Raw genomic sequence first — 1,153,433 nt, 5'->3', positions numbered from 1 at the left:
CCCAGCGGAGCGGTGCTTGAGATGAAGGGCCCAGCGGAGCGGTGCTTGAGACGGCGGGGCCCAGCGGAGCGGTGCTTGACAGGAAGGCCCCAGCGGAGCGGTGCTTGAGAGGAAGGCCCAGCGGAGCGGTGCTTGAGACGGCGGTGCCCAGCGGAGCGGTGCTTGAGATGAAGGGCCCAGCGGAGCGGTGCTTGAGATGAAGGGCCCAGCGGGGCGGTGCTTGAGACGGCGGGGCCCAGCGGAGCGGTGCTTGAGACGGCGGGGCCCAGCGGAGCGGTTCTTGACAGGAAGGCCCCAGCGGAGCGGGGCTTGAGATGAAGGGCCCAGTGGAGCGGTGCTTGAGATGAAGGGCCCAGCGGAGCGGTGCTTGACAGGAAGGCCCCAGCAGAGCGGTGCTTGAGATGAAGGGCCCAGCGGAGCGGTGCTTGAGATGAAGGGCCCAGCGGAGCGGTGCTTGAGACGGCGGGGCCCAGCGGAGCGTTGCTTGACAGGAAGGCCTCAGCGGAGCGGGGCTTGAGATGAAGGGCCCAGCGGAGCGGTGCTTGAGATGAAGGGCCCAGCGGAGCGGTGCTTGAGAGGAAGGCCCCAGCGGAGCGGTGCTTGAGACGGCGGTGCCCAGCGGAGCGGTGCTTGAGATGTAGGGCCCAGCGGAGCGGTGCTTGAGATAAAGGGCCCAGCGGAGCGGTGCTTGAGACGGCGGTGCCCAGCGGAGCGGTGCTTGAGATGAAGGGCCCAGCGGAGCGGTGCTTGAGATGAAGGGCCCAGCGGAGCGGTGCTTGAGACGGCGGGCCCTCTTCAGCGGTGCTCTTCACGGCGGGGCCCTGTTCAGCGGTGCCTGTCTTGGCGGGGCCCTCTTCAGCGGTGCTCCTCACGGCGGGGCCCTGTTCAGCGGTGCATGTCTTGGCGGGGCCCTCTTCAGCGGTGCTCCTCACGGCGGGGCCCTGTTCAGCGGTGCCTGTCTTGGCGGGGCCCTCTTCAGCGGTGCTCCTCAAGGCGGGGCCCTGTTCAGCCGTGCCTGTCTTGGCGGGGCCCTCTTCAGCGGTGCTCCTCACGGCGGGGCCCTGTTCAGCAGTGCCTGTCTTGGCGGGGCCCTCTTCAGCGGTGCTTGTCCTGTCTTTCAAGGGAGCCAGACCTGGCCAAGACTCCCCGCTTAGTCGCCCTCCGACCTTGCGGTAGCGGGGCCCTCCTGTGATGGAGTCTTGTGCCCGTGGGTGTCGTCCGTCACACCCGGTATGGGGCTGGTGGGGCCCTCCTGGTGCGCTCGGCTGCTGCATGTCTTCTCCGCCCTGCTGCCCTTGCCCTCCTTCGCTGCAGCTCTCTGGCCCTTGCCTCCCTTAGATGATGTGGCAGGTGACGTGGCAAGGCCACTCTCCTTGGTGGCAGCCGTCTCAGGCTTTTCGCGCCGGCCCTTAAGTTTTCTTGTCCTCTTCCCAGGGGATGGGCTGGCTGTCCCCTTGCTGCTGGCCGATGTTCCTTCCCTAGGAGCTGGTGGACTCCAATAGCCCTGCACTATGGTGATACTAGATGCAGGGCTGGTGGTGGCTGAGGTGCTCTTTGGACTCTTACCAGATGGAGGGGGTGGGTCAGGTGATGCAAAGAGGTTAATTTTGGAGAGGAAACGTTTTTTAGGAGCAATGGGAAGGGTAGGTGCAGTGGGTATGGGAGTGGAGGAAGAGGATGTGGTTGTAGGAGAGTCAAGTGTGCTGTCTTTGGGTGCAGGTGCTTGGGCTGGAGGCTGTCGTGAGGTGGATGGCTGTTGGGTGGGTGGCTGCCTGCGTTTGTGTGGTTTGGAAGAGGGGGTGACAGACACAGTGGGAGAGGACACAGGGGACGTGTAAATGGCAGTGGGGGTGGTGTCTGCACGTGTGCTGACTGTAATGGAGGGTGTGCTGGTGCTGGAAGTACTGGCTGATGGTGGTGTGCATGCAGGTGTGAGTGGAGACGTCACAGGGAGGGAGGAGGGAGACGAGGAGGAGGGGGACACAGAGGTGGTAGTGACTGTTGGCATGTCTGCATCTGGATGTTGTTTGTGTGAATGCTTGTGGGATCTGTGGTGCTTATGTCTGGATGAGCTGCCCTTGGGTGTTGAGGTGTGTGCAGGCTGGTCTGATGGTGTGGATGGGATAGGCTGAGGAACAGGAGACTGGGACTGGGTGGAGGGAGTTAGAAGAGGGAGGCTGGAGACAGGGACAATGGCTGCCGTCAATGCTGAGGCCAGAGCGTTGAACGATCGCTGATGGGCAGCCTGACCCGAATGAATGCCCTCCAGGTATGCATTTCTCCGATGCACCTCCCTTTCCACCCCCTGGATGGCATTCAAAAGGGTAGACTGCCCAACAATGAGCGTCCGGAGGAGGTCAATGACCTCCTCACTGAGGGCAGCAGGGGTGACTGGGGCAGGGCCTGAGGTGCCTGGGGCGAAGGAGATGCCCGCCTTGGTGTGCGAGCGGGCACGGGGCGAACGCTGAGGGGCTGCTTGGAGGGCGGAGCTGGTGCGCTAGGTGGCGGCTGTACCTGTAGTTGCGGTGGGCACGGATGTTGCCGCCACCGCAAGGGAGCTCCCTTCCGAGGACGTGTCGGTGTCGCTGACGTCTCCACGGGTCCCCGTTGTAGAGCTCCCCTCGCCCTCCGTCTCACTGCTGAACTCGGAGTCGGTTGCATGGCCCTCCGGGGCCATGTGAGATGCAGCTCCCTCGTGCGCCGATGCCACTTCTCCTCCGCCTGATGATGCTAATGCACACATGCACAGGAAGAAAAAGAAAATGGGTGGGGGGGAGAAATGAAGACAGGTTGAGTGCATGCATTGGCAACACCGTTGGCGGAGAGGACAGACACAGAAGCCCCCTGCACTACGCTGCGCAATCGGGGTACACTACTCAGTTCTTGTGACTAGGCCTACAGGTCTATGGACGACAAATGCACACATGGGTGATGCAGGACCATGGATAGCTGTACTTGGCACCCTACAGAGGTGGGGGGCGGGGGCACAGGGCCATGGCTAACGGAGGGGACTAGCCTACAGAAAGCGCCCTGGCCTTGAGTTACCCACAGCCCTCCTCCCCAACCCAGACACCTCCACTGCGCGCAAAGATAGCAGAATGTGCTGATACTCACCCCCTTGTGTCTGCTGTGATGTCCTCACGCGCCCATCCAAATTGGGGTAGGCCACCGCCAGGATCCGGGACATCAGGGGGGTCAATTGGTGGCTGGCACCCCTCCTACGTTGGGAGGCCATCCCCAGCAGAGACTCGGCGGTCTTTCTGGTCCCGCGGCGGATGTCCTCCCACCTCTTTCGGCAGTGGGTGCCCCGTCTGTTGTGGACCCCCAGGGCCCGGACGTCCTTGGCGATGGCACGCCAAATGTCGATCTTCTGATGGGCGCTGACCTATTTGACATGTACAGGGTGGGAAAGGAAATATCATCACTTTTCTGCATGATAGATGTGAGTGGCCCCCCCTCCCCAACCTTGCCAGGTGGCACATGTTCCCATCTGTCGTGCGTTGCACTCCTCATTCGCTCCCCTCCCCACCATCTTACATTCACCCCACTCAACACAGGCATAGCCCATTCAGCATGCACCCTGTGTACTAACCTGTTGGTCTGGAGGACCGTAGAGTAGCGCATACTGGGGGAGGACCCCATCAACAAGTTTCTCCAATTCTTCGGAAGTGAAGGCAGGGGCCCTTTCCCCAGTCGCAGCAGCCATTGTATCTCCCAGACCGAGGTCACAGCAGCACTTGCAGTATAGGTCCTTTCCTGTGGATGATCAGGTCTCGAGTGATTAATCAGATAGAAAATGGCGGTCACGCCCGCGGCGGTGCGTATCGCGGCGGTGCGTACCGCGACCGCCGGCGCACATCGTCATTGGCTCCTGAGACCCATAGGGTTCAATGTTAACCAATGCTGCTTTGCGCCGCGGTCTTTGACTGCCTACAGCCACGGTGTGCCACGCCAGCGCAGTGACCTCACATCCCACTGTCACACTTCACAGGTCAGGCAGCCGCCATTTCAAGGGCCCACATGGCATGATTTCTACTGCGTCACACAGGCCTTGCATTGCCACTCATACAAGCCGTTCCATGCATAGCGATTCGTGTACTGTGCAAGCTGTGTGAACGAACCTGTGGGTTGCTTGACTCTGTGCTCCATGTTGTCCTTCCTAGGCACCGTCCGCTGGGACTTGCGAGGAGAAGGATGAATCCTCGCGTGTACCGACCGCTGGTGGACCTGTTGACAATGGAAGAACGTCATATCATAATTACATACCGGCTTGACAGAGCAACTATACATGAACTATGTGCCCAGCTGGAGCCAGACCTGATGTCCCCCATTCGCCAACCCACAGGGATTCCCCCTCTGGTGCAGGTTCTGTCAGTACTCCATTTTTTGGCAAGTGGGTCGTTTCAGACAACAGTGGCCATATCATCTGGGATGTCTCAGCCTATGTTTTCTAAGGTTTTGTCCAGAGTGTTGTCTGCCCTGATGAAATACATGCGGAGCTACATTATTTTCCCTGAGGTGGGCGAATTGGCTACAGTGAAGGGTGATTTCTATGCCCTTGGACATATCCCCAACATCATTGGGGCCATTGATGGGACCCATGTGGCTTTGGTTCCCCCCAAAGACAGTGAGCAGGTGTACCGAAACAGAAAAAGTTATCATTCGATGAATGTCCAGGTGGTCTGTTTGGCTGACCAGTACATCTCCCATGTAAATGCCAAGTTCCCTGGGTCAGTGCATGACGCGTATGTCATGCGAAATAGCAGCATCCCTTATGTGATGGAACAGCTACAGAGACACCGTGTGTGGCTAATTGGTGACTCTGGTTACCCCAACCTGTCGTGGCTACTGACCCCAGTGAGGAATCCCAGGACAAGGGCAGAGGAACGCTACAATGAGGCCCATGGGCGAACTAGGAGGATCATAGAAAGGACCTTCGGGGTCCTGAAGGCCAGGTTTAGGTGCCTGCATATGACAGGGGGATCCCTCATGTACTCACCAAAGAAGGTGTGCCAGATCATGGTGGCCTGCTGTATGCTTCACAATCTTGCATTGCGACGCCAGGTGCCTTTTCTGCAGGAGGATGGTCCAGATGGTGGTGTTGTTGCAGCTGTGGAGCCTGTGGAGAGTGAAGAGGAGGAAGACGACGGGGACGACACGGACAACAGGGATACAGTCATACAACAATACTTTCAGTAGCACACAGGTAAGAAACAGCCACCCCAATTTACATTTACTTAAGGCCTCATGCGTCTCCACTGTCTGTGTTTCCCCCCAGCTCCTGTTAACTGATTTGTGACTTTTCCTTCCCTTTTCAGAGCTGTATGACCCACTGCCTAACTTCAGCTTTGTTTGCCCATGGACTAAAGCTTATTGAAATTGGTATGTTGTCATCACAAAGTAACTGGACATTATTGAACCGTTATGTGTAATACATTTGTTAAGAATACAAGCAGACTCCTGTTTATTTAAGTGGAATAAGTGATTTATTTAAAGTGCTAGATATAGGTAAATGATTGGGAAGCGGGGATGGGTGGGGGTGGAGTAATGTCCATGGCAGAGTCCAGTTCTCAGTCGCACAGGTGCATTGTCCATATGCCTGTGGAAGGATGGAGCAGGGGCAGTTCAAGGTTGGACAGGGTGACAATGTGGGACAGTGGGATGACATCAGGGGGTATCTTAGGCTGGCGGGGGTCTTGCAATCCTACTCTGTCTTCTTGTGAGATCTCAGGTTCCGCTTGCAGGGAGGTTCTTCTTCTGCAGGAGGTGGGGTTCTGGTGGCCTGTCGTTGTGTGGGGGCCTCCTGTCCACTAGCGCCGGCGGAGGTGGTAGGCTGTTCCTGGCCTGGGCTAGTGACAGGGGCCCTTTGGGGTGCCACATGGTCCCGCAATGTGGTGACGATCTGGGTAAGGGCCACGACGATGGTCCCCATTGCGGAACCGATGTTCCTCAGTTCCTCCCTGAACCCCATGTACCGTTCCTCCTGCAGTTCCTGGATCTCCTGGAACCGGGCCAGTACCGTCGCCATCGTCTCCTGGGAGCGGTGGTATGCTCCCATGATGGAGGAGAGGGCCTCTTGGAGAGTCGGTTCCCCGGGCCTGTCCCCCCCCTGTCGCACAGCAGCCCTCCCAGTTCCCCTGTGTTCCTGGGCCTCTGTCCCCTGGACGGTGTGCCCACTACCACTGCCCCCAAGTCCCTGTTGTTGTTGGGGTGGTGGGTCAACCTGGGTGCCCTGTAGTGGTGGACACACCGCTGATTTACGTGCCCTGGAGACAGAGGCATGGGCCCGCTGGGTGGGAGCTGTGCTGGTGTTCCCAGAGGGGGTTGGGTCTGGTGTAGCCTGTGGCTGTCTGTGCGGAACCGACTGTCCAGAGGTCCCCGATGGGCCGGGCTGGTCATCAGGGTCCAGGGAGACAGAGCTGCTGTCATCGCTGGGGGCCTCTTCTGGGGGTGGGATGGACATCTCTGGACCCTCCGTGGCGGTGTGGTGGCGTTCGGGTCCTGCAGGGGTATAAAGGTATGGTTATTGCTTCTGTGTGTGGGATTTCGTGTGATGGGTGGGTGTCCGTGTACCCATGTGCAGGCATTACCTTGTGGGGGTTTTGTGAGGGTGGCTTGTGGGGGTGATGTGTGTGTGCAGTGGGCATGCTTTGGTGATGGGTGTCCATGCTTTGGGGTCGCATGCAGGGCTTGGTGTTGGGATGGGTGGGTTGTGATGGTGAGGCTTTTGCTAGGGGTTGGTGTGATGGGGGAGGGGGTGAGGGTGGGGGTATGATTTGGCATTCAGGTGGGGTGGGGGTGGGAAGCAGTAGTGAAGATTTGCCTTACCAGAGTCCATTCCTCCGCCTACTCCAGCGAGGCCCTCAGGATGCAGGATGTGCAAGACTTCCTCCTCCCACGCGGTAAATTCTGGGGGAGTAGGTGGGGGTCCTCCGCCAGTCTTCTGCACCGCTATGTTGTGCCTTGATACCATGGAGCGCACCTTCCCCCGTAGGTCGTTCCATCTCTTCCTGATGTCCTCCCGATTGCGTGGATGCTGTCCCACCGCGTTGACCCTGTCCACTATCCTTTGCTATAGCTCCATCTTCCTGGCAATTGTGGTGTGCTGCACCTGTGCCCCGAAGAGCTGGGGTTCTACACGGACTATTTCCTCCACCATGACCCTGAGTTCGGCGTCACTGAACCTGGGGTGTCTTTGGGGTGCTATGGGGTGGTGTGGTTGAAGTGTGGGGTGGCGTTTGTGTTGATGAGTGTGGTGCGTGTGGTGGTGTGTGGTGTTTGGTGCGTGGATTCTGTGTGGGTGATGGTGTTGTGTGCCTCTGTGTTGTGGGATTCTCTATTCTGTGCTCTGTCTCTAGCCTTCGTCAATGATTTCGGGTCGTAGGGGCTTGTGGGTGATGTGGGTGTGTGTTTTATATTGTGTTGGGTGTGTGGGAGTGGTGTTAGTGTGTGTATCAGGTGTGTGTATTTCGAACTGACCAATGTGGCTGAGTTTTCTATGGGTGTGTGTATTTTAACCGCGGCGGTGTGTACCGCCAATGGAATACCGCGTTTGAAAGACCGCCGCGTGGATTTGTGGGTCGGAATGGTATGGGCGTATTTCTGTTGGCGTGACGGTGGAGGTTTGGTCATCGCCATTTTTTCGCTGACCTTTGGTGTGGCGGATTAATGAGGCTGTCGGGTTTTCGGCGGTTTGGCAGTTGCGGGTCAGAATGACCGTGGCGGTTTACCGCGGCCGCGGCGGTGTTATGGCGGTCTTCTGACCGGCGGTAAGCGCCTTTTACCGCCGAGGTCAGAATGACCCCCATAATCATTAAAAATATTTATCAACATAGGCATATGCAGTCCATAGTTGTTTAAATATGGTGGTTATGAAGGAAAGAGCCAACTCTTGAGTAGTTTTCTGAAGACACGAAAGTTATCTGTGGCTCTTATAGTTGGGGGTAATGAATTCCATAGTTTGGCTGCTTGAACGGAGACAAATGTACCACCTATAGTCTTTTTCTTGTATGGTGGTGTTCAAAGGCGGGGTGCCTTGGAACACAATTACAGTACGTCTCTAAAAGAAAATATCTTTGCATCAGAAAGATTCCAGTGACTCCTTTGGTGAAGGTCAATGCAGGTTTTCAAGCCTCTTTGCATTTGCAGATTGCCCACATTTGCATTTCTTTATGGAAGGAGACACCCTGGCAAGAAGATCTGTTTCTTATCTGTCTGCCCCTCCCTCAGGGTGCAGGAGACTCCCTGCCTTTCAATCCATCTGGGGAAACTAATCTGCCTGTAATTTCGCCCTGCCGTTCGTTGTTCTTTTGGTGAAAGGCTAAAATAACGGACAAATGCCGTTCGTTAAGCCTTTCATCACGGACAATGGATGGCAGGGGGAAATTACGGGCAGTCCGTGAAATGTACGGACCGAAGCCTGTGGACGCTGCTTGCTGCTTTACCTTGGAAGAGAATAAAATACTTACCTGGTTGCACAAGGAGGGGGGCTGTGCTTATATGGAGTGTTCACTTGATTTTCTTAAGACAGCAGAAGGACCAGTTGACTAAAAGAACCATTGTAAAGGCATCTTGTGGAGCCATGCGTTCACCCCAGACCAGCTTGCTAAAAGAAGTAAGATCAACTGGTTTGAGCAGAAAACCACTGCCTTCCTGAGTTATGTAAGGCAAGCCTGCTGCATTCCACCCCACTCTGTGCAGTCATTAGCATAGGGTACCTGAACCTACATCGTTTGAAGGTGTAGAGGAACCAACTGACAGGTAGTTTTCATTCCTTGGTGTGGGGTCCTGTTCCAGCGACTACAGTAAGTTCCTATGATTCCAGAAATATTTGCACCATGGCTCTAGCCTTTACGGTTCCAGACACATCAGTGGCTAAAGCCAAGGCCACCACTTAACCTAAAGAAAGGAGTTCCCAGCTGTTACTCTTGCCTTTGGTAGCTGCTATGGGTGCCCCCGCCCGTGCAGTGGCTGCACTGCCAACACAAAAGTTTACCTTAAAGAGTAGTTACTGAAATACAGATCCTGTACTTCTAAAGTTAAGTGAGAAACATTCATTAGGAACTGGCCAACTATTCTACCACTCTCCCCATCACAAAGATAAAGCCCAGGTAGACTTCACTAAAATCTAGCTTCCAATTAACTGGACTCTCCATGACAGAAAAACAAATCAGCAATAACAATACCAAGGGCAATTACTAATTTTTCTGTGAGTAGCCATCTTGTTGTTTGGCAAGTAACCTTTTGGAATTGGGCAGTTCTTATTTTTAGACACCATCCTTTCAACTCATTGGCTTGGCATTGTTGTATGGGAGATACTTGATACTAAGATTATTCTTGAGTACTATAGGTGGCCACATCAATGTAGTACTTCATTTCCCAAATGCCTGTGTCAGCGTACTTCACCAAACCTTAATTTACTCTACTCAGTGTGCTGGCACCGGATCAGGAGTGGTGTAGTCCCAACTGGACTTTGGTGCATACCACTAGACCTTCCCTCAGTATTTAAAGCGTGGAGTGGCAGGAGACTAAAGCTTTTCTGTTTAAGAACAACAGACGAGAATCTCTCAAGGGATTAAAGTACAGAAATACTTATGCAGTGCCAACAAACCATATATGTATCTAAGCATACAAATAAAGAACACAGACAAGAACTTAATAAAGTTCCAGTGAAATCCAGCATAGATTTGCATTCTACAAATGGGGAAAAGGGTATCCTCCTAGCATGAAGACACCACACTCTTTTATGGTGCTTTAGGCAAAAGCTTCATACATTTACTACATCAGTGCATGCTTCACATGGTCTGAGCAAAGAGAAATCAGGCAAAGGAACAACAATTACAATGGGATACTATCGAAGATTTTCTCATTATTCTACTACATGGAATTATTCTGCACACTATATCTATTCTCAGTACATGAAATGTTACATAATATGTTATTCTTTCTAGGACAGTAGCTCTTTCCTTGGGAAAATACACTCTGTTTACTTGGCTATGGAAAATCACTCTCCCCATAATGCAATCTACAAATTCTTTATTATGGTAAAGAATGATTCAGCAGCTTGAGTCACATATTGAAATGCAATATCACAGTGAAAATGGACGACAGTACTAAGTTGTCCTTAGTTTAGTTAACCCATGAATTTTACACACTAAGCATTAGACTTTCAAACAATCCACATTCTCATCTGTCTGCATCTGACAACCTACTTATGTTTACTAAAGGCCTCAAATGTTTCCTATGAAACCTAAGGTAACCCGAAAAGATCCCCCATAAGATAACCTGAGTCATAGAGCTCAGCGTAAGCCGAAATTCTAACACCTAGTGCAAAAAAGCTCTAAAGGCATTTTCCGACGTAATATGGGTTCAGAACACAAAGGTTTAGTTTGTAACGTCTTATATCTACTGATTAATATTTCTTTGGTGTATTGCTTAAACCTGTAAATTATGTATTACCTTAGGAATAGCTCTCCTGCATAAACTAGGTATTGTTGTCTGATCTGATCAACTGAGGTATAGTTCTGATGTCTGAACCTGTGAGAGAGCACAGCCGAGCTGGTGAAGTTGTGATTGTGCAGTCCTTTTACAAACGCCTGGCTCTAATTTCCTTATTACAGGTGACTTGTGATATCTGTAGTTGTCTGTTATAAAGACATTACATACCTGGTCAACTGTAATAAATTATTAAAGTTCAGTTCTGATGTCAAAATGCCTACTGCCAGAACCAGCAGCCATGGTGAAAGGCAGGCCACGGAGCATCATTTACAGCTGCAGTATAAACAATAAAAAGAAAACCTGGCTTTTTCGAATTCTGATATGTTTTTCTAACAAGTATTGGTAAAGTCAGTGGGTCTCGCCTTTTTATTGCAAGTGCCAACCTGTTGCTTTTGACAATGGTTGTCTGTAAAGTATTTCTTAAAAAAGTAAAAGAACAAACCATTTCAAAATACTGGAGGAAAAGCAATCATATTCCTCATGGTATATCAAAACTGTACATTACACTCAATATTTTCAATCTTTACAAATGTGGTAGTTTATTTTTTAAATACTTTTCATACAGTAAACGCCAAACAGAAATAAAAAAGAATCAGGAGCTATCAGAACGTAAAGAGAGCCGCTTGCTAGCCAGTTGGATCCATGGACTAGCCCAGGGGAAGTGGCGTAACAAAACTTGAGGCCCCCCCCTGCAAAATACATGAAGGGGGCATGAAGGGCCCCCCCATGCAGGACCGTCTGGTGTGACCCTATGTTCCCCTCATTACCTCCTTTTCCAAAAATTCTCACTCTACCACTCTCCGACAGTGCCCTTCTCCACTCCATAGCACCTCTCTGACACACATCTCTTTTTTTTAAGCGCTACTCATAGTTCACTCAGTTTTGTGATCTGCATGGTTCACATTCTTTGCAGTAGGCACAATATCCCTCTGTGCTACTTTATGATGAGTAAAAACTGCCACTAGACAAAACTTGGATCTCTCACTAGCCGCTCTGAGCAGCATCAGGATTGCCCGCAGGACAGGCTGAGAGCCTGTGCTGGAGTGAGACGGAACGGAAAAGTAGAGGATCGGCGCGGGAGCGCAGGTGTTTTTTATACATATGTTTTTTAATGTTATGTGCCCCTCCGCACGCCGCACGCCCCCTCTGCAACCCACGAGCCGCAACTGGTACATGCAAATATTTTTCTAATGCCCGCAATGTTTGGTTATGATGTGACTGAGTGCTGCATTGACACCAGCAGGGTGGTGGTGCAAGGCGATAAGCTGGGTATAGGGGAAGCAAGGCATATACTGTACATCTAGTGGCTGAAATGCACAATGTGAAATCAGAAAACATGGGATTAATCCCAGCTTTCCCACTTAACCAAATTGTGTGATCCTAGGCAATTGATTTATTTCACTTTCCCTCCTCTTTCTTCATTATCACATTTGAGGACCTCGAAATACATGACTTAAGAATGTGTGCTTTACAATATCTTCTCCTGAGCTTGATTGAATAAACTATAATTTTGTTCATGCAGGGGCATAGCTTTGTCTGTAAGACTGGGGTGGGGGGGGAGGTGTTAGCCTCAGATTTTCCATCAATCATGCTGGCATATAATGTAATAATACAATATACGGGGTCAGGGTGCATGAAAGGGGCTTAAGGGCAGAGTGGGAAAAAATGATGCCTCTTTGGCAAAAGTTGCGCAGAGTCTGAATAGCTTTAAAAAATGAATGCACCAATATACCAGGCTTAAAAAAGAAGAATTTGCACTAGTACATAAGGAAAACATATACAAATCAGTCTGGTAAGTTCTATGACACCATGGACCTACACATACTGCAGATTGGAGGCCCATAAAGACCATCCCCCCACCATCATCACGACCACCACCTCCAACATCACCTCCTCTATCACCACCACCTGCACCACGGAGGTAGAGCAGACGGGAGCGATCATACCAGCAGAGGATTACCCTCATTGGCCACAGGGAGAAGAAAATTGCCCATTACAGGCTCAGAAGGGAGTCCATTGTCCAGCTCTTGCATCAGATTGCACCACAGCTGCAGACAACATCGCAGTGGTGCACCAACATCCCTCTGCAGACCAAGCTACTGTCTTTACTGCACGTGTTTGGTACTTTCCAACCCAACACATCCATAGTGGTAGGAGTACCCCAGCCATCCTTCTCAGCATTCCTCCCCTCTGCCCTGGATGCCATCATAAGCCTCAAACACAAGAGTACCTCATGTTCCCCAACACACTGCAAAAACAACAGAAAAAACAGCAAGGCTATCATGCCATTGCAGGATTTCCACATGTTTTGGGGGCAAGGTCTACACCCATGTGCAACTGGTGCCTCCTGCAGCTACAACCCACCTGTACTGCAATAGAAACCACAAGCATTCCATGAATGTGCAATCAATTGTGGACCATCAGGGCCTCTTTATCTATGTCTTTGCAAAGGACCCGGTGAGTGCTCATGATTCCTTCATTCTCCAGAATTCCATCATCAATAAGGAGATATGGGAATGGCCTACTGGTTGGTAAGTACATCTGAAGTACATGACTGACTTAATAATAGTAACAAATATATAACAAAATAGCCATCTCTGTGTTTGTCACATCTGAAGTACATGACTGACTTAATAATAGTCATGAACTTTTAACAATTATATTACAAAATAGCCATCTAAGTGTTTGATGAGTGAGACAGTGCTTACGTAGCAGGTATGGGCCCACATACTTGCATCATACTATATGGCATATGTGCAACACAACCTAATAAGTAATACATGTTGAGACCACCTATGCCACTGTGGGCCACATGTACAAGTGGACGGTGCTGCTGGAGCATCAATGTCCATTACGTTCTGGTGGAGCAGGTCCCCAGTTCATATCTATGAGCCAATGCAAAGTCAGCCTGCGTCCCTTTGCTTGGCCTCATAGATATGGAGTAGGCAAGTCAGACCCAAGTGCAGCGTTGCCTCACCCTACTTCAAGGATGTGTTGCATGGGCCTTGCAGTGGGTTTTCCCATGCAACACCAATGATGATTTTATACATTTTCACAAATCCAAGGATCTGTGCCCCTGGGGCTGTTTGCAATTTGTGTGCCTCCCAAGGGGGGGTGTAATGAGGAGAAATAATGACGTCTTATTGTCATGACCAATTTATATGTGTGCTGCATTCCGCAGGACACATAGAACAAAAAAATTGCATAGCTTGTTAGTTTTTGGTGCAGGAATCTGTCACTTAAAGCAAAAATAATTTGAGGGTACAGTGCTGACACATGCGCACAATGGTGCAAGGGTTTGTGTGTTGGCGATTGTCACCAATATGTGATGGTGTGTATGCGGACGGACCATGGATGTGCTGTATGTCAGTAATAGGGCACATTCCAGCCCTTTCCTTTGCATGCAGGGTAGCACAGGCAAATGAAATCCTGTGCTGCCCTAAGGTAACAACTGGTAAATGAGGCCCGTGTGTGCATCCAAATGTTTGAAAGATCCTCACTCATGCTGCACTTTATGAAAAGGTGTGTCCAAGCATCCTGTTGAAGGATGAGGCTCCTTTTCTGTTGTCTGTGTCTACAGGTAACTCGCATGGTCATGGGACATGTGATGTATCCTCGACCTGTGAAACTGAGAAATATAGTCCAATTGTTACCTATCAAGGCCATGTGTATCATGCAAAATTACATTTGTCAACATATACCCACATCCCATCCAGTGTGGCCACCATTTTGGGGCACAAAAAACACTCTACCAGTCCTCCAAGGCTTCAGACTGTGCAGTAAGGTACAGCCTTATGCACTAAATACATCTCACTGGACAGGCAGCCACACAGCCACCTTGGCAATAATGTGCATGTCTTGGAGCAATGCTGCACATTGTCTGATAGTGCAAGCAGCAAACCCGGGACATGGAATTATGTGGAAAATATGCCCTATACTCTCCCCAAGCAGTGAGGCAGTGAAGTGTGGTTAGTGTACCAGTTACACTGTACAACGCAAGACTCCCATATATCTGAAACCCCTTGTGTACTGTCAACATATTGGACATAGTGCACTGCCATGTGCACACTATTATGCCCCAGATTGAAATCCACTCACTACCCTCCCCATGGCAGCATCTGTTGAACAAAAGTGACTCCAACTCTCACTGCCAAATATGTGTGAATGAATTATGCATCACCACCAACCCCAGCTACAGGTAGACAATTCAATCATGTATCAGTCCAGAAATGTCAATAATAGTCAGAAACAGAGACAATAGATGAGTGTGAGAGATTTGTCTCCTCAATGGCTAATTGACTGTCCTCGCTGGTGACGAATCACCACCTTCATGGCATTGGCACTCACAAGTATGACAAATAGTAAGGTAATCACAGAGAATAATACACTTGTATGTGTAGTACACTGTCAGTCAAGTCTAAATGTAATTTGCGTGTATGTCAAACAATGGCATAGCATGTCTCATACTGTTGGCAAAGTGTATGAGTCAATCAGGACACATAATAGAATGTATATGAATGTGCGGCCATCACCTGTCATGACTATTCACTAATTTTACCCCTTCTTCCTTTGCAGCTGACCAAGGATATTGCCTGCAGCCGTAGGTGATGACTCAGTATAAACAACCCCAAACGGAAGCCCAGCTGACTTTTAATTATGCCCTAAGCAGGACCGGGTCCATAGCAGAATGGACTTCTGGAGTCCTCAAGTCACTCTTCAGGACTCTGAATATGTCTGGAGCCGATTGCTCAACTCACCACCAACAGAATGCAAAATAATACTAGTCTGCAGCATATTGCACAATATTTGGGTGCAGACAAAAGTACTGTGGCCCAATGCTAATGAGATGCAGGAAGTGCCAGACGATGAGGACGAGGAAGATGAGGAGCAACAACAAAATGTCCCATCAGTAGCAGCAACACAGTGGAGGGACCATATAGTGCAAACATTTTTTACAAATGCATTAATGACTTTCATAATGTCACAAACTTATGACCAAATGAATTGGAGTACCTGTATGAAAATAAATATATGAGCACTTCCAATGTATAAGCAAGTTTACTTCATAGTCACAGTAAACATCTGAATACTCACATCACATCTGCTAGTAATTGTGAAAACAGTGCCGAAACATCTGGTACATCCAAAATAGTGTGCATGGCAACAACCTGTACCAAACAGTTCACTGTCAATCACAATGAACATGAAGTGTTAATGTATATGGGGCCACATTTACGAGGCTGTAGTGGCACACTGCACACCGGAGCATCATTTTTTTTAACGCTCCAGTGGTACAGGTGCCATCCCATATTTACAAGGCCACACAAAGCCATATTGCATGACTTTTCATTGCCTTGTAAATATGGACCCCTTTCATGCATGACACTGCGTGAAAGGGGCATTCCATGGATGTTGCTTGGAGTGTTCCCATGCAACACCCATGGAACAAAAAGGAATCTGATGCAGATTTACTAGTCTGGGAATGCGTCATATTCCTATGCCACTTCAGGGGTGGCATAGGAGTGACGCAACAGGGAGAAATTTCTTTATTTCTCCCTGTTTTTCCTTTTTTCTACACCTCCTGTGACTGTGTTTGTGCAGGAAGGTGTCCCTTCGTGCACAAAAACAATCATCCCCACAATATATCCGTGGTGCAAGAGTGCCTACGTTGGTGCATGGTAGCAATTTGGGTGCCAGTGCAGGGGAGAAGACAGAAATGCACCATAACTTGAAGATATGGTGCATTTCTGCCCTTTCCCAGTGGCACAGGGTGGCGCAGCAAGGTACTTGCTGCACTGTCCTGCGCCATGGGTGTTGTAAATGAGGCCCATAGTATGCATTACTTTGTATGCCTCTTGTACAGCTAAACATTTCTTTGGCCTCATACATGTGGAGGACAGTAGAGTTTACTCATAGTATGATGACTGTGAAGTGATCCACATGGTATGTGCATGGGAATACGGTCCAATCTCAACAGCCTACCTATGCAACATACAAATCTGCAACCACATATCATATCCATTAGGAGATCTCATATTACACATACAAATGTTAAATACTGTACTTTGCCAGTGCAAGAGTGTCTACCTAGTAGCAATGCACCCACATTTGCCCCAGTAGGACAAGTTGCCAATGAAAAACCTGTGATGTAGCCTACCACGTTCAGGTTTTTCACTCAGACACAAACAATGGCTTCACTCCCATGAGTACATTCTTACTGCGAATGTGAAATCACAACACCAAGGCTCAAATTTAAGAAGGGCCTAGCACCACCTAGCGCCACATTAGCATCATTTTTTTCACTAATTGGCAAAAACGCCACAGCAAATTTACAAAGTGGTGCAATGCAAGTATTGCACCACTTTGTAAACCCTTGCGCCATGTAATGAAGTGCCACTTTTCTGAAATCTGGGCCCAAGTTTCTGAATATGAAACAATTGTCCATCAGAAATCCCCAAAACCAAGGTTCATTCACCCAACTGATGCATCCTAAGACATAATGGTTGAACATGGCTTGAAATGCGCAGGTAAACATCGTGTCTGAATGCATATCTATCACCCAACTTCAAGTAAATCCACATTATAGACACATATGGTATGGGTGTCCATGGAAAATATATACTTATGATTGCACTACCCCTGAGTGGTTGTGACTAGACAAGTTTGTCTTGTGATCCACATATTTTAGAGTAAATCTGTGGGTAAAGACAAGGAGCTATTGTAATATGAATGTGCAACATATATCCTCCAAAACACAAGACCATACAGTCGATCTTTGTGTAGTACATCATGTTACTGTGTGTGTATTTGAAGGCTCTCTGATAACTGTTGGTATGCACATATCAACATGGGACATTAATGCCATCACATAAACATAGCAAATATAGAATGCAGTTTGTCCCCTGCATGCCACTTACTCTGTGGAGTGGCTGAAACACACAATGTCAGTCATTCCCTGAGTGGACATACAGCAATCACAAGGCATCCTATGTTAGCAAGCTATACAGATATGGGCCTAGGTACCACAGGCTGGTGATGCTGGTGTCACACCACTCTTGGTCCATCTGGTGGCACAAGTCTCTCAACAATATCTATGAGGCCATGCACCGTCTAGCCGTGTGGATCGTCCTGGACTCATAGCTATGGAGTAAATGAAGGCAACACAAGAGTCTCCCCAGTGTTATTCTGTGTGATGGGTGAATTGCAGGGGCCCTGTGTGCATTATTGCTGGGAAAAACCCTATGGATAATCAGGATGATTCATGTAAACTTATGGATGCCAACATGGGACTGTAGAAAAGGTCCATACCTCCATCCAATCTGCTGCTGTCAACTTGTGTTATAGTTCTCTCAACACTTTCCTGCACATAGAACATTCATGGAATAGTCCTACAAGGCCAATGTAAGTAACTGAATGCAGGACACATGGAAACAGATCAGCCAAGGTCATATCAATGTATTCATCTTTGTTCAGGCTCTACTGGGGATGTCTGACAAGTTTGGGACTGTGTCAGGTCCATGTGAGTCTCTACCTGTCACAGTGTCAAACTACATGGTTGTTACATGTAAACACCCACTGCTTCGCACAAGCAACACCACCTTGATGTAGGGTGTAGTAATGGTGTGATGTCCGCTGCCTTGCTGTCCTCAATATCTCTAAGGTCATCCCAAGGCATGCATGGTGGTCTGGCATTGCACCATCTGCATGAGTGAGAATCATGTGCCCCCCAAATTATGAATATTTGACTATCGTGGCCACCTTCACAATCTAGCCAAATTGAAACTGGCACTTTAAGTGCCACAGTAGTCACACCAGGTGCTGTTTGTTAGAAGTGCTGCCAGTGCACAATGGGCTTTGCACACGCTTTGTGGTCCCCTAGGGTACCTGGGAATGCCTGAAGGTGCTGCACATGTTTGTGCTGACATTCATGACAAAGCTGTGGCGTAGGGACACTTATAGTGGCTATGGCATCAACAGAGGTTGCACCCACATGTGCAGGGGTAGGTGGGCCCATGCTAATGTGAGACTCACTCTGATTTGGACCATACACCATATGTAAGATTTGGGGCTAGAGGCAAAGTCAATCTCCAGAGTGCACTGGCAGTGTGTCCCTTGATGGGAGATCCCTTGAGCGGAGAATGGAGGCATATGGTCCCATACATACATCCGATTCCAGGTGGGTCTAGTCAATCACAGCACTTACCTGCGAGGGAAACAGTAACCCTCCCAAGTTGTGCAACAGCCTGCTCCTGCTCTGTGGTACACTGTACAGATTGGCAGAAGGCTGCATTGTCTTAGATGTAGGTGTGCTGACCCCATGCCAACACAAGTTTCCTGCATCCCTGGGGTATCTCAAGCAATATAAACGGGTACCAATACTTATTTGGCACATGGGGCACCTCTTTAAGTGTGCCATTGTGCTAACAGAGGGATTGGGCCCTAGGCGTAGTATGATCCCAGCAATGCATGCACTCACACATATGTACACTGTCAACACACACATTACAGACATGCAAAGACAGTAAGCACGTCACCTCAACTATTCACAGCCAACAAAGCAATCCTTGCAGATGTTTACATGCATAGCACATCACATTACACAGAAAAACACACATTTGCTTGATTGTATCAAATGCGTGTTGTTTACAGCCATCATGTCAGCTGAAAATGACCCTTCCGACCGATGAGTCTGAATTACCGCATGGTGCTTTGTCAGGCCTTTTGTGAAATCCACGCATTCGCTGGAAGCATCAAAAAAATTAACGCATCAGCTGAAAACGTGACACAGCTGAACTGGAAGTGATGCAATGGATCAGCCATGCTGCAAACGAGGAACTGTTAAGTTACTTTCATTTTCTCTTTAAATCACAGTCCATTTGTCTGTGCTTGTGATAGGGTGTGTTTTGGCTGTGCTGGATAGAGAAGTGGTGTTTCGGACATTGTTGTACTGTCTGCTGTCCCTGTAGTGTCCCTAAGGTGTATATTGTATTCTGTAATTGTCTATTGTATTGGTTTGTGCTGTGTTTTGTCGAGTGTACGTCTTTAGGGGTATTATTGTTGTTAGGGGTAGTTGTGGGTAGTTTTGGGGTTTGTTTTGCTTCTGATTGTGTCTGGGAGGGACATGTCGGGGAAGGGAAAGGCATGTACCATGAATGCCCAGGAGTTCGGTGGGTTCCTGTGGCTAATGCCTGCCCATCATGGTAGCCAGAGGTGGAAGGGTCATCCAGGGCTACAAAACGGAGGTGCAGAAGCTAAGGTGGTAGAAGGTCCATTACCACATGCAAAGGCTGTTTGACGTAGACCAGACAATTCATCAACTTAAACATGGGTGGGCGGATGTCATCAGACGAGAGTGTGACCTCCTGGATTACTTGGGAATCGAAGTTGGTGAAGCTGTTGGTAAGTATACATAGCTTGTGAATTCTTCCTTGGGTCTTGTTTGCCTATAGATGGTTTGTGCTCATAGTGTCTGTAGCTCACATATGTTTTAGTGCAAAAGTGCCATACCCCCACAAAACATTTTTTAAAAGATGAAGCATGCCACAAAAGCTTTCAAACACTGGGCTGTCATGCGCCCACACTGAACAGTGGCTGTATCACACCTGGGGAACACTTTCTCTATTGCACCACAGTGCACATGTAAACAGATGTGCTGTGTGCAAACTGAGAAAGTGTTCACCTTTTCTTTTTATGGCCTGCCCCCAGGACATCTGATAACTTGCGCTGCCTTGGCGTACATGCTCCTTCTCGAGCTGTTCTTATTCATAACACTCCAGTTGTTCATGTCTCATTTAAATAAGACCTGGTGTATGTTACTTTATCCAAAGGTCTGACAGGTGTAATTTTGCACTGCACATATCTCATAGGTTGGTGTCCAATTTACAAAAATTAACCTTTGAGCATGCACAGGGCATGTATGGTCTACGTCTAGAACTATGCAGCACTAACAGATACTGATGTCCGTTAAATGAGGGGACATGGATGGCTAATTTGTGATACATATAGCATAGTCATGTACATGTAAAGAAAAGAGTAAGGCATGGGTATTGTTATATCTTGCTAAGTGTGGCCTATGAGTTATTTAGGTGCAGAGAGCCATAAAAGTCTGCTACCCTTGTGCAATTTTGGCTTACTGGAACCTTGGCTAAAAGTTGTCCACCTTTACTGCACTGTTTTCTTTTTTTTCTCTTCTGGGGCCTACTTTTAGACACTGCAGGGACAGTACATCCAGAGTCCTTGGGAGAGGGCTGGTACTGGACCATCTCCTCTTTTGGGCTCTGACTAACCTCTGGGTAGTCATTTCCAAGGAGACAATCAAGCGGGAAGTCTGCACTGACTACCAACCTTTTCCAGCTAAAAGTCCCACCCACTTCTAAGGGCACTAAAGCCACAGGCCTATTAGGGACCTTCTCTGGGCTGACCCTTACTCTGGCAGTCTCACCTGGGATGAACTGGTTTGAGAACATCAGCCTGTCATGCACAATAGTGTGACTGGCACAAGTGTCTCTCAGGGCAGTGGCTGGGATTCCAGTCATCAGTAGGTGGTGGAAGTGTCTACTCCCCTCTGGAATCTCCAACTTACCTGTTGAGCCATTTTCCAGTTGAAGTCTGGGAGGTCCTCCTCATCTAAGGAGTCATCTCCAGTGTCTACACTGGTCACCCCTGTGGTTTGCTAGGGGGTTTGTTTTTAGGACAAGCAGTGTCCTTGGTGCGGTGCCCTGTCTGTCTACAGTTGTGGCACCATGCCTTAGTGGCACCCCAGTTCTTACCCTGGTTCCCTCTTTTGTTTTGGGATGTGTTTTGGGGCCCACCCACCTGGATACATTTTGGAGGGCCTACTGAGGAATTGTTTTCTTTATTTCTAAGAGTGTCACCCACCTTCTCCTGGAGAGGCTTTTTAACCCCTTTATTTTGGTCACCCCCAGTGGAAGTCTTGGTCACCCTAGTCTTGACCCAGTGGTCTGCCTTCTTTCCCAATTCTTGGGGAGAAATTGGACCTAGGTCTACCAGATTTTGATGCAACTTTTCATTGAAGTCCTTAATTAAAATGTGTTCTTTCATAAACAAGTTATAAAGCCCATCATAGTCATGCACTTCATTTCCAGTTACCCAACCATCCAGTGTTTTCACTGAATAGTCTATAAAATCAATCCAGGACTGGCTCAAGGTTTTGTGAGCCACACTGAACCTAATTCTACACTCTTCAGTGGTGAATCCAAAGCCCTCAATCAGGGTAGCCTTCATGTGGTCATAGGCTTCAGCATCTGCACTAGTGATTGTGAGGAGCCTATCCCTACACTTACCAGTAAACAGTTCCCAAAGGAGAGCTCCCCAATAGACTTTTTTAATCTTCTGGTTACACAGGCCCTCTCAAAGGCTGTGAACCACTTAGTAATGTCATCACCATCCTCATATTTGTGGACAATCCCTTTGGGGATTTTAGGGGTGTCAGAATACTCTCTGTCCCTAGTTCTTATGTTGCTGCCACCTTTAATGGGTGCTAAACCAATTTCTGCTCTGTCCCTTCCTATAGCCAGGAGCTGTTTCTCCAAAGCTAATCTTTTGGCCATCCTTGCTAAAAGGAGGTCCTCTTCATTGAGGCTGCCCTTAACGTTCCCAGAGGAACTGGACTCCCCCGTGAGAGACCCAGATCCTATGAATACTATCCTTGGGGACAGGGACCTTGGGACCCTGTCCTCCCGAGTTAGGTTAGGAAGGGGGAGTTCATCCTCCTGATCCCTAACTTCTTCCCCATCTGAGGGGAGGTTTTCCTCCTCAGCAGGGTGGTCCCTTGTATGCTCTTCCAAGAGCTCCTGGAGCTTGACCTTGGTCGGTGGGAACCTGTTTTGATTTTCATGAGACTACAGAGATTCCTAAACTCTCTCATCCCAAGATGGAGGTAAGGGGTGAGGTTGAGTTCCTCCACTAAGTTTTGGGATTACTTTTAGGAACTAAAAACTACTTCTAGTAACTAACCCCTAACTTAGAATAACTTTTAAATCTAAAAGGAAATGCTAAGGGGACTTAACCAGGCCCTAGCAGAACTTTTTAAAGGTTTGGAAAAATATGCCAAATTCAAAAATCAGTTTTCTAAAGGCAATTTTGGAATTTAGTCATGTGATCAGGTATTGGCTGAGTAGATCCCACCGCTGATCCACCGATGTAGGAAGTTGGCTCTGTATATACTATATCAAAATGAGATACAATGTGCACAGAGTCCAGGGGTTCCCCAGAGGTTTAATAGAGGCTAAAGTAGATAATACTAATGCTCTCTTTTGTGGTAGTATGGGCAAGCAGTTAGGTTTATCAGAGGGTAGTGCAAAGTTGTACACACACAGACAATAAAAGAATTTAAAAAATATTTTTAGAACCACAAGATTCAAGTTGCAGGTAAGTACTTCAATAGATTTGTATTTCACACAGGTGTCAACAGAATTCTGTTTGAAATCGATAAATCATAAAGTTTTTGAAATATTGGCAATAATCTGTTTTAAAAGTGAACACTGCAATTTACAGAAACAGTTCCTGGGGGAAGAAAAGTTAGTTTGTTTTACAGTTAAGTACAACTCTTACAGTTCCAGTCTCTGAGGGTTAGAAAGTCCACAGCTTGGGTTTGGAGTTAACCCCAAACACCCACCATCAGCAACACAGGGCCGGCTGGGTGCAGAGGTCAAAATGTAGGCAAAATTAACATGGGCTCCCATGGAGACAGGGGGCACTCGGCTTTAGATCTGCAGGCAGGTATGTGCCCGTGACTTCAAAGGGCAGACCGGGGGGGATTTAGAGGAGAACTGGGGGGCCCACAAGTAGGCACTAAACATACACCCTCAGCGGCACTGGGGTGGCCAGGTGCAGGGTGCAAACACAATGTCGGGTCTCCAATGATTCTCCATTAGGAGATCCTGGGGGTCACCTAGATGCCGCAGGTGAGGTCCAGGAGGTCATCTCGGGCAAACCATAGGCTGGACAGGGAGGAGGGCTGCCTGCTGAACATTGCTGTACTGGAGGTTGGGTTCTCCAAGGCCTGGGGGCTGTGGGTGCAGTGTGTCTTTAGGCGTCGGATATCTTCATCCGAAGCTTTCGCGGTCGGGGGGTCCTCAGGATTCCCTCTGCAGGCGTCGTCGTGGAGGGGTGGAGAGGTCAACCTGGGGTGGGCACTTGCTCGGAATCGCCTGGGGATCTTCTCTAGCTGGTTGGGCCACCTGGACATGGGCAGTGGACGTTGGGTGCAGAGTGGTTAGGACTCACACATTCGGAGTGAGGTCGGAGTCCTTAGTTGTTGTTTTCTTCTTGGCCAGAGCCACTGTCCACTGGAGTTCTTGGTCCTTTTGAGTGCAGGTCAGTCCTCTGGAGCTTGGCAGAGGTTGCTGCTCCCACTGGGTGCGTCACTGTTCTTTTGCAAGTTCTTTGAAGCAGGAGACAGGCTGGTAGGGCTGGGGCCAAAGCAGTTGCTGTCTTCCTTCTCTGATGGAGGTTTCGGCTAAGCAGCGCTTCTTCTTGTCAGGTTGCCACGAATCTGGTGAGCTGGGTTCAGGGAAGCTCTTAAATATAAGATTTAGGGGCATTACAGGGGTCAGAGGGCAGTAGCCAATAGCTACTGTCCCTGAGGGTGGCTACACCCTACTTGTGTCCACTCCCTTCGGGGAGGGGGCACATTCCTAACCCTATTGGTCTTTGTCCCACAAACTAAGATGGAGGATTCTGCAGGGAGGAGGTCACTTCAGCTCTGGACACCTTCGGTTCAGTCCCAGCTCAAGTGGCCACTCCTCCTTGTTTTGCCTACATTTCCTGCCGAAGTTGTTGCCAAAGGTGGGGCTTTGTCTGGGGGCAGGCATCTCTACTAGCTGGAGTGCCCTGGGGCACTGCAACATGAGACCTGAGCCTTTGAGGCTTGCCGCCAGGTGTTACAGTTCCTGCAGGGGGGAGGTGTGAAGCACCTCCACCCAGAGCAGGCTTTGCTTCTGGCCTCAGAGAGCACAAAGGCCCTCACCCCATGGGGTCAGAAACATGTCTGCTAGTGGCAGGCTGGCACAAACCAGTCAGTCCTACACCAGAGGATTGGGTAAAATACAGGGGGTATCTCTGAGATGCCCTCTGTGTGCTTTTTAGCACAAATCCAACACTGGCATCAGTGTGGGTTTATTGTGCTGAGAGGTTTGATACCAAGCTTCCCAGTATTCAGTGAAGCCATTATGCAACTGTGGAGTTTAAAATGTCAAAGTCCCAGACCATATACTTAATATGGCCACACTGCACTTACAATGTCTAAGAATAGACTTAGACACTGTAGGGCATATTGCTCATGCAGCTATGCCCTCACCTGTGGTATAGTGCACCCTGCCTTATGGCTGTAAGGCCTGCTAGAGGGGTAACTTACTTATGCCACAGGCAGTGTTTTAGGGGCATGGCGCCCCGAGTGGGATGCCATGTCGACTTTGCCTTTTTCTCTCCAGCAACACACACAATCTGCTATGGCAGTGTGCATGTGTTTGGTGAGGGGTCCCTTATAGTGACACAACACATCTGCAGCCCTTAGGGACCCTCCCTGGCCACAGGGCCCTTGGTACCACTGGTGCCTTTTACAAGGGACTCACCTGCGTGCCAGAGGTGTACCAATTGTGGAAACAATGGTACTTTTTTTGTTAGAAAGAACACTGGTGCTGGGGCCTGGTTAGCAGGATCCCAGCACACTCTCAGTCAAGTCAGCATCAATATCAGGCAAAAGTGTGGAGGGGGTGTTAACTGCAACAAGGGCCACTTTCCCACACTATTGATCTACTGCTCTGACCAGATGTTAGAAATGCCGAAAAATCTTTTAGATTTCCTTGCTCCATTTCTTCTGCCCCTTTAACGAGAGAAGGCCTCCCTTACATACATTATGGCTGGTGCAGGCATAATGTTACACAAGGAGTTACAAAGTGGCGCAATGCATGCATTGAGCTACTTTGTAAATATGGCCTGGCATTTTTGCCATAATATCGGCATGCTAGCGTTAAGAAAAATTATGCTAATGTGGCGATATATGGTGCAAGGCGCTCCTAAATCTGCCTCTATGTGCCATATTTACAGTGTCACGACAAGCCATGCATGGTGGCTTTATGTAGTCTTTGATTTATGGCCCTGCTGTGAGTGCCACATCACCCTCACAAAAAGTGAAGTTCTTTCAGGACTGAGGGACTTGTGAATAAGCCCCTTAGTGTAGCAAGGACACATTTAAATATTCTGCACATGGTAATGCATTTGAAGGGCTCACCCATGTTGTATAATGCCCCATACTCTATGGTGGATACATCAACATTCCTTTCCTCTGTCATCTTCACAGATATGGCAAGGTATGTTAGGCTGAAGGAACGTCTGCAACATATAGTCATCCAACTTGCAAATACCCAATCCATCTTCAGATTGTGCTGGCCATGATACTCTCCAAAATTTATCACAAACAGGATCACACTTTGGACAGCAATATTTATTAACATCACAAGATACCTGTGTAGATGAGATGTAGGGCATGCATGCACACACGCATCAAATGGATGTGCTGAGTGCTGGTGTGCAGCCTTATGACATTAATAACTGACACGTAGGGGACAGACACTCGGATGTGTAGTGGGACACATACATTTACATTGGGAATATGTAAAGAGTTGTGCAATTGTCCACCATGGACTTACAGGAGTTCATATAGGAGATGTTTCATACAGCTCTGTGTGATGTGAGTGATCTATCCACCTTCCATTCTTACATCTAATACCTGGCACATGTTAAGTCTAGGTAGCAATGTGTCCAGATATCTGTCCTTGCCATATCAGGCACCCAATGTTGTGACACAATATATGTACTTTGCAGACATTGCTTTTCTTACTTTGGCTAATGACAATGGAATCAAGGCCATTGCAGGATGCAGAAAGGACACTAATGATCAGTAATACATAAATGTGTCCCATACCATGGTTACAAAACAACATTGTTCCTAAGCACACTCAATACTGACAAGGTCAAACCTAGATGTGCAAAGATGGTACATTTGCATTAAGCAACATTTGTTTAGCTTTAATACTTTGGCTGTAGTAAATTAGGAGATGATACATATTAGGCAGATGTATGCTCACTTTGACCTTTGAGATAATTTTGGGGTATAGGAAGTGCAGCATGGCACGTTGAAGCTAAGGAGATTGTTATTCTGTTTGTTCGTTTAATGGTTGTGGAGGGTTAGCAGCCACAATTGTTTCCTCTGACCAGCGCTGCTGGACGTGCGGTTGCTTGTTTTTATCCATTAATGCGGGCGACTTTAATCAAACACTGGATTTCGCAGACACTGGAAGAAGAAAAGCTCTAAAATAATGCAAGGCTGTATCCATTTCTTTTGCCTGTGGATGTAAATTCATGCTCTTCTGCAAAGTTGCATTTGAAAGAATCAGACGCAAGGGGTGGGAGCACAAGACCCAGGTAACTTGCGGCAGGAGCTGGCGTTACTTTCTTTGCACCACTAGGCGCTTAAAGCTGACTACATCCTGTGCGGGACGTGCCCAGGCAAAGCCCGGGCCAAGGGTGGGCCCATCCCGTGCCTGTCCATGCCAGGAAGAGGCAGGGCAGGACCACCCTCCTTGGCTTCTTTTTCCACCATCATTGATTCTTGATTAGCTATCCATAAGAGTTAGACACAGTTGCTACTTTGGGCCAATAAGTAATTGATTATTGACTCTTGCAGGGTAGCACAACGTAAGTTACCCAATATCTTATGATTTTTATAACCTTGCCTTTGCAAATCACCAGGAGCACTGGAACCGTAAAACATTACTTATGTTGCTGTAGTCCTGGATTGTCACAATCTAGTCGGCTTTTCCTGATTGGTCGATTTTATAAAGGACTTACAAGGGTTTTAGCAATTAGCTGACGGCCCCTGATCTGAATGAGGGCTGGTACCATGGTGAAACAGAAGACGATAGATGGCCATCTGGGGACAGGGGGTGCTAAGAAGATCTTGAGCTATTCAGCAGAGAACTGCATACTAGCAGAAACTGATGAGCTAATTGAAAAAGTTGAAGGGTTGCTTGTTCTTAAAGATAACGATTCACATATGACGAATGAACACACTCATAAGAGTATTAGACCGTTCCTTAAACAATACAATAGAGAAAACCATCATCCCCTATGAACAAATGTGGTGTAATTAGCAAAATAGCACTCAGCCTTCCTACATACCCAAGATAACACCTATTGAACGATCTGAACTACTCCAAAACAACCCCACTGATGACCAAGAAATAGCTATAATTCCATCTATACCCAATATAGATTGCTCAAATATATATACTATATTGGGTATCCCAGTGATAGAAGCCATTGGTTCAAGTATTCCAGATATAACAAAAGACCCAACTAGTGAAGGTAGCAATACCTTGGGTGAACAACTACATTCTCTTAAGAGTGAAGTAGCAAGCCTCCAAGAGTGTATGGGGTGACTGGCAAAAGACTTACACATCAAATTGTATAAGCTAAACGTATTGGTAGGGGAAATAAACAATACCTTAGAAGAACTACAAAAAAGATCTGGCCCAGGAGGCGTGCAACAGCCTGTCGCCCCAAGACAGTCCTCCATGTGATTGTAACCAATGGTATAAATGAAGCTAGTCAGGCAAGAGTAGAAATGCCCTCTCTTTTTTCTATGAACCATAAGGATAGATGACATCAAGACCAGCGTACAACTCCAGAGCCACATCTAGATACCTTGAAGTCCCAGAGAGCAGGATCTGTAATTAGTCAGGTCGCTACAAATGGAGGAAGATGTCTGAATGTTATGTATGGGAAGACATATGATATCCTTATGGTTCACATGCCCAAATGGATAAGTGGTAGAGGGAAATGTAAGACATGCTTATCAACAAAGCAATACAGTGGATAAGGCATACGAAAGGATTGTTAGTTGGTTATTGTAGGAGGCTGGCTTGGTTTGCAGTGGGTACCCTAGGTACTTAAACCTTATAACAGGTCCAGTTATCCCTTATTAGTGAAATGTAGGCAGTGTTCTAGCAGCTTAGGCTGTCTAGAGGTAGCTGTAGCAGAGCAGCTTAAGTTGAACTAGGAGACATGCAAAGCTCCTGCAATACCACTATAGTTACACAGTACTTATACACAATAAAAGACAATACTCAGTGTTACCAAAAATAAAGGTACTTTATTTTAGTGACACAAGGCCAAAAATATCTTAGAGGCAATACTCCTTCTGGAGGTAAGTATTATACACAATATATACACTAGAGACCAAAAGCAGGTAAGTAAATAATCATAGAATAGTGCAAACAGTAGAAAATACAATAGAATGCAATAGACCTAGAGGTAACACAAACCATATAGTAAGAAAGAGGAATGCGAATCACAAATTCCCCCTATGCAAGTGTAGTGTGTAGAGGGGCACTGGGAGTGAAAGAAAACACCAAAGGTAAGTAAAATACCCCACCCTAGAGCCCAGGAAAGTAGGAGTAAAGTACTGTAAGTTTCCTCAGAACACACTACAAGTCGTGATAAGAGTTATTGCAAGAACCAAGCCAGACTGCAAGCAACAAATGGTGGATTCCTGGACCTGAAGACCTGTGAAGAGAGGCACAAAGTCCAGAAGTCACAGAAGATTCCAGGAAGGACAGGAGCCCCCGCCAAACTAGAAGATAGTGCAAAAGAAGATTCTCCTGTTAGAAGAAGTCTGCAGAAGAGCACCAAAGAAGATGGCTGCAGGTTCCTGCATGGTGCAGGAGATGTCCCACGTCGAGATATTGGATGTAGGCAGTTTGCGTCGCTGGATTTGTCCAACAAGCCTTGGTTCAAGCAAGGTCGGGTTTTGCATCAAAATGACGCTGCCTGGACCCAAGAGGGAAATGGGGGGCTCAACTCAGACTGAGGAGGCGGAGGGGCTTCCAACACTGTAGAGAGCCCACAGATGACCAGGCAGCACCCAGAGGAGTCCCAGGACATGGTGACAAAGAAGGTGCAAATTGTGGTTGGTGCAGCACAACAGAAGAAGGTCCCACACCGCGGGATAACAACTCAGCGAGTTGTGTGTCACAGGATGGAGTGCTGGGGACCTCGGCTACACTGTGCACAAAGGATTCTTGGAAGAAGTGCACAGAAGCCAAAGGAGCTGGAGATGATGCGGTGCACAGGAGTACTGTCGCAAACCGGGAAGGCAAGCTTGGACAGCTGAACCTTAGGACAGTCTGGGTCGGATGGGTCCACCACCTGTGTTCCAGGGAGCACGCTCGTCATCAGGAAAGAAGTCCCAGAGAACCAGTCGTCGTCTTGGAAGGTGCCTGCAGGAGCATGGAAGTGACTCCGTCACTCCACAGACGATTCCTTTGGTTCTTCTGGTGCAGGGTGAAGACAGGGAGTCCTCAGAGCTTGCACACCTTGGTAACTGTTGCAAATGCTGACTGGAGCTGAAGTTGTTGGGCCACAGTAGCCTTTCTGGATACTTTGTTGCAGTTACAGGGGTTCCTGGAGCAGTCTGTGGTTGATCCGACAGTCAGAAGCTGAAGCAGAGGATGCAGAGGATTCCTGGAGGAAACCTGCAAGCTGAATCTGAAGAGGAACCCACAGGAGAGACTCTAAATATCCATGAGAAGGGGATTGGCTACTTACCCAGGTATGCACCTATCAGGAGGGGTCTCTGACGTCACCTGCTAGCACTGGCCAGTCAGAGGTCTCCAGAGTGTCCCCACACCTTGGAAAACAAGATGGCTAACGTCAGGGACACACTAGAGGAGCTCTGGGCACCACCTCTTGGGTGGTGATGAGTGGTCACTCCCCTTTCCTTTGTCCAGTTTCATGCCAGAGCAGGGTCTGGGGGTCCCTGAACCAGTGTAGACTGGCTTATGCAAGGACAGCACCATCTGTGCCCTTCAAAGCATTTCCAGAGGCCCTGGGAGGCTACCCCTCCTAAGCCTGTAACATCTATTTCCAAAGGGAGAGGTTGTAACACCCTCCTCCCAAAGGAAATGCTTTGTTCTGCCTTCCTGGGACTGAGCTGCTCAGACCCCAGGAGGGCAGAACCCTGTCTGTGAGATGGCAGCACCTGTAGCTACAGTGCAATCCTCAAAGAGCTGGTTTGGCAGTACTAGGGGCCCATGGTGGAGCCCCCAGGATGCATTGGATATGCCCCCCAATACCAGATTTGGAATGGGGGGCAATTCCATTATCTTAGACACCTTAAATGGCCATATTCAGAGTTACCATTGTGAAGCTACATATAGGTTGACCTATATGTAGTGCACGCGTGTAATTGTATCCCCGCACTTACAAAGTCTGCAGAATTGGTCCTAGACAGCGTGCGGGCCTCTTTGCTAGTGCAAGGGTGCCCTCACACTTAGTAACTTTGCACCTGGCCTTCAGTAAATGAAGGTTAGACAAATAGGTGACTTATAAGTTACTTAAGTGCAGTGAAAATGGGTGTGAAATAGTATGTGCACTATTTCATGCAGGCTGCAGTGGCAGTCCTGAAGAAGGGTTTGTCTGAGCTCCTTATGGGTGGCAAAAGAAATGCTGCAGCCCATAAGGATCCCCTGGAACCCCAATGCCCTGGGTTCCTAGGTACCATATACTAGGGACTTATAAAGGGAGGACCAGGGTGCCAATTGGACTTGGAATATGAAGTCACTAATCTATAGTGACTAATTTGGAATTGGAGAGAGCATACGCACTGGAGTTCTGGTTAGCAAAACTCCAGTGACACAGTTAAGAACTACTGACAACACACACATAGGCCAGAAACTATGAGCACTGGGGCCTTGGCTAGCAGTATCCCAGTGAGACAGGCAAAACACACTGAAAAATAGAGTTTTAACTATGAGCACTGGTGCCCTGGCTAGCAGGATCCCAATGAGACAGTAAAAACACACTGAGACACACTCACAAGCAGGCCAAAGGTGGGGGTAACCATGCTAGAAAGAGGCTACTTTCTCAGAGTTATTGGAAAAGATATTGTTTTTACTAATTGCCTCAGTAGTAACAAGAATTGTGACGCAAAAAGATTGGGGTTATGGTCAAAACATTTAGTGGAAAGCTTATCATTCCTTGATCAAAGATCTCGACCTGCTACACCCTCCCAAATAACCCTTTAACTACACGACCCAATTGAGAATGGACCACCATTTAATGTTGTAAACTGTGTGCTCTCACCTTCGCATGGGACAAATTTCCCCCGGACAGGTCAGGAAGCTGACCTGAAGAAGATTGATTGACTTAGGGGAAGTTGGAGGGAAATAGTGTCCCACAATGCGAGTACAGATGATCATTGAGAATATAGAGAAGGGTTACCCCGGACAAGGTCAGCCATTACTCTTGAGAGCAACATCTGAAATCTCAAAGGGGTGGGGGAGGAGGTTATAATTATGAAAAAGCAGGCTATAAATGATTTAGTGCACAAACCAGAGCGAGACATGTCATGTGGGGACCATATAATACTACTGTCTTGGAATATAGCTGAACTAAGAGGTAAGCTCTCAGATCCAGAATGGGGATGCTTCATAGATCAGCATCACATAGTACTCTTGCAGGAGACTTAGGCAACTAAAGTAGTGCACAGATGTGGGTTTATAACATATAGGCCCTTATTACAACCCTGGCGGTCAGTGATATTGTGGCGGTAATACTGCCAAAAGGCCGGCGGTAATAAATATGAAATTATGACCCTGGCGGAAACCGCTCAGACAGACAGCCACTTTAACACACCGACCTCCAGGGCGAAATCAACACGCACCACGGCGGTAACCGTCTACAGCCATGCGGAAGACAATGTTCCGCCCACTGTATTATGACACACCAATCCGCCACCTTTTCCAGGGCGGTACCAATGACATCAAAAGCCTGGCGGAAACACTGCACAGAAGGGAAACGACTCACCTCTGGAGACTCAAGGGAGAACCACACCGCCATGGAGCCCGAGTTGCATTTTTTCCCCATGCTCTTCTATGTCCTGCTGCACTACGAACACCAACGCCGGCGCAGACGACCACAGTGAGTACTGCCGCCTAGCACACAGGGGAGGGGGGGAGGAAAAAGAGAGTGACGCACACATGCAACACGCAACACTCCCACCACCAACACCATACACATAACTGGATGCAGTAACATTACATATTCACCCCGTACCTTTCAGGAATAATGCAAGGACTAAATGAATTGATTAAAGTGAGTGCAATAAGATAAAATAGTATACATATGTGCATCCAAATGAACAAGTATATACATATTTACAAATGTGGGGACACTGCCCAGTCCTCAATGTCCGTGGGCCACAGGGCCACATCACATAGTCCAAGGCCCCAACTCACTCCTGCAACAACACAAAGAGAACACTGCAGGGGCATCAGGTCAAAAATAGCCAGGCAACTCAGGGGGACGGGGAACAGTGGGGCACCTCAGCCGGAAGATGGTACAACGCCACTGGTCCTGGAGGGGGCAACATGCCGATCACTCTATCCTGGGGAGAGCAAGGCCACAGTCTCTCAAGTGGGTGACTTGCCCACATGCTCTTGAGGGGGCAACATGCCCTGTGCTTGGTCCTGGGGAGTGCAAGGCCACAGTCTCTGAAGTGGGTGACTTGCCCACATGCTCTGGAGGGGGGCAACATGCCCTATGCTTGGTCCTGGGGAGTGCAAGGCCACAGTCTCTCAAGTGTGTGACTTCCCGCTGGCTCTGGAGGGGGCAACATGCCCTGTGCTTTGTCCTGGGGAGGGCAAGGCCACAGTCTCTCAAGTGGGTGACTTGCCCACATGCTCTGGAGGGGGCAACATGCCCTGTGCTTGGTCCTGGGGAGTGCAAGGCCACAGTCTCTCAAGTGGGTGACTTGACCACTGCTTTGTCCTGGGGAGTGCAAGGCCACAGTCTCTCAAGTGGATGGCTTCTCCACTGGTTCTGGAGGGGGCTTTGTGCCCAGTGATCTTCATCCTGTGGAGGATGGGATGAGTGGATGGCTACTCCACTGGTTCTGGAGGAGACATTGTGCCCAGTGATCTTCATCCTGTGGAGGATGGGGTGAGTGGATGGCTACTCCACTGGTTCTGGAGGGGGCATAGTGCCCAGTGATGTAGATCTTGGGGAGTGCAAGGTCACAGTCTCTCACCTGGGTGTCAGACACACAGGATCTGCAGGGGCCAGGCCGCACAACAGCCCATAGACACAGGACTACACACTGCCCACCGGCGGTGACTGTTGCTCAGTGGTGGCAGTGGTGCTGCTAATGGTGGAGTTGGCAGTGGTGGGGGAGGCTCCAGCCCATCCCCTGCATCCTTGGATGACTGCCCACTGGGGCTGCTGCTACTGGTGGTGGTCCAGGCAGTGGTGTGGGGATGCTCAAGCCCACCCCTTGCAGCCTCGGATGGCTCCCCCTGGGGCTGCTGCTGCTGGTGGCAGTGCTGGTGGCGGTTCTGGCAGTGGTCGGGGGAAGCTCCAGCCCAACCCCTGCAGCCTTGGACGGCTGCACCACCATGGTTGGGGGCTCCGACTGAGGCCCTGCACCAGGCCCCGTGTCTCTACTGTCTGCTGTTGTAGGCCCCTTGCTTCTCCTTCCCGCAGCTGGCAGGTGGGGCTGCCTCCTTGCCCTTCCGTTCTGCAGTTGGCGCTGCCTCCTTGCCATTCCATCCTGCAGCTGGGGCTGCCTCCTTGCCCTTCCGTCCTGCAGCTGGGGCTGCCTCCTTGCCCATCTTTCCTGCAGCTGGGGCTGCCTCCTTGCCCTTCCTTGACGCACTTGGGGCTGACTCCTTGCCCTTCCTTGATGCACATAGGGCTGGCACTCTGTACATCTGGCTAGCTGGTGGCTGGGATCCTTTCCCACCTGCAGTAGTTGGGGACACTACTTTGCCCGTGGACAAGGTGGCTGGGGTGCTTGCCTGGGTTTTGACCACCCTGGCCTGACGTGGGGGACGGTGGGGAGGGCTAGGGAAGAGGGCAGGACCTGAGTTGCCTGGGGCGAAGAAGATGCCTACCCTCCTGGGTGAGCGGGCACAGGAAACTCGATGAGGGGCTGCTGGGAGGGCGGTGCTGGTACGGGATGGTGGCTGTACCTGTAGCTGGGGTGGTCAAAGAGGTGTCTGCCACCACCAGGGAGCTCCTATCAGATGATGTATCTGTGTCCGAACTGCCCCCTCCAGTCTCCCCCATGGTGCTCCCCTCGCCCTACGTCAGATTGGTGCCCTCACCGTCAGTGGATTTGGCCTCCTGGCTCCTGTGGGATGCAGCTCCCTCCGTCGCCAGTGCCTCTGCTCCTCTGCCAGATTATGCTAATGCACATAAGGGCAGGGTGACAAAACAAAAAGGGTGGGGCAAGAGACAAAGGATACACTTGGGCAATGGCGCCAACAACATCACCGTTGGCGTACACAACACACTCACACACAGGGAACAGCCCTACGCACTAGGCAATGCACTACCAGTTACAATCCTAGTCACCAGGCCATGGATAGGGACACCTAACACCAATTGCAGCATACCTGAGACCCACAGACCCCTGCCCAGTAGTGGATGCCTACTTGCTTGGTTGGAGTACTTTCACATCAGAACCCTACCCAACTGGGCTAGGGGCACCCACAGGGCCCACACCCCCCACACGGATGCCACCCCACCAGGTATTAGTCCGACCGTCCTGCCTGTTTCACTCATGGCCCACCATGCCCCGTCCCATCCCCATTAGCACAGACATGGCCCACCATACACGCTGCCCAGGGCCCATCCACCACCACCCCCCTACATGAGGTCTTTACACACAGCACTCCATGCTTTCACACCCACCCCATGCATCGTACTCACGGTGTACTCACCTGTTGGTCTGGAGTCCCATACAGCAGTTAGTACTGGGGTAGGACCCCATCCACCAGTGGCTCCAACTCCACCGAGGTGAAGACAAGGGCCCTTTCCCCAGTAACACGAGCCATGGTCAGTTCCAGACACAGGTCACAGCAGCACATGCAGTGTAGGTCCTTTCCTGTTGAAGGTCAGCTAGCAAGTGAATGCACAGATATAAAATATCGGTCATGTCCGCGGAGGTGCGTACACTCATCGCCGGCGTACATCACCATTGGCCACTGTACCCCCTAGTGCCCAATGTTAACCAATGAGGAGTTTCCCGGTGGTTCTCAACTGCCTCCACAATGGCGCACAACATCAGCGGAATTACCTCATTTCCACCTGTCCCTATATACAGGACAGGCGGACGCCATTTCAGGGGCAGTGCAGGCCATGGCTCCTAACTGCGTCACAGTACACAAATGCACCATTTGGACATCTCCAACAAAATACTGTTACAATCACAACATGCATTGAACTGTAGTGGTTGGAATGTAGAGATAATGACCAGCTGCTTACTCTTTTGGCCCATAGATTGCAACCACTGCATATGAATAGGAGATGAAGACATCCCCCTGTGTACAGACCCCTGGTGGACTTGGCAGCAATGGAGGACAGGCACATTATCCTCACCTATAGACTTGACAAGGCCACAATCACTGAGCGGTGTGCCCAATTGGAGCCTGACCTAATCTCTGCTATCCATCATCCCACCAGGATCCCCCCTCTTGTGCAAGTGCTATCAGTGCTCCATTTCCTGGCAACTGGCTCCTTCCAAGTGACAGTGGGCTTGGCAGCAGGAATGTCACAGCCAATGTTCTCAATAGTGCCGACCAGAGTGTTGCCTGCCCTGATTTAGCACATGTGCAGCTACATCGTTTTCCCCCAGGTGGAGGATTTGGCCACAGTGAAAGCTGATTTCTATACAATGGGACATATCCCCAACATTATTGGGGCTATTGATGGAACACATATTGTATATGCCCCCCCCGGTGAAATGTACAGGTGTTCAGAAATCAAAAGAGCTTTCACTCCCTGAATGTGCAGATGTTGTGCCTGGTGGACCAGTACATCTCCCACGTCAGTGCTAACTATCCTTGGTCTGTGCATGATGCCTTTATCCTGAGGAATAGCAGCATCCCAAATGTGATTGCTCAATTACAGAGGCACAGGGTGTGGCTAATAGGTGAGCTCTGGTTCCCACCCAGTATATGTTAGTGTATGTGTATGGTGTGGGTCCTAAGGGTTAGTGTGTGGCTAACAGTTGTCCCTCGATAATTACAGGGGACTCTGGTTACCCCAACCTCTCATGGCTACTGACCCCCTGTGAGGAATGCCAGGACAAGGGCAGAGGAACGTTACAATGAGGCACATGGGCGAACAAGAAGGATTATAGCGAGGACCTGTGGCCTCCTGAAGGCCAGGTTTCGTTGCCTCCTTCAAACAGGTGGATCCCTGTGCTACACACCCAAAAAGGTCTACCAGGTCATTGTGGCATGCTGTATGTTGCACAACCTTGCCTTGCATCGCCAGGTACCTTTTCTGCAGGAGGAGGAGGCTGGAGATAGCCATGTGGCAGCAGTGGACCTTGTGGACAGTGAAGATGAGGAGTCAGAGGATGAGGATGAGGACAACAGAAGTGCAATTATTTGTTAATACTTCCAATAAGACAAAGGTAAGACAGTGTTAATACATATATAATTGTAAGTTTGATGTGTGACATTGTCACTGGCAGGCTGTGTATTCCTACTTCTATGCCCACTCACTGTACCCTTTGGCATCTCTTTTTGCAGATGTTGGTGCCCCACTATTGCTCCTGGTGTGTTCAGTGCAGCCAACTACAGGTCTTTCCAATGTAAACATAACTGTACAGTTGAATTGCAATGTTTGAACCTTTGTTAAACGAATACCTTTTGAAAACATCTGACATACGCCAGACTTGTATTTTATCAAAGTGTGTTTATTGCAGTGCTCTGAAGAAGAGGGGGTAGTGCAATGGCCTGGGTGATGTTGGAGGAAAGTCCAGGATAGGGCCCAGTCTATTTGTATCACAGGTGCATTGTCCAAGGGGGCATAGGAAGTGGAGCAATGGCAGTTCAAGGTAGACAGGGTGACAGAGTGGGACACAGGGGTGACAATCAGGAGAGTCTTGGCAATAGTCTCTGGCTTCTGCCTGGATCACAGGGAATGTTTGCGGGGTGGTGTCATTCTGTAAGGGGAGGGGTGCTGGTGGCCTGTTGTTCCTGTGGTGGGACCTCTTATCCACTAGCAGCAGCAGAGGTGGAGGGCTGTTCGGTGGTTTGGCTAGTGTCAGGGGCCCGGTGGTGTGCCACTGGCTCAGTCATACTGTTGGCCATGTCTGCCAGCACCCCTGCAATGGAGACCAGGGTGGTGTTGATATCCTTCAAGGCCTCTCTGATCCCCAGGTACTGTCCCTCCTTCAGCCGCATGTTCTCCTGAAACTTGTCCAGTGTCTGGCCCAGTGTATCCTGGGAATGTTGGTATGCTCCCAGGATCGTGGTGAGTGCCTCTTGGAGAGTCAGTTCCCTGGGCCTGTGTTCCCCTGTCGCACAGCAGTCCTCCCAGCTTCCCTGTTGTCCTGTGCCTCTGTCCCCTGAACCGTGTGCCCACTGCCACTGACCCCCAGGTCCCTGATCGTCCTGTGTTTGTGGGGTTCCCTGGGGTCCCTGTAGTGGTGGACACACTGCTGATTGACGTGTCCTGGGGAAAGAGGTATGGGCCCGCTGGGTGAGCGATGTGGTGGTGTTTCCTGATGGGGAAAGCTCTGCGGTGGAGTGAGACTGTGCCTGGGTATCCGACTGTCCGGAGATCCCTGATGGGCCAGGTTGTTCATCCAGATCCAGGCGAGAAGAGCTGCTGTCATCACAGTGGGCCTCTTCTGTGGGGGGACTGGATGTTTCTGGCACCTCTTCGCCAGTAACATTGGGTGGGTTACCTGTGGGGATGTAAATGCAGTGTTATTGTTTCTGCATGTGACATATTGTGCATGGGTGTGTTGCCCTCTATGGTTGTTATTGCCCTGACAGCTTTGCCTTGTGTGAATTGTTATTTGGTGGGCTAACTGAGGACCGAGTGGACTCAGGGTGCAGGAGAAGCCTGAGATTGGGCAGGACACCAGAGCTACCAGGAGCCCAGCCGTAAGAGGCCTGTGGCCACCCTGGCCGACATGGATTGACCTTGCGACTGGAGGACTCCAGCCCAGAATGGAGGTGAGAAGGGGGCACGGAGCGAGCCTTGGATGAGAGCCCTCTTGGGGCTGGGGATGTGTTTCTGTCACGGGATCCATTTCTCTGGTGGCGCTCAGCAAGATGCTCTGCCCCTCCCCTTCCTACAGGGGTGTGCATGGACCGCAGAGGGGCAGTGGAGGTGAAAAGCTCCGTGTCTTGGGCTCTAACCACAACAGCAGCAGCAAGTGGTGTGAAGCATAGGCCAAAAATGGACAAAGTTGGGTGCCAAGTAACTACATCATCTCTGTGAACAGCTTACAGAGGCACTCTTGGTACCATGAGCCAGTGTTTCGCAATGCGGCAGAGTACCTGTTGAGCAGCTGTATCAATGGCAGCTTCTTGAGGCGGGAGAGTGAAAACTGCCCCGGACAGCAGTCCATATTGCTGCAATACGAAAGGCGGATTTACCACTACAAGATTAACACTGCCTCCAATGGAAAGAAGCCCTGCAGAGATCAATCGGGTCAGATTTTGAGCCTCAGGGTCTGAGCAAGGCCGCACGTTGGAACTCCAAGTATTGCCCACTCTCTGGCCCCAACGAGAATGACCCCAACCTCACAGCCCACCTATGCCCAAATAAATAAAGTCACAGTCTAAATCTGAGCTATAAAACTCAAATCCTTCTTCCTGCTGTCGCAGACCGCTGAACACAGTGTCACAATGGGCAAGGATAAACTGACCCTGTCTACCTCAGCGCAAACATGCATGGAACAGTTCACCACAGGCCTGGGTTTGACTTCTACGGGGACTTGGGGGCAGGTGGGAAACCCCTACCCGCAGGAGACTTGGCTACCATTCTCCAGGCTATTCATGCCTCCCAAACAGCGGTAGAGACAAAAATTGGGTAGGTTCGAGTGGCACTGGTACGACAAGACCTCTGCAATGCAATGGCAGAGATCATGGAGACTGAATCCAGAATATCCAACATGGAAGATGAAGTGAGTGCTCTTAAATCTCAAGTATCAATGCCTCTAGTTCGGACATCTGAGTTGCATCGCAGAGCTGAGGATGCAGAAAATCGCTCGAGACGCAATAACATCAAATAATGGGCTTTCCCGAAAATACAGCAGCCTCCTTCATGGCATCCTTTTTTGGAAGACTTGGTTAATTCCTGGGTACAGCTAAACCGCCTCACACTTTGGTTTGCAATAGAGTGAGGTCATAGGGCTCTGCCGGCTAGGCCTTTCCCTGGATCACCGCCAAGACCAGTGATACTCCGGTTCTTCAATTACAATGATAGGGATGCAGTGCTGCAGGAGACTCGTTCTAAGGGCGAGCTGAGCTGTAATGGAGCAAAAGTCCTTGTGTTCCTGGATTACACAAGAGAAGTCCTGCAACAACGCATATCCTACAAAGAGGTTAAGCAGAAGTTGAGGGCAATGGAGGTACCTTACCATCTTCTTTTTCCGGCTAGACTTAGAGTGGTTCACAACAATAAAAGTCATTTATTTTAGACTCCCATGGCGGCCTGGACATGGATCACTGAGGAGATCCCACTGGTCTCCTCTGGCCACGGCTCCCACTGGGCATCACAGCTGGACAACCAGTGAACATGGTCCAAAAAGTAGCATCAGCGCACATGTTTTGGGAGGCGCAGAGGGCGGCATAGGTCTGTATCCAGCTCTCCCGCTGCCCACCCGCGGGGGACACAAACTCTACATCACTTGAGCAACCAGCAATGGACAACAGCTCCGGTGCTGTGGTGGAGCCGCCGGCAGGGAGATCGACACTGGATCAAATGGGTGCCCCCACCGATTCTGACCTGTCCTGAAGTCTGTCAATGTGACATTTCCTTTACGAGAAAGTTGGGGAAAGGGCGAATATAATTTAATATTTGTTCATCTGTTGTCATGTAACTGCCTATTGAAATACAGATTTCTAATCCTGTTCTATGGAGTGGTCTGCCACTGCCGATTGGATTGGGTTTAAGAGTTTAAAGACTCAAAGATTTAAATGATTTATAAGGGCGACAGATGCTTCTGGGGGGAAGTATGGGGTGGGGCAGAAGTTGGGGGTATGGGGATACACGCCATGTTGCGCGGAGCCTGTTGTTGTCGCCGAGAATCAATGTTTGTTTATTTTCTCAAATGCACAGGGACTTAGGCACACCACTATTGATTAGGCACTATGCTGAATACCAGGGCAATAATCCCATTCATCTGATCCAAGAAGGGGGTGCTGAGAGAGACCCTCATCGGGGTGTTAAGCTGATTGGCACGCAGAAACATGATGGGTCCGCTACAAGTTATTTCATGGACTGTTAATAGTCTCCTAGATAAGATCAAGCGTATAGCTGTATTTACATACACAGCTGTACGTGCATACATCCACCACCACCGTCCTGATATGCTCCTGCTACAGGAGACCCACCATCTTGGGGGCCATTGTCCCTTGATGGCTCGTAGGAGATTTGACATGGTTTATCATGCTGGGTTTGTTCGTGGGTGGACGGGGGTCGCTATAATGCTTCATTGCTCCTTCCCTATGGTAGTTACTCAGGAACAGCGAGACCAACAAGGGTGATACCTCATCCTGACGGGGAGAGTTGAAGGACTCACCATTAACGTAGTAAGGGTATATGCCCCTCCAGCGGCCCTGAGCACAGTTCTCCACGACCTCACCAAATTGCTCCTAGATTTGCCCCAAGGGATCACTATTCTGGGTGGAGAATTTAGTGCAGTTCTTAACCCTTTGTGGGACACGTCGGGACCCCCTTCAAGTCGTAGGCAGACTGCAGCCTCGGGCCTGTCAAATTGGCTGGCGTCACTGGGGCTATGTGATGCATGGAGAATTTGGCCCCCACGGTGCCGTCAGTTTACTCATCCATCAGCAGCACACCGTACGCAGTCCAGAATAGACTTCGTTTTAGTACCAGGCACTGACTGCCGCCCCCTCACTCACATTTTTTATTCTTCCTAGGGGCATTTCAGACCATATGCCAATCCGGTTTGTATAGGATCCGCTCAAGCGGTGGTCCGCCCGATGTGGAGGATAAATGCGTAGTGCCTAGGCACAAACCTTATACTCAACATTTGCAAAAACTTATTCAGGAATACTTTGCTCTTAACAATGTCTCAGTTTCATCGATGGGTACCCTCTAAGAGGTGAGGAAGGCGGTGGTGCGGGTATGGCTAAGGGACTCATCCTATCTCAAGAAAAAGCCCAGGCACTACACATTCCCAGTTAGAAGCCTGTGTCATCCAGCTGAACAAATCTACACAGCCAAGTGATGAGGTAACCTGGCAGCTTTTGCTTATACGGGAAGAAATTCATGATCATTCATTGGAAGCTGCTAAACACCCTTGGCGTGCTTTTAAAGCCTGGGTATACGGGTGGGGGGGACAAAAATGGGAAACTACTTTACTGGTTGGTTTCGCCCCACCAATCATCTAGAATCATCCCTGAAATCATTAATATACACGGGGGAATGGTTACCAAGCTGCAAGATGTGGCAGATACATTTGCTTCCTATTACAAGTTATTAGACAGGGCCTCCCTGACGAATAACCCAGATCATGGTCATCAATTTTAACAGACGTTCCCCTCCTTGAACTGCCCCCTGCAGAAACAGACATCCTAGATGAACCCATAACAAACGAGGCAATTATTTCACTGGGAACCGGAAAGACTCTCGGACCCATCAGAGTACTACAAAGTATTCCGTGACAACCTGATTCCTCACCTTAAGGCCATATGTGATAAGGTTGACCAATTAGGCTCCTTTTCAGAGGGACTGGACATCGCCACTATTGTGGTGCTCCCCAAAACTCATCCACTGTCGCAATCATGTGCTGATTACAGGCCAATCTCCCTTATAAATAGTGAAGTAAAAATCTATGCCACGATTCTTGCTTCCCACCTCCAGGGGGTCCTGCCACTGTTGATCCACATGATCAATGTGGATTTATGACTAACCAAAACACATGGCACTGTGTGCATTGTCTTCATGTTGCCCTGGCACAGCGTCACCAATTGCCCCCTGTAGGAAGTTGGCTCTGTATATACTATGTCAAAATGAGATATAGTGTGCACAGAGTCCAGGGGTTCCCCACAGGCTTAACAGAGGCTAAAGTAGATAATACTAATGCTCTCTTTTATGGTAGTGTGGTCGAGCAGTTAGGCTAATCAGAGGGTAGTGCAAAGCATTTGTTGTACACAGACAATAGTAGAAGCACACACTCAATTACTTATCTCCGGACCAATGGTTTTTATATAGAAAACAATTATTTTCTTAATTTATTTTTAGAACCACAAGATTCAAGTTGCAGGTAAGTACTTTAATAGATTTGTATTTCACACATGTATCAACAGTACTTTGTTTGAAATCGATAAGTTATACAGTTTTTGAAATATTGGCAACAATCTGTTTTGAAATTTGACAGTGCAATTTTCAGAAACAGTTCCTGAGGGGAAGAAAAGTTAGATTGATTTGCAGGTAAGAACAACATTTACAGGTCCAGTCTCTGGGGGTTAGGAAGTCCACAGGTTGGGGTTCAAGTTAACCCCAAACACCCACCACCAGCAACACAGGCCAGCCGGGTGCAGAGGTTGAAGAGTAGGCAAAATTAACATGGGCTCCTAAGGAGACTGGAAGCACTCAGTTTCAGATCTGCAGGCAGGTAAGTACCTGCATCTTCAGAAGGCATACCTGGGGGGTTTAGAGGAGTACTGGGGGGACACAAGTAGGCACCAAACACACACCCTCAGCGGCGCTGGGGCGGCGCTGGGGCGGCGCTGGGGCGGCTGGGTGCAGAGTGCAAATAAGGTGTCAGGTCTCCAATGATTCTCCATGAGGGGACCCCGTGGGTCACTGAGAGGCTGCAAGCAAGGTCCAGGATGTCAACTCAGGCAAACCGCAGCCTGAACAGGAAGGGTGGCCATCTGCTGAATGTTGCTGCACCGGAGGTCGGGTTCTCCAAGGCCTGGGGGCTGCGGGTGCAGTGTGCCTTTAGGTGTTGGATATTTTCGTCCAGAGCTTTCGCAGTCAGGGCGGTCCTCGAGATTCCCTCTGCAGGCGTCGTCGTGGAGGGGTGGAAAGGCCAACCCAGTGTGGGCACTTGCTCAGAACCACCAGGGGATCCTCTCTAGCTGGTTTGGCCACCTGGACACGGGCCGTGGGTGTGAGGTCCAGAGTGGTCAGGACTCACGCTTTCGGAGTGGGGTTGGAGTCCTTAGTTGTTGCTTCTTCCTTGGACACGGTCGCTGTCCACTGTAGTTCTTGGTCCTTGGAGACAGGCCGGTAGGGCTGGGGCCAAATCAGTTGTTGTCTTCTTTCTTCTCTGCTGGGGGTTTCAGCTATGCAGTCCTTCTTCTTGTCAGGTCACCAGGAATCTGGTAAGCTGGGTTCAGGGAAGCCCTTAAATACAAGATTTAGGAGCATTACAGAAGTCAGAGGGCATTCAAGTCAGGAAAGATTTGTTTATGAGGTGAGGGGACGCCCCCACAAACATACAAAGGTGTGGGGGAAATGGTTGGGTCTCCTCCCATGAACAATCAAGGATGTTAAATATGTGTTGTAGAACAATAGCAGGTCATAAGTGTGTTTGGGTGTTGTACTGAGAATTTCCCTGCTGCCTGTCTGTTGTTAATCTTATGCTGATGGAAGGTGTGTCTTCGCTGTGTTTTCTTTCTCTTACAAAACCAATAAAAATTGTTTTAGAAAAAATGGATATCTCAATGGCTCCTTATACAAGTGAACCTCGAAGGGCTTAAGAGTATAGTCATTTAGATTATTGTTTCAAACTGTGAAATTTACTGATGTATTTTAAAATGCATGGAATTATATGAATTTTAATATATTACAGTGTTTCAAGATCTATTGTTTTTGGGCTTGAGAGTATAGTAGAGAGAGAAATCTTATCCTTGCAATGTTTAGAGGGCCCTTGGAATTAGAAGGTATTATGAGCTATGAGTTATATAGATAATTGTTTTAAATTGTGAATATATTGATGTATTTTAAAATGTAAGAAATTGTATGAATCCATCCATTTTATAGTTTTCTGATCTACTGCTTTTAGGGCTTTTAGCCAAAATACAGTATTTACTACTACAAGTGCAACACGTGATGTTTGAAGATATAATTAATGTATCATGATTATTGTATCAGTTCCTAGTTACCCTTTGTATGACAGTTTTAATTTCTGATTAAACAGACAACATGACCCTAATGCAGAAGATGCAGCACTTGATCTGGGAAGAAAGGTTCTGCCACATTCGACTTGTCAATAGACGCTATCAGGCTATGGCAAAGAGATCTGAGGTGGAGAAGGCATCCAGGAAAAGGGGGGTCTACCCATGGGGACCACCAACAGTGGAGAGGCCTACCAAAGGTAAGGCAGTAGTGGCAGACCAGGGTGGGTCTGCAGGACCGGTTCCAAGCACCTCCACTGGAAAGCAGACAGGATAACATGTACACCATGCTTCACAAACAGGACCCAGTGGCACCTTTGCGCAGGCTATACAAAAACAAATTGGCAGGGCTAGAGCATAAAATGGACAATGTTATCCTGCTACTCACAGAAATCAAGCAGGCTGTGGAGACACAATCACTCCACAAATGAGCCAAAGAAACCCTTTCTTCCCTTCCCCTTCCATACAATTGTTTGTAGTATAGGATGTTTTTATAGCTCAGTTCAGGTTAGTTGTTGCAGAATAGGGTAGATATATTAGTTTATAGGTTTTAGTAGGGGTGGGTGTAATTTTAGGGGTTTGGGTATTTAGGCTTTTTTATGGGTGGGGGTTGATGTTTAGTATATGTGTTTATAAACAAATATAAAAAATATACCAGTTTTAAAAAAAATCATAAAAAATATGTATTTGTCTTGATTAGTACTAAATGAGTAGATAGTTGATGTATAGATGTAGTTTCTGTTGTCTTTGTCTGAAGATGTGTTTTGAGGGAGGCAGGAGGATGATGTTTATCATATGGTGTTAAATGTACAGAGTAAGGTAGGCTAAGTTAATGTAGTTGTAGTTAATATTTAGGATACGCTAGTGTAGGTTAGGTTGGAATAGTTAGGTTTTGTAGGTCAGGTACTTTTAGTCATATAAAATGTTAAGGTTTCATTAAATATCATTGTTTGCTACATACAAGTCTACATCATGATTTACTGTGTAGGAGCTATCATGTCTGCTCAGGTGATGTTAAGTACATACCTTTGGATTTGCTTGCAGTGTTTGGCAACAGGTGTGACTAGGTGATTTACCTATGGATAGGTACCTGTCAGGCTGGCCATTGAATCACATGAACTATCTACAAACATCAATGAGTGATGTACGTAGCAATCTTGATGTGAATCGAAACACACCCCAACACAGGTATTTCCATACAGGTGCTTTGTGTGGGTAAGTCATGTGACATGCATTGGAAGTATGTTGTTTTTAAAGCGTTCTCCCTACTCCAAGGATTTTTAGCTCACACACTGATGCCTGCTCCTTACACACTCACACTTGCATCATCTGCTTGTCACAGCAATGTGGTTTGGTTGCTAATATCCATGGGTAGACCATCCACCTAGGGTGTGACTTGAATCACCTTTAACACTGACTGCATGATGCTTGTTGCCTTTCATGCTTGCAAGCTTGCGTAACTAGTCAATATGCACATCATGTCAACCAAATATGTTTCACTCTGTCTGTGTAGTTTTGTCCCTGGCTCCATTCCACACATCCCTTTGGCAAGTAGTTGGTGTGTTTGCCTCACACAAAGCACGATGTCCAACTTTGTCCTGACTCAAACACACACACAACACACAGGTTGTACCAAGTGCTTTTATTTACATGTGGAAATAATTAGCAGGTTCACAGTAACAGTTCATAGGACAAGCCCAAAAGATGTACAGAACCAGTGGATGTCCAGACAGAGTCCATGGGGGAAACGTCATAGGACATGTGGAGGAGAAAGTGCTCCAGTGAGGAAGAGGACCATATTGTCATTAGGGTAGATTGGCCACAATGACAGCCCACAAATGTGTGAGGTCAACAGGGGGGAAATGAAATTGAGGACAGTGTCAGTTGATTTTACACTGGCATGTTCATAAGCACAGGGCAAAGGAGAAGCTGGGTATGTGGCACAGGGAAATGCTACTGGGAACTTTTGCAGGTGAAAGGGGTGCAGTCCACATCTTCCTCCTCTAATGTGTGCGGTGTCTCCCATAAGAGGGGGGGTGGTAGGTGCCGGAGCAGAGGGAAGCACACACACATCAGGGACTGAAGGTGTGGATCCCCTGTTCACATCATCATTCTCTGTAGCAACATTAATTAAAATACATTTATTAGGGGGGTGTAACACCTCAAACACCTCCACCTGAAGCCCGGCCCATGTATCATAGGAACCTGGACCACCCAAAGAGTGCACATAAGAACTGACTTGCCTCTTAGTTCACTATTGGCAGTGTTGTCAGTGTTGAAGGGAAGAATGAATGTTTCTCAATTAATATTTAAAAAACTACTAAAAAAAATACTTCTCAATGGAGTGATATAATCTGATATACTAAGGTTAAATGGTTCTGCATGTTAATAAAATACACTTTTTGAATTTGAAGAGACCTGTCTTATTTGTACACTTTTATTGCAATATGGCTTTGAAAATGAAAGTGTTCCTAAAGTTAAGTGGCGCAGGAAAGCCTAGTTACTTTCTTTCCTTATCTTCAATTAACCTTTAAATAAATGCTTGTTGGTTTATTTCTCATCTTTTAAATGTTTAACCTGAGTTGAGTGAACAGCAGCCGGGTGCCGCTGTTGATCACACGGCTGCATGTAAAGGTCCAGAGGGCTGCAAGCAGCCGCTGGGCTGTACTTTGGGTATTCCTGTTTTAAGGCATGGGCAAAGTGGGACGTCGCACATGACCCCCAAACTTTTAGGGGGGGCCCTGATAGAGCCAACTCTGTTCTGCAGAGAGGCTTGCCCTGATGAACTTGAATAAAGTTTCTTTTAGTTCAAATAAGGGGATCTCACATATGAGGAATTGGAGGGTATCACAGAGATTATTTGCAGTAATATTGGTTAGCTGCTGCTGTGTTGCAAAATTAAAAGAACAAGTCACTATCCCTGAATATTTGATGTAAACACATTTAGAATTTGCACATGCCTGTGCGCTGTCAGTAACCCGGCCAAAGAGGGCATGAAAGAATTGAAACTGGATCATAAATTCAAAGCTGTTCTAAACAAGGGTCCCTAATATACGTTTGACCCAGGGCACCCAAATCCTTAAAGTGTCCCTGAGTGGAGGTCCAATGGGCACTGAAAGAAGGCAGTACATGGCCATGTTCCACGGATCATACAAACACAAGAAGACAAAGGGAAACCAGCAGCCACTGATAAATGAGAAGCAGGGAAATGAGAGTTACTATGAAAACATCCAATGCTAAGTTATGGGCGAGGCTAAAAAGACATTTATGGCAACACTTGTTTTACACTAGAGGTCACTGCAGGAAAGATAGAATCTCTGCATGTTTCTAGACAATCAGAGCCACAACATTTTTGCTTTAATATTCTAATATCTTTTTTTGCGAAAATCACTAACTGCTTTTTGGTGTGTTTGCTTTCACAGTACATGTTCTGGTTTTATTCTTCTTATCTGCAATGAACATGACAACAAATAATTTAAATGGTTTGTGTTAACTCTATGTATTATTATATGATACAGGTACCCCCTGCTGTACATTATAGGAATATTGCAAGTCACTTTGGAGTTCCATAACCTTTTGAAGGAATTCGGGCTTTGGCCTTGTTTCTCTTTGTGGTCGTGGAACTCCACGGTGACTTGCAGTAGACTTATAATACACATCATGGACTTGACTACTTTATGCCATATGTAATCTGAGATGTTGCCTGGGAAATAGTTCTGCTCTTTAATACCAAAGCCATTAGTTTCTGAGTCATTTGACAGTTCACTCTACCTTGTGAAGCTTGAGACCTCTCCTGTGGTATGGCTGCTGGAGCTGTGTAATCTCTGTGTAACCTTTGTGATAGTTATTCTGCATGAGGCCTGTGAGTTATGTATCACCACATCTCATCAGTCTTTTTTGTGGTGGTGGAGGATAGTAAGACTCCCGTCCCCCTATGAAAATTTGCCACTCAACAACCCCATTCCTTTAATATCTAAACTACCAATTAAAACTTTTAGGTTTGTCACTAGGACTGTGTCTGCTGCGCATACAGGGAACCCTCTTTTAACCAGGGTACAGTAGTGGATGCCCTACCAGTAGTCGGGAGGGTGATACAGGCATCTTATTTAGTCAGAGCTATGGGTTCCCTGCACAGAGAGACAAAGGACTCATGTTTTATGGAAGAAGATTGAATGCCTTCAGACAACTTAGAAGTGGGCCGGAGGGGGAGTGTTAGAAAGGACGGGATACTCAACAGAGACAAAGCGACCATTTATTATCTAGGAATATGTGTTATATTCCTCATGGGGCCATGGGTTGTGCAGAGAGAGAGTGAGGGATAGGTGATACCCTGTGAAAAGTATTATTTTGATTACTGTTGCAAAACGCTATAACCTCAATTATATCTAGGGATGAGAAAACCTTTGAAAATAGAGTCGGCATATTTGCTCAAGGAAGAAGGACAAACGTCCTATCGCTGTAAAGGCCTGAACTGTTCTGAGATCTCTGAATATCTCTCTATGTCTCAAAATAACACATTTGAGCGAGGCAGTAAGAGAGAAAGAATTAGGAAGAGAAACCTTGGTAAACACTTAAAAGGGAGAAAGCAGGGTTTAAAAAGAACCTGAAAGGGTTGCATAAAAGGGACAGGGGCCACACTTACTGAGGTTTTGAGGCATGTTTGCATTACCTTTTTTAACGCAGACCTGACACCAATTTTGTTTTGGTATTTACAAATATATGTAATGGCTAAGGAGGGAGGCATTCCATGGGTGATGCATGGGTTCCCATGTATTAACCAATGGATTTTGATGCAAACCCATAGCTACAAAGACTTGTAGAAATGGATTTGCATCAAAGTACTGCACCTCCATGAGGCTGGCATAATGAGGAGAAATATGAAACCAGTTACCTTTAGTTATGGTTTTGCAGCTTGAAACTATCCTAGATTCACATTCCAGTCACCTAGTGGTTCATGGACATCATTTAGGCTTGGCAGTGGTCGCAGCTGTGGCCCCTGGTTTGCCCTTTGTGGTCTCTGCACTGCTTTGCGACCCCTGGCCTCAGGGATCGAACAATTAGAAAACACAGCTGTGGCTCGCATTACCAGCGTCAGGTTCCAGCCTCCTTTTCTGCTCTCTTTTTATTGCAATACTAGTGGTTAACAATCTATCATTCACTACTAATGTAATAAAAAAGTGGAGCAGCAGGATCTCGAACGGAACCATTACTGGCATGTTAGGTAAGTAAATTAAAATATTTTTAGTATATGTTATGTGAGTGCATTTGCGTGAAAGACACTGAATGCTAGAGAGTAAGTATGTGTGGGCTTGTATGTTAGTATATGGGATAGTGTGTATGTGTGAAGGTGAATGTGTGAGAAAGTATAGGTGAGTAAGAGTAAGAGTGAGCAAGAGAGAGCAAATGGGTGAGTCAGGGTAATAATGATTGCATGCTTTGTGATGTCATGAGGGTTATGGTCATGTGACATCACTTCCTTTGACATCATTAAGATCAAAGGATGTTGTAGTGGATCCTATTCAGTTTTAATGGGAATCAGGAGTTTAGCTTAGCCTTTGGCTTGCAGGCCTGTGCCCCCGTCATCCAGTGACTGTAACCTACTTAGCTTGCTCTGTTTTAGCACATTTATTTAATTATTTCTCCCAAGATGGCAGCCATGTTTAAAGTTAGGAAAATGTTTTAGTTTCACGTTATCAGTGCTACTCTGTAAATGCGCTACTATCAGTGTAAAAAATGAATGAGATACGTAGGTATTCACATTATGTACTTTCCCACTTTCTTGTGACAATAACATAATGTACCTTTTCCGGGAATTGTTTATATAAGTGCCGCCCCAAGCATGCCTTCTTATCTATTGTTTGGGGACATACCTGCGTCAGGGGTCCTACCAGATCTGTATAAATACATCTCACACAAACAAGATAATCAGAGGGTTTCCTACAAGATGCCATCAACACTATCTATGCTACACGTCACCTTGATGCTGACCCAGTCTTCATGTCCCCACGGAGTCTGATCTAGAGACCTCATTCCAAGATAATGAGGTTTGGGGGGGTTCTTCTCAAGGACATGGTACTGGCAGATTAGATTTAACACTTAGCTCTCTTTAGGTTAGAGATTAGCTTCATCATGCTAGAGTAGGAGGACCTATTTCACATCTATTTCATATTTCATGATATTGGAAGATGGTGGGGGTCTTTGTATTCATGACTCTCATTTTTAGCATTCTATCTTGCATTGTTCATTATCCTAATCATTGCAACCCATGCATTTTAAAGTAGATTGCAGTCTTGTTAATAAAGCCTACTGAAAACTTTACTGCTTTTCCTTCATTGCCTGTGTGTGACTGAGACACGTTGTTCATGTGAGAAAAGGGTAATCTCTTTTGAACCACGACCTCCCAGAGATGTCGCACTCTTGAGTCCATGCATAAAGGCTGCCACAAATCACCTTTTACTGTTTGGGTTTTTGGTGAGGTACTGCTTGTGAGCCGGAACTGTTGGGCCAACAGTTGTGACTTGTTGTCAGATTGATCTAGTCACTTACAAACAAAAGTGCTGCCATCCCTAAACCAGCAGTCTTGCCTAGAGCAAGAGTCCAACTACGATATGGCACCACCAACTATGGTGTTTTTGGCACTAATTTATTGATACCCTGTCTATCACTGTCTCACACACAACAGGTACCGTAAGTACCATTATACGGTGGACGTGGTCTTGGGGAAGATCCTCCTTACCTGAACAGGGAGCACCTAATTAGGCTGTAGTTTGTTTAAGCTCAAACTATTCAAAGGACTTTGGGCCAGATGTACGAAGCTTTTTGCATGGTGCAAATAGCGAAATTCGCTGTTTGCACCATGCAAAAAGCACATTGCGATGCTCATTCCCATTTTGCGAGTCGGTAACCTGGTTACCGACTCGCAAAATGGGAGTGCGACTCGCAAATTGGAAGGGGTTTTCCCCTTCCTATTTGCGATTCGCATCGCGATGTAGAATTGCTTTGTGACCGCGAACGCGGTCGCAAAGCAATTCGCAGTTAGCACCCATTTCAAATGGGTGCTAACCCATTGGCAAAAGGGAAGGGGTCCCATGGTACCACTGCCTGCTCTGAAAAAATGAAACACAAACGTTTAATTTTTTCGTTTGTGTTGCAACTCGTTTTCCTTTAAGGAAAACAGGCTGCAATACAAAAAAAAAAAAACAGCTTTATTGCAAAGCAGTTCCAGACATGGTGGTCTGCTGTCTCCAGCAGGCCACCATCCCTGTGAGTGCTGCGAATCGGAAGGGGGTCGCAAATTGCAACCCACCTCATTAATATTAATGAGGTGGGTCTTTGCGACCCCCTTGCGATTCGCAGATGGTGTGAGGGACACCATCCTGCATCCGGGTTTGCGAATTGCAAATTGCGAGTCGCTCAGACTCGCAATTTGCAAGTTGCAAATTCGGGATTTCCTACATCTAGTCCTTTCTCCTCACTTGGTGTTCCATCTCTTTACCCATGACACAATATGGCTAACGCCATAGACATTCCTGAGAATGCCAGACAAGTATTAACACTACACCTAGTATCGCCTGGCTTAACAGACAAGGGCGGGGGTGTCACATTCATCATTGAAGCTAGTGAAGCTTACCAAACAGAAATATTCTACTCCTGGGTCACCCTGCCACAGGAACACCAGAGATTATACACGTTCCACACATACAGAATGTCAAACATACCTTAACGGTAGCAGGCATACCAGTATCTTGAAATTCTAATTACTTATCAAGAACATCAGAACTGGTTTAAGGGCTCCTTACCGCATGTAATGCAACCAGTGAGATTAGGTCCCTTAGGTAACGAAGGACCAACATGGCATATGTTTGCCACATATACACCTATCCGGTGTATAAAACATGCAGGCAGCTGATCTGCACAATCTATACCTTGAGCTAGTAATACTATATAGGCGACTTGTTCAGTTCGTAATGTGAACTTTGAACACAACACCAGCGTGTCCAATACCACCAGCACCCGCTGGATACCAATGGCTATTACTGGGATTAATCCACAAACAGTAGATTCTATCATGGGTAAATTACCCATGAAACAAGAGAAAATCACGTTCTGGATAGCCCAGAAAATGAATCAGTTGGAAGCTGTGTTTTCCCATATGGGACAACAGGAAAAACATAGAATTCTCACCATATGCTTGCCCTTTGGGATGGTTCCCTCAGTGATTGACTGCACCACATGGGTACAACATTCGCTGCGATTTATACTACCACACATGGTACCCCGACACTTGCCAATTTACCCGAAGTGTAAAACAAATTCAGAACGAACATTGGGCTGCACTAGCCGTAGACTTGGGGATGAACCTAATGCGTAACTTTGACGCAGTCTCCTCAATAATACTCAGTAACTTTAAGGGGGAAGTGGTAGCGTTGGCTATACACCAGTGGCTCAGTGAGATTCCACACTTGGAACAGGAGAAACAGCTACTGAAAATTATTTCCCACACCTATACCAGTATAGGACGGGACAGTTTAGGAGCCAAGCCGAAACAGCCTGAAATACAGAGTACCACCCCTAATGAAGGTACTAAACAAGCACCTGAGGGTTCTGAAAAGCACTGGGACAAACAAAAGCAAATTAAAGACAGACAAAGTCAGAGAGAAGATTCTCCACACCCGGAGAACCCCGAAAGGAGGAATAATCTCAGAAATATACATAAAAGCTCCTGACAGATATACTGATTCACGTCCCTCTCGTTCCTTTCAGGATGCACCGGATAGATGTAGCGAGAGAGCGGGCCGGTGTAGGAAGCAGGCTCTGTATATACTATATCAAAATGAGATATAGTGTGCACAGAGTCCAGGGGTTCCCCAAGAGGCTTGACAGAGGCAATAATAGATAATACTAATGCTCTATTTGTGGTAGCGTGGTCAAGCAGTTAGGCTTATCAGAGGGTAGTGTTAAGCATTTATTGTACACACACAAGCAATAAGTGAAAACACACACTCAATGACTTAACTCCAGGCCAATAGGTTTTTATATAGAAAAATATTATTTTGTTAATTTATTTTTAGAAGCACAAGATTCAGATTGCAGGTAAGTACATTAAATGTAAGGTACTTGGCATAGTAATACTTAGAACTTTGAACCAAAACAGTAATGTACACAGTGTTTCATAAAATGGCAATAAGCTATTTAAAAAGTTGACACTGCAATTTTCAATAGTTACTAGGGGAAGTAAGTACAGTTTAGTTATTATGGTAAGTAAAGCACTTATAAGTTCAATGTCCTGGGCATAGGTAGCCCACCGTTGGGGTTCAAGCCAACCCCACACACCCAGCACCAGCAACACAGGGCCAGTCAGGTGCAGAGGTCAAACAGGAGCTAAAATACCATGGGTGCCTATGGAGACATGAAGTGCTCCGGTTCCGGTCCGCTGGCAGGTAAGGGCCCGAGTCCTCGGAGGGCAGACCAGGGGTGTTTAGTAGAGCACCGGGGGGCCCAAATAGGCACACAACACACACCCTCACGCGGCACAGGGGCGGCTGGGTGCAGTGGGCAAACAGTACGTCAGGCTTTCAATAGGATTCAATGGAGGGACCCGGGGGTCACTCAGATGCTGCAGGCAGGGCACAGGACCAACTGGGCACTGATGAGGCCCGCCTGCTGGTCACTGCTGCACCGGTGGCCGGTTTCTCATGGGCCTGGGGGCTGCGGGTGCAATGCTTCTCCAGGCGTCGGATATCTGCGTCCCGGGCAGTCGCGGTCAGGGGTGTCCTCGGGATTCCCTCTGCAGGGGTCATCACGGGGGTGCAGGGAGGTCATCCCAGGGTGGGCATGCCATCGGAGTCACCTGGGGATCCCCTCTGGGTCATTGGTTCATCTGTACACGGGCCATAAGTGTCGGGTGCAGAGTGGTGGGGACTCACGCTTCTGGAGTGAGGTGGGAGTCACTTTCAAGATGGTTTCTTCTTTCTTGGTTGGACAGGTCCGCTGTCCACGGGAGTTCTTGATCCTTCTTAGGCGCAGGGCAGTTCTCTGAGTCAGCAGAGGTCGCTGGGTCTGCAGGATGCGTCGCTGGTACAGGTTCTGTGAAGTAGGAGACAGGCCGGTAGGGCTGGGGCCAAAGCAGTTGTCATCTTCCTTCTTCTCTGCGGGGGTTTTCAGCTAAGCAGTTCTTTTTCTTTGTAGGTCATCAGGAATCTAAAGTCCTGGGTTCAGGATCGCCCCTAAATACTAAATTTAGGGGTGTGTTAGGGTCACAGGGCAGTAGCCAATGGCTACTGTCCTTGAGGGTGGCTACACCCTCCTTGTGCTCCCTCCCTTTGGGAAGGGGAGCACACCCCTATCCCTATTGGGCTAAACCCTCCAAAGCAAAATGGAGGATTTTCCAAGGAGGGGGTCACTTCAACTTAGGGGTGGACATGGTTGAGCGGGTGACTCCTCCTTGTTTTTCTCTTTATCTCCATGGACTTGCCACCAAAAGTAGAGGCTGTGTCCGGTGGGGGCGGGCATCTCCACTAGCTGGAGTGCCCTGGGGCATTGTAACACCAGGCTTGAGCCTTTGAGGTTCACCGCCAGGTGTTACAGTTCCTGCAGGGGGAGGTGTGAAACACCTCCACCCAGGACAAGCTTTGTTTCTGACCACAGAGTGCACAAAGGCATTCACCCCATGCGGTCAGAAACTCATCTGGAAGTGGCAGGCTGGCACAAACCGGTCAGTCACACACTAACAGTAAAGCTGGCATACAGGGGGCATCTCTAAGATGCCCTCTGTGTGCCTTTGCAATAAATCCCACACTGGCATCAGTGTGGGTTTATTGTGTTGAGAAGTTTGATACCAAACTTCTCAGTATTTAGTGTAGCCATTATGGAACTGTGGAGTTCGTTTTTGACAAACTCCCAGACCATATACTCAGTATGGCTACCCTGCACCTACAATGTCTAAGAATTGACTTAGACACTGTAGGGGCATAGTGCTCATGCAGCTGTACCCCCACCTGTGGTATAGTAAACCCTGCCTTAGGGCTGTAAGGCCTGCTAGAGGGGTGACTTACCTATGCCAAAGGCAGTGGGATGTGGGCATGGCACTCTGAGGGGAGTGCCATGTCAACTTAGTCTTTTTCTCCCCACCAGCACACACAAGCCGTGCGGCAGTGTGCATGTGCTGAGTGAGGAGTCCCCAGGGTGACATAATACATGCTACAGCCCTTAGAGACCTTCCTTGGCCACAGGGCCCTTGGTAGCAGGGGTACCTTTTACAAGGATCTTAACTGTGTGCCAGGGCTGTGCCAATTGTGGAGACAAAGGTACACTTTTAGGGAAAGAACACTGGTGCTGGGACCTGGCTGGCAGGGTCCCAGCACACTTCCAATCAAAGCTGTCATCAAAAAAAGGCAAAAGGTTAGGGGGTAACAGTGGCATTTTCCTACACAACCCGCCCCCAACTGAAAGAGGATGAGACTAACCTTTCCCAAGGCAGTCTTCATTGTCTAAGTGGAAGAACCTGGAAAGGCCACCTGCATTGGCCTGCGCAGTCCCAGGTCTGTGTTCCACTACAAAGTCCATTCCCTGTAGGGATATGGACCACCTCAAAAGTTTAGGGTTCTCTCCTTTCATTTGCATGAGCCATCTGAGAGGTCTGTGATCAGTTTGAACTATAAAGTGAGTACCAAACAAGTATGGTCTCAACTTTTTCAGGGACCAAACCATAGCAAAGGCCTCCCTCTCAATGGCACTCCAATGCTGCTCACTGAGGAGTAACCTCCTGCTAATGAAAGCAAAAGGCTGGTCAAGGCCATCATCATTGGTTTGGGACAGGACTGCTCCTATTGCATGTTCAGAGGCATCTGTCTGCACAATTAATTGCTTAGAATAATCTGGAGCTTTTCGAACTGGTGCTGAGCACATAGCTTATGTGAGGTGTTCAAATGCCTTGTGACAGTCTATGGCCAGTTAACTGTCTTGGGCATTTTCTTGGAGGTAAGTTCTGTGAGGGGAGTCACTATGGACCCATATCACTTCACAAACCTCCTGTAGTATCCAGTCAAGCCAAGGAATGCCCTGACATGAGTCTGGGTTTTTGGAGCTTTCCAGTCCAGAATTGTCTGGATCTTGGGTTGTAAGGGTTGCACTTGGCCTCCACCAACAAGGTGGCCCAAGTATACAACTGTTCCCTGTCCTATCTGGCATTTGGATGCCTTGATAGAGAGGCCTGCTGCTTGCAGGTCCTGCAAAACCTTCTTCAGTTGGACCAGGTGATCCTGCCAGTTGAGCTAAAGACAGCAATATCATCTAGATATGCTGCACTAAAGGACTCCAAGCCAGCAAGGGCTTGATTCACCAACCTTTGGAAGGTGGCAGAGGCATTCTTTAAGCCAAAGGGCATAACTGTAAACTGATAATGCCCATCGGGTGTTGAGAATGCTGTTTTCTCTTTTGCTCCAGTTGCCATCCTAATTTGCCAGTACCCTGCAGTTAAGTCAAAGGTACTCAGAAATGTGTCTGCACCTAACTTGTCAATCAGCACATCTGCTCTGGGTATTGGGTGAGCATCAGTCTTAGTGACAGAATTGAGCCATCTGTAGTCCACACAAAACCTCATCTCTCTCTTTCCATCTTTGGTATGAGGTTTGGGGATCAAGACCACTGGGCTAGCCCAGGGACTTTCGGAGTGCTCTATTACCCCTAACTCCAGCATCTTCTGGACTTCCACTTTGATGCTTTCTTTGACTTGGTCAGGCTGTCTAATATTTTGTTTTTGGCAGGTAAACTGTCTCCTGTGTACACATTATGGGTACACAGATGTGTCTGACCAGGATTCAAAGAAAAGAGCTCAGAATACTGTTGTAGGACTTGCCTACATTCAGCTTGCTGTTGGGCAGAGAGGGTGTCTGAATAGACAACTCTATCTACTGATCAAGCCTTAGGGTCAGTTGAGAGGAGGTCAGGGAGAGGTTCACTCTCTGCTTCCTGATCCTCATCAGTAACTATCAACATGGTTATATCTGTCCTGTCATTATAGAGCTTAAGACGGTTAACATGGATCACCCTCTTTGGTGTCCTGCTCGTGCCCAGGTCCACCAGGTAGGTGACCTGACTCTTTTTCTCAAGCACTGGGTAAGGGCAACTCCATCTGTCCTGGAGTGTCTTGGGAGCCACAGGTTCCAGAACCCAGTCTTTCTGCCCTGGTTGGAATTCAACCATTGCAGCCTTTTGGTCATACCACAACTTCTGGAGTTGTTGGGTGGCCTCAAGGTTTTTGGATGCCTTTTCCATGTACTCAGCCATCCTTGAGCGAAGGCCAAGCACATAGTCCACCACATCTTGTTTAGGCTCATGGAGAGGTCTCTCCCAGCCTTCTTTTACAAGTGCTAGTGCCCTCCCTACAGGATGGCCAAACAGAACCTCAAAGGGGGAAAACCCTACTCCCTTCTGTGGCACCTCTCTGTAGGAGAAAAGCAGGCATGGCAGGAGGACATCCCATCTCCTTTTGAGTTTTTCAGGGAGCCCCATGAACATGCCCTTCAATGCCTTGTTAAATCTTTCCACAAGACCATTGGTTTGTGGATGCTAAGGTGTAGTGAACTTATGAGTCACCTCACACTCATTCCACATGTGTTTGAGGTAAGCTGACATGAAGTTGATACCTCTGTCAGAAACCACCTCCCTAGGGAAACCCACTCTGATAAAGATACCAATGAGGGCCTTGGCTACTGCAGGGGCAGTAGTTGACCTAAGGGGAAATGCTTCAGGGTACCTGGTAGCATGATCCACTACTACCAGTATGTACTGGTTCCCTGAGGCTGTGGGAGGTTCAAGTGGACCCACAATGTCCACACCAACCCTCTCAAAGGGTACCCCCACCACTGGAAGTGGAATGAGGGGGGCCTTTTTATGGCCACCTGTCTTGCCACTTGCTTGACAGGTGACACGTGAGCTGCAAAACTCACTTACCTTCTGGGACATGTTGGGCCAATAGAAATGGTTCACTAATCTGTCCCATGTCTTGGTTTGACCCAAATGCCCAGCTAGGGAATGTCATGGGCCAAAGTGAGGATAAACTCTCTAAACTCCTGAGGCACTACAACTCTCCTAGTGGCACCAGGTTTGGGATCTCTTGCCTCAGTGTAAGGGAGTTCCTCCTCCCGACAGACCCTGTGGGATTCACTGACATTTCCTTTTTCCTGCTCAGCAGCTTGCTGTCTCAGGCCTTCAAGAGTGGGACAAGTCCTTTGTCCCTGGCACAGCTGTTCCCTTGAGGGCCCTCCTGGGCCCAAGAGCTCTACCTGGTAAGGCTCCAGCTCCATGGACTCAGTTCCCTCAGGGGATAGGACATTTTCCTGGGAAGAGAGGTCCTGTTTCTTTTGCTGTACAGAGGCTGGTCCCCCAGTCCTCTTACCTTTTCTCTTGGAAGGTTGGGCCATTATTCCAGGCTCCAACACCTATTTTTCACCCTGTGCTCTGCGCTTTTGTCTTTACACACACCAGTTCGGGGATACCCAGCATGGCTGCATGGGTCTTGAGCTCTACCTCATCCCACGCTGAGGACTCCAGATAATTCCTTAGCAAACACTCTACTGGAATTGCAGAAGAGACCACTACCTGTTTCAGGCCAGTAACCCCTCCCCATTCTAAAGTCACCATTGCCATGAAATGGACTTTAGTTTCATTATCAGCATTGGTGATTGGATATGTCTGTCCAGCCAGATACTGTCCTGGGGTAACCAGTTTGTCTGTCACCATTGTGACATTGGCACCTACATCCCTCAGGGCTTTTACCTTTGTCCCATTCATCAAGAGCTGCTGCCTGTATTTTTGCACTTTATGCGGCCAGGCAGCTAGTGTGGCTACATCCACCCCACCCTCAGAGACTAAAGTAGCTTCAGTGTGAACCCTGATTTGACCTGGAGACTGGTTATTCCAGTGCTAACTGGAGTAGAAGTTGTGGGACTTTTCTTGGGACAGGCCTTGTCTCCAGTTTGGTGTCCATACTGTCTACAAGTGTGACACCAGGCCTTCTTGGGATCAACGTTTTTACCCTTCTACCCACTTGTGGACTGTGAAGAGGCTTAGGCCCACCCTCCTGAGGAGGTGTTTGGGGCCCTTGAGAAGACTCTTTAGTTTTGTCCTTGGATGTCTCACCATCCTTCCCCTGGGGAGGCTCTGAGACCCCTTCCCTTTGGTCACTCCCTGTGGAAGTCTTGATCACCCTTGTCTTGACCCAGTGGTCTGCCTTCTTTCTTGGGGAGAAATTGCACCTAGGTCTACCAGATGTTGATGCAACTTGTAATTGAACCAGTTACTTAACAGATGTTCTTTCATAAATAAATTATACAGCCCATCACAGTCATGCACTCCACTGCTGGTATATCCAACCATCTAGTGTTTTGACTGAGAAGCCAACAAAATCAACCCAGGACTGGCTCAAGGTTTTGTGAGCCCCCCTGAATCTAATTCTATACTCCTCAGTTGAGAATCCAAAGCCCTCAATCAGGGTAGCCTTCATGAGGTCATAGGATTCTGCATCCTTACCAGAGAGTGTGAGGAGTCTATCCCTACACTTACTAGTGAACATTTCCCACAGGCGAGCTCCCCAGTGAGATCTGCTTACTTTTCAGGTTGCACAAGCTCTCTCAAAAGCTGTGAACCATTTGGTGATATCATCACCTTCTTCATATTTTGAAATTACCCCTTTGGGGATTTATAGGATGTCAGTATTTTCTCTGACCCTATTTATATTGCTGCCACCATGTACAGGTGCTAAGCCCATTTCTTGTCTCTCCCTTTCTACAGCTAAGAGCTGTTTCTCCAAAGCTAATCTTTTGGCCATCTTTGCTAAAAGGATGTCCTCCTCATTGAGGCTGCCCTCAATGTTCACAGAGGAACTGGACTCCCCTGTGGAAGAACCAGAACCTCTAAGTCTGATTTGTGGACACAGGGGTCTTGGAACCCTAGTCTCCATAGTTAGGAGAGGAGGCGGGAGTTCTACCTCCAGATCCAAAACTTCCTCCCCATCTGAGGGGAAGTCTTCCCCTTCAGTAGGGTGGTCCCTAATGTACTCTGCCAAGAGCTCCTGGAGCTTGACCTTGGTAGGGTTGGACCCAGTTTTAATTTGTCTTAACTTACAGAGGGACCTTAGCTCTGACATCCCTAGATGCAGGTGAGGGGTGAGGTTGAGTTCCATCACCATATCCTCTGAGTTACTCATTATGGCCCTCATTGCAACCCTGGCAGTCGGTGATAAATCGGCGGTGATACCACTACCAGGCCGGCGGTCAAAAAAATGGAATTGCAACCATGGCGGAAACCGCCAACACAGACAGCCACTTTAACACAGCAACCACCACGGCGGGTGAAACAAACACCGTGGCGGTAACCACCAACAAACAGGCGGAACACAAAGTACCACCCACACAATTACAAGGCACCAATCTGCCAGCTTTTCCGGGGTGGTACCAATGCCATCACAAGCACGGCGGAAACAGTCTTTGGAAGGGAAACCACTCACCTCTCGACACCCACAGAGGAACCAGGATGCCATGGAGCCCAGCTACAGGTGTTACCAATGTTGGTGTATCTTCTCGTCTACCAGGAGTACGAACGGTGGCGGCGACACAGGGGATGTGTGCATGGATGTTGTGGAGGTGTCTGCCAGTGAGGTGTGTGTTCTGCTTGGTGTGGTGATGCTGGTAGTGGATGATGATGTAGTGCATGCAGGTGTGAGTGTGGACGTAACTGGGTGGGAGGTGGAGGAGGAGGAGGAGGAGGGGGAGACAGTGGAAAGAGTGGATGTTATGTGTGTGAAACTAGATGGTGTTTGTGTGAGTGCCTGTGGGAAGAAGTGTACTGCTTGTGTTTGCCTGTGACACTCTTGGGTGTTGTCTTGTGTGTATGCTCGTCTGCCTGTTTGCTTGGGATGGGTTGGGGTTGAGGAGAATGGGACTGGGAAGTGGTAGTTGGAGGGGGGACTGTAGAAAGACGGACAATGGCTGCCATCAGAGAGGAGGCCAGAGCCTGAATCAATCTCTGTTGGGCCACCAATGCACTGTGAATGCCCTCCAGGCATTAGATTGCTGCATCTGGGCTGCCAGCCCCTGGATGGCATTCACAATTGTTGACTGCCCTACTGAGATGGATCTCAGGAGGTCAATAGCCTCCTCACTCAGGGCAGCAGTGCTCACTGGGGCAGGGCCTGAGGTGCCTGGGGCGAAGGGGATGCCCACCCTCCTGGGTGGGCTGGCACGGGCAACTCATTGAGTGGCTGCTGGGAGGGCAGTCCTGGTACGGGGGCGGCGGCTGTACCTGTAGCTGGGATTGTCACAGAAGTGTCCGCCACCACCAGGGAGCATCCATCGGAGGAGGTATCTGTGTCTAAACTGTCCCCTCCATTCTCCGCCGTGGTGCTCCCCTCACCCTCCGTCCCACTGGTGCCCTCACCGTCAGTGGACTCCACCTCCTGGGTCCTGTGGGATGCAGCTCCCTCGGTCACCAGTGCCTCTGCTCTTCCGCCAGATGATGCTAATGCACATAAGGACAGGATGACAAAACAAGAAGGGGGGGAAGAAAGACAAATTATACACTGGGTCAATGACCAACACCGCAGTTGGGCCTGCGTGGTCTTCCGTGCCCAGCGTCCCAGGTCCTCCCACGGTTTGCAACAGTGGGTGCTTTAAAAAGTGGACACTGTGCAATTTCAACGGTTCCTGGGGGAGGTGAATACAGTTCAGTTATTACGGTAAGTAAAACACTTACAATTTCAGTCTCCGGGGCATAGGTAGCCCACCGTTGGGGGTTCAAGTCAACCCCAAACACCAAGCACCAGCAACACAGGGCCGGTCAGGTGCAGAGGTCAAACAGGAGCCAAAATAAAATGGGTTCCTAAGGGGACAGGGGGTGCTCCAGTTCCAGCCTGCTGGCAGGTAAGTACCTGCATCCTCAGCAGACAGACCAGGGGTGTTTAGTAAGACACCGGGGGGCCAAGTAGGCACACAATACATACCCTCAGCGGCACAGGGGCGGCCGGGTGCAGTGGGCAAGCAGGGTGTCAGGTTTTCCTTGGGATTCAAGGGAGGGACCTGGGGGTCACTCAGATGCTGCAGGCAGGGCACAGGAGGGCTTCTCAGGCCAGCCACCGACTGGGCACTGATGAGGGCCACCTGCTGGTCACTGCTGCACTGGTGGTCGGTTTCCCACGGGCCTGGGGGCTGCGGGTGCAGTGCTTCTCCAGGCATCGGATATCTTCGTCCAGGGCAGTCGCAGTCAGGGGTGTCCTCAGGATTCCCTCTGCAGGCATCATCGTGGGGGTGCAGGGAGGTCAGCCAAGGATGGACACATCATCGGAGTCGCCTGGGGATCCCCTCTGGGTCATTGGTTCCTCTGGACACGGGCCAGAGGCATCGGGTGCAGAGTGGTGGGGACTCATGCTTCTGGAGTGAGGTGGGAGTCCCTTTAAAGATGGTTTCTTCTTTCTTGGTTGGACAGGTCCACTGTCCACGGGAGTTCTTGATCCTTCTTAGGTGCAGGGCAGTCCTCTGAGTCGGCAGAGGTCGCTGGGCCTGCAGGATGCATTGCTGGTACAGGTTCTCTGAAGCAGGAGACAGGCCGGTAGGGCTGGGGTCAAAGCAGTTGTCATCTTCTTTGTTCTCTGCTGGGTTTTTCAGCTAAGCAGTCCTTTTTCTTTGTAGATCATCAGGAATCTAAAATCCTTGGTTCAGGATTGCCCCTAAATACTAAATTTAGGGGTGTGTTAGGGTCACAGGGCAGTAGCCAAAGGCTATTGTCCTTGAGGGTGGCTACACCCTCCTTATGCTCCCTCCCTTTGGGGAGGGAAGCACACCCCTATCCCAATTAGGTTCAATACTCCAAAGCAAGATGGAGGATTTACCATGGAGGGGGTCACTTCAACTCTGGTCAACTTAGGGGTGGACCTGGCTGAGGGAGTGACTCCTCCTTGTTTTCCTCATTATCTCCATGGACTTGCCACCAAAAGTAGGGGCTGTGTCTGGGGGGGCAGGCATTTCGACTAGCTGGAGTGCCCTGGGCATTGTAACACCAGGCTTGAGCCTTTGAGGTTCACCACCAGGTGTTACAGTTCCTGCAGGGGGAGGTGTGAAACACTTCCACCCAGGACAAGCTTTGTTTCTGACCACAGAGTGCACAAAGGCACTCACCCCATGTGGTCAGAAACTCGTCTGGAAGTGGCAGGCTGGCACAAACTGGTCAGTCACACACTAACAGTAAAGCTGGCTTACAGGGGGCATCTCTAAGATGCCCTCTGTGTACATTTTTCAATAAATCCCACACTGGCATCAGTGGGGGTTTGTTGTGCTGAGAAGTTTGATACCAAATTCTCAGTATTCAGTGTAGCCATTATGGAACTGTGGAGTTTGTTTTTGACAAACTCCCAGACCATATACTCAGTATGGCTACCCCGCACTTACAATATCTAAGAATTGACTTAGACACTGTAGGGGCATAGTGCTCATGCAGCTATGCCCTCCCCCGTGGTACAGTGAACCCTGCCTTAGGTCACAGGCAGTGTGTTGTGGGCATGACACTCTGAGGGGAGTGCCATGTCGACGTAGTCTTTTTCTCCCCCACCAGCACACACAAGCTGTGAGGCAGTGTGCATGTGTTGAGTGAGGGGTCCCCAGGGTGACATAATACATGCTACAGCCCTTAGAGACCTTCCATGGCCACCGGGCTCTTGGTAGCAGGGGTACCTTTTACAAGGATCTGAACTGTGTGCTAGGGCTGTGCCAATTGTGGAGACAAAGGTACCGTTTTAAGGACTGAACACTGGTGCTGGGGCCTGGTTAGCAGGGTCCCAGCACACTTCCAATCAAAGCTGGCATCAACAAAAGGCAAAAAGTTAGGGGTAACAATGCCAACAGTGGCATTTTCCTACAGCCAGTCAGAGCGATGTTGTGACTATGTGAAACAGAAGAAAAACTTACCACAGTCTTCAGACAAAAAAGAAGATAAGTCCCCACAGCAAAAGCCACAGTTTAAAAAGAAAAAGGTGGCAGCACTGTCATATAAAAAATGCCAGTACACTTGAGAACATTGCTGAAGAACAAGATGTGGGCAGTGACACTGCTAGACAGCGGGCAGAGATTACAATATGTCACCAGAGTCTGAAAGATCATCTGGATGCGACGGCAACTAGTGACTTTATTGCAGTCGAGACTGCGGACAGGTGCATTCTCCCACCCAACAGGGTTTATGATCTGAATATCCAAATTGAGGGAGGCATAGAGCACACCATTAGTGTGAAATTCTGGGATGAACTTAATTGTGACATCCTGCTGGCCGAGAGGGACTAGCCACCGAGCACATCTGGTAGCTCCCACATAGGGAAGATGTCATTTTGTCTTCTTTCTCTGATCTTATTCCAGAGGCCATAAAGCAAGCTTACGCTGTGTTAGCGCGTCTGACCTTATTTGACTTCTCTTCATTCATTTATAAAGGGACACGTTATGGGTTTGATGGACCTTTTGACTGCACTTAGAGTAATTCCCACAACAAGACTCAAATTTTAATAACAATCAATAACCGTAACAGTCAATAAAATCAACAATCTTTGGAGTCAATAATTTCCATGACCCCTTTGGCCATGAATAACCACACTTTTGTGTAAAAGTTAGAATGTTTTTTTCCTTATATTAACAATGCTAATATCCAGTAACTTAGTGTCAAAATCAAATGATACACATACAATAACAATACCGGTTGACAAAACCTTCTAAAGAATCTCAATTTGACTAATGCATGTATCACTACACATTCCAGAGTTACAGTACAAATCGATAGTAAGAACAACTGCACAATAGAAATAGCATACATTTAGATTCAGCAAAGATATGACATCAACTGTTGTTAATAATTAGCAACAAACATTGTCTGTGAGTCTCCTAGCTAACCTTCTGATTAGAATAGCATGTTTGGGCTTCAAGCAAAACAATTTAGTCAGCACAAATTTGTAAAACATCTAGCTATGGATCTATCAAAGTTAGCGGTTGGTACATAAAACAAAAGCAAATTATAGTGGGAACAATAACATTTAATTATACCTTGCTTCAGTATGGATCAGCAAGCTGTAAAAGTCTTCATCAATTGGACTTCTGTGTGGTCAGCACCAGAATTGGGACTTAGCAATAAAATTCAAGATAGAAATGTCTCTGGAACGGGAATATTCGGAAAGGCACTTCTCAGTAAAAGATTTAGGAAAAAGTGAGCCCTCCCCCTCGGTACAGTCTGGCTACGTTAAAATTCCCTAGGACTTCTTCCCACATTGCTATTGGTCAGAGAATCGTACGTTTATATTCAGTCCCATAAAAGTATAACCTAAAATCTAAGATATAACTAAACTGTCTTTCACATGTCGATGATTGGTTCCTCTTGTCCTGTTCCCGTCGTTGGGCTCGTTAGGTAACAATTTTGCATCGCCTTGTGCTCCAGTCAGTGCATCCATTGTTAGCTCCTGGGAACATCGCTTTCACACACGCTAAATTCTACTTTGTAACAATAGCTAATACAGCGTATTCTACAAAGCAGTTCTCATCGGAAAGAGAATCAGTTACTAGCATTTGATCAACACAGTGGAAAACTACAAGTCTATTTCTCTACGCAACCATTTTGTGTGACTCAGTTAAGCAATTCAACTTAACATGAGGCTATGCAACTAGGCCAAAGACCTCGCTAATTTAAGGCCTACAATTATTAAAGCAAAGACATAGGCCCTCATTATGACATAGGCAGTAAATGCCGCCTACTGCCGTGGTGACGGCTGCCACCAGACCGTCACCGTGGCTACCTACCGTCAGCCATATTATGACCATAGCTGGAATTCTACCATAAGGATAGCAGAATTCCGGCCAAGGTCACGGCGGCGGACGGCGGTAAGGTGGCGCTGCTGCCAGCAGCAGCACCACGCCAGTACACTGCCGCTGACCGTATCATGATCCATGATATGGCCTAGCGGTGTTCTGCTGGTGGACGCTGTTGATGGCAGCAGCGCTGCCTCCTGTCTCCTGCAGGAGGACCCCCTGGAAGCATGTAAGTCGGGTGCTCCAACAGGGGAGTGGGGTGGGGGGTGTTGTGTGTGTGTGTGGGGTGGTGTGTGTATGTTTCTGTGTGCGTGCATGCCGGTGTGGGTTGTTTGGAATGCGTGTGTGCATGAATGGATGTTAGTGTGCGTGTATGTTGTGATGTGTGAATACATGAGTGCCTGTATGTATGTCATTGTATGTGGATGTGTGTGTGCATCGATGTACGCATGCGTGGGTGAATGTAGGTATGCATGTGTGTTTGCATGTGTATGTCTGTGCATGTAGGTATGTGTATGTTGGGGGGAGGTTGGAAGGGAGAGAGTGGGGGAGGACTCTGGAGGGGGAGGGGGGCGGGGAGACCCCTATCAGTGCCAGGGAAAGAATTCCCTTGCACTGATAGTGCCTACTGCCATGGTTTTCGTGGCAGTAAAAAAGCCACGGAAATCATGGCGGTGGGTAGGGTCATATTACCGTGGGTGGCCTAGTGACAGCTGCTGGTCTGGAGACTGTAGTCTCCAGCTCAACGATCGTTACCGCCGTGGTGGTCGGTGTGGTACATTGGCGGTTTGGCTTTTGCCAAACCGCCAATGTCACAATATGGCGGAATGTATCACCAGCCTGTTGGTGGTACTACCGTCACTATAACACCAAGCACTGGGGTCATAATGACCCCCATAATGTTTAGTCATTAATATAACATATTACTACATTAATTTAGACACAAGCACAACAATTCATATTAGCACGCAATTGATAAGGACACTTTGTGATTACCGTTGCCCACTCAAGAAGCCACATTTTCAAAGTTGTGTATTATTTTTCTATATTAATTCATTTTCTATGCAGATTCAGGATTCAGAATACATTTATATTTTATTATTAAAATTCAGCATTAACAATCCCTCCTCTGATGACCAAATATGTCATGACACTCATATCTTCCCACACAAAGTTTTGCTCAGCTAAAATTTGTCAACAATATCTTTTAAAAAATTTCTTTCCCTTTTCAAATTCTCCCTAGACAACTTTTCCATTTTAATTTCTTACCTCATCTGATCATTCTTTATTCTCTTTACCTTGATCACATAATACAATTCACATATTCCACATGCTCCAATTATTCAAAACACAATAATCAATATCCCTTGTATTATTTTTAATAATATCCCCTTTCCTAGGTTGCCAAGCCAATTTCCCACAGAAGCAAATCCTTTGCCAACCTTTTCCCAAATACCTGGTTCTCTCAGCTCTTTCAAATCAGCACTATCGTTAGTCAGATTACTAAGTAAGCTTCTAATTTCTTTGCTATTATCAGGAATATATGAACAACATTGCTTCAAATTCAACATTTTACAAACTCTGCCATCCTTTGCTAAAAGAATGTCTAATGAAAGGCGGTTATGAAGAGTCATAGATCTTACTGCAGCCATTTCTGTATCCATTAGGATCATGGCCCGTGAAAAAGTTGTCAGCAGGTTATCCACAATAGTAGACAACTTTCAAATTTTCAATGAATTCAAAGCAACTCCTACTGAAGGAATTATTGCTCCAAATATGTCTTCAACTAAGCCAGCATGTGATTCTCGCTTTTGTCTAGTATGATGTAATTCAGTTATTTTAGGTAATTTACTCAAGTTCTCTATCTGAAACATCTTTAGGAAAACTATCCCCAAGTAACATGTTCCATGCCATCCTTTTGGAAGATGGTAATAGGCATTCAACTCAGAGATATAATAAACTCCAGGAATTGACGGATCCTGTCCATTCAACATGAATGTCCATTTACTCTGAAACAAAAACACATGTCTGCATTCACTCGTTCCCACAAACAATGTATCAGTTCTAGATGTCGGCCTACATACACAAAGCTTTCCTACATGTTGTGCATCTTAAGCTAGCCTTCCTTGTGTTTTTATTTCACTAAATGCATAATCATTTCTAAATGTCCTTTTCTCTCAGCCCTTTTCTAATTTTTCCTTTAATGCCTTTCTCCTTTCGTCTGTCTGATCTAAGAAGCTCTTTTCTATGGGTGTAAGCAAGCATGTCAAATTGTTTCTATGCGCATATGTGGTGCCAAAGGTCAACGTAGGCTCAAAGAATCCTCTCACAAATTCTATAATGTTCTCCTTAGCTACTGTACTCAGGTATTTAATTATAGGGACAAACAAAAACAAAACATCATAATTGGAATAGAAATACTGAATGTACTCCTGGTCATAGAATCTTGTTAGTAACAGACTACAACTTATCCCATAGGTGAGGGGCAAACTATGATAAGAAACTCCTTCCTCAACTGATGAAGGAATCTGTGTGCAAACATAACAATTTCTCGCATTCATCGTCTCAACATACTCACTCAATAAGCGATAGAAAACGTTAGAAGAAAGTTCTCCTTGGGCATATCCACGTGTAGATATTTCTCATCTAACCTAAATTTCTCTACTTCTGTGAGCGCAGTAGATGTTTCAAAAGCTAAGGTATGGTTGGCTTTACTATTTTCAAGAACAGTAATTCCCACAATCAATACCAGGCACAATATCATGCATACAATTGCCAAACCAATACTCATGTATTTACAGCACCTACTCTTCCTATCCTGCTGGCTAAGGTTTATCATGATCTGTAAAGAATCATCATCATCATTTAACTTTATTTCGGTAAGTAAAAACATACCATAAAAGTACAATACACATAAAAAAAAAAAAAAAAGATTTTTAACAACGAGAGGACACTAAAGATAAAAGCACAGTAAAGAAATTAAGAAAGAATAAAAAAGTTTAAAAGTCAAGCAAAATGAGCAACAGGATGAACACCTCTTAATATAAAAAAGACCACTCAACAAAAAACCAATTCCATAGATCAAAAATAGTTAATAATATAGTGAACCAGTATCTATATCCTACGAGATAGAGGCTAAAATCGTGCATCCAATTCATTAAATATACATAAATAAATCTAAGAATTGGCTCCCCAGTCTTATTCCTTAAAATTGCTAATCTCAACCGCCAGATTCATTCGAGAAATTTTGCCACTGATAAAACTATCTGGACGGATGAATCACATTTTAAAATTCTCTCAGCATGAAAACAAGATCTGACCCCTATTTGTTTGCAAAGCGGGATGAGCCAAAGAGCTCTTTGTTTGTGATATGCATGACAATGGAAAAAAACATGTGAAACAGACTCTTCACTTTTACAACCCATCGGGCAGAATTTAGATCTATTGATGGAACTGGACCATTTATACGTTAAGGAGCACAAAGGGAGAGACCCAATTCTGAACCTAATAAAAAGGGCACGAGCAAATGGAGATAACGCTGCGTTCATGAAAGGCTCAAATTCATAATGGCATTTAACAGATAAAAAATTGTCAGACATAGACAGCGGGACAGAACTGGCAAATTGGCCAGTCTGGACATTATGCCAAAAAGCATCCTTTAGCAGCTGTGCAGCATTTTTAGGAATAGAAATAGGATCCTGCCAATAGGACCCTAAGCCGAGCTGAGTGAAAGATCGTTCAACAAAAACACACCATTTAATTTTGATAGAAGAATCACAGCCCACCAAATTAAGAAGCCCACAACGAAAGTGAGTTAGGGCATCTACTGTCCATAGCCAAATCCAAAACAGCAGAGGCCTTAGAGCAGCAATCTGCGAAATTGAGAAAAGGTTTAGGTCCATTCGGATGGGCAGAGATGGAGTGCTAGAGGGGACCTTTAGCAGCATTTTTAGAAACTGATTTTCTGCCCTTGCCAAATTCACTAAATTGCAGTGGCCCCAAAGTTCGGCGCCATATAGGGCGCCCCCCCCTAGCTTGAGATTTGTATATTTCGAGGGCAGGGGACATTGCAAAATTGGGGGATCTAGAGGCAAATCTAGCAATGCCGCCCGCCCTTTGCTTCAGGCACAATAAAGATTTTTGGTGATGAGCATGCCAGAGATGTGAATCTTCCACTTTCATGCCTAAATAATCAAAGGTGCCCAATCTTTCCAAGGGAACACCTTCTAAATATACAGGCCTTTTCATTTTGTGCCTGATGTCCCCAAAGGCCATGTATTTTGTTTTTGCTGAATTGATTGACAACCCATGGTCGATACAGAACTCCGTGAATCTGGAGAGCAGTCTAGAAAGGCCCATAGCAGTACGCAAAAGTAGCAGAGTATCGTCCGCAAACAGAAGACAAGGGAGCTTCTGCCCGCCCAGGCTAGGGGCATCACTTTGGCAATCTGAAAGGTATGGCAAACAAGCATTAATAAACAAAAGGAACAGGGTGGGTGCCAGAACGCACCCCTGTCTCACACCACGTGCTGTTGGAAAAGCTGGAGTCAGATCGCCAGTCACACCCCAGCGAACTTTGGCACGGTTGTCAGAATAAAGATCCTTGATAATATTAATCATAGAACCCGGAACACCAGTGGTACTGAGGACCTCCCAGAGCTTGGCGCGCGGGACAAGGTCATACACCGATTTCAGATCAACAAAGGCCACAAATAAGTGGCCTTTGTCTGCGTCTACGATCTTCCACTTAATGGTGGTGAATCGGAAGATCTGATCGATGGTACTGACCTTGTCCCTAAATCCCGCCTGCAGATGACTTAAGACCTGTTTTTTCATTATCCAGTGTTTTCATCTAGATAACAACTGGAACGAGAATATTTTCTGCAAGTTATCTAATAGGCTAATAGGTCTATAGTTCCCTGGGAAGCTCTTGTCTCCTTTTTTATGAACGGGGACAATAATTGCCATCTTCCACGAGACCGGATAGGATCGAGTAGCCATGGCAGTATTTGATACCCTATTAATGTACCGGGTCCATACAGATAGATCTGATTTGTACAGATCCGAAGGAATACCATCTGGGCCAGAGGCCCTACCAGATCTTTGAGCGCAAATTGCCATCTCTGTTTCTTTTAAAGTGAAGGGCGGCGCTTCAGGCTGGCACAGTGCAAAATCTGTGAAAGTATCATCAGAATCCGACTGAGAGCCATACAATTCCCCAAAATAGGAGAAGCAAGTTTCTAAATCGATATGACATTCAGGAGTAGATGACAGGGCAGGATCACTACGCGAGACCAAAGTCCAAAAGAGTTTGGCATCGCAAGCACTAGCTGCCTCAGCCAGACACTCCCATAAATGTTCCTCGTATGTGAGTTCCGATAACTTGCGAGTATACACATAGGGCCTGATTTTAACCTTGGCGGACGGCGGAGGCCGTCCGCCAAGGTTCCGCCGCCAAATGACCGCACCGCGGTCACAAGACCGCGGCGGCCATTCTAACATTTCCTCTGGGCCGGCGGGCGCTCTCCAAAAGAGCGCCCGCCGGCCCAGAGGAAATGCCCCTGCAACGAGGACGCCGGCTCAGAATTGAGCCGGCGTAGTTGCAGGGGTGCGACGGGTGCAGTTGCACCCGTCGCGTATTTCAGTGTCTGCATGGCAGACACTGAAATACTTTGCGGGGCCCTCTTACAGGGGCCCCTGCAGTGCCCATGCCATGGGCACTGCAGGGGCCCCCAGGGGCCCCGTGGCACCCCCTACCGCCATCCTGTTCCTGGCGGGAAACCCGCCAGGAACAGGATGGCGGTAGGGGGTGTCAGAATCCCCATGGCTGCGGAGCGTGCTCCGCAGCCATGGAGGATTCCCCCGAGCAGCGGAAAGTCGGCGGGAGACCGCCAACTTTCCGCTTCTGACCGCGGCTGAACCGCCGCGGTCAGAATGCTCGTGGGAGCACAGCCAGCCTGTTGGCGGTGCTCCCGTGGTCGGTGGTGGCCGCCAGGGTCAGAATGACCCCCATAGTTTCTTCTCGCATGTATAATGGCATCCCGGTTCTTTGACTTTAAGGCTTTAGATAGTAGAAACTTGGCCACCCGGCACTTTTTGTCAAACCATTTCCACTTAGGTGCAGAGGATCTCAATTGGGTTTTAGAAGATTTAGTGAAGAGCCCCTTGAGTTCCGCAAAAACGCTGCATGGGAAGACATAATTTCTGAGGAAGATAACACAATGGAGTCCTCAAAAAGCTGATGACAAGACACCATAGCACAAAGCTTATTGTTAATCAGATTAGATTTCAAAAGAATCAGAAAGTAGAACAGAAAATTTATAGCTATGCAACAAAAATCAAAAACAAAATCTTCAATCTTCTTCAGCAAGTATTTACAGCTTTCAGTCTTATTTCCAGGATCCTTTTGCCAAAAATCGGTTTAGCAGCTTGTCAAAACAGGTAATCAAAAAGTCTTTTCTGGTTAATTTCAATGGCCTCTTTCTTGCACTTTTCTCAGCTTTACAGTTTCAACAGTTCAGTTTATTGATTTCCTTCAAGTGACAAAATTTTGACCTGGAATGTCTCGAACAAAACAAAAAGACATACATTTTCTTTGCCATTCACTTGTTGCATACGCCTATTCAGGAGCCGCATGCCTTCAACTTGCAATTCTCTTTCTTTTCAGCCTTCGATCCCCATTTAATTCTCCATCACTCAATCTTCTCTCCTTGTTGTGTCTACTTCCTCTTCAATTGTTGTCACTGTAATTGCTTCTTTTCTTTTGGCTTGTGCCTGCAGCCACTTATCTCTTTTCGGCAGACCTTTCGTCAATGCTCTTTTCAGTGTCAGACTTGTAACTTCTCCTTGTTCTGCAGTATTTTCTCTTGAGGGGCCTGCAACTGGTTCAGGAGGAGTCAGACCACATTGACTTTGATCCACCTCAACTCCTTCTCCCTCAGGGTCTGTTGTTTGCTGTTTGTCTCTCAAGATCGTCTGCTTCTGGGAGAGCCCTCCTCTGACTAGACTCTCCTGCTGCCTCAGTTGAGATTGGTTCACTTCCACTTTCCTGTAGGTCTTCACCTTTGCCCCTCTCACAGGAGTGGCTGAACTGATTCAGTCTCAGTTTCTCCTTCTCCTGTCTCCAGTTCTGGAGTTTGTCTGGATGTTGTTGGTACTCTCAACAACTCCTCTTCATTGTCCAAAGACTTGCCACTTTTCTCGTATGGCTTGCGTGGATCCAGTTCGGAACTCCAGCGCACTTCACAGCTGTGGTAGTGATCAGCACCTGATGGAAAGGGCCTTTCCACCGAGGCATCAAACACGTCTTTCGGAGAGAAAGAACAAACCACATCAGCAAGACCTTTGCAGTAGTCCAACACCATATCATCTGTTATGTTCACAAGAGCATTTGCAGGAACCGCTGGCAACATCATTGATCTGCCCATGAGGATCTCATGCAGTGACAGTCCTGTCTTCCTGTCGGGTGTGTTTCTCATTGTCATCAGAACTAACAGTAGTGCGTCAGACCATTTCAGATTCTTGGATGCACACATTTTTGCCATTCTTGATTTAAAGTACCATTCATCTGTTCCACAAGTCCTGATGCTTCAGGGAGGTAGCTACAATGCAACTTCTGTTCAATGTTTAAAGCTGAGCATAGTTATTTAATTACTTCATTGTTGAAGAGACTTCCTCTACCTGATTCTAAAGAGATCAGAAACCCAAAACGTGGTATCAGTTCCCTAAGCAGTAATATTCCTACTGTGAGGCTGTCATTTCTTTGTGTAGGGTAAGCTTAATCCAGTGATTAAAGATTCAGACAATCACCAACACATATCTCAATCCTCTACACACAGGCATCTCAATAAAATCCATCTGCATTCTGCTGAAGGGACCTCCTGCTTTTCCAATGTGGCTCAAATTGACCACTGTCCCTTTACCCGCGTTTATTTGTTGACAAATGATGCAACAATGGCAAACTGCTTCGGGAAACCTAAACTTTGGATTGAACCAATTCTGTTTGAACACTCAAATCATTGCATCCCTCCCAACATGTGCTTGTCCATGATAATATCTAGCCATCTGTGTCAACAAGCTGTTTAACAATACCAATTGACCCTCTTCTAAAACCCAAATTTCATCCTCACTCTGTATACATTTCATTTTGACCAATGACCTTTTCACCTCCCTTTCAATGTTATCCTGCAACGTTTTCAGTTCTTCTAATCTTTCTATAACATGTAATGCATAACTTGGGCAAATCTCATTTCCCCCAGGGATCCTCCCTCAGCCCCACCCTCTTCAACATCTACATGACCCCCCTGGAGAACATCGCACGTAAACACGGACTCGACCTCATATCCTACGCAGACGACACCCAGCTCATCCTATCCCTCACCAACAACCACACCTCAGCAAGAACCAGACTACACGAAGGCATGAAGGAAGTAGCGAACTGGATGACAGACAGCCGGCTTAAACTGAACACAGAGAAGACGGAGGTCCTCATCCTCGGCCCTACACCCACCGCCTGGGACGACTCCTGGTGGCCCCCCGCCCTAGGCAGCACTCCCCAACCCACCGACCACGCACGCAACCTCGGCTTCATCCTGGACTCATCCCTCTCCATGACCAGACAGGTCAACGCGGTGACCTCGGCATGTTTCAACACTCTACGCATGCTCCGCAAGGTCTTCCGCTGGATCCCCCCCGATACCAGGAAGACCGTCACCCACGCCCTCGTCACCAGTCGCTTGGACTATGGGAACACTCTGTACGCCGGCATCACCACCAAGCTGCAGAGGAAACTTCAACGAATCCAGAACGCGGCTGCACGACTCATCCTGAACATACCCCGCCACCACCACATCTCCGGACACCTGAAGAAACTTCACTGGCTCCCAGTCAACAAGAGGATCACCTTCAGACTCCTCAACCACGCACACAAAGCCCTGCACAACCTCGGACCAAAACTCATCAACCACCGCGTCTCCTTCTACACTCCTCCTCGCACCCTACGCTCGACCGGACAAGCCCTGGCAGCCGTACCTCGCATTCGCAAAGCCACCGCCGGAGGCAGGTCTTTCTCTTACCTAGCAGCGAAGACCTGGAACTCTCTTCCCAGCTACCTTCGCGCCATACAAGACCACCTCCCCTTCAGAAGGCAGCTCAAGACCTGGCTCTGACCCCCCCCCCCAGCGCCTTGAGACCCTTACGGGTGAGTAGCGCGCTTTATAAATGCAATTGATTGATTTGAATGATATACAGTTCAATGTGCAAAACCTTGTGACTTGATCCGCATATCCATTTCCCATTGACACAAAATATTGTGATTTCAGGTGTGCACTGCATTTCACCTTGGCAATCTTCTCAGGCATTTGAATAGCTTGCAACAATTCATGAATTCTCTCACCATTTCTGACTGGTGAACCAAAAGAGGTAATGAAACCTCTCTATGACCACAACTGGCCAGAATCATGCACCATTCCAAATCCATACTAACTGTCCATATAGATGTTAACTTTAAGGAGTGCAGACACATGGCATGCTCTAGTAAGGGCTACCAGTTCCGCCACTTGTGCAGAATATACTCTTTGAAGCCAGGACGCTTCAAGTATACCAGAAATTGTGCATACGGCATATCTAGCTCTCAGTGTTCCTGTGCTGTCTCTTAAACAGGAACAAAAATAATTTGGTCATTATCTTCCAATCGGGTATCTCTAATGTCAGGTTTCGGTTTTGTGCATAGATCAGTTACTTCGAGACAATCATGTTCAACATCTTCCAATCTGTCAGCTTCAACATTTTAATTCGGGAGTTAGGTTGCTGGGTTAAGCACTGTACACCTTTTCAATGACACATTTGGGTACCCCAGGATGCTTGTTTCATAGCGATACAGCCTGGCACCTGTGAGGTACTGCATTTTGGCTTGTGTAAGCAAAACTTCAATGGAGTGAGAGACCATACTGTCCCATCACAATGCTCTCACTCCGAGTGAGGCTCAGTCCAGCAGCAGCGGCTGAACGCACACAGCCTGGTAAAGCTGCTCCAACTGGGTCCAAAGTAGCTGATAAATATGCTACTGGGCAGTTTACACCACCATGGACTTGAGTCAAGACAGACAAAAAACATGCATCACTCTCATGACAGAGCAACTTGAAGGTTTTGTGTAGTGAGGCATTCCCAAAGCCGGGGCTTTGCACAAACTTTCTCTCAACTCAGAAAATGTTTTCATACAGGCCTGATCTGACACTAGAGGATCAGTAACTTATTTTTGTGTCAGCTTCGATATGACTGAAAAGTTGTGAATCCACTGGCGACAATAGCTTGCCATTCCCCAAAACATCCTGACATCACTCTGTGATGCTGGGGGATTCATTGTGTAATATGGTTATAACCGTTTCTCTGGATATTTTTCTAATTCCTTTCTTAATGAGATGACCCAAATATTTCACTTCTTTCTGAAATTATTGTAAGTTGGCTGAGGACACTTTATGACCATGCTTCCCTAAATGGTTCAGTAAGGCAATCGTATCATATTTGCTCTCTTCCTTTGTTTTGGACGCAATCAACAAATCATCAACGTACTCTATCAATGCCGATTGGAAAGGCATTTTCAATTACTCCTGGGTCTTTTTCAAGCGCTGATTGAAATGGAAGGTGATTGTGAAAACCCTTGAGGAATTTTACACCAACAGTAGACTTGATCTAAAAAATTTAAACAGAAGAGAAATTGACTATCCTCATGAAGAGGTACAGAAAAGAATGCTTGTGACAGGTCTATTACGGTGAACCATTCAGCATCGCATGGGATCTGAAACAAAATCACTGCTCGATTTGGTACTACAGAGCAACATTTAACCACAATGTCATTTATTTTTCTCAAATCTTGAACAATTCAAAATTTCCCACAGGGCTTTTGCAATCCCATTATCGGTGAATTACATGGACTGCTCAATACTTCTTTCAAAACTCCTTGATTTACAAATTCTGCAATTATGGGTGCAATTCTTTCGATGACATCCTGTGTCATGTGATACTGAGGAATCTGTGGGAAGATCGCATTTGGCTTGACTGGAACCTTAACTGGTTCAACTCCTTTTATTAGACCAATCTATTTTCCTGTAAAATCCCACACTTTCATTTTAACTGTTCCCTGTAAGTCAGAAGGGAGATCTCTCACTGAGAAAACAGGAAAAAAACTAATCAAAGGGTATTCCTCATTTATTGTCTTACAATCTGTCTCTGGAGCTGGGTCATCTTCATCATCACTATTTGTCTGAATTTCGATCCCATCATTTGAACAAGTAATCGAGCATCTCGTGTTGTACAACAAGACCCTTCCCAGTAATCATAATGGTCTCGAGTCACAAACTACGAATTTGTGCAATCCTTTAAAATTGCCAATTTTAACCTGAACTGGTTCTGTAATTGGGTTTGTCAAATACTGATTCACTACTCCTACAATCTGGACTGTCTTTCCTGAAAGGGGAAGGTTTGGAACTTCTACATTTCTTACTGTAGAGCGTGTAGCTCCTGGGTCAACCAAGAATGAAACTTGGTGACCCATTACTTTTCCCTCAACACAAGGACCTTTCTGGTCTACTTCTAGGGAAGCGGCAAGCATACATTCTGCTTTGTCCGAACTCTTGCTCACCCAATCATCATTTATTCCATTCTCCCTGTATAACAGGAATTGGTGCACTGTGTTATTACTCTGGTTAAACCTTTGACCTGTGACCTGCTGAGGAAGCATCACATGCTGCTGCTGCAATTGGGCCGGAGGTATTTGAATTTGCTGTCTAGGTAGTATTTGAACCTGCTGTTGCATTGGCTGTGACTGTGCCATCTGCAAACGTGGCATTTGCACCTGTTGCATGGGTTGAAAACCTTGCATCTGGTTCATGTTACTTTGGAAATTTGGATTATGACCTCTCATTCTCGGTCCTGTCATGTTTTGAAAAGAATTTATGTAATTTTTTTGCTAAACAACACCTTCCTGTACTACCATTGGACACTCTTGCTTCCAATGTCTGAGCCCTCCGGAAACGTGATATGGCAACAATCTCTTCATTCCCTGCACATCATTCTGAACCACTACAGTATTCAAATCGGGACTACGATTTCCATTTCCAATTACTCCACCGCCTCTACCTCTCACCTGATTCTGAAATACCACATTCCCTGCTGCTGCGGAAACTTTCCCTGTATTCCAGTTTGTGCCGCTTTAATCTGCATCTCCATTGCCTTCTCTTTCAATTTTCTCTGTTTCAACTCAATCTCGTCACTACAGTACTTTGCATACTGCAATACCTCATCAATCGGTTTTGCTTGCCGGCAAATCAAATGGCTCTTAATCATCTGGCTAACTTCATGTCTCAGTCCTTCAACAAATCTGAACCCAAAATGAATCATGTCTTTCAGCTCAATTTGTTTCTGTACCACTGTAATGCTTGAAAGCCTTCAACAATCTCTCATAATATGCATGCACAGACACTTTCACTGCCTGGGCTGTCTTGTCTATTCTCTGCCAGTCAATTTTCTTGGACGAAATTCTCGTCTTCAAAAATTCAGTCATCATCATCATCATCACTTTACTTTATTTCGGTAAAAACATACCGTAATAGTACAGTACATACAATCCAGGAAAGAAATTGTAAAAAAAAGTGTGAATAGAATAAATTACAAACTCTAAGAAGTGAGATATTAAAACAGAATAAAAGAATAACATAAAAAAATTATTTTTCCATAAATATAATGCTTAAAAAACATCCAGTCCCTACTAAAACATCGAACTAATGAATTTACACTTAAGTACAACGGGAGTGCAATATATGCCTGCTTCTAAAATCTGCTACCAAATCTTATTCTTTAAAATTGCTAATCTAAAACGCCCAATTGATTCAAAGAATTTTGCAACCGAACAAACTATCTGTACACATGGATCTGATTTAAATACTCTCTCAGCAGATTAACAATTCCTAAAACCCATTTGTTTACATAAGGGAATAATCCAAAGGGCCCTCTGTTTACCATATGCACAACATTGAAAAAGAACACAAAGATCAGTCTCTTCATGCTTGCAGTCCATCGGACATAACTTGGGCTTGTTAATAGAATTGGGCCATTTGTAAGTTAAACAACACAAAGGCAGACCCTATTCTAAATCTGATGAAGAGAGCACGCGTAAATGGAGAGAGTACTGCATCCATAAAGGGCTCAAACGCATAGTGACATTTAAATTGCAAAAACCTATCAGTCATGGAAGAGGGCACAACTTCAGTCAATTGTGCTGTTTGAACATTAAGCCAGAAAGCGTCCTTCAAGGTCTGAATAGCATTTTTAGGAATAGAAGAGGGATCCTTTCAATAGGACCCCAGGCCAAGATGAAATAAGGACCGTTCAACATAAGCACACCACTTGATTTTGGCTTTGAAATTAATGCCCATCAGTTTGGGCAGCCCACATCTAAATGGAATAAGAGCATTAGATGACCATAACCGGATCCAAAACAGTAGTGGCCTTAATGCGGCGATCTGATTAATTGGAAAAAGATTGAAATCCATTCGGATAGGCAAAGAGGGAGTACTTGAAGGAACTCTTAACAGCGTCTTTAAAAACTGGTTTTCTGCCCTAACCAGATCCTCCAAATTGCAGTGGCCCCATAACTCAGCTCCATACAAAGCCCCGGCTTGTGATTTGTACATTTCGAGAGCAGGTGTCAAGGCAAAACTAGGGGATCGGGTTGCAAATCTCGCAATACCGCCCTCCCTTTGCTTCAGGCATATTAATGATTTCTGGAGGTGGGCGTGCCAGTAGTGAGAATCTTCTAGTTTTACACTTAAATAGTCAAAAGTGCCCACTCTTTCCAGTAAGGCGCCTTCTAGATAAACAGGTCTTTTTATTTTGTGCTTTTTATCTCCAAACACCATATATTTAGTTTTTAGTGAATTGATTTCCAGACCATGATTTTTACAAAACTCCACAAATCTTGCAGGCAAACTTGAAAGGCCCATGGCTGTTCGAGAAAGTAGCAAAGTATCATCAGCGAATAAAAGACATGGAAACTTCTGCCCTCCCAAGATAGGGGCATCACTAGAACAATCCAAGAGGTAGGGAATACATGCGTTGATGAATAAAAGAAACAGGGTTGGCGCAAGTACACAACCCTGTCTCACACCACGGACTGTGGGAAATGCTGAGGTCAGTTTGCCTGCCAAACCCCATCGTACTCTGGCACAATTGCCTGAATAAAGATCTTTAATTATATTAAGCATGGAGCCAGGGACTCCAGCTTTGCTCATAACTTCCCACAGTTTAGGACGCGGAACAAGGTCAAAAGCGGATTTCAGGTCAACAAATGCCACAAAAAGGTGGCCGGAGTCCACGTCTACGGTCTTCCACTTTATAGTAATAAAGCGGAAAACCTGGTCGATAGTACTGACCTTATCTCTGAACCCTGCCTGAAGATGACTTAATGCCTGGTTTTTCACTATCCAATGCTTTAGTCTACTTAACAGCTGGTAGCAAAATATTTTTTGCAAATTATCTAGTAGGCTGATAGGTCCATAATTCCCTGGAAGTGTTTCGTGCCTTTATTGAGTATAGGCACGATTATAGCCTCCTTCCAGGAGTCCGGGTAAGACCTATTGGACAGGGCAATATTCGAAATCCTATTTATGTACCCAGTCTATTTAAGCAAATCTGACTTATATAAATCTGAGGGAATTCCATCCGGGCCAGAAGCTCTCCCTGATTTTTGAGCCAGAATTGCCAACTCGGTTTCTTTTAGAGTAAAAGGAGGCAGAGGGGTCGCCGATGGATAGAGTGACAATATCTCTCCAGAGCTGGTGGTAGCGGAATCGGGTGTGGAGCCATACAGCTCCCTAAAGTGAGTTAGCCAGATGTCAGCGGCAATATGGCATTCTGGGATGGATGAAAAGTTTGAATCTCTACGTGTAACCAAAAGCCAGAAAAGTTTGGCATTGTGGGCCCTAGAAGCCTCAGCCAATTCACCCCATAATCTCTCCTCATGCTCGAGTTTACACATCTTGCATGTGGAGACATAAATTCTTCTTGCCCTCGCTATAGCTTCCCGATCCTTGGATCTTAACGCTTTAGTCAAGAAACTCTTAGCCTCTCAGCACCTCTTGTCAAACCACCTGCTACTAGATGGAAGGGAGGGGTTACTTCGATTCATAACAGTTTTAGTAAACAGCTCCTTAAGGGCCACAAAAAGGTCCACATGAGAGGACATGACTTCCAGTGGAGTTAATAAAAGATGATCGTCAAAGAGCTGGTGTCTGGAGACTAAGGCACACAGTTTGTCCCATAGCTTATTAGATTTCTGGAACGAATCCCATCTCACAACACGCCTGTTGCTAGATAGCTTCAGGGTTCCATGAGCTTTAGAAACAGGAAAAGACACAGCTCCTGATAAAAGAGATCTGTCATATACAATTTGAAGAGGCGCGTGATCACTGGTGCGCCGTGGACCCACCTCCACATCTATTATGGAGTGCCAAACCCTTAAATCAAAAATGACATAATCCAGGATACTACTATATGATCCCCTAAAAAAAGTTGGTCTAGTGGGAATATAAACTGAAAAGCGACCATTGCCAAGACGAAGACCATGAGTTATGATAAGATCTATTATCTGCAGTACTCTGCTACAAACAGTAGATAACACTGGCTGAATTAAAAGAGGGGGGATATTCCACACTTTGGGGGTCATTCTGACCCCCGCGCCGCCTGGAGGGAACCGCCAGAATACCGCTGCGCGGTCAAAAGACCGCCGCGGTTATTCTGGGTTTCCCACTGGGCTGGCGGGCGACCGCCAAAAGGCCGCCCGCCAGCCCAGTGGGAAACAGCCCTCCATGAGGATGCCGGCTCCGAATGGAGCCGGCGGAGTGGAGGATGTGCGACGGGTGCAGTAGCACCCGTCGCGAATTTCAGTGTCTGCTGAGCAGACACTGAAATTCAAAGTGGGGCCCTCTTATGGGGGCCCCTGCAGTGCCCATGCCATTGGCATGGGCACTGCAGGGGCCCCCAGGGCCCCCACAACACCCCTCACCGCCATCCTGTTCCTGGCGGGCGGAACCGCCAGGAACAGGATGGCGGTGAAGGGGTCGGAATCCCCATGGCGGCGCAGCAAGCTGCGCCGCCATGGCGGATTCCCATGGGCAGCGGAAAGTCGGCGGTACACCGCCGACTTTCCGTTTCTGGCCGCGGCTGTACCGCCGCAGTCAGAATGCCCGGCGGAGCACCGCCAGCCTGTTGGCGGTGCTACCGCCGGCCCCGGCGGTCAAGAATGACCCCCTTTGTCTTCAATCTGCGTGGCCTCAATAAAAGCAGAGTTGAATTCAATTGGCGCATTAAAATCGCCCACAATAATAATACGATATTTAGGGCGAAGGTCTAAAATTAGATTATGCAGGAGATCAATGGTAGCAGACCGATAGTTGAAAGGACCTGGTCTGTTATAGATATTAATACATAAGACTGGGTTACCTGAGTTAGGCAATATTACTATTGGCAAAATGTCAGGGGAATCTACAAAGATCTCCTTTACTTCTCCCACCTCAGTCGTCTTAACCCAGGTACACAATCCCCCTATTGCCCTACATATAGGAGACTGCGTAGCATTTTTAATATAAGAACAAAACCCTTGCCTATACACACTTTCCGTCGCCCACGTTTCCTGGAACATGCAATACAAAGGTTTCAACATAAGCCCCCCAATCAGAGTCGACTAATTTCCTTTTAATGCCAGCCACAATCCAAGACAAGAACTTCCCTGTTAAGTGTGCAGTGCGGCAAGTAGGTTCACTAGTTGGAACAACAGGGAAATAGGTGTTGATGTGCTCAGTATGCAATGCAGAATTGGAATTCCCAGGAGAGGCAGCTTGAGGATCCCGTTGAGTATGAACTCCTAAACTTGACAAGATTCTTGAATATGGTGGAGTCTGTGAAACAGACTTAATACTAGAATTACAAGAGCTAAAAGAACAAAGTCAATCAACATCTAAGGTAACCCCCAGAGGCTCAGGATCACATACAGTAGTATGTTTGGAGGCGGGACCCGTATCAGTCTCACATACAATAATACGTTTGGAAACGGGACCCATATCAGTCACAACAACTGGGCTGAATGTCGTACCAATAAGAGTATGATGGCCTGTGGCGTTATTTAATGCCGACGTAATCATGTTTGAAGGAGAAGGCAACCTCATGCTTCCCAATGTAGAGCAGCTGGCACTGAAGAATATGTCAGATTCCTTCCTCGTGTGATTGCGTGCTTCCATCTGCAATAGGCCCGTGACCAAATGAGGAATTAAAAGATTAAGGGGGTAATTCTGACCCTGGCGGTCATAGACCGCCAGGGCCAACGATCGCGGGAGCACCGCCAGCCTGTGGCGGTGCTCCCATGGGCATTCTGACCGCGGCGGTACAGCCGCGGTCAGAAACGGAAAACCGGCGGTGTCCCGCCGGTTTCCCGCTGCCCTGGGGAATCCTCCATGACGGCGCTGCAGGCAGCGCCGCCATGGGGATTCCGACCCCCTTACCGCCAGCCTGGCTCTGGCGGTTTTGACCGCCAGAACCTGGCTGGCGGTAACGGGTGTTGCGGGGCCCCTGGCATGGGCACTGCAGGGGCCCCCTAACAGGGCCCCACCAAGATTTTCAGTGTCTGCCAAGCAGACACTGAAAATCGCGACGGGTGCAACTGCACCCGTCGCACCCCTTCCACTCCGCCGGCTCCATTCGGAGCCGGCATCCTCATGGAAGGGGGTTTCCCGCTGGGCTGGCGGACGGCCTTCTGGCGGTCGCCCGCGAGCCCAGCGGGAAACTCAGAATAACCGCGGCGGTCTTTTGACCGCGCAGCGGTATTCTGGCGGTTCCCGCTTGGCGGGCGGCTCCCGCCGCCCGTCAAACTCAGAATGACCCCCTAAGTTTTTATGATATCCCACCTGCCAGATCGGCCACTTAACCGTTTGGCCGATACAATGTCGGGATGGATGATTGAGCCACAACCTCTGACATGACGGATCCAGTGTAAAACCTTGTTAGTTAAGGAAAATGTATCTACCCACGAATGTGCTGAAAGCGAAGGGACGTTGCACATATAAATGCAGTTTTCATTGAGCATATATGCGGACTGACCAGATACTAATATAGTGTCCCGGTTCCAATCAGAATTGGAAAGAGAAGGTATGGATTTTGCCAGAGGTGGCACAGCAGCTTTACTATAGCTAAACCTTTGTTTGGGACCTTGGGCAGCCTTGAGATTCAACGGCAAATCTGCTGACAAGGACACAGGGGCCGAGGAGTGGTTACTTGGCAAAGGAAGGTACACTAGGAAGGGGTAAACCAGGCTTCTTAAGAAGCTTGAGAACTTCAAGCAGTAAATGCTTCAACTCTCCTACCTCACTCTTTAAGCTAAGAACCAATGCTAAAAGTTCTTCTCTAGAAGAATCGCAATTGGAGAGCAAGGGAACCCGTGGAATCTGTTGAGCACTATCCAAGTCTTGTTGTTCCAGTATGGAAAAACGGTTCGAACAGGAGATCCCATGAATAATTGTATCAGTGTCTGAGGCTTCCAAGTTGGAATTAGGTTCATGATATAAAGCAAAATTGTAATTTCGAGGGGGGGCTTTTAGAAGCAGGTACTTGGGGCGGGACACTCAGGGGCTGGGCGTCAGTAGAAGAGTGGATTCCAGTTGTTAAAAACAGTATTAGAGTGCCCGATTTCAGCGTCTTCCGAACATTCCTCTCTTTTTTATTAAGAATCAACTCCACTTCTTCTATTAGATTGTCAATCTCTCTAGACACGCAATTGGTGTGGGGTTGCGTGACTCTATTAGGTTTTGAAATTTTAGATTTAGCAGGGCCCAATTCGGGACTAGTTCTCGCTTTGCGGTTTCCCATTCTGTACAAGGATCTCTGCGCCGATGTAAAGGTGATTTGAAAAGGAAAAAGTTAGCACAACTATGTCAAAGAACCCCAAACCGTACCTTGGGGCCCAGAGGGGGTGCCCAGCCGGGCCTCAGATGGTCTCAGTCAGGTACGGACGGGCCTGCTCTTGGCCCAGGCTTTGTAGCATGCTTGATAGCGTCTGCTTCCTGAAAAGTGCAGCAGGGATCCTGGTAGATGAAATTAACTTAAACTCCACAGGCCTCGCAATTATAAATTCAAGATTTAGGCGGTCATTCTGACCGCGGCGGTCGGCGGTCGCCGCCCGCCAAGCGGTTCCCGCCGAAAGACCGCGGCGGCCATTCCGGCTTTCCCGCTGGGCCGGTGGGCGACCGCCAGAAGACCGCCGGCCAGCCCAGCGGGACAGCCCCTTCAACAATGAAGCCGGCTCGGAATGGAGCCGGCGGAGTTGAAGGGGTGCGACGGGTGCAGTGGCACCCGTCGCAATTTTCACTGTCTGCACAGCAGACAGTGAAAATCTTTGTGGGGCCCTGTTAGGGGGCCCCTGCACTGCCCATGCCAGTGGCATGGGCAGTGCAGGGGCCCCCAGGGGCCCCACGGCACCCGTTCCCGCCATCCTGGTTCTGGCGGTGGACACCGCCAGAAACAGGCTGGCGGAAAGGGGGTCGGAATCCCCATGGCGGTGCTGCAAGCAGCGCCGCCATGGCGGGTTCCCTGGGCCAGCGGGAAACCGGCGGGAAACCGGCGGGAAACCGCCGGCTCCCCTTTTCCGACCGCGGCTTTACCGCCGTGGTCAGAATCGCCCAGGAAGCACCGCCAGCCTGTTGGCGGTGCTTCCGCCGCACTCCGCCATGGCGGTCATGGACCGCCAAGGTCAGGATGACCCCCTTAGTCTCTGGTCCCCAGTACAAAAAATAAAAAGAAGTGGCCCAGCCCAGCCTCTTCCAGGCGCTGACGGGCGCCGGACGGGCCCGCCCTCGGCCTGGGCTTTGCCCGGGCACGTCCCGTGCACATCCCACGAAGCAGGCGCGGAATTAAATTTAAAGGGGTCTGGCGTCCGGCCCCCACGGCAGCTCACAGTCCAGCGCGTCCCGTGAAGCGGCCACGCGATGAAATTTAAAGGGTGCCTGGCGTCCCGCCCCACAGCAGCTCACAGTTCAGCGTGTCCCGCGAAGCGGGCACGAGATTAAATTTAAAGGGGCCTGGCGCCCCGCCGACCCACAGCAGCTCACAGTTCAGCGTCAATCACTTCATAATAATATTTCATTACATCAGGGGATGGTGCACCTGTTGCTGGATCTCTCTGAGGTTCTCTCATCAGCCAATCTACGCTACTCTTGCATTCAATCCATAAATCTGCTGGAACTACTATCTCTAACAGGGTGTTCAAATCCTCCCACAGGCATTTTGTGAGTTTCAAAAACCTGTCTGCCTGTTGGTACCATTCTACTGGCTTCTCTCTCAACCTGGAATAATCATTTGTGAACAGAATGTCACTTCTGCTCCGAAGGACATGGACAAAATTCCCTCCTAGAATCTTTCTCATTGGTAGAATTTTCACTGGGTCTTCAATCTGCTGCACCTTTGCAGTAAGATTTGCAGAGTCCCTTTTCTTCTTGTCTCTTTTCTTCACCCATCTGCCTTCCCACTTGTCTAATGCTCCCCATGTTTGAATTTTCTGTATTAATTCTCTAAGGAGAATTTTCATTCCTGGTAGTCTCATGTTCTCAAAATCTTTTGAAATCAAAATCTAATCTGTAACTCTTCTTCAGGTGTTTTGTTTTCGCAACCTCTATGTCATTTTTTCCTGCTAGGTCTGCTAATTTCTGATGCACTATTTCTGCTTTGTTAGTAATCAGTTTGCATAGGTATTGCAACTAATTTTTCTTGAATGTGTCAATCTTGTCTAAACCCATGGTTTCCTCAATTAGGTCTTCTGCCTCTAGTCTAAGCCTGGTCAATTTCAGAGAACTTTCTCCACTACAATCTTCTTGCGTGCTACTCAATCTCTCTAACCACTTGGCTAACTGCTGAGCTGTCAAACCCTGTAACGTAACCTTGTTGCGACTCACATCTGGCATTTGCAGTACCGTCAGATTCGGGGTCTCTGGTGTCACCATGCTTGGATTTGGACCTATGTATGATCTCACCTCATTATTTGGAGGAGTCCTGAAAGGACTTAAGTCATTTAACGGACCTGTTCCATCAAATCTTGTTCTCATGGAGGTTGTCATTCTTGCATTCATGTCCCTTTCTATGCTCGGGCTCAGAGATTTCTGCTCACTGTTCTCAATATTTCCCTGGGAATACAATGGTATGACCGGGCCTATGGTAAATGGTACTGACAGCTAGGCTTAGTCTAACATTTGACTCTCGTGGGTGCACTATTCCTGTATTTTGATTTGTCAAGGTGAACATATCTGTCTGCGATCCTGTTATGGGGGTGTATCGTGGAACTGTCTGTGACTGTATTGGGGACATTAGGTTTGGGGTAGACTCTATCTGGACTAATGTTGGCTTCTGGTGAACTTGTCCTGTCGGCAACATCAAGTTTGTTACATCAGGGTAAATTCTTGGAAAATCCATCTGTGGCATGGGCCTCTTAACTGCTGAAGTAGTTGGAGGACTATATCTATCTTGTATCTGGCCCTGAGGTGATCCAACTGCTATCGGGGCTGTAGGACCTGCACTAGTTTTTGAACTCCTCTCATTTGCTGCATATTGTGGGGGACGAGTTCTCAGTAACTGTAAAATGAATTCATCATCATCTGAGTCTTCATCATATGTCAAAGACTTCCTAGATCTGGTGGATTTCTGTTCTCTGTCATCGGAAGGATACGATTCTCTCTTTCCAGTACTATTTCTAGCTTCGTTCTCACTCTCCTGTTTAATCGCAAGAAACAACTTAATTCCCTGTAAAGTCTTGGTCTCCAAAACTTTTGATCGCTGTCCCATCTAGCCTCCGTTAGTGTATTTTCTGCCTTTCTCATTCTTCTCTCAAATTTCTGTTTCTGTTGCTGTCTGGCCACTAATTCCCAGATTGCTAATGTCACTAACTATGCTAGTCTCAGAGTTTTTTTTAAAATCATACAGTACCCTCCTCAAATTCTCCAGACTCCTCAAATTAAACGTCCCGTTGGCCGGAAATGCTAAACTCCCATCTTTCTCTGTCACTTTGCACCATTGTTTCAGTCAAAGACATGGCGCAGAACACTTCTCTTCAAATACAATGTAAGCAGGTGTACCTTCTAGTGGAGCAATGTCTTCTATACTCGTTGTAATATATATAGCTTCCCTTAGGGCCCTCTTTAAAGCTTTGAAAAATGACATTCCTGCGACCTTTATGTTATTCTCAATCAAATCAGGAAGTGACTTTCAATCCCAAAATCCTTTTTGCCAAAATTCTCAACCAATTGCGCCTCACGGTTGTGAACAAATCTGTGTGCGACCTTTCTCACTAACCGACTTATCCCAGGACTGCTCCAATGACATCACACTCACACATACAGCGGCTGATAAAGTCTTTCAGCTTGTCCTCCCACTCTTGGATTCACACTGAACTAAAACCCAATTTGTCCATTTACTACAGGTAAGATAACACAATTGCTTCAGAAACTTACAAATTTTTCATTGAAGGCCTTTTGCTCTAGCAGCTACTCTTTCTTTCTCAGTTTCCCTGATTTGCAAGCAAAATTTGACTCGCAACTTTTACTCTCAACTGTTCAGTGGGTCTGTCCTGGTGCACATAGGACTCGCCAGATCTCAGTTGAAAAATTCTTTCACTTCCTTTGACTCATGCTCCGACTTGTCGACCACGCCGGATCGACCTACTAAACAGACAAATTACAACAAAATCGAGTGTCTCATACACTTTTCAATATACCCTGGAGTCTTAGACCTGGCAGGGCCCATATACCAACAATCACGTGGAAAATCTTTGATCTCAAAGCACCACCACATACATGTGAAGTGCGATGACTTCCTTACTCTCACACTTTGGAGTATGCAAACTCCTTCAACCACTTCATTTGGAGAACACAGACTCCCTAAACCCTTACAAACATCACAATTCACCTGCAATTTGCAAAAGCTGTGCAAGCGCAAAATCTATTCCATTCACACTATCACTAGAACACAAGAACATCCTCAAATAATCATTGGCAAGCTCCAAGGTTCAGGGAAATTCAATCTAAGTTCTTGAGGACACATTTCCTCTCCACTTTGTATCATCAAATCTGAAAATCCAAGCTTTCAAATCTGTCTATTTAGGGGACTAACCATTACCCTTCTACCGTCTCTAGGGACCTGCTATTTTCCACTTTCTCTAGGGGGCAAAAATGCTTTTTGATAGGCTCTTAAGGAGACTAAATATCCTCTGCTACCATCTCTGTTAGCACGTCTGACCTTATTTGACTTCTCTTCATTAATTTATAAAGGGAGCGTGTTGGAGGTTCGATGGACCTTTTGACTGTGCTTAGAGTAATTCCTATCATAAGACTCAAATTTCAATACCAATCAATAACCATAACAGACAAAAGAATGAACAATCTTTGGAGTCAGTAATTTCCACCCACCATGACCCCTTTGGCCATGAACACCGACACCTTTGGGTAAAAGTTAGAATGTTTATTTCCCTATATTAACAATGCTATTATCACGTAACTTAGTATCAAAATCAAATTATACACACACAGAAAAAATACTGGTTGACCAAATCTTCTAAAGAATCTCACTTTGACTAATGCATGTATCACTACACATTCCAGAGTTACAGAACAAATCTATAGTAAGAACAACTGTGCAACAGAAATAGCAAATATTTAGATTCAGCAAAGATATGACATTAACTGTTGTTAACATTTAACAAACATATTCTGTGAGTCTCCTAGCTAACCTCCTGTTTAGAATAGCATGTTTGGTCTTCATGCAAAACAATTTAGTCAACAGAACTTTGGAAAACATCTAGCTATTGCTCTATCAAAGTTAGCGGTTGGTACGTAAAACAAAAGCAAATTACATTGGGAACAATAACATTTAATTATAACTTGCCTCAGTATGGATGAGCAAGCTGCGATAGTCTTCGTCAACCAAACATCTGTTCGGTCAGCACCAGTATCGGGATGTAGCTCAAGATAGAAATGTCTCAGGAACAGGAATAATCTGAAAGGCACTTCTCAGTAAACGATTTAGGAAAAAGTGAGCCCTCCTCCTCGGTTCAGTCTGGCTATGTTAAAATTCCCTGGGACTTTTTCCCATGTTGCTATTGGTCAGAGAATCATATGCTTACATTCAGTCCAATGAAAGTATAACCTCAAATCTAAGCTAGAACAAAACTGTCTTTCACAAGTCGTCAGGCTCGTCAGGTAACAATTTTGTTTAACAATTTTGTATCGCCTTGTGCTCCAGTCAGTGCATCCATTGTTAGCTCCTGGGAACATCGCTTTCACACACGCTAAATTCTACATTGTAAGAATAGCTACTACAGCGTATTCTAGCAAGCAGTTCTCATGGGAAAGAAAATCAGTTATTAGCATTTGGTCAACACAGTGGAAAGATAAAAATCTATTTCTCTATGCAACCATTTTGTGTGACTCAATTAAGCACTGCAACTTAACATGAGGCTTTGCCACTAGGCCCAAGACCTCACTAATGTAAGGCCTACATTAATAAAGAAATACAAAATGTTTAGTCATTAATATAACATATTACTACATTAATTTAAACACAAACTCAACATTTCATATTAACAAGCAATTAGTAAGGACACTTCGTGATAACTGGCGGCACTCAAGTGGGCACATTTGCAAAGTTGTATATTATTTTTTATATTAATTCATTTTCTATGCAGATTCAACATTTAGAATACATTAATATTTTATTAGTAAAATTCAGCGTTAACAACTGTCAATTGGGATTTAGCGCATGCACCTGCACTATACCGCAAACATGTAGGATGGGACAAGAATTCTCCTTGCCATGTAATACCTACTAGGTCTACACCCTAGCCTCAGCCACAATATCCTGTTAAACACAAAGCTAAAGCTCCAGGGAGGGAGATTCTCACTCAGCTTGAGTGCCAGGGAGTTTTTGAGCACTGTGTCTCTGCAATAAATAACCCGTTATTCCCAGTTCCAAACCCGACCATTCATATAGAATAGTCTTAGATTACAGACACTTAAACAGTCATACATGCAAATACGCAATACAAGATTCACACAGCTCAATACTAATTAACAACATAGTGCATAAAAAATACAAAACAACCTTGGATAGCTCCAATATTTTTTTCTGGCAAAGCTTAGCTCATGAAATTCGAGACCTAAGGGCATTCTTCTTTGGCTCACAAAAACGCTTCTGCCATTTGCCCTAAGCCTACAGAACAGTCCAGGGCTGTTCTCAGCCCATGTAAAATAAATATTGCATGATATTGATCCTGAGGTCTTGTCCTATGTGGATGACATCTATCTCACAGATGACGACTTCAACATTCATCTTGTCAGGGTCGATCGGATCGTCCTAGGATTCACAGCCCTTGATTACAAATTTATTATTAGGAAAACTAAAATAGCTTTTCTCATAGTATTGTTCCTGGGATACAAGCTATCAAACAGGGGCAAGAGCCTGGCCCGCACTTTTTAGAGAAGTGTGCTCAACTTCAGACACCAAGTACAATCAAGAAACTACAGTCTTTACTTGGTTTCTTTAACTTTGGCAGAACTTACATTCCTGACTACGCACAACGTATCAAGCCACTCTATGATTTATTATGTCCTGATTTTTCTAGCAGACACTGGGCAGTAGTACACACACGCATCCTTAGAGGACTACAACAGGACATACTAGAAGCAAAACACTTACACAATTGTGATAACCAGACAAATTTGGTCATCTGAATAATTGCTGCTGTCATTGGGTTTACTTATGTCACCTTTAACAAAGGTGACACAGTACCCATAGCAGATAAATCATATTTATAGTCCAATGCAGAACGCTTTGCACCTACCGAAAAAATTCTGACTGCAGTTCAGATGGCTGTCATTAAGGAGAGACCACTTGCCCAAGGGAAACACATCATTGTCATTACCCTGGTGCCGGCCTTAGAGGCCGTCAATAAAGCAAAGGTTCTCAACTCAAAAGCATTACATCCATGCTGGATTCAGTGTGCAACCTACCTGACAGCCACCCATGTTGATTACATCTTTGATCCAAAACTTCAGACACAAAAATTCCTCCAATACAAACAGGAGTACCCCACACCTCTAGACATCCTGCTACTTGACTGATATCACACTGTCATTCACACAGATGGTTAAGCACAACCAGCTGTAGGTACTAAACATCAGTACTCAGCCACTTGCGCAGCCGTGAGCTGAGTGATAAAGGATGGTGTATTCCACCCTCACAATACCTACAGACAGACCCTAGTTGACTGCACATCTCAGCTGGTGTAACTAAACACCCTTATCTTAGCACTAGAACATACAGACCCAGGACAACTCACTTTGATTGTCTGTGACTCATACTTCTGGGTCCAGTCCTACAATGATTATCTTAATCAGTGGCGACTGAACAGGTTAAGAGATTCAAAAGGGAACACCATAAAACACAGAACTCTGTAGCGAAGGGTGGCTGGTTTGAAGGATAAACTACTGAGTGCTCATGTAGTCCATACATTGAGCCACCAACGTTTAGGAGTACACGTTATTGGCAAAACCTTGGCTGATGAAGCGGCCAAGTCAGCTGTAGCTACAACTTCTGTGGCTGCAGTGACTCGTTCTCAGACAAGATTGGATAGTTAAATTTTGGCTGCTGTGAAAGCTTCGGCTGAAGGCAAGCCTCTCCCAAAAGCATACCATACAAAATACTCTTATCACATCGGTGCACAGAATGTTGCTTATGCAACACTTCCTAGGGTTGGAGATCGAGCGATCCCCAACCAAGACCAGAGATTAGGTCAAATAAAAGCAGCGCATGAGGGTGTCACCTCTGCACATACTGGTGTAGCGGCCACAAGAGCACTCTTACAGAAATGCTTCTGGTGGCCAGGTCTATACAAACAGACCAAGCAGTTTGGCCTTTGCTGTGACATTTACCAGCAGATAAAGGCCTCAAACATCAAACGCCTTCTGCAAACATTCCTCTAGTATCCAACAGACCACTACAATGTGTGTACCTGGACCATTGTGGTTCCCTCCAACCTGATGGTGAAATACATCTTAGTCGCTGTAGATTCTTGTTCTAGATTCCTGTGGGTTTGGCCTCAGCAGTCGGCTGACGTTTGAACTGTTATTAAAGACTTGATGATCTTTATTGGTACATATGCAGTTGCACCATTCCACTCGGACCAGAGCCTAGTTTTTGCCTCTAAGGAATTCAGGGACACCATGGGTATAAAGGGTGTTGAACTCCATTACTCCTCACCCTACCATCCTGAGAGAAATTTGGTTGTGGAGAGGAGGAATCGAGATCTAAAGCAGTCCTTAACAGCTAGATATTAGGTTCTGGCTGCAGCTGGCTTCATCACCTATATGGGGTCCAGAGAGCACTGAATAATCTGCAAAGAAGGTCCTTGAGAGGACACACTCCCTTTGAAAAACCTATGTATGTCCCAGATCTAGATGGCCCTGGTTTGGTGGCAGCAGATACACCTGTTGACATAAAGGAATGTCTCACTGTCTTACAGGAGCTTCAGCGAATATGTGATAATAACTCATCTGCCAGTGCTGCAACCTTAGGAATAAAGAATTTGCCAACAACTTCTATTGGCTGGATTCCTAAAGTCGAGATATGAGAAGATTGCTGTGAAGAAGAAATTTGGCCCATCCTACAGAACACCGGCCCAAGTCCTGGAAATACAAGGTAAGAACAGTCATCCTACCACTGTGGTGTGGTTCCAAATCAAACAGATCAGTCTCCATTGAAAACATCACACTCCATAATGTGGTTGATCCTGCACAGTAGACCAGGAGGTCCCTTGGGTAGTTCCCGGTCCCCTCTCACTTCCCAATAGGACATACCTCTTCAAAGAAGAATCAATGACACTTCTGACTAAACAAGCATGTTCAATGATGCTACCATTGCCTCCTCGAGCATGGGGAGGGTGGAAAATGAGCTTTTGGTGAAACTGTCACCACTTCAAAAACAACACCTGTCCAAGATATGGCTGTCTTCTACTCCAACACAACACAAACTGACAACATCATCTACTTTGAGCCTCCACGCAAAGTGGATCCTTTCACCAGTAATGCACCGGCTCCTGTGTTTGCAGAAACTGCTTCTGGTTATTTCATTGACATTGATGACTTTTTCTCAACTTCATCTGCAACTGCTATTGAATCTGTTTCAAAGACATGTAAGCTGTACCCATGGCTTAAAAATAACTATTTAATTTATCCATGGAACTGTCTGTGGTTATTTCTGGCATTACTCAAATTTTTTCAATGGATTGGTTTTGTGGCTGTTTTCTTCCTGCCTATAAATGGTCATTACCTTCCTGAATGCTCTTCTGTTGAGCCTGTGGATGAAGTTCTAACTCCATATCTTTCCTCGAATAAGGTCTGACAAGACTTGTCACTTGTGAACATTTCAGCAGTACCGATTCCTGATGGGATTGCATGGGATAAAGTTCCATTTAATATACACAGGCCTACTGAGGTCGTTCAAATTCCATATGTCTTTAAGATTTCAATGACTGATGTAATTACACCTGGTAATGTTTCCGATGACTGGTAAGTTGAAACAGCTGATTTCATGTTAGATGAAATGAAGGATTATACTGTTTGTGAGAGTGATGATGTGTACACTAACACAAAGAATTATGGGGACATTTGCTGCTATAACAACTGGGGACATTAGTACCTGCACCGTGCAACTAGACATAGATCAGTATTCAATTACACACAGTGGAAACACTGTTCAACTCTCTTGGAGGCTGGCCTGGTTTGTAGTGGGTACCTAAGGTACTTACACCTTATACAAGGTTCAGTTATCCCTCATTAGTGAAATGTAGTCAGTGTTCTAGCAGCTTATGCTGTCTAGAGGTAGCTGAAGCTGAGCAGCTTATGCTGAACTAGGAGACATCTAAAGCTCCTGCAATACCACTATAGTTACACAATACTTATACACAATAAAAGACAATACTCAGTGTTACCAAAAATAAAGGTACTTTATTTTAGTGACACAAGGCCAAAAATATATTAGAGGCAATACTCCTACTGGAGGTAAGTATTATACACAATATATACACGAGAGACCAAAATCAGTTAAGTAAATAGTCATAAAATAGTGCAAACAGTAAAAAATAAGATAGAATGCAATAGGCCTAGGGGCAACACATACTATATACTAAGAATGTGGAGTGCAAATCACAAATTCTCCCCTAGGCAAGTGTAGTGTGTAGAGGGGCACCAGAAGTGTAAGAAAACACCAAAGGTAAGTAAAATACCCCACCCCAGACCCAAGGAAAGTAGGAGTAAAGTACTGCAAGTTTCCTCAGGACACATTAAAGTCATGAGAAGAGTTATAGCAAGAACCAAGCAAGACTGCAAGCAACAAATGGTGGATTCCTGGACCTGAAGACCTGTGAAGAGAGGAAACTAAGTCCAGAAGTCACAGAAGATTCCAGGAAGGACAGGAGCCCCTGTCAACCTAGAAGATGGTGCAAAAGAAGATTCTCCTGTTAGAAGAAGTCTGCAAAAGAGCACCAAAGAAGATGGCAGTGGGTTCCTGCAGGGTGCAGGAGATGTCCCACGTCGAGATGTTGGACGCAGACAGTCAGCATCACTGGATTCATCAAACAAGCCTTAGTTCAAACAAGGTCGCAGTTTGCGTCAAAATGGTGCAGTCTGGACCCAGAAGGGACCTGGGGGCCTCAACTCGGACTAAGAAGGCAGAGGTGGCTCCCAACACTGGAGAGAGCTCACAGATGACCAGGCAGCACCCACGGGAGTCCCAGGACACGAGGACAAAGAAGGTGCAAATTGTGGTTGGTGCAGCACAACAAAAGAAGGTCCCACGCCGCCAGAGAACAATTCAGCAAGTTCTGCGTCGCAGGGTGGAGTGCTGGGATCTGGGCTACACTGTGCACAAAGGATTCTTGGAAGAGGTACACAGAAGCCCAAGGAGCTGGAGATGACACAGTGCACAGAACCAAAGATATGGGCATGGTACATTAACTTATTGTCTAATGCCATAGCAGCTGGTAGCCCTATTCCAGATTCTTGACGTTGTGCAGAAACAATTCCGATTCACAAAAAGGGTGATGTAGGTTCACCTACAAATTATCGACCAATCAGCCTTATCGATATCCTTCAGAAGACGTTTGCTAAGCAAGTCTTAGATAGGCTTACTGATTGGATTCAGGATAATCAAATTTTATCCCCCTTACAGGCCGGCTTTCGGCCTAAAACTAACACCATGAACCAAGTCCTGAGGCTGTCATTACTATTTTGGAAGTATGTCACCCTATCTAAGCAAAAACTCTATGCTGCTTTTGTAGATCTAAGATCTGTGTTCGACTTTGTCCCAAGAGAGAAACTATGGGGAGTATTAAACAAAATCGGTATCCCAGGAAACTTAGTGCATTTAATTCAAAGGTTACATGAAAAAACATTTGCACAAGTTAGATGGGGCAATCGGGGGGAACTCACCAACAAAATAGATATTAGGAGAGCAGTGCGCCAGGGTTGTGTTCTTGCCCCAACTCTTTTCACATTGTTTATTAACGAGGTGGTGCAAGTCGTTACCAACTGCCAAAATGATGCTCCATCCCTGAATAACCACAAAATTCCAATTTTGCTATTTGCTGACGATTCCCTCCTGATCTCCAGAACTCCTATGGTTCTGCAGGTACTTGTGGATAAGTTTAGTTCGTTTTGTGGTGACTATGGACTTGAACTTAATCACAGCAAAACTAAACTTATGACCCTGGGTTGTGGTCCCACTAAGAGATATTCAATTTTCTATAATGGAACCCCCCTAGGCATGGTAAGCTCCATAGATTATTTGGGGGTGAGAATTAGCAACAATCTGCATTGGGGGGCCAAAATTGATAAAAGTTTAGCTCTTTTGGCCCAGAGATCTGGGGCTATTCTACGCTTCCACAAGTCTACCTCTGAGAGAGTGATTACTCCAACCATTAAAATTTATCAAGCTAAGGCACAGAGTGCTGCGGTCTATGGGGCAGAAATCTGGGGGTCCTCGAACACTGGCAAGTTGGCAGTAGGGGAAAACAACTTTGTAAGGTCAACTTTGGCTTGTCCTCGTAATACCCCACTGCTGCCAATGTTCTGGGACCTTGGCCTTTCATGCATCTCAGATGTAATTGCCCTACGACCATTGCTTTTCTGGGTCCGTGTATGGACTACCCCTGAGCTATCCACATATAAGGAGTCTATTCAAGACATTTTAGATAGACCAAATGTTCTTACCATTCCTTGGTTTAATCACATCTCAAAATGGTTTTATAGATTGGGTCTTAGCGAGTTTTGGAGCCATCCAGAAAGTATAAGGAAGGATCAGAAGAACCATTTGAAAACTGTTTACTGGATATATGTCAGGGAAAACTACCTGCTGTGCTCAACACACGGCAGATTGACCTCACAATTTTTTGATTTCAAATGGTATCCGCATCTGGAACCATTTATGGATACAATTCTTGACCCACTAAGTAAGAGTTTATACATTCAGTTTAGATATGGTTGTCTGCCTCTTAAATCTTATGGTAGTACACGGAGTTTGATTACAAGATCTGATCCTTGTCCTAGTTGTAATCACTCTTCAGAATTCATTGTACATTTTATGTTTATATGCCCTGCATATATGATTGCGCGACGGAAGTGGTTACGACCTGTGTGTAGAAATATGGGGATAAGACACTGTATGGCTGCCTTACGGTCATGATGAGGGATACTTCCCTCTTTCTATCTTGTGCGGTTAGCAAGTATATTGTAGCTGCTTGGCATATACGTATTAGTTCCCTGGGGAAAAAATGACGATGAGGTACAAATTTTAAAAGAAAAAAAAATAAGGAAAAGTGTTTTAGTTGCTAATTTTAACTATGCACCTAAGACTGAAATAAAACCCCATGTTTAATTTAAATGATAGATACCAGGGGGTTAGGTGCATTTTGGAAAGTAATTTTATGTGTTTTAAGGCTGAACATATGTTATTCTATTTTATTCTCATCTCTCTTTTTTAACTTTTTATTTTTATTTAATTGTTAGTTGTTTGCTTTTATGGTTGAAAGAAACCGAATAAAGCTATGTGTGAACTGACACAGTGCACAGGGGTACTGTCGAAAACCGGTAAGGCAAGCTCTTACCTCCACCAAACTTGGACAGCTGGACCATACAATAGTCTGGGTCATGTTGGTCCACCACTTGTGTTCTAGGGAACACGCTCGTCATCAGGAGAGGAGTCCCAGAAAACCGGTTGTCGCCTTGGAAGGTGCCTGCAGGAGCAGGGAAGTGACTCCGTCACGCCACAGGAGATTCCTTAGGTTCTTCTGGTGCAGGACGAAGACTGGGAGTCCTCAGAGCGTGCACACCATGGGAACTGTTGCAAATGCTGGCTGGAGCTGAATTTGCAGGTCACAGAAGTCGTCCTGGATACTTTGTGCAGTTACAGAGGTTCCTGGACCAGACTGAGGTTGATCTGACGGTCAGGAGCTGAAGCAGAGGATGCAGAGGATTCCTGGAGGAGTCTTGCTTGCTGAATCTGAAGAAGAACCCACAGGAGAGACCCTAAATAGCACTGAGAGGTGCTTGGCTGCCTACACAGGTGTGCACCTATCAGGAGGGATGTCTGACGTCACCTGCTGGCACTTGCCAATCAGAGATCTCCAGAGTGTCCCCACACCTTGGAAAACAAGATGGCTAATGCCAGGGACATACTGAAGGAGCTCTGAGCTCTGAGCACCACCCCTAGGGTGGTGATGAACAGGGGAGTGCTCACTTCCCTTTCCTTTGTCCAGTTTCACACCAGAGCAGGGACTGGGGGTCCTTGAACCGGTGTAGACTGGCTTATGCAAGTAGGGCACCATCTGTGCCCTTCTAAGCATTTCCAGAGGCTCTGGAAGGCTACCCCTCCCAAGCCTGTAACACCTATTTCCAAAGGGAGAGGGTGTAACACTCTCCTCCCAAAGGAAATGCATCGTTCTGCCTTCCTGGGACTGAGCTGCTCAGACCCCAAGAGGGCAGAACCCTGTCTGCTAGGTGGCAGCAGCTGTAGCTGCAGTGCATGCCTCAGAGAGCTGTTTTTGCAGTTCTGGGGGTCCATGGTGGACCCCCCAGGATGCATGGGATTGGCCTCCCAATACCAGATTTGGAACGGGGGGACAATTCCATGATCTTAGACACCTCACATAGCCATATTCTGAGTTACCATTGTGAAGCTACATATCGGTATTGACCTATATGTAGTGCACACGTGTAATGGTATCCCCACGCTCACGAAGTCTGGGGAATTGGTCCTGGACAGCATGGGGGAACCTTTGCTACTGCAAGAGTGCCCTCACACTTAGTAGCTTTTCACCTAGCCTTCAGTAAATGAAGGTTAGACATATAGGTGACTTATAAGTTACTTAAGTGCAGTGAAAATGCTGTGAAATAGTGTGTGCACTATTTCACTCAGGCTGCAGTGGCAGTCCTGCAGAAAGGTTTGTCTGAGCTTCTTATGGGTGGCAAAAGAAATTCTGCAGCCCACAAGGATCGCCTGGAACCCCAATGCCCTGGGTACCTAGGTACCATATACTAGGGACTTATAAGGGGGGGTCTAGTGTGCCAATTGGCATTGGAATAAGAAGTCACTAAACTATAGTGACTAATTTGGAAGCAGAGAGAGCATAAGCACTGGAGTTCTGGTTAGCAGAACTTCAGTGACACAGTTAAGCACTACTGACAACACACACATTAGTCCACAAACTATGAGCAGTGGGGTCCTGGCCAGCAGGATCCCAGTGAGACAGACAAAACATACTGACAAACAGGCAGACATTTGGAGTAACATTTCAAGAAAGATGGTACTTTCCTGCAAACTCCAGCTGTAGGGAGCCCAAAACATTATTCAGATAAATTCACATACTTTTCTGGGCATGACACTAAAAATGCATACTATTTCAAGTTACCACTTTCTAAAATTAGGAAAAATGTTGCTAACAAACACACAATTGATTTATTCAGATTCCTTTGTTTTCCAACTTGCAGTTGAAGGCTATGAATAATGGAAGAACACTATTGATGTTAAGAGTGTATGGGGAACACAAGATTGGCAAATTCAGGGTAGGGAGACTTTATTTAGAGCATGCCTCATTCCTGTGTAATTGATCTTTTTAAATGATACAATTCAACAGAGATCCTGTCTAGGGTTAGCAAAAATGAAAGGAATGAATGCGGCCAGTATCCCCAGAGTGGCAAAATGTGTTATTTGAGAGTCTTTTCTCAACATTTCAGAGGAAGAATTAGATGCAAAGGTTCAGGCTGGTACCTATAATTCTTTACTTTCCAGTCCTGTGGGTGGGTATTGTGGGCAGTGGACACAAATGGGTGTCAGGCGTGTTTTGTGAATTCCTCAGGTGGTTTAAAGATTAGCCGTCTAGACCCTCGCTTTGTCTAGTGTCATATCTTGGTATACTTACTACATACAGTGTGGGTAAACTGTGCCAACAATGGTTACGGACTAACACCTTAGCAGCAGTTAAGGAACATCTTAATACTCTTTATGAAGATTTAGACTTGCAGGACTTCGTGTTAGGTCCAAGGAAGCCACTCTTTAAAAGCTTCTTCTATGCCATATACAATGAGATCTGGAAGCTTTCTCAAATGGAAGCTGCTGCACGTTTAAGGAAGCTAGACAAAGAGAATTTAGAAAAAGCTTTAGCTGATTTCAATAATGGCATGACCACTCTGTCCAACAGCATTTACTCCCTTAATAACATAGGCCCTCATTGCAACCTTGGCAGTAAATGCCGCCTACCGCCGTGCTGACGGCTGCCAACATACCATGACCGAGGCGGTATACCGCTACGGGTATTATGGCTCACAGAGAGAAATCCGCCACTATACAGACACCAACACAAGTCCGCCAGAGCAAAGGTCAAGGATAAACTGGCAGTACCAAAATCCACACTGTTACACCAACAGGAATACGTCCACAGTATCAGGACCCACGAATCACCGTGGTGGTCTTTCAACCGCAGTAAACCACTGGCGGTACACACCGCCGCTCTCATAATACATACACACTAACAAAACTCCACCACATTGGACAATTCAAACCACACACACCTGACACACATACACACACCACACCCACACACCCAATCCAATATAGAACACACAGCCACATTACCTACAACCCTTTCTACGGAAAAAACCATAGCAAACAGAGAGAGACAAGCCATGAGCACCCACTCAATCAGAGCCACAAAACCCCATCACCCATACACCATCCACGCACCTCACAGCACACACCCCAACACATCACCCCACACATCCTCACACATACCACTCAAACCACATCCATGGCACCCCAAAGAGGAGGAGCTAAGGGTCATGGTGGAGGGAATCATCTGGGTAGAGCCACAGCAGACGTCCATTGCAAGGAAGATGGAGCTATGGCGGAGAGTCGTCGACAGGGTCAACGCAGTGGGACAGCACCCCAGAACAAGGGATGACATCAGGAAGAGGTGGAACGATCTACGGGGGAAAGGTGCGTTCTGTGGTTGCAAGACACCAGGTAGCAGTAGAGAGGACTGGCGGTGGACCCCCACCTCCTCCCCCACAACTAACAACATGGGAGGAGCAGGTCTTGGCAATAATGCATCCTGAGGGCCTTGCAGGAGTAGCAGGAGGACTGGACTCTGGTAAGTCAAATCTTTACTACTGTATCCCCCCCACCCCACCTGCATGCCATCACAAACTCCTATCCTTACCCTCACCCCATCACTCCACCAACTCACAAATACCCCAATATCACAACCCACCCACCCCAATACCAAGCCCTGCATGCAACACCCATGCATGGACACCCATCACAGACCTGCATTAACACCCACCACCAAAGCATGCCCATTAGAGAGAATCACCACGCACACAAGGCAAAGCTGACAGGGCTATCACAACCCTACAGGAAAACATACCCATGCATAAGATGGCACACGCAGATACAATAACACTGCATTTACATCCCCACAGAACCCCCACTCAAGTCACTGGAGAGGAGGTGCCACCAACATCCAGTCCCCCCACAGAAGAGGATCACAGTGATGACAGCAGCTCTGCACACCTGGATCGTGATGACCAACCTGGCCCATCAGGGACCTCTGGACAGTCGGGGACCCAGGCACAGTCCCAACCCACCACAGAGCCTCCCCCTCAGGAAACACCAGCACAACACCCACCCAGCGGGCCCATCCCTCTGTCCCCAGGACATGTCAATCAGCAGTGTGTCCACCACTACTAGGACCCCAGGCAACCCCCCAAACTTAAGACAATCCGGGACCTGGGGTCAGTGGCAGTGGGCACACAGTTCAGGGGACAGAGGAACAGGACAACAGGGAAGCTGGAAGGACTGCTGTGTGACAGGGGAAGGACAGGCCCAGAGAACCCACTCTCCACAAGGCACTTGCAGGGATCCTGGGAGCATACCAACATTCCCACGTGACCTTGGGCCAGATACTGGCCAAGTTGCAGGAGACCCAGTGGCTGCAGGAGGAACAGTACCTGGGGATCAGGGAGGACCTTAAACACTTCCACACCATCGTGGTCACCATTGCAGGGGTGCTGGCAGACATGGCCAACACCATGACGGAGGCAGTGGCACAACAACGGGCCCCTCACCCTATCCACAGCGATGAACAGCCCTCCACTTCCACCGGCGCTAGTGGGCAGGAGGCCCTACAACTGGAACAACAGGCCACCAGCACCCCACCCCCTGCCGAAGGAGAACCACCCCGCAAACAGTCCCTGGGATCCAGGCAGAAGCAAGAGAACATTGCCAAGACCCCCGCCAGGAAATAAGACTCTCCTGATTGTCACCCTTCTGTCCCACTCTGTCAACCTGTCCACCTTGAACTGCCATTGCTCACCTTCCTATGCCCCATTGGACAATGCACCTGTGATACAAATAGACTGAACTCTATCCTGGACTTTCCTCCACCATCACCCCAGCCCATTGCACATTCCCCTCTACTTATTAGCACTCAAATAAACACCCTTGGAACAAATACAAAGGTGGAGTCTGTCAATTGATTGGAATATGTATTAATACAACAATCTGAAAACATTTCAATTCATATGTACAGTTGTATACACATCGGTATGACCTGTAGTGGGCAGCAGTAAACACAACAGTACCCTGAGTGGGGCACAGAGATCTGAAAATAGAGATGCCAAAGGGTACAGTAAGTGGCCATAAACATAGGGAAATCATGCTGCCATATCCAATGTCCAACAGAAAACTGAAATGATAAGTGAAGTTACAGTGTCTTACCTGTGAGTCACTGGAAGTACTGCTGATAGTACTTCTGTTGACAACATCTTCATCCTCTGCATCCTCTTTCTCAATGTCCACAGGCTCCACCACTGCCACAAGACCATCTCCAGGCTCATCCTTCTGCAGAAAAGGCACCTGGCGTCTCAAGGCAGGTTATGCAACATACAGCATGCAATAAAGATCTGGCACACTTTCTTGGGTGAGTAGTACAGGGATCCACCAGTCAGATGGAGGCACCGGAACCTGGCCTTCAGGAGGCCGAAGGCTCTCTCAATTATCCTCCTCGTGCGTCCATGTGCCTCATTGTAACGTTCCTATGCCCTTGTCCTGGCATTCCTCACTGGGGTCAGTAGCCATGAGAAGTTGGGGTAACCAAAGTCACCTGCAAATATTGAGGGACACCTGTTAGACACACACCAACCCTTAGGGACAACCCCATACCCAGACACCAACATATACTGGGTGGGGACCTTGGGCTCACCTATTAGCCACACCTTGTGCCTCTGGAGTTGGCCCATCACATATGGGATGCTGCTATTCCTCAAGATAAAGGCATCATGCACAGAGCCAGGGTACTTGGCATTCACATGGGAGATGTACTGGTCCGCCAAACATACCATCTGCACATTCAAAGAGTGATAGCTTTTTCTATTCCCGAACACTTGTTCATTTCTCCAGGAGGGGAGGTGGGGGGGGGGACAAATGCTACATGTGTGCCATCAATGGCACCAATGATGTTGGGGATATATCCCAGGGCATAAAAGTCAGCTTTCACTGTGGCCAAATCCTCCACCTGTGGGAATACAATGTAGCTGTGCATGTGTTTCAGCAGGGCTGACAACACTCTGGTCAACACGTTGGAGAACATTGGCTGAGACATCCCTGATGCCATGGTCACTGTTGTTTGGAAGGAACCACTTGCCAGGAAATGGAGCACTGACAGGACCTGCAACGGAGGGGGGATATCTGTGGGCTGGCGGATAGCTGACATCAGGTCTGGCTCCAATTGGGCACATAGTTCTTGGATTGTGCCCGATCAAGTCTTTATGTTAGTATAATGTGTCTGTCCTCCATTGTCGCAAGGTCCACCAAGTGTCTGTACACTGGACGATGACTCCATCTCATATTCATCATCAGCGGTTGAAGCCTATCGATGAAAACGGTGAGCAGAGGCTCATAATCACACATCTATTGCAATAATGATGCATTTCTTCATTTACAGAACCAGTATGTGAATACGAGAGTCAGTTGCTGTGCCAATGTCTGCTGTGACGCAGTTAGGTGCCATGGCCTTTGCCCCCCTGAAATGGCGGCTGCCTGACCTGTGAGGAGGGACAAGTGGAAATGAGGTAATTCCACTGACGGTGTGCGCTGTTGCGGTAGGCTGTCGACGACCACCGCGCAACTTCGCATTGGTTATCATTGGGCCCTATAGGTTCCAGGAGCCAAAGGCAATGTACACCGGCAGTGACGGTACGCACCGCCACGGACGTGACCGCCATTTTCTATCTATTCACTCATTTGCTACCTGACCTTTAACAGGAGAGGACCTACACTGCAAGTGCTGCTGTGACCCGTGTCTGGAAGCGACAATGGCTCTTGTGTCTGGGGAAAGGGCCCCTGCCTTCACTGCGGAGGAGTTGGAGAGACTGGTGGAAGGGGTCCTACCCCAGTACACTTTACTCTACGGTCCTCCAGACAAACAGGTGAGTACACTGTGAGCATCATGCGTGGGCCATGAATGTATGGAGTGCTGTGTGTGTAAGCCACATGTAAGAGGGGGCTGAGGTGTCCTGGCGAGGATGCTGTATGTATGGTGGTCAATGTATGTGCGTCAGGGGATGGGAGGGATATGGTAGGCCAAGAGTGTGACGGTCCGGACGGTTAACTAATTCCCTTTTCTGCTGTCTTTTTCCTGCAGGTCAGCACCCATCAGAAAAAGGGTATTTGGCGTGCCATCGCCAAGGAGGTGGGGATCCTGGGGGTCTTTGACAGGCAGAGCACCCACTGCCGCAAATGGTGGGAGGACCTGCGCCACTGGGCAAGGAAGACGGCGGAGACCCAGCTGGGGAAGGGGTGTCCATCGTACCCTGACCCCCCAATGTTCCGCATCCTGGCGGAGGCCTATCCGGAGTTGGATCACAGCAGCCACAAGGGGCTGAGTATAAATTCTGATTCATTACTTTGCGCTCGTTAAGGTTTTACCTGGGTGGGGATGTGGACTGTGGGTGCCCCTAGGCAAGGGTGAACATGCCAGAGTAGGTCCCTTGTTGAGCAGGCTCTTAAGCACTCCAACCCCAATAGTGTTAGCGGGCATCTACTACTGGTCAGGGCCCTGTTTGTTTCAGGTGTGCAGCTGATGGCATTAGGCATTGTACGCCATGGGCTGGTGGCTAGCATTGTAACTGGTAGTGCATGGAATAGTGCATATGGCTGTTCCCTGTGAGTTGTGTACGCCAACGGTAGTGTTGTTGCTGGCATTGACCAAGTTTATCCTCTGTCTCTCCCCCCTTTTTTGTTTTGTCACCCTGTCCTTGTGTGCATTAGCATCATCTGGCGGAGGAGCAGAAGCACCGGTGACGGAGGGAGCTACATCCCACATGGGCCTGGAGGCCGAATCCACTGATGGTGAGGGCACCAGTGGGACAGAGGGTGAGGGGAGCACCACAAAGGGGACAGGAGGGGACACGACAGACAGCCACTCCTCCTCCAATGGAAGCTCCCTGGCGGTGGTGGACACCTCTGTGCCCACCCCAACAACAGGTACAGCTGCCACCCCCCCTACCAGTACCACCCTCCCAGCAGCCCCTCAGTGTGTTTCCCGTGCCCACTCACCCAGGAGGGTGGACATCTCCTTCGCCCCAGGCACCTCAGGCCCTGCCCCAGTCAGCCCTGCTGCCCTCAGTGAGGATGCTTTTGACCTCCTGAAATCCCTCACTGTTGGGCAGTCAACCATTCTGAATGCCATCCAGGGTGTTGAGAGGCATTTGCAACAAACAAATGCATGCCTGGCGGGAATTCATTCTGGTGTGGCGGCAAAACAGAGAGCATTTCAGGCTCTGGCCTCCGCACTGAAGGCAGCCCTTGTCCCTGTCTCTAGCCTCCCACCTCAAACATCATCTACCCAGTCCCAATCCCCTCAACCCCAGCCTATCCCAAGCACACCTTCAGACCAGCATTCACCCAAATCAACACGCATAAGTGGCTCAGGCAAACACAAGCACCACGCTTCATCTCACAGGCACTCACACAAGCACCATCCCCATGCAGACACACCAATATCCACTGCCTCCACTGTGTCCCCCTCCTCCTCTTCGTCCTCCTCCCTCCCAGTATCATCTCCACTCACACATGCATGCACTACATCCTCATCCACTACCTCCATCACCAGCACGCCTATCACCACAAGCCCCTCACTGGCAGTCACCACCCCCACATCCATGCACACGTCCCCTGTGTCCTCTCTCACTGTGTCTGTGACCCCTCCTCCCAAAGTACACAAACGCAAGCACTCACCCACTCAACAGCCATCCACCTCACAACAGCCTCCAGCCCATGCACCTGCACCCAAACTCAGCAGACAGACACCACCTACAACCACTCCCTTTTCCTCCACTCCCAAACCTTCTCCCTCTCCCCACCCCAGTGCCCCTAAGAAGCTCTTCCTGGCAAACCTTGACCTCTTCCCTACCCCTCCCCCGTTCTTCCCCTCAGGCCAGGGTGACCAAAACCCACCTCAGCCAACAAGTCCATGTCTGCTGTGGTTCCTGTAGCTGTCAGAGGCTCAAAGGGGGCACCCGTCAGCCCAGCCAGTGTGCCACCAACCCCTGCCAAGGCAAAAACCATTCCACCACCTGGCAAGGTGAAAAAGGGGACAGCATCCACCAAGGGGAAGGAGCCACAACCAAACAGCAAGGCCACCTCAAAGACTCCAGCTGCCAGGCCCAAGGTTACACCACCATCTGCCAAGGTCAGGAAGGGGCACAAAATACCAGCCAAGGCACTTCAGCCGTCCAAGCCTGCAGGTGAAGGCCTGGTGGTTACCAGCACAACTGCCAGCACCGCCACCTGCACCATGGCCAGCACCGCCAGCAGCCCCGCCGCTAGCACCGCCGTAATCACTGCCACCTGCACCACCGTAAGCACCACTACTGTCAGCAGCACCAGCCCCAGTGGGCAGCCGTCCGAGGCGGCAGGAGAAGGGCTGGAGCCTCCCTCCATCACTGGCAGCTGTGGCACCTGCACCGCGGCCAGCACTGCCAGCTGCACCGCAGCAAGCACTGCCACAAGCCCCGCTGCAAGCACCACCACCTGCACCGCTGACAGTAGCACAACTGCCAGCAGGAGCTGCCACAGTGGGCAGCGTCCGAGGCTACAGGAGAGGGGCTGGAGCCTCCCTCCACCACTGGCAGCACCGGCACTACCACCACTGTGCAGCCGTAGCCGCCACCGGATGGACCCTAGCCCTGCCTCCATGGACTATCATGCCTCCTGGTCACTGCAAATCTCGTGGCTTAGACGCCCAGGTGAGGGACTGTGAACTGCCACCGCCCAAGTGTTGCATCACTGGGTAAAGAGTCCCCTCCAGAACCAGTGGAAGAAGGCATCCACTCACCCTATCCTTGGCAGGATGAAGCACACTAGGCAAAAAAAAAAACTCCAGAACCAGTGGAGAAATGCTTCCACTCACCTTATCCTTGGCAGGAGGAAGCACACTGGGCACAAAGCCCCCTCCAGAACCAGTGGAGAAATGCATCCACTCACCCTATCCTTGGCAGGATGAAGCACACTGGGCACAAAGCCCCCTCCAGAACCAGTGGAGAAATGCATCCTCTCACGCTATCCTTGGGCAGGATGAAGCAAACTGGGCACAAAGCCCCCTCCAGAACCAGTGGAGAAAGGCATCCACTTGAGAGACTGTGGGGCATATTTATACTCCGTCTGCGCCGAATGTGCGTCAAAAATTTTGCCGCACATTCAGTGCAAACGTTGCCCCATATTTAAACTTTGACGCCCGAGCCCACGGATGACAAAAGTCAGCCGCGTGCATCATTTTATGGATGCAGCAACCCGCCTTGCGTTAATGATATGCAAGGTAGTCGTTCCTGTCCTAAAAATGGCTTAAACAGCCGTGCGTCGTATTTATGCTTTCAGGCAAAAATGACGCACGGCCGGGAGATGGAGCCGGAAAATGACGCCCGATTTGCGTCAAAATTTAACACCTGGGTCAGGGCAGGCGTTAAAATGGGGCAAACACACCTGTATTTAATCAGAACACACAGAAGCAACAGCAGAGCAGCAGAGCAGCAAAAGGGAGACATGGAGGTGATTCTTATCCAGCGTGCAAGCAGACGCAGAGCCCAGCAGCTACAACAGCAGCTACCACAACACCAGCAGGGACCCCAAAGGCAGTGCAGAAGGCAGGAGAGGAGATTCTGCCCCAGAACAACCCTTCATGGCCTCAGGGAACACAACATCATCCAGAGGTACAGGTTGAACTGGCAGGCCATTCAGCAGCTGCTACGAAACATTAAGCTGCAGTTGGCACCCACTTTGCTGACACCCCGCACCATCCCAACAGAACCCAAGCTGCTTGCCGTACTTCACATGCTGGCAAGTGGCTCTTTTCAAACAACTGGTGCCCTGGTTTCCGGAATATCACAACCATCATTCTCTGCCTTTTTTCCCAAAGTACTGGATGCCATCATTGGACTTACACATCGCCACATCTGCTTCCCTAACACACTGCAGAAGCAGCAGGAAACAAAACAGGGGTTCTACCTCATTAGTGGCCTCCCACACGTCCTTGGTGCAATCGACTGCACACATGTATGCCTTGTGCCACCTGCTGCAACTGAACACCTCTACCGCAACAGGAAGCACACACACTATCAATGTGCAGGCCATTGTCGATCACAAAGGATTGATCACCAACATCGTGGCTAAATATCCTGGGAGTGTCCATGATCTTCCGTTACTGCACCATCAATGAACACTTCCAGGATGGACGGTATGGCAATGGACTACTTGTTGGTAAGTACAAAAACCTACTTATATACACATTGCACAGCAACCCTCTAGGACACACAACACATTCTCCACAACAGCAACATGTGAACAGGAACACACTGAGGTCGTGACATCGCTAGCCATGTTTCTTAGGTCACCATTAAACCTGTCACACATCGGAAATTAGTGTACAGTCTAATGTTAAGACGTCAAAGATCACAACGTGTGGAGTGGGTTGCCTAAATGTCACCTTGCAAATTGTAAGTGTCCCAATGACGTTTACATTAATCGATTGCATAAGTCTAAAGGTATGGGATGTCCAGGGTACATTGATATGAATGTGTTAATAACACTGTCAAAATGAATCTGTGTATGGAACTATCATCTCAACTCCAGTGAAGACACACGGACACCTGTATCACAAGTCACAATGCTAGGGAGGGCACACTGTACTGCAAATCCCAAAACATACTGCTGACAAACGGTCAGCAGCCAAACACTCGTTCAGCCAAGGAAACAACACTATGCAGATGGTACATCCTACAAGCCTAGGATGCGACATAATAACACAAGAGAGTCACAGACAACACAAGATAACTACTGCCATGAAAGGTGATTTCAATGGGGCTAGTTACATCAACATGATCCCCTTCATTTTATTTTGCAGCTGATTAGGGGTAAGGCATCCAGCCATGGATAATGACACCTATTGGCAACCCGAGTACTGCAGCAGAGCGTGCCTACAATGACGCACATAAGAGGACACGCACCCTAGTCGAGAGGACCTTCGGCATCCTCAAGTCAAGGTTCCGGTGCCTCGACATCACTTGTGGTAGCCTCCTATATTCCCCGTAGATGGTCTGTAAGATCATCCTAACATGTGCTATTCTGCACAACATTTGGATCAAAAGGAACATTCCCCTCCTGGAACCCAAGCCACACATGCCTGAAGAGGAGGAAGAGGAGGATGCTGGCCTGCAACATGAGGGGGAACTACAGAACACGGCTGCTGATATACGCAGGCGGCAACATATTGTGAACAATTTTTTTTAAATATAATCACCATCACCACTTTATGAACTAATTTAAATAAACACCTATAATAATCACCATATCACCATATCATCGTTTGGCTATTCATTTTTGCACACCTTCATCTCTAACTATCAGAATAAGAGTGTTGCCTCATGGAGCATTGCTGATATACCGATTAGGACACTGAAAATCCCAGAGCTAATGTGATGCGTAACATACAATGGTCACATACGATTGTACGACGAAACAACGACTTCAAAAACAACTACTGCCTTAACAACGAGGTCGGAACACCGACCTCGTTGCTACTACTAATGATTTTACCACGAATGCCTTAACAACGATATTTCGTTGTAAAGGCATTCCTGATAAAATCATTAGCAATAGGCACCATTCACCCTACATCCCTCACCCCACCCCCCCAACCCCACCCCAAAACCTAAAACCCCCTGATCCCCCAACCACTCCCCACAACCAAAAACGCCCCACCCCCCAACCCCACCCCAAAACCTAAAACCCCCTGACCCCCCACCCACTCCCCAAAACCAAAAACGCCCCACCCCCCAACCCCACCCTAAAACCTAAAACCCCTTGACCCCCCACCCACTCCCCAAAACCAAAAACGCCCCACCCCCCCAACCCCACCCTAAAACCTAAAACCCCCTGACCCCCCACCCACTCCCCAAAACCAAAAACGCCCCACCCCCCAACCCCACCGTAAAACCTAAAACCCCCTGACCCCCCACCCGCTCCCCAAAACCAAAAACGCCCCACCACCCAACCCCACCCTAAAACCTAAAACCCCCTGACCCCCCACCCACTCCCCAAAACCAAAAACGCCCCACCCCCCCAACCCCACCCCAAAACCTAAAACCCCCTGACCCCCCACCCCCTCCCCAAAACCTAAACCCACCACTTACCTTCGCCACCTCCCTTCTTTGTACCTTAACCACGCATGTTCGTTGTTCAGAACATACGTAGTTAAGGGAACCGGAGTCGTGGTTAAAAAAAGCGTTGTTGCGCTTTCGTTAACCACGACTTTCGGGAAAAAAAAGTCGTAAAAAAGGATGTTTCCCGTCACATACACACACACTGTAAATGGCATATATCATGTACATTTCTACTTTGAAGGCCAATAGCAGAGGGCCACACCTATTTCACACATGCATGTTGAAATCAAGGTCCAACACAGCATGATGGTTTATAGTTTCTCACTTCATCAGATATGTCCCTCAGGATAGGCAGAGTATGATGCAATCATGGGCATTGTGCAGATTTATCTGACTACATAGTATCAGGAAAGTTGTATTGACAAGCTATGTAATTTGACAGTAGGCACATTTCAGTTATCTACTGCACAGTTGATATGTCACATTACTCAGAGACAGATTTGTTGTGTAAGTGCTATTTATTGAAAAGTGCTGTAGTGCTATCTGTACATTGTCCATGATTGTGAGTCCATTAGAGTGACATCTTACATTGTGATCCTACACAAGGGGTTACGGAAATGCTTTTGACATGCTGGGGTGATGTTTCGGACAGTGCAGAGGGACAGGATTTGCCAGTGAGTAAGAGAGAGACAATCACTGGGCAGGCTGACAAGATATACAGTGGAAAGCAGAACAGTCATTAAGTAGAGGTGTTGCAAGACTGGCATGTTACAAAGCGCAGGACCTTGCTAATTGTTGGCCATGTGGCAGGGACTAGTGCTTCCGGGTACTTTTCCGTGTGAAGGTCATCTGTTCCATGTCTTCTTCTTCTGATGTGTGTGTTGCCTCCTCTGTTCTTGGTGGTGGTGGTTGTGAAGGGGCGACACACACCTCAGTGTTAGAAGACGTGGAGTCAGACATCCCGGTCGCTGCTACCTGTGAAGGTCTTAAGGACAGTACTGCAGCAAGGAGGATCTGCTGATTCTTAAGAAGAGCAGCCACATCACGATGGTAGGCAGCCAGGTCGGCCCTGAGGGGTTCAATGTTGCATTTGTGCACGCGTTGACAGGATTGCTGTTGTAGGTGTTGGGTCAACTGTATGACAGCTGTGCTGATTTCCTTCTGGGTTTTTTGCTGTTCCTGCAAGATAGATGTTAGGGCTTGCATAGCTGCTGCCTGATCTGCAGATGAAATCATGCACGAACGCATCCCCTCTATGCTGGCTGCCATAGTTTGCATCCCCACCCGCACCTCCTTGGCCAGCTCCCGCTGTACCCCAACTACAGTTCTCTCAAAGCTGGTGCCAGTGTCGTCTGAGTCCTCAGCTGTATTGGAGCTGCCAGGTCTTACAATTGGGGTGGTGGGTGGATCCTCTGCGATGGCTGCTTGTTCTGTGCTCCTCCTTGTGACTGAAGGTGGGGTCTGGAGGGTTTCAAGGACCTTTTGGATAGTCTCCTGGGGAATGTTTATCAGCTCGTCATCCATGTCATCAGGGTAATCTGGGACAGGCATATCCACAGGACATCCATCTTCCTCTGCAATGAAACAGGGTACAATTAATGTGTCTGTGTTGTGGCATGAGTGATGTGACATGCCTGCCTTGTGATGAATTCACATTGTGATCTTGTTTCGTGTTTATTGCTCCAGTCTTTCAGATGGGCATTCTCCCAGGCCTTTGGCCCACCTGCATGTCACATGTATGTTACTAAGTTATTAGAATGGTCGGCATCATCTCTTCTAGGTGTTGGTTTTGGCCAAATAGTGAATTGCCACCTTCTTGTCCTACTCAACCCTCCGTCTATATCCATTCTCATGGTGAGACCTTTCACTGGCACACTTAACAATCTGGACCTGCCCCAGTCTCTGATCTTTCACATCCACTTAAATGTAGTTCACATGTAGCACATCCTATGCATAGCAATGTTATGGCACGATATGGATGTTGGCATTGGTAATTTGTACAGCTGATGTTGGGGATGTGTGGTACATTGAATTGCCCTGATAATCGTATCAGTGTCCTATTTACTCCTCTGACTGTGCAGGTGTATGTCAGTGACCAGTTACATGTGTGTCCCCCTCAATGCTGTTGTCTGAGCAGTATGACATTTGGGATGTTACATTGTGACCCAGGCATAGGATGGACCCTGACATATGCAGCATGGGTATGTCCTTAGTGCTGTGTAGCTCCTATTTTTGTTGAGATTGGCTGATGTTTGCAACAACTATGGGCATTGACATTTGACAGTACTGGGGCCTTTGTCTTTTTTTCAGGGGATTGTTGAAGTTGTCATCCTCAACACTCTAATTTAGGTGTGTATGATCCATGGGGAGGTTACTGCCATTGGCTACTTGAGCTGCACACAGAGCGGGGGTGGTAGTGGCAACTGTTGTCACAGTTACATTCCAGTTGTCGGTATGGCTAGAGGTTGTTAAGAGGGCCCTAGTTAATGTGGGTGGTATGGTGGCTGACGTGTGCCGGGATGTCAGTTTGATGTTGTGTACTTCCCCCCTGCCGTGGCTTTCCCTTTGCTCCATCGTTGGCATGGGAGCATGCCCCCATGGGACTGTTGTTGGTGTAGTGTAATGGTGTGCCACAGCATCTGTCTGTGCAGGCCATGCCCCCATGCTGTGCTCTTTTACCCATGCCACTCCATGTATATGATGACTTACATGCAATGTGTAGTAGGTATTCCCCCCGGTTGGAGTTGACATTAGTGAATTTCAATTCCCCATGCGACCTACCCTGCATGTGCGTTGTCTCCTGGTAGTCTGCGCTGTCCTGTCCGTGAATCCTTGTGACGATCTCCTCAGGGATGACGGCTGCGACCATCTCCTCCATGTGGTCCAGGGCCTCCTGGTGTGCTGGACTCCCACCTCCAGTCTGCAGTGCTGCCTTCCTGTTCCTGGCCATCTTTTCCTTGGTCCTGCGCTTGCAGTCATGCCAGCGTTTCTTGCACTCGATGACAGTTCTGCGTACTTCTGCCACACTGTTGATCTTGTCAACAATTTGTTGCCATATTGCCTCTCTCCTACTGATTGGCAATTTTCAGGTGACAAACAGTTGGTGCTGGTGTTCCGTCACCTTTTTAACCAGAATTTCCTGCTCCTCTGCACTGAAGCGACACTTTCTTTTCTTCTTATAAGTGTCCTGGTTCTTGTGTGGGTCCTCCTGGCTGGTTCCTGGTCTGTTGTCATCTTCCTGGGGTCTGTAGTGGCATCTGGGATCCATTTTGGCTCTCCTCTGGTGAAATGGCAGTGTTCGTTGGGTTTTTTGACACTATTGCGTCAATAAACAGCTCATATCTGGTTTGCGGGGTCGTAAATCGACCCACAGTCATTTCCGCCACGTTAACGTCATTTTGCTTTCCGACTTGATGCTGCGGTGTGCGTCAAAATAAATGACTCCCACCTGTGGTTTGCGCCGCCGTGCGTCAAAGTATAAATTTGACACCCGCACGGCGCACCAAAATGGTGCTAGCCGGCGGTAATATTTTTGACGCAAAACTGCACCGGTGCAGTTTTTCGTCAAAAAGTATAAATATGGCCCTGTATCTTTGCACTCCCCAGGACCAAGCAGTGGGCAAACCACCCACTTGAGAGACTTGTGAGACTGTGGCTTTGCACTCCCCAGGACCAAGCAGTGGGCAAACCACCCACCTAAGAGACTTGAGAGACTGTGGTTTTGCACTCCCCAGGACATCGCTGTGGGCATGGAGCCCCCTCCAGGAGCAGTGGCGTTGTTCCATCTTCCTGCTGAGACCCCCCCTTCCCCGTCCCCCTGAGGAACCTGTGTGCTTTCGACCTGATGCCCCTGCAGTGTTCTCCGTATTGAGGCAGGAGTCAAGTGTGGGCTTGGCCTATGAGTTTTGGCGCAGTGGCCCACGGACATTTTGAGTGGACAATGTTGTATATTTTGTACATACTGTTTTTTGAATTTATAACGTATATCTGACTATTTCTAATATAACACTCATTTTACTCCATTCCTTTTGTCCTTGCGTTCTTCCAGAGGGTTACGGGGTGTATATGTAATGTTGATGCATGTGTTTGTGTGTATGGTGTTGGGGGTGAAGGTGGGGGTGCTGCGTGTTGCGTGTGTGTGTCGCTGTCTTTTTCCTTCCCCCTTCCCTTGTGTGCTAGGTGCAGTACTCACCGTGGTCGTCACCACCGCCGTTCGTACTCCTGGTAGATGAGAAGATACACCAGCATGGGTAACACCTGTAGTTCGGGCTCCATGGCGTCCTGGTTCTTCCTTGCGTGTTGAGAGGTGAGTGGTTTCCCTTCTGTGTACTGTTTCCGCCGTGCTTTTGATGGCGTTGGTACCGCCCCTGAAAAGCTGGCGTGTGGGCCGGTTGTAATGGGGTTGGCGGTACATTGTATTCCGGCTGGCTGTTGGTAGTTACCGCAGCGGTGTTTGTTGCCACCGCTGTGGCGGTCGGAGTGTTAAAGTGGCTGTCTGTGTTGGCAGTTTCCACGGTGGTATTGATTCCATTTTTGTTACCGCCAGCCTTTTGGCGGTATTACCGCTGCTTTAACACTGACCGCCAGGGTTGTAGTGAGGGCCATAGTGTCATCAGCAATAGACATCATTCAGAATGACATATCCCTTTTACACCATGGACAAAGTCAGCTGCGTTCTATCATGCATTTAGGTTGGACATTACAGAATCTGAAAAATGGCCGCGTTCCTTGGAAGTACATTAACAGTAGTGACTTGTTTGCTGCTTTTTATTTATCCAGGGAACAAAAGACAATATCTAATAGGGAAACAAGTTTCACTATGCTTCACATAGAAAAGCTAGAAAAGTTGCCTTTCAAAGTTTCAGAGAGTCCATCGACAGTTTGGCTCGTCCATGGCATTATAAATCTGCCCATTTCCACTTTTTTCTAAAAACATCTTGCCATGGGCAGATACGAGCGGATAGAAGATAGCTGTAATAAAGAAGAGTGGGAGTTGTCTTTTGAAATTAAGGGCCAGATGTACCAAAGGATTTTACCCATTCTGTGTCTATGGGAAAAAGCTTTCGTACATATGGACCTAAATGTCTGAACGGCGAAACAGAGGTCTTTCTTAGTGGAAGTGAATATGACACTATGGCGGTCATTCTGACCGCGTCGGTCACCGCCAAATGGCCGCTCCGCGGTCAGGAGACCGCGGATGCCATTCTGGCTTTCCCGCTGGGCCGGCGGGCAACCGCCAAAAGGCCGCCCGCCGGCCCAGCGGGAAAGCCCCTGCAACATAGAAGCCGGCTCCGAGTGGAGCCGGCGGTGTTGCAGGGGTGCGACGGGTGCAGTAGCACCCGTCGCGATTTTCACTGTCTACAAAGCAGACAGTGAAAATCTTCATGGGGCCCTGTTAGGGGGCCCCTGCACTACCCATGCCAGTGGCATGGGCAGTGCAGGGGCTCCCAGGGGCCCCACGACACCTGTTCCCGCCATCCTGGTTCTGGCGGTGTAAACCGCCAGAAACAGGCTGGCGGGAAGGGGGTCGGAATCCCCATGGCGGCGCTGCAAGCAGCGCCGCCATGGAGGATTCCCTGGGCCAGGGGAAAACCGGCGGGAAACCGCTGGTTCCCCTTTTCTGACCGCGGCTTTACCGCCGCGGTCAGAATGGCCCTGGAAGCACCGCCAGCCTGTTGGCGGTGCTTCCGTTGCCCTCCACCAGACCGCCAGGGTTGGAATGAGGGCCTATGTCATTCATTCAATGGTTTGCAAACAGGTGTCCTTTCATGGCCTTTGCAATGCAGGGGTCGCGAACTTGGCTTGTTTTCTGAAGGGTACTCCTGTCCCTTTGATTCGTCCAGCATTTTATGTACTTTTGAATGGAAGTTATATGGTGCTAAACGACCAAAGCTGTTGCGGTATGCAACAAGGAATTGCCTACTCAATTTCAGTCTCAAAGATCGTAACGTGTTGGGGATATGTTTTATTCCCCCCCATCACAAGAGATAAGAGTAGCAGAAATGTGGCCTCACGTTGATACTACTAATGTAAATTAGGACAAGCTTATCAGACTAAAGGCGCTACTGTTCCAGAAACAAATTTTGTTGACATCGGCTAGAGAGATGTATGCTCTCGAGATAGCGAGATCATCAGCTGAGATACAATCCCTATTAAATACCAACTTCCCCAAGCACTTTGGAGAGCTGGTATCCAGAATATTTAACGCTTCAAGTACCACAGGGATTGTCCATTTCTTTAAGGCTGTCGGGTCTGGATTTGTGTCCATCTTCCAGACTGTCTTTGGAGTCATTCCTTCAACCATCCATTCACTCTTTTCCAGTGTATTTGGCAGCTTCCCTATGACTTTGGCATTGATCGGCGGGATACTACTGGTGTTGTTCCTGATTCGCAGTAGTTGTGCCTTTCCAGCTAAGCTGAGTGATGGAGATACTATCACCAGCCCAACTGTGTTGTGATTGCATGGTACAGTTCTTTGATGCTCTGTTGCTGGAAAAATTGAAGCATGACTGGTCATTGTCATTCCAGCCAGTCCTATGGTTTGTGCAACCAGTCTTTTACTGCACCTGGTGCCTCTTTCAACATCTACCATCGGTGTGCCTTGCTGCTCTGCCAGTACCTCCTGTGGACAAGGAATGGCTGATGTTCCCGATGAGGGTTCATTCACAGTCGTGCCCCATGAGACTGAGGTTGATTCGTGAGGCCACTTTTGAGCCGCCCTTTGTGGACTGTCAGAAACTAACAATATAAAGGGGAACACCCACCTTCAGGAACACAGGCACGTCCGTAGGTGCCATGGCACGCAAATTGCAACTCCTCCAAATGCTCTACCTGGCCATGCAATTCCAGACCATTGACAGAGATCAAGATACCAACTGTAAGTACACCAGCCTAACACACACATAAACAACTCCCGTACCAACACACACACACACACACACACATACACACACGCATACACGCTAATATCCACAACTACTACACATACATGTGGAAGGAAAGCCAGGACTAGGTAGGTACCATCAACACTAACGGCGTTGTGCCACTTATATATAATAAAAGTAAGTTAAAATTCGGTATAAAACAATGAACACAGCCCAGTGGCCAGTCCAAAAATCCTACAGTGCCCGAGTACACTGGGCACAAGGTGAGGTACTACCTTGACTCCTGACTGGAAAGTGCAGGCCTCCACAGGGCAGGGGCATCAATGGGGTATGCAGACACCTCAGGGGTGGGGCAGGGGGCCTTGGGCTTGGAGAGGGGGTAATTTGGTCTAGGCTTGGAGCGGTGTCCTTGGGCTTGCCCTTGGGTGGGGGGTTTAGCCGTGGGGTGGGACTTGAGCTTGGCCTTGGAACTGGAGGGAGTGGGCTTGGCCTTGGAACTGGAGGGAGTGGGCTTGGCCTTGAAAGTGGAGGGAGAGGGCATGGGCTTGGGTTTGGTGGGAGAAGCAGTGGGCGTGACAGGGGCAGAAGTTACAGGTGGTGGAGGAGCATGTCAAGGGGCAGTGCTGGACTGAGAGGTGGAAGGCAGGGGCCTCGGAAGGGTAGCAGAGCTCTGGGGAGAACAGGGACTGGGGCAGTGGTGGGGAACAGGGAAAACTCTCTGAGGAAACTTTTTTGGGTACACAAGGGAGGTCAGGGTAGGAATGTTTGGGAGTCGAGGGAGTAGGTATGGTTGTGAGGTGTGTACGTGAGGTGCCTTGGGTGCAGGTGCGTGGGTAGATGAAATGTGTGTGCTGAGGGACTGTTGGGTGGGTGAGTGTGGGTGTTTAGATGTACTGGGAGGAGGTGGGGAGGAGATGCAGGGAGATGCCAGTTGGGACGTGTGAGAGTATGTTGGGGTGGTGTCTGCAGGTAGGGTAGATGTGCTGCATGTGGGTGTGTTGACAGTCATGGTATGTGCACCAGTGGTGTATGGGGTGAATGAATGGGGGTTAGATAATGTGGTGACTGTGGCAGTGAGGGCACATGTGGCAGGAACAGTGACTGATGTGGTGCTGACTATAGGTGTGAGTGATGTACTGACTGTGAGGGAGGAGGTGGTGGGGAGTCAGTGCAGGGTATGTCTGCATGTATCTGTCGTGTGTGTATGGCAGTGGTGGCGTTTGTGGTGCTGATGTCTGTCCTTGTGTACTGTGTCTGTTGATCTGGATGCATGTGGGTCAGTAGGCGTGCCTTGGATGGGTGAGGGCAAAGGGATGTGGGTAATGGGAACATGTCACTGGGGAGGGGCAGAAGAAGAAGGGACACACTGGGGAGGGGCAGAAGAAGAAGGGACACTGGCTGCCGTTAAGGAGGCCAGAGCTTGAAACGATCTCTGTAGGCCAGACAAGGCACTGTGAAGGCCTTCCAGGAACACATTGCTCTGTTGCATCTGGGATTCCAGTCCCTGGATGGCATTCACGATAGTTGTCTGCCCCACAGAGATGGCCCTCAGGAGGTCAATAGCTTCCTCATTCAGGGCAGCAGGGCCGACTGGGGAATGGGCAGGGTGCCTGCGGCAAAGGAGATGCCCACCATCTTGGGTGAGTGGGCATGGGCAAGTGGGTGGGGCACTACAGGGAGGGCAGTGCTGGTAAGGGGGGTGGCGGACAAGGATGGTGCTGGGGTGGTCCCAGATGGGTCCGCCACCGCCAGGGAGCCACCGTCCGAGAAGGAGTCAGAAGATGGTTTGGTCGATCCTGTCTCCCCTGTGGCATTCCCCTCGCCTTCCGTTCCCCTGGTCCCCTCGGATCCACTGGTGTCAGCCTCCTGGGTCCTGTCGGCTGCAGCTTCTCCTCTTGCCAGTGCCCCTTCTCCTTCGCCAGCTGATGCTGATGCATACAAAGACAGGAGGACACAGAGGGAGGGAGAGAGAGAGACAGGGTGCAATTGGTCAATCCCAGCACAACAGTAATACAGGGTAGAACATCAGCACTTGATGCCATGCCATGATACACTATGCCCCCCCTGCACATCCCACAACTAGGGAACACCATGGGGAAACCACAACAATGCACGTCAATCACTGATGGTCTGACTGATATAAATATCTACATGAGAAGTGGCATACCTGCCACACCTGTCCAGTACCTGCCTACTACCCATGGCAATTGAGCCAGGCATGTGATGGACTGCACACCCAACAGAAACCTGCATGGCTAGTTGGCAGTTCTACTTGGCTATTGTCAATTAGTACTCTGACCACTTGGCACACACTACCCTGATACACATGCAATGTTTGGCAAGGACTAATCACAATGGAATGACACCCCAGGTCCAATCATCCTGTTGCCATGAGCTGGCAAGCACATCTATCTAGTAGGTGGCCACACTGTTTCAACATTGGAGGTAGCTGCCCCGCTACCACTGACTGCATGGCATTACTCACACCTGTGATGCCAATCCTGCCCAGATGGACACTACCCATAGTGGACATAATTGTACCAAGCGCCCACGCCACAGCTACCAAATGGTGCCCACCCAGAGCCACTATGGCAACACATGTAGCAAATGATAGTGGGTACTTACCCCCATGTGGCTGCGGTGCTGCCCTCAAGCACTCATCCACCTTATGGTAGGCCACGCCAATATGTGGGCCATTAGGGGGGTCAGGGTCCGACGGGCACCCCTCCCTCATTGGGAGGACGTCCCCAGCTGGGCCTCGGCAGCCTTCCGGGCTCAGTGTCTCAGGTCCTCCCACCGATTTCTGCAGTGGGTGCTCCACCGGGCATAGACCCCGAGGGTCCGTACTTGCTTGCCGATGGCATGCCAAATCCCCTTGCATGGGAGACACAGACAGAAGGACACAGTCATGTAGAGTTGCATCCCTGGGATAGCAGAAAAGAGCACACATCACACTTCCAACCCACACGTCGTCACCCAACATAGCCTTAGGCCCCTCAATCATGTCCATGCTCCAGACACACTGCCATCCACCAAGGCCCCCATCCCCGTGCGCACAACTCACATACAGGACAATGGCATTGGGCTCACCTGCTGCTCTGGTGCCCATACAACTGTCCATACAAGGGCAGGACCCCGTCCACGAGCTGCTGCAACTCTTCCTGGATAAAGGCTGGGGCCCTGTCTCCTGCAGGACGTGGCATCTTGGCTACCAGAGTCAGAACACAGCAACACACGCAGTGGAGGTCTTCAGTGCATGAGGTTCAGGAGTCAAGTGAGCATGAACACATGAAATGGTGGTCACGGGCGCCACAGACATCACTGTCACCGCCAGCGGTGATTACCATTGGCTTCTGCGTCCCATAGGCAACAGTGTTAACCAATGGTGAGTTGCACTGCAGTCATGACCGCCTCCCACCATGATGTGTTACGCTGGTGGGATGAGCTCACTTCCACCTGTCCCATGCATGCAGGACAGGCGGCTGCCATTTTACATGTCCAATGTGTGTTGTGGATGAAATGTTAGTGTGTCATGGGTGACATTTGGTGACCTGTGGCCACATCAACACAGTCTATCGTGCATGACATAATACCCATTCTCTCCTGTTCCCAGGTACAATGTAAGGTTGAGGATGAGGCCCCTAGTCGACCTTGCCACCCTGGAGGAGCGTCACATCATCCAGACCTATCTCCTGAACCGTGAGACCATCATGGAACTGGTGGCCCAGTTGTAGCCGGATCTGTTACCTGCCATTCGCCATCCCAATGCAATCCCTCCCACAGGGCAGGTGTTGTCAGTCCTCCTCTACCTTGCCTCAGGCTCCTTCCAGATCACAGTGGGCCTGGCAGCAGGGATGTCACAGCCAATGTTTAGCAACGTCCTGAGTAATGTACTTTGTGCCCTGCTCAAACATATGGGCAGCAACAACCGGTTCCCCAAACGTGGAGAATTGACCACTATCAAGGCTGCGTTCTACGGAGTGGCACACGTCCCCTCATGTCATTGGGGCCATTGATGGCACCCACATTGGCCTGGTGCCACCCAGGAGGAGTGAAAAGGTCTATAGGAACCACAAAAACTTTAATTCAGTTAACATGCAGGTGGTGTGTCTCGCGGACCAATACGTCTCACAGGTGACGGCCAGGTTCCCAGGCTCTGAGCATGATTCCTTCATCCTGTGGAACAGCAGCGTCCTACACATGGACGTACCATGTACGAGGGACCAGGCCTGGCTCATCGGTATGTACCCCTGCATATGTGTGCCCCTCAGCTCTCTGCACTCTTGTGTCCCTGCCCTATTACCCTCCTGGTCTTGACATGCCTCTTACCTCTGTGCACAGAGGTGACTCAGGCTATCCCAACCTGCCCTGGCTCCTGACACCCTTGAGGTATCCAACTACAGACGCAGCAGACCATTACAATGAGGCCACGGTCGTACCAGACTGGTCATTGAGAGGTGCTTCGGCCTGCTGAAGGCCAGATTCAGGTGTCTGCTTTTCTCCGGGGATGCCCTGCTCTACAACCCACAGAAGGTGTGCCAGATCACTCTGGCCTGCTGCATGCTGCACAATCTGGCCCTGAGGCGTCACATCCCATTGCTGGATACCGAGGAGGGGTAGCTGTACCAGTGGCTGATGAAGGGGACATGGAGTGTGATGAAGAGGAGGATGATAAGGATGCAGCTGACTCCAGAGCAGAGCTGATTCGACAGTATTTTGACTGAGATGCAGGTATGTGTCAACTGTCTGGAATGTGTCCTCTACGACTGTCTGCTTTGTCCCTGCTACCACCTGTTGTCTGTGACCACTGACGGTATTGGTTTCAGCTCTGCCTCTGGCTTGGTTGGGGGGGTGTCACATGTGCCCATGACTTTGGTAGTCACAGTGTAAAGGTCAGGCCTGTAGTCAGGCTGCTGTTGTGCTGGTGCACTAGTGCCATCAATGTGTTCCCTGAGCTGCCAGTTCAAGAGCTATGTGTGTGCCACAAAGGGTTGTTGCATCTGTGCAGCAGCTATCCTAGAAGTCGACATTGGGTGGCAGTGCAACATTGTTGTTGGTGGTCGTGGGTATAGAGTCAGGCCTGGTGCTGGGTGCTGTAAGGGTGGTACCATTGGGTTGGTATGTGTTGTTTTTGTATGTTGGTACTGGCCACATGGTTGTGGATTTGACTGCTATATCTTCCTTGGATACCGTTCCTACAGTGCATTTGTGTTGACTTGGCATCTGTGACTCCTACAGTGATTATTGTCCCTGTCTAGCTCTACTCTCAGGACATTGTAGAGGTGTACTCTGGTTCCTGCCTGACCTGTTGCCTCCCTTGACACATTTCTTCAGCCACTAACTGCTTCACGATTGACCTCCCTGCCTCTTTCTCCCCCCTATAACCCTCCTATGCATGTGCTGGGCGATGGGTTGCCAGTTGCACATGTATTGGCAGTTCCATTCATACTCATGACAAATAAAGACGTGGGCAGTAACTGTGCTCAATTGCGTTTATTTGGGAGGGACAAGTGCAAGGGGTGATGAGTGGGGTCAATGGCGGCTGAGATCGTCAGAGTGATGAGGCCAGCTGTGGGTAGTCCAGGTCCAGTATACTGGCAATGGGAAAACGGAGATATGAGAGTGGACAGTGGACAAGGTGTCTCAGTTACACACAGGAGAATGTTCAGGAGAGGGTCACTTCCTGGTGGTGGTCATGGTCTTGGCATCATGTCCATCTGGATGTCTAGTTGGACATTCCTGAGCTACAGGGGCAGTGGTGCTTGAGTCCTGCGGGTCCTGTGGCGGGGCCTCCATACCACTGGCTACTGCTGAAGTGGAGGGCTCTGATGGGATTCGGCCAGTGGAATGGGCCTGCTGGTGGGTAGTGGACTCACGCATGACGGTGTCAGGTCCTTGAGCACCCTTGCTATGGAGCCCATGGTGGCATTGTGGGCCTGCCTCTGTTTCATGGCCTTCTGATGGTATCTCCACTATAGCCTCTGGGTCTCCTGCACGGTAGCGAGGATCTGAGCCACTGAGTCCTGGGCCTGCTGGTATACACCAAGAAATTTGGTAGAGGGACTCCTGGGCAGTCAGTTGGTGTGGCCGCCCCGAGCCTAGGACCACGGTTCCCCTTCCACTATTCCTGGCCCCCTGTGCCTGTACCCCTGGCACAGTGTGGCCACTCCTATTAGCAGCCGGACCTTCATTGTCTGGAGTGTGTGCCCTTGACTCTGGCCCCTGTACATTGGGGCACACCTCTGATTGTGAGGTCCCTGGGGCACAGGTTTGGGGTTCAGGGGCTGGGTGTGTTTTTTTGCCACATGGGTGGGAGCGTCCGGTGTGTCCAGGGTGGGTCTGCTGTTGGTGGACTGTCCAGTGGCCCCAGATTGCCCAGCATGTCGTCCCCATCCAGACATCCAGTGGAGCCTTCATCCTGGGGAGTGCTGTCTGAGGGTGGCAGTGGCAGGGGTACCTGTGGATGGAAACGGTAGAGATTAGTTGTGTAACTGTACTTGTTGTGTCCATGTTGTGATGCATAAAATGGCTTGACTTGCTTCCCAGTAATGGCATTAACAGCTGCTGCTCTGCAAACTTTGATTTGGTGTAGGGGTTTGTGGCATGGTTTCCATGTGGCCTGGGGGGTTGTGGATGGTGGTTGGCATTGCTGTCATTGCCATATGTAGGGACGAGGTTGTGGCAGCCAGTGGGTGTGGGTTGTGGTATGGTTGTCCATGCAGATGTTCCACTGTGCAGTGGGTCTGTGGTGTGTTGATGTTTGGAATGTGCTGGATTGTGGGAGCTGTGGTTCTCCACACTGTGGTTGTCATCCATGCATTAGGAATGAGTGAGTGGGGATGGTGGGGGTGGTGTGGTGTGGCATGCAGAGGAGGGGTGTGGGGTGTTTGGGACGGGTGCAGTGAGTTGGGTTGTAGTAAGTTGAAGGGTGGGTGGTGGGGAGGCATGCAGCGCAGGGTTTCTTGGTGCTTGGGGGGTATTGTTGACTTACCAGAGTGGAGCCCTCCGCTGATGCCAGTCAGACCCTCGAGTTGCATGATGTCCAGGACCTTTTCCTCCCAGGATGTCAAGTCAAAGGGAGGAGGTGGGGGCCCACCGCCAGTCTTGTTAATGGCTATCTGATGCGTGGGCGTCATGGCATGATCTTACCCCTGAGGTCATTCTACCTCTTCCTGATGTCCTCCCTTGTCCGTGGGTAGGTGCCGACTGCATTGACCCTATCAACAATCCTCTGCCATAACTCGGTTTTTCTGTATATTGATGTTTGCTGTACCTGGACTCCCATGAGCTGTAGCACTACTCTGATGATCTCGTCCACCATGATCCGCAACTCATTGTCGGAGAACCGTGGGTGCTTCTGGCGTGACATGTTGTAGGGTGGGTATGTGGTGTGCGTGTCAGGTGCAGCGCGGGGTGTGTGGTGATGTGAGGGTATTTGGCTGTGGGTGCTGGTGGGCAGTGGTGGAAATTTGTAAAATGTGTGCAGTGTGATTGTCTTTGTTGTGTTTGGAGTGTGCTTTGTGGCAAGTGTGTCTGCTCGTATTTGTCATAGGGGATTGTGGGTGTGTGTGTGGGGGTGTTATATGGTAGTGTGTGCAGGTGTGCCCTGTTCTCTGTATGAGTTTCAGGTGTGGGATATTCAAACTGGCCAATGTGGTGTTGGCTACTTTCGGCGGTGCCTTTTCGTACCGCCGTGGTGCGGACCACCAAGGGTTTACTGCAGTGCATACATCACTGTGCTGGAGTTTGCCTCTAAATATGACAGTCGGAATGGTGACGGCATGGCAGAGCCGGCGGTTGATCAGTCACTCTTTCGCCGTGGGTTGGCCTGGCGATGTTGGTTTTGTATCTGTTTTTGGGGGGGTTTATGTATTGTGACTTGTGATCTGGCGGTCACTATACCGCCACCACTGGCGATATGGTGGCGTCATTTCACATGGCGGTCTTGCTCGGAAACCGTCAAAATCCTAATGAGGGCCTATGTCTCTTTGTATGTTTTAGCTGTTTTTAACAAGTTCTTAATTAGGTTTTAGTTATATTTTAATATGCTTTTAGCTTGTTTTAGTCCAGAGCTTTTTAGCTTGGGTTCATTCACTTTCTCTGGCGTCATTAGTGTGGCGTCATACTTGTTCCAGCAATGGGGAAGGTGTAGTGGATCCTATTTAGTTTTAGTGAGAATCAGGAGTTTAGCTTAGCCTTTGGCTTGCAGGCCTGTGCCCCCGTCGCCCAGTGAGGCTTAATCTACTTAGCTTGCTCTGTTTTAGCACATTTATTTAATTATTTCTTCCAAGATGGCAGCAATGCTTACAGTTAGGAAGATGTTTTAGATCACGTTATCAGTGCCACTCTGTAAAGGCGTCACTATCAGCGTCAAAGATAAATGAGATATGTAGGTATTTACATTATGCACTTTCCCACTTTCTTGTGACAGTAACATAATGTACCTTTTCCGGGAATTGGTTATATAATAGCTGCCCCAAGCATGCCTTCTTATCTATTGTTTGGGAATGTACCTGCATCAGGGGTCCTACCAGATCTGTATAAATGCATTTCACACAGAAAAGATAATCCAAATGTCATCAAAACTATCTATGCTACACGTCGCCTTGATGCTGACCCAGTCTTCGTGTCCCCACGGAGTCTGATTTAGAGAACTCATTCCAAGGTAACCAGGGTTGGGGGGCTCTTCTCAAGGACATGGTACTGGCAGATTAGGTTTAACAACCTTAGCTCTCTTTAGGTTAGAGATTAGCTTCATCATGCTAGGGTATTAGGACCTATTTCACGTCTATTTCATATTTCATGATATTGCAAGATGGTGAGGGTCTTTGTATTCATGACTCTCATTTTTACCATTCTGTTTCTTGCATTGTTCATTATCCTAATCATTGCAGCCCATGCATTTTATAGTAAATTGCAGTCTTGTTAATAAAACCTATTGAAAACTTGACTGCATCTCCTTCATTGCGTGTGTGACTAAGACATTTTGTTCATGTGAGAAAAGGGTAATCTCTGTTTAACCTCGACCTCCCTGAGATGTCGCACTCTTGAGTCCATGCATAAAGGCTGCCACAAATCACCTTTTACTGTTTGGGTTTTTGGTGAGGTATTGCTTGTGAGTCGGAAGGATTGGGCCGACAGTTGCGACTAGTAGAATTGGCCTAGTCGGCTACTGTAGGAAGGTAGCCTTTTTCTAGCCTTGTTACCCCCACATTTGGCCTGTTTGTGAGTATATGTCAGGGTGTTTTTACTGTCTCACTGGGATCCTGCTAGCCAGGGCCCAGTGCTCATAGTGAAAACCCTATGTTGTCAGTGTGTCTGATATGTGTCACTGGGATCCTTCTAGCCAGGACCCCAGTGCTCATAAGTTTGTGGGCTATATGTGTTCCCTGTATGGTGCCTACCTGTATCACTGAGGCTCTGCTAACCAGAACCTCAGTGTTTATGCTCTCTCTGCTTTTAAAATTGTAACTGCAGGCTAGTGACTAATTTTACCAATTCTCATTGGCACACTGGAACACCGTTATAATTCCCTTGTATATGGTACCGTGGTACCCAGGGAATTGGGGTTCCAGGAGATCCCTATGGGCTGCAGCATTTCTTTTGCCACCCATAGGGAGCCCAGAGAATTCTTACACAGGACTGCCACTGCAGCCTGAGTGAAATAACGTCCACGTTATTTCACAGACATTTTACACTGCACTTAAGTAACTTATAAGTCACCTATATATCTAACCCTCACTTGGTGAAGGTTAGGTGCAAAGTTACTTAGTGTGTGGGCACCCTGGCACTAGCCAAGGTGCCCCCACATTGTTCAGGGCCGTTCACACCATTACACGCGTGCACTACATATAGATCAATACCTATATGTAGCGTCACCATGGTAACTCCGAACATGGCCAAGTAACATGTCTAGGATCATGGAATTGTCACCCCAATATCGTTCTGGTATTGGGGGGACAATTCCATGCATCCCCGGGTCTCCAGCACAGAGCCCGGGTACTGCAAAACTAACTTTCCGGGGTCTTCACTGCAGCTACTGCTGCTGTCAAGCCCTCCAACAGGTTTCTGCCCCCCTGGGGCCTGGGCAGCCTGGTCCCAGGAAGGCAGAACAAAGGTTTTCCTCTGAGAGAGGGTGTTACACCCTCTCCCTTTGGAAATAGGTGAGAAGGGCTGGGGAGGAGTAGCCTCCCCTAGCCTCTGGAAATGCTTTGATGGGCACAGATGGTGCCCTCTCTGCACAAGCCAGTCTACACCAGTTCAGGGATCCCCAGCCCTGCTCTGGCGCAAAACTGGACAAAGGAAAGGGGAGTGACCACTCCCCTGACCAGCACCTCCCAGGGGGGGTGCCCAGAGCTCCTCCAGTGTGTCCCAGACCTCTGCCGTCTTGGATGCAGAGGTGTGAAGGCACAATGGACAGCTCTGAGTGGCCAGTGCCAGCAGGTGATGTCTGAGACCCCTCCTGATAGGTAATTACCTTTCTCAGTAGCCAATCCTCCTCTGTGGGCTATTTAGGGTCTCTCCCGTGGGCTATTCCTCAGATAACAAATGCAAGAGCTCACCAGAGCTCCTCTGCACTTCCCTCCTCGACTTCTGCCAAGGATCGACCACTGACTGCTCCAGGACGCCTGCATAACCGCAACAAAGTAGCAAGAAGACTACCAGCAACATTGTAGTGCCTCATCCTGCAGGCTTTCTCGATGGTTTCCTGGTGGTGCATGCTCTGAGGGCTGTCTGCCTTCACCCTGCACTGGAAGCCAAGAAGAAATCTCCTGTGGGTCGACTGAATCTTCCCCTTGCTAATGCAGGCACCAAACTTCTGCATCACCGGTCCTCTGGGTCCCCTCTCATCCTGACGAGCGTGGTCCCTGGAACACAGGAGCTGGGTCCAAGTGTTTCCCACAGTCCAGTGGCCCTTCTGTCCAAATTTGGAGGAGGTAAGTCCTTGCCTCCCCACGCCAGACAGTAATCTTGTGTACTGCATGAACTGCAGCTGCTCGGGCTTCTGTGCACTTTTGCAAGACTTTCTTTGTGCACAGCCTAGCCCAGGTCCCCAGCACTCCGTCCTGCATTGCCCAACTTGCTGAGTTGGACTCAGACGTCGTGGTACCCTCCTTTGTGACTCTGAGTTGACTGCTGTCCTCAGATCTTCTAAGTGCCTGTTCAGGTACTTCTGCAGGTGCTGCCTGCTTCTGCATGGGCTCTCTGAGTTGCTGAGCGCCCCCTCTGTCTCCTCCTCCAAGGGGCAACCTCCTGGTCCTTCCTGGGCCTTAGCAGCACCCAAAATCCTTAATCTCAACTCTTGCAGCTAGCAAGGCTTGTTTGCAGTCTTTCTGCGTGCAAACAACTCTGCATCCTCAAGCACGCCGTGTGACACCTTCTGACTAAAGGAGAAGTTCCTGGCACCTTCCGTTGTTGCAGAATCTTTGGCTTCTTCCATCCAGAGGCAGTCCTTTTGCACCTTCATCTGGGGTTTAGTGGGCTCCTGTCCCCCCTGGACACTTGCGTGACTCTTGGACTTAGTCCACTTCCTTTACAGGTCCTCAGGTCCAGGAGTCCGTCTTCAGTGTTTTGCAGTCAGTTGTTGTCCTTGCAGAATCCCCTATCTCGACTTTACTGTCTTTTTGGGGTAGTCGGGTAACTTTACTCCTACTTTTCAGGGTCTTGGGGTGGGGTATCTTGGACACCCTAAGTGTTTCTTACACTCCCAGCGACCCTCTACACACTACACTAGGCCTGAAGTCCATGCGTGGTTCGCATTCCACTTTTGGAGTATATGGTTTGTGTTGCCCCTAGGCCTACTTCTCCCTATTGCATTCTAGTGTGATTCTACATTGTTTGCACTACTTTTCTAACTGTTACTTACCTGACTTTGGTTTGTGTGCATATAATTTGTGTATATTACTTACCTCCTAAGGGAGTATATCCTCTGAGATACTTTTGGCATATTGTCACTAAAATAAAGTACCTTTATTTTTAGTAACTCTGAGTATTATGATTTCTTATGATATAGTGCTATATGATATAAGTGGTATAGTAGGAGCTTTGCATGTCTCCTAGTTCAGCCTAAGCTGCTCTGCTATAGCTACCTCTATCAGCCTAAGCTGCTAGAACACCTCCATTCTACTAATAATGGATAACTGGACCTGGCACAAGGTGTAAGTACCACAAGGTACCCACTATAAGCCAGGCCAGCCTCCTACAGCTATAAAAAAAAAAGAGAGCTGTCATCCCTAAACCCACAGTCTTACCTAGAGCAAGAGTCCAACTCTGACAATGTATGATGCCACATCTGCTACATCTGGCATTTTGATGAATTGACACCTATGCAGTGGTTGGGCCTGAAAGTGTCCTTATTGCTTTCAAACATTTGTCATCCTTGCCAAAAAACTATCCTGAATACAAAGCAAATACCCCTGCACTGTGGTACAAGGGTGTTTGCGGTGGCACTATGCAGCACGAAGTTCGTCATCTCATGGAAGGAGCAGAGCTGCAGCATTTATTTGAAGATATGATTGAGTTATTCTCTCCCCAAGTGACACAACGCAGCAGAGTAACTTTGCTTACCACAATGCAGTGCACCACTTGTTAGTAAATCTGGCCCACGAAGAATAGGTGAGGTTCAATTAGGACTAGGGAGCTTTGAAATGAGGTAACCCCGGTATTCAGTAGTGGGCTCCCCAAAAAAATGTTTTAATTTTTTAACAAATTGACTACATAGTTCCAGACAATATGGCAGAGGAGGACCCTCGTCGCAAGATCCAGATACCAGTAGGGAATTGTTGGACCTGGCCTTGCCTCCTTCCTCCTAAGTTTTTCTGACCTGTTTTGTTGGCTTTAGGACTCTGGGCACTTTACCACTGCTAACCAGTGCTAAAGTACATATGCACTCTGTCTAAATTGTATTGGTGATTGGCATTTTTGATTTACTGGTAAGTCCCTAGTAAAGTGCACTATGTGTGCCTAGACCTGTAAATCAAATGCTACTAGTGGACTTGCAGCACTGATTGTGCCACCCATATGAGTAGCCCTGTAAACATGTCTCAGACCTGCCACTGCAGTGTCTGTGTGTGCAGTTTCAAACTGCCAGTTCAACCTAACCTTCCCTTTATGTACAGGTAAGGCACCCCTAAGGTAGGCCCTTGGTAGCCTCATGGGCAGAGCACATTGTATGTTAAAGGCAGGACATGTACTGATGTGTTTTACATGTCCTGACAGTGAAATACTGCAAAATCCGGTTTTCACTGTTCCAAGGCCTATCTCTCTCATAGCTTAACATGGGGACTGCCTTTTAAAAAAAATGTATTTGTCATTTTCAGTCATAACATATAACAAAAGCATTGCAGTTCAGTACCATCCTCTAGACAACATCACATATGATCAACAGTCCATCATTGCAAGACCTATACAGTGATAGTTCTATCTATAAGCATTTGGTTGGGCAGTGGGCCATAAAACACCCAAAAGAAACAAACCGTAGACAATAACATGGATAAAGTAGGTATCAGCATGAACTGGCATCAGTCGAAGTCTGTGAGGCTAGCGGAGAAGCAGCAATTGTAGTTAAATAGTCCCTCAGTGGTTGCCAGTTATCTCTAGGTCGAAACTGGCTGGAGCGAGGCGTACAGGTCACTATTGGTATCACACTACGTGAGAATGGCCAACCAAGAGGCAACGCTAGGCACATTCTTAGAGCCCCAGCGAAGAGCTATTTCCTGCCTTGCCAACAGGAGCGATATCGCAGTAAGGCGCTTAACGGACTTTGCCAAATCTCCAGTATATCTGAGCAGGGTTGCAAGTGGGTCAGGACTGAGAGGCCACCCTACAATAACCGATAATCGATCATGCACCTCGCAACAAAATTGACTAATATTGGGGCAGGTCCATGACATGTGTAGAAAGTCTGCAGTCGGTGCTTGGCATTTGGGGCAGGCCAATGAGCGAGCTGGGTCGATTCGGGCCTTAGCACTGGGGGTAATGTAGGCTCTTCTAAGGAATTTAAAGTGGATAAGCTTGTGACGCTGATTGGGCGAAACAAATGAACTTTGCGCACAGCATGCCTCTCAGACTTTTGGGGCAGGGGTCGTCCTAGATCCCTCTCCCAGGATTCCCTGATCACTGCATCTGGAACTGAAAGGGCCTTAATACACATTAAATATAGCTTCGAAACCAATCTAGCCCCAGAGTCTGCAGAAGCCACCAAGGAGAGTGGAGGAAACTCAGCCGGCACTAGTGCGTGCAGAGCAGTCTAGTCAGCATAGTATGAAATGTTGCAATTGTGTGGCATCAGTGAAACGGGAATCTGTAGTGCAGTAAAATATGTGGTTGTCCTGGAAGACGTCTCCGAAGGTATGAAGTTGAAAGGTCTGCAGCGTGCGCGGAACCAATGCCTCCTGTGTGATGGGTATGAAAGGGTTACTGATTAGTTTCAAGGCAGGGGAATACAGTGTGTCTTGCGCCAAGCCCAGCTGGTTGTGGCAAGGGTATTGATATCTCTACAATGCATTGGAACACCATTGGGCAGCAGGGCACTCAGTGGGTACAGGGGCCGCCAGATCACGCTCTGCGATGGAGTATGAAAGGCAGGCATCAGGGTGTAACCAGTGATATTTGTACTGATATTGCGCCACCAAAAAATAAAGTTGGAAGTGGGGAACCCCGAGGCCTCCGCCCTCATAAGGAAGAGTGAGGACTTCCGAACGATTGCGTGGGAGTCTATTCGCCCACACCAACCGAGTAACCAGGCCTCGGTGTATCCCAAAGAACAAATTATTAAGCGGAACCTGGATGTTCATGAAAAGGTACAAGAATTGCGAAAGAACCACCATGGAGAGCAGCAGCTTCACACACCTGTCCACCGGGGCAGTAAATCTCTCAATTGCAGGCCCATAGTTTAACCCTATGAGCTGCTCCTTGTCTCTCTGGATGTGGATGCCTAAGTACTTCACAGATGCAGAACACCAGTGCAGGGGGAACTCCACCACAGGTGGGTGAGTGATGTCAGTGAATGGGAAAAGCTCTGACTGGTTCCAATTTATGTTAGCTGGAAAATTCACCAAAATGATTACCTCATCCAGTATTGGAGTGAGATTAATGTCTGGCTGTCGAATGAAGAGGAATATATAATTGACATATAGCGACACCAGGAGACGCCCGCTAGTAAATTGCAGCCCCCTGTGCATGTGTCCCTGCCTCAAATGTCATACCAGGGGATCCATCGCCAGGATGAAAAGCAGTGGGGACAGTGGGCACCCCTGCCGTGTACCACGCGTGATAGGAAAAAAGGGGGATAGGACACCATTGAGCCATATACCCACAGTGGGCTGTGAATATAGCAAGGATATCTACTTGGTATAACCACAAGAGAACCAAAGCTTGCTGAGCACAGCATATAAGAAGGGGTACTCAAGGGAGTCAAAAGCCTTTTTGGCATCTAACAGAGCAATCGCCGCTGGTACCTCTGTAGATATTCTATTTAGCACTGAGAAAACAGTGCGAAACTTGATGCTGGTGGAGCGGTGTGGCACAAATTCAGACTGAGTGGGGGAGATGATCTCATTCAGTAAGAAGGAGAGGTGGGTGGCGATTATCTTGGCCAGAATTTTATTGTCAAGGTTTAATAGAGAAAGAGGTCGGTATGACCGGCAATGTAAGGGGTCTTTACCAGGCTGGGTAAATGTGTAATTACTGCCTCTCGGATGGTTTCAGGGAGAACCCCAGAATCCATTGCCTCAGCAGAGACTGAAATGAAACGCAGACTAAGGGGGTCATTCCGACCCCGGCGGTCAAGGACCGCCGGGGATGCGGGAGCACTGCCAACAGGCTGGTGGTGCCCCGCAGGGCATTCTGACCGCGGCGCTTTGGCCGTGGTCAGACCAGGAAAACCGGCGGTCTCCCGCCGGTTTTCCGCTGCCCTGGGAATCCCCCATGGCGGCGCAGCTTGCTGCGCCGCCATGGGGGATTCCGACCCCCTCACCGCCATCCTGTTCCTGGCAGCTCCGACCGCCAGGAACAGGATGGCGGTGAGGGGTGTCGTGGGGCCCCTGGGGGCCCCTGCAGTGCCCATGCCAATGGCATGGGCACTGCAGGGGCCCCCGTAAGAGGGCCCCACTTTGTATTTCAGTGTCTGCCTTGCAGACACTGAAATACGCGACGGGTGCCACTGCACCCGTCGCACCTACCCACTCCGCCGGCTCCATTCGGAGCCGGCTTCCTCGTGGGGAGGGGTTTCCCGCTGGGCTGGCGGGCGGCCTTCTGGCGGTCGCCCGCCAGCCCAGCGGGAAAGCCAGAATGGCCTCTGCGGTCTTTCGACCGCGGAGCGGCCATATGGCGGCTCCCGCCGCCCGCGGGGGTCAGAATGACCCCCTAAGTATATCTTTGTACTTCTTGTAAAATGTCCCAGTAAACACATCTAGCCCCAGAGCGTGCATCCCCGCAAGCGAGTCAATAGCCTATACCACCTCCTCGACAGAAAAAGGCTCACTGAGAAATTGTTGCTGAGCAGTAGTCAGCCAGACCATAGTGATTTCATTGAGATACTCCTGCAATATCCAACCTGGTGGTGTAGGCTGTGCTGTATAGAGCTCAGAATAGTATGTGCAGAGCTCAACCTGAGCCTCAGCGGTACCGACTGCTATGCTGCCATCTGTTTTTTTTTTTTTTCTAAAATATGGGACGCCGGGTAGGACGCCTGACCAGCCTCGCCAGCAACCTCTCGGTCTGTCTCCTTCACCATATATACGGGCTTTAGTGTTCCTGCCCAAGTATTTCATCTCCCTGTTCGCCAGAGTATCAAACTCATCAAGCAAAAGCTCACGACGGTGCAGTAGAGAAGTTATCTCAGTGGGCTCCATCTCACAGTCAATATCAGAGAGCTGCGCCTCTACCCCTGCCAGCTTTCGCCGTATTTCTCTTAGGATACCGGTGTGTGTGGATATGCAAACACCTCTGGCATATGCCTTAAAGGCATCCCACAGCACCGCCCAAGTGCCCACAGAGCCCTCATTCAACTTGAAAAAGTCAACAATTGCCTTCCTCAAAGCTGCACAAAAAGGATTGTTCAGTAGTGCCATATCCGGAAACCTCAAGAAATTCCTAGCACTGCTGGCTTCGGGGCTAGCGACTCTAATAAGTACTGATGAGTGATCGGACAGCGTACGGGGCAAGTGATTAACAGCTATGACCCAGTGTGCAATAGATTGAGTGTTCAACCGATAGTAAATACGAGACTAGGTGACATGAGGTGCTGAATGGAAGGTATAAGCCAGGCCACCTCTGCCAAGCAATCGCCATGGATTGTGAAGTGCCAGAGTGCTGCAAAGGTCTCCAAGCACCCGAAGTGAGCGAGGTTTATATGTCGGGCTTAGGAAGTGGTGTCAAGTGTGGGGTCCCTTGCTACGTTAAAATCCCCACCCATCAAGACATGCTCTACGTCAAAACGATCTATGCGTTTGTGGAGATTTTGAAAGAATTCTGGAGCATCTGTGTTGGGTGCGTAGACATTTACAAGCAACATTTTATGATTATCTAATAGCCCCATTACCATCACATATCTACCATCACTATCCGACCATGTCGACAATGGCTTAAACGGTACAGTTTTATGCATCAAGATACACAACCCCAGGGAGTAAGTGCTGTAGTGAACAAAATACCGATGTGGGCCCCATTTGGACGCAAATGAGGGCACAGCACCATTGAGGAGATGAGTCTGCTGTAAAAAAGCAATCTGCACTGCATGTCTGCAAAGGTATTGCAGCACCAATTTGCCCTTGTGGGGGTTATTGAGGCCACTGATGTTCCAGGACATGAGTCACAGGTCTAATGAGTTTCTCGCCACTGAGGCATCAGCCCTCACGTGTTGGATATGAGTGACCATGTACCATGCAGTTAAGAGTACAATTACATTGCACTGCAAAACAAAACAACATATCTACACCCATCCCATAGAGAAGGAATGCCCACACCCGGCCTAAACATTCCAAGTGAAACCCACATAGCCCCAACCAAAAACAATTACAACACAGAACAGATATTGTGGTATAAAACCATGGGAGCATGACAACGCAGCCACGTAGAACTCCCAGTTCAGTACCAGGAATGTCAAAGTAGAATAGTAGTAGGCGGTCTATTTATGAAATCTGTGGAGAAGTTACAGAGCGGAAACGTGGCATTGTTCAGAAGTAACCTCGGGGATTTAGTGTTAAGGCAACAAGATAGGGACCCTGGATCAACCAGCACATTCTAGTGAGGGGGAATAGTTCCATGCTTGAGGCAGGCCCGGTGTCCAGGTTGTCACGGTCTCGGGGAGACCCACGGGCCGGTCCATCGAGCTTAGGGACTTACTTGCTTGCAGAAAGCCATGGCATCCTTAGTGTTATTGAAATAGCGCTGCTTGCCATTCACTTCAACTCTCAGCCTAGCTGGTTTTAGAATGCCATATTGTACACCCATAGAGTAGAGCACAGCCGTTACCTCAGAAAATTTCTGCCTGGCGTCCTGCACTGTGGGCGTGAAGTCAGGAAAGAGGGAGACCACCGCACCCTGGTACTGCAAAGGTCCCTTCTCTCTGGCCAATGGGAGGGCAGTGTTGTGATCCCTATAATTCAGGAGACGAGCGATAATCAGGCGGGCCGGCACCCCAGGATGGGGCAGATGGCCTAAGGTGCAGTGTGCCCGTTCCAACATGAAGGTGGATGCGAAACTTTGTCGTCCCAGCATCTCTGTTAATAGGTTCTCAACAAACAAGTCCAGCCGGCCAGTGTTGGTGGATTCCACGATACCAGATATGCACAAGTTATTATGGTGCTCCCATGCCTCCAAGTCCTCATTTTTAATAGCCACAGTTTTCAACCTCCCCTCCAGTTTCTCGATGCACTTTATCAAGGCTGCTGTGTCGTACTCAATAGCAGAGATGAGACCCCCCAGCACATCCTCCAGGTGTGATTGCTGTTTGTCCAACCTGTTTCCCATGTTATTAAATCTGGAGGTGAGTAAATCAAACCTGTTGTCAACAGCGCAGAACCCAGCCCACATCTCCAGCAGAATATCCTCTGGGCTAATCGCACGGTCTTGCACCAAATCATCTCGGGCTCCGCCATCATCCCTGGCCGGGGCGGATGCCATGTCCACTTGCCCTCTCTTTTCGAAGGGGAGCTGTCGCTATTTAGGGTCACCACGGCCCATGGCCTCATGGGGACTCACCACAGCCGCTCAGGACAGCCCACAGTGGCCCCGAGCAAAAGAAGATCACTCATTCTAAAACCCAAGGGCCACGGAAGCCGAGTAGAGAACTATCCCTCAGGCTGTCTGAGCCGCTCAATCAGGGTCCATCTCAAAAGCCAGATGTAACTGGTGCACGTAGGGGATGTCCAAATGGGAATTGCAGCATCAGAAATGATCTTTGGGCTAATTTCCCCACTGGTTACATTCTGGTCCTGTGGGGGGGATGGGAGATCAGCCAGCGACGACTGTTTCAGATGGCAAGGGCAGACTGTAGGCCCCCCGCCTCAGGCTCACCCGAGGCCCCTGTCTCTGAGGCACGTAGGCTGACAGGTGCAGGCGGAAGCGTTAGCAGCATCTGCACCGAGTAATGCGGCCGCCGTGGCCCTTCCCCCGCACCTCCAACCCCTTCTCCTCACAGCTCTGTTATTGCTGCAGACTTCGGTACACGGTGACCACCAATCTCCGTGATTTGTTCCGAGACGGCATAAGAGCTTCACCACTGCGCGGCCATCTTGGTCGGCGGTGTGGTCACACCCCCAAGGACTGCCTTTAAATATCTTTTAAGTGCAGTTTCCCATTAGGAGCTGATGGAGATCTGGAGATTGGGGTCTCTGAATACACAATTTAAAAATACATCTTCTGATAAAGTTTTACAACTAAATCAAATGTGCCAATCATAGATAAACCAATCACCAATACAATTTATAAGGAGAACATATGCACTTTACAACTGGTTAGCAGTGGTAAGGTGCCCAGAATTCTAAAGCCATCAAAAAATGGTCAGAAAAAATAGGAGGAAGGAGGCAAAGCGTTTGGGATGACCCTGCAAAAAGGGCCAGGTCCAACAGTTGTGTGCACTATAAAGACTTTCCTTTGAAGTTTGCCTACTTCAAAGGCATAAAGGAGTATAAGTATTGGACTGCTGACCCCACAATTTCAGATTACTCCTGGATAAAGAGGAACCTCTACCAAGGAGAAGAGCTTGATGCTTGAGGAGGACCTGCCACTCTGCCTGTTATTTTGCTATGCTGGCCTGCTGCTGCTGCTTCTACCTTAAGAGGGAAAGGAGTGGACTTTGCTATCTGAAAACCTGCTTGTGAAGTCAGTCCAAGGGCTTGGACTGAGGTTGCCTGCTGTTCTGAAGTCTCAGGAACATCAAAGAAAGAGAAAAAGCTTTTGATAGAAGGAGACTGGCCCTGGAGGAGGAGAAAGCTCTTTTAGCTCAGGAGTGCAGTCTGAAGGAGCTGGACCTGAGAGCCAGGAGCACTGGTTCCAGCAGAGATGGTGGCAGCAAAAGTGTTACATCCAGTACTGCAGGAGAAGTGCACATCCCCAGAAATGTGGTGCCCAACTTGAAGGAGTGGGATGACATACACCAGGGGGTTCAGCTTTATGAGGTAGCTCCAGTGGTGCGCAATGTCCCTGAGATGGATTGGGGAACTGGCATGGGGAATCATGCTCCTAATGGTGGGAGGGACGCTGTACTGGCTCTAGGTGAGAGTGACAGAGAAAGGGGTTCCCCAGTAGTAGAAGTCCTGGTCGTGAAGTATGGTGTCACCCAAGAAGAATGTGGTTTGAGTGTTAGGGACAGTCAGATACTGTCTCACCAGTCTCACGAGGGTGATGTGGGGAACTTTTTCAAGGCACTGGATGGTGAGGTAGAGGGTAGTTTTGTTAACACATGTGAGGGGCTGTGTGATGTGATTGCTGGACAGCATATGTCCAGTCCTTGGTTTTCAGAGCTATGCCAACACCAGGAGTTCTCTGAATCCAGGGAACTTTCACTGAGGGTAGACCTCTGGGTGAGTACCAAAACATCTTAAAAGTCCTTTGGAGGTGCTCCTGAAGAGGGTGGCTCAGGTTTTCCTCAACCAAGGGCCCCAGGGAGAGGTTTGCAGTGACCCAGGTAGGTCCCAGTGTAGTGGGATGGGTGAGGGGTCCCAGATTCAGCCTCAGAGGAGAAGGAATGGGGGTGAGACGAGGCCCAGGATGCCTGAGTACCAGTCCCAGAGCCTGGAGGGTTCCATAAGAGAACACTGGGGGGGGGGGAGCCATGCCTGTACTGTACATCTGCTGAGGTGGGACCCCATGATGTCAGGAGGACTTGGGAGGGAAGCTGTCACCAGCATCCCGCCAGTCCTGGTGTATGGCAATACCACTCCAAAGTGGAGGGTGCTGGAGACCAGACAGCGGGATGAGAGGGGGAGGCAGTCCCCAGTGGAGAACCTGGAGGGTCAGGGGTCAGCTCTGAGGTCACAGATCCCCAGGAATTACCCTGGTGCTACCACTTCTGGTCTTATGGGGCTCCATGCCCTGCCAGGTGGACGGGGTAGAGAGACCAGCACCAGACAGATTTGTTTTCACAATACCTGCAGAGGGTGTTTACCTGGGAGTGGGGGGAGGAATACTCCCCGGGAAGTCCTGGCTTGCCAGGCACAGGTCCAGCCTCAGGGTACAGACCCTAGATTGGAGGGCCAGGTTCAAGGTGTCCACCCTGTCCTGGACGGAGGGGCAACTGATAATAGTGTCCCTACTGTGTTGTCTTCTGGGGGTACCACTCCAGGTGGGAGGGTGCAGAGCCCCAGAGGGAGGGGCAGGAGAAGAGAAGCCTCACCCCTGACTCCTGTCAAGACTAAGGGTACAGACCCTTACCTCAGGGACCATCGTCAGGGTGACATCCCTGCACTGGTGGAAGAATTGCAGAGTGCTGCTTCCTCAAGCACCCTGACAATTCTTGACTTTGGAGGTGCCGCTCCTGGGGGGATAGTACAGAGCCCCAGAGGTTAGAACCAGTGTCAGCCTGCCATCCCTGACCTGGTGGAAGGGAGTGGACAAAGAGTGCCAGGCACCCGGGGCTACCATCCCCCACTCTCCAAAGTCACAGTGGTTAGAGAACCCTGAAAGGCCCAGGGCCTGGCTCCCATCCCTGACAGCTGTCTGGTGCCACTGTGGTGTGCTGTCCTTGTGGACAGAGTTTCCCTTAGGTTGGGGACAGGAGTCACAGCCCTAAGGGGTAGAGTGGGCCACATCACTGTGTTGGCCATGGTGGTACTGTCTGCCCACTAAGATACTGCTGTGAGCAACTTAAAGTTAGGTGCTGCACAGATGGTATCCGCAGATGAGGAAAGGGGTCCCCCATCGGTTAGCTCAGTGGGCCCTGAGATTATGAACAGGGGATTCCAACTGGGTTCAGGAAGGCATAGAACTGGAACGCGCCCCTGCTGTTGCAGGCCAGGGTCCATGTTCTATTGCCCCAATCAGGGAAGTCCATCAAGGTATTGATTGGTCTCCCCTGGCTTTATGCTGGTGGGGGGTTGTGTTGGACATGGCACTTTTTGCAGGTCCATACCCAAACTTTTTGCCTTCTTCCTCCTATTTTTTTCTGACCTGTTCTTGCTGGCGTTATGAGTCTGGGCACCTTTCCACTGCTAACCAGTGCTAAAGCGCATATGCTCTATGTCTAAATTGTTTGGTGTTTGGAATATTTGAATTACTGGCTATTCCCTAGTAAAGTGCACTATTTGTGCCCAGGCCTGTAAATCAAATGTTACTAGTGGACTTGTAGCACTGATTGTGCCACCCAAAGGAGTGGCCCTGTAAACATGTCTCAGACCTGCCACTGCAGTGTCTGTGTGTGCAGTTTTAAACTGCCAGTTTGACCTGGTAATGGTACTCATTTGCCAGGCCCAAACCTTCCCTTTTACTGCATGTAAGTCACCCCTACGTTAGGCCCTAGGTAGCCCCATTGGCAGGGTGCAGTGTATTTAAAAGGTAGGACATGTACTGTTGTGTTTTACATATCCTGATAGTGAAAAACTGCCAAATTTCATTCTCACTATTGCAATAGGTTAACATGGGGATTGCCTTTAAATATCTCTTAAGTGCAGTTTACCATTAGGAACAGATAGAGATGTGGAGTTTGGGATCTCTGAACTCACAATTTAAAAATACATCTCATGGTACGGTTGGTTTTTAGATGGACTGTTTGAAAATGCCACTTTTAGAAAGTGGCTATTTTCTTGCTTAACCATTTTGTGCTTCTGCTGGGCTGCAGACAACACGTCTGGGTCAGGCTGACAGTCAGGCTGTTTGTGAATTCACTCTAGACAGTGACACAAAGGGAGCTGAGGTGTGTCCTGCATATCCTGATGAATCTTACAGGGCTAGAGTGGGAGGGAGGAGCTGACATCTGCACTTGAAAGGGCTGTGCCTGCCCTCACACAATACAGACTCTGAACCCGGGTCTGTGTCTGGGGAAGGGCAAGGAAGAGGCAGGGTCTTGTGCACTACAAATACTTTCCTTTGAAGTGTGCCTACTTCAAAGGCAGAAAGGAGTATAAGTATTGAACTGCTGACCCCTCAATTTCAGATTACTTCATGATCAAGAAAAAAACCCTGCCAAGGAGAAGAGCTTGATACTTGAGGAGGTCATGCCACTTTGCCTGATGCTTTGCTGTGCTGGCCTGCTGCTTCTGCTTTAAGAGGGAAAGGACTGGACTTTGCTTTCTGAAAACCTGCTTGTGAAGTTCCTACAATGGCTTGGACTGAGCTTGCCCCCTGTTCTGAAGACTTGGGGACATCAAATACGTCATCTACCAGTATCTGGGCTCTTCTGCTAAGAATCCTGACTTGATAAGTGGTGTCAAATCCAGTGCCTAGGCCCATAGAAGTGGAAGCTGGTAATCTGTGGGGGGTAATCCATGTACCGCTTTGTGCGCATCAGAAAAATCAACACAGTGTCTGTCCGCTGCTGAAAATTTGACGCAGTGCCTGCCTTGCGGCTGGAGAATCGGCCCAGCACCTGTTCTCAACACGGATCCTTTGCACAGCGCGTCGGAATTTTCCACGCATCGACCCTGGGCATCAAAATCTTCAACATCGCAAAGAGCTGAGGCTGCTCGTCCAGAAATCAACGCATCCCTTCCCTGCATGGAAAGAATCGTCGCATCGCTTACCCGGCAGAGAAAGATTCGACGCATGGCTTTACTTGCAAGTAAGGAATAGACATATTGCTTGCTTTTCCGAGGCACGCTTACCTGTGTGGCTTTATTTTTGATGCATGCCAGGTACTTTGTGCTAAAACAACGCATCCATTGATTTCTATGGATTAAGACTCTTCTTATTTTAAAAATTCACATCTTTGCTTGTGTATGTTGGATTTTTTCGTTTTGGTCTTGTTTGATTTAGATAACTATTACCTATTTTTCTAAACTGGGGTTGAGTCCTTTTGTGGTGTTTTCACTGCCTTACTGTGTGTAGTGTACAAATACTTTACACATTGCCCGTGAGATAAGCCTGACTGTTTGTGACAAGCTACCAAGGGGGTGAGCAGGGCTTATCTGAGCTGTGTATCTCCCTTACCATGACTAGAGTGAGGACCCCTACTTGGACAGGGTGTAAACTGACTGCCAACTAGAGACCCCATTTCTAACAGGCATTCTCATTGATGTTCTTGTTGACACATACCTGAAGCAATCAAACATCACCTAAAAATACATAACAGGTTAAGAGGACCAGCCCTAATGTGCCCATGGTCTGTAGAATGCACATAGACACAGAACAAACTTAATTTTTTTTTAACTCAAAACATTTCATGCCGATGATCAAGATTCTGGGGCCATAACTTTTTTCTTAATTTTAGAAAGATTTAGATTTTGTAAAATACTGTAAAACAAAAAAAATCATAATTGCAAAATAAGCCATTATACAGTGGCAGATTTACAAAGGGTAATGAACAATAAGGTGAATGGAATGCCTGCATTAATTTCAGCCACTAGTGAGCCCTTGGACTGCATCTCAGTCCATTGCTTATTTGCTCACCATGCCACCTAAGATTAGACCCAGCTATATGCAAATTGGGCTTGGTCCTGCTTCAACGGAAAGAGTCCAAGCCAAGTCCTCTCTGAACCAGAAAACAAGCAACCCAAGAATGGTTTTGGCCTACCTGGCCCTCTTTAGTCTTTTGCAACTTAATTCCAGTGACACAGTGAGCATGGGACCCAATCTTGTCATACCTATCTACTTTGAGCTTTAACTGCAATGAACATGGTGATGTGTAGATTTCTTGAATTAATCTCAGCCACTTTCAATTGCCTGGGCTGCATTCCAGTCTCTCATATTTTGCCCACAGTCCCACCTTAGATTAGACTCAGTCATATGCAAATCAGCCTTGTTCCTGCCTCAATAGGAAGAGTCAATGTGAAGAGACTGGTTTGTTTCTCCATGGTCTGCACAATGTCTTTTAGGGCCCACCTCTTGGTAGCGCCAATTCAGAATACCTTAATGGTATTGAATATTAGAGTGACCAAGTGAGGAGGAAAGGTGAGGGTAAGGGAACTGCTGGGTGAAAGAGCTGAAAAAGAATACGATTAATGCACAACCACAACTTCTGTCATTAGCGAATCCATATCCTTAGCCATCAGGATATACCTCACTATGGCCCTCATTATGATCCTGGCGGTGAGTGATAAAGTGGTGGAAATACCGCTAACAGGCTGGCGGTAAGGATCGCCAAATTATGACCATGGCGGTGAGGACTCCCATAGACAGCCAATGTCCCACACCACCCGCCAGGGTGGAAACAACACCCACCACGGCGCTAGCCGCCAACAGCCAGGCGGAAGACAAAGTACCACCCAGCATATTTTGACCCTGCAATCCACCACCTTTTCCGGGGTGGTACCGACGCCATCTAAAGCTTGACGGAAACGCGTCACAGAAGAGAAAGGACTCACCATCGGAGACACAGGGAAGAAGAAGACCGCCATTGAACCCGAACTGCTAACGCCGACGAAGATGATGACGGTGAGTACAGCCGCCTGGCACACAAGGGAGGGAGGGAGAAAAACGACAGTGACACACACACACGCACAACACACACCTGACACATACACACCATACACACATCCAGCTACACATGAAAAACAATTTGCCCCCGAAACTCAGCAGAATATAGCAAGGACAACAGGAATGGATGAAAGTGATTGTAATCAAATCAACATCTAAAATACTTCATTGATTTGTCAGTGAAACAGATATGTACACGTTCACAAAGGGACACTGGCTAGTCCGATGTTAAAAGGACCCACATGGCCACAGGGCACAGTCTAAGGCCAAGTCGAATCCTGGCTTCATCGGGATAGAACACTGCAGGGGCATCATTTTGCAAATGGGCAGGCATCTCGTGGGGGGGAGGGACACCTCAGCCGGATGCGTGCACAAGCCCACTGGCTCTGGATGGGGCTCCATGCCCACTGCTCTTTACAGGAGAGTGCAAGGCCACAGTCTCTCAGGTGGGTGACTTTCCCACTGGTTTTGAGTGGGCCCCTCGTACAGCAGCCCCTGGAGGGTGGCTTACATGGCCGCTAGTGGTAAATGCTGCAGTGCGTTGGCGGATGGAGGTGCCTCCTGGACCGCCTCTACAGTTGCTGATGGCTGCAGTGTTGTGGTGGATGGAGGTGCCTCCTGGGCAGCTCTGCGCTTGCTGGTGGATGCAGTGTCATGGTGGATGGAGGTGCCTCCTGGGCAGCCTCTGCACTTGCTGTTGGCTGCAGTGTTGTGGTGGATGGAGGTGCCTCCTGGGCAGCCTCTGCACTTCCTGATGGCTGCACTTCATCAGCTGGTGGTAGGGGCCCCGTGACAGCTGGTGGTGGTGGAGGTGTCACCCTGACAGCTTCCGCAGGAGTAGAGGGCTTTGTCTCCTCCATTACATGGGGCGTGGATTCATTACTCTTCCTGGCAGGGGTAGATGGCCTCTTCCCCTTTTTGGATGGAGGTGTAGGGTCCTTCCTCTTCTTGCCTGGAGGTGCAGGTTCCTACCTATTCTTGCATGGAGGTGCAGGCTCCTTCCCCTTCTTGCATGGAGGTGCAGGCTCCTTCCCCTTCTTGCCTGAAGGTGAGGGCTCCTTCCCCTTCTTGTCTGGAGGTACAGGCTCCTTCCCCTTCTTGCATGGAGGTGCAGGTGTGGTAACCTTACCACCTCAAGTATGTGGTGCTACCACTGTCCCCTAGGACTGTTTGGCTAAGGTGCTGGGCAGGGTCTTTGGTACCCTGCTCATACAGGCAGGACGAGCGGGAGGGGGAGGGAAGAGGTCAAGTTGGGCAAGGAAAAGCTTTTTAGGGACGGTGGGGCAGGAGGAGGGAGGAGTGATGTGAGTGGATGTTGAGGGAGTGGTTGTAGAAGGTGTATGTCTGCTGGATGTGGGTTCAGGTGCATGGGCAGTGCGCTGATGTGAGGTGGATAGCTGTTGGGTGTGTGAGTGCTTGCGTTTGTGTCCTTTGGGGGGGGACAGACAGGGTGGGTGAGGACGGACGGGACGCGTACATGGCTGCTGTGGGAGTGCCTGCTAGTGATGTGTGTGCTGCTTGGTGTGTTGATGCTGGTGGTGGATGTTGATGTAATGCATGTAGGTGTGAATGTGGACATGACTGGGAGGGAGGTGAAGGAGGAGGAGGGGGAGACATTGGAGGCAGTGGATGTTGTTGTGTCTACAACTGTATGGTGTTTGTATGAGTGCTTGTGGGATGATGTGTGGTGCTTGTGTTTGCCTGTGCCACTCTTGGGTGTTGTCCTGTGTGCATGCTCGTCTGTATGTGTGCCTGGGATGGGTTGGGGTTGAGGAGAATGGGACTGGGAAGTGCTAGCTGGAGGGAGGACGGTAGAAACAGGGACAATGCCTGTCATCAGAGAGGAGGCCAGAGCCTGAATCGATCTCTGTTGGGCCGCAAATCCACTGTAAATGCCCTCCAGGAATGCATTGCATTGCTGCATCTGGGATGCCAGCCCCTGGATGGCAATACCAATGGTTGATTGCCCTGCAGAGGTGGATCTCAGGAGGTCAATAGCCTCCTCACTCAGGGCAGCAGGGCTCACAGGAGCAGGGCCTGAGGTGCCTGGGGCGAAGGAGATGTCCACCCTCCTGGGTGAGCGGGCATAGACAACTCACTGAGGGGCTGCTGAGAGGGCGGTGCTGGTACAGGGTGACAGCTGTACCTGCGGCTGGGGTGGTCACAGAGGTATCTGCCACCACCAGGGAGCTTCCATCGGAGGAGGTATATGAGTCTGTGCTGTCTCCTCCAGTCTCCGCCGTGGTGCTCCCCTTGCCCTCCGTCCCACAGGTTTCCTCAGCGTTGGTAGACTCCGCCTCCTGGGTCCTGTGGGATGCAGCTCCCTCTGTCGCTGGTGCCCCAGCTCCTCTGCCAGATGATGCTAATGCACACAAGGGCAGGATGACAAAACAAAAAGGGGGGGAGAGAGACAAAGGGTCAATGACTGCACCAACACCACTATTGGCATACACATCACCGTCACACACAGGGAACAGGCTTAAGCACTATGCATTGCACTACCAGTGATATGGCTACTCACTAAGGCAAGATGAGGACCACACACCGCCAACTGCAGCACTCCTGGGACCCACGATACCCTACCTGAAATGCACTGCTGAAAAGCGAGGTTACCTGTATGTGCCATACACCCATTACCCTTCATATGACCCACGCTGCAATGTCTGGCCTGGTCTTAGGGGCACCGACTAGCACACATCCACCAGCCAGATACCATACCTCGTACTGCTGCAGATGAATAGGAGTTGGAGACATACCCCCATGTACAGACCCCTGGTGGACTTGGATACACTGGAGGATAGGCACCTTATCCTCAACTATAGACTTGACAGGGCCACAATCACAGGGCTGTGTGCCCAGTTGGAGGCTGACCTGATCTCATCTATCCATCATCCTACTGGGATCCCCCTCTGGTGCAAGTGCTATCAGTGCTCCATTTCCTGGCAACTGGTTCTTTCTAAGTGACAATGGGTTTGGCAGGAGGAATGTCACAGCCAATGTTCTCAATCCTGCTGGCAAGAGTCTTGTCTGCCCTGGTAAAACACATGTGCAGCTACATTGCTTTCCCCCAGGTGGAAGATTTGGTCACTGTGAAGGCCGGATTCTATGCAATGGGACATATCCCCAATATTATTGGGGGCAATTGATGGTACACATATTGCGTTTGTCCCGCTGCCAGAATGACCAGGTGTACAGGAATCGTAAGAGTTTCCACTCACTGAATGTGCATATGGTGTGCCCATGTCAATGCTATGTATCCTGGATTGGTGCATGATGCCTTTGTTCTGAGGAATAGCAGCATCCCACATGTGATGGCCCAAATACAGAGTCATAGAATGTGGCTAATAGGTGAGCCTTGGTCCCCACCTACTGTATGTTAGTGTATGCCTCTGGTGTTAACCCCAAAGGATTGTGTGTCGCTAAATGTTGTCCCTCAGTACTTGCAGGTGACTCTGGCTACCCAAACCTATGGTAGCAGCTGCTAACCCCTGTGAGGAATGCCAGGACAGGGGCAGTGGAACGTTATAATGAGGCACATGGGAGAACCAGATGGATCATCAAAAGGACCTTCGGCCTCCTGAAGGCCAGTTTCAGGTGCCTCCATCTGACAGGTGGATCCTTGTGCTACTCACACGAAAAGGTCTGCCAGATAGTAGTGGCATGCAGCATGTTGCACAACCTGGCTCTCAGACGCCATGTACCCTTTCTGCAGGGGAGGAGACTGGAGATGCCCCTGTGGCAGCAGTAGACCCTGATGACAGTGAGGATGAAGAGGCTGAGGATGAGGACAACAGAACATCAGTTATCCGTCAGTACATCCAATGACACACAGGTGACACAGTGCAACATCACATTTCTATGACTATTGGTGTATTCTGTGTGGCTGTGGCATGATGGCGTTTTACTTCCGTTTACCTCTACTTACTGTTACCTATGGTTTGACATTTTACAGATGTTGGTGATATAACAACTGTGTACTGATGTGCTGACTACAGCCAGCTGCAGGTCATTATTTCTATGCTCTCACAATGTGCAGTTCATTTGCAATGGATGTAACTGTTTCCATAAATACACATTTTCTAAACATAAAATACTAGAAGTCGAATTTTGTTCACAGGTGTTTATTGTAGTGCTAAGAAATTGAGGGGAAAGTGCAATAGAATGAGGTGATGAAGGAGGAAAGTCCTTGGTATTGTTTTAGTCTGTTTGTAGCACAGGTGCAGTGTCCAAGGAGCCATAGGAAGGTGAGCAAAGGCAATTCAAAGTGGACAAGGTGATTGAGTGGGACACAAGGGGAACAATCAGGAGAGTCTCATTTACTGGCAGAGGTCTTGGCAAGTGTCTCTGGCTTCTGCCTGGGTCGCAGGGAATGTTTGCGGGGTGGTTTACCTTCTGCAGGGGGAGGGGTGCTGGTGGCCTGTTGGTCCTATGGCAGGGCCTCCTGCCCACTAGTGGCAGCAGAAGTGGAGGGCAGGTCAGTGGACTGGCTAGTGGTAGGGGCCCGCTGGTGTCCTGTTGCCACCCTCATGATGTTGGCCATGTCTGCCAGCACCCCTGCTATTGATATCAGGGTAGTGGTAATGGCCTGCAAGTCCTCCCTGATCCCCTGATACTGTCCCTCCTGCAACCGCCTGTTCTCCTGCATGTTGTCAAGGAGCTTGCCCATCGTGTCCTGGGAATTTTGGTAGGCTCCCAGGATGTCGGAGTGTGCCTCCTGGAGAGTCGGTTCGCTGGTCCTGTCCTCCCTCTGGCACACAGCAGTCCTCCCAGTGTCCCTGTTGGCCTGTGCCTCTGTCCCCTGAACGGTATGCCCACTGACCCCAGGTCCCTGATTGTCTTGGGGGCGAGGTGTGGACTGGGGTCCCTGGACAGGTGGGCACACTGCTGATTGACGTGTCCTGGGGACAGAGTTGTGGGTACGCTGGGTGGGTGCTGTGGTGTTGGGTCCTGATGGGGGAGGCTCTGTGGTGGTCTGTGTGTGGGCTTGGGTGACCGGCTGTCCAGTGGTCCCTGATGGGCCAGGTAGGGCATCCAGATCCAGATCCAGAAGTCCAGAGTTACTGTTATCACTGGGGGCATCTTCTGTTTGGTGACTGGATAGTTGTGGCACCTCCTCTCCACTGATATTGGCTGGGGTACCTGTGGGGATGTAAGTGATGTATTATGCTTGATGTGTGTGACATATTGTACATCCCTGGCTTCCCCTGTATCGTTGGTGTTGCCCTGCCACATTTTGCTTGTGTATGGTGATGTATTATGGGATTGTTAGTTTCCCCTATGCTGCGCATGCTTTTCTGATGGGTGTCCATGCAGGGCTGGGAGGGCTGTCCATGCATTGGTATCGCATACAGGGTCTGGCATTGGTGTTAGTCATATGTGTAGGTGCAGTGTGTGGGATGGAGTGGATTGATGGGAGTGAGGCTGAGGGATGTGATGGCATGCAGGTATGGGGGGTGATAAGTGATAAATGTTGACTTACCAGTGTCCAGTCCTCCGGCTACTCTAGTGAGTCCCTCAGGATGCAGGATTGCCAAGACTTGCTCCTCCCGTGCTGTGAGCTGTGGGGGAGGAGGTGAGAGTCCACCGCCAGTCCTTTGTATGGTGAGCTGGTGTCTTGCTGCTATGGAACATACCTTCCCCCGTAGGTCGTTCCACCTCTTCCTGATGTCATCCCTTGTTCTTGAATGCTGTCCCACGGCGTTCACATTGTCCATGATTCTCCACCATAGCTCCATCTTCCTTGCAATGGAAATTTGCTGTACCTGTACTCCAAACAGCTGTGGCTCTACCCTGACAATTTCCTCTACCATGACCCTTAACTCCTCATCAGTGAAACGAGGGTGCCTTTGTGGGGACAAGGGTGTTGTGTGATGTGTGTGGTGAGAGAGTGTTGAGTAATGTTGTGGGGTGTGTAATGTGGGGTGCGTGAGGGATGTGTGGGTGTAAGTGGTGTGTGTGTATTTGTCACAGTGGTCTTGATGTCTGTCTGGTGGCAATGATGTGTATTCGTTAAGGGTTGTGGGCAATGTGGGTGTGTGTTTTGTAGTGCTGTGGGTGAGTGGGTGTGGTGTGTGTATGTGTGTCAGGTGTGTGTTTTTCGTATTGGCCAATGTAGTGTTGTTTTGTATGTGGGTGTCCATTCTGAGTGCGGCAATATGTACCGCCAATGGTTTACCACCGTTGAATGGCCGCCGTGGTGATTCGTGGGTCATAATGTGGTGGGCGTTGTTCTGTTGGCGTCATGGTATGGGTGTTGGTACTGCCACTTTATCACTGACCTTTGGGCTGGCGGATTTGTGTATGTGCCAGTATTCTGTCGGATTGGTGTGTGTGTGTCATAAAATGGCGAGCTGATATTCGCCACTGCGGTGGTATTTTGGTGGCCGCCAGTGTGGTGTCAAGTGGCATTTACCACCAATGTCATGATGAGGGCCTATATGTATTAAACTCTTAGCATGACGAAACTCCAACTTTGTAATAATCAGTTGAACAGAAGGAAGTGAAGCCTTATCTGATAAATTCTCAGACAAAAATCTCAGAAGTACTCAAGAGTACTGGAAAGGTATTTAAGTTGTATTTGTCCAATGGGTTATATTTTTCCCTTAACACAGAGAACTCCCACACATACAAAAACGCTAAACTCGCACTCAAACAAAGAAATTAATTCTACAGCAGGGTAGATGGAAAGTTGCCAAAAAATAACATGAGGGTTTCTTTGCTCACACTGAATGCACACTGAAGAGCACCTCCGGAATTTAGGGCCAGATGTAGTAAGATATGATTTTGCGACTCAGAAATTGCGAGTCGGTGGGACTCGCAATTTCCGAGTCACAAAATCATATGCAGAATGGTGCCCCAGACACCTTCTGCGATTCGCAAGGGGGTTGCAAAGACCCAACTCATTAATATTAATGAGGTGGGTCGCAATTTGCGACCCCCTTGCGATTCCCTGCACTCACAGGGATGGTGGGCTGCTGGAGACAGCAGACCTCCATGTCTGTGACTGCTTTTTTAATAAAGCTTTTTTTTTTTTGTATGGCAGCCCGTTTTCCTTAAAGGAAAACGAGTTGCAATACAAAAGAAAAAATGAAACCATTTGGTTTCGTTTTTTCAGAGTAGGCAGTGGTCCATTGGACCACTGCCTGCTCTGAAAAAATATTTATGGCGACATTCACAAAGGGGAGGCGGGCCCATTGGGATCCCTTCCCATTTGCGAATGTGTTAGCACCCACTTGACATGGGTGCTAACTGCGAATTGCTTTGCGACCGTGTTCGCGGTCACAAAGCAATTCTGCATTGCGGTGCGAATCGTAAATAGGAAGGGAACACCCCTTCCTATTTGCGAGTCGCATTCCTATTTTGCAAGTCGGAACCGACTCGCAAAATGGGATTGGGCATCGCGATGCGCATTTTGCATGGCGCAAACTGCGAATTTCGCAGTTTGCACCATGCAAAACGCTTCGTACATCTGGCCCGAAAAATCTTACCGCACGGAGCGTGGCCAGCTCTGAATCTGAAGTACGCAATTTCTCCTCTGGAATTCGGAAGAGTGACAGGAGCTGCAAACAGGCTGCCGCCAATACCTGAAGTCTAGCACCAAACCCCGACTCCAAAAGCCAATGGTGAAATGTTGCAGGTGCTGAAAAGAGCCAGAGAAACAATGTTGTGGAGCAGAGTCGTTGCTGTAGATGCAGATTGTCATTTCCTAGAGGGTCCAGTTGCAGTTCCAGTGGCCAGAAGATGACGTAAACATTAAAGAGGAATCCTGAAGAAATCTTGCATGTCAAATCTGAGGACCCACCCAAGAGGGAGACCCTAAGTAGCCCAGAAAGGGGGATTGGTCACCTAGCTGGTTGACCACCTATCAGGACGGGGCTGTGACTTCACCCGCCTGACCTGGCCACTCAGATGCTCCTGGGGGCCTCTGCCCACCTTGGATTCAAGATGATAGAATCAAAAGGCCACCTGTTGGAGCTCTGGGCACCACCCCTGGGGTGGTGATGGACAGGGGAGTGGTTACTTCCCTTTCCATTGTCCAGTTTCACATCAGAGCAGGGACTGGGGGTTCCTGGGCTGGTGCAAACCGGTTTGTGCCAGATGGGCATCAAATGAGCCCTTCAAAGCATACCAGTGGCTTGGGGAGGCTACCCCCACGAAACCATGTAACAACTATTCCCAAAGGAGAGGGTGTTACCTTCTTCTCCTAAAGGAAATCATTTGTTCTGCCTTCCTGAGCTTGAGCTCGTCAAGCATCAGGAGGGCAGAAAGCTATCTGTAGGATGTCAACAGCGCTGGCTGCCTGGGAAAACCCAGCAAACTGGTAGGAGCAAAGCTGGGCATCCTCTAAGGAGCCCCCAGAGTGCATGGCATCATATAACCAATACTGGCAACAGTATTAGCGACTGATTCCAACATGTTTGATACCAAACATGCCCAGGTTTGGAGTACCATTGTGTAGCTGAGCATAGGTAGTGACCTATATTCAGTACAAGGGTAAAATGGCTTCCCGCACTTATGAAGTTATGGAAATGGAACTGGAGTTCGTAGGGGCACCTCTGCTCATGCAGGAGTGCCCTCACACACAGGTACGTGCACCCTGCCCTCTGAGGTAGGAGAGCCTGCCATGGGGTAACTTACAGTGACCTGGTGTACTGACCTGTAGTGAAAGGATGCATGTACCTTTTCACACAGGATGCAATGGCAGGCCTTCAGACACATTTAGCATGGGCTCCCATGGGTGGCATAATACACGCTGCAGCCCAAGGCGAACCCCTCGTACCTCAATGCCCTGGGTACCTGGGGACCATATACTAGGTACTTGCACGGGGGCACCAGTATGCTAATTGTGGGGTGTACCAAATCAGGAACAACCAAATTTAGAGGGAGGGAGCGCAGTCACTGAGGTCCTGGTTAGCATAATACCAGTGAACACAGTCAAAACACACTGACAGCAGGCAAAAACTGTGGGTAACCATGCCCAACAGAGGGTACTTTCCTACATAACCCCCCCAAATGAAGGACAATAAGGCTAACCTTGCATAGATTGTCTTCATTGTCTAAGTGGAAATATCTGGAGAGTCCATCTGCATTGGGGTGGTTACTCCCAGGTCTATGTTTCACTGTATAGTCCATTCCCTGTAGGGATATGGACCATCCAAACTTTTGGGATTTTCACCTTTCATTAGTTTTAACCATAGAAGGGGATTGTGGTCTGTTTGAACAAGGAAGTGACTGACAAACAAGTATGGCCTCAGCATCTTCAAAGCCCAAACCACAGCAAAGGCCTCCCTTTCTATGGCTGACCAACACTTTTCCCTGGGGGTGAACCTTCTGCTTATAAAAACTACAGGTTGATCCTGGCCCTCTGTATTCAGTTGTGACAGTACTGCCCCAACCCCTTCCTCAGAAGCATCTGTCTGTACTATGAACTGCTTGGAGTAGTCAGTACTTCTTAAAATAGGAGTAGAGCACATGGCTTGTTTGAAGTCCTCAAAATCTGTTTTGGCAGCTAGCTGTCCACAAAACCTTCTTGGGCATTATTTTGGAAGTGATGTCATTAAGAGGGGCTACAATGGAACCATAGTTCTTGATGAATCTCCTGTAGTATCCAGTGAGGCACAAACAGGCTCTAACCTGGGTCTGGGCAGTAGGGGCAGTCCAATCCAAAACAGTTTGGATTTTCCCTTGTAGTGGCTGAATCTAGCTTCCACCTACCAGGTAACCCAGATATGCCCCTTTCCCCTGCTCTATCTGGCACTTAGAGGCCTTGATAGTGAGGCCTGATTCTTCCAGAGCCTACAAAACATTCCATAGGTGGACCAGATGATTCTCCCAGGTGGAGTTAAAGACAGCTATATCATCAAGATAAACTGATAAGCTGAACTGTAGTCTTCCAATCCTTGGAGAACCGCATTCACCAGCCTTTGGAATGTGACAGGTGCATTTTTCAAACCAAGGAGCATCACAGCGAAGTGATAGTGCCCACCAATGGTTGTAAATGCTGCTTTAGGTTTAGCATCCTCTGATAACTTGATCCGCCAGTAGCCAGCAGTCAGATTAAAGGTGCTTAGATACTTGGCAGATGCCAGTGTATCTATAAGCTGCTCTGCCCTAGGGATAGGATGAACATCTGTTTTAGTAACAATGTTGAGACCTCTGTAGTCTACACAAAACTGCATGTCCCTTTTGCCATTCTGGGAATTTGGGGGAGTGAGGTTTTGGGACCAGCACTACAGGGCTAAACCAAGGGCTATCTGAGGGCTCGATGACCCCTAGGTCTAGCATCTTCTGAACTTCAGATTTAATGCACTCCCTTACATGATCACGTTGCCTGTAAATTTTGCTCTTACTATGCAAGCTGTTGCCTGTGTCAATTGTTTGTTCACACCATGTATTTTGACCAGGTGTTAGTTCTTAGAACTGTCCTAAGAGATTTCTGCAGTCCTCTTTTTGTGACTCATAGAGGCAGTCAGCAAGCCATCAACTGAGCCATCAGCTGCATTGTAGGAGAAGGGGTCAGGGAGAGGTTCACTCTCTTCTTCCTGTACCCCATCAGTTGCCATGAGCAGAGTCATATCAGACCTGTCATAGTAGGGATTAAGGCGATTCACATGAAGCACCCTGAGGGGGCTTCTGGGAGTGCCAAGGTCTATCAAGTAGATAACCTCACTCTTCTCACCCAAAATGGTGTGGGGTCCACACCACTTGTCCTGGAGTGCCCTGGGAGCCACAGGCTCCAGGACCCACACTTCTGTCCTGGTTGGTACACAGTCAGTACAGCCTTCTGGTCATGCCACTGTTTCTGTAACTTCTAGCTGGCCTGAAGGTTTTAATGTACTCAACCATCCTTGATCTGAGGCCAAGCACATAGTCCACAATGTCTTGCTAGGGAGGCTTGAGAACTTGCTCCTAGCATTCCCTGCCAAGAGCAAGGGGACCCCTAAGAGGGTGCCCAAACAGATGTTCAAATGGACTGTAGCCCACACTCTTCTGAGGGACCTCTCTAAAGACGAAGCAGAGACATAGTAATAGGACATCCAACCTCCATCTGAGTTTTTCAGAGTGCCATTATCACACCCTTGAGAGTTTTGTTAAACCTCTCAACTAAGCCATTTGTGAGGGGGTGGTTAGGAGTGGTCAACTTGCAAGTAACACCACATTCTTTCCACATGGCTTTCAGGTAAGCAGACATGAAGTTGCACCCCTGACAGGTGACACAGGAGTGACAAATCTCCTTTGTATCTTCAGACATATGGGGCCAGTGAAAGTGTGGGACAAGTATGTCCCAAGTTTTGCTTTGCCGCAGGTGACCTGCCAGAGTTATGTCATGTGCCAGGGTCAACATAAATTCTCTATACTGCAGAGATACTACCAACCTCCTGGTGGCACCAGGTTTGGGTTCCCTTGCTTCTCAGTATTCTGTTTTCAGTGCTGTTTTCCCAGTACACCTTGTGGGTGCCACTGACATCACCTGTGTCCTGAAGGACAGCTTGCTGTCTTACCCAGTCCAGTGTGGGACAGGTTTGCTGTGCCCTACTGAACACCTCCCTGCCAGCAACCCCGCACCTTCAAGTTCAGCTGTGTCAGCTTTCAACTCTTCAGGTGTAGGTTCTACCAAGGGAGTGGATTCTTCCTCCTCAAAGTGGGAATCCTCACTGGAGGGTGGGGTAGTGGCAACTTTTTGCCCTTTCTACCCTTGGCTTTGAGAGCCTCTTGGGCCATTACTCCAGGCTCCAAGATTCCTTTTGCTTTTTGCTTTTTGGCCTGAGCCCTGGTCAAAGCAAAAATATGCCCTGAGATGTCCATCATTGCTGCATGGGCCTCCAAATCCACTTCAGCCCAAGCTGAAGTCTCCATTCCAACCAGGAGACACTCTACATGTAGATCTGTGGACACAACAACATTCTTTGGGCCAGTAAAGCCTCCCCAGCTGAAATCAACAACTGCCATGGGGTAGCATACAGCGTTGTGGGCCTCAATCAGTTGGTACTGATGACCAAGTAGGAGTAGTTCAGGAAACATCGGTTTTTCAGTCAGCATAGTGACACTGGAACCTGTGTCCCTGTAGTCCTCTGCCTGAACACTATTTATCAATGGCATCTGTCTGTACTTACCCATGTTAAGAGGACAGGCAGCAAGAGTGGAAAAATCAGTGCCCCCATCTGAGACTAAAACAGCCTCAGTAGTTTCCCTAACTAAGCCAGCCCCCACCACACTTCCTAAAGTGAGCCCAGCTATGCCATTCGAATGGCTATTGCTGCCTGACCCACCACTACTGTTGTAACTAGGGGCACTGGTAGTAGAGGTGGAGGTTGTAGTGGTGGGTGGTTTGGTGCTTTTCTTAGGGCAGGAGCTGTCTTCCGGCCTATGGCCCTTGTTCCTACAGACATAGCACCAAGGCTTTTTGTTATGGGAAGAGGAAGAGGATTTGGACCCACCCCCAGAGAAATTGTGTGGGCCTGATGAAGACTCGTTTGGCTTGTTTTGGTCCCCACACTGGTCCTGAGACTTACCTGCTTCACTTTCTTGTCTTTGTCACCTCCTGTGTGAGCTTTTCTGTTCACCCTTGTTCTGACCCATTTGTCTGTCTTCTTTCCCAATTTTTGGGGTGAGGACAGATTTGAGTCTACCAAGTACTGGTGCAACAAATCAGACACACAATTATTGAGAATATGCTCTCTCAGAATTAGATTATACAAGCCCTCAAAGCCACTTACTTTGCTACCATGTAACCAGCCCTCCAATGCTTTTACAGAGCAGTCCACATAATCAATCCAATCTTGAGAAGACTCTTTCTTGGTCTCTCTGAACTTGATTCTATACTGTTCAGTAGTAAGACCAAAGCCTTCTAGCAGAGCAGACTTCAAAACTGTGTAGTTATCAGCATCCCCTCTCTGACAGTAAGGAGTCTATCGCTTCCCTTATCAGAGAAGGAGATCCAAAGAATAGCGGCCCACTGTCTCTGGGGGACCTTCTGAACTTTACAGGCCCTCTCAAGAGCAGCAGACCACTTCTGGATGTCATCCCCAACCTTGTAGGGGAGAACAACTTTGCTAAGGTTTCTGGAATCAAAAGAGTCCTCCCTGACCCTAGGTTCCCTGACACCAAAGCTGCTGCCATCGTGGGGTGCTAACCCCAATCCCTGCCTCTCTCTACTGCCAAGGCCTCCCTATCTATGGCTAGCAGTAGCTGTTGCAGCCTCAGCTTGGCCTCCTCCAGCCTCAGTTTCCTGAGCTCCCTGTCTAGAGAATCTTCTGCTAGAGTTGAACAGTTTGTCCCCTCAGATACTGAGGTGACATGAGACTGGTAGGATGAGGATCTGTCCCTTGGCTTACTAATCCTCTGAACTAGTCCCTGGGTACAAAGGGGGTCTACTAACATGGCCACCCTTGGCACTACCTGTGGGGCTCCCAACTACACTAGGGGGTTTACATGAGACCCTGTGATCCTCTGAGGGACCCTCCTGACCCTCCTCAGCATCCATATCCTCTCTTTCTAGCACTGGGGGGCTAGAGTCTACATCCTCCTCCCTCTCTTCCTGGCTAACAGCTTGATATTGGTCATCCTGGAGGAGACGTCCTAGGAGCAGACTCTTATTAGGGTTCCTAACTGTCTTCAGTTTTCTACTCTTACACACTTCCCTCAGTTCCTTAAAGGTGAGGTCCTCATAGTGAGAACCCATGGGCTGAGATGTGCTCGGTACTGAAGCCATGTTAGAGTGGTGTGGGTGTACCTAACCTCCCTAACTTCTAGTCTCTCTTAGAGACGTTTGGAGCAAGAGCTATGCCTAGACCCCTCTCTTACCCAAACCCTAGGGATTATGGGAGACATTACGACCCCGGCGCTCGGCGGTAATATGGAGGAAAGTACTGCCAACAGCCTGGCGGTACTATCCTCCATATTATAACATTGGTGGTTTGGCCACAGCCAAATTGACAATGTACCACACCGACCGCCACGGCTGTAATGGCCGCCGGGCTGGAGACATCAATCTCCAGCCTGGCGGCCGTTACTTCCCCACCTGTGGGATTATGACCCCGCCTTCCGCCATGGTTTTCGTGGCTTCCTTACCACCACGAAAACCATGGCGGTAGGCACTAACAGTGACAGGGAATCCCTTCCCTGTCACTGATAGGGGACTTTCCCACCCCCTCCCCCTCTACAGGTTACCCCCAATCCTCTCCAGAACCCCCTTCATACACTCCCCTCCCTTCACACACACACCCCTTCCAACATTCATCCACACATGCATACATCGATTCACACACACTTACATACATACACGTGCACACGCATTCACACAACTCAACATACATGCACTCACACCCCCAAACATGCACAGACATACAACACGCAACACACACCTGCATACACGCACGCACGCACAGACATACATACACACCCCCCTTTACACACACAACACCCCCCACCCCCTCCCCTGTCAGAGCACCCACTTACCTGTGTCCAGTGGGTCCTCCGGCAGGAGACGGGACAGCTGGCAGCAGCACCACCTTACCACCATCCGTCAGCATGGCCACAGCCGGATTTCCGCCATACTTCTGGTGGAAATCCATCTGTGGTCATAATATGGCAGGTGGCTGGTAACCGCGGCGATGGTCTTTTGGCAGCCGTTGCCACGACGGGAGGTGTGTTTTACCGCCAATGTTATAATGAGGGCCTATGTCCTGAAACTAGGTGTGTGTGTGTATTCTTAGTTAGTAAGTGGTCTTTCCTGTGGAAAGTACCAAGTGACAGAGAGGTAAGGCAATTGCAAGTGCTTATCTCACCGCTGCACAACCAATGTTGGAAGCTGAACATATACCAGGTCCAGGTATCTCCTCTTAGTGAAGTGTAGGCAGTGTCTGGAAGCCAGGCTCTCTAGAGGAAGCTGTGGATGAGAAGCCAAGGCTCATCTAGGAGACATGCAAAGCTAATACAATACCACTGTAGTCACACAGCACTTACATACTTGAAAGAAAACACTCAGTTGTACAAACATAAAGGTACTTTATTTTTGGGACTAGTCAACACAAAATACTAGAAGGGTAACCCACCATTAGGAGGTAAGCAATACACTAAATATATACAATAGCAATCAGAAATAGGCAGAGAAAATTTTAGAAAAGAATGTAAATAGCAATACCCAATAGTGAACCTAGAGTGAGCACAAACCATATACTAAAAAAATGGAATGCAAATAAGGTATCCCCACCTAGGTAAATAGAATGTGTAGAGGGGAGCTGGGAGTACTAGAAAACCACAAAGGTAAGTAACACAGTACCCCCCCAGCGACCAGGAATGCAGAAGCGAATCTCTGGATTTTTCACCAAACCACCCAAAAGGAAAAAAAGAAAAGACACCCAGAAAAAACTGCAAGAAAAACAGTAATGGATCCCTGAAGAAAGAAGATTTGTGGAGAAAGTGGAACAAGTCCAAGAGTCTCTGTGGAGTCCAGGGGGAGTAGGAGCGACTACCCACCCAGCTGCAGTTGCAGGAGTTGATCAAAGGTGATGAAGAACAGGTCAGCACTGCAGCCCTGGAGCTGGAGAAGAGTTCCTGATGGATGCAGATGATGTCCCACGCTGGAAAGAAGATTGTAGATGGGTGTTGGTGCAGGATTCCACTAACTAGCCTTGGCAAAGGCAAACTCGTGATTAGTGGAAAAGTGGTGCTGCCTAGGACCAGCAAGGCCCAGGAGGACTCAGCCCAGGAAGGGAGTTGCAGGGGACCTTCAGCATTGCAGAGAGTTCACAGGACCAGAGGCAGCACCCACAGAAGTCCCACAGGATGAGGTCACAGGAGTCGCAGAAGAAGCCCACACAGCACTGCAAAAGAGGATCCCACGCTGCAGGAGAACCACGCGGGGGTGCTTTGCAGGATGGAGTGCTGGGGGCTGGAGCTACAAATTGCCTGAAGATCTCTTTTAGAAGATGCAAACAATCCTTGGCATCTGCAAGAGACACAGTGCAGGGAGGTACTGTCCTGCATGAGAAGGCAAAGGCTTACCTCCACCAAAGCGGGACAGTTAGCAGAGAGTACCAAGAGGACTACTCCGGGCCACCACCTGTGATGCAGGATCCACGCAGCTCAAAATGAGGGGAGATCCACGCAGCTCAAGATGAGGGGAGATCCACGCAGCTGGTCGTCGCTTGTTGTAGGTGCCTGCGGTTGCAGGGGAGTGGCTCCTTCACTCCAAGGGAGATTCCTTCTTCTTCTTGTACAGGCTGAAGAATTGCAGTCTTCTGAGGATGCACAGCTGAGGAAATGTTGCAAAGCTGGAAGGAGATGTGGAAACAAAGTTGCAGAAGAGTCTTCTTTGTTGTAGCAGCGTTTGTCGGTTCCTGGAGGGTCCAGTTGCGGTTCCAGTGGCCAGAAGTCGAAGAGGAGGTTGCAGAGGAGTCCTGCTGGAATCTTGCAAACCAAATCTGGGACCCACCCAAGAGAAAGACCCTAAATAGCCCTGAAAGGGGGATTGGTAACCTAACCAGGTAAGCACCTATCAGGAGGGGGCTCTGACGTCACCTGGCTGGCCTGGCCACTCAGATGCTCCCAGAGTTCCCTGCCGACCTTTGTTAACAAGATGGCAGAACCGAGAGACCCTCTGGGCACCACCGCTGGGGTGGTGATGGACAGGGGAATGAACACTCCTTTTTCCATTTTCCAGTTTCATGCCAGAGGCAGGACTGGGGGTCCCTGAACAGGTGTGGACTGGTTTATGCATAGAGGGCACGAAATGTGCCGTTCAAAGCAAACCAGTGGATTTGGGAGGCTACCCCTCCCAAGACAGTCACACCTATTTCCAAAGAGAGAGGGTGTACCTCCCTCTCCCAAAGGAAATCCGTGGTTCTGCCTTCTTGGACTTGATCAGATCAAGCAGCAAGAGGGCATAAACCTGTCTGAAGGGTGGCAGCAGCTGGGCTGCCTGGAAAACCCTGTAAGACTGGTGGTAGCAATGCTGGGGGTCCGCTAAGGAGCCCACAGAGTGCATGGAATCATATTTCCAATACTTGCAACAGAATTGGGTTATGATTCCAACATGTTTGATACCAAACATGCCCAGGTTCGGAGTTACCATTATGTGGCTGGACATAGGTAGTGCATAGCTATGTCTAGCACACGCGTAAAATGGCATCCCCGCACTCACAAAGTCCAGGAACATGGATCTGGAGTTTGTGGGGGCACTCTTCACACACAGGTACTTGCACCCTGGCCTCTGGGCTGAGAGGGCCTACCGTAGGGGTGACTTATAGTGACCTGGTGTAGTGGCCTGCAGTGAAAACGGGTGCATGCACCTGTTTCATGCAGGCTGTAATGGAAGTTCTGCAGAACCCTTTGCATGGGTTCCCTATGGGTGGCAGAATAATTGCTGCAGCCCATAAAGATCCCTTGGAACCCCAATGCCCTGGCTACCTATGTACCATATACTAAGGTCTTACATGGGGGGTGGAGTATGCCAGCTATGGGAAGAAAAAGGTGCAATTTAGAGGAGAGAGCAAAACTACTGGGGTCCTGGTTAGCAGAATCCCAGTAGACACAGTCAACCATACTGACAACAGGCAGAAAATGGGGGTAACCATGCCAAGAAAGAGGTACTTTCCTACACCACAGACCTACTTGTAGAGTATGTACTAGGGAACGACTTGGAGACTTCAGCTTGGGCTGAAGTAGAGTTGGAGGCCCATGCAGCCATGCAGGGGCATCCCAATGCATATTTTTGCTTTAGCTAGGGCTCAGGCTAAAAAGCAAAAGGAAAACTGAAACCTGGAGCTTGAAATAATGGCCCAAGAGGCTCCTAAAATCAAGGGTAGAAAGGGCAAAAAGTTCCCCCTACCCCACCCTCCAGTGAGGATTCCCCCTTTGAGGAGGAGGAATCCACTCCCTTGGCAGAACCAATACCTGAAGAGTTGAAACCTGACACAGCTGAACTCTTAGGTGCAGGGGGCCTGCCAGGGAGGAGTTCAGTATGGCCCAGAAAACCTGTCCCACCCAGGAAGGGTTAAGAAAACAAGCTGTGGGAGGGGGCGTGGCCACGGGCGTCAAGATGGCGGTCGCACTCTAAGAGTGCTCCGGACCCCTCCGTCATCCGCCCAAATCCACTGCCATAACCGATCCTGTTTGTACCAATCGGGAACCGAAGGGTGTCTTGGTGGCCCCCAGACTCCGGGACCTCAAAAATCCGGAGCGCAGGAGTGCCTACCGCCGTTGGGAGGTGGCGCCGACCGGAGGCCCAGGCTGCGCCGAAGCAGGAATCGCCCCCCGACCTAGGCAGCCGGGCGGGCGGCGTACTGGCCCCGACCGGCGGGGACCGACCGGGGATGCCGGAGCAGCTCCCGGGGACGCCACACCATCCAACACGCCCGATGAGGGGCCAAGCGGGAGACCGCATGCGCGGTTGGCGGCGCTGAGGACGGGTGACTCCGGGGCGGGCCGGCCCCGTGGATCAGCGGGCTGGTTGCTGGGAACCCGAGCCCTGATGCACTGACGTGGCAGCGCGACCTCAGGTAGGAAGCATAGAGGGGCGCAAGCAGGAAATCCGCACCCTCTGGGCCCCAAGAGACATTATCGCGCTCCATTAAGAGGGGGTTGACTGGGCCTGCAGCCCGGAACCTGGGGCCTACTGGACCTTGATAGCGAACTGAGGGGGTGTCCCCTCCCCCCCCCCGAAGATCATCTGCCACCTCCCCCCCTGAAATGTGAAGCGCCGAAAACGCACCTGCTCTGGCACGGGAGCGAGAGCGGAGGAGCGATTGGAGGTAGGGGCCCTGACTCGGGTGGATCCACATACCGGAGTCCTGGAGCCTGCACCCCGGGGGGATACCGAGCTGGTAGAATAACAACTTCGTGGGCTCCCCCCCCGCCCTGGGTCCGCGGAGTCTTGGGCCCCGGAGGATGCTGGCCCAGGAGTGGCCTTGAATCGACGCTGTCCCGCGCCTGCGGGGGCACCAAGCACCATGGACTCACCATGAGTGCGCCACGATAACAATTGGGCTCTCCTGATGGGGGACTCCTGCCCCGGAAGAATCCGGCAAGCTTCAAATCCTGAGGCATACCGCATGGGGGACAGGTGATCCCACCCCCGCCTGCAGATCCAGTGAAAAGCCTGTGACCATCCTCTGCTCGGCGACTGGCTGGAACCCCCTCCCCGGGGTGGCCGCCCCGAGTCGGATCCACCCGGACAAGAGACACACGTCCCATATTGTGGATACGCAACGCTCCCACCAATTCACACCTGCACTTCCTTGGCCCCTCGGACAACATGGGTAAAGATAGAGCCGCCAAGCAGGCACAGCCATCCCAGCAGAGGATCGACCAATTTACCACGCCAACGGTCCCCAGAACCGGAGGTGACGCTGCACTTAATGAACAGACTGCAGACGGGGTCAGTGCTATCCTTCTCGCAATTCAAACATCGCAGCGGGCACTTGAAACCAAGATTGGTGAGGTGAGGGAGGACTTGGGCCTCGTAAGACAAGATCTTAGAAATGCGGTGGGCCGTATTACAGAGGTGGAGAACCGTGTCTCACAGACAGAGGATGACCTGGCCGACCTTAGAACCAAAGTGGCTCAGCTGCAGACTAGGACCGGCGAACTCCACCGCAGGGCGGAAGACGCAGAGAACCGCTCCAGACGCAACAACCTACGCTTCGTGGGCGTCCCGGAGGGGGCGGAAGATGGCAAAGCTACAGAGTTTCTAAAAAATTGGATTAAATCCTGGATGCCGGAGAACAATCTTTCACCTTGGTTCGCAATTGAAAGAGCGCATAGAGCCCTGGCCCCGCGGCCCCCCCGAAGGCCCCCGAAGGCCCCCGAAGGCCCATGATAGCGTGCTTTCTTAATTTTAAAGACCGTGATGCGATCCTCAGAGAAGCCAGGTCCTCCCCTGACCTCCTCTGGGACAACCAGAAAATCTTGGTCTTCCCGGACTACACTCGAGAAGTCCAAACCAAACGCCGATCGTATGAACAGGTGAAACAAAAACTGAGAGCGATGCAGCTCTCCTACATGCTCCTCTTCCCAGCTCGCCTGAAAGTAATCCTTGCCGGCAAAACACACTTCTTCGAGTCGCCTGAGGAGGCATGGGACTGGCTGACGGAAGAAGGCATCGGAAACTGAAGGGGTCCAATTGACTCATCTGGAAGCCTCCGGATGACATGCCCGAGCACGCACACGATCGGGCGAAGAGGTCGGAGGCGCACTAGATCCAGAAGAGGGAGGCTGAAGAACTCCAATGCCCGAACAGTCGAGGATACTGATCCGATCCTGGCCCCCACACCGGGGAAGGGACCAACGGTTCAACCTGGAGACCAGACCTCGAGGGAAGAGCAACGAGTGGACCGATTGAGCCAGTCTCCCGAACTTGGTTGACTCTAATATTCGTGTGCTGAGCTCCTTCTGCAATGGGCCGCACTAACAGAACTAGATGGCGTCCACGGGATTGGTGCGCTGCACACCCACGACGGCACTATACCAAGCACCCTAACAACTTTATTACGGACAGGGGGCTTTGCATTAATCAACTGCAATTGATCCGACACACAGGAGGGGTCCACCACTCCACTCGATGGCAGTCTGCAAGACTGTGTTGGCCCCGTTGGGCATTAGGGCGACAGATGCTTCAAAGGTAGAAGTATGGGGTGGGGGGGAGTTGGGGAGTTTAAAGCTCATGTTAGGGCTTAGTGAAATGGTTGTGATGAGTTATTATAGCAATACATACACCCGCCGTATAGATCCCTTCCACTCAAGGTGCCTATCTCCGGCCCCCTGGTTAGGTCCCCGAATTCCTGTAACGCAATTATGGCACACACGGTCCCCGCACTGACACAGATTCTCTCATGGAATATTAATGGCCTCCTGGATAAAATCAAAAGATCTGCAGTGTTCAACACCCTGCGCAGGTATGCCCCTTCAGTGGTCCTCTTGCAGGAAACCCACCTATTGGGAACCAAATGCCCTATCCTAGCACGGGGAGGGTTTGACAAAGCTTTCCACGCACGTTTCTCAAGAGGTTCCAGGGGGATGGCCATCTTGTTCCATCGCTCACTGCCCATAGTGATTACAGCCACACAGTCAGACCCACAGGGTAGATTTGTAACAGTGACCGGTATACTACACGGGTCACCGATAAATTTCGTATGTGCGTACGCTCCCCCAGCTGGCTTTGATACCTTCTTATCAACTCTCCGCCGGACGATTATAGGCCTCCCACAGGGGCCCATATTTATTGGAGGGGACTTTAATTCGGTCCTGGATCCTAAGATAGACGTAGCTGGACCTATTTCATCCACCCGAGTAGGGAGAGCAGCCAAATTAAATGGCTGGGCAACAAGTCTTGCCCTGTGTGACGTATGGAGGACATGGCACCCCAAAACACGACAGTACACACACACTTCAGCGGCTCACCATTCTCAAGCAAGAATTGATCTTATGCTCATGCCCGCCCTGGACGTCCCTAGAGTCACTGGCGCTGAGATATTATCTCGGGGAGTCTCGGATCACTCTCCAGTCCGAATCCGAATAGGAGACATAGCCCCAAATCAGCGTCCCATGTGGCGCATGAATGCATGGTACCTACAGAATAACGAATTCACTCTTGAAATAAGAGACCTCCTCACCCAGTACTTTGCGCAAAATCTGGGATCCGTACAATCCCCGGGCATAGTTTGGGCGGCTTGTAAAGCCACACTCAGAGGCTATGCCAAGTACCGTGTGCGCACTCGCGAACGGGCACGAGACCTACAAGTGACAACCTTAGAAGCCAAAGCCCTAGCCCTGGAGCAGTCAGAGACTACCGTGGCATCAGCATCTGCCTTGAGGCGTTTCACAGTGGTTAGAGAAGAAATAAGACAACTGGTGTTTGAGGCCGCGAAACACACATGGAGGGCATCGGCGGCTCGCGTGTATGGATGGGGCGATAAAAATGGCAAACTCCTGCATTGGCTGGCCTCACGGCCGCTAGGCAACAGAGTTATACCAGAGGTCGCGGACGAGGCAGGCTCAATCGCGAAGACCCCTCGAGAAATTGCTATGAGCTTTGCCTCATACTATACCCAACTATACGCTGAGCGCCCCGCCCGCAAATTGAGAGGGATTCTCCCCTACTAAATGACATAACCCTGCCTAAAATCCCGCAGGCAATCAAGGAGATCCTGGATGAACCCATAACCCTGGCCGAAATAACAACAGCCATGTCCGGGCTAGCATCGGGCAAAACTCCTGGGCCAGATGGCTTTCCAGCCGAGCTCTACAACAAGTGCGGGGACATATTAGGTCCCCATCTACTTAACATGTTTAACGAAGCAACAGAAAAAGGACGCTTCCCCGCAGAAATAGACCAAGCCACAATAGTGGTGATTCCGAAGACCAACCCACCAGCGCCCGACCGCTCAGCCTACAGACCCATCTCCCTGCTAAACGCGGAGATTAAAGTGCTATCAACATTACTGGCCACTAGGCTAAGGGAAGTGCTCCCCTCGCTGATACATCCAGACCAGTGCGGCTTCATGCCCTCACGCAGCATCAGACATTGCATTAGAATGCTGCACAATGCCCTAGCTCGACGTGACACCTTGTCCAGGTCCCCCCTTGTTCTCCTATTAATAGATTTTGAAAAAGCCTTTGACACTGTGGACTGGACGTACTTAGAACACGTTTTAAAGAAAAACGGTTTTGGACCTAAATTCCGAAACCTAGTAAAACTACTTTACTCTGACCCGACAGGTCGTATTCAGGTGAACGGGGTGACATCCGATCCATTCCCCATCCGTCGCGGGACCCGCCAGGGTTGCCCCCTATCACCGTTACTCTTCGCCCTGGCAGTTGAGCCCCTGGCAAAATTACTGAGAGAAGACCCACTGATATCAGGCTGGGGATGGCCTGCGGGAACAGAGGACAGAGTGGCATTATATGCTGACGACCTCCTCCTTTACCTCTCCAACCCGGCAATGAGTGGCCCGCGGGTCCTAGAACTCCTAGAGCTCTTCTCACAAGCCTCGGGGCTTACCCTGAACGCTAACAAATCCCTACTGATCCCACTACACCCCTCGAGAGACTGTGTTGACTGGCAGGAAAACATCCCAATCCGCTGCAATAGTTTTAAATACCTGGGCGTCCACATAGCTCTGCTCCCAGAACTAGCATGGGAACTGAATATCACACCGCTCCTTAAAAACTCCAGGAAAGACCTTCAACGCTGGCGGAATCTACCACTCAACACGCTGGGGAGAATAGCTCTATACAAAATGATGGTACTCCTCAGATTCCTCTACCAGCTACAAAACTTCCTGCACCTAATCCCTCGGAAATGGTTCAACGAGGTCGAGACTACGGCACGCCAATTTCTGTGGCATGGCTCGCGCCCCAAACTGGCTCTAGCCACGTGTCAAAGAAACGTCTAAGAAGGGGGAATGGGGATGTCCAACATTTATTTTTACTACCTGGCTATGTGCCTACTGGTGATTAACGACTGGCTAGCGGGGGGTTGGACCGATCCCGCGTACAGACTGGAACTTCATGAGATGGGTTACAACGGGGTTTTCAACGCCCTGTATGGAAGCGTGATTCCAAAATCCACCCCAGAGGTGACCAAGCTGATCTTCACGGGATGGCGCGCTGCACAAAGAGCCACGGGGTGGTGGGCTCGCCTAACTCTCCAGAGACCTCTTTGGCAGGGGAAATGGCTAAGGGAAGTCTCCACCCTGGAGGGCTTTTGGAATTGGGACAATATTGGGATAACTACGCTCGGCGACATCTGGGGCAATTCGCACATTCGATCATACGAGGAACTTCAGAAAACATACTCTCTACACAACTCCCAGTTTCACAAATATCTACAGCTCAGACACGCTCTAAGGGTACACGTACGACCAGGAGACAGCATCCCAGAGCATAGCCCGCTTGAGGCTATGATTATGATGGGGCACCTAAATAAAGGGGGAACCTCCCAAATATACCGCTCCATCCTCACTAACACATCCCCTCCCCTCGAGGAACTTCGCCGGAAATGGGAGGAATGGGTGGGTCCCATCGAGGATTTAGACTGGAGAGAGGCACTAATGGCTCCCCGAACACTGGCCATATCCACACAGTTTCAGTTGCTACAGTCCCTTTACCTACACGCAGCTTAACTTACCCCTAAGAGGCTCCACCGGGCGAATCTTCGGCCCACAGACGAGTGCCCCCGGTGCTCTCAGCCAGGAGCTGATTTCTTCCACATGGTCTGGGCCTGCCCAGTTATAGAGTCATATTAGAAGGCGGTCATAAAGGAAGTGTCCGGGGTACTGCAGTTTACGGTGGAGGTATCTCCAACGCCACTGTTACTGGGGGCGCTGGGCGAGACAGGGCTGAATAGATCGAGTCGCACGTTCCTGGGAGTGGCCTGCTTGGTGGCAAAAAGGGACATTATGACAGAATGGAAGGCCGTAAAAGCGCCGACCCTTAACAAGTGGAGACGAGGAGTGGATTGGTGCGCAGGATGCGAAAGACTGGTGTATGAAGCGAGAGGGTGTCCTGAAAAATACAATAGAATATGGGGGAGATGGGTGGGCCTGTTGGCTGTTTGAGTAAACTAAGACGGCAGGAAGCTCTATACACCCCCGAACAAAAGTCACCCAAGGTTTATGGGGTAGCATTAGCTGAAGTCCTTGTTCTGTGTGTGGGGAGACCGAACATTGGCCACAAAAGGGGAAAACGCACTGATCTCCCTTGGAAATGGTATCAGGGGGGGTCGGTCAATTACTCTAATGACATAAAGACGGAACCACAATTTCCGGAATCCTTCAAACCTTAAAAACCTCAAACTTAACTCAGACCGCAGAGAGGCCGTAGGCCTTCCAGGTCCTCGGGTTCCACAGGACGAAAGAGACAAAGGGGGCAGATGTTAAATCGTGACGAGAGCGCTATGGTATTGAAATCGGTGTTCTCAGGTATTGCTGTAATGTATGTTTGTTGTGTATTTCCTTTTTGTTCTTGTTCTTCAAAATAAAATAAAAATCTTTATAAAAAAAAAAAGAAAACAAGCTGTCCTTCAGGAAGCAGGGGGTGTCAGTGGCACCCACAAGGTGTATTGGGAACACACCTCTAATACTCAGAGGCAAGGGAACCCAAACCTGGTGCCACCAGTAGGTTGGTAGTACCTCTGCAGTATACAGAATTTTTGTTGACCCTTGCCCATGACATACCCCTGGTAGGTCACCTGGGGCTAAGCAAGACTTGGGACAGACTTGCACAACACTTTCACTGGCACCATATGTCTGAAGATACAACAGAGTTTTGTCGCTCCTGTGTCACCTGTCAAGCCAGTGGTAAGATAGGTGGCACCCCAAAGGCCGCCTTAACTTCACTGCCAGTGGTTGAGGTTCCCATTGAGAAGGTTGGGGTAGATATAGTTGGCCCCCTAGACCCGCCCACTACCTCTGGAAACAGATTTATACTGGTGGTGGTGGACCGTGCCACCAGGTATTCAGAGGCTATACCACTAAGGACCACTGCAGCTCCTACAGTGGCAAAAGCCCTCCTGGGACTCTTCTCCAGAGTGGGCTTCCCAAAAGAGGTGGTATCAGACAGAGGTACAAACTTTATGTCTGCATACCTTCAGGTCATGTGCAAGGAATGCGGTGTAACTTATAAGTTCACCACCCCCAAACTAATGGTTTGGTAGAGAGGTTTAATAAAGCTCTCAAGGACATGATCATGGGACTCTCTGAAAAACTCAAAAGGAGATGGGATGTCCTACTGCCATGCTTCCTTTTTGGCTACATGGATTATCCCCAGAAGGGAGTGGGCTACAGCCCCTTTGAACTTACTTCTGTTTGGACACCCTGTTAGGGGTCCACCTTTTCCTGTAAGAGAGCGCTGGGAGCAACCTCTCAAGCCCCCTAAACAAGACATTGTGGATTATGTACTTGGCGTCAGATCCAGGATGGCTGAGTATATGAATAAGGCCACTAAAAACCTTCAGGCCAGCCAGGAACTGCAGAAGCAGTGGCATGACCAGAAGGCTGTCCTAACTGTTAACCAGCCAGGGCAGAAAGTGTGGGTCCTGGAGCCTGTGGTTCCCAGGGCACTCCAAGACAAGTGGAGTGGTCCCCATACTCTAGTGGAGAAAAAGGGAGAGGTCACCTATATGGTTGACCTAGGTTCTCACATACGTCCCATCAGGGTGCTTCATGCGAACCACCTTAAGCCCTACTATGACAGAGCTGACATGACCCTGCTCATGGCCGCTGATGAGGAACAGGAAGAAGAGAGTGGCGCTCACCCTGACCTCTTCTCCACCACTGCAGCTGATGGCTCAGTGGATGGGGTTATCCTGGCAGACTGTCTTTCTGAGTCTTAGAAAGAGGAGTGCTGGGACTGCCTGGGGCAGTTCTCAGAATTGTTTTATCTGATACCTGGTCAGACAACATGGTGTGAACATACCATTGACATGGGGGACAGTTTGCCTATCAAAAATAAAATTTACAGGCAACCTGCCCATGTTAGAGACTGCATCAACACAGAGGTGCAAGAGATGCTAGACCTAGGAGTCATTGAGCATTCTGGAAGCCCCTGGGCTGGCCCACTGGTGCTAGTTCCAAAACCTCATCCTCAAAATGAAAAAGAGAGATGCGGTTCTGTGTTGATTACAGAGGGTTCAACACTGTCACAAAAACTGATGCTCATTCTATCCCTATGGCAGATGAGCTCGTAGATATAATGGCATTTGCCAAGTATCTTAGCACATTTGTTCTGACTGCAGGCTATTGGCAGATCAAGTTATCAGACGATGCTAAAGCAAAAACTGCATTTTCAACCATTGAAAGGCATTATCACTTCACAGTGATGAACTTTGGTTTGAAAACTGCACCTGCCACTTTTCAGAGGCTGGTGAATACAGTCCTCTGAGGTGTGAAAGCCTATAGTGAAGTTTATCTAGATGATATAGCTGTCTTTAGCTCCACCTGGGATGATCACCTGGTCCATCTCTGGAACGTTTTGGAGGCTCAGCAAAATGCAGGCTTCACTATCAAGGCCTCTAAGTGTAGGGCAGGGGAGGTTTGTGTATCTGGGCCACATGGTAGGTGCAGGCAAGATTCAACCACTAAGGGGGAAAATCCAAACTATTTGAGATTGGGTTCCCTCTACTACACAGACCCAGGTGAGAGCCTTCTTAGGCCTCACTGGGTACTACAGAAGGTTCATTAAGAGCTATGGCTCCATTTTAGCCCCTCTCAATGACCTCACCTCTAAAAGAATGCCAAAGAAAATGTTGTGGACAGCAAGCTGTCAAAAAACTTTTGAGGACCTCAAACAGGCCATGTGCTCTGCACCTGTGTTAAAAAAAGCCCTGACTTTTCTAAGATGTTCATAGTTCAGACTGATGCTTCAGAAGTGGGGAGGTGGGGGAGGTTCTTTCTCAACTTAACACTGAGGACCAGGAACAACCAGTTGCTTTCATAAGCAGAAGGTTGACCCCCAGAGAGAGGAGTTGGTCAGCTATAGAAAGGGAGGCCTTTGCTGTTGTCTGGCCCTTGAAAAAGCTAATGCCATACCTGTTTGGCACTCAGTTCATTGTTTAGACAAACCACAAGCCCCTTCTATGTCTCAAACAGATAAAAGTACAAACTCCAAATTGATAACGTGGTCCATATCCCTTCAGGGAATGGCCCATGCAACGGAACCTAGACCTGGGAGTAACCACTCCAATGCAAATGGACTCTCCAGATATTTCCACTTAGACAATGAAGACTCATCTGGGCAAGGTTAGCCTTCTTGTCCTTCGTTTGAAGGGGGTTGTGTAGGAAAGTGCCCTCTTTCTTGGCATGACTATCCCCATTTTATGCCTGGTGTCAGTGTGCTTAACTGTGTCCTCTGGCATCCTGCTAACCAGGACCCCAGTGGTTATGCTCTCTCCTGTAAATCTTGGTAATTACCTTTTTCTTCCCACATTTGGAATACTGGTACCCCCATGTAAGTCCCTGGTATATGGTACAAGGGTAATCAGGGCATTGGTGAACCAGGGGATCCCTATGGGCTGCAGCATGTATTATGCTACCCTTAGGGAGCCCATGCAACGTGTCCGGCAGGCCTGCCATTGCAGTCTGTGTGAAAAGGTGCATGCACCTTTTCACTACCAGGTCACTGCACCAGGTCACTGTGAGTCACCACTATGGCAGGCCCTCGTAGCACAGAGGGCAGGGTGCAAGTACTCGTATGTGAGGACACCCCTGCACTAGCACCACCAGTCTTACAGGGTTTTCCGGGCAGCCCCAGCTGCTGTTACCCCTCAGACAGGTTTCTGCCCTCCTGCTGCTTAATCTGATTAAGCCCAGAAAGGCAGAACAAAGGATTTACTTTGGGAGAGAGAGGTAACACCCTCTCCCTTTGGAATGATGGGGCTTTGTTGGCGTGGCGCATATCAATGCAAATGCACACCGCTCTGCTACAGTCCTTTCTGAGTACTACTACTGAGGGCAAAACCCATGGGGCCTGTGGAGCGTTCGATGATGTCATGTTTTAAGAGGGCTTCCTACTCTTTCTGTACAACTTCCTGAAGCAACTCTGAGCTGTTCCTAGGCAAAAGTGTGAATGTCTTTCTTGATATAAGGCTTCACTTTTATGGAACATGAATGATGCATTTTTATGTTGCATTGTCACTAGGAACGACCCTTGCCTTTGCGATGGCTCAGAAGCAGACCCGACCAGGTACACACCTTTGTGCCTGATGGAGTGAGGTGAGGCATAGGGGGGAGGGTGTTCAACTTTTCTACTGGCATGATGGTAAACGACACACCAAGTTATTTGACAATCGTTCACTTGATTTTGGGACAGTGTCCTAATGATATTTGTCGCTCTGGATGGAGAGCTTTCACAACTGTGAGCTTGTTTACAGGTAAGACAATCCCCCATGCACGTAATTTTTTTGGTAGATATCATCACTCCACATCCATCTTCTTCACTGGTATTCAATAGTGATGTTTATGAACCTTTGTTCGATGTGCTTGACAATGATTGATTTTGCCTGATTTCTTCTTGTTGCTATGTTCCTTTTTGGGTTTAGGGGCATGGCTTGAATGCTTTGCGAATTTTCTTGTGGCCATTTTGTCTTGCCATTGGGATGCATGAGAATTTTTATGGGTTTGGCACACAGTTGTAAAATGGATCTTTTTCCCATAACCTTGGAAAACTTGTCCTACAGCTGAATACTTACTTTCATGGGGAAACGAAAATCTACATCTGAAGCATAGCTTTGTTTTCTTTGAAGACATTGACCTACATGTATCTTGTTTGGTTTGGTTTTTCACAGTCAATGTCGATTCATGGTTCCAGTTCCTGCTTCCATGTCAGCAGCTTGTGGATCTGCTCTTTCTTCTGCTCTTGCAACTATCAGTATTATGTCTAGACTGTGTGTTTCTCATAGCCTGCACCTTCTAAAAGATTTTAACAGACAGCCATCAATAATTGTAAGGCATGGCTTCTTCCAGAAAAGTTGCAGAACTTGCAATGTTTAATTAGTGCATCAAGCCTCTCAACAAACTCACCCATTGTTTTACCAACCTGCTATCATGCTTGGTTGAAGCTATGCCTTCATAGCCGACATTCGGCATTGGATTGAACTTGGCCTTTAATGGTTCTTTTACCTTTTGGTACTATTTTACATCAGTCTGTTAGACGTTCTTTAGCACTTCTTTCACTCCATCACCTGCAAGTTTTTTTAAAATAAATATTTGATGCTCTTCTTCTCATCTCCCTCTAGTGAATCTATGAAGTCATTGAAAGTTTTGATCCACGCAGCCTACCTGGCACCAATGTTTTGCTTCTTAGAAGTGTCAAAAGGCGGTGGTGGTTTTAGGAACTCAACTGTATTGTATTTTGCGCTCCCTTCTGCTGCTATTGACAGCATGTGCTGTTCAGACAGCTTTAGTTGCACAGGGTGGGAATGACCACACCTGCAAACAGAGGTCACTGCCATAGTATACACAGCTGTATACTTCAATCACCATGGTCAGTGAGTAAGTTCTCAATTTTTCATACCTTGCTCACGTGATCGTTATTTCTTGCTTTGTCTGAATAATCATTCTGAATTTGAGGCACAGTGGTTTTGGCAGGCATTTTGAATGTGTTCCTCTGCTGAGCCTTTGATTTCTTCTGTGGCTGTGTATGGGCTGGAGCAGGGCTTTGACTCCAAATGTGCCAGTCACATACTGCTCGCTTGTACCGATTCTGGGCACACTTGGCACACACAAGCAGTTTGCTGTACTGTTGAAGACTCTCAGGGAGAGCTGTCTAGTCTTCTCGGGCATGTATTCCCCACTCATTGCATGTTGTAGCATCTTCCCTAGTCCAGGATCATGCAGATAAATTACTTTATTCTTCAGCAAGCACTCACACACAGTGCATTACATCATACTTTCCGTTAACAACACCCTAAAACTTCCCCAAACATTATGTACTTTCTGTTCAGTGTCTGCTTACAACCACAAGGATTCTAGTGAGCATAACATCAAACTGCTACACCATCCATCACTCTTTAGGTTTTGCCTACACAGAGCTTGCACTGTGCTTGCAAAATCTCTTGCAATGGAAAGAAAATAAATCTTTAGAAGGGGCTTAAAGCACACATATTACTTATCTTTACTCACAATTAGTTGACAACCGCATTGCTTCAGTTTCCTTGCTTCTTATCGGATAGCACCTCCTCCACACCTCTGTAGTCCTCCAAGGACTTTGTGTGTCCCCATGATGTGGAGCAAGGACCAAGTACTGCTTCCTGTCTGTGCCAGCAAGCCTGCAGTTACTTTTTTCAGTTTGTAGTGTTGCACTCCATCAGAGTGCATCATTTTAAAGGCTGTCTCTACCCACCCCTTCCACCTGACCTATTTGTTGCCACTTGCCTGTTCCCACCACCTCCCCCTCATTGCTGCTCACCTCCTCTCTCCTACCATTACTTACCCCATCAACATATTCTCTCCTCCCTGATACCGTCACTGCTTTTTCCTTTGCTGCTTGCCTCCCCTGTAGCTGTATTGAACTGTCCTTTCCCCACACATGTTTGTTGCTGCTTGCCCTGTTCCTTCCATCAGCTCTCTTCAGTCACTGCTTGCCCCATTCACAGATCCTCCTCCCCAAATTCTGTCACTGTTTTTCCCTTCAGTTGGAGTAGCTACCAAGTGTCTTTTGCTGCCAGTTTTGCTTTCAAAAGTCTGCTTTTCCCCCATAACCTACCGTCCATCTGTTTCTTGCCCATCCCTCCACCTGCCCCAATCCATTTCTTCCCACCATGTGCCCCCACCACCCCTCTTACTCGCTATCCCAGTTATGCAATTGTGTAAGGGACAGGAATACTGTGTGCTCTTGCTTAATTAGGCATCCAACACTGGTCACGTCATAGCTCTTTTTAAAAATTAGTTTAAGCCATGTTGCACAGCAGTGACACCAGAGGGAAAGCCCAACTCCCAGCAGGGAAATTGTAAGGCAATTATTTAATGGGCAAATCTAAAAAAAACATGAATTTCCACCTTCTTATTTTCCATCCCTCTTCTAACCCTTTCTAATCTCTTCATCCATTACTGAGCTTTGTTCTTCACCCTTTTCTTTCTCATATTCACCAATTGGTACTCATTCTTCCATACTGCATTTGTCTCACACCGCCTTCTTACTGACCTCTTGTTTCACCGTAATCTTCCTTTTGACAGTCTTTCTTATTCTTCCTTCCCTCACATTCTTCTCTATCAGTCTCTCGCTCTCCACTGGCCAATCCTGCACTTTCACTCTCCTCTCATTTTATCTCTTCATTGCCCACCTATATCTGTTTTACACACATCAGTCAAGAGTTAAAAGGAGAGAAGCGCTTCCAATGAATTTAATACTAAGTGACCATAGCTATCACTATTTGACACTCCAAACATTTAATACGTTTTGTGTGTTTAATACTGATTTGAGATGTGATCTCTCGCCCTCTATTTATATTCAATCGACCACTTTTGGGTAAAATAAATTCACAATTCGTGACCAGAAACGTCTACGCTGAAATTAGGTGTTCAGTGCTGCATCAGCAATACGAATGTGTTTATTAGCCTAAACTGAGCATGTATATTGTACAACTGGGTTACTCTTACAAGGAGAAGAGGACCTAGCAATCTCTATGCTGATGGATGATTAAAAATCTTTTGAATGGTCACCCTGCCCAAAACCTATGATCCCAAATTGTGGCTCACTGCTACAATGTCACGCTGAGCTATAACAAACATGCACATGAACACTCATGCCACACAGAGAAAAAGAGAGGGAATATTGCTTATATTCTTCTACTCCTCACTCTGAGGCAACTACTGTTTCACTTTTCACTCACAAGAGTGCATGTATTTACTAGCCCTCCATCGCGTTCTTCTTCCCCTACCAAGTACCTGCTCTCCATGGTGCTCTCTCTCCCTCGTGTGCTGCTGTCATTTCTCTTGTGCTTGTCCTTCTAAGTTCCCCCAACACCATGCTAAGTTTTGCTCTTACCCAGGTGTGCTTCTCCCCCCACTGTGTGTTGCCCTTTTCCTTGTGTGCTGCTTGCACGCTTTCTTATGTTTTCCTGCCCCGCCCGTGTTCTCACAATAATTTTTTTTCTAGCTATCACGTCTAGAATTTTTCAATCCTATTAAGGACACGGAGGCGAGGATTATGCTTCTCTTTCCATGCTTTTAATTTTCAGCAGCCAATAAGAGAAAAAAACAAAACGTCACATCCTGTGACACCATACCACATGACAACCATAAAGCCAAGCCCTATAAAAGCTCCTAACAAACGGAACTCCCCCTCTTTCTTTGCAAGAGTTCAAACAGTAAAAGTCTCAAAAACAGTCCTCAACAGGAGAAAAAGAAACTGCAAACCACACAGGCGAACGCTCAAACGAAGAATGGACCGGTGAACAGCTCCAACGCGGAGAACTCCGATGACAAGGAAACACCAACGTCCAAGGAATCAGGAATCACTTGTCTTTATTGCCTAAAAGCAAACAAATAAATCAAGCCATAAACACTGGACTATAGCCGATGATATTATATTTTATAAGAAAGGGATGGGTAAGAAAAAGGAAATACATCATGAAAATAAGACATTTCAATTACATGTCTAATAACCATATAAACCATTTTTACCAGGGAGGGATAATCCTCGCTTCCGTGTCCTTAATAGAATTGAAAAATTCTTGACGCCATAGCTAGAAATTTTGTATTCTATGTCAGGACCAGAGGCTCTGATTATGCTAGTTCAAAGCTGGTCTAGAACAACAGTTGCAATATCTAGAATAGGCTTGTGATAAAAAGCTTTAAAGGTAGACTCAGAAGACCAGTCAGCCACCTTTAAAATGTCCTCAAGGCGAGTGCCCAAAGAGAACGCTTTAGAGGCCATGGCACTCTAGCCGAGTGGGGACCAAACTGAGCACTATCAATGCCCGCCTCACTCATAAGCCATCGCATCCATCTAGTCAAAGTGGCTGAAGGTACTGGACGAAATGGCTTTAGTAAAGAAATTAATAATTGGCCACCCACATCTAAGTGAACCTCAGCAGTACGTACCTCATAAGCCTTCAGACGTTGCACAACACATAATTTAGGATTACCAAGAAAACTAGGATAAAAAAACAGACCTAGTATCACATTTTGTACGACAAGATATATTAAAGGAAACTCCCTCAGGAGAAAAAACTCTGCCTGACAGGTCCAAAGCCGTAACATCAGAAACACGTTTGCAGGACACTAAACACAACAACATAATAAGTTTTGCAGACAACTGCTTCTTTGACAGGTACTTGTTGGCAGGCCAAGATTTAAAAAAACGCAATACAATGTTAACATCCCAAGGGGAAGAATAACGAGATTGAGGGGGATTAGAAAAACGAATCCCTCGAAAAAGCTTACACACAATCGGCAGCTCGCCAATAGGCTTCCCCTCTATACGAAAATGGCCTGCGGAAATGGCTGATCTATAATTGTTAACTGATCTATAAGCCATACCTGAAGCAGCCAACTGAGATAGAAAATTGAGTATCAGAGAACAATGGGCTGAGAATGTATCAACACTCCGTTCACAGCACCAAGCACGCCAGCGTTTCAAAGTGGCAGAGTAACGCTTGTGTGTGCTAGGAGCCCAGGACTTTGTGATGAAATTCTGAGATTTGCGTGAAAGGCCTGGGGGAGACCAGAGGTTACTGAAATTCTCCATGCCACCAGCTCAGGGAGTGCAATTGCACCAGAGGATGAGGGAGACCCAACGGGTCCAATAACAGGTTCCAACGATGTGGAAGAATAACTGGTAAGGCACATGTTATATCCAGAACCACAGGGAAACACGTTTGAGCCCTCCAAAGGGGAGTCACAAGCACCAATTCTGCTCTCTCACAACGAACTTGAGTCAGAACTCTGGGTATGATCATGAATGGAGGAAACGCATTTCCCAGAAATTAGGACCAGGTCTGCAGAAATGCATCTGTTGCTAGAGCCTCAGGAACCAGACGCCAACTGAAAAACCGATCCAATTGTCGGTTGAGGCGAGACGCAAAAAGATCTATTGCAAACGGGCCCTAGAGACGTTGGAGAGAATGAAATATTCTCGGGTAAAGTCTCCAATCGTTGAAGTCCCGAAGGTAACAAGACTGCCAATCGGCCACAGTATTGCTCTGACTCGGCAGGTACTCCGCAATTACTGAAATCCGATACTGACAGCAGAAGTGCCAAAAATCCTTGGCAATCTCCGCCAGAAGGCGAGAGCTGGTCCCTTCCAGCATGTTGACATATCGGACCGCCGAAATGTTGTCCATCTGGACAAGAATGCAACAGTTCGAAGTTTCTGGAGACAGACTGAGAATCGCTAAAGAACCCACCAAGAGCTCCAAGCAATTGATATGAAGGTCCAACGCCTCCTTTGACCAGCGACCCCCAGTGACTACCGAGCCGCAGCGAGCTCCCTAGCCCCAGCGGTTGGCATCGAATTCGATTACGATCTCCGGAGACAAGCCAAAGATCGCTCTGCCATTCCCGGCCTCCAGGTGATTGAGCCACCAACGGATCTTGGTCCTGGCTTTCAGGGAGAGGGGAACTAGGGTCGCATAGCTGAGGCCTTTCTGAAGATGAGAGATCTTCAGATGCTGGAGGGGTTGATAATGAAGAGGACCCGGAAAAATAGCCTGTATGGATAAGGAAAGGAGGCCCACCATCGGTGCAAGGACCTCAAAGATACCATCTGTTTCGACAATAATGTCCTTAATTCTTTCTTTATGTTCCGGACCTTGGAAGGAGGAAGGATCAACTGAGCTAGAACAGAGTCTACCTGAAAACTCAGAAACTCTATCCTCTGAGAGGGAACCAGGATGGACTTCTGACTGTTGAGGATGAAGCCCATATCCTGAAGGAGGGAGATCGCCCACTCTAAATGGGTCGTCAGAAGGAGAGGCACTGAGCCATGTGGATAATGTCGTTGAGATAAATGATCAGACGAACCCCTTTGGCCTGAAGAAATTCCACCATCTAGCGCATCACTTTCGTGAAGGCCCAAGGGGCTGACGACAGACCGAAAGGAAGAACGTTGTATTCGTAACAACGACCCTGCCAAAGGAACTGCAGGAATCTTCGATGAGGAGAAAAAATAGGAATGGTCAAATAAGCATCCTTTAAATCTATGCGGACCATCCAATCTTTTTCTCTTAGGATGTCTCTTATCAAATGAATGCCCTCCATCTTGAAGTGGCAATAAACTATCCAGCCATTGAAATCTTTTAGATTTAAGACCAGACGAAAACCGCCGCCTTTCTTTTCTACCAGGAAAATCAGACTGAGAAAACTGGAAGGATGTGGAGATTAGGCCACTATAGCCCCTTTGGTTAGAAGCGGCGAGACTTCCAGAGAGGTGAACTCACGATCTTATAGGGAAAAAAACATTCTGGGGAAGGGGCCCATTGAACAGGCGAGCTGTAAAATTCCAGCTTGAAATCCTGAACTGTCTCCAGGACCCAGGTGTCCTGCGTGATCTTGTGCCAGTTTGTGAACAAACAAAGCTGTCCTGCCTCCCAGAATTACCTCTGGACATGAAATAATTCTCACCTGTAGTACTGGGCTCCTGATAGGTGGAGTAGGATCCTTTAGATCTGCCTTTTCGTAAATGATTTCGACCCCCCCACGTGACCTGGTGGGGTAGAAGGTGGAGGTGGAATCCTGATAACCTCCCCAGGGCTGTTGGAAGGAACCTCGCTGGAGGCCTTGATAATAGTTAGGGGTGAAGGCTCACCCTCTGTAATGTCCGGCCCTGGAAAAAAGGGGCCGTAGAACCTTCCTTATAGATCCTTGGGCCTTGTCAAGATAAGCAAAAGTGGACGCAAACTTTGAAAGTTCCTTGAGGAAGGGAGATCCAAAAACGCAGACCCTGCGCTAAGGGTCCTGATTCAGACGATGCTATCAGACAGTTTGGGATCCATTTTAAGTAAAATGGAGCGACGCCGCTAACTGGAAATGGCACAGTTAGTGTTTCCTAAAAAAACATAAGGCCCTCTGAGCCCAACCAACCAGTACTTCGGGATTAACTGGAATACCCGATGCCTTAGCCTGGAATCCTAACTCCAAGATTTTTGTGAGGAGACCTGTAACGTCCAGGAGCTTGTCCTGACAACCTCGCTAGGCACGTTCAATGCCCTACTTCGGGTCTTTAGAGAATTTTTAAAGATATGTTACCAGAGTGGGATCTAACTCTGGCGTTTCCGTAACTTTAGAAGGAAAATCCGGCCTAGGACACTGCGATCTCAACCGGGAACGGACATCCTTATCAAAGCAATGGCGAATATGCGCCTGAACATACTCCGCCACTTTGGAAAGTGGCGCCCAGGAGGAAGACCTAGGATGAACGGTGTCTTCCGGTTCAAAAGTGAGCACCTTCAAAGGCTGCTCAGACTCTGTAGAATGACGGGATTTGGCCTTGCACTTTCGAGGAAGAGGATCAAAGTCTCTATCTGGGCTGTTAGAGGAAGAAGAGTCCAAATCACCTTTACTCTGATCTTCAGGGCGGAGCGACTGCGAGGATGAGTAACCATGCTCTTTATTCACGGCTTGAACGAGTTGTTCAAAGTCAGCCTGGTGAGGGTTTGCTCCCGAACCTGAGCCCGCATCTTGCGAAAAAGGCAGCTCCTCTTGGCTGCTAGATTGAGGGACCCAGCCCTGCTGCTCAGCAAATCCCATAAGTGATGCTTAATGGGTTGAATAGCCTGGGCCAAGGCGACATCAACAGTGTGTGGCACACCAGCATCAAGGGCGTAGACCAAGTCTTGTCCAAACGACCCCACGGAGTCTTCATATAAGGTACCTTCCCCCAGATCACCTTCATAGCGATCCATGTCTCCAACAGAGAAAAAAAAGACCTTAAATGGGCAGAAAACTGCCAAGAGGGACTTCAAAAGAAGTGGGGAGGTAAGGTGCAGTGGTTCTGAATAAGCAGGCAATATATGCCGGAGCACAGATCCAGGCAAACAATTAGGACGTGGAGAGAGGCATGCTGATCAGAAAAAAAAACTTTTCCACAAAAGTGGTAGTACCAGGCAAAGCCAAAGATCAATAATTATTACACACCCAAAACTCACAGCAAGCGGGCGTAAACGGAGAGCAGAGGATTTATTCCTGCAGAAACAAAAATAAACGTCTCTCACGTGTTCTAGAAGCCCCAGGGGAGAATGAGCCGATAGAAAGGCTCACGCGCGCATGCGCAAAGCAGGCACCTCAATAAAACGAGAAAGAGGAAAGCGATGTAGAAAGTTGGCTCTGTATATACTATTTCAAAGTAAGAAATAGTGTCCACAGACTCCAAGGGTTACCCTTTGAGGTAAGATAGTGGCAAAAGCAGATAATTCTAATGCTCTATTTTGTGGTAGTGTGGTCGAGCAGTAGGCTTATCAGAGGGTAGTGTTAAGCATTTGCTGTACACACACAGGCAATAAATGAGGAACACACACTCAAAGACTTACTCCAGGCCAATAGGTTTTTATATTGAAAAATTAATTTTCTTATTTTATTTTAAGAACCACAGGTTCAAGATTTACAGTTAATACTTTAAATGTAAGGTACTTCACTTAGATACTTTAGGAACTTTGAATGAAAGCAATATCACATACAGTCTTTAAAAATGGCAATAAGCTATTTTCAAAGTGGACACAGTGCAAAAATCAACAGTTCCTGGGGGAGATAAGTAAAGGTTAGATTAGGAGGTAAGTAAAACACAAGTCTCAGTCCTGGGGCATAGGCAGTGAACCGTTGGGGGTTCAAGGCAACCCCAGAGTTACCACACCAGCAGCTCAGGCCCGGTCAGGTGCAGAGGTCAAAGAGGTGCCCAAAACACATAGGCGCCTATGGAGAACAGGGGTGCTCCGGTTCCAGTCTGCCAGCAGGTAAGTACCTGCGTCCTTGGGGAGCAGACCAGGGGGGTTTTGTAGAGCACTGGGGGGGACACGAGGAGGCACACAAAGTACACCCTCAGCGGCACAGGGGCGGCCGGGTGCAGTGAACAAAGCAGGTGTCGGGTTTAGTACAGGTTTCTATGGAGGGACCCAGGGGTCACTCTAGCGGTGCAGGCAGGCATAGGGGGGGCTTCTTGCGACAGCCACCACCTAGGCAAGGCAGAGGGTCGTCTGGTGGTCACTCCTGTGTTGAAGTTTGGTTCCTTCAGGTCCTGGGGGCTGCGGGTGCAGTGTTGGTTCCAGGCGTCTGGTCCCTTGTTACAGGCAGTCGCGGTCAGGGGGAGCCTCTGGATTCTCTCTGCAGGGGTCGCTGTGGGGGCTCGTCTCTGGTTACTCACGGGCTTGCAGTCGCCGGGGAGTCCTCCCTGAGGTGTTGGTTTTCTGCAGGTTGAGCCGGGGGCGTCGGGTGCAGAGTGTAGAGTCTCACGCTTCCGGCGGGGAACTTGAAGTCTTTGGAAGTTGCTTCTTTGTTGCAAAGTAGCTGGTTTTGGCTTTGAACAGGGCCGCTGTTCACGGAAGTTTCTTGGTCCTTTAGTCCAGGGCAGTCATCAGAGGCTTTAGAGGTCGCTGGTCCCTGTCGGATGAGTCGCTGGAGCAGTTTTTCAAAGTTGGAGACAGGCCGGTAGGGCTGGGGCCAAAGCAGTTGTCGTCTTCCTCCTTCTCTGCAGGCTTGTAGGTCAGCAGTCCTCTAGTTTCTTCAGGTTTCAGGAATCTGATTTCCTGGGATCTGGGGAGCCCCTAAATACTGAATTTAGGGGTGTATTTAGGTCTGGGAGGGCAGTAGCTAATGGCTACTGTCCTTGAGGGTGTGTCTACACCCTCTTTGTGCCTCCTCCCTGTGGGGATGGGGGCACGTCCCTAATCCTATTGGAGGAATCCTCCAAACTCAAGATGGAGGATTTCTCAAGGCAGGGGTCACCTCTGCTCAGGACACCCCTTAGGGGCTGTCCTGACTGGTGGGTGACTCCTCCTCGTTTTTCTCATTATCTCCTCCAGCCTTGCCGCCAAAAGTGGGGGCAGTGGCTGGAGGGGTGGGCATCTCCACTAGCTGGGATGCCCTGGAGCGCTGTAACAAAAGGGTTGAGCCTTTGAGGCTCACCGCCATGTGTTACAGTTCCTGCAGGGGGAGGTGAGAAGCACCTCCACCCAGTACAGGCTTTGTTCCTGGCCACAGAGTGAAAAAGGCACTCTCCCCATGTGGCCAACAACATGTCTGGTGTGTGGCAGGCTGGCAGGAGCTGGTCAGCCTACACTAGAAGTTGGGTATATATTCAGGGGGCATCTCTAAGATACATTGCACACTGGCATCAGTGTGCATTTATTGTGCTGAGAGGTTTGAAACCAAACTTCCCAGTTTTCAGTGTAGCCATTATGGAACTGTGGAGTTCATGTTTGACAAACTCCCAGACCATATACTCTTATGGCTACCCTGCACTTACAATGTCTAAGGTTTTGCTTAGACACTGTAGGGGCATAGTGCTCATGCACTGTGGTATAGGGCACCCTGCCTTAGGGCTCTAAGGCCTGCTAGAGGGGTGACTTACCTATGCCACAGGCAGTGTGAGGTTGGCATGGCACTCAGAGGAGAGTGCCATGTCGACTTAGTCATTTTCTCCCCACCAGCACACACAAGCTTTGAAGCAGTGTGCATGTGCTGAATGAGGGGTCCCTAGGGTGGCATAATACATGCTGCAGCCTTTAGAGACCTTCCCTGGCATCAGGGCCCTTGGTACCAGGGGTACCAGTTACAAGGGACTTACCCGAGTGCCAGGGTTGTGCCAATTGTGGAGACAAAGGTACAGTTTAGGTAAAGAACACTGGTGCTGGGGCCTGGTTAGCAGGGTCCCAGTACACTTTCAAATCATAACTTAGCATCAGCAAAGGCAAAAAGTTAGGGGGTAACCATGCCAAGGAGGCATTTCCTTACAGCCATGTGCTGTCCTCGCTCTCCTCCTCCCACTCCATACAGAGACAGCAAGGGGTAAGGAAAAACCCCTGCAGAGAGGAAAAGAAGCTCCCCAGGCCGCGCGCTTGACGTGCAAGTCAGTAAATCAAGAAATAAACAAAGCCGAAAAGGAGCGCGGCGTGAGAGAGCGGGAATAATTGCAGTTTGAAATACACAAAAAACGCTCAACGCGAAGCGCTTCTCCAGAACATAAAACAGTAATATAAATGTGGAGACTTAACTGGCTGCGAAGCAGCGAAGAAAGGAGGATCTGTTTTTTAGGAGCTTTTATAGGGCTTGGCTCTATGGTTGTCATGTGATATGGTGTCACAGGATGTGACGTTTTGTTTTGTTCTCTTATTGGCTGCTGAAAATAAAAAGCATGGAAAGAAAAGCATAATCGGAGCCTCCGGTCCTGACATAGAATTGTAGGCTTCTACTCCACCTCCCATGTTGCCATCTTATGTGCTGCTTTTTCCCTCCTACCCTTCCAATGTCCCCACCTGCTCCTAATTTACCTCCCCTAACCATTATATTATTGTGTGCTTTTGCTTACATGGTTTTCTTTTTATTTACAGCTCCAAATTGCATCAATCATTTTGGATTGGTTAATAAAAGTAGGAAAATGGTGCCCACGCCATTCTGAAGACCCAGGCATACGTGGAGAAGCATGCATGTGCCAGCACGCATGTGCTACAGAATGACTAGCTAGCAAAAGCTGTTGCGTCACCATGCCTTTTCTTTATGCTAATGCAGTACATGGAACGGTAACACCGTAACTACGCAACCGGCGCTATATTTGTATTTGGAAGTTAAGATTTTCGGAGGTTTCCCTGCCTGATGCATCGTTTGGTTTGGCTTTTTCAACATCAAAAATATTCATTAAAATATATTTTCTTCTCTATGGTTTTGAGCACCTCCATGTCTAGTTCAGCCATATCTTCGCCCAATTCATTGATGTATTCCCTATGTGCCTCATCTTTACCATCTTAGTTATCCAATCCCTCCACATCAGACAGACCATATTCCAACTCCCTCTCTTTTTTTGCCTGGGTCATAGAGTAGTGTGCCCATTATTGTTTTCCTCCTCTAGGCCTAAATTGAGTGTAGCTGCGATCTTGCAGGTCTTGGACATAATCGACTCCACCAATGGTTGACCTCCAAAAGAAAAACAAGCATTTGCAAAGCAACGGGTCTCGCGTTTGTTAGAGTTAGAGATATTAGTTTTGTAAATTCCTAACTAGACTTTTCTTGCCATAAAAAATAGAAAATGAAAAGTAAAACAGTTGACATTAGGTAGCCGATTCAAAGTGCCATGGCCACCATGAGCTAGAAGGAGAGACACAAAAAGAAAAATATGTTTGGTCTCAGTCAAACTTAACAGCAAATGTGCAATTATCTATGTAACATGGCCAAGGGGGTAACAAAACTGCCCCAAGGAGGAACAAACCTAAAGCATTTACCAATGATAACAAAGGATTTTTGAAAGGCAAGCTCATGAAATAGTGATAGTGGTGGGTGCGCGGTGTGCATGGTTAAAAAACCACAGATAGATTACAAAAGGCCAGAGAACTAGAGCGCTCGACCTAAAAATACTTGTTCACAATATTTTCAGACCCAACCACTAGATGGGAGATTAAATTAATGCAAAGCATGTGAACCTACAAGAGGGTCAGGCTGCAAAAAAGTGAAATAAATTATTCCTCCTTGCAGTCTGCATGAGGACCCACATAGACCTTTAGTTAATTTAGGCATTTGCAGTTTATCTTTTCCCCCAGGAAACCCTACAACATTCTAAGACACATTTTAGGAGAAGGCTGCATCACAGCGACATTCCGTTTGTACTTACGGTGCAGCATATTATGAAACATTTTATAAGACAACGGGGTCTTGAGTCTTTTTCAAATGGTACACTCTCAGCCCTTTTCCTTCAGCAAAGGGCAGATACGGGAGGTATTTAAGTTCCAGCTTGATCTCTTTTTGGATATGACTGAGGTGAACCATGTTTTGTGTTTTCTCGGTCTCCTGATATGTATGGTGAGAGAAGACCAATGATCCCAGGGTCAAGGACTATGTAATGTTACTTGCTGTGATGCTATCGGGGGCAGAGGTTATGTGTAGTCACTCCTTGCGGTGCCACTGGAGGATGTAACGTTGCACGGTATCACTTTTATCTGCCCCCTCTATGTAAAACGCTGCAGCTTGTTTTAGCATAACCCATTAAAGGGAAATCTGAACTGTGAGAGGTTGTCTAGCTCTGAACTCTAGTATTAAAAGAAGGTGGGAGGAGGTGGTGGTAACAATTGCAAGACTTAACAATATGCCTCTTGCTCACTCACCAGTTTTAAAGAATCTTAGTGGCAGGCTACCACCTGCAGTGGTATACAATAGAGTGATGTAAAAGACATTTATACACATCGACACAACAGCTCGACCTAGGTGGAATCAGTGCTACCCACTCACATAAGAGAATTTATCGCAGACAGATTATCAGTGCCTGGCTTATTCAGAAGTTCCTTCTACATATTCTAATGTAGTGGTATAAAGACTGCACTTTTCCTATCCCTTGCAAAGCCTAAATAGGTAATTGTATTTATATAGCACTTACTACCCCTGATGGGGCGACGAAGCGCTGCTCAGCGAGTAGCACGCTACTCCAGAACCCAAAAGGATTAGTGATGGATTAGTATAGGGAATTATGAGAACAGTATTAGTATCAGTTGATTTCAGAAGAGGATATGTGAGTTTGTTAGTAGGTTTGAATAGAATAATGGAGTGATACAAGAGGGGAGAATCCAGAAGTCTTAATTGGGAGTTTATAGTAATAGGATGAGGCCTGGGATGAGTAAAGGCGAGCTGGAGGAGGGAAGAGTCTGTTGAAAGGGGACCGGGAGATCATAGTAGTAGAAGGGGTTTTGGATGAGTCAAAAGTGAGATAAGTGAGGGAGAATTTAGTAGGATTGTGTAGGGAAATGCCACCGTTGGCATGGTTAGCCCCCCACTTTTTGCTTAGTGTTGATGCCAACTTTGATTGAAAGTGTGCTGGGTCCCTGCTAACCAGGCCACAGCACCAGTGTTCTTTCCCTAAAACTGTACCTTTGTTCCCACAATTGGCACAGCCCTGGCACACTGTTAAGTCCCTTGTAAAAGGTACCCATGGAGCCAAGGGCCCTGCGGCCAGGGAAGGTCTCTAAAGGCTACAGCAATTATTAAGCCACCCTGGAGACCCCTCACTTAGCACATGCACACTGCCGTGCAGCTTGTGTGGGCTGGTGTGTAGAAAGAGGCTACGTCGACATGGCACCCCTCTCAGGGTGCCATGCCCACAAACCACTGCCTGTGGCATAGGTAAGTCAGCCCTCTAGCAGGACTTACAGCCCTAAAGCAGGGTGCACTAAACCACAGGTGAGGGCATAGCTGCATGAGCACTATGCCCCTACAGTGTATAGGTCCACTCTTAGACATTGTAAGTGCAGTGTAGCCATATTAAGTATATGGGCTGGGAGTATGTCAGTACGAACTCCACAGCACCATAATGGCTTCACTGAATATTGGCAAGTTTGGTATTAAACTTCTCAGCACAATAAACCCACACTGATGCCAGCGTGGGATTTGTTGAAAAATGCACACTGAGGGCATCTTAGAGATGCCCCCTGTATGTTAGCCCAACTACTAGTGTAAGATTGACTGGTCTGTGCCAACCTGCCACTTTCAGACGAGTTTCTGACCACATGGGGTGAGTGCCTCTGTGCACTCTGTGGTCAGAAACAAAGCCTGTCCTGGGTGAAGGTGCTTCACACCTCCCCCTGCAGGAACTGTTACACCTGGCAGTGAGCCTCAAAGGCTCAAGCCTTGAATTACAGTGCCCCCAGGGCACTCCAGCTATGGAGATGCCCACCCCCGGACACAGCCCCACTTTTGGTGGAAAGTCCAGAGGTAAAATTAGGAAAAACAAGGAGGAGTCACCCCCTCAGCCAGGACTACCCCCAAAGTGTCCAGAGCTGAAGTGACCCGCTCCTTGAGAAATCCTCCATCTTGCTTTGGAGGATTAGGACTTATAGGGATAGGAATGTGTCCCCCTCCCCAAAGGGAGTGGGCACAAGGAGGGTGTAGCCACCCTCAGTGACAGTAGCCAATGGCTACTGCTCCCTGACCCCAACACGCCCCTAAATTTAGAATGTAGGGGCCCCCCCGAACCCAGCTCACCAGAGTCCTGACGACCTCAAGAAAGAAGGACTGCTGAGCTGAAAATCCCACAGAGACGAGAAGGAGACAACAACTGACTCGGCCCCAGCCCTACCGGCCTGTCTCCTGCTTCAAAAAGCTGCAAAAGAAGAGTGATGTGTTCTGCAGGTCCAGCAAGGAGTTCTGAAAAGCCTCCATGAGACTGCCTGCATTGCAGAGGATCAAGAAACTCCTGTGGACAGTGGAGTTCCAATGGAAACCTGACACCCTGTTTGCACTCTGCACCCGGCTGCCCCTGTGTCGCTGAGGGTGTAGGATTGGTGCCTGCTGGGGGCACCTCCAGTGCTCCTCTAAACCCCCCTGGCCTGCCCTCCGACAACACGGATACTTATCTGCAAGCAGACCGGAACCGGAGTACCCCGTCTCCATAGGGGCCCACATTATTTTGGCTCTTGGGTGACCTCTGCACCTAACCTGCCCCGTGTTGCTGGTGCTGGGTGCTTAGGGTTATCTTGAACCCCTAAAGGTGGGCTACCTATGCCCCGGAGACAAAAAATGTAAGTTTGTTACTTACCTCAGAAACAGTACTTTACTTACCTTCCCCAGGAAATTTGCACTGTGTCCACTTTTAAAATAGCTTTCGCCATTTTTAAGAAAACTGTATACATTGTTGAGTCCATTCGAAGTTTTAATTATTACTATGCAAAGTACTTTTCATTTTATGTACTTACCTGCAAACTGAATCTTGTGGTATTAGAAATAAATTAACAAAAGATATTTTTCTATTTAAAAACCTGTTGGTCTGGAGTTAAGTCATTGAGTGTGTGTTTCTTCTATTGCTTGTGTGTGTGTACAACATATGCTTAACACTACACTCTGATAAGCATGTTCGACCTCACTACCACAAATAGAGCATTAGTATTATCTATTATTGCCTCCGTCAACCCTCTGGGGAACCCCTGGACTCTGTGCACACTATATATATCTCATTTTGATATAGTAAAATCAGAGCCATCTTCCTATAGGTTGTTTGGGAGATCATAGTAGTAAACTGAGTTTTGGGTGAGCGAGACACGATAGTGGAGGGTAGAGCTTAGGCAGGGTTATTTTGGAGATCATAGCTATAGGGTGATAGGGAGACTGAGTAAAGCTTACGAGAATTATATATATATTTTTTTCTCCTGTACAGTAGGACCAAATAAAAAAAAAAAGATATGTAAAATACATAGTAAGGGAATATATGTGTAAGGAATATAATAATGCATAGAATATTTTGAGATTTTAAGATATGTAATATTTGAGATTAAAAGGCCATTGGCTGTTTTTAGTTTTCTTTCTAGCATGATGCCCCTCTTACCCACATGCAGGTCCCACGTCTAAGTAGACAAAAGCAGCTGCACCATACTAGCTGTGGTGCTTCTTGTCTACCTACAGGTTGTATCTGTGTGACCATGTTTCCAGTCCATCCGGATACTTTGCAAATCATGACATAGTCCCACCTGCTCCATATAAGACAGGCTACTTGGCTGCCTTGCAGTCGCAGCTTGTGCAAATTTAAAGGGCTGGGGTGGCGCACGGGGGGGGGGAATAAATACAAAATAATAAATTTTAAAAACAACACTTTCCTGCGCTCCTGCGCCACTTCTCTGCCTCTTCAGTCTTCTGCTGCAGGCACAGGCTCCCAGCCTGCCCTGCGCCAATCCTTACGCTGCTTAGAGCAGTGTTAGGATTGGCTGGGAGCGCCCAGCCAGGGCGCTCTCAGGCAGACTGGAAGCCTGTGCAGGCTCTCTCCACCTAAGCAACCATGTTGCTGGGCTGGAGAGAGCCCTGTGTGCATGTGTGTTTGGCCAGCTGGAGAGGCCCGGCCAACCACACATGGGCTCTGAGGGGGGAGTGCGGAGCACCCCCCCTCAGTGCATGTCACCCCCATGGCCCACCTTTTTCCCCAAAAAAACGATTACGACACAGTTTATGATCATTTTTAGGGATAAGGTTTGCAGCTGCCGCTGCTGGCAGGGGGCAACACTCCTCCGCCCCTATGGAGGAGCCGCCCCTGCTGCCTTGTTCGCATGTCTTATTTAGTGACCTACCCACTTGTTCTAGCACCATACCTGGGCGCCTCTTTTAGTGTATGTATACCAGTGCAAGGGCCCAAGGCTTTCTAGTTAGCATGAATGCCAGAGGTAATGGATACAAGGCTGCCTAGTCTAGGTTCCACCTCATGCCTCTTTCTTCCGCCTATCTACATTTCCTTGCTGGCTCTTCATCTCCATCCTCCAGGTTTTTACATCCCTGCTTTTTCTTTTTGCCAATGCTTTCATATCTTTCTCTTCATTATTTTTCTCATTTCTATTTAACAACATCAAAGGCTGATGATGAAAATTAAGTTCTAGTTGCTAAAACGGTGTGCTGGGGCCCAGCACCTGTATAAATTAAACACACTGGCTCACAGTTTTGAACGCGTCTTGTTTTGTATTGTAGCATTCTATTGTGATTTATCTCTAGTAGATTCTCCAAAGAGCTTTCTAATTGGATGATTAGGTCGGACTAGCCAACCGTCTACTGCTTCGGTGAGGTAGGGAGTAAGTTGTCTCAACTAAAGTGTAGAGTGTTAAGTAATGTAAGGTGTGAGTTCAAAGGGGGTGCTCCAGACGTGTTGCAGCAGCCTGTAGCAGCGCTGTGCGCATGAAGGGGTGTGCAAGAGGGAAAAGTGATAGGGATAGCATTGCAGTCAGTATCTAAAAACCTGTGTCATCCATCACTCTGATCTTTCAAAGCACTGATTTAACTCTCATTAAGGTCTGCCTGGTATCAGACGCCTCCTCTTAAAATGGGTTCCAGAGGAAAATACATTATCTGCAACAAACCCTATATAAGGCAGGCAGTAACAGACTATAGCGGGTGCAGCAGCTGGCCATCTGATCCTTACACACAAAGGAAAGGGCTTTCAGAGGGAAACATGCTTGTAGCAGTGTGGGCAGCTACGCAATAATCTTCAAAGAACCTGCAGCTTCATTTAGAATAAGGAGCTGTGCTAGAGAAAACTCATCCAGTGCATTCTCTTTGGCATGTACCACTTCATCCACATATTCGTTATTTTCTATTAACAACTAACTAAATCTGCACCGAATTTCATGTTAGTATAAAAATAAAAAAATTCAGGGACACCTTAAAGAACCCAAAATATTTTTTTGATAAAAAATAAAAAATAAAAATCACTGGGTGCTGGATTATTACCCTTTAATTCCACATTAACAAAGTAATCTCTGGATTACTGTTTTCAGTCATGCCTGTTGAACTGAGGGGATCACTGCTAGTATTCTTACAAATGGTGGTTGGTGCTTTCACCTTGTCTGATGTTGTTACAATTACAATATTTATAATATTAGTTGCTCTGGATGATTTTCTTTTTTCATATGTGGCTCTTATTACAGAACAGGTTAAAGCTCCCTGATCTATCCCGCCAATGCCAAAATGTCAATATGTCATCACTTAAATACCCAACTGCACAAAGAACGCGATCAAGTAGCTCCATGTTTAGCACTTTTTGTGCCTTGATGTACAATATTTTTTTTATTTCATGTTAAGTTAGATGACAATGTAATTTACAGGCACTATAAAAGTATTTGATTATGCCCTTATAAAACCCTTTCTTACCCCCGGCCCCACCCTACCCTACCCACAAAGAACTGGACAAACCTTATTGTTCATACAACATGTGTTTTTGGATAGAATTTTGCTAAGATGAAAAAAGAGTTGTTTTCGTTGCATTACAAAAAAATGAGAAGAAGTAAAAAGTATGAAAAAGGACTGTATATTACAAGTTCAAGATGGCATTAAAGTCCGCATGGCTTGGAAGAGAACCACAGGCTCATCTAGCTAGGCGTTCATAGAACAGATTGCTACAATTTGGAACCAAGCAGTCCAAGGTCCTCTGAATAGGTTTTCATTTTTAGCATCTGATAATAGGGACGGAAAGAGCACCATGACAACGGAGATGTCATTGCCAGCTTCCAATAGAACAGGTGAGGAGTAGGCACACATATTTATAATGACAAGGTTACAGCAACACACTGAGAGCATCCGTTGAGCAGAGCCCAGGACAAACTCAAGTTATTTTTGAGCGGAAGGCACAGATTTCCTATGGCAGTACTACTGAAATGCTAAACCCCAGCTAAGGACCGAGCCAGGTGACTCGGTTTGTGATGAGGGTTGGAATCTACTACTGGAGTTCGCACACAAGAGGGTGCTCTGGAGGCCTTACACACGATTTTACTACACATTAATTTGACTACCTGTTCGGAGCAGTTTTCCTGCAATACAAATACCATCCACATTCCCTGAATGTTTCCTTTATATCAGCTCTGATGTTTCCAGAAACATGTGTTTGTCGGTTCTAAATAACTCCCAAGGTTTGTGCGTTCCATATAACTCCCCAATGTGCATATAGATCTGAAGCTCTGCGCTTGGTGGTAAACAGTTCAACACAGTTTTAGTTTCTAGAGACCTGGCCACAACACATAGCTCCACAACTCAACACAACATCTACTGATTTGTACGCTTCCACTTAATGGCATTAATTATAACACTTTAAGCCATTGAACTAGGCATCCATCTTAATCTGGGAACGTTCTGCTCCTCCTGTGACGTCTACAGGCACTGTGACAGAAAAAAATCAGCCCCTTTCAACCAGACGCTACTAAGAAAGAAAGTAACATTAACATTAACATTAAGGCACTCATAAGTTCATTCACTTTTTTCCTAGTTCACTAAAAACAGGTACCAAGAAATGAAAAGTGCACTTGATATTCCAGTTAATCTTTCCAGCACCACTTAAAGTATGTGCCTTCACAAACGCCACATGTTTAGATGATTTAATCACTAATGACAAGAAAGAGGCAACGTCTCGCAAAGGATGTTAGGCCAGCAGCCATGGGCTTTTGGAGGTACGACGATTCTTGGGGGCATCACCACCGAACCTTGAATGGCAGGTTTATATCCTTGCTGGTTGATAAAAAGAACTGCCACCTTGTGAAGCTCTGAAAATGTCATGAGAACCCATGGTGTTACAGAATAAAATATGATTGTCATGTTGTTGAAAGTTGGTTTCACAAAAAAAAGTCCATGGGCATTTAAACACCATGCTTCGAGTCACTCCAGGCACAAGATCACATTAAAATCTGAAAGGGGTGAAGGAGTTAACAAGGCCAATTTACAAGACCTCCAACAGCCCAGACTTTGAAAAGACCTTGTTCCAGAAGCTGCTCCTACGCCGCAATGCCACCATCTTGCTTGGCACTGACTGTTAGTCTGTGACAACGGCCAACTTGAATGTTTGCACTTTATTAAATCAGTCCACCAGGTCTTCACTGTTACTTATGTTGGACGAACTGTCCATCTCTCAGCCTTCATTACACCACAGAGCTGGCTTCTGATTTGCTGTTGAGTTTTTCTACCACATCTGCTCTTTGCATGTTGATTAGTGCAGTGCACAGCACCTCCAGAGTTGCACCCTCCTTGGTAGACCAGTTGGTAAGGAGGGTATGCACAGGGTGTTCACCACGTCCAATTGTATCAATGCTGTCCTCCTCAAAGCCAAGTAAGATAGCCAGGCGTTGCCAGTCCTTCCCATGGCTCAACTCTCCCAGCAGCTGCTCCACTTCTTCCTGCTTGTGCGGTGGAAGGTTAATGTAGAGCTTTGGTTCGGTCGGTTCGGTCTTGTGCACTGCGGAGAAGGAGAGGGGTAGTTAGAAAGGTGTTTCCAGAGCACAGCACATATGTAATGGTTTAATACTAATGATAGTAGTATCATGACATAAGATTTAACAAGTACAACTTGTGTTCCCTTTTGAACCCTTGACAAATGGTGGTAGAAATAATGCTGACAGAAAAGCATCACGGAGCTAGACAATGCAACTATTTCACTGCTTGAACCCTCATGAACTCGTCTCATTGTTTTGAATATCCACATCATTCATAATGAGGGCCGGTACTCTCCCTCCCAAAATAAAAAAGTGCCGGTACTCAGTACCGGAGAGTACCGGCCCATTTAAAGCACTGGTAGGGCACTATTTTTTCTTTTGCCTCACCACTTCGGGCTGCGTGGCCGCATGTTTCTTCCTTTTCTTTGTTTTGGGCATGCCACTGTTTCTTTGTGGTGCCTGCGCACAAAGGCTGCAAGCTGGAGGTTTCTTCAAAAATATATTTAGTTTTTTTTTTTAAAGGTTCACACAGCGCAAACTCGATCGGATGAGCACTTTACATGACTATGTGAAGTGTAATATAGTGACCTCGATCTGAGGAACGCTTTACATGACTACCACCTAACAATTTTAGCAGTTAGGAAAATATACAAACTGGAGCATTTAATACAGAAAAAAAAGAAATCCTCAAGGCTGCTCTTCTGGCAAAGGGGGGGAGCAAATGCTACAATATTCACCGCACTCAGGAAACTCACCCCATAATGCTTTGCGGGGCATTACTTTTCAAAAATATTTTTGCCCATACCTCAGCCTGTGGTGGTCCTACGACAAAGGACCAACACCAAACTGTTCAGCACAACACACTCTGTCTGTCTAGGACCTATGGGCCTCCACCCTAGGTTGGGGAGGGGGGTAAAATAGTAACCTCTCCTACCATTCAAAGTCTTTCCCAGCTGTTTCATGGCTGGAATGTTTGTGTTACAGCTAGGAGTATTTTATGTTCTAGGGACTTTGTTTCTAATAATATTGCATTAGGCCTGAAAATGTGAAAGGCACTAAGCTCTCTAGGAGATACATATATGGTTGCACATAAGGTTAATCTGCATTACTTTTTTCCATTCTGTTTTTAAGTTGTTATGCTCTCTAGGGGCTGACTATTTGTTTACATTATTATGTTTCCTACAAATGCCTTTTTTATGATGGTGTCATCTAAAAACTGTTCTGACGATTATAGTCAAGATACTACAATATTCACTGCACTCGGAAACTTGCTGAGTAATGCTTTGCGGGGCATTACTTTTACAAAACATTTTCACCCATACCCCACCACGCGATGTGGTCTTTCTGTCTAGGTCATCTCTTGGTCCCCACACTAGGTTTATGGGGGGGCCAAAATTATAATATTTAAAAAACTTAATGGCAATATTTTCATTTTTTGCTGCAGTACAGGAAGAATGTAAATGGAAGTGATTTAGTCATGTACAGGACCTCTGGAATTATGTGGCAGAAAGTACCAAATTATGCGACATAGTTGACCAATTTAATTGGCAAGTAAAGTCCAATTATGCATTTACAATGCCACTAGCTCTAACTCAAGCAAATGTGACACCTACTGCATTGCAAATTCTTGTTTTCTTTGTACACGAGCACTTCACATGAGTAGTTGTGTTTTTACAAGCTCCAATCTGGCTACTGCTTGAAACAACCCCTTCCCCCACCAACTCTTCACTGTTTCACCCTTACCCTAAATAAATGCATATTTGAAAACAATAAGTAAATCACCCCAAAATATGTCTGGTCATTTCACATGCAAGAAAAAGTCTTTAACAACAGGATGCAATTATGTTGTTTCTTTCAGCCTCCGAAGAAATAATGAGAATTCAGGATCTACATAAAGATGGTTCATTAGAGGGAGCTAAATGTTCAGCAGAAAAGTACAACTTTCTTAATTTTTAGGTAGAGCGCGCAAACGCTTTGACCAGTCGTAAGAATTGTGGGCTTTTAACCTTACCCACCTCACCCTCGTTCGTGGGCGTGCCTTTCAAAAATAGGTGTTTCCGTTGGTAAAAGCATTATGTTTGTCCCGCCATGGGGAGGCTTAGTTACTGCCTTGCAGACTGCCCCGTTACATGGATAATTGCACAATTGCCAATACGTTTGACTGTGAGCGAACTTCTTTTACATTTTGTGTCTCTTTTGCGCTCATGCTCATGGCAGTCATGGTGCTTTAAATCGGCTCGCTAATGTCAACAAATGTTTTCCCCTTCATTTTTAATGTATGTGGTAAGAAAAGTCCAGTTAGGAATTTACAACGCCACTAGCTCTAACTTGAGCAAATGCGAGACCCATTGCATTGCAAATGCTTGTTAATCATTGGCATATGCCACAATCGCAAGCCTTGTGTTTCTTACAGAGCCCACCCTAATGTTAAACATCTTAACTGAGAAAAAGTTTTTTTGAGATGGCCTCAATTGTGAAACAACGTATTTGATTTTTCTTTTTTTTTAAAGAACTTTATTTAAATGGGTAACTAATATAACAAGCTGTGCAAGAAGACAGGCCAGGAAACCCATCCAAGACAAACTTCTTTTTTACTTTTTCAACATTTATGTAGTGCGAACTCGATCTAAAGATATTGGAGCTCTTTACATGAACACTTGTTACATTACACAAGGATGCATTTATTTTTGTGTTTTTACAGGGAGATTAGGTGATTTGACAAGAATCATATGATCTTGAGCTGACACTCACATCTGATTCCCCAATCCGCAACTCTGGCCGTAACACCATATCCTCTCCTAAGAGAGGGTTGTTTGCCACTTCCAACCCCCTGTACTGTTTTAAGGCATATTGCACAGCAGCACGGGCCGCTGTTGAACATGTCTTAAAGTAAACAAGCATTGGCAAACCATTAGGTCTCGCCTTTGGGACCTATTGGCTTTGACAATTGCTTTTTGCGGGACCATACAGCATCGTAACATATGCTGGTGGCATCTTGAAATTCGAAAAACATTGACAAGCCAAAAGCTCTCGCTAGGCTAGACCTCTTGTCTTTGACTATGCATGTTGAATTGTGGTACTGAGTTTTTCCCAAAAGGCATTATGTGTGGTAGTTTCATGCACTTGCTGCCCTGGGCTGACCATCAAGTAGAAATGGTGATTTAAGTATCACAAGTGTTAGAAGGGTTGCTCTGAAGGAGAGAAAATATCTCATCATGGCTCAAAAATTATGGAGACCAGCAGTGCCTTAAGTCTGATAAAAAAAGATAGAGGGTGCTATGAAATAAGAGTTGTCTAGGAAGCATCTCTAAGAAGAGGCAGGCCTTTGTAATTAAGGGCCTTATTTAGAGTTATGTGTATGTGACAGAAATTGCTTATGGTGGCAAGTTGCAGCTCCAGACTGCGACAGGAAAGTCGTTTGTTTTCTTTAGTGAAGGACAGAAATAGTGGGCCCCACAGGGCCATGTACTAATCGTTATTTTGTTATTGTTTTGTCATGACTCTCATCTAACCTTTTACGGGCGCCTTACTTAAACAAGCATTTTCAATGCAACGGGTCTCGCATTTGCTTGAGTTAGAGCTTTTAGCACCGTAGAGAAAAAAACGCAGCGCGATCGCGCTATGTAAAATACAGCGCGATGGCGCTGCGTGGAAAATAAACAGATAAAGTAGTTCGGACCCAGGCTCAAAACATCGAGCCTCGTATGTTTCTAGTAGTTTACTGGTGCTGTGTAGGTGGGCTAAACACCGTATTCATGCCCATCACAAATGAAAGCAAGCGGATTTTAAAAGGCAAGCCCACGAATCAATGTAAGTGACTGACATGGCATGGGAGTGGTTTTAAGCCCAAAGAGAGATTACTGAATGGACTGAGCGCTTTGCGCTCGCCGGTATTTATAACAAAAAATATATAAATAAGCTGCAGTATACTCGTTTACATTCAACTGTGGGTGACAGCAAGAATACATTCTGTGGTAAGGTTACTGACTACTACAGCACTTGAGTGTAATAGATTCTTCACTATACTATGTAAGCTGGTGTATAAAGGTGCTACCAGGCTCCAACTGCACTGCTGTACATACCCTTGTTAAGCAGGTGCGTCTCCACCCTGTACTGTTGTACATACCCTTGTTAAGCAGATTAGGCTCCTCCTACTTATTGTTCTACATACCTTGGTTAAGCTGGTGAGGTTCCACCCCTGTATTGTTGTACATACCCTTTTTAAGCTGGTGAGGCTCCTCCCCTGTACTGTTGTACAAAAGCTCCACCCCTGTAGTTGTACATCCCCTTGTTAAGCAGATGAGGCTCCACCTACGTATTGTTCTACATACCCTGGTTAAGCTGGCTGGTGAGGCTCCTCCCCTGTACTGTTGTACATACCCTTGTTAAGCTGGTGCGGCTCCTGCAGGCTGTGCGTGTCTAGAAAGACACCACTGTCACTGTGCAGCTTCTCGGTCTCAGGAGAGGAGCCCAGCTCCAATGCCCGCGCTTTTGCCAGTTGCTTCTTCTGCTTGCAGGAGCTCCAGCTATCGCCACGATGGATAGGGCATGAGAGAGAGTGAGAAAGAGCGATTATTAATAGAATATTGACTATATAGTATCTTATATGTGACAAGAAATCTATTGGTAGAGTTGACTAAATATATAATATTGTCGCACGTTACGTTACATTATGGCTAACACTTTTATGCGTAGGAAGGGTGGAATGTGGCCTGCTCCAATCACTCTGTGGCTGCATTAAGAACAGTCATTTATTTAGCTGGCTTCTGAACAGCACATTTCAAACAACATTAAGTAATGGAAAAGTCAAAAGGCAACTTCACTGCAAAACACAAAAATCAGACACACGAAATCCCAAACATTTTAAACAGTCCTCAGCACTACACAAGGCCACACCGATGTCAGAAAAGCACGGTGCAAGCACCAGCCACACAATATGAGAGAACTGAGCTGGAAGAGGGGAATGCCTGAACAGCTGTAGCACCCCAGCATCAAACGATTGTGATTAAAATCATGATTACAACATTGTTTGAACATCAAAAGTGAATCCATACCGACATGTAGTGGGCGCTCACAGTATTTTGTTATCTTTAAACATACATTTCCGCACCCAACCACAAGATGGGGAAATAAAACGCACTACGTGAATCTAGAAGAGATTCAGATACAAAAGTAGGAGATCTTGAAAAAAGCAAAATTGCGGATGAGCTCGAACAGTGGTTCCCAAACTTTTGACATCTTTGGACCCCCACTTTATCATTACTGGAACCCAGGGACCCCTACTGAATCATTATTGGAATCTGGGTACCCCCTACTGAGTCATTACTGAAAGCTGGGGACCTCTGTTAATAATATTTCATTTTCTAAGCGGCCGCGGACCCCCTGAGAAGGTTTCGCGGCCCCCCAGGGGTCCCTGGGCCACAAGTTGGGAACCACTGAGTTAGAAAGTTGGAGATGGAGGGCACGGGAAAGGAGGGGAGAGCAGGAATAGAGGAGGAAAGAGAGTTGGCCTCAGGAAGATAAGACTGCCAAAGGCAAGAGTAGGCCGAATGAAAGTTAAAGGAGAGTGGAATGGGTAACAAATAAGAGAGGGGAAAGCAAAGAGTGAAAACAAGAAAAGCAATGGGTAAGGCAGTGGAAGACAACAGATGGGAAAAGATCTTGGGGAAATAGGCAGAGAATGTAGAATTTGGGAGGATGATGAGGCGGAGCATGCAAGAGAGAAAAGGAGGATGAGAGGCAGGAATGAACATGAAAGAGAAAGGGTTAAATGAAGGGAAATTAGGACGAGGAGAGAGCGTAATTAAAATACGCTGGGGAAATGATAAGGAGGGAAGAGGAGGAAAGTCAAGCAGGGCCAAAGGGTGAGGGAAAAGAGAGAGAAAGAATGAGAGAAAAGTAAAGAGGAGGTGGTAGTAAAGGAGAGAGGGGTACTAATAGCGTGAGTGCAGAGAGACAGAAGAGCACAGTGGAGGAAGGGGAAAGCGTGGAGTGGATTGAGAAACACAGAAGCTGCGAGTGAATGGGAAGAGAGTGAGAGAGGGGTGGGGAGACAGTGCTGTAATCTCTCCCAGCAGAGGCCCCCCTGCACAAATAATCTTGCTGCGCCCGAGGCCCAGGCTGGGGAAGGAAACAGCAGGGCACAGGCTCTTGCTTGGGAGCAGAGGCTGTAAATTTCTCCGAGACATGAATAATGCTGCTGGAGGTCTCAGAAGTGGTCCGTAGGGGGAGGGGTGCGAGACATTCCTTCTCATCCGAGACAGACACACACATGTTCTCTGCCATCTCCGAGGTATCAGCTTCCTCATTTGTAACACCTGTGCTCCAGAAGGAGGAGAGGAGGGGCGGAGACACACTCTGGGACCCTCACAACTTTCTGGAAGGAAATCAGAAGCCCGATCTCGAGCAAGGCGTGCCCTTGAAAAGGCTTGCGGGGATGGGTCCCAGACAGTCAGAGCTCAGAACAAAGTACTTCTACACATAGCAGCTTAACCCAAGGTATCTTATTGGAAAGCTAGTCATGTGACTGAAAAATGCCGCAGAGAGAAAAACGATTACGAAAATCAATTAATGCACAAGGGGTCTTATTTATAAGCGGCCTGTGTCACTTTTTGGGACGCGCACGGCCATATCTACAAGGCGATGCAAAGCCACCTTGCAGTGCTTTACATAGCCTTGCAGATGTGGCCCCTTTCATGCATTACTTTGAGTGAAAGGGGAGTTCCTTGGGTTTTGCTGTGGGTGTTCCCACGTAACACCCATGGAATCTGACGCATTACCAGATTTAAATTGTTTCATAGATCTCCGAATGTCTCAGTTTCCTACGCTGCCGCAGGAGTGGCGTGAGGGTGGTGCAACTGGGACAAACAACATTATTCCTCCCTGATTGTTTTTTATGTGTTCAGCATTCTAAACGCCTTTCATGATTGTTTTTGTGCAGGAAGGTGTCCCACAAACACAATCATCCCCGTAACACAGTTACCCTTCCACCATGGTGCAAAGGTGCCTGCATTAGCGCATCGTAGTAATTTATGCACTGGGTCAGGGGACAGGGCAGGAATGTGCTTTATCTTGTAGATACGGTGCATTCCTTCCCTTTCGTTTTGATGCAAAGCAGCGCACCAAAAAGGCTTGTGACATTGTGTTGCGCCAACACTTGGTAAATGAGGCCCTAGGTTTCTAAAGGGCTTTGAATCTCAATAAAAAAATAATTTCCCATGTTTGTTTTGGATTTTTTCCCTTTAAAAACATTGGCAAACATGAGCCCTTTCACTGGAAAGCCATCTTTAAAGGCACTACGCATGCTGCAAGGGAAAAACTACCAACATTCAGTAATCAGATAAGCTCTGCACGTTTGCTCCTGCATCTGAAATGACTAAACAGCAGGGGGACGCTGAACACCAAAACTCAAATGATTTCAGTCTTGAAATGTGCTGATTTAAGAATGATGGAAACTAAATTAAAACAAAATGCTGCTTTGAAATCGCAGCCATTTGTTGTTTTGCACCTTCTACTCAGGATGTTCTAAACGAAACATTTGAGGGTGGAAGGTGAAAAACAAAATATTCCTACATGCCTCCATCCAGGGGCAAACGCCTGGATACAGAAATGTCCCAAAAGAAGTGATATCAATTCAGCACCCCCGTCCCATCCATCCTCTCACCACACAACTCTGAAGCACACCAGCAGACCTCACAAAGACTTAAGTACCACTTCTCCACAGACAGTACACCTCCAAAACACAACGAAACCCCCGTGAATGGTAGGGATTTCGCCTTATCCCAATGAAGGACCACTGCGGGGTCTCTAGCTAGCCCCCCCGTCACACCAGGGGCATCTCTCATATGCCAGAAACCCTCTACTTCCTGCCTTTCAAGCACACAACCACCACCTTAGTACAGCTGAAGCCCTCTCCGTACATCAGTTGCACCCACCCCTCTAGCCAGGCTTACAGGAGAGTGACAGGGTATGGCCTCTGACCTGGTTTCCTGAAGTTCCTAGCATTCCTCCTCAAAATCTTCAATAAGAAACGTAACCTTTGTTTTGCATAAGTATAGCACTTCAAATCTCTGTCGAGGACACAAACGGGGATAACCAAGATGGGGTGCTTTTCAAAACCCATTTCCCTCCCAAAGGTAGAAAGACAGTGCTCGACTATCAGTTTTTTTTTTTGGCAGACCTGCACACATAAAATAACACTGCAATACTTGTATTACGTGCTTAATATAGGCGAAGACAGACTTTAAACTCCTCTGTATTCATTCATTACAAGTTTCATGCAGGTAGACACAGTGCACTGTAAACACTGTTCTTTTTCGTGTCAAATCCTTAATTCATCCAAGTACTTGTGTCAGGTGACATTGTGCATCTCATGAGCGCCTAGTTCTTGGCCAGCGCTAAATTTGTACGAAAGAGTGCTTTTTCTTAGGAGACCACCACCTGCGCTGCCAAATGGCATTCCATGTGTACCTAGTTTTGATTAAAATTTCTTAAATTATCCTGTAATTCCTTTGACTTTTTTTTAAGTTTTATAAGTGTATTTTTATCAGTGCTTTATCCCTTTGTAACAGTTTTCTTGTTTTTTCTTTCTTATTCTCTCTTGCTCCAATTCAAAGACTGAGATGAAAAATACACCCATGTCCCCAAAACTGTGTGTCCCTGCTGACCATCTGAAATCATTGGCAAAATGTAGGCTTTGCTCTTGCCCTAGCATTAGACTGCTCAAGGGATCTAGTGGCCCGCTTAGCTAGATCCAAAAAAAAAACCCATTCTTTTGACAATGTATACTTTTGCAGTCTCTTCTAGGTTCACATTCTGTGCATAATTCCACCATCAAGTTGCTGGATCTAGGAGTGTTAGGGTACAAATCTTCTCACTCTGGAGAGGTCATAGAATTCACTACGGCTTCCCTTTATTCTACTTTGGCCAAAGAAGTTTTAGAGCATGATCAACGGGATATGTGCTGTAACATACCACTTAAAAGCCACGTAGGCGATGAGTCCCACCACAACAGCCCCCAGGATGGAGCAATACACTGGGATGATGTTGTTACTGTTGTCCTCCCGTGGGATGAATTCAGGAGAGTTGGGCGAGGCGCTGCTCCCCGCTACCCACGTCTTCTTAGCACTGTCCTTCTCATCCTCAGTGAGGCTTGGTAGGTGTAGCTTCCCTGCAGAAGGGACAAAATATGTCAGGATTTGTGCCAAGGTCGTGTGAACATATAAAACTAAACACTGTTATTATTCCTTTTTTGTCCACACAACGGTACCCTACAACATATGTAACAGTAAAGCAGATGCTGCTCTTTCACAATGCAGAGACTTATATAGCTGAGTCTTTTGGATACTGGTCCCTTAAAGCCAGATTTATCAAACTTTCACGCAGCGCAGATAGACACGTTGCTGCATTACGTGAGAGGGGAGGGCAGGAATATGCCATATTTAACATTATATGGAGCATTCCTGTCCTCCCCTTGTGCTGATGCTCAATGTGCTACCTTGCTCCAATGCAGGAACCCTTGCAACGTGTTGCAAGGGTGCCTGTGTTGCAGGCAGCATTGTTTATGTGCAGTAAGATACAACTTCCTGCACAAAAAATCCCCTGAGGCTTTTCCCTATATGTATGCTGAATAATACAGCACACATGGAAAGAAAAAAATATGAAGAGAAATAAACACATTTCTCCATTATGCCACCCCTGATAAGTTATATCATTTTTATGCATTCCCAGTTCTACCACTTATGGTAAATCTGGGAATGAGTCAAAATCTAAGGATGGATGCTTGGAAAGACCCAAGTTCTACCCATGGAATGCCTCTGTGGTGTAGAGTAATGCAAAGCAGTGACTTGTGCGGCCTTGCATTACTCCAGATTTACTAAGTACCGCAGGGCCACGCAAGATGGCCTTGTATTGCTTGGTACATCTGACTTTAGTATTGTGTTGCCATTGTGCTACCTTGTGTGATGCAAGGGCAATGCAACACTGTGATAAATCTGGCCTTTATCAATGGATTATATCAAATAGTTTCTCAATAGAGGCTGCTCCGAATCAATGTAGTGCATTACATAAAGGAGGACATTGACATTTTTAGGTCGAGCGTGAAAGCGCTTTGACCTGTTGTAAAAATTGTGGGCTTTTAACCATGCCCACCTCAAGCCCAGCACTCTCACTCGATCGTGGGTTTACCTTACAAAAATCTCTTGTTACCATGGGTAAATGCTTTACGTTTGTCCCTCCTTGGGGCGGTTTTGTTTCCGCCTTGCACACTAAACATGTTACATGGATAATTTCACGATTGCCAATACGTTTGACTGTGAACAAACTTCTTTTTCCTTTTGTGTCTCTCCTTCAGGCTCATGGCGGCCATGGCACTTTGAATCTGCTCACTAATGTCAACTAATGTTTTACACTTCCTCTTCAATTTATGTGGCAAGAAAGGTCCAGTTAGGAATTTACAACACCAATAGCTCTAACTCTAGCAAATGCGAGACCCATTGCATTGCAAATGCTTGTTAATTTCTGCTGCGTGTAATGGTTGTACTTTGCTCCACTTTAGGTTTTAAATTTCGAGTTACCTTTGTCTATCTTGTGGTCTACATGCCATTCTGAATTCCAATATGTGTGGTAAATTTTAGTTTACTTCCTCAGGGAGATTTATATGAAGACTGCTAAGAGGTTGTATAAGTGTTGTTGACAAGGCAAACAGGAGTCAAATGCTTATCCAACTGTTTGGCTTAGAAAAGTTATGCCCAAAGTGTACTGTTGATGATAGAGGAGGAGTAAGAGTAGGACTTGGTTAGATATGCCAAACTTTTTTAGTTAACTGTAAAGTGTGGAGCCGTGATATGTGCCCGACGGTGGCAGAAAATGTGTGACCTCCATAAAAGACTCAAGCAGAGAGTAATGCCTCAGAACAAAGGGGATAGGGTTAGAAACCAACCCAAAAACAATTCTCTTCTACACAGCCTTGGGAAGATAATTGTTTTAGCCTGTCTTCTTACAAGAGCATGTCACGAAATCCACATAGCAAATCCCTGCTAAATCAACAGCATTGTCATGCACAGCGTACTCCCTGGAGAAGTAGGTACAGCTAGCCCACCCTCACTGGCACAACATAATTCACTTTTACTGGTACCACATTCCATCCATAAACCACCGATCCAACTCGGATGTTGATGCATGTAAACAAGTACTATACACTGGATGACCAATAGATCATTGCTTCCCCCACCTCACCACCACCAATTGAGAGGACAACGCAAAGTGCTTTGGCACAAGTACCCCCACACAACACTAAAAATAGTTTCTTTAGATTGAACTCATTTGACTTTCTCACCAACTTGTACAAACCATTTTGAATCGCAACTAAGAACAAACAACTAACTACACAAAACTAAACAATAAACAAAAAGATCCCTCCTGTGAGATAGGTTGCCTTTTCAGATCCACACATAAAGGCACCTAGACGAGAAACTGCAATATGCTACACCCGGGGCTTTAAGTGGGGCAGGTCCCTCCGGGTCTCTGACCTGGTAGTAATTAATACCCGACCTTGAAACTGGTCCCTGCCAGACCCTATATTCACGTCTCTAGCATTACAGCAAACCACACGGTTTGGCTTCAGGACAATTACTCTAAAGACGGTTGGTTAGTCGTGGAAAATAATCCATGTTAGTGATGTAGCTCGTGTGACCATTTAATTTGTTTTACTTATTTAATTTGTTTTACATAATCTTGTATTTCCTAAGAGTGTTTGCTTTTCCCGGGATGTTGGGTTTCTGTAATTAGTTTAATGCAGCATATTAACTTGTGTATAGTGTGTACTGTGACCAGAGACTCCTTTAGGTATCTGTGTGACTTCAGGTTGGGGATGGATATTTATTAAGGGTTCCGATTGAGACCTTAAGAGATAAGGTTCGAGGTAGTGCCAGTGCTTAATTTGTGCTTGTTGTTTCCGGTACTGAGCACCGGCACTTATTTGTGAGGGCCGGGGCTTATTCTTATGCCTCAAGCATTTGCTGAGAGCAAAAGACACATATGTGAAGGACGGAAGAAGGAAAAACTAAAAAGCGTCATAAAGGGAGAAAGCAGAAAGTTGCAGGATGAGTTGAAGGGGCAGGGGTGGCCGTAAATGGATTGAAGAAGTCCGAGATGGCTTCAGGGTTACGCTGCCTCATTATTCAGTGCTGCCAGATTTAATTATAGCAGCCTCGTGTTTAAGAGAAAGGCTTTGAGCACCGGCACCTCTTAATTTACAAATTAAGCACTGGGTAGTGCCCATGCTCATCCATTCATTCATTGGCCTCTTACAGTACTTGCAGGTGAGTGGGTGTGCTGTGTGTTTGACGGGGAAGGTGAACTGAACTACATGTCAGGAAATGCATGCAGGAGATAGTGAAGGTGGGTTCTGAATAGAAAGGAGGAGGTACGAGGTAGGCAGATGGAGGATTTCAGAAAGATGTGGGGAGAAAATGTGCGCATGTTTAATAGGGTGAGAGCCCGCAGAGGAAAGTGGTGTGAAGGTAAGCGTGGGAGTAATTGAGCCACTCTTAAGACCACTACCCCTTTCACAGACCATAGTAATGTTTAACTTACAGTCTTTTATTTCAGGAAATAAAAATATTTTTAGTTCTAATCATTCACAAAAGTCACTGTTGTATCTCATTTATATGACACTGCTAATAAGCATTGACAATGCCAATAGGTCCGGCTTGTTTTAGCTGTGTATCCCTACTGTGCGAAAGGTCTGGATGCAATAACAGAAAGCGCAAGAGGCACCAAAATATGTGCCGGGTGGCATGCTACAGGAAATACAGGTTTATAGTTAAACCACGCCCTTATTTACATAGGCCACACAGGTTTCTTAGGTTACAACCCTCATAGACTCCAGCCCCGCCCCCAAAAACACTTCAAAGCCCATTTAAAGCCCCGGGGATTTCAATGCTGTTTTAGGATATACAAACGAGAATAACATATCTTTGTGTTCAAAGTGAACTGGTTTAACACAAAGAATGAATATAACTTGAATACAACTGGATTTGTCGACAGATCTAATCTCGCCTTCTATCCAGTATGTATGTTTTCTATATATGATCTTCACTCCCCCTAGCCAGAGTTAGACATGAGGTGTAAACCATTCCGTTGTACTGGGCAGACGCACAGCGTATTGGCTGAATGACGTCACAGCCCTGTGCATTAATCACATGCAAACCAAAAAGGCACCTAGCAATCCCACCAATGAAGTGGCCCGAGTACGTGCATCTACACGTGAGCCGTGGATGCTTTTTTCTTTCAGCAGGAGGTGTGAGTTAACAGAGAAGACGCATTCCAGCAGTGGGGGCCTATGGGCCTGTGGCGGTCTCCGTGTAACCTGGCCTGGGCTCCCGTCGCCCAACAAAGTCTTGCATTTCATCATGGTCATTAAGATGTGGGCTGTCCGGACAGAAGGGTAGGCAGCCACATGTGCGCGCCCCCGCTGGGGATCAAGTCTCAGCTGTTTGGCCAACTTTCCCGTCATAGTTGCTTTCTAATAGCACGTCGTGTTGCAGACCTTTAGAAGACCCTCTCTCCCCCTACAGTACCCCTTCCGCGCTCCCCGCGAGACTGGCTGTAATGGTTATCGGCACCTGTTCCTGGACGAGCCTGCCTCCAATATCCACCTCCCAGGCGACAGAGCAGATACTGGGTCCATGCATGGTCTTTGATGTCTCATACTACGGGTTTTCATCCTTAGACTGTCAGTAGGATAGAGAGACATGGTGGCAAGGTAACTCAGCAGGTATAACCACTCGCGGTAAAAACTGTGAACGTCACAGGATTGAGTCCCAGGAGGTTTAGTCTGAATAAAGCGAGAAGCAATGAGATGGATGATAACAACGTCCGTTTTTAAGTGCTGAGAGGCGACCCAGTTTAATCCTAATTGCAGCGTGTGGAATACTAATGATTGATGTTACTGCGTCTGGTAGTTTCTCTGTTGGAAAAGAAAGCCTCTTCAATGATTTGCCACCTTGACTGTTAAGAGTAGATGTATATAACTCAGTACACTAGATCTGTGGTTCCCAACCTTTTGACTCCTGATGACCCCCACTGAATCATTACTGGAATCCAGGGACCCCTAAGCCATTTGTAAGATTCACATTTCAAACATTAAAACAATAATTGCCAGAAATTACACAAACAAGTACACACCAAATACTCCTATTACTAAAAATATAATTATTTTATATTGAAAAATATGCAAAAAATCGAAGAATTTTAATGGGAAGGTTGGCGTTACATTTTTTTAATGTTAAGTTTTATTAGCTGAATCCTCAGACCAGGTTTAACATTTCCCAAGCAATTTCTGGTTATTTTTTGAGGTACATAAGATCTGAGGAAAGCTTTTTCACATAAATATGTAGTGGGGAAAGGAAGTAAAACCAGAAGGGCCTCTCATATCCTTTCGGTCACATGCAATTCATTTGTTTTATAGCACCTTTCATATACCAGTGTAGGGTGTCAGGGCAATTTACTGGGGACTACAAGGTGTAGGATTCATGCCATCCACCCTGGTAGGCATTTTCAAAGAGTGCTTGGTCTGGAGAAGCACAAACTCAGGATTCAGAACACAACATAGTGGTTAGCATTGACTTTAATAATAAGAATGTATTTCTATGCAAGCAACCCTTTTTTAGCAGCATAAGGAAAATGAAAGACTGGTGAAAAAACATAACTTTCTAATTTGTGCTGTGCAGTTTTCATGCAGCTCTTTTATGGCATTTCAAAGCTCACTGTGCTAGAGTATGATTGTACCTTATGAACTGCACAGTAACAAAATAATCTCCGAGACAAAAGCAGTAACCCACTGTGCTATGCACATAAAATACTGTTCTTTGCATGATATACGTTTTTTGCAGCAGACATCTGCGCTATCTTTGAGTCAAAACTGCCACTAGACATAACTCCTATCTCTCTCCAGCAGGTACATTAATCACCAGTTATCCTGACTGCGGACCTGCTGGGAATGTGTCACGGATCCCTGGGGGGGGCCCAAGTTGGTAACCTCCACACTGGATTATGTCTAGGGAACATCTTATTATTAGAGCCACAGTGCCACCACTCCTCTCACAGATCTAGATTCAGGACTGATTTTAGCCCATTTCCTCCCAGGAAGCCTTGCTGTTAGTCAATGTGCCACAGGCAAGATGGCGCCTAAACTTCCAGAGCACTCGAGACATGCAGTGTGCCGGGAATCTGGATTGGTGCATTGCACCATTATTTTATTTTATGATTTATTTAATGGTTTTTTAAAAACTCTCTATTACCCTTGCGGGCATTGTGGTGCAAACTGCATCAACAATGGTAGAAACATATAGAGCAATTACAGATTAAACAGGTCCGTCTTTACCTATTTCCTAAATATTAAGGAGGTCTGAAGTTAGTTGAAAAGAACAGGGGAGTGAATTCCAAACGCTAGCAGCAGAGAAGGAGCATCTCCCTGCTCTCATCCTTTTGATTTTTTGACCAGGCAGTGAAGATCTTGAGAAGGCTGGTATGGAGTTAGTAAATAGTGAAGGAATGTGGGTCTGCTGCCATAAATAATTTGTTTGAACATGCTTGGCGATAGGAACGCAGTGAAGTTGCCTGAAACGTTTAGAGAGGCACCTATTGAGGGAGCCTTGGCTACAACCTAGGAGGTAATTCTGAATCAGCTTGATATTTGGAAGAGCCAGACAGAGTGCATTACAGTAATCTAGTCTTGACCCAACCTACTGAACTTGGAATCTGATTTCCAATGGAAGAAAACAGAGTACTACAGACTCGGATGAAACAGTGTCATGGCAATTTGGGCAGAGAAGTCTAATTTGTCAAAGACAAAACCAAGATAGCATACTAAAGCTGCAAGTACTCAGTAGTCTGCCATAGGCCAATCTTGAACTAATATTGGGACCATATCGAGAAAGATTCACCTGCCATTAACATTCCTGTCTTATCAAAAGTTAAGTTTCAATCATGCTTCCATGAAGCTACAGACGAAAGACATGTCCTAAAGTTGACTTGAGATGAGTATACAGTACCACCTAATTTCAGTATAAGCAGAGTACTGTTGGCAGGTGCCATGGCTTCCAAATTATTAGATTGGATAGGCATTGCTAGAAAAGCAACATACATATTGAACTAAAAAAATGAGCCGTAGGCACTCCTTAAGCCATACATATTTTGGAAGGTTCATTTAAAGGGAGGGATAGCAACATTCAGGATCCTACCAGATAAAACATGCAAGGTTGTGATTTCCCCTCAGAAGAGGTGGAAGCTAGGGTAGACACAGATAGGGGCAGATGCTAAATTCCATTCTTGATCTGACTTGTCATTTTCCTGAGCCTATTTATCTATCCATATGAACGTACACTATCAAAAGAGCTTAACAGGGTTAAATGCCCGCCAACAAAAATAAGCCCTCAAAGAGACCAGAAACAGCTAGGACAATAAGAGCAATCGATGTTGCTCCCTGCTGCGGTGGCACAGCCTCTCCCTGGTAGCATCTCTGCTTTCACTGACTTGTCACACAGATTGACAGCAAAGAAGAATGGCATCACCTGCTAAGCTTCGGACCTGGAGAGCCCACAACCACAGGCGCAATATTAACAGAAAAGCAACTATATTAAATGGGTAAATATGCTGTTACTCAATAAAACAACATGTATGAAGGAGGCTACCAGAGCAGGTGGTTTCTTCTCGTCAACAATGCTGAAAATGCCTTTTCAAATAGCCGTTAATTAAAAGTAGCAGATATTACACCTGGCTTATATTATGGCACTTCTTACTGCTGAAAGTTGAAGTATACAAGATGAGGGCATCGAGGGTCATTCCTGACGCACTTCCTGTTATTGTTAGTGGCACTTCCTGTTTGGGCCATTTATTTTTAATTGCAGGCTTTGCCGGGTTATTCTGCTTAAGTGACCAGTGTTTAGCATCAGCTTGTGCACTAAAGTAGCCAGTATCAAAAGTGACTTCCTGGTTTATTTCAGGGCGGAACATGGACACTGAACACCAGAAAATGGCCAACATCGTGTGAATATGAAAAATATGAAACACTCTCATTGTGTTTGTTAAAGGGACCCCCAAAAATATGAATTGGGATATGATTTAAATTACTGGTGTCTTGTTGAAACTGCCTTTGATCTCTGTTCAACAGTACAGCTAGGTCAGCCTGTGACAGCTTTTCATTTGCATGGCCACCTGCATGGTGATTTGCTGGACAAACTGCATAAAAAGGGGCTCATCAGCATGACAGGATACCTTATGCACAAGTATACTATCACACAGTCATTAGTTTTGAACTATTGTACTGCCACAAAAAACAAGAGAAACTAATTTGGCCCTTGAGCATGACACCTACACTACCTATGCGGTTATGTGACAAAACAGCATTCCATCTATGGCAGTAGTTCCCAAATTTTTGACACCTGAAGACCCCCACTGAATCATTTACTGGAAGCCTGGGGACCCCCAATAAATTTGTATGATTTAAATTTCAAACATTACAACAGTAATTGCCAAAAATCACATAAACAAGTACACACCAAACAAATGCTCTAATTACTAAAGATAATATTATTTTAGACTGAAAGAATATGCAAAAATCAAAACATTTTAATGGGAAGATTGGCGCTGCATTTCGATGACTTAATTTTTTAATGTTAGGTTTTATTTAGTGAAGCTGAATCCTCAGGCCAGATTCAACATTCCCCTAAGCAATTTCTGTGTTAATTTTAGGTACTAAGATCTGAGAAAGCTTTTTCACATAAATATGTGGTGGAGAAAGGAAGTAAAACCACAAGGGCTTCTCATCCCTCCAGAGTCTCTCTCTCACATGTAATTCATTAGTTTTATATGGCACTCCCATGGAGTAGAGTGCTACCCATCCACTGCACGCTTCGGCAGCAGGAGGCTCTATCTAATTGTAATGCAATATGATTGTGGGCAAGGCCTGCAGCAACCTGCAGTTCCTATGTGACGGCCTGTGCTAGCTGTTGGTGGGTGGAGGGGGGGCTCTTGTTAGGAGAAGCCACAGCAGCTGAAAATCGGCCGGAGGCCGGAGGGTGTGAATGGGAGAAATAGATGTTTAATGATCCCACACTATACGTAAAGGTCTGTGAAAGATTCTTACTTATTCAACATAGCACCTGCTGCGGTGGGGGACTTTCCACCGTCATGATTATGGGTTGTGGGCATAAACGATGGGTTACAGGTGCTGCTACTAATGCGGAAAAAGGCCACAAGGTATCGTGACTTTGTGGCTGTTGAGAAAAAATATGTTTTTTTCATACTCATTGCACACCCAAACTTACGTACCTCACGTAGTTGTTAAGTGATGCAATGAGCGTGGGAAGAGTTGCAAAACCCGATTTTTTAAGGGGTGACGAGAAAGCCACATAGAAAATATTTCCACGTGGTATAATTAAACGAAAGGGGAAACACTGTAATTGCACATTTACCCTAATCTATGGTTGCGCAGTAGGGTAACCAGGGTGCCATGCGCCACAGTGCAAGGGAAGGAAATGGGCCCGCGAGCCGCTGTTTGAATAATTGAATACAGCAATAATTTGAAAGCATATCCGAATTCCTCCCGATTCAAGGCCTCGAAGCATACGCAAGGAAATTACTCGCTTTTATGCGTGTTCCCCTAAATTTACACAGAGCTATCAAATCCGCTACCACAGGGCGCGGCTTTCATTGATGCAGGAGACGCAGTGGAATCGGGGCCCAGAGGTTTGAGGGTCCCGTTGAATGTTGATTGTAGGTCATCGCCACAACAGCCTACATACCCACAATTTTAATCTACTCTAGAGTTTACACAGTCGCACGACAAGGTAAATTTAGAGCTTATTAACTGTTAGGCGGATGGCCAACATCATTCTCGTTGCTTTAAGTATACTTTTTAAACAATATTTACATATCCACCTCATGATACCATCTGTTGTTGACACCATGCCAATTCCAAGTGCGTGTGTGGCACAAGGTCTGAGGCGGCGGCAGGAAGGGGTGGGACCAAAGTCTCAGTCCTACTCTGTTATTACAAAAGACAGCATGTTCATTTTAAAGGTCAGAGGTTGTGACCTTTGCTATCCGCCCCTCCCCCAAGCACTAATTCCTGCCAATTGAAAGGGTGCTCCCAGCAGAGCCAGTGTCTGGCCGCCCCGCGTGACCACATGCGAGAGCTGCTCTCGAGTTCAAAGGCCGGCCAGGCGGATATGTGGGATCCCCTGAAGCAGAAGGGACATTGTTGGCTGACAGCTTAAGAGAGGAAACACGAAAGAAACTGTAGCTCTGTAACAGGGGCTTTATTTCAGGTTTGTTGGTGTACCGCCCGAACTGCATTTTCAATATGTTATTGTTACAAATTCGAATTTGTATAGCGCTCAATGTGCCGTTACTGTGCTCTGGCAGCACCTCTCGGTAGCCTCTGTAATGATTTCCTAAACGTTTCCATCTCAGGCTGGAGTGTGATTCAATTTTGTCGGATTTGTTCATTGGGGTAACACCGCACCCCTGAGGCAGGCAGGTTTCGCCAGGGACTACGTGGCAGAATATATTCACGGAAACGGCCTGGAATAGGGAAAACACGTTGAAAGGAAATACGTGCAAGATCCACAGATTTTCACAGTAATCAATGATTCTTTACTGACCAACTTAATTCCCTAATAAGCCTTCCCAAGGATTTACCGCATCCCGCGGTATTGGGATTTCAAGCGCAGAATTACCCCATCTAGAGTTCCGAGGACCTCGTATAAAGATTAGTGCAGCTAGAGTTCCGAGGGCGTCGTAAATAGTGCCTACATGCTGGTTAGCAGCACCATGGCCGCAATTTTACCTTTTTTTGAATGGCGTTTCGTTAAGTTTCTGAGGTGCCGGCACATAACTGAATAACTAACAATAATCTGTAAAACATACTTTGTTAAATCGCTCACTCTGTATGTCTGTAATTACACAATTCACTGACACTATTGCAGGCCACAGAGTCAGAGCATGGATGGAATGGTACTATTGTAACCTGTATCCTGCTGGTTACACGAACCTCTGGTCTGTGAACTCGCTGGGACATTGTGGGATTGTCACAATTAGATCATGCTTTGCTCGCTGGTTGGATACATTCATTCTGTGGCTGGCACAGATGTGCTTGGCATTAAACTCCAGCAGGTGTTGGTCACAGCAGGTGTAGGACCGCTAGGTCTTTGTTCAAGTGCGTTGATTGTCAATCATCCCCATCGTCTCCAGTGCTACTAAAGGCTTGGGTTGGAGAAGGAGTTTGTTACCCTGCTGTTCTGTTGTGGCACTTCCCGTCTTGTTTTCTTCTGCCCCCTCGCCCAAGTAGAAAGAAGAAGATTACTTATTGGATCCCGGCTGATTCCTTCAGCGTCTGGGCTCCCAAGGTCCATTCTCTACCAGCTCTGCAGCCTTCGAGGGCTGGATACCACACTGAGCTGGTGCTAAACCCCGGACACAATGAAGTCTAAGGCATCGCTCCCCTGCTGGCTCCTGTTGCCGCAGGTCCTTTAATAGACTTCGCTTCACTGCGCTCTATTGAAAGTGGAACACAGGCAAGTCCACTCGCGCCCATGGAGGTTCATCCCAACGCGGACGAGGATTAGCGCCACTGGAGCCAGGGACAAAGGAGAGATTATCAACTACCCAAGGAGTCTCTGTCCTGATGGACAAAAAGGGCAACTGTGTCTGGAGAAGGAGGATAGAGTGAATGCAACATAGAAGGAAGTGGGCGGGAGTGTTGCTTGGACCTAGAGACGCTAAGCAGGATGAAAGTCGGGGGCATTTGGAAGAAGGAACAAGAGAACCTGGGGTTCGGCTGATTCACAAAAGATAAAGTCCTAGGTGAGAGCTGGAATGTTGCCTCAAATGAACAATCTATATCCTGGTCCACTGTACCAATGTAAGTGACTTAAGTTTTGTATAAAGTGCTTATATAGCCGCTGCTGATGTTTGCCATGTTTCTTTTGACAGATAAGGTAAAGGAAGCACAAGAAAATAAAGTGATTTTCACAGGATCCCACTGTTTGCCCCACCATGGAAATCAGATTACAATGAGGGTCTCCAGGTTACATAGACAGCAACCACACAGCAACTCAATTCTGTCCACAGTCCATGGTGCCCTACGATTTAGTTCAGTGATGTTTCCTGCATTGCAGTAGGGAGTTGGACACTATGAACCATGAAGACTCTTTAGTACACTGAAGGCTTCTGTGCTCCATTAGGTGACTAGCAGGGGCATAGCTTAGTCAGTGAGATTGAATTAAGTGTGCATGGCAAATGTCCCAGCTAAAAAACGGTATTCCGAAAGGTGAAGGGATGACCAAGATTTGGAATACACTGTTCCCATGACGAACCAGTTCAATAATTATTTGTATTAGGTGGACCTCTGTGCAAGTTCCATTAAAAAAAAAAAGAAACAAGTTAAAACGTTTTAGTCCAACGAGGTTGAGGAAGACCAACGAGGGCATATAAGACCCGACTCAGGACCCCCAGACCCAACTCTCAAGCCAAGAATGCATTTATTTTGAGGGGAGGGTGGTGTCACACCCTGAAGCTACATCCCTGATGACTAGGGCCATAAGGTACCTTATATAAGCATACAATACTTTAGCTTTAGGATGGGATTCACCTACCCATGCATAGCAGGTCAGACGAGGTGGTGCACTCCCGAAGCACCACCATCCCCTCGTCGCACTCTCTTTGGCAGGGCAGGCATGGCGACTGGCTGCTCTTCTCTTCTGAGAAGAACCCGTCAGGACAAGGCTCGCAGTGGGTGTCTCTCTCCTGGCTGCAAGGCGTTCTGGCACCATACCCACGCTGGCACACCTGGCAGGGTTGGCACCGACTGATCCCATTCTCCACATGCAGGAAGGTGCCATTAGGGCACTGGCAGACAGTGTCCTCCCTGCAGGTGCAGGCTCTTGCCACCTCCATGTGCTCTGGACATGAGGAGCAGTGTACGCACCCGGTAGGGGTGCCGCCATGGGCAAGACTCTTTTCTACAAGAGAAGGAGAAAGGGTGAGCAACAAAACAAAAAAAAAACACACACATTTAGTTATGGCGGTATCATGGTAAATCAAATGAAGTAGAGGGTCTGGGCGAGAACAGCATCGGTGAAGTCAAAGCTACTAACATTAAAAGTTGGTAGAAAGAAATATGTATAAGCCAGGGGTAACTAGAGTCTCTGTGGCAGTTCAGATGCAAAGCCTTATTGTAGGGGAGAAAAGTAGCCGGTTATCACAAGTGGTGGGGCTTAATAATGCATAGGTGGCTGTTGAGTCAATCAAAATGCAGATTATTGGCTCCTAAGGTGACCTTTGGGTTAAAGTAGCAAGTATGAGCACATAAGAAAGACAAAAGAATCAATAACTTCCGCTACTAACCAGATCCAAGGTCATTATTGCAATGAATTTATAAACTTTCCTGTGATGGGTTCCTGTCATTTTGGGAATGAGAATGGTTAGTACCCACTCAGTAAACGACGACGAGAGTTGTCTTACTGCCTACTAGGTCATCAGGATAGAAAAGGCTTCAAAAGAGGCACCTCCATTATTTTATTTGTTTACTGTGTGGGTTCTGCCTAAGGCCATAGCTATCAGTAGTGCGAGGTGTAGTAGCACAGGGGCTAAGTGCAAGAAGAGCTTATTGCACCCCAATTATCAAGTATACACCAGTTGTGGTAGGGTCATTCCTATGCTTAGGGACCAAGGCTCCCTTGTTATGCCACTGGGTTCACTCACTTCTATATCAGCTCATAACATTGCACATGCTTTACCCCCGCAAACTGTAAAAAACTGGGTCACCCAACAGCATGAGAACTAATAGTTTCTTACTAGAAGGTGTAGTTTTGCAGTTCAAAGGATTTTCTGGATTCGCATGCTGTGTATTAATCCACTATTTAGTGCCTGGAATTCCCCAAATGTTTGGAGTCCTTTTTCTTTTTTTGGGGGGGGGGGGCTTCGCGGGATCCCTCATTTGGTGCTCCCTGTGACATTGTACGCCCTCCCTCAGAAACTCCCATCTTTGGTTGCCGTCTTCAGATTCTTTTATTGTCTGTTCTCTCCTTCCATCTTCTTGGTGGAGGTGGGTAGGTTGCTTGTGAATTCAGGAAATTCTTTAAGCTGCAAAACTACACCACAGGTAAGAAACTATACTTGTTTTGCAGCTTGAATCTTTTCTGGATTCATATATAGTGCATCGATTTTGAAGCAGGTTTTGTTAATTTTGCAGTGGTTGGGTTGAAGATGGACTTTGTAAACAGATGTTTCAACACTGTCCCACTTGAGCTTTGTTGTTCCTTTGATTGGCTATGCAGTAGTGTTTTGTGAATGTGTGCAGAGATGACCACGTTGCTGCCATACATGTATTCTGTAAGTATGTATTTGCTAGAAAGGGAATGGTTGCTCTTTTTTCTTTGTTGGGCGTGCTTTTGGGGTGGAGTTTAGTCTCTCCCATGTACTTGTGTGGCATAGTTGAATAGTTTTTGTGTGATCATTCCGGCAACTGTGCCCCTAGTTACATTTTCCCCATATTGTTGTCCGCAAAGGAGAGAAATAATTGTTTAGTCTTCTTGCTTGTCTTTGTCCTTTCAATGTAGGACATTATAGCACGTTTTGTGTCTAGCTTGTGTAATGCTCCCTCTACTTGAATTTTACAGTTTTGGGAAAAACTTGGTATTTCTATAGCTTGGTTTATGTGGAAGTGTGAAACAACCTCGGGTGTGAACTGTGGATCCGTCCTCATGACAATGGTATTTGTGAATTTGTAAATATGGTTCTTGAATTGTGAGTGATTGTATTTCACTCACCCTGCGAAGAGGGGTTATGGCCTTAAGCTTCTTTAATGTGGCTTTGTGTAACGACTCAAAGCGTGTCTTCATTAATCAGGTTTGTACCATATTTAGATTCCATGTGGGTGCAGGTATCCTCCTATGTGGTGTGATTCTACTTGCCCCCGATACGAACCGTTTTATTACTGGAGCTGTGAAGAAGCTTCTTCCTATGTGACCTCTTGTATAAGCCACCATCACAGATAAGTGTACTCTTAAAGACAGATATGTTAACTTGCAGTCAAGTAGGTGTGTCAAATATTTTAATACTGTTGGTGTTTAGTGTTTTTCCTTAATAAGCCCCTCTTAAGATACCACAATGAGTAATGTTTTCATTTAGCAATGTAGCACTTTTTTGTTGTTGGCTTTTTTCTTCTCTAAGAACAGCCAGGATGTTTTCTGGTGTTTTAGATGACAGAATGTCAAGTCTTCTAAATCTTCAGGAGCCAGGCTTAAACACTGGTTCTGGGTGCAGCACCCTTTTTTCTCCAACTGACAACAGTTCAGCTGTATTGATAGTTTTAGAATGTCCACTTGTGCCATTTCTAGCAGCTCTGAAAACCACATCTGCCTCACCCATTGAGGGGCAATTAGTATTAGAGTCATCTTGCATCTCCTACATTTGTTAAACACTCGGTGTAACATCGGTGACGGGGTAAAAGCGTATGCAAATATCCCTGACCAGTCTATCGACAGGGCATTCCCTAGGGGTTGGTGATATGATTGTCAAAAGATTACTCTTTTGATTGAGTGTCAGTATTATGCTGAGCTTGCATTGTTTTTGTAGGGAAATGAACTGCTGTTATTCCTATTATCCTCTTTATTGCCACTTACAGATTTCTTGTGCAAGCTTTGAGAAGGCAAGAGGTTGAGTTTCACCTTGTTTGTCGATTTAAAACACTGTAGACCACTGTCTCAATCATTATTGTCTTTCCTAATAGCTCTTTCAGAAAGACTTTTAAGGCTAGGAAAACTGTCTTGTCACTATCTAGTTCCAGGATATTAATGTTGTACCACATCCTGTTCCTTCTAGACTCCTCTCATCTTGAATGAGCCAATGTGAGCTCCCAAACCCATGTGAGGCATCTGTTGTATGTGTCACTGTTGCGAGTTTGTTGAGCAAAGCCTCTCCCTTGTGCTATATGTGATCTTGTCCATCAAGCCATCTCCTCCTGTAATTTCTGCGTGACAACCACTAGATCTTCCTAGCTCCCTGTTGCTTGTAACCATTAGTTTGGAAGCCATTCCTGTCTCATGTGTAATTTCATACATGGAATCAAAGGGGTACATGATGCCATTTTTTCTTAACAATTTCCCTACTGTCCTCACTGTTGGAGCTCTCCCTTCTGGTACAGATGAGGTGCCCGCAACAGAGACTTTATCATCTTTTCGCTAGGATATACCCTTGGATTGAGTTGATCCTTGCTCCAAGGAACATTTTTTTCTTGCTTTGGTGTGGGGGATGACTTCTCTATGTTTATTGAGAATTCTAAAGTGAACAGAGTTTTTATTACCTGTTTTATATGATCTTAGCACTTTCTTTGGGAATTTGCTCTTACTAAACAGTCATTCAGTTAAGGATACAAGTGTATTCCCCGTCTTCTTAAGTGAGCTGCAAATGCCATCAGACACTTTTTAAAGACTCCTAGTGCTGTTTTGATCCAAGATGTCAGCACTGTGAACTGATGTGAGTCTTGTTCACCTCAAATCTCAGCGCCACATCCAGTGCAGATGTCAGGCAAGTGTTGGCAATATTCTTTCCCTCTACTGCCAGGTGTTCCGCTCTTTTCCTATAGTGTTCTGGCAGGTATCTCATGAGTTCAGCCATCTCCTCCTAGTGGCAGTCTGTTTAGGAGGGCATTAGAATTGGTGATGTGCCATTGATTGGCAGCACTCTGTTTGAATTGTCTTCCCATGAGATCCATCCTCTTGCTCTCCTCGTCAGGAGGTGGCCCCGATATTGAGAGAATGTTGGCCATCTTCTGTGCTGTTGAGGTGATGATCGAATCCTCCGGCATTGAACCTTTGTTGTTTGCTGGGTCTTTGGATGAATATTTACACTTTTTTTTCTCCACCCTATCTACAGGTTGCAGGCTCCTTGAAGGCCTCCCTTCCTCGATCAAGGACGCTAGGTACCATTGGCAGGAATTGGTTCCTGGCTTGAGATGGCAGGAAAGTTTCTAACAGGAAACATGTCTGTGGTCGCTCCTCCTCCAGCTGCACTCCATACTTGTCCGCAGATAAATGATGATGTCATACGGAGGTGAAGGCCTTAACAGGTAGCAATCTAAACCCTTTATTGGTAAGTCCATTTCCTGGTCCTGCCACTGAAACTTCTTTTACTCTGACCCCCTTGAGCCCTTGAACATGCTTCCTACTTACTCTTTTTCTTTGTTGAAGAATTCTTCCTCCTCCTCTGAAGGCTCTGGTGTTAAAGGAGGTTCAATTTCTTCTAACCCTTTTTTTTGCCTTGAATCTTTGGTGTTTAAGTTCTTGGCGAAATTCGAACTCCCTTCAAGGATTCGTCAAAGTATTTTTTTTCTTTTGCAGCAGGGTGACTATTTCGGCTTTGAGGAATCTTTTTTGCTTCTTAATTTCTGCTGAACGTTCTTTCGACTTTCTCTCTGTTGGTGTTCTTCTCCGATTTTGATGTTACATTTTGGTGAACTTCTCATGTTGGTGAACTTCTCATGAACTTCTCTGAAAATCTTTTTTTCTTAAGTTGCAGAGCCATTAGCAAAGCATCCAGACCTAACGGCGGAAAAACAAATTCTGAAGATGGCAACCAAAGGTGGGAGTTTCTAAAAGCATTAATTGGGGGATCTGTCAACGCCCATCAAAAACAAAAGAGAGAAAGATAGAAACAAACATTTGGGAAATTCCAGACACAACCACTAGATGATAGAATAATGCACTGCATGTGAATCCAGAAAAGAGTCACACTGCAAAACTGCTTTTATGGGAGACAATAGCTCCAGGTGGTATGTGCAATTACTTTTTATAAATATAACTACTAAAACCCAGCATATATATGCCTCAGTTTGAAAAAATAGATCCCGATGGTGAATTTCCAGTCCGATGGTTAATCAGTACATAGGTTCTGACTTTGATCCACCCTTCAAAACCCTTCAAAAAGTTTGTCACATCAGGGCAGGGCTAAACTCGGAAACCAGAAACTATCACCAAAAATAGGAACCCCCCCCCCCCCCCCCCTCAAGAAAAGCAGAAGGTGCATCCGGATCAGAGAGGGATTTGACCCTCCCCTAAACGTAAACTATGTGAGAGAAAAAGAAAGTTCTCCTTGGCAAACTACAAGTTCATCTGCACTTCATTTAACTTGATTTGCTGTGTTTTCTTTCAATGGCAAACTTGAAACTACAAATACCAAAACGTAAGGTGATATGACTTGGAAGCCAGAATGAGCTAAACATGGGTCCTTGTGATAGGGTATATTCATAGACCTGAATGGAGGGACTTTCTAACACCATAATGCATTATCTTAAGGTCACAGAAAACAGTTAGCCACCAGTTAAACTGGGAAACATCTTGACAGCCCATGAATCTGACAGGCACTTTTGTGTGGAGCACCATGTCACACCCCCGAGCACCTGATGTTTTCGCTGCCTCAACCCTTCCCACTGACCAATAAGAGGCATCAATTTGCAGTGGCTTGTTCATGGTGCCATAGGCCCTAATGCAAGCAAGCACCATAGTCCTGACACCTACCCACGCACAGCCTGTTGGACATATCGGTGCACATAGCGATTTCCACTTCATCCACACTACACTCCGTCCGGCAGGGCAAGCATCTCCGGTGGCCAGCCTCAATCTCCAGGTAGTACCCCTTGGCACAGCGGCACACAGTGTCTTCGAAACGGGTACAGGGTATCAGTACCTCCATGTGGACGGGGCATCTGGAGCAGGGTTTGCACTGCTCTGTGGCACTGCTCATCGAGGAGAATGTTACATCTGTGGCACAAAGTGAGAAGGGGAAAACAGTTGAGATTAGAGTCACAAATTAGGTAAAAAAAAAAAAATCGCGTGTAGATTTCAGATTCTTAGGGGTGGGAAGAGTGGATTTTTTAAAAAAATTTGGTGTGGATAGACTGCAAGTTGCATACACAGTTTTATGCAAATATACCCCTTTGACTTATATTAAGTTGTGAAACAAAATGAAAATATATATGTACATTCATCTTTCTTCACTATGTTTTGAGCTGCATTCGTGAACTTACTGAGGTGTGCAGTTTTGAGGTACGATATTAGTTTTGGATCAGGAAACCTCCAGACCACATATAGTTCAAATAATCAAAAAGGAACTGCTAAAAATAAATGTGGTATAATATTATTTAACATTCGCTTGTGTAATCAAGAACATTGAACCATCAGGAAGACCATAGTCGCATCATGACTTTTCAGATAGTCACAGAAACAGAGATTTCAGACACTTTTAAAGCATTATTTCTCTACAGAATAAAGGCTTGTAAGTGCACCTCAGACACATTTATTACAATGGAAGCACATAACTTCCCCTTTGTGCCACAGGAGAAATCATGCTGATGTGAAAACAATATTCTGCAGCACTTATCTAGCCCAACATAGGTGATGTGCAGGAGCCCAACTCAGCTCTTACTATGACAGATAACAGGCCCATAAGTATTTATGGTTCAGAAGAACATGTCTACAAGATTCCATGCACAAGGAGAACATGCAGATTAGAACGTGAAGGAAAGTACGCTCTTTTTGGCATGGTTACCCCCACTTTTTGCCTGCTGTCAAGTGTGTTTTTGACTGTGTTCACTGGGATATGCATATGTAAAATGTGTCTGCAGGCCTGCCATTGCAGCCTGCGTGAAAAGGTCCATGCACCCTTTGACTTTAGGTCACTGCACCAGGTCACTGTAAGTCGTCCCCATGGCAGGCTCTCCCAGCCCAGAGGGCAGGGCGCAAGTTCTTGTGTGAGGGCACCCCTGTATGAGCAGAGGTGCCCCTATTAACTTCAGCTCAATTTTCCTGGATTTCGTAAGTCCATCCTACTGCCACTCCTCAGGCAGGTTTCTGCCCCCTTTCTGCTTGACCAGTGTAAGCCCAGGAAGGCAGAACAAAGAATTTCCTTTGGGAGAGGGAGGCAACGCCCTCTCCCTTTGGAAATAGGGGTTACATGGCATGGAAGGGTACCGTACCCTCTCCAAGCCATTGGTTTGCTTTGAAGGGCACATTTGGTGCAATCCTTGCATAAACCAGTCTGCACCAGTTCAGGGACCTCCAGTCCCTGCTCTGGGGTAAAACTGGACAATGGAAAGGGGAATTACCACTCCCCTGTCCATCACCACCCCAGAGGTGGTGCCAGGATCTCCTCCAGGTGGCCACTTAGTTCTGCTATCCTGAATCCAAGGTGGGCAGAGACCTCTATGAGCATCTGAGTGGCCAGGTCAGGCAAGTGATGTCACTTCTCTGCATCCGCAGGCACCAACTGCAACAACGACCGACTGCATGCATCCTCTATCCTGCAACTCTGCATGGATCCTGCAATACATATGGTGTTCTTGAGTGTTCCCCTTGGTCCCCTCTACCAGCTGTCCAACTTTGGACGTGGTGAGTCTTTGCCTCTCCTTGCAGGAGGGCACCACAGTGCACTGCGACTCTTGCAGCTACCATGGCTTGGTGGCTCTCCTTCCAAGGGATCTTCAGGCTCCGTGTAGCCCCGGCCTCCAGCACTCTTCCCTGCAATGCGTGGTCTCCTGCCTACTGCTCCAGTGACGTGGGACTCCTTTCCCGATGTGCTGAGTGGGCCTCACCGCAGTTCCTGTGCCTGCTACCTAAGAGTTGCCTGTGGGGACTGCATCCATTACTTCTTACTCTCCTGACTGCTGGGGGTCGCCTCGGACTCCTCTCCTTGGGTTGAGTCCCCTCGGACCTTCCTGGTCCCCAGCAGCTCTGCAACTTTTGCCTTTGCCAAGGCTTATTGGTGGTTTTTCCACACAACAGACAGACTGGAACTATACTTCCGACGTGGGACATCGGCTTCTCCCTTTCATTTGCAGGTCCTCTTCTGTCTGGATCCATGTTCTGCTTCTTGCAGTCTTGCTTGGGTCTTGCACAGTTATTTTACAAAGTTTCTCTGTGGAAAAACTAGGTACTTCCCTCTTCTGTCCTTGTCGTTGGGGGGCACTCTGGTACTTACCATTTGGGGTTCCTAGTTCCTCTCGCTCCCCTCTAGCTCTCCTCTACAGATTCCACTTACCTGGGTGGGGGTCCATCATTTGCATTCCATTTTTTTAGTATATGGTTTGGTCTACCCCTAGGGTCTCTATTGTTTACTGTTATTTCACTGTTTTCTATTGCTTTCTATACCCCTTCCTGATTACTAAGGTGTGTATAATAGTGTGTTTACTCACCTGCTAGTAGAGTATTGCCTATACAATATTTTCGTATTTGTTCACTAAAATAAAGTACCTTTAGTTTTGTAACACTGTGTGGTTCTTTCATGTGTGTAAGTGCTGTGTGACTATAGGTGGTATTGCATAAGCTTTGCATGTCCCCTACATAATTATTGGCTGCTCATCCACAGCTATCGCTAAGAGATCCTGGCTTCCTAGACACTGACTACACCTTACTGATAGGGGATGCCTGGACCTGGTATAGGGTGATAACACCATAGGTGCTCACCACACACCAGACCAGTGCCCTATAGAACGTATGACCATTGAGTCCATTCCTATCAGAATTAACGTGCAAGGATAAATTACCCCTCAGAGAGCTCGTGTCTGTAGAGTATACTCCCAGCTGAGTACGGTCATAAGAATTCATGGCCCTTGAGAATATTGTCATGAAATTCATGCACCGGGAGAAGATGCAGATTAGAATGTATGTACCATTAGGATACGTTTATCAGGATTCACATTCAAGGATAAATTGCTTTCAGATCACATGTGACTGTTGAATATACTATTGAGAATTCATGCACCAGAAGAGGGTGGCCAAACTAGTTCAGGGGTCACTAAAATACATCCCTCGGAAGGCATGTTCCAAGAGATTTTGATCAGAATTCGTGTATGTAAAGGATGTTCTTCAGCATTACTATGCAAAGGATTTTTGTAATTCCTGCGCAAAAAAAAGTGTCAGAATTAATGTGCCCGGGAACATGCCCATCACATCCACGTGATAACATAACCTGTCTGTCTTTAGGAGTAAGACAAAGAGATGGAGTTGGGGAGGCTCTGAAAGGGAAAGTGGGAAAATACAAGAATAAAGTAGAAAGAATAAAAGGGAACAGAAAAGTACGCTGAAGAGGAAAAGTGTAGCACAAAGTAGTAGGAGGTAAGAACAAGCATTTGCAATGCAATGGGTCTCTCGTTTGCTCATGTTAGAGCTGATAGTGTTGTAAGCTCCTAACCCGACTTTTCACATATCGGCAAAAGTGCATTTATGTACGTATCCCAAAAAAGTGCAATTAACTGTGTAAAGCGCTCGACTTCTGCCAAGCGAAATCGCGCTAGGAAAATAGAGAGAAAGTAGTCCACGAGCTGGACAGAAAACAGCGAGCCTCGCATGTTTTCTGTACTTGGTCGATGCGCTCGAGGAGAGCTAGCCACTGGAAAAAGCATGACGTATGCATGCCTTCAACTAATGAAAGCATGCAGATTTTAATAGGCAAGCCCCTGAACCAATGAAAAACACTGACGTAACGTCTACAGGGCTCCGAGCCCTTTTCTAAAACCTAAAGTGTCTCGCTGTGATACGCATGCGTGAGCGCATGCGACGCAGGCTCGACCCTAAAAATGGGAAGAGTGCGGCAAGGGGAAGAACTCATTGAAAACATGAAGGTGAATTGAGTAATAGAAAGTGAATCAGTGGGAGTCAGTGAAAATAGTGGGAAAGGGGATAGCAACACGAAGGCGAAGCAATAACAATAATAGTAACTTTGTAAGCGCTTCATAGTGCACGTCTCCCTTGTCCAAGGGTTGTAAATAAGAGGGGTTGCTATTACCCAGTTAATGGAACGTCATCTCCAGACCTCAGAAGCATCAAACATTCAACTCACCGAGAGCCGCAGAAATGTTGACAGAGAAAAACAAAGGTGACTGGAGTAGGGTGGGGAAGAGAAAAGGAGATGTGGGAATCATAAATTTACAAGCCTTTTGAGGCAGGAAGGGATTTGTCCACTTTCTTACCAGCACTTTTAAGTACAAAGAACACCTGGTCTCGGGGTGCGTAGTAGGCTACCACCCAAGCATGCGCCCAGGCGAGAACCAACTTATTTGCCAGTGCTGCGGGCTCCTAACCTGCAGAAAGGCTATCCAGCTTATTTACCAGCAGCCTGCTAGCTAAATATATGTATATATATGAAAAATGTAATCAATATTTACAGGGCATTGGAATAACACGTGCACATATAAGTGGTCTGAATTGAAGACATGGTTATTTACCATTTGGAGGTAAAAACATGTAATTCGTATTTATGTAAAAATTGTGAAGAAATTGTGGATATGAACTGAAGTTGAAAATCGTTAAGGAAACTGGGTATAACTTTAAACCGCACGTTTTTTCTTTAAATAACACCATTGCATTCTTAGGAAGGCCTTTTTAAAATTATTTTGAAGAGCTCTAGAACATGTGTGTTCCTTTCGACTAAGAGATGGGCACATTTCCGTGCTCCAGGCAAATTGTAATTCAGCAATATTACAAGCAGATCAGAAGACTAAAGGGCATATTTATACTTTGCTTGCGCCATTTTGGCACCAATAATTTTGACGCTAAAATGATGCTGTGCTAACTCCATATTTATATTTTGACGCTAGATCTGTCTAGCATCAAAATATTGGAGTTAGCGTCATGTTGTGGATGCAGCAAACTACCTTGCACTAATTAGATGCAAGGTAGGCGTTCCTGTCCACAATATCACGCTAACCTCCTATCGCCTTATTTATGCTCCAGCACAGAAACGACATGCACGGAGTTAGGCGGACCCAAATAATGGTGCAAAGCCTGCTTAACACCTGTTATGTACAGGGATTTGAAACAGTAGAAGTTTGTTACGCGCAATCGAGGTTGAGGCGTGAAAGGGAGAGGGGGAATACTCACTCTTTTTGCAGGTTTCGCACTTTGTGTTGGAGCTGCTGCATGGCACAGACACCCCGGACCCTGCCGGACAGAGAGTACAGCACTCCCCCTGGTCAGTCACCATCCCACTTGCGCAGGGATCCGCCACAGAGACCTGAATGATGGTGAAGAAATAATGAGAAACGTACATCATACTAGACCTTTTCCCTTCTCTGGTAACATAACACAGCCTTAAGGTACTTGGATATAATCTTGTGAAACAGCTTGGTTGCAGAAATAAATGCAACTCACGTCCCACTGCACCAAGAGGCCTGCTATGCACTCACATTCGATAAAAGGAGTACCAGTAAGACAAAATACTGTGCTTTATTACTATGGGGGGTTACCAGGAGTTTAGCAGAAGTGGAACATCCACCAAAAATTGTCAGTTGTCGGAATAGAGTCAATATGGTACGCAAGCCCTACTAGTTTTAGACATCATTATGAATTAAGTGCACACCTCTCATAATCTGCATAATGTGAAGATTTCAATTAAAAAATGATTGCCCTTTCTTGCTCAGACGTATCAAATTAAGAAATCCAGGCTCCCTAAGTGGTGCTACACAGTGGCAGGCCCTTTAAATTGACTGTAGTGCTGTATACGGCTATTACACTGGTAATCATAAAGTAGCCATTTTGACCAGAAAGTATTGACTTTCTGCTAAAGTAGCAAAACAGTGAAATAACACTGTCAAGTAAGGTTCTGCATTATGCTGCACAATTTTAGCAACTGCGCTGCATAACTGTGTATTAAATTACTGTATAATTCCAGTGGCCTTTGCAAAAGTTGATGAGGACTGATGGGTACCACCTAATTTGCCCATTCCACTGCCTAACAATATTAGGTATATGGACTTTTCGTAAGTTTCCTTGGATGTCTTCCTATTTTTGTGCGCTTTTGTCGACAGCCAGCTGTGAGAATCTTAGGGCCCTATTTGCTGCTGAATGATAATGGAATCTTGCCCATTTTTACCTTAGGAGCTAAAGCTAAATTAGAAGGAGAAATCGGAGGAATTTCATAGGGATAGTATGGTGGAGGACATTTCTCCAGGGGAAACTTCTTGGGATTTTGAGTTTCTTCTGATTTTTTACACAGTTTTGATGCAGATTACACATAAGCAGGATATCAAGGTTTCTCACCCCTGATTTAGCACTTTACCCTTCTCCTTTCTCCCTTTCTGCTTTTCCGTCTCTTACTCTTCAGGAGGCCCCCATTCAGCCCAACACCAATGAATATGGGAGACTCGGCCCCCTCTTCACATTATGGAGGGGGTCTTATCATTCAGGGTACCGCCATTGCGCCATCGAGAGACAGCAGACGCATTCGCTATAGGGCAGAATACAGCATGTGGCAGTACAATGGGCAGGAACAGGAAGTTTGAATCAGAAATGGCGCCTTCCTAGCTCGTCAGTGTACTTCTAAACTGGCGCAGAGTGCAATCGCAAAAAAAGTGGGATATTGTCAGGGTCTTTTAACTGCAGCCAGCCTGTTCATCTAAATTAGTCACAGCAAAAGGCCACGGGAACGGATTGCATAGAGCAGTGAGATTTCACATCCGCGTTTTCAGATGCAGAGGATGCAATAATGCGATTTTGCACCAACCAGTGAAATCTGAATTGTACACCAAAAGAGCGCACTTCAGAGCAAGAAATTCTGGCCCAGAAAGGGTTTCTTGGAGTTTTTTTTTTTGGAAGGGCTATTTGGAGAGTATGTTTCTGTGCAGAGAGATTAAAAAACACGACTGCAGATTAAAACAAGCGTCTGGTTGTTTCTCGCGCACCAGCGCGTCTTCAGAGGCGGGCGGCAGGCCGTGCGAACCATGGGTCAGTTGTGCTTGGCTCGGATGCCAGCGTGCCCCCTACAAGGAGCTTCCTTTCATCCAGCCTGCAGATTTCCAAAGACCTTGGAGCTCGCGCCCAGCTGTCTTTTTATATTAAACATTCTGTGACACTCATATTCCCACGATGTTAGCCATCGCCCTGCGACTGTAAAGCCATGGCAACTGAGCTGGATCCAGAGAATTCAATCTTTATTTTGATCTCCGTAAATAATTAGTTACACACGCAGGGGGGAGTTTTTTCTTGACAGATAGGGAATATAAAAAAAATATACAACTGACTTTATGTGATTGATTTATGATTTTGATTATTTAATGCTGCGTAGTAGCCCATATATGTTTTTTTCGGGGACAGTCATTTATTTTGGCAAAAATATATTCATGTCATTCTGTGCAGTCCAGTATAGTGTGAAATGCATCCCTACTTGAGTGCCCCAAGTCTGTCGGGAAATATTTGGACACTAATTTATAGAGTCCTGAAGATCAGGGATTCTTTGAGGAGAATTAGCATCATGTGCGAATCCGCTGCAACCTTGAATTATTTTGCAGTTAAACTCTTGTAACTCCTGCATTCCTGTGAAACTTTACAGATCCATCTCTGAATGTCTGGGTAACCGTTACTGTCAGACTTCCGCATATATCAGCAAACCTCCATTTACATTCATGTATTCATGTGCAGCGTTAGAGCCAGGTATCTACTAAATTGGACGGTTACTTAGATTTGAGCATTTCTGGGCAACAGCTGCAGCCAGATGTATGCACCTAGTGGTAGAATTGCAGTTAACATTCTGTGGAGCGCCCCCTTCCCCACCAGCATTATAGCCAGATTTCTGCTCCCCTGGACATTGTAAGTACAGTCTTTAATTTGTTAAAAAACAAATAAATAAGTCAATAATAAAAATGATAAGTACAGGGAGTGAGTGGCACGGACCGGCCCACTTCTTCTGCTGATTCCACCCCTTTTAACATTTAACTGTAGGTACCTAAAGTCGAAGTATAGCAAGCAGGCCTATCCTGCCTGAAAGGAGGGCTCAGGAAGTCCCTCCCCAGAAAAGATTTTGAAAAAAATAGCTAAAATATTCACTTTGTAGCCAAATATACACTTAACTTGTCAACAGAGCCATGTGACGAGGTACTCTAAAAGTCCACTCATTACAATTGGTTCATCCGTGCCCAACAATCTTAGTTGAGGATCGAGTGATCATCTGTTGTTTGAACACCTTATGATCAGGGCCACTGGAATTATGCCGTATGGGAGAGCCAAAGTATGCACGAGATTGACTAGATAATACAGCAATAAAAGTGATATTATGCAGCCTGATGTGGCACATTTTTTGACAGTATTACTTCGTTTTACACGTGGCACTACTGTCTGGGTGAAGATTTTGCCTTATTAGTACAAGTTCAACAATCAACTACAGAAAAAAGCAACTGAAAGATGACCAGCTAACCTTTGCAAAGGGGCTTCCACTGTGCACAAATACGTTGCCACGTTCTTAGTTACGTTTGATTAGTTTGAGCTGGAAACAAATAATTACAGTGGCCCTGCTTATGACAGACAGAAACATGCACTGCCTTCAGGCTCATCTCTAGAACACATAGGGACTCATTTACAAGAAAGTGGTGCATCAGCTCTGATGTGCCACTTTTCTTGCATCGCCCTATGCCCCTTAACAACGCCATGGAAGCACTGTATTTACAAGACAGTGCTCCATGGCGCAAAAGTGTCCACAACTGTGCCAGAAATTCTGATGCTATTCTGGCGCTAACCTTTAAAATGGCTGGACTAGCGTCAATTTTGATGCTAGTCCAGCAATGCTAAGGGGACCCCATAGGATACAGCACAGCCTTAATTTTAACGCCTGCCCTGAACAGGATTGATTTAAGAAAATGTCGCTATGCTGGTGCAGCATGGCGCAGTGAAATCTTACAGATTGCCTACCATGCATACATTATACCTGGCGTAGGTATAATGTGGTGCCAGGCTTTACAGACTGGGGCAATGGTGACAATGTGCCAGTTTGTAAATATAACGAGGGGTCAGGGACTGTTTTGTGCCGCCTTGGCATAGAAAAGGCACTAAGGCGGTGCAAGGAGCTTGTAAAGGAACCTCTTCAGTACTCGTGTCAAACCCGTAAATTATCCAGGGGGGGAAGTAGAATTATGTGATTCTGTGGCCCGGACGTTTTCCGCATAGTTATAGATTTGCTGCACTTGTCAACTAATCCATTATCTTCTTCATAATTTACACATTTTAACAAAGAGTTTTACTAACTCAAATGGATCAAAGGTTATGTTAAATTTTAACGTGTTACTTCCGCATAATTTAGCCCACGCTCTGTGCGGGTGACATCACCACTGTGGTTCACCTTTGCCACACAATAAATATGCCCGGGAAGGCACGTTGAGGCCTACTTCTTTCGGCATGTCTTTAAAATGAGACTCTGAAAGGATGGAGGCCAATTGACCAAAATGCCAGGGTTAGTGGAAGTGACATTGCACGCCATTTCATCTTTACTTTCACTCACACAAATGCTTACACAAACACACATACACACACTCGTTTACATAAGCACTCTCACCCGCAAGAATGCACACAACACACACTTAAAAGTAAGTGTTTTTATTTACCTCAGCTTCCAAGGAGGGTCATATTCCAGCTGACTGTACTTCAATTTTTTATTAGCCGAAAAGTGAATAATATATTAGGAGGAAGTGGAGGACCAAGCAAGTGCTGCTCCTGACCTGAGTTCCTGGCACTGATTTTGCCACATCTGAGGCGAGGGGTTGCAGAGGCGGTGCTAGGGGTCGTAAGGGGCAAGCTGGGGGCGCAGCTGGGTCCCCTGGCGACCCACAAATAACGTCCATGTCGGCAAGGCAGTGAGAGTGGGCCCACTGCAGAACGGCAGAATTAGTGCAGTTCCCCAAAAATGAGCGCCGGTGGTACCAAGGCACTAATTTTTCATATCAAATTTTGACTCAGAGCAAGACAGAGAGAGGAAGAAAACAAGACAGAAGGAAGAGGAATGTGACAAAGGGACAACCTTTAAGAATGAGACGAAGTAGGTTGTTTGAAGTGGAGTGAGTATGTGCTGGAAAAGAGACTAGCAACCCTCGCATTCGGCAGCGCCAGGGGTGGATTCTCAAGAAACACTTCGGCCCCATACGCTTTTTAGTTTTTTTTTTTTAAGTAAGCACGAAAAACGGGCTTCCATCGGGTTTCCCTGCTGTCCGGGTGTGGGTTTTTACTTACATAGCGCTCCAAGCTAACAACAGGCAACAAAGCGCTACCCGGCATATATAGAAAAGGTCGACCTAATAACAGACACCTTTAACATTTCTAAATGCATGCCGATCCCCTCTCGCAGCGATGCAAATAAACAATGCGCTATTACAGATCTTAAAAGTGAGCTGTCACCCCACTAGCCTATTGTTTGAGGTCCCACGGAGCTTCCTTTATCAATGCTGATAATAGTGATATTTTATTTTGCGACGCACATATCCTTTTCTATGTAATGAAAAAGCCATATGGGCCTCCTAAGTAGTGCTCGCATTAAGCGGTTGATGGTCAGTAATGGACACGTCGTGTTCTTCCTAGCTTGCCATGGAGCAACAAGCACCTCGCGCGCTCTCGTGCGCGCATGCGCAATTCTGCGAGTGGAGGCGACAGCGCGCGCAAGCTGTTTGGCGATGGCTACCTGCCAAGCCACAATGTGAAGTCTAGGTGAGCCATTTAATAGGGGGCTGCAAGGAATGGCAAAACCCGTGGCAGGCTTACACAGGCCCCTTGTTTCGAGACGGTTTTATTTGAGACTTTGGGCGCAGTTAATAGCTGGCCTAGACTGTCCCTGGCAGTAAGGGTCAACATCATATATTCTAAGGACTCCTAAGCAAGACATGAAGCTGTACACACACGAGGCCTCTCTCAAATTAAACGTTATTCCAGATTTGATGTCGGGAAATGGACGCGCTACCCGAGAAGGCCACGCAGGAGCATGTACAGTAGCCAGTCAATGCTACTAGACACGAAGTTGGTGAGGCCAATGCATCTACATACAACAAGCTAGCCAACAGGGAGTGCGAATGTTGGTCTTCGTGACCGTTAAACGGACCATGGACCGTGAAGCTAACCATAAACTGAAACATTTTCGTTTTTTGTGTTGTAACTCTTAACCATGTAGTTAACTGTAGTGTAATTGAAATTTAATATGTCTATATATGGTTTGTGTTATTTATATGTAAACTATACGGCCATGACTCTAGCCGTCGGTGTAAAACAGTGAATGTTTTGAGGCACTGCATGAGCCTATATTCAAGAAGAATGCTTCTAGAAACAGTCATACTGGCCATGCAATTAAACATGAAAGAAAGACTGCAAATGTTGATTTATAAAGACATTAAATGCTGTTGGCCTTCATAGTTGCACTTGTTGTAAGTGATGGGATCAGACCAAATGCATGTATTTGTGATATATTGTACAAAGTGCGCCATGGGACCTGAGAGCAGGTTTACATACAGCTATATCTGAGCTTTATGGTCGTGTTTAGTTTTTATTAGTGCTTTTCAAGTCAATTTTTAGCTCCATACAAATTTAATAAGGTAATAACCATGACAAACTGAAATGTAAAGGGCGCATTTAAGTTATTTATATATTGCGCCTTTTTTATTTGTTCAACAGTAAATTGCCATGTAAATAGCTGAAACTGACATTTTGAAACTGGAAAGGAGTGAGTTTGCTTGTTTCGTTTTGAAGGATGCTTTTTAAGGAGTACAACAAATGTTCCGAGTTTAATGTGATGATGCCTTGCTGCTTAACCTCTGATAACTGAACTCTGATAACTGAATTGGCAGGCAATTTGGCATCTACGCGGCCGTCTTGTGGTGCCCCAGGATTTCTCCATCCTAGATGTAGGAAGGTGAACTTAGCTATCCTGAAGACTCATTAACTATATTTTAAAACTCTCTAGCACATTTCCTCTTACATGAATCCGTGGCATAGTGTTATCTATCTCATGAGACATAAACAAAAAAAACAAAGCCTGACTGAAAGATAGTCAATGTCACTGTCATTTATAAAATGCATGTCTACATTATATAAATGAGTGAACACTTGGATCTTGGTCGCCGACTGGAAGGTCACGGCGCCTAGTCGCCAATCAAATCGGCAGATTACTGGAAACGTTGTTGGGTCCTCATAGCCACCACAAAATCGATGCCTGCACGCACGTTTGGCCACTAAAAGCGAACATTCCCATAGTAGTCCCAGGCACAGAAGGGAACCTCTATTCAGTATGCCCCACCACTAGATGATGCCTTAAAATGTGTTACATTTACTCGTGTTAAGGAGGTGCCAGGCTTGGCTAGAGGGAGTTGAGGTGGGATAGGGTTGTACTCGGTGGCAACGTGGCTGGCGTGGGTTCTTGATGCATCCATTACCTAAGATTATGACCTGAAAAAACTTGCATAGAAATAAAATGTTCATCCCCGTTTTACGAAATTATTCTGAGGATGTGCACCATACACTGACCTGTGTGCCTCACTCGTCCCCTCAGCAAACCCATAACACGCACGATACTCCTGCGTGACCTGACAGGCACAGAAACGGTAAAAAAAAAAAAAAAAAAGCACGCTATGAGGTTACATTCGTGCGCCATTTCTTGACAAACATGGCTGCGCCAAGGTAAACAACGACCTACAGCGGAATCAACGGCGGAGAAAATATAGAGCTGGGCACTGGGACATGAAATGCTGTCCAACAAGAAGAGCGAAGAGAAAAGAAAATAACAGAACTGTACCTACGCCTTCGCCGCGCGCCTCCCGTAAGCGACGCTGTCTACAGAGGACATATGCTAGCGGGAAGAAGCACACTGGGGTCTATTGTGCGTTGCAGTGATACTCCCTCACCGTTTGCCTTCGGGCGTTAATAATAAAAAAGGTATTGCGAGGATGATGCGTGCGTGTCATGTGGTGTGTCAAGTGCAAGGCGCTATTCATTGGAATGGAAGAAGGTCTGGGTCTGATAATTTCATGGGGCCTTCCGGGCCCCTTGCTGCAGCTGATCCTGCACACACAGGCCTAGATTTATGAAAAGTGGCACTGCACCCAGTGCAGCACTACTTTTCTTCTGCCCCTTAGTGCCTCCTAACGTCACCATGTGGGCGTCGTATTTAAAATACAGCGCACCATGGTGGTAGTAAGAGGGACTGGCGTCATAATTTTTTTTACACCAGTCTAGCAGGACTAGCGTAAAAAATGTTGACACAAATCCTGCAAAGCACCCAGAAGCCTAATGAACACAATGGGAAATGCCTGTACTTAGCAGGCGTTAAAAAATTTGGATAAAAATGGCGCAAAGAAATTACATAGATTCCTTTGCGCTATTTTCACAGCCCTCTTAGCGCCTGACTGCCCCCCATTGCATGCGTTATGCCTGGCGCAGGCAAAACGTGGCACAAGGGTTTACAAAGTGGCGCAATGCAAGCATTGTGGGGGCATATTTATACCCTGTTTGCACCGAATTTGCGTCATTTTGTTTACGCAGATTCGGCGCTAACCTAACTCCATATTTATATTTTGACAGACATTTCTTACCGTCAAAATATAGGAGTTTGCACCATTTTTTGGATGCGTACACCTACCTTCCGTCAATGAGATGCAAGGTAGGCGTTCCAATCTAAAAAAATGGTACTATTCCAATAGCCCCATATTTATCCCCTCAGAGCTAAAATGATACACGGGTGGGAAGAGGGGCTAAATAATGGTGCAAAGCTTGCTTTGCACCATTAATTAACGGCTGGGTCAGACCAGGCATTAGGGGGATCTGTAAACACCATGGAATGGGTCCACAGGTGCCCTCCCCAAGCCTCAGGAACACCCACAACCACACCAGAGAATGGGGGACCTTATCCCAGGTAGGAACTGGTAAGTATAGTACCCTGTGCTGGCCATTGGGGTGGTGGGAAGGACTCCTGTCTTTCCTAAGACAGGAGTCATGTTTTTGCTGGTTGTGCTCCTGGAAATGGTGCTAGCTTAGTTAAAGGCATTTTATTTGCCTCTAAATAGGTAAACTTCATTTATTTTTTTTCACAAGCCCCTCCTTCCCTACCCCCCACCGGCTAGAATCTTTTTTTAAGATGCTAGCTCAAGTTTAGAGCCGGCTTGCGCTATCCCTTAAATATGACACATGACTGGCACTGTGGAATGGCGCAAGCCGGCGCTATGCGTTTTGCTGCAAAACTGCGTGTGCACAGTTTTGCAGCAAAAAGTATAAATCTGGGCCATGGTGCAGCTTTTTTGCCCTTCCAATACCACATTAGTGTCAAAAAAATGCCGCTAATGTGGCGTTGCAATGGAGCTAGCCCACCACTAATCTGGGCCATATTGGGCAGGACAGTGTAACGGATAAAGTGGTTCTCATTAAAAAGAAAAGGAAATTCTAGCGCTCGAAAATGGGGAGCACTTGGCCAATTTGCATCCACGGTTTTGGTGTAATTTACTGTTACCCTACTGGGTAGCTCACTGGGATGAGCACCTGCTACAGCTTCATGCATCACCAGCCAACAAGCAACAGCTTATAAACTTGAATCCCAGCAGGGCGAGTGACGTGGGTGCTTTCCGAGTAGGTTGATGATAGGCGGCGACTTATGAAGAACACCTTATTAAAGAATTATGAATAGGCTATTCATTTTCTAGCGTTTAATTTGTAAGTGATCACTTTCCATCCTATACCTAAATTTGCAATCCCAGTACTGAGCCTCATATGGCTATAAATGCATGCTTGACCATAAAGAATCATAATAATAGGTAGTTTGATAATGTTTATGCCTTCAATGTATATCTCTGATTTCTTAAGGTTGGTATTTTGAGTTAAGGAGCTTAAAACGTTCAACCATTATCTTAATAAGAGGAGTGGCCAGGGCACACCCATATCATAGATTCAGATAATGTCCAGGAATTAAGTAGATGTCCGGTCAGAGAAGATGACGTTTTCGAGATTTATTATAAATGCAGATGGGTAGTTCGAGTCTCAATCCCCAAGACTACATGCTTTAGTGAGTCTATGTATCCAAACAGCCAGATGATAATAAATGGTCAAAGTTACAAGCAGAATGACCAATTGAAACAATAGTCCATACAGCAAAACAGCCAACACGTGTTTCGTCTACAAGACTTTTTCAAGGCTTAGGATAAGCAAACAGAGATTCGGTTGGTAAAACCGTGCAGGACGCGTCCGGATGCACACACTTTAGCATCCGGATGTGTCCTGCACGGTTTACTCCTTCAGACTCTATTAGGCTTATCATGGCCACCATTGATCACCTTAGTGCTATTTGACTGCTCCTAGTGATCCAAGACCACTACGAGTTTATTAAATTTACCAAGCTTCAATATGTGTCATTCAGAACAGGCTTTGAGACAGGTCTCCTCTTCCACAGCTGCGCTTAATGCTGTAGAGTCACAATTAAATGTGTTGAAAGTATAAAATAAACAGGGACGTTTTTGCTATTTAATCTCAAATGATAATGATAATTTCAGAATGATGAAATTAAGTAATACTATTACAAACTGTGCTGCATTATGCTGCATATTTGCTTTTTTTGCACATAATTTACTTAACCCGGCAGCATAATTTGGCTCTCTCCTAGGCATAATTCCATTGGCCCTGCCTACGGCCTTATTTCCCTAGTGAACAGACGGAAGGAACTTTATGACCATGCACTCCAGGAGGACAAAAAGAGGCACATATAGTAGGTACTCCATGGCCTTGCATCTCTTGAGGACAGATTCATGGCTTTACATCCCTGGAAGACAGATCTGTACTTAAAGTCTAGCATGTCTGAAAGACCTATATGGAGAGTATCGTATGACCTTGCATCCCTGAAATATAGCTGGAAAGTTCTGTAAGACCTTCTCTTGCTGGAGAACTTGTGAAAGGTATTCTAAAACCATGCCCCTATACCACAGAAAGAAGGAAGACTTTGACTGTGCATCCTACTGAATACGTCTATCGCTATATGTTCCTAGAGAACGGATGGGAGGTACTCTATCGCCTTGCATCTGTTAAGATTAGTACAAAAAGCACATCATTGCCTTGCAATGATGGACAGATAGAAGCTACTCTATGACCCTGCACCGTTGAGAGACTTATGGAGCACAATATAGGCCTTGTGTGGTTCGAATTCTTGGGAGTTTGCTATACTTTGCCATCTGTTAACAGTATATCATCCAAGAACATGAAGGGGTCCTTCCTATAAACGTATAACAAATAGGTCACAAAACCATACAAGGATTTAGGACTCTTTAGGCTTATAGGCTATGCTACCCACTCAAACCAAGACCCACATTAACACTTACCAAAACATTGACCAAAAAAAGAAAAGAGTAACAGAAAATAAATTACAGTCAAAGACGGGATCTGTAATCAACAAACCGTAATTGGTGGGTAAAAATGATTTTCACTTCGCTCAGTGTTGCAAAAAACTTGGAACGTGTAATTCGTCCAAGCAATGAGTTTTCTTATTTCCCTTACTTCCATCCATCTGCAGATACGAAAACCTTCTGATCGGATTACAGTTTACAGCCCTTCCCCAGACAGTCAGAGGCAGACTGCCTGGAGTTATACATCTATACTGTTAATGTGAAATGGAAAATGATCAGATAAGACAAAGGCAGCTTGAAACGGGACTCCCAGAGCCAGACAGGCATGGGCCACAGGTAACAAGATCGTGCAGTGGTATGAGAGGTGCCAACACAAGCTAGAGACAATGGAGTTTCTCTGAAGCAGATGGGTCTGTAAAAACTGGGAGGTAACCTCGTAGGTTCAGACGAAACCATTCTGCAAAATCATCTTACGATGCTCTTGTGCGGCATGGCTGCGTTGACTAACGATCCCGCTCAAGATCTGTGAAATAGAGACTTCTTAAATATCGATCGACATAATCGGAACATCTTTGTGTTTGTAACCCAAGCCCTGGTATTATTTGAGAACGCGTCCTTGATCTGTGCAGAGAAATAGAGACAGTTTTAAGAGACAAAGCTGCAAATGTAGGCGCTTGTACTCAGTAGTGCATTACACTGGTCCTGAAATTGTGGATGACCTTTTGAAGCTTGATACTAGGATTAGCTAGAGGTTGACACTTCGTATATAGAGATATTTTCGCATAGTTTTGAGATTTTGGTAATATACCTTTTGGAGTCGAAGTTTTTGTAAAAGATGTTTTGCTGTGTTTGTTTTCAAATGTCTGCCTTTCCACATGTAAGGACAGGTGGACTGTCTTCCTTTAGGTGCTTGTGGATGTGTGGATGCAATGGGTTATGACTCCCAAGACCAACAGACGACCATATTACCATTCGAGCTATGTTGCAGTTTTCTAATTAAGTTTAAATCGCTGCATATATGCACACTTCACACAATACAATAGAAAAAAATAAAAACCGCAATGGACTGGCTGAAAATGGGATGACGTAATTCAGGCTTCAGCCAATGGGCAAATCTATTGATGTATCTAACTGACATCTTGGCAGGTTTCACACTTCAGATTGGTTTACCCAGCAGCCACTGGATTTTGTAAAAAGCACTGGCAAAGTCAAGAGGTTTCGACTTTAAATAGTCAAGCAATTGGCTTTGCCAATGCTTGTTAGTTTCAGCATGTGAACACATTCATGGAGGTGCCTGCACTTGCATGGCCGGCATTCTTTGATGGGTTTCCTATTAAAGGAATCTCATCCCAAGATGGCCACGATGCATTATGATGCATGCACTAAGAGCGAATCCGTTTCAAATTTACCGTTTCAACATGGCGATGCAAGGTAAAACATTTCTAAGCAGATCACCGAGAACGAATGATCCTGGGTAGGACGAACAAAACAGAGAGTAAAGCCATTAGATCAAGAGCAGACAACTGAGATACACAATAAGTTATTCAATCACGAGCAAGGGGCTGAACTAAAGCACTCTTTATTTGTATTGGAAACAATAGGCCTCTGCAACAAAAACATTTCCATATTTTTTAATATGGGTGACAGTGAATTTTGATATCTGCTTCCATACAAATAATTTGGGAATAAGAAAAGAGTCTGTCAATCCAACACACGCACACCACTGAGGTATATGTGCCACAGATGTTTAGAAATGTGAATAATCAGTTGGATAGATCTGTCATGCACTCAGCATAAGAATTCTGAAATTGGGAGAGTGAAATATGAAGATTTCAAATTGACAACTGAGCTGCAGGCACCTACCTTAGTTAAGTGGGGGATTCCTTGTTTTAGGGTATGACTTGTCTTTGACAGAAGTGCATGACGTGTAGTGTTTACACACTATGCTGCGCGCTTGCATAATAAAGACTACAACACGCCGTTTGATTTCCGTGGTGTAGTGGACAGTGCTCTCATAACCTGTCTCACCTTACTCTTTTCCCTGCCCACTCGCCACATTTTATTTATAGAACACACCACATGACCCGCAGGTCAAACACACACACCAAAGCACCCTGGGGTTCACTCAGACACAGTTTGATCAGTATCAGATAGCGGTAGATCAGAATCTCCTCCACTGGCCAGTTGAGAGGGGTGAAACCTCTTGAACATAGAAATGTTCCTGGTGATAGTGGATATTCCCCGCTGGGCCACAATCAAAGATCCACTCCAGCATACAATGGTCCAGGGACTTTTGTCAAATGGCAGGCAAAACCTGCTCCCAGGGGAATGCTTTTTGAACAACACTTGATCACCCAATTGTAAAGCAGAGACTCTAGCATGACGTCTGTGGCTGGCCTTCCGGTTAGTGTTAACACGCTTCTGGTATGCTTGACTATCATCTACAGCTCCTGGGATCCACAACCGGTAATGCGGAATGGAGACTACCACTGCTCGACCCAACAACACATGTCCGGGAGCTAGGCCAGTGGCAGCGTGTGGAGTATGTCGGTAGTTCCTCAGAAAATAATATATGGCATATTCACTTGACTGACCACTGGCAGTAGCAATGTGTATGACCTTGTTCAGTGTCCACATGAATCTTTCGACCTCCCAATTTGCCTGAGGCCATTGTGGGGAGATTCGCCGATGCTGGATACCAGTGGTCTTAAAGTAGGAGAGGCAAGCTCCCTACTCTGAAATGGAGGTCCATTGTCAGTCTTGATTTCTGAGATGAAGCCATGAGAAGCCAGCATTTTTTCAATACGTGGAATTACAACATCGGCTATGAGAGATGAAATGAATTTCACTTCAGGATATATTGAGAAATCATCGATCATCACCATGGTGTATTGGCCATCAGGGAGACTCTAAAAGTCAAGACTGGCGGAAACCCAGGGCAGATGCGGGCCTGATTCTGTCTCTACGGGAACAGGCCAGCTGGCTTCCCTAGAAGCTTGGCGCCATTCACAAGACCGCACAACATTTTCTATGTGTTCATTTATTAAGGTAAACCATACCTTGGGCCTTAAACAACTGTTAGTCTTCACCGTGCTTTGGTGACCATTGTGTGCCAGTTGTACCACCCTGGCGGTGAGGGAGGATGAAATTACTAAATCGATATCCTCTCAGCAAACAACCATCTGTGCCCACAGACAGTTCATCACGGACATGATACAAACGCTCCATTATTCATTTGGAGGCAGGAGTGCGCGAGGATAGTTGTTTCTTTACAGCATGCCACTGATTGAAACGGACAGCCTGCAGAGCTTTTTGAAGGCACTTATCTTGTGCTGTGGTTTGAACTAATGTGTCGATGAAGAGGGGCAACGGTCTTGACCAGTCGGACACATACCTCACATATTCTTCAGTTTTCTTCAGTTCCACAAGCCTCGTGGACCTCACTGGCAGTGGCTGCTCTAGGGTGGCGAGACCAGTAGTCAGCTGGGTTATCAGATCCTAACCAACACCCGTAGTCCTGCAATTGGAGCATCCACTTCTCTCTTTGTGGTGGGGGTTTAGAGGCAGTTCCGTTAAAAAGGGGTATGATGGGCTTATGGTCAGTGGTGACAAGGAAAGGTCGGCCATAGACATAAATGTGGAAATGTTTGCAGCCTCAGTGCACGGCAACGGCTGCTTTCTCTATTTGCGAATACTGCTGCTCAGAGTCAGTCATTGACCGGCTTGCAAATGTCACTGGGGACCACTCCTCATTTTCCTGTTTTTGAAGCAGGTTGGACCCCAGGCCCTTTGGGTTACATCAAATGCAATTTTCTTGTCCTTACGGGGGTCAAAATAACTCGGAATGGTGTCACTGGACAAAGCTTCCTTGATAGTTTCAAACACTGTTTGTTGTGTTGTACCCCATACTAAAGGCTCTTAGGACTTCGTTTAGTTTTGGAGAGGTTCGATCAATGAGGGGAGGTCTTTAATAAAACACCCACAGTAGTTTACCATTCCTGAAAACTGCACACCTCAGTTACACTGGTTGGTGGGGGTGCACGCCTAATGTTCTGCACCTTGTCTGGATCAGGCGCCACACCTTTGGCTGAGAAAACATATCCAAAGAATTGGATTCTGTTAGTAAGGAATTCACACTTTCTGTGGTGAAGGGTCAGACCGGATTTTTCGATCCGTTGCAACACATTTTTGAGCCGGGTGTCATGTCCTGCAACGGTCGTTGCGTAGTAAAAATGTCAATGCTAGCGTTGATTGTACCTGCCAGATCTGCCAAGAGCTCATAAATTACATTTTTGGAAGACCTCAGCAGCACTCGAGATGCCGTAGTTTAATCTCTTGTATCGCCGCAACCCAACAACCCAACATGCATCGAGATAGTGGTTATATAACACAACTCTTTGGCTAGGACTAGCTGGTGGTATCCTGAGCGCAAGTCTAGCTTGGATAACCAGCAGGATCCGCTTAGCTCACCTATTAGATCATCAGTCGTGGGTGTCAGATGCCCCTCACGTTTGATGGCGACATTGGGAGGTGCATTTCCACACAGATGCGGACTTCCTCGGGCTGTTTGGGCTTCCATGCAACCACTATTCGCGGCACCCAGGGTGTGGGCCCGTGACGCGTTCTATGATGTTGGCTGCTTTAAGGTGATCCAACTCTTTCTCCGCCTCAGGTGGAACGCAATGCGTCGGTGTCGGAGCGCTACTGGCTGCACAGTCTTGTCAATATGTTATTTTACCTCTCTGTGATGTAGACATCCTATTCTCTCGAACACATCATGGAACTGGTGAAGGAGCTCAGTCACTGATTCTTGATGTATGGCACCCCAATAACATCCCATGTCCTTCCTCCGCCACATATACCTTGGCTTGGACTGCTCTGGGATCATTTGCAATGTGCCTTTTAGGGCCAGCGGCGTACTATGTTTATACGTATATACTTTCATCCTGGCCTTGATTAAGGTGAGGGCGGGGACCATCTGGTGATACACATCTGCAGCGAGGATGTTTATGGAGGCCCAGATGTCGACGACAGCAAGTGCCGGATGGGTGCCTACCTGGATTTGGCACCGTGGCAACTTCTTGGACAACTGGGCCGCATTGCCAATAGTGAATAAGGAATTGATGACATGTTCCTCTTCTTTATCATCATCCATATCACTGCCTCTTTCAGACTTACTTGTGGTGGCATTGACCGAGGCGTTTCTGGCTTGTGATTTGCTCGACCTGCACACCTTCACAAAGTGGTGTAGCTTCCCAGAGCCTGCGCACTTCCGTGAGCCAGGCAGTCATTCGGTCGGTGTGATGGCCCACCACAGTATCCATACTGTCTTGGCGGGGGCCTGTTGTTTTGAGGTCTCACTTTGTTCGGAGAAGATGCCACGGCGCTGACAGGCTCTTCCTTAATTGGTCTCTGGAGTGCAGCCTCCATGTGTGAAACGCAGGCCTTAGCCAATTCTTTTGTGCGCCTCATCGTAAGGATGTTGGGACCTTCCTGACTCTTTAAGGATTCTCTCGCGCAGTTTCGCTGATGCACTTCCTTGTATCACTTGGCCTCTAATCTCCTCTGTCTCATCCGCAAACCCACACGTGCTGGCTAGGTCTTTGAGCCGCATATGAAATGAGTCGATTGATTCTTCTATTTGCTGCCGTGCTTGCCTGAATACAAAACGTTTGTAGTCAGTGTTGGCCATTGGTTTAAAGTGCCTACTTAAGGCAGTTATTAGAGTTACATGCATTTTGGGGGTATCCTCAGGGAGGTTCTTGGATATTTTGTAGATGTTTTTTCCCCCTGGATGTAAGATCATGGCTCTTTTCTGGGCGTCTTTGAATTTAGTGGCTTCAAAGTACAATAGAACCCTCTAAACCCAGTATTTCTATTGTGGGACTTGCACAGATGGGGCCCCTTCGATGACAAAAGGCTCTACTGGAGGGATGGCAGACACGTTGGGTCAACAAAGGTTATGTAGGGTGTGGCTGTCTCTGGTTAGCCAGGCACTAGGGGACAACACACTATCTTTTCCTTCAGTCTGTTTGTCATTCACTATATGTGCTGAGTGCTTCTTGTTTAGTTGTGCCTCGCTCTTGCTGAGAGACCTATATGCAAGGCTTGACTATTGTGTGTCTTTCTTTCCTTTAAATTAGGGCCGAAATTAGTATCCTGTTGTATTCAACACCATGATCTGTTGTGTTTACTTTCACGTGTGCGATGTGTCTGCATAGACAGTACCTTGGGGAGGCACACGAAACGGACAAGCACAATCTCCTAGCTGCTTTAGTGCCTGGCCCCTTGAGTCAGCGGCAGGCAGCTGCGAGATGAGGTTTTCAGGGCCGGCTCAGACCGGACGGGGCCTTGCCGATCGGCTGCACGCTGAGGAGCACATGGTGACAGCACGGCACTCACCGGAGCAGTCTCAGCATCCCGCACGCCTCCGTGTAGGTTCTGGAGACCTCACGTGAAGGATAAAGGCCTGGAGCAGCGTTGCCAAGGGGACACACGTGGCACTAGCACTGCATTGGGAGCGCAGCCGCCACAGTGTCAGGAAACACAGTAGGGCGCAACACCCTTGTTGCTTAAGTGTAGTGTTTACACACTACGCTGCTTGCTTGCGCTAGCGCGATAATCAAGACCACAACACACTGTTTTATTTCCATGGCGTATTGGGCAGTGCTCTCATAGCCTGTCTTAAGTTACTTTTTTCCCCGCCCACTCGCCACACTTTATGAATAAAACACACCACGTGACCCGCAGGTCAAACACGCACACCAAATCACGGAGCGGGTCGGAGAGGCTCCCCTCGTGTTCATGAAACTACAAAGATGGTAGTGCCCAGTGACCAGTTACATCACTAGCAGAACACCACAACATGCAAGAGTAGATTTTGAAAGGGACTCCTTTCTCCACCTCATATCCCTCCCTAACATTACACGAAATATGCATGTAATGTAATGCAATAGCTTACCGCGTTATGTCAACCTTCTGCAATCCAACAAATATCCAGCCTTACTCAAGATGGCGCCTTTCGATTCCATGCTCACGAATTTTATAGACTAGCATGATGGCTCGAGGGTGACACCTCGTGACCTGCAGGTCACAAGCTCAAACCCTACTACACCAGCCAGGCCGACTCAGCCTGTCATCGGTAAAGTTAGCATCATGAACTTCAGTAATACTTACTTATTATTTTCAGTGCTTGGTGGCATCGAAACTGCAGTATATGAGCGGCCATATAATGTTTTTATATTTTATACGGAAAGCATCTTTGTGGACCATTGCTTTCAGAAGGAATGTAGTAGAATAAGAAACAATGTATCACTTAAGTCCCTAATAAACTATAAGAAAGTATGGGAGAGACTACAAAAGTGGAAAGATTAGGTATATGAATGTGGGAGTATGTGTTTTTAATACCAATAATAATTGCCTTATAAAACTGAGAAAACATGAAGAAACCATGATTTTTCTCATGACTGGGGAGGTATGTAAGCATTAAATACTGGAAAGTATTGCCTGGCATCTTTGAAATTGCTATTAGAAATGAAAATAATCTTTTACGAGTTTGTTTAATTACTTTAAAAGAGGGCACATCTATGTAGTGAATTCAATGTACTGCCCAAAAAAGAAATCATTTAAGCCGTCAGACAATCGAGCACTGAACCAACCCCTCCAACCCCCTCCACATGCCACTTGCTCTAAAGAAATCGATGTAAAATCCACATTTTTCCCTAATAAACCACGGTTCATTTTTTTACAAGACACACTTTATGAATTTGCCTGCAGGGGTAAACGATTATATAAGCGAAATTTGAAAGGGACATTCTTTCAATATGCCTGTATGTTTTTTTGACTGGCTTAAAAAGTATACTTTTTAAAGCCGAATAAAATAACAAGATTATATTCGATATTTCAGCAGAACTTTTAACCATCATTTAAAAATCCACATACCTGACAGTTAGATGAATATATTATTAATATATACATGCCAGTTTTTTTAACGCAAAAAGCTAAAATTGTCTCTTTTTCCTCGACTGATTTATTCAAGCGTTCCGACCGGTTTCCTTTAAGTTAGAGACACATCTCTACCGCAGTCTCTGAACCCTCTCAGCTATGTTAGCAAACGCTTTGGCATTTAGCAGTGAGAGAGCCTGCCAGGATATAAAATCTGTAACGTCTACTAAATTCTTATTATCCAGTTTCTTAATAAATATTGTGATCCAATACATCTACCCCTAATCGACAGGTCCTCTCCTTTACACCTCTGCTGAAATACAATTTGTCGTGGGATTGCAGTGCTTGAGGTATAATTCTGCATGTAAGAAGATAACATGGGCACCTGATGATTATGGTTTATAACTGGATGTTATCAGATGACGGAAGCTGAGCAGGTGAATTGCCACGCTATCGTTGGAATGGGTGGTGCTGAAAAACAGCAAAGCAGAGAGGTGATGAAACATAGCAAATCAAACGGGGGCACCCATAATGGAAGGAAAGGTGCTAACGCATAGCACAGCAGAGATGAAGCACAGCCATTAACTGGTGATGGAAGATGAGGCACTGACCAACAGCACAACACAGATAGCCCCGAGCCACCCGCTGGGCCTGGAGGGAGGCGCTGGTACATAGCACAGCAGAGAGGGCCCCCAGCGACACACCAGACCTAGAAGGAGTGGGCAGACGCATAGCACAGCAGAGAGGACCCCCCAGCCACCCGCTGGGCATGGAAGGAGGCGCTAGTACATAGCACAGCACAGAGGTCCCCAGCCACCCGCTGGGCCTGGAAGGAGGCGCTGGTACATAGCACAGCACAGAGGTCCCCAGCCACCCGCTGGGCCTGGAAGGAGGCGCTGGTACATAGCACAGCACAGAGGTCCCCAGCCACCCGCTGGGCCTGGAAGGAGGCGCTGGTACATAGCACAGCACAGAGGTCCCCAGCCACCCGCTGGGCCTGGAAGGAGGTGCTGGTACATAGCACACAGCAGAGAGGGCCACCCGCCAGGCCTGGAAGAAGTGGGCTGACACAAAGCACAGTAGAGAGGGCCCCCAGCCACCTGCTGGGCCTGGAAGGGGGTGCTGGTACAAAGCAGAGCACAGAGGTCCCCCAGCCACCCGCTGGACCTTGAAGGAGGCACTGGTACATAGCACAGCAGAGAGGGCCCCCAGCCACCGCCAGGGCCTGGAAGGGGCGCTAGTACATAGCACAGCACAGAGGGCCCCCAGCCACCTGCCGGGCCTGAAGGAGGTGCTGGTACATAGCACAGCAGAAAGGGCACTAAGCCACCCGCTGGGTCTGGAGTGGGCGCTGGTACATAGCACAGCAGAAAGGGCCTTAGCCACCCACTAGGGCTGGAAGGAGGCGCTGGTACCTAGCACAGCATAGAGGGCTCCCAGCCACCCGCCAGACCTGGACGGAGTGGGCTGACACAAAGCACAGCAGAGAGGGCCCCCAGCCACCCGCTAGGCCTGGAAGGAGGCGCTGGTACATAGCACAGCACAAAGGTCCCCCACCCACCTGCTGGGCCTGGGAGAAGGCGCTGGAACATAGCACAGTAGGGAGGGCCCCCAGCCACCCACTGGGCCTGGGAGGAGGCGCTGGTACATAGCACAGCAGAGAGGGCCCCCAGCCACCCACCAGGCCTGGAAGGAGTGGGCTGACACAAAACACAGCAGAGAGGGCCCCCAGCCACCGTCTGGGCCTGGAAGGGGTGCTAGTACATGGCACAGCACAGAGGGCCCCCAGCCACCTGCCGGGCCTGAAGGAGGTGCTGGTACATAGCACAGCAGAAAGGGCACTAAGCCACCCGCTGGGTCTGGAGTGGACGCTGGTACATAGCACAGCAGAAAGGGCCTTAGCCACCCACTAGGCCTGGAAGGAGGCGCTGGTACCTAGCACAGCATAGATGGCTCCCAGCCACCCGCCAGACCTGGACGGAGTGGGCTGACACAAAGCACAGCAGAGAGAGCCCCCAGCCACCCGCTAGGCCTGGAAGGAGGCGCTGGTACATAGCACAGCACAAAGGTCCCCCAGCCACCTGCTGGGCCTGGGAGGAGGCGCTGCTACATAGCACAGCAGAGAGGGCCCCCGGCCACCCACCAGGCCTGGAAGGACTGGGCTGACACAAAGCACAGCAGAGGGGGCCCCCAGCCACCCGCTGGGCCTGGAAGGAGGCGCAGGTACATAGCACAACACAAAAACCCCTCAGCCACCTGCTGGGCCTGGGAGGAGGCGCTGGTACATAGCACAGCAGAGAGGGCCCCCAGCCAACTACAAGGCCTGGAAGGAGTGGGCCGACACAAAGCACAGCAGAGAGGGCCCCCAGCTTCCTGCTGGGCCTGGAAGGAGGTGCTGGTACATAGCACAGCAGAGAGGGCCCCCAACCACCTCCCGGGCCTGGACGGAGGCACTGGTACAGAGCACAGCACAGGGCCCCCAGCCACCCGTCGGGCCTGAAGGAGGTGCTGGTACATGGCACAGCAGAGGGCCCTCAGCCACACGCTGGGCCTGGAAGGAGGCGCTGGTACATAGCACAGCAGAAAGGGCCCCCAACCACCCGCTGGGCCTGTAAGGAGGCGCTGGTACATAGCACAGCAGAGAGGGTCCCCAGCCTCCTGCTGGGCCTGGAAGGGGCGTTGGTACATAGCACAGCAGAGAGGGCCCCCAACCACCCGCTTGGCCTGTAAGGAGGCGCTGGTACATAGCACAGCAGAGAGGGTCCCCAGCCACCCGCTGGGCCTGGAAGGGGCGTTGGTACATAGCACAGCAGAGAGGGCCCTAGCCACCCGCTGGGCCTGGAAGGAGGCGCTTGTACATAGCACAGCACAGAGGGCCCCCAGCTACCCGCTAGACCTGGAAGGAGGTGCTGGTACATAGCACAGCAGAGAGGGTCTCCAGCCACCCGCTGGGCCTGTAAATGGGCGCTGGTACATAGCACAGCAGAAAGGGCCTTAGCCACCCACTAGGGCTGGAAGGAGGCGCTGGTACCTAGCACAGCATAGAGGGCTACCAGCCACCCGCCAGACCTGGACGGAGTGGGCTGACACAAAGCACAGCAGAGAGGGCCCCCAGCCACCCGCTAGGCCTGGAAGGAGGCGCTGGTACATAGCACAGCACAAAGGACCCCCACCCACCTGCTGGGCCTGGGAGGAGGTGCTGGAACATAGCACAGTAGGGAGGGCCCCCAGCCACCCACCAGGCCTGGAAGGAGTGGGCTGACACAAAACACAGCAGAGAGGGCCCCCAGCCACCCGCTGGACCTTGAAGGAGGCACTGGTACATAGCACAGCAGAGAGGGCCCCCAGCCACCGTCTGGGCCTGGAAGGGGTGCTAGTACATGGCACAGCACAGAGGGCCCCCAGCCACCTGCCGGGCCTGAAGGAGGTGCTGGTACATAGCACAGCAGAAAGGGCACTAAGCCACCCGCTGGGTCTGGAGTGGACGCTGGTACATAGCACAGCAGAAAGGGCCTTAGCCACCCACTAGGCCTGGAAGGAGTGGGCTGACACAAAGCACAGCAGAGGGGGCCCCCAGCCACCCGCTGGGCCTGGAAGGAGGCGCAGGTACATAGCACAGCACAGAGGTCCCCCAGCCACCTGCTGGGCCTGGGAGGAGGCGCTGGTACATAGCACAGCAGAGAGGGCCCCCAGCCAACTACAAGGCCTGGAAGGAGTGGGCCGACACAAAGCACAGCAGAGAGGGCCCCCAGCTTCCTGCTGGGCCTGGAAGGAGGCGCTGGTACATAGCACAGCAGAGAGGGCCCCCAACCACCTCCCGGGCCTGGACGGAGGCACTGGTACAGAGCACAGCACAGGGCCCCCAGCCACCCGTCGGGCCTGAAGGAGGTGCTGGTACATGGCACAGCAGAGGGCCCTCAGCCACACGCTGGGCCTGGAAGGAGGCGCTGGTACATAGCACAGCAGAGAGGGCCCCCAACCACCCGCTGGGCCTGTAAGGAGGCGCTGGTACATAGCACAGCAGAGAGGGTCCCCAGCCTCCTGCTGGGCCTGGAAGGGGCGTTGGTACATAGCACAGCAGAGAGGGCCCCCAACCACCCGCTTGGCCTGTAAGGAGGCGCTGGTACATAGCACAGCAGAGAGGGTCTCCAGCCACCCGCTGGGCCTGTAAGTGGGCGCTGGTACATAGCACAGCAGAAAGGGCCTTAGCCACCCACTAGGGCTGGAAGGAGGCGCTGGTACCTAGCACAGCATAGAGGGCTCCCAGCCACCCGCCAGACCTGGAGGGAGTGGGCTGACACAAAGCACAGCAGAGAGGGCCCCCAGCCACCCGCTAGGCCTGGAAGGAGGCGCTGGTACATAGCACAGCACAAAGGTCCCCCACCCACCTGCTGGGCCTGGGAGGAGGCGCTGGAACATAGCACAGTAGGGAGGGCCCCCAGCCACCCACCAGGCCTGGAAGGAGTAGGCTGACACAAAACACAGCAGAGAGGGCCCCCAGCCACCCGCTGGACCTTGAAGGAGGCACTGGTAGATAGCACAGCAGAGAGGGCCCCCAGCCACCGTCTGGGCCTGGAAGGGGTGCTAGTACATGGCACAGCACAGAGGGCCCCCAGCCACCTGCCGGGCCTGAAGGAGGTGCTGGTACATAGCACAGCAGAAAGGGCACTAAGCCACCCGCTGGGTCTGGAGTGGACGCTGGTACATAGCACAGCAGAAAGGGCCTTAGCCACCCACTAGGCCTGGAAGGAGGCGCTGGTACCTAGCACAGCATAGAGGGCTCCCAGCCACCCGCCAGACCTGGACGGAGTGGGCTGACACAAAGCACAGCAGAGAGAGCCACCCGCTAGGCCTGGAAGGAGGCGCTGGTACATAGCACAGCACAAAGGTCCCCCAGCCACCTGCTGGGCCTGGGAGGAGGCGCTGCTACATAGCACAGCAGAGAGGGCCCCCGGCCACCCACCAGGCCTGGAAGGACTGGGCTGACACAAAGCACAGCAGAGGGGGCCCCCAGCCACCCGCTGGGCCTGGAAGGAGGCACAGGTACATAGCACAGCACAGAGGTCCCCCAGCCACCTGCTGGGCCTGGGAGGAGGTGCTGGTACAAAGCACAGCAGAGAGGGCCCCCAGCCAACTACAAGGCCTGGAAGGAGTGGGCCGACACAAAGCACAGCAGAGAGGGCCCCCAGCTTCCTGCTGGGCCTGGAAGGAGGCGCTGGTACATAGCACAGCAGAGAGGGCCCCCAACCACCTCCCGGGCCTGGACAGAGGCACTGGTACAGAGCACAGCACAGGGCCCCCAGCCACCCGTCGGGCCTGAAGGGGGTGCTGGTACATGGCACAGCAGAGGGCCCTCAGCCACACGCTGGGCCTGGAAGGAGGCGCTGGTACATAGCACAGCAGAGAGGGCCCCCAACCACCCGTTGGGCCTGTAAGGAGGCGCTGGTACATAGCACAGCAGAGAGGGTCCCCAGCCTCCTGCTGGGCCTGGAAGGGGCGTTGGTACATAGCACAGCAGAGAGGGCCCCCAACCACCCGCTTGGCCTGTAAGGAGGCGCTGGTACATAGCACAGCAGAGAGGGTCCCCAGCCACCCGCTGGGCCTGGAAGGGGCGTTGGTACATAGCACAGCAGAGAGGGCCCCAGCCACCCGCTGGGCCTGGAAGGAGGCGCTTGTACATAGCACAGCACAGAGGGCCCCCAGCTACCCGCTAGACCTGGAAGGAGGTGCTGGTACATAGCACAGCAGAGAGGGTCTCCAGCCACCCGCTGGGCCTGTAAGTGGGCGCTGGTACATAGCACAGCACCGAAGGCCACCAGCCACCCGCTGGGCCTGGAAGAGGAGACGCTGACGACAGCTCAGCAGAGACGAGCCCAGGGTGGAAGAAGAAGTGATGACACACAGCACAGAGTGCGCCCAGTGGTCCAACTAGGCGGGAATGAGACATTAAGACTACCAGGGGACCTTTACTCGTGCTCTGGAGCAGGAATCAATCTGCCTGTGCACTATGAAGGTCGCTAACGCTGGTCGTCATTTTGACAAAAAGAGAGGGCTCATAAGGGACCACTCCAATCCCGAAGAGCGGTAACACGGAATAGACGTTGTCTCCTTTATCGGAAGAAAATAGGCAGATAGTGTGTTTTGCACTTTCCTATGGAGCATCCCCCCAACAAGTGACAGGAGGATGTATTGAGGATGTAAGGCGACTCAGTGAATGTTGAACTCAGTGGACATTAAGGCATCTTTCAGCTAAGCTGCCACTTAATTTTCTGTGCTATGCAACTAACCATTTTAACTCTGCAACAGGCTACTGAAGTACTAGGTATGACATTCAATGACACCAACTAACTAAAATGACCAATTATTATTGTCTGACTAACTATCCTAACATTGTAACCATAAGCACACTAACTCTCCAACTCTTTACCGTTACTAACTATATGTACATATTTAAAACTGCAACTATACTGAGTAACTCATTTATCTTAGAAACAATACTAATTAAGTAATTCTAAGTATAACGTGATTATTAAAAACTAAGTTGACTGTCACTGTACAATGACCTTGGAACTTTACTATTTTTGTAATCGTGGTAACTGTATTTATACAAACTTTTATGACTGCTTTTCAGCTCTGCATCTGTATTACCTGCGTAACGTTCTGAACTATATAAATATGTAACAAAAGCAATTGTGCACCGCCATTAACACTATAACTAAACTATTTAGCTGTAACAGTGATGTAAGGATAAGATGTAAATCTGCAACTATGAATGCTATGTACCTATCAACCTCAGTTATAGTACTATGTACTTACACCACCTCTGATCGCTAATAATAGTAACTTTGCAGCTATACTAGTAGTTCTAGAACTATACTATTTAGCTAACTATCACAAATCGATAACCCATTAGGTAACTTAAACTATAACTCTGTGACAAAGGGAACCACGTAACTAACCATCAAAACCATAGCTACACAAATTCTGTGACTGTGGTATAATATCTATCTGTAATTATTGTACGTAATTCTGCACCTAAACTTACTCTTAACATTACTATATGTTTGTACCTTTGCAGAAATCCTAATGGTGTAAATATACTAGCTGTGTAATTACTATCACACTCTGTAACTTATACCAAGCAAGTACAACTAAACCAGATATGCAAACTTTGCAACCAACTATAACAGCTTAGGTTAGCCAATGTATATCTTTAACCATTTTAATGCTGTAAACAAATAAGTGTGAAAGTGTAACGACTGTAACTCTTTAACAATGCTTCCTACCTCTGTGATTATATCTGCAGCTACATCAGCCACATACTTATAATAACTGTAATTAAAAGATGTAACTAGGAAACTATACAAACTTTGAAACTCTACCTACTCCATTAGGAACACATTAGCTTTCCAGCTATTGTAACAATTTATTTTATACCGTTTAACTTTTCTAACTGCAAGCAACTGCTACACGTGCAAGGGTACTAAATATGTGTAGTGCAAGGTCCAGGAGCTCTCCAGTTTTGGGATACAAGTTTTCGGTTTAAGAACGCGAGCAGAGTTATCCCTGTAGTATTATGATTCACACAGTTACTTCAAAAATTAGTACTGTAATGCGGTGCTGCTGGCTTTGCCGCTGCAATGATACGGCATATTGGATAGAATATTAATTGAACAATATTTTATGGCTACACCGCATAGGGCGGACTGGCCTTAACTCAAAATAAGCATTAACTGTGAAACGGAGAAGGTGAGTTCGTGGCGTTCATTTGCTATGCCATTGTGTCACAATATAGCACTCCAAGTATACATTTAGAACACAAAGAGAGAGCTGAGGCATAAGTGTTAAAATCCTGAGTCACTGATTTCGGATCCGTGCACATTGAGGCCTACAGAAGGAACTTGCTGTTGCAGACAATACCCTAGAGAGGTGGATTATCCGCAAGCAGGGTTCAGTGCTGGAGAAGGGTGGCTGGTGGGAGGGAAGAGGCGGCTGACGCACAGGGCCGCATGTTTGTATAGATATTCACAGTGATAGAAAAGGGAACCGAATAAATCCCACGTCTCATATGGGAGGGAAAGGGGAACGGGATTACCATCAATGCAGGTATAGTAACCGTGTAACTTTGTGAACTATGTAGTGTGAAATTATTAAGTATAATAATGTTATACCTTTACCAACTACCCAATATATCTTTCACTTTAGTATGACATTATAGGGACTATAGCGCATAATGACCTTATTACATAGAATTACAACATAACTGTACTAACTATCCAACTCTACTGATGACCGAAACATTTACAGTCTGGTGAACTCACCCCTATCCTGTCTAAAATAAGAGACACTTTTTTTTTCGTCAGAAAATCAGGATTGCTCAGGCAAATCTACACAAGTGGTACATTTCCGCTGGCCTTCCTACCCTTACTCCTGCAAGCTTGGTGGGGGGTGCTGTGTTCCGAATCAGTACATCTGCATATCACATTTGTTCTTTCTTATCCCCACCAGGAAAACATTTTACAGGCGCACAGCCAGCAATGCAAACTTTAGTATCACGAGGCCGCATTCATAGAAGCTTTCTTCTGTGGCAAACTCCGGAATCGCTATTACATCAAGGCCACGAAGGGCCCTTAGTTGATTGTAGTAGGGAATATCGAATCCCAAATATTGACAGGACAGAACATCGTTACCACAATATCGAGGGACAAAATATCGGAAGAGGGAGGAAGGTTTTGCTAGTCTTAACTCCACCTCCATTTACCTGGACGTTATATATATCCCCAAGGTGCATATATGTACAGGTAGCTATACAAACTGTATTGAAACGTACGTTGTGATATTTTGTACATTAACGTTGTTGTAACGATATTCATTCCCATCAGCATTTGGGATTCGATATTCTCCTCCTACAATACTAAGCTTGTTTCATAGGAGCATAAAGTACCCCGAGTACCTGTCATTGCTTAGTCCCCACAAAACCACTAGTACCTCCTTTCCACATCGCACCTGTGCATTGTTCGTCAAATTCCTACCAGTGCCAGCTTCCTGTACTGCCAAACAATGACAGTTCGTCTCACACAGTTTACCCGTGCCAGCTCCTCACACTGTTAACCAGTGTCAGCTTCCTCATTGCTTATCAATGCCATCTTCTTATACTGCCTACTAATGCCATGTTTGCACACTACCCATAAGTGCTTACATCTTACAATGTTAACCAGTGCCAACTTTCCACACTGCCTATCAGTGCTGGGCCACTGCTACTGCCTACCGGTGCCAGCTTCTTACAGTGCTTGCGAGGGTCCCCTGCGAGGACTGGCCGCAAGTGATGCATTATTGTACTGTCCACCAATGCCAGCTTCTTACACTCCCAGGGTCCACTGCTTACTCTGATCCCACCAGTATTGATTCGCTCCCGTAATCCGCGTAAAACGCGCGCGGAGCGTGGAAGGGACGAATCTCCCAGATAAAAAGGCGAAAATAGGCGTAGACACCACCGCGAAAGCAAAGAGCGGGACAGAGCTACTTGGGGCAGGCTTCCTGTTTTGATCTTGGACAGATCTTTAGACTGGAGCCAGAAGTGACTATTTAATCAGAGATGGGATCGGAGAGCGCGAAGGCAGCGATTTCACTTAAGTTTATAAAGTGCGGCTTTACAATCAGCCGTTCCCATCAAGCATAGAAACGGGGGGGCTAAGCACTGTGCAGCTGTTAAGGGACAACTGGTTCTCGCTTCTGCTGCTCACCACCCCCTTTACACCTCCTCGGCAGACAGAACAAAGAACGAGGGGTCGTGAATACAGCGTGTCTGCACCCGCTGAGCTACCTGCCACACGCACACCGGCACAATTTAAGCTTAATACAGCAATAGCAGGAGGCGAAAGGAAGAGGGGGCGAATGAAGCGAGATGGCTACATGACAGTCGTGGCGCAGACTCCACGCCAGGGAGAGAAGTGGGGCCACGAGGGACCTCGACGGGATGCAGTGGCTGACACTAATAATCTCACTTTTGGATTAGCTAAACATGAGAGCAGAATAAACGAATTTACCAGCAAAATTAAACCATATTGCCTTGTTAAGAGTCGAACCCATAACGTGCAAATCACTCAAAAGATTAAGGATGTTTAACTCACTGAGTCATTCTTGCATCACAGATGACGCAGATGTTATTAAACTGGTCACTGTGGCAGGAAGGAAGACACGTGGAGTGGACATCTGCAGAATAAACTAACCATTATATGTGCACATCTGGACTGTCGTGTCCAGTTCGACAGGTAACTGTTGTAATCGAGGATTCAGTGATACGGTTTATGCTCGAGTACCGTGTCCAGTCTGGCAGGCTGTCGCAGTAGTATTGTGTCCTGAAGATCTGAGCAGCGCCGGACTGGCCTCTAGGGCCATCCAGTAGTGCCCGTAGGGCTGGTCAGAGAGGTCAGTGTTTGGGGCGGTTTTTGGCCGGTGTTGTGGTCTTGTGGGTCGGTTATAATGTTGATTTCTCTAATATCACCACAAAACATGCATCTAGCAAGCACAAATGCATGCAGACCCCCATATTTGAAACAACTATACAATGTTGTTTTACAAGTTCAAAACGGACTCAATTTGGAAATGAGGGCCACATTTTTAGTTACCCGATTTGCTAATGAGGCCACTTATTTTGCTTCCTGAGCCTATTTTCTGTAGCAGTCCGACACTACGCATGAGAATTGAGTACTGTGTCCAGTACAGCAATGAGCGTATTGTACCTAGCGCTGCAGGCCACTCCGAAATATTCTTAGGACTAATCTGGAGTATTCTGTCCAAAATCAAAATACACAGTTGGTTGAGAACGGTGTCTAGTTCTGCAACTCACACCTGAGTACAGCGTCCATCTGGCCACACCTGAATACCGAGCCAGTTCTGAAGGCCACATCCAGATTATTGTGTCCAGTTCTGCATGCCACCTCGTGAGTATTGTGTCCTGTTCTAATATTCTATAGTGGGGTGCCCAATCTTCAATATGGCGGCCAGTCGTGGCTGCCACAACTGGATCATTGGGTCCAGTTCTGCCCGCCACATTGGGAGCATGGTATCCATGGCATGCAACTAGCATGTAAGTGGTCAGTTGTGGGTGTCACGTCTATGGTACAGTGTCCAGTTCGGCAGGCTCTAACTGGATTATGGTGTCCTGTTCTAACATTCTATAGAGCATGGAGCCTAACTGTAAGTTAATATCTACAATATGGCGGCCAGTCATGGCTGCTACACCTGGATCATTGGGTGCAGTTCTGCAGGCCGCACTGGGAGTACGATGCCCATGGCGTGCATAAAGTGGGCAGTTGTGGGTGCCATATCTTTAGTACTGTGTGCACTTCTGCAGGCCTTATCGGGTAGTATAGTGTCCTAACTTTAAATGTTCCTCTGGCATATGACGGCCAGTCGTGGCAGCTACATCTGGATCACTGTGTCCAGTTCTGCAAGCCCTATCGGGAGTAAAGAGTGTCCCCCTCCAATATTCTGGACCATCGAGCCCAGCTTTCATTTCACATCTGACAGGTGGTGGCCATCTGTAGGGAGCAGAGCCAGAGCATTGAGCGCACTTCTGCAGCCACATATGGACTTGTGTGGTCATGCCTTGAGCTCACATCTGGAGCACTCTGCGCCCCGCTCCGAAGACCGCACCTTTAGAAGGAGTGAAGCAGATTAGACACAGTCTGAAACATGTTCTTTCTTAAATTCGCACACCAGGGAGACGAGGGAGCCACAATAAAGAGCGACCTTTATATGTCTGGGGGCATGCACGCAGCCACATGCGGGCATGTTCCGGGATCCGGGGGTGCACGTGGCTAGGCATACACCTTTCCGTGCACGTGAGGGGTGCAGAGAGCAGGAAATGCAACACAAACCGGCCGGTGACAGGCACTTTGATGCACTATAATAATTAAGGGTGAAAGAAGGGAACGCGCGTTCACTGTGCAGTTGTTGTGTTTTCGTACACGTTTGTGTTACCCACCAACTCTTGTTCTGCAACTAGTATATTTGGTCTGTTTTCTCGGGTGAAAGCAGTACCCACGCGAACCCAATCGGTTCGTTCGTTATGTTTGGAAAAACTTTCAGATAAGTAGTATAACTTTGAGCAGGAAAGGAAAGTTGCCTGATTAAGCAAGCTAGAGAGAAGACACGACGTGTACAAGATCAAACAACGAAAGGGTGGAGCCGAGCCTCGAAGAAGCCACTAGCTCGGCATTCAGTGCCTCCAATGGAAAAGCGTGCCCTCTACCAACACTGGGTGGGGTGGTGTATCCAGAGAGACCGCTACGTCTACTGACATTATCAATAAGATTAAACTCTTCAGTGTCCTCTCGTTTCTCCATTCTCTTGGTCTGCTGAAGTGCGCCCTTCCCAATCTGAACTTCAAAGCCTCTGCCCTTGTCCGTGTATGCCCCTCCCATTGCCTGTAATCGCCACCATACTGCGCCCCCCCCAACCCCCCCTCCCTCCCCTCCCCCCCCCCCCCCCCCCCCCAGGCTACCATTCGCCCACTCTCAGAACTTAGATAGCTGCGTTGTAAAGTGTGGCTCTGTTTGTTATCCAAGGCTTGAGCCCAGGAACGCAACGAGCTCACACAATACTTTATGTGTGCCCGTCGGAACGGCACACCTCACTCTGATGTGCACCGTGAAAGTGGGCTCAGTACTCCAGATGCGCACCTTGGGACCGCACATTACTTTAGACTAGTGACACCCACAGCTGGGCCCAATACTCCAGATATTTACTTTAGAGCTGGATACATCACTCTATGTGTGCACTATGGAAATGGACACATCAATGGAAGTGGAAACAACTACTGATGTGCACCTCATAACAGGGTACAACGCGTAAGTGGCCTCCACAGCTGGCTGTAATACGTACAACGAGACAAAAAGAACACTGCTGAGACAGGCACTGCATTGCAGATGCTCACCTGAGGCTGGACACAATAGCTTAGACATAGCTGACACGGCTAGATCCCATTCTCAACCTAGAACGGGACACTACAGCCCACATGTGCCCCCTAAAACTCTATTCCAGTGAAAGACCAACAAACGTGTACAGTATTATAAATCCCCTCCTTTCTATCTGTGAACATCAACACCCCTTCTGATGGTCCTAGCAAACGTGGACCCAGGCTGACATCAGTATATAATTTGTGTTATGATAAACCGTACACGTTTAGGTTTTAAGTGACAATAGACCATGTATATAGCTCACACCACAAACTGAAGCACCTCTAACCGCTGCAACACGCTGTATACATAATTGAGTAGGTTTTATTTTCCCTTACCCGGAAGGTAGAAAGGCACAGTCGACCCTGCTGGAATTAGAACTGTGCACTGCGGGCCCCTTAAATCGCCAAAGCAGATGCTAAACCCACTGGGCTATTTTACCTCAATGGACACTTACTCCAGATCCAAATACCTATAAAGGGTGATTGCAATTTAAATACGTCTATCGTTTTTCATACGCACACGCAACCAAGTTTTTGTCAATAAAAGTACACTTCGAAAAACAAAAACGATAATCAAAAAGGTAAAAAAAAAGTTATACTATAAGACTGCGGGTCATACAAGAATTGTAAACGTGAATGTAAATATAAGCGGCGCTCCCTCCTCGATCAATATATGAACCACTTTCCACTCCGGGCCCGACGACTAAAAACAAAACACACTTCATACAAAATGACAATGCAAAACCATATATAAAAGCCCACCTGGATTAGGAGCAAGCCCCATAGGGGCAGTAGGGTTGCCTTCCTCAGCTCCATGCCGGCTTCACTTTGAGTCCACTGTCACCTACGCCGCCAGCTCGTGCAGCTAAAAGGTTCTCTAGAGCAGCTCTTCTTCGTAGGCGGTGGGGGTGCCCCACGGCCAACTAAAGGCCTCGCACTCACAAGCGACCAACACCCTTCTTCTGAAGAGTCCCGCTATCCACCCTATAGGTTGTTTAAAGAGGAAATCAGCTCTTAAAGCGTAAAGGCGGCCTTCTATGCGCTGTGGTAAGGGCAGCCGGGTACAATGAGCCGCTACAGATCGAGCTGCAAGGCCCGAACACACGTCTGAAATGTTGGGACCGGGTCCGAACTCCTTCCAGAGACGCTACGAGGGACCTCACTGTGTTTTTTAAGTTCCCCAAAGTCCGTCTCGAGTCCTTCTCGCTAAACTGTCCTCCTCCCGAGATCTTCTCGTTTTAGAGTCCAGGGGCTGGAAGAGGGAACATCGACACCCGGTAGGGTCCGAGCACCGGGCGGCAGGAAGGAGAGTGAACACGGACCGTGCATCAAGTCGAACGTGCACCAAACAGTTCGTCGGCCCTTTTCAACCAATCGCTGTTCAAGAAAATCTTCTGTAATTTGGGCGAGCCCCTAATCCAGAAATGATCCTATTATGGAAAATCAATGAGCCTCCAGTCTGAGGGGGCTGATGCCTTCCTCCTCCTCCGGTGAGCAGCTGAGCCCCTTGAAATGGCAGCTGCAGCTCCCTGTCCCTCCTTCCTGCACACTCCGTCTCCTTCCCTCCCGGCAGATTTGTGTGAGGTGCCACCACCCCCTGCGCGGCCTTAAAAACCCCGCCCCAGCCGCTCTCCAGACATGAAAGAGGGGAAGACAAAGCAGCAGGAGGAGGAGGGGCCGGGGGAGCATCACGAACAAAGAGTAAATCACACCCTTGAGCCTTTTTAAAAAAAAGCGGACAAGTTGTGGGCGGGGACGCCACCGGGCCGCCTGATTGGGCGGTAGATGGGACAGTCGGGGCCTGTTTGCAGTCTCTGATTGAGCGAGGAAGGGTGATGCATCTGTAAGGGTCGGTACTGACCACTCGCTCTGAACAGAATAAAAGGGGAGGGTCTTCCTGCAATTTTTGGGATTTACAATCTAGGTGCTTGTATGACATTTGCATCTGAAAAAGGTCGAGGAGTGCAGCGGAGGATGTCTCTCTGTTGTCACGGGCCTTTGTTGATGGGACGAGGGGTGCAGGGAGGCCTCTGATCATTTTACCTCAGCCCAACCTGGAACATCCTTTGGGGCGGAGGGGCAGAGGATGAAAGGACGTGAGGACAGCTTGACCCATTGCTGTTTTGAGGGGACTGGCTGCAGACGCTCCGCACTAAAAGCCCCCCCCCCCCCCTTCAGGTTGACCCTTTGTCTGAGCTGCCTAGCCCTCGGTCTATAACACTACCGAAGAGGCAAAACACAATACAAGTTATTTTCTTAAATGATATCCGTGTCAGAAACTGATGGGCTTAGTGGTGTGAGAACGAGGCTATTATTATTATTATTGTTCTCATTATATAATATTACTATTAAATAATAATACTCTCAATAGTAATATCAATACTGCTACTAATAATATAATTATTAGTTTTATTTATGGGCTCCATTGGAATTCCTTATTATAAACAATTGGATAGAAATGCAGTTATTCGTTGCTGTGACGTGCACCACTGAGGGGCTCTGCAAGACCCTGTCAGCGCGGCACCTGCCCCCCCTCTCTGCTCCATCAAGCACAGAGAGCACGGGTTCGGCGCTGAAGGGGCGAGGAGACACACCAGCTTGTGAGGGTGACAGTGGACCAAATCTTTTTTAAATATGTTTTATTAAGTTTTTTTACATCTTTATAGTGCGTCCACAGATTCCACTTACAATCACCACAATCAATAACAAATGAATACAATAAATTAAAAATGCATACATTTAAACAATATAAAACTAAATGAGTGCAAACAAAATACATTATAAAGAATACAAATGGATCAATTTATCACAAGAAAGCACCCAAAAACATAATTAAAAGATAGACATTCACGGTAGGAGGGTTAAAAAATGGTAAAGTGCTTCTTCCTGCGTTGCTTAGAATATTTCATCAGGTAGGGGGAGGTTTCAAAAGAGGGTGGTGTGAGTGGCTGGTCCTATTTTTTCAAATTAGCCTGATAGGTGATAAATGCGGAGTGGTGGGGAGTAAATGCAGTGGGATGGGAAGGAGGAGGCATTGCAGGAGGCCTGCCATTATTATTTTAAAATATTTGTGAAAGTAAGTGAAGGTAATGCTGAGGGTGGTGTGGGAGCCTGGCATTTTTCCATTTTTAAACATTGCCTCATTAGCAGCGGCGACTACTCCATAGTAGCTCTGCTTCTGCTGCAGCTAATGGGCAGGAGGCCCTGCCACAGGACCCACAGGCCACCAGCACCCCACCTGCCGCAGAAGCTGAACCACCCCACAAACATTCCCTGCGACCCAGACACCTGCCAAGACCAAAACCACCGCCAGGAAATGAGACCCTCCTGAATGTCCCCCTTGTGTCCCACCTTGTCCACTTTGAACTGCCTTTGCTCCACTTCCAATGGCCCCTTGGACACTGGAACAGTTCTACAAACAGACTGGAACAATACCCTGGACTTTCCTCAACCATCACCCCATTCCATTGCACTTTTCCGTCAATAATTTGCACTACAATAAACTTTTGAACACAACCTAAGTAAAAGTGTTTTATGTGATGAAAATGTGCATATATGGAAAAAGTCACATCATGTGCAAATTATCTGAACACTCGGGGAGCATACATTTTATGACCTGTATCTGTCTGTAATAATCACATCAGTACACTATTGTCATATCACCAACATCTGCAAAATGAGAAGCCATAGGTGACAGTAAGTAGAGATGCAAAGGACATGAATGCCATCCCGCTACAGCCACATAGAAAACATCAATAATCAGAGGAATGGTCAGTTTCACTGTCTCACCTTTGTGTCATTGGAAGTACTGACGTACAACTGATGTTCTGTTGTCCACATCCTCATCCTCATTGTCCTCATGGTCCACTGCTGCCACAGGGGCATTTCCAGTCTCCTCCTGCAGATAAGGTACATGTCATCTGAGGACCAGGATGTGCAAAATGCAGCATGCCACTACCATCTGGCAGACCTTCTCGGGTGAGTAGCACAGGGATCCACCTGTCAGATGGAGGCATCTGAACCTGGCCTTTAGGAGGCCGAAGGTCCTTTCAATAATTCTCCTGGTCCTCCCATGTGCATCATTATAATGATTCTCAGCCCATGTCCTGCATTCCTCACAGTGGTCAGGAGCCATAATAGGTTTGGGTAGCCAGGGTCACCTGCAAGTATTGAGAAACAAACATAAGCCTTATACAAAGGTATTGGGTCAACACCAGAAGGCATACACTTACATACATTGGGTGGAGAGTCAGGCTCACCAATTAGCCACACCCTATGCCTCTGTAGTTGTGCCATCACATTGGGATGCTGCTATTCCTCTGGACAAAGGCATCATGCACCGACCCAGGATACTTGGCAGTGACATGGGAGATGTACTGGTCAGCCAGGCAAGCCATTTGCACATTGAGTGAGTGGAAACTCTTCAGATTCCTGAACACTTGTTCATTCTGGCAGGGGAGGGGGGAGAGGGGACAAACACAATATGTGTCCCGTCAATCGCACCAATAATATTGGGGATATGTCCCAATGCATTTAATCGGGTCTTGACTGTGCCCAAATATTCCACCTGGGGGAAAGCAATGTTGTTGCACATGTGTTTTACCAGGGCAGGCAACACTCTTGCCAGCACAATTGAGAATAGTGGCAGTGACATTCCTCCTGCCAAGCCCACTGTCACTTGCAAAGAGCCAGTTGCCAGGAAATGGAGCACTGATAGAACTTGCACAAGGGTAGGGATCCCAGTCGGATGTCGGATAGCTGATATCAGGTCAGGCTCCAACTGGGCACACAGCTCTGTGATTGTGGCCCTGTCCACTCTATAGGTGAATATAATGTGCCTGTCCTCCAGTGTAGCTAAGTCCACGAGGGGTCTGTACACAGGGGTATGTCTCCATCTCCTATTCATCTGAGGTGGTAGGTACCTAAGGGACACAAGAGTGAATAGGCTGTCACAATTTGAACAGCTAAACCACAACAGCAGTCCACATCGTGCAATTAGGTATTGGAACAGTGTAAATTTCAAAGTATGTGCCTATTTATCCAGTGACGCAGCAATTATCGAAAGGCCTGTTCACCCCCCCGAAATGGCGACTGCCTGTCCTGTCTGGAGGGAGAGGTGGAAGTGAGGTAATTCCGCCCACGTTGGGCATTGTGGCGGTAGGCGGTTGTGAACTGCAGTGCAATTTCTTAATGGCTAATATTGGGCCCTATGCAATAGAGTGGCCAATGGGGATGTACGCTGGCAGTGACGGTGTACACCGCCGCGGACGTGACCGCCATTTTCTAAATCATTCCTCACTTGTTTCTTGACCTTCAACAGGAGAAGACCTACACTGCATGTGCTGCTGTGACCTGTGTCTGGAACCTACCATGGCCCGTGTGACCGGGGAAAGGGGCCCAGCCTTCTCTTCGGAGGAGTTGGAGCAACTGGTGGATGGGGTCCTACCCCAATACGGACTGCTGTATGGGCCTCCAGGCCAACAGGTAAGTACACTGTGGGCACGATGCATGTGGCATGGATGCATGGAGATGTGTGTGAAGGCATTGTGTAAGGGGGGATTATCTGTTGGTGGTGTACATGTCGTGCACTGGGCAATGTGTGTGCCTATGGTGATGGAAACGGGTAAGGTGGGCCAAGTGTGTGACAGCCTGGACTGTTAGTTTAAGGGTGTTCTCCTGTCTTTATTGCCTCTGCAGGTCAGCGCCCATCAAAAGAAGGGAATATGATATGCCAACGCCAAGGAGGTGCGGACCCTGGGGGTCTATGGCAGGCTGAGCACCCACTGTCAGAAACGGTGGGAGGACCTGAGATTCTAGGCACGGAAGTCTGCGGAGGCCCAGCTATGGATGGCCTCCCAATGAGGAAGGGGTGCCGTTGGACCCTGACCCCCCAGATGGCCCGCATACTGGCAGTGGTGTACCCTGAGCTGGATGGGCGCTTGAGGGTATCACAGCAGCCACAAGGGGGTGACTACAGTAGATATCATTACAAATTTTGGCTGGTGGGGTGGTATCCGGGTGGGGGTTGTGGGTCAGTGGGTACCCCTAAGGCCAGGCCAGACATTGCAACGTGGGTCCTCTGAAGGGCAATGGTTGCATGGCAAATACAGGTAACCTAGCTTGTTAGTAGTCACTTCCAGGCAGGGCATCGTGGGTCCCAGGTGTGCTGCAGTTGGCAGTGTGTGCTTCTCATCATGCCTTGATGACTAGCCATATCACTGGTAGTGCAATGCATATTGTGTAGGCCTGTTCCCTATGTGTGAGGGAGCTGTGTACGCCAACGGTGGTGTTAGTGCAGTCATTGACCCAGTGTATCCTTTGTCTCTCCTCCCCCCTTTCTTGTTTTCTTATCCTGTCCTCGTGTGCATTAGTATTATCTGGTGGAGGAGCAGGGGCACCGGTGACAGAGGGAGCTGCATCCCACATGACCCTGGAGGCAGAGTCCACCAATGCAGAGGGAACCAGTGGGACGGAGGGCGAGGGGAGCACCACAGCGGAGACTGGAGGGGACAAAACAGACTTTGATGCCTCCTCCGATGGGAGCTCTCTGGTGGTGGCGGACACCTCTGTGACCACCCCAGCTGCAGGTACAGCCGCCACCCCCGTACCAGCACAGCTCTCCCAGTAGCCCCTCAGCTTGTTGCCCGTGCCCGCTCACCCAGGAGGGTGGGCATCTCCTTCGCCCTAGGCACCTCAGGCTCTGCCCCAGTGAGCCCTGCTGCTCTGAGTGAGGAGGCTATTGACTTCCTGAGATCCATCTCTGTAGGACAGTCAACCATTGTGAATGCCATCCAGGGGCTGGCATCCCAGATGAATCAATGCAATGCATTCCTGGAGGGCATTCACAGTGGATTGGCGGCCCAACAGAGATCGAGTCAGGCTCTGGCCTCCTCTTTGATGGCAGCCATTGTCCCTGTTTCTACTGTCCCCTCTCCAACTACCACTTCCTAGTCCCACTTCCCTCAACCCCAACCCATCACAGGCACACATACAGACACAAGGGAACACACAAGAGTGGCACAGGCAAACACAAGCACCACACTTCATCCCACAGGCACTCACACAAACACCATACAATTGCAGACACAACAACATCCACTGCCTCCACTGTCTCCCCCTCCTCCTCCTCCTCCTACTCCTCCACCTCCTTCCCAGTCATGTCCACACTCACACCTGCATGCACTACATCAACATCCACTACCAGCATCACTACACCAAGCAGAACACACACCTCACTGGCAGACACCTCCACAACAACCATGCACGCGTCCCCTGTGTCCTCTCCCACTGTGTCTGTCCCCCTCCAAGGGACACAGACGCAAGCACTCAGACACCAAACAGCCATCCACCTCACATTAGCATACAGCCCATGCACCTGAACACGAATCCAGCAGACATACCCCTCCAACAACCACTCCCTCATACTCCACACCCAATACTCCTCCCTCCTCCTACCCCAACGTCCCTAAAAAGTTTTTCCTGGCTCAACTTGACCTTTTCCCTACCCCTCCCCCCATCTTGCACGTTTGGGCAGGGTACCAAGGACACAGCCCAGCACCTCAGCTAAATAGTTCACGGGGACAGTGGTAGCACCACCTGCTCGTGGTGGTAAGGATACCATACCTACAACACAGAAGGGGAAGAAGCCAGCACCACCAGGGAAGAAGGGGAACGGGGATGTATCAGCTGTGAAGAAGGGGAAGGGGCTTGCACCAGCTGTGAAGAATGCGAAGGAGCCTGCACCACCAGGCAGAGAGGGGAGGAGCCCATCCACTCCTACCAGGAAGGGTAAAGGATCGACGACCCATGGACAGGAGGAGACAAAGCACTCTACGCCAGCGGAAGCTGTGTGGCGAACACCGCCACCACCACCAGCTGTCATTGGGCCCCCACCACCAGCTGTGGAAGTGGAGCCATCAGGGAGTGCAGGATCTGCCCAGGAGGCTCCTCCAAACACCACCACAACAATGCAGCCAGCAGACAGTGCAGGGGCTTCCCAGGAGGCTCCTCCAACCACCACCACAATGCAACCAGCGGACAGTGCATGGGCTGCCCAGGAGGCTCCTCCAACCACCACCACAGTGCAGCCATCACCACCAGCGGACGCCATGTAGGCCACCTACCAGGGGCTGCTGTGCGGGCTGCCCCCTCCAGAACCAGTGGGCAAGTCACCCACTTGAGAGACTGTGGCCTTGCACTCCCCAGGACAAAGCAATGGGCATGTTGCCCCCTCCAGAACCAGTTGGCAAGTCACCCACCTGAGAGACTGTGGCCTTGCACTTCCTAGTACAAAGCAATGGGCATGTTGCCCCCTCCAGAACCAGTGGGCAAGTCACCCACCTGAGAGATTGTGGCCTTGCCCTCCCCAGGACAAAGCAATGGAGCATGTTGCCCCATCCAGGACCAGTGGGCAAGTCACCCACCTGAGAGACTGTGGCCTTGTATTTCCCAGGACAAAGCAATTGGCATGTTGCCCTATCCAGAACCAGTGGGGACGTTCCCGTATTCGGCTGAGGTGCCCCCCCACATTCCCCTGAGGTGCCTTGGCACTTGCAAAACGATGCCCCTGCAGTGTTCTCTCCGACTGTGTCAGGAAATAGGTTGGTCCTTGGACTGTTTCCTGTGGCCTTTTGTGCCCTCATGACTTTGGACTAGGCATTGGCCCTATATGGACATTTGTATATATTTGGTTTGTGTGGTGGATTTTGCTATGCTAATACATTGTCGTTAATCCAGCATTATGGTCCGTGCTTTATTATGCTGTGTCGTGTGCCTTTCGTTTATGTGTGCAGCTGGTTGTGTGTATGGTGTGTGTGTTGTGTGTGTGTGTGTGTTTGTGTCACGCTCGTTTTCCTCCCACCCTCCCTTGTGTGCTAGGCGGCTGTACTCACCATCGTCGTCTTCGTCGGCGTTGGTGTTCCAGGTGGAGCATGAGGTAGAAGATCATCAGGAAGACTTGCAGTTCGGGTTCTATGGCGGTGTGGTTCTTCCCTGTGTCTCCAATGGTGAGTCCTTTCACTTCTGAGCTCTGTTTCCACCAGGCTTTGGATGGCGTTGGTACCACCCAGAAAAGGTGGCGTTTTCCTGTATCATAATATGGTGGGCAGTACTTTGCCTCCCGTCGGTGTTGACGGCTAACACCGTGGAGACTGTTGGTGTGGTACATTGGCTGTCAATCGGAGTTCTCACCACCATGGTCATAATTTGGCAGAACTTACCACCAGCCTGTTGGAGGTATTACTGCCACTTTATCACTCACCGCCAGGGTCATAATGAGGGCCAGAGTCACGGGCACCAAGAGACAATAGACAAGTTCACATGGACAACAGCACAAGCAATGCTGTGGCCACAATCCTCAATGCCAATATCAATGCAAAATATCACACATTGCATGCACAACCTTTATTTATTATGGGATTCAAAATTGAAGCAAATAATTGTGCAAAAGACTTAGGCTAAGAACATTTCTGATTCTCCAGTCCTGCTTGCATAGCCAGTCTCTTTCTCAGCTAACGCGAGTTTGTTCACACTGCCCTGGATTTCAGCACTTTCTTAAGGCAAGAAAAGTATCATTCCCACATGTAATCACTACTAAATGTGCCAGCCATGATGGATGGGAACTTTGGAATTTGCAAGTCGGCTCAGATAGTGCATACCCTGTAGAAAAAGAGGACAATATTGACAAAAAACAACAGTTGACTGTGGGTGACCCTCATGACATGGGGCCAGTTGACAATACAGTCCACTCTCTCACAAAGCCTTTGACAGGAGGCTAGCAGAAATATGCATCTCTGTTGACATAAAGTAACCTGTGTAAAGTGCATATTCATCCCAAGGGGTCTTTGGATACTATTGGCAGTTTGGTATTGTTACGAAACTCAATGATATTCCTTTTTTTAACTGAAGATGGTAAACGTTTGAGTGGACATTATAGGCTTCAAATATTTATCAAGGGATCTGAACAGATCCCGACTTTGGATGCATCAGTCCATTGTGCAAACTTTCACAGATTTCAGTACAACATTTATGTTGAAAAGTGCTTGTTCCACCCCTTAATTATATGGTTGTTCAGCAAAGAATATGTTAAAACAGTCCACTAAAATTATGGACATTGTGCTAAAAATATTGGTACTTAAGATGGAAAGTATGACAGTCCTGCTGAAAAATATAGCAGCCCTTCTATAAAGCATTAGGCAAGTCCCATGAAGAGTACAGCAGCCCAGCAGAGAAGTATCAGCTGTTTTTTGGGAGTCCTTCCAAGACGTTTAAATTATGTCCATGCAAAGAACAACATTATTACCATGTTCTGTTGATACTACCCATTAGATGGATGGCTGCGCTCCAGAAGACCAACTGTGCTGTCTCAATAAATGGTTGTGAAATCTGAATATCGAATCCAGAATATCGCGGCATGCCAATATCAAGGACAAAATATCAAAAAGTAAGTAATTATAGATTTTGCACATATATTCCCTGAAAAAAACAAAGGTTACATAGACGTTATAGCTAAGTTCCGGTTTTACCCACAAAAACCATGGAAATTCAGCAGTTATGGTTCTTTTTATATTTCTCCTTACATTACGACACTATGGCCCTCATTATGACCCTGGTGGGCGGGGGAGAAGTGGCGGTAATTCCACCAACAGGCCGGCGGTGGAATCATGACCATGGCGGTTACCGCTATGGTCCTCTGCCACTTCTCCACTCCGGTCTCCAGCCCGGCAGCCGTCACCAGACTGCCGGTGGTATCAGGACCCTGCAATACTGCCATGGATTTCGTGTGGTTTGGAACCGCCACAAAATCCATGGCGGTAGGCACTATCAGTGCCAGGGAATTCCTTCCCTGGCACTGATAGGGGTCTCCTCCACCTCCCTCCCCCTCCCAAGTCCCCCCCACACCCCTCACCCCCCTGCCAAATCCCAAAGGTGGCAGGACCCCCCTCCCCATCCCCACCCTCAACATGCACATACACACACCCCTACATGCACACATACACTACAACAACACATACCCGCACACATACATACAGACCTGCACACAGACTGACCTGCATACATTTCCCATACATACAACACCCCCGTATGAATACATGCAGTCACACACCTCCTCTACATACACATACGCACACCCCCATGCACGCACACAACACCCCCCCACCCCCTCCCCTAATGGACAATCAACTTACCTTGTCCGTTGATCCTCCGGGAGGGGACGGGGTCCATGGGGGCTGCTCTGCCTCCAAGTCCCCATCACCAGAACACTGCCACGCCAAATCCTGGGTTGGGATTCGGTGGGCGGTGTTCCTGATGACGGGGAGTGGAGGTGGAGCAGCCTCCACTTCCCCGCCGACCGCCAGTATGGCTGCTAACGGCTCTGCGTCTGAAAAAGGACAGAGGGCTGCCAGCAGTCATGATTCGCGGCGCGGAAACTGCCTGCCCTGGCGGTCTTCAGCACAGTTGTACCTCGGCGGTCTTGCAAAAAGACTGCTGAGGTTTAAAATGAGGGCCTATAACTTGTGGTCTAAAGTTACTTAATGGCACGGGTTATCATTGCTTCAGAAAAGTATAACTGTAAGTATAACTGCTGAATTTTTATGAATTTGAATGTCTAAAATGTGAATCTAACTAAAATGTCCCTGTAACTCTTGTTTTTTTCAGTGAGTTTTTATGGTTCCTTTTGGAAATGGCCCTTTTTGCAGGGTTATCCTCAAACTTTATGCCTTCTTCCTCCTATTTTTCTGATCTGTTTTTCCTGGTTTATTGTTTTTGCACACTTTACCACTGCTAACGTGCAAGTGCTCCCTAGGTAAACTATATTGGTGATTGGTTTATCCATGATTGGCATATTTCATTTACTAGTAAGTCCCTACTAAAGTGCACTAGAGGTGCCCAGGGCCTGTAAATCAAATGCTACTAGTGGGCCTGCAGCACAGGTTGTGCCACCCACTTGAGTAGCCCTGTGAACACGTCTCGGACCTGCCACTGCAGTGTCTGTATGTGCAGTTTTAAACTGCCAATATGACCTCACAAGTGTACCCACTTGCCAGGCCCAAACGTTCCCTTTTACTACATTTAAGGCACTCCTGTGTTAGGCCCTGGGTTGCACCATGGGCAGTGTGCAGTGTATTTAGAAGGTAAGACATGTGCTGGTGTGGTTTACATGTCCTAACAGTGAAATACTGCCAAATTTGTTTTTCACTGGTGCAAGGCCTATCTCTCTCATAGATTAACATGGGGGCTGCCTTTAAATAACTTTTAAGTGCAGTTTCCTTCTGAGAGCAGATACAGATGTGGAGTCTCTGAACTCACAATTTAAAAATACATCTTTTAGTAAAGTTGGTTTTTAAATTCTCTGTTTGAAAATGCCACTTATAGAAAGTGGGCATTTTCTTGCTTAAACCATTCTGTGCCTCTGCCTGCTTGTGTATTCCGCATCTGGGTCAGACTGACAGTTGGGCTGTTGTGAATTCCCTTATGACAATGACACAAAGGGAGCTGGGGTGTCGCCTGCATATCCTGATGGGCCATCTGGGCTAGAGAGAAGGGAGGAGTGGTCGCTTACACCTGAAAGGGCTGTGGCTGCCCTCACATAATGCAGTCTCCGACCCCCTGGTGTGTGTCCCGTGCTGCACTGGCAACATGAAGCTACTGATAACAGCCCTTCAGCAATGACGACGATGCTGCCTGCACCGTGATGAGGTGACACCGCACTTTGCAGCGTCCTGATTCACACCGCAGCCCTGGATATTTTGCATAGACCAGGTCCCACGGGATGAGAGGGGAGGAGATAGAGTTTGTAAACTTTGGCTACTGGAGTCACGGTACATCATAGAGCTGCAGACCAAGACCCCTAGTGGATTGAACAGTGCGGAGAAGTTGTGGACACACATTAGTAGGGATGGGTCACTCTTATATAATCCCTATAGTACCCATCATTCACCTATTCAGGGCTTAATATGTGAAGGACACATCTAAGAAGATTGGCTTATTTTGCCAATCTAAAATACGGAGTAATATTTGTTGAAAAAATGTCTTTAGTTTTGTATCTGTTTATCTATATTTTTGGGCAGTCATTATGCTAAAAGATGTGTAATATCTGAATTACATGGTGGTCCACGTGGAGAAGGGAAAACGTGGTTGGCATCCACTAATATGAAGGGATTAATGTTAAGTGGCTAGGTGAATCTTCTTTCATTATATACCTTGTCAGATGGCCGCCACGTTACCTACTCTGCTGAAAGCAGCTGTAAAGTATAAAGTGCATTTTCTATGTTGTAGACTTTGGTCAGCTGTCCAACGACATTGAATTATCTACTTAAATGCTGCAGCGATGCCAACAGCTTTGTCATTGACAAAGGCTGGGTGCTGAAATGCGTCTTTCAAAGTTTGTTCTGTTTAATGACAGTTAAAGAATGAATTCAGCATTGCTCTGCGAGTGAGCGACCTCGTTGGTTTGAAACGAATATATCGTAAGTCTGCCCGCAAATTCGCGGCACCCGCTGTGTCAGAGGAGCAGCGGCTTTTTGGCAGAGGTTTAGAAATGGCAAATACATTTATACAAGGTGGTCCCGTTTCTGGAGCTCTCTGGCAGCTGGTGCGAAGCGTTTCAGAGGCAGACCATTTGCCTCCACTCAATGAACTGGCCCAGTTTACTACTTTATTTCATATACTGGCACCTAAAAACTGACAGGCACAGTTGGTTAGTCCCTCTTTCATGTTAACATTTATACCTTATTGTCTCACCAGCCTGGTCTGAGGCTTCTTGGACTTGCAGTAACAACATTTAAAAACATTCAAAAGAAAGAAAAGAAAAAAACATTCCTATTCATAATGCGTGTGTGACCTTAAATAAATAAATATAGATACCTACAGTAATCTAACGTGTCGGTTAGTTGCCTGTATATGAATTAAAGTAGTACATTGGGACAGTTCTCTCTCTCTCTCTCTCCCCCCCCCTCTCTCTCTATATATATATATATATGTATATATATATGTGTGTGTTTGTGTATATATTCAGGTAACTAGATGTGGAGTAAGGAATATTAAACCTATACTTCTCTATATGCACTGACCTTTCAATATTTTGTCCATCGATATTCTCGATATTCTGTCTATGATATCGTTGTGTGTCGATATTCTTAGACTGTAGTGTAATCCACCAAATTCAAAACAGCCCTACTAAGACAGATGGTGATGTTAATTTGCATCATAACGTACCTGTGAGATATCTTCATGCACCCAATTACAATGTGGCATCTCATTTGGTATGCCTGTTGGAAAATGCTCTTACTAACGGAAGTGCATTGTCATTTCACTTATTTGTGCTTAATGATATGTTAATATATAACCTGCATAAGAACTGCTTACATGATTTACACATGATTTATTTATTATTTCACATATTAATTACACATAATTGTACACATTGTTTTATAGTTTAATTTAGTAAGCTGAATGATTTTGATTGTTTCCTGCCCAGTGGGAACCTTTAGAATGTATCATTAGAAAGAAATGTCATGTTTTATCTGTGTGAATCTTGTTAGTTAAAGCTGTTTCCCCTGTCTACCCTTGCAAGTGTTTGTCCTTTTTCTTGTTCTGAGACCGAATGCTCCTTATTTTCCTGCTCATAGAGTTACTCTTAAGAGCCAGTAAATTACTGCTCTTTCTAATCAGAATCTTTATTTGTTTTTTCTTTTGATACTATATTCATTATTTGCTGACACCTGCTGGTTCTGAATTTCCCCGAACTGCCCACGACCTTAGTTTAGCATTAGGAGTTTTCTTTGTGAAAACAACACTTTGCCTTGATTTCCACATGTTGCCTTAATAACACATTAATGGCATTTACTAAATTGAATTACTTGAACAATATTCATGTATGCTGTGAAATTTTGATTTATGCTTAATTGATTTGATTTGTGATTGTAACTTGCCTAATTATGTTAATAAACCTTTGTGATTTGCAAACTTATTCCTCTCTGTGGTTACTGTGTGGCAAAATCTGCTTCGCTGTCATAGCATTGCTATTAAATTTCTGGTTTCCGTTTCAGTTGGAGAAAAAGGTCCATCTTAGTGGACATAGCAGAGTTATGAGTTTCCGTGGTGCAAATACCATCTTCATCTATCCCACTATCACGCTGTTAACATGGTGGTTTCTAAACTACTTTTCAACTATGCTCTTTATATTTTGTCTAATACCAGAAAGTTTCAAGTATCCAGAGAGAGAGGACACCCCCACATACAAAAGACCATTACAATGTTACAGTTAAATTCTATCCTGCTTTGCCTCTTCCAAAATGCACAGTATCCCACTTTTTTTCCCCAAACATTATTTGAAGGAGAACCCCGCCCCACCCACTTCACAAACCTCTCTTTCTGGTATTCATTAGTTGTTCTGGCCTGAAGTGCTTAAAACTGTAGGTTTCCCAGAAACGCAAGTGGGAACATTTTGAAAAAAAAAACTATTTTCTTTCGACTAATGTTCCTAGGAGGATGTGCTTGAAACACCCAATATGGTAAATGTTTACCAAATTCTTTTAGGTATAGCCTACTAATAGTTTTAAAATACAAAGAGATGCTTTACACACTTTAAAATATGACAATAGTGTTACATTTTTAAGAAAATTCTGCAGAAGAATCTACTCGACTATTGCAAAAACTCTTTTACCTTGTTATTACCAGGGGCCATGTCCCCCAAAATGTTTTCTCCTCGCTACGAGCCACAGTGGTTAGCATTGGTGGCAAGACATCAAGGGCCATTTTCATGGACTTTGTGGTGCAGGGACGTGCAGCAGGTCACCTTGCTGCACTGCATCACAGGGAAAGGGAAGGTACGTGCAGTATTTAAAAGAACACCGCACATTCCTGTCCTTTCCACCATGGTGCAAGGGTGCCTTTTGCTGCATGCAGAATTGTTTTTGAGCAGGATGGGGCACCTTTCTGCACAAAAACAATCCTGAGAGAATTGTTCCTCTTTCTGTGTGTCCTACAGAATGCAGCACACATAGAAAGAGGGAAAAAAAAACAAGAAGAAATTAACATATTTCTCCTTGTTCTGCCACTCCTGGGGAGGCACGTCTTTCTGGCGCATTCCCAGGTTTACAAGTTCTTGTAAATCTGTGAATGCATCAAAATCCATCCATGTTGCATGGGAACACCCATGCAACACCCATGGAAACGCTTCCCTGGCACAGAGTAATGTGACACTGCAATTTGTGCTGCGTTACATTACTCAAGATTTATGAAGTCATGCAAGCCATGCAAAGTGGCCTTGCGTGCCTTCATAAATCCCACTTAAGATTTGTGTCGATGTTGCACCACATTTCATGGTGCAAGAGGGACGCAAACCAGGCCGTAAATATGTTCCCAAATGTGTTATTGGTACAGGGAAAATGCAGATGAGGCATATAGGGCCTCAGTACGAGTTTGGCGGTCGGACCTCCAGACCACCATGTTGGCGGTCCTAAAAAGACCGCTATGTTGCTGGTCTTCCAGACCACCCTATCACAAGTTACACAGGCAGGACCGCCGACCACCACCCAAAAAAGGAAAACCGCTGCAGCACCGAGGCCTGGAAATAGGCAGTTCAACTTCCTGTGCCGTCAGCACCACGACCAACTACTGACCTTATTACAAGCACACAGACGCCATGGCGTACCCTCATGGTGGTCCGAACCACAGTGATCCGCGGGCACCAAAGTAATACACAAAAGCACATTGGATGAATTTGAAAATAGCACAGTTGACACATATTGCCACACTGGACACACCTTCAAAGGACACTGTAAAACACACCCCTTCACAGACCACAATCCTTTGTATTTCCACTCGGAGCCAAAGAACCACGACCAGGACATATCGATTATTACATAGATTAGGCACCCCTTTTTTCACCATCCTATTGAACACCCTGCACACACATTTGTCCATTCACACCCTATTGCACTTCCCCTTTTAAGTAAGTCACTCTCACCCGTTTTTTTGTTCCACCATGTCACGTTCCAAAAATACCTGTTTTCCTGGGGATAAGTTAAGAATCATGGTAGATGAAATCATAAGAGTAGAGCTACAATTGTTTGGAGCACAAGTCCAGCATACTCCTCTCAGTAAGAAAATGGAAATGTGGAACAGGATAGTCGACAGAGTAAATGCTGTAGGAACCACCCTACGCACAAAGGAGGACATTAGGAAGAGGTGGAACAACCTCAAGGGCAAACTTCATTCCCTGGTCTCCAGGTACCAGCTACAGGCCAAGAAGACTAGCAGTGGCCCTCCCAGTGCCCCATTACAACTCCTTCCCTGGGAGGAGAGGGTTTTGGCCATCCTGCATCCTGGGGGCTTGACAGGAACACCTGGGAAAGTGGAGTCTGGTAAGTCACAACACAAACATTTTCACCAAATTTCAATGTCATGGATACCCACAGCTCACCTTTGGCCACTTTTATTGTCACTCCACTCACCAGCCCGGTGTTCACCTGTCCAAATACCTCTCTTTGGCAACTCGCAATGGAAGTGTACTCACTTGGGGAAATTACATTTGTATAGTGTGTGTAGTACAGGGACTGACATGACTCCAACTCCTAGCAGGCAGTCTTCTATAACTCCAAATAGATCAGTGGTCACTTGTCCACATACCCCTGTTTGGCAAATCACAAATGGACTTCACTCACCAGGGAGGATACCATTTGTCAAGTGTGGGAAGCAGAGAGAGTGACCTGACTGCAACTCCCAGGAGGCAATATTCCTGTAACTACAAACACTAGCACAGTGGTCACATGCTACAACACATCTGTTAGTGAACGTTCGAAGTGTACTCACCTGTGGGGAGAAATTTGGTCAAGTGTGTGTAGTAGAGAGCTTGACCTGACTGAAACTCACAGGAGACACTGTTTCAGCAACTCCAAACACCATAACAGTGTTAACTTGTCCAAAGACCACTGTCTGGCAACTCACTATTTAAGTTTACTCAGCTGGGAGGATACCATTTGTCAAATGTGGGAAGTAGAGGGAGTTGCATGACTACTAAGGCCAGTAAGGCCCCGTGTCTATAACACCAACCACCAGGCCAGTGTTCTCTTGTCCAAATATCATTGTTTGGTAACTTTCAATTGAAGTGGACTCACCTAGGAGGATACCATTTGTATGTATAGTGTGTTTAGTACAGGTAGTTACATGACTGCAACTCCCAGTAGCCCGTATGTCTGTAACTCCAAATACCAGCACAGAGTTCACTTTCCCACATACACCTGTTTGTGATCTCTCCAATGCTCTTCACTCACATGGGAGTATACCATTTGTCAAGGGTTGGGAACTAGAAGGAGTGACCTTACTGCAGCTCCCAGCAGTCTCAGAATTGTATCTGTAACCCCAAACACCAGCCCAGTGTATTTTTGTCCAAGGACCCCTGTGTCTTAACTCTCAATTGAAATGTACTCACTTGGGAGGATACCATTTGTATAGTGTGTGTAGTACAGGCAGTTGCATGACTGCAACTCCCAGGAGGCTCTGTTACTGTCACTCCAACCACCAGTTCAGTGTCCTCTCCTCGAAAGACATCTGTTTGGTAACTCCCACATGAAGTGTACTCGCCCGGGGGGGATAATATTTGTATAGTGTTTGTATTACAGGGACAGATATGACTCCAACTCCCAGCAGGCCCTGTTTCTGTAACCCCAAACTCCAGCACAGTGGTCACTTGCCCATCTATCTCTGTTTGTCAACTCACAAATGAAGTATACTCACCTGCGGAGATAATATTTGTATAGTGTGTGGACTAGAGAGAGTGATCTGACTGCAACTCACAGGAGGCACTGTTTCAGCAACTTCAAACACCAGAACAGTGTTTACTTGTCTAAACATCTCTGGCAACTCGCAATTTAAGTTTACCCAGCTGGGAGGATACAATTTTTCATATGTGGGAAGCAGGAGTGACATGACTACTAAGGCCCGGAAGGCCCTGTATCTGTAAAACCAACCACCAGCCCACTGTTCTCTTGACCAAAAACCATTGTCTGGTAACTCTCAATTGAAGTGGATGCACCTAGGAGGACACCATTTGTATAGTGTGTGTGGTACAGGGAGTTACATGACTGTAACTCCCAGGAGGCTCTGTTACTTTCACCCCAACCACCTGTTTAGTGACCTCTTCTCCAACGACTCCTGTTTGGTAACTCACATATGAAGTGTACTCATCTGGGGGGATAATTGTATTGTGTGTGTTCTAGAGAGAGTGACCTGACTGCAACTCCCAAAGGCCCTGAAGCTGTAACTCCACACACCAGCACAGTGGTCACTTGCCCATATACCATTGTGTGTCAACTCCTAAATGAAGTATACTCACCTGGGGGAATATTGTTGGAAATGTGTGTGAACTAGATGGAATAACCTGACTGCAACTAACAGGAGGCACTGTTTCAGCAACTCAAAACACTTGAATAGTGTTCATTTGTCAAAAGACCCCTGTTTGGCAACTCTCAATGGAAGTTAACTCAGCTGGGAGGATACCATTTATATAGTGTGTGTAGTAGAGAGACTGACATGACTGCTAAGGCCAGGAGGGTCTGTCACTGTTGCTTCACTCACCAGTCCAGTGTCCTCAACTCCAAAGACTCCAGTTCAGTAACTCAAAATGAAGTGACCTCACCTGGGGGTATAACATTTATATAGTGTGTGTACTAGAGAGAGTGACATGACTGCAGCTCCCAGCAGGCCCTGTTTCTGTAACTACAAACACCAGCCCAGTGTTCTCTTGTCCAAAGACCCCTGTGTCGTAACTCTCAATTGAAGTGTACTCACCTGGGAGAATAATATTTGTATAGTTTGTGTAGTACAGGGACAGGGAGTTACATGACTGCAACTCACAGGAGGCACTGTTTCACTAACTCCAAACGCCAGTCCAGTGTTAAGTTCTCCAAATACCCTTGTTTGGAAACTCACAAATGAAGTTTACTCACCTGTGAGGATGACATTCATCAAGTGCATGAATTAGAGGGAGTGACATGACTGCTAAGACCAGAGGCTATGTCTTTCTAACTCCAAACACAAGCCAGTGTTCTCATGCCCAAATACCCCTGTGCTTCAATTCTCAACTCAAGTTTACTCATCTGGGAGGATAACATCTGTATGGTGGTGGGAAGTAGAGGGAGTGACCAGAATGCAAAGCCTAATAGGCCCTGTGTCCTCAAAAACAATGTTCACTTGCCCAAACCCATCTATTTATGAACTCTCAATTGAAGCTTACTCACCTGGGAAGATAACATTAGTTTAGTGTGTGTAGTATGGACAGTGACCTGACTGCAACTCCCAGGAGGCACTGTTTCAGTAACTACAAACACAGGCCAGTGGTCACTTGTCCAAATACCCTTGCCTGCTAACTCTCAATTGAAGTTTACTCCTCTGGGAGTGACCAAGATACAGCCCATGTTCAACTCCAAGATGTGTCTGGCTACCTAGCTCTTTCTTGATCTACTAACCCAGATGAAACTATTGAGGATAGGAAGGGCAACTTACCCAGTGTGCAAAACAATGATCCCAGAGGCCTCAAGATGCATAACGAGAATGGTATTGACAGCGGACACATTCACAATGCACTGACCACATGATGACTCCAATCACATAGACAACAAACTCCTGGGGCTGCTTGAATCACAATCAACTAGGCCTTAAAATGGCCAAAGACACATCTTGCCTAGCTACTGTTTTCCTGCACTGGTGGCAAGATGGCATTTTCAGGCCATCCTCCCAAGTGCTAATGATCTGCACATTTCAGCAGCTGCTTGACTTAAATAGAACTGACATGTTTTACAAATGTCAGGTCAATACAATCAATACCATGGGTACTTGCCACAATAGGATTAACTGCAAATTAACTTTGTACAAGGTCTGTGCTTAATGTAACAATAAATTGTTGGAGGTAGATGAGATGTCACAATACAACCAGCAACATTGTATATTTCATATCAGCAGGTTAAGCTGCCAATGGGCACACAGAGGCCACAGAAGAGACTGCCACTATCCCCCTGGATGAAGCCCTCAGTGAAGAAGACACTCCTGTACGTCTGGATGTGGAGGACGGTTCTGGCCCATCTGGGCAACCTGGTCAGACACCAACAGTGAATCTCTGTATGGCCACATCAACACCTCCCAGCCTGGTTGCCTCAACATCACAGGCAACCATTCGCCCCAACCTGTGTACCAAGCACAGCGTCTACCATCTTGTGCCACCCAGTCCACCACGTTGGACAATGAGGGCCCAGGAACCAGTGGGAGAGGCAGGGCACAGGGCCCAGGGGGGAAGGGGCAGTGGAGGGTACATAGGAGGGATGCTGGGGGCCAACAGGTGAGGCCACTAGGGCCACTCCTGGCCAGGACACCATCAGCCACTTCTTGAGGGGTATCAGGAGTCCCAAGGCGTGATGGGCATGAGCTTGACTGAACTGTGGGAAATCAAGCAGCTACCGAGGGACATGCAGAGGGACATGCGAGAACAGATGCAGCCTCAATAAAAACATGGCCTCTCTAACAGGGGAGATGAGCGCCATTCACACTGTCCTGAGCAGGACTTATAAAAAACAATATTCCCCTTCCTTTGGCTCATCAACACCAGGCACATCTATATAAGTGCCAGCCATTTGAAGGGAGGCCCTGCCAATGGAAGAACCTGCCCCAGACCCCTCTCCTTCTGTAGCAGCAGATCCCCCGACCATGCAAGCAGGGATGTCCAGCAAAGAATCCAGGAGGTGCAGATGGCAAGACACACACCACTGCCAGCAAGTGACCTCCTTTGTGTGCCACACATTCACTCTGCTGACTGATTCTGAACCAACTACTAGTTCAAATTGGAGGAGTACTCTGGACTTTGGACTTCCAGTGGTGTGGTATCTACTCCAATGATTTCATTCGACATGACTGACACCTTCATTTTCTTTTTTTCTTCTTTTCTGTCCAAATTCTATTTACTGCATCAGCATTGTAATAAATTCACCCATTACAAACTCATTGTTGCTTTCTTAATTTCAACATTTTGCTATGTAGAGATGTATTACCATGTGAACCATACAATGAAGACATAACTCACTTGCTCACGGAGGGATATTACAGTTACACAGTGTTATGCTCAGGATTACAACCATAACACACAAACACATACATATAAGTGTCTGGTCACACCAAACATTTTATTCCAGTGTACAGCACATAGGCTGTCCATACGCCTGGGCCTTTGTGACACAAGAATGTGTGACTCATACTGACTCAAAGTACATATTCCAAAATACATTCCCCCAGACCACAGAAGGAAGGGATTTGCCAGGCATTGCCCTGTTGAATAGGCAAACATTAAAGTGGACGATGTCAGCAGCTTGAGCCTTATCACATGCCACACTAAAGTAATACAATATCACATAATCCAAGATACAGACAGATGGCAGTACAACAGTCCCTGATCACAGGTCCATCTTAATTCAATGATCATGCATCTGGTGGTATGACACAAACATATGTCAGTGTTGTGGCACAATCTGTGGCCTGCAATGATGAAACACATCTACAGCTACATACAGGTCATACAAGAATAGTGTACAGCCAATGTGAAGGGTGAATGACTTGGTCGCAATCTATGACTACATATTTCATGCCCACATGATGACACACATGATGCAATCGTCCCAACACAGCACATAAAACAAGTCCAATGTGCACTTCTGACCTTCCACTGAAACACTCTGCAAGATCCCTTGGCACAGGTCTCATACACCTCAATTCTATGACCTACATTACCTGGAACAATCCATGTCTACTTGTATGCCAGAACAGCATCTGCCAATGTCACAACTCTGAAATACCCACATGTGGATGTCACGGTGAAGGTACCTGTACAAAGACAAAAGAAGGAGTATAGGCTTCAGAACATACCTATTACAAAACTCACATAGCAAGCAGCTGGAAATGTAATTACATTGCAAGGAAACTGATACAAACAAAGCAACATCATCAAGGTGGGGATATGCCAAAGGCTAACTCTTTAAGCAACCTTTGGCTGAATATTGCAGAGTATCAGTTACTTAGCTGTTGCTAAAACACTCAACTTAACACATTCTTTCAACTACTGTTCATTGTACAGTCACAGTCATTGCATCGCACGGCATATTTACACTCATGAAAAGTAGCCATTGAGATATTCCTGCAATTCAGCTCCTTCCTCTTCACCACTGTCATCCTCACTTGGCATTTCAGGATTCTCACCCGGTGGCACTGCAAGCTCCCCCTCCTCTGGGATATACAGGGCATTCCTCAGTAGGGTGATTTTGTGAAGCATGCACCATGCCACAGTGATCTGACACACTTTTCCAGGTGAGTAGAGGAGGGCTCCACCAGGCCTGTCCAGACACCTAAATCTGGCCTTCAGGAGCCCAAAAGTCAGCTCCACTACCCGCTGTGTTTTTAAATGGGCCTTATTGAAGCTGACTTCCCTGGCATAGTTGGATTCCTTAGTGACCCAACAACCAAAGACGGTTTGGCTATGCGCAGTGTCCTGTTAAGGAATGGGACATATGGGCAACAATGAGTCACTCTCTTCACGATTGTAGCACCTGACATTGCACACACAGAACCAGGACAGATGTGACTTACCAGCCAGCCAGGCCCTCCCTGGGTACAGTTGTGACATCAGCTGGGATATGGTGCTGCTCTTCTTTATGAATGAATCATGGCCTGAACCCAGATAATGTGCACATACATGTGAAATGTAGAGATCCTCCAAACAGACAACTTGCATATTGATGGAATATAAGGTATTTCTGTTGCTATAAACTTGTGCATTGGCCTGCAGTGGGACCAAGACAACATGTGTGCTATTAGTGCCCCCACCACATGTGGGATGCATGCAAAACCATAAAAGTCAGCCTTCACATGGGCACAATTCTCATGTCTGGGAAATCGGATATAGCTGTGTAAGTGTTTCAACAATGCTGAGAGGATATCCTTCAACACCAGACTGAACGTAGGTTGAGACATACCAGCAGATAGGGCTACTGTATGTTGGAAGGATCCTGTTGCTAGGAAGTGCAGTACTGACATAACTTGTACAATGGGTGGTATGCTGGTTGGATAACTAATAGCTGGTATCAAATCTGGTTCCAACTGATGACATAAGTCCACTATTGTTTGCCTATCCAGGCGGTAATACGTTATTATGTGCCTTTGCTCCATGGTCTGAAGGTCTGACAGTGGACAGTAGACAGGAGGTTGTTGCATCCTCCCTCTCCCTGGGTACTTATGTATGACAAGACGTTTTCTAAAATTAGTCAGTGTGTCCACAGCAACATACATGATGCATGTCAATGCATGTGGCAAAGGCATTTCTGAATGGATAGACATGGCATCCAGTACACATCACAGCTGCAAATAACACAAGGGTCACATGTGCCCCCCCATGGTTTTCAACACATCTGTCCACAACATGCATATGGACCAAACTCAAAAATGTGCAACACAATTGGCCATCAAAATGTGACTGTATATCCTGACCGCCAAAATAACCGTTGGTGGTGGTGGACTGTGCCCCACTGTTAAATGCCATCTGTGCCTTGCAACATACTACAATGATGTTTGAGTAGCAGGACTTACATGACAAGACAGGATAAGGATGTTTGTAAGGTCAAAAAACCTTTTTTGCAGGTGTGACACAGTTTCTAAAGCCCTATACAACATTCCAAACCACCTGACACTGCTGCCAGCAACACCTAAATGACCTGAGCTGCTGTGCGCCGCCTCTAGGAGCAATCATGCCATGGCCAGCAGGTGATAGAGCCCATTCCTTCTAACCAGAGGAGCTGGAGAGGCTGGTGACTGAGATCCTATCTGTGTATGGACAGCTTTATGGCTCACCAGTGCACAATCTTCTCTGTACTTCACCATCCTTTCCCTCCTCACAGGCTAGAATATGCCCATTTGTGCCCGTTAGACTTCTTGTGTGCCTGGTGTTGCAGTCTGTGTGCCATCAATGGGCTGGACAATGTGCAGGTATTAGTGGCCAGTGCCATATGTTAAGTTCAGTCACATTGTGTTGTGCAAGGATTTTGGGGTTCTAGATCATCCTTGTGTTGGATGCACATAACTAGGTAAGAGACATTACTGCCATCCACTGACACCACTTTCCTCATGATTGTTGTAATGTCAGGCAGCATGTTTGTGCATGACTGCATGAGCTGTGTATGCATGTTGTATGAGTAATTTGAAAATCATGTGAGCAGTGTGTATACTGCCACACATCTTTCAAACTACATCTGGCCTTGCTAAACTGTTGCGTGGAAGGCATATCATGACTCACTCTGCCCTTTAGGTTGCCAAACACACCACTTACCAAATTGCTATTGGCTACATGATGTACTTTCATGCATGGAAGTGATGGGAATGGAGTGTCATGTAGGTTCTGTCTGCTCAGCCTGCAGAGATGCCTGTCAAATGTATCTCCCAGCATGGGACCTAGTCTAGGCTGTGGGAGAGGCACTGTGACTATTCAACTGTGGCACTGTACCCACTCCCTGCATACCTGCAGATCCTGGTATGTGGCCAATATGATGCTCTAGTAGCAAAACCTGCCCTGAATGCCCCATTCCTTTGACTAGATTAGGAATTAATACAGCAGAAAATCATTAATCTAGTCCATATGTGCATTTAGCATCATTATCAATGTGTACCTTAGACTCATGACATGCCCTTTACTCCCACAGCTCTGTTGTCACCTTCACACAGGTCATGTTTGTTCTGTAGAAGCATATTGCATTACTGTCATTCCCACAGTGCAGACAGAGTGCTGATTCCTGGGAGGCCATGATATGTGACTCAGTAGCTTGGTCATATAGCAGAAACTGTACAATGTATGACTTTGTTGGATGCCATCACTGTAGGATAGACACATATGTCCAAAGGAGTGTTCTGTGGTACAGGTACATATCACAGGACCCCACCCCCTGAAGTGGCATGAGTATGCATTTGTTATTCCACCTGTAGACACATAGACAAGGAAGACACTTTCTGTACCCACCATGCCAGCCAGTTGATTGCTACTCATGCAGAATGTTGAAGTTTGTACTCTAATATACCCAGTGGTAATCTAATCAATACATTTAATGAGCTGGCAGTTGGGGATATTGATAAATTTTTCATGAATTGGCAATCTAATAGGTCCAGATCTATCAATTTTACAGCTTCTGATTGGAAAGATCTCAATTTCCTAAAATCCAACGCCACAATCATGATCAAGCCCTCTGACAAAGGCGGCAATGTTGTGATCACGGATGCACAGAATTATATTAAAGAAGCTTATCGCCAACTATCTAACATTGATCACTATGAGAAACTAAACATGAACTCGACTAGACAATATCAACAGATTTATTGGGAGATGCTAGATGGCTGGCTTACTGAATACCTTATTGATCAAGAAGAGTATTCCTATTTGAAAATTGAGTTTCCAAAAATCTCATGTACTTTTTTTCTACCTAAAATACATAAAAATAGAAACAACCCTCCTGGCCGACCTACTGTGAGCATGAATCAATCACTATTGGAAAATACTTTGAGATATTTTGATCTTTTTCCATGCTCCTATGTCACGGAATTGCCCTTGTATTTACGAGACACCAATGATTTTCTATCTAAAATATATAACATTCCTTGGCAGAATAGCTACCTGTTGGCCACCATGGATGTAGCTTCCTTATATACATCCATCATGCATGATTATGGGATGCAGGCCTGCAGATATTTTTTAGGGACACGTAAGATTGGATTTTTGCAGCACACTAATATGCTTTTGTCCATGTTACAATTTTGCCTTACTCATAATGTCTTTCTCTTTGATAATGATTACTATCTTCAGAAACAAGGGACAGCTATGGGAGCTTCATTTGCTCCCACTTATGTCAATCTTTATATGGGTTTGTGGGTGAAAGAAGTAGCTTGGTCTGATACTTATAAAAATTACATGGACAAAGTTGTATTATGGGTGCAATACATTGATGACCTTTTCCTTTTTTGGGATGGTCATGAACAGTCAGTCCCTTTTGGAATACATTGGTGCACTCAATAATAACAAGTCCAATTTTCATCTAGATTTGAATTACAGCAGACATTCTATTGAATTTTTAGATGTTCTGCTGTTTGTTAAAAGTGACAAATTGGAGACTGCTATTTATTGTAAACCAACTGCATGCAACTCTATATTGCATGGTAACAGTGGTCATCCTAAAACCTTGGATGGAGCATACCATACAGTCAATTCCTGCGAGCTCGCAGGATATGTTCAGATGATGCAGGATTTAGAATTGAAATCACTACCATGACTCAAAGATTTTTAAATAGAGGGTATCCTTTGAAGATCTTAATTGATGCTCAGAATAGAGTGATTAATACACCTTGAGAAGAATTGCTTTTCAAAACTGTAGTCAGGGAAAATACTTTAAAAGAACATAGATCTCCACTGAGATTGTTTTTTTAATTCAATCAACAACACACAGAACAAAGAAATATCATACAGAAAAATTGGCATGTCTTACAACAAGATCCCCATATTAAAGATAGTATTGGACAACATCCACAAATCACTTATCGAAAGACATACTCCTCAGGAGACAATCTAACTAGGAGTTTCTTTTCATTTAAAGAAAATAAATCGTGGTTATCCAAGAAAAGCTTGGGCTTTTGGAAATGTGGTTGATGTAAATCATGCAAGTTCGCTTGGAATACACACAATTGTACTACATTTGATGGCAAAAATTGTGAAATCATTGATCGCATAACATGTGACACAGAACATGTTATTTATGTGATTGAAAATGCACAAAAAATACATAGGCAGCACCATTCACAAACTTGAGGTTAGATTTTTACATCTCAGAGCATTAAAAAATCATGATAGATCTATCTTTTAGCCAAACATTTCTGGGATGTTCATGCAGGTGACTGCAGTTCGCTGATATTTTATGGAATCAAAACTATCAAAACAAATTTGCAGGGAGGAGATAGAGCAGCAGAGTTAAGGCAGATGGAATCCAAAATGATTTTACTGCTCGGTTCTGAGAGCCCATGGGGACATAATTTAGATGCTGAACTGTATGTCCATCTGTGATACCCCTCATTGAGTAGGTGATCTCTGACATATATAACAACTATTTGTTATTGGGGTTTGGACATGCATTTACCATTTTATATATCTCCCCTCATGTGATTTTAAATCAGAATTGGTCTTAGAAGTCTTCACAGATATAATATTATGCCGATGATCTTTTCAAATTTGATATCTTCTTTACAAATGTGCTGGAAATATTACAGCCAGATTCATATCTGAATATTTTTACCTTGCACAGGTTATTTATGATATTACACTTTAGATATGGTTGCACTTTTGCACTGAGCACTTTACCGAAATTGGCAGTTTTATTAGAACTTCTTTATTATATTTATATGTTTTTATATACATTAGGTTGATTGTATTTGTCATTCAGTGGATATGAACCATTATGGGACTATATAGAGATCATGGACACACTGTTGTGGTCAATCTTTTTGATCGTCTTTATATTCTATATATACCAATCATGGCTGGAAATTCTTGTATTTTTATATTGTATATCTACGATCTTAGTTTGTAACACAAGTGTGTCTTTGTCCATGCGTGCTAGGCATTTTAGCTATTTGAACACAAAATAGATTTTCGTATTACAGTTTGGGCTAAATTATTGAAATAATTGTATTTGTATCTATATAAGTTATTTGGCCATCTGACACTAATTCTTTGGTAATCAATAGCATCAATGCAACTGGCCGAATGGCGATTTCCCTAATTGTATATATATGTATTTATTATGTTCAAAGATGGCTGCCGTTTTTATCACATATATGGTGTCACTGAAACAAAAAAAGGGCTATTTTTATGTGTTAAAAGATGTCTGCCAATGTCCAGTGGAAGGCGTTAGCCAAAACGCGTAGACATTTGGTTGGGACAGTGTGATTGTTATCACTATTGAGAAAAATAATAATAACAAAGCGGATGAATGATAATTTTGGATTCCTTCTTCTCTCAGCTTGACGTCGGATCCTTGTGTGACATTGCGCAGCCGTAGGGTGAATAGCTCTTCACCGGTTTTGGATTATATATATATGTTAATATCATGCATCATAGACACAAAACCATTAACAATCCATCCTTTATTTTATATACACAATTCTACTCAATATTCATAAAAATCCCCTATCATAAAAACACAAAAGAAAAGAAAAACTGAAAAAAGTGCAAGAAATCAAGTGCTCATGATTAGAAACACAAAAAGTGTCAATAAATCCCCCACATATCCATTGGCAAAATTAATTATACAACAGCCTGTTGGTTAACCATTCTTCTCGTTGAGTCAACACTTATTTATGTCTGGGTTCCAATCCCCATCTTTGCCCTTCACTCCATTCCCAAAAAAACAGATCCAGGCTATAGCATTATAGTCGACATTTCGACCTCCTCTAGCTCTTTGGCCATTTCTGAACTCCACAACGGTCTTCCTCAGAACTAATAGGTAGGGAACCTAAAGTTCACTCAACCTCTCAGCCAAAATTTTCTCAAGTATAACTCCAAATTTCCTCAGATCTGCAATGCATGAGAATCCTCATTATCATCTTCTTTATTTTTATAATATTTTCTAACCAGGTAATTCAATGTATCCTTTAACCCCCGTATTATTTCTTCCAATCCGGTCCCTTTACGGCTCGGTGCATTCATCAATTACATTCGTCCTAGGCCCCCAAAGTTTGTACTCTGGCAGTTGCCTGTAGGGACTGTATACAGTGACTGTGAATGTGTTGGTTCATTCATGCCTAAGGAGTTCACCCTTCAGAAGCCACATAGGTGTATAGTGTTTCATTGTGGCTTACATTACAGTACATGTTGCTAGAACATGGGCTACCTGATGTCAGTAAGCTTCCGAAGTCATTTTAGGCCATAAGCAAGGCAGTGGGTTAGTCTGCAGATGCAAGTATATATGTCTGTAGTCAGGTCCCAGTATGTATTGGCTTGCGTGTTTCACACTTGGGGAGTATTACCAAATAGAAAAGTCCTAGCTTGGTGATACTGACATGTATGTGACTCAACCATTTGTGATAAAGCTTCTGATTGAAATCTCTTGATTTGTCTTTTGCATCCATGCAGGTCAACGCCCATCAGAAAAAGGAACTATGAAGAGCCATTTCCAAGGAGGTGCGGACCCTGGGGTCCACAGCCAGTGGTGCCCAGTGTCAGAAAAGTTGGGAGGACCTCAGATGCTGGACCTGGAAGATAACAGAGGTCCAGCTGGGGATGTCCTCCCAGTGTGGGTGTGGTGCCAGTCAGACTATGACCCCCCAAATGGCCCGCATTCTGTCAGTGGCTTACCCAGACCTTTATGGGCATTTGAGGACAGCACCGCAGCTACAAGGGTTGATTGCAGGGCATATTCCTGCCTGTCACATGGCTAAGTGAATGTGTTACATTTTGACAGCTCCCCCTGATGGTTAGGGATGATACATTTATATCACAGTAGATGTGTGATTGTTTGTGCAGACATGTCATTTGTTGTATACTGATGTGCCTTGCCTATTGGCCAGGGACCTATGACACAACTGTATCATCCACAAACAACTTGCTCTCCAAGGACAACATATGGCTGTGTACATTGATCAATCAAGTACTGTTTGTTGTTGAAGTGGTTGTAAATTCTATGCAACAGACCACCACTTCTCTGTGTTACAGGCCAAAGTTCAGGAAGGGATGGAGCACTGTTCTCAGCCATGTTTCTGGTTAAATGAGTATCTTGGCATCTGTCACCCAGAGGCTAGTTATCTTCAGTGTATGACTGGTGCTGATGCCTCACTACTCTCTGTAATGTGAAAATGGCCATCATACATCTGACAGTGCATACATTGGGGCATAGTCCCTAGTGCCACCAGAGAATTTATTTTTGTGACGCTCAGGTGGTGCTGTACACTGTGCAAGGTGGCATTAAGCCACAGCAACATCCATTGCATTTTGATGCAGTACCAGATTTCCGAGATTTCGTAAACCTAAGGCAGAGCCAAAATCTAACGCCACCCCAGGGGTGGCATTAGCATGGTGCAACAAAGAGAAATGCTTTCATTTCTCCTCGTCTTTTGCTCTTTCTATGTGTGCTGCATTCTGCAGCACAAATAGAAGGAGCAAATTGCCATTAAAGATTGTTTTAGAGCAGGATGGTGTTCCTTCCTGAACAAAAACAATCTCCCTTGCAACACAGCCATCCTTGCACCATGGTGCAAGGGTGGCTGCATTAATACTCAGGCGCAGGGAGAAACACATGGATGCACTGCATTCTTTTAAATACAGTGTATCCCTGCATTTTAGAAGCGATGCAGTGTGGCACTGCCAATTTTGGTGCAGCGGCCATGCTGCGCCACTTCTAGTCAATATGTCCCATTTTTCTTTGGGTGCAGTTACAGATCAATACTTTGGCTTGGTAAGTGGGGAATGTCAATTTACAAGATTTATGTGCCATCACTGTTGCCAACATTCCTTGTGCCTACATGTCAGCAGGTGTCCCTTTCTGTTTAGCAAAACATTTGTAAGCTGCTGTTTAATGCATGGTCTACTTGTGCTGATGGGATGATGTCTGTATTCCATTACATATATGTGCATGGCAACCTGTGTGTGGAATAAGACATTTACAGTGGGGGTGCATTTCATGTTGTGCCACATGCAGGAATGTGTTACCATTGTTTATTGTCTGACACATACCCTCACAAATCATAGCATGTAATTTTGCATGTACAACTGCAGTAGCAAAGAGGGACATGATAGGTAGACCTAAAGTATTTAGCCACAATGTGCTTTTCTATGCCATTGATGTAGAATCATGTAACAAAGTGCTTAGCACATGAGAAATTGGTAAGGTTAATAGCCTGGCTGTTGGCATGCATCATATAGTTACTTGCAGTGATGTTGAGATCACATGTGTTTGGGTACAAGCATTCATCCACAGACATCTGGGTTTGCATGACCATAATCGAGACAATAATGTAGCTTCCAATTGGGCAACATGTTGAGGGCCTTCAGCAAGTTCTTGCAACTCTCTGGGCCTGATCAACATTCAAAAGACTAATGGCATCTACGGATGCACTCAGACTATGTCATTGTAAGGGTCCAGACACTAGTAGTGATTTCCCTGGGGCATGCGGATTCATTGTGTTGTGGAGTTTAGAGATATCTCTCCCTGACATATTGCACATGATGTCTACAGTGTCCATTTCCATGCCAAATGTGTGGCCTATCTGAGCAACATTAGTACTACCGCATTGATTCTGTTGGGACAAATATCACTTGGTGAAGTGTGCATTGTGGAACTGCTTCTAGAGGGACATAAGTATTTCCACGGCACCTTCTCCACAGGATTTTGGAGCATCATGTCTTATTGTTGGATCATTATGTAGGTGACAAATAGATGTGTACATGACCTTGTGTGGGATCTGTGGGAATGTAGTTTGTATTGGACTACTATTGCATGACAACAGGTAACTGAGGTATGCTTCATGGGGCAAAGCATTGAGGGTGATAACGTCTCCTACTAGCTCAATAGTTACTGTGATGGCACAACTTCAGTCATGCAATTGTAGTTGTCTGAGATTTTGATTTTCCTGTGGGCAACTGTTGATAGTTCAGTTGGCATACAATGCATATGGTATGGCACATGTATGGGCCACTTAGGTTGAGTTTGTAGCTGGGGCATACCTGATATCATGAAAATGTTTGCTAATTAGAGCTGTTGTTCATGTGTTATCATGGACATGTGATGACCCTATTTCTCTTTGTATTTGAAGCATCAGCCAGGGAAGCAAAGGAGACAGGGTACAGCTGAGTGGGGATGCATCTGGCCACGGGTCCTCCGGTCAAGACACCACTGATACAGAGGGACCAGTGGCCCGGAGGATGAGGGGAGTGCCAACGGGGGGACCAGATCAACATCCTCTTCATTATCAAATTCTTTCTCCATTGGACACTCCCTAGTGGTTACGGACCCAACAGGTGTACTCCTGTACTATCTTTGGCCTCCACCCCCAGTTCTATTGCCACCCTCCCTGTTGCTCCCCACCGAGTTGGCTGTTCCCACTCTCCCAATAGGGTTGGCTTCTCCTTTGCCGCAGGCACCTCTGCTCCAGCCCCTGTTATCCCTGCTGCCCTCAGTGAGGAAGCTATTGACCTCCTGAGGAGTATCTCTGTGCGTCAGACAGCCACTGCAAATACCATCCAAGGATTGGCAACCCAACTGCAGTAGACCAATGCATTCCTAGAAGGCATTTATGGTGTAATGTCTGGCCTACAGAGATCTTTTCAGGCTCTGACCGCCACACTGATGGCAGCCAGTCACCCCCCACCTTCTGTCTCCCCTCCACCACCTTCTTCCCAATCCAAATTCCCCATTCACCTATCTACCCCAAGCACACAGACCGATTTGCACACACTCTCCACAACACACAAAAGCAACACACATAGACACAAGCACCACAAAACACACATGCAAGCAAACAACAGACATCTGCACATACAACATCCCTAGACACCCCCACCCTCCCACCATAACACACACAACATGAAGCATACCCACAGGCACCACCACACCAGTCAGTGATACACCTACCACATCCAAAATACCTGCAGACACTACCCCAACAGACACACAGATATCCACCACACCCACCATACCCGCAGATACCACCCCAACAGATACACAGACATCCACCACTTCCAGCATACCCGCAGACACCATCCCATCAGACACATCCACCACTCCCACATCACCCAGCACCTCCCAGCCCTCCCAAGATATGCAAACGCCCACACTCACACACATAAAAGACACCACCCAAACACAAGCATACCTCCTACATGCACACACCCAAGACATCCACACCGACACAGCAGACAACCACTTAATCGGCCCCAAAACCCCATCCCTTTTGATGACCATCTCTGTGTTACTAAATCTGATTTTTTGTTTGAGCTTGCTCTTTGCCCTGTTCCCTCACCCCGTCCCAAACCCAAGAGGCCCTGTCCCACCTTCTAACCCATCCCTTCCACATCCAAGTCCTCCCCTGTCACACCAGCCCCCTGCACGAACCCATACCCCTTACCCTCCCAAAAAGAAGCCCATCCCTCCTAAGTAGCAGTCCACCCCCTCCCAAACCAACCCATTCCAAATCCTACCCCTGCCCCCGCAATAACGATCCCTGAGGTAACTGCCTGCCCACTTGATGACCCTTCCTGTGGAGGTTCCCTGGCAGTTAGGAGTCAAGTGGCAGCGCAGTGATGTGCTTCGAAATTTCGATATGGACTGGACAAAGGCATTGGACTTTTCAAGTTTGGTTCAAAATAAACCCAAATAGTTGTTTTGCTGGGTACACATCCATTTGCTTTTGTTTGCAGTATCTGACTTTGTGGGCAGTGCTGTGGTCCCCCAAGACAAGGATATATGTTGACTGTATGGATATGTGGGTGTAACTGCAATGGTGGTGTCATAGCCTTGTTTACTGTTTGGGATGGTATTTCATCTTGTGTTGTCTAATGTGAGCATGTATGTTGTTAGACTTGTCCCCCTGATATGGACTGTAGATTCATCTAATGTGTGGCAGCTTGGGTTTTGTTTGTGAAGATAAGCAGGGTGTTCAATTGTGCTAGTTTCCTTTGCATTTGACTGTGCATGTGCCCATTTAGCCGAGCATACCTTGCAGCTACTTCGTGTAGATGTGTATCCCATACAGTTGGAGTTGCAGGTGCTTTGCTTACTTGCATTTTTACATTGTGCAGCTGGCAAGTTATTTGTCTCTAGTATTGTTTGTCCCTGAGATACATGTAGGCCCAGTTCATGTGCAAATGTTGTTTAAGGGGCATGTGCAAAGGGATATGTGTCCCAGTGCAACCTCCTTCCTCGAGTGCTCCTGATGCCCCATCCCTATTGTGCAGGTATTGTTTGCATGGAGAGCTTGTATATTTGTCTCTCTGTCCATTGTGCCTCCCATTGTCCTTCTATTGTGTTGCAATGTGGGTGATGTGTGTCTCCATTGCAGGGCAGTTTGATGGTAGTGGTGTTTGTGTTCCATGCCACATCCATATATAAATGTGTTGAATGTGATGACAGTCCATGGCATGTGTGCAATGTGAGTGTGTGAGTTGTATTTTTATGTGTGATGTTGCTGTGTTTTTGGTGTTGCATGAGAAAATGTGTACACTTCACTGTCCCTAAGATGAACACATGTGTGTTTTTGTGTAGTGTTGCGTTGCAGTGTGAGTGACCTGCCCAAAGGGGGTATATTGTGAGTGTGAATGTGTCCTTATTTGTGTCTGATCCTGACCCGAAACACAATGACAAGTGTACTTGGAGCCAATTGCATGACCCCTAAATGATATGGATGATGGCGCGACGATCTATTGCTTAGCATAATGCACAGGTAGATGTGTGTACTAAGGGTCATTTGCATCCACGGTGGCATGAATTTTGTGCACCTTTGATGATCAGCAGCAGCAACAGGACATCTGTGATGAGCTCCATGGTGGCACCAGACGTGTAAGGCTGTCTGCAGGTGACTGTCTCCCTTTATACTTCCCATTTCCGCCTGCTGAGACGTGGTGGTTGGACTGCCACGGTCATATTGGCAGTGTGCAACCTCTTAATGTGTCCAGCGGCAACACAGGCTCCGCCAGCCTATTTGTGCAGCCTCATGACCTCGGCAGTCTGTGTTGCCTGGAGGTGCCAGCGCTACCGCAGCGGTCTTTGCTCCATAGGCCCTCATGACTGATTATACGGCGGTTCTACCACCAACTTGACGGTGGTCAGACCTCCAACACTGCCGTGGCAGTCCACAGACTCATAATGAAGCCCATAGTGTTTGGCTCCTTCATGACCCCTCCACTTCTGCTCAGTATATATCAGCAGGGGATTATTAAATGCAGGGAACATAAACAACAAAAATTAAAGATAGGTAAATGTGAATGATGGTGATTTTTTCACTCTGGGATTCTGAGTGACATCATAGTAACTCAAGCTTCGCACTTGTCTAATTGATGTCACTAACGCAGTACTTCTCGTTGCAAAATTATCCTGTGTTTCAGAGATAATGTTAACGCCAATATTTTAATTAGAAATTATTAATGAAAGTTTATGTATTCTGAATAATGAAATTGGTAGAAAAAGATTATTATAGAAAATAGAAAATATAGACAAATTAAGTGCCCGTTTGAAATTGTAACCTTGGAGAGCAACCACCAGAATTCACAAATTATATTAAAAGAGCAACTAACATATATGAAATATTGAAAATGTATTAGATTAATGTAGTAATGTGTCATATTAAGAGATATAACCTATGTTTTGCATTGTATTGTATGGCTTAACTTAGCGAGAGTCTTGGCCTAGTTTGCCAGGCCTCATGCAGCAGCTGTATTCCTTAGTGTTTAATGAAAAATGCTGACAAGTTGAACTAACCGTGAACTGTTCATTGTTTACTAAAATTTGCTTACACCGAAACCTCTGTGTGAACTGACGGACAAGTGATGATGGAACTAGAAATGTAGTGACTAACATGTAAAGCGCACTGAGTGTACTTTCCCGTGACTCGAACAATAAAGACACTGACTGAAGAAGAAGATGCAACATTTTCGATACCTGACGAGCCGGATGATGAGGACATCGTAAAGGGAACCAATTAGCGACATGAGAACTGAGTAATATTAAAATTCATAGGTTCGAGTTACGGAAATTATTGGGTAGAGAAAAATCGCATGATTAATTGACCAATTAGGAATTGGGGAATAGTCTGGGTGACTTTGATATAACAACATTACAGAGGGAGAAAAACTTCAGATAGATGGAGCAGATGTTAGGGGAGCAGACCTTATTCTGAAATTGTTGCAATACTGGGAAGAAGAGGTACGAGATTCTGTCATTGGGCTCATTCTCTCTTGAGGAGAGCCTGATGTGATGCTGATCGACTGATGACCTGAAGATGAAGACTGACTTTGTTGCTGATCTATACTGAGGATAGGTAGGTATGACAATGTGACTAAATTACATTTGTGCTTTTTCTTTCTAGGTACCAACTGCGCTGTTTAAATAGTTTTCTTATTTGGATGTTTTTTCAAATTCATATTCTAAACTGTTTTCGAATGAAGTCCAACATGCTGATGCTAATCTGGGTTAGGTGAAGTTCCTACTCTATGACACTGACAAAATTACAGAGACAAGTGTTTTTGACAGACTGATTTGCTGAACTCTGCTACTTATGTTGACCTATTTGCCTTTGATTCAATTGATGACTTACGCAAATGCTTTAGAATGTACCTTGATGCAAGTTCTAATTAGATTATGTTTATGGCGCCTTTTGATGAGTTAAGACTAAATTGTGAATTTGAAGAAGCTTGAATTAATCACATAACGTAGTATTGTAACCAATAGCAATTAAAAATGCTAAAACGTATATCGAGTTGTGGTTATTCATGACTGAAAGGTCATGGTGTAATGATTATTAATTGCTGAGTAACAATTGACTAAGTGTTATTGAATTTTGTGTATTGATTATTGCGAAACATCGGTCACATCATTGCTAGGATATTCCATGCAAATCAAAAGGTTCATCGACCTATGCGCGTCACCTTGTAAGTTTACTTATTAAGGACCAGGCGCTCCAACAATACCCTTGTATAATTCCATGTACATTGCTTAATTGGAGCTGGTAGTTGCAGATGGGACCCACAAGCAGTCGTTTTTATGGGCCAGGACTTAGTTTTCCTCATCCGACATTTACCCACAGCATAAGAGGAAAACACAAAAGGAGGAGGAAGAAAAAGATTGAAAAATAGTGACAAGGGGAGAAAGAAGGTGATGGAAAAGAACCTACAAGAATTAAATAATGAGTGTTTATAGACGAAAGGGCCAAGAGGTGGAATCAAAGCTACGTAGCCTTGATATTTAGCAATCCTGACGTTCGTGAGAGCCTGCTTCATCCTTCTAAGGAAAACTTTGACACAGTCACTTACTATTTGATAGATTAAGCACTCCATATATATACATATAATAATAATTGGACGGCTGCTGTATGCATATAAACACCTATCTCTGATTTTCTCTATGCAGCCGAACTGAGACATCAACAGGAACATGTGATAAGAAAATGCCCAGCTGTCATAAGTAATTACAGATGAGTTGTGATGTCACAATGCCGGCTGCTGGAGCCACTAGGCAATGTAAAGGGCAGGTAATAGAGCAGGATACTAGCTGCAATTTAAGCAAAGAAAGATAGCTTTAGCATGCTTCCGGACTATTCTTCAATTGGAATAAACAGTCGGACATATATTTAAGGCAGTATGTTTACGTATTGATTACACTGCTAGAGTTCATTACACAAAAGCATAATTCTAACTACATATTAGAAGCATTCTGAACTACAGGCTTTTGTTTTTGTAAGAGACGTGCATTAAAAAGCTTGCAATATGTTTTTGCAACAAATGACTATCTCCAGGCAGTAGTGTGATTTTCGCAGTTCATCTTCAATATTTATTGTGCATATGACCAACCATACAATCCTGCTGATATGAAATTGGAACAAACCAAGGTTTTATGCTTTTTGTAGAAAGATAAATGTTGTGACCATGTACCATAGGGACCAAAATAAACCTTGCTTTACGTTAAAAGGATACTGCAAGTCACCCAACAATTCTATGACATTACATTACGAAATAGCTCAGGTTTCTCCATAATTTCTTTATATGGTCACAGAGGTCTTCAGTGCCTTGCAATGTCCTTATAATGTTTCATAGGGGGTTGTTTATCCGATATGTTATCATAAAGTGCAGTGGTTCCCAGTCTATGGTCCGTGGAGCCCCACTCGTCCGTGACACATTCCCAGGGGTCCTCAGGTCTAGAGTACCTACCCAACCCTTCTGTCATAATTAAAGTCATTGGAATCGGCTGGTTAAGGAAATGCCCATGCATCCTCACAGCACACAATAGCTATTAATGACAGCCCAGGGGCCGCAGGGCTAAAAAAACAATCAGGCCAATCACCATTGAGCCTTAAGGGGAAAAGCTGAAGCATGATCAGCCTTATTTTATTATCCTACCTAGGAGTTGCACTCGCACAGCAGTGTTGGTGTTCCCTTGTGTGTGTGTTTGAGCCCAGACTACTCCTCCAGTTCAAACGGTGGGCCTCTCGAAATAAACAAGTGTTTTTATATTTCTGTTTCCAAAAACAAATTACATAGCTCCAAAAATAGTGTTTGTGCTACACAACATTCAAACCCTATGCCAATGCTGATAATAAAAAAAGACCCTAGGTTTTCCCTGTGATTCAAAGTCATTCAACCCATTTGTGCAAGAAGGGCCACTCCTCCTGGGCTCTGAAATGAGAATGTAGAGGTGCTGCTATGGCTGTGAGCCTCGTACTGCTAAAAAGACAACTGTATGCATTTAGCTATTCTCATTGTCACATCAACTGCTCGTGCCATGTCCCATAGCTGCCAGCACACAGGAAACGTCTGTGGCACAATGGTTTAAAATAAAGCTTATCCTCAACACAGGTATGGCTAGTGTGTAGCACACAAAATGGCTTTCTGAAGTGTTCTCGCTTAACTTCAACCCTACTCATATTTTCCCATACTATTGTGCGAACTTCTCTGTGCAATCAACCATGGACTGCTTCCACGCTGGAGGCCAAAAGAATGAGCTATGTTTAAACTGAGCAAATGGGATTATCTTGAACCATTTCTGAAAATGAATGAGGATTGGTGAATCACCCTCTATAATGCACATGCCTGTGATATTTCTTTGTTTTTTTCTTTTCAGACTTGTAGACTGTCCTTTTTATACTCATGTTTGTTTTATTGGACTTTAACAGAATATATCGTGTAATGTAAGTTAGATACAATTAAATTTGAACATACAGGACAATTGATTTGCCTCTTAGATCACTAATAGCATTGAGAGCCGGATGGGGGCAGCAATGTTTTTCACTTCATGTTTCAAAACTCTTATTTTTGGTAAATACGTTTGAAATAGTCTGACGTGTTATGGGTAAAACCTTTTGTGCCTTAATCACAATTTTTTGACCCATCACAGACCCTTTTGGCAACAGCAACCCATGCCATGTTTCCGCAGTATAACAACTGCCCCTGCTGATTAATAAATAGTGAGAAATAGTTCAAGCCAATTAGCAGGCTGGTAATCTCAGCTAGACCCGATTTTTCCCTCCTTATACGTAACTTTGTGAAAGTATTTAGTCTAGGCCAGTAATTGATGCACCCTCGCTCACTATTGTGCAAAGTATGTGCTAAGTGTCTACAGCTTTCATATGATGATGGTGCCCTGTTTATGGATATGAGGGAAAACGTTTTTTTATGTTGCTGTGCTTTTGTGCTGTATTATTTCAATGTGATTTTGTTGTGTTCAACTGTTTTGTGTATCTGAAGGAAGTGAATTCATTTAACATGATATCTTTGAGATAGTGCTTTATTTTCAAACACCGCAGCTAAGGAATAGAACGAGGCAAGCCGATCCTCTTTAAAGAATTGTGTCTCAACAATTCTTTTTAACAAGTTAAACCCTAGTTTTGCATCGTTCTGTAGTCTCACATGTAGCAGCCAATTGTCCTCACTACAAAAGTGACACCTTCAGGAAGTCCTGACATTTTACGCAACAACACTTTGCATGATCGAATTTGAGCTAATATTTACAAAGCTGAAAATTAGACTATAAATAATTAGACTACAAATCCCTGAACGCAATTGACTATTGGCTATAAAGCCAGAACCTACTGATGGTTTTACCTGTAAAAAGAGGCAATTTGGCAGCTAGTGAATTGTTGCACAGCTCTTTTTATGTGTCACACTATGCATTTATGCTGTCACCTCTGGTTTGTGTCTGACTCATGTGACGATTTATGCAGTTCCATGCTGCCCACTGCCCATGCAGGCTGAAGAGATATTATAGCTCTGGTTCGAGAAACAGTCTGCAGTTGTGTACAGTCTAATTTGGAGGCATACTGTATAATGCTATGCTGCACATCTTCCCTTGTGGAACCCTGGAGTAGTATTCTATATGCACCAATTATCTGGGAAATTTGATGTTTAGTGCTTAATTTTGCCCCTTTTAATAATTCGCTAAGCGAGATCCTCCTTGCAAACCTCCTCTGGAAGAGTTGAGTTTGCACACTCATGGGCACTAGGGCTAATTATTTGTGCCCCACCACTGTCAACCTTTACCAGCCGCCACTGGATGGCTCTATCATTGAACCTTCCAGCAATACTTTAAATGTGGAGGTACCCTCAGGTACTGAGTACCTGCATTTATTTATTTTGAAAGGGAGAGTACAAGCGCTACTCAGGAGTAGTTCATAACTTTTAAACAGAGATTACCATCGCTGCCCATTTGTGAACAGGTTTTCTGGGATATTGAGTACCAGCATTTCTATATTTCAATTTCAAGCATTGCTTGCCAGTTTAATATAAGTGCTGTAAAACTGGGTAGTAGAGAGAGTTGCTTGCATGCTATGCCATCTCACAACACTGGCAACAAAAATCCGTTTTTATTCAGCATATACATTATGCATAATTTCCAGTTACAGTGTTGCAGCACACATTCATATCTACTGCAGTAAGGAAGAGTTAGTTTTTTTTGGGAGAGTGGATGTTCTGGCAAATTCAGATATGAACATCTGCATGCAGCGTTCATGAGATTGTCATATTCATGCTTATGATTTGCTAGTGTCCCCTGTCTTTTCCACAAAACAAATGCTGATATTGTTAAAATCTTCTTACAGACACTGCTTCATCTCTAAACGTCAGAGCATATTTAGTCTGGAAACATCTGATGAGGGCAACCTGTAGCAGGTAAAGCAGTGAAGGTCTATGCCTGTTACCAACTAGCTTTGCTAGAAATTGATTCCGTAACCGAATTTTGTGATTCAATATAGTTGTCATTTGTGGGTATCCTAAAAAACATAAGTACGATGGATCGCTAGCTTACACTTAAGTGGAAAGCCACTGACGCCATCAATGATGGTTCATCATGCTTAAAATGAAGTAATTTAAGTCAAAAGAAAACTAAGGGGCCAATTAGGAGTTGTGCAGTTGGAACACCACAACTCCAATACGGTGGTGGTGAGACAGCTGTCAAGCCGACAGCCTCAGCATCGTCGTCTTGCAATGTTTCCACCGGACCGACCGACTGAAACCCTCTTATTATGAAATTTCAGCTGGTCAGCCTGGTGGAAACAGTGCTGCGGAATTGGCTTGGCTCCTTTAGGGAGTGAGGCCAATGCCGTCACACACAGCACCCTCAGAATGCGCACTGTCTGCATAGCAGACAATGCGCATTCTGAGGTGATGGAGAGTGGCCCCTGCACTGCTCACGGCATGGTCATAAACAGTGCAGGGCCCCCCTATCACTCTCATCACTGCCTTTCCGCCAGCCTTGAGGAAAGGGAAGTCTTGATCTGCACGGAGGTGCGAACTGGGCACCGCCATATATCACCCAACTTCGACCACTGCCAACCCATCGGAATCCCTGATCCAGGCAGAGGTAGTGGTCTCCTGCCAGTCGGGCTGCCAAAATCGTAGTCTAGCGGTCCGACTTCCAGGAGTGCGACAGTCCAACCACCAAACTCGTAATCGGGCCCTAAGTGTCACAAATTCAGTGTTGAATATTTTTCAATAGGTTTCACATGTTCAGGTTCAGAACATGAATAGCAACCACAGTGCGTGCTGTTTTGACATTTTGTCATATAAGATCATGAAACCTTCTAAATTACGAAGACACTTGGAAACTATGCATAAAGAACATGGTACCAAATCCACAGAATTCTTCAAAAATAAAGAGCAAGAGATCTGAAAAAGTAGAAAAATATTTAAGAAAACTGCAACAGGATCTTTAATTGAAATTGCTTCATCTGACGTGTTTATGATCATAGCAAAAAGTGGCCTCATACACGTGCTAAGGAACTAATAGTACCTGCTGCTAGAGCTATAGTGAGTGCAATGGTTGGCAAAAAAGCATAAAAATATTTAAATTTGGTGGTATTATCTAAAAACACTGTAAAAAAGACAAATTGAAATTGGCATGGTGACCCCCCACTTTTTGCCTGATGTCAGTGTGTTTTGATTGTGTTTACCGGGATCCTACTAACCAAGATCCCACTAAATGTGCTCGATCCCTCTGGATTTGGTTGTCCCTAACATTTTACACCCCACAATTGTCATACTGGGGCCCCCATATAGGTCCCTAGTATATGGTACCTAGGTACCCAGGGCATTGGGGCACTAGGGGTTCCCCATGAGCTGCAGCATGTATTATGCCACCCACGGGAGCCCATGGAAAGTGTGCCTGCAGGCCTGCCATTGCAGCCTGCGTGAAAGGGTGCATGCACCCTTTGCACTACAGGTCACTGCACCAGGACACTGTAAGTCACCCCTATGGCAGGCCCTCCTAGCTCAGAGGGCAAGTTGCAAGTACCTGTGTGTGAGGGCACCCCTGCATGAGCAGAGGTGCCTCCACGAACTCCAGCTCCATTTTTCCGGACTTTGTGAGTGCGGGGAAGCCATTTTAGCTGTGTACTGGACATAGGTCACTACCTATGTCCAGCTACATAATGGTAGCTCCGAACCTAGGCATGTTTGGTATCAAACATGTCGGAATCACACCCCAATCCTGTTGCCAATATTGGTTGTATGATTCCATGAACTCTGGGGGATCCTTAGAGGACCACAACATTGCTCCTACCAGTTTGCAGGGTTTTCACAGGCAGCTGGCACTGCTGCCATCCTACAGATGGGTTTCTGCCCTCCTGCTGCTTGATCAGCTCAAACCCAGGAAGGCAGAACATAGGATTTGCTTTGGGACAGAGAGGCAACACCCACTCCCTTTGGAAATAGGTGTTACATGGCTTGGGAGGGGTAGCCTCCCAAAGCCACTGGTATGCTTTGAAGGGCTCAATAGATGTCCTGCTTGCCTAAACTGGTCTGCACTGGTTCAGGGACCTCCAGTCCCTACTCTAGTGCAAAACTGGACAAGAGAAAGGGGAGTTACCACTCCCCTGTCCATCACCACCCCAGGGGTGGTGCCCAGAGCTTCTCCAGGTGTCCACTTTGTTCTGCCATCTTGTAAACAAGATGGACAGAGGCCTCTGAGAGCATCCGAGATGTCCAGGTCAGGGAGGTGATGTCACAGCCCCCTCCTGATAGGTGGTGACCTTGCTAGGTGACCAATCCCCCTTCCAGGTCTATTTAGGGTCCTCTTCTCGGGTGGGTCCTCAGATTCGACATGCAAGATTCCAGCAGGACTCCTCTGCAATGGTTACTTTGACTTCTGGCCACTGGAACCACAACTGGACTTCACAGGAACCAACAATCTGCAGCTCCAGTGACGACATTGCCCTGCAACGTTGTTTCTCCAGCTCCTACCAGCAACTGCAACATCTCATCATCTGTGCATCCTCTGAGGGCGGCAAGTCTTCAGTCTGCACCAAGAAGCAAGAAGGAATCTCCCTTGGAGTGAAGGAATCACTCCCCTGCATCCATAGGCACCAATTGCAACGACGACGGGCTGTGTGGGTCTTCTCACCTGCAACTTGCGTAGATCCTGCAACACAGGTGGTGGTCTGGAGTGGTTTCCTTGGTCCCCTCTACCAGCTTTACAACTTTGGAGGTGATAAGCCTTTACCTTTCCTTGCAGGACAGTAGCCCTGTGAACAGCAACTCTTGCAGCTACCAAGGCCTGTTGGCTCTTTTTCCAAGGGATCTTCAGGCTCTGTGTAGCCCCAGCCTCCAGCACTCTTCCCTGCAATGTGTGGTCTCCTGCCTGCTGCTCCAGCGACATGGGACTCCTTTCCTAGTGTGCTGAGTGGACCTCACTGCGACTCCTGTGCCTGCTGCCTATTGCCTGTGAGTTGCCTGTGGGGGCTGCATCCACGACGTCTTGCTCTCGGGAGATGGCTGGGACTCCCCTCCTTGGGTTGAGTCCCCTCAGACCTTCCTGGTCCCCGGCAGCACTGCAACTCCTCTTCTGCAACTCCTAACTTTACGAAGGCTTGTTGGTGGTTTTTCCACACTGACGGACTGCAACTATTCTTCCGACATGGGGCATCGACTGCATCACTTCAGGAACTCTTCCTCTGCTCCTGTGCCACATAGCTGACTCCTGGTCTTCACCATCGACCTGGTCCTGCATCTCCAGAAGGGTGGATAGTGGCTCCTGCCCCAACCGGACACTCCAACTGGAACTGGACCAGGTACCTGTCATTTGCAGGTCCTCTTCTGTCTGGATCCCTATTCTGTTTCTTGCAGTCTTGCTTGGGTCTTGCATAGACCTTTTTCAAAGTTTCTCTGTGGGTTTGGGAAAAAACAGTTACTTACCTCTTCTCTCCTGGTTGCTGCTGGCCCTCTGGTACTTACCTTTTGGGGTTCCTAGTTCCTCCAGCTTCCCTCTACAGATTCCACTTACCTGGGTGAGGTTCCATCATTCGCATTCCATGATTTTAGTGTATGGTTTGGGCTCCCGCTAGAGTCACTATTGTCTATTGTTATTGCACTGTTTTCTATTACTTTCTATCCTCTTTCCTGACAACGTAGGTGTATTCAAAAGTGTGTTTACTCCCTGCTAGTAGAGAATTGCCTATATAGTATTTTAGTATTTGTGTTACCAAATAAAGTACCTTTATTTTTGTAAATCTGTGTGGTTCTTTCAGGTGTGTAAGTGCTGTGTGACTATAAGTGGTATTACTTTAGCTTTGCATGTCTCCTAGATAAGCCTTGGCTGCTCATCCACAGCTACCTCTAGAGAGCCTGGATTCCTAGACACTGACTACACCTTACTAATAGGGGATACCTAGACCTTGTATAGGGTGACAACACCATAGATGCTCAGCACACACAAGGCAAGCTTCCTACAGTCAGACAACATAAAAGAACAATGATAGAAAGAATTTGTAAAAGTCAGCATTATAGCCTACAAGCAGATGAATGTTCGGACCACAGCAAATAAATCTCCTGTGTTATGTTAGATATAAGTTTGAGACAAATATTATTGAAGATTTATTGTTCTGCCGCTATTTGAAACATTACCATGCTGAAAAGGTATGCAGCACTTTGAATACATTTCTGACATCAAATGGAATTCAGTGGCCCAAATGCATAGGAATCAGCACAGTTGGGGTGCATGCCATGTCTAGTAGACTAACTGGACTTGTTGCACGAATAACAGAAAATACCCTTCAGTTGCATGACATCATTGGTGCATTCATCGAGAATCATTAGCCACTGAGAAGATGCCAGAGTAATTAAAAAAGGTCTTGAATGAGTCAGTCAAAATTGCAAATGTTATCACAGCTAGGTCACTAAATTCAAGGCTTTATGAGCAGCTTTGTTAGTCTATGGATAGTGATCATCATCAGCTTTTGCTGCATACAGATGTCCGATGGCTCTCTTGCGATAGAGTTTTGTCTCCGCTTTATGAACTAAGAGATGAGATCAGAGTATTCTTCACTGAACTTATATCTCCATTTGCACTTGATGAGTGCTTAACCCCTTGGCCGCCATGGACGTAACGGTTACGTCCTTGGTTGCAGTGCTGAGGCTCCAAGGACGTAACTGTTACATCCTGCGACCGGCTCATGGGGGGAGCACTAGCGCTCCCCCCATGAGCCTGCCAACCCCCTCCCCAGAGCAGGGCACCCCTGGCCCCCAGCCCCCCTAGTGACATCTGATGAGATCAGTGCACCATCCTGCGCTGACCCCATCAGAGGTCGCTTCCCATCGCACTGGAAACTGAGCTTCCAGGTGCGACCGAGGAGAAACATATTAGTTTCTCCTCGGTACTGGAGTAGAGGAGGTCAGGGAGGCATGAAAAGGAAAGGAAAGGCTTTTCTTTTCCTTTTCATGTCTCTGAGCATTCCTGCAGCACGATCACATAGCGATCTATCTGCAGGATTGCCACTAGACACCAGGGAGTTTTTTTTTTTTAAATGGACATTAGCGAAGCAGGCTCCTTAGGCAAAGGTCGCTCCCCAAGAGGGGCATTTTATCTAAGCAATTTCTGCCCCACCTGGGGCAAATCGGCCTATATTAATTAGGCCGATCTGCCCCCAGGAGGGGCAGACGCCATTATACACCAGGGATTTTTTTTTTTCATTTATAGTTATAAGGGGAGAGACCCCTCACGCAGGAGTCGCTCCCCAGGGGGCAAATTATTATTAGGTCTTTTCTGCCTTCCCTGGGTGCAGATCAGCCTATATTAATTAGGCCAATCTGCCCCCAGTGGGGGCAAAAGCCACTAGACACCAGGGATTTTTGTTTCGTTTACATTGATAAGGGGAGCAACCCCTTAGGCAAGGGTTGCTCCCCTGGGGGAGCAAATTGTTTTTAGGCCATTTCTGCCCCCCTTGGGGGGGCAGAAGCGCCTATTTTTATTAGGCCAGTCTTCCTCAAAGGGGGCCGAAACCACTAGACACCAGGGAGTTTTTTTTGCAACAATTTCAAAAAAGGGGAGTGGCCTCTTAAGCACTGGGGCACAAATTTATTTTAGGTAGTTTCTGCCCCTCTTGGGGGCAGATTTGCCTATTTTAATTAGGCCGAAACCACTAGGCACCAGGGAACATTTTTTTTAAAAAAAAGAGGGTGGGGTATGGCCATACCCCCCCCAATAAATGGGGAAAAAGTTGTTCTGCCCACCAGTGGGCAGATTGGGCAACTACCCCTGATGCACATCCAGGGAAAGCCTACTAGATGTCAGGGAATTTAAAAAAAGAAAAAATAGTGGGGTGGTGGCTACCAACCAGTATGGTTATGCCCCTACCCCAACTAAAGGGGGTATCTGTCTTTCAGCTCTCCCCCCATACACTAAAAGATCTTATCCCAATGGCAAGCAAGGGGGCATTTGATTATTTTGGGTTCTGGTTTTACATTTGGGCGATGAGAGCTTGTCTAACTCTTAAAATTGTCCCACTTAGAATGGTGAGCGCTGCACTTTTTGGACCTTGGGACGCTGCCATGTAGAATAATCTACGAGGCCTAGACACATCTGAAAACTAAACATCTGGGTGAGTCCAGGGTGGTGTGCTTCACATGCACCCCGCACCATTTTCCTACCCATAATGCCCTGCAAACCTCCAACTTTGCTTGAAATCACATATTTTCCCCACATTTTTGTCATGGAACCTTCCAGAATCTGCAGGAATCCACAAAATTCCTACCATCCAGCATTGTCGCATCTATACCGATAAAAATTCTGCCCCACTTTGGTTCCCCTCATTTTTGACATGTTTTTGGTTCTTCCCTGTCACAGGCACTGAGCCCACCTTCACAAGTGAGGTATCATTTTTATTGGGAGACTGAGGGAAATGTTGGGTGGTAGGAAATCTGTGTCAGTGCGGTGATCCCACACAGAAATGTGGGGAAAATTTGATTTTTTAGCAAAATTTGAGGTTTGCTGAGGATTCTGGGTAAAACACTGAGGGATTCACACCATTCACACCTCCCTGGACTCCCTCGGGTGTCTAGTTTTCAGAAATGTCTGGGTTTGGTAAGTTTCTCTAGATGGCTGCTGAGCTCAGGACCAAAAACACAGGTGCCTCCCCCACACAAAAACAGGTACTTATGTATTTGATAATTTTGATGTGTCCACGTAGTGTTTTGGGGGCATTTCCTGCTGCTGGCACTAGGCCTACCCACACAAGTGAGGTACCCTTTTGTATTAAGACTTGATGGATTGCTGGGTGGAAGGACATTTCTGGCTCCTCTCAGATTCCAGAAATTTCTAACACCGAAATGTGAGGAAAAAGTGTTTTTTTAGCCAAATTCTGAGGTTTGCTAAGGATTCTGGGTTTGCTAACAGAACCTGGTGGAAGCACCACAAGTTACCCCATTCTGGGTCCCCCTAGGTGTCTGGTTTTCAGAAATGTCCATGTTTGCTAGGTTTTCCTAGGTGCCGGGTGAGCTAGAGGCCAAAATCCACAGCTAGGCACTTTCCAAAAAACAAGTCAGATTTCAATGTAAAAATGTGATGTGTCCATGTTGCATTTCCTGTCGCAGGAATTAGGCCTACCCACACAAGTGAGGTACCATTTTTATCGGGAGATTTGATTTGGGGGAACACAGAATAGCAGAACAAGTGTTATTGCCCCTTGTCTTTATCTACATTTTTTCCTTCCAAATGTAAGACAGTGTGTAAAAGAGACATCTATGTGAGAAATGCCTTGTTATTCACATGCTAGTATGGGGACCCCAGAATTCAGAGATGTGCAAATAACTATTGCTTCTCAACATCTTATCCTGTGCCCATTTTGCAATTACAAAGGTTTCCTTGATACCTATTTTTCACTCTTTATATTTCACCAAATTAATTGCTTTATACCCGGTATACAATGAAAACCCATTGCAAGGTGCAGCTCCTTTATTGGCTCTCGGTAACTAGGGTTCTTGATGAATCTACAAGCCCTATATATCCCTGCAACCAGAAGAGTCCAGCAGAAAATGTTGCTTTTGAAAATGTGACATTGCAGGAAAAAGTTGTAGAGTAAAACGTGAAGAAAAATGGCTGTTTTTTTCACCTCAACTTCAATATTTTATTTATTTCAGTGGTCATTTTCTGTAGGAAAACCTTGTAGGATCTACACAAATGACCCCTTGCTGAATTCAGAATTGTATCTACTTTTTAGCAATGTTTAGCTGTCCGGAATCCAGCATTGGTTTTACACCCATTTCTGTCACTAACTGGAAGGAGGCTAAAAGCACAAAAATAGTGAAAATGGGGTATGTCCCAGTAAAATGCCAAAATTGTGTTGAAAAATGTGATTTTCTGATTCAGGTCTGCCTGTTCCTGAAAGCTGAGAAGATGGTGATTGTAGCACAGCAAACCCTTTGTTGATGCCATTTCCAGGGAATCCTCCAGGGGAACCCACAAACTCTGGGTACCTCTAGGATCCCTAGGATGTTGGAAAAAAGGACGCAAATTTGGCATGGGTAGCTTATGTGGACAAAAAGTTATGAGGGCCTAAGCGCGAACTGCCCCAAATAGCCAGAAAAAAGGTCTGGCACCTGAGGGGGAAAAGGCCTGGCAGCGAAGAGGTTAAATGGCTATACTTGGTTAGCCATGCTGGTGTATATGGCTGACTACACCTCTAAATGCATTCAATTTGAGTATGCAAGGACTAGGTATCACAATTGTTAATGTGGAAGACAAGATTGAGGCAATGATAAAAAAGTTAGATTTGTTGGCTAGTTGCTTATCAAAAATAAATTTTGATTCTTTCCAAAAGCTTAAGACATTTTTGGAATTTGCTGACAATAAATTATCAAATGAAGTTTTGGAATTTTTTATCCAGCATCTCCAGGATATTGGACATAGTTTTTTTGAATACTTTCCACTTCCAGATGAAAGCAAAAACTGGACTAAAGATCCTTTAAGTGTCCATATTGACAATTTAAAGGGACTGAAGTCATTTGAAGAAAATGGTTTGATGGAAATCCCTACAGATAGTATACCCCCTTCTGTGCCACGGACATAGTGGTTACGTCCCGCGGCACAGTGCTCCTGTGCCGAGGACGTAACCATTATGTCCTCGGCCCGGAGCGCGTAGGGAGCGCTAGCGCTCCCTCCGTGGGGTACTCCCCCACCCACCCAAGGCGGGGATGGAAGGGGAAGACCTTCCCCCTCACTCCCCCGTAATGACTTCAGCACGCGATCGCGCACTGACATCATTACCCGCTGCCGGTCGCACTGGAAGCCATTTGCTTCCAGTGCGATCAGAGGAGAACAGGTGAGTTTCTCCCCCGGTGGGTGGGGGGTTTGGGACAAAGAGGCACCGGTGGAAAGGAAAGGCTTTTCCTTTCCCCCGGTGTCTCTTTGAGCAATACTGCTGCCCGATCACATTGCGATCAGGCTGCAGGAATGCCCACTAGACACCAGGGATTTGATCTTTTTTGGCTGAAATTTGTTGTTTGTCTGTCGGGGAGCGGCCCCTTGGGCAAGAGTCGCTCCCATTTGGGGGCATGTTTGTGTGGCCATTTCTGCCCCCCTTGGGGCAGATCAGCCCAATATTTTTAGGCCAATCTGCCCCCAAGGGGGGCAGAAGCCACTAGACGCCAGGTTTTTTTTTTTTTAATGTTTTCAATGTTTAGCGTTGGGGAGCGGCCCCGTGGGCAAGGGTTGCTCCCATTTGGGGGCATGTTTCTTGTGGCTATTTCTGCCCCCCTTGAGGGCAGATCGGCCTATTATTTTTAGGCTGATCTTCCCCCGATGGTGGCAGAATCCACTAGATGCCAGGGATTTTTTTTTAAAAATGTTTTCAATGTTTAGCTTTGGGGAGCGGCCCCTTGGGCAAGGGTCGCTCCCATTTGGGGGCATGTTTGTTGTGGCCATTTCTGCCCCCCTTGGGGGCAGATCGGCCTATTATTTTTAGGCTGATCTGCCCCCAAGGGGGGCAGAAACCACTAGAACGCCAGGGATTTTTTAATATGTTTATTTTTGTTGGGGGGGGCCCTTGGGCAAGGGGTGCCCCCCAAGGGGGGCATTGAACTGTTGGCCATTTCTGCCCCCCTTGGGGGCAGATGGGCTTAGTTTTTTTAGGCCCATCTGCCCCTAAGGGGGACAGAAGCCATTTAGACACCAGGGATAGTGTGTGTGTTAGTGAAGGGGGGGGGGGGCGGCCCCTTGGGCAAGGGTCGCCCCCCTTTGGGGGCACGTGTACCAAGGCCATTTCTGCCCCCCTTGGGGACAGATCAGCCTATGATTTTTAGGCTGATCTGCCCCCAAGGGGGGCAGAAACCACTAGAACCCCAGGGAGTTGCTTTTTATATGTTAATTTATGTGTGGGGCGTCCCCTTGGGCAAGGGGCGCCCCCCCCCCAAGGGGAGCATTGAACTGTTGGCCATGCAGATGGGCCTATTTTTTCTTAGGCCTACGTGGAGGCACCATGGATAGTGTGTGTGTGTGTGTTTTTTTTTTGTTTGGGGGTGGGCCCTTGGGCAAGGGCCGCTCCCCCTGGGGACACACTACTAAAGGTATTTTCTGCCCTCCTTGTGGCAGATAGGCCTTTTTTTTAGTAGGCCCATCTGCCCCTATGGCAGAATCCACTTAGGCACCGATTTCTAAATGCTTGATGGTGGAATGTTTGTCAAATGACGAAGTATTTGCATTTGTGATAATATTTTCCTCCTTTTTGTTCTAGTTCAAAGCTTTTGCTTTCTTTGCTTTGGCTCCTTGCGCTTTTGCCGGTGGTTGACCTGTGGTTTGCATAGTTGCATGTTTTAGGTAAGTAAAAACAATTTACTCCAAAGGAGACATGTTTTTAGGTGGTGTACTAAATGCAGGTTTGTGTGAAATTGTCCTTAGATTTGTGCACAATGATATTTGTGATGTCTTATTTCTAATTTGCTTTTCTTTCTTTCTTTTTAGTGGGATATCATTGGTGATTGCTGTGTCTGTGCAGAATAATTGCTGGTGATTCAAGCTTTTTCAGGCAAGTGAGCGGTATAGTTTTTGAGTTTATAACTCTTACTAATAAAGCTACACTTTATTACTTATCTTACACAGTGCTGGTTGTTGGTGGTGCATTTGTCCAGTTAATTTTCGTAGGAAAGATCATGGCTAGCCGCAGGATGACCGCTCTGCAGGTGGTTGGTATGCTTTTTGAGTCATTGTCTGATCATGATTATGAGACGGACTCTGCATCTGAGGCAGAGGAGGAAGTGAGAGATTCTGGCAGTGAAGATTCTGTTGGAGAGGAATCTTCTGATGAGGAAGCCACACTCAGTGCAGATGAAGGGCCTGTTTCAGAGGAGGACACTGATGTGCCATTAGTGCAGCAACCTGGGGCTGAAAGGTTTCCCGATAGAAGACCTGAACTCTGGGTTGCCCCAAACATGGAGCAGCCAGAGTTGCCTGCCTTTACTGGTCTCCGGGGTGTAGAGTCAATACTGAGAACTTTTTGCCTGTCAATTTCTTTGAGTTATTTGTGGATGATGTGTTTTTGGAAGAGATTGTTGAGCAGACTAATTTGTACGCGGAGAAGTATTTGAGGGACAACGCTGCTAGACTTAGGCCGCACTCTAGAGCTGCCCAGTGGATTCCCACAAATTTGGAGGAGATTAAAAGGTTTTTAGGTTTGACACTTTTGATGGGGTTGATAAGGAAGCCGTCACTGGCTTCTTATTGGTCTACTAGTCCCTTGATGGCAACAGCTATATTTCCTGCAACAATGAGTCGTAATCGGTATTTGCTTCTTCTTAGGATGCTGCATTTTATTGACAATGCATTAGCCTTGCCAAGAGATCACCCTGATTCTGACCATCTTTTTAAGATTAGGCCTGTCCTTGATCATTTTGTAGATCGTTTTTTCAGAGGTCTATGTTGCAGGCAAAGAAATAGCTGTGGACGAGTCTTTGGTACTCTTCAAGGGTTGTTTGGTTTTTAGGCAGTACATTCCTAGCAAGAGGGCACGATGTGAAATTAAATTGTATATGCTGTCTGAAAGTAGTACAGATATGTGTATAATTTCCGTATCTACACTGGTAGGGATTCCAGTATTGCCCCCCTGGTTGTCCTCCCACTTTTGGAGTTACTGAGAAAATTGTGTGGGAACTTGGTAGAAGACTGTTCAACAAAGGTCACCATTTGTATGTAGATAACTTTTACACTGGAGTGCAGTTGTTCAAGGAATTGTTCACACTGTTGCTTGTGGCACAATTCGTTGTAACCGGAAAGGCTATCCAAGGGAGCTTGTCTGTAAAAAACTTCAGAGGGGACAGGGCAATGCCTTGCGGAATGATGAGCTGCTAGTTTGAAGTTTTCAGACAGGAGGGATGTCTACATGCTAAGTACCATCCATGATGAGGGTACTTCCCCCGTGACTGTTTGGGGCCAGGTTGCTGAAGTGTGCAAACCTGTGTGCATTTTAGATTATAATAAGCACATGGGAGTTGTAGATAGAGTTGATCAAAGGTTGGAACCTTATACTGCTATTCGTAAGTCTTACTTTTGGTATAAGAAGTTAGCAATTCACCTCTTCCATGTAGCAACTTTTAATGCTTTTATTGTGTTTAAGGATAGGTCTCCAGAGTCAACAATGACATTTGTGAAATGTCAGGAGTCAGTGATAGAGAGCCTTATTGTGGTGTAACAGGCCAGAGTTCCTAGAGAAGCAGTGGTGGAGGATGTGGCCAGATTGAAAGATCGCCACTTTGCTGAGCACATTCCTCCCACATCCAAAAAAGACTTTCCAGCTAAGAAATGTAGAGTGTGTTTTCGAAGAGGTATCCGGAGGGAGACTCAAATGTACTGCCCAGATTGTCCTTCAAAGCCTGGGCTGTGTGTGGGTGGTTGTTTTAAGAATTACCACACCCAGAAGAATTACTGGGAACAGCCATGAGTGTAAACTCATGTCTATTTTGTATTTTCATGTGCTCAGTTTCATGGTTAGCATTTCTGTCCTGTACTTAGTTAGAGCTTTTGTGTTTGTAGTTTTGTAATTATTTCTAATTAGTTAGGGGTTTCTTTGTTTAAAAAAAAAAAAGTGATGCCATTATGTGTGGAGTGGGGCTTGGCTGAGGGTGTACATAGTGTACATATTGAGTGCACCACACTGCCAGCCAAATACCAGTCCACACACTCCCATCAGCTGGTGTGACTGTTGTATCAGGTATGTGGGCGTATGCAAGTGATGGGCCCTTGAGTGGCGCTGTCTGTCGATGCTAGTGTTGTAATGTGCTGGGCCCGTGGCTGGCGGCGTGAATGGTCTTGTGCATGTCATGTATGAAAAGTGTGTGGATGGACTGTAAAGCGGTTGGTGCATTGCCGTGGCTTTACAGCTCACGAGCTATGAGTCATTGGTTCAGTTTTTTGGCTTTTCAGTTATTAACAGTGCATTTCATTTTTGTGAAATCTCCTGTTAATAAAATTTGATCCACTGAACCATCACTCACCCTCGCGCCAAATCCAACCAGTATGTGTGGTAAAAATGACAAAACCTGCTCCGCTGTAATCAGGCATCGCAGCACACCTGTGACACGCTAGGTGCCTCGGGTGGTACCCCGATGATGAAGCATGCCACCAACTTGGTTGGTGGGTGAGGGGTCATTTTCACATAACCTAAGTGCGTTTCTTTTCACAATCTTAGTGTTTGGCACATCACAGACATATGTGGACACATCAAAATGATATATTACAAAACTACCTGTGTTTGGGGGGGAGGGGGCACCTATGTTTTTGGTCCTGGGTGCGGCCTTCATCAGGGGAAACCTAACAAACCCAGACAGTTTTTAAAACTAGACACACCAATGAGTCCAGGGAGGTGTGGCTTGCGTGGATCCCCCAACATTTTCTTACCCAGACTCCTCTGCAAACCTCAACATTTTCTTAAAAAAGCATATTTTCCTGACTTTCGTTTGTATGATCACCGCTCCAGCACAGAATTCCTACTCCCCAGCGTTCCCCTCAGTCTCCCAAGTAAAATGACACTTCACTTGTGTGGGTCCCCAAAGCAGAGTCAGCCTAAAGATGTATAAAAGAAGAATATGTCCTTATCAACTCGCTGTGCTATCCCCTCTATCTCTACGTTTTGGCCCTATTCTGTTGCAGGCACCTGGCCCACCCACACAAGTGCGGTATCATTTTTATCGGGAGACCTGGGGGAACGCTGGGTGGAAGGAAATTTGTGGCTCCTCTCAGATTCCAGAACTTTCTGTCACCGAAATGTGAGGAAAATGTGTTTTTTTAGCCAAATTTTGAGGTTTGCAAAGGATTCTGGGTAACAGAACTTGGTCAGAGCCCCACAAGTCACCCCATCTTGGATTCCCCTAGGACTCTAGTTTTCAAAAATGCACAGGTTTGGTAGGTTTCCCAAGGTGCTGGCTGAGCTAGAGGCCAAAATCTACAGGTAGGCACTTTACAAAAAACACCTCTGTTTTCTGTCAAAAAATGGGGTGTGTCCACGTTGTGTTTTGGTGCATTTCCTGTCGTAGGCGCTAGGCCTACCCCCACAAGTGAGGTATAATTTTTATTGGGAGACTTGGGGGAACGCTGGGTGGAAGGAAATTTGTGGCTCCTCTCAGATTCCAGAACTTTCTGTCACCGAAATGTGAGGAAAATGTGGTTTTTTAGCCAAATTTTGAGGTTTGCAAAGGATTCTGGGTAACAGAACCTGGTCAGAGCCCCACAAGTCACCCCATCTTGGATTCCCCTAGGTCTCTAGTTTTCAAGAATGCACAGGTTTGGTAGGTTTCCGTAGGTGCCGGCTGAGCTAGAGGCCAAAATCTACAGGTAGGCACTTTGCAAAAAACACCTCTATTTTCTGTCAAAAAATGGGATGTGTCCATGTTGTGTTTTGGGGCATTTCCTGTCGCGGGCGCTAGGCCTACCCACACAAGTGAGGTATCATTGTTATCGGGAGACTTGGGGGAACATAGAATAGCAAAACAAGTGTTATAGCCCCTTGTCTTTCTCTACAATTTTTCCTTCCAAATATAAGAGAGTGTGTAAAAAAGATGTCTATTTGAGAAATGCCCTGTAATTCACATGCTAGTATGGGCACCCCAGAATTCAGAGATGTGCAAATAACCACTGCTCCTCAACACCTTATCTTGTGCCCATTTTGTAAATACAAAGGTTTTCTTGATAGCTATTTTTCACTCTTTCTATTTCAGCAAATGAATTACTGTATACCCAGTATAGAATGAAAACCCACTGAAGGGTGCAGCTCATTTATTGGCTCTGAGTACCTAGGGTTCTTGATGAACCTACAAGCCCTATATATCCCCGCAATCAGAAGAGTCCAGAAGACGTAACGGTATATTGCTTTCAAAAATCTGACATTGCAGGAAAAAGTTACAGAGTAAAACGTAGAGAAAAATTGCTGTTTTCTTCACCTCAATTTCAAAAAAAAAAATTTCAGTTGTTATTTTCTGTAGGAAACCCTTGTAGGATCTACACAAGTTACCCCTTGCTGAATTCAAACTTTTGTCTACTTTTCGAAATGTTTAGGTTTCTGGGATCCAGCATTGGTTTCTCACCCATTTCTGTCACTGACTGGAAGGAGGCTGAAAGCACAAAAAATCGTAAAAATGGGGTATGTCTCAGTAAAATGCCAATTTTTTTTGAAAAATTGGGTTTTATGATTCAAGTCTGCCTGTTCCTGAAAGCTGGGAAGCTGGTGATTTTAGCACCGCAAACCCTTTGTTGATGCCATTTTCAGGGAAAAAAACACTAGCCTTCTTCTGCAGCCCCTTTTTCCCATTTAAAAAAAAAAAAAAGAAATTTCCACTGTATTTTGGCTAATGTCTTGGCCTCCTTCTGTGGAACCCACAAAGTCTGGGTACCTCTAGAATCCATAGGATGTTGGAAAAACAGGACGCAAATTTGGCGTGGGTAGCTTATGTGAACAAAAAGTTATGAGGGCCTAAGCACGAACTGCCCCAAATAGCCAAAAAAAGGCTCGGCACAGGAGGGGGGAAAAGGCCTGGCAGCGAAGGGGATACTTAAACTTCAATTTAAGGAAAACTCGGGCAAATATTTTGCTGCATGTGTGAACAGATTATCCTGAATTTGTGTACAAAGCACTTAAGGTTTTACTTCCTTTCCTCACCACATATTTAAGTGAAAAAGCTTCCTCAGATCTTATGTACCTAAAAAACATAAATAGAGAAATTTCTTGAGAAATATAGAATCTGACCAAAGGATTTCATATTCCAAAATAAAACCAAAATTGTAAAGTTAGTTGCCGAGATCCAGCACCAACCTCCCCATTAAAATTTTGTTTTTGCATATTTTTTCAGTATAAACAAATAAAATATTTGTTAATTCGTGAATTTGTTGGGTGTGTACTTGTTCGTGTATTTTTTGCAAACTACAGTTTTAATGCTTAAATCTTATAAATTGATTGGGAGTCCTGGGCTTATAGTAGTGATTCAGTGGGTCCTCAAGAGTCAAAGGTTTGTGAATCACTGATATGGTGTAAACAAAAATGTGGTTATTGCACTGCATATGTTACTGCTTCATTGTCAATAATTGAAATGTCAGCCAATTAAAAGTGGCGGCTGTTCCAATTGGAGCCTCACAAAAGTAATCTAACCAATCATAGAGGAAGGAGGGGCCTGATAAGCCTCACTCACATTATAACATCACACATCTCATTTAGCCACTGTAAAAAGAAGACAGATCAGCCTAACACGCAGTATGAAATAAACCAATCTATCCAGCAGTAGAGAGAAGCAGGAGCAGCTGGCTTGTAGTTATGGCAGGCGCCAGAGTACAATGATAATCATTTTTTAAAAAGTCACTTACCTGAGGGTGTCTTCCTCTCCTCAGGGCATCCTCTTCTCTCGCCGTGGCAGCTCCAATGGAGCTGCAGGGACCAGGAAACAGCACTAACAAATCCTGACGCAGCTTTCATGCTGGTAACCAGCATGAAAGCAGCATCAGGATTGGTGGGAGCAAGCTCTCTCAGTGCTCACAAGAGCACTGGAGGCCTGTGCTTTCTCTAACCCAGCTGTCTTAAGGCAGCTGGGCTAGAGATGTTTATAGTTAGCATGTCTGGCTGGCCGTCGCAAGACGGCCGGCCAAAGGGACATGCACACTTTAGACAAGCACACACCACCCTGCTGCAACTCGGCAGCAATTGCCCCGCCTTGTCCTGTCACTCGGTTCAGGAGAGGGTACTGAAAAATAAAAATGGTAATAAAGAAAGTTTATTAACATTTTATAGTATATGAGCCTTACATGAATTATGACATCACACTGTGCATCTATCCGGTAGACTATTCTGCAAATGTGATGTCACAAAACAGAACATATTCATCTGTAGAGAGAAAGAAAGATGAGTTTTCTATACGTTATGACATCACATAATTCAACTATCTAGCTGAAGGATGAAGACAACAGATGAGCCTCCTGTATGGCATGACAGCACATAAATGATTTCTTCAACTATTGAGTGAGATCGGACAGTGGCAGGAGTGTAGCCTCAGGGGGGTGTTTGGGGTCTTACACCCTCCCAATAAATGCATTTTCTGATAAATAGTTGGGTACAGGTGCTTTCGCTTGAGTATTGTGAGGTGTCTGTAAGATGTCACCAGGAATTTTTATATACACACAGACACAAATGCACATACACACTCTTCCTCTCTGTTTTGAAAGTCCTCAAAGATGTTGGTTATTGTACAATATATTGTGTTTTTTCTATTACTAATCTGCATTCGTCTCCCTTTCCACTGCTCCTTAGGCCCCTCTTATGCGCCCTGCTTTTGTGCAATGTAATTTAACATTATATGCCACTGTTATATTAGAAAATATGAAGCTCTCAGCCCCCCACCCAAAATCTTACTGACCAAGCTACTGTCCTGGACAGTGGTAATTTGTCCAAATCAGAGGGCATGTACTGAGCAGCCTCACGTGCCTTTTGACATCACAAAATTGATCTATCCAATGGCCGAGGGAGAGAGCTTCAAATGCAATATGACATCACACAATAAAAGTGTCAAGCTGTAGAGGGACAGGGAGTCACACACGTATTGTGATCACACACAAACATGTTAACTACTCAGAAAAGCAGGGACACAAGCCTCACGCTCATTTTGGCATCACATAAGTAAGTATTTCTGCTGTACAGAGAAAAGTAACGCAGTAGAGTCCCACAAGCACCATAATGTCATACAATCAAACAGTTTAATTGCACGCAGAGTAGAACAGATTAGTAGCACATATACTACTGTCAGGCCACTAGACTCAGGCAGCAAAGGGGGTCCAAATTATGCTTCAGTGTTCACTAAATTAAACCTCAAGAACAGGCATATTCTATAGCTGAACGCTGCACATTTTGTTGCGATATTATTTCACTATTTTGTCATTTTAACACACAGGACTGCTGACAGGGAAAAGGTTACATAACAGTACACATTTTGTAACTGAATTCAGCAAACAACTACTGAAAGGTGGCCAGTTAACCATTTCTAGTGAAGTGTGATTTGGTCTGGGTGCGTCATACCTGATGTAATATTTCTCTCCCACGTGTCTACACCTGCAACAAAAACAAACCCAATGTCCCCGAAGCCTCCCTTGGCCATATGGGGAGATAGCCCAGATCAAACCCAATGCAAGGTATTCCCTACCGGGCATTCTTGGTCTGGGTGCACAAGTTACTTGTGTTTAACGGTACCTGTTGCTGCCTACGATCCTAATCCAGAAATTATATATAATGGTAGACTAAGGGGCATATTTATGAAATAGCAGTGCAGCGCAAGACAGCATGCCACCTTGCTGCGTCACATGGAAAGGACAGGAATGCACCTTATTTAAGGCAATACTGCACATTCCTGTCCTTTCCCCTGTGCTGGCGCACAATGCACTGCCTAGTGCCAACGCATGGTGCAGGATTGTTTTTGTGCATGAAGGGGTACCTCCCTGCACAAACACAATCCTGAGAGGCTTTTTCCTCTTTCTATTTGTACTGCAGAATGCAGCACACATAGAAAGAGGAAAAAACGAGGAAAAATAAAGGTATATCTTCTTGTTACGCTTCACCTGGGGAAGTGCAGGTCTTTGGCGCATTCCCAGGTCTACCAGCTTTGATTAATCCGGGACTTCATCAAAATCCATAGATGTTGTGTGGGAATACCCATGCAACACCTATAGAAACACCTTCCTGATGCAGAGTAATGCAAAGCAGTGTTTTGCACTGTGTTGCATTACTTGAGATTTATAAAGCCATTCAGGGCCACACAAGGTCGTCTTGCATGTCTTCATAAATCTCACTTAAGGTTTGCGTTGCGCATATACCACATTGTATGGTGCAAACGCAACGCAAACTGAGTCATGAATATGGCCCTAAGTGAACAGAACTGAGGAGTGTATCTTTCTTTAACCATCTGGTCTCATTCCCTGTTTTTCTCACTCATGTGCAACCCTAAGCCCTCACCACAGTAATACACTTGGGGGCATGCTTCTGAACTCCTAGTTTTTATCTTGTGCTTAATTTAGTTTAGTGCAAGTGCTCTCTGACTAAATTGAATTGGTCATTCGTTTCTCTATGATTGGCTTATTTGATTTACTACTGAGTCCCTAGTAAGGTGCACGGTATGAGCCCAGGGCCTGTAAATCAAATTATACTAGTGGGCCTGCAGCACTGATTGTGCCACCTATATGAGTAGCTCTGCATACACGTCTCAGATCTGCCAGTGCAGTGTATGTGTCTGCAGATTTATACTGTCAGTTCGACCTGGAAAGTTTACCTACTTGCCAGGCCTAAGCCTTCCCTTTTACTACATGTAATTCACCCCAAGGTAGGCCCAAGGCAGCCCCATGGGCAGGGTGCAGTGTGTTTAAAAGGTAGGGCATATACTGGTGTGTTTTACATTTCCTGATAGTGAAATACTGCTAAATTCATTTTTCTCTTTGGCAAGGCCTACCTCTCCCATAGGATAACATGTAGATTGCCTTAAAATATCCTTTAAGTGTAATCTCCCATTAGAAGCAGAGAGAGATATGGAATTTGGGGTCTATGAACTCACAATTTAAAAATACATCTTTTGGTAAAGTTGTTTTTTAGATTATAAGTTTGAAATTGCCAGTTTTAGAAAGCGGGCATTTTCTTGCTTATATACACAAAAAGGTATGGGGGCGATCTAGTGAACAGCCCTGCAGGACCTGTTCAACATGCGATAAGACCACTCTTTTCCGTGATCCAGTCAAACAAAAGCATGATTGTGATAACCGTGTGTTGGGGACCTTTCTCAGGGGTTCCTCCTTACGGAATAGGTGGTTTCACACACTTTACATTGTCATGCTTCATCATTTGGCCACCTATCCCCACCAAGGTAGGATAATACCACCTGGGCAGACTCAACCTTGTGTTTAAATTAACCCTGAGGGAGTGCTGAAATAAGGTTTTTTTCTGGATAATAAAGGGATCCAACTATATGAATAAAATTACCTAGCATATCACCAGTGTAGATCACACCTTTTAATAATGGTGTCTGTTGGTAAAATAAAAACAAAGTCGGGACACTATTGAGTATAATGACTCATAATGTCGCTCTAATCCAGCTGGCGAACATGTTTCTGCCCACACTTCTAGCCTTTACTGGTCTAGGGCATTTATCAGGGCCTGGGATCCCTCCTAAGTGTAGTGTTAAGAGGATGCCGTTTCCAAATTAACGGTGGAAGGCTCACATATAACATATTCAGGGTCCACCTGAGTATTTACTAAAAAACGGGAGGCCTTAAACATTAAGGGCAGCTGGCCCCTGGTCTGAGGGAGGGGATGATGCCCCCTAGAGTCAAACATTCGTCAAAGGGAGCAATCTCCTGTTGCACCTATTAGGGTCCCTTCACAGCTGCTTGCTTAACCATTCTGTGCCTCTGCCTGTCTGCTGGAAAACACATCTGGGTCAGAGTGGCAGCTGCAATGTTTGTGAATTCACTCTAGGCCATAACACAAAGGGAGCTGAGGTGTGTCCTGCTTATCCTGATGGGTCTTCCTGGGCTAGAGTGGTGGGAGGAGATGACACCTGCACATGAATAGGGCTGTGCCTGTTCATGCAGTCTCCAAACCCCTAGAGTATGCCTGGGGCCAGGACAGGGAAAGGCAGGGTCTTGTGCACTACAAAGACTTCCCTTTGAAGTTTGCTCACTTCAGAGGCAGAAATGAGTATATGTATTCAACTGCTGACCCCACAAGTTCAGAACACTTCTGGACTGAGGACATTCTACCAAGGAGACCAGCTGGCTGCTGGAGGAGGACCTACCAATCTGTATGTTGCTTTGCTGTGCTGGCCTGCTGCTGCTGCATCTTGAAATTATGGCGCAATGCTTAGTGCCACAGGAGCGTCACAAAAAGTGACACTCCTGTGGCGCAAGGGGCCTATAAATACGGCCCTCAGTGCTAAAACAATGCATCCATTGAATCTTATGAATTAGCATTCTTAAAATGTCTAGGTCCGGATCAGGACAGCTTTAGCTTTCTCTAACAGCAAAAAAATGTGTGTGGAGCAGTAAAGTACTCTAGGCTAATCATCTGCAAGCTATTGTAAGAGGAAGTTGCTCTGGGACCATAAGTGTTGTTCTTTGATACTTTCCAATTACCATGGTCGGCATTAGCATGATGCAAACGGCCACCAGATTTTCAGATTGAATCCTGATGTATTGTTTGGTGGCTATTTTCCATACTTCTAGAGATCCCATGCAGGCATCCAATAAAAACACAGGAAACTACTACAGCCAACCCCTACTGCCTTTGATCCATTCAGATATAATGTTAATAATTCATCACTGGCCATCAAATTTCCATCTACCCACCCATCATGTTTCTATTGATCCACCTGTCTGTCCTTTCTACTTATCTTCAAACTCATGCACATTTATCATTTCACTCATCTACCATCACATCGTTAATCATACATCCTCACACTTTAACCCATCCATCCATCTTTAGACATTAATTTAACCATCCATCATTCAATTAACTCTGCTTCACCCATTTACCCATTAATCTTGACACCCTCATAAATTCACCCATATGTAATTCTCACACTCTCATTTATTCATCCGTATATAATTCACCTCACTCTCACCCGTTCATCCATTTATCAATTGTCCCAGTATCATACATTTACCATTCACCCATCCTCACATTATCATTCATTCAAATATCTTTCCTTGCACTATGCCATTCATGCAGTAAACCGTTTGTCATTTACTTATCCATCCTCATACTGCCATTCGTTTCTCCATACGCCTTCTATACCACTTTCATTCAAACACACATCCCATTCTTATGGTTTCATTCACTTATCCCACTTAATCAATTCACCCCTTCGCACTGTCATTTATCCACCTTTTCATTTTCCTTTTTATTCGTTTTTGCAAAAAATCCTCACATTTTCCTCTCCATCTCTCGTTTCTTCTCAGCCTCTTACCAACCATCTCTCTCATTCAGTTTAACAAGCTCATTAGTCCCCTCAACTATCATGTTTCTTTTTTCTTTCGTTCTTTTACTCTCATCCTTCCTTTCTCAGTCACCTGAACATTCTTATCCATCTCTCAAACAAACACACACAACATACACTTACAGAAAACACTTAGTAAACAAATGTATCTGTATTCTGTGAAAAACAAACCTAACGAAACCTGTTCTGATGATCTGTTATTGTTTAACCTCTGTACCTGCTGCTGTTTGACATTTGATGTCACAGAATCCTTCTGTATCCTGTTGCTGCCCTTTTATGGGTTGTGTACAATGCATAAGAAATCTGTTCTCACAGACCTGTTCTGATGAACCTTGCTTAAAAAATAATGAGTTGCGTTCACCAAGCTGGGGTTACATGGGTCCTCTGTTACTTTTATCTCCTTTTGGAGCGATTCTCCCTTTATCTCCTTCCTTTTTATCTATCTCCTTCCATTCTAGGTCTCAGCTACCTGAGAGGGCAAGCTGCCTGGTTGCGAAAGACCTACCGTTAGCTTACGGTGGGCTCACAGCTCTTCCATTGCTCACGAATGGTTGACGTTATTGCCATGTGCTTCTTGTATCCTTCAGCAGATCGCATTTAGGGGACTACTTTTTTTATTCAGCAGTCCGTGAGAGCACACGTGTTTGGAGCTCTCAGCTTCATGTGCTGCTATTTCCCCTCAAATGCCTGCCTCCCAACGCTGCGGGGATGCCCAGCCTGTCTGTAAAAGCACAGCAACATGTATATTTTTCCTGGTATATTGCTGGAAGGAAAATGTAAGGGTTGTCTTTGTGTTATCTCCTTCATTTTACATATTGCCTGAAAGTGCTAGCTTTGCCACACAAACACTTCTATTGCACTGGGCGAAAGGCAACCTTCTGTTCTCACTCACATGGCGACTGAGGATCAATTTGTGCTTAGCATGACACTTTTTTTGGTAGCCATATTTATTCTTCCTGGGCCATTATAGATGGCTGGATCCTGTGGAAAGTAAATGAGGTCTTGGCAAGCATTTCCCTTTATATTCGATCACTTCCTCATTCTATTTAAAAACTATTTACAGTTTCCTGAGTGAAAAATATTAGAAAAATAAACCATGCACTTTATAGAGACTGAAAACATTGAATTACATGTACAGGTCTAAGAATACCATAAAATATGAGTTTGCTTTTACTCCAGTATTTTTAAATGATTTTCTTTTTTTAAGCAATGCTTTACAGTCAAGCATTGGCACAGCCAATAGCCTGATATTTACATTCTAAATGTGAGGATTATTGGCACGGTAAGTGCTTGATTGTGCTTCCTGATAATTTTGATTTTATGCACAGTTGAATATAGGCTCCCACATAGCTCCATTTCTTCCGCCTACATCTACCTCTCTGTTTCTTGTTTTCTCTCCTCCCAAGGCCTCTACATTTTCTGCAGCTTCCCTTTTAAAAAGTTTTGTTCTTCCAGATAGGGAATAGTACCATTTCGGCAGCTTCTTTTTTAAAAACCTTTGTTATTCAAGATAGGGGATAGTACCATTTCTGCAGCTTCCCTTTTAAAAAACTTTGGGCCATATGTATCAAAAAAGCCTTTTGCGATTCGGTAATAGCGACTTTTAAGAAATCGCTATTTCTGATTCGCAAAATGCTATGTATCATATTTGCGACTCGGTAATAGCGATTTCTTAAAAATCGGAAATGCTATTACCGAACCGCAAATTGCGATACCGGCCCCAGTCGCACCTATGGGCCTATAGGCTCATATTTGCGATTTTTTTGCATTTCCCAATTTGCGAATTCCCAACTGGAATTTGCAAATTTGGGAAATGCAAACCCCAGGGTGCTGGGGGCCTAAGGCCCCCTCTGCTGCACCCCAATACTTTTTTTAAGGCCATGTAAGGCGCACACTTGCCAAAGGGGCATGTGTGCGTTACATGTCAATTTTAAAAATGCATTTTTAATGCATTTTTTAAATTTGCACATGGTTACCACCAAGTTCAACTTGGTGGTTATGGCGATTCCTTAATGCCAAATTCGCATTAAGGATTTGCTTGTTACATGTGGTTTAGAAATCGCAAATAAGGATTCCTTATTTGCGATTTCTTATTCAGAGAATCGCAGTTTGTGATTCTCTAAATGGGCTCGCAAATTTAAGGAATCGCTATTTTAGCGATTCCTTAAATTTGCGTTGCAAATGCCTTTCATAAATCCTGAAAGACATTTTTGCATTCGCAAACGGCCATTCGCACCGTTTGCAAATGCAAAAATGGATGATACATCTGGGCCTTGGTTCTTTAAGATAGAGCATAGTGCCGTTTCTGCAGTTTCCCTTTTAAAAGATTTTGTTCTTTCAGAAAGGGGATAGTACCATTCCTGCATCTTCCCTTTTAAAAAGCTTTGTTCTTCAAGATAGGGGATAGTACCATAAGCTCCAAATCTCATGGCCTATGGCTCTTCTGAAACCCAACACTCCCCTACTTTTGTCCACCTTTGTAAGACATTCTGCGGTGCCATGTCTTGTTTCCTTTCTTTTTTGTACAATATTTTGTTGATATTCATAGAAAACATAAATAACTTAAGACCATACAGGACAGTGATACAGCCTAGTACACAATATCTTATACATGTTTCATATCAAAGCATCAAAGCTTTGGCTCCTTAGTGTCTGCCGTACAGGTGTGTGTTCAATCAACACAACCCTTTCTGCAATTATGGTCTCATTTTGTCAAACATCTAAACTCATGAACATCAAATTTAATTATTTATTTGTATCCCATCACTCAGACAGTGCGCATTCCAATGGTACCAGTGTGCGACGATATTAGCATCTCCTCCCTCAAAGAAGCCAAGACCAATATCGTAGCACTGTTCCCACCGGTCAGACCGACGGGAACATCGTAATACGCTTTGGGAGGATGCTACCAGTATGATGGTGACGGTCTCTCCACGGGTTTGGCAGCCGGCTCATCTGACTGCCAAAATCATAATCCATCCCTATGTTTTAAAAAAAATCTGAATTTGTGCTGGGACTTTATAGCATCCAGTAATTTTTGAGTGCAGCAAAGTTCGCCTCCTCCAACACATTTTGGAAAGTCAAATCTGATAGAATTGAACGGGGGATAAAATACCTGATAATTACTGGGAAGTACAGATTTTGGTGTAGTGGAGTCCAAAATTCATTTATTCCCCATTAAAGGGAAAATACTCAGAACAGGTGTACATTGCACCCAATAGATTCTGAGTAGTATTGGATTTTCTCAGGTGCTATAAATTTTATATATCCTTCAAGGTCACTTCTATTCACGCTTTTAGCAGAGTATTCCTTCAAAGGTCACCTCTTTTAATGGGCGTAGTCAAAGATTCCATCCAATCTTATATATTTTCTTTTAGTTTGGTGCTTCTTTACACGTACCATCCACTATTCTCCCACATCTTTAATCCAAGCTTTTATTGTGCGGGTCTCAGTAAACATCCAGATAACAGCTATCCTATTAGCTAATTCTAAAGCCAACCAAGCTTTCTCCTATATGATTTTAGTTCTGGCTTGACAGCTGTTGACAGACCTTATTGCTAAACAGGAAAAGCTTTTTAAGAAGCACTACTGAGAGAGGGGCTTTGGCTTCACTGACATGTTGCTCTTCCGCTTTACTGTTTTTGATTGAGCAGAAAATTGCTTCATTTGAAGAACAGTACCTGTATTGCAAGATATTGCTCAACATGGTAGGCCTGGGTTTGTTATGGCGACAAGGAAATGATCATGGATGTAGGCCAGACTGGGTCTTTGGGAATCGTTTTGTTAGATGCCAGAAATGTCCTCTTTTTGTTATGAAAAGTTCTAACAACTATGAAGGTTTATGTAGTCTCCAACAATTACGCTGTAAGAAGTATTAATAAGAGCAGGGTTGTAGCTTTGCCCATGTTGACCATCTACTCTACAAGAATTTGACTGAAAACTCATTGTGTTATTTGACCTAAGGGTGTGTGCCTTAAACTACTTTTCCGCTTCAAAGAAAAAGCATGGTTGGTCATTGATGTGTTATTCTGCATGTTGTGAATTTTGCAGCCCACAGCACCACCCTGAACTGACTTAGTACCCTGACAGTAAGGTTTTACATTGTGAACTGTTTGACAAATGCACTAGAAAGGAAGTTTATATTGTTAACTTCTTAACAAATGCAAAAGGGAAGGATTTTATATCAAAAACTCTCAAGACAAATAAAAAAGGAAATACTTACTATTTTGAACTCCCTGACAATCACCATCCAGAAAGGTTGTACATTGTTTAAAACTAAGGACCTCACTGCAAGTGTGGTAGTTGGACCACCAGACCGCCATGTTGGTAGTCCTGAAAAGACCGGCATGTTGGCGGTCCCACAGACTGACTCACCAGTCCAGTGCCCTCTGCCCTAAATACCTTTGTTCATCAACTGCCAATTAAAGTGTACTCACCTGAAAGGATAACATATGTACAGTCTGTGTAGTACAGGGATTGACATGACTCTGTCTCCCCGCAAGCACTGCTACTGTTACTCCACACAGCTAGCCCAGGCTCCTCCGCATGAAAGACCCATGTTTTCCCAATTGAAGTGTACTCACCTGGCTGGATACCATTTGTATAGTGTGTGTAGTACAAGGACTGACATGACTCCAACTCCCAGCAAGCACTGTTTAAGTATCTCCAAACACCAGAACAGTGTTCACTTGCTCAAATACATCTGTTACTGAACTCTCAAGTGGAGTGTGCACACGAGGGGGACAATGTTGTTCAAGTGTGTGTACTGGGGTGAGTGACATGACTGCAACTTAAAGCAAGCCGTGTACTGTAGCTACATACACAAGCAAAGTGTTTTCTTCTCCAAAGATCACTGTTTGTCAATTCTCAAATGAAGCTTACTCACCTGTCGGGATAACATTTATCAAGTATCAGGGAGTAGTGAGAGTAACAGGACAGCAACTCACAGCAGGCACAGTTCTTCCAACTACAAACAGCAGACCAGTGTTCTCCCCTCAAAAGACCCCTGTGTCTCAACTCCCTATTGAAGTGTACACATCTGGGAGGACACCATTTGTACAGTGTGAGTAGTAGAGGAAGTTACATGACTGCCAATGCCAGGAGGCCCTGTTTCTAGAACACCAAACACCAACACAGTGTTCTCTTGTCCATGAACCCCTGAGCCTTAACTCTCAATTTAAGTGTACTCACCTGGGAGGATACCATTTGTACAGTGTGTATAGTACAGGCAGTTACATGACTGCAACTAACAGGAAGCTCTCCTGCTGTCACTCCAACCACCAGTCCAGTGCTTTCTTCCCAAAAGGCTATTGTTTTGGAAATCACAAAAAGGGGGGGAAATCACCTGGGGGGGGTGACATTTCTCAAGTGTATGACGTATAGGGGGGTGAAATGACTGCTAAGGCCAGGAGGCTCTGTCTCTCCAACTCAAAACACAAGCAAAGTGTACACATGTCCCTGTTCGTTAACTCACAATGGAAGTGTACTCTCCTGGGAGGATCACATTTGTCTGGTGTTGGGAACTAGTTGAAGTGACCTGAATGTCAAGCCAAATGGGCACTGTTTTGTGAACTCCAATCACTAGCTCATTGTACACTTGCCCCAAAGCATCTGTTAGTGAACTCACAAAGAACGTTTACTCACCTGGGAGGATCACATTTGTCTAGTGTGTAAGCTAGGAGAGTGACCTTAATATAGCTCCACGAAGACATTGTTTAAGTGACTCCAAATAGCAGAACAGTGGTCACTTGTCTAAAAATCCTAGCCTGGTCACTCTCAAATCATGTTTACTCTGCTGGAAGGGACAAAGATACAGATCATGGTCAACTCAGAGATGTGGCTAGCCACCTAGCTCTATCTTGAACTGCTAAGCCAAGATGAAACTATTGAGTACAGGAAGGACAGCTCACACAGTTTGCCAAAATAAATGATCAAGAAGGCCTCAAAATGCATCACCAAAATGGTATTGGATGCACACATATTCACAGTACACTGACCACATGATGACTCCAAACACATATACAACAAATTCCTGGGTTGGCCTGTATAACATTCAACTAGGCCTCAAAATGGAGGTAGATGTCACAATATCACCAGTGATATAGTATCTTTAACATCAACATGACAAGCTGTCACTGGCTACACAGAGGCCACAGACGAGACTGCCACTATCCCCCTGGATGAAGCCCTCCTGGACGCCTGGACGTGGAGGATGGTTCTGGCCCATCTGGACAACCTGGTCAGACCCCTACATTGAGTCTCACTGTACCAACATCAAGACTGCCCAGCCTGGTTGCCTCAACCTCACAGGCAGCCCTTTGCCCCTTAACCTGTGTCACTAGGACAGTGGCAACCATCTCTTGCCCTCCCAGTCCAGGATCCTGAGTTGCAGCACAACAACTCAGGCAATGATGGTCCTGGACCCAGTAGTAGGCGTCACCTTGTGGCAAGGGCACAGGCTTGTGGGGGTAGGGTGCATGGGAGGGATGTTGTGGGCCACCGGGGTGAGGCCACTGGGGATGCTCCTGAACAGGATTCCATCAGCCAAGTCTTGGGGGTCTATCGGGAGTCCCAAGGCATGATGGGCAAGGTAGTAACAGAACTGCGGGAGATCAAGCAGCTGCAGAGGGGCATCCATAGGGATAGGCTTCAACAGTGGGAGGCCACCAATATCAACCTGGCCTCCCTAACAGGTGAGTTGAGGGAAATTATCAGAACCCTGAACAGGAACCATCAGCAACACTCTACCCCTTCTTTTGGTGCAGCAACATCAAGCCCTTCTTCATTGGTACCAGCCTGTTAGGACTCGCACACACACACGCACGCTTCTTGCTGCACCCTCACAAAATAACACAGCGTGTATGAAAAACAGTGAAACATGTCATGAATGTGTTTACAGCACAGAACTTCCCTGTAACTTGTGAGGAACACTACATTTTATGTTTGTTTATATTGATAAAAGCAAGTGTTGTTCCATTTGTGTACTGGGTGCCAAGTGGTTTATGAAGACATCAAATTCCTTCATATGAATCATCAGACGTGTTTGATGACTCATCACCAGCATGTGTCTGATGACTCATCACCAGAATCCCTAAATATGAATCATCAGAAGTGATTGATAACTCATCACCAGCATGTGTCTGATGACTCATCACCAGTCTATAAATAGAACTACCAAGGTGTTTCCTGTGCTTGGCTTTGAGTCTTCCTTCGCTCGCAAGCGTTCCTGATTCAGATGGAGTTTCAGTGATTCTTTCTGGAGTTGTCATTTCAGTGCAAGGCTTCATTGGAGCTTCCCTCTCTCGAGCGGATTAGTTTCGCAGCGGCTGGAGAATTTACGAACAGTATTCCATCTCCCTCAAATAATCAAAAACATTCCAGGAGAAGATGGTTCATTAGTAATCCCTCTCGTTCCCCTGTTTTCAACCTTCTTGAGGTTAGTGATCTTTTGGTGCATTATGAAAAACATTTGTCAATGCTGAGAAAACCGTGATACAGGACTATTTTCCAAAGACAGCTTGAGAAGTATTTTTAAAGGCAGCATTGAAGTTAAGTGTTGAGAACTTCTGGAAGTATCGCTTGATATCTATGCAAAATTAAATGTTTATTCTCATTATTTTTGGAGCGAGTCTATTGTGTGAAAACGAATAACAAAAGACAAACTCATAAGTTTGATTTTACAACGATTTTGTTGTGAGTTACAAAAGCGTGTTTAATAGTTGAGCATTCAAGTGCTAATAATTATTGTGATTTTGCTGAAAGGCTTGGTGATTGCTCAATCGAATGATAATAATTATTGTTATGTTGTTGAAAGACTCTGTGATGTTTGTAGTTCTGTTTTTTTTTATTTTGGTTTTGGTTCCCGAAATTCCTGCACCAAACCCTGAGGCAACTTTCTTGGAACAACAGTGACTCTCCTTTGTGAACCAGTGTTTTTGTTTCTCTTCCCTTCCCAAATCCCTGTTCCCTATCCCTTCCCCCTAGATTCTATTCACTCGTTCCCCGTTCAGTTCAGATACGAGAGAATAGTGTTTAGGTGTGAGGGTTTTATCCTCTTTACTCCTGCGGAACCTGGAATTCAGGTGAGTGGACATGGTCTTGTCACAGCCATTGGAAGGGAGACCCTGTCAGGGGAAAAACCCACCACAGACACCCCTGCCTCTGCAGCATCAGCCCCCTCCATGCAAGAGGGACATCCAGCTAAGAATTCAGGAGGTGCAGATGGTCAGACACTGACTACTGCCAGCAAGTGACCTCTTCCTGAAGGAACTCCTTTGTTTGCCTCATATTCATTCTGTTGACTGTCCTTCAACCACCTCCCATTTCCTATGGGGTACACTGGACTTTCGGCTTACAATGATGTGTTATCTACAACAATGATTTCATCCACCATGACTGAACCTTTCATTATTCTGTTCCGTCATGTCCCTTATTTGTGTTGTATTCACAAACTCACAATAAATACCACCTACCACAAAGTTTGTGTCTGTTTGCTTCTGTTTCAATTGTTGCTATGTAGAGATGTAAGACCATGTGAAGCAAATGATGAAGACACAATATACTAGTGCAAGGAGGGATGTGTTACAGGTACAGTGTCCTGATAAGGATTACAATTAACACACACCACCACATTGCTACAAGTGCCTGGTCACACCAAACATTTTATTTCTCTATACAGCACACAGGCTGTTGAAATGTCTGGACTGTCATAGCCAAGAATGGCTGACTCATAATGTGTCAAGATAGATATACGGAGTTTGAACCTTGTCACATACCAAAACCAAGAAATCCAACACCACATATACCAAGATACAGACAGAGGACAGTGCAACAGTCCCTGATCACAGGTCCATCAGAATCTAATGACCATGAATCTTGTGGTATGATACAAACGATACAAATACAATTTGCACTTCAGGCCTTCCACCCACACATTGTCCAAGCTGGTTTGGCACAGGTCTCATTCACCTCAAATCTGTGACCCACATTACCTGGAATAATCCACGTACACTTCCTATTTTGGAATAGCATCAGATACCTGCCAATGTCGCAACTCTGAAATGCCCACATGAGGATGTTAGGGTGAAGGTACATTTGCAAGACAAAACAAGGAGCACAGATTTGGAAACATATCTATTACATAAATCACTTAGCAAGCATCTGGAAAAGAAGTTACATTGCAATGAGAATGAAACAAACAAAGCAACTACATCAAGGTGGGTATATGTCAGAGGCTAACTCTTCAGGCACTCTTTGGCTAAATATTGCTGAGCTTTAGCTCCTCAGTGTTATGCCAAAACACTCTACTCCACACATTCTGATAACTACAGTCCTTCGTACAGTCACCATCATTACATCACATGACATATGTACACTCAAGAAAAGTAATTATTGATGAGATATTCCTGCAAGTCAGCTCCTTCTTCTTCACCACTGTCATCCTCACTTGGCATTTCAGGAGGTTCACCAGGTGGCACTGCAGGCTGTCGCTCCACTTGGCAATGTTGTGGAGAATGCAGCAGGCCACAATGATCATACACTGTAGGAAGTTGGCTCTGTATGTGCTATTTCAAAGTAAGGAATAGCATGCACAGAGTCCAAGGGTTCCCCTTAGAGGTAAAATAGTGGTAAAAATAGATAATACTAATGCTCTATTTTGTGGTAGTGTGGTCGAGCAGTAGGCTTATCCAAGGAGTAGTGTTAAGCATTTGTTGTACATACACATAGACAATAAATGAGGTACACACACTCAGAGACAAATCCAGCCAATAGGTTTTTGTATAGAAAAATATCTTTTCTTAGTTTATTTTAAGAACCACAGGTTCAAATTCTACATGTAATATCTCATTCGAAAGGTATTGCAGGTAAGTACTTTAGGAACTTCAAATCATCAAAATTGCATGTATACTTTTCAAGTTATTCACAAATAGCTGTTTCAAAAGTGGACACTTAGTGCAATTATCACAGTTCCTAGGGGAGGTAAGTATTTGTTAGGTTAACCAGGTAAGTAAGACACTTACAGGGCTTAGTTCTTGGTCCAAGGTAGCCCACCGTTGGGGGTTCAGAGCAACCCCAAAGTCACCACACCAGCAGCTCAGGGCCGGTCAGGTGCAGAGTTCAAAGTGGTGCCCAAAACACATAGGCTAGAATGGAGAGAAGGGGGTGCCCCGGTTCCGGTCTGCTTGCAGGTAAGTACCCGCGTCTTCGGAGGGCAGACCAGGGGGGTTTTGTAGGGCACCGGGGGGGACACAGGTCCACACAGAAATTTCACCCTCAGCGGCGCGGGGGCGGCCGGGTGCAGTGTAGAAACAAGCGTCGGGTTCGCAATGTTGGTCTATGAGAGATCTCGGGATCTCTTCAGCGCTGCAGGCAGGCAAGGGGGGGATTCCTCGGGGAAACCTCCACTTGGGCAGGGGAGAGGGACTCCTGGGGGTCGCTTCTCCAGTGAAAGTCCGGTCCTTCAGGTCCTGGGGGCTGCGGGTGCAGGGTCTCTCCCAGGCGTCGGGACTTTAGGTTCAAAGAGTCGCGGTCAGGGGAAGCCTCGGGATTCCCTCTGCAGGCGGCGCTGAGGGGGCTCAGGGGGGACAGGTTTTGGTACTCACAGTATCAGAGTAGTCCTGGGGTCCCTCCTGAGGCGTCGGATCTCCACCAGCCGAGTCGGGGTCGCCGGGTGCAGTGTTGCAAGTCTCACGCTTCTTGCGGGGAGCTTGCAGGGTTCTTTCAAGGCTGCTGGAAACAAAGTTGCAGCCTTTCTTGGAGCAGGTCCGCTGTCCTCGGGAGTTTCTTGTCTTTTCGAAGCAGGGGCAGTCCTCAGAGGATGTCGAGGTCGCTGGTCCCTTTGGAAGGCGTCGCTGGAGCAGGATCTTTGGAAGGCAGGAGACAGGCCGGTGAGTTTCTGGAGCCAAGGCAGTTGTCGTCTTCTGGTCTTCCTCTGCAGGGGTTTTCAGCTAGGCAGTCCTTCTTCTTGTAGTTGCAGGAATCTAATTTTCTAGGGTTCAGGGTAGCCCTTAAATACTAAATTTAAGGGCGTGTTTAGGTCTGGGGGGTTAGTAGCCAATGGCTACTAGCCCTGAGGGTGGGTACACCCTCTTTGTGCCTCCTCCCAAGGGGAGGGGGTCACAATCCTAACCCTATTGGGGGAATCCTCCATCTGCAAGATGGAGGATTTCTAAAAGTTAGAGTCACCTCAGCTCAGGACACCTTAGGGGCTGTCCTGACTGGCCAGTGACTCCTCCTTGTTATTCTCATTATTTTCTCCGGCCTTGCCGCCAAAAGTGGGGGCCGGGCCGGAGGGGGCGGGCAACTCCACTAGCTGGAGTGTCCTGCTGGGTTGGCACAAAGGAGGTGAGCCTTTGAGGCTCACCGCCAGGTGTGACAATTCCTGCCTGGGAGAGGTGTTAGCATCTCCACCCAGTGCAGGCTTTGTTACTGGCCTCAGAGTGACAAAGGCACTCTCCCCATGGGGCCAGCAACATGTCTCGGTTTGTGGCAGGCTGCTAAAACTAGTCAGCCTACACAGATAGTCGGTTAGGTTTCAGGGGGCACCTCTAAGGTGCCCTCTGTGGTGTGTTTTACAATAAAATGTACACTGGCATCAGTGTGCATTTATTGTGCTGAGAAGTTTGATACCAAACTTCCCAGTTTTCAGTGTAGCCATTATGGTGCTGTGGAGTTCGTGTTTGACAGACTCCCAGACCATATACTCTTATGGCTACCCTGCACTTACAATGTCTAAGGTTTTGTTTAGACACTGTAGGGGTACCATGCTCATGCACTGGTACCCTCACCTATGGTATAGTGCACCCTGCCTTAGGGCTGTAAGGCCTGCTAGAGGGGTGTCTTACCTATACTGCATAGGCAGTGAGAGGCTGGCATGGCACCCTGAGGGGAGTGCCATGTCGACTTACTCGTTTTGTCCTCACTAGCACACACAAGCTGGCAAGCAGTGTGTCTGTGCTGAGTGAGAGGTCTCCAGGGTGGCATAAGACATGCTGCAGCCCTTAGAGACCTTCCTTGGCATCAGGGCCCTTGGTACTAGAAGTACCAGTTACAAGGGACTTATCTGGATGCCAGGGTCTGCCAATTGTGGATACAAAAGTACAGGTTAGGGAAAGAACACTGGTGCTGGGGCCTGGTTAGCAGGCCTCAGCACACTTTCAATTGTAAACATAGCATCAGCAAAGGCAAAAAGTCAGGGGGCAACCATGCCAAGGAGGCATTTCCTTACACAACCCCCCCCCAAACGAAAGAGGATGAGACTAACCTTTCCCAAGAGAGTCTTCATTTTCTAAGTGGAAGAACCTGGAAAGGCCATCTGCATTGGCATGGGCAGTCCCAGGTCTGTGTTCCACTATAAAGTCCATTCCCTGTAGGGAGATGGACCACCTCAACAGTTTAGGATTTTCACCTTTCATTTGCATCAGCCATTTGAGAGGTCTGTGGTCAGTTTGAACTAGGAAGTGAGTCCCAAAGAGGTATGGTCTCAGCTTCTTCAGGGACCAAACCACAGCAAAGGCCTCCCTCTCAATGGCACTCCAACGCTGCTCCCTGGGGAGTAACCTCCTGCTAATGAAAGCAACAGGCTGGTCAAGGCCATCATCATTTGTTTGGGACAAAACTGCCCCTATCCCATGTTCAGAGGCATCAGTCTGCACAATGAACTGCTTAGAATAATCTGGAGCTTTTAGAACTGGTGCTGAGCACATTGCCTGTTTCAGGGTGTCAAAGGCCTGTTGGCATTCCACAGTCCAGTTTACTTTCTTGGGCATTTTCTTGGAGGTGAGTTCAGTGAGGGCTGTCACAATGGATCCATATCCCTTCACAAACCTCCTGTAATACCCAGTCAAGCCAAGGAATGCCCTGACTTGAGTCTGGGTTTTTGGAGCTACCCAGTCCAGAATAGTCTGGATCTTGGGTTGGAGTGGCTGAACTTGGCCTCCACCTACAAGGTGTCCCAAGTAAACCACAGTTCCCTGCCCTATCTGGCATTTGGATGCCTTGATAGAGAGGCCTGCAGATTGCAGAGCCTTCAAAACCTTCCTCAGGTGGACCAGGTGATCCTGCCAGGTGGAGCTAAAGACAGCAATATCATCAAGATAAGCTGTGCTAAAGGACTCCAAGCCAGCAAGGACTTGATTCACCAACCTTTGGAAGGTGGCAGGGGCATTCTTTAAACCAAAGGGCATAACAGTAAACTGATAATGCCCATCAGGTGTGGAGAATGCTGTCTTTTCTTTTGCTCCAGGTGCCATTTTTATTTGCCAGTACCCTGCTGTCAAGTCAAAGGTACTTAGAAATTTGGCAGCACCTAATTTATCAATGAGCTCATCAGCTCTTGGAATTGGATGAGCATCTGTCTTGGTGACAGAATTGAGCCCTCTGTAGTCCACACAAAACCTCATCTCTTTCTTTCCATCTTTGGTGTGAGGTTTGGGGACTAAGACCACTGGGCTAGCCCAGGGGCTGTCAGAGCGCTCAATTACTCCCAATTCCAGCATCTTGTGGACTTCCACCTTGATGCTTTCTTTAACATGGTCAGATTGTCTAAAGATTTTGTTCTTGACAGGCATGCTGTCTCCTGTGTCCACATCATGGGTACACAGGTGTGTCTGACCAGGGGTTAAGGAGAAGAGTTCAGGAAACTGTTGTAGGACTCTCCTACAATCAGCTTGCTGTTGGCCAGAGAGGGTGTCTGAGTAGATCACCCCATCTACTGTACCATCTTTTGGGTCTGATGACAGAAGATCAGGGAGAGGTTCACTCTCTGCCTCCTGATCCTCATCTGTTACCATCAACAGATTGACATCAGCCCTGTCGTGGAAGAGCTTAAGGCGGTTTACATGGATCACCCTCTTGGGGCTCCTGCTTGTGCCCAGGTCCACCAAGTAGGTGACCTGACTCTTCCTCTCTAGTACTGGGTAAGGGCCACTCCATTTGTCCTGGAGTGCCCTGGGAGCCACAGGCTCCAGAACCCAGACTTTCTGCCCTGGTTGGAACTCAACCAGTGCAGCCTTTTGGTCATACCAAAACTTCTGGAGCTGTTGGCTGGCCTCAAGGTTTTTGGTTGCCTTTTCCATGTACTCTGCCATTCTAGAGCGAAGGCCAAGTACATAGTCCACTATGTCTTGTTTTGGCTCATGGAGAGGTCTCTCCCAGCCTTCTTTAACAAGAGCAAGTGGTCCCCTTACAGGATGACCAAACAGAAGTTCAAAGGGTGAGAATCCTACTCCCTTCTGTGGCACCTCTCTGTAAGCGAAAAGCAGACATGGCAAGAGGACATCCCATCTCCTTTTGAGCTTTTCTGGGAGCCCCATGATCATGCCTTTTAATGTCTTGTTGAATCTCTCAACCAAGCCATTAGTTTGTGGATGGTATGGTGTAGTGAATTTATAAGTCACTCCACACTCATTCCACATGTGCTTTAGGTATGCTGACATGAAGTTGGTACCTCTGTCAGACACCACCTCCTTAGGGAAACCCACTCTGGTAAAGATACCAATGAGGGCCTTGGCTACTGCAGGGGCAGTAGTCGACCTAAGGGGAATAGCTTCAGGATACCTGGTAGCATGATCCACTACTACCAGGATATACATATTTCCTGAGGCTGTGGGAGGTTCTAGTGGACCAACTATGTCCACACCCACTCTTTCAAAGGGAACCCCCACCACTGGAAGTGGAATGAGGGGGGCCTTTGGATGCCCACCTGTCTTACCACTGGCTTGACAGGTGGGGCAGGAGAGGCAAAACTCCTTAACCATGTTGGACATATTGGGCCAGTAGAAGTGGTTGACTAACCTCTCCCACGTCTTGGTTTGTCCCAAATGTCCAGCAAGGGGAATGTCATGGGCCAATGTTAGGATGAACTTCCTGAACAGCTGAGGCACTACCACTCTCCTAGTGGCACCAGGTTTGGGGTCTCTGGCCTCAGTGTACAGGAGTCCATCTTCCCAATAGACCCTATGCGTTCCATTTTTCTTGCCTTTGGACTCTTCAGCAGCTTGCTGCCTAAGGCCTTCAAGAGAGGGACAGGTTTCTTGTCCCTTACACAGCTCCTCCCTTGAGGGTCCCCCTGGGCCTAAGAGCTCAACCTGATAAGGTTCAAGCTCCAAAGGCTCAGTTCCCTCAGAGGGCAGAACTTCTTCCTGAGAAGAGAGGTTCCCTTTCTTTTGCTGTGTTGTAGTTGGTTTCCCAACTGACTTTCCTGTTCTCTTGGTAGGCTGGGCCATTCTTCCAGACTCCAGCTCTACTTGTTCACCCTGTGCCTTGCATTGTGCTCTTGTTTTCACACACACCAGTTCAGGGATACCCAGCATTGCTGCATGGGTTTTTAGTTCTACCTCAGCCCATGCTGAGGACTCCAGGTCATTTCCAAGCAGACAGTCCACTGGGATATTTGAGGAGACCACCACCTGTTTCAGGCCATTGACCCCTCCCCATTCTAAAGTAACCATTGCCATGGGATGTACTTTTCTCTGATTGTCAGCGTTGGTGACTGTGTAAGTTTTTCCAGTCAGGTATTGGCCAGGGGAAACTAGTTTCTCTGTCACCATGGTGACACTGGCACCTGTATCCCTCAGGCCCTCTATTCTAGTCCCATTAATTAAGAGTTGCTGTCTGTATTTTTGCATGTTAGGCGGCCAGACAGCTAGTGTGGCTAAATCCACCCCACCCTCAGAAACTAGAGTAGCTTCAGTGTGGACCCTGATTTGCTCTGGGCACACTGTTGATCCCACTTGGAGACTAGCCATACCAGTGTTACCTGGATGGGAGTTTGGAGTGGAACCTTTCTTGGGACAGGCCTTGTCTCCAGTTTGGTGTCCATGCTGTTTACAGCTATGACACCAGGCCTTTTTGGGATCAAAGTTTTTACCCTTGTACCCATTGTTTTGTGAAGAGGCTCTGGGCCCACCCTCCTGTGCAGGTTTTTGGGGGCCTGTAGAAGACTCTTTACTATTTTTAGTTTTGGTTGTCTCATCACCCTTCCCCTGGGGAGTCTTTGTGACCCCTTTCTTTTGGTCACCCCCTGTTGAAGTCTTGGACACCCTTGTCTTGACCCAATGGTCCGCCTTCTTTCCCAATTCTTGGGGAGAAATTGGTCCTAGGTCTACCAGATGCTGATGCAGTTTATCATTGAAACAATTACTTAACAGGTGTTCTTTCACAAATAAATTGTACAGCCCATCATAATTATTTACACCACTGCCTTGAATCCAACCATCTAGTGTTTTCACTGAGTAGTCAACAAAGTCAACCCAGGTCTGGCTCGAGGATTTTTGAGCCCCCCTGAACCTAATCCTGTACTCCTCAGTGGAGAATCCAAAGCCCTCAATCAGGGTACCCTTCATGAGGTCATAAGATTCTGCATCTTGTCCAGAGAGTGTGAGGAGTCTATCCCTACACTTTCCTGTGAACATTTCCCAAAGGAGAGCACCCCAGTGAGATCTGTTCACTTTTCTGGTTACACAAGCCCTCTCAAAAGCTGTGAACCATTTGGTGATGTCATCACCATCTTCATATTTAGTTACAATCCCTTTAGGGATTTTCAACATGTCAGGAGAATCTCTGACCCTATTTATGTTGCTGCCACCATTGATGGGTCCTAGGCCCATCTCTTGTCTTTCCCTCTCTATGGCTAGGATCTGTCTTTCCAAAGCCAATCTTTTGGCCATCCTGGCTAACTGGATGTCCTCTTCACTGGGGTTATCCTCAGTGATTTCAGAGGTGTTGGTCTCTCCTGTGAGGGAACCAGCATCTCTGACTATTATTTTTGGAGTCAGGGTTTGAGGGACCCTGTTCTCCCTAGATAGGACTGGTAGGGGGGAATTTTCCTCCAAGTCACTATCCTCTTCCTCTGAGTTGCCACCCTCAGAGGGGTTGGCCTTTTCAAACTCTGCCAAAAGCTCCTGGAGCTGTATTTTGGTAGGTTTGGGGCCCATTGTTATTTTCTTTATTTTACAGAGTGACCTTAGCTCCCTCATCTTAAGATGGAGGTAAGGTGTGGTGTCGAGTTCCACCACAGTCACATCTGTGCTAGACATTTTGCTTCTAAAAGTTGGAATACTTTTTAAGAATCTACAACTGGTTCTAGAATCTAATTCAAACTTTTACAAACTTTTAAACTCTAAAAGAAATGCTAAACAGGGACTTTACACACAAGGCCCTAGCAGGACTTTTAAGAATTTAGAAAACTTTTCAAATTGCAAAAATGAATTTCTAATGACAATTTTGGAATTTGTCGTGTGATCAGGTATTGGCTGAGTAGTCCAGCAAATGCAAAGTCTTGTACCCCACCGCTGATCCACCAATGTAGGAAGTTGGCTCTGTATGTGCTATTTCAAAGTAAGGAATAGCATGCACAGAGTCCAAGGGTTCCCCTTAGAGGTAAAATAGTGGTAAAAATAGATAATACTAATGCTCTATTTTGTGGTAGTGTGGTCGAGCAGTAGGCTTATCCAAGGAGTAGTGTTAAGCATTTGTTGTACATACACATAGACAATAAATGAGGTACACACACTCAGAGACAAATCCAGCCAATAGGTTTTTGTATAGAAAAATATCTTTTCTTAGTTTATTTTAAGAACCACAGGTTCAAATTCTACATGTAATATCTCATTCGAAAGGTATTGCAGGTAAGTACTTTAGGAACTTCAAATCATCAAAATTGCATGTATACTTTTCAAGTTATTCACAAATAGCTGTTTCAAAAGTGGACACAGTGCAATTTTCACAGTTCCTAGGGGAGGTAAGTATTTGTTAGGTTAACCAGGTAAGTAAGACACTTACAGGGCTTAGTTCTTGGTCCAAGGTAGCCCACCGTTGGGGGTTCAGAGCAACCCCAAAGTCACCACACCAGCAGCTCAGGGCCGGTCAGGTGCAGAGTTCAAAGTGGTGCCCAAAACACATAGGCTAGAATGGAGAGAAGGGGGTGCCCCGGTTCCGGTCTGCTTGCAGGTAAGTACCCGCGTCTTCGGAGGGCAGACCAGGGGGGTTTTGTAGGGCACCGGGGGGGACACAGGTCCACACAGAAATTTCACCCTCAGTGGCGCGGGGGCGGCCGGGTGCAGTGTAGAAACAAGCGTCGGGTTCGCAATGTTGGTCTATGAGAGATCTCGGGATCTCTTCAGCGCTGCAGGCAGGCAAGGGGGGGATTCCTCGGGGAAACCTCCACTTGGGCAAGGGAGAGGGACTCCTGGGGGTCGCTTCTCCAGTGAAAGTCCGGTCCTTCAGGTCCTGGGGGCTGCGGGTGCAGGGTCTCTCCCAGGCGTCGGGACTTTAGGTTCAAAGAGTCGCGGTCAGGGGAAGCCTCGGGATTCCCTCTGCAGGCGGCGCTGAGGGGGCTCAGGGGGGACAGGTTTTGGTACTCACAGTATCAGAGTAGTCCTGGGGTCCCTCCTGAGGCGTCGGATCTCCACCAGCCGAGTCGGGGTCGCCGGGTGCAGTGTTGCAAGTCTCACGCTTCTTGCGGGGAGCTTGCAGGGTTCTTTCAAGGCTGCTGGAAACAAAGTTGCAGCCTTTCTTGGAGCAGGTCCGCTGTCCTCGGGAGTTTCTTGTCTTTTCGAAGCAGGGGCAGTCCTCAGAGGATGTCGAGGTCGCTGGTCCCTTTGGAAGGCGTCGCTGGAGCAGGATCTTTGGAAGGCAGGAGACAGGCCGGTGAGTTTCTGGAGCCAAGGCAGTTGTCGTCTTCTGGTCTTCCTCTGCAGGGGTTTTCAGCTAGGCAGTCCTTCTTCTTGTAGTTGCAGGAATCTAATTTTCTAGGGTTCAGGGTAGCCCTTAAATACTAAATTTAAGGGCGTGTTTAGGTCTGGGGGGTTAGTAGCCAATGGCTACTAGCCCTGAGGGTGGGTACACCCTCTTTGTGCCTCCTCCCAAGGGGAGGGGGTCACAATCCTAACCCTATTGGGGGAATCCTCCATCTGCAAGATGGAGGATTTCTAAAAGTTAGAGTCACCTCAGCTCAGGACACCTTAGGGGCTGTCCTGACTGGCCAGTGACTCCTCCTTGTTATTCTCATTATTTTCTCCGGCCTTGCCGCCAAAAGTGGGGGCCGGGCCGGAGGGGGCGGGCAACTCCACTAGCTGGAGTGTCCTGCTGGGTTGGCACAAAGGAGGTGAGCCTTTGAGGCTCACCGCCAGGTGTGACAATTCCTGCCTGGGAGAGGTGTTAGCATCTCCACCCAGTGCAGGCTTTGTTACTGGCCTCAGAGTGACAAAGGCACTCTCCCCATGGGGCCAGCAACATGTCTCGGTTTGTGGCAGGCTGCTAAAACTAGTCAGCCTACACAGATAGTCGGTTAGGTTTCAGGGGGCACCTCTAAGGTGCCCTCTGTGGTGTGTTTTACAATAAAATGTACACTGGCATCAGTGTGCATTTATTGTGCTGAGAAGTTTGATACCAAACTTCCCAGTTTTCAGTGTAGCCATTATGGTGCTGTGGAGTTCGTGTTTGACAGACTCCCAGACCATATACTCTTATGGCTACCCTGCACTTACAATGTCTAAGGTTTTGTTTAGACACTGTAGGGGTACCATGCTCATGCACTGGTACCCTCACCTATGGTATAGTGCACCCTGCCTTAGGGCTGTAAGGCCTGCTAGAGGGGTGTCTTACCTATACTGCATAGGCAGTGAGAGGCTGGCATGGCACCCTGAGGGGAGTGCCATGTCGACTTACTCGTTTTGTCCTCACTAGCACACACAAGCTGGCAAGCAGTGTGTCTGTGCTGAGTGAGAGGTCTCCAGGGTGGCATAAGACATGCTGCAGCCCTTAGAGACCTTCCTTGGCATCAGGGCCCTTGGTACTAGAAGTACCAGTTACAAGGGACTTATCTGGATGCCAGGGTCTGCCAATTGTGGATACAAAAGTACAGGTTAGGGAAAGAACACTGGTGCTGGGGCCTGGTTAGCAGGCCTCAGCACACTTTCAATTGTAAACATAGCATCAGCAAAGGCAAAAAGTCAGGGGGCAACCATGCCAAGGAGGCATTTCCTTACATACACACTTTCCCGGGTGCGTAGAGGAGGGCTCCACCAGTCCGGTCCAGACACCTAAATCTGACCTTAAGGAGCCCAGAAGCACCGCTCCACCACCCAGCTTGTTCTTACATGGGCCTCATTGAAGTGGACTTCTCCTTGTGTAGTTGGATTCCATAGCGGCGTCAACAACCAAGGACAGTTTGGATATGCTGAGTCTCCTGTTAATGAATGGGACATATGTGCAACAATGAGTTCTTCTTATCTGAAAATTCTCACCGGACATTGCACACACACAAACAGGACAGATGTGACTTACCACCCAGCTAGGCCCTCTCTGGGTACAGTTGTGACATCAGCTGGTGGATCGTGCTGTTCCGCATAATTATGGCATCATGGACCGAACCCCTTAAAATGGGCACAGACATGTGAAATGTATAAGTCCCCAAACATACAACTTGGACTTTGATGGAATGGAAGTTCTTTTGGTTGTGGTATACTTGTTCTATGCTTGCAATGGGACCATGCCAACATATGTGCCATCAATCGCCCCCACCACATGTGGGATGAGTGCAAAAGCATAAACTTCAGCCTTCACATGGGCTAAATCCCCACGTCGGGAAACAGGATGTAGCTATCCAGGTGCTTCAACATTGCAGAGAGGACATCCTTCAACACCAGACTGAACATAGGTTGGGACATACCACCAGTTTACGCCACTGTATGTTGGAAAGACCCTGTGGCTAGGAAGTGCAACACTGACATGACTTGTACAATGGGTGGTATGCTGTTTGGATTACTAATAGCTGGCATCAGATCTGGCTCTAACTGATGACATAGAACCATTATTGTTTGCCGATTCAGAAGATGCAGGAGGATGATATGTCTTTCTTCCATGGCCTGGAGGCCGGAAGTGGGCGATAGACCGGTGGTTGTCGCATCCTCCCTCACCCGTGGTACCTATATATGACAGAAAATGAGTTCCGACATTAGTCATTGTGTCCAGAGCAACATATATGATGCATGTCAAGGTTAACATGTAACAAGTCAATTTAGAAGGGATGGACATGGCAAACAGTACAAATCACAGCTGTTAATGACACAAGTGTCACATATTACCCCTTGGTTTGCCACACATGTACACATCATGAATCTCAACCTAAACCCAAAATGTGCATCACAAATGTTACTGGATGTCCTCACCACAAAAATGACCTTTGACAAGGGTAGAGTGTGCCCCTCTGTAAATTGCCATCTGTGCCCTGCGACATACAACAATGGTGTTTGAGTAGTAGGACCTACGTGACAAGACAAGATGAGCAGATGTTTGAGTAAAATATATTTTCTGAGGTGTGACACAGTGTTAATAACCCAATCCTACATTTCATGCCATTAAAATGGCAGCTGCCTGACCTGCTTCACTGGACATTAGAAACCGCCCGCCACATAACTGCAATGGACACAGCCATAGGCTAATGTTGTTGCCAGTGGTGGGCCAATGGCTGTGTCCGCTGGCGGTGATGACCGCGTACATGGTGGAGGTTACGGCCATGCTCTGCAAAATCCCTCACTTGACTCCTGACACTGCTGCCAGCAACGCCTCCACTAACGAGCTGCTGTGTACCGCCTCTGGAAACAATCATGCTACACTGCCCCTGCATTCTCACTAGAGGGGTTGGAGAGGCTGGTGACTGAGGTCCTATCCCTGTATAGACAGCTCTCTGGTGCGCCAGAGGAGCAGGTAAGTGCCTTGTGTGCACAGTTTTCTCAGTAGTTCTTCATCCTTTTCCTCCTCAGAAGCTAGAATGTGCCCATGTGTGGCAGATTGTATACTCTTGTGCCTGTAGATACAGTCTGTGTGGCATCAATGGGAGAGTCAATGTACATGTATTGGTGGCCAGTGCCACATGTTAAGTTCATTCACATTGTGGTGTGTATATTCATTGTATTCCCTGATGCACCTTGTGTTGGATGCACATAACTAGGTGAGATGAGATTACAGCCATTCACTGACATTACTGCCCTCATGAATGTTGTATATGTGAGACAACATGTATGTGCATGACAGTATGAGCCAAGTATGCATCTTGTAAGTGTCCGTTGTGAGTAATATTGAGCTATGTGTATATGCACCGAGATTTCTTCACACATCTGTCCTTGCTAGACTGTTTGTAAGGTATGTCATCACTCTCTCTGCCTTCCAGGTTGCCACACATACAACATGCAATTTGCTTTTGGCTACATGATGTACTGTTATGCATGGAGCTTATGGGAATGTAGTGTCATGTAGGTCCTGTCTGCTAAGTCTGGAGAAACCTGGGCCTGTCACTTGTATCTCCCAGTATGGGTCATAGTCTAGGCTGGGGTGGAGTCACTGTGGCTATGCAACTAGGTTCTGTGCCCAACCTCTGTACACCAGTAGATCCTGTCATGTGGCCAAAATGAGGCTATGTTGTAGAATGTTGCCCAGAATGTCTCATTCCCTTGATCAGATTGGGAATAGGTACAGGGGTGGCTTACTAAACTGTGACAGATATGGTCTTAGCATCACTGTCAATGTGTCTCTGACTCCTGACAAGTCCCTTACTCCCACAGCCATCTTGTCACCTTCGTGCAGGTCATATTTGTCCTGTGCAGGCTCATTCCATAACTGACATTTCCAAATTGCAGACAATGTGTTGATTCCTGGGAGACCATGATATGTGATGCAGTAGCTTGGTCACATAGCAGAAAGTGGTCAGTACGTGCCTTTGTTTGTTGGATGCCATCTCTGTATGGTGGACACATGTGTTCAAAAGCGTGTTCTGTGGTCCAGATAAATAACAAAGAAACTTTGCCAGTAGCTTCAAAGAACTGTATTCAGAGCGTCTTTTTCACAGAGTGTGAATGTGGTGCTCCATTCATGCCTAAGGAGTCTACCTTTAAGAAGTCACAGAGGTATGAGGTGTCTCATAGTGGTTCACAATCTCTGTAAGGATGCTTAGGCACGCCCACAAGATGTCAATAAACCGTCTAGTCATTTTATGGCCTGAGCAGGGTGGTGGGTTGGTCTGCATATTGGGAAATGTTTGTCTGTAGTCATGTTCCTGTACTTATTGACTTGTATGTGTCACACTTACAAAATGGGAAACTTCTAGCTTGACCTAACTGACATGTATGTGACTGAACCATTTGTGATGAAACTTCTGATCATGATCTCTTGTTTTGTGTTTTGCATCCATGCAGGTCAACGCCCATCAAAAGAAAGGGATATGGAGAGCCATCACCAAGAAGCTGTTTACCCTGGGGTCCACAGCCGGCGGAGCACCCACTGCAGAAAGAGGTCGGAGGACCTGAGATGCTGTGCCTGAAAGATCGGGAGGCTGTCCTCCCAGTGGGTGCCCTTTGGACAATGACCCCCTAATGGCCTGCATTCTGGTGGTGGCCTATCCGGCCCTGGATGGACATTTTAGGGCAGCACAGCAGCCACAAGGGAGTGAGTACAGGGCATATTCCTGCTTGTACCATTGCCAAGTGATTGAGTGAGGTTCTGACTGCTACCCCTGACTATTAGGGATGAGCCATGTGTCACACAGTAGATGGGAGATTGTGTTGACATGTCATGTTTTTTGTACTGATGTGCATTGCCTATTGGACCAGGGGCCTAGGACAAACCTGGGCGGAATCTTCACACCACTTGGTCTGAAAGGACCACATATGGCTGTGTACAGTTATCAATCATATACTGTTTGTTGTTGTGGTGTTTTTATATATGCAACAAACCACTACTTTTCAATGTTCCTGGCCACAGGTAAGTAGGTGATGGATGATTGTCCTCAGCCATGTGTCTGTGTAATGTGTATGTTGGCATCTGCCACCCAGAAGCTTGTTTCTTTCAGTGTATGATGTTTGCAGGTGCCTCACTGCATTCTGTGATGTGAAGGTGTCCAACACACATGACATTGTTCTTTGTGTGCAGCTATAGATCACTACTTGCCCTTGGTAAGTGGGGAATGTCAATTGAAATGAATTATGTGCCATAATACCTTGTGCCTACATGTCAGCATGTGTCCCTTTCTCCTTAGAAAACATTTGTAAGCTGCCGTTTCATGCATGGTCTACCTATGTTGATGGGATGATGTCTGAAAACCCCTGACATATATGTGCATGGCAAATTGTTTGTGGAATAGTACATTTACAATGGTGCTACATTTCCTGTTGTGCTACATGCAGGAGTGTGTCACCATTGTTTATTGGCTGAAACATTCCCTCATGAGTCATAGCATGTCATTTGGCAAGTATAATTGCAGTAGCAATGAAGGACATGACAGGTAGGCCTAGAGTTTCGAGCTACAATATGCATTTCTATGAGCTTGATGTGGCATCAGGTGGAGAAATGTATTGCACAAGTGTAAAGGTTAAGGTATGGGCTCTGACTGTTGACATGCATCATGGAGTGACTTTTAGTTATGTTTTAGACACGTGTTTGTGTACAGGCATTCATCCACCGACAGACATCTGGGTTTGCATGAATATAATGGGGACAGAGATGTAGCCTCCCATTGGGCAACAGGTTTTGGGTCTTCTTCAAGTCCTTGCAACTTCTGTGTTTCTCCAACATGCAAAGGACTAATGGCTTCTACTGACGCACTCAGAGGGGTGCCAGTCATTAGTGGTGATTAGCCTCGGACTTGCTCATTGATTGTGTGGTGTATTTTGGGAACATCTCTCCCTGACATATTGGACATGATGTCTACAGTGGTTATTTCCATGCCACATGTGTGGCCTATCTGTACGACATTAATACCACTTCCTTGACTCTACTGTGACAAATATCACTTGATGAAGTATAAAATGTTGATATTTTTCCAGAGTGACATGGTATTTTCATGTCACCTCCTCCAGGCTATTGTACTTTTGGAGCATTGTTTCTTATTTTAGGGTCATAATGTATGTGACAAATCAATGTGTGCATGCCCTTGTGTGGGATCTGTGAGAATAGAATTTGCATTGGCCTACAATTGGATGGCGACAGGTAACTGAGGTCTGCTCCAGGGGGCAAAGCTTTGTGGGTGATGTCTCCTACTTGTTGACTGGTTATTGTGATTGTACAACTTCAACCATGCAATTGTAGTTTTCTGAGATCCTGATTTTCCTGTGTGCAATTTCTGACAGTTCAGATGGCGTGCATGCATTAGGTATGGCTCATGTATGGGCCACGTAGGTGGAATTTGTTGCCGGGGCCTACTTGAGATCAAGATAATGTTTCCTAATCAGAGCTGTTATTCAAGTGCGTTCATGGACAAGCGATGACCCTATTTCTCTTTGTCGTTGCAGCATCAGCACCGGCAAGTGAAGGAGACGGTGCACAGCTGAGTGGGGAATCATCTGCCCACTGGTTCTCGGGTCAAGACACAACTGACACTTAGGGGCCCAGTGGCCAGGCGGGTGAGGTGAGTGCTACGGGGAAGGCCGGAACATCCTCATCATCAGATTCCTCTTCCAGTAGACACTCCCTAGTGGTGGTGGACACATCGGGGAATCCCCCAGTACCATCCTTGCCTGCCACCCCCTGTTCTAACACTGTCCTTTCTGTTGCTCCCCACGTAGTTGGCGTCTCCTTCGCCGCAGACACTTCCGCCCAACCCCTGTTACCCTTGCTGCCCCCAGTGAGGAGGCTATTGACCTCCTGAGAAGTATCTCTGTGGGTCAGTTAGCCATTATGAATGCCATCCAGGGATTGGCGACCCAACTCAAGCAAACCAATGCATTCTTGGAAGGCATTCATGGTGCAATGACAAGCCTACAGAGATCCTTTCAGGCTCTCTCCTCCTCACTGATGGCAGACAGTCCCCCCCACCTTCCGTCCCCCCTCCACCTCCCTCTTCCCACTCCAAATACCCCTTCCCCTACCTACCCAAAGCACACAGACCGATCTGCAGACATCCACTTCAACAGCCAGGAGGAGCACACACAAACACAAGCAGCACAAAACACAATGGCATGCACACTAACAACATCCACCCACATACACAGCAGCAGTCTCAACTTCCCTTGACACCCCCACCACCCCCAGCATCACACATACCATATCCAGTATATCCACAGGGACTACACCAAGAGTCACTGACACACTCACCACACCCATCAAACCCGCAGACACAACCCCAGCAGACCCCCAGACATCCACCACAAGCACCAAACCCACAGACACCACAAATACAGACACACGGACATCCACCATACCTGCAGTCACCACCCCAACAGGCACACACCCACCCACCACTGCATTCCACAGCACCTCCACCCCACTACCCCCAAGACACACAATTGCCCACACTTATCCACCCAACAGACAGCCAACACACACAAGCATATCTCCCATAAGCATGCACCCATGACATCCACACCTACACAGCATACAACCACTCCCTCAGCCTCCAAATCCCGGCCCCTTTCTGATAACCATCCCCATGTCTCTAAAACAACTTTTTTGTTAGACCATAACCTTACCCCTGTTCCCCCCACCCTATGTCCCTGACCCAAGAGGCATCCACTCAGCTCCCAGGCCGTCCCTTCTACCTCTAAGGCCTCCCCTCCTTCCTTGCAAGCACACATACCTCCACAAAAAGAGGCCCAGCCCTCCCAAGAAGAAGCCCACCCCCTCCCAAGACAAAGCCCCAACCCCCCTTTCCCAAAAAAGACCTCCCTCCCCCTCCCCCGAATAATCCCTGAGGTGCCTGCCTGCCCCTTCCTGTGGAGATTCCATGGCAGTTGGGAGTCAAGTTTGGCACAACACTGTGCTACTTTGGGGCAAATCTATATCGACTGGCCAATGGCCTATGGACTTTCAAACGTCATACTTAATAAACCCAAACAGTTTGCTTTTTGGGTATACATTTGTCCTGCAATTCCTTTTCTACATTAATGTTGTTCCTGATTAACTTGTGTTTTGTGCTTACAGTTGTGTGTGTTTCAGCCTGCTTGCTGCTCTGTTTGCTGTTGTTTGCAGTATGTGACATTGTGGGCTGGGCTGGTGTCCCCCAAGAGGAGGGTATATGTTGAGTGTATTCATGTGTGTGTGTGTGTAAATGCAATGGTGGTGCCATGGCATTGTGTGGTGTTTGCTATGGTGAGTATTTCATCTTGTGTTGTTCAGTGTGAACATGTGTGGTGTTAGACTTGTCCCCTAATAGGGCTTATGTATTAATCTGATGTATGTCAGCTTGAATTTTGTCAGTGCGATACAGACATGGAGTGGGTTCAGTTGTGCTAGCTTTGTTAGCATTTGACTGTGTGCGTGTCCATTTAGGTGTGTGTTCCTTGCAACTAGTTCCTGTAGAGGTATGTCCCATGCAGTTGAAGTTGTATGCGCTTTGTTGACTTGTACTTCCACATTGTGCAGATGGGCATGACATTTGTGTCTAGTACTGTTTGCCCCTGAGACATGTGTAGGGCAATTTCATGTACAGATGTTGTTTTATGGGCATTTGCAAAGTGATATGTGTTCAATGAAGCCTCCTCCCCTGAGTGTTCCTGGTGCCCCCATTCCAATTGTGACATCCACACCTACATATTGCGCATATTGTGCATATTGTCCTTGGTCTATTTGTCTGTCTGTGTATTGTGCATGCCAGTGTCCTTCCATTGTGCTGTGATGTGTGTGCCCATTGCAGGGCTGTTTAATGGTGGTGTTGTTTGTGTTCCATGACACATTAATACATATGTGTGTTGTATGTGATGACAGACCCTAGCCTGTGTGGAATGTGAGTGTGTGAGTTGTATTTGTATGTGTGATGTTTATGTGGTGTTGGTGATGTGTGGGTGAATGTTGTGTAATCTTCACTGTCCTTGTTCCAGAGATGTGTCGCTGTGTCTTTGTGTAGTGTTGCGGTGCAGTGTGAGTGAGGTTCCCAAAGGAGGCGTATTGTGACCGGGAATGTGTCCATCTTGATATATGTTTTGGACTGTGTACGGATGAGACATGTACTTGGTGCCTGTGGCGTGCCCCCCAGATGATGTGGACGACGGCGCTACGATCTGTTTTTAAGGTTTATGATACAGGTAGGTGTGTGTACTTATGGTCAATGGCGTCCATGGCAGCATTAGTTTCATGCACCTTCAAGGATCATCAGCAGCGGCAGAACATGTGCAATGGGCTCCATGGCTGCAACAGACGAGTGAGGCTGCCTGCTGATGAGTGTCTCCTCTATACTGTCCATTTCTGCCTTCTGAGACATGTTGGTTGGACTGCCGGTCTGTGCTGCCTGTTGGTGCAGGTGGAACCGTGGTGGTCTTTGCTCCATAGGCCTTGACTCGTAATAGGATGGTCCGACCACCAATCCGATGGCGGTTGAACAGCCACCATCGTCATTGCAGTCAAGGGGCCACCAAACACATAATGAGGCCCCCAGACACTTTCTAACACAGATCTCTAATGCAGGTGGTGCAAAGGGGGTCTCAATTTCATTGTGCAAATTTGTAATCATATCTTCAGTATTTAGTTGTGTGTCAATTACAGTACCTTTTCTTTTTAAATGTAAAAGCACTGGATGTTGAATAATTAAGAATCATTGTGGAGTTTTTTAATGCCTATTTAACCACTTTAGTTTGTTCATATGGCCTAACTTTTTAACAGCACTGTTGATATTCAGTTCCTGGTAAAATTAACTCACTTCCTCTTTTATGATGACCAATAACCATTGGTGGCTGAATGCAAACAAAGCCAAGGTGTTGGTTATAGGCAATCATCCTTAGACATGCACCTCCGTTTTGCAGTCATGCTGTTCGTGGCCCACTCCCATGCCCAAAACAATTTGCTTACTAACAATGGTAATCTTACTTCCTTGCCTCTGAGTTCAGGGGAGAATGTTGTTTATTGAGACAGCTTTTGCATCCTGTTTGGATTATAGAGTAATGTAATCTTGCTGGACCTACCTAAATATCTTACCTGTCACCTTCAGACTGTGCAAAACGCAGCTGCCATATCTGTTACTTGATTTACCTCTGTACGCTTCTGTTGAATCCTCCACAGATTCCCAGTGAATAAGAGAATGTGGCACATAAGCCACTTGCTCTCACTTATCTTGAGTAACTCAGCTCCTAACTACAGCCCTGCATGCCCTCTCATATGCTTCCTTCCTCTACTCATACTCTCTTGCTGGGGCCAAAGTTCCATCGCACCTGTGCAGGCAGGACCTCTTTCTTGGTTCCTACTACTATTCCCAGTACGCCTGAGGTAAACGAAGGGTGCCTTTGAGAATGCACTGTATAGTACATTTAAGCCAGAACTATTGCCATTACCAATGCTTGTTTTGCGCTGTGTGGATGAGCACCCCACCAAGCATGCCTTAGGCATTTTTTGTGTGTGCATATTTGTACTCTGTGTGAATCTACAAACTATTTGGGCAAGAAACATATTATTCCCGGACATCCCACATCATGTGTATAAAACTAGCAGGAGTGGTGTTTGTTCAGCGCATTATATTAAACTCGTTCAGTTTGAATCTTGAATTGCTGGTGATATGCATTATGTGCAAGCAAACCATATCCCATTACCTGTCCTTTATATTGTCAAAAACTGTGGCGGTGATTCTAACCGCGGCGGGCGGCAGTCGCCGCCCGCCATGCGGTTACCGCCAAATGACCGCACCGCGGTCACAAGACAGCGGCGGCCATTCTGGCATTCCCGCTGTGCTGGTGGGCGACCGCCAAAAGGCCGCCCGCCAGCACAGCGGGAAAGACCCAGCAACGATGAAGCCGGCTCCGAATGGAGCCGGCGGAGTTGCTGGAGTGCGACGGGTGCAGTAGCACCCGTCGCGAATTTCAGTGTCTGCTAGGCAGACACTGAAATTCTTTTTGGGGCCCTCTTACGGGGGCCCCTGCAGTGCCCATGCCATTGGCATGGGCACTGCAGGGGCCCCCAGGGGCCCCGTGGCACCCCCTACCGCCATCCTGTTCCTGGCGGGAGACCCGCCAGAAACAGGATGGCGGTAGGGGGTGTCAGAATCCCCATGGCGGCGGAGCACGCTCCGCCGCCATGGAGGATTCTCAAGGGCAGCGGGAAGTCGGCGGTACACCGCCGACTTTCCGTTTCTGGCCGCGGCTGAACCGCCGCGGTCAGAATGCCCAGCGGTGCACCGCCAGCCTGTTGGCGGTGCTACCGCTGTCATTCGGCCTGGCGGTTTTTACCGCCAGGGTTAGAATGACCACCTGTGTCTTTTACTCATTTTAACCTAAGCATAGGGTGCACCATGACTTGTTGTCTGATATGCTTATATAGATCGATAGTTCACTTCTCTCCAAGTCAGCCTCAGATAGTACGCTGCTTCCCTCCTCCCTTTTAACACATCCACACTATTAGTAGCATTCATATCAATATTTTAATTGTTTTAATCCTTCGTGCTGAATAGTTTTGGGTTGCTGTGCTCCCCAAGTGAGTGCCCCTTCCTTTTCTTTTCTGTAGCTTTGGTAGAAGTAGAAGCAGGGCTACCGTACTCCTTTTTACTTTTTTAAAAGATTCATCTTCCCTTGTTGAATTTCTTTTCAGGTCTGACCTAGACACAGTTTCTGATCTCTTGATAGCTTTATGTCCAGTCAAGTTCATAAATAAAAATAAGGTCCATATTTATGGGCTGTGTGGCGCAGGCCAGAACAGTAAGTCACCTTGCCGCGCTGCCGTGCGTCACATGAAAAGGGCAGGAATGCGCGTTAGTCAAAAGAATACCAAATATTTCTGTCCTTTTCCCTGCGCTGGTGCCCTTTATGTAGCCTAGCGCCAATGTAGACACCCTTGCACCATGGTGTGAGGGTGCCTGCCTGTGTTGCATGCAGGATTGTTTTTGTGCAGGAAGGGGGATCTTCCTGCACAAAACCCTCCTGAGAGGCTTTTTCCATAGAAAAAGGAAAAAACAATGAGAAATACACCTAGTTCTCCTCGTTACACCTCTCCTGGGGAGGCGTATCTTTTTGGCACATTTCGAGGTTTACAAGTTCTTGTAAATCTGGGAATGCTTCAAAATCCATGGATCTTGCATGGGAACACCCACACAACACCTATAGAAACACCTCCCTGGTGCAGAGTAATATAACACAGCGATTTGCACTGTGTCACATTACTCGAGATTTATGAAGCCACGCATTGAGAAGCAATGTGGCCTTGCATGGCTTCTAAATCTCTCTTAAGGTTTGCGCCGCTCTTGCACCACGATGCATGATGCAAGACCTACACAAATATGGCCCTCAGTTCATAAATAAATAAAAACATATATACATGCATAGAGGAGATTTGGGTCAGTCCTCTTCATACATTGGTCTGTTCAGCTGTCATTCACATATGTTTTCCTCCCTTAGCAGCTTACAGCAGTGGGACAATGGGCCCCCTGAGCCATTGGCAATCTTGCGCTGTGAGTGATGGCATTGTTTCTGATCAAATGTGCACATTTTTGTCATTGTCTCCTCAATATTTTATAAACTGCCATACTTATTTGGATTTAAAAAGAGTTCTTCTGTAGACTTAAAATGTAATAGCGGGTGCCAGGTCGTTGGTTCTTTTTTCCTTTAAAGATTCAACATGTTACTACAGCATTTCACTAAATCAAACTTTTGTCATTTTCAGGTCACCAGCATGCGAGTTTAATCAGGTTCCATCAAGCTATTTTTAAAGATTTGTAGGCATATTGATCATGCAATATAAGAACAAAACTGTATATAAAATATGTATAAGGGTGTTAAAAAGATGTACTTTTTGAGAAATGATTGTCTCACTGTAGCCCAGCGGTTTGTAACCTTTGGTCCTCTGACTCCTGGGGCTCAATGATGCCTACTAATGGGTCCATGATTGTTAAGTACTATTATCAGATTAATAAAGTATGTACACATAAAATAGCAAATGTAAAACTGTTTTTTTTTTATTCACTGTAAATGTAAAGGGATTTGAAAATGGAGGCTAAAATGTATGTTGGTATCCTTAACTTGATTCCTAGGAAAAGTGCAACCACAGCACAATAGTATGGATGACTGGTGGAATCAATTGAAAGCACCAGTTTGCACTGGCAAAAAGGAAAGCTGCATTAGGGGCAAAAAAAGGACAAAGTGATATGATAGAATCTGGTGTATCATTTTTGTCCTTTAGAAATAAAACCAAATATTGAAACTTCTCATTAAAATGTAAATGTTGTTATTTTGTATAGTTCTTGTTTGTGAATAAAAGAAAATAATTACTAATGTGTAATGTGTGTGTTTGTTTGACGTATAGTTGTTTCTGTAGCATTGTGTATTGTTTTTAGCTTCAAATCATTGAAATACTTAGCCTAACTTTCCAGTCACACAATAGTGATTCAGTTGAGGTCCACAGAAGTGAAAGCTGAGCATGCCATAATAATAGTGGATTAAGGGCCTGATTTAAATTCTGGCAGATGGAATACTCAGTCACAAACGTGACCGATATGCTGTCCGTCATATTACGATCCCATTATATCTTATAGGGATCGTAATGCCACGGATGAGATATCCGTCACATTTGTGACAGAGTATTCCATCCTCCAGGATCTAAATCAGGCCCTAAATTATGTTTCTTGATAACACCGTAAAAAAAAGTAGCAGAAAGTGTGTGAGTTTTCTGAGTAAGAGGGGAAATTGAAGATGGGACTTCCTTTTACACATGATTCACATAGCACACACAATACACGAAAACATATTTGAGCCCTTAAATAACATCATTTGATATTTACCTGTCACAAAATCATTTCTTTTTTAGCCACATCGGTAGAAATAAAGGGTGTAATGGCCCTGATGGTATTCAATCTTGTGTCCACTAGTTTACTAATTTTCTATTTTTGCATTTATATAGAACAAAGAGATTTCCTCAGCAGGCATCAAACCCATGCAACTATCTCTCTGGTCTCCCAGGTTAAAAAAACAATGATATGAAGAGTATGAGCCAAGTGATGACGGTTGTTTTGGTGTAGCATGATACAGAGTCACAAAAGAGAGTACGGGGTTTTTTGGAAATATAAATGGATTGGAAGTGTGCTAATTGCGTCACCATGCCAGTCCTAAATCTCAACTAGAGATACAACGCGGGGTGGTTCACGGTCTGTGGAGGGGGATTTCCTTTACGGACTAGGTGGTCTCACACACTATATAGTGTCATGCTTCATCATATGACCACCTAGCCCCACCCAGGTAGGGCAATACCACCTGGGCGGACTCAACCTCGCTGTTAAAGGAACAGGAGGGAGTGCGTAAATTTAGTTAGATTTCTGGAAAAATAGGGATCCAGCTATGCTATGGGAATAAAAACACCTACTCAGATACCAGGGTGAGTTTTAATAGAAGGTTCTGTGTGGTGTGTTTAAAAGGAATGGGAGACCAGTGTGAGAACAATGACTCACAAGGTCACCTATCTAGCCGACATGTTTCTGCCCTTGTGATTGAGCTATGGAGGGTCTCTGGGCATTCATCAGGGCGTTGGATCCCTGTTGCGGATGCTAATAGCGCGCTGCAGTTTAATTCGCAATAGGAAAAAACGTGGGAAGGGAAGGAAGGGCCTACCTTAGCCAAGGGAATACCTGGGGAGAACCTATGGTAAATACAATAACAGACCAAAATTGGCAGTGAGAAAGATAATTCACGGCAAACCACGGCACACGTGACAAAATATCATGCATAACACAATAGTAATGATTGCAGATAGAACGGTCGCAGCAATGCAGGTTATGCGCGGCGATTGGTAGGTCAGGGAAGACAAATCCTTACCCTAACAATAAAGGCTACTAGCCTCTGGTATCCTGGAGAGGGAGCGTCCCCTTATAGTCAGACTCTAGGGTTATAAAGGGAGAGAGCAGAAGGGGAGTAAAGAAGAGAAATTATATATGAGAGAATGGGGATAAGACAGGGAAAAAAGAGAAAAGAAAAGGAAAAGAGAAGAAAAAGCAAGAAGAAGAAAAAGAAGAAGAAGATGAAGAAAAAGAAGAAGAAAGGAAAAGGGAAAGAAAGAGAAGGGGGAACAAAAGGGAAAAACGGGGAAGGAAAAGAGAGGGAGCGAGCAAAAGGGGGTGGGGGGGCAAAAGAATAAGAGGGCTGTAAAGCAAACGTGGAAAGGAAATTAAAGAGAAAGAAAAAGAAAAAGAAAAAGAAAAAAGAAAAAGGAAGAAAAAAGAAGAAGAAAGAAGACAAGGGGAGACAGTTTTGGACAAAGAAAGGAGGGCAAAGAGACAGAAGAACAGAAAAGAAGAGAAGAGAAGGAATTCTTATCTGTGTATCCATCGATGGTAGACTCACTGCATCAAAGGTGGGCGCTCGCTGTGCGCCTATACCGACCTCTCTGTCAGGACCGCTTGGGTAAAGTGACCTGAAAGTGGTTAGTTTATATAGTACTCATAATGGGGATAAATTGCCTGCAGCTGTAGGTAATCACCGTCGCGGCCCGGGGGCCGGAAGTAATACGAGCTGTGAACGTTTTGTGCACCGGACTGGCTTGTGGTCCCTTCGGAGGTGCCGAGACCCGGAAATGGTCGTGAATGGCCCACGGAGGGTGGGGCGCTCGTTATTGGCGTAATCACACATGACAAGCCCCCTCCGCGAGGGCCGAGGCTACCGCGGTCAATGACCGCGGCTCTGTGAAAGCCCTGTGAGGGCGGGGGCGCGATCCCGCTAAGGCTGCCGGGAATTGTAGTTCCTGTGCAGCCATGCGGGTCGCCGTCACTCGTAAGCTGGGAAAAGAAGTGTCCCGGCTGCGAGTGAGGCTAGAAAGGGAGAAAGGGTGACGAAGAAAGAAGGAGGGGGGGGGCGGTTTGAAGGTGAAGGGGTGAAAAAAGGGAGAGGGGTGGGGGGGTTGTATTAAAAAATTGTATTAAAAATAAGAAGAATAAAAATAAAATGAAGCAAAGTTGGAAAAAATTGAAAATAAAATAAAAATAAAAATAAAATTAATAAAATAAAATAAGGTAAACTAAAATAAAATTAGGCGGGGAACAAATAGATGGATAAGAAAACGAACACTGAAATTGTCGGAAATTAGGAGGAGTAGGAGTGGGGGAGTGTAGGACAGAAGGGGATGAGGAAAAGGGGGAAAAAAGGGGAGAGGAGGACGCAGTGAGTAAAAAAGGGGAGGAAGGAAACGGCAGAGAACAAAGAAGAGCGACGGGGAAGGGGGAAATGGGGGAAAAAAAGGGGGAAGGAGGATTTCAAGGAGAGACTGCAGGTCGAGAAGGAGAAGGGAGGGGAAGGGTGGAGAAAAAAGAAGAAGGGAAACGTATGGGCGAGAGATAAAGACAAAGGGAGGAAAAAGGAACAGAGGGGAAGAGAAAGGAGTTGAGAGGCGGGGAGGGGAAGCAGCGCCGCCAGCGAGGCGAGAGGGAGGGGGGGAAAAAAGGGGGTTCTAATTGTGAAGAGAGAACCACGGTATCTCGTCATTCAATCCAGCCATGTCGGAATGCAATCTCCAAATCCAGCGTTGTTCTGCCCTAAAAAGTTTATCGGACAAGCTGGGGGTAGAAGGAGAGAATTGTTCCAGGACCGTCCAAGACATGTCATCTGGAGAGTGGTTTCTTTGTAGGAAATGGCTAGTGAGCTTCGTTGCATCTCGTTTGCACCTAATCGTGCTTCTATGTTCGCAAATTCTGGTGCTCACTTTCCTCGTAGTCATACCCACATACTTAAGTAGGCAAGGGCATTTGATTAAATAAACTACGTTTTTGCTGTTGCAATTTGTCAGCGATTTTTGCACCCATGGAGTTTTGAGGTCAAGATCGATGGTGGTGGATCTATGAGTGAAAGGGCAAACACTGCAGTTGCCACAAGGGTAATGGCCAGCGGGGGGAGGCATTTGCCATAGTGTAGTCTGTGTGGACCCTCGCTTCTCCATCGGTCTAGTGTGGACCACCATGTCCCGTATGCTAGTTGCTCTCTTAAATGCGTGCAATGGTGGTTCAAAGGGTAATCCGCCTGACGTCAAGATTTTCCAATTTTCTCTAATGATCTTCTGGATTTCATTGGAAAGGGGATTGAAGGTAGTGACACATACGATTTTATCCAAACTTGGTTTCTGTTCTCGGGGCTGGAGCAACAGGTCTCTGTGATTGTTACGTGCCCGTTTTTTGGCCCTATTAATCAAATGTGTGGGATAATCCTTGGTGTGTAGTTTGGTAGACAGTTTCTCTGCATGTTTGCGGTAATCGGTGACGGATGAGCAGTTCCGTCTTAACCGGAGGAACTGTCCAACCGGAAGGTTATCTCGTAGGGCTCGTGGATGGAAGCTCTGGTATTGTAATAGATTGTTGCAGTCTGTTGGTTTATAATAAACTTCAGTCGCTAATCCGCCGTCTTGTTCAAAGATTAGTAGATCAAGGAAAGGTAGTTTATTGTCACCTATGTTCATGGTGAAGGTTAAAAACGGGTTGGCCCCGTTGAGCCAGATAGCGAATGCCTGGGCTTCTTCTTTACTACCGGTCCATATTAACAATACATCATCGATGTATCGCTTCCAGAGTTTAATCTGATCTCGGTAGGGGTTATCTTCATGTAGGATCGTATGTCTTTCAATATGATCAACGTATAGACATGCTAGGCTAGGGGCAAATGTACTACCCATTGATGTGCCTTGTGTCTGCAGGAAGAAACTGTCTTCAAACTTGAAGTAGTTTCTGGTCAAAGCGAGATGTGCTAGGTCCAGTATAAACCCAGGGGGAGTTTGGGTTTGGGATCCACCCATATGTACATCCAGTAGGTTGCTGATTACTTCCAGAGTAGCTTCTTGCGGGATGTTTGTGTAGAGTGATTCCACATCAAGAGTAATTAGTAGTTCCTTGGATTTGTCGAAGGCTATGGACTCCAGTAAAAGGAGAACATGGGTGGTGTCTTTAAGATAGGTTGGGATCCTTTTGACTATCGGCTGAAGAAAGAAATCCACAAACTTAGACAGGGGCTCAAGTGCCGAGCCTATCCCGGAGACAATAGGCCTACCGGGTGGGGGGATCTTTCCTTTATGTACTTTTGGTAGAATGTAGAAGTACGGTATTTTGGGATTGGTTTGTATCAAATATGATGCCTCATGATCTGTGATCCAGTTGTCTTCTTTCCCTTTTGACACTAGGAAAGTGATCTCTTCTTGGACATCAATTGTGGGATCACGTGACAGCCGCTTGTAATGTCTGGTATTCCCCAGTAGTCGATTACACTCGTCTCTATACATTTTGTATGGTAGGATCACAGTGGCCCCGCCTTTATCTGCTGGTTTTATGATAATATTAGGATCGGCTGTGAGGCTCTTAAGTGACTCTATTTCGGTATTACTCATATTATGGAATACTTTGTTAGATGACTCAGTAAGCCCATTGATCTTGAGGGATACTGATTTTTCAAAAGCCAGTACCTCCGGGGGCATCTGCCCTGCTGGGGGGCAAAAAGTAGACTTTGGGCGTAGTCCTGTATTCTGCGCGGGAGTATCAAATTCTCTACCGAGGAAAAAGGTTTTTAGGCGGATCTTACGGAACAGACCTGCCAGTTCTGTTCTAGTTTTGAAAAGGTCTACTTTAGGGGTAGGCACAAAATTCAGGCCTTTATTCAATGCTTGGGTTTCGATTTGACTCAGGGTCCGATTGGTTAGGTTGATGATGTTAACTGTATTCTCTAAATCGGGGTTTACTTTGTCTTGCTTGTCCCTGGTATGGCGTCCCTGTGTATTGGGTTTTCCAAGACATCCTCTTTTTGACGCCACTGTACTTCTTTTCTCCTCCCTCTGTCCCTCCCATGGCCTCTGTCTAAAAAAGGAGGTGGGGGTTCAGGGAAGGACCATTGGGTAGGATGTTGCAGGTAAGGTGCTTGGTATTGCGGAGGGGGGCCATACTGGTTGGGCCAGCCCCATTGTTGGTTAAAGTATGGTGGGTATTGGGGAGGTACGGGTGGATAGTTCCATCCTCCTCGGCGTTGGCCACGTCGTCCGCGGCGTTGCCGTGTGTACCCTGACGAGTTACTGTCGCTATCTGAATTGGTGTTGCTCCCTGAGGAAGTCTCAGATGAGTTAGAGGAATTTTTGGCTACGTAGTCAGGTTTTGTGTAGGGGTATATCTTTTCTAGGGAAAAACGATTCAAATCTTTTTGAAACTTCCCTATTTTTTGCTGAGTTAAGTATTCTTTGTATTCATTTATGTTTTTGTTTACCTCCTCCAATTTCTTTTTGAAGGAGAGAATACTCACACCTGTCTTCAGGTTATTTTCACTGGTTTTTATTTGAATCAGTAAGGTTTCTGATAGCCTAGTCGCGGTTCTTATAACTAGTATCAGCCAATCTCGTGTGCATTTCCATGCTATGAGTGACCAGTCTTTACGAAACTCTAGGTCGTCTAGGAAAATACGAGGTTCATTGGTGACAAGTAATCCGTTCGGTGCCGAATTACTGCGTAAGTACTCAGTAAGGACGGCTCCGTGTAGTATGGTCTTAACCTGGGAGCGTTTTAGTTCCACTAGGGACTCCCAGTCCCCAAGTTGGGATAAACTTTTTGACAAGGCTGAGTCCCCTAAGAGTGAGGGGGCTGAGAGGATAGCTGATACTTCCTCGTCGTTGAAGGAGAGACCTTCTGCCATGGTGTGGCAGGCGTGGTGGAGGAGGATGGGGATGGAGAAAAAGAAGGGAAAAAGGAGTAAGGCCCTAAGTGCTATGGGACGCAAACAAGGCACTGCGCTTGCTTAAGGGGAAGGGAATTTTAAAGAGTCAACAACTCTCGCAACCGAAAGGCTGCTCTACTATGATAGTACACAAAGGGAGAGTATAAGGGAGTAAGAAAAGGCACCCATCGTACTCGACTCCTCAAACACAATACTAAGTCACAAAAGAGAGTACGGGGTTTTTTGGAAATATAAATGGATTGGAAGTGTGCTAATTGCGTCACCATGCCAGTCCTAAATCTCAACTAGAGATACAACGCGGGGTGGTTCACGGTCTGTGGAGGGGGATTTCCTTTACGGACTAGGTGGTCTCACACACTATATAGTGTCATGCTTCATCATATGACCACCTAGCCCCACCCAGGTAGGGCAATACCACCTGGGCGGACTCAACCTCGCTGTTAAAGGAACAGGAGGGAGTACGTAAATTTAGTTAGATTTCTGGAAAAATAGGGATCCAGCTATGCTATGGGAATAAAAACACCTACTCAGATACCAGGGTGAGTTTTAATAGAAGGTTCTGTGTGGTGTGTTTAAAAGGAATGGGAGACCAGTGTGAGAACAATGACTCACAAGGTCACCTATCTAGCCGACATGTTTCTGCCCTTGTGATTGAGCTATGGAGGGTCTCTGGGCATTCATCAGGGCGTTGGATCCCTGTTGCGGATGCTAATAGCGCGCTGCAGTTTAATTCGCAATAGGAAAAAACGTGGGAAGGGAAGGAAGGGCCTACCTTAGCCAAGGGAATACCTGGGGAGAACCTATGGTAAATACAATAACAGACCAAAATTGGCAGTGAGAAAGATAATTCACGGCAAACCACGGCACACGTGACAAAATATCATGCATAACACAATAGTAATGATTGCAGATAGAACGGTCGCAGCAATGCAGGTTATGCGCGGCGATTGGTAGGTCAGGGAAGACAAATCCTTACCCTAACAATAAAGGCTACTAGCCTCTGGTATCCTGGAGAGGGAGCGTCCCCTTATAGTCAGACTCTAGGGTTATAAAGGGAGAGAGCAGAAGGGGAGTAAAGAAGAGAAATTATATATGAGAGAATGGGGATAAGACAGGGAAAAAAGAGAAAAGAAAAGGAAAAGAGAAGACAAAGCAAGAAGAAGAAAAAGAAGAAGAAGATGAAGAAAAAGAAGAAGAAAGGAAAAGGGAAAGAAAGAGAAGGGGGAACAAAAGGGAAAAACGGGGAAGGAAAAGAGAGGGAGGGAGCAAAAGGGGGTGGGGGGGCAAAAGAATAAGAGGGCTGTAAAGCAAACGTGGAAAGGAAATTAAAGAGAAAGAAAAAGAAAAAGAAAAAAGAAAAAAGAAGAAGAAAGAAGACAAGGGGAGACAGTTTTGGACAAAGAAAGGAGGGCAAAGAGACAGAAGAACAGAAAAGAAGAGAAGAGAAGGAATTCTTATCTGTGTATCCATCGATGGTAGACTCACTGCATCAAAGGTGGGCGCTCGCTGTGCGCCTATACCGACCTCTCTGTCAGGACCGCTTGGGTAAAGTGACCTGAAAGTGGTTAGTTTATATAGTACTCATAATGGGGATAAATTGCCTGCAGCTGTAGGTAATCACCGTCGCGGCCCGGGGGCCGGAAGTAATACGAGCTGTGAACGTTTTGTGCACCGGACTGGCTTGTGGTCCCTTCGGAGGTGCCGAGACCCGGAAATGGTCGTGAATGGCCCACGGAGGGTGGGGCGCTCGTTATTGGCGTAATCACACATGACAAGCCCCCTCCGCGAGGGCCGAGGCTACCGCGGTCAATGACCGCGGCTCTGTGAAAGCCCTGTGAGGGCGGGGGCGCGATCCCGCTAAGGCTGCCGGGAATTGTAGTTCCCGTGCAGCCATGCGGGTCGCCGTCACTCGTAAGCCGGGAAAAGAAGTGTCCCGGCTGCGAGTGAGGCTAGAAAGGGAGAAAGGGTGACGAAGAAAGAAGGAGGGGGGGGGGTTTGAAGGTGAAGGGGTGAAAAAAGGGAGAGGGGTGGGGGGGTTGTATTAAAAAATTGTATTAAAAATAAGAAGAATAAAAATAAAATGAAGCAAAGTTGGAAAAAATTGAAAATAAAATAAAAATAAAAATAAAAATAAAATTAATAAAATAAAATAAGGTAAACTAAAATAAAATTAGGCGGGGAACAAATAGATGGATAAGAAAACGAACACTGAAATTGTCGGAAATTAGGAGGAGTAGGAGTGGGGGAGTGTAGGACAGAAGGGGATGAGGAAAAGGGGGAAAAAAGGGGAGAGGAGGACGCAGTGAGTAAAAAAGGGGAGGAAGGAAACGGCAGAGAACAAAGAAGAGCGACGGGGAAGGGGGAAATGGAGGAAAAAAGGGGGAAGGAGGATTTCAAGGAGAGACTGCAGGTCGAGAAGGAGAAGGGAGGGGAAGGGTGGAGAAAAAAGAAGAAGGGAAACGTATGGGCGAGAGATAAAGACAAAGGGAGGAAAAAGGAACAGAGGGGAAGAGAAAGGAGTTGAGAGGCGGGGAGGGGAAGCAGCGCTGCCAGCGAGGCGAGAGGGAGGGGGGGAAAAAAGGGGGTTCTAATTGTGAAGAGAGAACCACGGTATCTCGTCATTCAATCCAGCCATGTCGGTATGCAATCTCCAAATCCAGCGTTGTTCTGCCCTAAAAAGTTTATCGGACAAGCTGGGGGTAGAAGGAGAGAATTGTTCCAGGACCGTCCAAGACATGTCATCTGGAGAGTGGTTTCTTTGTAGGAAATGGCTAGTGAGCTTCGTTGCATCTCGTTTGCACCTAATCGTGCTTCTATGTTCGCAAATTCTGGTGCTCACTTTCCTCGTAGTCATACCCACATACTTAAGTAGGCAAGGGCATTTGATTAAATAAACTACGTTTTTGCTGTTGCAATTTGTCAGCGATTTTTGCACCCATGGAGTTTTGAGGTCAAGATCGATGGTGGTGGATCTATGAGTGAAAGGGCAAACACTGCAGTTGCCACAAGGGTAATGGCCAGCGGGGGGAGGCATTTGCCATAGTGTAGTCTGTGTGGACCCTCGCTTCTCCATCGGTCTAGTGTGGACCACCATGTCCCGTGTGCTAGTTGCTCTCTTAAATGCGTGCAATGGTGGTTCAAAGGGTAATCCGCCTGACGTCAAGATTTTCCAATTTTCTCTAATGATCTTCTGGATTTCATTGGAAAGGGGATTGAAGGTAGTGACACATACGATTTTATCCAAACTTGGTTTCTGTTCTCGGGGCTGGAGCAACAGGTCTCTGTGATTGTTACGTGCCCGTTTTTTGGCCCTATTAATCAAATGTGTGGGATAATCCTTGGTGTGTAGCTTGGTAGACAGTTTCTCTGCATGTTTGCGGTAATCGGTGATGGATGAGCAGTTCCGTCTTAACCGGAGGAACTGTCCAACCGGAAGGTTATCTCGTAGGGCTCGTGGATGGAAGCTCTGGTATTGTAATAGATTGTTGCAGTCTGTTGGTTTATAATAAACTTCAGTCGCTAATCCGCCGTCTTGTTCAAAGATTAGTAGATCAAGGAAAGGTAGTTTATTGTCACCTATGTTCATGGTGAAGGTTAAAAACGGGTTGGCCCCGTTGAGCCAGATAGCGAATGCCTGGGCTTCTTCTTTACTACCGGTCCATATTAACAATACATCATCGATGTATCGCTTCCAGAGTTTAATCTGATCTCGGTAGGGGTTATCTTCATGTAGGATCGTATGTCTTTCAATATGATCAACGTATAGACATGCTAGGCTAGGGGCAAATGTACTACCCATTGATGTGCCTTGTGTCTGCAGGAAGAAACTGTCTTCAAGCTTGAAGTAGTTTCTGGTCAAAGCGAGATGTGCTAGGTCCAGTATAAACCCAGGGGGAGTTTGGGTTTGGGATCCACCCATATGTACATCCAGTAGGTTGCTGATTACTTCCAGAGTAGCTTCTTGCGGGATGTTTGTGTAGAGTGATTCCACATCAAGAGTAATTAGTAGTTCCTTGGATTTGTCGAAGGCTATGGACTCCAGTAAAAGGAGAACATGGGTGGTGTCTTTAAGATAGGTTGGGATCCTTTTGACTATCGGCTGAAGAAAGAAATCCACAAACTTAGACAGGGGCTCAAGTGCCGAGCCTATCCCGGAGACAATAGGCCTACCGGGTGGGGGGATCTTTCCTTTATGTACTTTTGGTAGAATGTAGAAGTACGGTATTTTGGGATTGGTTTGTATCAAATATGATGCCTCATGATCTGTGATCCAGTTGTTTTCTTTCCCTTTTGACACTAGGAAAGTGATCTCTTCTTGGACATCAATTGTGGGATCACGTGACAGCCGCTTGTAATGTCTGGTATTCCCCAGTAGTCGATTACACTCGTCTCTATACATTTTGTATGGTAGGATCACAGTGGCCCCGCCTTTATCTGCTGGTTTTATGATAATATTAGGATCGGCTGTGAGGCTCTTAAGTGACTCTATTTCGGTATTACTCATATTATGGAATACTTTGTTAGATGACTCAGTAAGCCCATTGATCTTGAGGGATACTGATTTTTCAAAAGCCAGTACCTCCGGGGGCATCTGCCCTGCTGGGGGGCAAAAAGTAGACTTTGGGCGTAGTCCTGTATTCTGCGCGGGAGTATCAAATTCTCTACCGAGGAAAAAGGTTTTTAGGCGGATCTTACGGAACAGACCTGCCAGTTCTGTTCTAGTTTTGAAAAGGTCTACTTTAGGGGTAGGCACAAAATTCAGGCCTTTATTCAATGCTTGGGTTTCGATTTGACTCAGGGTCCGATTGGTTAGGTTGATGATGTTAACTGTATTCTCTAAATCGGGGTTTACTTTGTCTTGCTTGTCCCTGGTATGGCGTCCCTGTGTATTGGGTTTTCCAAGACATCCTCTTTTTGACGCCACTGTACTTCTTTTCTCCTCCCTCTGTCCCTCCCATGGCCTCTGTCTAAAAAAGGAGGTGGGGGTTCAGGGAAGGACCATTGGGTAGGATGTTGCAGGTAAGGTGCTTGGTATTGCGGAGGGGGGCCATACTGGTTGGGCCAGCCCCATTGTTGGTTAAAGTATGGTGGGTATTGGGGAGGTACGGGTGGATAGTTCCATCCTCCTCGGCGTTGGCCACGTCGTCTGCGGCGTTGCCGTGTGTACCCTGACGAGTTACTGTCGCTATCTGAATTGGTGTTGCTCCCTGAGGAAGTCTCAGATGAGTTAGAGGAATTTTTGGCTACGTAGTCAGGTTTTGTGTAGGGGTATATCTTTTCTAGGGAAAAACGATTCAAATCTTTTTGAAACTTCCCTATTTTTTGCTGAGTTAAGTATTCTTTGTATTCATTTATGTTTTTGTTTACCTCCTCCAATTTCTTTTTGAAGGAGAGAATACTCACACCTGTCTTCAGGTTATTTTCACTGGTTTTTATTTGAATCAGTAAGATTTCTGATAGCCTAGTCGCGGTTCTTATAACTAGTATCAGCCAATCTCGTGTGCATTTCCATGCTATGAGTGACCAGTCTTTACGAAACTCTAGGTCGTCTAGGAAAATATGAGGTTCATTGGTGACAAGTAATCCGTTCGGTGCCGAATTACTGTGTAAGTACTCAGTAAGGACGGCTCCGTGTAGTATGGTCTTAACCTGGGAGCGTTTTAGTTCCACTAGGGACTCCCAGTCCCCAAGTTGGGATAAACTTTTTGACAAGGCTGAGTCCCCTAAGAGTGAGGGGGCTGAGAGGATAGCTGATACTTCCTCGTCGTTGAAGGAGAGACCTTCTGCCATGGTGTGGCAGGCGTGGTGGAGGAGGATGGGGATGGAGAAAAAGAAGGGAAAAAGGAGTAAGGCCCTAAGTGCTATGGGACGCAAACAAGGCACTGTAGCATGATACAGACCAAAGTACACCCACAACAGACGTTAAAAGAGGCTATAAATGCCTCAGTGTTCTTCTTTGACTTTACAGAATCCCTGTGACTTGTACACAGATGTATCATGTCCGTTAGCAGACTCATGATCTTATAACAAATGCAACTGCAGAGCTTTTTTGGAAGCGTAAATTCATATAATTAAAGCCGCTGGAGCATTATAGATCCACCATGGCCACAATAGAATTTATTTTTTTTCCACCCAGCTATAGTTTAAAACTATCACTTTCGGGAGACTATTAGAGTGGGATTGCTATGATAACAAACAGTGGCAAAGCCAATAGGTTTCACCTATACGAATTCTATTGACTTTGTCAAAAACAATGTACATGTTGCAAATGCATTGTAACATGGCGAAAAGTAATTTAAAAAACGCTAGGAAAATGCTGGTCGCATGATAGGGTCTTTAAACTTTTTTGTTGTTACAAGAGATTTTGCAATCACAGCACAATTGCTGTGCAGGCAAAACCTTAAACGTTAAGTTCTATACTTTTCTATAAAAAAAAAATGAAACAAGCATGTGCAATGCAATAGGTCTCGCATTAGCTTGAGTTAGAGCTATTGACGTTGTAAATTTATAACTGGACTTTTCTTGCCACATAAATTGGTCAACCCTGCCTCATAATTTTGTGTTTTCCTGCCACATAATTCCAGTGGCCCTGCATATAACTAAAACACTTCCATTTATCTTCTTCTTTTATCTGCAGCAAAAAATTAAAATGTTGCCATTTAGCATCCTAAATTAAATCTGTCATACTAACTCCAATAGAATACCGCTTTCATCACCCCCACCATCAGAGCTGCTGGATGGCTAACACAATTCCCCAAAAAATACACTGGAGAGCATTGGAAGACTAACAAGAGAAATGAACTAGATACAGTGCCACTGATTGCTGCAGGGACGTGTGTAGTGTAGAGTGAGCCTTTTTAAGAACTCTCAGTTTGCAGTGGCACTTATGTGCCGGTTTGAAGTTGGAATAGTGTTACCTATACGCCAATGGGTCGTGGAGGTGGAGTTGGCCATATGCTGACCCGGCATCGTCACTTATGTGCAGATGTGGTGAGGAGAAGGGAATGTGCTGCCTTTGTATACACCTAGATGTATGGGCAACGATGTTGACGCCACATGTAGTTCCTGGAAAGGGGCAGGAAGTAATAAAAGTATTGAGAGTAACTGTGGGCCGTGCTCTTTGAGGAGGTGCTGCACAGAAAAGGGAAGCTAGTGACTTGTTTCTGCAGCAGGTGGTGTAGACAGGAGGTGACAATAGTCTGATATTGTGAGCCAACAGATCCATACCCCAGCGTGAGTAGAAAGTCAATAGGATCAAAATAAAAGAAGAGAGAAGGAAATAGAGACAATGACAGCATGCATCATGGAGCAATGAACACGCATCAGAGGCAATGGATTCATTGACTTGCATTTGAGTCAATCAACTTGAACAGCGTAGGGGCAGGCAGGGAAGTAAATTATGCGGAGTGCACAGACAGCTGGAGCAGTTTACTGTGTCTCTACCATTGACGTATCACTGGAAAGATGCAAAATCTACTCAGCGGAGCAGGGTACAATGTTTAGGCCATAACTCGCATCGTTTGTTGTAGGGGTTGGGGACTGTACAATCAATCATTCATAACCTATCTATGTATTCTAGTGTGACGAAATCCCCAGTCCCACAACCACTCCAAAGCTGTGCACCAGTTGCACCACTAGCCAGGAAGCTGAAGCCCCACCTGCCACCAGCACCAGACCGGAAGCAGACAGAGCGTCGCACAGACATCACACGTTGATTGACAGAGGTGGAGTCCAGTCTGCAGCCAACAGCAGCTCTGAAAGGAAAGATCTGTCCAGAACCATAGTGTTGAGGGATTGGAAAAGAGCAGCACCAGGGAAAAGGCGCCGAAGGCTAGGAAAACCAGGGTCGAATTATATCAAACAAAAACGTGCAGTGGTCCTAATCGTAATCTATATACCATAGCCTGGCAACAAAGGTCCACATAGACAAAAAATAAATAGCTGCTGGGAGCAGGGAGATGCGCCAAACGAGCATGAAATAACAAAAACACCAAGAACAAGCTGATTCAAAGCGCCTTAGCTGCCATGAGCACGAAGGAGAGACATTAAAGAAAAAATAGTTCACTCCCAGTAAAACATATCGGCAATCATGTATTTATTCCTGTAACAGGGTCGGTCCCCAAGGCAGTAACAATAGGGATTTTTGAAAGGCAAGCAAGCCCAAGAATGAGTGAAATTGATGGGTGTGAGGTGGGAGTAGTTAAAAACACCACAATACTTACTGCAGAATGTAACACATGTTTTATTTCTGAGTGCGTTTTTTAGAGCTATCTTGCCTTCACACATCTCTGCTAAGGAAAGGAGTGCGCTTGATGTTTGCGGCTGAATTCTTATCCTCTTTGCAAGTGATGGCTACCGAGTCTGGGGAAGTTGGTGGTTCTGGGTGTACTACTAATGTCTCTCAAAATCCAGTGTGAGTGTCTGTACCAGGCCATCCATAATGACAACGAGTGTAACTAGGATTAGATAATCTGGGCTATCTCTGCACAGTTTTCCAAGCAGCTTCCACGTGTGTATACACAAATAATGCTGCTTTATTACCATCAGATTGGCAAACTCTTGCTAAAAAATAAAGGGGGTTATTCTAACTCTGGAGGAGGTGTTAATCCGTCCCAAAAGTGACGGAAAAGTGACGGATTTACCACCAACCGTATTACGAGTCCATTATATCCTATGGAACTCGTAATACGGCTGGTGGTATATCCGTCACTTTACCGTCACTTTTGGGACGGATTAACACTCCTCCAAAGTTAGAATAACCCCCAAAGTCTTCATATTGACGCCTTAAAACTCCATCACTTTCACTCGCTAGCCCGCAAAATATGACAGCGCTGTACTAGGCATTTGACTAAATGCCAGCCCTCAGCAATTCCAAATCTAGCATGGGATGGCTTTTGTTTAGGCAGGTACATTGCACTACTTGGCGTGACACCGTACATGAAGTTAATTAATGATTTATTATAAGGCCAATGCTTTTCATGAAGTACTACATTCAGCAGAAGAGCTCCTGCTTTGAAGCTTAGGCCCATATTTATACTTTTTTAGCACCGCATTTGCGTCGTTTTTTGACGTAAAATCGGCGCAAACTTACAAAACAATTGTGGCCCATATTTATACTTTTTGACGCAAAACTGCGCCAACGCAGTTTTGCGTCAAAGAAATTAGCGCCGGCTAACGCCATTCTGAAGCGCCATGCGGGCGCCGTATTTATTGAATGGCGTTAGCCGGCGTTAGCCGACCGGCGCTGCCTGGTGTGCGTGAAAAAACAACACGTACACCAGGCAGCGCCGGCGTAGGGAAAAATGGCGTTTGGGCGTCCAAAAATGGGGCAAGTCAGGCTGAGGCAAAAAAATCATCTTAACCCGATTTGCGCCATTTTTTTGGGGCGCCCAGACGCCTTTAACATGACTCCTGTCTTAGCAAAGACAGGAGTCAAGCCCCCTTGCCCAATGGCCATGCCCAGGGGACTTCTGTCCCCTGGGCATGGTCATTGGGCATAGTGGCATGTAGGGGGGCACAAATCAGGCCCCCCTATGCCAAAAAAAGAATAAAAAAAAATACTTACCACAACTTACCTTTTCTTCCCTGGGATGGGTCCCTCCATCCTTGGGTGTCCTCCTGGGGTGGGCAAGGGTGGCAGGGGGTGTCCCTGGGGGCTTGGGAGGGCACCTCTGGGCTCATTCTGAGCCCACAGGTCCCTTAACGCCTGCCCTGACCCAGGCGCTAAAATCTGGCGCAAATGCAGGATTTTTAGTCCCGCCCACTCCCGGGCGTCATTTTTGCCCGGGAGTATAAATACGACGCATATGCATCGCAGTCATTTTTTAAGACGGGAACGCCTACCTTGCATATCATTAACGCAAGGAAGGTGTTCAAGCAAAAAAATGACGCTAACTCCATGAACTTTGGCGCTAGACGCGTCTAGCGCCAAAGTATAAATATGGAGTTAGTTTTGCATCGAATTTGCGTCGAAAAAAACGATGCAAATTCGGCGCAAACGGAGTATAAATATGCCCCTGTATTTTGCAAGTTTGCGCCACGTTTGCGTCAAAGAATGACGCAAATGCGGCTCTAAAAAAGTATAAATATGGGCCTTAGTGTCACGATACAAGAAGGCAACAATTGGAAGGAGCATATGCATTCCATAGTCTGTGCTCATGTAAATAGACAAACTAATATGTGGATTAATGGCAGGTTGGAGAAGTAATAAATGAATGCCCGAATCAAGATGAAAAGGATTCTCTGCTCTGGTGTCTTACTTAAATGGTAGTTATTGCAAAGGGTTGATTACAGTCAAAGGAAGAAGGGGACAGAACAGAATGGTCTTGTTGTACATTGCCAGCCCCCCAAAAGTCGATGGCGATGTTGGTGATACTCAGGGGCACCAGGAGCAGATGAGTAGCCAGGAACCGCGAGGGCTGTGAACCTCACCATCTCTTGTAGCAGGCCCCTCTGGTGAGACCCACGGCATTGCTGCACTGCGAGGAGGGAGAGAAGGCCGGCGGGTGTGCTCGTGCACCTCCTCCGGAGACCACCAGAGGACTGTGTGGAACCCACTCTGCAAAGCCCAGGCTTGGATCCAGGCAAGAAGCCTGGGTGGGTCAGGCTCCTGCTGCTGCAGTGGACATTATGCCTAGGACTCCATTATGGGCAATGCCACTCCCTCCGTATAATCAGGGACATGTTAAAATGTAAAGTGTATTCAAATAAAAATAACATCTCACTGATTGACCTTCTTTGGACAAGCGAAGACATAGAGAAAATGTTCACAAATCAGATAGAGGTTTCCCAGAGTAAAAGTGGTCAATGCAGGCCGGTAGTCCATGCATGCCAACATTGCGAAAATAGGGAACACTTGAAGATAAAATCAAGGGACTGTATTTTCTCTTATAGACTTTCATTGAAGAGGATGCAATTTCAGGAAGGAGACTCCTAAAATAAAGCCGTTGTGGCTTAAAACATTGTGAGTCTCCCATCTGAATCAGGTCTGTTGGCACATATGAGATACCTACCTTTGGTTATAGGTCCTGGAAGAGCGAGGAGAACCAGGTACTTCCCAGACTGGTGGGGTTAAGGGATCTCCATTGTCCTGGGTGGAATCTGGAGGGGCTGCTCAGTCCTCCAGGGGCCTGAGTGAGGCCAAGGGGGGATGAAGCATTGGGGAACTCTGTGGGATCAGGAGTGGGTGAGACATCAAGAGCCCTGGTCTCCACTGTTTCTAATTCCAAATCGCCCTTCACCGTGGTGGGCCCCGTCTCTAGCCAAGCCAAGGTGTTCTGTGCAGTGGTGTTTGAGCTTTCAAAAGCCAATGTCAAAACAAAAACACAGTACAGCCTGGCTTATCTACAATGCCCTAGGCAATGGAAGCCTACTATGTTCGATAACTTTAGAACCTACTGCCACCCAGGAAACCAAGGACGAGAAGCGTGACAGGAAATACAACAGCCCATGTTGCTTTCAGCTGCATACTCATCATAAACATTAGAGAAGGACACGATGACAAAAAACCACCATGAAGCGATATGAGGCTGGTAAATTACTCGCTGCTGGCTGTGATGTGATGTAACAAAGCTGCCATCTGGGCATGGTACTGCCAAAGCAATCCAGCAGTGTGTAAGTATCAAAAACGATCAAACTAAATTAACGTAGCAGTTACATCTACAGTATAGGAACACTGGCCACCTGAAGGAGTACTTGGTCCAAGCCCCATGGAGGAAGACTCGACTCGAAGCATAGGAGGAAGCCAGAGCACATGAGGAGCTGCTAACCAATGGGAAGACTGGAATGAAGAATGAAGTGGGTGCCAACCAATGGTAAGTATAAGTAAGTAATGGGCATGCTCTAAGCTCCTTTTAAGATTTTTTTATTATTTTACTTTCAAGAGGATTCGCAAGCGCAGTGTAAGCGCTATGCAAACCAAACCTACAAATTAATATTTAGAAACGTAGTTTGTAAAATGAGTAAATTGAAGCAAGAACAAGTTCCATTTACTCTTTGTTCACACCTTACAAATGTTTACTACTTGACACAAATTTCTGAAAAACTTAACTATGATGTTAAAATGGACAAACCATACAGGCATGTTCCTGTATCATACTCACACACTTTCTTAAACCTTTTTGTGGGCAATGTATGCAGTGTTTATATTACACATGCTGAAGATTAAGAGCTTTCAGAAAGTTAATTTTTTCCGTCAATTCCTTTCCCCATATGTGGTACCTCCTCTATCTTGCAAATATTGGATAGATCGGTGTATAACATTGTACTTCTAGCACAAGTTTTTTCATGTTCTGACCGGGGGTAAATTGGATGCTAGGATTAGTAGTGTATAAATATTTTTTCTTAAAGAAGGATTAGGTGTGAGCAAAGATTTGTTTTCAACCTTTGACCCTTTGTGAAGGTCTGAAAGGTCTCTCTGAAGATTTTCTTTCACTTAGTCACTAGTAAATTTTGCAATAATTTATTTCGCACATACCCTTATTTAACACTGACAACTGGATCTGCATAGATTTACATGGCAGAGAACTAATAGAACTCCTTTACTGTGCCATGTCTCATTTATTTTTTATTTATTTATTTGTTGTCTTTCAAAGTCCGAGCATAACCAAGCCAGGAATAGAGGCTGTGCAGAGGAACGAGCAAGATTTACCATGCCCCAGCTGGTGGCATAATACATCAAAAACAACATCAGCCTGACATTATAGATGAATACAGAATACACATGTCTGCTTGGGTAATAATTAGAACTAAAACGATCTCGGTATGCAATAGACATGATCTCACTAAAATTTGCAAACGCTGAAATGGGGCATTTTATAAAACTTTGCTGGCAAAAATAAAACGTTGTATTCCTTGTGTTGCATGTGCATGTTGCTATGAATATCCCAAAATCGTCTACTCCGGGGAGTAAATAATATTTGCATTGCATATCATTAGCAACGTCTCCAACACTTATGCTGAATATGTCCACTTTTACCAGAACATTTCATTTTGAATGTACGTGTATATGTGTAATTAATAATTCATAGAATCCCGTACAAACATGCAAATATACATTTACAGATCAACAGTTTTTGGTGTCAATCGTGTAATTTAGGTATTCATTACAATAATGTGTTTGCTCAAGGTTTTGAATCTTCCTTAAAATCTGGACAGGTAAAGTGTTTTTTATGACTTAGTTGGTACCATATAAGTAATAAAAACTGCTCCCTGAAGGAGCTGATGGCTCAGTGGATTAATGCATCCACTTCCAGTTCCTGTGTTTGTGTTCAGGGGCACAGGTTCAAATCCTTCTAAGGTCAGATAACTTTAAATCAATTCAGTTGAATAGCAATTATGTATCTTATTTGGTGCTAAGATGCTCAAAGGAGGGATGCATGTGTTATGTCATGTTTATTTTGTTTTTTATAATTTAAAAACGTTTATTGCAAGCATACTGTGACCACAATTTAGTCAAAGGTAAGTTGACGTTAAAGAAAGCAAGTAAGTATAGGGGCATATTTATACTCCATTTGCGCCGAATTTGCATAATTGTTTTTTACGTAAATTCAGCGCAAAACTAACTCCATATTTATCTTTTTACGTTAGACAGGTCTAACGTCAAAATATTGAAGTTTGCACCATTTTTTAGATGTGTGAACCTACCTTGCGTCAATGAGATGCAAGGTAGGCGTTCACATCTAAAAAATGGTGCTAACCCCATAGCCCCATATTTATCCCCCAGTACTAAAATGACGCACGGGTGGGAGGAAGCGCTAAATAATGGTGCAAAGCTTGCTTTGTACCATTATTTAACGCCTGGGTCAGACCAGGCGTTAGGGGACCTGTGGACCCATTTCCATAGTTAAACACCATGGAATGGGTCCACAGGTGCCCTCCTCAAGCCCCAGGAATACCCCACCCACACCAGAGGGGCACCGGGTGATGGGGGACCCCATCCCAGGTAAGTAGGGTAAATATAGGTAAGTATTTTACTTAAAGTGCCATCAGGGCAGAACTTGGGGCCTCCTGCATGGCACAGGGTGCAATTGCCATGCCCAGGGGACACTGGTCCCCTGTGCTTGCCATTGGAGTGGTGGGCATGACTCCTGTCTTTTCTAAGATCGGAGTCGTGGTATGCATGGTTTTGCGTCAGAAACTGACACTGGGCTGGTTAGAGGCATTTTTGTTTTGCTTCTAACCGGCCTAACGTCATTTTTGGGTGCAAAACCCCTTTCTCCCATACCGCCACCCCCACCCGGCTAACGTCATATTTTTTTTACGCAAGCCCACCCTTTGCACCGGCTTGCACCATTCCATAAATATGGCACCTGGCTGGTGCTCAGGAATGGTGCAAGCCTGTGCAAAACCTTTTGATGCAAAACTGCGTTAGTGCAGTTTTGCATCAAAAAGTATAATTATGCCCCATATTGTCCTGCATGCTTTACATTAGGAACACCTCCATTTTAAAGACATCTTGTAGCAAATGTATAAATATATGATAAAACCTCTTTAAAATTCAAAACGTGCATTTCATTAATATGCAGAACCATTTCTTCTTCATAAATGAGATACCAGTGCATTAAGAAGATTTTCTTAATGTGTTAGTTTTCAAACATGAATGTAGAAACATTCATTATCCCCTAACCTGACGACAATGCAAATAGTAAACTAAGAGGTAATTTAGTTGTTATGTGAACATTCCGGGTGGCCTGGGTTTCTATTGTAAATGATGAAAATTTTAGTTTATTAAATTAAACACAGGAGAACGCTTTGTACAGTGTACATCTTGAAGTTATGTATTTCAAGGTCCTCATATATGTGTTAATGAATTAAAGGATGGGAAAGTGAAATAAAACAATTGCCTTGGATCACACAATTTTGTTAAGTGAGGAAGTCAGGATTAATCGAGGATTTCTGGCTTCACATCCATTCAGCCACTAGATGTATATGTTTCGCTTCACCTACACCTACCTTATGGCCAAACCTCACCCCCCCCAACCCAACTGCCGCCCTGCTGGTATCCATACAGCCCTCTGTCACATCACAGACCAAACATTTTGGCCCATGGGAAAATCTTTGTAAATACCCATGGGTTAATGCATGAGTTGCAGGCATCTAGACTTGTTTTGAGCTCAAGGGTTCAAGGGGCTTCGAGCTGGACCAGAGTCAGGCATTTGGTTCGAACTTTCAGTGGCTCACTCACCTCCAGCCCTAGTTAATTTCCATCATCAGTCATTTTCATGGTTAACCTGTGGCTTGAGAGGCCAATGGCGCTGCAAATTGTCTAACATTGAACTGCCCTGTGCCCACTCTTCACTATAGCCACAATAACTACTTTAACAGGATGCAGGAACTGTAGGCCTGATTTGCAAAGTTAAACTTACACTTTCTGTAATTTTACTATTGTTCGCTATTCAGAAACTACAATTTAATAGTAACTTTATGATTGCAGAGACTCCACACATGAAAATATGACAGGCTTCGGTTTAGTATAAGTTTGCCTTAGTGAATCTGGCCTCTATGAATTTAAGCCCAGATTTATACTTTTTGACACAAAACTGCATTTGCGCAGTTTTGCGTAAAAAAGTATAGCGCTGGCTTGCACCATTCCAGGGTGCCAGCCGGGCACACCTTATTAATGGAATGGCGCAATCTGGCCCAAAGGGTGGGCTAGCGTAAAAAAAAATGACGTTAGCAGGGTGGGGCTGGTGGTATGGGAGAATGGTGTTTTGCACCAAAAAATTACATTAGACTGGTTAGAGTAAAAAAAGATTACTCTAACCAGTCTAACATAATTTCTTGATGCACAGCCATCCATACCACATGACTCCTGTCTTATAAAAGACAAGAGTCATGCCAACCATCCCAATGGCCAGCACAGGGGCAAGGGTCCCCTGGGCATGGCCATTGCACCCTGTGCCATGTAGGGGAGGCATTTCAGGGCCCCTAATGGCGCTTTAAATTTTTCCTAAAATACTTACCTGAACTTACCTATACTTACATGGGATGGGGTCCCCCATCCTGTTGGTTCCCTCTGGTGTGGGTGAGGGAGTTCCTGGGGCTTGGGGAGGGCACCTGTGGGCTCTTTCCATGGTGTTTGACCATGGAAGTGGGTCCACAGGTCCCCTAACGCCCAGACCCAAGAGTTAAATAATGGCGCTAAGTAGGCTTAGCGCCATTATTTAGGCCCGCCTCCCTCCCGTGCACCACTTTTGCACGGGAGGATAAATACGGCGCTAGGGTCTTAGAGTCATTTTTCGGATGGGAACACCCACCTTGCATCTCATTGATGCAAGGTGGTTTCACGCATCCAAAAAATTACTAACTCCAATATTTTGACGCTATACTAGTCTAGCGTCAAAATATAAATATTGAGTTAAGTTTGTGTTGAATTAGCATAAAAAAAAGGACACTAATTCAGCGCAAACAGAGTATAAATCTGGGCCTTAGTTCTTTTCAGCACTTTAAAAACACAAGTTCTCATTACAAGTTTGTCAGAGTAGAGTGGGGAATAGATATCACATGTGATAAGTACCTCTTATTTTGAGATTTCTACAAGAAAACGAGGTATATAATGCAGAACAGTTTTTTAACACACCTAATCCTCCATGTTTTGTCTTTTTCTGGGCCTTTTTTCCCAGTGAAATTTCGGCAGGCTTCACCTGTTGTGATTTATATGGGAAAAAATGCAAGAGTGGGATGATTATCATACAACTCGTAAATCCGGTCCTTGTGTAAATACATGTTGGCACAGGGATTGGAATTTAACCCTGCACTTGTAATAAGGGTGCAGACTTTCTTTAGGTGTGATTGACAGGACACTTTTGAGAAGTAGATATTGAAGTGCTTGAACCATTTTGTGCTTTCTCACAATTTGGGAAGATTCCCAGCTCTTGGGCTCTAAACCGTGATTTGCCACAGATGAATTCTAGACAGCTGTCAAACATGGAGCATGTGCATCATGGCATCCATTATACACTGTGATACTCTGGGCCTCATTTACAAGAATCCGATTTCTTGCGCTGCTCTACGACCCCCTAACCACCCCATGGGTGCACTGTACTTACAATACAGAGCTCCTTGCGCATGTTTTCACAGATGCGTACAAAATTCTGATACATCTGTGGCGCTAAACTAACACATTGCTGGACTAGTGTCAAAACAAAAGATGCTACTCTGGCAATGCCAAGATGCCCACTTTTAGAAAAGCCCTGTATTTATTTTACGGTTGCTTTGAGCAGGCGCTAAAATTCTGACGCAATGAAGTCGCAGAATGACGCAGTGAAATGCTGTGAATTTCACTGTGTCAGTTCTGCGTGGCATTTTCCCTGGGAACTTCTACCTTGCATACATTATACCTGGGGCAGGTATAATGTGATGCAAGGCTTTACAGACTGACGCATTGGGCCCAATGCATCGGTTTGCAAATGCAGAGCAGTGTAGAGCACTGCCTGCGCCACTGTTGGTCAAACAAATGATGCAGCGGTGGCACAAAGGCCTTGTAAATGAGGCCTTCAATCTGGCACCTTTGTTCTATGAACTGGGGATTTCATGCAAAGCCACAGAAAGAAGACAGAAAGAAAGAGATGTAAATTTGTACAAAGCCTGCAGATCGCTTTAGAGTCATATTTCTTTACCAGACCCTACAAAGGCCTTCTGTTTTTTCACTCGTCCTTTTACTGAAAATGTTGGCCACGTCGTCCGCGGCGTTGCCGTGTGTACCCTGACGAGTTACTGTCGCTATCTGAATTGGTGTTGCTCCCTGAGGAAGTCTCAGATGAGTTAGAGGAATTTTTGGCTACGTAGACAGGTTTTGTGTAGGGGTATATCTTTTCTAGGGAAAAACGATTCAAATCTTTTTGAAACTTCCCTATTTTTTGCTGAGTTAAGTATTCTTTGTATTCATTTATGTTTTTGTTTACCTCCTCCAATTTCTTTTTGAAGGAGAGAATACTCACACCTGTCTTCAGGTTATTTTCACTGGTTTTTATTTGAATCAGTAAGATTTCTGATAGCCTAGTCGCGGTTCTTATAACTAGTATCAGCCAATCTCGTGTGCATTTCCATGCTATGAGTGACCAGTCTTTACGAAACTCTAGGTCGTCTAGGAAAATATGAGGTTCATTGGTGACAAGTAATCCGTTCGGTGCCGAATTACTGCGTAAGTACTCAGTAAGGACGGCTCCGTGTAGTATGGTCTTAACCTGGGAGCGTTTTAGTTCCACTAGGGACTCCCAGTCCCCAAGTTGGGATAAACTTTTTGACAAGGCTGAGTCCCCTAAGAGTGAGGGGGCTGAGAGGATAGCTGATACTTCCTCGTCGTTGAAGGAGAGACCTTCTGCCATGGTGTGGCAGGCGTGGTGGAGGAGGATGGGGATGGAGAAAAAGAAGGGAAAAAGGAGTAAGGCCCTAAGTGCTATGGGACGCAAACAAGGCACTGTAGCATGATACAGACCAAAGTACACCCACAACAGACGTTAAAAGAGGCTATAAATGCCTCAGTGTTCTTCTTTGACTTTACAGAATCCCTGTGACTTGTACACAGATGTATCATGTCCGTTAGCAGACTCATGATCTTATAACAAATGCAACTGCAGAGCTTTTTTGGAAGCGTAAATTCATATAATTAAAGCCGCTGGAGCATTATAGATCCACCATGGCCACAATAGAATTTATTTTTTTTCCACCCAGCTATAGTTTAAAACTATCACTTTCGGGAGACTATTAGAGTGGGATTGCTATGATAACAAACAGTGGCAAAGCCAATAGGTTTCACCTATACGAATTCTATTGACTTTGTCAAAAACAATGTACATGTTGCAAATGCATTGTAACATGGCGAAAAGTAATTTAAAAAACGCTAGGAAAATGCTGGTCGCATGATAGGGTTTTTAAACTTTTTTGTTGTTACAAGAGATTTTGCAATCACAGCACAATTGCTGTGCAGGCAAAACCTTAAACGTTAAGTTCTATACTTTTCTATAAAAAAAAAATGAAACAAGCATGTGCAATGCAATAGGTCTCGCATTAGCTTGAGTTAGAGCTATTGACGTTGTAAATTTATAACTGGACTTTTCTTGCCACATAAATTGGTCAACCCTGCCTCATAATTTTGTGTTTTCCTGCCACATAATTCCAGTGGCCCTGCATATAACTAAAACACTTCCATTTATCTTCTTCTTTTATCTGCAGCAAAAAATTAAAATGTTGCCATTTAGCATCCTAAATTAAATCTGTCATACTAACTCCAATAGAATACCGCTTTCATCACCCCCACCATCAGAGCTGCTGGATGGCTAACACAATTCCCCAAAAAATACACTGGAGAGCATTGGAAGACTAACAAGAGAAATGAACTAGATACAGTGCCACTGATTGCTGCAGGGACGTGTGTAGTGTAGAGTGAGCCTTTTTAAGAACTCTCAGTTTGCAGTGGCACTTATGTGCCGGTTTGAAGTTGGAATAGTGTTACCTATACGCCAATGGGTCGTGGAGGTGGAGTTGGCCATATGCTGACCCGGCATCGTCACTTATGTGCAGATGTGGTGAGGAGAAGGGAATGTGCTGCCTTTGTATACACCTAGATGTATGGGCAACGATGTTGACGCCACATGTAGTTCCTGGAAAGGGGCAGGAAGTAATAAAAGTATTGAGAGTAACTGTGGGCCGTGCTCTTTGAGGAGGTGCTGCACAGAAAAGGGAAGCTAGTGACTTGTTTCTGCAGCAGGTGGTGTAGACAGGAGGTGACAATAGTCTGATATTGTGAGCCAACAGATCCATACCCCAGCGTGAGTAGAAAGTCAATAGGATCAAAATAAAAGAAGAGAGAAGGAAATAGAGACAATGACAGCATGCATCATGGAGCAATGAACACGCATCAGAGGCAATGGATTCATTGACTTGCATTTGAGTCAATCAACTTGAACAGCGTAGGGGCAGCGTAGGGGCAGGCAGGGAAGTAAATTATGCGGAGTGCACAGACAGCTGGAGCAGTTTACTGTGTCTCTACCATTGACGTATCACTGGAAAGATGCAAAATCTACTCAGCGGAGCAGGGTACAATGTTTAGGCCATAACTCGCATCGTTTGGTGTAGGGGTTGGGGACTGTACAATCAATCATTCATAACCTATCTATGTATTCTAGTGTGACGAAATCCCCAGTCCCACAACCACTCCAAAGCTGTGCACCAGTTGCACCACTAGCCAGGAAGCTGAAGCCCCACCTGCCACCAGCACCAGACCGGAAGCAGACAGAGCGTCGCACAGACATCACACGTTGATTGACAGAGGTGGAGTCCAGTCTGCAGCCAACAGCAGCTCTGAAAGGAAAGATCTGTCCAGAACCATAGTGTTGAGGGATTGGAAAAGAGCAGCACCAGGGAAAAGGCGCCGAAGGCTAGGAAAACCAGGGTCGAATTATATCAAACAAAAACGTGCAGTGGTCCTAATCGTAATCTATATACCATAGCCTGGCAACAAAGGTCCACATAGACAAAAAATAAATAGCTGCTGGGAGCAGGGAGATGCGCCAAACGAGCATGAAATAACAAAAACACCAAGAACAAGCTGATTCAAAGCGCCTTAGCTGCCATGAGCACGAAGGAGAGACATTAAAGAAAAAATAGTTCACTCCCAGTAAAACATATCGGCAATCATGTATTTATTCCTGTAACAGGGTCGGTCCCCAAGGCAGTAACAATAGGGATTTTTGAAAGGCAAGCAAGCCCAAGAATGAGTGAAATTGATGGGTGTGAGGTGGGAGTAGTTAAAAACACCACAATACTTACTGCAGAATGTAACACATGTTTTATTTCTGAGTGCGTTTTTTAGAGCTATCTTGCCTTCACACATCCCTGCTAAGGAAAGGAGTGCGCTTGATGTTTGCGGCTGAATTCTTATCCTCTTTGCAAGTGATGGCTACCGAGTCTGGGGAAGTTGGTGGTTCTGGGTGTACTACTAATGTCTCTCAAAATCCAGTGTGAGTGTCTGTACCAGGCCATCCATAATGACAACGAGTGTAACTAGGATTAGATAATCTGGGCTATCTCTGCACAGTTTTCCAAGCAGCTTCCACGTGTGTATACACAAATAATGCTGCTTTATTACCATCAGATTGGCAAACTCTTGCTAAAAAATAAAGGGGGTTATTCTAACTCTGGAGGAGGTGTTAATCCGTCCCAAAAGTGACGGAAAAGTGACGGATTTACCACCAACCGTATTATGAGTCCATTATATCCTATGGAACTCGTAATACGGCTGGTGGTATATCCGTCACTTTACCGTCACTTTTGGGACGGATTAACACTCCTCCAAAGTTAGAATAACCCCCAAAGTCTTCATATTGACGCCTTAAAACTCCATCACTTTCACTCGCTAGCCCGCAAAATATGACAGCGCTGTACTAGGCATTTGACTAAATGCCAGCCCTCAGCAATTCCAAATCTAGCATGGGATGGCTTTTGTTTAGGCAGGTACATTGCACTACTTGGCGTGACACCGTACATGAAGTTAATTAATGATTTATTATAAGGCCAATGCTTTTCATGAAGTACTACATTCAGCAGAAGAGCTCCTGCTTTGAAGCTTAGGCCCATATTTATACTTTTTTAGCACCGCATTTGCGTCGTTTTTTGACGTAAAATCGGCGCAAACTTACAAAACAATTGTGGCCCATATTTATACTTTTTGACGCAAAACTGCGCCAACGCAGTTTTGCGTCAAAGAAATTAGCGCCGGCTAACGCCATTCTGAAGCGCCATGCGGGCGCCGTATTTATTGAATGGCGTTAGCCGGCGTTAGCCGACCGGCGCTGCCTGGTGTGCGTGAAAAAACAACACGTACACCAGGCAGCGCCGGCGTAGGGAAAAATGGCATTTGGGCGTCCAAAAATGGGGCAAGTCAGGCTGAGGCAAAAAAATCATCTTAACCCGATTTGCGCCATTTTTTTGGGGCGCCCAGACGCCATTAACATGACTCCTGTCTTAGCAAAGACAGGAGTCAAGCCCCCTTCTGTCCCCTGGGCATGGTCATTGGGCATAGTGGCATGTAGGGGGGCACAAATCAGGCCCCCCTATGCCAAAAAAAGAATAAAAAAAAATACTTACCACAACTTACCTTTTCTTCCCTGGGATGGGTCCCTCCATCCTTGGGTGTCCTCCTGGGGTGGGCAAGGGTGGCAGGGGGTGTCCCTGGGGGCTTGGGAGGGCACCTCTGGGCTCATTCTGAGCCCACAGGTCCCTTAACGCCTGCCCTGACCCAGGCGCTAAAATCTGGCGCAAATGCAGGATTTTTAGTCCCGCCCACTCCCGGGCGTCATTTTTGCCCGGGAGTATAAATACGACGCATATGCATCGCAGTCATTTTTTAAGACGGGAACGCCTACCTTGCATATCATTAACGCAAGGAAGGTGTTCAAGCAAAAAAATGACGCTAACTCCATGAACTTTGGCGCTAGACACGTCTAACGCCAAAGTATAAATATGGAGTTAGTTTTGCATCGAATTTGCGTCGAAAAAAACGATGCAAATTCGGCGCAAACGGAGTATAAATATGCCCCTGTATTTTGCAAGTTTGCGCCACGTTTGCGTCAAAGAATGACGCAAATGCGGCTCTAAAAAAGTATAAATATGGGCCTTAGTGTCACGATACAAGAAGGCAACAATTGGAAGGAGCATATGCATTCCATAGTCTGTGCTCATGTAAATAGACAAACTAATATGTGGATTAATGGCAGGTTGGAGAAGTAATAAATGAATGCCCGAATCAAGATGAAAAGGATTCTCTGCTCTGGTGTCTTACTTAAATGGTAGTTATTGCAAAGGGTTGATTACAGTCAAAGGAAGAAGGGGACAGAACAGAATGGTCTTGTTGTACATTGCCAGCCCCCCAAAGGTCGATGGCGATGTTGGTGATACTCAGGGGCACCAGGAGCAGATGAGTAGCCAGGAACCGCGAGGGCTGTGAACCTCACCATCTCTTGTAGCAGGCCCCTCTGGTGAGACCCCCGGCATTGCTGCACTGCGAGGAGGGAGAGAAGGCCGGCGGGTGTGCTCGTGCACCTCCTCCGGAGACCACCAGAGGACTGTGTGGAACCCACTCTGCAAAGCCCAGGCTTGGATCCAGGCAAGAAGCCTGGGTGGGTCAGGCTCCTGCTGCAGCAGTGGACATTATGCCTAGGACTCCATTATGGGCAATGCCACTCCCTCCGTATAATCAGGGACATGTTAAAATGTAAAGTGTATTCAAATAAAAATAACATCTCACTGATTGACCTTCTTTGGACAAGCGAAGACATAGAGAAAATGTTCACAAATCAGATAGAGGTTTCCCAGAGTAAAAGTGGTCAATGCAGGCCGGTAGTCCATGCATGCCAACATTGCGAAAATAGGGAACACTTGAAGATAAAATCAAGGGACTGTATTTTCTCTTATAGACTTTCATTGAAGAGGATGCAATTTCAGGAAGGAGACTCCTAAAATAAAGCCGTTGTGGCTTAAAACATTGTGAGTCTCCCATCTGAATCAGGTCTGTTGGCACATATGAGATACCTACCTTTGGTTATAGGTCCTGGAAGAGCGAGGAGAACCAGGTACTTCCCAGACTGGTGGGGTTAAGGGATCTCCATTGTCCTGGGTGGAATCTGGAGGGGCTGCTCAGTCCTCCAGGGGCCTGAGTGAGGCCAAGGGGGGATGAAGCATTGGGGAACTCTGTGGGATCAGGAGTGGGTGAGACATCAAGAGCCCTGGTCTCCACTGTTTCTAATTCCAAATCGCCCTTCACCGTGGTGGGCCCCGTCTCTAGCCAAGCCAAGGTGTTCTGTGCAGTGGTGTTTGAGCTTTCAAAAGCCAATGTCAAAACAAAAACACAGTACAGCCTGGCTTATCTACAATGCCCTAGGCAATGGAAGCTTACTATGTTCGATAACTTTAGAACCTACTGCCACCCAGGAAACCAAGGACGAGAAGCGTGACAGGAAATACAACAGCCCATGTTGCTTTCAGCTGCATACTCATCATAAACATTAGAGAAGGACACGATGACAAAAAACCACCATGAAGCGATATGAGGCTGGTAAATTACTCGCTGCTGGCCGTGATGTGATGTAACAAAGCTGCCATCTGGGCATGGTACTGCCAAAGCAATCCAGCAGTGTGGAAGTATCAAAAACGATCAAACTAAATTAACGTAGCAGTTACATCTACAGTATAGGAACACTGGCCACCTGAAGGAGTACTTGGTCCAAGCCCCATGGAGGAAGACTCGACTCGAAGCATAGGAGGAAGCCAGAGCACATGAGGAGCTGCTAACCAATGGGAAGACTGGAATGAAGAATGAAGTGGGTGCCAACCAATGGTAAGTATAAGTAAGTAATGGGCATGCTCTAAGCTCCTTTTAAGATTTTTTTATTATTTTACTTTCAAGAGGATTCGCAAGCGCAGTGTAAGCGCTATGCAAACCAAACCTACAAATTAATATTTAGAAACGTAGTTTGTAAAATGAGTAAATTGAAGCAAGAACAAGTTCCATTTACTCTTTGTTCACACCTTACAAATGTTTACTACTTGACACAAATTTCTGAAAAACTTAACTATGATGTTAAAATGGACAAACCTTACAGGCATGTTCCTGTATCATACTCACACACTTTCTTAAACCTTTTTGTGGGCAATGTATGCAGTGTTTATATTACACATGCTGAAGATTAAGAGCTTTCAGAAAGTTAATTTTTTCCGTCAATTCCTTTCCCCATATGTGGTACCTCCTCTATCTTGCAAATATTGGATAGATCGGTGTATAACATTGTACTTCTAGCACAAGTTTTTTCATGTTCTGACCGGGGGTAAATTGGATGCTAGGATTAGTAGTGTATAAATATTTTTTCTTAAAGAAGGATTAGGTGTGAGCAAAGATTTGTTTTCAACCTTTGACCCTTTGTGAAGGTCTGAAAGGTCTCTCTGAAGATTTTCTTTCACTTAGTCACTAGTAAATTTTGCAATAATTTATTTCGCACATACCCTTATTTAACACTGACAACTGGATCTGCATAGATTTACATGGCAGAGAACTAATAGAACTCCTTTACTGTGCCATGTCTCATTTATTTTTTATTTATTTATTTGTTGTCTTTCAAAGTCCGAGCATAACCAAGCCAGGAATAGAGGCTGTGCAGAGGAACGAGCAAGATTTACCATGCCCCAGCTGGTGGCATAATACATCAAAAACAACATCAGCCTGACATTATAGATGAATACAGAATACACATGTCTGCTTGGGTAATAATTAGAACTAAAACGATCTCGGTATGCAATAGACATGATCTCACTAAAATTTGCAAACGCTGAAATGGGGCATTTTATAAAACTTTGCTGGCAAAAATAAAACGTTGTATTCCTTGTGTTGCATGTGCATGTTGCTATGAATATCCCAAAATCGTCTACTCCGGGGAGTAAATAATATTTGCATTGCATATCATTAGCAACGTCTCCAACACTTATGCTGAATATGTCCACTTTTACCAGAACATTTCATTTTGAATGTACGTGTATATGTGTAATTAATAATTCATAGAATCCCGTACAAACATGCAAATATACATTTACAGATCAACAGTTTTTGGTGTCAATCGTGTAATTTAGGTATTCATTACAATAATGTGTTTGCTCAAGGTTTTGAATCTTCCTTAAAATCTGGACAGGTAAAGTGTTTTTTATGACTTAGTTGGTACCATATAAGTAATAAAAACTGCTCCCTGAAGGAGCTGATGGCTCAGTGGATTAATGCATCCACTTCCAGTTCCTGTGTTTGTGTTCAGGGGCACAGGTTCAAATCCTTCTAAGGTCAGATAACTTTAAATCAATTCAGTTGAATAGCAATTATGTATCTTATTTGGTGCTAAGATGCTCAAAGGAGGGATGCATGTGTTATGTCATGTTTATTTTGTTTTTTATAATTTAAAAACGTTTATTGCAAGCATACTGTGACCACAATTTAGTCAAAGGTAAGTTGACGTTAAAGAAAGCAAGTAAGTATAGGGGCATATTTATACTCCATTTGCGCCAAATTTGCATAATTGTTTTTTACGTAAATTCAGCGCAAAACTAACTCCATATTTATCTTTTTACGTTAGACAGGTCTAACGTCAAAATATTGAAGTTTGCACCATTTTTTAGATGTGTGAACCTACCTTGCGTCAATGAGATGCAAGGTAGGCGTTCACATCTAAAAAATGGTGCTAACCCCATAGCCCCATATTTATCCCCCAGTACTAAAATGACGCACGGGTGGGAGGAAGCGCTAAATAATGGTGCAAAGCTTGCTTTGTACCATTATTTAACGCCTGGGTCAGACCAGGCGTTAGGGGACCTGTGGACCCATTTCCATAGTAAAACACCATGGAATGGGTCCACAGGTGCCCTCCTCAAGCCCCAGGAATACCCCACCCACACCAGAGGGGCACCGGGTGATGGGGGACCCCATCGCAGGTAAGTAGGGTAAATATAGGTAAGTATTTTACTTAAAGTGCCATCAGGGCAGAACTTGGGGCCTCCTGCATGGCACAGGGTGCAATTGCCATGCCCAGGGGACACTGGTCCCCTGTGCTTGCCATTGGAGTGGTGGGCATGACTCCTGTCTTTTCTAAGATCGGAGTCGTGGTATGCATGGTTTTGCGTCAGAAACTGACACTGGGCTGGTTAGAGGCATTTTTGTTTTGCTTCTAACCGGCCTAACGTCATTTTTGGGTGCAAAACCCCTTTCTCCCATACCGCCACCCCCACCCGGCTAACGTCATATTTTTTTTACGCAAGCCCACCCTTTGCACCGGCTTGCACCATTCCATAAATATGGCACCTGGCTGGTGCTCAGGAATGGTGCAAGCCTGTGCAAAACCTTTTGATGCAAAACTGCGTTAGTGCAGTTTTGCATCAAAAAGTATAATTATGCCCCATATTGTCCTGCATGCTTTACATTAGGAACACCTCCATTTTAAAGACATCTTGTAGCAAATGTATAAATATATGATAAAACCTCTTCAAAATTCAAAACGTGCATTTCATTAATATGCAGAACCATTTCTTCTTCATAAATGAGATACCAGTGCATTAAGAAGATTTTCTTAATGTGTTAGTTTTCAAACATGAATGTAGAAACATTCATTATCCCCTAACCTGACGACAATGCAAATAGTAAACTAAGAGGTAATTTAGTTGTTATGTGAACATTCCGGGTGGCCTGGGTTTCTATTGTAAATGATGAAAATTTTAGTTTATTAAATTAAACACAGGAGAACGCTTTGTACAGTGTACATCTTGAAGTTATGTATTTCAAGGTCCTCATATATGTGTTAATGAATTAAAGGATGGGAAAGTGAAATAAAACAATTGCCTTGGATCACACAATTTTGTTAAGTGAGGAAGTCAGGATTAATCGAGGATTTCTGGCTTCACATCCATTCAGCCACTAGATGTATATGTTTCGCTTCACCTACACCTACCTTATGGCCAAACCTCACCCCCCCCAACCCAACTGCCGCCCTGCTGGTATCCATACAGCCCTCTGTCACATCACAGACCAAACATTTTGGCCCCTGGGAAAATCTTTGTAAATACCCATGGGTTAATGCATGAGTTGCAGGCATCTAGACTTGTTTTGAGCTCAAGGGTTCAAGGGGCTTCGAGCTGGACCAGAGTCAGGCATTTGGTTCGAACTTTCAGTGGCTCACTCACCTCCAGCCCTAGTTAATTTCCATCATCAGTCATTTTCATGGTTAACCTGTGGCTTGAGAGGCCAATGGCGCTGCAAATTGTCTAACATTGAACTGCCCTGTGCCCACTCTTCACTATAGCCACAATAACTACTTTAACAGGATGCAGGAACTGTAGGCCTGATTTGCAAAGTTAAACTTACACTTTCTGTAATTTTACTATTGTTCGCTATTCAGAAACTACAATTTAATAGTAACTTTATGATTGCAGAGACTCCACACATGAAAATATGACAGGCTTCGGTTTAGTATAAGTTTGCCTTAGTGAATCTGGCCTCTATAAATTTAAGCCCAGATTTATACTTTTTGACACAAAACTGCATTTACCATTCCAGGGTGCCAGCCGGGCACACCTTATTAATGGAATGGCGCAATCTGGCCCAAAGGGTGGGCTAGCGTAAAAAAAATGACATTAGCAGGGTGGGGCTGGTGGTATGGGAGAATGGTGTTTTGCACCAAAAAATGACATTAGACTGGTTAGAGTAAAAAAAGATTACTCTAACCAGTCTAACATAATTTCTTGATGCACAGCCATCCATACCACATGACTCCTGTCTTATAAAAGACAAGAGTCATGCCAACCATCCCAATGGCCAGCACAGGGGCAAGGGTCCCCTGGGCATGGCCATTGCACCCTGTGCCATGTAGGGGAGGCATTTCAGGGCCCCTAATGGCGCTTTAAATTTTTCCTAAAATACTTACCTGAACTTACGTATACTTACATGGGATGGGGTCCCCCATCCTGTTGGTTCCCTCTGGTGTGGGTGAGGGTGTTCCTGGGGCTTGGGGAGGGCACCTGTGGGCTCTTTCCATGGTGTTTGACCATGGAAGTGGGTCCACAGGTCCCCTAACGCCCAGACCCAAGAGTTAAATAATGGCGCTAAGTAGGCTTAGCGCCATTATTTAGGCCCGCCTCCCTCCCGTGCACCACTTTTGCACGGGAGGATAAATACGGCGCTAGGGTCTTAGAGTCATTTTTCGGATGGGAACACCCACCTTGCATCTCATTGATGCAAGGTGGTTTCACGCATCCAAAAAATTACTAACTCCAATATTTTGACGCTATACTAGTCTAGCGTCAAAATATAAATATTGAGTTAAGTTTGTGTTGAATTAGCATAAAAAAAAGGACACTAATTCAGCGCAAACAGAGTATAAATCTGGGCCTTAGTTCTTTTCAGCACTTTAAAAACACAAGTTCTCATTACAAGTTTGTCAGAGTAGAGTGGGGAATAGATATCACATGTGATAAGTACCTCTTATTTTGAGATTTCTACAAGAAAACGAGGTATATAATGCAGAACAGTTTTTTAACACACCTAATCCTCCATGTTTTGTCTTTTTCTGGGCCTTTTTTCCCAGTGAAATTTCGGCAGGCTTCACCTGTTGTGATTTATATGGGAAAAAATGCAAGAGTGGGATGATTATCATACAACTCGTAAATCCGGTCCTTGTGTAAATACATGTTGGCACAGGGATTGGAATTTAACCCTGCACTTGTAATAAGGGTGCAGACTTTCTTTAGGTGTGATTGACAGGACACTTTTGAGAAGTAGATATTGAAGTGCTTGAACCATTTTGTGCTTTCTCACAATTTGGGAAGATTCCCAGCTCTTGGGCTCTAAACCGTGATTTGCCACAGATGAATTCTAGACAGCTGTCAAACATGGAGCATGTGCATCATGGCATCCATTATACACTGTGATACTCTGGGCCTCATTTACAAGAATCCGATTTCTTGCGCTGCTCTACGACCCCCTAACCACCCCATGGGTGCACTGTACTTACAATACAGAGCTCCTTGCGCATGTTTTCACAGATGCGTACAAAATTCTGATACATCTGTGGCGCTAAACTAACACATTGCTGGACTAGTGTCAAAACAAAAGATGCTACTCTGGCAATGCCAAGATGCCCACTTTTAGAAAAGCCCTGTATTTATTTTACGGTTGCTTTGAGCAGGCGCTAAAATTCTGACGCAATGAAGTCGCAGAATGACGCAGTGAAATGCTGTGAATTTCACTGTGTCAGTTCTGCGTGGCATTTTCCCTGGGAACTTCTACCTTGCATACATTATACCTGGGGCAGGTATAATGTGATGCAAGGCTTTACAGACTGACGCATTGGGCCCAATGCATCGGTTTGCAAATGCAGAGCAGTGTAGAGCACTGCCTGCGCCACTGTTGGTCAAACAAATGATGCAGCGGTGGCACAAAGGCCTTGTAAATGAGGCCTTCAATCTGGCACCTTTGTTCTATGAACTGGGGATTTCATGCAAAGCCACAGAAAGAAGACAAAAAGAAAGAGATGTAAATTTGTACAAAGCCTGCAGATCGCTTTAGAGTCATATTTCTTTACCAGACCCTACAAAGGCCTTCTGTTTTTTCACTCGTCCTTTTACTGAAAATGTTGCCATTAGAAATACAAATCTAATTTCGATTTTAAGGTAATCTAAATTGTAGCATCCAGTAATTAAATCCCAAGCCTCATTTCCAATAAATTGTGGTCTAAGCGGCTGTCCTTACTATCCTGTCCTGAGACAAAAAGTACATATTACGGCCAATAAAAGAATAGTAGCCGAGGCCCTAGAACACATAGAGCAAAATTACCACAAAACCTGAAGAAAAGACATGGGCCCATATTTATACTTTTTGACGCTAAACTGCGCTAACGCAGTTTAGCGTCAAAAAGTTTTGCGCCGTCTAACGCCATTCTGAAGCGCCATGCGGGCGCCGTATTTATGGAATGGCGTTAGACGGCGCAATCAGACCGGCGCTGCCTGGTTTGCGTGGGAAAAAAACACGTAGACCAGACAGCGCCGGCGTAGGGGGAAAATGGCGCATGGGCGTCTTAAAATGGGGCAAGTCAGGTTACGTCGAAAAAATCGTCTTAACCCGACTTGCGCCATTTATTTTCGACGCCCATCCCCCATCAACATGACTCCTATCATTGTAAAGATAGGAGTCATGCCCCCTTGCCCAATGGCCATGCCCAGGGGACTTCTGTCCCCTGGGCATGGTCATTGGGCATAGTGGCATGTAGGGGGGCACAAATAAGGCCCCCCTATGCCACCAAAAAAATATATAAAAAAAAAAAAATTATACTTACCTGAACTTACCTGAATGTCCCTGGGGTGGGTCCCTCCATCCTTGGGGGTCCTCCTGGGGTGGGCAAGGGTGGCAGGGGGGGTCCCTGGGGGCATGGGAGGGCACCTGTGGGCTCATTTTGAGCCCACAGGCCCCTTAACGCCTGCTCTGAGCAGGCGTTAAAAAGTGGCGCAAATGCGCCGTTTTTAGCCACGCCAACTCCCGGGCGTCTCTTTTGCCCGGGAGTATAAATACCACGTAAAGTCCTGGGAGTCATTTTTTAGACGGGAACGCCTCCCTTGCATATCATTAACGCAAGGAAGGGGTTCACGCTAAAAAATGACGCACATTCCGGGAACTTTGGCGCTATTCGCCTCTAACGCCATAGTATAAATATGGCGTTAGTTGGCGTTAGTTTTGCGTCGAAATTGCGTCAAAAAAAACGACGCAATTTCGGCGCAAACGGAGTATAAATATGGCCCATGATGTCTGACATAACTGTAAATGGAAATAGAACTCATGGCGGTCATCAATTACGAGTAAGCAGGAAATAGCACCAGCTACTTCTGACTTGCTCTTTGGTACCCCTTATGCTGTCCTTGCTACAACTGGTCTCAGAGTCAGAAAGGCAGTGACAGGAACTGCAGAACTGCAAACTTTGGTAACATTATCACGGTGTGAGTGAGGCGGCGGGCCTTGGAGGAGGTGGAACGTAGGGTGGGATGGGGCGTTATGACCATTACAGCCATGGAGGAACACTGAAGGTGGTGTATGACCAGCAATGTCAGAGCATCCACTCCAAAGTCACCCTAAACATCAAAAAAGGCTTATGGGCAGCCTGACGAACTGGGAAGATTGCAAAATCCTTCATAGACTTCAAAAGTGCAGCTCCCCACATGTAAGCTGGCAACTACTGTGCCTATTGGGTTTCCAGTTCAAGTTTTACTCATTCTATGATGTCAGTTCTTGTTCTTGAACAAGGGAACCGAGTATAGATTTGGTTTCATACTTTTTGTTATCTGGCTGGGAGGGGAGCTCAAGGTAAAGTTGGCCTAGGCTGAGAAGTGCGATTTCTGAGCCTGGCTTTGTTGAAAGTTAGAAGTTTGAGATAAATGAATACAGTGGAACAGAGGCTATGTCTAGGATGATTGGATTGAAATTGTATTTTTCTTGGAAGTAGATTGGTTTCATCCCTTGCCACGCTTAGTACATCATGTACAGTGCTCTGAAGGTGATACATCAAGACATTGAAAGCCAGTGAAGACTCAGGAAGGCTGGGATGATGTAATCGAAGGTACTGAGATGTAGGAATTTTTGGGGGGACATTTTGACAGTGTTAGGTAGAGTCCATTTGTGAAGCCAGACAAGAGAGTACAAAAGTGGCAGTTGCTTGAACTCTGAGTTGACACCTGGGTAATGGAATGGCCATCTCACAATTCTCAGCATCTTTCAAGTGGATTTCACTGCAGCATCTTCTTGAGGCTCCTGATTCCAACTTCAATCTACAGTATTTTCTAGGTGAATGTTCTAAGTCTGCGGGCCAGGCTAAAATATTTTGTGTCAGTTGTCATTTTCCATGTCTGAAGATTACTGTTTTGTCTTGGCTGAGATAAATGTAGTTAGTGATTATTGAGTCTTTTACAGCAGTTAAGCAAGACGCCATCCTAGAGGTTGTAATGTTACTGAGGTTCTTAACTTTGAAGATGATTTGTGTGTCATCTATGTAGTTGGAATAGTTGTGTTTTGAAATGCCTACAACAAAACATTGTGCTACAAAAATATCGAGGACTAAAATATCACAAAGGTAAATTATGAATTTACTATTCTTAACTCCACATAAATTGAAGATATATATAGCAGCAAGGTGTATATACACGTGGAGTTAAGTGAAGTAAACCTAGACTTGGCTATATAAACTTACCTTCATGATATTTTGGCCCTCAATACTTATGTCACAATATTCTGGTAGCACACAGTTCTGCAGTGAATAGTTAGGTTGAATAAGATTGAAACAAAGTAGGAACGAATAATTGAATTCGTTCATGCACATCGTTAAGATAAATGTTGACGAAAAGATTAGAGAAGTTCCTTCATCAAATCCCCTCTACATAGCACGTGCCTTGCCTCCCACCTACGCTGTATGCTCCTCAATGTCAGATCATTATTCAAAAACAAAGATACATCTATGACACACAATCTGACAAGAAACAGACCTCTTTTTTATTGCTGAAGCGATGCTAGGAGGGAATATGGCTCCAGCAGTGCTTAATTTGTGCTTGTTGTTCCCGGTGCTGAGCACCGGCACTTATTTTTGAGGGCAGGGGCTTATTCTTCTCAGGGGCATATTTATACTCTGTCTACGCCGAATGTGCGTAAAAACATTTGACGCACATTCAGCGCAAACCTTGCCCCATATTTAAACTTTGACGCCTAAGCCCGCGGATGTCAAAATCCTGCCGTGTGCGTCATTTTTTGGATGCAGGAACCTGCCTTGCGTTAATCATATGCAAGGTAGGCGTTCCCGTCCAAAAAATGACTTAAAGGGCCGTGCGTCGTATTTATGCTTCCGGGCAAAAATGCTGCACGGACGGGAGGCGGAGCCGGAAAATAACGCACAGCCTGATTTGCGTCAAAAATTAACTCCTGGGTCAGGGCAGGCGTTAAAATTGGGCAAACACACCTGTATTTAATCAGAACACACAGAAGCAACAGCAGAGCAGCAAAAGGGAGACAAGAAGGTGCTTCTCATCCAGCGTGCACGCAGACGCAGAGCCCAGCAACAACAACAGCAGCTACCACAACACCAGCAGGGACCCCAAAGGCAGCGCAGAAGGCAGGAGAGGATATTCCGCACCAGAACAACCCTTCAAGGCCTCAGGGAACATGACATCATCGAGAGGTACAGGTTGAACTGGCAGGCCATTCAGCAGCTGCTGCGAAACATAGAGCCACAGTTGGCACCCACCTTGCTGACACCCCGCACCATCCCAACAGAAACCAAGCTGCTAGCTGTACTTCACATGTTGGCAAGTGGCTCTTTTCAAACAACTGGTGCCCTGGTTGCTGGAATATCACAGCCATCATTCTCTGCCTTCTTGCCCAAAGTACTGGATGCCATTTTTGGACTCACACCCTGCTACATCTGCTTTGCAAACACACTGCAGAAGCAGCAGGAGACAAAACAGGGGTTTTACCTCATTAGTGGCTTCCCACACGTCCTTGGTGCCATTGACTGCACACATGTACGCCTTGTGCCACCTGCTGCAACTGAACACCTCTACCGCAACAGGAAGCACACACATTCCATCAATGTGCAGGCCATTGTCAATCACCAAGAATTGATCACCAACATCGTGGCAAAATATCCTAGGAGTGTCCATGACTCATTCATCTTCCGTCACTCTACCATCAATCAGCACTTGCAGGATGGATGGTATGGCAATGGACTACTTGTTGGTAAGTACAAAAACCTACTTATATACACACTGCACAGCAACCCTCTACGACACACAACACATACACAACGACAGCAGCATGTGGACAGGAACACACTGAGGTCGTGACATCGCTAGCCATGTTTCATAGGTCAGCATTGAACCTGTCACACATCTGAAATTAGTGTACAGTCTAATGTAAAGACGTCAATGATCACAACGTTTGGAGAGGTTTGCCTATTTGTCACCAAAATGTAAGCGTCTCACTGATGTTTAAATTAATACCTTGCATAAGTCTAAAGGATTGGGATGTCCAGGGTACATTGATGCCAAAGTGTTACCACCACTGTCAAAACGAATCTGTGTATGGAAATATCATCTCACCCCCAGTGAAGACACAGGGACACCTGTATCACAAGTCACAATGCTAGGGAGTGCACACTGTACTGCAAATCCTAAAACATACTGCTGACAACCGGTCAGCAGCCAAACACTCATTCAGCCAAGGAATCAACCCAATGCAGATGGTACATTCTACAAGCCTAGGTAAGAACACAATAATACAAAAGAGTCACAGGCAACACAAGACAACTACTGCCATGCAAGGTGATTTCAACGTGGCAAGCTACATCAACATGATCCCATTCATTTTCTTTTTCAGCTGATCAGGGGTGTGGGATCCAGCCATGGATAATGACACCATTTGGCAACCCAAGCACTGCAGCAGAGCGTGCCTACAATGACGTACATAGGAGGACACGCAGCATAGTCGAGAGGACCTTCGCATCCTCAAGTCGAGATTCAGGTGCCTCGACATCACTGGTGGCAGCCTCCTATATTCCCCAGAAATGGTATGTAAGATCATTCTAACATGTGCCATCCTGCACAACGTTTGCATACGAAGGAACATTCCCCCCTTAGAAGCAGAGCCACACATGCCTGAAGAGGAGGAAGAGGAGGATGCTGGCCTGCAACATGAGGAGGAACAACAAAACATGGCTGCTGGATTGTGTAGGTCGCCAACATATAGTGAACAATTTCTTTTAAAACTAATCACCATCACCACTGTATTAACTAATGTAAATAAACACCAATAATAATCACCATATCATGGTCTGGCTAATAATTTTTGCTCACCTTTATCTCTAACTATCAGAATAAGAGTGTAGCCTCATGGAGCATTGCTGATATACCGATCAGGACACAGAAATTTCCTGAGCAATTGTGATGCGTATCATACAACAGTCACATACACACACTGTAAATGACAAATATCCTGTACATTTCACCTTTGAAGGGCAATAGCAGAGGACCACACCTATTTCACACATACATGTTGGCAACATGGTTCATCACAGCATATGGCACACAACTAAGACCCCATCACTCAATAAGGGGGCAGTGGATGTGCTATTGCATTGGTAACAGGAATGTATGACCAGACCCTTGACAGCAGTAAGTCTTACTGCACCGATCTTTGCAAAGACTATCTGTGACTAGAGTTCCATATAAGCAGAACATAGACAGCACAAGTGCCACACCTATGACAAGCATTGCGCACATGGCATTCCATGTACATGTCAGCCTATTTCCTAACTCCTGACACACCCATGCTCCTGGTCTCACCCCACATGTCTGAAGAGGTCCCTGGAATGGTAATATGTGTACCCCGATATTCCCTCCTCTACACACACAGACTAACAATACTAATCCTGTGTGCTACACCCTTTCCTATGTTATGCCATTGTCATAGTACATCTTACTGCATGGACGTCAGGTCAATTAATACACTGGCTTGTAGTTTCTAAGCCCTGTTATCACTTGTAAATTGATTCCCGTGTGAAAGGTACTGTTGGCCATTTGAATTTGAATCTCACATACAGGACTTGTGAGAAACTGATGGAGCACACACCTGTGATCACCTCCATGCACACCACCCATTTGAACATGCACAGCCCCTGCTGATGCCTGGAACAGCATAGAAGTTTCCATTTTGTCAAATACACCATTATGCATTGCTAGTAATTAAGCCGTGTAACACAGCCCTTGGGTTAATGTGTCACCTTAAAAAACACAGGACATACACATTTTTCCATGTCAACTGTCTTGTTCTTCCTCCGACCAGTCTTAGTCAGACCATTGATTATGTACCTTCTGAAATTGCTGGATCAAGATTGACCCTGCATCCTGTCAGCTTGACCGGCACCTGTCTGTGCGTTACCCTAAAGGTTCCTTGTGGCTACATATTTACCACACTTGCGTTACCAAACCTCTCATTCCTCAGAGGGTATTTTGTCATATGCTTCCTCAATGCATACCCAAATACATTGTATATCATCATCTGCTTTTTAATTGTACCATATTAGTAAAATTGTCTTTGAATACCAAAATCATGGCCCATCCCTTGTCTGGGTCTCATGTATGCATGAATGACGAAGTGTGACAGTGTACCAGGGCCGTATGCAGGGATTGGGTATGGTGCCTCCAGCAGAACCAGCTACCTCTGATAATGTGCATGAAAAGTCCACACATATTAGGGCCCTGACAGTTCACACGCTGAATCACATAGCTCACAACATATTGATGGGCTGTGCATGCTGAATAGCTGCTACATTAATCAACACAGAGGCTATGATGTTCCCAGATGCAGTGGGAACTTCACAGGCCAAACTGTTTACAAATGTTGTAATGACACCTGCCGGAACATGACACCTGAGACATTATCTCACTCAGCACACCAAGGTTGCCCTGTTGACAGTCTCATAACACGTCTTCAGTGACAGGGTGGGATCATCCCCATGTAGGTTCTCATGTCCTCATCGACTTTACTCACATTGATCTCCGAAGGTTACTCAGTAGATACAGGAATAGCTGCCACTGACTCATGATCGACCTGGACGTAACTGTGGACAACATACACCTCTAAAAATATACAGGATCAACATTGGACCACACACATGAAGAAGACACCTCTGTGCAATTGATCACTGGAAATATGTGGCCACGTGCTGCCTCGTCTGCTGGTCCACCACTGCCACTGGAGAGTTGTGGCTCAGTCATATGACCACAACTGTGGCGTCATATTTCATTTGTGGTTCACCTTTGGCTGTCTGTGCCAATAACATGGTACCCACTGAGTCGGTGCATGTGCCTCACTCACTGTGGGTTCACCAACAAGTGCCTAGGAAGCAGTTACCAAATTTCTAGGACATGGGATGGTCAACTTGTGGACCATTGACATGAACAAGCGTCTGCCCTCTATCCGGTGCATGCTTTGTCATTTGTGGTGTCTACGTTACCCAAAATCTTGGAAGTGCACACAACAGATGTTGCTACATGTATGACTAGCACATGTCCTCTCTCATTTCCACAATGACTTGCATCTACGGTTTGGGCACATTGGCTTCACATTCATACAAGCATATTTGCAATAATGCATCTTGTGATGCACACACACTGGGTCGACAACTACATTAGTAGCCAATGCACACACATTGAGACATAGGCATTGAGTTATTGTACTTATGTGCGTCACCTTACTATCCTCTCCTGATGCCAAACATGCCTAAATTGTGCAATACATATATGTAGGCCACACATATGGCCATCTAGTGCGTCAGCTAAGCGTGAGAATCCTGTTAAGGAAGTAGCGGGTCATGGTCCGCAGCAGTATGATGTCTCACAAGTGAACATACACCATCAACACCAAAGTGGGTGCAATCAGCCTATCTCAGTTGTGTCACAAATGTAACATTACATTAACATGGTAAAAATACCCCAAACCAGTTCATGCCCTGAAATTATGACGCATACGCGTCAAAAAATGACATACAAGCGTAAATTTTTTCCGCTTATGCCTGAAAAACGACACATAATGCCCTGAAAATTGGTTAAGTATTAGGCCACATCCATATATTTGGAAATAGTCTTCATTTTTACTCCTGTGTGTTGAAAAAAATGACGCACATACTGTATGCGGGAAAAAATATGACGCATAATGATAAAAACGGCAGCCATTTTATGCAGGAAGTGATGTAATAGGATATCCTGTTAACAGATTATGTACAGTGGTGGTACTTTCACTTTCACTTTGCAGTCTGTGATTCTTCTGGACTGTGTGACTGTGTTCTGAGTTTTGTCAAGTGAACTTGTGCTTTTGTCTCCTGTGTGCTCCATTACTTGTTAGTTTGTGAAATAAATATTGTTGTTGTATACTGTCTGAGTGTGTTTTGTGTACTATTGTCCAGTATTGTATTGTATTTGTTGTTTGTGGGAGTCTGTTGTGGGTAGTGCTAGTTTGGGGATAGTTGGGCTCTTTTAGTTGTTAAGTTTACTTTTTTGTACTTCTACTTTCCCCCTTTTCTCCTTTGTTCTTCTTTATCCCCTATTCCCCATTTCGGTGCTAAGATGTTGGGTAGGCCACGTCTTGGCAAGATGGGTGAGGAGGAGCTTGGGGGGTTTATATGGCTGGTGTGCCATTTCCTCCCACTGATGATTGAGCCAGGGGGCAGGGTGATACAGGGGTATCACACCAAGGCATGACGAATCCGGTGGGGAAAGGTCCTGCATCACTTGCAGCGCGTGTATCGGGGCCAGAGAAATGACCACCAGCTGAAGTACCGCTGGGCTGACCTCATCACCAGGGAGCACGATCTGCTGGACCACCTGGGAATAGTGATTGGTGGCCCTGTTGGTGAGTACAAATCAAATAAATGTGCACAATTAAAAGCTCTGTAGTGACATCAGATGATGTGTACAATATCTGCCAGCTAAGTTGCTGAGTGTGTGGAATGCTTCAGAAACATACAGAGTCATTGATGGACTATGTGAAGGATCCCAATTGCTAGCTGTCAGGAAGCAAGTGCTCTGCAAACTTACTGAATAATTTTGCTTAATGTAATTTGGTGCCGCCTTTGTGTCAGACAGCAACACAAATTAGGAGCCAATCATGTCTATATAGGTCACATTTGCCAGTGAAGTATAGATTTTCCAAAATATTGGCAACCTTTGCTGAGGCAACAGCTAGACTGACTTTTGAAACACTGCATGATGCAGAAATTGAGTGCAGGCTTCACGTCAATTGATGATAGCAATGTGGTCCAGACATATGTCTCATGTGTGTCTGGTGAGTGTGTAAGGAAAGCGTTCACAGAAGTTCTATGAATGTTAGGGATTATTGTGGTCCTTCATCATTTTGGATACATGTCAGATCTGGATTTGGAAACATGGGGAAAAAGTGTAAGGTGCCCTCAGCTAACATCTTACACTGGTATTTGGTGTTTGGTGTTCCACCTTTCGTTTAGGGATGGCAGGCCAAAGGTATGCACATAGGGTCATATCTCTATGGTTGGTACAAATCACCATAGATGGGCCACATCAAATGAAGAAGTTGTAACAACATGAGGGCTTACAAATGTCCCTGCCCCTCTGTACATTGTACCTATGTGTCATAAATGTGTCATGGCCACAATGGCTGTTTGACTTGTAATGCACTCCTCAAGTAACCAGGCTTTGGATGTCTCTCTTGGATGCACGTGATGAGACGAATACACGCCATTATTATGTCTGCTCACTAATGAAGGAGCATGTTTGCCACCACATGATAGTTAGGGCCACTGCATGTGTGCAGATATGTGTGTAATTGTCACAGGAGACCCATGCTATGTACATGTTAGCCGTGCTATATCGGATGCAGTATCATCATGTCTGAGTGGCTTTACTTACTTATGTCATCTTACACATAGTTTTTGTCTTTGGAATTGTTGGTCAGTGCACAGATTTTGAGCCCATTTCTTCCTTCCATGCCTTACAGGTGGACCCGCACCCTACACTATGGGCGAGGTGGCTTCATTTGATGTCCCCAACAACCCCAGTAAGTGTTGATATGTCTGTTATGTGTTGTGTTTGCTGGTGATGTGTGATGGACTCCTGTGTGTTGAACACACAGCAAGGTATGATGCGCTGGCCCATCATTTGTCTTGTTCCATGAGTGGGATTTCATTTTCTAAGCATTGTGGAGTTTGCCAATGCTTATCCTATTGTCTTATCTAGGGATTCTAGGTCATTCCTGTAGGCCCCGCAATGTGAACTGGGGTGAGTCATGTGGATAACAACTCTATCAACAAGAGTCGCACTGGACCTAATCTCAGATTTAGTCTGCCTGTCAGACCCACATTCTCCTAGAATGGGGCTTCAAAATGCTTACCCACAGACTTCTGCTTCCCTATTCACCAAAGTACTTATGAAACTGTAGGGTGAACTTCCTAGCAGCATGTAGCTCCACATGTAGTGCTACAAGTATGTGGCACTTGAGTGCAATGGCCTAGGTGTGCATGCAAATCATGGCCAGGGGTGTTTGCAACTCTGTGTCTGTTGTAAGTCATGGCTTACTGGAAGTATATGATGTGGACAAAGGTCTGCATTTCCAGACATGTGTGGCGCTGCGATTGGTCAAGGGTTTGCTGTCTCCTATTTGTAGATACACCTTACCTGTGGTGTGTGTGTAGAGCCAAACACATGTCCAGCTTTCCTAAGCTTCCTGGGTGTCCATGTTGTTTGAAATTGTTAGTTGTTTCTCCACCCCCCACCCTCAAACACAGGCATGGGTTTGTGAATAGTGTACCTAGGACTGATGATACAAGTATGTTACACAGACATGTAAATCAGTGAATCTTTGGTCGGAACCTAGTATACACACTCAGGTATAGCACATGAGTACTATACTAGCAAGTCCATTTACAACGTGCAGATCATGTGGCCCTAGATTTCCATCCCGTACACTGACATTTGTAGCCCTGGCATTGGTGATGGATGTGCTGCATGATTGTTAGCTGACAACTGTTAGAACTCTGATGCCAAATTAATGCCAGTTGTTACCCATCTTGTAGGGTTTGGATGTGCTATGTGTGATACGACCTTTGTAGGCTGGCCTCCTATGTACTTCCTCAGGGACATTCAATGATCTTTATGATGATAGGAGCTGTTACAACTACAGTAGATGTACTGTCTGATTTACTTCTTGCGCCATTTCACACAATGCAGTTCCTAATGTAATTTGTTGCCTCTGTCTTCACAGCTGCTAACATGACACCCATCCAGGTCCGTGAGTTCCAGAGGCGGGCAATGCGTTACCAGCATATCCTGCTGGTATAGTTAGGGTTCAGACGGATGGCCCGAAGACACAGGAACGAACGGACCTCCAGAGCATTGAGGGCTTTCCCACAGGGTGGCCCTACTTTGCCCACCACAGCCACCACCAGCACAACCACCACTTCCACCCAGGTGGCACCACCCACAGCTGGGACTGTTGTCCCAAAAATGTCTGCAAGTGCTCCAGGCCCTAGCAGTGGACCACCTTGAGGGCAGCCCACAGGCATTGACAATACACACCCACACATGTCCTCAGCTGGTACCCAGACCGTCCCAGCTGCTACAGTTGACCCTGCGGCTTTTCAGGATATGCAGCACAAAATGGACCGTGTCCTCTGTAAAATTAGTCACCTGAGCCGGGATGTTCGCCATATGAACAGGCGTGTGCGGTCCATTAAGCGGACCCTCCGGAGGGCCAACCTCTAGACTTTGTAAATGGACATGATTCCCTCCCCTCCCTCCTCTTTCCTTTTTCTTATACTCAGTGGGCCTGGGGGCTTAGTGGTAGGTTAGTATAGGCTGTTAGATTAGTTAGTGTTAGTGGGTGGGGGTCCTGATTATCTCTATTTTTTCCTTTTGAGTGTGTGGGTGGGTGGGTGGGGGGCTATGTGGGGGTTCTTGTGTGTTTATAATTTTATTTTATTTTATTTTATTTTTTAAAATAAAAAATACAAAAAAATATATATTTGTTTAGTATAGGATAGTATGTGTTTAGGTTAGTATCTGTTGTCCTCCATGTGTCCCGTCTCATAAGGGGGGTGGGGGGTTGTTGTTTAGAACGTTTTGTTACATGTGATAAGTAAGTTTAGCTTAGGTTAGTTAGGGACAGTTGTGGGTAATGAGTAGTTAGGGTAGATTAGGATAGGTAAGACTTTTCCCCGAGTTTCCTCTTCTGTTATTACCGTTTAATAAATATATAGTGAACCCTTTACAGTATGGTTTAAATGCTTGTTGATCAGGGCCTTGGCATAAGTGTACATGAATCTTGTTCTATTACATTTGTGTCCTATGCTACGAACAAATCCCAACTGAGCTGTAAGATTGGCAGCTACCCCAGAGCTACCTTGCAAAGATTCCACCATTCATTGCAACCACCAATCACAGTTACTATGGATCCCAACGTCTTTTTTCAATAAGTATGTTTTCAAAGTCACAAACAGTGCTTCCAGATTTGGTATTGGGGGAACTGTTTTATGTCTGACTGCAGTGTGATGCTCAAGGAAACCCTTATAAGGTGAGTGGGCGTAAGCACTCTTGTAGTATTGTCTTCATGACTCACAGACATCATTTGTGACACTGTTCAGCATGATTACTTATTTGGATGTAAACTCAGACACCTTCATTCATGCAGTTTTTTGAGTGTTTGCTTAGATTTGTGGGCACTGCTATATGTGTTAGTATTGAATGGTGACAACATTTTGCTGCCACTATTTGATGGCTTAGATATCCCTTGAGGAAGCCTTATTCTGTCCAGCACAGCATGATGGTGTATGGTTTCTCTTTTCATCAGATATTACCCTCAGGAAGGGCAGAGTATGATGCAATCCAGGCCACTGTGCAAAGTTATCAGACTACATAATTTCAGGACAGTTGTATTGACAAGCTACGTAATATGACAGGAGGCACATTTCAGTTATCTACTGCACAGATGATGTGTCACATTACACATAGACAAAGTGGTTGTGTAAGTGCTATTTATTCAAAAGTGCTGTAGTGGTATATGTACATTGTCCATGATTGTGAGTCCATTATAGTGACATCTTCCATTGTGATCCTACACAAGTGGTAAAGGAAAATGCATTTGACATGCTGGGTTGATGTGTCAGACAGTGAAGAGGGACAGGATTTGCCAATGAGTAAGTGAGAGACAATCACTGGGCAGGATGACAAGATAAACAGTGGTTTGCAGAACAGTCATTGAGTACAGTTGTTGTAAGACTGGCATGTTACAAAGCGCTGGACCTTGGTAATAGTTGGCTATGCGGCAGGGACTAGTGCTTCAGGTTACTTTTCCGTTTGATGGTGATCTGTTCAATGTCTTCTTCTTCTGATGTGTGTGTTGCTTCCTCTGTCCTTGGTGGTGGTGGTTGTGAAGGGGCAACACAAACCTCAGTGTTAGAAGGCGTGGAGTCAGACATCCCGGTCGCTGCTACCTGTGAAGGTCTTAAGGGTAGTACTGCTGCAAGGAGGATCTGCTGATTCTTAAGAATAGCAGCCACATCACGATGGTAGGCAGCCAGGTCGGCCCTGAGGTGGTCATGATTGCATTTGTGCATGCAGTGGAAGGTTTGGGGTGCGAGGTGTTGTGGCAACTCCCTTACTGCAGTGGTGAATTCCTTGACAGTTTGTTGTAGTCCTTGCAGGAAGGATGTTAGGGCTTGCATGGCTGCTGCCTGATCTGCAGATGACATCATGCACAAACGCACCCCCTCTAGGCTGGCTGCCATTGTTTGCATCCCCACACGCACCTCCTTGGCCAGCTCCCGCTGTACTCCGACTACAGTTCTCTCAAAGCTGGTGCCTGTGTCGTCAGAGTCCTCAGCTGTATTGGAGCTGGCAGGTCTTACAACTGGTGTTGTGGGTGGGTCCTCTGTGATGACTGCTTGTTCTGAGCTCCTCCTTATGACAGAAGGTGGGGTCTGGAGGGTTCCAAGGACATCTTGGAGGGTCTGGTGGCTGATGTTTGTCAGCTCGTCATCCATGTCATCAAGGTAGTCCTGGGCAGGCATATCCACAGGAGATCCAACATCCTCTGCAATGAAATAGGGTACAATTAGTGTGTCTGTGTTGTGGCATTGGTGATGTGACATGCCTGCCTTGTGATGATTTCACATTGTGATCTTGTTTCCTGTTCATTGCTCCAGTCTTTCAGATGGGCACACTCCCAAGCCTATGGCCCACCTGCATGTCACATGTATTGTATTAAGTTATTAGACTTGTCGGCATCATCTCCTCTAGTGTTGTTTTAGGCCAAATAGTGAACTGCCACCTTCTTGTCCTACTCAAGCCTCCGTCTACATCCATTCTAATGGCGAGGCCTTTCATTGGCTGTGGGTGCTCTGATGGCACTAGCAGCACACTTAGCAATCTGGACCTGCCCCAGTCTCTGATCTTTCACATCCACTTATATGTAGTTGACATGTAACGTATCCTATGCATACCATTGTTAAGACACGATATGGATGTTAGCATTGGTAATGTGTACAGCTGATGTTGGGGAATGTGTGGTACATTGGATTGCCCTGATAGTCGTAGCAGTGTCCTATTTCCTCCTCTGACTGTGCAGGTGTATGTCAGTGACCAGTTACATGTGTCCTCCCCCTCAATGCTGTTGTCTGAGCAGTATGACATTTGGGATGTTGCATTGTGACCCAGGCACAGGATGGACCCTGGCATATGCAGCATGGGTGTGTCCTTAGTGCTGTGTAGCTCCTACTGTTGATGACATTGGCTGATGTTTGCGGCAACTATGGGCATTCACATTTGACAGGACTGGATCCTTTGTCTTGTTTCAGGAGATTGTTAAAGTAGTCATCCTCAACCCACTAATTTAGGTGTGTATGATCCATGGGGTCGTTACTACCATTGGCAACTTGAGCTGCCCACAGAGCAGAGGTGGTAGTGGCAACTGTTGTCACTGTTTCATTCCAGTTGTCTGTATGGCTAGAGGTTGTTAATTGGGCCCTAGTTAATGTAGGGGGTTTAGTGGCTGATGTGTGCCAGGATGTCAGTTTGACGTTGTGCCCTTCCCTCCTGGCGTGCCTTTACCTTTGCTCCATCGTTGGTATGGCAGCATGCCCCCATGGGACTGTTGTTGGTGTAGTGTAATAGTGTGCCCCAGCTTCTCTCTGTGCAAGCCATGCCCCCATGCCATACCACTTTACCCATGCCACTCCATGTATATGATGACTTCCATGCATTTTGTGGTTGGTATCCCCCTGCTTACAGTTGACATTAGTGCATTATAATTCCCCATGCGACTTACCCTGCATGTGCGTTGTCTCCTGGTAGTCTGCACTGTCCTGTCCTTGATTCCCTGTGACGATCTCCTCAGGGATGACGGCTGCGACCATCTCCTCTATGTTGTCCAGGGCCTCCTGGTGTGCTGGACTCCCACATCCAGGGCCATATTTATACTTTTTGACGCAAAACTGCGCTAACGCAGTTTTGCGCCAAAAAAATTAGCGCCGGCTAATGACATTCTGAAGCGCCATGCGGGCGCCGTATTTATTGAATGGCGTTAGCCGGCGTTAGCCGACCGGCGCTGCCTGGTGTGCGTGAAAAAAAACCACATACACCAGGCAGCGCCGGCGTAGGGAAAAATGGCGTTTGGGCTTCCAAAAATGGGGCAAGTCAGGCTGAGGCAAAAAAATCATCTTAACCCGATTTGCGCCATTTTTTTTTGGCGCCCAGACGCCATTAACATGACTCCTGTCTTAGCAAAGACAGGAGTCATGCCCCCTTGCCCAATGGCCATGCCCAGGGGACTTGTGTCCCCTGGGCATGGTCATTGGGCATAGTGGCATGTAGGAGGGCACAAATCAGGCCCCCCATGCCACAAAAAAAAATTAACAAAAATACTTACCACAACTTACCTTTTCTTCCCTGGAATGGGTCCCTCCATCCTTGGGTGTCCTCCTGGGGTGGGCTAGGGTGGCAGGGGGTGTCCCTGGGGGCAGGGGAGGGCACCTCTGGGCTCATTCTGAGCCCACAGGTCCCTTAACGCCTGCCCTGACCCAGGCGTTAAAAAGAGGCGCAAATGCGGGGTTTTTTGCCCCGCCCACTCCCGGGCGTCATTTTTGCCCGGGAGTATAAATACCACGCACATGCCTGGGAGTCATTTTTTAAGACGGGAACGCCTACCTTGCATCTCATTAACGCAAGGAAGGTGTTCAGGCCAAAAAATGACGCTAACTCCGTGAACTTTGGCGCTAGACGCGTCTAACGCCAAAGTATAAATATGGAGTTAGTTTTGCGTCTAATTTGCGTCGAAAAAAACGACGCAAATTCGGCGCAAACGGAGTATAAATATGCCCCCAGTGTGCAGTGCTGCCTTCCTGTTACTGGCCATCTTTTCCTTGGTCCTGCGCTTGCAGTCATGCCAGCGTTTCTTGCACTCGATGACTGTTCTGCGTACTTCTGCCACACTGTTAATCTTGTCAACAATTTGTTGCCATATTGCCTCTCTCCTACTGATTGGCAACTTTGAGGTGACAAACAGTTGGTGCTGGTGTTCCGTCACCTCTTTAACCAGAATTTCCTGTTCCTCTGCACTAAAGCAACACTTTATTTTCTTCTTAAAACTGTCCTGGGTCTTGTGTGGGTCCTCCTGACTGGTTCCTGGTCTGTTGTCATCTTCCTGGGGTCTGTACAGGCATCTGGGATCCATTTTGGCTCTGCTCTGCTGAAATGTCAGTGTTTGCAGGGAATTTTTAAGCTATTGCATCAAAAAATGCCGCATATCCAGTGTGCGGGGTCGTAAATCAACCCACAGTCATTTCCGCCGCGTTAACGTTGTTTTGCTTTACGACTTGACGCTGTGGTGTGCATAAAAAAAAATGACTTACACCTGTGGTTTGCGCCGCCGGGCGTCAAAGTATAAATTTGACGCCCGCACGGCGCACCAAAATGGCGTTAGCCGGCAGTAATATTTTGGACGCAAAACTGCGCCGGCGCAGTTTTGCATCAAAAAGTATAAATATGTGTCTAAATGATATGAAAATCAGTAGAAATGTCTTTGACAGGATCAACTGCTTTCTTAAAGCAAGGTTGAGCATAATCCCCAGCCCCACCTTCTGTGTCCCATTCTCCAAACCAGACTGCACTGACAGAGGAATTTCCCAGGAAACAATGATGTCACCAATTGTGTTTAATATCTACATCAAACCACTCCAAGAACTCTTCAATTCTTTCAACTTCACATCCTAAAACTTCTCTGAAAACACTCAGATAATCCTCAAACTAGATAACCCAAATGGCCATTAGCCCTCAAAATTAATGACTGCCTCAAAACCACCAAAATTTGGATGCCAGAGAGTCATCTTAAATTCAATGCCTCAAAAACAAAAGTCCTAAAAAAGCGGGAAATGGAAAACCTACATCCCTAGGAGCTAGGCATGGCGCCAACAACCGCCTCTGAGGTATAGAACGTGGAAATCATTGCAAATTCAGCTCTCTCCAGGATCCCACAAGCCATCCAATTGATAAAATCCACATTCCAACCCATGACGACACTCCATCGCATCCCTCCTCATCTTGGATTCCCACCAAGGTCCAGGCAACCACCTCACTCATTGTGTCACACCTGGACTGTTTCAATGGATTACACCTTAAAGCATCAATATCAACTATGTGACACTCAGAAAAATTATAAACGTAGCTGCAAGACAACTTCTGCAGCGTAAGATTTGCAGCCACATCGCATTGCCTCTGGAGGTGCTGCACTGCCTGCCTGTTGTCAGATCTAGCTTTAAACAACTGAACATAAAGCACAAGGCAATTAATGGAAAAATAACAATATTTTTACAGATGAAACTCAAGAAATACTCCCAGAAAGGCAAGCTATGCTCAAGATTCACAGCAGAAGTACATTTTCTTCCATGTCAGCAGAAGACTATTAGTAGTATATTCTTCTTTGACCAAACCACCAAACAAACAAATTCCTCTCGCAAAGACATGGGCTACTTTTAACCGCCATGATTTCAGAAGGATGTTGAAAACATGTCTATTACCCATTTGATCCTCAGAATATATAGCAATGTAAGGATTTAATTATCAGAAGGAAGTGGGAACATAGTATAACACTGAAAAACAATAGAGATCACGAACTCCGGACCATTGATCTAAAAATGATGGTGTCCTAGAACAGCACATGTAATACATCATCAACAAAGACAGAGTATCAGGTTACATATAGAAATAAGGTGAAGTCCTGCTTCAGTACAGAGATCCGAACACCGCCAATGAGATTTTGACAAATTTCAGCACTTAATCTCATGGAAACAAATCTGTAATTATAAATAAAAACATTCAATAAAAATGTATTTTACTCCTTAGCGTGACACAACCTGCGAACCATCACAAGAATGTACACTACTTTCATACTAGGATAATTTCATATCTATAATAACCATAACAATGTCAGTCTATTTCTCCTTCTGTTCCATACTGCTTTACCTTCAAAATAACTCCTACTAAGCTTTTCCCATCCATTCGCTGCCCCAGCCTCTATATAGGCGAACCAAAAAGCATACATTGCATACTTGCTGCCATAAGATAACACACTGTACTAGGACAATAAAGTGATAAAATAATACACATTCCCTCCATTCCCTATAACCACAGAGACACAATTAAAAATGCAAATACATGCATAACTAAAGCATCTGCATCAGTAACAACAATTAACAACAAACCTTCCTCTAAACTACAAACTGCATGCAGCTGATCAGTATTCAAACTCTAATAATGTATCATAATACATGACAATCTGCAACACATACAACTAGCACTACGTTCTAACTCTGGGCTCCTTGGAACAGTGTACTACCTCCCCACAAAGGGATCTAAACCTTGTCAGAGGCAATAAGCACTATATAAATCTACAATAGTTCAGTACAATTTTCGCATATAGCAGTCACTCATCGTGGACTATCCCAAGGAGTGGTTGTACCTACTAACAACTGTCGTTTTCTTCAAGTACCTGTGTACATGAAGAAATGTCTTCTTTTCTTTCTGCTAATCATGGAATTTTTCAATGCGCAGCACATTCATGGAGACACTTGCAGAGGACAGGCTAGATCTCACCCTGTTACAGGTAATCTCTAACTGAAGGACGATGGGAGAAGCAGTATTGTGACGAGTCCTGAGAGGCTGTATGAGAGGTTGTATGACATTGCAATGAATGTCATTACCATGCAATGCCTTTACCACTCAATGCCTTTACCACACAAGTCATTACCTGGCATATTCCTTTACCGCACATGCCTTTACAACAAAATAGTAAGTATATATGTATATATCAGGTAAGTGAAACTTCTACTGTTTAATATACCTCCATTTTGTGAGCCCTGCTTCTCAGCACCCCAAACAGCCCAGTAAGCAAGAGTCCTAGAAGGTAGTAAGATCACAGACTTTCTGTGTGTTCTTGTTCTTTGTGAAAAGGTGTTTTTTCCCTACACATAATTTGCCTCCCTGTGTTTCTGCAAACTTAGTGACTTTAAACTGCATTTGTTTTTAACCGTGTCTCTTTGCATTTTCCCTCCCAGTTTTTCACAAAGACTGCATTAAGCTACCACCCCCTGCCCCCTGGTTTGCAAAAGGTTACATACACCCCAGTGGCTAACTAGAGTGTGTTTCGGAGACTGCTTAATCTGCTCTATGATTTTAACTGTTTTTGGAAAGTGTATGCCCCACTTGTTTTTGGCTTGGAAAAAGTGATAAATTTGAGTGCGCAACAGGCAGTATTTAAGTGGTTTCAAAATTGCCCATTACCTGAAAAGTAGAATCTGCTAGCTTGGAAGTGTGGATTCTGTCTGTCAGTATCCAAAGAGATTCTGCATAGAGGAGCACCTACCTCCTCCCTTCCACAGGGGCCTGGGCTTGGTGATAGGCTCTCTAGCTCCAAGGCAACCTGAGCCTTCCTCTCACACCTGCACTGGGCTTTTACATTTCTAGAGGGAATCCCAAGAAAGCCACCTCCATTTTGTGAGCCCAGCTTCTCTTTGCCCATTGAGCAAGAGCCCTAGAAGGTGGTAAGATCACATACTTTCTGTGTATTCTTGTTCTTCATAAAATAAGTGTTTTTTCCCTACCCGTGTCTGTTTACATTTGGGTCCCTGTTTTTCTGCAAACTCTGTGCTTTTAAACTACGTTTTTTTACCCAATACTTTTTGGATTTTCCCACCTAGTTTTTCACAAAGACTGCATTAAGATACCCCCCCTCCCTGGTTTACAAAAGGCTACATACACCTTAGTGGCTAACCCGAGTGTATTTAGGAGACTGCTTAATCTGCTCTGTGGTTTAAACTGTGTTCGGAAAGTAGAATTGCTAGCTTGGAAGTGTGGATTGTGCCTGTTTGTATCCAAGGAGATTCTGACTAGAGGAGCACCTCCCTCCTCCCTTGCACAGGGGCCTGGGCTTAACTTGGCCCTTATATAAGTTTCTATTGGTTTGTCGAAGTAAGCCTCAGCAAGGCCTACTAGTGCAAGGGGTTCGCCCTTCTCTGCACAAAGTCCTCAGACCATCTAGGAAGAAGATGGCACAGAAACTGAAATAAAAGACAAAGTTTATTAAACCTCATGAGGTGGTACTACAGTTCAAACAGCACCCTTCGGTAATGTTTGAAGTAGCACACTGAACTAAGAGAGCATGGTCCTTTTAATACCCATGCAGGGGCTAAAAGAAGGTGGTACAATTATAGAAGCAAGACTTATATACATATAAGGTCATATGGAAATGCACAGTCGACAAGTAGGAGGGGCTAACAGTTTTCAAGGACTAGTAGACACATTACTGTCGGTTACTAATTACTAAAAGCTGCAGACCTTACTGGGCATGTGCAAAGTGGGAGATGCTAAATATAACTTGTCACTAGACAGATTTTCAAGAGTAGTTAACAAGAAGGTAGGACAGAGCACATGGCGAGCACATGGCAGCATGTGGCAGAGATAATGGCTGCCATGAACACAAAATGGATTCCACAAAATGCTCACAATAGTTGCTAAATACAAGATGTCTTCTGCTAATGCTCAATCTAATCGCTACTAAATTACAACAGATGACACTTTCAGCATTAGCTGAAGACATTCGTCTTTCTGGGATAATCTAAATATTTATCTTGTATATTTATGCTCATCATTTCAGCTATTTCCTTATGTAACGTGTTGTGCTTTCATTTCTGTAATATTTCTTTTGGTAGGCATACAAGCAGTAATACACATGGAGCAGAACATTGGACCACACTGAATACAGATACTGTCACGGTTTGAGGCGGGTCTGATCAGGACTCTGGTTGGGACACCCCTTGAGTTCACCGAATATCCTAAAGAGGTAGTATACTGGGGAAGAAGAGCAGCTAAAGGCATACACGGAAAGGACAGCTTTGAACAGGCACAGGAAAGTAAAAGCAGAGCAACCCTTGTGTGAACAAACAGGAAACAGATTACTAATGGACAAACACGCTGGGGTTGTACACAGAGTAAGGCGCAGAACCTCCCACAGTGACAGGGAATGTCAATGCCTCTGTGCAGTTTGCTCTTACAGATAGTGACCCTGCCAACCCCATAGAAAGGAGGCAGCAGAAGTGATTATGTCTCTGGACTCTAGAGCACAGACAAGGAAAGTACTTACATACACAAGACACGCTCATGTGGGTCCAGCTGGAAACACAGTGGCGATTTCTGAGAAAACAGTAATAGCACACTGTCACTGTTAGGCACGAAAGACAACGTATAACACTGGACAAGGATGGGGGCTGGAATTGCCTCCTGGAAACAAACCAGGAGCCAACCCCAGAACAAAGGAGGACACTTATACACTGGTGAAGACTGATAGAACACTTACCAGACACAAATAACCAAGAAGAAACAGAAACAGAAGGGAACAAACTAAGAGGCAGAGGCAAGAACTAGGAACAGGCTCAGGCTGAAGCAAAGGCGGGACTAGGACTTGAAAACAGGGTGCAAAGTTCTGGCTGGGACAAACAGAGACAGGACTGGGAAACTGAGAGCAGGCTCTGGCTGGAACAGGCAAGGACAGGGCTGGAATACAGGGAGTAGGAAATGAGCAGTAAACAGGACTGGGAAACAGAGAGAAGGTTCAGGCTGAAACAAGGCAGGAGCAGGGCAGAGAAACAGGGAGCAGGCTCTGGAAGAAACAAACAGGTACAAGGCTAAGAGATAGGGAGCAGACTCTGGCTGGAACAATCAGGAGCAGGGCAGAGAAACAGGAAACAGGATCAAGCTGGAACAGAACAGGAACAAAACTGGAACACCATCCGACAAAGGGTCTGTAAAACAAAGGAATCGAACTCCAATGCACGACGGGGATCTTGAGGAAATGGCTGCTTATAAGCAGTTCCAAACTGGGCTGCACAGGAGAGGTCTCAGGTGTGTGTAGTTTCAGACACTTGCAAGTCCTGGAGGAGAGGATCCGGTGAAAAGGAGCAACTGGACTTCTCCCATAGAAAACAATGGGAAACAGAATCCGGGCTTTCCTGACTACCAGGCTGTGCATTATGGGATTTGCAGTCCCAGGAAGCAAATGTAGTACTACACAAGTGTACCATGGAGAAAAGAGAAACAAACAGGAGTCAGCAAGGGACTCTAGATAAGTGTTTAAGGTGATTCCCAGGCTTCCGACAGTCCCCTTACAGCGCCCCCTAGAAATGGGATGACAGAGTCGTAACAGACACAGCATGTGAAAAATATTGCAATCATTACACACAGGATAGTCAGTAGTTTCCAGCCCCAAGCGGAAACAAGAGCCCAAATCCATCCAGAAAAAGTCCAAGTACCAGTCTCTGTGTGAATTTCTGCAGCAATTTTATGCAATTTAGATATTGCATCATATACTGAAGGTGAGTGATCTGGAATGAAAACGCAGCAACTACTACCGATGATGCAACATGCACCACCTCGATCAGCTAATATCACATCTAGTACCATACAATTTTGGAGCGCTACGATCCTCGCAATTTGGAGCTCCTCAGTAATATTCCCAAGTGCCAGAGCTGCCTGATTGGTAACAGCTTCCACAACCCTAGTCAATCGTCTCACTTTCCTACTGTTTAACGCAGCACCCACAAAGGAGAACAACCCTAAATTAAAATCAACATATTGTTGCAGGCTAGTGTCGGTTTGGTCTACCTCATTTGTACTTATTGTTCTTTTATATCTATTTTTAATGATGTCATTGAACAGTTTAAAATCTCGGTGATATGATGCAGGTGCCAAAAACACAGTGGGTAATAGAAAAGATACATAACACACACCTGACCACCCAACAGGTAGTTGGTAATATCCATAGTTACCACAAACAAAATATGTATTATGTGAAGCTGTAAAACTACTATTATTTACACCCTCAATACTTAAAATCAAGGTACAATCGCTTGTCCCCACTGGAATTCGCCCAATGCTACGTATACATAAATCTTCTTTAGTTTTTGTAACAGAAATCACAAATTGTTCTTTCTTGTCAGAGTCTCTTATATTTGTGAAGACATATGGTATTGAAACATTGTCCGGTTGATACTCTTCCAATTCCCATTTAGTTCCTTTGGCTTGGGGATACCCATCTTTGTCTTGGTAGCATACTTTATTAAGGCGAAAAAGAAGTCCGCCCTCGGTACATTTTCTAGATGCAAACAAAAGCGTATACCAAGCTTGACAAGAACCATTGTATGAAAAAGGAAGAGGAATGAAAGGTGTTCCTCCTTTCTTTTGATGCGCAGGTATCATTCCACATACCCAACAGTTAGTAGAATTTGTAGCATTATGAGTATGATGCAACATCTGAATGAAAGTATTATTGAAGTACGATTGACGGTGCTTCTGCTCCTGATAGGGAAGCATAAAGTAATAGTGATCCTCTGGTACTGGAGTAGTGGCAACAAAAAACTCACGAGCAGGAGCCATCTTTTCAACAAACCATGTGATTATTACTATAACCACCAAAACAACAACAAACCCCATAGTACTAATGATCACTTTGTTATTCATTTTAGCAACAGTGATAATCGACCCTTCCAGAAATTAATTAAAAACAATCATTGGAGCTCTTATCCCTAGGCAGCTGCTGATTTCTTCACCACGGGCCAAGACAGCTGTCACTACTCTAATGCATGGCTGATCCCCGCCCTTGCCACATTGGCTCTCTGTTTCACTAACCCAGGGCGGTAGCTCAACCAGTTTTTTTCAGCACTACAGATTCTTTCCTCGGTCTCAAATTATATCGCGACACTCCAGGAATCGTATGGTCCGGGAAGTACTCCGCAGATTCGTCAGGTGATATAGCACGGCCTTTCTCCGTAGTCAAAATCTCTAGACGATCGGTCAGCACAGCAGGTTACACCAAGGTAGGTAGCACTCTCTTGCAATGAGTACTATGGACCCAATTCTTTCGGTTCGTCACTCGAACTGCTGTCCTTGTCGCAAGGTGCACCTGCTCTGAGCCTCGCCACCTTGGTTCCAAGCTGCTTGATCTTTCAAAGGACTTAATCATCACCTGGTCACCAGGTCGGAGTTCATGGCCTTCACCTGTAAATCTGTCAGGAAGTGCTTCTCGAACCTGTTGATGAATAGAAACCAAATTGTCGGTTAACTGTGCCAAATAATCATTCATCGGGACACAAGGTACATCATATACAGAATTTGGCATAGGAACTCCTCAAATGTTCATTGGACTTCCAAATACTATTTCGTAGGGGGTAAGGCCTGTTCAAGAGTATGGCACTGACGTAATAGACAATAATGCCAACAGTAATGCATCCGGCCAAGTTAAAGATGTGGAAGCCTGTATCTTCGCTAACTTCAGCTTCAAAGTAGCATTACACCTTTCCACCAACCCTGCTGATTGTGGGTGGAAAACCGAATGGAACTTCTGTTTGATCCCTAATCCTTTCAGGGCATACTTAATAACTTCCCTAACAAAATGAGGTCCGTTATCATTCCATAAAAGTCTGCAAACACCAAACCTAGGGAAAAATTATTTCAAAAGCACCTTCACTGTGATAATGGCAGTATTATCCTTTGTGGGGTGCACCTCTATCCATTTACTAAAGGCACATACCACCACCAAGACATATTTTAAATTGTTGCAGCGTTCAAGCTGAATATAATCCATTTGTAGAACTTCAAAAGGTGCATTTGGTGGTAGGAAACACTCCTGCAGGAGTTCGTGTCCCTTTTCCAGGGTTGTATTGTAAACAGATAAAACAAGACTGTACTACTCTCTTAGCTGTACTGGAAATTTCTGGATGCTCCCAAACTTGCGTATGCAACTTTGTTATTGTTGAAGCTCCAACATGTGCCAGCCCATGTGCCATCTGAACCATAGTTTGTACAAAAGCTACAGGCAATTTCCATTTATCCATCTGCTTATTCCGCCAACAGCCCTCATCACCCAATTCTCCTTCTTCAGACCATTGCTCACGTTCTTTCACAGAAGCAGATTTCTGTATATCTAGTACGTCTTGTCTAGCATTATGCCAACGTTCAGCTTGTGACTTCACTACATACATAGAAGTAGTACTTGGCTGCATCGCAGTCTCACGTGCTACGCGGTCCGCAAAGGCATTACCTTGCCCTATCTTATCGATCACTCTCTTGTGTGCACTACATTTCACAATAGCTATTTTCTTTGGATATGTCAATGCAGTCAAGAGGTTATGCACTAATTCTCCGTGCATTATCTGCATCCCGTGGGATGTGAGAAAGCCTCTCTCCTTCCAAAGCAAACCAAAATCATGAGCCACTCCAAAAGCATAGCGGCTGTCTGTATAAATGTTCCACATAAGTCAGTACTAAGCTCACATGCTTGTGTCAAAGCTATTAGTTCAGCTGCTTGAGCTGACTTCTGTGGTATACGAACTGTCTCCACTACCGTGTGTATTGTGGTGATTGCATATGCAGCTGAGGTCATACCGTCTGGCAACTTCAAACAAGACCCATCAACCCACAATTCCCCGTCTACATCTGGAAGGGGCGTATCTTGCAAATCAATATGACCCTTTGTCTCTTCTTCGGTAAGGAATATACAATCATGTGTTTCTTGTGACTGAGTCACCGGATATGGAAACAAAGTGGCTGGATTTAGTGTTGCACATCTCTTCAGTGTAATGTGAGGAGCCAGCAATGTCAATTCATATCCTGTCAGGTGAGCGCTAGTTAAATGTTGCATCTTTGTTTGATTTAAAAGAGCATCAACCGCATGGGGTACTAACACCAACAGCGTATGTGAAAAAACTATCCCTTCACTCTGACGTATTGACACAGCTGTTGCCGCAACTGAACGAAAACACCCAGGCAACGCTCGAGCGACAGGATCAAGTACTGCTGAAAAATATGCACAGGGACACAGCTTATCGCCATGTGTCTGTATTAAAACTGACAATGCATATCCATCTTTGTCATGTGCGTAAAGTGCAAAAGGCTTTGTGTAATCTGGAGTACCTAACACTGGTGCTGAACAAAGGGCTTGTCGTAGCTGCCGGAAAGCAGTCTCACATTCATCTGTCCATGGGAGGGGCATTGGAGTATCTTTAGTCAAAAGTGCTAGCAAAGGTTTGACATTGTGTGAAACCCCTAATATCCATTGCCTACAAAAAGAAGTAAGACCAAGGAATGCACAAACATCTTTCTGAGTAGAGGGTACTGGTGTGTCTAAAATTGCTTGAATACGATCTGATGTAAGTGCACGGCCCTCCTTAGACAAAAGGTGGCCTAAATAGGTTACCTTTGGTCTACAATATTGCAATTTCTTTTGTGACACTTTATGATGGTGTGAAGCAAGAAAAGAAAGTAAGGACAAAGTGCACTTTTCACACTGCTCAGGGGTATCAGCTGCCAACAAAATATAATCGACATATTGTATGAGAGCCACACCTTCAGGCAAAACAAAAGAATCAAGTTGTCGTTTTAACGCTTGACTATAAATACTAGGACTCTCAGTATAGCCTTGAGGAACTCTGCAAAATCTATATGATCGTTTATTCAAAGTAAAACCAAACAAATATCGGCTGTCAGGATGAATAGGGATCGAAAAGGAAGCATTCTTCAGGTCTATCACAGAGGACGTAGTTGCTGTCGGAGGAACCAAAGTAAGAAGTGTTGTGATGTCAGATACCACAGGATATTGTGGTACCACAATCTTATTCACTTCTCGTAAATCAATAATGAATCAGTAAATTCTAGTATCGGTATCCTTTTTCAGAATAGGAAGAATCGGACTGTTACAAACATTATACGGAACTTCCTCAACAACTCCAACTGCAAAAAGATCATGCACAATTCGAGTGAGTGCTTCTTCGCCCTCCTGTAAAATTTTGTATTGAGGCAAACGCGGCAATACAGCTCCCTCCTTGACACTAATATGTACCGGTGGAATAATCATTTGTCCCACATCAGTATCTGAAGTAGCCCACAAAGTACTAGGGAGTGAAGCTAATGCAATATCCTCTTTAACAAGACAAACTCTTTCCATCACAGGATGATTATCATTCAAAATAACACGCACCCCTTCAGGAGAGCATTGTATTGTAGCCCTGAAATACTTGAGCATATCAAGACCCACAATATAGTCTGGTATATTTGGAGAAAGCAAAAACGGACATGGAGCAGTTAATTTATCAACATGGAATGCAAGTGGTTGTGACAATGGGCTAGGGGAAGGTGTTCCATTGAAACCTATCGATGTAATGGTTAAGCCAGACAGGGGAGCCCTTGGAACCAATTGTTTAGACAAGGCGCTACGAGTAGCTCCTGTATCAACCAGAAACTGATCAGTAGAACCCAAATAGGGACCCCTCTGATCTATTGGAACTTCAACTGATTCCTTACCCCATCCAAGGCAATCCTATGCATAAGCAGAATCTTGGAAATCAGGCTGCACATAGTTAGACATCTGGTATTGATTCCGTCTATCAAAAGTGTTAAACCCATCCTGCCTTCATACATTAGCATCAAACCTAGCATGATCATTCGTGCTTCTTCTAGGCCCTGAATATCCTGAGCGATTTCTCATTTGGCCCCGACCACGTGAACACTGCTGAACACGTAGTGCTGGACAGTCGGCAGCCCAATGCCCAAATTTCTTACAATACGCACACTGATCAACAGACAAATTCGAACGAGTGTAAGAAGAACCATAAGATCCACATCCACCTCTATCACTACCTCTAAAAGGCGGACCATAAGCTTGAGCTGACATAACCTTCGTCTTTAATTCTTTAATCTTTTTATCCTCGCTACCTTTTGCTTCTAATTCCTGACGTTCAGAATACTAAGCCATAGTCAAAAGAGAAACCGGAGTAGAGGTAGTCCATGAACTTTCACTAGCCTTTAGATGTATAGCTATTCCTGGTAACAGATTTGCGACATATTTATCGACGAACAAATGTCTGCCCGCATCATCTGACAATAACTGGCCGCTAAAATCATGAAATGCTTCTTCAAAGCGTGTAAAGAAATCAGAGACTGATTCATCTGCCTTTTGCTCACAAGACGCTAAAACAGTTCAATCTATCTTTTCAGGAGGAATAATCGTTTTTAACTTAACTAATATGGATGCGGGAAGATCTAGAATCAACTGATACGGCTTTTTCGCAGGTTCCCTATCCCCGTCCAACTGTTCTAATTCTTTCCATGATGCCCCAAAAACTACACGATCATCAACTTTATGAACCATTCTCCACATATCTGGCGGTAATATCAATCCGAAAAATAAATCAATGTCAGCCAAAGTCATAGTACAAGAACTAATTGCTCCCTCAACTTCCTCATAAAAGGTGGCTGGATTTTTCCACGGGTCAGGTAATGCTGTTTTAAGTGCCATTACATCGGCCCTATTCCAAGGAGTATACACCCAATTATAAATAAAATAACCCTTAGCATCAACAGAAGTTTTATCATCACTTGTACCCGATCCTTTAGGAGGAACATACAAAGGCGCGGCCTCCCGCATTGGTTTCGCGTGAACTATCATAGTCTTATCTGTTCCGAAGATGGAGGCTTGCACCCCGCCGGTCTGAGATGTCCGTGCAACTACGTCCACAGCCCTTTTCTCCTCTCGCAAATGGTCTGCCGCAACACATAATTTCACCAAACGCCTGATTGCATCAGCCACATGGGAGAAAACAAAAAGACCATCACGCATTTGCTTACGATCAGCTGCTACATCATCGGGCTCTAACTCATCAGAATATTTCCTAAATAGTTCAATAACTTCTGTGCCAAATGCCTCAATAAAATATAGCTGCTCCTTTTCCGTCCACCCTTTCATGTTGTCTAAAAGTTCAGAAGCAGAGACAACGCTACAAATTGTTTTACAAGCAATAGATCTAAGCTCAGACGCACGGTCAGCAGGCAACATAGAGCAACTGTCTCGTATCTTCTGTTGCTCCGTACTGGAGACCTCAGCTAACTCATGAGGGGCAGAAGGAACGACATACGGAGGTTGATGGTGATCTAGTAACAAAAAATCATCATGTGGTTTATTAAGGATAGGATAGAGAGGTTGCCGTACAGTGTATTGGCCAGTTACCTGTAATTTACGTTCTTTCTCATCTATCTCCTTTAAATTGTTTATTTATTTATTTCTCATTTCCAATGCTTTCACTTCTGCTGCTCTTTCTCAAGCAAGGCTTGCTCACACTTCACTCTTTCACGCACTTCTTTCTCCCACATTCGTACACAGTCAAACATATCTTGCCTAGACCTTGGCTTACACATACATTGTTCCACATACTCAATCTTTGGCAAATCAAATGACCCATGCATAGGCCAACGTAACTCAGGATCCGCACGAGTGTATTTGTTCCATAATGTACTGTACATTATAGAAGAAAGACCAAGTTTAACATACATATCTCTATTGGGCGTCCCCTCTGGGGGTGCCGGTTGCGATTCTTCCAGTCTCAAATTGGTACCATTACAAAAGCAACACATCCTACCAAGTGCACTAAAAACGGGCATGCCAAAAATAATGCAGAATATGCACTATTACAATCAAAGTAGCACTTAAGGTGCCGTTCAAATCTAAGTTAAATTGGAGAAAATTCTCCTCATTACCTGCCTATATAAATTGCAATTTATATATCAATTAAAAGGACACAAATTGACTAGTCACCCAAAACACGAGAGCCACAGTAAGTGGTGAAACAAAGACATCAAAACCCACAGCAAGTGCCGTAAAACGGCTCTTACCAATCACAGGGCGTCCAGGTTCCAACTGCCAAGTTCTAAATTCGACCAAATGTTCACTGCACGACGAATGAACAAAAAGGATCTCAGTCGAGGACCGACACCACCTGGATGGTCAAATCAGAAAGAAGGGAAAAACGCCGTGGTTGCCAAGACTCGGGTCTCCTCAGGCATTGATCGTCCGCAGCGAGATCCCAATCCTTCGTCGTGACCAATCCGTCGGGCGTCCGAGTCGCCGATGAGTCCCTGTTAGGCCGCCAATTTGTCAAAGTAAGCCTCAGCAAGGCCTACTAGTGCAAGGGGTTCGCCCTTCTCTGCACACAGTCCTCAGACCATATAGGAAGAAGTTGGCACAGAAACTGAAATAAAGAACAAAGGGCCAGATGTAGGAAAAAATAAAAATTGCGAGTCGCATTTTGCGAGTCAATGCGACTCGCAAAATGCGACTCGCAATTTGGTATGCCAGGAAATAAACCGGTCCAATTTAGCGACTTGCATCCGGACTCGCAACGCTGTGTGCGAGTCCGCAGATTGCGAGGTCGCTGTTTGCGAGTGTGCAAAAAACGAACTCGCAATTAGCGAGTTGGAGTCGCAAATTGCGAGTTCCCTCAAAATTGCTTGCAGGTGCAGCAGAACACTCCAGAAAGCACACCAAAACACTCTGGAAACACTTCCTGGCACATGATGATGACATCACAGCCAGGAAGTTAACAAATACACCTGGGAGGAGGCTGGACCACACCCTTTTACAACTGCCAGTCTGCACACTGAGCTAGCTGCAGCAGCCATGGAGGGAACCCACCGAAAAAGGAAAATTAAATTCTCTGAGAGGGAGCTTGAGGTGCTGACCGAAGAATGTTGTCAGCACCATGATGAGCTCTTTGGGAGAGCTGCCCTCACTGTTCCAGAGGCCACCAAAAAGAAAATCTGGCAGGAAATGCAAGAGAAAATCAATGCCCTGGGGGTGAGCCACAGGACAATTGAGGACATAAGGAAGAGTTGGTATGACCTCCGCTCCCGGACCAAGGAGAGGGTGGCAGAAAGGCTCCGGGAGATGAGAGGCACTGGAGGGGGACCATAATCTGTGCCACCACCCACACCCCTTGAAGACAGGATTGAGCAAACCTTTGAGCGGGAGGTAGTGTGTGGATTTGGGGACCTGGACACTTCAGAGCCCAGCACATCAACCTGTGAGTACCATGTGATAAGCCTGTACCCCTATCAATGTCATACCCCACCCACCATGTACACATGTGCATGCAGAACCAAATTAGCTCCATTTCAGGGTAGAAAAAGCCAGAATGATGCATTATGGGAAATGTAGTCCAATAGGCAGTGCATAGGCAAATGTTTATTAGGAATTGTGCAAAAGATACTAGACACTGACAGTGTGTTCCCCATGTCCCACAGGTCTCCAGCAAGACACCCCCTACACCCCAAGCACCCAGGCCCAGGAGGACACCCCAGGACCCTCCAGCACCCCCACATGCACAGTCAGCAGCATTCCTGCAGTTGTAACGCCTGCTGCAACAGCAACGCCAGGAGCTGCCCCAGCAACAGCCAGGGAGGATACAGGTGCGAGGACAGGGCAGCCACCACTGCGCAGGCGTCGCACGGCAAGAGCGTCTGGTTTCCGGATTCATCCTCCAACCAGCAGTGAGGCACATCTGCTGCGGGGTCAGCGCCTGCAGAACACAATATTGGGCAGGATCAGTGGGGTGCTGCACCGCATTGAAAGACAAAACCATGCAAGCATGCGGCACCTCAACAGGCGGATGGACCTGATGTGCCAGAACACTGGGGACATTGCCTCTGCCATCAGGGAACTGGCGGCCGGACTGCTGGGTCAGGCAGAGGCTGGGCGGCGCAGGGATCAGCAGATTATGTTAAGACTGGACAGGATGGCCACATCAATCGGCAGGCTAGCCATCAACACAACAGGCCTGTCGAGGAGGACAGTTGGCCTGCAAATTGAGATGGGCCATTTTGCTGGGGATGTTGCCAGGGACCTGGGACGTCTCACACATATCATAGAACTAATGGAGACACGTGAGATGTCGAGGGCCACCGGGGAAACACCCCAAGATAGTGAAGAGGGCTCCACAGTGAGCAGTGTATCTGCCACTGACAGTAGGGTGCTAAGGAGTGGGAGGCAGAGCACCATAGATGCGGCTGGGACCAGCCAGGCTGGCAGGAGGGGCAGGAGAAGTTAGCCAACAGCCCGGACAAACAAATGTGGCACATGGCTTTAATGTGCCACATGAGTGGTTGGCATTTCCCTGCCCATGGACAATTTCATCTTGTATATAGTTCATGCATTACATTATTAAAACAGTTATTTTTCTTCCACTTAACAAAAGGAGTGTTTGGTTAATGGGTGAGTATGGTGGGAGTTTACACGTACCGTCCAAAATATTGCGTTGCAATGTGTTCCCGTCTCAGTCTGCCTTGATTAGCTAGACTCCTATCCCCATGATGGCGGTGTGGTTGTTCTTACTCTTCCTCATCAGGATCTGGGTCTGCAGGGGTGAGAGGTAGCCCACGTCTGGTGGCTATGTTGTGGAGGATGGCGCATGCGACCACAATTTTGAAGGCGGTAATGGGGGTGTATTGGAGGGCGCCTCCGCTGCGGTGGAGGGATCGGAATCTTGCCTTCAGGAGTCCGAAGGTGCGCTCTATGAGGTTCCTGGTCCTCTTATGCGCACTGTTGTATTGCCTCTCTGAATCATTGCTGGGTGTTAAAAATGGAGTCATGATCCATGGCCTTAGAGCATATGCACTGTCACCTGTTGGGCACAAAAGTACACTGTTAGTAAGTCCAGATAGTCGTGCACAGTGACCTGTGTGTATGTCTGCAAGGTGTATGCAGCTCTACCTAGGAGGTATCCGTCTCCAAACTCCCCACGTTCCAGGCATTGATGTATCCCACTATGTCTAAAAATGTATGAGTCATGGGTACTGCCTGGAAACTTAGCTACGATGTCCGTGATGACGTAATGGGCATCACAAACAACCTGTATGTTGAGTGAGTGGGTACACTTTCTGTTGCGGAAAATATGTTCCAGATTAGCGGGGGGCATATTTGAATGTGTGTCCCATCTACACATCCAATGACATGGGGGAAGTGGGCAATGCGGTAAAAGTCCAGCTTCGTGCTGTTAATTTCTGCCTCATTCCTTGGTAAGTATATGAACTGAGACCTGTGCGCTACTAAGCCATCTAGGAATGCCCTGAGGAACCTTGACACTGCACTTTGGGATACCCCACCTGCCACGGCAATGACCCCCTGATAGCTCCCTGAGGCCAAGAGGTGCAGTGCGCATAGTACTTGCACATGCGTAGGGATGGCGCAGCCACGCAGAGTCTTGTGTTCTAGCTGTGGTTTTAGTAAATCTATTAATTCTAGAATGGCAGCGCTGCTAAGGCGGTATTTATCATAGATCTCCTCTTCAGTTTGCTGGAAAAGGGTCTGCCTTGTTCTATATATCTTCTCCTGTCTGTGGCCCCTCCTCCTCCTCTGCTGGGCTGCGTAGACTCTCCTCCTCACTGCTATCAGGTATATGTCCGCCATCTTGAGTGACCCAGATGCCTTCTGGGTCTCCTTTTATACTTTGGTAATGGTTACCACCTGCTTTGAGTTAGTGGTAAATGCGACTTGCAAACTGGGTTTTTTGCGACTAGTCGCAATTTGCGAGTTGCAATTGCATATGGGTTGCGACTCGCAAATTGCGACTCGCACATTGCGGGTCGCAAAAGGGGGTCGCAACGGGTGCGACTCGCAAACGGGGCACATCGCTTTTTGCGAGTCGGAAATGGGCTTTTTGCATCCCATTTCCGATTTTGCACTGTCGCAAATTGCGATTCGGCCCGTTTGCGAGTCGCAAACGTTTGCTACATCTGGCCCATAGTTTATTAAACCTCATGAGGTGGTACTACAGTTCAAACAACACCCTTCTGTAATGTTTGAAGTAGCACACTGAACTAAGAGAAAATGGTCCTTTTATACCGACGCAGGGGCTAAAAGAAGGTGGTACAATTATAGAAGCAAGACTTATATACATGTAAGGTCATATGGAAATGCACAGTCGACAGGTAGGAGGGGCTAACAGTTTTCAAGGACTAGTAGACACATTACTGTTGGTTACTAATTACTAATTACCAACAGCTGCAGACCTTACTGGGCATGTGCAAAGTGGGAGATGCTAAATATAACTTGTCACTAGACAGATTTTCAAGAGTAGTTAACAGGAAGGTAGGACAGAGCACATGGCGAGCACATGGCAGCATGTGGCAAAGATAATGGCTGCCATAAATACAAAATGGATTCCGCGAAATGTTCACAATAGTTGCTAAATACAAGATGTCTTCTGCTAATGCTTAACCTAATCGCTACTAAATTACAACAGGTTGATGCATTTGTTGTTGTGATTGGTTGTTGGGGCTAGTATTTCTATTGGCTTAAGGACTTAGGGTTTACGTTCCGATTGGCTTTATGGCTAGGGTTTCCTACTGGAGTAAGAGTCTAAGGTTTGCATTCTGATTGGTATTAGAGCTTAGGGTTCTTATTGGACTAAAGGTTTAGGGTTACTGTTCTGATTGGCTGTCAGGGATAGGCTTCTGATTGGCTGGTAGGCTAGTGTTCCTATTGGACTAAGGATTTAGTGTTACAGTTCTTATTGATTGTTAGGGCTAAGGTTATGATTGGTTGATAGGGCCAGGTCTTCCATTGGCTCTATGGTTTAGGGTTAGGATTCTGATTGGTTATGGTTAGGGCTCTGGTTTCATTGACCAATAGGGCTATTTAAGCCTAGGGCTCAGGATGTCTCAGCCCAGGCGTTGAGGCTAAGGACGGAGAGGACAAGGGCAGTTGCCTGTTTGGGCCTGTTCAGGACTGGTCAAGCTTAGGGCCATAGAAAATGCCCAATTTTAAATTTTTCAAAAAGGACCTCAATCCTGCCTCATTCTCCAACATCCAAACACAATATCAGCAAATGCATTCTACACGTACACCACAAAAAACCCTCATACAGATGGATTGTCTGAACTCTTCATTTTGCTACCAATCTCCCTCTGGTCTTTATTCCCATGGAGATTTTGTTTTCTTTTGTTCTCCTTGTATCTTGTCCTTTTTTTACTTTTCCGCCACATCCCCTTCCTCTTGATGTATTGGGAAGTGGTTTTGGTTCTGATCTTCCCATGACAGGGTTCATCACGGGTGCCTGGAGTCTAGGTAAATCATGAAATAGAATACATTAAAACCAATACCAGTAATTCCACAGTTTCTTACTTCCTTATATAGTTTAGGAGGTGGGCCCAGATTGTCAGGCCAGGAGCAGGGTGGCTCATAATTTTTCCAATCGCCACATGTGAGTATTTCTGTTTTGAAAGCATTCAGTTTGAGATGGCTCCATGATATCCACTGATAACTTGGATGAGAAACTAACAGTCCATTTGCGTTAAAGGAAAGTGAACATTGGATTGTAGTCATTTTGCTGTGGTTTCCCTCGTTTTTCAGTTTTTTTTGTCTTTATTGTCTTCTTGTAAACACAAAAGAGTTTTTAATTATAGTTTTTAATGTTTTGATGTCAGTGCAGCGTCTCATTAATCAACAAGGACAGATGATGATTCTTTTTGATGAACATCAATATATAACAATCTGCATTCTGCCATGGGGGGATTCTGTTATCTTACTCCTGAGTTTTGGCTGTAGGTATTTGTTGGGGATTTGATTAATGCGGTCAACAGAACATCAATAATATATTTCACAAATATGGTTGTTATATGCATGCAATTCATACTGAATAAGATTGTTAATTTGTCATTGCTGAAAGAAAGATCTTTTAAAACTTTGGTACAAATGACCACTTAGGCTGTATAATAATACATGAGTATGTGGGAATGAGGTATTACCAATACTAAGGGGCATATTCAAACTTTGTGGTGCGAAACTGCACTAATGCAGTTTTGCACCAAAGTTTACCACCAGCTTGCGCCATTCCTGAGCGCCAGCTAGGTGCCATATTTATGGAATGGGGCAAGCCGGCACTAAGCTTGGCAACAAAAATGACGCTAGCCAGGTGGGGGTGATGGTATAGAAATAAGAGGTTGTGCGTCAAGAAGTGATGTTAGGCTGGTTAGCGGAATTTTCAGGTGCACAACCATACTAAAACATGACTCCTGTCTTAAAAAAGACAGATGTCATGCCCACCATCCCAATGGTCAGCATAGGGGACCAGTGTCCCCTGGGCATGACCATTGCACCCAGTGCCATGCAGAGGGCCACCTTGTAAGGGCCTCCAATGGCACTATAAAAAAATGACAAAAATACTTACCTATACTTAACCTACTAACCTGGAATGGGGTCGTCCATCCTCTTGTATCCCTCTGGTGTTGGTGGGGGTATTCCTGGGGTTTGGGGTGGGCACCTGTAGACCCATTCCATGGTGTTTGACTATGGAAATGGGTCCACAGGTCTCATAACGCCTTGTCTGACCCAGGCGCTAAATAATGTCGCTAAGCAAGCTTAACGCCATTATTTGGGTCTGGCTCCCACCAATGATTCATTTTAGCATGGGGGGATAAATATGGCTCTATCGGGATATCATCATTTTTTGGATGGGAACGCCTACCTTGCATCTCATTAACGCAAGGTGGGTTCACGCATCAGAACAATGGTGCAAACTCCAACATTTTGATGCTAGATGGGTCCAGAGTCAAAATATAAATATGGAGTTAAGTTTGCGCTGAATTTGTGTAAAAAGAATGACCCAAAATTGGCACAGAGTATAAATATGCCCCTAAAAATAAAAGTTTTAAACTATAATGTGAATTTACAAATTTTACTCCCTTTTTGGATTTATTTTGTACTGATATTCAATACCCATACCGAGAGTAGAATGGAATTAATACAATGTAAATAGTAGAATTACATATCAATGTATTACTCAGGAATATTCGTGAGGATCGTTAATATATGTCACATTGAGTGGCAATATTTGTGCAAGTAGAATACGAATAAAAACTTTCACAACTTTTACAAATCTTTATTTACTGTAATTAGTAAATTAATGCATATAGTTCAACTTGAAAACTATTCAAAGATGGCGGTTAAAAAGCTGCAGATTTTCAACAATTGTGTTTTGAAGTGCATTTTTGTGGTTTGTTGCACTGTCACTTTAAACTCACAATATACAGTGACATGATTGATACTCTGACCCATGACAAGGGGATTATGCCCCAAAACGCGATGGCTACTATGAGGAGGCCACAGATTTTTCACCACAAATCAGGCTTGTGTTTTTGTTTCCAGTTGGAACGCTACGCTTTGGATTATATCGGGTTTTCCCAGGCCTGACAAACACAAGCCACGATTTAAAAAGGAATGGCAGTTGGGAATATATATATATATATATATATATAAATATACACAAACAAATTCCTTGTGTTGAAAAAGGAGAAAGCGCACTCCAAAAGACTCCGTCTTCAAAGCTTCTTTAATTCTGGGCTCCTTTTACATCAAACTTGACACAATGTTGCCCAGCGCGTTTCGGTCATGGCGACCTTGTTCACAGGCATTTCCAGTCACAAACCCTTTCTTCCTTGTTTATAGCTACAATTTTACACCCTTAAAACCAAACAAATATTCACTTCACCTTTTCATGTGTGTAATCTAAATTACAAATAACCACGTTATCAGCCTACGTAACTAATTAGGAATTCAAAAAATGAACTAAAATGTCATGATTACCCCTCTATGTGAATTCTGCAGCATTATGGGTATGGTAGTTTCTACCATTGGTTGATATGTCCAGGATTGATTCATGCATTAGTGCTAAGAGTATTCTATTAATAAAATAATGTTGGCAAATTCTTTTGCTAATTAAGGGAAACTCTTATAGCTGACTGCACTATACCTGGCTATGAATCTGCACAATGGTTTCTTATTTTTAACTGTTTCTTCAAACCGCAAGAATTCCCACAAATGTCTCAGTTCCCTTTCAATAAACAACCCATTAAACATGCTTCGTTAGTTTTGAAAGTTCTGTGTGTAATCATTTTATGTGTGATAGAAAATTCGGCATATATTCCCTTATCGACCCCAACCCCTAAACTCACCCAACCCTAATCTCTAAAAATACCCTTACCACCCAAATGCCCTTACCCAGGTTAAACACTGAAAAACACTTACTACCCAAATATCCTTACCCACTCCTAAATCCTAAAAACACCCTTAGCACTCAAATACCCTTACCCATCCTAAACACTAAAAACCCGTACACCCTATTACCATTACCCACCCTAACCCCTAAAAACAGCTGTGCCACCCAAATACCCTTACTCACCCTAAAAACACACTTACCACCCAATACTCTTACCCATACCTAAATCTTAGAAATTCCCTTACCCTCATATATATATATATATATATATATATATATATATATATATATATATATATATATATATATATATAATATATTACCTACTGGCAGTCACCCATAGGTAGTTAAAATTAGGACTATGGTGGTCATTACAACCCTGGCGGTCGGTGTTAAAGCGGCGGTAAAACCGCCAACAGGCTGGCGGTAAAAAAAATGGAATCACGACCATGGCGGAAACCACCAACATAGACAGCCACTTTTACACTCCGACCGCCACGGCGGAACAAACAAACACCGCGGCTGTAACCGCCAACAGACAGGCGGAGGACAATGTACCGCCCACAGTATAACAACAGGCCAATCCCCCACCTTTTCCGGGGCGGATTCACCGCAAACAACAACACGGCGGAAACAGGACTTGGAAGGGAAAACGCTCACCTCTACACACCCCACGAGGAATCCGGACGCCATGGAACCGGAACTCCAGATACTCTCTGCCTTTGTCCTCCTGCTCCTCTACCAGGAGCACAAACGCCGGCGGTGAAGACCATGGTGAGTACTGCACCTAAGACACAGGGGAGGGGGGAGGCACAAGAGAGTGACACACACAGGCAACACCCCCACCCCTACCCCCACCCCCCCTCACCCACTACAACACACACACTAATACATCATGATACATTACAGTTACACCACCCAACCCACCCCCCCCTGAAGAATGCAAAGACAAAAGGAAATGATTTGAACGTTTGTAATCGATTAAAATCCAGTACTCAAAAATATATATACACTATAAACAAATATATACACCAAGAATACAAGTCCAGGTATTGCACCATTCATTTCCGTGGACCACTGGGTCCAAAATGCATGGGTGAGGCCCACACTCAATACCCAATCTAAATGAAGAGAACACTGCAGGGGCATCAGATCGAAATACAACAGGCACCTCAGGGGGAAGGGAAGGGGGGACACCTCAGCCGTATGAGTGCACAACGCCAGATTCACGAGGGGGCTCCATTCCCACTGCTGTATCCTGGGGAGTGCAAAGCCACAGTCTCACAAGTTTCTCCAGTGGGTGGGTTGCCCACTGCTTTATCCTGGGGAGTGCAAAGCCACAGTCTCACAAGTCTCTCCAGTGGGTGGTTTGTCCACTGCTTTATCCTGGGGAGTGCAAAGCCACAGTCTCACAAGTCTCTCCAGTGGGTGGTTTGCCCACTGCTGTATCCTGGGGAGTGCAAAGCCACAGTCTCTCAAGTGGATAACAGTCTCCACTGGTTCTGGAGGGGGCTTTGTGCCCAGAGTGCTTCATCCTGCCAAGGACTGAGGCAGTGGATGCCTTTCTCCACTGATTCTGGAGGGGGCTTTGTGCTCAGAGTGCTTCATCCTGCCAAGGACTGAGGTAGTGGATGTATCTCTCCACTGGTTCTGGAGGGGGCTTTGTGCCCAGAGTGCTTCACCCTGCCAAGGACTGAGGTAGTGGATGTATCTCTCCACTGGTTCAGGAGGGGGCTTTGTGCCCAGAGTGCTTCATCCTGCCAAGGACTGAGGTAGTGGATGCCTTTCTCCACTGGTTCTGGAGGGGGCGTTGTGCCCAGAGTGCTTCATCCTTCCAAGGACTGAGGTAGTGGATGTATCTCTCCACTAGTTCTGGAGGGGGCTTTGTGCCCAGAGTGCTTCATCCTGCCAAGGACTGAGGTAGTGGATGCCTTTCATCCTGCTCATGGCGGCCTCAGTAGCGTTGGAGCGTTCGGCGCTCATTGGCCTGCGGTGCTTGTGGCGGCGGTGTCCTCTGAAGCGTGGCGGCAGTGTCCTTGGCAGCGGTGCTTGTGGCGGCGGTGTCCTCTGAAGCGGTGCTTGTGGCGGCGGTGTCCTCTGAAGCGGTGCTTGTGGCGGCAGTGTCCTTGGCAGCGGTGCTTGTGGCGGCGGTGTCCTTCGCAGCGGTGCTTGTGGCAGCGGTGTCCTCTGAAGCAGTGCTTGTGGCGGCGGTGTCCTTGGCAGCGGTTCTTGTGGCGGTGGTGTCCTTGGCAGCGGTGCTTGTGGCGGTCTTGTCTGCCATGCAAGTTTGCGGAGGCTTGCCTTTCTTTCTGTGCCCCTTCCCCACCTTGGATGGGGGCGCAGCTGTCTTTCCACTCCCAACTGTACTCCTGGGAGAGCCTTTGGTGACAGAGGTTTTGCCTTTCTCCCGCCGGGCAGTGGCCAACTTTTTATGCTTCTGAGGTGGGGGACTGTCCGTGGTCTGGCTCCTTGGCACACTGGCTGCCCTGCTGCTTGGCGCACTCCAGAAGCCGGTTACTGCTGGCACCACTGTTCCCGCTGATGTGGTGGCTGAGGTGCTGGGTTGGGACCTGGAAAGGCGGGCCCTAGGGGACTGAAGGGGTGGGGGAGGTGAGGGGAAGAGGTCAAGGTTGGACAGGAAAAGTTTTTGGGACACACTGGGACGGGTAGTTGGAGGGGGTTTGGGAGTGGAGGAAGAGGTAGTGGTTGTAGGAGGTGTACGTTTGCTGACTTTGGGTGAAGGTGCATGGGCTGGAGGCTGTTGTGAGGTGGATGGCTGTTGGGTGGGTGTGTGGCTGCGTTTGTGTACCTTGGGGGGTAGGCTCACAGACACACTGGGAGAGGACACAGGGGATGTGTGAATGGTAGTGGGGGTGGTGAGTGCACGTGAGCGGCGTGTGGTGATGGGTGTGATGGTGATGGACGTAGTGGCTGTAGATGTAGTGCATGCAGGTGTGAGTGGAGACGAGACAGGGAGGGAGGAGGGAGACGAGGAGGAGGGGGACACAGTGGATGCAGTGGCTGTTGGTATGTCTGCATGGGTATGATGCTTGTTTGAGTGCCTGTGGGATGTGTGGTGCTTATGTTTGCCAGAGCTTCCCTTGTGTGTTGGGGTGTGTGCATGCTGGTCTGAGGGTGTGCTTGGGATAGGCTGAGTTCAAGGGCTGGACACAGGGACAATGGCTGCCATCAGTGCTGAGGCCAGAGTCTGAAAAGCTCGCTGTTGGGCTGCCTGACCAGAATGAATGCCCTCCCAGTATGCATTGGTCTGTTGCAACTGCCTCTCTACAACCTGGATGGCATTCAAAATGGTAGACTGCCCAACAGTGAGGGATCTGAGGAGGTCAATGGCCTCCTCACTGAGGGCAGCAGGGTTGAGGTGCCCGGGGCGAAGGAGATGCCCACCCTCCTATGTCAGCGACCACGGGCACACAGTGAGGGGCGGCTGGGAGTGCGGTGCTGGTAGGGGGGTGGCGGCTGTACCTGTAGATGCGGGGGGCACAGAGGGGCCCGCCACCGCAAGGGAGCTCCCATCAGAGGAGGAGTCTGTGTCACTGATCTCAGCTCCTGTACCCTCCGTGGAGCTCCCCTCGCCCTCCGCCCCACTGGTGGCTTCAGACTCCGTTGTGTCGCCCTCCAGGGCCATGTGGGATGCAGCTCCCTCCTGCTCCAGTGCCACTGCTTCTCTGCTTGATGATGCTAATGCACACAAGAACAGGGAGACCACAAAAAGGGGGGGGAGAAAGAAGAAAGACATGTTGAGTGCATGCAATACCGCTACCGTTGGCGGACACTACAGACACAGAAGCCCCTGCACTACGGCGTGCACTTTGAGTTCCCTAATTAATCACAGGGACATGGGTTACAAGGACTATGCCCGATTGCTGCACACATGGAAGTCACAGGAGCCTGACTAGGTGTAGTTGGCTCTGAACACGAGTGTGGTGGGGTGCCACATGGCCTGCCTTACGAAGGGACCTTGCCTACTAAACTCACCCTGGCCTAGGGGAACCTACAGCCCACCTCCCTCACCCAGACACCTCCAATGCACCCAGAATCAGCTGAATGAGAGTGTACTCACCCCCTTGTAGCTGCTGTGATGCCCTCAAGCGCCCATCCAACTCCGGATACGCCACCGCCAGGATCCGGAACATCAGGGGGTTCATGGTGAGACGGACACCCCTCCCACATTGGGAGGCCATCCCCAGCTGGGCCTCTGCCGTCTTCTTGCTCCAGCGGTGAATGTCCTCCCATCTTTTCTGACAGTGGGTGCTCCGTCTGTGGTGGACACCCAGGGTCCGGACTTCCTTGGCGATGGCACGCCAAATATCCTTCTTCTGGTGGGTGCTGACCTACAGGAATAGTACAGGGGAAAAGGAGAAGATATAACCGTCTGCACCGTCACAGTCATTGGCCCGCATCCCTACCCTTCCCATGACGCACATGCACTCACCGCCGTTTCATGCACGCCTCATTCTCCCCCCCCCCATCTTCCATCCACACCACTCCATACAGGCATTGCCCATTCAGCATGCTCACAGTGTACTTACCTGTTTGTCTGGAGGACTGTAGAGTAGCGTGTACTGGGGGAGGACTGTAGACTGTAGAGTAGCATGTACTGGGGGAGTACCCCATCCACTAGTTTCTCCAACTCCTCCGTGCTGAAGGCAGGGGGCCCTTTCCCCAGACACATGAACCATTGTCTCTTCCAGACTGAGGTCACAGCAGCACTTGCAGTGTAGGTCCTCTCCTGTCGAAGATCAGGTATCAAGTGAGTGAACAGATAGAAAATGGCGGTCACGTCCACGGCGGTGCATATCGTCACTGCCGGCGTACATCGTCATTGGCTCCTGGGACCCATAGAGTCCAATGTTAACCAATGCAGGATTGCGCTGCGGTCTTCGACCGCCTATCCCGACAGTGTACAACGCCAGCGCAGTTACCTCATATCCCCTTGTCCCACATTACAGGTCAGGCAGCCGCCATTTCAGGGGGCCACATGGCATTTATTTTAAATGCGCCACACATATCTAGGCCTTGCATAAACACTAATACAGGCATATAGCGGATTTAAAACAATGTTGAATAAAGTTGTGTTTTCGTACCTCAGTGTTGGCTGACTCTCGCTGTTCTCCTCCATAGAGCACGCCCGCTGGGGCAGGTGGGGAGATGGCGGCATCCTCCGGTGTACAGACCGCTGGTGGACCTGTCGACAATGGAGGAGCGACATGTTCCCCAACGTGTTGTCCATAGTGTTGTCTGCCGTGCTGAAACACATGCGCAGCTACACCGTCTTCCCTCAGGTGGAGGATTTGACTACAGTGAAAGGTGACTTCTATGCCCTGGGACATATCCCCAACATCATAGGCACCATTGATGGGACACCAGGCATATAGCGGATTTAAAACAATGTTGAATAAAGTTGTGTTTTCGTACCTCAGTGTTGGCTGACTCTCGCTGTTCTCCTCCATAGAGCACGCCCGCTGGGGCAGGTGGGGAGATGGCGGCATCCTCCGGTGTACAGACCGCTGGTGGAACTGTCGACAATGGAGGAGCGACATGTTCCCCAACGTGTTGTCCATAGTGTTGTCTGACGTGCTGAAACACATGCGCAGCTACACCGTCTTCCCTCAGGTGGAGGATTTGACTACAGTGAAAGGTGACTTCTATACCCTGGGACATATCCCCAACATCATAGGCACCATTGATGGGACCAGGAGTGAACAGGTGTACCGAAACCAGAAGAGTTACCATTCGATCAATGTGCCGATGGTGTATTTGGCCGACCAGTACATTTTCCATGTGAATGCCAAGTTTCCTGGCTCTGTGCATGAGGCTTACATTCTGAGGAATAGCAGAATCCCTTATGTGACGGGGCAACTCCAGAGGCACCGTGTGTGGCTATTAGGTGAGGACATGGACCCTATACAGTGTGACTAGGTATCTGGGTCTGGGGATATCCCTGAGAGTTAGTGTGTGTCTAACAGTTGTCCTTCGATATTTGCAGGTGAATCTGGTTACCCCAACCTGTCATGGCTACTTACCCCAGTGAGGAATCCCAGGACAAGGGCAGAGGAACGCTACAATGAGGCCCATGGGCGAACGAGGAGGGTTATGGAGAGGACCTTCGGCCTCCTGAAGGCCAGGTTCCGGTGCCTTCATATGACAGGTGGTTCCCTATTCTACTCACCAAAGAAGGTGTGCCAGATCATTGTGGTCTGCTGTATGCTTCACAACGTGGCTTTGCAACGACAGGTGCCTTTTCTGCAGGAGGATGGTCCAGATGGAGGTGTTGTGGCAGCTGTGGAGCCTGTGGACAGTGAAGAAGAGGAGCCAGAAGAAGAGGATATCGACAACAGAAACACAGTGATTCATCAATACTTCCAGTGAGACACAGTTAAGAAGACATCACTGCATGCTACATCTGATACCCTTGTTCTACCTCTCATCTGTCTGTCACTTTCACCCAGTGTATGGACACTGAGATGTCACTTTCCCATTCCATTTCACAGATGTGGGTCCCACTGTGTGACATCTGCTTTGTTTCCTCATGGACTAGAGCTGTGTGACATAGGTATGTTGACAATACAATGGATATAGCAGTTTTCCACAGTTATTGCAAATACACATTTTCGAAAGCACAGACTGACTCCATATTGTTTTGTGATTTAAGGGTGTTTATTTAAGTGCAAAATATTGGAGGGTGTTTTAAAATGGTCAGGGGTGATGGTGGAGGAATGTCCATGGCAGAATCCAGTCTATTTGTTTTACAGGTGCATTGTCCAAAGGGACATAGGAAGTGGAGCTGGGGCAGTTGATGGATGGACAGGGTGACAAAGTGGGACAAAAGGGTGACAATCAGGGTGGTCTCATTTCTTGGTGGGGGTCTTGGCATTGTTCTCTGTCTTTGTCCTATATCTCAGGGACCATTTGCGGGGTGGTTCTCCATCTGCAGGGGGTGGGGTGCTGGTGTCGTGGTCCTGTGGCGGTGCCTCCTGTCCACTAGCGCCGGTGGAGGTGGTGGGAAGTTCATCATCCAGGCTAGTATCAGGGGTCCCTTGTTGTGCCACAGTGCCCCTCCTGGTGTTGACAAGTTCCTTCAGCACCCCTACAATGGTGCCCAGGGTGGTATTAATGTTTTTGAGTTCCTCCCTGAACCCCAAATACTGTCCCTACTGCAACCGCTGGGTCTCCTGAAACTTGTCCAGTGCCGTTGCCATCGTCTCCTGGGAATGATGTTGGAGAGGGCCTCGTGGAGAGTGGGTTCCCTGGGCCTGTCCCCCTGTCGCACAGCAGCCCTCCCAGTTCCCCTGTGTTCCTGTGCCTCTGTCCCCTGAACTGTGGGCCCACTGCCACTGCCCCCAGGTCCCTGGTGTTGTTGGGGTAGTGGGTTAGCCTGGGTTCCCTGTAATGGTGGACACACTGCTGCTTGACATGTCCTAGGGACAGAGGTATGGACCCGCTGGGTGGGTGCTGTGCTGGTGTTTCCAGAGAGGGGAGGCTCTATTGTGGCTTGTGCCAGTGTGAGGGGAACCGACTGTCCTGAGGTCCCAAATGGGCCGGGCTGGTCATCTAGATCCAGTTGGACAGAGCTGCTGTCATTAGCGTGGGCCTCTTCTGTGGGTGGAGTGGACATGTCTGGACCCTCCTGTCCGGTGACGTTGGTTAGGGGTCCTGCAGGGGTGTAAAGGCATGATTATTGCATCTGTGTGTGCCATGGTGTGCATTGGGTGGGTGGCCCTGTACCCCAGTGCTTGCATTCTAGTGTAGGACCTTGTGTGCTAAATGTTTAGGGGTGTGTGTGGGTATGTGCAGTGGCCATGCATTGGTGATGGGTGTCCATGCTCTGTTGTTGCATGCAGGGCTTGGTGTTAGGATCTGTGGTTTGTGATAGGGGGACATATGTGAGGAGTTGGAGTGATGGGGGTGAGGGCGAGGGTGGGGGTATGTGATAGTATGCAGGTAGGGTGGGGGGTGAAGTATTTAAAGATTTGCCTTACCAGAGTCCATTCCTCCAGCTACCCCTGCGAGGCCCTCAGGATGCAGTATAGCCAAGACCTGCTCCTCCCATGTTGTTAGTTGTGGGGGAGGAGGTGGGGGTCCGCCGCCAGTCCTCTGAACTGCAATCTGGTGGCTTGAGACCACGGAACGCACCTTCCCCCGTAGGTCGTTCCACCTCTTCCTGATGTCATCCCTAGTTCTTGGGTGCTGTCCCACTGCATTGACCCTGTCCACGATTCTGCGCCATAGCTCCATCTTCCTAGCTATTGTGGTGTGCTGCACCTGTGCTCCAAATAGCTGCGGCTCTACCCGAATGATTTCCTCCACCATGACCCTGAGCTCCTCCTCAGAAAACCTGGGGTGTCTTTGCGGTGCCATGGGGTGGTGTGGGTGATGTGTGGGGTGGGGTGTGTTGTGATGTGTGAGGTGATGTTTAGGGGTGTGTGGTGTTTTGTGCGTGAATGTTGTGTGAGTGATGGTGTTGAGTGCCTGTGGATGCTAGTTTGTAGATGGTGGTGTCTCTCTCTGGCCTTCAGTCGCAATTGTGGTAGTAAGGGTTTGTGGGTAATGTGGGTGGGTGTTTTATATTATATTTGGTGTGTGGGAGTGGTGTGTGTACATGTATCAGGTGTGTGTATTTCGATTTGTCCAATGTGGCTGTGTTTTGTAAATGTGTGTGTATTTTTAGCGCAGCGGTGTGTACCACCAATGGTATACCGCGGTTGAAAGACCGCCGCGTGGATTCATGGGTCGTGATAGCTTGGGTGTATTCCTCTTGGCGTGACGGTGAAGGTTTTGTTATCGCCAGTTTATCACTGACCTTTGGTGTGGCGGACTTGTGTGGGTGTCTAGATTTTGGCGGATTCCGAGCTGGGGGTCGTAATAGCTGTGGCGGAATCTCGCAGCTGCGGCAGTGTGTTGGCAGTCTTCTGCACGGCAGTAAGCGGCATTTACCACCAATGTTGTAATGAGGGCCTTTGTTTCCATAGAAAATGTGTTTTTTGACATGCCTATATCTTTGGAACCGTTTGACGAATCTTCACAAAATTTTCCCCAAAAAAGTGTGTTGAGGATACTTGTTGCACACAGAAAATTTTGGGGGTGATCCATTAAGCAGGGGCCAAGAAAAAGAGGGGCTCCTAAAAGTTGCATTTCCCATGTTGATTTCCATAGAATCTTTAGACACAACTACAGCCCAAACTGTTGGACGGAGTTACACCAAATTTGGCAGAAAGGTAGCTTTTCGTACGCAGATTTTGCTTTCCCTTTTTCCAAGGAAACATGGTCCTAACTATAACTACCTAGTAGCGACTACCACTAGAAATTATATATTTAATGGAGAAAGTCTTGCATGCCCGGTCTTCCTCCACCAGTCGAGGTTGGTGCGGGCAGGGGATGCCAGTCCAGTACATATATATCAAAGGTAGATTGTGTCACAAACCTATCAAAGAACATAAAATACACCCACACTCAAGGACTTGCTCAGCTCAAAACGTTTATTGGCATGTGTACTTATTTCAATCTATACGTTTTCTTGAATTTACACCCTTGGAGATTTGAAACTTTGTCAATTTCACATTAGTGTGCTTTTGTGTTTTCATTGATTTGTGGCATTCAACAGTATGTTTTCACTGTCTATGAGTACCGCATTTCTTTTTTAAGGGCGGTGGTGCCTGATCACCAATAAATGTTTGGAGCTGTGCCAGCATTGCTCCCACATGCAGGCAGATGCTTTAAATAGACTCTCCCTGCTTGCAGGAGCAATGTTTTCATCTCTTTCCCTGCACGCATATTTGTGTGCACGGAAAGAGATGAAAACTCTGCTCTCAGCAAGCGGGAGCTGTTTGACAGCTCCCGTTTGCGATAGTGAAGTTATGCTTGCTTTTGCTTGATGGGAGCTGTCAGCTCCCACCAAGCAAAAGCAAGCTGTTACCTCCCGAGGGGTGGCACCTCGGGAGGTAGCAGGAGCCAGCACTGTGGGGGTGGCAGTCCCCGGGCCATCTATGGCTCCATGAGGAGGGCCGCACTCCCTCCATCTTTTGAATTCAGCCCAGGGAGGAGGTGGTCCCCAGGGCTGGGGGTCCACAAAGGACCCCCATCTCATATGTCATTATAGTCACTGGGGCATAGGGGGGACTGTATGACCCCCCATACATTACACTAATTGCCCCGGGGAGGTGGCAATCCCCTTGGCTGCGGGATACTTCATTGTTCCTAGGGAGGTGGTGGGCCCTAGGGCACTGGGGCCTCATAGGCCCCTCACACATAATTCCAGCATTTGCCCCAGGGAGGTAGCTGTCCCTAGGGCTCAGGAAGGTCCTTTGGATCCTCTGATTGTATTATTATTAAAAAAGCCCTGGGGAGGTGGTGGTCCCCAGGGCATGGAAGAGGCATGCAGCCCCTCTGCATCTTCATTAGTGCATAGTCCCGGGGAGGTGATGATAAGCCAGAGGTTGGGGGTCCCATGTGCCCCCTCCTATTTTGCCTGCAAAGACCCCAGGACTTGGCCCACCCTGGGGACACAATTAAAAGCAAATCCAGGGGACGGCGCTGGCTTTTTGTTTATGTCACTGCAAAATTCATGGATCTGCCCTGATTTTTGCTGTGATTCTAAAAAAAGTTATGCTAAGCCTAGGGAGGGGGCCCCCGGGGGAACCCTGCACCAAGGCAAAGGGGTTTGTGTAAACGTAACCTGTCCCCTTTTATTTTTTTTTACATTTCTCTTTGAGTCCTGGCTGAAGCTGAGTCTCAACATGGCTGCCAACACTTCCTGGTTGAAGTGTTGGCAGCGAGTCAGAGCTCTGCACGAGATCCTGAGTTTTTGCAAAGTCTTCGCCCTGCCAGATATACTAATTAGCTTTTTGTTTAATATTATAAAATCTACTGAACAAATTTACGTGGAATAACAAAAGGGCCTCTTTCTGCACCAAAAGCTACCTTTCTACCAAATTTGGTGTAATTCCATCAAGCAGTTCGGGCTGTAGTCATGTTCAAAATCCCTATGGGAATTAAAATATGAAATGCATTATTTATGACCTTCACCCCCCACCCCCCTTTTCCTCTGCTCCTGCTTGACAGATCATCCTGAAACTTCCTATGCAGTACAAGATTATTGTGCACACTTTTATTCATAAAATTTCATGAAGATTTGTCAAACAGTGCCAAAGATATAGGCAAGTCAAAAAACACTTTTACAGTGGAAACTAGGACCTAACTATAGCTACCTACGGATGACTGGTGAATCCTCATGAAGTTTTCAAACTTAGTACAACACTCAGTTCAGCTGCTTTCTTGAAAGAATCAGGGTGATTTGTCAAGTGGAGGCTCAGAAAAGGGGGGTCTCAAAACACTTTTCCCCGCGCAATTTCCCATAGGGATTTTGAACACAACTGCTGCCTGAACCACTGGAGGGAATTATACTAAATTTAGCAGAAACGTAGCATTTGGTCCAGAAAGAGCTCTTTTTGTTATTTGTTGTGAATCCATTCAGTAATTTTAGAGGATGCAGAGCTGATTCTGTCAACACTTCAACCAGGAAGTGTTGCCAGCCATTTTACAACTTAGACTCAGCTGGGTCCCCGAACAAAAAAGTGAAAAATAAAATAAGGGGACAGTGTAGAAATATTCTGACCCCCTAGGCCTGGTGCAGGGGTCTAGCAGAGACGCCACCTGGGCCAAAAAACATTTTTTTAAAATTTTGGATTGAAATTTGTGGAGGATCCACAAATCTCAGCAAATTTGTTTTGAAAAAAACAAGTGCGGTCTCCCGCTGTCTAGTGGACAGGAAAACAAAAGTATTGCTCCGCCTCACAGGGAGCAGCATTTGTAGCTGCTCCCTATTTGCAGGAGCAATGCCAGCTCCTGTCGGAGGCGGGGAGCTGACAGAAACCGGGGGGGACACTGAGGCTCCCCCTGCTGTCCCAGGACACTTTTTGCACTTGACCAAGGCAAAGATAGTGTGTTTTTCTTTGCAGTGCCACCTTAAAACATTATCTGAAATCCTTGATGGATGCGTTTGCATTGTTGGTCTTTCGAGCGCAATATGTTATGCAGTGACTTGATGAGTGGATTCTTTCTTGTGATCCCCTGTTGAGAACAGGGCTCGTCGTTCTTCCTTTTAACCACCATGAGTATACAAAATGACCTAGAAGACCACACCTGTTTGGCCTGTTTGAGCCCAGCCATATATATGTGTGTGGTATGCAGCTTCCGCCTGCCTTTTTTTAGTGTGATGGACAGCTTACCAAAAGGCAGAGTCAGAACATTTCCCGCCAATTTTGGAGATGCGTTCTTGATGCAGTGGAATATGAACACAGCTCCACTAAACAAAGAAGCACTTACTACATATAAGAGGGAGTACCCATGTTTGGTGGAGATTAAACTCTTTTTAGTCCCATCTCTACACATGGATTCATGTAATTACAGATTTCTGTATGAAGGCGCTCAAGGAGCAATCACGTTGCCAAAATTACAAACACACAAGGGCCCATAGTTATACTCTGCTTGCGCCGGATTTGAGTCATTTTTTTTACGCAAATTCGGCACAAAACTAACACCATATTTATACTTTGACACTAGACCCCGCTAACGTCAAAATATCTCAGTGTCGTCATTTTCTGGATGAATGAAACCGCCTTGCGTTAATGACATGCAAGGTAGGCGCTCCTGTCCAAAAAATGACTTAAACACCCGTGCGCCATATTTATCCAACTGCGCAAAAATGCTGCACGGCTGGGAGGCGGAGTCGTAAAAGGATGCACATCCCGATTTGCCTCAGAAATTAACGCCTGTGTCAGGGCAGGCATTAAAATGAGGCACACATACTAGTACTTAAGGAAAACCCACAGAAGCAACATCAGAGCTCCAAAAGGAAGACAAGGAGGTGCTATTCATCCAGCATGCACGAAGACGCAGAGCACAGCAGCAACAGCAGCAGCTTCCACCACACCCTCAGGGACCCCAAAGGCAACGCCGAAGGCAGGAGAGGATATTCTGGACCAGGACAACCCTTCAGGGCCTCAGGGAACATGACATCATCCAAAGGTACAGATGAAACTGGCAAGCCATACAGCAGTTGCTGCGCCACATTGAGCCACAGTTGGCACCCAGCTTGCAGACACTCCACATCATTCCTCCAGAGACCAAGCTGCCAGCTGTCCTCCACATGTTGGAAAGTGGCTCATTTCAAACCACTAGTGCCCTGGTTGCCGGGATCTCACAGCCCTCATTCTCTGCCTTCCTACCCACGGTACTGGATGCCATAATCTCCGTCACACCCCGCCACATCAGCTTCCACAACGCCCAGCAGAAGCAGCAGGAGACCAAACAGGGCTTCTATCAAATCAATGGCTTCCCACATGTGGTTGGTGCCATTGACTGCATACATGTACGGATTGTGCCATCTGCTGCAACTGAGCATCTATACCGCAACACGAAGCACACACACTCCATCAATGTGCAGACCATTGTGGATCACCGGGGATTGATCACCAACATTGTGGCAAAGTATCCTTGGAGTGTACATGATTCATTCATCTACCGCCACTGCACCATCAATCAACACTTCCAGGATGGAAGATATGGAAATGGCCTACTTGTTGGTAAGTACAGAAACCTAGTTAAATACACACTGCACAGCAACCCTGTAGGACACACAACACATACACCACTACATTGACACGTGGCCAGGAAGACACAGAGGTTGTGACACTGCTAGTCATGCTTGATCCTGACTCAATGGGATACACACCTATGGACAAATGACAGATGCAAATAACAACAGATGCCGCTCTAGAGCCACACGGACCAATTTAAAACCACACAGTGACAATGACATGGCCTTAACTGGCAGTACAACTTGGAAGATTAATCTTCCAATATCACATCAATAACACTCAATCACACACCCTTCCAAGCAATACGTACTGTGTAAAGGGTGTGTAATGTGCAGGTCAAACACCATGAGACACATAGCATGATGCTGACTCTAATGAAGGTGACATGGAATCATTGAGGCAGTACCAACATCTCACATCACTCCTGGGGTGACATAGCCCGCTACCAATAAGGAAGTGGACTGTGCTAAGAACACCTATTGATGTGACAATATTGCAAAGTGCACACTGCTATACATACGGATTGAGACAATTACACACATACATAACAGATGTACAGGCACATGGACCATCTGAGACCTAAACCTTCACCCCCACAACCAAGTTAGCCAGCTTACCTGGAGCAGGTTCAGTAGTGTAGCTACACGTATGCACATGAGCCAACTTGGTGAGGGAACAAAAATAGGTTTGCATAGAACTTGTCACACGTGGGATATTTGTGCATTGTCAATTGTGAATACTTCAGTGCTGCCAACTTATGGAGATATGTTGTAAATTGTCACCTAGCCAAATCAAAGGGCCTCACTGTTGTTCTTCACATGCTATTACATATGTTGAATTGAATGGGATGTGCAGGCCATATAGTGCAACCGTGTTACCACCACAGTGGAATCAATTGTGTGTGTGGAAGTATCATGTCACCTCCAGTGAAGGCATATGGACACTTCTTTCACATGACATAATGCAAGGGAGATACACAATGAGCTGCAAGTTTACAAATATACCGCTGATATCAGGTCAATCAGCCAAACACCAGTTTTGATAATTAAACAACCCAATGCAAAAAGAACATCCTAGAAGCCTAGGATCCCACACAATAACACAAACACAGATGAGTCACAGATGACACACAATGACAACTGCCATGCAAAGTGATAATCAAGGTGCAACCAACATCCAAATATTTACACTAATTTTCTCTTTCAGCTGATCAGGGTTATGGGATCCAGCCATGGATCATGACCCCATTTGCCAACCCAAGCACAGCATCAGAGCGTGCCTATACTGAGGCACATCGGAGGACACACACCATAGTAGAGAGGACTTTTGGCATCCTGAAGTCCAGATTCTGGTGCCTCAACATCACTGGAGGCAGCCTCCTATATTCACCTGAAATGTTCTGCAAGATCATTTTGACCTGGGGTATTGTGTCTGGTAGGTCTACGATGAATCCTCAAATATATAGTATAGTTTAATCAGTTTCCTTATTGTATTCTGTTCTGGGACATGTATTCATATAGACTAATCTAGCCCCCATCCCTTGTCTGGTTTTGCATGTATTCATTAGTGCCAAACAGTGACAGCGTGCTATGGCTGTATGCATGGATTTGGTACAGTGCCTCCAGCACAACAAACAAGGTTTGCCAATGTGTATGTAAGGACAAAACATGTTTGTGCCCTGACGGTCCACACACAGATTCACTTCTGCTGCCACCTTTTGATGGGGCTTGCGTGATGACTAGCTGTGACATTAATCAGCACAGAGGCACTGATGTTCCCTATTGCAGTGGGAATTTTAGAGGCCACCCTGTGTACAAATGTTGTGATGAAACCTGCCTGTTTCCTATTACTGATCCAAAACGTTTTTAAGCACACCAAGGTTGCCCTGTCGGCTGCCTTATTAAAGGTCTGCAGTGCCACAGCTGGACTATCCCCATGTGTGTCATTAGTTGTTCTTTGGCTTTAGGTCAAATCTGCTTTGAAGGATCCTCTGTTCATTCAGGGAATGGCTCCACAGACTCATGACTAGACATGCACGTAACTGTGACAACATGGAGGCTAATACTGACACAAGCTACACATGGCCACACACTTGAACTGGACACCTTTGTGTACTGGACCACTGGAAATATGTGAACACATGCAGCATGGTCTGCTGGTCCTCCACAGCCACAGGAGAAACATAGGTCATTTACATGACTCAAACTGTGGTGTACCATTACTTTTTTGGATTGGAGTTGGGACTCTGTGTCACAAACACTGTACCTACCTAGCATGTTCAAATGCCTGACTAATGGGTAGTATACACACAAATGACCATGAAGTAGTATCCAACATTCCAGTACATGTGATGGCTTATCTTTGTAACATTGCCATTATCAACCGTCCTCTATCTATCCTGTTTATAGTTTGTCATGGGAGATGTTTTGTCCCCAAAGTCAGGAAAGTTCACACAGCATAAGACGCTACGGGTATGACAAACACATATCCGGACTGAAGTACCTCAATGAATGGCATCTGATGGTTATCCACAATTACAACACATGCATACAGGCACATTATGCAAAACACGTCTTGTGACGTTCACACAGAGGCACAACAACAATTGAAATAGCCAATTCACAAACATAAACACACAGGCCATGAGTGAATTTTTTAGGTTGCATAGCCTAGCTATCCTCTATTGCCACACCACCTGCTCAAACTAGGGAATACCAATTTTAATTCCAAATGTTTGGGTTGGTGTTGCGTCAGTTAAGAGTGCTAAACCGGCACAACAACATGAGTATTATGGTCAACAGTAGTGTGGTCTGCCACACGTGCCCAAACACTAGAACACACACAGCAGGCCCTAACAGCCTATCTTTGTATAGTTATAGCTTTCATGTATGTTAAAAATGAGAAAAATGACACAAACACAGTTAAAGACATATTTTGACGCAAGTGCGTCAAAATATGCTGCATAAGTGTTAAAAAATTACGCTCACATACATTATACATCGATTGGAACCTAGCGTTAATTCCAACACTGCACCCCATGAATTTGGTTACCCATTAATAATATATTGATCTTTGAATGCGGGGTAATTTTTAAGCATATGCGTCAAAAAATATTGACGCAAAGCCCGTAAACGTCATAAATTTCATGCATCATAATAAAAACGCACTGCGTTTGAGACAGGAAGTGATGTAATAGGATATCCTGTTTACAGAAATTGTACAGTGGGTGTCCTTTCACTTTCACTTTGCAGTCTGTGATTCTTCTATACTGTGTGGCTGTGTTGAGAGTTGTGTCTGTCCAAATTGTGCTTTTGTCTCCTGTGTGCCTATCCAATTGTCATCTGTTGTTTTTGTAATTGCCTCAGTAATTCAGTGTAGGTGTGTTTTTGACATTTTAATTGTGTCTAATTTTGTCTTTGTACTGCTGGGAGTGTGTAGTGGGTATTGTTAGTTGGGGTATTTGCTGGGCTGTTTGTGGGTTCTTTAAGTTTCATTTTCATACCTCCTTTCCATGTATTTCCCTTTTTCCCTTCCTATCTCTATTATTTTTTGTGATGTTGGGTAGGCCACGTCTGGGGAGAATGGGTGAGCAGGAGCTGGGGGCTTTCATTTGGCTGGTGTGCTACTTCCTCCCCCTGATGTTAGAGGCTGGTGGCAGGGTGATACAGGGGTATCACACGAGGCGAGGAGGCTCAGGTGGTCCACGGTGCTGTTCCACCTAAAGAGAGTATTCAACAGCCAGCGCAACAACCACCAACTCAAACATCTCTGGGCTGACCTTGTGGCCAGAGAGCAAGACCTGCTGGACCAGCTGGGTGTAGTGATTGGTGGCCCTGTTGGTGAGTACATTCAGACTAATGTGTGCAGTAAAATGCTCTGTAGTGACAATAGCAGATTTGGTGTCATGCTGCATGCAATGTTTGTGGACATGTGGAATGCAAGTTGAACATACAGTGGCCCTGATTTATACAATATTTGCTACGCATTACCGTCATTTGTTGACGCAAAAGCTGCACAAACTTACAAAACACAACTTGATCTTGTAAAATAGTGCTGCTTTGACGTCAATAGATGATGGTAATTCGGCACAAACAAATGTTTTATTCATGGTCTGTGAGTGTACCAGGAATGAGATTTCACATGCTAAAGCAAGGAATGAATGTAGTCCCCAATTATTTTGAATACATGTGTGAACTGTATTCATGGCCATACGTAATAGGATCTTCCTAACCTCTAGTAACACCTTAGGCTGATATTTTGACTTGGTTTGTGCAGCATTTAAATTAATTATGGATGCCAAAGTAATGCACACTGGATAATATCTAAATGTTTGGTGCCACTTTCCATAGCTGTAGCGTAAAAACATGAAGCAGATGCTACACATAAAAAAATAAAAAAGATCTGGCCCTATGTTCATTGTTCCTGTGTGTTTTATTTGCCTTGGGCACAATTGCTGTTACAGAGCTGATGCATTTGCCATCTGTGTCATTTTACAGCCAACTAACTTTCATAAGATAAGGGGTCATCATTGGATCCCTGAACTTTGTGAATGCATGGTCACAAATTATTTATTTGCATGATGTTGTGCAAGGGACCCCTGACTGCTTCTATCATACATTTAAAGTGACAAAATAGTTTGATAGTTTACGTTTGGTACACCCCTGCTGATCTAGTGCAGCATATGTACAATTGTTAACTTCTCAGTATGAAGCCTATCACAGACATGGGTGTATGCTAAGATCAGCAGACCAGAATTCCTGTGACTGCTACCATTCCCAAGGTGCATACAAACTGAGACCTACCTCATCAAGATTGCCACAGTAGGACATTTACTAAACCATGTTTCAATTAGGGGACTGTGTCAGTTCGCCGTATAACCACAGATAACCCAACTTGGCAAATGTAAGATAATGAATGTGGCTAACTGTGATGTACAATACCTGATATAGGTACACAGGGCCCTGAGTGACAACATATTGCAGGTGAAATGACTACACCTGTGCCCATGCATTCTGTCACGGATGTTCAAATCAGACACTGTCAGCATATATTTCTTTGTTGTTTTGATTTCGATAAATGGCCTATCCATGTTTAGCATAACATTGTCATCAAGTAAAGCACAGGATCCCTGCCATCATGGTGTCATAGGGGTCATATACGGCTCAGGGTACACTGGCAATGTGGCATATGTAACCTACAGACAACACAGGCCCACATATAATGAACCATAGAAAGCACAATAATTCCTGAACTAAAGTCAACCCACATGAGCATCATACAGTAACTGATTGTCCCTTGATGCACAAGCCACAGTACCTGAGTGACTGGTATTGCAGTGCACCTGCAATGTGGCTTTGCATGTCTCTCATAACAATAAATGAAGAAATGGAGTACCCGCTAGAAAGAATTCTGCACAAAATTGAGTAATCATGTTTGTCACCACATGATTGTTAGGACCAGTGCATGTGTGCATATGTGTGTCTATCACTCACTGGAGTGTCAGGGTCAATACATGTTTGCAGTGGTATGTCTGTTTTGCGGTGTCTACATGCCTGAGGTTCTGCTCTATCATCTAAAATGTCCCACACAGTGATTTTTTGTTCCAAGTTTTGTACAATGAGCAGGCATTGAGCACATTTCACCCTTCCATGTTTTACAGGTGGACCAGTCCCCTACACAATTGGAGAAGTGGCTCGATTTGCGGACCCAGACATATCCAGTAAGTGTTCATATGTTAGTTCTTTGTTGTGCTTGCAGCTGTTGTGTGATTGACACATTGCAAGGTGTGATGTGCTGGCACATGATCTGATATGTGACTTGCCTGGAGTTTGACATTTTGTTCCATGTTTGAGTTGGACAGTCAGTGGCGGAGAGTCATATTTTGGGATTCTAGTGCTGCGCTATAGGCATGGGCAGCTAAACAGGGTGATATTTGTTGCTACATTCATGCCAATGATACATTTGGAGGTGTCCATGTTCATGATTTGGTCAGGATGTCGACCCTGATTCGCACAGACCAGTGATGCCGAAGTATTACCCACAGACTTGAGCCTCCCTGTTAACTAATGAACATGTAGGACTGTATGTTTGACTTCCTAGTAGCATCTGGCTCCAAATGTTGTGCTACGTTTATGTGGCACCTGAGTAGAATGTTATAGGTGTGCATGCAGCTCAAGCCCAGATGGCTGCTTGCATCTATGTGCTTGTTTTTGGAAAGGTATTAGTAGGATCAAATGATGTTGACAATTGTCCGCAATTAGGAACATAAATGTGGATGTGATTGTCCAATGTTTGAGTCAATCCTAGTTGGCAGCCCTCCTTACCTGTGGTGGACTGACTAAACCCATGGACAGCTGTCCAAAGCTAATTTGCATGTCCATCACCCCCTGAGGCACAGGGTTAGGGTTGTGAAATATGTGTAGCTAGGTGTAAGGATCCCAGTGTAGAAGACAGATATGTAATTCCAACATTCATTTGTTCCAACCTAGGATACCCCCTCATGATTAGCAACTGCATACCGTCCAGGCAATTCCATTAACAAATCACAGATCTTGTGGGCCTTGATTGTCATCCACAAGATAGTCATTAGTTGGCCTGTCACATGTGGAGTACTTGCAGCATTTGTTATGTGACTAATGGCAGAACAATGATGCACAGATCATTTAAGTAGGTACACACCTTTTTCAGCATTGCTGTGCTGTTAGATAGGAGATGTGTAGGCTGCGTTGGCCTGTCATTCCTCAGGGACATTCTATGATCTGTACTGTGAGTTGGACTGTTTAAGCTAATTTTGAGGAAGTGTTAGAATATCATCTGCAGATGTATCAAACAATGATGTCACTAGTGTTTGGCTTTCTCTATTTTCACAGCTGCCAACATGAATGCCCATCAGATCAGGGAATTCCAGAGGCGGGTGATGTGTTACCGCCACATACTAGATGTGGAGACTGGGTTCCCCAATATGGCATGGCGTTATCGCCATGAGAGAGCCACAGGGGTCTGGAGGGCAGTTGCCCAAGGGGGGCCATTCTTGCCCACAACAGCCACCACCACCAGCACAACCGCTCCGACCACAGTCGCACAAAGGATGACAGCCACTGTTGCAGGTCCCTCTACCTCATCATCTCCAGGCCCACAGACAGCAGCTCCTGCACCTCCAAGCACGGCACCGGAACCAGCACTACCATCCACTTGTGGCACACAGACAACCCCAGCTGCAGTGATAGACAATGCAGAATTCCAAGCAATGAGACGTGACATGCAACAGATGTTGCGCAGGACGGACAGGCTGCAGCAGAAGGTGTTCCGCAATAGCAGAGACTGCGGGGCATAAAGAAGATCCTGCGGAGGGCAAATTTGTGACTTTGTGACCCTCAGCCATGATTCCCTCCCCTCCCTCCTCTTTCCTGGTTCTTATATTTAGTGGGTTAGTGTTAGGTTAGAATAGGCTGTTAGTTTAGTTAGTATAAATGGGTTGGGGGGTGAATGGGGTTATATTATTACATGTGTTTTTTTGGGTGGGTGGATGGGTGGAGGATGATGTTGGGGTTTATGTGTTTAAAAAAAAAATATATATATATATATATATATATATAAAAAAAATACAAAAAAAATATATATTTGTTTAGGATAAGATAGTATATGTTTAGGTTAGTATATGTTGTCCTACATGTGTCCCGTCATATAAGGGGGATGGTGGGGTTGATGTTTAGAGTGCTTAGTTAATTGTGATAGGTAAGTTTAGCTTAGGGTAGTTAGGGGCAGTTGTGGGTAATGTGTGGTTAGGATAGATAACGTTAGTTAAGGTGTTTCTCCTAGTTTTATTATCCTTTTTTACTGTTAAATAAATATTTAGGTACTCCTTTACAGTATGTGTCATATGCTTGGGGGTCAGGGGCTTGGCATGGGAGAACAGTGTCAATTTAGTATTTGCATTTGTGTACCATCCTGCATCCGAATCCCATTATTGACATGGTTATTCACAATTCCTAATGTGCAGTCACATTGGCAGCTACACCACAGCTACTTCTCAATGCATCTGCCATCCATTGCACCCACCACTCAAGGTTACTATGGTTCCCAATGTGTTGTGAAGTTTGGATGTGTGTTTTAAATCTGTCATTGTTTGAGACCTGATTTGGAATCTTGGCCACTGTGGTACGTCTGCCTGCAGCCTGATGTTCACGTGAACCATGAAAAGCTGAATAATGTTATAATCTTATGTAGTATTGTATACATAACTCACACCTATCATTTCTTACATTGTACTCCCAGGTTACATAAATGTCCATACACTCGTACACATCCATTCCTGCTGTATGGTGTGTGTGATGAAAGTTTATAGTCAGATGTCACATACATAAAGATTGTCTTGAAGGGAATTTTGAACACAATGATTTTCAGCTTAAACATACCTTCAAGCAGACTTTTTCAGTCCAACACAACATTATACTGTTAGTTTTCAATTTACTTCAGGAATTTGCCTCAGGAAGCGCAGATGAAGATACAATCCAGACCCCAGTGCATAGTTATCAGCCCACAATCTTTCAACGCAGTTGTATTGACATTCTGTGGCCACTGACATGTGACATACATCACTAATCTCCTACACACTTGATGTGTCACATTACACAGAGACAAAGTGGTTGTGTAAGTGCTATTTATTTTAAAGTGCTGTAGTGCAATATTTCCATAGTCCAGGATTTTGAGTCCATTAGTGTGACGCATTCTATTGTGATGCTATACAAGTGCAATGGGTTATGTGATTGGACATGCTAGGGTGAAGTGTCATACAGTGCAGAGGAACATGTATTGCCAATGAGGTAGTGAGAGACAATCACAGAGCATGGTGTCAAGGTAAACAGTGTGCTGGAGAACAGTGCATGTGAGCAGCTGTTGCAAGACTGGCATGTTAACAAGCACAGGACCTAGGATATCAGTGCCAATGTGGCAATGTGGCATGGACTTGTGCTACCGGGTACTCCTACGGGTGAAGGTTATCTGTTCCACGTCTTCACCTTCTGATGTGTGTGTCGTCTCCTCACCCCTGGTGGTGGTGGGTTTGAAGGGGCGACACACACTTCAGTGTTTGAAGACGTGGAGTCAGAAATCCCGGTAGCTGCCAACTGTGGGCCTATTAAGGGCATTACTGCAGCAAGGGTGAGCTGCTGGTTCTTGAGTAAAGCAGCTACATCACTGTGGTAGGCAGCCAGGTCGGCCCTGAGGGGGTCATGATTGCATTTGTGCATGCAGTGAAATGTTTGGGGTGCCAGGTGTTGTGGCAACTCCCTTACTGCAGTGGTGAATTCCCTTACACTTTGTTGTAGTCCTTGCAGGATGGATGTTTGCGCTTGCATGGCTGCTGCCTGTTCTGCAGATGACATCATGCACAAATGCATCCCTTCAAGGCTAGCTGCCATATTTTGCATTCCCACCTGCACCTCCTTGGCCAGCTCTCGCTGTACTCCAACTACAGTCCTCTCAAAGCTGGTACCAGTGTCCTCGGAGTCCTCAGCTGGGTTGGAGCTGGCAGGTTGTACTATTGGGGTGATGGTTGGGTCCTCTGTGATGGCTGCTACTTCTGTGCACCTCCTTGCGACTGAAGGTGGGGTCTGGAGGGTTCCAAAGACATCTTGGATGGTCTGCTGGCTAATGTTTGTCAGCTCGTCATCTATGTCAACAGGGAAGTCCAGGACAGGCATATCCCCAGGAGAGCCATTGTCCCCTGCAATGAGATATTGTACAATTAGTGTGTCTGTGTTGTGGCATTTGTAATGTGACGTTCCTGACTTCCTATTAGTTGCACATTGTGATCTTGGTTCCTGTTCATTGTTCCTGTCATAAAGATTAGCAGTCTCCCAGGCCTATGCCCACCTGCATGTCACATTTAGTGTGGGCAGTTTGGGGATTTGTCTGCGTCACATCCTCTAGGTGTAGGTTCTGTCCAGATTGTATGTCGCCACCTTCTTGTACTACTCAACCCTCCGTCTACTTCCATTATCATGGTGTGGCCTTGCACTGGCTGTGGGTGTTCTGATGGCACTTGCACCACACTTAACAATCTGGAACTGACCCAGTCTCTGATATTGAACATCCACCTATATGTTGCTGAGACCTAGCATATACTATGTATAGCATTGGGAAGGCACGATAAAAGTGTCAGCATTGGTAGTGTGTACTACTGATGTTGGGGAATGTGTGCTACATTGGATTGCAGTGATGGTCCTGGCAGTGTTCCATTTCCTCTTATGACTGTGCGGGTGTGTTTCACTGGCTAGACACATATGTCCTCCCCCTCAATGCTGCTGTCTTAGAACTATGACACTTGAGATATTACATGGTGGCATTGCAGCTATTGTAACACAGGCACAGGGTAGACCCAGAAATGTGCAGCATGGGTATGACTTACTGCAGTGTACCTCATAATGTTACTAACAGTACCTGATGTTTATAGCACCTGTAGACATGAGCATTTGACAGGATTTGCACATTATTAGGAATTCATCATCCTGGACCCTCTATTTTGGGTGTGTTTGATCCATGGGCACATAACTGCCATTGGCTACTTGACCTGCACACACAGCACTGGTGATAGTGGCAACTGTTGTCAATGGTAAATACCACTTGCGGATATGGCCTGACACTGGAAAATGAGCCCTAGTTCATGTAGCGACAATACCAGCTGTCGTGTGACAGCAGGCCAGTTTTACGTTGTACCCTACCCTCCTGGACTGGCTTTGCCTTTCCAACAGCCTTGGCATGTCAGAGTACCCCCATGCAAAGGTTGTTGGTGTAGTGTTGTGCCCCAGGTTTCCCCTGCACAGCCCATGCACCTGTGCCGGGCCACTTCACCCCTTCCACTACCTGATTATCATGGTTGACATGCATTGTGTAGTAGGTATACCCACCTGCTTACAGTTAACATTTAGGCATTTTTGTCCCCCATGCAACTTACCCTGCATCTGTGTTGTTTCCTGGTAGTCTGCGCTGTCCTGTCCTTGAATCCCTGTGACGATCTCCTCAGGGATGACGGCTGCCACCATCTCCTCCATGTGGTCCAGGGCCTCCTGCGGTGCTAAATTCCCACCTCCAGTCTGCAGTGCTGCCTTACTGTTCCCTGCCATCTTTTCCTTGGTCCTGCGGTTGCAGTCATGCCAGCGTTTCTTGCACTTAGCGACTGTTCTCCGTCCGTCTGCCACACTGTTGATCTTATCGACAATTTGTTGCCAAATTGCCTCTCTCCTCCGAATTAGCAATTTAGAGGTGACAAAAAGTTGATGCTGGTGTTCCGTCACCTCTTTCACCAGTATTTCCTGCTCCTCTGCACTGAAACAACACTTCTTTTTCTTCTTCTCCTTCTCCTGGGTCTTGTCTGGGTCCTCTTGGCTGGTTCCTGGTTGGTTGTGGTCTTCCTGGGGTCTCTTATGGCTTCTGGAATCCATTTTGGGACTCCTTTGCACATTTTGCTGTGTTTGCGCCGCTTTTTGGCGCTATTGCAGCAAAAAAAGGCGCGTATCTAGTTTGCGACTTCGTAAACCGGATTAAAGTCATTTTCGAGGAGTTAACGTCGTTTTCTTTACGATGTCACGCAATAGTTTGAGTTAAAAAAATGACTCTAACCCGTGGTTCGCGCCACAGTGCGTCAAATTATAAATTTGACACCCAGGTGGCGCTAAGATATCGCGTTATCCGGCATTAAACTTTTTGACACAAAACTGCATCAGTGCAGTTTTGCGTCAAAAAGTATAAATATGGCCCAAGGTCACTGGGGAGATTACCTTGTGGTCCTTTACACAGGTATAGTGTAAGAGATGCACCATACATTGACCTAATGAGGTAGCACTTATTAATTAGCCAGTAGAAAGTACTCCAGTTGGGTAGACATTTTGTGCAAAACTTTGGCCTCTTCTTGGATAAATGAGCAGGTAAGGATGCATTCTGTCACAGATGCTCATTTCACAGAAATTGAATGTCAATGGGAATCACTTACAAATATAAACAAAGCAGGTGCTTCAGTTAAAGCTCTGCTTCCATAAAGTACAAATCATCCTAACTTTTTGCTGTTGGCCAAGGCAAGTGTTATAGTTAAGAAATAGAATTTACAAAAACGAATACAATTCACTGAAAAAAACAAAGGTCAGAGAGACCTATAGTTAGGTTCTGAATTTACATGTACAAAACCATAGAAATTCTGCTGCTAGAGTTAATTCAAATAACTATAACTCATGCCTCAAGGTAACTATAAAACTGCGCTTCCACCATGCACAGTTTTTTCATCAATCATTGTATTGGAAATGTTGCAGCGATAATATCAATAATGCCATCGAAAATGTCTTTAATGATGTATGATGTTGAGTAATTCGCTGTGCATGGTGAGGGTGTGAGTTACAGTTACATTGGGGCATGAGTTATAGTTACTTGAAATAACTATAGCTATAACATCTCAATTTCTATGGTTTTGTGCGTGTAAATGCAGAACCTAACCAAACGTCCCTCTAACCTTTGTTTTTTTAGTGAAAATGCAGCCAACACCCTATAACCACCCAACCCCACATGCATAAGTCTCTGAGTGGGTCTGTGAGTGTGTGCATGAGTACCTCAGTGGGTCTGTCAGTGGGTGCATGGGTCTTTGAGTGGGTCTGTGAGTAGGTGCATGAATCTCTGAGTGGATATGTTAGTGGATACATAACTCTTTGAGTAGGTCTGAGAGTAGGTGCATGAGTGTCTGAGTGGTTCTGTGAGTGGGTGCATGAGTGTCTGAGTGGGTCTGTGAATGGGCAGGGAAAGAGATAAAATATTTGCTCTTGCACACAAGGAACTGCATGTCTATCAGTTCCCTGTGTGCAAGAGCAATACCAGCTCCTGTGGAGGTGGGGAACTGGCTGAGTCTGTGGGGGTCCTGTGGGGATGGGGTCCCTGGGACCAAAATCAGTGGGAAAGAGGGGCAGAGCAGACCCCCTGCCCCCACTGGATTGTGGAGGACAAAATCGCCCAGGGATGGGAGCCCCGTGACCCCCGTCCCTCACTGAATTGTGGAGGGCCCCAGAGAAGGGGTCTCCGGATCTGAAATCGGCCTGGGGCAGTGGACCACCCACCCCCATTGATTTGGGTAAGCCCTGTCCACCTTAGTAGTATGGAAAGGTCCTCCTGCATTTTGCCAGGATGATGGATGGCTTACCAAAGAGCCACCAAGTACGTTTGCTGCTGATTATGGTGGCACATTCTTGATGCTAAGGAATATGAGGACATCCCCAACAAACAAAGCAGCACTTATGTCACATAGGTAAGACGAAGGACCCTGTTTGATGGAAATGTATGTCTTTGTAGTCTCATTGGCCTCTCTATAGGAAGATTCATGTTATCACAGAATTCTGGCAAAAGACGCACGAGGAACAATCATATTGCAAAATGCACACAAGGTTGCTGGAGGCATTTCCTCCTGGTCCATTAGGCAGCTGCATTGTAAAATACACACTGGACATTTACCCAACAATGTAGCACTTACTAACTAAGCACTAGAAAGTACTCCAGTTGGGTAGATATTTTGTGCAAAACTGTGGACCCTTGCTGGTTAAATGAGCAGGTGAGCTTCCATTCCGGCCATGATGCCCATTTCACAGAAATTAAACCTCAAGAAGAAGCACTTACAAATATAAACATAGCAGGTGCCTCAGTTAAAACTCCACTTCTGGAAAGGATAAATGATGCTAACAGCGGGGCTTGGCGAGGGCAAAGCAAGTGTGTTTACTTAGTGATTCCATATTGAAAAATAATCTGAAATCCTTTGTGAAGGTGTTGCATCTTTGATCTATTTGAGTGCAATCTATATGTGACGGTGTCGAGTGCGTTCTTTCTTGTCCTCTCCTGGTGAGAGCAGAGTCCATGGTTCCCCCTTTAAATTGCTACAAGTATGCAAATATGCAAATCATCTGGAAGCTCTGCCCACTTGGCCCCTGCCCATCCACCTTAGTAGTATGTAAACGTCTTCCTGCCTTTTGCCAGGATGAAGAACAGCTTACCAAAGGGTCCCCCAGTGTGTTTCCCATCGATTTTGGTGGTGTATTCTTGATGCCGAAGAATATAAGGATATCCCCACCAAACAAAGAAGCACTTATGTCATATAGGCAAGAGGAAGGGCCCAGGTTTGGTGGAGATTTATGTCTTTGTAGTGTTGGCCTCTCTATAGGAGGATACATGTTATCACAGAATTCTGGAGAAAGGAGCACAAGGAACAAGCACATTGCCAAACACACACAAGGTGGGTGAAGACGTTACGCAGCTGTAGTGTATCAAACACACTGGATATTTACCCAACCCAACGAGGTAGCACTTACTAAATAACCAGTAGAAAGTACGTCAGTTGAGTAGACATTTTGTGCAAAACTATGGTCTCTTGTAGGATAAACTGGCAGGTGCAGTTCCTTTGTGGCTGAGTTACTCATGCAGCTACTGATACACCTACATAGACACTCACACACTCACTCACAGATACACTAAGGCATTCACTTATATACTCAAACACCCACTCACCGACCCACTCTGAAACTCATGTACTCACTCACAGACCCACTCAGACACTCACACACCAACTCATTCACCCACTTAGACACTAATGCACCCACTCACAGGCCCTCTCAGACATTCACGCACCCATTCACAGATCCAGTCAGGCTCACGCAGCCACTCAAAGACCCACTCAGAGACTCATGCACTCGCTCACAGACCCACTGAGAAACAAATGCACTCACTCACAGATGCACGCAGAATCATGTACCCACTCACAGACCTACTCAAGCACCCATTGACAGACCTACTCAGACACTTTCACACCCACTCAAGACATACTGAGACACTTATGCACTCACACACTCACTGTCAAATGTTAGTGGTTACATTTAGAAAACAAAATTCAGAAACTTTAGGAATTCACTTAAAAAAACAAAGGTAACAGGGACATTATAATTAGGAAACAACATTAGTAAAAACCTTGGAAATTCACTGAAAAAAATAAAGGCTACAGAGAAGTTATAATGAGGAAATAGAATTAAAGAACCTTAGTAGTTCACTGAAAAAAACAAAGGTTACAGGGGCGTTATAGTTAGGCTCACATTTCACTTAAAAAAAAGCATTTATAGTTACCTGAGCTAACTATAACGTACCTCCCACAATACACTGGTTGTGATGACACATATTACATCACTCATGACATGGCCAGTGACATCACTGATGACATCTAAATGACATCACTGCTTACATCATCCAAAGGGCACTCACTCACCCACTCAAACCTCTATACACCGTCTGATACACCCACTTACGTACCCACATAAGCACTAACATACCCATTCATAGACCTTTAAAAGTACTCACATAACTACTCACTCATCCACAGAGCCAGTTCCACACCCACTCACTCATAAAGGCACTCACACAACCACTTACTCACCCATACAGCTAATCATGAAACCCACACAGCCACTCAGTCACACACTCACCCATACAGCTACCTACACAGTCACTTACCTGCATAGCCACTCACTCACTCACCGACACAGCCTCTTAACACAGCCACTCACTCACCCATACAAGCACTCACTCACACAGCCACACAACCACTTACATACTCATTCACAGATCAATACAAGCACTCACACATCCACTCACTCACCCATACAACCATTCACACAGACATGTACTTTACAATACAGCCACTTGCACAGCAACTCATTTAACCAAACAATCATTCAAACAGCCACTCACTCACCCCTACAGCCACTTCCACAGCCATTTACTCATACAGCTATTCAGACACCCACTCACTCACCCATACAGTCACTTACACACCCACTCACCAGCCCATACAGCCACTCAATCTGGCATGTAGCCACTGACACACCCACTCACTCATCAATATAGTCACTCACATAGCCACTCACTCACCCACACAGCTACTCACACACCCACTCAGACACCAATACCAGCACTCAGATACCCACTCACACTCAAATACACACAGTCACACAGCCACTTACATAATATATGTTAGAAATAGTATCACTCGTTAGTACAGAAAGTATACTATTTTAACTTTTGTAGTACCTTGGTAAATATATACTTAACACTAATAAACTTTTAAAAAACACTCACACTCACTAGATGATGTCATCAGTGATGTCATTTTAGATGTCATCAGTAATGTCAGTGACCATGTCATCAGTGATGTCGTATGTGAGGCCATAAGCAGTACATTGCGGGCCGTAAGTTATAGTTAGCTCAGGTAACAATAACTGCTGAATTTCACTGGTTTTCTATGACTGAAATATGAGCTAAATTATAATGTCCCTATAACCTTTGTTTTTTCAGTGAATCTATATATATATATAGGTCCCCCTTAGAGGTAAGATAGTGGCAAAAAGAGATAATTCTAATGCTCTATTTTGTGGTAGTGTGGTCGAGCAGTAGGCTTATCAGAGGGTAGTGTTAAGCATTTGTTGTACACACACAGGCAATAAATGAGGAACACACACTCAGAGACAATTCCAGGCCAATAGGTTTTTGTATAGAAAAATATATTTTCTTTGTTTATTTTAAGACCCACAGGTTCAAGATTTACAAGTAATGCTTTAAATGAAAGGTACTTCACTTATGAACTTTAGGAACTTTGAATTAGCAAAATAGCATATACAGTTTTCACATAAATGACATATAGCTATTTTAAAACTAGACAGTGCAATTTTCAACAGTTCCTGGGGGAGGTAAGTGTTTGTTAGTTTTTGCAAGTAAGTAAACCACCTACGGGGTTCATGTTTGGGTCCAAGGTAGCCCACCGTTGGGGGTTCAGAGCAACCCCAAACCTACCACACCAGCAGCTCAGGTCCGGTCAGGTGCAGAGGTCAAAGTGGTGCCCAAAACGCTTAGGCTTCAATGGAGAAGGGGGTGCCCTGGTTCCAGTCTGCCAGCAGGTAAGTACCTGCGTCTTCGGAGGGCAGACCAGGGGGCTTTTGTAGGGCACCGGGGGGACACCAGTCAGCACAGAAAGTACACCCTCAGCGGCACGGGGGCAGCCGGGTGCAGTGTGCAAACAAGCATTGGGTTCGCAATAGGATTCAATGGGAGACCAAGGAGTCTCTTCAGTGATGCAGGCAGGCAAGGGGGGGGCTCCTCGGGGTAGCCACCACCTGGGAAAGGGAGAGGGCCACCTGGGGGTCGTTTCTGCACTGGAGGTCGGATCCTTCAGGTCCTGGGGGCTGCGGGTGCAGAGTCTTTACCAGGCGTTGGGTCTTTGAAGCAGGCAGTCGCGGTCAGGGGGAGCCTCGGGATTCCCTCTGTAGGCGTCGCTGTGGGGACTCAGGGGGTCAACTCTGGCTACTCACGGTCTCGTAGTCGCCGGGGAGTCCTCCCTGTGGTGATTGTTCTCCACAAGTCGAGCCGGGGGCGTCGGGTGCAGAGTGCAAAGTCTCACGCTTCCGGCGGGAAACGTGTGTTGTTTCAAAGTTGCTTCTTTGTTGCAAAGTTGCAGTCTTTGGGGAACAGAGCCACTGTCCTCGGGAGTTCTTGGTCCTTCTAGATGCAGGGTAGTCCTCTGAGGCTTCAGAGGTTGCTGGACCCTGGGAACGCATCGCTGGAGCAGTGTATTTGGAAGTGGGGAGACAGGCCGGTAGAGCTGAGGCCAAAGCAGTTGGTGTCTCCGTCTTCTCTGCAGGTTTTTCAGTTCAGCAGTCTTCTTCTTCTTAGGTTGCAGGAATCTAGTTTCCTAGGTTCTGGGGAGCCCCTAAATACTGAATTTAGGGGTGTGTTTAGGTCTGGGAGGGCAGTAGCCAATGGCTACTGTCCTTGAGGGTGGCTACACCCTCTTTGTGCCTCCTCCCTGAGGGGATGAGGGCACATCCCTAATCCTATTGGGGGAATCCTCCATCTGCAAGATGGAGGATTTCTAAAAGTCAGAGTCACCTCAGCTCAGGACACCTTAGGGGCTGTCCTGACTGGCCAGTGACTCATCCTTGTTTTTCTCATCATCTCCTCAGGCCTTGCCGCCAAAAGTGGGGCCGTGGCCGGAGGGGGCAGGCAACTCCACTAGCTGGAGTGCCCTGGGGTGCTGTAACAAAGGGGGTGAGCCTTTGAGGCTCACCGCCAGGTGATACAGTTCCTGCAGGGGGAGGTGAGAATCACCTCCACCCAGTACAGGCTTTGTTACTAGCCACAGAGTGACAAAGGCACTCTCCCCATATGGCCAGCAACATGTCTAGTATGTGGCAGGCTGCTAAAACCAGTCAGCCTACACAGATAGTCGGTTAAGGTTTCAGGGGGCACCTCTAAGGTGCCCTCTGGGGTGTATGTTACAATAAAATGTACACTGGCATCAGTGTGCATTTATTGTGCTGAGAAGTTTGATACCAAACTTCACAGTTTTCAGTGTAGCCATTATGGTGCTGTGGAGTTTGTGCATGACAGACTCCCAGACCATATACTCTTATGGCTACCCTGCACTTACAATGTCTAAGGTTTTGCTTAGACACTGTAGGGGCATAATGCTCATGCACTTATGCCCTCACCTATAGTGCACCCTGCCTTAGGCTGTAACGCCTGCTAGAGGGGTGACTTATCTATACTTCATAGGCAGTGTGAGGTTGGCATGGCACCCTGAGGGGAGTGCCATGTCGACTTAGTCATTTTATCCCCACTAGCACACACAAGCTGGCAAGCAGTGGATCTGTGCTGAGTGAGGGGTCCCCATGGTGGCATAAGATATGCTGCAGCCCTTAGAGACCTTCCCTGGCATCAGGGCCCTTGGTACCAGGGGTACCAGTTACAAGGAACTTACCTGGATGCCAGGATGTGGCAATTGTGGAGACAAAGGTACAGGTTAGGGAAAGAACACTGGTGCTGGGACCTGATTAGCAAGCTTCAGCACACTTTAAAATCATAACTTAGCATCAGCAAAGGCAAAAAGTCAGGGGGTAACCATGCCAAGGAGGCATTTCCTTACATATATATATAGATTCACTGAAAAAAAACAAAGGTTACAGGGACATTATAGTTAAGTTCTGAATTTACTCGTACAAAACCATCGAAATGCAACAGTTATAGTTAGAGTTCTTTTAAATAACTATAACTCCTTCCATAAGGTAACTATAACTAGCTCCCTTGCCATGCACAGTTTTTTTATCAATATGCAAAATGCTAAATTTTATTTTTTTAAGCTATCTTTTTTATTTTGCCAAGTCATCCTTTCTCAGTTTACATGCATGTTTTCTTTTGTTTTTGCTCGTGGATGCTGTTGTCAAAAGATGACAAATAACTTGTTCTAAATATGCTAGACCTATTGCATACCAAATGCTTGTTTATGTTATGCCACTGCACCAAGAAACAGCGCGCTTATCTCTTCTGTCGTCCCTTAGAGATGACTGCCAGCAATTTTCATATCACATTTCATTTGTACTTTTCCTCACCCAGTGTTGGTTAGAACAAGGCAGAGGTTAAACTTTGCTGCTAAGGGATTAATGTGTTCCTACAGTCACCATCGAGTAAAATTCACAAGCACTGACAAAGCCAATAGGCTTGTTTTTCCAGTTTTATATAGTGGAAACTTGACCTGAAAGTACTGGATGGAGCGCTTTACAGGAGCACCAGTTATATGACAAAAGGACACATTCATATTTTTGTAGGCACAGGGAGATTTAGGAGCACATTCATCAAAAAGTGACAGCGCAGTGCAGCAGGTAACCTTGCTGTGCTGTGCTATGTGACTGAGAAAGGGCATGAATGCCCGTATTTAACATTATACATGGCATTCCTGTCTTTTTTTCAGCGCTGGCTTACAATGTGCTGCCTTGCACCAACACAGGTACCCTTGCACCAGGGTACAAGGGTGCCTGCGTTGTAAGGAGGATTGTTTTGTGCAGAAAGGGACACCTTCCTGCACAAAACAATGCCCTAAGGCATTTTCCTCTTTTGTGTGTGCTGCAGAATGCAGAACAGATAGAAAGAGGAAAAAAATAGTAGAAATAAAGATTTTTCTCCTCGTTACTCCTCACTTGGGGAGGTGTAGCAATTATGGCACATTCGGAGACCTGCCACTTATGGTAAATCTGGGAATGCTTCAAAATCCATGAGTTTTGCATGGAACACCCAAGCACCACACATGGAACTTCTCCCTGGGGCAGAGTAACGCAAAACATTGATCGGCGCTGTGTTGAATTATTGTAGATTTATTAAGCCATTCAGGGCCACGTAAGGTAACCTTGCGTGGCTTGATAAATAGCGTTTTAATGGTTGCATCCCTTTTGCACCATGTTGCGTGGTGCAGAAGCGACACAACCCTTTGCTAAATATGCCCCTATGTGATTTGCCCAGAATCACATAGTGTTGAGCCAGCACCGAGATTCAAACCTGGTTCCCCAGTTCCATAGTCAGTCGGTCACATATATAAACACAAGACGTAAGGGTACACATCCGCACACATGGCACACCCCAGCCACACAGATCAACACACGTGCAGACATCATATGCACAGGTCTACATACCTGCATAACCATGTCGACCCTCCCATAGGGCGAATTTTTCATGTATGTGATGGATACAGGTCTTTTTATTGTAAGCTACTGTTGGCAATGTTTTGATGTCGCCTTTGACTTTATAACAAAAAACCCTTACATCCGTGCGCGTCAAGGCCCTATTCTCGGTATAATGGAATATTTTCCAAACCTTAGCTTGTTTATTTATTAGTTAACCTTGACTAAAGCTTCCCTCACTTTTTGGCCAGGGAGGCGCGGTGCTGAGTTGTATGTTCTGTAATCGAGTGTTCCTAAAGCCCGGAACCTGTGGCTATCGCCCAATATCCCATTTCCCTACCCCCTTTACAATGTCTGCATTTACATCCTATTGAAGTTGAGCTATCAAAGAGACACAAAGTGCCAGCGGGGAGCCAGGAGACTGTGCCTACAATAAACAACTTTACAGCCCCATAAAAGGGAGGCTGCATAGACGGGCAGATGAGGCAGGGCGCATCTCCTGTTTGGGCCTGGTCACACGTCTTCCCCCAGCCTAAAGAGGAGAAACTTTTGGGGTATCACAAGATAGAGTTCAAAGTGGCCTTGAGAGGGACATCGCGACGTTGCACAGGACAGGGGCAAGCTTCCAACCATTTATTGGTTAGTTGGTGATTTATTTTGTTTGCGGGAAGTAGTGATTTGGTAGGACACACAGACATGTTTCGTTGTCTGTGCAGTTTTTACACAGCGCGAATTAAACCCAAAGATTAGAGGGCTTTAAATGAGCGTCCGAATACATTACACAAGGCCAATTGTGGTGTTTGTAAAGCACAGAGAGATTTAGCGATTTGTCCGAAATCGCAAGAAGTTGAGCATGCGCCGGGACTCGAACCTGGTTCTGATGTTCGAAAATTAGCAGTTCCGACGCTTGGGTCACACCTTATGTGTTGAACTAATTTGGGCCGTTAGTTGATTAAAATTACTACCTTTCTTCGCCTTCCTTGAGTATACTATTTATAATCAAAGGCGAAAGAGTCAACTGATGCTTAAATAAAAGCTTCACTTATTGCCCACCCGAAGAATGCTCATTTTGCCGGACTCGGAACTGAAAATATAAGTAGGCCCCGTCGAACCTTGTGGACTCCATGAGGTTGTAGTCGAATGTCTGTAACTGGCGTGTCACACCCTGAGCTATTTTACATGTATAGCTTCCGCGTATGTTTGTTTCTCTGTCTCTGTTAGGCTCTGTCTTCCTTATAAAGTGTGTTTTTCGCTTTCGGCGTTCAGGGACGCGTGGTGTTGGGAGCGGGTCACAGAAAATGTTGTGTGCAACATCAATAATTTCAGACATTTAAATAATTGAGCAATGTTTGTTAGCACAGTGTACATCTGGTGGGAACATAACGCAGCAGAAAAAACATACCAGGGATGAAAAGCGCCATGTTCATACATTCTAGCGGAGCGCAGTGCATGTAAAAACACGGGCCATGTATATCTCTTTATGGTATGTGGGCCCTTTTAGCCGAACATAGCTTCTTCTAAACAATGTACAGACCCAGGCCTGGACTGAAAGAAGCCTTGAAAGCTGTGTACATACCAGCTCCACCACACCGCAGAGCGGAGCGTGAGCACGTCCCTTTCCTGGAAGCGTTGTTACCCCCTCCCCCACGTTTTTTTTTTTTAAATGTGGCCCACAGATTCATTTCACAGGACGATTTTGCAACAATTCCTTAGGTTTTACTGCCACTTCTAAATAGAAACTTACTTTAAAGCCTGGCACAGCGCCAAGGAGCATTATTTTTCTGCCGCACCAATTCTTATATCTGCCTGCAAGAAAAGCGTTCGCTACTTCCTGCGGGCACCTCTAGGTTCAAAGGGTTTATGGTAGGGTTGACACCTTTCTCTGAAAAATACTGTGCATACATTTAGGTATTCTGCAATGGACAAAAGCTGGTAGGTAAGTAAGAATGTATTTACAAAATCGTAAGAATTCCTTTTTAACATATCAATAATCCATCTGGTTGAATCATTAGGAAACTTTGTACACAGCTCTCAAATACCTTTTGATCAATTTTGTCAAGTACTTACAATTTTAATTCTAAGTTTCAAATGGGAGAAATATCAGATTTCACATATTTCAATATTTTTACTGTCATTGTCTTAAAATGCTTGTCAATCCGCTACGATACCAGCCAGACGGCAACCCTAATTTAGAGCCATGCAGCCCTCCTACCCTGAAAGCAGCCCTCTCTACATGTATTTTCCTTCCATGCTCCTTCTATGTCCAGCCATGTATAATAGGCCCTTATGGACCCGACGCTCCTCCATCTGACCTCAAGGCAGCTGTCTCCTGACCTGACCACAATGCATGAGGCAGAATCCACCTATCCACAATCCTAACATAAACAGAGGCTGCATTGGCTAGGGCCACAAGTCTCCCAAAACACTCAGCGATAATAATATTGCACTGAATTGTGTTGTACAATTCATATGATGCTCTATATCCCTGATGAGGCCATAAAGCACAAAGTCTAGGTTTTCTCTGCTGCTCAACAACAGGTGAGAAACACTGAGTCCAAATTTTCATTTCACAAGAACAAGGGCTACGGGAGGCAGTGTATAACACCTTTGGTACCAGTATCATACAATAATCACACTTAACTATCACAACACGCATAAATACAAGCAAGAATTGAAAAAAGGCAAACTTCTGAGTTTTGCAAAGTGAAAATATTTTATAAAGCCTCACTTTAAACTCACAGGTGCAAGTCTAGACGTCTTCTCAGCGACCTGTAATCCTGGGTAAATCACTTAGGGGGTCATTACAACATCGGCTGTAAAAGCCGCTTACCGCCGTGCAGAAGACCGCCAATACACCGCCGTGGCCGCGGAATTCCGCCACAGCTATTATGACCCACATCTCAGAATCCGCCGAAATTCAGACACCCACACAAGTCTGCCACACCAAAGGTCAGTGATAAACTGGTGAAAACAAAACCTCCACTGTCACGCCAACAAAAACATGCCCATGCTATTACGACCCACGAATCCACGCAGCGGTCTTTCAACCGCGGTATACCATTGGCGGTACACACCGCTGCGCTCAAAATACACACACATCTCCAAAATACCGCCACATTGGACAATTCAAAATACACACACCTGATACACATACAAACACCACTCCCACACACCCAACACTATATAAAACACACACCCACATCACCCACAAACCCCTACGACCAAAAAATAGAGACGAAGGCTACAGAGAGAGCACAGCAATAGACAACCCCACCACACAGAGGCACACAACACCATCACCCACACAACATCCACGCACAAAACACCACACACCACTACACATCACCACACTCATCACCACATACACCACCCCACACATCACCTACACCACCCCATGGCACGCCAAAGACACCCCAGGTTTTCGGAGGAGGAGCTCAGGGTTATGGTGGAGGAACTCGTACGGGAAGAGCCACAGCTATTTAGATCACAGGTGCAGCACACCTCTATAGCTAGGAAGATGGAGCTATGGCGAAGAATCGTGGACAGGGTCAACGCAGTGGGACAGCACCCAAGAAATCAGGAGGACATCAGGAAGAGGTGGAAGGACCTACGGGGGAAGGTGTGTTCCGTGGTCTCCAGGCACAACATCGCGATTCATCGGACCGGCGGCGGACCCCCACCTCCTCCCCCACAACTAACAACATGGGAGGAGCAGGTCTTGACCATTATGCATCCAGAGGGCCTCGGAGGAGTCGGTGGAGGAATGGACACTGGTAAGTCAAATCTTAACTATCATATTCCCCACCCTACCTGCATGCTATCACACCCCCCCACCCTCACCCCCTCCCCTATCACTCCAACTCCTCACTAATGTACTAATAACACAAACCACCCATCCCAACACCAAGCCCTGCATGACACAACAAAGCATGGACACCCATCACTAAAGCATGCCCACTGCACATACCCATAACAACCCCTAACCATCATCACACAAGCCCCCACACAGGAATGCTAGCACTGGGGTACACGCTTACCAACCCATTGCACACCATGAGACACACACATGCAATAATCATGCTTTTATACCCCTGCAGGACCACTACCTAACGTCACCAGACAGGAGGGTCCAGACATCTCTACCCCACCCACAGAAGAGGCCCACAGTGATGACAGCAGCTCTGGCCAACTGGATCAAGATGACCAGCCCGGACCATCGTGGGCCTCGGGACAGTCAGTTCCCCTCGCACAGGCACAGCCCAACACTGACCTTCCACCCTCTGGTAACACCAGCACAGCACCCACCTAGCAGGCCCATACCTCCGTTCCCAGGACACGTCAATCAGCTGTGTGTCCACCACTACAGGGAACCCAGGATAACCCACCACCCCAACAAGAGGGACCTGGGGGCAGTGGTAGTGGGCACACGGTCCAGGGGACGGAGGCACAGGAACACAGGGGAACTGGGAGGGCTGCTGTGCGACAGGGGGCGGACAGGCCTAGGGAACTCACTCTCCACGAGGCCCTCGCCTCCATCATGGGAGCATACCACTACTCCCAGGAGACGATGGCGACGGTCCTGGCCAAGTTTCAGGAGACCCAGCGCATGCAGGACGAACTGTATTTGGGGTTCAGGGAGGAGCTCAGAACCATCAGCTCCGCCCTGGGCACCATCGTAGGGGTGCTGAAGGACATACAGAAGACCATGAGGGACACCGTGGCACTCCAAGGGGCCCCTGACACTAGCCTGGACGATGAACTGCCCACCACCTCCGCCGGCGCTAGTGGACAGGACGCCCCGCCACAGGACCACCACACCAGCACCCCACCCCCTGCAGACGGAGAACCACCCCGCAAGCAGTCCCTGAGATCCAGGAACAGGACAGAGCAAGATGGCAAGACCCCGCCAGGAAATGAGACCACCCTGATTGTCATCCCACTGTCCCACTTTGTTACCCTGTCCAGATTGGAACTTTTCCAGCTCCACTTCCCATGCACATATGGGCAGTGCACCTGTGAGACTAATAGACTGGACTCTGCCATGGACATTCCTCCACCATCACCCATCACCATTTTGCCACCCCCTCCAATAATTAGCACTTCAATAAACACCCTTGAACCACAAAAAAATCTGGAGTCAGTCTGTGATTATGAAAATGTGTATTATCTATGACAATGACAAAATCGGTTCGAAAATGTAATGTCAACATACCTATGTCACACATCACAAGCCCATGAAGGATGCAAGCAGATGACACACGTTGGTAACCACACCTGTGAAACCGTAATGGAAATGTACCACTCAGTTAGCATATACTGCTTCAAATTGACAGACAGGATAGAGGTAGAAGTGTGAAAGTAAATGTAATAGTAAAAAATTGTTCTCACCTGTGTGTCACTGGAAATATTGCTGTATGACAGAGTCCCTGTTATCAATGTCTTCTTCCTCTGCTTCCTCCTCATCACTGTCCACAGGCTCCACAGCTGGCACAACACCGTCATCTGGACCATCCTCCTGCAGATAAGGCACCTGGCGTCGCAAAGCAAGATTGTGAAGCATACAGCATGCGATGATGATCTGGCACACCTTCTTTGGTGAGTAGGATAGGGAACCACCTGTCATATGGAGGCACCTGAACCTGGCCTTCAGGAGGCCGAAGGTGCGTTCAATCACCCTCCTAGTCCGCCCGTGGGCCTCATTGTAGCATTCCTCTGCCCTGGTCCTGGGATTCCTCACTGGGGTCAATAGCCATGACAGGTTGGGGCGACCAGAGTCCCCTAATAGCCACACCCGGTGCCTCTGGAGTTGACCCATCACATAAGGGATGCTGCTATTCCGCAGGATGTAGGCGTCATGCACTGAGCCAGGGAACATAGCATTTACCTGGGAGATGTACTGGTCTGCCAAACATACCATCTGTACATTCATCGAATGATAACTCTTCCGGTTCCTGTACACCTGTTCACTCCTGTGGGGGGGGGGACCAAAGCCACATGGGTCCCATCAATGGCACCTATGATGTTGGGGATATGTCCAAGGGCATAAAAGTCACCTTTCACTGTAGCCAAATTCTCCACCTGAGGGAAAACGATGTAGCTCCTCACGTGTTTCAGCAGGGCAGACAACACTCTGGACAACACGTTGGAAAACATAGGCTGGGACATCCCTGATGCCATGGCCACTGTTGTTTGAAATGACCCACTTGCAAGGAAATGGAGTACTGACAGCACCTGCACTTGAGGGGGGATTCCTGTGGGATGGCGGATTGGTGATATCAGATCTGGCTCCAACTGGGTACACAGTTCCTGGATTGTGGCACGGTCAAACCTGTAGGTGATGATTAAATGTCGCTCCTCCATTGTCAACAGGTCCACCAGCGGTCGGTACACCGGAGGATTCCGCAATCTCCTCACATGTCCCAGCTGACGGTGCCTAGGAAGGACAACAGCGACCACAGAGTCAACCAACTCAGAGGTATGTACCCACAGCTACACAGTACACGAAACATAATCCAAAAAGTTGTCTGTAAGTGTGTTGAGTCCAGGCCTAGGTATGTGTGACGCAGTTGTAAATGAAGCAATGTGGGCCCCTGAAATGGCGGCTGCCTGACCTCTAAAGTGGGACAATGGGATGTGAGGTAACTGCGCTGGCGTTGTACACCGTCGCGGTAGGCGGTCGAAGACCACGGCGCAATGCTGCATTGGTTAACATAGGACCCTATGGGTCCCAGGAGCCAATGACGTAGTGCGCCGGCGGTGATGATACGCACCGCCGCGGACGTGACCGCCGCGGACGTGACCGCCATTTTCTATCTGTTCAATCACTCGATACCTGATCTTCGACAGGAGAGGACCTACACTGCAAGTGCTGCTGTGACCTCGGTCTGGAAGAGACAATGGCATGTGCATCTGGGGAAAGGGCCCCTGCCTTCACTGCACAGGAGTTGGAGAAGCTCGTGGACGGGGTCGTCCCCCAGTACACGCTACTCTACGGTCCTCCAGACCAACAGGTGATTACATAGGGTGCAAGTTGTATGGGCTATGCCTGGGTGGAGAGGGCTGGATGTAAGTAGGAAGGGGGCAGAGTTATGCAGCATGAAGGAGTGTGAATGCATGCGCCACATGGCAAGGGCAGGGATGTGGGCCACTCACTTCGACGGTGCTGTTGCTGATGACTTCTCTTCTTCCCCTGTACATGTCATGTAGTTCAGCGCCCACCAGAAGAAGGATATTTGGCGTGCCATCGCCAAGGACGTCCAGACCCTGGGGGTCCACCAGAGACGGAGCACCCACTGCGTAAAAGATGGGAGGACATTCGCCGCTGGAGCAAGAAGACGGTGGAGGCTCAGCTGGGGATGGCCTCCCAACGTGGGAGGGGTGCCCGTCGCACCATGACCCCCCTGATATTCCGGATCCTGGCGGTGGCCTACCCTGAGTTGGATGGGCGCTTGAGGGGATCACATCACACACAAGGGGGTGAGTACAACATCATTCTGATGACTTTGCGCGCAGTGGAGGGGTCTGGGTGGGGGAGGAGGGCTGTGGGTTTCCCTAAGCCAGGGCGAATTCCGTAGGCTAGGCCCCTCCAGAATGCAGGCCATGTGCCACTCCACCCCACCTCTGTAGAGTGCCAAGAACAGGTATACATGCCCCTGTGTCATCTATATGGACAGATGACACTCATAGCCATGTAGGCCATATCCCAGGAACTGCATCTGTAGAGGCCAAGAGCACGGCGTAGTGCAGGGGGCTGCTGTGTCTGTATTGTCTGCCAACGGTAGCCGTAAGCCATGCACTCAACCTGTCTTTCTTCTGTCATCCCCCCCTTTTTGTGCTCTCCCTGTTCTTTTGTGCATCAGCATCATCAGGCGGAGGTACAATGGCACCGGAGCACGAGGGAGCTGCATCCCACATGGCCATGGAGGGCCATACCACGGACTCCGAATACACCATTGGGACGGAAGGCGAGGGGAGCTTCATGTCAGTCACCGGATCAGCAAACAGCGACACGGACTCGTCCTCTGATGGGAGCTCCCTTGTGGTGGCGGCACCATCTGTGCCCCCCACTTCTACAGGTACAGCCGCCACCCCCCCTACCAGCACCGCCCTCCCAGCAGCCCCTCAGCCTTCGCTCCGTGCCCGCTCACCCAGGAGGGTGGGCATCACCTTCGCCCCAGGCACCTCAGCCCCTGCCCCTGTCACCCCTGCTGCCCTCAGTGAGGAGGCCATTGACCTCTTCAGGTCACTCACTGTTGGGCAGTCTACCATTGTGAATGCCATCCAGGGTGTAGAAAGGGAGTTGCAACACACTAATGCATTCCTGGAGGGCATTCATTCTGGTCAGGCTGCCCATCATCGAACCCTGCAATCTCTGGCCTCAGCACTGATGGCAGCCATTGTCCCTGTGTCTAGCCTCCCCCCTCCAACTTCCTCCACCCAGACCCAATCCCCTGTACCCCAGCCTATCCCAAGCACACCATCAGACCAGCATGCACACACCTCAACACACAAAAGTGGCTCTGGCAAACATAGGCACCACACATCCCACAGGCACTCACACAAGCATCACCTACATACAGACACAGCAACATCCACTGCCTCCACTGTGTCCCCCTCCTCGTCGTCTCCTTCCTCCCTCCCAGTGTCGTCTACACTCTCACCTGCATGCACTACATCTACAGCCACTAGGACTCGCACCAGAACACACAGCACCACACCCCGCTCACCTGCACTCACCACCCCACTACCATTTACACGTCCCCTGTGTCCTCTCCCAGTGAGTCTGTGACGCCCCCTCCCAAAGAACACAAACGCGGGCACCCACACACCCAACATCCATCCACCTCACGACAGCCTCCAGAACATGCACCTGCACCCAAATCATCTAAAGTTACACCTCCTACAACCACCTCCTCTTCCTCCATTCCCAGACCCCCTCCAGCTACCCGTCCCAGTGTTCTTCAGAAACTTTTCCTGAGCAACGTTGACCTCTTTCCCACCACCCCCCTCCAATTCATAGGTCCCGTACTAGCACCTCAGCCAAAAAAAGTCCGGTTCCAGTGGTGCGTGTTAGAGGTATGTGGAGTGCACCGGGCACCAGGGCAGCCAGTGTGACACGGAGCCAAAGCACTGCCAGTCCACCTCCTGTAAAGCACCAGAAGTTAGACAGTGCCTGACGGGAGAAGGTGAAGACTCCTGCCAGCAAAGCCGCTCACAAGGGTCCCGGGCGGAGTGCCGAGTCAGCTGTGACTCCTCCCAAGGTGTTGAAGGGGCAGAAGAAGTCTCCAAAGTCTGGTAAGAGCAGCACGGCGGAGAAGGCCGCCATTCTCCCCGCTGGCCAGGACACCACAGCCAGCCCCATCGTCACTGGTCCGGAGACCACCGCCAGGGTCAGTGCCCAGGAGGGCAGCACTATCGTCACTGGTCCGGAGACCACCGCCAGAGTCAGTGCCCAGGAGGGCAGCACTATCGTCACTGGTCCGGAGACCACCGCCGGAGTCGGTGCCCAGGAGGGCAGCACAATCGTCACTGGTCCGGAGACCACCGCCGGAGTCAGTGCCCAGGAGGGCAGCACTATTGTCACTGGTCCGGAGACCACCACCAGAGTCAGTGCCCAGGAGGGCAGCACAATCGTCACTGGTCCGGAGATCACCGCCAGAGTCAGTGCCCAGGAGGGCAGCACTATCGTCACTGGTCCGGAGACCACCGCCAGAGTCAGTGCCTAGGAGGGCCGCACTATCGTCACTGGTCCGGAGACCACCGCCAGAGTCAGTGCCCAGGAGGGCCCTGGCAGCCACAGCCCCGCTGGGCACTGAGGGACCGTCATGCCACACACCGCTGCACAGGTCAGAGACAGCAAAGTCAAGCATCGCTGAACAGGGCAAAGACCGCCATGGCAAAGCACCGCTGAACAGGGCAAAGACCACCATGGCAAGCACCGCTGAACAGGGCAAAGACCGCCATGGCAAAGCACCGCTGAACAGGTCAGAAACTGCAAAGTCAAGCACAGCTGAACAGGGCAAAGACCGCCATGGCAAAGCACCGCTGAACAGGGCAAAGACCGCCATGGCAAGCACCGCTGAACAGGTCAGAAACTGCAAAGTCAAGCACCGCTGAACAGGGCAAAGACCGCCATGGGAAAGCACCGCTGAACAGGGCAAAGACTGCCATGGCAAGCACCGCTGAACAGGTCAGAAACTGCAAAGTCAAGCACCGCTGAACAGGGCAAAGACCGCCAACTCAAGCATCGTTAGCCCATGTGCAGCTGGGACAGTGACGGAACTGGGACCGTCACGGGGAGCGTGATGCACTCTGGGCACAAGTCCCCCTCCAGAACCAGTGGAGAACTGCATCCACTACATGAATCCTTCACAGGATGAAGCACTCTGGGCACCAGTCTCCCTCCAGAACCTGTGGAGAACTGCATCCACTACCTGAATCCTTCACAGGATGAAGCACTCTGGGCACCAGTCCCACTCCAGAACCTGTGGAGAACTGCATCCACTACCTGAATCCTTCACAGGATGAAGCACTCTGGGCTCCAGTCCCCCTCCAGAACCAGTGGAGACTGTTATCCACTTGAGAGACTGTGGCTTTGCACCACCCAGGATGGTACAGTGGGCAACCCACCCACTGTAGAGACTTGAGAGACTGGCTTTTCACTCCCCAGGATGGTACAGTGGGCAACCCACCCACTGTAGAGACTTGAGAGACTGTGGCTTTGCACTCCCCAGGATGGTACAGTGGGCAACCCACCCACTGTAGAGACTTGAGAGACTGTGGCTTTGCACTCCCCAGGATGGTACAGTGGGCAACCCACCCACTGTAGAGACTTGAGAGACTGTGGCTTTGCACTCCCCAGGATACATCAATGGGCATGGAGCCCCGTTGTGGATCTGGCGTGGTGCACTCATCCGGCTGAGGTGCCCCCCTTCCCTTCCCCCTGAGGTGCCTGTTGTATTTCTATCTGATGCCCCTGCAGTGTTCTCTCCGTTTGTGGACAAGTATCTAGTGTGGGCCTCGCCCATGCATTGTGGGCCCAGTGGTCTACAGACATTGAAATGTGCATACCTGCACTACTAATCGTGATGTATAAATTTGGAATGTGTATATATTTCTGTATATATGAGCTTACTGTATTTGGATACATTACAATGGTTCAAGTAATTTGGTTTTGTCTTTGCATTCTTCCGGGGGGTTGGGGGTTGTTACTGTGATGTTTGGAAATGCATTGGTGCGTGTGTTGTAGTGTGCGAGGGTCGGGTTGAGGGTGGGGGTGTTGCGTGTGTGTGTCCCTGACTTTTGCCTCCCCCCTCCCCTATGTCGTAGGTGCAGTACTCACCGTTGTCTTCGGCGCCGCCGTTGCTGGTGTTCGTAGAGGAGCAGGAAGACAAGCGCAGGGAGTATTTGGAGTTCCGGCTCCATGGTGGCCTCCTTCCTCGTGGAGTGTGTTAAGGTGAGCGTTTTCCCATTGCAAAAGCTGTTTCCTCCGTGTTTTTATCTACGGTGAATCCGCCCGGAAAAGGTGGCGGATTGGTGGGTTGTAATAGTGTGGGCGGTACTTTGTCTTCCGCCTGTCTGTTGGCGGTGACCACCGCGCTGCTTGTCTGTACCGCCGTGGCGGTCGGAGTGGTAAAGTGGCTGTCTATGTTGGTGGTTTCCGCCACGGTCATAATTCCCTTTTTTTTCCACCGGCCTGTTTGCGGTATTACCGCAGCTTTAACACCGTCCGCCAGGATTGTAATGACCCCCTTAATCTCCCCGTACATAAAAATAAATGAACTTGGCCATGTGTAATGTAACTGGTGTTCATGTTAAGCGCTCCAATACCTTCGGGCCGAGTTAGCGCTACATAAAAACTGCAAAAAAAATGCAGCACACGTACATCATATAGAGCAGCATTGAAAGCTTCTGTTGTCCATGAGCATCTTTGAGTTTCCATACTGGATGATGTAAAAGCGGTATAGATTATGATAAGGGATAAGAGTGCAAAAGTAGAAACTAGAAGCCAGTAGAAAAGGGAGGTTGCAGTACAGCTGTATAGTGTACATAGCACCAGTAAGCCCACATCCAGAGTATGATTGCTGTTCTGATGAACGCACCTGGACTATGTCTACATCTCAGTGTTTCAACAGCAATATGGCTATCAGAGGCACCCCTTTCATATTGCACCTTAATCTGAAGGCCACATCTGGAGTGATGTGTCTAGTTCTCAGTGCTTCACTCTGGATAATTCTTTTAGACCTGACACACTAAGGTAGTGTTTCCCCAATCGTATTTGCTTTTTCCTGTATGTTGTGCTGATTCTCTCTTAGTGGCCTTAGGGCTCTGGGCACTTTCCAGATGTAAGAACAGTGTGAAAGTGTGCATGCCTTTCTTACATATGTTAAGAAGTGGCCCTTATATGTGTGCCTGTGCACTTGCACCTATGGTGTTCTTAAACATGAGTCCAGCCTGTTACAACAGGGCTGTGTGTGCACACTTGCACCTATGGTGTTCTTAAACATGCGTCCAGCCTGCCAATGCAGGCTTCTGTGTGCGCAAGGGCACGTATGCCCAGGGAGTGAATAATACACATGTGTGTCTTCACTACCTATAAGAACTGCTCTGCCTGTAGGTTAACATGGGGAAAGTTTACAATTACTCCTAGCTGCAATAGTGGATTGCAGCGGAGCAGCCTCGTAATGTTACATATCATTGGATTCGTCCTGACAACCCCCTTTCTGTGGTAAAAGTGGTTTTGTCAATAATAACCTAGACATGCTACTTTTAGAAAGTGGGCATTTCTATGCTCTAAAACACTTTTGTGTGCCGTTTAAATTAGACTCTAATCCACACTGGAGGTTGGGGAAGCACATTTGTGTATTTCCTAGCAACAGCTATAAGCCTTGGACACACAACTGGAATGGTAGGTCTCTGCCATTAGAGGGTCTGGTGTGATAGATTGGAGGGAGAGGAGTTGACTCTTGGTCTCTTTGTGCCAGATCATGGCCCCACTAAAGATTAAGATCTGCATTCCACTGACCCATAGCAGAGAGGATGGAAATTTAGGGGAAACATCTATGACTCAAAGGAGAATCCTCTCAACCTCCCCCAACTTTAAAGGCTCACTACAGTATAACTACTGGAGCCACACTGCAGCAAACTAGATATACACTTGTGACGACGCAGGAACGGGGACACTGGACTGCGTGGTATGCGCTGCCAGAGGAATCTGTTGTGTATAAGAGTATTACTGCCCTTGGAAGTAATAGCGCAGCCTTCCTGAATAGTGGCTGGCCCAGGCTAACTGTCTGCTGCTGTGTGGCATCCTGCAGTGTGCACTCCAAGGGCTTATTGGCTTTCCCCCTGTTCTCTGGTGGAGGTCTTAGGGACTTTAAAGACCTCCCACGAGGCACCTACAACTTCTACCTGTGACACCTGGAGAGGGGTGCCCTCTTAAGTGCCTACATCATCTGCTGGATCCCACCTGGTAGTGGCGGTGTGAGCGTGGAACCAAGTATTGTGCCTCAAGACCAGATTGCCGGGTGCAGAGCCCTAAAGGAGCTGCCCGTATTCAAGGAGTGTGGCCCTGCATTGTGGGGCCTCGGCACGCATAAGCATCTTGTTGGTGGTGAGGGTCAATACCAGGTTGTATTGACAGAATGGGCCTTGGTGGTGACAGTAAGTGAGTAGGTTACAGAACGCTTCTGAGAGCGATAGGAAGCAGGTACCAAGATGTGATGATCCTCTCCCCCTTTGTGCCTCGCAGAACTAGGCAAGTGCCTGGTGCAACAGTGGATCAACCTTTGATTGAACTTCCTAAGGGGTGGTCAAACCTCCATTTGTCGACTGCCGCCTGAAACCACCTATTATCTATCCTTCCACCTTTTCCCCCGGGAACATGAATAAGTGTGACTATGAATCGGCCTTGTGTCCAGGGAGAGTAAATGTTCCTTCAACTCCAGTCCGTGGGGGTGGGGTAGTCTGAGCCATGGGGTTTGCGAGTACAATAATTATTGACCTGCTGTATATCAGTGCTGTGTGTGTGTGTGCAAGTGCATGCCATTTGAACCTGCATGATATCCGTAGCACAGGGTATCAGTGCTGAGTGAGTGCTTGGATGTGACAACATGTGATTAACAACACTGCATGGAAGTGTTGCCCTACACATTGAGTCTTGCCAAAAGGGTATTACATTTTCCTTTGTTTTTACCTGTGCAGCCTCCAGCCCACAAGGTTATTCAAAAGTGTTATAATTACCTATGTGTACACATTATCACTATTATTGTGAACTAGGATGCGTCCTATAACTGTGTGAGGTTGAATTAGAATAATTGTTTCCAGAGGTCTTGTGCTGACAACATTTTGCACCACATGAGGGTGCTGGGGGCAAGTAGGATCTTTCTCAAAGTGTACATATTACTGATGTTATTTTAACTCAGTTGGGCCTAATACTGCTGGTGATATTTCAAAATGTGATTTATGCCTAGAGATGCATGATGTTTATGTTATGTTAACTAATGTGTGTTGAATACATACTTAATTTACATATACCTTGTGTGAGGTCTCTTTTGTGACACTGCATTTGTTGTGTGAAAATGCTATGACAATGCTTTACACATTGCCCCTGCGATAAGCCTGACTGCTCAGTGACAAGCTACCCAAGCGTGAGCGCAGGTTATACAGTAAGCATAATCACCCACCCTTGATGGGAGTGGTAGTTTATGCCTGGCTAGGGCCTTACCTCAGCCAACCAGAGTGTGCCGCCTTCAACAACACCGATCTTACCTTTTGAAGACATGGCATCCAAATATGGAAGCACTTCTGGAGTAGTAAGTTCTGTACTGGAGGCATAACCTCCGACTCTGGGAGGTTAGAATGGATGTGACATGTAAATGGATAGTGAATGGTGACTGGGTAGTAGATGGTGTATGATTGGTGAATATGTATTTCATCAGTATATTAGATGGAACAGAGACTTCAATCCCAGGATCAGAGCTAAACAAGAAGTAGGGGGAGATATTGTGTTCCAAGAGGAAAGTGATACTCCAAGAATCACAGAAGATAAGATGGATAAATTGTTGATAGGAGCTTTAAGGTGGAGTGCAAAACTTAGGGCCTGATTTTATTTTGGAAGATGGGTTACGCCATCTCAAACATGGCAGATATCCCACCCCCCTTATTACAAGTTCTATAGAATGTAATGTATTAAGCTGGGCGAGATACCAGCCACGGTTGTGATGGAGAAGTTGGTCCACAAAACTCTAAATCAAGCCCTTATGACGGATCTGCAATCAGTATAGTCTTGCAGAGTCTTGGATACAGATTAGAACCATATCTCATCAGTTAGAGTCCAAAGTGAACAGAAAATCCTCCAGTTTATAGAGGAAACTATTATATGGAGTACAATCCACTGGCTATAGCATTCACTTCCACTGGGACTGTTTTCCTGAAGTGTCATTGAACATTTTATATGAACATCTGGCTATTTCTGGATACATTTGTGAGTGAGCTGGAGTTTTACACTCTGATGATATCTGAGCCATCTGCAGAATGGATTTTTCATTTGGGCATGCTCCACAGGGGTGGCATATTTTCCAACTTTCCAAACTCACCATGTGAGCATTATATTAGTCACAGTTTTTTTGTCACAGATTAGTCCAGGGGACTCTGAAGGGAGGATTGCATGAGGCAGCCTTTCCAAACTCCAGTTACATCTGTGGCACTGACTGTCTGTCATCTTTGTTATCTCAAGTAATGAATGCCTGGCTAGAAGCTCTGCTGCTCTTCCAATAATGAATGTCAGAGTCTTTACCATGCAATATTAGTGACTCTGCTGATTCTGTGGTGTTTCTTTCTGAGTCGTAGAATCACTGTTATCCTGCCTTCTTAGTAGACGTCTCCTGCTAATCTGTTCTGTTAAAACGTACTTTCTCTTGGTATCTTATCCCTTGTGCCCTTTGTATGCCATTTCCCTTACTGGCATTCTAATATGTCAGTTTCCCTGGCTCTATGTCACCTTTCCTAGTGTGGTTGTTCCAGTTTTAAGGCCTGTTGGGCTGTTGGAATGTCAAAACTCCTGTGTGCTATATTACAAGTGCCATAGGCTGAAATGCATTCGTGAACCAGTGGACGGAACATCCTCCACATTTGTGACATTGTATTTGTTACCAGATTCTAGATATGCCCCTTAGTGTGTGCCCAGCATTATACACGAGAAAACTAAAGGGATAGACTCTTCCTAGCCTCTATCAGCAATGGATACATTTACTTGCAGTGCTCAGCATTAAAAAAAAGTGTTGGAATGAGAAAGAACTATGGTCCAATCAGTTTTATACACCCTCATTTCTACAGGAGCTTGGACTTACGGGACATAATCAACATTACTGTTTGAGGGAGAAGCCTTACTGAGGGCACAGAGGCTCAGGCCCCAAACCACCGTAATTCTATGGCAGCCTCACCCAGGCTACCAGCATCTGCATCTGATCCATGATTCTTCAGTTGTCTGCTTTGATGAGAATGTAGGCGAGAAAGCCTGACCATTAGTATTGTGGGCCATGCCGGGGGTGGGTTAGGGTTAGAGTAAAGGGTACAAAGAGCAGAACTCTACCCCTCTCCAGAATCGTTGGGGGAACAGAACTAGAAGCATGGTCTAACCCCTGGCCCCCACAACCACATGGTGAATTATGAATGGAGAGCAAATGATATATGAATGAAGTGTGGCTGGTGAATGGATGGTGACTGAATGGTGGGTGAGCGGGGAATGGTTGATTTAAAGTGAATCGTGAATGGAGAGATTGTGTATCAGGGGCATGGGCCGAAAAGCACTTTGAACAGTTTGTGATGAGGTTCACAAACATTGCATACAAAAGGAATGGGAGTGATGGGGATAAAGCAATGCATCACTGGTCCAGACAGAAGGAATTTAATCATAGCGCTGAAAGATTGGCTGGCTGCCTCCATTTCAACCATGGCAGCTTGGTATGACATTGATTTGCTTAGACCAAAACAAGTATACCTAGTGCCTGATTTAAGAAAAGTGGTGGTGCATCCAATGCAGCACCACTTATCTTGCGCCCCCACTACCACCACCATGTGTGCGCCGTATTTATTATTTGGCCTACCATGGAGCAGAATAGGGGCAATAGTGTCAACATTTTTGACCCTAAGGAGAGAGGGGACCGAGTCCAGACAACCCAGAGGTACCCAGGTGGTCAAGGAAGGCAATGCCCAACCTTCTGGGTGAGGTTTCCTGAGGGATGGTGGTCGAAGAAGTGCAGCTGTGGAGTCCAGGCAATGCAAGAGGATCCCAGGAGTCGTCCACGATCTGTCGCACACCGGTCATCGGATTTCAGAGGGGTCAGTGGTCAGCAGAGCCACCAACAAGCCTTGGAAAATGCCATGAAGCAGTGTGCAGAGTTTACAGGAGTTTTGGGGAACAGAAAGGTCCAGGTGACCCAACCTTGGCAGGTAGGCCAGGGCCAACCCTCAGCATGCAAGAAATCCAGTAGGAATTGTTGGAGCCACCCAGCAGGACCTTCTGGCAGCAGGCACAGGGAGTCACAGGGAGTCCTCAGCAGTACAGCAAAGCAGGATGCCCACGTCGCAGGAGTTGCAGAAAGGATGTTGTTTTTGGAGCTGGAGAGTGCTGGAGGCCAGGGCTTCTTGGGGCTAGGAGGTCTTCGGACTGAACAGCCAACAAGCCTTGGCAATAACAAGCAGACATGGTGCACAGGGGTTCCAGCCAAGCAACTCCTGCGAGGGACCACAAACTTCCCAGTTGCAAGGAAGATAGGTCAGATCTCTGGAGACCCACATAATTACCACCTATGTTGCAGAGCCTTGGAGAATCCGTGGACAACAGGATCCATAAGCTGGTCATCGTGGTTGAGGTGCCTGCAAATGCAGGGGAGTGACTCCTTCACTCTAAGAGAGATTCCTTCCTGCTTTCCTAAGTGCAGGCAGAGTTCCAGTGAGTCTGGAGGATGAACAGCCAAGGGGTTGTAGAAGTCTTTGCAGAAAGGAGAAACAATGTTACAGTAGGAGCCCCCCTACTGCTTACAGTCTTTCTTCTGGTTCCAGCAAAGAAGAGCAGTGGTTCTGGTGTCCCAGTTGCAAAGGTGTCTTGCAGGGGAAACATGCAGACGGTCTCTGAAGCCTTGTAGACGAATCTAGGGTCCCACCATCAGGGGTTGGACACTAACTGCAATGACCCACCTATCAGAGGGGGTCAGGGAGGTCACCCAGCTGGACTAACCAGTCAGAGGCTCCCAGGGGCCTCTGCTCCTCTTATTTCCAAGATGGTAGAATCAAGTGGCCACATGGCAGAGCTCTGTTCACCTCCTGATGGGAGGAGCTGGATGGGGGGTGGTCACTCCCCTGTCCTTTGTGTAGTTATGCATCAGCACAGGAACTGGGGATTCCTGTTCTGGTGCAAACCGGTTTCTGCGAGGGCACCAAATGTGCCCTTTAAGGTAGTCTGGTGGTGCTCAGAAGCACTCCCACACCAGGCCAGAGACACCTATTGAGGAGCAGTTGGTCACACCTCTATCCTAAAGGAAATCATTTGTTCTGCCATCCCTCACCCAAGTTAAGCTCAGTAGCAGGGGGATAGAACAGTGTCTGGGATCTGCAGCAGAGCAGGCTGGCAAGCAGACCCTGTAAGTCTGTACAGCTAGACATGGGGAATCCCCAGAGTACATGGTATCATGCAACTAACACTGGAATCGGTGAAGCCATTATGTAGTTGGACCACTTGTGTTAACCAGTTCCCACTAGGGGTCGTGGCCAAGATGGCAACCGCATCGGACGCTCTTTGGAGAGCTCGGGCATCGGGCAGATATCCTGTTACTAATGGCGGACAGGTCCCATAAGTCAAGTGTGAAGAACCGCTATCTCCACCCAAGCTCAGTCGGCGTTTGGACGGCTGCAACAGAGCTGGACAAACTACTAAGGGGCTCGCCTGACCTGATGACACAGACGCCACGTGGACTACAGTAATGGCGCCGCGGCCCATGATTGCAACAACAATCAGCAGAGCCGGGAGGTGCCAAGGAGGGTCCGCTGCTAGCTTTGCAGCTAAGCCCAGCTCTTCGCAAGCCGGCGGGTGCTCCAGGTGTGACCAGGAGCCGCGGATGCACTACAGGGAATGACGTGCTATCGCGCATCTGACCGCCAGCTGTTTCAAGCCAGAACACTGCACAAGCTGCGGGTAGCGCCGACTGCGGTGAAGGAGAGACACCGCCTGAGGTGTTAGTGCGTGCCCACTGGCACCCCAATGGAATGAGTTGTTACTGAGGGTGAAATATTTTATACCGCTCTTGGCAGCCGTTGCGCATTGCTGGCACAAACATAATGTGTGGCCTGAGAGGTACCTGGGGTCTTTGTTTGAGACTGTGACGTGGGTCTACAGAGCTGCTGAGACGAATGAGAGCACATTAAGACAGTTTGATGGACTGAACGCATCCAGGGGATCCCTCATAGAGTTCTATTGCCTTTCATGGTAGAAGTGGTTACCTCACCCAGAGAATCCTGCTGCATTGTGATTGGCTTCTTTGGGTGGATTGCCGCCTCACATGCCTCGAGAGCCAGGTGGGACATCTTCAATAATTTAGGGGAACTGCGAGGCAGAGCTAATCCGTTGACGCACTCATGATGGAGTGATGAGCAATTTTGTTGATGACCTAGTAGTGAAGGCATAGATTCGCTCGCCCATTTCCTCCCCCTGAAAGGACATGGGGAAATCACGCCCGCCTAAACAGCAGGAGACGCCATGCAAACAGGAAACGGCCTCACATCGGACCCTCCGTCACAGGTGGACCACTTTCGACACCTCGAAACAATGCTTCACAGCCACTCCGACAAATGTGAGAAGATCCTCCACGCTATACTGGACACCAAAACCTCACTGGAGGTTAAAATTGACTCGGTATCCCTAGAGGTAAACTTACTGAGAACGGACCATCGCAAGTTGGCAGATAGGGTTACCCAGGCAGAATCAATAAGGCAAACTCTGATGCTGACTCTTCAAGCCATGCAAACCAAAATAACGAACATGCAGGAGGAGATATCTGCTTTACATCATAGGGCAGAGGACTCAGAGGGACGATCCCGACGTAACAACATTCACTTCATTGGCTTCCCAGAACGCTCAGAGCTTCCCTATGATGAACTGTTCTTAGAGGAGTGGTTCCTGCACACCCTGTTGAAGGATAAAACACCTCCTTTGTTCTCTATAGAAAGGGTCCACTGCATCCCGGGAAAAAAGCGGGGGCACCACCGTGTCCTCTCATCGCCCGCTTACTGAACCTTCAACTATTCCGCACTAAGGGACCATGGCACTTTGACAACACCACAATCTCTGCCTACCCGACTACACCATGAAGGTGCAAGGCAGACGTGGCTCTTACACAAAAGTTAAACAATGGTTACACGAACTACAGATCAAATATGCTCTCTTCTCCCCAGCGAAGTTAAAGTCATGGACAATGAGAAGATGCACGTTTTTCAAACCCCAGAGGATGTGTGGACTTGGCTGCACGCCAAGGGCCTCGCTGCGACACTTGGGAAAGAGGAGGAAACGGACATGTGGGTGGCACCTAAACCACAATGATATCACAGAAAACCCCCAACGTCCTGTCCCGATCATGATCAAGCTGCTGCAGAGCAGGCTCAGGAAGCCGAAGCAGTGACAACAATCCAACTCATTCACCGCTCTCAGATCAGACCTTATGAGAACATCTGGACACAAGACTTGTGAATCGGAGGACTCTTCGGTCTACATCAGTGGGGGCCCCCACATCACCCTCGACTCAGTAGACATCATAATTTGATTTTGTATTTCCAACATAACCTGTACTGCGGACCAACGGCTGTTACTTCCATGGTACCTCTCGGCTGTGATAGGGCTTCTCTGTCGATACTGACTTTTCATACTAAGTTCCGAGCTCTAGCATGGTGCACCAGAACACATGTGCAAGTCACGCTTCTACGCTATGCCTACTTGCACACTTTATTCATTGAGTTATCATTGCAATTGTTATTTTACGCATGATTATGTGTATTGGGCGGTATACCGCATGGTTTCGACCCTGGGATGATTGTTGATGCAGTTGGGGTGTTCTTCGATTTACATGCTTGTTTTATAATGTTCTGTACTGTATTGTTGTGTACAGAATTGTTGCTCTGCACGTGGGACACTAACATTGTGGCTAATTATGAGAGGTCTTTCCCTTACTGCATTGGATATGTCACCTAACACACCTTCATTGACACACACTCCGCAATATAGAATTTTGACTTGGAATGTGCAGGGCATTGCATCCCTCACAAAGTGCCACAGGTTGTACTCATATCTTAGGCACCGTCAAGTTCACATTGCAATGCTTCAGGAGACACATCTCACGGCCAAGGAGCTGAATCGATTACGATCTAGATGGCGTGGACAAACACATGGCACTATTACATCCGCCTATGCCAGGGGAGTTCTCATATGGGTGGCTCCAGGAGTCCTCTTTGCCCTAACTACTCAAAAAATAGATTCAGAAGGCCGGTATGTCATTCTGGAGGGTTGGCTAGTTGGAACCCCCAATAATCTAGCGACAATATATGCCCCTAATGTAACTCAAACACACTTCCTAGAATCTAACACCTGAGCTTTTTCGTGACCCACTAACTCCAGCGATATTGGTTGGAAACTTTAATTGCACCCTGGACTTGCATTTAGACCGTTCCCACCCTTCACTTCCCCCTGCTGCTAGCAACCGCATCTCCCACCACTTCAGGAGATGGTGCATCCATATGGGTCTTAGCAATGTATGGCGCCTGGGTCACCCGCAAGAACGTGAGTCCTCGTTCTACTCACCCGTACATGATCTGCATACCCAGATTGACATCCTTTTTAGCACCACTCACACTGGCCCTTTTCTAGACCGGTCAGAATACCTAGCACGGACATACTCAGACCATAATCCATTGGTAGCAGTTCTGTCCTGGGGATCACCACGACCTACCATCCCAAATTGGTGCCTACAGGCGGAGACTCTTTTGGACCCTCCAATCCATGATGCACTATCGCAGTGCATCCAAATCTTTTTAAAAAAGAATGCTGGTTCAGCTTCATCTCGTGCCTTAGAGTGGGAGGCCCATAAGGTGGTGATTCGGGGCACTGTATGGCGAATACTTGGGGGATCCGACGACAATTGCTACAAGATCTCTCTGTGGTAGAACAAGATCTACCTCAGGCAGAAGTACAAGCCGCGGGGCACACTGTGTTGCCCTCATGGCTCCGACAGTTCCGTATCCGCTGTGGCGAGGTGGAATCTGCCCTGAGTTATCATGACTACCGCACACGAACGGCTCTACAAGATGCACAGGGTGATCGCTCGGGTAGGTTGCTTGCCTGGCTCCTCCGAGGTGGACACCGCAGTACACCGGCTATGTCGATTAGACTAGTTGATGGCACAATAGCTACTTCACAATTAGCTATTAATGATGCCTTCCGTGATTATTAACGGAAGCTCTATGAGAAACCAACTACCCCGAATCTGAGCTATATGCAGGAATTTATGAGAGGAGTATCCTTACCTAGACTCCCTAATACCCAACGCGATGCTCTGGAGGAACCCATTCAGCTTGATGAAATTAAGGAGCCCATTTTGCAAATTGTTTGTTACAAAATGCCTGGTGCAGATGGCCTACCAATCGAATATTATGCCACTTACTCCACTGCTACTACTCCACGACTTTTAGAAGTCTTTTGGGAGGCATTTGAGCAGGGCCGCCTACCGGAGTCCTTATATGAAGTCCTCATAGTGGTGCTACCTAAACCGGTAAATACCTATAACATAACATAACATACAGAGGGGGATGCGTCAGGGATGCCCGCTGTCGCCGCTTCTCTTTGCCTTGGCTTTGGAACCTCTTGCCTGTTACCTGCAGGATCGTGCTGAAGCCTGGGGTATACAAGACTCGTGGCGATTCCACGTCGTGTCTCTCTACGCCGACGTTGCTTTCATCTGCATTAAAGATGTACGAGCCACACTTCTGGAGCTTGAACAGCTCTTAGAGACCTTCGGTGAGATTTCGGGTCTCCGGGTTAACTGGTCCAAGTCATGCGTGTTCCCGCTGGCCCCATGCCCTCCCGCCAATAGAGTGGTCGCGGCTGACTCACACTTGCAATGGAATTATGACATATTCAAGTACTTAGGAGTTATTGTTGATCATGAGATGCGTTAACTCCGTGATGGTAACTTGCACAAGGCGGTTGCAAATAATTGTAATTCCCTCCCTTTCTGGCGATCCTTACCACTATCGCTGATTGGCCGTGTGGCCATATCCAAAATGTTAATCCTACCCAGACTGCTGTATCTATTCTCAGCATTACCTGTAGCGGTACTGTGTGCCTTCTCCAGGACGCTTGATGGCCTGCTCCTGGACTTGATTTGGGGCGATGGACGCCGTAGGGTAGCCTTGTCTAAACTCCAGAGGTCACTGACAAAAGGTGGGTTGGGTGCCCCGATCTTCGAGCTATATTATGCAGCGGCACAGCTACGATGGCCAATTACCAAGTTAATCTCACCAACACACCCGGAAACACAAGGCATTCAAGCCCGATTAGGGACTGTAGCGGTGTACACTTGGCTAACAGACACTAGTAGCCCTCGCAATACTATGACACAACTAATGAAAGTAGCCCACACATGTTGGCATCGTTTTATACATCTCAAAGGCCCACACATCCCTTATTCACCAGAGATTTCAATTTTGGAGATACCCAGGATAGTACAGAAAACAAGTGCTCACTATCGCACCCAATGGACTGAACAAATTTATTCTCAGAATGTAAACTTGGGTCATTTCAGGACGTCATCACTGTATACGATATTGCACCTAGACAATTTCTCACTTATTATGTTATACTACAGGTCATGCCCAGCCTCTGTGGAGTACTGGACACTGAACCACCCACATCTCATGCATTACATAGCATCTTATTATCGAGGAGCCCTCAACGCATTATTACCACCTTATATGCCACATTACTTACACCTGCAGTCAACTTCCTACAGACATTAGTGAGTGGCATTAGTGGCATTAGTGAGTGGCCACCGCAATGCCACGTTCCACCTCTCACACGCAGTGAGAGGTGGAACGTGGCATTGCGGTGGCCACTCACTAATGCGGAATGGAGTAGGGCTTTACAGACTGTAATAGGAATATCCCGAAATGCTAGATTCAGATTTACACAATTCAGTTATATACATTATGTATATTTGGACCCCCATTATATCCATTGCATGTATCCCACACACAATCTGGGTTGCCCCCGCTGTACTTTACCCTAAGCAGGATTTTATCATATGGTGTGGGAATGCCCAGTGTTACAAACCCCCTGGCACATGATCACAGCGATAGTATCAGACCTGACCACCCATCCCCTACCTGTAAAACCTACTTCATGTCTCTCGGGTATTTGTCCCCGGTAGAAAGGGGATAAATACCTTCACAGGTTAATTGATTTAGCCTTTGTACTATTTAAACGCAGGATTGCTATGGCATGGAAATCTTCAACCCCTCCAACCATATCCCAATGGTTAAAAGATCTGTTAACTTGGGCCAAAGCGGAAGCACATCATCTTCATTGCCTTTAAACTTGAGGTATTATCTGTGTGGGCGGGGAATGTTGGGCTCCACTAGTACTTAACGTGGAGGCCAAGAATTATTTACATCCGCCCTGAGCTGTGAGTCACACGCCGATATGTGTATTGCTATGCCCCATGTGTATATATCCAGATGTCTAAAATGTAGGTCTCCATTACATACCCCTGTCCCTGGATGCTCAGCACTGCAATGAAAACAGCACTCACCCCATCCCAACGCAACATATATAGTCCCACGAACACATTGTTATGTTTTTTCGCTTAATAGCTCTGTTGATGAATGTAAATTTTTTTTTTTTTAAATTACAAGCTTTTGTACTGAGGCCCTCTTTGGTGGACCTCCGACTAACCAATATCTAATTATATGTGCATTGATAATGTCTATTAAGATGGCAATCTACTCAGTGAAATGTTATATCGTACTGTCTTTCATAACACTGAAAACCAATAAACAAACATGAAAAAGAACAGTGCCCACTACATACCTTAAGATGGCTTCCCCACAATTACAAAGCCCGGGGCCTGGAGTCTGGGGTTTGTAGGCGTACCTCTGCTCATGCAGGGGTGCCCTCACACTTAGAACCATGCACCCTGCCCATAAAGGGCCTACCTTAGGGGTGACTTACAGGGTCAGAATGGAGTGACCATGATGTAAGGCAAACCTTAAATCTAGGGTGAAAGGTACATGCACCATTTCACGCAGGCTACACTGGCAGGCCTGCAGTCACACTTTGCATTGGCCCATATAAGTGGCACAATACATGCTGCAACCCATGGGGGTCTCTTGGTGTACCAATGCTGGTGTACCTAAGTACCGTATACTGGGGACCTACATGGGTGCACCAGTATGCCAGTTGTGGGGTGTAAAAGTTCCCTCACAACTAAATTTAGGGGAGAAAGCACTGACACTCGGGTCCTGGTTAGGAAGATCCCAGTGTACTACAATCTAAACACACTGATACCAAGTGGGGGTACCTAAGTCAAAATGGTGCTACTTCCCTATACTATCAACTTGATGGTGATCAATTCAGTTTATCTAAATTTTTATTTGGTGTACACATACAAATCATAAAAACGTAAAAACTCATTTGCTCATTTGGATCTCATCAACATCAGCTACTTATACTGTAGACATACATACCTAGGTGATTGTAGTGAAACACATTTTAACATGTAGTGCTTAATTTGTAAATAAATAAGCCATGGTCCTCAAAATTAGAGTCATGCCTTACTTCCCTCACTTTCTCCTCAACAGCTGCAGTACTATTACCAGATGGAGCCCTGACCACGGCTAATAATTGGCTGCTAGGGAGCAACATGCACACCACCTTGGAGTGGGAAAAAACACTTGTATTTCCGCTGTGTTTTCTGACAATAGTGCAAATAAAATGGACAGTGGTTTGTTGTTTCCTGCTTCTCAGCAGACTACTGTGACTGGGACAGTACAGGAAGGGGCAAGGATCCCTGGTTCACTAAGATTAGTGCTGGTGATACCCAGTGACAACCACCTATAGTGAGCCACTTGGCCTCATGTACCAGTAGCCCACACCACACACTCCTGAGGGCTGGGCTTGGCCAATGGTATAATTCAAGGAGACTAGAACCACTCAAGGTCTTTTACCAGTTGCATCTTATCAGTGAGTGAGTCTCATATTTGTGCCACTCCAGGTCGGTTTCCCTGACAAAAACCAGGTACTCCACTGGTGACAAGGATTGGCTCCATGTCGATTGATGGCTCAACAGCAGAGAGTAAGTGGTGCTGTGGACCCAACTCCCCCTTTGAATGAAGAGATACAACCTGCCCAAATTCTATGCTGTTCAGTGCTGACTGTGGCCTCAAAGGTAGCTCCAGCCCAGCAGTGCGATGGCTGCCGAAGGATAACCCAGTTGGCAATGCCTGCAGTGATCAGACAGCTGGTGGGAAGACGGAGCACTAAGAGTGATATCTCTACCACTTGCCCTGCGACTGCCATGGAGCACCAAGGGGGTACTTAAAAAAAATATGTGATCTAGACCTCCCCTACCGACGTAGCACTACGCACAGGCAGATACCAAGACTTGCTGGATGAAAAAAAGCACTGAATCCAGCTGGAAGAGTAAAGACAATGTTAAATCATGCCCTCGTTTTCTTTAACCCTTGGTATCACGCACCAATTACCCAGCTAAAGTGCAAAAAACACAATGATGAAAAGTGGTGCATGTAGTAAGAGCAACAGAACATTGGACAACTTAACATATCAAATCATGGAGTCACAATGAGAAAAAATAAAGGAAAGAGAGGTCATAAGCATCACAACTCATGGACACAATCATGGCTGATGACCAACAGTGAATAGCAGCACACCTCAATGATGAAAACCCCCCACAAGGGCCAGCGCAACAGGGTCCAGCTGAAAGCATGCCATCAATACATTCATCTATGATAATGCTGCCACCCTTTAGGAAATTAGAGGATCAGCCACTGCAGCACCCAGAAGGAAGACATGATTGTGGCGACTCAATAACCATTTGAGGGCACTCATTAGTTTGATGGTACTATAAAGTGGTCACTCTTCTTTACTTCACAGAAGAAGAGGTGCACTAATTGTTTGAGAATCTGTCCAATACAGGGGATGAACATGACTAAAAAGCAGCGGTTACCACTCTCATTGGTCATTATTCCCCTCAAATTGACAAGAACACCAAAAGAACAGTACATGGATTTCTTTTACATCAGACTATGCAAACTAGCCAGCACATGCACTAACGATGATGTAGCAAAAGAGGTTTGCACCCAAATCATACAAAGGTGTAGGATGTCAGAGCTAAGAAGACATTCTTAGAGAACCTTGAGTGAGCTTGGAAGCAATGCTGATATTGGCCTGGTTGCATGAGCATTCCAACAACAAAGCAGAGAATATAGAGACAGCTCTAGTCTAAGAAGCCATCAAAGTAGAACCTGAAAGCACTCCTTGAATCAAAGAGGACACTGTTGATGACATAGGGTAAGATGCACTGGTGAGACAAAGCTTTGACAATGTGAAACAAAGCACAAACCATTGCAACAACTGTTTCATAGACCTTATGCCCTACTGAAGTGCCCAGTACAGGGGAAAGCATGTTTTACAAGTGAAAAAAACAATCACTTTTCTACTCTCTGTTGCATGGAGAAAGAGTAATGTCTGGTAAAGTGACCACCTGATGTAGCAGAAATGTTATTGCTATCCCTGATGTTACAGTGATCATCTATATGTGACAATCTATGCATTTTGATAACTGAAGTACTAATAGATTTGTTGTAAGGTGCTGAACTGAAAGTTATATTAATGTGCATTCGCTGAAGGTTACTAAACTAAATTGTTGGGGGTATAGCCTTCAAGCTTCATGTTTAACCAATGAATTCAATATGTTAATCTTCATGATATTAATAGGGTGTACTAAAATGATAAAAGATTTCAAGGGAGAAAGGTTTAAAATATCACATGCAAAAGTTGAAGATTGCAGTTCTGCACCACACTTAAAGGCGTGTACTAATAGAGTTATTTTGTTTTAAATGTATTGCAACATGAACACTGACAAAGCTTATTAATGTTGAATGTATAAATTTGAGTGTTATATTTGCATTATTTTTCATAACTGAATGTACCATTTTAATTCACTTTGCTCAGTCTAAGTGAGGCCTGCAAGGCCCTGTTTCCTGACTGTGTAGAAAATGTTTAGTCATTCTTGCTAGCGTGAACTTTTCTTTCAGACTTCGTTCCAATGAAATGCTAGCTTGGTATTAGATGCATTATTGTTTTACACATAGTGAGCCTGAAAAACTAACCCCAGCACAGTACATTCAGTAACTGTTGAACCAGACTATGTATACATTTATGTCAACCCACGCGATGAGCTAAGATGGATGCTTTCAACATTGTGGTAATGGGAATTTTCACGGATGATGCAGTTCCATCTCGCATGACTGAATGAACAAATTATCTTGCACTATGAACTTTAATATACCGTTCCTCATTTGGACTTTAGTAAGTCTTCCCCACTCTTCTGTTCTAGGTGAATCCCATTGGACTCTGAGAGGTACAGACCTCTCTAACCCTGTCGTTTATTTTACTGCCTTGCTGAGACTTAGAAACTTTTCCCTGCCCCCAGGAAGAAGAAGACTCTTGACTAAGCTTCTGACATGCTGATGCTTTCCCTTTTTACCTCCTTTTTGCCAACTTTGGTTAGTCACCTTTTGCCCCAGATGTCATTTTTCCAAAATCCTTTTACTTTTTGCCCACGCTTGCAGCCCAGCACATGTTAACTTTTGACTTACTAATGTGTAGGGATTTCCCCTGCCCTAGCTAGCCAAACTTACATGATTTTTCAATTGCTTTAATGCATAAAAGAACTGAACAGAGCTTGTTTTCTGCCCATCAGATAATCCTTCAGATGTTTTGTATTTGCTTTTGTCGAATGGTTAGTTCTTTTGATGTTAGTTTGTTTGAACCTTTTCTGTTGCCGTGGTCAACCAATTGCGATTCTGCATCTTTATAATGTTGTTTTGAGAATTGTCTACATGACTTTAAGTCAGAGCTTGTAATAAAATCCTTAACCTTATTTCACACTGAAGTTTCCCTTGTATGACCTATGTGTCACTCTAAATTGATTTGTTGTGAAATTTGCTGCCTTATGTCACTACACTCTTATGCTGGGTGGTAAGATTTATTGCCCTCGTTTAAAGCATAATCCTGAGTGGGAAAATGCTTCAGCATCAGCCATGAGAAACCTGATAGTGAAAGCTGACACTAGCTAGAACCAAAGACCAGTGGCAGAAAGTGATTTAGAGGAGGACGATGAGAAAAGTCTTCCTCATTTCATAGACCAACACCCATGGAACACCAAGACGGCTGCAGCCAACATGTGAGATACAGATCCAAGGTCAGAGAATCAAAGCACTCATTGACTCATGAGTATCGGTCAATGTGATGGACTCAGAACAGTTACAAACACTTACGTTTCGGGTACCACTGAGATCAATGAAGATCTGAATCTATGCCTACGGAAGCCATATGCCAGTTCCCCTAGCAAGTATCTTCCAGATCCAATTACGACACCAAGTCAGTCAATAGGTGCGGGGTTCTATGTCACATTGGAAGGCACAAGTATGCTAGTCAACTGCATCATTGCTTAAAATATGGAATACGTTTTGAAAGACAAGTAGGAGGCTCTCGGGTAGAAGGTGTCCTACAAAATTTAAGTTTCCTATACCAGGGACTGGGATGTCTTAACAACACAATGGTAACACTTCACATAGCTAAGACAACCCACAGCCCTGAGGCATTGCAGGGTCCCATTATTCCATCCCAGGCCACTGGTAGAAAATGTTCTTTTGATTTTGGAAACAATAGATTGAAAAGCTATCCAGGCTAATGCAGTGTGTTAACCACCAAACACAAACAACCGGGAGTTGTGCATATCTGTTTCAACATTTGACTGCCAAATTGTGCTATCAAGCATAAGAGCACCCCATGCCAACCCTGGGTAATATCATTGCAACCTCAGTGGGGCACATTGTTTTTTAAAAGTGAACCTAAAACCTAGATACCAACGGCTACTTTTTAGACCCTTTGAGCTGAAACATCATAACCTTTTCCACTCATGCGGGGCTATGTAGTTACAACAGTCTCAGCTTTGATGTCTTTTTAACTGCTGAAGTATTTCAAAATGCCATTTGAGAGACATTATCTGGATTAGAAGAAGTTAAACATCAGCACTGATATTCAAATATACTCCAAATGCAAAGCAGAGCACCACCATCACAACTAAGGGCCACCCTGAAGAACCTGACAGAACAAGATCTGCCCCTACACAAAGACAAGTGTGAGTTCTCCAGGGACTGTGAGCAGTTATTTGTGTACATGTTTTCTAAGGATGGCATTAGCACAGCCGATATACGCAATGCCCCTGTTCCCATATCAGGGCAACAAATTCAAAAAGAACAATTGATGGCTGGAATGCTGAACAATGTCAAACATTCACCCCATCTGAGATCTGGGCCTAAATCCATTGTTTTTTTGCGCACCATGCTATGCCAATTTGGACCCAGCCATATGCAAATCAGTCTTGACCCTGCTCCCCATGGGAACAGTTCAGCCCGAACTATCAGGCCAGGTCCTCCATGGACTGGAAATAAGCATCCTGGGACTTGTTTCGGGGTATCACTCCTCATCAGCCAGGCTAGTGTGACTCCAGTGGTATGACGAGCACGGGAACCCACGTCTGGCCTGCTCCCACATCATCCAGTGAAATGAGGACCTTTCTAGACATTGCTCACTATTTTGGACACTTTATACCTGATCTGGCCACCTCAACAGAGCTACTGAGAGCAGTCCTAAAATTGCATCTCAAGATGGAGTGACAGGAAGCACAAAAGGAGGCATTCAAGCAAATCAAGGACACTTTTCTGCGTGACATATTTCAACCGCCAGAAAGTCACTAAGCTGATAGTAAATACTAGCCCCGTAGCTTTGGTTCAAGAGACAACACAGGGGACATGGGTTCCAAATCACATTTGCAAGAAAGACCCTCACTGAAAAAGAGTTAGGATACTCCCAAATTGGAAAGGAAGCCCTAGAGATCAAGTAGGGGTGTGCCCACTTTCATCTCCACATCTGCAGCGTAAAGTTCAGGATGATTGCTGATAACAAGCCTTTGACAAGTCCATTCGCTGGAACATCGCAACACCAGAAAATAAGGAGTAAAAAATGGGTAATCCAGCTTCAGAAATACAACTTAACTGTGCTCTGTGCGCCCAGAACGGACATTCCTGATGGCTACATGTTCAGTCACCTGGAAAACAAAGGGTAGGGGTAGAAGGAAGAGAACACATTACAGAGGCTATGTCCAGACTGTGAAGTAAGGTGCCTGTCCATGTCCTATGACAGTGGAGGAGATGGAAACCGAAACTGCAAGGTCGATTAATTGTGACCCAGTAGATCGACAAGAAAGAACAGTTTCACTGGACAACAGGGACACCAAGACATTGGTACGAAAAAAAATAGTCTGAGAGAAAAGTTATAATTTCCTAAAATGGACCATAAGGTCAAATAACTAGTACTGAGGTGCAAATCATATCAGCTGGCCAGCGGAGTGGGTGGCCTCTGTGATCACAGGAGAACAATGCCCAGAGCCCTGGATAAATATCAGTATTGACTTTGGTGCATTCCCACATCCAAAATGTAAAATGTTCAAACCAGCACTGCTTTTCATCTCTCTCAGCTGGAAGAGTGACAGGGTGCCTTGGTCCTCAATGGCTTCAGCCCAGGAAAATGTCTCATAAAATTAATTACCCCCAAAAAACTTGCTGATGATGAAAATTAATTCTCAGTCCCTAAACATGAGCGCTGGTATCCACCATCGGCCAAAATTAAGCACTGAATATGTGTCAGAGCTCTCGTGCATTAGCAGAAGTATCAACGATTTTAGAAAGGAACGTCACAGATTTCAAGTGGTAAGCAGGTGGATAAGTATTGCTTAATTTGTTTTTAATGGAATTTCTGTTTCCTCTGAGAGAGCGTAGTTTGAATGTATCAATTATTAGAAGTGTAATGCTTATATAAATGCCTAACAAATGCCGCATAGAAAACGACAATGAATAGTAATTTGCTTAATGTGCATTTGAATTATGTCAATGAAACATGAAAATACCATTGCGTACACAAACTAATGTTAGTTATGAAAGATGATTGTTTGCATCATAATTAATCGAGCTTATACTAGCGTTTACAATATTGCATTAAAACCCATAGGCCTTAAATTAGCGTGAGCTGTGGATTTAGCTGCCTAGCTCTCAGATTAAAGCATTTTTTTCTCTGTTTTTCAGTGTGCTGACTCACAAAGGGCCATGACCCTGCATTTGTTCTTTTTCTTCGTTCCATGTAGCTATAATGGTTTTGTTCCCATCCGCATGCTAGCTGCTTTTGTATGGATTATTATACAATTTGCAACAAAGTAGATTAAAAGAAATATTCAAGGACATTTAACCATGGACCGAAGAACTTACGACCCGAGGAACGTGCCAAAATGATGAACTAATCCAGGATGTGCCATCTCCGAAGACGTCAATTAAGAAGGCCAATCAAAGTGTTGTAAATTATCGTGGGGTGACAATTGAAATTACCTAATGTATAATTTGCTAGGTTAAAGATAGTGGGTATAGTAAATGAACAATAGAATTTTGGGGGAAGGGGTTACGAAAAAGGATAAAAACTCATGTCACAGAAGGGACGATGATCGAGGTAGGGAATGCTATTGATTTCATCCAGAAACTCTGTCACTCTGTTTGGTGATTGGGGACTTAATAAAATTATCATTGCCCATAGACTGCCCTTACACTTCTCCTCCTTATGAGGGAAGTGTCCCCTGTCTCTTAGACTGAGCTAGACTGAAGGCGATCTGACTGATGTCCTGAAGACGAAGACTGATCCTGTGTGCTGACCTATTACTGGAGGGTAATTATGACAATGTAAATTACAATTTGTCTGTTTGCTTTTCCTTTCTAGGTACCAACTGCTGTATTTTTTAATAGAGGCCATAGCTAGATGTTTTCTAAATTTGTGTTCTAAAATATTTTGCATGAAGTCCAACATGCTAATGCTAATTAGGGGCTAGGTTAGGAGTTCACTCTGACTGACACATTAGACATATGACTGACGCTACACCTTGCTAAACTTGATGTAAATTACACTTGCTGTGTTATGATCTATGTTCACTTCATGTTATATTCTTATGCTTGTAATCCTTGCACTAGTGAAATCTTATCATAGTTGTCATATTGTGACTATACTCTTATCTTTCTTGATATTGAGATTAACTCTGCTGCTTGTGGATTGTACTCAATAGGGAATAAAGTTCATAAATTCTATCAACAGGTGTGGTTATTCATGGCTGAAAGGTCATTGATGCGTCGACAATTTGATTAAATGCCTTATTCCAAAGTAAAGTATATTGTGGTGATAAGTATTGATGAAATTGTTGACATATTGCTTGACATATTGATCAGTTATCTCGTCCTACGGTGTCTCACCACTGGGTCACAAGATTAATTGGCCTAAAACGAGTCCTAATGTGTATAAAATTGACATAGAAGGACGCGTTATCAGTTCTGGTAGCAGAGCAACGGTTTGGCCCTTGGGGGCCGTAGGACGGAGAGTCATTGTTTAATTTGTTTTTCTGTGATAATGCAAATTGGAGGTATGATGGGTTTCTAAGTTCACCATGACTTTCCCGGGATCTCGGAGCCTGCCTAAGTGAGTTGGGAATGTACTCGGCATCATAATGTATGTGGTTTAGGGTTTTTGCGCTTGCTTAGCTTATGCCTTTTTGCAGAAGATTGTGAAGATTTGTGTGTATTTAGGCCAAATTATGTGTTGTCTAGTAGGAGTGGGCATACTCCACAGTATGAGAGTAGGGAAGTCGGCATACTTCATGTGAGTGTGGCGCTTAATGCTCAAAATTATCCACGTGGTTGGTTGTTGTGTACGGACCTGTTGAGGTCTAAGACTCCGGAGTATGTAGACAAGTGTGGGAGACACTTGGGTTTATGTTGTAATCTGTGCGGTTTAATAGGTCAATCGGGCGTGGTTGACAAGTCAAGTTTGAGTAAACGTGAGTATGGAAACCTTCGATGGAGATTTGGTGAATTCTAAAGTGCACTAGAATAAGCCATTGACAAGTCGGAAGTAGAATTTGCGGGTCGAATTCTGCTTGCGTGTGCGGGAACTGATAAGGAGAAAGTAGCGGCTGAGGCTTCAAGTGAAATCTATGTAAAGTTCTGAAGCTAATGTGTTACCCTCTCTGTAGTAAACCGGCAGATTTGTGTTGTCATTTAAGGTGCTCGCAATAATTGCATTAGTTTGTGTGGGTTTGTTTGGATTCAGTGAGGAGCGGACGAGCCGCAAGACTTTGTCAGCTGCAGTGTGTGAGTGTGACGTCAATGGTGCCGCGCTGAGATAGGTCAGTTGTCGAGAGGGGTCGCGCACGGATTGGCTGCCGTCCGTGAGAGGCAATAGTTTGAGAAAGGTGGGTGAAGAGTGTCCTGGGAACTAAGTCACTTCTGATTAAAATACAAAACAAAAGAAAATCACAAAAATGAATTTTGTTAAAGCATTCAAGAGCTCTTTGAAGGGAGATACATATATCATAGCGACTGATGGGGAGCCTACACCCCCCGAAGGTACCCCAGCCTATATAGTTATGGAAGAAAAGGGTGTTGCTCCTTGTTTATGGATGAAACAGTGGCGCAAACTAACAGAGAAAGAGGGATGTTTAGCGTTTCCATAATATGGAACATTCAATACGAGGATCCTTGCACGATTGAGGTGGATGTTAAGTGAACAGAAACCACCTCCGAGGCCAGCACAATATGAGGCGTTAGCGGTTTGGGATCTGATGGCTCTTAAACAAAAGCAAGAGAAATTTCAGAAAAGATTGCGAAGGGCAGAAAAATCTTATGCGGAAGCTAGGTGGGATGATGAGAGTAAAATGTGGAGAAGGGGAATAGTTGATGGGCTAAAACAGTTTCCAGCAATAGCACAAGGGGAAGAAACACAGGGAAAGAAAGACTCAGGCAAATCTAAAGAAAATAAATAAAAGATCTTGGGAAGAGGAAGATGATTCAGACGATGAGGAATTTATCGACAGGCTGTTACATGATCGCCCACCACCTTATGCGGTAAGCGATAGTGCTCCAAGCACTAGTATGGATCATGGGAACCAGACGCAGGAAAAGGGAGTTGCTGATACGGTACAGACTAGTGATATGACTTCGTTACAGAATGGTGTCAGTGTACCCACTGCACCAGAAATACCGATACAGTTGCAACCTCCACCGCAGATACAGAGAATCTACCCAGACGTCCCAGTACTTGAGACTACTACAAATCTGATAGTATAGCCAGACCCGATATACACAAAGCCAAAGCTAATACAGATTGAATCAACTCCGGAATTACTGTCCCAGCCACAACCACAACTAATACCAGGGTACAACCCAGTAACCGGTCCATCATTAGTACCTGTCCCAGGTACATTAGAGCAGACCTATGGAGTCGCTGCTCCACGCAGTTTAGGTACGGGTCAGACACCTGCTGCCATATCATTAAAAATTACTGTTGGTCCACCAGTGCCATTGTATGCACAGGGTAAACCTGGCGTATGTGATCAGGGAGTGATGACTCAAGATGCGATAAGAGGAGGGTCTATGGGAACCCCCCAGATAATGGCCCCAGGAGAACAAGCAGTTGAACAACCGAGGTTTTAATGGACCTGAGTCCAGTGGGAGCACCCATCGAAGCAATGCGTCAAGCAGGGTTAGGAGTTTTAACTCCACAGACAATGAGTATAAACACCTCGCATTCACCAATGATGCATGCAGGGAACATCTCATTACAGGGTTTCACAGTCCAACAGTTAAATGAATGGTTAGAAAAGACTTATACTTCACAAAAGACTGCAGGGGTTACAGTCGAACCAGAAAAAAAAAAAACAAGACGAATACCTGAACTTTGTAAGACTAGGGGCAGGAGCTGCTGAGTTAGTGGAAGGTACAATGGGAGTAAACAGATTGGAGTCATACACGGAAGCAGAATTAAGATTCCTATGTCCCAAAATTACCAAGGAAGTAGGCAAAGTACATCAGAGATTAGCGAACCTGGCCGATAAATATAATATTGATATCGGAAACACTAAACATTTGAAAAGAAGTTATAGATTAGACTTTGACACAAAAGATTTTGAACACATGAGATCTGCAGGAATGAAAGCACATTTGAGAGAATTGTTGCAAAGTGCACAAATTTGGGGTGCACTGGAGAAATGGGAAGGCAGATGGGCAAAGAAAAGAGACAAGGGAAAAGGAGACAGCCCAGGGTCTAATCAAGCCAAGGCCTCACCCGATCTGGAATCAGTAAAAATATTACCTATGAGAGAGACAGCTGGTGGTGTCCTAGTTCATGTGCCATGGACCAGAGGAGACATTCTATCTTTTACTAACGATTATCCCAGATTGAGAGAGAAACCGATCGAGTGGTATCAGCAAACAGATAGGTTTGTGAAACTTGCGAAGTGTCTTTGGGAAGACCTGAATACCTTGTTTGAGATCATTGTTCCGCCCGATTTGTGGCTTGAGTGTAAGAGAGGAGTTGATTGGCTGACAAAGGAACCGGCAAGGGATAAGGTGACCGGGGCACCTTCTGAGGAGGTGATGAAGTATTATCATAAGGTGATTGAGTTTTTGAAACAAAAGGTGTCGCCGAAAGTGACTGATTGGCAGAAAATCGACCGGACCTCTCAAGAGGTTAAGGAATCAATACATGCCTACTATGAAAGATTGTTAAAGGCATTCAAACACTACAGTGGTACTGAAACTATTGAACCAAAGGATATGAACCATCTCGTGTTTAGATTTGTTGAAGGGTTGCGACCAGAGGTTAGCCAGATGATCAAGAATAATTCGATTTGTTGGCAAGCTAAACCGATTGATGAGGTGTTGCAGTATGCAAAGTACTGTAGTGACGAGATTGAGTTGAAACAGAAAAAGTTTAAAGAAAAGGTGATGGTGATGCAGATAAGGGCTGCACAGGCAGGAATACAGGGAAATGGAGTTCAACAAATGATACAGTAGCAACCGCAAATGAACGGTGTGTTTCAGACCCAACCGAGGGGTCGAGGTCGAGGGTTTGTGAACCGCGGTTCAGACATGAATACTGTTGTAATTCAAAATGACACGCAAGGGGTAAAGAAGATGTCACCATGTCACGCGTGCAGGGGCGTGGGGCATTGGAAACGGGAGTGCCCGAATATGGTGCAGGATGGTGCTGTTCAGCAAGGTGTTAACATTGGTGCGTTACAAAATTCACGAGGTCCGAAAATAAGACATAAAAACCTGAATTTTCAGAACAATTCAGTACAAATGCAAGGGGTACAGCCCATGCAACAAATGCAAATGCCACGTTTTCAGTCAGTGCAATTGCAACCAGCACAACAGCAAATTCCTATGGTGCCTAGAAAGCAAATACAATTACCAATGGCTCCGATGGGACAGCAACAGGTGATGGTTTCTCAGCAGGTCACAGGTCAAGTAATGAGTCAAAATAATACAGTACAGCAGTTCCCATTACAAGGTGAAAACAGCATGAATGGGGAATGGTCAGATGATAGCTCAGACAGTGAAGAGTGCAGGCTTGCAGCATCCTTAAAGGTGGATCAGAGGGGTCCATATGTAGAAGGGAAAGTGATGGGTTACAAGGTTTTATTCCTGGTGGATACAGGAGCCAAACGCTCTACAGTCAGAAGTATTGAGGTCCCAAAATTGCCACTTTCAGGACGTACTATAAGAGTGGTCGGAGTGGCAAACCAGTATTTGACAAATCCGGTTACAGATCCAGTGCAGGTTGAGATTGTTAACTTTCAGGGACTACACAGGTTTGTAGTCTGTGATTCAAGTCCGGTATCCCTACTGGGGAGAGACTTACTGTGTAAGACAAAATGTTCAATTACCTGTTCCAATGACGGAATTGAGGTACAAACAAATAGTGACGATGAGGGGGACGAAGGGCAATTCTCAGAAGAGGACACAGGAACAGCTAATGAAGATTACCCTTTAATTACCCTGTTCCCAATGCTTACCTTGATTGACCTGCCTGTTGAATTACAGGGAACGGTAACAGAGAAAGTGTGGGATCTGACCGGAAAAGAAGTAGGACTAATAAAAGGGGTAGAATCAGTCAAAGTGCAAATAAAGCCAGATGCAGTATTCCCTCAAGTGCCACAGTACCACATGACTCAGGACGTTCTCATCGAAGTGTCACAAATAATTGCAGATTTTCTCAGACAAGGGGTTTTGAAGGAAGTTTTGAGCAGTCCATGTAACTCTCCAATAATGGGTTTGAAGAAGCCCTGTGGGAAGGTCCGAATTTTGCAAGATTTGAGAAAAATAAATGAAATTGTGATAAAATGCTGCCCTGTGGTACCCAACCCAGCAGTAATAATGTTTCAGGTTCCTTGCGATGCTGAATGGTTTACTGTTGTGGACCTGTCACAAGCCTTCTTTTCGATACCTCTTCATGAGGACAGCCAATTTTTGTTCAGTTTCAAATTCCTGGATAAGGTGTACAGTTGGTGCAGAATTCCTCAAGGGTTTTCTGAATCACCGTCCATCTTTAATCAGATATTGAAAAAGGATTTGGAACCTCTGGTACTGCCTTTTAATTCGACTCTGGTGCAGTACATTGATGATTTGCTGATTGCATCTAAGACAAGGGACAGTTGTAAATATGATACCATTGCCTTACTAAATCATCTGGGAAAGAATGGACACAAAGTATCACCTAAGAAATTACAATACTGTCAGAAAGAGGTGAAATACTTAGGGCATCTGATTGAAAAAGGCTCCAGGAGAATAGCAAAGGAAAGAATAACAGCCATTTTACAAATGAACCCTCCAACGACAAAAAGAGATGTCAGGATGTTTTTGGGAATGGTGGGCTACTGTCGTCAGTGGATACCCAACTTTTCAATTATTTCAAAGCCATTAATGAAACTGACAGGCAAAGAGATCAAAGATGAGCCATATACCATAGTGTTGACTAAAGAAGAGCTCGAATCATTCTTGGAGTTGAGAGAATGCATGTGCAGGGCACCAGCATTAGGAATGCTAGACTATGAAAAACCTTTTCTGTTGTTCTGTCATGAACGTGATGCTTGTTCTTTGTCTGTTTTAACACAGGTCCATGGAGATGCAAATTGCCCTGTAGCATATTTTTCAGCTACCTTGGACCCTGTCGCAGCAGCCTTACCGGGTTGTTTGCGCGCAGTTGCAGCAGTTGGTCAGAGCCTCACACAATGTGAAGGCATTGTCATGGGATATCCCCTAACAGTAATGGTTCCACATTCAGTTGAAATACTGTTGACTCGAACTAAAACACAGCACATGACTAATGCACATCTCACTAGGTATGAGACGATCATATTGGGGTCACCAAACGTTTCTTTGAAGCGGTGCAGTGTATTGAACCCGGCAACTTTACTTCCTGTTGAAAACACTGAGATAAAAAATGAGGAAGAATTTGAACATGATTGTCTGGAGGTAACCGAACTGTGTACCAAACCTCGTCCAGATATTCAGGACACCCAATTGAAAGAAAATGACTGCATCATGTTTGTCGATGGGTCCTGTCTAAGAGATTCTGCTGGAACGCTGAGAGCTGGTTATGCGGTATATACTATAACCGACATTGTTGAAGCCTCCTGGCTCGAAAGAGTGTTTTCCGCACCAGTGGCAGAACTAATTGCCCTTACTAAGGCATGCCACGCAGCTGTAAATTTGAAAGTCACTATCTATACTGACAGCAGGTACGGATTTGGAATCGTGCATGATTTTGGCCAACTTTGGTCCCAGAGAGGTTTCATGACCTCATCTGGTTCCCCTGTGAAAAATGGTGAAAACATAAAAGATTTGTTACATGCAATTCAGTTACCTCTTGAAATTGCCGTGGTGAAATGCAGTGCTCATACTAGATCACAAGACTTTGTGTCCATGGGAAACGGTTATGCAGATCAAGTCGCAAGGTTTTGTGCATTGAACTGTATATCGTTCAATGAGCAATGAGAACTATTACCGCAGTCTGAAAATGACATATGTTTGAATCTTGCATTACGAGTAGTTGATACCTTAGATGAGTTAAAGACATTACAGAGTCGTGCGAGTAAAGAAGTAAAACGTTCTTGGCAAAGAATGCAATGTACACAGAGTGCTGATGATTTATGGGTTTCAGAGGAAGGAAAATTTGTTCTACCAAATAGCCTTTTATCACAATTTGCCAGATTGTACCATGGACAGGCTCACCTTGGGAGGGACGCAATGATCAGGTCATTTAAAATTGATTGGTTCAATCCAAAATTCAGACATGCTGCCGAAGTCATTTGTCACAGGTGCATCATCTGTCAACAGATGAATGCGGGAAAAGGGACAGTGGTAACTGTGAGCCACATTGGGAGAGCTGGAGGTCCATTTAGCAAGATGCAAATGGATTTCATTGAAATGCCTGTTTGTGGAGGATTGAAATATATGTTGGTGATTGTGTGTGTTTTCAGTCACTGGATTGAGGCATACCCTACACGAAGAAATGACAGTCTCACAGTTGCAAAACTACTACTTAGGGAACTGATACCAAGATTCGGGTTTCCGGTCTCTATAGAATCAGATAGGGGCAGACACTTCGACAATGAGGTGATCAAACTCCTGTGTGCTGCACTTAACATCGAACAGAAGCTGCATTGTAGCTATCGCCCTGAAGCATCAGGACTAGTAGAACAAATGAACGGTACCCTGAAATCGAGAATGGCAAAAATGTGCGCAGCTACCAATATGAAGTGGCCAGATGCATTACCTCTAGTGCTGATGTCAATGAGAAACACCCCAGATAAGAAAAAGGGATTGTCCCCCCATGAAATCCTCATGGGTAGAGCTATGAGGTTACCAGTAATACCTGCAAATGCTCTAGTGAATATTACAGATGATATGGTGTTGGATTACTGCAAAGGTTTGGCTGATGTGATGCGCTCTTTCTCTCACCAGGTGGAAGCTAACACTTTGCCACCGATTGGGGATCCAGGCCACTCTCTGCAAACTGGTGACTGGGTGGTTGTCAAAAAGCACGTGAGAAAGTCGTGTCTGGAGCCACGTTGGAAAGGGCCCTATCAAGTGATCTTGACAACTACCACTGCTGTAAAGTGTGCCGGAATTCCAAACTGGATACATGACAGTCACACAAAAAAGGTAACGTGTCCAGAAGAAGAAGAGTTCGAAGTTACCAGCACACCCGCTTCGGAAGGAGAAGTCTCAGGTCTAGAAAACAGTCAAGGAAGAACTGAGACTGCTGGAGAACTCACTGAGAACAGCCTTGTCCCTCAAACAGTCAATGAGTTCGAGAGAGGTGACAGAGAGCCTATCTCAGTAGAAACGACAAGAGAACAAAATCAAGAAGAAGTTATCCCATAAATAGACAGATACGGGCTAGAACTTGAACCTGGTACAGACCCAGAAGTAGAAGAAGAAGAAGAAGAAGGAGAAATAGTAGAGAGAAGTCAGAGTGAGCCGAAATCTCCTGAGCCAATTGCAGGTCTATCAAGCGAAAACACCATAGTACAAGAGGAGGGTGCTGTCCAAAGTCCTGAAAAGACACATCAGACGCATAAGGGTGATGACAGGCCAAACAAACCGCTTTCTAAAATACGAGGTGTGCCAAGAGACACAGTAATAGAGGAAGGTGATACATCTCGAGTAGAAGACTTAAGCGAAGGAGAACAACAAGGTGAATGAAGGTTGAAAAGAAAAAGATTTGCAAACAGGAGATATACAGGTCCTGAATGGGCGTATGCTACAACATCTGAATGGCAACAAGAATTCCTGGCATTCTGCTTTGATCGAGAAGTACCAGGCCAATATTATGGTACCTGAAGAATTCAGACATTTTTTCGTTAAAACTGAAAAAACGGAAAACTGAAAGAGAGACTTTATAAATTACCGAAAGTGACACTAAAACCGGATTGACTTTAACAAACCTGATTATGACAAGCTGCTAACTTGAGTTGACAAGAAAAAGGGGTCCTGGAGTGAGTGAAGACGCTGTAAAAATATGCAAGAAAAAAGAAAAGAAAAAAAAATCTAGACCATCCTCTAGTTGATTGTTATTCTGCTATCTGATTGTATACAGACATGGCTAATAATAGAAGTAGTAGCAAGAAAAGTAAAGTGTGTGATTGGTTGAGCCTTATAGTAGGTATTGCGTGTGCAATAATGATTGTGGGTGTGATTGTAGGAATGCCGTGGTTGGAGAAAAAGACTATTAATGCTACCTCAAAACCTGTAACTACAACACTAACACCATGGGAAAGATTTGAGCAGGATGCCCGACACATGCATAAGGGAACTAATTCAAAGGGGGAACTTTCTACTAATGTCTTCTATCGCTTGCTAAATGAATATGTGGAGACTATGGATGTGAAAGACTGTTATGTGTGCACTAAGATTCCTTCATCTGTGCAGGAGGGAGTTACTTATCATAGCCTCCCTTTAACTTATGGAATTAGTTGTAGCTTGATATTAACAAGATTCTATAATCAAGAGCATGTGCAATACTTTTATTCAAACCTGGATGTTGTGTTTTCCTTTGTGCCTGTGATTGAATTTTTGAATAGATTAGCTAAAGAACATGATATAAAATTAGTTAGAGGTTTCTTTGAGCCAACACTTACCTTCGGAACTGCTTATGCACATCGCAATAATTTGACCTGCTTACTATCGCCTGTAGAGAAGAGCTTTTTAGACCACACTGATGATAGACGCAAAGCATTAAAAGAAAGATTAGAGAAAGGACTAGAAAAGCGCACATATGCAAATGATTATGCTTACACTGCAATCAAAACACAAGGCAAATTAGCCATAGATGCATTACATGTAGGTAGGCTTTGTATATATATACCAAAATCTGAGCAAGACAATTGATTTGTGGGAACGAGTGAATGCAGGCATGTGTTTCTGTTTCAGAGTAAATGGACATTTATGTTGAATGGACAAGATCCAGCGATCCCTGGGATATATTATATTTGTGGACTTAACGCTTATTACCGTCTTCCTAAGGGATAGTATGGGACATGTTATTTGGGAATAGTTTTCCCAAAGATCTACCAGATTGATGACCTAAAACAGATACCTAAAACGTCTGAAATACAACATACTAGACAAAAACGAGAATCAGTGGCGGCTGTCATTGGTGACATATTTGGAGCAATAATCCCTTCAGTAGGGGTTATCTTAAATTCTATGATGATACAAAAGTTGTCTACTATTGTGGATAGCATGCTGACAAATTTTACAGGGGCTATACTCCTGATGGATACTGAACTTGCTGCAGAAAGAGCTATGACTCTTCAAAATCAGCTTGCTTTAGGCATTCTTTTAGCAAAGAGTGGGGGGGTCTGCAAGATGCTCAACGAGTGTCATTGTTGCTCGTTCATTCCGGATAATAGTAAGAAAATTAGAAGTATGCTTACTAACCTTACTAGAGATAGTACAGATTTGAAGGACTTAAAGGAACTTGGTGTTTGGGAGAAATTTGGAAAGGGAATTGCCAGAGTTGGGAGATGGTTTACCAACATTTAGAATGGGGTACTTGCAAAAATATTAATGGGGTTACTAATAATCTTGATTTGCCTATTAGGATTGTGGGAGGCATGCAAAATTAATGACAAAACGAAGAGAAATTGGACTAAAAGAACAAGAAGAAATGAAGAAAGTGAAAGAGAGAAAATATTCAATGAAATTTGGTAAAGTTCACATAAAGGGCAAGATGTTGAAATGCGCATTATGCTCAAGTGAAAAATTGAAAAGGTTTGTGTGATGATGAACGTCATCAGAGGAGGGACTGAGAGAGCGTAGTTTGAATGTATCAATTATTAGAAGTGTAATGCTTATATAAATGCCTAACAAATGCCGCATAGAAAACGACAATGAATAGTAATTTGCTTAATGTGCATTTGAATTATGTCAATGAAACATGAAAATACCATTGCGTACACAAACTAATGTTAGTTATAAAAAATGATTGTTTGCATCATAATTAATCGAGCTTATATTAGCGTTTACAATATTGCATTAAAAACCATAGGCCTCAAGTTAGCGTGAGCTGTGGATTTAGCTGCCTAGCTCTCATATTAAAGCATTTTTTTCTCTGTTTTTCAGTGTGCTGACTCACAAAGGGCCATGACCCTGCATTTGTTCTTTTTCTTCGTTCCATGTAGCTATAATGGTTTTGTTCCCATCTGCATGCTAGCTGCTTTTGTATGGATTATTATACAATTTGCAACAAAGTAGATTAAAAGAAATATTCAAGGACATTTAACCATGGACCGAAGAACTTATGACCCGAGGAACGTGCCAAAATGATGAACTAATCCAGGATGTGCCACCTCCGAAGACGTCAATTAAGAAGACCAATCAAAGTGTTGTAAATTATCGTGGGGTGACAATTGAAATTACCTAATGTATACTTTGATAGGTTAAAGATAGTGGGTATAGTAAATGACCAATAGAATTTTGGGGGAAGGGGTTACGAAAAAGGATAAAAACTCATGTCACAGAAGGGACGACGATCGAGGTAGGGAATGCTATCGATTTCATCCAGAAACTCTGTCACTCTGTTTGGTGATTGGGGACTTAATAAAATTATCATTGCCCATAGACTGCCCTTACACTTCTCCTCCTTATGAGGGAAGTGTCCCCTGTCTCTTAGACGAAGCTAGACTGAAGGCGATCTGACTGATGTCCTGAAGACGAAGATTGATCCTGTGTGCTGACCTATTACTGGAGGGTAATTATGACAATGTAAATTACAATTTGTCTGTTTGCTTTTCCTTTCTAGGTACAAACTGCTGTATTTTTTAATAGAGGCCATAGCTAGATGTTTTCTAAATTTGTGTTCTAAAATATTTTGCATGAAGTCCAACATGCTAATGCTAATTAGGGGCTAGGTTAGGAGTTCACTCTGACTGACACATTAGACATATGACTGACGCTACGCCTTGCTAAACTTGATGTATATTACACTTGCTGTGTTATGATCTATGTTCACTTCGTGTTAAATTCTTATGCTTGTAATCCTTGCACTAGTGAAATCTTATCGTAGTTGTCATATTGTGACTATACTCTTATGTTTCTTGATATTGAGATTAACTCTGCTGCTTGTAGACTGTAATCAATAGGGAATAAAGTTCATAAATTCTATCAACAGGTGTGGTTATTCATGGCTGAAAGGTCATTGTTGCGTCGACAATTTGATTAAATGCCTTATTCCAAAGTAAAGTATATTGTGGTGATAAGTATTGATGAAATTGTTGACATATTGCTTGACATATTGATCAGTTATCTCGTCCTAAGGTGTCTCACCACTGGGTCACAAGATTCATTGGCCTAAAACGAGTCCTAATGTGTATAAAATTGACATAGAAGGACGCGTTATCACCTCTAAACCCCACTCCAAGACAGAGTGAGCCTTTGTGCCAACTGGAGAGGAGTGTGGCACATGAGAGGCTAACCCTGTCCAGAGTGCATCTCTGCCGCAGCAGATATTATCACTCACTGTGCCCCCGAACAATCCTATGACAGTCTGCTTGGGTATTAATGTTAATGACTGTGCAACAGCACAGGTAGTAGCTCCTGCATCCCGTCCTGGCCCCTGGAGGTACTTGCATTTCTATGCTGCCACTCAAAATCACTGGAAGGTCACTCAAATACCACAATATACTTGATAGAGAGGAAGATGATTTTCAATTCTAACTCTAGTCCTCAAATAATTTGGGAACGTGTTTGTCAAGGCCAAGTGGGGAAAGAAAAAATATGGGCACGTCAGTGTGTGCCTGAGTGAAATGGGTCACAGGCACACCAGAGACTGTGGTGCATTGACCTATGGGAACTGGCAGGGGCATGGCTTCGGAGGGTGTGGGGTGCTATACCGCCCTAATAAATGAATTTTCTGATAAATAGTTGGGTACAGATGCTTTCAGTCGGGTATGGGGAGAGGTATGCCGGATTTCACCAGGAATTGTTACATTCATTCAGACTAAAACGCACCCACTCTCTCTCCCTCTCAGTTTCGTCAAGTCGTCAAAAATATTGGTAATTTTACAAAATATTGTTTTCCCTCACTTAGTGCTTCTACCAATCGGCATTCGTCTCTCTTTGCACTGCCCCTCTCATGCACCCTGCTTGTGGTAGAATGTATTTAAACATTATGGGCCTGATTACGACTTCGGCGGAGAGGGTTAATCCGTCCCAAATGTGAAGGATATCCTGCCCGCTCTATTACGAGCTCCATAGGATATAATGGACTCGTAATATGGCGGCCGGGATATCCGTCACCTTTGGGACAGATTAACCCTCTCCGCCGAAGTCCTAATCAGGCCTTATATGTCAGCCTGATTGTCAGAAAATCTGAAGCTCACAACCCCCAGTCTTAATGACCAAGCTACGCCCCTGACGGGGAGCTTCAACAGGCGGAACAACCGCACCTGTTGCATGCCAGGCAGATAGCCCCCGTGCTTAATTAGCGCTTGTGGTTGCAGGTACTCGGCACAAGTACTCACTTTGGGGACGGTGTTAATTTTTTCACCGCCAGACTTTCCCCCAGACGAAGAGAGCGAAAGGCAGAAAAGGAGAAAGACGGAGGTACACCATGAGTATCGCTGAAGCAGTTTACAGCCAATATGTGGGGTAATTTAACACGTGAACGCGGACCGACAATCTGAGCGAGATCTTGCATCACTATCCGCCAACACACCACAGCGATTCCAACCACACATAAGAAGAGAACAGCCACCCGCCTCAATAATGTGCAAAGAGCTAAGTAAAATAGAATAAAACACCAAAATCTGTAGCACTTTCAACAGCCATTAATCTAACCTTTATCATTACACTCATCCTAATCACAGTACCTATTCTTGCCCTAACGTTTTTAGTAATCAATGTATATGCAAATGACAGAGTGTAATAAAATGTGTTTTCCTAACAAAGTAAAGAAAACAGTAGTGTAGATGAGTTATGATTATACAAAACAATGGTGTGGATCGGTAGAAGAGCAGCACCTATAGAAAGCACATATAGGGTACCAACTTTTCCCAAGGCACTCATGAGATGTTTCCCAGCCCCCAATAGCCTTGATTAGCCCCACTTCCCCTACACACTGTACAAAGGATCATTAGCTCTCATTTCAAGATTCCCACCCCCTTCCAGTTGTACATACTTGTACACGCACATTAAGTTAACCCTTCATGGTATGTAGGCCGCCCATTGTATCAGCGTTGTTATCTGAAACCTGCGTGTTCGGATAAAGTTGAATGGCTGGGCTGTCTCTGGTCCTCTTGTAAAGACCAAGATTGCCCCGGCAGGCCCATTGTTGTTACCCTCCTGACGTGGCGAGCCCCAGCACTCGCAGCCTTTCATCTCCTCCGAGCACTCTAGTGGATGGCTTGTAGTGGGCGTGAACCCGGGAAAAAAAACAATCTGATAGCCACCCGGCCTGTGGCGGCGACCATAAATCCAATGCGCAGGGTCATCTTCAGTGCTGGGCTGTTTTTTTTATCAGAAACCCCCACTTTCCTGGAAAATAGGTAGGTTATGTTAAGGAGTTGATGAGAACAGTTGAAGCTAGATTCTCTAATTTCAGACCCAGTAAGCCCAAAGAACAGCTGATAGCCATCACTTCGTGACAGAGTAGCAAAGCCTCTCAGCCTTTAGGCGCGTGTGTTACGAAAGCGCTTGTTTACGACTTTTCTAGGGAGCAGCGCCAAAGGTTAGACGACCAGAATATGGGGGCACCTCATGAGAATGAATGACAGACTCCTTGTAATATCTGTACCAAACATTAATTGAAGGTTGGACCATATTTGTTGTTTAGTTTAAACGTATGAAGGTGTTATTAACACAGTCATTTTTAAAGTACCTCACATCTGCTGAATCTAGGGAGACCAAACTTTGAAAAAATTGGGCCATTTTTAGGGATGTCACTTGGCCACTTTTATACTAGCTTGTTCTATACTTGTTTGTCCCTACCAGTAAAATCGAATTAGATAAAAACAACAAAATGTAAAATTTCTCAATAAACATGAATGAAAGTTTCAAATCTATTAAGGACAGAGGCGTGGATAATGCCTTGCTTTCTTTCTTTACTTCATTCCAGCAGCTTCAATTTAAACAATAACAAAACTACCTTTCCCATAAGCCCTATGGAAAGAACTGCAATTTCAACATCCAATCTATAAAGCACAGTCCATCATAATCCAGGTCGCTGTCCAGGTAACATCCTCTTTCTTGAAAGCGACTAGAGATTGTGACCTCCTCCTCTCTCATTCCGATTTAGATCCTTCTGTACCTAAGAAGTAAGGAAAAAGAGAGTCTGGTAAAAAGCAATCATTGTTAATGTTGAAACAAAACAATGTTAACTACAGCAACATCATAGTTAAACATTATAATAAAAAGAATCAGGTTATGTAAATTACTTGACCTTGTATCAAGCATCCCTTTACTGCATGACAGCTTAGAAAAACCAAAACAGAAAATTGGAAGGAAGCAATAAAATACTTAGACCTTACAGGTAACCTCTCCCTTTAAGAACTCCACATTCCAATAACAGTCGGGGAGGGAAAAGAGCCTTTCTAAAACCTTGGGTAGGAACAATCCTCGTCTCCGTGTCCTTAATAGAATTGAAACTTTCCTTCAAGTTTATTCAGACATTTTACACTGTATGTCAGGACTGGAGGTGAGCATTATGCCTGTTCAAAGCTTATCCACCACCAAATACACCATGTCTAGCACTGGTTTGAAATAAAACCGCTTGAACATGGAATCTTAAAACTAATCTGCTGCATTAATTGTGCCCTCTAACCGAGCCCCCGAACAAAAAGCCTTAGAGGCCATCGCTCCTCTGAGTGAGTGCCAAATAGCGAACCATCAATTCCCACTTCCTGCATTACCCAGCGGATCCATCTGGCAATGGTGAAAGATGAGACTGCCTTCTGTTTTTTTTTTAAGGAGATTAATAGTTGCCTTCCCCTGGAGGTCGGAACTCTTCTGTCATATCCTCATAAGCTTTAAGGCAACAAACCACATACAATTTTGGGAATCTGTGAAAAGCAGGGTGTGAAACCACTTTGGAATTTGTTTTTGTTCGCCTGGAAATATGGAATGTCATGCCATCCAGGGTGAATGACCGACCTGAAAGCTCTAGAGCCCTCATGTCTGACACTCGATGACATGACACTAAACATCGGAACATGGCCAATTTTGCCAACAGTTCTTTATGTGACAACATTAATTTTGTTGCCGGGCAAGAAAAAGATTTAGGACTAAATTGACATCCCAAAGTGCAGAACATCTAGGCTCTAGAGGCAATGTCAAGCGTATTCCTCTCATTAGCTTGCACACAAGGGGATGTTCCCCTATAGGAGAACCCTCCAGAGGAAAATGACAGGTTGCTGTAGCAGATCTGTAAGAGTTTATAGTCCTGAAGGCCAAACCTTGGGAAGCTAAGGTCGCCAGAAAATTCAAGATGGGGACCACTTTATGTCCCATGGGATCGTGGTAGTTTTGAACACACCAACGTACCCACCAAAACCACACAGATTTGTAATGTTTATTGGTGCCATCTGGCCATGCAGCCGCCAATATTCTCTCAGCCTCCGTTGATAATCCTGGGACTCCCCAGTGTTCCCTGAAATCTGCCAGGCCATGAGTGGCATCTGATCTAGGAGCACCAGTGGGTGACAATTGCCCTGGGGATCATGCAGGAGATCCCGAGCGCAGGGTAGAAGGATTGGAGAATCCCATGAAAGTTCCAGAAGAACTGGAAAACAAACTTGCAACCTCCATCAAGTTGTGATCAGAACTACCTTGGCCTTCTGTCGATGGGCATGCGCTGATAGTCTTGTGACCAATGCAAAGGGGGGGGAACGCATATTCGTGTTCCTTTGTCCAATCCTGTAGAAACACATTTGTTACTATTGCCAGAGGGTCAGGCATCCAGCTGAAATAGCAGAGAAGTTGAAGGTCCAGACTTAACACAAATAGGTGTATCAAGATGGGACCCCATAGGACATCCAGACGTTTGAAAATTGACAGGTTCAGACAGTTCGTGTCTGACCACTGTCAGGAATACCAATCTTCTATTTAATTGGAAGTGCAGGGTAGATATTCCACTGTAACGCTGATGTTCTTGGTCAGACAGAACTCCCAGAGATCTTTGGCCAAGTCTGCCAACATTTTCGACTAGGCACCCCCTAATTTGTTGGTATACCTGACTGCTGAGCTTTTCAGCAGGACAGTGCAACAGATCCGGTCCTTCATCCAGCACATTATCGCAAAGGACCCTGCCATGAACTCTAGGCAGTTGATGTGTAACTTTTGCTCCTCCGCAGACCACTTTCCGCCTGTAGAGGAGTCTTCGTAGTGTGCCCCCCATTTAGACTTACTGGTGTCTGATTCAATCACCAGGTCGGAATCAGACACGAAGATGGCTCTGCCATTACAGACCTCCATGTGTGTGAACCACCACCTCATCTTGTCTACCACCTCATCTGTGAGAGGAACCTTCTCCGAGTTTTGCAAGCCCCTGCGCAAATGAAATGCCTTTAGGAGTTGCAAGGCTCTGTAATGAAGAGAGCCTGGAAAAATCGCCTGAATGGTGGAAGACAGCAATCCTACCACCCTGGCTATCTCGCGTAGAATGGTTGAGCTCCTTCACAGAGTCCTCCCAAGCTCCCTGCAGATCTTCACGATCTTGCGCGGAGGAAGACTCAGGGAATTTTCAACTGAATCTATAACAAAGTGCAGGAAGGCAGACTGTCGAGCTGGGGAGAGCAGTGATTTGCATCTGTTGATAATGAAACCTAAATTATCCAAAAGATTCATGGTCACCTGAAGCTGGTCTGACAGATGATGAGGACATTGATCCTTGATCAGAAGGTCGTCTAAGTTCACTATAAGGTGAAAACCTTGAGCCTGGAGGTGTTCCATGAATGGTTTGAGGATCTTGGTTAAGCACCAGGGAGCGGAAGACAGCCCAAACGGCAATGTCATGAACTTGTAAGCTGGTGCCTCCACCTGAACTGCAGAAACCTGCGATGCAGGGCGAAAATCGGGACCGTTAGGTAGGCATTCTGAAGTTCCAGCCGGACCATCAAATTGTTAGGTCTCAAGAGGTCGTGTAAGAGTTGGATACCCTCCATCTTGAAATGGTGATAGATGAGCCAACCATTGAACTCTCTGAGATTGATTACCGGATGCTGACCACCATCCCGTTGCTCTACTAGAAAGAGATTGCTCAAAAAACCTTGGGGTGAAGTTGTGTCCTGGATATGGTCTCCTTTTCCAGAAGTTCCCCAATCTCCTGATCTATTAAGGCAGCCTGATCTTCTGCAAAATTCAGCAGGCGTGGGTGAACAAGCTGTGCTGGAGTACCGTAGAAGTCTATGAAAAAACCTGGGATGGTTTGCAAAGCCCACACATCTGATGTGATCCCTTCCCAATTGTGTTTGAACATTGTGAGCCTGCTGCCCACTCTTAGGAATCGCACATCCTTACCTGCTTGGGTTTGGGATTGAACCCTGGAAGAGCCTCTGGAGGTACATCCCCTGTAGGGTCTTCATGTATTGAAAAATTCTCTCTGGCAGGGCTGGTCTTGTTGACGTTTGAAGCCTTTGGGAGGGCTTTGGACATAGAAGTGATCAGTTGAGCAGCCCGTGCCACAGCTAGCCTGATAAAAAAATTTGAATGGAAAATCTTTTTAATAGACGTGTGCGCCTTGTACAGCAAAGTGAATGTAGTAACAAACCTGCCCAGCTCCTTTATGAAGGGTCCCTAAAAAGGCCTTCCTGCGCCGCTCGGTCTGCCTCCGTTGACGCCAGGTCTCCATTCTTCGGATCTACCTTAAGGAGGAAGGAGCGTCGTCGTTCCTTCGAGATGGCACAGTAGGCATTGCCCAGTAATATAACTGCCCATTTGGCCCACCCTGAGAGAGCCTCCGGGAAGATGGTGCTTCCCTGGCCTTCTGCTAGGTCCAGGATCTTTGTCAGTGGACCACTCACATGCAGGAGTTTGTCCTGGCACGAACGCAAAGACGTATCGATCTCCTTCTTGGGATCTTTAACATATTTCTGCAGGAAGGTGGCTATGTGGGGCTCAAGCTCGGGAGTGAGGGCAACCTTCCTAGGAAGGGAGGGACTTGGGCATTCTGCTTTCAGGCACACCCAACTCTCCTTATCCAGAGGTTTTCAGAGGCAGCTAGCCACATACTGAGCCACCTTATCCATATGTGACCCTTCCGCAGAGTGTAGATGGATCAAGTCCTCTGGTTCCAGCATGTCAGATCTGGACTCCTGTGATTTGGGATCCTCTGGTATCGGAGAGCGGCGCCAAGGGTAGGATGGACCCGCTTCGTCTGGCGAATCTCCATCATCCTGATCTGACAACGGAGGTACTTCTATGGGTCCGTAGGGGCTGTTTGCGCCTGAGGGTTCGGGTCTGATAAATGCTTTTTTGAGGGATTCAAACACCCCCAGGTCCAGGGGCTTGTCACCCTTATGCTTTTGCAGAAGACCTTGCAAGGGGCGTTCCACTGGCGTGGGGGTAGGTCTCATTATACCACTTAGAGGCAGAGGGCAGGCACAGTCACGCTAAATGAGGTGACGTTACAAGGGTCCTATAGCTGCTACTACTGCCTGATGTATGGAGGCGTCTACCATCTGGCAAAATTCATCATCAGTGGGGACCACCTGTAGGGACTCCTCCTCTGTGTACTCATCCACCATCCACAACAACAAGTATTGGCTATACCCTGGCTGGCTACAGAGTGCAGGCAGACCAGAGACTCAGGGAAAACTCCCTGAGGTGCCTAAGGCACATTTTGGAGCTAGGACAAGTAGTAGGTTTTATTAGCGCAAAGCGCTATGCAGGTCTCAACCCTGGGGCCCACATGCCCTATTAAATGTGAAGGGTATACCAGCTAAGCACTTGGGCAGGGCCCGAGGCAGCACAGAAGCGCGAGAAGCAGCCTATTGATAAGAAAAAACGGTACTTGGTGCCGTTCTAATACAGACCCACCAAATAGTGGGCGTCAGGCTTCCAGGTGGCTGAGGCATTTTGCGCGGGATGCTTCTCGTCAGCTCAGAAACTGACAGATCACGCTCAGGCGATCATGCGCCCCTAGTAGCAGAATGCCGCACCATGCTCTTGTGGCCTGAGTCTTCACTCCGTCATGACAGGAGCACTGAGGTGCGATCCCGCAGTTGGAAAAAAGGCTGCACTGAGCCCGTAAAGATGAAAAAATACATCAAATTATACAATATTGAGAGAGGAGAGAAATATCTTCTTAGCTACTTGGAAGCAGGAAAGAAAGAGGACGTTACGTGGCGAGTGACCCAGTTTATGATGGACTGTGCTTTGTTCATTGGATGCCGAAATTGTAGTTCTTTCCCTATCGCTCATGGGAAAGGTAGCTTCGTTATTGTTTAAGTTGAAGCAGCTGGAATGGAATAAAGAAAGAAAGCAAGGCATAATCCTCGTCTCCAATCGTGATATAGAATCAGGTATTTTTCTTTGAAGTCTTAATATAAAACAGCAATCAAGTGAACCAATCACTTCAAAAAAGATTTTGAGAATTTTTTTAATGATCATTGAAATAAAGGGATAATTGCTGTGGTACAAAATAATAATGAACATTTTACACAATTTTTTCACCTACCAGCACTTGGGTCTTACAGTATAGCAAAACGTAAACAAAAGGCCAGTATGTTTTTTGAGAAAGGTTGCAAACATACATGCTACTGAGACAAAATAAGTACTGCGATTTTACAGACACCAGAGGGCAAAGAATGACTTTATAAACTGCACACCAACATAAAAAACAAATGACAATAAGGCACTATGGTGCCAAGAATGTTATTTTTGTTGTAATAATTTAGGGGGGCAGGCGATATGCAATTTTGATAGACAGTACCACTTAAAGTGCTTCCTAATAATTGCTGATAAGAGAGGGGTAGGATATTAGGTCCACCACCCTTACAAAATACTGTCCGACAGACTGAGAGACTAACACTGGCCCAGTACTGATCTTGGCACCTTCATAGGGACCCCTATAATGTCATGACAGTTCCTGTCAAGGTACAAAAGGTTTAGTGGACGGCGGCTGTTGGTTTGGAAGTTTTCACTCAGGGAGTTCTTCTGTTCCTCACTGCGACATTTTTGGTTTTAACACAGGATTGTACCATACTTCACTTATGCTTAAATCTGCTAAAAATAAAATCATCTGCTTCTTAGCAGCATTGGTTCTTTTGTCACATTGCTTCTGGACCTCTACATAGCCACCCCAACAACCAGAATTTTGGATTAAAATATAACTTCACCCTGAGACTTGAATTAATCACAAACACCCTTATGGAGACCAGATACTGACCTGACAGCTCAATATCGGGGAAGCTTAGCAGTACCTTCCCTTCCATGTGATAGAGCGTTCCGACCTAATAATTTACCTGTATTTGGACGCTCTTAGGGCCGATGAATCTTTTGACCAAGTGGGGCTCTCCTCACTCGAGAGTAATCGATTCAATCAAATCAATAATCAATAACGAACATAAGCAATACCTTGATCAACATAACACTTCACAATTAATCCAGAATACATTTCGGCGAACCGTGACCTTTCGGCCACGAATAACCACACCAGTTTATTCAATGTTAGTGAATTTATTTCCCTATATTAACAAAGCTAGCACAATATAAATGTGTCTCAACACCAAATGATATATGTAAATGAACATTAATAGCTGTCCATAACGACGGAACAGATGCAATCTATGCAGCATTTGAATAACAATACCTTCGATAATAGCAATGCAAATCACTAAAACTATAATCTGTAATGAGCTAATTTCATACATTGATCAGCAGAACAAGGTCTCAAATTGCATCGTGCAACAAATGAATTCCTCATCTAACCTCAAATTAGCATCAGCATGTGGGACTTCATGCAGAACGATTTAGTAACATTAATTTGGAAAACTCCTAACTAGGGCTCTTATCAAAAATCAGCAGTTGGTTACCTAAAAAGAAAACACAATGCAATTGTACATTTTCTCTTTCATATTTACCAAATTCAATCAGCATTCAAGGAAGTCTTCGTCTCACAGGTACCGGCTTCGATCGGCATGGGACGGGGCAAAGGGGCAGGGTGGACGGGGCAATTGCCTCACGGCAGCAAGATAAAAGAACAACTACTATTTCATGCAAAGGGGCAAATCGAAGTTAAAGTCTCTAGGGCGAGAATTACTCAAAGTCTCTTTCAAAATGGCGTTGCAGCAAAATGGGCCATAATAGCTGCAATGTCCTGCAAAATGGCGGGTAATGTCTGGTAGCAAATAATGGCTGGTAATGTCCTCAAAAATGGGCTCGTAATGGCTGCTTTCTCCTCGTGCACCTGGTTTAAATAGACAACAGTTCAAATCCAGTAGGGTCTTCCATTGGAGGGTTCATAGGTTGGCTTCAAATTGTCCAATCAAAAACTACAGTTCACAAGCTTCTACCTAGGCATACATTATCCTTGAAGTCGGGTACGTAAGTTGCAACATATTTTACCAATTAACTCACTTTCAGAGCTTCCATTGTCCGCACCTGCAGATTGACCTTGGAGCAAAGAAGAAGATGCCAGGCTGGCACGAAACCTTAAAGATAAGCATGTGAACGATCTCACTGGAAAAGTACAGCTTCAAGCAAAAATACACGTTTATTAGCACGTTGGAAAAATACGAGCATCTAAACCGTGAGACAAGGCAGCTAGGCCAAAGCCTCCACTAAAGTTATGCTAAGCTAAACATTTTAAACAAGCAAATCATGGCACACGTTTACGATTATGTCAGATTAGTACAATTCTAATACATCACGTTATATGAAGCACGCTTATAAATGTTGGCAAACTACTCTGAGGGCACATTTTTCCCCGTACAATCTTTATTAGTTCGGTTAAAGTCACACTTGATTATTGCAGCACTACGTTTAAGCGCTAATAAATATAAAACCTTCATTTCTGCGTCATCACATGCTACCAAGTTTCCAAACAAAAGAGTGGTCTTTCATATGGTGGACTATTGTGACAGCTTACTTGTGGGAGTCAATATGCTATTTTTCTATTTGACACTATTATTAATTTCAGACACCTGCCTCCTAATCACATAATTTCCAAGCTGAATTACTATCTGTGTGTGTTGAGATCTTATACTGACTGACAAACTAACACACACAATAACCCCTTATTATGTCTCACTCAAGACAGAAACAAAAGCACTCTTACCCAGTCTTTAAATTATAGGCATTGCATGTCTTCTTTTTAAGTCCTAATAATGTAATATAAAATATGACTCTCTCAAATACTGAATCTAATCTACAGTCTGCACTGCGTACATATATGCTTATTGTGTATTAATGGTCTCCTTTTTGGTCGTCTTCAAGTTGTTTTCTCTCGTTCATAATTACAGAATGGATGCTACATTATCACTATGTAATGCGATATGTATATTTGTTTACATCTTTCATAAACCTTGTTGTCGATACCATTGTAAAGCGCTCTTACGTTAATTTGACATGGTCTGCGCTGCAGAAAAACTTTGAATGAATACAAAATAATTTGACATTCATGCAGACTGAACATGCATGTGACCACACACATACAGGCTTGCACTATTACTCATGGGATTGAGAAAGGACACAAACTCCCAGTTCTTTAACGGGTACTAGTACTGCATCAGCCAACGCTAAAGATCATCTTCAATTTTGGCCAGAAAACCTGCATCATAATTAGGAGTTCCATGACCTTAAAAAGGAACTTGTCCTTTGGCCTTCATCATGCATATAGTCATGGAACTCCTCAGTGACTTGCATTATCCTCATAACGTGCAGCAGACAGCACTTTATCCAATGTATATGGAATGTGTAATAAGACATATGGGATATCTGTTGTATTTATAGTAGAGTACCTGTCTGGCAAACTCTGCATCAAGCCTAGACCACTTACGCTCCTTAATGAAATCTACAGTGCTTCATTTCTCACTGCTTTAAAACTAGTGCATACAAACATACATGACTTTCTGCCTGAAAACATGTCTAATGTACACAGTACCAGATTAGGGGCCCTATTACGAGTCTAGCGGACTCAAAACCTCATGGTGGCGGTCGGACTGCCGCAACTGCGGCGGTCTGACCGCTATATTACAACCCTGGTGGTCGGACCGCCAAAAGACCGGCATCTCCGCCTGGATCTTTGATACCGATGGGATGACGTCTGCCGTGCTGATTACAACCATGTTCTCCTCCAGCCTTTTCATGGTGGTTCTACTGCCATGAAAAGGCTGGTGGAGAACATGTGCAGGGGGCCACTGCCTATGGCATGGGCAGTGCAGGGGCTTCCCTCCCCATCACCACCGGAACGTGCACTGTCTGCTGTGCAGACAGTGCGCATTCCGAGGGTGCTAGCGAGACCCTCTGTACGACGGCATTGGACATGCGCAGGCATAATGTACCACAAAGGGTTATAAAGTGGCGCAATGCATGCATTGCGCCACTTTGTAAATATGGTGTGAGGATTTTGGCCTCATTGGGCCACATTAGCTTAAAAAAAAAAAATTAAGCCAGCGGCTTATAAATATGCCCCTCTATTTGTTAACATTTGCATATTATGCAGCAGATGCTGGATTATGCAGCAAATGTGCCAAATCCATAATTATACAGAATCACATAATTACAGTGAGCTGTCTATAAGAATCTTGGCAACATAAATGGTTCACATGACAATTGTCTTGCCTCTTACTTTGCTAATGGTACATTTGTAGGATGAGGGGCAGGCGAGGTGTGGCTCTAAATTCGTTTAAAACCTATCACTTTTAATTAGTACTTCTCAGAACAGTGCTATAATCTGACATATTAACGTCAAACCTTCCATATTAAAGAAATGCAACTTTTTGAATTTTGAAGATTTTATTATATTTTACCTGATGTTTCTTTGCATGATTTACGTGGCAAACATATTCAGGGATAGGCTCGGGCACAGCTTCTAAGAGCCAAGTCAGACCTTTGGCTCCGCTGTGGCTCAGCTCACTTTGTTAATTTGTTGGCTAACCCACCTCAACACATAACCTCATTTGTGACCAATACCCAAGTCATTCTCTCCGATTTCTGTTAATCATCCAATTTGCCCTTTATGCTTTGTACCGATAGTGTTCTTCTGTACGTCACCGTTGTATGAACTGTTGAGCCCGAAAAAATACATAAATTAATTCATGTGAGATTGAATATGCTGGAGAACACCTTCAAAATGGCCTCTTCTTTGGCAGTGTATTTTGGAAGATACTATTCGTGCACGCTAGCAGAGCTGTGGTTTCTGGGAGGCATGGTCTCCCCAGCTAATTGCTCCACATTCCCCCGTGTCTATTTATTGAAACCAGCTCAGCTTTGCCGAGGCTGGTGCTTCTTCGGTAATTACTTTATGAGCCCACAGGATGTGTCATCTCATTGCAGTATCCTTAGTACATCCACTCCCCGTAGCTACAATTTTATGGTTTTCCATCTGGGATGTCTTGGGAATGCGTGATGCACTTGAGTTGCGGATGGTTGGGAGGGGCAGGGAAATATTTGCAGGGCTCAGCTAAGTACATCCGGATATTGTGGGAACGTTTTCCGCAAGACATTCACAAACGACGACAAAAAACTGTTCAGAAATGTTCATTCCTTTCGGAGAAACACGTCCCAGTCCTTTCCAGCCAAACACGATGTGTAGGGAACTTGAACAGTGATCAAACTGCTACTACCTATGTATAATGTGTATGTGTGTGTGTAGAAGTGGCTGGGGAAAATACATTCTCCCAATTTTTTTTCCAAATCTCCCACTTTACTGTTCTAAAATGTTGGCATTTATAATACAGTGCTGTAATTTTACCTGGTTTCTTCAAGTGTATGGCGAAAAAGAAGTTGGCACCAGTTTGGCCTGTTTGAGAAAAGGTGCAGCGCATAAGGAAGGGTGTTTTGAAGCGTGTATGACAGATGCAGCCGCGCACGCATGTACTTACTGTTTTTTGTATTGATTGCTATAAGAAAAGGTTGGCATTTATGATATATTTATAGTCCACAGGATAGTGCTTGAGGGTCATTACAAGTTTGGCGGTCTGAAACATCCGACCGCCAAACTCCCCATCGAGCAGACCGCCACAGTGCTGCCGGTTTCCTCACCAGCTCCATTACAACTTTCCGACTGGGCTGACAGGCGGAAACCAAGGTTCCTGCCCATCAGGCCAGTAGGAAAGGTGTGGCAGCATTGTTTCCAGCTCATAATTGAACTGGTGGCAATGCTGGTGCACGCAGGGTGCACTAGCACCCTTGCTGTCCAGACAGTGCGCATTTCAAGGGTGCTGGGCAGGGGGACCCCTACACTGCCCATGTCATGGGCATGGGCAGTGCAGGTGACCCTCTGTGGCCCCCTGCACTTGTTCCCCACCAGCCTTTTCATGGTGGTCAAACTGCTATGAAAAGGTTGGCAGAGAACAAGGTTTTAATCAGCAGGGCAGCGATGTCTTCAGCGCCGCCCTGGCTGGCCACAACCAAGACCGCCGTCATCCTGTCTGGATCAGAGATCCTGGTGGAAACGGCAGTCCCCTGGTAGTCGGACTGGCAGGGCTGTAATGTGGCAGTTGGACTGCCACAGCCGCGACGTTCCAACTGCCACCGTGAGTCTGACGGTCTTGAGACCGCCAGACTCGTAATCAGGCCCTAAGTCTCCCATTTTTTCATTTTTACTGCTTTTACACTTAAAAACGTGGATAATAATGTGTTTCTTGGTCTGTATTTTTTTGGGGGGAAAAATACAGAAATGTGCTCTTTGTTTAAGTGTCTTTCCATGTCGTCAGTCCCGTCTGGCAGTCCGGTAGAGGTTCAAATTGATAGCCTAGAGAATTACATTGAATTAGAGGCTTGTTGTACTCAGCATTAGCCATTTGCATACCAGTCAGAAGCTTTATTGAATCTTAAACATATATTTGCAAAAAACGCACTGTGATAAATTAGGAATCACAATTTAGCAACATGGAAATATCGTTTCCTTAAAAGCAAGCATGAATTACTGCTTCCCAGATACTACATACAAAGCATTGTAGTTGGAAATGGAGGCAAAGATAGAAAAATGCATCCACAAAATATTAAGTAGAAGCTGGTAGTATTGAAACAGACACGTTACTCTGCGTTGTCTGGTGAGGGCAGGCGGTCTCATTAGTTTACATTTAGGCTATTTTAACTCAGGATGCTACACTGTGTATTCGATTATATATCACTTTGGATGGTGATATCTCTGTAACATTTGATATCCAACTCCCTTATGGAGCTCCTGAGACCTTGAAAAGTAGTATGTAATCTGAAGAGTTTTTTTATGTAAATTTGATTGTACATGTAAAATTAATAAAGCGCAATTAAAAAAGGTAGAATCAGGAAGTAACCAGGCACAAACTATAAAAGGAGGCCCAAAATGCATACAACCAAGTGCTTCAGCGGCCCACATGGGGGTAGTAAGTTCTATATAAGTGTTGCAATATAGTACAATGCAATACAAGGGTTTCACACTGGCAGCCATCTAAGCAGTACCAAGAATAATGCACATACTAGTAGCCCAAAAGAAGTGAAGAGGGATGAGTGAGAGGACAGAAGATGGTTACCTGATCAAAGAAAAATAGGAGACATATACTAAGTATAAGCTAAGTAGACAGGTGATATTTAGGACCTGATTACAAGTTTGGCTGTGAGATTTGCCGACTGCCAGACCCGTAGTAGGAGGCTGCCGTCAAGGTGGCAGACTCCCCACTGCCCTATTCCGACTTTCTCACTGGGCTGATGGGCGGGATCCAAGATTCCCACCCGTCAGCCCCCTGGGAAAGGTGCGGCACCCTCGCTGGCTCATAAGAGAGCTGGCGGCAATGCTGCCGCACGCAGGGGGCACCAGCACCCTCGTTATGTGCACTGTCTGAACAGCAGACAGTGCACATTTCAAGGGAGCTGGGTGGGGGGCCCCTGCACTTGTTCTCCGCCAGCCTTTCATTGTGGTCTACCCACCAACCTCATAATGTGGCAGTCGGACCACACAACCGTGGCGGTCTGACCGCCACCTCGAGTCTGACAGTCTTTTGCCCACCTGACTCGTTGCACCTGACTCGTAATAAGGTGCTGGTTTGAAATGTGAACTACAGCCCATGCAACACAGGTATAAACACACAACACATATGCACACATAGGGACAGTAATGGAGTGTGATACTGTGGTACTTTATAAAGTGGACCTAAGAAAATTTAACTGCACTTTTTACCTTCGTATACACTCGCTCAAATTACCTGTAACACTGCAACAACCAGTTCTCCTTGCACACTGGTCCTCACAGAGATGATGTTTGTCTGGTCATGTCAGGGTTTACCCACACACTATGAGGACTGGTCCGGTCCTACAGTATAGATTAAACACACACACTCACTCCACATCACAGAATGCCTCAAAAGTACTGCATACATTTCTTAATGCCCTACTTTCAAATATGCACTCACAATCAGTAGTAGCTCTGGACAGTTATAAAATACAGAAGTGCAATGTAATACCATACCACATATTCTTCATATTAAGGGGTATATACTTGGTACCCATGAATATTATGATCACCCACTCTTGAAGACAATATCTGTACAGGAACAAAAAAAGTCAGCACTCACTTAACATACGAGTGGTATGCAATGCAGGCAGTGCGCATTGCGAGGATGCTGGGCAAGGGGACTCCTGCACTGCCCATGGCAGGGGCATGGGCAGTGCAGGGGCCCCCCAGTGGCTCCCTGCACTTGTTCTCTGCCAGCCTTTTCATGTCCCACTCCAGTCTGTGCAACAGTAGAGAAAGCATTGGACTCAGGTGGGGTAACATTTACTATTCCCACTCCAGTCTGTGCAACAGTAGGGAAAGTGTTGGACTCAGGAGGGGTAAAATTTACTAATCCCACTCCAGTTAGTACAACAGTAAGGAAAGCATCGGACTAAGGAGGGGTAAAATTTACTATTCCCACTCCAGTCGGTGCAACAGTAGGGAAAGCGTTGGATTCAGATGGGGTAAAATGTATTATTCCCGCTCCAGTCGGTGCAACAGTAAAGAACATGCTGGACTCTGGAGGGGTAAAATTGACTATCCCCACTCTAGTCAGTGCAACAGTAGGGAAAGCATTGGACTCAGGAGGGGTCAAATTCCCATTTCCACTCCACTCAGTGCAACAGTAGGGAAAGCGTCAGACTCCTGAGGGGTAAAACTAACTATTGCCACTGCAGTCTGTGCAAGTACTTTGCTTCAGACACATACCTTATTTTAATAAAAGTATTAATTTATAAAATTATTAAACTATTGGCATACAATTAAATATGTACATTAAAAAACAATTAAAATAATTATATATATTTTAAAATAATTAATAAAAAAGTTAATTAATATTAATTAATAATTATTTCAATGAATTCCAACACTATATTCACACATTAAACATATATCTAAATAAATAATGTAAAATTAATCAATCATAATTTAATTCACTTCCCACCCTATACCCCTACAAATCCGACAACCCACACCCAAAATGCACATTAAAAATAGTAATAATTACACAATTTACATCATTAATTTTATCTAATTAATAATTTATGAATAATTAACAATTAATTATTTAATTAACTTCCCACCCTATACTGCTACACACACAACCCGCACATAAAATATAAATTACAAAATTATAAGTAATCAACACTTAATCATTTATTAACTATTAATCAATTATTCTTTAAACTATACCCCCACAAACCCAAAACCCACACCTAAAATATAACCTAAAAAGTATTATTTACAAAGTTTACATACTTAATAATCTGATAAATAATGAATATTAATGTAAAAAATTTATAAATTAATTATATTTAATTAACTTCCTACCTTGTACCAATACAAACCTCACAACACAACCTGCTATAAAATTATAAATTACTATTTTAAAATTAAATTAAAAATATAAATTACTTAAAAATACAAACTATATTTAAAAACATTAACAATTACACAAACAATATATAACATAGACAAAATATAATTTAACCACATAAAAAATGTAAAAAACTATGGCCCTCATTTCAACCTCGGCGGTCTTTTTGCAAGACCGCCGAGGTACCGCTGTGCTGAAGACCGCCAGTGCAGGTGGTTTTCCACGCAGCGAATCATGACTGCTGGCAGCCCTCTGTCCTTTTTCGGACGGAGAGCCGCCAGCAGCCATACTGGCGGTTGGCGGGGAAGTGGAGGCTGCTCCACCTCCACAGCCCTGTCATCAGAACACCGGCCACCGAATCCCAACCCAGGATTTGGCGTGGCGGTGTTCTGGAGAGGGGGAGCTGGCAGCGGATCCTCCCGTCACCTCCTGGAGGATCAACGGACAAGGTAAGTTGATTGTCCGTTAGGGGAGGGGGGTGGGGAGGTGTTGTGTGCGTGCATGGGGGTGTGCGTGTGAGTATGTAGAGGAGGTGTGTGAGTGCGTGTATGCATGCGGGGGGTGTTGTGTGTATGGGAAATGTGTGCGGGTTGATCTGTGTGCATGTCTGTATGTGTGCGGGTATGTGTTGTAGTGTATGTGTGTGTGTAGGGGTGTGTATATGTGCATGTTGGGGGTGGGGGTGGGAGGGGGTGTGTGTATGTGTATGTTGGGGGTGGGGGTGGGGAGGGGGTCCTGCCACCTTTGAGGGGTGGCAGGGGGGTGGGGGGAGGACTCAGGGGTGGGGGAGGGGGTGGGGGAGACCCTTATCAGTGCCAGGGAAGGAATTCCCTGGCACTGATAGTGCCTACCGCCATGGATTTCGTGGCGGTTCCAAACTACCCGAAATCCATGGCGGTATGGAGGGTCGTGATACCGCCGGCGGTCTGGTGACCGCTGCCGGCTGGAGACCGAAGTCTCCAGCCCAGCGGTCATCACCACCCTGGTGGTTGGAGTGGAAAAGTGGCGGATGACCATGGCGATGACCGCCATGGTCATAATTCCATATTTTTTTTCGCCGGCCTTTTGGCAATATTACCGACACTTCTCCCCCGCCCGCCAGGGTCGTAATGAGGGCCTATATTTCTTACCTTAAAAGATTGATATTTCTGTCAACAGTATTTTTGCACATAATATTTCTGTGTCACAATTTTAAAAACTCTATTTCTGTAACTTCATATTTTTGAATCGATATTTTGTCAGAACACCTTACAATAGTAGTGCAAAATCCCACTACACCAGTAAGCAGGGTTTTTCACTACCATTCCAATCATACCAGACATGCCAACACTACTCCTATTTGATCAGAAATTACCACCTAAAAGTATATAAGGAAAATCCCAATACTTACCTATAACAGGAGCAGCCCTCACAGTAGTGAAAAATGAAATAGGCTGTAACTACTAGGAAATATAAAACATAATAGTACATATCCTTTCTTTTTACCTATGCAGTAACCTGCTCATAGGGCTACCTAGGGCCTACCTTAGGGGTGACTTAGGTGTATTAAAAGGGGAGTTTAGGCATTGGCAAGTAGTTTGAAATGCCAAGTCAATCTAATAGTAAACTGCTCATGCAGGCATTGCAGTGGCAGGCATGATATAGGTCTGTAAGGCTACTTCTGTGGGTGGAGGAATCAGTGGTGCAGGCCCACTAGTAGCATTTAATTTAAAGGCCTTGTGTATATGGTATACCACATTACAAGGATAAAACAGGTAAAATAAATATGCCAAACAGGGATAAGTCAATTATACCATGTTTTAGGGGAGAGAGCACATGCACGTTAGCACTGATTAGAAGTGGTAAAGTGGACAAAGTCTAGGTCAACAAAAAGGTCAGGTAAAACGGAGGAGGAAGGGGAAAAGTTTGGGGATAACCCTGCAGAAAGGGCCATTTCCAATAGATGTTATTGTGTGCACATGTTCAGGTCTCATCACTGGCTATGTTGTATCTATTGCATTATGGGGGTCATTTTGACCTCAGCGGTCTTTTTTCCAGACCACCGAGGGACCGCCGTGCGGAAGACCGCCAGTGGTGGCGGTTTGCCGCTCGGCCTATTATGACCGTTGGCAGCACTCCGTCCTTTTACGGACGGAGAGCCGCCAACAGCCATACTGGCGGGCGGCGGGGAAGTGGAGGTTGCTCCACCTCCACCACCACGCCAACAGAACACTGCCCAGCTAATCACGTCCGGTGATTCGCCGTGGCGGTGTTCTGTTGGTGGTGTGGTGTCGGCAGAGCAGCCCCCATGGCTCCCGTCCCCTCCTGGAGGATCGTCGGACCAGGTAAGTCGATCTTCCGTGAGGGGAGGGGGGAAGGGGGGTGTTGTGTGCGTGCATGGGGGGTGCGTGTGTGTATGTAGAGGGGGTGTGTGAGTGCGTGTATGCTTGCAGGGGTGTTGTGTGTATGGGAATGAGTGCGTGTATGTCTGTAGGTATGGCTGTATGGATGTGTGCGTGCATGTTTGAATGTGGGTGTGTGTGTCTGACTCGGTGTGTGGATGTTGGCATGTATGTCGGTGTGTGTGCGTGTATGTGTGTTGGTGGTGCTTGCGTGCGTGTGTGTCGGGTGAGTATGTGTGTGTGTGATGTTGGGAGTCGGGGTGGGGAGAGGGGTCCTGCCACCTTTGGGGGGTGGCAGGGGTGGTGGGGGGTGTAGGGGAGGGAGTCGGGGTGGGGGTGGGGGGTGGCTAGACCCCTATCAGTGCCAGAGAAGGAATTCCCTGGCACTGATAGTGCTTACTGCCATGGATTTCATGGCGGTTCAAACCGCAGGAAATCCACGGCAGTAAGCCGGGTCAAAATACCACTGGCGGTATAGTGACGGCCGCCAGGCTGGAGACCCAGGTCTCCAGCCCCGTGGTCGTCTCCGCCCTGGTGGGCGGAACGGAGAACCGGCGGATGACCATGGCGGTAACCGCCATGATAATAATACGCTGAGGAAAGACTGCCAGCCTGTTGGCGTTCTTACCGCCGCTTCTCCCCCTTCCGCCAGGATCATAATGACCCCCTATGTATATAGAACATAGAATCGGAACAGAGTGATAAAGTATTTGGGATGTTATGTTTCAGAATGTTAGGAGCAGCAATTCTTGCTGTTGGGGAAAATTTTGACATTTTATACATTCATGCCAGATGTGAAGAACTCCTGAACAACTATGTTGCTGGAATTGGGTCAGTTGAATTTGAAGCCTTTACCATAGAGCAGGGTGAGGTACGTGAGAATATGAGGTTAATGCAGATGTAAAACAAGCTTTTTCAAAAACAAGGTGAGGGGCAGTATGGATGTTTAATCATTTATGGTACATATATTTTAAAATGCTACAACTCAATATTGCCTTAATTTAAAATAGTTACATTTTGGTAGACATGGGAGGCTTTTTTGAAATCTTCATTTAATGTGTAGAAATAGGTTTGTAGAGTTTTAGGAAACAATTTTCAGACAGATATCTTTTTTAAAATGAACCGATTTGTGCTCTAATGATTTGTGGCACCCTCCGAATGAACTGATGGATGGACATTTAATTTTTCTTTTTACTTCTCCAGCTATATTTTGTAAGCAGCTGCATCTCTTTGCATGAATGTGCACTGGATCCAAAAATCATTTTTATTGTGAGTTAAATACAAGGAAACGATAAAACGGATTTAAAAAATATTTATTGGCTACGCAAAATGTCCCAATGGCTCTTTGTATGCACCATGCATCTAAATCAATTAAAACATTTTAAAAAAAGTAACAATGTATATCAAACAGAAGGATGTGACTGTTTAAAAGGCAGTGAAAACTACTGTGGACTACACAGATTTCACAAACTGGAAACAGTGTGTGTGTGTCTGTGTGTGTATAAAATACAAACCTGTGGAAATTAATGTTTTCCGGCCTCTTTTATTTCAGGAGCTACTAGCCCCAGATATGAGATCCTTTTTCAATTATCAATGGCCTGACAAATCTGAATTAATGCAACGCAGTACAAATCACTGGGTTGCATTCCTCTGTGCAAGCGAGGCATTCCATGGGCATTGCGTGGCTGTTCCCATGCAACTCCCTTGGTTTTTGATGCATTTCCAGATTTACCAAACCTGGTAAACCTGGGAATGCACCTACAAGATACACCTTCCCAGGAGAGGTGTAACAAGGAAAAATATAGTTATTTCTCCTTGTTTTGTCCAGAATGCAGCACACATAGAAAGAGAAAAAAGCCTCCCAGGAATGTGTTTGCGCAGGAACGTGCACCTTCCTGCAAAAAAACAATCCCACATGTAGCGCAGGCATCCTTGCACCGTGGTGCAAAAGTGCCTGCGGTGGCACTATGTTGACGAAACGGAGCAAGGGAAGTTACAGATATGCACCATATTGGATAAATATGTCAGATGCCTGCCCTTTCGCAGGGCAGTGCAGCAAGGTGACTTGGTGCGCAGCCCTTCGTCACAAAAATCATAAATATGCCACTATATGAGCAGCAGCGTAGAGTTTTTTCCTGTGTACCTGCTCAGGTTGTATTTAATCTTACTGCACCTCTGCTGTTGCCTCCGGTCCCCCCACTCTTTGGTATAGTGAATTCTAAATGAGAGGAGAAACAGTAGGAACCTCTCAGGTACTGAATACTGAATGAAGAGCAAAGAGCGGAGGGCATGGGCCAGCTCATTTAGGTATAAAATAGCCCTCCTACTATTTCCTTTGGTCCTGTCAACCCACACACCACTAGTCTGCTCCATTAGTTCATTAAGATGTACTGCCATGACTGGAGTGAGCAGAGCAGTGAGGATACCATGTTCCCACCTTCTTAGATCTAGCCCAGGCAGCATGCATGCGCTGTCTCTTGACATGTTGTAATCTTCTTCTGTGGGCTTTCAAAACGCCCTTTCACGTCCATCACTTTCATTCGTTCCTTGACCTGCCTTTCAAAATTCTCTTGATTTGTAGGTAAATGTTTTACGTTTGTCCTACCTTGAAGCTGCTTTCTTACCACCTCGAAGACCTACCCTGTTACATGGATTATTGCACAATCAGTCATATACCATAGTGAGGTGCACTACTTTTTCCTTTTGCCTCTCTGCTTCGCGCCCGGTGGCCGTATGTTGTTTCTTCTACTTCCTTGTTTTTTGGAATGCCGCTGTTTCTTTGTGGTGTCTGCACCCAAAGACTGCAAGCTGGAGGGTGGTCTTTTTTTATTTATTTGTTTATTTTTTTTCAGAAGTTTCATATAGCACAAACTCGATCGGAGAAGCGCTTTATATAAGTACCACTTACATACAAGTTTAGCAGGTGAAAAATATATAAACTGTCATGTTTTAAACAGAAAAAACACAGAAATCCTCCACGCCCCTCTCCCGGCACAGTGAGAGAGGTGAGGTGATACTACAATATTCACTGTACTCTGGAAACTCACCACATAATGCTTTGCAGGGCATTTCTTTTACAAAACATTTTGGCCCATAACCCAACCGGTGGTAGTCCTATGACAATGGGACCTCCACCAGACTGTTCAGCACGATGTGCTCTGTTTAGGTCATCTCTCGCTCCCCCCACAGGGTTGGGGGGACCCCTAAATAGTAGCCTGTCCCACCATTCAGTGGCTATTTAAGGTCTCATAGCTGGAACTTTTGTTTTACGGCTGGGAGTAGTTTGTGTTTTTTAGCACCTTGTTTGTAATAATATTGCAATAGGCCTGCTAGGCCTGAAAATGTGTAAGGCACTACACCGCAAGAAGCTGAATATATGGTTACACTCCATTACTTTCTGCCATTCTCTTTTCATGCGGTTATGCCCTCTGAGGGCTGACTATATGGTTACATGACACAAAAGGATGATGGATGGAGTGTTGAAACTTTTCAAACACACCCCCTGTCACAGATCTGGGTTTAATCCATCATTTGTTTGCTCACCATGCCATCCCAGTTTGAACCCAGCCATATGCAATTCAGTCTTGACCCTATTCCCCATGGGAACAGTCCAGCCTGAACTGCCAGGCCAGGTCCTCCCTCGACCGACACATGCATCCTGGGACCAGTTTCAGGATATCACCCTTCATCAGCCAGACTAACTTGAATCCAGTGGCACAGCGAGCAAGGGACCCACGTCTGGGCATACCCTTCCCACTTAGGGCAACTTTAACAACACAAAAGAATGATAGACAGAGTGTTGAAACTTTTCAAACACTCACCCCCAGTCACAGAGCTGGGTTTAATCCACCGTTCTTTTGCTCACCATGCCACCCCAGTGTGGACCCAGTTATATGCAAATCAGTCTTGACCCTTTTCCCCATGGGAACAGTCCAGCCCGAGCTGCCAGGCCAGGTCCTTCCTGGACCGGAAACAAGCATCCTGGGACCGGTTGCAGGGTATCAGCCTTCATCAGCCAGGCTACCCTGAATCCAGTGGCACAGTGAGCAAGGGTCCCATGTCTGGGCATACCCTTCCCACTTGGGGCAACTTTAACAACACAAAAGGATGATGGACGGAGTGTTGAAACTTTTCAAACAGCCACCCTCAGTCACACATCTGGGTTTAATCCATTGTTCTTTTGCTCACCATGCCACCTGAGTTTGGACACAGCCAAACTTGACCCTATTCAATCTTGACCCTATTCCTCAGGGTCAAGACTGATTTGTATATGGCTGGGTCCAAACTGGGGTTCATGGTGAGCAAAAGAACGATGGATTAAACCCAGATCTTTGACTGGGGGTGAGTGTTTGCATTGTTCAGCACTCCGTCCATCATCCTTTTGTGTTGCTATATGGTTATATGACCAGGTTTGATCCAAATGCTATTTTTACTGTGGTGTCCTCTAGGGGTTGTTCTGAGCATTACATTCAAAATACTACAATATTCGCTGCACCCGGAAACTCACCCTATAATGCTTTGTGGGGCATTCCTTTACAAAACATTTTAGCCCATAAATCACCGTGTGGTGGTCATGGGACAATGGGACCACCATCAAAATTTTCTGAGGGATGCTCTCTGTCTAGTTCATCTCTGGGTCCCCACACTAGGTTGGGGAGGAGCAAAATAATAATCCCTTCCACCATTCAGTGTCTTCTTAAGCTCTCTCATGGCTGGAACTTTTGCTTTACAGCCGGGAGAAGTTTGTGTGTTAAGGGCCTGTTTGTGATATTATTTCAGTATGCCTGCTAGGCCTAAAAATGTGTAATACTCTACACCTTCTAGGGGCTAAATATATGGTTACACTGCATTACGTTCTGCCATTCTGAATTCATGTGGTTATATTCTCTAGGGGCAGACTATATGGTTACATGACCAGGTTTCTTCCAAATGCTGTTTTTATTGTGATGCCCTCGAGCGGCTGCTGTGAGCAGCAAACAGTTGAGATACTACAATATTCGCTGACTTGGAAACTCGCCCCATAATTAGAGTGACCACATGTCCCGGATTTCTCCAGACAGTCCCAGTTTTTAGAGGACTGTTCCGGTGTCCTGATGCTTCTCTTAATTTTAAACAAATGTCTGTTTTTTGGGACAAAGGTCAGATCGTGAAATTTGTCCCTTTTTTTTGGGACAAAGGTCAGATCATGTAGGGAAGCATAAGTAAAGTATGTCTCCTCCACTAGAGTTCACTGGCTCCATATATAGATTTTAGTTGTTTTGTGTTTAAGAGTATGTATGTATATGCTGTAAGGGTGTCTTCTCTTTCAAGTATAGTCAGTCAGTCAAAATCATGATGGTACAGCTCGCTTCACATTTTGGAGTATGTTGATTGGTCCTGAGTAGACTAAGGGCTTCCGTACAGCAAGCGTGAGATGCTTCATTTGGAGCATGATGGTGCAAGCTGCAAACCGGAAATATGGCCAGGGTCACTTGACACTAGAAAGTGCATTGTTCAGTTTCTAGGTTTAAACTAAGTCAACTTATTCTGAAATGCAATGATTCAGTATTAATCGACCCTGTAAACGCTTAGGCCCTCATTATGACATTGGCGGTAAATCCCACTTACTGCCACGCTGACGGCCGCCAACTAACTGCAGCCGCTGATATCCGTTCACCATATTATGACACACACACACCAATCCGTCTGTATTCAGCCACATACACAATTCCGCCACACCAAAGGACAGTGTTAAACTGGCGGTATCAAAACCCACACCATTACGCCAACAGAACTACGCCCACTACATTATGACCCACGAATCACCAAGGCAGACATTCAATAGCGGTAAACCATTGGCGGTACATACTGCTGCGCTCACAATGGACACCCACATACAAAGCAACACCACATTGGACAATTGAAACACCGCACACCTGACACCCATACACACCCACCACACACCCACACCACTATAAAACACACACACACATTACCCACAACCCTTTACAAACAACAATTACTGGCAGGAGATTGACACCAAGACCACTGACACAACTAGAGCCACACACTACTCACACCTATACACCACTCATGCACTACACATCACACACCCCAACACATTAGCCAACACACCCTCACCAACACACCTCACAGAACACCCATAGCACCACAAAGACACCCCGTTTCACAGAGGTGGGGCTAAGGGTCATGGTGGAGAAAGTTTTCAGGGTACATCCACAGCTGTTTGCAGCACAGTTGCAGCAGATATCTATAGCTAGGAAGATGGAGCTATGGCAGAGAATCGTGGACAGGGTCAACCCAGTGGGAAAGCACCCAAGACCTAGGGATGACATTGGGAAGAGGTGGAACGACATACAAGGGAAGGTATGTTCCATTGCAGCAAGACACCAGCTCGCAATCCAGAGGACTGGCGGTGGGCCCCCACCTCCTCTCCCACAACTACCGGCATGGGAGGAGGAAGTCTTGGCACTACTGCATCCTGAGGGCCAGACCGTAGTCGAAGGAGGACTGGACTCTGGTAAGTCAACTCTCTACTACTATCAACCCCCTACCTGCATGCCATCACATACCCTCACCCTCTCATCACTCTAATACTTCCCACACATCCCACCATCACATCTCACTCATCCCAATGCCAAGCCCTACATTCTATACCAATGCATGGACACCACTCACAGCCCTGCATGGGTACTCATCACTAAAGCATGCACACTATAGAGAATTAACTATCCCACCATACACTAACATACACAAGTGAAAGCTGCCAGGGCAAATCCAACCAAAGAGGGGAAGCCACGGATGTACAATATGTCAGACACAGAAACCATAACACATCATTTACATCCCCACAGGTACCCCAGTCAATGTCAGCGGAGAGGAGGTGCCAGCACTATCCAGTCCCCCAACTGAAGAGGCCCACAGTGATGACAGAAACTCTGGTCTTCAGGATCTGGATGACCTACCTGGCCCATCAGGGACCACTGGACAGCCGGTTACCCAGGCCCACTCACACACCACCACAGAGCCTCCTCCATCAGGAAACACCACCACAACACCCACCCAGCATACCCATACCTCTGTCCCCAGGACACGTCAATCAGCAGTGTGTCCACCTCTACAGTGGCAGTGGGCACACAGTTCAGGGGACAGAGGCACAGGCCAACAGGGACATAGGGAGGACTGCTGTGCGCCAGGGGGAGGACAGGACCAGGGAACCGACTCTCCAGGAAGCACTCTCCGAGATCCTGGGAGCCTATCAACATTCCCAGGACACGATGGGCCAGATCCTGGACAATGTGCAGGAAAACAGGTGGCTGCAGGAGGGACAGTACCAGGGGATCAGGGAGGACTCGCAGGCCATTATCCACACCCTGATCTCCATTGCAGGGGTGCTGGCAGACATGGCCAACATAATGAGGGAGGCAGACTCACACCAGTGGGCCCCTGCCACTAGCCAGACATCTGAACAGCCATCCACCTCCGCTGTAGCTTGTGGGCAGGAGGCCCGCCACAGGACTCACAGTCCACCAGCACCCCTCCCCCTGCAGAAGGTGAACCACCCCGCAAATGTTCCCTGCAGTCCAGACAGAAGCCAGAGACACTTGCCAAGACCCCACCAGAAAATGAGACTCTCCTGATTGTCACCCTTGTGTCCCACTCTGTCACCCTGTCCACCTTGAACTGCCATTGATATCCTTCCTAGGTCCCTATGGACATTGCACCTGTGCTACAAAAAAACTGACTGGAACAATACCCTGGACTTTCCTCCATCATCACCCCATCCCAGTGCACTTGCCCCTCCATACATTAGCACTTCAGTAAACACCCTTTGAAAAAAACAATTTTGGAGTATGTTATGTATATCAAATGTATTCATTGTAACAGGTACAAACATTCCAAATCAACTGTACAGAGAATGAGCATAGATTAAAGACCTGTAGCTGGCTGTAGTGATCACACCAGGAGTATATGTTAGGTCACCAACATCTGCAAAATGAATTGCCAGAGGTAACAGTAAGTGGGCATAGAAGTAAAAAATATCAGCATGCCATTGCCACACAAAATTAAAACAAAAGTCATTGAAATGTGAAGAAACACTGTCCTACCTTTGTGCCATTGGAAGTATTGTCAGATCACATATGTTCTGTTGTCCTCATCCTCATCCTCTGCCTCCTCATCCTCACTGTCCACAGGGTCTACTGCTGCCACATGGGCATCTCCAGCCTCCTCCTCCTGCAGGAATTGGACATGGCGTCTGAGGGCCAGGTTATGCAACATGCAGCATGCCACCACTATCTGGCAGACCTTCTTTGGTGAGTAGCACAGGGATCCACCTGTTAGATGGAGCCAACGGAACCAGGCCTTCAGGAGGCCAAAGGTCCTTTCAATTATCCTTGTGGTTCGCCCATGTGACTCATTAGAATGTTTTTCTGCCCTTGTCCTGGCATTCCTCACAGGGGTCAGCAGCCATGATAGGTTTGGGTAACCAGAGTCACCTGCAAATATTGAGGGACAATATTTAGCCACACACTATCCTATATGGCCCACACCATACCCATACACCAACATATACTGGGTGGGAACCAGGGCTCACCTATCAGCCACACGCTGTGCCTCTGTAGTTGGGCCATCACATTTGGGATGCTGCTCTTCCTTAAGACAAAGGCATCATGCACCGACACAGGATACTTAGCATTGACGTGGCAGATGTACTGGTCCGCAAGGCACATCATCTGCACATTCATTGAGTGGAAACTCTTATGATTCCTGAACATCGCTTTATTTCTGGAGAAATGCAATATGTGTTCCATCAGTTGCCTCAATTATGTTGGGGATATGTCCCATTGCATGAAACTCAGCCTTCACTGTGGATAAATCGTCAACCTGGGGGAAAACAATGTAGCTGCACATGTGTTTTATCAGGGCAGACAACATTCTTGTCAGCACTATTGAGAACATTGGCTGTGACATTCCTGCTGCCAAGCCCACTGTCACTTGGAAAGAACCAGTTGCCAGGAAATGCATACAGATAGCACTTGCACAAGAGGGGGATCCCAGTGGGGTGACGGATAGTAGATATCAGGTCAGGCTCCAATTGAGCACACAGCTCTATGATCATGGCCATGTCAAGTCTATAGGTGAGGATAATGTGCCTGTCCTCCAGTATTGCCAAGTCCACCAGGGGTCTGTACACGGAGTATGTCTCCATCTCCTATTCATCCGCAGCGGAAGAAATCTAAGGGATAAAAGAGTGAGGATCCAGTCACAAACTGAACAATGGAGCTACAACTGTACTTTGCATCCTGTAAACATGTAATGGGTCATTGTGATTTGTCCAGTATGTGCCAGTATCTCCTGTGATGCAGCATTATTCCAGGGCCTGCCCCCCCACCCTGAAATGGCGTCCTCCTGTCCTGTGTGGAGGGACAGGTGGAGGTGAGGTAATTCCGCTGACGTGTGCTGTTGCGGGAGGCGGTCGGGAACTGCCATGCAACTCTTCATTGGCTAACATTGGACCCTATGGGTTACAGTGGCCAATGGTGATCTACGCTGGTGGTGGCGGTATGCACCACCACGGACGTGACTGCCATTTCCTATCTGATTCCTCACTTGTTACCTGACCTTCCAAAGTAGGGGACCAACACTGCGTGTGCTGCTGTAACCTGTGTCTGGAACCTAACATAGCCCGTGTGACTAGGGAAAGGGCTCCAGCCTTCACTTAAGAGGAGTTGGAGCAACTGGTGGATGGGGTCCTACCCTAGTACGCACTGCTGTATGGGCCTCCAGACCAACAGGTGAGTACACTGTGAGCACAATGGATGATGTGGCATGAATGCATGGAGTTGTGTGTGTGAAGGCCTCATGTAAGGGGGGTGGGTGGATGTCCTCTTGGCGGTGTACAGATTGTGTGCTTGGACTTGTGTGTGTAAATGGTGATTGGAAGGGGTATGGTGGGCCATACGTGTAACAGGCAAGACTGTTTGTCTAATTATATTTCCTGTGTGTATTGCCTCTGCAGGTCAGCGCCCATCAAAAGAAGGGTATATGGCGTGCCATCGCCAAGGAGGTGCGGACCCTGGGGGTCTATGGCAGGCGGAGCACCCACTGTCGCAAAGGGTGGGAGGACCTGAGATGCTGGACACGGAAGACGGCGGAGGCCCAGCTGGGGATGGCTTCCCAACGAGGAAGGGGTGCCCGTCGAACCCTGACCCCCCCTGATGGGCGCATACTGGTGGTAGCCTATTCTGAGCTGGATGGGCACTTGAGGGCATCACAGCAGCCAAAAGTGCTGAGTACAGTGCCCATTATTACACCTTATGCATGGTAGGGTGGTATCCGGGTGGGGGATGTGTGTCAGTGGGTGCCCCTAGGCCGGGCCTGACAGTGCAGCATTGGTTCCCTGCTGGCTAGGGTTCAGAAGGAAAAATCTTGCTACCTAGCTCGTAGGCATCCACTACTGGTCAGGGCTGCATGGGTCCCAGGTGTGCTGCATTTGGCATCCACTACTGGTCAGGGCTGCATGGGTCCCAGGTCTGCTGCATTTGGCAGTGTGTGCCCCTCCCCATGCCTTGGTGGCTAACTATTTCTCTGGTAGTGTAATACATATTGCGTAGGCCTGTTCCCTGTGTGTGAGGGTGCTGTGTACGCCACCGGTGGTTTTGGTGCAACCATTGACCCAGTGTATCCTTTGTCTCTTCCCCCCCTTTTTTGTTTTGTCATCCTGTCCTTATGTGCATTAGCATCCTCTGGCGGAGGAGCAGACACAACAACATCCACAGTTTCCACTGTCTCCCTCTCCTCACCCTCCACCACCTCCATCCCAGCCACTTCTACACTCACACCTGCATGCACTACATTATCATCCACTACCAGTATCATCACCACACCAAGCAGAACACACACCTCCGTGGCCGACACCTCCACAACAGCCATGCACACATCCCCTGTGTCCTCTCCCACTGTATAATCACTAAAGGTGTGGGGTAGTATGAACTGAGGGTAGGACTAGGTCAGTCTTCCTTCAGTGACCGGTATTAGTTAAGTCGCTTTAGATCCTGAAGCGGGGAAATCATGGTTGGAAAATGTCCAAGCAAGGGGGTGCTGTGTTGTCCTACAGGGGGAGGGGGGATTTCCCTTACGGACTAGGTGGTTTCACACACATAATAGTGTCTTGCTTCATCATTTGACCACCTAGCCCCACCCAAGTAAGATGATACTACTTGGGCGGACTCAACCTCTTGGTTAAAAGAACCAGAGGGAGTGCTGAAATTAAGCTGACTGGATAATTACAGAGATCCAGAAAAGGTGAAAAATAAAATTACCAAACATGTCACCAGTGGCTACTGCTAGTTTTAATGGGGGTGCATGTTGGTAAGGCTAAGAACAGGGGGGGGAGAGGCTCGTTAGAGAATAATGGGCCTGATTCTAACTTTGGAGGACGGTGTTAAACCGTCCCAAAAGTGGCGGATATACCACCTACCGTATTACGAGTCCATTATATCCTATGGAACTCGTAATACGGTAGGTGGTATATCCGCCACTTTTGGGACGGTTTAACACCGTCCTCCAAAGTTAGAATCAGGCCCAATGTCTCTTGGAGTCTAAAAAGAAATACGTATGACCAACATGTTTCTGCCTTCACAAAGTGCTGGTAGGTCAGGGGCACTCGTCAGGGTCGGAGCACACGCAGTAAGTGAGGTGCTCAAAGTGAATAATGTATGGCCTACCGGAACAGTTAGTTCACGGTGGGGTAGGTCTATAATAGCCATGGGGGGTACCTACATGCCGGAGCGGCCTGGCTCCGGCATGTAGGTACCCCCCATGGTATTCCCTTTGGAGTGAGTGTGACTACAAGGGAAACCCCCCCCCGGCACTAGCCAGACCAGAGGCAAATCGCCCCCAACCCCGGGCTATTATAGACCTACCCCACCGTGAACTAACTGTTCAGGTAGGCCATACATTATTCACATTGAGCACCTCACTTACTGCGTGTGCTCCGACCCTGACGAATGCCCCTGACCTACCAGCACTTTGTGAGGGCAGAAACATGTTGGTCATACGTATTTCTTTTTAGACTCCAAGAGACATTATTCTCTAACGAGCCTCTCTCCCCCTGTTCTTAGCCTTACCAGCATGCACCCCCATTAAAACTAGCAGTAGCCACTGGTGACATGTTTGGTAATTTTATTTTTCACCCTTTCTGGATCTCTGTAATTATCCAGTCAGCTTAATTTCAGCACTCCCTCTGGTTCTTTTAACCAAGAGGTTGAGTCCGCCCAAGTAGTATCATCTTACTTGGGTGGGGCTAGGTGGTCAAATGATGAAGCAAGACACTATTATGTGTGTGAGACCACCTAGTCCGTAAGGGAAATCCCCCCTCCCCCTGTAGGACAACACAGCACCCCCTTGCTTGGACATTTTCCAACCATGGTTTCCCCGCTTCAGGATCTAAAGCGACTTAACTAATACCGGTCACTGAAGGAAGACTGACCTAGTCCTACCCTCAGTTCATACTACCCCACACCTTTAGTGATTATATAGATTTCTTTTGGGAGGTGGTGTGGGTTAGCAACACTCCCAGTGCTCTCCTTTTGTGTACTTTAAATGTTTCCTCTCCCACTGTGTCTGTCCCCCCTCCTAAAGTACACAAACGCAAGCACTCAGACACCTAACAGCCATCCACCTCACAACAGCACACAGCTCATGCACCTGCACCCAAATCCAAAAGACACCTCCAACAACCACTCCCTCATCCTCAACACCCATTCCTTCTCCCTCTTCCCGCCCAAATGTCCCTAAAAAACTGTTCCTATCCATCATTGACCTCTTCCTTACCCTCCCCCCGTCCTGCACATATGGCCAGAGTATCACGATCTCAGCCACACAGTCCACGGGCCCAGTCCTAACCGCACCCACTCGTGGTGGGAAGGGATCCAGGCCGCATGTACTGAAGGGGAAGGAGCCTGCACCAGCCAGCCTGAGGGGGCAGTAGCCTCCCCCCAACAGCAGCACCACCACTGTGCATCCGTCCGAGGGTGCAGGGGATGGGAAGAAGCCTCCTCTCACCAGCTGCACCACCACAGTGCAGCCGTCACCGCTGGCAGACGGTATGTAATCCTGCCTCCATGGGCTGCTGTGCGGCCTGTCCACTCCAGAACCAGTGGGGAAGACACCCACTCGAGAGACTGTGACCTAGCACTCCCCAGGACCAAGCACAGGGCATGTTGCCCCATCCAGAACCAGTGGGTAAGATACCCACATCAGAGACTGTGGCCCAGCACTCCAGAGGACCAAGCATAGGGCATGTTGCCCCCTCCAGAACCAGTAGGTAAGACACCCACATGAGAGACTGTGGCCCATCACTCCCCAGGATCAAGCACAGGGCATGTTGCCCCCTCCAGAACCAGTGGGTAAGACACCCACATGAGAGACTGTGGCCCATCCCTCCCCAGGACCAAGCACAGGGAATGTTGCCCCTTCCAGAACCAGTGGGTAGGACACCCACATGAGAGACTGTGGTCCATCACTCCCCAGGACCAAGCACAGGGCATGTTGCCGCCTCCAGAACCAGTAGGTAAGACACCCACATGAGAGACTGTGGCCTATCACTCCCCAGGACCAAGCACAGGGCATGTTGCCCCCTCCATAACCAGTGGTCTTGTTACATCTCCCGGCTGAGATGCCCCCTGTCCCCCTGAGGTGCCTGCCTATTTACCAACTGGTGCCCCTGCAGTGTTCTCTCCGTGTTGAAGCAGGTGACATGTGTGGCCTTTGACTTTGGCCTGTGACCATGTGGCCCACGCAAATTGAGAACTGGGCTGTGTCCCTTTTTTTGTAAATATGTATACATATATTATCTTGCCTAAGTTATTATTTCTACTGTGTTGATCTTATTAGAAACACTTTGGCGAAATTGTTGTCCTTGCATTATTCAGCTGAGTTACAGGGTTAAATTCTATTTGTAATGTATATGGTTGTGTGTATGGTGTGTGTGTGGGGGGTGTTGTGTGTGTGTGCCACTCTCTCCCCCCCCCTCCCTTGTGTGCTAGGCGGCTGTACTCACCGTCGTCGTCTTTGCCAGTGTTGTTGTTCGTGGTGGAGCAGAAAGTAAAATATCATCACAAAACATGCAGTTCTGGTTCCATGGCGGCGTGGTTCTTCCCTGTGTTTCCAATGGTGAGTCCTTTCACTTCTGAGCTCAGTTTACGCCAGGCTTTTAATGTCATTGGCACCGCCCCAGAAAAGGTGGCGGTTTCCTGTGTCTTAATATGGTGGGCGGAACATTGACTTCCGCCTGGCTGTTGCCGGCTAATGCCGTGGTGGCTGTTGTTTCCGCCCTGACGGCTGGTGTGGTATATTGGCTGTCTTTCGGAGATCTTTCCACCATGGTCATAATTTGGTGGTAGTTACCGCCAGTCTGTTGGCAGTATTACCGCCACTTTATCACTGACCGCCAGGGTCGTAATGAGGGCCTTAATCCGCATGTATATGTACTACTGTACATGATTACAAACACCTTGTAACAAGTCTCTTAGATTAACTAATTGTTTAATGCGACACAGTGCAGCAACCACATTTACAGTGCTGCATTGCGCAAAGGGGAAAACATAGTGCAGAACCATGGGCCGTATTTATAGGCTTCTAGCACCACAAGCACATCGCTGTATTTACAAGGTGGTGTTAAGCCACTTTTTGTGGCTTAACGCCACCTTGTAAATACGGCTCCTTCCCACGCAGCACTGTGCGTTGAAGGGGAGAGCAATGGATGTTGCTGTGGTGTGCCATAGCAACACCCATTGCGTTTCGACACTGCCTCAGATTTATGAAATTTCGTAAACTTGAGGCAGCGCCAAAATGTAACACCACCCCCAGGGGTGACGTTAGCAGGGTGGAACAAGGAGGAATACTTTTATTACTCCTCGTTTTTTGCTTTTTCTATGCGTGCTGCATTCTGCACACACATAGAAAAAGCTAAATGCCAGAAATGATTGTTTATGTGCGGGAAGGTGTCCCTTCCTGCACATAAACAATCATTTGAAATTGACGCTTTGGCAATTCTGTGTGTGCTGCATTATGTAGAACACACAGGAGTACCAAAGAGCCATTAGTGATTGTTTATGTGCAGGAAGGGACACCTTCCCGCACATAAACAATCACACCCTTTTTGAAGTTGGCTCTGTATATACTATCTCAATGTGAGAGATAGTGTGCACAGAGTCCAAGGGTTCCCCTTAGAGGTTGATAGTGGCAAACTTAGATAATACTAATGTTCTATTTTGTGGTAGTGTGGTCGAGCAGTAGGCTTATCAGAGGGTAGTGTTAAACATTCATTGTACCCACACAGGCAATAAATGAGAACACACACTCAAAGACTTAACTCCAGGCTTACAGGTTTTTATATAGAAAATTGTATTTTCTTAATTCATTTTTAGAACCACAAGATTCAAATTTGAGATAAGTACATAAATTTGCAAGGTACTTCACACAGGTACGTATAGAACTTTGATTTACAACAGTAGTACACACAGTTTTGGTTATAATGGCAATTAGCTATTTCAAAAGTGGGCACAGTGCAAAAATCAACAGTTCCTGGGGGAGGTAAGAATTGGTTAGTCTTTCAGGTAAGTAAAGCACTTACAAGTTCAGACTCCTGGGCATAGGCAGCCCATCGTTGGGGGTTCAAGGCAACCCCAAAGCCACCGCACCAGCAACACAGGGCCGGTCAGGTGCAGAGGTCATAGGAGAGCCCAAAACACATAGGTGCCTATGGAAAACAGGGGTGCTCCGGTTCCAGTCTGCTAGCAGGTAAGTACATGGGTCCTCGGGTGGCAGACCGGGGAGTTGTGTAGAGCACTGGGTTGGGGGGACACACAAGCACACAGAACACACCACCAGCTGCACATGGGCAGCCGGAGGCAGTGTGCAAAGTAGGTGTCGAGAGTTTGCCGTAGAAAACAATGGAGGGGCCCGGGGGTCACTCTGGCGATGCAGGTAGGGCACAGGGAGGCTTTTTGGGCCAGCCACCTACTGGGCTAGGAAGATGGCTGCCTGCTGGTCACTCCTGCAATGGAAGGTGGTTCCTCTCAGTCCTGGGGGCTGCGAGTGCAGTGCTTGGTCCAGGCGTCGAAGTCCTTTATTACCAGGCGGCCGCTGTCAGGGGGAGCCTCTGGATCCTCTATGCCGGCATCGCGGTGGGGTGCAGGGAGGTCGACGCAGGGTGTCCACATCATTGGAGTCGTCTGGGAGTCCTCTCTGCGGTGTTGGTTTCTCCAAACTCAAGCCGGGGCATCGGGTTCGGAGTGTGAAGACTCATGCTTCCTGCGGGAAGTTGGAGTCTCTTTAAAGTTGCTTGTTTTGTTGTTGTTTCTGGACAGAGCCACTGTCCTCGGGAGGTTCTTGGGGCCAGATGTAGGTACAAAGCAAATTGCGAGTTGCAATTTGCGAGTCCGAGGGACTCGCAAATTGCAACTTGCAATTTGCTATGCAGAACGGTGTCTCAGACACCGTCTGCGAGTCGCTATGGGGTCGCAAAGACCCACCTCATTAATATTAATGAGGTGGGTCGCAAATTGCGGCCCCACAGCGACTATGGGCACTCACTAACATGGAGGCCTGCAGTAGTCAGCAGACCTCCATGTTCGTGACTGCTTTTAAATAAAGCTGTTTTTTTTTTTTTCAAGTGTAGCCCGTTTTCCTTAAAGGAAAACGAGCTGCACTTAAAAAAAAATCCGAAACCTTTTGTTTCGGAATTTTTTCAGGGCAGGTAGTGGTCCCTTGGACCACTACCTGCCCTGAAAAAATATTCTGGGGTCCATTCACAAAGGGGAAGGGGTCCCCTGGGGACCCCTTCCAATTTGCGAGTGGGTTATCATCCACTTCAAGTGGATGGTAACTGCGACTCCATTTGCGACCGCGTACGCAAGTCGCAAATAGGAAGGGAACACCCCTTCCTATTTGCGACTCTGAAATGCACTTTGCGAGTCGGTTCCGACTCGCAAAATGCATTTCTGCATAGGAAACTCCGGTTTACGACTCGCAAACGGCAATTTTTGCCGTTTGCGAGTCACAAACTGTTTCCTACATCTGGCCCTACGTCCTTTAGGTGCAGGTCAGTCCTCGGAGGTCGCTGGTCCCGCTGGATGCGTTGCTGTGCAGGTTTTTTGAGTCTGGAGACAGGTCGGTAGGGCTGGGGCCAAGTCAGTTGTCTCCGTCGTCTCTGTGGGGCTTTCAGGTCAGCAGTCCTTCTTCTTTCTTCAGGTTGCAGGAATCTGATTTCCTGGGTTCAGGGTCACCCCTAAATACTGAATTTAGGGGTGTGTTTAGGTCTGGGGGACAGGATCCAATGGCTACTGTCCTTAAGGGTGGCTACACCCTCCTTGTGCCTCCTCCCTGAGGGGAGGGAGGCACATCCCTATTCCTACTGGGGGAATCCTCCAAAACCAAGATGGAGGATTTCTAAAGGCAGGGGTCACCTCAGCTCAGGGCACCTTAGGGGCTGTCCTGACTGGTAGGTGACTCCTCCTTGTTTTTCTCATTATCTCTTCCGGACTTGCTGCCAAAAGTGGGGGCTGTGTCCGGAGGGGCGGGCATCTCCGCTAGCTGGGATGCCCTGGGGCGCTGTAACAACAGGCATGAGCCTTTGAGGCTCACCGCCAGGTGTTACAGTTCCTGCAGGGGGAGGTGAGAAGTACCTCCACCCAGTGCAGGCTTTGTTCCTGGCCACAGAGTGACAAAGCACTCACCCCATGTGGCCATAAACTCGTCTGGTTGTGGCAGGCTGGCAGGAACTGGCCAGCCTAACACTAGGAGTCAGACTGGTATTCAGGGGGCATCTCTAAGATGCCCTCTGTGTGCATTTCTCAATAAATCCCACACTGGCATCAGTGTGGATTTATTGTGCTGAGAAGTTTGTTACCAAACTTCCCAGATTTCAGAGTAGCCATTATGGAACTGTGGAGTTCTAATTGACAGACTCCCAGACCATATACTTTTTATGGCTACGCTGCACTTACAGGGGCATATTTATACTCTGTTTGCGCCAAATGTGCGTCAAATATTTTGACGCACATTCGGCGCAAACTGTGCACCATATTTAAACTTTGACGCCCGACCCCGCGGACGTCAAATTTCCTCCGTGTGCATCAATTTTTGGATGCAGGAAACTGCCTTGCTTTAATGACATGCAAGGTAGGCTTTCCCGCCCAAAAAATGACTTTAAGGCCTGTGCGCCTTATTTATACTCCAGCGTCATTTTGACACACAGAAGGAGGCATGCCTTAAAAAACGGCGCACAGCCTGATGTGCACCGTTTTTAACGCCTGGGTGAGGGCAGGCATTAAGGGACCTGTGGGCTCACTTCCATGGTCTCTGACCATGGAAGGAGTCCAGAGGTGCCCTTCCCTACCCCCAGGGACACCCCCTCCCACCCTCGCCCACCCCTGGAGGACACCCATGGATAGAGGCACCCATCCCAGGTAAGTACAGGTAAGTTGAGGTAAGTTTTTTATTTTATTTTTTTAAAGTGGCATAGAAGGGCCTAACTTGGGCCCCCCCCTACATGCCACTGTGCCCAATGACCATGCCCAGAGGACAGAAGTCCCCTGGGCATGGCCATTGGGCAAGGGGGCATGACTACTGTCTTTGCTAAGACAGGAGTAATTTCAATGGGGGTTGTGCATCAAAAAATGTCGCAAGTCCGGTTTGAGGCATGATTTTTACCTCAAACCTGACTTGCACCATTTTTTGACGCACAACCCCCATTTTCTCCTACGCCGGCGCTGCCTGGTTTGAGTCTTTTTTTTTACTCAGACCAGTCCGCAGTGCCGGCTAACGTCATTCCTTAAATAAGGCGCCCGCATGGTGCGTAGGAATGGCGTTAGCCGGCAGTAACATTTTTGACGCAAACCAGCACCGGCGCTGGTTTGCGTCAAAAAGTATAAATATGGGCCACAATGTCTAAGGTTTGGCTTTTGACTGGAGGGGCATAGTGCTCTTGCAACTATGTCCTCACCTGTGGTATAGTGCACCCTGCGTTAGGGCTGTAAGGCCTGCTAGAGGGGTGACGTACCTATGCCACAGGCAGTGGGATGTGGGCATGGCACCCTGAGGGGAGTGCCATGTCAACTTAGTCATTTTCTCCCCACCAGAACACTCAAGCTGTGAGGCAGTGTGCATATGCTGAGTGAGGGGTCCCCAGGGTGGCATAATACATGCTGCAGCCCTTAGAAATCTTCCCTGGCTACAGGGCTCCTGGTACCAGGGGTACCAATTACAAGAGACTTATCTGTGTGCCAGGGCTGTGCAAATTGTGGGAACAAAGGTACAGTTTAGGGAAAGAACACTGGCGCAGGGGCCTGGTTAGCAGGATCCCAGCACACTTTAAATCATAACTGACATCAACAAAAGGCAAAAGGTTGGGGGGTAACCATGCCAAGGGAGGCATTTCCCTACACACACCCTCAACACAGACATCCTTGTATGATGGTGCAAGGATGCCTGCGTTGGCACTGGCAGCTAAATTTAGCACCAGCGCAGGGGGAAACGCAGGGATGCACCGTATTCCCTTAAGTACGGTGCATCCCTGAGTTTCTAAAGTGACGCGGTGCTGCCAATTTGGGCGCTGCACCAATTTTCTTTAAATCTGGCTCCATATCTATTTAGATAGTCTTGCCGCTGCCATCTTCCCCTGTGCAGACACTCTTAAAAGATGCCTTGTGTGGTGCACAGACTCACACAAGTGAGTGGGCGGTGTCTAGCATAGGAACTGAACTCGAAGCACACCCTTCCTGGACATGCCCACCTTAAAAGATTTTTCACTATGTGAAGGGGGCAGGGCATTGAAGAGGGAGCGTGAACATGGACAGCAGTGCTTTGGACCCCCTGTACTTTCTACCGTCCCTCACAGCAAGAAAGAAATCATCAAGTGCCACCTTTGAACAGCTGTGCAGAGTGTTCACACCTGAGCTGGACACCTATGCGGTGATAGGGTTTCCAGCTCATCATGTGAAAATAGCTCTTTAAGGGGCCACTGAGTGACAGGGGATGAAACTGTGTCACACAGCTGCACAATGGGAGTTGGCAGACTTGCCATCCTGTAAAAATCCCTGTATCTAGATAAACGTGGGAGGATCTCACACACTGGATGTGTGCTTTGAAATACAGCACACATAGGGGCATATTTATACTCCGTTTGCGCCGATTGTGTGCAAAAAATTTGACGCACAATCAGCGCAAACGTTGCCCCATATTTAAACCCTGACGCCCGAGCCCGCAGATGAAAAAAATCTGCCGTGTGCGTCATTTTCTGGATGCGGCAACCCGCCCAGCGTTAATGATATGCAGGGTAGGCGTTCCCGTCCAAAAAACGAGGCACACGGCTGTGCGTCGTATTTATGCTTCCGGCCAAAAATGACTCTCAGCCGGGAGGCGGAGCAAAAAAATGACACAAAGCCCGATGTGCGTCAAAATTTAACGCCTGGGTCAGGGCAGGCGTTAAAATGGGGCAAACACACCTGTATTTAATCAGAACACACAGAACAAACAGCAGAGCAGCAGAGCAGCAACAGGGAGACATGGAGGTGATTTTTATCCAGCGTGCACGTAGACGCAGAGCCCTGCAGCAACAACAGCACCTACAACAACACCAGCAGGGACCCCAAAGGCAGCGCAGAAGGCAGGAGAGGAAATTCCGCCCAAGAACAACCCTGCATGGCCTCAGGGAACACGACATCATACAGAGGTACCGGTTGAACTGGCAGGCCATTCAGCAGCTGCTGCGAAACATTAAACAGCAGTTGGCCCCCACTTTGGTGACACCCCGCACTATCCCAACAGAAACAAAGCTGCTTGCCGTACTTCACCTGCTGGCAAGTGGCTCGTTTCAAACAACTGGTGCCCTGGTTGGTGGAATATCACAACCATCATTCTCTGCATTTCTGCCAAAAGTACTGGATGCCATCATTCGCCTGACACCCCTCCACATCTGCTTCCCTAACATACTGCAGAAGCAGCAGGAAACGAAACAGGGGTTCTACGCCATCAGTGGCTTCCCACACGTCCTTGGTACAATCGACTGCACACACATACGCCCTGTGCCACCTGCTGCAACAGAACACCTCTACCGCGACAGGAAGCACACACATTCAATCAACGTGCAGGCCATAGTCGATCACCAGGGATTGATCACCAACATCGTGGCTAAATATCCTGGGAGTGTACATGACTCATTCATCTTCCGTCACAGCACCATCAACCAACACTTCCAGGATGGACGGTATGGCAATGGACTACTTGTTGGTAAGTACAAAAACCTACTTATATACACACTGCACAGCAACCCTCTAGGACACACAACACATACCCCACAACAGCAACACCTAGACAGGAACACACTGAGGTCCTCACATAACTAGCCATGTTTCTTAAGTCACCATTGAACTTGTCACACATTGGAATTTACTGTACAGCTTAATGTTAAGACATTAATGAGTGTGGTTGCCTAAATGTCACCTTGCAAATTGTAAGTGTCACAATAACCTTTACATTAATACATTGCATAAGTTTCAAGGGATGGGATGTCCAGGGTACCTTGATATGAACGTGTTAACAACACTTTCAATTTTAACTATGCATGGAACTATCATCTCACCCCCAGTGAAAACACACGGACACCTGTATCACAAGTCACAATGCTAGGGAGGACACACTCTATTGCAAATCCCAAAACATACTGCTGACAAACGGTTAGCAGACAAACACTTGCTCAGCCAAGGAAAAAACACAATGCAGAAGGTATAGCCTACAAGTATAGGTTATCACATTAGTACACAAAAGAGTCACATACAACACAAGACAAATACTGCCATGAAAGGTCTTTTCAATAGTGCCAGCTACATCAACATGATCCCATTCTGTGTTTTTCTTTCAGCTGATCAGGGGTATGGCATCCAGCCATGGCTAATGACACCATTTGGGAACCCGACTACTGCTGCAGAGCGGGCATACAACGACGCCCATAAGAGGACACGCAGCATTGTCGAGCGCACCTTTGGGATCCTCAAGTCAAGGTTCCGCTGCCTTGACATCACTGGCGGTAGCCTACTATATTCCCCAGAGATGGTCTGTAGGATCATACTCACTTGTGCCATGTTGCACAACATTTATGTAAAAAGGAACATTCCCCTCCTGGAACCAGACCCATACATGCCTGAAGACGACGAAGAGGAGGATGCTGGCCTGCAACAGGAGGGGGAACAACCAAACACAGCTGCTGGAGTGCGTAGGCGCCAACAGATTGTAAATAATTTGTTTTCTTAATTTTCACTATCACCACTTAATGCACTATTGTAAATAAACACAGATAACAAACACCACATCATGGTTTGCCCTATTCATTTCTGCCCACCTTTAGTTTGAAATTGCTGAAGAAGAATGTCGTCTCATTGGGCAATAATGACATAACAATCATCACACAAAAAATATACACCACAAATGTAATGGCCACCATACAATGCTCAAATACACACACCATGTAAATGACAGACATCCTGTACAGTTCACCTTTGAAGGGCAATAGCTGAGGACCACACATATGACTCACATACATGTAGTAAACATGGATCATCGCAGCAGATGGCACACAACTAAAACACCATCACTCAACTAGGGGAAAACAGGCCTCATACATCAGGCAGTTCACATGCTAATGCTTCAGGAACAGGAATGTAGTACTAGACTCTTGCCAACAGTCATTCCAACTACTTACTATCAGTGCAATGACTATCTGTCACTAGAGTTACACATAAGCAGAACATACACAGCACAAGTGCTACACCTATGACAAGCATCCAGCACATCACATCCCATCTACATGTCAGCCCTTTTCTAAAGACATTAAACACACTGCTGCTCACACCCCACCTGTCTGAAGAGGTCCCTGGAATGCCGATTTGTGTACACTCAGATTCCCTCATCTACACACACACACTCACAAGAGTCATCCAGTGTGCCACACCCTTTACTATGCCTACCATTGTCATACTACCATCTCACTGCATGGAACACAGCTCATATAATACACTGCCTTGGAGTATATAAGGCCTGGTATCACCTGTAGATTGATTCTTCTATGAAAGGTACTGTAGGCTATTTATCAGCTAATCCCATCTGACAGGACTAGTGAGACACTGATGGAGGCCACACCTGTGATCCCCTCCATGCACACCACCCAAATGTACATGCCCTGTCCCTGCAGATGCCTCCTACTGCATACATGTTTGAATGTGAGCCATTACATCATTAACCTTTGACACTAATGTTGCCGTGTAACACTTTATCAGGGTTCATGTGTCACCTTCAAAGCAACACAGGACATACACACTGTGACATCTCAACTGTCTAATGCTCCCTCTGACCAGTCCTAGTCAGAACACGTGATCATGTGATTACTGAAAGAGCTTGCACCTGATTGACCCAGCATCCTGTCAGCCTGACTGGCACCTGTCCGTGGGTCACCCCACAGATACCTGGGGTCCACCTATGGATCACACATGCTGTCCAAAACCTTTTGTACCTCAGACACTAATTTGTCATTAGCCTCATCAATGTATACTCAAATACATAGTAGTGCATCATCTGACTGTCATTTGCATCAGATTTGTGACAGTGCCCATGAATAGCTAATTCTTGGCCCTTCCATTGTCTGACCTTCATTAATGCCTAAACTTAAAAGTGTTACAGTGGACCAGGACCATAGTGTATGATGGTGTAAATGGCCTCCATCAAAGCCAGCAACCTCAGATAATGTCCATGAAAAGTCAACACATATGAGGACCCTGACTGTTCAAAACGCTGAGTCACACTTTTTCAAATGATAAAGATGAGTCGTGTGTTGAATACCAGCCATTTACTTCTGCACAGAGGCTATGATGTTTCATGATACATTACCATCCACAGAGGCCAACTGGAGTACAAATGTGGCAATGACACATGCCAGATCCAGACACCTGAGACATTCTCTCACTCAGCACAAAAAGGTTGCCCATTCGAAAGTCTCATTACACGTGTTCAGTGACAGGGTGGGACCATCCATGTGTAGGTGACCATGTCCTCAATGGCTTCTCTCCATTTTTGCTACAAACAATGCCCAATTGAAACAAGATTAGCTGCCACTAACTCATGAGGAGACCTGGAAGTTACAGTGACAACATACACCCTGACAGTTGATAGTGGATCTACATTGGACCACACATATAAACACGTACCATCCAATCAACAAAATATTTGCAAGCAGCCGATCACAGTAGTGTCCCAGTTGTAACCTAGCAGGAAGAATGAAACATGCCACTAAACCAGGTAATGCATAAATGGCCACATACATCAACAACCTATTTGTCATCAGCACATGAGGAAAGTTGAAATTTAGCAAAAAATATCAATGCAAAATGGTATGTCAGATTGCTCCAAAGAATCAATAGGGCAAACGTCAAATGGGATTATTGAATGGCAAACAGTGAATCATACCCTATGGGCTTCCATGAGCCTGCTGCTGCAGGTTTAGCATTACTGAATTAGGGAAACCCTTGGATAAATTTGCAAGTCTTGAAGGGCAAACCCTAGGGTGCTGAGGGCCTAAGTCCACCTCTACCGCCCCCCAAATATACATGAAATATGCACATGTGAAGTACACACATGCATAAGGCGCATGTGTGGCCTACATGTCAAAAGTAAAACACATATAAGATACACAAATTCATAAATAGGACATGGTTACCCCCATAAAAAGTGTAGGTGACAATTGCACTACCTATTTGGCCTCTATATAATTTGGATTACCGTGATAAATGTGGACACATTTTTGCTAAGGAATACATCCTGGAATCCCATTCATCATTTGAAATTAGCCATCAGCAATTACCCAAAATATGTGTCCAAATATGGGTAATAACCATTTTGAGCAATCATTACTATTGCACTGTGAATACCTTCTATACATCCTATAAGGGACATGTGCCATAGCTAACCCCAAATGTGTACCACTTAGCACCGTTTGGTCATGACAAAATTCTTTTCACAATTTGACAAATTAAAGACATATTTGTCATAATGCGTCAGATTTCCACGCATACAGCTTGTGCGTCATAATTTTTGACGCATAGGAGTGCACATAATGCTGAGTCAAAAAATATCAATTTAAAATAAATATATTAATAACCAGCATTACATGGCCACCATATTTTTCTATAATGCGTCATATTTCCACGCATACAGCTTGGGCGTCATAATTTTTTGACGTAAAGGAGTGCACATAATGCTGAGTCAAAAAATATCAATTTTAAATAAATATATTAATAACCAGCATTACATGGCCACCATATTTTTCTATAATGCGTCATATTTCCATGCATACAGCTTGGGCGTCATAATTTTTTGCCGTACAGGAATGCACATAATGCTGAGTCAAAAAATATAAATTTAAAATAAATATATTAATAACCAGCATTACATGGCCACCATATTTTTCTATAATGCGTCATATTTCCACGCATACAGCTTGGGCGTCAAAATTTTGGACGCACAGGAGTGCATATAATGCAGAGTAAAAATTATTTTTCATATTTGGTCATCATATTTGCCAGCGGCTTAAATTTCAACTCTAGAACTGTAAAATAAGCCTCAAACAAATATAAGGGAACAATGATGAAAACATTTTTGACTCTGCATTATGTACACTCTTATGTGTCAAAAAATATGACGCACAATCTGTATGCGTGCAAAAATGACGCATTACGGAAAGAAAAAAAACGGCGGCCATTTTATGCAGGATGTGATGTAATAGGATATCCTGTTTACAGAATCTGTACTGTGGGTGTACTTTCACTTTCACTTTGAAGTCTCAGATTATTCTAGACTGTGTGGCTGTGTGGAAAGTGTTGTCCTGTGTTTTAGTACTTTTGTGTCCAGTGTACTTCTCTATTGTGCTTTTGTCATCATTGTCTTGTTGTTGAATACTGTCTGAGTCTGTATTGTATAATTTTGTCAAGTCCAGTCTTTCTTTTATTGTCTGTGGGAGTCTGTTCTGGGTAGTGTAATTTTGGGGTTAGTTGGGCTCTTATTCTTAAGTTTTCTTTGTTTTTCACTACTCTACCTTTCCCCATTTCCCCCTTTTCCTTTTTCTCCAACTTTTTCCACTTTGTTAGTGCTGAGATGTCAGGTAGGCCACGGCTTGCCAGGATGGGTGAGGAGGAATTGGGGGGATTTATATGGCTTGTTTGCCATTTCCTCCCACTCATGCTGGAGGCTGGGGGTCGTGTGATACAGGGGTATCACACGGAGGCCCGTAAAGTCCGGTGGGGGAAGATGCTCCATCACTTGGCCCGTGTCTATGGTAGCCTGAGGAATGACCATCAACTCAAGCACCGCTGGGCTGATCTGATATCCAGGGAGCAAGATCTGCTGGACCACCTGGGAATCAGGATTGGTGGCCATGTTGGTGAGTACACATCAATTACATGTGAACAATTTAAAGCTGTGTGGGGACATGTGATGATTGTTACCCAATCTGCTAGATAAGTATCTGACTGTGTGTAATGCTAGGGAAACCTACTGGGTAATTGTTGCACAATGTGAAGGAAGACAAATGCTAGCAGTCAGGTAGCTCACGTTTTCTACACATACCGGTTGCCTCTAGCTGTATGTAATGTAGTGTTGCCTTTGTGTCAGACAAGCGACACATTAATGCCTCAATTTGAACTCTACAGGTCACAATACCCAGTGAAAAATGGATGTTGAAACATCATACCTACATATGTAGACTCCATAGCTAGACTGAAATTTGTAAACCCAATATGATGCTATAAATGAGTGCTGCATTCACGTCAATTGAAGTTAGCTATGTTGTCCACACATATGCCACATGTGTGTCTGGTTGGTGTGAGTTGAAAATGACCACATAGGCTGTTTGAGTTTGAGGGGTCATGCAGTCCTCAAGTAACCAGCTTTTGGATGTCTCTCTGGGATGCACATGATGAGATGAATGCACCCCTATATTGTTGGGCATACTAATGGAGGTGCATCTTTGACGCCACATGACTGTCCAGGCCACTGCATGTGTGTAGTAGGGTGTGTAACTGTAGCAGGAGACTCGTCCAATGTAAATGTTGTTCAAGAATTATTCCATGCAGTATGAGCATGTGTGAAAGTGTTTCATTACGCATGTCATATTCTCACATTGTCTTTGTAATTGCAATTGTTTGTCAGTGTACGGAGTCTGAGTATATTCTTCCTTCCATGCTTTACAGGTGGACCTGCACCGTACACTGGGGGAGAGGTGGCTCATTTTGCGGACCCCAACACCTACAGTGAGTGTTGCATGTGTGCTATTTTTATTGTTTGCTAGTGATGCACGATGGACTACTGTGTGTTCAACAGAATTCAAGGTTTGATGCGCTGGCCATTCATTAGTATTGTTCCATTGGTGGGATTTCAAATATCACTTCAGGTTTAGTAGACCTATGCTTATCCATCTCTCAGATTTTGGGTCTGTAGGCCATTCCAATCGGGCCCGCTATGGGGAATGGGATGAGTCATGTGGAATACACTGGTTAATGTAAGAGTTGCTCTGGGACTTGGCTTGGACTGAGTCTGCATTTCAGACTGACATTCTCCCAGATAGCTTCTGCAAAAGGCTTGTCTTAAATATGCAGCTTCCCTAGTTGAGGATGGACTGAGTACACTGTAGGTTGGATCTTCCGGGGGCATGTACTTCCACAAGTTGAACTAGAAGTGTGTGGGACTAGAGTGCAATGGCCTAGGTGTTGATTCTACTCATGATCATGGGTGTTCTTGCTCCTCTGTGTGTGTGGTAAAATATGCCTCACTGGTAGTATGTGATGTTGGCCTAAGTCAGTACATTTTGACATGTGTGGACCTTGGATAGGACAAGGTTTAGCTGACTCCAATTTGTTGCTAGCCCTTCATTGGTGTTGTGTGTGGAGGCAAATACTTGTTGACCTTTCTATACACTCCTGGGTGTGCATTGAATATGGGATTGTTGGTTGTTCTTCCCACCCCACCCTCAAAGACTGCCATGTGTTTGGGAATAGGGTACCTAGGACTGTAGCAACCAGTATGTTACACATACTTGTGACCTTTTGCAACTTTGTTTTGAACCTAGTGTACACACTCGGTTATGGCACATGAGTTCTATATTAGCAAAAAACAATTACAAATGGCAGATATTGAGGCTTGTGATTGTTATCACATAGAGTGACATATGTAGTGAAGTCAGTAGGCGGAAGAGGTACAGCCATAATGTCAGCTGCATTACCCATTATTTGGATGACAAGTTTAGGCTGATGTCACCCATCATGTAGAGACATGGATATGCTAGGTGTGAGATGCCCTTTTGTATGCAGGCTTCCCATGTACTTCCTCTGAGACTTTCAATGATCTATGTTGTGAAAATAGCTGTTACAACTACAGTAAAAGTAATGTGCAATTGACCCATTGTGCTATTCCACCCAATGCATTTCCTATGGTAAATAGTTGCCCTTTCTCTTCACAGCTGCAAACATGAGTGCCGCACAGAGACATCAGTTTGAAAGGCGGGCAATGAGATACCGGCACATCCTGCAGGTGCAGTCGGGGTTCCGAAGGATGGCCCGAAAATACCAAGCGGATCGGGCTTCCGGAGCATGGTGGGCCTCACCACAGGGTGGCCCAACATTGCCCACAACAGCCACCACCACCACATCCACCAGTTCTCCCCAAGTGGCCCCAGCAACGGCGGGGACAGTTGACCCTGCCTCTGCAGCACAACCTGGACCCAGCAATTTCCGAGCTGCAGGACAGTCCAGTGGGCTAACAACAACTCCCACACCAAGCACCTCTGCCAGCACACAGACAGCAGCAGCCCTATTGACCCTGCGGCATTCCTGGCTTTAAACAGGAAAATTGACAAGTTTATTAGTAAGGTGGACAAGCTAAGCCAGGATGTGGCCTACATTAAGAAAAGGGTTCGGTCCATCAGGCGGACCCTACGGAGGGCCAACCTCTAGGACTTTATTGATTGTTTTAAATTTATCCTTCCCCTCTCTCCTCTTTCCTTTTTGTTATGATAGTTGGGTTTTGGGGATTAGTGTTAGGTTAGTGTAGGTTGTTAGCTTAGTTAGTGTTAGGGAGGAGGGTGGGGGGTCCTTATTCTTTCTATTTTTCATTTTTGTGCGGGTGGGTGGGTGGGGGGTCAATGTTGGGATTCCTGTCTGTTTAGAAAAAATTTGTTATAAAAAAAAAAAAAAATACAAAAAAATATATGATTGTTTAGGATAGTATAGTATGTGTGTAGGTTAGTATGTGTTGTCCTGCATGTGTCCTGTCTCATAATGGTGGGTGGGAGGTTGATGTTTAGATCGATTCGTTATATGTGTAGAGTAAGTTTAGCTTAGGTTAGTTAGGGACAGTTGTGGGTTAGGAGTAGTCAGGTTAGATTAGTGTAGGTATGACTTTTCCTTAGTTGCCTCTGGTGTGAATACATAGGAATAAACATATAGTTAACCCTTTGCATTATGCGTTAACTGCTACTTGATCATGGGCTTGACATCAGTGTAGGTGATTGTTTTTCTATGACATTTGTGTCCTATGCTACACACCACAGAAAATGGAGGTTTAACATGGCAGCTACCCCTGATCTAACTTGGTAAGTATCCACCATTTGGGAGACCCACCATTAGTAGTTTACATGGATCACCAAGGATTTGTGTTGATGAGTAGGTATTCTACATCACAAAGTGTGCTTCCAGACTTGGTATTGTGGGTAATTTATTAGGTCGGACTGCAGTGTGATGTTCAGGGACATCTTTGTAGATGAGGTGTTGTTAACACTCTTGTCTTGTTGTCTTCATTGCTGACATAGATCATGTGTGTAAAAATTCAGCATGACTTCCCTTCATGGAAGTATACTCAGAAAGGGTGATTGATGCAGTGTTTAGTTGTGTTTGCTTAGATTATGCTGCATAATTTCATTTTTTAGTATTGCATGGTGCCTACATTTATCAGCCACCATTAGTTGACTTGGATTGCTATAGATTGAGCATCATTCTGTCCGACACAGCATAATTGTGTGTGGTTTGTCCCTTCATCAGTTATTCTCCTCAGGATGGTCAGGCTATGATGCAATCCTGGCCACTGCACAGATGTATCTGACTACATGATGTCAGGACACTTGTATTGACAAGCTACATGGTTGTCACACAGGCACTTTAGAGTTATCTACTGCACAGTTGATGTGTCAAATTACACAGAGACATATTAGGTGTGCAAGTGCTATTTATTGATAGGTGCTGTAGTGCAAAATGTACATTGTCCATGTTTGCTGAGTCCGTTCTGGTGCATTCTTACATGGTGATCCTACAGAAGGGGTGTGGATGATGCTCCTGACATGCTGGGGTGATGTAACAGACAGTGCAGAGGGACAGGATTTGCCGAATAGTAGGAGAGAGACATTCACTGGCAATGCTGACAAGTCATACAGTGGTTAGCAGAACAGTCATTGAGTATAGTTGTAGTTAGACTGACATTTGACAAAACGTAGGACCTTGGTCAAAGTAGGCCATGGTGCAGGGACTAATCCTTCCGGGTACTCTTCCTTGTGAATGTGATCTGTTCCATGTCTTCTTCTTCTGATGTGTGTGTTGCCTGGTTTGTCCTTGTTGTTGTTGGTTGTGAAGGGGCAACACACACCTCAGTGTTAGAAGACGTGGAGTCAGACATCCCGGGGGCTGCTCCCTGTGAAGTTCTTAAGGGCAGTACTGCTGCAAGGAGGGCCTGCTGGTTTTTGAGAATAGCAGCCACATCACGATGGTAGGCAGCCAGGTCGGCCCTGAGGGAGTCATGATTGCATTTGTGCATGCAGTGGAAAGTTTGGGGTGCGAGGTGTTGTGGCAACTCCCTTACTGCAGTGGTGAATTCCTTTATAGTTTCTTGTAGTCCTTGCAGTATGGATGTTAGGGCTTGCATAGCTGCTGCCTGATCTGCAGATGACAACATGCACGAGCGCACCCCCTCAAGGCTGGCTGCCATAGTTTTCATCCCCACCCGCACCTCCTTGGCCAGCTCCCGCTGTACACCAACTACAGTTCTTTCAAAGCTGGTGCCAGTGTCGTCAGAGTCCTCAGCTGTGTAGGAGCTGGCAGGTCTTGCAATTGGGGTGGTGGGTGGTTCTTCTGTGATGGCTGCTTGTTCTCTGCTCCTCCTTGTGACTGAAGGTGGGGTCTGGAGGGTTTCAAGGACCTTTTGGATGGTCTCCTGGGGAATGTTTATGGGCTCGTCATCCATGTCATCAGGGAAATCAGGGACAGGCATATCGGCAGGAGATCCATGTTCCTCTGCAATGAAACAGGGTACAATTAGTGTGTCTGTGTTGTGACAATTTTGCCGTAACATGCAAGCCTTTGGATGAATTTACTTTGTGGTCTTGTTTGGTATTGGTATCTGCTGTCCTTCATATGGGCATTGTTATAGGCCTATGGCCCGCCTGTGTGTCACATGTATGATATAGAGTTATCAGACTTGTCTGCCTAATCGCCTCTAGGTGTTGCTTTGTACCAATTAGGGAATAGCCATCTTTTTGCCCTACTCGACCCTCCGTGTATATCTATTCGTTTGGTGAGACCTTTCACTGGCTGTGGGTGTTGTGATTGCCCTGGCAGCACACTTGCCTCTCAGGACCTGCCCCAAAATCTGATTGTTCACATTGACCTAATTGTAATTGTTATGTGGCATATCCTATGCATGGCAATGTTACGATGTGATATGGATGTAGACATTGTTAATGTTTCCAGATGATGTTGGGTATGTGTGTTTAATTGGATTGCCCTGTTTATCGTATCAATGTCCTATTTGGTCCTCTGACTGTGCAGGTGTATTTCAGTGACCAGTTGCATGTGTCCCCTCCTCAATGTTGTTGTCTGAGCAGTATGACATTTGTGATGTTGCCTTGTTAGCCAGGCACGTGAGGGACCCTGACATATGCAGCATGTGTGTGTCCTTAGTGCTGTGTGGGTCCTATTGCTGTTTCCTTTGGCTGATGTATGTGTCAACTATGGGCATTGACATTTGAGTGTACTGGTGCCTTTGTCTTATTTCTGGAGATTGTTGCAGATGACATCCTCACCCCCTAATTTAGGTATGTATGTTCCATGGGGAGGTTACTGCCATTGGCTACTATAGCTGCACAGAGATCAGAGGTATTAGTGTCAACTCTTGTCGCAGTTACATTGCAGTTGTTGTTTTGGGTACTGGATTACTGATAGGCACCTAGTTGATGTAGGATCAATTTTGACTGACGAGTGCCAGGATGTAAGTTTGACGTAGTGGCCTTCCCACCTGTCGAGGCTTTCCCTTAGCTCCATTGTTGTCATGACAGGATGCCCCCATGGGACTGTTGTTGGTGTTGTGTTATGTCGTTCCCCAGCTTCTGTCTGTGCTGGGCATGCCCCCCTGCCGTGCCCCTTTACCCATGCCACTCCATATATATGCTGACTTACATGCATTGTGTAGTAGGTATTCCCCACCCCTGTTGCAGTTAACATTATTGCATTATAATTCCCCATGCGACTTACCCTGCATGTGCGTTGTCTTGTGGTAGTCTGCGCTGTCCTGTCCTTGAATCCCTGTGACGATCTCCTCAGGGATGACGGCTGCGACCATCTCCTCCATGTGGTCCAGGGCCTCCTGGTGTGCTGGACTCCCCCCTCCAGTCTGCAGTGCTGCCTTCCTGTTCCTGGCCATTTTTTCCTTTGTCCTACGTTTGCAGTCATACCAGCGTTTCTTACACTCGGTGACTGTCCTGCGTACTTCAGCCACACTGTTGATCTTGTCAACAATTTGTTGCCATATGGCCTCTCTCCTGCTGATTGGCAACTTAGAGGTGATGAACAGTTGGTGCTGGTGTTCCGTCACCTCTTTAACCAGGATTTCCTGCTCCTCTGCACTGAAGCGACACTTTATTTTTTTTCTATATATGTCCTGGTTCCTGTATGGATCATCCTGGCTGGTTCCTGGTCTGCTGTCATCTTCCTGGGGTCTGTAGTGGCATCTGGGATCCATTTTGGCTCTCCTCTGCTGAAAGGGCAGTGTTCGCAGGTATTTTTGACGCTATTGCGTCAAAAGAAACGGTGCTTTCCGGGTTGCGCTGTCGTAAATCGACCCACAGTCATTTACGTCGCGTTAACGTTGTTTTCCTTTACGACTTGATGCTGCTGTGTGCGTCAAAAAAAATGACTCCCACCTGTTGGCTGCGCCGCCGTGCGTCAAAGTATAAATTTGACGCCCGCACGGTGCATCGAAATGGCGTTAGCCGGCGGTAAAATCTTTGACGCAAAACTGCGCCGGCGCAGCTTTGCGCCAAAAAGTATAAATATGGCCCATAGTACTTTTTTTTTTTAGAAATTAAACATTTGTCCTTGTTAGCCCCTGCTTCTAGAAGGTATTCAATGCAAGAATCCATATGACGTGGAGCCTGGTCTAGATATCTTAGTCAATCACACTTTGCAACAAAAACTATGGGGCATATTTGTTCTCTGTTTGCGCCGGATTTACGTCATTTTTTTTACACAAATCCGGTGCAATCTCAACTCCGTATTTATACTTTGGATCTAGACCCGTCTAGTGCCAAAATCCATGGAGTTTGAGTGATTTTTTAGCGTGGACACCTACCTTGCGCTAATGATATGTAAGGGAAGAGTTCCCATCTAAAAACTGACTCTAAGGCATGTGCACCTTATTTATCCTCCTGCGCCATATCGGCGCATGGGAGGTGGCGTGCCTTAAAAAATGGCACCCAGCCGGATTTGCACCGTTTTTTAACGCCTGGGTCAGGACAGGCGTTAAGTGACCTGTGGGCTCATTTCCATGGTCTCTGACCATGGAAGCAGTCCACAGGTGCCCTTTCCTGCCCCCAGGGACACCCCCTGCCACCCTAGCCCACCCCTGGAGGACACCCATGGATGGGGGGGACCCATCTACGGTAATTAGAGGTAAGTAATTATTTTTTTTTACTAGGTGGCATGGGGGGTCTAACTTGGGCCCCCCTACATGGCACTGTGCCCAGTGGCCATGCCCAGGGGACAGAAGTCCCCTGGGCATGGCCATTGGGCAGGGGGCATGGGGGTTATGTGTAAAGAAATGATGCTAGTCAGGTTAGAGTCATTTTTTTTACTCTAACCTGACTTACACCATTCTTTGACGCACAACCCTCAGTCTTCCCTACGCCTCCGCTGCCCGGTTAGAGTAATTTATTTTGACGCTAACCAGGCCGCAGTGCCGACTACCGTCATTCCTTAAATATGACACCCGGCTGGCGCGTTGGAATGGCAGTAGCCGGCGTTAAACTTTTTGATGCAAACCTGCAGTATAAATATAGGCCTATGAGTCTTTTCATTGTATGGCTCCAGTAACATGACCTTAATGCAAAGTGATTTGAAGCAGCACTAGTGCAGAAAAGAGGACACCTTCCTAATGTAAAATACTTTTTATACTGGAAATGGAAAAGGATGACGGAAACTAGACTTGTGATCAGCTTTGTGGCTCTGAACTCAGCACCACCGTGGCTAAGCATGACTCCAAGAGCCGACACCTCGCCGAGAACCTTGTTCTTGTCAGTGGTGGCAGTGCCCTGGGGGTCCGACCCGCAGGGCCATAATGTGGCAGTCGGACCGCCTTGAGTGCGTCAGTCTGACCGCCACTGCAAGGCTGGCGGTCTCAAGACTGCCAGCCTCATAATGAGGCCCTAAGTGTCTGGGCAAGGCCACCGGTGCATTTCATTTCTCTCTTATACCCTCCGTGATACAAGATGCAGCAACGACAGGTCTTTTTAACAATGCTCAGTAAAGCTAACGCTACCATAAGAATATGTGAATACAAGCTACATGTGAAACAGTGCTGCTTTTTCTACAGCAAAAAGGCTACTGTGTTGTAAAACGAGTACCTCAGCTGTCTGTTGTTCTATCCCAGGCAGACCAAAGACATGCAGGTCCCACTGGCAGCATGAGTGGTAGAGTAGTAAGTTGTAAGGAGTAAAGGAAGGAGGTGGGGTGGAAGTGTGAGGGATGAATGGAGAGGAAGAAGGTATGGACAATGTAGCGTATACAGGCATGACACTTTACTTTCTTTCATGAAGCGGACAGAGATATAGAAATGATGCATGACATGCTGTGACAATGCATATACTGACATAGAAAAGGTACTTTACTTATTGGGGAAACGCAAGTCCATTCATGAAAATGTTGCTTCATAGATTTACTATTCTTATCCCCACATTTACTTAAGTTGATGCTATAATGGTAATCAATATTGTGGAGTGGAAGTGAATGCAAACCAATTGTAAAAGGTGTATATTGTGGTAGAACACCGAAATCTGGACTGAACATACTACTTTACATATTGTGGGCAAAGTGAACACTGGCACATTAGTGATGCTTTATAGACTGTCGGCAGTGTGAATACTGCTATGGAAATTATACTTTACATGCTAGTGGACTATGTGAATAATTTTTCTGCAAGGATTGTTTTACATACTGGAGTGAAATTGAGAAGCTGGCATAGCAATGTTGTGATACATTGTTTATTTCTATAGTGCTTTCTGCATCCCTAAGAGGCCTTAAATCCTCGAGGGAGACAGGAGAGACGAAAGAGAGGGATCCAATGAGAAGAAAGGAGGGAACATACTAGAGGGAATGAGGAAGAAGCCTTGTCCACCGCAAAAGGCTAGTTTTTCACCAGATGTAGCACTAGTGTTTTGTGAATAGCTGTTCTTCTACATCCGACTGGCAGGTATGATGGAAAGGGGGTAGCAGGAGTGTTTAAGAGGGCTAGCAAGAGAGTGGCTATGGAGAGGGAACTAGTATCCCTGCCCTTGCATATGGTTTCCAGAAGTTACTGGATCATAGTTTACATCAGTCGCAGCTGGTGACTGGGCAAAGTGATGGTGGGGGGCAATAAAACCAAAATGAATAAAAAAAATAAAAAAAACATGAACCTGAACCTCGCCGTCGCACCACCGCTCTCCACCGCACTGCAGACACAGGCTCCCAACCTGCCCTGCGGTCAATCATGATGCCGCTCAGAGCAGTGTTATAATTGTCTGGAGCGCCTTGCCTGGGCGTTCCAATGCAGACTGGGAGCCTGGGCTTGCTCTCTCCAACCAGGCAACACAGTGCCGGATAGATGACAGCCCGTGTGTGCATGTGTGTGTTCCTCGGCCCCAGAAGGCCGGTCAAACATACATGCGCACTGAAGGGAGTGCTCTGTGCACTCCCTTCAGTGCTCGTCACACCCTGAACCCGCCCCTTGAAAAATAAAACAATAATATACATTGTTTATTATCATTTTATTTTTTAAGGTTTGCACCACCTGCTTCTGGCGGGGGCGACACTCCTCCGCCATAGCGGAGGAGCTGCCTCTGGTTTACATCCCCATTCATAGATCAATTAAACATAGCTCTATACAAAAACCAAAGTTATGAGCTGCCTTACATCTCAGAATTGAGGATCATGTGATGTTTGGTGTAAGAAGTAAGCTGATGGCTATAGATACGCATATTTTCTCTTAGCACTATAGCTCATTGTTAGAAATGGGGTCTTTGGTTGGCAGTCAAGTTACCCCCTGTCCAAGCAAGGACCCTCACTCTAGTCAGGGTAAGTCACACACAATCCAAATTATCCTGTGCCCACCCTCTGGTAGCTTGGCACTGAGCAGTCAGGCTTAACTTAGAAGGCAATGTGTAAAGTATTTGTGCAATAAATCATACAATAACACTATATAGCACCACAAAAATACACCACACAGTGTTTAGAAAAATATATAATATTTATCTGGATATTTGCAGGTCAAAACGATAAAAGATGCAATAAGAAATTGTAAAGATATCACTGAAAAGTGATTTGAAGTGTCTTAAGTCTTTAAAAAGCAAACAAAGGGGGTTATTACAACTTTGGAGGAGGTGTTAATCCGTCCCAAAAGAGACGGATATACCACCAGCCGTATTACGAGTTCCATAGGATATAATGGACTCGTAATACAGCTGGTGGTATATCCGTCACTTTACCGTCACTTTTGGGACGGATTAACACCTCCTCCAAAGTTGTAATAACCCCCAAAGTCTCTTTCAAGCACAAAGTACTTGGTTTGGAGTGAAAAATCTCTGCAAAGGGCCGCAGAGGAGGAGATGCGTGGAAAATGGTGTGTGCGTCGGTTTCGCCCCTTCACACACGGACTTGCGTCGTTATTTTTCAAGCTGGAAAGATGTTGCGTCGATTTCCGGCGTGCAGACAGGTCTCCTCTGTGGGTCGGGGGGTTTTCAGACACCCCAGGGAATGTGCGTGGAATCCTGGGCTTGTAGTCCAGCTGCGCGTCATTCTGGTGGGCTGTGCGTGGAATTTTCTCCCTCACGGCAGGCGCTGCGTCAATTTCCTCTCTGGAAGTCGGGCGGCGTAGTCCAGGCGGGCCGTGCGTCGAAGTTCTGGTCGCACCGCAGGCGCCGCGTTGATCTTTTCCTTGCGAAGTCGAGCAGCGTCCTGGGTCGGCGTGCGTTGAATTTCCCACCTCAGAGCAAGCTGTGCGTCGAATTTTTCACCGCACAAGGAGTCCAGTTGAAAGAAAGAAGTCTTTTTGGTCCTGAGACTTCAGGGAACAGGAGGCAAGCTCTATCCAAGCCCTTGGAGCGCACTTCTGCAGCAAGGCAAGAGTTCAGCAAGGCAGCAGGGCAACAGCAAGGCAGCAGTCCTCTGTAGAAAGCAGTCAGGTGAGTCTTTTGGGCAGCCAGGCAGTTCTTCTTGGCAGGATGCAGGTTCTGGTTCAGGTTTCTTCTCCAGCAAGTGTCAGAGGTGGTAGGGCAGAGGCCCTGTTTTATACCCAAATGTGCCTTTGAAGTGGGAGAGACTTCAAAGAGTGGCTTAGAAGTGCACCAGGTCCCCTTTCAGTTCAATCCTGTCAGCCAGGGTCCCAGTAGGGGGTGTGGCAGTCCTTTGTGTCAGAGCAGGCCCTCCACCCTCCCAGCCAGGAAGACCCATTCAAAATGCAGATGTATGCAAGTGAGGCTGAGTACCATGTGTTTGGGGTGTGTCTGAGTGAATGCACAAGGAGCTGTCAACTAAACCTAGCCAGACGTGGATTGTAAGGCACAGAAAGATTTAAGTGCAGACAAATGCTCACTTTCTAAAAGTGGCATTTCTAAAATAGTAATATTAAATCCAACTTCACCAGTCAGCAGGATTTTGTATTACCATTCTGGCCATACTAAATATGACCTTCCTACTCCCTTCAGATCAGCAGCTACCACATCAACAATGTATGAGGGCAGCCCCAATGTTAGCCTATGAAGGGAGCAGGCCTCACAGTAGTGTAAAAACGAATTCAGGAGTTTTACACTACCAGGACATGTAAACTACAAAGGTACATGTCCTGCCTTTTACCCACACAGCACCCTGCTCTAGGAGTTACCTAGGGCACACATTAGAGGTGACTTATATGTAGAGAAAGGGAAGGTTTAGGCTTGGCAAGTACTTTTAAATGCCGAAGTGAAACTGCACACACAGGCCTTGCAATGGCAGCCTTGAGACAAGGTAAAAGGGGCTACTTGAGTGGGTGGCACACCAGTGCTGCAGGCCCACTAGTAGCATTTAATCTACAGGCCCTAGGCACATACAGTGCACATTACTAGGGACTTATAAGTAAATTAAATAGTCCAATTGGGTATGATCCGAGGTTACCATGTTTAAAGGGAGAGCATATGCACTTTAGCACTGGTTAGCAGTGGTAAAGCGCGCAGAGTCTAAAAGCCAGCAAAAACAGTGTCCAAAAATTGGAGAGAGGCAGGCAAAAAGTTAGGGGTGACCACCCTAAGGCTGTCAGGTCTAACATGTGTCCCCCCAGCTGAATTTGGGGAGGGCTACCCGACCTCCTGGGAGCTCTCATCGCTAAGGCGGAAGTATCTGGAGAGACCATCAGCGTTGGCGTGGTCAATCCCCGGGCGATGCTCCACCGTAAAGTCCATCCCCTGTAGGGAAATGGACCACCTCAAGAGTTTCGGATTTTCACCCCTCATCTGCATGAGCCATCTGAGGGGCCTGTGGTCTGTCTGAACCCGGAATTGAGTCCCAAACAGGTAGGGTCTTAGCTTCTTCAGTGCCCAGACCACAGCAAATGCTTCTCTCTCAATAGCACCCCACCTCTGTTCCCGTGGCAATAGCCTTCTGCTAATAAAGACTACTGGTTGGTCTGAGCCCTCCTCATTTAGCTGTGTTAGAACAGCCCCTATGCCATGCTATGAAGCGTCTGTCTGCACAATAAATTCCTGGGAGTAGTGAGGGGCCTTGAGCACGGGGCCGTGCACATGGCTTCCTTCAGAGAATCAAAGGCTTTCTGACAAGCCTCTGTCCAATTCACCAACCTAGGTTGTTTCTTGGAAGTGAGGTCTGTCAAGGGTGACACAATGGTACCATAGCCCTTGACGAATCTGCGGTAGTATCCAGTGAGGCCTAAAAAGGCTCTCACCTCAGTCTGTGTTCTAGGTGGTTGCCAGGCCTTGATAGTTTCAATCTTGGCCTGGAGTGGCTGCACCTTGCCACCACCTACTAGGTGTCCCAAGTACACCACGGAACCCTGCCCAATCTGGCACTTACTAGCCTTGATGGTCAGGCCTGCCAGTCGCAGAGCCTGAAGCACCTCCTTGAGGTGGAGCAGGTGTTCCTCCCAGCTGGAACTGTAGACAGCTATGTCGTCCAGGTAGGCTGCACAGTAGGCATCCTTACCAGCTAGGACCCCGTTAACCAACCGTTGGAAGGTAGCGGGGGCATTTTTCAACCCAAATGGCATCACCCGGAACTGGTAATGGCCATCAGGTGTGGAAAATGCTGATCTCTCTTTAGCCCCCTCAGTCAGGGCGATCTGCCCGTACCCTGAAGTAAGATCAAACGTACTCAGGAACTTGGCAGCGCCTAGTCTGTCAACGAGCTCATCAGCTCGGGGGATGGGGTGAGCATCAGTCCATATGACTGAGTTGAGACCCCGGTAGTCCACACAGAACCTGAGTTCTGGCTTCGCATCTGGGGCAGTAGCCTTAGGAACCAACAACACCGGGCTGCCCAGGGACTACTGGATTTCTCAATAACCCCTAAAGTCAACATCTTGGAGACCTCCTCCTTGATGCTGGCCTTCACCTTATCCGATAACCTGTACATTTTGTTCTTCACAGGGGGACTGTCACCTGTGTCAATGTCATGAACACAGAGGTGGGTCAGTCCAGGAGTAAGGGAGAACAGGGAGGAGAACTGCTCCAACAGCTCATAGCAGTCTCCTCTCTGGTTTATAGTCAGAGAGAATGACACCCTCCACTGACCCATCATCTTCTTTGGCAGAGAGGAGGTCGGGGAGAGGTTCACTCTCCTCTTCCATGCCCTCATCTGTGACCAGGAGCATATTGACCTCAGACCTCTCAAAGTGAGGTTTGAACCGGTTGTGATGGAGGACCCTTAGTGGGTGCCTAGGGTTCTTGAGGTCCACTAGGTAAGTGGCCTCCCCTTTACGCTCCTTGATCTCAAAGGGGTCAGTCCAGCGATCCTGGAGAGCCCTGGGCTCTACTGGCTCCATCACTCAAACTTTGTCTCCAGGTGAGAACTCAACCAGAGTGGTCTCCCGGTCATACCACTTCTTCATCACCTCTTGACTGACCTCGAGGTTACTCTTGGCCTGCTTCCAGAAGCATTGGGTTTGGTTGCGGAGGGCCAGCATGTAGCTGACCACATCCTGGGGTGGTGTCTTGGGAGCTTTCTCCCAGCCCTCTTTAACAATGCTTAGGGTCCCCTGACACGGTGACCATAGAGAAGCTCAAAGGGGCTGAGCCCCACCCCTTTCTGGGGCACATCTCTGTAAGCAAACAACAGGCACAGTAAGAGGGCATCCCACTTACGCCTCATGGCTTCAGTCAGGCCACTAATCATTCCCTTCAGGGTCTTGTTGAATCTCTCAACAAGCCCATTGGATTGAGGATGATAAGGGGTGGTAAACCGGTAGGTCACCCCACACCCATCCCACATTGACTTCATGTATGCAGACATGCAGTTTGTGCCCCGTCAGACACAACCTCCTTAGGGAATCCCACATGGGGAAATATTCCCAACAGGGCTCTGTCACCACCGGTGCAGTCACTGTTCTCAGAGGGATTGCCTCTGGATAGCGGGTGGCATGGTCCACCAAAACCAGGATAAACCTGTTGCCTAAGGCAGTTTTGGGGTCCAAGGGACCAACAATGTCGATGCCCACCCTTTCAAAGGGGGTGCCAACGATGGGGAATGGGAGCAGGGGAGCCTTAAGCTGTTTCCCTGTCTTCCCACTAGCCTGGCAGGTGGGGCAAGCTCTGCAGAAATTATCTGAGGCTATCCTCATTCTGGGCCAATGGAAGTGGGTAACTAGCCTGTTAAAGGTCTTGTCTTGGCCCAGGTGTCCTGCCAGGGGGATGTTGTGAGCCAGAGCCAGTCGGAAGGCCCGGTAACACTGGGGGACCACCAGCACACGGGCTGCCCCAGGACCTGGAACCTTAGGCTCACTGTAAAGGAGATCATTCTCCCAGTAAATATGGTGAGTGCCAGAGGCGTCACCTGCTGCTTGGGCTGTGGCCTGTCGCCTCAGACCCTCAAGGGTTGGGCATTCCTTCTGCGCTTTGCAGAATTCGGCTCTGGTTGGCCCACCCTCTACTTGCCAGCCAGCAAGTTCAGGTAGGTTACCCAGGTCAGCTATGTCCTCCCCAGTAGGCTCAGGGGCCTCCTCTTCCTCGGGGGCCCCGTCCACCACCGTGGGAACATTGGAAGCGGGTTTCCCGCGCCTCCTGCCCTTCCTTTTTGCAGCTATCGGTGCCATTGTTCCAGGCTCCAGACGCCCTTGACTCCCTTCCCGGGCAGCTATGGACAGTGTGGTCATGCAGACCCACTCAGGCAAACCTAACATCTCCAGGTGGGATCTGAGCTCTACCTCTTTTCAGGCAGTATGCTCAAGATCATTGCCTAACAGACAATCTACAGGCATGACAGGACTCACAGCTACTTTCAGAGTACCAGAGACCCCCCCCCAGTCAAAGGGAACCAGAGCCACTGATAGGTGACTTTCACGATTGTCAGTGACTATGACCCGGTGGAATGTATTTGGGACTATCTGCTCTGATGACACCAGCTGACTCTTGACAGTAGTCATACTGGCTCCTGTGTCACGCAGAGCCTCCACCCTTTGCCCATCAATGGTGACCCACTGCCTATACTTGGAAGTATTTTGTGGCATGTGGGCTTTGGGCACCATTTATCTTTCTCCCAGGGATACTAGGGAAACCTCTGGCTGCTCCCCAAAGCTATCTGGGTCTGTCTCCCCCCCCCCCGAGCGCTACACTAGTTAACCCAGGTGTCTGTCCGGTAGTGGACGGTGCTCTCTTGGAACACTGGGAGTCGCCCTTAGAGTGACCATACTGGTAGCAGTCTAAGCATTTGAGGATGAATTTCCCTGATGATTTAACAAAAGTCCCTGGCTTTTTCCCAAATCTGGAAGAGGAATAGTTGCCATCCCCTCCCTGGGAATTCTTTTGGGGGCCTTTTGAGAGTTCCTTATCTGTAAGTTTATCTCCCCCCTCTTTCTTCTGTTGGGAACCCTGACGACCTTTGTGGGTGTCCCCACCAGATATCTTTCGGGACACTCTGGTGCTAACCCAGAGGTCCGCCTCCTCAGCAAGCTTCCTGGGATCAGTCAGCTTACTATCTACCAAGTGCTGGCGCAACTCTGTAAAAGTAACACTGAGCATATGCTCTCTCAGAATCAAGTCATATAACCATTTGTAATCATCTATTTTGCTGCCCCGCACCCATCCATTCAGTGCCTTACTGGAAAAGTCAAAGAAATCTACCCAAGTTTGTGTGAATTGTTTGGTGCTGTCCCTGGACCTCTGACGGTATCCCTCAGGGGTCAGCCCAAACTTGGCAAGGAAAATGGCTTTCTGAAGTGGGTATGTGTTTTGATCCTTTATGTCCAATGTGAGAAGTGTGTCCCTCCCCAATGATGGCACATAACTCCACATAGCTATACCCCATTTCCCTTTAGGAACCTCATGAGCCCTTAGTGCAACTTCATAAGCAGCTAACCATTTATCTATGTCATCTCCCACCACAAAACTGGGCACCACATTTTTGGGTATACGAACCTTCTTTTCTCCAGCAGGTCCTGTCTGTATGCTGCCACCATTACTGCTGGACTCAGACTGTCTTGCCTTGATCTCCAGCTCCTTGAGACTCAGTTCATGAGCCAACAAAATTTTATTTTCAGCCAAGGCTCTCTCAGCTGCAGCTGCAGCTTCAGCTCTTTCAGCTTCAGCTTGCTTGGCTTCTCTCTCTGCCCTCCTTTCCTCCTGTTGAGCCTCAATTTTTAGCCTTGCCATCTGCAACTGAAACTCTCTCTCCTCTCTCCTTTCCTCTGCGGTCACGCTTTGATCAGGGACACTGCCTCTTGGTTTTGCAGGGGGCACAGTTGCAGTGGTATCATCCACTGATGGCAAAAAATCCTATGGCGGGCCATCTTCTGGCTCCCCTTCCTCCTCAGCACTCTCCTCTGAATGGGCTTCTTCCCAGGCCCTCAGCGCCTTTTGAAATTCTTCCTTTCTGGAGGCACCTTAGATGGGTACTCCCATCTCCCTGCAGAACCTTTTCAGCTGTTTGACAGTGTATGTCTCCAACAGGGCTAGGTCAAAATCCCCTGCTTGAGACCCAGCCAGAGACATGTTGAGTGAGGATTTTGGTCAAAAAATTGTCAGGAAAAATGAAATTGCAGAAAGAATATAAAAATCAAGTTGACCTTCAACTGTGGGTAGGTAGTGAAATACTTAGCTACTGTATGTCACTGCACAAATACAAGTCCTATCCTCACCGCTGATCACCAGTGTTAGAAATGGGGTCGTTGGTTGGCAGTCAGGTTACCCCCTGTCCAAGCAGGGACCCTCACTCTAGTCAGGGTAAGTCACACACAATCCAAATTATCCTGTGCCCACCCTCTGGTAGCTTGGCACTGAGCAGTCAGGCTTAACTTAGAAGGCAATGTGTAAAGTATTTGTGCAATAAATCATACAATAACACTATAAAGCACCACAAAAATACACCACACAGTGTTTAGAAAAATATATAATATTTATCTGGATATTTGCAGGTCAAAACGATAAAAGATGCAATAAGAAATTGTAAAGATATCACTGAAAAGTGATAGGAAGTGTCTTAAGTCTTTAAAAAGCAAACAAAGTCTCTTTCAAGCACAAAGTACCTGGTTTGGAGTGAAAAATCTCCGCAAAGGGCCGCAGAGGAGGAGATGCATGGAAAATGGTGTGTGCGTCGGTTTCGCCCATTCACACACTGACTTGCGTCGTTATTTTTCACGCGGGGAAGACGTTGCGTCAATTTCTGGTGCGCGGCAGGTCTCCTCTGTGGGTCGCAGGGTTTTCAGACGCCCCGGGTCTGTGCGTGGAATCCTGGGCTTGTAGTCCGGCTGCGCGTCGTTCCGGTGGGCTGTGCGTGGAATTTTCTCCCTCTCGGCAGGCGCTGCGGCGATTTCCTATCTGGAAGTCAGGCAGTGTTGTCCAGGCGGGCCGTACGTCGAAGTTCCGGTCGCACCGCAGGCGCCGCGTCGATCTTTTCCTTGCGAAGTTGAGTGGCGTCGTCCCGGGTCGGTTTGCGCTGAATTTTTCACTGCGGAGCAAGCTGTGCGTCAAATTTTTCACCACACAAGGAGTCCAGTTGAAAGAAAGAAGTCTTTTTGGTCCTATGACTTCAGGGAACAGGAGGCAAGCTCTATCCAAGCCCTTGGGGAGCAATTCTGCAGCAAGGCAAGAGTTCAGCAAGGCAGCAGGGCAACAGCAAGGCAGCAATCCTCTGTAGAAAGCAGTCAGGTGAGTCCTTTGGGCAGCAAGGCATAGTTCTTCTTGGCGGGATGCAGGTTCTGGTTCAGGTATCTTCTCCAGCAAGTGTCTGAGGTGGTAGGGCAGAGGCCCTGTTTTATACCCAAATGTGCCTTTGAAGTGGGGGAGACTTCAAAGAGTGGCTTAGAAGTGCACCAGGTCCTCTTTCAGTTCAATCCTGTCTGCCAGGGTCCCAGTAGGGGGTGTGGCAGTCCTTGGTGTCAGAGCAGGCCCTCCTCCCTCCAGCCCAGGAAGACCCATTCAAAATGCAGATATATGCAAGTGAGGCTGAGTACCCTGTGTTTGGGGTGTGTCTGAGTGAATGCACAAGGAGCTGTCAACTAAACCTAGACCGACGTGGATTGTAAGGCACAGAAAGATTTAAGTGCAGACAAATGCTCACTTTCTAAAAGTGGCATTTCTAAAATAGTAATATTAAATCCAACTTCACAAGTCAGCAGGATTTTGTATGTATTACCATTCTGGCCATACCAAATATGACCTTTCTACTCCCTTCAGATCAGCAGCTAGCACTTCAACAATGTATGAGGGCAACCCCAATGTTAGCCTATGAAGGGAGCAGGCCTCACAGTAGTGTAAGAACGAATTTAGTTGTTTTATACTACCAGGACATGTAAACTACACAGGTACATGTCCTGCCTTTTACCCACACAGCACCCTGCTCTAGGGGGTTACCTAGGGCACACATTAGAGGTGACTTATATGTAGAGAAAGGGGAGGTTTAGGCTTGGCAAGTACTTTTAAATGCCAAGTCGAAGTGACAGTGAAACTGCACACACAGTCCTTGCAATGGCAGGCCTGAGACAAGGTAAAAGAGGCTACTTGAGTGGGTGGCACAACCAGTACTGTAGGCCCACTAGTAGCATTTAATCTACAGGCCCTAGGCACATACAGTGCACATTACTAGGGACTTATAAGTAAATTAAATAGTCCAATTGGGTATGATCCAAGGTTACCATGTTTAAAGGGAGAGCATATGCACTTTAGCACTGATTAGCAGTGGTAAAGTGTGCAGAGTCTAAAAGCCAGCAAAAACAGTGTCCAAAAAGTGAAGGGAGGCAGGCAAAAAGTTAGGGGTGACCGCCCTAAGGCTGTCAGGTCTAACATCCCATGCATGCTCTTCTACTGAAACCATACTGCACACGACTGATGAGCCCCAGTCAGGGCGAAGCTGGAGCCCCAGTCAGGGTGAAGCTGGTCTTGAGTTACTTGTGTTCTGGTTTGGTTAGGAACTGGCCTGGCAGTTAAGGCTGGATTGTTCCTGTTGGAACATGGTCAAAACTGATTTGCATATGGCTGGATCCAAATTGAATCAGCATGATGTGCAAAGTAACAGAGGACTGGGATGCAGCCTGAGTAATTTCCAGTGGCTGAGATTCATTCAAGCATTCTATCTATCGATGTTTTCGTATACTTCAGTGCTTGAATGGGGCAGACCAAAGATCACTCTACGTATGTTCTAAGCAATACCTCTGTTTGATAGTTGTACTATCAAAACACAGACCTAAAAATGAACTGGGACCTGAAATCGTCACTCAGAAACTAATGGAAAACATTAAAGACTTAGAAAATGGCAAAGCTCTTGGCCTAGACGGCCTTCCTGTTGAAATCTTTATAATTCTCGACTCACAAATTGAGTAGCCTTTATCACGTTCTATTATGAAATTCTTGGCATATGACAATCTTTACATTCTTGGCCAGCAGATAATATTGAAGTATTTGTTAAACCCGAGAAAGATTAATTTGTGGGTGCATTATGCAAACTAATGCACTGTCAAAAGTGGACAGCAAGATCGTCTCCAAATTAATAGCCACTGGTTTACACAAGATAGTTGGTCATTTCATAGATGTTGTAGAATGGGAATTATGTCTTGACTGACGCTGAGACGTGAAACATGTCGACCTCATCTCGAGGATTGTCTGGTAACTACTGACTTCCTCTACGCCTTATCAAGTTTCTAGTGAGTATTTGAGCATTATCTCTATCTCACTCCCTTGTTATTTTTAATCTTGGCCACTACCCAACATCAATGAATAAATTAACATTTAGTGAGGGTTCTGAGCCAATTTTACATTTTATTTTCTATTGATCTCTCCTCTCTCCCTTCGGACCCATAATTGGGTTCTGTGGCATCATCGAGAAAAGATCTCCGGCAAAGAGCCCCCCTTTGGGGGGAGCCCGTCAGACATTGCAGCGCCGGTCTGACGAGGAGCCGTCCGATGATGAAGCATGACACCCAATAGGGTGTGTGAGGACTCTTGCTCCTATTAATTAGGACTCCCTAGGATTCTTATTTTGAGGTAGCGCCTACATATTCCCATGCACAAATGACTATCCTGGTTGATTCTGAAAAAGGCTTTGATCACGGTATGTCTCCAGTAATACCTCTGAAGTGTTTTGTCTCTGTTTGGGCTTCTCGCAAAGCTATTTACTTTAATCAAGAACTCTTAATGTAATCTCCTCCTATCTCAATTAATAGTCAGCCCAGTAACCATGGATGCACACTTTCTCCTATTGCTTCACTTATTGTAGAACACCCGGTGCAAGTCTGCGAGCTAATTCCGGTTTCCAGTTCAGGTCCTCATTCTCAAAAAGTAAAACAATACACAGGTGAACTACTGATTTTGACTGTTTCTCCCAAGCCACATCCACAAGTTATATTGACCTTTATGCGGTGTTCTGCTCGCAACCTCAGATCACTCCTCTCGCACACCGCAACCTTGGACCACTCCTGGCGCACACCGCAACCTTGGACCACTCCTCGCGCACACCCCAACCTTGGACCACTCCTGGCGCACACCGCAAACTTGGACCACTCCTCCGCTCACACGCGCATTTCCAGGATGGCAAATTTGGAAAAAAGCACCAGCTTTCCTGTTGTTCGCGTTAATGGAAGTTTTAGACTTTGAGAGAACGTTTTCGGGAACTACGCAGTGGACTCGGCACCCGTTTTGCAACAACTCTGTGAGGACCACCCTGTAAGGAAATCGGTAGAAGCCTCAGGTCAGGGGAGGGTCTGAGAAAGGCTTGTGGCAGAACTGCAGTTACTCCTTCTCCGGGCGAGATCTTTCAGAGAGGAGGGTGGCATGTGACTGTCTGCCCAGGCCTACAGTTTTTTTTTTCAGAGGCACAGCATGGCATGTGTCAGATGCACTGGAAGAACAACAAATTCCAAGTAGTTCATAAATCACAGCCACTTTGTTTTGTTTTTTCTCTCTGTGCACCCCGAGGCCTACGGGTCTTTCAGACGCGAACTTCTTGTGTGGCCGATTCTGCGTAGCATTGTCAGACATTCATGTGCCCCGGATTGGCACGAACCGGCCTCTTCAGATGCCGCACGCGGCCTGCCATGGGGGCTGGCCCGCATTAACTCTCCCGCGCCCCTATTCTAGTGCCAGTTTTGTTTGCTGTCGAATTAAATACGTGTTTGCTGGTTGTCGCAACTCTGGCTTGTGGAAGACAAAATGCCCCCTCATAGCTTTAAATGGAAATATATAAATGCAGGTGTTTGCTTCTAAGATGTTCAGGTACTGTCCCATTAGATGCATTATAGCAGTGCTGAAAAGTGCAAATACTCATCCTTTCAAATTAAAGAACAGCATTCACTCAGTACCGGACAGTACCTGCCCATTTAAAGCACTGCCCCCAGCACCAGATTGGCCAACTCAGTCCTAACTGGGAAGGGATTCGAGGGCTTCAGTTTCATCCGTTTTACTACAGCACAGCATAGCTCATCCCTTGCACACTAGACTCTACATGGTCAGGAATTGTTTATTTGCAGCGATTGCCCAATCTCTATTGATTTTTTATTGAGGGGGAGGTGGGGGGCATATGTTTTCATGCATCTTTCCAAGCAAGTCATCGGGCTAGAAATGTGACTCCCAGAGATGTGATCCCTGTTGTACTAAAAGTGACTCGTCTCCCCTTCAGTGTGTGTGGCGTTTGGGGGCTTGGACCATTCTAGCCTCCCTTCCACTTCATATACTACATTATTTTCATGGTTTTTGAGCTAACCTCCAAAGCCCTTTGTCAGGGTCAGCTAAAGGCCAAGTGACATCTTGAGTACTGAAGCTGCACCTCACTGATAAGGCCTTTCAAAGCCAAAACCGTTCTACGGCTGCTTGTGTTCCCATCAGAAGAGGACTTGACCTGGCAGCTCAGGCTTAGCCATTCTTATTGCAGTGGGTCAAAGGTTCATCTGCATATGATTGGTCTCTGTCTAGAGTGGCACCTTGAGTGAAAAAAACATTGACTGGAATGCGGCCTCAGATGAAGTCAATGGCTGTGGTAATTCAAGCATTCCTTCTATCACTTTCCTATTTTGTGCTCCTGTGTGTTGAGTGTAGGAGTATTGTGACCTCCTAGCAGCCGAGCTCTGCCGCCAGGTTTTTGTTCCTATCTATTCATACTGGTATGTAACGGAAGATGCCCACAAATACACCAATACCAAAAGTATTATAGTAGCGTAGGTTGTGCAAGGCCTGCAAAAAATCTGAAATTGTGTTACAATTCTACGTATGACTAATAGTACTGTATTTCTCCTGAGTATAGCATCCAATTCTGGAAGTCACACCTGGAGCCCTTTGTCCAGTTTCGGAACCTCAAAGTCATTTTCTACTCCACCATATGAAGACATCTGTTCTGCTCTCTCTGTCCTCCTCTGGCACCAATAGTCAATTCTTGTCCATGTCGTGATAATGAGCTTTTTTAGTTTTTGCACCAGAATCTACCTGGCCCTTGATGCAAAAACTCCAGTAAAACTGTACGAGTACACACCTTTGTAGTCATTGTGGTCAAACGGCCAAAGTGGTCACCTTTGGATCTCAGGAACCAGGGTAGAGTCTCACCTGTGATTATGTGGAAATCACTCAATATTCCTGTGGCTGAGATTAAAAAGAAAGTGCCTGTCATCTGTGTTGATTTAAAAATCCTCTAATGCCCTTGGGCCAAGTTTGCACTGTATGAAACTGCAAAATAAAATAAATCTTTTATTTTTGGTGCTCTGCCCAAATTAGCAACAAAAAAAACAAAACTCAGCAGCGGTCTCTGTGAACTTCAAAGCACTCTCTCTGACCAACAAGGCACTTTTATGCCCCTTTTCCAAAGGATTCATGCTTCAGTAGCCGATTCGGTTGAGCACCCTTCATCTTCTATGGGATGATAAAAACAAGGTAAAACAGTATAAAGGGAAACCCTGGGCTCTTAAGGCTCAGCTCTCTGGAACCGTCTCCAGATCTGACTATAACAGGTCTACATGCTTTGACCTCCTATGATGTGCAGCGGCATCGTCACAACGGTATGAAGCATTATATAAATATTACCATCATACCACCCAGAAAGAGCTTCCTTCATTAGTTGTAAGAAAGCACTGTACAAATACTAATACAATGCAATACTATCCGTGGTGTGCAAAACTCTTAATAGTTTTGGGAAGAAACGTATTGAACAGGGGTGGCCCCTCTGCTATGGTGGAGGAGCGTCGCTCCGCTAATGAAAGGCAGAAAAATAGAATGATAATAAAGGTACTTTATTATCATTTTATTTCTCTGCCTACAGAGGGCGAGGCTAGCATCCCCCACTTCACCAGAGTAGTGGTGGTGCGCTCTAAGTGAGCATGTCAGTTTTGCCGTCTGTCTGAGGATAGCAAAACTGATATGCATACTTAGAACTCTCCACCTAAGCTGTATTTTCCAGCCAGGAGTTCAAGTGCAGGCTCCCACTCCCTCCATGAGTGGCATTTCAGCTTGCTCAGGCCAATCCCTGTGCTTCTCTCATGCTGTAATACAACATGAGAGAAACATCTGGATTGGGTACGGAGGGGAGCAGAGAAGCACCGAGGCGGCAGGAGCATTGAGGCGGCGTCCGACAACGAAGGTAAGTGTCTGCGCGCTGCCACTCCATCCGTCCCTGGCAGCGGCCACTACTGGTATTGAAAAGGTGGAAACGAAGCTATTAGTGAAAAATGTTTTCTGCTAAAATATCTCATGCATCTTTTTTCCACTTAAAATGTCTCAAAAGATACTAGCGGAAAATGTTTTGAGCAGAAAATGTCTCCTGGCAAGACATTTTATGCACAAAACAGCCAACCCTAGGCAGAAATTACGTAATGCCAAATCTGGAGAAAAAAAAATCAGGAAATTTGGGAATTTTTAGGATTTTGCTGACGTAATTAAAATTACACACTTGTTTAAATAGAGATTTCTGCTCTGCTGGGAAACCTGAGTACTGCCTTCAACACTAATGGCTCAATACTTCTGTGCTCCCAGTCCCCCATCCTCTAAAAATCTGAAGCCTCTACCAGGAAGTATATTATTACGCTCCTAGGCCACATCGGAAGTACCGTGTCCATTTCTTTAGGAAGCCAGATCTGGAATATTTTATCTATTGCATGAAGCCACGTCTGGATTGTTGTGTTGAGCACTGTAAGTCATATTTGGAATAGTGCAGTGTGCACTTTGAAATGCCACACTTACAGAACTATGCCCAGTTTTAGAAGCAGATATGGGATATTCTGTCTATTTCTGGAGGCCACACTTGGATTACTCTGTACATTTCTGGAGGCCATACATGGTCCTTTGAATCCAGTTAAGGAAGCTGAACTTACACGATTATTTCAGTTTAGAAGGGCATGCTGAAAATATGAAAGCCGTTTCAGAAGTCCACTTCAGGGGTAGTGTACCTAACCCCGAAAAACCACATCTGACGCACTGTGACCAGTTCAACAGGCCACACCTATATGGGACCCGACATACATTTTTTAACGCCGCATTAATGACGTAAATGCGGCGCAAAAAAAAGTATAAATCAGGGCCATTGTGTGCATCTCTGAATGCCGCATGCCCACGCCTAAAATACTATCTGTAGTGCTGCGAGGCCACACCTTGAAAATGTTGTCCATTTTAAGAGGCCTCCTATGAGGGAACTCTATACCATCTTGAAAAAGATGCTTGCAGGATTGAGTCTCTTTCTAGAAACCACACTTGGAATATTATGTTCATTTCTTGGGGCCGCAGCTCTAGAAGGAAAACATGGATAAGGTATAGCGCTAAAGCACAGCAAAGCCGAGGTGAGACTCGTTATGCAGTCACACAGTAGTATAAGAGAGGTGCAGGGGCGTAGCTTGGTCAAAAAGATTGGGGAGGGGGGGAACTGAGATGGATGTTATATCAATCAAAATACATTATAGGACAAGCAGGGCACACAAGAGTGGTTTAAGGGGCAGTGGACAGGGAGCGATGCTGTTTGGTGGCATTACTAAGAAAACACAATATTTCGTAAAATAGTAACATTTTTAGGACTTTTAAAATAGAGAGAGGGAGAGAGTGTGTGCGTTTGTCTGTGTATATGTAAAAATCCTGGTGAAATCCGAAAGACACCCCACCCTACCAGATTGAAAGCTCCTGTGCCCAACTACTTATGATGCCAGGGAGAACCGATTTTAATCGCATAAATACGCACAAATTAAATTGCAATTTACATATGTGCTTGTGGAATATTTGCAGTTTAAATTCCCTCCTGAATGATATTGACGCAATGGAGGAAATCCGTAAAAAGAACATCATTTGCCCACAGGAAACTTGTCTTCCATGACGTGGCAGGATCATAAGGAATTTTTATCTGCTGCCGGACTGTCGACTAAAAGCGGGACACCCATCGGGAGGAGTTTCTATACTGGGGCATAAAGCCTTGGAGCTGGAAGTCAGTGTTCTTGCGAGCGGCATGGGGGCTTTTATTTTTGTTCTGATACAAGCAGCAACCCCTGGTAACAAAGAGATGCGGCCTTCATTATTTGAAACATCTATATAAATCCCAAACAAATATTACTTATAGCTAATTGGCCCGGTGTGTGCCATTTCAGCTGCTTTTTAATATACTCTGAGATGGTCTTTGGGCCTTTGCGGTCCTGGGTCAGGAGTGTGTTTGAATTATTTTATAGTATCACATTGCACCTTGTACTTTATTGGATTATGGCCTGAGGTGGGTGCACTGCTTTTATGTTAGCCCAGTTGGCCCTGGCTTTCAGAGGACAGATGTATGTATGAAGTGGAAAGGTTATATAATGTCAATGATGCTGTTGCTGTATAGTGTGATGGTTTTAAATAACTGTAAACAATAAAGATGTATCTATTTTATCAGAAAATACATTTATTAGGGGGTGTAACTCCCCAAACACCCCTCGTGAAGCTTCGCCCCTGGAAATGAGAGAAAACGACGGTGTGACTTTAACATTCATAAAAGGTACAGAACCCCCACTGTACGTGTCGCTTTTTTATTGGAGTGTGCAGTGCAGGTCACGGGAATGAGGCCCCAAGCAGGGGCAGGATATTCAGACGTATTCGAATACTTCTTTCAAATCACAGAGTAGGCAGAAAAACGGGGGTGTATCCTCCCGACAGGTACCAGGCACAAAAGTATACATTGATTCAAAATGCTATGGGTCAGACAAAGGGCACGCAAAACGTCCACGCATAAAGAAGAAAGACGAACGGTTTGTGCAGAGCTAAGAACAGGCTGGAGTGGACGAACAACCCTGCTAGAGAGCGAATACTTTAATATTCCACAATGTATATCTTTTTGTCTATTATGCTTTACTGAAAATAACCCAACAGTCCTGCTTCCCACTTAAGTACCCTAACGCCAGAGCCATCCTAGCCATAAACACTAGCAGATAAACCCTCCTCCAAGCTTCCTCCCCATCTGGAGTCGGGAGGGGGCAGCCAGGGGTGTTTGTTCCCACAGCTAACAAGTGGATGCTTCCTGCCGGAGGAGCAGGGTCACAATGCCAAGCAGGACCATCAAAGGGCCTTTGGGAAGGAGATCAGAGGGGAGGCGGGGCGGCATAAGGGCCCCCGCCGAGAAGGACCAGGCAATCGCATTTTATGGCGCTATCAGGCACTCTCTTTCAAGCGGCGGGCTCTGTTTGATTCCCTGCACTTAATTTAGGTTTATCCCTGTAATCACGAGACCCCATTGTTTCCAGGGGACCCCGCGGGCTGCAGATGGGCCTGTCCTGTCCCCGGCTCTGTCTGGTGTAGGACCGGCCCATAAAGCTTGACCAGAGAGGGACAGTGCGAAAGGCATCAAGATAGCAAGGGAAGCAGGTCACACAGGTATTGTCAGAGGGGAACCTACTACAGCGTGTGCGCGTCTCGCCTATGTAGGCCACAAACGGCGGGCGGGAGATGGAAGACGGATGTGCGTAAAATGCACATTATACGCACGTACTTTATCGACGTGTACCCCGCGCCTTGTGTGGGAAGTGCTGCAATTTCTTCCAGCAAATGTGCAGCAGCTGTGCTGAAAAGCTAGTGCTGCCCTATTGAAAGTATAGCAGCCCCCTGAGAATAGACACACGCACCCGTGCTTGGAAAGTATAGACGTCGATTCGCCTAAACGCGGTTAGCAGTCGTGACGTCAGGTTACTTTGACATACAGAACTGACGTGGAAATGGGTGAAATTTAATTTCTCCCCTTACGTAATTTGTGCAACTTTTGTGAAAATAATTATGCTTGTAACGCGAATAATTGTAAAATGTGTAAAAAAATATATGCAAGGACCCACCTTAAACACAAATACCACGTGGCACTGTCGGGAGAATGGTTCGAGCACTAAGGCCCAGATTTACCAAATTGACACACAGGGCAGTGCAGCAGCGAAAAATGCTCCGCTGCGCCAGAAGGAGAGAGCAGGAGAACGCCACATTTACGAAAATATGTCGCTCTCCTTCCCTCTCCCAAGTGCCGGCTCATAAATCTGCTGCCGTGAGCCACACAGACACATTTGCACTGAAGTGCAAGGGTGTCTGTGTGAGTCTAGCATAGGTTTTGTACTGAAAGCATAGCCTTCCTGTAGAAAATACTATTCTTAGACACACTTTAAAGCTTTTCCCACCTTGTATGTGTGCTGTACAGTGCAGCACGCATGCAAAGCCGGAAAAGAAAGGAGAAATAAAAGTATTTCTCTGTGTATGTGCCTAGTTAGAGTGGGTTCTTTTTTTTGACGCAAAACCCTGTTTCCTTTCATAAGTAAATAAGGTTTTGCGTCAAAACCCTTGGGTCGTTGCATTGGCACACCCATCCTCCCATGGAATGCCCCCTTGGTGCGAAGTAATGCAAAGCAGAACTATGTGCTGCTCTGTGTTACTTTTAAGTTATTTTCCAGCACAAAACAAGTTTTGCACTGGAAAGTAAATAAGTACAAAAAGATTTTTCATCGATTTACGATACTTTTGTGACGCAACACGATGCAAAATCATTGTACGAAATATACCCCCTAATGTCTTATGGCTGCGATACACATCAGTTTCACATGTTCTGAGCAAACTTATCTGATAACAACTGTAGGAAACTGGCCTAGTGTGTGGTGGGAACCCAAGGTACTTACACCTTCTACCAGGCCCAGGTATCCCCTCATAGTGAAGTGTAGGCAGTGTCTAGAAGCCAGGCTCTCTACAGGTAGCTGTGGATGAGCATCCAAGGCTTATCTAGGAGACATGCAAAGCTCATGCAAAACCACTGTAGCCACACAACATTTACACACATGAAAGAAAACACTCAGTTGTACAAAAATAAAGGCACTTTATTTTTGGAACGCAACACCACAAAGTACTAGAGGCAACCCTCCCATGAGAGGTAAGAAATACACTAAATATATACACTAGTGAACAGTAATAGGCATAGAAAAGGTTAGAAAACAATGCAAATAGCAAAAACCAATAGTGAGGAGCCCAAACCATATACTAAAAAATGGAATGCGAACACAGGAACCCCACCTAGGTAAATGGAATGTGTAGGGGGACCTGGATGTACCAGAAACCCCCAAAGGTAAGTAACACAGTACCCCCCAGCTACCAGGAAAGCAGGAGTAAATCACTGGAATTTCCCCAGACCAGCCAAAAGGAAGGAAAATAAGAAAAGAAGACACCCAGACAAGACTGCAAGAAACCAGTAGTGGATTCCTGGAGAAGAAGACCTGTGGAGAGAGGGGACCAAGTCCAAAAGTCACAGTGGAGTCCAAGAAGAGTAGGAGCTACTACCCACCCAGCTGTATTTGCAGGAGTTGGTCGACAGTGAGTAAGAACAGGACAGCACTGCAGCCCTGGACCCGAGAAGAGTTCCTGATGGATGCAAAAGATGTCCCACGCTGGGGTGGATATTGAAGATGGGTGTTGGTGCAGGAATTCCACCTACAAGCCTTGGCAAAGGCAAATTAGCGGTCAGTGGAAAAGTGCTGCTGCCGGGGACCAGCAAGGCCCAGAAGGACTCAACCCGGGAGAGGGAGTCACAGAGGACCCTCAGCGACACCGAGGACCCACAGGAGCTGAGGCAGCACCCACAGGAGTCCCCAGGATGGGGACACAGAAATTGCAGAAGGAGTCCATGTATCACTACAGAAAGGGATCCCATGCCACAGGAGAACCACGCAGAGGGCAGTGTGTTGCAGGAAGGAGTGCTAGGCACTGGAGCTACATGTCACCTGAAGATCCCTTTGGAGGAGATACAAACAAGCCTTGGCAGCTGCAAGAGACCAGTGCACGGGGGTACTGTCCTACGTGAGAAGGCAAATGCTTACCTCCACAAAAGTTGGACAGCTGGCAGAGAGGACTAAGAGGACTACTCCGGACCACCACTCGTGATGCAGGATCCAAGCAGCTCAAAATGAGGGGAAATCCATGCAGCAGATCATCGTTACAGCAGGTGCCTGTGGATTCAGATGCAGGGGAGTGACACCTTAATTCCAAGGGAGATTCCTTCTTTCTTCTAGTGCAGACTGAAGACACCCCACCCTCAGTGGATGCACAGCCGGTGGAAATGTTGCAGTTGCTGGCTGGAGCCCTGAAAACAGGGTGGCGGAAGAGCTCTTCTTTGAGGTAGATTGTCAGGTACGGGATTGTCCAGTCGTAGTTCCGGAGGCCAGAAGTCGAAGTGAAGGTTGCAGAGGAATCCTGCTAGAATCTTGCAAGTCAAATCTGAGGACCCACCCAAGAGAGAGACCCTAAATAGCCCTGAAAGGGGAATTGGTCACCTAGCCAGGCGAGAACCTATCAGGAGGGGCTCTGATGTCACCTGCCTGGCCACTCAGATGCTCCTAGAGTTCCCTGCCAATCTTGGAAACAAGATGGCAGAACCCAGGGACCCTCTGGAGGAGCTTTGAGCACCACCCCTGGGGTGCTGATGGAAAGGGGAGTGGTCACTCCCCTTTCCATTGTCGCGTTTCGCGCCAGAGCAGGGACTTGGAATAGTATTGGGGTATGATTTCTACATGTTTGATACCAAACATGCCTAGGTTCGGAGTTACCATTATGTAGTTGGAAAGTGACCTATGTCCAGTAAATGCATAAAATGGCGTCCCCAAACTCATGAAGTCCAGGAAAATGGAGCTAGAGTTCGTGGGGGGGGAGAAATGCTAGTGCAGGGTTGCCCTCAGACACAGGTACTTGCACCCTGCCCACTGGGCTAGGAGGGCCTACCATAGGAGTGACTCACAGTGACCTGGTGCAGTGACCTGGAAGGGAAGGGTGCATGCACCTTTTCACGCAGGCTGCATAGGCAGGTCTGCAGAACACTTTGCATGGGCTCCCTATGATTGGCATAATACATGCTGCAGCCCATAGGGATCCCCTGGTACCCCAATGCCCTGGGTACCATATACTAGAGACATTCAAGAGGGTACCAGTATGCCAAATGTGGGGGTGAAAAATATTACAAGTTACCAAGTTAGAAGGGAGAGAGCATAATCCCTGGGGTCTTGGTTAACAGGATCCCAGTGAACACAGTCAAACACACTGGCAACAGGCAGAAAATGGGGGTAACTATGCCAAGAAAGAGGGTACTTTCCTACATAACCCACCCCCCAAATGAAGGACAAGAAGGCTAACTTTGCCCAGATGAGTCTTCATTGTCTAAGTGGAAATATCTGGAGAGTTCATCTGCATTGGAGTGGTTACTCCCACGTCTATGTTCCACTCTATAGTCCATTCCCTGTAGGGATATAGACCACCTTAATAATTTGGGGTTTTCTCACTTCATCTGTTTGAGCCATAGAAGGGCCTTGTGGTCTGTTTGAACAATGAAGTGAGTGCAAAACAGGTATGGCCCCAGCTTCTTCAAAGCCCAAACCACAGCAAAGGCCTCGCTTTCTATAGCTGACTAGCACCTCTCTCTGGGAGTCTACCTTCTGCATATGAAAGCAACTGGCTGGTCCTGGCCATCAGTGTTAAGTTGTGAACAAACTGCCCCAACCCCTATCTCTGAAGCATCAGTCTGAACGATGAACTTCTTGGATTAGTCAGGGCTTTTTAACACAGGTGCAGAGCACATGGCCTGTTTGAAGTGCTCAAAAGCTTTTTGACAGCTAGCTATCCATAACACTTTTTTAGACATTCTTTTAGAGGTGAGGTCATTAAGAAGGGCTTCAACAGAGCCATAGTTCTTAATGAACCTCATGTAGTACCCAGTGAGGCCTAAGAAGGCTCTCACCTGGGTTTGTGTAGTAGGAGGATTCCAATCTAAAATAGTTTGGATCTTCCCCTGCAGTGGTTGAATCTGGCCTCCATCTACCAGGTGGCCCAGATACACAACCTTCCACTGCCCTATCTGGCACTTAAGGTACTTGCAGGGCCTCCAAAACATTCCAGAGGTGGACGAGGTGGTCATCCCAGGTGGAACTAAAGACAGCTATATCATCTAGATAAGCTGCACTAGAGACTTCCAAACCTTGGAGGACTGAATTCACCAGCAGTGGCAGGTGCATTTTTCAAACCAAAGGGCATCACTGTGAAGTGATAATGGCCCCCAATGGTTGAAAATGCTGTTTTTGCTTTAGCATCATCTGATAACTTGATCTGCCAATAGCCTGCGGTCAGATCAAATCTGCTAAGATACTTGGCAGATGCCAGTATATCTATGAACTCATCTGCTCTAGGGATCGGATGAGCATCAGTTTTTGTGACAGTGTTGAGCCCTCTATAATCAACACAGAACCTCATCTCTCTTTTCCCATTTTGGGAGTGAGGTTTGGGAACCAGCACCACTGGCTGCCCAGGGGATGCAAGAGTGCTCAATGACTCCTAAGTCTAGCATCCTTTTGCACCTTTGCCTTGATGCAGTCTCTAACATGGTCAGGTTGCCTGTAACTTTTACTTTTGAAAGGCAAACTGTTCCCTGTGTCAATGGTGTGTTCACGCCATGTTGTCTGACCATGTGTCAGAGAAAACAGTTCTGAGAACTGCCCTAGGATGTTCCTGAAGTCTTCTTTCTGAGATTCAGAAAGACAGTCTGCTAGGATAACCCCATCCATTGAGCCATCACCTGCAGTGTTGGAGAAGAGGTCAATGATGGTCACTCTTCAGTACCCATGAGCAGGGTCATGTCAGCCCTGTCATAGTAGGGCTTAAGGTGGTTCACATGAAGGACCCTGAGGGGGCTTCTGGGGTAGTCAGGTCAACCAAATAGGTGCCCTCACCCTTTTTCTCTAGTATAGTGTGGGGATCACTAAACTTGTCTTGGAGTGCCCTTGGAGCCACAGGCTCCAGACCCACACTTTCTGCCCTGGCTGGTAAACAGTTAGGACAGCCTTCTGGTCATGGCACTGCCTCTGCAGTTCCTGGCTGGCCTGAAGGTTTTTAGTGGCCTTTTTCGTGTACTCAGGCACCCTGGATCTGTGGCCAAGTACATCATCCACAATGTCTTGTTTAGGGGGCTTGAGAGGTTGCTCCCAGCCCTCCCCTACAAGAGCAAGTTCACCCCTAACAGGGTGTCCAAACAGAAATTCAAAGGGGCTGTAGCCCACTCCCTTCTGAGGAACCTCCCTGTAGGCAAAAAGGAGGTATGGTAGTAGGACATCCCATCGCCTTCTGAGTTTTTCAGAGTCCCATGATCATGCTCTTGAGAGTTTTATTAAACCTCTCTACCAAACCATTGGTTTTGGGGTGGTAAACTTATAAGTTACACCACATTTCTTCAACACAGCCTTAATGTAGGAAAATGGCTCCTTGTTGCAGTTACGCCCACACTTTTTGCCAGCTATTGATGCTGACTTGACTGAGTGTGCTGGGACCCTGCTAACCACGCCCCAGCACCAGTGTTCTTTCTCTAAAAATGTACCATTGTTTCCACAATTGGCACACCCCTGGCACAAAGATAAGTCCCTTGTAAAAGGTACCAGTGGTACCAAGGGCCCTGTGACCAGGGAAGGTCCCTAAGGGCTGCAGCATGTGTTGTGCCACCCTAAGAGACCTTTCACCTAACACATGCACCCCTCTAACAGGCCTTAAAGTCCTAAGGCAGGGTGCACTATACCACAGGTTAGCTGCATGAGCAATATGCCCCTACGGTGTCTAAGTCCATTTTTAGACATTGTAAGTAAAATGTGCCCATATTAAGTATATGGTCTGGGAGTTTGTCAAAACAAACTCCACAGTTCCATAATGGCTACACTGAATACTGGGAAGTTTGGTATCAAACTTCTCAGAATAATAAACCCACACTGATGCCAGTGTTGGATTTATTAAAAAATGCACACAGAGGGCATCTTAGAGATGCCCCCTGTATTTTACCCAATCCTTCAGTGCAGGACTGACTGGTCTGTGCCAGCCTGCCACTGAGAGACAAGTTTCTGACCCCCTGGGGTGAGAGCCTTTGTGCTCTCTGAGGCCTGAAACAAAGCCTGCACTGGGTGGAGGTGCCTTGCACCTCTCCTGCAGAAATTGTAACAGCTAGCAGTGAGACTCAAAGGCTCAGGCTTCGTGTTACAGTACACCAGGGCACTCCAGCTAGTGGAGATGCCCACCCCCTGGACACAGCCCCCACTTTTGGCGGCAAGTCCGGGGAGATAATGAGAAAAACAAGGAGGAGTCACCCCCTTAGCCAGGTCCACCCCTAAGGTTACCAGAGCTGAAGTGACCCCCTCCTTGGAAAATCCTCCATCTTGAGTTTGAGGATTTAGCCCAATAGGGATAGGGATGTGCTCCCCTCCCCAAAGGGAGGGAGCACAAGGAGGGTGTAGCCACCCTCAAGGACAGTAGTCATTGGCTACTGCCCTCCAGCTCTAACACACCCCTAAATTTAGTATTTAGGGGCGACCCTGAACCCAGGAAATCAAATTCCTGATGACCTACAAAGAAGAAGGACAGCTGACCTGAAAACCCCGCAGAGAAGAAGGAAGATGACAACTTCTTTGGCCCCAGCCCTTCCGGCCTCTCTCTTGATTCAAAGAACCTGCAACAGCGACGCATCCTGCGGGCCCGGCGACCTCTGCTGACTCAGAGGACTGCCCTGCAACTACAAAGGACCAAGAAACTCCTGTGGACAGTGGCCCTGTTGTTGTAGGGTCAGGAATAAAAGAACAACACAACTCTGTCTGGCAAATAATATGAGCATTTATGAATAACGTTGAGAGGGCAGCATAGCTCTGTGACTGATACGGCACTCAACTTTGTCAGTTCAAACAGCCCTTTTTATATGTTCACGATACCTTGAATGCGTCTCATCACTTGTCATGCATTTTGATTTAAGCGCCTGTTTGGTACATTGTATCTCTACCTACGTTAGCATGAACCCACATTTCTCCTTGAGAAAGCATCTAATTACGCATTTACAGAAAAGCGTAGGTTACACATCTGTCATGAGCACATTTGTTAATAAACCGCAATGTCTTTTATCTCACATTCTGAAGCCTATCAGTACTTTCTCCTTTGACTAACTCCAGACTTGGAACATGTCTATCCGGCCTCCTTTACACAGCTACTGTCCTTCAAGCATCAAAGCTTATCAGGTTCCCTTTCTAAAATCACCGTGGTGTGTCCTTCCCTTGTGAACGTGGATTGGAATGTGGTCCCTCCCAGTATGTATGTTATCAAGTTATGACTTAATCTTTCTATGGCCTTCTACTTGCAGCTACATTATGAATAAATACTTGTGCTTGTCCTTGTCTTGCCTCCATGCTTCCTGTCCTGAGCTCTCTATTTAGATGCCATGAGCATTCTGGGCCTTTATTCTTCTCTGATCATGTACGACTCTGCACATCTTCCTCCTAATTCATGCATTAGCAAAAGTGGGCATTCTCCATTTTCTATATATCTTCAGTAACATTCCCCCCTTTAGTTGAACTTTCAACTACTTCTTCACCTTCCCTGCCACATACATTCATTAGTGTATATATGTTGTCCTCGTCCTCCTGCACTTTCCTGGCTACCCTAATAGTGAACATCCCACCCAAATTCTGGCTAACTCTCTTGCAGAATCGTACCAGTATTTGAAAGATACAAAACATCAATAAGATCACCACAAGTATCAGGAATAACCCCTTAACCAGTCCTGACAACCAGGATGGCATCCATACAAACCACCCTGAAAACCATTTGTCGGGGGCACCCCCCTCGTCTGCCATCTTCTTCCGTAGGTTATGTAGAGTCTGTATGGCCTCCGTTATTGTTCCGTTGTCTACATCATTAGCTGGCACGTATGTGCAACAGGCAGTTCCGATTTTGGCACAGACCCCACCCTCCATGTGCGTCATCAAGTCTAGCACATACCTATGTTGCATAAGCATCACCCTCACAGCCCGAATTTCTTCCTTGACTGCATTGAACCCGTCTTCAGTCGCGTTAATGGTCTTCATCAGTTCCCATTGGGTTATTTGCAGCCAGCGGTCAGTTGCCTTCGCTTGGACAAATGGGAAGATGCTTCTGAAGAACAATTGGGCTTCATTAAACAACCTGTGCTCTCGTGGAACGTCTCCCAGGTTGTAGTACCCATATAATCTGCATATCTCTTCTTCCGATGGTGTAGCAAGGTCGTTGGACGGCTCATGGGGTGGTCATGTAACTTTGAGATGTCCACCCCTGGAATCACCAGGGATGGGGTGTACACAGTCACTAAGGAACAAAGACCTCTCCATCCGGAAGGAAGTCGCGAGTACAGTCATTCTCCACATTGCCAATAGTAGTCCATCAGACTGGAGGTGCCCCATTGCATGTCAGCATTGTACTTTGTGTTGATGCAATTGATGTTTCTCCCTACCGGGACTGTTCCATTCCCTCTGAAACATAAAAAGAAAACAATTGGTGTTCTGCCTGCTCGAACAGTGAATGGCGTTTCTACCCAAGTTAATCTAGATATGTTTTCATCCCATATAGCCTGACACTTCTGCTGTGTGCTATTGTCACTCTGATTTCCCATCCATAGAGAGAGAGAGCTCTACCTCCAAACGTTGCACCGTGGTACCACTGACCATGGATGTATACTGATCCATTTACTCGAAAATATGGCCTCTCCTGACAATCTTGGGGCATAGGTGTGGCTGAATAGTTTTTACAGAAAAGTGTAGAACGTGATATTCCCAGGAATCCCTGCTCTAATATTCTATTTTTCCATTTTTTGCTCTTGCACTTCATTACTCCTGTCTCAGACATTTTTCCTAACTTCACTATTAACTCCTTGCGATCTGTCAGGACATTTGTTATATCGGCTAGCTCCTCCTCATATTGTGTGGTGTTTACTAGGAACGCTCCTTGTCTTATCTGTAAGGGTTGCATCCGTGCTCTCATTCTGCAAAGATACAAATGTAATAAACACTGAGTAACATTCGGAGATACCTCTTTTGACGAGTGTAGCCTGTCTGTGTCACTAGCATGTGGAATCAGGGAACAAACAAAACATGATTCATTAGTAGTCTGCATGCCTATCTCTGTCATGTGCTGATACCATATGTTGTCTAGTAAACTAACATGAATATTATGGGATACATTTTCATATTTATATACTTCTCTCTGAAAGCGCTTAGTATACTGACATATTGCCATGCATGGGCTAAAATACAATTGAAATGTAATTGCTAGCATAACAAAACATGAACAGAAAAACAAAATCGAAATACATAACTGTCCACCAGCAGTGTCAAATATGAGCTCCGCTGGCCTCTTTAGGAAGGACACTGTCCTTCGTCTTTTTCTTTGTCCTCCTCTAAAAGTTCCTGTAAAGATGGTGATGTGTGACATGAAGCTGGGGCCAATCGAACGTCTGACAGATGTATCCATGGCTTCCTGCCCTCCACCTTCACCGCTGTGGGGATGCTCTGGGTAACTAAGTAGGGGCCCTTAAACTTGCTGTCTCTCCATCGTCGTACAAAATTGTGGATGTACACTTGCTGGCCCACGGAAATTGGACTGGTCTGCTGGGCTGCGGTGGTGCACTTCTCCTGTCTTGCCACCTGTTTAGAGAAGAACTTGACAGACTTCAATAACTGAGATAAATAACTACTCATCTCCTGTCCTAAAACCTCAGCTGTCTTTTGAGCATCTGTCCTCTGTTGAGCTATTGTTAAAGGAGTTGGCATGGGACGCCCTGTTACTATCTGGTGAGGGGTCAAGTGATGATCACTTCCTCGTTGGTTCCTGAGGGCATATAAGGCTAGGGGAAGGCAATACAGCCAGTTCTTCTGCATTGTGACACATAATTTACTAATTTTGTTCTTTAACAGGCCGTTAAGGCGTTCCACTATACCATTACTTTGGGTTTTATAAACAGATGATAATTTATGCTTTATTTTTAGAGAAGTGCAGATATGGTGAATCATTGCATTAACGAAGTGTGTGCCGTTATCTGAGCGGATCGCTTCTGTGATTCCTCACCTAGGTATCACCTCTCGTATCAAAAAGTTGGCTGCTGCTTTAGCATCATTATGTACACATGGTCCTGCCTCGATCCACCTTGAAATGGGGCAGACCACCACGATAAGGTATCTGTAATTATTACATCTCTCAATCATGTCAACAAAATCTATGGGGCATATTTATACTCTGTTTGCGCCGAATGTGCGTCAAAAATTTTGACGCACAATCGGCGCAAACCCTGCCCCATATTTATACATTGACGCCCGACCCTGCGGGCGTCAAAGTTCCACCATGTGCGTCATTTTTTGGAAGGGGGAACCAGCCTTGCGTTAATTATATGCAAGGTAGGCGTTCCCTTCCAAAAAATGACTTTAAGGCCTGTGCCCCATATTTATACTCTGACGTCATTTTGATGCAGCGGAGGGGGCAGGCCTTAAAAAACAGCGCCCAGCCTGATGGGCGCCGTTTTTTAACGCCTGGGTCAGGACAGGCGTTAAGGGACCTGTGGGCTCAGAGGTGCCCTCCCATGCCCCCAGGAACACCCCCGGCCACCCTTGCCCACCCCAGGAGGACACCCAAGGATGGAGGGACCCATCCCAGGGAAGTTGAGGTAAGTTGGGGTAAGTATTTTTTTCCGTTTTTTTTTGTGGCATAGGGGGGCCTGATTTGGGCCCCCCTACATGCCACTATGCCCAATGACCATGCCCAGGGGACACAAGTCCCCTGGGCATGGCCATTGGGCAAGGGGGCATGACTCCTGTCTTTGCTAAGACAGGAGTCATGTCAATGGAGGTTGGGCGTCAAAAAAAATGGCGCAAATCGGGTTGAGGCCTGAATTTTGCCTCAGACCTGACTTGCCCCATTTTTTGACGCCCAACCTCCATTTTCCCCTACGCCGGCGCTGCCTGGTGTGAGTCATTTTTTTTGACGCACACCAGTCCGCAGCGCCGGCTAACGTCATTCAATAAATAAGGCGCCCGCATGGCGCTTTGGAATGGCGTTAGCCGGCGGTAAAATTTTTGACGCACAACTGCGTTGGCGCAGTTGTGCATCAAAAAGTATAAATATGGGCCTATATGTACATTTTTAAATGGGCCTGTCGGACGTGGTATTGTTGAAGTGATTACTTTTGGTTTGGGCCTAGGGCTGTATTGTTGGCATACTGCACCGTCTGTAGCGTAGCAAGAACATATTCTTTGGCAGTGTGTGCAGGGAAGTGTAGTTGCTCTAGGGCTGGATACAACAGTACTTGTGGCATCACTGGCTTACCTGTGCTTTCTTGCCTATAGATAAAATCTGTTGGTGACTGTATACACCCTCGCTGCTCCAACAGCTCCCTTTCATGAGGTAGTGCTTGTTCTTGCAATTTGCGTAAATGTAATCGTGCTGTCTCTGTGTTTGGGGGTGGTAACTCGATAGCATCCTGTTGCCTGCTTGTCATCATCCCCAACGTGTGTTCATCCTGTTCACTATAATTTGGAGATGTTTTAGCTGCTTCTTTTGCTGCCCAGTCTGCCAAGGTGTTTCCCCTGGAGACAAGGTCTTGCTGATTGGTGTGTGCTGCACATTTTATAACTGCTACCTTAGATGGCAGAGTTAAAGCCTTTATCAGTTGCGCCAATAGATCTTTATGCATTACAGGGGATCCATCAGATTTAAGAAATCCCCTCCTTTCCTACCTGTGAAAGCTAGAATGCTCGGTGGTGGTGACATATGCTGAATCTGAATAAATGGTAACCTCTAGTCCTTCGGCGTGTTGCAGATCTTCAATAATAGCTACTAATTCTGCAACTTGTGCTGAGAAATTAGATGGAAGTGGTATTTGACTCACTATCTGTAAGGTGTCAGAGGATCCCTGCTGCTAGGCTTTTACAACAGCTGCTCCTGAGTGCCTAATCCCAGTCTCCTGATCTATAAAAGAGGACCCATCGACAAAGGGCAGCATGCTCCTAGGGATGGGGTCTTCTCCTATCCCACTCTCTTTCTCTGGGGTGTAAGTGGCACAGTCATGTACTTTGTCATCATCAGAAATTGGGCGTGTAAAGAATGTTGCTGGATTAACTGTGTGACACCGTACCACTTGCAATGATAGTATTGACAGTATTACTTCATATCCAGATACTCTCTGAGTTGTTAGGGTGCTCTTGCTCTTTTGCAAGTTAGCGAATACCGCATGTTCTACATACAGTGTTAAAGGTGATCCCATCACTATGGTGGTGCTCTTTTGAACTGCAAAAGCTGCTGTAGCCAGAGCTTGCTCACATGGATAGTGCCACTTTCATGACGGGATCTAGCAGCCCACTGTAGTAGGCAATTGGTTTGTGTCCCATAGATGTCTTTTGAGTTAGTACTGCTGTCATCGTCGTTCCATTACAATGACAGAAGAGGTAGAAAGTTTTATTTTAATCAGGTGTACTTAATACTGGAGCATTTGTTTTTGCTCTCTTTAGCTCCAGGAAGGCTGTCTCCCTTTCATCGATCCAGTCTATTTTGTTTGCGTTTGTGTGGGACTCTTTTAAAGCAGTTAGAAGTGGTGCGGTCAGAGAGGCGTGATCAGAGTGGCATAGTCAAATACCCACTGCCTCACATAATTGCAGACTCCTAAAAATTTCTGCATTTGTTTTGTGGTTGTGGGCTTAGACATGTTCCTAATACTCTCTACTGTGTCCAGTGTCACCCACCTCCCATGTTTAGATATTAGCTGTCCCAAGTAGTGGACCTCTGTTTGCACGTACTGCAATTTATTTTTGTCCACTTTGTAACCTTTTCCTGCAAGCATGCAGAGGACACCAATGATGTCATCTCTACATATGTCTTCAGTGGCATTGCAAACCATGATATCATCTACATATTGTAACAAAGTACTCTTCAGTTTATGTTTGCTAAATCCTTCACTGTTCTGTTAAAAATGCTTGGGGACTCATAGAAGCCTTGAGGAAGACGCCAATAGCAGTATTGGGTCTGTTTAAACGTGAATCCAGTCAAATATTGGCTGTCAGAATGCAGTGGAATACTGAAAAACGCATTCTTGAGATCGACCACAGAGAAATAAGTGGCCTCTTTAGGGATGTTTGTTAGTATGACTGATGGGTCAGGTACCACTGGAAATTCTGGTATCACTACATCGTTAAGGGAGCGGAAATCCTGAATCATTCTCCGAGTACCCCCCTTTGTCTTGCGTATCAGGAAAATCGGAGTGTTGCACGGTGTCGACGTCTCATCTATTACTCCCTGCTCAAGTAATGCTTGTATTGTGGGGAGAATGCCCTCTTCTGCCTCCTTGGACAAGGGGTACTGGCGTATCCTGGGCAGAACTGCTCCAGGTTTCAGGGCAATTTTCACAGGCTCAGCCCCTTTGATCAGTCCCACATCATATGGACCCTTTGTCCACAACACCTCTGGGACTTTTACCAAATCTCTCTCAATTATTGTTTGGTCTTGTGCGTGTCTGGACACTGTTCTGTATTGTAGCTGCACTCTAATGGCAATGTCCATCTCAAACACAACTGCCTCAATTAGTGGGCAATCATCAAATATTTCTTCATCTGATATATCTCTTAATTTAACCCCAGGATCTGTGAATATTATTGATGCCCACATCTCCTGTCTTCTGTCAGTTGCCAGCAAAACGGCATATGTTGATCTTATTTTAAGGGTGGATATTTCCAATATAATTTCAGGTTCTTTAATAGGATCCACAGGCTTGTAAGGCCTGAACAGCAGTTCCTTTGGTAACTGCACTGTTTTCCCTCGTAGTGCTGTTGTGTGTGCTATCAAGGCATATACACAGCGCAAAAAAACCTCTGTATCGACAGGAATTGCTCTGACCTGTTGTCCTAGCTCCTCATGAGCTATGAAGGACAATATCCTGCTCGGTGTAACATCTGGTGTGTAACATACCATTGACCCATCCTCCAGGAAGGAGATGGTCATGTTCAGTTTACTCATTAAATCTCTCCCAAGAAGATTGACTGGTGACTCTGGGGAGTACAGTAGTGGTCCTTCAATTTGTTTATCTCTCACAATCATGTTTCCTGATTTGGTGAAGGGAACCCTGCTCACAGCCCCAGAAAACCCTTGTGTGTCCATTGAGTTGCAAGAAAGTGGTAGTGTTCCTTCCTTAATACACGATTTGGTGGCCCCAGTGTCGATTAAAAACATATAGGGGCGACCTTCTATGGCTACCGTCACAGTGGGTTCCTCATCTGACCTGCGGGTTACCGATAGTATTGGACACACAGTGACCATCTGTGGGCTCTGTCATTGGGTATAATTTTGAGTTGGTGTTCCCCCGAACATTTGGGGTGATGCATGGAAGGGGTTGCCTCCTTGCACTGTTACCCCTCCCACCTGTACCTGTGCCTGTCCTCCCGTAGGGTTGTTGATGCCTAGGGGCCCGCCTTGCGACATTGACCCTGGGGGTACAGCCCACTGGGCATGGGGGGCCCTGCGGGGGTTCCTGCATTGCTTGCTGCTGGGGCGCCCATTGTATTTGTTGAGGCCTCATCTGCCCCTGTGGGGTATTCCAACCTTGTACTCTATCATCGTTTTTCCTGGGACTGCATTCTCTTGCAAAATGGCCCATCTTACCACAATAATAACACTGTTGTCCTGCCCTATAGCTTCCTTGTCTTTTCCCTTGTGTTGTCCCTTGCTCTCCTGTAAAACTCCCCTGTCCCTCCCTTGTATCACTTGCTGGTTGTCCTCCTGGTGCCTGTACCTGTACCTGTACTGGCATTGTGACAGACACTGGGGGTGCAGTCACAAGTGACCCTTCTGTACTCGGCTTCTTAAGTTTTTGTTGCACCAACTTCGCTGCGGCCCTTTCTGCCTGCTCTTACTCACCTTGTTTTTTTCTTGTTGTCGCTTAAAATAATGTATTATGTGGGCCTGTATTTCGGGCCATGGTTTAGCCTCTATTCCCACCACTCCATCTAAATTTGCTTGTATATCAGTGGGAAGGCCTCACTTTAATACATTATAAAACAAAATTGCATTTCCTCCAGTGTTTTCCCAATTACATCCTACCTCCTGCACCCATCGTTCTTTCATTCTAGTAATTAATTCTGCAATATCCTCAGTTGGCTTTATACTTTCTGCCATAAGGGCTCCAATGTCTGGTCTATCTGGATACGTCCGTCGGAGCACATGCCAAACATGTTGGCGGACATTGTTAAAAGATGACCCGGCAAACTGTGTATTTATCAATGTTTCTTTGAGGGAACCCTGCCCTGACAAAAATTGTGTTTACTTCGTCTCCCACTAATGAGCTGAGCAGGCTTTTGACATCACCTAAGGCAAGGTTGACCCCGGCAGCGTGTTTTTCAAAACATCCTATCCATTTCCCTGCACCTTCAGACAGCGGGGTAGTGCTCTTTTTAAATTCTCTTTGCCCATTTGTGGCCATGGTATGTCTGTTGACACTTGCCCTCCCTTAAAAATAAGGGGCAACTGAGTTATTGGTCGAGGGCTTCCTGACCTGAGATTTAACCTTGGATCTGGTCTAGTACTGCGTGTCACTTTAGTTGGTTTGTCTATGGCATAGTTTTCCCAAACTGCAAGGCATTCTTGCATGTAAGGTTAATTCCAACCTTGGTCACCCGCCCCTGCCGTATGCAATCTTCTGCAATCGCTAAATCAAAGGGTTGAAAAGACCCTTGTCGGGGCCATGGCTTCCTTCCTTCTCTTTTAGTCCACCTTGCCAATTCATCTGAGAAAGGGTGCTCTTGCTCTATTATATCTGTAGGTGTCAATTCTGACCTTGTTTTGAGGATTGACCATCTTTTTGTATCTGCGCCATCTCTGGCTGTCATTATTAGTTCTTGTGTAGGGCGCGGCCGAAAATTGTTTAAGCTTCTGTTAACTCCTTGCTCATGTGCACTCCTATTAAAGCCATTGTCCCAATCCTCATCATCTTCTGCCCCTGTTACGACCTGTGAGCCATCCCGGGGCTCCTCGTATTGTGGCGTCTCTACAACTCCCTCCCATTCTTCTTCCTCTTCAATCCATTCCTCTGCTGCCTCTCTCAGTGTGTCTGCAGATGTGTCTCCAAGCCTAAGAATGACGTGTCCTGTAGTCCATTGTCCCCAGAGGGGGGCAAGGCTCCTAGATTGCTCTGCCTGTCTCACCATGTGCTGCAACTCACTTACTAGCCTGTCTCTCCCGCTCTGTTCTGGGTTAGCTCGAGGAGCTGATGGGACGGGAGAGGGGGTTGCCTCCGCTCCCTGTGCCTCTAACCTCTCCTTCTTATGCTCAACCCGAACAGGAACTTGGTACCCTGCAGCTGGCAGGATAGGGTAAAGACCATAAGGTGGGGGCTCCCCTAGTGACTCTCCCGGAGATTCTGTTTGTGTTTGTGCTACTACCTCTTCGAGCACAGTTGACTTTACCTTTGGTTTTTCATGACAGAATACTCGCCATAGCGACAGAATAGCTTCCCTCTTCTGTCTTTTCTTTTTCTTATATGTTGAGCGAATGTAAGTCAATGTGTGTTCAGCTATGTCATTGTCAAATGTCCCTTCTTTTGGCCATGGTTGAGCGTGACCCTCAGTGCCTTTATGCCTCTGCTTACAATATTTTAGTAATTTTTTCTTATCTGAAGGGAACGTTTTTATCATATGGTCCAGAGGGGTATCCATGATCCCCACAGGACGGGTGTTTCATATGCGTACTTCTTGAAGTCTAACCCCTGCACTGTGTATCTCTTTTCAGCTTCTTGTCTCTCGTCTAGTGTGTATTTAGCTTTACCACTGTTACTGACCTATAGTAGTGGTGTGTAGGGACAGTCCTACTCAGTATTACCTGACTTTACATATATGGTTGTGAGACCGTATTGGTGAACATCAGCCATACTTATCGCCAATCTGTTTAACACCTCTTCTATGGTGATGTCTGCGGCAGGTGAATTTATGGGTGGTCTAAGTGGATTAGTACCTGACGCAATGCGTGTTATAACATTGTCATGTATGTAGATAACTATTTAAATACTAATTTTAACTCAATGGTATCTGTCTCCTGCCACAGAGAATCATCAACCTCACTCATGGGGATTTATTATCAACCTTTACTTATTTTGGGATTGTTTATTCAGGCCCACTGTGTTTTTATTTACAATAATTATTTCCCACTTACAGGACGCTTTAAGGGTGTCTATTGGGATGTCACAAATATGGCAGAGATCTCGCACCCTCTCCTCCTCACTTATATCTTACTGCGTGACAACTGGTGGGGACACCTGCCATTTCTCTATATCCTGACCCTTACGATTGTAAAACACTGTACTATTTTTGTCCTCTTTTTTACTCATTACTCATGAAATACATCCACTGTCCCTGTTGCGCTTTTTAGGTTTGCAACCAAGGGTCTGACTGTGCTCAGACTCCCACTGATATCTCAGCCTTGGTCGCTCTCCCTCAAAGACGCCTTCCAGATGTTACTAAATCTGGGAATTTTTTGAACTGGGCGTCTGACTCACTCAGGGCAATGTTTGCAACCGTCTCTTACCATGTCAGACTTCACACTTGTTACTCGGTCCACCTCACTATTTCTGCTCTGATCCTCCGGATCTAACCGGGATACCAGGTAGGCATTCCCAAATGAATGTCTTTTCCAGGGGCTGCCCCCTGAGTAATGCACCGCTGCCTGTCGCACTAGCTAGTCTTTCGGTCTGACCGGGAAATCACAATTCATTTATACCATACCATCAAAACATTGCATTGAACCCCCTAACTAGTCTTCCGGTCTAACCGGGAAATCACAGTTAATTTTTAGCTTAACAACATAACATTGCATTTAAACTCCACATAAATCATGCATGCATTTTGTCATATTATAGTTGCCAAAAAGAATCATACAATTAAAAATAATAAGGTACGAAGCCCAACCTCTCTCCACCCTTTAGGACAGCAACATCTGGAATCCCCGACTGCCTGTTTGAATAGGCAGGTGTAAGCTTACCTGTTTTTGTTGCGCGCAGTGTTATATTCAAGCAGTGCAGGCGGTGCTTCCTTCAGCTGCGGTCCGGGGAAGAGAAGATGGCTCCTGACTGGCTAAGCCAGATGTTGTAGGGTCAGGAATAAAAGAACGACACAACTCTGTTTGGCAAATAATATGAGCATTTATGAATAACGGCCGGGAGGGCAGCACAGCTCTGTGACTGATACCGCACTCAACATTGTCAGTTCAAACAGCCCTTTTTATATGTTCACGACACTTTGAATGCGTCTTATCACTTGTCATGCATTTTGATTTAAGCACCTGCTTGGTACATTGCATCTCTACCTATGTTAGCATGAAGCCACATTTCTCCTTGAGAAAGCATCTAATTACGCATTCACAGAAAAGCGAAGGTTACACCTCTGTCATGATCACATTTGTTAATAAACCGCAATGTCTTTTATCTCACGTTCTGAAGCCTATCAGTACTTTCTCCTTTGACTAACTCCAGACTTGGAACCATGTCTGTCTGGCCTCCCTTACACAGCTGCTGGCCTTCAAGCATCAAAGCATATTGTGTTCCCTTTCTAAAACCACTGTAGTGTGTCCTTCCCTTGTGAACGTGGATTGGAATGTGTGCCCTCCTCGTATGTATGTTATCAAGTTATCACTCAAGCTTTCTATGGCCTTCTACTTGCAGCTGCATTATGAATAAATTGTCCTTGTCTTGCCTCCATGCTTCATGTCCCTAGCTCTCTATTTGGATGCCATGAGCATTCTGGGCCTGTATTCTTCTCTGATCATTTACGACTCTGCACATCTTCCTCCTAATTCATGCATTAGCAAAAGTGGGCCTTCTCCTTTTTCTATATTTTCAGTAACACTGTCTAAACCAGCAAGAAGAAATCATCTTTAAAGGGACTCCCATCTCACTCCAGAAGCGTGAGTCCCCACCACTCTGCACCCGATGCCCCTGGCCAGTGTCCAGAGAAACCAATGACTCAGAGAGGATCCCCAGGCAACACTGATGATGTGTCCACTCTGGGCTAACCTTTCTGCACCCCCACGACGACGCCTGCAGATTAAATCCTAAGGACCCCCCTGAACACGCTTGCCTGGAAAGAAGAAACCCGGCGCCTGGAAGAAGCACTGCACCGCAGCCTCCAGGCTCATGAAGAACCAACCACGGGTGCAGCAGTGACCAGCAGGTGGCCCTCACACTTGCTCAGTCGGTGGCTGGCCCGAGCAGACCCCCCTGTGCCCTGCCGGCAATGTCTGAGTGACCCCCGGGTCCCTCCATTGATTTCTATCACAAACCCGATGCCTTGTTTGCATACTGCACCCGGCCGCCCCTGTGCCGCTGAGGGTGTACATTGTGTGCCTACTTGGAACCCCCCAGTGCTCTACAAAACCCCCCTTGTCTGCTCCCCGAGGACGCAGGTATTTACCTGCTAGCAGACTGGAACTGGAGCACCCCGTCTCTATAGGCGCCTATGTTGTTTGGGCCCCTCTTTGACCTCTGCACCTGACAGGCCCTGTGTTGCTGGTGCTGGTCTTTGGTTTTACTTAAACCCCCAATGGTGGGCTGCCTATACCTTGGAGACTGAACTTGTAAGTGCTTTACTTACCTCAAAAACTAACCTGTACTTACCTCCTCCAGGAACTGATGAATTTTGCAGTGTCCACTTTTAAAATAGCTTATTGCCATTTTATGCCAAACTGTGTACATTACTGTTTTGATTCAAAGTTCTATCTATACATATGCAAAGTACCTTACATTTAATGTACTTAGCTGTAACCTGAATCTTGTGGTTCTAAAATAAATTAAGAAAATAATATTTTTCTGTAGAAAAATCTATTGGCCTGGAGTTAAGTCATTGAGTGTGTGTTCTCATGTATTGCATGTGTGTGTACAACAGATGCTTAACACTACCCTTTGATAAGCCTGCCTGCTCGACCACACTACCACAAATAGAGGATTAGTATTATCAAATATTGCCTCTGCCAAGCCTCTTGGGGAACCCCTGGACTCTGTGCACACAATCTCTCACTTTGAGATAGTATATCCAAAGCAGGATTCCTACACTTAAGGTATGCAGACATAAAGTTTGCATCTCTGTCTGATACCACCTCTTTTGGGAAGCCCACTCTGGAGACAATTCTCAGGAGGGCTTTTGCCACTGCATGGGCTGTAGTGGTCCTTAGAGGTATAGCCTCTGGATACCTGGTGGCATGGTCCACCACCACCAGTATAAATCTGTTTCCGGGGCAGTGGGTGGGTCTAGGGGGCCAACAATATCCACCACAACCCTCTTAAAGGGAACCCCAACCACTGGTAGTGGAATTAGGAGGGCCTTTAGGGTGCTACATGTCTTGCCACTGGCTTGGCAGGTGACACAGGAGCGACAATACTCCTTTGTATCTTCAGACATATGGGGCCAGTGAAAGTGTCGGACAAGTCTGTCCCAAGTCTTGCTTTGCCTCAGGTGACCTGCTGGGGGTATGTCATGGACAAGGGTCAGCAACAATTCTCTATACTGCAGAGGTACTACCAACCGCCTGGTGGTACCAGGTTTGGGTTCCCTTGGTTCTGAGTATAAGAGGTTGTCTTCCCAACACACCCTGTGTGTGCCACTGACATCCACTGATTCCTGAAGGAGAGCTTGTTGTCCTAACCCTTCCAGTGTGGGACAGGTTTTCTGAGCCATACTGAATTCCTCCCTGGCAGGCCACCCTGCACCTAAGAGCTCAGCTGTGTCAGCGTTCAACTTGTCAGGTGTAGGTTCTGCCAAGGGAGTGGATTTGTCCTCCTCGAAGGGAGAATCCTCATTGGAGGATGGGGTAGGGGGTAACTTTTTGCCCTTTTTGCCTTTGGCTTTGGGAGCCTCTTGGGCCATTATTTGAGGCTCTAAGTTTCCTTTTTATTTTTGCTTTTTGGCCTGTTCCCCAGTTAAAGCAAACAATGCCCTAGGATGCCCTGCATTCCTGCATGGGCCTCCAACTCTCCTTCAGCCTAAGCTGAAGTCTCCAAGTCGTTCCCTATTAGACACTCTACAGGTAGGTCTGTGGACACTACAACTTTCTTTGGACCAGTAACCCAACCACCCAACTGAAATCAACAACTGCCATGGGGTGGCAAATGGTATTGTTGTGGACGTCAGTCACTTGGTACTGATGACCAAGTAGGTGTTCCTGAGGGACACCAGTTTTTTAGTCACCATAGTGACACTGGCACCTGTGTCCCTGTAGGCCTCTGCCTGAACACCATTTATTAAGGGCAGCTGCCTGTACTTACCCATGCTCCCATCTGAGACTAAATGAGCCTCAGTAGTCTCCCTAACTCAGCCAGCCCCCACCACACTTCCTAAAGTGAGCCCAGCTACACCTTTGGATTGGCTACTGTAACCTGACCCACCATTACTGCTGTTACTAGGGGCACTAGTGGTAGAGGTGGGGATTGTAGTGGTGGATGGATTGGTGCCTTTCTTAGAGCAGGAGCTGTCTCCTGGCCTATGGCCTGTTTTTGCAGACATATGCATCAAGGTGTCATGGGGAGAAGAGTAAGAGGTTTTAAACCCACCCCCAGATGAATTTTGTGGGCCTGGTTAAGACTCTTTAGATTTGGTTTTATCCCCACCCTTATGCTGAGGCTTACCTGCTTCCTTTTTCCTGTATTTGTTACCCCCCCTGTCCTTGTTCTGACCCATTTGTCTGCCTTCTTTCCCAATCTTGAGAGGAGGTCAGACCTGAGTCTACCAAGTACTGGTGCAACAATCAGACACACACATTTTAAGTATATGCTCTCTCAGAATATTATTGTATAAATCCTCATAATCTGTGACTTTGCTACCATGTAACCAGCCTTCCAAAGCCTTCACAGAGCAATCCACAAAATCAACCCAATCCTGGGAGGACACTTTCCTGGCCACCCTGAACTTTATCCTATATTGTTCAGTGGTAAGACCAAACCTATCCCAAAGAGCAGACTTCAACACAGTGTAATTATCTGTATCCTCTTCTATGACAGTAAGAAGTCTACCCATTCCATTGTCAGAGAAGGAGAGCCAAAGGATAGCAGCTCACTGTCTCTGGAGGACCCTCTTAACTTTACAGGCCCTCTCCAGAGCAGATAACCACTTGTGGATGGATGTCTTCCCCCACCTTGTAGGGGGGAACAACTTTACTAACGTTTCTGGAATCAAAAGAGTTCTCCCTGACCCTAGGTTCCCTAAAACCAAAGTTGTTGATGCCACCATAGGGTGCTAACCCCAACCCCTGCATCTCTCCCTCCACTGTCAAGGCCTCCCTGTCTAGGGCTAGCTGCTGCTGCTGCAGCCTCAGCCTGGGTCCCTCCAGTTTCAGTTTCCCTGAGTTCCCTTTCAAGATAATCTTCCCCTGGAGTTGTGCAGTGTGTCCCCTCAGATACTGAGGTGACATGAGAGTGGGCAGAGGAGGAACTGCCCCTATTGTTAGTAACCCTTTCCACTAACCCTCTGGACACAAAGGGGGCCCTACTATTATGGCTTTCCTTCCCACTTCCTGGGGAGCTTCCAGCTAGGCTAGAGGGTTTACTAGGGACTCTGTGATCCTCTGAGGGATGCTGCTGACCCCCCTCAGTATCTAGATCCTGTCTCTCTAGCACCAGGGGCTAGAATCTGCATCTTCCCCCTGGCTACCAGCATGGTCCTGGTCATCCTGGAGGAGCAGGCCCAGGAGCAGACTCTTATTAGAGCCTTCAGGTTCCCTTTCTGAGTACATCTCCCTCAACTCTTGGAAGGTGAGACCCACATAAGGTGAGTCCATATCCTGAGATGTGCCATGTTCATTGCAAGAACTAATCTCACTGCTGCACCACCAATGTTGGAAGCTGGCCTGGTGTGTGGTGGGTACCCAAGGTGTGAGGGGTGGCAGCAGCTTAGGCTGCCCGGAAAACCCTGTAAGACTGGTGGTAGCAATGCTGGGGGTCCTTTAAAGAGCCCCCAGAGTGCATGGAATCATACTCCCAATACTTGCAATAGTATTGGGTTATGATTCCAACATGTTTGATACCAATCCTAGGTTCGGAGTTACCATTATGTAGCTGGACATAGGTAGTGACTTATATCCAGTACACGCATAAAATGGTGTCTCCCCACTCACGAAGTCCAGAAAAATGGAGCTGGAGTTTGTGGGGGCACCGCTGCTAGTGGCTATGTACCATAAACTAGGGACTTACATGGGGGTACCAGTATGCCAAATGTGGGGGTGAAAAATGGTACAAGTTACCAAGTTAGAAAGGAGAGAGCATAATCACTGGGGTCCTGGTTAGCAGGATCCCAGTGAACACAGTCAAACACACTGACAACAGGCAGAAAATGGGGGTAACCGTGCCAAAAAAGAGGGTACTTTCCTACAACAACGTGCTTTTTTGTATCATGCTTCCTACCACACTTCAAATGTTTCTCAGCACTCTAAACATCAGGCAGCATGTTCAATTAAAAATATTGCAATGCAATGCAGCAACCAAAGTAGCTGTGCTGCGTTGTAATAGAGAGTATCGCAGAGTCATATCTCCTAAAAAATAGATCGTTACACCAGCGCTAATGCACAGTAAGGCTGCTTATCTCCATGCACATACATTACCATGTACCATTGTGCAAAAGTGACAGTGTGAGTCTAGCATAGGTTTTGTACTGAAAGGGTACCCTTCCAGTACAAAATGTTATGCTTAGACTAACTTTAAAACTCTTCACACATTTAATGTATGCTCAACAGTGCAGCACACATACAATGTGACAAAAGTTAGGGGACATAATAACATTTCTTATTCTTACCACCTGTCTGGAGGAGACATTATTTTTCTGGGGCAATGAATGCCCAGTCTACCAACTTTAGTAGATGGGCTCTTTGTGACCATGGAACATGGGACACCCCCTAGAGACAAAGTAGCTCAAAGCAATGCATTTGCATCACTTCAAGGGCTACTTTTCAGAGCAAAAAAACCTTTTGCACTGGAAAGTAAATACTTTATCAAGATGGTTCACTGACAGAATATGAAAACCCTAAATATCGTGGCACAAACATATCAAGGCAATAATATTGAATCTAAAAATATTGTTATCCTATACTTATAAGAAAAATGACAAGATTAGGGAAAAAAATATATAGTTTTACACTAATCTAAAAAAGGCAAAAATATTGTGATTTAAAATATATATAGTTAAAAATAATAAACATATAGGAGGTCATTATGACCCCGGCAGTGAGTGTTAATGTGGCGGTATGACGGCCACCAGGCTAGCGGTACATACTGCCACATTAAGAGATTGGTGGGTTGGCTGCAGCCAACCCGCCTCCTCTCCACTCATACCGCCATGGTGGTATGAGCCGCCGGTCCTGAGATGTGTATCTCCAGCCCGGCGACTGGCATAGTACCACCGGCAGCGTTATGAGCCTGCCTACTACCATGGTTTTTGTGGTGTTAAACCATGAACACCATGGCGGTAGGCCCTACCGGTGACAGAAAATTCCTTCCCTGTCACCAGTATGTGGCTCCCCCACCCCCCAACACTCACCTGACCCCCCATCTCCCCTCCATCCAAACACCCCCCACCCCCTCCGATCCTCACACACACCCCCCACCCCATCTGATCCTCAGACACACACTCACACCCCTTCTGATCCTCACACCCCCCACCCCTTTGGTCCTCACACACACCCCCCAACAGCCCCCTCCGATCCTCACACCCCCCATACACGCACACACCCGCAGACATGCACCACGCATACACCCAATCACTCACACTAGTATACACACACTCATACACACACTGGCATACAGGCACTCATACACACATACATCCAGACATGCTTACACACATTCTTACAATGATCAAACTGACATGCAGACATGCACTCACTTCACCATTCTTACACGCATACAACCACAAAACAACACAACACACACAGACGCATTCACACACTCACTCACATATTCATACACACACTCAGACACACAAAACAGCCCTCACCCTCCCACCCCCATTCCCCTGTTGGAAGCCCGACTTAACTTGGTCGAGAACCGCCAGCAGCGCACCCGCCAGGCCATATGAATTGTCATAATATGGCTGGCGGAATTATACTGGTGTGGCGGTGCTGGTGGTAGCAGCGCCAGCTTACCACCATCCACCACCATGAACACTGCCGGATTTCTGCCCTTCTTGTGGCGGAAGTCAGGCAGTTCTCATAATATGGTGGATGGATGGTAGCCGTGATGGCGGTATTTTGGCGGTTGTCACAGCGGCGGTACGGGGTTTTTACCGTGATTGTCATATTGAGCACCTAAATATATTACCATCTATCAGTAATTTAAAGTGAATGAAATATATGTAAATAAAAAAATATATAAATATATTTATTTAAACAAACATATCGGTGTATGTTTATGTACACATATATAATTAAAAATAACTTAAAATAATATTTTTGAATTATTTTACACACACACAATAAACACAAATATATATCTTTTTTTTATAAAAAATATTATATATATTACAAACATTACTAATTAAACCTAAACATAATATATTTTTAAACAATATCAACAAAAATGTATTTTTTTTTAAATAATACATATACTATTCCCACTGCAGAATGTGCAACAGTAAGGAAAGCGTTGGACTCAGAAGGGGTAAAATTTACTATCCCTACTCCAGTCAGTACATCAGTGGAGAAAGTTATTGGACTCAAAAGGGGTAAGATTTACTATTTCAACTCCAGTTAGAGCAACAGTAAGGAAAGCGCTGGACTCTGGAGGGATAAAATGTAGCATTCGCACTCCAGTCGGTGCAACAGGGAAAGCATTGGACTCAGGAAGGGTAACATTCACTATTCCCACTCCAGTGAGTGCAACACTAAGGAAAACAGTGGACTCAAGAGAAGTAAAATGTACTATTCCTATAGGCAGGGTGTATGTAAAAGGTAGGACATATGTAGTACATGTCCTAGTAGTGACAAACAGCCCATGTAGTTTCTTAATGCTGTGAGCACTGCCCCCTCTCATAGTATTGCATTGGGAAAATGCCCTAACATATCTCTAAGTGGTATTGTCTAATGCACGAGGGGTGGAGTAGGCATGCTTGGTATGGTAGGAATGGTAGTGAGAAATGCTGCTTAATAGTGTAGATGGATTTTTTATTACCATTATAGAAATGCCACTTTTAGAAAGTGAGCATTACTCTGTGTTTATGACTCTGGTGTTTTGCAGCTTGACTCCAATCTACGTATCGGGCAGAGTGACAGGTGGGCTTTGTGCTTACTTTTCAGACAGCCTGTACACAGGGAGGGTGGAGGTGTCACAAGAGTGTATCAACATATTGAATGGTGTTCCTGGGCTGGAAGAAGTAAAGGCTGGGCACACCTGCACCTGTAAAGGCTGTCTGTGCCCTGACCTCCCACAAAGGGCTTGTTTACCCCTCACTGATGTCTGGAGCAAGTGCTAGAGGAGAAAGGGGACATTCCCAGAACCGGTTAGTGCTGGTCAGAACCCCTTCTCCCCGTTTGTGGAAGCTGCGCAAAATGAGCATAAGTACAGGGGGCTGCCCCCCACAATTTTAAGACACTGCGTGGACCTGCCAGAGGGTCCTGCTATGCCGCTAGGAGGAACCGTCATCAGAACTGAACTACCATGGCACTGACCAGTGGCCTACTGGGGCACAAGGAGGATTATTGCCTGCCCTAAGGACCCTGTTGTACTGGCCCACTGCTGGCTTTACTTCCCCTGGGATATTCCCCAGCGTTCTCCAAGGGCTGGGTGGTGTGCCCCTTTTCCCCCCACGCTTGGTGGCAGCGCATGAAGAGAGCTTTATTTTGGCCCCAGAAGAGTGAGAAGCGCTCCACTCTGGTACTTTCTTTGTAGCGCATGGAGAGCACCGTACCTTACTTCTGTCTTTTTCTAAAGCGCATGCAGAGCGCCTTTTCTCCTATGTGGTGCTGTGTGCTGGAGTGCTCCTCTCATTGTGGCCTGGGATGAACAGAGCGTGGCAAGTGTAGAGGGCTCCCGTGCCCTCCTCCCCCACTGGGGGCAAGGTCCAGGAAGGTGAGGAGAGCTGTCGGAGCTGTTTGCCGGCATCCCAGCAGCACGGACGAAGCGTGCACTTCTTAGTGACCCGGGGGCCTCAGGCGGGTGCTCACCCCAAAGGCACTTCACCGCCGTGGCCTAGGCAAAGGCATCATAGAAGATCTTCCTGGGGCTCAGCGGGCTCCGGTGGGGCAAAGCAGCAGTTAAGAGGGCTCTGGAGGGCTCTGGACTCGTGAGAATGGGTGAAATTCCATTTGTCCCCTTATGTAGTTTGTGTAAAATAATTTTGCATCTAACACAAAAAAAAATTAAATGTGTAAAATAAATATATGCAAGGACCCATCTCAAACACAAATAACACGTGGCACTGACGGGAGACTGGATCGAGCACCAACACCCAGATTTACCAAATTGACACAGAGGGTAGTGCAGCAGCGAAAAATGCTGCGCTGCGCCAGCAGGAGAGTGTCATATTTACAAAAATATGGCGCTCTCCTCCCCTCTCCTTAGTGCAAGTGCATAAATCTGCTGTCGTGCGCCACACAGACACATTTGCACTGAAGTGAAAGGGTGTCTGTGTGAGTTTAACATAGGTTTTGCACTTCAAGCATAGCCTTCACCTACAAAATACTATTCTTAGACACATTTTAAAGCTTTTCCCACCTTTTTAGTACAGCACACATGCAAAGTCGGAAAAGAAAGGAGAAATAAAAGTATTTATCTTCGATTGCTCCTAGTTAAAATGGGCGCTATTTCTTTATTATTTCTTTATTATTCTTTATTCCTTTTATTAGTAAATAAGGTTTAGTGTCAAAAACCTTGGGGGTTGCATGGGAACACCAATGCACCACCAATAGAACATCCCCTTGATGTGAAGTAATGCAAAGCAGCACTATGAGCTGGTCTGTGTTACTTTTAAGTTATTTTCCAGCACAAAAGAAGTTTTGCGCTGGAAAGTAATTAAGTACAAAAAAGATTTTGCATTGATTTACGTCACTTTTTTGATGCAAACATGATGCAAAATCATAGTAAATATACCAACCTTATGTCTTATGGCTGAGACACACATCAGTTTCACATGTTCTGATAACAGCGTGCCTTTTTGTATAATGCATCGTACCACACTTCAAATGTTTCTCAGCACTCTAAACATCAGGCACATCTTTAATTAAGAATAACGCAATGCAATGCAGCAACCAAAGTAGCTGTGCTGCATTGCAATAGAGAGTATCGCAGAGTCATATCTCCTAACAAATAGAGCATTCCCCCGGCGCTAGTGCACAGTGAGACTGCTTAGTGCCAGTTGGTGCAACAGTAGGGAAAGTGTTACACTCAGGAGTGATACAATTTACTATTCCCACTCCAGTCTGTGTTGCAGTAGGAAAAGTGTTGTACTCAATAGAAGTAAAATTTACTATTCCAACTCCAGTCGGTGCAACAATAGGGAAAGGGTTAGGCTCTGGAGGAGAAATATTTACTATTCCCACTCCAATCACTGTACCAGTAGGGAAAAAGTTGGACTCAGGAGGGTAAAATTTACTGTTCCCACTCCAGTCTGCGGAACTGTCAGGAAAGTACCTTGCTCCAAAAACATACCTTATTTTAATAATATTATTAATTTCATAATATTAAAAAAACTATTAACATAAAATTAAATATAAACATAAAAAAATATACAATGAAAAAAATGTAAAATGTTTTAATTAATATAAAAATATTGTTTAATTAAATTCCCACACTATAGTTAAACATTTGGCACATATCTACTTCATATCTAAATTAAAAATTATTATAATTACACAATTTACATAGTTAATTAACAATTAAATAATCAATAATTTATCAAAAGCTAATAATTAATAAGTTATTTAATGAACTTCCCACCCTATACCCCTACAAACCCAACAACCCACACCTAAAATACAACTTAAAAAAATAATGTTTACACAATTTACATACTTAATAATAAAATAATTAATATAATTAAAAAAATATTTATACTGGATATACTTCCCACCCTTTACACCTACACACCGCACAACAACACTACAAATTACTATTTTACAATTTAATTAAAAATATAAACGACTTAAAATTACAAACTATATTTAAGACATTAACAAGTACATAAACAAAGCAAAACATATACAATTAAAATATCATTTAAACACATAAAAAACTTCAAAAAACGATATCTCTGACCTTAAAACAAACGATATTTTTGCTGACAATATTTCTATGTCACCATATTAAAAACTCAATATTTGTGCAACTTGATATTTTTCATTCAATGTTTTGTCTGAATACCATCAAGACTGCACCACTCTGAGTGACTTTACAGCAGCACCATTTTTTGACAAATCTGTCCCCTGATGTTACTAGTATCCAGCAGACAGATCTTGGAAGAATGAAAAGCAGTGCTGGCCCTTTTTTTGGTTGAACCTATTTCCAAGAGGTGAAAATTAGGTTAAAATGTGTAACAGAAAACAAATAATAGTTAAGTGAAATACGTCAAATCCAACAATCAATAGTTATACATTTTTTTTTCATGGAACAATGGAAAGGTAAATAATGCACACTATATGAAGTTTGTATGGCTTGTAGTAAGAAGCCTGTTTACTTAAGTTCCAGTCACTGCCTCCATGACTAAGGGCCATATGTACAAACACTTTTTCCCATAGACACAGAATGGGGAAAAACCTTTGCTACATCTGGCCCCAAGTCCATGGCTAGCACAGGCAGCATCAGTGGTACTCAGGGACAAACCAGGGTAGCAGCTACTCCTCTTAATTGACAGATGTGCTGGAAACAGAATCACCCTCTTTAAGAAGTTGAAGTATGTGCATTCAATTATTTGGTTGGATTGGTGGTTTTATATAGGGCTAATCAAGTCAAGTAGATCTCAGAACACTTTACGAGTAAAACATGAGATATATAAGCAATGAGAAGTGTTGGCCCTGTATCTTTTATCCTAAAACTGCCTGTTGAGTTGTTAGTGCTTTGTCCGAGCCCTGAGTGGCCAAGTCAGGGGTATGATGTGTTAGATAAAGGATATAATAAAGTACAACAGAATTAATAAGATTAACACCCCTCTGAGAAATATATGTATGTCCTCACTCAAGAACAAAGATGCTCTTATTTAGATGTGAGCAGTCGCCCCGGAAATATCAAAAAGGGCTGAGCACCATCAAAAGGTGCTTCATGGATGTGTGTGATTTCATTTAATGTAGGCTCAGAAAGTTTGCATCTGTCAGTCAGTATTGAAATCCTCAAATGTTCCAAGATTAGTCTACTTTCCTGTTGTTTTCGACTTTATTGGGGTATATGAAAGCTTCAAGGAATATACAGTGATATAACATTACTCCTGAAATCCTGCATGAAAATTAACTTTGACTTATTCTTGCCTCTTGTTTTTCTGTTAACACTTTCTTTACCTTCCATCCTCTACATGCCTCTTTTCTCTGTGTATAACCTACTATAAGCCGTATGCATATCTGCCTTTTTCTCTATTAGATTTCTGCAAACTGCCCATACCTCAGTTCTATATCAAAATCTCTTTCTTTGAAACCATACCACTGCAACTTATCAACACCTAATCTCAGTTCTTGCCTATCTGTTATTTCCACCACTTAGTTGCAAGAACTCACATATGGGCTGATTATGAGTTCGGCAGAAAAGAGGAGGTCGGCGTGGTGCTGGCGACCTCATCGCCGGCCCCAATACAACTTTTCCACTAGGCTGACTGGCAGAAACCAAGGAGGAACCAGCACCCTTGAAATGTGCAGTCTGCATGGCAGACAGTGCACATTTCAAGGGTGCTGGGCAGGAGGACCCCCGCACTGCTCATACCATGGATATGGGCAGTGAAAGGGCCCAACTGTGGCCCCCTCCTGCCCTTGTTCTCCACCAGTCTTTCCATGGTGGTGGAACTGCCATGAAAAGGCTGGCAGAGGACAAGGTTGTATTCAGCAGGGCGGCGCTGAGTTCAGCGCCACCCTGGCTGATTACCTGCACTGCTGTGAGCCCGTTGGGATCTAGGATAGGTTGGTGGATCTGCCCGCCAACCTTGTAATGTGGCGCTCAGACCGCAACAGCTGTGGTGGTCCTACCACGAGTCTAGCGGTCCTAGGACCGCCAGACTTGTAATCGAGCCCAAAGTCCCCAAGCTAATGCTTACACCTAACTCCTATTAATTTAATCCATCAATAAGAAACTGGGGGAAAAGTATAGAATGGTTTAATTGGAAATTCAAAAATAATCCCAATAACCAACAACAACCAGCAACCACCTGATTAAGAACTGTCCTTGGGTTTCCACAGTAGTGGGCTACTTGCCACAAAGAACTTCAGCACTCGTCAGGGGTAGAAAGGGCTGCAAAAAAGCAATTGCAATAATATTTTAATATTTCAAGGAGTCCATATACATTTGTAGGTTCCCATCATATTTACTTAACTCTTCACCAAATAATTAAATGTATTGCACAATGCGTTTAACAGAGGCCTCTCCCTTCATCGGGTATGGATAATTGTGTGGGGTGTTTTGCTGTTATTTTATCCATTCTGTTGTATCTGACTCTTGGTGATTGGACGGGTAAACTTCCTCCAACTCTTTTGGTAGATAACAGCATTCTTTAGGTTGCAGAGTTCTAGCTTGTTCTGGTCAGGTGTTGATTTATTCTCTCAGTCCAGGGATATGCAAATGCCTTTATCAGCGCCAGAGTTCAAAGGAGTCAATTCTTTGATACTTATTTTTACCTAAACAAAATTAAAGAGGTCATCATTTTCCCACCAAGGAATTAAGTTTACTAATAGTTATCATATCTGATCTTTAGTCAGATGACAAAAATGTCCGTACTTTTCAGAAGATGGGATTCCTTGGAACACTCCCATTACTTCTTCAGTCCTAATTCTTCAAGACTGTGGAAACAACTTGTTTTTATAGGTCTTCATAATACACTTTAGATGTTTCTAATGCAGTAAACATGTGTCTATATTACTCAACTTACACATTTTGGAGTGAGAAAAGCAGTTTGGCCTTGCCAAAACTCCAACTTGTGACTTACAGATCAACCAGTATCAAGACAGCAAATGTTAAATCAATGAGCCATTTTGCAGAGTAAGATATTTTCAAAGATCCAGGGGCGATTGGTGTTCAAGGGCAAAAGGGGCGTTGCCCTGCCACCCTCCGGGGAAAGGCAAGAACAAGGAAATAAACACAGAGCAGCTGAAAATAAATCACTGCTCTGAGACAGTGTGCTGAATCTCCTGGGTGAGCTCTAGTGAACTTTACAGATGTTCTACTGCGCAAGTGCCAGGAGGGTGAGGTTTTCATCGACCTGCAGTCACAAGCTACAACAGTAACATCATCGGAGAGGGAGTGATGAGTTAGAAAGCCATGGATCCGGTTGCTTTTGGGACGAATAAACAGTGGCCTTGGGAGGAGGTGGCAAAGCTCCAATCACTTCAATGGCTGTGGTGGGGTAGGCAGACGAGGACAAGGCGGGAGTGGGTGGCAACAATTTGTTGATCATCACAAAGCGACAGGCTGTAGGAGGGATCAGGGGGCTGCTCTCCTGGCAATAACACGTTTAGTACTACATCTGGTTTCACTTTGAAAAAAACATTATGAGTGCCTTTGAGGCCCAAGGGAAGGAAGGTGCCAGCTGCAAACAACATTTGCACTAGTGGACTAACAGATAAGTGTGCAGTTAAGCTACAGGGAGTAGGTGGGGTTCTTGATAGGCCTCCTCTGTCTGCAGCTTGGCAGGTAAAGGCTCATAATGTACTTGGGAGGGTGAGGGAGTGAAATGAAAGGATGGATAGAAGGATGGATGGCTAAAAAGGGGGATGGACAGATGCATGGATGAATGAGTGAAAGTATGGATTTTGGAATGGAAGAGTGAACGCGAGAGAGGGTGTATGAGTGAAAGGGAGGGTGAATGGATGGAGGAGTAAAAGGATGGATCAATGGATGGTGAGAGAAAGGGTGGATGGAAGAATGAGTGAAAGGATAGATGGATGAGTGGAAGTGTAAAAGGATGGATGAGTGGGTGAATGGATGGAGTGAAAATATGGATGGATGGATTGAAAGGATGTATAGATGGATGAAAGAGGGGTGGATAAGTTAAATGATAGATGATTGAGTGGATGGATTGGTTTGATGGATGGGTGTCCCTGGACTAGTGTCGGCACCCCTTTATGGGCTCCACAGCTACAGTACACCCTATTTGTTTTGTGGTCCATTTTCATTGTATCAATAGTGAATAATAATTACTCACTCTTGGAACAATAAAAATAAAATGCAGACCCACTTCGGCTCTAGCAACAAACTGAGGCAGCTAGTGACATTGTTTGATTGCTGACACATGTCCATATAGGGGACTGCACCATTCCAGCACTGTGAGCATGTCTGTGTGACTATGGGGGTCATTCTGACCCTGGCGGTCAGTGTTAAAGCGGCGGCCAACCCGCCAACAGGCTGGCGGTCCAAAAAATGGAATTCTGACCCTGGCGGGAACCGCCAACACAAGCCGCCGCTTTAACTCTCCGACCGCCACGGCGGCACAAACAAACAGCGCGGCGGTCACCGCCAACAGCCAGGCGGCAGCCAATGTACCGCCCACCCTATCACAACTCACCAATCCGCCACCTTTTCCGGGGCGGGAGCCCCACCGATAAAAACACGGCAGAAACAGACATTTCCAATGGAAAACGCTCACCTCGACACACTCCACGCGGAATCGGGACAGCATGGAACCGGAACTCCACATCCTCCCAGCCATTGCCTTCCTGCTCTTCTTCCAGGATCATGAACGTCGCCGCAGACGACAACGGTGAGTACTGCACCTACGACACAGGGGATGGGGGAGGAGGAAAGGTTACGGGCACACACATACGCCACACCCCCACCCCCACCCTCACCCCCACCGAAATACCTACACACCAATGCAGATTGAAAAGTCAGAGTGACACCCCCAAACCCCCAAAACAAAAATGCAAAGACAAAAGGCAATGATTGTAAAAATAGAACTATATTATATCAATAATTAAGTATAGCGAACATACCCATATATAAAGAATGAATACACATCTAGAACTATATATATACAAGTAGCAAAAGTCCGGCACAGTTTTGCAAAGTCCAAATGTCCGTGGGCCAATGTGCAGCAACACATGGGCAAAGCCCACACACGAGATCGAGTCCATTGGAGAGAACACTGCTGGGGCATCACAAAAATCAAATACTGGCACCTCAGGGGGAAGGGAAGGGGGGGCACCTCAGCCACATGAGTCCACGATGCCAGATCCACGAAGGGCCTCTATGCCCACTGTGCCATCCTGGGGAGTGCAAAGCCACAGTCTCTCAAGTCTCTACAGTGGGTGGATTGCCCACTGTGCCATCCTGGGGGGTGCAAAGCCACAGTCCATCAGGTGGATTACAGAGTCCACTGGTCATGGAGGAGGCATGGTGGGCAGAGTGCCTCGTGAAGCCCTGCCCGACACAGAACCGGGCCTGCCAATGGGCCAGCGGTGCTTGACAGGAGGGCCCAGCGGAGCGGTGCTTGACAGGAGGGCCCAGCGGAGCGGTGCTGGACAGGAGGGCCCAGCGGAGCGGTGCTGGACAGGAGGGCCCAGCGGAGCGGTGCTGGACAGGAGGGCCCAGCGGAGCGGTGCTGGACAGGAGGGCCCAGCGGAGCGGTGCTTGACAGGAGGGCCCTGTTCAGCGGTGCCTGTCTTGGCGGGGCCCTGTTCAGCGGTGCTTGTCACGGCGGGGCCCTGTTCAGCGGTGCTTGTCACGGCGGGGCCCTGTTCAGCGGTGCCCTTCACGGCGGGCCCTGTTCAGCAGTGCTTCTCACGGCGGGGCCCTGTTCAGCGGTGCTCCTCACGGCGGGGCCCTGTTCAGCGGTGCTTCTCACGCCGGGGCCCTGTTCAGCGGTGCCCTTCACGGCGGGGCCCTGTTGAGCGGTGCTTCTCACGGCGGGGCCCTGTTCAGCGGTGCTCCTCACGGCAGGGCCCTGTTGAGCGGTGCTTCTCACGGCGGGGCCCTGTTCAGCGGTGGTCCTCACGGCGGGGCCCTGTTCAGCGGTGCTCCTCACGGCGGGGCCCTGTTCAGCGGTGCTCGTCACGGCGGGGCCCTGTTCAGCGGTGCTTCTCACGGCGGGGCCCTGTTCAGCGGTGCCTGTCTTGGCGGGGCCCTGTTCAGCGGTGCCTGTCTTGTGTTTCGAGTGAACCACACCTGGCCAATACTTCCTGCTCAGTCAGCATCGGACCTTTCCGTTGCGGGGCCCTCCTGTGATGGAGTCCTGGGGCCCTGGGTCTCCTCCGATACCCCCGGAATGGGGCTGGTGGGGCCCTCATGGCCAGGTCGGCTGCTCCCTGCCTTTTGCGCTTTGCTGCCCTTGCCCTCCTTGGCAGACTCTCCATGGCCCTTGGCTCCCTTACCCGATGTGGCAGGTGACGGTGCAAGGCTACCCTCCTTGGGGGCAGGCGTATCAGGCCTGTCGCGCCTGCCCTTCAGTTTTTTGCTCCTCTTCCCAGGGGGGTGGGGGGCTGGCTGTGCCTTTGCTGCTGGCCGATGTCCCTGCACAAGGAAAGGGAGGACTTCAAAAACCAGCCACGACGTTCTTGGGAGTTGCTGGGCTGGTGGTGGCTGAGGTGTTTTTGGAACACTTACGAGATGGAGGGGGTGGGTCAGGTGAGGAAAAGAGGTCCAGTTTATAGAGGATTAGTTTTTTAGGAGCCATGGGAAGGGTAGCTGGAGTGGGTATGGGAGTGGAGGAAGAGGATGTGGTTGTAGGAGAGTCAAGTCTGGTGTCTTTGGGTGCAGGTGCTTGGGCTGGAGGCTGACGTGAGGTGGATGCCTGTTGGTTGGGTGCCTGCCTGCGTTTGTGGGGTTTGGAAGCGGGGGTGACAGACACACTGGGAGAGGACACAGGGGACGTGTACATGGCAGTGGGGGTGGTGACTGCACGTGTGCGGACTGGTGTGGAGGGTGTGCTGGTGATGGGTGTACTGGCTGATGGTGGTGTGCATGCAGGTGTGAGTGTAGACGTCACAGGGAGGGAGGAGGGAGACGAGGAGGTGGGGGACACAGAGGAGGTAGTGTCTGTTGGCATGTCTGCATCTGTATGTTGCTTGTGTGAATGCTTGTGTGTTCTGTGGTGCTTATGTCTGGATGAGCTTCCCTTGGTTGTTGAGGTGTGTGCAGGCTGGTCTGTAGGTGTGGATGGGATAGGCAGAGGAACAGGGGAGTGGGACTGGGTGGAGGGAGTTAGAAGAGGGAGGCTGGAGACAGGGACAATCGCTGCCGTCAGTGCTGAGGCCAGAGCGTTGAACGATCGCTGATGGGCAGCCTGACCCGAATGAAGGCCCTCCAGGTATGCATTGCTTTGATGCACCTCCCTCTCCACACCCTGGATGGCATTCAAAAGGGTAGACTGCCCAACAATGATGGTCCTCAGGAGGTCAATGACCTCCTCACTGAGGGCAGCAGGGGTGACTGGGGCAGGGCCTGAGGTGCCTGGGGCGAAGGAGATGGCCGCCTTCCTGGCCGTGCGGGCCGAAGGCCGAGGGGCTGCTGGGAGGGCGGAGCTGGTGCGCTGGGTGGCGGCTGTACCTGTAGTATCGGTGGGCACGGATGTTGCCGCCACCGCAAGGGAGCTCCCATCCGAGGACGTGTCGGTGTCACTGACGTCTGCACGGGTCCCCGTGGTGGAGCCCCCCTCGCCCTCCGTCTCACTGGTCATGTCGGAGTCCGTTGCATGGCCCTCCGGCGCCGATGCCACTTCTCCTCCGCCTGATGATGCTAATGCACACATTCACCGAAAAACAAAGAAAATGGGGGGGGGGGGATGGAGAAATAAAGACAAGTTGAGTGAATGCATTGGGGACACCGTTGGCGGAGAGGACAGACACAGAAGCCCCCTGCACTACGCTGCGCACTTGGGGTACACTACTCATTCCCTGGGACATGCCCTACAAGCCTATGGGCGACAGCTGCCCACACAGAATACACAGGTCCATGAATAGCGTTACTAGGCACCCTACAGAGGTGGGGGCGGGGGCACAGGACCATACCTCACGGAGGGGCCTAGCCTACAGAAATCGCCCTGGCCTAGGGGTACCCACAGCCCTCCTCCCCCACCCAGGCACCTCCACTGCGCGCAAATTTAGCTGAATGTGCTGGTACTCACCCCCTTGTGTCTGCTGTGATGTCCTCAAGCGCCCATCTAAATCGGGGTAGGCCACCGACAGGATCCGGGACATCAGGGGGGTCAAGGCACGACTGGCACCCCTCCTAGGTTGGGAGGCCATCCCCAGCAGAGCCTCGGCGGTCTTCCTGCTCCCGCGGCGGATGTCCTCCCACCTCTTGCGGCAGTGGGTGCCCCGTCTGTTGTGGACCCCCAGGGCCCGGACGTCCTTGGCGATGGCACGCCAAATATCGATCTTTTGATGGGCGCTGACCTATGTGACATGTACAGGGGGGGAAAAGAAACATCATCACTTTTCTGCATGCTCGATGTGAGTGGCCCCCCCTCCCCAAACTTGCCAGGTGGCACATGCTCTCATCTGTCGTGCCATGCATTCGTAATTCGCTCCCCTCCCCTCCATCGTACATCCACCCCACTCATCACAGGCATTGCCCACTATGCATTGGCCCCCGTGTACTCACCTGTTGGTCTGGAGGACCGTAGAGTAGCGCATACTGGGGGAGGACCCCGTCCACGAGCTTCTCCAACTCTTCGGAACTGAAGGCGGGGGCCCTTTCCCCAGTCGCAGCAGCCATTGTCACTTCCAGACCGAGGTCACAGCAGCACTTGCAGTATAGGTCCTCTCCTGTGGATGGTCAGGTCACGTGTGATTAAGCAGAGAGAAAATGGCGGTCACGCCCGCGGCGGTGCGTACCGCGACCGCCGGCGCACTTCGTCATTGGCTCCTGAAACCCATAGGGTTCAATGTTAACCAATGCTGCTTTGCGCCGCGGTCTTCGACCGCCTACCGCCACGGCATGCCACGCCAGCGCAATGACCTCACTTCACATTGTCACACTTCACAGGTAAGGCAGCCGCCATTTCAAGGGGCAACATGGCTTAATTCCTACTGCATCACACATGGCTAGGCCTTGCATTGACACTCATACAAGCTATTCAATCCACAGAGATTCGTGTACTGTGCAGGCTGTGGGAACTTACCTGTGGGTTGATTGACTCTGTGCTCCATGTTGTCCTTCCTAGGCACCGTCCGCTGGGACTTGCGAGGAGACGGAGGAATGTTCCCGTGTACAGACCGCTGGTGGACCTGTCGACAATGGAAGAACGACATGTCATACTCACCTACAGACTCAACAGTGCCACTATACAGGAACTGTGTGCCCAGCTGGAGCCAGACCTGATGTCACCCATCCGCCAACCCACAGGGATTCCGCCTCTAGTGCAGGTGCTGTCAGTACTCCATTTTTTGGCTAGTGGATCATTTCAAACTACAGTGGCCATTTCATCTGGGATGTCTCAGCCTATGTTTTCTAAGGTGTTGTCCAGAGTGTTGTCTGCCCTGATGAAATACATGCAGAGCTACATCATTTTCCCTGAGGTGGGTGACTTGCCTACTGTGAAGGGTGATTTCTATGCCCTTGGACACATTCCCAATATCATTGGTGCCATTGATGGTACCCATGTGGCTTTGGTCCCCCCAAAAGACAATGAACAGGTGTACAGGAACCGAAAAAGTTATCATTCGATGAATGTCCAGGTGGTCTGTTTGGCTGACCAGTACATCTCCCATGTAAATGCCAAGTTCCCAGGGTCAGTGCATGACGCGTACGTCATGCGAAATAGCAGCATCCCTTATGTGATGGAACAGCTACAGAGACAGCGTGTGTGGCTAATTGGTGACTCTGGTTACCCCAACCTGCCTTGGCTATTGACCCCAGTGAGGAATCCCAGGACAAGGGCAGAGGAACGGTACAATGAGGCCCATGGGCGTACTAGGAGGGTGATTGAGCGGACCTTCGGCCTCCTGAAGGCCAGGTTTAGGTGCCTGCATATGACAGGTGGATCCCTAATGTACTCACCAAAGAAGGTGTGTCATATCATCATGGCCTGCTGCATGCTTCACAACTTGGCTTTGCGACGCCAGGTGCCTTTCCTGCAGGAGGATGGTCCAGATGGTGGTGTTGTGGCCGCTGTGGAGCCTGCGGAGAGTGAAGAGGAGGAAGACGAAGAGGACGACACAGACAACAGGGACAGAGTGATACTGCAGTATTTCCAGTAACACACAGGTAAGAATCTACTCCTGCATTTTATTATATCTGTAACAGTACTGGCTCTCTACTGTCTGACCTTTCACCCCAATGTATGGTAACTTAGTTGTGAATTTGCCTTCCTATTTCAGTGATGTGGTCCCCACGGAGTGCCCTCTGGTTTATTTCCCCATGGACTACCGCTGTGTGACACTTATGTTGTCATCACAATGTATTTGGACATTTTTGGTTGGTTATATCGAATACATTTGGTTTAAAAAAATAAATATCAGACTCCTGATGGTTTTTGTGCAATAATTGTGTTTATTGAAGTGCAAAAATTGGTGTATAGTTCAAAAAGGGTGATGGGTGATGGTGGAGGCATGTCCATGGCAGAGTCCAAACTCACGCTCGCACAGGTGCATTGTCCATATGCCTGTGGAAGGTGGAACAGGGGCAGTTCAAGGTTGGACAGGGTGAACAAGTGGGACAGTGGGATGACATCCGGGGGGATCCGTGCATGGCAGGGGTCTTGACATCCTACTCTGTCTTCTTCCTCGATCTCAGGCCTTTCTTGCGGGGTGGTTCATGTTCTGCAGGTGGTGGGGTCTGGGTGGGCCGTTGTTGTTGTGTCGGGGCCTCCTGACCACTAGCGCCGGCGGAGGTGGTGGGCTGTTCTTCCTTCATGCTAGTGGCAGGGGCCCTTTGGGGGGCCACATGGTCCCGCAATGTGGTGACAATCTGGTTGAGTGCCACCACGATTGTACCCATTGCGGAACTGATGCTGCGCAGTTCTTCCCGGAACCCCATGTACTGGCCCTCCTGCATGGCCTGGATCTCCTGGAACCTGGCCAGGACCGTCGCCATCGTCTCTTGGGAGTGGTGGTACGCTCCCATGATGGTGGTGAGGGCCTCTTGGACAGTGGGTTCCCTAGGCCTGTCCTCCCTCTGTCGCACAGCAGCCCTCCCAGTTCCCCTTTGTTCCTGGGCCTCTGTCCCCTGGACGGTGTGCCCACTACCACTGCCCCCAGGTCCCTGTTGTTGTTGGGGTGGTGGGTTGCCCTGGGTGCCCTGTAGTGGTAGACACACCGCTGCTTGACCTGTCCTGGAGACAGAGGCATGGGCCCGCTGGGTGGGTGCTGTGCTGGGGTTTCCAGAGGGGGGTAGGTCTGCTGGGGCCTGTGGCTGCCTGAGGGGAACCGACTGTCTAGAGGTCCCCGATGGTCCGGGCTGGTCATCAGGTTCTAGGTCGACAGAGCTGCTGTCATCACTGGGGGCCTGTTCTGGGGGTGGGATGGACATTTCTGGACCCTCCGGGCCGGTGTCTTGGCGTTCGGGCCCTGCAGGGGTAAAAGAGTATGGTTATTGCTTCTGTGTGTGCCATGGCGTGCGAATTGTGGGTGCCCTTGTCCCCCAGTGCTGGCATTCCCTTGTGGGAGGAGTTGTGAGGGTGGTTTGGGGGGGGGGGGGGTATTTGCAGTGGTCATGCTTAGGTGATGGGTGTCCATGGTTTGTGTTGGCATTCAGGGGTTGGTGTTGGTTTGGGTGGGTTGTGCTGGTGAGACATTACCAGGGAGGATATGTGCTGGGGGGTTGGGGGTGAGGGTGGGGGTGTGGGTTGGCATGCTGGTGGTTGGGGGGGGGAAGTAGTTGAGATTAGACTTACCAGAGTCCATTCCTCCACCTACTCCAGCGAGGCCCTCAGGATGCAGGATGTTCAAGACCTCTTGCTCCCATGCTGTGAATTCGGGTGGAGTGGGTGGGGGTCCGCCGCCAGTCTTCTGCACAGCGATGTTGTGTCTTGACACCATCACCCGCACCTTCCCCCGTATGTCGCTCCAGCGCTTTCGGATGTCTTCCCGATTTCTGGGATGCTGTCCCACAGCGTTGACCCTGTCGACGATCCTTTGCCATAGCTCCGCCTTCCTGGCTATTGTGGTGTGCTGCACCTGTGTGCCGAAGAGCTGGGGCTCTACCCTAATTATTTCCTCCACCATGACCCTGAGTTCTTGGTCCGAGAACCTGGGGTGTCTTTGGGGTGCCATGGGGTGGTATGGATGAGGTGTGGGGTGGTGTTTGTGGTGATGAGTGTAGTGGTGTGTGGTGTTTTGTGCATAGATGTAGTGTGGGGGATGATGTTGGGTTCCTGTGTGTGTTGTGGTTTGCGTTCCCTGTGCTCTCTCTCTGTGTATTGCGCCTTGTCTCTGAATTTCGATTTGTGGGGGTTTGTGAGTGATGTGGGTGTGTGTTTTATATCGTATTGATTGTGTGGGAGTGGTGTTTGTATGTGTATCAGGTGTGTGTATTTTGAATTATCCAATGTGGCTGTGTTTTGTAAAGGTGTGTGTATTTTGACCACGGCGGTGTGTACCGCCAATGGGGTACCGCGGTTGAAAGACCGCCACGTGGATTGGTGGGTCGTAATGGCATGGGCGTATTTCTGTTGGCGTGACGGTGGAGGTTTGGTCATCTCCAGTTTATCGCTGACCGCTGATGTGGCGGCCTTCAGTGGAGGTCGGGTTTTTGGCGGTTTGGCAGTTGTGGGTCAGAATGACCCTGGCGGGTTACCGCGGCCGCGGCGGTGTTATGGCGGTCTTCTGACCGGAGGTAACTGCCTTTTACCGCCAGGGTCAGAATGACCCCCTATGTGTGTAAGTTAAAGTGAGAGAGCCAGTGAAGGAGTAAGCCAGAGTGAGTGAGAAAGAGTGACAGTAAGGATGAGTATGTGTGAGAATGAATGTGAGTGAATGGGGGAGAATGACAATGTAGCTGAGTGTTATTGTGTGTGACACTCAGTAAGATTGAGTAATTCAGAATGAGTGGGGCTGAGTGAGACAGAGTGGGTGAGAGTAGAATTAGTAAGACTGCGTGGATTAGTGAGACTGAGTGAGTCAAAGTGAGATAGTAAACTTAGGGAGATATTTACAAGAGGCCACTGCGGCCTGAGAGTCACCTTTTTAGACGCTCCAGTGGCTCAGGCCTCTTAATCATATCTATGAGGTGATGCAAAGCCATCCTGCGTGGCTTTGCATGGCCTCATAGATATGGAGTAAGGCAAGGCGGTGCTGCTTTGCCTTACTCTGTGTCAAGGAGGAGTTCCATGTATGCAACAACCATGGATTTTGATGCTGCTTTATAAAGTCATGAAAATCTGGGGCAGCGCCAAAACCTTACGACTCCCCAGAGCAGAAGTGTCGAGGAGAAAAAGATTTGGCAAAGGGACAGCTTCCTGCACAAAAACGATCCATGGAGGTGCATGGACACCACCTCTATGGATTGTTTTTGTGGAGGAAGGTGTCCATTCCTGCTGAAAAACAAGCCTGCCAACAACGCAGAACAAGGGTGCCTGCGTTGATGCTAGGCAGCAAATTGTGCACTGGCTGAAAGGACAGGAATGCACTGTAGCTGGTAGATGCGTTGCATTCCTGCCCTTTCACTTTAGCATAGGGCAGCACAACAAAAAGACTTGCAGGGCTGCCCTACGCCAAATCTTTGTAAATGAGGCCCTTAATGCAAGAAAGCGTACCTATCAGGTGTAAAAGCATTTATTGTTGTGTATCTTAAATCACAAGTGTTTACAATTATGTAGTAGCAAACCCCACACCAGGGCTATAGATTGAATGGAATAAGGTGTGGATTGCAATGAAACGTTGTGAATACCCACAAAATTGAGAGTTTGTGAGCATTCACAATCTCCTTTTGACTATTTACCACTTGGGAAGTGGTCAGCAATTTGCTCCAGCAAAAGGATGGGATAAATCTACTTTTAAGGTTGGAAGGGGAATGGAAAGCGTCTAAACTTCATGGGGGTGCAGGAGAAGTGGTTGTTCCAGTCGAGAAAAAAAATTAAAAGCTTGCAATTGCACTATAGGCTTCCCTTCCAAAATGCTGACTAGTACTGTGTGTACATTTCCACAGTGGCAGCCACCTGCTTTAGGAGGGAGGGGAGCGCGCAGGACACACGCACACACACACACACTCATTCTTTCACACACATACACGCACGCACACACATCCATTAACAACACTCATACCATTCAAACATGCACGCACGCACCAAACATTCATTTTAAAACATCACACACACTCATTCTTTCACACACACACACGCACATCCATTAACAACATTCATACCATTCAAACATGCACGCATGCACCAAACATTCATTTTAAAAGATTGCACACTCATTCTTTCACACACACACACACACACGCACGCGCATCCATTAACAACACTCATAACACTCAAACATGCACACATGCACCAAACATTCAACTTAAAACGTCACACACATACACACACACACACACTTACCTTCAACCTCCAGGTCCCAGGAGGGTTGGGACTGCTGCCTTCCCATTGAGGGAAGGCAGCAGTCCCAGCCTCGTCACAGAGTGGGATGGGTTCAGTGAGACTGCTGACCCCACCCCACTCTGTGACAAAGTGTCACTGATTGACAATCGCCCTAGGCACTTCAGGGCTTAAACCTGAAGTGCCCAGGGAGAGTGTCAATTGGTGACGCTTTCCTCGTCACCCAGGGGACGGCCTCCAGGCACCTTTGCTGAGCCGAGGAGGTCATGCCCATAGGAGCTGTGACCTCCTCAGCCCAGCAAAGTTCAGCTCAGGCAGCCAGGAGTGTGCGCAAGTCACGCATGTCTGCTCCTGGCTCCCTGAGCTGAACATGGAGAGTTTCTGTCAGGCTGACCTTTGTTCAGCCTGACAGACACTCTTCATGAGGGGCAAAAGGTGTGGGGGTGGGGTGGCCCTTCCACCCTAAAGGACGGGCCGCCACTGCATTTCCACACTAGGCAAATAGCAACCATGAAAAAGTCACAAGACATCGCCCTGCACTAATGTATTATTTTTTGCAATTCACATCTACCCCTGTTCACAGGAGTACTACTGTGAGTGCAGATTTACAACTTGTTTTGGGATCAAGTCCCTTCATTAAAGTTTGGTAGACTAGCTGAGAATTTTTGGCAATGTCATATGCAGCCCTGCTCAGGAGTGTGGGTACTACCTCATTAAAAGTATAGTAGCCCAACTAGGAAATGTACCCAATGCCCTATTAAAGATAATAATTATGCCAGTCAGGGGGCAAAGGCGTTCATGTTTAGGTCTGGCTTGGCAGCACAGATGTCTGCATATGTATTGTTACCAGTTCTTTAAAATGTACGCTGAGATTGCTGTAGAGTGCACTACCCAGACGAATGTTATTATCTCACCTCATTATATTTTCTGTTTGGTGCATCATTCCACATTCTAGGGAATTATTTACTGGACTACTCGAGTGACTATTTTACTTGTGAAAAATACACTCACCTGTCACAGTGTTGATGATATTCAGATCTTTGTCTGCTATAGGCATTGTATACCTTAACAATCCTTTTTGCTACCTTTCACCATCACCAGCAAAGGCAATAGAGAAGGCTTTAATGTGGTAAAATACATTGTGCATTCAACATAAGTAACCAGTATTTGTAAATGCCTATATTTACATAAGTTGGCACATTTGAGCCAGACTATTGGGCTTGCCAATGATTGTCCTTGTTGCATGATGGCCCATGGCACCACTGCTAAGTTCCGTACCCTGCCTTTCCTTAGCCCCATCACCTTGCATCTAAAGCACCCACTCTACTTCAAAAGTCCTTCCCGCAGTCTAACTCTGCAACACTTTCAAGCCTCATCTTTTAAATTACTTAGCATTTAACCCCCGGTCACTTACTGGTCATTCCTCCACACCTTTCCTCTGGACCCCTAGTCCACAACAGAATTCCTCAGACCTCTGATTTGCAGCATGCATGTTATTGGACCTGACCCTTTTTACAGGGTCATCCCCAAACATTTTGTTGCCATTAGGACTCTGTGCACTTTACCACTGCTGATCAGTGCTAAGGTGCATGTGCTCTCCATTCTAAACTTGGTATGATTGGCTTACACCTAATTGGCACATTTAATTTACCTGTAAGTCCCTTGTACTGTGGTGTCCCTATACCCAGAGCCTGTAGGGCCATCCACAGAAGTAGCCTTTTAAACCTGTCTCAGGCCTGCTACTGCAGAGCCTGCGTGCATAATTTTTTTGCCACTGGGACTTGGCATCTAATTTGACTTGCCAGGCCTGGAACTCTTTACTACATATATGTCACCCCTAAAGTAGGCCCTAGCTAGCATATGGGCAGGGTGCTGTGTATGTAAAAGGTAGGACATATGTACTACACATCCTAGTAGTGACAAACAGCCCATGTAGTTTCTCAATGCTGTGAGCGTTGCCTCTCTCATAGTATTGCATTGGGAAAATGCCCCAACGTATGTCTAATCTATGAGGGGTGGCGTAAGCATGTTTGTTATGGTTGGAATGGTAGTGAGAAATGCTGCTTACTGGTGTTTGTGGTTTTTTTATTACTATTATAGAAATGCCACTTTTAGAAAGTGAGCATTTCTCTGTGCTTATGACTCTGGTGTTTTGCAGCTTAACTCCAGTCAACGTCTGGGGCAGTGACAGCTGGGCTTTGTGCACACTTTGCAGATAGTCTTACACTGGGAGGGTGTAGGTGTCAGAAGAGTGCATCTGCATATGAAATGGTCTTCCTGGGCTGGGAGAAGTAAAGGCTTGGCACACCTGCATCTGTAAAGGCTGTGCCCAGGCCTCACACAAAGGGCTTGTTTACCCCACTGCTGATGTCTGAAGCCAATACTGGAGAAGACAGGGGACATTCCCACAACCGGTTAGTGCTGGTCAGAACCCCTTCTCCGTTTGTGGAAGCTGCGCAAAATGACTATAAGTACAGACGGCTGCCCCCCACAAATTTAGACACTGCGTGGCCCTACGAAAGGGGCCTGCTATGCTGCTAGGAGGAACCGCCATCAGAACTGACCTACCGTGGCACTGACCTGTGGCCTACTGGGTCACTACGATTATTGCTTGCCCTAAGGTCCCTCATGGGCTGGCCCACTGCAGACTTTACTTTTCCTGGGATCTTCTCCAGTGTTCTCCAGGGCCTGGTTGGTGTGCCCCCCCACCCACCACGCTTAGTGGCAGCGCATGAAGAGCGCTTTATTTTGGCCCCAGGAGAGTGAGGAGTACTCCACTCTGTTGCTTTCTTTCTAGTGCTTGGAGAGCGCCGTACCTTACTTCTTTTTCTAAAGTGCATGAAGAGCGCTTTTTCTCCTCTGAACATAAGCACGTAGAATGGGCTATATGGTGCTGTGTGCTGGAGTGCTCCCCCATTGTACCCTGGGACGAACGGCGCGTGGCAAGTGCAGAGGGCTCGCATGGCCCCCTTCCCAGCTTGGGACAAGGTCCAGGGAAATGAGGAGAGCTGCGACGGCTGTTTGATAGCATCCCAGCAGCGCAGACGAAGTGCGTACATTTTAGTGCCCATGTGGCACAGACAGGCACTCACCCTCGAGGCCCTTCACCGCTGCGGCCTGGTGAAAGTATCCGAGGAGCTGGCCCATGACTCCCATCAACAGATGATCTTCCCAGGGCTGAGCGGCATCCTGTGAGTCAAGGCAGCAGTTAAGAATGCCCTGGAGGGTTCTGGACTCGCTCCCCGGGGTCCACGCAGGAGGAAGTCAGCCCACTCGTAGGAATCAAGTGCACTGCATGGTTGCGGGCAGCTGGTGCTCCAGAGAGTGGACACGAGGACCAGTCCAGGTCTCCCGCGCTGGAAGGGTGAAACTGACGGACAAGACCGCTTTTGGGGTGCTTTGGCAGGGAAGGGGAAGAGAGCAGGGAGCAGGCCGTGGTTCACCGTACTGCAAAGGCGCAGTCTGGAGTGCACATCCTGACCCCGATAGGAACTTGCCGCATTTGTGCTGCTTTTTGACAATACAATGGTATTTTGTAAGTTTGCGCTGTTTTTGCGTCAAAAAGCGGTGCAAATACAGCGCTAAAAAAGTATAAATATGGGCCTAAATGGCTGGGAGGGGCTCTTCGAAGGAGGTTCCTGCCTCGCTGAGGCTGACATGGTTACTGTATTTACAGTAATAGGAGTGCCGGAGCTCCTGCCCCTACAGTGGAGGGTGTGGTATGTGTAACTACTGTATTCACCATAATAGGAGTACAGGAACTCCTACACAGACAGGGTGACTCTGCAATTACAGTATGCCCCCTATAGGAAGCACAGATCTGCCACACTGTTTGCGTAGAGGGTGTTTTGTGGTGACTATTGTCGATGCTGCATTGTCATTACCGGATTGCTGCCCTCATTGTGCCTGCATTACTCTTTTCATGACCTAATTCATTTTTGTATGTCCTGCTTGCCATGTTGGAAGCAACCAGCACAATTTCAGGACCAGTCCGATCTGCATTGGGAGGGTAATATTGGTATTGGGCATATGTCCTAAGAAAATGTTTTCTTGGCTTGTATTTACGATAATGATAAGGATGACTTGTCAGGTGGGAATGTTTCATCTTATGTGCATTCATGATGGTGTCTTGGCATCTCTAATCTTATGTTTATCCTGACATGTGCATCTTTGGTGACAATGACAACCTGACTACTGCTTGAGTTGCAGAATACCAGAAACATATGTGTTTACCCGACTACTGCTTATTGTTGCAGACTACTAGTAACCTGTGTGATGTTCTGACAACTACTTGTGTAGCGAGGTATTACTGATACATGCGTTTGATCTAATGATGTGTTATGCAATACTGTTTATTGTTTATATAACTTGATGTTGTGTTTGCTTTGTGGTGTAGTTATTGTGTCGCATGTGTTGTAAAAATTGTTTACACATTGCCTCTGAGTTAGCCTGACAGCTCGTGCCAAGCTACCAAGGGGGTGTGCAGGGGTTATCTTGGGTGTGTAGCCCTCTCGCCCTTACTAGAGTAGTGGGTTCTGCCTGGCTTAGGTGCATACCCTAGCCAACCAGAAACCCAATTTCCAAAACGTGATAAATCATATATAAATCTTAGCCAGACTGTTGGTGTCTGGTACCTTGTTTGCCCATCAATGCGAAACTGCACATTACCTCTTTACTTTTATTGAGTTTTTACATATTAGACATTCTGATTGATATTTGCCACCTAAGCCTGTTAAATGTGATATTTTTATTAAGTGACTCATATACATGACAGGTGTCCTGTCTGACTTATGACAAATGCATTATGTCATATGGCACTGCCACATATTTGTCAATAGTAACCCAACCGCCAAACTCTAAATCAGGCCCTTAGATTTGGAGTGGCTGATCTCTGTATATGTAGTGAGTATGAGTGTGTTTTCCCCCCATTTTTAGGGGAGTTGCTTGTTCAACTGGTCAACTAACTCTAGTGGCCCTTTTATATATCATGTAAATTGTAGCTTGAAAGATGGCTTAATTGTAGCTACACTTCTTGGCATTCCGATGTTTACTTATTGGCTAAGGGAGTTAATAATGCATTGGTTCTACAACGATTGGGATAGGGAGCACCCACATGCACATTTCTATGGTGGATTGTGATTCATGGATTGAATACCTGGAAACTGCGCAAGATGATTCTGATGTGATCACCATGGAGGTACAATCGTTGCAATACGTAATCTTATCACATTCAGGGTTCACAACTAACTCATTACTGCATGCAAAGATGCTGATATCTATCTTGAAGTTTGTAAGGCTGTTCTTGCCCATCACAATGTTGTACAACGTCAGATGATGTTATTTATGAAAGTATGCTGATGTGCTCGACAAATGCTGGTGTCCGCTAATTAACTTTCTTCCTTAATTTCCCTCTCCTGGACAGCGCCATACATGTCAACTATTTGCCACTGTTTGTACATCGCTGGGATCCTCAGACGGACATATTTCCTATAAATGTTTGGTGTTTTTATCTGTTCAGGCTATATTTCGAATGACTCATCTCTAAAATTCTCCAAATAGACTCGCCAAATCGAGGCTGGATCTCTCACCAGCTCAAATATCTCCCATCTTTTCTGTGCATCTTTCTTTTTTTTTATCCCTTTTCATTTGTCCTTTCTACTTGTGTCTCTTTCCCGTTTCCTGTATATATTGACTTTTTAAAGCGTCAAAGACCAAGAAGGAGCTTAACAAATCCAATATTTTCCTAGCTCTGATGTTTAAATGACCTCCTCGAGCAATTTCAAGTTTCCTAAATGGACCTCTTTCCTGTACATAGGCCCATATTTATACTTTTTTAGCGCCACATTTGCGTCATTATTTGACGCAAAAACAGCGCAAACTTACAAAATACAATTGTATTTTGTAAGTTTGCACCACTTTTGCATAAAAAAATGACGCAAATGCGGCGCGAAAAAAGTTTAAATATGAGCCATAGTCTTTAGGGAGCAATTTACTCTGACTAACCACCATGATCCATGGATTCCAACTACCCCCCCCCCTTCAACGAAAAAAATCCTTAATTACTTTGCTTTTTTGGAGAAACTTAGGGGGTAATTCTAACTTTGGAGGAGGTGTTAATCCGTCCCAAAAGTGACGGAAAAGTGACGGATTTACCACCAGGCGTATTACGAGTCCATTATATCCTATGGAACTCGTAATACGGCTGGTGGTATATCCGTCACTTTACCGTCACTTTTGGGACGGATTAACACTCCTCCAAAGTTAGAATAACCCCCTTAATGTTCTATCCATAAATTGAAGCCTGTTTAATCTACATAAATCCCTGCACATGTAAAAGTCATGGTTAGAACAAGGCGCAAACCATCTATCTGAAAACTAAACTGATGCTGTAACTTCAGAATCCCACGCCCACGGTATCTTTACTGTGTCCTTTTCAGAATAATATTCAGCAGTCCAATATTCAAGGAGAATCCCAAAACTATGATTATAACAGGCATTTCTAAAATCTCCCCATATTTCAGACTGGGGCTGCAAACAAAGACACTTGTTCACCTTTGAGAAAGCACTTTTTCTGCTGAGCCTTGCAAGTTTGCATACCTGATGATGGAAAATATAAGGGACAAATAACTCACTTTGCATCATGAAGCAACATTTTCCTTATATGTCAAACTTTCATTTCAACTCAGCCAAAACGTTATAGACCCTTTCCTTTAAAATTACTGGTCAACAAAAATGTTGTGCTACTTCCTGAGAAAATACAGACTCATCCTTTAGGGCTTTTCGTACATTCATAGATCTGGAACCATGAGTCTGATTAACACAATTTCCCTAGTAGCATATCCTTTGAACAATATGCAGACCTCTTCCGCTTAAATATTAGTAACAAAAATGTGCAGAGATATGAGAATAAGTATTGGCAAAGTCAATAGGTCAATTCTATGTGCGATCGCTTGATTTTTTTTAAATTGTATTTTTTTAGCCATGCCGCACAGCAGCCGTGATGCAGTACAGCATGGCTAAAAGAAATTGACAAAGCCAGTAGATCTTGCATAGGTGAAACCTACAAGCGTTGCCAGTGCTTGTTGATCCTGTATGGGAAGTGTTCCGATGAAAAGTGTGATGGTCATGGAGGTGAGGTTACCATGTTATGGGATGCAGCACTTAGCTTTGTTTTGGATGAAGAGGCGGGATAGGTGCACAGTTTATGGTTTTTCATACCTCTTCGCAGCTTTGGGCATGTCTGCATTACCCTCCATGGAGTTTCTTATGATCACAGTCCACCTAGCTGGTTACTGTACTGGGATGTCCATTGTCAGAATATTTTGTTAAAGTTCATGGTCCTGAGCAGGCATGGCTGGAGAGATAAGTAATGGGGAGATCTGCTGAGATGGAAAGGGTACTGTCACCCAACCTCTCATTGTCATTGTGAGCTGTTAAGAAGTTATCATAGTATGTAGCTAGGTGGTGCCTGCAGTGGTGAACAAGGTTAGAGTAATCTGATTGTTTAGTAGCATGGGGCAGATCTCTTCAATTATTTCATGCCTATTGAGCTTGATATGGCTGGTTTATGGACTGGTACAGTACTGAGTAATGGACAAAACCCATAGCAGGTGTTAAAAGCGACTGTGAATAATTAAGCTGTATAAGTTAGTTATTATGTAAAGCGTATGTACTAAAACTGTCTGCCAGCTGCTGAGTGTCATACTGTTAGTATGTTTAGGGCCTATAAGGTTTATATATTGACATTACTATATAATAACAATGCTAGCCATATGCCAGCCCTAATAACATCATCTGGATACAGAAAGAAATGTGCTGGTTTGCCTCTTCTGACAGCGCCATTCACAATACTGATCTATGCAGTGTTAACAGTCTGCCTATGTGTGTGGCTGCGCTAAACACACCTAACACTGCGCTGTTCACAGGGCACCCGTGGTTGACAGCGCCCTTCATGTTAGTGAGCTCTGCAGTGTTTACAGTCAGCATATGTGTCTGCACAAATATTAAAGAAATCAGATGTGTTTACAGTCTGTGTGCTTACACAAGTGACATCCATATAGTGCTGTGTGCACAATTTGTGCGTTTACATTATGCAAAAGGTACAGATGGTGCACAGATTACAGTCTCTGCCAGCGAAGTCAGAGTTAACTGTTTTTACAATAAGTACTCTCAGACTTGGACCACTGCTCTGTTCACAAGTATGAGGGACTCCTGTTTCCGTCTTCAGTCTCTTGGGCACAGTATTGATAGCAGTGGTTTTACAATTAATTTTTGTACACAAAGTCCATAGCATTATTGACAAATATCAAAAATACACTGCTTACAAACTCTGTATACACTAAGCACACATTATTAACACTGCAGTGTTGTAGTCTATCTGCCTACAAAAAGACCTTCACAAATAGTAGGCTTCCCTGCTGCCTGTATGCAGGGGCAGTTCGTCCATAGGGACATGGGAGGGTTAACTCCCTGACCTCCCCACAGCATCACCTCAGTTCATTGGGACAATCTGAGGTTGTGTCATCTGAACTGCGCAAGTCAGATTGGGCGGTGTTTTCACTTTGGCCAGCCGGACATGTGCCGTTCAGACTTCTGCAATTAACAGATGAAAGGTAGCTGAGAAGCAAAGGCAGAGCCCCATAGGTCTCCGGTGGAGCGCTGTGTTTGCCTGCTCCAGTCAATCGTAGCACTGCTCTTATGCTGTTTGGCAGTGTAAGCAGCAAAAGAGCAGTGCTTGGATTGACTCGGATGCTATTGGTTTGCAAGCAGCACGAGGCAGGAGGAACTTTGGATGTTTTTGCAACTGAGCATGTGCTGCATAAGATCATCAAATAAAGTAAGTTTATTTTTCAAGGTTTTAATGCTACATTTGATGTGTCCCACCACATTTCAAACGTAGCAGCCACCACTGCATGTCTGCCTGCATTTACCATTTTCTATCAATAACCCAGTGTCATAGACTCTGTGCCTACCTACACTAAACATGTCACAAACATTGCAGAGTTAAGTGACATACTCCATGTTGAAGAACAAGGAATGTTTGCAGACGGTGTGCCAACCTCCACTATCAAACCTTGCAAACAGTGCAGTGTTTACAACGAGACTCCATTTTATAAGCATGTGGGGGATGTGCCCATGAACAAGCCCGCACAGACACAGCGGAGTCCAAGTGGCTTTGGCACGGCTTGTTGTAATATTTCACTCAGATCTGCACATACCGCCCTCTCCAGTCAGCTCCTGTTGTAGTCCACAGTCTCTAAAATAATAAAAACAATTTTATTGGAGAGCAGACACCTAATAACTGAGGCTTGAATCTCAGCTCAGCCCAGAGTTTAGGGTGAACATATTATACCTGAATCAGTGTAAAGGGAAACATCATAACCTTCTGTACACAACAGGGCATTGTACATGGTCGCCGCTCATGAGCAGGTGGAGCACAGACAGCCTCGTGAGTTTCTATTTCTTTTGTTACTATCAGCAAAGAATGTTGGGGTGAGAGTTTGTAATATTCGCTGTTCATGCCGACTCGAGACAAGGGCGGCCCCATAACAATCTTTGCCGGGCGCTCGTCTCGAGAACCGGCATGTGTAGAAAAGCGTTCGTCGTCTGTTTGAAACAAAACGTTCTGACACAGAGTAAACGATGTTTCGGGCAGTCGGTCAGGGTGGTCACACGAATAAAACCCATTTGAAGACATTATGGGCTCCGTGTGTTCACATCCAGTATATTAATGTGGCGACAAGCGGAGAAACCACCCATTCATCAAACCTCCGCTGCAAAATCAAACTGGGGTTTCATCCAAGCCACAATCGGAGGTTAGAGCGCTGTGCACAACTTGATTGCATTTCTCAAGGCAGACTTCGCATCAAGTTTGGAGTGGTGTAGTCACAATTCTAAAAAAAAAAAAAAAAAAAACAACTAGAGCGCACATAGAGTGCAAGTTATCCCAGTCTCATTGTAGCTGCCATTTTTATTTTGTGTTGTTTTGGATACTTTTGACTGTGGAGAAAGTGTTATACGATTTCTGAACACATTGCATGTGCCAAGTCATACAGAACCAAGTTTATAAAATGTGAACAGTATAAAAAAATATTCAGCTGCTACATTGGATGTCTAGGCTCTGATTTATATTGTTTTTAGCTTTTTCTTACTTAAAATAAAACATCTGTAATTCACAATGCAGCCTGTGTCACTTCCACCACCGTTCTTGGAAACTCCTGGAGACCCTCCAATCCAATGGAACCGTTGGTTTGACGCCTTTGAAACAAATTTGGGTGCACTAGGTGCAACAAGGTTCAGACCAGAAAGGAAGAAATTCCTTTTATTACACTCGTTAGGTTTTGAAGGCACAGCAACTTTTAAACATCTAACAGACGTACCTGTACTACAAGACGAAGATCTTGATGAATTTCAAGAAACTGTAAAGAAACTTCAAAACAAGGTTCAAGATACCTCCACGTTTAGTGGTGTCCAGACATAAATTCTTCAAACGTTCACAAAGGTCAAATGAAGATATAGACATGTTCATATCTGCATTGAGGATATTGGTGGCTGAATGCGAGTTCAAGAATTTTTGTGCTCAACTAATTAGAGATCAATTCGTCTGCCACTGCACTGACAAAAACATTTGTCACAAAACATTTGACTTTGGGGACCCCAATACTCAATGACTGCATTAGAATAGCTAAGAGCATAGAAACCTCAGTTCGGCCAGTAAAAGAACTTGACGGCAAACCTCAAGAACATGTCAGTCCTGTCTACAATAGGGAGGAAAACTCTAGGTTCACTGCAAACATGTCGCCTCTTGCTCTGATGGAAGAGTTTCAAGATGAAAATTGCTTAGTTGCTTCTATTGAACTGGATGATGCTGGTCCATGCTCTGAGGTAGAATGGATTTCTGCCACCGGCAGTGATCCTGTTTTGAGGATGGTCTCCAGGTATACCTACAGATTTAGATACATTTCTATCTAAGTTTGTTTCTTATTGTAACTTGATAGTCTTTAATGCTGATTCTATGTCTCTGATGATCTTTTGTATGTGCTTTTTTTTTGCTTAAATTTGTTCTCTCACACTAGAAGTGAGTTAGCTTAGTTAATAGTAAAGTATATGTATTTGGGTTTAAGTATTTCCTACTACCTCTTAAAGGTCTTACATTACATGTGAGTGAGCTTACATAATAGTGAAATACTTATATACAGACACTTCTATATGGCTATCTCTTCGAAGTTTTACAGTAGATGTATTTAAGTAGTATATACGGTTGAGTGAGTATTTTAGATTGCACTTATAATCTGAGTGATTTTTGTTATAATTCGCTTCCTTTTGTTTTGTGAGGAAAAGGAAAACGCATGTAATATTCGCTGTCCCTGTCGGCCTGCGACATGGGCGCGCGATAACAATGTTTGCTGGATGCTCATCTTGAGGACTGGCATGTTTAGAAAAGCGTTCGTGTCAGAACGTTTTGTTTTAAACAGACGACGGAGTAAACGACGATTAGACAGAAGCGTCTGCTAGCAGCAGCTGTCTGTCAGGGTGGTTTCTCACACCAATAAAACCCATTTGAAGACATTATAGGCTCTGTGTGTTCACATCCAGTACAGCGTTGTAGTCACTTCTGGAGATGTGTGGGTTTTGGTGATGGGCAGAGGGATGTACATCAGAAATGCTGTTTGTAATGTAGGTCGTAGTGGTGGAATTGCAGGAAGTGTCAAATAGTCGAAATGAGGTGCACTGGAAGAGCTCTCTGAGGATCTTTGTGCTGGATTAGGAGAGTGTAACACATCAGAAATGAAGTACAGCAAAAGATGTGTGTGTGACTTTGGGGGTTATTACAACTTTGGAGGAGGTGTTAATCTGTCCCAAAAGTGACGGTAAAGTGACGGATATACCACCAGCCGTATTATGAGTTCCATAGGATATAATGGACTCGTAATACGGCTGGTGGTGTATCTGTCACTTTACCGTCACTTTTGGGAAGGATTAACACCTCCTCCAAAGTTGTAATAACCCCCTTTGTGTTTTCCATGCACCTCAATCCGACATGCACCACTGCTAGCTCATCAGTGCATGTCATGGTGCATGTCAGAATGAAGTGCACTGGGAGAGCTGTTTGTGGGTCTTCGTGGTGAAATAGTGAAAGGTACTGCACATCCGAGAGGAGGGGCATCAGAAGAGCGCTATGCGAGTATCAGCGTTTCAGTAGTAGAGAGAGATGCATATCAAAATTGATGAGCATAGGCAGAACTGTGTGTGAGTCCTAATGCCAGATTAGTATCAGGTAAGGCACATTAGGATCGAGGTCCAGTAGAAGAGCTCTTTGTGGGTTTCAGTGCTAGAATGGAAATGGATGCTGTGCTTCAGAAATGAGGTGCATTGGAGTGTTTCAGTGGGGCTCAGTATTGAAAAAGCAGGGGTGCTGCACCTCAGAAATACAGTGCATCATCAGAGCTGTTTGAAAGACTGAGCACTGGAACAGAAGAAGAGCAGCACATCACACGAGGTGCATTGACAGAGCTATGTGAGAGTGTCCATTCTGGAACAGAAGATAAGTGGCACATCAAATGAGGTGCAGTGGCAACGCTGTGTCAGAGTGTCTGTTCTGGAGCAGAAATTAAGTGGCACATCACATGTGGTGCATCAGCAGAGCTGTGGGTGAGTGGCAGTTCTGGAACAGAAGATAAGTGGCACATCACATGAGGTGCATCGGCAGAGCTGTGGGGAGCATCTTGACCCTCGAACAGAAAATGAGCAGCACGTCACACATGAAGTGCATTGGCAGAGTATATATATATATATGTATGGAAAATGTCACTTACCCAGTGTACATCTGTTCGTGGCATGTTCCGCTGCAGATTCACATGCTGTGCACTGTTCCTGCCATCTAGTGTTGGGCTAGGAGTGTTACAAGTAGTTTTTCTTCGAAGAAGTCTTTTCGAGTCACAGGACCAAGTGACTCCTTCCTTTCGGCTCCATTGCGCATGGGCATCGACTCCATCTTAGATTGTTTTCCCGCATAGGGTGAGGTAGGAGTGGTAGAATGAGAATAGTAAAGATGTCCATGCAATGGAATAGATATGTATGTACATAGTTTAGTCAAAAGGAATGTTTATTTACATATATACAGTTTTCTAACTGCAACTTAAACGGCTACAGGCTCCCGGGGAGGTGGGAGGGCGCATGTGAATCTGCAGCGGAACATGCCACGAACAGATGGACACTGGGTAAGTGACATTTTCCGTTCGATGGCATGTGTAGCTGCAGATACACATGCTGTGCATAGACTACAAAGCAGTAATCCTCCCAAAAAGCGGTGGTCAGCCTGTAGGAGTTGAAGTTGTTTGAAATAATGTTCTTAGTACAGCCTGTCCTACTGTGGCTTGTTGTGTTGCTAATACATCTACACAGTAGTGTTTGGTGAGTGAACGTATGAGGTGTGGACCACGTGGCTGCCTTACAAATCTCTGTCATTGGTATGTTACCTAGAAAGGCCATTGTTGCCCCTTTCTTTCTAGTGGAGTGTGCCTTTGGTGTAATGAGTAGTTCTCTTTTAGCTTTTAGGTTATAAGTCTGTATGCATTTAACTATCCATCTGGCTATACCTTGTTTGGATATAGGGTTACCAGCATGGGGTTTCTGAAATGCGACGAACAGTTGTTAGGTTTACGAAATGGTTTTTCTTTGTCTATTTAGTACATTAGAGCTCTTTTTATATCTGCAGTGCTCTTTCTGCTACTGAGTCTGGCTGTGGGAAGAAGACTGGAAGTTCCACTGTTTGGTTTAAATGAAATGGTGAAATGACCTTTGGTAGAAATTTTGGATTTGTGCGGAGAACCACTTTATGTTTGTGTACTTGTATAAAGGGTTCTTCAATAGTGAAAGCCTGTATTTCGCTAACTCTTCGTAGTGAAGTGATAGCTTCTAGAAATGCCACTTTTCAAGTTAAGAATTGGATTTGACAAGAATGCATGGGTTCAAAAGGTGGGTCCATGAGTCGTGTAAGTACAATATTAAGATTCCACGAGGGTACTGGTGGTGTTATTGGTGGTATGGTCCGTTTTAGTCCTTCCATGAAGGCTTTAATAACTGGTATTCTAAATAGTGATTTTGTGTGTTTAATCTGCAAGTAAGCAGAGATTGCAGTGAGATGAATTTTGATGGAAGAAAAAGCAAGATTTGCTTTTTGTAGGTGTAGTAAATAACCCACAATGTGTTGTATGGAGGCATCTAACAGTGTGATGTCGTTTGCTTGGCAGTAGAAAACAAACCTCTTACATTTATTAGCATAGCAATGCCTTGTGGTAGGTTTTCTTGCCTGTTTAATGACTTCCATACATTCATTTGGAAGATTTAGATAGCCAAACTCTAAGACTTCAGGAGCCAGATTGCTAGTTTGAGCGTTGCTGGATTGGGGTGTCTGATCTGTTTGTGTTGTGTCAACAGATCTGGTCTGTTTGGGAGTTTGATGTGAGGTACTACCGAGAGGTCCAACAGTGTGGTGTACCACGGTTGGCGTGCCCACATTGATGCTATGAGTATTAGTTTGAGTTTGTTTTGACGGAGTTTGTTGACTAGAAAAGGAATGCGTGGGAGAGGGGGAAAAACGTAAGCAAATATCCCTGACCAATTGATCCATAGAGCATTGCCCTTGGACTGAGGGTGTGGGTACCTGGACGCGAAGTTTTGGCATTTTGCGTTTTGTTTTATTGCGAACAGATCTATGTCTGGTGCCTCCCATTGGTGAAAGTATTCTTGTAGTATCTGGGGATGTATTTCCCACTCGTGAGTTTGCTGGTGATCTCGGCTGAGATTGTCCGCTAATTGATTGTGAATGCCTGGAACATATTGTGCTATTAGGCGAATGTTGTTGTGAATTGCCCAATGCCAAATCTTTTGTGCTAGGAGGCATAGTTGTGATGAGTGTGCCCCCCGTTTGTTTAGGTAGTACATTGTTGACATATTGTCTGTTTTGACAAGAATGTGTTTGTGAGCTAGAAGAGGTTGAAATGCTTTTAGTGCTAGGAAGACAGCTAGCAGTTCTAAGTGAATTATGTGTAGTTGATTTTGTTGACTGTTCCATTGCCCTTGTATATTGTGATTGTTGAGGTGTGCCACCCAATCATTGATGCATCTGTTGTGAGAATGGCGTGAGGCACAGGGTCTTGAAAAGGCCGCCCTTTGTTTAGATTTACAGGGTTCCACCATTGAAGTGAATATTGTGTTTGGCGGTCTATCAACACTAGATCTTGGAGTTGACCCTGTGCCCATTGTTTTGCAAGGCACTGCTGTAAGGGCCGCATGTGTAGCCGCACGTTTGGGACAACTGCGATGCATGATGCCATCATGCGTAGGAGTTTCATGACAAATCTGACTGTGCAGTGCTGATTTGGTTGTATGTTTGATACCATGGTTTGGAATGATTGTACTCTTTGTGGGCTTGAAGTGGCAATCGCTCTTTGAGTGTTGCTCCCAAGTATTGTTGTAGTTGGGATGGTTGCAAGAGTGATTTTTGGTAATTTATAGAGAACCCTAGTGTGTGTAGGGTATCTATTACGTAATGTGTGTGATTTTAACACCGTTGTTGAGTGTTGGCTTTTATTAGCCAATCGTCGAGATATGGGAATACATGCATGTGATGTCTCCTTATATGGGCCGCTACTACAGCGAGGCATTTTGTGAATACTCTGGGGTCTGTTGTTATCCGGAAGGGCAATGCTTTGAATTGGTAATGTTTCCCCTGTATGACAAACCTAAGGTATTTTCTGTGAGATGGATGGATGGGTATAAGGAACTACGCATCTTTAAGATCCAGTGTTAACATGTTTTCTCCGTGTTTTAGTAAGGGAACTACATCTTGTAGTGTGACCATCTGGAAGTGTTCTGATTTGATTAATAGGTTGAGAGTCCTGAGATCTAAAATTGGTCTTAGTGTTTTGTCCTTTTTGTGAATAAGGAAATATAGGGTATAAACCCCTGTTCCCTTTTGTTCGTAAGGTACTAGTTCTATGCACTTCTATTTGTAACATCTCTAGATGTTGTGCCGACAGTTTGGGCGCTCTTGGGGGAATATCTGGAGGAAAATGTGTGAATTCTATACAGTAATCATGTTGGACAATTGATAGGACCCATGTGTCCGTGGTTATGTCTGACCAATGTTTGTGGTAAAGTGTTAGTTTTCCCCCCCACTGGTGATGTGTGTTGGGGAAGGATGACGGGCAAGTCACTGTTTGTTATTGGTGGCCTGCTTAGTGGGCTGAAATTTTCCCCTGGACCTTGGGAATTGTCCCCTGAAGGACCCGCAAAACTCCCCCTCTGGTATTGGGATTGGTAGGTGGGTTTTGCTTGAGAGGTGGATGCCTCTGAAGGCTGTTGTCTGAAACCTCCCCTATATTGCGGTTTCCTGAATGTCCCTCTATATTGGGACGAGTAGAGCGCGCCCATGGCTTTGGCCGTGTCAGTGTCCTTCTTCATCCTCTCGATGGCTATGTCCACTTGGGGCCCAAACAGTTGTTGCTGAATAAATGGCATGTTCAGTACTGCCTGTTGTATCTCAGGTTTGAACCCTGAGGACCTTAGCCAAGCGTATCGTCTAATTGTGACTGCCGTGTTCACTGTTCTTGCAGCAGTGTCTGCGGAATCGAATGCAGAACGAATTTGATTGTTCGATATTGCCTGTCCTTCCTCTACCACTTGTTGAGCCCGTTTTTGATATTCCTTGGTGAGATGCTGGATGATATCACTCATCTCGTCCCAATGAGCTCAGTCATAACGTGCGAGGAGGGCTTGAGAATTTGCAATACGCCACTGATTGGCAGCCTGTGACGCCACTCTCTTTCCTGCTGCGTCGAATTTCCGACTCTCTTTATCTGGAGGTGGTGCATCTCCCAATGATTGTGAGTTGGCTCTATTTCTTGCAGCTCCAACCACTACAGAGTTCGGGGGCAGCTGTTGTGTGATGAACACTGGGTCCGACAGGGGTGGCTCGTACTTCTTTTCCACCCGCGGTGTGACAGCTCTCCCCTTCACAGGCTCTTGAAAAACTTGCTGAGCATGTTTAAGCATGCCTGGGAGCATAGGCAATCTCTGGTAGGAGGCATGCGTGGAGGCCAGGGTATTAAAGAGGAAGTCGTCCTCCGATGGCTCTGAGTGAATGCTAACATTATGGAATGCAGCAGCACTGGCCAAGACTTGGGTGTATGAGGTGCTATCCTCCGATGGAGACGGTTTTGAAGGGTAGCACTCAAGGCTATTGTCCGACACAGGAGAATCGGCGAGGTCCCAGGGGTCTACATCTTCTTGCGACTGCACAGTGTGTGTGGGTGACTGTGCAGTGGACGTGGCAATAGGTGACCCTGTCCTTTGTGGCGAATGTGGGGGAGAAAGTTCTGGTGAAAAAAAAAAAAAAGGTTGGTGATTTTTCCCTGGCTACTTTAGCTCTTGGCTGATCAGTCTCTGATTATTCCTGGAAAGCCAGTTTTCTCTTGAATTTGAGAGGAGGGGCAGTTTGGATCTTCCCAGTATCCTTATGGATCTATATCCTTGCCTCCGTTTGATCAAACTCTTCAATTTGAAGTTCCTTCTCAAATCTGTGCCTCTCTTTTAGCTGCTTAGAGAGCCCATGTTCCTCGGTGTACTAGGCCTTTTTCAGCTCCAAAGCCTGTTTTCTAGGCACCGAAATGCCCATGCTGATAGAAGGCCTCGGCTCCGAAAGGCTCTTTCGAGGCTTTGCTGACTCGACAAGTTGGTGTTGATGTTTTTCGACGCCGGGTTCTTGGCTCGAGTCGGAAGACTTTGGCACGATTTTGGCCTTTTTTGGTGCCGAAGGTGTTGCTTGGTCACCGCTTTGTTTTTTGTGGGTCGAGCCATGGCCTTCAGGCAGTGGCGTCCCCGAGGCCTTATGTTTATTAGGCTGACTGTGGGCTTGGGTCGGGGCAGGCATACTCACTTGTTGGCCTGCTGTAGGTGGTCGGTCTCAGTCGGAGTCGTCCGAGTCCGATCCTTGAATGGAGATAGCTATCTCCTCCTCTTCGACGTTGAGGTGTTCCGAAGTTTTCGACGCCATCTGCATCCGTCTCACCCTCCGATCCCTCAAGGTCTTCTTTGATCGAAAGGACTTGCAGGCCTCGCAAGTATCTTCTCTGTGCTCTGGTGACAGACACAGATTACAGACCCGATGCTGGTCTGTATAGGGATACTTAGCGTGACACTTCGGGCAGAAACAGAAAGGGGTCCGGTCCATTAGGCTTCGACGACGTCTGTGGTCGGGCCGACCAGGCCTCGGCTGGGCATGGAAGCCCCGAAGGGCCACCAAAACTGTGTCTCGTCGGTGTCGATGCAAGATGTTTCCTGATCGCAAACAATACCGACGCTTTTCGAGGATTTTTAGTCTTTTTCCGGTTTGAATAATGGAGCGAAGAGGAACACGTCCGAACCCGATGGCGGAAAGAAAACAATCTAAGATGAAGTCGATGCCCATGTGCAGTGGAGCCGAAAGGGAGGAGTCACTCGGTCCCGTGACTCCAAAAGACTTCTTATAAGAAAAACAACTTGTAACACTCCGAGCCCAAAACAAGATGGCAGAAACAATGCACAGCTTGTGTATCTGCTGCTACACATGCCATCGAACATATATATATATATATATATATATATATATATATATATATATACATATATATGAGTGAGAGCCACAGCACTGGAACTGAAGATGTGCTGCACATCACACAAGGTGTGTGAGTCTCAGCAGTAGAACTATGACTTGGTGGCCACTGTGCTAAAGACTTAATTATTAGATTGTGGTTTGGTGCTGACAAATGGTCGAAGTTCCCAACCGCAATTAGTAGAAAGAATAAACAATTGCTTGGGCACTAATAAAATATCATGTTCCTTGATTCAACATTAGAGTGACTTCTGCCCTGCACCACTAATGATAGGCGTGTTGATTATGGATAAACCTGCACCCTTCCCCTGCAGAGGACAGACGGCAAAAAAAACAAATTGACAAAGACAATAGGTCTCGCATAGAACTATTAGCTTTGCCAATGCTTTTGTTTAATATGTGTCGAATGTAAAGAAGGTGAAACAAAAATCGTCCCAAAACCTTGTGAAGTCAGCAAGGCCGGCAAATTAAACAGGCATTTGCAATGCAATAGGTCAAATTCAGAACTGGACATTCCTTGTGACATAAATTGGTCAACCCTGTCTTATAACTTCATCTTTTCCTGCCATATAATGCCAGTGGCCCAGCATTTAACTAGAGCACTCCCATTTACCTTCTTCCTCTATCTTAAAACATATACAATTATCATATAAACCTTTATCAGAAATAAACGTTTGAAATTAGAGTGTAATGCTCAAAATAACATAACAAAAGTATAATTTGGGACGAATTAGCGGGTGAAAGGAAAAAGGGAGTCGGGAGTAAAGATGTGGAGGACTAGTGGTGTAGTAACTGTGTCACGGGCTCTGGAGTAAGAAAGTAAATGGTTGACTGGAATTTGGGTAGGAAAATAACACAGTAATTGGAGTTGAATGAGTCTGTAGGTCTCATGCCCCGGTGCCACTGCACCTGTTGCTCCATTGATAACTAGGCTTCAGGAGGGAAAGCAGATCGGGCAGAAAAAGAGAAGCGAAAGGAATACAACAGACAAAAGGAAGGAAGAGAAGGGGTCACAAAAAAATAAAAGAAAGGAAAGAAAGAACGAGAAAATAAAAACACAACTAAGAGAAGAAACAGCAAACGTGTGAGACAAAAGAAAAAAGGGAAGGAAGCTAGTGAACGAAAGAAAGAGAAAAAATAATGAAAGAAGTGTGAAAAGAAAGAGAAAAATGAACATTAGAGAAAAAAAAGAGATGGCCAGAGAAACAAGCAGTGAAAGAACCAGAGCATGTATGTACTGACACATTTCCCTTAGACACAGAACGGGAAAACCACTTTGACACTTCAGGTCCCGACAAGTAACTTGTGGCTTCCACATACAGATGGGAAAAGGAGGGATTTATAGTAAAACGTGAATTGACAGACAAAGATACGAAAAACACCAGAGAAAGGAAGGAAGAAAGATTAAAAAAAAAAGTGAAAGGACACATACCAAGTCAAAGGAAAGAGCATGAGGATTCTAAGAGTTGGAAAGAGAAAAGTGGGTAGAAAGAAAACATTGGGAGTAAACAGAGTAAAGAAAAGAATGGAGTGAAATAGATGAAACAGACCCTCCAAATAAAGATAGCAGCTAAGAATAGATTTAATTGTCTTCCCCATGTCGTCAAACAGCAGTCAGAGTGTGGAACAGCCGGGGGCACTGCAGAACAGCACGAGGTGCATTAACAGAGTTGTATGTGAACCCCAAAACAGCAATATTGGAGTGCTTCAGATCAGGATTGGGGGTATAGACAGAACTGTGTCCTGGCACAGTTCTGGAATAACAAAGGCAGCGGGTGAGGAATGAGAAACAGAGCACCATGTAATTTCTGGTATTGGAATAATGGGGTGCTACAGGTTAGGGTTGAGGTGCACTGACAGAGTTTTATGTGGAAAAGTAACAGGCACACAAGGTCAGAAGTAAGGTATGTTAATGGAGCTATGTGTGGAACCTAATATTGGCATGCTAGCTTTGCCGAGTATTAGCCTGGAGGTGCCCTGGTGAAGCTGCGAGTGGGGCCCAGCGTGGGAGTGGCTTTGCCTCTGAACCACAGAAGCTAGGGGCGTGTGTGTGAGCATTAGTACTGAGAAGAAACGTGCACTGAATGCTAGAATTGATGCATTCTGGCGGAGCTGTGGTGGTTAGTGGGGTTGGATGTTAGACTTGAGGTGCACTGGCTGAGCTGTGTTTTGCTCTTTTGGATCCAGTATTTGCTAGGTAGTGGCTCTTAATAGTAGAATTGAGCTGCTGTAATGGAACTGTATGTGAGCAGGATCCCAGTATAGGAAAGGAAATGACCTCGCTGGGGTAGAACTGAGGTGCACTGATGGAGCTGCGCCCGAGGCCCCAGTACTGGCACAGCAGAGTGTACTCACTGTAAGAACTGAGTTGCTCTGGCAGACAGCATGTGTGGGGTTCTGGCACAGGCGGTTTAGAGTATATGAACTGAAGTGCACTGATGGAGCTGCGTCAGGTCTCAGTACTGGAACAGCAGTGTGTACTGACTGTAAGAACCTAGGTGCTCTGGCAGACAGCATGTGTGGGTTCTGGCAGGGGCATGGCTGAGGGGCTTGGAGTGTGTGAACTGAGGTGCACTGAGGGAGCTGCACCTGGGGTCCCAGTACTGGAACAGCAGTGTGTACTGACTAAGAACTGAGGTGCTCTGGCAGACTGTATGGGATTTTGTCACGGCTTAGGGGCTTGGAGTGTGTGAACTGTGGTGCACTAATGGAGCTGCATCTGAGGTCCCATTACTGGAACAGCAGTGTGTACTGACAGTAAGAACTGAGGTGCTCATGATAGACGGTATGTGTGGGGTTCTGCTACTGGCACAGCTGAGGGCTTGGAGTGTATTAACTGAGGTGCACTGATGGAGCTGTGAGTGGAAACCTAGTATGGAGCAGAAGTGGACACTGTCTCTGTAAGGATTGCGGAGCCCTGATAGAGCTCGGTGCCTCTACTATAAGCAATTACAAGAGATCCTCCCCCTGGGGACCACAGGCAGGCACATTTGGTAAAGAAAATCTAAGCCAAGGAAGGGCAAGAACCAGGCAGCTGACAGAAGGTGCAGAAAGCCCACACAAACCCAATGTGACCAAGATAACAGCCTGATTTATAGCCTTGTTTACAGCTAAGCTCAGAGCAAGTATGGTCTGCAAATGAAAAGGGAAGCTTCCCTAGACAGGAGCAGGAAGCAAAGTAAAATAAAAGGCCCCTCCAAACAAGATAAAGAGGACAAATTGTAATTAAACAGTAGTTGGTCCCTGCTCTCACACAGAAGTCGGTACAAAGAGGCATGACTGACCACCAGCAAGCAAGGTTTTGTAATTGACACTGAAACTACAAAATTGAATAGCTGGAAGCCAACAGACGAAGTATACTTGAAAGTATACAAGAGGTCGTACGCTTACACTCGACCTAAAGAGCTACCGCTGACCAAAATGAGAGTGCGAGCTGCTGCTGATTAACAAAAACAAAGGAAATGAGCGTCACAAGAAAGGTTACCAATGGTTAAGGAATGGGCAGTTCTAAGCCCCTTTTAGATTTTTTTAAGGAACAATAAACTTGCAAGCGACAGCACGTGCACTGTCCCAGGCGAGACCTCACAATAAGGTTCAAACAAATGAGTGCCCAAATACGAATGCTACTGTTTATGTACCTCTAAAGGCACTATGCCAAACATATTACTGAAATATATCTAGCTGGAGCTATATCTTATATGGAAATGGGTGTTGATAATTTCATTTGTGTCAGGCGTATTTTTTTAACATTAAATTTATATACTTGAACTACAAACACATCAATACAATTTGTCACATAATGGCATCAATATCTATAGAGGCAGTGACTACACAGTATTTTAAGTAATTAATTTGCATTTCAAACGCACCTCAAGTAGCTTTATTCACATAAATGTCACCTCATGTCAAGGTTGGCAAGCAAGCCTAAAACACTGTAGTATACCATTGGATGTTTAATCAATTTGATCATATAGCACACTATAAGCTCCAGCAGCAAGGTCTACTCCATGTGGAGACCAATTTCCCGCCTGCATGTGATTTCGGTCACTACTCTTTTAGGGTTCTAGTATGATTTGTGGACCATGTGGTTAGCCATGTAAGACTGTAGTGGGATTCAGATATCCTTGGACTTGCTTGTTAGTAACATCAACGAGGAATAGTGCTTGCCATTGGTCATTTGTAAGAGCAGTACAATGCAATGTTCTAAATTTGACCCTTTTCTCATTAATGCACAGCTTACATGATAATGTTGATAGTGATATTCATTCTTCAGGAGAAGACATTTCTAGTATTATCCTTGAAATGAAGTATGTTTTTGAAACTCTTTATTAATTACAAGTGTAAAGCCTAATCGATGTTAATTTCGTGAGCTAGGGCCATTTATGTATTCTTTTTAAAGAGATACAATGCTATTTTATAGGTCACAGATTACATATTCAACCAAATGTCTGGAGCAGCCTACTGTCAACAAAGTTCAAACCTCCTTAATCTATCGCATTTACCAGTATTGGAACTAATAATGGACACCTCTTCAGTATGCAGGTGGTATATATTTTGCATTGTAATATCTTTGCGTACTTGGTATTATTTGTGTTAGATTTTTCTACATAATAAACTCCATTATATATTACATTTGTCTCTTAGATAAACACTAGAGGCTTGATTGCGAGTTGCTCATAATATTCCGACCCATTCATGCTATGAATGGGTCGGAATTATGAGTTTGAAGGTATTTAATGCATCAGGTACTTATCCGATGTACTAAATAACTCCACCTTTGCTAAATTTCGGCAGGTCAAACCTGCTGATATTTAACGAGGGAAAGCATACGGAATTTGTAGTATCATGCACATTTTGATGTGCTAAACACAAAAATTCACGTTATTATTTATAAACTCATAACAGGTGTTATTTATCGCACCGGATTAATAACATACCCGTGGTATCATTATTTTTCAGAGGCAACAAATAACGCCTTAACTTGTAATCAGGCCCCTTAGTATCGTTTTCTTCATAACATAATCTGTAAGCATTACTTTGCTTATGTATGAAGAGCCCTGAGACAAAAATATGTTGATATTATACACCCTTAGGGTTTTATGGGACCAACATTTCCTTTAGTGTCTTAACCATGCCTTCGCTCTTCACACTGATTTGCCTTCAATCGTAGGCATTTTAGGTTATTAGACAACACAAACCAAAGGTATAACTTGTTTATTTTTTCTGCTTTGAATCTTCGTTGTCTCATCTGTCCACGTTTTCATTTTCCTAAATTTCTTCTCATATTCCGTATCCTCTGGGTATTTCAGCTTTTTCACAGACAATGATGCCCTGGGGGACAAGACCTTCCAGCCACCCTACTATGCCACAAACAAGGGTGCTGCAAATGATAGGCCACGAGACAGGATAGCTCGTCCCTCTCCCCTCTGAGTGAATCTACTCCTCAAAAACGCTTTGGCCTTATTAATCGACAATTAATTTTTCGGAATTAAGGTGCTATTACTAGCACCTCATAAATAAAAATAGAGTGCATTAAATGGCACCTATTGCTAGTTTTTGGGGAAACATTTAAGAAAGGGTGAGGTATTTAACACACCCATTGCTTACTGGGTGAGTTAAATAAAATCCAACTCAGAATTTTGATCCCTGCACAAACAGGAGTTTGCGCAGGGGTCGGTAAATACAGAGCCACTAAGGCCCTCATTATGATACTGGTGGTAAAAAACGCCTACCGCTGCGGCGACGGCCGCCAAAAGACCGTCGCCGCGGCTACCAGCCATCTGCAGTATGATGACCACAGCCGGATTTCCGCCAGAATGGCTGTGGCCATGCCGGCGGATGGCGGTAAGGTGGCGATGCTGCCAGCAGCAGTACCATGCTAGTAGACCACCGCCAGCCGTATTATGAGAAATAATACAGCCTGGCGGTGTTCTGCTGGCGGACGCTGCTGCTGGCAGCAGCGCACTGTCCTGTCTCCTGCCAGAGGACCCCCTGAACACAGGTAAGTGGGTGCTCATACAGGGGTGGGGGGGGAGGGGTTGTGTGTGTGTGTGTGTGTGTGAGGGGTTTGTGTGTATGTCTGTGCATGCGTGTATGCGGGTGTGTGTTGCGTGTTGTATTTGTGTGCATGTCTGCAGGTGTGAGTGCGTGTCTGCATGTACGTATGTAAGTGTGTGCGGATGTGTGTGTGTGAATGGATGTATGCATGCATGGATGAATGTGGGAATGGGTGTGTGTATGCGTGTGTGAAGGGAGGGGAGTGTATGAAGGGGGTCTGGAGAGGAAGGGGGTTGGGGGAATCTTGGGAGGGGTTGGGGGCAGGGAAGACCTCTATCAGTGACAGGGAAGGGATTCCCTGTCACTGATAGTGCCTACCTCCATGGTTTTCATGGCGGTAAGGAAGCCACGAAAACCATGGCGGTAGGCGGGGTCATTATGCCGCAGGCGGTACAGTGACGGCCGCCGGGCTGGAGATTGATGTCTCCAGCCCGGCAGCCGTTACCGCCTTGGCGGTCGGTGTGGTACATTGGCGGGTTGGCTTCAGCCAAACCGTCAATGTCATAATATGGTGGAAAGTACCGCCAGCCTGTTGGCAGTACTTTCCACCATATTACCGCCGACCGCCAGAGTCATAATGAGGGCCTATATCTTCTGACACACAGTGCTTAATCCATTCCACCACCCTTGATTTGCATCAAAGCTATTTAGCCTGCTTCCGGTCCTTTTTATGCCTTCCTGAAAACCCCATCCATCTTTGTTCCTTAATCAAATTTTCTACTTGCATTTGGAAACACAGGTTTTGCTGTGGTGAACTTGCAGATGTGAATTTATCGGAACCACTAGCATTATTCTACCTATGTAAGACATTCCACCAACCAACGTTTGCACACGCCTTCAGATTCCACATTGAGTTCATTCTTGCAGCGTATAGTAGTAAGCCACGTTTCTGCTTTAACGTTATGAAGTGGGATACCGTCTGTTCTTCAGTCCTCTAACACTGTGTATCCAATGAGTGATCATATACGTCTGCTTACTGCGCCTTTGATCACTCCTTAAAATTCCTAAATGTTAAGTGTTATAGCCAATATAATCCCACTGCTCTGCCCAGAATTGGTTTTCTATGCTCCAGTATGACTCTTTCATTGAAACGTACTTCCACTTTCTTTCTACTTCGCAAGAACACACCAATGCTTTCAGTTATTTCACAAAAAAATCAGTAGTGGAACAGAATAAATAGGATGGTGGAAGCACAACCCTTGCCTGTTTGGCAGGTAGTATAAAACACCCCACAAATGTTATGACATGAAATTAACAAAGTTATCTTGTCATGTCCACACACAGAAGGCCTTTAATAACCAATTCTGATGGTGGTAACATTGCTGGTTACTACATAGATAACTACTCAGCTCCTTAAAGGGGTCTGGCCATTGTAATTAAGGCACGTTTACTAGTATAACTCTTCCCTCTATTTCCTTCTTTCTTTCAAAATGAGGCACTGGGACTTAGATCATACTTTCTAATGGGCTCATATGGGCAAATCACAATTGCCTTATAAACTGTTGGTATTTGCAGAATACATGACAAGGTTTCTTTCATTCCAAACTGGGAGAGAAGAAGGTCATGCCTGGCCTAACGAGCCATGTGATAATCATAATGCAAGGCAGCCCGAAGGTCACATATTACAATAGGGAGCACCAACTGGTACGGGGATACCAATCGTTCAGACAGTTTTGCTACAATCACTCAGGAAAAGCAAACTTATTAAAGATCTCTTGGGTCAAAATGTCATATTCCTAGGAGATTCCTTGGGAGATAGAAGAAGTGACCTACCTAGTTGAAACATCCCAATTGTGATTACATATAACTTAATTGCGCACATGTCTACTCCTAGGGCAACTCATTATTTCCACAACTGTCAAGGTGGCTCAAACACCATTTACACACATACTGATGAGGTAGCTTATCTCACTCCTGCAACATCCTCTGGAGATTGGTCACAACATACAGACATACTGATGGGTCATCTTAGAACTTTCCTCGTGGGTGGGATGACATGCAGATGGCTTGAAGAACTCATATACACAGGTGAGCATACATACACCCACCCCGATTTGCACAATAATTTGGCATTTTCTTGGTTCTATTCAACACCTTCTTCTCTTTTTCTCTGTCTCAGAATACCTTTAATTGCTAAAGCTCAAAAACATGATACCAACCAATAAAAAAATCCTTAGTTTCGAACAAAAAGCAATGTCCTCCCTTACTACGAGAGGCCAAGTTTTAAAGGTCCTCCACTTTGTCTTCGGATACAACTTTTATTAATAAGAAATTTCACAAAGTGTGTAAGGCTGCAGGTTTTTATATGTTGCATATTGAGGCTAACATGTAAACACCACTTACTAAATTACAGTACTAAATTACAGTTGACTGCAATACAAACAGCACCTCTCAACTCTCTATACACAAATGATTAATGAAGGTGTGAAAATTATGATGGAGCCCCTATAAGCTTTCGGAAAGTAATCTGGAATTTTGGGCTCCAGTCCTCACCCATACCATTAATTCAGGTTGTAACTTGAAAATACCATCTCCGTGGCACACTGTTGCTATTGTACCAGTGTTTAAAAAAGGCAGCATGCAAGAACCATGTTGACTAATCTCTTTGTTGGACTCCGTGGTTAAAGAAGTTGGTCTGGTTATCTTGCAAATAATGATCCAGAGTTGGATGGTGGAGAATAATGTTTTATCTTAATCCCAGTCTGGTTTCACAACCTGTCTGGGCACAATAGAACAATGCCTCAACCTGCATCTAATAATTAGCCAGGCGAGGTAAGTTGATTTAATCATTTATAGATGTTAGCAGTGCCTTTGATCAAGTGAATCAGTCAAAGCTCTAGGCTAATTTATTGGGCACTGGGCTGGGCAAGGCTTCAATCAATTTTGTTTTTACATATTTCATCCAACAATGTTACAGCTTCAGTAAGATATGGCCAAGGTGGGTGATTGCTCTGATTCATTTGCACTACAGAGGAGGGTTCAACAGGGTGTATCCTTGCCCTAATATTTTTACTGTATATTAACGACCTCAATGCTTTTTAAATTACATATTGTAAGGACATGCTGACATTGCCGCGTAGACCCATCCTTGTTTTGATGTTTGTTTATGACCCTGTTTGAATATGCAGAACAGATTTAAAGCATTGATTAATAGTTTTGTGGCATACATGGACAATTCAGATTTGAGAAAATCTATTCCATGCTCTGCGGTAGAACTAAAAGTAAGGTCAGAGCTATTTCCATCAAGGGTAAGAATGAGGGCAAGGTGGCATACTTCTCCTATTTGGGTATTACCTTTGACTCCTCAATTCCTGGTCAGTGTCTCTCTGATAGGTATGTTTAATTTAACCAAGCAGTAGGTGCCCTATTTAGCATTTCCCAGAAGACTGGGAATAAATTGAAACCCCCCCTCTTCTGGAAGTATATAATTGCAAATGTATTCCAATTCTGACCTACGGGGCGGCTATCTGGGGTTACTGACTCAACCAGAATCTGAAGGTAGAAGAAAACCATTTTTGTATGTGGCTCTGAGGGCATTCACCCAATAGCCCACATGTGATCCTGCGTGAAGAACTAGGCACGGGTTATGTGGAGGATAGAGTAAAATTAGCACCTGTACTACTGTGGTAGCCTTTTCGAGTAGTCCCCACTGTTCACTTGAATTGAATGTCAATAAAGATTGCCAGGCCTTCAATTATGGGCTTTCGCTTTCTTGACTACAGTATATTAAAAAGCTAGCCAACATGCTGGGAAGTCCAGACCTAACTACCAGCCTGGCATATCCCGAGAAGAAAAAGCCATGGGTTCAGGAGAACTTTATAGCGCAAGTTACACTATCTAGAGGGGGGGGGGTGAATAAGCCACTGATACATTAATATGTAATAATTCAAATGTACCGGGCCTGGAGCTGTATTTGAATCTTGTTATAAATCCATGGGAGGCAGCTCTGCTCACTAGATTTCACCTAGTTTCCCTTCAAAACCTTCTATGTTTTCCTTTAGGTCGCTATGACCCTGCAGGGATTTCAATATGTCCATGTGACGAATCCCTCCTCCCCCCTCAAACACGTTTGCACTTTTTTTTGTTAGCACATTATAAAATAATTTCAGCAGGATTTTTTTTTTTATACCTGTACTTAAAGATTTGAACTTTGTTTAAATGTAAACCAGCTTTGTTATTTCTAAAGCGGTTAGGTTCGCTAGTTGTATTTAAAGCTGTGGTGAGCGTCTTAAAGTCAGCACAAAGTTATTGGAAATCGTTGCTTTTTCAAATCTGGTTCTGTCCCCTTCTTATGTCTTTGAAATTAGTTTTGCTGACCAATAATTGTGTATTTTTTTCTTTTAATATATCTCTTAAATATTTAGGCTGTATTGGTGTGTTTTTTATGATTATTGTTTGACAATCGAATAAAGATTCTGCCTGTCTGTCTACAGAAGGTGTAAAAATTATTTATAATAATGTTTCAATTATATATCATTTCATTGCGTACAGTTGTTCAGAGCATGTAATGCTTTTATGCTCATACCCACTCAGCCAACAACTCCTCTATCCCCAGTCTATCATCTAGGGTGAGTTTGCCCCAAACATGGCACATAGGGGAACACTGGGTGAGCAACCACATCAGGCATGCAGCTCTTCTACCAGCCTCTAATAGGCGTCCATGTTGCTACGATCTTCCCTTCTGAGTGGACATAATAGACCGGATGCATGGCCGCTGTAGCACACGACTGGAAAAAATAAAAAGACAAAAACAAAAGTCACACGAAGCCACATCACAAGTGATATTTAACTATTTTTTTCTTAATGTAGTGTGCAAAGCAAAAGTCTTACAGACTATGAGTTATGCAAATAACATGTGCTGCTACCACTCAACTCCATGAAACTCATTGAGGCCTGCTCACAAACTGCATTTTGTATTACGTTTTGGAGTACTGCAATAGGTCTGCTCACATACTACAAAATGCTATTCACAAACATATATGCGCCTATCCTACAATTTCTAAGTGGAGGTCTCCATAATATGCGTGGAGATCTCCATACATGTATAAAACTAACTTTAATTGATTTTCCATATAAAACAGCAAAGACACTTTATAGTCAGTTTGTTACATGAAGTCCATATATGAGTCCCTTTTGTTTCAGGTATTTACAAGATACATTGAATTAAAGCAATGTATTGATGGATAGAGATGCAGTGTCCAAAAATAAAAAGAAGAAAAACAAAACTAAAACTTTCTGCCTAGTCTAAAAGCTGGAGGTTTGCTATTCCCAAAATTGAGACAACGAGGTATTAATACTACTTGGTTACCTTGTAAGCAGCAGAACTAGGAACCTAATAAGCAAAATGTGGGTGGGGGTTGGGAATGACGTTGGTAATCATGGAAGAGCAATATCAGGGTGTACATACTGTTCCATCATCTAATGGTCGATATGAAATATTCAACTGTATAGTACAAGCAGTGATGCAGGCGCAATTAGGTGTCAACTGCCAGTTAATGTGGAATAACCGTTCCGCCAGCCTTGAATTGTCCGTAGATGTATAAACTATGAAGGGAAGCCCTTCAACCCCACTGAATGAGGGCCAAAAACACAAATTAAATACAAATGTACAGTGGGGATAGATATAAAACAAAGTACCACAGTGAAAACATGAATTAATCACTGGAAAATGATTTCTTTATTCATAATGAAATCTATTAAATTATGCTTAGTGTCTCCAAGTCCCACTCTCAAGACTGTGTACCAAACTAACAAAAAACAATGTCACCAAGTGTATTATACAAACATACAGCGAGAAAACTCTTAGCGAATGATAAAATACAAGACAAAAACAATATTGAAAAAACTTATATATCAAATAGTTCCTTTTTGCACTGTTGTACTTTAACCTATAAGCTGCTTAGCCATTCATTGGCGAGCAGTATTTCATTGAGGTAATGTAAGTAATGTATCGTCCATCAGCAAACCCTCTATCGCTGATGTAAACATCCAATACAGTCCAATTTTTTTATCATCCAATTTTTCAAAAATTCAGATATACATTCCTCCGCAGATGTAGTCGATGCGTTTCGGCCTTAATAAATCTGTCCTCCTCAGGACATCAGGAACAGTGCCTATATATACAAATTATTGCTGCACTAATAGTAATTATCTCATAATCACAGACCGCCAGGAGTGGACAACACCCCTGTTCACCCTTAAGACCCCAGTGTACATAAATTTAAATAAATAGTGATGACTGATCTTAAAAGAGACTACACTAGATGTTCATGTCAAGTCTAAAAATTCCCTGTTAGACAGTGTTGTAAAACTCAAAAGAGAAAGCAGGAGGAAAAAACCCGGAAAAGTCATTTATTTCAACTCTGGAAACCGGTGTTTCAATTAAATTAAAGCCCATGCAGTTTCTTAGATCTCGACGGCCATTGAAAAGTGTGAGTACCTTGGTTATTTGAGTCTAAAAGGTGATTGCTGATAAGCAGTCTCAAAACGTGTTTAATGTCATGTTAAACAGCATGGCAGCAAGGACAAGTGGAGCTAGTGGTATCGTAATTGTTTCCCAAGACCTGCCGGAATGAGGTACTCTTAATGTAAGTGTGCGCCCTATATATGCTTCCTATTTTGTTTGCAGTTTTTCCAGGGGTGGAGTAGAACAATCTGGAATGGCTTTGAGTAGCCAATAAACTAGTCATCTACTCGCTCCTGTAGTAAAGAGCATTTGTATGAGAGGGTGGGTTGGGGTTCTGCTTGAGTTATGTCCCAGGTGTCTTTAAGGGCCACTATGTGTTAGGGACTGCCCTGCTGGAAGACCATATTGCTCGACTAGCAGGTCATAGGAGTTAAGAATTCCATCCTGAAACATGCTTCTTACACAATATAATCCTGAGCCACATCAAGCCTCTACCTTTAGCAGAGAAGGTTTCAACTATGATGGTGCATGAACAATGAAATGCCTTACAATCGCTATTGTGTCCTATACAAAATAGGCTGTTAAAGTATTTGGGCAGGGTGGTGTTAGGCACGAAAGCCTTGTGGACTACATATATGGTTTCTTGCAGAGATAAGTCCCACTTCTAATAGTGTCTTGAACCACAAAGCCACCACAATCTGTTAGGAGCTGCAGTGTAGATAGCACTATCCTTTGATGACCATTACTACAAATAAGGTCCCCCAACATCCTGTCTGAAGTACCGACTACACTTTGGCATATTCAAAGGGCAAGTTAGCAAAATAATAAAATAGTCGTGGTAACATAAGCATTTTTGTGAGGGCTATGCACCCTGGAATAGTTTTTTGCAGGGACTTCCAGAAGTGCACTAAGTGGGGAAATTGCTCTCAGTAAATTTCTGTCAAGCATGTAAGTGATTGAATATTAATTGTTAATGCCAAGGTATTTAAAAGTCGTAGCTTTCCGCCTGATCTTATGATCCGCTATCACTATATCCTTACATGGGCAGCTTGAACTTAGTGGGAAAATGCACATTTTTGACCAGTTCATGCACAGGCCAGGAATCGTCCTAAAAGTATTAATTTTTTTGTGTTATAGAAGAACCCCTTTACGAATGTTTCTAATGTAAATCAACACATCATCAGCATATAATGATGTTACATGGATTTCATTATCTAGGGTAACACCTACTTTTGTCAGGGTGGGCCATCGCAGGCATCACAGTTTCATTGCCAGATTTTCACTTACAACATTATAGTCACTGTTAAGGACTGCCAACATACAACATCAAGGGCGTCATGACCTGGTTTAGGCAGTGAAATTAGGAGATCTTTCTGCATGAAGGGAGGGAACATGACAGATTGTGGTGAATCATTGTAAAACTCCACTAACTGCGGCACCAGCAGGTCTATATCGGTGATATAAAATTTTATGGGAAAACCATCCAGACCAGGGGATTTACATACTGAAAAGTCCTGGACTGCCCCTCGAATCTCTTGTTCAGTGATGGGACTCTCTAGTATCTCCATATGCCTGGCCGGTATGCTGCTAAAAACTTATCTCTCTAAAGACCCAGAAGCATGACTGTGCAGTTACGGTTCCCATGCTCATGTAATGTATAATAAATGTATGATAATGAGAGATAGTAGCTTTGTGGATGTCTTCTTGTGCGTGGACCATGGTGTTCTGGGTGGGCAGATGTTGATTCAGGTCTTCTGGTGTATCTTGTTTAACTAGGCGTGAAACTGGCAGATTTGCACCCCACTATGTGATTTTGCAAGATGTGCTGTAAAATCTAATCAGCAGAATGCTCAATTGTGCCAGTGGTTCCCTGGCCGAGGATAATTCTGCACTAATAGTATGTCCCTTACTGTGGTTTGCTGCAGGGTTCTCAAGGAAAGCTGAATTTTATTCAGTTCCTTCAACAGTGTTTGGCTGTAGGAGGCTGGCATGGTTTGTAGTGGGTACCTTGGGCACTTACACCTTACACCAGTTATCCCTTATTATTGAAGTAATAGTGTTCTAGCAGCTTAGGCTGATAGAGGTAGCTATAGCAGAGCAGCTTCGGCTGAAATAGGAGACATGCAAAGCTCATGCAATACCACTTATAGTTACACAGTACTTATATACAAGTAAAGACAATAGTCAGTGTTACCAAAATTAAAGGTATTTATTGGGATGACACTGTACCAAAAGTATCTTAGAGACAATACTCCTTCTGAAGGTAAGTATTATACACAATATATAAACTAGACACCAAACTTAGACAAGTAAATAGTCATAGAACAATGCAAACAATAGGAAATGCTATAGAATGCAATGGGAGAAAATAGGTCTAGGGGCAACACAAACCATATGCTAAGAAAGTGGAATGCGAATCACAAATTCCCCCCTACACAAGTGTAGTGTGTGAAGAATCACTGGGAGAGTAAGAATACAGTAAAAGGTAAGTAAATTACCCCACCCCAGAGCCCAGAAAAGCAGGCGTAAAGTACTGCAAGTTTCCTTAGGACACACTACACCTCATGATTGAAATTTTGCAGCAACCAACCAAGGCTGCAGACAACAACTGCTGGATTCCTGGACCTGAAGACCTGCAAAGGAAGGTGACCAAGTCCAGAGGTCGAAAGAAGTTCCAGGAAGGACAGAAGCCCCTGCCAACTCAGAAGAGGGTGTAAAAGAAGAGCCCCGGTTAGTCGAAGACTGCAGGAATGCACCCTAGGAAGATGCCAGCAGGTTCCTGCATGATGCAAAGGATGTCCCACGACGTGAAGATCGTTGCAGACGTGATTTCATGTTACAAGTTGCCAAAAAGCCTTGGGTATGACCAAAGTGCGTCTTGCGTCAAAATGGCCCTGGATGGACCCCGGAGGGACCTGGGGGCCTCAACTCTGTGTGAGGAGGAAGAGAGGGCTCTCAGCACTTTAGAAAGCCCTCAGGATGCCAGCCAGCACCCCCGGGAGTCCCAGGACATGCAGACAAAGGAGGTGCAAAACGCTGTTGATGCAGCACAACAAAGGAAGGTCCCACGACTCAGCGAGTTTAGCGTCGAAGGATGGAGTGCTGGGGACCTGGGCCAGGCTGTGCACGATAGTGCACAGAGGCCTGAGGAGGTGAAGAAGTACACAGGGGTACCGTCGCTCTCAGGGAAGGCAAGATCTTACCTCCTCCACATTGCATCAGCAGGACTTCAGGACAGTCTATGTCAATGGGGTCCAACCTCTATGTCCTTAGGAGCATGCTCGTTGCTGTGAGAGGAGTCCAAGGGTACCGGTCGTCGTCTTAGAAGGTGCCTGCTGGCCCAGGGGAGTGACTCCGTCACCCCACGGGAGATTTCTGCTGACCTTCTGGTGCAGGATGAAGACAGGGAGTCCTCAGAGCGTGCACACTGTGAAAACTGTTGCAGTTGCTGACTTGGAGCTGAGGTTGCAGAAGAAAAGTATTCCTTGTTGATACTTTGTTGCAGTTGCAGCTGTTCCTGGAGCAGGCTGCAGTTGATCCGAGGTCAGACGATGATAATGTAGTTGCAAAGGATCCTGAAGTAAACTTGCAAGCAAAATCTGAAGACAACCCACAGGAGAGACCCTAAATAGCTCTGAGAGGGGGATTGGCTACCTTATCAGGTATGGACCTATCAGGAGGGGTCTCTGACGTCACCTGCTGGCACTGGCTACTCAGAGCCCTCCAGAGTGCCCCCACACCTAGCAAAATAAGATGGCCGAAGTCTGGGACAAACTGGATGAGCTCTGGACACCACCCCTGGGGTGGTGATGGACAGGGGAGTGGTCCCTCCCCTTTCCTTTGTCCAGTTTCGCATCAGAGCAGGGGACAAGGGGTCCCTGAATCAGTGTAGACTGGTTTATGTAAGGAGGGCACCATCTGTGCCCTTCAAAGCATTTCCAGAGGCTGGGGGAGGCTACCCCTCTCCGGCCTGTAGCACCTATTTCCAAAGGGAGAGGGTGTAACACCCTGCTGTCAGAGGAAATGCTTTGTTCTGCCTTCCTGGGAATGGGCTGCTCAGACCCCAGGAGGGCAGAACCCCGTCTGAGGTGGCAGCAGCTGTAGCTGCAGTGCAAGCCTCAGAGAGCTGGTTTGGCAGTACTGGGGGTCCATGGTGGAGCCCCCAGGATGCATGGAATTGGCTCCCCAATACCAAATTTGGAATGGGGGCAAATCCATGATCTTAGACATGGTACATGGCCATAGTCGGAGTTTCCATTGTGAAGCTATATATAGTTATTGACCTATATGTAGTGCACACGTATAATGGCGTCCCCGCACTCACAAAGTCCCGGGAAATGGCCCTGAACTATGTCGGGGCACCTTTGCTAGTGCAAGGGTGCCCTCACACTTCGTAACTTTGCACTTAACCATCAGTAAGTGAAAGTTAGACATATAGGTGACTTATAAGTTACTTAAGTGCAGTGAAAATGGCTGTGAAATAACATGTGCGTTATCTCATGCAGGCTGCAATGGCAGGCCTGTGCAAAGGTTTGTCTGAGCTCCCTATGGGTGGCAAAAGAAATGCTGCAGCCCATATGGATCTCCTGGAACCCTAATGCCCTGGGTACCTAGGTACCATATACTAGGGACTTATAAGGGGGGGGGTCCAGTGTGGCAATGGAAATTGTTAAATGAAGTCACTAGCCTACAGTGAAATTTAAAAGCAGAGAGAGCATAAGCACTGAGGTTCTAATTAGCAGAGCCTCAGTGACACAGTCAAGCACTATACAAACACACACATTAGGCCATAAACTAAGAGCACTGGGGTCCTGACCAGCAGGATCCCAGTGAGACAGGCAAAAACATACTGACATACAGGTAAAAATGGGGGTAACATGCCAAGGAAGATGGTACTTTCCTACATTGGCGGGCTCCAATCACGGATCAAATGCAATGCTCCTGAAGGACAGTTTTAAATGCGTCCCATTCCACAAGTTTCGAGGATGCAGAACCACTGTTTTCGGTAAAGTAGTATGTGATGTCACCACAAATCTGCCCTCTAAAGGCAGGGTTCTCCAATTGGGAAGGTTGTAATTTCCAAGTCGATAGATCTCCACATACATACGTACACCTTTTAGCAGTAAATGTGCTAGGAATCTGGGGGAGGGGTTAGAAAATGGGGAATACCTACAACTAAAATGGGAGGGACTTAGGAAGCTGTAAGGAGGGCTTCATGGCCTCAATACAAACACCTATTGACAAAAGAGTAAGCCCGTTGCTATTAACAAACTACACTTCTAAAGTTACTGCAGCCAAAAGGCCCCCAAACAGTATTAACCCCTTGTGTGCCCAGAACGAGGTGATCTCGTCCAAGGCGCCAGTTCACCGGTGCCTTGGACGAGATCACCTCGTCCTGCTATGGGCCCCCGGGGGGAGCGCTAGCGCTAGCTCTCCCCCGATGTCCAGGCACACCCCTCCCCTAGGCAGGGATGGAAGGAGAATCGCTTCCCCTTACACACCCGCCCCCCCCCATGGCATCTGATGATGCCAGCGCGCTTTCGCCCGCTGACCTCATCAGAGGCCTTCCCTCCAGCGCTGGAAGCTCAGCAAAGCATTTCTCCTCCGATCACGTGGAGGGGGCAGAGAAGCCTGAAAGGAGAGACAAGGGTCGCTCCCCTGGGGGGCAAATTGTATTTAGGCCATTTCTGCCCCCCTTGGGGGCAGATCAACCTATTTTTGTTAGGCCAATCTGCCCCCAAAGGGGGCAGAAACCTCTAGACAACATGGATTGGTGTGTGTGTATGTGTGTGTTTTGTTTGGAGGGGGCTGCCCCTTGGGCAAGGGTCTCTCCCCATGGGGGCACATTACTGTTGGCCATAACTGCTCTCTTTGGGGGCAGATGGCCTATTTTGGAAGGCCTGTGTGCCCCCAAGGGGGCAGAAAGCCCACCAGAGACCAGGGAAGATTTTGTTTTCAAAATAAGAGGTTGGGGGTATGGCCATACCCCCACTCCAAATAAATGGGGCCAAAGTTGTTCTGCCCACCAGTGGGCAGATTGGGCAATTACCCACGATCCACACCCCGGGGTGACAGAAAGTCTACTAGATGCCAGGGAATAAAAAAAACTAAAAGAAAATAGTGGGGTGGTGGCTACCAATCAGTATGGGCCTGGTTATGCCCCCACCCAAACTGAGGGGGCTAACCGTCTTTCAGCTCTCCCCCGCACACTAAAACACCTTATCCCTTGGCAAGCAAGAGGACATTTGAATATTTTTGTTTTACATTTGGGCCATGAGAGCTTGGTAACTCTCAAAATCGTCCCACTTGGAATGGTGAGGGCTGCAATTTATTTTTACATTGTGACGCTGCCATGTAGAAAAATCCACAAGACCTAGACACATCCGAAAACTAAACATCTAGTTGATTCCAGGGTGGTGTGCTTTACATGCACCCCGCACCACTTCCTTACCCACAATGCCCTGCAAACCTGCAACTTTGCTGGAAAGCACACATTTTCCCACATTTTTGTGATGGAACCTTCCGGAATCTGCAGTAATCCACAAAATTCCTACCACCAAGCATTGTCTCATCTATAACGATAAAATTTCTGCTGCACTGATGGACGATACATTACTTACATTACCTCAATGAAATACTGCTCACCAATGCCTAAAACTGCCCTTTTGGACCCACATTGGTTCCCCCTCAATTTCGATGTGTTTTTGGCTCTTCCCTGTCACAAACACTTGGCCCACCTACACAAGTGAGGTATCATTTTTACCGGGAGACTGAAGGGAACGTTGGGTGGTAGGAAATTTGTCACGGTGCTGTGATCCCACACAGAAATGTGGGAAAAATTTGATTTTTTAGCTAAATTTGCGGTTTGCTGAGGATTCTGGGTAAGAAAATATTGGGGGATCCACGCAAGTCACACCTCCCTTGACTCCCTCGGGTGTCTAGTTTTCAGAATTGTCTGGGTTTGGGAGGTTTCACTAGATGGCTGCTGAGCCCAGGACCAAAAACGCAGGTGTTCCCCCGCAAAAACAGGTAGTTTTCTATTTGATAATTTTGATGTGTCCACGTTGTGTTTTGGGGCATTTCCTGTCGCGGGCACTAGACCTACCCACACAAGTGAGGTATCATTTTTATCAGGAGACTTGGGGGAACGCTGGGTGGAAGGAAATTTGTGGCTCCTCTCAGATTCCAGAACTTTCTGTCACCGAAATGTGAGGAAAAAGTATTTTGTTAGCCACATTTTGAGGTTTGCAAAGGATTCTGGATAGCAGAACCCGGTGAGAGCCCCACAAGTCACCCCGTCCTGGATTCCCCTAGGTCTCTAGTTTTAAAAAATGCACAGGTTTGGTAGGTTTCCCTAGGTGCCAGCTGAGCTAGAGGACAAAATCCACAGGTAGGCACTGTGCAAAAAACACCTCTGTTTTCTGTAGAAAAATGTGATGTGTCCACGTTGTGTTTTGGAGCATTCGCTGTCGCGGGCACTATGCCTACCCACACAAGTGGGGTACCATTTTTATCGGGAGACTTGGGGGAACGCTGGGTGGAAGGAATTTTGTGGCTCCTCTCAGATTCCACAACTTTCTGTCACCGAAATGTGAGGAAAAAGTGTTTTTTTAGCCACATTTTGAGGTTTGCAAAGGATTCTGGGTAACAGAACCTGGTGAGAGCCAGACAAGTCACCCCATCTTGGATTCCCCTAGGTCTCTAGTTTTAAAAAATGCACAGGTTTGGTAGGTTTCCCCAGGTGGCGGCTGAGCTAGAGGCCAAAATCCACAGGTAGGTACTTTGCACAAAACACCTCTGTTTTCTTTGAGAAATGTGATGTGTCCACTTTGTGTTTTGGGGCATTTCCTGTCGCGGGCACTAGGCCTACCCACACAAGAGAGGTACCATTTTTATTGGGAGACTTGGGGGAACGCTGGGTGGAAGGAAATGTGTGGCTCCTCTCAGATTCCAGAACTTTCTGTCACCGAAATGTGAGGAAAAAGTATTTTTTTAGCCACATTGAGGTTTGCAAAGGATTCTGGGTAACAGAACCTGGTGAGAGCCCCACAAGTCACCCCGTCCTGGATTCCCCTAGGTCTCTAGTTTTCAAAAATGCACAGGTTTGGTAGGTTTCCTTAGGTGCCGGCTGAGCTAGAGGCCAAAATCCACAGGTAGGCACTTTTCAAAAAACACCTCTGTTTTCTGTAGAATAATGTGATGTGTCCACATTGTGTTTTGGAGCATTTCCTGTCACGGATACTGTGCCTACCCACACAAGTGAGGTACCATTTTTATCAGGAGACTTGGGGGAACACTGGGTGGAAGGAAATTTGTGGCTCCTCTCAGATTCCAGAACTCTCTGTCACCGAAATGTGAGGAAAACTTGTTTTTTTGGCCAAAGTTTGAGGTTTGCAAAGGATTCTGGGTAACAGAACCTGGTGAGAGCCCCACAAGTCACCCCATTCTGGATTCCCCTAGGTCTCTAGTTTTCAAAAATGCACAGGTTTGGTAGGTTTCCCTAGGTGCCGGCTGAGCTAGAGGCCAAAATCCACAGGTAGGCACTTTGCAAAAACACCTCTGTTTTCTGTGGAAAAATGTGATGTGACCCCGTTGTGTTTTGGGGGCATTTCCTGTCGCGGGCATTAGGCCTACCCACACAAGTGAGGTACCATTTTTATCGGGAGACTTGGGGGGACATAGAATAGCAAAACAAGTGTTATTGCCCCTTGTCTTTCTCTACATTTTTTCCTTCCAAATATAAGACAGTTTGTAAAAAAGACGTCTATTTGAGAAATGCCATGTAATTCACGTTAGTATGGGCACCCCAGAATTCAGAGATGTGCAAATAACCACTGCTCCTCAACACCTTATCTTGTGCCCATTTTTGAAATACAAAGGTTTTCTTGATACCTATTTTTGATTCTTTATATTTCAGCAAATGAATTGCTGTATACCCGGTACAGAATGAAAACCCACTGCAAGGTGCAGCTCATTTATTGGCTCTGGGTGCCTAGGGTTTTTGATGAACCTACAAGTCCTATATATCCCCGCAACCAGAAGAGTCCAGCGGATGTAACAGTATATTGCTTTAAAAAATCTGACATTGCAGAAAAAAGTTGAAAAAAATGGCTGTTTTTTTTCACCTCAATTTCAATATTTTTTTATTTCAGTTGTTATTTTCTGTAGGAAAGCCTTGTAGGATGTACACAAATTACCCATTGCTGAATTCTGAATTTTGTCTACTTTTCAGAAATGTTTAGGTTTCTGGGATCTAGCATTGGTTTCACACCCATTTCTGTCACTGACTGGAAGGAGGCTGAAAGCACACAAAATCGTAAAAATGGGGTATGTCCCAGTAAAATGCCAAAATTGTGTTGAAAAATTTGGTTTTCTGATTCAAGCCTGCCTTTTCCTGAAAGCTGGGAAGCTGGTGAATTTAGCACTGCAAACCCTTTGTTGATGCCAATTTCAGGTGAAAAAAACACAAGCCTTCTTCTGCAGCCATGTTTTCCAATTGTTTTAAAAAAACGAAATTGTTACTGTATTTTGGCTAATTTCTTGGTCTCCTTCAGGGGAATCCACAAAGTCTGGATAACTCTAGAATCCCTAGGATGTTGGAAAAAAAGGACGCAAATTTGGCATTGGTAGCTTATGTGGACAAAAAGTTATGAGGGCCTAAGCGAGAACTATTCCAAATAGGCAAAAAATAGGCCTGGCACAGGAGGGGGAAAAGGCCTGGCAGCGAAGGGGTTAAATGTACTCCAGGTCCCTGTTTGAGTAAGTCAAGCACACCACATAACCACTCATTAGTACTGCAACACACTCCCATAGAACATTGGAGGTAGGTACCCCATAGGAATTAATATTAATTAATATATTAATTAAATACAATTATTCAACACCAACACACACAGGTATCCACATAGATGCTGTTTAATGTTAAAATTATTATAGTAAACATAGTATTTAATATTTTTTCTAAAAATGTAAATCAGTTCTATACATAACTTCATAAATGTTGATGCACATTAATCAGAAATTAATAAATACTGCAGATGTGAATTTTTTAGAAAGGATTTTTAATAAATAGTATTTATAAAATAAATATATTTTCATTTATTAAATATTTAATACACTTTTAAGTTAATGTGCTGTAACATTGTTTATGTCCTTGGTTTAGGATAAATATTTTAAATTATTTTGCATTAATATTTTACTTGAAAATATTTTATTTATATATTAAACTTTATTATTTTTCTTTATACTTTACCTAAGGTAGATCTATGTCCTTGTGGTGGTGATCTCCACCTACCTGTAAGCAGTACCTTTACTCTTGAAAAGTTGTCTCCATTCCGTTTTCAGACAGAAAAGACGTGCAAGTCTACAAACAGGAGTTACTTTAGACTCTGAAATGGTGAGTAGCAAGCAATAGTAAAGTTACTCCTAGATGTAAGAGTAAATTTACATAAGTAAATCTGCCTTTTTGGGTAGGCCCCATTGTATTCACCGCAGAAATGTATCAAATTAATTTAGTTCCACTAAGATACAATCTTGGGGCCTGCAAGTTGCAGAGATCTTTGCAGTCGGTGCTCTACCAAGTGAGCTAATGTACCAGTTATTATCTGTGCTGCACCTCAGATGCTACCTGTTCTGTATCTGATAAACTGTTTCTTTAATTATTTTGCTTGTTATGCATCAACAATAAGGCCCTCATTCTGAGAGTGCAGCAATCCCGTATTGGTATTCACACACCTGGAATCACTGATACAGTGGGTAATATAAATTTTAGGATGTAGAATTATACAATATCCCAGCTTGCAACCGGAGATACTTAAATAATGCAGACCCCTTGTGAATGGCTCAGAATGCAGGAATGGAGGATTGCAAGGGGTGGCAAACTTCCATCCCTGCATTTGCTTGCCCAAACAAAAAGTGGTTCAGTCCATTAAAGAGGTAAGTGCTGCTTTAAAAACAGTTTCCTGTGTGGGAATGCATAGAGGTAGAGGAGAACGTAGTAGTCCTACGACCTACAATCCTAGCTTCCCTGAGGCCACCAGCATGATCTCAACTCAGGTGTTGGTAACTGATTAATGGTTTGTGCCCACAAGTGCAGTCACAAACCAGAAATTCATGCCTTTCCAAATTGCAAATAGGAGAAGAAATGCTCATTTCATTCCCCCTCCTATTTGCAATTCTGTAAGGGCTGCAAAAGCCCTTATACATTGTGAAAAACTATTTTGCAGTTGCAAACCCAGCGATTTTGTAAGACATGGGTGTGAACTGCAAAAAGTGCTTTGTTCATCTTGTGTTAAGTTCTTATTCATTCGTTGCGATTAAGAGTCAGACCCAGACATGAGTATGAATGCAGGCTTCTAAACACATTTGATTAAGCCCAAAGTCTAGGGGCAAGGAGCTGAATGTCCACTCATATGAATCGAATGACCACATGGCTCCATGGACACCATGTGCCCTATTCACAAAGCAACATTACAAATGTTGATTTACTCATGTGTAAATCTAGTCCTGTAACTAGGTGTAAGTCTGCACTTTTCGCTTTTTACTATTCCGGAGTGTAAATGTACACCTATGAGCATGCTTACATTTCTCCATTACAAGTAAATTAAGTGGTGGAAACACCTAAAGCAGAATTTATGAGTGTAAAGTTAATATTTGTAACCTTTCACACATAGGCAGAGACCTCCATTCCTGGGCAAATATCTCTCCATTGTAAAGTAAAGTAAAAATAATAACTGTTTTTTTCCCTTTGAAAATATAAAAAATATTTTAATGTAAAATAAAAACCATTTTTACAAAAATGATAATTAATATCCTTGAACTATTAAAATGTTACAGCACATTACCCCATCAAGTAAAATGTCTACTAAATAACAATTTGGCCCTGTGACCAACCCTATGCTGTGCGACCGTGCATATCGAGGGTTGGATGCCAGCGAAGTACTGGGCGCATGGTGATGAACATCTTACTTGATGTTAAAGAAAATTTAAATTCACTGAAAAAAACGAAGTTTAAAGAGATGTTGTAGTTAGGAATTGTAATAAAATGTTCCTCTACATTTAGAAAACCTCAGAAATGTACTGAAAAAAAACAAAGGTTAAAGGAATGTTACAATTAGGTGAAAACCAGTGCCATAAAGTAATTATAACTCATGCCCTCGCCATGCACTGCTAATTACCTCTCATATTACATCATTCATAACATGCTCTGACATGATTCGTGCCCGCCATGCAGTCTTGTCATGAATGATGTCATGTAAGGTGTTACAGTCATGTAATTAACAATGTCATAGAACATGTCATGAGTGATATATAAGTGAATTAGCAGTGCATGGCGAGGGTGCAAGTTATAATTATCTCTAGTAACTGTAACCCAGGCCCTAAAATAACTATAACTGGTGCATTGCAGTGGTTTTGTTAGTTTAAAAAGGTATGTTTAAACTGAATTTTTCACCTCACTATAACATCCTTTTAACCAGTGTTTTTTAGTGAGTTTCTTAGGTTTATTATTGCAAAGTAAGCACGTTTCTTATAAGTCTTTTTCTCCTTTCTCCATTTCCTGCCTTTATCTCTCTTGCACTTGGTCAAATTCAGTTGATAAAAAATAGTCCACGATACCTGCAACCACCAGCGCAAATGTACCACTGTGTCCTACTCAACCTGGGGGCCTTGCTGTTTTGTGAGGTGTTCTGAGGACATTATTCAGGTTCAATTCACATAGCGTTTATCTGGAAGTTATGTATTAAGTCACACTTCTAGGAAAAAGACTGTAAACATGGCCAAGCATCACAGGGGCCTTAAGTACACTGTGCCAGGCACACCAGATTTTTGTGTTATGAGTCTGGCTACAGATTGCAAAATGTTAGGTTCAAACAGCATAGAGATCCCACCTATCACACTGCTTATAACTTCTTTTTACAATATTTATTACATTTTTATCTGTGGTACAGTGTGCATAAAAAATGAAGCATTAGAAATGCAGGTACAACTGTGTGCTCTTTTAATCGGGGTAAGATAGGTATGTTGCACATAACCTAATTGAATTAATTTGAATTTATTACCGGAGATCCCCTTTATTATAGCCATTTGTCGTCCTCCATTCACTGTCAGTGAGCTTCCCCCTAGACTGTCACTCCAAGCTGTTCTGGCTATGAGCTTCTTTTTAGTTTGGTCTGTCTTGGGGGCTTTATACATGCAGGGCACCAAATAGCCACACCACACTGATCATACTTAATAGGATGTTGTCAACTTTCACAGTTTAAATCCTATCCCATTAGATATAGTGTGTTGTGTTGGTGACTGAGACATAGGCAAATGTGTACATGCGCACAGATAAGCCTTGTTAAATTTATAAGAATTCACTGTAGATCGGGCTCTTTCAACAGTCAAATTCACTGTGACCTGCTTGTGGTTTCCAAACACTTAAGGGTGGATCAGGACTGGATAAAGAGGTGCTGGTCTTGGCTGCCTAGCCATTGCCTCCTCCCTTCAGATTACTGGAGCAACTCCCCTGCCATTCACTACTCTTACATCACCATGAAAATAAGGTGTACTGTAGATGTGCACCCAAAATCATCCCATATGTAAACCTTTGCTGCGATAATAGGCGAGTATATTGATGTTTTCTGTCAATGAGTCATCTGAATGAACTGAGATCGGTGGTTTATTCGAGGTGGTGAGTGTCTCCAACACTTATTTTTGGGGTCTAGGAGTTATTTTTCGGCATCAGACATTTGGAGGATATGAAGTTCCGTGCCCACTGGGGACCAGAACCCTCTGATATTGACCTCTCCCAATGCCCACTCCAACCCAGAGACGATACATTCATCACTACAGTGATCATTAGATTGGATAGGGAATTAGCCTGCTGCAAGTTAGGTTAAAGTCCAAAAGCCACCACAGATGGTCCTGGGCTGTTTCCTTTCAGATGCAGATGTCCAAGTTTCAACCCAGATGCTGCACACACTGCAGGCCCACATGAGCAATAGGCACCTGGGGCAAGCAGGATGCTTGAAGCCGCTAGGCTAAGGAGCCTCAGAGCCATCCATTCAAAAACCAGGGAATGACCCTGAAACATCTGGATTATATCCTAAATAAATATCCGGGACCATCTGTGGGGGTGCAAAAGCCTTGAATGCCACTGTGACCAGGATGTCATTAATAAAGGAGTCATCTGTTTAGGTTGCAGGAGTACTTAAGCTCGTTAAAAAAGATCCCAAGGATGACAGAAAGGTGAAAGTCGACTACAGGGGGCCTTTAACTGATCATGGCCTCCCACCTTTGGCAGTCTGTTTTTGCAGTCCAGGAATAGAAATATCCCCTGCCTTCAAAGATGGGCCGTGACAAGCATCATTACCTTCATGAACACTTGTGGGGCTGAGGTGAGGCCAAATGGTAGAACGGCTAATTGGTATTGCTCCAACCGGACCACAAACCAAAGGAAATGTCCGTCACACTACACGACAGGCACTTGAAAGTATGCATCATGCATACCCAAATAAATCATCCAGGCAGAAAGAACCTAGGACAAAGTCAACATCTTGAACCTGTTCTTCGGCAGGAAGATGCAGAATTGGTCTCAAAACACCATCTTTTTCGTGACCAAAAAAGGCATAACTAGAACCCCATGGCACTCTTTGCCTCCTGCAGTCTGAACTAAAACAGGTGTACTATGAGAGGGAGAGGATGTAAAGGGGTAAGTGCAGCCTTGTTGAGCAATTTGTAGCCCCCACGTATCTAAAGTAAGAGCACACCAGCCTAGCAGGACCCCATACTGGATGTGGATGACCATGGGAGAGGTAATCAAAGCAGTGAGGCAGCATCTGTGGCAGTTGAAGAGGAAAAAGATTGCTGTACTTAGTGATGACCACAGCACCTGACACCACTGTATCCTCTTGAGCCATGAAAACTCTGTGCTGCCTGGTGCACGGGTAATCAATGTTACTTTTGGCAGCAAGAGAGAGTCGGAGAGTATCCACTATATTTTCAGCACTGGTGATGGCATTGATGGGCTGGTGAAAGCAGATAAAATTATTAAGCCATAATGTGACTGAAATCAAAATGTTCCACAGTAAAGTCAAACTTTTCCGAAAAAGCTTGGAACTTTCAAATGGCATATACATAGGAGATGCTTGCATGTTGCCTGATAGTCCCGTTCGTATCCAGGCATGACATCTAATCACAACACTGGTGCCCATGGCCCAACCCACACAGTCAGCCGTGTCGCCAGCCCGCAAAACATACTTTACTGCATCCTGCCAGTCTTGGATTGTCTGTGTAAAGGAGTTGCTGAATTCTTCATGGGACAGCGTGGCAAATGGCATGCGTACCGATCGAGGAAACAAACAAAAAGTATTCAAGGAGCTCAGGGCTTCAATAGTACAAGAAAAGACTCTCTTCCCAAACACATCAATACATTAGGATTCCCTGCCCAGCAGCACAATAGGGAATGCGATGAATGCTGCATCATACAGTGTTGAGTCATAAAAGCAGATGTCCGGGGAGAGGCCTATTATGCCTTGCCACCAGATGACTACATGAGGGGCCAGAACACGGCTTATTCCATGTTGCCATTAAAATGTCTGTCTGGGCCCCATTAGAGGACAGTAAGATCTGATGCAAAGGCTGTATGATCTCCATCAACAGAGTTGCTTCAGTCCCAATAGAAGGTAGTTGAAGGTCCAAAAAGCTTGCGGCTCTGTGGACTGCTGCCACAATGGAGGTACACTCTTCAGTGAAGGGCCACGTTGGCATGGGGGCCATTTTGTATCAGGAAGGTGTCTAGGCTATTGGCATTCTGCACATCTACATATAAGCAATCATCAGTTTAGGGAGGAAGGAGCTCCTTCTCATCATGCACAACATTTTTGATTCCTTGAATGACATTAGAATCTAATACAAACGAGGCTTCTAGCATACAATTATATCAGGGTCAATGAACAGACTGGGGTTCATCCAAAATGGGGCAATGCACCTTGGTAATTTCATAGCAGGACATAAACTGATGCTGGTTCCGGATTAAAAATGGGTGTTATCGGATGAGGTGCTGGTGCTACTTGAGTTGGTGTCATTGCCAGAGCTGTTGGAACTGACTGGTCTCTGGCACCAGTGTGGAGGCGTTGACCAGCACCAGCCAGGAGCTGGATGGCAGGCCAATGGGATAAGTTTGCCCCAGAGCAGGACTGCCTGGCAAAAGCCTGGCTGGGTTCCTCTGTGGCTCCATGGGGCCTGAAGACACTTGAGAGGGAGCCAGCTACTTACCTTGCATCTTGCTTTTAGCAACATATATAGCTTCACCTTCTGCTCCCTGATTGCCTTTGGGTGCATGGTGCCTTTGTCACACAACTTTGAGTCATACCTTGCCCCTAGTCACCATAAGCAGACCGTGTGTTTCTGTGACCATCATCTGCTTCCTGCAGTAAAAGTACGGTTTGAAGCCTGTGGTTTTTGAAGGGGGCAATTCCATAGCACACTGTCAGAGAAAATGCAATTTTAGCATCAGTGGGAACAGACAAACTTGGGAGTGGACCTCTGGATTCGTGCTGAAAGTAGTGGAAACAAAGGTGCTGGTGCCATTTGAGTGGGGTGGGGCATTTATACGGCTCTGTGTAGTCACTTTTAGAGGTAGTACAAGGTCGACAAGGAGTCAGATGGCACCACTTTCTGGCATGCAGAAGAAGTTGCTATGAAAAAATTCCGAATCCCGTTTAGTGACTGGGAACATTCATAAGGTGAGGAATGTGCAGTTATGTGCGGTTACAAGTATCCATTAGAATGACATAAGACCTTGGCTACATCTTTAGAACATTATATAGCCAACGTCCTACAATAGGGGACCCAAGAGATCACAGAGGGTTCCTGCTCAAGCCTCTTTGGAAAAATGAGACAGGGAGTCCTGGAAGGCTCTTCCTTTTGTTTCCCCTTCCATGTTCCTTTGACACTTCAATTAAGCATAACCAATTCCTTCTATTCTATCCAAATCTAACAAAACACGCTCTGCAGAAAACCCCCAGAGTCTAATTCCTTCCCGTTAAGTTCATCCCTAATTATACAGCCCTACCCATGTCATCAAAGCCTAAAATTGTGACATACATTTGTATGTTTAAGGATCATTGGGACCCGAGGACTGTGCTCTGTAGAATCAGCACCATTGTCTTCCCCCAAAATGCAGAAGTTGATTTTGTTGAAATGCTACCGCCTTACACTGCTGCCTCATAAGTAAGACACCATTCTTTTACTTTCAGGATTTTTTTGCCAGATTTGAAAGCACGTAATAGTCAGTTAGTCTTCAAACTTCATGGAGAAGAGTTGTTTTGCCTTAAACTTGGCTTAACACTTACGTGGTAAGGAATGATTCTGAGTATGCTTCCAAGCGGAAACTTAGAAAAGTCAATTTTCCCCGAGATTGGCTCGATGCGTCCGTGTTCTTGAGTCATTCCCACAAGCCTGAAAGAAAAGAGAACATCACTTATCTATCTGGAGATCAGTGCAACTCCTGCATGCTCTCAGCAATTCCTAACATCTAACGGAGGACATACAGGAATTCATGGGTGTAGGGAAAACTCAGAGAATGGCCAATATTTGCACGCTTGTTCTCCATTGCAACTACCATGTGGAGGAGAAGGAAGGGAAAGACGGATAAAGGGTGTATGCAGGGAAGAGGTGATGAAAACAAGAGCAGATATTTGCCTTGATGCTCGCTATTCTATTCCAAGGTAGCTGGGACATAGGACCTCATTCTTAACACGGCGGGATACACCGCTGACAACCGTGCTGACAGTCGACAGACCACCAGTGGCAGCAGGAAGCACCCTGCCATATAATGACGCTTGGAGCCTTACCGCCATTTATGGCGGTGAGGGTCACCAGGCACCATGCTTGCGGTCAGTGGTGAGGGTGGATGCTGCTCCACCCTCACTCCCACATTAGCCAGACACTGTCACGCCTATAATGATGCAATCATAGGTGTGGCAGTGTGTGGAGACACGGCGATGCCGGCGGAGCAGCATCCTAGGAGCCTGTTCCCTTGCAGAGCAGCGCCACGGAACAGGTAAGTGCTGCCGAAAGGGAAGGGGGGGAAGGGGGTGTGTGTTGAGTGAGTCAGTGCACGGGGGTGCGTGTGTATTTGGGAAGGGGGGATGTGTGTCTGCCTGTATGAATGCGTGTGTGTATGTATAGATATCGGTGCATGTGTCTATGGAAGGAGGTGGGGAGTGTGGATGTGTCAGTGTGTGTGAATGAGTGTGGGTCGGAGGGTGTGGATGCAGGCATGTGTATTTGGGGGTTGGGGAGGGGCTACAGGGAGATCAGGGGGAGGAGGGGAGGATTTAGGATTTCGTGGTTCGGGGGAGGAGGGGTGTCCAAGGGCTTGAGAGGAGGGGGGCATTTGGGGGTTGTGGCAGTGTGGAGGGGGCCTAGCGTGTCACATACTGGTGACAGGAATGAGTATTCCTGTCACCAGTATGCTTTCCGCCAGGGATTACCTGGCGGGGTATCTCGCCAGGAAATCCCTGGTGGAAATGGGATCATTATCCCACTGGCAGTCTAGGCTCGACTGCCGGATCGACGGTGGCTACCTTCGTCCCGGCGGTTGATTCAGGGCTGGTGGTGGGTGGTAGGGAACTGCCTGCATTGCAGCCAGTTCACTACTGTCATCCTTATATGGCGATCGTGCACCGCCATGCTGTCGGTGGTAATTACCGCCACCACAGGTGGAGTGGTCTTTCCTGCCTTGATCAAAATGACCACCATAGTCTTGCAGTTCCTGAAAAGCTGAAAGCCTGAAGTAGTCAACAAGAGGCAGACCAACTAGTTGAGGTGCAACATGATCACTCACCTAAGGAGCAACGATTGAGGATTTCAGAGAAACATTTGCAATTCAGCCTGGAGCTCTGTGAGATGCAAATGACTGCATTTTATTTGATGTACTAAATCTGTTTCCTTTGCTTGGGAATGTGGGGTCTCTTGGTGTCTTAAGGGTATCAGCCAGGTATATGGGATGGGAAGAGCATGGGGAGTTACGAAGAACAATGGAAATGAGAACTTCCAATTGCATGCCAGAGGACAGGGGGACAGCTGTAATCATTCTGGGGTGCTCGTATGGCACAACGGATGGAGGTTTGTTTCATTCCAATACTTAATGGGAAGGCCAGTAGGGAGACTTCCCTAGTGCAGTGCAGTACACGTGATTAAATCATGCCCCAGCACACTTGTATCTCTGTGAGTGGAAGGCAACCTTTGGCACTGCGGAGAGTTGTTAGTTGATAGGGCTGCATGAGCCTGATGAAGTAGTCATGCTGCACCAGTGTAGGGATATTCACTAGGGTGAGAAATGTAAATTTCATTTGTTGATTAATTGGCAGCCACAGCAACTTTTTTTGTTGGGGACATTACTGCAATTTTACTTCAGGATCTAGATAAGGCGGTCTTCGTGATACTAGAATCACAGCACTGTAGTGTGTCTTGAATGAAAGCTCAGTGTGAATGTTATCACAGTAACTGAAGTATGCCAAAACAGCTAAGATCATAGTGATCTTTTACGAACTATCTTCGTTATCCTGTTGCATGTTTGTCACTTCTAGAAGAATATTTATGCCAGATGTTTCAATAGGGAGATGGCAGTGCTTATTTTGTAAAGACAAATGTTTGCAGGAATGTAGAAAAATTATCTTAAGAGCCTGTCACCAGTGCTGTTGAATGTCGTGGTTTCCGAATATCAAGCTGACTAATCTCAATTTGACTTTATGCCACTCTTTTTCATCAATCTACATTTGCTGTCATTTAATCTCACTTTTTTTAAAACCATTATTATGTCCCACAACTGATTCCCAATACAGGTTATGACAACCATTAAAACAACTCAATACCGACCCCCCCATTATAAGTGCCCATATTTTCCCCCATATGTTGAACCCATTTGCTTCACAAATACCATACTTTGTTGAATTCCTCTGGGTACCCCTAATGTATATTTAGGCCATTTCCTCAGGCAGTGGGCACCAGTTCATATTCCTTGCCCATGTGCCAGAATTTGGTGGAGTCGGGGCACCCCAGAGGCAGATTATGTCTCCATTAGCCATGACCAGGAAAATGTTACACCACAGGAGGGAGTATTTAGGTGTTGTTAGTCCTCCATATTTCCTCAGCATTGCCAGCACAGGGGTGAGGTGGATGTCTTCAGCAGTGACATATTTCATCTGTTGGAGCACCCTGAAACAGAGGGGTTGAATCCATGGGCACTCCCATAATGTGTACTGGTGTCCTGTATGTCCCCATCCTCTCAAGCCACTGGCTTCTACTTATTTTGGCCACTGGCGTGGTCTTCTCCTTGTGTAGTATGCCCAGTGGAGAACCTTAAGTTGCACTAGTCAAAACCCTGCCCTTATAGCCACTTCCCTGGGATGCCTCTCCCCAATTTGCATCCTTCAGGAGTCCCAAGCCTCATTTCCACCATTCCCTCAAGGTGTTGAGAGGGGCCACCCCGTGCTTCAAAGGTCTTTTATATATTTGTGAGACAGCATGGTCAAGAAACGGGGTTGCTAATACTCTGAAGTCAGGTAGGGATTCCTTCTCTACTTCCCGTAAGTATGCCTTGCAATTTGCAAGAGCAAAAAGAACAGATGATGGACAGAATGCTGAACAATGCACACATTCACCCCCAGTCACAAAGATCTGAGTTTATTCCATCGTTTTTTAGCCCACCACACCACCCCACCCCAGTTTAGACCCAGCCATATGCAAATAATCCTTGACCCTGCTCCCCATAGGAATAGCCCAGCCTGAACTGCCAAGCCAGGTCCTCCCTTGACTGGAAATCAGCCTTGTGGGGCCGGTTTCAAGGTATCAGCCCTCATCAGCCAGGCTAGCTTGTATTCAGTAGCGCAGTGAGCACAGGACACACGTCTGGGCATACCCTTCCCACTTAGGGCGACAAAATCAAAAAGAACAGATGATGGACGGAATGCCGAACAATGCACTGGGGGTGAATGTTTGTATTGTTAAGCCACTGTGCCACCCAGTTAAATATCCCTTTAAACAAGTCTCAGGACTGCCACTGCAGAGCCAGTGTGTGCTGTTTCACTATCAATTTGACTTGGCATATAAAACCCCTTGCCAAGACTTAAACCCCCATTTTATTACATATATGTCACCTCGAAGGTAGGCCCTAGGGAGCCCATAAGGCAGGGTGCTATGTAACTAAAAGGTAGGACATGAACGTTTTTTGTTTCACGTGTCCTGGTAATGAAAGACTCTAAAAGTTGTTGTTCACCACTGTGAGGCCTACTCGCATCTTAGCCAGAATTAGGAATTCCTTACTTTACTTTTAAGCTCTAATTCCTGATCAGAAAGGAGTAGCTGCATTATGTTTCATATCATTGCAATGGTAATGATAACTCCTCTTTACGGGTAAAGTCGAATTTAACATTACTATTTTAGAAATGCCACTTTTAGAAAGTGGGCATTTCTCTGCTCTTACAGTTCTGTGTGCCTGCATCCTGTACTCAATAAATGTCTGGGGTGGGTGACAGCAACAATATGTGCATTCCCTCTAGACAGCCATAAACACAGGAAGGCTAGATGTGTCTGAGCACTCACCTGCATGCATCTGCATTCTGATGGCTCTTCAAGGGCAGGAAGGGTGGAGGGGAGTGGACACACCTAAATAGGGAGTGCCTGTCCTCACACAAAGGGTTGATTACCCCCTACTGATAGTCTGGAACCCGGACTGAGGAAGAAAGGACCTCTGTGCACTTCAAAGCCCTTCTTTGAAGTCACCACCACTTCAAAGACATATTTGGGTATAAGAACTGGGTCTCTGTGCCTACCAAATCAGTAAACTACCGGACCTGTGAAGAACTCTGCCAGGAGTAATGACTGTGTTACGAGGAGTGACACACTGCTGGACTGCTTTCCAAAAAGGACTGCTCTCTGCTTTGATGAGTAATCCTCCTGCCAACTGATCTCTTCCCGGCTGAGAAAGGACTGTACTCCTCTCATCTGAACCCAGACTGCCTCCAGACTGCCTCCACAGGCTTGTTGGTTTGCCCCCTGTTCTCCTACAGTCTCAGGGACATAAAAGACTGTCTGCAACCAGCAACTTAGCTTTGTCTGCTATAAGTTCTGCTCTGGTGACTTGTTATAGTTCCCCTGAAACACACAATGCACAAGCACATAGTTTCTGTTTTTCCCCTACAGGTAGCTGAGTGTGGTGATGCAAAGCGTTATAAAGTCTGATCTGGATCCGATCTGGAGAAAGAACAAATATTGATAAAGTAGCACAAATAAAATGATCACACATGCTGATGTGAGCTCAAATCTGGGAAGGTGGGTAGGGCACATGTGAATCTACAGCATTACAAGCTGTAACATTTTACGTCTGCATGGTTATATGCTGTGCATATATTGAAATGTGGTACCCAATCATAAGGAAGTGATTTGTAAGCAGCAGCAGGAGTCATATAGAACAATATTTTATGTACAGTTTGTCTGACCTGTGGCTCTTATTGGGCATGAATGTCTGCACACTAATGATTAGTAAATGAGTGGACAGACAGCAAATATTTTCAAATTTGCTACTCTGTTGTCTAAGGGAATATTACTTAAAAAGTCACTGTGGCCCCATTCTTGCCAGTAGAAGGTGCCTTAGGTGCTGGATATAATGCGCATTTACCTATGGCATAACAAATTAGATGAATTGTAAAATGCATTGCAGTCTGGCCCGCTTTTAAATTTGGTTTGCCAAGGTGTGGCAAAGCAAACAGAACAAACCTTTGCTTGTTTCCTTCTGATGGAATTGGTATGATGAACACAGTGCATAATGTAGTGGTGGTAATCTACAAGGGATTACCTGCTAAAACGAATCTGTAACGGTTTTAATAAAAAGGAATTTTAAAGATGTGCTGCTGTTTTCTGTTCAGCAAGTAGGCAGATTTTGCGGCCAGGAGTACACATACTAAAGAATAAGTAAGACCTGATTTTTGGAGACACAACAAATAACTAATAATATTTTGTACTCCGACCATCAAGGACTGTATGTTTATATTGTTATAGCAGTGAACATATCGCTTCAATTTAGCTACATAACATGCGTGTGTGGTAGGTTTTCTACCCTCTTTCACAATGTGTATGCATTTTTCAGAAATTGGTAAACACCCAAGTTCTAGGACTTCAAGTACCAGTCGCATGGCTGAGCACCCTGAGGTTAGGGTGCTGTACCTGTGTTTAATGTGAGCACATCAGGGCACAGTTGGAACTTCTTGTGAAGGTGTGTGAACATCCATCATGTAGCAAGAGTCATGGCTGTCGAACCTAGAGGGAGGTATGAGGATCAACATCTTTGTTGCTTGCTGCATTTTCCTCATGATATATGGGATCACTGTTGTGGGTGGTAAACGTATCCAAACATTCCTGACCAGTTGGCATTTTGCATACTTGTGTGTGGCAAACAGGGTGACTGCTGGTGTGCTACAACATTGTAAGTAATGATTAAGTCCCTGGGTGTTGCTCTCCCCCACGTGTGTTTGCTGATGACTCCTGCTGAGGAGATTTGTAATGTTGTTGTTCACCACTGTGAAGTGTTAAACCAAAAGGAATACTTGATGCAGAATAATCCAATGCCAAATTGCTTGAACAACTGTGATGAGCAAGTGCTCCCATTTTTCGTTCTATGGTGGCCATGTTGCTAGTTTGACGAGTACTAACTTGTTGTGAATTCACTTCTGAAAGTCTCAAAGAGCTAGATGTACTGCCATCAGCTCCAGCACTCTGATGTGCAGGAGATGCTTTTACAGGGACCACAGTTCCTGGATTGCGAGGTCACCAACTGAGAAAGTCACTGTATTGATGGTCACTGTTAGAAATGGGGTCTTTGGTTGGCAGTCAGGTTACCCCCTGTCCAAGCAAGAACCCTCACTCTAGTCAGGGTAAAGGAGAATCACACTCAGTTAACCCCTGCTCACCCTCTGGGTAGCTTGGCACAAGCAGGTAGGCTTAACTTCAGAGACCAGGTGTAAAGTACTTGTACCAACACACAGGAATATAGTAAAAAAAATTTTTTAAAAAAATCACTTAACACAGGTTTAGAATAACAGCCAATATTTATCTAAACAAAACAAGACCAGAACGACAAACATCCGACATACCCAAGTCAAGCTATGAATTTTTAAAGATTAAACTAAAAAATGGCGCTTAGAAACACAAAATGCTTCGATGAGGTGATAACACGGCGCCGTGACAAAGTTGTTTCCAACAATCTGATGCCAATGGCGCTGGGTACGGAGTCACGCAGACCCCCAGGTACAGTACGTTAGTAAACTGAGAACAAGTCGGTGCGCAAAGTTGGGGATCGAGGCGTCGGTGGATCTGAGGCAGCGTTGGTTCCGGTGCTGCGGGCGAAGGAGCAGAGGCATCACGTCCTTGCTGCTGAGTGGTGGAGGTGTTGGTGCGAGCATTGATTCTGCGCACTTCGGGCAGCGTTGGTCACAATGTGGTGCGGCGACTTCCACGGAGTTGCAGCCTTCGGCGGACTGCAGCGGTGTCAGGCCTGGGGGGGTCGTCGCAATCCAACAAGGACTATGGAACCGGTTGCAGGTGGCGTCACGGGATTCGGCAGCGGCATCGGTCCAGAGTCGTCCGAAGTCGGTTTTCTTGGATTTTCACCAGCTTCTCCTTTCAAGGGCTCAGGGACTGGATAGGGCACCAATTGTCAGGGCAGGAGTCTAGGCAGAGAGTCCAGTTGCTGGTAGGGGAAGTCTTTGATGGCCCTGAGACTTCGGAACAGGGGGCAAGCTCAGTCCAAGCCCTTGGAGATTCTCCTCAAGCAGGAATATACCACAAAGTCCAATCTTTGTCGCCCTTCGCAGGCAGAAGCAGCAACTGCAGGATTGCCCAAAAAAGCACAGTCACGGGCAGGGGCAGCACTTCTCCCCAACTCTATTTCTTGGCAGAGGTTCCTCTTGATTCCAGAAGTGATCTAATTTTCAGGGATTTGGGGTGCTCTTCTTATACCCCTTTCTGCCTTTGAAGTATGCCTACTTCAAAGGAAAGTTTGTGAGATCCTGCATTGCCCAGGCCAGGCCCCAGACACACACCAGGTGGTTGGAGACTGCATTGTGTGAGGGCAGGTACAAGCCTCTCAGGTGTGAGTGACCACTCCTCTCCTCCCTCCCAGCACAGATGGCTCATCAGGATATGCAGGCTACACCCCAGTTCCCTTTGTGTCACTGTCTGGACAGTGGCGTAAACAGCCCAACTGTCAAACTGACCCAGACAGGGAATCCACAAACAGGCAGAGTAACAGAATGGTTTATGCAGGAAAAGACCCACTAGTAGCATTTGATTTACAGGCCCTGGGCACCTCTAGTGCACTGTACTAGGGACTTACTAGTAAATCAGATATGCCAATCATGGAAAGCCAATTTCCACATACATTTTACATAGCACTGGATAGCAGTGGTAAAGTGCCCAGAGTGACAAAAACAGCAAAAACAGAGTCCAGCACACATCAACAACCTGGGAAACAAAGGCAAAAAGTTAGGGGAGACCATGCCAAAGATGCGTAGTATAACAGTCACCTATAGATGTGGGTCAAAAACGACCAGCCTACCAACTTTGCTTGTTCTACCCATGCAGTCTGTGCTGAAATCTTGGCTCTACCAACATTAGATCTTCCAATTTCCTAGACGCCTTCGACCATGACCTGAAGAGACATTACTGATGAGGATGCATGTATAACCTAACATTAGGAAGTAATACAACAGGCAGTCATCCTTCCCGAGAGCTGCATATAAAGGTAAACAATTTTTGGTGCACCATGAATCTATTGTTGCTCTAGTAAGCTTTGCCTGTAACTGCTTGAGTGTGGCCTCTATGAATGTTTTCAAGACATTGGTAAGACTTTTTGACATTACCTGCAAACCTCTACTTGTGGAGGTGCAGGAGTGCTACTTTTGGACGAATGTTCATCTTTACCACCAAGTGCCCATGTACAGAAACATATGACTTTGGTTGTGAACAAGATGTACTGTTACTACTCCTAGACATTTTTTAAAGACCTCTGGGCCATAGTGTCTCCAAAGGGTAGGATGTAGACTTGGTAATGAACTACACTTACCACAAACCTGAGTTACTTTTAGTGAGCTGGAAAGAAGAGGATGTGGAAGGTGGCATTCGTGAAGTCAAGGGCCACAATGTAGTATCCCCACCTACAGCAGGCTAATAGGTCGTCATTTTGAAGTGATTGGACAAAGGACTGGTTTGAAGTGATTGGACAAGCACCAACTGCAATATTTTGTTCTTTTCGGGGATGAGGCAGTACACAGCATATACCCCTTGTCCTATGAGCTGGAACATCTTCTGTGGCATCTTTGAGAAGGAGGGTTTCTAAGAACAGCCTGAGACGATCCTTGCTGATGCTGTAAGGAACGGGTGGTAACTTGGATGAAAGAGTGAAAAACTCTAGGCAACAACTGTGAGGGATGCTGGAAAAAAAACATCAAGCCAAGGTTAAACTCTGCCACTGGGGAGGATATAACCACTGATGTCCACCAAGAGGTGCTAAATGGTGGGGAGGAACAAAAATGCTGCTCACTGCTTACATGGCAGAGGTGCCTCTACCTTGGGCTTCTGCTCTCCCCACTCTTCCCCGCAGCTGATATGAATACAGTTTTAGGCGTGGGCAAGGCAGCGATGGGGATGCTCTCTGTGAGGCTGTGCTGAGCCAGAGCACCTGTTAGGGCACACAGAGGCTCCAGAAGCAGAAACTATGCCATGCTGTGTACTGGTGTGTATGTGTGGTACCTACTTTGACATGCCAAGTCTTGGACCGTGCTGTTGGTGTTGCTATGTGCGTTTCTATGCCCACTTGCTCATGGCGTCTCTTTAATATCTATATAACCACATCTCTGCCGATGGAAGTTGTGACACCCTAAAATAATCTAATGGCACAGCAATATACATTAAGTCCAACAAGATCAACCATTATGTCCTGAAATAGGGCCTTCCCTCGCTCAGTATCTTCCTGTTCTAGTCGAGGATCACTTAAACATGATAGTTCTGGACAATTTTCAACAAATGCTCCACAGCACCCAGTTGGTTGCCTTCACCACCAAGCAAGAAACATAGCTAGAACTACTGATAGTTATTACACAAAATATATAATGTAATCTGTAAAAATGTTGATTTAGAGGCTGGTGGGCTGCCATACAAGCCATCTAATTGGCACATTAGCTCTGATCCATGCCTCTGAATGGCAATCACCATAGTAAGTTCATCGGCCTAACCACAGCTTTCTTTAATGAGAAACGAGAGGCTTACAGGAAATATCAGAAGTTCAATTTGTATTTGTTGCCCTTTTTCAACATTACCTTCCTCTCTTCAGATCTGCCCTGGGAGATTGAGAGCACCAGAAGGACCTTCTGCAGGTGATTCCAGATAAGAGATTTAGCAGTGCACATGTAAAGTAGGAACAGCTAAAGAGCACAGCTCAGCCAAACGAGCCGAGAACCACAACAGAAGAGATTGGGAAATAACATTCCAGGAATTATGGAACCATGATCTGTACTCTCCATTTCTGCCCCTAAAAAGTGGCCACACAACATGATGTAGGAAAGGGATAGAACAGTCCACAATAAATCAAGCTATCTCAACAAACAAGCTTGCATTCTGAAAGGTTTCTTTTCCCGTTCTTGTTTAGCAGCGGCCTTCCAAAGACCAATTGCATTCATACTTACTTCAGGTCAGGATGGCCCTCAATGATGGCGTAACCTGACTGCAGCTTCCCGAGGCTGTGAAGGCTAAGCCCTGTCCAGCCACAGTCCACCAGCAGCTGGTTGCGATGCGGATAGTGGCCAATCACTCTGGTCAGCACCCGTACGGCAATGTCATCCTTCTTGCAGCTGCCAATCAGCATTTGCTGTGCATCTACGGAGGCAGGAGAGAGTGCACATCTATTAACAACTATTACAATAAAATAAAATAAATGAGCAAAAAAGACAGACACTGGAAGAAATTCAGAGTGTGTAGGTGGAAAGCCCAGCATTGCGCCTCATGCTCTTCCACCAGCACCCCATCCCAATTATGCCAATTTTATACTCTTCCACAGAGGAGCTCCCCAGACTGTGCAAAGCTGGTACCCGGAGCTGTAAGCATCTCTTAAGGGTAGCATGTGAAGACATGAGCTGAAAAAACATATATGGCTATAACTTAGAAAACACTGAATGCCACAATATTTTCCATTCATATATATCTCTATTCAAAATTCTGATGTGCATATAAAAGCACAAACAAGCACATGGTCCAGATATGTTGCAATGCGTTAGAAAGAGAACTTAACCTAAAAGGTGGAAAGTGGGATGTTCAGGATATAGGAATTTAAAACAGGACATATTTTTTGGAGTTAAATATTTATGCATGATAGATCTTTTGGACAACAGATGTTTTCCAGTCTATGTTTTGCAGCCTACATTTTGGCATGGAAGCCTTCCTTCTACAAATTGGCTATAAAATGGAACACACTGCCCCGTTTACAAATGGGCATTCCGCAGTGAGAATATACCCTCTGGACGTGCCTCGCCTTTGGTGGCTGCTGGTGCTGGCAAAGAGTGGTACGGTCCAAATGTTCTACTGAGCCATGGCCTGTCAAATTTTGAGAGCTATCATTGGCCAAGGTTATGAATTAGTTTCCTTTTTGTAGCCGCACTAACAAGTCATTTAACCTTTATGCATCTCACTAGGGAAACAAAAGCTTTATGACTCAAAATGTCTTTCTACTTTCAGTTGTCTATTTGTCAAAGTGAACTGAGGTTTTGGGGTCAGAGGAATCGGGAGTGAGACTTGAAGGGGGAGAACAGGCTGCTGTAAGGGAGAAAGTGGGCATGTGGGGGTAAGCCTGGAATTTTACAAGAGGAGTGGTGACTGGTGTGTAACTTGAACACTAGGAGCTAAGGCTCGTAGTGAAAACGGGGGAATGGAATCGTCTTCATTGATGCTACTTTATCAGCACTTCCAAATCCCAGGAAGTAACATCTGACAGGTATGCTTTAGGTAAACCATTATTTGTTTATTAATTGATTGTAATATGTAACTTTAAATGTTTCTTAGTAGTACCTATCACATTTTTGTATAATTTTTGAAGCCTTATTTTGTGTTTTTCTGGGTGATAGAGTTTTGAGGTAGCATGTTGGGAAGTGTTATCTCTCTCTCTCTTATATATATATATATATATATATTATATAATATAGCAATTAAACTGTTGCTGTGTGATTTTGTACTGCCACACCGATACGTTTTGACTCCAGCGAGTCTTGTTCACGGTATTGGACTGTGAACAAGACTCGCTGGAGTCGAAACACATTGATGTTTGCTGAATAACAAATAAAACTGTATTTCACTACAAGATCGGAGTGGGGGGTAATTCTTTTATCTTTAGTTCGAAAGTAAGGAGGGGAATAGGTCTACCCCTGCTGCCCGCACCGACAGCTGAGTGCGCTGCCATAATCATCCTGATAACGTGGATATCCAATATATATATATATATATGTATGAACAAGTTACTTACCTTTGTTAAAGCCTTATATGGCAGAGACATTCTAGTTGCAGATTCCTTACCATTTAACTTTCTGCCAGCTTGATTTGAAGAATTTTTCGAGCAGTACCCCTGAGCACTTGGCATCGGTCAGCTCTGTGTCAGTAGTGACAGAAATTACGTTAGGACCTAGGTAGGCACCACCCTGGCGTGCTGACGTTAGTTACTTTTCACAACTTTCCACACCAGAAGCACAGATCCATGAAGAACGCCAACTACTGGTGTGTCAAAACTAAGGCCCTGAAAGAGGAGTCCCTGCCCCTAGAAATCAGTTCACAGAGAGGGGAGGGATGGGTGGGTCAATAAGAAAACTGCAACTAGAATATGGCCCTCATTAGGACTTTGACGGTCTCTGAGCAACAGGCTGGCGGTCTCCCACCCACCATATTATTATGGTTACTGCCAGATTTCTGCCACACTTTGAGCAGGTATCCGGCAGTAGCCATGCTGGCGGTCGGAGGCGCATGGGTGGTGCTACCACCTCCACTGCCCCACCAGAAGGACGCCACCAGCCGTATTAAGACCATTAATACATCCTGGCGGTGTACTGCTGGCGGGGCGCTGCCAGTGGTAGCAGCGCCCCTTCCCGTTCCCTGCCGAATGACCTCCTGGCCGGATAAGGTAAGTCGGGCATCTGACAGAACAGGGGGGCTTGAGGGCGAGGGGTGTTGTGTGTGTGTGGTGTTTGCATGTGTGTATGAATGTGTGTGTGAATGAGTCTGAGTGTTGTGGTGTTTGAGTGGTTGTATGCATGTGAGTGAATGCGTGTATGAATGTTACAGTGAGTGCGTGTCTGCATGACAGTGTGTATGCGTGTGAGTATGTTAGTGTGGATGTGTGCCTGAATGCGTGTGAGTGTGTGTGAGTGAATACGTGTATGAAAGTGGAGATGAATGGGTGTATGCGTGGTGCGTGTGCATGTATGCAGGGAGGGGTGCTGTGACTTTAGGGGGATGGGGGTGCCGTGACTTTAGGGAGGAATTCCCTGTCACCGGTAGCCTTACCGCCATAGTTTTCGTGGCTGTGCTACCGCCGCGGATACCGTGTTGGTAGGCCGGCTCATTATGTCGCCAGCGGTCTTCTGTCGACCGCAGGGTCAGAGATGAATATCTCCGGCCCGGCGGTTCATACCACCATGGCAGTATGAGTGGAGATGTGGTGGGTTGGCAGTGGCCAACCCGCCACTCTCAATGTGGCGGTATACACCGCAAGCCTGTTGGCAGTGATACCGCCACATTAACCCTGGCAGTCAAAAGATAGAGACTTCTAGTTGCAGATTCCTTGCCTTCTGAATAGATAACAAAATAATACCATCCCTGGAGGTGGGTCTGCAAACCAAGATCATATTAGAAAGTCCTGCATGACTAAATGGGCAAAGTATCCATCCCTCTGGACCGGGCTGTCCAGGCAGTAGTGTCTGGTGAACATGTGCAATGGTGCCCACGTTGCCCCCTGATAGATACCAAGGACTAAATCTCCACGTTCTAATGCAGTGGTTGCAGCTGTAGCTCAAGTAGAATGAGCATGCAAGCCTTCAGGGTGCTGCTTTTTGGCCAGTGCGTAGCAGATCGCAATGCAGAGTACGATCCATCTGAAGATGGTCCGCTACTGCACTGCAAACACATTCTTTTTGGGTCCTGGCAGTGGGCGCTCTCCTCTTCCTCAGAAGGATGTGGGGGTATGTAAAAAGTAGGTAAGGTGATGGATTGGCCTACATGAAAGGGCATAATCACTTTTGGCAGAATGGAGGCCCTAGTGCGAAGCACCACTCTGTCAGAAAGTAGGATGAGCTAGATGACAATGCCTGCAGCTCACCCACCCTGCGGGCAGATGTAATATCCACAAGAAAGGCTGTTTTCAAAGTGAGAAGCCTGAGAGGACAAATGTGAAGAGGCTCGAAAGAAGTATACATCAGAAAGGTAAAAAACAAATTCAAATTCCATTGGGCATAATGAAAGGGGACGAAGGAAACATATGTGTAAGGCCTTTAAGTAACCTAATTAAAATAGGGGTTTCAATCAAAGAAGGTTGATGAGGCAACCTTGAAAAAGCAGAAACTGCAAACAAATAATCTTTGAGATTGCCCGTCGCAGAGCCATGCTGGGCCAAATAAACTAACTATAAACAACAGATCTTCAGAAAGAAAAGGGGTCAACAGACTTGTCTGTGCACCATGCCACAAATTTCTTCCGACAACAGGCATATACCATTTTGGTGGAGTGACGTCTGGCTGCCAAGATAACGTTACGGACTTCGGATTGAAGATCAAAAGTTGTCAAGTGCCCATGCTCAATCTCCACACAAGAAGGTGGAGAGTGGACAGATTCAGGTGCAGATCCCTTCCCTGTTGCTGTGACAGAAGATTCTTCCAAAGAGGCAGTCTAATTGGAGGATCGATGGACATTCTCAACAGCTCAAGATACCAGACTTTTTGTGCACAGTGAGGAGCCACAAGGATTACTTGGGCCCGGTTGTTCTTGAGCTTCTTGACAAACTCTTAGGCAGAAGCTGTATGGGTGGAAAGGAATACAGGAGGCCTGAATTCCACTTGAGATGTGCAAAACTGCACAGATTGTGCATTGTCTGCGGAGGAGAACAGATCTAACCAAGGCTCTCCCCACTGCACCACTAGATAGAGACGTCATTGGTGATCTAGTAGACATTTCTGGCTGAGTTTGTCTGATCTGCCATTCAAAGAGCTTGCCAGATGTTGAACCACCAGGGATATGCCTTACCGTTCCAGCCCCCTCCAGAGGCGCAAAGTGTTGTGACAAAGGGTCCATTACCCCATCCCACCATGCTTGTTGTAGCGCCACATGGCGGTGGTGTTGTTTGTGAGCACCTGCACCATCTTTCCCTTTAGAGAGAGAGTAGAAAAGCTTTCAATGCTAGCTGGATCGCAGGGATTTCCTACAGGTTGATGTGGAGTTTATACTCTGTCGCTCCTGGGATGGGACAGCCATCTGGGAGAGGTGGAGATATCTGTCACTACTGTCAGATTTGGTTGGGAAAGGGAGAGGAATCTGCCTCTGACCCAATCGCAGTTTGTTAGCCACCACTCCGGATCTCTCGCACAGGTCCTTCCTAGATCTGGACCATGTCTGAGAGATTCCCCTGGTACTGCGCCCACTGGAACTTCAGGTCCCAATGTAGAGCCTGCATATGACATATGTCACTAGCAAGATGCTGGAAGCCCTGATGCCCAACAGCCTCAGAGTCATTCACACGAAAATCCAGGATACAGGCTGAAACATCGGAATCATAGCATGAACATCCTGGACTTGCTGTTAGGGAGGATGAGCCCGAAACTGCACTGTATCCAAAACAGCTCTGATGAAAGGTAGTGTATGAGAGGGAGTTAGGTGTGACTTTGGCATGTTTATAGTGAACCCCAGCTAGTGCAGGAGGTCTGCCATAGTCTTGAGGTGGGAGACTACAGCCTGGGGCGAGCCCGCCTTCAACAGCCAGTCAAGATAGGGGAAGACTAGAACGCCTGCTCTGCACAGATGAGCTTGGATCACTGCCTTCACCTTGGTGCTCGTGGCCTATTGTGATCAGCAAGTAACATCTGTGGGCAGCCCCATCTGACCACCGGTGGGTAGAACAACTTTGTCCCCATTTATTTGGGGTGGAAGTATGGTCATATCCCCCACCATCTCTTTTTGAAAAAAGATCTTCCCTGGTGTCTAGTGGGCTTTCTGCACCCTTTGGGGGCTGATGGGCCTTACAAAAATAGGCTCATCTGCCTCGAAGGGGGCAGAAATGGCCAACAGTAATGTGCCCCCATGGGGAGCGACCCTTGCCCAAGGGGCTGCCTCCCAAACAAAACAGACACACACCAATCGCTGGTGCCTAAGTGGTTTCTGCCTCCCTTGGGGGCAGATTGGCTGAATTAAAATAGGTCAATCTGCCCCCCAAAGAGGCCAGAAATGGCCTAAAATAAATATGCCCCCCAGGGGAGCGACCCTTGCCTAAGGGGTCGCTTCCCTTTCGTGAAACTGACACAAAAAAACCAAATCCCTGGTGTCTAGTGCTTTCTGCCCCCCTTAGGCAGAAATGGCCTAAAATATATTGGCCCGTAGGGGAGAGACTTTTCCCTGAGGAGTTTTACACAAAGTAAACAAACTCCCTGGTGTCTAGTGGGGATGCCTGCATAGCTATCGGGCTGCAAGAATGCTAAGAAAGACATCAAGGGAAAGGAAAAGACTATCCTTTCCTTAGATGCCTCTCTGACCTTCCCCCCCCCCGATCGGAAGAGAAATGCAAGGATTTCTCTTCTGATCACGCTGGAAGCTGATCTTCCAGCGCAATGGGGGCGTCCTCTGATGAGGTAAGCGAGCAATCGCGCGCTGATGCCATCAGATGTCACGGGGTCGGGTGGAAGGGGAAACAATTACCCTTTCATCCCTGCCGAGGGGAGGGGGTTGGGCAGGGTCCAGGACGTAACAGTTATGTCCTCAGCACCGAGCAGTGCAGCAGAGGACATAACTGTTACGTCCTTGGCACCCAAGGGGTTAATTTGTAAGTGTTTTTATTTTTTATACATTCTTGATTGATAATATCAATTTTAATTTGCAATTATTTGTGAATCTTGTAATGTTAAAATATACATATTTTTAAAGTACCATTTGTTAAAATATATTTTATCACAATCCTTTTAATTACATATATTTTTTTGGCATTTGGGGGAATAGTAAATTCAGGTTTTTCAAAATTCAACAAATCTCGACTGTTGCTTATGCTGAAGTAGGAATAGTAAATCTGACCCTTCCAAAACCAAACACTTTCTCTACTGTTGCTCAGGCTGGGGTTGGAATACTACATAAACGTGTAACACATTCCCTACTGTTGCTTATGTTGGACTGGGACTGGTAAACCTAACCCCTCCAAAGTCTAACATTTCCCTAGTGTTTGCTCATGTTGGAGTGAGAATGGTCCATTTGGCCACACCCAAATCCAACACTTTACCTACTGTTCATTTTGTTGGAGTGGGAATAGTAAGTCTGGCCCCTTCAAAGTTCACACTTTCCATACCGTTATCTACATTGGAGTAAGAATAGTAAATCTGACCTCTCCAAAGTCCAACACTTTTCTTTATGTTGTTTACTTTGGAGTGGGAATAGCAAATTAATTCCCTACAAGTGTTTTTAATAATAGTATTTTTTATTTTATTATTAATGTTCATTTTAATATTTTGATTATATATGTTTATTTTTAACATCTACTATAAAGCATATATTTATATTTTGTTTTACATGTAATATTTATTTAAAGTTAATATATTGTATAATATCAAAACTTTATTAGAAGTACCTATTTTGTGACAATATGTTCTCTTCTACAGTCAATATTTTCTCCTTTACTTGCAAAAGTATAGGGAAATTATATTTTAATCCTCAATATTATTTTGGTGATAGTTTTGTATTTCAATATTTTTGCCTCCAGTATTTCATCATACAACCCCATTTACCATTCACTTACATTTGTTAGATCATATATTATAGATAATTACCCTTTGTTGGTCAAGTTAAAATCATTCATGACCATGGTCTGGCATGCACCTATCACTCATAGTGACCAGGATACCAGTGACAGCAGCCATCATGGTAAACATGTTTCCTTTCTGAGGTATGCTCTTTCTGTTAGTAAACACTGTAAACTTCGTACTTGTATAGCGCACTACTCACCCGTTAGGGAATACTATCAAAAACTACAAATGGTCCTTCATCGAATCTATGTACTAGCATGCCATGACAGGCCTAGCTTGGGAACATATCACCTTAGTTCTAACAGGAGTAACCAACCATAACTATCCATATACTCATGGAAGAATATGAATCCAATAATGCCTATGGTCATACAGGAACGCTACCTTGGGTTGTAGAAGATGAACCCAAGAATGACAATGGTTCATCCCTTTTAACATAAATGGGAAGTAATGTCACTACTTCTATACTGAATACATCCATAAAACGCACAGAAGAAAAGATGCTATGTTTTTTACAGCTTTTCTGTAAATAGATTGGTTGTCCTTCAAAAAAACAATCAAATATTATAAATTAATATAGAAATATTTGAGAGAAGAAATGTGCTGGAAAGAAAACTAATTTTGATTGTGTCACAAAGCTAGCTTGATCATCGCCAGCAAGCTTTTCTCCCAAGCCTCAGGTTTCAAGAATCTGAATCACATTTGTTCTTCCAAATGCTTACAGCAGTGCCAAACCTGAGCCGCCAGCTGCCAGGAAGACTGAAAATTACCGTAGAAGATGTAATTTCCCGGGTGCACCTCTGTAAGCTTGCCCATGTCAGGTACAGGGTGACTACACGAAGGAGTAGAGCCAATACTGGTTCGAGGACACTCCACCCCAGCCTTCTGGAGCCTGAAAGTAAAGAGAAAGCAAAGCTCAATGTTTTGGAAAATACCTCCAGGGTTTTTGATGGGTAAAAGATATGGTGACTGGAACAAGTGGTCGGGGTTACTGTTTCCTAGGGGGTTGAAGTGGTACCAAGAATTGAATGCAAGTGTCCAGGATCGATAGTCTGCAATCAAAATGAATCATTTTTTAGCAATACATTGATTAAACCTGGGGCCATGCCATATTAGATAATGTCAAATACGGGCAGTTAATCCATCCAAAGATCTTTAGAGATACTATAAACACGTAAAGATTGACTTCATCATGAAATGTCTATGGCAGCATAAAACTAAGTTGAATAAATAAAGGTAATAACCATTTAATAGCAAGTCATTTGGTTTAATCTCTGTAGATGTGGAATGCTGTAACTAGTCGGGCTGCAGGTAACCATTGTTCACATGTGGATAACATTTTAGAGACTGGAGTCTACGGATATGCCATTGGCTGTAAAAGCTGGAGGTTGAAGTCATAAACTGGATTTTCGACTTAACTTAGTGATTATTGGGTCATTTAGATCCTTGAGGGCAGCCTGCCACGGAACTGGAGGCCCTGGTTTACGCTCCCCTAGCAGAGGACAGCCTATCATGTATAGAAAGACAGATAAGCATTTCACTGCCTTAAGTGTAACCGTGTTGCAGAGAACCCACTTAAGGCAGTTTTGATGGTCGAGCATGCTTTTTTTGTCACCTTGGCATTTTTATTTTGTATTTCACAAACATACTACAACAAGGATTTGCAATGCAATAGGTCTCGCATTAGCGAGCGTTAAAGCTGTTGGCATTGTAAATGATTATGACAATCTCGCTTTTGGGACCTTATAAATATTAAGCCATGCAGCACATTAAACCTTTATCAGAAATAAACTGTGTTTGTGCATGCCTTCACACTCTTGGCATTAGACTGCAATGGTCCATACAGCCTCTACAGAGCACCTCATTAAAAATAGAATTTGGAAGAAAAATGGTCATGTAACCATATAGTCAGCCCCTAGAGGGCATAACCACATGAAAAAAGAATGACAGAACACTGCAGTGTAGCCATGTAATGAGCCCTTTGAGGACATTGTGTGTTACATTTTCAGGCATAGCAGACCTTTTAAATAACATTTAACTGTGGAGTCAACGACACAAAGGTGCAGTGCTGCAGGCAGTCACTAGGTGTTCCAGTACAGTCAATAGCTCAGGGTGCAGTACCACTGGTTGTGGCTAGAGGTCCCTGTAGAGTCAACGGTAGAAACTGCAGTACCACTGGTCGTGGGTAGATGCCCCTGTAGAGTCAATAGCAGAAACTGCAGTACCACTGGTTGTGGCTAGATGTCCATGTGGAGCCAAAAGCATCCAGAGTACGGTGTCACAGAACGCTGCCAAAAGCTCTTCTGACGACACTGTATCCCCTGTACAAGTGGCTTAATAAAGTAAAGGCCTGGGAGTCCAGCGTAAGTGGTTTAATAAAGGCCTGGGAGCACCTAACTGGGTGGGGGCCTCAAGGGGCGTAGACATGCCTTGGGGCATTTATCATCCTTCAGCCCTAAGAGAGCATACTGCATTACACATTTGAAGGCCTAGCAGGGCTGTCAAAATATTATAAAGAAGGCCCTTATAACACAAACTCCTCTATCGGTAAAAACAAAAATTCCAGCTATAAGACAGTTTAAATATACATTAAATTGTTAAAGGGATTATGATTTTAGGGTCCCCTCTAACCTAGTATGACCCAGAAGATGGCCTGGACAGAAAGAGCACATCATTCTGTATGTTACGGTGGTGAGCCCATTGTCCTAGGACCACCACAGGCTGAGTTATAGGCAAAAATGTGTTGTAAAAAGAATGTCCTGCAAAATATTATGGGGTAAGCTTCCCCGTGTACAGTGAATATTGCAGTATCAGCTCTCCCTCTGTGCAGGGACAGACGATGTTGAGGATTCAATAACTGGGTCTATTTCATGCTATATAAAGCCACAAATAATTGTACAAAACATACACACACAAACACACACACGTCACAACTATATGTATTTACTGTTTATATAAAGTAAGGAACAAGTGAAGGGCAAACGCGGAAAACGAACTGTGTGTGTGTGTGTGTGTGTGTGAACATGAGTGCTTACTAACAAACACAAGAGGCAGGGAACAATTTTTAAAAATAGTCCGTCCAAGCAACAGGCGTAATTAAAATGTACTTGGCCCTTGCTCCTCAGCCAAGAACAGAAAGTGACGTATCGGCTGCCAAATCAGTTAGGTGGCAGCAAAGAAGAGTGACACTGCCTTCAACCTGTGGTAAGCAACAGGAAGCATCAGGGGGGAGCAAAGTCCTTTACTCACTCCAACAGCTCTTGCAGAATGCGCGTGCGCACTGTCTAGGCTCGACCTAAAAATAGGAGCTCCTATAAGTGGGGCCAGAGAACTTGAATCTGCCAACATTTAAATGACCTCTTACAGCTAGTCCAATGTCCTCCTGCCTATATTGACACAATCCGAGTAAGTACCAGTATTTAGGCAAATGTGCAAACACCAACCGCTTCCCAAATCATTAGTTATGTCTTTCCAAACACCTACGCTGATGAATTACATGGTATTTTTTCTTTTTATACTTTCTCATATAGATCAGACTTAGCTGCACCTGAACATAATATTGTATGTTTTCGACATTAAAACATGAAGGAAATATAAAACTTATATGTAAAACTCCTAGAAAATAATCAGGGATTCATATTTATGAAATTAAATTTAAATATGCAATTGAACCAGAATTACATCTTCTCCCTGTAACCTAGTCCGACCATTTGGTGGTGGCATGGGAGATTAGGCAACAAGATAATTTATGAAGCTGAAGAATATGGTTTGGACTATATTATCTTTATCAGTACCTATATCAGTGGGGGGGCGTGGCCTGACGCCGATGGCAGAGGAAGCCTCTCCGTGAGGCTCCTGCCAGCGATTCCCACTCCGGTCCAGCCTGAAAGGCAGTGGACCCCCAAACCGCTCCATTGCCCGGCTGAATATGCGCAGGGGTCCCGAGGCTCATTTTGAGGGGTCTGGTCCCGGAGTGAAGAGAGTTTCGGGGCCGAATTGGCGGCCGACGGAGTGCCGCGGGAAAAAAAAAAGATGGCGGCCGCGGTCTGAACGGCGTCCCCGGTGGCAGAAGAGCCACTAAAGCAATTCCCTGCTCCTTTCCCGCTCACCCCTCTGGGAGACAGGCAGTACAAGGGGTCCTGGTGGTTCCCTCTGGGGTCCCACGCCGACGAACAGTGGGGCCCAGCGCGGCGTCTGTGCTCGGATAAGGACCGTGGAGCACACACAACATGGCGACCGACACCCGAGGGAAGGACCGAGTGGATCAAGGTGAGAGGCGATAATTCCGGGGTTCCCCCAGAGCTCCTTTGGCAGCTCCCCTCTGAGGACGTCTGATCGCAGTCTACACGACAGCGCCGGGGGGTACTTCTGGGAGGCTTGACCCCATGGACCGCCTCAGGTGAGCTGGAACGAGGAGGGAGAAGTCGGCGACTTGATGGGGCGAACCTGGCCTGCACTGGGACACGGTGCATGCGGCCCCCCTCTACGGGGGTCCCCCTAGATGCGCAGTGCTACATACAGGAGAGTGCAGGGGGCCCCCAGACACTGGATGGGAGTCATGCATGCTTGAAGGCACCCTCCACGAACGGCAAGGCTTTTTGGCTCGACGGGTCCACACCCTGACTGGGAGGAGAGAGAGTGTCCTATCTACCTGGCGTGTGGAGTACCTCAGGGGTTCTTAGCGGCCTAGTGTGCGGAGTGCGGCTGGCACTGGAAGGCGATAATCCTCTTACACGTGTACCGAGCGCCAGAAACAGCAAGTCTCTAATAAAAAGTTCGGCGATCCCTCTGGCAGTGCAGTATACAGCGCGGTGGTGGGAGAGTAGGGGTCCAGAGCCCACCGATCAGACAGAGTTGGAGCCATACCCCAGAAAATGGGTAAAGTCGGTCGCCGGAGGGACATAGATCAAAAAGGTGGGTCCCCAGCTGAGGCACAGGCAGTCCCGCCTGAACCCAGGAATGACGCTTCAGGAGAGGGCCGTGACGACCCCACACTTCAAGATGTCCTACAAGCTATAACGGCTTCCCGTGTAGCACTGGAGGGGAAAATCGACGCTTTGGCCACAGATCTCACAGTACTGCGAGATGATCACCGCCGCCTAGCCGAAAAGGTGTCCACCACCGACAGACAACTTAAAGAGCTCCTTCCAGAGGTCAAAGATGCCACTAAGTCTACACAGCAGCTGGAGACCAGGATCAAGGCCCTGGAATTAAGGGCCGAAGACGCGGAAAATAGATCGCGTCGCAATAACATACAGGTGATTGGTATGCCTGAAAGTGTTCCACAAACTGGCCTGGCGGAGTTCCTCGAGCGGTGGCTCCGAGAGGACTTAGCGGGCGACGGACTTTCTCCTTTTTTTGCGATCGAGAGGGCACATAGAGTTCCGTCGCGTCCTCCCCCTCCGGGAGCCCCCCCGCGACCTATAATAGCCAGGCTTCTTCATTACCGGGATAGGGATTACCTGTTGCATCAAAGCAGGGCCAAAGGGGACCGCACAATGGACAATCACACGGTTCGTATCTTCCCAGACTTCTCCCGGGAAGTACAGAAACAACGGGCCACCTTCAGAGCTGCAAAACAGAAACTGCGTCAATTGGGTCTACAATATGGCATGCTGTTCCCGGCGAAGCTTAGGGTAGTGACCAAAGACAGTACACAGTTTTTCACTACGGCGGAGGAGGTATGGCAATGGATTGATCTGCTTCCACATGAGGGGAATGGTCCTCCGGCACAGGGCCCTGAGCATGGACGGAGGAGAGGGGCTAAACGCAACACGGCCCGTATAGTAAATAGTCCCTCACCTGTGGAGATGCAAACTGAGAGACGAAAAGCCATGGAGGCAGCAGCTTCATTGAGCGGCTCTGATCGCGGATCCCAAGTACAGACTGCTGCGGACTGTGAACCATCTCATTCGGACCATGAATCCGAGACTTCCCAAGTATCCGACAGATCGGGCCCGGCCATAACACGGGGCACTTCTGACTGTATCATATGAAAGTCTTTCCATCGAACTACACTTGAGCCAGTTGTCCTGGTAATGAGAGCCTCCCCTGGCAGGCACCATGGTGGCCGGTGAGGAGGGCGTACTAGCTGTCACTATGGCGGTCGTACCCACCAGATGGATGAGACCGGGGTCCACAAGTACTACTATATCTTGCAATCCGGTAGTGGGGATTAGGGCGATGGCCCACTCCTTTTGTGATCTAGGAGTTACCCCACTTTCGATAATCTAGTTGACATTTCGCGAAGTTTGGATGAGAGTAGTTCAAACTTTTGTCCCGGGGAAGGGGAGTTGGGATGTTAATTGTTGGGGATTGTTTAGGGGGAGTGATGAGTGGTGGATGTTTAACACTGGTCTGCTGAGGTTATATAATGTGAGAGTAGGGATCTTCGTGGTATATGCTAGCCCTGCATGGGGTATGTCACAGATGGGGATTGAAACACAGTTATGGCGTCGTTAGGCACTTATAAATTTCTCTCATGGAATGTACGGGGCATGCACACAATGTCTAAGAGATATAAGGTATTCTCACATTTACAGCGGAGGGGGATTCAGATTGCGTTGCTCCAAGAAACACATTTAACCCAGGCTGAAGGGCTAGCACTACAGAAAAGGTGGAGGGGCCAGGCATACTATACCTCTTATTCCGCATTCGCCAGGGGTGCCTTGATATGGATCAGAGCCGGGGTTCCATTCCAGTTATTAGACACGCTCATAGACCCAGAGGGACGTTTTGTAGCAATCCGGGGTCGATTGGAGGGAAGAGATCTAGCGTTGATCAATGTCTATGCCCCGAACTGGGACCAGGGTGAGTTCTTTACACGCTTATCGGGCCTCCTAGCCACCTATTTGCAGTTCCCCCTAGTGATGGGGGGCGACTTTAATTGTGTGGCCGATCCCTCCAGGGATCGCTCCCACCCTCCGTTACATGATTCCCCTCTGATGAGAGTAGCAGGGCTATTCTCCTCCTGGCAGGCGAGTTGGGGGCTGGTGGATATCTGGAGACGAGTACACCCAGAGACCAGAGACTATTCCTTCTTCTCCCCCCGGCATGAGCTCCATGTCCGCTTGGATGTGTTTTTCTGCTCCCCAGACATTTTCCCTCAGGTGCATAATGTTGAATACCTGACCCGCACAATCTCTGATCATAACCCTCTATTACTAGAGTCACGCTGGGGTTCGCCCCCCTCTCGCATCCCCACCTGGCGGCTGAAGACTGAGTCCCTAGAAGACGCACCCTTTCGGGAGGAGCTAAGACAACATATTACCCACAACTTTGTAGATAACGAGGCTTCGACCAATAACCCCTTGATTGAATGGGACGCTTTTAAAGTGGTGGTGCGTGGGCGCTGTATTGCGGGAGCGGTAGGGGTCCGAAGGACTCTACTTAGGGACACTGAACAAGCGGAGAGTGAGCTGCGAGAGATGGAGAAAAAAAGGCCTGAAAGTCCGCTCCTTCAACCTACTATCTTAGAGCTTAGAGCAACGGTCGCTGACTGTGTGGAGCGTCTTCGATGCTTTGACTACCAAAACTACATTACACGAGCACACGGGGAGAGAGACAAAGCGGGTCGGATGTTAGCTTGGGTAATATCGCAAACGCATAAAACATCCCCTATCCTGGAAATGATATCGGAGAGTGGAAATCCCCTTCACGGGCAGGAGCAAATTAACTCTCACCTCATGTCCTTTTACGAACGATTATATAAAAGCACTCTTCGTCCTGTCGGTAACTCCACCGATAGTTATGTATCTAGTCTGCAGTTGCAGACACTACCACCAGATGTTGCGACACAACTTGAGGGAGCCATTACACAACCAGAGATTCGAAGGGCCATTAGAGAACTATCGAGGGGAAAGACTCCGGGGACAGATGGTCTCCCTATCGAATTCTATGCCACGTATATAGATTTGTTAGCTCCTAGGCTTGAGATTCTATATCAATCCGCCAGAGACCGAGGAATTTTACCGGCAACAGCGAGGGAGGCGGTAATAGTGCCCTTGCTTAAACCTGGGAAAAATCCTGCGGAAGCTGGGGCATACAGACCTTTATCCATGCTGAACCTGGATTACAAGATCCTCAGCAAGGTTCTGGCCTCTAGGCTTCTCCCCCACATGGCAACACTAATACATACTGACCAGGCAGGGTTCATCCCGGGGCGCAACACAGCGGATAACATACGCAGATTTATAGCGGTCATGAACGATCGAAAATCGTCTAGCCCAGCCCCTGGAGTGCTCTCAGTCGATATAGAAAAGGCCTTTGATAGCTTGGAGTGGGCCTTCCTTTATACAGTGATGTCCCGCCTTCGTTTCGGACCTGAATACATTGCCTGGGTCAGATTGTTGTATACTGAGCCCACTGCTAGGGTACGGACAGGACGGATAATATCCAGACCTTATGTCGTTGAGCGGGGTACCAGACAGGGGTGTCCCCTATCGCCGCAGCTATTTGCACTGGCTATGGAGCCATTAGCGGCTGCAGCGCGTGGTGGTGGGGGGGGTCCCGGCATAGTGGCAGGGGGCAAGAGACATCAAATAGCGTTGTATGCGGATGATCTATTGATCTTCTTAGACGATGTACACAGAGACCTTTCCCGGACCCAGCAGTTACTTTCGCAGTTTGGTGAGCTTTCTGGTCTTCGGGTGAATTGGGGCAAGACCGGCCTGTTTCCGTTGAACGCTACTGTAGCCCCACCATTAGAGTTGGGAAATGTCCAGTGGGTTCCAAGATGCCTCTCATACTTGGGGATCAAGATTTTCCATGACCCAAAGGATATAATAGACAGCAATATTGGAGGCTCATTGCGTTCCCTCCGTTCCAACATGGCTTTCTGGCAAACCTTACCTCTATCTGTAGCGGGGAGGGTAGCCATCCTTAAAATGGTGGTGTTGCCTCGCCTTCTGTATCACTTCACGGTCCTGCCGGTATGGATTCCTAAGGCCATATTTGCAGAACTAGAATCCATGGTCATGGCCTTTATCTGGGGGGGTGGACGGAAGCGAGTGGCTCTGGCCAAACTTCAGAGGCGGTCCACAGACGGAGGCCTAGCAGTCCCGGACTTTGAGGCTTACTACTTGGCAGCGCAATTCCAATGGTTGGCGCAATGGATAGCCAACAGAGCAGCAACAGGGTTGGGGGTAAAGGCATTTACTCCCCCAGAGACTAGATTATACGAACTGTTGTTGGGGTGTCCGGGTACTGAGACGCATGATTCCCTTGAATTTAAAGTTATTGCGCGCTGTTGGAGGAGCTTCTTGCGTAAACTTAAAGTAAAGGCCCCTTACTCCCCTGATCTACCCCTCTTGTCCCTAAGAGCTTTGCCCCATCGGGGTGACTGGGGAGGACTCCAGTCCTGGGTGGAGTCCGGGATACAGACGGTAGGAGCACTATTTAAGGAGGGGGCACTGATGCCGTTTGAAGTCCTTCGGACACAATTCGGTCTACAGGGAGGACACTTTTTATTGTATGGCTCAGTAGTGGCTAGTATCAGGAAACACTGGCTGACACGGACAGGAGAGCTCACTACACAAACAACCTGTACATATTTGGCGACTTCTTCTGGCACCTTTAAGGCAGTTTCTAATCTCTACAGCAGGGTTCAAGCGGATAGGAACATACCTTTGACTCAACTCAAATCGTCATGGGAAGTAGACCTGGGCACAACTATATCCGATGTGGACTGGGAGCGTATTCTGGGGGGCTTCCCCAAAATGACTCGCAATGCCAGATTTAAGCTGATTAATTTTTATGTACTTCATAGGGCATATCTCACCCCTGAGCGGATCAGCAGGTACTTTGAAGTGGAAGGAGTAAATTGCCCGAGGTGCGGACTAGAGAAGGCAGAATTTAAGCATATGTTCTGGAGCTGCCCTACGGCGGAGGTGTATTGGGCGGAGGTGAGCCGTCTGGTGGCTGGAGCGATAGGAAGAGAAGTCCCTTGCACAATAGGGCATTGTCTGCTTGGCTGGTTTCCACGCACGGCTAAGTACAAAATAACCAACAGGTTCCGGGACTTGGCCTACGTACTGGCCAAGAGGGAAATAGCGATGTCCTGGAAGAATCCAGTTGGGCCGAGACTGTCCCTATGGACCAGAGAATTAACTAGGTGGGCTGGGTGTGAGGGCGCTGTTTTACATAGCGAGGCCAGAAGGGGTTGGCGGCCCCTGGAGGTGGCGCAAGGTTGGGACGCGATATTAGACTCCTTTAAGGAGGAATGCCGATTAGGTCCAGTCCCCTGATTGAATGATGTTTGGATGTTTTGAGAAGTTACCAATAGTCCCAATCCATTGGTGCCAGTACAGATGACCCCGGGGCAGGATCCTACGGTTGGACTAGACGGGGTAAACACTCTCACACTGTGAGCGGAGGGTTGACTCCTTCATAGCACACCTACATACAATACAACTGTCCAGATAAGCTACCAGTACCATCACTGGGGGGTGGGGCACTGTTGGGGAGGTTGAGGGATGGGGGGGTAGGGTAGTTGTTGCAACATCAGATTGCTGTTAGTGCAGAGATGTGTAGATTGAAAAAGCTCTTGATCTCAGAGTCTATGTAGGTCACTGTATATTCTCTTATACTATGTTTACCTAATCATTGGTTGATCGAAATTGCAATAAACTTTGTTTACAAAATCAGTACCTATATCAGTGGATTCCAGCGTAGGTCCAGGGAGGCTAGATACAAGCAAGGTTTTAGGTGAACGACTGACTAAAAACCAGAGCTCCATTCAGATTCAGCATAGGTAAATTTAAATATCTGGAAAATCCTGCATTGATCTATCCTAGGTGTACGTCAAAGAACCCTGGTGATGCATAATACCAAGTTAAATACAGCAGATGATGTTAAAGTTTTGGAAAAGTGATTTTTATACTTGTGACTAAATTAGCGGTTGCCTATATGCAGCAGTGTTGGGAGCAGCCAGGTAGACAGTGCTAAATCTCTATGCTTACCCCCAACAAAAACCTCAACATGTAGGCACACATTACCACCCTTGCTAAAAGTAGTCTCAGACTACTTGGAGGAATTAAACCTTCCAGCAGTCAAGACTTCAAATCGGTGGTGTAAGCCCTAGTGTCCCCCAGAATTGACAGCAGTATATTCCTGTTAACTGGAATCTCCAAAATCCACAGGCACCCCCTTAATTGTTCTCCTTAGAGTTGCAGCACACCTGAGTTTTGGAGTGACAGGATCAGACCACAACATTTTAAGAAAGGTGTATTCAAACTAGCCTTCATTTTACACGTCAGAGCTATCCTAGACATGTAGCCAACTAATTAGTCACTTCAGGTAAATCGTGTTTTCTTTGGAGCACAGAATCTCTGCACCCGGTTAACCCTTCCTTAAAAAAAAAAAAAGCTCAGGCTGAAATTAAATTCGTTCAGGTGTTGACTACTGTGTAGGGACTTTATGGGACTACCTGTGCTCTCCTTGACTCACTATTTACAAGTTCTGTGGATGACCTTGTCGCGTAGGCTCTCATTCTAAAATGGCTATACAACAACCTGACATCTCCATAGTGCGAGTGCCGGATTAAACCCTGTGGAGGCCCCTAGGAAGTTGAAATTTCGGGGGCCCCTCACAAATTATCTCCTAATACTTTTTTAATTTTACCAACCAACAATTTTAATAAACCAATTTTATTATACAAAACTAAACATTACACGTACGTAGTCTACATCAAATATTTTTACAAAATGACAGCAGACAGAAGATGAGCTTTTAAGTGACAAATTGTTATGTGGATCTGATGTCTATGGTTTATGTACTTTAAGTTGTTAATGAGTACACTACATCAATACAGTATTTTCTCCATGGAGTCTTTAATGTAAAGTTTCAGTTTCTTTGAGTTGATTATTTTCTTATATCTTTTGAAAACAATTTAAGAAAGCTTGATTGTAATTTTCTTTCAAGATCAAATCAATATTATTTGGATCTGGCTATTTGCCTATTAGATAATACGGCTTGTTAATGTTGCCCTGTTCCTCCAGGTGCGTGTTGGGAGATTCAACTAGGAGGTCACACTTGATTTTTCAGTTTATCTATTCATTGTATTGTTTCTGTAAAGTACTAACACAACAAACTGATATTTTACAATACTAAATTCAATGTCATGGATTCAATTTAAGTTTAAATGCCTGAAGGAACAGGAGGGTCTCAAGTTGTTTGTGGACTTCTCCGAGTCTGATGTCTGTCTCAAAGCAACAGGCAAAAGTTCCAAGCGGAGAAACTGGTGGTGAAGAGAACTGCACCAAGCCATCTGTACCCCAAGGAAACTGACACCCAAACGTCCGACCAGACGCCCAAGGTCACAATCATTTGGAGAGATATCTCGAAGCTATTCCGATCAGGGACATGTGGGCAAGGTATACAGCTTCACATTCAAGCAGTTATTGGATTAGTAGCCAGTGAGTAACTCGGAAGGTGGAGTGATGTGCTCAGATCTTTTCAAGCCGAGAATCAGACGGGCAGCAAAGGCTTTATACTCCTTGAAATGCATTAAGTTTTTCCTGGGAGGCTCCGGGCAAAAAATATTTGAGAAGTAAACACTTTAAAGGGACCATTATAAATGGTTGATTCACTCATGCGTTTTCAGTAGGAGGTGGAGTTCGGAAAACACATTCCTGTTTATGGCATTGACTTGCTTGTTGAATGGTAGTTGTGTCGATTAAGACCCTGAGGATTTGGAGTAATCGGGAAGGGGTAGGCCAGGAACTCAAGGAGTGAAGCCAAATCAAAGCAAATGACACAGGTTTGATTTCTGTCGGTCATGCTGGCAGACTTACGCTGCTGCCAAGATCGCAGCTGAAAAAATTCTGATTCACCAGATTTCTACAACAATCATGGAAGAAGCCATGCAGATTCAAAAGGTAATGGGGCGTGGGGGGTAAATGGAGTTGGAACAGAGTTCTATCACACAAGCCAGGTTTCTGTGACAAACGTTGAAGCTAGTATTAAGCCTGACTGCGTTGCAGGGCACTGTGCCTGCTACAGATGGGACTCGCTCCTGGAGGAGAATGCAGGCTGCGAGAGAGGCACTTTAACCTGTGTCTTCAGCTCTTTGATGAGGTTAAACCAAAGGAAGCCATCAATGCTTGTACGCTAAAAACAACAAACACATGGACTAACCACAAAAGCATAGACGCAAAATTAAGAGCAGTTAACAATCAGGTTTTAAGTAGCTTTCAAAATTTCAGCAAATTGGGTTAAGCCCAGAAAAAGAAGTGACTTTTGTTCCCCCTCAGGGCCGCTGCCACTAAAAAAGATCTTTCACCACGATTGTTGGGTTGAAAGTTAGATACCACTAATTTACATTGCTTTGAAGACTATCGGCTGTGCCTAAGGATACTGTGCATACCACTTCTACTAGTACTGGTAAGACAAGCCCTCTGGTGAGTATGATCAGTAGTTCTAATTGTTTGAGCAATAATAAAGTACTTTTTTATAAATCAAAGTACCAGCTGGGCAGCGATTTATTAAAGTAGTGATTTATTGGGTGCTGAAATTCTAACCGCACAACACCTCCCTCAGTAAACCTTGCACCGTTCAACTTCCAAACCCTGAGAGTCAAGGGCTAAAGATGCATACTTAGTAATCAGTTTTGGATCCAATAGTTAGGTTCATCGTCGGGACACAAGTGTTAAACAGTTTGGATTCAGTATTACCTTGGAACACCTGACAAAAGTTCCAACAATTGGCAGCAAGCAGTGAGGATCACTAGATTCCAGTTCCATTAACTGATAATAGCTGCATAAGTTCAGTATCTTTGTGCACACAACTTGCCCATAATGGCAGATGGCAAATAGAGAGAAACAAGTCTTAGAAATATGTCCCTAAAATTAGTCGAAGGAGATGCATTTTGATAAAAGGGACAGCTCCAAGGTCAGGCTACTAATTAAGGATTGCAGAAAGGACGAATGGAAGAAATCTGCATAGAAGTGGAAGTTCGGAGGAAGTCTGGTGATTGTTTAGTCGAATATACCACAGAGGTGGTGCTGTGGAGGCAAGCTCTCTAACTACCAGAGTAAGCTTTTTCCTAGCCCCCTGCAGCGCTCCCAAGAATTTTTTTTTCTAGAGAATCCCAAGACAGTCTCCTCCACCCATCTCTAGGATGTACCCATGTAATCTCTCCCAGGTTTGACCCCATTAGTTAGGCTAGATTTTGCTTGAGACTTTGAATCGAGAACTAGCAATCTAGAAAGCTAAGGAAGATTGAGAGGACAAGGATAGGACGTTTGAGAGGGGGAAACTTCGTTTAGTCAGCCAAGAAGAAGAGAATGGGAGAAGGAATAGAACAGATGAGTGAGTCCGGGAAAAGAGGAACAGGGAACAGGAGAGGTAGACAGAGCTATGGAATCGAATAAAAGGCAGACAGCATTTTAGAAAGAGAAGCTAAGGTTAGTAGCAGAAAAAAGGTTATCATAGGGGACGGTGATTCCCCCTTCTAGTTCCAGGATTCTGGTACTAAAGGAAAGGATACATATGTGTTTCTGGCACATACACTGTAGGATGTTTCCACACTATAGAAATTGCATGAAAAATTCAAGGCAGCAATCTTATGGAGTCATCTCTGATTAAGGAATTGATGTCACTGGAAAATGCAAGAGAATAACAATCTAACTTATGAGTGTATGAAAGATGTTCTGATTTAGACACTGGTTTGGAGACAGCCCAGTACCTACAGAGGTTGCATCAGAGCAAGAAGGATGGAGTCACATTTCACAATTGGTCCATGGCCTAGTGGTAAATAATATGAATGAGTGAGAGGGGTGGAAGCAAATGATTTACACCATCAGCCAAACACGAAGGTGCTGGGAGGAACTCAGTGGAGCCTTTTGAAGTTTCTGGTAACGGGTAACATCCAGGCGCTGGAGGAAGGCGACCACCATCATGACTAAAGTAATCAGTAATAATTCTGTGCCTCTGGGCTCCTGAAAAGTCCCCACAGTTTTCGACACTGAAGCTGAAGAGGTGCCTATCTTCAACCACACTGCTAAGCGTGGCGTCCCATATACAAAGACCGCAAATCGGTGGATATAGCTCATGACATGGAAAAACTTCCCACATAGGTTCATAAACAGGAAATAGAGCAGCCTTACAGCCATACTCTACACTATGTACCTTGCTGGCTATGTAAGCAAGCACTTCAGTGCCCCCCGAAGGGCTAGTAAACACTATATAAGTCTTGCCATACACTGCAGTATAATTAAGAAGGCCTGTCCAAGGCTAGTCACAGCCAAAGGTAAATTAACAACGAGCGACTCCTACGTCTCCAACAAATCAACCTCCCTTCTCCAGCCACAATCTTCAAAAATATTTTGCTGCATATTCTTGGGAATGAGTACAAAGATTCACAATGATGAAAGGCACCCTCAATAGAACAGAATCCCCCTTCCTGTACTTCAGAGCTCTCTGCTATTTGTCCCTCAACTATGCCTGGTCGGGACCATAAACTTTAATCAAAATATTTCAGAATGGACAACCCAGTGCGGTAACCTGACGAAGGGACACCGGTCATAAGAAACACCATGAAGGGACCTGTAGAGCTGTTCAAAATTGACACCTTACTGAAAATCATAAACTGCATTCCCCATCACATTTCTTCTTCCAACATACTGCTAATACCGGTGTCCCATAACAGGATAAACACACATTGGTGGTCATCACTTATGACATGGAAACACTTCCCAGGTAGGATCAAAACAAAGACAACAAATCTTCCAATGGTACATCCTAAGCGCTGTAGCGTGCTACCCATGCAGGCAAGCGCTTCAGCTGCCCACTTATGGGTAGTAAGCGCCACTTAAATGCTGCAATACAATAAAGTCATAAAAGGGGAGAATGAACCTATAGCAGAGGCCCTGGAAGACACAGAAAATCACTTTCTGCTAGCATGGATTGACAGGAAAAAGGAGGACAAGAACAGGCTGTCTAGTAATGGGCAGGAGTGGTAGACTACTTGCAACACACTTGTGTCGCAACTTGGAATGGTTAATGAGAATAAAGCATGTTGTGTAATAAAGCATTTACACAGTGCCTCATACGCCATTGTGGGGCGAGGAAGCACATTATGATCAATAGGTTCCTTGTGTCTGAACATTTAATTGGACTGGTCCTTGCAGGGCTGCACCACACTTCCTCCACACTGGCCATTCATACTTTTGGGGTTCCAGTAATCATTAGCTCACAGGTGAGCCTGTGCTAATTGTAGAAGTTGCTGGACCTCAGTTTGGATTTTCCTTTCTCCTGCCCTTTTTCTTATGAACTTGCGGTGTGAGTGCTGTGCTTGCCAGGCCTATTGACATATCCCCTCTCACGATGGGCTACATAATAGTCCAGAGCATGTCCGCACAGTGGGTGCACCACTGGCACGCCAAAGGCAAGCCTGTCTGCACCCGAACCTCGCCTAGTGCCTGTCCCCCTAGTCGTTTTCCAGCATGTCAGGCAAGACTTCTAAAATATTTTAAGGATGAACTATTGGCTCTAAGACCACCTGGGAAATTGACAAACTGTTTCCTTGAATCCCCTTACCATGTCTGAACCTTGTCTGATTTTTTGTCAGGACCGTAAAACGATGGTTGAAATTAGTTTCTCTCCAAGGACGGTTGAGGGAATTCCAGCCCTTAGTGGCAAGGTTAACGCTATACACCTAGACAGCTGGATGGCTAGTTGCATTTTAATAAATGTTAGATCTTTAGTAAAACATAATTTTGAATTCTTTGAGTTTTTAAAGGACTCCACCCCCCTAAAGGTGATTTGGCCTTCACTACGGAAACCTGGTCCGATGAAAACTATGGCCCGGAGTTAATAGCTGTAGTTCGATGTCTTTTCTATTTACTGATTGGATAAACTCCTAAAAAGGGGTAGAGGCCTGGTGGTTATCTATTGAGAATGGCTATCAACCACCTTTTCTCCAGCCTCATTAGAATGGGTAGAAGCCTTATCTTTCAAGTTCAAATCATCTGACTCAGTCGTTCTCTGGTATGCTTATTTATCGTCCTCCAGGTCCCAGAACAACATTTATTAATAAAATTAGCGCTCTTCTGGAAGCTTTCGTGGTAGAAATGAACTTTACAGTGATGGAGGATTTCAATTTTCAATTAGAGAACAGGCTTGATCTGGATGTAGACCATTTGTGGATTATTTACCACTAGGTTTCACCCAGAGAGTTAATGGTGCCTCCCATTGTGCGGGTCACACCTTAGATGGGATTTTTACTAATAATTCTGCCTTTCAGAATTACATCTTCTCCCTGTAACCTAGTCCGACCATTTGGTGGTGGCATGGGAGATTAGGCAACAAGATAATTTATGTACAGCTCGTAGCACCAAAAAGGTTGGGAGTAGGACTTGGCACAAGATACTTCCTACCGAATTGAATACCATATTAGCTACCACCACCCCTGAACAGTATAAGTATCCCGACCAGATGGCTGAACAGCTTTTTAATTGGGTTTCCGCTGCCCTCGATGTCATTACCCTGGAAACTAACAGAACTAATAACTACAAGAAGCAGTTGCAGCCATGGTTTAATGAATCTTGGAGGTCAATGAAACAAGGTTGCAGAAGGCAGGAAAGGAAATGGCGCAAGAATTACGATGCTAGTGGAAAAACTAAACACAAGGACTGATTAGCAGAATATAAAAAGATCCTTTGTGACCAAATCTAATTTTTTTTTTTAACAAATTAGACTGGCAGGTGATTCTAACAAAACCCTGTTCAGGACAATAAAACAAATTAACTATACCTTCTCAGGTTTCGTTAGCAGTCAATAATCAAGTATTCTGTAATTCTTTAACCCACTTCTTTCAAGAGAAGGTTATTACTATTTTTAACCAATTTACTCTATCGAGTCAGGTCGGGCCTGTCAAGGCAACCTGCCTAGTGTATCAGAGCCAAGAGGCCATCTTGAGCAGTTTGAGGTTCCACCTGGATATCCGTTTAAAAAATTCATTTGGCCCATTAACTCAGGCTCTCCACATGACCCCTACCCCCAAAATCTGGAATATGGCCTCAAAAATGTTGGCATCACATTTGGCCAATATATGCACTGCCATGTTTCACCCAGGGTTTTTTCCTATTGCTTGGAAGCAGGTCTAGATTCTTCCTCTACTGAAAAAGAGTAACTTTAATATGCTAGATCCAAACAACTATCGTCCCATTTCTCGGCTCACATTTCCGGCAAAATTGGTGGAAAAGGTGATGAATGACCAACTTAATTGCTTTATTGAAAATCAGCATCTTCTTGATGACGCTCAATGTGGTTTTAGGAAAGGCCATACTACGGAATCAGCCTTACTAGTGGCCACTGAAGAAATCAGACTGGCCCTGGATGGAGGAGGGAATGCAGCTCTGATCCTCTTAGACCTTTCAGGGGCATCTGATACTGTAAATTATGAGCTGCTAATAAATAGGATTGCAGCATGGGGATTACTGGCCAGGCTGCTATGCTATTACTGTCCTTTCTTTCCAGTCATCTTCAAGCTGCAGCATTAGGAGATTTCACCTCGGAGCTCTTCTCACTGCCATGCGGAGTTTCGCAGGGCTCTTCTTTGAACCCTACTTTGTTTAATCTATATGTCTTTCCGCTGGCCACTTTCATCAAATCCTTTGGGTTTGCGTTAGCTTCATATGCCGATGATGCACAGATTGTGGTCTCCATTGCCAAACGTGATACTCGCTCTGTTGAGATTTTCAGAAAATGCAAAAGTTTGGTTAGCAAATGGATGGACAAAAATTGCCTCCAACTCAACTCCTCAAAAATGGAGGTTATCTTGTTTGGTAATAATGTGTCTTTTTGGTCCCCGGCATGGTGGCCGTTGGATCTGGGGATAGTCCCTACCCCTGTTAATAAGGTGAAAAATCTGGGGGTCATCCTGTATTGTGACTTGAATCTAAAAAGTCAAGTGAACAAAGTCACTTCCTTGTCTTTTCAAACGCCGAGACTGGCCAATAAAATTAAGAGATACATACCGTTTGCTTTGTTAAAACCAGTTGTCATTGCCCTTGTTTGGGCCAGACTGGATTACTGCAGCAGTCTGAATCTAGATCTGGCTAAGGGATCCCTGGCCAAACTTCAAACTGTGCAAAATGCAGCTGATAGGTTTCGGCTATCAATCCCTAAAAGGCAGTCTGCAAAATCGGCCATCAGTAAGTTCTACTGGCTGCCAGTAAAACAACGGATTATTTTTAAAGCACTACGTCGGGCCTATAAGACTCTTAATGGGTGAGGTTCCGGCTATTTCAAACAAAAGTTGAGAAGATGTGTTCCAGGAAGAACCTTACGTTCTGCTTATGCCATGAATTTAGTGCTGCCTTCCTTCTAACTCTCCTTATGGGGGGGCAGAGGCTTTTTCAGATCTATGGCCTCTCGTTGGAACACGCTCCCTGATAGCATTAAGTCAGCAGCCTCTGTCTCTTTTTAGAAATTCTTTTTAGACCTGGCTTTTTATTCAAGCAAGTGGCTAGGGTCGGTCGCGCTCCTTCTTTGATTCTTGCTTAGCGCCTAGTCACCTTAGCGCTTTAGAAATATTTTCATTCATTCATTCATTCGTACCCGTCCAGGTGGCGCTGCATTCTTATCAAAATTATATGAACCATTTACAAGCAAAGGCCTGAAATGACTGAATACAAACTAAAAACAGTGAACCGACAAGACAGCATTACAAAGCTTCAAGAGAGGCGCAGCAAATGCTGAATAAAACAATTGTATTGCTTATCTCCATTGTTTTTCCGCTGTGCAGACCTTTGGTGCAATACACTAAAAGCAACAAAGGAAACGGACGTTTATGCATATTATTAGGTATGAGAGCACAGTAGGATCGTACCCAAGTTGTAGAAACGTGATTAACGAAGGGACCACTGGAATTATGCGATTCTGTGGCCACAGCTTTTTTCGCATAGTGAAAAGTTAACTGGCCTTCTTTCAGTTGCCTATTTCTGTATTTCGTTGTTAAACCGGTACTAATGAGGTGAAATGTTTGCATCATCGTGGGTCAAAATTACAAACAAATAAAGTAATATTATCAAAAAGTGCCACATTATCCCGCATAATTTGCATTTTCTTGCTGAATAATTGAGTCATTCCTGTCGCAGAATTTGGTGCTCCTCTGCCGTAGAATTCCAGTGACCTGGTCAGAGGTTTGATTCTTATCAGCCTTTAATTCTTCTCGAGTCGATAACCAAGTACCACGGGGCAGAGACAATACTAAAGTACCACACACGTAGTCCATACTATCACACTCTTTTCAGATGTTCCCCAATATATTTACCTATGCACTACTGTAGCCCAGGTCACGGGAGACTGTCTCACCTTAATAGTTATTGTCTGACCCCCCCACTTAATCCCTTGCCTTTGAATACTTGGATTGTCCTAATCTTTCGCCCAACAGGAAAAGCAGGACCTGCAGCAAACCTGTCATTCAGCTAAACAAGCAGTCGCCTTGGAGTAATGACAATCAGGCTGAAGTAACAAACACCCAACCAGTGTCCTGACGTGGCTGGGCTGGTATTCAAGACGTTCCTCGTGCGTGTTACTCGCGCTAACGAGAAAAAAAAAAAAAAAAAAAACACCCACGCTCACCCACAAGCGCAGGAACCCAAAATTGCCCTCCTATTCGGTGATGCTGTGATGCCAAATGCCTGGGTTGGCAATTTCCGAGACTGACTAGTCTTGTTTTCCCCTATGGCCTCTTTCTTCTCATTCCTGTATCTTTATCGCTCGTTTGGAAGTTCTTTTTCCTCCCTGCATTTTTCTCCTGGCACAGTTTTCCTATCATTTCCCCCTCCTTCGTTTTCCCTTTTCTGCTTTTCTTTCTCTTGCTCTAGGTACAAAGCTGTGCCCCGGTCCCCGATAAAGTGTGCCGATGAACCCTCCTGCAACTACCGGCACAACTTCAGCACTGCTTGTGCTGGTGCAACTGAGTAACAGGCTTATTAGCCCCCGTTTGGAGGATCGGTGAAGGGAAAGGGGATTATTTATCTGGTCACTATACTTTCCAAATAAACAAAAGATAATACATGCGTTAAATGTTAGGCCCAGGCCGAATTTAAATTATGCATCTGTAATTTTGGGAAATACGTGTTATGTTTGTTTCATGGAATTCTCCAAGGGACCCCATTATGACAAGTTGTGACATTCGTCAGAAAATGTTTCAGGGAACACTTAGGAATAATGCAAACTGCCAGAATGCGAGCAGCAATTGCTTGCACCACTTGTGCTTGAATTATTTTTTAACAACCAAAGGCTCATTGTGTTAAAATATAGTACTAAAGATGGATTAGCATTTCGTGTAATGATGCATAATTTCACGTAATTTTCTTGATTTTGTTGCATAATTACATCAAAGCAAATTACACAGATTTCGCCCACCCTTTTAAAATATGCTAATGTATATTTCTGCCACAATCATATCCGTGAGTAAGTTTGCAAGAAGTTGAGGACCAGGGCCAGACTGGGAACCCAAATCAGCCCTGGCAATTTTGCCAGGTCTTGGGAAGGGGGGTGTTGTGTCTGAAGAACAACACCACGGGAAAGAAAAGCACTCCACACGCTCCGATGCTCCACACCATCCATTAATTAACCAATTAAGTCATTAGTAACGTCACGGACTCTACCATCGAGGATTACCATCACGGGGGAATTAACATCATTCCCCGTTTACTAATCCCTCGACGGAAAGAGCTGTTTAAAACATAACATTCCTCCTTTACCAACAATTTTAAATCAGCACAAAATCATATATCAGACAATAATAACAAAACAAAACTACACAAAACATAAAATCAGTTCATTACAAAGTCACGAAACCTAGTAGAACACTGTGGACGAGGACGTAAATTGTATGGACCATCCCCACGGGTTGAGGTAACTGGATCAGCCAATCCAGATCCAGATGTAACAGATTCCTCAACCATCTGATCACCTGAGCCATTATCCAACACCATACCACCCCCAGAATCCTGAACATCAGAACACAAACCTTTGATTCCATTGTTTAATGGATCTTCGTCTAAGCCACCACCACGCATTGAGAAGTGGATTTTGCAACTACAAGATTATCATTTTTTGGTGGTATTTCGTCCGGGTAGCTTGAATCCTGCTGACTATCTATCACGACATGCCAGACCTGCTACATCCCGTGAAGTTGCAGATGCCGAGGATGTTGAGGAATATGTACGTATGATTGTGGAACGATCTCGCCCGTTGCCTATGTCTCTTGAGGACATTCGATCAGCCACGAAAGAGGATGAGTGCTTACAGTTGGTGATATCAGCTGTGGCATCTGGACAGTGGCATTCCCTTTTGAAGGCTTTGGCTCTTAGGACGACGGCAGCACGTACCATGTTGTCCTCGTTACATAAAGTTCGGCATGAACTAGTTATGTCACCTGATGGATGTTTGTTGAGAGGACACAGGCTGGTCATACCATTGGCATTGCAACAGTCGGTTGTGGACCTGGCTCATGCCTCCCATCAAGGCATGGTGAAAACTAAGACCAGATTGAGAAGCAAAGTGTGGTTCCCGGGACTGGATGATCATGTGGAGCGGGTGGTACGGCAGTGTATGATGTGTCAGGCTGTTGGTCCTGGTGAACGGCCTCCACCGATCATTACCGAGTCCATTCCTCCTGTTCCCTGGTTTAGAGCTAGTGCTGATTTTGGCAGTTTACCAGATGGTCGTCACACTTTTGTTGTGATAGATGATTTTTCAAAATATCCAGAGGTGGAAATCATTGACTCTGTTACTGCAGCTCAAGTTATTCCACGGCTGGAAAAGATCATGGCCACTCATGGTCTATTGAAGGAGATTCGTACTGATAATGGCCCTCCATTTTCTAGCCAAGATTTTGCTGATTATTTGTCATCTAGAGGAATTGTACATAGGAAAACTACTCCTCGGTGGCCTCAAGCAAATGGAGAAGTGGAGAGATTTATGAGGACTTTAAATAAGGTACTGCGTATAGCCATTGCTGAAGGTCAGAATGTGGACTGTGCGGTATATTCATTTTTAAGAGAATATCGTTTGACCCCGCATAGTGTTACTGGAGAAGCACCAAGTACTATCTGCGTGAATAGACCAGTGCGGGATACCATTCCTAGTATTTTGGAACATAATGATCTGTACCATCACGGGGGAATTAACATCATTCCCCGTTTACTAATCCCTCGACGGAAAGAGCTGTTTAAAACATAACAGGGGGTGGGTGCGAAGCACTGCTGTTTTTAGGGTCGAGCCTGCTTTGCATGCGCTCGCGCATGCGTATAGCAGGGAGACTCTTTAGTATTTAGAAAAGGGCTCCAAGCCCTGTCAACTTCACGTCAGTGCTTTTTATTGGTTCGTGGGCTTCCCTAATTAAATCGGCTTGCTTTCATTAGTCGAAGGCACGCATAGGTCATGCCTTTTCCGGTGGCTAGCCCTCCTCGAGCGCAGCGACCAAGTACAGAAAACATGCGAGGCTCGCTGTTTTCCATCCGGCTGGTGGACTTTTTTTTAAAACTAATTTACGAGCCCGATCTCGCTTGGCAGAAGTCGAGCGCTTTACCTACTTGATTTCACTTTTTCGGGTTACGTGCATAAATGCACTTTTGCCCGATAGGTGAAAAGTCGGGTTAGGAGTTTACAACGCGATCGGCTCTAACACGAGCAAACGCGAGACCCGATGCATTGTAAATGCTTGTTGTTACTAGGCACTGCTGCAAAGTCGGCTCCACCGCTCCAAAACCGCCCTCACCCTCCCAGACCCCTGTGGAAACGCTCAATAACGGCCCTGGTGAGGATGCATAAACATTTACAATTTGCATAGATTTCTGCAATAGTGTGTCATATTACGAGTGTATGCCACACCTCAAGTCATTGCTCTTGCTCAGCCTCCAGATTTTAACTGTCTGGGCAGAAGTCACTGGTGGAGTGGCGTCTAGTAAACTTTGAAAAGAAGGGGTAGAATACCAGCCAAAAATTGCATGAGCAAATGAACCATTGCGTAAGCAAGTCCAACCAGGTCCATTCACAGAAACATGCTAACATGCCATTGGCTCTGAAAGGGCCCTTACATATTCCAATACTATCAATGCTGTGTCAAGCAAGCTGACTATCCCCAGGAAGAGGCTGATGGTTCACACACCCAGGAATATATTGAAAAAATGATGCATAATTCATCAAATTTTCCCTAAAAAAAAAAATACAAAAATACTGACAGTAAATAGAGGTAGTTTAAACAGTGCAACTTCGTATAGTCTATAATTTTCATGGTATCAATCTTCACTTCTACATTTTATTTCCTTTTATTTTCCATGCAGGCTTTTCCAAGTTACTTCTCAGTTACATGTCTTAACTGATAATTTACCTAAAATGGACACAGTGAACCCGACAAAACTCACACTTTCAGTCAATATGAAGCAGAGCTAGACAATTTATACAGACTCAATAGCAGTACTATCACTGACTGTTCAGATTAAAACAGAAGATAAACTACACTAATCTTATAGAATACAGACCCTTTTCAGAAAGGTCAATTTACACGTGTAGATTTACTCATGTTTAAATCTACTTGTTCATATACGTAAATCTAGGTGTAAGTCTACACTTTTTCACTATTCAAAATTTGCAAGAGATGATATACACCTAAGTTAAGACTTACATGTCTCAACACACCTCAATTCAGGCAATGGAAACGTCGAAGACTTAGGGATTCATTATGACCATCATACCCGTGGCATCCCACCCAAACCCCAACAAGCATATTACAATGTTTCTGTAGGTCTGACCGGCAGGAACATTGTATTAAGCGTTCCGCACAGGCAGACCGGCGGGAACAGTGCTATGATACTGGCCTCGTCTCCTTTAAGTGAGTCAAGGCCAATATCATAGTGCACCAGCACCATCAGAATGCGCACTGTCTGAAAAGCAGACAGTGCACATTCCGATGGTGCTGAGCAAGGGGGTCCTGCACTGCCCAGGCCATGGGCAGTGCAGGAGCCCATGCAGGAGCCCACCTCTGGCCCCCGGCACTAGCTTTCCACCAGTATTTCGATGGCAGGGGTACCTCCCATTGGAAACGCTGGCAGAGAGCTGAGTTGTAATCAGCCAGGCGTTGCTCAGTTCAGCGCCACCGTGGATGAGTACAACTCAGACCGCCATCAGCCCATCAGGAACCATATTCCTGGGGCGGACGGCAGGCTGTAATGAGGCGGTTGGACTGACTCGAGTGCTGTGGACTGACCATCAGCGCGAGTGTGCCGGTCCTCGGATCGCCACACTCGTAATAATGCCCTTAATTTACAATAGTAAGTTTACTACTAATAACTTTTCTCACATAGGTGGAGACCTCTGCCACCGTGGCAGTGATCTCCTTATTGGAACGTATAGGGAATATACTAAAGTGTATTACTCGTTAAAAAAGTATTAAAATGTAAATGTAAAATAATAAAAATATGTATTATTAAACTATAATAAAATATTACAACACAATAACATATTAAATTAAATGTGTATTAAGATAGTTGAATTTAATGATAAATAATATTTCTTTAACCCCTTGGGTGCCGTGGACGTAACGGTTATATCCTGGGCTGCACCGCTCGGGTGTCGAGGACGTAACAGTTACGTCCTGCACCTGGCCCACGCACTCCCCCCGTGGGCCTCCCACCACCCTCCCCTGGGCAGGGATGGAAGGGGAATCGCTTCCCCTTCCACCCCAACCCCCGTGACGTCTGATGAAGTCAGCACGCAATCGTATGCTGACCTCAGAGGTTGCCTCCATGCTTCCAGCACGATCTGAGGAGAAACTGATTAGTTTCTCCTCTGTATGGGGGCAGGGGAGGTCAAGGAGGCAGGAAAAGGAAATTAAAGGGTTTTGTTTTCCTTTTCATGTCTCTGAGCATTCCTACAGTATGATTGCGTAGCAATCGTGCTGCAGGAATGCCCACTAGACACCAGGGATTTTTTTTTTTTTAACAGATGGGGAGCGACCCCAGAGGCAAGGGTCGCTCCCCTGGGGGGCAAATGTATTTTAGGCCATTTCTGCCCCCTTTGGGGCAAGATCGGCCTGTTTCTATAAGGCCCATCTGATCCCAAGGGGGGCAGAAACCACTTAGGCACCAGGGATTGGTGTGTGTGTTTTGTTTAAGGGGCAGCTCTTTGGGCAAGGGTCGCTCCCCATGAGGGCACATTACTGTTGGCCATTCCTGCCCCTCTTGGGGGCAGATCGGCCTATTTTTGTAAGGCCAATCTTCCCCCAAGGGGGGCAGAAAGCCCACCAGACACCAGGGAAGATTTTTTTTCCCCCCCCAAAAAAGAGGGTTGGGGTATGGCCATACCCCCACCCCAAATGAATGGGGAAAAGGTTGTTCTGCCCACCGGCGAGCAGATGGGGCAATTACCCCCGATCCACTCCCCAGGGGGGCAGAAAGCCTACTAGATGCCATGGAATAAAAAACAAAATAGTTTGGTGGTGGCTACCAACCTGTATGGGCGTGCTTATGTCCTCACCCCAACTGAAGGGTCTTTCAGCTCTCCCCCGCACACTAAAAGATTTTATCCCAACGGCAAGCAAGAGGATTTTTGATTATTTTGGGTTTTGGTATTACATTTGGGCCATGAGAGCTTGGCTAACTCTCAAAATGGTCTCATTTCGAATGGTGAGGGCTGCACTTTATGGACTTTGGGATGCGGCCATGTAGAAAAATTTACGAGACCTAGACACACCTGAAAACTAAACATCTGGGTGAGTACAGGGTGGTGTGCTTCACATGCACCCGCACAATTTTCTTACCCACAATGCCCTGCAAACCTCCAAAGTTGCTGGAAATCACACATTCTTCCCACATTTTTGTGATAGAACCTTCCAGAATCTGCAGGAATCCACAAAATTCCTACCACCAGCATTGTCCCATCTACAGCGATAAAAATTCTGACCCACTTGTCAGCTTAAAAATGTTTTTTTTCTTTCTTCAAACTGCCCTTTTGGACCCACTTTGGTTCCCCTTCGATTTCAACATTTTTTTGGCTTTTTCCTGTCACAGGCACTTGGCCCACCTACAGAAGTGAGGTATCATATTTATTGGGAGACTGAGGGGAGCGCTGGGTGGTAGTACATTTGTGCTGGAGGGGTGATTCCCACACAGAAATGTGGGGAAAATATGATCTTTTAGCAAAATTTGAGGCTTCTGGTTAAGAAAACACTGGGGGATCCACCCAAGTCACACCTTCCTGGACTCCCTTGGAAGTTTTCCCGCAATGTCTGGGTTTTGTAGGTTTCCCTAGATGGCTGCTGAGCCCAGGACCAAAAACGCAGGTGCCATTTTTACCGGGAGACTTGGGGAAATGCTGAGTGGAAGGAAGTTTGTGGCTCCTCTCAGATTCCAGAACTTTGCAGCACCAAAATGTAAGGGAATATTGTTTTTTTTTTCCAAAGTTTGAGGTTTGCCAAGGATTCTGGGTAACAGAACCTGGTGAGAGCCCCACAGGTCACCCCATCCTGAATTCCCCTACGTGTCTAGTTTAAAAAAATGCCCAGGCTTGGTAGGTTTCCCTAGGTGCCGGCTAAACTAGAGGCCAAAATCCAAAGCTAGGCACTTTCCAAAAAACACGTCAGATTTCAATGTAAAAATTTGATGTGTCCATGTTGCGTTTCCTGTTGTGGGCACTAGGCCTACCCACACAAGTGAGGTAGCACTTGTATTGGGAGACTTGGGGAAACACAGAATAGAAGAATAACTTATTGCCCCTTGTCTTTCCATACACTTTTACATTCCAAACGTAAGACAGCGTGTAAAAAATACTTCTAATTTTAGAAATGCCCTGTAATTCACATGCTAGTATGGGGACCCCGGAATGCAGAGATGTGCAAATAACCACTGCTTCTTGACACCTTATCTTGTGCGCATTTTCGGAATACAAAGGTTTCCTTGATACCTATTTTTCACGCTTTAAATTTCACCAAATGAATTGCTGTATACCCGGTATACAATGAAAACCCATTGCAAGGTGCAACTCATTTATTGATCTCTGGGTACCTAGGGTTCTTGATGAACCTACAAGCCCTTTATAACCCCGCAACCAGAAGAGTCCAGCAGAAGTAATGGTATAATGCTTAAAAAAATCTGCCATAGCTGAAAAAAGGTATAGAAGAAAACATGGACAGAAATGGCTCTTTTTTCACCTCAATTTCAATATTTTTTTTATTTTAGCTCTTACCTTCTGTTGGAAAACCTTGAAGGATCTACACAAATGACCCCTTGCTGAATTCATAATTTTGTCTACTTCTCAGAAACATTTAGCTGTCTGGGATCCAGCATTGGTTTCACACCCATTTCTGACACTAACTGGAAGGAGGCTGAAATCACAAAAAATAGTAAAAATGGGGTATGTCCCAGTAAAATGCAAAAATTGTGTTGAAACATGTGGTTTCTGATTCACGTCTGCCAGTTCCTGAAAGCTGGGACGATGGTGATTTTAGCACCGCAAACGCTTTGTTGATGCCATTTTCAGGGAAAAAAAACCCACATGCTTTCTTCAGCAGCCCGTTTTCCCCATTTATTAAAAAAAAACATAAAACTAAATTTTAGCTGTATTTTGGCTAATTTCTTGGTCTCCTCCAGGGGAACCCACAAACTTTGGGTACCTCTAGAATCCCTAGGATGTTGTGTTGGAAAAAAAGAAGCACATTTGGAGTGGGTAGCTTTTGTGGACAGAAAGTTACGAGGGCCTAAGCCCGAACTTCCCCAAATAGCCAAAAAAAGGGTTGGCACAGGAGGGGGAAAAGGCCTGGCAGCAAAGGGGTTAAAAAACTAATTTAACAAAACCAAACCCTGCCAACAGTAACATTTTTTTTAATTTAATTTATATTAAATTTTGTTGAAAGTAATGTGTTGAATTATTTTACATTATTTTGAATTTTTAATCTTATGCTTAACAGTTTAAAAACAGTTTTCACAAATTTATTTTTAAATTAATCACCAAATTTTGAAAAAACGTACATAAAAAGTATTTCTGAAGGAGCATTCCAGATTATTTCAATTGCGAGGCTATCCTCTGTTTATCAAACAGCAACAAACTGACAAGTCTTTGCAGTTACCCAGGGAAGCACTTATTTGGAATACCAACAGCAGAAACAAAAGTGACAGAATCACATTTGTGGTTGACTATCATCCATTAGTTCCTAACTACAAAAACAATGTAGAAAACATTTTCCCTATTATCCACCTGTAAAAAATTACAAAAGGTTTTTCTAAAACCGCCTGTCATTGCTTATCGCAGAGATCCCAATTTACAAGCCCTTATTGTGAGCGCTGATCTCAACAATCTGTAACAAATGCTAGGGTTCACTGCTTTGATTCTAAAAGGTCCATCACTTTTGAATACCTTTTGCAAACATCATCAGGAACAAGTTCTGTTAAAAGAACAAACTATGGCATACAACAGCATCTTATATGTTGATCAACATGCATTATTTATGTGATGCAGTGACAATGCCAAAGCTGTGAAAACAACATGTAGGCCAAACAATGAATACCCTCTATACACCATTCAGGAATCACAAATCAGCTATAATAAATAAATAACTTGACCAACCTGTAGACTATCATTTTATCCTTGTGGACCATTCCCTATAAGAGTCAAAATCTTCCTTGTGAAATACATCTTAAAGGAAGAACTACTGGATTCCAGAGAAAATCTCTGGGTGTACTGGTAAAAAACACTGTATCCAGATAGACTGATCATACAAAAAAAAAATCTAACTATCCCAACCCCATGCTGTGCACGGCCGGAGGGCCTATCTCTTTGGGTGTGAGAAAAGCTGTGAGGGTTCTGTGGGTGTGAGTGTGTGTATGGGTGGGTGTGAGAGTGGGTGCGAAAGTGTCTGATAGCGCTCCAATAGATGAAAGATGCATTGACCTCCACAAAGGATTTCAGATTGTTTTTCAATACAGAATCCTGACAACACACTTCCTTTGCGTTCGCCAAGCCCAGGAGTTAGGATCATTTGTCCTTTCCAGAAGTGGAACTTCAACTGGGGCACCTACTAAATTTATATTTGTAAGTGCTTCCTGTTGAAGTTAAATTTCTGTGAAATGAGCATCATGGCCAGAGAAGAAGCTCACCTGCTCCTTTATCCAACAGGAGTCCACAGTTTGCACAAAATGTTTACCCAACTGGAGCACTTTCTAATGGTTAGTTAGTAAGTGCTATCTCGTATGGTAAAAGTGCAGTGCGGAGGAGGGGGGCTGTGCCGCCCCCCTCCCCGGGCAGATCTTGGCCCCAGGGACTCTATCCCCTGGGGCCTGACCTTCAATAAATGGAGGCTGGTCGCATGGCTGCTAGGAGGTGGGGGGGATGATGTGCTGTCCCCCCCTTATTGTGCATGCCCTCTGCATACTAGTCATTTAAGGCCCAGGGAGGTGGCGGTCCCTGTGGCATAAATAGACCCAGGAAGAGGTCCCCGTGAACTCCCTACTTTATTTTTAATATGCCCCCAGGACCTGGCCCACCTGGGGGCTTTCTTAAAACAAGCGTGTCAGACCGCACTTGATTTTTAATTTTTGAAAAACATTTTTACCGCTGATATGAAACCCCATCACAAATTTGTTGTAATTTTTTTTCCCAAAGTACTTTTTTGCTCTAAGGTATCCCTCTGAGATCCCAGCACCAGAGCTAAGGGGTCAGGGTGTCGCAACCCTGGCCCCTTTTTTATTTTTTAACTTTTTTTCCTAGGACTCAGCTGAAGCGGAGTTCCAAGATGGCTGCCAACACTTCCTTGTTGAAGTGTTAGCACCCAATCAGATAATAGCACGAGATTGGAAGGGTTTGCAGAGACTTTGCATCCCTATATATACAATTTTTTTTCTTTAATATTTCAACAACTACTGAACGGATTTACACAAAATATCAACAAGTATTTGCAATGCAATGGGTCTCACATTTGCCAAAGTTATAGCTATTCGCATTGTAAACTCCTATCTAGACTTTTCTTGCCACACAAATTGAAAATAAAAAGTAATACAGTTTCACATAAGCGGGCCGATTTAAAGCACCATGCCATGAGCGTGAAGAAGAGACACAAAAGGAAAAAGAAGTTGGCTTGCAGTCAACCATATCGGCAAAAGTGCAATTAGCCATGTAACAGGGTCGATGTCCAAGGGGGTAACCAAACCGCCCCAAGGAGGGACAAAGGTAAAGCATTTACCAATGATGAAAAAAGATTTTTGAAGGGCAAGCCCATGAACGAGCGATAGCGATGGGCGTGAGGTGAGTGTGGTTAAAGCCCAAATAGATAAACACCTCAAAAAAGCAGCGCTTGCGTGCTGCTATGCTCGACCTAAAAAGGGCTCTTTCTGGACCAAAAGCTTTCTGGTGTAATTCTGTCAAGCGGTTCAGCCTCTATTCCTGTTCAAAATCCCTATGGAAATTAACATGGGGAAAACAAGTTTTGGGACCCCCCCCTTTCTCAACCCTAGCTTGACGAATCACCCAAAACTTTCCAGACAACAGTCGAAGTGAGCATCATATTTTGTGAAGATTCATCAACCAGCACCAAAGATATAGGCAAGTAAAAATAAAATGTGCTTTTCTATAGAAAGTAGGTTCTAACTGTAACTACCTAGTGGCGGCTGTATGTGTGTGTATATATATATATATATATATATATATATATATATATATATATATATATATATATATATATATATATATATATATATATATATATATATATATATATATATCCCCTTCACCTCTCACCAATATTCATGAACAAAAAAGACCGAAGCTTGCTGCGTTCAAATACATGCAAAAAGTTTTAATCAATTAGTTGCTGCCACCTTCAAACGCATTTCGGCTACCTCCGTAGCCTTGTTAATGGACAGGAAAGTGCCATTTTGTGTTTCTATTTACAACCGTGCATCATTATGAAGATAGACAAAATATTATGGGCTCACACAAGACAGCAATGCATGTTTGTTAAACTATCACATAAAAAATAATCACATAAAAACAACGCTTTGTAACTTACATTTATCCAATGAGAGCACATTTTGATTCCATGGAAGGCATATAGCACTCAGTCTAAATGCATTCTGATTGACAGACATGCCGCTATTTCCTTACATCTTGATACCATTGAGCCCAAGTGGGCATTTTAAAAGCACCTTTATACTATTGTTGTACAATAATTGAGTACTGGGGACATTACGCTCTAATCTTAAAATACATTAACCACTATAATAGCGAAAATAAATAAATAATCTGACTATATAATTTTCTGATATAAACAAGTGCTACCTATTCAATTTTACTCTATATGCCACAAGTCAATTTGATATTGCTGTAATTAGGTGGCTAGCAATTTAGTTTAAAGTGCTTTATATAGCACATGTAATGATTTAATATTATTGTGATTAAATGTAAAAACTGCTGTAATGCAGTTCATATAAATGTTATCTGTCCAATTTAATATTAATTAATTACTATTGGCGAAAGGTGAAGGGGATAGTTTATGGCAAGTGCTGGCTCCCAGATTTCCAAAGCGCATTCCAGTCAGAAACCCTTTCAAAGTTAGAGTGACCCATAAATTATGGAAAAATGGAGAGAACACTGGGGATTTCCCAAGTTTAGGTGGGGAGCAGCATTAGTAAGGAGCACCTTGTAACTCCAGTGACACTCTAGATTTCCTCACCTCACACGTCTGCTTTTCTAGCAATGTTTTTAAGTATAGGATTAGCACAATGCAATCCACGCTAAGCTAGAAAAGGAGAAAGTCTCATGCCATCAAAATCTTTAACCATAGGACTGGTATAATACCATCCAAGCCAACCTGAGATGAGCAAAAGAAACCCCTGACATGTGTTTTGCTGTCATTATAGTTCATTAGAGAAGTTTAGCTTTGTCCAGACTCAAGGGAGCACCCAGTATAATTCCAAACAAAACCCTTTCGGGGTTAGAGTGACTCACACATTATGCAAAAAAGAAGAGAAAACTCTGGGTAGTTCCCACGTTTAGGTGGAGAGCAGCTCCAGTAAGGAGCACCCTGCAACACCAGCAACACTCTAGATTTGCTCACCTCGTGTCTGTTTTTCTAGCAAAGCTTGTAAGCATAGGATTATATTATATATATTGATTCACTTAAAAAAACCAAAGGTTACAGGGACTTGATAGGTAGGACCTGAATTTACTTGTATAAAACCATAGAAATTGAGCAGTTACAGTTAAAGCAGCAGTGTTATACAGTAACATAGTTGGTGGTGCCACATTTCTGCACCCCGGATGCTGTTCAGCACAGCTAAAGCATTTTAAAAAAAGCCTTTGATAAGACTGGCATTTTGTAGGCACACGCACCACATATGCATACGCTTACAAAATGACGTGGATGCATTTTCTTTTTTGGAGTAGTTGCAATTCGAGTTGGCTCAGTAATTTAAAAAGCAAAAAGCGTGCAAAATATTTTTTTTTAAAGCAGGTGGGGGGGGGGGGGGCAAACGAGGAGTGGAAGCAAATCATTGTTGATCGATGAAACATGCCTTGATTATCTATCTGTTCCCTGACTGGACTTTCTTCTTCAAGTTCTGGTAAAACTCTTGATGCACCATTTGTCACACTACCACTGTTTTCCAAATTGCGAACACAATAACTGCCAGGACTATCCAAATGTAAGCCCCAGTGGTATTATGCATGGACTCTTTGCACGGCTGAACATGACGTATCTGTGTTGCTAGCCTAAACTTTGATTTAGACTTACACCTAGTTAAAATCTATATATTTAACAACTTTCAGAAAATGCATCACCTCATTCTTCGCACCTAGCTGCTCTAACTGTTCTAGGAATAACATTTCACACTCCAACAGTTCCCATTCTTAGTCTGCTGGATTTCTGGTGTCAGTTAAATTTTCAATGTCTGTTGATCAGGTGTATTATGTTAAACCAGACATTTTTGGTGTGGTATTTGCCCAAACTTTTTACCTTCTCTCTGGTTTTGTTCACTGCTGCAAGGCCTCTCCCTGTCATTGTCACTGGTTTAGCCATATACATTTAATATACAATTACTTTGGACTGGGAGCAGGAGGAAATATACTGCTTATCTCAAATTAATTGTAAGTTAAAATCCTCTTTAATGGTAAAGTTAGATTTTAGGTCACGATTCTGAAAATGCTACGTTTACAAAGTTGGCATTTTCTTGTCCTAACCATTTCTGCCTTTGCTAGTGTTCTGGGTCACATGACTGTGAATGGCTCTGCTGTTGGGGTTTGTGTTATTGCTTCCAGGCAATAACACAAGAGGAGCTTAGGTGTAGACTGAATGGGCCATCCTGGCAGAATGGCTGGATGACTGTACCCAGCTCCACTTACATTTCAAATGTCTTTTTTATCCTGTACACACAAAGGAATCTGACACTAGGCCTGCCCTGCCTTTTTTCTTCCCAGGCAGTTTGACCCTTAAGAGGGGGAGGGACGAACTTTCCAGAACTAGATGTGAGGGTAGAACAGGGAATCCTCACACACAAAGGCTGGCATTAGGTATAAACATTCAACCTCCATAACCAATCTTCAGAAAACTCCTGGACCGATGGAAGTTACAGAAGGACTGCCCTGTCACCAGAGGACTATTCTGCTGCTTGAAAGACTGCCTTTCTGCCTGAGAAGGAAGACTGGACCTGCTTGCCTTCATCCGAGGCTAGCCACAGTGACTCCAAGGGTCAGTTCGGGGGCTTCCTGCGTCAGCTACAGGAACATAACAAGCTTCAGAGGTCTCCCGGCAATTGTCCAACTGATCAGCTGCACTGGACTTGCCTGGGCCTGCAACTGGACCTGCAGTAGCCACGCTTATGGCCTCCACTGGAATTAATCCCTGATCCACAAGAGGTGCCTCTCCAGGTCTTGGACCCTTGGCTCGCATCAAAGGGTACTCCTCCCTGCCTAACTGAGTTCCATCAAATCTGATGCAGGACCTCAGTTTGCAGCCCCTTGCTGCTCCTGATCGGCAGCCTCATCAGAACCGATGCATCTTGATGCAGGGCTTCACATCGTAGACCTCGCAGCTCCTCAGTAGAATAGATGCTACACGACAACTAGACACAGGACCTTGAATCGCAGCCCTCACAGCACCTCAATGGAACCAACACAGAGTGATGCAACTCAATGCAGGATTTTGCATCACAGCACCACGCAGCTCCTGATCAGAACTAACGCCGACATGAGGACAAAGTACACTCTTAGGGGGACTAACCTGGTCCATGTGTCCGGCCTGCGCTCCAATGCAATTGCCCTGAACTTGTGACTGTCTCAGTCCGGCACAACCAGATAATCACAGTTGGCACTTTATGCTTATTTGGCAATATTTTTACTAGAGACTTTAAAAAACAATGGCCCTCGTGAGTTTGGCGAGTGGCAGAGGCCGTCCGCCAAACTTGTACCGCCACCTGACCACCAGAACACTGCCGGCCCTATTACGAGTTCACCGGAGGGCTGGCGGGCGGAAACAGCATTTCCACACACCGGCAATGCGGTGAACAGGGCCTTAACATTGACGCCAGCTCGTAATCGAGCCGGCAACAATGTGGCAGTGCGACGGGCGCAGCAGCACCCTTTGCACTTTCCACTGCCTGTAATTCGGCCAGTGGAAAGCATAACGGGGCTATCCATGGAGGACCCTGCACTTCCCATGCCAAGTGTCCCCCCGCACCCGCTTTCCTCCAGCCTTTGCATGGCGGGGTACTGCCATGCAAAGGCTGGAGGAAAGGGGACTTATAACCCCAAGCAGCGCTGCCCTGAAGGATTGAGACTGCCAGGCTGATGGCAACCTGGCGGTGTCGGCGGTCTGACTGTGGCGGCTCTGCCACAGTCGTAATGTGGCGGTCGGACATCCATGACTGCGGTCTTAAGACCACCAGACTCGTAATGAGGGCTAATCTCTACAGTTCTACTGACTGGATTTTTGCCATTCTGGTATCAATTTAATACAAATTACTCTATGGTTCTAAATTGGCTTGGGATTTTTGCTGTGTTGTGTTTTCACTTTATCACTGTGTGTAGCACACATATTTTACACAGCCTGACTGGTTTGTGCCAAGCTACCAGAGGGGTAAGCAAAGTCTTTTACAACAGTACATGCTGTGCCTTGGTGCTGATGCCTCATCCATCTCACAAAGACTGTGGCTGTTTTCTGAGTAGACTTTCACTCTCCCCACCAACCAATAACCCAATTCAAAGAGCAGACCAATTTCTTCCAAGGTTTTACTGGTGACGCTAATGGGGTCTATGACAGAGGTTCATTTTGGTAATATACAGCTTGCACTGTTCACAAAGGGAGCAGCCGTCGACTGCAAAGTATAGGCTACTTGATGGGCTTTACTGAGTCAATCAACACCGTCTCTTTTTTCCCCACGTTTTCCAGAACCTCATTTGTTTTACCTTTTGTGGCTATGTCTGGCAGAGGCTCGCGCTAGGCAGGTTTACATTTTTCCCCGGCTACCAAGACACCGGACTTGGGTAACCAGCCAACAGCAGCAGATGTCCAAGGGGCAGCAGCTTGTAGTTCATAATAAACTTTGATGGGCTTGTTATAAATCCTGTAACAGAGTATAGCGTGACCATTCGTGAGAAATCTCACTTCCCGGTAAAATGTGGATTGTACATTCTCAAGCCAAATAGGATTTCATATGGTGAGTTTTTAAGTAATATATTTCTCAGTATGTAATTTAAACCTCTCTGTGGACCACACAGAGTAATTAACCACGTTTACGTAAAACTCACAGGAAAAGTATGATTAAGCATGCTGCTGCTATGTTCCATCACTCCATTTAAATTCAGAGAGAAAGGCTGGTGGAGTGAAAGTGACCTCTCACTTCTGCGAGTGCCTCTGCTAATACATTTGAAGTATAAGTTGAGCCCTGATCTGCCTAAAGAGTATGTACTTCACCTATCACCACTAGCAAATGCAAGCCTTTTGCAACAGTGCATGCTGTACCTTGGTGCGGATGCCTCACGCACAGAAAGAAGTCCACCTTGTTGCAAGAAGTAATTGAAACTTCACCAGAAAGTCTGGACGAAGGGTTGTTTTATTGTGTTAACTGTGTCACAGAATTTATTTCTGGAGCAGTATTATTGTGTGAGGAGGTTACTGCTGGAATTTTGCATACCGCTGCTGGAGATTATGCAGCTTGATCAGCAGCAGAATGTCCTTTAGGATGGATTCCCACAAAAAGGTAGAACATATGCTGCACTTCCACCAAAGAAAGTAGGCTTTTAAAGGCAGCTACTCGTACCCAGAGTTCTTTTTCTCTTGGCCTTTCTCCCTGGAGTGTTTGTATTCGCTGGATTCTCAATGGGTTAAGTCTACATTATAACCTTGAAGCCAAAACAACGAGTCAAAAACCGAAGGGTTCATATTCTATAAAGCTAGAAGTATCACATTCAACTGTGGTTTCTGTGCAGTTGAGTCTCTTAAGAGCTTCTCATGTTCATGTTTAAATTCAAACTATGTCCTCAACCATTCCCATCTACTGCAGCACTAGCAGCTGAGTACCACTGTTGTGGCAACTACAGGCTGCCCAAATGTGTCTGTATAAAATACAGTATGGTATTTACTCAGAGACCTCCCTGGTACGTACTTTGGGATTGCTTGCTGAAGTGCCAGTATGATATTCCAATTTATAATGCGCTCTACAACTAAGTATGACATAACATATTTCATTTTACTACACTCATCTTCCTGTAGCAACTCAATGATACGAGTTGAAGGATTCCTGGACTATTTGTATACCTCTGGGGTAATAAAGCAAGTCCATATTGGGTACAGCCAAATGTGAATAGAGTTAAATGTGATTCAAGAGCTATGCTTTCAGTGAAAACTCGATTTGCTTCATCCATTGGGCTTTTATAGTATGTGACTTGAGTAATTAAACATGTAGAATCATCAGTCACGTACTGTGTCCATGCTCTAACTACTTCCTTTGTTTTGCAGTGTTGGATCTAGCTGAACAGTCCAAATCCGATCTTCAAGATCCCTAAAGTTTTAAAACTGGAAATATACGAGTGTTCGTAGTAGACAGGTATGGAGTAATTATTGCCTTATATTGCAATTCATCTAAAATACGCTTTACATCATTATTAGCCTTAAGTTCCATAGGACATGGTCACTGAAGCATCCCGTAATGGAAATACAAGTGGAATTCTTTTCTTCACCAACCCACTTGCTTTTTATGTAGCGCTGGATATTTCTGTACTGTGAATACGTCTGGAGAATTGGCAGAGAATAGATGGGTCAGAGGGATGCATATCACTATTTGGGTGTACGGCAGGATGAGAAACAAAGCTCCAAAGTTCAAATAGCAGCATTGTGAGATACAGTGAAGTACTTACAACTCAACTTGAGGAAACTATCACAATCGGCACAGTCCAACTGGCTCCTAGTGATTTAGGTCTCTTAAGGGCAAAATTAATTGCGGCTCTTACATATAGCTCGCCAAAATATGAGGCAATATTAAATTCCAGCTTTGATAGGATTCTTTTTGCAGAAATCAGGGCCATTTGTGGTCTTCCAAGTAGTACACCTGCCTCTCAACTCCATCTTGAATTTGGAAGGAAATTAGCAAAAAACACCTAGTCACCACACTCTTTAAATATTTTTTCCAACTTGCAAAAATATTAATTTCATAGGACCCAATGAAAGTATGGCCAAGTGAAACTTGCTGTGGAACCTTCAAAATCTTAGCAGTAATGTAACCTTTCTAAAAAAACATCTGAGTTCAGTAATCTCTCAAGGGGGGAGCCCTACTCTCACCTTATTGTTCTTCGCCAACTGCCCATTGTTTAATGGAACTGAGCCTGAAACATGGGAAGAGTGTCAAATTCATGAGGTTACTATTGGTTCCACTGGCATCGCTGAAATACAGTAAAATTAAGATAATGACCTAAATGTTCAAATGTTGTAGAGGACGCAGTTATGATAACAACTGATTAAAACAGAGAATATGTTTATGTCAGTCGCGGCTGGCATGTAGGCAGAGTGTGGGTCTGGGAAATGTGGTGTTGGTGCGTGCATGCATGCAAGGTGAGTGGTGTGTGTAAATAAAAAGCAAAAAAACACTTACCTTGCTTGCTGCATGTGGTCAGACGTCCTCCTCACTCTGGTCTCCTCTCAGGCTCCAGCAAATTCCCTTAAACAATCATGGTGCTGCTTTCATACTGGTAACCAGCATGAAAGAAGAGTCAGGATTGGAGGGAGCGGCCTTACTGAGCGCTCTTAAGAGCACTGGGGGCCTGTGCTGTCTCTAACCTAGCTGTCTTAAGACAACTGGGTTAGAGAAGTTTAAAGTGCGCATGTCTGGCTGGCTGTCTCAAGACAGCCAGACAAAAATACATGCACACTTTAAACAGTGGCCCTGTCCTGACACTCGGTTCAGGGTGGAAAATAAAATTGTAATAAATGAGCTTTATTACTATTTTATTTTTCATGCCTGGGGGCTATTTTAGTCAGAGGAACGACGCTTCTCTGCTCTAAAGAAGGAACCGCCGCTGGTTTATGGCCCTTCCTGCTCCATATGAACAGAAAATTATTATGCTCTTGTTTTCTCATACTTGGTGTGCGAACAATCAAATCAGCAGTCTGAGCGTCTGCAAGGAGTACACTGCCAACTTATTTTCTGGCTGAACAAATATGCAGTCTTGGCCGTCAGAGACAGATAAAAGTGAAAGCGGATTGCACTCCGGGAATTTTCAGGGGGGTATTATCTTGGCATGGCTAAGAGGGAATACCTTTAAATGTTCTGGGAGATACCTGAAGTTGACACTTTTGCAGTGACAACTGACAGCTGGTTTTAAGGTTCTGCGTGTGGTCAAATCAAATCAAATTTCCAGGTTATTTTTGAGTATCAACAGTATAAAGTTTGGTACTGATACATTTACACACAAGCTAGTCCCTCGTAATTCAATCAGTTACAAAGTTATGGACAATGCGACTGTTAATCAATGCACTTGCACTTTAAACCCTGATTCCCAAGAAACGTATCATTGGTTTTATTAAAGTATTTTTAATCAATTGAAGAAAGTGCTTACAAGTCTTAATTAGTTTGATGATTTTAGGATCATTGCTTTTACACTGGCATAATAGCTGTTTTATGTGCCACACATAGCTAAGTTTTATGTAATATCAATAAGGTCATCTTAATGTCTATTTTATTAATCCACGAACGGGAATTTATTAATCCACAAATGCAATGTGCTGTGCTTTTCCTGGACAAGCATCACTTACAGGAAACAGCTTTTTATAGTACACTTTGTGTATAAATGTCACCTAAAATACACCAGATTTATGCAATCTTGTATGTTGACAAAGCAAATATGAAAACTCTCTCTAGTCTCTATCCATTAGAATTTAAGGATTGTTTAATATAGTACTTGGATTTTATGAGGAACTAACTAATCTCTTGCTCACTGTCTAATGTGTTTGTGTGATATTTTACGATTTTTGAAAAGAGTTAAATTGTTTGAAAACAAAGTTTACTCACATAACGTCTGCACTGCCAATTTCGTAGCATTCCAGTGCTTGAGTTTTTGGAGCACTACTGAAGTGAAAGCTCTCACTATAACTTTTTTTCAGATTAGAACGTCAACTGCAACTTGTGGGGTCCAGTCTTCCTAAGCTAGTATTAGGTCATAGGTATCTAACAAGCGAGTATTTAGATTGTCCTTTCAATGTCCCCTTCCAAATTTGAGATAGCAAATTTAATAAGATATAGTGTGCAAGAGTCCAGTAGATCCCCAGAGGCTTTATAGAGGCTAAAGTAGATAATACTAATACTTTTTGTGGTAGTGTGGTCGAGCAGTTAGGCTTATCAGAGGGTAGTGCTGAGCATTTGTTGTACACACACAGGCACACACTCAATGACTAACTCCGGTCCAATGTTTTATGTATCAAAAATATACTTTGTTACTTTATTTCTAGTACTAAAAGGATCTTTGTTGTCTTTGTTGCAGGTAAGTACAGTTTCAAGAATGTATCATTTTAGTAGCAAATGCCCTTTGTTTATAAGTCACAGTTAAAACAGTTTTCAGGTAAGTAATACTTTTCAATATCAAATATCAAAAGTAGACAGTGCAATTTTCATTGAAGGCAATGAAGTACGGGGGGCGGAGGGGGGAGTACATACACAGTTTACAGTTAAGTACTAGAATTACGGCCCTAGTCTACAGGGGTTAAGGTGTCCACAGAGTGAAGTTTGAGTAGACACCAAGGGTGCACTCCCAGAAACACGGGGCCGGCACGGGGCAGAGGTCAAAGCTGGTGTTGGGCATCCAATGGAATCCTTTGGAGACCGGGGTGGCTCAAAAGAGAACGGTTTGCAGATAAGTATGTTTGCAGACAAGTACCAGTGGAGTCATGTAACAGGCCCGAGCGGGCTTAGAATAGCACCAGGGGGGGCCACCGGTAAGCACCAAACACAACCTCAGCAGCACAGGGGCGGCCAGGTGCAGGGTGCAAACACAGTGTTGGGCGCCAATGCTTTTCAATGAGGCACTCCAGGTTCACAAAGAAGCTGCACGCTTGGTACACAGGGGTCGGCTTGAGAAGACCAACGGCTGGACAGGTAAGTGGAGGCTCCTCTGGATGTCGATGGGCTGTCGGCTGGGTTCCCAAAGGCCAGGGGTGCGGGAGCAGGAGTACCTTTAGGTGTCATGTATCTTCACCATTGCAGTCAGGTGGGTCCTCAGGATTCAGGCTGCAGGCATTGTTGTGCTGGGCAGAAGTGGTAAACCCAGGCTGGACTCAAGGTCAGAATCGCCTGGGGACTATCTCTGGTCATGTGGGCCACTTGGACTCGGGCAGTGGGCGTCGGGTGCAGTTGGGCAGGACCAGCGGATCGATCCGGAGGGCTCGAGACTCCTTGTTGGAGGTTTCTTTGTGTACAGGGCTGCTGTCCTCTGGAGTTCTTGGTCCTTAGGTAGGCAGGCAGTCCTCTGGGGTTGGGAGAGGGCACTGGTCCAGCAACCTGAGTTGTCTTTTTGTAGCAGGAGTCTTAAAGCTGCAGACAGGACGGTGAGCTAGGGACATGTCAGTTGTCGTCTGGAGTCTTCTCTGCTGGTGCAGCTCTTCAGTCCTTTATCTGAATCTGAGGAATTTGAAGAGCAAGGTCAAGGGGTGCCCCTAAATACTAGATTTAGGGATGTTACAGGGGTCAGAGATGAGGGTGGCTACACCCCTCCTGTGCCCACTTCCTTTGGGGAGGGGCAGCACATACCTAACCCTATTAGCTATCTCCCTCCAAAACAAGATGGAGGATTCTGCCAGGAGGGGTTCACCTCAGCTTATGGCACCCTAGGGGTGGTCCCAGCTGAGGTGGACACTCCTCCTGGTGTTTACTAATTTTCCTGGCAGACCTTCTGCCAAACGTGGGGCTTGGTCAAGCTGTGGGCATCTCCACTAGCTGGAATGTCCTAAGGCAGCAGAACAAAAGGCAGGAGCCTTTGAGGCTCACCGCCAAGTGTTGCTGTTCCTGCAGGGGGGAGGTGTGAAGCACATCCACCCAGAGCAAGCTTTGTCCCTGACTCCTGAGAGCACAAAGGCCTTCTCCCCATGGGGTCAGAAACTTATGACCATTGACCGGTCAGCCACACTCAGGGGGTTGGGGCAATTTCTGGAGGCATCTAAGATGCCCTCCGTGTGTATTTTACAATAAATACAACACTGGCATCAGTGTGGGTTTATTGAGCTGTGAAGTTTGATACCAAACTTCCCAGTCTTCAGTGAAGCCATCATGAAGCTGTGGAGTTCATACTGACAAACTCCCAGCCCATGTACTCAATATGGCTACACTGCACTTACACCCATTTGATGTTACCACTTGAATAAATTCATTAGCCTTGTTCATGTGCAGGCTATTGTCATTTCAGCTGCACTATCTAGGACGACTGTTGCCTACTTCCCATTCTTTCTACAGAATGACCCTCTTTCTGTGAAGCATCCTGCCTCTTAATTTCAGTTACTCTTTTTTCCCTACAACTCACAGTGCTGTTGCAGTTTCCTAATCCTTTCCTGCAATATCACTTGTGCACATCAAGTTTACCATCTTCATGATGCTGTGCAGAGTATGATTATCACTCATCATAGGACTTGAAACAACTGCATTCTATGTAAAAAGGCATGAGCTGTGAATATTAGGAAAATTAAACAATAAGATTATCATTGTGACACTAATTCCAGCTCGTAGGTTTGAACTCCCTGGGATCTCTGCGTATCCTGTGATTCCATTTTAAATTTGCTTCATTTAGGATTTAGGTTTTTATTGATTTTTTTTTCATTTAAGTGCTGGAGTGTAAGTTTCCCTAGAGACCTAAAAATTTGATATATAATTAATGTTAATTAGTAAATGGTATAGAATTTATGTAGTACTTACTATCCCTGATGAGACGCTGAAGACCTTTACAGCAACTAGCACCCTGCTCTAGAACTCAAGGTTAGTTGTTAATCTAGAGGTTATTGCGATTAATCATGTACTCTCAAGAAACAAAAGCATGCATTTAATCCACTATATTAATACCAGGTAAGTGTGCTCATTAGTGGGGGCTATGTGGTTTCCGGTGAACGTTTGCTGAGATCACGAGGTAAAGACACTGGTGGAGAATAGGTAATGTTAGAGTACAGTGATAGGGTTTTAAAGAGTTTATGATTTATGAAATGAAGTATCAGTCAATTGCAGAATTACAATAAGAAGTATTGAAGCAGGCAGGCATGAGACTGAGAGGAGGGTGTACTCAGAAACAGGAGGAATGCAGAGGATGGAAAGTAAAAGGAGGGTCACTCTGAAGAAAGAATGCATGTTAAGGTCAACTTTTCATGCAGGGTTTTAGGAGTATAGTGGGAGAAGATTTCCTGAGATAGTAAGCAATCTGAGAATGTAAGTCTAAGAAAAACATCATACATATTGCTCCAAATCCAGGGCAGACAGCTTAAACATGTGATTACGAGTGCACACATGATTTAAACATTAAGAGCCCTAGCCTGTTGAGTGCCAAGCATAGGACAGCTCTTTTAAACACAGTCTGGAGTATCCCAACTTCGTACAGAGTCCATATGCTGAACAAGCGGAGATGGCGCAGAAAAAAAAAGTAAAAGGTCTCATTTAAAAATTTGCTCTCACTATTTTGTAAATTAACGGTTTTTCACTCACTAAACACAAGTTATTTGGCCCTGGCTGAGAGTGTCTTGTAAATGTAGAGTCAGGGTTATACCCGGATTTTGTCACCTAATCCTGCCCAAGTCTATGTTGTGTGTGTTTGTGTATGTGACTATTGTAATGTATGCATGTATGTATAAGCAGAGTGATTGAGGCCTATTGGTTCCATTTTGAAAGTCCCAGGCCTGTTCTTGTGCGCAAGTTGGGGTGATGTTTTTCCAGAGAATGGAAGTGTATCAGGATGCAGAAGGGAGGAGACCTAGACAATGAAGTGAGGACAATGGAGACAAGGTTCTTACAGAAACTCAATTAGGTTCTTCCTGTAGGACTGCCACTTGGTAGATGGTGAGGGTGAAGGCTGCAAGTGTGATAGGCATGTACAGATGCAGGTCTCATACTCACTGTGCCACATGACTCAAGCCAATGACGTGGCCAAAAACTTGCTGGGCTTGTTTGTGTTATGGTTCAGAGGTGACTTGGCCTAGCAGTTGGGGCTGGACTGTTCCTACTGGAGCTGAAGTTTGTTTTGTATAACATTTGATCCCTTCCTGTAAAAGAGTACGGGCCCAAAAATAAAATGGACTGACAACTGTGACCGATTGCCACTGACAGACTTTCTCTTTGTGTTTCAATGTTATTATATCGGATGATTTTATATATATCAAACAAAACTGTTGTATTATCGGATTACATCCACCAGTGGGCCGGGCAAGCGGGCGCACGACCCGCTAACAATCAAACAAAACTCTGTCGTATTCCACTCCAGAAAGCGTCTGCACTCCAAGATACTGTTACAAAATTCTTTATTAAGGCTCAACGTATCAACCAACACGGTCTTCATCACCACCTGATACGAGTGAGCCTTAATAAAGAATTTCGTAACAGCATCCTGGAGTGCGGGTGCTTTCTGGAGTGGAATACGAAGAAGTTTTGTTTGATTGTTAGCGGGTCCCGCACCCGCTTGCCCGGCCCACTGGTGGATGTAATCGGATAATGCAGGAGTATATATATATATATATATATATATATATATATATATATATATATATATATATATATATATATATATATTATAGTGAACCAAGACGCTAAAGTATAGGAGTGATTTCCACTAAAAATGAGGTAGAAGAGTGCATACATGAAGCCTTTTCACAAAAACACTCAGAGGTAAACATGAGAGGTATATAGAGGAGAAACGAACCGTTCTGGATGTGAAATTAGGGTTGAGAGTTATACTAGGGAAGAGTAGACCAAAACATTTAATTAAGATGTAGGAGTTCCAGACGTATGGTATGAAAATGATACAATCAGAAAAGTACATAAGAAATTGTCTGAAAAAACGGGTTTAGAGATGGGATGCTTGAAATGATACCAGAAAGTTGAGTCAGGTTAGCTTTTGTAGGTCAGGTGGAAGAGAGTTCTATGCTGAAATTGACGCCCACGAGAAGAACTTAAAAGATTAGAATTTCCATAAGAATTGTCTCTCTACTTCTCAATCCCCTTGATCTCCTGGAGAATGTCAGCAGGCTAGCTAAGGCAAGCTTTGATCATGGCAGGCCTCATACGATGAACCATGGGTTGAATTGAAATCCTGCTGGGAACGGGGACAAACCTAGGGCTTAAAGAGTGGGTGTAATGGGACCATTTTGCTCAGTTCACTAGTCTGGCCACTCAGTGAAGGACAGCTTTGAGAGACGCAATGCACAAAAGGGGTACTCCAGCAAGGATGGCATTTCTAATGTTTAGACTAGGTATGACTAGCAAGTGAAATTTTGTTCTGAGATATTCAGATGAATGAGGTGGATTTTTTTTGTAATTAAAAAAGAAATTATGAAAGAATTTGGCAAGATCATTGTAAGAGCAACAGTGGCGTTGGAGTGCATAAGGAAGGGCAGTCCCAGCTGAAACAGGAAGATTGAGCAATCCCTTAAACATCATTGTTAATGAGTCACGACTGTTTAGCCTCCAGTTCAAGAGCCCTGTCGGGAGTATGGTCTATACTTCTGTAGGTCAACTTTTGTATATTATGCCCATTCTGAAAGCCTTGTATGGAGTATTGTGCTTAGACCCTGGAGCCGCATCTGGAATAAGTGTCCTGTTTTTGAGTCTTCAGCTGGAGTCTTGTGTACAGTTCTGTAATTTATAACTGGAATACTGAGCTATAGTCTGGTGGCCATGTCTGGAGTATTGCTTTTAGTGTTGGCAGCCACATCTGAAGTTTTGTTTCCATTTCTCAAGCCTACAACCTGAGTATTGACTCTACTTCATATGGTTGCATCTGGGGTCTTATGTCTAGGTCTTGAGTCAGCAGTCTGCATTTTCTGCCGAGTTCTAAAGGGCTCAAATCAAGAACTGAGAAAGTCCAGAGTTACTGTTGAAAGAGTGCATTGTTTAAACCACAAATCTGACAAGAAAGGGTCAGGAAACAACCTCTGTATGGGAATGCAGGAAAGGGTAAACGAAGGGTGTATTACAAATATCCAAATTCCTAGAGGGAATAAATCCAGAAGGAAATTATTGTTTTCTGTATAGAATACTACTATGAGATAGAGAACTTAAGGCCCGATTTAGATATTGGTGGATGGGTTACTCTGTCACACCCGTGACAGATATCCTTTATGCCGCAATCTAAATCCCATCATTTCCTATGGGTCCTTAGTGTTTCATGATTCAGTGTACATTTAAAATGTAAACTAGTACCTGATGCTTTGAAATGCAAGCACTTCATAGGCAGTGGAATGATGCACTAAACAGACAATAACATGAGATGAGAGAGAGAAATACCCCACTCCTCCAAGCTAAAGCCAACATTATGTATTTTTTAAAGAATTCGTAGCAATTTGTCACAGACAGATGTGTTATCAAGCCATACCTAAAAAAGCCAAGAAACGACAGAGGAGCAGATGCAATGAGTATGGAAGGGTTACCTTGGAGACCATGGAGGCCTTTGTGTGTGCTTGCCATCAGCTTCTACGTTGCTTGGACAGAAAGTAGGCTTGGTGGCCCAGCAGAGGGCGTGGGTGCAGATTGCGACAGCATCACTGAGGTAAACATGAGTGGGGGCCCATGTGGGATACCAGGGAGCGCAGAAGAGAGTCAATCCTTGCATGAATAAGACAAGTGAAAGTTCTCCGTCATATTGATGTACAAGATATGGTGGCTATATTACAGAAGAGCCATGGATTCCAGGTAACATCAGCAAGACTCAGTTCATTGAAGTATAGGATAGCAGTAGCGATCCGTATGGACCTGAAGGTAACAAACTTTAATCCCATGGGGCCTACTCAGCATTTTATCCATTTCCGACTCATAAAATCATTAAGATATGTGATATTCCCACGTCAATTGTTTAAGCGACAAAGGGCAACTTGTAGCTGGCACTATAAAACTAACTATCATTTAATGTCCTAAATCAGCACCTGTTCAGTTGGTCTATCAGCAGCTTGTCGCCTTATCCTTGGAATCAAAGGCCTCCAGGATGACAATGTTTTAACGTACAACAATCAAGGAGATATATATATATATATATATATATAGAGAGAGAGAGAGAGAGAGAGAGAGATAGAGAGAGAGATAGAGAGAGAGAGAGAGAGGGCGAGAGAGGGCGAGAGAGAGAAAGAGAGAGAGAGAGAGACTTTTCTTCATCCATATAGCAACCTGGCATTTTAATTCTCGTTGCATCGTTAAATTATGTTTACTCTAATCGAAAATGTTTTTTTCAGCAGGTTTTCTTAATAAAGATCGTTTTCATGCACAAAGACATAAAGCAAGAGAAATCTCCCACAAAAAAATATAAACCTGGAAATGCTTCAACCTTATGTTGCCTCCTGAAGTGCAGTTTGACTCCTATGTCACAGTGAGAATGGCACCCACTTCCGGGCATACATGTCGTTTTTAAGGCTTTTAAAGCAGCACACGGATCAAAAATAATAATGGACTGCCTGCCAAAATTCATCTAGAGAGACACCGGTGATTACTGATTTCCATTTGTTTGGCCTCTTTTTACAGAGGCAAAGTGAGCAAAAAAAACAATGGACTGGAAGGTGGCCCTCGGTAATTACCCGTTTAACTGAGATTAATTCAAGCAACCAACCAATTACTTTTCTGTGTTTTAAGCGCAACCCAACACCTGAAGTGCAATGAGTATACCTCGACACAGGTCCTGGTTCATCGGGACACATGGTTCAAGCTGCACCTCACTGAGGTGGCCAAACAGTCCAAACCCCTCTGGGCTGCTAGCGTCCATGTCTTGAGAGGACCCTACCTTGCAATTCAGGCTGAACTGTTCCTTCTAGAGCAACACCAAGTCTTATCTGCATATGACTGGTGCTGAACAGAGCGGCAGAGTCTGGAGTGGCGCCAGGAGGGAATACGAAGGAAAAAAACGTTTTCTGAGAAGTACATCCTGATCAGAGCCATTTTATTGGTCTTAATTTAGGGTATGCAAAATAAATTGGTGTAAAAATTATAATGTTTGCACAGTTAGGGTAAAGTAAAAACTAGCTGGACTTCACAAAGTGGTAATAATTTCCAACCAAATTCATGAAAGTTAATAAAAAAATAGTTCTTGATATTCAAGAAATGTAATTTTTAACTTTAGTATGAAACCATCTTTACTGAATGGATGGAGAAACAATGTTCCCTGCGTGGTAGTAATAAAGTAGTACTGTGTAATAGGTTCCAATCCTACCATTACCCTGAAGGTAGCCCGTACAGAATCATGGACTTAACCTCCAGCACAGGAAGACAAAAAGAGGCAAGAGTAGCACAAAGGCAATGGAAACAAGACAAAAAGCAAGACAAAATGAAACCCAGTGAAAAATGAAGAAGTAAGCTGGGATCTGACATTCAATGCTCCCTTGAGAAAGATCAAATGGAAACTACTAAAAAGCAGCTTAGCCTGACAAAACTATAATATGCCTCAAGTAAAATGGCAGTGCCTATGCTAACGCACTCAATAACTACCTCCGTAAAGGAAGGGGCTCATCTACAAAAACTGTACAGCCCCTCACCTGTAACTTCCCACCACACTACTCCCCCAACAAAGCGAGGGTGTGGAAGTCCATTCTCTCAAATCCTGTTTCCTTAATAGATTCAGCGATACAGCGAGAACGATTCTCTCAAGACAAAATAACAGTTTTTTACTAATTTTCAAAGGAATCTGACTATTCACACTGTATTGATCACCAAGTTGATGGCTAAAGGTTATAGGACATATACAGTCCACAAAAAAAGACAACATGGTATAATATTTGTTTATGCACTGATGATTATGATATTACCTGGTGGATACTTCGTTTTAGAAAACATATACAGGGTTTGAGAAATAATGGAAGGAAATAATAAGCAATGTAAATGAAGTTATGGGGGTTCATGTTAATCGAACACCAGAACTGATTATGATAGGCATTCTGAGAGCTTATGTTAAAGGTATGTACTTTAAATGTAGACAACACAATAGGTAATATTACTGCACAAGATTGTCAGCTACCTATCTGAACTCTATTAAAATTGAAAAACGGAGGAACATATTTACACAATGGTTGGTCTGACACGAAGTGGAATAATACCTGCTGCATATTTCTGTTCACCCTTAGTCTGAAGAATTGGTTCTATGGTGGTCATTACAACCCTGGCGGACGGTGTTAAAGCGGCGGTAAGACCGCCAACAGGCCAGTGGTAAAAAATGTGCAATTACGACCGTGGCGGAAACCGCCAACAAAGACAGCCACTTTAACACTCCGACCGCCACGGCGGTACAAACAAACAGCGCGGCGGTCACCGGCAACAGACAGGCGGGAGACAATGTACCGCCCACACTATTATGACAGGCCAATCCGCCACCTTTTCCGGGGCGGATTCACCGCGGATAAAAACACGACGGAAACAGGAATTCCGAAGGGAAAACGCTCACCTCTACACACCCCACGAGGAACGAGGACACCATGGAACTCCAAATTCTACCTGCGATAGTCTTCCTGCTCCTCTACCAGGAGCACGAATGCCGGCGGCGAAGACCACGGTGAGTACTGCACCTACGACACAGGGGAGGGGGGAGGCAAAAAACAGGGACACACACATGCAACACCCCCACCCTCACCCACTACAACACACACACTAATGCATATTAATACATCCCAGTTACACCCCCCAAATCCCCTGGAAGAATGCAAAGACAATAGAAAATGAGTGTAACCATTGTAATATATTCAAATCAAGTAGGCAAAAATATATATATACACTATGTACAAAATATATACCAAGCATAGTAGTCCAGGTAGTGCTCCAATTAAGTCAGTGGAACACAGGGCCCACACAGCATGGGTGAGGCCCACACAAGATCTCCGACCATGACGGAGAGAACACTGCAGGGGCATCAGAGAGCAACTAAACAGGCACCTCAGGGGGAGGGAAAGGGGGGGCACCTCACCCGCTTGAGTGCACGACGCCAAATCCACGAGGGGGCCACGTGCCCACTGTTACATCCTGGGGAGTGCAAAGCCACAGTCTCTCAAGTCTCTACAGTGGGTGAGTTGGCCACTGCATTATCCTGGGGAGTGCAAAGCCACAGTCTCTCAAGTCTCTACAGTGGGTGGCATGCCCACTGTTCCATCCTGGGGAGTGCAAAGCCACAGTGTCTCAAGTCTCTACTGTGGGTGGCTTGCCCACTGTTCCATCCTGGGGAGTGCAAAGCCACAGTCTCTCAAGTCTCTACAGTGGGTGGTTTGCCCACTGTTCCATCCTGGGGAGTGCAAAGCCACTGTCTCTCGTCTCTACAGTGGGTGGTTTGCCCACTGTTCCATCCTGGGGAGTGCAAAGCCACAGTCTCTCAAGTGGATAACAGTCTCCACTGGTTCTGGAGGGGGCATGGTGGCCAGAGTGCTTCATCCTGCTAAGGACTGAGGTAGTGGATGCCTTTCTCCACTGGTTCTGGAGGGGGCATTGTGCCCAGAGTGCTTCATCCTGCCAAGGACAGAGGTAGTGGATGTGACACTGGTGCCACTGCTCCTCCGCCTGATGATGCTAATGCACACAAGAACAGGGAGACCACAAAAAGGGGGGGGGACGACAGAAGAAAGACATGTTGAGTGCATGCATTACTGCCACCGTTGGCGGACACGACAGACACACAAGCCCCCTGCACTACGCCGCGCTCTTGGGCTCCACTGTTCAATTCCTGGGAAATGGCCTTCAAGGCTATGGACGACATCTGCACACATAGATGACACAGGGGCATGACTAGGTGTAGTTGTCACTCTACAGAGGTGGGGGGGGGTGCCACATGACCTGCCTTATGGAGGGAACTTGCCTACGGAACTCGCCCTGGCCTAGGGAAACCCACAGCCCACCTCCCCCACCCAGACCCCTCCACTGCGCGCAAAGTCAGCAGAATGAGAGTGTACTCACCCCCTTGTGTCTGCTGTGATGCCCTCAAGCGCCCATCCAACTCTGGGTACGCCACAGCCAGGATCCTGAACATCAGGGGGGCCATGGTGCGACGAGCACCCCTCCCACATTGGGAGGCCATTCCCAGCTGAGCCTCCGCCATCTTCTTGCTCCAGCGGCGAATGTCCTCCCATCTTTTCCGGCAGTGGGTGCTCTGTCTGTGGTAGACCCCCAGGGTCCGGACGTCCTTGGCGATGGCACGCCAAATATGTTTTTTCTGGTGGGCGCTGACCTACATGATTTGTACAGGGGGAAAGAGAAAGTTATTACCAACTGCACCATCAAAGTGATTGGCCCCCATCCCTACCCTTGCCATGTGGCACATGCACTCACCGTTGTTTCATGCACTCCGCATTCTCCCCCCTTCCTTCTTACATTGACCCCTCTCCACACAGGCATAGCCCATACATCATGCTCCCAGTGTACTTACCTGTTTGTCTGGAGGACCGTAGAGTAGCGTGTACTGGGGGAGGACCCCGTCCACAAGTTTCTCCAACTCCTCCGATGTGAAGGCAGGGGCCCTTTCCCCAGACACTCGAGCCATTGTCTCTTCCAGACCGAGGTCACAGCAGCACTTGCAGTGTAGCTCCTCTCCTGTCGAAGATCAGGTATCAAGTGATTGAAGTGATGGAAAATGGCGGTCACGTCCGCGGCGGTGCGTACCGTCACCGTTGGCGTACATCGTCATTGGCTGCTGGGACCCATAGGGTCCAATGTTAACCAATGCAGCATTGCGCCGCGGTCTTCGACCGCCTACCGCGACGGTGTACAACGCCAGCGCAGTTACCTCACATCCCATTGTCCCACTTTAGAAGTCAGGCAGCTGCCATTTCAGGGGCCCACATGGCTTCATTTTCAACTGCGTCACACATATCTAGGCCTAGACTCAACACACAAACAGGCCACTTTTCGAGTATGAATGGTGTTCTGTGTAAGCTGTGGGTACGTACCTCTGAGTTGTTTGACTCTGTGCTAGCTGTTGCCCTTCATAGGCACCGTCCGCTGGGACATGTGAGGAGATGGCGGCATCCTGCGGTGTACCGACCGTTGGTGGACCTGCCGACAATGGAGGAAAGACATGCTATAATCACATACAGGCTTGACCGTGCCACAATCCAGGAACTGTGTACCCAGTTGGAGCCAGACCTGATGTCAGCTATCCGCCATCCCACAGGAATCCCCCCTCAAGTGCTGTCAGAGCTCCATTTCCTTGCAAGTGGATCATTTCAAACAACAGTGGCCATAGCATCAGGGATGTCCCAGCCTATGTTTTCCAACGTGTTGTCCAGAGTGTTGTCTGCCCTGCTGAAACACATGCGGAGCTACATCGTTTTCCCTCAGGTGGAGGATTTGCCTACAGTGAAAGGTGATTTCTATGCCCTGGGACATATCCCCAACATCATAGGTGCCATTGATGGTACCCATGTGGCTTTGGTTCCCCCCCCCCCCACAGTGAACAGGTGTACAGAAACCGGAAGAGTTATCATTCGATGAATGTACAGATGGTATGCTTGGCAGACCAGTACATCTCCCATGTGAATGCCATGTTCCCTGGCTCAGTGCATGACGCTTACATCCTGCGGAATAGCAGCATCTCTTATGTGATGGGTCAACTCCAGAGGCACCGTGTGTGGCTATTAGGTGAGCACCTGGAAGCAAGTCAGTGGGAATGGTTGTCTGGGTCTGGGGATATCCCTCCAGGTTAGTGTGTGTCTAACAGTTGTCCCTCGCCATTTGCAGGGGACTCTGGTTACCCCAACCTGTCATGGCTACTGACCCCAGTGAGGAATCCCAGGACAAGGGCAGAGGAACACCAAATGAGGCCCATGGGCGAACTAGGAGGGTGATCGAACGGACCTTCGGCCTCCTGAAGGCCAGGTTCAGGTGCCTCCATATGACAGGTGGATCCCTATTCTACTCACCAAAGAAGGTGTGCCAGATCATCGTGGCCTGCTGTATGCTTCACAACTTGGCTTTGCGACGACAGGTGCCCTTTCTGCAGGAGGATGGTCCAGATGGTGTTGTTGTTGCAGCTGTGGAGCCTGTGGACAGTGAAGACGAGGAAGCAGAGGAAGAAGACATGGACAACAGGGACTCAGTGATGCAGCAATATTTCCAGTGAAACACAGGTAAGGATACAAACCTGCCTACTACATGTACTTAAACACTACTGCCTCTCTACTGTCTGTCTTTTTCACCCAGTGTATGGTCACTGAGTTGTCACTTTCCCTTACGATTTCACAGATGTGGGTCCCACAGTGTGACATCTGCTTTGATTTCTCATGGACTAGAGCTGAGTGACATAGGTATGTTGACATTAAAAATGAAAGAGCTTCTTGCCACAGTTATTACTAATACAGTATTCCGAAATCACAGACTGACTCCAGATTGTTTTGTGCTTTAAGGGTGTTTATTTTAGTGCTCAAAATTGGAGGGGGTAGCAAAATGGTGAGGGGTGATGGCGGAGGAATGTCCATGGCAGAGTCCAGTCTATTAGTCTCACAGGTGAATTGTCCAAATGGGCATAGGAAGTGGAGCTGGGGCAGTTTAAGTATGGACAGGGTGACAAAGTGGGACATTAGGATGACAATCAGGGTGGTCTCATTTCTTGGCGGGGGTCTTGGCATCGTTCTCTGTCTTGTTCCTAGATCTCAGGGACCGTTTGCGAGGTGGTTCTCCCTCTGCAGGGGGGGGGGTGCTGGTGTGGCGGTGCCTCCTGTCCACTAGCGCCGGTGTAGGTGGTGGGCAGTTCATTGTCCAGGCTAGTGTCAGGGGCCCCTTATAGTGCCACAGTGTCCCTCTTGGTGTTGAGTACTTCCTTCAGCACCCCTATGATGGTGCCCAGGGTGGAATTGATGGTTCTGAGTTTCTCCCTGAAGCCCATATACTGTTCCTCCTGCAGGCGCTGGGTCTCCTGAAACTTGGCCAGTACCGTTGCCATCGTCTCCTGGGAGTGGTGGTAGGCTCCCATGATGGAGGAGAGGGCCTCGTGGAGAGTGGGTTCCCTGGGCCTGTCCGCCCCCTGTCGCACAGCAGCCCTCCCAGTTCCACTGTGTTCCTGGGCCTCCGTCCCCTGGACTGTGTGCCCACTACCACTGCCCCCAGGTCCCTGTTGGGGTGGTGGGTTAGCCTGGGTTCCCTGTAGTGGTGGACACACTGCTGATTGACGTGTCCTGGGGACGGAGGTATGGGCCCGCTGGGTGGGTGCTGTGCTGGTGTTTCCAGAGGGGGGAACCTCTGTAGTGGCCTGTGACTGGGTGTGGGGAACCGACTGTCCCGAGGTCCCTGATGGGCCGGGCTGGTCATCTAGATCAAGTTGGACAGAGGTGCTGTCATCACTGTGGGCCTCTTCTGTTGGTGGTGTGGACATGTGTGGACCCTCCTGTCTGGTGACGTTGGGTAGGCGTCCTGCAGAGGTATAAAGCCATGATTATTGCATCTGTGTGTGTCAAGGTGTGCAATGGGTGGGTGACCGTGTACCCCAGTGCTAGCATTCCTGTGTGGCACCTTGTGTGATGATGGTTTAGGGGGGTGTATGGGTATGTGCAGTGGGCATGCTTTAGTGATGCGTGTCCATGCTTTGGTGTTGCATGCAGGGCTTGGTGTTGGGAAGTGTGGTTTGTGATGTTGGGACATTTGTGAGGAGTAGGAGTGATGGGGGTGAGGGCGAGGGTATGTGATAGCATGCAAGTAGGGTGGGGGATGTAATAGTAAAGCTTTGACTTACCAGAGTCCCTTCCTCCACCTACTCCTGCGAGTCCCTCAGGTTGCAGAATCGCCAAGACCTGCTCCTCCCATGTTGTTAGTTGTGGGGGAGGAGGTGGGGGTCCGCCGCCAGTCCGCTGAACCGCCAGGTGGTGTCTTGAGTCCACGGAACGCACCTTCCCCCGTAGGTCGTTCCACCTCTTCCTGATGTCCTCCCGATTTCTTGGGTGCTGTCCCACTGCGTTGACCCTGTCCACTATTCTTCACCATAGCTCCATCTTCCTTGCAATGGAGGTGTGCTGCACCTGTGATCCAAATAGCTGTGGCTCTACCCGGACGATTTCCTCCACCATGACCCTGAGCTCCTCCTCCGAGAACCTGGGGTGTCTTTGCCGTGCCATGGGGTGGTGTGGGTGATGTGTGGGGTGGTGTGTGGGGTGATAAGTGTGCTGATATGTAGTGGGGTGTTGTGTGAGGTGCGTTGAAGTTATGTGGGTGATGGTGTTGTGTACCTGTGGATGCTAGTGTTGTTGCTGGTGGTGTATCTCTCTGGCTTTCGTTTGTGATTTGTTGTCGTAAGGGTTTGTGGGTGGGTGTTTTATATTGTATTGAGTGTGTGGGAGTGGTGTGTGTATGTGTATCAGGTGTGTGTATTTGGAATTGTCCAATGTGGCTGTGTTTTGTATATGTGTGTGTATTTTGAGCGCGGCGGTGTGTACCGCCAATGGAATACCGCGGTTGAAACACCGCCGTGTGGATTCGTGGGTCATGATAGTGTGGGCGTATTTCTGTTGGCGTGATGGTGGAGGTTTTGTTATCGCCAGTTTATCACTGACCTTTGGTGTGGCGGACTTGTGTGGGTGTCTGGATTTTGGCGGATTCCGAGCTGTGGGTCATAATAGCTGTGACGGAATTCCGTGGCCGCGGCGGTGTGTTGGCGGTCTTCTGCACAGCGGTAAGCGGCTTTTACCGCCAATGTTGTAATGAGGGCCTATGTGTTCTACTGAGTTAAAGAGAAATTCCTTGGCAACTTGATTCGAAAGATGTTGAGTTAGATTTAATTGTTAAATTAGTGATTATCATTCTGCACGTACATCTTTATTTTAAGAATTCATCTTAGAAGAATCAATTAAAATAAAACATGAATGCAAACAGGTTGGAGCCAAAGCAGGCAGCACGAATGGCTCGACTCTCTACGGAGCTAAGGGCCAGATGTACGAAAGGATTTTACCCATTCTGTGTCTATGGGAAAAAGCTTTCGTACATATATCCCTAAATTCTTTTTCTTGGCTACTCACTGCCAAGTGGGCACACCATTCCCTGGTGCCCACTCACGGTACTAGAAGCAGGTTGCCAGATTGTCTTCTAGGAGCAAAGTTTGATCCGAAGCCCTGGGTAGTACAATGTCAAATTTAGCTTGCTGCAGGTGTGCAAAAATCTTTGGAAAGCAGTCATGGATATTGAGCAGGATCAAAGCAGTTATTAACGCATTTTCAACGAAAGGAAACATTCGCATACATTTTATTTAGGTGGTATCACTGGAAAAGATTATACATGAGAGGCTTCATGAACAATCAGTGCTGCCATGACTTCCACTCCCTTAATGCTTGTTGGGTGCATGGCTGCCTCTTTCTGTTGTGTAATTGTACTCTGCTTGCAGGCGAATAACTGCCCATATTCCGTCTAAAGTAACACATTTCGGTCATATGTTTGAGCTCCATAGACTTGCAAAATTTAACGATTTATACACATTTTCCCACTGTGCATGCGTGTTAGCATTATATGCTCGGTATTCTCATTTGGCTGAGAGCGCTGATTGGTTGAAATTACGATTGTCTCTTTATTTGCTGTACTGCTTGCTATTTTAGCATTAAACCCATATTTGACTTCCAGACGTGTTGTGTTATATTTTCACACCTGGTTTTGCCTCTGAACCCCAAGCAAAGCCACTATAGACAGAATGTCATGTGTATTCATATACAGGCTTCTCGGTGGCTGGTATTACTGAGTGTTAGGTGTCATAACAACTGGAAAGCCCATGCTTATTATCCTGTGTTTATCTTGTAATGTTGAATGAGGGTTTATTGATTCAAGCTGAGATATTTTTCTAAATGCTGAAATGGAACTTCATTTTACTTGGTTAGCATTAAGGATTTTTTGTGTGTATGACAGTTGATTGAGCGTGTTTAGGTGTCTTAACTGTGTATGTCACCTCTGTCCCTCAATGTTGCAGTACAAATTGTCTAAGCTTTCTGTAAATTTCGATCATTTCTGATATTTCCGAAGTTCCACCTATATTTGATAGATCTCTATCGGGATGAGGTGTATACATTGCTAAGGTAGCTCATATTTGACTTCACAACTTTAATGTACCATTTGTGTGACATGGAGCGATCTAATGTGAAAGAGTCATATTCTCAATATATGTTAAAAGCACCTCAATAAACCCACATGGATCATGCAGTAGGATCTATTGTGGTAATGCCAATACGGGCATTTCCTTTGGTATTTTATAACCCTCCTCAGGGTTTACAACAACATCCAGTTGTCCAACCGAGGTTTGTGAAGGACTTAATAGTTACACAGTACGCCTCTATATTAGTCTGTGTGTGTACCAAATTTCTGGGGTACGGGCCCAGCACCATGTTGTGGGCAATAACAGACAAAATGTACTGAAAACGATATGGCTACTTTTTACCTTTGGTAATCACAGATATTAGCTAATCACATACTGCCATATCATATGCATGTACTGTAGTATACGTCCCTCGGTATACCAAGGCACAATATATAACTACGAATTTTAAAAATGATAGCTCTAAAACTACTTACACTGTTCATACATACTACCAAAAAATACATTTACATCAAATAATACATTTTCCTGCCACATCACATCCACATCTATTAACACACTTTCACACTACGTCTGTTTTAATTACCACACTCCAATCTGTGCCTCTTCGCTCTATGCCATGCTATTACACTCTGCACCACTCCGCTATATCCACTCCACACCACTTCAGTCTACGTCACTCCAATCTACCCTCCGCCACTCTATGCAACTCCACTCTACGTCACTACTGTGGACACTGTTACACTATATATTATTACACTGTACACTAACTCATTGTAAACTATTACACTGTACATTATTACACTGTATGCCCTTCTACCCTACGCTGCTCTATGGTATGCAACACTACCCTCTAAGCCAGTGGTCTTCAAACTTTTTAATGCCGCGCCCCCCCCCCAGTTGACAAATAAAAATCATTGGGCCCCCCTCAGAATTTTTCACAATTATTTTAGAAAGATGGCAATGTTTAAATATGTCTAAACCTATTTAAACATTGCAGTTAAGTACTGCTACCTTTTTAAAACTGCAATAACATGCTTCTGCTTAAAACAAAGGCATGCTATCTGTATAATATTTCTTTTGGCAGAGTTTGGCGCCCCACCCGGGATCACTTAAGGCCCCCCAAGGGGGACCCGCCCCCCAGTTTAAAGACCTCTGCTCTAAGCTATTCCACTCTATGCCACTCCACTGTATGCAATTCCTCTATAGGCAACAGCACTTAATGCCACTCCACTGTACGCCACTGCACTCTACGACTAGACACTGTACATCACTCCATTCTACCACACTATACTCTAGTCCAACTGTACTCTATGCAAATCAACTTATACCTTTAAGTTATAATTTAAGCAACACTTTCAAATTATTAAAACTTGTACACCTCCAAACAGTGTTTTCAAATGGGTAGCCACACTACATTAAATATAACTTGTGCCTTTTCTGAGCATTGCTTATACCCTTATATTTTATATCAGTTATACCATTGAAAATAATATTACATGTTATGACATAGCAAATCATATCTTTTGTGAGAAAACAGTGCATGGTAGAGTGGTGAATTATAGTTAATGTAGTATGGCTACAGAGTTGAATACAATGTGTTGCGTAAAAGGATAACTTAAAGGTATAAGTTTAGGAATTTAACTTTTTGTGTACTTTAACTTTTATTTGTAGTTAAAAAATAAATATATAAATGTAGGAGTGGTGCATAAATTATATACTTAAGTTATAACTATATAACAGTAGCCGAAGAATTTCTAATGTTTTGTTTGTATAGAGAGAATAAATAAAGTTTTCCTAAATATAACAATGGTTTAACCTTTGGTTCTTTTATTTAAATAAAAAAAAAATATATATATATATATATATATATATATATATATATATATATATATACACACACACACATTCACTGGAAAAATCATAGGTTACAGGGACGTTATAGTTAGGTTTACATTTTACACGCACAAAACCATTGAAATTCAATGGTTATAGTTATACTTATACCATTCCCAGGTCCCATCAAATTAGTTAAAGAGGACCGAGGTGGCACCCTTCCCCAGGCTGATTTTGGCCCTGGCGACCCTATCCCTTGGGCTTGTCCAGTTAGTAAAAGAGGAGGGGTCTGCACCACCCACCTTCCTGGGCCAATTGTGGCCGTGGGGCCCAGCCACTTTATCCTGGCTGCCTTAACCACACCCAGGGTACCCAGTGTGCAGCGTTGGGAGACTGTAATGCCCCCACAGTCTCTGCCAGCTTCCCACCTCCAGCAGGTGCAGGCATTGCTCCGGTACGCATGGAGCAGCAACATCCTTCTGAAAAGTCAGCTCCCAGTTTTCTTGCTCCAGCCCGCTGGGAGCAGACTTACTGTGTTGCTCTTACTTCCTAAACCCTCACCCCTTTTTTTATTTTTTAAATTTTTTTGGTGATTCCACTGAGTCAGAGTCCCAAAATGGCTGCCAACACTTCCTGGCTGAAGTGTTGACAGCCAATCAGATCTCACCATGAGATCTGTTGGGTCTGCAGACCCTCTCCGTCCCTAGATATCTATATTTGTTTTTCCTTTAATGTTTTAAAAACTACCGAATGGATCTGCACCAAATCATAAAACCATCTTTCTGGTCCAAGATCTAGCTTTCTGCCAAATTTGGTATAATTCCCTTCAGGGGTTTGGGCTGCAACTGTGTTTAAAATCTCTATAGGAATTAACATTAGATCCACACCTTTTTTCCTCACCCCCTCCCCTCTTTCTCAGCCCCTGCGTGACAAATCACCACAGAGCTTTCCATGCACAGCAAGACACAGGAAGGAACTTTTTGGGGGGGAAAATCTTGTGAAGATTCATCAAACACAAAAGTTATAAGCAAACCAAAAAAGATTTTCCTTTGGAAAATAGGTCCTAACTGTACCTACTGGTGACCTACATATACACATTCTAAACAGTCCAACTTGACTGCTCTGCCTTCCTGGGGTGTTGCCTTGTGCCAGGAGCATTACCTAGTTTCAAAACATCATGGTTGCTTCAAATGTGAAGGATGCGTACTCAGGACTGTGGAAGATATTTCATTTATTGCAATAAATCAAAAACAGCTCAGCAGCGTGTTTCAGCTGGAGGGCTGTACTCACACTATATCTAATATAAATCTATCTATATATATATATATATCTATATATATATAGATATATATATATATATATACATACATACACATGTTGTTCATGAGTTGCTGACTGCCAGAGTCCACCTGAACGAGAGGCGCATGGTTGCAACCAGACTCAGCACAGTCCATAAACATCCTTCCAGACCCTCGAAACCAAGGATAACGACGATTCTGCATGAGCTCCAAATTCTTTATTGTCAGACTACCAACATATGTGTTTTGATGGTGAGGCGCCATTTTCAAACAGTATTTACAAATGTAACATCATGTGATATAAATAGTGAAAACAGATTAGCGAAGTCTCACTTATCCCATTGAAATTCACAGTCACTAATTAATTTCATATATAAAAAAATTGAATTAATGTAATGTCATAACAAATTATGGTAATGCAGTAAGGCAACTTTTGTATTTCTGATGGATATAATGTTTTTTTTACACACCCATCAAAATTCATTAACAGCGTGTGACATGATCTAAAATCTTCAAACACATACATTACAGAAATATTCAAGGTCTGATGCCACACTCCTTGCATTGTTTAATTCATATTTGACAAATTTAGAAAATAACAACAACATACATACGTGCTGTGCATTTCACTTAGAACGCTATAGGACATTACCAATTTGCATACATGTGTCATCACTCACAAAGTATACCATAATAATTAATTTACTCCCCAACATTAATAAAACAGATGTTCAAGTGGACAATATAAGGTATTATGAAAAATTAGAGAAAAATCGCAAACAAAATCAAATCTAGTACAAAAGGCATAACCAATTGTGATGACACATTTCGTATCTAAACACTAGAAGTTTCCTAGTGTGTGTCAAAACCAATGCGGAGTGTAATAGAATTAAGCCCAAGTGGGCATATTATGAAGAATGACTTATTGTAATGTGATATAGTACTTCCTAGTCAAAACTTACAGCATGTGAAGATCTACTAAAAACCCAAATCACCAAGCTAAATGACTTTCAATCTAATACTAAACCAACTTTACAAATCTGAAAGTATAGGGGAGGCATGTTTGTATTCACCATACGCTCTACAGATGTGTATACAGGTTTTCCTCAATTCTGAGACCCCATGGAGTTTTGGTGTTAATTTCTATTATGTACCTTGATTTAGGCTGTCTCAAGTTTTTCTAACTCCTCCTCGAATGTAGGTCACAACACTATCAAGTACACAATAGGTTAGCCCCGCCACCTCACCAGCATACACTACCTCAAAGTGGCAGGCCACTGGGTATGTTCTGTCATGATTCTTAATTGCCAACAAATGCTGTAGGATTATTAATGTGCTGCTCAGATGGTACTCCCTATGTACGATAGCTGACATGGACATTGCAACATGTATACCCCATATTCAATCTTGCAGTATTTAGTACCTTTATTATGCTTAATGTGAAATGACAAAGGCAATTTAAACTCTATAGTATTTTTACCATGTTTATAAGCCTTGCACCTACCACGATTTCTGAATCCCAATCTATTGTTAAGCCATGTTGTTTTTACAGGCTTGCTGCTTTCCACACTGCTCTTTACCAAGGCTTGCCTCATAGCCTTTGCTTTTCTGAATGTGACCCCCGGTGTACCCGGGGCCACGCTGCCCAGCACAGGATCATTTCTGATCAGGTGCCAGTATTTATGCATCATAGCTCTTATTGCTGCTTGATGCTTGTTATATGTAGTAATACACCTGAAATGCTGATCCATTTCCAATTGTTTGGGCATATTCTTCCTTTGGAATAAAATCTGATCTTGTGGTTTAGATCTAGCCTTGGAAACAGCTTCTTCAATACAATCGTGTGTGTGTCCTCTAAGTGAGAATCTGCTAGTAAGGTCATTTAAAGCACGCCCTTCTTCGCTTTTCTCACTGAAATCACATCTCACCCTTAAACTCTCACCGTATGGGATGCTTCTAATCAGATTTTGAGGGTGAAAGCTAGAAAATGCAATAAAGTATTCCCAGCTGTGGGTTTCCTGTAAATTTTCGGCCCTAATCTGTGTTCATTCAAATATATTGTTTGATCAAAAAAACTGACCTCTGCTTGCTTACAACACTTGTAAAGTGCAAACTAAGGTCGCTTATCTCAATCTTACTCAGGAACAACCTGGCATTAGTTTCTGTGCCCTTGCACACAATGAAAAGATCTTTCATGAATCCGCTCCAATGGACTACGTGTTCACCCCATCCCTCGTGTTACACAGTCCAGACCACCTGCTCCTCCCACCAGCACATATGCAGATTCACATAGCTGGGGGTAAAGCAAGTGCCCATAGCTGTGCCATGTATTTGATTAAATAGTTTGTCACTGAAAAAGAAAAAAATACTTGTGAGGCATCTCTCTATCATGGAAAGTAGCATTTTGGTATGAAGCCAAAGACTCAATGATCTTGCACCTAAATAGTGGCTCACTGCCCTAAGGTCCTCCTGATTTTGTGTACTTGTGAATAATGTGGAGACATCAACTGTAAGTAGATAATAGTCATCCTCACAAAGTAACTTATAGATTCTTCATAAAAAGTCACCCGTATCTTGAATATAAGACGGGAGGCTCCTGACGAAATAATCTAAGAAATAATCAACATACTTTGATTTATTTTGGAAGGTACTGCCAATTATAGAAATTATGGAACGCCCTGAGGGGTTATCCCTATTTTTATGAACTTTGGGTATTAAATATAATACTGGTGTCACTGGATGGCCTATTTCCAAAAACTGATACTCATCACTCAGCAGACCAACATCCCAACAACATTTTAAACCAGAATGAAATTAATTGTGAACTGTTTCCATTGTTACTTTAGTGACCCTGCAGTAGCAATCTTTGTTGTTGAGTTGTTTATAGGCTTCAGCCATATATGTCTTCAGCTTATAGAACCACATTTCCTTCTTTATTGGAGTTCCTGACTACACACTCAGTTTCTACCTCCAATTTGTTAATCAACTCAATTTCTTTCCCATTGATTAAACACATTTTCGCTACTGCTATGAGTATATAAAAACTTAAGTTCATTAATTAAAAGGTCACTAAAGATATCAACAGCATCTCTGGTCATTGTAGGCGTAAATCTAGACACAGGTTTGAAATTTGTTGGTGCATCACCACAGACATCAAAACCTTGTTCAACAATTAATGTTTCCTCATCTAATTGTTCATGAATACCCATATTAGCATTTTCCAGTTCACCGAGTTCCAACATCTAGTTCATATCCTTAACTGTTAGTGCACTTTGTTGGCCAAAACATCTCTTCTCCTTTTCAGCTTGATAGATCGTATGAACTTGAAAGTCTGTTCAGAGTTTGCGCATAGTTCATATTTTGGCTTGGGAAAAACAACAGACCCAACTTGAGAATATTTTCTTTTTCCATCATCAAATGAATGTCCATGAGGTAGATTATAGAATTATCAGTGTTCTCTAACGCTCTAGCAAATAATTGACTCATGGTGTTTTCTCCTTGGTATGATTTGCTTTGCCTAATGGCCTTCCTCCTCTTCCGCCTCTTCCTCTTGGCGCATTAGTTTTGATTGTTGCTGCCTGGGGTGCATGTTGAATCGTTGGTCTTGATGTCAAAAATCCAATTTGTCAATTACAGAAGGGATTGGGCCTTTCTGGGCACCCCTTATATCTACTGCTTCGTCAATATCAGTATCAACCTCAGAACTCACTATACTGCTTTGCTTCCCTTTTTTTCCTATATTGCTCAGGGAATATATATACATATATATATATATATATATACACACACACACACATCTATACACACACATATACAATATATTACTTACAGAGTAAGCATCCATTCGCGTGCAGATTCACATTCTCTGAATACTCCTGCCATATGGTGTTGGGTTCGGCCTCTGCAACGTGTTTCTCATGAGGAAGTCTTTTATGATCAATGTCATGCGTCATATGTCCTCCTCCTTGAGGCAATGTGCATGTTCAACAGCTCCTTTGTTAGATTGTAGTGTTTTGTTTTCCTGCTATAGGGAGAGTAAGGTTATTGTCCGCTGAGTTAGTTTTGGCTATTGAATATGCTTGTGTATATGTGCTGCCATCTAATACTCGCCAGGGAGGAAGGAGGGTGCGTGTTACTCTGCATCACTACACATTACAAATAGAAGCAACATACTCCATTTGTACCATGTGTTAGCTGCAGACACACATGCAATACACAGACTGTAAAGCAGTACTCCGTTCACTGTGTGTTTAGGCATCATATGGTGCATTTGCTTGAAATAATATACGTAGGACTACTGTTTGTCCCACTGGAGCTTGCTGTCTGGCTTGTATATCCACACCATAGTGTTTGGTGAAAGTGCATGGGTTTGTCCAAGTTGTTGCTTTACGAGTGTCTGTTAGCAGGATATTTCCAGAAAAGCCATTAATGCTCCCTTTTTCTGGTGGAATGAGCCCTTGGCATTGAGTAGTGTTAATTTTGCAAATCTGTATACATTTTACAATCCATCTAGCAATTACTGCTTTTGAGATGGGATTACCTTTTCTTGGGTTGGAAAAAGCTACAATCAGTTATGTTTTTCAAAATGTTTTTGTTCTTTCCACATAGCAGACAATGGCCCTTAACATCCATTGCATGTAACACCCTTTCTACAACTATCTCTGGTTTTGGGACAAAAATCGGTAAATATAATGTCTGATTTAAGTGGAAAGGTGATCCAACTTTTGGCAGAAACCTTGGGTTTGTGTGTAGTCGAACTCCGTCTTAGAAAACTGGAAATAAGATTCCACAATAGTTAGTGCGTGTATTTAGCTAACTCTTCTTAACGATGTAATTGCGACGAAGAACTCCACTTTGTGTTAGAAACTGCAATTTTCAGTTATGCATAGGTTCAAATGGTAAGGACATAATCTTGTTAACATGATATTTATGTTCCATGATGGTACAGGAGGTGTATGTGGCAGAATTACTCTTTTGAGCCCCTCCATGAATGATTTCATTAATAGTAAGTGAAAAAGATTAATGTTTTCTGTTTTGTAGGTATGCAATTCCTGCTAAAAGCAATGTTATGGAAGTATATGCTAGATGCGATTTTTGAAGCTGTAACAAATAACATACCAGTTGGTGTACAGATGGAGTGCAAGGATTTATACTGTGAACAGCACAATAGTGGACAAAGCATTTCTATGTTGCTGCATAACACACCCTTGTGGTTAATTATCTGGCTGCTTTTAGAATCTCCATACATTCAAGTAGTAATTGAAAGTACCCAAATTCTACAACCACAGGAGCCAGATTGCAAGGTTTAGTTGTTGTGTGTTTGGGTGCCGGACTTTGCCCTTGCTGTGAGTGAGAACATCTGGAATGTTCTCATGCTTTACTAGAGTCAGTTCCAGTAGTGTTGTGTACCATGGTTGGCATGCCCATGTTGGGGCTAGGAAAATCTTTGTCATTAATGTTTGTCTGAGTTTCCTGACCAGATAAGGAATGAGTGGGAGAGGTGGAAAAGCATATGCAAATATCCCTGACCAGTTCATCCATAGAGCATTGCCTTTGAATCGTGGATGTGGGCGGCTGGATGCAATGTTTTGGCATTTTGCATTTTCTGCAGTTGCGAAGAGATCTACTGATGGCTTCCTCTCCCTTCAAGCATGTTTGTAGGACTTGAGTGTGGGCTTCCCATTTGTGGACTTGTTGCATCCTGCTTTTTTGGTCTGCTAACTAGTTGTCCACTCCTGGTATGTATTGTGTCACGAGGTAGGTCTTGTGACCGATGGCCCGTTTCCATGTTTTGAGCTAGTTGAAAATGCTCTAATGAATGAATCCCTCCCTGTTCCTGAATGTAATATGTGGCAGTCATATTCCTAATCATAGAGGAACAATTTTCCCTGTAATATTGGGTAGAAATGCTTTGAGAGATATTTTATAGCTAGTAGTTCCAGAACATTATTCTGAAATGCTTGTTGCTGTGTAGACCAGTGACCCTATATGACAATGCCCTCCATGTGCCCACCTCAACCCATGAGTGATGCATTCATAGTAATTGTCTCGCTGTATTTCCTTGAAGGCTCTTCCCTTCTGTTTGTTGGGTGTATCCCACCATTGTAGTGCCTGATGTAACTTGGGTGAAACCAACACTAGATCCTCCATGCTGCACCCTGATTGCAACCATTTAGATGATAAGCATTCTTGTAGGGGGTTGCATATGTAGTCCTGCATGTGGGATTATTACTAGGAATTAAGCCATCATACCTAGAAGCCTCATCACGCTATTCACTGATAGGCAATAATGTGGCTGAAAAAGAGCCAGTTGGTTCTACAGGGAGTGCAGAATTATTAGGCAAGTTGTATTTTTGAGGATTAATTTTATTATTGAACAACAACCATGTTCTCAATGAACCCAAAAAACTCATTAATATCAAAGCTGAATATATTTGGAAGTAGTTTTTAGTTTGTTTTTAGTTTTAGCTATGTTAGGGGGATATCTGTGTGTGCAGGTGACTATTACTGTGCATAATTATTAGGCAACTTAACAAAAAAATATATATACCCATTTCAATTATTTATTATTACCAGTGAAACCAATGTAACATCTCAACATTCACAAATATACATTTCTGACATTCAAAAACAAAACAAAAACAAATCAGTGACCAATATAGCCACCTTTCTTTGCAAGGACACTCAAAAGCCTGCCATCCATGGATTCTGTCAGTGTTTTGATCTGTTCACCATCAACATTGCGTGCAGCAGCAACCACAGCCTCCCAGACACTGTTCAGAGAGGTGTACTGTTTTCCCTCCTTGTAAATCTCACATTTGATGATGGACCACAGGTTCTCAATGGGGTTCAGATCAGGTGAACAAGGAGGCCATGTCATTAGATTTCCTTCTTTTATACCCTTTCTTGCCAGCCACGCTGTGGAGTACTTGGACGCGTGTGATGGAGCATTGTCCTGCATGAAAATCATGTTTTTCTTGAAGGATGCAGACTTCTTCCTGTACCACTGCTTGAAGAAGGTGTCTTCCAGGAACTGGCAGTAGGACTGGGAGTTGAGTTTGACTCCATCCTCAACCCGAAAAGGCCCCACAAGCTCATCTTTGATGATACCAGCCCAAACCAGTACTCCACCTCCACCTTGCTGGCGTCTGAGTCGGACTGGAGCTCTCTGCCCTTTACCAATCCAGCCACGGGCCCATCCATCTGGCCCATCAAGACTCACTCTCATTTCATCAGTCCATAAAACCTTAGAAAAATCAGTCTTGAGATATTTCTTGGCCCAGTCTTGACGTTTCAGCTTGTGTGTCTTGTTCAGTGGTGGTCGTCTTTCAGCCTTTCTTACCTTGGCCATGTCTCTGAGTATTGCACACCTTGTGCTTTTGGGCACTCCAGTGATGTTGCAGCTCTGAAATATGGCCAAACTGGTGGCAAGTGGCATCGTGGCAGCTGCACGCTTGACTATTCTCAGTTCATGGGCAGTTATTTTGCGCCTTGGTTTTTCCACACGCTTCTTGCGACCCTGTTGACTATTTTGAATGAAAACGCTTGATTGTTCGATGATCACGCTTCAGAAGCTTTGCAATTTTAAGAGTGCTGCATCCCTCTGCAAGATATCTCACTATTTTTGACGTTTCTGAGCCTGTCAAGTCCTTCTTTTGACCCATTTTGCCAAAGGAAAGGAAGTTGCCTAATAATTATGCACACCTGATATAGGGTGTTGATGTCATTAGACCACACCCCTTCTCATTACAGAGATGCACATCACCTAATATGCTTAATTGGTAGTAGGCTTTCGAGCCTATACAGCTTGGAGTAAGACAACATGCATAAAGAGGATGATGTGGTCAAAATACTCATTTGCCTAATAATTCTGCACTCCCTGTAGAGACTGAGAACCCTCTGTGGATTGGGGTAAGCGTTCATTGTGATCGAATTGAGTATGGATTCCAAATAAGGTTGTATTTGGAGCAGAAGTTAATGGGATTTTGTTGCACTGACTATAAATCACAAACTAAGTAAGAGGTTAATAGTGGTTTAGGTGTCTCGTAGACATTTTTGTGTGCTAGAACTCTTGATCAGCCAATCATCCAGATAAAGGAACACATAATTGTTCTCCCATCTCAGATTTCTGCTACTTCAGCTACACATTTTGTGAACCCACGTGGGGCTGTTACACCAGTAGGTACCACCTTGAACTGATGCGGATGTCCACTTACCACAAACTGGAGGTACCGGCGATGTGTGGGGTGGATTGGTATATGAAAGTACGTGTCCTTCAGATCTAATGCTGTCATGAAATCTCCTTCCTACACTAGTAGAATCACATCCTGTAGTGTCACCATGTGAAAGAGTTCAGATAGAATGTGTTGATTCAGTGGGCATGAGTCCAGAATAGGACTAAGTGTCCCTCCCTTTTTGGTATTAGCAAATATAGGGAGTATGCTTCTTTTCCCTTGATGTTTGAAAGAGGAAGTTTCTATGGCCCCTTTTTACACTAACACTTTTTCTTCTTTTTTCAGCAGATGTAAATGAGGATTGAGGATCTGTTTTCTTCGTGGGATATGTGGTTGAAGGACAGTACCCTCTTTTTTGGCATGGTTACCCCCATTTTCTGCCTGTTGTCAGTGTGTTTGACTGTGTCTACTGGGATCCTGCTAACCAGGACCCCAGTAATTTTGCTCTCTCCTCTAAATTGTACCTTTTTTTTCTTCCCACAATTGGCATACTGGCCCCCCCATGTAAGTTCCTAGTATATGGTACCTAGGGCATTGGGGTTCCAGGGGATCCCTATGGGCTGCAGCAGTTTTTCTGCCACCCATAGGGAGCCCATGCAAAGGGTTCTGCAGGCCTGCCATTGCAGTCTGCGTGAAATGGGTGCATGCACCCGTTTTCACTACAGGTCACTACACCAGGTCACTGTAAGTCACTCTCAGCCCAGAGGGCAGGGTGCCGGTACTTCTGTGTGAGGGCACCCCTGCACTTGGTAGAGGTGCCCTCACAAACTCCAGATCCATTTTCATGGACTTTGAGTGCGGGGACACCATTTTACGTGTGTACTGGTCGTAGGTCACTGTAGGAAGTTGGCTCTGTATTTACTATTTCAAAGTAAAAAATAGCATGCACAGAGTCCAAGGGTTCCCCTTGGAGGTAAGATAGTGGCAAAAAGAGATAATTCTAATGCTCTATTTTGTGGTAGTGTGGTCGAGCAGTAGGCTTATCAGAGGGTAGTGTTAAGCATTTGTTGTACATACACACAGGCAATAAATGAGGAACACACACTCAAAGACAATTCCAGGCCGATAGTTTTTTGTATAGAAAAATATATTTTCTTAGTTTATTTTAGGAACCACAGATTCAAGATTTACACACAATACTTTAAATGAAAGGTATTTCACTCAGGTATCTTAGGAACTTTGAATCAACAAAATAGCATGTACAGTTTTGGCAAAAATGGCAATAAGCTATTTTAAAACTAGACAGTGCAAAATTCAACAGTTCCTAATAGGGGAGGTTAGTATTTGTTAGTTTTTCAGGTAAGTAAAGCACTTACAGGGTTCAAAGTTGGGTCCAAGGTAGCCCACCGTTGGGTGTTCAGGGCAACCCCAAAGTTACCACACCAGCAGCTCAGGGCCGGTCAGGTGCAGAGGTCAAAGTGGTGCCCAAAACGCATAGGCTTCAATGGAGAAGGGGGTGCCCCGGTTCCAGTCTGCCAGCAGGTAAGTACCCGTGACTTCAGAGGGCAGACCAGGGGGGTTTTGTAGGGCACTGGGGGGGACACAAGTCAGCACAAAAAGTACACCCTCAACGTCACGGGGCGGCCGGGTGCAGAGCGCAAACAGGCGTCGGGTTTGCAATTGGTTTCAATGGGAGACCCAGGGGTCTCTTCAGCAATGCAAGCAGAGAAGGGGGGGCTCCTCGGGATAGCCACCACCTGGGCAAGGGAGAGGGCCACCTGGGGGTCGCTCCTGCACTGATGGTCGGATCCTTCAGGTCCTGGGGGCTGCGGGTGCAGTGTGTTTCCCAGGCGTCGGGTTCTTGGAAGCAGGCAGTCGTGGTCAGGGGGGAGCCTCGGGATTCCCTCTGCAGGCGTCGCTGGGGGGGCTCAAGGGGGTCAACTCTGGCTACTCACAGGGTCGTAGTCGCCGGGGAGTCCTCCCTGTAGTGTTTGCACCCGACGCCCCCAGCTCGACCTGCGGAAAAAAGAGTGGAAAGTCTCACGCTTCCGGCGGGAAACGTGCATTCCTTTAAAAGTTGTTTCTTTGTTGCAAGTTTCAGTCTTTGTGGAACAGGGCCGCTGTCCTCGGGAGTTCTTGGTCCTTTTAGATGCAGGGTACTCCTCTGAGGCTTCAGAGGTCACAGGACTCTGGGGCGACGCGTCTGTCGCAGTTTTTCTTAAAGTGGGGAGACAGGCCGGTAGGGCTGGGGCCAAAGCAGTTAGTGTCTTCTCTGCGGGGCTTCAGGTCAGCAGTCCTTCTTCGTCTTCAGGTTGCAGGAATCTATCTTCCTCAGTTCTGGGCACCCCTAAATACTCAATTTAGGGGGGGTGTTTTGGTCTGGGAGGTTAGTAGCCAATGGCTCCTAGCCCTGAGGACGGCTACACCCTCCTTGTGCCTCCTCCCGGTGGGGAGGGGGTCACATCCCTAATCCTATTGGGGGAATCCTCCATCTGCAAGATGGAGGATTTCTAAAAGTCGGAGTCGCCTCAGCTCAGGACACCTTAGGGGTTGTCCTGACTGGCCAGTGACTCCTCCTTGTTTTTCTCATTATCTCCTCCAGCCTTGCCGCCAAAAGTGGGGCCGTGGCCGGAGGGGGCGGGCATCTCCACTAGCTGGGATGCGCTGTAACAAAGGGGATGAGCCTCTGAGGCTCACCGCCAGGTGTTACAGTTCCTGCAAGGGAGAGGTGAGAAGCACCTCCACCCAGTACAGGCTTTGTTCCAGGCCACGGAGTGACAAAGGCACTCTCCCCATGTGGCCAGCAACATGTCTGGTGTGTGGCAGGCTGGTAAAACTAGTCAGCCCACACTGGAAGTCGGGTATGTTTTCAGGGGGCATCTCTAAGATGCCCTCTGGGTGTATTTCCAATAAAATGTACACTGGCCTCAGTGTGCATTTATTGTGCTGAGAAGTTTGATACCAAACTTCCCAGTTTTCAGTGTAGCCATTATGGTGCTGTGGATTTCGTGTTTGAGACTCCCAGACCATATACTCTTATGGCTAGCCTGCACTTACAATGTCTAAGGTTTTGCTTAGACACTGTAGGGGCATAGTGCTCATGCACCTATGCCCTCACCTATGGTATAGTGCACCCTGCCTTAGGGCTGTAAGGCCTGCTAGAGGGGTGACTTATCTATGCCATAGGCAGTGTGAAGTTGGCATGGCACCCTGAGGGGAGTGCCATGTCGACTTAGTCATTTTCTCCCCACCAGCACACACAAGCTGGCAAGCAGTGTGTCTGTGCTGAGTGAGGGTCCCCAGGGTGGCATAAGACATGCTGCAGCCATTAGAGACCTTCCCTGGCATCAGGGCCCTTGGTACTAGGGGTACCAGTTACAAGGGACTTACCTGGATGCCAGGGTGTGACAATTGTGTAAACAAAAGTACAGGTTAGGGAAAGAACACTGGTGCTGGGGCCTGGTTAGCAGGCCTCGGCACACTTTCAAATCATAACTTGGCATCTGCAAAGGCAAAAAGTCAGGGGATAACCATGCCAAGGAGGCATTTCCTTACACAACCCCCCCCCCCCCACAAACGAAAGAGGATGAGACTAACCTTTCCCAAAGAGTCTTCATTTACTAAGTAGAAGAACCTGGAAAGGCCATCTGCATTGGCATGGGCAGTCCCAGGTCTGTGTTCCACTATAAAGTCCACTCCCTGTAGGGAGATGACCACCTCAACAGTTTTGGATTTTCACCTTTCATTTGCATTAGCCATCTGAGAGGTCTGTGGTCAGTTTGAACTACAAAGTGAGTACCAAAGAGGTATGGTCTCAGCTTCTCCAGGGACCAAACCACAGCAAAGGCCTCCCTCTCAATGGCACTCCAGCGCTGCTCCCTGGGGAGTAACCTCTTGCTGGTCAAGGCCATCATCATTTGTCTGGGACAAAACTGCCCCTATCCCATGTTCAGAGGCATCAGTCTGCACAATGAACTGCTTGGAGTAATCTGGAGCTTTTACAACTGGTGCATAGCTTGTTTCAGGGTGTCAAAGGCCTGTTGGCATTCTGTAGTCCAGTTTACCTTCTTAGGAATTTTCTTAGAGGTAAGTTCTGTGAGGGGTGTCACTATTGATCCATATCCCTTCACAAACCTCCTGTAGTAGCCAGTCAAGCCAAGGAATGCCCTGACTTGAGTCTGGGTTTTTGGAGCTACCCAGCCCAGAATAGTCTGGATCTTGGGCTGGAGTAGTTGAACTTGGCCTCCACCTACAAGGTGTCCCAAGTAAACCACAGTTCCCTGCCATATCTGACATTTGGATGCCTTGATAGAGAGGCCTGTTGCTTGCAGGGCCTTCAAAACCTTCTTCAGGTGGACCAGGTGATCCTGCCAGCTGGAGCTAAAGACAGCAATATCGTCAGGATAAGCTGCACTAAAGGACTCCAAGCCAGCAAGGACTTGATTCACCAACCTTTGGAAGGTGGCAGGGGCATTCTTTAAGCCAAAGGGCATTACAGTAAACTGATAATGCCCATCAGGTGTTGAGAATGCGGTCTTTTCTTTTGCTCCTGTTGCCATTTTGATTTGCCAGTACCCTGGTGTCAAGTCAAAGGTACTTAAGTATCTGGTAGCACCTAGTTTGTCAATCAATTCATTTGCCCTTGGAATGGGATGGGCATCTGTCTTGGTGACAGAATTAAGTCCTCTGTAGTCCACACAAAACCTCATCTCTCTCTTTCCATCCTTGGAGTGAAGTTTGGGGACTAAGACCACTGGGCTAGCCCAGGGGCTGTCAGAGTGCTCAATGACTCCCAATTCCAGCATCTTGTGGACTTCCACTTTGATGCTTTCCTTAACTTGGTCAGACTATCTGAATATTTTGTTTTTGACAGGCATGCTGTCTCCTGTGTCCACATCATGGGTACACAGGTGTGTCTGACCAGGGGTTAGGGAACAGAGCTCAGCAAACTGTTGTAAGACTTTCCTACAGTCAGCTTGCTGTTGGCCAGAGAGGGTGTCTGAATAGATCACTCCATCTACTGAGCCATCTTTAGGGTCAGTGGAGAGGAGATCAGGGAGAGGTTCACTCTCAGCTTCCTGGTCCTCATCTGTCACCATCAACAGATTCACATCTGCCCTGTCATGAAAGAGTTTGAGGCGGTTCACATGGATCACCCTTTTGGGGGTCCTGCTAGTGCCTAGGTCTACCAGGTAGGTGACCTGACTCTTTCTCTCTAGCACTGGGTAAGGGCCACTCCATCTGTCCTGGAGTGCCCTGGGAGCCACAGGCTCCAGAACCCAGACTTTCTGCCCTGGCTGAAATTCAACCATAGCAGCCTTTTGGTCATACCACATCTTCTGGAGCTGTTGGCTGGCCTCAAGGTTTTTGCTTGCCTTTTCCATGTACTCTGCCATCCCGGAACGTAGGCCTAGTACATAGTCCACTATATCTTGTTTAGGTTCACGAAGAGGTCTCTCCCAGCCTTCTTTTACAAGAGCTAGTGGTCCCCTTACAGGATGGCCAAACAGAAGTTCAAAGGGGGAAAACACTACTCCTTTCTGAGGCATCTCTCCGTAGGCGAAAAGCAGACATGGCAAGAGGACATCCCATCTCCTTTTGAGTTTTTCAGGGAGCCCCATGATCATGCCCTCCAATGTCTTGTTGAATCTCTCCACAAGGCCATTGGTTTGTGGATGGTATGGTGTGGTGTGGTGAATTTGTAAGTCACCCCACACTCATTCCACATGTGCTTCAGGTATGCTGACATGAAGTTGGTACCCCTGTCAGACACCACCTCCTTAGGAAATCCCACTCTGGTAAAGATACCAATGAGTGCTTTAGCTACTGCAGGGGCAGTAGTGGACCTAAGGGGAATTGTTTCAGGGTATCTAGTGGCATGATCCACTACCACTAGGATGTACTGGTTCCCTGAGGCTGTGGGAGGTTCAATTGGACCCACTATGTCCACACCCACTCTTTCAAAGGGGACCCCCACCACTGGAAGTGGAATGAGGGGAGCCTTTGGGTGTCCACCTGTCTTACCACTGGCTTGACAGGTGGCACAGGCGACACAAAACTCCTTTACTTTCTGGGACATGTTGGGCCAATAGAAATGGTTAACTAACCTTTCCCAAGTCTTGGTTTGTCCCAAATGCCCTGCAAGTGGAATATCATGAGCTAAGGTCAGAATGAACTTCCTAAACTCCTGAGGCACTACCACTCTCCTAGTGGCACCAGGTTTGGGATCTCTTGCCTCAGTGTAGAGGAGTCCATCTTCCCAATAGACTATGTGTTCCAGTGATTTTTCCTTGGGTCTCTTCAGCAGCTTGCTGCCTAAGGCCTTCAAGAGAGGGACATGTTTATTGCCCCTTACACAACTGTTCCCTTGTGGGTCCCCCTGGGCCTAGGAGCTCAACCTGATAAGGTTCTAACTCCATAGGCTCAGTTCCCTCAGAGGGTAGAACTTCTTCCTAGGAAGAGGGGTTCTTTTTCTTTTGCTGTGTTCAAACTGGTTCCCCAGTCTTCTTTCCTTTTCTCTTGGAGGGTTGGGCCATTATTTCAGGCTCCAACACCACTTTTTCACCCTGAGTGAGCCTTGCACTGTGCCCTTGTCTTGACACACACCAGTTCAGGGATACCCAGCATGACTGCATGGGTTTTGAGTTCTACCTCAGCCCATGCTGAGGACTCCAGGTCATTTCTAAGCAAACAGTCTACAGGGATATTTGAGGAGATTTGAGGATTGTCAGCGTTGGTGACTGGATAAGTTTGTCTAGTCAGGTATTGTCCTGGGGAAAACAGTTTCTCTGTCACCATGGTGACACTGGCACCTGTATCCCTCAGGCCTTCTACACTAGTCCCATTAATTAAGAGTGTCTGCCTGTATTTTTGCATATTAGGGGGCCAGGCAGCCAGTGTGGCTAAGTCCATCCCACCCTCAGAAACTAATGTAGCTTCAGTGTGAACCATGATTTGCTCTGGGCGCACTGTTGATCCCACCTGGAGACTGGCTATTCCAGTGCTAACTGGAGTCGAGTTTTAAGTGGAACCTTTCTTAGGACAGGCCTTGTCTCCAGTTTGGTGTCCTTTCTGATTACAGCTACGACACCAGGCCTTCTTGGGATCAAAGTTTTTACCCTTGTACCCAAAATTGGGTTGTGAAGAGGCTTTGGACCCTCCCCCCTAAGCAGGTTTTTGGGGCCCTGTAGAAGACTCTTTTCTTTTACCCTTGGATGTCTCAACACTCTTCCCCTGGGGAGTCTTTGTGACCCCTTTCTTTTGGTCACCCCTGTGGAAGTCTTGGTCACCCTAGTCTTGACCCAATGGTCCGCCTTCTTTCCCAATTCTTGGGGAGAAATTGGTCCTAGGTCTACCAGATGCAGATGCAATTTATCATTGAAACAATTACTTAAAAGGTGTTCTTTCACAAATAGATTGTACAGCCCATCATAATAATTTACACCATTGCCTTGAATACAACCATCCAGTGTTTTGACTGAGAAGTCAACAAAATCAACCCAGGTCTGGCTCCCCCTGAACCTAATCCTGTACTCCTCAGTTGAGAATCCAAAGCCCTCAATCAGGGTAGCCTTCATGAGGTCATAGGATTCTGCATATTTTCCAGAGAGTGTGAGAGTCTATCCCTACACTTTCCGTGCAGAAGACCGCCAACACACCGCCGCGGCCGCGGAATTCCACCACAGCTATTATGACCCACATGTCGGAATCCACCAAAATTCAGACACCCACACAAGTCCGCCACACCAAAGGTCAGTGATAAACTGGCGATAACAAATCCTCCACTGTCACGCCAACAGAAATACGCCCACACTATCACGACACATGAATCCACGCGGCGGTCTTTCAACCGCGGTATTCCATTGGCGGTACACACCGCTGCGCTCAAAATACACACACTTTCACAAAACACAGCCACATTGGACAATTCGAAATACACACACCTGATACACATACACACACCACTCCCACACACCCATTCCAATATAAAACACACACCCACATCACCCACAAACCCCCACGACAAAGAATTCCAAAAGAAGGCCGGAGAGAGATCCTCAGCAAGAACAACAGCATCCACAGGCACACAACACCATCACCCACACAACTTCCACGCACCTCACACAACACACCACTACATATCAGCACATATATCACCACACACTCCGCCCCACACATCACCTACACCACCCCATGGCACCGCAAAGACACCCCAGGTTCTCGGAGGAGGAGCTCAGGGTCATGGTGGAGGAAATCATCCGGGTAGAGCCACAGCTATTGGGAGCACAGGTGCAGCACACCTCCATTGCAAGGAAGATGGAGCTATGGTGAAGAGTAGTGGACAGGGTCAACGCAGTGGGACAGCACCCAAGAAATCAGGAGGCCATCAGGAAGAGGTGGAACGACCTACGGAGGAAGGTGCGTTTCGTGGTCTCAAGACACCACCTGGCAGTTCAACGGACTGCCGGCGGACCCCCACCTCCTCCCCCACAACTAACAACATGGGAGGAGCAGGCCTTGGCGATCCTGCATCCTGAGGGCCTCGCAGGAGTAGCTGGAGGAATGGACTCTGATAAGACAAATCTTAACTATTACAACCCCCACCCTACCTGCATGCCATCACATACCCCCACCCTCACCCTCACCCCCAGCACCCCCACTCCTCACATATGTCCCAACATCACAAACCACCCATCCCAACACCAAGCCCTGCATGCAACAACAAAGCATTGACACACATCACTAAAGCATGCCCACTGCACATACCCATACAACCCCCTAAATCATCCTCACACAAGGTCCCACACAGGAATGCTAACACTGGGGTACACGGTCACCCACCCATTGCACACCATGACACACACAGATGTAATAACCATCCTTTTATACCCCTGCAGGACCCCTACCCAACGTCACCGGACAGGAGGGTCCACACATGTCCACACCACCAACAGAAGAGGCCCACAGTGATGACAGCACCTCTGTCCAACTGGATCTAGATGACCAGCCCGGCCCATCGGGGACCTCGGGACAGTCGGTTCCCCTCACACAGTCACAGGCCACCACAGAGCTTCCCCCCTCTGGAAACACCAGCACAGCACCCACCCAGCGGGCCCATACCTCTGTCCCTAGGACACGTCAATCAGCAGTGTGTCCACCACTACAGGGAACCCAGGTTAACCCACCACCCCAACAACAACAGGGACCTGGGGGCAGTGGTAGTGGGCACACGGTCTAGGGGACGGAGGCCCAGGAACACAGGGGAACTGGGAGGGCTGCTGTGCAACAGGGGGCGGACAGGCCAAGGGAACCCACTCTCCACGAGGCCCTCTCCTCCATCATAGGAGCATACCACCACTCCCAGGAGACGATGGCAACGGTACTGGCCAAGGAGAACCAGCGCCTGCAGGAGGAACAGTATATGGGCTTCAGGGAGGAACTCAGAACCATCAGCTCCACCCTTGGCACCATCGTAGGGGTGCTGAGGGAACTACTCAACACCAGGAGGGACACTGTGGCACTACAAGGGGCCCCTGACACTAGCATGGACGATGAACTGCCCACCACCTCTGCCGGCGCTAGTGGACAGGATGCCCTGCCACAGGACCACCACACCAGCACCCCACCCCCTGCAGATGGAGAACCACCCCGCAAACGGTCCCTGAGATCCAGGACAAAGACACAGCACAATGTCAAGACCCCCGCCAAGAAATGAGACCACCCTGATTGTCATCCTACTGTCCCACTTTGTCACCCTGTCCATCCTTAAACTGCCCCAGCTCCACTTCCTATGCCCATTTGGGCAATGCACCTGTGAGACTAATATTGGACTGGACTCTGCCATGGACATTCCTCCGCCATCACCCCTCACCATTTCACTACCCCTTCCAATATTGAGCACTTAAATAAACACCCTTAAAGCACAAAACAATCTGGAGTCTGTCTGTGATTTCGAAATAGTGTATTAGCAATTACAGTGAAAAAATGCTCTTCCAAGTTTAATGTCAACATAGCTATGTCACACAGCTCTAGTCCATGAGGAATCTAAGCAGATGTCACACAGTGGGATCCACATCTGTGAAATCGTAAGGGAAAGTGACAACTCAGTGGCCATACACTGGGTGAAAAAGACACACAGTAGAGAGGTAGTAGTGTTAAAGTACATGTAGTAGGAAGAGCTGTACTCTTACCTGTGTCTCACTGGAAATATTGCTGGATCACTGAGTCCCTGTTGTGCATGTCTTCTTCCTCTGCTTCCTCGTCTTCACTGTCCACAGGCTCCACAGCTGCAACAACACCACCATCTGGACCATCCTCCTGCAGAAAAGGCACCTGTCGTCGCAAAGCCAATTTGTGAAGCATACTGCAGGCAAGGATGATCTGGCACTCCTTCTTTGGTAATAGAATAGGGATCCACCTGTCATACCTGGCCTTCAGGAGGCCGAAGGTCCGCTCGATCACCCTCCTAGTTATCCCATGGGCCTCATTGTAGCATTCCTCTGCCCTTGTCCTGGGATTCCTCACTGGGGTCAGGAGCCATGACAGGTTGGGTTAACCAGAGTCACCTGCAAATGGTGATAGACAACTGTTAGACACGCACTAACCTGGAGGGATATCCCCAGACCCAGACAACCATTCCCACTGACTTGCTTCCAGGTGCTCACCTAATAGCCACACACGGTGCCTCTGGAGTTCACCCATCACATAAGGGATGCTGCAATTCCGCAGGATGTAGGCGTCATGCACTGAGCCAGGGAACTTGGCATTCACATGGGAGATGTACTGGTCTGCCAAACATACAATCTGTACATTCATAGAATGATAACTCTTCCGGTTTCTGTACACCTGTTCACTCCTGTGGGGGGGGGGACCAAAGCCATATGGGTCCCATCAATGGCACCTATGATGTTGGGAATGTGTCCCAGGCCATAGAAATCCCCTTTCACTGTAGGCAAATCCTCCACCTGTGGGAAAACGATGTAGCTCCGCATGTGTTTCAGAAGGGCAGACAACACTCTGGACAATACGTTGGAAAACATAGGCTGGGACATCCCTGATGCTATGGCCACTGTTGTTTGAAATGACCCACTTGCAAGGAAATGGAGCACTGACAGCACCTGCACTTGAGGGGGAATTACTGTGGGATGGCGGATTGCTGACATCAGGTCTGGCTCCAACTGGGTACACAGTTCCTGGATTGTGGCACGATCAAGCCTGTATGTGATTATAACATGTCTTTCCTCCATTGTCGACAGGTCCACCAACGGTCGGTACACCGGAGGATGCCGCCATCTCCTCACATGTCCCAGCGGACGGTGCCTATGAAGGGCAACAGCTAGCACAGAGTCAAAGAACTCAGAGGTACGTACCCACAGTCTACACAGAACACCAATCATACACAAAAGGTGGCCTGTATGTGTGTTGAGTCTAGGCCTAAGTATGTGTGACGCAGTTGGAAACGGAGCCATGTGGGCCCCTGAAATGGCGGTTGCCTGACCTGTAAAGTGGGACAATGAGATGTGAGGTAACTGCGCTGGCGTTGTACACCGTCGCGGTAGGCGGTCGAAGACCGTGGCGCAATGCTGCATTGGTTAACATTGGACCCTATGGGTCCCAGGAGCCAAAGGCGATGTACGCCGGCGGTGACGAAACGCACCGCCGCGGACATGACCGTCATTTTCTCTCTGTTCAATCACTCTATACCTGATCTTCGACAGGAGAGGACCTACACTGCAAGTGCTGCTGTGACCTTGGTCTGGAAGAGACAATGGCTCGAGTGTCTGGGTAAAGGGCCCCTGCCTTCACATCGGAGGAGTTGGAGATGCTCGTGGATGGGGTCCTCCCCCAGTACACCCTACTCTACGGTCCTCCAGACAAACAAGTAAGTACACAGGGAGCATGTTGTATAGGCTGTGCCGGTGTGGAGAGGGCTGGATGTAAGAAGGAAGGGGGGAGAGTGCGGCGTGCATGAAAGACGGTGAATGCATGTACCACATGGCAAGGGTAGGGATGGGGGCCAATCACTTTGACTGTGCAGTTGGTAATAACATCCCTTTTTCCCCTGTACATTTCATGTAGGTCAGTACCCACCAGAAGAAAGATATTTGGCGTGCCATCGCCAAGGACGTCCAGACCCTGGGGGTCTACCACAGACGGAGCACTCACTGCCGTAAAAGATGGTAGGACATTCGCCGCTGGAGCAAGAAGACAGCGGAGGCTCAGCTGGGGATGGCCTCCCAACGTGGGAGGGGTGCCCATCGCACCCCTGATGTTCAGGATCCTGGCGGTGGCCTACCCAGAGTTGGATGGCCACTTGAGGGCATCACAGCAGACACAAGGGGGTGAGTACACTCTCATCCTGCTGATTTTGCGCGAAGTGGAGGTGTATGGGTGGGGGAGATGGGCTGTGGGTTTCCCTAAGCCAGGGCGAGTTCTTTAGGCAAGGCCCCTCCGTAAGGCAGGCCATGTGGCACCCCAGCCCACCTCCGTAGAGAGCCAAGTACACCTAGTCATGCCCCTGTGTCATCTAAGCGTGCAGATGTCATCCATAGCCTTGTAGGCCATTTCCCAGAAATTGAACAGTGGAGCCCAAGAGCGCGGCGTACTGCAGGTGGCTTCTGTGTCTGTCATGTCCGCCAACGGTAGCGGTAATGCATGTACTCAACATGTCTTTCTTCTGTCTTCCCCCCCCTTTTTGTGGTCTCCCTGTTCTTGTGTGCATTAGCATCATCAGGCAGAGGAGCAGTGGCACTGGAGCATGAGGGAGCTGCATCCCACATGGCCCTGGAGGGCGACACTACAGAGTCTGATTTCACCAGTGGGACGGAGGGCGAGGGGAGCTCCACAGCGGGGACAGGAGCTGATACCAGCGACACGGACTTGTCCTCTGATTGGTGCTCCCTTTTGGTGGCGGCAACATCTGTGCCCCCCGTATCTACAGTTACAGCCGCCGCCCCCCCCACCAGCACCGCCCTCCCAGCAGCCCCTCAGCCTTTGCCCCGTGCCCGCTCACCCAGGAGGGTGGGCATCACCTTCGCCCCAGGCACCTCAGGCCCTGCCCCAGTCACCCCTGCTGCCCTCAGTGAGGAGGCCATTGACCTCCTCAGGTCCCTCACTGTTGGGCAGTCTACCATTTTGAATGCCATCCAGGGTGTAGAGAGGCAGTTGCAACAAACAAATGCATTCCTGGAGGGCATTCATTCTGGTCAGGCGGCCCTTCAGCGAGCTTTTCAGAATCTGTCCTCAGCACTGATGGCAGCCATTGTCCCCGTCTCTAGCCTCCCTCCTCCAACTTCCTCCACCCAGACCCAATCCCCTGTACCTCAGCCTATCCCAAGCACACCTACAGACCAACATGCACATACGTCAACACCCAAGGGAAGCTCAGGCAAACATAAGCACCACACATCCCACAGGCACTCACGCAAGCATCACACACATGCAGACACACCAACATCCACTGCCTCCACTGTGTCCCCCTCCTCCTCCTCTCCCTCCTCCCTCCCAGTCTCGTCTACACTCACACCTGCATGCACTACCTCTACACCCACTACGTCCCTCTCAAGCACACCCACCACCACACCCCGCTCACGTGCAGTCACACCCCCACTACCATTCACACGACCTGTGTCCTCTCCCAGTGTGTCTGTGATGCCCCCTCCCAAGATACACAAACAGAGGCACACACCCACCCAACAGTCATCCACCTCACGACAGCCTCTAGCGCATGCACCTTCACCCAAAGTCACCAAACGTACACCTCCTACAACCACCACCTCTTCCTCCACTCCCAAACCCCCTCCAGCTACCTGTCAGAGTGTGTCCCAAAAACTTTTCCTGTCCAACCTTGACCTCTTTCCCACACCTCCCCCACCCCGTCCATCTCATAGGTCCCGAACTAGCACCTCAGCCACAACAGCTCCGGTACCAGTGGTGCCTGTAGTCACCGGAATCTGGAGTGCACCGGACACCAGGGCAGCCAGTGTGGCATGGAGCCACAGCACAGACAGTCCCCCACCTGTGAAGCATCAGAAGTTGGCCAGTGCCCGGCGGGAGAGGGGGGAAGACTCCAGCCACCAAAGCCGCTCCCAGGGTTCCCGTTGGGAGTGTGGAGTCAGCTGTGACACCTTCCAAGGTGGGGAAGGGCCACAAGAAACCCGGCAAGTCTGGGAAGGGCAGCACGGTGGAGAAGAGTGCCATCAGCCCAGCTGCCCAGGAGGACAGCACCAGCCCAGCTGCCCAGGAAGCCACCGCCACCACCAGCCCAGCTGCCCAGGAGGACACTGCCACCACCAGCCCAGCTGCCCAGGAGGACACCGCCACCACCAGCCCAGCTGGGCCATGAAGGACCGCCAGCAAAAGGCATGCTGGGCCATGAAGGACCGCCAGCAGCTGAGACCCTGCAATGGAGACCGCCATCTCAAGCACCGCTGAACAGGGCACCACCATCTCAAGCACCGCTGAACAGGGCACCTCCATCTCAAGCACCGCTAGCCCATGAGCGGCAGGGGCACTGACGCAACTGAGTCTGTCACAGGGTGAATGCTGCACTCTGGGCACCATGCCCCCTCCAGAACCAGTGGAAAGATACATCCACTACCTCTGTCCTTAACAGGATGAAGCACTCTGGGCACCATGCCCCCTCCAGAACCAGTGTAGACTGTCATCCACTACCTCTGTCCTTAACAGGATGATGCACTCTGGGCACCATGCCCCCTCCAGAACCAGTGGAGACTGTCATCCACTTGTGAGACTGTGGCTTTGCACTCCCCAGACAGGCCGGTAAGGCTGGGGCCAAAGCAGTTGGGGTCTCCGTCTTCTCTGCAGGGCTTCAGGTCAGCAGTCCTTCTTTGTCTTCAGGCTGCAGGAATCTATCTTCCTCGGTTCTGCGTGCCCCTAAATACTCAATTTAGGGGTGTATTTAGGTCTGGGAGGTTAGTAGCCAATGGCTACTAGCCCTGAGGGTGGCTACACCCTCCTTGTGCCTCCTCCCGGTGGGGGGGGGGGTCACATCCCTAATCCTATTGGGGGAATCCTTCATCTGCAAAATGGAGGATTTCTAAAAGTCAGAGTCACCTCAGCTCAGGACACCTTAGGAGTTGTCCTGACTGGCCAGTGACTCTTCCTTGTTTTTCTCATTATCTCCTCCGGCCTTGCCGCCAAAAGTGGGGCCGCGGCCGGAAGGGGCGGGCATCTCCACTAGCTGGGATGCCCTGTGGCGCTGTAACAAAGGGGGTGAGCCTTTGAGGGTCACCGCCAGGTGTTACAGTTCCTGCAGGGGGAGGTGAGAAGCACCTCCACCCAGTACAGGCTTTGTTCCTGGCCACAGAGTGACAAAGGCACTCTCCCCATGTGGCCAGCAACATGTCTGGTGTGTGGCAGGCTGCTAAAACTAGTCAGCCCACACTGGAAGTCGGGTATGTTTTCAGGGGGCATCGCTAAGATGCCCTCTGGGTGTATTTCACAATAAAATGTACACTGGCATCAGTGTGCATTTATTGTGCTGAGAAGTTTGATACCAAACTTCCCAGTTTTCAATGTAGCCATTATGGTGCTGTGGAGTTCGTGTCTGACAGACTCCCAGACCATATACTCTTATGGCTATCCTGCACTTACAATGTCTAAGGTTTTGCTTAGACACTGTAGGGGCATAGTGCTCATGCACCTATGCCCTCACCTATGGTATAGTGCACCCTGCCTTAGGGCTGTAAGGCCTGCTAGAGGGATGACCTATCTATACTACATAGGCAGTGTGAGGTTGGCATGGCACCCTGAGGGGAGTGCCATGTCGACTAAGTCATTTTCTCCCCACCAGCACACACAAGCTGGCAAGCAGCGTGTCTTTGCTGAGGAAGGAGGTCCCCAGGGTGGCATAAGACATGCTGCAGCCCTTAGAGACCTTCCCTGGCATCAGGGCCCTTGGTAGCAGGGGTACCAGTTACAAGGGACTTACCTGGATGCCAGGGTGTGCCAATTGTGGAGACAAAGGTACAGGTTAGGGAAAGAACACTGGTGCTGGGGCCTGGTTAGCAGGCCTCAGCATACTTTCAAATCATAACTTGGCATCAGCAAAGGCAAAAGGTCAGGGGGTAACCATGGCAAGGAGGCATTTCCTTACAGTCACTACCTATGTCCAGCTACATAATGGTAATGTTTGGTATCAAACATGTCAGAATCGTACCCCAAAACTGTTGCAAGTATTGGAAGTGTGATTCCATGCACTCTGGGGCTCCTTAGAGGACCCCCAGTATTGCAACCAAAAGTCTTACAGGGTTTTCCGGACAGCCCAGCTGCTGCCACACCTCAGACAGGCTGCTGCCCTCCTGCTGCTTGATCTGATCAAGCCCAGGAAGGCAGAACAAAGGATTTTTTTTGGGAGAGGGTGAAAACACCCTCGCCCTTTGGAAATAGTGTGACTGGCTTCAGAGGGGTAGCCTCTTCAGGCCACTGGTTTGCTTTGAAGAGCACATTTGGTGCCCTCTGTTCATAAACCAGTCCACACCAGTTCAGAGACTCCCAGTCCCTGCTCTAGCGTGAAACTGGACAATGGAAAGGGGAGTGACCACTCCCTTGTCCATCACCACCCCAGGGATGGTGCTTAGAGCTCCTCCAGAAGGTCCCTGGGTTATGCCATCTTGTTTCCAACGTTGGCAGGGAACTTTGGGAGCATCGGAGTGGCCAGGCCGGCAGGTGATGTCAGAGCCCCCTCCTGATAGGTGGTAAGGTGACCAATCCCCCTTTCAGGGCTATTTAGGATCCCTCTTGGGTAGGTCCTCAGATTCGGCTTGCAAGATTCCAGCAGGACTCCTCTGCAATCTCCACTTCTACTTCTGGGCACTGGAACTCCAACTGGACCCTCCAGGAACCAACGACGCTGCTACAACGAATACGACTCTTCTGCAATTTTGTTTCCATGACTCCTGCTAGCTTTGCAACATTTCCCTGGCTGTGCATCCTCAGAAGACTGCAACTCTTCAGACTGTACAAGAAGAAGGAATATCCCTTGGAGTGAAGGAGTCACTCCCCTGCAACTGCAGGCAACTACAACAAGCGACGACTGGCTGCGTGGATCTCCCCTCATCTTGAGCTGCGTGGATCCTGCATCACCGGTGGTGGTCCGGAGTAGTCCTCTTGGTCCTCTCTGCCACCTGTCCAACTTTGGAGGAGGTAAGCCTTTGCCTTCCTACGCAGGACATTACCCCCTTGCATCGCCTCTCTTGCTGCTGCCAAGGCTTGTTTGCATCTTCTCCAAGGGATCTTAAGGCAATGTGTAGCTCCAGCCCCCAGCACTACATCCTGCAAAGCACAGCCTCCTGCGTGGTTCTCCGGCAGCGTGGGATCCCTTTTGTAGTACTGCGTGGGCTTCTTCTGCAACACCTGTGTCCCCATCCTGTGGGACTCCTGTGGGTGCTGCCTCTGCTCCTATGGATGCTGCCTCTGCTCCTGTGGACTCTGCGACACTGAGGGTCTCCTGTGACTCCCCTTCCTGGGTTGAGTCATCCTGGACCTTGCTGGACCCTGGCAGCACCGCTTTTCCACTGACCACCAGTTTGCCCTTGCCAAGGCTTGTTGATGGAATTCCTGCACGGACACCTGTCTGCAATCTTTCTCCCAGCATGGGACATCATCTGCATCCGTCAGGAGCTCTTTTCCCCGGCTCCAGGGCTGCAGTGCTGATCTGTTCTTCATCACAGTCGACCAACTACTACAACTACAGCTGGGTGGGTAGTAGCTCATACTCCTCCTAGACTCCATTGTGACTCTTGAACTTGGTCCCCTCTCTCCACAGGTCTTCTTTCTTCAGAAATCCGCCGCTGGTTTTCTTGCTGTCTTGTCTGGGTGTCTTTCTTCTTTTCCTCCATTTCAGGTGTTTGGGGGAAAATCCAGTGATTTACTCCTGCATTCCTGGTCACTGGGGGGTACTGTGTTACTTACCTTTGTGGTTTTATGGTACTCCCAGCTCCCCTCTATACATTTTACTTACCTAGGTTGGGCTCCTGTGTTTGCATTCCATGTTTTTAGTATATGGTTTGTGCTTCCCCTTGGGTCACTATTGGTTATTGCTATTTGCACTGTTTTCTAACCATTTCTATGCCTATTTCTAATGGCTAGTGTATATATTTAGTGTATTACTTACTTACTATTGGAGGATTGCCCTTCTAGCATTTTGTAGTGATTTATTCCAAAACGAAAATGTTACTTACCAGCAGACATCTGTTCATGGCATGTAGTGCTTTAAATCCACATCTGCAATATCCTTTCCACAACTGCTGATTGTATCGTTGCTGCTGTTGTTGGTAACTTGGGTTCTCTGGGGTGTTATTCTTTGATGACTCTCTTCCTTGAAACCTCCGAAATGGCTAGTGTTTCTGCACAGTGGACTGCAAGGCTCCCATTGATTTTGCGGTCTCAGAGTCCTTTTTGATTTTTTTCGAGTTGCGTGTCAACTTCTGGACCCAAGATATGCTCTCCATCAAATGGTATGTCTAAGATATTTTGTTGATCTTCTGGTTTAAACCCTGATATGCGAAGCCATGCATGTCGACCTAGCATGACGGAGGAATTAATGCCTCTTGCAGCTGTGTCTACACTATTAAGAGCACATCGTATCGTTGTGTTAGCTATTTGTCTTCCTTACACAACTGGATCTTCCCCTTTTTTTCCTATATTGCTCAGGGAGATGCTGTAATAGTTCTTCCATCTCATCCCATATAGCTCTCTTATAGTGTAATAGGAGGACCACAGAATTTGCGATTCACTGGTGATTGGCATGTCCTGTTGCAACCCTTTTCCATGCTGCATCAATGCGCGTACTTTCCTTGTCGGGAGGTGAAGCATTCCCTGTGCTTTGTGATGCTGCTGTTTTATGCACTGTTGTGATGATTAAGCAGTATGCAGTAGGGTGATCTCTGATGGAGATCATGGTCTGAAGGTAAAGGCCTGTATTTTCCTTTAATTGTGGTTGTAACTACTGAGTCTTTAAAAATGTGTTTGGATATTTTCATCATAGAGCCTATCATTTTTAGACACTGAACTGTACGTTCCATTCTGGAGAGTTTTCACAAGGAATTTAATTTCCTCCTCTGTACTCTACATTGGCAAACTGTGATATTCTGTTGCCCTTTGTATCACATTATGATATGTGGAGGTGTCATCAGGTAGAGATGTTTTAGCTGGGATAGGCGGTTCTATGTCATTATCTGGAAGAATCACATCATAGTCATCCCACGGGTCTGGGCTGTGTTGTGTGTCTCCCTGTGAGTCAGAGTAGTAAACCTCATGCTCAGGGCTGTTTCCTCCCTCCGCAACCTGAGTAAGTGGGGATGATCTTGAGTGGTGACAGAGGTTGACTTAATGGCATGTGGCTTGTGGCCCTATGCTCTGTCGCCACTCTTTTTTGGTAGTGATTGTGGAACATCTAAGTCTTGACCTTATCTCTTGGAAGTTTCCTTATAATGCAGCTTTTGCATGATAACATGAAGGCCTTCAAAAATATTGCCTTCTTCCTGCTGTATGGATTTTTGCTGCCGTTTCTTTGCTTCTTTCTCTGGCACTGTTGTGTTTGGCGGGGAAGGTGTTTTTGCCTTTAGTGTTGTCAGAGCCTAGGTTTTCTTCGCCGAAGAGCAACCATGGACTTTTGTCTTTGTCTGAGTCGAGAAGTGTTTTGATTCTATATGGCTCAAGCCCAATCATGTAGTCGGCTTCGACTGTTTGTTGGGCGCAGAAGCATGACTTAAGTGTTTAGTCGGTGCTGATGTATGTGCTGAGGTCAATGGATGTTTTGGCATCTATGTCAGACTGGTTGTCAGCTCCATTCCTCTCATTAGGCCTTGAAGCTTGACTGGGATCAAGAACGTTCTCGCACTGTCTCAGGTTTGAGGCTCGCTCTTGGTGTCGACCAGAACCTGAAGGCTATAGTGCACTGTGGCGCTGAGGGCAAGGTTTATGTAGGATCTTCTTTAAATGGGATGGAGCAACTGTATTCAAGCCCTTTGGTGTCGTTCTCATTCTGTGCCCGACCCTAGTTGTGGCTGTTGGTGCAGTGTCCTCAACCTGCACATCCAACTCCTCTCCATCACTGGATTCATTGGAGGTGATATAGTAAGGGCTGGCGACGACATACCCCTTTCCGACTGTGACATCAGCATCTATCTCACTCTTGCTGGTGTGAAGCGGGTGGGCTTCTTTGGGGGAGAACTCCATCACCATTGCCATCTCCATGTTGTAAGTCAGTCTACAATCCCGTCTGCTTCAGAGTATCTTCTTATTTTTAAATAGGTTGCACGAAGCACAGTCCTGTTCTTTGTGCTCCAGCCACAGACAGGTAACAGATGTCATGGGTGTCGAGATGGGCGTACTTCACCACCCGCCGAGGGCACTTTCTAAACAGACTGCCCTTCTTAGCCTCCATTACCCAGAGACGAACATTTGACAGGGGTGGGGTGTAATGATGTATAAGTCGGCTGCTTCCAATTGACTCCCACTCTGTTCCAGGAGTCGCAGGGGCTGTGTGTACAATTTTGTTGTTGATTTCAGATTTGTTGGATCAGTTGTCCATAGGCCGCATGGGTGTCCAAACTCGCGGAGCTCTGACACAGTCCGTCAGATTCGATGGCGGAAAAAAATAATCTAATAAAGGGGCCGTTGTACATGCACATTGACTCGAGGAGCAAGATAGGACACACAACGTCGACCATAAAGACTTCCTCTAGAAAAAAAATTGCTGAGTGCGGGTCCAAAACTAGATGGCAGGAGTGTGCATAGCGTATGTATCGGCAGCCAACATGCTACGAATATATATATTACATGCCAACAAAGATTATGCCTCACTCTCAGCTGTTTAGAGTCTCTGATTTATTTGATGATCAATTACATTTCACAATCTGCTCACAACCACTGACACGTTTCTACTAACAAAAGTGGAACAGTTGCTTAATGTCTCTATAATTATTTCCCTCCTGTCATTCATACAGGGGCATTATGGGGAAAATAGTACAGTATTTTTCATATGAACTCGCAGTTCAAAAATGTAAATACACATTGCCAATTAAAACTCCTGAATCCCTTTAACTTTTATCTGGAGCCACAACGATCCGGAGGTATCCTGTCACACACCAGCAGTGCGCTGTCTTTGACCACATTTGCTTGCAGATTATATATATATATATATAAATATATATATATATATATATATTTGCAGATATATACATATATATTCATACACACCAGTTGCCTCAGATCGGCTGCTCCCCGCCTGACGATACCGGTTACAGCAAAGGCTGAAGCTCTGTCAAAAATTCAAATAAATCTTCCAGTCTGCCAAGGGAGTGAAGAAGTGCTGCACCAAATTTGTAGCACTCAGATTTATTTGGACGTGAATGTGGATCATATTTACCATGGATTAGGATATGCACATTTTTTCTGGCTATGAAGCACAATTTATGTATTGATTTATTTATTTGACAACAAATAAATCAATACATAAATTGTGCTTCATATCCAGAAAAAAATGTGCATATCCTAATCTTTGGTAAATATGGTAAATATGATCCACTGAATACAATTGATGGGAGTATTGATCAAAATGATAGATATGTATGCATTGCCACTTCGCAAATCATGGAGAAAATAAACTAGACTGCAAACATTGTTACAAAGGAAATCCACATAAATATTCTGCGGAACAATTACTGAAATAAAATGTAGATTAATTTAGTAACCTAATAACTTAATCATAATCCTAAAATATAGTAATATAGTACACTGGAAACACATGTTGGCAATTTAAAATAGTATTCACATAATCTCCTCATATTCCTAAAATGGAGTACATGGGAAACACATGATTATTGTTTGCGAAGCATCTCCCAAATACTCTGAAATAAATTGCTTCTAGGCACAAGAAATCAAGCAGTCAATACTCAATTTCCAAAGAGAATCAGCAATGATTTAAAACCAACTACAACAAGGGCATACAAACATATAAAGTAAATTAAAGCAGTAATATATCCACCACATCAGTTGCTCGGGGTGGCATCAATCTTGTGTTCAGTGCAAGTGAAAAACAAGCATTTGCAATGTAGTAGGCTTCACATTTGCTTGAGTTAGAGCTATTGGTGTTGTAAATGCATAACAGGACTTTTCTTCTCACATAAATTGATCAACTCTGACGCATAATTTGGTCCTCTCTGCCACAGAATTCCAGTGGCCCTGCATCTAACAAAGCACTTCCATTTACCTTCTTCCTCTATCTAGAGCAAAAAATGAAAATATTGCCATTATTTATTATATCTATTTATATTATTATTTTGAGGTCCCCTAATACAGTCTGGGGACCCAGAGATGAGCTAGACAGATACAACATGCCATGTTGGCCATTTTGATGGTGGTCCCATTATCCTAGGACCACAACTCTGCGAGTTAGGGGCAAAAATGTTTTGAAAAAGAATGCCCCACAAAGCATTATGGGGTGAGTTTCTGAGTGTTGCAAATATTGTAGAATCTTGACTGTAATACTCAGAACAGCCCCTATAGTGCACCACAGTAAAAATAGCATTTATAAGAAACATGGCCATGTAATCATATTGTCAGCCCATAGAGAGCATAACCACATGAAAACAGAATGACAGAATGTAATGCAGTGTAACCATATATTTAACTCCTAGAGAGCGTAGTGCATTACACATTTTCAGGCCTAGCAGGCCTACTAGAATAATATTACAAAGAAGGCCCTTAAAACACAAACTACTCCCAGCTGTAAAGCAAAAGTTCCAGCAATGAAAGAACTTAAAAAGACACTGAATGGTTCAAGGGTTTGTTATTTTGGGGTCCCCCAACCTAATGTGGGGACCCAGAGAAGACCTAGACAGAAAGAGTGCACCGTGCTGAATGTTTCGATGGTGGTCCATTGTCCTAAGGCCATCACACGGTGAGTTAGGGGCAAAAATGTTTTCTAAAAGGAATGTCCTGCAAAGCAATATGGGGTGAGTTTCCGAGTGCAGCGAATATTATAGTATCTTGATTGTAATGCTCAGAACCGCCCCTAGAGGACACCACAATAAAAATAGCATTTGGAAGAAACATGGTCATGAAACCATATAGTCAGCCCCTAGAGAGCATAACCACTTGAAAAGAGAATATCAAAATGCAATATAATAATATATTTACCTCTAAAGGACGTAGTGCATTATACATTTTCAGGCCTACCAGAATAATATTACAAACAAGGCCCTTAAAAAACAAACTATTCCTAGCTGTAAAACAAAAGTTCCAGCCATGAGACAGCTTAAAAAGACACTAAATGGTGGGAGAGGTTATTTTGCCCCCCACCACAACCTAGTGTGGGGACCCAGAGATGACCTAGACAGAAAGAGCACGCCGTGCAGAACATTTTGATGGTGATTCCATTGTCCCACAGTCTGAGTTACGGGCCAAATTGTTTTGTAAAAGAAATGCCTCGCAAAGCATTATGGGGCAAGTTTCCAGAGTGCAGTGAATATTGTAGTATCAGCTTTCCCGCTGTGACGGGTGGTTAGCGTTGATGATTTCTGTGGTTTTTTTGTTTTTAAAATGTACCCGTTTGTATATTTCTCAACTGCTAAACTTGTATGTAAGTGGTACTCATGTAAAGCACTCCTCCGATCAAGTTTGCGCAATATGAAACTTCATGTATGTAAGTGGTACTTCTGTAAGGTGCTCCTCCGATCGAGTTCACATTATACGAACCTTCAAAAAGCAAAAAAATAATTAAATAAAAAAAAAAAATAACATCCCCACCCAGTTTGTAGACTTTGGGTGCAGATACCACAAAGAAACAGTGGCATGCCCAAAAACAAGGAAGAGGAAGAAACAATATACGGACACGAAGCCCGAATCGAAGAGGCAAAAGAAAAAAGGTGTGTGCCAGACTAAGGTATATGGCTGATGGTGCAATAATCAAGGTAATAGGGTTAGTCACCAAAGCAGTAATAAAGCATCCTCATGGCAAGACAAATTAAAGGATTTACCTATTAAATAAAGGGAATTTTGAAAGGCAGGCCAAGGAACAAATGAAAAAGTGATGGGCGTGAGATGGGTGTGGTGAAAGCACACAGAAGTAGATTACAACTGAAAATCAAGCACAATTTATGTATTGATTTATTTGTCAAAACACAGAGTATGCCTTCCTTGTTGATGAACTGTTAGACCTGATAGCCTTAGGGTGGTCATCCCCAACTATTTGGCTGCTTCCCTCCACTTTTCTGGCACTGTTTTTGCTGGGTTTAGGACTCTGCACACTTCACCACTGCTAACCAGTGCTAAAGTGCATATGCTCTCTCCCTTTTTAAACATAGTAGCATTGATTCATACCCAATTGGCATATTGATTTACTTGTAAGTATCTAGTAAAGTGCACTGCATGTGCCCAGGGCCTGTAGATTGGATGCTACTAGTGGGCATGCAGCACTGGTTGTGGCACCCCCTTAAGTAGCCCCTTAACCATGTCTCAGGTCTGCCATTGCAAGGCCTGTGTGTGCAGTTTCACTGCCACTTTGACTTGGCATTTAAAAGTACCTGCCAAGCCCTAAACCCCTGTTTTTCTACATATAGGTCACCCCCAAGGTAGGCATTAGGTAACTCATAGGGCAGGGTGCTATGTAGTTAAAAGGCAGCACATGTACTTGTGTAGTTTATTTGTCCTCGTAGCGGAAACGCCTAAATTGTTTTTTCACTATTGTGAGACCTGCCCCTTCATAGGATAACATTAGGGCTACCCTCATATACTGGTTGAGTGGTAGATTCTGATCAGAAAGGGGTAACCAGGTCCTATTTAGTATGGCCAGAATGGTAATACAAAATCCTGCTTATTAGTGAAGTTGGATTTTATATTATTATTCTAGAAATGCCACTTTTAGAAAGTGAGCATTTCTCTGCACTTAAAATCCATCTGTGCCTTACAGCCTGTCTTCATTCCACATCTGGGTTGGGCTGGATGACAGCTCCCTTGCGCATTTCACCCAGACAACCACAAACACAAGATACTCAGACACTTGCACTCATCTGTATATTGAATGGTCTTCCTGTGCTGGGAGGGTGGAGGGCCTGGCACTTACATTTCAAAGGCTAGTGGCCTACCCTCACACAATGGACTGCCAAACCCCCCTACTAGGACCCTGGCAGACAGACCTGTCCTGGAAGGGGACATTGTACACTTCAAACCCATGCTTTGAAGTCTCGCTCAATTCAAATACATTTTTGGGTATATAAACAGAGTCCCTGACCCCACCAAATCAGACACTTCTGGACCTGAACCTGCAAACTGTCAAGAGGAACTGCCCGGCTGCCCAAAGGACTCATCTGGACTGCTTTGCTGAGAATGACTGCTGCCCCTGCTGACCTCTGACTTTGCTGAGAGGTGCTCTCCAAGGGCTTGGATTGCGCTTGCCTCCTGTTTTCTGAAATCTCAGGGTCAAAATGACTTCATCTCTTCAAGGAAACTCCTTGTGCAACGAAAATCGCCGCACAGCCTGCCGGAAACGACGCACAGCCTGCCCTGCGACAAGAAAATCGCCGCACAGCCAACCCGGAATGATGTAGCCCGGCTTCCTGAGCAAAGATCGACGCAGCGCCTGAGTTGCGACCGGAAATTCGACGCACGGCCATACTGAATTCACGCACAACCAAGCCGGAACGACGTAGTCCGACTTCTTGAGTGAAGAATCAACGCAGCGCCTGCCATGTGACAAACTTCGATGCATCGCAAACCGAAACACCACAATGCCTGTGACTTCTTCCTGCACGCCCAGGATTTTTCCGCATTGTCGTTGGGCACAAAAAGATCCCCGCGTCACAGTGAGGAACCAACACTGCGTGCCGGAAATCAACGCATAGCCCCTTGCAGCATGGAAAGAAACGACACATCGTCTGTGCCACATCAGAAAATCTGAAGCACATCTTATTTTTCAATGCATCTCCTCCTCTGCAGTCTCCGTGCGTGGTAATTTTGACGCAAACCAGGTACTTTGTGCAAACAAGAGACAACTGTTGATTTCTAAGACTTCAGACTCTTTTTAATCTTGCAATAGTGATAACTCAACTTGTGCTTATTGAATCTTTATCGTTATGACCTTAATTTAACCAAATAAATATCTTATATTTTTCTAAACATGTGTGGTGTATTTCTGCAGTGTTGTCACTGTGCTACTGTATGATTTATTGCACAAATACTTTACACATTGCCTTTTAAGTTAAGACTGGCTGCTCAGTGCCAAGCTGCCAGAGGGCGGGCACAGGATAATTTGGGTTGTGTGTGACTTACCCGGACTAGGATTGTGGTCCCTACTTGGACAAGGGTGTATACCTCTGCTAACTGGACACCCCATTTCTAACATGAACTTTTTCATTTATTTCTACGCTCCTGGGACTTGCTCTGTTACCTTGAAAAAGACTATGGGACGGAATAGCTGAAATGCATTGTACTTTCACATACCTATAAACCTGAGTGCTACAAATTTGGTGATCCGCTTCATCACTCCCTCTGCGGACTGGATTTTTTCTTTGAAAAAGAATTACATATATATATATATATATATATATATATATATATATATATATACATATATCAGTATAAAGGGGGGTAATATTACTAAATCTCATGTGTATTTATGTATATGTATGCATAGGAGTACATATGTAGATGAGTGGGCAGGTCTCTCTATGTTTATATGTTAATTTCACTTATTTGCTAAAAACAAATCAATTCCCTCAGCCTTTAATCTATCCCTTCTCTCTCCAACTCATCCCAAACCGTTCTGACTATTATGAACTGCCAAACATCCTATTCAGAACTTCCCCTCCTTTTAATGAAACCCACCCAACTAACAGCCGCACATGAACACTAATAACTCACATGTTCTATTTTCTAATCCACTTCCATTATTCTATCCCTACTAAAAAGACTACTAAACACATGAAAACGTGAGACCAAACTTACCGAAACTAATCCGCAAGGGAAAAAAACAGGAAGCACATATCTACTGTTTAACTCTAATGTTGGGCATAGAGTAGCGTGCTACTCGCCACCATGTGCTTAAACATCTTGACAGGGATAGCAAGTGCTATGTGAATATGTTATCGTGCCTGGTCCTTAGTAAGTAAACTTACAAGGGGACACGTATAGGCCGATGAACCTTTTGGATCGCATGGAGTATCCTAGCCATGTAGTGACCAGTGTGATTAATACACAATCAATAACTACTGATAGAAAACATTAATCAATTGATAAATTCATCTATTATTCATTAATGGCCAGAACTCAAAATACGTTTTAAGAATTTGATTCCCTATTGGTTACAATACTAAGGCTTATGGTTATTCAAACTCTATTAGTCAACTCAATTCAGTTCGTTAACGACCATCAATAACAATCTAATTAATACTTGTAAAAACATTCGGTCTAAAGTTTCAACATAAGCTAGCAAAACTGAAATAGCAATCATTAATAGCAGTGTTCAGCAATTCAGTCCGTCAATCATTTGTCACTGTCAGCATCACCCAAGGATCCCCTAGCTAACCCATATTAGCATCAGCATGTGGGACTTCATGCTAAAAACAATCTGTAAAACATGAATTTAGAAAAATATCTAACTAAGTGAAACTATAAAACAGCGCAGTTGGTACCAAGAAGAAAAGGCTCAAAAGTTAATCAGTCACATTGTCATAGCTACCTATCCACAGAATGGATCAGCAACAAAGTCAGTCTTCGTCTGCAGGCTATCAATCGGTCAGCAAATACATCAAGCTTTCAAGCGCATAAGCCCAATGACAGGATCTCGGAAAACACGTCTTCGGACGTCATCAGCATTCACCTCTCCTCTACCGCATCTCATCTGAAGTTTTAGCCCATTGTCATGACTTATTAGAGTTTTTCAGTCCATCCCCCTAATTCCAAATTGGTTCACTAATTGCCATATGTGACACTAGCCAATGCATTTAATTCTACAAATCTCTGAGTTCTAATTTTACGTCTTTCACAGCTTCTTGATTGGTTAACTGGCTCTTCAGGTATCAAAAATGTTGCATCTTCCTCTTCAGTCAGAGCCTCCATTGTTAAAGTCCTGGGAAAGTTAATTTGGCCTACTCTACACATAATTGTATCAAATTGACTTCATCATCTCCTGTTAGTCGGTACATTGGAGAAAATTCTAGCTAAGCAACATTAACATGAGAGGGTTGAGGACAGTTCAAATGCACTAGCAACTTCTACAACGTCCATTATTAATTTCTGCTTCTGCACAAGGCCTGGCAAAACTAGGCCATGACTCCAGCTAAGTTAGCTCTACGATATAAGGCAAAACATACCGTTATACATCTCATTATGACAAATTACTAAATTTGTAGTATTCATTTTCATTGTTTTCATATATTTAAATTATTTTTAGTATAATTCATAAGCATTGGCAGCCACTCTTAGTGCTCACATTTCTAAACGTGCACATTACATTCTCTAGCTATTCATTATAGCATTTCTTTTCATTAGCTAATAATACATAATACTCATTAATAATTTTAATTAGAATATCTGCTTCAGCAAATACAATTACAATTAACAACTTCAAAGGATTGTCTGAAATCAAACAGACTTCTAGCGAGAAAGTACTGAGGCTCCTTACCTCAGAACCAGGAAGGCTTGGGTAAAGCGTGTTCATCTCAATACAGCTCAAGTTCATTTCAGAACACTGTTCAAGACAAACATTTGATTGACTTGTGTGAATTAAGTTGACCCAGCAGACACAGCTGTGTCAGACTTCCCAAATGGAAACGAGAGCACCTGCAGCTGACAGGATGTGGCCAGGTTTATTTATATACCCGTGGAATTCTCGCCTGCGTCGATTAGCCGCGCACGGGCCGAGGAGGGAAAAGCTGGATGCAGACAACAAGCGCTCCCAGCACCAGAAGCGATCGCATTAACAGCACTATGTGCGGATATTGAGCGTCACTTCAAGTCACTGCACAAGGGTGAGAAACATACCAATTTCAAGCGCCGTTTCCCCTGCACTGTGCAATATCTGAATTATTCCGGCCTAGGACCCTTCGGCCCCTTGGCTCCCTGGCTCCCAACTAGGATGCCGTCTGCTGTGAGAGTTGGGCGCGCGTTGCGGTTGGAAATATCATTTAAACTGAGCGTCATTTTTAACAACCCCTCCTCCTCCTCGCACTACCCTGCAATGAGCTTGTTCTTCTGGCAGTGCAAGAATTCCCACTAAATTCGCTGGTAAAGTGTTCCTTGCGTGTTCCCTGCCGCGCAAAACGAATCCCTCCATCGCCGAAAGCAATCCACGTAATAGGACCTCTTTGTTGCAGGAATCTGGAGCTGGACCCGTGCCTGGAAAATGCCTTCACTTAGAAGATAATTATTTTTAACAATGCTAAATTCTGTTTGTGTTTGGTCTTAAGATACAGTGGTTGCTTTCACATGATCCATGCCAGTGACATGGGTTGGTTCTCTGGTTTGCCGCCCACTTAGCCTTACGTCACCATTAGGCAGTGCCCACACCTTAAGCCAGTGTAGGCACAGGGCAGCCTTCCAGAGAGAGGTGTTGCCACTGGTGCACCATCTCCTGCATTCAGGAATCTTTGGAGTTGTGATCAAGGGCTATGAAAAAAAAAGAAAAAAAAGCTCTCACTCGTTCTTGGGCATTGCCATTAGTAGTATGCATAAAAGAGCATCCCAGTTTATGTTCTTTGCCAGGAGCAGAATGGCATCCTCACTCCATGTCAAGATAGAAGTGTTTCAGTCTTTAACTTTTCTCCAAAGAGTTCATTGCTATCAGATGTGTTAGTTCATTTAGTTCAATGGTAGCAAACCATGCCTACATTACCCAGAATACACAAGGCTGATATACAAAAGTAAAGGACTGGAAAACTATGTCCGTAATGGCATGGAGTGAGATGGTCACCTTATCAAAGAGTTTCGTGTTTGAAAGGCATGGGAGATTGAAGAAGTTCACATGATCATCACTTTAAAGTGTGTGTTGCAGTGTAAAACATATTACATTGTAAACGGATCCACAGACTTGCAGAAGTATGGAATGCTTGTTAGTTTTTACAAAGGCAAACACTAAAAAGGGCGTCAATGAAATATCCTTTTGAATTAATCCACAATGTTTTTATGTAATCAAAGGTAGATTTAAGCCGACTGCGTTACATCAGCAGACACCAGGAACCAGTGCAATGTAATGTTTAAATTACTTATAAGAAATTAAGTTTCTGTGTCCATAGTTACTTGTTCTGATCATTAAATATAAGGTGTCATGCCTCGAAAGAAAAGTTTATCAACTTAACTTAATCATTCTCTATCGTACCAATCTATGCAGTCACTGCTACATTCTCTAAGTAATCAGGAATTGACAGAAAGGGAGGAATGTAATGATCAGAACAAATAAATATGGACTCAGTAACAGAATAGCCCATAAGTAAGTTAAGCTTTCCCTCTTCTCCTTCCTTGTTCCTCCCATTATACCCAAACTATAAATCACGATTATAGTGGAGTCACAACATGAATCTCAAAATCACATTTTGCTTACCATATGTTTATTTTTCTACTATGCACTTCAAAGCAGGTAACACTTTAATACTAGAAACATCTTCCTGTTGGCTAATACTGCTCATCTCATTCTGTAGTGTTTAACAAATGTAGGAGGACTTGTCCATGTGGTCGCCCTGCAAATCTCATGCAAGATGTTCTGCCCATGAGACCGACATACTTCTAGTGGATCTCCCCTGAATACCATGATTGTCGTAATAAATCCAGACCTATAGGCTTTGTCAATGCTTGTTTTAACGTTGGGTATCGTTCCCGTAGGACTCTTCTGTTGCCTTGGAGAAGATCATCACATAATGAAGGCACCATTAATGGAGATTGGATGAGCAGACAAAAAGTTAGGTCGTGCTACCAAAACAAAGCTGTGGTTGGTTTCTTAATATATATATACGTGGAGTGCAGTCAGAAGAGCACGGATACAAGTTTGAGCAGGAAGGCCAGTAAATGGGTTAGGATAGCAAGGAAAAAAGGCTATGTTGCAGCTCTTCTCCCGTTTATGTCTCTTTCTATTTTTAAGTCGGAACTGCTAACAGCTTATAGCCGTCTATTGCCAAAATCCCACTGCATACAATGCCAACATGTAGAGTGGATTTTGGCTCAGGGCAATACTCATCACTGTTTGGCTTTCTTGGCAATCTCATTTGCTTGCTTCTTATTCAATGACTTTTCTTCCTCCTCTTATTTTTGTCATTCCGCTTGAGAATAGATTATTTAGCATCTTTTTGATTAGATGATACATTAGGGAACTACCTTTTTCTTTGAGCACTCCATAAGCGTGCATGTGCTTTCTTCCTCTCTCCTCATCCGTGACTTCCCCCTCACATCCGTGCGCTCTCCATGTTGCTCCCCACACCGCTCAGCCTAAATGCACAGCAACAGTTAGATTTGTGTAGCCACTGACTAAAGGAAACACTTTACTTGGTTGGTTTCGTTTTATCTCCTGTGTTCCACATCTTCCATCAAAGCCCCTGTCTTAGTACACAAAGACAACATTGTTATGTTGCATTGTGTGTTTGAACAGCGCAATATCACCCGTGAGGGTATCCTGGTCCTGTGCACATGTGTGAGACTAGCCGAAGAGTAGGGGGAGAAGTTAGTGGTGGTGTGAGTGGGGCGGGCTGCTACATTCACTCACCTGGCATTTGAGGCAGAGGTTGGACTTGGCGTAACTGAAAGGAGATCCATCCCTGGGATACATCAGATCACCAAATGTCTGGATCATTTGTTTCAGTTCCAAGTAAATTATGCTTTATTCAACTGTTTTTCTTTAAATCCCGGCATTCCTTACACAAGGCCTCAGAGAGTTCTGTTCTTCTGAGTACCAGCAACGAGTTCTCATTTTATTCTGGATCATCAACAGGCTTTAAATTCTGTATTTGAGAAATAATCCATGCAGTTTATTGGTTTATAAAGCTCTGAAAGACTGAATTAAATGTTTAGTTATAAGATACCTTAAGATATGCGTTTTTTTCCCCCAAGGACTTTTCACATTTTTCTCTTTTTAATCAATGTTTTACAAACCAGCAGTGGAAAAGCTGATTGCTTGATACTTGCATTATAACGATCAGAACTGCTTGTACTCCATTTTAGACAGCGTAGATTTCCAAATATCTGCATAGTAATAATGTGTAGTTACTACAAGAAAAAGCTGCAACATTAGTATGTCGGGTTCCTTATTAAACCTATGGGGTGTGCATTAGTCCTAATTAAAGGTTCTCAGCATACCATTGTGGTTTCAAAAAAGGCTATGTCTGGGATAATATCACCCACCTTTATATTTTACGAAGACGTTTATGTAACTGTGTGCATTATGTTTTAGCACATAGCCGGCAGGATAGCTCTAAACTAGTGAGGGGCGCCACGAAACGATGCGCATAGGCCACAGTTTGGGAACCCCTCATTTTGTGGTTTATACCTAGTATGCTCCTCATGGAGTCCTTGCTGTCTGTTCGTGTTCCTATGGATGCTGCCTCTAATTAGCCCAAGCCAATATGTCCGAAGCAGAGAGGAGCAACAGCCAGAACTGGGGCACCGGGCCGGCTTCATTAACAGTGAGTGTTCAGGGAGGGGCTAGATAGGACTGGGTGTTAAGGAAGAACCAGAAGGGATACAACCAGACTTTCTGCCTGTTTTTATTACTAATTTGTAAAGTTAGGTAATTATAGGCAAGCAGTGCGTCTTGCTACTTATGAGTCGTACTGCATCCCTCCCACCCGACCCTTCATTCCAGAGCTGCAGGGAGGAGATCTTTTGTGAACAGTCGGGCTCAGTGAGATGACCACCTTGAGTATTATGTTGTGTTTAAAAAAACTAGCTCACTAGAGTAGTTCTAATCTGCAGAGATTAAAAGGAATGAGGTGTGAGCATGAATCCGGTGGGTTTCACAATTAGTGCAGATTAAGTTGTCCAGTAACATCAGATCTCCCTCCTCTGATGCAACTGGCAGATTAGTCAGAGAAGCGATCACCAGTCGACCCTCTCCTTCTTGCAGATGCTACATCGGAGATGATTTGCCCTGTACGCCCCTGTGCGGGCCCTGGCATATCTGCACTAAAAGCAACACCGTCTTCCATTGCTCTATACATTTCTTCTCTGCCTTAAGCCAGCAACATGAGGTCTAGCTTGGGAGCCAGTTTGCCGCTTTCATTCCATGTATTCTTGTATGAATTTCCCTGGGGATATAAATGTGAATTAAATAGTATAACCGTGTTCAAGTCCAAAAAACATGTAAGCAGCAGGTGAGTAACTGTAGCTTTTTGTTTTAGCCGGTCAGCCCACTGAGCCATCCTCTAGATTTGTCTAATGTTTGTTCATTTGACACAATGCCCAAAATCTCCCTCCTAAAAACAAAACGTGTGGCTAGCTTCTAACACTCATCACTGACACCTAAAACGTCCCCTCCGAGGCATTCTCTTTTTCTACCCCAGGCAGAAGTTCTGTGGTGTTTGCAACCTTAAACATCAAACGAATAAGGAAAACAGCAATACAAAGACTCGGGTACATTTCCCTTCCAGATTACATTTTTCAGAGGAATGCACAATAGTTTTAAACTTGATTCTGTACATATGTTACAACACTGTTTCTTTTTCTGGAACATTTTAATGGTACTGAAGCCATTTCAGTAGAAATGTGTGTGCTGCATGCTTTTTAAAGTAGGGCTGAACACAGTGCATTTGTGTATATTTGTGTGCACATGCAGCAAGAATTACACCTTTGTTCTTTTACGAGCATTGGAAACGCAAGTATTTTATCGAAAAGACAGTATGTCTTTCATTGGTACGCTTGAGCTTTTTATTTATTTATTACTTGCAAACATATGCAACATGCCGAAGTATAAACAATCTAAACATATGTTTGGCCGAGCAGCCAAGGAACACCAGCTGTGGCACTGAAGTGCACTCATCAGTCAGCTATGTACATGTGATCAGGCAAAATGTGATCACTCACATTGTAAGATGCCTAATGGATGAAATGGGATGAACCATTACCTTTTGTTACATGCTATGGCAGGCGGGAGCAAAGTGGGACTGACAACTGAACAGACTAATCGATCAAAAGAGCTAATTCAAAGCCCTTGTCTTGTGTGTATAATACCTTCATTGGTTTCATCTCAATTATTTTCAGGGAGAATAATGGAATACTCCAGAGGCTGGGCTTACATCGCACCACCCCGCCAAAAAAAGTAATATAATGGGGAACCTTGGCCAACAGCCAATAGGTCAAGGAAGCTGCAGGTCGAAAAGGTTTGGGAACCACTGCTCTATGAGCTGAACCTTCTCTGTTGATATATGCGGTGAAAAGCAGTCTGAATCCTGGCATGTCTGACTTGGCATTCCATATTTCCTAGGTCGGTACACTGAGTACCATTAAGTAAGGTTTTATTAACGTATGTTATACAGAGCACATAAAAACACCCGAAGTGGGGAGCAAAGTAGTATAGAAAAAGCAAGTTATTCCATTATTATATCAGACTCCAATATTCCCCCCATTTTCTCTGTCATGTACAGGTTTGGCTAGGCATTGAAGAGTGCAGTGTTGTGAATCTGTTCCCCGTACCAGCAGAAATTGATGACTTTTAATTGGAGAGTACAACCAATTCCCCGATACACGCAGGTACTCTGCTATATCTACATGCACTTCTATTTTTCCACTAAAAGCACTTGGGCTGGCGCACCAGCACATAACAGATTTGGACATTTAGCGCTCTGCAGTAGCCCAGGGTGACATCTCCTTTCGGTCATGCCAACTGCACCTTTTCACACAAAAAACACGCAAAATACATTACGCGTGATGCATCGTCTATGAATACCACGGTGCTTTTCAGTTCTGAGCAATGGCTGTCAGTTGAAGTATTCTATCAGCTAAGGATTATAATTATGTTTTTCTAGAAAATTGTGCTGCAAAAGGCACCAATCAAGTCATTGAGCTGCGACTCTTTTGGTGTGCTCACAGTGCCTTCTGAAGCAGCATTTTGCAATATGCGTTTGACAGTGTCCACAATTTTCCACTGGGAAATTGTGATGCACATCCCAATTACAATGCACTTTAAAAAAAATTATACTAACAATGATCTTTGTGGCTTATTTAACATATGCATCCTGTTATAAAGTCATAATTTATGCTCGATCATTCCCATGCAGGGTTTCAGACATTAGAAAAGGTGAACTAAAAAGAAGTGTCATGTGATAATCTAGAAATCAAATACCTATAGATTATTATGTCACTTTAGGGTTAAACTCACATTACAAAAATTACTCGACCTGCTTTAAGATGTCACCAGACTCTAAGTGGCATTATAGAGCCGAACTTCCTAGGTAACATTGAAGTATTTTGAACATAAATCCACTCAGGTCCTATTATGAGTGGCCAGAAAGTGGCACAATAGTCCTCTCCAACCTTGATCAAGGATTCTGCGGGCATAGGTAATTCATGGGAGTGGGTGGAATTATCCCCATTACAAAGGTTTTCTAGGAACTAGGGAATTATGATGGGAACCAGGATGACCACACCTGACACTAGCTGTTATTCCAGGTAAATCCATATAATTCCACTGGTCCAGCATTTAACTAAAGCACTTCCATTTACCTTCTTCCTCTAGATTAAAACATACAATTATCATAAAAACCTTTATCAGAAATAATTTTTTGGGCATTAGAGTGTAATGTTCAAAACACCATAACAAGAATAGAATTTGGGACGGACTGGAAGGTGAAAGGAAAGAGGGAGTCTGGAGTAAAGATGGAGAGGACAATTGGCCTAGTAAGAGTCATGGGCCCTAGAGTGAGAAAGAAAAATGGTTGACTGGAATTTCGGTAGGAAAACAGCAGTAATTAGAGTTGAGTGAGGTTCGTAGGTCTTTGGGCCCCGGTGCCACAGCACCTGTTGCTCCATTGATATCTAGGCCTCAGGAGAGAAAGCGGATGGGGCAGAAAAAGGAAAGCGGTAGGAATACAACAGAGAAAAGGAAGAAAGAGAAGGGGTCACAAAGAAATAAAGAAAGAAGGGAAAGAAATAAAGAACAAGAAAGAACAAATAAATGAAAGCACAAATAAGAAGTAAGAGCAAACGTGTGAGACAAAAGAAAAAAAATGAAGGAAGCTAGCGAATGAAAGACAGAGGTAAAAAATAATGGAAGAAGTGTATAAAGAAAGATAAAAATGAACATTAGAGAAAAAACGAGATGGTGAGAGAAACAAGCAGCGAAAGAACCAGGACATGCATGTACTGACATGTTTTAAATGTATTACATATTATGTGTACTTTGATGGTCACGTATGACCAAATAAAGTATTTTTACTACTACTGACATTTCCCAGAGACGCAGAATGGGAAAACTACTTTGACACTTCGGGTCCCGGCAAGTAACTTGTGGCGTCCACATACAGATGGGAAAAAGAGGGATTTATAGTAAAACATGAATTGACAGATAAAGATAAGAAAAACACCAGAGAAAGGAAGGTAGAAAGATAAATAAAAAAAGTGAAAGTCCAAGGAAAGAGTCAAAGGAAAGAGCAAAGGAAAGAGCAAATAAAAAAAGACTAAGAAAGAATGAAGGGGAGAGAAAAAATTGTGAAAGAATGAACGCTTGATGAAGAAAAAAAGAGAGGACAAAACAAGTAAAGAAATAATAATGTTTTAGCAAGTTTGAAAGAGGAGGTAGCAAGAGGAAGAGGGAAATAAAAAAAAAAGGGAGAGGATTAGAAATAAACAGTTGAACAAGAGCACAACTGTTAACATATGGATTTTAAGAGCTGGAAACAGAAAAGTGGAAGACAAAACATTGAGAGTAGAGTAAAGGAAGTGAGATAGGTGAAACAGACCCTCCCAAATAAAGATGGCAGCTAAGAATAGATTTCACTGGCCCTTCCATGTCCCAACAGAAGTCAGAGTGTGGAACAGTAGTGGGCACTGCAGAACAGCAGTAGGTGCATTATCAGAGTTGTATGTGAACCCCAATACAGCAATATTGGGGCTCTTCAAATTGTGATTGGGAGTACAGACAGAGCTGTGTCCCTGCCCAGAGCTGGAATAACAGAAAGGCAGAGAGTGTGGAATGAGAAACTAAGCACTGTATAATTCTTGGCATTAGAATAATGAGGTGCTGCAGGTTAGGGATAAGGTGCACTGAGAGTTGTATATGGGCTGCAGTACTGGAACAGTAACGGGCACACAGGGTCAGAAGTGAGGTATGTTAATGGAGCTATGTGTGGAACCTAGTATTGGCATGGCAGTGTTGCCGAGGGTTAGCCTGGAGGTGCCCTGGCGAAGCTGCAAATGGGGCCCAGCGTGGGAGTGGCACTGCCTCCGAACCACAGAAGTGAGGAGTCCTGAAGGGCGTGTGAGCCTTAGTACTGAGAAGAAATGTGCAGTGGATGTTAGAATTCATGGATTCTGGCGAAGCTGTGGTGGTTCCCATCAACAGTGGTGTTGGATGTTAGACTTGAGGTACACTGGCTGATCTGTAGTTTGCTCTTTTGGGTCCAATATCGGCTTGGTAGTGGAACTGAATATTAGTATTGAGCTGCTGTATTAGGACTGCATGTGAGCAGCGTCCCAGTATAGGAAAGGAAGTGACCTCGCTGGGGTAGAACTGAGGTGCACTGATAGAGCTGCGCCCGAGGTCCCAGTACTGGCACAGCAGAGTGTACTGACTGTAAGAACTCAGGTGCTCTGGCAGACTGTGTGTGTGGGGTTCTGGCACGGGCACGGCTGAGAGCTTGGAGTGTGTGAACCGAGGTGCACTGATAGAGTTGTGCCCAAGGTCTCAGTACTGGAACAGCAGAGTGTACTGACTGTGAGAACTGAGGTGCTCTGGTAGACAGTGTGTGTGGAGTTCTGGCACTGGCACAGCTGAGGGTCTTGGATTGTGTGAACTGACATGCACCGATGGAACTGCGCCCAAGGTCTCAGTACTAGGACAGCAGTGTGTACTGACTGTAAGAACTGAGGTGTGCTGGCACAGTGTGTGGGGGGTTCTGGCATGGCTGAGTGGCTTGGAGTGTGTGGACTGAGGTGCACTGATTGAGCTGTGTGCTATGACCCAGTACTGGAACAGCAGAGTGTACTGACTGTAAGAACAGAGGTGCTCTGGCAGACAGCGTGTGGGGTTCTGGCACTGGCGAGGGCTTGGAGTGGGTGAAGTGAGGTGCAGAGAGTATTGACTGTAAGAAGTGAGTTGTTCTGGGAGACAGTGTGTGGGGCTCTGGCACTGGCACGGCTCAGGGCTTAGAGTGTGTAAACTGAGGTGCACTGATGGAGCTGCGTGTGAGGTCCCAGTACTGGAACAGTACTGTGTACTGACTATATGAACTGCAGTGCCCTGGCACAGTGCATGTGGAATTCTGCCACTGGCCCAGTTGAAGGCTTGGCGTTTGTGAGCTGAGGTGCACTGATGGAGCTGCAAGTGGGATCCCAGTATGGAGCCGAAGAGGGCACTGTCTCTAAGGATTGCGGAGCCCTGGTAGAGCTGGGTGAGGGTTCCTGGCACTGGAACAGCAGTGGGCATCGACTGCTTGGAAGGAGGTGCTCTGGCTGAGCTGTATGTGGGTAGAAGAGCTGAAAAAGCAGGGGCACTGTACAAAGATTTCCCAGGTGACATCAGGATACATCTGGTGGTGGGGCCTCTGGATGGGGGAATGTTCCTGTATACTTGTTGGGACAAAAGTGGGGATAGTGGGTTAATTTACACCACTGAATTGCTTAATTGGGAATCGTAAGGCACATCTGATTAAGAAAGCAGAAAACGTTAAGCAGTCAGTTTATTTCAAAGTTCATGTAAACAATTTTGTAGTGTGTATATAGCACTACTAATTTTGTTGCAGACCCTGATGTAAGATGCCCTGGGTGACTAGGTTATAAGCAATTACAAGCGATCATTGCTTGCTCTCAGCACCACAGGCAGGTAGACCAAATGTCTTATCTACAGCTAAGCTCAGACACTGAAGTGCTCTGGCAGATAGCGTGTGTGGGGTTCCTGGCACTGGCACGGCTGAAGGCTTGGAGTGTGTGAACTTAGATGCACTGATGGAGCTGTGTCTGAGGTCCCAGAACTAGAGCAGCAGAGTGTAACGACTACAAGAACTGACGTGCCCTGGCAGACAGCGTGTGTGGGTTCCTTGCACTGGCACAGCAGAGGGCCTGGAGTGTGTGAACTGAGGTGCACTGCTGGAGCTGCGAGTGGGATCCCAGTATGGAGCAGAAGTGGGCATTCCAAGCCAAGGACGGGTAGGAGCCAGGCAGCTGAGAGAGGGTGCAGAGAGCCCACAAAGACCAAATGTGCCCAAGATGACAGCCTGATTTTTAGCTGTTTACAGCTAAGCTGAGAGCAAAAATGCTCTGCAAATAGAAAGGGAAGATTCCCTGAACAGGAGCAGGAAACAAAGTAAAAAAACAAAAGTCCCCTACTGACTAGATAAACATGACAAAGGGTGATTATACAGTAGTTGGTCCCTGCTCCCACACAGAAGGAGGGACAAAGCCATGACTGACAACTAGCAAGCAAGGATTTTTAAGTGACACTGAAATTAACAAATGAAATAGCTGGAAGCCCACAGAAGAAATATATAAGAGGTTGTACGCCTACGCTCGACTTAAAAAGCACACACAGAGGATGTGAAGCCAGTTTTTTTTTTTTTTTTTTTTTTTGAGAATCACAAAAATTGTGTATGTGCTTAATGATTTATCTCTTTTCAAAGATGTTAACGGTTTCAAGCTATTAGTACACACCTAAAATAAAATATCAGTTATTCAGCTGAGAGGTGAAAATGAGTTCAGTGTTGTAAGGTCTGCTAGTGCATTCCGCACTAATGATCAGGTATTAAGAGCTGCCAAAAACACTGCAATCCCAGGATTATTTGACAAATTGGAAGTAATACAGCAAAAGCGTCACCATCCAGGGCTGTTGCTATCAATTGTGCAGCAGTAGCACCTCAGGGATCCAGGGTCTGTCTGTACCCTGCATTTACTAGGTGGAGCCTTTTTCTATTCATTCTCTAGGGCCCATAGCACCCTTACTAGACACTGTCTACATTCAAGCTGACGAGGCACTCCGTGTGTAAGTTTTTGTTATGATTCCACATAAGTCAACAGGATCCGCTAATCAGTTCAGAGACATTTCTGCTCATTATCTATTTCTGCTGTCTTTTAATTTACTCTGGTTTTGCATCCAGCTTTCTGCTGATAATGATCAGGTATTGGTAAACGGACTGCACTGCATTCATCCTTTTCAATGAGGTAGAATTTGCAATCTCAGGTCTTCAAACAAAGTATTGCGAGGGCTCACAAGACCTATTTTGGCTCATGGGTTAAGGTATCACTTTTCCACTCTGCATGCTTTACAAGAGGCTGCTCTGCTACAAATCTGCAGGGTATGCAGGGGTGCAGCCAGTCTGTGGCTGCAGCTTTTTAGGTATCACCTACCATACAGCACAAGTTGTTGGCAAAAGACCGTTTGTGGGCATGACAAAAATTTGCAAAGCTTATCATTAGTTGACTTTGCTGCTTTCTTCTCATCCAATAGCTTGCCTTCCTCTTCTTGTGTTTGGACCTCGCCTGGAGTATACCCTTTTTACCATCCTTTTGACTGGTTGACTTTTATTCTTCCACTACTCACTTTTAGGGAACATTTGTTGTCTTTTTTTTGTTAACTACTCCGTGAGAATTCATGTGTTTTCCAGCTCTTTTCCTCATGTGCTTCTCCGGTTAAGCATCCCTTGAGTGTACTATTTTCTAGCTGTCTCCTTTGTGTGCTTCTCTCCCCCAAGCTCCCTGTTGCTCTCTACCTTGAGTGATGATCTGTCTCTCTCATGTGAGTCTCCCCCACCAACACCCCTGAGTTGGACTATCACTTGTGTGTTGCTTTTCACCTCCTTCATCCATCCTGATTTATTTACACTATATTTACCCCTGTGCTCCCACCGCTTCCGGACATTTACATTTTATTTAAACTTTATTTTTTGGGGGCCTTGGCAGCTGCATTTTACTGACAAATGTTACACAAAAAGTGCTTCTACACACGTCATTTATTTCATTTTCCAGTCTAAGTAGCGTCCTCCATCTTAGATCGACCATTAAAAAAAAAAATGGTGCACAGATTATTCAGTAAGACGCGTATGCTTATTGACACTTGGGCACAGCTACATAATAATATGGCCAACAATCAGTAGGCTTCATTTCTAATGCAAATATAACCTGGCCACTGGTGAAATCAGGTGAAATCCACAGACACTGGAACCACTGATGGGCTTGTAAAGCTGTGGTGGGGTCTTCCACATGTCCGGTTTGACCTGACGGTGACCTACAACCGACTCAGCCCAGCCCCATAAAGCCTTCCTGGGGCAATCGTGTGTCTGGGAATCTCTCGGGTCTAGTGAGCGACGCTGCCCCAGCTCCGCTAGCCGTAAACAGAACAGGTCTGACCGATATTATGCCGTTTCCCCCCACACCAGTCGTCCGTTCCTCCTCCCTGACTCCATTTCCACCGACCAGTACAAAATTCAAGCAACCCATAGAGCATTACCTCCCGTCCCTCCCTCGCCTTCCTTTTAACCAATGAGGCCTCCCGCCTCCCCTCTAGACCCTCCCTTCCCCTTTCAAAAACCCCCCCCACCCTTATCCCCTCCTGTTCTGTTGTCTAGCCCACGCTAGACGGTTTTCTTTCCCTTTCTTACCTGCACGGCGGGGCCTGGAGGTCGTCGATGGTGGCACTCCTCGGGACGCGGAGCTCCGCGAGGAGTGCTTCGGCTGGGTCGCGTCTTGAACGAGCAGCATGGTTGCTCGAGAGGCGTGTCCTGGAGGCCGGCTGACGGGGTCAGCCGGCCCTCTGTGGCTGGGACGTTGATTTCCGGGTTTCAGCGCAGCGGAGCCGCGGGGAACCGAGGGACTTCAATTCTGAGATGCTCTCAGGTAGGACGGGCGTTCGGCCCGTGGATTTTATGTATTTGATGAAATAGGTGACCTCTTTAGGGATTGGTGGAACCCTGATTGGGGGGAGGACCAGGTGCCTATATAGAGGGTAGTTTTTTGGGGTTCAAGTCAGTGATTATTTGTTTACCATGCCTAAAGTTCCAGCAAAGAGACGTAGGATTGTCTCTTCTTCCTCGGAGGAGGAGGGGGGTGAGGCTAGCATTACTACTCCTGAGAACTCACAGGTTCCTGGCAGGGGTACTCCCCTCATGTCCAGAGAGGAGGTTCAGGATATGATTGAGGTGGCGGTGACCAGGGCACTACAAGCAGGCGTGGCCAGGACTGGTCAGTCTAAATGTGCGCACTCATCGGTAGCAGCTAGGAAATCCTCATCGGAGAGTGAGGATGAGGCCCCATCGACGTCATCTGGGGGGAAATATGTTTCCAGAGAAGATATGTGGGAAGTAATGGCACATGTTCGGGACAATTTGGGTTTCCCTGTGTTTCAACCTGCAAACTCGGATTCTCTTTTATTTCCTCAATATAAGACACCTTCAAAGTTTGCCATGCCTTTTCAGGGACCTGTGAGGGATATGGTGTTTCGTGAGTGGAAGGATGTGGATAAGGCTCAGGTTCCACGATTCCTTCAGAAACTTTACTTACTTGAGGGTGAGGAGGTTTTGCCTCCTTCAGTACGCCTGGACTCTATTTTGGCTACTCTGATTGGCAAAACGGCAGTCAATCCGGAGGATTGTGTGCCTACGGATGCCACTGACCGTAAAGTAGATTCGGGTCTTAAGAGGGCTTTTGCTGCGGAGAATCTGGCGCTGAGGGCAGGGATTTATTCTGCTTATGCGTCACAGTCATTGGTTCAAGACTTTGATAAACTGGCGGTGGCTGTACAGGAAGGGGCGGAATGTTCGGAGCTCCTGGCTGGTATGGAGCAGCAGGCCAGATTGTTGGCTGATGTGTCTTCGGATGTGGTCCGTACTTCGGCTCTGGCATCTGGGTCTTTGATTGGGGCTCGTAGGTCCCTCTGGTTGCGTTCCTGGAAGGCTGATCCAGGGGAAAAGGCGGCCTTGTTGAGACTGCCGTTTGAAGGTCGTACCTTGTTTGGAGAACAATTGCCATCCATGCTTTCCAAGGCTTTTAAGGAACGGAAGCATGCCTTACCTTATAAAGGGGGTTCTTCTTCGGGTAAAGGGTGGAAGAAACATTCCAGATCTTCTCCTGCTATGGATGCTAAATCCTTTTCATTTAGGAAACGGCGTTTTCAGCCGCGTTTTTCACCTAAGAAGTCTGCTCCTGCGACCCGGGGTGGTTTCAAGAAGGGGTCCTGACAATCACTGTGGGCCTGGCAGAGGGCCGGTTGGGGGAAGACTGAGTCACTTTCTTTCAGCTTGGAAGGACAGTGTAAACGATCATTGGGTACTAGACATTGTGGCCAATGGTTATGTCATAGATTTTGTGGTGGTTCCTCCAGATTCAGGGGTACGCCCCACACCTCTGCCTTCAGAGGGGTCACGGAGAAGAGCATTATTGGACGGAGTGCGGGACTTACTGGTCAAGGGGGCCATTTCCCACGTTCCGCTAGACGAACGGGGTCAGGGCACTTATTCGGTCTTGTTTCTTGTGCAGAAAGTTTCCGGGGGATTTCGGCCGGTGCTCAATCTAAAGGAGGTGAATACCTGGATCAGGACAGTGCATTTCCGCATGCTGTCCATTCAGACTATTTTTCCATTTGTCAGACACGGGGACTTTCTGGTGTCACTGGATCTGCAGGATGCTTACCTACACGTACCGGTGGCAAGATCCTCTCAAAAGTTCCTGAGGTTTGCTGTGGGTCAGGACCATTATCAGTTTTGCGTTCTGCCTTTCGGTCTAAAATCTTCTCCTCGAATTTTCACAAAGGTGCTGGCTCCTCTAGTGGCTTTGCTTCATTCAGAAGGGGTATTTCTGCATCCTTATCTAGATGACATTTTGATTCATGCCCAATCACGAGACCTTTTGCAGAAGCAGGTGGTCCATGTTCTGGGGGTCCTGCAAAACCACAGGTTTTTAGTCAATTGGGAGAAGTCAGACTTAGTGCCGTCCCAGGATCTGGTTTTTCTGGGAGCTCGGTTTCAGACTCTTCTTGGGTTGGTGACTGTGTCAGAAAAACGGTTGGGTGTCCTACAGGCTTTGGTAAAGAAGGTATTGTTGCGGTCTGCTCCCCGAGCTCTTCTATGGTTGCGTCTGCAGGGTCATTTGGCGTCGGTGATATTTCTGGTTCCTTGGGCACGTTTCCATCTCCTGTGCTTGATGACATGGTTCTTGAGAAGGTGGACACCAGGGTCCGGTTCTCTGAAGGACAGGGTTCCAGGGTCCGGATTGATTCACAGAGAGTTGCAATGGTGGTTGGATGCAGACCACCTGAGGATAGGGGTTTCTTTATCGCCTCTGAGACCCGTGGTGGTGACGACGGATGCCAGCCTCTCCGGTTGGGGGGCATGGATGGGGTCGGCTCAGATTCAGGGGTTTTGGTCCCCTCGGGAGGCGAGTCGGTCGTCGAATTGGCGCGAATTGCGGGCAGTATTCCTGGCTCTGGTCCATTTTCAGGATTCCCTGAGGGGTTCGGCGGTTCTGGTTCGCACGGACAACTTAGTGGCCAAGGCTTATGTCAATCGGCAAGGAGGGACCAGGTCAAGGGCTCTGTTCAATCTAGTCAAGGAGATTTTTGTGTGGGCTCAGGAGTGGGTTCCTTCTCTCAGGGCTACGTACATTCGGGGGGTGGTGAATGTTCGGGCGGATCTGCTGAGCAGAGTGATTCCTTCCTCTCAACTTTTCTCTCTCCGGAAGTCTCTATTTCAGCATCTGGTTCGGCTTTGGGGTCTTCCAGTGCTGGATGTGTTTGCGTCAGTAGGGAATGCGAAAGTGGATCGCTTCTGCTCCCGGTTTCGTTGTCCCCAAGCATGGGAGGTGGACGGGATGTCATGTCCTTGGCCGCAGGGCCTTTTGTATGCGTTCCCTCCTTTTCAACTACTCAGGGCGTTTCTGTTACGTGTGAGGGATCTGGGGTCCAGGGTTGTCCTAATTGCGCCTCTTTGGCCGAGGGCGAATTGGTTCCCCTTGTTGAGGCTGATGGCGGACGGGAGGATGTGGCCTCTGCCTCTTTGTCCGTCTCCCCTGGAGTTTCCCTGCCTCCCATTGGGGTCATTGAGAAGGTTACACTTGACGGCCTGGAAGTTGAACGACGGGGATTGACAGATCTGGGGGTGCCGGTAGCTTTGAGTTCTACATTGCTGGCTTCGAGGAGACGTTCCACTTTGCTTTCTTATGGTAGACAGTGGAAGGTGTTTTCGTCATGGTGCTTAAGTCGTGAGTTAGATCCTACCTGCGCTTCTATCTTTGAGGTGATGCAGTTCCTGCAGGACGGTGCTCATTTAGGGTTGTCAGTGGCATCTCTTCGGGTGCAGTGGGCGGCTATTCAGGCATTCAGAGGACCATGGCGTAATCTTCAGGATGAAGGGCGCTTGATGCCGAGATTTTTTCAAGGGCTTGTTAATTTATTTCCTCGCCCGGTACGTTCTTTTCCTTCATGGGATCTGTCCTTGGTTTTGGATGTATTGACGGAGCCCCCTTTTGAACCTTTGGGGGACTGTGATTTGCGCCATCTATCTTTGAAGACATTCTTTTTGGTAGCCATTACTTCGGCTCGTCGGTTGGGGGAATTGGGGGCATTGGCTTGTTCCTTTCCTTTTTGTAAGATTTTTCACGATCGGGTGGTTCTGGTTCCGGTACCTTCCTTTATTCCAAAAGTCAATTCTTCGTTCCATTCCCGGCAGGAGGTCATCCTTCCTTCATTTTGTCCGAATCCCTCCTCAAGGGAGGAGGTCCGTTTGCATTCGTTGGATGTGCGCAGGGTTTTGTTGGAGTATCTGCGGGTGGTGGCTCCTTTTCGTAAAGGGGGTTCACTGTTTGTTAATTTTGGTCCGGCTCGCAAAGGTGAGAAACCTTCCACGGCTTCCTTGAGTCAGTGGGTTCGATCTTTAATTCTGTTGGCCTATTCCTTGAAAGAGGTGGTTCCTCCTCAAGGGATTCTGGGGAGATCTACCAGAGGCATGGCGGCTACGGTGACGGAGCTTCAGGGGACTTCCGTGGTGGAAATTTGCAGGGCCGCCACTTGGGCTTCTCCTTCGACGTTTGTGCGTCATTATAGGCTGTCGGACTTGGGTAGTTTGGAGTCGGTGTTAGGTCACCGGGTCTTATCCTCTATGAGATAATGTTTGGGATGTTCTTGGTGCAGGATATTAAATAAAGGTCTTGCAACTCGATGTCCGTCTCCTGTGTGTTTTCTTGCTATGTCTCATTGGTTAAAAGGAAGACGAGGGAGGGACGGGAGGTAATGCTTCCATTTTCTTACGATAATGGCATTACTCCTAGTCCTACTCCCTCGCCTTCCTTTTCCGTTCCCTCCCACCCTCCCGGTACGGACTGTCCGAGTTGCAGCTTGGGCTTGGTTTTTGTACAGGAGGGGATAAGGGTGGGGGGGGGTTTTGAAAGGGGAAGGGAGGGTCTAGAGGGGAGGCGGGAGGCCTCATTGGTTAAAAGGAAGGCGAGGGAGTAGGACTAGGAGTAATGCCATTATCGTAAGAAAATGGAAGCAAAGGGCTCCTCACCTCACCAGCTACAAACCCCGCCCAGACCCCAACAGAGGAGCAAGACGGCTCCTCACCTCACCAGCTACAAACCCCGCCCAGACCCCAATAGAGGAGCTGGATTAATCACCCTTTGCAAACAATTACTAATCAAAACACAAGCTCCGGTGCTAATCCGCTCTGTCAAAGGTGTTAGTTGCAATTCCCACACCCAGGCATGTCACGGCTCCTCCGCAGAACAAGGGTGGCACTGACACACTGTCAAGCTGTCAAGATGCCTGGGCAAACCAAGGCAACATTTTTAGAAAACATGTATTTTTGATGCCTTCTAATGTCGTATATAACATTGTCAGCCAACCCGGGCTGTTTCAGAAACTTCATTTTGCCTGCTCGGACTTGTAAACCCTTGTTTATAATCTGAAAACATGAACTGCCGGTCACAGAGTGTGTGGCTGAAAAGTCGGGAGAGAGAACGAACTAAGGTTGTACTTGACACGGGGTCACTTGGAAGGTTGTGAATAATCTTCCAGAAATGTTGTATAGTTCCACGTTGAAGTGTACGTTGCTCACGCGGTTGCGTTTTTTCATTTAAAAAACATGAATACTTAATGATCTAAAACCGCACGGTGCCCTTTGAATTCTCAAACAAGGAATTTCCTCCTTTTGCCAGAGGGTGACTTGTAAAGTATGGTTTTCTCAGCCACCAGCACTAAGCATGCTGGGACTTGGAGTTTCACGGTTCACTGGGTAAACATGGGTCTACAAGTCGTGGTATGTGCTTTTGCTGGGCTAAAACAGGATCAGGCGAGTGAGACACCCTTATAACACTTAGCAAGATGACACCCGGGCAGCAGTCACAAACACTAAACAGTCTGAAAAGTCTACCTTTAAAAACCTTGCACTAAACTTTCACTTAGCTCTACACAGATCCAGTCACGCAGGGTCCAAATGCTAACTGAAAAGCAGCATGCCTGCAGAAGCTTGCATGTCTCAAACCAGTAAAATATGATACACCAGTAGTTTGATGCAGAACGGGTGGGATATTCCAGGAAATACCCTAGCCACTGATCGCACTACAGAACTGCCGGGCAACACCTACAGTGGCAAGGCAACGCAATGCAGGCCCCGCAACAGTTTTTCAAAGTCCGCCAGGTTTGGAAAATCAATCCAGCAAGTAGCACTCATACCTTTCAGCTCACTGCGTGCCATTTACTGTACATCAAACATTGCCCCTGGCTGCAGCACAGACAAGAGGATGAGGAAAACCTACACCATCACAAAAACGTGAGCTCTGTGGTTTAACAATAGAGTCTAAGGCTGGAAGATCCATCCCAAGAAAAAAACATAACAGCAGAAAAATGATACAAAGCATTCCAATGCAGCTGCTCCAGGCATGGAATCGATACCAGAGAAGAGGGAATTGGGAGCAGCTTCTGTTGGGAAATGAGCAGCACCCATTTTGGGCTGTCAGTTACTGATTGGCGCAAAATGAATTTCAAGATTACTAGCTGATACTATAGTTCAGCTGCCTAAGACATCCTGTAAAGATCTGAGTTTTTCATCCTTCTGAGCATGATAAAATGGGTACCACTGAGCTTGATAACAGTTAACACTTGTTATCAGTGTTTAAAGGCCAGCTAAGTAATAATGTGACTGTAAAACTGCAGTAACTGTTATCACTCAGGTTTTTGTAACATTTCCATACATTTCGTGTTGTTTCTGGAATGTGCATCAATGGAATGCCTAACCCGCAGCGCCTGATCCACAAACGGTAACTTACACTTGTGAGTAAGTTTACATTTTGCAGTAATTTTACTACTTCATGTATTCACAAACTCAGAATGTAAATGTATCACGTAAGTGTAAGTTATATGTCTCCACCCCAATTGGCTTACTCTTGTGTGGGCGTGCAGCACCCCCCAAACCCCTTCCTTCCCCTCCCTAACCCCACCTACTCCTCCCGCTGCAGAACCAACAAGAAGATAACAATGGCTACCACCTGCGGTTGGCACAGACAGACAGTAATGACCACGAAAACGTAATATTTTGCTGCCCACATCAACTCAATAAGGAGGTAGGACTGAGTGAACCGATTGTACATCTGAACCTGTGGGATCAACAAAGTGACCTGCACTGGTGTTTAATTCATATGTCTACCGCGGAACTCTGGGCACTATAATTGATAAGGTTTCCCAAGCAGCGGAAAGAAATGGAGTAGAGAGGTATAGTGCCAGGGATGTGGGATTCCTATAGCCCAACGCCCTGGACATGTTTGGGGTCAAGGACAACACGTTCTCATGTTTATTTTGACCTTGGGATAAGTAGGCCCAACCCCCTGCATCAGAAACCCTTTGGCTACCAATGTACAAGAAAGGAAAATGTCTGCAGTTGGGATCATATTTGTGTCCATATCTTAATGCTGTTCAAACTTGTATTTATGGTTCATTAATGCAAAGCCTTTATTGTTAGGGTGAGCACTCTAAATAAACTTTGTAAGGTCACACTGCACTACTGACAGTGGTTCCGGTAAAAATAAGTGTATACACATTTGCAAGGTTTAACAATATGAGGCTATATACAATGCTCCCAGAATGCTCTGATTAGATGCAAATGTTTGCAGAAGGTTGTAAGCAAGACTGATGATTCCTTGTTTTCAAAATAAAATGTTTAAAAAAAATCCAAGTGGGAAAAAAATGTTTTGCTAAATTATGGTGACATTTTAGGTACTATTTCTTTGAAGCATCATTTAGTAAAATATGTTGCATGCTAGTATTTAAAAAAAAAAATATTGATAGTGGAAAATCAGTGTAACCATTTTCAACACGATTATGGGAAACATGAAAATAAACAAGCACTGGCAAAGCCAACCGATCTGGCATTTGTCAGTCTCTTGGTTTTGTCATTGATTGTCTTGTTTTGGCATGGCTTTTGTAACACTTTACTGATGTGGGAGCTGCAAGGCCCTCACTGTTGTAACAAAAAAAAGTTTTTTGGTCTCAAAAAGAACATATTGCACAGTAGTTCCTGGCACTGAGCAAAACTACTTTGTCTGTCAATATGTTCCTTGTGGAAGAGCAGAATGCTATCACTCACAGTAAAGCCAGACAATAGAAAGAGAAATACAATTTTAAGAAAAACAAAATGTCTTGGTCAACACCAGACCTAATTAGGGACCCAATTCTTAAACAAAAGTCACAAAAGTGCACCCATGGTATATGTCTTTGAATTACTGGCTTTCATTAATTCATAAGAATATACAGAAATAGACCAGGAAATCGTACTACTAGATAATATTTATGAACTGTATTTTAGCATGAGCAAATATGCATGTGTAGATTTGCTCATGCGAAAATCTATTGAGCGTTTTACAAGTTCACTTTCCCTCAAAACTCTTTCCCAACCATGAAAGAACTTCTACTTCTACTTCTACTTCTGCCCTTGTCAGGAATACATTTTCAACATTTCTCAGTTTGGGAAAAGATTAAAAAAGAGCTGGTGAAAATCCTTAAAATATGCAAGTTAGTAGGTTTGTACAGACTCAAAGGCTGGGACTATTGCTTGCTGCTCTCTCCAGCCCCAGTATGTAGATCTGCGGAAGGTGTCAAAATAAAAAATTGCTATAGTAGGGCTTGAAACTGCTGCTATAGTATTAGCCCAAGCATAATCAGAAAGGCTAACATCAGAGCTCTTACATAATGCGATTGCTGCCATAATTTGTCACCGCACTACATGGCACCAAAAAGGACAAGTAGATTTTTTTTTACAGGACAAGTAGATTTAAGAAGCAACCTGTCTCATGGACAAGTAGTTATTTTATTAAATTCCACACCTATGAGCTCCCAAAGAAGATTGCAATTAAGGGTACCACCTTGCATTCTCTAATCAAATTGCATTGATAGTCAGTTCTGCTGTGTGAATAAACGTTCTTTCTTTTACAGAAAGATGAGCACTGTGCTGGATATTATGTAATTGTGTTTGTAGGTTGACTGCTAGAAAAATAGGAATGACAAAAGGCCAATGGACAAAGGGGGTGGCCTGAAAGCCCCTACAAGAAAGGCCACTGAAATTATGCGGCAGAAAAGAATAAAATTTGGCATGATTGACTAAATTATATGTCAAGGAAAGGCAAATTATGCTGCACAATGAGTCACTGATAGTATTATTACATATTATTTCATTTTCCCCCCATTTTTATGTCTGCATGAGACAACGGATGAGCTGCTGCTTGCAAGACTTTCTTACATACAGGGGCTTAAAGACAACCCATTGCTTACCTTTCGTTGGCTTCATTGTAATTGTTCGTTGCTAAACTCTGGTTTGGTCAGGAAATGCTGGCTTTGCTTTGGCTTCACAATCTGTTTGTGGGTTTCCCCATCCCTGAAGGAAGGACAAAGCTACTTCCTTTTTTGGGAGCATCTTCCACTGCTTGAGTTTTGTGTTGGCCTGTTTATTCTTGTACTTGCAGCACTTCATAAATGTCTACATGTTTTTAGGTTGTCTTGCTCCTCGTTTTGCTCTGTGCTGTTGATTTAACCACTTGTTTCCCATGTTCGCGTTTGTTCACTTATACTTTTCATCCTCTCCACTTTTACACATGGAGCAGCATAACAGCAGGCTGCAAGTGAGTTGGTTTGTAATAAATAATAAAAAATACATTAATGGCTTTGCGTGCTTAAATATTCAGTTGTTTAGGGCGTGGCCTGGCCTGCCAGCAAGATGGCCGTCATGGAGTGAGGCTCTGCTGGGCTTAGGGTGTATTTAGTTAATTTCTCCTACAACAGCGTCAATTTCCTGGCTGTTAACCCTCCGGTGCATCCCCGAGATCGGCGTGTGCCTTCCAGCCCCGGGGTCTAGATTTCTGAGGCCATTGGTGCAGAGTTTCTGCCCACCGGGAAGGGCCTAGCTGGCTGGACTGCAGCCCGCGGCGCTTGTTGGTGCGCCCCCTGGGCCTCCCCCTATCGGATGGGGTGCGCCGCTGGCGTGGCGGGGCTCCTTTTTGCGACGCAGGGGCCGGGAGGGGAGTGGTGGCTCCCTCCCTAGGGGGCAGATCGGCAGTCGGGTCGGACCACGGTCTCTTCGCCCCTGGGTTCGGGGTGGCTGCTCGCCTCGTGGTTACTGCGGTCGGCTGAGGCGGGCAGAGGAGGGGCGCTCAGGCCGGCCTCTCCTGGAAGTTGCCTCCTCTTGGGGGCGCTTTGCGGCCTCTGGAGCCCCTTGGCTGAGACCCCTGCCTGGACGGGCGCCGCTGACGGCTTGCTGGCTGTGTCAGGAGGTGAGGGGCTGCCGGCGCTACTTGTTCCTCCTGTGCGCGGCTGGGAGTGGACATTGTGATTCTGGGGTTCCCGGGGCCGCTCCGGGTGGCTGGTCCCTTCGCCAGTCGGTTCGGGCCAGGGGGCGGCTGCTGCATTCCCGGGGCAGTGGGCAAGCCCATCGCTTGCTGGGTGCTGGGCTGCCCCGGTGGAGACCCTGACGTTGGGGCTGCACAGAAGTTTGCCTGCTGTTGGACTGGGGCCTCGTTTGGCCTAGCTGGAGTAGACGCAGGGCGTTCTGCGAGGGCTGGAGTGCTGCCCCTTACCGGGCCGGGCTGTACCTCGCAGTTCCCCCGGCTGCTTGTCTCTGCTCTCATTATAGGGTCTCTGGGGGCAGCGGCTCTGTGGGATCGACTGTCAGGAGTTCTTCTGTCAACACACTTGCAGCTGCGAGAATGGGCAAGGCGGAGCAGAGGCAGGTGAAGTTATCCTTTGATGGTGGGAAGAAGCGGGGAGGAGATTCTGCCTCTCAGGTGGCGGATGCGCCGGCGGAGGGGGCGGAGCCTGGACGCCTCAGTCAAAGCCATGTTCTTGGACCTTAAGAGTGGCCTTGCTGGAATAGATGCCAAGCTTGATCATCTGACTGAGCAGCTAGACAAAATAAAGACCAGGGTGGATGATCACGACTCCCGACTTGATCAGCTGGAGCTGCGCACTTCGGAGGTGGAGGATCGACGGATGGATGAACGGGAGCAATTGCTGTGCATGAGCGCGTGCTGGAGGTAATACGTGCTAAAAATGAGGATTTGGAGGCGCAGTCCCAGCGCAACAACATTAGAATCATTGGGCTCCCGGAGTCCACAGACATGGGGGCAGGATGGAGGATTTTGTCAAGCACATGCTTTCTGAGCTCTTCTCCGGTGAGCTATCCCGGATGTTGGTGGTGGAGAGAGCTCACAGATCTCTGGGACCCTAGCCCCCGCCTGGTACTCCGCCACGCCCCATCATTGTCCGGCTGCTGAATTATCGTGATAGAGATACTGTTCTCCGGTTGGCTAGAGAGAGGCAGCCGGTAACTTATAAGAACACTGAACTGAACTTTTTCCCGGACTATACTCCTGGAGTGCAAGCGGCCCGTAAGGCCTTTCTGCAGATTAAACGGGTACTTAGTCAGACGGATGCACATTTCTCCCTAATTTATCCCTCAAAACTGAAAGTGCAGCATGGCGGCAAGCTGCATTTCTTTACCGATCCAAAACTGGCAGCTAAATTAGTCAAGGCAATCCCCAGGAGGTCTGCTGCTGCTGACTAGTTCTCCAGTTGCTGACCGGGTGGCTTTAAGTGATACCGATTGACCTGCCCGGTGTATCGATGGGCTGAGTCGCTTCTACATAGACGGCTGGATGCACCATTAATGCGATATCTCTGCTATTGGCCACTCTGAAGTTTACTTGCAATGTGGCCCTTTGCCCTCCCCTCCCCGTGCGGGGTGGTGGGGTGGATGGCCTGGCATTCCCCCCCTTGGATGTGTCCTACTCTCATTCTGTTTGTTACGGGAGGGGTTATCTTGGTTCTGGTGGGTGGGGTTCTTGCTTTGCCTCGTTTGGGGGGGTCAGCGTGGGTGGGGGTGGGTTTGTTCTTGTTCTGGCCTGTTCTTCTCTTGCTTTGTTCTTTCTTTCATTCTTTCTGCTTAAATGCGGGCGATGGGCTTGACGGGATGTTGTGGCTCTGCGGTGCCTTGGCTTGGATGATTAGTAGGTGCTGGGGGGGATGACATTGGTTCGGTGTCTTACCTGGAACGTGCGTGGCTTGAATAATGGGCAAAAGAGGCGGCTTATGTCTGCTTACGCAAAGCGCCAGGAAATTGATATCTGCATGCTTCAGGAGACTCATTTGGTTGCAGCTACCTTGCACAGGTTGAAAGCTGGTTGGATTGGAGAGGCACAGAGGTCGGTGTTCGAGCTATGCAAGGGGTGTGGCGATTTTGCTGTGAAAGGGGCTGCATTGGTGTACTCAAAAGACGATAATAGATCCGAACAGTAGATATGTCCTGTTGGGCGGTACGCTCTTAGACAGACCTTGCAGACTCGTCTCTGTTTATGGCCCCAATAATGATGACCCTGAATTCTTCTGTGAAGTGTGGCGCTTGGTTGAGTCTCTGGGATGCGGAGCGGTGATCTGGGGCGGTGATTTCAATGTGATTCTGGACTCTGTGGCAGATCGTGAGAGTCTGGCCAGGGTGCAGAACGTTGCTGCTGCGAGGGCTGTCGACTGTGATGGCTGATGGCGCTCTGGTAGATCTATGGAGGGTGAAGCATGTGGCTGCAGGAGAGGGCACCTGTATTAACTACGTACACAACAGTTGGTCTCATATCGACCGTTGGCTGGGTACTCGAGACGTGGAGATTTGGACTCTGTCAGTGGAACACATGGCCCGCACTGTCAGACCGCTCGCCGGTCAAGCTGGTGCTGGCTGTTTCTGGTGGTCCTGGGCGTGTGTTCATGTGGCGCCTGCCTCATTGGGAGCTTCGAGAGGAGGCATTCCGTGGGGAGGTTCGTGAGGTCATTTCCAACTACTTTGCTGAAAATAGCGGGTCTGTGAGTTCGGCTGGAACGTTTTGGGAGGCATTCAAAGTGGTTATTCGCGGGATGTGCCTTTCGAAACATGGTGTCTTACGGATGCTGCGGCGAGAGCTGGCGGATTTAGAGGCTCAGATAGCGGATCTGGAGAGGAGTCTGGTGTTTGATTGGTTTGGCGCTACGCTTGCGGCTCTTCGGAGTGCTGTTTCTCAATAGGAGGAGGCCTCCCAGAGAGAGATTTGCTTCCTGTGGAAGTTTGCTAGGGCATAGCACTATGGGGAAGGTGAGAGGGCTGGGCGCACGCTGGCGAATTTGTTGCACAAACCTTGGCCCAGTTATTATATTTCTGAAATTGACTGCTCAGAGGGGGAGCGGGTGAAGGGGACTGATGGTGTCATGCTAGTTTTTACTAAATTGTTTTGAAGATCTGCACGCGGAGCCTTCCGGGCTAGACGACGAGGCGGCTCGGGCTTACTTCTCTGAGATGAGTTTACTTTGGTTTGATGATGCTCACCGAGCTTATTTTGACATTTCCTTCTCAGTTGAGGAGGTTAAATCAGCAATCCACAGCCTGCCCGGTGATAAGTCCCCAGGCTTGGATGGGCTGACGCCTGCATTTTACAAGGAATACTCTGATATTATTGCTCCTCAGCTTTTAGAGGTATATGCAGAGGCTAATGGATACTGGAATCCTGCCTGCCTCCCTGAACGAGGCCTTGATTGTCACAGTTCTCAAGCCTGGTAAGGACCCCCATTGCTGTGATTCGTATCGCCCTCTCTCAATCATTAATATAGACAACAAAATATTGGCCAAGATGATTGCCGCGCGATTGCAGCCTTTGTTGTCGAAGCTGGTGCTGCCGGATCAGTCTGGGTTTGTACCGGGCCGGTCTACGTCTCATAATCTGCATACATACTTCGCGGTCACGGGCTCGATTGAACCTGAGGAGGATGCAGTTGCGGTGTTCCTTGATGCCACTAAAGCTTTTGATTCTCTGGCATGGAAGTATGTTTGCACTACTCGCTGGGTTATCCTGAGCGCGTGTTTTGTGCAATTGATACACTTGTTATATACTGAACAGACAGCTAGATTGAGACTCAATGGTAGCATTTCGGGCCCTTTTCGAGTGGCACGTGCGACTCGTCAGGGATGTCCTTTATCTCCGTTGCTTTTTGCAATTGCGATGGAGCCGCTGGCGGCGTATCTGAGACAACACCATAACATACGAGGATTGCCGTTCCGGCAGCGGCCCATTCTGATTTCCATGTATGCAGATGACATTGCGCTGTATCTACGTAAGCCACGCCAAAATCTTGATGTCCTACTTGATGAGGTTGTGCGTTTCGGCACTTTTCTGGCATTGTTATTAACTGGTCCAAGTCAGTTGTGATGCCCCTCGCTGATGGCTCGGGGAGGTTCCCCTCTCGGTACCCGATTGGGTGGGCAGACAGCCCGGTACGCTATTTAGGTGTGCGGCTGAGTTGAGACTTGGAAACCCTCTGGATGGCCAACTATGGCAGAGCTATTTCGTGGCTGGAAGACAGGGTCGAGGTGTGGCGTTTGCTGCCGCTATCTCTTGTAGGATGCATTGCTATTGCTAAGATGGTAGTGCTGCCCAATTTACTGTACCTGTTTGTGAACATTCCTCTTGTGCTCACTGCGAGCTTTCTGCGGCGCCTGCACTCTGCCTTGATAAGATTGGTCTGGGCGGGCCGGCAACCTAGAATAGCCTAGGAGAAGTTAACATTACCCTTTGAGCTGGGTGGCCTTAACTGGAGCTTTATTACCACTGTGCACAGGCCCACTTTTTGTTCTTTACCACATCTGGCGCCTGAGAGTGATGCGGTGTGGCCGGACGGTCTGTCGCGTGTTCTCAGGGGGCCTCGTGGGCCCAGGCCACGGGGTGTGAATTCTGTGGCATGCACTGCTAGAGCCTGGACTGTCCTACTGCGTTGGGACGGTGCGTGTGAGCCCTTCGCAAACTCTATGCCGGTGCTGGCTGTCGCGGATGAGAGGATGCATCGTGATATTTGGCTGTGCGATTTCTTGCGCAGCTCGAATTTGACTGTACTGGGTGATTGGTTTGTGGAGGGGAGGTTGATCTCCCCGGAGGCGGCTCTGGGTGATAGCCGTGATGACCCGTTGCGCCGGCTGTATGTGTTGCATGTCTGCACAATGCTCCGTGAACGTTTCTCCAATCTCCCTGCGACTCCCTTGACCTGTCAGGTCTTGGAGGTGATATGTAGCGCGCAGTGCAAACTCATTACCAAGCTGTATAACTGCTTGCAGGGTCAGCGGGGAGGTGTCCCGAAATCTGCAAAAACTAAAAGGGAAGTTGACATTGGTGAGACCATTTCTTAAGAGGTGTGGAAGAAATGCTGTGCGCATATACGTGCTTTGTCCCCTAATTACAGGTTAGGGGTACACCCCTCAAGGCTTACATGCTATGGGTCTGCGTGCGGATTCGTACTGCGAAAGGTGTCGAGCTCCTGATGAAGACTTTTTGCACCTTGCGTGGTATTGTGGAGAGGTCCACTCCTTTTGGGTGGAGGTAATGCACATGATTGAGGAAGTGACGGGTCTGGTCCTGCCTTTTTCCCCTAAATTGGCGCTCCTTGGATTGGTCGATGCAGTTCCATCGGCTCATGGAAGACTTGTGGGCCTGCTGCTGCTGCTTGCGAAACGCAGGGTTGCGATATGCTGGGGACATGGCAGGGCCCCGCGTGGATCCGATTGGCTGTGAGATGCCTCTTTTTGCCAAGAACAATTAATGATTTTCTGGGAACTGGTACCAGAGGGCTCCCGGCCTGAGACATCTGGGCTCCACTGCGCTCCTTTTTGGAGTCCCTCTCATGAGGCTGCGGCTACGATTTCCCTTAGCCACGCGATTGGTAGTTCTGATTTCGCTTTCCCCGCTCGCCATGGTTGATATGTCAGACTGGATGGTTGCACCGCGCCCACTACGTCGGTCCCTTGCCTGTCTTTCTCTGTTATTATTCTGTTGGTTACTTATTCTCTTGGAGCCAGAATAGTGAATTATGTTTGTGCTGGTTTCCGGCCTTGTGCTTATCCATGTTTTATGCTCCCAGTGCTGAGGATACACTTTGACATGCCTTAATTGAGAAGGGTCTCTCTCTCTGGGATTATGAACAGTGGTTGTGATGAAGTGTTTTTTTTGGTATGTGGTTCATGATTAAATAGAATGTCTTGGGCATGATCAAAATGCCTAATGCAAAAAAAGGGTGTGTTTTAAATCGGTTTACATTTGCACGGTTATGGGTTGTATGGAACATTCTAGCATGAAAACACTATTATAAAGCACTTCTCTGCTTGTTTGGCTGCTCCTACTTGGCCACTTCCCAATGCTTAATGTATACATTCTAATAAGGTTTACCATAGCATACTATAAAATGTCAGGTCTGAATGACGACCCCAAATCAGGGTGAAACCAGTCTTGGTTTGCTTGTGTTCTGGTTCAGGGAGGACCTGGACTGCCAGTTCAGGCTGGGCTGTTCCACTGGAGTAGGATCACAACTGATTTGTAATATGTATCAGTCCAATCTCACTGTGGCATGGTGAGCAAAAGAACAATGGGTTGGAATGCTACCCACAGCGTTTGGCAGTGGTTAGACTTATTGCAAGCATTCCTCTCATCGCCTTTTGTGTGTCTGACGTACCACCCTAAGTGGCAATGCTATGCCCAGACATGGGTCCCTTGTTCACTGTGCCACCGGAATCAAACTAAACCAGACTGACTAGCCCCAATGGGGCCGAAACGATCTTGGGTTGCTTGTGTTCCGGTTCAGGCAGGCGCAGCAGTCTGGATTGTTCCTACCGGACCGGGGTCAAGACTGATTTTTCTTAGGCTGGGTCTAAACTGAGGTGGGCAAGAGACCAATGAGATGCTAACTCTGTGCTGGAAAGAATGCTTGCAGTAAGTCTAACCACTGGCATTTGCTCAGTTTGTGTGTTTGACATAGCAAACTATACAATGATATGCCATATTATACCATACTATACAAGGAGGTGGCATACCACGTTACCACACAATACCATATTGCACAATAAAAGCCATACGATATAATGGCAGGCCATACCATACTATACACAAAGTTTTATATCATATGCCAGAACCCCTTTCAGAGGGTCCCGGGCAGGTAGGGATTACAGGGCTTTTCATTCCTGCTGTCCCGTGGCCAAGCTGACTTAGAACTCTGTGCAGCTGGGCCAAATACTACCCCTTATGCACTTTACTCTTAATAGTAGTGTGGGTTGAGCAATCCAAGGCTTGAGGGGGAGGTAGAGTGTGATTATAGGCAAAACCCAACTCAGCACACCTTCCAGCAACTCAAATAAATGAGGCCCAGTCCAATACTGAGATTTATGGTAAAAACAAGCATTCATTACACACACCAGTTCAAATCCATCACAGTAACCTAATCAAGACAATCCATTGCATGGCCAAGCCTAGTGCCTCGGGGCGAGTTCACCCGAGTTCCTCCTATCTAGATCCAATCCCTTGTTCTGAAGTATGTAGATCGTATATGAGGTGGCTCTCGCGCAGGTACAACCACCTCTGCTCTAGGCTTTTGAAGTTCACAGCAAGTGCCTGCAAATCTCAGGCAGAGTACCTTTGGTGATGCAGGAACCTTCTCTGGCTGTGGAGACCAATCTTTGTCAGGTGTCAGCAGTCCAAAGGGAAGGCAGGAGCCTCACAATCTTACAGAATCCTCCTCGGCAGGCAGGTTGGCAGGCAGGTTGAAAACAAATAAGCAGCTCCTGGACTCCTTAAGCTTGTTGGTGCACACCCACGGGTGCAGACAATGGCCCTAGAGTAGAGAGAGACCACTCTCCTGGCAGGCACGGAGGGCAGTATCCATGAATTCATTTGGTTCCTTAGGCGATGGCCCAGACAAACAATTTGGGGGAGCCATCCGGTCGTCCAATGACCACAACTCACAATCAATCCTGACTGAAGACTGTCCACGATGTCCCTGAGCGACAGCCCACAATGCACAGGTGAATGGTCTTCAGTGCACTGTGGCAGTCCTAGTGGACCTTAGACCTCACACCTGACTCAGCAGGCTCCTAGTCTCTGCATTTTTTCTGGGCCTCGCACCCTCCAGGCTCTCTTCATCCTCACAGTTCACACTGGTCTTGGCAGGCATGAAGCCGACAGACTGGTGCTCTATGCTCAGAGCAAGCATTCTTGGCTTGCTTAGCGAAGTTCCCCCTGCCTAGCTGGGAGACCAGCAGACCTCAATCAGCTTCCACTTTTACACAGTCTCTCCAGAAACAAATGTGAAGTGTTGAGGATGTCAGGATCTCAAGTTCAGTTCTTTGTCTAAGGGCCTGTCTGCCTGCTCAGCACCTTTTTGTATATTTCAGTGTCTCACACTAATTAGGACGGGTATGCCGAGACGTGGGTCCCGTGTACATTGTGTCACTGAAACAAAGCTATACCAGGCTGATACGCCCTAACTAGAGAGAAACTGGTTCTAGGTTTCTTGTGTCCTGGTTCAGGGAGGCCCTGGCCTGCCAGTTTGGGATGGCCTATTCCCAGTGGAGCAGGGTGAAGGCTGATTTGCATGTTGCTGGGTCCAAACTGAGGTGGCATAGTGTGCAGGAAAACTATGTGCTGGGATGCGGTCTGATTAAGTTTTACCGGTTGAGATTAATTCAAGCATTCTATCCATCATTTTGTCTTGAGTATCCCAGCAGGAGTGGAACCAGAGCTAACTGACCCATAGCTCAGGTCATGGATGCAGTAAAGGGTTGTACTCGAGTGCCTGCCTCCAGCAACATATGTCTCTCAAAGTTTCAAATGTTTAAGCCTCCCATCTTTTATGATTCTATTTTCCTCTAGTGTGTGCCTAATAGGTCTCATCACCCACCATAAACACTGCTCTGGCCTCATTGCCCAGTACACTTCCTGAATCATAATATACCTTTGATGCACCCAGGGGATGCTTTGCTCCCCTTCCAGGGTAGCTCTCCCCTCCTGTCTGGGTCTACAGTCCAGACCTCCATCTTAGGTTTTTGTAGGCCTTGGGATTCCCAAAATGGAAGTCATGGGTTTCCATGTTATGTACTCTCAAAGACACACATACATGCCGTATTTAGCACATGTAAACGTGTGCGTTTTACAGCACTACATTCCTCTCATGTAGGCCAAGAGAGTTGTGAATGCAGCTGCAGAACTTTAACCGAGTGGGCTGCTTCGCTCCACTCCTATGACATGGGTTAAGATCGAGCCATACTGTTCACCAAAGGGGTATGCTGCCATCATCACACTCATATTCCACAACTCTGGATAAGGGTAGCAGCACAATCCATTCTGAGGGCAGAGCTTTAGGCGCCACTCCCGGTCCAGATCTACATGCAGCTTGGGCACTCTGGGCTACCATGCCATACCAACCCATACATTGACAGGTCATACTATATCATGCAATGACAGGCGATACCACACCATACTATACAATACCAGGCCAGTCCACACCATACCAACCCATACATACTATACAATGCCAGACATTCCATAGTCATACAATACCGTACTATACAATTAAAGACTATCCCATACTAATCAATGGCAGGCCATATCATGCCATACTAAACAATGTCCGGCCCCATGGCCATATAATGACATGTCATACAATGACATACCATACTATACTGTACTATATCACACCATGCCAGGCCAAACTATGCTGTACTATACCATGCCAGGCCATACTATGCCAGCCCATCCTCTATTTTACCACAAAAGGCCATGCCATACCATAGTATTGGAAGACAGGTCATACCATGCCAGGCCATACCATTCTATATCATACCACGACAATGACATTTAAAGTTGCACACTAGTTTAACAAAACATTTTACATGTATACAATGTATAAGGTTTCATACAAGTTTATAGTTGCTTGTGCAAACATCTGCAGAGTGATTACAAATTCACTTTCCCTACACCCACTTTTCTCCCACCCTGGAAAAAGTTTTACTGCTGTCATTGTCAGGAGTAACCTTTCAACATTAGCCAGTGTGGGAAGAGCTCAGGGAGGAGTTGATTACCCTTAAACATGTTAGTTTGTTGGTATACTCATGTGGAATCCCAACACTGAAGCTATTGCTTCCCGACTGCTTGCAACCCTGTATGTAAATTTGCCAAAGGTAGAGAAATCGGAGCCTAGATAGAATTCTAACCATAAGAACCCTGGGCTATTCAGAGAGGCTATATCAGAGCTCTGGAGTAATTTGTTATGTTACTAACAAATACAGACCAAATACAAATGGACCATTTTCTGGACAGACTGATAGAAAGAATAGCTTTCGCCTAGATGCCACAATTCATTCAAGATAACTCCATACTTTCAGACTACCAAACATAATTCTGTCCAGGAAGAGGCACAGAATCTGCCCTCCTTGTCATGTGGGATGACCTTGAAAACACGGTATACTAGAATGGGGTCGCTGCACTACTTTTGGAACTCTCAGCTGCCTTTGACAGTTGACCATGACATTCTAACACAGACTATACAAAGCTGGCATAAAGGGGACTGCTCTAGATTGGATCACATCAGACCTTCAAAACAGAACAAATGTCATCCATAAGCCCCCTTTCTCATCCAAATCGTACTTAAGAAAAGAAGGGATCCCTCAAGGCTCTATCATTTCACCAATGCTTTTCAGCATCCACATGAAGTCATTACCAGCAATGATCAATGAATTTCAGCTCACATGCAAGACCTATGCAGATGACACACAAACTCTCCATTAAACTGGAAAGTCCCAAAGACTTTGGAAATTCGAAGGTCTTCAGTTGCTTCAGAGCCGTTGATCAGTGGATGACATGGAGCAATCTCAAACTGAATGCTTCTAAAACTGAAATACTCACATGTGGCGACTGGAAAAATCATGACCTACCCAGCGCCTAGCCTGATAATCTGGGACCACCTCCACCTCCTAAAGTATCTAAGGAAGTAAAAAACCCTGGAATTACCATGGACTCCAAGTCATCAATGAAAGTTCAAATGGACAAATTAGGAAGATCATGCTTCATTGCTATGAAAGCTCTGAGATACATCTTCCCCCACCTGGGCTTTCCACACAAAGTCCAGGCTGCTATCTCTTGTACTGTCTAAAATGGATTGCTCCAATGGCCTCTACCACGGATCATCTTTATGAACTATGAAAAGACTACAGCGGATTCAGAACACTGCTGTCAGACTGCTCCAACTACTCCTACATCTAAAACTTCATGTAAAACATGTAAATTTCCCCTGCCTTCAGGGCACTACATTGCGTACCGGTTGCCAAAAGATCCACCTTCAAGCTGCTTTGTATCACTCACAAAGCAATACATTAAACTGGACCCCTTTTCATCAGGCTTAAAATCACTAAATCCATTCAACAAAGGAACCTCCGCTCCAAATTGGCACCTCGCCTCCAGACCCCACCAAACAAGAAAAAAAATAGGTGGTACATCGCTCTCTGATCAAGTAGTCAAACTATGGAAGTTATTACTCCCAAACATAAGACCCACAGATAACTATCTTATCTTCAGAAGACTACTCGAGTATTGGCTTTTTCCTACATAACTACAATACTCAAATACTAATATACACAATATCCCTGTGTATGTGAACATTTATAATTTGATTATATGTATTTATATATGTGCATTTCTTTGTATAAATATGTATTACAACAGTTTTTAAAATATATAGATGTTCTTTAGGTCTTGGCCCCATCCGCGATCCCCATAGGCTCAGTAATAATTTGTCCGTCGATTTCACCAAGGTCAGACAGGGGGTTGAATCTGGTAGGTATAGTGAGGATGGGGCACAGCCCTGGTCTCTGCTCCAGATATTTAAACCCCCAAACTGACAACAGGGTTGTGGGCTTATAGAAAAGTCCTAATGGCAAAATCCTTATGCTAGGCCCCATCTTAAATGGTTGCCTGGCAGTACAAATCCACCTCCCCACCATATCAGGTGTTCTGCAGTTGATCACCACAGAGTCACCCTCCATGGACTTATTCGTAGGACCAATCGACTCAACTGTCCGCACAAATAAAATATTCCTCGATTCCATAGGGTGAAAAGTTGCATTTTGGCTCAACCAATGACAGACCTTGTTCTGCAGGTTTTCAGTTGTCTCAATCTGGGAGGACTCAAGAGGTAAAACTCCAGCCAATACTGCCACATATGGGTAGCATTCGGGCGGCAGATTCAAACAGGCCAAGCTCCTAGATGGCGCATTTCAAACATCCTTACTATCGTTATTTCTAGGGACCCCCTCTATGGATTGCCCCTGGTTCACCATTTCCCTCCCAACATCGCAGGACAGGGGGTCCCTTACATTGCCTAACGAAGACCCCGAGGCACGAAATTGGGAGGATTGGACATTGGATAGAGCTGGAGGCAAGACTCCAAAGAAAGAACCCCCCCCCCCCCCCCCAAGCTCAGGTTTGCTAATGGCCTCTCCCCGCGAGCAACTATCCTCACACCTTCATTCCTTCAAAGCAGGGGTCCCATGAGAGGTCACAGCAGAATCTAGCCTGCTCAAGGTAGAGATTGACATCTCCAATTTAGATAACCTTTCTAGTACAGGAGCAAAAAACTGCTCAACAATGTGTTTACATTTTTCCAAAATATGATCCAACTCCTGACTGCCACCCAGGGTCCCCACCTTACTACTCATAGATCCTATTGTCACTGACTGCTTGGACTGTCGCTTCCCTTTAACTGCCAAGGCAATCACTTTGGTTGTAGGAGGGGAGTGAGCTGATGAGTCCTCCAGATACTCCGTCCCAACTACTACCTCCTTTGGGTGGGTATCATCATGGAGTCCCAAAGACAAATTATCAGGGGACCCTATAGGATGGAGGAGGGAGCTTGGAACTGTGGAAGGGCCCACAAGTGGACCGCCACTTGGTCCCCACTGGCTCCATTAATAGCCTCCTCTCAGACAAGTCAATTTATTTTGCAATCACACCCATAGCCCGGGTTAGCAGGGGCTCCTGTCCTTCCTGGAATCTTCTGCGACTTCTGGACTTGGTCTCCTCCCTTCACAGGTCTTCAGGTCCAGGAATCCACCTTTTGTTCCTTGCAGTCTTGCTTGGTTCTTGCAATAACTCTAATCACGACTTGGAGTGTGTCTGGAGGAAACTTGCAGTACTTACTCCTACTTTCCTGGGCTCTGAGGTGGGGTATTTTACTTACCTTTGGTGTTTTCTTATACCCCCAGCACCCCTCTACACATTACACTTGCCTAGGGGGGGAATTTGTGATTTTCATTCCACTTTTAGTATATGGTTTGTTTTGCCCCTAGGCCTATTGCATTCTATTGTATTTTCTACTGTTTGCACTATTCTATGACTATTTACTTACCTGATTTTGGTCTCTAGTGTATATATTGTGTATAATACTTACCTCCAGAAGGAGTATTGCCTCTAAGATATTTTTGGCCTGTGTCACTAAAATAAAGTGCCTTTATTTATGGTAACACTGAGTATTGTCTTTTATTGTGTATAAGTACTGTGTAACTATAGTGGTATTGCAGGAGCTTTGCATGTCTCCTAGTTCAGCCTAAGCTGCTAGAACACTGCCTACATTTCACTAATAAGGGATAACTGGACCTTGTATAAGGTGTAAGTACTGAGGCTACCCACTACAAACCAGGCCAGCCTCCTACACTGCGTCTCCATCCACACCCCCGCCAGATCCCTCCGCTCTGCCCAGATGGCCCTGGCCACCATCCCTCGCATCCGCAAAAACCACCCCCAGAGGACAATCCTTCACCTAAACTGCAGCGAAGAGCTGGAACAACGGTCGCTTTCAATCTTTAGGAAGAACCTCAAGAAGTGGCTCTTCGGATGAGGCCCTTCCCCTCCCCCCAGCACCCTGAGACCCTCACAGGTGAGTAGCCGCACTTTACAAATACTGATTGATTGATATAAATACAATTTACAAGTTACTGTACCACAGGCAAGGGTGCCTTCATTACAGTCAGCCAGCTTTCCCTTCTTCTCTGGCTTTGTGCTAATTCTTCATCAGTTAGCATATTAAACTCACGCCTACTGGCTTTTATTTGCAGTTTTATATAGCCCGAACGTGACCAGAAGGTACTGAAGCGCTTTACATAAGCAACACTTATTTTTTATTTATTTATTTGTTTAAGACATGGGGGCGATTGGATTATTTGCCTAGCACCATAGGATGTTGAACCCACCGCCTAGGACTTGTTTCCCCGGTTTCAAAGTCAACTGCCCTTGCCATAATGCTTCAACGTCAATGCTTTTTAAGCTATGATTCCTCATACTGTCTCAGAGCTCTCATTTTTTCCGGATCGACGCATGATGCAATAATAGGCTGAACAAGACTGCTACAAGTCCCAGGAAGTAAAACCCCAAGCTGGATCAGTTACTCTCAGGGTTTACCTGGGAAACGTGACAGCCTGGATGTCTATTTTTAGTAGCATTCCCTATCCATTCTGCTACTGCACAAAGGTAACATGCCAAATTAACCTATTGCACAGCGCCTTTTCACTCTTATAGGATTTAGAAACGCTATAGCAAAAACTGCAAATACATGATCCAGTCCTTTTGGCCTCAGTGGCGCTTTCTTTCGTTTTTTTTGTACTAAAATGGGTTCTCCGTTTAGACTCCACCAGCCAGCACCCCTGCTGAAGAGCGGCCCTTTCAACCACGACCCTTTCCGGGAATAGGAGCTTCCTCGCATTTAGGGTCTGGGAACTTACACGCTTCTTCCTGCTTGCAAACCTCACAGCTCGGTGTTAACAAACAGACAGCACTTCCCTCCTGCTAGTGAAGCCTGCTTTCATCCTCGTGTCTTTGTCCCTCCCCTGCGCTGACTTTGAGGAGCCCTTCAAAGACAGTCACCTGGAGGCTTTTACTGTGTTGTGTGTTTGTTTTACAGCCATGTAATGCAGAGGTGATAGCGATTCTGCCCCAAGGGAAAGACACTGACAGACGAGAAGAAAGTTCAGGAAATGTGATTTCATGGGAACTTTGAGTAAGGAGAGGGGCGAACTGTAATAAATCACAAAACGGAAAAAGCCCGCATTGCTTTTACTAGCGTAAAGTCAGTAGAGCCGATGTAATTGGCATTCTTTATTTTAGTGTTGGGTTACGACCGAGCACAGTTCCAGTCTCCCACACATACATTCCATATGACGAAAACGTGCATTCTGGGAACTGTAGTCAGTTTGCTTTCGTAGGTAAAATTAAATTAGGACTAGATCATGACTTGGAAAATCGTGTCTTCCTGACCTAGAAGTGAACTAGTAGAGTTAGCCTATGATCCTGCTGCAGAGTTATAGCTGTAACATGAATATCGCGGAGAAAACCTAAAATAGTAATTTTCCATACAAGCACTAGAAGCTTTGCGAAGTTTGCAGTTTTCAATGTTTCAAAAGCTTTCTAAGTTTCCTGGTTTGCGTTTGCCAGAGCCCGTGACAAGTAATACGGCCTGGCAGTGTTCTGCTGGCGGGGCGCTGCTGGGGTAGCAGCACCCCTTTCAGTTCCCTGCCAGAAGCCTTCCTCGCTCAAGGTAAGTCGGGCTTCAGACAGGGGGGGGGGGGGGGGGGGTGCCGGGGGCGTTGTGTGTGCGCATGAATGTGGGAGTGTGAATGCGTCTGTGTGTGATGACTGGAGGGTGTGTGTTTGGATTGGGGACGGGGTGTATTTGTCTGGGTGGTGGGGTATCAGGTGTGTGTTGGGGGGGGTTGGAGGACACCTACCGGTGACAGGGAAGGAATTCCCCGTCACCGGTAGGGCCTACTGCCATGGTTTTCATGTGTGGAGAAGTGGCGGGTTGGCTGCAGGCAACCCACCATTCTCATAATGTGACAATATGTACCGCCAGCCTGTTGGCGGTACTACCGCCACATTAGCACTCACCGCCGGGGTCATAACGATCCCCTTTGTGTCTTGCGAGACTAGCTTTTGAAATAAACTCTTGCAAAAGTTAAAAATTACACTCAAATGAAGTAGCAAACTTTGAAGTTTTTTCCATCAAATGATAAATTTTCAACAAGAAAATAACACCTTCGTACACATCTACTGCAGACCCTGATATAACAATAACTAGAAATCGATCCAAAGAACCCAGGGCCGGGGCTTTAGCGCTGGTGGTGCCGGGTGCAGACATCTTTTTTGGCATTACCCCACTACCAACTTCTCGGAGTCCCTCACTACCACCCAACGAAAGTGGCCTTCATCTCTCCATAGCCCTCACATACATTTAATTTGTTTTAAAGCGCTGGTGAAGGCTGGCTTTACTAATCCACTCAGCTATCCACACAGGACATATTTCTGTTCTTTTCAGCAGGCATAGTAACCCTCTGCACTACTTTATGGCAAGTCAAAACTGTCACTGGACGAAACGCCGATCTCTCTAGCAAGAACATTAATCACAAGAGTTACCTTGACATTTTAATTGTGTCCTGAAAGCTGGACACAAAACTTTTCAGCAGGTGCTTTTAAATCGCAAGTATCGTTCAGTTTTGCTAAACACAGCGCCCCATGAGGTCTGCTCACTCCTCCCCCCCCCTCCACACCCCCAAACACACACACACACACCTCTATCCAGGTCAGAACCTGGTGCACCCACACCGCCCTAAAGCCGGCCCTGAAAGAACCTTTAGTATTATAATTACCATTAATGCATTCACCTTGTCCTAGCTTCCATGCACGCACCCTTGTTTCGACATCTCAAACTGTTTACGTATTGCGCAAGCTCTGCAATCTCTTTTTCTTGGAGGAGGCATCTGAACACAGCGCAAGAAACAAAATAAACCCCAGGAAAAGAACTTCCCTGACGCCGGGCGGGGATGACTGAAGTTAATGATGAGTACAATGGGCGATTATTAGAAAAGTAGCTTTGGGGTGGCAAGCAGAAAGAGAAGAATACGCGTTGGCAAAGATAATAGATCTCGCCTTTGGAATATATTGGTTTAGTCAAAGGTTCTATGGATGCTGTCAGTGCTTTAAATGGAAATAAAGTAGTGCAGGTACATGTTTGCTCCTGAGAAGTGCAGTACTCTGCCACTGAATGTATTGCAGGAGTGCTGAGAAGTGCAGGTACTGTCCCTTTCGAATTAAGAAAGTGAAGGAGCTCAGTACCAGACAGTACCTGCCTATTTAAAGCACAGGATGCGGTCTCAGAGGTTCTCAACCTTTTGACTTCTGTGGTCCCCCAGTTTATTATTACTAGAACCTGGGAACCCCCACTGAATCAATACTGGAATATGAGGGCACCCCCAACTGAGTCATTACTGGAAGCCAGTGTCCCCGGACTAAACGCTGTCATGATTTGAAACACAAAACAATACTCAAACATTTAGATGATAATACATTTTATTTAGTTTGCAAACAAATAAATAGAAAAAATAATTTTAATAGGAAGGCTGTAACTTTTCTAAACTTAATTGAAGCCACACATTGTCCTTTCTATATTCTGTTTGATGCACCTGCACTGCTCCCAAGAATCAGAGTATGCTAGTTTAATTTGTAGCCTCCAATTTCACATTTTATGTCATGAAAGGAGGCTAGAATTATGCATAACGTTTTATTCACTCCTAAGCAGCACCCTTAAATGGAATGAAAGCACATCACAATTAATTTAGAACTTTGAAACACATAAATACTGCTGGTCCTCCATTTTCCCCTCTTTTGTTTGCTGCTTCTGAGCAGATAAGGATTGTGCATTATATAGAGGAGTTTAACTGTATTACTAAGTAGGTTTATTTAGCCATACCCAATATATAGGTATATGTACTTTTTATAGTTATGTTCTAGGTTATTTCTGATAATTATACGTGTTTTGTTAAGAAGAGAGAAGTTTATAACGTTACCTTTAATTTTAGGCAACTTGAATCTGTAATAGCACAATAAGCAGTGCTTAATTTGTGCTTGTTGTTTCCGGTGCTGAGCACCGGCACTTATTTTTGAGGGCCGGCGCTTAGTCTTCTGCCTCAAGTATTTGCTGCAGCAAAAGACACGTTTGGGAAAGACAGAGGAAGAGAAAAACGAAAAAGCGTCACGATGAGGGAAATTAGAAAACTGCAGATGTGAGCTGAAGGGGCAGGGAGTGGCTTTAAATGGATTGAAGAGGTCGGAGATGGCATCTGGATTACGCTGCCTCAGTATTCTGTGCCCGCAGATTTAATTGCAGCAGCCGCGTGTTTAAGAGGAGGGCTTTGAGCACCGGCACCTTTTTATTTACACATTAAGCACTGACAATAAGCATGTTTATAACTTTCCTTTTGTTATTGAGCCTGCGTTTTTTAAATAAACAATAGTGTTATCTGTTTCACTTACGGTGCACGGTGAGTGGAGACAGCTAGAAAAGATTCGGGCTTCTATTGTGTTGTCCTGCCACTGCACATGTGAGTAAGAACTACTCGGGAAGCCTGTGGCGCGGTCGTGCCTGTATGATTTTTCAAAGGCGATAGGCCTTGTTTTTCAAGTGCAAGAAGCGGAGGCTTAGATACCGCGTATGCTTGATTTTAAGGGACTTGGACCCTTTTTATAAAAATTCCACCGTATTTCTTCGGAAATTAGGCATACGAGGCAGTTACCATAGACAGGTGATGTTTGTTAGTGAAATGTGTGTTAAACAGTCTTTCTTATTGTAACACTGTGAACAGAATCAGAGTTGTTCAGAGTTGTTAAGAATTGTGCTTGGGCATTTATTAGTGAAACATAAGTATTTATATTTTAATATCATGGTGAGGGATGTTTTGGTGTTAAAAACCCAACTATGAGTGAACCTAACGAAGAGGAATCCACCCAGGAGGAATTAATAAGAAAAAGTTTGCGAGTTACAAGTTGTTTTACCGGAAGCAGTTAAACAGGTATTAAATAAAAAAAAAGAGAAAATAGGAATCTTGATGAAGAGTATTTTTCAATTTCTGAGAAAGAAGGTTTAAATAGAGGCCTATGAGGTAAGTGTTTTAAGAAACAAAAGCATATGGATGAGGTACCAAGTAAGGTACCAAAGCAGTTCAATGACAGGAGGTGTCCCTTGCAACAAGAATCCGTTAGTTTCACACGGAAAAAAGTTATGATCCCTTGGAGGAAATTGAGACGTCTGGAAATAAGAGATTTGGACGAATATATTCTGCATTTAGAATATAAAGAGGAGCTGAATGATGACAATGTTGTTATGCTGAAAAGTTAAGTTGAAGATATATGGCTACAGATGTAGATCCAAATGGAGAAAAATATTTTGATCCTAGGGACATACGTCATCCTATGGGGTATGGAATTGTGGCCCATGGAACACGTCTCAAATTATATTAAGGCAAGGTTACGCAGACCCCTAGAGAAGGAAGAAAGAAATACAATGCAGGGTGAGTGTTCACACCCAGTTACTGAAGAGAAGGCAACTATGATGCCTAATTTGGATCCTGAGCTTATTACATATTTATTCAAATGGGGAAAGGATCCCAGAAAAGGATTTGAGAAATCTCTAAAACAGTGTCAGGTTTAAGTTCTAGATATCTTGGGGGCTTTGGGAGAAATTGTTGATGCTGTGGAAGATGCACCTTGAAGAGGCACATATTCAGATATTATATCCCTATGGGGATGGTCTCAGCGTGCTATTTGTTTTTTAGGCAACATTAGTGTAGGTATGTTGAGTGAGGCAAAGAACCGTGCTAATATGCATACATCCAAAGTTGTACGATTTAGCAAAAAAAGAGATTTCAGATGAAAAGATTTAGGGGGTTATTACAACTTTGGAGGAGGTGTTAATCCGTCCCAAAAGTGACGGTAAAGTGACGGATATACCACCAGCCGTATTACGAGTCCATTATATCCTATGGAACTCGTAATACGGCTGGTGGTATATCCGTCACATTTGGGACGGATTAACACCTCCTCCAAAGTTGTAATAACCCCCTTAGTGTTTGGGGAATGGATGGTGAAATTCCCATCTATGCATGTACAAACTTTTGCAAGTTTAGACAAAGCACAGTATTCTATGCGTAGTCTTTTCTGGCTATAGTTGTTATGGCAGGGCCAGTAGGAGAGGGCACCCTTCCAGCCGAGCATATGGTAGAGCCCAGTATCAGAGTACAAGAAACCAAGGAGATGGTTACTACAGAGAAAATCAAAGTGGTTCACAACTGTACCCCCCAGTAGGGGAAGAGGCTGTGGTAGAACAAACAGAAGAAGAGGGCAGAATACTCTTCAGACTCTAGGACAAGAAGTATGAGGACTACTTTTGCTTTTATTCCTAAATGTATGGGAGGAAAGCTAAGGTTTTTCAAGCGGCAATGGGAGTCGAGCGCATAGTGCAAGAATAAATAATAGATATGTTGGAAAAATGCAATAACAAAAATAAGAGGAGGACAAGATGTTTAGCAGTAGTTTGTTCCAAGTGGAAAGAAAAAAGACAAAGGTTGGAGACTTGTAAATCAAATTAAGAGATTTGAATTAGTTTGTAACATACCATCATTTCAAAATGGAAGTGATACATTTACTGAGGGACATTTTTTAGGATTTGGATTGGATGGGGACGAAATTGGATCTCAAAGATGCCTACTTCACAATTCCAATAGTTAGGGAGAGTAAAAAATTCTTACATTTCAAATGGGACAGTTATTCCAGTTTCTGTGGCTCACATTAGGTGTGTCAGGAAAACCTTGGTGTTTCACCAATGTTCCAACACTGGTCGTAGGATTTTTAAGCGAAAGAGGAAAAAGGAATAAGGAAGATTGTTTACTTAGACAAATTGTTGATAATGAATCAAAATGCAGACCAGTTAAGGGAACAATTGAGTATAGTGATTAACTTGTTTTAAGATTTATGATTTATAATAAACAGACACAGCAGTAATACTGATTCCTACACAAAAGTTAGAATTTTTAGGGTTTCTGGTGGACGCGGTAGTAAGTCAATCTCAGTTACCAGAGAAGAAGCTAAGACAGATAACAGAGGAAGTAAAATTCATGTAAAAAAAGGGACATGGTGAAGTTGAGGGAATTTGGCTCGAGTAATCTGTCTGCTGTTATCTTCAATTCAAGCGATTTCTTCAGGACTGCTGTATTACAGAGCTCTTCAATGGTTAAAGACTTCAGGTCTAGGCAGAGCTCAATGGTACAGGGACATGGTGTCGCTGATGGGGGAAACAAGAGAAGAATTTCTATGTTGGAATGACAATTTTAAAGTCTGGAATGGACGGGCTATCTTTGGGGTAAGGCCACATATTGTCAGAGACGGATGCGAGCTCTTTAGGATGGGGTGCTACTTGTTTGTATCAAAAGACAGGTGGGACATGGAATCTGTGAGAGAAGTAGGAGCATATAAATTATCTAGAAATGCAAGCATCATTGTTTGCACTCCAATGTTTCAAAAAGGCATGAATAGGGAATTCAGTCTTATTACACATGGACAATGTAACAGCTGACACATATACAAACAGGTTAGGAGGAAACAGGTCCAAGAAGTTAAAGTTAGCAAGAGAATGGGAGTTTTCATTGGAACACAAGATAGGATTGAGAGCTGAACATTTACCAGGAATTGACAATGTCAAAGCAGATTGGTATCTATGCAATATGAGGGATTACAGCAATTATATGTTGAGAAAAGATATATTTCACAAGATAGACAAGTTTGGGATCAACAGAAGTAAACCTGTTTGCTTCAAAACTAACGTATTAGTTACCAAGATATGTCAGTTAGGGACTGGATCCTGGAGCAACAGCATTAGATGTATTTACTCAGCAATGGTCAGAGATGAACGGTTATGCATTTTCTCCCTTCTCGATGATTCAAAGTTTTGGTTCAGGTGAGCGGACCGATGTCAATTGGTTTTAGTTACTCCTTTTTGGAAGAAAGGCTTGGTTTCCAATAGTAATGAAAATGGCAGTAAAGATACCGTATTTCATATGGTCAACCAGGGTTCTTTTGGTGGGCCCAGAAAGCAGAGAACATCCTTTGGGAGAATTGGGTTCATTGAACCTTCTAGTATGGCGGATATGAGGTGTTTAAGAAGACTGACAATATTTTCAGAAGCAGCTTCAACTTTATATCATGAATCATAGTCACCTGATGAAAGAAATAGGGGAGCATGAAAAGTTTGGTTACTTTGGTGCTTGGAGAGGGATTTGGATCCTGTGGAAGCCGATGAAGTAAAGGAGGTAAATGTTTCGGCAGATTTATTTGAGAAAGGCTGGTCTAATAGAACAGTGAATTGTTACAGATCTGCAGTAGCAGCAGGTCATTCATTACAACAAGGTTCATCAGTTGGAAGGAGTACTTTGATATGTAGAGAAAAGGAGTTTGGTTAAAGAGACCACCTAAGGCAAAGTATCAAACGTTGTGGAATGTGGATTTGGCACTACAGTTATTTGTTTCTTGGCCAGTTAACAGATATCTGGAGGTGAAACAACTGTCTCGGAAGTTGGCAACTTTGTTATGTTTAATTTCTTTTAGGCGGATTTCAGATGTTAGAGCTTTAAAAGTGTCACATAGGTTTTTTCCAACCAGATAGCGTGTTTGTTAAGTAGATTCTGACAGGGTCTTTGTGCGCTTGTAAATCTTTTTATCCTAGATTTAATAGTTCACTGAAGTTTTGTGTGTGGGTAGATGCCTGAAGGAGTATGAATGTAGAATGTTAGATTAGTGCAGGAGTGGATCAATTGTTAATTTCCTACATGAAACCCTTTAAAGCAGTTACCAATGCAACAATTGCATGATCAGTGAAGTCTGTAAAGAAAGAAGTAGCTGTGGATTGAGCTAAATACATTTAGGATTTTTTTATTTTTAAAATCTTTCTTTGACATTTGGTTCAACAGCAGCAAGTGCCCATGCATCATCAATTGAAACATTACCCCCTTGCATTAGTCAACAATAAACCTTCACCTGTCTTGGACTTCTTTGTATTTCAACAACTAAGAACCAAACTAAGCTCTGCATCGCCCCCCTCCCAGTCCGTTCCTCCCCGTGCCTTCCATGTAGAGTACCACATGTCAAAACCCGCCCTGTCAAGAAGTGCACACCGTCCACGAGTGAGATCCTCAGTGTCCAAATGCTATGTAGCAAGTGTCCCTGTCACACTTTCATCTCTCATAGTCCTAACCCCTCCCTTCTCACTGAATCTATACCCTCCTGGATCAGAGTTGTGTGTTCTAAAAGCACCTGTGTCATTGCAGCCCATGCCCTTAGGATATCCTGTGCTCTCATCTTTCCTCTTCTCCTCAAATGTGCCTCCTCTGCCCTCGCCCACTCCACCAGGTCCCTCTGCCACGCTTCTCTAGTTGGGGGACGTGGGCTCCTCCAGTTAATTGCAATACGCCTCTTAACTACAGTATTCAGTGCCTACCAAGTTTCTTTTCCGGGTTTTCAGGGAGGACCCCCAACAGGCATTTGCTGATTGTTTGTGGAAACATAGAACATTTTATTTTAAGCCAGTGATGCATGTTTCAAAATGTGTTTGAAAAATCTTTGAACATGCATAATGCAAAAAATTTCAGCCATGAAAGAGCTTAGAAAGACACAATGGTGGTAGGGGTTTTATTGTTTGGGATTACCATTAGCCTATTGTGGGGACTAGAGATGTAGACAGAAAGAACATGTTTTGAACGCTTTGGTGGTGGTCCTGTTGTCCTAGAACCACCACAGGCTGTATTACAAGCAAAACTGTTTTCTAAAAGAGATGGCCTGCAAAGCATTATGGGGTGAGTTTCCCGAATGCAGTGAATATTGTAGTATCGGCTCTCCTCCTGTGGCAGGAGAACCGCTTTGTGTTTTTTACATTAAGCATTTATCAATTACAAATGTTTTTGTGAAAGCTATAGAGCATGAAGGGAAGAGCCAAAAGAAATGACTGCTTCGGTAACAGTGTGAACAATGTGACCGGCGCATCAATACCGCCGTTTGAGTTTGCGATATTCTGCGCTGTGAGTGCCATGGCTGCCATGGAGCTTGAAGGGGAGAGAAAAGAAAAAATAGTTACCCCATGCTCAAGTATATTGGCAATCGTGAAATAATCCATCTAACACGGTCAGTCTGCAAGGCTGAAACAAAACCACCCCAAGGCAGGAGAAACAAAGCATTTACCAATGACAGAGGGATTTTTGAAAGGCAAGCCCACAAATGAGTGAAAGTGATGGGGGTGAGATGGGTGTGGTTATAAGCCCACAGAATACTTACAACAAGTCAAAGTGCTGGCACGCGCGACCTAATAAGGACCCTTGTCACAAGACCCTCATACAGATTCCAATGCCCAATTTCAAATGGGCCTTATTCAGGAGTAGTATGTTCAGGGCGTTGCATCTTGAATACACTCTCCAGTCATGTAAGGAAACACCCCAGACAGATAAAGGCAAACTGCAGAACATCCTAAACAGAGGCAAATGTACAGACACACGACTGAGGAGAGACTCAGTAATCCAGTCATGTTTAAAGAGGAGTCATGATGGCCATGAGAATATGAGAGGTGCATTATGGCTAAAAGAACAAGGATTGTTCGTGTCTGGTGTGCATTTGAGTCCTGACTAAAACATTGACAACTGCCTGCTGCAGTGAGGAAAAATAAAAAGTGATTGCTTTCTGTATGAGATAAATAGTTTAATGTATGATAATCCAGAGTATCATTAAGATATCAAATAGTCCCTCATATGCCAATGCAAGCACTTCATAGGAGACATAAAGATGAACCTAATAACCAGTAGTATGAAATGGGAATAAAAGCCTTGATGGCGATAAAGCCTACTCCGCATATTTTAAACAACAGCAAACCAGAGGGTATACAAACAGCTGCTCTGTCAAACGAGAACAAAATGCATAGCACAAAAAGCAGCATCTATCAGCAGGGGCACTCCTGAAAGTAGAGATCAAGATAAAAACAAATGGAAGGAATTGGATAGGGAGAGGAAAACTCGGAGTAAAATTTGAAAACTCTCAAAGAGAATGAGTGAATAGCTTGACTTCCCTGAAAAAGTAGTGAACAGAAAAAAAGCTAATAAATTCAGAAAGGCTTGGTATCAGGCACAGTGGAGGCTTTATCTGACCAAACCAAGGGTAACACTGACACCAAGATGGCTGTATATGACAAGATGAAGTAGGGCATGTTGCTGACCATGCTTAAGATGTGCCTTATGTCACATTAGGTATAAGGTCTTGGTAAGTGTCTGATTGGGTATTACAATAGGTCATGTCAGTGTGCCATTTCGTTACAGTAGGTAGGGGGGCCCTTCGTCCAGACCACTGCTATTCTGCATAGCGCTAGTAGAAGACTTATAGCCACAAGTCGCCGACAGTCCTTCAGGATTTCTGTCCTAACCCAAAAGGGCTATCAGTGGTGTGTGGGGTACTGCCTACCCTGTGATCTCCTCCAGGACCTGGAATATGTCGAGCCAGGAGTGCTGTTCGTTGGGGAAGTGCCCCTCTACGTGTGCGAAACCAGCCTTATCTGAACCACACCGGAAGCAGTGGAAGCCATCACCTAAGCCATAGCGGTACAATCAGGCTGGGGTGTAATATACTCAATTGAGGTATTTGACATGCACAAGATGATAGTGACCATTTAAAGACACACTGCTAATTATGTAGCAACAGTCGGCCTATTGTGTGTCACTAATGTCTATGACTAGCTCCTCTTGCCAATCACGGCAAGCCTTGATGGCACCAGGCTGCAGAGTCTTGCGAGGAGGCATATAGTGTTGCATTTGCCCATACTGGCGATGAAGCCTGTAATAAATATGTGAGAGCTGGTAGTTCTAGTGGTTCTGCCAGGATATCATCGAACAAGATCCTCAGCATAGGACGCACTCAGTAGTAGTGAAACTGTGCAAGTGTAGTAGGTGTGTCACACTGGGCCCAGTCACGTAAAATCTTCACAAAGAAGTCACCTATATACCGTATCCCGAGCCCACACAGTGCTGCTGCAGCCGCCTGTTCCCAATGCGGTAGAAACCATGTGCACCACTCCAGTGGGAGATGTAGGTAGAATAATGAGGATCTGGAGTGCAAATTCAACGTTTTATTTCCAGAGGCATTGCATAGTGCCTGTGAGGATGAAAACATGGAAACGAGGGACCGATCTGCTGAATAAAAATTGGGGCAGGGATGATGGGGAGACACTGCGTCCCTTTACAGCCATAAATTAAATGTGGCAGGTCTGCCAGACCAAAGAAGCCAACAATACACGAAGGTACATTGCAGCGCTCTGTAATAAGCTTCGAGATTTGTTGCATTAAGTCCTCCCCATTCCGTATGGAAGAATGAGCATATCCCACTGTACTCGCCGCTGCTTGCCGGGCCATGCCAGGTGCACCAGCAAAGCACGCAACGTCTGGAAAACCACACTGGGGAGCAGTATTGGGATATTTGCAAACAAGAATAAAAAGCGAGGTAACACTACCATCTTCATGATGGCAATGAGACCGCAAAGGGAGAAGGGAAGACGGACCCAATGATCTATTGCTTTGGTAAGGCAGTGTATTGCCTTTCCGTAGTTCACTCATCGCCACCCCTGGGTCAGTGTGAATCTGAATACCAAGATAGTGCACCGGCTCCGTTGTCCATCTGAGCAGGTGCTCCAGCTGTATCAGTGTCGTGGCAGTGGTGAGAGGAAATAGGAGGGATTAGTCCCAGTTTATTCCTAATCCAGAATGGCCGCCAAAGAGGACGACCTCCCTTAGGACTGGCAAAAGGTTATGTTCAGGATGCCCAATGTATAAAAGGGTGTCTGCATAGGCAGACACTGTGAGATTATAGTAAAAATAAAGCCAACGCCGCGATGGGCGTGATACTCACATAAAGCACATGCCAGAGTATTTGCCATGAGCGCATAGAGGAGCGGAGGCAAGGAACATCCTTGAAGAGTGCCCCTTGTGATGGAAATTGGGGCAGATACACGACCCTTGACTTGTATCTGCGCGTTGGTTCTGTATAAAGGACCTGCACTAGTTTAAAAAATACTTCTCCCACTCCCATGCGGCACAGCACCAACAGCATAAACCCCTACTCCGAGTCAAAAGCCTTCTTTGTATCTAAAGAAATTGCTGTTGCACACACGTCTGCGTCAATAGGGAAATCACACCAAAGATGGTACGAAGGTTGTATATGAGAGAACGGCCAGGTATAAAGCCGGGCTGCTTGGGGCCTTCCATGTTGTGGAACAAAGGCACCAGTCGATTAGCCAAAATGTTCGTGAAGATCTTTGTGTCCATATTTAAAAGTGACAGTGGATGAGCAATGGTCGGCTGGCTTATCCGGTTTAAGTAAAGTAACCAGTAGGGCTTCTTGCATAGTTGGGGGCATGCAGCCATTGCATACCATTTCCTCGAACTAGCTGATGAGATGTGGCACAAGCCTGTCCTGGTAGGCCGTAGAAGGCCACCATCAGACCGTCTGTGCTACGTGCTCAAACTCAGCTAAATCTGCCTCCTGCCCCGTCAATGTGCCACAGATTGATGGAAGAACTCGTGCATGTTTGGAAATGGACTCTACGAATATATACATTAATAGCCTCCCAGAGAGTGGAAAATTACTTCAGTGAGCCTAAAGAGATACAGAAGTATTCGTTGACCGCCTGGGCTAGTTCCTCACGGAACACAGCATCGGTCAATAAATACTGCAATGTGTGAGGGCGCAGACCTTTGAGTTCTAGGATCAACCATACCAGGAAGTAATCCGAGTAAACTCGAGGCAGGTGACCACACTATTGGACCACGGAAAACAGGCTGTGCGATACAAGCCAGTTGTCATTCCATGTAAGTATGTCATGAACTGTAGAGTAATGGGTATACTCCCTGCGCTAGGCCAACGTGTTCGGCTATCGTCGCTTTAGCACGGCCGCTGCCGAGGGGTGCCAAGGCTGGCCCTGAGAGCGATCCAAGAAAGGTGACAGCACACTGTTAAAATCGCCACCCCATAACCGAGACAGGTCGCCGTGATTAGCTAATTTGACATGCAATATAAAATAGAATTGTAGGTTGTCATAGTTGGGGCCGTGCAACCCCACTAAAAGTTCCATGCAAGGAAGTTACACATCAGCACACGCCTTTCAGTATCAGTAGTGACCCCCGCATCAACAGGCATATCCACACCCTGCTTGTGTTGTACAGCTGCCATGTTGTAGGGCATACCTCAGTCTCAGCACCCGCCTGTGTCTTATAGTCAGACATGCCTACACCCTCCTCCCACCAATGCCCCAAACTGCTGGCTAGGCATCTTAACACTCCCCCTTACCCACCCATTCCCCAAACCAAAAAAAAAAAAAGAAAAGCAATGTGGTGCACACATGGAGACAGATGTTGCTGGCCAAGCACCCCTGCAACAAAGTCGCAGGAGGGCTGCATTAGGAGTACATACAACACAAACCATGCAGCAAGCAGGCAGACAATTAGTGTTTCACTCCACACTTCCACGCAAAAAGTGGAACTTGCCCAGGCACAGCATCCTCACAGCTGCACCAGTGGAAACCCTGCCCATCCCAAGGGTGAGTGATCTCTGTAAACCATGAGAAGCCACCACGACCGGTGAACACAATCAACAGTCAATATTGGCATTCACTGGAGTTCCCACTACGACACTCGCACAAACACCAGGGCAACAGGAATAATGACAACAAATTACAAGTAAAACATTACATAGAATGAGACTTAAATTAAGGGTTAACAATATGGTTAAGCAAAAAGGCAAGTTTGGATCAATCCTTCCATGTCTTGGGAAGCTGCAGGCTTGCCATCAACTGATCTTGGAGATCGCCACAGTCTACTCTCCGACTCCTGTTTAAGGAACTACAGCAAGTTTAGGGTCCCTGAAAATGTTTTTTCCATCGACCATCATACACTGTCAGGCAAGGTACAGCATAGCATAGTTGAGTTTCAGTTCTTGCAGCCACCACTTGGCGGGCGGAATCTGTCTCCACTCCTCCTGTGCCTGAGGTGTAAAGTCCATGAAGATGGATAGCTCTGCGCCCTCATAATGAAGAGTTTGTAGTTCCCAAGAGCGGCAAAGCCTTTTGCCATGATCCCGATAATTGAGCAGTTTAGCAATGATCAGGCGAGGCCTGGCTCCCAGCAGCAGGCGTGGGGCAAGTGAGTGGTGTGCCTGCTCCACAACAAACAGGTCAGAGAAAGTCTCACACCCTAGCAGCTCTAATAGTAGCTGCTTCAGAAGGTCTTGATGTTTCCAATATTTGTTGTTTCTGCCAGGCCCACAATGCGAAGGTTGTTCTGCCGAGAGCGGGCCCCAGGTCCTCTGCTTTGGCCTGTAGTGTTGATAGAGCCTTCTCCAGCTGCTGCTGAGTTTCTGCAGTCAAGGTCTGTTCATCTTCAGCCTCCAACATGTGTTGTTCCACCATATCTAGGAGCTCCTCATCTTTGTCTATACTCTCCCACATCCCGTCCATCCGATATGTGAGGGCATCTATCTTCTTGTTGATCTTAGTGAGGCTTAGTTGAAAGGTTTTCAAATGTTGGCGTAATTCACCTCCCAACTCATGCTCTGAGTTGTCTGTCTCCTCGCTGAGTGCGCTGCGCCCTTCTCATACAATCTGTCAGTTTTGCGCTGCCCAGATTGTAGGTTTGTCTTTTTGTCGGTCTTGCCCATAATGCCTGGTATTATACAGACCAAGGCAGACGTGTGAGATAAATTTGAGTTGACTGGGTGGCGTAGGAAGGTGGCTCACGACTAGGGCAGGGCCTCAGTCGGGTGGCTGTTTCTGACTAGATCATGCAGATTGTTGGTGTAGTGCAGGGATACTCAAAGTACAGCCCGCGGGCCTCGTGCGGCCCCTCGGACCTTTACATGCGGCCCCTGGGGCAACAGGAGCACTGGGCAGCTGTTTGCTCGACTCCCCACTAACAAAAATATCAAATACACCCACAATCATTTATTTCAAACTTAACTGGTGCTAAAGAAAGGAAGTAACTAGGGACTCCTGCACTTAACTTTGAAATGCCTTCATTTTTATAGACATCTTGCAGCATAAGTGTAAAACTAAGACACTCTCTTCAAAATTAATTAAGTGTATTTAGTTCACATGCAGAACCTTTTCGCCTTAGTACAATTTATTTTATCAGTGCATTGAAAGGTATTCCTTTTAAAGTGATAGTTTTCAAACATAAATTTGGAAACATTAATTATTTCCCTTACCCTGAGAACACCACCAATAGTAAATTAAAGAGGCAAGTCACTTTGTATGTGCACTTTATGGGTGCCCTGGGTTCTATTCATATTTAAACAACATTATAGTTTATTAAATCAAACATAGAAGCAGGTTTTGTGAAGCGCACACCACGAACATGAATCATGTATTTCGAGGTCATCCTAAATGTGATAATGCAGAAAAAGGAGGGAAAGTGCCAATAAACAATTGACTAGGATCACACAATTTGGAAAAGTGGGTAAGCCGGGATTAATTCCAGGTTTTCTGGTTTCCTATTGTTTACTTCAGCCACTAGATGTATATCATTTGCTTCCCCTACACCTAACTTGCCACCAATCCTCCTAGTCATCCCACCGCCACCGCCCTGGCATCAATGCGGCCTCCAGGCACGTCACAGACCAAACTTTTTGGCCCCTGGGAAAATGTTTGCGAGTACCAATGGTGTAGTGGCACTAGGCAGTTATCACTATGGTTGGTCCAGGGCATTGCACCCCCAGTGTGATAATAGAGCAAGCCGCCCAGTAGTTACAGGCAGAGGGATCACCCCACATGCAGGGGTGATGCCTGCTGTACAAGCCTGCTACCAAAGTACAAGGACTGTATATGATGCCAGCTGCTCCAGCGAAATCACCGTTGTCACATACGCAGAGCAAAGCAGGCCCCATGCCTCGTGGCAGCCTCCCATCTGTAGCCAATATCCCTTGGGGCTCCAAGGCAAGGCCCACTTCCTTACCACTGATCAAAAAGGGTGTAGAATGAGTTGGACCCCGCGGTCAGTGCTAGATCTGGTGCCGCACGTTGAGGGGCTTGGCCCAACAACAATTCTACCCAGCAGGCGAGTATCCCTGACAGGGCACACTGGTGCAGCACAGCATCCTCAGTGGGCTCCGATGAACAGGCGAGAGGTCCGGTCAGACTGGCCTCCGCAGCACACCTTCAAGTTCAGGGAAGGCACAGGCATTTGTCGATATAGCCCGCGGGACCCCAGGCAGTTCTACTCTGCTGGGGCCCTAAACAGCCAGCAGGCCGCAATACCATGCAGACCTCCGCGTCCGATGCGGGTCAGAGTGGGTGTTTCTTATAGTCGGTGAACTGATCCATAGCCTGATGCCACAATGAGTCAGGCAGCCGCTAGTCTCTGCAAAGCCTGCTGCACAAGGTGGTGAGAAAGTGGCGTTGCGGAGTCCCCGCCCGGCACTGAGGGCTCGGAGTGAGTGCGCACGAGTGTAGCGGCCGGGCAGTGTGCTGCGATCAGCAGAGCAGCTCCGGTCACAGCCACCTCCATGTAGCAGGCTGCAGCGGGTCACGATATGCCTCCAGACACCACTTTCTCAGGGAAATTTCAGCAACAGCAGGGACTCCGGTGCAGTAGGCGTATGTGGCACAGGCTTGGGGAGTAGTTAGTACTATGATGGCAGTAGAGGATAATGCAGGATAGCAGATGCAGCCGGATGAGCTTGCCTAAGAGACTGCCATCTTCAGGCCAGGCAAGCTTCACCCCCTGCATTCACACAGATTGTTGCTTGTTATTCCTCATTCGCAGGCACATTTTCAGACGGACATTTTGCTGTCCCGGTTGAAACTCGTGAGCTGCATTATTCATGCAAATTTATGACATAATGTAATCCGGACAGACCCCGTAAATTGTGTTACCAACTTCTTTGGTTTTAAGGGGCTACTCAGTGTTGATAATGTTTTTCTGAAATATAATGCATTATCACATAGATAATGTTAGAAATAGGGCCTCTAGTTGGCATTGGTTTGTACCCTGTCCAAGTATGGACCCTCACTCTAGTCAGGGTAAGCGAGTTACACTCCTAAAATAAACCATGCACATCCCCTTGGTAGCTTGGAACAGGCAGTCAAGCCTATCTCAGAGGCAATGCGTGAAGTATTTGTGTACACACACACACACACACACACGCACGCACACACACACACACACACACACACACACACACAGTGTCTCAATGAAAACTGCACACCAGCTTAGAAAAATAGCCAATATTTATATGAGTAAAACAAGACCAAGTCAACAAAAACACAAGTATAACACAAGTTTACACAAGTAAAGATATCACTTTTTAAAGGTTTAAATGAGTCTTAATCCAAAGGAATCATTGGTTGTATCTTTTTAGCAAAAAGTACCTGGGGTGCGTCAAAAACAGAGATAATGCAGGCCCGGGCCGCAGGGGAGGTGAGGTGCTGAAAAGCAAAGCGATGCGTCAGTTCCTTACTGCGCAGGGGAGGGGATGCATTGGTTCTTTCTTTGCAGGGGAGGCGATGCATCGGTTCCTTACTAGTAGGGGAGGTAATGCATCAATTCTTTCCCTGCAGGAAAGGTGATGCATTGATTTCTGGACACACAGCCTTTGTTCCTTATGGCGGTGTGGGGTCGATGAGAAATTGACACCCAGGGACAATGCATGGAAAATCCAGATGCACTGTGATTATGGAATCACGGTCAAACAGGCGCTGCGTCAATTTTTCAGCTGTGGCAAGTCAGTGCATGGATTTTCACTTTCAGGTCACCAGCAGGCACTTCTAAGGGTCCAAGGACTGAAGCAGGCACCACTTGGCAAGTCAGGACTCTCAGCAGAACAGCCCAGGCATTGGCAGATTAAGTCTTTGATGTCCCTGAGACTGCTTAACAGGCGGCAAGCTCAGTTCAATCCCTTGGTGAACGTTGGAAAGCTGGATGTAGAGAGCAAACTCCAGTCCTTTCACTCCCAGGACAGAAGCAGCAAGCAGCAGGCCAGCACAAAGCAACTAGCAGTGTCAATCCCACCTACAGCATCCAGCTCTTTTTCCTGCCAGAATGTCCTCAATCCAGAAGTGTTCTACCTATGTGGGGTGAGAGGTCCAGTAATTATACCCATTTCTGTCTGAAGTAGGCAAACTTCAAAGAGAAGTGTAGTGCAGAAGACCCTGCCTTTCCCTGCCTTGGCCCAGACACTTCAGGGGATTGGAGACTGCATTGTGTATGGACAGCAACAGCCTGATTAAGGTGAAAGTGTCAGCTCCTCCCACCACTCTAGCTCAGGAAGCCCCATCAGTCTGGTGATGGACCATCATGATATGCAGGACACACCTCAGCTCTTTTTGTGTGACTGTCTAGAGTGAATACAGAAACAGCCCAACTGTCAACATAACCCAGACGTGCATTCAGCAGACCAGCAGAATGGTTAAGCAAGAAAATACTCACTTTCTAAAAGTGGCATTTTCAAACTCACAATTCGAAACCCAACTTCACCAAAAGATGTATTTTTAAATTGTGAGTACAGAGATCCCCAAACTCCATATCTCTATCTGCCCCCAATGGCAAATTACACTTAAGAAATTTCAAGTCAACCCCCATGTTGCCCTATGGGAGAGATGGGCCTTGCAATAGTGAAAAACAAATTTAGGAGTATTTCACCATCATAACAAATAAAACACAACGGTATAGGTCTTACCTTTAAAATACACTGCACCCTGCCCATGGGGTTGCCTTGGGCCTACTTTAGGGGTGACTTACATGTAATGAAAGGGAAGGTTTGGACCTGGCAAGTGGGTGCGCTTGCCAGGTCGAAATGGGAGTTTAAAACTGTGCACACAGACACTGCCATAGCAGGCCTGAGACATGTTTGCAGAGCTACTCATGTGGGTGGCACAGTCAAGGCTGCAGGAAAGTGCCCTCTTTCTTGGAATGGTTATCCCCACTTTTCTGCCTGTTGTCAGTGTGTTTGACTTTGTTCACCGGCATCCTGCTAACCAGGACACCAGTGATTATGCTCTCTCCCTTCTAACTTGGTAACTGTACCTTTTTCTTCCCACTATTGGCATACTGGACTCCCCATGTAAGTCCCTAGTATATGGTACCCAGGGGATTGGGGGTACCAGGGGATCCCTTTGAGCTGCAGCAGTTATTCCTCCACCCATAGGGAGCCCATGCAAAGGGATCAGCAGGCCTGCCATTGCAATCTGCGTGAAATGGGTGCATGCACACCTTTTCACTAAAGGTCACTACACCAGGTCACTCTAAGCCACCCCTATGGTAGGCCCTCTAAGCCTAGAGGGCAGGGTGCAGGTACCTGTGTGTGAGGGCACCACTGCACTAGCAGAGGTGACCCCACAAACTCCAGGCCCATTTTCCTGGACATTGTGAGTGTGGGGACGCCATTTTACCCATGTGCTCGACATAGGTCACTACCTATCTCCAGCTACATAATGGTAACTCCGAACCTGGGCATGTTTGGTATCAACCATGTCAGAATCATGCCCCAATACTGTTGCAAGTATTGGAAGTATGATTCCATGCACTCTGGGGGCTCCTTAGATGACCCCTAGCATTGCTACCACCAGTCTTACAGGGTTCTCCGGGCAGCCCAAGCTGCTGCCATCCCTCGGACAGGTTTTTACCCTCCTGCTGCTTGATCTGATCAAGCCCAGGAAGGGAGAACAAAGGATTTATTTTGGGAGAGGGAGGTAACACCCTCTCCCTTTGGAAATAGGTGTGACTGGCTTGGGAGGGGTAGCCTCCCCAAGCCACTGGTGCGCTTTGAAGGGCACATCTGGTGCCCTCCGTGCAAAAACCAGTCCACACCGGTTCAGGGATCCCCTAGTCCCTGCTCTGGCACAAAACTGGACAACAGAAAGGGGAGTGACCACTCCCCTGTCTATCACCACCCCGGGGGTGGTGCTCAGCGCTCCTCCAGACGGTCCTTGGGTTCTGCCATCTTGTTTCCAAGGTTGGCAGGGAACTCTGGGAGCATCTGAGTGGCCAGGCCAGGCAGGTGACGTCAAAGCCCCCTCCTGATACGTGCTTACCTGGCTAGGTGACCAATCCCCCTTTCAGGGCTATTTAGAGCCTCTCTTCGGTGGGTCCTCAGACTCAGCTTGCAAGATTCCAGCATAATTCATCTGCAACTTCCACTTTGACTTCTGGCCACTGGACCCTCCAGGAACCAACAACGCTGCAAAGACTCTTCTCCAACTTTGTTTCCAAGACTCCTGCCAGCTTTGCAACATTTCCCCTGCTGTGCATCCTCAGAAGACAGCAACTCTTCAGCCTGCACAAGAAGAAGGAATCTCCCTTGGAGTAAAGGAGTCACTCCCCTGTATCCACAAGCACCTGCTGCAACAACGACCAGCTGCATGGATCTCCTCTCATCCTGAGCTACATGGATCCTGCATCACAGGTGGTGGTCCGGAGTAGTACTCTTGGTCCTTTCTACCAGCTGTCCAACTTTGGTGGAGGTAAACCCTTGCTGTCCCGTGCAGGACAGTAACCCCATGCACCACATCTCTTGCAGCTTCCAAGGCTTGTTTGCATCTCCTCCAAGGGATCTTAAGGCAACGTGTAGCTCCAGTCCCCAGCACTCCTTCCTGTGATGCACAGCCTTCTGCCTGGTTCTCCTGTGGCGTGGGATCCCTTTCTGCAGTGCTGTGTGGGCTCCTTCTGCAACTTCTGTGTGCCAGTCCTGTGCGACTCCTGTGGGTGTTGCCTCTGCTCCAGTGGACTCTGTGCGATGCTTAGGGTCCTCTGTGACTCATCCTCCTGGGTTGAGTCCTCCTGGGCCTTGCTGGTCCCCAGCAGCACCACTTTCCCACTAACTGAGTTTGCCTTTGCCAAAGCTTGTTGGTGGCATTCCTGCACCGATATCCATCTGCAATCTTCACTCCAGTGTGGGACATCTTCTGCATCCATCAGGAACTATTCTCCGGCTCCTGAGTTGCAAGGCTGACCTGTTCTTCCTCACCGTTGACCAACTCCTGCAAGTACAGCTGTGTGGGTAGTAGCTCCCACTCATCCTGGACTCCGCTGTGACTTTTGGACTTGGTCCCCTCTCTCCACAGGTCTTCTCCAGGAATCCACTGCTGGTTTATTGCAGTCTTGTCTGGGTGTCTTCATTTCTTTGTTTCCTTCCTTTTGGGTGGTTTGGGGAAGTTCCAGTGATTTTCTCCTGTTTACCTGGTCGCTGAGGAGGGGCACTGTGTTACTTACCTTTGTGGTTTTCTAGTACTCCCAGCTCCCCTGTACATATTCCACTTGTCTAGGTGGGGGTCCTGTGTCCGCATTCAATTGTTTGCTAGATGGTTTGGGCTCCCCCTAGGGTCACTATTGGTTACTGCTATTTGCACGGTTTTCTAATCTTTTCTATGCCTATTACTGCTTACTAGTGTATATATTTAGTGTATTGCTTACCTCCTATCGGAGGGTTGCCCTTCTAGTACTTTATTTTTGGAACACAATACGACAAAGTAACTATTTTTGTACAATTGAATGTTTTCTTTCATGTTTGTAAGTGCTGAGTGACTACAGAGGTTTTGCATGAGCTTTGCATGTCTCCTACATAAGCCTTGGCTACTCATCCACAGCTACCTCTAGAGAGCCTGGCTTCTAGACACTGCCTACACTTCACTAAGAGGGGATACCTGGACCTGGAGTAAGGTGTTAGTACCTTGGGTACCCACCACACACCAGGCCAGCTTCCTACACAGGCACACTAGTAGCAATTTATTTACAGGCCCTTGGCACACCTAGTGCACTATACTAGGCTATTACTAGTAAATCAAATATGCCAATCATGGATAAACCAATCACCAATACAATTTAGACTGAGAGCATATGCACTTTAGCACTGGTTAGCAGTGGTTAATTGCCCAGAGTCCTAAAGCCAACAAAAACAGGTGGGAAGAAAAATAGGAGGAATTAGGCAAAACGTTTGGGGATAACCCTGCAAAAAGGGCCAGGTTCAACAAATAGATTTGTATCTCCATGAGTCTGTAGAATAATATCCGATTGTGTTTCCTGGGCAAAGGCAGCAACCTTTATAGGCTGTCCTGAATAAAACAGATTCAAGGCTACATTTAGTTGTCTTAGCAGACTAGCACATAATGTAACAATATTTGTCCTAGCACAGATGGGGTATGTGAGAAGCTCCATATTGTATAATTACAAGAGATTTTCCAAATGTATTTATTTGCAACTGTTCACTTTGCCTAATTCTGATTGCTTTAAATTCATGAGAACCATGTGTAGCTGCTGTAAAAGTATGAAAACCTTTGTTCTGAACCATATAAAGGGATGCACATTTTGGATGTTTGAGAGAACCTTTCTACTGACCCTTTGAGGTTAATCCACACCTGATTTGTCTCTCATTTTAGACTTAGTATTTTGATGAGCTGAACTTGTCTGAGGTATTTGATTTATATAATTTAACTGATGTTTGCACTCTTATTTATCGAATCCTCAATGGCAAAACCTGAAAATACAACATTTCCGTTTTAAGACCTCTGTCATTCTTGTAAGACAAATGGGTCTACATGCTAAATTGAAATTGTAATTTAGAAAGATCTAAATTAAGAAAACTAGTTCCAATAGGAGCACTAAAATCTATACATGGATTAACACTGCTCCTCGTCCATCAGTCGTGCCAGGGTAAGAGCAGTAGCAGTCATTCTAAGGAATGAACAGTTTTCAGTAAACTGCTTCAGGGAGATACACACAAATCAGAGATGCAAACAAGCACTCCCCTGCCAGGAAATTCAAGGAGGCAGTTATGCTTCACACTCCAAGAGGCAGTCAACCTACACCATCTCAACTTCTCATTCTTTCACGTAAGATAAAATGAGTACCATTGAGATGGGTAAGAACAGCACCTATTTAAGCTCTAAGAAACAATTTATGGAGCACTTTACAGTGGGCCACGTATGTAAAAGCCATATAACAACATTTATTTTATCGTCGATATCTTAAGTAATATTATTAGTAATAGTCACATAACTTTCAGCTCGTTGCAATCCTTATATAAACGCACTCTCCCGCCAGCCATCCTTTTGGTAACGCAACCACCTGTTCTACATTTTCCTTTCTTCTCCTGTATAGGCCAGATCTTTCCTGTGGAAGCTGGGGTTTCACGGGGGGAGGTGGGTGGAGGGGTCGAGTGTCATTTTGACCCAAAAATGTCCCTCCTTTGAACTTGCTGATGGTGGGAGGCATGAGGTTACTTTAAAGCAGCAACAAAGAAATCTGCCAGCTTTATCCAATAGAGAGAATCAAAGCCTTTAAACACAGCGGAAAACATGATATCCAGAGGCCTGTCTACCACATGTGTCCTGATGCCAGCGAGATGGCTTGGTTGGTTGAAGTTTGTTCCTCCCCCAAGGCATGCTCTTAACTCCCTAAGGACATTAAAAGAAAACATGGGACCAGGCGGCATGGGAGACTTCCATCTGCTCGCCAGCACAATCCCAGATTTTATGACCTGTTTACAGTTTTTTTCACTTTTGTGAAAGCAGCTTTCCTGCTCCAAAAAGCCACTCTCTCACTCATGCAACCGTATTGCCTCCAGGTAGTGTCATTCAGTTCCATGGGTTTAAGAATGCAATATGTTCACTGGCTATTCCTGAGTGACTCCTGGTTCAAGCCCGTACAGGTATGTTTACTGTGTGCTTTCTCCTCCATGGCAATTTCTGTCTGTTCCAATGAACTCTGCCAGTCTGTATGACTTGGCAATAGAGACTTACAAGAAGTGCGAGATTAGTGCCAAGTCTGGCATTTTTGTTCTGAAACATGGGAAGAGATGCTTTGGAAGAAAGTATAATATTTGTTCTCACAATGACATCAACAAAAGTTGCTGTGTTAAGCTCACCCTCTTTCACAAACAAGTAGAGTTGTAAAAAATATTTTTTTCATAACAGTCTTTGTAATTTTCTAAGTGGTGGTCAAGATTTCCTATTTTTGATGTCTAGCCCTTCTTGCAGCTTGTAGGAAAGTCTCCCCTTTCCAATGGCACCTCTTTTGCCTAGGTAGGTACTCAAGGGGTGGGCCATGCCCTGTGTCAAACTGAAAGCACCCAGAGCCAATAGGCTTCGGCCACTTTGTTTTAGCTTCACTGGAATTGACAAATATATACATTTCGGGCTGCAAGGGAAGCTCTTCCCTTGTAGACTGAGTGAGGGCATGAAGAGGGAATTTCACTAGTGCAAGCACTAGAAGGATTCTCTGCCTTTCAATAATGTGGATTAAGCAATTGTCTCACGTGTGTAGGCCAGGTCCAAAAGGACTAAGGTGGCTCTCCTGCCAAGATCAAAGTTTCAGAGAAGATCATCACGCTCTGCTACACAGCAAGACAGTGTCTTTTCCGAGTCATGGCTGAAAACACTATCTATGGCTAAAAGGCAGGCAAAGAAGTCCAAACGAGCTTGCAACTCTGGCACCACAATGCTTGCATTCATTTGTAAAGCTGGCTTATAAATTGCTAACAATTTGTGGAAGTCTAGATGTTTTATTAGGAGTGGAAGGCCGACGAGCCAGTTTTCAAAGAAACAATTGGTGAAATGGATGAAAGTGAAGAACAAAATATTGGAAGGTCACTAACTGAACAATCAGGAACAGAATCTCAATGGAAAGGTACAGCTTTAGAAATAGGAATCAGACCATCACGTAGCAAAGCAAAAAATGTAACTTCTGAAAGAGGTCCCGCCCCCATATGTTCACTCAGGAGATCAAAGGGGCAAGAATGTCTATTGAAACCAAGCAACCTGCTTGGCAGTTACAATTCCCTCTTCACTTCTTTTTTTAATGATGGTGATGAGATCATATGGTAAAATAGCATCCAGGAATGATCTACGCTACAAACTACTTTACATACAAATGATTAGCATTTTTGTCCTCCTACTGTTACAGGGCTAATCAATAGTATTTAGCTCCTTATCGTATATATTCTTTTGTCAAATTCTGATTCCCCACCCAATGACATTTTGCTCAGAGGTTGGGAGCATGAATATAGTAATCCACTAATGATACATCGTGACAGTACCATTGAACAAAACAGGTTGAAAGTTAGTCCAGGCAAACAGTGGATTTAACAGTGTTTCCTTTGAAAACCTGTGAATGTTGCTGTGTGCAATGATATATGGCCATGCATTACTTCTTGTCCTTATGGAACCATTAGATCCAAAAAGATTATGGACGAGCTGAAACTAGTCAATATAAAATTTCCTGGCTCCTAATGCAAATGGAGTGTTCATAATTTCTGATGGGGTGGATTGACTAAATACAATTTAGTGCCTGACTATTCATATTTTTATATTCACAGTCCGTATTGACATATAAAGTGGTGTACTGAAAGGTATGGAGCCAAGAACTCCCAGACTGATAGCGGGAAATCATAGTGCTTAGCCAGTATTATTAATGTCCATAATCAGACCTGAGGAGACAAAACGGTGTCGGAGATTCAATCACCTACTTAGCTAAGTAGCTTCTTCAAAGCAATAGGGGGAGTGAATTTAACCATTTAACAGCCTTACAAATTTTTTGAGTATCCTTAAGTTTAATACTTATTTGTTGTGATGTCTCCCTATTAGGGAGGTGGGATTCATTTTATCCAGAGTGGGTGTAGTTAATTTTCACCCATAAATGACTGTCGACTGGGATAATGTTGTGCCCTACAAAATGTAAGGAATGGGATAAATAATATTAGAACATTGGAAGTTGGCAGCTCCATTGAAAACAATGGAGTGCTGCAGGCTTTTACTGGCCGGTAAAAGCCCGCAGCGCCAACATTCCAATGGGCTTTGTTCACAGCAGCAGCTGTGAACAAAGCCTCACGGAGCCCGAGGGGATTCTAATCCCCTCGGGCTCCGTGAGCAATTTGTTTTTTTTAAGAGAACATTCTGCCCTGAGTGGCAGAATGTTCTAATAGCCTTAGAACCCGCCGTAGCGGGCTCTACCGGCTATTAAAGGCCCTTTCCCTTGTTAAATGCCCTCGCCTTCGGCTCGGGCATTTAAATCGGGAGCGGGCCTTTAATAGCCGGTAGAGCCCGCTACGGCGGGTTCTAAGGCTATATGCATAGCCCCTGTGACTTAATTTTGTATTGTAAGGTAATTATGAGAGGAAGTGACTAGCAAATTCTCGCAGACCTTTTTGGTGACTATGGGCCCGATTGCGACCTTGGCGGATGGGATACTCTGTCAGAAACATGACGGATGTCCTTCCCGCCGTATTACAAGTTTCATTATATCATATGGAACTTGTAAAATGGCGGGCGGGATATCTGTCACGTTTGTGATAGAGTACCCCATCCACCAAGGTTGTAATCAGGCGCTGTGTACCCATTTCCAACACAATGGTAAAGGCCTTCTGAGACAAATGTTAAGTCCAAATTGTGTTTGAATCTGTCAATGCCAGACCAGCCTGCATTGGTGGAAATCCACACCTACATCAGCCTCCCAAGTGCAACAAAGATGTATGGGTAAAAAGCTATAGCTCAATACCTCAACAGCCTCAAGAAAATTGACTAGATCATCTAATGAAATTCTTATCTCGATAAGGCTCAGAAGCATCACCACTAGGGGTCTGAAAAGTCTTTGGTCTTGCAGATCACTTAAATTAAACACTTTATTGCTCCTTGATCTTCCAGAGCCACACATCATAGGAGGCCTTTTGTACATCGTGAGTCAGTCAGGGTATCAAGAGTGCGATTCTTTCCTGACCCAACTGAATTCAAAAATGCAAAATTAGGAAGAGAAAAAACCTCTAATTATGGCCCTTTTGAGTGCTCTATGGGGTGCCACCTATCCTTCATCTCATACACTGCCGACTAGTAAGAATAATTGAAAAACAAGGCATACTATTACATCGTGTAGCAGAGGATTGACAACTAAACTATAAAACGACTAACAGGATGACTTCAAGGTACTGGATTTGTTTTCCACCTCAAGGGATTATTTTATGGAATGTGCTACCTATTCACATTTACACTGGGAACTGCCCATTCAAATCCTCAAGCTGTGAAGTCACTAACATAGGTCAAGACTCCAAACGTGGCCCACTGTCAGGACATCTTCTGGAAAATGACAAGGATGAACGTGTCTAATGTTGTAGAACGTTAACTTGTATTCTACACTTTCTACTATTAGTGTACACTTCAGTAAATATGTTGCTGACGTGGATTGTTCTTCAGGTCTTTAATTTTAGTACAGTAGGTATCAAAAAGCTGACACAAAGTTATTAGCAAAACAAAATTGTTTTTTTCCAATGAAAAGTGGAATCTAACCATAACTGCTGGGGAGCTGTTGACAACTCAATTCCTTATACATGTTGTACGTCCTTGTTTTTCTGTACACACAATCTTACATGTAGATAGATTATGGAGTGGTTCCGATGAGATAATTTCATATTCAAGTATTTTTATTACGCAAGTAACTTTTGCATTTCTTGCCTCATATACAGGAATTTTCCTGAAAAAAACCCACAATCTATATGTTCTTATTTGCAGAATATTTTGCACCAATTGATCAAGTAGTTCAGAGGTGATGGGGTGGGGCATTTGCATTGATTGCAACAATATCTAGCCAATCCAACAGGTTCTTAATTACGATGTAGCCAAAATATCCTTTAATGGCACAACATTTTGGAAATTTTGCAGAGCCAGATTCAACATTATTTCAGAAATGTTGTGCCCCCAGATGTGCATAAAGTTAATTTACTAAGGCTTTGAACTTTTAAACACAGTCCTTGACTTTTACATATTTGTTTGAAAGTCCTCCGATTTTGCCTTCTATAAAAGACTGTTTATTGCAAATTAAGGCACTTTTCAACTCCTGCAGTAGCCCACGTATTATATGCTTTATTAGTCTACGCGATGTTTCTATGTGGAAATGGTTAGATATGTTCAAAGTGTGGGGGTCTATGGATTCTTTTTCCCCAATGATCTGTGAACAAAAAAGTTGGCTAAAAAAGAAAATGTTAATTTTTTTTAAAGGTCAACCAGTTTCGCGACGGTCATTAGACCCAGGAATGCCTACAAACATTTTACACTTCCTACCCAGATACTTATAAACTCTATTTTTAAACTTGCAATAAATATTCCTCACAAGACTGCCCCAAATGTAGAAAAGCACACTGAAGACAGAGGCCTCTGTGTACAAAATTGATGCCATACTGTTCAGTCAGTTTTATGTCGTGCTAACCAAACACTTTACATGCAAATTTCGTAGACGCCCACCCAGAATGGGCACTTTCCCCCCATTAAAGTATGAACCCTTTGATCAATTAGTACAAAACCTTTTGTAGTCAAGCAAAAGGGGATAACATGTTTTAGCAAACTAATGTGAATATTCATTAAATGAAGCAAAACGGTTTTTAACCAAACCAAAATACATCTCCTACGGATTTAGGGCCAGATGTACTAACATTAGGAATACAGATTTCCTAATTGCGATTCTCTCCAAATCACAATTAAGAAATCAGTATTCCTATTGTATTAATACTTCTGAGTTTCATTTCTAGTGGGTCGCAAATAGACCTACCTCATGCATATTAATGAGGTAGATCACAATTTGGGACCCACTAGGAACCACAGCCATCACAGGGATATTGGCCCAGGGAGTTCAGCAGACCACCATATTTGTGATTGCTTTTTAATAAAACAAGTTTTTTTTTTTAAATGCAGCCAGTTTTCCTACAAGGAAAACGGCATGGGTTTAAATAGAAAAAATGCAGTTTAATTTTCAAGGTGGTCCGTTGGACTACTGCCTGCACTTAAAACATGCTATTCACATTCTCGAAGGGGAAGGAGTCCCTTGGGGACCCCACCCGTTTGCGAATGCATTATCATTGCACTTCTGTAGTCGGTAAATGATTGTTTTGTGTCCAGAATTTGGTCACAAAATAGTACATAGCATTCTGATTCAGTATTTGGAAGAGACGCCCCTTCCGTATCGGTATGGTATTTGGTCAAAAAACATAATTGTGAATCAGGAGCTTGCTACTAAATAGCAGTTTTTAGCTTGATACACCCAAAAATGCTTTTTTTCAGGTCGCAAACTGGCGGATTCTCAGAATCAGCCCATTTGTGACTGATAAAAAGCTTGAAACGTGGCCCTACGTGCTTTAACCATTACTACAGAAGAGCTGTACCCACAATGTAATCAATTTACATGGAGACTTTATTAAGCTACAGGCACTCACACGAAAAACATACTAGAGAGGCTTTACTAATGCCTCTGTAGTTATGGTTAAATCTAATTTTACATAGGAAAGGCATTTGTTTTGCTACTAGCTTTCAGGTCTCAGCTTTTTGGTTTCGTACATTCTCTTACTAAAAGAAAGCACTCCAAAAAACAAGTTACTCTTCAATCAACAAAAGCAGCATATTTATTCAGCTGGGCACTACAACTTGTGTGTGCAGCATACAAATTTACCTTCTTCAAACACAATGGGTAATAAATATACACATTCAACCTTACGAGAAAAATAAAGAGATGTAGATCAGGGGTTTAGAGAGAACATCCATGCTTTCTCAAACGCTTTGGGTCTTATTTTTTTTTTTTTTACAGCCCATCCTCAGGAAATGTGTATGGCATCCAGTTATTTTCAATGTCCCTAAATGCTAATCCTATATCATGTGAGCACCCTATGGACCATATGTGTGAAAGGCTTTGCGATCTCCAAACAGCAAATTTGTAGAAATTGCTATTAGGAAATAACAAAACAAGGTGTACATGGGAGTGTGTATCACTAATAGCGATTTCTACAAATTCGCAAACACAATTAGAAAATAGCTAATGTGGAATTCGAAAATTGCAATTTCCAAATAAGAAATTGCAATTTAATTAAAATTGCATTCTGGATGCAGCATGATTTCAGACCAGGAAGTTTAGAAATACAGGGTGTGGCCACAACCCAGTAGCCTTGGAAGGTGCTGGAAGGAGTGCTCCTGTCTCACTACTTGCAGTGGAATTCCAGTTCCTGGGCAGCACCTTGTCCAAGGAAGATGGGGATAAGGATTCTGGCAGGAGGAAGCTCAAAGTAAAATTTTCTGAAAAGGAACTGGAACTGCTAACTGAAGAATGTGTAGTAACATGGAGCAACTCTTTAGGAAGTTACATGTACTGTTCCAGAGGCTGAGAAGAACAAAATCTGGAACAGCATCCTGGAAAAAGTAAACTCCCTTAGTGTCACCTAGAGGACCATACCAGAGATGCTGGTATGACTTAAGATCCCACACCAAAGAGAAGGTAGCCAGCAGGATGGCAGAGGCTCACAGCACAGGTGGTATACCCTCAAATCACTGCCCCCCTGCTCCCATGAAATCACAGATTGAGGTTACACTTTAACCTGAATGTGTGCTGGGAGTGTCAGACATTGTTACCCCCAAACCTGCAGGCGCCAGCCAGGGAAAGTCATCTCCACTTTAATTACTTAATGTAGCATATTGTTTGTAATTCCTAAAGTACAGTATCTCAGTTAACAAAACCCCATTGAGATGTTTGCTGTACCTTAGCAATGCATCATGGGAGTTGTAGTACATCTAAGTTACATGGGGTACTTTATACATTTCATAAACCCAAATTACAGCTATAAATTTTGTGAATAACCATTAACCATTTATTTACATTAACTATATACAAAAGTTTCCACGGATCACAGCCAGGACGTGTCAAAAACAATTGAGGCTGATTAATCTACTTCCACACGTGGAAATAGAGGACAGCACAATTGCAACTCCTTCGTCCATTACTCAAACTACAAATAGTAGAAGAGCAAACATGGCACCACTACCAGACTTTGTGGAAGGTGCTGAGGAGCAATTCCAAAGTAGAAAAACAACTACGGCTGTGGGCAAGGCACACAAACGCCATGGAGTCCAACAAGCAACAGTCCACAATGATAATATGTCAAACATGGTAGACCTTTATACTTTGTTTGGTGGCCTGGAAAAATCCATCAACTCAGTACAGCCCCTGCAAGTCAAACAGATTTTAAAAAGGCATTTGCAAAGCTTGTCAAGGTCAATGTTGCAATTGCAGATAGACAAAACTGTTGGTTTACTGCCATCGAGAAGGATCAACACCTGCAAAGACGCAGGCACAGGCAGCACATGGCACGTTATGATGCCTTCACTCAATCAATCGATTTGCAGTACCCACAACCATTCTTGCAAGGAGAACCAATAGACAAAATGACATGGGGGCTGCTGCCAAAATGTTCTATATGGGCTAGTACAAGTAACTACAGTCCTTGGAAACAGACACACAACTTGTCTGTGCCTAGCATTTTGCCGCCACCTGAGAATGAAGATAGCTCTAGCATCAGTGCTACATCTGTGCAAGAAGGCTGCTGTACCAGGCAGACATGCTGAAACACATATGTAACAGACATCTCCCCACCTGCACAGCAAAGTCCTGCGAAGGAGGCAACCAACTCCAGAGTCTGGAAAAAGTGAATTTTGTGAATACTCAGAGTTATGAGAATACTTTATTTTGTTTGTTTTTTCATACTTTGTTGCTTGGTTGAAACAATATTACATCTTCTATTTATACAGTGATGATGGAGATGTACGTTGTCACAACCTGAATAAAAAGTTTATATTTCGGTCATGCACAACCCATTACCATGATGTGTGATGTCTATTTCTTAGATTTGATAATCATTCTTACCTCAAGAATAGTTGTTAGTGAGCTCTGTGGGTTGAGCGCGATCCCTCAGCTACATGTGTCCTGCCCTGCTGAATTTGTAGTGATGGTACCTCATCTGGGGAAGATTCTGGACCTATGCTGACGCCGTGCAGACCATTCTTCGTGGCTATGTTGTGTAGAATGGCACATGTGGCAATAATATTGCAACATGTCTCAGGTCTGTAAAGCAATGCTCCACCAGTTTTGTGAAGGCATTTGAATCTGGACTTCAGTATGCCAAAGGTATGATCTATGATTGACTCTGTTGTCTTATGTGCCCTTTTGTACTGCCTTTCACTTCTGGTTGTTGGAATCAAGTATGGTGTCAGTATCTAAGGGCCCAAGGAATACGCACTGTCTCATTTAAGAGTAGAGGAAGGAAAAACCATAAGGTCATATTACATAAACAGTTCTACAAACTGTATGAATTAAGTCAGTAGTTCTCTTACCAAGTAAAAAGCCATCACCAAATTCACCCTGAGACAATCTGTTATGTATTCCACTGTGGCAGAACATAAAGGACCCATGTGTGCTGCCTGGTGATTTAGCTACCAGGTCAGTTATGATGCATGGGGCATCAAACACTACCTGTACATCGAGTGAATGTGAGCTTTTCCTATTAATTCATTTGCGGAGGCGAAACATACAGAAATATTTGTGCCCTCAACACAGCCAATTCAACTGGGGAACTGTGCTACCTAGTAAAATATTAATTTGGTTTGTTTCAAATCTTGTGGGATATTTGGAAAAGATCTGGATTGGTTCACTTTGCTAACCTTGATGTCCAGAAACCTGTGAAAAAACTTGGAAATAGCAGTTTGTGACACACCCCCTGCCACTACTATGACTGCCTGGTAGCTAAAAGGTGTAGACATCACAATATCTGTACACGTGATGGGACTGCATTGCTTCTGAGTGTTGGGGTCTGCAGAAGAGTTTTTAACTCAGCAATTAATTTAAGAATTACATTACTACTGAGTCTGTACTTCTCATATGTCTCCTCCTCACTCTGTTCTAACAGGGTGACCCTCACCCTAAATATCCTCTGTCTCCTTCCCAGTTCCCTTCTCTGCCTACCAGCCAAAATCCTCATCTTCCCCACCAAGAGATACTGAGCCACCATTCTGAAATAGCTATATGCATTTTGGGTGGCTTTTTACAGCTTGCAGCTGGTTACCACCTGATACAGATTAATGGTAATTTCATTTTTTAAATGTCCATTTTGCGACTATTTACAACTAGGCAATCCCTTGTACATGGTGTTATCGATTCACTATTTGGAAATCCATTTTTGCGATTTCCTATTTATTGGATCCCAAAATGCAATTTCAACATGATGGTAATCTCATTTTGCACCACCAAAAATACCTTTCGTACATTCCGAAATGTCATCTTTCATTTCCTAATGGCCTGAAACTGCCAATTGCACTGTTAGCAAATGCAAAATACCTTCATACTTATGGGCCTCTCTATGAGGGGTTATCATGCGGTATGCTCATGAGAGATATAAGAAGTACCTGACATAATGAGACAAAACAAAAAGTGTGATGTTTAATTTTGAAAACCTGCCATTGGCCTGCACATTTAGTGTCAGTCATGAGCCTATGGATTTATCTTCTCCAGTGTGTTGTTTAACCTAGGAAATAGTTGTTGGCATACTGATCACGCCAGCTATACCAATATCTTTCACTAATCAAATATCTCACAGCTATAATGAGTCTACCAGCAATAGCATACTGATTATTATGCCACTATCTGAAATTAATCTCTCAAGAACCTACATTTCTACATCTAGCCTACTCCCAGCCCCCAAACCATGGCTGTATTACTAAACTGTGAGTAGCACCACAAGCCAAGTTTACTTGTTGTTAGGCCCAATGTCACATGCCACATTAGTTCTTTGCCAAAAAGCTTTTCTAGCTCTGCCTCTGTGCTGATGGTTTACCTACCATAAAAAAATCTAGTTTGTCCTCACAATCTTGAAAACACTGCAAAAATATCAAATGGCAACTGTGTAAGATTTATAAATTTAAATACTTGATCGGATTGCTGCAGAATATCTGCAATCGTACCTCAAACCTTAGTTATCTCGAGATTAAACCATGGAAAGACCTTCCAAAGTCTACATTATTGCCCTTAAAATGGTACTAAGTTCTGCAGCATGATTGATCACAAACACAAAGAAAACAGTTGTTGGTCTTGTGTATACTACTATACAACTTAATGTACAACCCCAAGCCAAATAGCACTGAAATTTCATTTCCTAAGGAAAAACAAAGTACGGGAGCAAAAAAAGACTGGTGCTTGATATCTCGAATGACAAAAACATTACCAGATTCCAAAGTGTGACCTTTGAGAGATTAGTAAGAAAAGCTACACAAAATAATGTATGTCCAAATTGTCAAACAGATGTTCTGTCCACTTTGTGTAGCAAGAACTGGGACATATGTAATTTTAATGCTACAATGACGCAGAGCAGATAGCTGTAAATTACATACTGAGATTACTAACTATATAGCAGGACAAATATCTATTTCTGGTAAAACACACTACTATCTCTATCATTTTTCATGAAGGAGTTAGTAGTAGATCTGGTTATGATATTGTCTATATAAAAAGTAGAAATGGATGGATAGGATGCAGTGATAGGAACCTTAACTTAAATGTATGCAAAGGTTACCTAGGAATTTACCATATTCCTATCTTTTATATTTGTAACCAAAGTTCTAAGCAGGGTGATCGTTGTAAAAGTGGAATCGTATAGTTATTGTAGATGCATTATCAGCATTTATAACATCATGGGACCTAACAAGGGTCATGACTTTAAGGGTTTTCTTATGCTCGTGTGCCTTATATATCTAGTAGTGCTACTGTAGCACTTCTAATGATGAAGTTCTCATTTTCAGCATATGGTTTTTTGAATTAGCACTGCAAGTGTAGAGGAAATGATTGCTTAAAAAACTATATGTGTGCAATGCACTGTTTTGCTTATTTGCAGTGGCATACCGTGCAGCTGTGTTTTTATACAGTCTAAAGAATTGTTTTTCCCCCTCAATGTTCAAGGATGGTTCTTTATACAGTACATCACTTATGTTGTATAAATATAAACTCTGAGAACAGTAAAAACGGGAACATATGTTGATTTTTAGTATAACATATTAGAGGATGGGAAATGTGTAGTGATTTATTGCTACTGCAACCAAACAGATGCTGGAAAATGCACTGCGTGGGGACCGGGGTGCGTCCAGTGAGCGTCACTACCATAATAATCAATCTGTTCCAAACAACGGTCCATTGTCATTGGAAAAAACGAGCCAATGGGATCAGTTCATGCATTTAATTGGCAGAAATCGGGAAACACAACACGCTTAGACCATGGTACGGTTTTGAGTACGTGATTTATTGCTATTATAAAGTTATGCAATGCTAAAAAATTTAAGTTTAAATTATAATTGCATAAATTGTAATTCATATTTTTCACTTTTTTTATACAGATGATTTATACCATCTATTGAAGTAATGTGGTTTACAAATTAGTTCTTTGCGTTGTTACATTAGTTCACGTTGTGAGGGTGGTCTGGACTACAATTAAAAAAACACATACCCCACTTACGCAGTCTCATACAGCCACTCATACCCCCACTCACACACCTATACAGACACCGACTTCTCACATACCAACACAGCCATTCAGAGACCCACTTGCACACCCATAGACACTTACACAGCTACTCACACACCCATTTACTAACACACCCATACACATACTCACACAGCCACTCAGACACCCACTCACACCCATACAGCCACTCTCCTATCTACTCACTGACCCACAGACACACACACCCGTATACACACTCAGACATTTACATCCTCACTAACACATCCATAGTCACCCACACAGCTACTGACACACCCACACAACCACCCAGACACCTAATCACACACCCATACAGCCACTCACACCCACTCACAGACCTACACAACCACTCACCTAACCACTTACACACCCACACAGACATCTACATCCCCACTAACACACCCATACAGCCACTCGCATGGCTACTGACACACCTACTCAAACTCCCATACAGCCACTCACACATTCATTTACACTTCTACACACCAACTCATAGACCCGTAAGCCAACACAGATACACATGCATTTAAACACCCACTCAGACCCACACAGCTCCTCAAAAACCCAGATAACCACTTCTTACACAAGCACTAATAAACCCATAGAGCCACTCGCACATCTAGTAAGACATCCATACAGCCACTTACACAACCATATGCATTATGATATACTAGATGGTAATGCAAAATATTTGCTAGTGTCTTCTTCAGTACTTTATATGCTTATTTCTCTTTGTGTAGTCACATGTGCTACTTTGATTTCACTTATGCGGGGTATAATACACGTATACATAGAAAAACTCAAACACTTAAAACACATTTGTACAAAAACATAAAACATGTTGCTAGCTCTTTCATGGACGACATGAAGTGGTTCTAAAAAAAAACAAAAAAAACAAAACAGTTTTTTGGGTGGATTTTCTTTTGTCTTATAGAAACAAAAATAACAAACAGTAAATTGAGTAAGGGAAGGCAACTTGGAATACGCAACTGGCTTCAGTCTTTAAGATGAATGGAAGGTGGAATGTTGATGTGAAAAAATATATATATATATTCTTGCTGGCAGCATCCATAAACTGGGCAACAGATGACATTTTTAGTCCCACTGGCATATGGCATTTGCCACAATGAGTCACCCTGTCATGCAGTTTTGGTGAAACAGAGGGGGTGGTAATCATCTGGTGGAGTGCTAAGGGTCCCACCGATGACCATGTGATGATGTGCCACCGTTCCTCTCTTGTAATGTAATTCTCTCATATGCCCTTGTATGTATGGTTTTCAGATGTTTCCACATGGAGAATGTGCCATGCAAATTCTTCTTCCCCGCACCTCTTGACAGTTTTTTGCTGCATATATTGCACAGGACAATTTTTGCAACAACTTTTTCTCCTGACTGGATGGAGAAATGTTTCCAAATGTCATAGGCCTTCTTCGGAGGTGGCTAATATTTATACTGCTCTTTTCCTTCTCTTCTATCTTCAGCAGAAGATCTCTTGACTTTCAAACTCTTCTTTTGAAGGAAAGGCAAAACAAAATGATGAAGCTGTGTTTCTAGTCTGTCTCCACAGAAATGTGAAACCCAAATAACGGATTTAGGGTGTGGTTTGTAGTGTGCATGGGTGGAGACTTACTGTTTCCAATGAAACGTTGAGATTTGGTGTTCCGGGAATCGCAACAGATCCACTGTGGTATAACAGCAGATCTGCAGTTCGCCACACACTAGTAAAATATATAAGTATAATGTGAAACTCAGATTGGCTTCCAAATATGAATGTATGAATTTAGTCTCCCTGATGTAAATATAAAAATTTGTGTAGCCTGTATATATGTATTTTTTTTAACAATGTTGTCACAGGAACTAGTACCCACAGAGTACTTGAATGGGCTCCCTTCTCAAATTTGCGGCTCGGTGAGCCATAAAATGAATAATGTTTTGTTTTAAAAAGACGAAAACCGTGGTGTATTGCATTTATAACAAAACTACATAAGTTACCTTACATTAATTTGCTGTTACTTTTAGAAAGTATAATAAGGATAAATGTGTGAGTAAAATGTATTTAAAACATTGTAAAAATGTATATTACTAAATTAAACTTATAGGTGAAATTGTGGTACAAATTATATTGAAACTCCAATGCAATTCACTAAAAAAACAAAGGTTAGAGTGACATTATAGTTAGGAATTAGAATTTAAAAAACCTTAGGAATTCAATGAAAAAAACAAATGTTACAGGGATGTTACAGATTAGCTTAGGTTTTACACACACACACAAATTCAGCAGTTAGTTATATGAGGTAACTATAACTTACATTCCTGCAATGCACTGCTTATGACCTCAAATATTACATGGTCAGTGACATCACTGATGACATGTCAAATTACATCACTGATGACATCATCCAGCAAAGCAGACTTCAATATACTTAATAAAATCCAGTTTCAATGACACAGGTGAGGGACGCACAGCACAGAGCTTACTGTAACTTTCTCAACTACTACAGTTTCTTATCACCTAAGGGACAGTTCAAAGCAGATAGTCCTGACTTTTCTGACCAACTACTTTAAATACTATTGACCAAAATAAAAGGTCAAACTATACAGGCTAGTCTTTTGCAAACCACAATACCACCATCTGTGAACCTGGATGTTTTAGTGGCAATGTCAGATTTACACAAACCACTACAACATACAACCAATAGAGAGGTCTTAGCGGGCAGGCCAATGTGTCACAAACCTCTAGTAAAATAACTTAATCCCGGCAAAAGGTGTGAGCAGAGAGGTCACGGTCACAAACCGCTAGTAAAATAATTTCATCCTGGAGAAAGGTGTCAGCAGAGAGACCAGTCTGTTGGAAATGTCTATTATCCTGAGTCATCACCCTAGAGAAACGTCTTTGTGAATAGATGAATTTATTGTAATCTACTCTTATGTGAAAAACAGGGCAGCTAGAAGGAACAAAATAACAGGAGGAGGAGGAAGCAAGGGAAATGAGCTACAACTAAAGAACAGTAACCAATATATATATATATATATAAATAATATTACATATTCACAGCGTAAGCATTAAGCCAAGAACTAGAATGAGGCAAAAAGGTTTATGTTCTCACACAATATTTTGTCTTTTCAATATATTTTCATCATCTAGCGCGCAAATTGACTGCTCATTTTTGGAAGTAAGTGTGAAATAAGAAAAAGCACTCATAAATCAAAAACTAGACTAATTATATAAAGCAGGGTAATCCCGACCTTTCTCCACAAAACATTCTAAGACTTCCACACACTCATGCACATCACAATTATTACCTCACATATTCCTCAGTTGTAACCAACCAAACACAACATATTAAAACATCAAGTGGGGTACCACAGAAAGGCCTAAACACTTTACAATGTTCAAGTTATAAAAAAAAAATGGTGAAATCAATAAATCAGTATAACCATTTCAATTGTTGTACAAAGATCCTGTACTATTCTCCGACACAAACAATATATTCTAATTAATAATTTGCCTGGAGAAATAAAATGCTAACTCTTCAGGTGACTTCAGGGGAGAATTTTTTGGGGGATTCACTTGTGTTTTCTTTCAATGTGGGTTATCTTCCTGTCCCCGCGCTTGGCGCCGACATGCGTTTAGGCGAGAGACCAAATGTGGTCAACCACCTTCTTCAGGGCATAAGAAAAATTAGACTATACACCAGAGAGACAGAAGGTAAACTTGGAGATATACCACCTGCAGGTCAATGAACAATATATAAGGCTCAATGATAAAAGAACGGAACTCATACGACATAGAACCTGTGTGCTCAGAAATCAAAGAAATCCATAGACTCCAACACCCAGGTTACATGTGACCAATCATACCAAGTGCTACTGTGATAAATATTAATGCAAGTGTGATGCATACCAACAAACCTCACCCAGGAATATGTGCAAACATTGAGCAAGACCAAGTAATGAAAGTAGTGTTTTATGAAAAACCCAGTATAGGTCCAAAGAAACCCAAAAGGTACATATCCATGTCGATATTCATAAAGAGCTTATATCTTGTCTTAAAAGATGGATACAGCTATGGAGGCCAGTTTGCAGACCTGTCCCTTAGTCCAGAATGCATAGCTTAAAAGCACAACAGACACGTTAGCAATCCCCGACAAATACAGTAATAAAAATATGTATAGTGTTATACTGATTATGTACCTATAAAATAAACTTATAAAGCACTAAAGTACAGAAATAGCTGTGCATAAAAAAAAAATTTGCATGGAAATGTTTCCAGAATATACGTAGTCGTCCAACACTGGTTCAGCTACATGATGTATGGTATCTTTCGCAGGAAAATGCTGTAGGAGGAAAATAAAATACACTTCTAAAGCACTAAAGTACAGAAATAGCTGTGCATAATATGGGGAAAGGGCTAAATTAAGAGAAAGTATATCTGCTGACAAAAGAGTCGGCTGGTTTCCTATACCAGAATGCAGGGACCAAAAACAAAGTGTATTATACATAAGCATGCACCCACATCGGAGGCTACCTCATAATATATGTACATACCTAACAAAATGGTGCTAATAACGATTAATCAAAAATGACAGGCCCTAACTAGATCAGTGACAGTTCAAATATGTAAATATGGGCCACCGAAAGATCAAACTACCATGTCCTAGAGCAGGGACAGAAAGCCCATCCAGTGTATAGACCCCGAAGAGTAGACATGTCCTTAGTGCCAGGTAGGGTCAAAGCATACAAAGTGCAACAATAAGTTGGAGATATGCACCAAGAGTGGAACACGGCTTAGATTCTAACCCTTGAGATGCTAGTGATCAGACCTACTTTAACTGATGGCAGGAGAGACCTGATATGAGGCGCAGAATCTCTTATTGGTAACCCACAAACCAAAGCATCAGCAGTGAACGCTCTCCGAATCTGGAAAGATTTAAGCCCAGACTGCGTGTCATGCGACATCGTGCAGGCAGCAACCTAAATGTAGAACAAGCATTTGCAATGCAATAGGTCTCGCATTTGTTTGAGTTAGAGCTAGTGGCGTTGTAAATTCATAACTGGACTTTTCTTGCCACATAAATTGGTCAACCTTGCCTTATAATTTGGTCTTTTCCTGACACATCGTTCCTGTGGTTCTGCAACACTTCCACTTACCTTCATCCTTTACCTGCAGCAAAAATGGAAATGTTGCCATTTAGCACTCTAATTTAAATCTGCCATGCTAATTCCAATAGAACACCACATTCACATCCCACCATCAGAGTTGCTGGCTAGCTAACACAATTCCCAAAAAAAGACACAAAACAGCCACAGAGGAGTAACGAGACAAATAAACTAGAAGGATCATCCAGTACCCTGCATTCAGGTCTGCAGAGGGCCCAAATGCACTCTTGCTAATATATAAGACCCCTCTTTGTCTCATTGTAGAAGAATATGCAATCACGTTTCTTAAATCTTTATGTCTAGGTATCCTGTAACACTGTGGGCAACAACATGTCACTTACAGGGCTTGATGGTTCTGGACTGTCTGCATTCACCCTGCAGTAGAATCAGTACTTCCTTTCTACTATGGGAAACAAGTTTGAATGAATTGTGTATTTAGAACTATCATCTCAAGGTGACTTGTAGAATGGAACTGGTGTCATCTGTTTCCTGCCTGCTCCGATTTATATAAATGTACACTTTGACAACGCCTATAGGAGTACCAGATGCACTTCTAAATGTATGCGACACCCAAATCTATATCCAATCCGAAAACAGTCCAGCAACCCAGGCAAGCAGCTACATGTCTGGTCTAGGTGTCAGTGGCGGCCGGCAGTTTTAGGAGGGAGGGTGGCGGCCAGGAAGCACACACACACACACACACACACACACTCATTCTTTCACACAGACAAGCATGCACATCCATGAACACTCATAACATTCAAACATGCATGCACCAAACATTCATTTTAAAAGACCACACACTCATTCTTTCACACGCACACACATCCATTAACAACACTCATAACATTCAAACATGTACGCACCAAACATTAATTTTTAAAAGACCACACACACTCATTCTTTCACACACACACATCCATTAACAGTCAAAACATTCAAACATGCACGTACACACCAAACATTCATTTTAAAACATCACACACACACATTCTTTCACACACGCACGCACATCCATTAACACTCATAACATTCAAACATGCACGCAGGCACCAAACATTCATTTTAAAACCTCACACACACACAGACCCATTAACAACACTCATAATATTCAAACATGCATGCATGCACCAAACATTCATTTTAAAAAGTTCACACACACACTCATTCTTACACACACAAGCAAGCACGCACATCCATTTACAGTCAAAACATTGAAACATGCACGTACGCACCAAACATTCATTTTAAAACATCTCACACACACATTCTTTCACACACGCACGCGCGCACATCCATTAACACTCATAACATTCAAACATGCACGCAGGCACCAAACATTCATTTTAAAACATCACACACATTCTTTCACACACGCACGCACATCCATTAACACTCATACCATTCAAACATGCATGCAGGCACCAAACATTCATTTTAAAACATCACACACACACATTCTTTCACACACACACATCCATTAACAGTCAAAACATTCAAACATGCACGTACGCACCAAACATTCATTTTAAAACATCACACACATTCTTTCACACACGCACATCCATTAACACTCATAACATTCAAACATGCACGCATGCACCAAACATTCATTTTAAAACATCACACACACACACACATTCTTTCACACACAAACACACATCCAATAACAATCATAACATTCAAACATGCACGCAGGCACCAAACATTCATTTTAAAACATCACACACACACACACATTCTTTCACACACACACGCACATCCATTAACACTCATAACATTCAAACATGCATGCACCAAACATTAATTTTTAAAAGACCACACACTCATTCTTTTATACACACACATCCAATAACAGTCAACATTCAAACATGCACGTACACACCAAACATTCATTTTAAAACATCACACACACAGACCCATTAACAACACTCATAATATTCAAACATGCACGCATGCACCAAACATTCAATTTAAAAAGTTCACACACACTCATTCTTACACACACACGCACATCCATTAACAGTCAAAACATTCAAACATGCACGTACACACCAAACATTCATTTTAAAACATCACACACATACATTCTTTCACACACGCACGCACATCCATTAACACTCATAACATTAAAACATGCACACAGGCACCAAATATTTATTTTAAAAGACTACACACACTCATTCTTTCACACACACACATCCATTAACAGTCAAAACATTCAAACATGCACGTACGCACCAAACATTCATTTTAAAACATCACACACACACTTACCTTCAGCCTCAAGGTCCCAGGAGGGTTGGGACTGCTGCCTTCCCTCATTGGTTGACCTAAGGTCAGCCAATGAGGGAAGGCAGCAGTCCCAGCCTCGTCACAGAGTGGGATGGGGTCAGTGAGATTGCTGACCCCACCCCACTCTGTGACGAAGTGTCACTGACACTCGCCCTGGGCACTTCAGGGCTTAAACCTGAAGCGCCCAGGTCGAAGTCAATGGGTGACGCTTTCCTCGTCACCCAGGGGAGGGCCTCAAGGCACCTTTGATGAGCCGAGGAGGTCACACCCATAGGAGCTGTGACCTCCTCAGCCCAGCAAAGATCATTTCAGGCAGCCAGGAGTCTGCACAAATCGCGCTAGTCTCACTCCTGGCTGTCTGAGCTCAAAATGAAGTGTCTGTCAGGCTGACCTTTGTTCAGCCTGACAGACACTTCATGAGGGGCAAAAGGTGGGGGGTGGGGGGGAATTGGCCCCTCCGCCCTAAAGGACGGGCTGCGTCTGCTGGGTGTTCCAGTTGATGAAATAAGGCTACCAATGCATGAATTAAACCAAGGTGGTGCTAAAAGGACCTGACTTTGACTCGCAACCATTTGAATGGCCTCCTAAAGAAGGCTTAGCTCAAGGTCCTGTGGTGTAAGCAAGAAACATGGAAATAATTTTTGATCATAAGCTCTCCCTCATTCACCAAATCAATGCAGAGATCAAGGACAAAAAGATCCCAAACCTCCTGGCCAACTATAAGATGAAGCTAGAAAAGCACTAAGACCACCTAGCCCATTGCATCATTGATTAGACAGAGCTCAAAGATACAAGACCGGTTGCAAAAGTTTGAAACCCAGACTACCAGAATTTGGTTGCCTTGATTAGTGTAAGCACGAGTATATAAAAAGAAGTCTGAAAACTCGTCACTGCCTCCTGCTAGACACAGTCTAGGTTCCAGATCACTCCACCATAGAAAAGACCCACTAGTACTGGGGCAAGGGGAATTGACACCTTGACCTCTAACAGGTACGTGCTCCCTCGACTACACTCCCTTTGAAATTAGTAATAAAATGAAGTATAAATGCCCAACTCTGGGGAGTAGAAGGCCCTAGCAGATGCAATGAATCAAAGACTAAACTGATAGGAAACCCAATCTACAAGCTCTCAAGAAAAAGCCATAAAACAATCCAACAGCTTCACACAATGTAAAAAGTAACTGTGTTGAGAGAACACGGAATTTTGAGCATTCCTTTCCCACCTCCAAAACATTCAAACTCTGGTATCGCTCTGAAGTTGCAAAAAGCAAAAGGCAGTCCTCTATAAACAATGTAATTAATGTTGTGCATGCCACTTCCATTACCACTCAATTTAATTATGCTGCGATCACTTGCATGGTACTTCTTTACAGCAGTGGAATCCTGCGAACTGAGGTACACTTATTTTGCGTGCAACACTCCACTTCCAGCAGGTATTTTTTTCCCAGAGCGAGGGTACAGCCGACTATGGTTCGTGCATTGAATTCCTCTCCGCTACAAACTGAGCACACAGATGTCACTCTGGGCCAGAGAATCAGCATATCCAGGTTAACTGCAGGTCATAATGGGTATGAGCAATCTTAAAAACTGCTATGCTATCTCTGCCACAGCCTGCAATCGCCTGTCCTGCCTCTTCCCTTCTCCCTGATCTCCCCCTGCACCCCTCGCTGTTCTGGTGTTAGAATGTTTCCCGGAAGAGAAACTCCACAGCAGCCTCGCTGCCATGTTCTTCTGTATGGAACTCAAGTTGTCAATACCAGGGCATAGGGTAGTACATCCTGAGCACCCCGTGCTCTAGAATCTTGGGGGAAGGGAATGTGGTTGACCTAGAAAATGGACAATCATTAGGGGTTCTGCATTTCCAAAACGGTGGCCAGCTTGAAGATACAACGTCTCAGCCAATTACTGAAGATTACTTTTAGTAACTCGTATCAAATTAACCTTAGTTTCACAAAAAAGGACACAGTCTATGCGATGGCCTCTTTATTTCCTTTTTGAAGTGACTTGTTAAGTCTGGCTTGTTAGCACCTGTCCTGCAGAAAGCCCTTAAAGGAGGAATATTAATCAAGAGAGGTTTCTCCGCTTACATGTTTTAAAGGTATGGAATTCTAGCATTTGGGCAGAAGTCGTGTATTTCCAATGAAAACAAGCAATGGCGAAGGGAAAGAGCCTGCCTGGTCATCTCGTTAATGACATTGCGCATGACTTGTGACCGCCACTTTAATACAGAGGAATATATATTAAATATTATAATGGTAGCAATTTTCTCTATGCATCAGCAGCGCATAAGGAAATAAATGTAAACATAGTTGTAGTCACAAGTGTGTTGGCGCGGCGACAGCAGGGGGCAGAAACAGGCACCCTAATAAAACAGCCTCTAACATTTGACCTTGATCTTTGACTGCACTGTACATGTAACTAGAGAAGAACATGGTTTACAGCTCTGTTTACCAACAAACTGGAGCCACTGAAAACATCCAGCGCTCTGGTCAGATGCTCTTAGCCTAAGAACAAAGTAGTCCCTAAGAATGTGCTACAGTGGCACAAGTGGAAGAGTACGAGTACTGGGGCCATGCTCCAGGGGAGTGTACAACTGAGGAAAACAAGACAAAGAGGAAGGATTGACCACTAGCAAGCAAGAACTTTTTAAGGATACTGAAACAAACCAATGAAAAAGCAGAGAGCCCACAAAGGAGTATATGCTAAAGTAAATAGAAAAGGTTGTACGCTTATGCTCAACCTAAAAAGCAGTCTCACGCCTGAGGGGGGAAGCCAAACAGGAGCCGTCATCTTGGAACAGGGGCACAAAGCGAAAAAGGCTATGGATCTTGATCACAACAACTATGAGCCGACAGAAAACACAGAACAAAGTGAGAAAAAAATAAAACAAAACAAAGTAACACTGGGAGCCCAAGCTATGTGTCATGTGACATTGTGCAGGTTGAATCACAGATAGAAAAAGAACTCTCATCCCTTAGGGAGGAAGCCAAATAAGTATCTTTAAGTCTCAGAAAGTTTACGAAGCACACTCACTGGATGATGTCAGTGATGCCACTAACCATGTCATGAGTGATTTAACATAAGGTCATAAGCAATGCATTGTGGGGGCGTAAGCTATAGCTAGTTCAGGTAACTGTTGAATTTCTATGGTTTTGTGTATAAAATCAGAGCTTAACTATAACTTCCCTGTAACCTTCGTTTTTTCAGTGAATTTCTAAGGTTTTTTTTATTTTCCAACTATAAGGCTCGGTGTTGGTGTTCAAAAATGCTTTATTTTGATTCCAAAAGATATCACACACCCAATGTGTTTCGGCTTGTATCCTGAAGTCTTGTTCACTGAAAAAAAAAAATTTAAGCAGAAGGGTTAGGAAACATGGAGGGCGTGGGTAGGTGTAAGCAACATGGTCAGAAGCAATATGAAGGGTGGGAAAAGCAACACAGAGGGTAGGGGCAAAATACAGAGCAACGAAAAGAACAGGTGGAAGAAAAGCACATATGAAACAGTAATATGGAGATGGGGAGCAGTACATGGACAAGAGAGCAATGCAGGGGCAGAGAGGAACAACAGGGTAAACCCAAGACAGAGGCAGGGCAGAAGCAAAGGAGCGAGAGAGAGCAACCAAGAGCACAGCAGAGGTGGGAAGATAAGTACATGAGGTAGGCAGCTAGAAAATACATGCATTCTTATTGAGAGCTTAACCATAAAAAAAAAGTAGAGCCTGAAAAGTAAGCCGTATAAGGAGGACATTCTTCAGAGAAGCAACAAACACAGGAAGAGGAAGGAAAGCCCACACAAGATAATAAGAAGCAATCAAATTACAGTGAAGCCTACCAATGGTAAGCAAAGGGTGGCCTTTAAGCCCATTGTAAACTGACAACAGTTTTTTTTCACAAACAGACGGCTTGCACTGTATAGTAGGAGAGACCTAAAAAAGTTAAAATGCACTTTAATTTTCTCAAGCCAGAGTCACTGAAAGTTTCTGAGTTTCTTGAGCTGCTGAGTTATGGGCTTACTGCATTTGCCACATAAACCACCATCTGCTCTATCACTGACAGAATTCAACAAAAACGTTTAGCTCAAAAGGATCTAAAGTTACAACAAATACACAACACATGTCTCACAGTAGTAAACCCTTGCTAAGAGTAAATCAGTCACCTTTTTGTGGCTGTATTCGAATTAGCCTGTTAAAGTGATTTTAAATGGGGGCGGGTGGGAGAAACATACGAGTGAAACCACAGAACATTTAATAAAGACGGCTGTCTTAAAGCCCATATCAGTGTGTGTTTATAATGGATTAAAAAGCCAAAGGTTACAAGGAGGTTATAGTTAAAGGTTCAGATTTAAAACTAAGACGCACAAAACCACAGAAATTCAGATTTTATAGTAAGAGGTATTTCAAGTAGCTACAACTCATGCCCTAAGGTAACTATAACTCGCATCCTTCCCATGCAGTTTTCTCATCAATAATTTTACTGCAAATGTTTCAGTGATATTATCAATGTCATAGAAGATGTCATGAGTGATGTAATACCTATGGTAATTAGCAGTGCATGACAAGGGCACGAGCTATAGTTACCGTAGGGTATGATTTATACTTACTTGAAATAAATAACCATAAAAGCTATATTTCTACGGTTTTGTGCATGTCAAATCTGAACTTAACTATAACGTCCCTGTAACCTTTGTTTTTTTCAGTAAATTTCTAGGTTTTTTTGACGATAAGATGCCCATTGCAACGCATGGGGTTGGACACAGGACCTGGCATGGTGCTGTCCCCACCCAAGCTTGCTGCTCTTGACCCCCCTCCTCTCTGCCATACATTGTTCAAGTCCATGCTTCTTCTCACTCATAGCCCTGTGTGGCCATTGTTCTGCCACTGCCATTCCCACCTGCCCTGAACAGTTAGCTTGCTGCCCCATCCACCTCATCCCTACCCTCTTTTGGCAGAGTCCATGCACCAGCCCCTTCCCTCTTGCCCGGTCCGATGTGCTGCCACTGCCCTCCATTTACCTTGATGTCCCTGCCCACTCCTCCTGGCCTCTGTCGCCCAATTCTTTGCCATCATTGCCCTCATGCTTAACCTCTTTTCTTAGCTTGCTGACCCTATCCTCCTACCCTCTGCCCCCTGATGTCCGATTGCATGCCCCTGCTCCCTCCTTTTTGCCCACCATATTACATGGACATGCCATTGCTCATCCCATCTCATCTACTCAGTGTTCTGTTGAACTGCCACTCCCCTCCCACCCATCTAGCATGGTTAGATGGCTACCCCCCTGTCCCTGACACCTCCACCCGCCTGTCTAAGATCCATGCCCCTATTCCCTCCCTCCTGTACTCCATGGTCCATTTTTCTGCCACTACCTCTGTCCTCCATGCTCTGTGCTGCAACTGCTCATCATGCCTGTCCTGTGTGGTCTGTTGGGAAGCCTCATCCCCTGCCCTTTCTTGTCTGTGTCCAGCCCCTACCCCTCCCTTCTGTCCTCCATGGTCCTTTACGCGTGCCCCTCCCTCTAGCCCACCATGGCCATTCTGCTGCCACTAACCTTCCCACTTGCCATGCATGGTCTCTTGTGCTGCCACAGACCCTAGCAACCTGCCAAGTTTGGTCAGCTAGCTGCCCCTGACCTTCTCCCACCTCCCCTCTGTTTTCTGTGTGTATGCCATTATATTCTCACTGTTGCCCTTCATAATGTTTTGTGCTTCCAGTGCTCATCCCGCCTGCCCTCCATGGTCAGCTTGCTGCTCCTGCCCCCTTGACCCCTGCCCTCCGTTTTCCATGTGCAGGCCCCTATCCCCTCCCTCCTGCCTTGTCTGATCCGTTGTCGTGCCCACCCCTTCTGCCCTTCATGGTCAGTTATGCTGCAATTGTTCTATCTATCTGGTATGATCAGCTTGCAGCCTTTGCTTCTTTCCCCTCTGCTCTTTTGTCCATGTGCATGGCCATATCACCTCCCTATTGCGTTCCATAGCCCGTTGTGCTGTACTGCTGTCCCACTTGCCCTCTGTGGTATATTATGCTGCTGCAACCCATGATGCCTGCCCTGAAGAATCGGTTTAGTGCACCTGCCATCTTCCTCCTGCCCTATCTTATCAGAGTCCATGCCCCTACCCCATTCCTACTACCCTACTACCAACATTTTGAACTTGGTAAGAGGGAGATTTTGAAAACAAAAACCCGGGGAATTGATTTTCCCCACTGACTTACATTGAAGAGGATATTTTAGGCAGGTGACAGATAAAATAAAGCCCTTTAGTGCTTAAAAACATTGGGAATGTTCTGCCTGATTCGGGTCTGTTGGCATGTACGGTTGTACTACCACTTCCTTATACCCTAAGTGGTGTGTTATATTGCCACAGCCTCTCGTGCCTGTCCTGCCTAACCAGTTTGTTGCCCCTGTCCCCTTTCCCCTGTCCTCCATAGTCTGTTGTGCTGTCCCTCCTGTCTGCCCAGTGTGGTCAACTTGTCCCCTCTACACCCTCCTCCCTACCCTCTATTATCCAAGTCCGTGCCCCTGCCATCTGCCTCCCTACAGTATTCTAATGTACAACTAGATTGCTTACATTCTTTATTTATTACACAAGAGTGGTACACCGGACGTCATATTGATGTATTCAAAACGAATACCCAAAGCACTTCCTTTAGAAATAGTAAAAATGAGAGGGTCTTATTCCCATAGAAATTATGGTTACTGCTCTAAAAAACTAAAGTAAGGACCTTTTTTCTGAGCTATCAAAGGGCAACAAAGCACTTTTAAATTATTTGCTATGTTGATTTTTTATTTATTTTTTATTTAGTTGATCACTTGATTATATGTTACACTTAGGGGAGAAGATCTGGCGTTACTGCCAGAGCTGCAGACTTTGCAACTGGGGAACCTGGTTCGAATTTAGGAATCAGCTCGACTTGCTGTGATTATGGGCAAATCACTTAGAGCCTGGTTACGACCATGGCAGAGGGGATTACTTCGTCACAAACATGACGGATTTCCCACCCGCCGTTTTACAGGTTCTATAAGATATAATGGAACTTGTAATATGGCAGATGGGATATCCATCACGTTTGTGACAGAGTAATCCCCTCCGCCAAGGTCATAATCAGGCCCTTAGTCGCTCCATGCCTAAAACAAAATCAATGTGTCCTTGTGTAATGTAACTGATGCTCATGTGAGGCACTCCATGACCTTCGGGTCAAGTGTGCGCTATAATGAACTGCAAAAAACTAAACAATTAACTGTTTTGCACACTTCTGTCTTTGGGCTATACTTGGGCTACATTTGGGTGATATTTATGCTACATTTGGCTTCTTTTTCTCTGCTGGATATCTTGGGAGACTTATTTGTTATGAAGCTCCCTGATTTCCTCATTTACTGCATTATCCTCAGCAGAAAATGCTTTCAGTTTTCCACTTCAATTCCTTGAAGAATTGAAATGTACCACTCTTTTAGTATAAATTCAGAATGTTAGCACTTTAGTTTCTCATTAGACCACTGAAGTAAAACTGTTGATTACCAGGAGTGAAACATTTGCTAGCATTCGCGTCAAGAATTTTCAATTCTATGAAGGACACTGAAGCGAGTATTATGCTGCTCTCTCTTTACTCTTCAAAATACAGCAGCCAATCACAAAACAGAAAAAACTTCAACTACATTTCCCAGTATGCTTAACCCAATATGTCCACCAATCACAGTACATTAGACCCTATTAGTTTCTAGCACCATTGTGAATTCATCTTTCTTTGCTCTATCGAACTCTATCTTGACTGATGAACTGAGTAACAAAAAACCTCAAAGGATTTCCACAAGACAGTTCCTTCTTCAACTTCTGATCCACTCAACCAGTGAGCTCCGGCACATCAACCTCGTGCTGAAAAAACTTCCCCTTAACTCTGCTTTCTGTTCCCAACAAATCAAGAAAGAAACTTATGCTAATTTCAGATTTATCAAAGTTGAATTACATGGGTGGGCTAAATAACTTACACCAAATAAAATTATCTACTCATTGTACTATTTCATATTCATACATTAACAGATAATTCATTGGGTGGGATAATCCTCGCTTCCGTGTCTTTAATAGAACTGAAAGTTCTTGATGCGAATGCTAGCAAAGTTTTCATTCTATGTCAGGACCTGAGGCTCAGATTATGCTAGTTCAAAGCTGATTGAAAAACTCTTGATACAATATCACCCACAGGTTTCTAATAGAACTGTTTAAATGTAGATTTTGAAGACTAATCAGCTGATTTCATGTTATCTTGCACGGTCACTCCCATCTCAACAGATTTGGAAGCTATCGCCCCTCCCCAACCCCCCAATCTAATGAGCTCCAAACTACTAAATATCAATGCCTGCCTAACCATAACCCCTCTTCACTTAACCATCTGGCAATGGTGGCAGTAGACACAGGGTTGAAAGGTTTCTGCAATTAAATCAATAATTGGCCTGACACATCTGACCTCAATGCTCTAGTTCATTCTTCATATTGTTTCAAACAATTGACAACACACAATTTCGCATTAAATGGATATGCACAGTACTCAATACATGGTGATGTTTGTTGTTCTTGTGATATTGAAAGACTCACCTTTCGGTGTAAACATTCTACCTGCAAGATCTAGAGCTTTAATATCCGATGACCACCTACCTTCCACAAGAAATAGAAGCATTGCTAATTTGGCAGATAGTTGTTTCCTAGTCAAATAAATGTTATCGGGCTGACTCTCAAATAACTTGAGAACCAAATTCACATCCCACAGAAAGCTATACCTCTATTTAGGAGAATTAGAAACTCTAATGCCTTGAAGTTCACAAATGATGGGATGCATTCCAACATTATTATTGACTTTTGCGTGTCCTGCTGAAATAGCTGAGTGCATATTATTTACTGACCTGTAAGAGAAACCCTCCACTGCTTTTTGCAACATAAAGTTTACTATTTCAAACATCTCTGCTCCCATGGGATCCACATGCCTTTCCAAGCACTAACATCGACAAGTTCGCCAAGCTGATGAATATCTTTTGCTAGTAGAAGGTGCCCATGCTTTATTGATTAAGCTTGCAGCTGCTTCCGAAATGCCTGGCAAGCACCGGTGCTGCCTGAAAGCCTCCAAGCCATCAGCTGTAACTGCCTCTCTACTACCAGAGGATGCATCTCCCCTTGGGGACCCAATAGCATGTCCTGCAACCAAGGAAAGTACAGGGGAGAGTTGCATGCTAGTTCTAGAAAAAGTGGAAATCAAGGTTGTGCTTTCCATACCAGAGTGATCGACACCACCTTCGCTGCTTGTCTCTTGATTTGAGTCGCCACCCTTGGTATCATTGAGAAAGGGGGAAAAACATAATTGAGATTCCCCCAACCAATCCTGGGGACCTCACACCTCTTGGTTCAACTGGAAAAGCTGAGGGAGGAGCTTCCAGTCGCTGTAGTCCATGAGATACCAGGAAGGAATTCCAGCCCGCTATCACATTGGAATGCCCCGGGCTGTATACCGCTACTACCAGCCTGTGGGTCAAACAATAATGTCAAAAATCTTTGGGTATCTCGACCAGAGGAGGCAATCTGGTACCCCCCCAACTTGTTGATGTACCGGACCGCCAAAATACTGTCCATTCTGAGCAGAATGGAACACAAAATTTTCTTGGGAGACAAAGGGGGTCATTCCGACCCTGGCGGTCCATGACCGCCAGGGCCGGGGACCGCGGAAGCACCGCCAACAGGCTGGCGGTGCTTCCAGGGCTATTCTGACCGCGGCGGTAAAGCCGCAGTCAGAAAAGGGGAACCGGTGGTTTCCCGCCGGTTTCCCGCCGGTTTTCCCCTGGCCCAGGGAATCCTCCATGGCGGCGCTGCTTGCAGCGCCGCCATGGGGATTCCGACCCCCTTCCCGCCACCCTGTTTCTGGCGGTTTTCACCGCCAGAACCAGGATGGCGGGAACGGGTGTCGTGGGGCCCCTGGGGGCCCCTGCACTGCCCTGCCAGTGGCATGGGCAGTGCAGGGACCCCCTAACAGGGCCCCACAAAGATTTTCACTGTCTGCTTAACAGACAGTGAAAATCGCGACGGGTGCCACTGCACCCGTTGCACCCCTGCAACTCCGCCGGCTCCATTCGGAGCCGGCTTCCTCGTTGCAGGGGCTTTCCCGCTGGGCCGGCGGGCGGCCTTTTGGCGGTCGCCCGCCGGCCCAGCGGGAAAGTTGGAACGGCCGCTGCGGTCTTTTGACCGCGGGGCGGTCATTCGGCGGTGACCGCCTGGCGGGCGGCGACCGCCGCGGTCAGAATGACCGCCGAAGTCTTGATGGCAAAGGAGCCTGCTAATAACTCCAGGCAATTGATGTGCAATTGGAGCTCCTGCTGAGACCATCTCCCTCCTGTCGAGATGTTCCCGCATCGAGCTCCCCAGCTCCATCGACTGGCGTTGGACTGTATAATAGTCTCCGGTTGCAAACTGAAAATGGCTCAGCCATTCCAGACATCCACATGTGCCAGCCACCACCTGATCTCCGCTCTTACCTTCTCTGTCAGAGGACTTGATCTATATATGCCAGGCCCTTCTGAAGATGTTGAATCTTGAGCCTCTGTGATGCTCGGTAGTGTAGTGGGCCCAGGAATATTGCCTGTATCGAGGATGCTAAGAGGCCCACAATGTGAGCAATTCTTCTCAGGGACACCAAGGGTTGTGCCAAGACTAACTTCAACTCACTCCATGTCCCGAAGCTTGGACATGGGGAGTATCAACTGAGATGTCTCAGAGTTGATCACAAACCCCAGGAATTCCACATATCTAGAGTGGCAATGTCTCAACTTCCTCTTGTTTATGATAACCCCCAATTCTGAGCCATGATCAAAATATCGTCAAGATATATGATCATGCGAATCCCCTTCTCTTGCAAATGAGGTACCACTGGCTTGAGCATTTTGGTGAAGCACCAGGGTGCTGACGAAAGCCCGAAAGGCAGGACCAAATATTCAAGCCACTTGTCCCTCCATCAGAATTGGAGGAATCTCCTGTGCGGATCACAAATGGCAACGGTGAGATAGGCAACCTTTAAATCTAGATGAATCAGCCAATCTCCTGCCTGAAGTAAATCTTGCAGTAGAGGGAGACCCTCCATCTTGAAATGCCAGTACACAATGTAATAATTGAAGTCTCTAAGATTTAAAACTAATCTGTGTCATCTTCCTCCTCTTTTTTGGACAAGAAAAATGTTGCTGCAAAACCAAGTAGGGTGGCTTGTTTCTGCAGCAACTCCTGGATTTCTAGGTCTATAAAACTGGCCTCTTAAACGGAAAAACTCAGAGGAGATGGAGGAGATAGCTGTTGTGGGGTCATAAAATTCTAGCTGAAATCCTTAAACAGTCTGCACACCATGGCATCCTGGGTCACTTTATGCCAATTGTGTAGAAAATATTGATCCTCCAATTGAATGAGAGATGAATCTAGAACTTTTAGCGGTGGAAAAACTTGATTGGTAGTTATTCCTGGCACCTCCATGCTGTGCCGTGGGAAGCGGGAGGGGGAGAACGGCTCCCTCTGGTGTAGGTGTGCCCCAGATTAAAGTATCCTCTTTGAGGGCCTTGGGAGTATGAGCGGCCCGAAGAGAGGCCCCTGCCTCATCCTGACTGGCCAAAATGGCTAGAGTGAAAAACTTTTTTCAGGTTAGCTTGCACCTTGTCCAGAGCTGTGAAAGTGGTGACATATTTAGCTATGTCCTTCACCAATTTATCCCTGAAGAGACTTCCTGCAGCCAGGGGATCTGCGTCCATAGCAGCAAGTTCTGTCAGGTTAGAATCAATTCTCATCAGGAGGGATTTGCACCCTTCTGATGACATGGCACAATTGGCGTTGCCTAGTAATCAGATAGCCCTCTGTGTCCATTCTGCCAGAGTGTCTGGGTCTATAGGGGCACTGGTTTCCTTGGCACTAAAGACCATTTCAATTTTTTTTGCCAGAGGGCCCGATAAATCTAGCAATTTATCCTGGCAGGATCACCAGGCTCGGTCGATCCCTTTCTTTGGGTCCTAGGCAAATCTTTTCAGGAAGGTAAGCATGCTCGCATCAATCTTGGGCGTTTCTGCCACCTTGTTTGGGATCTCGGATCTAGGACACTGCGCCTGAAATCTATTGCGTACCGCTTTATCAAAGCTCTTGCACAGCCCATCGTGTAAGTACTCTGTCATAGCCTGCACTATGTCGTCAGGGTTAAATTGGAACAGGTTGGAGGGTGAACTAGAAAGATCCTGCACTTTTGGAGGAAGCAGCTTTGTTTTTTTTTATGTTTGTGCAGGGGTTTGCTCGAGTGGGAAGAGTCAGTCACTGGATCAGAATTTGATGGTACATTAGCTCCAACAAGAACCTCATTAGAGGTGGAAGGGATTGGGCAATATTGATGGTCAATCACTGAGCTTTGGGTTAGCACTGACATGGCTCCGTTGTGTGGCCAAGAGGGGGGAGGTGTCTTTAGACTTGCTAGGAAGGGATGGGCCCCAATCCACCGAACGGGCCTCAGATAATTGGACATATCCTTGCCTTTTCACAAAATTCTCCAGCTGCTGGGTTATGGGTCTTAGGGATGCCACCAAGACCTGGTTGATTTTCAGTTTTTCTGCTGACTGAGTGCTGAACTGAGGCATTGATTGCCTCAGACAGACCATCCCCCAAAAGATGACCATGTTCATCAGCCTCATAATATTGCCCATACTCCTCCTCCTCAAAGGGCACCTAATCGGTCAGTTTGTACAGTAAATGCTGCAGAAAACAGTCAATAGAAGTCCAGATAACTTGCTAGATACCAAAGGGGGAAGCCATCCCAAACACAACCTGAAATTCACCAAGCTCCCCAGCGTAAGCTGAGCTTTAATTATTGAAGCCCTGGCGATATGAAGGGCGTCAGAGAGCCACAATCATAGTTAATTAACTCTATGTTTACGTTCTGCATGCAGGGCCTGCTCTGTTATTACTGCCGGAGCGAGGCGTCTATGGAGCTGACAGGAATGGCAGGAATGCAAAAAATGTGCGCGATTCCCAGCGTCCTGTCAGCTTGTAGGAGGTGGAATTGACGGAGGACTGCACGTATCCCAATCTTACTAGAATAGCCCAAGTGGGCTACGTGCACGTCCTTGGCTCTCAGCCCAGGCCCGATCAGGAAAGGCTCCTGGCAGATGCTGGCCAAAGTGCAGCGAAAACCAAGGGGAAAAGATGCCTCCAGAAAACAGCACATATCGGGCTTGTTGTGCTCTCGAAGGAAGGCGCCGCTTCATGACCTGACCAAGCGAGGTGGATCGGATGAGTGCGAAGTGGTGTGCCTGAGAGCGCAGTTCCGCCCGATCGAGCAAGAAGCCTGGAGGCAAAATTACCAGATGGCGAGCAGCCACTAAGCAGGAACTGCTAGCACAATGATGCCCAATAAAGGACTGTAAGTTCAAGATAAACACTATAAGGCCCTGATTCTAAGCTTGGCGGGCAGCGGGAGCCGCCCGCCAAGCGGGAACCGCCAGAAGACCGTACCGCGGTCAAAAGACCGCGGCGGTCATTCTGGGTTTCCCACTGGGCTGGCGGGCGACCGCCAAAAGGCCGCCCGCCAGCCCAGCGGGAAACACCTGGCGGGTGAACCGCCAGGAACTGGATGGCGGTATGGGGTGCCAGAATCCCCATGGCGGCGCAGCAAGCTGCGCCGCCATGGCGGATTCCCATGGGCAGCGGAAAGTCGGCGGTACACCGCCGGCTTTCCGCTTCTGGCCGCGGCTGTACCGCCGCGGTCAGAATGCCCGGCGGAGCACCGCCAGCCTGTTGGCGGTGCTACCGCCGACCCCGGCCCTGGCGGTATTTACCGCCAGGGTCAGAATGACCCCCTAAATTCATAATTAAAACAATGCACGGAAGAAAAACACTTATGTGCTGAGCAGCAAAGAAAGAGGAATTCAAGATGGTGTTAGAGACCTAAAGGGTCTAATGTACTGTTATTGGTGGACATATTGGGCTAAGCATTGAGAAATGTAATTGGAGTTTTTCTGTTTTGTGATTGGCCTCTGTATTTTGAGTAGTAAAGAAAGAGAAGCATAACCTGAGCCATGGGTCCTGACACAGAGTTAACTGGTAGTCTGCTGCCTGTATTGGAAATGCATGTTTCAGTCTACATGTCAGAATGTTTCAATTAAACGTGTCCTAATTCTTCTTTCTACAGCACTAATCAGTAATTCTATGACAAAATGAACCCCCTAATTTAGTTTCTTTCTAAATTGAATGTGTAAAATTTTACCAGTTTGATTAAATGAAAATGGCTTCAGGTGTGCCACACTTCCATCATAAGTAAACTGTTAGAATTCCAGTTCTTTAGAACACTCTGGGAGGCTGCAGTAGAATACTAGAGAATTAACTGACAGGCTGCTCCTGTTGGAAGTACATGTTTTACTGAGATAGTCATATGGCTGAGAAAGGTAGTATCAATTTACAGAAAATGTGCTCTCATTTTACCTTCTGGAGCACCTTCCATAACCTTTATGGAAAAATCATGATAAAAAACGTTTTCTCCTAAACATAAGTCTTGAAATCCCAGCAGAAGGCTTTTTCACAGAATAAAATTGCCTTATAACACACCACAATTCCTAAAATTAGTATGGTACTGAGAGAGCGTAGCTTATATAATCTATATTAACATGAAATGTTTATGAATTAATGTGTGGTGATGCCGCATAGAAACTATAGTAATAGCAATTTTGCTTAGACGTGCGCTTGAATTATGACGACGATGAGTGGCCACCAATATATACGTGAGCTAATAATGATGACCAAAATGTTTGTTATGTTCAAATAAGCTTATACGAACATTTGCGTTATTAAATCTGTATTGAAAACCTCATAGGCCTTAAGTTAGCATGAGCTGCAGCTTAGTTGTTTGGCTCTCATATTAAATGCATTTTTCTATTTTTCAGTGTGCTGACTCACAAGGGGCCATGACCCTGTTTATTCTTTTCTTCGACTTGGAAGATGAATGTAACCATGTTAGATCCGTTCTCAAGCATATTTTCTATGCCCATGGAATAAATGTTATAAATGAATTGAAACAGTGTAGATTAATGTAATGTACAAGGTCATTCAAACCGGTGAAGACAATGGAACTGCTGACCAAAAGATGTGCAAAGAATTACAAAGGGATGAAGTCACACCAGACGTGCCACCTCTGAAGAAGTCAAATATGAAGACCAATCAAAGACTTGTAAAACAATATGGGGTGAAGATTAGGATTACCTAATGTGTTATACGATAGGTTAAAGATAGTGGGGTATAGCAAATGTCCAATAGAATTTTGGGGGCATGTACTACGGAAAAGGGATAAAAACCCATGTCACAGGAAGTCAGGAAAATTAGGTAGGGAATGCTATTGATTTTATCCAGAAACTCTGTTTGGTGACTTGAGATTTTATTAAAACCATCCTCACCCTTAGACTGCCCATTTACACTTTACCTCCTTATGAGGGAAGTGCCCTTTTGTCCCGGACCCGAGTTCTGACTGATGGCGATTTGACTGATGTCCTGAAGACGAAGACTGAACCTGTGCGCTGACCTAATCTTTGGAGGGTAATTATGACAATGCATTTGTAATTTGTCTGTTTGCTTTTCCTTTCTAGGTACCAACTGCTTACTTTTGACAGAGACCTATTGTTTTGCATGAAGCCCAACATGCTAATGCTAATCAGTGGTTAGGACAGGTGTTCACCTAAACTGACGCAAATAGACAAACGACCGAAACTATGCTTCGTTGAACTGACGCAATATTGACACTCTGCCAATCTTGATCTATGTTCACGGCGTGTTATGTTCTAATGTTTGTGATTCTTGCTTTAATTAAATCTTATCAAAGTTGCCATATTGTGACTATGCTATTATGTTTCTTGGTTTTGAGGTTAACGCATGTGCTCTTAGATTGTAACTAATAGGGAATAAAACTCATAAAATTCTACTAAACTGGTGTGGTTATTCATGGCTGCAAGGTCATGGTAGAGTTTTGAATTGATTAATGACTTTGACTAAAGTGAAATGCATTGTCGTGATAATAATTGATGACATTATCGATGTATTGATTGACATATTGATTAGCTATCTCGTCCTAAGGGTCTCTCAACTGGGTCAAAAGATTCATTGGCCTAAAACGAGTCCTGATGTGTAATAAAATATCATAAAGGGACGCGTTAACAGTTCCATCAACAAATGATTTATAGTATAACTAAAATCTGTTATCACCCTTTATACGTTCGCCGTTTTGTGACCCTCAAAACCTGTCATTCAATAGAGTACATTTCAATGGGGGCCATGCCTCAGAGTTCTCTAAGTGGTGCCACAGCATGTTGTCCATCTTGTGGGCAGACAAAGGGGGTGTCCATTTGGGACCACCTCCATATACGGCCTTTGGAGTCTGAGTATGCTCACCCTGCCCAATTACAGATTTTTTTAAAATTCATTTCAAAGACACAGGGACCAAGTCCCCGAGTCTTGTAATGGCTGCCAAAACATTGTTCAGGTTGTCAGCAAACAACCAAGATTGACTAGTCTTCTTTAAATAGGCCAATCAAAACATATCTGAACACCAACTTTCCAGATTTCTATATTTCTTTTCCTTTATTATCTCAAAAACTACCAAACAAATTTACACCAAATAACAAAAAGCACGATCTGTGCTCCAAGATCTAGATTCCTGCCAGATTTGGTGTAATTCCGTTCAGCAGTTCAGGCTGCAGTCGTGTCTAAAGACTCTATAGGAAAATGCATTGGGAAAATATGTTTTGGGACCTCCCTTTTTTCTTGACCCCCGCTTGATGGATCACCCTGAAACTTCCCAGACAGCAACTGAAGTGAGTGGCAACTAGTTTTGAAAATTGTGAACATTCGTCAAACAGAGCCAAAGTTATTGGCAAAACAAAATACGCTTTTCCTATGGAAACTAGGTGTATATTATATATATATATTTTTTTTTGTTTCTTTCTAGTGCAGGGCTGGAAGAATCATAAAAATGTTGTTACTAGACCTGTACACAGGTCTCACATTGTGTGATCCTAGGCAAACAGTTTACAGAGTCACCTTTTTCTTCATTCTCATATATGATTGCACCTTCAAATATGTGAGCTCCGCATTTCTGCAGTACAAAAAACCTCAAGCAGACTAAAGTTTGCTGCATGCATCACAGGAATCACAAGCCCACATACCCATGACGTCAAGCCCACATAACTTAGGACTTCTTTTGTGTTTCCTAGTTTATTTAAACACTCAATTTTAATAAATATATTACTAAACCATGATGTTGTAACATATTGTCATCTACACACAGTAACTTTCCAAGGAGTGTCTAAAAACCTCTCCACTAACTTGCAGCTTTACTGATAAAACTATATAGTGTATTAACAATCTTTGAAAATTGGGTTTCAGAAAACATCATTTGCACATCAACACAAAGTATTCAGATTTGTTGTCATCCTTTTATAATATTTATTATATCACACAAATATAGAAAAGGGCTTTCACATCTACTGAAATATATTTCGAAGTGTCTGCACAGTTGACTTAGTCATTTAAATGGTATGTGTTAGGAAAAACCTGACACCCTATATCCTTTTATTTTACATTCAAAGCAGCTGGTCACACAGTTCACCCTACAAAGTCCTGGAACTCTGCAGTCAGAAGGAAAATTAATTGTAAGAAAAACTGGCTTTTGACCTCTGAACACAGAGCAAATGTGACATAAGAACAAGATTTAAAGGCATCTTTGATTGCCCCTCCACTTTTCAACTGAACAAAACACCTCTCAGTGTCGCCAGGAGGAGTAAGTATTAAAAATAGCTGGAAATGATCAAATAAGACTCGCCAATGCGTGGTTGAGTGGACTTTTTTAGCCCTGTAGTGGCAGTTGTCACTAGGTAGTTATAGATAGGACCTAGTTTCTATAGAAAAAGCACCGCCACCTCCCCAGGGCAATACACAAAAATGATGCGGGCCACATGCCCTCGCAACCCAGCTCCGGGGACTGCCACCTCCCTGGGGCTTTACACAAATATGCTGCAGCCCCCAACCTCTCCGCAGCCTCGGGGACCACCATCTCCCAGTGAAACTAGACACAAACTGTGCAGCGGGCCATTTGCCCCCCCCCCCATGCCCCCCTCACCACGCCAGAAACCACCACCTCCCTGGGGCTCACATTTTAAAAACCTAGGGGGTCTTTTTCAGACCCCCAAGCCCAGGGGAGCACCACCTCCCCTCCCCAGGGCTAACAGAGTTGGAGGGGGTGCACAACCCCCCTCAAGGAGCAATTGATGACCCTGGGGACCACCACCCACCAGGGCTAGCTCCTGCGGTGTCCCGGGGTACCCATCCTCGGGACAGAGCTGTTTGCTTTTGCTTGGTGGGAGCTGACAGCCTCACCAAGCAAAAGCAAACAAAATCCGCTTTATGTCAAACAGCTCCTGCTGACAGAAAGCTGAGTTTTCATCTGTCTTCCCTGCATGCAAATATGCATGCAGGGTCGCCAGATGAAAGCATTGCTCCCACAAGCAGGGTGCTGTTATTTAAAGCAGCTCCCTGCTTTTAGGAGCAATGCCGGCTCCCACAGTACATGCAGACCAAGCTAGGTCTGCGAGGGCCTTGAGGTTCCTCCACGGTCCTGTCACTCGCTCTCTTCCATTCCAAAATTGGATGGAAGGAAGAGAGGAAGAGAGAAAGAGAGAGAGAGAGAGAGAGAGAGAGAGAGAGAGAGAGAGAGAGAGAGAGAGAGAGAGAGAGAGAGAGATTGAAGCCATCGCATGGAGAGACCATTGCAATGGCAGTGTCATACTGGGAAGATGTTTGGTACAAATTGTATAGTTACATTTGGATGCAGAGCAGAACAAGTCAGTTCTGGCCTAATGGTCAAGGTCTTGCACGGTCACTCAGTAGGCTTAAGGTTCAAATCCTAGTATTGCTTGGGAGTATGTTTGTCTATTTACTCGTTTTTGACTGGTAAACCTTCCTAGCGATGGTACATTCACATTTCTTTCCAATCACATGCACGCGTTGACTGCCACAGGTATGTCTGGAAGAATCACAGTAAGGAGTCACCTAGTGCCTAAGGTTAAGGTCACAGACCCTCGCACTAAAAGTTGAGGGAACTACTTCAGGGGTGTCTGGGGTCATTTTCCTTCTTTAATGTCTTTTAAACTTCAAACGTTTAAGGTTCATATTGTAAGGTAATCTCGCTCTTTAATTGACAAATGCATTTTTCTTTTCAATATTTCTGGAAATATCTCATTCTAAGTATATCATTCACCAAAGCCTAAAAACACTCTGTCCCTCTTTTTCTCTCAATTTATCTTTTTCAATTTCCTTCTCTCACTCACACATCCACTCAGGCCCTTACACATCCACTCACAGACTCACTCACACACCCAGTCACAGTTCCACTGAAACCCTCACGCACCCACTCACAGACCCACACAGACACTGATGCACCCAGTAAGACAATGATGCACCCACTCTCGCACCCAGACACACACAGCCACTCTCACCCCAGATACACCCTCTCATGCCTATTCTCACACCTAGAAAGATGGGCCGTGGCCAACTCCAGCTGCGCACAGCCACAGGGCCGTGCGCAGCGTGGGATTGTTAGGGCAGTTGACTGCAGGGTCTGGCTGCCAACCTGGCCCTGCGGCCAACCGGTGGCATGCATGTTATAGTTACCTTAGGGCACAAGTTATAGTTAATTGAGATAACTAACTATAACAGGTGAATTAGTATGGTTTGGTGTGTTTAAAATGTAAGCCCAACTATAAATTCCCTGCAACCTTTTTTTTTTTTTTTAAATAACTATGGAAAATGTTACTTACCCAGTAGACATCTGTTCATGGCATGTAGTGCTGCAGATTCACATGCTTTGCAGATGTCCGCCATCTAGTGTTGGGCTCGGATTGTTTCAAGTGTTTTTTCTTCTAAGAAGGTGCTCGAGTCACAAGATTGAGTGACTCCTCCTCTCAGTGATAGTGCGAATGGGCATCAAGTCCGTTATTAGATTGTTTTCTCGCAGGAGGGTGAAGTAAGAGTGTAGAAATATAGAGAAAAGATGTCTATACAATGTATATACAAATTTACAAGTAAACCACTACAACGGCTACAGGCTTCCGGGGAGGAGGGAGGGCGCATGTGACTCTGCAGCACTACATGCCACGAACAGATGTCTACTGGGTAAGTAACATTTTCCGTTCAATGGCACGCGTAGCTGCAGATAAACATGCTTTGAATGGACTATAAAGCAGTTCCCTCTCAAAATAAGGGTGCGTTAGTCTGTAGGAGTTGGAGTAGTTTGACAGTGTTTTAAGCACTGCTTGTCCAATATTTGCTTGTTGGCAAGATAAGACATCCACACAGTAGTGTTTAGTAAATGTGTGTGGTGTAGACCATGTGGCTGCTTTACATGTATCTGCCATTGGTATATTTCCTAAGACTGTCATTAAAGCGCCTTTCTTTCTTGTAGAATGTGCTTTAGAAGTTACTAGTAACTGTCTTTTAGTTTTAAGATATCATGTTTGAATACACTTTACTAACCATCTGGCTAATCTTTGGTTTGAAACAGGATTACCCTTGTGAGGTTGTTGAAAAGCCACAAAGTTGTTTAGATTTTCTGAACGTATTTGTTTTATCTATATAATACATGAGGGCCCTTTTAACATCAAGGGTATGAAGAGCTCTTTCAGCAACTGAATCTTGCTATGGAAAGAAGACTGGCAATTCCACTGATTGATTGATATGAAATGGTGAGACTACTTTTGGTAGGAATTTTGGGTTTGTCCTAAGGACTTTTAGTTTGTGAATTTGGAATAAAGGTTCTTCTAAAGTGAATGCTTGAATTTTACTAACTCTTCTTAAGTAATTGCTACTAAGAAAGCAACCTTCCATGACAAAAACTGGAGCGGGTAAGAATGCATGGGTTCAAACGGTGGGCCCGTAAGCCTTGTGAGCACAATGTTAAGATTCCATGCGGGAGCTGGTGGAGCTCTAGGTGGACTAATTCCTTTAAGGCCTTTCATGAAAGCTTTATTAATAGGAATCCTAAACAGAGAAGTATGCTGTCTGTTTTGGAGGTAAGCAGCTATTGCTGTTAAATGGATTTAAAAAAAGGAATATGCAATATTTGCTTTTTGTAAATGAAGCAAATAACATAAAATATCCTGTACTGATGCTGTAAGTGGATTAATGTTTTTGGGTTGACAGTACCATACAAAACTTTCCATTTTGCTGCATAGCACTGTTGTAGTTGTAGGCTTGCATGCTTCTTTTGGAATATCCATACATTCAGATGGAAGCTGTAGATAACCAAATTCTAGGAGCCAAATCGCCAGGTTGAGCATACTGGGATTGGGATACCTGATTTGACCTTTGTTTTGGGTCAATAGGTCTGGTCTGTTTGATAGTTTGTGATGTGGTACTACAGAGAGATCCACAAATGTTGTGTACCAATGTTGACGAGGCCACGTGGCAGCTATGAGTATCATAGTGAGGGAGCTGTGACGGATCTTGTTGACCACAAATGGAATTAGTGGGAGAGGCAGAAAAGCGTAAGGAAATATCCCCGACCAATTGATCCATAGAGCATTACCCCTGGATTGAGGGTGTGGGTGCCTGTATGCAAAGTTTGGGCATTTTGCTTTTTTGCTTGTGGCGAACAGGTCTATTTCTGGGGTTTCCCACATTTGAAAGTATTGCTGAATCACTTGTGAGTGAATCTCTGATTAGTGTACTTGTTGCTGCATCCTGCTTAAGAGGTCCGCTAGTTGATTTGTATTCCTGGAATATACTCTGCTAATAGTTGAATGTGATTGTGAATTTCCCATATTCAAATTGTCTGTGCCAAAAGGGACAATTGAGATGAGTGTTCTCTCCCCCCTCACCTGTTTTTGCAGATAATACATTGTGGTTCTTATCAACACTGTCTTGTGTGTGATTTGTGTTTGAAAACCTTTGAGTGCTAGGAACACTGCTAATACTTCCAAATGGTTTATGTGGTAAGTTTGTTGAATTGAGTTCCATTCCCTTTGTATAGTAAGGTTGTAGAGATGGGCTCCCCAACATATCATTGATGCATCTGTTGTGAATATGGTCTGAGGCAGAGGGTCCTGAAAGGGCCGCCCCTCTAATACGTTGGTGTGATTCAACCATTGCAAAGTGATAAGTTTGGTGGTCCATCATCACTAGATCCTGAATGTGACCCTGTACCATTGTTGCGAGAGACACTGCTGTAGCTGTCATGTTTAGACGTGCATTGGTACTAATGCTGTGCATAACGCCATCATTCCCAATAGTTTCATGATTAACTTCACTGCGTAAGTGTGCTTGTAATTCAGTTGAGATTTGAGGTTGTGAAAAGCTTGAATCCTCACTGGGTTTGGGTATGCTAATGCTGACTGAGTGTTCAGAATTGCTCCCAGATAGCGTTGTATTTGTGCTGGCTGCAGGTGAGGTTTTTGATAATTGATTGAGAATCATAGGTTTTGTAGGCTGTCCACTGTATACTGTGGTGTTGTTCACAGGTTTGGATTGTACTGGCTTTTATGAGCCAGTCGTCCAGATACAGAAAGACATGTATGTGTTGTCTTCTGAGGAATGCTGCAACTACTGCCAGGCATTTGGTGAATACCCTTGGTGCTGTTACTCCGAAGGGCAGTACTTTGAATTTGTAGTGCTTTCCTGCTGAAACAAATCTTAGAAATTTCAGATGTGCTGGATGTTTGGGAATGTGGAAATAAGCATCTTTTAAATCTAATGTTGTCATGTAATCTTGTTTTTGTAGTAGGGGAATTATGTCCTGTAGAGTGACCATGTGAAAGTGTTTTGACAGAATGTACTGATTGAGGGGTCTGAGATCTAAGACTGGACTGAGAGTACAATCTTTCTTTGGTATGAGGAAGTATAGTGAATACACTCACGACCCTTGTTGGGATATAGGTTCCATTTCTATAGCACCTTTGAGTAGAAGTGAGTGTACCTCCTGTTTTAATAAACTGAGATGTCCCAGAGTAAGTTTGTGCGAGCATGGGGGAATGTTTGGTGGAGTAGAGATAAGTTCTAGGCAATAATCATGTTGGATAATTGATAGAATACATTGATCTGTAGTAATACTGTACCATTGCAGGTAAAGATTTTCCAGTCTTCCTCCCACAGGAAATGTATGCTATGAGGAGATTTGTAAAAAGTCATTGTTTGGTTGAGGTAGAGGAATCTCTTGGGTGGTTGATTGACCTTTTCCTCTATAATTATTTCATCTGTAAGAACCTCTGAAGGAGCCTCTGTTGCAAAAAAGTGACCCTTGTTTCGATTGGGATGTAGATGGTTCTGAGGTTTATGGTTTGAAGGCACCTCTAAAGTGTGGCCTACGAAAAGTTCCCCAAGTAGGTGTAGTGTAAAGGGCACCCATAGCTTTAGCTGTATCAGAATCTTTTTTCAGCTTTTCTATGGTAATATCAACCCCTGACCCAAATAGGTGTTGCTTATCAAAAGGCTTATTCAACACTGCCTGTTGTATTTCTAGTTTAAACCCTGAAGTTCTTAACCATGCGGGACTTCTAATGATGACATTAGTGTTGATACCCCTTGCTGCTGCATCTATTGTAGATCTAATTTGATTATTAGAAATGGCCTGCCCCATTGCAACTATCTGTTGTGGCCTTTTTTGGTGTTCTGGTGGAAGCTACTGTAGCAAATCTTCCATTTCGTCCCAATGAGCTCTATCATATCTTGCCAATAGTGCCTGACAGTTTGCAATCCTCCAATGGTTAGCAAGTGGTGTTGCTACTCTTTCCATCCGCGTCAAATTTAAGACTTTCCTTGTCTGGAGGAGGAGCATCAATCAATCATAGCATTTGTAAAGCGCACTACTCACCTGTGAGGGTCTCAAGGCGCTGAGGGGAGGGTGTTGGGAGGGTGCTGCTACTGCTCGAACAGCCAGGTCTTGAGGTGTCTCCTGAAGGTTAGCAGGTCCTGTGTCTGTTGCAGTTGGAGAGAAAAAGTGTTCCACGTCTTGGCGGCGAGGTGGGAGAATGGTCTGCCACTGGTGGTCGTTCTATGGATGCGTGGAATGTTGGCGAGGGCAAGGTCAGCTGGTCGGGGTGTAGAAGGTGAGACATCTGTTGAGGTATTCTGGTCCGGCGTTGTGCAGTGCTTTGTGAGCGTGGGCGAGGAGCTTGAACAGGAGTCTCTTGATGACGGGGAGCCAGTGTTGGTCTCCCGGGATTGGCTCTGATGTGGCTGGGAGGGAGAGGGGAGATGATGTCCAGGGTGCGGAGGTGTTCTGTATGCGTTGGAGTCTTTTCTCGAACTTGGCCTTGGTTCATGCGTAGAGGGTGTTGCCGTAGACCAGTCTGCTGCTTAGGAGGGCTTGGTTGACCATACTGGTTCCAGTGGGTTTAATCTGTAGATCTTCTGAAGCATGTGAGGGTTGTTGAAGCAGGAGGAAGAGACGGAGTTGACTTGCTGGGTCATTGATAGCGATGAGTCCCGGATAAACCCCAGGTTGTGTGCGTGGTCGGTGGGTGTTGGTGCGGTTCCCAGTGTGGCAGGCCACCAGGAGTCGTCCCAGGCAGATGGGGTGGCGCAGAGGATGAGGTCCTCAGTCTTGTCAGAGTTCAGTTCCAGGCAGCTGTTCTTCATCCATTCTGCGATGGCCTTCATTCCTGCGTGGAGGTTGGTTTTGGCAGTGGCGGGGTCCTTGGTGAGGGAGTGAATCAGCTGAGTCATTGGTGTATGAGACGATGTTGAGGTCATCCTCCCTTGTAGATTGGCTATTTGCTCCTTTCATTGCTGCACTGACTACTATTGAGTCAGGTGGCAAATGAGCTCTAATAAAAACCGGATCAGAGGGTGCAGGTTTATACTTTTTATCCACCCTTGGTGTAATAATTCTAGATGTTACCGGTTTCTTGAAAATGTCCTCTTCATGTTTAGGCATGCCTGGGAGCATAGGAAGACACTGAAACACTAACATCCAGTCATAAGGAGTATCAAATGAAAAATCATCCTCAATGGGATCTGTGTGTAAATGTACCTTATGATACACAGCTGCCCTAGCTATAACTAGATGGTAAGCAGTGGTGTCTTCAGGTGGAGATGGTCTTGCACTATAAATCAGGATCATTAGAAGGGATGGGATCTGAATCATAGGTTCCATGAATCTATATCCTGTTGACTGTCATATGTCAGCCCCATGTGTTGAGATAGGGGATTGTGGAGAAAATTGTGTAGGTGAAGGTGGTGGTGGAGTATCTGGTGGTAGAGAAGCAGGGAGTAAAAGAGAATGTGGTGGTGAAGGCTGTTGTGGTGCCTTTGGTTTCTCCTTTTGTTTAAATAATTTAGGAGGTGGAGGCCCAGCTTCCAAAGTCTCTTGGAAAGTCAATTTTCTTTTGATTGTTGGAGGAGGACAAGCTATGATTCTTCCTGAGTCCTTATGTATATGTTTTTTTCTCTGTTTAGCATCCATTACTTCCAATATGGGCCTTATTTCAGAAGACTCCTCAGTAACTGGAGCATATTTTTCACAGACAGGTTTCAGCTCCATAAGTCTGGAGACAGAACGTTTATGTCAGGCAGAAAATGTCAGCTACAAAAGCATTGTTACTTTTTTTGGCTCTAAGGTGGAAGTCTCAGATTTTCGTCTCGATCCCGAAACGGGTATAGCAAGTTGTTTGGTCTGCGCCGAATGCACTGTGGTCTTATGTTTCGGTGCCGAACCCAAGGGTTGGTCATCCAATTGTATTTTTTGGGTCCGACCATGGCTGGCCAGCAGTGGGGTACCCAAGACGGGTGCTGAAGTCTTTTTGGTGGATTTTTGTTGGTGGGAAGGGGCTGATGTATGCACGTACTGCTCCGGTGGGATGGATTGGCTGTCACCATCGAAATATCGATCTGAATTGGAGTATGCGATGTAAACGGTTGTGTGATGAGCCAATTCTTCTTGTGCGTGTTCTTCACCAAAGATGTCGGGCGTTTGTTCCAGCGTCTTGGACGACATCTCTAACTGACGTGCTCTTCGATCCCTAAGAGTCTTCTTCGAATGAAAGGATCGACAAGCTTCACAGCCATCTTCTCTGTGATCCGCAGAAAGACAGATTGCACACCAATTGCTGATCAGTGTAGGGAAACTTGGCGTGATACAGAGGGCAAAAGCGAAATGGAGTCCATCCTTCAGCCTGACATTGTTCAACTTCCACGTGTCGAAGTAGGCCCAAAAAGGGCGAGGACTCACATAAAGGGCATTTAATCGACCCCGCTGATTACAATCGGATCGAATCTAAGTTTGGAAAACACGATCAGGAACTATACAGACATTTATAGAAAAGAGAGAATTTCAGATAGTACCAAACAGATCTACCAGAGCTAGAGGAAACACGTCCAAACCAGATAGCAGAAAGAAAATAATCTAACAAAGGACTCGATACCCATGCGCACTATCACTAAGAGGAGGAGTACCTCGATCTCGTGACTCGAAAACCTTCTTCGAAGAAAAACAACTTGTAACACTCCAAGCCCAAAACTAGATGGCGGACTTATGCAAAGCATGTGTATCTGCAGCTACACATGCCATCGAACATATATGTCAAAATACTTTGATTTTACTAACACCAGGCCCATAAACTATATTGGCTATAGCCTATTGTTGATGGGACCTACAAAGTCCCAACTTCTGGAAGACATATTATACCCACATACCAATGTCGGTAACATAGTAAAAGCAACTTTAGCTCCTCATATTATTAAAGAAAAACATCTATATTGTAGCCAACTACCTTCACACTGTTGTTAGCCTCCCCTAGACTTGACTGCAGCAATGTTGTATTTCCTGGTCTTCCCAAATCCACTGCCCAACCCTGTTACACACTGCAGCAAGTAGTAACCCCCACCTTCATAACCGTCTACTTTATCTACAAAGAAGCATCCCAGCATCCTAGGTTACCGTTGAAAAACTGTACTTCCAATGTATAGCGGTTCGCACACTGCAAAGTTACAGCATTCTTCTGATGATGTGACCCCATCCCCCACATAGAGAGGGCTGCATGTGGCTGGAGTCGAGCAGAAAAGCAACATCAATTGGTTGAGATGTGGAGTCTTTGATATGGCACTCATGGTGGGCAGGAGGGTTTTCTGATTTGACATTACACCGTCTACCTGGACAGGAATGGCACACTGGCTGTCAAAATGACTGACAGCTCTACTTGAGTGTGAGGAATTTAGACTCTCTGGACTTTCTTTTCCTATGGGGTGTTATGGTGTATCAATCAGGATTCATAAAGTGTGGTTAATTGCCCATTTCGGTACCCAGGCGCTTGCAGGTCCTGGAGGCTCATTCGAACAGGCAGATCTTGAGGGTCATTCGGAATTGCAGAAGTGAGGTGATGGTCTGAAGGTGCATGGGGAGGCTATTCTAGGTGTTTTCTGTGATGTGAGAGAGCGTCCTCCACTTCTGCTTTGGTAGATGCGGGAAGTATGGGCAAGGGAAAGGGAGGTAGAGCGAAGTCTTCTCAATAGTTGGTGGAAGTTCAGGCGGTGGTTAATGTATGCGGGTCCTTGATTGTGTAGAGCCTTGTGTGTGTGTGGATCAGCAACTTGAATTGGCATCTCTTCTATATGGGGAGCTAGTGGAGTTGCCTCAGGTAGGGTGTGATGTGGGTTCATCGGGAAGGCAGAGGATGAGTCTGGCTGTGGTATTCTGTATGGTCTGAAGTCTCTGTAGGTGGTGTGCAGCGATTCCTACATAGAGGGTGTTGCCATAGTCCATTTGGTTGGTGAAGAGGGCCTATGTCACTGTGCATCTCGGGTGTTGGGATAGCAACTTGAAGATCCTACGTAGCATGCACAAAGTGAGGAAGCAGGCGGGGGACACTACGTTGATCTGTGATTCATGGTGAGCTTGTTGCTAATGATGATTGAGGTTTCTGGGGTGGTCGGAGGGAGTGGGTGCGGAACCTAGGTCTAATCAATCAATCAATCAAGGCATTTATAGAGCGCGCTACTCACCCGTGAGGGTCTCAAGGCACTTGGGGGGGGGGGGATACTGCTGCTCAAAGAGCCAAGTCTTGATGCGCCTCCTGAAGGCGAGGTGGTCCTGGGTAGTTCTTAGGTGAACGGGAAGGGAGTTCCATGTCTTGGCTACCAGGTAGGCAAAGGATTTACCTCCAGCGGTGGTTCTGCGGATACGAAGACGGTGGCGAGAGTGAGGCTGACTGAGCGAAGCTGACGGGTGGGCGTGTAGAACGAGAGGCGTCTGTTGAGGTATTCGGGCCCTTTTTGTGGAGGGCTTTGTGTGCGTGGGTGAGGAACCTGAAGGTGATCCTTTTGTTGACGGGGAGCCAGTGCAGGTGTTTCAGGTGGGCGGATATGTGGCTGTGGCACGGTATGTCGAGGATGAGGCGTGCGGAGGCGTTCTGTATGCGCTGAAGACGATTCTGTAGCTTCGCGGTCGTTCCTGCATATAGGGTGTTTCCGTAGTACAGGCGGCTTGTGACGAGGGCGTGTGTAACGGTTTTTCTAGTTTCGGCGGGGATCCAGCGGAAGATTTTTCGGAGCATGCGTAGGGTGTTGAAGCATGATGACGAGACGGCGTTGACTTGCTTGGTCATGGTGAGGAGGGGGTCCAGGATGAATCCGAGGTTGCGTGCGTGGTCTGACGGGGTTGGTGCGGTGCCCAGGGCTGTGGGCCACCAAGAGTCGTTCCAGGCAGACGGGGAGTGTCCGAGGATGAGGACCTCCGTCTTGTCAGAGTTCAGCTTCAGGCGGCTGAGCTTCATCCATTCTGCAACGTCTTTCATTCCATCCTGCAGGTTGGCTTTGGCGGTGGCTGGGTCTTTGGTGAGGGAGAGTATCAGCTGGGTGTCGTCGGCGTAGGAGATGATGTTGATGTTTTGTTTGTGAGCGATGTTGGCGAGGGGGCTCATGTAGATATTGAAGAGGGTTGGGCTGAGCGAAGAGCCTTGTGGAACGCTGCAGATGATCTCGGTGGGTTCTGAGCGGAAGGGTGGGAAATAGACTCTGAGTTCGGTCAGAGAGGAATGAGATGATCCAGTCCAGGGCCTGTCCTTGGATTCCAATGGAGCAGAGGCGGGTTATTAGGGTGCGGTGGCACACTGTGTCGAAGGCAGCCGAGAGGTCCAGGAGGATAAGGGCGGTTGTTTCTCCGTTGTCCATCAGGGTTCTGATGTCGTCGGTGACTGCGATGAGGGCGGTTTCCGTGCTGTGGTTGGCACGAAAACCTGATTGGGAGGGGTCGAGCAGGTTGTTATCTTCAAGGAAGTTGGTCAGTTGCTTGTTGACGGCCTTCTCGATGACCTTGGCCGGGAAGGGGAGAAGAGAGATGGGGCGGAAGTTCTTCAGGTCGTTGGGGTCAGCCGTGGGTTTTTTCAGGAGGGCGTTGACTTCCGCGTGTTTCCAACTCTCTGGGAAGGTGGCAGATGTGAACGAGCTGTTGATGATGCTCTGGAGATAGGGGGCGATGATGGCGTCGGCTTTGTTGAAGATGTGGTGGGGGCACGGGTCCGAGGGGGAGCCGGAGTGGATGGTGTTCATGGTGATTCTGGTCTCTTCGGAGCAGATGGGGGTCCAGGTGTTGAGGGTAGTGGCTGGGGCTGTTGGTTCAGTGGTGGGCAGCGGGTTTCGGGGTCCGAAGCTGTCGTGTAGGTCAGTGATCTTACGATGGAAGAAAGTAGCGAGGGAGTTGCAGAGTTCTTGTGAGGGCGTGATGGTGTTGGAGCTGGCGTTGGAGAGCTCTTTGACGATGTTGAAGAGTTCTTTGCTGTTGTGGGTGTTGTTGTCAAGTCTCTCTTTGAAAGATGCCCTTTAGGTGGAGCGAATCAGCTGGTGGTGTTCACGGGTGGCGATCTTGAGGGCTGACATTTTTTCTGCGGTGTGTTCTTTGCGCCAGGTTTTTTCGAGGGTACAGCAGGATTTCTTGGATTCTTTGAGGGCGTCCGTGAACCACGGGGGGTTCCTCATGTTGGTCTCTCTTGGGTGGCTTCTGAGAGGGGCGAGGTTGTCAGCACAGTTGGTGATCCATTGTGTGAGGCTGAGGGCTGCGTTGTTGGCGTCGGTGGTGATGGCTGGTTGGTTATGGTTTAGAGCAGTGGTTCCAAACCTTTTGACTTCTGTGGACCCCCACTTTATCATTATTGGAACCCGGGGACCCCCACTGAATCATTATTGGAATTCGGGGACCCCCCCACTGAGACATTACTGTAAACTTGGGACCTAATCTGTTAACATTATTTAATTTTCTAAGAAGTCGCGGACCCCCTGAGGAGGCTTCGCGGACCCCCAGTGGTCCCCGGACCACAGGTTGGGAACCACTGGTTTAGAGTTGAGAGTAGCTGCTCTGTGGAGATTTTGTTCCAGGGTCTGCGGGGGATTTGTTGTGTGCGAAGGTGGTGGGTCTCACGTTTGAAGGTGAAGTGGACACATCTGTGGTCGGTCCAGTGTAGCTCAGAGGAGTGGCTGAAGGATATGTGGTTGCTTGCGAAAAAGATGGGGTCGAGCGTGTGGCCAGCGGTGTGGGTGGTGGTGTTCACCAGTTGCTTGAGTCCGAGGTTGGCGAGCAGGGTGGCGGTGTTGGTGTTGTTGTTCTTCTCCAGGTGGAAGTTCAGGTCCCTGAGGAGGATGTAGTCTGGCGAGGCTAGTGCATGCGGGGTGATGAAGTCAGTGATGGATTCGCTGAATAGGCCGCATGGGCCAGGGTGTCAGGTGTTAGCCGCGGCGCCTACATGGCCGATCGGGATATTGTAGTCCTTTTGGACTACATATCCCATGACGCCTATCGGGGAAGAGGTCGCATAAAATTGCGCACATACAGGAAGTATTGTGCGTTATTCATTTCCTAGAACCCAGTCGGATGGTCAACGAGGGATTGTTGACGGCATTTCCGAGGTTGAAAATTGCTTTCAGAGGAATAATTGTTCTCATCCGGTTTCCCTCAGAGACTGAGACTTTCCCGATATCAGCGGGAGTCTCGAGTTATTTCCATGGGGAACCTGACACACGAAGGAGAGGTGGTAAGCGGTCATGCGATTTAGTGCCGGAATCCCTCGCCTTTCCTTTTTCTCATTATTTCAGTTCGACCAGGACACCGGTAACTTCCGAAGCACGGCGGTCCTTTATTTGAGTTACCAGTTACGCATGAACGATTGTCTTTAGAGCCAGAGAACATTTATATATGGCAGCGACACAAGGTTGATGTTTACTTTTGCGGGAATTGAACTGCCGGGACGATTTGTTTTCTTTTCAATACGTAGTGAAGGAACACAGGGTTGTTCCTACAAATTGCGTGACTATAACATGAGGCTCAGTGTTTTAACTGAGTCATAGAAAGGAGTACGAGATAGGTTCTTATCATCATTATTTTTCTTCCCTTTCTCTTCGTTTTGTTTCCTCATTATTTCATGACTATTTTGTATAAGAGTGGGTGTTGAGCAACCCAGGAGAGTTTATTGGTGTCCGTAGTTGGCTTGTGGCATCCATCTATGATTCAGATGGAGCAAAGACAGGCGTTGGACTAGTTCTGCCCTCATGAGTTATGGGCAGGTACGGTCGTTGGTACTTTAGCGAGACATTACGAGAGTAGACAGGCAATGTGATATTAACACTGTGTATTCTTCTCTTTACAGATATCCCGTCCCTGCTGTTCCTTCCCCTTCCTTCCCTCACCTGATTACTCCAATGCACCGTGGTTTATATAGGTGACTTGGTGATGTCAGGAGGTGGACCTTTATTTGCATCACACCGAGTCTGAGGAGCATCTACAGCGTGACAGAATAACGCACCCACGAATAACGCTCCTCCCGCTCAGTGTGATGCAAAGATGGCATCTCTGGAGGATGTATTACAGGCGTTAGTAGTAGTGCAACAAGAGTTGGCTAATTCTAGGGCTGAGTCAGCGGCTTTAAAGGAAAGGGTAGAAAGGCTTACTAGGAATCCCTTCGATGCCTCAGCATCCACACCACAGGTAACCGTGAATGTCTCCCCTCCTATCCCTTTGGCCAGCCCGGAACGGTATTCAGGGGACCCCAGGAAAGTTCAGGCCTTTCTAACTCAGTTGTCTCTACAATTCTCTTGTAGACCCGCGTCTTTTCCCTCCAACCTTTCCAGGGTAATGTTCGCTATTTCTTATCTCTCGGGAGACGCAGCAAATTGGGCCGTGCCATTAGTCAGGAACGATGACCCCTTGTTATCGGATTGGAATGCCTTTCGGACGGCCTTCGAGAGGGTGTTTGATCATAGAACAACCACTTTTAGTGCCGATAGGGAATTACTGGAGCTGAGACAGGGGAGGTCTGATCTGGTCTCTTATCTCACGACCTTCAATAGACTGGTGGCGGAATCAGGGTGGCCAGAGGAGAAGAGAATGTCTCTCTATTATCAAGGCTTACGAGACGACATGAAGGATATACTCGCTCAAATAGATCCGCAGCCTTCCACTTGTACAGACCTTGTGAATCTTACCCTGAGACTGAACCACAGATTAGCAGAAAGAAGGGGAGAGCGTAGAGCGGGGGATAGGCGACCAGGCATTCCAGAAAGGGAGGTGCAATCTGTTTCTACTCCCAATGATCTAGGTGGGGAGCCTATGGACGTGGGAGCCATTAGGGCACCCTTGTCGAAGTCCGAGAAGGAGAGTAGGAGGGTACAGGGGTTGTGCATGTATTGCGGCAGGAAGGGTCATTATGTAAAAGAGTGTCCCCAAAAACCACGAAAGAGATTCTCCTACTCCCCCACTCATAAGGCAGCGATTACGGCAGGAAAGACATCGGAGAAAGAGGATTTGCCCTTTATAGAACCCCAACCGGTGTTACGGTTAACTTCCTTAACCCTTTTTCCACAGGAAGAAAAGGCGTCCCACCTTTTGTTATCAGTAGAGCTGGTGTCCAAAGAACAAAAGTATCCAGTATGGGCGATGATAGACTCAGGAGCCACGGGAAATTTCATAGATGCTGGGGTGGTTAGGAGATTGGGACTTCCTAGCATTCCGAGAAAGAACCCCGAAATAGTGTTGGCGGTTGATGGTACACCGCTGAAATCTGGGCCCCTTACGGAACATACTGAGGACGTTGGTTTGATCTTCAATGGGGTATCTCCGGATCATAAAGTAAGGATCAGACTGGATATAATAGAGGCTCCTCAGTATGAAATTATTTTAGGAATGCCCTGGTTAAGAAAACACAATCCCGTTATCGATTGGCAAACCAAGACGGTTAGTTTTCAGTCCTCGAGGTGTGAGAATATCTGCTTCTTGTATGACGATCCCCCCACGTTAGCATTGGCTCAAGGGTTACAGTTGGCCACAGTAATGGAGAAAACAGTGATATTGCCCTCTGTTTATGTCGAGTTCAAGGATGTGTTCAACGAAGGTCAGGCTGAGACATTGCCACCCCATCGTATATATGATTGCAAGATAGATCTGATTCCTGGAGCTCTCCTTCCTTCTTGTAGGGTATATGCTCTATCAGACCCAGAAACCAAGCATTTGAGAAAATACTTGGATCACTTCCTGGAGATTGGGTTCATTAGACCATCTTGCTCTCCGGCAGCCTCTCCACTCTTTTTCATAGCTAAAGCTAATAAAGAGTTGAGAACCTGCATCGATTATCGAATGCTGAACAAGAATACAGTAAGGAATAGATACCCGCTTCCTCTCATTCCAGTGTTATTGGAACAGGTGAAAGAGGCGGTAATCTATACAAGGTTGGACCTGAAGGGAGCTTACCATCTGGTTAGAATCCACGAAGGGGACGAGTGAAAAACGGCGTTCAAAACCCGTTATGGCCTGTTTGAGTACTTGGTAATGCCGTTCAGGTTGTGTAAGGCCCCGGCGGCATTCCAGTATTTTCTGAACGATGTTCTTAAGGAATACATAGACCATTTCGTGATCGTTTACATAGATGACATTCTGGTGTATTCCACATCCCTGGAGCGTCACTTTGACCATGTTTCTTTAGTACTCCAAGCATTGCGACAGCATAGACTTTTTTGCAAACTAAGCAAATGCGAGTTCCATGTCCGGAAGGTTGAGTTCTTGGGGGTGGATTTAAGCCCTGAAGGGTTTTGCATGTCGACAAGAAAAATACAGGCTGTTCAGGAGTGGCCAGTACCCACTAGTGTGAGAGACGTGCAATGCTTCCTTGGGTTTTCTAATTACTACAGAAGATTCATCTTTCATTTTTCCCACATTGTGTCACCTATAACAAGGTTGCTAAGAAAGGGTGTGTCTTGTTTGGTCAGAGGAGGCAGAGGAGGCCTTTTGCTTTTTAAAACAGGCCTTCTGCGCCGCACCTGTACTTCAACATCCACGGCCAGATGCACCTTTTATCGTCGAAGCAGATGCCTCTGATATAGCGATTGGGGCCGTGTTATCCCAAAGAAACAAGACCACCGGACAGCTTCATCCTGTTGCGTTTTTATCTAGGAAACTATCTGCTGCGGAACTTAACTATACGGTGGCAGAAAAGGAACTGCTAGCCATCAAAAAGGCATTCCAGGAATGGCGACACTATCTGTGGGGAGCTCAACACCCGGTCACGGTATATACTGATCACCGAAATCTGCAGTATATGAAGGAGGCAAGACAACTTACCCAGCGGCAAATGAGATGGATGCAGTTTTTTTCAGAATATGAGTTTGTGGTGACCTTCCGTCCTGGGGTTGACAATCGCAAGGCAGATTCACTGTCTCGACAAGAGGACGCGAGAACGATCGCTTCAAGACCTGAGGAAGCAATCAAACCTGAAAGAGTGCTTTGTGCCCTTCATATCTCCCATTTCCTAGAAAAGGTTTCTAAGTATAAGTCTGCTGCTCAGTGGAAGAAATGGGCAGATTTAAGTCAGGACCGTACCCTTAAGCATGGAATACCGTTGCAATGTAATCGTTTGTATTTGCCAACACATGAACTCCGAGTGCAAGCCTTCAATTGGTGTCATGATGCGGTAACGGCTGGTCATCCTGGTTACACCAAAACTGCGCAAATAGTTCAACGACATTTCAGGTGGGAAGGTTGGGCTAAAGACGTTGCGGCCTGGGTGGCTCGGTGTGAGATATGTGCACGAGCCAAGGGAGAAAACGCGAAGAGCCAGGGCAGACTGATGCCTTTGCCCACTCCGGATAAACCATGGCAAACCATTAGCGTGGATTTTGTGGTAGGATTACCAATGGATCAGGGGTACAACGCTATCATGGTGGTAATCGACAGTCTTACCAAGATGGGTCATTTTCTCCCTTGTAGAAATCTGCCTACAGCCAGTCAAACCGCCCATCTAATTTTGTCTCAAGTGGTGCGGTTACATGGTCTACCGAGAACCATTATTTCGGACAGAGGCCCCCAGTTTGTCGCTAGGTTTTGGCGCATGTGGTGCAAGGTTCTGCGCATTGAAACCGCCCTGTCCACCAGTTTCCACCCACAAACCGATGGCCAGACGGAGCGCCTCAACCAAACCCTGAAAAAATATCTGAGGTGCTATGCAAAGGACGCTCAAGAATCCTGGGTTTCGTTACTATGGCTTGCAGAACTATCATACAACAATGCTTGGCATAGCTCGATACGGGAATCTCCTTTTCGTGCTAACATGGGGTTTCACGCGGAAATGTTGCCCATAATCATACCTAGGGATGTCACGGATCAACCTACGGTTCATGCTATGATTAAGAATCTCCAATCCGTGCAAAAAAAGATACGACTCAATCTGGAGAAAGCCAAAGAACAGTATAAAAGATGGGGTGATGAACATCGGCGTGAGGGGCCGGCGTATCAGCCAGGCGATAGAGTGTGGCTTTCCACCAAGTATATACGCTTCAAGATGCGTAGCGTCTTTCATCCTCGTTACATTGGTCCCTATGTGGTGTTACGCAAGATAAACCCTGTGGCTTATCGTCTCGACTTACCTGCTTCCTTAAGGACCCATCCGGTGTTTCATTGCAGCCTTTTGAAACCAGCTCTTTCAGCGACCCGGCAGGCGGTGCCTCCGGTGGTCAGAGATGGGCAGCTGGAGTACGAGGTGCGCAGAGTGTTGGATTTCAAACGACGGGGGGGTAAGCTGTGGTACTTGGTTTCGTGGAAGGGGTACAATGCCGAGGATGATTCATGGGTGCCGGAAAGCAATGTCCATGCCCCTAGGGCTGTGCGGCTGTTTCATGCCCGTCATCCCTCTAAGCCTGGTCCTAGGAGGCGCTTTGGAGGTGGGCGTACTGCCAGGTGTTAGCCGCGGCGCCTACATGGCCGATCGGGATATTGTAGTCCTTTTGGACTACATATCCCATGACGCCTATCGGGGAAGAGGTCGCATAAAATTGCGCACATACAGGAAGTATTGTGCGTTATTCATTTCCTAGAACCCAGTCGGATGGTCAACGAGGGATTGTTGACGGCATTTCCGAGGTTGAAAATTGCTTTCAGAGGAATAATTGTTCTCATCCGGTTTCCCTCAGAGACTGAGACTTTCCCGATATCAGCGGGAGTCTCGAGTTATTTCCATGGGGAACCTGACACACGAAGGAGAGGTGGTAAGCGGTCATGCGATTTAGTGTGAGTTACCAGTTACGCATGAACGATTGTCTTTAGAGCCAGAGAACATTTATATATGGCAGCGACACAAGGTTGATGTTTACTTTTGCGGGAATTGAACTGCCGGGACGATTTTTTTTCTTTTCAATACGTAGTGAAGGAACACAGGGTTGTTCCTACAAATTGTGTGACTATAACATGAGGATCAGTGTTTTAACTGAGTCATAGAAAGGAGTACGAGATAGGTTCTTATCATCATTATTTTTCTCCCCTTTCTCTTCGTTTTGTTTCCTCATTATTTCATGACTATTTTGTATAAGAGTGGGTGTTGAGCAACCCAGGAGAGTTTATTGGTGTCCGTTGGCTTGTGGCATCCATCTATGATTCAGATGGAGCAAAGACAGGCGTTGGACTAGTTCTGCCCTCATGAGTTATGGGCAGGTACGGTCGTTGGTACTTTAGCGAGACATTACGAGAGTAGACAGGCAATGTGATATTAACACTGTGTATTCTTCTCTTTACAGATATCCCGTCCCTGCTGTTCCTTCCCCTTCCTTCCCTCACCTGATTACTCCAATGCACCGTGGTTTATATAGGTGACTTGGTGATGTCAGGAGGTGGACCTTTATTTGCATCACACCGAGTCTGAGAAGCATCTACAGCGTGACACAGGGGGCCTGTAGACGAGAGTACCTCTGAGGGTGGTCCTGGGGTCGGTGTGGATGTGGAAGTGCATGTGTTCGGCGGCGAAGGGGGTGTCTTCGGTGGAGGTCGTGATGTTGATGGAGTTCTTGTAGATGATGGCGATTCCTCCCCCGAGTCGTTCATCCAGGTTTCTGTGATGAAGGCAACGTCAGGTGCTGTTGTGTCCAGGAGGTCCCATAATTCGATGGCGTGCTTGTGGACGGAGCGTGTGTTGAGGAGGATGCACTTGAGGTGGTTGTTGGTGCGTGGGCCGGTGGAAGGACTGAAGGCTCGGTGGAAGGTATACTTGCAGGCTTGACAGGAGAAGGGTCCATGAGTGCGTTTGGAGCTGGCTTGGTAGCAGTTGGCTGTTTGCCTGGGGTTGAGTGCATTGAGGGAGGCGGCGTCGTACCTAAGATGGGGGTTTTGGCTGTGGTGGGGGCCAGGGGTTCTGGCGCTGGGTGCGGTCCAGGCACAGATGGGCTTGCCTTTGGCGCGCCCGCTGCGCGCGGCCGCCCAGCAGCCGCCATAAGAGGGAAGGGGGGAGGAGGGGTCAGCTGGGAGGCGGGAGGGAGGAGAGCGAATGGGAGCAGGGGTGGCAGGGCCAGCGGCGGGAGAGCGGGAGGCGGGAAGGCAGCTAGAGGGAAAACGGCTACAAGAGAGAAAAGGAATCAAGATAGAAAAGGCAGCAAGATAGAAAAGGCAACAAGAGAGAAAACAAGATGGAAAAGGCAACAAGATGGAAAAGGCAACAAGATGGAAAAGGCAACAAGATGGAAAAGGCAACAAGATGGAAAAGGCAACAAGATAGTAAGGCAACAAGAGAGAAAACAAGATGAAAAAGGAATCAAGAGAGAAAAGGCAACCAGATGGAAAAGGAGTCAAGAGAGAAAGGCAACAGGATAGAAAAGGCAGCAAGATAGAAAAGGCAACCAGATAGAAAGGCAACAAGAGAGAAAAACGGCAACAAGATGGAAAAGGCAACCAGATGGAAAACAGCAACAGGAGAGAGAGCGGCAGATCCGATGCAAGCGCAGAGTGTAGTCAAGACCTACACACAGGTGGCAGGGGACTGGGCAGGTGGAGCTGCAGCGGCGGGGAGCGACCTACCCGAAGGTCAAGGGTCGCTCTTGACCCCTGATTGTCTGATGGCCATCAGGAGTCACTCCATGTGTTGCTGATGTTGCCAAAGATCAGTACTTCCGTCTTGTCTGCGGTCAGCGACAGGCAGTTCTTCATCCAGTCATCAACAACTGTCATGCAACTGTGGAAGTAGTTTCGGGTGGTGGAGGGGTCGTCAGTGAGTGAGAGGGTGAGTTGGGTGTCGTCTGTCTAGGAAATTATGTTGAGACTGTGGAATCTGACGATGTTGGCCAGCGGGCTCATATATGTGATGAAGAATGTGGGGCTGAGGGATGGGCCTTGAGGTCACTACAGGTGATCTCCTTGGGTTCGGAGGTGAAAGGTGGGAGGTGGATCCTCTGTGTTCTTCCGGTTAGGAAGGAGGTAATCCATTAGAGTGTTCCTTTGGATGCCGATGTGATGGAGTCTTTCGATCAGCATGTTGTAGGATATGGTGTCGAAGGCTGCCAAGGGGTCGAGGAGGATCAAGGCTGCAGTTTCTCCTCAGTCCAGGAGAGTTGGGATGTCGTCGGTGGTTGCAATAAGGGCAGTTTCAGTGCTGTGATTCCTGTGGAAGCTGCATTGGTAGGCGTTCAGTAGCTGCTTCTGCTCTAGGTATGTCATAAGTTGCTTGTTGATGATCTTCTCCAATGCCTTCGCTGGGAATGTGAGCAGGGAGCTTTGCCGGTATCTGTTGGGTTTGCTATGGTTGGCAGAGGGTTTTCTGGGTAGTGGTCTGACTTCAGCGTGTTTCCAGGCATTGGGAAATGTTGTGGTTGTGATAGAGGTGTTGAGCAGGCTCGTGAGTTCTTGGCCAATCCTTTTGGTTTCCCAGGTTGAAGATGTGGTGCGGGTATGGGTAGTGGGAGCTCCTGAGTACATGAATTTCATGGTGGAGGTGATGTCCTGGGAGGAGAGGAGAGGATGTATCAGGTGGTCAGTGTCTGGTTCGTGTCGGTTACGGTGGTGGTGTATTATCGAGGAAGTCCGTAGGTGTGGGTTGGGGTTTGGAATTTCTGTTTATAGTTGCGATCTTGTCGTGGAAGTGGGCAAGGTTGTCGCACAGCTCCTGTGAGGCTGAGATGTGGTTTTCGCTGGCAGCCGGGTTGGAGAATTTCTGAATGATGTTGAAAAATTCCTTAGTGGTGTTGGCACTGGTTTCAATGTGTGTGGCAAGGGCTGTCTTTGTTGCCCTCAGCAAGCGGTGGTAGAGGTTGAGGGTGGTCTTCAAGGCTGCTCTGCCAGATATGTCCTTGCTGGCGCGCCATCTCCTCTCCAGTTGTTTGGCGTCTTGTTTCTCTGTTATGAGTTCTTGGGTGTATTAGCTGCCATTTTTGGAGGACTTTTTCTGGATATTGCTCTTGATGGGGACAATGCTGTCTGTATAATTGGTGATCAAGGAATTGAAAGTTAACTCTCTGTTCAAGGTTGGTGGCGGTAATAGGATTGGAGGTGTTGAGGGCATATGCCTAGTTGGTCTCAGGGATTTTGTTCCACCTCTGGTGGGAGGCGCTGGTCATCTTGGGGGTGAAGGTGCGGGGGCTGGAGATGCTGAAGTGGACAATGGAGTGATCAGTCCATGAGAGTTCTGTGACATGGCTGTATTTGATGCAGTTGTTGGAGGTGAAAAATGGGGTCCACTGTGTGTCCTGCAGTGAGTGTAGGGTTGGGGACAATCTGGGTCAATCAGAGGCTGCTCATACTGTTGAGGAGGTGTGCAGTGTTATTGTTGTTGGGGGTCATCGATGTGGAAATTTAGGTTGCCGAGGAAGATGTAGCTCCTGGAGCCTAAGGCTAGGGGCGCAATTAAGTCTGCAAAGGTGTTGCAGAAGCTGGAGCACAGGTCTAGGATCGGTATGCGAGGCTGCCTTTGATGATTGCTTTGTCATCTGTGTGGAGCTTGAATTTGAGATGATTCATGGGGGTAATGGTGTTGTCGGTAGTGCACTGTATGGTCTCTTTGTGGATGATGGCTGTTCCTCCTCCTGGCTTGATGGTGCGGTCTTGGTGAGTGATTTTATATCCGTCAGGAACTGCTGTGGCAATGTCTGGGGTGGGTGTGAGGTTGAGCCAGGTTTTGGTGAGGAAGACTATGTCAGTTGCAAGGGTGGCAATGAGGTCCCATAATTCAGTGGAATGCTTACATAGTGAGCGTGTTTTGAAAAGGGTGCATACAAGTTGGTGTTTTTGCTTTGGTGGTGTCTTTGGTGTTTTCCAGGTGGGGCTGGTTGGTGGGCTGGTTTGTGTGTGCTGTAGCAGGTGAAGTGACAGTGGGTGCAGTTGAAAGGTCCTAACATGGAGCATAGGTCGGCATGGTGGCACTGTTTGTTGCGGCGTCTGGGGGTCTAGGGTGTAGAGCTTGGCGAGTATCTTCGGGGTGGTGGAGGACCAGTGGTCACGGCGGTGGAAGCGGACCAGGCCCGGACAGCCGCAGAAGGGCTTGCCTTTGGGTGGGCGCAGATGGGCTTGCCTTTGGTGCACCAGCGCCACACCCGCTGTATGCGTCCGCAGCGCGGTCACGCTATGGCCTACATTATGTAGGTACTGGGGTGGGTGGGGCTTCTGCTGGCAGGAAGAACAGTCAGTCGGGAAAACCTGGCAGGAAAACCCAGTCAGCTGTGGTGTCACTGGATCAGTCTGGAACAAGCAGGAACTGGAAGTCAAAGGCAAGTGGCAGGCTAGGTGTCATGTGGTGCACCTTTCCTCACCTTCCTCACTGTTCTCTTCCTCCCAGGCCCAAACTGACTCTACCAGGCATATCCCCAGTGGGCCTGCAGTGTGGGGGCTGATTTTGTTGCTGGGGGACGGATGCGTTACGCCACTCTACAAACAATGCAAAGCAAATGATTTGGAAGCTTGCCGGTCAGACCACACACACTTCAAAAACATTTGCTTTTTGCATCGGGTTGGTTCCCGTCTTCTGTAGGGTCATTACAAGTAGCACTGACCTTCAGGACTCTAGGAACAAGGGTGTGAGAGGTGTAGGAAAGTACCATCTTGCCTGGCATGTTACCCCCATTTTTCACTGTATATATGTTGTTTTAGTTGTATGTGTCACTGGGACCCTGCTAGTCAGGGCCCCAGTGCTCATAAGTGTGCCTGAATGTGTTACCTGTGTTATGACTAACTGTCTCACTGAGGCTCTGCTAATCAGAACCTCAGTGGTTATGCTCTCTCATTTCTTTCAAATTGTCACTAACAGGCTAGTGACCAATTTTACCAATTTACATTGGCTTGCTGGAACACCCTTATAATTCCCTAGTATATGGTACTGAGGTACCCAGGGTATTGGGGTTCCAGGAGATCCCTATGGGCTGCAGCATTTCTTTTGCCACCCATAGGGAGCTCTGACAATTCTTACACAGGCCTGCCACTGCAGCCTGAGTGAAATGACGTCCACGTTATTTCACAGCCATTTTACACTGCAGTTAAGTAACTTATAAGTCACCTATATGTCTAACCTTTACCTGGTAAAGGTTGGGTGCTAAGTTACTTAGTGTGTGGGCACCCTGGCACTAGCCAAGGTGCCCCCACATTGTTCAGGGCCAATTCCCCGGACTTTGTGAGTGCAGGGACACCATTACACACGTGCACTACATATAGGTCACTACCTATATGTAGCTTCACAATGGTAACTCCGAATATGGCCATGTAACATGTCTATGATCATGGAATTGCCCCCTCTATACCATCCTGGCATAGTTAGCACAATCCCATGATCCCAGTGGTCTGTAGCACAGACCCTGGTACTGCCAAACTGCCTTTCCCGGGGTTTCACTGCAGCTGCTGCTGCTGCCAACCCCTCAGACAGGCATCTGCCCTCCTGGGGTCCAGCCAGGCCTGGCCCAGGATGGCAGAACAAAGGACTTCCTCTGAGAGAGGGTGTTACACCCTCTCCCTTTGGAAAATGGTGTGAAGGCAGGGGAGGAGTAGCCTCCCCCAGCCTCTGGAAATGCTTTCATGGGCACACATGGTGCCCATTTCTGCATAAGCCAGTCTACAACGGTTCAGGGACCCCTTAGCCCTGCTCTGGCGTGAAACTGGACAAAGGGAAGGGGAGTGACCACTCCCCTGACCTGTACCTCCCCTGGGAGGTACCCAGAACTCCTCCAGTGTGCTCCAGACCTCTGCCATCTTGGAAACAGAGGTGCTGCTGGCACACTGGACTGCTCTGAGTGGCCAGTGCCATCAGGTGACGTCAGAGACTCCTTCTGATAGGCTCCTTCAGGTGTTGCTAGCCTATCCTCTCTCCTAGGTAGCCAAACCCTCTTTTCTGGCTATTTAGGGACTCTGTCTCTTGGGATTCCTTAGATAACGAATGCAAGAGCTCATCCGAGTTCCTCTGCATCTCTCTCTTCACCTTCTGCCAAGGAATCGACTGCTGACCGCGCTGGAAGCCTGCAAAACTGCAACATAGTAGCAAAGACGACTACTGCATCTCTGTAACGCTGATCCTGCCGCCTTCTCGACTGTTTTCCTGGTGGTGCATGCTGTGGGGGTAGTCTGCCTCCTCTCTGCACTAGAAGCTCCGAAGAAATCTCCCGTGGGTCGACGGAATCGTCCCCCTGCAACCGCAGGCACCAAAGAACTGCATCACCGGTACCTTGGGTCTCCTCTCAGCACGACGAGCGAGGTCCCTTGAATCCAACAACTCTGTCCAAGTGACTCCCACAGTCCAGTGACTCTTCAGTCCAAGTTTGGTGGAGGTAAGTCCTTGCCTCCCCACGCCAGACTGCATTGCTGGGAACCGCGACTTTTGCAGCTACTCCGGCCTCTGTGCACTTCCGGCGGAAATCCTTTGTGCACAGTCCAGCCTGGGTCCACGGCACTCTAACCTGCATTGCACGACCTTCTAAGTTGTTCTCCGGAGACGTGGGACTCCTTTGTGCGACTTCGGGTGAGCACCGTTTCACGCATCATCGTAGTGCCGGTTTCTGGCACTTCTGCGGGTGCTGCCTGCTGCTGAGAGGGCTCCTTGTCTTGCTCGACGCCCCCTCTGTCCCCTGACGCAATTGGCGACATCCTGGTCCCTCCTGGGCCACAGCATCATCCAAAAACACTAACCGCACGATTTGCAGCTAGCAAGGCTTGTTGGCGGTCTTTCGGCGGGAAAACACTTCTGCGCGACTCTCCACGGCGTGAGGGATCCATCCTCCAAAGGGGAAGTCTCTAGCCCTTGTCGTTCTTGCAGAAACCTACGCTTCTATTGTCCAGTAGCAGCATCTTTGCACCCACAGCTGGCATTTCCTGGGCATCTGCCCATCTCCGACTTGCTTGTGACTTTTGGACTTGGTCCCCTTGTTCCACAGGTACCCTCGACTGGAAATCCATCATTATTGCATTGTTGGTTTGTGTCTTTCCTGCAGAATTCCCCTATCACGACTTCTATGTCCTTTGGGGAACTTTAGTGCACTTTGCACTCACTTTTCAGGGTCTTGGGGTGGGCTATTTTTCTAACCCTTACTATTTTCTAATAGTCCCAGCGACCCTCTACAAGGTCACATAGGTTTGGGGTCCATTCGTGGTTCGCATTCCACTTTTGGAGTATATGGTTTGTGTTGCCCCTATCCCTATGTGTCTCCATTGCATCCTATTGTAACTATACATTGTTTGCACTGTTTTCTAATACTATTACTGCATATTTTTGTATTGTGTACATATATCTTGTGTATATTTGCTATCCTCCTACAGAGGGTACTCACTGAGATACTTTTGGCATATTGTCATAAAAATAAAGTACCTTTATTTTTAGTATATCTGTGTATTGTGTTTTCCTATGATATTGTGCATATGACACTAGTGGTACTGTAGGAGCTTCACTCGTCTCCTAGTTCAGCCTAAGCTGCTCTGCTAAGCTACCATTATCTATCAGCCTATGCTGCTAGACACCCAATACACTAATAAGGGATAACTGGGCCTGGTGCAAGGTGCAAGTACCCCTCGGTACTCACTACAAGCCAGTCCGGCCTCCTACAAGAGGTCTGTTGTTGCTTTGGTCGAGGACCAAAGAGTCAGAGTGATAAAAGTAATTGTCTAGGATCACACAATGTGGTCAAAAGGAAGCCAGGACCAATGCAAATTTTCCTGGTTTCATCTTGTGAAATTTGGTGACTACATGGTTATTTTCTCTTGTGTTTTAGATCAAAGTTTAACCTTTTCTTTTTTTTTTTTACCTTTGAGGTGCTCAATCAGTGCACTGTGGTCAAAACATCCAGGCTATACATGTGTTACAAGGATTGTTGGTGGTAATTGTTGGGAAAGGTGGCATTTTAATGCAGAAGCTAAAACGAAAACCAGAGCACCCACACTTGGTCAGCGCATTCAGACCAGGTGGTATTTTAATGCAGAAGTTAAAATAAAAAACAGAGCACCCACGCTTGGTCAGTGCATTCGGACCATTTGGTCCACATAGCCAAAATTATTTTTTCATTGTTATCCATTCTTGAATTAAATGACCCACCTCGTTGTCAACCATTTAGCTATTCAGTCACTCACTGAGCCATGCAGCTATGTCTCCAATTTTCATCCACCCAATAATTGGACAAGGTTATATCATTAAAAATGTACTGGAAAAAAACACCAAATTTGCAGTTTTTCCAAACATGTCTTGGAGGGAGAACCCCCTCAAACTGCCGCTTGCAATGGTCAGGCTAGCTCGCTACACTTGCTCATCATGAGCAGTACGGGGACTGTTCTGACAAAATTTGACAATGTTGCTCTGGGTTCCTAGTCCAGCCCTGCTTCCGCTTCTTCAGGGTTCTTCTACTCTTCCATCATATGCTTCACTCTGCTGTTCGAACTGTAGTTTCTTTGCCAAACATTCTGAATTTATGAAATCTTCTTTAAGCTCTATTCCAGCTGGCAACTAACCTGGATGCATGCTGGTGCCACACCAGTGAGAAACAGAGAAGCCAAGGAGCCGCTAGACTTCTGAAGGGCATGGGTCTAGATTACTCCTGCCCAGCTCGTTGGTCCTGGATGTCAGGATTCCCTGCTGTAAATTACACATGATCATGGGAGTGCAAGCAATTCCACGACATTTTCGTGTTCAATGATGTTTGCCTTGAGGTTAGCAGAGCGGCTGATATTGGATTTAGATGTCGGTGGCTGTGTGTGGCGTGCACTGCCAAACCATGCATCTTTTTTCCCTCAGGACACCCTTACATCGAGCAGATCTTAACAAGCAGATCATCTAGACATATAATTTCTATTCCAACACAACACTTCACAGACCCATTCAACACAGTGCAAATACTGCATATTGTTGAGTATCAACCAGCTCACAACAGCACCCATGAAAGCACACATTACAAAGCACACTGGACGGGGCTACTATCATGAGGGGTGCACAGTGGAGATTAAACAGTATTTGGTTGTTGCCCTACTCGCAGCCCGCCGCTATGAAAGAGTGACAGAACTTCCAACAGAACACTGTCCAAACACCGAGCACATCACAGATGTTCTACAAAGCGATCACCAGGCTCAAAAGTATTAATCATAATAACAATTAGGAAATCTGACCACCGAACAGAACCCATAAGTCAGAAAAATGGAGACTAATCAAACACGTTGGGGCACCACACCACCGAGCTCTGAACAGCATCCCACCCTTCACAAAGCAACGTACCATTCTAACAAAACGTAACTCCCTTCACTTGGAAGCGGGCTTCAAGGATTCAGGCTTTATGGTTTCCGTATTTAAGTGGAACCGAGAACCGAAATCAATTTGCTTTGAAAATTACTCTTAAACTACTCTATTTTCTAGACCATAACACCTGGCCGAACAATCAAGAAGGCTCAGTCATTCCACTGCGGGAAGCTGCAAAGTACCAAATTCTGCATAGAAGCGCCTAAAGGCTGGCCGGCCAGGAAGGTCGAAGTGTGAGTTCATTAGTATTTGTGTGGCAAGTCAAGCAGCTCATCTACCCGTTCAGCAACCACACCACGAAGCCCTCAAAGCGCACTGGAAAAAACTCACACGTGGAAGGTAAAGTGCGCCACAGAACACCACCAACACCCCCGCAAAATAATTTTCCCGCCCGCTGGCACATACTGACCAATGGCTGCCTCCCTTCCACCGTCCAGTCTCCTAGATTAAAGGCTGCCTGCATGCTTTACAACCACCATGTGCAAGTCATGTCCGATTCCATATAAGGCGCTGGTTTGTTCAGAGACAACTGCAGGCCCCTGGAAACGGCTACCTCTGTCTTATCGTCACATGCGTTGGGTCTGTTATTCATTCACTTGCACCAGCTATCTGCACGTGTGTTGGGATTCTGGCAGAGCCAGGAACTAGTCGTCAAATAACAGTTTATGTATAATCCTCTGTATTCTTTTTTAACACAACAACTCTGCTTGCTCTGCATCTATTTGTGGCTCAGTTTACAAAAGATAAAAAATACTGGATTTTAGTGATTTCCTAATTTTTGTATTACCTTTCTTGGCTTCAAAATACCAACGGGGCCGGTAAATTACTGGCGAGGTAGCAATCCTAGAATTACCATAGTAATTCAAATAGTACAACGGTACCTCCAGCTTCACAGAACTCCCTCACTTTGCATACTCCAACAATCTTCCATAACACAATTACTTTTATCACAAATCCATAATGCGAAGGTTATTAATGGGATAGTAGGCCGCAGTTTAACATGTATGTTTAGCATGGGGGGTCATAAATTATTTACAAGAGTCATCATAAATCACTCCGGTCACAAATAAATTACTGGTCAATTGTAAATCATGTCAAATCATTTCTCTCAAAATTACTGATAGGCCATAACTCATATGTGCCAACTTGAGACATTGAGTTCTTTGTGCTGGGGTTTTCTCTGTGCAAAGGGGGTAACTTCTCAACTGCCATTAGGCTCAACCCACTACCTTGCCTGTCCATTTGTGCCCTGCCATCACGTGGGTCTGGGCAGCGAGTGCTGTGCTCCGTATATTTCCCCTGTTAGACAACTAACCTCGCTGTAAGGCATCCTTAGGTAAGTAGCCTTCATCCAACACCATGCCCTGACGGGGTGTGACCTTTTGCCAGCATTTGCTCCTTGTCTTACCGCCACGCGGCCTGTGAGCCTCACGTCCCTGGGCACATCCCCCAAGTTTGGGTCGAAACGTTACTGAAAACAGCACACCTCCACCATGACTGCCCATAAATTAGCCCAAAATACTTCACTGCCTGCGCTTGACAAGGACACCATTGTCTGCGTAGTATTTTGGGCACCTCAGATTGATCAGACTGTGCCTGACACTTTCAAAACCATTTGCTTTACAGAATTTGCTCAATGTGATGTTGAGCTTTCTCTATGATCTATCCACTTCCCAATTAGATAGGGCCCCGCTCCACTTGTGTATTGGGATTATTTCGGTTCCGAGAATAGAGGCGGTGTCAAAAAATCTTGCTGCTTCCTTCAGCCCCACCCGGATGTCCTGCAGGAGGTCCCTCCTGCCCATTTGGGCGCATTCATTGCTGCCCAAGTGTATGATCAAGATATCAGGGTTACGAATGGCCACTGTTTGCAGTTTGGATGTTGCTGACAGTTGTCCCCATTTAATTCCAGAGGTACCTATTCACTTTATGATGGCCCTTTGTGGCCACCCTGGTGCTCCCACTGTGGAATCACTAAGCCTGGGCCCAGTTGATAAATGAGTGCCCGACCAACCAGACTGTCCTGATCTTGTACCCTGCTAAGACAACAACCATAATTGTCAGCTCAGGTTGTTGTGTGTTCATAAACTGTAGCCTCACATATGAACTGTATGCATTAGAACATCATATGCAGATTGTCTTGATCTCTACTGCTGGCATTCTGTGTTGGGCGGCTGTTGTCGGTGCTGCTATCCTAAATGAGTGCTACCTGAATCAAGATGCTTGTGGCCCAGCCTGTCTGAGAGCCTGGAGCATGACTGCTGTGAATCGGAATTCTCAGTAGCTCACTATTTCTGTGTTTGAACATCGTGCCATGCTGCCAAGTAGTTCCTTAAGTAGCAATCTGGGCAGTACTTTGGGTTAGATATGCAGTAGAATTTCACCCAGGTCCCCTTAGCTTGTTTGTCTGTTTTAGATCTTTTTAGTAGTAGCTCCACCTGCTCTAGGCCTGGCCTTACATCTGATGCCTACAAGCATGCAGTTCCTAATTCTCCATTTGCCTGTGCCACCAGTTCACTTACTCTCAATGGTCCACAGAATGCGGAGGTGAATGTGACCTTAAAGTGGGAGACCTCAACTGGGTCATGTGCAACCACCTCTAATGCGTCCATGATCTGGCTTTTTGAAATCTATAGGACGTCTCATGTCATGTCTTTTCCCCTCAAGTCATATTCAGTCCTTCATTGCTGATTTTATGTAATCGGAGGGGGTAGGGTCCCTCCCTGTGACCAATGCGGCAAAGTGTGCCAGTGCTCATATGTGAGCTAGGGGCGACACATGCAAAAACAGATGATGAACGGAATGCAGAACAAATCAAACATTCTCCCCCAATCACAGAACTGGATTTTATCCATCAGTTTTTTTTTGCTTGCCATGCCATTCCAGTTTGGACCCAGCCATATGCAAATCAGTCTTGACCCTGTTCCTCATGGGAACAGTCCAGCCCAAACTGCCAGGCCAGGTCCTCCCTGGACCAGAAACAAGCATCCTGGGACCGGTTTCAGGGTATCACCCTTCATCAGCCAGGCTAGCTTGAATCTGGTGACATAGCAAGCACGGAACCCGCATCTGGTCATACCCTTCCAACTTGGGGCGACAAATGCAGGAGCAACAGATGACGGACAGAATGCAGAACAAATCAAACATTCACCCCCAGTCACATATGTGAGCTTGGGCACATGATTTTGACTTCCCTTGCTCAAAAGTCCATTTGATAAGTTGTTCCATGGCACTGGCCGTGCATTCTGTGTGACCCATTGTTTGTAGTCCCGCTGCATCAGTGTGGCTGTGTATGTCTCATACGCCTTGCTGCGCTGGGTGTGTATGTGTGTTTGATCAGACCTGAAAAGCCCACTCTGCCAGCTCCCACATTGCCTCTGGGAAAGGGCTCATCTGTAATCAAGAGAGCACAACAGCTGGTGAATTGTAGACCTGTACGGAGTTGATTAAATACTATGTGGAATTCTGTGCAGGCGGTGTGCCGCAAGCCGCGGAGTCATGAATGTGCCCGATCTCGGAAGTGCTAAGCAAGGTGAACCTGCTTAGCACTTCTGAGATTGGGCGCATTCAGGAGAGAGCCGTAGGCAGTGAAAGCTGCCATTTCTGGCCTCTTGTGCACCGGCCTGTCCTGTGTGCACTGCACACGGGAAAGTCCGGTTGACAGGAGTGTCAAGTCCTGGACAGCTGGATTCCTCAGAAGCAGAAGCAAGTCCCAACACCCCTCAACTAATATCCATACTGACCTTCTGACTATTACCAGTGTGAAATATCAACGGGGAAAGGGGAAATAAGAGAGACTGCCTTGCAGGGAATCTTCCCAGCTATACTTCGTTTTTGCCTGATGTTATAAATAACAGCTACCTGTAAGGGAAGACAAACAAACATGCAATTTGCATTTCAATTCATAGTTTAATGTTACTAAACTCTATTTCTGTTACATGCACATCAATGTTCCATACCCCAATAAAGCAAGTCTTGTGCTCCTCTCTTTCAAATAAACTCTGTTGCAAAAAGAATAAGATTTTGAATTTTCCTAAATTAGTATATGATTTTAACACTGCAATTGTATGCCAGTATAGTGGTTGTAGTATTTGATTGAGTGAGTGGATACAGTTAGATAGTGAATAAATATATTTTTTTTTGTAGTTGTGCTCCAAATGACATGTGAATTGATGTTTGCATTGGATAATGAGCAAAGTTCATGTAATTTGTATTAGTCACAATATATTAAATGAGTGGTGAGAATTCTCAGAGAAAAGTTTCTCGTAATGTAGAAAGTCTTGAGTTTTTCATAAAATGATATGCCATTTCAAAAGGTATCTCTTATCTGACCTTTGCAAATAAGTTAAATGTGGCGCAAGCACTTGAACACCCTTTGAAATATGAGTGCTGCAGAGAACTGAAATACTTGCTGTATGAGGAAGAAGAGATTCTACTCCAAGATGTGTGAGCTGCTTTCCATGACAAAGGCCGAGTAGTGCCCTCTCTGACGACTAATCTTCTGTGAGGTAAATATGCATGCTGAAAAGACGCTACCAGCACCTCAGGAGTCCAGTTGAAGTGCGCCGCCTTCCTTGAGTAGCGCTTGCATGTCGAACTGAGATTTCAGCTCACGCGCGAACACTAGTTCGCTAACCTTCCAGGAAGTCCGCCACTTTGGAGATCTCAAAGTTGGAGCGTGTAGCAAACATGCGGAGAATGGCCTTCAACAGTTTTGCGGATGGCTTACCATGCGGCCAATATGGATATCGTTAGGCTGTTATCCATCTCTCGCATTTTCGTTTTTTGCACAAGTAAGTCTTTGTTCCTGCTACTGAATTCCTGACACTGGTGCACAAGAGACCTGAAACGACAGCTTACTTTTGCTGTCTATGGCCCTGAATCAGGCCAGGGCTGTAGGCAGTGAAAGCTGCCGTTTCAGGCCTCTTGTGAACTGGTCTGCCCTGTCACCGGCTTGTCCTGTGTGCAGTGCACACAGAGCAGGCCGATGCACAAGAGGCCTGGGCAGGCAGGTGCAAAAGAGGCCTGAAACGGCAGGTTTTGCTGAATTCAGGCTAGGGCCATAGGCAGCGAACCTGCCATTTCAGGCCTCTTTTGCACCAGTGTGCACAGAAAACAAACAAAACTAGGACTTGCCAGGCAACGAGGATCCCCTGGGAGAACCCAGGCAACGGCTTGGCTCTCTGCCTCCCTCTTTCAACGTCAGCCTCGGAGTGAGTCCTGCAAGCTGCTCTGACATCTGCACACTGCAGCCTAGTTATGGGTCTCACACCACAAGAGCAGACTGTTTGCGCTTGCGCTGTGTGGCCCATAACTGGGCTGCAGTGTGCACGTGGTGAGCTCCGCTCCGCTGGCAGGGCTAGCAGAGTTTTGGGACAACCTCGTGGTGAGTGCCCAAAACTCTGTTAGCTCCGCCAATGGAGCGGAGCTCGCCACGCACCCCTAGTGAATTGTCCATCCCTAGGACGTGTTCTTTATTGCCCAAACTGCTCGCAAGCTGTAATCTGACAATGTATCTAATCCGTAGCGTTCTGCCCCACTCTTCAACAATGGGCGCTCCTTAAGGCAGTGCTGCTTATAGCCCACCATTCTCCCGATGGTGCCCCCTCACAGGTCAGTTTGAAAGATATCCCTGGCTCCTGACTGGGCTGTGGGGTTTCGCACTGTTTCCATCTATTTTGTCGCTCTAACTGGCGACCATCCATTTACCTGTGTGAAGGTGTGGGGTTCCACTCTTGCCAAAGCAGTGTCTCACCATAAAACCATTTTTACCGGGGCCCAGGTGTTCATTAAAGTGCTGGCCCTTTGTGGCCTTTGCCAGGCGCCGCCCAACTGTGAGGCACGGGCAGCACAGGGTGTGGAGTCAGGCAGCATTTCTTATATTATGTATTAAAGTGCTGAGCATCTGAAGCAGAAATACAGCACATGACACAGTAAAGTAGAGTTGGACCAGCCAGCAAATGCACACAGAGAGCCCTACCAGAGACAGGGGCCTAGCTTGGCTCCGAGACAAAGCAAACTCTGAGCCATTAAAAGATCAGGCATGTAAATCATGCAACCACTTCCATATAAAATATGATAAACTCTATAAAAAAAAATCATAAAAAGGTTTTAGTTGATATCAAGAGGGACATTTGTTGAAAATAACCATTTCTAACTATAAACTTTGAAATACGCATGAAAAAAACTGCCTTTTGTCATGCACACTGTATATACCACTTAGCATCATGCATTTAACAGTTCAGAGTTTCAAAAACTGCACTGAGGGAGAATGGGGCAGCACCTATGGTGCTTGCCCAAGCTGTATTTTAGAGCCAGTCCCCTGGGCACAAGGCACAAGCCCGAACCCCTGCAAGACAGGGACCCTGGAATGATGAACATGGCCTGGGTGAACAAATTGAGGACTTGAGGAGCTAGATTTGATGGTAAAGTAAATAAGGAGGCTGTTTAAAAAAACTAGCTGCCTGACCTCCTGTAACGGTCAAACTAGGGCCATGGCAAAGTGGAAAGTGAACTGGCCATCTGTCCAAGGAGATGTCCTCTGTCACGAAAAGGAGATTAACAAGTGGCAGAGGGTACAGTCGGAGTAAAGATTAAAACAAAACAAAATGTAGTTTCATCTAATTTCATGATTCACTGTGTCTCTGCTAAATAAACATGACCATACAAAATCCTACGTTAGTCAAAAGAGTAAGAAAACCCAGAAACATATCAAGACGGCACTAAGATTGAGAAACAGCTAGAGTGACATTGATGGTAGCAAGCAAAATAACAAGCATTGGTAAAGTCACTGCAGACCGATTGGCTTTGCGAACGCTTTTTGTCAAAGGTACTTTGCAATGGCATAATGAAAATCAAATGCTTGTCTGTCAATGCCGACCACCTCCAACAAATGAAAAAAATAAAATTTACGATGATGCATGTGTACACATGTATCATGATATTGTAATAGCGTGGTAACAGTCAAACATGTATGATTCACCATGCACGCATGCTCAAATGGCATACCACTTCTGTTATTTTGTATTTATTTACCTCTCTAAGAAAGTAGATGCCCATGTGTGTATGAACTAAAATAAAATTAAAGATGCGCAAAAGCACCTTGTGAGAAAGGAACGGCCAGGCAGCAGTTGAAACTCCAAAGACCTAAAAAAAAGTAATAAGGAAGGAAGTAAGAGCTGGGAGCAACAGAGAGCGGGCGAAGGGTTGCAGGAATGACGAAGACACCTTGGGGAGAATGAGGGTTTAGAAGAAAAAAAAAAAGTTAAAAAGCTAGACTGGATGAGGAGCATGGGGAATTCGGCATGGGTAAGATTTGAAAGATCAAGCAGCGCACAATGAAAGCAGCAAGGAAATACATACACTCCCACATGGTGCACTAAAAGGAAAAGAAACAAACATTGGCAAAACCAATGTGAAGCCCATTTGAGATCCATTGGCTCCGTCAATGCCTTTTGTTCATACTGTACATCTTCAGCAAAAATACTGATGTCTTGTGGCATGAACAAAGCTTAACAAGCATTTGCAATGCAATGGGTCTCACATTTGTTTGACTTAGAGTTATCGTTGAAAAGTCCTAACCGGACTTTTCTTGCCACATAAATTGAAAATGAAAAGTAATACAGTTTTACATAAGCGAGCCGATTTAAAGTGCCATGCCATGAGCATGAAGGAGCACAGAAAAGGAAACAGAAGTTCTCTCACAGTCAAACGTATCTGCAGTTATGAAATTATCTTTGGAGCAGGGTCGATGTCATGCAAAGCGCTAGACTACTGCCCAGTGAGATCACACTACGTAGGAAATAAAAAGAAAAAGTAGTCCAGAAGCCATGTGGAAAACAAGGAGCCTTGTGTGTTTTCAGTAGTTTACCGGCGCTGTCGAGGAGGGCTAAACACCGGAAAAGGCATGACGTATGCACGCCTTTCACAAATGAAATCAAGCAAATTTTAAAAGGCAAGCCCAGGAACCAACAAAACTGATGGGCGTGGTTAAAAGCCCACAGAGAGATTACAACAGCGGCCAGAGCGCTTGCGCGCTCGATCCTAAAAAAGGATGCAAATAATTTTAAAGGTGTGCACAAGCATCATGACGTATGTGACTGCATGCATCATGATGCACAAGTGCGATTTAGGTTGAGTACGCAAGGGCTTTGACCTGTTGTAAGTATTGTGGGCTTTACCCATGACCATCACTTTCACTCGTTTGTGGGCTTGCCTTTCAAAAATCACTTGATGTCATTGGTAAATGCTTAACGTCTGTCCCACTTTGAGACTGTTTTGTCACGCCTTGCAGACTGCCCCTGTAACATGGATTATTGCACGATTGACAATATACTTCAGAGGGGGCAAACTATTTCTTCTGTTTCTCCCGTTCGTGCTCCATGGCGCTCACAGAGCGAACAGGCACAACAGCGTGAAATCGATGGGCGGTACTGGAGCGTTGGTAACATTGTTCACAGTTACCTAATCAGAGTAATTTCTTGTGTCTCTCCCCTTAAAACATTGAAATTGGTGAATGCTTTATGTAAAACCACAACAAAACTCAAAGCGAAAACTGCTCTCCCAGCGCAGCAAGAGAGCCGTTACTACAATATTCACTGCACTTGGGAAACTCGCCCCATAATGCTTTGCAGGGCTGACTAAATATATGGTTACACTACATTATTTGCCATTTTCTTTTCATGTGGTTATGCCCTCTAGGGGCTAACTATATATTTACATGACCATGTTTCTTACAAATGCTGTTTCATTGTGGTGTCCTCTCAGGGCTGTTCTATGCATTACAGTCATATCAACTTATTAAAATATTTGTGGCACGGAAACATGTCTCATAATGCTTTGCAGGGCATTACTTTTACAAAAATGTTTGCTCTTAACTCAGCCTGTGATGTTTCCTACGACAATGGGATCACCTTCAAAACACTGACCACAATGTACTCTCTGTCTACATAATTTCTGTGTCCCCACACATGCTAGTGAGGTCTCCAAAATAAGAACCCCTCTTTTTAAGCTTTCGCATGGCTGGAACTTTTGTTTTACAGCTGGGATAAGCTTTTAAAGGCCTTGTTTGTAAGATCATTTCAGTAGGCCTGCTAGCCCTAAAAATGCACTGTAGGGCATATAACTAAGTGGTTTCACTGCATTACTTTCTCCTGGTTTTTGATGGGGCTATCCCCTCTAGGTGCTAACAATATGGTTACATTACCATGTTTCTTACAAATGATATTTTTGTTATGGTGCCCACTAGGGGCTGTTTAGAGCATTACATTTTAATGCCAAAAGTTTTTTTCTGATAAATGTTTATATGATAATTGTATATGTTTTAATAATTTCTCCTTATTACAATTATGACCATAATTCAGGCCAACTTATCATCCTTATTACACTATGTCTTAACACTCATGATATGTTTTGGTGACCCTTGTAGTTTATTTCTCCTCTCTGGCTGTCCTGTTGGGGAATTTTGTTAGCCAGCCAGCAACTCTGATGGTGAGGTGGTGAAAGAGGTATTCTATTGGAATTAGCATGGCAGATTTAAATTAGGAAGCTAAATGGCAACATTTTCATTTTTTGCTACCGATAGAGGAAGAAGGTAAATGGAAGTGCTTTAGTTATATGCAGGGCCACTGGAATTATATGGCAGGAAAAGATGAAATTATGAGGCAGGGTTGACCAATGTATGTGGCAAGAAAAGTCCAGTTATGAATTTACAATGCCAATAGCTCTAACTAACTCAAGCAAATGTGAGACCTATTGCATTGCAAATGCTTGTTTATTTACTGTTCTGAGATGGATCAGTAAATGTAACATTATTTATATATTTTAAAAAAAAAAAAAGAAAAACACACACATATATATAATAAGCCTTGGCAAAGCCAACAGGTCTCACCTATGAAAGTTATTAGCATTGCCAATGGGTTTTAACCATGTTGTTCATCAGCAAGACTGTGGTTTAATATGGCTAAAAGTTAATTCCCTACAGGAGGGTGTATTCGAGTGCTGTAGAGTGGAATGACGAAGAGTGGAATAGCAAAGGGTGGAGCAGAGTGTTGTAGAGTGGAGTGGCATACAGTGGGATACAAGGGAGTAGCAGAGTGAGAGGACTGGTGTAGAGTGTTGCAGAGTATAGTGGCACAGATTGCAGTGCACTCAATTCAGCGGCGTACAATGCAGCATCATAGATTGCAGTGGCATAAATTAGAGAGGTGCACAGTAGAGTGCAGTGGTGCAGAGTAGAGTGACACAGTAGAGTGGAATGGCGTGGAGTGGCACAGAGCAGAGTGGCATAGCACAGAGTACAGTCGAGTGGCACAGAGTGGTGCAGAGTAAAGTACCACAGTGTGGTGCTGATTAGAGTGTGGTGGAAGAGTGGAGTAGTGCAGAGTAGAGTGGCATATAGTTCAGTGACAGAAAGTGCAGTGTTGCCGAGTAGAGGGTCAAAGTGGAGTGGTGTAGAGAGTAGTAGAGTGGTGTAGAGAGCAGTGGCATAGAGTGCAGTGATGCAGAGTAGAGTGCAGTGCCACAGACTGCAGTGATTAAGAGTAGAGTGCACTGGCATAGAGTGGGGTGGCGCAGAGGGGAGTATAGTGACGTAGAGTAGATTGTTTCTAGTAGAGTGAAGTGCCATAGAGTGGAGTGGTGCCAGGTAGTGTGCAGTTGCGTAACGTGGCATAGAGTTTAATGGCAGAGTAAAGTGGTGTTGAGTGCAGTGGAGCATTGTAGATTAGAGTGGCGTACAGTGCACTGGAGGAAAGTGTATTGGCACAGAGTGCATCACCTTGATTAATGATTTGTTTTGATCATATTAAAGTATTTGTTTCCAACACACTTCAGAAACAACAACAAAATGTGCTTAATTTGTGCGTTCATAATTCTTATATTTTCTAGATACTTACACAGTTTATTTAAATGTTGATGTGTGCTAGACAAAAAAAAATCCTTACTACCCTCAGTATCCAGCATGATTATCACATGAATCCTCTCACTTTGAAGTAAGAGAAAGATAAGTAAACAATCGCACTTGGAACACAACGCCTGACATTTGATCTCAGTCTTTGAATGTACAACTAATGTGACGAGATAAGAACAAGATTTAAAGGCCTGTTAACAGAAAGTGAGTTTGTGGAAGAACACAGAAAACACGGTTTAGGCAACAGGAGGGACGAACCCTGGAGAGCCTAAAGCATATAAAGACAGCAAATGGAGAGCCAGAAAGTGTAAGTTACAAACCACAAAGCCAATGGTAATCAACAAGCGGAATGCATCCCTAGGTCAACTTTCTGAAAGTCCCCAAGATGTCTTTAGCAAATCAGACAGTTGTGCTGTCTGGTAGACTGCGACCTAAAAAGTAGTGTGAAGGAGCTTTTATTTATAGAGTCGAATGACTGGTAGCAAAATGCTGCTCTGACTGCCAATCAAAAAAGATAACATTTTTTGTATTTTTAAAGAAATAGGACTGCAGGCGGGAATTGGGGGTAACAGATATTTAGGTCATGTTAGCAGGTGGGAGAAGAAGGCAAAAAAGGACATGAGGAGGGAGTAGCAAGGAGGGCAGGGGAGATGCACACAAGGGAGAGAACACCACAAGGGAAAGGGAGAAGCACACAGGCTGGACAGTGCCATGGAGTGGAAAGGGAGAAGCACATGGACGAGAGAGAGCAACAGAGCATGGAGAGAAAGATGCACACAAGGTAGAGAGATAGAAATACATGCAGTCTCATGGAGTGCTTCAGTAAAAGAAAAAAGTAGTTCCTTAAAAATGAGCAGTAGATCACACAAGATTAGAGGATATGCTCTGGGAAGTGACAAACACAAGATGGACAAGGCAAGCCATTGAATAAGAAGAATGTAAATAAGGAGGCACAATAAAGCTAACCAATGGTAAGCAATAGGCGGGCTTTAAGTGCGCTGTAAGTTTTGGCAAGCTGACAATGTCTTTTGCAATCAGAAAGCTTGCAATGTCTGGTAGGTTTCACCTCAAAGTAGCTCCCTGAATGTGAGCAATGGAAGAATACAAGTCATCCTATCAAATGGATGGTAAAGAAAGTACACTCTATAGGAGGTACAACTACAATAAGAGGAAATAAGAGGAAGGAAAGGCATTAAATAAGAACTAGGCGAATGAGTGACAAAAAACTACGGAACAGGCTGACATTGTCCACTGTAAGTATCCGTATTGTCTGCAATAGGGCTTCGACAACAGACAGCTACAAGCTCTGTAGGTAGACCTCAATAGTCGATAACTAAGTATTGTTTGCAGTGGCCGAAAAAATAAAAAATAAACCTGGTGAGCACACTTGGGGCCAGATGTAGGAAGCCTTTTGCACGTCGCAAACTGCGAAAAACACAGTTTGCGACATGCAAAAGGCCGTTTGCGATGCACAACCTCAAATTGCGAGTCGGTACCGACTCGCAATTTGAGGCTGCGACTCGCAAATAGGAAGGGGTGTTCTGTTCCTATTTGCGACCGCATCGCCATGCTGAGTTGCTTTGTGACCGCGAATGCGGTCGCAAACCAACTCGCAGTTACCACCCACTTGAAGTGGGTGGTAACTCATTCTCAAAAGGGAAGGGGTCCCCATGGGACCCCTTCCCCTTTGTGAATGATGATAAAAATGTTTTTTCAGAGCAGGCAGTGGTCCTATGGTTGGTATGGTTTCAGAGCAGGCACAGGTTGGGAACCACTGACCTACAGAAACATGTATACACAATAAGCCTTGATCAATTAGGGGAGATCAAAGGCACCAAACTAAGCGTGCAAAGGCCATGCACCTAGGAAAACTGACCAGAGAGGCATTTAAGTGCAGAAGGAGAGTTTAAGTGGAGCCTACCAGACAGTACAAGCTGTCTGGCTGCAAAAAGCCTATTAGGGGCTTACCAAAAACTTACAGGGGTTTACAGCCCACCCATTGGTTTCCAGTAGTCCGCTTTATAATCCCTCATTTGCTTGCATCTTATTTGATGGCTTTCCTTTTCACAGCTTATCAATCTTGTTTTTGTCCATCCAATGAAGCACAGCTTCTTTACCATCCATGTGTCTGGCTGGCTTCTAGCCTTCCTCTGATCAATTTTAGGAAACTACTTTTTTCTTTTTTGCTTAAGGACTCCATGGGGGTGCAAATGTTTTAAAGCTTTCTTCCTTGAGTGCTTCACCCCCTCTCTGAAAACCTGCCCCCAACGCTCCTTGTAGCGGTCGCCCTCATGTTGAAAGCTCTTTCTAGAGTGCTTCTCCACCTGCCAAACTCCCTACCTCCCCATATTGCTTTCTTGCTCGCGCTCTTGCCATGCACAGTTTTCTTATCAATGTTATTGCAAACGTTGTAGTGATATCAAATATGCCATACAATGACAATGTGGAGTAATTATATGTGCATGGCGAAGGTGCAAATTATAGTTACCTTAGGGCGTGAGTATAGTTACTTGAAAGAACTATAACTGCTGAATTTCTATGGTTTTGTATGAGTAAATTCAGAAACCTAACGTCCCTGCAACCTTTGTTTTTTCAGTGAATTTCTATGGTTTAACGTAAAGTAATTTTAATTACAGTACGTTATTCCAACCCTCACCTCACATGCCCTTATAACCACCCAACTCTGGGCCACGCATGGCCTTTAGCTGTGCGCAGTGCAGGTTGGCCATAGGGCCTGTCTCTGTCAGTCAATGTGTGAGTGGGTGCGTGAATGCCTGAGTGGGTGTGGGAGTGGGTGTCTGAGCCCCTGAGTGCATGTATGAGTGAATGAATTAGTGTACGAATGAGTGTGGTTTTTCTTTCAAATTTTCCATAATCGTGAATAATTTGCAAATTCGCAAAAATTCTTGAAAATGTGACTATCGCACTGGGACGCAAAATTATATTAAACCTATAATTTGCCCCTAAAATACACCCATATCACACCCCTAGGGTCAGAGTCCCTTCTGTCTGATCGCTTATGCCACTTTCAATTTGAATTTTCACCCCCGGCGATCGTGTCCTGTGAAATAAAATGGCGGTCACTACTTTCTAGTCAGGTTGCAGTCAGCTAAGCGCAATTCTTCTTTTCTCACAATTATTAGCAAATGATACAAATTATTTACAGCCAGAGATGTACAAATTGATTGCCCTTAAATATCTCCTAAACTACTAAACAGATTTACAACAAATAACAAAAAGCACAATCTGTGTACCGGCAGCTAGCTTTGACATATTTGGTGTAATTCCGTCCAGTGGTTCGGACTGTAGACATGTTGATAGGTCCTATGGGAATTAACATGGGAAACACAATGATTTTTTGAGCCCCCTTTTTCGCAGCCCATGCTTGACGGATCACTCCAAAACGTCCTGTGCGCAAGAAGAATCACTGGCCCAGTTTTTTTGGGAACATTTTGTGAAGATTCAAACGATGCCAAAGATATAGGCAAGTCAAAAAACACTTTCTATGGGAACATGGTCCTAACTATAACTACCTACTGGTGATATAGATATAGATTGATATATATATATATATATATATATATATATGCACCATCGTCATTTTGCAGATGTGTATGCAAATTGATGCAGCACGTGCAATGATGCAGATACTGCTGCTGGATTATTATGCCTTTTTAATGAGTTTTTTTTGTTACTGTTGGCCACAGTACAATTAATGGACAGCATTGCCAAAAGCCATTAGCAAAGCCAATAGGTCCAAAAACAAAGCCTACTGGCTTTGCCAATGCTTGTTAAATGTTAAAATACCAACAGTATATGTGCCTGCTAGGCCAGTAGATCTAAATGTTTAGCTATGGGGAAACATTCCATGACTAAGACTTTAACATGTAAACTGTCAGCTTCCTGGATACTGGAGTGAAATCAGACAGCAAGGGTAGACATTCAACAACTTGCTAAATATATGTATAATTGATGGGCATATTTAAAAAATGTAGATGAAGAAAAATATAAGAGCAAAATGTTGTACATAGGGATGTGCACAGTAATTCTTACACCCATGTTCATACTGGCAGGAGTTGGGGAGTGCCTTTCTCGCTACCGGTATTTAAGCCTGGGAACACCTTCCACACACTAATGAGGATAAACAGCAATCATAGATTTGCTGTAAAACAATTAAGGCATTGCTTTTCTATAAATTATGAGTTAAATGCAGGTTACAAGATGGAGCATTCGTTTCACACAAATTTAGCCCTATATCGCCGTGCACTGGGAGATGCAGATTTTATCCATAAGACATGGTCCTGCCTGACAATAGCAGCTTTCTGGCAAGCCTCACCGCCAACCTATAGAGTACAGTGGGCAGGACAGACTTGTGTACCGTGGATACATGCCTGTTGAATTTATATGCGTGTCTTGGGAAGCGGAGGGTGAGCCCAAGATTTCAGGTTCTGGCCTTGGTACTTGCTAGGCATGCCATAGCGATTCCTTGTGATCCGAGGGATCGCCCTGGTGCAGAGGAAAGATGGAGGTCAGGAAGTGGGTTACAGCGGAGGGAGTTGGGGGGGGAGAGGGGGGGTCACTCAGCTGAAGCAGAATCTAAAGGGTGAGACTGGAGACAATTGTGTAATTGTTGTCAAACATCACAGGGTCTGGAGGTGGGCGCAATGATTCAGCATATAGTTGTTCATTGCAGTATATTAGATCTGCAAGCCAGTTCTTAAACTTGGGTGCATGTCCTCTTCCGCATCTGCAACCCACTCTTCTCTCGGCAGTCATAAATAATGTTAGTGCTACCTACCTCCTGCACGAGGCTGATACATCCTTTAGGTGGCCTAGAAGTGCCACCAAGGGGGCTACTGTATATCTTTTTGTATCATGTTAGTTAGAGCAGAGTTCATTTGAACCCATACTGTACCACAGGACCATGCCAAGTGCAGGAAATCCACACCCGCCACTCCACATCTATCAAAGCGATCATTCTGTCTCAGTCGAAATCTATGTAAGCTGGCAGCGGTGTAGTATGCCCTTTGAAGAAACTTACAATAAATGATAGAGTCAGCTGCTGGATGAAATCTGGCCTGCCTGCATGCAACAATATCACCATTGCTCATCTGTCAATGAAATCCCTAACTCTGACACTCACCTTGATGAGCGTCACCATTGGGCGAAAGGTATTCTGTTTGTGCTGATCGATAGAGTGATGGAACTACTTTCCTGGTGTTTGCTGCCTGCAACAGGCTATGTAGGGTAGTGTAGAACAGGGGTTCAGCCGATAAGTCGGGGAAGGCAGCTCTGCAATTGCATTACAGTCTTAGGCATGTGAATATCTCCAGTGATGAACCAGAACTGTCTCCCATATACTTAGCTTGCGTTAGAAAAATGCTGTTTCTATAAAGATTGCCCCATCCAGTTAGACCCCCTTCTCAGTTGTGTCCTAATCAGCGTTTAGGGCACGACTGGGGGTGGAAGTTGCCCACCTTGTAGCATATCCGTTCCCAGGCTGTACTGGAATAAGCAATTATGTATGGTCCTACTGCAATTGTTTGTGAGGGATAGTTATAAACGAGGGGAAGGATTGGCGCCATATACCATTTTCTACAGCTAGGTGAGGGAGAAAATGGATCAATTGGTACTGGAAGACAGAACTGTATGCTTGAGTGCACAAATAATAAAGTTCCATATCAGGTGGCTCAAATCCCCCTTGTGGGAATAGCAGCATAAGGGTTTCCCATTTAATGTGGGGTTGTTTTCCCACCCAGGAGAACCATATTGTTGGACCTTGCCCTTTCTGCAGAGTCAGCCCTAAACCTTTTGCCATCCTCCTTCTCTCTCTGACCTAGTTTTTGTTGGCTTCACGACTCATAGCACTTAACCTCTGCTAACCAGAGTGCATGTGCTCTCTGTTTAAAACATGGTAACCTTGGTTTATCCACAACTGGCATATTTAATGTACTTATAAGTATCTAATCAAGTGCACTACATGTGCCCAGGACGTGTAAATTAAATGCTACTGGTGGGCCAGCAGCGCAGATTGTGCAACCCACTTCAGTAGCCCTTTAAACATGCCACTGCAGCGCCTGTGTATGCAGTTTAAAAACTGCCATGACGACCTGGCAAGAGAACCCTCTTGCCAGACCCAAACCTTTCTTTTTAAAACATAAGCCACCTCTAAGGTAGGACCCAGCCAGCCCCAGGGCAGGGTGTAGTGTAGTTGAACAGTATGACGTGTACTTTTATGTTTTACATGTCCCAGTTGTGAAAAACTCTTAAATTCGTTTTTCACTACTGCAAGGCCGATCTCTCATAGGATTACACTGGGTCTATCTTATTACATTTTATAAGTGTAATTTCCAATTGGGAAGAGATGGAACCTTCCCCCCCCCTCAAGTTTGGAGTCTTTGGAATAATAATTTAAAATTACAATTTATGGTGAAGTCAGATTTTAAATTGTAGTTCTGAAAATGCCACTTTTAGAAAGTTGGCATTTTCTTACTTTAACCTGGTGCCTTTTGCCAGTCTCTGAAAACACGCCTGGCTGGGTGACGGTTGGGCTCTTGTGCATTCCTTCCAGACTGCCACTCACAAAGCAAGGTTAGGTGTGATTGATGGGCCATCCATAGCCTGGTGGGCCATCCTGGACAGGATGGGTAGGAGATGCTGACAAGTACACCTGAATGAGCTGTGTCCTGATGCCACACAAAAGGGTTGAATAACCCCCTGTAGTGAGTCTGGAGCCTGGGCAGGAAGGGCAGCGACTCTGTGCAGTTTTCAGGCCTCTCTTTGAAGTCTGCCCCACTTCAAAGGCACCACTGGGTATAAAAACTGGACCTCAGACCCCACCACCACAGTACACTTCTGGACCAGTAGATACTCTGCCAGGAAGAAGGACTGCTTGGCTGCTGAAAGGACTGTCACTCTTCTGTACTGACCTGCTGCCCTTCTTGCCTAACAGTGAGAAGGACTGGACCTGAATCTCTCAAACCCGGAACAAAGGTGACTCCAGGGGCTTACTGGCTTACCTTCTGTTCTTCTGAAGTCTCAGGGGCACAAAAGACGTTCAACACACCTATTACAGCTCTTGAACCAGTTCCTGACCCTCAGCAGGCACCTCTCCAGTCATGGGCCCTTGGAAGTGGTTTTGGCTCCTGAAATCAAGCTTTTGGGCTCCAATCCACCCGTCTGTGACACCCAGTGTACTGTTTATGACTGCAGACCAGTGCCAGTGATGCTTTCTTTGCTCCCAGTGAACTTCTCCACGAACGAGAATCCTAACTCTACTTTTGAGAAGTTAAAACTTCTGCAGGACTTTTCTGAGACTGTATCCAACCCAAGCTCTTTTGCTGTTGGCTTGAACTTTTGGATTTAACTTGGTCTAGTATGACCAGATTGCCCTGCTTGGCGCTTTTTGCTTTTAAGCAATATATTGCGTATCCGCCCAAGGAATATGGCCACCTAATCGGAGAGCTCTGCTGTGCAGAGGGAAAGAAATGGCCCACTCTGCTGCTATACCACCTCCAAGAACACTTTAAACAGTGCCCAGCATATAGGAAGGTGTGGCTCTTTCAGAAACCCACTTTTGGTGAAAAAAAACTTAGAGAGAAACATCTCTTATAACAAAGTGCTCCAGAAGCGTCCTCACAATGCCTGACCCTAAAATGGCTGACACAGGACTCCACGTGGATGAATCTCTACTCAACTACCCAACCGTCACTACGAACATCCTACCACTAGAGGTGAGCACTTGTAGAGCATTTTAGAGTAGTGCCGTTAAGGGTAGGAGCCTATAATATATAAAACTAACCTACCGACCATAGCAAATATGGCACGGGCCTGCCCATTCTATGCCTGGCCCTAAGATGGCCACCTCCATTTAATACAGCTCTCTCTAAAGCATGCTCCAGAACTTTCTTGCTTCTAAACTACATACATTGGGATCTTGAATTTCTCCACCTCAACAGCAACCCAAATTACAGACAGGAAGGGACTGAGAATAATCCCTTACAATCGAAAGTGCTGTACTTGCTATTCAACAATCTACATTGCGGCACCATGTAAAATTATTTGAGTGTTACTAACACAGGAAGGATACAGACTTCTGCACCTCACCTACCTCCTAACATTCAGCACCTCCGTCAAACATCTCAAGGACTAACAAAACCCCACTAGGTGTACCTAAAGCAAAGTATACAGTAAGGTCTGCTCTCAAAATGGAAAACTCCAAACTGCACAACCCCAAAGGAGCCAGGGGAGATCTGAAAGACACCAAACCAGTAAAAAACAGACAAGCAGGACCCAACCCCAGACACCCCTATAAAATCTAAACCTGAGAACTCTGCAACTCTCGACCTAATTATATAGAAACTCGACATGCTACACATGCTTGCTCAATTGACAAAATCCACCACAGAAACTGAACAGAGAGACCTTGCATCTTAGAAACAAGAAACAATACAGCTGGGTAGCAGAATCTCTGAAACAGAATCATGGATAAACCTCCTGAAAGACCACAAACAACTCTTAAATTTCATCAACCACCACCGCAAGACTGTCTCGACTGGAAAGGAACATCACTGAGATCAAAGACAGAAATAGAAGGGGCCACTTGTGAATTTTTGGACTTCCTTAAGGTAGCAGAAACCAAGCTCCTTCCTGTGCAACCTTCATTGAAAAATGGATCCCCCAAGTACTTAATATAAATTAGACAAGGACTTTGAAATAACACAAGTGCACAGAGTGCCCACACAAGGCCGCAAACAGAGATGCTCCAAGAACCCTAATTTTGAACTCCTCCGCTACTCACATACTGAAGCCATCCTCACACAGATGAAGAAAATACAGAGAATTACGTGTCAAGGCGCCTCTATTGGGATCATTTAAGATTACACCAAAGACGGTCAAGAAACTAAAGGCGTTCCTTTTCCAAAGGAAAACTCTGAAAGATCTGTTAATACAATTTTCATTTATTGGTCCTGCACAAATAAAAACAACTTACAGTGGCAAAACCATCATCACTGAAGACCCTAAGCAACTAGACTCCTATGTTGCGGAAATCCAAGACCTGAAAATGACTTCTTAACTTGGAAGGAATGGCTAACACTTAACACAAGTCCTTCCTACTAACTTTCTACTCACTTAGTAACATAAGATAATCAAGGCTTCCCACAAACGCCCTAAGCAAAACCCAATTCACGTAGTTCCCATAATGCTGCGGAACTCTGATCGACCTATGGGATCGACAAATGGGCGTATAAGCTCATTCTTCATTAATAACTATAACAGGCTAAAATATTTATTTGAATTGCTTTCACTTCTTCAAAACGAGACAGAAAAATAAAGTGTTCAGCAACCTACGAACCCTTAATTAAACTAACTAGCACCTACTAACCTACTAATAACCTAACAAGAAACCTACTGTTAACCCTAACCAATGGTAAGATTTCTCTTTTCTTCAGTGACTGGTACTGTATCTCTATAACGACCTTCAACCTGCTCTGGTTAAATCGAATGTTTGATAATCGCCTTCAACTTGATGATTGATTTTTTGCAATGTTTTATCTTCTCACTTTCAACATAATTTAGATTTATCAAATCTCATATTGACATTAATTAATATTGATACCAGCCTCACATTGATAACAATATCATACAAATCTAGTGCCATCCAATGGTTACTTAGCAGCAGAACAATTGCTATTGAAACCGCGTTTTGACCCACAGGTTGGGCAACACAAAAATCACTAATGTTTGCCTGCACTACAGTAACCTGGCATCACTTGACCGGCTTACTTCGATATGTGTTGAATCTATGTTGAGAATATGCTGGCAGTATGTGAACATTATGCTGGTACTAGGTTAATAATGTTGGTTCTAGATAGAGACCTTACTGATAACTCGCTGAAACTGTTATCTCTACGTTGACACTATGTTGATATCATGTTAGCACTATGGGAGTAAGTGGAGAATTGACTGCAAATTTGACTCCATAATTATGACACATCAGGTACCATTTTTCACAACCATAACTGTTGACATAAAAACTTAACTCAGCAGAAATAATGACATGTGTCACCAACATACACCCACCCCACAAATAGCCACTTCACGCACTACAAATATTACACTTTCTCTATATACTACAACTACTATACCTGCAAATACATTAATAAACAGAATATGCCTTATTATCCAGTCCTAGTAAATGGCAACTAACTCACTAGGCACCACTATGGAAACAACGCCAGGCACTTCAGCCACCATACAATATAGGTAAACATGCCATAATTATACACTGTCGTGACTCTTAATACACACCTTATCCTATATAGGACGCAGCAAGACTGCACTACGGACCTATGCCTGACCACCCGTGGCCTCCCTCGCCTCTCCTCAGATTTTGTTGCATACCTCTCCATGGTATCTAGAATCTCATCACAAATATTTAATCAATCACTATTCTATCATTGTATCTCCATTTTCTTTTTACCTTTCATATCTTTCCTCTTGTCTTGTACTGTGCTACTCTACTATCTCATTTCACTCCTCCCTACCCCTCCCCTTCCTCTCTCGCCCACTCTGTTTCCCCTCAACCATACCATCTCTCCAAACCCACCCACCCATCCTCCCTCCCTCCTACCCCAACCTCACCAGCAAATAATAACTGGCATTTAGCTAGTTACATCCAAGAGAAAACTCGCCTCCCACAATAAACCAGAACATAAAAAAACTCACTAAATTTCAAGGGTCTTAATCACCAATCCAAATGACAGAAAATCCTACACTATACACAAACTTAAGGAAGACCTCATTCTCCTTCAAGAAACCAAGTTGCCCATGAAAAAGGCAATCCTCCTAAGAAAAACAAACAAACAAAAAAAAGCATGGGTTAGTTATCATGTATCCCAGTCACAAACAAAAAAAAATGGGCTGATCACCCTTATCTCAAAAGCATCTGGCCTCACTATCCTATCCTCAGAAGCAGACACTGAAGGCAAATGGCTTCTTACTAAAATACAGAGGGACAACACTGAAATCACAATCATGAGCATCTATGCCCCCAATAACAACAACCCTACCTTTTAGTAGATTAATCTCAAATAAAAAAAATTCAACTTTACCTCCCAATTGCTGAATGATTCTAGGAGGAGATTTCAATTTACCCTGGGATGCCACCCTTGACAGGAATTCCACATGTCAATTTAAACCCAACAAATACCATAAACAAATGCCAAACATATGCAGTTCTCTTAAACTTAGACATATGGAGACTATTCAATCCCACAAGGAAAGATTGCTAATTTTTCTCCCATCAGCACAATACATTCTCACATCGATTAAATCTTAATTGATGAAACTCACGTCCCAGCTACCTCTTCCCCAACCATGGAGCCAATCCTAGTCTCAGACCATTCTTGTATTTCATTACTCTACGATATCACTTGCAATACATCAGGAACAAAAACATCTAGAATTAATGACCTCGTCAAGAACGAACCCTCCAAGAAAATAATCAAAAAAGATTGATGAATACACAGAACTTAATGCGTCTTCTGGTCCAAATGCACAAATCCGGGAGGCCCTGAAATGCACTATCTGCGGGCACATGATTAAACTTACGTCAATGAAAAACAAACTAGACACAAAAAACTTATACCAACTAGAACTAAAAATAAAAGCATTAGGGAAATATCTCAAACACACACACAAGACAAAACACAACTCAATTAAACTCAAGTATGAATACAACTGTATTCTGAGTAACAAAGCCCAACTAATTAGTGTAAAAATACAAAGGCATCAATTTCTGTGGACGTAATAAAGCTGGGAAAATACTTGCATCTTATTTAAAACAGACCCGTCATAAGTGAGAATAACCTCTATAACCAACAAACATGGCGTCACATCGACAAAAGAGAAGGACATCCTAAAAACCTTTGAAAAATATTACCATATCCTCTATTCCAAAAGTTGTAACACATCTTATGACATAAGCTTAAACTACCTCAACAAAATTTATGTAACTAAGATTGCTGAGTCAATAAAAAGTTCACTAGAACAGAAGATTTCTCACTCACTCAAATCATAAACACTATCAAAACAATGAAAGTCAGGAAGGCCCCCAGGCCCAGACGGCTTCCCAGCATCATTGTATCAAACTTGGGGTACATCCTGAATCACTCCCTTAGAAGACTGATCTGCCCACTTCTCCACTGGCTCCGCTGAGGGCTCTGCCGCAGAGACAACCTTAATTGTTATACCCAGAGAAGAGAAAGACCTATCCCGTCCTAAGAACGACCAACCCATTTCCCTCAAACACAGACTGTAAAATGTATGCAAAGATCCTAGCCATCGGAATAGAGCCTATTCTCAAAAACATAATAGATCCCTCAGGATTTATTAAAGCGAGATTCAGCACAGAAAATATCAGACGTTTTAGCCATGCAATTGAAATAGGCAAATTCCTGCGCCAACCAACCTGCGCGATAGCACTAGATGCAGAGAAGGCCTTTGATAAGGTGTTGTGGACCTTCCTCCAGGCCACACTCACCTCCTCCAACTTTGGCCCTGCTCTCTCAAAAATAATCCTTGATCTATAGAAATAATCAAAAGCTAGAATAAACATCAATAGAGCGTTGTCTAATCCTTTTTAGCTCAGAGAAGGAACCAGACAAGGATACCCTCTTTACCCCCCCCCTACTATTTCCACTAACACTAGAACCCATACTTACATTAATCACTTCAGTATCCCTTTCTCTTTAGGACCACATAAACTAGCCGCCTATGCCGATGACGTTCTCCTTTTTACCACCCAGGCAGACTCAGCCTTGCAGTACATCATATCTGCCATTAACAACTACTCTAAGATGTCAGGCTACTCCCTCAACATGGAAAAGACAGGTTCTTCCTCTCAATGTGTACTGCAACAGTTCACACATCAGACCCTATGGACTCAAATGGGCCCCAGATAAGATGAGATAAAATACCTGGGTATATGGTTCACTCAACGATCTCTACGAGAAAAAGTGATAGATAACTTCAAAGACAGATTAGACAAATGGTCAACTAGGTTCATTACTTGGTGGGGTTGAATAGAATCTATCAAAATGATGATTACCCCCCACTCTTTAACTTTTAAATCAGCATGTTCCCCATATACCTCTCAGACACCTTTTTTTAACTAAGGTAGACATGTTACTTACCAAATTCCTCTGAAAGTCTAAAAAGCCCAGAATTGCCCTAAGGAAAATGAGACTTCCTAAAAATTAACAGCCTCAACTTACCCTACAGGAGATACCAACATGCCTTCCTAGCAAAACAGGGGAGCCACTGGCTCCCAACCACCACCAACCCCTCGCTGCCATAGCTCGCTATTAAAATCACCCTCACTAAATCCTTAACCCTCACTTCACTTCTGTCAAAAAAATTAAAACACACCACTCTAAACATTGTATCCAGCACAGGCACATCAAAGAATTGACAAACTGGCCAACAAAATTAAACACTCATGTCTATCCTCACTATGGCACAATGAAAACTTAAAACTAGTAGGGAAAGCAATGTGTATAGAGAAATGGGCAAAAGACAATATTAGCAGCACCCCCTCAGAACCCATACCATTCTCTCAAATTAAAGACACATTGACTTAAATGACCTAGACTTTTACCATTTACTTAAAATAAAATCACTTATGGCCAACCAAAAACCTCCAACCCCCCTCACCTACCCAACACATTAGAAAAATGTACCAAAGGCAGTTACTTAACTTCCAAACTGTACTCCCTCTTATCCCCAACAAAAACTTCACTAAATAAACCAACACAAAATAGGTGGGAAACTCTACTATCGGACTCTACAACAACACTATAAAGGTCTCACCGGACTGGCCATCTACATGACGTAACCTCACTTCCAACATAATAACTTCATCACTAGCACAAAGCAGATACTGGATTGACAATATGGCCTACTAAACTTCGGCCAAACTTTATAAACTAGGCCTCTGATCCTCCGACATGCTGGAGCGGTGAGAAAGAAACAGGAGACTTAAAACGCATGCTAATGGAGTGCACCTCCACCAAAATGCTCTGGAAGGACATCAGTAATACAATATCTCAAATACTTCATACAAAATGGATTCCTACTTTAGCATCTATTACACTCAGCATCCTCCCCACTGAGATATAACAGGCATAAAACAAAGAGGACCATCTCCTATGGGACATTCTAGTCACAACTGGCCTTAAAGTTATCCTCAATAAATGGAAAGACTCATCCACACTATCCCCCCATACATGGTGGTAATGGGTCCAATTCACCAAAACTGCCTGTAACTCACTAAACTTATACTTGATGACATCACCAAAGACGAATGGTAAACTTTGGTGCAAATAAAAAACGTTGTTTCACTTGTCTATGTAACCACAATCATCTGATCACTTGATTATTCATGCATTCACTCATTTTCCCACCCTCCTCCTCCTCTCCCCACTCTCCCACCTCCTCCCTACCTAACCCCCTTTCCCATGCACCCCCTACTTTTTAACCCCCTATCACCTTCTTCTCTTGTCTACACTCTTTTACTCCGAATCATTCATCTACAAATGAGGTACTTTAAACCTTCACCACAACATCAAAAACCACTCTTTCACAATAAAAACACTGATTAACCTCACCTCTGCAAAATAATACACATATCTCCGCCCTCTACTTTTGTAAATGTGGACCGAATCCTCATGCTATACTCTAAGCTACTGTTCCCACTTGATTTGATGGTACCATACAATGTATTGTTTCTTTTCATTTATGTTATTTAATTTTCCTATTGTATAGAATCCTGATAAAACTCTTGAAATAAAAAAATAAATCTCGACTTCTGCTTATTGGATTATTGTTGTTTTTGTATTGTTTTACTCATAAAATGAGCTCTATTTTTCTAACCAGGTGTGGTTTAATTTTTCTGTGGTGTTGTCACTGTTTTACTGTTTGAAGTGCTGGAGAAATACTTTCAACATTGCCTCTTAGGTTAAGCCTGACTCCTCTGTGCCAAGCACCCAAGGGGTAAGCACAGGTTAATTTGGGGTGTGTATCAGACTTACCCTGACTAGGATTGTGGTTTCTACCTGGACAGGGTGTATTCCTGTGCCAACCCTGAACCCAATATCTAACATCATATGAATTGCAACTTCAATGCATTAAAGAAAGCCTTTGTGAGCAGGAGGAGAATTTTGAAGGACAGGTATAATCGTTTCAGGAGAAGTACCATCTTCATTAATGCTATTTGTCCTGCCGAGGTCCGGGGGAGTGAAATTCAGCGAGTAATCTGGTTAGAGATATTACTTAACGTAACTCAGTAATTGGCATGGATCACTTCCTCCCCATCTCGATGCATCCATATTCCCAAATATTTGAGTTCCTCTGTGCACCACTGAAGGGGGCGTCAGGGTGAACTGCACTGTGCTACAAGTCAATATTAACTGGGGAAAGTCACAGCTTTTCTCACTCACCCCTCAGGGTAATATCATCTGCGTACAGAGAGATTAGGAGATGTCTACTATGTTAACGGAGGGCATATTCTCTGTAATGCTGTTCCAGCCTGGAGGCCAAGGTCTCCATTCCCAGGACAAATATGGGTGATAATGTGCATCCTTGCCAGGTGCCTCAAGAGATTTTAATGGGATTCGAGACTGTTCCATTGATACGTACCCTTGCAAGGGGATGGTTGTATTATAAGCAAATCCAGGCCATAAATGTTCCTGGAAATCCCATTTGGGTATGGCTGGGTTGTAAGTAGTCCCATTCAAGTGAATCAAATACTTAAGTGGCATCTAGGAAGACTGCCACAGCATTCAGGTCTGGGTTTATATCCTGCAAGACTGCAAATAATATACTCAGATTATTGAAGGGAGACCATTTACAGATAAATCCAGACTATTCTGGCCATATTAAATGAGTCATCAAGAGGGCCAGTCTGCCAGCAATTTACTCAATATGTTTGTGTTTCAGTTTATTAAAGCTAGGGGCCTGTACGAATCGCACTGCTCTGAGGGCTTCCCAGGTTTTAGCAGCACAATAATCAAGGCTTTTCACATGGATGTAGGGAGGTGCCCTGTCTGGTGCACCGCCTCAAACACTACAAGAAGTTCGGAGGACAATATTGCTTATAGAATTCTTCCAGGAGTCCTTCTGGCCCCTGAAGATTTCATGGACGGGATTCAACTTATTACATGAAGAATCACATCCCTGGTGAATGCCTGATCCAAAAACGTTCTATGGGCCTCACTCTATCATGCCAAGGCTACATCCCTGGATCCTAAGGATCGGAAGAAGGTGGCAAATATCTGCTCAATGGAGGTGGTATCTGTATGTCACTGTGGATCCTGAATGCTGACCACGTCATTAGCCATCAAGAGTGTGTTAACCATGGCAGCCATTGCTTTCCCTGGCTTTTCCTCTTCTCCACATGCTCTTGCCTCTGCATATTTCCTTTGAAAATTAACGTAACTGGCTGCTGCTTCATGGTTTTCAGTCAGTTTCACCCGGATCTGGCTTGCTATTTTTGGATCAGAACCAGCTGTTTGCTGAACTTCCAGGTGTGTTGGTTCCCTTTTTTTTTGGAGGAGTGATTGTCTTGACGTTTAAGCAGTAGCCCCCCCCCACTCTTTTGGCTATGCATAACCCCCTGATAGTGGCTTTGAAGGCCTCACATTCTGTAAAGATTATCCTGAAAGATTCCCTTGTTTAGGTCAAAAAAGTATTTTATTTTCTGGCGAAGTTTGTTTGCAAACAAATGGTCTAGTAGGGTGTTTGGAGAGAGGTGTTAGCTTAGACCTATTGAGGCCCCAGCTGGAGTTACTAGTTCTATCAGTGCTAGAGAGTGATATAGTGTGTGACAGGTGGTGACCCTGCACACCTAAGTTTCCACGCCACTGGACATTAACCAGAAGTTCAGCCTTGACCAACCACTGTACACCCCTGAAGGGTATGTACCCTCCCTGTCAAGGGGGTGACATTTTGTCAAATGTCAGTTAGATCGTGTTCCATGATAACGTATTGCAGATGAGAGGCTACTCCCTGGCAGCCAATTGACACATGGGATCTGTCTATTTGTTTGTTAAGCAGTGAGGATGGGTCTGTGGGCATAATCTTTCCCCAAATCCAATTGAAAAAGTCAAGGTCCTCCGTGTTAGGAAAATAGCAATTAATAGTGAGTGGGTGTGAGTCAAGCTTTCCCCATACAATGAAATACCTCCCCTGGTCTTCAACATGCAACCCCTATGGTGTGAAGATTACCCCTTATTGTATCAGGATTACTACTCACTCGGCATATGTAGAAAAGGAAGAAAACAGTTTAAATTAGGCCCATTTGGGGGCGTGGCTTCGGGCGTCAAGATGGCGGTCGCACTCAGAGTGCTCTGGACCCCTCCGTCATCCGCCCTTAACTACCGCGGTCCAAGGGAGCAAAAAACGCTGTACATGGCTCCCCGGTGTCCCGGGGGCCCGTGGAGAAGTCTGCTGGGGCGATTTGGTGAAAAGCCGGCGGCTCGCCCTCATACGGCGGCTCGGCTGATCCCGTAAAGAGGAGTTCAAGATGGCGGCCGCTGCGAGATGCACCCGGCGGATCTGAGGTGGGCTTGGGAGACGATTGCTGCAGGTTGAGGGGCGGCGAGAGGCCCGGTGAGAGCTGGGGCACGCCCCGACGGTGGATCCCTGCCGCTGGAGTGCCGACAGGCCCCCCCCCCTTGTCGAGGAGGACGACACCGGGTGAGCGGCGCCGCGCCGGCGCACGAGGCGCGGGTGCGGCCCGGGAGACTGGAGGCCCTCTCTGGCCGCCCGAGCGGCTTGCGGTGCCGCACTGGGGCCGTGGCGGAGGCCCTGGCCCCCGAGATCCCCCTACTGGAGGGAATTTAAATGTGGAGGCGTGCTGGGGATCAGGACCCGCCCGGAGATCCGAGTGGCGCCCCCAGGGGGGCAAAGAAGTGAATCGGAGATTGGGAAGGGGTGGAAGGAGAAGACGAGCGGTGACACCCCCATCCCTGCAGCAACAAGAGGGGGCTCGGGGCTTGGTTCCGGCCTCTCTCGGGCCCGGGCCCGGGTGGAGCGCGAGCTTGACTGCGGCAGAATCTAGACTGCGAGCCGAGCAGTGGAGGACAACACCTTGGGGCAAGTGGATATCCTGGGTTCCGGGTCGTGCTTGGTTGACCTTAGACCCTGGTCGGAACGACTCGAGAGGTTGAGAGCGAGGTCGTGACGGCGCGGGGCCTACAGTGGAGGTGCAGAGCCCTTAAGGTGGAAAGGCCTGGGTCTGGGACTCAGACGGGTCCCCCCCAACTGGTGGAGAGAGTGAGAAAGGGACCTGAAAAGAAGGGGCCAACGGTGCCATCGTCGGCCGTCCTTATGTGATCAGACACAGCGAGCCCCCCCACAATCCAAGGTACTTAACAACGCACTAAATTCTCAGGCTTGAAACCGCATTAAGGAAGGTGTGGCCCACCTGACACCCGCCTCAAGTGCCACGATGGGAAAAGATAAAACGAACAAACAACCTCCGCCCTCCCAACAAAAAAATCGACCAGTTCACGACTACGACGGGCCAACGAGGAGGGGGAGAAGTGGCTGGTGGGGGTTCGGCCCCGGACGGGGTGAGTGCCATTCTCCAAGCTATTCAATCATCGCAGATAGCCGTAGAAACAAAAATTGGTGAGGTGCGAGTGGACATGGGCCTCATCAGACAGGACCTTAGAAATGCAGTAACCCGAATTACGGAAGTGGAAACCCGAGTCTCCCAAACCGAAAACGATTTGTCTGACCTCAAAGCCAAAGTAGCCCAGCTACAATCCCGAATCGGCGAGCTTCACCGCCGTGCAGAAGATGCGGAAAACCGGGCCAGGCGCAACAACCTACGCTTCATAGGTTTCCCGGAGGGCATAGAGGATGACAAGGCAGCCGAATTCCTGGAGACGTGGATCAAATCTTGGATGCCTGACCGATCCCTCTCGCCCTTGTTTGCAATTGAAAGAGCCCACAGGGCGCTCGCACCTCGCCCACCCCGGGCGGCCCGAGGCGCCCGATGATCGCACGATTCCTTAACTTTAAGGACAGAGACAATATCCTCAGGGAAGCGAGGCGGCAAGAGGGTACGCAGTGGGAAAACCACAAAATCCTAATTTTCCCGGACTACACCAGAGAAGTCCAAACCCGCCGTAGGTCGTACGAACATGTTAAGCAAAAACTTAGGGCAATGCAGCTCTCGTACATGCTCCTTTTCCCCGCACGCCTCAAAGTCCTCATGGCTGGGAAAGCCTACTTTTTTGATTCTCCTGAGGAAGCTTGGGACTGGCTGACAGAGGAGGGCATCGGAGCCCGAAAGGGTCCCCCCGGGACCACTGGAAGAACCCCACATGTCGGGCCCTCACCATCAGAGGGGCCCCAGAGGAGCAGGCGGCGCACCAGATCCCGAAGAGGCAGACAGAAAGACTCGATCGCTCCTGCGGAGGATGAAACAGCTCGGGACTCTGGTCCTCATGCCGAATCTAACACTGAGATTCTTCCGGTGTCTCGAACACCGTCCCGACCCACCGAGGATGGGCGATTGAGTCAGTCTCCGGTACTCGGCTGACGGGAGGTGTGGGACCCCTGCGCGAGACGTAGGGGGATTCGGGCTTCGCTTGATCATCTCGGGCGACCCCTAGCGAGATTAACATTGATAGCTCCGGAGACTTCCTAGAGTATGGTGTTGAACGCTTGATTTGTGACTGCTAATTGCAATTGATCCGAAAGAAAGGAGGGGTCCATCACTCCACTCCAATGACAGTTTTACTGGCTGTCTGGTTTTGGTTGGGTACATGGGTGACAGATGCTTCCGGGGGGGGGAGTATGGGGAGGGGGGGAGTTTAGGGGGGAGGGGAAGTTTAAGTTAGGTTTAAGAGGCGACAAATTAGTTAGCCTGGTTTGTAGATTTAAAATTTCACGGTCACGTCCGAAATGGTCATCCCTGGGCCTGCACCCACACTTCCAAACATGCCCAACATCGGCACACCTCACGCTTAGCCCTCAGTAACCCAGGTCCTCTCCTGGAATGTAAACGGCCTGTTAGACAAGATCAAAAGATCGGCAGTATTTAACACCCTCCGCAGGTATTGCCCCTCAGTAGTTCTCCTGCAAGAGACCCATCTTCTTGGGTCCAGATGCCCTATGCTTGCGAGAGGAGGATACGATAGGGTATACCATGCAGGGTTTTCCAGAGGCTCTAGAGGAGTGGCCATTCTGCTCCACCGATCTTTGCCTATGGTAATCACTTCCGCGCAATCTGACTCACAAGGTAGATTCATGGTGGTCACGGGGACTCTTCACGGACAACCGCTAAACTTGGTGTGCGCCTATGCGCCCCCGGCAAATCTTGACTCTTTCCTACTTTCGCTCCACTGAGTAACCTCAGGATTACCCCAAGGAACTACCCTACTGGGAGGCGACTTCAACGCGGTCCTTGACCCAAAGCTGGACATTTCTGGGGAAACTACCATAAATAGATCCAAGCGGGCCTCAGCCCTAAGTAGTTGGGCGGAGAGCCTCGGCTTGTGTGAGGTGTGGCGCACCTGGCATCCCAGAGAACGCCAATACACACATACTTCGGCAGCCCACCAGACGCAATCCAGAATAGACCTGGTGTTCATGCCCGCCCTAGATTTCTTAAAAGTCGCAGGGGCAGAGATTCTTCCACCGGGGGTCTCCGATCATGCACCAATACGGATCCGACTGGGTAGAGCAGACCTTACCAGACGGCCTATGTGGCGCTTGAACGCGTGGCACTTACAAGATACAGAGTACACCCAAGAGATCAGGTTGCACCTCGACCAATATTTCGAATTAAACGAGGGCTCGGTTCGGTCCCCAGGAATGTTATGGGCTGCCTGCAAGGCCTCTATTAGAGGACATGCCAGAAGCATTCTTCGGTCCCGTGAACGGGATCAAAACTCCCAGATCACCGAGCTAGAGAACAAGGCCCCGAGACTCGAATGCCAACATGAAAACTTGGCATCGGCCTCGACCATGAGGAAACTGACCAGGGTAAGAGAAGATATTAAACATATAATGCTAGATTCGGCCAAGCACATGTGGAGAGCCTCAGCAGGCCGAATTTATGGATGGGGGGATAAAAACGGGAAGCTACTGCATTGGCTGGCCACCCGCCCCATGGCTAACAGAATTATACCGGAGATCTTAAATGACTCGGGTACTCTTGTCAAAACAGCAGTGGAAATCGCACATAGCTTCGCCTCCTACTACGCCCGTCTATACACTAGGCACCCACGCCCTGCTGTTGAGAGAGAGTCCCCCCTACTAAATGAGATTACCCTTCCCGGGGTAACCCCAGAGGTGAGAGACAGACTGGACGAGGCCATCGGTCTTGTAGAAGTCCGCAACGCAATATCGGGACTGGCATCAGGCAAAACACCAGGCCCCGACGGCTTTCCAGCAGAATTTTATAGTAAATGCAGCGATATTCTGGGTCCCCACCTGCTCAACATGTACGAAGAAGCGGAGAATCAAGGCCGCTTCCCAACAGAGATTGATCAAGCCACTATTGTGGTAATCCCCAAAACCCAACCCCCATCACGACAATGTTCAGCGTACCGGCCTATCTCGCTCCTAAATGTGGAAGTCAAGGTGCTCTCTTCGATCCTTGCTTCCAGACTGAAGGAGGTAATGCCCACGCTGGTGCACCCTGACCAGTGTGGTTTTATGCCCACTCGTAGCACAAGGCATTGCATCAGACGATTACATCTTGCTTTGGCGCACTGCAAAGCGCTATTGCATACGCAATTGGCACTGCTTTTACTCGACTTCGAAAAGGCCTTTGATACGGTAGATTGGTCCTACCTCAATCAGGTCCTATATAAAAACGGGCTCGGACCTAAATTCCGGGGATTGGTGAAACTCCTATACTCTAACCCGACGGCTCGAATCAGGGTGAATGGAGTAGTCTCCGAACCAATCCCCATTGGCCGTGGGACTCGACAGGGATGCCCGTTATCTCCCCTGCTCTTCGCACTAGTGATAGAGCCACTGGCGATACTAATGAGAAGCGACCCACTGATCGAGGGCTGGCACTGGCCCTCTGGTTCGGAAGACAGAGTGGCTTTGTACGCAGATGATGTGCTCCTGTATATCTCCAACCCATCCAAAAGCGGCCCACGTGTCCTAGAGATCCTTAGACTTTTCGCGGAAGCCTCAGGGCTGACCCTGAACCCAGCCAAATCCTTACTGATCCCCCTTCATCGCTCGCACGACTGTATAGATTGGCAACGGAATATCCCTGTACGGAGAAACAGCTTTAAATACCTCGGGATACATATATCACTTCTCCCCGAGCTAGCGTGGGAACTCAATGTCACGCCGCTTTCAAAGAAAATCAAAATCGACCTTCTGCGCTGGAAGGCCCTCCCCTTGAATTTACTGGGTAGAATAGCGCTGTACAAGATGATGATTCTCCCCAGGCTCTTATACCTCCTACAGAATTTCCCATCCCCGTGAGATGGTTCAAGGAGATGGACTCTTTAGCACGCCAATTCATATGGAGTGGGTCACGTACAAGATTGTCGCTAAAAACCTGTCAGAGGGATGTATATGAGGGTGGACTGGGCATGTCGAAAATTCAATACTATTATCTAGCGAGGCACACACTTGAAATCAATGACTGGATGGGAGGTGGATGGACAGACCCCGCACACCAACTAGAATTACAGACAATGGGCTACCCACGGATCCTTGACATACTCTACGGGAGCCCGATACCCCGGGATACTCCAGATGTGACCAAAGTGGTACTTCTGGGATGGCGTACAGCCCAGAAAGTGACGGGGAATGGGGACGTCTAACCCAACAAACCCCGCTATGGCATGGGAAGCAGCTGATACATGTGGCAGGTCTGGAGGGCTTTCAGAAATGGGACACCATAGGGATCTCCACGCTGGGAGATATTTGGAGAGGGACACATATACGATCTTTTCAAGACCTCCAGAAACAATATTCCTTAAACAAAACACAGTTCCACCGATATCTCCAATTACGCCATGCCCTACTAGTTCACCTGCAGACAGGAGACACCATACCCGAGCACAGCCCCATGGAAGCCAAGGCACTGATGGGAGACCTGGGAAGGGGAGGGGTTTCTCAGATTTATCGCACCTTAATCACCGCCACTGGGGGACCCCTAAGAGAGCTTCGCCAAAGGTGGGAGAGTTGGGTGGGATCCATGGAGGAAGCGGGCTGGACAGAAGCGCTAATGGCCCCACGCTCCCTAACAATGGCCACACGCTTCCATTTAATACAATCCTATTTCCTACATGCCGCATACCTCACACCCGCCATGTTACATAAAGCAGGCCTCCGCCCCACAGCGGAATACCCCCGCTGCAGGTATCATACAGCGGATTTCTACCACATGGTATGGACATGCCCGATTATAATGGCCTATTGGGAAAAGGTGGTGCAAGAGATATCTGAGGTCCTACAGGAGGAGGTAAAGAGGTCGCCACTGCCCCTCCTTCTCGGGGTCATGGGAGATACAGAGCTACGAAAAGCAGATCGGTCCTTCTTAGGGGTGGCGTGTCTAGTGGCCAAAAGGGACATAATGGCAGATTGGAAGGCCAGGGTGGCTCCGGCACTGGCTAAGTGGAGACGGGGAGTGGATTGGTGTGCGCAGCGGGAGAAACTTGTGTACGAGGCCAGAGGTTGCTTACACAAACATAAGAAGATATGGGGGAAGTGGGAGGATGTAGCGGGCCTTTAAGAGTGGATGGTGAGCAACATTTAGTAATAAAAGGGGCAGGGACCGAGGACTTGACCATTACTGTTTTGATGCCCGTTGGCATCATGTTGTACTGTATTCATAATTGTTTTATGCAAAATTTAATAAAATCTCTTTATCAAAAAAAAAATTAGGCCCATTTGCTGAAAAGGTTTGAGAATGGCATAGGCCAAGGTGTGTCTCCTGCAATCGTGCTATACTGACCCGCTGCCCAATGTTAGACACGTCAGCTCTTGGCGTGGTTGCCCCTGTCTTTTTGCTTCTGACCTCCTGTTTTTGATCCTGTGCTGAATTTTGGTTTTGCTGGCTTTAGAACTCTGGGCACTTTACCACTGCTGACCAGTGCTAAAGTGCAAGTGCTCCCTATCTAAATTATATTGGTGATTGGTTTCTTCATGATTGGCATATCTGATTTACTAGACCTTGTCTGTACCATCATGAGGGTCCCAAATAGATCACATTACGCCCGACACTTTGACTAATTGTATAGAGAGTTCGAACCCGAATGTGGTCATTCAGCAGGATAGTGTACCTACTTATACGAACTGTTCTAATCGCTTTTTACCCTTGGCTTCGTTGGTAACCCCCAGCCCTGAGAAAGCTGTTGCAAGAAAAAACGAGGAGCCAACAGTACATCTAGCTACTCAGATGGATCGGCCCATAGAGGCTCAGTTACTACAGTTAAGATCCAAAATAATGAGTTTAAAAGAGTACCTCACTTCCTTTAGTCACATGGTCCACATGAAGATTGACGGATTAACAGCAGCTATCGGGGACATCAGGAAATCTTCTTTTAACCCTAAACTTGACTCTTCACTCACACAAACTCAGCAAATTGATATATCTACGAAGGGAATGTACAGGGAAAAAGATGCTGGAGCTACCTCACTACCCTGTCACTGGGAAGTGGGTATTGCTCCTGTAGTGGCTAATTCAGATAAATATGATGTTAAACTGCTTAGAGGGGCCAATCAAGAGAAGTATAGTGTTAAGTCCCAGACAATGTTATCAAAGCCTCTCAACCGAGCACTCTGCCTAATAAGTTGCTGCAGGGCCAGTGTGACATCTATATGACGAATATCCCCAAGTTGAGACATGGTTCAAGGGAACTAGTGGCTTCACTGAAGAACAAAGTAATTCACTGGATAAGGGGTGTGAAAAAATGTAGGTCTGTTATACGGGACGATTTAAAAACTGCCCAGAGATTCACAAGTGATACCTCAGAAACGGACCTCATAGGGTTACAGCTGAATAGTCAGAGTTTAGTAAAGGGCCTTTTAGCTCTTGACTTAAGATCAAGACCTGACGCTTTTTCTCAAGTATCTCTTGTCCAGTCGATCCCCCTTCCAATGGCTAATCAGTTCTTCAGAGATAGACCCAATTTGAGATCTTTTCCCAAATCATACATCACAGGACGGGGACCTATGAGTAGTCCAACTTCAACTTTAGATTGACATAAAGCTCCACCAGTTGGGGTGGGGAAGGATGACACTTCTGCTATAAAGCCCTTGGAAGAATGTGATTCAGGTACCCCTCCGCTGGGCATTGTGGGACTAGAGACAGGAGTGTGTTACAATGTCCATGTAGATGGGTGGCATAGCGGAGTTACTCCCCAAGAAAAGCGATTAGTGAGATTGTCTAATATAGGGACCAACAATGAATCTTCAATTAATCTCTTGTCATGGAATGTGGCGGGTGTGTCATCTAAGATAACCAACCCAGAGTGGTGTAGTTTTATGGATCAACAACACATTATTTTTTTACAGGAAACATGGGCCCCCTCTACAATCCACCGAGTAGGATATTGGTCTTTCCAGAAGGCTGCACTTCCGTCTCCATCGGGTAGAGCATCTGGGGACTTAGTAATTTGGCTTAAACATGATTTGTTTCCTAAGGTAAAGGAGCTACCCTCCCCCTCGAGAGATATACTAGCTGTGGAGATCGTGTTCAGCGGCCCAAGGGGGCCAGTTTGCATAGTTCTCGTAAATATATATATTAGGCCTGGCCCGTATAAGTCTCAGACCGCCCAGGTAAAAACGCTAATAGATTTTTTGAACTATTCATCTGGGGGGCAGGGCTTACTTGTCGACGGAGACTTTAACATGCAGTTGAACTGTGAGGTCGATTCCCAGCAAAAAAGAATTCAGTTTTCCCATCCATGGGATAGATCCGGTCCGGTTCAAGGTGTAATAGAACCACCAGGTGGAGTAATATATCTAGTGGAGGACTTGACAAAATCAATGGGCTTTAGAATAGTCAATGGAAACACAAAGTCAGACACCCCTGCGTCGCCTACATACAGGACAGGCTCATACAAGAGCTGCTTAGATTATGTCTTAGTAGACGATTTTCTTTGGAGTTCTCTCATTGACATGGCAGTTTTCCCACGTGACGACAGTGATCATTTAGCTCTCTGTACATCTTTTTCAATCTCCCCATTTAAATGTAGTTCACTTCCAAAGCGGGTGAAGGGTAGCGCACTAGTTCCAACAAATGATTTTAAAAATGTAAGGTGGGGAATGGTAGCTGATGATATACACTTTCAGGCCTCGATATATAAAGTGGTGAAATCAACGCTTTTTCCTTTGAAGCACATTGACTTGGTACTGGTGGACTTAATTAAATTACATAATATCATGGTCAACCAGTTAAGGCCCCTCTTTCAGGTAACGAGGAGGCGGGTAGAAACTAGGGCTGGACCTTTGAGGTGGTATACTAACTCTTGTCGATCGGCTAAATCACGACTTTTGGAGGCTTTGAAGGTAGGGAGCTGCGGTGCGATAAAAGCCTCCAGGTCCGTATATAAAGCAGAACTGAAAAACGCAAAAAAAGTATGGGAATTCAATCAATGGAAGGCTTTGGTAGAAGCTTTAGAAGCAAAGGACTCAAAATTGTTTTGGAAGTTGGTGGCTGACAAAAGGTTATTCTGACAACGCGGAGATATACCCAGCAATTCAACCAGCACTTTGGGTATCATATTTTGGAATTGTATATAGTGTGGCTCAAATTGGTAGTTTTACTGTCCCGCCACCCCTTGATGGGTCATCCCATCCACCTTTTTCTGGGCTGGCTATTGCCCCTAAATTCGATCTGGCTCTATTTTCTTTAAAAGAAACAACCTTGGCAATCCAAACGTTACGCAAAGGGAAGGCCCCACGGTTAGATGGTATCCCAGGTGATTTGTACTTGTCCCGACCTAGAACCTGGTCCTTATATTTAAACACACTTAGTAATGAGATTTTGAGAGGTGGTGGGCTTCCTTCTACATGGCAAGGAGCAATTATAGTTCCCGTTTTTAAAAAGGGCGTAAGGGAACTTCCTTCCAATTATAGGCCAATAAGCTTAATTGACGCTAGCCACAAAGTTTTTTGTAAGCAAATTTTGGCTAGATTGCAGGTGTGGATAGAGGACTCACGTATCCTCTCTGGCCTCCAGGCAGGTTTTAGAAAGGGTGTGAGTACCATCGACCAGGCATTTAGGTTCAACCTTCTCTGTTGGAAATATCTGACACTAAATAAGGGCCACTTGTACGTGGCCTTCATTGACCTAAAAGCTGCGTTTGATATGGCCCCAAGGGATTTACTGTGGAGTGCCCTTGAGTACTATAAGCTAGACAGTGAGATGTTGAAACTGAGTAAGTATCTTCATGAGGGCACTTATGCCCAGGTACGCTGGTCCCAAGGTGGAGATTTGACAGAAGCTATACCAATCGACAGGGGGATCAGACAGGGGTGCGTTCTGGCCCCCACTCTGCTCAATCTCTATATTAACGGTGCGGTTGACCAGCTGATGCACTGCAATCATGACGCCCCAAAGTTAGCAGGAACCCCTGTCCCTATTTTAATGTTTGCAGACGATACCTTATTGATCTCACGAACCCCAATGGGCCTTCAAAACAAACTCGATCCTTTTTTTAAATTTTGTGTAAAGAGGGGCCTAGAGATAAATTTTTCTAAGACTAAATTTATGGCTTTTAGCCCTCATAAGTCCTCTAGGGGGAAAATGACTCTTGCCGGCCAACTGATAGAGCAAGTTAAGCAATTTGATTATTTGGGGATTAGGATATATGACGACCAACGTTGGTCGGCACAGATTGAGAAGAGTGTGTCCACCCTACGACAGAGGTCGACTGTGATAGCTAAAAAAATTGCTAATACTACGGAAAGTGAAATTTCACCCGCAATCACAGTATATAAGGCAGCGGCTGTGGCTGCTTCAATCTATGGTGCTGAATAATGGGGGTACTGCAATTCTAGCAGTGTGACGAAAGTGGAAAATCGCTTTATGCATAATTTTCTGCACTTACCAACAAGTACCCCACTCACACCTTTAAGACTGGATTTAGCCTTAAATGAGATCCACAACGAGGCTGCCTTAAGACCCCTTATTTATTGGGTCTGTCTTTGGACATCCGAATACTTGTCCCCCTACCAAATAGCTGTTGCTGAGCTCTTAGCGGATCGCGGTGTGTTAAAAGTTCCCTGGCTTAAATACATTAGAGATACGTGCCAACTTATTAAAATGGACGAGGTGTGGTCAGACCCCCATAGCTTGACAAAGGAAGCAAAGACACGAGTAAGGCGCTGTTACTGGGAGTTCACTTTGACCCAACTTTGGTCCAAAAACGACCATGGTAGTAGGACGTTACAGTTTTTGGATCATAAGTGTAGCCCTAAATTTGAGGCTTTTATGGATAATATCAATCCCCCTTATGCCAAAACACTTTTTATTAAATTTAGGCTAGGGGTATTGCCTCTTAATACGTTTACTTCAAGATGGTGCAGCGAGGTGCATAAATCGAGGTTCTGCCACTTCTGTCCTGAGCAGTCTGAGACATTGGCCCATTTTATGTTTTTTTGTCCTAGGTATCTGAAGACCAGAAAGAAGTGGATAATCCCCTTATGTAGATCAATGTGGATAAGGAAACATAGTATATCCTTGCGAATCCTTTCTAGTGACACAAGTGATAAGGTGGTCTTTGCCGTTGTCAAGTACCTACAAAACGCTTGGGCCATAAGAACTAGAGAATACGTTGCCGACTGATTGGATGTGCTATAATTACCCTAGGCCTCTGTTGATCATTATGGGCATGAAACTACGAAGGTTTGTTGCAAAGAAAAAGGAAATTTGATGTTAGTAGCTAGTTTACATTGTTATAACTATGTGTATCAACAGCTTATTTTTGCACAATCTACCGTAGGAAGAAATAGACTATTTTATGGAATAAATTTTAGGTAGGTTTTTAGTTCTATAAAAATTGGACAGTTGTCCGGTAATTGATTTAACAAATGAGCATTATATTTTAATTCAGTATAATTATTGTTCCCCTTTTTAATGTTTTATGTGGAAATTGTGTTTTTTTATCATTTATAATCTCATTGCATGGTAATTGTCTGTTATTTATTGGATACTTTTATGGCTCTCAGCCGAAATAAAGTTATTGATTGATTGATTTACTAGTAAGCCCCTGGTAAAGTACACTATGTGCACCCAAAGCCTGTAAATCAAATGCTACTAGTGGGCCTGTAGCACTGACTGTGCCACCCACGTTGGTAGCCTTGTAAACATGTCTGACCTGCCACTGCAGTTTGTGTGTGTGCAGTTTTAAATTGCCATATTGACCTGGTAAGTGCACCCACTTGCCAGGCCCAAACCTTCCTCTTTGCTCCAAGTAAGTCACCTCTGAAGTAGGCCCAAGGCAGCCCAAGTGGCAGGGTGCATTTTATTTAAAAGGTAGGGCATGTACTGGTGTGTTTTACGTGTCCTGACAGTGAAATACTTCTAAATTCGATTTTCACTATTGCAAGGACTATTTTTGCCTGGGGGCAACATGGGGATTGCCTTGAAATAATATAAGGCTAATTTCCCTGTGGGAACAGATAGAAATATGGAGTTTGGGGTCTCTGAACTCACAATTTAAAAATATATCTTTCGGTAAAGTTGGCTTTTAAATTGTAAGTTTGGAAATGCCACTTTTAGAAAGTGGGCCTTTTCTTGTTTAACCATTCTGTACCTCTGCCTGGCTGTGGACTACAAGTCTGGGTCAGAATGACAGTTGAGCTGTTTCTGTATTCCTTCTCGACAGTCACCCAAAGGGAGCTGAGGTGTGCCCTGCATATTCTGATGGGTCTTTCTTAGCTAGAGTGGTGGGAGGAGCTGAAACCTGCACCTGAATAGGGCTGTGTCTGTCCTCACACAAAGCAGTCCCCAACCCCCTGGGGCCAGGGCATAAAAGGGAAGAGTACTGTGAACTACAAAGACTTCTCTTCAAAATTTGCCTACTTTCAAGACAGAAATGGGTATAAGTACTGGACCTCTGACCCCACCAAGTTGGAACACTTCTGGACTGAGGACATTCTGTCACGAAGAAGAGCTGGATGCTGTATGATGGACTGCCACTTTGCCTGTTGCTTTGTTGTGCTGGTCCTAGGAAGGCCTTTACTTTCCACATCCTGCTTTCCAAGGTTCTCCAAGGGCTTGAACTGAGCTTGCCTTCAGTTAAGAAGACCCAGTGCCATGAGTCCTGACTTGCCAAGTGGTGCCAAATCCATTTAGTTCATGGGCCCTTGAAAGTGAGCTCTGGTGCAGCCAAGAAGAAACTAAGCACATGGCTCCATAGTGATTCCGAGCCGCTGCCTGCACCAGAGCCATGGCCCCTGCAGAGGGTAACAAATATGACCTGCAACACAGGCCCAACACTGCTGCAGCATCTTGGAAGTCTCGCCACAGGGTGAGTATCGAGTGCCGTGTCACTGACGTCCGTGACACTCGACTCAGCAGCAGAACCAGTGGCCCCGTGGTGTGATTGCAACACTGCAAAGTCAATGCCTGGCATCTTGATCTGCTGGATTCATCAACCCTGCCTTGTCCTTCACTATATCAGCCTATTTAGGTGCAGTGTACTCGTCCTTGGGGGAGGATAATGCAGGATTACTGCCTCTGACTGCATAAGCCTCACAAAGATGCAGCCATCTTGCAATACAAGAGAATAATGTTCAAAACATAAGAACATTTAAAATAGCTCTATAGCTCACGTTTGTTTTCACTTTCATGCATAATGCACATATGAGCCAACTGCGATACAAATGTTGCACTCCCCAAACAAACCTCATGCACATAACCAAACCTATGACGCATAGACTACATCACCAATCTAAACTGAATGGCTACTTATTTGACAACCAAAAAACACTTGGTGGCCTTTTGAGGGGGATGAAAGCTGATATGAATGCTGCAATACAGCCTTGCTAAATAGTGAGATATTTGAGTTGGCTGGTTCAATGATCAGATTTCTATAGAAAAACAACAGCACTGGTGGAAACATTTATATTTTTACATTGAATCCCGTTGACATTTTGTGGCTGAATGCCCTGATCCTGGTCTTTCCCATACCCTTCAACATTTTTTTGCACTTTTTTCCCTATCCATATGCTCTTGCACAGTTCTAACTGGCTCCCTTCACTCTGTTGGGCGAGTCAGCACCTTCGATATTGTTCACCTTATACAACTCAGTTTATTCAGTTTTCAGCCGAACTGAAGAACATTTTGTGTGGACAACTGTGAAAATATTGTTTAATTGCGTTTTCTTTAAGTTTTTCCACTTTTAATCTTTTTTTTCCTATTTTGACTGTTTATGGTGTGTGCAATGTGCCTGGAGACGAGAATTTGGGCAACCAACACCCATTGAGAATTTAGAAGAGGGATTAAGGCCTGGGCTTTCCCAAAAACAGGATCCAACTGACCCCCAGCGCACAACCACGACCGATTTGTATATGTTGCTTATGATCCTATCTTCACAGTCCTTTTTCTCACAACCATATACATGCAAACACGTTGTGGCACCAAGCGGGGAGAACATTCTTTGAGTCTTGCACACAACACCAAAACTCAACACTAATAGATCTCATTCCAACCAACACCATTCTTCAATTTACGCACTATAAAAGTACTTGCTGTTCAACAAGATTATGCAGAAAAGCACTGCATAAATGGTACAATAAGATATAGTAATAAAACACTCAAATACATGACTAGAGGTGTGAGTTCGCTAGGCACTGCATGTTTATACATTCCATTAGCAAATGTAAGGGTTGTCGCAAACCACACGCTTCCAGCGGTTGGGTGTCATCGGCATCTGAAAGAAGGCACCCATTATGGTTGCAGAGGGACACTGGAACAGAGTGCTGGTCTGAGTGTTATGTTGCAGTACTAAGATATTAAATCAGTCCCAGCCGCTCTAGGGCTCGCGTGCAAAAACAGAAATCAACATGGAGGCTCCAACCACAACAAGAGCCTTGTGACCGGATCAGAAGCTAACAGCTGCGAGGCAGGCACCTGATGACGCTCATTTCCTTTCTCCATTTCCAAAACCGTTGGCGAAGAGACCAAAGAGATCCTCCGATTCACCCACAGTTCCACACCAGCTGAGCTCTTACTAGGCCCTTAAGCTAAGCAATTTAGAAAATGTCCCCTCTTTATGAGAGTTACACTAACACACTGGGTCCTAATCCCTGCTATTATCTGCAGCTCTCGCGGGGATATTCATCACCCGGGGCCTACAGCTGGTTTTCATTTCGAGCTCCTTCCCTTATATACATACTGACAAAGGCCTACTTGAAGTCACTCATATTTATAGCTCGTCGGCGCCCTATAAACAGACCGGGGCGTTAGTTTAAACACAGAGGTGGAATGGCAGAACTGCAGAACACTGTATGTTCTCTTCAATTTTTCGTACAGCCTCCATTTGCCTACCCCGTTAGGCCTGGACAAGCTTCAACGAATAACCTTTTTAATGTAGAAATAAGAAGGATGCTTAGTTAGTTTCAAAGCGCTTAGCGTTTCAAATACTTGCATGCAAGTTTAAGGGGCACCGGGAGACGCTCGTTTCCCCTTGGGCACACAGTTTGGATGAAAGCATCATAAGAACTCACCACTGTGGGATAATTCAGGAGACCTAACAGCCCACAGCTTGCACTTCTGCTGTTGTCCTGTCCTGTTCGGTGTGTAAGAGGGAAGTTTGTACTGTTGTCGCTTATCTTGTGCCTATTGTGCGTGAAAGGGCAGCTTGCTCTTCTGCTGCCAGTTACATTTGGTCCTAGTGACACTTGACAAAGACTTTACCACAAAAAAAACAAAAACTATTGGCTTTCTCAGTTTTTATTCACCTGTAATTTAATACTGTGGTGTACCCTGTTGTCAAGAGCCCTTATTTGGCATACGAGCTAAAGGAGTCCGAAGAGCAAAGTGATTTGCCCAGTAACACGCGGCGTGGAAAAGTGGGAACATTGAATTTAAACTCTGGTTTTCTAGTCCACATCCGGCAACGTCGCCCATAGACTTGTCTTATAAAAAAACACAACTGTTTATCCTTTGTAAATAAAGTTAATGTCTCAGTCTGACGATCACATTTGTTTTGATATGGACATCATAAAGAATCACAAAGTTGGGCTGCTTGGGAGGGAGGCAAGAGTATTCTGTCACCCATCTCCCACAATGCCCAAACAAACTGACCCTCAAAGAGTGGAATGTCGTAGAGTGGAGGGGTGTGGAGTGAAGTAAAGTGTTCTAGAGTGGAGTAGAATGGAGTGGTGTAGCACAGAGTAAAGTATCAGAGAGATGAGTGTTGTTGTGTTGTAAAGTGTTGTGTTAGAGTGGAGGGGGCATAGTGTTGTGGTGTAAAGTGTTGTGGCGTAGAGTGGTGTAAAGTGTCGTAGAGTGGCGTAAAGTGGTGTACAGTGGGTTGGAGTGGTGTAGCAGAGTGGAGAGGAGGAAAGTGCCAGAGTGGAGTAAAGTGTTGTGGACTGTAGTAGAGTGTTGTGGCGTAAAGTGTAATGGGACAGAATGGAGTGTCATGTCGTAGAGTGTTGTGTAATAGAGCGCCTTGGCATAAAGTAGAGGGGAGTGGTCTGGAGTGTCATGTCAGAGGAGAGTGGAGTGGTGTGTCAGAGTGGAGGCTGCGTACAGTGAAGTAGAGTGGTGTGGAGTGTTAGAGTAGAGTGGATTGTCAGAGTAGAGTGGAGTGTCGTAGAGTGGTGTGCCAGAGTGGAGTGGCATGCCACAGTAGAGTGGAGTGGAGTGTCCGAGTGGAGTGACATGTCACAGAATGCTCTTGCATGTTCTAGAGTGCAGTGGCATGTCATAGTGGAGTGTTGGAGAGTGAATTGGCATGTCAGAGCACAGTAACGTGTTGGAGAGTACAGGGGCATGTAGAGTAAAGTGCAGTGGCGTAATGTAGAGTGGAGTGGAATTGCGTGTCAGAGTGGAGTGGTGTTCATAGAGTAAAGAGGCATTTTGTGTCAGAGTGCAGTGGAGTGCTGTAGAACACAGTAGCATGTCAGAGTGCAGTGGTGTGTTGTAGGGTGGAGTGGCATGTCAGAGTGCAGCGGTGTATAGAAGAGTGGCATGACAAAGTCAAGTAGTGTTGTAGAGTGGAGTGGTATAGTGTAAAGCATGTATGGTGTGGTAGCACACTGCCATTACAGACAACACATTTTCATTTGGCATGACTGTTACATTTGCACAGACATGCAGTTTTACTGCTAAAACTATACAGAGCACAAATGATAAGGGTTGGCAATGGCATCACCTAGGTGTTGATTACCTTTGATCATAATAAATTATTTGTTTCTACTACACTTCAGAATTACAAAAAATGTGCTTTTCTTGTGTTTTCATAACTGATATATTGGGAAATATCTGCGCAGTTCATTTAAAGACATCTAAATGTTGTGTGCTAAAAAAGGTATTTTCCTTCACAAACCCAGCAAGGCATCACAAATCTTCTAGCTTTGAAGTCAGAGAAAGAAAAGTAAACATCAAGCTTCCTCAGAAGACAGAGCCTGACATGTGACCTCTGTCTTTGAATGCACAGCAAATGTGACAATATAAAAACAACATTTAAACGTCTTTTTACAGAAAGCGAGCAGTCGTGTAAGAACACAAGGAGCCAAGTCAACTGGCTATGCTGCACAGGAGGGACTTACTCAAGGTGGACGGCTTAAACAAATAAAGCCAGCAAATAAAAAGCAAGCAACTGTGGGTCACAAAACACAAAGTTAATGGTAAGCAATGGGTGGAATGCATTCAGAATGTCCCCAAGAAATCTTCAGCACCCCAGAAAGCTGTGCGGTCTGGCAGGCTTCGACCTAAAAAGCGCTGGCTAAATCATATCACTTTTTTTTGTATTTCATTACTGGCAGGAGACACCAGCAAGGGCCTGTTGGGGCGGGAGGTGTCAGGAAAAAACGTTATGAAACAGCCAGTGCTTGCCATGTCATATTGCCTTTTTTATTATTTATTGTGGGGTGGAAAGTGGGAGGCAACACAGCGGGAGGGGGTGCAGGCAACACAGGAGGGCATGTCAGAAGGCATAGTAAATGCTGGGAGTGAGGGGCTGGGAGCAAGCTGATGGACAACGGAGGGTAGGAGCAAGCAAAAAAGAAATGAATAGAGGGCTGGGGATAAGCAATCACAGCTAAAAACAGTGGGAGGGCGAGTGTGGGCAAGCAACATGGATGAGAGCAAGTGGGGGAAAACAAAACAGACAAGGGAGATAGGACGGGCAGGTGGTGGGCAAGTGGCAGAGATGTGCGGGAGAAAGGAACAAAGAGTGGCAAAGAAGCACACAAAAGAGCTAGCTGAAAAAGACACTCTGATACAATGCTTAAAACACTGAAAAAGGTACTGCCGAAAGAAATGAGCAGTCGAAGGATACAAGTAAAGCATCCATGAGAGGGGCAAACTCATAGTGGAAGATAGCTTATGGCAGCTAAACATAAGAAGCAAGCAAATGGGAGTGACAATGAAGCAAAGGAATTGTAAGCAATGGGTGGCATCTAAGCCCACTGTTCTAAAACAAAAGGTCTTAAAGAGTGTGCGGTCTAGGCAGACCTAAAGTGCATTAAGAAAAATATCACAAAAATGAAGAAAATCAAAATCTACAGCGAGAACAAAAATAACACTTGTTAGAAAAATATGTGGAAAGGTTTCAATGTCATCCTATGAGAAATGCAAAAAAGTGTCTTCCATGCAGTTGACGGGGGATCTGGCCAGCCTCTGTGGCCGCTCCTCATCTGAATGTGGTCATGTGTTATGTAAAATATTTGTATAAGCTTGCAGACTGATGCCTAGGATTGCATCCTGGCGCTATGGAAAGTGGAAAAAATAAGTCCACCATGTTCTAATCATGGTTGTGGTCATGGAATGTTTTTGCCTTTGGAAATAAAAGTATTCTGGGTGAAAAACGTCTTCAGGGCCTCCACAATACTAAATATTTATCGCGTATTTATCGCCTAGTCCCTTACTACCCACTTCAAATCTCCACATGGAAAAAGGAACTTGGTTGAAGCAACCATTGTTATTTATTTTTCCTCGGAGCCGCTTGGTTCTTCGTGGTTGTCTGATGGAAGATTTTATTGTGTGTGTGTGTGTTTTTTTTTTAACTAAGTTCAGACTTTATCCCCCAGTTTTGCAGTTTTTGTAGCGACTGAGAGGGAGACGCTAGAAAACAGTGTCATTAATGTCTGGCTTTTTCCATCAGTTACTTTTTTTTTGTTTTAAACATATTGCCACCATGGAACATGCCTTTTAAAACCACTAAGTTGTTTTCATCAGAAGTTATCTGGGGGTGGGGGGGAGGGATCTTGGGCTAAAAGCAAACAACAAAGACATCCAACTTCACACAATTTCGGCCACTTCCTGGTTCCCATCGCAGAAAGGCCAACTCTTGCAAGGAGTCTCTAAATATTTGCACATGGAGTTATACCCAGATCCCTGCTCAGCGAGCCCATAGCCCCACACGTTAATCATATGAGCGTGGGAGGGATCACTCTGGGATTCTATCCCGGTCTGTGGAAGCCACGCAGGCCCAGCAGCTCAACAACCGGTCCCAAACTGTCTGCGGGGCCCGGCCGCCAAATGTGCTGACGAATTTCTTCTTTTTTTTTTTAACAAAAGAACTTGGACGGGTGCCACGGAATAAAGACACATGAAATTAATTGTATTGTTTCTGATTCTTTCAAATTCGAACCAGGAAGGGCGTGCTGGCGGAGGCGTGCATTGCCCGCTTTGAAGTTTTTTTACCATCTGAGTTTGAGCGTCTTGTTTCCATAAAGCGAGTTCAGCTCTTGTTCAACTGGAGGGGGATAAAATGATACCAGATTGTGATGTCAACCCCGATGTGTCTCAAAAACGGTGGAGTGTGCCGTCTTCGCGAAGCTGCAAAGCAGCAAGTTGCCAGGCTAGCATAGACCCCCTTGCATCGCTCCTTGGAGCCCTTTGTCTGACTTCGGCCTTTGACAATTTGTGGGGTGGACCCACTAAGAAAAATTGTTGGGGTCTCGCACTGTGGTGATCTGGGTGTCAGATACAGGCAACTGGCTGACTCGGAGACCACAGTGAATCACAAATTAATTTTATGGCGTTGTGCTACATGTGGATTTACTGTATTTAACACGTTTATATTGCGGACCCACACCAGGAAAAGCATTAACCACAAAAGAACATATCCGAAAAATTACATTACAACGGACTATCAATTGTATTATATGGTAAATGTTTTTTTAGACTTCTGCCTGTACCTTTTCATATTTATTTTTAGATATCGTATAAGTATTTTTTCATCTATATTTTTTTAATGAAAAATAATGTTACAACTATGTTAATTTCATTTCAGTTTAATCAGTAAATGCACTCTCACGCTTGATGCCTTTTAGGTTTCAGCACTAGACACAGCAGTTCGTAATTCATTAATCTGAAAAGGTTTGCATTGAAGTAGAAACACATGAGCATTTTCACAAGTGTTAAATAAGATGCCATCATTTTTTAAACACCGAGTGCTGTCGTACTACGTGACATTGGTCTGCCCGGCATGGTTGACCGAGTGTAAGGGATCGCTCGGAAGAAGACCTGTTTTTGTATTTTTCGTTTTTTTAAATAACTGCGAAGAGGGGGACTCATTCTATCAGCAGTTATAGCACAAATTCTGTAAAAATAGATAACCTATTATCTTTTATGTGCCTAGGTTTGCCCAAATACCTCCTGGTAATGGCATTTTGCCCAACAGCTCGGTGGATGGTGCACAATATCAGTTTTGACACCACATTGGCCTGTGGATCGCACAAACCACTGCCATCAGAACTGGGCCACAGTACAGGGTTTTGTTTTCTAAGGTTACCAAGGAATATGGGCGAGTCACAACACAGAACTATTCGTTTCTATTTTATCTGTAAGTTTTCTTATGGAAAGCCTGTGAGTGAAAGTATGACATTGACATACGTGGAAAAGGTATGCGGTAGAGAACAGAGCAGAATTCAGGTAATAGTCACACTGTCTCCTTCAGAGATTGGCTCTGGCAAATTTGCCGTTCCACCACCTCATGTAGATTCGGGGGTGGGCGGGGCTACAGCATTTGACACCAGAGTGTCAGCTGGCTCGGTGGTTGGCTGCCTTGGGCCTGACAGCCCACATGGCAGTGGGCCGCCCATTCACAGTAGCGCTCCTGTGCCATCCTTAGACATAACAGTCACTGGATGTCCCAGACCTGGGTGAACTGGTCTTTAAAAACTTGCAAGGCCTCCACATACAGCACATCAAGGATATTCTTTTGTTTTTGCTTAACGCAAAAGATTGACAAGTGGGTAAGAAAACAGCCGCTGTGCATTTCCCACACCGGCAGATGCACTGCAGGCGGAGGGATACTATGGAGACGGACGCCATATAAGGTCAAACAAATCCTTATTTTTTTATTGTATTCTTTTAAAAACACGTTGGTCCCATAGAGAAGCGATGTCCACCTCCTCATGTCCTGCTGTTGTCCTCCCAACCATCCCCATCTGAACCTTCACCTCCCTGCATTCCTCTCCGAGGTGGCTCGAATGTAGATTTACATTCGATCCACACGCCACACATCTTCCCCCTTATAAAAAAAAAAAAAAAATTATCCTATTGCTATTATTATTTTCACATATAACAAAATATGCATAAATACATTTTCCTAACAAAAAATACCATAATAACCACTTATTATTTTCCGAACAAGAAATACCATAATAACCACTTATTTACTTCCCATCACAAACTCATTGAAATGGCTAGGTAACTTCCGTTATATTTGACTTTTCCGAATACGTAGTGTATTATTCTCACGACACTAAGACTCATCCTCATCAACACCACTTGAACGCAATTCATTCGATTGCAACATGGAATCATCACCCCACAAGTATCAATTAGCTTCATCCAGATACTCACACACTCTCCCTTCTGGAATACCACTTGCTTTGAATAAACTCTGATGCCGCAAGCTACGTATTCGCCCATCTTCAAGTTGAACAGCTCCATCCAAAACCTTCACAACCTTCACAGGCCGTGACCACCGAGCATCCCCTTTATGTATCAATCCATGATTCTTTACACGAACATACTGTCCAGCCACCAATTTCGGCATAGTTTTTCCATGGTTAACTCTCCTCAGAACTTTACCTTGAAATTCTTGCACCCTTTCTCTCACAATACTAAAATCATTACCATCCAAATCCCTTTGTTTCCTGTTCTTTAACCACCAAGGAATACATTTAGAAGGTGGTTTTTGACCCCTCAATAGTTCAAAAGGTGTTTTCCCAGTAACTGAATGTGGTGTAATCCTGTAGGATAATAACAATCAGTAGTTATATTGCCCACCATACGAACTTCCGGCCATTTAGAAAAATAATCGACCAGAACAATAACATATGCTTCCTTCGTAGGTAAGGTAATAAACAGGCCCATGAAATCTATTGCAACTTTACGCCACGGGCCATCTGGCAGTTCTACCATTTGCAATGGCACCAATAATGGTTTCACAGATTTATCACTCAACATACATTTATCACATTCTCTTAACAAACGGTCCACCATGCCATCTTGACCCGGCCACCAAAACATTTTCTTAATCTTCCTCCTAGTACTTGCCATTCCACCATGCCCCTCATGCCCCACTTTGACAACAACATCACTGTGAGAAAGTAACCTCTTTCTAGCCTTGTTACCCCCACTTTTGGCCTGTTTGTGAGTGTATGTCAGGGTGTTTTCACTGTCTCACTGGTATCCTGCTAGCCAGGGCCCAGTGCTCATAGTGAAAACCCTATGTTTTCAGTATGTTTGTTATGTGTCACTGGGACCCTGCTAGTCAGGACCCCAGTGCTCATAAGTTTGTGACCTATAGGTATGTGTTTCCTGTGTGATGCCTAACTGTCTCACTGAGGCTCTGCTAATCAGAACCTCAGTAGTTATGCTCTCTCATTTCTTTCAAATTGTCACTAACAGGCTAGTGACCAATTTTACCAATTTACATTGGCATACTGGAACACCCTTATAATTCCCTAGTATATGGTACTGAGGTACCCAGGGTATTGGGGTTCCAGGAGATCCCTATGGGCTGCAGCATTTCTTTTGCCACCCATAGGGAGCTCTGACAATTCTTACACAGGCCTGCCACTGCAGCCTGAGTGAAATAACGTCCACGTTATTTCACAGCCATTTTTACACTGCACTTAAGTAACTTATAAGTCACCTATATGTCTAACCTTTACCTGGTAAAGGTTGGGTGCTAAGTTACTTAGTGTGTGGGCACCCTGGCACTAGCCAAGGAGCCCCCACATTGTTCAGGGCCAATTCCCCGGACTTTGTGAGTGCGGGGACACCATTACACGCATGCACTACATATAGGTCACTACCTATGTGTAGCTTCACAATGGTAACTCCGAATATGGCCATGTAACATGTCTATGATCATGGAATTGCCCCCTCTATGCCATCCTGGCATTGTTGGCACAATCCCATGATCCCACGGGTCTCTAGCACAGACCCGGGTACTGCCAAACTGCCTTTTCAGGGGTTTCACTGCAGCTGCTGCTGCCAACCCCTCAGACAGGTTTCTGTCCTCCTGGGGTCCAGCCAGGCTTGGCCCAGGAAGGCAGAACAAAGGACTTCCTCAGAGAGAGGGTGTTACACCCTCTCCCTTTGGAAAATGGTGTTAAGGCAGGGGAGGAGTAGCCTCCCCCAGCCTCTGGAAATGCTTTCATGGGCACACATGGTGCCCATTTCTGCATAAGCCAGTCTACACCGGTTCAGGGACCCCTCAGCCCTGCTCTGGCGCGAAACTGGACAAAGGAAAGGGGAGCGACCGCTCCCCTGACCTGCACCTCCCCTGGGAGGTGCCCAGAGCTCCTCCAGTGTGCTCCAGACCTCTGCCATCTTGGAAACAGAGGTGCTGCTGGCACACTGGACTGCTCTGAGTGGCCAGGGCCAGCAGGTGACGTCAGAGACTCCTTCTGATAGGCTCCTTCAGGTGTTGCTAGCCTATCTTCTCTCCTAAGTAGCCAAACCCTATTTTCTGGCTATTTAGGGTCTCTGCTTTGGGGATTTCCTTAGATAACGAATGCAAGAGCTCAGAGTTCCTCTGCATCTCTCTCTTCACCTTCTGCCAAGGAATCGACTGCTGACTGCGCTGTAAGCCTGCAAAACTGCAACAAAGTAGCGAAGACGACTACTGCAACTCTAACGCTGATCCTGCCGCCTTCTCGACTGCTTTCCTGGTGGTGCATGCTGTGGGGGTAGTCTGCCTCCTCTCTGCACTAGAAGCTCCGAAGAAATCTCCCGTGGGTCGACGGAATCGTCCCCCTGCAACCGCAGGCACCAAAGAACTGCATCACCGGTCCCCTGGGTCTCCTCTCAGCACGACGAGGGAGGTCCCTTGAATCCAGCAACTCTGTCCAAGTGACTCCCACAGTCCAGTGACTCTTCAGTCCAAGTTTGGTGGAGGTAAGTCCTTGCCTCCCCACGCCAGACTGCATTGCTGGGAACCGCGTCTTTTGCAGCTACTCCAGCTCCTGTGCACTTTCCGAGGGAATCCTTTGTGCAAAGCCAAGCCTGGGTCCACGGCACTCTAACTTTGCATTGCACGACCTCCTGAGTTGTCCTCCGGCGGCGTGGGACTCCTTTGTGCAACTTCGGGGAGCACCGTTTCACTCCACTTCGTAGTGCCTGTTCCGGCACTTCTGCGGGTGCTGCCTGCTTCTGAGAGGGCTCCTTGTCTTGCTGGGCGCCCCCTCTGTCCCCTGACGCAATTGGCGACATCCTGGTCCCTCCTGGGCCACAGCAGCATTCAAAAACCCTAACCGCATGACTTGCGGCTAGCAAGGCTTGTTTGCGGTCTTTCTTCAGGAAAACACTTCTGCACGACTCTCCACGGCGTGGGACATCCATCCTCCAAAGGGGAAGTTTCTAGCCCTTGTCGTTCCTGCAGAATCCTCAGCTTCTACTGCCTAGTAGCAGCTTCTTTGCACCCACAGCAGGCATTTCCTGGGCATCTGCCCACTCTCGACTTGGTCGTGACTTTTGGACTTGGTCCCCTTGTTCCACAGGTACCCTCGTCTGGAAATCCATCGTTGTTGCATTGCTGTTTTTGGTCTTTCCTGCAGAATTCCCCTATCACGACTTCTGTGCTCTTTGGGGAACTTTAGTGCACTTTGCACTCACTTTTCAGGGTCTTGGGGTGGGCTATTTTTCTAACCCTCACTGTTTTCTTACAGTCCCAGCGACCCTCTACAAGGTCACATAGGTTTGGGGTCCATTCGTGGTTCGCATTCCACTTTTGGAGTATATGGTTTGTGTTGCCCCTATCCCTATGTGTCCCCATTGCATCCTATTGTAACTATACATTGTTTGCACTATTTTCTAATACTATACTGCATATTTTTGGTATTGTGTACATATATCTTGTGTATATTTGCTAACCTCATACTGAGGGTACTCACTGAGATACTTTGGCATATTGTCATAAAAATAAAGTACCTTTATTTTTAGTATATCTGTGTATTGTGTTTTCTTATGATATTGTGCATATGACACTAGTGGTACTGTAGGAGCTTCACTCGTCTCCTAGTTCAGCCTAAGCTGCTCTGCTAAGCTACCATTATCTATCAGCCTAAGCTGCTAGACACCCTATACACTAATAAGGGATACCTGGGCCTGGTGCAAGGTGTAAGTACCCCTTGGTACTCACTACAAGCCAGTCCAGCCTCCTACATTGGTTGTGCAGCAGTGGGATAAGTACTTTGTAACTACTTACCACTTTTGTCATTGTACTTTTCATAAGAGAAAAATATACAAAACAAGTTCAGTGTATGTACACCTAACCAAAAAGTTTTGCATTTCTTTTCTCACTTCTTTTCTAAAGTGCTGAAAAGTACCTCTAAACTTTCTAAAAAGTTCTTAAAAAGTTTTTTTTTCTGTCTTTCCAAAAGTTCTAAAAAACTTTCTCACTTTTTTTATCACTTAAACACTTTCTAAAATGTCTGGCACAGGCCAAACTGTTGATCTGTCCAAACTTGCTTATGATCACCTTAGCTGGAAAGGAGCAAGGAGTCACTGCATAGAAAGAGGTTTAAGTGTAAGGAAGAATCCCTCTAGAGAACTGTTGGTTAACATGCTTGTTGAACAAGATAAAGCCAGAGGTGGCACTTCTGGTGAAAAATTAGCTGATGGTTCCCACTCTGATTCTGGGGCACCCCTAGCAAAAGATGTGGGAGGGAAGATTCCCAGCCTGCCCCCTAGCAAGCCACCTAGCATAGCTGGTACTGATGTAGAGTCACATCATACTGATAGTGTTCTCTCACATCACAGTAAGAGTATTATTTCTCATCATAGTAGAAGTGATGTTTCTGTTAGCCAAGCTGTTAGGGTGCCATCTGTTAGGGACAGGTCTCCTTCTGTTCATTCTCACCATACTTCTGTTTCAAGGAATGTCCCACCCACCCACCCTGATGACAGTGTTAGAAAGGGAGCTCAATAGATTGAGAGTGGAACAAACCAGACTGAAGCTCAAGAAGCAACAGCTGGATTTGGATAGACAGTCCTTAGAAGTGGAAAGAGAAAGACAGAAATTGGGTTTAGAAACCCATGGTGGCAGCAGCAGTATTCTCCCCATAGTCATCCTGCAAAAGAGCATGATTCTAGGAATCTGCACAAGATAGTTCCCCCTTATAACGAGGGGGATGACATTAACAAGTGGTTTGCTGCACTTGAGAGGGCCTGTGTTGTACAGGATGTCCCTCAAAGGCAGTGGGCTGCTATCCTATGGCTATCATTTAGTGGAAAGGGTAGGGATAGGCTCCTTACTGTGAAAGAAAGTGATGCCAATGATTTCAAAGTTCTTAAGAATGCACTCCTAGATGGTTATGGCTTAACCACTGAACAGTACAGGATGAAGTTCAGAGAAACCAAAAAGGAGTCTTCACAAGACTGGGTAGACTTTGTTGACCATTCAGTGAAGGCCTTGGAGGGGTGGTTACATGGCAGTAAAGTGACTGACTATGCAAGCCTATATAACATAATCCTGAGAGAGCATATACTTAACAATTGTGTGTCTGATTTGTTGCACCAGTATCTAGTGGACTCAGATCTGACCTCTCCCCAAGAATTGGGAAAGAAGGCAGACAAATGGGTCAGAACAAGAGTGAACAGAAAAGTTCATACAGGTGGTGACAAGGATGGCAAGAAGAAAGATGGTGAAAAATCTCAAGATAAGCATGGGGATAAGGGTAAAACCAAAGATCCCACTTCAAATCTTAAACACTCTTCAGAGGGTGGGGATAAAACAAATTCTTCCTCTTCTTCTCAACCTGCACACATTAAAAAGCCTTGGTGCTTTGTGTGTAAAAACAGAGGCAATAGGCCAGGGGATAAGTCCTGTCCAGGTAAACCCCCTGAGCCTACCACCACTAATACATCAAGCTCTAGTGCCCCTAGCAGTAGTGGTACTAGTGGTGGGACTGCTGGCAACAGTCAAGTTAAGGGTGTAGTTGGGTTCACTTATGGGTCCATAATACAAACTGGGGTAGTCAGTCCCAAGACAGTTTCTGTCACACCTAGTGGCATTGGCCTTGCCACACTGGCTGCTTGTCCCCTTACAATGGATAAGTACAGGCAGACAGTTTCAATAAATGGTGTTGAGGCCTTGGCCTACACGGACACAGTTGCCAGTATCACTTTGGTGACTGAAAACCTAGTGGCTCCTGAACACCACATCATTGGACAACAGCATAAAATTATTGATGTCCATAACTCCACTAAGTTTCTTCCCTTAGCTATAATTCAGTTTAGTTGGGGTGGAGTTACTGGCCCTAAGCAGGTGGTGGTATCACCTAGCTTACCTGTAGACTGTCTCTTAGGTAATGACCTAGAGGCCTCAGGTTAGGCTGATGTAGAGTTTTATGCCCATGCAGCCATGCTGGGCATCCCAGAGGAATTGTTCCCTCTCATTTCTACTGAAATGAAAAAGCAAAGGAGAGAAGGCCTGAAAACTCAGGATCCCTCTCCAACAACAGGTAAAAAGGGTATCACAGTATCCCCTAACCACCCTGCCAATCAGGATATCATTCCTGTGGTAGGAGAAACCTCTCCTGGGGTTGCACCTGTTCCAAGGGAATCATCAGCTGGCAAAGCTGTACTCCCTGGCAAAGCTGTACTCCCTGAGGTAGAAGTACCTCTCTGTGGGATAACTAACATTGGTGACAAAAAGAGCACCATTTTGGTTAACATGGAGCACCCCTCCAACCCTCCCAGAGAAACTTTAGTGCAGAAACCCTGCACTGCCTCACAACACTTAGGACAGCATCCCTGCCCTAGTGTGGAGCTCATAGGACAGCATCCCTGCCCTGCTCCAACCCAAGAGAAACAGCATCCCTGTTCTCTCTTCCAGCCATATGGACAAAGTTTTTGCCCAGCTATGGCTTTTCTGAGACAGCATCCCTGTCTGGCATTTCCATCACTACAAATAGGTTCAGTGGAAAATTACCACTGCTCTAAACTAAAACTTACTGATAGAAACTCTAAAAATACATCTTCACATTGTTGCTTAGCTAAAAAACTTCAAACAGGGTGGTTTACATCCCCACAGGGAAGCAACCATATAGTGGATGATAAAGGGAGTAACCAGTCTATTGCAGAGCTACTCTCTACTTATCACCACTTAGACAATAAAGTCTCAACTGGCCAAGGTTAGCCTTATTGTCCTTCGTTTGGGGGGGGGGGGTTGTGTGAGAAAGTAACCTCTTTCTAGCCTTGTTACCCGAACTTTTGGCCTGTTTGTGAGTGTATGTCAGGGTGTTTTCACTGTCTCACTGGTATCCTGCTAGCCAGGGCCCAGTGCTCATAGTGAAAACCCTATGTTTTCAGTATGTTTGTTATGTGTCACTGGGACCCTGCTAGTCAGGACCCCAGTGCTCATAAGTTTGTGACCTATAGGTATGTGTTCCCTGTGTGATGCCTAACAGTCTCACTGAGGCTCTGCTAATCAGAACCTCAGTGGTTATGCTCTCTCATTTCTTTCAAATTGTCACTAACAGGCTAGTGACCAATTTTACCAATTTACATTGGCATACTGGAACACCCTTATAATTCCCTAGTATATGGTACTGAGGTACCCAGGGTATTGGGGTTCCAGGAGATCCCTATGGGCTGCAGCATTTCTTTTGCCACCCATAGGGAGCTCTGACAATTCTTACACAGGCCTGCCACTGCAGCCTGAGTGAAATAACGTCCACGTTATTTCACAGCCATTTTACACTGCACTTAAGTAACTTATAAGTCACCTATATGTCTAACCTTTACCTGGTAAAGGTTGGGTGCTAAGTTACTTAGTGTGTGGGCACCCTCGCACTAGCCAAGGAGCCCCCACATTGTTCAGGGCCAATTCCCCGGACTTTGTGAGTGCGGGGACACCATTACACGCGTGCACTACATATAGGTCACTACCTATGTGTAGCTTCACAATGGTAACTCCGAATATGGCCATGTAACATGTCTATGATCATGGAATTGCCCCCTCTATACCATCCTGGCATTGTTGGCACAATCGCATGATCCCACGGGTCTCTAGCACAGACCCGGAAAATGGTGTTAAGGCAGGGGAGGAGTAGCCTCCCCCAGCCTCTGGAAATGCTTTCATGGGTACACATGGTGCCCATTTCTGCATAAGCCAGTCTACACCGGTTCAGGGACCCCACAGCCCTGCTCTGGCGCGAAACTGGACAAAGGAAAGGGGAGTGACCACTCCCCTGACCTGCACCTCCCCTAGGAGGTGCCCAGAGCTCCTCCAGTGTGCTCCAGACCTCTGCCATCTTGGAAACAGAGGTGCTGCTGGCACACTGGACTGCTCTGAGTGGCCAGGGCCAGCAGGTGACGTCAGAGACTCCTTCTGATAGGCTAGCAACACCTGAAGCAGCCTATCTTCTCTCCTAAGTAGCCAAACCCTCTTTTCTGGCTATTTAGGGTCTCTGCTTTGGGGATTTCCTTAGATAACGAATGCAAGAGCTCATCAGAGTTCCTCTGCATCTCTCTCTTCACCTTCTGCCAAGGAATCGACTGCTGACCGCGCTGGAAGCCTGCAAAACTGCAACAAAGTAGCGAAGACGACTACTGCAACTCTAACGCTGATCCTGCCGCCTTCTCGACTGCTTTCCTGGTGGTGCATGCTGTGGGGGTAGTCTGCCTCCTCTCTGCACTAGAAGCTCCGAAGAAATCTCCCGTGGGTCGACGGAATCGTCCCCCTGCAACCGCAGGCACCAAAGAACTGCATCACCGGTCCCCTGGGTCTCCTCTCAGCACGACGAGCGAGGTCCCTTGAATCTAGCAACTCTGTCCAAGTGACTCCCACAGTCCAGTGACTCTTCAGTCCAAGTTTGGTGGAGGTAAGTCCTTGCCTCCCCACGCCAGACTGCATTGCTGGGAACCGCGTCTTTTGCAGCTACTCCGGCTCCTGTGCACTTTCCGAGGGAATCCTTTGTGCACAGCCAAGCCTGAGTCCACGGCACTCTAACCTGCATTGCACGACCTCCTGAGTTGTCCTCCGGCGGCGTGGGACTCCTTTGTGCAACTTCGGGTGAGCACCGTTTCACTCAACTTCATAGTGCCTGTTCCGGCACTTCTGCGGGTGCTGCCTGCTTCTGAGAGGGCTCCTTGTCTTGCTGGGCGCCCCCTCTGTCCCCTGACGCAATTGGCGACATCCTGGTCCCTCCTGGGCCACAGCAGCATCCGAAAACCCTAACCGCACGACTTGTGGCTAGCAAGGCTTGTTTGCGGTCTTTCTTCAGGAAAACACTTCTGCACGACTCTCCACGGCGTGGGACATCCATCCTCCAAAGGAACACCATCAATACTTAAGCAACACTTGGGAAATCGATGACTTTTTTCCCTAACATTACTACTCGGAATACTTAACACCATATTCTGCTTACCTTCATCAATCCCATCATCCACGCGCTCCAAAATGCAACTCACTGTCTTCCCAAAACTTACACACACAAGCAAAATATCCTTTTTTTTTTGCAAGTGCTGCAACTTTTTCCAACAGCAGGACATCAACAAAAATTTGCGAAATGCGAGCTGACGCCACATCTGAAACATACTTTTACATTGCTATTCGTCCCAGTTTTGTTAGTCCCACCAACAAACCGTGTAACAACCTTTTTTTTATTTCTTATCCTTGTCATCCTTATCACCACTCACATTACATACAGTGCCATTGTCCTTGACTTCATTTCTCATAATTTGTACGCAACTCTTATCTCAATACTTCTTGCCACTTCAATAGCTGTTTTCAAAGATATTTCTCCCGAAGACCATAGTTTCTCTTGTATTTTTTTAGATTTAATTTTCATTAATAATTGATCTCTTAAAACTTGGTCATATGTCATATGATCAAAAGCACAAGTAACTGCAAGACCTATTGATACTGCCATATACTGGTCAATCGATTTGTTCACATTCTGTCCCCTGGAATAAAACTTATCTTTTGATGACCGCATTGATCTTCCTACTATACCTTTCCTGTAACTGTTTTAACGCACACTTGTACACATTTTCTCCATTCACATTCTCCAGATTTTTAAACTTGGTCAAACCAACAGCTCCCAACCGATGTTTAAGCAAAGACAAATGTCTTTCGGGTGAACATTCACCGTCTTCCAATACATCTACATTCGCTTCAAATAAGTCCAACCACAATTCCCACTAAATAGGAGGGTCTCCAGGTTTATTTAAAAAATATGGTGGGGGTTGGATACTAGACATTTTATATAATAGTTCAGTATGTATAAATATGTAAAAATACCACAACAAATTCCAACACGCAGAACAAAATTTTGCAAATATCAATTGTCTCTTAATGTTCATATGATTAACTACTATTTTTTTTATATTGTCCTCATAAATGTGCTTAAAATAATATGCATTCAGCAGCAGGCACCAGGGTGTGCCTATCACCAATGCTTCAGTAAAGGCACAATGGTGTGCCTGTCACTGCACGACAGAGTCCTACAATCAGTTGTTCCAAAAATACACTAAATCTTGGACAGGCAGAAAGGTGTGCATATCACCGGTGGTTCCAGTAATTATCTGAATGATAAATACAATGGTGTGCCTATCACCGTAGTTAAATTGCATTTGAGAGGCACAATGGTGTGCCTATCACCATGTAACGAACGAAAAAAATGGTAGTTTTCCCAATCCTTCAAAATGGTCGCCATACACCTCGTGTGTGCTTTCAGTAGGAATGCGGGCACACTGTTACCCAGAATTCCATGCTTAGTAGAATTCCTAATCCTCAAATATGGCCGCCGTACAGCTCGTAGTGCTTTCAATAGGAATTCTGGCACACTGTTACCCAGAATTCCATGCTCCTTCAACTGTAGTAGGATGTGGCTGGAAATACCTCCGTAGAAGCGCTGATGTCTCCACAAAGAATCAGCATGGACTCGCACCTCTCTGCGCGCGAAGAACCAGGAAATGTTTCAACCGAGAATAACAGCCTGAGCTGTATACAGCACTGAAATTCAGAATGTGCGCGGTAGCTACATTAACATCACTACTGTCCGCCGTATAAGGTCAAACAAATCCTTATTTTTTTATCTTATTCTTATAAAAACACGTTGGTCCCATACAGAAGCGATGTCCACCTCCTCATGTCCCACTGTTGTCCTCCCAACCGTCCCCATCCGAACCGTCACCTCCCCGCATTCCTTTCCGAGGTGGATTGAATGTAGATTTACATTTGATCCATGCGCCACAGATACCCACCAGGGGGGTGGCATAAGGCAGGGGGACCTCTGCCAGCAGAGCAGAAGTGAGGGCCTCGGCTTACCTGGCAGTATGGCAAGCTGCCTGTCATGCTACAGATGCAGCCTACGGTCCAGTGGATTTATTTGTTCATGTAGAATATATTAAGGACAGATAGTTTAGTCAATCTCATCTCCACAGACAGTATTATTCAACAGTCCCGGCAGTCCGTTTAGGTACATTGCAACTCTGATGACAGCTGGGCAATTTTGCACCAATGATTAAAGTTAAAAAAATAAGAAAAAAGGGTTTGCACCAGTCAACCAGTGCAAAACATTATAATTGTTAATGTCTGTTAGAAATGGGGTCTCTAGTTGGCAGTCGGTTTGCACCATGTCCAAGTAGGGACTCTCACTCTAGTCAGGATAAGGGAGATACCCGCTCAGATAACCCCTGCTCACCCCCTTGGTAGCTTGGCACGAGCAATCAGGCTTATATCAGAAGCAATGTGGAAAGCATTTGCACATAACACAGTAATAAGAGAAAACAGTACAAAAGAACACCACACCAGTTTTAGAAAAATAGCCAATATTTATCTATATAAAACAAGACCAAATACGATAAAGACAACATGCAGTAATAGAAATATGAATTCTGCAAGATTTACTCAAAAATACAGTTCCTTGAAGTCGATAGCTCCACCTGAGGCTACCACAGCATCGTGATGAACAAAACCAACAGTTCAAGCCGGCCAGGGCATTGCGGGCCAGCTACGGTGTCGGGAAGACCCGCAATCAGTACCTTTGGATTTGCAGGGCATCTGATTCTTGCGATGAGATCTGGAGAGCGGCGTTGCTGTGTCAGTTTTCAGAGTCGGTACGTGAGTCGTCGGGCCCTGGAAGTCACACGTGTGGTAGATTGAACTCCAGGCTGATGAAGTGAGGAGCGATGGCGTCGGGGATGGGGCACGAAGCCAGATGATGCGACCTGCGGTGCCCACAGGTTACTGTGCAGGCAGTGGCTCGGTGACGGCGTCCAGCTCATCAGTGAGACCAGGGATGCGGTGTGAAGCGAGGCAGTGCGACGTGCGGTGTCACTAGGTCACAGTGTAGGCAGTGGCATCGTCGTTGCTGAAGCGCTGTCATCGGTAGGCCCAAGCCAGCACTGCGGGATGGGACGGTGCTTTGTGACCCTCACGAGCGGTGTCCACAGGCCACGGTGCAGGCAGGGATGCCTGGTGACGACACTGGAATCGCTGGTGCGGGCGCCGGTGGACCGGGGCTGCGGTGTGGGATGGGGTGGTGCTTCGTGTACCTCAGGAGGGGGGTCCACAGGCCACGGTGCAGGCAGTGGTGCCTCTGTCAGCAGGACAGGCGGCGTCAGGGATGCCCAGGCTGCGGTGTGAGCAGGCGATGCTGGAGTGCAGGGCCCACAGGTCACGGTGCGTTTAGCAGCTAAGTGAAGTCGTCCAATGATGAGACCAGTGAGACCAAGGTTGCGGTGCGAAGCAGGACAGTGCAGCATCGGCAGGTCACGGTGCAGGCCAGCTGCGTCATTGGCAGCGTCGCAGTCGTTTGTCCTCTTGAACAGCACAAAACACACAGTTCCCAGTGCTGCAGGTCAAGGCAACTGAAGTCTTTGGTGTCCCTGAGACTTCCAACAGGAGGCAAGCTCTACTCCAAGCCCTTGGAGAACTTTCTCAAGCAGGACACACAGCAAAGTTCACCCTTTGCACCATTTTCAGGCAGAAGCAGCAACTGCAGGTCAGTCCAGCAAAGCAACACCGCAAAGGGACAGTACTCCTCCTTCAGCTCTTCTCCTGGGCAGAGGATTCTCTTGATTCTAGAAATCTGGGGTTTTGGGTCCACTACTTATACCCTGTTCTGCCTTTGAAGCGGGCAAACTTCAAAGGAAAGTCTCTGTTGACAAGATCCTGCCTTGCCCAGGCCTGGCCCCAGACACATTCCAGAGGTTCAGAGACTGCATTGTGTGAGGGCAAGCACAGACCTTTCAAGTGAAAGTGAACACTCCTCCCTCCACTCTAGCCCAGATGGCTCATCAGGGCATGCAGGCTACACCCCAGCACCCTTTGTGTCACTGTCTAGAGGATAGGTGCAAACAGCCCAACTGTCAAACTGACCCAGACAGGGAATCCACAAACAGGCAAAGTCACAGAATGGTTTAAGCAAAATGCCCACTTTATAAAAGTGGCATATTCAAACTAACAATCTAAAAAACAACTTTACTATAAGATGTATTTTTAAATTGTGAGTTTAGAGACCCCAAACTCCATGTTTCCATCTGCTCTGAAAGGGAATCTGCACTTTAAAATTATTTAAAGGCAGCCCCTTTGTTAACTTATGAGAGAGATAGGTCTTCCAACAATTAACACCAAATTTGGCAGTATTTCACTATTTTGACAAGTAAACCACATCAGTACATATCCCACCTTTAACATACATTGCACCCTGCCCATGGGGCTACCTAGGGCCTACCATAGGGTTGTCTTACATGTAGTAAAAGGGAAAGTTTGGGCCTGAAAGTGACTGCACTTGCCAGGTCGAATTGGCAGTTTAAAACTGCACACAAGGACACTGCAGTGGCAGGTCTGAGCCATGTTTACAGGGCTACTAATGTGGGTGGCACAACCAGTGCTGCAGGCCCACTAGTAGCATTTAATTTACAGGCTCTGGGCACCTCTGGTGCACTTTACTAGGGACTTACCAGTAAATCAAATATGCCAATCAGGGATAAGCCAATCAACAGTACAATTTATATAGGGAGACCTGCACTTTAGCAGTGGTAAAGTGCACAGAGACAAACCAGCAAAAACAGACTTGAAAAAATAGGAGGAAAAAGGCAAAAGGTTTGAGGATAACCCTGCAAAAAGGGCCATTTCCAATAATGTCCTTTTCAGTGTTTAAATAATCTTTACTGAATTTTCAAAAGGATAAACAAACACAGGGACAGTTAGCTAAAGAAGGTAAATGAGAAATAGTTTGTGCCCATCAATACAATCTATATTACCATTGCTTCAACAAATCTGTCCAGCACATTCGGAGCAGGAAAAGAGAAAACATATGAAAAGGGAATAAGACTGTGCAGTAAGTACAGCGGTTATTGACATTTCTGAACGCACAGTAGAAAGAAAAAAAAAGGTACATTGAGCATAGATTTGTATACAAGAAGCAAGCCCGCGCAAGTGAGCTAATTTTATTATCGAAGGACACATATCCAGAGGTCTTGAATAAAAAATCCAAAGTGAAGCGCACACTGAGGTGAGTATTTTAGACCACAGTGGTAGACCCATAAGTTCAAGGTGGTTTGAATGATATGGTGGCAGCACCTAGTGAGCCCAACATGGGTCTAAAAGTTGGACGCCAAGTGATAAGTTGTAGAGAGTATTAGCCGCACCTCTAAGTAACGTGAGCCATTCACACCACATATGGAATGAGACAACACTGGAATTCTTCCAGTTAGTGAGAACTACTTTGCAGTCTAGAGCCAGCATTAAGGTCTTTTTTACTTTTGCTTAAAGGATGATGAAAAAGTGAATTAAATTAAGCCACCTTGGTCAGCAAAACTGCACAGCACTAATCAAAATTATGCTGCACCAGGGGAAACTGGCTAGCAAAACTTCCCAGCACCAGGAAAATTGATCTGCACCAGGCAACACCGCCTGATATGAAAGCAAAATAGGTCGGCACTGGTAAAATGTATTTCATCTGGCCTCTGGTCTTCAGTTTTTTGCTTAGTGACTTCCAATTTAAATCCATGTTAATTATTAGGCCCAAATACAGGGAGTGCAGAATTATTAGGCAAATGAGTATTTTGACCACATCATCCTCTTTATGCATGTTGTCTTACTCCAAGCTGTATAGGCTCGAAAGCCTACTACCAATTAAGCATATTAGGTGATGTGCATCTCTGTAATGAGAAGGGGTGTGGTCTAATGACATCAACACCCTATATCAGGTGTGCATAATTATTAGGCAACTTAACAAAAAACAAATATATACCCATTTCAATTATTTATTATTACCAGTGAAACCAATATAACATCTCAACATTCACAAATATACATTTCTGACATTCAAAAACAAAACAAAAACAAATCAGTGACCAATATAGCCACCTTTCTTTGCAAGGACACTCAAAAGCCTGCCATCCATGGATTCTGTCAGTGTTTTGATCTGTTCACCATCAACATTGCGTGCAGCAGCAACCACAGCCTCCCAGACACTGTTCAGAGAGGTGTACTGTTTTCCCTCCTTGTAAATCTCACATTTGATGATGGACCACAGGTTCTCAATGGGGTTCAGATCAGGTGAACAAGGAGGCCATGTCATTAGATTTCCTTCTTTTATACCCTTTCTTGCCAGCCACGCTGTGGAGTACTTGGACGCGTGTGATGGAGCATTGTCCTGCATGAAAATCATGTTTTTCTTGAAGGATGCAGACTTCTTCCTGTACCACTGCTTGAAGAAGGTGTCTTCCAGGAACTGGCAGTAGGACTGGGAGTTGAGCTTGACTCCATCCTCAACCCGAAAAGGCCCCACAAGCTCATCTTTGATGATACCAGCCCAAACCAGTACTCCACCTCCACCTTGCTGGCGTCTGAGTCGGACTGGAGCTCTCTGCCCTTTACCAATCCAGCCATGGGCCCATCCATCTGGCCCATCAAGACTCACTCTCATTTCATCAGTCCATAAAACCTTAGAAAAATCAGTCTTGAGATATTTCTTGGCCCAGTCTTGACGTTTCAGCTTGTGTGTCTTGTTCAGTGGTGGTCGTCTTTCAGCCTTTCTTACCTTGGCCATGTCTCTGAGTATTGCACACCTTGTGCTTTTGGGCACTCCAGTGATGTTGCAGCTCTGAAATATGGCCAAACTGGTGGAAAGTGGCATCGTGGCAGCTGCACGCTTGACTTTTCTCAGTTCATGGGCAGTTATTTTGCGCCTTGGTTTTTCCACACGCTTCTTGCGACCCTGTTGACTATTTTGAATGAAACGCTTGATTGTTCGATGATCACGCTTCAGAAGCTTTGCAATTTTAAGAGTGCTGCATCCCTCTGCAAGATATCTCACTATTTTTGACTTTTCTGAGCCTGTCAAGTCCTTCTTTTGACCCATTTTGCCAAAGGAAAGGAAGTTGCCTAATAATTATGCACACCTGATATAGGGTGTTGATGTCATTAGACCACACCCCTTCTCATTACAGAGATGCACATCACCTAATATGCTTAATTGGTAGTAGGCTTTCGAGCCTATACAGCTTGGAGTAAGACAACATGCATAAAGAGGATGATGTGGTCAAAATACTCATTTGCCTAATAATTCTGCACTCCCTGTACTCATATTCATGCATTTTTTTTCTTCAATTTTTACTTATTATACCAGAATCGTTTATAACCAGTATTTCCAAAAAGTAAATATATTTATAGTTTACTCTTGACAGAGGATGCTAGGACGCTGCCACTGTCTGTGGGCAACACGGAGTTTGATGAGCAGGGAATGGGAGAACAGGCTTGGAGATGTGGTAAAAAGGCTTGCACAAGCAATTCACTGTGCAGCTCCTGTGTTGATGTGCCTAAAACTATCATGTGACTGACCTGTCCCCAGCCCGATCAGGTTTTACTCGGCTGAGACGATACTGACTATTTCAGCCCTGCCAGCCTTTTTGAGGAACTGACCTGATACTTGTCTGACAACTTCTACCCACCCATTAATCTGTTCATATTTGATGAGGCGCTTCACAACAAACAGTGGCATGAAGCAAAGGGGTTGGGGCCTCCTGCGCAGCAGGTGCCTGTGTTACTCTCTGAAAACTCCAACACAGAATTGGACAAACCATACCTCACATATCACTAACACATTAATAAACATGTGCAAATAACGAAAGTCAGTAATTATGACCACAAAAATTCCGGCGACAAAAAAAGGCTACATTGGTGTTGGAAGGGAAAACCAGATATTCTAGGGAGAACTTGTGCATATCACAATAAGCAGTCACCTGGGAGCAGTAGCGAAAAGATAGGCAGTGATTAAGCTGAAGATCACGTAGGGACCTTGGGGTCCCCAATATTTATTCTCTTCCTGCACGAAGCACCTCGGCTTGTCAGTGCTGCCGAACGACACACAATGCGCTTTCTGCTCCCCCTTTGTCCCCTGCGGATGGCTCCTATGACATCTGTGTGCGTTTGGACTGGCAGACGCGGTGCCAGCGGCGGGTTGCCCCTTCAAAGGTTATCGGAAGGTCCATATGGCCTAGGGGCATCCTTACAAAGAGGCCCATTTCCCGCCAGCTGCTAATGGTCTCCATTCCGCCATTACCCTGAAAGCTCACCATGCTGATGTGATTTCATAAGACAAATTGGCTACAGGAACCCCTGCAAGCATCTCCCCGGGGAACCTCAACGATTTCGGATAGAAGTGGCCAAGATAACACATTCCGTTAGACTAGGACTTGGAATGCGCACATTTGGATGAAGAAGGGAGCAGCGGTAAACGGGCACAGGTGTGCTCACTTTCATCACACGGAGCTACGCTCCACTGGTGCCCAAGCCCGCACGAGGAATTATACCAGGAAACTGACCAGTTTGGGTGGAAACGGAAAATCCTATGAATTGCAGGAGAGCTAAATCTAGAGCACAATCCACCAGCGACATTTCTTCCACATCAGTAGTAGTCTGGCAGAGTAAATTCAGCTGCTGATTTTTTCGCAGAGATAGCATTTTTAGGTTAGGCCTAAAGACAGCTTCGGCTTCCTCGATAACCTCATGTTAAAAAAAATAAAAAAAAATACACTAATAAAAACAAGGGTGAACGTAACGGTACGGTTAGGTGAATTTGTCAGTGACAACATTAACAGTTTGAACTCAAAAATAACAGAAATTCACTAGTTACAGTTAGCAGGATGAACTATAACTTGCACCCCTGCCATGCACTGCTTATGACTTCACTTACTACATCACTCTCTACATTCTATGACATCACTGATTACAACTCAAATGACATCACTGACACCCTTGTTAGGGGGACTCCATCCCACAGGGCCATACATATAAGTTAAAATGGGGAACGGGGTAGAAGTTCAGACCCCCTTCCCAAGCCCCTTTCTGCCCTGCTGACCCCAGGCCCGGATATATGTAAAAAAGGGACCCCCGCCCCAGGGTGCTCCCCAGGGCAAAACAGCCCCCCACCCCAGTCCTTTATTAGTTAAATTGGTCCTGGGGATGGGTTTCAGGGCCTCTTCAGGTTCGGGGAAGGTGCCTGCAGACTCCCCCTTTAGGATGATTTCAGCCCTGGTGGTGGGCCATATTAATTAGTTATAGACCTAACTAATGAATGTGGCCCAACTGCCATTTTGTTTTTTTGGATCCTGAGGGAGTCCGCCAGGATCACAGCATTTTCTGCTGATTTTCTTTGATGGTAAACTTCTGAAGATCAGAGGATGAAGAATGAACTGCGCTGCACTTGATGCCAATGGTTTGACTTCAATAAGCCAGTGGGGGTGCATTGCTAATGAGAGAGAAAATAGACGCAATCTGTGCAGTGAAAGACAGGGTTGGGATCATACGTGATAGTTTGGTTCAGAACACAACAATAAAGGCTGAATAAGAAATGAAGATAAAATTGGAAGAGAACAGAAGTGGAGAGCTGAGAACACATGTTTATTTTGGAGGTTCCCAAGAACCACCGTGTACATAGAAACGTACAATCTATTTGAGTAGTAAAGTGGCTAGCAGAAGGTTGTAACAGCTTGCCTGAGGTCTCCGTATGCGCCTCCCCGTGCCCATGTAAAACCTGCACCTTCTTCATGCCCTCCTCACCTTGCTTGTGTCGTGGCCTTACTGAATCAGCTCACTCAGTATCAGCTGCCTCAACAACATGGCAGGCAATGGCCACCGTGACCTAATGGTGCAAATGCCGCTTTGCACAGACTTAGAAAAATGTCTGATTTATCTTCGCCGTTATGGTTACAAGCACTCTGTAACCCTTTTAACTCAAGCTTAACGAAGGCTTAGGAGGATCCTGATACTTGTCTAGGGGATCAAAATATTGTCGGCCAAAGTACCTTGACTTGAATTTGTGATATTGTACATAAGTTGGCATTGGCATAGGTACTATGAGCTAATGACTTCTTGATTCACTATTTGAGTCATTCATGAAAAAGTCGGTGTATAAAAGCTTGTAAATCATTGTTGTGGATGCTAACCTTGTAGGAAAGTAGCCTCTTTCTAGCTTGGTTACCCCCACATTTGGCCTGTTTGCCAGTGTGTTTGCGTGTGTCTACTGGGATCCTGCTAATCAGGACCCCAGTAGTTATGCTCTCTCCCTTAAATTATGGTTTTTGCATACTGGTAACCCAGTATTTCACCCAAAATTGGCATATTGGTGCCCCCTTATAAGTCCCTAGTATATGGTACTTAGGTACCCAGGGCATTGGGGTTCCAGGAGATCCATATGGGCTGCAGCATTTCTTTTGCCACCCATAGGGAGCCCATGCAAAGGCTTCTGCAGGACTGCTATTGCAGCCTGCGTGAAAAGGTGCATGCACCCTTTCACTGCCAGTTGCACTGCACCAGGTCACTTATAAGTCACCCCTATAGCAGGCCCTCCAGCCCTGAGGGCAGGGTGCAGAGTAACTGTGTGTGAGGGCACCCCTGCACTAGCAGAGGTGCCCCCACAACCTCCAGGACCATTTTCCCAGACTTCCTGAGTGCGGGATGCCATTTTACACATGTACTTGAAATAGGTCACTACCTATTCCCAGCTGCATAATGGTAACTCGGAACACAGGTATGTTTAGTATCAAACATGTTGGAATCATAACCCAAGGCTTTTGCAAGCATTGGTTGTATGATTTTATGCACTCTGGGGGCTCCTTAGAGGACCCCCAGTATTGCCATTCCAGCCTTCTGAGGTTTTCCAGGCAGGCCCATCTGCTGCCACCTCTCGGACAGGTTTCTGCCCTCCTGTTGCTTGAGAAGCTCAAGCCCATGAAGGCAGAACAAAGGATTTCCTTTGGGAGAGGGGTGTTACACCCTCTCCCTTTGGAAATAGGAGTTACAGGCTTGGGAGGGGTAGCTTCCTTCCCCAGGCCACTGGAAATGCTTTGAAGGGCACATTTGGTGCCCTCCTTGCATAATCCAGTCTACACCGGTTCAGGTACCCCCTGTCCCTGCTCTGGCACGAAACTGGACAAAGGAAAGGGGAGTGACCACTCCCCTGTCCATCACCACCCCAGGTGTGGTGCTCATAGCTCCTCCAGAGGGTCCCTGTGTTTTGCGATCTTGGATTCCAAGTTGGCAGCAAACTCTGGGAGCATCTGAGTGGGCAGTGCCAGCAGGTGGTGTCTGAGCCGTCCCCTGATAGGTGCTTACCTGTTTAGCTGACCAATCCCCCTTTCATGGCTATTTAGGGTCTCTCCTTTGGGAGGTTCTTCAGATTCGGATTGCAAGACTCCACCAGGAATCCTCTGCATCCTTTACTTCACCTTCTCACCGAAGAAACTGCATCTGGACCCTCCAGGAACTCCACAAACTGCAACAACGAAGCAAAGACGACTTCTGCAACATTGTATCTTCAGCTCTTGCCAGCATATGCAACTGTTTCCCGGTCGTGCATCCTCAGAGGACAGCCTGTCTTCAGCCTGCACCAGAAGAATGAAGGAATCTCCCTTGGAGTGAAGGAGTCACTCCCCTGCTTCAGCAGGCACCTCTCTTCAACGACGACCATCTGCTTGGGTCCCCTCTCCTGTTGAGTTGCATGGATCCTACATCACGGGTGGTGGACTGAAGTGGTCCAGATGGTCCTGACGTCCTACTGTCCAACTTTGGTGGAGGTAAGAGCTTGCCTTCCCACGCAAGACAGTAACCCTGTTCACCACGTGTTTTTCAGTTGCCAAGGCTTGTTGGCATCCTTCTATGAAATTCTTTGTGCACAATGTAATTCTGGCCCCCAGCACTCCTTCCGGCAATGCACAGCTTCCTGAGCGGTTCTCTGGCGGTGTGGGATCCTTTGTTTTTGTGCTGCGTGGGCCTCCTTTTGCAACTCCTTTGTCCCTGTGCTGGAGGACTCCTGTGTGCACTGGCTGGTCTTCTGTGGGCTCTCTGAGTTGCTGAGAGCCCCATCTGACTCCTCCTCCTGGGTAGAGTCCACCAGGTTCCTCCTGGTCCCAGGCATTGCCATTTTCCACTAACCGTGAGCTTTGCGTGTGCCAAGGTTTGTTGGCAGAATCCAGCCACGCAACCAGACTGCAATCATCCATCCGGTGTGGGATATCATCTGCACCAACCAGGAACCCGCATCCATCTTCTTGGGTGCAGTACTGACTGTTGTTCTTCACCAGTGGTTCTTCTTTTGCACCTTTATTCGGGTTAGCAGGGGCTCCTGTCCTCCCTGGACTCTTCTGTGCTTCTTGGACCTAGTCCCATTCTTCCACAGGTCTTTAGGTCCAGGATTCCCCCCTTTATGTCTTGAAGTATCTTCTGGTTCTTGCATTATCTTCTTTCTCGTGTTCTTGTGTGTTCTAGGAAAGTTACTGTCATTTACTCCTGCGTTCCTGGGCTCTGAGGTGGGTTCTATTACTTACCTTTGGTGTTTTCTAATACTCCCAGCGCCCCTCTACACACCACACTTGTCTAGGTGGGAAACCGACATTCGCATTCTAATTTCTTAGTATATGGTTTGTGTTTCCCCTAGGCCCATTTCTAACCATTGTGATTTTCACTAATTGCACTTTTCTAACTTTTTATTGCTATTGCTGCATACTAGTGTATATAATTGGTGTATTACTTACCTCCTAAGGGAGTATAGTCTCTATGGTATTTTTGGCATTTGTGTCACTAAAATAAAGTACCTTTATTTTTGTAACATGGAGTATTTTCTTTCATGTGTGTGAGTGCTGTGTGACTACAGTGGTATTGCATGAGCTTTGCACGTCTCCTAGATAAGCCTTGGCTACAGCTACCCCTAGAGAGCCTGGCTTCTAGACACTGCCTACATTTCACTAATAAGGGATAACTGGACCTGGTATAAGGTGTAAGTACCATAGGTACCCAATACAAACCAGGCCAGCCTCCTCTAAACCACTGTACTATATAGGTTACTTTTTACATTTTTCTTGTAATTGGTGACATTGGGTCATCCAGATAACTTGTGTAATGCCCGAATACCAGTCTTTCTCGATTTCCCCTGTTGATGTTTTCCCACTACATTTGATCTTTTATATTGTGATTGAATAAATGTATGAAACAATCCATTTGCATACTACTTTAATATCATTGTTTATGGGAGTGATGTTGCATTTTATTCAAGGGACCCCTGTTCCTTTAAAGTTAGTTTACTGCTCCATTTTAGGACACCCTACTTACTCCATGACACTACACCACACCAGTCTATGACACATCATTCTCCTTTATGCCATTAACTTTGAGCCATGCTGAATAGTAGTCTCACTAGTGTACAGCATGGCTAAAACACATTGGCAAAGGCAATAGAACTTGCATAGGCGAGACCTATTGGCTTTGCCAATGCTTGTTTATAAGGTATGAACTTCAAGGTGACTTGCAATATCCTTATGTACGCAGGGGGTATTTTACCCCATATAATACATGGTCACACCACCAACTTTCCCACAAACCACTTAAAACCTTAGTGCATAGCTTCTGACATTCAAAGCTATGAAAGTAGAGCAGAAGAAAGAAAAGCAACATTCCATTTTTTGCTTTAAACAGCTGCATTAATTATGCTCTGTGACCTGGTCTGCCTTTTACCTTGGCTGATAGCTCTGGCAGAAGGCATTGTAATGTCAGAACTCGACTGTAATAACCCTATCATAGTCATTTTCCGATGTCTTTTCTTTATAATCAGTGAATGTCTTTTCTTTACACGCAGTGACATTGTGCATCACAAACAGCCGTTTCTAGAGAAATTAGTGACTGCAGTTTATACAGAGATTAGAGAATCCATGTTTATATAGCCTGTAACTGCAAGAGCTTCTTCAGTTGAAATGCTTCTAGTTATGACTGATGTGGAGCTGAGCTGCCCAAGATCACACACAGGAGTAGAAGTGTTATTAGAACTATGGTTTCCGAGCACAGTTTACAACTCTTGTACGTAATCGCTTTTAATATCTCCAGTGCGGTTCCAATTGGCATGAGGCGAAGAGCATGGTGGATGTGGGGCGCAAAGGGTATGTTCTTCCTTTTTACCCTCCTACCTTTATTTGCTTGGTGCATGAAGATGCAAGGTTAATCAACATGTTATTTTCACATTTTAGCTAATTACTTTGTGAATGTAAATAACAATAAAAGATACTTTCAGACTGTGTAAACATGCCTTCCTTTCTCCCTATTTTACTTCCAATATATATGATTGTGTATATTTATCGGAGCCTGCAGTTCGTAAACAACGAGCAATTTGTATAGGGTTGATTGAAAGTCCCCAAGGCTGTCCCTGTCCCCCCCAGAAATGTATTGTCTCCTACGCCCCTGAAGGGATGCTCATGGTACTCCTGTGCATGTTGTGTATTTTCGTATTTTTTAGCACTGTAAGCCCACCAGCGTCAGTGTCATACACAGATCTCAAGAATTTAACAAACCAGTCAATATACTCGTACTTGCACAAATACGGTGCAAAATGTTAATTTGAATCATCTATATATTGTGAAAATTGTGTACTTAATTTTGTTTACATGGCCTCCAATTTCTAAACTGTATTTTTATTATTGTTGATTGTTACTGATTACACCGTAGGTGGAGAGGGGCATGCCATCCAATTACGCTTTAGAAGGGGAGAAGGACTCCTCAGTTTAAGAGTATACGGAGTTTACTTAGCCCCGCAGACCCAATCAGCAGCGTAACGCAAAATGACGGGGCCATGGACGTAATTTAGGGGTTGCCAGCGGTCGCTCCTGCGACCCCTGGATTGCCCTTTGCAACCCCTGGCACTGCCCTTGCGACCCCTGGCCTCAGAGGTGGCAAATTCAGTGCCAGGAACATAGAGGCAGTTCGTCCTTATGGACGTCAGTTGGGACAGCACTCTGTTTTCTGTCAATTTTTATTACACTAATAATGAATAATACAACATTAACCACTATTAGTGTAATAAAAATGGGACACAATTAATTGGAATATGCCCCTCTATGGCAGCTTGATGTAAGTAAAAATGCCTTTGAATGTGTTGTGTGCGCGCTTTTGGGAAAGTGTGCTTAAGTATGAAATTGTACGTACTGGCAAGTATGAGTGTATGAGTGTATGAGTGAAAGTGGAGGTCAAACGGGGCGTGATGTCACTTCCGCTACCCCTGGCATTTTGGTGAATTGACGTCAATGGACGTGGCCCATCTTCAGAGTGTGATGAGGGGACCCGGAGTCTACCATACATACAGATATCCATTGATCTTAGGCTGAAGGCGGCCCCTTAAACGATAGGAGACCCCGCTACGCCGCAGGGGCATGCAGAGCCCTACGCTACACCCCTGCGCCCATTGTTGCTATTTATACACACGATCCTCGCGCACACCAACATTAGGAGCAGAGTTGTGGAAATTTGAATCGTCAATTATGTCTCAAAGCACCTTTTTGGTAAGCCACGTGCATTTTGCGCCACCCAGTGGTCATAATGAATACATAAACAACTGATCAAAAATGTTTGATGTTATCGAGAGACAAGAGATATTGTAACATAAACGAGATAAATTAAGTACACCCCCAACTTGAATCAGGGTGGATTGACCGCAGCGGGCATCGGGCGTTTCCCCGGGAGGCTGGAAGGGTGGGGTGCTGTTTTGCAGCGGTTGGGGGCTTTGTTTTTGTTACGGGTTGGCAGCGGTGCTGCAATATCGCCCCCCCAAGTAACAAAAGTAACCGTGCTTCACACTTGCAGAAGTCTTGATTTTATGAAAAGCACACCTATAATTTACTTATATGGACTTTCAGCCAGGCACCTCCATTCATTGGTCTGTGGTTGTGTCATTCACTTTTTTCTTCAGCCCACCACAGCATATAGCTTGAGGAGTGTAGTCAGCCCAGTTCAGCAATTGGATAACTTCACTGTGAGTGAAGGCATTCTGCTCCTTCACAGTCTGCACTTATTTTTATTTTCAAATTATTTACATTAAGTTTCAAACAGATTAAGGTATGCAGAAGACAGCAATCGTGTAGTACAATCATAAAGGTACAAGGTTCAGTATATGTTAAGTGTGGGCAGGGAGGGGAAAGAAAAACAAGGATAACAACCACTCAGCATATTCATTACACAACATTAATGGTTGAACTGGCAGACTTGAGGATGTTTTGACATGCAATTAATAACAGGGCGCACCAATTGAGGAATTATCAGAGTCAGAACCCCGCCACAATACTTCTAAAGGACCCGAAAGCGCAGTCTCTGCTTCATCTCGCACCGTCTCTGCTGGGTGCACTAGGGTATAAAGATATTGATCAAGGAGATGCCGGATATCCTTAGGTCGGGATCATAAAGGCAGAGTTCCCAAATGGCAACAAGCTGTTCCTGACGATATACTGCATCTTTAAGCCAATCCATTGCAAGCGGCAATGCGCATCTTACCCCATCGCATCGCCACTCTGTACTTGGCAAGGAGGATCGCTGTTAGTTTATGCATTCCATAGGGAACTTCCCTAACAAAAGCACAGAAGTGCCACTCTAGGGGTGCGCCCAAGGAAATGTCCCGTAATTTCAATCATTGCAAATATTTCAGCCCAGTAATCAAAGATTCCCAGACAATTCCAGGCGAGGAGCAGAACATCAGTTGTATGGAAAGAGCACACCATGCATCAGGTATCTGCAGCCAGGCCCATTCTAAACAATCGCATAGGAGTATGATATAGACGGTGAATGTATTTGAAATGAATGAGGCGAAGTCTATAGTTGGGGTGGGGGGGGGCGCGTGCACGTCTGAGCGCACCAATGGCTTCATTTGTCATCAGTTGGGCAGGGGTGTTTTGTCTAAATCCCATGCAATCTTGCTCTTCGGAGTGCGTATTGGCGCAGAGGTCGGCATCCCCTCAAAGCCGCCTTATCAGCTTGCAGGGGGGATGGAGTAGTTAGAGTTGCCTCAGGCACTTTAAATATGGACGGGGCATACAGGAAGGAAGCATAAATTGCACACCTTGCTGCACACAATTGATAGTATGTGAATTTGTCGAGCAAAGTGGCGTCATCGGCTTGTAGGGCTTGCTGCAGTGTGAGGAAGGTGCTGTCAGAGTTGACCGCGCCTATATATCTAAGGCGTAGACTGCAATCTGGAGCGCGTTACCAGATCATCAGTGATTGGGGATACGGGATGACCAATGAGCAGCACGGACGGAGCAAAAAGATGCTCAACCTGTACCTTATGCGTAATCTCACTCCACGCCCCTAACGTGCAGGCCACAGTATCTATCTGGGCTTGCAGGTGCTTGGGGCCCATAAGCTTCGCCTATCTGGAGAGGACAGGGTGCTGCGTGGTTGAACTCTAGGACTGTGTGAGGAAGGAACTGAGTTTGGTGAAGAGCTAATAGTGTACAAAGTGGGCCTGAGCACAAAAGTATTATAGGTCTATGAGGCACTCAGCCCACCTTGCTGAAATGGAAGTGTCAGGATATCCCAGGCAATGTGCGGCTGTCCACCCGCCCACACCAAGGAAGTGAGACGCGATTTAAGCTGTCGACAAAAGTGATGTTGCAAGGGCAATGGTATGTTAATGAATAGATACAGAAATTTAGGAAGAATTACCATTTTTGTGATGACGAAGCGACCAGTCAAGGGGAGCCGTATCCAGCTCTCGACTCTCGTTCAACCATGAACGCAGAGGTCCATAGTTGTATTTCATTAGATCGTCAACATTCCTACAGAGCCATACTCCAAGATTCTTGACAGGGCCATCTGCCCAGGTATGTGGGAATTCTGAAGCGAAAGGGAGCGTCCAGTCAGTGGGAAAATAATAGACTTCGCCCAGTTTATCTCAAAACTTGACAGACCTCCAAAACTGGTAAATCATCTAGTGAGGGTAATTAAATGTATGTGTTGATCTCTGCCATACAGAATGACATCCACATATAGTGATACTGGGATCCTTCAATGAGTAAAAGTGAGTCCGCAAATGGCGTGATGTTGGCGAAGCCGGGCCAGAAGCAGCTCCACCGCAATCACAAAGAGAATGGGAGACAAAGGGCAACCCCGAAAGGTACCCCTCATCACCACAAAGGGATTGGAGATTCTACCATTCACACGCAATCGAGCCATCGGTTGAGGGCCAATGTAGGGCTCAGTCCAAGGCGTGCAAGCAATACGAAGAGACAGTCTAAACTGCCTTCAAGAAGAAAGGGTCAGGCAACGGTACCATTTCTACAGACAACAAAGGTGCAACCCAAAAACGGCAGTACCTAAGTGAACTGTGTTGTGGGTGAATAAGCCCTACCTATACTCATCAGCCAAGGCCCTGTCACACATAAGTGCAGGCAAGCCTTTGCCTGGCACAGGTGACAAAAGGGAAAACAGCATAGCTGAGAGTGCAAATCACAACATTGCAAATATGGGAGAAGCTAAGGTGGGGAAGACTAAATTGCCATTTGAGCAAGGACAATAAGATACCCATCTGGAAACACGCCGGAAAGTGAAGATTGGCTACTGCCCTCTAAACCTAAAAACGCCTCTAAATCTTGTATGTAGGGGCTCCCTGAACCAGGCTAGTCAGATTCCTGATGAAATACAAAGAAAAAGGACTGCTGACCTGAAAAACCCAGCAGAGAAGGAAGACAGCAACTGCTTTGGCCCCAGCCCTACCGGCCTGTCTCCTACTTCAGAGAACCTGCACCACAGCGACGCATCCTGCTGGCCCAGTGACCTCTGCTGACTCCGGACTGTCCTGCACCCAAGAAGGATCAAGAACTCTTGTGGACAGCGGATCTGTCCAATCATGCAAGAAGAAACCATCTTTAAAGGGACTCTCACCTCACTCTAGAAGCCTGAGTCCCCGCCACTCTGCACCCGATGCCTCTGGCCTGTGTCCAGAGAAACCAACTAACCAGAGAGGATCCCCAGGTGATTCAGACGACGTGTCCACCCTAGGCTGACCTCTCTGCACCTCCACGACCACGCCTACAGAGGGAATCCCGAGGCCCCCCTGACCACGACTGCCTGGGATGAAGGTATCCGATGCCTGGATGAAACACTGCACCCGCAGCCCCCAGGCTCGTGAGAAAGAGACCCCTGGTGCAGCAATGACCAGCAGGTGGCCCTCACCCTTGCCCAGTTGGTGGCTTGCCCCAGAGGACCCCCTGTGCCCTGCCCTCAGAACTTAAGTAACCCCCAGGTCTCTCCATAGAGTTCTATTGAGAACCCGACACCCTGTTGGCACACTGCACCCGGCCACCCCTGTGCCGCCGAGGGTGTGGTTTTTGTGGCTACTTGGGGCCCCTCCAGTACTCCTCCAAACTCCTGTGGTCTGCCCTCCAAGAACGCGGGTACTTACCTGCCAGCACACTGGAACCGGAGTACCCCCTATCTCCATAGGCACCCACGTTATTTTGGCTCCTGTTTGACCTCTGCACCTGACCGGCCATGTGTTGTTGTTGCTGGGTGTTTGGGGTTGCCTTGATCCCCCATCAGTGGACTACCTATACCCCGGGGATTGAACCTGTAAGTATGGTAGTTACCTATGAAACTGTTCTGTACTTACCTCCCCCAGGAACTGTTGAAAATTGCACATTGTCCACTTTTTTTTACTGTGTACAATATTGAATCTATTCAAAGTCTCAACTATTACTATGCAAAGTACCTTTCATTTAATGTACTTACCTGCTAAATTAATCTTGCGGTTCTAAAAATAAACAAAATAATATTTTTCTATATAAAAACACATTGGCCTGGAGTTAAGTCATTGAGTGTGTGTTTTCACTTATTGCTTGTGTGTTTACAACAAATGCTTAACACTACCCTCTGATAAGCCTAACTGCTCGACCACACTACCACAATTAGAGCATTAGTATTATCTATTATTGCCTCTCTTAAGCCTCTTGGGGAACCCCTAGACTCTGCACACTATCTCATTTTGATAAAGTATTGAGGGTGGCTACACCCTCTTTGTGCCTCCTCCCTGAGGGGAGGACGACACATCCCTATTCCTATTGGAGGAATCCTCCAAACTCAAGATGGAGGATTTCTAAAGGCAGGGATCACCTCAGCTCTGACTGGTAGGTGACTTCTTGTTCCTCATTATCTCCTCCGGCCTTGCTGCCAAAAGTGGGGGCTGTGGCCGGAGGGGCGGGCATCTCCACTAGCTGGGATGCCCTGGGGCGCTGCAACAAAAGGCAGGAGCCTTTGAGGCTCACCACCAGGTGTTACAGTTCCTGCAGGGGGAGGTGAGAAGCACCTCCACCCAGTGCAGGCTTTGTTCCTGGCCACAGAGTGACAAAGGCACTCACCCCATGTGGCCAGAAACTCATCTGGTTGTGGCAGGCTGGCAAAAACTGGTCAGCCTAGCACTAGGAGTCGGACTGGTATTCAGGGGGCATCTCTAAGATGCCCTCTGGGTGTATTTTACAAGAAATACCACACTGGCATCAGTGGGCATTTAATGTGCTGAGAAGTTTGATACCGGATGATTAATGGCAGCATTTCCAGCACCCCGCAAACTTGTTCTCTGCTGAAGAAGGGATTAACCCAGAAACACATGTGTCCAGAGATGCACAGCAAAGGCTGCACCTATTTAGAGGTGAAATAGTTAAAAGTAACTGAGTTCGTTTTTTGAGGAAACTACATTTATCATGATGCAATGGGGCAGATTATTTGCTGGGATGTTAGGCAGGTGTGCTCCTAACTGTTTGTGACATTAAAAAGGCTCCCTTGAGCCACTGGGCTGACGAGCTCTGGAGCATGCCAGTGAAGAGGTATTGAAACCGGATGATTAATGGCAGCATTTCCAGCACCCCGCAAACTTGTTCTCTGCTGAAGAAGGGATTAACCCAGAAACACATGTGTCCAGAGATGCACAGCAAAGGCTGCACCTATTTAGAGGTGAAATATTTAAAAGTAACTGAGTTCGTTTTTTGAGGAAACTACATTTATCATGATGCAATGGGGCAGATTATTTGCTGGGATGTTAGGCAGGTGTGCTCCTAACTGTTTGTGACTTTAAAAAGGCTCCCTTGAGCCACTGGGCTGACGAGCTCTGGAGCATGCCAGTGAAGAGGTATTGAAACCGGATGATTAATGGCAGCATTTCCAGCACCCCGCAAACTTGTTCTCTGCTGAAGAAGGGATTAACCCAGAAACACATGTGTCCAGAGATGCACAGCAAAGGCTGCACCTATTTAGAGGTGAAATATTTAAAAGTAACTGAGTTCGTTTTTTGAGGAAACTACATTTATCATGATGCAATGGGGCAGATTATTTGCTGGGATGTTAGGCAGGTGTGCTCCTAACTGTTTGTGACTTTAAAAAGGCTCCCTTGAGCCACTGGGCTGACGAGCTCTGGAGCATGCCAGTGAAGAGGTATTGAAACCGGATGATTAATGGCAGCATTTCCAGCACCCCGCAAACTTGTTCTCTGCTGAAGAAGGGATTAACCCAGAAACACATATGTCCAGAGATGCACAGCAAAGGCTGCACCTATTTAGAGGTGAAATATTTAAAAGTAACTGAGTTCGTTTTTTGAGGAAACTACATTTATCATGATGCAATGGGGCAGATTATTTGCTGGGATGTTAGGCAGGTGTGCTCCTAACTGTTTGTGACTTTAAAAAGGCTCCCTTGAGCCACTGGGCTGACGAGCTCTGGAGCATGCCAGTGAAGAGGTATTGAAACCGGATGATTAATGGCAGCATTTCCAGCACCCCGCAAACTTGTTCTCTGCTGAAGAAGGGATTAACCCAGAAACACATGTGTCCAGAGATGCACAGCAAAGGCTGCACCTATTTAGAGGTGAAATATTTAAAAGTAACTGAGTTCGTTTTTTGAGGAAACTACATTTATCATGATGCAATGGGGCAGATTATTTGCTGGGATGTTAGGCAGGTGTGCTCCTAACTGTTTGTGACTTTAAAAAGGCTCCCTTGAGCCACTGGGCTGACGAGCTCTGGAGCATGCCAGTGAAGAGGTATTGAAACCGGATGATTAATGGCAGCATTTCCAGCACCCCGCAAACTTGTTCTCTGCTGAAGAAGGGATTAACCCAGAAACACATGTGTCCAGAGATGCACAGCAAAGGCTGCACCTATTTAGAGGTGAAATATTTAAAAGTAACTGAGTTCGTTTTTTGAGGAAACTACATTTATCATGATGCAATGGGGCAGATTATTTGCTGGGATGTTAGGCAGGTGTGCTCCTAACTGTTTGTGACTTTAAAAAGGCTCCCTTGAGCCACTGGGCTGACGAGCTCTGGAGCATGCCAGTGAAGAGGTATTGAAACCGGATGATTAATGGCAGCATTTCCAGCACCCCGCAAACTTGTTCTCTGCTGAAGAAGGGATTAACCCAGAAACACATGTGTCCAGAGATGCACAGCAAAGGCTGCACCTATTTAGAGGTGAAATATTTAAAAGTAACTGAGTTCGTTTTTTGAGAAAACTACATTTATCATGATGCAATGGGGCAGATTATTTGCTGGGATGTTAGGCAGGTGTGCTCCTAACTGTTTGTGACTTTAAAAAGGCTCCCTTGAGCCACTGGGCTGACGAGCTCTGGAGCATGCCAGTGAAGAGGTATTGAAACCGGATGATTAATGGCAGCATTTCCAGCACCCCGCAAACTTGTTCTCTGCTGAAGAAGGGATTAACCCAGAAACACATGTGTCCAGAGATGCACAGCAAAGGCTGCACCTATTTAGAGGTGAAATATTTAAAAGTAACTGAGTTCGTTTTTTGAGGAAACTACATTTATCATGATGCAATGGGGCAGATTATTTGCTGGGATGTTAGGCAGGTGTGCTCCTAACTGTTTGTGACTTTAAAAAGGCTCCCTTGAGCCACTGGGCTGACGAGCTCTGGAGCATGCCAGTGAAGAGGTATTGAAACCGGATGATTAATGGCAGCATTTCCAGCACCCCGCAAACTTGTTCTCTGCTGAAGAAGGGATTAACCCAGAAACACATGTGTCCAGAGATGCACAGCAAAGGCTGCACCTATTTAGAGGTGAAATATTTAAAAGTAACTGAGTTAGTTTTTTGAGGAAACTACATTTATCATGATGCAATGGGGCAGATTATTTGCTGGGATGTTAGGCAGGTGTGCTCCTAACTGTTTGTGACTTTAAAAAGGCTCCCTTGAGCCACTGGGCTGACGAGCTCTGGAGCATGCCAGTGAAGAGGTATTGAAACCGGATGATTAATGGCAGCATTTCCAGCACCCCGCAAACTTGTTCTCTGCTGAAGAAGGGATTAACCCAGAAACACATGTGTCCAGAGATGCACAGCAAAGGCTGCACCTATTTAGAGGTGAAATATTTAAAAGTAACTGAGTTCGTTTTTTGAGGAAACTACATTTATCACGATGCAATGGGGCAGATTATTTGCTGGGATGTTAGGCAGGTGTGCTCCTAACTGTTTGTGACTTTAAAAAGGCTCCCTTGAGCCACTGGGCTGACGAGCTCTGGAGCATGCCAGTGAAGAGGTATTGAAACCGGATGATTAATGGCAGCATTTCCAGCACCCCGCAAACTTGTTCTCTGCTGAAGAAGGGATTAACCCAGAAACACGTGTCCAGAGATGCACAGCAAAGGCTGCACCTATTTAGAGGTGAAATATTTAAAAGTAACTGAGTTCGTTTTTTGAGGAAACTACATTTATCATGATGCAATGGGGCAGATTATTTGCTGGGATGTTAGGCAGGTGTGCTCCTAACTGTTTGTGACTTTAAAAAGGCTCCCTTGAGCCACTGGGCTGACGAGCTCTGGAGCATGCCAGTGAAGAGGTATTGAAACCGGATGATTAATGGCAGCATTTCCAGCACCCCGCAAACTTGTTCTCTGCTGAAGAAGGGATTAACCCAGAAACACATGTGTCCAGAGATGCACAGCAAAGGCTGCACCTATTTAGAGGTGAAATATTTAAAAGTAACTGAGTTCGTTTTTTGAGGAAACTACATTTATCATGATGCATTGGGGCAGATTATTTGCTGGGATGTTAGGCAGGTGTGCTCCTAACTGTTTGTGCTTGCTGTCTTAGGCCTTCAAGAGAGGGACAACTCTTGTCCCTTACACAGCTTCTCCCTCGAGGGTCCCACTGGGCCCAAGAGCTCAACCTGATAAGGCTCCAGCTCCATGGACTCAGTTCCCTCAGGGGATACAACATCTTCCTGAGAAGAGAGGTTCTGTTTCTGTTGCTGTGTAGAAGCTGGTTCCCCAGTCTTCTTTCCTTTTCTCTTGGAAGGTTGGACCATTATTCCAGACTCCCACACTTCTTTTTCACCCTGAGCCTTGTTCTGTGCCCTTGTCTTGACACACCAGTTCAGGGATACCCAACATGGCTGCATGGGTCTTGACCCCTACCTCAGCCCATGCTGAGGACTCCAGATCATTCCCTAGCAGACATTCTACTGGAATTGCAGAGAAGACTACCACATGTTTCGGGCCAGTGACCCCTCCCCATTCTAAAGTTACCATTGCCATGGGAAGGACTTTAGATTGATTGTCAGTATTAGTGACTGGATATGTCTGTCCAGCCAGGTACTGTCCTGGGGAAACCAGTTTGTCACCATAGCAACACTGGCACCTGTATTCCTCAGGACTTCTACTCTAGTCCCATTGATTAAGAGCTGCTGCCTGTATTTTTGCATGTTAGGCGGCCAGGCAGCAAGTGTGGCTAAATCCAACCCACCCTCAGAGATTAATGTAGCTTCAGTGTGAACCCTGATTTGTTCTGGGCACACTGTTGATCCCACCTGGAGACTGGCTATTCCAGTACTAATTGGAGTAGTATTTGTTGTGGGACTTTTTTATTTGGACAGGCCTTGTCTCCAGTTTGGGGTCCATGCTGTCTACAGTTTTGACACCAGGCCTTCTTGGGATCAAAGTTTTTATCCTTATACCCATTTGTGGACTGTAAAGAGGCTTGGGCCCACCCTCTTGAGCAGGTGTTTGGGGCCCTGTAGAAGACTATTGACTTTTGTTCTTTGTGACCCCTTTCTTCTGGTCACCCCCTGTGGAAGTCTTGGTCATCCTAGTCTTGACCCAGTGGTCTGCCAATTCTTGGGGAGAAATTGGACCTAGGTCTACCAGATGTTGATGCAGTTTGTCATTCAAGCAATTACTTCAGATATTCTTTCATAAATAAATTATACAGCCCATCACAATCACTTACACCACTGCCAGTTACCCAACCATGTTTTGACTGAGAAGTCAACAGTCAACCCAAGTCTGGCTCGAGGATTTGTGAGCCCCCTTGAACCTAATCCTGTACTCCTCAGTTGAGAAACCAAAGCCCTCAATCAGGGTAGCCTTCATGAGGTCATAAGATTCTGCATCTTTTCCAGAGAGTGTGAGGAGTCTATCCCAACACTTTCCAGTGAACATTTCCCAAAGGAGAGCTCCCCAGTAAGATCTGCTTACTTTTATGGTTGCACAAGCCCTCTCAAAAGCTGTGAACCACTTGGTGATATCATCACCCTCTTCATATTTAGTTACAATCCCTTTGGGGATTTTTAGGATGTCAGTATTCTCTCTGACCCTATTTAAGTTGCTGCCACCATTGATAGGACTTAACCCCATCTCTTTTCTTTCCCTTTCTATGGCTAGGAGCTGCTTCTCCAAAGCCAATCTCTTGGACATCCTGGCTAACAGGATGTCCTCTTCATTGAGGCTGTCCTCAATGCTTCCAGAGTTACTGGTCTCCCCTGTGGAAGAACCAGGTTCTCTGACTATTTGTGGAATCCGGGTTTTAGGAACCCTGTTCTGTTCTCCCTAATTAGGACGGGGGGATGAGTTCTTCCTCCTGTTCACTAATTTCCCCATCTGAAGGAGTATCCTCCAACTCAGAGGGGTGGTCCCTAGTAAACTCTGCCAAGAGCTCCTGGAGCTTGACCTTGGTAGGGTTGGACCCAGTCTTTATCTTTGTTAGTTTACAGAGAGTCCTTAGCTCTGCCATCCCTAGATGCAGGTAAGGGGTGAGGTTGAGTTCCGCCACCATCTCATCTGTGCAAGGCATTATTACTCTAAAAGTTGGGATTACTTTTTAAGAATCTAAAAACTACTTCTAGAACTTAAATCCAAACTTTTAAACTCTAAAAGAAATGCTAACAGGGACTTACTTACACAAGGCACTAGCAGGACTTTTTAAAAATTTAGAAAAATAGTCAAATTGCAAAAATCAATTTCTAATGACAATTTTTGGAATTTAGTTGTGTGATCAGGTATTGGCTGAGTAGTCCAGAAAATGCAAAGTCTTAGACCCCACCGCTGATCCACCAATGTACGAAGTTGGCTCTGTATATACTATCTCAAAGTGAGAGATAGTGTGCACCGAGTCCAAGGGTTCCCCTTAAAGGTTGAGATTGGCAAAATTAGATAATACTAATGCTCTATTTTGTGGTAGTGTGGTCGAGCAGTAGGCTTATCAGCGGGTAGTGTTAAGCATTTGTTGTACAAACACAGGCAATAAATGAGGAACACACACTGATAGACTTAACTCCAGGCCAATAGTTTTTATATACTGTAGAAAAATATATTTTCTTTATTTATTTTAGAACCACAAGATTCAAGAGTTGAGGTAAGTACATAAAATGCAAGGTAGTTCACACAGTTGAGTATAGAACTTTGATTTAAAACAGTAGTCCATACAGTTTTGGTTAACATGGCAATTAGATTTTTTTAAAGTGGACATTGCAAAAATCAACAGATCCTGGGCAAGGTAAGTTGGGTTAGTTTTTGCAGGTATGTAAAGCACTTACAGTCAGTCTCCTGGGCATAGGCAGCTCACCATTGGGGGTGCAAGGCAACCTCAAAGCCACAGCACCAGCAACACAGGGCCGGTCAGGTGCAGAGGTCAAAGGAGGGCCCAAAACACATAGCCGCCTATGAAGAACAGGGGTGCTCCGGTCCTAGTCTGCTTACAGGTAAGTACCTGCGTCTTCGCGGAGCAGACCAGGGAGGTTTTGTAGAGCACAGGGGGGGGGGGGGGGGGACACACAAGCCCACAAAACATACCCTCAGCGGCACAGGGGCGGCCGGGTGCAGTAGGCAAAGTAGGGGTCAGGTTTGCTATAGAAAGTAATGGAGAGACCCGGGGTCACTTAGGTGAGGCAGGCAGGCAGGGGACAAGGGGGCTTCTCGGGCCAGCCACCGACTGGGCTAGGATGAGGGCTGCCTGCTGGTCACTTCTGCATTGGTAGGTGGTTCCTCTTGGTCCTGGGGGCTGCGGGTGCAGTGCTTTGTCCAGGCATTGGGCTCCTTTGTTACCAGGTAGTCGCGGTCAGAAGGAGCCTCTGGATTCTCTCTGCAGGCGTCGCTGTGGGTGTGCAGGGAGGTTGGCTCAAGGTGTCCACGTTGGTGGAGTCGCCTGCAAGTCCTCTCTGCGGTGTTGGTTCTCCTGAACTCGAGCCGGAGGCGTCAGGTGCAGAGTGTGAAGACTCACGCTTCTGGAGGGAATTGAGAGTCTCTTGTAAAAGTTGTTTCAAAGTTGCAAAGTTGTTGCAGTTTGTGAACAGTGCTGCTGTTCTCGGGAGTTTCTTGGTCCTTTAGGTGCAGGGCAGTCCTGAGTCCTCAGAGGTCGCTGTTCCCGCCCGATGCATCGTTGTGCAGGTTCTTTGAGTCTGGAGACAGGCCGGTAGGGCTGGGGCCAAGTCACTTGATGTCTGTCGTCTCTGTGGGGCTTTCAGGTCAGCAGTTCTTTCTTAAGGTTGCAGGAATCTGATTTCCTGGGTTCAGGGTCGCCCCTAAATATTCAATTTAGCGGTGGGTTTAGGTCTGGGGGCAGTAGATAATGGCTACTGTCCTTGAGGGTGGCTACACCCTCTTTGTGCCTCCTCCCTGAGGGGAGGGGGGCACATCCCTATTCCTATTGGGGGAATCCTCCAAACTCAAGATGGATTTCTAAAGGCAGGGTCACCTCAGCTCAGGGCACCTTAGGGGCTGTCCTGACTGGTAGGTGACTCCTCTTTGTTTTTCTCATCATCTCCTCCGGCCTTGCCGCCAAAAGTGGGGGCTACGGCCGGAGGGGCGGGCCTCTCCACTAACTGGGATGCCCTAGGACGCTGTAACAAATGGCATGAGCCTTTGAGGCTCACCGCCAGGTGTTACAGTTCCTGCAGGGGGAGGTGAGAATCACCTCCAACCAGTGCAGGCTTTGTTCCTGGCCACAGAGTGACAAAGGCACTCACCCCATGTGGCCAGAAACCCATCTGGCTGTGGGAGGCTGGCAGAAACTAGTCAGCCTAGCACTAGGAGTCGGACTGGTATTCAGGGGGCATCTCTAATATGCCCTCTGGGTGTATTTTACAATAAATCCCACACTGGCATCAGTGGACATGTATTGTGCTGAGAAGTTCGATACCAAACTTCCCAGATTTCAGTGTAGCCATTATGGAACTGTGGAGTTCGTAACTGACAGACTTCCAGACCATATACTCTTCATGGCTACCCTGCACTTACAATGTTTAAGGTTTGGCTTAGGCACAGTATGGGTATAGTGCTCATGCAACTATGCCCTCACCTGTGGTACAGTGCACCCTGCCTTAGGGCTCTAAGGCCTGCTACAGGAGTGACTTACCTATGCCTCAGGCAGCGGGATGTGGGCATGGCACCCTGAGGGGAGTGCCATGTCAACTTAGTCATTTTCTCCCCAACAGCACACACAAGCTGTGAGGCAGTGTGCATGTGCTGAGTGAGGGGTCCCCAGGGTGGCACAATACATGCTGCAGCCCTTGGAGACCTTCCTTGGCCACAGGGCCCTTGGTACCAGGGCTACCATTTACAAGGTACTTATCTGTGTGCCAGGGCTGTGCCAATTGTGGGAACAGTTAGTTTAGGGAAAGAACACTGGTGCTGGGGCCTGGTTAGCAGGGTCCCAGCACACTTGCAATCATAACTGGCATCAACAAAAAGCAAAAGGTTAGGGGGTAACCATGCCAAGGAAGGCATTTCCTTACAGCGAGAGCTCGTGCATTTGGTGAAGGGAAGAGACCAGGGTGAACAGTAGCTACTATTACACGCAAATCATCTATGTCACACACTGTCCTAAAGATAGTCGCGAGAGGGGCATGTCTACTGCAACACCCCAAACATACAGCGCCATTTTGCATGTTACTATGAAGACCTTTATCGCACACGTAGGTAGCAGCGAGCAGAATTTGGCGAGTGGCTGGATGGTATAGTTCTAGGCTGGATAAGTAGTGTCCAGTGAGAATTCCTGGCTGCGGATTTGAGCTAAAATGAAATTAGGGAGGCTATCATGCAGTTACAGTCTGGAAAGGCCCCTGGCCCGGATTGCTTCCCAGCAGAATTTATAAGGATTATATTGACTCACTGATCCCTGTGCTGGTTAAGGTGTATGATGAGTCCAGGGAGGCAGGAATACTCCCACCGACCATGAGAGAAGCGCTGAAACTTGCCTTGCTGAAGCCAGGAAAACCATAAGGAGAAAGTGACTCTTATAGGCCTTTGTCACTTATAAACTGTGACGTAAAAAGTTTGGCCAAAGTCCTTGCAAATTGTGTCTCTCTACTTCTCCCCTTCCTGGTTCAGCCAGACAAATCAGGGTTCATTCCAGGGAGATCAACCTCGCACAATTTGCGTACGTTTTTTGCAGTGATAAATTATATTGACCCAGCATTAGATGCTATAGCCATATTCCTTGACGCCACTAAGGCATTTGATTCTCTTGAATGGGGCTACCTGACGGCGATGCTCTGGAGGATGGGGCTCCCGGAAGGATTCTTAAGATGGGTAGCCCTTTTATACTCTCAGACCACCGCTAGGGTGCACATAAATGGATCACACACAGACCCAAGCGCAATATCTAGGGTCACAAGACAGGGCTGTCCACTGTCGCCACTTTTATTTGCGCTGGCTGTTGAACTGTTATCGGCTAAGTTGAGACAGCAGCATCAGGACTATGCTCTCAGATACCCTTCACGTCATTTGTTAATATCAATGTATGCGGATGACATTACACTATATCTGAAGGAACCAAAGCATAGTCTGAGTCCCATGCTATGGGAGTTTGTCTATTTTGGAGGGCTATCAGGTGGACAAATCAATTGCGGGAAGTCATTTATATTTCCACTGACATGGCAGACGAAGCCCTTTGAGCTGAACTATCCACTACAGTGGTGTCCTGCAAAAGTTAAATACCTATGAATTTAGGTTACAATGGACAAAAACAAAAACACTCAGAGCAAATTATGGTAAGGTTATAACAGAAATAATCAATCAGAGTACTTGTAAAGCACGGCTAATCACCCACTAGGGTCTCAAGGCGCGGGGGGAGGGGCAGTAAGTAAGTGGTTGAAGAACAGAGGGGGTCAGGTGAAGAGCCAAGTTTTAAGGCCTTTTTATGACTGGCAATAGAGTGGGAGATCTTCTGAGGTGGATGGGAAGGGAGTTCCAGGTCTTGGCGGTGTGGTAGGAGAAGGATCTTCCTCCAGCTGTGGCCTTCCAGATGCGAGGTCGGCGGAGCGGAGGTTCCTGGTGGGCGTGTAGAAGTGGAGTCTCTGGTTGAGTTATTCTGGTCCGGCGTTGTGGAGGGCTTTGTATGCATGCATGAGAAGCTTGAAGGTAATTTTCTTGTCTATTGGGAACCAGTGCAGGTCTCAGTAGGGCGGAATGTGTGCCTGTGTATAGGGGCGTTCTCGATGAGACAGGTGGAGGCGTTCTGGATGCATTGCAGTCTTTTCCGTAACTTGGTGGTGGTTTCGGCATAGAATGCATTGCCGTAGTCCAGGCAGCTGCTGACAAGGGCTTGGGTGACTGTTCTTTTGGATTCGGTAGGGATCCATTTGAAGATTTTCCAGAGCATGCTCATGGTGTTGAAACAGATGGAGGAGACTGTGCTGACTTGACGGATCATTGAGAGTGCTGAGTCCAGGATGAATCAGAGGTTGCGGGCGTGGTCAGTGGGGGCCGGAGTGCTTCAGAGGGCAGTGGGCCACCAGGAGATGTCCCAGGCTGAGGGGTTGTTGCTGATGACGAAGACTTCTGTTTTTTTGGTATTTAGCCTGAGGCAGCTCTCCTTCATCCATTGTGGAAGTTGGCTTTGGCTGTGTACGGGTCATTGGTGAGGGAGATTAACTGAGTGTTGTCGGCGTATGAGATGATGTTGAGTGTGTGGTGTCTGGCGATGGTGGCTAGGGTGGCCATGTAGAGGTTGAAGAGAGTGGGGCTCCAACTGGAGCATTGCGGGACGCCGCAGATGATCTTGGTGGCCTCAGAGTAGAAGAGGGGGAGTCAGCCTTTTTGGGTCCTGTCCGAGAAGAAGGTGATCCATTCTAGCGCTTGCCTCAGATGCCAGCGTCCTGGAGACGCATCCATAGAGTGTGGTGGGAGATGTTGTCGAAAGCGGCGGACAGGTCGAGGAGGATGAGAACCGCTGACTCACCCCTGTCTAGGAGGATGCAAGCGTCATCTGGGGCGGCAAGGAGGGTGGTCTTGGTGCTGTGGTTGCTCTGGAAGCCTGACTGAGGGGTCCAGGATGTTGTTGAGTTCGATGTGTTTGCTGAGCTGTCTTTTGACAGCCTTTTCGATGACTTTAGCTGGGAAGGGGAGTAGAGATGGGCCGGAAGTTCTTGAGGTCATCTGGGTCTGTGGTGGGATCCTTCAGTAAGGGCTTGATTTCGGTGTGTTTCCAGATTTCTGGGAAGGTGGCGGTTTCGAAGGAGCGGTTGATGATGTGCCTGAGTTTGGGTGCAATGGTGCTGCTTGCTTTGTTGAAGATGTGGTGGGGGCAGGGATCAGAGGGAGAGCTGAGTGAATGGTGTTCATGATGTTGAGGATTTCTTCATCAGAGATGTTGGCCCAGCAGAGTAGGTGGCGGGGGTTTGGAGGAGCTTCGGTGGTGGATAGGACAGTGGTTGGCGTCCTGAGTCGGGAAGCTGTCATAGATGTCTGCTATCTTGCAGTGGAATTAGGTTGTTGGAGACTTCTTGTGCGGAGAGGATGCCTGTGGAGTTTGCTCTGGGGTTGGTCAGTTCACTGATGACCGCAAAGAGTTCTTTACTGTTGTGTGCGTTGTTGTTGATGCGCTCCTGGAAGGTGTTTCTCTTGGTGGTCCTGATGAGTTGGTGGTGTGTGTTTATAGCTTTTTTTAAGGCTTCGTGGTTGGTGGGGGGGGGGGTCTTGTCGGTGCGCCATTTTCTTTAGAGGCATCTGCAGTTTTGTGGCCCTTGAGGGCGGAGGTGAACCAATTGGCTCTCATAGATGTGAGTCTGTTGGGTTTGGTGATGGGGGCTAAGGTGCTGGCGCAGTCTAAGATCCAGTTGGTGAGGTCCTGTGCAGCTGTGTAAGTGTTGAGGTCAGAGAGTGGGGAGTTTAGGCTGGTGAGCAGCATGTCCTTGGTGATCTTGTTCCAGCTCCTGCGGGGTGGTAGGTGAGCGAGGTGTCGGTCGGGGGGGGGGGGGGGTTGATGAAGGTAAAGTGGATGCAGTGGTGGTCGGTCCATTGGAGTTTGGTGATGTGGCTAATGGAGATGTGGTTGCTGGCGGTGAAGATGGGGTCGAGTGTGTGTCCGGTGAAGTGGGTGAGCGAGGTGAGGAGTTGCTCGAGTCCAAGGTTGGTGAGGGTTTCGAGCAGTGTCGTGGAGTTGTTGTCATTGGGATTCTCCAGGTGGAAGTGGATGACCCCAAGGAGTATGTAGTCCATGGAAGCAAGCGCGTGGGTGGTTGCGAGGTCAGCGATGGTCTCGCAGAATGGGGTGTGGGGGCCCGGCGGGCTGTAGATGAGGGTACCCTGCAGGGTGGTGTTAGGGTTGGTTCCAATCTGGAAGTGGAGGAGTTCCATGTTGGTTGTGGAGTTTTCGGTGCTGGTGGAGAGGCGCAGGGATTTGTTCTGGACGATGGTGATGCCTACCCCGGGGCAGTTTGTGCAGTCTTTGTGGATGATCTCGCAGCTGTCTGGGATGGCAATGTCTGGAGCCGAAGAGGGGTTAAGCCAGGTTTCTGTGAGGATGGTGACTTCTGGGGCTGTGGTGTCGATGTCGTTCTAGAGTTCGATTGCGTGCCTGTGGGTGAAGCGGTGTTGATCAGGATGCATCTGAGGTTGTGTTCTGCTTTGTGGGTCCTCGGGGGTGGGCTTCAGTGACGGAGGCTAGTGAATTTGCAGTCACGACAGGTGAAAGGTCCCTCGGTGTTACTTGGTGATGCCTGCTTACAGTTGTTGTTGTGTCCTGGGTTGAGTGCGATGAGGGCAGCTGACGAGTAGCGGTGGTGGGCGAGAGGTCCAGGGGTCCTGGCGCTGGTTGGGTGCAGATGGGCTTGCCTTAGGCGCACCTTCGGTACGCCCACTGCATGCAGCCGTCATTAAATAGGGAGGCGGGAGGAGAGGACAGCTGGGAGCAGGAAACGGCATGAAAAAAGGGGACGGGGCTGCAGGGGCAGCAGCGGCGGAGAGAATGAGAAAGAGAAGGGGGCGGGGACGCAGGGGCAGCAGCGGCGGGGAGATAGAGAGGAGAGAGAGAGAGAGAAGGCAAGAATGAGCGGAGTGGTAGTCGAAACGAGGGAAAAGACAGAGGAAAGCGCAGAAACCAAAAGGCACAATGAAAACAGCAAAATCAGAAATGAGGAGAGAGGACGGAGAAGAGAAAAGGGGCAGAGGGCAGCCTGGCAGAAGCCTCTATTGCTGGCTGGCCACATAGGCCTAATGAAAATGATCATACTCCAAGTTGCTCTATTTATTCCTTAGTATAGAATATCGACCCAAACATGCTTTTTCAGCGCACTACGCATGCAGATGACTAGTCTAGAATGGGCAGGAAAGCAGCCCAGTATAAGCTAGAAAAGCAAGCGCACTAGGCAATATATTGGTTTAAGCCTGATCTGTATCTACCACACTTAGCGGTAGTGGAGGGCTTTATGGCCCCGCACCCTACATCATAATATCTGGGAGCGTTGCTCAATTTCCAAGTTCTAGGGAATCTACAGTGGCATGCACCACAGCTTCATGGAAAACCCTGGCATGGTATGTGGACAAGCAACATGCTGTACTCTCCCCTGTGCTCACTCTTTCATACTCGCCTACTTCCAGTCACACAAGAAATAGCATGTAGACAATTATTAGATAAATTAAACTATAGAACATGGGGTGATCTTTATGGAAATGGCACATTCAAAACTAAGGAGCAGTTTTTCACAGAATCACCTTCCGCCACCCTAGATGTATTCCTTTATACCAGACTTCGGCTCACCATGAAGGCATCCAGAGTTCCCTGATGAGACCCCTAAGCTGAATGTTCTACACTGATGCAAATTCAGACGCCGAGGCGCCTGCTCTCCACGCTATACTACACTACAGAAACACCTGTGGGAAACCTTGAGGTTCGTCAGCGATGGCAGGCCAAGCTGGGGATGAACCTGACGGATGACCTGTGGAGGGAGTGTTGTGCTCACACTGGACAGGTTACGTCCAGCAGTTGCCTTCGCATCATCCACTACCAATTTTTACAAAAAGAGCCTATTATACCCCGCATAGACTGTACAGATATGGGCTGGAATAAGACAAGAAGATGTCAGAGGTGCAACATGGCAGGAGCGGACTTTTTGCATTTGGCTTGTGGGTGTGGCTGCATAGGCGAATACTGGCATGATGTAGAAAAGGCGTTAAGGGAAATGCTAGACGTTTCACCTTACACCATTTGCGGCCCTCCTAGGGTACACACAGCAAATGAAGCCACAGATTAGGAGACTTACAGTCCTGGCTGTATTGCTGGCTAAGAGTAGAATTACTTGTTGCTGGGGGAGGAGGCATGCCTCAAAATTCAAGGAGTGGCTGGCGGATCTCATTTGTTGTGATGAACAGTTAGCAGTAGGCAGAAACCATGCCTGCGAGTTCCAGGCCACAAGATATCTGGGGGCAATTACACCACTACCTAACAGCACACTTGGATGACCCTTCAATCCCACTTTCAGCACCCATAGAAAGTGTGAAACTGCTGCTGTGGTGGTTACAATGGGTGAGGGGGAGACTTTGGGGGTCATTACAACATTGGCGGTAAAAGCCGCTTACCGCCGTGCAGAAGACCGCCAACACACCGCCGCGGCAGTGGAATTCTGCCACGGTCACTATGACCCACTGCTCAAAATCTGCCAAAATTCAGACACCCACACAAGTCCGCCACACCAAAGGTCAGTGATGAACTGGCGAAAACAAAACCTCCACCGTCACGCCGACAGAAATACGCCCACACTATCATGACACACGAATCCACGCGGCGGTCTTTCAATCGCAGTATTCCATAGGCGGTACACACCGCCACGCTCAAAATACACACATTTACAAAACACCACCACATTGGACAATTCAAAATACACACACCTGATACACATACACACACCACTCCCACACACCCATTACAATATAAAACACACACCCACATCACCCACAAACCCCTACGACAAAATTACCGAGAGAAGGCCAGAGAGAGACACTACAAACAACTACCAAGCATCCACAGACACACAATACCATCACCCATATAACTTCCAAGCACCTCACACAACACACCACCAAATATCACCCCACTTATCACTACACACACCACCCCACACATCACCCACAACACCCCATGGCATGGCAAAGACACCCCAGGTTCTCTGAGGAGGAGCTCAGGGTCATGGTGGAGGGAATCGTCTGGGTAGAGCCACAGCTATTCGGATCACAGGTGCAGCACACCTCCATAGCTAGGAAGATGGAGCTATGGCGCAGAATAGTGGACAGGGTCAACGCAGTGGGACAGCACCCAAGAAATAGAAATGACATCAGGAAGAGGTGGAACGACCTACGGGGGAAGGTGCGTTCCGTGGTCTCAAGACACCGCCTTGCGGTTCAGCGGACTGGCGGCAGACCCCCACCTCCTCCCCCACAACTAACAACATGGAAGGAGCAAGTCTTGGCGATTCTGCATCCTGAGGGTCTCGCAGGAGTCGATGGAGGAAAGGACTCAGGTAAGTCAAATCTTAACTATTACATCCCCCACCCTACCTGCATGCTATCACCCCCCCCACCCTCACCCCCAGCACCCCAACTCCTCACAAATGTCCCAACATCACAAACCACACATCCTAACACCAAGCCCTGCATGCAACAACAAAGCATGGACACCCATCACCAAAGCATGGCCACTGCACATACCCATACACCCCCCTAAACTACCATCACACAAGGACCCACACAGGAATGCAAGCACTGGGGTACACGGTCACCCACCCATTGCACACCATGGCACACACAGATGTAATAAACATCCTTTTATACCCCTGCAGGACCCCTACCCAACGTCACCGGACAGGAGGGTCCACACATGTCCACACCACCAACAGAAGAGGCCCACAGTGATGACAGCACCTCTGTCCAACTGGATCTAGATGAACAGCCCGTCCCATCGGGGACCTCTGGACAGTCGGTTCCCCTGACACAGTCACAGGCCACCACAGTGCTTCCACCCTCTGGAAACACCAGAACAGCACCCACCCAGCGGGCCCATAACTCTGTCCCCAGGACACGTCAATCAGCAGTGTGTCCACCACTACAGAGAACCCAGGCTAACCCACCACCCAACAACAACAGGGACCTGGGGGCAGTGGCAGTGGGCACACAGTCCAGGGGACGGAGGCCCAGGAACACAGGGGAACTGGGAGGGCTGCTGTGCGGGGGAGGACAGGCCAAGGGAACCCACTCTCCACAAGGCCCTCTCCAATATCATGGGAGCCTACCACCATTCCCAGGAGACTATGGCAACGGGAATGGCCAAGTTTCAGGAGACCCAGCAGCCGCAGGAGGAACAGTATTTGGGCTTCAGGGAGGAACTCAGATCCATCAATTCCACCCTGGGCACCATCGTAGGGGTGCTGAAGGAAGTCCTCAACACCAGGAGGGACACTGTGGCACAACAAGGTGCACCTGACACTAGCCTGGACCATGAACTGCCCACCACCTCCACCGGTGCTAGTGGACAGGAGGCACCGCCACAGGACCACCACACCAGCACCCCAACCCCTGCAGAGGGAGAACCACCCCGCAAACGGTCCCTGAGATCCAGGACAAAGACAGAGAACGATGCCAAGACACCCGCCAAGTAATGAGACTACCCTGAATGTCATCCTTCTGTCCCACTTTGTCACCCTGTTCATCCTCAAACTGCCCCAGCTCCACTTCCTATGCCCATTTGGGCAATGCACCTGTGAGACTAATAGACTGGACTCTGCCATGGACATTCCTCCACCATCACCCCTCACCATTTTACAGCATTCTCCAATATTGAGCACTAAAATAAAACACACTTAAAGCACAAAACAATTTGGAGTCTGTCTGTGATTTCGAAATGGTTTATTAGCAATTAGTGTCAAAATGCTCTTTCAAATGTAAAGTCAAGATACCTATGTCACACAGCTCTAGTCCATGAGGAAACAAAGCAGATGTCACACAGTGGGACCCGCATCTGTGAAATCGTAAGGGAAAGTGAAAAATCAGTGACCATACACTGGGTGAAAACGACAGACAGTAGAGAGGTAGTAGTGTGGAAGTACATGTAGTAGGCAGGTTTGTACTCTTACCTGTGTCTCACTGGACATATTGCAGGATAACCGAGTTCCTGTTGTCGATGTCTTCTTCTGCTTCCTCGTCTTCACTGTCCACAGCCTCCACGGCTGCCACAACACCGCCATCTGGACCATCTTCCTGCAGAAAAGGCACCTGTCGTCGCAAAGCTAAGTTGTGAAGCATACAGCAGGCCACGATGATCTGGCACACATTCTTTGGTAAGTAGAATAGGGATCCACCTGTCATATGGAGGCACCTGAACCAGGCCTTCAGGAGGCCGACGGTCCGCTCTACAATCCGCTGAGTTCGCCCATGGGCCTCATTGTAGTGTTCCTCTGCCCTTGTCCTGGGATTCCTCACTGGAGTCAGTAGCTATGACAGGTTGGGGTAACCAGAGTCACCTGCAAATGGCGAGGGCAACTGTTATACACACACTAACCTGTAGGGATATTCCCAGACAACCATTCCCACTGACTTGCTTCCAGGTGCTCACCTAATAGCCACACACGGTGCCTCTGGAGTTGCCCTATCACATAAGGGATGCTGCTATTCCGCAGGATGTAAGCGTCATGCACTGAGCCAGGGAATTTGGCATTCACATGGGAGATGTACTGGACTGCCAAACACACCATCTGCACATTCATGGAATGATAACTCTTCCGGTTTCTGTACACCTGTTCACTCCTGCGGGGGGTACCAAAGCCACATGTGTCCCATCAATGGCACCTATGATGTTTGGGGTATGTCCCAGGGCATAGAAGTCACCTTTCACTGTAGGCAAATCCTCCACCTGAGGGAAAACAATGTAGCTCTGCATGTGTTTCAGCAGGGCAGACAACACTCTGGACAACATGTTGGAAAACATAGACTGGGACATCCCTGATGCTATGACCACTGTTGTTTGAAATAACCTACATGCAAGGAAATGGAGTACTGACAGCACCTGCACTAGAGGGGGGATTCCTGTGGGATGGCGGATAGCTGACATCAGGTCTGGCTCCAGCTGGGCACACAGTTCCAGGATTGTGGCACGATCAAGCCTGTAGGTGATGATCACACGTCTTTCCTCCATTGTCGACAGGTCCACCAGCGGTCTGTACACCGGAGGATGCTGCCATCTCCTCACATGTCCCAGCGGAGGGTGCCTACGAAGGACAACAGCGAGCACAGAGTCAACCAACTCAGAGGTACATACCCACAGCTTACACAGAACACAAATCATAATCCGAAATTTGGCCTGTATGAGTGTTGAGGCAAGGCCTAGGTATGTGTGATGCAATGAAAAATGAAGCCATGTGGGCCCCTGAAATGGCGGCTGCCTGACCTGTAAAGTGGGACAATGGGATTTGAGGTAACTGTGCAGCATTGTAAACCGTCGCGGTAGGCGGTCGAAGACCGTGGTGCAATTCTGCATTGGTTAACATTGGACCCTATGGGTCCCAGGAGCCAATGACGATGTACGCCGGCGGTGACTGTACGCACCGCCGTGGACGGGACCGCCATTTTCTATCTGTTCAATCACTCGATACCTGATCTTCGACAGGAGAGGACCTACACTGCAAGTGCTGCTGTGACCTCGGTCTGGAAGAGACAATGGCTCGTGCGTCTGGGGAAAGGGCCCCTGCCTTCACATCGGAGGAGTTGGAAAAACCCGTGGATGGGGTCCTCCCCCGTACACGCTACTCTACGGTCCTCCAGACAAGCGGGTAAGTACACTGGGAGCATGCTGTATGGGCTATGCCTGTGTGGAGTGGGGTGGATGAAAGATTGGGGGGGGGGGGGGAGATTGAGGTGTGCATGAAACGACGGTGAGTGCATGTGCCACATGGCATGGGTAGGGAAGGGGGCCAATGACTGTGACGGTGCGGACGGTTATATCTTCTCCTTTTCCCCTGTACTATTCCTGTAGGTCAGTGCCCACCAGAAGAAGGATATTTGCCGTGCCATTGCCAAGGAAGTCCGAACCCTGGGGGTCTACCACAGAGGGAGCACCCACTGCCGGAAAAGATGGGAGGACATTCGACGCTGGAGCAAGAAGACGGCGGAGGCCCAGCTGGGGATGGCCTCCCAACGTGGGAGGGGTGCCCATCGCACCATGACCCCCCTGATGTTCAGGATCCTGGCGGTGGCGTACCCGGAGTTGAATGGGCGCTTGAGGGCATCACAGCAGCCACAAGGGGGTGAGTACACTCTCATTCTGCTGATTTTGCGTGCAGTGGAGGTGTCTGGGTGTGGGAGGTGGGCTATAGGTTTCCCGAGACTAGGGTGAGTTTTCTAGTTAGGTCCCCTTGATCTGGCAGACCCTGTGGCACCCCACCCCACCTGTGTACAGTGCCAAGTACACCTAGTCAGGCTCCTGTGACATCCATGTGTGCAGATGTCGGCCATAGCCTTGTAGGCCATGTCCCAGGGATTGAATAGTGGACCCCAAGTGTGCGGCGTAGTGCAGGGGGCTTCTGTGTCTGTCGTGTCCGCCAACGGTAGCGGTAATGCATGCACTCAACATGTCTTTCTTCTGTCGTTCCCCCCCTTTTTGTGGTCTCCCTGTTCTTGTATGCATTAGCATCATCAGGTGAAGGAGCAGTGGCACCGGAGCAGGAGGGAGCTGCATCCCACATGGCCCTGGAGGGCGAGACTACGGACTCGGAATTCACCAGTGGGACGGAGGGTGAGGGGAGCTCCACGGCGGGGACAGGAGCTGACACCAGTCATACAGACTCGTCCTCTGATGGGAGCTCCCTTGTGGTGGTGGCCACATCTGTGCCTCCCGCATCTACAGGTACAGCCGCCACCACCGCCCTACCAGCACCGCCCTTCCAGCAGCCCCTAAGCCTTTGCCCCGTGTCCGCTCACCCAGGAGGGTGGGCATCACCTTCGACCCAGGCACCTCAGGCCCTGCCCCAGTCACCCCTGCTGTCCTCAGTGAGGAGGCCATTGACCTCCTCAGGTCCCTCACTGTTGGGCAGTCTACCATTTTGAATGCCATCCAGGGTGTAGAAAGGCAGTTGCAACAAACAAATGCATTCCTGGAGGGCATTCATTCTGGTCAGGTGGCCCTTCAGCGAACTTTTCAGACTCTGGCCTCAGCACTGATGGCAGCTATTGTCCCTGTCTCTAGCCTCCCCCCTCCAAATTCCTCCACCCAGACCCAATCCCCTCTACCTCAGCCTATCCCAAGCACAACTTCAGACCAGCATGCACACACCCCAACACACAAAGGAAGCTCAGGCAAGCATAAGCACCACACATCCCACAGGCACTCACGCAAACATCACACACATGCAGACATAGCAACATCCACTGCCTCCACTGTGTCCCCCTCCTCCCCCTCCTCCCTCCCAGTCTCGTCTCCACTCACACCTGCATGCACTACATCTACAGCCACTACTTCCATCACCAGCACACACACCACAACACCACCACACTCCGCTCACGTGCAGTCACCACCCCCACTACCATTCACACGTCCCGTGTCCTCTCCCAGTGTGTCTGTGACGCCACCTCCCAAGATACACAAATGCAGCCACACACCCACCCAACAGCCATCCACCTCACGACAGCCTTCAGCGCATGCACCTTCACCCAAAGTCACCAAACACCTCCTGCAACCACAACCTCTTCCTCCACTCCCAAACCCCCTCCAGTTACCCGTCCCAGTGTTCCCCAAAAACTTTTCCTGTCCACCCTTGACCTCCCCTCCCCCACCCAGTCAGTCTCCTAGGGCCCGACTCTCCAGGTCCCAACCTAGCACCTCAGCCACAACATCTCCAGGACCAGTAGTGCCTGTAGTCACCGGAATCTGGAGTGCACCGGCCTCCAGGGCGGCCAGTGTGGCACGGAGCCACAGCACGGACAGTCCCCCACCTGGCAAGCATCAAAAGTTGGCCAGTGCCCGGCGGGAGAGGGGGAAGACTCCAGCCATCAAAGCCGCTCCCAGGGGTACAGGTGGGAGTGTGGTTTCAGCTGCGACACCTTCCAAGGTGGGGAAGGGGCACAAGAAACTCAGCAAGTCTGGGAAGAGCAGCACGGCGGAGAAGACCGCCATCATCCCCGCTGCCCAGGAGGCCACAGCCATCATCCCCGCTGCCCAGGAGGACAGCGACAGCCCTGCTGCCCAGGAGGCCACCGCCAGCACCAACCCTGCTGCCCAGGAAGCCACCACCAGCCCGCTGCCCAGGAGGCCACCGCCAGCACCAGCACCAGCCCAGCTGCCCAGGACAGGACCACCAGCACCAGACCTGCTGCCCAGGACAGGACCGCCAGCACCAGCTGGCCAGGACAGGACCGCCAGCACCAACCCCGCTGGGCCATAAAGGACCGCCAGCACCAGACCCGCTGGGCCATAAAGGACCGCCACCACCAGCCCCGCTGGGTCATAAAGGACCGCCACCACCAGCCCCGTTGGACCAGAGAGGACCGCCAGCAGCTGAGTCACCGCTGCCAAGGACACTGCCGCCACAAGCACCACTGAACACGACACTGCCGCCACAAGCACCGCTGCCAAGGACACCGCCGCAACAAGCACCGCTGGCCCATGAGCGCAAAGGGCACTGACGCTGCTGAGTCCGTCACGAGCAGGATGAAGCACTCTGGGCAACAGGCCCCCTCCAGAACCAGTGGTGATTCACGTCCACTACCTCAGTCCTTGGCAGGATGAAGCACTCTGGGCACAAGGCCCCCTCCAGAACCAGTGGAGAGATACATCCACTAACTCAGTCCTTGGCAGGATGAAGCACTCTGGGCACAAGGCCCCCTCCAGAACCAGTGGAGACTGTTATCCACTTGAGAGACACTCCCCAGGATAGAACAGTGGGCAACCCATCCACTGTCGAGACATGAGAGACTGTGGCTTTGCACTCCCCAGGATTGAACAGTGGGAAGGTGGCCCCCTCGTGGATTTGGCGTTGTGCACTCAACCGGCTGAGGTGCCCCCCATTTCGCTTCCCCCTGAGGTGCCTGTTTTATTGCTATCTGATGCCCCTGCAGTGTTCTCTCCGTCATGTTTGGGGATTGAGTGTGGGCCCAGTGTTCCACGGACTTCAATAGAGCACTACCTGGACTACTATTCTTGGTGTATATATTTGTTAATAGTGTATATATATATTTTTGCGTCCTGGATTTAAATATATTACAATGGTTACACTCATTTCCTTTTCTCTTTGCATTCTTCCGGGGGCCTAGGGGGTGTAACCGTAATGTATCATGCTGTATTAGTGTGAGTGTGTTGTAGTGGGTGAGGGTGGGGGTGTTACGTGTGTGTGTCCCTGTTTTTTCCCTCTCCCCTCCCCTGTGTCGTAGGTGCAGTACTCACCGTGGTCTTCGCCGACGGCGTTCGTGCTCCTGGTAGAAGAACAAGAAGATAAGGGCTGGCAGGATCTGGAGCTTGTCTTCCATGGCGTCCGGATTCCTCGTGGGGTGTGTAGAGGTGAGCGTTTTCCCTTCGAAGTCCAGGTTCCGCCGTGTTTTTGTTCGTGGTGAATGCGCCCCGGAAAAGGTGGCGGATTGGTAGGTTGAGATACTGTGGGTGGTACATTGTCCTCCGCCTGTCTGTTGGCGGTGACCGCCAAGCTGTTTATTTGTACCGCCGTGGCGGTCGGAGTGTTAAAGTGGCTGTCTTTGTTGGCGGTTTCCGCCATGGTCGTAACTCCAATTTTTCTTACCGCCGGCCTGTTGGCGGTCTTACCGCCGCTTTAACACCGACCGCCAGGGTTGTAATGACCACCTTTGTGCTGTAAAACTAGGAAGATATGTAAAAGAACTGAAAAGTATACCAATGGTAAAGCTGTTTTTCAAACTGGTGCACGGAAGACTGGTGATCATCTGCGGGTTGCTGAGAAGGTTGGATGCAAATTGGTGGACTGCTCTGGGGGTGGCTTCATACAATATCTGCACTAAACTGGGATATGTCGGTGAAAGGCAAGACTTTCCAGGCCACATCTGATTATCCTCAATTCAAAGTAATGCTGCTATTGGTAATTCATATGTAACATCAATTGCTTGTATGATTATTCGTACGTCTGTTGCTTTCTTTTGTTGGCTTTGTAAACCCATAAAAAGCAATTAAAAAAAAAAAAATTCTACCCTGCGTGTCACATGTGACGTGACGTTTGTGTGCCATGAAAGTCTCCTGATGAGGATGGCCACTCCGCGGCCATAATTAGATTAATAAGCTGCATGCCATTTGCCAACCCACCCAGAACGCAGTCGCCTGTGCATCCTCAGTAAGATGTAGTTCTTGGAGAAAGCAGATATCTATGGAATGTCTTTGTAAATAAGCGCATGGCAAATCAACACTGGGAAGCAGCAGCATTTAACACCTGCCTTGAACATACATGTGATGGCTATTAAACCTGCGAGCTGAGTGAGAAAAGAAAGTGAAACATTAAAAACAGTTATCAGCTGAGTGGCTACATCAAACTCCCACAGTAAGGAACCCCTCCCACCACCCACTTTGTTCCCCCCCAGCCGGGCCAAATGCACATTTCCCATGCTATTAGATCCCCCAACAACAATGAAAGGTGACATTTGCGGGATTCATCCCATAGGGGGGCTAAGGAGACCAGCAACTCAAAGCTAGGGTAGCGGGGGTGCTGAAAGTGAAGACATCAAGGCCCATCCAGGCATTATGGCACCAGGCAGTCATTATGGAGCGGCCCAGGGCAAGGCTCGCAGAGTTAGCCACCTCGTGCCCTACTGTTGCAGTTCTCCCATCCAGGTCCCAAAGAGCAACAGCTGCGGGCAGCTACAATGAGGAGGATCAACTAGTTTGTGTTCTGGAGAGTGTCATTGCGTCTTCCCCTCCACCATGGGACTAGAATTCAATCAATCAGTGCCATTGAGGTGTACTCCATCCTGCTCTGTATCCTCCATGGAAGGCTCACCTGGAGGGATGGTGTTGGCAAACCTGGCGGCCTTCTTGGGGTCTGTGCAAATGAGTTTTGCCAGCATAAGATATTCGCAATTTCACAGGATATAGGAGCAAGTACCTGGCATTTGTGCATTGGAGGACACGCTTTACCTGAAAAAAATATCTGCGCGCCGACTGCACCAACATTGTACAGTCTGGGAATATAGAAAGATCAATTCCCTTGTATTGCAGAGGCCTATTTTCCCTTTCAAGACACAAGGCCATGCCTAGGTCGCGGTCATTAAAGACTCAGGCACTGACTGCGCGAGGCAAGGTTCCAGGAAGTGGATGATCTATGGGCCCTCTCCACCAAAAACAGGGAAGATAGATTTGTAGCAAAGAGTGCGCACAGCATATCTTCCACAAAGCCCTCCATTCTAACCATTTCCGTCGACTCTGGCTCCCCAATAATGCGCAGATTGATCCGCCGGGAGTGAGTTTCTAGATCTTCATTCTTATTCCGTATTATCTCTAGCACCTTTTCCATGCACAGGCACTTCTTCCTACCTGCGTAGCATTCGTCGTCAGCACCAGACATACGACGTTCCAATTGATCAAGGTGATCATTGTGCTTATCAATCTTTTCTTTTAGCTAATCGAACCAGTCAGCAAGAAGGTTAGTTTTAGTATTGATTGCCGTTAGACTCTGCTTTAAATCCTGTAACATGGTGTGGATATCAGGTGTGTAGGGACATGCCCCCGGCCTCCAGCTGCACCCCCTGCGCACGCCCAGAGGGCAGCTCCATGGCACATGTTTGTCGGCAGTTGTCAAACAAGAGTTTAGATTGTCTGGTGTCATCTTTTCCCATTCTCTTAGATAGGGCGCTCTGCACGGAGAGGTTAGCCAAATGTTAAGGCCCACTGTCCCAAACACGATACCGGCACCAGTAGGGAATTAGTGGGGTCAGCGAAGCACGGAGGCCAGGAGATAAAGTCCAAGGAGATAAAGTCCAAGGTTATGTTTGCTCCATTGCCCAGAGCGGGCTCAGGCCAGACACCAACAAAGCCCCACTCACAACTGAATATGCTGAAGTTCTAGGATCACCTGCAAACCACACCACACCCTGAATGATCACAAGGGGCATGAGCAGGTCAGGGGAATATTCTGGTATAGGGAAAATGTAAAACAAAAAGGGTCTGGCAGTTGAAGAAAACATCTCATCCGCAAGTCCAAGTAAGTCGCAAGAAAGCCACCGCCAATGACTGGCTATACCTGACCACTCAGGACCCTGCCAACCCCCAGCAGCCGTGGGGCGGGAGGGGGGCACGAGAAGGTCCACACCCATCCTCCGGTATTAAGAATGTCAGGCCAACAATCAGAAGAGCACAGTCAAGAATGTAGGGTCACAGCCAAAGGGAGGAAGTCTGCATCGATTTGTACACTTGTTATTTTGCAGAGGGCATGCGGGCAAGGCCAGGGATCAACACTAGCAAACAGCACAGGCAGTGGAGCCTGAACGTCCTGTGCAGTAAGTCTCATGTGGGTCCTGGAGGACTTGTGTTCACTCCACCGGGCCCAGCAAGTCATAAAGTAAAGCCCCCACCAGAGCCCCTGCCCCTCAATAGGGTGACTATTCCAATGGTCACCACGCAAGGTTACAAACGGAGCCAATCCCTCATTCTGGCCTCAACTCGCTGCATGCCGCCCAGCCCCCATCACGGACCAGTTACTCATCAGCAATTCAGGGAGACAGGTCTCTCCAAATGATCTGGCACGAAGGCCCATACCCGAGCATCGCGAGAGATGGTGCCTCGAATCAGTACCCCACCCTTCTCAGCAGGCGGTGGAGGACTGGCAAGCTCGATGAAGGGCTACGCCCCACCAAGCGCCAGCAACCCCGCAGCATCAAAGCAACCACAGGCAGCACTCACAGCAAGGCGGCACGCCCCCTGCAAGCGATTCCCTGCAGAACAAAAATGCACAGGTCATCGCATGCTGGTCCTCAGCAGAGGGGCTGCAGAATAGCTTGCACCCGACAGGCTCTCACAATGCCAACCCAGCCGGTCGTCAGCAGCAGCCCCAGCCAACCCACACAGCAGCCCTCAAGCCCCCTCTGTCAAGCCAAACTGACAAATCGGAGAAATCTGAGATGCACCCACACCGAGGGATTGCAGGATGAGTCTGGAGTGCCCGATGTGCCAGTTTGCAGGATAAATAGCGGATTAACTGTCTCCAGCCAGCAGAGCCTAAGCAGAGTGCGACCATCTTGATGCTGGGCTCTCTGGTGCCCCTGCACAATATGCACATACATAGTAAAAAAGTGCATTCTCGCATTCCAAGCACCACTGGCTTAGTGTATGCTTTAATTAAATAAAAACAGTCAAGAGCAATGAAACACTTTTTTGGTAACAAAGGTTGATAAAACATTAGAAAACAGAAAGAAATTGGGAAAACCCAAAAGGTATGGAAGCCAACTCCAGACCAATTGGCTGGGCTAATGCTCGTTGCTACTACCCCCTGACTGCACTGTGCTAAGATTACAGAAAATACTACATTTCCCAGATGTCCAATAGGCGCAGAGTTCACTGAAAAAGACCAGAGGGCAAAACTGAGGTGAGAGCTTTATCATTTCATAGAAGAGCTAGATGTTCACTGACAAAAGAACACAAATGAGCACTGAAGAAAGTAATGCCAGCAGCCTTTGAAACCACTCTGTTGGAAATAAGAGAGCATGGCTTACCTGTTCTGTGTGCCTTTTCCAGAATGTCTCCAGCAGACTGTGCTCTTTACTGTGGCAGAACTCACCCTAAAGAATTTGGAGTTTGCCACAACTTTGAGATAAAACTGGAACTATCTACGTCACCATCAGAGAAGCCGTATGCAGCAAACCAAAGTATAACTGATGCCCTGACATGCTGGTCTATGTGAAACACCCCTTTGGCTGCATCTTCTCCTTCAAGGAACAAAGTCAGTGCACTGCTGACACAGTGGACGTACATCTAAAAGGAACGGTTTCCGTTAGATTCTTCTTTTTAGGTCGAGCTTTAGAGTTCGACCTGATGTATACTTAAGTATACTTATACTATGGGTTAAAGCAATTTCATTTGTCGGTTAACCTGTCCTTTAAAAATTCTTGCTTGCTAGTGATCAATTTGGCCTTTTTTTCCCCTTATTTTTCTGTTTCAGAGCAGTGACCTAGTAGTGTATCGTTCCACTTTGGTTTCTTTATCTGTTGCTGTGACGGACTATTTTTTACATTTCTTTGGTGCTCCCTTTTAGGCTGGTAGCTGCCAGCATTTCATTGCATTCCGTTCCTTCACCTCCTCCCATGTCGCTGACATTTGTTTTGGCTTTATTCCAGTGCTGTCCTCTGTCCTGCTCCTAAAATAAGCTTATTTTAGTAATATGCTTATTTTACTAAATAAACACTCCTAAAATAAGCTTATTTTACTAAATAAAAACACCATATGCCCTCCCCACGCATTGCCGCGAGTCTCTCTCTCTCTCCACGGCCCCTCCCTGCCATCACTCACGAAATGGCAACATAGGGCATTGCTTATCTTTATTGGGGGCCATAACACTTCAGGCTGCTCTGCTAACTTCATTAGAGCTTTTTTGTTTTTGCTCGTGGCCACTGTTTTCAAAAGATGACAACTTCTTCGAAATGTGCGAAACCTATTGTTTTTAATTTGCTTTCTGTCTTATAACGGGTACACATTTCTCAATAAATTGAGTAAAAAGAGGTGGAACATAGCCCGTCCTTGGACCAAAAGGGCCCCTTATTTGAAATTTAGGATGCTGGCGTGTATGCCAGTCTCATTCAAGTTCCCTTTCTAATTAGGACAAATATAATGTGCCAAGTACCGTAATGAACGTAGCGAAAAATACAAAGTAACAAGCGAGCCTTTGAACGAGTCCAGCTTGACGGGGCATGAGAGAGGGCTGCTGCCTTATTTACAAAACATATTCAACCCGAGCCCAGCTTACTAGTATTTTCCATTATGTCGGAAATCGTGTCTAAGTTTCTGTTACTTAGCCAATTAAACAAGCGAGCAGAGACACGTGGGGCATGTGGAGGCCGAAAGAAAGAATGAGCCAAACGTAGTAAACACCAGGAAAGAATGGGACTGCCTATGTTTTAGCGCTTGTTATTTGATCAGTTTCAGTGAAATAATAATAAATAACTTCTTTTTATTTAGAGATTTGTACCAGATTCCTCTATTTTAGTTACCAGTAACAACTTTAAATATATTTTGGTCTTTGCAATTTTGACTAGTGTATTTTGGGGACACTTCAAGTGCACAACTCGCATGTGCTCAACATACGCACACTAGACAGGCCCAGTGGTCTTTATCTGCCATCAATATGTATTTAGCTAAGAGACAAAATACACAACTGTTTTCTTTCAAACGTTGCATGAAATGTATTCTTGGTAAATTAACCAATTACTGGTTGCTTTTTCAAACAATGTAGCATGTCATAAAAAAAACATCAGCAGGGAAATTAACTAATGACAGAAAATAAAGGGATCTGAGCAAATCCATCATACAACTGAACACTATGATCGGGCAGGTAGCAGATGGGGGTAAAACATTTCACATCCGACAAATACTTCCAGCCGACCAACATCAACACTTCTGCCTAAATAACGTTTTTGGGTGAATGAGTATTTACACTTTCATCCAAGTTTCAGTTTGAAAGAAGCTGTTCAGACACTTTTTGAAATGTAATAACGAAAAGGCAGCAAGTGCAATAAAATAGCGAACCTGCAGAAAGCACCAGGGTTAGGGTCAGACTATCTGAGGCAGAAAGATCCAGTGCAGAGGACGGAGAGGCAATTCAAATATGAGCACTTGACAGCCACCAAGTCATTTGACATGTGTCACTATTGTACCATAAGGTCCAAGTGGCTGTTGTTGCTTAGTGATGCATGAAAATGCCATTAATGCCAACAGAACTCCAGATTCTCCAATTATATATGAAAGAGGGGAGAACAAGATGTACCTCAACTAAATGAACTTAGTAGAAAATCTTGCATATCCAGTATCTTTTCCAGAGCACTACTGTCGGAGATACTTTTTGAAGTTGACCCCCCCCCCCCACACACACACACAAACACCTTGTACCCCAATGTGAGATAGTGGAAGTGGTTTCAGGTTTGGAGCTATGATTATGGGACTGGGAGATCTTGAAAGAAATAAGGCAGAAGGAATTTTAGATGGGTTCTAAGCCTCATATATCCTTCAACAAACTTGCTAAAGCAAAAACAATGACTAGGTAGAATGGAGAGTCCCATTTCATTTTTAACTTCTACCCAAAGAAGCTTGAAGTCCTGAATAATGTAGGCACCAGCATTTAAATTCCTTGCCGAAATTGTGTACATCATCTATAAAATAAAATAGTTTTGGTGCAGGTATACTCAGAAGTGGTATAACCAGTGCGTCAAGGGCCCTTGAGCAAGGAAGGAAGCTTGCCTCCAGGGTGCTGTTTGGATTGGAAAATAATCAGTGTTCAGTGGGCCCTTCAGACCTCTGGGCCCTGGTGCCATTGCACCTTGCTACACCAACTGAAGCTACGCCCTTGATTTACAGGTAAAGAAGCCCTGAGAGCACGACATAAGAATAAGGAGAGGCAACACACTCAGTAAAATTATACAGCAGCTAGACATTGAGCAATGCTGAGAGGTAAATGCAGACTGAGCTGAACAGAAACCAAGTAAGGGAAAACAAAACTTGCACAGAATACAACCTTCTCGAAGGAATAGACAACTGAAAATTCTATATTTCATGTCACTCTGATTAGTACAGGACCGGTTAGCTTTTTAGGTTGAGCGCGCCAACACTTTGACCTATTATAAGTATTGTAGGCTTTTAACCATGCTCACCTCACACCCATCACTTTCATTCATTCGTGGACTTGCTTTTCAAAAATCACTTGATATAATTGGTAAATGCTTCACGTTTGTCCCGCCTGGGGGTAGTTTGGTTACTGCCTTGGACAAAGACCCAGTTACAGGGATAATAGCACGATTGCCGATATACTTCAGCTTGGGCAAACTACTTTTTTCTTTTGTCTGGCTTTGTGGCCACCATGGTGCTCAGAGCGCTAACTCGATTGTCTGTATCGTTTTTACAATATATGCACTCTGATCTGCTTAGCACATGTTCTTCGTAGCAGACATAATAACCCTGTGTGCTACACGATGACTCCAAGCTTCTACTAGGCAAAAGTACGTTCTGTTGGCTGCCATGGCGCTCACAGCGCAAACTCAATCAGCAGTATCATTTTTACATTATATGCACTCTGATATGCTTAGTAGATGTTCTTTGCAGGAGGCATATTAACTCTGTGAGCTACCTCATGATGACTCCAAGCTTCCACTAGACCAAAGTATGTTCTCTCTCCAGAAAGAACATAAATCACCAGAGTTATTTTAACATTACACGCAATTTGCGATTTGCCTAGTACACATTCTTTGCAGCAGACACATTAACCCTGTGTGCTACCTTATGATGACTCCAACCTTCCACTAGACAAAAGTATGTTCTCTATCTCCAGAATGAACATTAACCCTCCACACTTCCACTAGACAAAGTACGTTCTCTTTTCCAAAACTAACATTAATCACAAGCGTTATTTTGACATTTTCACATTATATGTACTCTGATCTGCTTAGTACATTTTTTTTGCAGCACACACTCATTCTGGGACTTGTAGTTTTATTTTTATAAAATGATACAAGCTGAGAATGCATAGCAGTAACTGGACTAGATGAACTACACACGTTTGAGTATGTCGAGCTGTGTGCACGTGTTTTTATGAAACTAAAATTGAGGAGACCTTACAGTTGTACAATGGTCAATATTGTATAACTAATATTTCAGTTCAAGACTCACTGAGGATCATTAATATCATGTGAGGTGTCTCGCCTCAAGCATTTGAAAAATCATGGGCATTTTGTTTGACTTCCCAGGCTGCAGTAAAGGGACAGTGATCCAGTGAGCAGACATTCTTAGAGTACAATTATCTATTCATGGCCCCACGGGCAATGTCACCTGTACCAACTGCCAAGTAAATATGTTTTGCACCTGGGAGTAGTTTGTGTTTTAAGGGTCTTGTTTAAAAAAATATTCAAGTAGACCTACTAGCCCTTTAGTTATATGCAGGGCCACTAGAATTATATGGCAAAAAGGACCTAAATATGCAGCAGAGTTGACCAATTAATGTGGCAAAAAAAAAAAAGTCCAGGTATGCATTTAAAATGCCAATAGCTCCAACTCAAGTAAATGCGAGACCTATTGCATTGCAAATGTTTGTTATTACTTTATCAGTTTGTTTTTGATTCAGCTTTGTCTCCTCAATCTATTCGTGCCTTTTTGAAATATTTTTCTTACTAAACCTGTGTTTTTAAATAATTAAACTTGATTTGCGTTTAAGTTCCTTACTTATTCATTATTTATCTATGAACTCAGTGAACACCGCAAGTTACCCTGCTGTTAATCAGTGGCAGGTAAAAACAAACAGACTTTGAAAAACATAGTATCTGTGCAAGATGAAATTATCAAGACTGCGTTCATCCACTACTAGGAAATGCCAGAGTCCTTAATAGTCCCCAGTGTCTCCATGTTAAGGCAGAACTGTGTTGGTACTGTCACAGAATTCTGAAGGCCTCTCTAGGGGTGTAGGAAAATGGCTCCTTGTTGCTGTTACCCCCCCACATTTTGTCTGATATCGATGCTGACTTGACTAAGACTGTGCTGGGATCCTGCTAACCAGGCCCCAGCACCAGTGTTCCCTCCCTAAAATGTACCATTGTTTCCACAATTGGTACACCTCTGGCATACAGATAAGTCCCTTGTAAAAGGTACCAGTGGTACCAAGGGCCCTGTGACCAGGGAAGGTCCCTAAGGGCTGCAGCATGAGTTGTGCCACCCTAAAGGACCCCTCACCTAACACCACATGCACACTGCCATTGCAGACTGTATGTGTTGGTGGGGAGAAAAAGGCAAAGTCGACAAGGCCTCCCCCTCAGGGTGCCTTGCCCACAAAACACTGCCTATGGCATAGCTAAGCCACCCCTCTAGCAGGCCTTAAAGCCCTAAGGCATGGTGCACTATTCCACATGTGAGGGCATAGCTGCATGAGCAATATGCCGCTACAGTGTCTAAGTCCATTCTTAGACATTGTAAGTGCAGTGTGGCCATATTAAGTATATGGTCTGAGAGTTTGTCAAAACGAACTCCACAGTTCCATAATGGCTACACTGTATACTGGGAAGTTTGGTATCAAACGTCTCAGCACAATAAACCCCCACTGATGCCAGTGTGGCATGTATTAAAAATTCACACAGAGGGCATCTTAGAGATGCCCCCTGTATTTTACCCAATCCTTCAGTGCAGGACTGACTGGTCTGTGCCAGCCTGCCACTGTGAGACAAGTTTTTGACCCCATGAGGTGAGAGCCTTTGTGCTCTGAGGCCAGAAACAAAGCCTGCACTGGGTGGATGTGCTTCACACCTCCCCCCGGCAGGAACTGTAACACCAAGTGGTGAGCCTCAAGGGCTCAGGCTTCATGTTACAATGCCACAGGGCACCCCAGCTAGTGCAGATGCACAGCCCCCAGACAAAGCCCCATTTTTGGCGGCAGGTTCAGCTGGAAAATTAGGGAACGTAGGGAGGAGTGAACAATCACCACCACCACCACCCCCACCCAGCTAGGACCACCCCTAAGGTGTCCAGAGCTGAGGTGTCCCCCACCCTGCAAAATCCTCCATCTTGGTTCGAGGGCAGGGACCAATACGGTTAGGTCTGTGCCTCCCTCCCCAAAGGGAGTGGGCACAGAAAGGGTGCAGCCACCCTCAGGAACAGTCACCACTGTCTACTGCCCTCTGAACCCTAAAAATGCCCCTAAATCTTGTATTTAAGGGCCTCCCTGAACCCAGCTCGTTAGATTCCTGATGACCTCACAAGAAGGACTGCTGAGCTGAAAACCCCGCAGAGAAGGAAAGGAGACAACAACTGACTTGGCCCCAGCCCTACCTGCCCATCTCCTGCTTCAAAGAACCCACAAAAGAAAAGCGACGCAACCTGCAGGTCCAGCGACCCGTGAAAAACCTCCAGAGGACTACCTGCATCACCGAGAATCAAGAAACTCCCGTGGGCAGCGGCCCTGTCTAAAAGAAAAGAAGAAACTGCTTCTAAAGGACTCCCACCTCATTCCAGAAGGGTGAGTCCTATCCACACTGCACCCGACACCCACGGCCCGAGTCCAGGTGGCCCAACCGACCAGAGAGGACCCTCAGGCGATGGCGACCAAGTGCCCACCTTGGATTGACCTCTCCAGCCCTCAAAGACAACGCCTGCAGAGGGAATCCCGAGGACCCCCCTGACCACGACTGCCCCGGACGAAGATAACCGATGCCAAAGGACCCACTGCACCCGTAGCCCCCAGGACTTTGAGAAATCGACACCTGATACAGAAACAATCAACAGGCGGCCCTCTTCCCTGTCCAACCGGTGATGTGCCCGAGACGCCCCCCTGGACCTCACCTGCAGCGCCTGAGTGACCCCTGGGTCCCCTCAGAATTTCATTGGAAACCAGACGCCCTGTTTGCACCCTGCACCCGGCCGCCCTAGTACCGCTGAGGGTGTGGGATTGGTGCCTACTTGGGACTCCTTCAGTGCTCTCTTGAACCACCCTGGTCTGCCCTCCTAGTCGCGGGTACTTACCTGCTGGTAGACCAAATTCAGAGTACCCCCTGTCCCCATGGGAGCCCCCGTTAAAATTGCTCAACTTTGACCTCTGCACCCGACCGGCCCCATGTTGCTAGTGATGGGTGTCTGGGGTTAGCTTGAACTCCCACAGTGGTCCACCTAAAAGCAGGAGGCTGGAAGTGTAAGTTGTGTACTTACCTCTAAAACTGTACTTCATTTTCTTCCACCAGAAACTGTTCAGAAAATGCAGTGTCCACTTTTAAAATAGATATTCTCAGTTTTCATAAAAACTATTTACTTGACTAAAGTGAAACAAAGTTACATTGATGTCTATACTCAGTACTTACCTGCAACACTATTTAGTTCTGAACTGAATCTTGTGGTTCTAGTAATAAAGTGACAAAAACATATTTTCTATATAAAATCCTATTGGTCTGGAATTAAGTCATTGTGTGTGTGTTTCTTCTATTGCTTGTGGGGGTACAACAAATGCTTAACAGTAGCCTCTGATAAGCCTAAGTGCTCAACCACACTACCACACATAGAGCATTAGTATTATCTATTATTGCCTCTGTCAAGCCACTTGGGGAACCCCTGGACTGTGCACACTATATCTCACCTTGATATAGTATATACAGAGCCAGCTTCCTACAGGGGGTATAGAAATATGTTTGGAAAAGAGCTGCCTACCTTTATCTCTGTTGAGATCTACTGGTGAAATATGGTACAAACCTCTTCAGGATCAAATCAGGAACATGTCTTTGAAACCTCTGCAGTCTCTAGGTTTAGATTAATGTGTCATGGTCAACAGTATCAAAAGCCGTCAGTCGATCAAGTACAGTCAGCAGACAGAAGTGACCGTCCTCAAGAATGTATACAGTGTCATCAGCGATGTGCAGAAAGGCAATTTCAGTGTTGCAGCCCGTTCTGAAACCAGACTGGAGTCCGACCACGTGACTGCCTTACTTACAGAATGTTTCAGGAGAGCCTTAACACAAGTCTCAAGAACTTTTAGCAAGGAAGGGGAGGCAGGAGGTTGGAGAATAGCTGTTGAATTTGCTAGATAACCACAAGGCTTTCTTTGAAAGGGGAGTGTTTTGCTCTACTTTCAGTCAGCCTAGAAACATCCCTTGGAAGTTGGGGAGATTGGTATGATTGGTCCAGGATGGCGCTAGGTACATACATGGACCTTGTGCTATAGTAGCTTGTGACACATCGAAAAACTGAGTGGAGGCTTTGAGAAGTAAGAGTGGTTTGCAGTTCCTCCTGTGACATCTTTATTAAGAAATAATAATAATTTATTATTATTAATACACCCAAAGAGGCGAAGGGGATTGTTGGAGGACAGTTTTCGACTGCTGCTTCATCACAATGTAGGCGCATGATTCCCTGCATCCGGTGGCCATCTTGGAATGGTGAGAAATGACTTCACTTTTCCAAAAGGTCTGTCCTATATGCACATGTGCCTCACTCATAACGGTCAGGCAGCTAGCACTTTTAAGTCAGCATTTCAACATGGCAGATGAGCATTTTAAAATGGTAAAAGTTAAATATATATATATACATATGCGTGTGTCTGTGCGCTCTAACATAACGATACAAGTAGCAATGTGAAACTGCCGGGCCCTCACTGGAAAAAAGTAATAAAGTGAGAGCAGAAAGTGGGTATTGGAGAGCAATGGATGGAGAAGCAAACGACCCAGCAGCAGTGTGCAGATGCAAGCAAGGCCCTTGCAAAAAACACATGAAGTAATTAAAACAAAGAGTGCGCTGTGGGAAGTGGGAGTTGAGGCGCAATAGGGACCCAAAGTGAGTGGCCTGGCAGCATTGTGCTCCTAGTGGGACTCGCACATTCAATTCAGGAAAATCAAATTAAGAAGTAGTAATGAAGCAGCGAATGCGGAGGGGTGGGGGAGCATTGAGGTGGATTAGTGGGTTGGGTGGTAGTGAGCAGACTTGAGTGAGGGAAGAACGTGAGGCACACCTACTGGAGTATTGAAAGAGTGCCTAAGTGGAAGGATACAAGACCTCCATTCAGAAATTATATAAATGAGCTATGCGGTTTAAGAGATAAAACTTTGGAGGAAAGTATTTGACTAAGGAGAAGAAAACGGGGATTGACAAAACCCACTAATCATGAACAAGGGGATGAGTCGAAGCCCACTTTGTATATTGTACTGTAGATAAGTATTCAACACAAGACACTAAAGCTGTTTGCAGGCTCGACCGTTTTAGACCCGAGTCAACTTAATCAACGTGGGATTTGGTGCAAGCAATTCGAATTCATTCACATTTTCTTCTACCCACTAAAGCATTTATAGCGAACTACAACGAGGGAGCCCACTTCAGCCATTGGCTAACTTCACTGAGTGATGGCACTCTGCTCTTGCACAATATGCATTTACACAGGAAAAAGAAGCGTCCGTTGGTGCCAGGCACTACTGGTCCAATTTGTCTTTTTTGATAAAACAAAAATGGTTAAGACTGATAAAACAGTATTGTTGTGATAACATTTTATAAAAACCATTAAAAAACAAAATGAAAATGGAAAACCAAAAGGTTGGTAGACCACGTCAGGACTATTGGCTTCATCGATGGTTGTCGTTCATTAAAAAAAGATCCGTGGGTCAAGCTCTGTGTAAAAAAAAAAATAATATATATATATATATAAAATCATTTCTTACAAGAGCTAGGTGTTCAATGACAAAACAACACAAATAAGTCAGAGATTTACAGGCTGCCTTTGCCAGTACTGTGGTGGTAGTAAGAGAACGTGGCCTACCTATCTATCTTTTCCAGAATGACTACCACATCCGATACTCTTCACTGTAATGGAAAACACCCTGAAGTCTCAGGCGTTTGCCACAACTTAGAGCACATTGGAACTTTTGAATCTCCCAACAGAGAAGCAGTGTCAGTGAAAAATCCCTTTGGCTGGCATCTGCCACATCAATGAACAATGCGAATGCACTACTGACATCTAGTGGACGTGGAGGGCCAAGAAAATATTTGTTTAGTTTCTATTTTTAATTACTTCACCATTTCTATATAATTTCAAAAGGTTACTATTTTGAAGTATTTTCCTTAATAAGTGTGTATTTTAACTACATTTTATTTGGATTAAAGTTAAGTTTTGTACTTATTATTATATATTTATGAAGTTGGTAAGTACTGCAAGTAACCTTGCAGTCACTTACTTTAGTGCGCCACGATGTTGACTTAACTCGTGGTTTGTTAGTGCTTTTAATTGTAACATATCAGTCCTCAGGACTGTCTTTTTGCTCTGCCATACACAAGTCAAAGAATCCCATTTATCCCTGTGTACTGAACTGTTAATCACACAAACGGTGATGGGAGGAAAGCTTGAAAATCACCTAACCACTGGCAATTGCAACCCATTGTTTTTTGCCCCATGCGGCACTCTAGACAAAGGCCTACCTAATGTAAAGCAGAACTGACTTTGCTCCTTATGAGCACCCTAAACACTCCACAAGGAAACACAAGCAATCATAGACCATGTTTTGGTCCATCAAGATCAGTAATGATTTGCATAAGGCACGCCTTTGTCTACAGTGGCACAGTCGGCGAAAATGATGGGTTGGAATGCTACTCAGTGACTGCCAGTGATCTGAACTAGCTGCCAACATTCCTCCCATCACCTTTTATGTGACGGACTGAACAGCTAGACACAGCCCAAGAGGCCAGTTTCTCACATTTAACACTGAGAATAAATCTTACATTCATAAGGGTGTATCCGCAGACTAGTTTGGGTGAAAGGAAAACAGGGGATCATTCTTCTGTAGAGATCTAAAAATACTGTAGGGGCAAAAACAGTGCACATGGATACCCACATTTTCTAAAATATGTCAATAAACAATGTAAGCAACATTTTATCTGAGTCACTCTTTTGCAAGTATACATGAGATGTATGCAGTAGCCTGATGATTAGTAAAAGACTGGTAAAGTAACAAACAGGTTGTGAAACCTTTGTAGAGAGATTACGCAATTACTATCCAACCTGCTATTGTTTCAAACTGCCCATCCATGTGTCACTGGCCATACCACTAAATTTGGGGACCAGCACTTATTTTGTCAGAAGATTTTGAGCAAGAGATAGAAAAGCACAAAAGAAGAAAAGATGTAGGAAAATGAACAATGACAAAGAAAGCGGGAATAAAAAAAAACACCTACAAGAAAGAGTGAGATAAGGATGCTTGGTGGGTCAGGGGGTGGATTAAACATGCAGAAGGGGCAATCAAGACAAAGCAACCTTGGCATTCGACACCCTGACCTTTGATAGCACCAGACACAGGCTTCTGGGCAAACTTTTGGGCCCCAAGCACTTATTCTTTTACAAATTAATTAATTAGTTGAGGACTCGGCAGGGGACTGTGAACTTCATGTTTGTTAACAAGTGGCTAGCCTAGAGAACACCAGTGCCTTCTAGCAGAGGCACAACTAGTTCTGCATTTCGGGGAAGATAGGCTAACATTTCAAGCATGTGGTTGCTCTCATTGCCTTTTTGATGTCACTCAGAGCGGTGAAAAACATCCCCATAATTCACTGTTACCCATCTATAATTCTATATATTATCTCTCGGTCAAGCTCCAGCCAGACTGTTCTTGAAAATTCAGGGACATATACCCTCATGCATATTACAGTATATTGGGTATGATAGCGCAGAATTTTGATTGTACCAATATGCATTGCAGAAGTGAAATAATAAAAGGAATTGACAAAGCATATATTGTGATTAATAGTACTAATGCAAAGTGAAGTACCTAAAACATATTATTGAAGGTATAGTCACTGTGGAGAAGTAGAAGTTTATATTTGTGTTTTAATGTGTGAATTTAACATGGTGAATTATATGAATGCATATTTGTATTCATGTAGCTCTGGTATGGTATTATGGCGTAATCACCTAATCTGTTTCATTTACGAGTCATATTAATTCTAATTGAAAGATGCATTTATAATTATGTATTAGAAAGGTGTATTGAGGCCATGCTAAGTTAGTGTAACTGAAGGCCTGAAATGCTTAATTTCCAGTGCTAACCTTCCATCTTGAGTTTTGTTTGTATGTTAATGTTCTTCCGTTGCAGGTGTGTTTGTGCAAGCCTACAATTAATGAAAGGCCTGTTGTTTATGGTATACAGTGGGGTTTGGAGCCATACGTTGGCAAGGACGAGAGGAGCGCTAACGAACTGAGAAGAAAATAACTTAGAGTGCCTTGCACCAGGAGATAATCAAGGTCATCCTGATGTCCAAATCATGGGATGCGAGGATGGATGGGGTTTGCCAGATTCAACTGTACAAAGACGACAAAAAAAACCTACTGATTTTGGATGATAGACTACTGAAGTTCTGTGGGCTTAATTGGAATACACCTAGTTATACAAGGTGAGATTCTTTTTGGCCTTTGGAGAGAACTGATCTCTTAGAGACTTAGAGGGGTACAGACCTCTAAATTCTGATTTATTTGTGGAGTTTTATGCTATACCACCTCCCTATCAGAACTTCTGAGGTTTTTAGTATGCTGACACTTTCGGATATTCTATGAATGCCTATATTTCCAAAAGAATCAACTAGGAATCCCATAGATTAGTTTACGCATTAGGGTGACAAAGGTTTTCAAATGATTAAGCAAGAAGATTGTGACTTGTATACTGATCACCAAATTCTATTTCTTATCTTCTGTATTGCTTCTACCAAAATCCTTGTATGCCTTATGCTTATAAGATTCGACGCTGTTAGATGTTTCACCTCACCTTTGGTGATTCTGTACTTACACAGCATGTTCTTGGGGTTTTGAATTTTTATCCTCCGCCTCCTGGATTTAATGTGTGGCCGAATAGGTTACACTGTTAATTGATTTAAAGTTTTGACTTTTACTCCCCTTGCGACTCCTAAAAAGGAGTATCGGAAGAGCAGAATCAAGAACATGGGCCAAGAGTATTGTCGGGTACATATGTATATTCACTCTCATCTACTTGATATTCTACATAACTGGAATCCAGAACCTCAGAACTATGACTATGGTGATTCCTGTGTCAAGTTCTCAACATTCTCAGCTACACTGGTGGTTGATCTCAAAATCCATAATGCGAGGTCTTCCACTTCGTGAAGGTTTCCTGATGGTGCTAACAGAGGAAGTCAGCTCCTTTGGATGGCGAGCCTTGGAGGCACTGTTGGCTCATGGATGCTGGCCATCAACAGGCCTCAGACACTTCAAACTGACGGGATCTGTCTACAGTACATCAATCTCTGTCACTTTCAACATTAAATAAAGGAACAACATGTTCTAGTACAGACAGTTAATTGACTATGGTTATGTTAACTGATAAGGAGGACCTCAATCAAGATCTCTGTCTAGAAGACCTAGAGATAGGGGAATGGGCGGAACTTCATCTTCTCTCCATTAAGGGATTCACACATAGGGGATCAGACAGATGAACAGATTAAGCAGAAGCTTTCCATCCTCCCTAGACCTGACCATATGTCCATCCATCTTCAAGACATTTTGCCAAAGTTTCAGGGGACCCTTCATAGACCAGTTTGCTTCCCAAGAAAATAACCAGCTACCTGGGTTCTACTCCCACTATACCACCCAAGTGGTTTGGAAGGTGGATGCTTCTAACCTTCCCTTGGCATCATCATCCACTGTTTTCCCTTCCTCGTTTACTGCTGATCCCCCATATGCCCCTTTGGAATTGAGACAAAACAGCAGATGTTGTCTAGTAGTTCCATTCTGGCTTCACAGGTCCCGGTTCCCTTTTGTGTCCAGGTCCATTATTTCAGTTTAGAAACTCCCTGTTTCTCTGTCTCCTCAGCTCCCATGTGTTTTTTCCAGTAGGGGGTCTACCTTTCTCTTTCCCAGTGTGGAGGCTGAAAGAATTGGGTTGCAGAACAGCATACTCACATCTAGACAACCCCTTTACAATCTGAAATTTAGATTGTCCTCCACCTTAAAATCGTGTTCAAGGCACTGGAAATCTTTCCAACATTTGTGTACTACTCAGTCTATCTCCTCTGTTCAATGTAAACTCCTTTCTGTATTACTGTTTTGCTTGTAGGGTTTTAGGAGAATCTTGCTGTTCCCACCTTAAAAACACTTAGGTCAGTTTGGCTGAAAATGTGGTTCTAGTTTTCTGCATCTTGAACATTTTTTATTGTCTTGTTCTATATCTAGGCTTTCTTCTCCTTTGGTCTTGCCTCCTGTTATGGAATCACTTTGGTGCACCCCTTTTGAACCCTTATCTTCTCTTGATCTTAGATTTCTGACGATGAAGTTTGTTTTTCTGGGTTTCCATCGCTTCAGCTCTTATGATTGGTGAGCTATGTTTTTTTTTTATTGCGCAGACATCCCTTCCTAAAAATCCTTAAGGATGGTATTGTGTTTTGTCTAGATCATGATGTCTTCTGAAGGTAGCAACATTAGCAAATCTGGATAAATAGATTGTTTTGTCTATCTTTTCCCATTCACCATCTTCTCTGGATGGGTAAGCCTTATATACAGTTAATGTAAAGAGGGCAATTTTTATATATTTGGAATGTTCAAAAAGATTGTTTGGCTGATCATATTTTTGAAAAAAAAAATTAGGAGCTGGGAAGTGTAAATTGATTTTTCATTAGTTATTAGTTATTTAATTGGTTCCGCAATTGCTTTAGCCTTCTTCTTTGCTTCTATTTCCTTTCCCTGGGTGTCTCCAGGATAGATATATAAAGCTGCGGCTATCTTCTGGGTGGAATTCCATGGTTTTCTTTCATTGGCAATTTGAAGAGCAGCTACTTTGGGTGCAGCACACACCTTTGTACAACAGTACAGCATACAAAATCTACTGGCTGAGGGTTGTTCTTTTTTAGTTGGCATACAGTTCTGTCCTGCCTTAGATTTTGTGTGTCACCAATACATTATTCACTTGGTGTAAGTGTTGCATTAGCAAGTGACATACTGTGTGCATGTTTTCTTATGTTGTAAATGAAAGGCTGTTTTTTGACTTTGGTTTACCTCCTATAATGACAAGGGTGAGGGATGGAGAGGTAATATTTTGATTTCTTACCAGTACTCTTCATTGCTCCTCATCCAGCTCATCCTCATCACAGACATTACAAAAAGCCCACCATTCCTGGACTTCAGCTCTCGAGTTGGCTATGATAAGTCAAGACGTATGATGGGAATTCATACCCTCTATAGCACCCAGCAGGGCAGGCGTGGTCTGTCTTTTCAGTGTGCTCCCGAGTTCTTCCTGTCTGAAGATCTTACAATTGATGACTTAGTCAAGGATATGTAAGATTAGGAGTAATGAAGAGTACTGGGAAGTAATCAGGACATTCGTGGTTCTGCTATAATATGCCGATGTGTGCAAATGTTAAATAATTCCTGGGTAGGCCGAAAGCTCTGAGACTTCAAGGGATACTTGGGATTCCGTATTTGGTGCCCATGGTATCCTTGGGACATTTATTTTTATTTTTGGCAAAAGCTATATGAAAACCTATGCGGCTTAGACTGGTCAGATTCAACGTCTGTTAGAGTTCTGAAAAATGTTTTTGTGATGTTATGCAGGTTGTCGCATTACAGTCTACTTATTCCTGATTAATGTTAAATTGTCCTCTAGTCAAAGACACATGTAATACTCGACTGCCACAGTGTAATGAGTGGCAGCTTCTCATCAGAAGCAAGTCAGCTGCAGCACCACAGAGTGAAAATAGAATACACTGCACACTGGCATCCTGGGCCGCGGTGAGAACGCAGCTGGAATTGTCAGAATAAAAGTAGGACACCTTTAACTGTGAGATGCTACGTATGTTACCAACATTTGTCTAGTGTAGTTGCACTATGGTTTCAAAATCTGATGTGTGTGTACGTGGAGGTTTGTGAATTTCTGACTGCAACATTGTACTGGTTTTTTCATAAAAGTTTGGAGGAAATGTTGCCCTGGTTCTCTCCTACTCGAACTCTGTTTGATGCCCCTGAACTACACCCATCCTGCCCTGCCCGCCAGTGCTTACTCTGTGCTTGTTGTTTCCGGTGCTGAGCACCGGCACTTATTTTTGAGGGCCGGGGCTTATTCTTCTGCCTCAAGCATTTGCTGCGAGCAAAGACATATGGGAAAGACGGATGAAGGGAAAAATGAAAAAGCGCCACAAAGAGATAAAGTAGAAGTCTGTAAGAGTGGGCTGAAGGAGCAGAGAGTGGCTTCATATGGATTGAAGAGGCCCAAGATGGCTTCAGGATTACGCTGCCTGAGTATTCCGTATTCACACATTTAATTGCAGCAGCCCCGTGTTTGAGGAGGGCTTTGGGCACCGGCACCTTTTTATTTACAAATTAAGCACTGCTGCCCACAGAAACCCTCTTTGCTCTTCATCGGCTAATCTATTGGTGAGAGCAAGGGAAAGACCATGTACCACAGAGAGACTGCCCCCTTGATGCAAATTAGGGAATGGCTCTATTTGCATTACTTTTTAAAGTGCTTTTCAGCACAAAGTTTTGCGTTGGAAAGTATATAGTTTAACACTTTGCCCCACTTGCGTTACTTTGCACGGTGCAAAGTGTAGATAAATCTGGCCTCTAGTGTAAGAAAACAACTTTTCTTACTTTCATTTTCTGTTGAAATAGCCAGAAACATCCTAGATTTCACAATTCACGAAATAATCGCAAAACCAGCTTTGGGTCACAACACAACGAACGCAATATTTACATGTTGGCTTAAAAAAAAAAAAAAAAAAAAAAAAGGTCACCTGCAGACAGCAAAAATTGTGACTTCGTAGGCACAGACTGCACTATGTGCTCCGTACAACCGTAATAGCCGCTTCCTCCTGCGCGTGTTATCAGTACATCTACTGGTGGGCACTTGCAGTCATGGAAGCAAGTCACATCTCGTGCTTTCTTGCCGCGGATCTGGATGTACTGTGCAGGATATATTATTTCAAAGGCTCTACGGCATTTAATAATAATAATAAAGGTCTCAGCAGTGGGTGGTGTACACTGGATGAACAGGACGAGTGACGGAAAGATACATCAGCCTGTCATACAGGTTCCACTGATTGAAACGAAGAGCACCAGTGATGCCTGGTTTGGACATTTCAGGGCCGTAAACTTAAGGATACATGTTCCAAAGGATTTTAAAAGCACATGCATTTGCACCCGAGTGAATCCTGGAGCACATATTTGTGCTGCAATAAAAGAAAGCAGCCCTGCTGTATGCAAACACTCAAGCAAAACAGTTTGAACCCCCATTATTCCACAATGAACTAAATAAACGAGTGACTGCTTGCAAATGAACCTTTCCGTGGTGTCAGTTTACCTGAAGGCAAAATGCAAATTTTTTACCAAAAACCGGATCGACTCCAGCGTACTGTGCCTTTAAGGTTGTTACTAGTTGTATTTGTTGGGGTTGTTTCATGTACCCCTTTCGAAGGCTACCGCCAAACCCAAACACAGCTCCTAGAGACCAACAATGGGGCAGTATGCACTTAGCAAAGACTATTAATCATGAATGAAACACAAGCATACCATAAGATGCCCTTCAGTATTGGAAGTATGCCCCTGTTGTGAAAGCTTACCTATTTTACTGGGCTCAACCATGCAGGAATTTTAATATTTCCGTATCTGCCAGCAGACATGATCAGAGCAACCTCTACTGCTAAAGCCCCAGGAAACAATTTAGCTAGGTGCACCCTACATACATAGTCATTATCCTCTGTGCTGCTTGCTCCAAGCCTAGAAAGGTTTGGCCAGGACGTGTTCTTGGCCTCATTTCACATACACAATATCATTCAGCTGATGCCGATTTCAAAGTGGATTACTCTGCTAAAAAATACCTATCTTTTTGTGTGCGGAGACACCACTCTCGTAAAGAGACTACTTGTAAATCCCATTGTGAATAGCAAGCAATCAAACTTCCACAAAAATGTAAGTTTACCTTTGTGAATCAGGCCCGATATGTGAACGTGTCAAACTCAGAGCAATTAAAAATAGGCCCACTGGCCCCTGTAGTCAGACTTGTCACACACAGAGTCCTACTACCATGAATCTTTAAAGGCAAATTGCTTGTACATGCACATTGCTTGACGTTAATAGTGGACTACATAAGACAAGTCAGCAGACCACACTCTCCTTAACAGAGAAAAAAGGTAGGGTCACAATAATGATTCATAAACATTTGGTACACTACCAGCACTGCTTTATGCAACTACCCAGCGCACAGGTATTAGTCCTATACCTGCTAACAGGGTACGCTTGATGTGCCTTTCCGGGTCACAGAACAGGTTCTGGACCTTGAATTACGAGAGACAGGCCTAGGCTTTGGTGCAGGCACTAGATTAGAGGGAGGCCAGTATAAAAAAATAAAACAAAATTGCAGTTTCATAAGCAGTCGGGTACTCAGATCAGGGGTAGTCAGTCATCTGTTAATGCATGAAACTTTCCTGTCCCAACAGATGCCCCCCTCAAACCAAACTACCCAGAATTTTACTTCACCATTTGAGAAGTCTGATTATTGAATTGGCAAAACTGGTGGGAAAGTCCAACTGGATTCCCATGATTCATTACTGCTTCACTGTGAAATCTAGGCCTTGGAATGAGACCATCTCAACATGGGTTTCTCATCCTTCAGTGACATCAACTACTTCAGTGCCTTGTAATCTGTCTGCACCATGAACCTGGTGCGAAATAAGGCCAGAATCTCCTAAGGGCCCACCCTATCACAAAGCATTCTTTTTCAGCAGCCACCCATTTCCGTTTCCTAGGGAGCAGTCTTTGGCTGGTAAAGGTCACTGAATGCTTTCTACCCTGGTCATCAGTTTGAGCCAGTAGGATTTCAACTCCCTTATGCAAGTCAGACAATAGTACAACTCAGATGTACAATGATACAAAGAAGGACCGATCTAAGTTAGAAGCCTTCGGTGCAGCAGTGTTGCATAGAACTACCTTCAGGTCCTCAAAGGCCTTCTGATACTCTACAGCCCAATCAATCAATCAATCACTGCATTTGTAAAGCGCGCTACATACCCGCAAGGGTCTCAAGGCGCTGGGGAGGGGGGGGTGCTACTGGTCGAAGAGCCAGGTCTTGAGGAGTCTTCTGAAGGCCAGCAGGTCCTGGGTCTGTCGTAGGATGGTGGGGAGAGTGTTCCAGGTTTTGGCGGTGAGGTAGGAGAAGGATCTGCCACCGGCGGTGGTTTTTTGGATGCGGGGGACTGTGGCGAGGGCGAGGTTGGCTGAGCGGAGGGTTCGGGTGGGGGTGTGGAAGCTGAGTCGGTTGTTGACAGGTGGGTCCGGTGTTGTGCAGTGCTTTGTGTGCGTGGATCAGGAGCTTGAAGGTGATCCTTTTGTTGATGGGGAGCCAGTGCAGGCCTCTCAGGTGGAGTGTGATGTGGCTGCGGGGCGGGACATCGAGGATGAGTCGGGCCGAGGCGTTCTGGATGCGTTGGGAGTCGTCTCAGGAGCTTGTTTGTAGTTCCTGAGTAGAGGGCATTTCCGTAGTCGAGTCTGTTGGTGATGAGGGCCTGGGTAACGGTTTTTCTCGTGTCGAGGGGGATCCATTTGAAGATCCTGCGGAGCATACGGAGGGTGTTGAAGCAGGACGCGGAGACGGCGTTGACTTGCCTGGTCATGGAGAGAGTGGAGTCGAGGATGACCCCCAGGTTGCGTGCGTGGTCCGTGGATTCCGGGGCTGTGCCTAGTGACATGGGCTACGGCCTTCATTCCTCGGTGGAGGTTAGCTTTGGCGGTGTGGGGATCTTCGGTGAGGGATATGATCAGCTGGGTGTCGTCGGCGTAGGAGATGATGTTGAGGTTGTGTTGTCGTGCGGCGTGGGCGAGGGGGGCCATGTAGATATTGAACAGTGTCGGGCTGAGGGAGGATCCCTGTGGGACGCCGCAGATGATCTCGGTGGTTTTGGAGCAGAAGGGTGGGAGGCGGACGCTCTGGGTTCTGCCGGAGAGGAAGGATGTGGTCCAGGCCAGGGCCTTCTCTTGGATACCGGCGTCATGGAGGCGTGCTGATAGGGTGCGGTGGCAGACCGTGTCAAAGGCTGCTGATAGGTCCAGGAGGATGAGGGCGGCTGTTTCTCCTTTGTCCATCAGGGTCCGGATGTCGTCAGTGGCGGCGATGAGGGCGGTCTCGGTGCTGTGATTACTGCGAAAACCAGATTGGGACGGGTCCAGGATGTTGTTGACTTCGAGGTAGCGGGTCAGCTGTTTGTTGACAATCTTCTCGGTCACTTTTGCCGGGAAAGGGAGCAGGGAGATGGGACGGAAGTTCTTGAGGTCCTTGGGGTCCGCCTTGGGCTTCTTCAGAAGGGCGTGGATCTCGGCGTGCTTCCAGCTTTCTGGGAAGGTTGCTGTCTCGAAGGAACAGTTGATTGTTTTCCGGAGGTGGGGCGCGATGGCTGCGCTGGCTTTGTTGAAGACGTGGTGAGGGCAGGGGTCCGATGGGGATCCGGAGTGGATGGAGTTCATGGTTTTGATGGTGTCTTCATCGCTGACGCTGGACCAGGTGGTCAGGCGACTGGTGCGAGTGGTAGTCGCAGGGGTGGTGGACTCGGTGGTGGGTGCGGGGGGGGTCGGGGTTGAAGCTGTCGTGGATGTCGGTGATCTTGCGGTGGAAGAAGGTGGCCAGGGAGTCGCACAGGTCTTGAGATGGCGGGATGTCGTTGGTGATGGAGCTGGGGTTGGAGAGTTCTTTCACGATGCTGAAGAGCTCTTTGGTGTTGTGTGCGTTGTTGTCTAGGTGGTCCTTGAAGGCGGTCGTCTTGGCTGTCCTGATGAGTTGGTGATGTCTGCGGGTGGCGCTCTTGAGGGCTGTGGTTGTCTGGTGTTCGGTCGTGGAGCCATTTCTTCTCCAGCTTCCGACAGGTGTGCTTGGAGATCCGGAGGTCCTCGGTGAACCAGGCGGCTTTCTTGTTGGTGTGGTTGGTTGTAAAGGTCTTGAGAGGGGCGAGGGTGTTGGTGCAGTCGTTGATCCACTGTGTGAGGTTGGTCGCGGCAGTGTCTGGGTCGGTGGGTGGTCTCAGGGCGAGGGTGGTAGTCAGTTGGTCCTCGGTGACCTTGCCCCAGCAGCGGCGTGGTAGCTGTTGGGTGCGGTGGTGTGTGGTGGGTTTTCTGAAGGTGAAGTGGACGCATCTGTGGTCGGTCCAGTGTGGTTCGGTGGTGTGGTTGAAGGAGACGTGGGGGCTTGCGGAGAAGATGGGGTCGAGCGTGTGTCCAGCGGCATGAGTGGGTGTCGTTACGAGCTGTTTGAGTCCGAGGTTGGCGAGGTTGTCGATCAGGGCGGTGGAGTTGGCATCGTTGTTGTTCTCGAGGTGGAAGTTCAGGTCCCCGAGGAGGATGTAGTCCATGGAAGCGAGGGCGTGTGTGCTGATGAGGTCGGCGATGGTGTCACTGAACTGTGGGCGGGGTCCGGGAGGTCTGTAGATGAGAGTTCCTCTGAGGGTGGTGTTGGGGTCGGTGTGGATCTGGAAGTGCATGTGCTCGGTGGTGGTGAGGGTGTCATCGGTGTTCATTGAGATTTTGATGGAGTCTTTGTGGATGATGGCGATTCCTCCTCCCACTCCGTTGGTGCGGTCTCTGCGGGAGATCTTGTAGCCCTGTGGGATGGCTATGGCGATGTCTGGTGCTGAGGTGGCGTTTAGCCAGGTCTCTGTCAGGAAGGCGACGTCGGGGGCAGTGGAGTCTAGGAGGTCCCAAAGTTCGATGGCGTGCTTGCGAGCGGAGCGGGTGTTGAGGAGGATGCAGCAGAGGTGGTTGGGTTCTCTGGCTGGTGGTGTGGAGGGTTGGATGCTGGTGAATCTGCAGTTCCGGCAGGTGAAAGGCCCCTGGGTGCGTTTCGGGGTGGCCCAGTAGCAGGGGTGGTCTCATCTGGTGTTGAGTGCGTGGAGGGTTCTTGCGTCGTAGTGCAGTCTGGCGTTGCGGGGGGTGCGGGTTCCAGGGGTTCTGGTGCTGGGTGCGGTCCAGGTGCGGATGGGCGCAGACGGGCTTGCCTTAGGCGCGCCAGCGGCGCACCCGCTGCGCGTGTCCGCTGTGCGCCCGCTTCGCGGCCTCCATATGAGGGCAGAGGGAGGGAGGAGCAGGTGGGAGCGGGGCGGCCAATGTGAGTGAAGGGGGCGGGGCAGTAGGGGCTCAGCAGCAAGGGAAAAACCCAGGGGAAAACCCGGAGAAAAAAACGCGGGAAAAGACGGCGGGAGAGGGACAACAGAGCACAGGGGTACAGAAAGCAAAACACAGGGGCACAGAATGAAAAAAACGAAGTGGCACAGAAGCCAAGCGCAGGGGTACAGAAAAAAGGGAGCGAGTAGTCAGGCGGCAAAAGCGGCAACGGAGGTTCAACCCACAGAGGGCTGCGTGGCAGATGGGGGGGGAGCGACCTGCCTGGTGACAGGGTCAAACTTTCATATACTTCTTCCTGGATATATAGGCTGACAAAGTCATTGCCATGGTCCCTTAATTTGCCCCAAAGTTGCTAGAATACCCAGCGAGTCCTAAAAAGGCGGTCACTAGAGTCTGGGTGGTGGTGGCCCTCCCACACCAACACAGAATGGATCTTAGCATCAACAGATAGATCATCCAATTGCCAACCTGATTCCCAATGTAGACTACAGAGGACTGCCCCACTGGGCACATGGAAGGCCTTGTGTGTCAGTTTTGGAACTTGTACCTTAACCAACACCTGTTCTAGGTGCCTCATGTGGTCCTACCATACATTGCTACAAAATGGCAATGCTATTCAGGTAGTTCACACATAACTCTTCCAGCCTTTAGAGAACATAGGGCCATATGTACGAACACATTTTCCCATAGACAAAGAATGGATAAAACCCTTTGCTACATCTGGCCCATAGTTCCCTAGACACTGAAAGTGTCATGAGCCTTCTTGTGCCTAAAAAAAGTATGACGCTAAAATTGTACAATCCCTCTGTTTTTGAAAATGGAGCCTTTTCCTTTGCACTAGGTGCTAATATAATCTGCAAGTAGCAATTGGTCAGATCAAAAGGTAGTCAAGAAGCAAGCAGCAGTCAGAGGGTCCACTAGCTAATCAGCATCTGTCTTGGTCACCACACTGATGGCTCAGTAGTCTGCACAAAAACAAAAATCTGTGGATCCTTCCTTGGGTACCAACACTACTGGATTGGCCCAAAGATACGGGAAAGCTTGCCAGTCTGACATTTAGCAACCACTGCCTTGATGCACTCCTGGATTCCATCTGCTGTCCTGTAAATCTTGCACTTCACTGGAAAGCTATCTCCTATATCTGTATGGGGCACATGGACTAGTATCAAGCTCAGAAAAAGTTATTTCAAGGGTAAAGTTATACCCCTTCTACATATCCATATAACTGTGCAATAGGTCAGAAAGTGGCTTACTATTTTCCTTATTTTCCTGTATCATTGCCAGGATGTTCACTGTAAAATCGTTCCGAAGATATGGCTTAAGCTGGTTCACATGGACCTCTTTAGCTCCAATATGGCACATATGTCCACCAAGTAATACACTTCAGATACCTTCTGTACCACATCTTGTATATAACACAACACTTACCCTCTAAAGCACTGCCACAAATGGGCTTCAGCCTAAACATTCCCTCTCCATCCTGATACAGTCAGCGTTGCTTTCTGGTCTTACCATTCCTTCGTCAGCTTTTGACTTGCCTGAAGCTTTTCCTTCAACTGATCAACTTTGTGAGGTGTATTACATAGTCTACGGCATCCTTTTGGAGTGACTGCAATTCCTTCACAATCTTCTCTGAATAAGGGGAGTGGACAGTGCTGTTGGTACTGACAAACAAGTTTGAAGGGAATGAAGCCAACTCCTTTCAGTGGAATTTCTATGTAGGTAAATAGGGGGCATGTCTGGAGAAGACCCCACTTACACTTGAGGTTCTCAGCAGAGCTCCCATCCTACACGTAAGAGTCTTGGTAAACCTTTCCCCAAAAGCATTGGTCTGTGGGCAGTAGGCCTTGGCTGAGCAAACTGGTGTGATCACTTTTTCATCTCTCTCAATTAAGAGGAGATAGTTTGGTCCCTGGTCAGAAATCACTGTCTTAGGGAATCAACTTCTAGAAAAGATCCATAAGAGTGGCCCAAGTACTGCATTTTCAGTCATACTTTTCAGAGGTAACACTTTTGGATACCTAGGGGCATGAGCCACCAAAACCAAGATATACTTCTAACCTAAGGGTTTCAAATGGACCAACAACGTCAATGCCCACCCATTCAAATTGAATCCCTACACCTGGCAGTGGCACTAACAGCACCTAGGACTTACCTTCGGACTTGCACTCAATTGGCAAGCGGGACAGATTCTGCAGAAACTCTGTGTACTGGAATATCCCTGGCCATTAGAACAAACAAACAGTCAAACTTATCCTATGTCTTTTTGTGCCAGTGACCTACTAAGCACACCTTTTGGGCCAGTGACCACAAATTCTTGTGTCCCACTGAATCTACCACTTCTTTGCTAGCTCTTGGTTCAGGATTCATGTTCTCACTATACATAAGTTCATCCTCCCAGGCAGCATCCCTTGCTAACTTATTCCTGGACATCCTTCTGCAGTCCCACAAATGTATGGCACTCATCTAGTGCCTGGTGGAACTCCTGCAGAACTAACACACCATTCACCTCTGGTAGTGACCCATACACAAACACCTTGTCCACTTTGAGTGACTCACTCTCCTCTGTCTCTGGAGCAGTGTGGGGGGTGGAGGAAGGTTAGGACTCCATAGCCAGTACTTTCTAAGAGTCTGAACTGCTTACTACCCCTCCCTGGCCTTGCAATTCTGGGACAGTCCCAGTCATTCCCTGAGGCTGAGTTTCAGTTTGTGCTCTGTACAACACAACTGACATGCTCCAAGCAAAGTAAGAGTTTGGTCCTGGCCCTAAACCAGAGACAATCAAACCACTGCCCAATAGACAAAAAGCTTCTTGCATACATCGACCCTGACTCACTAACCATTGATTTCTACTTTAATTCCAGCAATCGGGTATTATGTGTCATCAACACTGGCTACCAAGCTGGTGCCATGGCGTCAGGAAGAAGCTCCTTGAGTTTGATACATTCCCTTTCATCTACAGTCCTGTGAGCATCTGTATCCATTCCGGCAGGAATGTCCCTCCCATTGAAACTTGCTTCAAATACAAATACAATGTTATTTGGATCAATGTGCTTAAGAGTATTTGGACATCTTTCCCAAATGTACATTGCTATTCAGCACAGCACCATGAGGCTGTCTTTGGTGCCTTCACTAGCTATACTGGGTGTACAGGGCCTTTCAATTGACAGTGCCTTTTGTAGGGCCCTTGCTTGCAACACCTATAACAAGAATTCATATTAGGCTTGGAAGAAACTTCCTGTCCTTCCTTCTTGTGTTCCAGACCTGGAACCCAACTCCCCTTTGCCTAGGATTTCCCTTAAATTCTTGGGAATTGCTTTGCCCCTTACTCTCCATTTGAAACCACTCGTGTACAAGTTTCTCTCTTGCTTAGTCATGCTGCTCCAGCCCTTTGCTAATCTATTAGCTGGGAATCTAGAGAAGCCTACGGTGTTCGTTGATGTGTGCTTACCTCCCAAGTCAGAAAGATGCTGTCTACTTGGAATACAGCATTCTTCCCCTGAATCTCTGTTACCTTTAACATGTCATGGACAAGAAAACCCTTCACCTCCATCGCTCTTACCCACTTATGCCAATCATGCAACACCATGAATCCAAGTTACAAATGGTATGCCATCCGCTCTCTTGCTTTGTTTGAATCTCTGAAAGTATTGAGCTGGCTTCGGCCTAAATCATCTGAACAGAAATTTCTTCACTCGCAGGTCTCTGAGCAACTACAATCAACCTCCCACTGCCTGCCATGCCTTTAATGGATAAACAACTTATTAAAGTGACTGCCTCAGACACATCATTCAAAGCCAAAGCCTCACATACCATTCCAAAATATTCTGCCCTTCAGCATACATGTGCACACATTCTAATTTAATCCTGACAGGTACTTCTGCAGGGTGGTATTGCTGGTTGAAGTCGTTTGTCACTTGTGTCCAGGGGTCTGTCCTGCTAAGACCAAGTTTGTGGAGCAATAGTAGAATGGATTACCGTACATTTGCCCCTATTTGCCTTGTATCCCCTGAATGGGATATACAAGCATGCCCCAAGGAAGTGACCAGGAGGAAATAGAAAGATCAAACATCAGTTTTTCACATTTCTGGTCAAATGCAACACCAACTTGTTCCACGTGAGGATAAAGATTTTCAAAATATATTTTGCCAAAACACCAGACAATCTTACTCTTACACAAATACACCTATACAACAATTTAAATCTGATTTTAATCACTCAGTCCAACCAAAGTTACTTCCCATATATTTCAGATCCAATTACCTATTCTAGCTACAGTCATAGCATATTTGGGAGCAAATGTTTGGTTGTGATAGGTCGACATTTATATAAAAGGGGACGTATGCTCACAATTTTCATACACTATATTTTGAAGTCTATGTATTTGTAAAAAATTGTTTCTGCCGTCAATGTTTCCACATGCTCCAGAGGAACTGAGTATGACTGCGGGTGTTCAAGTCTTAGATACTGGAATGGCTTTAAGTATTTTGTTTACATTTTCCTATGAATTACTTACATTGTTTGTCACGCTATCATATTCATGTTGATCGTTCCTTTTTATATTTGGCATGGCACTGCAGCTGTCTGTTTGGCCTGTTTTTACTAATACTTGGAAATGTACATAGAGTGGGGTTTCACCCCATACTATTGGTAGTTTGGTGTGTTATTCTGCTTCCTAGGGAGTGCTTTCACTGTAATTCATGAGATACGATTTGACATCACAAAAGTACACTGAATCACCACGTTTTAAATGTGTTATTTTAATAAACGCATTGTGAATTAAAAGTAATGTTTTTTGTATTGTGTTTTCAATGACGCATGGTTTTTAAATACATTTTCGTTAGGACTCAAAACGCAAGCTAGAGCTATTGGAGTTGCCAGTATATAATTAACGTGGTATTGATGTTCTGTGTTAGAATCAGAATCTTTTCTACAACTGATGGTCACACCTTCCGAGCTGGAAGATCCAGAATGGTTATTCTACTGATCACAAACGGAAACGGTACCATTCCTGCACTCAACGTGTTCGTTAATATGGTCGGCACCCGGTTTCTTGGAGCTCCCTAGGGTTCAGGTTCAATTGGTTAACGGATACCGTACAATAGGCCTGGTTATTGTATTAATAATTACTGAAAAAAATGAATCAACCCTCTAAACTCTGAAGTAAAATTACAGGCTCAATTTTCAGGGAGAAGAGCTTAAAAACTGGCAATGTCTGACTCCTAAAGGTCCGGTCGAAATGAAATATTAAAAGGAGTCCATGTTTGTTTTTTTGTAACACCTGCAGTGTTCAGTAACGGCATGCGCGCGCTGGGTATGTATTTGGCACAGCTCACCTGAAAAAAAAAGACTCATCACGGATTTGAAAGGAAATGGGCCAATGAAACCATCAAAAGTTCCAGGAAAAAAGTAATGGCCCACTCTTTTCACCCCTTCAATAAGACAAGATGCATTGGCACTGAATTTACCTGGTTATATACCCCGATAACTGAATGGACTAACAACTCTTTAAATAAAGAAACTTTTATCGTGATAATATACAATTATTACCACATTTCTCAGTAGAAGTGAATTTAAATGAGACCCTGAATGGGACACATTTACGTTTCTGTATATTTCAAATCGTATCTTTGGAGGCCCATTGGTTAAAGGTGAAATATCGGTATGAAAGTTTGCAGTTATTGTCAAGAGTTACTACAGGGAGTGCAGAATTATTAGGAAAGTTGTATTTTTGAGGATTAATTTTATTATTGAACAACAACCATGTTCTCAATGAACCCAAAAAACTCATTAATATCAAAGCTGAATATTTTTGGAAGTAGTTTTTAGTTTGTTTTTAGTTTTAGCTATGTTAGGGGGATATCTGTGTGTGCAGGTGACTATTACTGTGCATAATTATTAGGCAACTTAACAAAAAAAATATATATACCCATTTCAATTATTTATTATTACCAGTGAAACCAATATAACATCTCAACATTCACAAATATACATTTCTGACATTCAAAAACAAAACAAAAACAAATCAGTGACCAATATAGCCACCTTTCTTTGCAAGGACACTCAAAAGCCTGCCATCCATGGATTCTGTCAGTGTTTTGATCTGTTTACCATCAACATTGCATGCAGCAGGAACCACAGCCTCCCAGACACTGTTCAGAGAGGTGTACTGTTTTCCCTCCTTGTAAATCTCACATTTGATGATGGACCACAGGTTCTCAATGGGGTTCAGATCAGGTGAACAAGGAGGCCATGTCATTAGATTTCCTTCTTTTATACCCTTTCTTGCCAGCCACGCTGTGGAGTACTTGGACGCGTGTGATGGAGCATTGTCCTGCATGAAAATCATGTTTTTCTTGAAGGATGCAGACTTCTTCCTGTACCACTGCTTGAAGAAGGTGTCTTCCAGGAACTGGCAGTAGGACTGGGAGTTGAGCTTGACTCCATCCTCAACCCGAAAAGGCCCCACAAGCTCATCTTTGATGATACCAGCCCAAACCAGTACTCCACCTCCACCTTGCTGGCGTCTGAGTCGGACTGGAGCTCTCTGCCCTTTACCAATCCAGCCACGGGCCCATCCATCTGGCCCATCAAGACTCACTCTCATTTCATCAGTCCATAAAACCTTATAAAAATCAGTCTTGAGATATTTCTTGGCCCAGTCTTGACGTTTCAGCTTGTGTGTCTTGTTCAGTGGTGGTCGTCTTTCAGTCTTTCTTACCTTGGCCATGTCTCTGAGTATTGCACACCTTGTCCTTTTGGGCACTCCAGTGATGTTGCAGCTCTGAAATATGGCCAAACTGGTGGCAAGTGGCATTGTGGCAGCTGCACGCTTGACTTTTCTCAGTTCATGGGCAGTTATTTTGCGCCTTGGTTTTTCCACACGCTTCTTGCGACCCTGTTGACTATTTTGAATGAAACGCTTGATTGTTCGATGATCACGCTTCAGAAGCTTTGCAATTTTAAGAGTGCTGCATCCCTCTGCAAGATATCTCACTATTTTTGACTTTTCTGAGCCTGTCAAGTCCTTCTTTTGACCCATTTTGCCAAAGGAAAGGAAGTTGCCTAATAATTATGCACACCTGATATAGGGTGTTGATGTCATTAGACCACACCCCTTCTCATTACAGAGATGCACATCACCTAATATGCTTAATTGGTAGTAGGCTTTCGAGCCTATACAGCTTGGAGTAAGACAACATGCATAAAGAGGATGATGTGGTCAAAATACTCATTTGCCTAATAATTCTGCACTCCCTGTAAGATAAAAGAAGCTGTGTAGATCTAGGGATTCAGCATAGGTCCAGGATAGATGGCTTTTCAGAATATATTCACATAAAATGCAATTGTATACTGTGAATCTAAAAGGAACTCTTTTACAGAGTCAGTGGTAATAATGAAAATCTAGCACGAGTCCAGTCCCATCAAACCTATGTTGGACAATCCCTTTTGTAGTTCAACTGGATTAAGTACTGACCTGTTCGCAAACTGCAGGACAGCTGCTGTGGTCGCCTGCGCTACAGCCTGGATTTCCTGCACACCGGTACAGCTATAGGTGTTCCCGCAGTGTGCGTATACTCCTGCTAGCTCTGTCTCCTCAAGATGGCTAATCGCCTTCGCCAGTTCCAAGGCGGCTGGATCAGTATGCACAACACCAGCTGGAAGACAAGACATGCATTTGAGAAGTTGTTCATAAAAGAGCAAATCGGGTCAAAAGTGCTTGCAAGATTTACTAAGCTAATTTTATTGTGAAACAATTTTACTAGGATACACAGCAGGGTTCTTCAGTCCCCCAATAAACAATGCCACGTGGGCTGAAGAAAGTCTGGCTCACTGGAAACTGGTAAGTTCTGGATGCTGCACGAGTTCTAGTGGCTAAACAGTCCCCTGTGGAATGAAGAACCCCGATCTAATCCCAGCTTCCCCAAATAATGCAGGAAATTGCTCGACCCAGGTATCAAAATCCAGTCGGAATTTGAAGATATGCGGAGTGAATATCAAGGAGTCCGAGTTATATGTAACAGATTTCACTGGAGAATATTTGAATGTTAGTTAATCTTTTCAAAAGCTGACTGGATTTTGCTATTTGGTAATTCGTCAAACCTAGCGCGGTTGTAAAATGCAGGGAAAAAACACATTATCTTCTTGTGTCTGTTCTGAGGATCTTATGAAGGCCCCTGAAAGGATCGCATCTTAAAAAATATGACGGTATGCTGGAGTGGACTGAAGAAAAATGTTAACGGCACAATAACAAAACAATGGATGAAGAGGGCTGACAGAAAGTTACTTTAAATATATTGTACATATAACTTTAGTAAAATCCATAGGTTTAGACTAACACCAAACCTAAAAATGTGGTTTTGTTAAATAGGTTTCAGACCAGTCCATGGACTGAATATACACTTTTGCCACTCTCATTCTTAGAGTGGGCCCAAAAAATGTTAGACAACTAAACTCTTTCTGGCTGTACAAGCCATAGTTTGGGCTCACAGAAACAAAACAAAGAAAGTATAAATGCAGGGGGTGCATGGCACAACGTATGGTCAAAGGCCATAATAGGTGCCTAGAAACAAAAAGGACTAGGTGCAGGCTTTGCCCTGCATTTAAAACAAACAGAAGGTGATGGGAGGAATGCTGGCAATAAGTCTAACCACTGGCAATTGCTCGGGTCAGCATTCCTACTGTTCTTTTGCCCACCAGGTCACATCAGTTTGGATCCAGCCTTTTGCTAATTGGTTTTGAGCCTCCTCCAATAGGAAGAGTCCAACCAAAAATGGTAAGCCGGGTCCACCTGAACTAGAATACAAGAACTTAAGACCAGATTTTGCCGGGATTGGGGCCCTTCAGTCAAGTGTAGCATTGGTTCCAGTCACACAGTGAGCATGGGACCCATGTGTGGGCATGCACTTAGGTTGTTACATCAAAATGTGATGGGAGAAATGCTTGGAATAAATCTAACCACTGGCCCGGTTTATACTCTGGGCATGGATTGTGAAAGGATGCTTTCTAAAAACAGGGTGTTCCACTCCTACTGATCCTTGTCACAGGCCATGCCATGCAGGTACTGTACTATGGGTATGCTTTCTGTGCACAGCAAATGGGTACTTTTTTCAAAGGGGATGGTTACAGGCCATACTGCCCACTAAGTACACGCGTTATCACTACCACAATATATTCCAGTCTCTGGGAGGGTATAAGGAGGGACTTTGGCTGACTGATTAAAAATTCAAACTCCTGGGGGGGGTTTACTGCCCAGGTAGTGTTCCTCAGGACTTTCTTCTGAGAGGGAGCCTGGATAGGCAGATCTTCCAGGTAGGGATGGACTTTACCCTGAAAATGAAGGAGCCACCGGGGCTTACACTTTTGTAAAAACCTGAGAAGTCTTCAGACTAAACGGAAGCACCCAGAACTGCCAGTGGTGGCACCCTATTCTAAATATTAGGAATCTGAGGCCAGAGCTAAAGGGATGTGAAGGTATGCATCCTATAAAGTAGAACTTCATCAGAAAATCCCCAGGATAAATCAGGTGAATGGTCGGTTGAACCATAGTCATCCTGTAGTGTTTAGTCAGAATGAATCAGTTCAAGAATTGAAGGTCTGTGATCATTTGCTATTCTCCTGAGAATTCCAGACAAGGAATACTCTTAAATAACAGCTGTAATCTCTTTCCCTACAGGGGATCCTGACTCTGGCTCTCTCGAGTATCAGTAAGAAAACATTGTCCGTCAAGGCCACCTTCTTTACTTTCGCCAAAGGACATGGGGTTTGAACAAAGTCTTGTTTCTGAAAATCCGGAGAAACATTCAAAACATAGCTGTAGGAGACAAACTTGAAGTACCCAGCTTTTGGTGATCAATTCCCTACACAGCGGAGGAAGACCATTGGCTTAGTCAGGAGGCCTGCTTACCCCCTTGGCCCCCAGACTTCACAGGGAGGTGTGCCAGCAACCTTCAACAGCCCTACAGCATAGGGGCCACAGAAGCAAAACAGGAAAGGATTGCAGAGGAGGAGAAATCTATGGGAGGTTCTCGGACCTTTTAGGAAAAAGGAAAACCGTTTTGCAGTGTTGAATAGGGACACTCGCTGAATGGGACAAGGACGAAGAAGAGAAGAGAATGTCTACTCTATGCCTCTGTGAGTAGTATTTATAAAGCACAAAAGTAAGTCATCAGTGATTTAATCAGTTATGTCATGGTTGTGGTAAGTGCAAAAGGAAGAAGGAAGTTATGGCTGTTCAGCAACATTAAGGCCTAAAGCTATCCTTAGTGCAGCAAGCTCAGGGGTCTTAGGACCCCAAGTACGAAGGCCCACTGCACCCTAATTACGTCTTTCGTTTACTATCCAACAAGGAGTCACAGAGGGCTCAAGTTACTATTAGTTTCCTTGGCACCCTTGCTGTGACATTGACAAAAAAAAATCAACTAGGTACTGATTGCAGTGCTAACACATGTATGAAGTAGTATGCAGGGCAGTGGTCATTAGCTTGCTGATGTTTATTTTCACAGTCTTACATTTTTTTGTCTGGTGGCTGTGTCGATATGTAGATTAACAGATAGAGAAGTTAGTGCTTAAGAAATACAGATACAGATGAAAGTCACTGCTTTAATTCTCTTTTTTTTTTTAAAAAGAAAAACAAATGTAGGAAAAAACCTCTGCTCTGTGTAAAGGGGGCTATACCAGCCACAGAACTGTGGACCGAACCCCATCGCCTGCAGAACCCCATGTAATACCTCAAGTCCACGGTATGGAATGCCTTTTCTAGATCGATGGTGATCACTACCTTGTCCTCACCACGGCCTTCAACCTTGTGTAATATATGTGACAACCGCCGTTGGTTGATTCCTGTGTTCTGTCCTGGTATAATCCCGCACTGGTCCTTGTGCACCAGGTGGGACATGCTCGTTATCATGCAATTGGCAAGCAGCTTACATAGCACCTTCATATCTGAATTGCATGGTAATGGGCCTGTATGCAGATGGATTCACCAGGTCCCCGCCCTGTTTCAAGAGCATGCAGATCACTCCCTCTCTCATGGTCGGGAGGAGTATTCCCTCATCCCGTGCCTCCAGGAACACTTCCAGTGACTTACGCGTTACGGTCGCGGAAAATGCCTGGTAAAAGCCAGCTCCCCCCTTCCAAGTGCTAACGCATCACAGCACCACCAGGTCTGGCCCGATTTCCCCCAAACTCAGAGCTACTTCTAGAGCCTCCACTGTCCCCAGGCTGAATCCTGGGATATCAAGTCTTTCCAGAAATCTCAAGTATCGCTGCGCCTCAACACTCTGATCAGCTGAGCACACTTGATGCAGGTGGCCTTTTTAGATGTTTGCAATATGTCCATCCTCAAGGTGACCCTTCCCTCCCCCCGCCCTGAGGTCAATAAGTGTGCAACGAGAGGGGCCATCTCCCAAGATAGACTTCAAGCTATGAGTTTGCCTGATTTATCATCCTACCACTGCAGCCTCTGTCTACATTGATGTAGTGTATATTGATCTAGTCGGTCACAGATTTCAGCGCTTCACCGCCAGGTAAGGTGTTCGCTATTGTGTACAATGGCCCTATGTGGGCTCTCTGCTTGCGTTTATGCAAGTTCTTCCTCTTCCAGAAGGAGGTCTGACTGCAATTACATGCGTACCCCATATGTTAAACCCATACAAGTACCACTCGACAGTGCCTGTAGACCTACGTGTGGTTGAGCTCCAGTTTCACTAAAAAAAAAGTCGGTGAGTGCATTCGCTGTGGATACTCTATATCTATCGGGATCTGACATGATCTCGACCCCTGATCTGCCCCTCCCCACACAAGCCTGCATCAAACCTGAGTGGTCTGACAAGAATCATGCTAGAGGAGTGATTGAGGTTCTCAAGGCAGGGGATTCCTGCCACCAGAACCTTACCTAGCCGACTATGTGTATTGTGAGTCAGTGAGTGGCACGTGTATGCTGTCCATGTGGGGTGTTGCAGTCTCCAAACATCCTGTAGGTCAAGGCTTTAGCATTACCCCACGAAGAGCATCAGTCATGAGTGGTTTTGTGCCCGTCTGTGATGGGTTCCGGTCCAGGGTGGGGTCCAACTGCGTGTTAAAATCCCCTAGCCACATTATTGGCGAGTCCAGAGTTTGAGTCAGTAGGTCCTGTCTGGTGGTTAAGAACCCCGGGTCATTGGACTTTGGGGTGTAAGTATTCAATAGAGATAGCAGCAGGGTTCCCCCGAGTCACTTCTTTAATTAAATCATTTAGGTTTAGCTTATTGCTGCTAATGATTCAGTCTGTAATGATCCTGTTTTTATTGCGATTACTTTTACAACTAATGAGTCTTCAATAAACTATATTAAAAACAAATATATATGCTAAATTCTTAGGGGCCAATTCACAAAAGTAAGATTTACATGTGTATCTAGGAATAAATCTTTTCATGGATGGAATTCCTAAACTCCTAAAAATAAATAAATAAAAATGTAGAAAGAAAATTGCCTGGCCTCTAGATAACAGCACTGCACGAGCTATCTGATTTTCAGTAAGCAGTGGTGTACCTCTTCCATTTTCACAGTCCACCTTAAGCCAGACCATCCACTGTTTGCCCTTCTCCAGCCTCCTTTTCCTCAGTTGCTCCAGGGCCTCATGGCTGTCCACCAGCACATGAAATGCCTCCAGCCTCTCAGACAACACTGCACACTCCTCCACTTTGTCAAATGGTAGCGGATAAGCATACAGAATGTCGTCGAATCCACCGTCTGCATAGAAGCGGGCCTCCGCCAACGTGGACACCACAATACATCGCCGGGTACCGTTGGTCATCATCTCTCCACATTCTCTAAAACAGAAAATAAGGAACCAGTTAAGAATGAGCCTACAGAGCTGACCCCGCCAATCACTATGAATGGCAAAACATTTTGAAGCTAGCAAAAAGAATAAACCAAAAAAAGTAATGGACAGAATGCTTAACTTAATCTCAGCCACTAGTAATTTTTATGGCACACATTCCTGTTTATTTTTCTGGACCACTGTGCCACTAAAGATAGGGACAAACCGTCCGAAAACCAGCCTTTGCTCAGCCCCAGTCGAACAGTCCTGCCCAGCCAAACCAGCGATGCCAAATCCCTCTGCTTTGAAACAAAAGCAACCACAACATGTTTTGGCTTGTTGGGCATCCTCACTGAGGTGCAGGTTGAGTGCCAAGGACCAGTTAAACATGGGATTCATATCGCGATATACCCATGACACTTAGGGCATCTCGCTGGGAAAAACCGAGAGAAGGATGGAATGCTTAAATTAATCTCGGTCACTAGTGATTACTCTGGGCTGCACTCCTGGCCATTGTTTTTGCTCCCTGTTCCAGTACAGACAGGGACAACACACAGGCGAAGCAGTATTGTATGCACTACAATAGTAACAGTTTACCCGCCCTTCACCTCCAGAGCACCACCAAAACTGATTAGTTGGCTCCCTTTTGTAACGGCAGAGACAAGATAAAAGCAATGGTATGCCCAGTAAAAAAAGTACTAAAGTATTAAAAAAAAAAAAAAAAAAGAGATGGGTGGGATGCTTGAATTAATCTCAGTCAATTGTAATTTCTCAGGCCGCATTCAGCCCATTGTATTTTTTTTGCCCCAGTGCCACCTCAGATTAGACCCAGCCATATGCAAATCCGTCATCTCTGACTGGAACACAAGAAGCCAATAGCTGTTTTATTCCTAATTGGGGGCTCATCGGTTGGGTGCGGCTGGTTCCAGTGGCAAAGTGAGGACAGGTGCCACGTATGGTTACACACATCGCACGTAGGGCTTTGGGCTGAAAACGATGGACTGGATAGTGGACCAAGCGCTTGCCAGTGGCTGAGTTTAATTCATGCATTACATCCATCATGTTATCTTCAAGTAAAAAGTACACACAGCATATCCATCGCACTGCATGAAAAACATCTTCCCTACAACCCCATGCATTTCCGTTTTCCAGTTAAGGATTATGATGTCAAGTCGTAGCAGCATACAGTACTCATAACATCTTTGCAACCCAGACACCTTTTAAGAGTGAGCACTCCAGGACACAATATGACAATAGAAGAGACAGAAACTTCTACAACCAAGCTTCAAAACTTTGGCAAAATCGCCAACTCGACATGGTTCTAGAAGTAATAAAAAAAAATCTTCACTTAACCAAGAACATGCAGCAAGAAACCACATATGGACCAGGAGTGTGACTTTTGTTGAGGCATATTGAGAACTCGAGAAGAGGCAAAATAAAGGCAGCCAATGGATAGGGGCATGACCACCGAATTAAAAGAAGGTGCATTAATGACCAGCAGATGTAGATCCATGCTGATTGAAAATGTTCTCGTCAGCCGTGAAGTAAAAATCGAATGTTTCAAACCAAAGTTTGGTATTTGTGACATTTGTTAGTGCCATGGCATTAACAAATCAAGCTATGCAATTTTATGTGTCCATACCCAGCGGATAGGATGCACATTAATAAACTAAATTTTAGAGTAAAATATTTGTGTACTTATTCCAAAAATTAGCAGAACACAAAATAGATTACAGATGGAAAGGCACTGCACCACCCTCTACCAAGGTATTTCACCTCAGAATCAAGGCTAAAAGAAGATGCAGCTATGCAAGCGGTCAGCCATTAAGCCTGTGAGATGTCTAGTTTAGGATTATGTCATAATCCAAGCATTGAGTTTAGAAGTGATTTTGTCAGCCAAACAATGCTTTTCAAAGACGTTTTTGGTCGCACCTATGCTTCAGCTTGAAGCCACCAATGGAGTGTACTTCGATTTACTAACCATGTGAGTAGATCTTTTAACTTTGTAGACACAGGTTTTCTATTACCTCTGCTTTCTAAGACTACCCACATTCCTTGTTCTCCTTCCACCTTTCTAACAGCACTCAACTGAATATGTAAGTCCTCCTCTTTGATTGCCATCATCTGAAGTTCATTATCCCGCAACTATCATTTCAGTCTGCCACCTTCTCCAGTCCAGCTGTTTGTACTCCAATACGGTCAATAGCAATGAACCTCTATATCCCTCCTCTGCTGAATACATTGAGACCTATCTAAGCAACGCCAACAAGACAAAACCAGAAAAACTGCCTCTCCACTTTCCAAACACAGACAGCTATGAGCTTTGCCAATCTCAACAGCTCTGAAACAAAACTGCTGTCCCGGAGTACAAAACTAACTGTTTCACTTTCCATGCAAAGACAAGTCAACACATCGAATCCCAGGGATAACTTTCTTTAAAGCCATGAAGCTCCTAGCTGCCAAGTTGTCTGACTCCTATATGTGAGATTTCAGTGCTTTGTCCGAATATTTCATTGACCCTTTATAGCAAGTATAACAAAGCACTTATGGTAAGTTTATTCTACCATAGCAGACCCCAACACTTGCAAAAGCGGACCACTTCCTATGAACCCTCAATGGCTGGTGGTCCTGGTGCTTTCAATGCCACACTTAAACAAGCATTAGCAATGCCAGTAGGTGTCACCTTTATTATGCGGGCACTTATATTTTGGTTTTGCTGATGCTTGTTAGCTCTGGATTCCTGTATGGCCAAGCATTTCAACATGGCTGTCCATGACACAGGCAGCCATCCAGGAACGCTTTGTCAAACTACAAGGAAACTAACTGAAAATTGTAGGAAGCTGTATCTTTATATAGAGCACTAAAATGAAGTACACTGTGCAGAGAGTCCAGTGGATCCCCCAAAGGTTTGACAGAGGCAGAAATAGGTCTACTGCTCTTTGTGTGGTAGTGTGGGTGAGCAGTTAGGCTTATCAAGGAGTCGTGTAAAGCATTTATTGTACTCCCAGACAATAAATGAGACACTCCAGGAATAAATTTGAGACTAATTTAGAAGAATAACAGTTGCTTTTACATATGCTTTGAACCAAATAACTTCACTATAAAAGGTAAGCAATTTTTAAATTAAAAATACTTTGCTGTTTCAGTACAATTTTCAGAGTCTTCAATGTTAACCTATAAGACGAAAACAAGAATGCAGTTTTACCAGTAAGTACACGACTTACAACCCCAGTCTTCAAGGTTTTAGACTAGCACCTGGCAAGGTTCAGGTTGGTACCAAGTGTGCACCCATAGGGGTATGGGGGCAGCTGTGTGCAGAGGTCAAAGTCAGAGTTGGTGCCGAATGCTAATCAATAGAGACTTGGGGGGGGGGGGGGGGGGTTGGGAAGAAGACATGCTGCTGCCAGATAAGTGCAAGTGGTGTCAGAGGTTGGTCTCTGGGGGTTGAGGCAAGCACCAGGGGAGGGGAGGGGGTGGGCACAAAGCAGCACCATACTTACACCCTCAGCAGCTTGGGGAGGTCGGGTGCAGAGTGCCAACACTGTCAGGCGCCCAATGCTATCAAATAGAGACAGAGGGTATCTGCTGAAGCCCTGCTTACAGGTGAGTAAAGCGGGGTCAGGGGTCGGTCTCGTGGAGCTGAGGTGAGTAAAAAGGGGGGTCACAAGTCAGCACCAAAATTACACCCTCAGTGGCACAGGGGCAGCCAGTTGCAGAGTGCCAACACAGTGTCAGGCACACAATGTTATTCAATGGAGGAGATCACTTTCAGAAACAGGCTGTAGGCTCTGGCCAGGAGGCCGGTAGAGGTCAACCCACAGCTGCCCAAGTAAGCTGAGTTGCCAGGGGTCGTAGGAACACCGATGGTCCAGCTCCCTAAGGCCCAGGGGCTATGGGTGCAGGGGTTTCTTTTGCAATCGGAAACAACTCACCAGGCAGGTCGCTGCTGGAGGGCAGGAGGGTATGGGGGTCCTTGGATTCAGGCATCGTTGTGGAGTCCGACAGGGGTCAGCCCAAGGTGGACTCTTGCTCAGAAGTGCTGGGGAGCCTTCACTGGACTGGTGGGACACTTAGACTCGAAGTTGGGAGTGTCAGATGCAGAGGTGGTTCCTGGGGGCGGTTTTGTGGTTCCTCAGGCAGATGTCTTCTTTAGAGATGGTTTCTCTTGAACAGGTCCACTGTCCACGGAGTTCTTGGACTTTATCGAAGGCAAGTAGTTCTCCCAAGGGTTTGGAGGTCGCTGGGCTGCAAGACCGGTCGTCTTCTGGGTGCAGGTTCTTTGAAGGCTGCAGACAGGCTGGTAGGGCTGGGGCCAAGCCAATTGTCGTCTTCAGTCTTCTCTGCTGGGTGACTTCTCTGTTGTCCGGCTCTTTTTAGGTTAAGAGGAATCTGATTCTAGGGTTCAGGGGTGCCACCTAAATACTGAATTTAAGGTCATTACAGGGAGTGCCAGGTGGTAGCCAATGGGTTAGTCACCTTTAGGGTGACTACACCCTTACCATGACTACTTCCTTTGGAAAGTGGAGATAACCCTAACCCTATTGGCCTAATTCCCTCCACACAAGATGGAGGAATTTAAAAAGTAGCATCCACTTCAGCTCGTCCAACGTGGGGGTGGGACTGGCATGAAGTGGGAACTCCTCCTAATTTAACTAATTTCCCACCAAATGCCTTTGATGCTCCCTACCCTGGAATGTCCATCCCACCTGGGAGAGGAGGTCACACCTTGCCCAGAGCAGACCTTTGTTCTGAGCCCTCAAGAGAATTAGTTCTCACCTCAGGAGAGCGGAACTCTGTCTAAGGTGGCTGTACTGGTTTTGACCAGTCAATGCTAGGAATTAGTAAGTTTTCTGGGGCACCTCTAAGGTGCTCTCTGAGTGCATGCATTTATAAATCTATCACTGGATTCAGTGGGGCTTCATTAATACACCAAACATCCTTATTGTCAGTGAAGCCATCATGTAGCTTGGGAACTCGTAATGACCAGCGTCCAGCAAATGTACTTAGCATGGCTTCACTGCTCACTTACTATGTCTGAGAATCGACAAAGACAGAACAAGGGACTATCTGCTCATGCATGTATGCCCTCACATGCAATATAAAGCACCCTGCCTTTAGGCCTGTTAGAGGGGTAACTTACATATATTGCAGGGGTGGGGTGGAGAACACAAGCTGTGTGCCATGTTGTGTTTTCATTTTAGTTATACACCAAGACTTGGAGCCGGCGAAAGCAGTACTGTGTGCACTCAGTAAAGGGGTCTCCGAGGGTGACACAATTTGTGCTGCAGCCCTCAGGGGCCTTCCTTTAGTACCTCATGCCCTAAGTATCAGGGTTACCATTAACTAGAGACTCATAGTGGTAACTAAAGGTTTGTCAATTGGGAAAACTACTGCGCAGTTTTGGGAAAAGAGATCTGGTACTGGGGACCTGTTTATCAGGGACATTGCACATCAGGGACTGTTTATCAGGGACAGTGCACATTCAGTGGAAATTGCACCAGAAACCAGGCAAAAAGTGGACGGGGTGACCATGTCAAAAGAGGCACTGTCCTACAGATGTCTTCAATTCTTGAAACATACCAGAAATAGATCTGCCGGTTTTACTCGTACTGATCTGCTTTGAAAGTCAGAAGCAACATTCTTCTGACTTTTAAAACATTTGGTGCTCCCACCTTTCACCTGAAAAGGAACCTTGGGCCAGATGTAAGCAAAGTATTTTGCACTCGCAAACAGTGAGAAACGCAAAAATTCCACTGTTTTGCGAATGCAAATAGCCTTTCCAAATTCATGAAAGGCATTGGCAGTCCCATTTTAGGGAATCAATTTTTTGCGATTCCCTAAAATTGCGACTCCAAATAGGGAATCTTAGTCTGCGATTCCCTAAATATGAAATCGCAAATAGGAATTACCCATTTGCGATTTCATAAGCACATGTATCAAGCAGTTCCTAAATGTGAACAGGGCATTTAGGAAATGCTATTACCATCAACTCCAAGATGATCATCTGCAATTTTCAAAAATGCATAAAAATGCATTTTTAAAAGTGCCATGTAGCTCACACATGCCCCTAGGACATGTGTGCACTTCACATGTGCACAATAAAATTTTGTAGTGCCTCAAAGGAGGCCTTAGGCCTTCGGCACCCATGGTTTTGCACTTCCTAATTTGTGATTCCCTAATAAGGAATCGCAAATTAGGAAATGCAAAAACTTCTAAGGGCCTGAAGGCCCATAGGAACGAATGGAGTTGCATTTCTTATTAGCGATTCCCTAATAGCGATTGTGACTGTGGGAATCACTATTTTCTTACATACCATTTTGCATTTCTTAAATAGAGATTTATTAAAATTACCTATTTAAGAAATGCAAATCAGTACTTTGATACATCTGGCCCCAAATGCAGGCCACAGAGAAAATAGGAACCAGTGCCACAAGGCCCATAGTTGATCACTGCACTGGGCTATTACTTTTCCTAAACAAAAGTGTTCAGAGGTAAGTGTAAAAAACATTTTCCATGCTAATAAAAAGCAGTATGCTTTTCCCTGACCAAATGTATTTTATGATGGCATGGCTTCTCTGCAGGCAGACACATGGGAGAATTCAGGCACCAACAGAGGTGAAAAATATTGTGCTGATGGCGCTTCAAGTTCATCTCAGTAAGGGAGGCTAGAGGGTACTAGGTAGAGCTAACTTATGTATGTTATACTGAGTAGGAAGGTTTGAGTTCTTGCTGACCTCTTCCTATCCTTACCTTCTTTCACTCAGTAACTCTAAAGCAGGCCAAGATTCACGGAAACCACAAGGCAACATATCAATGCACTGGTCTTGTACTTTTGAACTCTCACTCAGTGAGAGTCAGTTACCAAGGAATGAGGGTGTCACGCACTAAAGGAAGAATATCATATCATCCAGGGGTGTGGAATTTAATAAACTATCTACTTGTCCATGGAAAAGGTTGCTTCCTAAGTCTACTTGTCTTGTGAAAAAATCCATTAGTTCCATTGAGGCCATGTAGTGCGATGACAAATTATGGCAGCAATCTCATAATGTAAGAGTTCTGACAATAGCCTCTCTGACTATGCCACAGCGAAAACTATAGTAGGGCTTGAATGCTAGCAATTTTAAGCCCTACAACAGCAATTTCCTTATTTGCCACCTTTCCACATCTATCTCTCTTTCTGCTGGCTTTACTGTGAGTGATATCATTCTGCTCTTTCAAAAGGCGCAAGTAGTTTTGTTGAGGGCTGGGAACTACTATAGCAATGTGAGCTTTTTGAGACCAAAAAGCTTTTTTTCGCTTTTTGTCAATGTTTGTTACAATGGTGAGGGCCTTACAGCTTCCATAACAATAAAGTGTTACAAAAGCCATTTCAAAACAAGGCATGCATTGACAAAACCAAAAGATTGACAACCAATGTTGGATCAGTTGGCTTTACCAGTGCTTGTTTATTTTCATGTTTCTCATAATCTTGTTGAAAATGTTTACACTGATTTTCCATTATGAATATTTTTTGTAAATAGTAGCATGCATCAACACATTTTACTTAATGATGCTTCAAAGAAATGGTATCTAAAGTTTCACAGTAATTTAGCAAAACGTTTTTGTGCTTGCATTTTTTTCTAGACATTTCATTCTGAAAGCAAAGAATCAGTCTTGCTTACAAGTTTCTGCAAACACTTGCATCTAATCAGAGCATTCTGGGAGCGTTCAACGTAGCCTTCACATTGTTAAACTATTCAAACATGTACACTTTTTTATTTTTTATTTAGTGGAACCAGTGTCAGTGGTGTGACCTTAAAGCGTTTATTTAGAGCGTTCCCCCTAGTAATAAAGGCTTTGCATTAATGAACCATAAATACAAGTTTGAAGAGCATTAATATATGGATACACATTAACTTAACTGTAGACAGTTTCCTTCTCTGTAAACTGGCAGCCAAAGGGTTTGTGTTGCAGGGGGTGGCCCTACTTGTCCCAAGGACAAAATAACCATGAAAACCTGTTATCCTTGACCCCAAACAATATGCCCTGGGCATCAGGCTATAGGAATTCCACACCCCTGCAGTATCACATGCCCCAATGCCATTCTGCTATGGGGTAGCACTGTGCTCGATTTCAGAAGAAAATTAGCAGTAGCACCATTAACATACTAAAAAAACCTGCTGTATATGGCGAGGAATAGGCAGGGATCAGAAGGGAAGGAAGCAGATGGGGTAGATACTTACAGGCACGATTTACAGGGTGTAAGAATCCTGACCTCCGTACAATTTGGAATAACAGTTTCACAGGGCTACTATTTCAAAACACGCATTTGTAATGCAATAGGTCTCTCATTTGCTTGAATTAGATCTATTGGTGTTGTAAATGCATAACTGGGCTTTTCCTGCCACATAAATTGGTCAACTCTACCACATAATCTGGTTCTCTGCCATATAATTCCATTGGCCCTGCATACAATTAAAAGACTTCCATTTACCTTATTGCCATTATTTATTATATTTATAATATTATTTTGTGCCCCCCCCATCCTGGGTCAGAAATTACCCAGACAGAAAGAGCACGTTGTGCTGACCATTTAGATGAAGGTCCCATTGTTCTAGGACCACAACAGGGTGAGTTCTGGGCAAAAATGTTTTGTAAAAGGAATTCCCCGTAATCATTATCGGGCGAGTTTCAGAGTGCAGTGAATATTGCAGTATATTGACGGTACTGCTCAGAACAGCCCCTAGAGGGCACCACGCAAAAAAACTGTAAATCCTGACATTCTGATCCGCTTCATCTCAGATGTACATGCAAATGGGGTCATCATCAAACACTTTGAATCTTTGCACGGCCACCCCAACGAAGAAGAGGGGTTCCAGTCCGGGCAGCCTCTTTTTAAGCCCCCAACAGTGCCCTTGGGGCATGTTAGGGAGAAATGTAAAAAATGCAGTAGCCCCCATTGGGACAAAGTTTACTGCCCCCTATTTCCGCTTCCGCCCTGTGCCGGGGCGTCGGAAGGTGAGATCCCCATGAGGGGAGACCACTTCCAGTCCCCCTCCTTTGTTTGCGCACCTCGTTTCGGCGTGCTTTTACTGGAGTGCCTCAGTGGGGTTTCCGCTCCGGACCCTCAAGCTCCCTTCAGCTGCGGGCCTTCACCCAGACGCTAGACATAAAAGAATTTTGCTTGTAAGTCACGCAACAAACTGACAATAAGTATTTTAGAGTGGCAGCTGGCCTCGTGCTCACGGAGACTGGGGTCTGCCAGTGTTCTGCCATGCGCAATGGGACACTCCTCCCTGGTCCTCTACAAGATGTATGCATATTCTCCCCCCCCCCCAAATCAGCGACTTAACTCAGTGCAAAGTACAGGGAGGGGAGCAGTGTACACACTGAGCAGTAAATAAACTGCAGTAACTCCTAGCTGCTGCTCCCTCACTGTGACAGCTCTCCCTTCTTAAAGGAACACACTGCCCCAAGGACAGACAACAAATGAAAAGTGTTTTGATTTCAGCGCTGCTTCCTCTTGCTGGAATTGTGTTTTAACAATTAGTTAATGTACTTAAGGGGACAGACTTCTTTTCCCTGCAATCTCCCAGCCTTAATTTACTTTCATGTTTAAACTGCATCCTTAGCTCAGTTTACCCAGTTGCATGCTTACCATACTAGCCCTGGCTGTTAGGAAAGTATTTGGCCCCTGGGTTGGTATAGGTGCCATGCTGTGTGTGGCTTGTACCCTGTCAGCAGCTGAATCACTGCTCTTCTCTGCTGTAGGTGCAAGGTCTGTCATCTAGACTTCTTAAAAGAGCTTTGAGGGACAAAACAAGTCGTGTCCCCTATCAGGGAATCTGAGGTGTTGTAACATGAACTTTTATAGCTGCACACGTTTATCAGTGAGTGTGGAAAAATTTAACATAGTTTTCGCTGCAAGCAAAGAGCTCCACTCACCAATAGGTGCAGTAATTGTTCTTATGTGCTTACACATAGAATTGATTTTCCTGCTGCTTCGATACTTTTATTGCATTCATTTGTTTTCTGAGGATTATATTGCTCAGATCACTTAAGCATCCTTGCTCCCTCTCATAGACATGTATACATAATTTAGAGGTGGGAGAGCCAACAGATTAACGGGGAGAGCAAAGCCAAGGGACTGACTCAGATCTTGTAGCCCGTGTACGAGCCGAGCCCTGAAAATGTTTGCTATGTAAATCATAGACCAAACATGTAAAATATGATAAAGTCTTCAAAATTCAAAAGTTCATTTCCTTAACCTATGGAAGCTTTGGCATTAATATGTCATATTATAGCACTACACTGAGAAGCACTTGTTTGTAATATTAAAAAAAGATGCAAAGTATTTTAACATGACCCCATGAACATGTACATCTGAGATGAAGTGGATCAGAATGCCAGGATTTACTGGAAGCATTAGGGGTTCTGCTGGCGGAGAACAAAACCACAGGACCAACTTCTAAGTTAATTTTCCTAAGCATTGAGCTGGACTCTGAAGCAGGAACATCCAACATCCCCCAAGATAAAATACAGGACCTAGTAAAAGACATTAGGGGGTTGCTGGGCAAGCAAAAGGCCACGCTAGGAGAGCTGCAAGAATGGATTGGAAAATTGAATTTTGCAGCAAGAGTCATCCCAGCAGGAAAGGTTTTTGCCAGACGAATTTCTCACATGACCAGAGGGCTAGAGAAAAAAAGACCACCATGTCAGGTTGAACGCATGGGTGAAACAGGATTTAATGACCTGGCTGACATTCTTAGCAGATTTTAATGGCACTTTAATATGGAGAGATGGCTGGGTATCGGCAAAGCATATTGAATTATACACCGACGCAGCAGGCAGCTTAGGGTTCTGGCTGTATTAAAAGATAAATGGTGCACTAAAAAGTGGCCACAGGCTTGGGCAGCATTGGGTCTCACAAAGAACATCACGTTCTTGGAACTATTCCCCATTGTAGTAGCATTAACTATCTGGCAAGAGCAGCTAAAGGACATGAATCTCACACTGTGGTCTGATAACCATGCGGTGGTACATACAATCAATAAGTGGGCATCACAGTGTGCAACAGTGTTAAAATCGAGATACATAGAAAAATACAACTAGCAAGCAACCTCAGAGCTAAGCACGTGCAAGGCGCACTCAACACTAAGGCAGATCCGCTCTCTCGATTCCAGATGGAGAGATTCAGGAGCAGAACGGGATATGACACCATACCCCCTCAGCCTGTGGGGGCTGGTAGAGGGGACTTGTCAATACTAATAGAACACGCCCTAGCGTCAAAGACAGCAAGACGCCATGCGGCATACGTGACAACAGTACAAAAGGACACACGTCTGAGGGATTATAGGAACCACGACGATGCACAAAAAGCGGTGGAAGAATTCATAAAATGGGCTTTCTCAGAAAAAATCTAAGTCGTGGGCGCAAGCGCATCTAACCACAGTGCCGCATTTTAGCAAGTTAATAACAGGCAGAGATCCCACCAACTCCCATTACATAAGGGCAGCGATGAAGGGGTGGCGCAGGCTAGAAAGGTCCTGTAAGGACCAGCAGCACCCAACTGAATTCAGCACGCTAAAGCAGCTGGTGGGGGTGCTAAACAACCTATGCCTGAACAATTTTGAAAGCACTATTCAAAGCGGCCTTCACATTGCCATTTTTTGGGGCATTTAGGGTAAGTGAGCTAGTGGCTCCTTCCAAAGCAGGGAACTCTGGCACGTGCATACAGAGACAAGATGTACAGATAGGCCAAAGGCACATGCAGATGCTGCTAAGGAGATCCAAAACCGACCAATTGGGAAAAGGGGTGAAAGTGGAACTCAGGTGTCTGGAGGACCGCAAAGTATGCCCAGTGTGCAGCATGCCGAAGTTTTTAGAGATGAGGCTGGAGGGGCACGGGCGCTTTTCAAAAATGAGAATGGGAAATTCAATTTAAGGCAGTGCTCAAAAGGGCACTGACCAGGGCAGGGCTCACGGTATGCAAATTTGGCACCCACTCATTCCGGATAGGGGCGGCAACATCAGCGGCACAACACGGCATGTCAGCGGCAGGCATAAAAGCAATTGGTAGGTGGAGCTCAAACACCTACAAAGGCTACATAAGAAGGCAACAGAGAAACAACCAGGAATAGTAACCCTCCTGTTGCCCCCGACCCCCCCTCCCCATAGCGGGGGTCGGACAAGCGAGAACCTCACTGTCCCCTTCCATATACAGGTGCAGAGCATAGAACGGCATGGGTGATTATTCACTCCTTTGTGCAGAGAACCCGAGATTGGTGGGATTCAAGAGGTTCCACGAAGGAGCAATGCCCGAAACAGACAGGGGTAGAATGGTTCGGTTTCACAGGCATGAAATGGGAGCACCTCCAAGACAAACTAGGGGAGCTCATAGCCACGCAGCACGAGGGGCCCGATGTGGTAATAATACATCTAGGGGGGGCAACGACCCTAGCCCAGCTAGGTAAGAGAGGCCTACTAGAAAGCATCAGGGGGAACCTCACGATGGCTGCAAGGCAGCTGCACAACACAATGCTGATCTGGTCAGAAATCATCCCCAAACTGAAGTGGAGGGGGTCAATTTCAGCAGGGGCATTAGACAAATCAAGGGAAAAGCTAAACGTGTCAGTGAAACAATGTTGCGTCCAAAATGGCTGGGAAAGCATCAGACACGGGCTAATCAACTTGAAGACACCAGAATACTTTGCAGAAGATGGGAAACACCTGTCTTCCCTAGGGACAGAGGTGTTTTGGAAAAACTTATGGGCAGCACTGCAGCTAGCAGGCTGCGAATAGATGGATCACAACAGGGGAGCCACCTATTCAGCGGAAACCCAAAGGCAGCATGGCAGAAAAGGAGAGCGAAAGAACAACGAAGGCCACACCCAACACAGCAGGGAGGTAGGGCTCCTTACCTTGGGATACCTCACGGCACGGTAAGGCAGTCGGGGGAGGTACACGAAACACGGCACTCGCTGCCCGGTTCCACCAGAGAGCTAGATACAAGAACTAAACAAGGTAGCAAGTTAAGCCTAAAAGGGAATGAGTACCCTCCTACATAGAAAAGGAATAACACCAACGCCAAGGGGCAAGATACGCAGAGGACTAAACGCAAGAGTGATTTGTGGCAAATTGATTAATGGGCATGTGACATGCAGCTATTCAGAAGTTTATGGGGGGTTGTTAAGATGCAAAGTGTATTATGACAAAGCGTAACAATGTAAGCATAAACCCATGGGCTTTCAACCTCATGGACAATAACGTGATTTATGAAACTCATGACCCCAATTGCATGTACATCTGAGATGACAGAATGATTTATGGCCCTCATAAAAGCAGGGTAAACATGCTGTAAATCAACATTGAACTATGGCCAACATTTCCCTAACCAAGAAATAGAGTCATGTACTACTTATATGTTACGTGAATGGGCCGTCTGGAGGGGTTTATGTTAGCTCTCTCAGAGCCGGGCTCCTGGCTTGGTCTTTGCATTTTCTGACTCGCTCACCTTTGCAGCGCCTAAGTTGGTATAAAATGACATGAGGCACAAAGCATTGATTGATGTTGGCACTGTAGGCAGCAGTGGCGAGAACAGAACTGTGCTGTAAGTATAGCGGGCCAAGGGCATTGTTGGGAAACACTTACTGGAAGTGAAAGGGGCCTGGCTCCCCCATCTGGTGTGTGTCCGTGGAGTGCGCAGGGTGGGCAACAGCACAGACGTGGGGAGCCGAGCCTGATAGCCCCACAGAAAGGCATCCATGTGCCAGCAAGCACAAACACCTCGAAGGAGAGAGGGACACAGAATACCAAGCTGCTAATCTGCTGGAGTGGGAGCAGGGGCACGAAGAAAGTAGCTCACATTGTGCACGCATTAGAGTGCCAAAGCAGATGAAAGGTTGTAAAAGTACCATACGTCTCATGTTTTCTTTTTCATGTTTATTAATGCAACAGCAAGTTCCCTTAATGGCAGTAAATTACACACTGCTAATATGACCTATTAGTCTGAATGCATCACCGAAAAACAAAGCGCAGGCAGCCACAAAGCGGAGACAGCCGCATGGGAAGTGCACACATTTGGAAAAGTTGTGGCTACCACGTTCGTTTCCACAAGAAAAAAGGCAACATACTGAAAACCCGAACTGCAGCAAATGAAAGAAATAGTGCATGAAAGTAACTTAAATGGCCAGAAGCAAAATAAGACATGTAACAGGGCCAGTCACATGGGAGGGAACAACACGCCAAAAGGAGAGACAAACAGCAATGACTGACCACTAAAAAGAAAGGAATTTCAAAAGACACATGAAGGAATGATTGAAAAGAGCTGGATGTGGTAAAAGCCCACAGTTCTAAAGCAGCATGTCTCGAAGGAGAGATAAAAACAAGGCTCATATTACATATAGGGGGCACTGACTTACAGGGACAGTCAGCCCTAATACAATGAATGCACAACCCCCAGGGCAGCTGTGAACAGGAAGGAGTCAGTGAAATACAGAGCAGCAGCTTCAATGTCACTGCATGTTTCTCTGTGCTACATGAGTGCCAGCACAGGTGTCTGTGGCGCAGTCTATAATATCATAGCACCCCAAGGTCCAGAAAAGAAGGCTATGCCTGTTGTGAAGGCCTTGTATAAATTACAGCCTGCATCATAGATTCCCTGGGATGTTGCATCAGCCCTCTTCCAGTTATCTGGAAATGCGAATGGTTCAAGTCAGCACAGGATGGTAGCCTTTTGTTAAAGTTAATTATGCGTGTTTTAACCAGGAAAGCGTCATCCTTGCCACCCTCTTATTCTATACCATATTCTCCTCTATTTCTACTGCAATTGCTTCCTGCTGAATGGCTTTTCTATGTCTAAGTCGTTTAACTGTGCTGAGAGGAGGCTACTTATCTATTTAATGTACCACTACCAGCACTGCCACTTTCAACACTGTATTGCTGTTTTGAAAAGCAGAAAGGAAAATCTCCATCTGAGAGCAAGAAGTGACCACTTGATTTTATATGGGAAATGCATCAATTAAAATGCAGTACTGTGATGCATTAATTTTAAGCAATACAACACAACCTGTGCTTCAGCAGAAGCAACATTATAGTGATGAACCCACTCAGGCATTGGCTTGATGAATGTATGGGCACAGACTTCAAAAGAAATGGGCACACATTTCACAAACGTGGACATTTGTATTTATTTACCACTGTGTCTGAAACAAGAAATGTTGGAAAGGCTACAGAGACTACAGAACTTAGGGCCAGATGTACCATCACGGCCCATTGCGATTCGGTAATAGCGATTTTAAAGAAATCGCTATTACCAACTCGCAAAGGGCCATGTATCACATTTGCGAATCGGTAATAGCGAATTCTTAAAAATCGCAAATGCTATTACCGAATCGCAAATTGCGATACCGGCCCCATTCGCAGCTATGGGCCTCTTGGCCCATAGCTGCAAATATTTAGCATTTCCAAAATTGCGATTTCTGAACCAGAAATCGCAATTTTGGAAATGCAAAAGGCCAGGGTGCTCCTGCACCCCAAAATTTTTTTTTTCAACATGTAAGGTACACACATGCCAAAAGGGCATGTGTGCTTTACATGTTTAATTTAAAAATGCAGTTTAACTGCATTTTTAAATTTTGCACCAGGTTACCACCTGGTTGCAAAGCATGGTATTTTGCAAGTGCAAAATGCCATTTTTGGAAAAATCGCAATTTGCGATTTTTTCCAGAATAGCCTTGCGACCTGGAAATTGCGAATCGCAAATTGGGACTCGCAATTTCCAGGTCGCAACGCAAGAAATCGCTATTTTAGCGGGGCCACTGCCTGCTCTGAAAAAATATTTTTGCTACCATTCACAAAGGGGAAGGGGTCCCATGGGACCCCTTCCCGTTTGCGAATGGGTTAGCACCAATTTGAAATTGGTGCTAACTGCGATTGTTTTGTGACCGCATTCACGGGCACAAAACAATCTTACATCCCACTGCAACACGCAATTAGGAACGGAGTGCCCCTTCCTAATTGCGACTCACAAACCTATCATGCGATTCGGTAAATAGATTACCGAATTGCAAAATAGGGTCTGCACATACCAAAATGTTTTTTTCATATCACAAACTGCCAGATGCTGTGAATCGGGCCGTTTGCAACAAGAAAAATGGTACGTACATCTGGCCCTAAATCGCCAACTTCTCAATTTTTGCACTTTTCTAATGTCAGTGGGACAGGCGTTTGAATAATAAATGTTATCAGCTCCTAATAGTTCCGTTCTCCCCAGCGTTTCAAACACTGAAGTTACAACATTACATTTGACCACACTCCCTGCAAAGTTAGTACCAGAGGTGGATGAGCCAGCAAACTAACAGGGAGAGCAGAGACAAGTCAATGGTCTGGCTCAGATCTTTCCGTTTGTGCACGAGGCAACCTCTACAAATATTTGCTATATAAATCATATAACAGCGATGACGTAACGTATAATAGTCTCTTCAAAATTCAAAAATGTGTATTTCTTTAACATGCAGAAGATTTGACATTAAAAAGGCACATTGTAGGACATCGTAGCACTGCACTAAGAAGAACTTCTAACTAACAGTCTGAACGCACATATTTGAAGGTGCTTTCTTAGGTGACAGTGAAAGATTTGATGAATGTTAGACCTGGCATCCTTGGCGTGGTCTCCCCTGTCTTTTTGCCTCTGCTTCCTGTATTTTTTGACTATGTGTTGAACTTCATTTTTGCTGGTTTTTGGTACTCTGGGCACTTTACCACTGCTGACCAGTTCTAAAGTGCAAGTGCTCCCTGTGTAAATTGTAATTATGATTGGCATATTTGATTTACTAGTACGTGTCTAGTAAAGTGCTCTAGAAGTGTCCAGGGCCTGTAAATCAAATGCTATTAGTGGGCCTGCAGCACTGATTGTGCCACCCACTTGAGTAGCCCTGTAAACATGTCCCAGACCCGCCATTGTACTGTGGGTGTGCAGGCTTGCACTGCCAATTCGATCTGCCAAGTGTACACATTTGCCAGGCACAAACCTTCCCTTTTACAGCATGTAAGTCACCCCGAAAGTAGGCCCACGGCATCCCCATGGGCAGGGTGAAGTGTATTTAAAAGGTAGGACAAGTACTAATGTGTTTTTATATGTCCTGGTAGTGAAATACTGCTACTTTCGGTTTTCACTATTGCAAGGCCTATGTCTCCCATACGTTAACATGGGGATTGCTTTTAAATTACTTTTAAGTGCAGTTTCCCATTGGGAGCAGACAGAGATGTGGAGTTTGGGGTCTCTGAACTCACAATTTAAAAATACATCTTTTGGTAAAGTTGGTTTTTAGATTGTCTGTTTGAAAATGTCACGGATAATGGGCAATTTCTTGCTTAACCATTCTGTACCTCTGCCTGCCTGTGGAATCCACATCTGGGTCACATTGACAGTCAGGCTGTTTGTGAATTCACTATAGACAGTGACACAAAGGGAGCTGAGGTGTGTTCTGCATTTCCTGATGGGTCACCCTGGGCTGGAGTAGAGGGAGGAGCCTAAACATGCACTTGAATAGTGCTGTGCTTGCCCTTACACAATGCAGTCACCAACCCCCTGGAATGTATCTGGGATAGGGCAAGGAAGAGGCAGGGTCTTGTGCACTACAAACACTTTCCTTTGAAATTTGCCTACTTCAAAGGGAAAAATGAGTATAAGTATTGCACTGATGACCCAACACATTTAGAACACTTCGGGATCATGAGAAACTTCTGTCAAGGAGAAAAGCTGAAGAGCTGGAGGAAGAGTACTGTCCCTTTGCTGTGTGTGCTTTGCTGGGTTGGCCTGCAGTTGCTGCTTCTGCTTTAAAGAGGACAAAGACTGGATTTTGCTGTTTACCCCACTTGTGAAGCTTCTTCAAGGGCTTGGACTGAGCTTGCCTCCTGTTAAGAAATCTCAGGGACATCAAAAACTTCACCTATCAGCCTCTGGGTTTGCTTGCTGTGGACCCTAACTCACCAGGTGGTACCTATTCCAGCTTCCAGGCCCTTGGGAGTGAAAGCTGGCCTAAAAACAAGAAGAACCAGGTGCGCCAACTCCAGGACTGACGCTGCTGCCTGACTCCGCGACGCTGCCTGCACCCAAAGCTGGAGTGCGAAGACCGCAACTGACTCTGCTGGCCCGACACAGCCCCACTGACGTCCCATGACTTTGTGAGTCCCAAGTGTCATATCAGTGACATTCGTGACACCCAACTCCACCACGGCACCTGCAGCCCTGTGGCTTCACCGCGACCCTGAGAGGTAGCCCACCGCATCTTGACTCACCGGATTCATCAACTCTGCCGGAGCAGCAGGGACCAACGGCTTGAACCAACGCCACATCACTTCCCCTGCTCTGCCGTAAGGAACCAACACCGCATTGGATTGAGCGACGCCTCACCTCCCTGACTCCGTGCACCGGCTTGTGTCCTTATTACCAAAGATACTGTACCTGGGAGTCCATGTGACTCCGTGACCGGCGCCAGTGGCGTCAGATTGTTGGGAACTACTCCATCACGAAGCTGTGATAGCACCAAATTGAAGCTTTTGTGTTTGTAAGCGCTACATTGAAGATTGATCTTTGAAAATTTGTATCCTTGTTTGTGTATGTTGTATTTTTGTCGTTTTGGTCTTGTTTTACTCAGATAAATATTGACTTTGTTTCTAAACTGGTGTTGAGTGCTTTTGTGGTGTTTTCACTGTGTTACTATGTGTCTTTGTACAAAACCTTACACATTGCCTCTGAGATAAGCATGACTGCTTGTGCCAAGCTACCAAGGGGGTGAGCAGGGATTATCCTAGGTGTGTATCCCTGTTACCCTGACTAGAGTGAGGGTCCCTGCTTGGAAGGAGTGCAAACTGACAACTAAAGACCCCATTTCTAACAATGGAATAAAATATTTGCCTAAGATCATATAATTAAAGCTGAGAAGCAGCAAATTATCCAGGTTTTTGGTTTCACTTTGTACAAATTAACCAGTAAATGTTTTTTTTTTAAAATACAGCTCATATCTGACCCAAAGGTATTGGAACTCTTTATATGACCACCACTTACTTTACACAAGATAAAACGCATTGTATATTGGCATGGGAAGATTATGTTATTGGTCCAGAATCGCAGGATGTTGAGCCAACGCTGAGACTCGAATCTGGTTCCCCATTTGGCAGCTCTGAGCTTAACTCCACATCCTGAGAAGTTCGAGAGTGGTGGGCAGAAGCCACGTGAAAGCTCAGCTCGTTATGGGCTCAAGGTTCCAACAAGAACTTGAGCTGAGCCAGAGTCAAGCTCTATTTAGCACTTTCCCAAAGTATGTTGAACTGCAGAGTAGTACATGTTCCCAATGTTTGTGGAATTGGAGTTAGAACAGTAACTTATAACACCCCCACCCATCAACATTTGCACTTTCCTCAATACATGGGGCTGTGAATAGATTAGTAAATTAAGTGCAAAAATTGGGAAGCTCTAAAGCATGTTAGTTGTCAACTACATTACATTGTAAGATCAAGTTATATTCTTATATTGTGTCATTAGAGCCCTGAAGAAGTATTCTAGAAGAAACACTTGTTGGCTGTATTAATTATGTTTATTACATATATGGAAAACCATCCTGTTATGTTGTAAAATCTCAGCTGCAATAATGAAGTTCATTGCATACGTGGAACCCAATGCCTTTGTGTTGTAAAATCCCAAGACATACTCTTTTTTGTTTGTAAAACAATCATTTGTCTATTGTCATAATGATTATATTTGTTGTACCTTGGCTCACTCCATATAGATATAATATTACTGGTGTGAAAAAAATACTAAAAGCGCTATTGCCTATTGATATCAAAACCACTTTCTACGTTTTTTATTTAAAATATATATCTTATTTTTCATTTGTGCAAGTAGTGTGCTCCAGACAATTTTGTATCACATAAGCAGAATTATTAGTTGAGGCAACACAAATGTATCTTATTACTCATTTGCAAGGACCATCTTACTGCTACCATCACCTTGTTCACATTCCAGGAAACACGTTTTTTTGCTCTAACTTACCGGGTCTTGTGGGTTTTCATATGTGGTCTGAGCTTAACCCCAAGGCCCTGAAACCTTTCAATCATCTGCTTAGCATTCCTCTTAGTGACCTCCAAGTCCACTGTGAATGCAGGAGTGGGGAGCTCTTCCAAAGGGCGTCCAGTCCACATTCTGAAAAGTCAAACCCTGCGAACAGAAAATACGTGAAAGACTTAGGACTGGAAGAACACAACTTAATAAGACCAATACACTCATAATGAATTATGTGCAGTGATGAATGTGCCTGTAGAATAGAAAGTTATCTGTAGGATTCTAGGGCTGATGGCCAGAGGGAAAGGCACTTGATGTCACTTTATTGCGGTTTGTGTGCTGCATAAATACTTTACATATTGCCTCTAAGATAAGACTGACTGCTTTGTGCCATGCAACCAGAGGGTTAATTCAGTGAATTTTGTGGTTCACCCTGACAGGGATTGTGGCTGTTGATTGAGTAGGGTTAACACCTCACTCAAGCAGCAACCCAATTTCTCACAAGAATACATTGTGATTCAAACCCATAGTTCTGGGTATTTTTCTTTTATATGTTTTGAAATTTCAGTCACATAAGTGACTGACCGTGACTGGTATCAAAATCTAGATCAATCATCCTTAACTTAATAGTAATCTAAAAGTAATCCATTGTGATTCCAGCCAGTGGTTCTGGCAGCCTTTTAGTATTAATCTAACCCCTCTTTAGCTGTAGATTCTTTGTTATGCATAGCCAAGTTCTGTAGGTGTCCTCGAAAATTATATTAGCAATTACTGTCACCTGCCGTGAAGGAGCATTTGAAATGCCAAATAAAGGTTAAATGCTAGTTTTACTGCCTTCCTCTTATTTATCAAACATTATCACTTCTTACCTTACGTTCTCCATTTTCACTTCTATGTGGTCATATGCGTACAATACCAGCTAATCTGATACTTCCCCTAGGCCTATGATATTATTTGTTCAAATGTATTAACACTGGAATCTTCTCATCTTTATTATTTAGGGCGCTAGGAGGTTAGCCACTTCTCTGAGAGGACTTTTTGTTGAGCCTACATGTTTTAAACAAACATTTGCAATGTAATGGGTCTCACGTTTGCTTGAGTTAGAGCTATTAGCGTTGTAAACTCCAAACTGGACTTTTCTTGCCACATAAACTGAAAATGAAAAGTAATACAATTTCATATAAGGGAGCAGATTTAAAGTGCCACGCCATGAGCGTGAAGGTGACTAATCAGAACAAAAAGACCAATCCGGTTTGGCCTTTGCATAGTAATTAAAATAAAAAAATTCAAAATGCGATTGCGCTGTGTAAAACCTTGAATTCGCGAAGGAGCGCTAGGACAAACAGTAGAATTAAACTGGTAGTCATGAAAAGCGCTTGATTACTGCCCAGCGAGATCGCGCTGCCTATGAAATAAAGAGAAAAAGTAGTCCAGAAACCATACGGAAAACATGGAGCCTAGTATGTTTTCAGTAGTTGGCTGGTGCTCTCAGGGAGGGCTAAACACCGGAAAAGGCATGACGTATGCCAGCCTTTCACTAATGAAATCAAGCAAATTTTAAAAGGTTATCCCACAAACCAACAAAAGTGATGGGCGAGGTTGAAAGCCCACAGAGAGATTACAACAGGGACAGAGTGCTTGCGCGCTCGATCCTAAAAAGAGGCAGGTAATAGCTTAGACAATCACATATTTTGCAATAAATGTAATCTTGAATCTGGGAACTTCCCTTCATTTCACAATTCGTAAAGGTTAGCCATTTCCCTTTTGTATACGCATAGCACTTGCCCTAGTCATGTTAAAAACAACTTTTTTGTACTGGCGGCAACACGGGCTTTCTAACTTCCAGCGTTTCATATTGTATCATGTCACTGGACTCATTGTCTCTGTAACAGACTATGGGCCAGATGTATCATGCATTTTTGCGATCGCAAGTGGCCCAATGGGCCGTATGCGATCTCAAAAATGCAATTTGGTATGTATGAATTCCAATTTGCGATTCGGTAACTTGTTACCGAATCGCAAATTGGAATTGCGACTACATACAGATTAGGTATTAGGAAGGGGCGTGTCAAGGGCGTCCCTTCCTAATACCAATTGCAGCGGTATGTAGGAATATTTTGTGACCCAAATATAGTGGCAAAACATTCACATTTGACCACCTACTTCAAGTAGGTGGTAACCCATTTGCAAACAGGAAGGGGTCCCCAAGGAACTGCTTCCCCTTTGTGAATGCATGCAAAAACAATTTTTAAGGGCAGGCAGTGGTCCCTTTAAGGAAAATGGGCTGCATTTAAAAAATAAAGATTGCTTTATTTAAAAGAAATCACACACATGGTGGTCTACTGAACCCATCCCTGTGATTATCGCCATTCGCAATGGGTCACAAATTGCGACCTACCTCATGAATATTAATGAGGTAGGTCGATTTGCGAGCCATCGGGAATCGCTAAATTAAACTCCTGGAGTTTCATACATTCAAATAGCGACTACGTATTTGCGATTCGCAGATAATAGGTAATCGCTATTTGAAAAAAATTATACATCTGGCCCTATATTTCGTTGCTTCCTAACATATTTCCTAAGGAATCTCACCGAATTTATTACATACTCTACTGGAAAATAAAAATTTGCACTTAAAGATCTCTACCTTCCATGCTCTTTTTCTGGCAGCTTTGTCAGTTACCTTATCCGAGTATCTGCTTTAGTTCCATCTATGTTAGATGTTTCATTTCTTTATATTTTGGTGACTGGCTATACAATTCCTTAGCTCTAATAGGAATTATGGAACTTTGCATATTTTGTTGCTTGAGTACTACTTTCAAATCTAATAAAAACTACAGTAATTACATCTGGTACACAAGCTCTACATTATCAAGTCCCTCGTGAGCAAAATGGTACATACACAAGGTATATCTTCATGCCCCATAAAAGAAATCTGATTATTTTGAAAAACTGCTGTTAGGGAGGCATATTATTAACATAGCATACTGTAATTATTCAAATGGTGAAAACACCATTTACAGCATGTAACTTTAGGAATCGTTACAGATTGTTTTATTGTATTTGTTATTTATGTATAACATGTCTCTCAAAAGGGCATACGTCAGCAATTAGTTTTGGCTCACCATTTCTCCCCTTTGGTACCGCCATGAGAGGCATAGTCTGATCTACATGAATAAATTATTGTTCCCAAAACTTTATTTTTCCTTCATTACCTATCAAGAAAAAAATATTAACAGAGGCAAATATTTTTTTAATCAGTTGAACAATATTACATAGGTTGTGCATGTAATCGGAGCAACATATTAGCAATATACAGCAGCATTCATTGTCACTCTCAACCACCACACTGATGTACACCTGCTGTTTTCTAACACTATATCGCAGTTGAAAGATCAAACCTCTGCAAATACCTTATCGGCAATATCAACTTTACCACTGCAATGCAAGATAAGTTCAGGTAGGTAGATGTGAGTAAATAACAGTAAGCATATGCTCACCTTGGTGTTGTAGTGATAAGTGAGGTAGTGGATGTATTTATGGTGGTTGATATTTTGATTGTGATATAGTAACACAACTCGTTGTCACCATCAAAGATTCTTGGTATTCAAACTTGCACCTTCCTTACATGATTAAGTTCACTGTCCATGGTGAAGACTAATAAAACATTGGTTCCGAACTGGGCAGTTAATGTCGCTTGCCCTCATATTGCCTTTTATGGATCAGTTTTTGATTTTACATGGCTGGGTTTGTCCTTAACCCCTTGTTAAGGATTAGAGTGTAACTAGAAATGTAAGTTATTTAAAATACCCATCTAACCTTAGTAATGCAAAATGACCAACCTGCAGGAAGAAAAGGACCAGCCTTTGTTCAGGTGAAGCTCATATTCCTTCTACCTCATAATGTAGTGATATGCCTCCTATGATTACATAAATCTGGCAGAGTAACCAGAAAGGGGGGTGGGGAGGTGGGTGGAAAGAACATATTTTGTGCATATTGTAACAGCAGGCCTGCCAGTGGCATTGCATGGAAAAATGCCTTTGTACATTTATACCTAGAACCACAAAAAATATAGTAATTGCAGAGTGACTCTTCTCTTGTCCCTCTATTACTATCACATATAAACCTCTGTCTGGATTGCAGTCACAGCTTGTGCAAGGTCCTCTCGAGATATCCTGAACTGCCCATCACGTTTCACATACTCAGACTTAGCTACCTTCACATCTGCCACTGTGCTAATCATTTAAGCTTCCCTGTGTGTCTCCCAGAAACTTTCCATCAAAAGCAAATTAAAGGCAAGGAATAATCGCCAAAGGTTCAAAGAGAGGATATTCTAATTCCAGTCTTCGAATATTTGGAAGATATGTTGTTGCGGGTGCTCTTGTGGTAGTATGGGCTAGAAGGTAAAGTAAAGAGGGAAATGTTAGTCTGCATGTGTGCAATACTCAGTAGAGGAGGAAGGGCATTGATGGGCCGGTACCTTCAACACATGAAAGATCATTAAGCCTCCATATGGCACACCATTATCAAGCCTTTCATTCCACTAATGGTCAGATGACTGAAGTGAGCAGTGATGACGCAGAAAAAGAAGGACTAACAAATATCCATATATCAATTAACCAAAATCGTATAAGGTAGTGTGATTTTTAGCAAAGAAAATTAATATACATGGGAAATTGTGCCCACGGGGTAGTTCGCCATTATTATAAACGGGCTTAATTAATCATGAAGAATTGAAAAATGTAGTAATCCGTCATAATTGCAAATGTATTCCATGATTTTCTTGTTGAAACTGTTATAGGCTAAGCTTACATTTAGCAGAGGCTTTGGCCTAGTTCCCTGGTCTCAAATTTTAACTGCGTGTTTTTTTTCCTTGCATTAACAAAGACATTATTTTATTTTAAGGCTGTATTTTTCCAGTAGAGATGACTAATACACTTATCTCAAGGTTTCGTGCTAGGCTGGTTTCATCCCTTTTGAAACAAGGTCAGTTTCTGCAGGTGCGGACAATAAAAGCACTGATACCGAAATAATTGGCAAACTTTGTTGCAACTTGTGTTCCAAGGCTCCAAGGACAATGTATGTAAAAATGAGTACTAGGAGAAAGACACTATTCATTGGTCAAATTGAAGCCACCCTATGAACCCTCCAATGGAAGACCCTGAAGAATTTGGAATGTTTCTTACTTAAACCCACTGGACAAAGAGAAGTCAGCCATTTTCCTTGATGCCATTTTGAAGCAAGATTCAAGAAGCCATTTTGGAACGAACCTTCTGATGCCTTTTCTCTGTCGCAGAGAAAGAGACTTTAAGAATTCTCACCCTAGAGACTTTAACTTTAATTTTGCCCCGTCTTGCCCATGCAGTAACTTTTGCCCCATTTCCAAGGGAACTTGCCTCAACTTTGCCCCCTTTGAAATCTGCCCCATGATGATCGAACCGATACCTGAAGGACGAAGACTTTTCCTTGAATGCTGATTGTATTTGGTAAATATGAAAGGATAATCGTATTATGCATTGTGTTTTCCTTCCTAGGTACCAACTGCTATTTTGATAGGGCCCAAGCTAGAAGTTTTCTAAATTTGCGTTGACTAAATTAGTTTTGCATGAAGCCCCACATGCCAATGTTAATTAGAGGCTAGTCGAGGTATTCACCTGATGCACCATGCTAAATTGAAATCTTGTTATGCAGACCGATGTATGAAATTAGTCAAATTCAATTGCTTATATTGGTGATTTGCATTGCTATAACCGAGTGCATTATGATCCAAATTTTGCGTAGATTGCGTTTCTTCCGCCGCTATGGACAGCTAGTAATGTTCGTATACGTATATCATTTGATTTTGAGACTTACTTATATTGTGCTAGCTTTGTTAATATAGGGAAATAAATTCATTAACTTTTACTAAACTGGTGTGGTTATTCATGACTGAAAGGTCATGGTGTGTCAAAATACAGATTGTTATTGATTCCTAATGTGTGGTTTGATCTATAAATTGAGTACTGAATAATGATTATAATGTTACTGATTACTGATTCAAGTGATCCGACTATTCTTGGAAGAGGAGAACCCAACTCGGTTAAAAGGTTCACCAACCTCCAGCGTGTCCAAGTACAAGTAATTTATAAAGACTGGACGCGCTATCAGCAGCCTACTTTTTTTGGATGAATGTTTCTAAAAAAAGCACTGTAAATTAGTTACAAATATATAGTTTAGTTCATCTGCTTCATATGTTTGGTGCCAGTGATTATGACATATCTTGATTTTGCACTGCACCTACCAATTATAGCTGAGGCTTCATTTACCCAACACCAGATACAAATCCTACTGCTCAGTTTAGAATTTCAATGAATAAAGATTTACATAGGAATGGGGGAGATTAATAAAAGATTAAAAGTATAATGTACTAATAAGTTTCATGTCATTTTCAACCTTTGGTGGTGCTACAAAATAAGAAAATCAATATTTTCAAATTCTGAGGTATTTTGCTGACTAGGGCTATTTAGAAAATTGCTTTATATGTGCATTATTCGATTTAAGTGACAGAATGCTGTACAAATTAAATTAACAGAGTGGGCTGTATCGTCAAAGGATTGTTACAACAACGCTCAAAGAAAAGGTACAGATAATCATAGTGTTTATATAATGGACAGAGTGGAGATACTGTTTAAAATGCAGCAATTCTGGAGAGATGATGAGCAATCTATTTTTAAACTGACCACTCAGGAGACCAGGTGGTTTCCGATACCCCCTTCCCCTGCTTTTAGTTGTTATAGTGCCAGACTGGGGAAAAGGAGAAAGCTGTGTGGGAGAAGAAGAATATTGTTTGTGATCAAAGTTCTCCCCAGTACCCTTCCACAGAAGGCAGGCAAACCGAACATTAGTGTAGAACAATTTTATGATGCAAAGAATGCACAGCAATCAGCGCAGAAAGACTGCCAATAAACAACCTAAACAAGCACATTCACTTACAAGATTTAGTGCTTTCATCTGAAAAATTGATTTCCTGAGGTGAAGAAATACAATATCTAAGAAAATTGAGGAAGAATTCACATATGCTGATTTAAAAGGGGGCAGTGGAAGAATCAGTTAGATACTACCACAATGTTTAAAATGACGAACAACCTCTGTAACAAGAGTGCTAGTAAGATAAGGCAGGCTACCTGAACAACACCTACCACTAGTTGATAATGGTAGGGGTTAAGGTACAACTGATTAAGTAAACGGCTATCAAAAGATTTCAAGGCGTAAGATAAAAAGAAGGCCACAAGGTGGAAAGTGAAAAGAAGCAATACTATTAATAACTTGAAAATTGTAGCAGATATCAGTGGGGACCTTTTAACGCACAAAGACATGTTGTGGGATTTGGTAATAAATCTCAAGTCCATAGGGAAAGTCAACCCACAATTTGACATAAGTATCCACAGGTCTCACAAGACATACAGCTGGGACAATATGCAATCCTGGAATGTAAATCTCTACTTTTAGGGCTCTCAGTCTCCAAATTTCCCATCCTAATTTGTTCATATCTGCAGACCTCTTCCAGACAATCATGGGTTGTTGGAGCCCATACTGGACTTTCTCAGAAATCACTTCAAAACTTCACAAGCTTTGCAAGCCGGGAGGCTTCAATACCTATAATCAAGCAACAAGGGGTAGTAGTGGTACTGCTTGTAAGCAAATACAATAAATAGGTATGTAGACAAAATATAAGGGTGGTGCTGAATGGTTATTTATTCCTTACTACCAAGGAAGGCAGTAACAGTGTACCAGAAACAGTACACCATAACAACATAAATAATGAATAGAGCCACAGCACTCAGAGTCCAAAATATTAGTAGAAAACCAAATGAGAGTTCATAGAAGTTCAAGACAGGTTCAACTCCTTTATTCTCATGTGAGAGTATCCGTTTTTTCCATGTTCAAAAACACCAATAGCCAACACATGCTTTGTCACACATTGTGACTTTCAAGGCAATTTAGACAACAAAAGTAGTCTGTGTAGACCAGCAGACAGTGCACATTCCGAGGGTGATCGGCAGGGGGGCCCCGCACTGCCCACGACATGGTCTTGGGCAGTACAGGGGGGCCCCCGTGGCCCCTAGTACTGGCTTTAAGCCAGCCATTTCATGATGGGGACCGTGCCATGGAAAGGTTTGCGGAAACTGGACTTGTGATCAGCACTGCAATGCTGAACACAGCAACGCTGTGGCTGACCACAACTGTAACCGCCACCGCCCCATCAGAATCTGGGATCCTGGAGGTGGTGGCGGTCCACTGGCAGTCCGACCACCAGGGTTGCAATCTGGCGGCTGGAGTGTGCGGTGGTCCGACTGCCACCGCGTTTTTGGCGGTTAAAGGACCACCAAACTCGTAATGAGGCCCTGCATTATTTCAAGTTTTGAAGCTTCCACTAAATGTTCAGGAGATGTGACTCGTTTCAAAGTCAGGCAGTAAGAGTATGTGGAAATGACCCCATATAATGGGAACATAAACTGTTAAAAAAAAAAACTCAGACTGGGCCATTACAGTCCAAAGCAATATCTGTCCATATCGAGCATTCATTTCCTTTTGAAAATCATGGAAAAATCTGCCACTATCCAAGATAGCTATTTGTATGGAATTGTTTGACATCTTAGGTGAAAAACAATCTTGTTTTCAACTGAAGAGGCATGGAGCCACCCTGATAAATCTCAGTGTGGACACAGATCTAGTTTTACTGATCATGGTGGACTTATTTTCACCATGTAATACCATGGTGCAACTCATCCTTATGGGGAGGGTAAGGGAGGAGGTTCTGGCCAGTCCAAAAAGGTGGCTGGTTCATTGTTACAGATTCCAAAGGCTACAGTAGTTGAAGATCTCAAGAGATGGTAGATGTATGGACTGCATCAGTGCTCATGACTATTCCTCGCTCTTGTTTATTATGTTTAGCAACTATCAAGTAGTATTTTATTGGTCAAATAATCCCTCTACAAATAGAGGGAGAGTGGGGGAGAAGTTCTGACATCCAGGCTTAGACGAACACCAACTGGTCAGCCTGAACAAATCTAACAATTTCTCAGTGTGGGTTCTGATTCCTGCTTGAAAAACATGGCAGGCTGATTCAATACTAATTTTGAGTTGGCCATTCCGAGATCCTATAATGGACAAGGTTAAGACAATCCCGGCTGTTAGACCTGACAGCCGTAGGGTGGTCACCCCTAACTTTTTGCCCGCCTCTCTCCACTTTTTGGACATGGTTTTTGCTGGTTTTAGGATTCAGTGCACTTTACCACTGCTAACCCGTGCTAAGGTGCATATGTTCTCTCCCTTAAAACATGGTGACATTGGTTCATACCCAACTGGCTTATTTAATCTACTTATAAGACCCCAGTAAAGTGCACTGCATGTGCCCTGGGCCTGTAGATTAAATGCTACTAGTGGGCCTGCAGCACTGATTGTGCTACCACCATAAGTACCCCATGAACCATGCCTCAGTCCTGCCATTGCAAACAAGGCCTGTGTGTGCAGTTTCACTGCCACCTCGACTTGGCATTTAAAGTACTTGCCAAGCCCTAAACTCCCCTTTTTCTACATACAAGTCACCCCTAAGGTAGGCCCTAGGTAACCCATAGGGCAGGTGCTATGTAGTTAAAAGGCAGGACATGTACCTGTGCAGTTTATATGTCCTGGTAGTGTAAAACTCCTAAATTCGTTTTTACACTGCTGCAAGGCCTGCTCCTTTCATAGGCTAACATTAGGGCTACCCTCATACTGTTTGAGTGATAGATTCTGATCTGAAAGAAGTAACAAGTACTCCTTTCAGTATTTAGTATGGCCAGAACGATAATACAAAATCCTGCTGACTGGTGAAGTTGGATTTAATATTAGTATTTTAGAAATGCCACTTTTAGAAAGTGAGCATTCGCCGGCACTTAAATCCTTCTGTGCCTTACAATCCACGTCTGGCTAGGTTACTTGACAGCTCCTTTGTGCATTCCAATCCGAAAAAACCCCAAACACAGGATACTCATTCACAAGTGCACACATCTGCATACTGAATGGGTCTTCATGGGCTGGGAGGTTGGAGGGCCTGACACTTACATGTCAAAGGACAGTAGCCTGCCCTCAAACAATGGACTGCCACACCCCCTACTGGGACCCTGGCAGACTCGATGGAACTGAAAGGGGACCTTGTGCACTTCTAAGCCACTCTTTGAAGTCTCCCCACTTCAAAGGCACATTTGGGTATTTAACCAGGGCCTATGACCCTACCAACTCAGACACTTCTGGACAAGATACCACTGGAGAAGAAACCCTGAACCAGAACCTGCAACCTGCCAAGAGGAACTGCCTGGCTGCCCAAAGGACTCACCTGACTACTTTTCTGCAAGGGAATGCTGCCCTGCTGTTGCCCTGCTGCCTGGCTGCCCTTTGTCTCTGCTGAGAAGTGCTCTCCAAGAGCTTGAATAGTACTTGCCTCCTGTTCCTTAAAGTCTCAGGACCAAAAAGACTTCATCCTGCAAAAGAACTTGTGCGGCGAAAATGCGACGCAGAGGCTGCATCTCAGTGAGAAAATCACCGCACGCCAAGCCGGAACAACGCAGCCCGCCTCCCTGAAGCACCAGTGTTGCGACTGGAACTTCGACACAAGGCCCATGGAATCGACGCAAAGCCAAGACGGAACAACGCAGCCCAACTTCCTGAGAGGAATCGGCACATGCGACAGCCGTGCAGCAGAAATGTCCACGCATCTCCCACTGGATCAACGCAGCTCCTGTGACTTCATCCTGCATGCCCAGGATTTCAACACATCGTCCCCGGGGAGTCCAAAAACGCCACAACCCAAAGAGTATCCCAGTCTACGCACCGTAAATCAACCCAAAGCCTGCCCTGCCTCAAAACTCAACAACGCATCGTCTGTGTGCGCCGGAAAAACGTACGCACACCTCCCAGTTTTCCACGCATCTCCTCCTCTGAGGCCCCTGGCAGAGAATTTGAACGCAAACCAGGTACTTTGTGCTTGCAAGAGACATTTGTTGCTTTTTAAACACTAAAGTCTTCTTTTATCATTTCCTACAGAGATACTCAAAGTGTACTTATCAAATCTTAATCGTTTTTGACCTGCATTTAACCAGATAAATATTATATATTTTTCTAAACACTGTGTGGTGTTTTTTTGTGGTGTTATACTGTGCTACTGCATGATTTATTGCACAAATACTTTACACATTGCCTTCTAAGTTAAGCCTGACTGCTAAGTGCCAAGCTACCAGAAGGTGGGCACAGGATAATTTGGATTGTGTGTGACTTACCCTGACTAGAGCGAGGGTCCTCGCTTGGACAGGGGGTAACCTGACTGCCAACCAAAGACCCCATTTCTAACAACAGTGATTTAGGACTCCAATTTGTCAAACAATAGTTCAGGTAATATCTCTGCACCTACAATCTTAAAGAGAACTGCAAAGAAAATGTTGCAAAATCTATAATTGGGGCTAAACCCAACTGTGGGAATGCACTTTTATTAGGAACAAGATGCTGCTGATATCACCTAATGCCAGAAGAATAAAATCTGCTGGCAGGTCCTCTCTTCAATGAGCATAAGCTTGATGAAAGGACCTCCCAGACGATGCAAAGAAGTTAGAGACAACTCTTCCAATCATTGTTGCTGCTCACCATGCTTTAGGTGGTAGTGCTTAGATAATTAGGGTCCATAGCAATGAACAAAAAACAAATGATGATTGCCCTCCTGAACATTGGCAGTGAGAGGGCATTAAGAGGTCAAATATAAAGAAAATGCATAGAGAAGACCTGTAATGATGGATCTCTGTTGGTGGCCCTGCTTGCTGGGGTGAGTGGGCAACTAATCTCTATGGTGCCTACATCACATCCCCCAAGGGGACCTACCAATACAACAGTTGTAATCCCTGGAAATCTGACGTTAATGAGGTGCCCCTCAATAGCAGTTCGGGAGGTGCTCACCACATAGACATGCTAAGTGTCCCTCTTGCTTACTATTACTGCCTCTCCTTAGCAGCAGATGGAATTTATCAGACACTCCAGAACTAGATGGGGCACTGCCCCACTTTTTTATAAAAGTACTAATTGTCAAATAGTTAAGCTCTTGGGCCCCCCTGATGGAGTACAAGCATCCTATAAGGTCCCCAGGCCCTCCCTCACCAAGAGTTACTTCCTAAAGCAGATCCTCTGTACTTAATCTGCACACAGTCTTTTCTGCCAGAACAGAATCACAGTCTATTCACACAGTCAATTTCCAAATAAATAAATCATTTCACTCAGATTGTCCTATCATACATTAAGCTACTGCAGGCATCAGTTAGATCAGAACCCAATTATATAGATCTTACTCTCACACCAAATATAGGTTACATTACAACACACTTCAGTTCTCCTCTGGGAGAACACATTCTGTTCACCAGGGACCATCGACCATAACAGTGTTATCCTAGGGACATATAGGCCCTCATTATGACAAGACCACCGAAGTCATGCACGCCATATGACCGCCAGTGTTGTCGGTCTTCAGACTGCCATATTAGGGCTGCTGGCTGCTCTCTGCCACTATTTGGAGGGGAAGTCGCCAGCAGCATTACTGGCAGTCTAGTGGAGCTTGATCCGTCACCACCTCCACGTCACCACAACACCACCTGCCATATTACAACATTGTAGACGGGGTGGTGGTGTTGTGTTTGCGGGGCGTTGGCGTGGGGCAAGCGCCATGGACCCAGTTTCCTCCCAGACGCCCACTGGGTTTGGTGATCGACTGTCAGGGGAGGGGGGGTGTTGAGTGTTGTGTGTGTGTGTGTGTGTGTGGGAGACTGGAGGGGAGTGGGGTGGTGTTTGTGTGCCTGTGTGTGCAAGTGTCTCTGTGTTTGGGTGCGTGTGTGCAAGTGTCTGAAGTGTTTGGTTTTATGTGCAAGTGTCTGTGTGCTTGTGCGAATGCATGTATGCGGGGGAGTATGTGTGCGTGTATGCGAGGGGATGAAGAGTGTCGTGGCCGTGTGTGTGAATGAGTGAGTGTGGACGTGTATGTCTGTATGTGTAGTGTGTACATGCATAGGGGCGGGGGCTCAGGATGGGAATTGGGGGCTCAGTATGAGGATCAGGGGAGGGGTTTCATTACAGGGATCGGGGAAGGGTGAGTCACTGCTTCTGGAGGTAGTGGGCTCCTGATTTTGTCGGGGGTGTGGAGGGGCGACTCCTACATGGAGGGGGGTTTTGGGAGTCCTGTTGTGGCGACAGGAATTAGTATTCCTGTCACCAGTATCCTTACTGGCAGAGATTTTGTGGCGGGGCAGCCGCAACAGAATCCCTGACGATAAGGATACTCATTATACCATGGGCAGTGTTCAGTGGACCACCAGGCCGAAGGTGGTCAACCTTCGGTGAGGTTGTCCCATCCCCCTGACGGTGCAGGCGGTGAACTGGCTGCGATGTAGCCAGTTCACATCAGTGGTCATAATTTGGCAGTCTGGCATGGTGGGGCATGACTGCTAGGGTCATAATGACCTTCATAGTGGTTCCAGACTGCCTGTGGGATCCGGAGTCCATTTTGATCACAAGGTATTGTGACCTAGTAGTCTCCAAAAATAGTTTAGCTCACTGCAGAATATTAGCCGCACACATTTTAGGCACACCAAACTTAAATGCAGTAAATCCTACAACATACAGGCTTATAAATGTAGAATACATAAATCACTGTGAGAAATGATGAAGGAAAAAGGTAGCATTTGGCAACCTGCAAAACATCTAAGTAAATAAACAAAGCTAAAAACCCAGAAATTTACAAAACTATCCTACAAGAAAAATATGAAATTCACAGTAGTTAGTAGCAGTGATACAACTACTTTCCTTTGATCTTCCTTGCCCCATGGTACTGCTCTTTCCTATCACATTGTTCTTAGGGTTAGCTTATCTCAGTAGAAGGGCAGGGATGTAGAATTTAATAAAATCTATGCTTGTCCATGAGAAAGGTTGCTTCTTAAATCTACTTGTCCTGTAAAAAAAATGTCCTTGTTCCTTTGGTGCCATATAGTGTGGCAACAAATTATGGCAGCAATCTCATTATGTAAGAGTCTGATAATAGCCTCTCTGATTATGCCAGGGCTACTACTTTGGCAGAGCTTGAATACTTGCAATTGCAGTCCCTACTATAGTAACTTCCTTATTTTGCCACCATTCCGCAGATCTACATCCTGGATCTGAGGAAGCAGTAAGCAATAGTACCAGGGCCGGAACGCCTTTGAGTCTGCAACCTACTACGTTGCATGTTTTAAGGAAGTTCACCATCTCTTCTCTAATCTTTTCCCATCATGAGAAAGTTTGGAAATTTACTCCTGACAATGGCATAAAAAGAAGTTCTTCCATGGTTGGGAAAAAAGTGGTTGGAGGGAAGTGAACTTGTGAACGCTCAATAGATTTTCACATGACCAAATCTACACATGCATATTTGCTTGTGCCAAAATACAGTTCACAAATGTTTTCTAGGCGTACGATTTCCTGGTCTACTTTTGTAAGTTCTTTCGAATTCATGAAAGCCACTAATTCAAAGATATATACCATGGGTGCACTTTTGGGACTTTTTTAAAAACTGGGTCCCTAATTATGACTGGACATTAACAAAGACATTTTGTTTTTATTATTCTATTTCTTTCTCTATATACTGGCTTTACTGTGAGTGATCACATTCTGCCCCTGCAGAAGGAGCATACTGGCCACAAAGTAGTTTTGTTCAGTGCCAGGAACTACTGTAGTAATCAGTGTAACGAAACTGGAGTGGGCCCGTGCAAAGAACATGGAGCCCCACTCCAGACTCACTCAGGGCATCTGTAGTGCTGATGGGACCCCTGGAGTGGGGCTGCAGGGCCTTTGTTACAACACTGGTAGCAATGTGTGCTTTGAGACCAAAAAACTTTTTTTCTTTTTGCCAGTGTTTGTTACAAAGGTGAGGGCTTGGCAGCTCCCACAACAAGAAAGTGTTGCGAAAGCCATGTCAAAACAAGACTCATCGACAAAACCAAAAGACTCTCAAAAAAAGTTGGGTCGGTGGCTTTGCCAGTGCTGGTTTATTTTCATGCTTCCCATAATCTTGTTGAAAATGGTTACACTGATTTTCCATTAGAGATATATTTTTTTAAATACTAGCATGCATCAACACATTTTACTAAATGACGCTTCAAAGAAATAGTACCTAAAAGCTCATAGTAGCGAAACGTTTGTTTTCCTACTTGCAGTTTTTTCTGAGCATTTTATTTTGAAAGCAAAGAATCATCACTCTTGCTTACAAACTTCTGCAAACATTTGAATCTATTCTGAGAGCATTCTGGGGGCACTATACTTAGCCTCATACTGTTAAATTTTTCAAACTTGTGTACTCTTTTTACTTGAACCACTGTCAGCAGTGCAGTGTGAGCTTAAAGCTTTTACTTCCAGCACTCACCCTAATAAGGCTTTTCACTAATGAACCGTAAATACATGTTTCAACAGCATTAACCGACGGACACACATTACCTCAACTGCAGTTACTTTTCCTGTACATTGGCAGCCAAAGGGTTTGTGCTGCAGGGGGTTGGGCTGCTTGTCGCAAGGACAAAATAAACATGAAAACTTGTTGCCCTTGACCACAAACAATGTGTCCCGGGCATTAGGAATTCCACATCCCTGAAGGGCATCCAAGCTGACCCAATCTGAAAAAATTCGTACCCATTTTTTAAACTAAAACTCCTCGTTCTTCTGGGCTATACCTCGCCATAGACACTTGGTTGACACCCAAGCAGTACAATGCCAGGATCTATTAAAACTAGAAGGGATACAAATAACCAATAAATAAGCCATACTCCCCTTACCCTTCTTCCTTATTGTAGTCCATACTCTGAGGAAAAAAAACTGCGACAGCTCTTCAATCAATAACTACCAATTAACGCAAACAATTAGCCACCCATCTACACTGTGAATGGTCTTTGTTTTATAAAATGGTAAATTCAAGAAGATTCAAACAAGACTGCTTTCAACCTCATTAGATTATGAGGCCCTCACATTCACTATCTAAAGGTGAATAATGCATTTGTGACACCCAATGTAGCACCAATGAAGATTTGACATAGAAGGGACTTTTCATCTCCAACACAACTTCACTCCAGAGGCTGCCATTTCCTATGTGGAGCAACAAGATGCTTTAGAAGGAAGGAACATAGCAAAGGTTAGCATTTGGTGGCATCATATGAGACCATCAAGGGCTTCCTACTCCAGTTGGAAAGACCAAAGGTAGCAAAAAGTAAGCTAAATAAATAAATCTTTATTATCTACAGTAGTAGATCAGAGTGGGCCTACGGATGTCCAGTGAATGAGGGAATACCGCCTCAGGTGAAGCGAAATCAAAAATAAAAAGATGGACAGCAAGTGTCCTGTATGTCAAAAAATGCTAAAGGAATCTTGAGCAGAAAGTGGAGACACAGATTGTGAACAAACTTTCGGGGAAAGAAATTAGGTAAGGCTTAATGGCAAAAAAAGAACCCAACACCCCAACTGTCCTTAATGCTAAAGTTCTGACCAAGAACATAATGTCTGCTTAGAGAAAACTTAATAAATGATCCATAAAAATGCAAAAAATACTGAATGTGAAAAGAGTGGCAAATCCCATGAACGAACAGAGAAACATACAGCTGGGCAGTGTTACTCAAAGACTCAAAGGTAAGACTAACTTTTCTACAGAAGAAATTGTATGTAAATGCTTTTAAATTGCACAGCCAATTGTCAATATTGACTGCTAAAGAACATCAAATCAAGCAGAACTTTCTCTTGAAAATCCCAATGTCTTCACAGACTTGAAACGTTGGGTATGAAAGATGAACCAATAATACACTGAGGCCCAGTCCTGAGGGTAAAAGGAAGCATACAATGTAAATAGGACTGACTTTAACTCTGGTGGTGCCCGCTGTGACAATCTTTTTTGGTTCCCCCCCCCCTCAAACTCCGCCTCCATCCCCCCCCCCACTTCCCTTCCCAGGGCCTCCTCCTTGGATTCCCTATCTACCACCCTCCAAAAGTGCCACTCATCTCTTCATAACCCCTCTCACCTAAATTTCATTTATTCGAAAACACTGGTAAGGGCTGGCTTTGCTAATCCACTCATCTATCCACGAAAAATACTGGTCTGTTCTTTGCAGCAGGCACAATAACCCCTCTGCACTACATTATGGTGTGTCAAAACTGCCACTGTACAACACTCCAATCTTTCTCTTTCTAGCAGGAATATTCATCACAAGAATTACCTTGACATTTTGAATTCTACCTGAAACCTGGATACATAAGGCACTCTGCCATAAATGCTTTTAAATAGTATGTTATTGCTAAATACAGCACTCCGATGAGGTCAGTGCTCCCTCTCCAGGTCACTGCCCAATGCAGCCGCACTGGTCATACCTCCATAAAGCCAGCCCTGATCCCAAACACTAAGGCCCATAGTTATACTTTTTTAACGCCGCATTTGCGTCATGTTTTGACGCAAAAACGGCGCAAACTTACAAAATACAATTGTATTTTGTAAGTTTGCACCGTTTTTGTGTCAAAAAGCAGCGCAAATGCGGCGCTAAAAAAGTATAAATATGGGCCTAAATCCCTAAAGCAACTACCTCACTGAAAGCTGATTAGCTCAACAGCTATGATACTGGGTGAAGACAGAAAAATCCACCTCACCAGAAAAGGAGATAAGGCTACAAGAGAAAACTGAACCAAAGGTCAGAGCAAAATTGTGCACCCCAATCAATGCAGCGGCCATTACAAAGACTTGTAACAGATTAGGCGAAATATTCTGCTAAATACAATTGTGATGAAAGTAAATACACTTATTGGCCATACAACTATAAAGTTCCTGAGTCTGAAAGTCTTGAGCAAGACTCCAGATGCAGAGCATTGCTCACTCCTGAAAGCCTGTACAGCCACTGAGAACCAAAATGGCATTCAGTCGGGAAGGGGAGAAGTATGCAATTCTTAACTGAGGGGAAAAAAGAACCTTAATCAATCGTCTCATTCATACCTTCTGGTAGGTAGCAGCAGGTAAGCACAGGGGATCTTCCACTCTAACAAATACACCTTTCCTGAATGTTCACTGTGGATTTTTCACCATTAATCAACCCTATTTTGTGCTAGTGTTAAGTCTCTGTGCACTGTATGCTACAGTGTGTGTACTTTGTTTCTAAAACTGCAGTGTAAAATTGGTTTCACACAACCGGTACATCGAGCTTTCCATTAAGGCATTGTAGGTTGGTGCAGAAATTACACCAGTGGTGTGGAAGTTAAATGTCATGTGTGGTGCAATGTGTATTTACACCACCCACAAACATGAAATAATAATGTGCTTATGAAAGCACAACAGTGCCTCACCCGGGCTGTAGTTTGATGACTTTAGTGGATAAGTAACTTTAAGAAAGTGTACTTTGTGCTACCTGAGAGTATACCTGTTTACAACTTGTTTTCCTCTTAGCTCTGTTCCCAAGGCATACAAGGCATACTTGCTGGCCTGCTAACCCCCCTCCTCGTGGAAGACAATGGCTTGGCCTCTGTCAGAAGAGGGACATGGCTGTTGTCAGAAAAGTTGTCTGAAGGTCAAGTGGCTGGCCTCCTTGCTGATGTTACAGGGACATCAAAGGCAAAAGTGCTCTTTGCTCTGCACAATGCCCAGCTGCCCACTAGGAACTCGACTATGGAGTGGTCCTGGCTGGTGAAAGACCTGATGATACAGGCATCCCTTAAGGACCTGAGGGCTGCAGGAGAGACTCCAGGAGTGACTCAGTATCGGTACATTTTTGGGACTCCTGGTTCTAACAGGAAACTGGGTCAGAGAGACCCATCTCCCACTTGGAGCTGTAACTGGAGTTTCAGAAGAGCACCAAGCACTCATGTGTACCAATATGGATGACTCAGCCCCGGATTTCCCAGCCTCTACAAGGTAGAGCAGTTTGCTGCTGGTATTTTTTTCACTGTTCTCATTTCTAGGACAATAGTTGTCTCTGGTGGCCCTTTGTTGAGGCAATGCACCTAGACTGAAAGTGACCTCTAAACTTCCACTGTTCCTGCAGGCGTTTTTAAAAAATGTGCCTTACATTTCAGAACCTCTTAACCCAGGTTCTAAGTGTTATATTATTTCAAAGCATGCAACATGGTTGCCTATTGCTTCCAGTTCAAAGATCTTCCCCACTCAATTGCTATCAACATATTCTATACAGACACAGACCCTGCATGCCCCCCCAGCCCTTGGGAATGGCACGCAGAGCAATACCCTTGGTGCTGGAGGAGACATACTACTACTGCTCAACAGATACTCTTCTGCCAGCTGTCTGGTGATGGCCTCTTGAGTCCAAGGTATACAGAAGCTACAGACTTGGGGCATGTTAAAAAACAAAATTAGAAGACAGACACCTAGAAACAAAATAAACCAACTTTTTTCAGCGACATTAAAAACCGACAACAAAACGAACTGATTATCTATGTGATCAGAGGGCCAAACATTCAGTGACCTACATTATACGTATTGGCAAAATGTGAATATGCATGCACAACCTTAAAAGAGAGAACTCAAATATTTGCTAGAAACACTTGTGATTCAGAGCACCTAACAATTTAAATTAACTCTGCTAGTTACTTATCACAAATACTTTTGCAACCCAGCATTTGGATCACAAAGTAAATCATTCAGTCAAAATACCACAATGCTAAATTAATTCCGGAATGGATACCGTAACAATCGTAACTCCTGCCAACACGTTGGTAACCATAACAATGAGCTCAAAATTACAATGCGGGGTTAGGACAGGCACAGGCAACAACCTTACTAACGGTAAACAAATTAAATGAAACCAATTAATCGAACTGTTCACACACGTATTTAGTTTCCAAACTTTACTACAGCAGAATAGTAATAAATGATGCAACTTTTCTACTACCTAGAGCAACAAATTCCAAAGAAATGTCTGAAAACGCTACTGACGTTTCAAACAAAAATGAATCAAGCAGGGCCAAGAACTACAATGCCAGAGCTACCAAAAAAGGGAGAACACTGAGACCATAATCTGGCAGGTGTAAATGGAATAAAATAAATGTGCAACACATACAAATGAAAATAAAAACTAATGACCTACATTTCCTTTTACAGATTACTATATTTCTATGGTTTTGACCGAGTAAATTCAGAATGTAACTATAATGCCCCTGAAACCTTTGATTTATGGTGAATGATGAACTTGGCCCTTTTAGCAGGGTTACCCCAAACTTTTTGCCTTCTTCCTCCTATTTTTTCTGACTGTTTTTGTTGACTTTAGGACTCTGGGTACAGTGCATATACTATCTGTCTAAAATGTATTGGCAATTGGTTTATCCATGATTGGCATATTTGATTTACTAGTAACTTGCAAGTAAAGTGCACTATGTGTGCCCAGGGCCTGTAAGTCAAATGCTACTAGTGGGTCTGCAGCACTGATTGTGCCTCCCACATGAGTAGCCCTGTAAACGTGTCTCAGACATGCCACTGCAGTGTCCATGTGTGCAGTTGTACCCTACCCATGTCAATTTGCCAGGCCAAAAACTTCCTTTTTATTACATGCAGTCACCCCTAAAGTAGGCCCAGGGCAGCCCCATGGGTAGGGTATTTAAAAGGTAGGACATATACTGGTGAGTTTTACATGTCCTGATAGAGAAATACTGCTAAAGGATTTTTTCACTATCGCAAGACCCACCTCTTCCATAGGGTAACATTGAGATTGCCTTGAAATATCTTTTAAGTGTAATTTCCCATTGGGAGCAGATAGGGGTATAGAATTTTGGGTTTCTGAACTCACAATTTAAAAATACATCTTTTGTTGAAGTTGGTTTTTGAATTGTACATTTGAAAATACCACTTTTAGAAAGTGAACACAAATGACGGACGGAATGCAGAACCAATCATTCACCCCCAGTCACAGATTTGGGTTATATACATCAATTATTGTGCTCACCACGCCCGCCAGTTTGGACCCAGCCATATGCAAATCAGTCTTAACCCTGTTCCTCATTGGAACAGTCCAGCCCGAACTGCCAGGCCAGGTCCTCCCTGGACTGGAAACAAGCATCCTTGGACCGGTTTCAGGGTATCACCCTTCATCAGCCAGGCTAGCTGGAATCCAGTGGCATAGTGAGCCTGGGACCCATATCTGGGCATACCCGGCGCACTTAGTGTGACAAAAGCAAACAAACAAACACAAATGTGGACATTTTCTTGCTTAACCATTCTGTGCCTCTGTCTGCTGAATACACATCCGGGTCAGGATGACAGTTGGGCTGATGTGTATTCACTCTAGACAGTTACACAATGGGAGCTGATGTGTGCCCAGAGTATCCTGATGTCCCGCACCAGGCTGATGGGTCTTCCGGAGCTAGAGTGGTGGGAGAAGCTGACACTTGCACCTGAATAGGGAGGTGTCTGTCCTCACACACAAAGTAATCTCCAACCCCTTTGTGTGTCTGGGGCCAGGGCAGGGAAAGGCAGAGTCTTGTGCTCTACAAAGACTTCACTTTGAAGTTTGCCTTCTTCAAATACAAAAGTGGGTATAAGTACTGAACTTCTGACACCACATACTTAGAAACCTCCTGTACCGAGGATATTCAGCTAAGACGAGCCCGATGCTGTAGAAGGGACCGCCACTCTGCCTGTTACTTTGCTGGCCTTCATCTCCGAGCACCTGGGCACCCTTGCTGAAAGATCTGACTTGCCAAGTGGTGCCTGCTAGAAATTGGGTTACAAGTTGGCAGTGGTATGCACCCGGTCCAAGTAGGGTCCACAATCCTAGTCAGGATCAGACACAACACTAACAAAATTATCCTGTGCTCACCCTCTGGTAGCTTGGCACAGAGCAAGCAGGCTTAACAGTAACACAGTTAAACACCACAAAAGTACCCCACACCAGTTTAGAAAAAATAGATAATCTTTATCTGACTAAAATAAGATCAAAATGATTAAGATCCAATGGGCACAAGTTGAGATATCACTTTTTAAAGGTTTCAAAGAGACTCAGTTCTTAAGAAACAGTGGATGTATTCTTGTAACAAAGTAACTGGGATGCGTAAAAAAATAACGACGCACAGGGGCCGCAGAGGATATGTGTTGAAAGATGAGGTGTTGCATCAGATTTTCCTGTCCGGCACAGACTATGAATTGTTTCTTTCCACGCTGCAAGGTGATGCGTCACATTTCTGGAGCGCAGCCTTGGTTCCACACTGCGATGTGGGAATATTTTGACACCCAAGGATGACGTGTGAAAACCCTTGACATGCTGTTAGAAAGGAGCAGGTGCTGCATCGATTCAGTAGGTGATGCAGTGATTTTTCAGTCACGAGGCAGATGTGTCGGATTTCCAGTCACGAGGCTGTCGATGCGTTGTTCCGGTTGGTGGTGGGGTGATTTTCCAGCCATGATGCAGGGGCAGTGTCAGTTTCTGCGGGCGTTGCATCAATTTTCTGATGGACGTGGGTTTCCTGGAAGAGGTGAAGTCTGTTGGCCCGGAGAGTTCAGAAACAGTAGGCAAGATCAATCCAAGCCCTTGCAGAGCACTTTAGAAGGAAGGCAGAGTCCTTCCAGAAGAGTCAGGAGCAGCAGGCAGCAGGGCAACAAGCAGGAAAGCAGTCCTTCAGCAAAGCAGTCCAGATGAGTCCTTTGGGCAGGCAGGCAGTCCCTCGGACACATTCCACGTATAGGTCCAGAAGTGTCTGATATGGTAGGGTCAGGGATGCAGTATATAGACACCCAAAAGGGCCTTTGAAGTGGGAGGAAATTTTAAAGAGTAGTTTTGAAGTACACAAGGCCCCCTTTTAATCCAGCCCTGTCTGCCAGGGTCCCAGTTGGGGGTTATAAGGCCTTTGTGTGGGGTCAGGCCACTTGCCTTTGAAGTGTAAGTGAGAACCCCTCCACCCTTCCTGCACCAGAAGACCCATTCAGGATGCAGATGTGGCTGAGTATTCTGTGTTTACGGCTGTCAGGGTGGAATGCACAAGGGGAGTTGCCAACGAGAGACATTTCTGAAAAAAGTAATGTTAAAGCCAACTACACTAGTAAGTAGGATTTCTTACTACTATTCCAACCATAGCAAATATGACAAGTCTAATCCTCTCAGATCAGATATTAACACTTAAAAGCATAAAAGGGAATCTCTGATGCTGGCCTATGAGAGGAACAGGCTTCACAGTAGTGAAAAACAACTTTGGGGGGGGGGGGGGGTTTACTACCAGGACACGTAAAACACATAAGTACATGTCCTGCCTTTTACTTATACAGCACCTTACCCAATGGGTTACCTAGGGCCTACCTTAGGTATGACTTATATGGAAGAAAAGTGGAATTTAAGGCTTGGCAAGTAGTTTTAAATGCCAAGTCGAAGTTACAGTGGAACTGCACACAGGCTTAGCAATAGCAGACCCGAGACATGGTTAGGGGGCTATTTAAGTGGGTGGCACAATCAGTGATACAGGCCTACTACTAGCATTTAATTTACATGCCGTGGGCACATCTAGTGCATTTACTAGGGACTTATGGTAACATTGGCTCATACTCAATTGGCATATTTAATTTCCCTATGTTTTAGGGAGAGAGCACATGCACTATAGCACTGGTTAGCAGTGGTAAAGTGCCCAGAGTACTAAGGCCAACAAAAATGGGGTCAGAAAAAGAGGAGGAAGGAGGCAAACAGTTTGGGGTGATCCTTCAGAAAGGGCCATTTTCCAACAGTGCCAAATCCAGTTCTTGGACACTTGGGAGTGAGTTCTGGTGCAACCAAGAAGAAACCAAGCACAGACTCCAAAGCGACTTTGCAATAGGCACGCTGTCCCACTCTGCACCACTGCCTGCACTGGAGACCTGGTCCCCACTGAAAGCAACGATAGACACAACAGGCCCTGGGTCGCTGCAGCACCTCTGAAATCCTGCCACAGGGTCAATCCAGAGTGCTGTGTCAGTGATACCCTTGACACCTGACTCCGCTGCAGCACCTGTGGCTCCATGGTGCGATCACGACACCTTCTAGTTGGCAGCTCAAACTTTGACCTACTGGATTCCTCGATCCTGCTGGGTCGTAAGGAACAGATGCCTCGCCACCCACATTGCATCATGTCTCCTGCAGCCGTAAGGAACTGACACCTCACCTCCCCTGCCTAGCAGTAAGGAACCGATGCCGCACTGGCTCCATTTACGACTCAACTCCCTGTGCAGCGTCTTTGTTTCTTCATTATTTTCAAAGATACTGTACCTGGGGATCATGCGACTCCATGATCAGCCCACACTTCCTCACAAGTGGCATCAGACTGTTGGGAACAACTCAGTCAAGCTGCTGTGACAGCCCCAGTTGGAGCTATTGTTATTCCAAGTGCTATACTAATCTTTGAAAATGTTTCTCTTTACTTGTATATGATGGATTTTTCTTGTTTTGGTCTTGTTTTACTGAGATAAATATTGGCTATTTTTCTAAATTGGTGTGGAGCCTGACTGCTCATACCAAGCTACCAAGGCGGTGAGCAGGGGTTATCTTAGTTGTGGGACTCCCTTGCCCTGAAGAGAGTGAGGTTCCCTACTTGGACAGGGTGCAAACCACTACCAACTAGAGAACACATTTTAAACAATGACTTTCTATGTGTTTTTAATTCTAGTTCCTAACTAGAACACCCCTGTAACCTTTGTTTGTTTTTTTCCGGTGAATTTCTATGTTTTTTTTTTTAACATAAACTAATTTTGTTTACTATATGTTAATCCAACTACCACTGTGTATAGCCTTTGTCCGTGCACAGTGGGGTTTGGCTGCTGTGTCAACCCCTTATTACGACCCAACCCTGCACATGCAGTGCTTTGGGAGTTGGCTGCAGGCCCTGCAGTCAAGCCCCATAACCACCCAACCCTGCACCACGCATGGCCTCTGGCTGCAGTGCCTGTCTCACTGGATGTGAGAATAGGTGTGAGAGGGAGTCCCTGGATGGGAGTGTCTGTGTGGGCCTGGGAGTGTCTGTGTGGGCCTGGGAGTGAGTGACTGAGCCTGAGTGGATCTGCGAGTGGGTGCATGAATGTCTGAGTGGGTCTGCAAGTGAGTGCTTGAGCGTCTGTAGCTGTGTGAGTGACTTGCCCACTAAGGAACCTCATCTGCCCTTTTATCCAACAAGAGTCCACAGATTTACACAAAATATCTACCTCAGTAGAGTTCTTTCTGCCTCCTTGGGTAAATGTCCAGTATGTATTCTACACTACAGCTGTGTAATGGAGCAAAAGGAAATGTCACCAGTGACCTTGTGTACGTTTTAGCAACATGTTGGTTCCTGTTGCATCTTTTTCTAGAAGTCTGTGATAATGAATCCTTCTATAGAGAGGTCAACGAGACTACAAAGATGCAATTCTCTACAAAACCAGGGTCCTTCCTTTTATTTTTAAGTTGTAAGTGCTTCTTTGTTTTGTGGAGATCTCCTCATATTCCTCAGCATCAAGAACACGCTACCAAAGTCGGCAGGAAATGTACTGGGGGCCCTTTGGTAAGCTGTCCATAATCCTGGCAAAATAATGTGAAGACATATGCATACTACTAAGGTGGACAGTGTGAACACTGCTTCCAGGTGATTTTTACATTTCCATATTTGTAGCACTTTATAGGGAGAACCATGGACTCTGGGGAGGAAAGCCCTCCTCCCCAGGCCGATTTCAGCCCCAGAGACACCATCCCCCGGGGTCCAGCCATATGCAAATGGAGGAGTGTGGCCACGTGGCTCCCTCCCCATGCTGACTTTGGCCCTGAGGGACCCCATCCTCCAGGCCATTTTTGGCCTTGGAGACCCCATCCCTTAGGTCCCAGCCATTTTTCATGGGTGCCACTTAGAGAACCCAGTGCTCAATGGGACCATGGAGGAAGCCTCAAGGCCCCCCGTTGTCCAAGCTAGCTCCCTGCCTCCTGCAGAAGCTAGCACTGCTCTTATACACACCCTGTGTGCAAGAGCAATTGTTTCATCTTTCCCTGCCCGCATCTCTGCGGGCAAAGAAAGATGAAACTCCTGCTTCAAGTGGGAGAGTGCACTTTGACAGCTCTCTCCCACTGGAACCGGAATGTTTGCTCTGACTTGGTGGGAGTTATCAAGGATCCAGCTAAGTCAGATCAAACAGCTACGTCCCAGGGGTGGGAATTCAGGGACGTAGCAGAAGCCAGTCCTGGGGGGTGGTGGTCCCCAGGGCCATTATTAGCTCCACAAGGGGGGCCACATGGCCCCCCTCCAATGTTTATTTCAACCCCGGGGAGGTGGTGGTCCACCGGGGTCAGGGGTCCGTGATGGACCACCTATTTTATTTCAGCACGGGGAGGTGGCGGTTCCCGGGGGCTGCATGGGGGTGGTGGTCCCTGTGGCAAATATAAGCCCTAGGAGGGGGGCCCTGTGCACCCACGTCCTTTTTTTTAAGCCCCCAATGCCCCTGGAACCTGCCCACAGTGGGGCAAAATAAGACAAGGGCGGGAGACCGCCCATTGTTTTCTTAAAAAAAAAAGAAAAAAAAAAACTGGATTCATCTACATATATTTTGAGGGGGATTTAAAAAACAAAAAAAAAAAAGAGCTTTTTAGCCCTGTGACGTCCAATAAGGACCCATGCACCAAGGCTAGGTGCTCAGGGTGTCCCGATCCTGACCCCTTTTCTTCTTTTTGTATCACTTCTCACCAGAGCTAAGAAAAAAAAAAAAACACACAAATAAAAAAAAATGCTGTGAATTGGCAGAAAAATAAATGCTTGTCTTTAAGAAGTCCCCAGGTGGTCCAGGTCCCTGGGCATGTAAAGTTTAAGGAGGGAGCCACATGGGCCCCCCTCCTAGGGCAGTTTATACCCCAGGAACCACGACCTCCCCAGTGCCAATGTGATATGATATGCTGGGGGACTGTGTGCTCCCCCCGGCAGCCCTGGGGACTGCCACCTTTCCGGGGAAATAGGTGTTACAGGAGGCCGCACACACACCCTCGAGGAACCAATGATGGCCCTGGGGACCGCCACCCCAACCCATAGGTGGCTCCTGCTATGTCCCAGGAAGCCCACCCCAGACATAGCTGTTTGCTGTAACTTGGCAGTAGCTTTGACAGTCCCTGCAAATTCAGAGCAAACACTCCGGTTCCAGCAAGTGAGAGCTGTTGAACAGCTCTCACTTCCTGGAAGCCAAGGTTTCCTCTGTTTCACTGCCAGCAGAGATGCAGTCAGGGAAACAGAGGAAACTATTGCTCAGAGAGAGGGCGCTGCATCTTTAGCAGCTCCCTCTGTGCCAGCAATGCTGGCTCTTGCAGGAGGCGGTGAGCCAGTTGGGACTGTGGGGGCATTCAGGCCATTTAGAGGAGCACCCAGATGACATTGTTTGGCACTGGGGTATGGGGTCCTCCAGGACCCAAAACATGGGGGGGGAAATGCCCCCCCAAACAATTTAGAGGGCTGAGCTCCAGGGATGGGGTCCTTGGACCCGAGATCAGCCTGGGAAGGAGGGGCATGCAGACCTGTATCAAGCTCCCACTGCACATGGCCAAAGGATGTGCGCTGCATGGGGTTGGGTGGTTAGGGGCTTGGTCGCAGGGACTTGCCACAGCAAGATTGGGTAGTTTTAGGGAAGCCAGGCCCTGCGGCCAACCGCCACCACTCACAGCCTTTAGTTGGATTAATGTATAGTAATGAAAATTAATTTACGTTAAAAAAAATAGAAATTCACTTAAAAAACAAAGGTTACAAGAACAATATAGTTAGGCTCACTTTTAAAACATACAAAACCATAGAAAGTAATCTGTTAGAGTTCTTGCAAGTAACTATAACTATTGCCCTAAGGTAACTATAGCTCACGCTCTCGCTATCCACTGCTAATTACCCCACAAATTACAGCACTCATGACATCTTTGATAACATCATTGATAATATCAATGTAATATTTACAGAAAACTTTGATGCAAAAACTGTGTATGGCAGTGACGCGAGGTATTGTTACCTTAGGGCACACGTTTTTTACTGGAGATAACTTACTATAGCTGGTGAATTTCTATTGTTTTGTATGTTTTTAGTTAGCATCACATTTTAGCATCCCTGAAACCTTCGTTTTTTTAAGTGAACATATATATGTATTCCTTTAGAATGGCATCAGTGTCCTGTGAACAAGTGACCTCCAGGACTCCACCAAAACACCCCCCCTTCCAAACAATTGACAGTGTCTCCAAAAATTCCATAACTTCTCCAAAATGGGCTGAACCAAATTTTCTATTGTCAAACCAAAGTCACAGGTTACTGAGATTTAACTAATAAAGACAAGTATATAATTTGTCAATATAAGTCATAAAAGGCGACCAAGTCCCAGCCTGGACCCTCTCCTCATGGATGTATGAAGAGAATAAACATAAATACTTTACAGCATTTAAAAAGCAACACAATGTTACACTTGTCAGCTTTGGCATACCATGAGATATCCAGTATACACAAGTACCTGGTGCATAAGTAAATTAACATCATTTTGATTAGATATTTGAATGGGATGTAGGAAAGAAAGAAATTCAATAACATTTGAAGTAAATCAAAAACAGGAGAATTGATATGAGTGAGCTGTATGTACGCTGGTCTGCTCAAGCGGCAGTATTAATCCACACAAACACAAACTGATAGTGACTTGAATGAACTGTGGGTTAGGTCTAGTGGAAAGGCAATTTTAAGAGAAGCCATTAATGATGGTGCTATGCTAGTGTGTCAGTTCTCTTGGTTCTTTACATGCACAAACTTTCAGAAACTATGTTGAGCCTCCCCTAATATGTTCTTTGGCAGCACACTTGTATATGAAATAAATTGAAGAAATGAAATGTAGTTACTTGACTCAGCAATGTCTCAAGTCATTTTTTTGTATTTTCACCAATACTGGTTAACGGTTGAGATTGGATTTCAACGGGAACCCTTCTATTTTAAATCTATTACATTAATTGTATGCATGATAAGTGCAAATCATTAACTATCATGTAATGCCGTGATCCTTAACCTTTCAACTTCAGTGGACACCTACTTAATCATTACTGAAACTCAGGGACCCCCAATGAACCATTGCTGGAATCCGGGGACCCCCACTGAGTTATTACTGGAAGCCAGGAATTTTCAATTATTTGAACTACAAAATACACAAAATACAGTAACAAACATTCAAATAAATACACAAAGATGGAATGTTTTATTTAATTCACAAACAAGTAAAAATAAAAGAAAACAAATTTATATTTTAATGGAAAGATTGGAGCTTTCCCAAACGTGAGGTCACTCATCATCCATATTAAATGCTGATGTACTTGCACTGCTCCCAGGAATCAATTTGATCCTAACTTTATTGTAGTCTCCATTTTCAAATACCTTCATATTTAACAGAATTTTTTTTTTAATTCAGTTTTCCATTCCTTTCTTATTTATATACATGATATCTGTTAATATTATTTAATTTTCTAAACAGTCACGTACCCTCTGGGCAGGCTTAGTCGACCCACGTGTATAACCAGACCACAGATTATGTGCCACTGGTGCAATCTTTCAGGATTTTATGCTGCTTAGCATGTTCTGATAAACTACTGTATCTGATAGAGACTTCTAGTTGCAGTTTTCTTTCATTTGAATTCCCCCAGGTGTCAATCTGGATCCGGAGATTTTTCTTCGAGCTGTACGTCTGTGCACCGTCAGGTGGTGTCGGTCGACTCCGCAGGAGTCGTGGTCACGTGATGTCGCGGTCGTATATAGGCACCACCCCAGCACGCTGACATTAGTTCTTTTCTTTCCGCGCCAGCCTACGCGCAGATCTGGAGAGCTACCACAGGCACTTTTTGACTACGATGACTTTTGTTAAACTATTTTTTACGAGGTCGTGGATGCGTTGAGAGATGTCCTGCAATTCCGGTCTTAAGCCCTGCAATTCCGGTCACCGAATGATGTCAGTGACGGATCACCACCTCGTGTGTCTTTGGTGCCTGGAGCACGATCACAACCCGAAGTCATGCTCCGAGTGTCGGGCCATGAACCCTAAAGCTTTGAGAGAGCGGTCCCTAAAGCAAATGGCGGCCGGACACTCGACTCCGCCACTCTTCACCCTCAAAGTCATCGGGACATTCGGGTCATAAGTGTCAGGAATCCCCAAGATGCCTCCTGCATTATCTGTCAGCATCCCCAGGGATTAGGGTTAAGTCACATCTCTGTTCTTGGTTAAACCTTCAGGTTTCTAAGTAAACATAATGTGCTGTGTTACACAATTGGTTTCATCAATGCTTGTTTTACCAATGCTCGTTTACTAATGTGAGCAGGTGTAGACATGTGCTTCTAATTGGGTGTGGTGTAGACATGTGCTTCTAATTGGGTGTGGACTCATCCACATGTGGAAACTCAACTGCTTTGCTGATTGGCTATAAATAGCAGAGTGAAGCCTGCCTTCCTGCTTGGCTTTGTTTTGCTTCCTGATTTCAGCATCTGATTTGGAAGCTCAGCCCCTGATATCATCCTCGTATTCGGGACTTGAGGCAATTCTTTTCTTTGCCCCTGTACAAGCTGGCACAAGGCATTCCTCCAGCACTCCGGAAAAGACTGCAGCTAAGTGACTAGTATTCTCCAGGAAGTTTGTTCTTTGAGAGCCGCGCTTTCCTAGAACAGCTGGTGTATTTCAGACCTCGTATTTTGGTAGAGTGCTTATTTGGAAGAGACAAATGCCTTTCTGAACATTCTACATTATTATTGTAGTTACTTGCCTAAATGTGCTTCAGGAAATCTGATTGAGCTCAAGTACTACAAAAAGTGACAGTGCAATTTTAAAAGGAGCATTTACATGACTTTTTTCTCTCTAATAGCATAACTCTTGGATTTAAATTGTCATTCATGCCTGTGTTTCAGGTTTGAGGAATTTGCTTTTGAAGGGTTTTTCACACACGGTGAAACCAAACCAAACTGTGCCACCCTAACTGTTTAAACTCAGAGTGGACATTTGTATTTCTTGGATTGTTTTTGTTCCTTTTAGTTTAACGCTATGCATGCAGGAAAGTTATATGTGATATAATTAATGCTATTGCTTGTCTTTCTTGTGCATGGTAAGTGCAACCACAGTTCTAATTGTAGTGTGAAATTAATCTCTGTGAAGCCAGCCCTAGTGTCGCAGTACTTATTGTTATGGTACTCAGTTTGGGTTTTTGGTAATGCAGTGTTAGTAACTGTGCTAACAGTTATTATCCAAAAAAGTTCTGGAGCATCCCGGTGCTCTTCTACCGCTCCGAGCCCATATCAGAAAAAGAAATTCAGTTTCAAGGAAGTTGAGTGCACTAACTCTACTATCACTGTCAACAACGACCTGCCCCCGAATATAAGGGGTGCCTGGCTGGACCTGCAAGACGTGGCAGTGTTTTGTTTCTTTCTCTTCCACTCCCCCTTTCATTTTGGGACACCTCCCGGGGTTTCTGTGTCCACCAGGAAGTACCAAGAGGTGTAGAAGTGTTCCAGGAGGTCGGAGGGGGGGGGCATATGATCGCCCCTGCAGACATCCTGCTTTTCAGGTGAGTGGCCCAGTCTTGACAATAAGAAAAAGAAGTCTAAGAAGAACAAGCGTTCTTCGACTTCAACCCATCGCTTGAATGACACGGCGTGGGAAGAGCATCGATGCTCTAGGCCTCCGTCCTCAGAGCCTTCATCTGGGTCCGTTCTGCGCTTCTGACTTCCCAGAAGCCGGAACCACCCCTGCCCAGCTCAAAGAGTTCAAGGCAATGCGCCTCATTTTTGACCAGTACGACCCACCTTCTGCGCCCTCGGGCACAGGTGAGTTGGTGGGGGCCCCCCTCGGGTTCAAAGTCGTCCGTTTCGGACACGGCTCGGGAGGGCTCCTCCGGATCCAATCTTGGATCCGTCCCAACACCGGTTGTGCCACAGCGACCTTCCCCGGCGTAGGGTCAGACGTAGACGCTCCCAACGACAGGTTCACAATCGACATCAATCCTATTATCATACCCAACGACCTTGAGCTGGAATGACGTCGCTCTATGACAATTCCGTTCTCTATGGGCACTCCTGGGCCCAGGGTTGATCCGGACCCTTATGCTTACGAATATGGATACGGGAAGAGTTTAGAGGGAATGCTGGATACTTTAGAATACCAGCTTGACCCCTAAATGGACTGTGTATAGGATTTGGGTGATGCCAGTGGTCTAGACACCTACCCTGACACTGGTATGCTTTCTCCCCCTACTGTGGCTACAGAGGATGGCACCACATACTCCATGGTGGTGGGAAGGCGGCTGAGGTCTTGAACCTTGAGCTACCTTCTGTGGAGGTTAGACCTCATATCCTAACCGACGTGCTTCAAATGCGGTCTTCCACATCAGAACCCCTTCTTTCCTTTAATGAGGCACTGACGGACGTCCTTTTGGGTACTTGGTCCAAACCCAGCAAAGGGGCTCCTGTGAATAGGACGATTGCCCGCCGCCATCGGCCTGCGCCAACAGACTCAAAATTCCTCACCCAGCACCCCAAGCCGGAGAGCCTTGTCATCCAGGCTTCATCTTCATCGGGCACATTCCCTGTCACACCCTCTGATAGGGAATCAAAAAGACTGGACAACTTGACAAGCCACGACAGATGGGAGGAAAGCAGGGACTGGATATGACTGACTCTGGGCAGATCGGTTGTATCGATGGTGGCATTGAGATGCCACACCGGGCTGAGAACATCTGGCTTCTCAGGGGATGTCCAGCAATCTCTGATGGACATGCCCTTTGATGGCACATGTCTCTTTGGAGACAAGGCGGACTCAGCGCTCGAGCGCTTAAAGTATTCCCGAGCCATGGCCCAGTCCCTTGGCCTTTCGTGGCTACGGAAGGGGCACCCAACCACGTTCTTCCCCTCCAGCCATCGACCCGCTCATGCAATGCAGCCGCGGACACAGGATCCTAAACCCCCGGGGATCAGGGAGCCAGCAGGTTGCCCAGTCCACCCCGCCCCTCAGCCTCCAAACCTTCCCTAATGGCAAACCATTACCTCTGAAAAGTGGGTTCTCCAGATCGTCCAAAGGGGCTACTCCCTCCCCTTCGAGACATCTCCTCCAGCCATGCCACCTTCATACAATCGCATATCAGAGGATCATATGGCACTACTCCACGAGGAAGACCAAGCCCTTATGGCCAAAGGAGCTATAGAGAGGGGCCCTTTGCCAGAAGTAGGTCGTGGTTGTTATATCCGCTACTTTCTTGTGCCGAAAAAGGACAAGGGTCTTTGTCCTATTTTAGATCTTCGGTCCCTCAATCTCTTCCTCAAGAAGTTCAAATTGTTGACACTGGCTCAGGTCCTATCTGCCCTGGACCCAGGATACTGGATGGTAGCGTTGGACTTGCAAGACGCATACTTCCACTTCCCTCTCTTGCCGGCCCACAGACTTTACCTATGATTCATGGTAGGTCACAAGCACTTTCTTCATCGTGCTCCTTTTTGGCTTTACCAGTGCCCATCGGTGTTCATGAAAGTGATGGTAGTGGTGGCAGCTTATCTGCACAGGTTAGGGGTTCCAGTCTTCCCCTACTTCGACAATTGGCCCTTGAATGCTAATTTACCCCAGTCGTCTCCCACCTCCAGACTACGGCGAACCTTTTGCATTAGCTGGGGTTCACTATCAACGACTCCTCAGGCGCTCCTTTCATTGGAGCTGTTCTGGATACAGTGCAGTTTCGGGCGTATCCACCCGAAAAGCGAGTCCATGATATTCGGGCTATGATACCGATGTTTCAGCCTCTATCCTGCATTTCAGTGAGAATGTCTAAGGCTGCTGGGCCTCATGGCCTCCTGCTAGCTCAAAAGGCCAGATGGCATATGCAGGCTCTGCCGCGGGACCTAAAGTTCCAGTGGGCGCAGAATCAGGGGAATCTATCCGACAAGGTCCAGATCTCGGAAGATACTGCAAGAGACCTGCAGTGGTGGTTAACAAATCAGGATTGGTCAAAGGCAGATCCCTCTCCTTTCCCCAACCAGATTTTACAGTAGTGACCGATGCAACACTACTGGGATGGGTAAGCCACATGGGAAAGGCAGAGACCAGAGGCCCCTGGTCTCCGGCAGAAACCAGGCTCCATATCAATCTTCTGGAGCTCCGAGCAAATCGACTAGCATTAAAAGCATTTCTTCCCTCTCAAAGCGAAGCAGTGCAGGTGTTCACAGATAACACCACCACCACCATGTGGTACTGCATCAAACAAGGTGGAGTGGGGTCGTGGACCCTTTGTCAAGAGGCTCTTCGCCTCTGGACTTGGGTGGAACATCAGGGCATTTGCCTGGTGGTTCAACACCTGGCGGGCTCCCTGAACTCCAGGGCAGACGAACTCAGCCGACGATGCGTGGTCGATCATGAATGGCGTGCCCATCCGGAGGTAGCGCAAGGTCTCTTCCTTCAGTGGGGAGAACCTTGGTTAGAACGCGCAATGTCAGCTGCTTTGCACGTTGGGGTTTCCAAGGCAGCACTCGCTCGGGGATGCTTTTCGTCATGAGTGGAGTTCAGGCTTTCTGTACGCCTTTCCGCCCATACCAATTCTTCCCAGAGTTCTGAAGAAGATCAGGCAAGACCGGGCCCAGGTAATCCTGGTGGCTCCGGACTGGGCACGAAGAGTCTGGTATCCCAAGCTCTTGAGCATGGCCATAGCTCCACCGATCAGACTGCCTCTTCGGGAGGATCTTCTATAACAGCAACAGGGGAGGGTCATCCACCCGAACCTGTCCCCCCCTCCGCCTCCTTGTGACGAGTTTGAGTGGCGACAGTTGACCTCTTTTGACCTGCCATGCGAAGTCTGTAAAGTTATCTTGGCAGCCAGGCGTTCCTCAACCAACACCATATACACCTGTTGTTGGAAAAAATTTGTGGCATGGTGCATTGACAAATCTGTCAATCCTCTAACTGTTTCTCTCTCAGGGTCTTCTCTTTATTTTTTCCCTTGCCCAACAGGGCTCCAGCCTGGGCACCCTTAAGGGATATCTCTCCGATATCTCTGCTTTCTTGAGGTTACCAGATCAACCTTTATTCAAATCTCCCATTTTTGGGAGGTTTCTTAAAGACCTCACTCATCTTTTTCCTCCTATCCCATTCATCATGCCCCAATGGGATCTGAACCTAGTATTAACATACCATGTGTGCTCCGTTCGAGCTGCTTCACAACTGTCCTTTACGGCTCTTAACCATCAAAACTGTCTTTAGTTGCCATTACATTTGCCCACAGAGTAAGTGAGCTCCAGGCTCTCATCTAAGCCACCTTTCCTGGCAATACATCCTGACAAAGTGGTACTTTGCATTTGGGCTTCTTTTCTACCTAAAGTAGTGACACCCTTCCATGTCGGGCAGTCCATCACTTTGCCTACCTTTTATCCCCCCCCCCCCACATCCCTCACATGAATAGGAGAGACTCCACCGCCTGGACCCAAAAAGAGCGTTGGCGTTCTACCTTGATCGTACCAAAGACTTCCCGGTGGATGATCAACTCTTTGTGGGATATGTGGGTGCAAAGAAGGGGAAGGCGGTGCAGAAGAGGACCATTTCAAGATGGGTGCTCTTATGCATCTAAATGTGCTACGCCCTGGCTAAGAAGCAACCTCTTGAAGGTTTGCGTGCCCACTCCACCAGAGCTACTGCTGCTACCACAGCGCTAGCACTGGGCGTTCAAGTCCTGGACATCTGTCAGGCAGCAATGTGGGCATCTCTGCACACTTTTACCAAACACTGGCTGTACAGTCCGATCCGCGGGGACAGTTACTTTGGCCGTTCGGTCCTGCAGGACTTCTTGGTGTGATCTTGGTTCGCAGCCCACCACTGGGGTTGGTATTGCTCAGTTATCTTTTCAAAGGTAAGGAACCTGCAACTAGAAGTCTCTATCAGATGTACAAGTTACTTACCTTCGGTAACGATATATCTGGTAGACACATTCTAGCTGCAGATTCCTTACCAACCTGCCCGTCCTCCCCTCACTGCAAACTGATTTCTAGGGACAGGAACTTCTCTTTAAGGGCCCTAGTTTTGGCACACCACCCAGTGTTTTTTGTGGCTCCACACTACTACAGTGGAAAGTCGTGAAAAGTTACTGACGTCAGTGCACCGGGGTGGCACCTATATATGTCCACGACATCACGGTGACCACAACGCCAACGGAATCAACTGACACCACCTGACGGCACGCAGAGGTACTGCTCGAAAAAACATCTCCGGATCCAGACTGATGCCTGGGGGAATTCAAAGGTAAGGAATCTGCAACTAGAATATGTCTCTACCAGATATATTGTTACCAAAGGTAAGTAACTTGTACTTTAAGGATAAATATTCTACCGGGGTTTATTCAGATATTAGGATGGTTCTTGTTCTAGTAGAGAAGTGGTGCTCAGTCGCCTGGAAGATGACAGAGAATGGTTAGAGACCCCTAACAGGCCCTTGCCACTCTAGTTAACGCAAGGTCTCACTCTTTGCAAATTCCCTTGTAGTCAGCCTGCCAACTCCGAATCATGCATCCCAGCTCAGTCTGACAGATTTATATTCCAGCAAAGCCACTTGCTGTCAACCAAGAAGTAGTCTGACAACCTCTAAAAAGGAAGGTTTTTTATTTGTTCTTGAAACATGAAAGGACTTGCATTTTAATGTTGATAGGAACTTCTTTCCATAGCTTTTCTTCTGTGACCTGGAGTGATCTGTCAGACTGTCAGGGCCACTGGAATTATGCAGCAGGAGGAGGCCATATTATGTGACAGGGCTGAGTAAATCATGCAGCAAAAAAGCCCAATAATGCAGCACTTTTTGTAAAAGTATTACTTCACGATTTCATCATTTTTAACCTTGGTTAACACTGTATCGACATTGGTTGCACCCGGTTAGTACCAATTTAATACCCAAATATAGCAATGAGCAATGGTAAGGTGACCAGTCCAGCTTTGCAAAGGGCAATACCGTGTGCAGCAGCACGTCGCTGCATTTTTAGTAACTTTTGAATCGTTTGAGCTAGAAATAAGACTTTATTTTGTTAAAATCTGCAGATTATGACAAGTGTGATATGTGAAACAGTGCTACAGCCGCGCAAGCGCATAATTCAATTGGACCTGCATTCTGTACACCTGAAGAGACACGGTACTCCTAATAGACCTAGATCTCAGGGCGCTCCTAATACATTGTGTTATAAACAAAAGAGGAAGCAGTGAACGTATTTCTGACTCTAACCCATATAGCAAGCCTTAGACAATCATCATTACAGGCTTCTTCTGTCACTATCCTGATCTCATGATTCTGATTTATTTGAAGGCAATGTAGGATTTTTTAGACATGTCAATTAAATAGTACAAACCAGGTCATAAGATGGCATGAGCTACAGTACAAGTCGCTTGCTTCCACAGGAATTTATTGTCCAGGACTGTATGTTATAAGCTGGTTAACCTTCCTGTTCATAGTCAGCTGGTGCGCATGGTGGGTCAAGTTAATACAAAGCCCAGAGTACTAACTTCAGGAGAATATATGGTTGAAATGTTCTCAATACATACATGCTTATAGGCTACCCCAAACTTAGCAACAGCAACCAACATCAGGACCGAATTTCCAGACATTACAGGCATTCACAACTTTGCATCCCATATTGTATATCTTCATAACAGTTGTTCAGTGTCTATTTGTGGCTTGCTCGATACTACCACTAAGGTAAACAGAAGTCAGTGACCATCTCTCACCTCTCTTGCTTTTGATAAATCAGAGTGGTCCCATAAATGTGTTAAAAAAGCACCACTAAAAGAGCTATTATCCATGGGACCGCACCCCACCCCCTTTCACCTTCATTTTAATTTGCTGCTTAGTTCCAGTAATGTTTTCTATTATATAGACGTAGAAGTGCTTAATTTCTGCTGGTGGTTGCAGTTAGTGGACAACCAGTTTTTATTTGTTTAACCAGGCATTGACTCGGGGCACAAGAGAAAAAGCTAGGATAGGACGAGAGTGACAAAGGGAGAAGGTAAGGATGAATAAGTATGGTCTGTGGAATGACTTAGGGGTGCACTGATGCCAGCAGGATGGGGTTTGGGTGGGAGTGTAAGGAAGGTGTAGGAGAAGCCCATGTTTATGTGGTGCAGAAAGTGTTTCATTCCATACTGTCTTATTAAATAAAGCTGCTAGTCTCTAGAAAGGTTGTAAATTTGACAGTGTCGTGCAGTGCTGTATCAGAGTTGCTATGCCTCTATTGCACAGAGGAATAATCCTTCTCTGCTTGCTATTACTACCTTTGATGGGTCAAGTGTGCAAAGGAAGTTACTTGACTGAACTAGAATGAAAAAGAATCTTAGATCTCACAATCTCCTTAAACCTTTAGCCTTGTATCTATGAACATTAGAAGTGCTTAGAAACAGACTCAGCTAACGTAGCAAGTGTTTAAAAAAAAAAAAAAAAACACGTTACTAAGCCTACACCCTGGCCCCCACACGCCCGCCAAGGTGTGCAGTTGAAAGAGTTTGGCAGACACAAACAACAAACCTCCACCACTAAACATGGGACAGTGGGAAATTTTTAGGCAGTTCACTAGAAGACTGGAGGTCATTAGGAGTTTGGTGGATGGTTTTTACCGTCAGCCGAACTTCCGACGGGGAGGTTACCGCCACACAGGCTATCTCCCCACAGGCCCCATTAATAGTTTCCCACTAGGTCAGCAGGCGGAAACCTGAGTTTCCACCCACTGGCCTAGCGGGAATCAGGCTGTAGCATTGTCTCCGACAGCAATGCTGTAGCCAGCAGGGTGCACTAGTACCCTCACAAATTCACTGTCTGCAAAGCAGACCAGACAGTGAACATTGAGAGGGTGCTGGCCAGGGGGGTCCTGCACTGCCCAATGCCCCTGCACCAGTTATCCGCAAGCCTTTTCATGGTGGGCCTACCGCCATGAAAAGGCTGGCAGAAAGCGAGGTCATAATCTCCAGGGCAGCACTGCCCTGGCGGATTAGGACCACCCCAACCTCCAGGAGCTGGTGGCTCCCTCGCGGCCTGATCGCCAGGGTTGTAATGTGGCAGTCGGACCGCCATCTACAACTGACTGCCAGACTCGTAATGAGGCTCTTTATGTTTAACCCTGGCTTTACAACTTTGCCAAACATGCTGATTATGCACTTTTAAAGTCTTAGCAGGTTCCACAGTGGCGTTTCTTTGAGAGTAGTCCCTGAGGCTCACTGAACCACTCAAGACACCAGTTATTATGTAATGAGTAATCTAAAAACTATTGAACCAGATAGCATGAATTATTTTATTAAACTCGGACCTCCTTTGTGATGAATTGTGAGCTCTTGGGTAAACAATTTCTGAACATATTTCTCTGCTTTTTTTTTGGCTTTTTTTTTTTTAGAGTTAGGAAAAATTATATCAAAGTAAACACTGGTAGCAATAATGCGATACGAAAACAGATCTGTAACTCACTTTTGATCTTGCCCATGGGAGGGAGTACACCTAATTTCATTGTTGATTCACTAAAATATGGTGTAGGGAGAAATCAATGACTCTTGAAACCAGGAGATCTACACTATGGTTTTAGTACTCCTGTTTCACAAACTTTATGCTATGCATTTGTCTCTTTAAATGCCATTATGTGCTAGAAATGGGCGAATCATTTAAGGTTTAAGCCAAACCTTCATGTGGCTTCTGTGTGCTGCCACTGTTCTAAACCGATGCATTAGGAATTAAAGGCAAAGCATTAACACTGGTGTAAAATGAGAGTGGGAAACAGACACCAAACTGAAATGCACAATGGCAAATCAGATAAAGTAATCAATCGTGGCTTCCCAACGGAACCAAACTGTATGATCCTAGGTAATTGTTTTATTTCACTTTGCCTGCTTTTTCTTCATTATAACATATGAGAGCACCTTGAAATACATGTGTTCAGGAAGTGTGCTGTACAAAACCTGCTCGTGTTTGATTTGATGAACTATAATGATGACCCATCTATAGAACGCCATGGCCACACAGAGGGTGCACATGACATGACTTGCCTCTTTGTTCACTAACGGCATTGTAATTAGGACAGAGGAAAGCAAGAATGTTTCCAATGTCATGTTTGAAAACTGTTGCTTTTAATAAATGCCTCTCAATGCAGATATACAATGTGGTTGTACCAAGGGGGAACACTTCTGCATGTTAATGAATTACGCTTATTTGGCTACAAGTGAACTTGGTGACTGATTCGGGGGGGGGGGGGGGGGGGGGGGGGGGGGGGGGGGGGCGCTATGCTTCACTTTTTGCAGTTTTGCACAAAAACAGTCTTCAATAGTAGCTTGCCACAATACACTTGCATTCTGCCCTAGAAAGGACAATCCAACTATATACATCCTGTGGCAAGCTGCCTTCGGTCTGCCTGGATCATAATGAGAAGGCAGTTGACGGCTCTACCCCATGCTTTTGAGAAATCCTATCAGCACTTTATATGTAGAACCAGGGCCACTGGAATTATGCGATTGTGAGGCCATGTCGATTGTTGCATAATTGTAGATTTGCCGCATAATTCATCATATTCCGCATAATCCGCTAACAAAAAAACTTGTTTCTAGGTTAAACGGTTGAAGTTACTAGAAGTGCAGCAATACGTGTTGCTGCGCTGTCAAAATCCATTTTCAAAGCTGGACAGGTCACTTTTCCGTTGCTTATTGCTATATTCGGGTGTTAAACTGGTACTAATGAGGAATTATCAAGTTTAAAAATGATAAAATAATGAAAATGTGCTGCATTATGATGCATAATTTGCCTTTTCTTGCTGCATATAACCTGCCACATAATTTGTGCCCACTCCTGCCACATAATTCCGGTGGCCCTGTGTATAACTCCATGTGCACTATAGTCTCCATTGTTTGTTATGACAGACTTTTGAGAATGTGAGCTAAGGGTGCATGTTCTATCACTTGCAAGAATGTTTAGTATGTCAACCCTATTATTTGCTTTATTATTCAATTTAATCTGGCCTTTACTTGTATACTTTAAAATAATGTAAATACAATTTCAAGCTAATTCGATTTTACTAGGAGACGGGGAATTGTTATGGTGAAAGCAGTGATTTCAAATATTTGAGAATATTTGTAAAATACTACTTTTGGTTTTTAATGCTTGCATATTGAGTATTCTATTGTTTATATAAATGCTATGGTATATATGCTAAAACTATAAATTAATGGAATACATTCCCTAAATAAAATGAAACACTTTTTGAATTTTGAAAATAATCTACTTTTTCTTCCATGTTTGTTGAATGAGGTCTTTGAAAATGAAGGGTTTCCTAAAGTTGAGGGGAAGAACACCTTTCATTCTGTACTTGGAGCATCCCTGCCTAACAGCATGATAGAAAATGACAGTAAGGGGACGGAAGGTGGGGGAAGAAAGAGCAGGAGTTTGAATCAAGAGTGAGCAGCTTGATACTCTGCAAAACCCTCATTGGGTAGTGCGGTCAGTAGGCTCCTAATAAAAACAAGAATTAGCAAAGCCAATATATGTTTTGTCCATGTGAGGTCTATAGGTTTTTTTTTGTTTTTTTTTAACAATGTGTCATTCTTCATAGGCACTGCGTGTAAGTGCATTTGGGGTCCTTTCTGATTCTATGGCTTCAAAAGTTAAAGGAGTAATATTTGTCATAGCAAGATAAGGGATAAGGGTGATCATTTTAAACTAGAAAAGCACATTTGACTCTTGGCATCCAGAAACTAGTAATATAGACAAAAGCTGTGGCACAAACTAGGTTACTATATTAAAAAATAAATAAACAAACAACAAATCTGGAGTAATAAGTACACACCACAAAATATTAAAGGCATGCAGAAACTCAAACATGATTCCTCATTTTGAAATGCGTAATCTATATCTGTAATACCATAGCCTTGTAACCAAAGTCCATGTAAACAGGAATAACTGGCCAAAAATGTACAACTACAAAAAACAAAAAATACAGTGGCAAAAAGACCTTGCTTACAAAGAAAAAAGTAGTTCCAGCAACAAAAGAAGCAGATGCAGACTTCAAAAGAACGTAGTACTTGGTCCCAGTTCCACAGAAAAGACCAACACAGAGCAGATGTGAGAAACCAGAAACCTAGAGGAAACGGCACAAAATAACCAATACAAAGCAAGGAAATTAGAGTGATGAGCAAGTCAACAAATGGTAAGTACTGGGCAATCTGGAAGTCCCTTTTAAGATTTTTAGTTGATTTGCTTTGGGTTTTTGTTTGATTTTTTTTGGTGGTGAAACCCAACTGCACTATTTTTCCACAATTAAACCCAACCAGTAAAAGTGCATGGTTTCAGTGCTTCTTTCAGGGTTAACATTATCGCTTATGACTTTACTTTGTCGTCTTAAAGCGTTTCCAGGGAAGCTGAAGGTTGTTAGGCATGCATTGGCTCATATGAAGTTTTCAATTATGCTAATAATACACAAGATTTCATGTTACATAAATAAAGAGAAATGTCAGAAATGTACCCATCACAAGCTTTTACATAGTTTTTGCTGGAGAGAACCAGTTTGAGTACTACATGTATCGCAAGATGCAGGTTTGGGCAGAAAATGTATTGTCAGAATTTTTTTCCGCGAGCTAGACCCCTTGCAGGTATTGCAAATTACTTTTGAACATGAAGGCCTTCATTACAAGTCTGGCGGTCCTAGGACCGTCAGACTCCCAGTGGCAGTCTGACCACTGCCAAAGCAGTGGTCCGTCCGCTTTGGCGCTGGTCAGAGTCCCACATTGTGACCATGGCGAAAGCGCCACAGTCGGACCGCAGCATGCAGCGCCGCCCAGGGGATTACGAGTTCCATCTCCACCAGCTTATGCATGGCGGTAGCACTGCCATGTAAAAGCTGGAGGAGATGGGCGGCAGGTGGCCCCATGGGGGCCCCTGCACTACCGATGCACTTGGCATGGGCAGTGCAGGGGCCACCCCATTGACAGCTTTTCACTGTCTGCTTAGCAGTGAAAAGCGCAACGGGTGCTGTTGCGCCCTATGCCCCGCAGCATTGCAGCCGGCTCGATTACGAGCCGGCTTCAATGTTGTGGGCTGTTTCCTGCTGACCCAGCGGGAAACTTGTAATAGGGGCCGCAGGAAGGTCACCGCACTGGCGGTGACCTGACCACGGGAGTTTGGCGGGCAGCCATGTCCGCCTGCCAAACACGTAATGAGGGTCAAAGTATGCCTGTGGATACTTTCACAGGCATACTTGTTTAAGTTCATTCAAACTTGACACTGATACAAGGATTCACAAACTCAGACTGGACAGCAAGTTTTTCCAATAATTTGATTTGTTACAATATAACCACAAACATTCAAAGCTACTTCGTGAAAGTGCTCCCAGGTGCACAATAATAGACCGGGTGCAGCAGTAGCATTGCTCCATCACCATGCCAGGTATATATGCTGCCACATTCATGTATCAGAGAGACAAACAATGCTTCAGTAATGCATAGACACTGACAAACACACCAGAGAAGGATACTGTCACCTTTTCAGACACCTGAGACACACAGTACTTCAGTAAGACACAAAAGACAGTTCACTTTGATTGTAGGGGGAATATGAACCCACCCATCTCCCGCAGTCTCACTTATTATAACAAGGACCTGCACACCACCGAGACACCACAATGGTAAAATACAGGACGTGGCAAAGGTAACACTTGCAACAAATGGAAGAGTCTGTGCCAGAGTAAAACACAGAGACAGTGTCAAAGTAACAAAGAGAAAAATGCTGTATAATACACTTCAGAGACTTACTGGCGCAGAAAAGATACTAAACTAAAGCTACAAAGCACTAAAGACCAAAGAGATATTCAGGCATAGTGTGCCTGTGAAGAGCCGAACTGCGCCTAAGGCCAGATTTTGAACTGGTGAAGAAAGGGGGGCTGGGGAGGGATCAGAGACAAAGGCCCTAGCCGGGAAGCTGCATTTTGTATTTTCTTTTATTTGATTTGCATTTCATCAGATTGGCACGTCAGACATGTAGTAAAAAAATCCCTATATTTTCTTCATAAGATCCTTGTGTTGATTATTCAAGAGCAAGCAAAAGTGACTAACAGGTGAAACCAAGTAGAAGTTTATTTAGGTTCACGTCAAACCATAAAACTTGAAAAATAAAAAACAACTCTACAAACAATTAATGTTAGAAAAGCACCTAAGAACATCAATATATATGAAAAGTGTAAACAAGTATTAACAGCCGTAAAAGTAATCAATAATTTACATGGTCATAATCTTGCCTAAAAGCCCCCACTGTTCATGTTTTAACAATTTATTTCTTATTTTAACCGTTGCTATTAAAAAACACTAAAAAAAAAACTATCTACTGGATAAAAAAAATAAAGGGGTAACATGGGGAGATACAAGAGGGTGCAGCAACAAGTGCTGAGATGGCTATATTCCTGCCTCTTTTGGAATACATTTTACAAAATGAAAAATCAAGGGCATTTAATTTCAATAGATGATTTGCCACAAGATGAAAGTTATTGCAATTCCTTAAAAGGTGTCGCTTTTGGGTCAGGTAGAAAAAAACTACATTTTGTTAAAGTGGTTGGGCGAGCAAATGTGTGAAAAAAGTACTGTGCCCATTCGGGAAAAATGGAGCCTTGAATAAACACTAAATTGCTGACATGCATTACATTAACATTTTCTTTAAAACGTTAATGTAATGCATGTCGGCAATTTAGTTTACTTTGACTAAAGTAAAATAAACATTCACTTATCGCTGCTTGTCCTCCGGTCGTGGTTTTCTTCTCATTGTTCAGCTTCGGCCCAAGCCAACTCCCCTAACTATTCCGGATTTCGCTCTGATGCTGTTAATCAGCATGAGAAAAGCACCAGGATTGGATAGTGCGGGCTATGTCAGTGCTTCCAAAGGCACTGGAGGCCGGTGCTTGCTCCCCACCCAGCTGTACAAGACAACTCGGGTTGGAGGGATTTAAAGTGTGCATGTCGGGTTGACTGTCGGAAGACAGCCAGCCAAAGTGACATGCACACTAAGCTTGTGCAACTCCTCCTCCCCTGCTGCCAGTCAGCAACAATGGCCCCTCCCTCACAACCAGTTCGGGATGGCAGAGGAAATAAAGAAAATGGTATACCATTTTATTTTCCCCTTTTTCTGCGCCCTTGGGGGGAGCTGATACCGTCTTAATAGAACAGTAGACTCTTATAGAACTTTTCTGTAATTCATTTTCATCTCTCCTCATGATCCTGCAAGTTACAAACTGTTAGAGCCAACTGACATTCACATGTCAGTGAAGATAGTGCATATTTCGAGGGTGTTGTTGCCCACTGTATGCAGCAGCATTGCTGCCGGCTCCATTATGAGCCGGCAGCAATGCTGCTGCACCTTTCCCACTGGATTGGCCGGCATTAACCTTGGTTTCCACCGGTCAGCGCAGTGGGAAAGTCGCAATGAGAACCTCCACATCACGAGTCTGGCAGACGGATGTTTCCGTCCACCAAACACGTAATCAGCTGTTTAGTATTTCCACCACAATTTGAGTAAGAGCAGGAAATGCATTAGAGTCTGGAGGGTCAGATTTACTATTCCCACTCCAATGTAAACAACAAAAGTGAAATTGTTGAACTTCAGCATGGTCAAATTTACTGTTCCAACTCCAATCTGACCAAGAATGGGGTAAATTTTGTACTTTGGAGTAGTCAGATTTGAGGTTCCGACCCCAACTTAAGGAAAATGGTTGGACTCTGAAAGGGTCGGATTTAATATTCCACTCCTAAGTTTTTTTAAATAAAACATTTGAAAATGGTACAAAAATATAAAACATCTAAAAGAATAAATGTAGTCATTAAATATAAAACAAAATTAAAATATATATTTTTTTATAATAGGAATAAAGAAATTAATTTAGTTAAAACACTTCCCTCCCTACTAGCCTAAATAAATGAGCACCATAATGAAAATTTTAAAAATTATAACAATGAAGACATTAATATTAAATTAATTACTAAATAAAACAAAAAGAATTAACAAAATGTAATAATTTAAAAAGGATCAAACAATTAATAATTAACAACAACAAATAAGGAGCCGTGGCCATGGCAGGGAGTAAGCAACATGCATTCCTGCTTAGCTCCAGACTTGCAATCTCAGGGACACCTACATTCAACTGGAGCTGATGGGGACTGGGGACTGGTTGTCGAGGGGGGAACCCCCTAGTATCTAAGAAGAGCACCCAACTGTAGGAAAGTACCATCTTGCCTGGCATGTTACCCCCATATTTCACTGTATGTATGTTGTTTTAGTCCATGTGTCACTGGGACCCTGCCAGTCAGGGCCCCAGTGCTCATAAGTATGTGCCCTGTATGTGTTCCCTGTGTGATGCCTAACTCTCTCACGGAGGCTCTGCTAACCAGAACCTCAGTGCTTATGCTCTCTCTGCTTTCCAAATTTGTCACTAACAGGCTAGTGACTAAATTTACCAATTCACATTGGCATACTGGTACACCCATATAATTCCCTTGTATATGGTAATGATGTATGCAGGGTATTGGGGTTCCAGGAGATCCCTATGGGCTGCAGCATTTCTTTTGCCACCCATAGGGAGCTCTGACAATTCTTACACAGGCCTGCCAGTGCAGCCTGCGTGAAATAACGTCCACTTTATTTCACAGCCATTTACCACTACACATAAGTAACTTATAAGTCACCTATATGTCTAACCTTCACCTGGTGAAGGTTGGGTGCAAAGTTACTTAGTGTGTGGGCACCCTGGCACTTGCCAAGGTGCCCCCACATCGTTCAGGGCAAATTCCCCGGGGTTTGTGAGTGCGGGGACACCATTACACGCGTGCACTATACATAGGTCACTACCTATGTATGGCGCCACAATGCTAACTCTGAACATGGCCATGTAACATGTCTAAGATCACGGAATGGTCCCCCCAATACCATTCTGGTATTGGGGGGACAATTCCATGATCCCCCGGGTCTCTAGCACAGAACCCGGGTACTGCCAAACTGCCTTTCCGGGGTCTCCACTGCAGCTGCAGCCAACCCCTCAGACAGGTTTCTGCCCTCCTAGGGTCCAGGCAGCCCTGGCCAAGGAAGGCAGAACAAAGGATTTCCTCTGAGAGAGGGTGTTACACCCTCTCCCTTTGGAAATAGGTGTGAAGGGCTGGGGAGGAGTAGCCTCCCCCAGCCTCTGGAAATGCTTTGATGGGCACAGATGGTGCCCATCTCTGCATAAGCCAGTCTACACCGGTTCTGGGATCCCCCAGCCCTGCTCTGGTGCAAAACCGGACAAAGGAAAGGGGAGTGACCATTCCCCTGACCAGTACCTCCCAGAGGAGGTGCCCAGAGCTCCTCCAGTGTGTCCCAGACCTCTGCCATCTTGGAAACAGAGGCGTTGGGGGCACACTGGACTGCTTTGAGTGGCCAGTGCCAGCAGGTGACGTCAGAGGCTCCTTCTGATAGGCTCTTACCTCTCTTGGTAGCCAATCCTCCTAACTTGGTAGCCAAACCTCCTTTTCTGGCTGTTTATGGTCTCTGCTTTGGAGAATTCTTCAGATAACGAATGCAAGAGCTCACCAGAGTTCCTCTGCATCTCCCTCTTCACCTTCTACCAAAGAATCGACTGCTGACTGCCCCAGGACGCCTGCAAAACCGCAACAAAATAGCAAGATGACTACCAGCAACATTGTAGCGCCTAATCCTGCCAGCTTTCTTGACTGTTTCCAGGTGGTGCATGCTCTGGGGGTAGCCTGCCTTCACCCTGCACCAGAAGCTCCGAAGAAATCTCCTGTGGGTCGACGGAATCTTCCCCCTGCTAACGCAGGCACCAAAAGACTGCATCACTGGTCCTCTGGGTCCCCTCTCATCCTGACGAGCGTGGTCCCTGGAACACAGCAACTCTGTCCAAGTGACTCCCACAGTACAGTGACTCTTCAGTCCAAGTTTGTTGGAGGTAAGTCCTTGCCTCCCCAGACTGCAAAGCTGTGTACCGCGTGATTTGCAGCTGCTCCGGCTCCTGTGCACTCTTCCAGGATTTCCTTCATGCAGAGCCTAGCCTGGATCCCCAGCACTCCGTCCTGCAGTGCACAAACTTCTGAGTTGTCCTCCGACGTCGTGGGACCCCACTTTGTAACTTCGCATGGACTCCGGTTCACTCTTCTTCTGAGTGCCTGTTGGGGTACTTCTGCAGATGCTACCTGCTTCTGTGAGGGCTCTCTGAGTTGCTGAGCGCCCCCTCTGTCTCCTCCTCCAAAAGGCGACATCCTGGTCCTTCCTGGTCCTCAGCAGCACCCAAAAACCTGTACTGCAATCCTTGCAGCTAGCAAGGCTTGTTTGCGGTATTTCTGCTTGGGAACACCTCTGCAAGCTTCATTGCGACGTGGGACATCCGTCTTCCAAAGGAGAAGTTCCTAGTCCTCTTCTTTCTTGCAGAACTCCAAGCTTCTTCCAACCGGAGGCAGCTCCCTTGCACCTTCATCCGGGGTTTCCTGGGCTCCTGCCCCCCCCTGGACACTGTTGCGACTATTGGATTTGTTCCCATTATCTTACAGGTACTAAGATACGGAAATCCGTTGTCCGTGCATTGCTGGTGTTTGTTCTTCCTGCAGAATTCCCCTATCACGACTATTGTGCTCTCTGGGGGTAGTAGGTGTACTTTACTCCTACTTTTCAGGGTCTTGGGGTGGGGTATTTTTCTAACCCTCACTGTTTTCTTACGGTCACAGCGACCCTCTACAAGCTCACATAGGTCTGGGGTCCACTCGTGGTTCGCATTCCACTTTTGGAGTATATTGTTTGTGTTGCCCCTATACCTATGCTTGACTATTGCAACTTATTGTAATTCTACACTGTTTGCATTACTTTTCTTGCTCTTACTTATCTAATTTTGGTTTGTGTACATATAACTTGTGTATAGTACTTACCTTCTTACTGAGGGTACTCACTGAGATACTTTTGGCATATTGTCATAAAAATACCTTTATTTTTAGTAACTCTGTGTATTGAGTTTTCTTATGATATTGTGCACATGATATAAGTGGTATAGTAGGAGCTTTGCATGTCTCCTAGTTCAGCCTAAGCTGCTTTGCCATAGTTACCTTCTATCAGTCTAAGCTGCTAGAAACACCTCTTCTACACTAATAAGGTATAACTGGACCTGGCACAAGGTGTAAGTACCTTTGGTACCCACTACAAGCCAGGCCAGCCTCCTACACCAACTCGATCCATGATTGCAGGATGCAGGCGAAGCGCACGGCAGCACCTACTCCATCCACCAGAGGCCAGCATTCAGGGATTAAACATTCAGGATTGAAGCACATTTGACAGATGAAGAAAATGCATCACAAGGTTTCACAGGGAAAGCCTGGGAAGACGACTCAGCCACAGTCTTAAGGGGAGGCGATCTCTATAGCGCTTTACACCTTGCTAAACCTTGAGCCAGAGTGGTTGGGGAGACCTCTGGGTAGTCAAGTATTGGCACCCCGAAATAGGAGCCTTAGGTACCTGGGGGAAGGGGGAGGACAGTGGATCGCTAGATCTGGGCCCAGGCGCACCCACAAATTCCTACAGACCCGAGCATAGCACAGGGAATCCTGCCCTTGAAATCCAGGGGCACCACCAACTAACCACACTATTGAACACCACAGAACACCTTAACAGGCAGGCCCACAACCTATGCAACTAGCACAATGGCCACCACTAAATCTAAAACCACAAAACCACTTTCAATAGCAGATGCTTCACCACTAGGGCAGGGGAAACAAAAACGAAGCCCTGCCAATGGAGTCGGACTCGCAGCCATATGAACCCTCAAATACCACATTTGACCCCCAAGACTTGCATTCACTCTCCAACAATGTGGACCTTCAACTACTAATAACAGAATTTAAGAAAGACATAACAGCTCTGTGCCAGGGTTTTCAGAAAGCAGTGATAGGTCTTGACCTATCAATTCAAAAAACGGAACACTGACTGGATCAAGTTGAAACATCCCTAGCCGAACGAGCTCAAGACAATGACATCCGGGATCTCATACTAGATGAATTGAAGGTGCAACAAACCTGGCCTGATGAAAAACTCGAGAACCATGAAAATAGGTCAAAGGGAGATAACCTTCGCATAAGGGGGGCTAGATGCAATACAATTTCGGGGAGTTCAGATATCAATGTTTCAGGATGTCTCCTCTGCAACCCTTGCTTGCTTCTGTAGTTTGAGATGTGAATACCCACCTCAAGAAAGGGAAGATGCGTTACCTCTGGGGCTACCCCTTTCAGCTTTACAAAAGATAATAAATAACTTTCAGCAAAACACCCACAGGAATGTAGAGAATTGCTCCACCCATCGATACCAGATGAAGCCTCGGCCCAGGAACTCAGGCCCTCAACAGCGATAAAGAATTGAATGGAGAACACCTCAAACAAACAGATCAAGACGACGAACATGCACACTGTAATGAAAGAGATGCTCACTCCAAATCATCCGACAAGGGATACTTGACAGAACAAGGAACTACAGGTTGGACCAGTGGGACACAACTTACCTGGCAGAAGCAATGGACTAGTTGTCTGACTCTTACACTCAACAGGCCCCCCTCCAGCCTCCCATCCCCTTTAAACACACTAAAACAACCCAAGCATCAACCAACAAAAGTCCTCTGGTCCCTGCTCCAGGACCGTTTCCATTGCTGAACTGTTTCAACCTGGTCCTACAACATTTTTGTCTGCAGTCCCCGGAGATCAAGAAAATTACCTGGAACTTCCCTCATCATTTCTTATCACATTTAAATGCTTGCACTATGATCCCATTTGTTTTGTTTTAACCAGTTGATCATTTATATTTTTACAGTTTGTTTATTAAACCTTTCTGCAGGGACAAACTAGTCACATCTCATTACTCCACAAAGAGCAACAGCTACACATCTGACTGGATAAGCCCTCCCATGCCCAGTGTCCCCCATAATTGAGACGGATGGGTAGATCCGAAAGTCAAATCAGAACACAAGCATGGTCCTAGAAACCCCTCTGAATGACCACACCGTCAATCATCACCCTTAATATACAAGACCTTAACTTTCCATGAAACGAGGGTCCTCTACTCAAATGGGTACACCACGAAGATACTGATGTGCTAATACTAAACGAGACACACCTACAAGATAAGGACACCACTAGACTACACTCTTATTGGTACCCTACCCATAATCATGCCACAGCCCCCAATAAGACTAAGGGAGTAGCAATTTTATTGAAGAGAGGCCTACCGTTCACATTACATGCTAAAATGAAAGATAAAGGTACTTAGGCCTAGACTTTTCAATTGGAACCACAAAGTTCACTCATCAGTTTATTGGCCTAATAACCTTAAACAACAATTCTACGAAGACCTATTCCTGTCAATTGCTGCATTCCGCAGTGCACTCATGCCACTTGAGGGAGATCTTAACATAGCCCTAGACCCACGCCTTGATGGGTCAACAGAAGGAGAGTCAGGCATCTATGCCCTGCTATCTCTCAGGCAAGGAACGGTCAACCTATCTTTGGTCAACATATGGCGCACCCACCATGAGGGTAAACTGTAGTATATCTTCTCCAGCATACACAGGTCATTGTCCAGTATTGACTACTTTCTTGGTTATAGCTACCTAGTCCTCTAAATTACAGACACCGACATAGGCACTATGGTCCAGTCCAATCACTCAACGTCTCTATGTGTTTTGACGCTCTCCTGATAACCGACGCATCACTAGAACATCTCCTAATGAAGGAGACAGCTACGAAAATTAAGAAAATGCTCTACACAAGCCAGAAATATTATGAGAATGGTAACAAAGCAGATAGCTTAAACTGCAAAAACGCACTACCAGAAACATCTCGACAGGCAGGACTCACCAACAATACAACGTCCGATATAGTGAAAGCATTTTATCATTACTATTTGACCCAATACGCCATTCAGCCGTAAATGAAATGGCCCAAGAACCCTATTTGGAGTTTTTGCTCTTCAACAAAGGGGACAAAGATTTCTTCCTGAATGACAACCTTATACCGAGTGATGAAGTTAGGACTGCCATTAAATAACTTAAACCAGAAGCGCCCGGCCCAAATGGACTTTTGGCCTCCTTTTACAAAGCATACACAAACATCTTAAACCCCTACTCACAACACTGTAAAATGTATTTTGACAATCAGGAGAGCTCACCCACACAATGAATGAGTCCACCTCACCTTCATTATTGAAATGAGACATAGATCCCACTTCTTGTGGCTCTAACAGGCAGACCACATTATTGAACATTGACATGAAAATATTCACATACACTTTAGCCTACCAAATTCATGACACCTGTCTCCCATTGATATTGTCTGAAAAACAAATCAGGCTTAAATAAACACTGACAAGGCTGGTGTGCAACTTAAATGATGTGGCGAACAGACATAACAAACAAATGGTCCTTTTCTCGCTAGACTAGGAGAAGTTTTCAATAGAGTTAATTGGAAGTTCATAACAAAAACTTGCCAAACCAGGGGTGACGCCAGCCTCTTCAAACATATGACAAACTTTAATCAACCCATGCCACAGCTGAAAAACATACATCAATGGTGAACTGGCTGATTAAATGACGTTAATAGATGGCTTGAGACAGGGATGCCCCATCCACCCTAATATTCACTCTTACGATGGAACCCTTAATACAAAAAATAAAAGGCAACCATGAAATCCAGGGTCTTCGGTTGGGCTGGAAAGACCTCAAGTTGGCCTTATTCACCAACTATGTGCTCTGCTTTCTGAAACTTCCATCCCAGTGTTTGCTCGAGAACTGGAACAATTTGAGACAGTCTCAGTATTCAGGATAAACTACAGTAAATCGTCTGCACTGGGCATCTCAGACCCCAAAGGCCTCTTAAAGATGATTCTACAGAGGGAGCGATTCTGCCAGAAGGAGCACTCACTTCCATACTTAGGAATCACCCTAGCAAATAAAGTGGAATGCATCTATGAAGCCAACATCCCACCGCTATTGGATGTGCTAGTTAAAGACATAAACCAATGGGAGAACTAGGAAATATCATGGGTAGGGAGGGTCACCAGTGTAAAGGATCTTTCTTTCCAGACTTCTAAACGTCCTTCAAGCTCTTCCACTCCAAAACTGACTCCCAGCAATTAAACAAAATCCAACAGAAGCTCCCTGCTTTTGAGGCCTGGGGGGGATACCCAACGTTGCAGGCAGCTCTTATGGCATCCAGCATTAGAGTGGAATCGGATCCCCCATGCTTCACTCATTGCATGAGTGAAACAACACTATATTAAGACCTCGCTGACCAACATACTATGGCTACCATGCAAGAACAGACCCAACCCGAACACCATACTCCCACTCAACAGCAGTACTCTTAGACTACTGGTAAATGACAACCTGTATCCATGGCCTGCCCTCAATCCCATCCCTCATGACCTGGTTACTCACAACCCAGGGTTTCTAGCAGGCCTGCTGGATCTAGATTTATTCCACTGAATGACAGGAACCCACCACAACTTAGACTTCTATATGGAAGTGATACTAGCTGATACATCAACTTGCATTGAAAAATTCCATCTCCAATCACATAACGAATATAGACTAACCCAAGCTCTGTATTGGATGATGGATAGAGAAATTCCAGCTGAAGTACTTATAGACAAGACCCAATGGAGCAGCTGTTCCATAATAAAAACAAAGAAAACAGGACCTTCACTACTATATATAGCATTTAATCAATCATATATGACGGTCCCACACCCCCACTTACACCTCTGCATAGAATAGGGACAAAGGCCGAGAAAAATCAGAATAAACATGGGGACGGATATGAATAAGGGCAGCAAATGCATGTATTTGCGTGAATCAGAGAAAAAACATATGATCTTCTAATCAGAAGATATCTCATGCCCATTAGACTGAAGGCAATCATGGGTGCATCCGACCTCAGTTGGAGAGGATGTGCTGAAAGAGGGGATTCAGTACAAAAGTGGTTGAAATGACCCATGGCTCGTACCTACTGGGAGAAGATAATACCGAAGGTGGAAGCGATTATGAAAGTGATACACACAATGGATCCCTTATCCCTTTGCTAGAGGTCCTGGGTAAAATTCAGTATACCCACTGACAACACCATCTGGTAAACTCATAATTCATCGGCTATTGTCAGTTCATTTTGGAAACAAGCCAGACACAAATTAAAGTCACAGCATTAATATACAGCACTCCATACAAATTCGAGAAAACATGGGCTATATTCCAAATCAATGTAAAGACGTGCAAGAGGTATAGTAGAGGCCTCCACCAGCAGACTGCACATCCTTTAACGTTCAAGAATGGACAGATTGTCCTCAATCCCAGAGACCAACTCTTCAGATGGGTAAACAGGACTCATTACTTATCCCCAATCCCATCACTCATAACAGGAGCACAATACTTGCTCCCCTCATAGACTAAGACCTGGGGCTCTCCCATCTACACCTCATGCATCTCATATACTCGCAGTTCTTTGTAAGAAGTAATTTTGACTTTGGAAAATTTAGTCAATATGTTGCTCATGTATACTTATGGACTTTTTATATACTTGAATGACGATGTATGCATTAATCCTGTGGAAATAAAAGTTGTTTTTATTTTTTATTAACAAATAATGAAAGTAACAATTAACCAATATATTCATTGATATAATTAGCACTTAAAAATTAAACTACATAAAAATGTGTTATGAATTATAAACAATAATTGACATTAAAAAAAAGCTTTGCACCCTCAATCCCTACAAACCCAACAACCTACTACAAATAAATGTCTGATTAAATTTCATATAAAAACTTACAAACAATACTAAAGCAAATGAAACCCAAATACCATTATAACACTAATAACGTAAGACACTGATAGAAATTATATTTATTAAACTAATTAAAAAACAAAAATGTATACAACAATATTAAATAAAAGTAAGTTATACTCAACTATATATAGGGAAAAGCTATTAAATACTTTCACTGCTTAATCTTACCTTCTGGTTCCACAATACTTTTGACAAGATCTTAGTAAACCATGATATTTTCACACAATATTTTGTTGGAATACCATCCTAGATGGCAGCCTGCGGTTTATCTTTCCGAGATGTGTGTCCTGTTCCTCACTGGTTTAAATACTGGCAGGACCAACTGAGTCGTTCATATTTTTAACGTCCTCAAAATCATAAAATTTGGATACAGTAATGATAAAAGCCGTATCTCGAATTGGGCAATAGGCATCAGGGGCATTTCAGAATGATCATTCTGCATTCAATGCAATAAAATTCTGTCATACTTCCTATAAATACATAAAGGATTGCCGCAGTGCATTTGTGTGTTGTTCCCTCTGTCAAACCCTCAAAACAGATGCAATTTGAGATACAAAGGACTGTCCGCATCCCCATTTGCATCACAAATGTGTGGAGTTTCTGTGTCAGAATCGTGCACTAGCAGAATACAAAAAAATGGAGTCTGCAGACTGTGCTTTTTGTGATGTAAATTCGTTCAGCAGTTTTGTATAGTAATAAAAATGTATATTTTGGCAGTTGGGCTTCAGAGAGTCTGAGACTCTCAGGGGAGCACCAATTTACAAAAATAGAGGGTTCTGATTGGCCCAGGGGGCTTTACTTCCCTTGGGCCATGTCGCTCCTGCAGGAGTGAGACTCCAGTGAGCGCACGTTCTGACAAGCTGCTGGCAACATGAGAAAAGTGTTGCTGGCAGCCATTATAGGACCCATATCCTGAAGCTCTATATCTATATCTATATATTTAGGCAGGGTAGGGATAACATGACCCCCTAGTTCTTAAGAGGGTGGGGGACCCAGAGGGACCTCCGTGCCAAAAAAAGAGCAAGAAATAAATTGTAAAACATGCTGCTTTTCCTCAGACTATTGCAGGTCCAGGAAAATTAAAAAAAGCAAAAATAAAAAGCAAAAGGGTGGCTGGGCCGCATTTATTCATTATAAGCCCTGCAGAGCCGACCTTTGGGGCCAATATTATTCATGTTAAGGGGGCTGCACAACCTTCCTTCCCATGCCTGCAGAGACCCCAGAGAGCTCACCCCATGGCAGACATTTATTTTTATGGGGGAGAGGGCCAGGCGGCCCCTCTCCACGAGAGGTCCTAGTGGACCCACCCCCAGGGCCGATATTCAATTTTATAGGGAGGGAGTCAGGACGGGCCCCCTTCCAAAGCCAAAAGGCCTGTGGGGAGCCCACACCAGGAGATGAAAATGCACAATATGTGGAGGGGGCCAGGCGGCCCCTCTCCCAGAGCCCAAGACTGCCCCTGGAAGCCCACCCCGGGGTTGATTCCTTTAAGGGAGAGGGGCCACACAACCCCTCTCTGAGCCATTAATAGCTGTGGGGACCCCATCCCACAGAGCCAGCTCACAGGCTAAGTCCCTGCGGGCCCACCCCCCAGACATAGCAGTTTCTCTGCTCACACCAGCATGGGCAGGAAAACCTGTGCTTGCTCTCGCTTGGTAGAGCATTTTTAAATCTGTCAAGCGGGAGAAAACACCAAGGTGGTCATTACAACCCTGGCGGACGGTGTTAAAGCGGGGGTAAGACCGCCAACAGGCCGGCGGTAAACAATTTGCAATTATGACCGTGGCGGAAACCGCCAACAAAGACAGCCACTTTAACACTCAGACCGCCACAGCGGTACAAGCAAACAGCGCAGCGGTCACCGCCAACAGACAGGCGGGAGACAATGTACCACCCACACTATTATGACAGGCCAATCCGCCACCTTTTCCGGGGCGGATTCACTGCGGATAAAAACACGGCGGAAACAGGAATTCCGAAGGGAAAGCGCTCACCTCTACACACCCCACGAGGAACGAGGACACCATGGACCCGGAACTCCAAATTCTACCTGCGATAGTCTTCCTGCTCCTCTACCAGGAGCACGAACTCCGGCGGCGAAGACCACGGTGAGTACTGCACCTACGACACAGGGGAGGGGGGAGGGAAAAACAGGGACACACACATGCAAAACGCAACACCCCCACCCTCACCCACTACAACACACACACACTAATGCATATTAATACATCACAGTTACACCCCCCAAACCCTTCCGGAAGAATGCAAAGACAATAGAAAATGAGTGTAACCATTGTAATATATTAAAATCAAGTAGGCAGAAATATATATATATACACAATTTACAAAATATATACTAAGCATAGTAGTCCAGGTAGTGCTCCAATTAAGTCCGTGGAACACTGAGTCCACACGGTATGGGCGAGGCCCACACAAGATCCCCGACCATGACGGAGAGAACACTGCAGAGGCATCAGAGAGCAACTAAACAGGCACCTCAGGGGGAGGGAAAGGGGGGGCACCTCAGCCGGTTGAGTGCACGACGCCAAATATCCACAAGGGGGCCACATGCCCACTGTTCAATCCTGGGGAGTGCAAAGCCATAGTCTCTCAAGTCTCTACAGTGGGTGGGTTACCCACTGCCATATCCTGGGGAGTGCAAAGCCACAGTCTCTCAAGCCTCTACAGTGGGTGGCTTGCCCACTGTTCAGTCCTGGGGAGTGCAAAGCCACAGTCTCTCAAGTGTCTACAGTGGGTGGCTTGCCCACTGTTCCATCCTGAAGAGTGCAAAGCCACAGTCTCTCAAGTCTCTACAGTGGGTGGCTTGCCCACCGTTCCATCCTGGGGAGTGCAAAGCCACAGTCTCTCAAGTGGATAACAGTCTCCACTGGTTCTGGAGGGGACATGGTGCCCAGAGTGCTTCATCATGCCAAGGACTGAGTTAGTGGATGTATCTTTCCACTGGTTCTGGAGGGGGCCTTGTGCCCAGAGTGCTTCATCCTGCCAAGGACAGAGGTAGTGGATGCCTTTCTCCACTGGTTCTGGAGGGGGCTTTGTGCCCAGAGTGCTTCACCCTGCCAAGGACTGAGGTAGTGGATGTATCTCTCCACTGGTTCTAGAGGGGGCCTTGTGCCCAGAGTGCTTCATCGTGCCAAGGACAGAGGTAGTGGATGTGATTCTCCAATGGTTCTAGAGGGGGCTTTGTGCCCAGAGTGCTTCATACTGCCAAGGACAGAGGCAGTGGATGTATATCTCCACTGGTTCTGGAGGAAGCCTTGTGCCCAGAGTGCTTCTTCCTGCCAAGGACTGAGGTAGTGGATGCCTTTCTCCACTGGTTCTGGAGGGGGCCTTGTGCCCAGAGTGCTTCATCCTGCCAAGGACAGAGGTAGTGGATGTGATTCTCCACTGGTTCTGGAGGGGGCATGGTGCCCAGAGTGCTTCATTCTCCCCGTGAGGGACTCGGTAGCGTCCGTGCCCTTGGCGCTCATGGGCCAGAGGTGCTTGAGGCGGCGGTGCCCTGTTCAGCGGTGCTTGAGACGGCAGTGCCCTGTTCAGCGGTGCTTGAGACGGCGGTGCCCTGTTCAGCGGTGCTTGAGACGGCGGTGCCCTGTTCAGCGGTGCTTGAGACGGCGGTGCCCTGTTCAGCGGTGCTTGAGACGGCGGTCTCAATTGCAGGGACCGTCATGGCCCAGCGTGGCTTTTGCTGACGGTCCTTCATGGCCCAGCGGGGCTTGTGCTGGCGGTGGCCTCCTGGGCAGCGGGGATGATGGCTGTCTTCTCGGCTGTGCTGCTCTTCCCAGACTTGCCGGGTTTCTTGTGGCTCTTCCCCACCTTGGAAGGTGTCACAGCTGACTCCACACTCCCACCGAGACCCCTGGGAGCGGCTTTGGTGGCTGGAGTCTTCCCCCTCTCCCGCCGGGCACTAGCCAACTTCTGATGCTTCACAGGTGGGGGACTGTCTGTGCTGTGGCTCCGTGCCACACTGGCTGCCCTGGTGGCCGGTGCACTCCAGATTCCGGTAACTACAGGCACCACTGGCCCCGGAGATGTTGTGGCTGAGGTGCTAGTTCTGGACCTATGAGACGGACAGGGAGGGGGAGGTGTGGGAAAGAGGTCAAGGTTGGACAGGAAAAGTTTTTTTGACACACTGGGACGGGTAGCTGGAGTGGGTTTGGGAGTGGAGGAAGAGGTTGTGGTTGTAGGAGGTGTTAGTTTGCTGACTTTGGGTGAAGGTGCATGCGCTGGAGGCTGTCGTGAGGTGGATGGCTGTTGGGTGGGTGTTTGCCTGCGTTTGTGTATCTTCGGAGGGGGCGTAACAGACACACTGGGAGAGGACACAGGGGATGTGTGAATGGTAGTGGGGGTGGTGACTGCACATGAGCGGGGTATGGTGGTGGGTGTGCTGGAGAGGGACGTAGTGGCTGTAGAGGTAGTGCATGCAGGTGTGAGTGTAGATGAGACTGGGAGGGAGGAGGGAGACGAGGAGGAGGGGGAAACAGTGGAGGCAGTGGATGTTGGCATGTCTGCATGAGTGTGATGCTTGCGTGAGTGCCTGTGGGATGTGTGGTGCTTATGTTTGCCTGAGCTTCCCTTGTGTGTTGACATGTGTACATGCTGGTCTGTAGGTGTGCTTGGGATAGGCTGAGGTACAGGGGATTGGGTTGGGGTGGAGGAAGTTGGAGGGGGGAGGCTAGACACAGGGACAATAGCTGCCATCAGTGCTGAGGCCAGAGTCTGAAAAGCTCGCTGAAGGGCCGCCTGACCAGAATGAATGCCCTCCAGGAATGCATTTGTTTGTTGCAACTCCCTTTCTACACCCTGGATGGCATTCAAAATGGTAGACTGCCCAACAGTGAGGGACCGGAGGAGGTCAATGGCCTCCTCACTGAGGGCAGCAGGGGTGACTGGGGCAGATCCTGAGGTGCCTGGGGCGAAGGTGATGTCCACCCTCCCGGGTGAGCGGGCACAGGGCGAAGGCTGAGGGGCTGCTGGGAGGGCAGTGCTGGAAGGGGGGGTGGCGGCTGTACCTATAGATGAGGGAGGCACAGATGTTGCCGTCACCACAAGGGAGCTCCCATCAGAGGACGAGTCCGTGTCACTGGTGTCAGCTCCTGTCCCCACCGTGGAGCTCCCCTCGCCCTCCGTCCCACTGGTGAAGTCCGATTCCGTAGTGTGGCCCTCCATGGCCATGTGGGATGCAGCCCCCTGGTGCTCCGGTGCCACTGCTCCTCCGTCTGATGATGCTAATGCACACAAGAACAGGGAGACAACAAACAGGGGGGGGGACGACACAAGAAAGACATGTTGAGTGCATGCATTACCGCTACCGTTAGCGGACACGACAGACACAGAAGCCCCCTGCACTACGCCGCGCTCTTGGGCTCCACTGTTCAATTCCTGGGAAATGGCCTACACGGCTATGGATGAAATCTGCACACATAGATGACACAGGGGCATGACTAGGTGTAGTTGTCACTCTACAGAGGTGGGGTGGGGTGCCACATGGCCTGCCTTACGGAGGGACCTTGCCTACGGAACTCGCCCTGGCCTAAGGAAACCCACAGCCCACCTCCCCCACCCAGACCCCTCCACTGTGCGTAAAGTCAGCAGCATGCGAGTGTACTCAACCCCTTGTGTCTGCTGTGATGCCCTCAAGCGCCCATCCAACTCCGGGTACGCCACCGCCAGGATCCTGAACATCAGGGGGGTCATGGTGCGACGGGCACCCCTCCCACGTTGGGAGGCCATCCCCAGCTGAGCCTCCGCCATCTTCTTGCTCCAGCTGTGAATGTCCTCCCATCTTTTACGGCAGTGGGTGCTCCGTCTGTGGTAGACCCCCAGGGTCCAGATGTCCTTGGCGATGGCACGCCAAATATGTTTTTTCTGGTGGGAGCTGACCTACATGATTTGTACAGGGGAAAGAGAAAGTTATTACCAACTGCACCGTCAAAGTGATTGGCCCCCATCCCTACCCTTGCCATGTGGCACATGCACTCACCGTCGTTTCATGCACGCTGCACTCTCCCCCCTTCCTTCTTACATCCACCCCTCTCCACACAGGCATAGCCCATATATCATGCTCCCAGTGTACTTACCTGTTTGTCTGGAGGACCGTAGAGTAGCGTGTACTGGGGGAGGACCCCGTCCACGAGTTTCTCCAACTCCGATGTGAAGGCAGGGTCCCTTTCCCCAGACACTCGAGCCATTGTCTCTTCCAGACCGAGGTCACAGCAGCACTTGCAGTGTAGGTCCTCTCCTGTCGAAGATCAGGTATCGAGTGATTGAACAGATAGAAAATGGCGGTCACGTCTGCGGCGGCGCGTACCGTCACCATCGGCGTAATCGTCATTGGCTCCTGCGACCCATAGGGTCCAATGCTAACCAATGCAGCATTGCGCCGCGGTCTTCGACCGCCTACCACGACGGTGTACAACGCCAGCGCAGTTGCCTCACAGCCCATTGTCCCATTTCAGGGGCCCACATGGCTTCATTTTCAACTGCATCACACATACCTAGGCCTAAACTCAACACACATGCAGGCCACTTTTTGAGTATGAATGGTGTTCTGTGTAAGCTGTGGGTACGTACCTTTGAGTTGTTTGACTCTGTGCTCACTGTTGTCCTTCATAGGCACCGTCCGCTGGGACATGTGAGGAGATGGCGGCATCCTCCGGTGTACCGACCGTTGGTGGACCTGTCGACAATGGAGGAAAGACATGTTATAATCACATACAGGCTTGACCGTGCCACAATCCAGGAACTGTGTACCCAATTGGAGCCAGACCTGATGTCAGCTATCCGCCATCCCACAGGAATCCCCCCTCAAGTGCAGGTGCTGTCAGTGCTCCATTTCCTTGCAAGTGGGTCATTTTAAACAACAGTGGCCATAGAATCAGGGATGTCTCAGCCTATGTTTTCCGACGTGTTGTCCAGAGTGTTGTCTGCCCTGCTGAAACACGTGCAGTGCTACATCGTGTTCCCTCAGGTGGAGGATTTGTCTACAGTGAAAGGGGATTTCTATGCCCTGGGACATATCCCCAACATCATAAGTGCCACTGATGGGACCCATGTGGCTTTGGTCCCCCCCCCACAGGAGTGAACAGGTGTACAGAAACCGGAAGAGTTATCATTCGATTAATGTACAGATGGTATGTTTGGCAGACCAGTACATCTCCCATGTGAATGCCATGTTCCCTGGCTCAGTGCATGACGCTTACATCCTGCGGAATAGCAGCATCCCTTATGTGATGGGTCAACCCCAGAGGCACCATGTGTGGCTATTAGTTGAGCACCTGGAAGCAAGTCAGTGGGAATGGTTGTCTGGGTCTGGGGATATCCCTCCAGGTTAGTGTGTGTCTAACAGTTGTCCCTCGCCATTTGTAGGTGACTCTGGTTACCCCAACCTGTCATGGCTACTGACCCCAGTGAGGAATCCCAGGACAAGGGCAGAGGAACGCTACAATGAGGCCCATGGGCGAACTAGGAGGGTGATCAAGCGGACCTTCGGCCTCCTGAAGACCAGGTTCAGGTGCCTCCATATGACAGGTGGATCCCTATTCTACTCACCAAAGAAGGTGTGCCAGATCATCGTGGCCTGCTGTATGCTTCACAACTTGGCTTTGCGACGACAGGTGCCCTTTCTGCAGGAGGATGGTCCAGCTGCCAGTTGCAGCTGTGGAGCCTGTGGACAGTGAAGACGAGGAAGCAGAGGAAGAAGACATGGACAACAGGGACTCAGTGATCCAGCAATATTTCCAGTGAAACATAGGTAAGGATACAAACCTGCCTACTACATGTACTTAAACACTACTGCCTCTCTACTGTTTGTCGTTTTCACCCAGTGTATGGTCACTGAGTTGTCACTTTCCCTTACGATTTCACAGATCTGGATCCCACAGTGTGACATCTGCTTTGATTCCTCATGGACTAGAGCTGTGTGACATAGGTATGTTGACATTACAAATGTGTAGGAAGTTGGCTCTGTATGTCCAAGGGTTCCCCTTAGAGGTAAGATAGTGGCAAAAAGAGATAATACTAATGCTCTATTTTGTGGTAGTGTGGTCGAGCAGTAGGCTTATCAAAGGAGTAGTGTTAAGCATTTGTTGTACATACACACAGGCAATAAATGAGGAACACACACTCAGAGACAAATCCAGCCAATAGGTTTTGTTATAGAAAAATATATTTTCTTAGTTTATTTTAAGAACCACAGGTTCAAATTCTACATGTAATATCTCATTTGAAAGGTATTGCAGGTAAGTACTTTAGGAACTTTGAATAATTACAGTAGCATATATACTTTTCACATAAGACACAAATAGCGGTTTTAAAAGTGGACACAGTGCAATTTTCACAGTTCCTGGGGGAGGTAAGTTATTGTTAGTTTTAGCAGGTAAGTAAATCACTTACAAGTCTCAGGTTTGGGTCCAAGGTAGCCCACCGTTGGGGGTTCAGAGCAACCCCAAAGTTACCACACCAGCAGCTCAGGGCCGGTCAGGTGCAGAGGTCAAAGAGGTGCCCAAAACACATAGGCTTCAATGGAGAGAAGGGGGTGCCCCGGTTCCGGTCTGCCAGCAGGTAAGTACCCACGTCTTCGGAGGGCAGACCAGGGGGGTTTTGTAGGGCACCGGGGGGGACACAAGTCAGCACAAAAAGTACACCCTCAGCAGCGCGGGGGCGGCCGGGTGCAGTGTGTAAACAAGCGTCGGGTTCTCTGTAGGTTTCAATGGGAGACCAAGGGGTCTCTTCAGCGGTGCAGGCAGGCAAGGGGGGGGCTCCTCAGGGTAGCCACCACCTGGGCAAGGGAGAGGGCCTCCTGGGGGTCACTCCTGCACAGAAGTTCCGTTCCTTCAGGTGCTGGGGGCTGCGGGTGCAGGGTCTTTTCCAGCCGTCGGGACTTTAGGTTCAGGCAGTCGCGGTCAGGGGGAGACTCGGGATTCCCTCTGCAGGCGTCGCTGTGGGGGCTCTGGGGGGACAACTTTGGTTACTCACGGTCTTGGAGTCGCCGGAGGGTCCTCCCTGAGATGTTGGTTCTCCACCAGTCGAGTCGGGGTCGCCGGGTGCAGTGTTGCAAGTCTCACGCTCCTTGCGGGGAGTTGCAGGGGTCTTTAAATCTGCTCCTTTGAAACAAAGTTGCAGTCTTTTTGGAGCAGGGCCGCTGTCCTCGGGAGTTTCTTGTCTTTCTTGAAGCAGGGCAGTCCTCTGAGGATTCAGAGGTCGCTGGTCCTTTGGAAAGCGTCGCTGGAGCAGGTTTCTTTGGAAGGCAGGAGACAGGCCGGTAGGACTGGGGCCAAAGCAGTTGGTGTCTTCTGTTCTTATTCTGCAGGGGTTTTTCAGCTCAGCAGTCCTCTTCTTCTTGTAGTTTCAGGAATCTAAATTCTTAGGTTCAGGGAAGCCCTTAAATACTAAATTTAAGGGTGTGTTTAGGTCTGGGGGGTTAGTAGCCAATGGCTACTAGCCCTGAGGGTGGGTACACCCTCTTTGTGCCTCCTCCCAAGGGGAGGGGGTCACATTCCTATCCCTATTGGGGGAATCCTCCATCTGCAAGATGGAGGATTTCTAAAAGTTAGAGTCACTTCAGCTCAGGACACCTTAGGGGCTGTCCTGACTGGCCAGTGACTCCTCCTTGTTATTCTCATTATTTCTCCTGGACTTGCCGCCAAAAGTGGGGGCTGTGTCCAGGGGGCGGGCATCTCCACTAGCTGGAGTGCCCTGGGGCATTGTAACACGAAGCTTGAGCCTTTGAAGCTCACTGCTAGGTGTTACAGTTCCTGCAGGGGGGAGGTGTGAAGCACCTCCACCCAGAGCAGGCTTTGTTTCTGTCGTCAGAGAGCACAAAGGCTCTCACCGCATGAGGTCAGAAACTCGTCTCTCAGCAGCAGGCTGGCACAGACCAGTCAGTCCTGCACTGAACAATTGGGTAAAATACAGGGGGCATCTCTAAGATGCCCTCTGTGTGCATTTTTTAATAAATCCAACACTGGCATCAGTGTGGGTTTATTATTCTGAGAAGTTTGATACTAAACTTCCCAGTATTCAGTGTAGCCATTATGGAGCTGTGGAGTTCGTTTTTGACAGACTCCCAGCCCATATACTCTTATGGCTACCGTGCACTTACAATGTCTAAGGTTTTGCTTAGACACTGTAGGGGCATAGTGCTCATGCACATATGCCCTCACCTGTGGTATAGTGCACCCTGCCTTAGGGCTGTAAGGCCTGCTAGAGGGGTGACTTACCTATGCCACAGGCATTGTGAGGTTGGCATGGCACCCTGAGGGGAGTGCCATGTCGACTTACTCGTTTTGTCCTCACTAGCACACACAAGCTGACAAGCAGTGTGTCTGTGCTGAGTGAGGGGTCCCCAGGGTGGCATAAGATATGCTGCAGCCCTTAGAGACCTTCCCTGGCATCAGGGCCCTTGGTACCAGGGGTACCAGTTACAAGGGACTTACCTGGGTGCCAGGGTTGTGCCAATTGTGGAGACAATGGTACATTTTAGGTGAAAGAACACTGGTGCTGGGGCCTGGTTAGCAGGGTCCCAGCACACTTCTCAGTCAAGTCAGCATCAGTATAAGGCAAAAAGTGGGGGGTAACTGCAACAGGGAGCCATTACTTTACAAAATGAAAGAGCTTTTTTCCACAGTTATTGCTAATACAGTATTCCGAAATCACAGACAAACTCCAGATTGTTTTGCGCTTTAAGGGTGTTTTAGTTCTCAAAATTGGAGGGGGTAGCAAAATGGTGAGGGGTGATGGCGGAGGAATGTCCATGGCAGTGTCCAGTCAATTAGTCTCACAGGTACATTGCCCAAATGGGCATAGGAAGTGGAGCTGGGGCAGTTTAAGTATGGACAGGGTGACGAAGTGGGACAGTAGGATGACAATCAGGATGGTCTCATTTCTTGGCGGGGTCTGGCATCGTTCTCTGTCTTGTTCCTGGATCTCAGGGACCGTTTGCGAGGTGGTTCTCCCTCTGCAGGGGGTGGGGTGCTGGTGTGATGGTCCTGTGGCGGTGACTCCTGTCCACTAGCGCCAGCAGAGGTGGTGGGCAGTTCATCGTCCAGGCTAGTGTCAGGGGCCCCTTGCAGTGCCACAGTGTCCCTCCTGGTAATGAGTACTTCCTTCAGCACCCCTACGATGGTGCCCAGGGTGGAATTGATGGCTGAGTTCCTCCCTGAAGCCCATATACTGTTCCTCCTGCAGGCCCTGGGTCTCCTGAAACTTGGCCAGTACCGTTGCCATCGTCTCCTGGGAGTGGTGGTAGGCTCCCATGATGGAGGAGAGGGCCTCGTGGAGAGTGGGTTCCCTGGTCCTGTCCGCCCTCTGTCACACAGCAGCCCTCCCAGTTCCCCTGTGTTCCTGGGCCTCCGTCCCCTGGACCGTGTGCCCACTACCACTGCCCCCAGGTCCCTGTTGTTGGGGTGGTGGGTTAGCCTGGGTTCCCTGTAGTGGTGGATACACTGCTGATTGACGTGTCCTGGGGACAGAGGTATGGGCCCACTGGGTGGGTGCTGTGCTGGTGTTTCCAGAGGGGGGAAGCTCTGTAGTGGCCTGTGACTGGGTGTGGGGAACCGACAGTCCCGAGGTCCCCGATGGGCCGGGCTGGTCATCTTGATCCAGTTGGACAGAGGTGCTGTCATCACTGTGGGCCTCTTCTGTTGGTGGTGTGGACATGTGTGGACCCTCCTGTCCGGTGACGTTGGGTAGGGGTCCTGCAGGGGTATAAAGGCATGATTATTGCATCTGTGTGTGTCAAGGTGTGCAATGGGTGGGTGACTATGTACCCCAGTGCTAGCATTCCTGTGTGGGACCTTGTGTGTATATGGTTTAGGGGGGTGTATGAGCATGTGCAGTGGGCATGCTTTAGTGATGGGTGTCCATGCTTTGGTGTTGCATGCAGGGTTTGGTGTTGGGATGTGTGGTTTGTGATGTTGGGACATTTGTGAGGAGTAGGAGTGATGGGGGTGAGGGCGAGGGTGGGGGTACGTGATAGCATGCAGGTAGGGTGGGGGATGTAATAGTAAAGCTTTGACTTACCAGAATCCAGAATCCATTCCTCCACCAACTCCTGTGAGGCCCTCAGGATGCAGAATCACCAAGACCTGCTCCTCCGATGATGTTAGTTGTGGGGGAGGAGGTGGGGGTCCGCCGCCAGTCTGCTGAACCGCCAGGTAGTGTCTTGAGACCACGGAACGCACCTTCCCCCCTAGGTCGTTCCACCTGTTCCTAATGTCCTCCCGATTTCTTGGGTGTTGTCCCACTGCGTTGACCCTGTCCACTATTCTTCGCCATAGCTCCATCTTCCTAGCTATAGAGGTGTGCCGCACCTGTGATCCGAATAGCTGTCGCTCTACCTGGACGATTTCCTCCACCATGACCCTGAGCTCCTGAGTGGTGTAAGTGAAACGTGGGGTGGTGATAAGTGTGCTGATATGTAGTGGGGTGTTGTGTGAGGTGCGTGGAAGTTATGTGGGTGATGGTGTTGTGTGCCTGTGGATGCTCGTGTTGTTGCTGGTGGTGTCTCTCTCTGGCTTTCGTTCGTGATTTGTGGTCGTAAGGGTTTGTGGGTGATGTGGGTGTGTGTTTTATATTGTATTGAGTGTGTGGGAGTGGTGTGTGTATCTGTATCAGGTGTGTGTATTTCGAATTGTCCAATGTGTTTGTGTTTTGTATATGTGTGTGTATTTTGAGCGCAGCGGTGTGTACCGCCAATGGAATACCACGGTTGAATGACCGCCACGTGGATTCGTGGGTCATGATAGTGTGGGTGTATTTTTGTTGGCGTGACGGTGGAGGTTTTGTTTTCGCCAGTTTATCACTGACCTTTGGTGTGGCGGACTTGTGTGGGTGTCTAGATTTTGGCGGATTCCGAACTGTGGGTCATAATAGCTGTGGCGGAATTCCGCGGCCGTGTGGTGGCGGTCTTCTGCACGGCGGTAAGCGGCTTTTACCGCCAATGTCATTATGAGGGCCCAAGTCTGCTCCCAGCTGGGGGGGGAAGAAGTGCTCTTGCCCCGTGGGAGTGGACTTTAAATCTGTTTCCCTGCCCACAGTAAAGCAGACAGACAGATCCAAATATTGCTCACACCTGCAGTGAGCTGGATTACTAGCTGCTCCCTGGCGACGAGAGCAATGCTAGATCCCGCTGGATGTGGGGAGCTGGCTGTGGCTCTGGGGACTTTGGGGCTCCTCTTGTAACCTCCAACAACATTGTGGTGGGGGCCCAGGGTGGTCACCCACGTTTCCTTGCGTGTGCATGGGAAGATGGGTGCCCTGGGGCCAAAATCGGCCTGGAGAGGGGGGTCACATGCCCCTCTCCCCATTGAATTTGTTGCTAGGCCCCAGGGGATGGGGTTCCCGGGGCCAAAGTCGGCCTGGGGAGGGGGTGCACATGTCCCCCATAAAAACTGTCAGTGGTCTCGGAAAATGGGGTTCCCATGACTGAAATCAGCCTGGGGGGGTGAATGCCCCATCATCCCCTTCAAAATTGCACTGGGCCCCGGGGGGTGGGGTTGGGGTCCCCAGGGCCAAGATCAGCCAAGGGAGGGGGGCTAAATGCCCTACTCCATCAAAAAATTGTGGCTTGCCCTGGGGGATGGGTTCCTCAAGGCTGAAGTCGGCTCCGGGAGTGTAGCCGTTTGCCCCTACCCTTTAAATATGGAGGAAAAAAAAAAAACACTGCCTTGGGGGATGGGATCCCTAGAGCCAACTCCCCTTCGGTTGCGTGCAGATTTGTGTTGGCTGATTAGTGGGGGAGAAGGGGGCACGGAGGGGTGCAGCGCCGCAGCCAACCCCGTTCTGCACACCGCCTTTTGCAGTGGGCAGTTGCATTTACATATGGCAACTAGGCATAACTTTACGATTAAAAAAAAACTAGAAATTCACTGAACAAAACAAAGGTTACTGTAATGTAAAAGTTAGGTGTGAAAAGGATCCACTTTTTTCAAGCAACAAAACCTGAGAAATTCACTGAAAAAGACCAAAGGTTAAAGTAATATTATAGTTATGTGAGATCAGTGTTTACATTAACATTTTGAACTAAAAAAAAAAAAATCCACAGAAATTCACCAGTTATAGTTAGCAGCACTAACTATAACCTATGCCCCTGCCATGCACTGTTAATAACCTCACATATGACATAATCTATGGGATAATTTGGGATGTCATAAAACATGTCATGAGTGATGTCATACCGTCAACAAGCAACTGACCCAAATCCTTGAAGACAACAACCTACTCGACCCCTCCCAGTCCGGATTCCGAGCCAACGACAGCACTGAAACCGCCCTCATCGCAGTCACCGATGACCTCAGAACTCTGATGGACAACGGAGAAACAGCCGCCCTCATCCTCCTCGACCTCTCGGCCGCCTTCGACACCGTCTGCCACCGAACCCTAATATCCCGCCTCCGCTCCACCGGTATCCAAGGACAGGCCCTGGACTGGATCACCTCTTTCCTCTCTAACCGCTCCCAAAGAGTCTACCTCCCGCCGTTCCGCTCGAACCCCATCGAGATCATCTGCGGCGTCCCACAGGGATCCTCACTCAGCCCGACTCTCTTCAATGTCTACATGAGCCCCCTCGCCGACATCGCACGCAAACACAACATCAACATCATCTCCTACGCCGACGACACCCAGCTGATACTTTCCCTCACCAAGGACCCTACCATCGCCAAAACCAACCTGCAGGACGGAATGAAAGACGTCGCAGAATGGATGAAACTCAGCCGTCTGAAACTGAACTCAGACAAAACGGAAGTCCTCATACTCGGAAACACCCCGTCCGCCTGGGACAACTCTTGGTGGCCCACGGCCCTGGGCACCACACCTACCCCCTCAGACCACGCACGCAACCTCGGATTCATCCTGGACCCACTTCTCACCATGACCAAACAAGTCAACGCCGTATCCTCTTCCTGCTTCCTCACTCTCCACATGCTCCGAAAGATCTTCTGCTGGATCCTCGCCGACACCAGACAAACTGTGACCCACGCCCTCGTCACAAGCCGCCTGGACTACGGAAACACCCTATACGCAGGAACCACCACAAAATTCCAGAAACGTCTTCAGCGAATACAAAACGCCTCATCCTCGACATACCCCGCAACAGCCACATCTCTGCCCACCTGAGACACCTGCACTGGCTACCGGTCAACAAGAGGATCACCTTCAGGCTCCGCACCCACGCACACAAAGCCCTCCACAACAAGGGACCCGAATACCTCAACCGTCGCCTCAGTTTCTACACGCCCACCCGTCAACTTCGCTCCACCAACCTCGCACTCGCCGCCGTCCCTCGCATCCGCCGCACAACGGCAGGTGGGAAATCCTTCTCCTACCTGGCAGCCAAGACTTGGAACTCCCTCCCCGCCAACCTAAGGACCACCCAGGACCACCTCGCATTCCGTAGGCAGCTCAAGACCTGGCTCTTCGAGCAGCAGTAACTCCCTCCCCTAGCGCCTTGAGACCCTCACGGGTGAGTAGCACGCTTTATAAATATTATTGATTGATTATTGATTGATACGTGAGGTCTTTTGCAGTGCATGGCAGGAGCGCAAGTTCTAGTTCGTGCTGCTAGCTTTAACTAGTGAATTTCTATGGTTACTTTAGATCAAAACGTTAATGTTGTGACTGACAACTTCACTTCACTTTAACCTTCTGTTTTTTCAGTGAATGTCTAAGTTTTTTTTTTTTTTTATCCTTTTATCACACCTAACAATAAAGTTACTTTAACTTTTGTTTTATTCAGTGAAAATATATATAGAATATAAATATTTGTTCGTTAAGTCAGGGATACATATATCTATCTCACATCACTCAGCCAACAAACAGTTAATGGTAGATACCCCTCTGTCTGTGCTTTCTCGCAGAGAACATTGAAATCCAGGGAACTAAGGGCGCCCACTGAGGTAAATTTAAAAGCGATTGTTAGGGGATTCTATTCACTAACAGCCAACTGTGGCCTCTGAGCAGGGCCAGCTTTAGCACTGGTGGCGCCCTGTGTCACAGTCTTTTTAGGCGCTTCCACCCCATGACCACCTCCTCAGATTCCCTCACTACCACCGGGCAAAGCTGCCTTTCATCGCTCCATAGCGCCTCTCATATACATTGCAGTGTTTTAAAGCGCTGGTAATGGCTGGCTGATCCGCTCAGCTATCCACATAAAACATAGGCCCAGATTTAAAAGGGCCTAGTGCCATTGCAACACCACATTAGCTCATTTATTTTACGCTAATGTGGCGTTGGAAGGGCAAAAATGCTGCGCCATATTTGCATTGCGCCACACTGTAACCCCTTGCGCCACATTATGCCTGCGCCAGGCACAATGTATGCAAGAGCTCGGTTCCAGCGCTAGAGGGGGGGTGAAAAAAATGCCACAAAGAAATCTAAGAGATTTCGTTGCGTCATTTTTATCAGCATTTTTAACGCCTGCTAAGAGCAGGCATTAAAGGGAGGCTCCCATTGTTTTCAATGGGCCTCTGGGTGCTTTGCAGGATAAGCATCAACATTTTTTACGCTAATCCTCCAAAGCGCGGGACTAGCATAAAAAAATTATGACGCTAGTACCTCTGTCTACCACCATGGTGCACCGCATTTTAAATACGGTGCACACATGATAGCGTTAGGGGGGGTTGGGCGCAAAAAAGTGGTGCTGCACAAGGTGCAGCAACACTTTTCATAAATCTGCCCCATAGTTCTATTCTTTACATCAGGCATATTAACCCTCTGCACTACTTTATGGTGGGTCAAAACTGCCACTAGACAAAACGCAGCTTTATTAATCACAAGAGTTTTCTTTACATTTTAATGGCTTCCTGAAGGCTAGACGCTCAAGCAACTTTTCTGCAGGTGCTTTTAAATCGCAAGTTTCGTAAGTTATTGCTAAACACAGCGCCCTCCATCAAGGTCAGCACCCGGTGCGGCCGGACCTGTCGCACCGCCCTAAAGCCGGCTTCTGCAGGTGCTTTTAAATCGCAAGTTTCGTAAGTTGTTGCTAAACACAGCGCCCTCCATCCAGGTCAGCACCCGGTGCTAGGCGCCATGCAGATAGGGTTCACTCAGGCACACCCACCTCCGTGCCCTGCAAACAAAACAGCCCTTTGTACCCAGACAATGAACCCCTCTGAGCCAGTGCCCGAGTACTCTGCCCTTTGCCCGTTCGCCATGCGGTACACGTTCACTTTTAACAGTAACATAAATACTAATTGTTCGCGACCCGTGGCATAATTTCGTGGCTCGGATTAGGCAAAACCAAGTCACAAACTGGAAAGTTTCACTTTTTATTATGTATGGACTGCAAAATCCAAGCTTTATAAAAAAACAAAAAACGCAGGCTGTCTTTGGCACGAACTTAACTATTCTACCACCCACCAGCCTGTAAACTACCTAGCGATTTCATTGCAACCAACACGCCTGTCACAGACACCAACAAAGTAAGTTAATACAAATACGCCACAAATACCTTACTCTTAAACCCAGAATGTTCCGATTCGGCTCTACAGGATTCTGTTGCAGCAAAAGCTAGAAGCGCTGTAAAGTGGCTTCCATTTATGCTGTCAAGGAGCAGTCACGTGCTGTGAGCGCTCGAGCAAGCACACTTAAAGGGACAGGCTTGTGATTTTCCTGTCATCCTTGTGTTCTACAACCTGATTAGGTGAGCACAAAATGAAATGGTACTTTACCACCGACTGTATCCTGCACTGTTACACAGAAGCACACCCCTTCGTTCCGGATTACTGGATTAATCGGGAGGTCAACTCATACAATGATACTTGGGGCCAGGGGCTGACTGTAATACGTTTCCTTACACTTTTACTGGTTGGACAAGTAATTGCCCCACCCGCCCCCATCTTTATCTCGCTCTTTTACCAGCTGCATCTTGGCCGTTTCCTTAATCTCTGTACTTACTAGCTGTACCTGCAGTGTTGTAGTACTTGCAGTGCTTTTATATTTGCCACAAATGTGGTTAAGGGACTTTTATTTGCTGTTGTCTAGACTTACTCCACATGACTGACTTGTGCGTACATACCGACTCGGAGGCAGACCCCCGATTTTTGAAGCCAATAGGGCCCTGTG

General features: G+C 46.1%; 2 protein-coding genes across 3 annotated transcripts; both read right to left on the bottom strand.

Annotated features, from left to right (window-relative positions):
• Nucleotides 1–194,266: 194,266 nt before the first annotated feature.
• LOC138261682 (tumor necrosis factor receptor superfamily member 16-like) lies at nt 194,267–261,929 on the bottom strand. The gene is made up of 7 exons (XM_069210929.1): nt 260,952–261,929; nt 228,048–228,180; nt 222,690–222,932; nt 216,768–217,133; nt 204,082–204,277; nt 199,489–199,634; nt 194,267–195,131 (listed from the first exon to the last, which is right to left on the bottom strand). Exons 1-7 carry the CDS (start codon nt 261,003–261,005, stop codon nt 194,818–194,820), a joined length of 1,452 nt encoding a protein of 483 aa, XP_069067030.1. The 5' UTR covers nt 261,006–261,929; the 3' UTR covers nt 194,267–194,817.
• A 394,280-nt stretch (nt 261,930–656,209) lies between these two features.
• LOC138261681 (D-serine dehydratase-like) lies at nt 656,210–1,152,935 on the bottom strand. Of its 2 annotated transcripts, none has more exons than XM_069210927.1 (8): nt 1,152,820–1,152,935; nt 1,080,498–1,080,662; nt 1,060,195–1,060,475; nt 1,055,141–1,055,321; nt 696,166–696,287; nt 688,055–688,244; nt 677,666–677,771; nt 656,210–658,650 (listed from the first exon to the last, which is right to left on the bottom strand). In XM_069210927.1, exons 2-8 carry the CDS (start codon nt 1,080,644–1,080,646, stop codon nt 658,561–658,563), a joined length of 1,119 nt encoding a protein of 372 aa, XP_069067028.1. In that variant the 5' UTR covers nt 1,080,647–1,080,662; nt 1,152,820–1,152,935; the 3' UTR covers nt 656,210–658,560. The 2 variants fall into 2 exon arrangements, with proteins under 2 accessions (XP_069067028.1, XP_069067029.1); XM_069210928.1 differs by having other exon boundaries at nt 1,152,825–1,152,932.
• Nucleotides 1,152,936–1,153,433: the final 498 nt, after the last annotated feature.

This window comes from Pleurodeles waltl, chromosome 10 (genome assembly GCF_031143425.1).
Source record: "Pleurodeles waltl isolate 20211129_DDA chromosome 10, aPleWal1.hap1.20221129, whole genome shotgun sequence".
NCBI lineage: Eukaryota > Metazoa > Chordata > Amphibia > Caudata > Salamandridae > Pleurodeles > Pleurodeles waltl.
The sequence above is the reverse complement of the archived record's forward strand: the minus strand, read 5'-3'. Positions and strand labels throughout refer to the sequence as shown.

Coding starts and splice junctions, on each gene's coding strand:
- LOC138261682 (XM_069210929.1), bottom strand. CDS start 261,005: ATGGAGCTGAGGAAGGCAACCCTACTGCCCCTATGGGGCTTGCTCCTA. Junction 204,278..216,767: donor GTCTGACCTGCTATGCATGG/GTAGGTGAATCC, acceptor TCCCTTCTGCAG/GGAAGCTACACCTACCAAGC. Junction 199,635..204,081: donor GCCTACGTGGCTTTTAAGTG/GTATGTTACAGC, acceptor TCGTGGCGATAG/CTGGAGCTCCTGCAAGCAGA.
- LOC138261681 (XM_069210927.1), bottom strand. CDS start 1,080,646: ATGTGGACTGGACGCCCTTTGGAAGAGCTCCCCACTCCTGCATTCACA. Junction 696,288..1,055,140: donor GTCCTGCAGTTTGCGAACAG/GTCAGTACTTAA, acceptor CTTTACTTTCAG/GCTCCAGAAGGCTGGGGTGG. Junction 688,245..696,165: donor GGGAAATTACATCTTCTACG/GTAATTTTCAGT, acceptor CTGCCTCCGTAG/ATGCACAGCAAATGCTGATT.